This window comes from Anabrus simplex, chromosome 9 (genome assembly GCF_040414725.1).
Source record: "Anabrus simplex isolate iqAnaSimp1 chromosome 9, ASM4041472v1, whole genome shotgun sequence".
Classification (NCBI taxonomy): Eukaryota; Metazoa; Arthropoda; class Insecta; order Orthoptera; family Tettigoniidae; genus Anabrus; species Anabrus simplex.
The window spans coordinates 113,834,748-114,941,584 of record NC_090273.1 but is presented as its reverse complement, the minus strand read 5'-3'; the positions used below and the strand labels follow the sequence as shown (position 1 = coordinate 114,941,584).

At 39.8% G+C, this 1,106,837-nt stretch overlaps 3 protein-coding genes and 2 long non-coding RNA genes across 9 annotated transcripts; 3 read left to right on the top strand and 2 right to left on the bottom strand.

Annotated features, from left to right (window-relative positions):
• The first annotated feature begins 52,811 nt into the window (after positions 1-52,811).
• Positions 52,812-428,923, top strand: emb (exportin-1 emb). Of its 5 annotated transcripts, none has more exons than XM_067153967.2 (21): positions 52,812-52,859; positions 54,085-54,173; positions 74,350-74,472; positions 83,570-83,744; positions 94,113-94,219; positions 115,223-115,453; positions 140,042-140,161; positions 153,034-153,162; positions 178,669-178,824; positions 221,291-221,485; positions 243,560-243,802; positions 281,196-281,430; positions 298,600-298,763; positions 318,243-318,377; positions 357,877-357,981; positions 384,002-384,187; positions 392,760-393,008; positions 409,162-409,287; positions 413,107-413,233; positions 421,087-421,337; positions 425,648-428,923. In XM_067153967.2, the coding sequence occupies exons 3-21, from the start codon at positions 74,362-74,364 to the stop codon at positions 425,792-425,794; spliced, it is 3,192 nt and encodes a 1,063-aa protein (XP_067010068.2). In that variant the 5' UTR covers positions 52,812-52,859; positions 54,085-54,173; positions 74,350-74,361; the 3' UTR covers positions 425,795-428,923. The 5 variants fall into 5 exon arrangements, with proteins under 5 accessions (XP_067010068.2, XP_067010069.2, XP_067010066.2 ...); XM_067153968.2 differs by lacking the exon at positions 52,812-52,859 and adding an exon at positions 52,869-53,440 and having other exon boundaries at positions 74,355-74,472; XM_067153965.2 differs by lacking the exon at positions 52,812-52,859 and adding an exon at positions 52,869-53,440.
• Positions 428,924-460,785: 31,862 nt separating this feature from the next.
• Positions 460,786-501,229, bottom strand: LOC136880809 (acylphosphatase-2). Its single transcript, XM_067153345.2, has 3 exons — positions 501,077-501,229; positions 495,447-495,573; positions 460,786-461,325 (listed from the first exon to the last, which is right to left on the bottom strand). The coding sequence occupies exons 1-3, from the start codon at positions 501,138-501,140 to the stop codon at positions 461,211-461,213; spliced, it is 306 nt and encodes a 101-aa protein (XP_067009446.2). The 5' UTR covers positions 501,141-501,229; the 3' UTR covers positions 460,786-461,210.
• Positions 501,230-565,300: 64,071 nt separating this feature from the next.
• On the bottom strand, positions 565,301-1,091,726 carry fusl (fuseless). Its single transcript, XM_067154029.2, has 6 exons — positions 1,091,719-1,091,726; positions 712,301-712,783; positions 617,012-617,164; positions 580,987-581,170; positions 568,259-568,425; positions 565,301-566,409 (listed from the first exon to the last, which is right to left on the bottom strand). The coding sequence occupies exons 2-6, from the start codon at positions 712,766-712,768 to the stop codon at positions 566,239-566,241; spliced, it is 1,143 nt and encodes a 380-aa protein (XP_067010130.2). The 5' UTR covers positions 712,769-712,783; positions 1,091,719-1,091,726; the 3' UTR covers positions 565,301-566,238.
• Positions 1,000,574-1,001,310, top strand: LOC137502205 (uncharacterized). Its single transcript, XR_011018717.1, has 2 exons — positions 1,000,574-1,000,818; positions 1,000,936-1,001,310. It is a non-coding gene; the product is annotated as an uncharacterized lncRNA (long non-coding RNA).
• Positions 1,047,814-1,048,543, top strand: LOC137502207 (uncharacterized). The gene is made up of 2 exons (XR_011018720.1): positions 1,047,814-1,048,051; positions 1,048,169-1,048,543. It is a non-coding gene; the product is annotated as an uncharacterized lncRNA (long non-coding RNA).
• Positions 1,091,727-1,106,837: the final 15,111 nt, after the last annotated feature.

Genomic DNA, 1,106,837 nt, shown 5'->3' with positions numbered 1-1,106,837 from the left:
CCATTACGGGTGATAAGCTGTGGATGGCTTCTGTTTCTGAGCCAACTCCAATTTGCATAGAAAAATTAGCATTATAGAATGTCTCCCAGCCAATTATGAAGAAAATATTGTGAATTTCCACAGAGTTCTTGTGTTCTTCACCACGAATTACAAAGCGTAGGTCATGTTCTAGTTAAGGAAAAACCTGTGAATTATGTTCTTCGCTTAATTTGCTTCATATTTATTGCTACTTATTGCGAAGCTGAGGTTATGTAGTTGTGGAATAATGTGAATTGTATTTGTTGTTATTTTGTCTTGTTTATTAGTAATCATGAATTAAGGCTATGAAAATACATTATCATCAGGTGTTTAGGCAAACTTGTTCTTTGAGTTTCCCATGTGTACTCACATCTAGAAAAGGTGTAGAATTTGAGTTTTGTTTCAATTGCTCTTGTGATATTAACATAGCACGTGGCGGCAGAAACATCCTAACTAATCATACAAAGTGCGTTAAACATTTTGAACATTTGAAATCTAAGGAAGAAAATCTGAAAATGAACAGTTCTTTTTGCCAAAGCTGGAGATAATGTTTACGATGTAATCAAGGCCAAGTGTTTCTTTCTTTCTTAGTAGAACACAACATTCCATTGAGTGCTGCTGATCATGGAGGAGCTTTGTTCAGAAAGATGTTTCCTGTGACAGAAATCGTGAAAATGTATGCTTATGGTCGCACAAAAACCTATCCAAAATAAAATGGTGCATGCTGCCTTGCTGCAACACAGGATATTGTTACTTTATTACAGAATGGCCCTTTTTTTTTTCGACAGATGTGAACAATGATACCGATTCCAAGTTGCATCCCATAGCAGCTACTTTTTATGATGGTGCTCGAGAAAGTATTATAAGTACTGTTCTGTCAGCACCAGCATTGGAAGGGGATTGATTTTTTTTTTTTGCTTTACGTCGCACCGACACGGATAGGTCTTATGGCGACGATGGAACAGGAAGGGGCTAGGAGTTGGAAGGAAGCGGCCGTGGCCTTAATTAAGGTACAGCCCCAGCATTTGCCTGGTGTGAAAATCGGAAACCACGGAAAACCATTTTCAGAGCTGCCGACAGTGGGGTTCGAACCTACTATCTCCCGAATACTGGATACTAGTCGCACTTAAGCGACTGCAGCTATCAAGCTCGGTGGAAGGGGATTTGACAGGGCACAACATAGGAAAGCTGCTATTGTTGCAGTTGGAAAAGTGCCAGTTAGCTGCTATTGTTGCAGTTAGAAAAGTGCCAGTTAGGAACTGGCTGGCATTCTGTTCTGACATTGCTCCTGTTATGATTGGGCAGAAAAATGGAATTCTACCAGTTTTGAAAGAAGCTCATCAGGATACTTTTGGTATTGGTTGCAGCTGCTATCTAATTACCTTTGATGCTTTCACGGCCCGTACCTGTAGACATGATATGGGCTTTTGGGCTTATTCTCTGTCAAGAAAACAAGATGAAACTCTGTTTTGCAGAGAACTTAGCTCGGGTCTTCAGAAGAAAATCTCTACTGTCAACGGGGAAGTCTAGAATAATGAGGGTTTGAATTGTAGTGGTACGTTCATTCGTGACGAATTCTCCAACGATAAAATATTCTTTAATTCAAACCCTCATTATTGTAGACGACTTCCTCGTGGCCAGTCAAGATTTTCTTCTGAGGATGCGGAGCAAAGTTCTCTGCGAAACATAAGAGTTTCACCCGGTTTCCTTGACACGGCATAAGTCAAAAGCCCATATCATGTCTAGAAACAGAGAAGTTGTTGAAGTGTGTGTGCACAAGATGGTCATCCTTGGCCAGGTGTTCAGACAGATTATTAAATCAGTCGGATTCACTTCTGTCCATTTTTTCTAAGGATGAGTTGGTAGTGTGTGCTCCAAATATTTCTGCCAGTTTATATTTTTTTCTTTACTATTCCCAAAGCAGGACACAACAGATCTGATGACAAGCAATTGAGAGTTTGTGATCACTCTACTCATCTTCTGCCAAAAGAATGGCATGTTCTTCTAAACGTGACTCGCCTGTTCTCAGAAACGTGAATCCAAGTACATCTTGTGACGAAAAGCGGTTTGTTTCTTTCCTCTCACCTGAACAAGGCATTTTGTACTTTTCACATGTGACTATTGCATCATTTTATAAGATCAATAGTCCTTCAGAGTGCTTCACTACATATTCATGTACTGTTACAATTAATTATGGACTTATTGAAACAGATACAAAGTTCGTCAAGCCAAGTGGTAAACGGTCTGCATTGCTTGATGCCCATTATCACCCAATCAAGAATCAGAAGGATGATGATGAATTGGTAAATGACATTCATACTCCAACTCGGTTAAGGCACTACCAGATGAAGACAAATCTGCTTTTCTCGTCAGTTGGAAACTACTTCTGTGCAGCCTGTGACTACATGGTTAACAAGTTCCCTTTTAAGAATTATGTGCTAAAATTTGATGCCATTGATGAAGCACAGCCTTCTGTTAATTTCTTTTTGGATAAGTTTCCTGTTATTTTGTGTAAAAGAGAAAATGAAACAAGAGATGACACTGTGAATGAACTCCAAAGCCAGTTTGCAGCTTTTCAGGTAGACAACTTATTTAGTGTTGTAAGTAACCAAGCTACAAATGATTCAAAATGGGCATAATTCTTGAATATCTGTGGAGATGATGGACATTATAAATATGTTAGCATCTCTAGATCTATGCTGGCTGTTCCTACATATTACATAGTAATGCAGAGTGTGAACAAATTTTTAGCCTGATAAAGAAGTACAGAACACAGTTCAGGTCATCATCAATGTCCCATGGAGCTCTGGAAGCCATTTACATTTTAAAGACCAGAAGTTCTGAAGCATGTTATACAAACACATATTCTATTGAATATTTGACGACTGGGCGAGTTGTCCGTGCGGTTAGAGGCGCGCGGCTGTGAACTTGCATCTGGGCGATAGTGGGTTCGAATCCTACTGTCGACAGCCCTGAATATGGTTTTCCGTGGTTTCCCATTTTCACACCAGGCAAATGCTGGGGCTGTACTTTAGTGATGGGCAACTCTCTCGATCGAGACTGACGTCGCAGATCTCGATAATATCGAGACCGATCCTCCTGTAGTGCAAGCTGTGCGATGTACCAGTAACTACGACTGTAAAGTATACCTATCATTGGCAGTTTTTGCGTGAAATAACGATCTCATATGAAAACGTGTGAGCTAATACATTTTGTCAAAAGCCTGAAAAAGTACTGCATGTTCAACTATGAACCCCTTAATACCATTAACGAAAGTGGAAACAGATTGTCAGTATCTTAAACTGTTCACGGCTTTTTGGGGTGGACATCTTAGCTGATTAACCATGCATAATTTGTGAATAACTGTTATTAAGATGTAAACCTATGTACACCTACCTGGATACTAGAGGCGTGCATTATTGAAACCTGAGAGAGGGAAGATGTGCTTTGCTACGTTTGCAACCCCCATTACACATGTGTGGAACGTGTAATCTAAAATGTTCGACTTTGCTCGAATTATTTAAGCACGGGTGATGAGCAACACTCTCGAGACCGATTCTCGTGTGCTGCGAGCTGTGCGATCTCCCAGTAACTACGAGTGTAAGCTTGATATTTATTATCAGCAGTTCTCATACGGGAACGTGTGTGACGATAAATTTGGTCTAAACCTAGGAAAGCACTGCATGTTGAACTATGAACTCCTTACTACCACCAACGAAAGTGAATACAGAACCGAAACCGACTTTCAACCTATTAGGTCCTTTTACGTACATTTAGTACGTGTTGAAGAGATGTTAGGTACGGTACAGAACAAAAATGGCAGTAGTCCCAGACCTGTAGCTTAGATCCTTTCCAACAGAACAAAGATGGCCTAGGCCACCATAGTTCAATCGGTAGAGCAACCGACGCGAAATCGGGAGGTTGTGGGTTCGGATCCCACTGGGGGGTTGGAACACTTGCACGGAGCCTTTCACTCTACTTGATGAGTCAGAAGTAGGATGGTGACACTTGCACGGAGCTTTCACTCTACCTCATGAGTCAGAAGTAGGATGGTCATACTAACATAAATTTTGGATACCAAATCTAATTTGATAGGCACTTTGACGAAGATGCACATAAATACTGGCCTCTCCTGGAAATCCAATACCACACGCGTAAATGCTTCAACATGTAAGAAAATGACTCAAAAAGTATAAAATAGTCTTCGGCTCGCCAGGTGCAGGTCTTTTTGATTTGACTCCCGTAGGCGACCTGCGGGTCGTACACCCAGCCCATTATGGTTAAACTTCCCGACCATGCCGGGAACCCGGGACCCCTGTGACCAGAGGCCAGCACGCTAACCATTTAGCCATGGAGCCGGACAATGAATTCCATAAAATGACCGCATAATGACTTACAACTTTACAAAATGACCTAATAATACAAATAATACAAAATGGCAAAAAAAAGCTTTTTTTTTTTTTTTTTTTTTTTTTGCTATTTGTTTAACGTCGCACTAACACATCGAAGGTTTTCGGCGTCGGAAGGGTGGGAGATTGGGAAGGTAGCGGCCGTGGCCTTCATCAAGGTAGAGGCCCAGCATTTGCCTGGTGTGAAAATGGGAAACCACGGAAAACCATCTTCAGGGCTACCGACAGTGGGGTTCGAACTCACTATCTCCCGAATGCAAGCTCACAGCTCCGCGACCCTAACCGCACGGCCAGTTGCTCGGTAATTAACATTTCTACAATGTGGGAACTATGATAAGGATTTCTATTCAAGTTAGCAATGTCTGTTTAGAACCAATTAAAAGATTACATGCCATCAAAAACCCTAGCTCTGGTAATCACGGTAGTGAATTTAGATGCAATTTATAAGCAACTGTTAATTTTATAAATGCCGGCCCCATGGTGTAGGAGTAGCGTGCCTGCCTCTTACCCGGAAGCCCCGGGTTCGATTCCCGGCCAGGTCAGGAATTTTTACCTGAGTCTGAGGGCTGGTTCGAGGTGATTAGATTAGAATTGAGGAGCTATCTGATGGCGAGATAGCGGCGCTGATGTAGAGAGCCAAGAATAACTACCGTGAGGATTCGTCGTGCTGCCCACACGTCACCTCGTAATCTGCAGGCCTTCGGGCTGAGCAGCGGTCACTTGGTAGACCAAGGCCCTTCAAGGGCTGTTGCGCCATGGGGTTTGTTTTTCTGGTTAATTTTATACATTGTAAGAGACATTTAGCCGACTTGGCGCCGTTTCCAGGGAACACCACGGGGAGGTCTCTTTGCTTTCCTCATAGATATATATTTTTTACTTTATGCAAGTTCATCAAGTTTTTTTTATTTTTTAAGTGCTGATTCAAGATATTGCATGGTTATGCAGTGATATTCCATTGTCACGTTTTCTCTTTATTAATTATGATTCAGAATATTTATATATTTACACGATTTACAAATCCTGTAATATTCCAGGGTAGTTTCACTGCAGTTTCTGAGCGTAAGCAACACAAACTAGGAATGATCTTAGTTTGCCAACAACTTCAAGTATTTTTAAGACCTTTGAAATACTCTCATCTATCTTCACTGCTGATTTCTTTCTTCTGTCCCCATCGACATTCAAAACTATCCTGTCAAATTGGTGACCGTAGTACTCTGCGTCATCTCGAAGAGTCTTGATCAGCGAATATACATTCGGGTGCGCCCTCGAAATTCAACTGTTTATTCTTTGATTCCAGCCTTCAGAAACGTTATTGGTCCGATGCTGCCTTCCACAAATTTCTTGGCATGTGCACGTTATCCAGCCATTGATCGACGACATAGTCGTAAAACACCTGTAGATTCTGATTTTCAGGCGAGCTCTCCTGAATACATAGCCACCCATCATCAATCATTTCTAGGGAAATGTGCGCTAGTGCTGAACATATTCGAATATGAAGTCTAATTTCTTCATTTTCTCTGTACGCAGTAACAAGGCCACAATCTAGTACTTTCCTCCATAGACATTGATTAAAATGATAGTTGCAACCAAAAATCTCAGCTTGAGGAAACGTCGTTTTACAGGGTGTCACAGGGTTCCATCCTGGTACGTTGTTTTTAACAGCTTCAAAGAAACGAGCATAATGTTTCCCATTTCTTGTTTGGTAACAGCGCGTAGACAGCTGGTATCGTGTTGGTTTCTTCCCAAGAACTTCCAAGGTCGGCGTGGATGTTAAATAACTGCCCAAACTGCTTGCTTGAACTTTTAAAGGTCTCGTCAACAAAGAAGGAAGAGCAACTTGATAAAGCAGATTTTCCTTTCTCGCTGGCAAACACTAATATCCTCTCTTTAAGCCCCCTGTTGTCGTCTTCAAGTAGGAATTTTCCACCATCTTTCATTGCTATGTGTCTCCAGAATCGATCGGGTCTTTTGTAGGTCCCGTTCTTTTCCGTCGGATGCGATGTAATGATTGTTTGGCACTTCTATGTGACGGCAGCGATGTCACAAGGTCATAGCCTCTATTGAAGAGCTGGCCTACTTCTCCGATGTAAACTGTTGAAATCATACTGTCTGTTTCCCTTGCACGTTTTTTTCTTTTTTTTTAATTCATTACTCTTTTTTTTCACTTCATTCGCCGCGTCGTTCGGAATGCAAACATGACTTGTCTCGCCTAAAACTGTATTCTGTTATTCTTCCTTTACATTTAATTTTCTTGAAATATACGCATCGCCAATAAGTCATTTGATCTTTATTGGTATAGTCCACAATATACTGATGTCCGTCATAAATCAAGAAAGGCGGTCTCAGTGAACTGCACAGCTGCAGAGCAATTATCACCAGTTCAACACCGAACACTAGTTGTCACACACGTATCAACTGTAGCAATGAATTCCACTTACCGGGCGGGCATTCCCCTCCCCTGTTTTTGGTTTTCCAACCCTCCTTGGGCCTCCGTGCAAGTGTCACTGTTTGAAATAGCCATGCTTAGTAATTTCCCGGAATTTTTGACTTTTAGTGCAAGTGTCAACACATTCCATCTCCGTGCAAGTGTCACAACTTCCCCACTGATGTCTGGTTGGCCATTTTTGTTCTGTACCTAACATCTCTTCAACATGTACTAAATGTACGTTACCGGTACACGACCTAATAGGTTGAAAGTCGGTTTCGCTTACAATGCGGTCGTGAAAATTCAATATTCGTTGAATACAGAATGCCAGTATCTTAAACTGTTCACGAGTTATGTCAGGATGGACTTCTTAGCTGAATAACCCGTATAATTTGTTAATAACTGTTATTAGGATGTAAACCTATCAGGATGCCTCACAATCGTTGTCGGAAGGGTAGCTTCTTGTGATTCAGACCGGGCCGGAGGTGTTCTGTGACGATTCCTCTTCACTGATATTATGCGATTGTAAGTGCCGGAGTCAGCCTCTGTGGTGTAGTGGTTAGTGTGATTAGCTGCCACCCCCCGGATGCCCGGGTTCAATTCCCGGCTCTGCCATCCTGGAAGTGGTTTTCCGTGGTTTCCCACTTCTCCTCCAGACAAATACCGGGATGGTACCTAACTTAAGGCCGCGGCCGCTCCCTTCCCTCTTCCTTGTCTATCCCTTGCAATCTTCCTATCCCCATCAAGGCCCCTGTTCAGCATAGCAGGTGAGGCCGCCTGGGCGAGGTACTGGTCATTCTCCCCAGTTGTATCCCCGTCTCACGCTCCAGGACACTGCCCTTGAGGCGGTAGAGGTGTGATCCCTCGCTGAGTCCGAGGGAAAAACCAACCCTGGAGGGTAAGCAGATTAAGAAAGAAAGAAAGTGCCGGATCATCCCAGAAGTATTTCTGCCAATGTATTTTACTCACTGATCTCTATACCTGGATGGCTGGTAGCTTGGGTAGCAGTAAGCCGAATAGAAGATGACTGGCGTAGTAAGATGGCAGCGAGCGCATGGTGCAATAGACCACGAGGAGCGCGCTTGCTTTGTTTATGCTTAGTTCAGTGACGCCAGGCCTCTTGATTGTAGTTCCACGAGTGTTCTGTGCTGTGTTATTGCAAAGTAAATAGTAGTGTATTTTACGAATTTAGGTTCGTTGCCTTGTAGTATACTTGTGGATTACAAGATTCAATTGAAATATGTATGTGTTTATCTGAAATATGAATGAAGAAACATTCTACGGGGTATTAACATACCGCAGTGTTCAGCTTATGGATGTACAAACAGAACCGATCAGCAGAAGGAGAAATCATTTCATCGGGGAGTTTTATACTGTACATAAGAATCTTCCTAGGGTAGTGTTTTAAGTTTTAGGTTTATTGTATCTTTTTTCGCATATTCCGGGAGCAAAATAGCAATTAATTTTTGTAGGTTTCCTTTCTCGAGGCCCGAACTTCTAAGATCATGGATTAGGAGTATCAGGCGGGAGAATTGGGAGCATTTTAAAACAGCTGTTCTCTGCTCGGATCACTTAGAGGAAGACTGTTTTGATAAAAATGGACAAACTGTACACCTTAGAAGTGATGTACAGCCAACTATTTTCAATTTTACTGAACATTAACTGCAAGTAAAGATTTACTTACATTTTTTTATTTCTCATAATTAAACTGACGGTTTCGATTAAATAATTGACGTGACCTTATAACAATCTAAGAAAATGAAGTCTGGAGGAATTCTAGACCTTATTTACATCAGTAACAATTATGGGTTTCAGACACTGGAGTGGTGGGAGAAGGGAAAGTGTGGTGGGTGTTTGGGGCTATCCCTTTATACTATTCATGGTATTTGGGACTCTTTTAACTGGTGTTACATATTTCTGATGATGACTATCAATATCGCTTTGCTAGCTGAATTTAATTAAAGAGGTCTGTAATAGAAAATTAAGCTGCAGGTAATGTGATATGTTGACAAGTTTTGAATATTTGCTGGTTTTATAAATGTGTACATTTGCTTCATCATCATCATCATCATCTGTTTACCCTCCAGATTCGGCTTTTCCCTCGGACTCAGCGAGGGTTCCCACCTCTACCGCCTCAAGGGCAGTGTCCTGGAGCTTCAGACTCTTGGTCGGGGGATACAACTGGGGAGCATGACCAGTACCTCGCCCAGGCGGCCTCACCTGCTATGGTGAACAGGGGCCTTGTAGGAGGATGGGAAGATTGGAAGGGATAGGTAAGGATGAGGGATGGAAGCGGCCGTGGCCTTAAGTTAGGTACCATCCCGGCATTCGCCTGGAGGTGAAGTGGGAAACCACGGAAAACCACTTCGAGGATGGCTGAGGTGGGAATCGAACCCACCTCTACTCAGTTGACCTCCCGAGGCTGAGTGGACCCCGTTCCAGCCCTCGTACCACTTTTCAAATTTCGTGGCAGAGCCGGGAATCGAACCCGGACCTCCGGGGGTGGCAGCTAATCACGCTAACCGCTACACCACAGAGGCGGAACATTTGCTTCAATGATATTTTAATTTGATAATATGCGCGTTATTTCATGGAAACAGGAAACAGAAATTCATTATCAAGCACCGATTACGATATGTCGAATCTAGGCCTGTATAGTGAGCTACGTTTATAGGTACATCATTTTTTTTTTTGCTAGGGGCTTTACGTCGCACCGACACAGATAGGTCTTATGGCGACGATGGGATAGGAAAGGCCTAGGAGTTGGAAGGAAGCGGCCGTGGCCTTAATTAAGGTACAGCCCCAGCATTTGCCTGGTGTGAAAATGGGAAACCACGGAAAACCATCTTCAGGGCTGCCGATAGTGGGATTCGAACCTACTATCTCCCGGATGCAAGCTCACAGCCGCGCGCCTCTACGCGCACGGCCAACTCGCCCGGTGTACATCATTTTAAGAATGCATAATTTCGTGGCATACATGTATACAATTTACAGCAATGTTTCCAGAAACTGGTTTTCACTCGTATTGTGTTACCGATCGCTAATTGCATGTATTCAGCACCTAAGTTAATATTTGTCGGCCGTTATTATACACTCATGTTTATTGCTATCCCGGAGATTTACTGACCTCGGAATGACGTGTCAGTGATCCCAATGTCCTTATGCTTTGAGTGAACATGTCTCTATATTTTTAATTATTCCAATGCGCCATTAATTGCGACTTAAAATTGACTATATTGCAATTGCTTCCCCATACGGAGAGCTATAGGTTGGGTACGCCAACATGGCGAACCGCGCGCTCAACTTGGCGTACTTTCTCCTGCAGCGGAGACCTGCCATCAGCGATCCATGTATAGAGATCAGTGATTTTACTTCTTTTGAATAAGCAACACAGTGGGCTGTGCTATGTGACATTTCTTCCAAATAACCGACATCCACGACTTACGTTGCGTTTCCTACATAGTCTTCAAGTTGTCGCATACAACTAGAAACAATTTCACATTGCACCGTCATATATCGAACTACCTAATTATGACGCGAATACTCTATAACACTATAAGGAATTATTTCTTTCGTCACCAAAATGTCGGTAAACACAGGCAGTGGTCATTTGTTATCGAATGAGGAGTCTGATAACGATGTACACCTACCTGTCGAAAGAAATGGAGCAAACTTAAGCATTTTAGATTACACATTCCACTCATGCGTAATGGTGGTTGCATATGCAGCAAGGCGCATCTTGCCTCGTCTCGAGTTCGAATGATGCACGCCTCTAGTATCCAGGTACATGTATGTACAGTAACCGTCAGGTTCTGTACTTAAACCACTCATTCGCGTGCCTTTCGGCAGTGAGTCTGCAAGCCTCTGTGAATTTACTGAACGTTGCCACAATCCTCTATTCGCAACTAGTGCTGTGGCCTCATTTTGTTCTATATCTCTTACCTTTAAATCGTTAGAAACTGAGTCTAACCATCATCGTCTTGGTCTCCCTCTACTTCTCTTACCCTCCATAACAGTGTCCATTATTCTCCTAGGTAACCTATCCCCCTCCATTCGCCTCACATGACCCCACCACCGAAGCCGGTTTATGCATACAGCTTCATCCATCGAGTTCATTCCTAACTTAGCCTTTATCTCCTCATTCCAAGTACCCTCCTGCCATTGTTCCCACCTGTTTGTACCAGCAATCATTCTCGCTACTTTCATGTCTGTTACTTCTAACTTACGAATAAGATATCCTGAGTCCAGCCAGCTTTTGCTCCCATAAAGTAAAGTTGGTCTGAAAACAGACCGATGTCAAGATAGTTTCGTCTGGGAGCTGATTTCCTTCTTACAGAATACTGTTGATCGCAACTGCAAGCTCGCTGCATTAGCTTTACTACACCTTGATTCAATCTCATTTACTATATTACAATCCTGGGAGAACACACAACCTAAATACTTGAAATTATCTACCTGTTCCAGCTTTGTATCACCAATCTGATATTCAATTCTGTTGAATTTCTTACCTACTGACATAAATTTAGTCTTCAAAAGGCTCATTTTCATACAATACTCATTGCATCTATTTTCAAGTTCTAAGATATTAGACTTCAGGGTTTTGGCACAACCTGTCATTAAGACCAAGTCGTCAGCATAGGCCAGACTGCTTACTACATTTCCACCTAACTGAATCCTTCCATGCCACTTCATAACTTTCAGCAAATGATCCATGTAGCCTAACTATGAAGAACAAAGGTGAAAGATTACAGCCTTGTCTAACCCCTGTAAGTACCCTGAACCAAGAACTCATTCTACCATCATTTCTCACTGAAGCCCAATTGCCAACTTAAATGCCTTTGATTGATTTTAATAATCTACCTTTAATTCCATAGTCCCCCAGCATGGTGAACATCATCTCCCTCAGTAGTTTTGACAGAAATATTTTTGAGAAATTATTGTAGACAACCTCGTATTTTTCACTAGGCCTAATTAAGGACACTTTTATTCTCCATCTCGTGGAGTAAGGAAAATAATAGTAATCCACCAGCTGTAATAATCACATACGCACGTTTCAGTTGAGAATTGTAGTGAAGATAAAGTATATTAGATAGTATCTTGCCTGTTATATTCGTGTTTTTCTTTGTGCATGGCAATCCTTTCGATACTTAAGCACTTAACCAAATGCAAGGTTTCATTTCTATTAGAGCATAGTAGGATAAAGTTATACTAAAGAAATAATCTTCTGTCTATGTGTTTAACTTTGTTGGTAATCCTTGAGTACGGTAGTTCTTGCGAATTTCAAACTTTTAGGCCTAATTGCTATTTTAATTTCTGATTGTGCTTAATAATAACCTATTGTAATTAGGATACGTCTGAACGTAGTTTAAAAACTGTTGTGTATTGTAGTGACTTATTAGGATTTAGAGTGCTTATTCTATTATTTCAGTAGTCTTGCAAATTTCAAACTTTAATTGTAATTTCCATTTCAGTTTGTGCTTATTAATAACCTGTTGTATTATAATTAAGATACGTCTGAACGTAGTTTAAAATCATTGTAGTGTATTATAGTAGGTATCTTATTATAAATTAGTGTGTTTATTCTATTACTGTGAAATATTTGTGTTATATAGTATCTGTAGTATCTGTACCGGTATTAACTCTCTTAATAGTATTCTGTTGCAGTAATTAGGGCAGACTTAACTGCAGTTTAGAATTGTGTAGGGCTAATTCTTGCATATTACTTTCGGTTTTCAGTAATTAACAGCAATTTTCATTCTATTAGGGTGTTTTAGAAAAAAAATTTGTACAACTAAGTAGGGTTGTAGTGTATTAATTACCTTGTTGTTGTGTGATTTTTGTGAACTATCCTAGACAATATTTATTTCCTTTCATTTTTATTTGTGCAGAATAAGTTATTTTATTTTTTCCTTTTCTTCCCATTATTCCGTATATAATGGCTAAGCAGCGCAACTGTAGGAACTGTGGGTGTGGCCAGGCAGGAGTATGAGGGAGGAATTGGAGTGTTTGAGGGAGATATTTAGGATTCTCTCAGAGGACAGGAAGGAAAGTAGGCCTCCCTCAAATAATGTACAGGATGGAGTAGGTGTAAAGGAGGGATGGGAAGGAAATGGGGGAATTGTAGAAGACAGATGGTCTAATGTTTTACGGGGAAGGAAATTGCAGGCTGAGGACTCTGTTCAGGATCAGAATTCAGGACAGGTGTCTGTTAGAAATCAGTACGAGTCACTGCAGGTAGAACAACCGAGGGAAGATGCGGAACAGGGAACTGTTGCTGAGATGTGTGGAAGTAGGAGGAAGGGAAAAGGTAGGAAAGGAAATAGCAGTGCAGTGGAAAGGAAAAGACAGGTGGAACAGGGTTATGGGAGGAGGAAGTAGCTTCTGCAGCAGTGAGAGAAGACAGGGCTGACCAGGAGGAGAGGGGATCAAATGAGGTGGGTAGGGTTGATGCTCTGGTCATGGGGGATTCCATCGTTAGACATGTGCGGAAAATGTGTGGAGGAAAGGGAACCAGGATAGAGTGTTATCCAGGAATTAGGTTGAGGCAGATGTTGAGGAAAGTAGAAGTGAAGGAAGAGGGAAAGGAGAAGGTGGTAGTGTTTCACGTTGGTACTAACAACGTAAGCCAAGCAGTTACAAGTACCAACATAGTTGGGGATGTGTGAGATCTGGTAAATGCAGCACGGATGAAATTTAAAGAAGCGAAGATTGTTATCAGTGGAATACTGTGTAGGAGGGATACTGACTGGAAGGTGATTGGGGATTTAAATGAGACTATGGAGTGGGTATGTGGGAAACCGGGAGTGAGCTTTCTAGATCCTAATGGGTGGGTAGGAGACAGGGATCTGCGCCCAGATGGCCTTCACTTAAACCGCAGTGGTACATATAAGTTAGGAAACTTCTTTAGAAGGGTTATAGGCAGGTACATTCAGGGAAACGGGGTGGCTTAGGGAGCAGTGTTAAGCGAACAGGGAACTGGAAATCAAGTAGGGATGACATAAAAATGTTAGTGCTCAACTGTAGAAGCATTGTAAACAAAGGAATCGAATTAAGTAATTTAACACATATATACTTACCAGATATTGTAATGGGAGTTGAATCATGACTGAGAAATGATATAATGGATGCAGAAATATTCTCACGGAACTGGAGTGTGTATCGTAGAGATAGGATAGGAATGGTAGGAGGAGGAGTAATCATTCTGGTGAAAGAAGAATTTATAAGCTACGAAAAAGTTAAGGATGAAAAATATGAAATTCTGGGTGTAAGGCTCTTCTCTAAAGATAATAGGCAACTTGATGTCTTTGGCGTGTACAGACCGGGAAAGGGTAGCGCTGACACGGATTCAGAATTATTTGATAAGATAATCAGCTATGTTGGAAATGATATGGAAAGGAATGTGATAGTAGCAGGTGATCTCAATTTACCAAATGTCAATTGGGAAGGTAATGCGAACAACAGGAAGCATGACCAACAAATGGCAAATAAATTAATATGGGAAGGGCACCTGATTCAGAAAGTGATGGAACCAACTAGAGGGAAGAATATTTTGGATGTGGTGCTGATAAAACCAGATGAGCTCTATAGAAAATCCGAAGTAATAGATAGTATTAGTGATCACGAAGCTGTTTTTGTTGTAGTTAAAATTAAATGTGAAAGAAAGGAAGGTATTAAAATTAGGACTATTAGGCAGTACCATATGGCTAATAAAACAGGCATGAGGGAGTTTTAAGAAAGTAACTATGATCGTTGGAAAATGGCAAATAAAAATGTAAACAGACTCTGGGATGGGTTTAAAACAATTGTTGAGGAATGTGAAAATTGGTTTGTTCCTTTAAAGGTGGTAAGGAATGGTAAGGATCCACTATATTATAACAGAGAAGTTATAAGAACGAAATAGAGTTAGAAATGGTTATGGAAGTAAGAAGAAATTGAAGGACCTTACTAGGAAATTGAATCTAGCAAAGAAGTCAGCTAAGGATAACATGATGGCAAGCATAATTGGTGGTCATACAAATTTTAGTGAAAAGTGGAAGTGTATGTATAGGTACTTTAAGGCAGAAACAGGTTCAAAGAAGGACATTCCAGGAATCATTAATGAACAAGGGGAGTGTGTATGCGAGGATCTTCAATAGGCAGAAGTATTCAGTCAGCAGTATGTAAAGATTGTTGGTTACAAGGATAATGCCAAGATAGGGGATGTGAGTAATACTAAAGAAGTATTAAAATTTACCTATGATAACAATGACATTTACAGTAAGATACAAAAGTTAAAAACTAGAAAAGCAGCTGGAATTGATAAGATTTCTGGGAATATACTAAAGGCAATGGGTTGGGATATAGTACCATATCTGAAATACTTATTTGAATATTGTTTGGTTGAAGGAGCTATGCCAAATAAACGGAGAGTTGCTATAGTAGCCCCTGTGTATAAACAAATGATGATAGACATAACGCCAAGAATTACAGGCCAGTCAGTTTGACATGCATTGTATGTAAGCTTTGGGAAAGCATTCTTTCTGATTATATCAGACATGTTTGCAAAATTAATAACTGGCTTGACAGAAGGCAGTCTGGGTTTAGGAAAGGTTATTCGACTGAAGCTCAGCTTGTAGGATTTCAGCAAGCGCGCGCGTGAAACCAAATCATCGCGATCCGTTGCCGTGCCGAGTTTAAAATTTAGGCCTAGAATTCAGATTCAAGACCCAGTTAGGCCTAAATCAGCGAAGGTAGCTGTGTTTGGTGATAGCCAAGGAAGGGGAATTGCGGGAGTTATTAACGACGAGAATATAGCAGCAACCGGAGAAATATATCCAGGAGCTTCCATCAGCAGTGTTGTGGAAAACGTAGAAGCAGCAACTAGGAACTTCGGGAGCGGCGATGCAGTGCTTATCATCGGTGGGACGAACGACGTAGCTCGCGACGACGCCAAGAATGTAAGATCACAACTTAAACATACACTAGGGAAGCTGACCCACACTAACGTTTTTGTAGTGAACGTGCCCCACAGGCATGATTTGAGTAGAGACTCGTGTGTGAACATTGAAGTGGACAAGGTCAATACAGATATTGTTAAAATTTGTAAACATTTTCGGAATACTCAGGTTATTGAATGCAGCAGTTTTGAGAGATACTGTTATACAAAACATGGCCTCCATCTAAACAATTCAGGTAAACGAAAGATAGCAAATATTGTTCTAGATTTTATTAATCTTAAGATATGTACTGTAAAACAGGCAACTCCCTTGAGTTATAATACTGACCAGGAAAACTAGTAGAAAGAGACAGCTGTACTTCAAGCTGGCTCAGTCAACTAGAAAAAGAAACTCAGGATAGTAAGGAATTTCAAGTTACCCAATTGCAACAGTCAAGTTTTAGGGAGGAAGGGGGTCTGAGATTGCTCTTGGTAAACTGTCAAAGTGTAGTAAATAAACAATTAAAATTCGGTACATTGATGGAATCTTATGAGACTGATGTGGTGATAGGAGTGGAATCGTGGTTGAAAGAAGGGGTGGGTAATAGAGAAGTATTTCCAGAAGGGTACACAGTCTATCGTAGAGACCGAGGAGATAAAAAGGGAGGGGGGGTGTTTATTCTGGTGAAGGAAAATTACTGTTCACATGAATGGTTTACCGATGAAAGGGATGAAATATTAGGGATAAAATTAGTTTGTGATAATATGAAGGAGGTGGGAATTATAGGAACATACAGGCCTGGAAGAGAGGAAAGAGACATGGAAATCTTTGAAAAAATAATAGATTATACTCATAAAAACAATAATAATGATATGGTAATAATTGGGGGAGATCTAAATTTGCCTGAAGTTGAATGGAAAGGAGCTGCAAGTGAAGCCCATGAACAGAAACTGGCAAATAAGTTAATTTGGGAGGGAGGATTTACACAAGTAGTACAAGAACCGACTCGTCTCAATAACTTACTAGATGTATTCTTGGTTAAACCATGGGAAATTGTTGATAAAACTGAGGTAATTGAAGGAATAGGAGACCATAAGGCTGTAATAATGGATGTAGGACTCGTACCAAAAAGGCTTAATAAGAGGGTTACACAAGACAAGAAATTGTACAGAAATACTAAAGTTGATGAATTTGGGACTTACCTTAAATCACAATTCAGTTGTTGGATAAGTGAAGGGAGTAACGTGGATACACTTTGGGCTAAATTTAAAGGAATTATTTGGGAAGGAGAGAAGAGATTTGTACCTGTTAAGAAGGGTAAAATGACCTCAGACCCTGTTTATTATACAAGGGAAATAAGAAAATTAAAAAGAAAATGTAGAATAGTAAACAGGAAAATCAAAGAGGGTAGGGAGAGTAGAGAAACTAGAAAACAGCTAATGAGGGAACTGAATAGAGTGAAAAAGGAAGCAAAAGAGAATTATATGAATGGCATACTTCAAGAGGGTAATGACCACAAAGGGAAATGGAAAAAGCTGTATTCATATATCAGGAATCAAAAAGGAAAAGGAGTCCAAATTCCTACAATGGTGGGAGAAGGGGGTGAACACTATTTAACAGATACTGAGAAAGCAAACCTCTTTAGTAGGGAATTTAGAGATTCAGTAGATGATTGTCAAGAGTTGGAAACCAAAACAGAAGATAGAGAGGGAGAGAGACAGAGGGAAACAAGAAGCTTCTCATTCACAAACGAAGATATTTTCAGAGAAATCCAACTGCTTCAGCAAGGAAAAGCTGCAGGAAGTGATCAAATTACTGGGGAGGTATTAAAGACAATGGGGTGGTACATAGTGCCTTATTTAAAATTTCTCTTTGACTATGTCATAAATAATAGTGTAATACCAAAGGAATGGAAGGAATCTATAATAATACCAATTTATAAAGGAAAGGGTGATAAAAGGAAACCAGAGAACTACAGACCAATCAGCCTGACCAGTATAGTTTGTAAAATTCTGGAGAGTTTAATATCGAAGTACATCAGAGGGATATGTGATGATAAAAATTGGTTCATGAGGAGCCAGTATGGATTTAGAAAGAAATTTTCTTGTGAGGCACAACTGGTGGGATTTCAGCAGGACATATCAGATCAGTTGGATTCAGGAGGTCAGTTAGATTGCATAGCCATAGATCTTTCCAAAGCCTTTGATAGAGTGGAACATGGAATATTATTAAAGAAATTGGAGGGAATAGGATTGGACGTAAGGGTTACACGTTGGATAAAAGCATTTCTAAATTCAAGGGTTCAGAAAGTCAAAGTAGGAAATAATGTATCGCAGGAAGAGAAAGTTTGGAAGGGAATTGCACAGGGTAGTATAATCGGTCCGTTACTTTTCTTAATATACGCAAATGATTTAGGGAACAATATAACATCAAAAATAAGATTGTATGCAGATGACATAATTGTTTATAGAGAAATAAACAACATTGAGGATTGTTCAGAATTACAAAGGGACCTTGAAAGTATCCAACAATGGGTTGAAGAAAATAATATGAAAGTTAATGGAGGCAAATCAACTGTTACAACTTTTACAAACAGGAGCTTTAAAACTGAATTTGAATATACTTTGGATGAGGTAGTTATCCCAAAAGATGGCAAGTGCAAATACTTAGGTGTGAGATTTGAAAGTAATTTGCACTGGAAAGGTCATATTGATGACATTGTTGGGAAAGCATACAGATCATTACATGTCATAATGAGGCTACTTAAAGGATGCAACAAAGAATTAAAAGAAAAAAGTTACTTGAGTATGGTTCGTCCATTATTGGAATATGCAAACAGTGTTTGGGATCCTCACCAAGAATACCTAATAAAAGAAATAGATAGTGTGCAGAGGAAAGCAGCAAGATTTGTAACAGGGGATTTCAGGAGAAAGAGTAGTGTATCAGAAATGTTAAAGGAACTTGGGTGGGAAACTTTAAGTAAGAGAAGGGAGAAAACTAGACTTACAGGATTATATAGAGCCTATACAGGAGAAGAAGCATGGGGAGATATCCGTGAGAGGCTTCAGTTGGAAAATAATTATATCGGCAGGACTGACCACAAATATAAAATTAGAAGGAATTTTAGCAGATGCGATTGGGGTAAATTTTCATTCATTGGGAAGGGTGTGAAGGAGTGGAACAGTTTACCAGGGGTAGTGTTTGATCCTTTTCCAAAATCTGTACAGATATTCAAGAAGAGAATAAACAGCAGCAGAGAAAATAAATGAAGTGTTAGAGGGCATTCGACCGGTGCAGGTTATTGTAAATAAAAAAAAAATGTGTGTGAATAAATTAATTCCATCCCCTGGTCTAAGGAGTTTGGACAGCCAAAGTAGGGGACTGCCTGTAGGGGTGAAGTACAGTGGGGACTTCGAGGGCCCTGGGACCGCTACGGTAGCTGTGAAGGCCCTTCAGGAACTCTGAAAAGTGGTGGCAAAAGGGGCTCTGGTTAAGACGCAGCAGGTCGTTATGCTACTTAGGATCCAGAACGGGTAAAAAAAAAAATAGTAAATAAATAAATGCAATGTAAATATTAATGTTATACCAGTTTTATAGTATCATTTGAAGCAATTCCACATACTGTATATCAGTTGACTATATTTGTAAGTAGTACAGAAGATATTATAATTAGAATTTTGTAAACAATATAAATTTATTAAGGATGAGCTGTGTGTTTAATAGAAAACATTGTTAGCGTAAATTGTATAATATTGTATTATAGGAAAAATTTTCTTCTCTTGTTAATTTAATATTTAGTGCTTGACAATAATGTATTTTAGTGTACCATTTGCCACCAAGGTAGACACCTCATTTGCAAATAAAGAGATTTTGATTTGATTTGATTTTGATAACCTGGATTCAGGAGGCCAAATGGACTGTATTGCGATTGACCTCTCTAAGGCATTTGATAGGGTAGATCATGGAAGACTACTGGCAAAAATGAGTGCAATTAGACTAGAAAAAAAGAGTGACTGAATGGGTGGCTATATATCTAGAAAACAGAACTCAGAGAATTAGAGTAGGCGAAGTTTTATCTAACCCTGTAATAATTAAGAGGGGAATTCCTCAAGGCAGTATTATTGGACCTTTATGTTTTCTTATATATATATATATATATCTATATGTCTTTACATACATATATATGTAAAGAAGTGGAATCAGAGATAAGGCCGTTTGCAGATGATGTTATTCTGTACAGAGTAATAAATGAATTACAAGATAGTGAGCGGCTGCAGGGTGACCTCGATAGTGTTGTGAGATGGACGGTGGGCAATGGTATGATGATAAATGGGGTTAAAAGTCAGGTTGCGAGTTTCACAAATAGGAAAAGTTCTCCCAGTTTTAATTACTGTGTTGATGGGGTTACAGTTCCTTTTGGGGATCATTGTAATTACCCAGGTGTTAATATGAGAAAAGACCTTCATTGGGGTAATCACATAACTATGATTGTTAATAAAGGGTACAGATCTCTGCACATGGTTATGAGGGTATTTAGGGGTTGTAGTAAGGATGTAAAGGAGAGGGCATGTAAGTCTCTGGTAAGACCCCAACTAGAGTATGGTTCCAGTGTATGGGACCCTCACCAGGATTACTTGATTCAAGAACTGGAAAAAATCCAAAGAAAAACCGCTCGATTTGTTCTGGGTGATTTCCGACAAAAGAGTAGCGTTACAAAAATGTTGCAAAGTTTGGGCTCGGAAGATTTGGGAGAAAGGAGACGAGCTGCTCGATTAAGTGGTATGTTCCGAGCTGTTAGTGGAGAGATGGCGTGGGAGGACATCAGTAGATGAATAAGTCTGAGTGGTGTCTTTAAAAGTAGGAAAGATCACAATATGAAGATAAAGTTGGAATTCAAGAGAACAAATTGGGGCAAATATTCATTTATTGGAAGGGGAGTTAGGGATTGGAATAACTTACCAAGGGAGATGTTCAATAATTTTCCTATTTCTTTGCGATCATTTAAGAAAAGGCTAGGAAGACAACAGATAGGGAATCTGCCACCTGGGCGACTGCCCTAAATGCAGATCAGTAGTGATTGATTGATACCCTGACACATGCTTTCTCTAGATCTACGAAACATAAACACAGCTGTCTATTCCTCTCATAGCATTTTTCAATTACCTGGCGTATACTGAAAATCTGATCCTGACAGCCCCTCTGTGGGCTGAAACCACACTGGTTTTCATCCAACTTCTTTTCAACCACTGATCGCACCCTCCCTTCCAAGATGCCAGTGAATACTTTGCCTGGTATACTAATCAATGAGATACCCCGATAGTTGTTGCAGTCCTTCCTGTTCGCTTGCTTATAGATAGGTGCAATTACTGCTTTTGTTCAATTTGAAGGTACTTTACCAATACTCCAAGCTAATCTTACTAGTCTATGAAGCCATTTCATCCCCGCCTTCCCACTATACTTCACCATTTCAGGTCTAATTTCATCTATTCCTGTTGTTTATGACATTGGAGTTTATTTACCGTCTTTTTCACTTCCTTAAGTGTAATTTCACCGACATCATTTTCCTCCTCCTCCTGAGATTGGCTGTTTGCATCACCACCAGGAAGATTTCCTTTTACGTTGAGAAAATGTTATAAATTCTCTCTACCTTTCCAGTGATTCCCTGGGATCTATTATGAGTTCACCTGAATTACCCAAAACACTGTTCATTTCCTTTTTACCTCCCTTCCTAAGATTCTTTATTACTGTCCAGACAGATTTCCCTAATGCTTGACCTAGCCTTTCCAGGTTATTACCAAAATCTTCCCAGGACTTCTTTTTGGATGCAACAACTATTTGTTTCACTCTGTTTCTTTCATCTACGTACAATTTCCTGTCTGCATCAGCCTTTTTGTTTGGAGCCATTTCTGATAAGCCTTCTTTTTACGTTTACAAGCTGCTCTCACTTCATCAATCCAATAAGATGTTCGCTTTTTCCAATCTTTACACACAGTTGTTCCTAGGCATTCCTTTGCTGTGTCTACTAAGACATCCCTGTATGCTACCCATTCTCTTTCTATATCCTGAACCTGCTTACTGTCTACTGATCGAAACTTCTCACTGATCATATCCATGTACTTCTGTCTAATTTCCTCGTCCTGAAGATTTTCTTTCCTTATTCTTTTGGAGACAGATTTCACTTTCTCTATTGTAGGCCTAGAGATACTTAGTTCACTACAGATCAGACAGTGATCTGTATCATCCAAAAATCCCCGGAAAACTTGTACAGTCCTAACAGACTTCCTGAATTCAAAGTCGGTTAAGACATAGTCTATTATGGACCTGGTACCCCTAGCCTCACATGGTGAATACAATGAGACAATTCTAGTCCTAATTCCTCCAACTGCCAAATCTACCCACATCATTTGCCCATTTACGTGCCTAACAGAAACTATCTTGCATGCAATGGTAATCCTGATAAACAGCCCTACTTCATACTCTGCCCTTCCCTTTCTAACACCCGTCAAGTACACTTTATAATCTTTCTGGTTATCTCCCCTTACCCGAATGTCACTTACTCTTAGCACATCCAGATGCATCCTCTTTGCTGACTCAGCCAGTTTTGCTTTTTTTCTTTCTTTCTTTCTTTCTTTCTTTCTTTCTTTCTTTCTTCCATAAGCCCCATTAATATTGACTGCTTCCCATCGAATTCCATTTCATTCACCAAGTTGTTTCCAAGGAGTCCCTCGCCTGTCAAATGGGAGTGGGACTCCGTTACTCTCATATGTCCGAGGCTTGCTTAAAATGTTCTGAGCTCTGTAAATTCATGAAGCAGGATGCTAACTGCTTATGTATTTCAAAATATTTCAAAATTTAATCTGATAGAATCTAATGATGTTCTTCAGAATGAAACATGTCATTCTATTTTTAATTAAGTTGTTTCTTTTTTGGATATAATTCTGTTATAACACGTTTCCTTTTTTTTTTTTTAAAGGTTATTCCAAACTGTATTCATAAATTAGTTTTGACAGACTGAATAACCTAACAATTATAAATTAACTGAGTTGAAACTGAAGAGAAATGGGTTTAAATATCACCCCCCCCCCCCCCCACAAAAAAAAAAAAAAATAACACACATGTCAGAACTAACTTGGTACAAATAGAGTTGCTTTCCTTTGAATCTTTCAGTTCTCGTAACAAATAATCCTGGTATGGGTGCATACCAGTAGATATTTGATTTTCGAATTTTGTTGTTGCCACTATCAAACGCTTACTTAGTCAGGGTAGTAGTTTCTGTATCCCAGAGTTATAGAAGTCAGCTGCCTGCCTGGCTGCATGCCTCCTCACGAAAACCACATTGTGACTTGCTCTTTTAGTCTGTTATCAAATCATTCTCAGCCAAGGTATTTCCTTGGGTAAAGAAAGAAAGAAAGAAAGAAAGAAAGAAAGAAAGAAAGAAAGAAAGAAAGAAAGAAAGAAAGGAATATCACTGGGCAAAAGATCAAAAATGCCTACTGCTTATCTCTTCATCAAGAATATCGGTCCTCCCTACATAGAATTCTGAACACCACTTTGTTCATAATGTTCCCATAAATACCAATTTGTCAATGAATTTTTATTGGGAATTCGATTTTTTGTGATAAAAGAAACCATATAATGGTGCGCACCTTACATTTGGTAAAATTCTGGATCAACGCAGCCATTTCCGTGGCATGTTACTCAAACATGACTTGGTGTACCACTGCTGAATGAACTTGAGGTGAAAGTAAAAGGATTAAAGTCAAAGCCAGTTTAGCCACAGTGCATATTACAAATTTACCCTTTGGTAAATTCGTAAATTGGGAAATCTGATCAGCTTATGCATAAGAAAGAGATAAAGAACAGCAATTCTTGCCAGGTAAGTACATGTACATGTAAGAGCAAACAAAAACATCATGTCCAAAATTTCTAACTGCTGTCATTGTAAGTGGATTACAGAGGAAGAATGGTGGTGACTGTTGAAAACTAAATACTGCTGTGTGTTGGAGTGGTGTCTGAGAGAATGGAACAAGAAAGAAGTGGTCATCTTGTGTTAAGGCCAGCTCCTGAGCACCAGCTTATGTTCAACTTCAAGATATGGTTTCACAAACACACATACAATGATTGTTTTATTGTATTCCATTATCTTCCCTCTATTATAGTACAACATTGATTCTCTGGATTAAATGGGACCAGAGGTGATTCAGACTGTAGAAAAATATAATGGGAAAAATGGAATTATAAAATACACTTTTTAAACCTACAACTGGTTTCCCATTTTCACACCAGACAATTGCTGGGGCTGTGCCTTAATTAAGGCCACGGCCATAAGACCTATCTGTGTTGGTGCGACGTAAAACAAATTGTTAAAAAGAAAAACTTACTACTTCAAGCAGTTTGAAGTTTTCTGTCTACACATACATAATTAATAAACAGATAATGCTAACCTATACAAAATAATTAATACAGATCTGTATCTGAATCTCTTCCTAATAACTTAAGCAAGAAATTTAAACACATTATTTCTGAAGGAGAATTTCTGAATTCTGAAGGAGATAAATAAATTATTCCAATATAACTGATCTGTTATTGGAAATTATACATTTTCCAGCTAACTCATTCTTGGTTGACAATGTTTCGCCCTCGTGTACCAATCTGGGCTCTCAGTTGGTATCTAGCACATGTAAATTTAAGAATTTCATGTTTAAGTCTGTATTGAACCAAGAATAATAGATAAGTAAAATTAAAAATCCATCTTTTCAATACTAGTGTTTGTACTGGAGGGCGCTGCACAGGCTACTCGGAGCCACAGGCAGCGCCAATGCACCAGAAGAGACTTAGCTCTTTTACAAAATATTATGCTTGCAAGGGTAACGGATTAAATACAGGATGATCCGTATTTATTATACGATGTGAATAATATTACACAATTACAATACGATCACAGAATTGTGTTAGTGCTTCATTTCCCATGCATCCGTTAAGGTCTATACACACTTCCAGATGCACCTTAACATTATCACAAGCATTTTGACAGATGTCTACAGGAATGTTGTGGAATTCCTCAAATAATTGCGGTGCAAAGTTCTGTAATGCTGTTGATCCTATAATAGTACACCTTGTCTTTACATAGCCCCATAAAAAGAAATATGCAGGACTTAAATCAGGGATCGAGCCAGCCATTCCATGGGTCCTTGCCTGCTGATCCATCTATCTGGAAACTGTTCGTCCAGCCATCCCGAACTGTGCGAGCACAATGGGTAGGGTATCATCCTATTGCCAAGTTGTGAAGTCGAAGCAGTAGAGGATCAAGAGTATCCATTTGTAATTCCAAATACCGTAACTGTCCCCTGTGATCATCATTAACCACACTTTTCAGTGTACTCGCCCCTTGTCTGCTGAACCAAACTTTGAGCCAACACTTCTGATTGTGGTGAGAGAAGGTCCAGTGAGATCGTACTTGATGGCCATACTGTAATTGAAATCTATGTCAAATATAGTGTTGTAACTCTGTTGACCTGTTTTTGAATCTGCTCAAAATACTATATACTGTACTGAACGGGTGCACTATTTGATTTAGGCTAATGTGGTATTTACTCTTATAGTTTCAGAAATGAAGTGCTGTACTGCACTGTAGAAAAGAAAATCTACAGTCTGTTTTCCTGTCAGTGACCGGATCAGGGATGGAACGAATGAAACTCCCATCTTGCGGCGAGGATAGGAATTGTGCCAGCTGTCGAAGCTTGTCGCACTCATCTGGGGCAACGATTAATGACAGAGAGATAAAATGAAATGATAGTGAAGAGTGTTGCTGGAATGAAAGATGACAGGGAAAACTGGAGTACCCTGAGAAAAACCTGCCCCACCTCCATTTTGTCTAGCACAAATCTCACATGGAGTGACCGGGATTCGAACAACGGAACCCAGCGGTGAGAGGCCCACACCCTGCCACCTGAGCCATGGAGCCTCTCTGTACTGTACTGTAATCTAACTTAAATTATTCGTTCTGCATATCGATTAAATCATGTTTGCAAAAAAAAATATTTAAAAAAAAAATTTTTGCTAAATTTGATCTTGACTAATGAGTAATGCATATTAATAGGACAGAACAAACAAGGTTTGACTGTACCTCATAGAACTGTTTCCTCATATATAACTTTATACATCTCCTTTTTATTTCCTAGTCTGCTGAACCTAAAATACAAATTTATGGTAACATTAGTCTTCTTCCTGGCCTTTATCCCAGTTTATTGGGGTCGACAATCGGTATTGATTTGGCCAAGTTTTATGGCCGGATGTCCTTCGTGACACCAACCCTATGTGAAAGGGTGTTTACACTCATGGTGTAAGCATGACGAATATAAGAACAAGTGTGAGAACTCCTCAAGTTGAAGCACGAACCGCCAAGCAGCGCTCGAGTGGGCAAGCTCCACAGTTCCAATCAGCTGGTCTTAGGAATGATGCCAGAGGAAATATATACTCCATAACTGATAAGTACATACACTGTCTTTTAAAAAACCGTGAGAGATTACAATTAAAATACCATGGCAGGGTACACTGGAAAAAATCATACATGGAAATCACATGTTGCGGAAAGCACAGGTTACTGGAGTGTACATATACCAGATAAATAGCACATAACTCCCACCCATGAACTATTTAAAGGTAATGTTCTCCCTTACCTATTCAATTTGTCGGTTACTGGACTTTCAAAAGCTTGCATGAAGATTTGGCGGATGTTTGAGATTGTAAATCTCACCAGATTCCCTTTGTTCTGAAGAAAAATCGGCACTTCAGATAATTACAAACAAGTCTGGGGATTGTATCCGTAACATGTTGAACACAAAAGCCAGCTCCTGAAGGATCAACTGAAATTGTTTCTATGGAATCAATACAGTCAAAAAGTATTTCGCTCCACATCGATTTTGAGTTCAGTTTTCCGTTAATTACTTTCTCAGCTTGGAAAAGAAAGTCACATATACTTTTTGAAGGACGTGTTAAAAACACTTCACTGTTGCTTGAACCATAGTCTTTTATTTCGGTGAGGACTGTAAATTTACTTTGATTATTCTCACGTAGAAAATAGGCACAAGGCGAACACTTAATAACAGTTTAGCCAGCCAAATGGCACACTAAACACTTCTCAATCGAAGAGTTTCGAACTGAATTATCGAATTCAGGTACAGAGGTATCCCAGTCTTCGATATTTACTGCATCTTGAACCATAATTTTTTTCTTAGTGGAAGTTTCCACTGTTTGTTTCACTGTCTTGTTATGCATTTCCACATTCCAGGCTAACATATGCATCTGATTAATATACGAGGTCAAGATCACCCCCGTTTAGGTTCGCAATTCCCTCCAACATTTAAAGCCTGCTTTATAGGGATGTCGACACATTGAATATTGCATATCATTAAGTACTCTACCATAGCCAGGCACAAAACTATTAAATTAATCAAGCTACATAAATACATGCTTGAAGTACTCAACATACAATGAACTGAGTTTATTAACTGAAAGCAAAGAAAATTCAACTTATTCACTGAAATATCTTGCACAGTAACGTCTCCCACACTTTTCGATACTGGGTTGCTGGAACTACTGGAACACATGTTGGATATAATCACTTGCAGTGCTTGCAGTGGCGGGACCACAAACTACCATGCTATAATGGCTGAGTCCTCACACTTGGTCTTATATTCGTCTTGGTGTAAGTATAATGGCCAGGCAGATTGCTTACTCAATTTCGTTCTGTCTTGCGCATGACGTCACGCTGGGAGCAGCTGAGAGTTCTGGTAAGGCGAGTGAACTGCACATCTAATTCGCAGTCGATTGAAATATGTTAATGTTGATAGTTGTGTGTGTTGCTAGGGAAAGTACTTCATGATCTCTGTAAAAGGAACATGTGATTTGATACCAGACTGTGCTATGTATTGTTCCAACATCCACTCCAAGAAAACAAAAAAAGGGCTGAGTATAAGAGATTTGGATTTCCACAGGATAAACATGTAGCAAGCTCATGGGTAGCTTGTCGAAGGGAGGACAAGTTTGTTTTAATTTGACAATAATTAAGCTGCACAGCAGTAAAATATTCGTTAAAGTATTTTTCATTAAAGATGAAACAATGGAATATGCCCATACGCATTTTCAGACTATAAACATTATATAATCATAGAAGAGAATAGAGAAACCAGGTAACATTTACGAGTGGAGATTATTATTATCAGCTCTTGTATGGTCACTTCACTGAAGACAGTTTTGAAATTCCACTACGACAGCAACTGTTAAATTACAAGGCCTCTGGACATTAAATATAGATTGAAATGGTATATTTCAGGCAAGTACTCGGCTTCAGTTTTTACTGTAAATAGAAATACAGAGGAGGATATCGATTAAACTATATTATTAAACCAATGCAAACAAAAACAGACACCCATTTTACGCAGACTACATTAGTAAATGTTGCCAAACATATTCCTGATGTTGTGGATGTTCCTGACGAAGAAAATCTAGTTTCCAGTTTATTTGTTGAACCAAATGTACATGAGATGTTTTGAAAAGACTTAACAACACAATGATTTGTTAGATGAATTTGATCTCGCAGATTTTAAAGATGGAATGAACCATGAAGGTTTAATAGTACATATGCAACAAGCCTATAATGGCAATAATTAAAACATGAGTATATTTATAAAATGAGCAAAGCGAGTTTTGGCGTTGCATGAACGTAAGATACATCTATCAGTTTGATAAATCACCTGCTAACTTAGCGAGCCCTGAGCAGGAGATATCTATTTGTTAACTTGGTGGGCGCTTGCGCAGTACTTCAGTATCGGCAGTTAATATTATGTTTGTTATAATTTTCTGTGGCTTTTCTAACTTCTTCCGACGAAGAAATTGTAGAAATGGTCAACATTTTAGAGCGAGCACGATTATATAATCATTGGCCCAGTGTTCTAATGAAGTATAGTGAAAGTGAATCCAAAGATAGATTCAGGCAGATTGAGGTTGTAGGCGAAAATTTGCATGCTGTGACAAATAATTTTCCATTGTCCCCTGTTGATCAAATACTAATTACGATATCCTTCAATACTACTGAGTCTTATCATATTTGTATCTGTGACTGCATTCGTGTCCATAAAAGCACTGGTAACAGAAACTGAGTATAACAGATAATCAGACCTCCTTGCATTGGCAGTTAGCATATACACTGACTGACAGAGCAAATGCAACACCAAGAAGGAGTGGTCAGAACTTTATGCCAATTGCAGGGTAGACTGACGTCACTGAGGTATGCTCATGATGTGAAATGCGCCGCTGTGCTGCGCACGTAGCGAACGATAAATGGGACACGGCGTTGGCGAATGGCCCACTTCGTACCGTGATTTCTCAGCCGACAGTCATTCTAGAACGTGTTGTCGTGTGCCACAGGACACGTGTATACCTAAGAATGCCAGGCCGCCGTCAACAGAGGAATTTCCAGCAGACAGACGACTTTACGAGGGGTATGCTGATCGGGCTGAGAAGGGCAGGTTGGTCGCTTCGTCAAATCGCAGCCGATACCCATAGGGATGTGTCCACGGTGCAGCGCCTGTGGCGAAGATGGTTGGCGCAGGGACATGTGGCACGTGCGAGGGGTCCAGGCGCAGCCCGAATGACGTCAGCACGCGAGGATCGGCGCATCCGCCGCCAAGCGGTGGCAGCCCCGCACGCCACGTCAACCGCCATTCTTCAGCATGTGCAAGACACCCTGGCTGTTCCAATATCGACCAGAACAATTTCCCGTCGATTGGTTGAAGGAGGCCTGCACTCCCGGCGCGCTCAGAAGACTACCATTGACTCCACAGCATAGACGTGCACGCCGGGCTAGAGCGACTTGGATGAGGGAATGGCGGAACGTCGTGTTCTCCGATGAGTCACGCTTTTGTTCTGTCAGTGATAGTCACCGCAGACGAGTGTGGCGTCGGCGTGGAGAAAGGTCAAATCCGGCAGTAACTGTGGAGCGCCCTACCGCTAGACAACGCGGCATCATGGTTTGGGGCGCTATTGCGTATGATTCCACGTCACCTCTAGTGCGTATTCAAGGCACGTTAAATGCCCACCGCTACGTGCAGCATGTGCTGCGGCCGGTGGCACTCCCGTACCTTCAGGGGCTGCCCAATGCTCTGTTTCAGCAGGATAATGCCCGCCCACACACTGCTCGCATCTCCCAACAGGCTCTACGAGGTGTACAGATACTTCCGTGGCCAGCGTACTCTCCGGATCTCTCACCAATCGAACACGTGTGGGTTCTCATTGGACGCCGTTTGCAAACTCTGCCCCAGCCTCGTACGGACGACCAACTGTGGCAAATGGTTGACAGAGAATGGAGAACCATCCCTCAGGACACCATCCGCACTCTTATTGACTCTGTACCTCGACGTGTTTCTGCGTGCATCGCCGCTCGCGGTGGTCCTACATCCTACTGAGTCGATGCCGTGCGCATTGTGTAACCTGCATATCGGTTTGAAATAAACATCAATTATTCGTCCGTGCCGTCTCTGTTTTTTCCCCAACTTTCATCCCTTTCGAACCACTCCTTCTTGGTGTTGCATTTGCTCTGTCAGTCAGTGTACTTTTATTGTGGGATTGTTTTTAATTAACAATATTACATTACAAGGAACTAACAGGTTATATAATTATGTTAATTACCCAATATTTATCATTATACTGTGGTCAAACAATGTTCATATTTTGGAATAACAGGGAATAGATACGGTAGCCTATATTTATAAGGCTCAGTGCAAACTGGATCGCGCATGGCATATGCTGATGATGTGCATATTTCATTAGAAATCCTCAAACAATATCAAATTCTTCTGACTGTCCTCAAACTTACAAACCTGACACTCACGTCTCCAAGAACTAGTTGAATACCAATTTCTCGCTGCATGGCAAAGAGAATATAATAGGAGCTGCATGGAAAGCTGAGATGTGATGCATTACTTGTGCACATGCACCTGACAGTCTAGGGAACACATCTAATACACAAAAACAAAGCAGTGCGAGGGGTGGAATCTTGTGTGTAATTATGAAACTTGATCAACGAGCCAATATTTAAGTTCGATAAGTTAGCTGCTATTCTGCTGTGCAATGCAGCAAAGATTTATAGAATCGACAGCTGTAACAAATCAATAGCTATCGGACAGATATCTCACCATTCTAGAAACGGGGCACTATACTGTTGTTTTCTGATTGAACATATAAAAGTTTAAAATGTGCCTATGCATTTCTACAAGCTTTACCATGTTTGTAGGCACCCAAGACATGTGCACTTTATGCATATTTTTCTTTTTATTCTTTCCAGAAGGTATTTTATGCTGCGTACCCATGTCTTGAACTTGCTTCTTTCTTGAACCAGTGTCTCAGAGCAGCAGTCAGATAGTCCTACCTGCAGTTGCCTGTGGAGTGGTACATTTCCTTGTCACGAAAAGATAAAGAATCCTGCGTGATTTCTGGTGACGGGTATTCAAGAGAGATGGCCGTAAAGCATGGCGGCACTTTTTCGTAATAAGTGAGAGCCCTTTAAATTTAGGGTATAGTTCTACATTTGACCTCTGAAGATATGCATCCTCAGAATTTTAGTTTAGACCGAGGATCCTAAAAGGAATTTTCTCTCTTTTATTTAGATCTTCTCTATCTTACCGTATGAGAGAGGGTCAAGCACTCTGCAGCATATAGGGCTTCAGGACACAATTCTCTTCTTCTGTATCGTCTAGCAGGTGGGGTAATGGATCAGTAACTACACCTCTGCCTGTTCTTCCACCATATTTTTCTGAATGTTCTGGGCCAATTCACATTGCCTCATCTACTTTGGTTATACACCTCTTCCTTGGTTTCCTCCCTCAATCTTGTTCCAGTCACCTTCCATTCCATCACTGCTCTAGGAGTTCTTATTTTTACATCCTGCCAATATGCCAAAACCATGTTAGTCAACCGGTCCCTATACTCTTCCATAAATTCTTTAGCCTTTCCTGTATCTTAGTGTTTCTGATACATTCCTCCTCCATCTTTCTTTGTTAGCGTGCTTCTAAGAAATTTCATTTCCACTCTCTGGACCATGCTTACTTATCTACTTATCTAGGTGGAGAGTGTGGAAGGGGACATGTTCAAGAAGGCATTTGTAAGCTGTGCAGTGTGTGTTTGTGGCAGAATAGTAGAAAGTGAAAGGTACAGAGACCCCAGGGAGTAATGAGAAGGGAGAGAAAGCAGTAAAAAATAAGAAGAAAGCATGGTAATTAGGATTAGGAATAAAACAGAAGAAAGTATCAAGAAATGAAAAGAAGATGCAAGAAGTAGTAAGTGAAGAACAGTTGGGAAGGGTTTACACGAGAGTTGGAAAAGGATGTGTGTAGTGGTAAAAGAATGCTATAGGCTATGGACTTGTAACATGGAAGAGTCTACACAAAGTTAGTGAAATGAAAAGAAAGGGAGAGATAATAACGCAACTAGGAGAGATAAGGAAAACCTGGAAGGATCCACGTTCTGCCTGCACAAATCTACAAAGAAATAACGACATATGCATGCTTATATTGGTCCGATTAACCTTATGTAAGTGTTTGTGTGCTGATGATGGCTCCAAGACCTGAACATGTTCACATTTAAATTATATTGAGTATTGAATAGGTGTTTAATCTATATATATTTTTTCTCAAGATACACATACAGTACAATACAAAAGCACATTCATTAAAGTGTTACAAAAAATTTAGTCATTTCTGAAACAGTTTAATGTGCTGCATCACAGTAGTATGCACTGAAGAACACTTTGGCTTCAAACAATAATCACCACTACTTTTCTCCGTTTCTCCCAACAAAGCAAAGCAAAGTCACCTCCGTACAGGCCATAAAGGCCCTTGGAGGAGTGGAAGGTAAAGGCTTTCACCATTGTTAACCTCGGCACGTGATGGGATAGAGTGGTTAGCTCTATGCCCGGCCGCCTTTGCCCCCAGGAATTAACCTGGTACTCATTTTTGGTGTAGGCTGAGTGGACCTCAGGGCCATATGCACCTCCAGAAGTGGAAATCTCATTTCTTAAATTTTACGACTTCCTGACGGGGACGTAAGATAGGAAACTTAAAAGGGTCCACCTTTTCAATACAAATAAATGTTATAAGTTTATTTACAACATATATTTACACTTGGAACTAGTTTCGACGCTGTTTAGCGTCATCTTCAGCCAAAATGTGGGAAATAGGCATAAGCATGCAGACATTTACATTATACAAGATGTTAAATCAGTGTGATTAAATAAGAGACATGAAATAGTGAATTACAATGTCAGTTTACAAAATGGTCATGAAGGGTGAGTCAAAATTGTATAAACATGAGTTAGGGCTCAAAAACATAATCACTTAAAAAAAAACAACATATAAACCGCAACAAAACCACGCAGAAGTTCGAGATGATATTGGCATTGGAGATTCAAATTATTTCAGACACTCTTCCATTGAATGTTGCCTGCCGCGAGTGTAGTACAAAACATAGGTTAGATTTTAACAAACACAATCGTCTCAAAAATACACATAACAATTTAAAAATATTTATGGGTTGAGATGAAATTTGGCAGTTAGGGGATTCGAACCCACGTCCTTCCGGGCGAACCGAGCACGCCTTTACCGCCTCGGCCAGGCAGCCCCATTTCTCCCAACAGTCTTCATATTTCACTCTAATATACAGTAGTAAAATGTGACAATGGAGGCCGAGTGCAGGGCAGCTGGCAATACTGCCTGCGAGAGATGATAATTATGGTGACAATATGGATAGAGTCAGCAGCAAGCAAAATAATTACATAGAAAATTATAAGTTTAAGTTAAACAGTTCCACTTTTTCAATATAAAATTTTGCAATGCAGTTTTCATAACAAATGAAACATTTGGTACTAGTTTCGACCTAAGGTCAAGGTCATCATCAGCCAATAACATAAACTGCACAACATATCAAACAGTCCATAAACAATGTACATATACCGTAAAAATATTGTGGTTTGATGCCAAAAGTTAAAAGATGAAGTTGAAAAATAGTCACAATGGTGATAAAAGTTTTAAATTATGCATAAAATGCATTAAAATAGGGCACTTAACTGCCTTTGAAGGATGATTCAAGTTGAGTAATCTGGATGCTGAAGATTCTTAAAACTCGTGTACCATTTGTTACAAAGTTTAATAAAGAGATCTATAAAATCACTAACATTTTTTAAGAAACACAATGTAAAAATAGCCTTTAAAACTAACAATAAAAATGCAGATGTCCTATACAATTCCACATCAGTTAACAGGATTAACAGTTTATCAAAATCAGGAGTTCAGAGAATCAAGTGTAATAATTGCAATTTTTCATATGTCGGACAGACTGGGAGGAGTTTCAGCACAAGATATTCAGAATATAATAACGCCCTAAGATATAACAAATTCTCAGCAGTAGGTCAGCACATGCAAGATTAAAATCATAATTTTACCGACATAGAGCAAGGTATGGAAATCCTTAAGATATTAAACAAAGGCCCCCTACTTGATATAACGGAAAACTGTTTTATACTTTAGATCAGTATTTCAATTCAAACTATAACCTGAATGACATTTCAGAGAAATCCAATATTCTACTTGACCTTCTCATTATTATCTTTAGAAATGTTAATTTAACAAATCATATATTGATTTTCCATTCAATTCATGGTACCTTTCCGCAGCAATTACCCCTATTTCCACACCCCTCAGCCCCACCATAAAAAATATCCCCTCCTCACTTTCCCCTTTCTCTCCCATCTACCCTATCCCGTTTTCCCCCTCCCTTTCTTTCCTACTCATGCTTCCTTTCATATCAGTTATGCAATACATCCAACACACCACAACGCAAGGTGAGTCACATATTATATTTTCATTATTTTTTGCTATTTGATCAGTCCTTTTTTCAAAAGCCCTTGTACTAATTTGGCTTTTATTATTATTATTTATCGGTCCACTTGTTTCCGCATTGAACTGCGAATCTTCACCACCTAGTTCATAGAAATAATTTGACCTTTATGCGCAATTTTTGCCTTCAGTTTAGCACATCAAACTAGAAGCTCTTGGGACTGACGGAAGGAGCCTTCCAACACATATGTTAAACATGCTGCTCAAAGTTTCAAACTGAAGTGGCATTCTCAATCTCAGGTCACACTACAATCTCCATAAGACCAATTCAACTTCTTTCGAACCACCTAATTCAAGTGAACAAGTGCCAATTCATATAGACAACATAAATATTGTAGATTTCACTTAACCTGGACATACACAGGCTGGACTACACAATTCTTTCTTTCTTGCGAACCGGCCAAACTTAGGACCACGCCAATACCACTTCACTTCCTTTTAATCATCCCTTCTTCCTTCCTCTTTCTCCACAGTGCCTTCATTCTTTCAGAATGTTGCGCTCTTTTCTCTTCAGTCCATCTTCCCCCTCTGCGCTCTTTCTTTTCTTCAACCAGAACTTTTATGTTGGAAAGTCTTTTCCTGAATTGGTCTCTATCACGACATTCTTCATCTGCAATTCCTAACCTCTTGAGTTCTTCCTTCATCTGCTTGGCATATCCCCCCTGGCTCTTCAAGTAGTATATTTTATTAAAAATTTGTTTATTTAACCTTGTTGGATCCATTCTGACCATGTGTCCATAGAATCGCAACTGTCTTTTCCTGCTTGTTGTTTCCAGGTCTTCTGTTATTTTGTATATATCCTTATTTGAGCGTAATCTGTAGTTTCCCTCTACCACCCTTGGGCCGTAAATCATCCTCAATATTCTCCTTTCAATCTTTAGTAGTTTTTCCAGGTTCGTTAGTGTTGCTGTTTCCACCCCATACAGAATCACGGTTTTACCACAGCATTATAATGTCTTAGTTTCGCATTGATGGAGAGATTCTTTTTGTTGTAAATGGCTTTGGTGGCAATGTTTAGCCTTTCCAACTTAAGTCTTCTATTTTCCATGGCCTCTTTATCTATCCCGTTGCTGCTGATAATTTCTCCCAGGTATTTAAACTGCTTTGTGACCTTCACTTTGCCATATTTCGTCTTCATTGTTCTCTTCACATAATTCCTGTCCGTGCTCATCATCTCTGTTTTCGTGAAGGAGATTTTTAAACCTGTTTTCTCGGCTATCTCCTGTAGTTCATTTATCTGTGTTATTGCTTCCTGTTCTGTCTCAGCGAAGAGTGCCAAATCATCAGCAAAGGCCAAACACTTGGGTTTGACGCCTTTCCAACTTAAGTCTTCTATTTTCCATGGCCTCTTTATCTATCCCGTTGCTGCTGATAATTTCTCCCAGGTATTTAAACTGCTTTGTGACCTTCACTTTGCCATATTTCGTCTTCATTGTTCTCTTCACATAATTCCTGTCCGTGCTCATCATCTCTGTTTTCGTGAAGGAGATTTTTAAACCTGTTTTCTCGGCTATCTCCTGTAGTTCATTTATCTGTGTTATTGCTTCCTGTTCTGTCTCAGCGAAGAGTGCTAAATCATCAGCAAAGGCCAAACACTTGGGTTTGACATGTTTATTTTTACTACCTATTATAGCACCTGAGTCATTATGTTTCCACAGTGTTTTCATGACCTTGTCTAGAACCACGTTGAAGAGTGTTGGGGATAAGCTGTCACCCTGTCTCAGACCTGTTTTTATCTGGAAGGGTTTGCTGATCTCTCCTCGAAATTTCACTTTGGATATGGTGTTTGTTAGTGTTAACCTAAGTAAGTTGAGTGTTTTTTGATCGATACCATATTCTCTCAAAATTTCCATCAATGTGTCTCTATCTATTGAATCGTATGCTTTTTGAAAATCAACGAAAGAGATGAAGATGTTCTTTGGCCGCGCATTGTAATATTTGATTATCATTTTTAGACTTAGGATATGGTCCTGACAAGAGCGCCCTCTCCTGAAGCCACCCTGATATTCTCCCAACTTGTGGTCAATTTGCGGTGTCAGTCTGTTCAATAGGAGTTTAGAAAAAATCTTATACGTGACAGATAAAAGTGATATTCCTCGGTAGTTGTTGACGTCTGTTTTCGGTCCCTTTTTATGTAGTGGATGTATTAATGCCACTAGCCAGTCTCCTGGTATTTTCTCATCTCTCCAAATATTCCGGAACAGTTCTGTCACTTCAGTGATAAAGGCGTCATTGGCTATTTTCCACAGTTCTGCTATTACTCCATCTTCACCAGATGCTTTGTTGTTCTTTAGGGAGTTTATTACTTCCCTTACTTCTTCCTCATCGGGTGGTTCAGAATCTGGGTTCTGGATTGTGTCCTTCTCAATCTCCAATTTTTCTCGTGGTAATTCACAGTTAAGGAGGTCTTCAAAGTACTTTGCAAGGATCTCACAGTTATCTTTATTGTTGAGGGCAAGAGTTCCGTCCGTTTTCTTGAAATGCAGGCTCGGTGCTATATAGCCTTTGATTCTATTTTTAAAGGCCCTATGGAATAATCTGGTATTGTTTTTCTTGAAGTTTTCATCCATTTCTGTGACTTCTGCCCTAAGGTGTTCTCTTCTGACTCTTCTCAGTGTTTGGTGGGTTTGTTTCCTTATTTCTCGTGATTTTTCCAAATTTGTCACAGTCTTATTCTCATTCCATGATTTCCGTGCCTCAAATCTTTCTTTGATTGCATTTTCACATTCTGCATTCCACCATGCATGCTTGCTTCGACGTTTCGTAGACGCTAATTCAACTGCTGGCTCCTGCAGATTTTTTGTCACTTCATTCCAATTTTTTGGCACCTGTAGCTTTTTCCTGTATTCTTCCCTCTTTTCTTGGATGAGCAATTCACGGTCAATTTTTGGCACTCTATTGCCACAGATATGTGTTTTTCGTCCGGGTATGAAATTCATCTTAATCTGTGATAAATAATGGTCTGATGTTACATTAACCGCTTTTCTAACTTTGACATTATGAATTTCCTTGTAATTGTTCTTGGATATCGCTACATGGTCCAGTTGAAATATTATATAAAACTTACGATGGAGTCACTATAAGAATTTTATACCGTATTTTAAATTGTACCATAATTTTAACTCATTTTATGTACCATCATAGATGCTAGCAATGTGCTTTAGGTTGTTTTAGGTATGTGTATATAACTGGTCAGTTTGCATCTAGGACTGATGATGGCACATTACAGGTGCCAAAACAAGTACCCTTATGACATCTGATTGATTCACAATAAAACATTATTGTATTGAAAAGGTGGACCTTTGAAAACCTTTATTCTATTTTACTGTAATCCTACTTCAATACGGAACAAAATGAAATTTATAACAGGTGGACCAATACAATCTTTGCCAATGGTCTTCTGTGCTGAGATCTTCCAGCATCTGATGTTTGGTAGGGAGCATCACCTTGAGGAGATCCTCAACATTGTCCTAACAATGGAAGCAGCAAAGACACGAGCCACTTCCACGTCATTTGTGAGGGTACACTGTCAGGAGCAAGGAGAACCAGGTGGTCCGGTCATCACAATCGGAGTGATGCTCACCACCACTGGGAAGCCGAGGTAGTGTGGTGGACATAGACATCTGAGGAATGACTACTAGCAAGAGGTAGCTCCCACCCAGGGAAACAAATAGGATCTGATAAGAAGAGGGGCTTGTTGGTGCCATCATTACCGTCCCCTTGCTTCACGCCGAACGTGGTCACTGAGAGGAGCAATGACAGCCTGATCACGGATGGGTGGCTCAGAGATAGACTGTGCTGCATCATGATACACACGAGCATGGCACCCACCATCACTAGGGTGGACATCACCAAGGGGCAGATGGAGAGGGAATTGAACCACCCTTACATTTTACAGATGGCTTCAGGAGATACCATTGCTGTCCTAGAGGAAGCCTTATTGGACTCGAGGTTGAGGAGGGGGAGCCTACAGGTCTGGTCCTTCATCGTGGACATCAGTGATGAGGTTACCTTCGGACTCAAAGCGCTCCAGGTTTACCAAGTGACCGTTTGTGTCGGACAATATCAGTACTAAATGAATTGATTAGGTGAATCATAAATAGTTTCAAATAAGAAATAATTAATATGAGTTATGCTTTGACGCCCTGGAACATGCCCCAGAGTTCCGAGAGTTATGCTATGCAATTAGGAAGTGATACTGGCCCGTAGTGAGATGGTGGTGGTGGCGGCAGCACAATTGGAGAGGCGTAGTGGAATCTGGACTAACAGCTATTGAATATGGACTTTACATGGCCAGGACACTCATGCCGGTATGAATTCGCAATGTGACGTCACAGGACCAACATATACCCAGCAGAACAGTGTTCAGAATGTGTGAACTGGTCGATGCATGGTGGTGATGATTACTGTTTTAAGAGTAAGTACAACTAGGCAATCATCCTCTATACAACACTATTCAGAGAGAGAGAGAGAGAGAGAGGAAAAAGGGATCTGACACCTCAAAAAATGAAGGTATCGGGCAAAGAAAGGCAAGGGCGTGTAAATGAAAGATTCCCCAGGCCTCAAATTTGATTGCGTGGTATCAGCAGAAAACAAGAACACACAGGCACCTGAAACTAGGAAGGCAGATGTCAAGTTCCAGAGGGAGATACCTGATACGGGAAGATGCCTAGAGGCAGATCAGTTTAAGGAGCTCAAGAAGATGATCATGGAGTTCCAAGACATCTTCAAGTTAACAGAAAGCCACTAAAGGAAGACCGACAGGGTATTCCACTGCATTAACACTGACATAATCTCTATCCATCAACCTCTCTAACAGATACCTCTGGCTAAGAAGGCAGAGATTGACCAGATGCTGAAAGCATGACGCAGCATACGCCAATTATAGAATCCAGCAATCCTGGCCCTCCTTTGTAGTGCTAGGAATTACATCACCAAGAAGGACTGTTTTCCATTACCCCAAACAGACAACACCTTGGACACCTTATCCAGAGCCCAGTGGTTCTGAAGTCGGGATATTGGCAGTGATGCTATAAGTGGAGGACGGGTTGCGGCATTTCATCATTATGCTCCTTGGCATGGGTAAACTACATGTGACTTTCGAGCGACTGATGAAGTCTGTTAAGAAGGGTCACACACGCCACCTACCTGTTTTACCTAGGTGATATCATTGCAGTAGGATGCATGTTTCAGGAACACTGGAAAACCTACAGAGTGTGTTCCAGAGCCTACAAGTTGCTCATATGAACCTAAATCCTGGGAAGTGTCAACTATCATGCAGAAGATACACTACCTAGGCCACACTGTGTCATCTGAGGAAGTACAATTAAAATTAAAAGTAAAATAGTTCCACCTTGTATATTTAATTTCAATTGTAATCACAGTTCAATATGGACCATTCACAATGAAATTTATATCTCTGAGGAAGTAGCCATTGACTCTGAAAATCTAGAAGCCATGAGCGAGTGGCTTGTGCCAAGAGCTGAGGAGTTTTCTTGGTCTGTGCACCTACAGTACCACCATCATCTGAAAGTCATTCACAAGGCCATTTCAATGGTCACCAGAGACAGAGTGTGCATTCTGGGCACTTGAGTACTTGTGCTCAGCACTTATCTTTGGTTATTCCAAGCCTGGGGAGATGTTCATTATCAACACCAACGACAGCAATGTGGGGGATTGGTGGAGTACTGTCACAGATCCAGGATGGTCAGGAAATGGTTATAGCATACAATAACAAGATGTTATTCAAGGCTGAGAGGAGCTGCTGTGTGACCTATCATGAACTACTATCAATTGTGAAGTCCCTGGAACACTTTCACAAGTACCTGTATGATCGGCAGCTCCATTTGAGCTCCGACAATTCTGCCTTGATGTAGCTTCTAAATTTTTAAAATCTGGAGAGACAGACTACTCAGTGGCTGCAATGCCTACAGGAGTATGACTTCACCACCGAATAGCAACAGTGAAGAAAACATTGCAATGCAGATGTCCTGTCCAGAAGACCATGCCCTGAGAACTGAACACACTGTTGAAAGGTTGAAAGGCAAGTTGGTAAATTAAAACATCTCAGCAGTGACAGCAGAAGGCTGAGACTGTACTGCCCTGACTAGAAACCAGCTTGCGGATGACTATGTTGGACAGATTCTGCGGGAAACTGAGTCGTGACAGTATGGAAGGGAATGGCTGGCTGTAGTCCAATGTACAAGGCATACCAGGCTCAACTGTAATTCCTACAGGTCAACGACGGTCTGTTGATACATATATGGGAGTCGGCCAACAAGAGGAAGTAATTACCAGGGCAAAAGGATGGAGGTGGTGGCTGAACTTATTTATTTAGCATATGATGCAATACAATGCAAAAATATAAAAAGTAAAACAGATCCATAAGTACATCAACAGAAATGGTGTCTCATACAACTGAAAGATTAGATTTGTACATGTAAACTCTTGATCCACTCCAACGCTTCAGGAGTAGCTGAGTTCGGGTTCTCCAAACTTCCAGGTAATGGACAGAGGGGACAATCCAACACTATGTGTTCCATTGTTTGTGGAACGATAGCACAGTCCCAGTATGGGCTGTATGTCCAACCCAATTATGAAGAACAGAAGCGGTTCTTCCCAAGCCACATCTAATATGGTTCAGCTTACTCCAGACACACCAAGGCAGATTGAAGCCACTAAGGTTATACATGTGGTTTATCAACTTTCAAGATGCCTGATGGTATGGAATATGTCCACTGATTTGGCCATTTGTCTATGGGATTGACATGATTGTTTATCAATTCCAAGACAGTTTTACATGCTGGTTTGCGGGACTTTAGTCTAGATGTTTCTAGCTGACTCACGTCTTCATGTATTGGGAGTGCTATGTTGTTGAGTATTCTTGACTATAGATGAACAAGATTTTTTTTGCTTCTGATCGGGGAGGTAGGATGTTACTCAGCAGTGGAAGCAAAATACGTTATGATTCACATGCTGTGGTGGAGCTGAAGGTGAGTGTGGCGGCTGTTAAGCCATACCGCAGAGCAGTACTCAGCTAAAGAATAGGCAAGTGCTAGAGCAGATATTCTCAATGTGTTGGGATCAGCACCCATTGATATTCTGGTTAGGCACTCTTCAGTTTTGCAGCAAATTTATGTACAGTAGATGTGCTCTGTATGTTAGTGATTTATCCAGAGTCGTCCCCAGATATTTAGGGGTGCCATTGTACTGCAAAGCCTTACCTCCAAAAAATGACTCTGGGGAAGTAGTTCGCAAGCCTGCTGTCCAGGTGAAAAGCAGTTATTTTTCTTTTCCGAGGGTTGGGCTGCAAGCGCCATGTTATGAAGTTGTCATCCAGAAGTGTAAGGTCTTGGGTGAGAACATCCTCTGCTTCTGCAAAGCTGGTACACTGAACAGTGAGGTTGATATCATCTGAATACATAAATTTGCGGGACACTGTTTTAGGAAGATCACAGGTGTACAAATTATAAAGAGCATGCGAGAGAACCGACTTTTGTGGTAAGCCATTGTTCAGTTTTCGGAATTGGCTCCTGCTGTTCTCGGAGTAAACTTGGAATATTCTTTTACTTAGAATGTTGTCTACCAAGGTTGTATTCTTCACACACCGAGCTCGATAGCTGCAGTCGCTTAAGTGCAGCCAGTATCCAGTATTCGGGAGATAGTAGGTTCGAACCCCACTGTCGGCAGCCCTGAAAATGGTTTTCCGTGGTTTCCCATTTTCACACCAGGGAAATGCTGGGGCTGTACCTTAATTAAGGCCACGGCCGCTTCCTTCCCAGTCCTAGCCCTTTCCTGTCCCATCGTCGCCATAAGACCTATCTGTGTCGGTGCGACGCAAAAAAAAAAAAATTCCTCATACAGGGAACAGCCTTGATCAGTTTCAGTAATAGTCTTTCCTTCCATACAGTGTCATATGCTGCTGTGAGATCCAGAAAGACAGAGGTGCTCTTCAACTTCTTCTCAAAACCAGTTCCCAAAGGTGGTCAGGGAAAGGACTTAGTCACTGCAATCATGGCCAGGGAAGAATCCTGCTTGTTCAAATGGAATTTTTTCAATTGTTAGTACTATTCTGTTCAAGATCAATCTTTCTAGAAACTTGTACGTAACAGAGAGCAAGGCTATTGGCCAATAACTTCCCTGGCTTTGAGAGGGCAGTGATTTTAGTCTTTTTGAATATTATGAGTAACTTTCCTGATACCAGAATACAGCCGAAAAACAACGCCAGCCATCATTTCGTAGCTGGCCTGCAGTTCTTAGAGAGTTCCGGGTAAATCCCATCCAATCTTTCTGCTGTCCATTCTGAACTACACAGAGGCAACACAGCAGGCCATTTTCAAGTCAATAAGATCTTGGATTGAGTGCGACAACTCCACTATTGGGTGCACCTAAGGATAGATGTCGAAAGTTGGTGCCAAAGTGACACTTGCCCAGCGAGACACCTTGTATCTGGAGTATGGGCCAGATACAGCACAACAACAGAATGCCCTTAGAGAGGATAGTCATTAACATCACAGGACCACTTCCAGAGTTGGATGCCAGAACAGCTTCTAGTCATGGACTGTTTCATCAAGTGGCCTGAAGTCTATGCCATCCCCAATCAGGAAGCATCAGCAGTGGGCGATGCCCTGGTGAAGAGATTCTTCTGTTGGTTTCATGTCCTGCACAAATTCTGCAGCATCTTGGTGTACGTAAGACTTGAATGACCTCTCCATCCGCAGTTGGATGGCACATGAAGAGTAATTGGTATTATTCAATAAAGAGTAATTGGGTAGTTCACGGAGAATTAAGTAGCACAGTGAATTTGCAGTGGAAGCATAATTACAAAACAACAAAATGCTAGGCAACTCAAGGAGAACTGTGGATGGTACAAGATAATATACAAATAATGAGGTTACAAGGAGATAAGAGGGTTTCCAATAATATAAAAAATCAGTTTAACAAATCGATATATTCAGGCACAAGTACAGGAAAGTAGCAGTAACGCAGCAAAAGAATAGAACAAATTTTTGATCATAGCAAATTATATTACAAAAGTTTGTTGCAGATACAGTATTCCATAGCTTACATATCATCCAAGTGAGATTTGTCAAGAACAGACCGAATACATAGAAATGATATTTCCCAACCAAATTCGTACAAACATAGAGAATACAATATATTTAGGAAAGACAGGTAAATAATGGAATAGGACATTGCTAGGTTAAAATGAAACATTGAAAGAGACTCCAGAATATTCTCAAAAGAAACGAGGAAAATTTATACACAGTAAATTCAAACTGAAGGAGTAGGCTTTACAAGAAAAGACTGAGTGGACAAGGTTTGATTAAGAAAATACTTGAAAAACAGTTCATTAGCACAAATACATAGAATGACCAGTTATCTTTAACGAAAAAACCCATCCCCACAATAAATTTATACAAACAGCGTAGGCCTAGATGTACAAGAGTTCTAAAGTAATGACCAAAGAAATGTCCTAGTTTCTTAAAACCACAACATTGAAAGAGCATAATAAGTTACATGAATCCACTGGCTCTCTTAACGACTCCAAGATTGAGTTCAAACACTTAGACATCAGAATTCAAAGATAAAAGTTCATTTTTACACTACCTCATGGTGCGTGCTGGTATGGAAAAGTCCAGAATTTGATTAGAAATTTACATCAGCATGATCCTCTCCCTCTGTCTTTCTCCCTAACAGCCAAAATGCATCTCGGTGAGAAGGCCGTATGAGGCAGTATACTTTGGCAAGTCTGAGAGAGGAGGGGCACGAGGGGAGGTTATATCACACACAGTGCAGAACAAAATTGAAGCAGTGGGTAGGGTCTGACACATCCCACTCTGATGAGTCTAGTGTCAGACCTAAGACGAAACGCTAGTTAATAGAGCAAATGCCTGAAAAGCCTTACATCTGATCTGTTTTTGACATGCTCTATTGGTGAAAAATATCTAATGGGAACTTAGGATTTTCCATTCAGAATTGCTAGGCGGGTAATAATTCCATTGTGGAGATTTATCTCCCGTATGCAGTTATCAGACTGTGCCTCTTATAATGGGCTTCTGATAAGTTCACCTCACGCGACACATCGCACAAACTCTCAAAACCTAGCTGTACGTGGATGTATCTTCGTAGCAGCACCTCCAGTGTCTTTTGATCGGCCGGGTAGCTTCTTCAATAATGAACTTGTCATAGTATTATTTGCATTTAAGTATTGCTTTTCCACAAACTACATTTTATGACAGTTTTATCTTGTATTATTATACTTTAATGAGAAACCCAGTTCAGGGCCCTGACTTAGCTTTAGATTAAGTATGGCTGAAGATGCTTACAAAGTGTAGGTGAAACATGTCCCATTTTAACATGAATGTAGTATTTGTATCTTAGAGATTTTAAAGTATTGGAATGGTGGTTTTTAAATAAATTTGTTTGAAACTTTTACATTCTGTACTCCAATATGGCTATCATAATGAGACTCATAACGTCTAACATACCACTTAGTCGAGCAACTTGTCTTCTTTCTTTCAATTCTTCCTAGCCCAAACTTTGCAACATTTTTGTAACACTACTCTTTTGTCGGAAATCACCCACAACAAATCGAGCGGCTTTTCTTTGGATTTTTTCCAGTTCTTGAATCAGGTAATCCTGGTAAGGATCCCATACACTGGAACCATACTCTAGTTGGAGGTCTTACCAGAGACTTATATGCCCTCTCCTTTACACCCTTACTACAACCCCTAAACACCCTCATAACCATGTGCAGAGATGACTCATTCAGTCACTCTTTTGTCTAGCCCAATTTCACTCATTTTTGCCAGTAGTCTCCCATGATCCACCCTATCAAATGCTTTAGACAGGTCAATCGCGGTACAGTCCATTTAACCTCCTTTGACCTTTATTTACAATCCTATTTATGTGATTACCCCAATGAAGATCTTTCCTTATATTAACACCTAGATACTTACAATGATCCCCAAAAGGAACTTTCACCCCAACAACACAGTAATTAAAACTGAGAGGACTTTTCCTATTTGTGAAACTCACAACCTGACTTTTAACCCTGTTTATCAACATACCATTGCCTGCTGTCCATCTCACAACATTATCGAGGTCACGTTGCAGTTGCTCATAATCTTGTAACTTATTTATTACTCTACACAGAATAATATCATACGCAAAAAGCCTTACCTCTGATTCCACTTCTTTACTCATATCATTTATATATATAAGAAAACATAAAGATCCAATAATACTGCCTTGAGGAATTCCCCTCTTAATTATTACAGGGTCAGAAAGATTCGCCTACTCTAATTCTCTGAGGTCTATTTTCTAGAAATATAGCAACTCATTCAGTCACTCTTTTGTCTAGCCCAATTTCACTCATTTTTGCCAGTAGTCTCCCATGATCCACCCTATCAAATGCTTTAAACAGGTCAATCGCGGTACAGTCCATTTGACCTCCTGAATCCAATATATCTGCTATATCTGGCTGGAATCCTACAAGTTGAGCTTCAGTGGTATAACCTTTCCTAAAACCGAACTACCTTGTATTGAACCAGATATTAATTTTGCAAACATGTCTAATATAATCAGAAAGAATGCCTTCCCAAAGCTTACATGCAATGCATGTCAAACTTACTGGCCTGTAATTTTCAGCTTTATGTCTATCACCCTTTCCTTTATACACAGCGGCTACTACAGCAACTCTCCATTCGTTTGGTATAGCTCCTTCAACCAAACAATAATCAATAAGTACTTCTTTATCATTAGTCTCCTCTTCTATCTGGACATAATCCTTGCAACCAACAATCTTTACATACTCCTGACTGAATACTTCTGCCTTTAGAAGATCCTCACATACACACTCCCCTTGTTCATTAATTATTCCTGGAATGTCCTTCTTGGAACCTGTTTCTGCCTTAAAATACCTATACATACCCGTCCATTTTTCACTAATATTTGTATGACTGCCAATTATGCTTGCCTTCATGTTATCCTTAGCTGCCTTCTTCGCTAGATTCAATTTCCTAGTAAATTCCTTCAATTTCTCCTTACTTCCACAGCCATTTGTAACTTTCTTTCCAATCTGCACCTTCTTCTTAGTCTCTTATTTCTCTACTATAATAAAGTGGGTCTTAACCATTCTTTACCACCTTTAAAGGTAAAAAAGTGGTTTTCAGATTTCTGAACAATTTAAACACATCCCAGAGTCTGTTTACATTTTTATTTACCGTTTTCCACCAATCATAGTTACTTTTTAAAAACTGCCTCATGCCTGCTTTATCAGCCCTACTTCTAAGACCTTCCTTTCTATCACATTTATTTTTAACTACGACAAAAACAGCTTCATGATCACTAATACCATCTATTACTTCAGTTTCCCTATAGAGCTCATCTGGTTTTACCAGCACCACATCCAGAATATTTTTCCCTCTAATTGGTTCCAACACTTTCTGAATCAGCTGTCCTTCGCATATTAACTTATTTGCCATTTGTTGGTCATGCTTCCTGTCGTTCGCATTTCCTTCCCAATTGACATCTTGTAAATTCAGATCTCCCGCTACAATCACATTCCTTTCTGTCTGATTATCTTATCAATTTGAAGGGTTCAGCATACCTGGTTGATCTCCTTCTTCCAGGTGCTTCGGGGTCTTTCTGAAGGTTTTTTCCATTAAGAGATACTGGTGATCTGTTATCCTGCATCCTCAAAACCTAAATCTCTGGGCACCTTCCTTAAAGCCCATTTATTGCCTTAATTGTGGACTTCACAGCATGTAATGTTTTTGCTGTCTTGTGAAGTACACATTGTTTATAACAATCATTCAAGTCTGCCTTAGTTCTGTTTCATAGTATTGGACTGTAGAACATGTAATAACGATTTAAATTTTTTACTTTTTTCCCCAATTTGTTTTACATCTCACTGACACTATGGCGACAATGGGATAAGAAAGGGGCTCGGAGTTGGAAGGAAGCAGCCATGGCCTTACGGTACAACCTGGTGAGAATATGGGAAACCACGGAATACCATCTTCAGGGCTGCCGACAGTGGGGTTTGAACCCACTATCTCTCGATTACAAGATCACTGCCACGCGACCCTAAGCGCACGGCCACTTGCTTGGTAAAGATTTTTTAATTTTAAATGTAGGCCTTTCTTTTTCTGTTCTGCGGTGTTCATTTACTGTTCTGTGAATTACACATTTATCAGAATCGTCCAAGTCTGTCTTGGGTTTCTTAGTCTTTATTTCTCCTCTTGGAGATACTTCCCTATATCCTTTTAAAAATTCCCTTACCTAATGCTATTCAGTAAAATTAGCCTGGATCATTCACTGCTGAATTAAATAAGCAAGTTCTTCTCTGTTTTTCTATTCAAAGTAAAAGTACACACTATTCCCCTACTTAGGCCATGAATAACTTTTCTCACATGCAACTGGCAGTGGAGAAACCTTCATGCATGCTCAGCAATGCTAGATCCACTGATGAACAGATAATCTTGAAGTCATGGGAGTTCCATGACCAAAAATGACTGTTTTTTAAAGAAATTATGATACCCATTGGCAAGAGGATTCATTTTTTGGGTCAACAAAACCTCAATGCCATTCATCCTGTTGTCACTCTCACTTCCATCATCGCCTTCGTGATTGTCACCTGTATCACTGTTGCTGTCGTCACCTGAGTTAACGATCTATTTTCTGCTAAATTTGTCTTCCATTACTGCTACCTACTACACATGTGGTTTTCACATTCGAGACCCATCAATAATCCACCTTTTTACCCTCCCCTTCCACAGGGGCCTTGAGCTACTGTGCATCTCCTGTGCATATGTCCACTGTTTCCATATGTTACAGTATACTTCAAATGTGGCAGTTTGACCCGTCTACAGACGAAGTCACTGTGTTTGCTTTCCTTGTCAGCAAAGAAAAAACACAGATACTCATCTTTTAAAGGAATTAACAATGTGCCCCTGTGATAGGCATACATAGTTTATTAATAATAATACCACTAGTTATGTTGCTGTCATTTATGTCTGAAGATGACTTTCTAGGTATCTCAATCTGTTAAAAATCAAATAGATGGTAGTGCCATTGGGTAGATTCATCAATTTGTTGTGCACCAGATCCAGCGTGCTGAGTTTCTTGAATAATTTATTCTTCTTTGTATAGTTTTTTCTCAGACCATTTATCATTTAATGTTTTTGTTTTATCCTAATCTGCAGTAGGATCTTTACCTGTGCCAATTCTTAACGTAAGTTAATAGAACGGTGATTTGAATACTTGTTTTCATTTTCTATTGTAGGGTTATCCTTTCCTTTTCCTATCTACCGGTATTTGTTGTAACTTGGAAATATAGATGGCTTGACTCAATCTTAAATGCTAGTAACACGCTATACTATCTGTCGTCTATCTCTCACCCTCAGTGAATGCGTTCTCAAGTCCAATGCTAAATCAGTTTCAACCTTTGTGCTAGTCTGATTTATACTGCAACTCTTTTTCCCTTATCATGGTAATCCTTGGACTTGACATGCCACAAGCATGGTTCACTTTGGTAAATGTGAATGAATTCCTCTTATACCTCGTGATGACCTTTCTGGTGATCAGTCATCATGACTCCAACAACTTAACATGTCCTTCAGTTCTAGCCTATATTACACTCGTGTTTATAAAAAACAGAACACCTTGAAAGACTAGAGATAGGAAGTTCATACCCACAGGACATGTTCACTAGTATGTTCTGCAGTTCAGTCACCTAGGTTCAGCATGTGTTCTTCTTGCCTAGTAGGCAGAGGGTCCTCCATGGGCACTGGTAACTTGTTCCATGCATGACGGCATCGACACGTATAAGGCGTGAATGGCATCTTGGGATATAATACCAATATAATGGTCCGTTATTGGACGTTATAAATTTTCCAGCTAACTCATTCTTGGTTGCCTGCGTTTCGCCCTCGTGTGCTAAGTTAGGCTCGTGTGTGCTAAGTCCCAACTGACGAGCCTAACTTAGCACACGAGGGCGAAACGCAGGCAACCAAGAATGAGTTAGCTGGAAAATTTATAATGTCCAATAACGGACCATTATATTGGTATTATAAATTTACTCATTCAGGACAAATATTTTAGGTTCCCCATGGGAATCAACATCTACATCATTTGATGGCCAGGCAGGCATCTATTTTTGGAAATGAGACATAGCTCTCATAGTGTATTGGCACTGCTGGTGGTTTCAAATAGCCTATGCAGTGGCCTCCACGGTATGCACTAGCCTTGCGTCTTGGGTGGTGTGCCAAGTCCCAACTGACGAGCCTAACTTAGCACACGAGGGCGAAACGCAGGCAACCAAGAATGAGTTAGCTGGAAAATTTACAATGTCCAATAACGGACCATTATATTGGTATTATAAATTTACTCATTCAGGACAAATATTTTAGGTTCCCCATGGGAATCAACATCTACATCATTTGATGGCCAGGCAGGCATCTATTTTTGGAAATGAGACATAGCTCTCATAGTGTATTGGCACTGCTGGTGGCTTCAAATAGCCTATGCAGTGGCCTCCACAGTATGCACTAGCCTTGTGTCTTGGGTGGTGTGCTAAGTCCCAACTGACGAGCCTAACTTAGCACATGAGGGCGAAATGCAGGCAACCAAGAATGAGTTAGCTGGAAAATTTATAATGTCCAATAACGGACCATTATATTGGTATTATAAATTTACTCATTCAGGACAAATATTTTAGGTTCCCCATGGGAATCAACATCTACATCATCTTGGGATATAGCCATCCGTGCTGCTTTCACCTGGTTCCACAGTTCATCTTTGGTGGTTGGCATTGGGTCACAGAGCTGCACCTGTCGTTTCACCATATCCCACACATTTTTGATTGGCAACAAGTCCGGTGATTGGGCGGGCCAGGACAATAGTCTGACATCCTGCGACAAGAAGAAAGCACATGATCGTGCAGCAACATGTGGTCGCGCATTGCCCTGCTGAAATATGGCGTCTGGGGTGTCGTACAGAAAGGGTATGGCTAGGGGTCACAGGATGTCCTTCATATAGGTCAAACTGGTCACAGTGCCCTGGACACACACCAACTGTGATTTGTGGTTGTACACAATAGCATCCCACAACATAAGGCCTTGAGCTGGTGCTGTATGTCTTGTGCAAATTCAGTAAATGTGATGCCTCTCCCCCTGTCTGCGGCGAATAAAAATGCGGCCATCATTTTCAAACAAGCAGAACCTGGATTCGTTCGAAAACACTATCTGCTGCTATTCCTGTCCCCATAGACATCGTTCCATACACCATTGCAGTCTAGCATGTTTATGCACATTAGTGAAAGGTAGGCGGAGAAGTGGACGATGTGCTGGTAACCCAGACCGTAATAAATGGCGACGGACTGTCACTCCTGATAGTGTACGATGTGTTACAATGTTCCACTGTTGCGCTGGAGCCAAGGAGAACACAAATCTGTCCTGCAATGCCATTCGGATGAGGTGTCAATATTCTCGGGGGGGGTGGGGGTCTGGGGGAGTGCGACCAGACCCATCTTGTCTTATTCTAAGGCCTTTTGTGAACTATTCTGTACACACACGTTGCACTGCCGACACACTTCGTCCCACAGGAGCAGAAATTTCCCGGATGAATGCATCAAGTTCTCTTATGGCAATAATGCACCCTCTTTCAAACTTTCAAACTTACTCATTTTACTCATTTGCTTGCGAGGCATCCTGCAAGTCTGCTCAAGTCACACTGATCCATTACATTTGGTTTAAAGCAACAACGAGAGCTGCAGGCACATTTTACCAGTCGGTGGTGGTGCAACGAGATATTGATGTGGACCCTGAACCTGAGGGCTGACATGGTTCAAATGGTAATCATTTCATCAGAACATTCTACCTATCTCTAGTCTTTCAAGTTGTTCTTTTATGAACATGAGTGTATTTTGTTTAATGTCGCACCAACATAGACAGGTGTTAAGGGCAACTATGGGATAGGACAGGGCTAGGATTGGGAAGGAAGCGACTGTAGCCTTATTTAAGGTACAGTCGCAGCACATGGTTGGTATGAACATAGGAAACCATCTGTGCAGCTGCCAACTGTGGGTTTCAAACTCACTATCACCTGAACACAAGCCGACAGCTACGTTATCGAACTGCATAGCCGACTTGCACTTGGTGCACCTTCAGTTCTACCTGCGTAAGCACATGTTCAACAAATTACATGTACATATACTCATGTATACTTGCATAAGCATATCGCTCATGAATGCATTTATGTGTGTTGCAGGGCTAACATGTCAAAAAAACATACGTACTGTACTGTCCCTATCACGAGCCAGAGGCTCATGGGGCCTTTTGTCACAAATAAATGAATAAATAAATAAATAAATAAATAAATACATAAATAAAAGTCTATATCCTTTTTGAAGTGGAGCGGCATTTGCAAGACCAAGAATGAAGACCGCGCATTCTGGGCTTTCAAACTACGACGTTAGTTCAGTTTATCATGTATTAAAAAACGCATGCTGGTTGTCGATGACCTAAAAGTTTAGTCCCGTTAAACAACAAACATATAATCAAATTCATCCTTTCAGTTACACAGGATACTGCTATAAAATCTTGAAAACGTAAGAACTCTTCTTCAAAGGCGAAACGCAAATGTCAGAATGCCGCTCAACGATAATACTGAAACAAAGGAGATTCCTGGGTAGGAGAAGCAGAAATAACATAACTTAAGTGTTAGGGCATGGGTTATTTCATAACTGGAAGCAATTACAGTTGTGGCCCAGTTGCTTTTATCAATAATGCGTAGATCGATCTCTAGCGTTAACCGTACACGCCGCACGAATAGGGTTAAATCTGGCAAGATACTACAGCCATCAAATCCGAAATTTTCACTGAAGCCACGTTCATTTCAAAGCCATGTCCCTAATATTCGACTGATTTCGACAGATTATTTACTCTCACTCCGCAATATTGAAAAGTCATTGCACAGACTGCACACGTGTATTCATGACATCATTATGCGTCACATTATTCTTTGCTTAGCTGTAATGTAATTGGCAGAGGGAATTATAGACAGCCAATCACGTTATGTTTTGTTCATCCAGGAGGTGCAGAGCTGTCGCCATCTTGTTATTATTTTCGAAAATTCAAAGGTTGGGTTAACTTATTCTTGGTTAATGCAATTTAGCGGTATTGGTATCGAAATTACTATTATATATTTCTATCGCAGGTACTGTCATATCTTAGTCATGACAGATAGTCTCAAGTTTATTGGAACGCATGCGCTGTAAATCGCTAGAGGAATACGTTCCGATTTACGGTGCCAAAACTTTGAAGGCGTAGAAGGTGAAGGGTTTGTAGTGTTCGTGTTACGCCGTACATTAAATGGATTGTTCGAGTTATAATTGTGACAAGAACATCAAACAATTTTATCGCTTTCATTACTTCAGTTTCTCAGTACCAAATACGGAAGTCGCCATTTTTGTTTGTGACTGCCTCGTGCATTAGCGGTAGTGAAGTGCACATACCGCGCGGGAACATGGGAATTGTTCGTAAGCCGTTGTGATCGGCGTTTGGGAGACACGGATTTTGGCGTATTTTGCTGTCCAAATATACACTGCATCAGTGAACCTAATTAGAAAGCAATAATATTGTTTCCGGTGAATGGTTTGTTGATTTCAGTGTCGGAGTGAGGAGAACAGTGTGCAGTACTTCGCTGGAAGACAAGTACAGGGTGTGGATAATCTTAATGACATGTTATTCAATAAAGGCATTCTTTTAACTTCTATAAATTGTAAACAATAAGTGTTTTAATCGTAGAACCGTTTTATGACGTTTATGTAATGTTATCTTTGTACCGATGGGCAGTTGGAATCTGTCATGATAGGTTATAGTACTCAGTTTTGTTGAAATAGTTTGCTAACCCTTTTAGTTTGAGGTTCAGTTTCATTTGGCTAAACGTGCTTTAAAATGCTAAATTTGCTTCATGATTGACTTGATTAAATTGATAAGGGCTATCAATGTTTAGAATTTGGAGACGATAGCAGTCCTGTAATGTTGCTGGTTGAGAGATGTTCTTGCTTACAAGTTTGTGTGCTAGTTTGGTTTCCATTGACACATTTTAATTGATGATATTCATTGACACATTTCCATTGATGCATGGGATTTGTTGTTGTTGTTGTTGACGAGCCATCGGATTTGTCCGAAGTGTTATTTTTATAAACATTTTAAAATCAGAAAGTAGTGCAATTTGCTGACTTACTATTATGAACACAAATTTCTTAATGTGTTGTTTTCATTCATAGATGCAATAACATTCTTTGGAAATTTGTTCATTTCTATTCCATTTCAGGAAAGATATTTCTTTTTATATTTTAGGGACGGGAAGGGGGTTAGAGAAGGAATGATTGTTCGTAGCCCAACCATTAAGCAGGGTCTTCGCTTCTGCTGATCTGGATAATTTGAAAGTGAGTCATTCATAAATTTAGATTTTTTTCTTTCTAGTATTTAAAGTACCTGCTTTCTTCTCCACTTCAGTGGATTAGTTTGTGATTTTGAAGTAGGCCTGTGTTAATTTAATTTGAGAAAAGAAATGAATCACTTACAGTTATTGAAAATTAATTCAAAAGGTCATAATTATTGAGGTATACAATTTTTCTTTTTCTGTTGTACTGATAAATGGTGCTGTCGTGTTGTGTGGTAAGGAGTGTAATATGCATTCAAAGATTATCTTTCATTGTAGATATTTCTGGAAGAGTTCTTTTTTTGGTTACGTAGTTACGTAGAAATGAAAAGGTTAGCACATGATAGGGTGGCATGAAAGCTGCATCAAACCAGTCTATAGACTGATGACTCAAACAACAACATGTCACTTTGAATAGTTAATGAAAAATTCAGATATGCAGATTAAAAAATCACGAAGTGCTAAGAAAATCCAAGTTCATAATATCCAGAATTACAGCATTATTCTTCTGCCAAATTAAATATATCATGACGTGTATTGACTTCATTTTTGACAAATTGCATAGGCCTGTATTTTGAGAGGAAGTGCATACAATTTTGATTGACATAGATGTTTGAAAAGAACAAAAACATATTGTGTTTAGAGACAGAAAGAACATAGTATGTGAGATTAATTCAGAGCAGTAAACAAACACCATATTTGGTACACACAGTTCTGTTTCACTTATAGTTAAACATTTTTTCAACCATGTTCAGTTACCCCTTAAAAAATAGGCCGCTGTTTGTTATGAATCCTATCTTCGTAATTAGCCTAAGTGGGATGAGTGCAAGCTACTGCCGGAATTTCCCAAATCACTAAAACATTTATATCTGTCATATTCATGGTGGTCTGTATTTGGGTTACATATATTAGGCTCAGATCACACTTGCATCATCTGTTCTATTAATTTTATATTCATGTCATTTTCGTGACTGTGTTTTGTCATTATTAATTTTAGCCACAGTAAATCTGTTTTCTATTAACTACTGAATCACAGTCTCATAGATTGCATGTAATTAACCCTCTCATGCACACATTTTCAGTTTGAAGTGAAAAAAAATATTGTCTTGATTTTTTATTCATTGGAAGATTACAAAATACAATCACACTAAAGAAAAAAGAAATAATAGTTAATTTTCTTTGAAAATTCCACGGACCTCATATGAGGCCTATGTGCATGAAGGTAGTCCACACACAACACAACTGAATTGAGGAATAATTTTCTTGGGAGATACTGTGCGCTGGATGTTAATTTTACACACACGTTTTACCAAACTAAATTTTGCATTAAGGAGTGGCTGTTATTTCCTGCTCTGGAATACCTCAAAACACTGTGGACAAAGGGCATATTGGCAGCGAAGGCAGACGTACCTGGTTTTCCTTGAACAACTGTAAAGGTGGCACTTCTATCCTTTCTCAGCTTATCGGTAGCCTTCACTTTCAACCATTTTTTGGTTGCTGGTGGCGTCTGTGAAGCAAGTCTTTCTTTCTTGGGTTGATGATTGCTTTCCATGTAAATGAGAGAAGTAGTTACTGAGGACTTGAATTCTAACACATACAGCTTCTCACAATCTGGGTTCATTCTCCTGATGATCCAACAGTTTACAATGGTCGCATTCAGTGGATAATGGAATACTCTGGAGTATTCCCTTTTGTGCATTATGGTGTGCCGATAAAGACCTACGAGCGAGTCCATTAGATGTATGCTACCCGTGTGGGAATTGTAAATGCTGATGGAATATGGTCGTGGAATTTCAATGATTGCGCACTGTTTTTGACACCATCTCTTAGCAACACCTACAGGTTCTGCTCCAGCAAATGTAGATGCTACGTGTAAAAAATAATTACCATGCCAGCAGGTTATTGTGATGTTGGGCTGCGACGTAACAGAATACAACCCTCTCGGTTCCTTCTTCATGGTTTTCACAGACCGCAGCTTGAGATCAGCACCACAAAGCCTGAGCTGTGATAGTCCTGGGAGCATAAATGCCACCTTCAGGAAGTTTCTAGAGAAGATTAATCGACGTAAACAGCCATAAGCTTTTGAACTTCATGTCTTCACGCAGCCTAAGAACATCATCACCAACTGCTCCAAATTCAGAATGACCTTCACCATTTTGCACTTTTCCTTGATAGATCTCAAAGCTACGGATGTATCCTGAGGAAGCGGTTAAGACCTAAATTTTGAAGCCCCATTTTTAGGGTTTGCTCTTCGTACATTGTTTCAGGTTTGATTGGCTTTGGGACCATCTCATCGACTAATGAGAATTCTTCTGGCTGGGAAGAACATCTAATGATGTGCTTGAAATGGTCAATCATAGGACGTAAACGTATAAGCCGATCATTGATGTCTGCTGGAATGTTTTGTCAATGAAGTGCAAATACTTCCGTATCTCGCAAAAGCGATTGTATGTCATATTGTCGGGTATTACTGACAGGGCCAGAGTATATTGTGACATTCGTTGTGAAGACTGCATTTTCTACAGACGGCCCTGGTTCTTGATCCATTTTCTTCTAAATGCTTAGAAATAATAATAATAATCGTATGGCCTCAGCTACCGTTTGCAGACATTTCGATTTGACGCCATCAGGCTGTCTGCTCGTCAATTTCGACGTTCCGTTTTACTCTAGGTCCGCTAGATGGCAGACAGAGTAAACCGGATCTCTCTTGGGCGTCTATGGCTGAGATGTAATTAATTTTGTCGGGTAAATACCAAATGTATCACCAGAGATCTTTTACGTGCCGACATTGTACGATATGGAGTGTCGAATGGACTTTTTTCCGCCCTTCAAAAATCTGACTACCTCTGCTGGGTTTGAACCCGCTATCTTGGGATCCGGAGGCAGACACTCTACCACGTATCCACAGAGGCAGCTAATGCATAGAAATGAGAATATATGACAAATGTGCCATGAAACATCAGCAGTCTGTCTTGGTTTGCATTAAAAAAAAAATTCCACCAAAACACTACAATATGGTGTAGTTCTAATTGAGGTTATGACTGTGAACCATAACCTCTCGTACATTTAGACCTCATATGAGGCCCCTATATTATTACACAAAATAATGGTAATAAGTTGCGTGTACAATAAAAACACTAATACCATTGGAAAGCGCATGCTTTTCTGCTATATTAAACATTTTTACTTATCAGTTGCATATAAATGTAAAGGATGTATCAATTTCAATAATTCAGACTCCATATGAAACACAAACAAGAAGAGCGCCACAACTGCCTACAACGCAGCTGCAAGGAAGTGCTCTCATCTCATAGATATAGTTGTAACTAATATCACACCTCACATGAGGTCTAAAGTGAAGAACAGAGTCATAATTTTCCACAAATTCATAACATTATTAAATAAACGGCGCACTAAACGAAACATAATTTTGGGACTTCATATGAGGCTTTTGCGCACAAGGGGGTTAAATTAATATGTAAAAGGTAGCCAGTGGCCATGGGATAGTTATATATGGCATGTAATTGTATGTCAGTTCATCACAATAGATTCTGGTCACTAGTAAAGAATATTGTAATACTTGAAGTGGTAATGATTCCGAATTAATGACGGTTGTATTTATAGGCCTGTTGTCTCTACAGATTTGTGTTAAGTACGTAAACATTGTGATCGGCTGAGCATTTTTATCTTCTCAAGTACAAGCATGATTTGAAAGGACGGAGTAGGCTAGGTTGTTGAAATTTTCTGCATAGTTAATACAAGAGGTATATCTCTTCGTTGTCAATAAATTGTGCACTTTATTGCTTTAAGATCATGTTTAAATTATTACGTTCTTCAGAGTGTCCTGAATGCGCTACTTTTCACTTTACTATCATTTTAATAGAACTACGCAAGGTATTAGGGGCAGGTGTGCAAGACAAATTTATTTTAAAGAGTAAATTGTTATTTTAAAATTTTGGTTATGTAGCGCATACCTATTTACGAAATTTCGCTGTAATATTTGTCTCAAATGGAACATAATTGCTTTTACACCAATAAAGTCGAAAATCTGTGGTAAATTAAGAAATAGTACGAAATATTTTACTTGCAGAGAATTATACAGATACATACTTTACTACCTTACAACTTTTTTTTCTGCTTCGTCGCAGCGCTTCCGTATGTGTTTGGTTTGTCTAACACTTTCATGTGTGATGTCTTTGCTCACCGAGGTTTTTTGCATTAATTAGGGGTCATTTTCTTCATGTTGCTCATTCGTTTTGTGGCCTAACTAATTCATTAAATGATATATTTATTGGTCGAGGGATCATGCTGTTTGAACAGCTTGCGCTAGTCATATGGACAAAGACAATGAGAATTCACAGACATTGCACTCCCATTCGTCGGTGCTAGCCCTGGACCTTAAGCAAGAAACAAAAGACGGCATGAGCAGCGGAATACAACTTAAGGGATTTCTGTCTACAGGCCGTAACTACGTATACATATTTGTTTAGATATTTCTCTAGTAACGACGGCATTTCTTAATTTAACGTAGATTTTTCACTTCATTTGTGTAAAAGGAATTACTATGTTCCATTTGGGACAAATATTACAGTGACATTTCGTAGATAGGTATGTGCTACATAACCTTAACTTTTTAAAATGAAAGACCACAGCATAGTTTTGAGTATGCAAAGTTTGACACTTGCTCTTCCGTACAAGAGTTTGCTCAGGTTTTGTGTAAGTGTACAAAATAATTTCAAGCTGCTTAAGAGATATTAACTTTGTCATCATATTTTTACACTGTTCTGTAGGTTTATTAATATTAACGGGAGTAGTAGCTGTAATCACCAAATAATTAATGTGCAAACTGTGTATAATGATCATGCCAACTAATCAGTTGCTTAGCTTGTGGTATTACTGTATATATAATGTTAACTTGCTTTACACATAGCTTTCAGCTGATAATTCATTTCTGCTGTAGGTAACATTTTGTTTTGATGTTTCTAAACTTTAGGTGAAACTTCCGTCCCAGCTGGTGAAGTTAGAGATCCCACTTGGCGTGGCACGGGCAATATCACATTACAATTAGCAGGCTTGTGAACGTCTGGATTGTTATGTTTGCGGAGTAACAAGACCTGTGGGCTTGGTTGATTAGGTCCAGGGAGTGATAAGACCATTGGGCTGGATCGGTTAGGTCTGGCTAGTGACAAAACCATTGGTCTGGATTTCTTAGGTCTGGCTAGTGACAAGACTCTTGTGACTATGGGCAAGCAAAGGGGGTCTAGGGTTATAGTCTCTAAGAAGCCCACAGGTCTCCAGTATTCCGCGTGACACCATCATTGGTCTGGATAGGGTAGGTGCAGCTAGTGACGAAGCCATTGGTCTGAATTTGTTTACGCTAGTGACAACCAGTGGGAAGAGCAGTCTCATCCAGTGCATGCAACGATAATTTACAAATTGATGGTTCCCTTACTTTACCAAATATGGCAGCCCTGGTACCTGGACATGATGTGATCTCTATTGGAGACAGTGCAAAACTTGGGCAGCGAACACAGCATGAAACTTGGGCAGTCAATAGGAACAGAGCAAATGGAGACATTAAACTGATTTAGATTTCATTGATCTGTTTCAGTTGTATCCTTGGTTTTGACAGTATAAAAGTGAGTGAAGTATGAGTGATGCTAGTAATGCCATTCCTTATGCATCTAGTCCCTGCTAGGAATGGTGTGAGAATGTTGCTCATAAGGTCAGTTGGTGCATGGATGTCAGTGGGCTTGGCAGGCTGATATGTAATAGCAACTTCTGGCTCAGTGAGGAAAGCAATGGGAAACTACTTCACTCTTAATTTCCCTAGTACGCCTCTTCAGTGATGCCTAGGCCGTCTGACAGCTAATGGTGGATCTATTGAAGATCCAACCAGCCCTTGGGCTGAGGACTGAATATGCGTACACAAGTAAGAATACTTCTAGGGGCGGGATGGGATGGTGGGTCTCTGGAAAATATATGGAAGGGTTCCACCTTTCTACTACTTAAGGTGTTGCTGCAGCTCATTTTTATATGATTTTCCTCTTTCCTTTCTTTTCTTTACAATTTCGTCCATGATCATAATATACAAAAGAGGTGTCAGCACACTCCCCTGTCTTAGTCAGTCTTATTCCTAAACCATTCTGTCTTTCCAACTGGGGTCAGTACCCTACTAACACAGTTGTTGTACATTGTTTGCACCATTTCTATCACATCTCTTGAAGATACTGCTATTTGCAGATGATGATGTGATCTGGGGAAAGAACGGCAAAGAAGTGGAACGACGACGAGATGTACTGAAAGAAAAAATTGAGAAGTATGGCATGAAAATCAGTATAGATAAAAGCAAGACTATGGTGATGTCGAGAGGGGAAAGGCGAGGAAAGGGCACTGTGCAAATTGGAAGTCAGTCTGGAAATTGTGGACAGCTTTAAATACCTAGGAAGTGAATTAATGCAGGAGGGTACGGCAGGACAATGCATTCTGCGAAAGTGTAAGAAATCGGGGACGAATGTGCTAGAAGAAATAGACAAAAATAAAATAAATTGCAGCAAAAGACTGTCAGTAGAGAAGAATAGAATAAGAGCTGAATATGGAAAGAAAAGTATGTAGCAGAAAAAATGAGTGCGAGTGTGGTGGGCGGGGGGAAAAAGGTTGAGGACACTGGAGTGAAAAGCAAGAATAATACAGGAACAGAAGTATACAGGTTATGAAAGTATGACACACAGCCTGGAGTGAACTATCTGGTGATGAGAGTCTGAATTTGGAAAACACCGAAATGAAATAACAATTGTACCCTTTATTTATTTAAAATCCCATTTATGTGATTATCCCAATGAAGATCTTCCCTTATATTAACACCTAGGTACACAAGAACCTCGTCTATCCGGATTAAGTGGGACCGGAACCGATCCGGATTATCAAAAATCTGGAAAAACTAAAAAAAACAAATACAGTACGTTATATAACTTATTGGTACAGTAATACCTTTTCTCAATTATACAAAAGAATATAAAAACACTTCATACATTTACGACCCTGTTTTATGCACTAAAATAATGTGAGTTTTTTCTGTTTGACATTTGTAGAGCGTTTGTGCGCAGCACAATCACGAAGACATTTTACTGACATCAGTTCTACTGGTGTGGTTTCTGCCTGGGATTCTAAATAGGTCATCAGTTTGTCCAGCTGCATTGTTGCCTATCCATGAGTCATTGTTTCTTCTGATGAAGCGCCGGTTTCATTTTCGAATTCGCCATCATTCTCGTCATTACCAGCCGAGGAACAAGAGACGATAATTTCTTCATCTGTCATTATGCCATAGCCTGAATTACAATCATTTTTCAACCTGCCATTTACGTTGTTCTCGTCTATGTTAGAGCATCCGGAAATGCATGCAAATGTGTCAAGGAGCTCAGAAGAGTCCACAACCTCACAAACCTCTGTAGTAAATGCACAGATAGAAGGCCATAGCTGTTTCCAATTAATTTTTAATTGTCATTTCACTAACTTTATCCCATGCAGATGCGATCATATAAATGTCTTTCATATTTATTGATTTTAATACCAAAATGACACCATTTTCTCCCTAGTCTTCAATCAGTTTTGCTGAGCAGCTGCCTCCTTTATAACCGCTTGATGTTTTCCATTACACCCTGGTTCATTGGTTGCAACAGAGCTGTTACATTAGGTTGCAGAAATTTCATTCGGATATTACCACTGACCAACTCTTCCACTCCGGGATGTGACGCCGCATTGTCAATAAACAAAATGGCCTTCTGTGGCAAACCTTGTTTCGTTAAAAACCTTTTTAAGTTCGGCACGAAGTCTTCTTGGCACCAGTTTTTGAAAGTTCCACTGTCCATCCATGCATTCTTTTGGGATGTGTAAGAAACCGGCAAGGCAGGTCATTCACATTTTTAAGAGTATGGAGATTTTTTGATTTCCCTATTTACAGGAGAGGAAATTTATGTTGTCCAGATGCATTGGCTCATGCCATAACTGTAATGCGATCTTTACCCTTTTATAACCTCTTGCCGATTCATCTAATTTAGACGCTAGTGTCTTCTTTGGAAGCATGCGATAAAACAGCCCAGTTTCATCGGCTTTATATATCTGATCTGGCGTTAAGTTATTGGAGCAAATAATATCCTGAAATTCATTTATGAAACTGTCAGCAGCAACTTTATCCCCCTTTCACCAGTCACTGAAAGCTGGTGTATGCCATGACGAACTTTCCACCTTTCCAACCAACCCTGACCAGCTGTGAAGTTAGGATCTCCATTTGCTAGCTTGCTGTTTAAACTAAGTGCCTTTTCTTGTAAAATCGGCCCTGAAATCGGAACGCCATGCTCTTTTTCTCACTTAACCACTTGAATACATTATCTAGAGATTCATTTCTAGCTTTCTTTACTGTGGCACGATTTTTTAAACTATCGTTGGTACGGGGGAGTTGGCCGTGCGGTTAGGGGCGCGCGGTTGTGAGCTAGTGGGTTTGAATTCTACTGTCGGCAGTCCTGAAGATGGTTTTCCGTGGTTTCTCATTTTCACACCAGGCAGATGCTGGAGCTGTACCTTAAGGCCGTGGCTGCTTCCTTCCAACTCCTAGGCCGTTCCTATCCCATTGTCGCCATGTGACCTATCTGTGTCGGTGCGATGTAAAGCCAATAGCAAAAAAAAAATCTTTTGTCATCATTTCAGAGCAGTCTTCAATTTTTTTTCTTTTTTTTTCTTTCTTTCAGACACAGTTGAATTCCCTACGCCATAGACTACAGCAATATTTTTCAAAAGTTTTCCTTTGTCCAGCCTGTCTAATGCTTCTAACTTTTTGTCCATGAAAACAACCACTTCGTTTTGAAGCCATTTCACGCTCGCTCAAACAATAAAATACTGCACAGGAAAATACGGATACGATGACTCATTTCCTTCTCCCGGTGTTGAGATAACCAAAGAAATAGTGCTTCACTTACTTTTTCGTACTCACATTTTTCATTTTTTTCTCTGCTCTGGTAGAGCACCGCTTTTAAATTTCTTCCCTCTGTTTTCTCCAGTCTCCCACTGTAACACATCCAACACCATAATCTGAAGCCACATTTTGAAGAGTTTCCCCTTTGTCCAGTCTCTCTAATGCACTAAACTTGTCTTCCATAGAAACAATCACTTTCTTCCATTTACTCGCTATCCTCACAGACAATATGAAAACTATAACATCCGCACCCAACCAATACTACAATGAACAATGACTGAAGACTCACTGCACCTGTCCTTGAGAAGAAAAACTGTCCTACCGCCAGCGGTGTCCGGCTCCATGGCTAAATGGTTAGCGTGCTGGCCTTTGGTCACAGGGGTCCCGGGTTCGATTCCCGGCAGGGTCGGGAATTTTAACCTTAATTGGTTAATTTCGCTGGCACGGGGGCTGGGTGTATGTGTCGTCTTCATCATCATTTCATCCTCATCACGACGCGCAGGTCACCTACGGGTGTCAAATCAAAAGACCTGCATCTGGCGAGCCGAACATGTCCTCGGACACTCCCGGCACTAAAAGCCATACGCTATTTCCATTTACCGCCAGCGGTCAGGCCAGTGCTTGTCCCATGGTCGCACCCTACACAGCGAGTATGCCTGAATTTAGTCTCCACCAAAAGTTCAAATTAAGTCTACCAGTGTCGGATAACACGGAATGTCGGATAAGCGAAGGTCGGATGAGCGAGACTCTACTGTAATTCCATTCATACTAGGTGATTATTGCTGTCCTATTCATTTTTATCCGGTCGCACGCCAGTCGGGTAGTTCGCGCCTAGGCGGCAGTCCGACAGCTGTCTCTTGTTGGCTCGTGCGATCCACGCCAAATTCTTCATAAAGAATTTATTTGTTCATATGTACATTGAAGTTACTAAATTTTTGAGTTGTTGTCGTTGTCGCGGTACAGTTGTTCTGTGAACTCCATTGTCCATTTCTGATAACTTTTTGAATTGGTCTGTGTATCGTAGTAAACTGTTCCGTGTGACTTGATAATGGTTTGGTTAGGAAAGACGTTGAATTATCTGAGAATTCGCTGACCGGATGTAGGAATCACTCAAGAAAACATTGTGTTGTGTGCCTGTCAAACCAGAGGCAACGGGAAACTGCCTACTACTGTGAGGAATGTGACGTGGCAGTTTGTGTTTGCCCTTGCTTCTGTATTTACCACACTGTGTGCAATTTCTGAATGACCTATGAACCAGAAAGTATGTAGAACCTATTGATGCATATCTGAAAACTCAAAAAATGTCATCATAATAATGAAAGGAACACTTTTTATATTCACTTTTGTATGAACACACTGCGTATATATGTATATATTTGTGGGTTTACAAGAAAAACGGTAATAACATAATGCTGTTCAATTTCTACCATATTGCTAATAATTCAAGTAAATCAAGTAAAATATATTTTTCTGTTGAGTATTTAAATCTGCTGCACGCTACTGTACCCATTCCAAAAGTGCACGTTGCGCTGAATAATTACCCACTAGCTGCTTGACGTCAATTGGAAGACGCATTGACAACATACATGCCAATTCTAACATGTTGGTGTTAAATGTTAATCAGTGGAGACCGGCTTTAATACCACCTGTTAACTTCGGTTTCTCTATAGAGCTCATCTGTTTTTACCAGCACCATGTCCAGAATATTCTTCCCTCTAGTTGGTTTTATCACTTTCTGAATCAGCTATCCTTCCCATATTAAATTATTTGCCTTTTGTTGTTCATGCTTCCTGTCGTTCGCATTACCTTCCCAATTGACATTTGTTAAATTGAGATCGCCCGCTTCATTAATGTTTCTTTCCTTATAATTTCCCACATAGCTGATTATCTTATCAAATAATTCCGAATCTGTGTCAGTGCTACGCTCTCCTGGTAATATTTAATTCATTTAACTCTAGGATTTCAAATTTGTTAGCATATGCAGTTCTTATATCATCTAGGTCTTCAGATGCAAATGCTTTGCACAGCCTCTTCCTCTTCTTAGTCAGGGGAAAGAGTATGACCCAAAAACATGCTAAGTGCCAAGAAGTTGTTTATAGTTATATTTTTAAAAAAATGTATCCCGGGAGTTTTCATTTCATTTTCATTTTAGTATAGAATATAGTGTACACTAAATAGGACAATTGTAGCTAAATTGTTATATTTGATATTGCATGTCACATAAGTTGTATGAATTGTTAAAGTCAGAAACAATAAACATGGCTAAGTTTCTATACTCTTTTACTCAAAAAATGAGCTAAGTGCCAAAGGTAGTTTGTCTTCTTACCAGTTGGCTATTTTGAAAGAAACTCAAAAAAAAAATCAGTCTATGTTAGTACAACACAAGTTCTCGTACAATGGTCAGTATTTTTTCTTATTGGTAGAAATTCAGTAAGACTTACATTACTTTTATAGCATTACTAGCTGATGTACCCGTGCTTCGCTACGGGATTCTCAGAAAGACTGACTTGGTGGTTTTCCTAACTGAATTCAACATGGGTCATTACAAAAATGTCAGTAGGAATGTAGCAATTGAAAGCAATGTAATGATATAAAATACTCGATGAAAAACCGCACACTTTCTCACTTTCAACGAACAGTACTACGGTGCCGATCTTAAGAGTCCAAAGTTCCAGAGCTGGAATAACCAGGTCGCAGACTGCCGTGAACAATCCTCTGTCATTATTCCGTTAAATATGCACACTGCTCATTCCAATCAGTGGCTCAGAGTAGGGATTGTATAGCTCGAATACTATGATGAACCAGTGTGTTACGTACCAGATACAGTATATCAGAAAATGTATGAACCAGAGGAATGGCATGCTAAAGAAGAAAGTTATCTTGCACCCCAGCTACTTCCCACCAATATACAGGCAGGCTGTTACAGTCGGTACGACCAAGCGAGTTGGCCGTGTGGTTAGGGGCGCCCAGCTGTGAGCTTGCATCCGGAAGATAGTGGATTCGAACCCCACTGCCGGCAGCCCTGATGATGGTTTTCCGTGGTTTCCCATTTTCACACCAGGCAAATGCCTGGACTGTACCTTAATTAAAGCCACGGCCGCTTCCTTCCACTTCCTAGACCTTTCCTATTCCATCGTCGCCATGAGACATATCTGTGTCGGTGCGACGTTAAGCAAAAAAATGGTATTCCGTGGTTTCCCATTTTCACACCAGTCACACCAGGCTGTACCTTAAAGCCAAGGCCGCTTCCTTCACACCACTATTCATTTCCTATCCCATCGTCGCTGTTAGACCTACCTGTGTCGGTGCGACGTCAATCAAATTGAAAAAAAACTTCGGTACGCTGCAGTAATCTTATCTATCGGGGATGAGAGGAAACAGAAGACAAAAAGCACATCACAACAAACAATGGCCAGTGTAGTGTTATTGTTGATAATGTTTATGAGCTTTCTATATTGCAGGCCTTCACATTAGTATTCTTTCGACTCTGTGATATTAGGGTGTCTTACAAAATTATTTATATCGTAGACTGTAGTTCCTTATTCTCAGACTTTACATACTGATTTTCACTAAATTCTGTTTACCCATTTTCTCGTGACTCGGCGCTGATATGGACTTAGTAACAAAAATCCAAATTCATGAATATCTCCGATTATATGCGGTACGGTAACGATGTATAAGACATAAGTGATCGGAAATTTAATAACTTCTTACATAACTACTACTAACTTACGACATAACTAAAGTTAGGTTAGTTATGTAGTATTTATCGATACGACCACTAATAACATAAATAACTTATTCAAGAATTACATTTCAGGCCTTCCCCTAAACTACCATTTCACTCAGCGTGAATAAAATAATTTATAGCCGAGCTTGTAGTGGTTCATCACCCGACATTACATACCGATTTTCATTAAATTCTCTTCAGCCGTTTTCTATTGATGCATGTACAAACATACATACAGACAGACAGAATTATGACAAAGTAAAAAATGCATTTCCTTGTTACTGTGGATGTGACAGATACAGAAATACCATTCATTTCAAATTCTGAGCAATGTACAGGCAAAACACTTATTTTATATATGGATTACATTTCAGGCCTACCCCTACACTACCATTTCACTCAGTGCGAATAACATTATTGATAGCCTAGATTATAGCGACCTATTCCCCGACTTTGCATACCAATTTTCGTGAAGATACGACCATTAATAAAATAAATATTTGACAATTAAATTTTAGGCCTTCCCCTAAGCTACAATTTTTTTCAGTGTGTATAGCCTATATTGTAGCGTCTTACTTTCCATCTTTGTCTAGCGATTTTCATTAAGAAACGACCAACATAAATATTTGAGAATTAAATTTCAGGCCTTCCCCTAAACTACCATTTCACTCAGCGTGATTAAAATAATGTATAGCCTAGATTGTAGCGGTTCATCACCCGAATTTACATTCCGATTTTCATAAAATTCTCTTCAGCCGTTTTCTCGTGATGCGTGTACATACATACAGAGACGGAAATTACGGAAAAGTAAAAAAATGCATTTTCTTGTTACTGTGGACATGACCGATACAGAAATACCACTCTTTTCAAATTCTGAGCAATGTACAGATAAAACTCTTATTTGATATATATAGATAAGGATGTAATATGTTGGAAATCTCAAGTGGAATACCTTGTGGAGGAGCGATGTGTTCACTGCAACAGTTAAGAACCCACCCGCCATCCCTCAGAAGTAATTTTGCTTTTATAACCCAATAGAAGTTATCACACACCTTAGTCCATCATCTAAGTACGTACCAGCATTTCCATTGGGAGAGACACTATGGGATATGATGTCACTCCTGGCAATGAAGTAAGTGAATTCCATTACCAACCCGCGCACAAGAAATACACAACCAGACCAATGGCTTTGTCACTAACCTATCCTAATCAATCCAGACCGATGGAGGTGTCACGCGGGATACTAGAGGTCTAGGGCCGCTTTGCAGCTTCTAACCTGGGGGCTTAAGCCCCCAGACCCCCTTTGCTTGATCCAGGCCAACAATGGCTCTGCCACTGACCAATAGTCTAACCAATCCAGACCAATGGTTTTGTGACTAACCTACCCTAACCAATCGAGACCAATGGAGTTGTCACGCAGGATACTAGAGGTGTAGGGCCGCTTCGCGGCTTCTCAGCTGGGGGCTTGTGCCCCCAGACCCCCTTTCCTTGATCCAGACCAATGGCTTTGTCCCTAACCTATTGTAACAAAATTCGTAAATAAAAGTAGCGCCGCTATGTTAACGAGATTTGTAAAGAAAAGTAGCGTCGCTGCTCTAGGACTAGTTCTTTATATGAACAGTTGGCAGCTGTGTCCACCGCACGATCAAGTCCTTCGCGAGAAGCGAGAGAGAAACAAATGACAGTGCAATCTAAATTTCTGATGTCAGAAACCTTCTTTCTCATTTTTAGAATGTTAACATTTTCCCAAGTTTCCAATTTGCTGAAGGTATATTTCACTTTTATGATTCTGCTGAGAAGTGCAACATTGCTACCTTTGAGGTCTGCAAATGTTTTGTTATTACCAAGGAATCGGCAGCAGATTGAATATTGATGAACATATTTTGTTCAGGCTGATTCCAGAGAGTAGTCCACCCAAGTAAGAAAAAGTAAAGTTTAAAATAAAACTCAACAATTTGTTTTTATGATAGATAAAACACACTATTTTATTAATTTTATGATTTGTTGATGTGTTTCAATTTTTGTGTGCTTAATTGATCCTTTATGTAGAGGCTAAATTCATTAGATAATTCTCAATAGTTTTCATCGGAATTCCTGTTTATTATGATGAAAAGTTATGAAAATAATTACAGTAAAAGTTAATTATAATGCTCTTTCTCTTCCCAGTAAAGTATTTATGTTATTAACAGCTTATATAAGGTGTAATAAAGCGACTAATTTATTGCTGCAGGCTGTGTAAACACGCGATGAAAAAGGTATAAAAGTTTCTGTAGACGAAAAGTGCGTGGCTCATTTTGAATAGAACTTAGTATGCAAAGCCAATACTGCACACCCTTTCAGTCTGCTATATCATTCGTTTAAAATTTCAAATGGATTCATACAAAGCCGACAGTAAAATACATCGCATGTTTACGGCGTTCTTGCGAGGAGGCAACGGGGAAGTTTCCAGCTGCTGCAACACGCTGCCCACAGGATTCAGTTTCTGCGCCACACTCGCTTGTAAAGCACATGTTTTAGAATAGCAATCGGTGTTCACATTAAGCTGATATTTAATAATGGCGCTTACTCACAAGGAACGTTGTAAATGGTATAGCTAGAAGAAAGAGGACACCTGCCCAGTTACGCGTACACCGCCAATAGGTATGAGAATCTGTGAAGAAACACAGAGCTCAGAAAAAACTTCAGGGCTTATCAACAGTTACTTCCTGTTCTACAGTTCTAGCAACACAACCATCAACATCGATTGCAGAGCAGAGTATGCCAACGTCTGGTTATAAATGCAAACAAACCTTGGAGGAAGCTGTAAAGCGTTCGGAGCAGCCTATAGCAGCGAGTCCGCGGAAGAAACGGGAGGTTTTTTTCTGTGCTGAGTGTAAAATTTGGTGTAAGTTCATCTACCTCTGGCAAGCGCAGGAAGTCTTCACTTCCAAATGAAGAAGTTCTTGAATTTCTCAAACTGGATGATATCAGTTGGCCATCTCCTCGATGAAGGGATTTTATCTCCGTAAAGGACAATTGTGGACAAAAATTAAAAAACTGAAACTATTCATGTGCATCACAACGCAAGACGCATACGAAATTTTTAAATAAGAATACCCGCATCGTGCAATCGGTCCATCTTTTTGTGGACTTTGACCAAAGTACATTTCTGTGCATTACCAGGAACACATGATATTCATTATGTGAAACCATTAAAAAAAAAAAAATATAGTTCAGGCAAGAAAATATTATTCTGAAACTACTACTACTACCACCACACACATCCAGACTACAAGATCGAAGCAGATGACAAAAATCCACCCCATGATACAGCTTTTGAAGTGGGTGACTTCGTACTTGGAAAATACAGCAGAAAGAAACAATAAAAATTTATGTTTGTACCCTAACTGAAAATAATGGCAATATTTATTTTGTAATCAGTTTTCACAAGTACAAGGATGAAGCTGAACTGTTTTTTGAACCATCGACGAAAGACGAGTGCTTTTTAAATGTAAGTGAAATCGAAAGAACATTTCCCGTGACCCTTTTTTACTTGTGGGGAATGGTATTTTGATGAGTCTATACCAGAAGCGGAATGAACAAAACTTGTTTCTTCATTTTATTATATCTTTTTCTGACCAGGCTTTCATTCAAACTGTAGGCTACTTAAGCGTTGAATTTTCAGTTATTTTTGAATATTTTAGTTCATTTTACATTCACTGTTATTTGTGTTAACCCCTTAACTGGGTTTGACGCCTAAAGGCGTCAACAGCTGTCGACAAGTATTGGATTTGACGTCTTCAGGCGTTTTTGTACTTCTAAATGTGTTCTTACGTATGGTTAGCTTCCTATAGGCATCTGACTATTCTTAATCACTTCTGCCATCTGCTATCATAATTTAAAACAAATTCCATTCATATTAGATGTGATTATTGCTGTCCTGTTCATTTTTATCCGGTCTCACGCCAGTCGGGTAGTTCGCGCGTAGGCGGCAGTCCAACAGCTGTCTCGTGTTGCCTCGTACGGTCCACGCCAAATTCTTCGTAAATAATTTATTTGTGTGTATGTACATTGAAATAACTAAATTTGCGAGTTGTTGTTGTTACTACGATACAGTTCTGCGAACTCCATTGTCCATGTTCTGATAACTTTTTTGTAAATTGGTCTGTGTATGATGGTAAAATGTTCCGTGTGACTTGATAATGGTTTGGTTAGGAAAGACGTTGAATTATCTGAGAATTTGCTGACCGGATGTAGGAATCACTCAAGAAAACGTTGTGTTGTGTGCCTGTCAAACCAGAGGCAACGGGAAACTGCCTACTACTGTGAGGAATGTGACGTGGCAGTTTGTGCTTGCCCTTGCTTCTGTATTTACCACACTGTGTGCAATTTCTGAATGACCTATGAACCAGAAAGTATGTAGAACCTGTTGATGCATATCTGACAACTCGAAAAATGTCATCATAATAATGAAAGGAACACTTTTTAAATTCACTTTTGTATGAACACACTGTGTGTATATGTATATATTTACGGGTTTACAAGAAAAACGGTAATAACATAATGCTATTGAATTTCTACTATATCACTCATAATTTAAATAAATCAAGTAAAATATATTTTTCTGTTGTTATTTACATCTCAGCCGGCCCGTGGTGTAGGGGTAGCATGCCTGCCTCTTACCCGGAAGCCCCGGGTTCAATTCCCGGCCAGGTCAGGGATTTTTACCTGGACCAGAAGGCTGGTTCGAGGTCCACTCAGCCAACGTGATTAGAATTGAGGAGCTATCTGACGGTGAGATGGCGGCTCTGGTCTCGAAAGCCAAGAATAACGGTTGAGAGGATTCGTCGTGCTGACCACACGATACCTCGTAATCTGCAGGCCTTTGGGCTGAGCGGCGGTTGCTTGGTAGGCCAAGGCCCTTCAAGGCCTGTAGTGCCATGGGTTTTTTTGTTTTTTGTATTTACATCTGCCGCACGCTACTGTACCCATTCCAAAAGTGCGCATTGCGCTGAATAATTACCCACTAGCTGGTTGATGTTATGAAACTAATCCCCAGTTAAGGGGTTAAATAAATGTGTGGCAGTTCATAAAAACACTTAACTTCATTAAATAGGCCTCATGTCAGTATATGTAGTTATATACCTTATTATTATTATTATTAGGAGGGGGAATGAAGCTTTTAGTTTCATGTGACCGATCATCTCAGTATCATAAGCCACGGGACCTCATTTTTACGCGAAATCCGAACCACCGGACATGACTTTCACCTCAAAAATCACACATGCATTAATCGGGACTCGAAATCAGTCTGTCTTGATGGTTTCACGCAGCTTGACCGCTGCACCATCATGCCCCTTCTTTATTATTACTTACGGCGATATTACATACACATTTTATCATTCAGTGATTAGTATTTGATGCAGAGTTTAAGATTTATTAGCCCCTCATGCCATGCCGCCGTAGCACCGATTCACGTGTGTAATCCCACGACGCTGTCAAGTAAACACACGACGATCGTCTTTAACTATATCACGCAGACATTATGCAACTTGCATATTTGGTTTTTTCGCAAAATGTACCTTTGTCCTTCTTGTAAACAATATCTTGACATTACCAATAAAAGTTATCACAATTCGCAGAATTTAGAAAAAACTTAAGGTATGTAAAGTTATAAGTCTGTGCCATGTAAACTCCGATCGCTACGTTTAAAATTTTATGAAATCGCATACATCAGGTTTACTACAAACTTGTGGAGGTTAAGTATCTTCTAGACGTTATTATGCTTAAATTTCAATTTGTTTAGATGGTAAGTTTCATATATATGTTAAAAAGTGTATGAATGAAAACACGCGATGCCTGGAATTGGCCTTCAGTAATTTATTGACTTCAAATTTGTTAGCATATGTATGAGATCTTATAATATCATGTAGGTCTTACGGTGCAAATGTCTTGGACAGCTTCTTCCTCTTTTCAGTCAGGGCGAAGTCCCTATCGCACGGCAAGTAGCTATGGCCGGATACCAAGAAGTTTTATGAAATTTTTGACTGTAAATCGGGGATAGTGTGATTTACCCTCTCGAGCTCCCCTTCATTTTGGTATGAGGTGACTACGTTTTGTAACTTTTTCTTCTGTAAGGTGTTAAAGCCATTTCTATACGAGTCACCTCAGTAGTTGGGGAATAGCCCCTATTTCATCGGCCTAGAGCCCTTTAGGTTTTTAAGTGTTCATTATCTTGGAGCGCTGTGTGCCTCCATTCACTTTGGGTTTGGGCCAGTTATCTAACCTGTTCTTTTCCACGAAGGCCCAGTATGGTATGTCACACACAATGGGCGACACCATGGGATGAGGGAACCCATGGTTCTGGCTTGCCTATGATTAGTACCCACTATGAGGAACACCACCGGATAGTACGAGTCCCTGTGGTTAGTACCCATATGTGATGAATTCCATAGGTTTGCGTTGCCTGTAAATGGCGCCGCAATGTGCAAAACAGCGTAGGTCTGTAATACATGTGCGAATTTCATTACCTGTGAGCAACATGACAAATACTATGGTTCTACTTTCCTAGCGATAAGTACCATTGTGAGGGGCTGCTGACTTGGATTTTGGACCTCTTTCAACTGCTTAGGATCAGACGTAAGTACATTTGTAGCTTTGTTGATCAAGAAGTATTTATCTATTTGTGAATTAGATAAACGTATATCCACCCACAGTACTCCATTGTGGGTAATTTTGTATTTCAGAAAGCTAGAAAAAGTAGTTAAATATGTCGGATCCTAAGCATAACAATAATAAAAGCAAATTTAAGGGGTCCACCTTTTCAATACAAAACAGTTTAGTTGCTGTGGTTAAGTAGCAACATTTTTATTTTGGTACCCCTTTCGACACTGGGTGTTATCATCAGCCAATCTTATAAAGAGGGCCAGAGAACAAATTATACAAGAAAAGTATGCACACATATAGAACACAAGTCCTTAACAATATTACCCTTGAAAATAAATTGTTTACAGATAAAATACAAAGGCTGATAGAACTTAAAAACATGAGTCCTCTGTTTCTGACAAGTTAAAACCTTGAGTCTTACTTATGACAAAAAGACCACATTAGATGTTGAGTCTTGATTGTATATAAATTTTTTTTTGTTTAAAACTTGAGCGAACACTTAAAGAAATTGGTGATTAGTCTTTCTATGAAGATGTGAAGTTGAACATTTGAAAGCAATGCAGCTGTAATTAGTTGCCTTTATCTGATTTTTCTAAGTTTGTGCTCCATACTACGAAAGGTGGAGAACATTACAAGTGAAGGTCACTAGTTGTTTATTTGACCAATGTTTCTCAGTCCTTTGCGGATCCTTGCGCAGCCTGCTGCGGGGCTTTATTATTGTTGTTCTCAGTTCATTACAGACCCATTATGAAGTTTTTAACTTTAAATGATCCTAAGCAATTGTATTGTCCTGTAGACATTTTGTGATGATTTTTGTGTATATTTGTTTCTTTTCAGAACAGTACGAGAATGGCCACTCTTGCACAAGAAGCATCAAAACTCTTGGATTTCAATCAGAAGTTAGATATAAATCTATTAGATAATGTTGTGGGCTGCATGTATACTGGTATTGGAGAGCAGGTGAGTTTGTTTTTGTTTAAAGTATTTTTTGAGTATTTGTTACTTCATTGGTCATGTTTTCTCACATGAATTTTCATATTTATGCAAGTTTAGCACAACCTTCTGCCCTGCTTCTCATGTTATCTTTTGTATGAGGCCTCTTTAGAAAAAAAAAAACAGAACTTTCAAAGCACCCTGCATTTGTGTAATGGTTGGATGTAGTTCTGGAGCTGTTAATACAGTTTTGTTGATTATTAATTCATCATCTGGAGCAGTTTCCAACCACAGGTTGGATCCGCTTGGAACATAAGTCTCTCCATCGTTTTCCATCCATCCATCCACCATTTCTCTTCTGTCATTGTTGTCCAGTTCCCTCCTCTTGCCTCGATGCTCTTCTTTACACCTTTCAGCCATCTGTTCCTTGGTCTTCCTTTAGGTATCATTCCCTTCAACTCCATTTTGAACATCTTTCTTGGTATTCTCTCTTCTCCCATTCTTTTAACATGTCCATACTACTGCAGCCTTGATTTTTCTATCTTTTCCTGTAGGGGTACCTCATTTACCATTTCCTGAACTCTCTCATTTCTTACCCTGTCCATTCTTATTAAACGTACTTGACACCTTTGAAACTTTATTTCCACTGCTTGTAATCCACTTTTATCCCTCTCCTTCATCACCCCTTTTTCAGATCCATACATCAAAATTGGCACAAAATAAGTCTTGTAGATAATTCCTTTATATCTCTGTTGTTCATCCTTGTTTTCACATCCTCCCACACTCTTAAGGAATCCATTTGTATACCTTCCTCTTTCATTGATTTCCATCCTGTTTACTCCATTTTTTTCAGTTACACTTCCCAGGTATTTAAAGCTTTCAGCTCATTTTCAACTCCTCCCCTCCTAATGTCATGCCAATATACACTTGGTTTTAATTTCATGTCGTTACCAACATTTCACTGTTTTGAGCTGAGAACTTCATTCTATGAGTTGGCACAACTTCCTCCCATACATTTAGCTGTGCCTGCATTTCACTCTCACTGCTACCCCATATTGGTAGATTATCCACATCTGAGTATTAGTTGACATTATTAAAATTTCTAATCATCTATGAGCTGCGTGTCAACATTCACTTCTGCTTCAAACAGGGGAAATTGTTAATGGAGATGTACGGCACCGAATGATGAAGGCTAATTGATCTGCATTGTGGAAAGATTTAAGACCAAAGAAGGTCGAATGTGAAAGTGCTGACAGTATTTTTTTGCATCATGGTGGTATGCATCATGAATTGCTACTTGAGGGCCAAACAGTTAATCACTGATATTATCTTGGAAGTCTTCAGACATTTGCATGAACATTTCCGGAGAACAACATCAGACTTGTTGAGAAACAAACATTACAGTGCATCTGCCGATCCATCGCTCCGAGTTTGTGTTGAACACAGACAACTGTGTTTCCGCCACCCTGCCTGCTCGCCTGACATATCTCCTGCTGGCTATTTACTTTTCCCAAAATTGAAATTTCCCTCTGAAAGGATGATAGTATCAGTAAATTAAAGAGATCAAACTGAAATCCCTGGAGAAACCACACAATTCGCGAAATTGCCTACCAGGATTGTTTCTATAAGTAGAAACAGCATTGGGAGCATTATATTAATAGATGAGGGGATTACCTTGAAGGAAACAAAGCTAACTAGGCTGCAAGAAAATCCTGTAAAGAGTTAAATGGAGCCAGCCTAAATGGTGACATTAAAATGCCTGCTAACTATAATGGCGACCATACAAATGTTTTTGTTATTTTTATAATTATTATTATTAATTTCCTTTTTTACAGTTTAAAACACACTGTCACACCGCAGATCTGATCTACCATCTATCTCTTCATTTACTTCAATTTATTTTATTTCTAGGGAAAGAACATACCATTTATTCAAAGAGCTCGATAGCTGCTGTCGCTTAAATGCGCCCAGTATTCGGGAGATAGTGTATTCGAACCCCACTATCAGCAGCCCTGAAGGTGATATTCAGTGGTTTCCCATTTTCACACCAGCAAATGCTGGAGTTGAACCTTAATCAAGGCCACGGCCGCTTCTGTCCCACTTCTAGCCCTTTCCCATCATAGCCATAAGACCTGTCTGTGTTGGTGCGACGTAAAGCAACTTGTTAAAAATAAAAAATATTCGGGAGTTATCTTCTATGTCATCTTCATTTCCCGTTTCCATCCTCCCGGGTTGGGTTGTGAATCAAGGACCTCCATCGCTGCCTGTCTCTCCACCACTCTTCTCCTTTTGTAAGTAGGCCTACATCTTCTGGTTTTCCTCCCCTCTTCTCTATGCACTCTCACACTGAATCTGCCCACCTCTTTTGAGGTCTTCCTCTTGGTCTCTTTCCTGTTAACTTCTCTGAAAATGCTTTATCTATTCTCTCTCTCTCTTCTCCCATTCTCATCATATGCCCATACCACTTTAGCTTTGTTGTTTCTATCCTGTCTTGAAGTTTCAAGATTCCTGTCCTTTTCCGTATCTCTTCATTTCTAATTTTATCCTTTCTGGTCTTACCCTCGATACCTCTTAGGAATTTCATTTCTGCTGCCTGTATTCTACTCTCCTCTTGTTTTCTTGTAGTCCATGATCCAGCTGCATAGGTATCTTCTATGTATTCTGCAATTTTGCTCTTCCGAGTACTTTTACCAAGATATAATTTTTCCCTCTATGCGGATTCCATGATGCTGCAATGAGTATATGAAAAGTAGCATTTCCAAGACCGAAGTTGTTGTTGTTGTTGTTGTTATTATTATTATTATTATTATTATTATTATACATCATTATAGACTGTTAAGTCTTATGACTTTCACTCTGCAATCCTTTGTCAAAGTCGCCTCCGTACAGGCCATGAAGGCCCTTGGAGGAGTGGAAGGTAAAGGCTTCTACCATTGTTAACCTCGGCATGTGATGGAGTAGAGTGGTCAGCTCTACACCCGGCTGCCTTTGCCCCCAGGAATTAACCGGTACTCATTTTTGGTGCAGGCTTACTGAACCTTAGGGCCATATGCACTTCCGGAAGTGGAAATCTCGTTTCTTAAATTTTACGATTTCCTGATGGGGATTCAAACCCACGTACTTCCGGGCGAACCAAGCACGCCTTTACCGCCTCGGCCAGGCAGCTCCTGCAATCCTCTGTGAATTTACTAAATGCCACCAAAACCTGTTGTTTATAAGTAGCTCTGTGCCCTTGCTTAGTTCTATATCTTTAATCTTTAGAAACAGAGTCTAACTGTAGTTGTCATGGTCAGTCTCTACTTCTCTTACCACCCATGGCTGAGCCCATTATTCTCCTAGGTAACCTACCCTCTCCATTGACCTCGCATGACTCCAGCACTAAAGCCAGTTAATGCGTACAGCTTCATCAATAGAGTTCATTCCTAACTTAGTCTTCATTACCTGTTTCTGACCAACCTTCTGCCATTTTTCTCACCTGTTTGTGCCAGCAAGCATTCTCGTTACTTTCATGTCTGTTTCTTCTTACTTGTATGTGTGTATGTTCAGTCTTCAGCCCTAAGGATGGTTGGATCCTCAACAGCTCTGCCATCAGCTGTCATAGATGCCTAGGCATCTCTGAAGAGGTGTACTAGGGAAATGAGGATTGAAGTAGTTTCCCATTGCTTTCCTCACCGAGCCAGAAGTTGCTGTTACATATCAGTCTGCCAAGTCCACTGAAATGCATGCACCAACCGACCCCTATGAGCAACATTTTCACACCATTCATAGCAGGGACTGGCTGCAGAAGGAATGGCATTACTAGCACCGCTCATACCTCGGTCACTTTCATATTGTTAAAGCCAAGTATAAGACAGAGACAGATCAATGAAAGTAACAAAATTGCTCTAGCCTATATCAGCAGACATAGTGCACTGTAAACGCTAGGTCCTGCCAGCATGAATAAGATATCCTGAGTCCACCTAGCTTTCACTCTTCATAAAGCAAAGCTGGTCTGAAAACACACTGGTGTAAAGATATTTTGGTCCGGGAGTTGACTTCTTTCTTACAGAATGCTGTCGATCACAACTGCAAACTCCCTGCATTAGGTTTGCTGCACATTGATTCAATCTCATTTATTATCATACCATCCCAGGAGAATCTACATCCTAAATACTTGAAATTATCTACCTGTTCCAGCATTGTATTCCCAACTTGACATTCAGTTCTCTTAGCTTTCTTGCTGACATCACTTTGGTTAATTTTCATTGCACCTATTTTCAAGGCTTTCAGCAGAATCTGCTGAAGACCAAATTGCTGGCATAGGCTAAACTGCTTAACTGCGTACTACATTTCCACCTAACTGAATTCCTCCCTGTAACTTTATGCCTTTCAGTAGATGTAAAACTATGAGCAACGGTGAATGATTACAACCTTGTCTAATCCTTGTAAGTATGCTGAACCAAGAACTCATTCTACCATCAGTTCACTGTTGCCCAATTGTCAACTTAGATGCCTTTGCTTTTAAAAATCTACTGTTAATCTTGTAGTCATCCAGTATGGCTAACATTTTTTCTCTAGGTACACTGTCATATGCCTTCTCCAGATCTAGGAAACATAACTGTCTATTCCTCTCGTAGGATTTTTCAGTTACCTGGCGCATATTGAAAATCTGATTCTGATAGCCCCTATGTTGTCTGAAACCACATTGGTTTTCATCCAATTTCCTGTCAACCACCGATTGCACCCTCCCTTCCAAAATGCCAGTGAAACCCTGCCTGGTGAAATACATCAATAGTTGTTGCAATCTTTTCTGTTGCTTTGCTTTTAGATAGGTGCAATTACAGTACTGCTGTTGTCCAATTAGAAGGTACCTTACCAACATTACATGCTTATCTTATTACCCTATGAAACCATTCCATTCCTGCTTTCCCACTGCATATCATCATTTCAGGTCTAATTTAATTTGTTCCTTCTCTGTTATATTAATAGAGTTTACCACACTTTCCTCACCCTCTAGCATAATTTCACCAAGGACAAGGTCACTAGAAAGGTTTCTCTTTATGTTCAAAAGATTTTCAAAATCCTTCCACCTGTCCAGTGATTCTATGGTACTGAATCTATTGTGAGTTCACCTGATTTATGCAATACAATATTTATTTATTTATTTACCGGGCGAGTTGGCCGTGCGCGTAGAGGCACGCTGCTGTGAGCTTGCATCCAGGAGATAGTAGGTTCGAATCCCACTATCGGCAGCCCTGAAGATGGCTTTCCGTGGTTTCCCATTTTCACACCAGGCAAATGCTGGGGCTGTACCTTAATTAAGGCCACGGCCGCTTCCTTCCAACTCCAAGGCCTTTCCTATCCTATCGTCGGCATAAGACCTATCTGTGTCGGTGCGACGTAAAGACCCTAGCAAAAATTTTATTTATTTCCTCACCCCTCTCTTTCTTAGATTGTTTTAATGTCCAGAATGGTTTCCCTTCCACTTGACCTGGACTTTCCACATTATTACCAAAATCATCTCAAGACTTCTGCTTGGAATGAACAGTTATTGGTTTCGCTCTTGTTTCTTTCATTTACGTTCATAAGTTACGAGTTTCATTATCGTCCGTATTGACAACTGATCACTATCAACGGGTAGAGAAGGGTCCACCTATTCAATACCAAAAGCTTGTACAGTAGAACCTCGATAATTCAAAATCGGTTAATTCAAAATCCCGGCTAATTTGACGAAGTTCTCGTTCCCGCAAACATGAGAGACAGTTTTGCATATTATTTAAATTGTTTAATTCGAAATACGGATAGTTCGTAATTCGAAGTACAATGTCGGCCCCATTACCAAAATTCAGACTTTTAATTCGAAACTGCCTTTACAGTTTAAAACAATAGTATGTTACAGAGTAATTTCAACTTTTAAATTTATTCGCGTCATAATAGAACGCGTGTTCCGGAACATGGAGGGGTAGCTTTCGGTGGGTCTACAGTGCGCTTCATGATTGCTAAATTGAATGAAATCGGAATTCTTTTGTTTTCAACCTTTTAAGGAATGCCGTAATATCACGCAAAAGGCAGTGTGCGGAATAACAGAATCCGCGAACACTGGCGATGCCGACAGTTGACGATAAAATGTGGCTCATATAATAAATTCGTAGGCAGCGAACAATATTGTCATTGCCGACGAAACTGCATTGCTTTATTTTAATGCGAGCCCAAACGGTCTTATGGTTTTAAAGGAGAAAGTGCCAGCTGGAGAATCGTACAAAGGTCGGGGATGGGGGTCATTGTAGTGCGTTGCAATGCACATGGAAGCAAGAACCTTTATCCCCTCATCATAGGAAAGTTCGATAAGCCACAATGTTTTAAGGACGTCGGGCACTTTCCATACCAGTACGAGGCATCTAAAAATGCAAACAGTACAGAAATCCAAAAAATAATGCATTTGCACAGGGAATCAGCATAAGTTATCCTCGTCTTCAAATTGTGTGATTTCTTTCTTTCGTTGTGTGAGGTTATGTTTGTCAGTGATTTATCCAAGTGCATTATTTGAACATTGTAAATGCACCTTGTTAGACACATTTTGGAAATAGTTTTTTCCATGGCATTTGAAAAGTTTATACTTTGAATCAAGGTGATTGCATGTATTAATGGGTCTTAGAACACTTTGTGACGCGGCAAGTGTTTACATTTCTGAAGTACGAGAGAAGTGCCATGGCGGGAAATCGTGCAAGGATACAGTCATAGGAAAGTTCGATTTTAAGGGCATCGGGTACTTTCTATGTAAATACAAGGGATCTAAAATGCATACAGTATAGTAATCCAATGAATAAAGCACTTGCACATGGGAGCCAGCATAGATTTCTCCTAGTCTTTGAATCGTGCTTTTTTTTTTTCTTTCTTTCGTTGCGTGAGGTTATGTTTGTCAGCGAGATATCCTAGTGCATTATTTGAATACTGTAAATGCACCTTCTTGGATATATTTTGGAAATAGTTCTTTTTTCATGGCATTTGAAAGGTATAAACTGTGAAGCAAGGTTACTGCATGCAGTAACGGACCTTAGAACATTTTGTAATGCGGCAAGAGCTGGTACTTCTGAATTGCGAATTGGCGGTTAATTCGAAATCACGTAATTCGAAGTCCGATTTTTGAGTCCCAACGACTTTGAATTAACGAGGTTTTACTGTATATTGTCTTATAAAACTGGGGCTAGTTTCGACCCCATATATATTGGGTCATCTTCAGCCACGCTACAATTGGAAGACATATGCACGCATATAACCAGTAATAAATTAAACACTTTGGTATGTCTCAATTTACAACCTTAATTACAAAAATTATTGAAGTCCGAACAACACATCCAAACTTGAAACTAAATGACACATCAAAACTGCTGTGGTTGATGCCGAACTATGTCGTCGCTCCTACAGCAGCCAAATGTTCCTGAGTTCTCCCTGTCTGTGTCAGTCCTTATTTGGAGCCATTTTTGATATGCCTTTCTTTTATGTTTACAGGCTGTCCTCACTTCATCATTCCACCAACATGTTCGCTTTTTACCATCTTTACACGCAGTGTTTCCTAGGTTTTTTCTAGTACAGCATCACTGTACGCCACCCATTCTCTTTCTGTATCCTGAATTTGCTTGCACCGGGCGAGTTGGCCCTGTGGTGGGGCACGCAGCTGTGAGCTTTCATCCGGTAGATAGTGGGCTCGAGCCCCACTGTCGGCAGCCCTGAAGAGGGTTTTCCTTGGTTTCCCATTTTCACACCTGGCAAATGCTGGGGCTGTACCTTACCACGGCCGCTTCCTTCCCACTCCTAGCCCTTTCCTATCCCGTCGTTGCGGCGTAAAACAAATTGAAAAAAAAAAAAAAAAAAAAAAAAAAATTCTTACTGTCGATTTTATACCCTTCTTAGAAGTGAAGCTTCCACGGTGTGTAGAATTATGTAGTTCTTTTTCCCGGTTAACTATGTTATTTTCTGTACAGTTTGCCGACGTTTCTAATACATTGCAGTATTCCTCGTCAAGGAGATTGAAATACCCCCACTCAATCTGAGGCAGTCTCCCAGGCAGCAATCACAGTAGAGATAAATAATTTTATACCCTTATTTGTCTGCATACACTTTTTGTATCCTAGGCCAAGAGATACTGAGTTCACTACAGGTAACATATTGGTCTGTGTTATTATAGATCCCTGTAATATCCGCACAACCCTAACTGATTTCTGCAATTGACCCATGTGACGACAGTGTCTGGTATCTCATTTAAAAGTAGAGGGACAAATGTATCTAGCTGTAAGAGTTTGACCTCGGTATGACTCCATGGGGTGATGCAGTAGTTTTGCCATCTTGAGGTTCTAAATCGCTGTGCTGCATGTCTAACAATTAGAGTGGGCTCTGGTGCAGTATGTCATATGTGATGTTTGATGTCGATGGGTTCTAAGGTATATGGCAGAAATAAACCAAAGGCTGAACATTTGAGAAAATTATAGTGCGATGAAGTGGAGAAAATGTCTTCAGTTTGTAAAATAAATAAATCAGTTCAGAATTATTCAAAAAACACATTCAAGAGAATAGAGCCGCTCATCAGAATTCCAATAAAATCCCAAATGACCAATGTTGAACGTCAGGGTTTATCGAAAATGCCTGAACGTTAAAGGCAACAGTGTGTTGTGAAGCGAGTTCTGTGCTGCTGAGCACATTTACTGCCTCAGTGGGCGAAAATGATTTGGAACTCAGTGGTGTGAAGATGTTTAAACTCATTTAGAATTAAGGTCGGGCCTGCCCCCTGATAATAATTAAAGGGCCGTGGTATTTTGACCGTGCAAAGGTTAGATTTCCATCCCGTACTGACCAGATACTTCATTTTGTCTGTACCTGTAGTTGGCATATGTTACATCAAGAGTTAAGGCCATGGCCTCATCATAGCGCCCACTCAGATTTTTTCATTGTTGGAGGATTTTTTTTTTTTTTTGCTTGGTGTATTCTATTTTTCAGCTTTTCTTTTTGTGAGGATTTGCCAACCTTTTCATTCCTTTTTTTACTTATTTTTTTAAAATTTCAGATATGTTCGTATTAATTTACTACTTCGCCACCACGAGTTGTTCTCATATTGTCATGGTATTTGAACTTTTTTTTGGTTTGTCTACAGCAACGGGTTGCTCAGGAGGTTCTCACTACACTCAAGGAGCATCCAGATGCGTGGACAAGGGTTGACACCATCCTAGAGTTCTCTAACAACCAGCAGACCAAGTACTATGCCTTACAAATCTTGGAACAAGTGATCAAAACAAGATGGAAAGTGCTACCCCGAAACCAGTGCGAAGGTTAGTTGTATATTTAAAAGTAATTGCTATCTAGATGGTTTGTAATTATTTGATTAATGTTGTAAGGGGAGAAGGATAAGGTAAAGTGTGTTTACTCCAAAAGATCCCAATAGTGGAAATAAGAATAAATAACAGATTTTCTTCTTTATAATCTTGTTTTCTAATATCACTGTGTATCTTTCTATGGAGCTTTATTAGCTTGTACTACAAGTCCTCATTACAGCTATTACTTAATCTCTTGGGAGTTTTAAAATCTCAACTCTTAATCAGTAATTTAAAATGCTCCAGGATAACAGTGACTTTTGTGAGAATACTGTAAAACCTCATTAAAACATTTCTGAAGGGAACAAGGAAAGAGAGTGGTTGAATGGGAAACCATACTACTGATTATCCAATTCAAAACTAGGCTTACCCTACGGGAATATGGAACCACTGTGCACACACATGCATTTTACATACCACAAGCTGTATGTACTGCTTCTGAAGATTGAGGAGAGCATTAAAGGATGTAAAATAAAAAATCCCCACCAGATTGGCTGTGCGGTTAGGGGCGCGCAGCTGTGAGCTTGCATCTGTGAGATAGTGAGTTCGAACCCCACTGTCGGCGGCTCTGAAGATGGTTTTCCGTGGTGTCCCATTTTCACACTAGGCAAATCCTGGGGCTGTACCTTAAGGCCACAGCAGATTCCTTCCCACTCCTAGGCCTTCCCTATCCCATCGTCGCCATAAGACTTATCTGTGTCGGTGCAACGTAAAGCAAATTAAAAAAATCTCCAGAGAACAAATATAAACACCTTTTCCACTGGAGACTGTAAAAGTACCAGAGTATTAAAGGATGTGAAAAGAACACCAGGGAACAAGTATGCAGTCGGTTCCCTCTGGGGCTCACAAAAATAATGGGATGTAAATCACTTCCTTTCTAAAACAGATATGTAATTTTGAATTGTTAGTTTCAGCCTTATGTTTCCAACCAGTAGGTTATTAATAATTGTTTTTTGGTCATATTTATCGTCCATAAATTACTTGGAAGTTACACACGCCCAAGTGCGAGAAAACAGCTTTGACCACCATCTGGAACACAACAACACTGCAGCAATACCTGGCATTGACTTGGATCAACTCACCCCTTCTGGTACTTATTTTTGAAGGACTTTTGTATAATATTGTAATGGAAGTTATAGAGGCCTCATCCCTTAACTGTGTAGAACTGGAGTTCCACAGTAACAAAGCAAATGAACTGTCAAAGATGCTATTATTGCTGCACTATAGGCTTATTTTAACATTGGTTGGAAGAGCCGGATTTCACCGGATCACTCAAACATACCATAATAAACATAAATGAAATACAGTATAAAATGTAAAAAAATTCTTTTTAAAAATATATTAATGAGTATATAGAGAACATAGCATATGTTACTGACTGCAATGTACAGACGTTTCAAAAGTGGGAAGATGTCAATGTAGGCCTATAGATCACACAAAGTTCAATCTTATTGGAGTTTAAAAACATGTACACAGTATTTTTCAGATATAAATCACTTGATCATACAAACATTTATTGACAGTGCCATATTAAATATAGTGCAGTATGCATAATAACAAAGTACAGAATACGCCATATCACTGTCCATGTCGCACTGCTGTTCCAGAAATATAAAAACCAACATAGGCCTATTGGTCATCAAGTTCAGTCTTATTGGTGTAAAGGGTAAATATGTCCACTGTGGTTTATTTTTTTGCATTTTTATCCCAGGGTATAGAGTGTTGAGTGTAGTTCAGACGGGATATTCATGACATTTTCGTCAACCAGAAATCTAGACAGAAGGCTTCTTACTGTTTTCGTAGATTCCAATGTCTCTGCTTAGGTCTGTGTGGCTTCTTTCATATGTTATCTTGAAAATTGTTGCAGATAGTCTGGGCATGACAATAAAATTGTAACACTCAACATAGTAATGACATTTTTCACACCCGTCAGCAATTTAAGTGTAATTCTCTACACTATAAGCAGTTCCATTTCTCACCCGAAATCTTGCCTTACAGAAGCAGTTGTTATTTGTAGCTTGATCGTCTAGAGTCCCAAGAATGTTCTAAAAAGCGAATAGCATCTAGGATCATGATCTTTCTCATTGCTCCTGCACTGTTGATGGTGGGTAATCTTTTTTTTTTTTTTTTTTTTTTTTTTGTACCACCATTTTCCAATGATTCATTTTTATGCAATGAATAACTCCCCAACTGTGAGACTGATTTCATGCAGTTTGCCAGGAAATATACCACCTTTAGATTCCTGGTAGATACCAGGATTTGCAACACACAAGTTGATTATTAAAAATATTTTGCAGTTTTTTTTCCCATTTTGGCATTGAATATGTGCAACAATTCTTTAAACAAGGACAACGTCATTCACGTGTTGCCATTGGCATTATTTTGGCATGGCAGGCTTCCAACATTTCAAACATGAGGTTTCATTGCTTTGTCTGTAGGGGCCGATGACCTTCGATGTTAGGCCCCCTTAAAACAACAAGCATCATCATCATCATTGCTTTGTCGATGACAACTGGTGGCAAGTTTTCTGTGTTGTTCTCATTGTAGCCTAGCAGGACAGTTAATCTCCCCTTGCTTAGTTTTTCGCAATGGCAATTCTCTCCTCTGTATGCTGGAGTTCGGTCAGAAAGCAGACTAAGAGAGTCTTGTTTTGTCAGCATTTGAAGACGTGGGTCTTGTAGTTTCTCAGCCACGACAGTAGTGAAACAGTAGTCAATTTTTCTGCAGTATTGTAATCAAAGTGGTTACTTCTTCTCACACTCATTTATAAACTCAGCCATGTATGTTTTTAAAATGCGTAATCCATCCATTGGAAACGGCGAAGTATGTCAGTCCTACTTGGTTTGCAGGGTAAGTAGCTTTTTCACGAACTCTATTTCCAGCTACTGTGATGCTCGCAGCACATGCTTAATTGAACCGTTTCAAATGCATTTTTCCTAACTGGAAATTTCCCTTTGCTCGCTGATTTTCTTTCTCTGTTTACCTTATAGGCACTTTTAATTTTGTCATGGTTGCTCACTATAGTATTCAGAGTTGAAGGTGTATGTTTCAATATTCACACCAACTTTAAGCTCATAAGATGTGGATGGCTACGCTCTTCCTGAAAGATTTTATTTTGTCTTCTTTAGTAAGCTGTTTCATGACTCTTTACTTGCCAGTAACTAGGCTTTCACTAGATGTTTACCACACTAGTGAACTTCTCACGATTATGTTCTTAGTCTGTAAGTTGACTGCCACGCAACAAATATTCACTTCATTTCACTGTTCAGCTTCTATTTCTCCTTACTTTTTCACAGAGAGGTCTATTTAGACATTTGAAAAAACGTTGCTCTGTCATTGGCGTGGGTCCAAATGGCTACGGTCCGTTGTCCAACTTCCTCCATGTCATGTCGCTTCCCTTGGTTAGGTCAATGACGCGCTGAAAAAAATGAAATGTCGTATGGCTTTTAGTGCCGAGGGTGTCTGAGGACTTGTTCGGCTCGCCAGGTGTAGGTCTTTTGATTTGACTCCCGTGGGCGACATGCACTCCATGATGAGGATGAAATAATGATGAAGACGACATTTAGACCCGGCCCCCGCTTCCCTCAGTATTACCATTGTAATTCTTCTTATTTTTCTCATATTACAATTCTTTTCTTTTTGTAAACTATGGAAGGGGTCTTAATTAGCATGTAATGTAATACTCAGGGAAGCACTAAAAAAAAATATATATATTGAAAAATGTAAATTAACTGAGTTGAAGCTGAAGAGATGGCTTCAGATATTCCAAATTGATTATACATACACCTCTGTGCTATCAAGGAACTGAACGAAAGCTCATCATACTAATGGTATTCATTAACCCTTTCTCTTCTCTTCTTTTTTAAGTTGAAGATGTAGTGGTTCTTAAAAGAAGGTTTTTACTGCAGTGAAAATGTTGCTATCTATGGTTTTCTTGAGCTCTCAGCTTGCTAGTCCTCACTGTGCTATATTTATCATTGTATGCAGTGTTAGAAACATAGAAATGTTAAGTGAACACTGACCACCTCAAAATCTAGCGGTTTTATTTCAAACTTTTCAGTCTTGTCGTGCTTCCCATGTTAGTGCGTTGTGTTTTGGTGTTAATAGCTTGATTTCTGTAGTCATTTGAAGTGATAAAGTAAATTGTATAAGCACTGTGGTCGAAGCAACACCAAGTGCATCACATGTAGCTCAGGACCTGTGAAATCGTCCTTGGTAAGGTACATGTGTAATCAGCAAGTCTATTTAAAGAGGAACTGCTTGGAAGGGAAAAAATATACTGTCAGGAAACTCATGTCATTTTGTCTTTCTCATACCAGCAACTCTCCAGATCTCGGATAATACTGTGATGATTGAACAATGCTTATCATCAACATCCTAAACCATCTCCAGTTTCCCGTGTGTGGTATATGAGTCTCCTTCATCTCATCCTGTCCTTGTACCATTCTTCCTCCACCAACTTGTCCCAATAATGACCTCTCAGCAGTACATCGTTCTTAACTAAATCTATCCATTTCCTTCGTGGCCTTCCCTCGGGTCGTCTTCCTTCTACTTTTCTGTCAAATTCCTTTCTTGCAGTTCTGTTTACTGGCATCCTCTTCATGTGACCAAACCACTTCAGTCTTGATATCTGAATCTTGTTGAGGAGAGAATCATCTATTCCTACTTCTTCTCTAATTTTCTCATCCCTAATCTTTTCTTTCCTGGTTTTCTGGATCATAGTGCGTAGGAATTTCATTTCAGCTGCCTGAAGTTTGGAATTTTCTCTATTGGTCAGTGTTGTGGTTTTGAGACTGTATGTAAAAATTGGTGTATAATAAGACTTGTACAATGTCATTTTTGTTTTCATGGGTATTTGCTCATCCCACAGCAGGTGTCTTACCTGGTGGTAAAGTTGTGTTGCCTTATTGATTCGATTGTTCACCTCATGTTTTGCTAGGTTGTCATTTGATATAACGCTACCCAAGAATTTGAAAACTGGAACGCCATCCAGTTGGGCTTCATTTAACATGACTATTTGTTCTGCTTCTTTCCCATACACTTTCATCACGACCGTCTTGGTCTTGCTGCTGTTTAAACCATATTTCTTAAACTCCTCATTCCAGCTTTGCATTCTCTCTCTCAATTCCTCTTCTGAGTCACTCCAGATCGCAACATCATCTGCAAATGTGAAGGCTTTAATATCTCCATTTTCCATTTCTGATGAATAAAAGTAGCCACAAACCTACTACGCAGGCTTAGCAGGGGGACCAAACACACAACCCCCTGTGGGTGGGGGACGCAGACGAAGAATACACTCACGGTATCCCCTGCCTGTTGTAAGAGGCGACCAACAGATGATCAAGTTAGAACCATGAGCCTACTTGTAAGTAGTACAACCATGCAGGGAACATGATGGGTCGCTTTTACTTGCGCGTAGAACCACTTTGTTAGGTACAAAACAGGTTTGTGATTGTGTGTGCTCAGGATGCATTTTTCAGTACCTGTGATTCGTACCCCTACATGAGCAACACCATGGGATAAGCGACACCATGGTTCTGCCTTGCCTATGCTTAGTACCCACTATTTGAGGAACACCACGGAATAGTGCGGGTCGCTGTGGTTAGTCCACTTAGGTGAGGAACGCCGTAGGTTTGCGCTGCCTGTATAGGTTTGCGTTGCCTGTAAATAGCGCCGCAGTGTGCGAAACACCATAGGTCTGTGTTACATGTGCGAATTTCATTACCTGTGAGTAGTACCATAATGTGTGGAATGCCGCAATCCTACGCCACTTTTGATTAGTACTCCAACATGACGAATAGCAAGGTTCTATTTTCCTAGCGATAAGTACCATTATGAGGGGCCGATGACCTTAATTTTGGACCCGTTTTGACTACAAGCGTCATCAATTCCATAGTGTGCTTTAGAAGCAGTCCCTTGGTCAGTAATACTATTGTTTAACGCTAGTTTCTGGGAATGTGGGGCATTGGGTCGGATCCACTGATTGTTTTAACTTCATATCCATCCATTCATTCTTCGTCCTCGTGTTTTTGAATTCTGGTCAGTGGAGGATAATGGATTTTTAAATTGTCATAACATTTAGTCTCATTTCGTACGATTAGGGGCCAATGACCTAGATGTTAGGCCCCTTTAAACTACAAGCATCATAATCATGGAATAAAAGTAGCTTCAACATCTCCGATATTCAGTAGGAGCTATGAGCACCATACTTATTCAATTCAGGAAAGGTTCATACCAGAGTGAAGCATGAGATTGTCTTGTTGAAACTAATGCCTCATTCTTGTGAAATACAGCTACATTATTTGGCATCACATACCAGAAGTTTGCTCGTAATTAATTTTTTTTAATATATGTGTGTGATAGATAGATAGATAGATAGATAAGAAATGGGTGAGCCCTGTTTTCGCAGAGCTCCACATGTAGGTCTATGAAGACCCTTTGTGCCCCTTGAACAGGTTTGCCTAGTCCAGCCCTAGTGCTCCTATAAAGGATACCAGTGTCCGGATTTTGGCATTCCTGATGTCCTCCAGGCTCACAAAGTGCGAGCCCAGGTATCGATGTCTAGTGCTTGCAAAAGCCTCGCACTGACATAACACATGCGCGGAGGTCTCCTCCTCCTTACCGCATCTTCTACACATCGGATCCTGGGTGATTTTCATGATGTGTAGGTGTCTCTGTAAGGTATTGTGGCCTGTTAACAGTCCAACTACCATTCTCATTCTGGTCCTATTCAAATTCATTAGGACCTTTTTATAGCTTTGACTAGGCCCTTTGATAAGTTCACGTGCCTGTCTTGCTATGGTTAACCTCTTCCAAATATCTAGGTGAGACTGGTTTATCCATTGGGATATTGCCAGTCTCACACTTCGGAGTGACACTCCCAGGAAGGGCTCTGGTCCTGTGAAGGAACCCATTGAGCCCTGTTTCGCTAGTTTGTCAGCTTCTTCATTTCCACTGATTCCTGTGTGCCCAGGAACTCATAATAAGGTAACTGAGCTAAGCTCACACAGCTGATCTAACATCCTTTGGCATTCCCATACCAGTTTTGATGTTTTAACTGCACATAGTGCTTTTAGCGCTGCCTGGCTCTCACTACATATAGTGATGTGTCTTCTATGTCCAGGCATATTCCATATATTTAAAGCACAGGCTAGTATTGCGTATACTTCAGCCTGGAAAACAGTAGCATATTTACCCATAGGAAGGGAGAGCCTTGTCTTAGGCCCCCAGACCCCGGCGCCCGTGCCCGCCTCCGTCCGCGAGCCATCTGTGTACCATGTACAGCCCCCAGACTTAAGACGGGCCCCAGCGTCCGCGGCCCACTCCTCCCTTGTGGGTATAATATATGTGTGATATTTGATGTGTTAATATTTTAGTGACTTTGTATTTAACATGTGAAATAAAACATCTTGCAGAATTGTGATTCCCTACATACAGTTTTGTCATGTTACTGCATACATTTCTTGGAACCACAAAGTGCTATATTTATAGCACCACACTACACTGACCTAGCAAATGTCATGGGATAGTCACCTGATAGTGTGTGGGGCCTCCTCTGGCCCTGCGAACTGCAGTGAGACGCCGTGGAAGTGAGTCGACAAGTCTCTGGTAGTCCTCTGGACGCAGCTGACACCAAATCGTTTGCATAGCGGCCGCTAATGCTGGTCTGTTCGTGGGTGCAGGATCCATGGCACAGAGCCTGCAATCAGGACATCCCAGATATGCTTGATAGGGTTCATATTGGGGCTCCTGGGTGTCCATGGCAGTCGTTGGACCTCCGCTGCATGTTCCTGGAACCATTCCCAGGCGACGTGGGAGCGATGTGGCGGCGCGTTATCGTCTTGAAACACCGCAGAACCGTCTGGGCGCTGGAAGGCCAAAAATGGGTGGAGATGGTCTCCGAGCTGCTCAACATACAGTGTACCATTGAGAGTCTCTTCCAGAACAAGTAGGGGGCCCATTTCATACCAGGAAAATGCACCCCAGACCATAACAGAGACACCAGCGCCCTGGACCACACCTTCGAGGCAGGCAGGATCCACCGCTTCATGTGGTCTGCGCCATACACGGTGCCTCCCATCGGCAAGGTGCAGTTGAAATCGTGATTCGTCCAACCATATCACGTTATGCCATTGTTCCAGTGTCCATCCCTGGCGACTGGCGACAAAAGCACGTCGTCGTGCCCGATGACGTTGGGTTAACAGTAGAACCCGTGTGCGGCGCCAGTTCCCATTCCCCATAGAACCCATGTTCCTACGGATTGTCCACTGGGAGACGTGTTTACCACGGCCTCTGTTTAATTGAGCCGTGATTTGTTGCACGGTTGCCCGTCTGTCACTATTGACAATCCGTCTCAGAAGTCACTGTCATCGAGGGTGGCTGGACGGCCGGTCGTTAGTCTGTTGTGGACAGTGACACCCGAATTCAGCCATTCACGATACACCCTGGACACAGTTGATCGTGTGAAGCCGAATTCCCGCACCACTTCCGAAATCGCACTTCTCATCAGTGGTAGAGTGTCGGCCTCCGGATCCCAAGATAGCCGGTTCAAACCCGACAGAGGTAATTGGATTTTTGAAGGGTGGAGAAAAGTCCATTCGACACTCCATGTCGTACGATGTTGGCATGTAAAAGATCTCTGGTGACACATTTGGTGTTTACCCAACAAAATTAATTAAATCTCAGCCATAGACGCCCAAGAGAGTTTCGGTTTACTCGGTCTGCCATCTAGTGGGCCTAGAGTAAAACGGAACGTCGAAATTGACGAGCAGAGAGCCAGATGGCGTCAACTTGAAATGTCTGCACACGGTAGCTGAGGCCATACGATTATTGTTATCATTATCCGTTGAGCACCGAGCACCATATCCCGTTCGAACGGTGTCGTCTCACGACGACGTTCCATGTTACACCTGTCACATACACAGCCACTGCTCACAAGGTCTCCTATACAACTGCCGCTGGCACAGGGGGTGTGTGGTGCGCAGACAACACACCTGCACATCAGTGCTCCGCTATCCCATTTGCTCAGTGTAGTTTAAATTTGCCTGTATTTCTTTCTTTAACCCATCCGCTTACCTTACAAACATCAGTTCCCGATTACCATTTAAATGCTGCTGTTTATAAGGTCCATGCAAGACTGCGCTAAAATGATATCACTGCAACTGCTGGCTCAAACGTTGTCAAAGTTTCATAGAAATACTCAAAAATAATCATTTCAATGGAATGTGCTACAATACAGTGAAAAATGTGAACTGTGCACTATAAACTCACCTAGTAATTTTTATGGTGCGTCGGAACATTTACGTTTGTAATATTTACATCTGCTTCTTGACTGTTATTACTATCACTACTTCACTAAGCACTGATAACGTATCCACGTCACTAGATTCACAGGTAGAACTTTCCGATATATTATAATCTTTTTCACAATCACTATCCAGTAAAATATTCAAGACTTCTTGCTCGGTAATAGCTTTGCACGTGCTCATCTTTACTCACTGAACATACGTGATATCAGCTCAATGTTATCTTCAATTTATGCGGTTAATCCCCTAAACATGACTCAAATACAGCGGAAGATACTTCCTTCAGATCTAAAGAATGATTGTGATGCAATCTGTTGAGTTTTTAACATTCTACCTTCCCTTTACCATCGATAAAGCAGGACGCTGTATTACCCCGTCGATTTGACGGTTCGGTAAGCCGGTGGGTTAAAAAAATGTATTAAACAAAAACATGCATGTATGAAGTAGATACTGTTCAGACTGATTTTGAATTACTACTTGTTGCCATTTGTTTCACTCTCTTTGGTTGGCAGTTCTGTAAAAATGCATGCTGAACCAGTATTCCTCTCCCTTGTCTATCCCCACTTCTCTGTATAAAGCCTGTGCTCAACAAAACTTGCATGCACAGTAAATGATGTCGAACTTCTCTATTCCTTGCCTTTCTGGACAGAAAGTGGTCTTAACTTATACGAGGATCAAAAAATTTGGTGTAACTCTGTTGAGGTGTTTTTTTCCTCCCTCTTTTGCTATTATCAAATTTATAATTATCAACAGTTGTTGAACGTCTTCATGTGACTTATTTACTATGCAACTAACTTCTTTAAAATGTCTACAACAGAGTTATGCAAAAGATTGTAACTTAGTATGAGTAAATTTGGTAGGTGCAAAACCTCATACTTCTGTAATATTCTCTTCAGCATTTATTTGATTAAACCAAATATGAGCCTAGGTGGCTCCAGCGACCTCACAAATATCTGGGATAAGCTGAAGAAAGTTTTAGTAATCTTATGTTTAGCTGTAATGTCTTCTGTTCTGTTTACAGGTATAAAGAAATACATCGTAGGTTTAATCATCAAAACATCATCCTCCCCTGCGACGATGGAGAGGGAAAAAGTTTATTTGAACAAATTGAATATGATTCTGGTACAGGTAAGTTTTTATCTCCTGTCATAACGATTGTGAAATAATTTATTTCATTGAAAAATGATACACCTTTATAATTGAAATATTGACATAATGAAAATTCTGTTTAATGAAATTATTTTGTTTTTCCTGCCCATTTTATGGAACATCATTGAATAGTGGTTTGAGAAGAAATTCAGAACAACATATCTATTTGTAAACAACAGAGCAATTTCCATATGATTTTACTCCAAGAAATACATCATTCCCAAATGTATACGTAACAGATCTGTGTTAGCGTTGGTTTTGATCAGTTAGCGAAGCAGTTTAAATAAAAATGTGTGTTTTCAGTTTTCATTTACAGTTAATATTTATTTTATGTAGACCTTGATAAATACAAATTTAGTCTAAATCTGCATTTATCGGAAAAAAATTTAAGTTTCGGAAATTAGTCCTTAAAGCAATGTAATCTTACGTTCTATTCAACGTAATTTAGAGTTGAATCTGCATTTAATGTAAGGAAATGATAAAATTCTGTATTATTTATTTCTGTTCGGTACTGTTATGAGACTTTTATAGTGCTATTAAAACAATGTGCGCGTTCTGACAGTTCGCAGCACGTGGCGCCGAACAAAGGAGTGGGAGCGCTGTGTTGCCACATGATCCGGCATGAGTTACTACATCACAGTCAACAGCTCTCGTTCTGCGCTAGGCTCTGCGGAAAATAATATCCATTAATGGCGATCATGAAAGAGTTAGAAAAACGTTAAATATCGTTGCTATTATTCCAAGATGGCTCAGCAGTAATTTTATCAGCTCAAATATCGTAAGACAAACTCCTCATTCGCCTTCCTCATAGGCTTTAATGAGTCGGGTTTTGCCCGGTGTTGATAACCTGTCATGTGATGGTCCAATTACATCCACTCCCTCTCTTTCCCCTTCACCTTCTTCCCGAGGCTCCTTTTCTTTCTTTTCTCTTTCTTTCCCTATTCTAATTACTGTAGCTTGAGAAATTTTAAAGCTGCTGCTGTTCTTTCTACAACTTTGTTAACGTCTATCAGTGGGCCTCCATTTTTCCCTTCAGCCTCAAAATATTCCCGTAAGGCACATACCATATCGCGAACTTGACCACGTATAGCGAAGCCATGCCTCTCCATTACGCTTGCCTTTTTTCTAGGTGAATGAATTCTAGGTTGCCCTCGTTGTTTAGCGGCGCTCTGAACGGGTTGCAACATTTTGAATTCAGTAAATGAGACGGTGTTAAAATTACACTATACTACACAATACTATAATTTACACTACACTAGAATGCCAGCCTCGATAACGATACACTTATTAACACGAACACAATAGCACTATAATATTTAGTTGATTTAAAAAACACACTATACAGACAATGATATCTCTCAAAGTAGACATTGTTAGCCCAGCCACATGTGTTACGGTATACTATATTGGCAACGTGGAACTCGGACCGACCGCCTCACGAAGCTTTCAGACAGCGGGGGTAGGAAAAGGGAGAGTGCATGCCGAGCTGGGGTTGGCTGAAACGGGAGGCGTGTACCGGTTGCCATAGTAACTGCCACCTCCTACTACCACGCTGAGAGCTGTCAGAACACGCACATTGTTTTAATAGCACTATAGAATCATTGCAAGAGACTATACTCATTTTATTCAGTATTGAAAGTCTGTTAAAAGGAGAACAGTAAAACTTTGACTTCCACAGCAATTATAAAATTAGGATCTCATTATTATATTATTGCTTAATTGTTAAAACGTAGGACATGTTTTGTTCATATTTTGAACATCTTCAGCTATAAATATTCTTACAAGGTAAAATTGATAACATTTTTCTAGAACTTACTCTTATGGTTTGCCATTAACAATCCATAATAAACTTTTACGGACGAAAAGAATAATAGTCGCGCCTAAACTCAGCTGTTTTGAGAGTGTATTAAGATTTCAACATGTGAAAAAGTTTATGCGAGTTGTAACAAATTGTTTTAATGTGTATACAATAAACAATTTTAAGACATTCAGCAATTTAACAGCTTGTAAATATATTTATGCAGAGACTAAATGGCATTGTATTTTAAATATTACAATAAGGTTTTAAACTTTCAAACTCAATAGTCATATTATTTTCAATAAGACGACGTAATATATAAACGCTTTATATTTAAGAGGTTTTTTTAAAGTTTATTATGGATAAGTTTAATGGCAAACCATAAGCGTAAGTTCTAGAACAATGTTTTCAATTTAACCTTGTAAGAACATTTATAGCTGAAGATGTTCAAAATATGAACCAAACATGTCCTGTGTTTTAACAATTAAGCAATAAAATAAGGATGAGGTCCTAATTTTATAATTGCTTTTAATGTATTGAATAGGTGGAAGTCTGTTTTATTGTTCTCCTTTTAATGTTGAGAATCTACGAAAAAGACGTAAGTTGCTAACGATGATCCAAGACGAGGAGATGTCGGTGAAATGACAGGCTCGCATGCGCATCCAACTGCGGCCGTTACAGCACAGTCAAAATTTGTTGTATTAAGAACCTTGTAACAGCAGCTTTTTTATGCCCCTCGGAGATTCGTATATTCATCGTGTAATATTTTTTGGTTACGATGAGAACCCTTCCACTGATTAATCCATTATTATGAGCAAATTTTGGCGTGTTAGTTTATCTGTTATCGTTATTTACACACTTGACTCCAGCTTTTGTATTGAATAAGATCAATTATCTTCTGCGTAGATTCCTCGCTAAGTGCACAAAAGACTCTCCCCGACGTGCTGTCACCGTCAATTAATAATGCCCCACGGCTCTGACTAGTGTAAGCAAAAATTGGGAGAACATGTAACACGGCTGTCAGCTGTTATTAACTCCTTACCAATGAAGACTGAAGTAAATGATTGGTTAATTTTAGTACTGAGTACTGAAATATAAGAATGGGATTCTTTTCAAGATGCAGCGGCGTGCATTACTGATTAGATTGGGTTATATATTCTTCCATTTGGTTAAAATTCAGAAAGGCTGTTCCCATGTAAATATATAATGGAAAGGTGATCGTTACTACGGGTGTGTGTGTGTGTTGAAATATGTTTTCATAATACGTGCATGATAAACTTTGGTTAGGTGACTCTGTTTGAATTTAAAATAAAAAGACGAAACCAGACAACAAATATGAAAACACATGCAATGGAGCCCATAAATATATCAGCGTATTATTGCTGATCACACTCTTTGCCTCAGAAGCCTCTGGAATCATGCTATAATAAAACCTCGTTAAGACGTTTCTGCAGGGAACAAGGAAAGAGAACGTGTTAAGCGAGAAAACATACTATTGAATTCACAAATAAAAACTATCCTTCAGGGATATGTGAACACTTGATATACTTTTTCCGACATGCAATATTTTACATCGTATATGTACGGGTACGGTGAAAAATATTAGCAATATTAAAAAATGTGTAAAAAAAAATCCAAACAACATATATGAGAACATATGCACTGGGGCGCATAAATGTATAAACTTATTATTGCAGATCACACTCTTTCTAAAGCCTTATATTTCAGAGTAGTGGGTTATTAGGCACTGTTTTCTGTTCACATTCTTCAACCATGAATTATTTGAAGGTTAAACTTGCCCATGTGCGAGAAAAGCGGAGAGAATGACTTTGATCACCATCTTGAATTTGACAACACTTCGATTTGCTTCGATCGACTTGACTCGAAACTCAAAGGTATGAGTTTCGAGATATGCTCCACCGGTATAAGATAGGGATGCCTATCCATTTCCTGGATTTAAATTTTGTCTTCATTATTATAGAAAAGTTTCTTGAATTTTTCTGTATCTGTAACTAGGCTACCACAGGACAAATAAGCATCATGCTAGTCAACTTCGCATTTTGTAGGCATTAGGTAGGATATTACACAACAGTATATTGCTACCCTTCACTGTATCACTCAATACAGAGTGGAATGCAGAATACAAGCAGTGAATTACTGGGCTATTCAACGATGTCACTGAAGAACAGCATGCAAAATTGAACTTACCTGAGGCTAGCAGCTTGCTCCTCGAAGTTGTAATTCATCCCAGTTAAGGAATTCATGGCCATTTCCTGTTTTCGCACAATGTTGGTTGACCTATCTGCTGATGAGGACTCATCATCATCATCAATGTCCCACTTCAGTCGCCCAGGTGTGGTTAAAAAGCCTCCTCCACTCTTTTCTGTCCTTCCACTTTTACTGCTCCATTAAAAAAAATGCTATTTGTTCGGGGCATCGACCCAGGTGGATCTTTTGTCCCTACTGGTACCATATTGTATGAACCTGCGTGTAATTGAAATGGCGGTCTTTCTTTATTCGTGTCAGAAGTATCAACTTATAGATATTTAACAAAAAGCAACATCTACATTTCTACTATACAAATATACAAGTAAAATATCAGTATAACAAAATTTTGGGGACCTCTGAAATTAATCTGTTATACTGAAATAAGTCAATTCATAAGAACTCTCCTAGTATTATATCCGTTATTGTTTTTTTAGGGGCGGAACTACGAGGTCATCTGCCCTGTTATATCAGCTGCAGGATCTATATAACTTCAAAATACCATTATAATAATAAGAGTTACAGTACTGACAGATGTTTTCAGAAAATTTATTTTTACATTGTACCAGCAAGTCTACACACTGTTCCAGAACATCATTTTTTGAAAAAGTCTGTGATTTTCTTCTGAAGAGATCTAGACACAAAAGCTCTTTCCAAATAGTCACCAACCACTGCACATGAATTTAAAACAGATTCTGGCACATCACTTCGTGACACAAGAAAATCTTGAAGGCTACGTGCCATGTTCGTTGCCTACTGAAGAGTCAAGTTCTGTCGATCACAATCATTCCTCCTCATTGCATGGATCTCTATCATTCATAATGTCCTCCACAATTTCCTCATTTGTGATTTTTTTGCGGACTATTACATCACTATCTACATTGATGTAGTCGGTAAGACTTACCGTAGATTGCACATCCAACGTTGTACACAAACACTTCCAATTCTCCTTGGTTTCCACATCATCCAACACTTCACTTTCTGCGACGTCTTTTGTAAAAACCACTCCAGCTTTTCTAAAGCAGTTTGTGGTGATGTCTGCATTCAAGGATTTCCATGCAGCATTAAACATCTGCATTGCTTCCAATATATTGGTGTTAATGTCTCTATTCATGGCAACGTGGCACAGCATTCGACGGACTACACGAGCTCGGTAATGCCGCTTTACTGCATGAATTATACCGTGATCCAGCGGCTGCAGAATTGAAGTTGTATTTGGAGGCAAAAATAAAACTTTTACGTGCTCCAAATGGCGAGGCACACAATTATGAGAAGAGCAGTTGTCCAATAATAGACAATTCTCCTCTTTCTGGCCTTCATCCGATGTTTCAAGTCCAACAACCACTCTTTGAATAGCACAGATGTCATCCATGCCTTACAGTTGTGCCTGTATTCACAGGGCAGATGTTGCACCCCCTTGAAGCACCTTGGCTTCCCGAACTTCCCAATTATGAGAGGCTTTAGTTTGTCCGTCCGTGTGGAATTGGTGCACAAAAGAGCCGTGATACGTTCTTTTGAACGTTTGCCCCCAAAACACTTATTTCCCTTAAAATCAAGGGTTTTTCGGCATTAGTTTATAAAATAACGCAGTTTCGTCTGCATTATAAATGTCTGCCGGCGAATATTCTTTCAAGGCATCCTTTAGAGTCTCCAGCCGCCATGAAGACGCAACTTCCTTCAGGGCATCGTTAGCTTCACCATTTATAATTTTGTGGGATATGCCATATCTTTCCCGGAACCTATGAAGCCAACCAGCACTACCCATAAACTCAGGTGACCCAAGCGAACGTGCGAAAGATCGCGCACGCTCACATAACAGTGGGCCATTTATTGGAATGTTTTTACTCCGCATTTCCACAAACCACGTATAGACGGCTTGGTCCACCTCCTTGTAGTCGGCTGTCCTGATCTTCTTACGCTGTGGACCTAGGGCATCAGCATCAATGTTTTCCTCTATCTTACTTTTCTGTGTAAAAAAAAAGTAGAAAGTGTTGACGGGCTAATGCCATACTTCTTCGCTACTTCTTTCTTTCCGCCTTTCTCTACTTCCGCAAGTATTTTACGTTTTTCACTCAACGAAAACTGCTGTTGCTTCTGCTTATCCATTTGCGATGATATGTACTTATTTATTTAACGAAATGCACACGAACTTTGCAGGTTTATTGATATAACCTTAACAGCAAGAAGAAGTAGTTCTCCAAGAGAGAAAGAGAAAACAAGCAGAAATCAGCCTGGATTTTTATTCATCTGATGCTATGATTGACCACAGCTGGACAGTCCAAATAATGACATGAGAAGTCAAAGAGAATGTGAGAAGTGCTTTGAATAGGCTTTGTGAATTAAATACGAATAAGTAACATGCAATGCAATATGCGACGGTTGCGTTCATTGGTGGATCACAAACATCGCGATCCTACTCAGCTAATAGAGTGACGTCTTACATTGGATGACGGGCGAAGCATATTTATTTATGTAATAGCGCACCCAGGTACCACCAGCCTATTCAAAGCACTTCTCACGTCATTATTTGGACCGGTCCAGCTGCAGTCAATCATAGCATCAGCTGAATAAAAATCCGTGCTGATTTCTGCTTGTTTTCTCTTTCTCTCTTGGAGAACTACTTCTTCTTGCTGCGTATGTGAAAGCTGCATTCTTATTTTCAAATCTTCCAGTAAAAAAGTTTGTTTGGATAATTCGTATGCAAGTCGTGATGGTGACATCTTGGAGATGCCCAGTGTTAGTTTCAAAAATAGGGCCTTTAAATTTTCAAGTTCGAAGGTCGGACACCGTTAGTCTTTCCCAAATAAGTTCCATACCATATGTGAGACCTGGGTGAAGCGTATTGGTTACACAAAAGCGATTGCCTTATCGATCGCGTACGGTGCATATATGGAAAATGGCGATCATATAGTCTGAATAACGAAATAACGTAACAAGAAAAATGTTGGTCATAAAACAGGATGAATTTTGGTTTTAATTTGAGAAAATATGGTCAAACTGGTGAAGAAAAGAGCTCAATTTTAATTCGTTAAACTGAAAAACTACGAAATTAGTTAAAATGAAATATTTTAACATACAGCAAATAGGGAAAAAGGGACCAAAAAAATATTCGTTATTCTGAAAATTTTGTTATACTGGTGTTCGTTACAGCGGAATTCTACTGTAGTGTGGAATGTTGTGTGCGAGGAAAGGAAGATCAAAGACGTCACAAAGACCCAGTCCCCATGCCAGGGATATTAATCATTACAATTAAAAACCCCTGACCCGGCCGGGAATCGAACCCGGGGTCACCGGGTGACAGCCGAACGCGTTGCCCCCTACACCACGGGGCCGGACTTCCTGCTCCATTACTTCTGCCATATCCAATCCAGCTTCTCTTAGGTCCTTCCAAATCTGATCCATCCACCTTCTTCTCAGTCTTCCAACTGTTCTCTTTCCAATTCCCTTCTTGCTACCTGTTCCTTTCCCATTCTTTTTACATGTTCTATATGTAGCTCTCCTCTGATTTTGGATCTTGGATCTTCGGCATTGATTTTTTCAAATTGCGCCGTCTGTCTGTAACCACTGTGTTGTAATGAGACAACACGTGCTCGCTATCTACATTGTTCCTTGGGGTCCACAACAACTAAAGACAGTATTTAGCAAATATGCTGAACTCTGTCTGAACTGCAGTCAAGCATGACATCACATTTTTCACTTTCTTTCATCTGGGTTTGAATTGCATGTTTCAGAGAACAGTAAACCAGACCAGCTATCGTTTCGTGAGAGATCTGTTACTCCAAACAATTTTTCAAGCTCATCTAATTTATCAGTTTTATTCAAAATTATATATATTTTGATACAATGCTTGAGAAATTGACACAAATTGCTTATGGTTGGGGCCTTTAGCTTTCAATGTTGCTAGCTTGCCCTGCTGTAGAGGAGAGAGCTTAATCAAAGCATCATTAGTTGCCACAGAAAAATTCCCCTCACAAACGAAAGTAAAACTGCATCAAGGTTATGCAATTTGGGGTAAAGGGAGATTTGAGTAGGAAACAGAGACCCTTCAAGTTCAGTGAGGAGCTCAATCAATCCAGCTGCATGATCTGTGATAAAAACCATGTGGGAGTGAAGTCTATTCATTTCTCGGTCACTCAGATCAGTCAGGTACTTAATACCATAGTTGTTGATGTCTTTCATGTCAGACCTTGAAAAATGTGACGGCAATAAAGTAACCACTCAATAGAAGACAGTCTGAAACCAGCTATTCCATCGGGTTATGACCGGTGCAGGAAAACGCTTTGCTTCATTTGAAGACCATACTTTGATGTTAGGAATTGTAAATGATTATATTTTCGCTTTCTTGTGTTCAAAAATGCAGATTTTACCATTGCAACCAGATGATTTAAATCTGTCATCACTGCGACCCAACTATTGCCAACCAAGCTGATCTTATTTGTCCATCACGGTACATGCATTAAATGATCCCGTATGACCACAGTTGTTTCATAACACCGGGTCATGTACGGGGCACTATCACTAACAAACACTTCAACTGCATCATGTGGTACACTATAACTGCGCAGAGCTTCTAAAACAGCACGAGAGCAGTTTGTAGCATTTCCTGCATCAAAATAGTTCACAGAAACAACGTGCAGTTCTCTTTTCGATACGGCTGGGACTTGGAATATGATTATAGAAATAAAACGGCCCAGTCTATTTGTAAAATGAAATGTCGTATGGCTTTTAGTGCCGGGATATCCCAGGCCGGGTTCGGCACGCCAGGCGCAGGTCGTTTTGATTGACTCCCGTAGGCGACCTGCGCATAGTGACGAAATGATGATGAAGACAACACATACACCCACCCGACCCTGCCGGGAATCGAACCCTGGACCGCTGTGACCTCAGCCTTGGAGCCGGACATTCTATCTGTAGTTTCATCACAGAGTATGTTCATGTTCTTCCCCATTAGAGCCTCTGCTGTTCTTTTCTGGTATTCAGATGCAACTTCTAGAAAGGAAGAAAGACCTCAAATTGTAACAGAATAATTCTAAATTACTGGATCAATTGGGTACGGGTAAGATAGTTCGATATGGAAATCGCACTCAAATTCGGTGTACTTCAATTTTTGTGCGTGGTTTCGATGTCGTAATACCTAAACCGTACCTGATCAGTGAAATTCGAAACTTATCCGGAAAATATACTTCACGTAGAGTTCCCACACATGGCAGTTCCTCATTTGAAAAACCAGTAATCCAGGCTCTTAGCTCTTTGCTTTCCAGTTTTTCCAGAGGTATATTTGCTTTGGCAAATACTTCAACTGTGTGTTTCAAAAAGTTAACTCTGGAAATTTTTCGTCGTTTACAACTAACTGTGTAGGCACAGAATATTGCTTTCTTTGAGACGTACTAGCAGCAAGGGTTGAACTTTCGTTATCGCGTCGCTTACCCACGTGATTTGCAGATTTAACATGTTTCATAAATGCTATCTCTTTTTCCCACCCAAGTCGGCAATTACAGTACTCGCAAAACACTGTCGCTGAATCTGTGGCATATAAACTATCTTTTCATATTGCTGAGACCTTTCATGCGCATTTTTTGTCGTGCGCCCCATAACCTAAACGATCGTCTCGACTTTCTACTGTTTACTAGTTTTTAATTTTGAACAACAGGAAAACAACGCTGCGTCTATCTCGTTATTTCTGTGACACTCGATTTACATTTCTATAATAATCAACACAGATATTATTTCCCTTGTTATTCCCATTGTAAATATCGATTAAAGTCAGCAAGCAACAATCGATCGGCTACTTTTCTTCATCGATTGGAACGGTCGGAAGATTTATGAATCATATTTTGAGTATTTCTGATGATTTTGCTGAAATATGTTGTTTTTGCCAGTAAAATAGCACATTTTTGCAGAATTCGCACCAAAAATGCATATTCATACTAATTTCTCATTTTGGGTCAAAATTCGCATTTTGTCGCACTTGTATTTATGTGTAAAAATGATATTATTCCACGTTAGAATTACTGTAGGCTTGGAAACAGTACAGGATTAAAAATTTTGCATGTATCGCAAATGCGATTTTTCAGGTCCCTAATAATAAACAATAATGGCGACAGTGCACTTCCTTGCTTGAGATCGTTTTTTGTATAAAATGTTTGTCATCACTCCCCACTTGTACACTGCTTTTGCTCTCATAATACAACATTTTATCTTGTTAATATTTTGGTACATTCCTTTTCAGTAGGCATTCCCATACATGTTTTCTCTTAACTGTAACATAAGCTTTTTCCAAATCCAAAAATACGAATATGATTTCCTTGTTCCTTTTCAGCTGTTTTTCCATTATCGTTCGCACAGTAAATATCAAGTCTATTGTTGATCTATTTGGTCTAAAGCCATATTGTTCTTCCTCTGTGTTTTAATTACATCCCTCAGTCTTTCGTCTATGACTTTCTCCATTATTTTTAGCCCATGTGTTAATGGGGTTATACCTCTGTAATTTTCACATTATTCTTCCTATTTCCTTTTTTGAACAGTGGTATATTAGAACCTCCATTATGCATTCCCGGAAACTATGTTTTGCCATATTATTCGTTCAAAATACGTGGTCCCGTGAGCATCCTAGTTAAATCCCATTGTATAAATCCTACATTATCCGTTCCTTAAAGAAACTATTTACCGGATCAACCTTCCAGAAATTTCAGTCCCATTAACGCTAAATCCTCAATCACACGTTTTTTAAGAAACTCTGTCTCGCGAAAGGACGGCCACGGCATACTCACGGATAACAATATTAACACACCGTCATAGGGGTAATTTGAGGAAGTATCTTACTCTACTGGAAAAGCTATCGGCGGTGTACTTGCATAAGGGGCCATCTTAGAATCGCATTCGGATGATATTGTTTAGGTAATCCTCGGAAATCATAAAGCAGAGTGTGTCCACAACAATAAGGCGACCGAGCGCATTTCGGCAGCTCTACTAGAAGACGGAACGGGTTTCTTCAAATGTTCGTACTTGCAAAACGTCTACATTATGTCCAGGGTTAGGTGTTTATTTTTTTTTTTTTTACTTTTTTCGAGTGTATCGCCGAGCATATTTTCGGCACTTCCCTCAGGGCACTGTATAGTCACTGGGCTTTCAGGCAGGAATCAAAATTGCTCCTTCTTAAGCAGTACTAATTTAGTATTTCAATATTATCGTATACGATTATGTTAGAATGGTTATATTGTTCTCCCACCTATTCAATACAATACAATACAATCTTAAAAGTTAGGACTTTGTCCTTATCAAAATATTAGCATAAAATTGATACATTAGATGGTACATGTTTCGCCTATCAATTGTAGGCATCATCAGCCATATTTTACCTTATGAATAGATCAGGTACCTGATTGGGAATGACTTACGAATACTGTTAAAAACTATATCTTGTAAAATAGATTGGAGACCGTTAAACAACTAATACAAAATATAATGTGGCATACTATTTATTAACATTATTGTGTTAATGTTTGAGTCTAAAAGGGTGATATTCATTTGAAGGTTACAACACTGATATTAAAAGATATTATAATAAAGATAAAAATCAGAAAGTACATTCCATTTGATTGTCAGAGGGCGTGATATTAAAAACTTAAAGGAACTTGAGCATTGGTAGTGGTTGTTCGTTCTATTTATATGCTTATAAATTTTGTAGAATTTACATATGGCCTGGTTCTTTTTAAGATGATAATATTAGTTGTAATGCTGGTGCCGTAGGCTATATTGAAGTTTGTGTGGACATCATTAGGCCATCTTCTTTGTAGTAGTGATAGGTGTAGTTTTTATTGTTGAACAAGTTGAGCTTATTAGTCAAAAGGGAACGTTGTTGTCAGTCGGTGGGTAACCAAGTGTGTGATGATACTCTGTAATTAAAAAGTTATTTTGAATTTAGTGAAAGATCATAATTGGAATAAAGGGGCTAAATAGTGGAAGTTAAATGGAAAGTGTTGACACTTACCCCTTCGACCGCTGAGATGTTAACTTATGTTGATGGCTTTAGAGCAACTGGTAGTCATCAGCTTTTACTTCGCGTGTTGTATTTGTGAAGTCTTGGTGGAGGGGGTTGAGGTTGAGAAGGCGTGGCTAAGGGCCTATTCGCTGCGCGTGAAGAGGTGTTGTCGGCAGCGGGAGAGGGGGCGGGGTGTGGTGGGAGTGTTTACTGATTTGGTGTTAAATATTTTATAAAAATTACTATTCAGATGGAATGGGTTTTTTAATTGGAATCTGTTCATAAAGAGGACTTGTGTATATATTACACCATTTAAGTTTTTGTCTTTGTTGAATTGTTGATCTAGGAAGATGTATAAGTTTTCGTATTCCGTCATGAGTTTACCTTTTTCAATTCTTTGTAAGAATGTAGGTCCTGATCTATTGTCGTAAATTGTTTATATATTTTGTTGTTGAAAGTAAAGTAATTATTGTGTAAAACAAAACTTAGTAGCTTTATGAATTCATCTATTTCAATTTTCCTTAATGTGCTATGATTGGAAAGGTTGTTTTTTATTATGGTAATAGTTTCATTGACGGGGATATTTGAGTACATATTCAGGATGTCAAACGAACATAGAACATGATTTGGTTGTAAATTGAATTTGTTTAAAGTTTTGCGAAGTTCGATAGAATTTTTTATGGGATTTGCATTGTGAAATTTAAAATGTTTTTTTAATAACTTGTGAAGTTTTATAAGTGGGACTGTTTCTGCTATTGATTATTGGTCTGATGGGGGTATCCTTCTTGTGTATTTTAGGTAATGATCTTGCTGTAGGTAGTTTCGGATTCATAGTGATCAATTTTTGATAGTCTAATTCATTTGGTAGGAATATTGAATCTTTAAGGAGTGTTTTTAGATTGCATTGTATTTTTACTATGGGATCTTTATTGATTATTGTGTAGGTTTTATCGGAGAAAAAATCTGTTTTTGTTTTACACAATAATTACTTTACTTTCAACAACAGAATATATAAACAAGAAGGCTTAGCTGTGGGAGACCCAATCTCGGGCATTTTAGCGGATGTCTACGTGGACAATCTAGAATACAACAAAATAGTAAAAAACATCAACGGACTCAGTTTATGGCACTTTTGTCGACAATACATTAGCAATTATCGATAAACAACTTAACAACAGTGATAACATCCTAACGTTCCTAAACAATTTAGACGATAATATAAAGTTCACAAATGAAAACTAAAACAATAGCTCAGTCAATTTTCTAGACATCAAAATCACGCGAGTTGTAGACATATTTGATTTCCAAATTTACTGCAAGCCTTCATTTACTCCAATAACTATAAAAAACAAATCTTTGCACCCGAATTCCCATAAAATAGCCACTTATTACAGTTTAGTATACAGGGCATTGAAAATCTCTCACTCACCGAATAATCTAAAAAATGAATTAGATTTTATAAAAGAAACAGCCAGATTCAACAGGTTCGATCCAGATATGATCAACAAAATCATTAATAAAGTTAGATTAAAATTAACCACAAACCTTTCTCCAATTAAACCCAACAAACCAAAATTCGCGAAGTACACATTTACCAACCCAAAAATCCATCAAATTACCAATCCTTAAAAAAAATAAGACGTAAAAATCGCTTACATAACGCAGAATACAAATCAAAATTTATTTTTTAATCATAACTCAGTCAATTCAACTAATAACAAATATTCGAACTCGGGTATATATAGACTCAGATGCTCAGTATGTAATTTTTCTTATGTTGGTCAAACTGGCCGTTATTTCTCAACTAGATATGCAGAACATTGTAACGCCCAAAAACATAATAAGTTCTTTGCGATGAGTAACGACATGAAGGAAACAGGTCACAAATTTACGACAATAGATCAGGACTACAAATCTTAGAAAGAATTGAAAAAGGTAAACTCATGACGGAATATGAAAACTGATACATCTTCCTAGATCAACAGTTCAACAAAGACAAAAACTTAAATGATGTAATAGATAATAAAAGTCCTCTTTATGAACAGATTCCAATTCTATTAGCCCATTCCAGTCTGGGCCTTAATATCCCTAACAAATGTTCTGGACTGGGCATTTTTAAGAATTTTTAAAACATTATATCTCTGTACCTGTAGGAGATATTTGCACGATTCTTTGTTTGTTTGAGCATCTAATTTTGAAAAACGCTCTTTGTATCACGTCAACAATCACCTGAGATTTCAATATTGTTTATATATTACACCATGTTTTGCGAATGGAGGAAAGGTCTGACGGATAACTAAGCAAGTACAGTTTTCTGAAATACTGTTATATCTACCCTATTTTGCTAATATAAAATGTGCATTGCAATTACAAAACAAAAACAATAATGAGTACGATGTAAAAATAATTTTTCAATAATAATAGTAATAATTACAATAATGAAGATGGGAGCTCTTATGAAATTTTATTTTAATTGATAAATTTTGTCAAAAGTTACTCAGATGTAAAATTAGTGTTCCATTTACCACAAAAGACTTCTGAGAAAGAGAAAATGCAGTCTTCTAAACAGGCAACTTTACTAATATGTAGACAATCTTACGTATTCACGCAAATATGAAATACGCGGGAACATGCGCTAGGCCGTAAAACGAACTCCAATCCTAATGAAATGTAAGAAGTTGTTTCGAATTCATATGTCAATAATATGTTCATTTGCACATAAACATATAAAATATCGGAAATATCACTTTCGTCAAGCACATGTTTGCCGCGAGAAGCCATCTCTTAGACCTCACTGAGTGACAACATTACTGATGCATGCTGATGGAAAATATCATAAATTCTCTGACTTAGACATATAATATTGCCATCTGCTTAAATACTCTCGTAACGAATACATAAAGAAACAGGATATAATCACCAGAATGTGTGCATAGCTCATCCTCGATTTTTAGTGAATTGTAAAACATTACTACGGGCTATGCCCGCAGCGCGGCCTGAATGTAGTTTCGGCCGCTAATAGCTCGCAGTTAGACCGGAAAGAGTTAAAAAAAACCATTCCTTCTGAATAGTAATTTTTATACAATATTTAACACCAAATCGGTACACACTCCCACCAATCCAACACACACACACAACCCCCACCCCTTCTCCCGCTGCCGACAACTCCTCCTCACGTGCAGCGAATAGGCCCTTAGCCACGCCTTCTAAACCTGAACCCCTTGCACCAAGACTTCACAAATACAACACGCGAAGTAAAAGCTCGGCGACTGCCAGTTACTCTAAGGCCATCAACATACGTAGGTGCTTTTAAAAGTTCTTGGAATGTACTAGAATTATCTTATCTCGGTGGAACTGCTTTTATTTTTCAACATAGTCTCCCTATAGACGCATTTGGTCCAGTAATGTTACAATGCCTTGATCCCATCTCGAAAATGAGATTCCTCCAGGCCTGCAAAATACCTTACCAATTCGACTGTCAGTTCTTCCTTTGTAGAAAATCTCCGTCCACAGAGGAAAATTTTCAGCTTGGGGAATTGATGAAAGTCTGATGGTGCCAAATCAGGTGAATAAGGTGGATGTGGCAACAATTCGTACCCTAGTTCATGAAGTTTTGCCATGGCAATAACACTTGCGTGCGGCGGAGCGTTGTCCTGATGTAAGATGACCTGTTTCCTTGCCAAACCAGGCCTTGTTTCGCGTATCTTTTCCTGTAGTTGGTCTAGGAGGTTTGCATAGTATTGCCCCGTAATTGTTCGCTTGCCCAGTAGGAAGATAATCTATTAGCAGAATCAAATGGAATGTACTTTCTGATTTTTATCTTTATTATAATAACTTTTAATATCAGTGTTGTAACCTTCAAATGAATGCACCCTTTTAGACTCATATATTAACACAATATTGTTGAGTAATAAATAGTATACCACACTTTATTTTGTATTAGTTGTTTAACGATCTCCAATCCATTTTATGAGATATAGTTTTTAACAGTATTCATCTATTCATAAGGTAAAGTATGGCTGATGATGCCTACAATTGATAGGCGAAACATGTACCATCCAATGTATCAATTTTATGCTAATATTTTGATAAGGACAAAGTCCTAACTTCTAAGATTGTATTGTATTGAAGAGGTGGGAGAACAATATAAACATTCTAGTGTTATTTAATACAAATACTTTCAATACGGACGCAAGAATGAGTTTTATCACGTGTAATAAGATTGTTATAGACACCAGAGGGGATGTTGCACCTTACATATATAAAGCCAAGGGAAGTTTTTGGATAGCCTATTTCTGTTTTGGTCCTAATATTAGACTGGGAATTTCAAGTGTTTGTGTTAAAATGTTACAAAAACTGCATTCGTTTTTTTTTTGCGCATGTTGCATTTAAAAACTTTGTATCATTTTGCACTCGGACCGACTTGTACTGCAAGCACGCTTTCCAGCTGAGCTGAGGTTGCGAAAAACTGTAATTTTGGAAGTGTTAATAATATTTTTTTCTTTCCTTTTTGATTGTGATTGTGATTAGTGAATTGATATAATGCATTCCAGAACTTGAGAATCGATACATTCAAAACCATATTCTTGAGTTCAACATAGCCTTTAAAAGTCGATGTAGCCCTAACTTACACAGTACAAGATTTCCATAAACTGACTACGAACAGCATACCTCTGACCAAATTACAATGGAAGATTAAAAATTAAAAAAAAAAAAAGATTTCGCCATCATGTTGGGCGCTTTCGTATCTGATGTGCTTTATTATTTTATTAGATTAGAGAATTAAAAACTACTTGTGGTCGATTGTTTGGCATGGCGCTATGGGTATTAGATTTTTCGGAGAGTTTGGCTGATCAAAGTTGCTGAACTGAAATCAGTTTTCAGAGAAAACTGACAAGGTTTCCCTGGTAAAACTGAATGTAAAGTTTCGAGATTTTTTAGTCACGTAATGTTTGAAGCCGGCCCCGCTGTCTACCTTGCCTGCCTTTCTCCCGGAGGGTCCGAGTTCGATTCCCGACCAGGTCAGGCATTTTTACCTGGATCTCAGGGCTGGTTCCAGGTTCACTCATTCTACGATTACTTTTAATTGAGGGCCTGGTGAGATGGCGACCCCCGTCTAGAGAGGCAGGAATAACGAACAGCCGAGAGGATTCATCACAATTACCATGCATCGCCTGGAAATCTGCATGCCTTCGGACCTAGCAGCAGTCGCTTTGTAGGCGGAAGGCCCATTGGGTCTGTAGTTTGGTTTGGTTTAGAGGTGTTTGTGATGTTTAGCCAAATTGTTAATGGATCATTCGTTCTCGGATTCTCCGTTTTCCTGTGTTGTACTTTTTTTCGTGGTCCCTCCAAAAACGGAGAATCTTGGTCCACTGTACTCCCTTAGCTTTTGAAGATCCATCTTCTCCACTCCACACTTCCCCAGAGAAGATGGGTTGCATCGTCCACTATCTTCGCCATTCCGAAGGTCTCATTCTCTGCCTAAGATGCTGCTAAGGTCTTCACCCATAACCCTGGGTATGGGTTCCACGTTATACACCGTGGGACTGGGTCCCTACCCGAACTTAGCTCTCCTTCACACCGGCCTACTGATGTGGAGGATACCCACCCCCACAATGTGGATGCGCCAAACAGAAATTAATCAAGTGAAGGATAGGGAAGATGACCGTATCTCCCTTAAGCCGGGTTAATGATTGTGTATGATGTCACAACCATTTTCAATGTTATTATATTTTATTAATATCGTGTTTTAGTTTATTGTTACGTTATTTTAGTTTAGGGCACGTGTGTTCCTTTTTGTGTTGTGAGATTGCTAAGCGTCAGTATTCTTCCAAGACACTGAGCAAGAAAATTGTTGGAAATCGTGTTCCTTTCACAAGGGATGATAAAGTACATTTTCAAGGCTAGGAAAAATGTGGTGATAAGGAAATTGTGAAAATTTGTGATTCAAAAGCGAGATATTTTTGATCGATTTAATAAGACTTTAAGCGGGACTTTGAATTTACAATATGCTAAGAGAGAAAACTTCTTAATGAGGAACGTGCTAGGGAGGTTTCACTCTATTACAGTTTTTAAGAATGAAACTGAACAGGTGTTCTCAGAGTATCAGAATTAGAAAGTATTGAGTAAACATCCGCAAAAGGTTTTGAACAAAGTGATTACTGTTTCATATTGATTTTAATGTGTGTGTCTACCCACAGACCTTACGGAAAATCAGATATAACCTAAGAACAACCTTAAACGGAAACCGTTTTGCAATCAACGGTGCAACCTATTGTCAAAAGGAAGGGTTAACCGTGGGCTTACCAATATCAGGAATAATAGCGAACATATTCCTAAATAACATTGAAGACATTTTCTTAACCAAGAGATGTAGAGGTGGACCAAGGCAGTAACGTTTTAATGTTGAGGAGAAACAAGTTGAAGCTCAGTTGGGAGAAGATCAATTTGGCTTCAGAAGAAATGTAGGAACACGTGAAGCAAACCTGACTTTACGTCTGATCTTAGAGGATCGAATCAAGAAGGACAAGCCCACGTACATGGCATTCGTAGATCTAGAAAAGGCATTCGATAATGTTGATTGGACCAAGCTGTTTATGATTCTGAAGATGATAGGGATCAGATACCGAGAACGAAGGATTATCTACAATCTGTATAAAAATCAGTCTGCAGTGATAAGAATCGAGGGCTTTGAAAAAGAAGCAGCAATCCAGAAAGGAGTGAGGCAAGGCTGCAGTTTGTCCCCTCTCCTTTTCACTGTTTACATAGAACAGGCAGTAAAGGAAATCAAAGAGAAATTTGGAAAGGGAATCACAGTCCAAGGAGAAGAAATCAAAACCTTGAGATTTGCCGATGATATTGTTATTTTATCTGAGACTGCAGAAGATCTCGAAGTTGCTGAATGGTATGGATGAAGTCTTGGGTAAGGAGTACAAGATGAAAATAAATAAGTCCAAACAAAAGTAATGGAGTGCAGTCAAACGAAGGCAGGTGATGCCGGAAATATTAGATTAGGAAACGAAGTCTTAAAGGAAGTAGATGAATATTGTTACTTGGGTAGTAAAATAACTAATGATGGCAGAAGTAAGGAGGACATAAAATGCAGACTAGCACAAGCAAGGAAGAGCTTTCTTAAGAAAAGAAATTTGCTCACTTCAAACATTGATATCGGAATTAGAATTAGAAAGATGTTTTTGAAATTTCTTCCAGCAGACCCTGACAAATGCTTTTTCTAAAACTATGAAGGGGATATATCGTCGGCGTTCTGGCAAAAGTTACCAAGTCCAAAAACATAGTTTTGAGATAAATGGATTTTAAGAAATCAGCGATATGATTCTATGTTACTGTGAGCCTATTGCACCTTTTGGGCTAGTTCTTTTTTCAATGCCTTCTATTAAGTTGCATATTAAGTGATTAAGTCCACTTAGCTGCACTTTTACCTGGACGTCTGTCTTCGAAAATGGACTTCACATTAGAGCGTAGGGTACTCGTACCCCAATAATGGTTCATTCTATTAAAAGAACGACTACGCCATTATGTAGAATGTGTTTTCCTCACATTAGAGCGTAGGGTACTCATACCCCAATAATGGTTCATTCTATTAAAAGAACGACCACACCATTATGTAGAATGTGTTTTCCTTATACCCCAGTAGTGCATTTAACTCAAATTCATAAAAAATGGACTTGGTCCCTTCTGCCTAAATGCCGATGATGTGTGTCCGATTTTTAGTTTTATACCAAGCTTGATTTTAAGTACTATAATTACTTCCTTTATCCCTGCTTTGATCATAGATTTCATGTTCTATTTTCCCCTTATTTTTATAATGCATGCGAGTATCTTCGCAGTATGAAACTAGATCTACAGCGTAAGTGGCTATTTGGTTTGGGTCATGCAGCTGCCAGGTTATGATTGGAAGATAGTGGTTTGAACCCCACTGTTGGCAGCCCTGAAAATGGTTTTCCTTGGTTTCCCATTTTTACACCAGGCAAAATTCTTAATTTAGGCCTCATTCGCTTCCTTCCCGATCCTAGCCCAATTCTATCCCTTTTCTATCCTATTGTCGCTATAAGATCCGTCTGTCTTCTGTGATGTAAAGAAAATTTTTAAACTTGACTTGTTTTGTAATTGGCACATCTCACTGTACTTCCTTTCTTATGAATAAGAACAGTTTTACTTTCTACAAAATCATCTGGAATGGCCCTGAATTCATAGCAACAATCTATAATTTTGAAAAATTATTCTTTCAAGTTCTCACCACAGTTCTGCCAGAGTTCATCTTGATCTGGCACTTTCCCTGGTCTCTGTTCTTTCAATATGGTTTCAAATTCTGTTTTCTCCTTCTCTTCTCCTTTGCCTACGTATGCTTCATATTTCAGGATGTCTTTTCCTATGTATAGAATTTCAAAATATTATTTCCACCTCCACCTATCAGCCATCTCATGTTGTATTATTAAACAACATATTTAACAACCTACAATTTTGTCCTTGTCTTGAACTATAGTCTCTTGAATTGATTGTATGGCTTTTCTGTTTTTCTGAGTTTGAAGTCAGTTTCTATGCTTCTGCTTATCGACTATTCTTTTGCATTTTTGTGTGATTGAGTTTTTTGTTTTTCTGTATTTGTGCATTGGTATCTGTTTATTTCCTGAATGAGGCTTATTTTATGCAAGTTCACTTAATGTTTTCAGTTCTGCAGCATTCTGTCTCATTTTTTACATCTCAGTAAATTCTAACGTTAGAACAGAAGTTCAACAGTTACACAGTCAAAAAATTATGTAAGGTTTTTGGTTAAGAATTTTCTTTGCAAATGAACAGGGATAATGCAGCAGAATATATTGATATAATTTTTATGTGGAATATTGGTTATCCTTAAATTACTGTGTTGTTCATATGCTTGTTTATCTAGTGTGGCTGATATTATTTATATTACTTGCAGGTTTTGAAACGAGAGTGGCCAAAAAATTGGGAATCGTTCATCCCAGATATTGTTGGTGCAAGCAAAACCAACGAAAGCCTGTGTCAGAACAACATGATAATCCTTAAACTGCTTAGTGAAGAAGTATTTGACTTCTCAAGTGGCCAGTTGACGCAGACAAAGGCAAAACATCTCAAAGATACAATGTGTTCTGAATTTGCTCAGATCTTCCAGCTTTGCCAGTTTGTTATGGTAAAAACTTCTTCCTTTTTTTTAAATATTATATTATATTCTCAAATTATGCATTGTTATTATTCATTGAATGAAAATATTTTTTTGACTGTTTCCTTATTTTGAAATGAATTATTTGAAAAGTCAAAGACGTATATATAAAAATAATGGAATATCAAGAGAAACACAATGACAGGCCAGTGTGGAAAAAGGAAGAAATGAAAGAAAAACTAAAAAGGACAAGGACATATCCATTTCTTCTAGAGCCCTGACAAGCTCGTTTCTGCTTCCTGGCTTCATCAGGGAAGCATGTATCAATACTCATTAAGGGCTGTGGGAAGTGTAGGTAAGAAAACACCGGAGAAGGAAAGAGACAAATAGATAATGACGAATGCAGACGGTAAAAGAACAGATAAGCAGATAAACACTGGAGAAGGAAAGAGACAAATAGATAATGACGAATGCAGACGGTAAAAGAACAGGAACATAGAACAACCACAATAGGAGGAAAGGATTGTAGCGGGTTATTGTGTCCCTTTACATATTCTTGTCTTTATATCTTTGTCTTAATTTGCACTCTTCTCCATTATTCAAAAACTTATTCATTGATATCAAGTTTGTGGGATATATGCTTCTCTTTTTCCCCTTCAATTAGCATGGTCCTTTTATTTGCTGTGGAATATTGTAACATAACTGTTACCAAACGTAGGTTTCATTCGAGTGAAATTTTTGGTCCACTTATCTCGGGAACTTCTGAATCCTTTCAAAGATACCCAGTGATTGACTTTTAATATCACTAATTTATTAAGCCTGTTTCCAGTCATTTGGCCAGGTCAGAAATGGAATGAATGGAGCCGCCATCTAGCGGCGAGGATATGAATTGTGCCGACTGCCGAAGCCTTTCGCACTCCTCTGGGGCAATGATTAATGACCGACAGATGAAAGGAAATGATATTGGGGAGTCTTGCTGGTATGAAAGATGACAGGGAAAACGGGAGTACCCAGAGAAAAACCTGTCCCACCTCCGCTTTGTCCAGCACAAATCTCACATGGAGCGACCGGGATGTGAACCACGGAACTCAGCAGTGAGAGGCCGGCGCGCTGTTGCCTGAGCCACGGAGGCTTTGTGTCCTAGCCTTTATTTCACTTCATTAGGGTCCAGAAATGGTCAGTTATTTAAATACCCATTGTTCTACGGCGCATATTTGAGGCTGAAGGGTCCTTGGCCTTGAGAACGAAGGGTTTGAACTTAATGGGCAAGGTTTAAAGTATCTCTGACCCCGTTTGAACATTCCATCTCCTCTCGAATCATGGGTGGGGCCACAGACTTTCTCTTTGCACACATTCAAAGCGCTAGAGTTCATCATTCATAGACTAATAAGACTACATGACGACTTACAACTTACTTGACCCATTACAATCTGGTTTTCGTCAAGTACACAGTACTACAACGGCACTACTGAAGGTCACAGAAGACATACACTACGTGATCAAAGGTATCCGGACACCTGGTTGAATATGACTTACAAGTTCGTGGTGCCCTCCATTGGTAATGCTGGAATTCAATATGATGTTGGCCCACCCTTAGCCTTGATGACAGCTTCCACTCTCGCAGGCATACGTTCAATCAGGTGCTGGAAGTTTGCTTGGGAATGGCAGCCCATTCTTCACGGAGCGCTGCACTGAGGAGAGGTAGCTATGTCGGTTGGTGAGGCCTGGCTCGAAGTCAGGTCGGGACTCTGTGCAGGCCAGCCCATGACAGGGATGTTACTGTCATGTAACCACTCCGCCACAGGCCGTGCATTATGAACAGGTGCTCGATCGTGTTGAAAGATGCAATTGCCCGAAGTGCTCTTCAACGGTGGGAAGGAAGAAGGTGCTTAAAACATCAATGTAGGCCTGTGCTGTGATAGTGCCACGCAAAACAACAAGGGGTGCAAGCCCCCCTCCATGAAAAGCACGACCACATCATAACACCACCGCCTCCGAATTTTACTGTTGACACTACACGCTGACAGATGGCGTTCACCTGGCATTAGCTATACCCACACGTTGCCATTGGATCGCCACATTGTGTACCTTGATTCGTTACTCCACACAACGTTTTTCCATTGTTCAATCGTCCAATGTTTACGCTCCTTACACCAAGCGAGGCATCATTAGTCATTGACCTGCGTGATGTGAGGCTTATGGGCAGCCGTTCAACCATAAATCCAAGTTTTCTCACCTCCCGCCGAACTGTCATAGTACTTGGAGTGGATCCTGATGTGGTTTGGAATATCTGTGTGATGGTCTGGATAGATGCCTGCCTATTACACTTTACGACCCTCTTCAACTGTCGGCGGTCTCTGTCAGTCAACAGACGAGGTCGGCCTGTACGCTTTCGTGCTGTAAATGTCACTTCACGTTTCCACTTCACTATCATATCAGAAACAGTGGACCTAGGGATGTTTAGGAGTGTGGAAATCTTACGTACAGACTTTTGACACAAGTGACACCCAATCACCTGACCACCTTCGAAGTCCGTTAGTTCCGCGGAGCGCCCCATTCTGCTCTCTCATGATGTCAATGAGTACTGAGGTCGCTGCTATGGAGTAACTGGCTGTAGGTGACAGCACAGTGCACCTAAGATGAAAAACGTGTTTTTGGGGGTGTCCAGGTACTTTTAATCACATAGTGTACAAGAAGTAATGGACAACGAAGAAGTGACAGTTTTAGTACTTCTAAACTTGAGCAAAGCTTTTGACTCTGTTGACATTGATATTTTGCTCTCAAAATTGTAATCCCTCCATTTCTCGGACAGTGCCCAACTTTGGTTGCATTCCTACCTGCATGGCCGCCGGCAGTGTGTTACAGATAGGTTAAGCAGGTCAACTTGACGGTCCGTGCAGTGTGGTGTGCCCCAAGGGTCGGTGTTAGGACCCCTTCTTTTTTCTATTTACATTAATGATTTCTCCCAAAACCTAATGTACTGCAAATACCATATTTTTGCTGATGATGTAGAAATGTACCTCCATACATTTCCAGATCGAATATTTTCGGTCATAGACAAAATCAATCAGGATCTAACTTCGTTTCCTTCTTGGTCTTCGGGATAGGGTCTTACGTTAATCCCAGCAAAAACACAATCTATCATCCTTGGATACCAGAAACTACTCGCGAAGGTCAATCGACCAGAGTTTCCAACTATAAGGTTATCTAATACTTACCATTCACGTCATCAGTAAAAGTCCTAGGCGTTACTTTCGATGATGTCATGGAAAAAGCATATTATGAACATCACTCAGAAAACTTGCTCTGCTTTGCACATGCTGCACGGGTATAAATACATTTTTCCTTAAAAACTAAGGAAAATGTTGGTAGAAGTTCTGGTTTGCCCTCATTTCGACTATTGTGACGTGATTTATAGAGATGCTGGGTGCAAGTTATTGAGCAGATTACAACAGGGTCAAAATGCAAGTGTGAGATAAGTCTGTAACCTACGGTACTATGACCATGTAACTCCTTCATATAATCACCTTTCTTGGCCCCGACTAGAAATCCGTTGCACTGTTCATACCCTATGCCATCTTCCTAAAATCCTTCATTCTTCACAGCCATTTTACCCTACTTCATATTTCAAATACCTATCTTCTTATCACAGTCTTAACATCAGATCTATTAATAATTCCATCCTTGCTTTACCTACCCATAGTTCTTTCATCTACGATAAATCATTCACGGTAATTGCCTGCCCGAATGTATTAGAGGGTTAAGCGCTATTCACACTTTCAAGGAAGCTCTGTGGAGACATTTTATGCACCAGTAAGGTTCATCTTTAAACTTGATGCTGCTTCTTACAACCATTCTGTTGTCATGGATGTTCTGGTAGAAGATTAGTCTAAAATTCTTACCCGATCTGTTTTTCAAATTTTATTAGATTAAATTTTATGTACTACCTCTTTTTACATGTCTGGTATTAGTTTTAAAAATTTATCCTTTTATTACACCTAATTTATTTCATCCTCATTTAACCTTGTCACTCATCATTCTCGTGTTACTATTAATTTAATTAGTATTAAATGTATTATTGTAAAGTGATACAATGTAATATATGTATATTTCAGTGCCTGGTTAGATGGAAGAGAAGGCCTGAAGGCTTTAATCTGCCAGATAAAATTTAACATTACTAACTAACTTCTGGCTACTTGTGCGCTGGACTCTTGGTTCGTGCTCCAAATAATGGCTCCCCAGAGTTCGTTGAACATTACATAATAGTCCTATCCTCTAACACAGACGGCTTCAATATATATATATAAAGATAGGAACATCAAGAGGAACACAGCATTATCACAGTAACCGGCCAGTATGGAGGATGGGGGTAGCCAAGGACAGTCTTCATACACTTCCGTCTTCAAAACGATTGGCTGTCTCCTCGTTAGTCAGTTCTTCTACGTCCATTTCTTCTCAGCCTTGACGAGCTAATGTCTGCTTTCCAAGTTCATCACGAAGGCAGGCTTCCACACCCATTAGGGGCTATCTTGACAGATCATCAGTCTTGGATGTGGGAAGTGTACAATATGAAGAAAACCAGATCAAGACAGGAAAAGGGAAGAGGAAAAGAGAAAAGATGAACACAATTTATAAAAGAACAGAAACATAGGACAAGCACACAAGGAGAAAAGAAATCCAGCAGGTCCAATTAGTAATGGAAAGGAGTAAGGGGATTTATGTTTATCCGTGTATTTCCTGTCTGTGGTTTCGTTGCAATAGGTTGATGCAAAAATATGCTGTAAGGATTGAAGTGAAATATAGCATCACTATAGCAATAGCTGAGATATGAATAGATGCTCTATAGTCTATTTTAATTTTGATATCTTCAACAGTTTACCGGAAGAATCTATGCTATAGAATAAAGCATTACTTCCTATTCTCTTTTCAGAAAAACTCTGCATATAATATACAGTATAACCCCGATTTTGCATGACCTTGATTTAACGTAAACCAGCATTTAACTTTTTTATTGCTGCGGTCGAGTATACTCATCCTCTGCAATGTGAGCCGCCAGTGCTGTTTTAGAGTATACTTGTCCTAAACGTTGCGCAGTCAGTGCTACGATTGAATACATTCAGTATGTCTTGAAACATTTGTATATATTCCTGCCAACTATTGGCTAACCTTAGAATAACTTAGTTACATTTCTATTCACATACAGTGTGCAGTATAAACATTTTTCTTTTGTCACCTCATGTAAACAAATACTCTAGTATTTCCATCATGGCTGCCGCTTATGATCGTAACATGCACCCAGATGATATTCTTACTCTTTTAGAGGAGATAGTCTGATGTGGATTTTGATAGCGACTGTATTGATATTGAGGATGTCAGTGAAGTGATAGGGAGTGATAATAATGTTGATAGAGTTGATCAGTAGCTGCCGGAGAGAGGAAGAAATGACACTGACCTAGGCCTGACCACGTGGTCGGATGACGAGTTTATGCCGAAGGCGCATGCATTTCAAGCGCCAAACCTAGCTATGTTAAATAATAATTTGACCCCTGATTGCTCTGGAATGGATTATTTTGGGGCATTTGTGAATGAAGAGACTTCGGCGAGGGTAGCGGGCGTAGCAAACAGATTTTATAAACAGACAGTTGATGCTAAGTTTATGACAAGGTCTGCCCTACATTTATCAATATTGTGTGTTTAATTTAATCTTTCTGCTGTTAATCGTGTGTACCGCGTGTATGGCTTTGGCATTGTGCGTAAATGTAAATGCCCATAATGCAAATGAAAATTTCTAAGCACCTTCTTAATGGTTGAAATTTTTGCCACCTCGTGTTTAATCAAACCCCGGTTTCCAAACATGAACTGTCTCCAGCACTGTAGGAACAAACTGGTGAGTTAAAATATTGTCCCAACCTGTTATTCTGTAGTTAATGCTTGTATTTTGTGTTTTAATTGGCGGTAATATTTGATGAGGTTGTTGGCTGAAAAAATTCAGCAATGGGGTTGCACCAGCCTGTCCAAGAATTTTGCAGCGAAAAGGTTAACGGAAGTAATTTTCAGTCTCTAAAATTATTCCATAAGAGCAATGCTGTTTTATATTAGATTTAACGTAATTCACAATAGGGCAAACCCTGCAATTAATGTTAAGGAAATGTTAGAATTTTCAAACATTTATTTCTATTCGTTTTAGTTATGGGACATTAAGAACCTACGAAAAAGAAGTCATAAGCTTGCTAAGGATGATTCAAGGCAGGAGGGGAAATAAGAGCTCAGGCACTTACGGCTAAAGTGAGATGTCGGAATCGGATCACATTCGGCCGCTGTAGCAACAGGGTAGCCCCGTTTTAATGATAATGTTATTATAACCTTCGAAAATTCCTATACTAATTTGTGCAATATCCTTTGGTTACAATGAGAACCCTTTTACTGATTCATCCGTTATTACAGGCATATATAATTAACACTCGTATGTTTTTATTTTTCTCCCACCTGTTCAATACAATACAATACAATCTTAAAAGTTAGGACTTTGTCCCTCCTCTGCGAACCATGTGACCTTGCCGCGGTGGGGAGGCTTGCGTGTCCCAATGATGCAGATAGCCGAGCCGCAGGTGCAACCATATCCGATGGGTATCTGTTGAGAGACCAGACTAACGAATGGTTCATCGAAAAGGGGGTAGCAGCCTTTCGGTAGTTGCAAGGGCGGCAGTCTAGATGATTGACTGATACGGCCTTGTAATAATACTCAACATGGCTTAGCTCTGTTGATACTGCTACACGGCTGAAAGCAACGGGAAACTACAGCCGTAACTACCTCCCGAGGACTTGCAGCTCTCTCTGTATGAATGATGTACTGATGATGGCTTCCTCCTGGGTAAAATATTCCGGAGGTAAACTAGTCCCCCATTCGGATCTCCGGGTGGGGACTACACGAGAGGGGGCGATCATCAGGAAGATGGATACTGACATTCTGCGAGTCGGAGCGTGGAATGTTAGAAGTTTGAATCGTTGTGGTAGGCTAGAGAATCTGAAAAGGGAGATGGATAGGCTAAAGTTAGATGTAGTTGGTATAAGTGAAGTACGTTGGCAGGAAGAACAGGTTTTTTGGTCAGGCGACTACCGAATTATCAACACGAAATCAAACAGGGGAAATGCAGGAGTTGCTTTAATAATGAATAAGAAAATAGGGCAGCGGGTAAGCTACTACGACCAGCATAGTGAAAGAATTATTGTCGTCAAGATAGACACCAAACCAATGCCCACAACAATAGTGCAGGTCTATATGCCTACTAGTTCAGCGGATGATGAAGAAATTGAAAGAATATATGAGGAGATAGAAGATTTAATACAATATGTAAAAGGTGATGAGAATCTGTTTGTGATGGGATACTGGAATGCAGTGGTAGGCCAAGGAACAGAAGGTAGTACAGTAGGAGAATTTGGATTGGGACAAAGGAACGAAAGAGGAAGTCGGCTGGTTGAATTCTGCACTGATCATAATTTAGTCCTCGCCAATACTTGGTTCAAACACCACAAACGACGGCAGTATACGTGGACGAGACCTGGAGACACTGGAAGGTATCAAATAGACTTCATTATGATTAGGCAGAGATTCAGAAACCAGGTGTTAGATTGCAAAACTTTCCCAGGAGCAGACGTGGACTCTGACCACAGCTTGTTGGTCATGAAATGCCATCTGAAGTTGAAGAAATTGAAGAAAGGAGAGAATGCAAAAAGATGGGATCTATACAAGTTGAAAGAAAAGAGTGTGAGGGATTGTTTCAAGGAACATGTTGCACAAGGACTAAATGAAAAGGCTGAAGGAAACACTATAGAGGAAGAGTGGAGAGTCATGAAAAATGAAGTCAGTAGGGCTGCTGAAGAAATGTTAGGAAGGAAGAAAAGATCAACTAAGAATCAGTGGATAACTCAGGAAATACTAGACCTAATTGATGAACGACGAAAATACAAGAATGCTAGAAATGAAGAGGGCAGAAAAGAATACAGGCGATTAAAGAATCAAGTGGATAGAAAGTGCAAGGTAGCTAAGGAAGAATGGCTGAAGGAGAAGTGCAAGGATGTCGAAGGCTGTATGGTCCTGGGAAAGGTAGATGCTGCATACAGGAAAATCAAGGAAAGCTTTGGAGAAAGGAAATCAAGGTGCATGAATATTGAGAGCTTAGATGGAAAGCCACTTCTAGGGAAAGAAGACAAAGCAGAAAGATGGCAGGAGCATATCCAACAGTTGTATCAAGGTAACGATGTAGATAATTTGGTTCTGGAACATGAAGAGGCTGTTGATGCTGATGAAATGGGAGACCCAATTTTGAGGTCAGAATCTGACAGAGCTGTGAGTGACCTAAATAGGAACAAGGCACCTGGAATTGATGATATTCCCTCTGAATTACTGACTGCCTTAGGAGAAACCAGCATGGCAAGGTTATTTCATTTAGTGTGCAAGATGTACGAGACAGGAGAAGTCCCACTCGATTTTCGGCAGAATGTTGTTATACCTATTCCCAAGAAAGCCGGTGCTGACAGGTGTGAAAACTACCGCACCATTAGTTTAGTATCTCATGCCTGAAAAATTTTAACACGTATTATTTACAGAAGAATGGAAAAACAAGTTGAAGCTGAGTTGGGAGAAGATCAATTTACATAGAACAGGCAGTAAAGGAAATCAAAGAGACATTTGGAAAGGGAATCACAGTCCAAGGAGAGGAAATCAAAACCTTGAGATTTGCCGATGATATTATTTTATCTGAGACTGCAGAAGATCTCGGAGTTGCTGAATGGTATGGATGAAGTCTTGGGTAAGGAGTACAAGATGAAAATAAATAAGTCCAAAACAAAAGTAACGGAGTGCAGTCGAACGAAGGCTGGTGATGTAGGAAATATTAGATTAGGAAACGAAGTCTTAAAGGAAGTAGATGAATATTGTTACTTGGGTAGTAAAATAACTAATGATGGCAGAAGTAAGGAGGACATAAAATGCAGACTAGCACAGGCAGGGAAGAGCTTTCTTAAGAAAAGAAATTTGCTCACTTCAAACATTGATATCAGAATTAGAAAGATGTTTTTGAAGACTTTCGTGTGGAGCGTCTCATTGTATGGAAGTGAAACATGGACGATAAGTAGCTCAGAAGGAAAGAGAATAGAAGCTTTTGAAATGTGGTGTTATAGAAGAATGCTGAAGGTGAGATGGATAGATCGAATCACGAATGAAGAGATACTGAATCGAATTGGTGAGAAGAGATCGATTTGGCTAAATTTGATGAGAAGAAGAGATAGAATGATAGGACACATCTTAAGACACCCAGGACTTGTTCATTTGGTTTTTGAAGGAAGTGTAGGTGGTAAGAACGGTAGGGGTAGACCAAGGTATGAATATGACAAGCAGATTAGAGCAGATATAGGATGCAGTAGTTACGTAGAAATGAAAAGGTTAGCACAGGATAGGGTGACATGGAGAGCTGCATCAAACCAGTCTATGGACTGATGACTTAAACACACACAAACACACCAGGACTTTGTCCTTATCAAAATGTTAACATAAAATTAATACGTTGGATGGTACATGTTTTGCCTATCATTAGTAGGCATCATCAACCATTTTTTACCTTAGGAATAGATCAGGTACCTGATCGGGAATGACTTGAATACTGTTAAAAAATATGTCTTGTAAAATGGATTAGAGATCGTTAAAAGAACTATGTTAACATTTTGATAAGTACAAAGTCCTAACTTTTAAGATTGTATTGTATTGAATAGGTGGGAGAACAATTTAAACATACGAGTGTTATTTATACAAATACTTTCAGTACGGACCCAGAAATGAATTTTATCACATGTAATTACAGGCAAATTTGGGCGTGTTACTTTGTATCCGTTATCAATATTCGTACACGCTACCAAATACAGATGAATACTCCAGCGTTAATATTGAATGCAATCAATCATCTTCCGTATTGATTCCTTGTTACGTGCGAGCGAGTCAATCTTGAGCGAGTGTGAGTTCTCCTCACAACTCCGCTCGTTCTCTTTGCACAACTCCGAGTCTCCAGCTCGTGTAAACAAACATCGGGATAATATGTTTTTGCAATAAGTGCTATGAGAGCAGTTGTTAACTCCTCAGGTTTAAAGGCTGAAGTAAACGTTTGCTTAATTTTAATACTATGTACTGAAATTAAATAAGAATGTGATACTTCATCTTCTGCTTCTGAAGAAACAGCATTGTGGATAATTTCAGAGGTTAGGTTATATAGTTTTGCGTCTTGTTATATTTCAGAAAGGCTGTTCTCATGTAATTTTGTAGTGAAAATGTTATTCTACAGGGAGCTTGAAATATGTTTTCATAATAAGTGCACGGTAAACCGCAGCGCATGACCTTGAATGTGCCGCGCTGATCACCGGGAACTGGCGTTTTGCTTCTACAAATCTATTCGTCTGCGACTTCAAGTTATTTATAATCTTCATATATTATTTGATAGTGTTGTGACTTTGTGCCTGACAGAGTGTGAAACTGACCCATTTCTCCAATATTCATAAACATTGTGTGATTTCGCCTACTTGTTTTTACGGCTGACGATGACCTGGACTAGGGTCGAAACCGGTCCCATTTAAATAAGAATGTAATTACTACATTTCTTTCTTTTATGTATTGAATTGGTTGAACTTCAATTATTTAATTTTTAATGTTAATAATTTCAATACGGAACAATGAAATTTTTATCTTTAAATAAACCTAGGTTAGGTGATGCCATTTGAAGTAAGGAAATGGAAATTTTTCCACAAGCCTCTGAAGTGATGGCTATTACAATTAAAAAGAAAGAAAATGAATATTCCTGTTCAGACTATTGGATTTAGAAAATATATGCTAATGGATAACCCGCTGCTTGGAAAACATCCGTGAAAGTGTTTAAGCAAGCCGATTTCTGTTTCATACCGCTTTTAATGTGTTCTGGGGCCAGTTTAGTATCTTTCCTGACTTTTATGGAAAATCATATACAGTATTACCCCTCTTTTACACTTTCAAGGGACCCAACACCACTTGCACGGTTTTTTCAAAAATATCACTTCCAAAATTAGGTGCGGGTCTTATTTAAAAGTTTGGGAAATTTATCTTTCCGAATGCGCGTACATCGGGCTTCACCGCCGGCGTGGCTTGGCAACAATGCTCTCTCCGCTGTCAGTATATGCTACTTCTGCGCTAGGTCTCAGTCTCACGCACGTTCTTCGAGTATCAACATGAATTCCACAAGGCATTTGCGATCTTTTACTGTGAGTGAGAAACTGAAAGTAGTTCGGGAAGCCGAAATTATTGGAAATCGTGCCGCCGGTAGGAAATACGATATTGACGAGTCGTGTATTCGGGATTGGAGAAAGAAGAAAAATGTGCTATTAACATGTAGTGGCGATCGTAGAGCTTTTCGTGGACTGAGTGTACATTTTCCAAAAATTGAAAAAAAAATCTTTATAAATATGTGATAGAAAGGTGGGAATTGTGATATGGTGTGTCAGCTGAAATGTGCCGGCTAAAGGCATTAGAGATCGCAAAGGAACTTTCAACGGAAGGGTTTAAGGCAAGCCGTGGATGGGTTTGTAATTTTTATAAAAGAAATGGGTTGAGCATATAAAGACGTACCTCAATTTCACAGCGTTTTCCTGGTGCCTACGATGAGAAGTTATTGTAATTTCAGTGTCATATAATTCGGTTGCGGAAGGAAAATGCATATTTGCTTTCCCAAATTGGCAATGCAGTTCAGACGCCAGTGTACTTTGAAATGCCAGTGGACAGGACTGGGAATGTTAAAGGTGCGAAAAATGTTACCATTAGAACAGGTGGTAATGAAAAACAACGGTGTACGGTAATGTTGTGTATTCTCGTCGACGGGACCAAATTGCCGCCGTACATTGTTCTCAAGCGAAAGACGCTTCCTAAAAATCTACCTGCTGGCGTTATCGTCAGATTTCAGAACTCCGGCTGGATAGACAGTTCACTTGTGGAAGACTTGGTAAAGTGTGTCTGGCAACGTCGCCCTGGTGCATTATTGGGACAAAAGAGCTTGCTTGTTCTTGACAGTTACTGCGGCCACACAACAGACGCTGTGCAGAAACGTATCAAGGATGGGAAAACTGACCTAGCAGTTATTCCGGGCGGGATGACGTCTATGCTACAGCCGCTGGATGTCTGCGTGAACCGTCCATTTAAAGCAGCTTTGAAACAGCTCTATGGAGAATGGGTGGCGGCTGATAATCACACACTGACGCCAACTGGTCGCATTCAGCGCCCGGAAGTTCAGCTGCTGTGTTTGTGGATTTTAACGGCATGGAATCATATCCCTGGAGACCTCATACGGAAGAGCTTCAGGAAATGTAGCATTTCTAATGTTATGGATGGCAGCGATGACATTTTGTGGGAAGGTGATGGTGGTAAAAGTTCCAAAGTTGGTACTGATGATGATGAATGAACTCGTTGGATATCATTCTGGAAATGTTTGTTTACGTACTTTTATTTGTATTTTCTAATCATTTGATGTGTGTTAGTAAAGATTGTAAGTAATTTTTGCTTCACTTTTTTAAAAAAATTTGTTCTTTCAAAATAAGGGTTCAGGTCTTATTCGGTGGCGGGTGGTATTCAAGATTATATTGTAATTTATAGAGTATTTCAATCTCAGTCGATTTACTGTACTTACCTCAAATAAAGTCCATGTAAATTTATTACTGTACTGTATTAACTGTTGACTACACTGCCTTTGTAATTCTGCTCATCCTTTGCCCAGGAGAAGGTTACTGGTGGATGGTTAAAAATTTGTGTATTACAGTGAAACCCCGATTCTCCGTTTTTGGGGGAACCGTGGAAAAAAAAAAAACGTACAACACCGGAAAATGGAGAATCCGGGTACGAATGATCCATCAACAATTTGGCTAAACATCATAAAATGAAATATATATACTTATAATCTTACAAACACCCCTAAACCAAACCAAAGTACAGCCCCAATGGGCCTTCCGCCTACCAAGCGACTGCTGCTCGGTCCGAAGGCCTGCAGATTACAAGGTGACGAATGGTCAGTGTGATGAATCCTCTCGGCTGTTCGTTATTCCTGGCTCTCTAGACCGGGGTTGTCATCTCGCCATTAAATAGCTCCTCAATTAAAGGTAATCGTCGAATGAGTGAGCCTGGAATCAGCCCTCATATCCAGGTAAAAATGCCTGACCTAGCCGGGAATCGAACCAGGGCTCTCCTGGTGAGAGGCATGCAAGTTAGACAGCGGGGCCTGCTTCAAATATTAATTACCGGTACGCGACTAAAAAATCTCGAAACTTTACTTTCAGTTTTACCACGGAAACTTCATCAGTTTCCTCTGAAAACTTCTTTCAGTTCAGCAGCTTTGATCAGCCAAACTCTTCGAAAAATCTAATACCCGTAACGCCAAGCCAAACAACAATTGGCTACAAGTAGTTTTTAATTCTCTAATCTAATAAAATAAAGCTCATTACATACAAAAGCGCCCAACATGATGGCGAAACTTTTTTAAAAAATCTTCCATTGTAATTTGGTTACCAGTATACTGTTCGTAGTCAGTTAATGGAAATCTTGTACTGCGTAAATTAGGCCTACATCGACTTCTAAAGGTTATGTTGAATTAGAGAATATGGTTTCGAATGTAAGCATCGATTCTCAAGTTCTGGAATGCATTATATACATTTCTGCCCGTCACTAATCACAATCAAATTGGAAAGAGAAAAAATATTATTAACACTTTTGAAATTAAGGTTATTCACAACCTTGAGCTCAGCTGGAAAGCGCGCTTGCTGTACAAGTCGGTCCGAGTGCGAAATGATACAAACTTTTTAAATGCCACGAGTGCAAATAAAACGACTGCGGTTTTTGTAACATTTTAACACAAACACCTGAAATTCCCAGTCTAATATTAGGACAAGAACAGTAATAGGCAATCCCAGAACGTCCCTTGGCTTTATATATGTAAGATGCAACACCTGTTCTGGTCTCAATAACATAATCGTATACGATAATATTGACTTACTAAATTTGTGTTGCTTAAGAAAGAGCAGTTTTGATTCCTGCCTGAAAACCCAGTGACTATACAGTGCCCTGAGGGAAGTGCCAAAAATCTGTTCGAAATACACTAGAAAAAAGTCAAAAATATAAACATCTTACCCTGGACATAATGTAAACGTGTTGCAAGTACGAATATTTGAAGAAACTCATTCAGTCTTCCAGGAGAGTTGCCGAAATGCGCTCTGTCTCCTTCCAATTGTTGTAGACAAACTCTGCTTTATGATTTCCGAGGATTCTCTAAACAGTACCATCCGAATGCGATGCTAGGATGGTCTCTTATGCAAGTTCACCGCCGATCGCTTTTGCAGTACAGTAGGCTACTTCCTCAAATTAACGCAATGACGGGACATTAACATCGTGATCCGTAAGTATGTTGTAGCCGTCCTTTCATGAGATACAGTTTCTTGAAAAACGCGTGATCAAGGATTTAGCATTGTTGGGACTGAAATTTCTGGACGATTGATCCGGGAAATCGTTTCTTTGAGGAACGGATAATGTGGGATATTTACAACGTGATTTAATTACGATGCTCGTGGGACCGCATAATTCGAACGAATAATACGGGAAAATGTAGTTTCCGGAAATGTATAATCGAGGTTCTACTATATATTCTTTTAATATGCAGTAGTTCCTTTTTTACAATGGCTATAGAATTATCGAAGATGCTATATTGTCTCTGAATGAAACCTTTTAGTTGCTACTATTGTTCCTGTGTTTACAACATTAACACAAATTTAATCCAGATGGAAAACTACACTATCACTGCTTCCTACCAAAATAGTCCAGAATCGATCTCTGTTTACACTTCTTATTTCTTATGACCTTTATTTCATTTAAAGCTCATAATGGTTATGGAAATTATTTTCACCCCCCCTCTACAGATGACGGATACCTGCGTGAAACATCCACTGCTGCACTTGCATCAGCACTGGTAGGCATCACTTCACTGTCTTCCTCTGCTTCATCACTGTCACTGGTGGGAGACTCGGCTGCTGTTTGCTCAGCAACCAACTCCTCCACACTTCTTTCCTCTGCAGTGATCACAGAATCATCTACACAAAGAAAATCTTCAGTAGTGCAGTCTGACTGCAGCATTCTCCATACATCAGGTAGCGGGCTTTCTCCTTCGTCTTCTGGCAGCTTAGATTTGGGATGATTCTTAAAAAATCCTACTTTCGAGAAACAATTTGAGATGGTAGTTTGCTTCACGGCTTTCCAATACTTTGCAATGAAGTGAAGCGCAACCAGGAATGAAACTTTAAGTGATGATGGATCCTTTCCAGCATCCATAAGGAATAAAATTCGCTGCACCAGTTTCTTCCTATAAAGTGACTTAAAGGAGTGAATAACCCCTAAATGCATAGGTTCTAGCTTGCTTGTACAGTTAGCAGGCAGACATTCTAATTGCAGGACAACGGTCCATGAAAAGAAGGATCTTCCTGTTTTGCGCACCCATTTTTGAATCTAGAGCAATTAACTGCTGTCGGAAAAGATCTGAGATCATCCAAGCTTTATGATTGGCATCGTATGCGGTAGGTAATGATTGCACACTCTTGAAGCAGCAAGGCTTTTTAGATTTCCCTATCACACAGGGGTGGAACTTCTCAGAGCCATCAGCATTGGCTCCCAACATGACTGTGAGCCTCATCTTGCTGTGTTTCCCACCATTGCATTTATCTCCTTTGAATGCCAAAGTCTTGCTGGGCAACACACTGAAAAACAGTCCAGTTTCATCTAGGTTAAAAATGTTCCTGGGTTCGCAATCCTTGGTCATCTCCTGCACTCTTCTGTTGATCCATTCTTCCACAGTTTCATCACTAACTGCATTCTCCACAAACAGTTTTATAGGTTAGGTTATACCTTTTCCTAAATCGGTCCATCCAGCTATTGGACGCGCTGAAATTTTCAATGCCAAGAATATTGGCCACTTTAAGTGCCTTTACCCTTAAGAGCACACCATCAATTGGAATGCCTGTGGCTCTTGAAGTTTCAAACCAACTTTTTACAATTTTTCCCATTTTCTCGTATTTGCAGTATGACGTATACATCCTTTTCTTGGAGTTTGGTCCTCATTCTGAAGCACTTGATGTAATGCTTCCTCTGTTTTTCACAATTGTATTCAGCATGGATACAGGAAGCTGCAATTCGCGTGCCAGTGAAACACGTGTTCCGCGGTACGAATCAACCTTTTCTAATATTCAAACTTTCTCATCCATAGTGAAAGTTTTTCTTTCCTTCTTTTTTTCTATTATTAGCAGGAAAGCAATAAAGCAATAACAAAGAAGTATTAACAAATACACATGACGGGAAAGGAAGATCGCGGCAATTCACTTTGACCGCTCGACTCGCATAACAAGAACAAAAAAGCAACAAATAACAAAAATAAATGTGACGAATCGGCGACAATAACGTTAACAATTCCAACAACAAACGCAAGTGTAAAACAATAACCGTGAAATAACGAACTCGGGCAAGACAAATGCTGAATCACTTGATAACGTCTCCTTCTTGTGGCTTATACTGTACTTAGCAATAAAGCAAACCTGATTTCTTCTTCTACTTCTTCTTCTTCTCCTTTGCGGTTTTGTTGGGCTCTGCATTTTGCCGTTACCCAGGTACTATATGTGTGGTATTATACATGTTTTTTATTTCTATTGGGTGTTTGTTTTCTTGCCTTCAAGTCATAGGATTATGGTGGAAAGTTTGTGTGTATGTGAAATTTAGAGTTAATTCAACTTATTGTCGGATTTGAAAATAAGGTTTAGGGCGTTGTGGAAAACACGTGATATCAAAGCATGCTCTGCGTTGATTAAGCGGAAGTTCAATGCTGCGAGTTTTAAGATTTGTTGATTTGGTCGTCATGCTATGGTTACTCAAATCATTTTAGGTTAGTTGCAACGACATTTTACCTCGAATTTTTTCCTCTCGAATGGCCTGTTGTGGTGTAAATGGCGGGAAGCATAAATGTCGCAAACATAAATTTGAGGATGTTAATACATTGTGAGCATAGAAAATCTCAAGGGACCAACAAAAATGTTGTAAAAGACGGGAAAACGTAAACGCCAGGAACTGTATCGTTGTAAGAACAACCTTAAACCGAAGCAGTTTTTCATTCACTGACAATCTGTCAATGAAACACAAACTGTAACTACAGTACAGTGTGTAAGGTAGATATCTCTGTTTAATTGCTGTCACTGTGTAAATAATGTATGATGTTACAATTTATGTTAATACGGGCAAAGATCTCTTGAAAGGGTGTTTTTTCCTACTGAAACCTCAATTTAAGGTAAACCCCCATTTAAAGTTAAAAATATCAGGTCACTGTAAAAACGTTAAATAGGGGTTCTACTGTATAACATTTTTATCAGTACAGCCTACAACTAACCTAAAATACCAAATTTTATCCAGATTTCATTAAATAGAAATTATTCACTAAAAGTTATCAAAGCCAGTGCGGTGCTAGGTCTCCCTATCCAACCATGTTCTCAGTGACTCACATGTTCCCTTCTACCTTATTCTCTTGTGCTAAAGGCGAGTTTAGGCAGTGCCTTTTTTCATGCAGCTTGAGGCAAGGCGGGGCAAGTTGGAGCATGCAGCGCTGCACGAGTCAGTCTTGTGCACACGACTAGGTGCAAGTCTTTGCAAGCGCTTCCCAAGCAGAGTGGGAAACTCCGTGTGTTGCTCGTACAACCTACTGTAGTGGAGAAAAGTACAGGTCTAGACACCAGAGTTAATGTGTTAATAAAAAGTTTATCCTTTGTCGCACATAGAAAGAAGCTGCACAATAATTTAGCTTATTTTATTCCACGTTTAATTATGTGCAGTAGAAATTTTGATTGTGGCTAGTTAAAATTTTAACTCAGGTTGGACAAAGAAAGTGCTTTTATTTTTTCCATTTCCAACGGAGCACTCGCTTTGAAAATTTATAACTTTAAAAGTATTGATCTAATTGTTACTACACTGTAATGCACCTTAAGTAACTTATTGTTGATACGTTCAGCAAGTTTTTATTTCATGTGATATTTGTGAGAAAGGTTGTTGTGAAACAATATTTTATCATTACTGGGTGATCATAGCAGTAAAAATTCGGCATGTTATAAAGCTCATGAGAATGTCAGGCTAAAATTAAAACTGCTTTTTGCCTGCATGCAATTGTTGATTTTGTATTGATTTATATTTGAGTAAATATTGTTGATGTGTACAGCAAGTTTTTATTTCATCTTATGTTTGTGAAAAAGTTTGTTGTAAATTTTCGAACCACCATCAGGGAGATCCAGATGCTATTCCAAATACAGATGTCAACTACTCAGGTAATAGCTTTCCTATTGCAAAACCTGGCATTCCAAATACTGGGCAACATGCTGTTATCAGCCGGTAGGAGACACCATTGCACTTGTTCAGTGAGAGAATTGGTGCGGAACTAACTAGTTAAGCTCTATTCCAGCCCGGTACAAACATATTTTATAAGTTTCGTATCTTAGAAGTGAAGCTTCCACGGTGTGAAGAATTATTTAATTTAATTTCCGGGTTGAACCGTGTTGTACTTGTACGCATATCACGTACAGTATGTATCAAATAAAATAAACAATGTAACAACACAATGGTCTTGTGTAATTTGCTTCATGGCTGATGACCTACAATTTAGGTCAAAACTAGTTCCTGCATGTTAATATAAACTTTACAATGACGAAAAATGAAAGTATCCTCCTATTCAATACATCATATATTCCGTCATTAGACGGAGTAAACAGTTCAGACATGTTTCGGCTCGTTTGAGCCATCTTCAGTGATAAAATTAGGGGGGTTGGAATAATTTACATTTCGCCATTGTAAAGTGAAAACCGTCAATACGGAATGATTCTAATATCTTGTAATGTTAATATAAATGTATATCATGAAACTTTACCTTATTTGTCATGTGGTTTGTTCATATCATTTTTAATATTATAGACACTACTCTGTCTATTGTTCAAACTTTTTACAGAAATTTATTTTATTCAACCAGCCTTAAAATTCTATTGATTGTATGTACAGAAGACCATTGTGTTGTTACATTGTTTGTTCGGTACATTTGTATAATTTGCTTCATGGCTGATGATGACCAACGATTTAGGTCAAAACTAATCTGTGAAGTTAATATAAATGTGTATCGTTCATAATTTGTATTGAAAAGGTGGACCTTAAATACTATTGTAAGTGCACTTCTAGAGACCAACAATTCTCGCGAAGCATTTCGCGGGCCAACAAGCGGCAAGTTTCTGAAAGTAGAGGAGGATATGCTTAATTGTGATTTCATTACGCAACGTTGGATATGTTGTTTCTCACAAAATTCTGTATTTTAAAGGAAAAGAAATAGCTGCTGCACATTGAACCAGTGTGTCAGATTCAAAGGTTATCTGAGGCTAAATGATTAATTTTATGAAGAGAAAGGGACTTACTCTTCGACGAAGAACAATGCTATGCCAAAAAATGCCGAATGATTTCAACTAAAAAGTATTTGATTTTCATCGCATTGTGAGTGAGGAGTGTCAAGTGAAGGAATATTCGCTCTCCCAAATAGAAACCGCAGATCAGACTCAATCGGTTTCCGTATGCCACCGAGTCGAACAAGTGATTGAAAAACGATGTACTGCAACGCCTGCTGTAACAGGTGATAGCAGGAAGCTTGCACTTCACGTTGATCTAAAATGAAAAACAATGTCTAAAGTAAAATTTCCATGAGGGGGTGGATGGACATGCCATTCGTATGAGATTGGATGCGAATGGTTTGAGGAAATCTAGCAGAGTCCCTTGTTCAATACCCGGCCCTTCTCGTGTTGGACAGTTTTTTTTCTTTCTGGTATGTCATTATGTAATTGAATTGTACTTTTATTGGTTCATGTTTATTTTGCTTCAGGAGGTCGTACTGTCGGCTCATAAAGGGGAGAATATTTCCAGTGTCGGTACTTCAAACCTACATGTCCAACTTTCTGGATGTACCCTATTTGACTTTTCAGAAAAAGTCTTGTGCCAGAATTTTACGCCAAATGACTATAACCACAAATGAGTTAAACCAATTGTGTGCATATTATATTTGTTGTATCTTTTTAAATGTAGATGAATTGTAAATAATTATTAACTAATTCCTTGAATAATTTACGCGTCCACAATTTTTCGCCTGTGTTTTTCGTCAAAAAAGTGGGTTAATTACGCAAGAAAGTACGGTATGCTGACGACTGACGAAGGAGCGTTGTAAATCTTTCAAACATTTTATTTTATGATTTATTTTTAAAGTTTGAACTCTGTAAATAGGCAATAAAAACTTGTAAATACTGTGTGATAAGAGTCGCCTGTAGCTAGAAAAAGTGAAGTCACAGCTAACAATGTGCACAGTGAAATGGCTTCTTCATATTAGTGTTTTCCTTATTTATGAATGGCCCAATCACCTGCAAGAGTATTTCTAAGTCCTGTGGAGACATACAGTACAAGTAAAATTACAAAACAAATAGCTATCAATACTGACGTCTTGAATATTTAATGCCGTATTCCGACCGCGTAGGAAGTCTGACACCCATTGCTTTTGATAACGTTTGCGTTTATTAGCAGTAATTATCGGAACAGCAGCAGTGGCACTAGCAGATTTAAACTGTTTAGAAGCCATTTTCGAATACTGCATGTGCCTAATTTCTGTCCGTGTGAACACGAAGAGATGAGAGGCATGGTTCCTGTGCCTCTTGCACCTTGCGGCTTGCAATACAGCATACGGCGTTGCACGAAAAAAGGTACCATCTAAACGCGCCTTAAGGTCTTTATGAATGGTGTTTGCTGAAGGGGCAATAGCAGCTATTACATTGTTGCAAATGTATCTTATTGTGGTGTTATGGACAGTGTATATTCTGCTATTGTAACAATAAAATACATGATTCATACTGTGAAACAGCGTATAGATTCACACCTTTTAAATCCAAATTAGCCATAAAGTGTTCTTAATTTTTTAACCATTTAACACGTTCACTGCTGGTCCTTTAGACCCTTCCATTACGAAGGAGCTGAAATCATTATTATATAAAGATTTGCATATGTAAGAAAGCTTATAAGCGTCAGTAGCGTGGGCTTAACAGCATACTCTGACGCTTATGAGCATCACCAGCTGTAAATGTGTTAATTTTTTAAAATTAAAACCAAAAGCTACTACAAGTTTTGTTTTCCATTAAAACCTGTTATCTTTAAAATGCTTTTTTTATTAACATACATACATACATACATACATTATCATTATAGACTGTTATGCCTTTCAGCGTTCAGTCTGCAAGCCTCTGAGAATTTACTAAACGTCGCCACAATCCTCGATTTGCAACTAGTGTTGTGGCCTCATTTAGTTCTATACCTCTTATCTTTAAATCGTTAGAAACAGAGTCTAACCATCGTCGTCTTGGTCTCCCTCTACTTCTCTTACCCTCCATAACAGAGTCCATTATTCTCCTAGGTAACCTATCCTCCTCCATTCGCCTCACATGACCCCACCACCGAAGCCGGTTTATGCGTACAGCTTCATCCATCGAGTTCATCCCTAAATTAGCCTTTATCTCCTCATTCTGAGTTCCCTCCTGCCATTGTTCCCACCTGTTTGTACCAGCAATCATTCTTGCTACTTTCATGTCTGTTACTTCTAACTTATGAATAAGATATCCTGAGTCCACCCAGCTTTCGCTCCCATAAAGCAAAGTTGGTCTGAAAACAGACCGATGTAAAGATAGTTTCGACTGGGAGCTGACTTCCTTCTTACAGAATACTGCTGATCGCAACTGCGAGCTCACTGCATTAGCTTTACTACACCTTGATTCAATCTCACTCACTATATTACCATCCTGGGAAAACACACAACCTAAATACTTGAAATTATCGACCTGGACAACTTGTAATACTGTTCTAGCTTTGTATCACCAATCTGACATTCAATTCTGTTGGATTTCTTACCTACTGACATCAATTTAGTCTTCGAGAGGCTAATTTTCATACCATACTCATTGCACCTATTTTCAAGCTCCAAGATGTTAGACTGCAGGCTTTCGGCACAGTCTGCCATTAAGACCAAGTCGTCTGCATAGGTCAGGCTGCTTACTACATTTCCACCTAACTGAATCCCTCCCTGCCATTTTATACCTTTCAGCATATGATCCATGTAAACTACAAACAGCAAAGGTGAAAAATTACAGCCTTGTCTAACACCTGTATGTACCCTGAACCAAGAACTCATTCTACCATCAATTCTCACTGAAGCCCAATTGTCAACATAAATGCCTTTGGTTGATTTTAATAATCTACCTTTAATTCCATAGTCCCGCAGTATAGCGAACATATTTTCCCTCGGTACCCTGTCATATGCTTTCTCTAGATCTACGAAACATAAACACAACTGCCTATTCCTCTCGTATTATTTTTCAATTACCTGGCGCATACTGAAAATCTGATCCTGACAGCCTCTCTGTGGTCTGAAACCACACTGGTTTTCATCCAACTTCCTCTGAACGACTGATCGCACCCTCCCTTCCAAGATGCCTGTGAATATTTTGCCTGGTATACTAATCAATGAGATACCTCGATAGTTGTTGCAATCCTTCCTGTTCCCTTGCTTATAGATAGGTGCAATTACTGCTTTTGTCCAATCTGAAGGTACCTTACCATCACTCCATGCTAATTTTACTACTCTATGAAGCCATTTCATCCCTGTCTTCCCACTATACTTCACCATTTCAGGTCTAATTTCATCTAATCCTGCTGCCTTATGACAATGGAGTTTATTTACTATCCTTTCCACTTCCTCAAGCATAATTTCACCAACATAATTTTCCTCCTCCCCATGAGCTTGACTGTTTGCAACACCACCATGATGATTTCCTTTTACATTGAGAAGATGTTCAAAATATTCCCTCCACCTCTCCAGTGATTCCCTGGGATCTGTTATGAGTTCACCTGAATTACTCAAAACACTGTTCATTTCCTTTTTCCCTCCCTTCCTAAGATTCTTTATTACTGTCCAGAAAGGTTTCCCTGCTGCTTGACCTAGCCTTTCCAGGTTATTACCAAAATCTTCCCATGACTTCTTTTTGGATTCAACAACTATTTTTTTCGCTCTGTTTCTTTCATCTACGTACAGATCCCTGTCTGCCTCGGCCGTTGTTTGGAGCCATTTCTGATAAGCCTCCTTTTTACGTTTACAGGCTGCTCTCACTTCATTCCACCAAGATGTTCGCCTTTTCCCATCTTTACACACAGTTGTTCCTAGGCATTCCCTTGCTGTTTCTACTACAGCATCCCTGTATGCCACCCATTCACTTTCTATATCCTGAACCTGCTTACTGTCTACTGTTCGAAACTTCTCACTAATCATATCCATATACTTCTAATTTCCTCGTCCTGGAGATTTTCTGCCCTTATTCGTTTGCAGACAGATTTCACTTTCTCTACCCTAGGCCTAGAGATACTTAGTTCACTACAGATCAGATAATGGTCTGTATCATCGAAAAATCCACGAAAAACTCGTACATTTCTAAAAGATTTCCTGAATTGAAAGTCTGTTAAGATATAGTGTATTATGGATCTGGTACCCCTAGCCTCCCATGTGTAGCGGTGAATAGCCTTATGCTTGAAGAATGTATTCGGAACAGCTAAACCCATACTAGCACAGAAGTCCAGCAAACGCTTCCCATTCCCATTAGCTTCCATATCTTCCCCACATTTACCAATCACCCTTTCGTATCCTTCAGTTCTATTCCCAACTCTCGCATTGAAATCGCCCATTAGCACTATTCTATCCTTGCTGTTGACCCTGACCACGATGTCACTCAATGCATCATAAAACTTGTCAACTTCATCCTCATCTGCACCCTCACATGGTGAATACACGAACACAATTCTTGTCCTAATTCCTCCAACTGAAAAATCTACCCATATCATTCGCTGATTTATGTGTCTAACAGGAACTATGTTGCGTGCAATGGTATTCCTGATAAAGAGCCCTACCCCAGACTCTGCCCTTCCCTTTCTAACACCCGTACCGAGCTCAGAACACTTTCAGCTTTTTATTAACAATGATAGATTTTTCTGAATAACCTTTTATTAAATTTGACATTGACTTGATGAAAAACATCAGTGTTCTGTACTATTAAGGCCATTTTGCATAAAAGCGTAATAAATCAACTCTTATTTTATTTAACCTCGTTATATTAAAACTTTTATCATTTGAAATCCCAAAAATGGAAGCTTTTTTCTCTTCGTTTTAGATATAGTTCAAGATGATTCATTTTCACATGTTTTTGTAACTTTGTTTTGGAGATTTTTTGTTTTTGTTTTGTTATGTCTACAAATTTTTATCATTTACATCTTGGCTGTAGGCTTAATCACACTCCTTTATTACACAATAAGATTAATATATTGCACTGAATTCTTTGTTTTTAATTTAAGAGGATCTCTTTTTTGTTAATGTTATGAATTCAGTTCCTGTGAAAATATTAAGGAAGGCTGTTATTGTATATCATTTATTTTTGTTTTTCTAGGACAACTCTCAAAATGCTCCTCTAGTAGGTGCAACATTGGAGACGTTATTAAGGTTTCTTAATTGGATACCATTGGGTTATATCTTTGAAACCAAACTTATTAGCACGCTGGTATTCAAGGTATGTAATTCTTTTCATTGGAAATGAATGAGGTAATATATTTTCTTTGTATTGAAGATCTCATAGATAAAGGCTGGAAATTATCTTCAAATTCATTACCTGATATCAAACTTGTGTTGGGAAATATGTTCAACATTTAACTTACTTCCTGGCTTCCGAACTTTGAGCTTTTTCAGCTAAATGGTGTGAGATAAATTGTACAAAATATAAAAAACGGAGTAGACATTTTGATTGACCTGTGCCATTGTTCATCAGGACAATTGATGAATGAAATAACACTGGTTTTTAAGATGTACTCTCTGTGTTGCAGACTATTGTTGCTCTCTAAGTGAAGCAAATACTGGGAACCAAGCTGTGCTGAGAATGTAATCTGCATGTCTGTTCAAATTTGCTTCTCTTACTTTCCTAGAATCATTGTGTTTCACTCAAGCCAATACTTTGGTATTTTTTAACATGACGTCGTGACTGGGTGACTAGACAGGATTTGCTAATGTTGACTTACCTGGATGGTTATGTCGAATGCATCAGTCATGTTCCTTGATGCGTATGGATACCCATCTTTGATGTCTGTCCACTGTAAACTTCACCACAAGTGCATGGAAACTTGTAAACACCGGGATGTTGCAGTTTTAATATCTGATCTTTAGTTGGGCCAAGAAGTTGCTTCACCTTTGTGCATGTTCCATATATGGTCTTGATATTGTGTTTGCAGAGAATCCTGGCTGTATGATAAGTTGTCTCAATATACCACAGATCTGCTGTACTCTGTACATGATGAAATCAGCATCTCTCATAAATGATTACCCCAACACTGCCATTTTTAGGGCCATGTACCCAGACAAAATGTTTCATGACCTTTATGCTATTTTTTCTACTTTTTCCTCAATTACCTTTATTCTCCTGTTGCATTTGTTACTACTTTTCAAGAATTCCTTCCTAACAACATTAAATTTACCTTTAAGCTGATCAGTCTGCTCCAGTCGTTGAGCTTCTGCTCGACTGTTACCTTCTGGATTTCTTTACTCTTTTACAAGTGATTATTTTCATTTTGACCGTATAGAAATTCAATGATTAAATGTTAAACAATTAATTGAAACCACCTGTTCAATACTAGTTAAGTCTGTAGGACTATAACACTGTCATTATATTAAGTCCAAGTATGGTACATGTTTCATCTGTCATTGCAGGCATCATCAGCCATGAAATCTGTCTTCAAGTCAGAGCTTTGAGTGGATGCTATACTATGATTATTCATAAATCAATATTTTTTATATAACAGTTTTCACTGAAGTACAAGACATTAGGTCATATTGGAGTGAACAAGCCGTTCATGTCTTTAAAGTTCTAATGTGACATCCAACTCATGTTCACATCCAATGAAAATAATATTAACTGTCAACTCTCATAATGCCGGTAATGAGAACGGCATGATACAAGTGAGTTTAAAACATCTGTACATTTTTACAACCTATTAGGAGATTAACTTGTACTAGAACTATTCTTAAAAACTATTTTTTACTCAATTTACACTAATATTTATTATTATTATTATTATTATTATTATTATTATTATTATTATTATTATTATTATTATTATTATTATTATTATTATTACAACTTCCCCCATGCGGAGGCTGCCACAAGGACAAAGTATGTCGACTACACGGTATTTTGTCTTCTAAGTTACTATTGAGTTTGCTAGTGTACCAGGTAGACAAATCACAAGGCTCAGGAATAAATTTGCAATATTGTTGTTCAAATGTTATATAGATATTGCGGAGTATGGTCACTGAACCTCGTATTGCGGCGATAGCGATGTCGTGAAGTCATGTCCGGCTGAGGCCGAGAGAATCCCATAGCTGTACAAGGAATTTAGGGATTGTGGCTCGAGCTCCGATCATGAGTCCATGGACGGAAATATTGTCTAGGTGATATTTATCTTTATAGTAGTTTACAGTTGGCTGGTAAATTGACTTCTTTTCGGCGTCCAGCTCTTCGGCCTGGCCAACGTGCGACTTGAAGCGTATTGTGGGAGCTAAGATTAGTCCTTGCTTGCTAGCTGGTTGAAAGGCTATCTTGTCGATACGCCTGTTACTGCCGTCGGTAGCTATGCCAGAGACCTCTTCGTGCACCGTGAAACCGTGATCTCTCAGCGAGGTCGCAATCATGTGTCGTATTGTATGATGGCGGGAATTTCTCAATACCTCCCCGTGAGGGCAGTCTCCCAGGACATGGGCAAGAGTTTCGTGCTCTCGTGGCAACGCCGACAGAGGGTGTTGTCCTGGGACCTTCCCGGCACGGAGCGAACGGCGCACACATTCGCTGTCATCTTGATGGCCTCTCTCCATTCTGCACAGGATAAACCTCGGTGATCTCTTATCCATTTGTTCCCTGGCATGTATTCCTGGAAGAGTCCAACGCCCTTTCTTTTGTGCGGCAACTTCGTCCATGACTGAACTTCTCTGTCTCGTATCTGTCGGACCTTCCTTACATTGGGAAGATGGCTATTTTTGGACATAACTCGATCTTTCATTTCTATGCCTAGATCTTGCAAACAAATTGTACGTTCTTGTTCCAAGTTCCTAGTTGCATTAATGTAGCCATTATTTGCAAGCGATAATTTATTACAGATGTTAATATGCTGTAGTTTGGCTTCCCAAGTGGCGCGAAACAAACCGAGTCCTTTATACATCCTTTCGGTGTATACCATGTGATCCGGAACGTCTGCTGGTAGTTGTAATAATTCTTTAGTTCCACTCTTTAGTATTTTATCCGCATCTGATAGAAAAGTTTGAGGTATCTTGTTTAGGGGAGTAACTTGGAGTGGGTAAATAAGAGTAGGTGATATTGAACTATTTAAAATTGAAAATTGCTGGTCATATTGCAGCAATGGTGAGCTAACAAGGGTGTCAAACTTGTTTCGCGTCTTGTCAAGTACGGCTTGTGGATCCAGTTTAAGTTCATTGATGAAATTCACACCTAAGTAACGAATGGCACTCCCGTTGCACTGTGATTTAATTTCACAGTCGTCATTAATGATGATATTCTCCTCCGTTAGCTGACCTTTCTTGATACAATTTGTAAATGAACTGGTCGATCTTGTCTTAAAGTTCCAATGGGACATCCTACTCATGTCCACGTCGAATGGAGATAATGCCGATACTGAGATGGCATTTGTAGTCTGTTGGAATCATAACATTTAAACCATTCTTTTTACATTTGTAGGAGATCAAACATGTTCAGCTTATATGGTTTTTGGGATGGCCTAAATATTCTATAGATCAATATCATTTCCTTGAAGAATGAGAATCGATATCGAAGTGGAGTGCCGGTTGGATGGCAAGAATGCTGGCAGAGAGCTTGATCAAGTTTCATTAAATAACGGATTATTACATCTTCGTGTAAACGTTTTGTATGTTGTTTATGTTGTGAAGCTTTTTGAAGTTATTCTGTGTAAGCCTGAAGAAGAGTTCAACTGGATTCTGGATGTAAGTGTGCGGCTAGTGGGTGTGTTGAAATCTGTGGAATAAAACGAGAAAGTGTGTGAGTGCTATATTAGGATGGTTTATTAGTAGATTTAATATTCTTGACACTTACCCTTTAGATGTTAGGAGGAAGTCCGGTTGTGTTGCTTGTGTGAGGTGGTCTGAACAGTCACTTTCTCTGCTTCTGGTATTGAATGGGTGTGTCATTGTTGAACGGGAGTGAGTTGTTTGGAGCGGGCTGGGCGGGGTGTTAAGATCGCTATTGGTATGAGTGGGGGAAGGGGTGTCGCTGGGCGAGGGGGCAATGGCTACTGTTGATATATGGGTATTATTTTTGGATTTATAGTTGAAGATTTAAAAATAATTATTACTGTTTATGTTAAGGGATGACAATAAGTTAGGAATTTGCTCCGTGACCGGGCTCTTTGTTTCTACGGTGTCATTTAGATTTTGATTGTTATTGAAGTGTACGTCTAAAAAGATGTAGGTACTTTAAAATTCAATCATTATTTCAATTTTGTGGTTCAACTGTGGCGATAATAACAATCGAACATTGCAATAAATCGCAGTGTGGATCATGAATACCACTATTAGAATTCCTTGTGACAGACCCAGTGCACCAGAGCGCACAATGAGGAAGGGAAAGACACAACAAGAGCACAGGAAACAAGGAAGTGCATGGATTTGACCATGGACCAATGACAATACAAGGATTGAACCTGAAAGAACAAGACTCCTTACAACTTTAGAATACAAATAATTTAATTAGAATAAGGAGTTGCTAGTGATAAATAAAGGACAAACTTTAAAATGTAAATAAATATCTATCTGATCAAATAAATTCAAGTCTGGGGTATAAAATAATTTCTGAAATAAGTTATGAGGTTGCATGTTATACACTCTTGCTCAATTTAAAATTCAGTGGTAGATTACCTTGGTGCACCATTATATTAAACACGTAAACCTTAAAAACTGGAGGATATCGTAATTTAAAATTAATAACATCACCTCAAAAGAAAGTCAAAGTGCCTTGAAATTAACCAAACTTAAGAAATGAAATTTAATACAGACCTGTTTCCATTAGAACATACCGTACTTGATCGTATATAACTCACGCTTTCTTGATAAAAATAAGTGTGAACATTTTCCGTGCATTTTATATGGGGGGATTTTTGTGCAAAAGATCGTATTCCCAAAAAAAATGTAAAATTTGCATTAGACTATTGAGACAAGACAACTGGCATACTTAAACTATTCATTGTCACCGCCTTCAGTATCCGAGCTTTTTTCGCATACATCATTCTGGTCACCATCCCATACTGCATCATCCTAACTTCCCTTCAATGCATTTGCAGTGGCACTCTACAAGAAACTCTTCACAAAAATGTCTGTCAACACCATAACCGCATAACCCAATCACACAAAAGTTCAACTGACGGCCTCTTTACACTGACTGACAGAGCAAATGCAACACCAAGAAGGAGTGGTTCGAAAGGGATGAAAGTTGGGGAAAAAACAGAGACGGCACGGACGAATAATTGATGTTTATTTCAAACCGATATGCAGGTTACACAATGCGCACGGCATCGACTCAGTAGGATGTAGGACCACCGCGAGCGGCGATGCACGCAGAAACACGTCGAGGTACAGAGTCAATAAGAGTGCAGATGGTGTCCTGAGGGATGGTTCTCCATTCTCTGTCAACCATTTGCCACAGTTGGTCGTCCGTACGAGGCTGGGGCAGAGTTTGCAAACGGCGTCCAATGAGATCCCACACGTGTTCGATTGGTGAGAGATCCGGAGAGTACGCTGGCCACGGAAGCATCTGTACACCTCGTAGAGCCTGTTGGGAGATGCGAGCAGTGTGTGGGCGGGCATTATCCTGCTGAAACAGCATTGGGCAGCCCCTGAAGGTACGGGAGTGCCACCGGCCGCAGCACATGCTGCACGTAGCGGTGGGCATTTAACGTGCCTTGAATACGCACTAGAGGTGACGTGGAATCATACGCAATAGCGCCCCAAACCATGATGCCGCGTTGTCTAGCGGTAGGGCGCTCCACAGTTACTGCCGGATTTGACCTTTCTCCACGCCGACGTCACACTCGTCTGCGGTGACTATCACTGACAGAACAGAAGCGTGACTCATCGGAGAACACGACGTTCCGCCATTCCCTCATCCAAGTCGCTCTAGCCCGGCACCATGCCAGGCGTGCACGTCTATGCTGTGGAGTCAATGGTAGTCTTCTGAGCGGACGCCGGGAGTGCAGGCCTCCTTCAACCAATTGACGGGAAATAGTTCTGGTCGATATTGGAACAGCCAGGGTGTCTTGCACATGCTGAAGAATGACGGTTGACGTGGCGTGCAGGGCTGCCACCGCTTGGCGGCGGATGCGCCGATCCTCGCGTGCTGACGTCACTCGGGCTGCGCCTGGACCCCTCGCACGTGCCACATGTCCCTGCGCCAACCATCTTCGCCACAGGCGCTGCACCGTGGACACATCCCTATGGGTATCGGCTGCGATTTGACGAAGCGACCAACCTGCCCTTCTCAGCCTGATCACCATACCCCTCGTAAAGTCGTCTGTCTGCTGGAAATGCCTCCGTTGACGGTGGCCTGGCATTCTTAGCTATACACGTGTCCTGTGGCACACGACAACACGTTCTACAATGACTGTCGGCTGAGAAATCACGGTACGAAGTGGGCCATTCGCCAACGCCGTGTCCCATTTATCGTTCGCTACGTGCGCAGCACAGCGGCGCATTTCACATCATGAGCATACCTCAGTGACGTCAGTCTACCCTGCAATTGGCATAAAGTTCTGACCACTCCTTCTTGGTGTTGCATTTGCTCTGTCAGTTAGTGTATTTTGCATGCTGGCGTCAGCTCATGCTCCCATCCTGCCATCCATTAAAATAGAAGCTCTTTGGACATCAATGTACCATGTTTCTACATTGTTCACTGCATGTGCACAAATTATTTTCTAAATGCCACTGCTACCATATGATACGGCTGTCAGAACTTTGTAGCAAAGGATACACAAATTTTCAAGAATTTGGCATCCAAGATTGATCAAATTGAATCATCTTTCAACGGCAGCTAAGTGCCTTACTTTAATGCAATTTATGCATAATTTAAAACTTTTATCTCCATTGTGACTGTTTCATCTTCAACTTTATAGCGTCAAACCACAATGTTTCTGTGATATATGTTCATTGTTTATTGACTATTCAGTATGTTGTGCAATTTGTGTTCTTGGCTGATGATGACCTTGATCTTAGGTCGAAACTAGTTCCACATGTTTCATTTTGTAATGAAACCCATATTACAAAAATTTTGTAGTGAAAAGGTGGAACTGTTAAACTAAATTTTTTATTTTATATGCCATTCATTCATTGTTACAATTTAGGTATGTTGTCCTTGAAGGGGCTTGTTGACTGTAACATCGAAGGGCTGTAGACAATGTGCGAGTCCACCAGGAATTACAAGATCAGTTTTCCTATCCTGAAGACGTTTCTTCGTATCTTCCAAGTGTCCACAGAAACTGTGCCACACTAGCATTGCTGGGTGTCGAAGCAGTGCCTCTGGCCGTGCTCCCTACACCGATTCACAATTAAGTATTTATTTTCCACTTAGTCGATACAATGATTGCTTAAGGCAATTTTTAATGGTCAAAAGTGGTACATGTTTCGTATATTATCAACATCTTCAGCCACATAACACTGTTTAGATGAAAAATGTATAAAATTGACAAAGTAATGCTTTAGAGGAAGTGTTAATTTTAAAATTGACAAAGTAATGCTTTAGAGGAAGTTTTAATTTTAAGGACACTTCCTCTAAAGCATTACTTTGTCAATTTTATACATTTTTCATCTAAACAGTGTTATGTGGTTGAAGATGTTGATAATATACGAAACATGTACCACTTTTGACCATTAAAAATTGCCTTAAGCAATCATTGTATCGACTAGGTGGAAAATAAATACTTAATTGTGAATCTATTGAAGTGCGATACGGACCATGAAGCTGATTTTATGTCTCCCTACACCGTACGGACCCAGTCCTGGACAAGAGTTGTATCCATCGTTTCTCTTGAACCTGTACATGAATGCCTTTGGGAATCTTCACTTTAGGCACTTTTTTCCTTTTAATATAACATACGGTGGCGATTTTCTTCTGCCTGAGGTTATTGCTAGCATGACAGTACAATGCTGTTTTTCACACCCAGTTGTACGTACAAGCACGCTAGATTCTCCCTTCTTGTTGATGGTGGTGTTGCGTGGCATCTTGAAGTTTATTGGGGTTCGATCTGCGTTGCCAATTGCTTTTCTTCCGCATTGCTATCACATGGCGATGAAAATCTATGATTTTTTTGCTGAATTCTCTTTGCATTCTCTGGCAGAGAGATGATTGCTTTCGCAGACACAATTCCTTTCGTGTCGTGAATCTACGGATCCAACCTCGGCTCGCTTTCAGATCCGAAGAGCTGATTCCTCCTTCAATCACTAGTTCGTGCGCTTTGAAATGTTGCATCTCGTGACAGATACTAAAACCATCATTTCACAATTCTGTAATGTAATGAAGCAACTCTTCTTGCAGTTCAGTAAACTTACCAGTTTTTGGCTTTCTGAATGCATTATGTGTTCGGTTGGTGGTTTCTAGCGCAGCTTTCTGTTTACACCAGTAGCAAACGGTAAACTCGGTCACACTGAATTATTGACTAGCAGCTCTGTTACTATATTCTTCAGCATATATTTTCACTTTGAGTTTAAACCCACCATATATCTCCGTTTCCCCATAACTTAAAGATCGACCTACACAAGAAAACTTATCTGTGAAACAACAATGAAACATGAAAACAGAATGCTGGTACTTGTCAATAATACAACAGATGCACGATACCTAATACCGTAATCACTTGACTGCCTGGACAGGGAAACACTTCCAGTTCTTTTGATCAGCTCTGTTGGAGGAGTAGCGATAAGCATATTGACAAAGACAGAAGAGTGAGGAGGATGGCTGAGTATGACTGACTGGCTAGTAATGCGGCCTTCGAGCAGGGGTTTGTGAGTTAGGTATTTTTGTTACAACAGCTGGCCTCAACCATTCTGCAGGTAGAAAGAAATGCAGCTTCTTGTTGTACTGTCACGTACGAAGTACTGTAACAGCAATTGGTACAGTACTAATATTTAATGTAGGCACGTCCACGGAAACCCAAACTTAATTTCGTGTATGTACCGTATGTCTTTATGATGTCAGAAATTAATGCGAGTTATGTGTAGGGATTTTTTTCCTGCTATTTCAAGTCTTAAAAATGGGGTGAGAGAGATATGTGCAGTGGTGAGTTTTATGCGAGCAAAAACGGTAATTAAATTCACAGAACATCTCGTTGTTACAAGTATCATAACACCACATCAGTTAATTACACTGGACACTAGCCTCTGTTTAAACTGACAATAATGACAATAACGGATGATGCAACTTTTATCTCGTAGACAGAGATCGCTGTGGAAACAATCTAACTATCTTGACTCGTGTTTACAATGCACACTCAGAATTAAATTTTCACTAGCAGCTTCAATGTCCAGTAGAGATGAAGGAAATATATACAATTATTTAAAGATCCAGGTAAAATGCTATTACAATAAAATAAGTCTGAAGTGGCCGGAGTGGCAAACAACATTTTGCAGATGATTGTGAATTTAAGACGTGAATAAGTCCGGTGTACGAATTTTTTTCATTATTCACCAAACACATTTTAATTATTACTTTTTTAGAAGCATTGTCCAAACTAGTAGGTGCTTGAAAACATCATCAAGTACTGTAGAAATCACGATACAGTTTAAGTTAGTGGACTTCAAGCACCTTTCATGGCTCACACATCTCTTGAAGTTTATTATTGTTATTAATTTGAAACAAAATTCAGTAATCCTTTGGAGGGAGGTAGAAGAACTTCAATATTCTCCTAGAATTTAATTTCACAAATAAGCTTGAATTGGGAACAGTACTTTCGTTATTTAAGTAGTTGAAAGTAAAGACATTAAACAGTTCTAATTCAAAACGTAGAGTGGTCAGACATTTAAAAAAAAAATGTGGTAGTTACAAAACATCTCGCAGATCGTAGAGTTAGACAGCAACTCGGAGTAAATATTTCAAAAGTTTGATAAGGACATACCAGAGTAGATGTGCAGATTGAATTTTAAAAGTTTGCTAAGGAGTGCACCAAAATTATAATCATAACTTATAATTCATGAAGAAGCACCAAATAAGATTACCAGATAAAATGTTGAAGGAGATTGTACACGAGGTCACTGCAGGCAGCTACATTAACACAGATTACACACCACCATGTTTTAACAAAATATTAACACCACACAAATAAATTGTTCAGACTTGGAGCCCTTATTCACTCCATCTTAAGCTGGTCGGAGGACATCCTTCCTAGCCATAAAGATAGAAGAGAGAAACACATCAACATCTGCCATGCTAGACAGACGTCAGATGAAACAATTTTGCAACTTAGCCCACTCTTGAACGCTGCAAATCATTTGAAGTCTAAGAACGGTGATCAATCACAACAATGCGGTAATTGCACCCTTGAATGTCCAGTGACAAGATAATAGTACACTGAATTTATAAATGATGCCCAGTAGCTTGTTAATGGTCAGTAGTGCATTGTTAACTCGTTCCATTTCAATTTTGGAGGGGAATATCATTTATGGCTGTGGTGATGATGATGATGATGATGATGATGATTGTCCAGGCAGATTTCAGAAAGGGCAGATTATGCACAGAACAAATACGAGTACTCAATCTCAAAACTATCTCACAAATGCGCAAAACTAGACAAACTGTGATCACCTTCATAGATTTTAGAAAAGAATATGACCTCATAGACCGGCAGATACTTTTCATAGTACTGTACAGTCTTGCTCATCCGACCTTCGCTTATCCGACATTCCGCGTTATCCGACACTGGTAGACTTAATTTGAACTTTTGGTGGAGACTAAATTCAGGCACACCCGGTGTGGAGGGTGCGTCCATGGGACAATCACTGGCCTGACAGCTGGCGGTAGGAGAGTTTTTTCTCAAGGACAGGCGCAGTCATTGTTCATTGTAGTATTGGTTGGGTGCGGATGTTATAGTTTTCATATCCTCTGTGAGTATAGCGAGTAAATGGAAGAAAGTGATTGTTTCTAGGGAAGACAAGTTGAGTGCATTAAAGACACTGGACAAAGGGGAAATTCTTCAAAATGTGGCTTCAGATTATGGTGTTGGATGTGTTACAGTGGGAGACTGGAAAAACAGAGGGGAGAAATTGAAAAGTGGTGCTCTACCAGAGCAGAGAAAAACATTGAAAAAATGTGAGTACGAAAAAGTAAGTGAAGCACTATATCTTTGGTTATCTCAACACCCGGAAAAGTGCCTACCAATATCTGGCCCCATTCTGCAGGAAAATGCTCTGTATTTCCAGAAGGAGTTTAATTAAGGGGACCCTAATTTTCCTGCCAGTGCTGGGTGGCTTGATCGGTGGAAAAAACTGTACGGCATTAGGCAGCTTAATATATGTGGAGAAAAGTTTCTTTTCTTAAGACATCTGGAATGTTTTTGTTCAATACTGCATGTACTGTACAATTGAATTGATAATTTAATAAATAGAGTACCGTAAAACATGTCATTGTTTTAGTTCTAGAGTATAGCCATCCTGTTTGTTTCAGTTCATTTTCAAAGTTATTCTGTATTATCCGACATTTTCGGTGATCCGGTACTGCTGTGCCATAAGGCAAATGTCATCTGCAAAGTCAAGATCTTCAAGCTTGACAGTAAACGGAAAGGAAATTGAGTGAGTTGAGTCCTTCCTCTACCTTGGAAGTATAGTTACAACGGATGGGGGAGCAGAGGAAGATGTTCAAAGCTGTGTCTGGAAGGCAAATGGTTCGTTTGTTCAGCTCTACCCCTTGTGGAGGAATAGAAATATCTCCAGGAAGACTAAGCTTTGCCTCTTCAACAGCAGTGTAAAGTCGATTCTTCTATATGGCTGTGAAACATGGAAAGTTACAAAACTGCTCAATAACCAACTGCAGTCGTTCATTAATAGATATCTGCGTCGCATAACTATTGTGAGGTGGCCGGACATAATCTCCAATGGAGATCTTTGGACCATGACCAATCAGCAGCCAGTCAACATCCAGATTGAAGAGAGGAAATGGCGCTGGATTGGTCACACATTAAGGAAGCCGGATGGAGCTCTTCAGAGGGCGGCGCTGGACTGGAACCCTTAAGGCACCAGAAAGCGAGGTCGGCCCAAGAAGACCCGCAGTGAAGTTAAGGAAATGGCCAGGAACCATACTGTGTGGAGACATTTCGCCAATGTCGTATGCTCCAGAGGGAGCAACAGGAAATAAGTAATTCAAGGCCGCAGTATGAAAATCAGCGAAAACATAAGTTTTAAACAAACAGATTGCCATTACATACGGATTGTAATGTGTGTGGGGGTTTTCCTGACTTTTTCGAAATTTTTTTTGGATATAATGACAGTCCACTATAGCGAGTAAATCTCTCGCTGTTATGAGTTCTTGTTATAACGGACTTATACTGTATTTACATTATCTGAATAAGATGCGGGGAATTCACTTGACTCTTCTCTTTTGAACTCACTGTGGCGGAAACTATCTCACAATTTCTTTTTCTTAACTCTATTACATTTCATACCCCAAAGCATATATATTGTTTGCATTTCACATTCTACAATCCATATCCATTTGATGTCTGTATTGAATTATTTTTATTTGTTCTTTTCTTCAGGGCATAGGTAACTATAGACTGTATCAATACTGTTTGTTTGTAATTAATACCTTAAATGTCAGTATTAACATACTTGCTTTGTATTAGCAATCTCCAGTTGGAGGAAACAGAATTTTCAGTATGTTCGTTCTTAATTATGAGTTCACCTCTGTGTGTAACTTAACAAGATTGTACTGCTTTATCTAGGTCTTCTGGAGTGGTGTGCATCTTCTAAGATTAAATACTTAATTGTGAATTTCACAAAATACTTTTAAATTGTTGATTCATCACAGCATAATCTCTCTTCATGCACATTTCCTTTTTTTCTCACATCATTTTTGTTCTTTTTTGGTTTTTGTTGGTTTATTTATTTATAATCTTGCGAGTTATTAAACTGTATTTTATCAAAGAGTACTGCTGCACCCAGAAAGTTTGGATGCTCACCTCTTGAACATTTATAGCTTTCTGGGCAACTCAATAAATGTAATTATGTTTACATTGTTATATGTTGAGGAACAGGCTGAGATTGTTAGTATCTTTTTCAAGATTTGACTTCACTTCAGAAAAGGACCTTCAAATTAACTGTTGTCTTATATGTTCACAGTTCCTTAATGTACCCATGTTCCGAAATGTGACACTGAAATGTTTAACGGAGATAGCTGGTGTGACTGTCACCAATTATGACGAGATGTTCGTGGAGCTGTACACCCAAACTATGACACAGCTCGAGATGGTAAGTTATTTTTGTGTATTCCTAAGGGTTGAATTATTTTGTGCTCAGTCCTTGTAATTATTTATGGTCTCTTAAGCTTATTTTGTAACTATTTTTTCCTTCCTATTTTTGCTCTGTTAAATTTGAATTAGCACGATATTGTTAAAGGTTAGTGTTGTACAGTAAGGTAGAACCACCAGCTATTATAATTTTCATAATTATTACAGATTTACATGTTATATTATGTGACTAAATAATTATGGCAGACAAATTAAAAAAAAAAAAAAAAAAGATGACTCTGAACTCTGGGATTGCTAAACATTTTCAGAATCTGAGTCTTTAGGCTGCTAGAGGGAATGGTTTGTGATTTTGTATGCAATCTGTACCGTCTTCAGTGAGAGCTGGAGTCCTCAGTGCAGTAGTCATTTTTTTTTGTTGTTTAATCATACTTATTTTATTGATTTATTAAATTTCAAAACCTTCCAGCAGGTTGCCATGGTGACAGGCTATAGAATACAAAAAAGTAAATGAATAGGCTACAATAGAACCTTGAATAACCAATCATCGGATTATCCGACAGACTTTGTATATTTAAAACAATCGGTAATCGTAGCTAAAATTCTATGTGCATGCCAGAATATAATGAAGTGTTGTGTCTCTTATAAAGATAAGGCACAAAGCATCGAAGAAGAGGCCTTGTTCGAGGCTATAGTTGTCATTCACAGCATGTGGTATTCTCATCTGTTGACTGAGCGGGAGCCTTATTGGCTGCTGTTAAGACTAGTCTACCAACCGTAATTTCACAAAAGTAAATTACAAAGTTGCATTTTGCCAACCCTTAGCTTCAGTTCCCACTTTGTGCGTAAATGTCATCTGCAGTACGTCTGCAAGTTAATAAGAGAAATTAGTTACGTAGGTCAGATACACGTATTGATATAAAATTACTCCATGTGCTGCTCAGGTACTTTTTGGAACATTTACTACTAGGATTTGTATTACCTGTTGATTATGTGTGAAGTGAATTTTTGTAAGTTTCTTTTTTGTGACGTTCATTGATATTTTACAAACTTTTTTCTTTTTCAATTTGTTTTATGTCGCACTGACACAGATAAGTCTTATGGCAACATTGGGATAGGAAAGAGCTAGGAGCTGGAAGGAAGAGATGTTGGCCTTTATTAAGGTACAGCCCCAGCAATTTTCACACCAGTCTGTACCTTAATAAAGCCTAACCTCGCTTCCTTCCCTGTCTCATACCTGCCAAGTGTTCCGGTTTTTCCGTAAAATGTACGGATTTTGAGTGTGTTTTACGGTTGTACCGATGAACAACGTTATTGTACGGATTTTGAATATCCGCGCTTGGTTTCGCTTTCTGCGTTCAAATCAGATTTGACTTTTGATAGTAGTTGGTAATACGAGATGCAGTGTTTGAAATTCGACCGGTAAATATATCGTTAATCACATTATCGATTATCTCCGTGCTTTTGTCACCTCTTCGACCTCAACTGCTAATTCATTCACTGAGATGTTCCCAAACAAGTAGCAGGCTGTGATTTTGAAGAAAAGAAATCCGTTAAAGTAGCAGGCTGTGAATTTATATGTAGAACAACTTTAGTAACTGCGTCGAACTTCGTAGCAGCTGTGGAAGATGTATAGCTGTATCTGGGTGTGAGTAACATTGGCGGTAGTTCTGAAACTCTTGGAGTTATGTCACGAATTTGTAAGCGATTTAGTATCTTTAGTGGTGTTCGTAATTAGTTCAACTAAGAAAGGATATCAGTCATTTAGGGAGGCATATTCTGCTTAATTTCCTTGGTTTATACGATCACGGGAAGGGTACCCAGTGTTAAGTGTAAACAGATGAGCACTCAAGATATAACTTTGTGTAAGTATTTAATTTCAGGGGTGATTATAACATATATTTGACTTGTATTAGTATTGTTTATAATCTCCCCCCTGGCAGTCTTTTTCATTATGTCTCAATACTTTGCAACGCATGCACTTGTTAACAATTTTCCGCTTTACGATCTTCCGGATTTCTCTTTTTGAAAGTTGGCAGGTATGCTGTCTGTGTCTGAGCAAGGTAAATCAGACTGTTAGAAAAGAGAAAACCACCTTCAGAGCTGCCACAGAGGGGTTTGAACTCGCTCTCTCCCGAATGCAAGCTGACTGCTGTATGACCTAAATCGCGCAGCCACTCGCTTGGTTTCTATGTAGAGGTCTGTTATAGCGAGAATTTACAATGGCGAAATATTTACTTGCTATAACGTATTGCCGTTAAACCTTATTTTCCGTAAGTTTCAGAAAAGATGCACAAAAAACCGAATACTTCACCATGCATGTATTATGGAAACACATTGTACGTCCTGGCAAAATATTTTCGCTGTAAATTTATGAGTGAACAGCCTTTCTGAAATTTAACCCGACGTCATAATAAACTAACCTCTGAAATCAGTGATGTATACTGTTGTATCTTGAGATGAATAACATTTTTATTTATTTACTGTACATAGTACTAAAATCAACTGCCAGGCTGTGTGGCTGAGACGGTTGAGGCACTGGCCTTGTGACCCCAACTTAGTAGGTTCGATCCCGGCTTCATCGTGGGGTATTTAAATGTTCTGAGATATATCAGCCTGCTGTCTGTAGATTTACTGGTAATTTACGTAAAAGAACTCCTGCGGGACTAAATTCCTGCACCTCGGCGTCTCCGAAAACTGGTAAAGGTAGTGGTACGTAAGCCCAATTACATAGTTATTACTGAAATCAGTTGTTCATTTCAGCCTTTATTTTGGCCGTGCTAACGAAAGCTATTGTCGCATTATTTACGCACTTAAAAAGAAGAAGAATTATGAAGGCATGTTCTCTCTCATTTCAAACTTGAATATATCTTTTCACCAGTCAATGGGGATTAATAATCGGCAGCACGAGGTAGGTCGCTGTTGCGGGTAATGGATGTAGTGGGAAATCGATATGGATGATCATGTTCAGTTTAAATCTAGCCTTCAGAAACACAACTAAAAATGCCTGTTGTACACCATCACATTTTTCTTTCAGTTTAATACTTCACAAGAAAAATTTCAAATCTTGTCAACGACTGTTCAATATTGCTGAAGGTTTGACAAGATTTGAAAAGATTCGGCAAGGTTTGATAAAATTTTGTTTTAACGTGGAGGAAAGTCAACCAGCAGTTGTGGTTCTTGGACTAGCAGTGTGATATATTCTTAAAAGGAAGAGAAATGTGCAGTAAGGCATAATTTACATGGAGAAAAGATTGTGATATTTTTCTACATACCGTATAATCCCGAATACGACCTGCCACCGAATAAGGCCTACACCCTAAATTTGAGACGGCAAAATATGGAAAAAATAAAACAACTTGCATACTTATATAATGTTCTTCAAATATACCACAAATATAAATTCAAACAGCTTATACAGTTAATAAAATCACAACAATCATAAATAAAATTGGTCCAATACTCGGATCATTCACGATTCACAGTCGTCATCTGAAGTTTCACCATAGGAACTTTCGTTGCTGTCATCTTTCCACAAATAGTCGTCCTCACTACCGTCCACTGAATTTGAAATTCCACATTTTTTAACGTTTTTTTTTGGCAGTAGATCATTTGGAATGCATGCCCATGCGTTCTTGATTCAGCTGCATATTAGTCCCACTTCAGGCCTCTTCACTTGTCCGGTTGGTGTTAATGTGTGATCACCATCAGACATCCTTTCAGTGTACAACTGTTTCATTGCAGTTTTGAAAGGCCGGTTCATGTACACATCCAATGGCTGTAGGACAGGAGTGAGTCCTCCGGGAATTATCGCAAGATTGGTTTTCCTTATATCTTTTACGGCGTCAGTTGTATGTCCTCGGTAACTGTCCATCACAAGTTTCAGTTTTTGTAACAAAGCTCCTGGGCTACAATGCCAAACACACTTTACACCCAGTCCTCAACTAAAGGCACTGTCCATTACAACACCAGTTGTAATGTTTATATCCTAAATATGAGGAAAGTTAAGTATTGGAAAGTTGGTGTGAATTATTATTTTGTTTTGATGTTTATAATCCGACGTCCAACACTGTCACAATGAGATTTATTACTTGTAATACTGTCCACCCAGCCGGACTCTTGTGTTCTAACAAGCACACCGGACGGCAAGTTTCCTTTTGGAAGTGTTTTTCTTTTCAGAACCACATATGGAGGGAGTTTGGTTCCATCCGCTAATACGCATAACATTACCGTGCATCGTTGCATTTTGTTACCACTTGTTCTGATGGTTACACTTCTAGAACCCTTCATGTCCACTGTATTTTCCAACAGCATTACAAAATACAGGTGTCTGGTCAGCATTCCCAATTTGCGACAGCAAAGAAGAATTTTGCTTCCTCAAATGAATAATGTGACGCTGAAAGGCCGTTACTTTTTCTTCATGCGCCCCAGGGAGACATTGTATAATAGACGTACGTCTCCGAATGCACAATCCCTTTCTCCGTTAAATGTTTCGGACCCATCCACGGCTTACAGTAAAACCCTGTGTTTTGAGTCTTTTCGGGATCTAGTCCTTTCAGTTGACACATTTCACTAGAAACACCATATCCTTGACCCGTTAACAAAGTCAAACACAACTACATGTTAACGGCAGTAAAAAAACCCAAACTAGCTGTTACAGCAAATGAGCTATTTCTCAGAGAAAATGGGAAGCGAGTACAGACACTGTAAAACACTACCTAAAATAGACAAGGAAGAACTTACCAGAACTGGTGGAGAGGTGTCACGATTAAAACCGTGGATTAAGAACAATTGTACCTGGTATCAAAATACTAAGATTAAATAAGGAACAACATGTCTTACCATGAAAAGAAAAATATAATACCTTTATTTCAGGAAAACAAAATGAAATTAAATAAAAGGCCGTAACAGAGAAAACGTCCACCAAATAAATGAAACAAATAGTCTATTTAAATTCAGTTAAGTGACGAATTAGAAGGATTAAAATTCCTATCCGTGGTCGACCAACCTAAGAAGAAAATAATAAATAATTAAACTAATTAATTCTTCCAGAAACCCAAATCTAGGTGAAACTGGATAAATCAAGATTTTTCATTTTTCGTTCTAGAAAGGTAAAAGTTTCTTATTACTTATTCTTTTAGAATTTTACTTCAGTTACACAGCATAACAACACCATTAATAACAGAGTTCTCTCCAAGGAAATCAGATACCAACTCCACGTCACCATAAACAAAAAACGTACTACCACAAGGACAGGAAAAAAAAAAGATAGAGATAGAGAAAAATTCCAAAGGTAATGTTAAATGCCATATAACATGCTCATATATTCACAAGAGCAAGGGCCAAGTCATCCAAATTAATTGAATTACCACAACTGGGCTACAGTCCCCGTGAAAAACGAAAACAATCATCAACACCAACAACTCCAAATCATCATGGCAACGAACACACACCATGAACATAAGCCACGACCAATCAGTACAACTACAACAGTGGTCATTACTCAAGGGGCAAAAACCACAGAATTACAAGTAATAAATAGAAAATGAAAGAACAGGGAAAGAAATAAAGACAGGGAAAATTAAAATAAAAGTGCGGGTGGTATTCAGGATTATATGGTAATTTTTGTAATGTATTTACTGCCTTAACATCATTTGCAGAGGTTATGTTACATTGCATTTACGCACATGATTTGAATAAAAAATGATAGAAATTAAATGGAGATTCATTTCTTATTGCACGAAAACATATTAGGAATTCAGTAATAATATTGATAGTGTTATTTGCTGTCTTCCAATGCTGGGAAATTTAATAATAATAATAATAATAATAATAATAATAATAAATACCGGGCGAGTTGGCCATGTGGTCAGGGGCACGCAGTTGTGAGCTTGCATCCGGGAGAGAGTGGGTTCGAACCCCATTGTCAGCAGCACTGAAGATGATTTTTCCGTGGTTTCCGATTTTCACACCAGGCAAATGCTGGGGCTGTACCTTAAGGCCATGGCTGTTTCCTTCCCATTCATAGGCCTTTCCTATCACATCGTTGCCATAAGACCTATTATTGTCAGTGCGACATAAGGCAGATTACAAAAAATAATAATAATAAAAATAATTACAATATGCAAAGATCGTCATAAATAGAACATTCCGGATGGTGTTTACGTACAGCTTATTGTACGGTAATAAATATAAAAGCTGCCCACTCCCTTGAGGTATTTCTCTTCTCTCTTCTCGTATGCTTCTGTTTTACTCATTTTATTGTGGTACTCTACAGAGCTCCCTGAATAAAGGCAGTGATGCGCTTCATACTTTAGCAGTAAACACGTAACATCCCCCGGTCATGAAGCCATTTTTGTTGTTTACATTCCTAGCAATGCCAGCATGTATGGCGACTTAGCGGGCACCATTAATACTCAAATTGCAATGGTCAGTTCTGTTAAAATCTTTAATTGATAGGACATGATTTTAATTTCAATACTACTTTTGATAATACAAAATAAAACACTCTAGCATAATTCAAAGAAGGGACCAGTTATCAAAACAGGCGAAAAGTGCAGTGGTTAAAAATGTTTCACCGTGCAAAATGAAAGTTAAAACTCTTCTAGGCTATATTACATTTGCATGTAAAGTTTCCATTCACAACTCTAAATTTGAATACATTAGTTACCTTACAGAGGCTTCAGGAAGGAGTCCAAATTTTCTTGCTTCAGTCTTGTGCCAGCAATGGAGTTCCTTATCACAAAATTCTCCACTTGCTGGATAGCCACCAGATTGTCTAGTGATGTGTCATTTACTGCATAAAATGTTTTAAAAACATCTAAAGCATTCAATGACTGCAGACTGTGTTGGTACGTCTGTGATGTCCCCGCCCCCCCTCACTCTCTTCGGATTCATCATGTGAGTTAGTAGGCTTTACGAGGTCAAGAATTTCACTCTGTCAGATCCCCACACACAGGCACACCTTTGTCAGCTTTTACATAATCGTGAAATTGACCCTGCTGAGAAGAGACACTATTCCTGCTATCTGGCACATCGAGACGAGGCAGCTCCTCCTCAATAATTTTGCTTTCTGTTTCACTTCATCGGAAGCCAGCGTGTCTGAAACGTGCAGAAATTTTAGCGGGAGATACGGTTTCCCATGACACTGCAATACCTCGGATAGCTTCCAGTACATTCCATTTCAGTACTCATTTTACCTCAAGCCTATGCATCAATGAGTTGACCAATATGCTGCGAAAGCGTTGTTTAAATGTGCTCTGATCGAGTGGTTGTAGCACACTGCTAAAATTTGGTGGTGGGAATACCAATTCAATATTCCGTACCTCAACATTGGCTGAACGGAGCAATGGTCTATAAAAGGAAAAACTTTCCTGATCTTCGATCCCATTCTCAAATCAAATGCTTGAAGCCACTGCTTAAAAAGAGACGATTTCATCCATGCTTTCGTGTTCGCTTCATGCATGCACAGAATGTAACGCACACCCTTAAATGCTCGTGGGTTGGCTGTCTTGCCAATAATAAACCGTTTCAGTTTAACACTAACGTCCATGTTTCAGCACAAAGAACGGTTAGTCGTTCTTTGCTGCGTTTTCCATCTTTGCATGGGTGGCCCTTCACCGTAAAAGTCCTTTGGGGAAGTAAATTATAGAAATGTGCAGATTCATCAGTGTTGTAGAAATCATAGGGCTCGTATCTTTTAAGAATTTCACGGAGATTTGGAAGCCAGTCATTGAAGGCTTTTTCGTCTACGCTTCCCGATTCGCCTTTTATTGTGTGAAGCGAAGTGCCACGTCTGGCTTTAAAGCGGTTTAACCATCCATCGACGTACTGGAAGTCTGAAATATTTAGTCTGATGGGTGAGACTTGCACCTGAGATTTTAACACGGGCCCTGAAAGAGGAACTCCTCCAGCTCGTTTCTGGGTAAACCACTCATAAAGGGCTGCTTCAAGGTCAGCATGTTCCGCATCATGCAGTTTTTTACTCCTGCTTGGAATGCTATCTTTTAAAACAGCATCTTTTGTTTTTTCCTTATTTTTAAGTATGGTAAATAGTCGAAGATATTAAATTATACCGTCGGCTTATTTCACTTTTGCTCACACTACGTTTTTCACAAGCCTACACAATTTCATATTTTGTAGCCAAATCAAACAATTATAGTTTCCCACTCTACCTTGTAATGTTTTAAGTCACAGCAGAATGAAGTGGATTTGTTTCATTACCGATACTGTTTTCAAATGGAACAAGGACTCCCAAACACAACTTAGCAACAGCCGACAGTTCGAACTCTGCTGTTCACAGAACCAAAAACTGAAGACAAACAGAAATTAAAATTATCACTACGCAGTTCAGTCAGTTTGCTTTTCATATTACTAATAGGGCTTACACGACTCCTTTGCACGTTACAGAAAGAAATTCAATCTTTTAAATAAATAATAGCACAGTCTATTCACATCTCACACAGAAAGCAATTTTAGACGCGCACTGAGGGAACATCGGCAATGGTTAAGTCTCCGATCGTGATGAAACTTTGGAAAACACATTGAGGTACACATAAAAAAGATGTCAGCTTCAATTTTGGGTGCCGTCATTCATTAGGGCGTTAACTAAGGGGTCTGAACATTGCAACATTTCAAGTTCCGCGCAAACAGAGATGAATACCAGCTGGGCAATGCTAAGCCTGCTTCGTGCCACACTTCTGCACCTCCTCCCTTCCCCCATCCTTCTGCTTCCCCACCCCACGTTTCCCTTCTCCCACACCTGCCCGTCTGCTTAGCCGCTGAACGGGACCCGTGCTACACTTTGCATATTCTATCAGCCTTCCTCACAGCTCTCCTTTGTAATTCCCACATTGTATTTGCCAGTTTATTTTTCTCAAATGTTAATGAAAATGTTTGCGACGATTCCTCAAACGTAATGTCGTTAAGCGTGTCAAAAATTATCCAGTGCTGAAAATTAAAACCTAAAATTAGACATGCAGCGCAAAAGACCACGCTTAAATCTACATTATTATGGCCTATGTCATGCAGTGTGACATCACCTCGTGAGCATCAAAACCTTCAGCGGACCTTTTTCACCGTGACTTCAGTGATTTGCTTGAAGATGAAAAAGTATTTTTGACACGCTCAATGACATTACGCTTAAGGAATCGTCACTAATGTTTTCATGAACATACATACATACATACATACATACATACATACATACATACATACATTATCATTATAGACTGTTATGCCTTTCAGCGTTCAGTCTGCAAGCCTCTGTGAATTTACTAAACGTCGCCACAAACTCGATTTGCAACTAGTGTTGTGGCCTCATTTAGTTCTATACCTCTTACCCTTAAATTGTTAGAAACCGAGTCTAACCATCGTCGTCTTGGTCTCCATCTACTTCTCTTACCGTCCATAGCAGAGCCCATTATTCTCCTAGGTAACCTATCCTCCTCCATTCGCCTCACATGACCCCACCACCGAAGCCGGTTTATGTGTACAGCTTCATTCATAGAGTTCATTCCTAAATTAGCCTTTGTCTCCTCATTCCGAGCACCCTCCTGCCACTGTTCCCACCTGTTTGTACCAGCCATCATTCTTGTTACTTTCATGTCTGTTACTTCTAACTTATGAATAAGATATCCTGAGTCCAGCCAGCTTTTGCTCCCGTGAAGCAAAGTTGGTCCGAAAACAGACCAATGTCAAGATAGTTTCGTCTGGGAGCTGACTTCCTTTTTACAGAATACTGCTGATCGCAACTGCGAGCTCACTGCATTAGCTTTACTACACCTCGATTCAATCTCACTTACTGTATTACCATCCTGGGAGAATACACAACCTAAATACTTGAAATTATCAACCTGTTGTAGATTGGTATCACCAATCTGACATTGAATTCTGTTGAATTTCTTACCTACTGACATCAATTTAGTCTTCGAGAGGCTAATTTTCATACCATACTCATTGCACCTATTTTCAAGTTCCAAGATATTAGACTGCAGTCTTTCGGCACAGTCTGCCATTAAGACCAAGTCGTCAGCATAGGCCAAACTGCATACTATATTTCCACCTAACTAAATCCCTCCCTGCCATTTTATACCTTTCAGCAGATGATCCATGTAAACTACGAACAGCAAAGGTGAAAGATTACGGCCTTGTCTAACCCCTGTAAGTACCCTGAACCAAGAACTCATTCTACCATCAATTGTCACTGAAGCCCAAATGTCAACATAAATGCGTTTGATTGATTTTAATAATCTACCTTTAATTCCATAGTTCCCCAGTATAAGGAACATCTTTTCACTTGGTACCCTGTCATGCTTTCTCTAGATCTATGAAACATAAACACAACTGCCTATTCCTCTCGTAGCATTTTTCAATTGCCAGGCGCATACTGAAAATCTGTTCCTGACAGCCTCTCTGTGGTGTGAAACCACACTGGTTTTCATCCAACTTTCAACGACTGATTGCACCCTCCCTTCCAAGATGCCAGTGAATACTTTGCCTGGTATACTAATCAATGAGATACCTCGATAGTTGTTGCAATCCTTCCTGTTCCCTTGTTTATAGATAGGTGCAATTACTGCTTTTGTCCAATCTGAGGGTACCTTATCAACACTCGACGCTAATTTTAGTACTATATGAGCCATTTCATCCCTGCCTTCCCACTATACTTCACCATTTCAGGTCTAATTTCATCTATTCCTGCTGCTTTATGACAATGGAGTTTATTTACCATCCTTTCCACTTCCTCAAGCATAATTTCACAAACATCATTTTCCTCCTCCTCATGAGCTTGGCTGTTTGCAGCACCACCAGTCAAATGGGAGTGGGACTCCGTTATTCCCATAGGTCCAAGGCTTGCTTAAAATGTTCTGAGCTCGGTAAATTCATGAAGCAGGATGCTACCCTACTTGCACATAGTCCAAGTGAGGATCTCTCCTCTAACGGGTTATGGACCACCGGAGAATTGTAAAGTCCTAGCCGCCTGGGCACATGGAGGGCCATGACTCAGAATTTGTCCGAGGTGCACACTCCCATTCCTTAGCAACTGGTATCCCGACTCTCAGGACCACTTACTAGGCCACTCAGCCGTTGCCCATGGTTCACGAACTAGGATGTGACTACAGTAACCCACAAACATGAACCATTTTCATTTCAAAAAATTTAAAGTGACAAATACAATGTGGGAATTACCAAGGAGAGCTATGAGGAAGGCTGATGGAGTACGCAAAGTGTAGCACCTGTTCCCTTCAACAGCTAAGCGGACGGGCAGGCGCAGGGAGAAGGGAAGCGTGCGGTGGGGAACGAGATGAATGGGGGAAGTGAGGAGGTGCAGAGGTGTGGCACGAGGCGGGCTTACCATTGGCCATCAGGTATTAATATCTGTTCGCATGGAACTTGAAATGTCGCAACTTTTAGGCCCCTCAGTAATGCCCTAATGAATGCCAGCACCCAAAATTGATGCTGACATCTTCTGTACGTGTATCTGAATGTGTTTTCCAAGTTTCATAGTGATCTGAGGCTTAACCATTGCTGATGTTCCCTCGTCAGGAAATCACGACCTAACGCTTGAACGCCCAAATTTTTTATTTTTTGAAATTTTCAATTTTTCTTAATAAACATTCTTAGGACAGGGTGTTATTCAAGGAATATCCATTATTTTGAAGCAGACGTGTTTAGTTTCGGAAATATAGGGTGTTGCATATATGCAACGCTAGGCGCTCAAGTAGTAGATCTTAGTCTGTAAGGTACCAACACATGTTGTTTTATTCGAGAAAATAATGAAAATAAGAGGACAGTGAGCGTGGAGAAGAAGATATGTTATTGTTGAGTTGATTATTTACTAAGAGATAAAATAAAATAGTTTATATACAGTAAGACATTATTTACAGTGCCTATTATATATACATATGGTAATCAAAATAAATATATTTATTGGAAAATTGTATTGAAAACTGACAGGGTATTCAGAATTCTTCAGTTTACTGGTGTGATCATTTGCTGTGGGTTTCTCTGAAGACTCGGTGATCTGTATGTCCCTTTATGTGGAACAGAATGAAGCAACTTATGCAGAGCCCAACGTCACGCTTTACACACCCTGTACGGACTATGCTGGAGCATTTCTCATGTGCACACAGTCTTCTTTTAATGTCTGGGATATACATCACAGGGTGGTCTCACCCGTCGTACCGTACAACTTCATGTACGCGACCTTCCCCCGCGCGCGAGAGCGTCGGGCGCCCCGCTCCCCTGGAATCCGTGCGGTAGGATTTGACTTAGTATGTTGCCGCTTCCCGCTTGAACTGATGCTGCGTCATTTTAGGCCGTGACGTTGCTGAGGTACCAAGCATTTTGCAGGCTGACGTCTAAAATCCGGGAAAATATTGCCCACCACCATTTTTTGCTCCTAACTGCCACGCAGAATCTGTTGACGCTCTCGTCCATGAGATCTGTTCCTCCCATACATGTATTATAAATTCCTAATAGTGCAGGGCGTTCTACCATGGTGACTTTCTTATCTGCCCAGGAAAACTTCTTGACCAGATAATAGGCTATGCATCACAAAACTGGTATATGAGTTTGAATTGCATGCACAGCAATGAAGGGTTGTTACGTCAATAACAAATTGGTACACGAGGAAGTGATTTGACAATGGATCCGCGTAGCGTTGCGAATATGCAACGCAGGGAATATGTGGATCTCACTCGCTCACGAGTTATTAATTGTAAAAGGAATCGTGCTACATTCAAACTTCGATGAATTTACTTCCTGGATTTCCTAAAAGAGGTTAATTATTTCTAAATCATAAAATTATATGGCTAATCTTACCTCTTACGGTATGCCATTGTGATAGCTGGAACACACGGCGAATTTCATACACACACCCCGTCAACAATCAAGCGGTGACTATTGATTAACCGACTCGTAACAAAGCACAACACTTCCCTTCACCGAATAAGCGCTCAATTTTCATTCTTTTATGGAAAACAACTTCATACATTGAAAGAAAAGAGCAACGGCACGCCATTGCACATATGCAACGTTAGGCGTTCATGGGTTAAGCAGCAAAGGAAGTGGTTTTACTCTGCGTACAACAGCATTAAATAAAATCATCAGATTCAGTCACACCATGAGGAGCGACAATTTTTGACAGCGGTAATAGCAGCTCGATAAAGAACTCTTGCGACAATGCATAGCCATAACATGTTGACCAGCCCAACAAATTTGTGACATCCGAAAGAACTACCGCTTCGCATGAATTCTTGATATGGCCGAGAGTACAATGGTACTAATAAAATTGTTTGCAAGAGACCGACTGCTGCAATTTTTGTCAGTCGTTTTGTGGAAGGTTTTATAATCTAATTGTGTAAAATGGTCACACTAACATACAAATGTTTACCGTACTTAAGTTCGTGGCGTATCAAGAGTTACACAGACAAATATAATCAATAGTGTTTTGCTAGCTATTTATGCTGAAGAGTATAACTATCGATAATGGAAAATAATCTGTAACATCCAAAAGAACTATCGCTTCCTGTGAATGCTTGATGCGAACAGGAGTATAATGGTGCCAATAAAATCCTTTGCAAGAGACCTGCTGCTGCAATGTTTGTCGATCTTTTCGTGGAAGGTTTTATAATCTAATTGTGTAAAACAGTCACAGTAATATACAAGTATTTACCGTACTTTATTTTGTGGAATATTGAGAGTTACGCAGAAAAAATTAATCAGTGTTTTTTTGCCAAATAATGGAAAATAAAACACGTTAAAATTTCTCGTATTAACGGATGACTCAGTGAAAGGGTTCTCCTTGTAACTGAAGGCTATCGCAAGGTTTAATGTAGTAATTTTGAAGGGACATAAAATACTTGTCATTACAATGGGGTTATCGTTATATCCCGTACTCGCTATAACAGACTTTTACTGTATTTTGCAAGTTTAGAGTTATTGCGTGTTTAATTTAAAATTTTCGTTTTATTTTATTTTGTGTGGAACCTTGTCCTTACGGCAGCCTGGGTTGTCCGGGAAGTAGGTGATCCTTACAAATAATCTTATTTCCTAGCGTTTATTCCCCGCATTGGTGCAGGGTCCGCTTTTAAACATGCCGTCCTCCACTTCCTGCGGTCAAGGTCATCCACAAAGCGTCACAACCTTCATGTCATGCTTTAGATTTGTTGGACATGTTTCCAACTTTTATTGAGACTGTCACCAATCAGTCTAGCAAACCCGAAATCTGTGAATTCAATAGTAATCTCAGTCATATTGGGCATTTTCTTGCTCACCCTTTCTGATGCACATGCCGATGGAGACCTAAGTCAGACTAAAACGGCATCCAGAGTGTTGCAGTTCATCTCATTGACCCCAAAAAATATGGATTGCACACTAATATTGATCGTTTTTATTATTTTTACAGGTCACTCATTCCCAACCCCCAACCGTAGGGGTGTCTACCCTTCCTTCCCCCCACAGTATTTTGCTCCAGATGGTAAGATAGTAAGAAACATGCAGTTAAGAAAGTAGTAGAAGAGAAGATAAAGTGCTGGGAGAACTTTACACCAAAAAACTGGAGGACAGCAGGGCCAGTGCCGGGCTGAGTGGCTCAGATGGTTAAGTCGCTGGCCTTCTTACCCCAACTTGGCAGGTTCGATCCTGGCTCAGTCTGGTGGTATTTGCAGGGGGTCAAATACGACGGCCTCGTGTCGGTAGATTTACTGGCACGTAAACGTCCTGCGGGACTAAATTCCGGCACCTCGGCGTCTCCGAAGACGGTAAAAGCAGTGTGGGACGTAAAGCAAATAACATTATTATTATTATTATTATTATTAGCAGAGCCAGTATGAAACTATTGTTCAGAGTGGCATACCTGCCAACCCTTCCGATTTACCCGGAAACTTTCCGTTTCTTAATTCATCTTCTGATTTTCCGATTTATTTTTAATTCTTCCTATTTTTGAACAATATAACCTCCAGTACGGTCAATACTCTTCCCCTAGAATAAAGGATAAATTCTTTTGTGATTGTGTATTTTACCCAACCGCATTTTCCAGCGTATGTATTTGATGCTTTATCTCGCGAGTGTATCGTCCGTCGCCTTCGGGTATTGTGTTTTCTGCTTGCTACAGCAGCATGTGTGCTTTATGGCTGGGGATTCGGGACGGCAATCGTCCTACAAGCGAGAGAGGCTAGCCCGCGCTAGCGACTCGGCTATTCAGGACGAAAGAATGAGTTTCTTATTGTGTGGTTGGCGCACTATTAACAGAGTTTCTGTGCGTAATTTCGTTGGAGTTGTAGCGGTTCTGTGCTTTTCCCTGTGTCAATGTCGTATGTTAATTATGTGTGAGACATGCCGATCTGTTTTGTATTTGGTAGTTTTGCATATTTCAGTGCATGTTTTTCATTCTTACTTCATAATTTTAATGAGTTGAATGTATTTCAAGGGAGTTGTGTTGGTGACAGTTTCTGGTATTTTCTCTTCTCGTTATGGCCAGAAAACATAAACGTTATCTCAAAGTGTTTCAGATATACCTATAAAATTAAATTTCCGGTCATTTTATAGTCTAATAAGGAAACTATTTTGCGTTTTGTTGCGTGTGTCGGTGTGATATAAGTACAGTGGAAACCTCAATATCTCGAATCACCTCGGGAGATAAATTTCATTTCGAGTTATCGAAATTTTGAAATATAGGGAATACTGTCTTTGAGCATGTATAGCACTTAATTGAATCGTATGTATCTACGGTCTTTTACTGAATACATTACTGAATACAGCACTTAAAAGTATACAAAGAAACTCTATTTTACGGCATCACTTTAATTATAAAGTTTGTTATAGTAACTTTTTAGAAGACAGGATACAGTACATATTATATTAATGATACAAGAACCATAGCTCCATTATCACCTTAGGAAAAAATCCGTTAGTCTCTTCTGTTTGCGGCTAACGTTGCCTCCCTTCACGTTGAAACTTCTCGTCAATACCACGCAAATGGAGCTTGTCATCCAGGACTTCTGGGCTTGCTTTTGTACGTGACCGGTAATTGATACCCGAGAAACAGCGAGGCTTTGCTGATTTTCCGATCACTAGAGGTTCGAGTTTTTGGTTCCCGTCATATTAGTTCCCATCTGCTCAGTAACCCTTTCTTTACTTGTTAACTGTTCCTCACAAACCACAAATGGCGTATTGCTCAGTTAATGTTGCACAAAATTCGAGTTAGAGTATTTTTTGCTCCAAGGGAGGAAATGTTTGCTTCGAGAAATCGAGAAATTCGTGTAACCGAATTTCGACTAATAGAGAAATAAATACACGTCAAGAATAGGATAAATAGCTGTAAAATTTAAGTTACCTCAAGATACTGAAAATTCGAGTAATTGAGGTTCGAGATATCGACATTCGTCTGTATTATTATTTGTATGTATGCGTCATAAATGAGAGTGATTGGTACATTTTCTTGTAACTATTTTTATTTTTTTAAGTTTAAGATTTTAAATTTAATGGTCAATTCACTTTGTGACTGTAGATATGTCTGCCTTTTAGCATGTATTTTTTTCACTTAGACCATGGCGCATTATATGTGATGAAATCCAAGAATTAAAAAATCTTCCTATTTTTGATTTCTAAAAGTTGGCAGCTATGGAATGATCACAAACAAAAGGAATTCAGTTGAAACCATCAAAGTAATTGAAGATCCTAATGAAAACCTGGCCAGGAAGGAAGAGGACATCAGATTGGTTCTGAAGAAACATTTTGATCACCTGTTGAACAGGTCAGAAGCATATCAGAGAACAAAAGAACCGGCTGTCGAAACGTACACAGGTGAACCTCCCATTACATGGACAGAAACAGAAGCAGCCCTTATGAAGATGCCTCAAGGGAAATCTCCAGGAATCGAAGTCAGCAGGGACGTGATTAAAGCAAGCAGAAGACCTGGGTTTACAGTGGCTACCCAGGGGGTTCAATGCAGTTTTGGAGGGATGCCAAGTTACCTGTTTATTGGTGCAACGGTGTCATCCCCTTGTTCAAGAAAGGAAATTATCGAAAGTGATTCAAGTAAGTAAAGTTCTTTCAAGAATAAAATTTACTATGTCCACCTGTTCAATACAATTATATTCTGTAGTGATTAAATCCTACATGAATTGCGTATACTAATTAGGTACATGTTTTGCCCTAATTTTGGGCATCTTCAGCCTAATAATAATAATCTTAAGGTCAAGTCCTTAAACCAATTAAACATTTGAACAACGTACCAATGGGAACGTTAATCCGATACGAATGGCACAAAAATCCAAGAATCATTTTATCAGATAAGCACCTGACTAATGAATGATGTTGACAACATGTTCCAACATACACGTTTTTAACCTCTAAAATGTACCATCCAACCATGCTTCTTCCTAATGGGATATTCAAGCTCAGCAAGATCGACGTCACCACGGTTCCGGTTTTTTAGTTGCCGTACTTACGACGTAGGCGATCATAAGCACCTTTGGAAGAACACATTTGTATAAGCTATAAACCTATTGATTCATCCATACAGTTGGTGAAGTTCCAATTTGCGCTTTGGACAATTTTTAGTCAATGTACGAGAGTTTCAATTGCTTCCTTGTCATAAATTCTGGATTCCATTTAATGTACGTATTTTAAACCTATGTAAACATCACCTAAAGCACAACCTTTTGTAAAAAACTTTTTAAGCATAAGACCATTGTATTTAGTTTTAAGTTCAAATGTTTAATTGGTTTAAGGACTTGACCCTAAGATTATTATTAGGCTTAAAATGCCCAAAACTAGGGCGAAACATGTACCTAATTAGTATATGTAATTTCATGTAGGATTTAATCATTACAGAATATAATTGTATTGAATAGGTGGACACAGTCAATTTTATTCTTGAAAGAACTTTACTTTTTGTTATCTTCAATACGGAACAGATATGAGACTAGTTACTTTTAAAATGATTCAACTACTGGGGAATAACATTCCTTACTCATGGGCTCAAGATTCTTGAGAAAACCTTAGAGAGCAGATTGCGAGCCATCTTTGAACCAGATTTAGAAGAGGACCAGTATGGCTTCCGGCGTAATAGGTCAATAACAGACCTAATTTTCAGTGTTCGTATGTTAATGGAGAAATATTGGGAAAAAGGCAAAGATCGGTTTGGAGATTTTTAATGGATAGAGCCGATGTAGTAACAGCTAGAGTAACATTTTTTAGAAAAATGCATCTTTTGAGGAATAAGGAACCTTGTCTCCATATATTTTATTTAGCTGAGACTTGCTCCACACATGTAGCGCACGCAGCAACAGTCAGTGTCAACACTACTTTACCTGTAGCAAGTTTTTGTAAGTCTCGAAAGGACAGTTATTACATTCAACGTCATACATTACCAGTCTGGCCTTAAATTGTAACTACAAGAAAAGCCCCACTTCAAGTATTATTCAATAACAGTTGACATGGTGACAGTCCTTTGGCTTCATTCAATTTCATTACATAACATAGAGCATGTTATATGAACTCTACTTCTTTCTTTTTCTACCGCTTTTCGCACATCTGTGGGGTTGCTGGTACGAACTGTGTCGCACTTGTGGATTTGGCTCTGTTTTACGGCCGGATGCACTTCCTGATGCCAACCCTGTATAGTATGAAGGGATGTAATCACTATTGCATGTTTTTGTGGTCGTTGGTATTGTAGTATACTGTGGTGTGGTGTCTGAATATGAAGAGGAAAGTGTTGGGACAAACACAAACACCCAGTCCCCGGGCCAGAAGAATTAATCAACAGCGATTAAAATCCCCGACCCGGCTGGGAATCGAACCCGGGCCCTCTGAACCGAAGGCCTCAGCGCTGACCATTCAGCCAATGAGTCAGACATTTTATGAATTCTACTTATTTTACTAAATGCCTGTACAAGTTTTAAACTAAGTTCATAGTTCTGAAGAGAACTTCATTCTTACTACTCTTCACATTATATACTGCATGTTCCTTAAATAATGAAACATCTCTAATCTTATGATATCTAACACATTACGAACTTGCAAATATATTTTAATATTTAATTTTTCAATAGAGGTGTACTTTTTCAAATTTTCTGCAGTGAACGCATGGCTTCTAGGCTATAAGGAGCTATAAATTATATATGTAAACATTCTACACTATTCTTTAACAAACTTATGAATGCATTTGAGTTATACTGCCTATTTTCATTGGAAGGCAATATTTCTAAATATAAAAAGACAATAAATGGTGAGTACGACTTTCAGGCCTACATATAAAGTAAACATAGTAAGTTTTAGTTATTTATATCACGTCATTCGTTTCATCTCATCAATTCCTGTGATTAGGTTGATGTCAGGAAAGGCATACGATCGTAAAAACTAGCTACGAAAATTCGTCTCACTTCATACTTCACCCCATTGAGAAAAGGGATAAGCATATTGTATTATCCTATTATACAATATTGATAGAAAAGAACTCAATTGCCAGCAATTTGTCTCTGTCAGTTCGCCAGCAGGTGTACCGCACAGTAAACCATAGTAAATCTACGTAATCACTGCTTTCATTTGAATTATCGTCTTGTGTCGCCACCTTCCCTGCTACCGGCATGTCATCATTCCAAATGACGCATCTTCACTGCCATCTTGTCAGCCATGCATCGAGAGCATTCGTGGTCCCGTCTTCTTGAAACATTTAAAAATAGTTTCATTCCAGACTGTAGAGTCCAAACAGTCAGAATCTATTGCCAAATGTTTTCTGGAAAGTTTGTGTATGCGTATCAGAAGCCACTCCTTCCAAATAGACGTGCTGCAGTAAGCGCTCCGAACCACCTGCTGATAACTAGCATATGTTATGCGCTGTACTTCTGAATGTAATACATAGCCACTGGAAGCGTTCCTTGCATAACTGCAGCTATTGAAAGCCAAACTCTTATTTTAAAGTATATTTCATGCTAGTTTTGCACATTTATCACATCAGGATTTACCTAAACAGCTGTAAATGAAATAAGAGAGGTCGCATTGTTTAGGTTACATAAAATCAGCTTCATGGTCCGTATCGCACTTCAATAGATTCACAATGAAGTATTTATTTATTTTCCACCTAGTCGATACAATGATTGCCTAAGGCAATTTTTATTGGTCAAAAGTGGTACATGTTTCGTATATTATCAACATCTTCAGCCACATAACACAGTTTAGATGAAAAATATAAAATTGACAAAGTAATGCTTTAGAGGAAGTGTCCTTGAAATTAACATAAGATTGACAAGATTAAAACAAACAAATAACTCAAGAGAAAATATATAAATTATTTCTACAATAGAAAGCAGTCGTCAAGGAAACACTTGTACAATATTCCATAGAGAAATTGTCCTAATAAATATTCTTTTCTTAATAATCCATGAAAAAAGATCAATTTATAAATTAAAAATTATACATTTTATAAGTAATATATAATATATAATATAATATAATGTATAATTTTTAATTTATAAATTGATCTTTTTTCATGGATTATTAAGAAAAGAATATTTATTAGGACAATTTCTCTATGGAATATTGTACAAGTGTTTCCTTGACGACTGCTTTCTATTGTAGAAATAATTTATATATTTTCTCTTGAGTTATTTGTTTGTTTTAATCTTGTCAATCTTATGTTAATTTCAAGGACACTTCCTCTAAAGCATTACTTTGTCAATTTTATATTTTTCATCTAAACTGTGTTATGTGGCTGAAGATGTTGATAATATACGAAACATGTACCACTTTTGACCAATAAAAATTGCCTTAGGCAATCATTGTATCGACTAGGTGGAAAATAAATAAATACTTCATTGTGAATTTGTTTAGGTTAGGTAAGGTATCAAGTGCTCGCATAGTGTTAGAAGTTCCATGACGGAAAGATTAAGAATAAATAACAGGAAAGTTTACCGCATTTAATTTTAATTTTAATTTTGTATTTTTTTAATTTTTTTAGTTTATTGCTGGGTTGAGTGGCTCAGACGATTGAGGCACTGGCCTTCTGACCCCAACTTGGCAGTTTCGATCCTGGCTCAGTCCGGTGGTATTTGAAGGTGTTCAAATGCGTCAGCGTCGTGTCGGCAGATTTACTAGCACATAAAAGAACTCCTGTGGGACTAAATTCCGGCACCTCGGCGTCTCCGAAAACCGTAAAAGTAGTTAGAGGGACGTAAAACAAATAATATTATTTATATTATTATTATTATTATTATTATTATTATTATTATAATTTTTTAATTAACGCATAGTATGTTTGTTTTGGAGGCACGTTGGCGAGTAATACAATAGTTATGACTGGATTGTTTTTATGGCGTTTTAAATCTACTTCTGACTAAAAACCTATATTGGCCCAAGTTACGAGGTATTAAACGATCACTTTGTTAACGATCTTGGCTGGTATGTTAATAGCAACAACCATGAATATTTCTTAACTAAACACGTGTCTTCATGCTGAGGTGGTGCAGCTCTTTTTAGACAGGCCTCCAGTGGAAGGGTGTTGCATATAATTTTTACAGCATTTTATCTGCCATTCGTCAATCTGGCAATATGGTACCGGAAATCAAACTCAGGCTCCCGAGAACGGCAGCTAATTGTGCTAACCATTATGCTGGCGGACATTCTTAACTATAAAACACTAACACACATACATGAATGACGTGTGCTTGCAATACGCGGGTCGGACACGAAACTATTCACCTATTTGTGCAACGCCAGCAGAGCTCCAGTAGGCCTATGCTACAAAGGTGGACATTTCTTACATACGAAACACAGATATACTGCATGACTTCGACAAGTGCCTTAATTATAGGTTAAAAACTTCATTTTCCCGTATTGAACTGAGATTCACAATTAGATTATCAAGGAAGGTTCAACCTTTTCAATACAAAACGTGTTGTATAAGATGTTCACAACATATTATTTATATTATTAGAACCGGTTTCGACGCTTATTGCATCATCATCAGCTACAAAAATCACAAATGGGCAAAGTACATATCATAAAAATTGCATTAATAACTCTTGCATGGCTGAATACAAATGATGGACTGCTTTTCTCCTTAAAAGCTAGAAGAAAATAAGTAAAATATGATGTGATGTGACACATAAAAGCGTAGTAGTTTGATGGGTAAATACTGTGCATAAAATTGATCTGATGCTATGAACACAAAAGTCTGAATGTAATAATAAAACGATGTAGTAAAAACAATGTAGTAAAATTGTCCACTCTTCTGTTGTTCAATTAAGACACACAAGTCCAGGTCCGATGTTATATGAGGTTAGCAATACCAACAAAAAGATTTTGTCGAGGCCGGGACACCTGATGTTGAGCGATTGAATAAGGTTGATCTTCAAATTAGTCTCAGCTCAACAAGGGTGGTGAATCTTAAAAGAAAGGAAAGAAAAACTAAGTTAGTGAAATGGGAGTCTAAATGAAGTCGCGGCCAAGGATGATAGGATATAAGACTCACCTTGTTCAGCGTGCTGTGTGTGAAGAGTGAGAAGAGTTGTGGACAAGTGAGATGGGTGTGACTGAGTAGCGAAGGTAGAGTGAGTGCGGTGGAAAGGGGGGGGGGGAGGGAGGGTGAATAGGAGAGGAGAGGGGGAGGGAGGGAGGCGAAGTTTAAGGCGGGTCAGGAGGGCGGAGTGGTAGTGGTGTGGGACGTAAAAGAGTGCTGTGGAGAGTGTGAAAGATCGATTTTCCTCCCGTGGTTTTTATACCTCTTAAAGACTTCGATTAGGAAGTCGAAAAGGATATTGGATTTTTTTGATATTTCGTTAAGTTAGGGTTAAAAAATTGGTCTAGGTGAATGAAACAGTTCTCCGTGACATCCAGTAAAGGGCCTTTGTTTATGTTTTTGAGAATTTCTAAGTCTTGTTCTATGGTAGTAAAATTATGCTTTAAGTCATGTATGTGTTGGCCTATTGCAGAAAATCTATTATATCTGATGGCATTGACGTGTTCTAAGTATCTAACTTTGAAGCTACGCCCGGTCTGTCCGATGTATGAGGAAAAACAGTTATTGCATTGAAAACGGTAAACACCTGACTTTGCGTAATTGTCGGATCTGTTAATTGATTTGGAATTGTGAACTATATCTTTGTTTCTATTGCTGGTTCTGTACGAAATTCTAATACTGTGTTTCTTGAAAACGTTCGTTACACTGTGTATGTTTTCGTTAAAAGTGAAGGTGGCGAATAGGGCAGGGTTAGGTCTTTCTTTGGTTAATGTTTTCTTTAGTCTATGTTTACATTTGTTAATGATGCGTTCTATGAATGAGGTGTTATAACCGTTGAATTTAGCAATGGCACAAATGGTGTTCAATTTCTTCTTTAGGTTTTCCTTGGATAACGGTATTTTAAGTGCATGGTCTACCATACTATAGTAAGTGGCGCATTTATGTGCGTGTGGATGTGTGGAGTCTTTTCTGATAGTAGTCGCTGTTTGGGTTGGTTTTCTGTGGATATTGTATTCTAAAGAAGAAGGAAGTCTCTTAATTGTAAGATCTAAAAAATTGATCGAATTATTGGACTCAGATTCTAATGTGAATTTTATATTAGAATCTATCTTGTTTATGTTATTAAGGGTGGTAGCTGCATTAACGGTTCTGTCATCTAGAATAACCAGAGTATAATCGACATATCTAGACCAATGCAATAACTGTTTTTCCTCATACATCGGACAGACCGGGCGTAGCTTCGAAGTTACTTAGAACACGTCAATGCCATCAGATATACTAGATTTTCTGCAATAGGCCAACACATACATGACTTAAAGCATAATTTTACTACCATAGAACAAGACTTAGAAATTCTCAAAAACATAAACAAAGGCCCTTTACTGGACGTCACGGAGAACTGTTTCATTCATCTAGACCCTAACTTAAATCTTAACGAAATCTCAAAAAAATCCAATATCCTTTTCGACTTCCTAATCGAAGTCTTTAGAGGTATAAAAACCACGGGAGGAAAATCGATCTTTCACGCTCTCCACAGCACTCTTTTACGTCCCACACCACTACCACACCGCCCCCCTTAACCTCCTTAAACTCCGCCTCCCTACCCCTCTCCTCTCCCCCCTCCCCCCTCCCCCTCCCCCCTTTCCACCACACTCACTCTACCTTCGCTACTCAGTCACACCCATCTCACTTGTCCACAACTCTTCTCACTCTACACACACAGCACGCTGAACAAGGTGAGTCTCATATCCTATCATCCTTGGCCGCGACTTCATTTAGACTCCCATTTCACTAACTTAGTTTTTCTTTCCTTTCTTTTAAGATTCACCACCCTTGTTGAGCTGAGACTAATTTGAAGATCAACCTTATTCAATCGCTCAACATCAGGTGTCCCGGCCTCGACAAAATCTTTTTGTTGGTATTGCTAACCTCATATAACATCGGACCTGGACTTATGTGTCTTAATTGAACAACAGAAGAGTGGACAATTTTACTACATTGTTTTTACTACATCGTTTTATTATTACATTCAGACTTTTATGTTCATAGCATCAGATCAGTTTTATGCACAATACTTACCCATCAAACTACTACGCTTTTATGTGTCACATCACATCATCATATTTTACTTATTTTCTTCTAGCTTTTAAGGAGAAAAGCAGTCCATCATTTGTATTCAGCCATGCAAGGGTTATTAATGCAATTTTTATGATATGTACTTTGCCCATTTGTGATTTTTGTAGCTGATGACGACGCAATAAGCGTCGAAACCGGTTCTAATAATATAATAAATAATATGTTGTGAACATCTTAAACAACACGTTTTGTATTTCCTTGATAATCTAATTGTGAAGTGCCTTAATTACATAAAATTAGCTTCATGGTCCGTATCGCACTTCAATAGATTCACAGGCTTAATAAGAATTGACAACTAGGAATTTGTAATATTTTCATCTGGATTAATAATAAGAGCCACATTGTGATAACTGGATTTCTTCATTTCGACAATTACTTATAAATTGTATAATTTTTAATTTATAAATTGACCTTTTTTTCATGAATTATTAAGAAAAGAATATTCATTAGGACATATCCTCTATGGAATATTGTACAAGTGTTTCCGTGACGACTGCTTTCAATTGTAGAAATAATTTACCCGCTTCGAAGCGGAATCGTTCTTTGACAAATTACTTTGGGGGGATTTTGTATGCAAGATTTATTTTTGCATTTTGTTCATCTCGAAAAGCCTCCAGTCCTCATGCCCAGCATTGTTTTTCCCTTATATTTGTTCCTCTCTCCCATTTTTCCATCCTCTCTAAGCTGTATATTCTCACATAGTTTTTTTCCTATCCGTTATCATGTCGTATATTAAATTTGTTTGTGTTAAATTTACTATATTAACCTGATGTTTAAGTTGTGAGTTCTTGATTTTCCTTATAAATTCCAGTATGTTAATGTAATGACTGGGTTAATGTAATCATTACATTAATAAATTGATTGTCAATGTACTCCCTTGACCCATAGTAAATAATAGTTTTCTTGCAGATGCTGCCACTAAATACCAATATCCGTGAAGCTTATGCCTGTGGCCAGGATCAGGAACAAAATTTTATCCAGAATTTGGCCATGTTCTTATGTACTTACCTTAAGGAACATGGTATTCTTGTGGAGAAGAAGGGCCTCAACGATTATCTAATGAAGGTAAAACTTCAGGGCATTTTAATACTCTGTTTGTCCTATTTGGGATAACCTTAATTTTTGTTCCTCATAGAGCTGTTCCACTCCAGTTATGAATGTATGGTTCTGATGTATCATACTTTTTGCTAATTGTGTAGCCTCCTTGCTAGTGCATTTCCTTAAAATAATTGTATTTACTTCGACTGGAAATGGTTTATATTCACGCTGAGAGATGGTAATATTGAGATGGGGTGCAGTTTATGGAACATACAGTACAGTACATATGGATGACAGAAAAATATTATGTATCAATGAGTTTGAAGTATAAAGTAGTAAAATACAGGGTGGGTGTGATGTAGCTCTGTAGTTTAGAATGTCCATAAGTTTTTTTGTTAACAAATTTTTCACATAGAACAAGTTGTGGTCATTTCTCAGGACTGTGGGAATGTGTGTACACCACTAAACTTCCACATATGCCCCTGCGTTGTCGACGAAACAACGCAAACGTATAGGAATATCGTTAGACTTAGCAGGAAATTCTGAGGTTTGTTTCAGAGGACATCTCTGATTCTCTCCTCTGATTCGTACAGAGTGCATGGCTTTGTTAAGTACACTTTTTCTTTCACCCAACCCCACAAAAAGGAGTTATAAATGTTGAAGTTGGGACTTGTAGCAGGCCATTCATTTGGTCCTCGCTGTCCTAGCCAATGTTCCAGGAAATGTTCATCCAGCCAATCACGAATGAATAAGGCAAAATGAAAAATGTGACTTCCTTTTGCGAGTTTGGGCCAAAGAAGAAGTGTATCAAACAAAGCCAAGCACTATGTACGAATTAGAGGAGAGAATCCGAGTTGTCCTCGGTTGTACCTCAGAATTTCCTGCAGAAGTCGACTGATGACATTCCTATACGTTTATGTTATTTGGTAGAGAGCGGAGGAGCACATGTGGAATTTTAGTGTGGTACACACATTCTCATGGTCCTCAGAACCGACCACGACTTGATCCGTGTGAAAACATTCGTTAACAAAAAACTTAATGGATGTTCAAAACTACAGAGCTACATCACACCCACCCTGTATATATAGGGCAACTTATTTTGCTTTTCAGTATGAATATTACATTGAATGAATGTTTGTTTTTAAATTTAATGTTAACAGGTAATCAATGTAATTTTAAATTTTTAAAAATTGAAATACCAGCTACAAACAGCACGTGCTCTCATATTGGTGCATCCCTTCATCATCATTATCCCCCCTTGCCCCCCTAGGGAATGACCACCCTGCCAGAGGGCAAGAGTATTGGAGCCGTACTGTATAGTCCATGTACTCTGTAGCAGACGAAAGCAAACATCAGTATTTTGTATATACTGTGTATATACTGTCCCCTTTTCCGGGGTCGCTCACTTGCCGGAGCGAGAGTTCCATGGGTGGAACGTTGGCAGGGCCAATTTTGCTCTGTCAGGGCAGTTCTTTAAATTTATTTTTCGCAGGGCATAGGTGATTGGATAGGTAACACTGGCACAATGAAATTAGTAATATTTATTAATAACAACAGTCTGGACATCAGGAATAAAAATACGAGTTGAGGCACCTGTTATTCGCAAAGCATGAAATCACAAAATTTTTGCAAAATTTTACAAGTTTGGCTCAAAAACACAAAACTATTTACGTTTAAGCAAAATCTTGAAATAATGTACGAAATTATTTGGAATTGCATCATTTGAAGTTAACGACAGAGATTCGAGGCGAGATGTGGCAATAAAATCCGATAATCGATGCCACAATCGACGTTGTACCCTATCGATATATATCGAAAGCTAATATGTAGTACATCGATTATCGCTAAATTAGTTTCCTGTGAAACGAGAAATTTATCGTATTCATAATTACGGGATGGTGTATTTCCTCTTGCCTGTTGAGAATCGTTACTGATCTGTGCGTTTAATTTCCTATTTTGTGCTCAGTTTATTGAAGTAGTTGTGACAGGTTTTGATTGAGAAAAGAATTTGAGTTGGAAGGATTTTACATGTTTGACATAACTAGAAAGTTACTGAGTGCAAATATTGTAATGTGCGAATTGAGTGGGCAAGAAAGGAACATGCCTGAAACACATTAATAAGAGTTCCACAAAAGAATAACAAGGAAAAGGTGCTAACGACAACAGGCATCAGAAGACAAGTTAGTCTCAGACACTAGTTCAGCGGCAAAACGAGCGAAATACGATAGACGCACTAGTTTTATCTACAACCCTAGCTTTTTTTGGAGGCAAATAGTCCACTGGAAAAAAGTCGATCATCTGAGTGAATGGAGAAATATATACTAGGTTTGTACAATACTATACAATTTTTCTGAGGAAAAAATTTGAGGTTATGGTTTTCTAATAACTTTGTGCGGTTATGCTAGTTTTCTCGTTTAATGACATTTAGGCCTAGATAATGCATGCTGGATCCCTCATTTACTGGAACACTGCGGGAAGGTTCTGTACCTCGAATCATCAAAAGAGGAGGTGGAATGATTAAAGGAACCTATGAAAGATGAGTTTCAATGCTTTGGGATGAAACGACTGATAAAAAAAAAAGTGCAGTGTGTGTTCATAGTTCTGGTAAAAGTTGTTGCGGCGATAGTGCAGTTCAAAAGTTATTTGTAGGGGGAGTGAAAGTTATTGCAAATGCTAATGCTACAGAATGTTCACAAGCAATTGTGAGTGTAATTCACAAACTTGAAATTCAGTGCCAGAATGTAGTTTCTATAACTTCAGACTCAGCACATTACATGGGCAAGTTTCGGAAGTGTTAGTGCACGCAGTGCTGGGCTCATAAACTGAATTTGGTGGGAAGTGTGTGGACTGAGGAACTTGGTGCTTTGAACCAATATGTTGTACGGGCAAAGCACATCTTCTTTAACACAGGGAAGAGAAGGCATGCATACATTCAATTCTTGAATCAGAAATATGAAGGCGAATCTACTAAAGCTAAACTATTCCCTATTCCTGTGATCACCAGGTGGAACTCATGGTTTAAAAGTGTTAAGTACCTTGGAGAATATCTTCATGATCTAGTAGACTTTGTTGATACTATTGAAGACGAGAGTGTTGCTGTGAACTATTTTAAAGCCTTGACCCCAAATGAAGTAACAAAAATTCATTACGTAGCTAATTTTCTTGATGAACATTGTTCACATTAGAGAGCTCCAATATGTCGTTAATTCATATGTTAATTGTGACGTATTGTGCAATATAGTTAAGATATCTTGAGAGCTTTCTCCAAAACTAATCTTTCCATCCCGGTTGTAAGAAAAAACTACCAAACGATGTCTGTGCATAGGCAACACTGCACTGAGGAGTCGATCACATCAAACAAGAAAGGAGCAGAGTGAGCGGAAGCAGTACTGGGGGGTGGGGGGATAGTAGGAGAGGTTTACCGTGGTAGGTACCAAACATCAAAAAAGAACACCACCTTTGAAAAATTTTTTAGATGACCAAGTGTATTGGAACAGCAGCTTTAACGAGAATACAGTACACACTAACATTTTTGGAGAAAATAGATCCTCAAATATACCCTAGACATTTTAGGAATAGTAGCAAAGGGATAATTAAGCTAAACCCTACAAAATTAAATTGACCAATATATATATATGAGATTAAAAAGGAACTGCCATGCAAGGTCCGTGCTTTGACAGTTTTTCCAGAGTTATACAGATAATCATCTCAGATGATATATTTCTTAAGTAGAGTTTCTAAACCTTTGAAAGAACTTTTTTTTTTCAATAAAATTGGTGAAAAAAGTTTATCACAATATACACCTTGTTAACCAAGAAGATATAGTCCGAGCAAAAATCCCAGACAATGATTACAAAGGCAAAATAGCTTGGGTCCCCGTTTAGAGGAAAAGTTTTCGAAAGGGGACTAACCCACAGATAAGTTTTGACAAAATTACAAAAATCGCTACATAGAACACTGTGTCAGCGTGAGTCTCGACCATATAATGGAACTAGATCACAAAATCAGTTTTCTCAATTATTATTATTATTATTATTATTATTATTATTATTATTATTATTATTATTTTTTTGAAGAGAGAGGTGTCACACACACAAATCACCTCAAATGATAATTATTAATATTATTATCTAATCAAATTTGGAGGGAACAAGTACACTTTTACCATGAAGATCAAGAAATATTTGGCCACACTAAAAAAACCGAATACGCCTCCAGGGCGCCCTAATATAAAAAGCATATACACCTAATAAAAGAGAAAAGGGTAGGGTAAAAAGGAGGATCAGTACAATAAAGATAAGTGAGGATGAAAAGAAAGGAAACTCCGACTGCGTAATGCTGGAGAATGTTTGATCTGCCAATAGATTTTTTTCCAGAATCATCTAAGGTTGAGAAAGTTCTGTTTGACGATGTTTAGGCTCAGTCCACATCACCAAGTATTCAGCACTAAAAATCAATTAATCTTAATTAGTTTGAAGTTGGCAAGGTGTTAGACCCGAACTAAGGCCTTGAAAGTTTTCATAGCATGCCATCACTCAAAATGCCGAACAGGCCGAGTTTAAAGTTTCCAAAACAAGTTTAGTAAATGATATGTTTAGCTCACCAAAGTCCTTTCAGAATAACTCCATCAGCTGGTAGGGAAGAAAATGGCGCAGCACACGGCACGCGCGCACGCGCACACACGCACACGCACACTCTCCCTCTCTCTCTCTCACTCTCTCTCTCTCTCTCACACACTATTTACAGAAGACGATGCCAGTCTGCCCAAGACGGGCCAAGTAGTCCAATATATACACGCCCGGAAGCGAAGACCAGTTCATTCGAGAAAGATCATGTGACGTGGCAGATGACGTAGTAGGTGCGAGGCAGACAGAAAAACAGCAGTCAGTGTGTCAAGAAAATGTCGGAGGGTAACGACAGGTGAGCAAAAAGTAAGGTAATTCCGATGATAGGAAGAAGTATTGATAACCAGAGCAGATAATAATAGCATATAGTCCTGTAGAAACATAAAATTGTAGAGTATGTGGAAATGTACTTGCGACGAAGTTTGCAGAAACTCGTAGAACGTCGATGGAGAGGTTATGACAGTAGCACGTTACATAATTCATGTAAGCTTTGTGACCTTTCAAAGGGCTTTAAATTACTAGAGGACGCTTTTTTAAAGACAACCTCAGATAAACTTTCGAAACTACCAAAACAATTGCAGACACAGTTAACATCTTTGCTTCAATCTGTAGGGAGACCGAACTTGAAAAACTGAACCACTTAATAGAGTTTGATACAGGAAAGTTTATCATTTCTTCACTCGGTAAACTTCCTGATCCAAGAAGCATAATGAAAGGTGATTTAGAAAATTAATTCTCTCGTCTAATAAAGCAAATTCCCATCCTAACAGAACTTCCTTTGAAACCATAAGTCCATTTGGCCTCAGCATTTAAGAAAATAAAACAAACAAACAATGCAGTTTCGTTGGCATTGACAATATTGTTTGGTGCGTACAATTTGATTATAGGCTAACAGCCACGCTTTTTCGCCAACTGTTGGCATCACCATGTTCGCGGATTCTACCTCTCCACACATTGCCTGCTATGTGATATTGTGGCATTCCTTAAAACGCCGAATACAAAACAATTACGATTCTGCTCGAACATAGCAGACATGAAGCACATTGTAGACACGCCGAAGTAGGCGCAAAGTTACCCGGCACGTTCCGGAAGGCGCGTTCTTTCATGAGGCAGAGAAATTTTGAATTCAAATTACTCTGTATAATACTATTTACTCTGTAAAATACTGGTTTTTTTTTTTCAAAATGTAAAAGAAGTTTCTTCGAATTAAAAGTCTGAATTTCAGTAATGAGACCGACATTGTTCTTCGAATTACGAATCATCCGTATTTCAAATTAAACGATTTAAATAGCATGCAAAACCATACCTCATGTTTCCGGGAATGAGAGCTGCTTCGAATTAGGCGAGATTTTAAATTAACCGATTTCAAATTATCCAGGTTCTGCTGTACTTACGCAAAAGTACAACGTTGTTACTCTGCAAATATTCTGTCAAGTAAGTTATTGGTTTTCTTTTTATTACTGAAAAGTGGAAATAAAATTTAGTGAAATTATTGACAAAATAAAATAAAAATAGCTAAAAAACCCCGAAATAACTGTTTAAAATGTCAAAAATTAGGCAAAAATTTTCAACACAAACACGTGCCTCTAAATATGAGTTTGCCTCTGGACTCATTCCAATAAATAAATAAAAAACTTATTTACAAAATGTGCCTCTTGGTTTCCTTTAGGTACAATTTGAATATGTCTCGTATTCATTATTCTCAAGTTAATCTGAACAGGCCATGGCAGATGCAGAGACATGCTGTTTAAATGGAACAAGTTACCGACACCCGCGTGTGACTGTGGAGCTGCACAACAAACCATATATCATATTGTCAGAGAGTGTGAAACGCGGGCATACACAGGCAGCAAAGTGGATTTCCTGATGGCAACTCCAGAAGCAATACAGTGGATCAGTGATCTTGACATTCAGTTGTAGGGAGCCTTTTCTTGTTCATTGTTTTCTCGTTATGTAAATATGTATATAATTTATATCTGAACCTAACTTGATTGTATGCGCCATACGCTAAATAAATAAATAAATAAATAAATAAATAAATAATTCTCAAATTCTTCTTCTAGAATCAATCTAAGTTTTATAGAACTGTAACATCAAACAAATTAAACTGACATTAGTGAAATTCGTATTACCCTTAGATAATAGGTTATCCAAATCATATCCATTTGCCCATGATACATCATCTTGAAATTGAGCATTCTACACTTTTCAAGTAGTTCACTTCACCAAGTATAATCTCAATCACTTTCTGTTAATTAATTTAATTGATTAATTAATTAATTTATAAAAACTTATTTATTTACTTGAAATGTCTCTCAATTCCCATTCCACACTGTGATAATCATTATTACTGTACAATTTTTACCAAATTGTTAAATCAGCAAGGATTTAAATGTAATTAATTTTTATTTTTGTATCCTAGCTTAGCCTCTCTTGTTCCTAGTTAATTATTGGTATAATTTTACTCCTATTCTCATATTTACGTTAACATTTAACCCTTTTCTATATTCTTTAAATAGTTGACAGAATTTTTTTTATTCATTCCAATAAATTAACTCAATTTGTTATTCTTATGGCTCAATTTCTAAAAAGTTCGGTCCTACAAGATACTCTTGCCTTCTATATTGTACCAGGAAAAGTTGTGTGCAAAGGGCATGAGTAGGACCTCAGGGAGTGGAACTTGGTTTTGGAGCCGATACAGAGTAGGATAGACTCGCAGAGCGAATAATAGATGGTTAAAAAATCTTTTTCAAAACAATTTATTAATTCTTCACCCTGCGATATGATTTTTGATTCAAATCTGGCATTGAAATTAAAAGTTTGAAAGTAATCTTCCTGAATTCTGTTCATGAAAATGGCATAAATACTACTGATTTCAAAGTCTTTCATATGTGAGAATATGAGGTATTGAATTTCCACCTAAAGTCTTTCTAAACCTAAGCACACACTTATAATTGTAAGTTGATATGAGAAATTAAATTTTGGTTAATAGTTTTCAGTTCTCAGTTCGTCAACCTTGATATATAGCACACTTGAAAAGCCTAAAGTCTTTCTACGAGATATGAAACTGAAATTTGAAATTAAATTAATCACTTCTGAGAAATTATGAGAACTCTGAAATATTTGTTCACACGCGGCACTGAAGTTTCCACTGTTCACAAATTAATGAAAAAAAAAATTTTAGTCAGTTTGTTACTACTCACTTATGGCAAGAAATGTTGCTACAAAATGTCGAAGGATGGACATCTGGAATGTTCCGTGGAGAATCAGGATCGGCGATGTTCCCTTGACACACCATGTTGACGTTCCCGATGAAGTGATGACGGCTGGAACTGGATCATGTAGAATTGCAGCTCGTTAGGGTGATTTTTCGCACACGAAAAATTCACTTAGTGCGAGTAGTTAACACTGACACTGTCATTGATTGTTGAACACTATTTATGGCGTGATTGAAAGAATCACAGTCCTTCCTGTATGAATTACTATTTACAGTCGTTATTGAAACGTTCATAAATGCACAGTTCACACTTGAAAAGGCAAGTTGATAATCACAGTCTTTGAACACAGTCATTAAGTCACTAAGAATTATTTTCTGCTTATCCTGTTATTATAATGTTATATTACCTCAGAAAAGTTCTTAATTTTCACTCAAATTACTGTAAGTCGTATACTGACGTGGCATGAATAAAGGAATACAGTTCAATACTCGGAAAGAAACGAAATCATAAGTCTACACGTAATGACATATTCTGTGAACGTAAAATAGTTAATGTTTGCACTTCAATAAGTTCACTCGTATTACATTCTTAAATGTCTTTAGGATTAGACTGTAGTCGCGACGCGATATACTAAATATAGTGCGACGTCTTTTATAATTCTGTCGGCGATATAATTTCGCGTTCCGGAAATACGACGGAAAGTACTTTCACCGTGACTGCGCGAACATACTGTACGCGGGCCGGTCTCTCCTCTGTCTCACTCACACAGCTGTCTACTCGTCCTTGTACTGCTTGCTGGCTGGCTGGCCTTGGCATATATAGATACCAGCGCTGGGAGGGGTAGCATCTCTCTCGGCCATGTGACCGTGATTACGTAATTTCGTTGAAACTTTAAATTATTATAACTCAACAACCATGGGATGAATTAATTCGAAATTCACAGGGATTAACTTTTATGACGTCCGCTATAATTCAGCGTTTGTCCCGTTGAAATTGGTTAAGGCGTTAAAAAGCTGGTAAAAGAAAAATTATTTCGATAAATATCTCTAGGGGAGGTGAGCTCCAAGCGGCAGGTGACGTCACTTGACTCCGCCTAGTGCACTCGTAGGGTCTGGCACATACTGGAACATTCTTTACATAGATGTTCGTACGTCGGCCGGATCTTTTTATGCTGGAATAACGTTTCTTTCAATTAATATGGACCAGGACCTAGGCTTTCCTGGTACAATATGTTACTCATGGTTTCGATGTGGACCACAGCGTCTGGAATGTAGATGTAAATACAGGTCCCGTCTCGATTACGGTGGGTCATAGACGTACAGGTTCATTGTGCTTGCTCGCACAACTTCGGCTTAGAAGTTCATGACGTTGGCATAGTCAGATGATGTGGAGTTACGGCGATAATCCCTTGAAGTTTCTGTGGAAGTTCTCCCTCGTTTATCCGTGGCGAAACATCAGGAAGGCTCTTGTAGTCAAGCTGAAACTAAAATTTACATTAGGAGTTTGCTCCACCTGTTTTACTTCACTAATTTGTGCACTATAATACTTAACTGGTGCAACGCTGTACAACATTCGCTGTCCTATTTCTGTCGTATTATTAAACAATGAACTGCATGTATTTCTTGTCGATCCTTAGCTTATATGTTCTACAGTGGCTCATCACTTCTTTAAGTACTTGAACTGTCACCCTCTTGTAATCTCTATCATACGTCTTTACACTTTCACTCAGAGAAATGTTTCCCTGGTCGACGGCTTAACTGTTCCAGATATGTCCTGGAATGAGATGGTTCCCATGATATTGTGGAATAATTCTCAAATTCGAAGACCAAATACGAATTTGTTAGGAATATCTTGGGTTAAGTTCACAAATGACTTAGAAAGTACTAGAAGTTTCCAGAATATTACTTCGATCACGTTGCTTCTGGACATTTCTACAGAATGTTCTAGAATATGCGGCAATCGGGATCTAATAAGAATACTGTGTTCTCACACTATTCAAATTCAACTAAACTTTTTCCTTCGACATTCCGCGTGACTAATGTACTGTTCATCTCGACTTATCTCTGCGATGATTCCCACAGAAAAATAATAGCACGTAATATTCCTCTCGCGACCAACGTACAAGTAAAAAGGTAATGTAATTCGCATATTAGGATTCCTATTGGTTTGAGGTAATACTTTAATGTGATTAGTTCTTTCTTGTATGGTAAAGATTATTCCAGAATTTTCTCGCCCCCTTCTCCAACTTTCGCTGCATGAGGTGCTCTCTGCTGTGACGTAACTCGGATGTCCTTGACCACTCGACCCAGTTACGCATTTGGCCCGCAATGGGATGGCCTGTCTATCAGCTGATACCTTGCCCGTGTGTATGCATGTATAATGTACGTGAAATAAAACAAATCTTCATTTATATTTATAAGGTACCATTTGGATGGGTATAATATTACCTTTGTGATTATGAGTAAGAGGCAAACTAAGCAAGAGTAGTACTAATGCTGTTTCTTGAAATTTTTGAAAATTGATCGTATCAAGGTAAGCTCCTTGTTCACTTTCTGCTTAAATTATCAGACAGGCTTCTTCAGTAAAACCTGCAAGGGAAATAAGAGTTGGTAATGTTTTGCTTCTAGACTCTTCCTTATCTATTAAGGGTCGTTTTCTCCAAATGAGTTTAAACTAGGTTTATTTTAATCTGGTTTAAGTAGAGTTTAAGTTTATTTTCCCCAGATTGCTTTAAACTTTGTACTAAGTTTAAACTTGGTTCAAAGTTAAATCTTCTGTATTGTAGGTTTAAACTGCAGTTTATATTCAGTCTTCTTGACATTTTATTAACGTGTCTGTGATTTTCCTAGTAGAATGGTTCATTTTGACTACCAGTACTGCAGTACTTGAATAGAAAACGTACTAAAATTAGAATGTACCGTAGTATTAGCATTAAATAAATGGAAGAATTTATTGAAGTCCTTGATTAAATACCTAGGAAATAATTCTGATGTGCAACTGAGGTTAAGAAGCTGCATTCCAACAAAAGTTTACAAATTTGGAAAATCGGATGTAAGGGAGTTAATAATAATGTTATTTGCTTTACATCCCACTAACTACTTTTTAAGGTCTTCGGAGACGCCGAGGTGCCGGAATTTAGTCCCGCAGGAGTTCTTTTCGGTGCCAGTAAATCTACCGACACGGGGCTGTCGTATTTGAGCACCTTCAAATACCACCGGACTGAGCCAGGATCGAACCTGCCAAGTTGGAGTTAGAAGGCCAGCGCTTTAACCGTCTGAGCCACTCAGCCCGGCTGTAAGGGAGTTTTTTTTGATGGATTTTTAATTCATAAACGAACAAGCAGGATTGTCTTTTATCAAAGAAGGATTCATTTAAAACTTCAACTGCACGAAATAATGCTATTTCGCTGGAAGCAGTGATTCTGTTTGCTTTAAGATATTATGCAGCAGGCATTTTTGTCATTAACAATGGGGACCATAGACCTTAAATTGCAGTCTCCTTATAATATTATATAAAATAGTTGGCATAAATACTGTAATGTGAAGCATAAAAATATTTCTATATAACTGCTGTAATACGCCCGCTCTCCGTGTGGTGTCTGTCGGCTGTGGTCGTTAAAGCGTTAGGTCGGCATTGTCCGAAACCTTAAGTAGGCGTTTTGAATGCAGGTCGTCGAAAATATTTTTACCATCAGAATGTTGGCCGGCACGGTAGGAGAGGAGGTGGTATACAATTTCTAATGACTAGATTGCGTGCCAAAAGCTTGGATCAATCCCGAACCTCTCTGTCGTGTTTATATGGAGTGGGGGCATTGACGCTGTTGACGGTGATTTGTCCTTCAGATGGCGACACTAAGCCCTGAGTAGAGCCCTTGGTGCTATTCAGATAACAGTAGGCAGTGTTTATAATTCATGTACGATTTAATCACTACAAAATGTAATTTTATTCTCGAAAGAATTTTACTTATTGTATCTTCCATACGGAACAAAACGGAATTAGTTACTTGTAACAGTAGGCTATGTCAACACCGGGGTTTACCCTCCCCATTCCTAATAATAATAATAATAATAACAATAATAATACTGTTTCTACATCCCAGTAACTACTTTTGACCGTTTTTGGAGACGCCCAGGTGCCAGGATTTTGTCCCGCACGAGTTCTTTTACGTGCCAATTAATCTACCGACACGAGGCTGACATATTTGAGCTCCTTCAAATACCACCGGACTGAGCAAGGATAGAACCTACCAAGTTGGGTACTGAGCCACTCATACTATCATAAATACTGTACTACAATAAATTTTTATTGGACCAGAAAAATAATAGTGTTTCATGCTTGCTAGTAAACTAGTAATAAAATAAATTATAGTTAAGAATGTTTCATCCTAACTATTGCCAGCATACCAGCAATAGAAATAATAATGCTATAGGAAGAAGAGTATTATGCATACAGTACTACATACCGCGAACTAGGTTATGTTATAAACGAGTATAGAATCAAGTAATACATCTCCAAATAATATATCCTCACTGGTCTGTCTGCTGATTCCGAGGTTTGCGAGATTGATCCCGGCCAAGGTCGATGGATTTTAGTAGGAGCAGAAACTTGGACAATGACAAAGAAGGATGAGAGTCGAATACAGGCAGCCGAAATGAAATTCTTGAGGAGTATGATACAGAAGAGTAGAAGAGACAAAATAAGGAATGAGAAAATCCGGGAAGAAATTGGAGTGGAAAAAATGAGTGTTATAAGCAGTGGGTTGCCGTAAACTTGTTAGTAGTACAGTAGAAGTCCACTATAGCGAGTACGGCATATAACGAGAACCCCGCTATAACGTCAATTTTTGTTTGTCCCTTAGAAATTCCTATGTTAAACTGTGTATTACCCTTCGGTTACAGCAAGAGCTCTATCACTGACACATCCGTTATAACGAACGATTTTTCCGTTACCGATATTTATGCGCCCCAGCGATTATGTTGCATGCGACCGATCACCTTCGGTATCGTTTCCTCACACTGCCCCCTAGCGAGTTCTCTCGTCGACATTCGAAGGCGGTTAGTAATACGCGTCAACTTTTGTTCTGTAAAGAAAATTCAAAATGAAAGAGGACTGTTTTGCGTAATAAATGCGTAAATAACATGTCGGTTAACAGTTGTTAACTCGTTAAAAATAAAGGCTGAGTAAACGATCGCTTAATTTTAATGCTAAATACTGCAATTACTTAACGATGGAATACACCTCAAGATATGGCAGTGTTTATCATTGATTTCAGATGTTAGTTTATATTTTCTTGTGTTTGTTAAATTTCATAAAGGCTATTTATCATATAAATTTATAGCGAGAAGGGTATTTCTCTACTGGCACTAGAAATTTGTATTCATGATATAGTACGGTTAAGTTAGGTTAGGTGACGCTGTTTGAATGAGGAAACTGAAATGTTCGCCACAAAATGCGATAGATCATCTTCGGTACGGTATGGTTTTCTCGCTATGTGCATTTGCATCTCTCTCGTCGACATTCGAAGGCGATGTTGGAGTCGAATAGTAATACCCTTCGACTGCTGTTCTCTAAAGAAAATTCAAAATGAAAGAGGATAACACGTTATCGTAATCAATGCGCAAATAATGTGGCCAATAGCAGTTGTTAACTCATTAAAAATATAGGCTGAAAGAAACGATCTCTTAATTGTAATGTTACATACTGAAATTAAGTAAGAATGTGATACAGCTCAAGATAGGACAGAGCACATCACTGATTTCGGAGGATAGTTTATATTTTCTCGTGTCTAGTTAAATTTCGGAAAGGCTATTCCCATGTAAATTTTAGCGAGGGAGTTATCATTCCTCCTCATGCGTTTGAAATGTTTTTCATGATACATATACGGGAAGGTTAGGTGAGGCAGTTTGAAGAAGAAAACTGAAATGTTTGCCACAGATGTCTGTGGAGTGATACCTTAATTTCTCCGAATCCAAGACGACAATTTTTTCTCAGGATCTCGTGTGAAAAATCAAGGGTCATCTTGCATTCGCGGCCTAACAGTAATGAACACCACTGGCAACTACTGCAGTAATCACGCTACTTTTCACCCCCGCACGCACACACACACAACTTGACAGTAAACGATTGTATCTTTATTATACATGGCTTGCCGCGGTGACCGGTTGTCTCAGTGCCTATATGTAACGCCACTAGATCTCTGGAAATATTGAAGAGTGAATGACATTCTATTAGCGTCTAAACAATTGTTTCTCAAATCTGCAGAATGGCATAAAAAAATGCGAGCCTTCGAATTATTAGAAAGGTCATGGTTACTCAGTAGCAGAGTTATAACGTGTCTACTGTACCTGACACGTAGTAAAATTCAGTTTTATAGATAGCAGGAATATTTTCACGATGGATCGTCCTATTGTAAAGATACGTGGGGAAGGTTTTGCCGGCAAATTTTCAACGAGTTCTCGTCGATATTATGATGCCAATTTTAAGTAAGTGGTTATTGAACACTCGAAAATATAGGCCTAACTAAAGCCAATATTTGGCGTTAGCGTGGAGACAAAGATAGCTTAAAAATGCGTACTGCACAAAAAATGCATTGAGTGGTCCGCAACATAGGAGCTTTAAAGAAGTAGAAGAAGAAATTTTGAGGTATGTGCACTTAAACGCAAGGGCGTAATTGCCATACCGTGGCGCAATACACGAATTCGTTGACCTTCAACGCTATAATTATATGAACCGTAGTATATACCACTCCCTATGTGAAGGTAAAGGCAGATAAAGAAAAAGGATGCACCGTTAGCATGTAAAGTGCGTAAGAGTCAACCGTAGTTGACATTCGGCAGATGTGAGCTACACCAAGCTGCTGAAGTTGGCCGAACCCGACAGGTGAGACGTGCGTGTAGAGGTACCCAGTTATATCTGGTGCTGAGTGAAAGTAATAGTTTTATAGTAAGTAAGAATATTTTCCTGATGGATTGTCGTTTTGTAGAGACACGTGGAACAGGTATTGCCGGAAAATTTTCAACGGGTTCTATTCAATATTTTGATGCCAATTTGAAGTTAATGGTTATTGAAACCGCTGAAATAAAGAATGATTGTGCAGTCGCGAAGGAATACGCCAGAACTAAAGCCAATGTTCGGCGTCTAAAAATAGTCTATAATGGGTACTGTGTAAGAAAGGCATTCATATGTTTTTACAAAGCACTTTTTTAGACATTTAAATTTTTTGAAGGAAAAAGTGGGTTTGTCGTGGATTCGGAGAAATACGGTACTATAATTCTTTCAGAATGAAATTATACATTCACTCTCACGAAGTATCGGATTTCGAAAAATAACAAACAAGTAAGCCGTAGTGTGGATATTTTGTCACAAGGGGGTTTAAAGAGAACTCATATAATAGCTTGAAATTTAAAATAAAGATTTAAATCATAGAAGATATACTTGCGAAAATGCAAGTTTTGAACAAACTGATTGCCGTTTCATACTGATTTTAATGTGTATGGGGATTTTCCCGACTTTTACAAAAAATCTGATATATATATATTAGTGACAATTCTTTATAGAGAGTACATTTTTCGCCATTATGAATTATTATAACGGACTTCTACTGTACTTAAAGGCCATGTATTTTAATGTAATAAAATAGTTGTCATCCTGTTCAATGTTTCTTGTGAAATCTTCCTAGTAGTATGGGGTAAGTGTACCTAATTTTGTCACAAGGGGGTTTAAAGAGAACTCATATAATAGCTTGAAATTTAAAATAAAGATTTAAATCATAGAAGATATACATCACTGATACCTTTTAATGAATTTAAGCATGTCTGCCATGTTGTATGAATTCATACACTACACTTATTATATTTACAATAAAAATTACTTGTCTCCAAAGTACAAACCAAGCATGGTTATGCCAATTGTGGAGAAAGTACACTGGCCTGTGTAGAGATATCCAACATCTCTGTACATAAAAATGAAAACATCATGTCTAAACCACTGGTTGGAATTCCATAGAATTGTGCACAAACATGGGATCTGTTGCATTCCGGTGAGAAAGGTTAGCCCGACGGCCTCCTTTAGCTCATCTCTTGCAAGATCATAGCAATTCATTTGAAATGTGCTGAGAGATACAGTTTAAAACACAATTTTGCTGTTCAAGAGATAGCCTAATACAATAGACTTGTTTCTTGAACATGATGAAGTTCCAGTCCACAATACCTGACTACAATTTGTGGGAACAGATGAATCTTATTTTTCTTGGTATAATTTTCTTGGAATTTTTTGTCCCACTTGTCAGAGGGCTGTCTTGTCATGAAGCAACCGGAAGGGATTCTATTACTGCCGTATTTTCTCGTATACTTAATGCCCTTGCATAATTTATGCATTCCAGTATTTTTGGATCCGAAGTGGAGAAAAAAGAACATCCATCACACGGCTCTGGATGCGTTTCGAAATATAGATGTCGGCTACCTTCCTATTGCAAAATTGGACATTCCAAATAACGGGCAATGTGCTGTTATCAGCCGGTAGGAAAATACCACTACACTAGTTCAGTGAGAAAATCAGCGCTATTCTAGTCTGGTACATAATTTTTTTTGCGATTGTTTCGGGTACGGGACATGCGTTTTCTGTGATCTCTAAATTGTTTGTATATCGAGCAAGTATTCGAGTAATGTTGCATCATAAAAACTCGCGATGATCAGTTTCGCCAAAACATGCGGTAGTAGGGCAGTGGGCCGCAAGTATTCAGTGTCCGAATGCAGCGTGCGCTACTGCGGTAACAGAGAAGTGCACTTCAAGTAACCAACAAGTCTTGCAAAATTCCCGGATCAAAAAGTGGCAAGTTTCCAAAAGTAGAGGAGGTTCTGATTAATTATGATTTCGTTATGCAACGTTGAATATCCCATTTTTAAGACGAGAAACAGCTGCTGCACATGGAATCAGTGTCTCGGATTAGAAGGTTAGCCGAGGCTTGATTAATTTTATGAAGAGAATTGTACTTTCTCTTGAACGAACAACAATATTATGCCATGAAATGCCGAATGATTTCAACCAAATAGGAATTGATTTTCATCGCTACGTGATTTTAGAAGCATAAAGTGAAGTAATATTTGCTCTACCAAATAGGAACGGCATGTCAGATGCCAATCAGTTTCCGTATGCCACAAAGTCGAGCAATCGATAAGAAAGGGACATCGAGTGTTATCGTACATGCTACAAGAAGCGAAAAATAATGATGTACTGCAATGCTTGCTGTAACAGGTGATGGCAGAAAGCTTGCGCCTTATGTATTTCTAAAGCAATGCCTAAAGTAAAATTTCCACGAGGGATTCACGTTCGTATCCAAGAAAAAGGGTGGATGGACAAATCACTCGTACAAGATTGGATACGAACAGTGTGGAGAAATATAGCAGACGTCCCACCTTTGATGCCCGGCCCTTCTCGTTTTGGACAGTTTTCTTTTATTTGCCGGTATGTCATTATGTACTGAAATGTACTTTTATTAGTACATGCTTATTTCACTTCAGGTCATATTGTCAGCTCCTAAGGGGCAGAATGCTTTCCAGTGTCGGTACTTAAAACCGACGTGCCCAGCTTACCTGATGTACCCTATTTGACTTGCAGAAAAAATCTCACGCCGGAATTTTATGCCAAATTACGATTAACCGCAAATGAGCTGAACCAATTACTTGTATATTATATTTGTTGTATCTTTTAAATGGAATTGAATTGTAAATCTTTTTTTAAATATCTGAAATCTTCGAATAATTTACGCTTCTGAGTTTTCGCCTGTATTTTTCGTTAAAAAATTGCATTAATTATGCGAGAAAATACCGTATATATATTCTATTTGCTGCCAAGTAAGTGCGCATAATAGAGACACTACAAAGTAGGTTGCATGTGTATTTTTTCTTGGGGATTATTGTCGTGCTAACTCAGATTTTCAGCAGTGATAAGATAGGAAAAGGCAAGGACTGGGAAAGAATCAGCCATGGCCTTGATAACAGCCCCAGTATTTGCCTGTTATTAGAATAGGGAAACTATGGATAACTCATCTTCAGGACTGCTGGTGGTGGGTTTAGAGCCCACCATCTCCTCAATGCAATCCTCAATATTAAAAAAAAATCACACTCCCTTGTACAGTGCTTTACTCTTGATAATATTTCATGTTCACAGAAAGCAATGTTGTCATCTGTGGGCAAGTTATGCTCATGTATAACCATATTGTGTAATATGCAAGACCTGTGATAACTAACTTTTGGTGTGCTCACCAACGAATTTAATTGATTGCGGTAGGCAAAGATGAGCATGGAAGATACTTCTATTACTGTTTCCATTTTGAACTAATATAGAAACAAACAATGCCTTGCGATACACCAGCTGACCCTTGTGTATACGATGAAACGTAGTGCATTACTTAGACATCATTTAGGTAAACATTGTCTGAGGTTTAAAACTAGTCATCTCTGCAGTGGAAAGTATTTTCGATAATATTTTGCACTTTTTTGTAACGGGTGTGTGTGTGTTATATTTCAAGGTTATTCACAAAATACATCAGATTTTGCAATATTTCACAGATTCATTTTGCCAAAATACAATAGTTTCACACATTATTCAATGCCAAATAATTCTGAATGGAAAGAATTTTCTTCGACATCTGGCTTTCTTAATCATGAGGCGATAACATAGATGATTCACAGTGACTGAAATAGGCCAGCCTTTCATGTTATATCTTCAGTACAAGCTGATGTACCCGTGCTTTGCTACGGCATTCTAGATTGTATACAGAATTCTAGGTTAGGTAGTATACACCTTGTGAGCAGGATTGTATTATTATACTGCATAACCCTTAACGTTACCCTAGAAACGCGACGGGCAAGTCGCCAAATCTCTTTTCTCGTATGAAGACTGGGTTAGGGAATTTTCATTTTAATGGTAGGCCCGCTTGCCTACCATCAGTCACAATCCGGTTGGGGAGTTTTCATTATAATGGCAGACAATCACTCTCCACCTGCTTTTTTTACATCCTCAGAATGACTGTCTTAGTGGTTTTCCCAAATCAAATGGACATAGGTCATTACAGTGACGTAAGTAGGAATGGCGCGGTTAAAAGCAATATGAAATACTCGATGAAATGAAAAACCACACATTTTCTCACTTTTAACGAACAGTACTACGCTGTATATAGGATAATATCTTTTGTTTATTTCCACCTATTCAATACATTACAAGAAGTTGGCATTTACTTTAAAACGTTATTCAGATGAGACATGTTTCGCCTCTCACTGTGAGGCATCTTCAGTCATTATAAAAAACCTTATTATTTTACCAGGCATCTGGTTAAAGATATTCAAAAATGTGTTTGATGATTATAAGAGAGGTAAGATTTACGTTAGTTATAAACATGTTCATGAAGTAACTAAAAATCAAATATATTGATAAAAACATATGTAGTTCTTTGTTGAATAGGACTTGTTTGATACTACTATAGTAAGAGAAGGTGGCTTGAAGCCGTAGTCGTTAATAGATGTCTAATAGATAGTGGAAGGCATAAAATATCAGTTCTATGAGAATATACATTACATTCAAATGATACTAAAAACTAGTGGATTCAAAGGTAGTACATATAAAATGTTCAATGAAATAACTATAGATCTAATAAAATGATAAACACATATGTAGTTCTTTGTTAATTAGGACGTCGTAAGATTGTACGGCTTAAAACCGTAGTCATTAATAGATGTCTAATACATAGTGGAAGGCATATGAAATCAGTTCAATGAGAATATATAATACAAACAATTGATACATAAAAACTGGTAGATTCATAAGAGGTACATTTAAAAATGAAGGCGTCATGTGACTATAAAAGACAGTTGATGGCTTAAAGCCGTAGTCAAAGTTTGAAATGTAGGTCAAATAACTGCTAAATATATGGTAAAAAGATACAAGTCAAAATATACAGCTTAGTATAAAAAATATGAAGGAAAAACATTCCAATTGCTTGACAAAAGTTACTTGACGTTGGCATGCGTATGTCCGTGATATTTATTGGTCAACATTTCGTAGGTTATTTTAGATTTATTCGGCAAGATTACGTTGACAAGAAGTTCACCAGATGTTTATAGAATTTCCACCCATCATCATCTCTGCAACTTTCTTTTTACAAATTAGGCCAACTATAAACATCTGGTGAACTTCTTGTCAACGTAATCTTGCCGAATAAATCTAAAATAACCTACGAAATGTTGACCAATAAATATCACGGACATACGCATGCCAACGTCAAGTAACTTTTGTCAAGCAATTGGAATGTTTTTCCTTCATATTTTTTATACTAAGCTGTATATTTTGACTTATATCTTTTTACCATATATTTAGCAGTTATTTGACCTACATTTCAAACTTTGACTACGGCTTTAAGCCATCGTCTTTTATAGTCACATGACGCCTTCATTTTTAAATGTACCTCTTATGAATCTACCAGTTTTTATGTATCAATTGTTTGTATTATATATTCTCATTGAACTGATTTCATATGCCTTCCACTATGTATTAGACATCTATTAATGACTACGGTTTTAAGCCGTTCAATCTTACGACGTCCTAATTAACAAAGAACTACATATGTGTTTATCATTTTATTAGATCTATAGTTATTTCATTGAACATTTTATATGTACTACCTTTGAATCCACTAGTTTTTAGTATCATTTGAATGTAATGTATATTCTCATAGAACTGATATTTTATGCCTTCCACTATCTATTAGACATCTATTAACGACTACGGCTTCAAGCCACCTTCTCTTACTATAGTAGTATCAAACAAGTCCTATTCAACAAAGAACTACATATGTTTTTATCAATATATTTGATTTTTAGTTACTTCATGAACATGTTTATAACTAACGTAAATCTTACCTCTCTTATAATCATCAAACACATTTTTGAATATCTTTAACCAGATGCCTGGTAAAATAATAAGGTTTTTGATAATGACTGAAGATGCCTCACAGTGAGAGGCGAAACATGTCTCATCTGAATAATGTTTTAAAGTAAATGCCAACTTCTTGTAATGTATTGAATAGGTGGAAATAAACAAAAGATATTATTCTATATACAGTTTATGAAACTTTCAATACGGACGAAAAATTGATTTTCATCACTTGTAACAGTACTACGCTGTCGGTCTAACAGTCCAAAGTTCCAGAGCTGGAATGACCAAGTCGCAGGCAGCCGTAATCTGTGAACCCGCTTCTTTTTTTTCCGTCCAGAATAGTCCAGAGTCCCACAGCAAAAACTATGCCTCATTTGTAATATGTTTCCTAGGAGTACTCAATGAGTTAGAAAATGTCAATTCACTACACTGGAGGCGGTAAAATCTGACTTGAAAACAAATTTTTCTTCCAAGCCAGAGGAGAAAAAACCCCTCTTCACTGCTAATTTGGAATAAAATGAATGTAGAATTTAATAAAAGTGAAGAGAAAGACGCTTTTCTTAAGAAACGGCTCTTTTCAGGGTTGAATTTTGAATTATTTAGTGAATTTTGGTGCCATAATTTGGAATAGGTCTAAATTGTAATTCTAGACCAGGTCATACTACTATTACTAAGTCAGCCTCTGCCAAATATGCACACTCCTCATTAAAAGCAGCGCGTCAGAGTAGGGATCGAATAGCTGGAATACTATGATCAACCAGTATGGTACGTACCAGCAGTATCAGACAATTTATGAACCAGAGGAATGACATGCTAAAGAAAATAGTTTTCTAACTCCCCAGCTATTTCCCGCCAATATTCAGTCAGGCTGTTATACTCAGTACGGAACAGTAATCCCATCTATTGGAGTTGAGGGCACCATACGAGGCAAAGAACATCACAACAAACAATGGTCAATGTAATGTTGTTGTTGATCAATGTTATGCGCTTTCGTTATTGTAGGCCTTCACATTTCGTTTTCCTCCGACTCTGAAATACTACTCTTATCATAGTCGGTACGGTAAAACTGAATAAAACGTAAATGATCGGATATTGTATTCTCTATAACTTTTGTTATGTAGTACTTTTCTATAAGACCAATAACATAGGTATTTAAAATTAAATTTTAGGCACCTAAACTACCATTTCATCCAGGGTCAGTAAAATTGTTTATATTAGACTATAGTTTCTTCTTCCCCGACTTTATATACCAATTTTTATTAATTTCTGTTCGCCCATTTCCTCCTGGCTCGGCATTGATGTGGACTTAGCAACAAAAATTGAAATTCATGAATATCTGTGTTATAGACGGTACAGTAAAAATGTGTAAGACATAAATGATCGGGAATTTAATTCTATGTGATTTTAGTTATGTAGTATTTATTGATAGGACCTCTAATAATTAAAATATTTGAGAATTGAATTTTAGGTCTTCCCCTAAACTACCATTTCATTCAGCGCGATTAAAATTATTAATAGCCTAGATTGTAGTAGCTCATCCCCCGACTTTACATACTGATTTTCACGAAATTCTCTTCAGCCGTTTTCTCGTGCGTGTACATACAGACAGAAATTACGGAAAAGTAAAAAGTGCATTTCCTTGTTACTGTGGATATGACCGATACAGAAATACCATTCTTTTCAAATTCTGAGCAATGTACAGACAAAACTCTTATTTTTTTTTTCTTTGCGTTTAGGCCATCTGTGGACCACGGTGCTTGTGTTCTAGCTGTGTTTTTGTCTTCGTCTGCCCCTTTTAGCATACTGGATTGTGTTCTTAGTGGCCTCTTCAGCCTTCCTGTTGGCCCAGTATTCCTTCATTTTCTCGCTGAATTCTTTCCTGCGCTCCTCTGACCAATTCCCGGCTCCTTTGTGGCTAGCTGATGTAAGGGATGTTAGGAAAGGTTTAGTTTTGACCATTAAACGGTATGCATTTCTGTCAGTAATGGCGGCTTGATTAATATTAAGCTCTGCAAGATCTTTGTCCACTTGTTTGATCCAGGGGAATCCAGTAGCTTTGCCTGTGTTAGCAACCTTGAAGATCTTATGGGATAATCTATTAGGATCCATTGTGTATAGGTGTCCATAGAAAGACAGACGTTTTCTCCTGATGGCATCTATGAGGTTTTCTTGATGCTGGTAAAGCTCATTGTTGGGTTTGTACCATCGCCTTCCATCTGGTAGGATCCTTGGCCCTATTATTCTTCTCAGGAATTTCCGTTCTCTTATTTTATATAATAGATATACTGCATAATTCATTGAGACAGGAAACTTCTACATACCTTTTTGTATACACATACCTGCCAACCCTTCCGATTTACCCGGAAACTTTCCGTTTTTTAACTCGTCTTCCTATTTTCCGATTTATTTTTAATTCTTCCTATTTTTTACCAATATAACCTCCAGTACAGTCAATACTCGTACCCTAGGATAAAGGATAAATTCTTATGTGCTTGTGTAATTTACCCAACTTCATTTTCAAGCGTTTTTATTTGATGCTTTATTTCGCGAGTGTATCGTCCGTCGCCTTCGTGTTCGTGTGTCGTGTTTCCTGCTCGCTACAGCAGCATGTGTGCTTTACGGCTGGGGATTCGGGATGGCAATCGTCCTACAAGCAAGAGATGCTAGCGAGCGCTATCGACTCAGTTAATCGGAACGAAAGAATGAGTTTCATATTGTGTGGTTCGCGCACTATTAACATCGTTTCTGTGCGTAATTTCGTTGGAATTGTATGCCGCGTGTTGTTTCTAGCGGTTCCGTGCTTTTTCCCCGTGTCAAAGTCGTATGTTAATAATGTATGAGACATAGCGATCTGTTTTGTATGTGGTAATTTAGCGTATTTCAGTGCATTTTTTAAAATTCTTACTCATTATTTTAATGAGTTGAATGTATTTCAGGGAGTTGTGTCGGTGACAGTTTATGGTATTTTCACGTTATCGCCAAAAAAATATAACAAACGTTACCTCCAGGAGTTCAGGGATACCTATAAAATTAAATTTCCGTTATTTTACAGTCTTAATAAAGGAAACTATTATGCGAATCGCCTCGGGAGATAAATTTTATTTCAAGTTTTCGAAATTTTGAGATATAGAGAATAACTTACCATTTTTGAGCATGTATAGCACATAATTGAATCATATATGTACGGGCTTTTACTGAATGTATTATGTTTAACGGTACCGTAAAACGGGGTAACTTCGGCCATACAGGGTAACTTCAGCCACTGACGAATAGCAACACTTATTTTCTCCTGCCTCCTATACGGAAAAAGATGAACCACTTGCAACAACTAAAATGCATGTACAATAGAATGCTCTATCAACACTCGGTAGTCCAAAGAACATTGGCAGGCTCATTTTTGAGTCAGTCAATTTTTTTCGCAGCCCCGACTATTGTCTTGTTTGGTAACAGCAGAAAACAAATTGTTCTCCAGCCCCGGCATTCTATTCTCCATTTCAAAGGTTTATGGGGTCAAAATGTACGTACGTCTGGTAACTGATCAACCTAATTTGATGCATTTTATTCAAATAGGTTTTTCAGGAAATAGTTTTGTGATAAAAGTTGTCCTCTTCCGGGGTAACTTCGGCCAAGCCCAGAATGTACGGGAAAACATTACGCGGCCGCGGGTATTGTAATTACAATCCTGTTTACGTCAAGAATGCTTTAGAAGAGATTAATAAAGGTACAATAACAATAAACGGGGAAGTTTATCCCGACAGGGGGATGAAAGACTGTTCCTATTTTCAATGATAAATAGACGGATTTCAGATGACACAGACGATGCGCAATTAAGAACTTGATTGACGGCCCAGATATTTTCTAATTTAGAAAACGGTGTATTATGAGAACAGTCTACAAGCTTGCTTCTTTTCCGATCTCCTTTTCTCTCCATACTATTGGGCTTTATGATTTTCGTACTTTTTATTTATTATCTTTTTTACCATTACACATAACTACGCAATGCAACACGTAATTTGTAATATAAAATGCTTGTACGCTTCGGCTAAATAAAATAGTCCATTCTTTGTGAAAAATGGGAATTTGATCACTATACGTCTGTTTCACTGCAAATCGTTTTAATTTGTTTGTGATTGTTGATACTGGGCGTTCTGCAGGTTTTAAAAAACATTCACAGAGGCCGACGTAACACTATATCGAAGAAAACGTAGTTTCCTGAGTTATTTTTATGGCGGACGAAGTTACCCCAAAACATGGGGAAACTCCGGCCACTCTTTCGATAATCATAATTCATTACTGAATAACAATTATAATTATGTTCATATTTAGAAATGAAGAACAAACATAGCAGAACTTATATTAAATTTTTCAGAAAATTAGAGGAAATATTTCACATTTTAATTTAAAAAATATACGAAAAAGTGGCCCCGTTTTACAGTACTTAAAAATATACAAAGCAACTCTATTTTACACCATCACTTTAATTATAACACATATTATAGTAACTTTTTAGAAGACAGGACACAGTACATAAAGTAGGTACCGTAGTGAAACAAGAAACATAGTTCCGTTAACACATTTGGAAAAAAAATCCGTTAGTCTCATCTGTTCGTTACGGTTAACCTTTCCTCCCTTCATGTTGAAACTTCTTGTTAACACACGCAGCCGAGTTTCGTAAATGGAGCTTGTCATCCGCGACTTCTGGGCTTGCTTTCGTACGTGACCGGTAATTGACACCCGAGACATGGCGAGGATTTGCCGATCACTAGAAGTTCGCGTTTTTGGTTGCCGTCATATTAGCTTCCAGCTTCACTGGAACCCTTTCTTTACTTGTTAACTGTTCCTCACAAACCGCGAATGCCGTATTGTACAGTTAATGTTGCACACAGTTCGAGTTACAGAGTAATTTTTGCTTCAAGGGAGGAAATGTTTGCTTCGAGAAATCGAGAAATTCGTATAACCGAATTTCGAGAATAGAGAAATAAATACACGTCAAGAATAGGACAAACGGCCGGAAAATCTTAGTTTGAGATAATGAAAATTCTAGTTATGGAGGTTAGAGATACTGAGGTTCGACTGTATTATTATTCGTGAGAGTGATTAGGTATATTTTCTTGTAACCATTTAAATGTGTTTTTAGTTTAAGATTTTAAATTTAATGGTCGATTCACATTGTAACTGTAGATATGTATGCTTTCTATTCTGTCCTTTTTTCACTTAGACCGTGATGCAATATGGGTGATGAAATCCAAGAATTAAAATTTTTCCTATTTTTGATTTCTAAAAGTTGGCAGCCATGCTATACAGGTTTAGTTACCATGCATTATTTTCTTTCTGTCCAAGTCTTCTTTCACTTTACAAAGGAAAAAATTAAATGTATCCTCCTAATTCAATACAAAACATAATTCCATCATTAGATGGAACGTAAAATTCAAACATGTTTAGACTCTCTTGAGTTTCCTTCACACCCATTTTACACTTTTTACTTATCAGCCCAAGATTCTCACACAACCTCGTTTTTTCCATTACAGATTGGAACTTCATTGACGGATTCCGCTATGGTTATTTACAGTTTACCATGCACCTGTTACTTCTCTAACACATCTTCTCAATTTTGTTGCTGCCCTCCCGACCATTTAAAGTACGGCAAACACACCTTGCCAACATTGGAATTATCAAACTAAAAGTTTTTAGACTGAGGTCAGCAACATCACTACAAGCACTTATTGTTCGTTTCCGTCTGTATCATTTGTTTTCTTTTCTTTTCTTCTTAGGCTAGCACACTTATTAGACTCAATTATGTTTTATATTAACTTTTTTTTTTTCCCACTGAATTTGTCTCAGCGAGTTATTTATTGCTCATTCTAGTAATGTAAATATTGTATATTGTTATTGTTTTTATTTCAGTCATGTGTCCTTTGCTTTTCATTTGTTCCTTCATTATGTTTTTAGCACAGTTTTAGCTTGTATTATGTAGATTACTTTAATCCCCCCACCCTTATTTCACTGAAGATGGCTCAAACGAGTCAAAACATATTTGAATTTTATTGCTCCATCTAATGATGGAATTATGTTTTGTATTGAATTAGGAGGATACATTTAAATTTTTTCCTTTGTAAAGTGAAAACCGTCAATACGGAAGATTCTAATATCTTGTAACAAATCATCTTTTACACTCTTCCCCGTGCGAGTTGTACTCTTTTCCTGTGCGAGTATGGTGGAATTTTTGTAGTCGTCACTGAGGCGTGTGATTAAAGTACCTAGAAGTTTGTATATTGGTGAGAAAGTGGATATGAAAAACTTTGCATTTATTGCTGTTACCCAAAAATATGGCCCATAGTAATACTACAGTGACTATATTAATACAATGTGGCCAAGTCCATGCAGCCACTATGTTCATCTCAACCACTCCAGCAGCTGATTGTATCACGGCAAGGTTAGGGGCAAAGAAAGCAAAGGAAATATGAGTTAATTAAAATGAAGCACATTGAATCTCATAATTATAATTTCTATTACATATTTATTACTTGACAAAACAAGAAAATGACATAGCAGACACATGTTTTCTGTTTAATAACATTTTGTGTACATAGATTGCATGAGCTTATAACTGATTCTACTGTAAGTCACGTACAAAACTGTAGGCTACATACTGCATGTACATATGTTCTATGAGAAAATGTTTTATTTTGAATAGATAAATAACTTGCTAGTTCACAAGTTACTCAGTGTCGGTAACACTGAATGGAAAGAAGTTTCTTGGACGTCTCATTTTCTTATTCATGAGGAATGACATCGATTATTCACAGCGACTGAAATAGGCCAGCCTTCTACATACCAGATCAGTTATCAACTGAATTTTGTTCGTATATGGATTTAGTTATTGTGCATTATTCTCTATCTGCCCAAATTTTATTTTACACTTGTTCCCTGTGCAAGTGTGGTGGAATGCTTGTAGTTGACATTGAGGCATGTGATTAAAATGAAATTTAGGATAAAAGTGATCTTTTGGGATAACAATTAGAAATTCGTATCTCAAATTGCTAGAGGTGGCAAATTCTCCCGGAAGTATTAAAAGTGAGTGACCAGTATTATTAACTATTTGCATGTTCATACCATTTGAAGTTGTGCAGTCAAAGTTAAACAGGCATATTTGCCAAAATTCACCAATATTCCCATTGATTTACCACACTATTTAGTGTCTTATATATTATGACAATCATGACAATCAGGCACCAGAATTGCAGAAATAAGAAATTTTGTTCTTCACTTTAGATACCAAAAACCTTCTGTCAATAGACTTCTTTTGTGACTTAAATACATCAATATAGTTGGTAAACAATTCTTCCATTTCTAATACAAACTGAAATTTAAGATAATTTGAGTTAAATTCTCATAAGTAGGGGCCATATTTTTTGGTAATAACGGTATGCACGAGTTTTTTAAATATCTTCTTCCTTGTCTATATATGACTTCCCAGGTACTAAAAATACCGTATTTTAGCAAAATTAACCCACGAAATGTCGCAAAATTTGATTTATTGCGCAAATACACTGCTTGGTGCGAAAAATGCGAAATAGCACCAGAAGAGCTCTGCAATAAACGTTTTAAATGCTTCTGAGAACTTGACTATCATAGTTTCCTTCTCATTTGCTTGATAGCGCTGTATATTCTCCACACAAATGCACACAAAGCGGTACGCACTGTGTATCGAAAGTACGAGAATTCAGTTCCAAAGTATGGGAGTTCAGTTCCGTGATCTCTAAGGCAGTTGGTAAAAATCTATATCTGTTATTGATTACAGCAAATAGCGTTGTGGTCGTAACAAGATACAAGACCGGTCGTAGATACAGCAGTGCGCAACGAGAGATCATTACTTATGAACATTTATTGGCAAATGTCCATCATCATCATCCTTCCAAGTATTGGGCCATGTGTCCCGTTACGGTCTTGCATTTTCTTTTCATTGCTTCATTGGACGTCCTATAGATGTCTGTCCTCTTGGTTGATAGCGTAGGATCTCCTTTGGTAGTCTTCCAGATTCCATCTTTTGAACATGACGTTTCCAGTTTTTTTGGAAATCATATATGTAATTGATTACTGATATCACATTCAGTCCCTTAAGCAGATCTTCATTTCTTATACAATCCCATTTCGTATAGCCTGCTGTTCTGCGCATGAACGTCATTTCACGTGCTGTAATTCTGGAAATGTCTTGAGTTCTTATTGTCCATGCCTCACTGCTGTAGCAAAGGGTTGGTCTGGGTAAAGACGTAAGCGAGTGTGGTTTTGGACAAGAGATGGCTTCTTGATATGATTTATGATTCCTGTTGTTCTGGCAAATTTGGTTATTTTTGCAGAGATAACAATTTCCCCTTGGTAAGATAAATTGTGTCCCAGATAATTGAATTCATTGACTCTTTCCAAAATTTTATTATCTAAACAGATTTTACTCGGGATAGGGTCCTTCCCCGTAAAGGCCATTATTTTGCTCTTTTGTGGTGAAATGATCATGTCGAATTTTGAAGAGACTTTCTGGAGATTAAATACTGATCACTGAAGATCATCTTCTGATGATGCTACCAATGCAACATCATCAGCAAAGAGTATGGCATCTAGATTTGTGAGATATCTGCTGACTGGGATTGATCCATGCCTTTCATGCCTCCATTCCTGTATTATGTTCATATAGATTATGAACAACAAAGGAGAAAGTCCACAACCTTGTCTCACACCTCTGCTGATTGGTTCCCATTCAGTCTGATGATTACCTAACTTTATTGCAATAAGGTTGTCACTGTACATGTTGTATATGTTATCTATTAACTGTTGTTGGACATTATCTTCTGCTAAGATATTAAGAAGTCTGTTCCTGGTTAACTAGGTCAAAGGCTTTCTGAAAGTCAACAGATGCTATGCAAGTTTCCAAGTTAAATTCCTCGTGTTTTTCGACTTAGATTTTCAAGGTAAAGTAAGCATCAGCACATGAGCGCCCCTTTCGAAATCCATGTTGTTCATTTCCAATCACATTTTCATAATACTTGAATAATTTTTCTCTGATAATATTAAATTTTGTAACCTGAGTTGAGTATACTTATCCCTCTATAATTTCCACAATCTTTCACACTGCCCTTCTTATGAAGAGGAATAACTATAGCTTTTTGCCAATTCTCTGGTGGTCTGTTGCCATTGCAAATTAAATTGATGAATTTGAGAAATCTTTGCTTGAAGATGTCACTGTAGTACTTGAATAATTCTGCATTTATTGAATCTTCTCCAGATGCTTTTCCATTTCTAAGTTTTCTGAGTACTAGCTCCAGTTCTTCGAGTGTAATGGTTTCCGAAGACTTGTTAAGAGATGTTGGCAGAAGAAATGGCTCAATATTTGAACCTCTCCAAAGGTTCTGAAAATAAATGAGCCACTCCGTTAGAGGTATTGCATTAATGCGTATGTCTTCTTTTACATCATTATTCAGTTTCTTGAGTATTTTATATGTCTGTGGTTATGGTCTTTTTATATCAGTCTCCAGGTGTGAAACAAAGTTTTCCCAACTCTTTCTGTGCTTTTTCCGCACTGCCCTTTTTGCTATTGCTCTCTTGTGATGATATTCTATTTTATCATCTAATTTGCCAGTTGACTAAAACTTTTTATAAGCATTTCTTTTGTCTGAAATAACCTTTTCAATTTCTTCATCCCAGATTCTTAAACCCTTTTTCCTCTGCCATTTTTTCTTAACTCCCAAACTCTCACAAGCAGACTGCTTTAAAATTGAACACAAATTAGACCACTCCATTTCCATGTTGTAAGTAACTGGTGTCATCTGTGTAAGATTATTAAGTCTATTCTGGTGCAGCCATTTTATACTGGGGTAAGAAGTTTTAATTTCTTGTGTTGTTTGTTTGTTTCTTTTATACTGTCTAGGCCTCAGACGAATAGGTGCCACTAATAAATAGTGATCAGTTTCCAATTCAGGGCCTCGATAGACTCTTGTATCCAAGACTAAATCTGCCAATTTACCATTACAAATTATATAATCTATAATCGATTTCTGATTTCGTGCAGACCACGTGTACTTGTGGCTGTCCTTGTGTGGGAACATTGTGTTCATAATCTTTAACTGATTGAAGACAGTGAAATCTATTAATTTCGTTCTATTGTTATTACGGGTTGTTTCTCCATGGATTCCAATGTGATTCTGAATTTTCTCATTACCAACTCCGGCATTGAAGTCTCTCAGTAATAGTAGCATATCTTGTTTGCTATTGCTAATTTACTGTCTCTTTTGATCCCTGAAGCTTTCTTTTTGTTTCTGAAATCGCTGCAATTAAAATGTCTTTTTTTGCGAGAATGTCGTCCAGCTGGTCATCTTTGTGTGAGATACCTTGACATTCCAGGTAGCACATCTAAAAGTATTCTTCTTCTTCCAATCTTTGTCCATTTCACTGTCCATTTCTTTGCCAGGAGAGGTTTATTTTATTTTATTGACTATCTTTTGCAGATCATTATAGAACCCATCACTTTCTTTTGAATTGCCCTCCACTGGAGCGTATACCCCTATAACTGTAAGATAACCCCTGAATAGTTTGTCTTAATTGGATAATCCTTTCATTCCAAAAAGTGTAGCTATCAATTGTTGATCTTAATCTTTTGTGTACCATGAGCAGTACACCCGCCTGTGCTGTAGTATCTCTGTCAACCCCACTGTAAAACTGTAAATAATTTACTGTCTCTTTTGATCCCTGAAGCTTTCTTTTTGTTTCTGAAATCGCTGCAATTAAAATGTCTTTTTTTTGCGAGAATGTCGTCCAGCTGGTCATCTTTGTGTGAGATACCTTGACATTCCAGGTAGCACATCTAAAAGTATTCTTCTTCCAATCTTTGTCCATTTCTTTGCCAGGGGAGGTTATGTATTCCACATTAAGTTAATTTTGGATAATATACAGAACAATAACAAACAGGTTAATATTCCAAGTTCTTCATAGTATAGATAAAATACATATAAAGTGTATAAAATTTCATAATTTTAAAATATTCACCTTATAAGGAAACTTCAATCTTCAAAGAATATAAAAGACTTGTCTATAATAAGCATAGCAACTGTGACTAATCCTTCACAGCACCATAATTTTCATATTATCCAAAAGAAAACTACCAGTAAGTGTATATTACAAAGATGACTTTTAAGTTTCATAACAACAGCATCAAATCTATATCAATTCAGAAAAAACAGAATTATAATAGTACTAATACAGAGCTTCTCATATATGTAATGATATAGTCGTGGCCACCTAATACAAATGTCCAACATTTAAGTATAAAAATGCCGAAAACTGAAGTCGCAACAGGTTTTTTGAGGGCCGAAGAATACAACAGTGAGGGGTTCTATGTATTTGATGCTGCTAGAAAGATTCTAATGTATCAATAGTGTACTGGTAATATTCGTAAAGTTGAAACGTGCGATATACACTGCAGAGAATCAGAATGAAACAAATGAATGTAATTCTAAGGGGCAAATAACAATTGGTGATACTTTACAGATCGTAAAGGTGTTAAAAATTATAGAGAGCAATTTGTAATAGACACAAAAAAAGCATTCATGCAAGCCAACATTCCTCTAGAAAAATAGGATAATCCTGGCATGAGGAAGAGAATGAATATAAAAGGATAAATAAATAATACTGTCTTTACTGTAAAATATGACTGTATTGGTAGGTCTATTGTAAATAAATCGCCTGTTTGAGTAGTAATAATGTTATTGTTCTTATGTCCCACTAACCACTTTTACGTTTACTGGAGATGCCGAGATACCGGAATGTTGTCCTGCAGGAGTTCTTTTACGTGCCAGTAAACTAGTGACACGAGGCTGACGTACTTTAACTCCTTCAGATACCACCGGACTGAGCCAGGATCGAACCTGCCAAATTGGGGTCAGAAAGCCAGCGCTTTAATCATCTGAGCTACTCATCCCTGAGCGGGGAAAAAGAGCACATCTATGAACGTCTTCCAGAGCTATATGACTTTGCAAAATGCAATGAAAGCACATCTGGTTGAGGAAGTGAAAGAAGGCAGTGTTAGCAAAGTTTTAGGAGGTTTTATAAAAGACCACAGTGAATTTTAATCCAAGTGTTCGCAAGCATTATGGTTTCAGACGTCTAATGTGGTTAGCGGGAGGAGCTTCTCTACTTGCACAAAGACACTTTGTGACTGTCGCACAACTCTGCATGCTGATAATGTTGAAACCATGCTTAGTTTTTACTTTGAAGACAAGTAATTCTAAGTCTAAAAATGTAGGCTATGTATAAATATAAATCACAGGGCAGTCACCTAACTTCATTTCAAAGTATCAGTGATTTATATATTTATTTCTATAGCAATTTGCATATTTGGTTTTTCTAAGATTTAATAACAATGATACATTACAGGGGTTTACTTTAAAACCCTTCATCACAAAGTTAGTTACATTTACCTCATACGCTACTACAAGGAAGATTTTGCAGGAAACATCGATCAGTATAACAATTTATTTCACGAAATACCTACCGAAATAGTCCGTTTTAACACCAAAATCAACAGTTTTATTTCACCAAAAAATAAGGCCCCTACTCATAAGGTAAGTCATAGGGTTCTAAACTACCTAAGCTCTATAAACATTTCTCATAGTGCCTGGAATTATTCTTAATGCTCTTAATTAGATAATCCAACGAACAGTACAGAGAATTCTTTTCACTGGAGGTCAAGCTTAGGCTCATTTTTGCCGAAATGTTGAGGTATTTCATATGTGTATCTTCTGGTTCTGGTGCTTTGTTATTTTTCATGTTTTGCATATCCCCTAAGACTTCTTGAATGGTAATGGCTGGAATAGGTCCATAATCTTGGCATTTGCATACTACTGGTGGATGGGGAAATTCCTCATTACTCAAACTCTTGAAATTATCCCACCGTCTTTGAAGGATGACGGTCTGGTCACATGGGGTTTGATGATTGTCTTTAATTTGTGACATGACCGTCTTGGGTCGCTCTATGGCGGGATTTGGCGAGGCGATAAATCTTGTTTTTCTCCATCTGATGTATCCAACTGATGATAAATATCTTGGTAATGGTAGTTCTTTGCAGTAGGGACTGCATGTTTAGCATCTGATCGGAGCGTTTTATGCTGCTGGAAATCCTCTCTACATAGCTTTGATATCAGCTCTCTCTACTGTGTTAGTTTCCACCATTTTATCTTCTCTGGACTAGATTCACAATTAAGTATTTATTTATTTTCCACCTAGTCGATACAATGATTGCTTAAGGCAATTTTTAATGGTCAAAAGTGGTACATGTTTCGTATATTATCAACATCTTCAGCCACATAACACTGTTTAGATGAAAAATATATAAAATTGACAAAGTAATGCTTTAGAGGAAGTGTCCTTAAAATTAACATAAGATTGACAAGACTAAAACAAACAAAAAACTCAAGAGAAAATATATATATATATTTGAGTTTTTTGTTTGTTTTAGTCTTGTCAATCTTATGTTAATTTTAAGGACACTTCCTCTAAAGCATTACTTTGTCAATTTTATATATTTTTCATCTAAACAGTGTTATGTGGCTGAAGATGTTGATAATATACGAAACGTGTACCACTTTTGACCATTAAAAATTGCCTTAAGCAATCATTGTATCGACTAGGTGGAAAATAAATAAATACTTAATTGTGAATCTATTGAAGTGCGATACGGACCATGAAGCTGATTTTATGTAATTCTCTGGACTAGTCGTATGGACCCTTGTTGAACATAGCTGCCCCATAGTTTCCACATCAAGAACAGGCAGGCGATGTTGTGGGGCTATGTTATCAGACGGAATTACCTTGGCATTTGTTACTATATTGAGGTCGTGCCTATGCATCAGCAAATAGTCAGTCTGAGTGGACTGTTCACCACTGGTATAGATTATGAGGTGGGTGGGTCTTTTCTTCAAGTATTAAGTCATGGGCTTGCTAGAATCCTATAGCCATCATCAGTTCTACTTCCGTAGTCATAGCTACCATGACACTGCGTGTACCCATCCTTGGCTTCTCCCACGTGTCCATTTAGGTCCCCACCAATGAAAGATGCTCCTCAGGAGGGACTGCTTGGATGTAAGTGCCAAGTTGTTCCCAGGAATCATCTTTATCCGAATAAAGGCATCCAGTTTGTGGAGGGTGGCAGGAGATTATTTGCATATTCATTATTGAAGAGTTGATTCTAATAGCATAATTCGATCTAATATACGGTCAACCTGAATCACATAGTCTCACAGCTTTTGCCTGATAAATACCGCAACACCATTCTGAGTTGAACGTGTACTCTAACAGATTTCTCTCGATTTTGAACCTTTCCATTTTGTTTCCTGAATGCAAGCAGTGTCTGCATGCCAGTTCTTCAGAGTGTCTGCAAGCTCACGTCTTCGTCCGGTGAGCGTTCCACCATTGTCGGTCGCTAGTCGGAGATGATAAACATGCTTCTTCAGCCCACTCCGTCCATGAGTGTGTAGCTCTTGCCAATTTTCTACGTAATTCAGGTGAGGACGACGCTTGAAATGGGGGACGCCCTAGCATTTGGTCCATTTGGTGTGGCCATTATTTCATTGACACAACAAAAAATTCTTCAACCGATGTGCCGCTTCACTTGTGTCATTGGTGGCATATAATTTGGCCGCTCCTAACATGGTGTACAGATACCATTTGTAGCCGCCCAATCCGGAAGAGATGCTATGACTGCTATCTGCCCCTTAATTGGGGCATACCTTTAACTCAATTCATCCTGAGCCCTGGGCTGCTACTTCTGCCATCTACACTGTACCAAACACTTTCTTTTCCACTGCAGATGTCGTTGAGGTCTTTACTCATTACCCTGAGCTGGGGCCCTCCATATTCATGACCCCTGGAGAGAGGGTGTCCCACTATTATTCAGACTCTAGGAACTGGGCTGCTCGAACAAGTTGAAATAATAAACACAAATACCGACAATAACATGTTCGCTTCCAAAGTGAAGATTGCCAATATAGAAAACTCTACACATCAGCCTGTCAACAATGAACTTCAAATGACACCATCCAAAATATCGAAACATCCAGCAGTTATCCTTGATGATTTCAACAGCCAGAACACCAACTGGTGGTTACAAATCCACTGACAGAGATGGCCAACATGTATCAGAATGGGCATATGTTGAAGATCTTTTCTTCATGTATGATGTGAAAGAGAGAGATACCTTCCATTCTGGTAAGTGGGACAAGAACTATAATCCTGACCTGTGTTTTGTTTAAAATGATTTACACGAAAGGCCCCTTCACTGCAACAGGGAAGTTCTAAGTATGAGGGTAGCCCAGAAACTAATGCACCACATTTTTTCTTCAATTATTCATAGAACACAATGAAACTTACACACAAGAAAGAATGATGTTTCTTCTACTCTCCCTGTTTTTCCATGTAATCTCCTTCCCATTTATGGCCTTTCTCCAGCGAGACACGGGGCGTGCATGCCCTGTCGGTACCACTCCTAGTTCTGTTCACGAAGCAATTTGTTCACTGTGCGAATCACCTCTTCATCATCCTCAAAATGTCTCCCACGAATGGCATTCTTCAATCGCCCAAACAAGCGAAAGTCTGAGGGAGGGAGGTCCTACCCTGTTTTGTGATGCATTACAACGTTTTCAAACTTGTGTGAGGGCTTACGTTATTATATTGAAGCAAACGATCACCTGGGTTGTTATGGCGTCCGAGTCTCTGGAAGCGCTTCTTGAGTTTTGTTAATGTGTTCAGGTATGCCTCAGAATTAATGTTGGTGCCTCCTGACATCACATCAAAGCATATGATACCATCACAGTCCCAAAACACAAGTGTTCATGACCTTACCAGCAGACGTAGTTACTTTGAATTTTTTCCTTTGTGGAGAGTCAGGATGGCGCCATTCCTTCGATTGCCGTTTTGTTTCGGGCCCAAGATGTTGAGGCCAGGTTTTATCACCTGTCACAATCAGGACAAGAAGGCTTCCCCGTCAGCTTGAAAACTTTGCAGCAACTCAGAAGAAGTGTTTTTTCTGAGAGTTTTGTGTTTCTCTGCAAGACAGCACAGAACCAATCATGAACACTTTTTTGCATAATCAAAAGCACTAATGATTACACCCACATTTTCTTCGCTGATTGACAGCTCCCATGCCAACATATCTTCTTTCAACTTAATAGTGCTGACGACATGTTCTTGAACTCTTTTGGCATGGTGATCATTTGTGTCGAAACTCCATTGATGCCGTCTTGGATTCGGGGTCATAATGGTGAACCCAGCTTCCATCACCTGTCACAATGTTGTTATGGAACCCATCACCCTCATGCTCAAAATGCAAAAGCAGTTGTTGACAGATGTCCAGTCTCTGTTTCATGTCAGTGAGTGAGTGAGCGAGCATTCGGAGTACCCACCTTCCACGCAGTTTTCTGTAACCCAATTCTGCAAGGATGGCCTGTGCACTCTCTCGTGATATGCCTCACTTACCTGAGTTTCCTTCATTATGAGCATGAACAACCCAACGTCGCATATTACTGACGTCAACACAATCATCACTGTACACAGCTTTCATTCTTCTATGGATTTTAATTGGAAGCACATTTTCTGCCGCTAGAAACTCTTTTACAATACGCTGTTTCTCACAAACCGAGATAGTTTCACACCGCCATGTTTCATGCTACAATTTGGAGCTCTCTAGTGGCAGAGAGTTGCAGCTTGCGTCAGCGACGCAGAAAAGTCGACTGAGTAACATGCATGACGTCATACCTCAATCGATATTGAGAACAAAATAAAAAATTTGGAGGCATTACTTTTTCAGCACACCTACGTATTTCTATGCACAGCACCATGCGTACAGTCTGTAGTGAAGAAATATGCAATTGTCTGTTTACATCTACTTGATAATCCACCCAACATAAACACTAAAGCCCATTGTGACCAGGTAACTTCCCTATGAAGGGTTCTTACGGAAGGGAGTGGGTAATTTTGCTCCAAGCCCTTTATAGCCTGTATTTCCACAAGAAAATTTTAATTTGATGGAGTTTTTGTCATATTGACCAAAATGTCTTCCCTGTGTAATCAACAAACCTGATTGCTATTGAACACTTTTCTCAGGTTTTTCTTTACGCTGTGCATATAATTTGTTTTGTCCGATAATACGCTTAAATTTAGAACTTCGTTTGCACTTTGCAGTTTTGCTTCCTGAGCTTTCTGAAATGTTTTTTCGTACTGTACAATTTCTCATTCAATGATTTTACTGTGTGTGTATCTGAATGAGGCAGGCTGCAACTTGCTATTGTAGGCTTGTTCGGTGAAGAAATTGCTGAGTTAAGAATTACAGCATTCTCTTCCATACCTCACGTAGGGCTATAAATAAAGAAGAGGCAACGTAGTCCAGACACTCGCAGGAGATCCGGCATGCCCAAATAGGATATGGGGGCAGTCAGATGGTGCTATTTTCGATGTGTAATGTGCATTTGATGGGCATCCAATTGGGGGTGTTGTTGCTGTGTGGTGTTGAAGTGAAGAGTGTCAATTTCACTGCTGTAAAGCATGTTTTTGAAAGGTTCGTGGATTAAATTTGAGCTTACCCGTGGTAAAAATGCATCAGAATGTTATTGAGGATTACAAGAAGCCTGTGGCAAGAATGGATTACCGTATAAGACAGTTGCATGATGTCCCAACTGATGAGCCTAACTTAGCACATGAGGGCGAAACGCAGGCAACCAAGAATGAGTTAGCTGGAAAATTTATAATGTCCAATAACGGACCATTATATTGGTATTATAGTATCAAGGTGTTTCGTTCAGGTCAGAATAAGACTACAGATTTGCACCGCACGGGTCAGCCATCCACTCCTCAAGATCAGATTGACATTGTGAGTGGTCTCATTTCCGTAGACAATCGATGTACTCTCCGGGAATTATCTGTAGAGGTTGGTCTGTCATCAAATGCTGTCACATACTGATGAAACGTCTTAACACGAGGAAAATCGTGCCCCGTTCTGTTCCGCATCAATTCGCCGATGTCCAGAAATGGCACTGGTATGCACTGGCTGGCATCCACTTGGACAGATACTGCAACAAAGGAGACGTATTGTCGCCACTGATGAGACGTGGGTATGTGCCTACGAGCCTGGATTAAAGCGTCAGTGGAACGAATGGTGTCACCCGAGGTTCACCACGGCCACAGATATCTTGACAGTCGGGTAAAGTTTATGCTGATCGTGGCATACGACTAAGAGGGTGTTATTCTTATGTATACTGTGCCTGAAGGACAAACTGTCAACTCGCGTTGTGTTCCAAACAATATCAAGCCAACCGGGCGAGTTGGCCGTGCGCGTAGAGGCGCGCGGCTGTGAGCTTGCATCCGGGAGATAGTAGGTTCGAATCCCACTACCGGCAGCCCTGAAAATGGTTTTCCGTGGTTTCCCATTTTCACCTTAATTAAGGCCACGGCCGCTTCCTTCCAACTCCTAGGCCTTTCCTATCCCATCGTCGCCATAAGACCTATCTGTGTCGGTGCGACGTGAAGCCCCCTAGAAAAGAAAAAAAATCAAGCCCTTATTGCAACGGTGGCATTGAGAGGTCTTGGAACACCCTCCATATTCACCAGACAAGAGTCCTTGAGCCTTCGATCTGTTTCCGAAGTTGAAGGAGCCCCGCCCACTCTGCGCATTAAGGCGCTCTGTCGCTGTCATAAACAAAGAACGCCTTGCCAGTGGTCCCCTACGGCTTTCTGGCATTTGGCTAAAGGTAGTAGACTTTGCGGCTGACTACATTGAAGGAATGTAATGCAGTATTGTACTTGTTAGTTCATTAAATATTGTGTTCTATCATTATTGCCACTACTTTATTTTCAGCTCTTGTATTCTCCTCTCTTCTTCCATATTTCTTCTTTTGTGTACTGCATTGTTGCCAAGTGATGGGAGGCTTCCTTCTTTTTGGACTCCCGTTGAGAGAAAATTGTGGGAACGGCATTACATCTCGGAATTCTTTTCCCATCCTCTATACTCAAAGAGTACATAGTGAAATAAAATAACGTGCCTATCATTCCAGCCAACTATGTTGTGGGTACTTAGATTTCCTTTAAACAATTATCATGTACTTACTTTACAAAAACGCGATACGTCAGTAGGAGACCACCCTTCTCCTTTAACCATGGCAGCCCATTGCTTTTTTCCATTTGGTTGTCCGGGAAATACCTTCGCGATAAATTGATAAATCCTTCTTTCTGGCATGCTGGTACAGCAGTTTCACCAACTCTGCGAACTACGGCCATTAAAACTACGTGTTTACAATACAGCGCTAGGGAACAGTATGGCGTATCGAGTGCAACGCCGGGTGCAGCCATTCAGAAATTGAACCAATTTGGCTGCACTGTATCCATATAATCAATGTAAGTTATAGGGTAAACTTGGCAAATATGGGCACTAAGTTAATATGGGCAGATTTAAGAAATTTTTCATATTTCACGCAATGGTAGCGAGTAGAAGCATGTGCTCTGCCAGGTTGGTGATTGTGAAGTGTCATGCCTGCTCAGTGTGTTAAAGGTTGTCTTCTACTGTGCTAACGGAAGCTGAAAAGAACATGTTTTGAGGTAAGTAGACCAGTCTACTCTTCCAAAATTGAGCCGTTATAATAACTCAGTTAATTTACTTAAGGCACTACACGCAAAATAAGTTCATTTTTCAAGAAATATTACTAGGGGTAGCTTGCAAGGTTAGTGTAGGTTATGTTGTAGCGAGGGGATACGCGCTTGGGAGTTAGTTCTTTCCCATTAATGCCAACTTCTGAAATGTGGCACTAAAGCAAAAATGGGCAGTGACATTGTAGGTAATACGGGCATCATAAAATTACATTCTGTTTCCATGACGGGCTCCGAGATAGACTTATTCTTTTTTATTTCTACGGCAATCTTTACGTTTTCATGTTAATCGATTAATATAGCATGTAGCTATTCCGAAAAAAATAAATATTTTTCTATTTTACCAGATTATGATGCAAAATGGGAATGAACGAGCGTGTATCCGCCAGAAATGGGATAAAGAGGATATGTCGCGTGTTGTAATAGCAGTAAGAAATGGCGACTGTTATCAGTTACAAGCATCTAGAACTTATAATGTGCCTAGACAAAATTAAAATTCTCGATTAAAAAAACAAGCCAGCCAGAATATTTAATGCCGGCGAGTCAGGACTCCAAATGAACACGAGGGGTGGCCATGTTGTATGTGAAAAAGGAAAAAATTAGTCCAGTTCCAAAACTGAAGATGACGACTAGTAACCGGGGAAGACGTAAGTGTTCTGCAAGAGAACTTGCAAGTGAAGAAAATCTGGCTTCAGCGCAGAAAAGGGCTATGCCTATCGCAGGAGTCAGTAGAGGAGGTTTAGTCGCAAAGCGTAAAGCCATATGGAGCAGCAAAGTTTTCTGTATTTGTCCTGTGTGTAAGGGGAATTATTATGATGAGAATGAAGGGCAGAAGTGGGCTAAGTGTTGTAGTTCATGTGCTAAGTGGTTCCATGAAGAGTGCGTCGAAATGGAAGACGATTCTTTCTATTGTGATGAGGGCAGTTAAAAAACTTTGTCAGTATTTATGACTCAGAGTGCTCTCATGTGACTGTTTCTGTTAGATTAATCCTTTTACTTTTCATATTACACACAGTTTTGGCCAGTTTTATGTTACTTACATTTTCTAATTCAATTCAAGTGATTCCGAGTTGATAACTTAATAATGGTGTTAGTTCTACTTCCTTGGTAGCATTTGTTCATGATAAGTGTTTAATTATAATATATATTTACCCTTATTTCGTATATGTATGTTCAATGCAACCACCTTGTTATAATACAAAATGAATATAACCATGTCAGTGACTCTAATTGTGATTTAATAACTAGTGCCCATATTACCTTAAGAGTTTGGCAAATATGGGCAGTTGCAGGGTTTGCTGCGAAGCTGCACAGTACGTCAAGCACTATGGTATAGAGGCTAGAATATTTAATGCCGATGAGTCAGGACTCCAAATGAACACGAGGGGTGGCCATGTTGTATGTGAAAAAGGAAAGAATTAGTCCAGTTCCAAAACTGAAGATGGCGACTAGTAATTATCATTATTATCATTATTCGAATGGAAATGGTTGTAAGTTTTCAAGGATTTTTTACCAGGAAAATGGAAGTTGTTTTAGTGCTCCTTTTCTTCAGATATACCTTATGGTGCCCATATTTGCCAAGTTTACCCTACTGTTTTGGTTGAACCAGAAACAATATTAAATGGTATGCATGCAACATTCTTTTACCTGATTGAAAATATTGGTGAGTAGGGGTAATGTGTTTGTTTTTTGCGCAAGTACAATTCCTCTTACGGAAATTCACTACAAGAATTTTGTTTTTCAATCAACTCTCTAAACTGATTTTATGAATGAATATACATCTTGCAAAATGTCAAGATCCCTACCAAATACGTATAATTTGGCTATTTCCCAGCCATTCACTTAATGGTTTTACTTGTTCAAAGAAAGGTTTCTCTTATTTGACCTTACTATAGTCTCTGCTATGTTTAGATAATTCTTCTGCACTACTTGGGATCTCACCATGTAATACACTAAATTCTGCTTTGCAATTATGAGATTTCACTATCTCGTATCATGCTATTGTCATTGTAAGTAATGGAAATTTTATGTTTGTTTTATCTGTAGGGTCTACACTATCTTGTTTTGATCTCAGAAGTGGATGAAGTTGAAATCTTCAAGATTTGCTTGGAGTATTGGAATGGTTTAAGTGCTGAGCTGTATAGAGAAAGTCCATTCTCAGCACCGTCACCACTCTACATGGCTAAAACGAATTCAGCGATACCACCACGGCGGCAGTTTTACAGTGAGGTCCTTACTAAGGTAATGATGTATGTTAAGGAAATAATTTTCTCTTTTGCGTAATTTAAGCTGCACCTAACAATAGCTCTGTCAACAGCTCTAAATATAACTTCAGAATGATAGCTTTTAGGATTTGTAAGTTTTTGGAGGAAATAGTATATGGTCTTTAAATTCCAAAATATCAGACTACCAATTTTTAACTATATTTCCCAAGTTTTCTCCTTTTCCACTACTCTTCTAGGCTAAATGTTCTTATCTCTATTCCTGTTTTAAGTTTTTGTATTTTATGATAATATCATTGCTGGTTGATCACTCTCTGCCTATCACAAGCCAGGGCAAATGGGGAGATGAGACTTTGTAAATGAGGGAAGGCTTTGTAAAAAAATTTCGAAATGATTGGCAATAAAGTGTTGCCCATTGCTTATTCTTAGATCACACACTTTCTACACATCACTTGTTCTTTGGCTGAATAGTAATTGCTCTGTGTAATGATTGTTTTACGTAAAAGTAAAGCAAACTCTTCTCTATGTATTCTTCAAGGTGGTACAGTTCTTTTCAGGCATACACTCAATGGAAGTGAACTGTGTGTACCTTTCCGAACCGCATGCCAGCCCTTGTGCCATTCATAAATCTCTGGCAGTACCAGGAAACAAACTCAGGGCTCTGAGGACTGCAGCTAATTGTGCTGTTACAATACAGAGACAGTTGCAGTTATTTGTATGTTTTGTACTTTTGAGGACTTTAATGGTTACCTTATGAGATTTGTAATATCTGTTGTGTTGGATACAACTTGTAGGAAATGTAGTGGAATTGCAGCATTATCACAGAATACCTCTATGACATAAATTTTGTGTTACTATTAACACTTAAATCAAATAATTGCTCTACAACACAAGCAGACTGGCTCAGTTTCACCTATGAAAAGGGGACACTGTAGTTTGAAAAAAGTAAACTACACCAATTGATGACTGCCTGCTCATTGGAGGAACAAATTAAAGCCCAGGTTCACCACAGTGGGTGTGGCTTGTGAATTGGGCGATGGGAATAAATCTGCGCAGGTCTTACCTACTAGCATGTGGAAGAAAAGCTCACAAACCTCCAAAACATCATCATCCATCAGGAGAATTGTATAGGAAATGTTTCTTGTGGGAATGTCATAATTTGGATTGCACCATAGAATGCTAGAAGAAAATTCTTTTCTGTGATAAGTGACTTTAATGTGTAGGGATAGAGTCAATACCAGTATGTACACAAATTAAAAAATGAACCAACAAATTCAGCAAATTTACAACAGACAAAAAAATACCCAAGGAGATGATGTTGTGAGGAAGTTTCCCACATTAAGGTCCAGGACCCTTGATGGCATGATGAAGTGATGGGTGATACATGGGGTGTCGAATGGATTTTTTTTACGTGCTTCAAAATTCAGACTACCTGTGTCAGGTTTGAACCCACTATTTGGGATCCGGAGGCTGACACTCTACCATGGATCCACAGAGGCAGCTTTCTCCTGATATTAATTAATCCCATAGAAAATGTGGTCAATTTGCACAAGGATAGACAAAATACTTGACTGTTCATCAAAAGTCTGCACGATAGTCTGTAATTGAAGTTTGATATTGTGATGATAGTAGTACAAAATGGCAGTAAGGAATATGTGAAAGTGCTGGTCTGGAAAATTGGTGATTTTTTTTCAGGTAAGACCAGTGGTTTGGACGTAATTACTGATGTCAAGGTGCCATGTGGTTATAAACCTTACGTATAATTGGCGGTGAGTGGAGAATGAAATAAATAACTACTAACTCTGTGTGCACTTATGCTGAGGTACGGTAGAATCCCCTAAGTGAGGTTAGACAAAGCCTGCAGCTTATCGCACACTTTGACAGGGAACTGTACAACGTAAGCGCAAAAGAAAAATGAAACGGCATTTGTTTGTTTTTGTGTGTAGGGACGTTCAGGTTTATTTGCACGCTATTCAATGTACAAGAGCAATGACGCCCTTGGAACTGAACTGAATTTAAATAGTGCTAAATGTACTGACACTCCCTGGTGTGAGATCAAGATAAACTGATTGTGATGTCTAAATGCCAACATGCGCTACCCTGACTTCGACTTTAGGTAAAATTTACAGTGGTAATTAATGTTGAATATTCCACAAGTGATAGATGTATCAGTTGCTATTCTGCAAAAGTGGGCTGTTGCTCGTCACCGGCAGTTACAATACGGTTAGTATCTACAGGCAAGGTGTCCGAGATAAAACTGCAAATACAAAGGATGTTAAAAGTGTTATTTTATTATCCACCTATTCAATACAAAGAGATCTAGTAAATAGGTTACAAGGGACATGTTTCCGCCCATTCACCGTAACAGTCAAGGAGATAAATGAACATACACATAACGTTGTTTTCTTCAACTAACCTTTCCATAACTGATTTACATCATTACAGACGAAAGGGTAAGGGATTATACATTCTCCATTTTTTCCTTCTTAACCCACCTTCTCTTCAAAAATATTTTCCTAAGCATTCACTCTCCTCTTGTTATAGACTTTACACCAAAATGCTCTAATCAACATCAATATACCTTCGACTTTCGCTCCTTCAAGCAAGATAAATACGACTATAGACAGCCGAATTACCTTTCCTTCCTTCTACAACTACTTAAAGAAGACTGTCATCTTACCTTAACATATTCGACTTTCGCTCCTTCAAGCCAGATAAATACGACTGTAGACGACGGCTGAACACACTTCCTTGCTCCACAGCTACTTAAAGAAGACTGTTGTCTCTAACATCTTTAACAGTCTAGCAACTTTACTTTTTTCTTATCCTCCAATAGGAGTATTCAAGGAAACATATTTCTACTTCATTATAAATATTGAACTATTTATCGCTCCACCCTCAACAGGTTTTGGGCGCATTGACTCAGTGCTCCGGAGAGCGTAATCTTGTGAACTTGTGATATGCAACTTGATACTACGGTTTTAACCAAAGACATTCTTATAATTTTATGTAGACAAACTCCTACATTGATATCATCTTTTTACGATTTGTAAGAACAATTAGGATCCTGATTATTTACCTTACAAGTTTAAGTTTGAGGCTGATGATGCCCTAAAAATGGGCAAAACATGTCTCTTGTAACCTTTTATGATAAGATTTAATTCTTAATTTACTACATCTCTTTGTATTGAATAGGTGGATATTAAAATAACACTTTTAACATACTTTGTATTTACGTACATTTCAATATGGACCTAACATGAGAACGTGTAATAAAAACTGCAAACACATCAGATAATCCCGAAATAATTAAAAAGATATTTCATAAGTCAGAGAAAACACTTTGCTGCGGTAGAGGTGAAGTCAAGTCAAAAGTAAGACAACGAAGACCACACACTTAGACCAAAACACCACATCCATGAAAACTTGTTACTAACAAGAACTAAAGATCTCGCCCAGGAGTAGGAAAGCTTTCACGCCTGAAAGGATAACATATACCAAAGCCCCACAAGAAAATAAGGATAACAATATCATCTCACAAAATACTCAATACACAAACAGGACAAATGCCACCCAAAACACAGCCCGCAACTAAAAATAAAAAAACACAAAAGGAGTATCAATAAAACACCTATCTCGGAAAGCTCTGGAGAAGAGGATCCCGTAGTTAACATACAAGACCAAGGAAATGATATTAAGGGCGGAGATGCCAACTGTTACGGATTATCCGTAATTATTACGGATTTCCCCTGCCGATTACGGCTTTACAGTCCAAGGGTAAATTGTTACGGAAAAGCGACATTATAAGGAAAACACAATTTCTACGGAAAAAATAAGGAAACAAGAGAATTCAATCTTTTCGAGCATTGGTACTCGACTCTCTTCGTTTCAAATTTTGTGAGTTGGCGACGATACTTATTCGATCGTCACTTCCTTTTGCTACCCGTGAGCGTCGTGAAATTCATTGTGAATGATTAACTCTACTCTCCTATTCACTAAAAAATGTAATCCTGTATTATTGCATTATTAAGTGTACCTGACATTAAGTCTCCCACAGAAAGAGTTGTCAGTGTTAATCAGAAAAAACAGAATGAATTCAGGCCTACAATAATCGCATCTACACTGTAGTCGCTTATTGTTCTTAAGGTGAAAATGTCCTCACAGGGGGGAGAATGCTACGAGAAAAATCCCACATAAAAGCACCTGCTGCGTGGGGAAACAAGTTACAAAGAATGTTTTATGACAGAACTAACTGGTAATGTGCAAATTTATGGTGTAATAGGATATGTCTTACAATAGTTGTCGTTGTTAAGGGCAAAGAGAGTGTAATTATCCAGAAGGGATGAGTGTGCTTTCGATTTGACTCCAACATTTTTTGGAGGGTAGGGGAGGGGAATTACGGAAAAACCATTTCAAAGGTTGGCACCTCTGTAAGGGTATGTGTGCTGAAATACTATTAGAATTAAGAAATCTGACATAACAAAGTGAAGACTTCCAACAAGAAACAAGAGAAATTTTACACATAAAGAACAAAATCGGAAAAAGAGATGAATACTATGAAAAAGCAAACGATGCTTTAGAACAGAACATCACCAATGCAAACAAGAAAACACAAGTTAAGATAAACACATTAACCGAAAGAATAAATATCCTAGAAGAACAAGAAGAACAGAGGGCAAAACGAGAAAAGAGAAACAATATAGTGATCAAAAGCAAGGAAATATCTTATGAAGAAGACAGAAAAGACAAATTGAAGGACACAATCAACAAAATAACAGACAGAGTAGAAGCAGGAGTGACAGCAAGTAAAATAACCTACGTCGGCAAGGACATAAACAATAGAGGGATAGTGAAAGTCAGTTTTGAACACATCTCTGGCAAATTGGAAATTCTCAGGAAAAAACACAAAGGGGACAAGATATCTGCATAGATATCTGCATCTCACCAGAAACGAGAGAGCAATCCAAGCATCACTCAGGCAGAAAGCTAAGGAAGAAAGGGACAAGGGTAACAATGATATTAGAGTGGGTTACCAGAAAATAATGCTGAACGGCCAATGGATACTCTGGAATGACATGAATAAAAAAGCGGTGGGGGAAAGGAAAATGGCAAACCTCAGAGCACAGACAGTCAACATGCAACCAGGATGAATTAATACTAGCTACAATTAACGTTAGAACCCTATGAATGGAAGACACGGAACTGGAACTCCAAAATACACTCAAGAACATAAAATTTGATATACTAGACCTCAGCGAAGTCAGACAATATGGCGAAGATATAATAGAAAAAGAAAATGGCAACATTTTTAGCTACTTAGGGTAAATACGAGGATAAAAAGGCGTAGGTTTCATAATTAAAAGCCATTTAAAACAGAATATACAGGAAATAAGAGGAATCGCAGAGAGGATCATGGCATTAACCCTAAAAATAAAAAACATCATCACAGTAATCCAGGTATACGCACCCACAGAGGAAGAGATCGAAGAATATTCTACACGCTCCTAGAAGACACGCTAACTGACTACAAAGCATACAGAACATTCATAATTGGCGACTTCAACAGCAAAGTAGGGAAAAGGGAACATGATGACGAAGAACCCATAGAACTATATGGATATGGAACAAGAAATGAAAAGGGAGGCAGACTCATACAGTTTGCATTAGGGCAAAGATTAAAAATTGCAAACACCTTCTCAAGAATCACCCGGAAAGTAAATGGATGTGGCTCGCTCCGAATGGAAAAACCAGAAATGAAATGTACTACATCCTAGCTGATAGCCTAGAAGTGGTAAAAGACATCCAGGTAATTAGTTGTCTAAAATTTGATACAGACCACAGAATGGTCAGACTGAAAATGAGAATAAAGACGGAAAAGAGGCACTTCTTCAACAAGAAGAAAGTTCATGCCGAACAGAATACACAAAAGCACAACACAACCTCCAAGAGCTCAGTCAACAAACAGACTTGAAGGCACAACAATATTATATAGAGCTCATAAACTGCATATCCCTCTGTCAAGCAATCGTCGACACTGGGAAACAGTAGAAGAAATAGAATAAAACTAAAGGATAGCACTAAATGACTGATCGAAGAAAGTGAACTTTTGAAACTACAAGTCAAAGGAAACAAACACAAAATGCTGGAATATACAAAAATCAATAAACAAACGAAAAGGGAAATCCGAAAAGACATCAGAGACCACAACACGGAAGTAGTCGAAGGAATCGTGGAAAACACAAAATCAATAAAGAAGATTTGGAAGGAATTAACTCCAGACAAACATTGGATACTGGAAGTGAAAGACAGCACTGGTAAAAGACAAGTCATGAGAGAACAGATAATGACACAAGCAACAGAATTCTACAGGAAATTATATACAAGTAGCTCCCAAAATGGCTCACAGTGTTGTAAGACACCAAAAGAGGACACTGAGGAAGAAATACCACCCATTCTACCCAGTGAAGTAGGAGCAACATTAGGGAAGCAAAGAATGCAAAATTCCCAGAGGAAGATGGAATCTACAATGAATTCCTAAAATGGGGTGAAGAAGACATATCCCCATTCGTCACTGCGCTGTTTAAAAAAATACTCGAAACAGAAGACATACCAAGGTAGTGGAAACAAAGCATCATCATACTTCTGCACAAAAAAGGAGCCAAAGACTATATAAATAACTACAGACCTATCAACTCAATTGTAAATCTTTACAAACTCTTCATGAACTTCCTAACTAAGAGAATGATGAACACTAGACGAACAACAACCAGTGACACATGCAGGATTTAGAATAAATTACAGTACATCAGACCACCTACAAGCAGTGAATCAACTGATCGAAAAAACACAAGAATTCAATCTGGATGTCTATAAATAGCATTTGCAGACTACAATAAAGCATTCGACTTTGTGGAACAGGAATACGTTTTGGAAGTACTGAGCAGACAAGGTATCTAGAACAAATACATCAGGCTCCTGGATTAACTTTCCGACAGCAACGAGGCCAGAATAAAAACAGAAAGAGAAGGAAAGTACGTCAAGATAGAAAGAGGAGTTAAGCAAGGTGACCCTCTCTCAGCAAAATTATTCACGTGTTTACTGGAGAATCAGTTCAGAAAACTAGATTGGGAAAACAAATACGGCATCAAAATAGACGGAGCAAGACTAACGCACTTACGGTTTGCAGACATCATCGTATTGATGGCAGAGTCAGCAACGGAGCTAGAACAAATAATAGAATTAGAAAACACCAGCAAAGAAGCTGGCCTGACCATGAACACAAGGAAAACAAAGTTATTGACCAATGCATTGAAAACCCCAGTTAGCAAAATGGAGAAATACTGGAATATGTAGAGGAATATAATTATATACCTTGGCCAGAACATACCATTCTCAAACTGTTCAGAGAAAGAGGTCAAACAGCGAATAGGACAAGCATGGAAGAGGTTCTGGTCTCTTATTAAAGTTCATACTGACAGACAAGGCCCAGAAACTTACCCTTAAAGCTGAAGTCTAGAGAATTGTGTGACACCGGTCCTACTGTATGGATGCCAAAGCTGAGCACTAACACTAAAACAAAGGCAAATGATCCAGATATGCCAGCATAAAATGGAAAGAAAAACACTCCAGGTCCCTTTGAGAGACAGAATACGAAACAAAGGTATACGGAGGAGGACCGGCAGGAAAGACTCTCTGATGACAGCCTTTCAGCTAAAATGGAAAATGGGGAGGACACTTGGCGAGACTGGACCAAAATCGATGGACTTACAAAATGGCAATGTGGGATCCCAGAGAAGGAAGACGGAACATGGGAAGGCAAAGAATAAGATGGGCAGACTTTTTTGTGTGATGGGGAGGAAAACAATGGACAAGAACAGCAAAGATAAGGCTAGGAAAAATTGTGTGCAGAGATCACTAACCTTACGGGATACACATTTGGCTCAAGCCCTGTGATTAGATAAGTCGATTAAAACACATATTATGGAAATTGTGCAACAGTGAAATATACAACAGTGCGCTTCCACAAAGAGGGGAAACCTGAAAGTCACCTCTCTGATCACTCTGGGATAAAACAGTTAAAGTGCCAGGAATACAAAAAAGGTTTTTATGAAGTGGTGAACATAAAATTATCATCCTTGCGTACACTGCAGAAAGAAGCCGCACAGGTGTAAAGTATGTTGAAGTACGTTCTCAGGACAGGGTCGAAGTATACAACATACAGTAGTACGCCTCCACGAAGAGGACACCGTAATGGGCATCTTCTGATCACTCGGGAAAGTAGCAAGACTGTTGTCAAACAGACATTAAGACTTTTGCCTGAAGTAGTGATCCGATAACTCATCACAGAACACACATTGAAAAGAGGATATGCATATGTAATGTATGCCAAGAGAATTTCAACGGAGGATAAGCTCAAGATCTTAAAAGAAACATCTACAACATTCGGAGAAGAACGAAGAGTGCAAGGTTACGCTTTCACTAAGAAGGAATCTAAACCCTCCCTGGGGTAAAAAGTGTACAAGCGTCAATAATGTAACTGTGCGTTTTCGTGATTTGTTGATCTCGAAAAACACAATTGCATCCACTCGGTGAGACTACACAAGTGTACAATATGTAGTAATACGTTTTCATGAAACAAACTAGGAATTAACCAGTATAATAATGCTCTTCAGGACCTGCTCACTTGATGAGTTAAACTGAGCACTGTCCCTACATTGCAAGAGGCAATAGCCCTTAAAGAATTCACAAGGCTTGCTTATTTATTTCCTTATTTATTTATCTATTTATTTATTTATTTATTTACTAACTGATGTACCCGTGCTTTGCTATGGGTTTCTCATAAAGGTTGACATTGTTGTTTTCCTAACTGAAGTCAACATAGGTCATTACAAAAACGTCAGTAGGAATGTAGCAATTAAAAGCAATGTTGTTATATAAAATATTCGATCAAATGAAAATCCGCACATTTTCTCACTTTTAACGAACAGTACTACGGTGCCGATCTAATAGCCCAAAGTTCCAGAGCTGGAATGACCATGCCACAGACAGCCGTGAACACTCGTCTGCCCTTATTCCATTAAATATGTACACTGCTCAGTGCCTCAGAGTAGAAAATGAATAGCTCGAATGCTATGATGAACCAATGTGTTACGTAGTAGTATCAGAAAATTTGTGAACCTGAGGAATGGCATGCTAAAGAAGAAAGTTTTCTAACTCCCCAGCTACTTCCGTCAATATTCAGGCAGGCTGTTACACCCAGTATGACCAGGCGAGTTGGCCGTGTAGTAAGGGGCGCAAAGCTGTGAGCTTGCATCTGGGATATAGAGGATCGAACCCCACTGTCGGCAGCCTTGAAGATGGTATTCCATGGTTTCCCATTTTTACACCAGAAAAATTCTGGGGCTGTACCTTCACACTCCTGGGCCTTTCCTATCCCATCGTCGCCATAAGACGTATATGTGTCGGTGCGACGTAAAGCAAATTAAAAAAAAAATACTCGGTACGTAGCAGTAGTCCTATTTATCAGAGATGAGTGGCAACAAAAGACATACAGCATATCACAACAAACAATAGTCAGTGTAATGCTATTGTTGATCAATTTTATGAGTTTTCTGTATTGTAGGCCTTCACATTTAGTTTTCTTTCGACTCTTCGATGCATCTTATAAAATTATGTAGAGTGTAGTTCCTTATTCTCTGACTTTACATACCGATTTTCATTCAAATCTGTTTACCCATTTTCTCGTGACTCGGCGCTGATATGGACTTAGTAACAAAAATCCAAATTCATGAATATCTCTCTGATCATAGCCGGTACGGCAAAAAAATTTATACCGAGCTTGATAGCTGCAGTCGCTTAAGTGCGGCCAGTATCCAGTATTTGGGAGATAGTGGGTTCGAACCCCATGGCGGCAGCCCTGAAGATGGTTTTCCTAGTTTCCCATTTTCACACCAGGCGAATGCTGGGACTATACCTCAATTAAGGCCACGGCCGCTTCCCAGTCCTAGAACTTTCCTGTCCCATCGTCACCATAAGACATATCTGTATCGGTGCAACGTAAAGCCAATAGCAAAAAAATAATTTATAAGACGATCGGAAATTTAATACTGTATAATTTTCATCAATACGACCATTAATAACAAATATTATTTGAGAATTAAATTTTAGTCCTTCCCCTAAACTACCATTTCACTCAGCGTGAATAAAATTATTTGTGGCCTAGATTATAGCGACTTATTCCATGACTTCTCATACCGATTTTAATTACGAAAGGGCCACTCATAACATAAATATTTCAGAATAAAATTTTAAGCCTTCCTCTAAGTACCATTATACTTACCGTGAATAGAATTATTTATAGCCTCGATTGTGGTGACTTATTACCCGACTTTGGCTACCGATTTTCATTAACATACGACCACTAATAACAAATAATTGAGAATTAAATTTTAGGCCTTCCCCTAAACTACCATTTCACTTGGCATGAGTAAAATTATTTATAGCCTATATTGTGTTGACTTATTCCCCGACTTTGTTTACAGTATTTCATTAAGATACGACCACTAATAACAAATATTTGAGAATTAAATTTTAGGCCTTCCCCTAAACTACCATTGCACTCAGCGTGAATAAAATTATTTATATCCTAGATTGTAGCGACTTATTCCCCAGCTTTGCGTACCGATTTTCATTAATTTCTCTTTAGCCGTTTTCTAGAGATGCGTGTACATACATACAGACAGACAGACAGACAGACAGACAGACACAGACAGAAATTACGGAAAAGTAAAAAGTGCATTTCCTTGTTACTGTTGACATGACTGATACAGAAATACCATTCTTTTCGAATTCAGAGCAGTGTACAGACAAAGCTCTTAGATTTGTTTGTTTGTTTGTTTGTTTGTTTGTTTGTTTGTTTGTTTCAACCCGAACTTGGCAGGTTAGATCCTGGCTCAGTCCGGTGGTATTTGAAGGGGCTCAAATACATCAGCTTTGTGTCGGTAGATTTACTGGGATGTAAAAGAACTCCTGTGGGACTAAATTCCGGTACCTCTGGACTTCCGGAAACCGTAAAAAGTAGTTAGTGGAGATAGCACCATTATTAACTTATGGGCAGTAAAATACCAGTATAACAACATTTTGGGGACCTCACATTTAAATTTAGTGAAATTTTGTTTTACTGAAATAAGTTCATTCTTAACCCATTCACGTACCATTTAACTGTACTTATTTATGCCTTGGTGTATCATTTATTTTCATAATTTTACATGATATTATCACCGACACTGAGAAAGCATGCTTTACAGCAACGTAATGAGAGGAAATATCCAAAATACTGTCAGATGTACTTTGTGAAGTCTTTATGAATATGGTAGGTCATAAAACAGTCATATTCATGCATCACCACCTTGCACCGGTGGCATTCAAATGAAGATTCCTTCCTCATAGCCCTGTTCACACAAACTTTGCATCTCCGTGATGGGATAACCTTCTTCGTTGTTGGGGGTATTTTGGTCGGAAAGTGTCCCCAGTGCCTCTCTTGAAGTCTCAGTGCTGTATCCCCAGGGCTTGGGTGCCTTATTTTGGATAGTCAGGCAAGGTCACACTTGCCAACAGCTGTTCGGCCAAATTGATCCGGAAGATGGTAAAGCCTACTCGCTTCTTTTCAGGATTGAGGAGGGGATGAATGATGTTGGAATTCAGAAGTGTCATGTCTAGCATGTAGAAGTATATTTTTTGTATCCTTTTACATACTTCCTCATCAAGGGGAATGATGCGAGTCCGTGGTCATGGGAATCACCACCACCCTTTCCACAGTTGTAGTCATCAACAAGATAGGGTCTGAACGTCTTTTTTCCATCATACATTACCACTTCAAGGTAATCTGGCCTTCATTTCGTCCACAGATACAGGAAACCAGTGTTCCTTTCCAAATGACATTACCCTATTTATATCCTCGGCAGCCGATACCAGACATTTACTTGCATAAGCATTTACCTCATTGGTTAGATGTTCCCGAAAAGTCTGCTGTTAGAAATTCGTTCACCACTTGTAGTTCGTTCGGGCATTGTCCCAGGTGCCTTCGGAAAACACTATTTCACCACTTGTGATGCATGAATGATACTCTGGAGTATTACTTACGTGCTCCCAGTTCCATTCTCTGTCGTGTAAAACATGATTAGAAGCCGCTGGTGCGGCATCAGTTGTAGGCCTAAAATTCAGTGACATATTTGACGACAAAACAGCACTTTGTTCACCACTACCAGCGCTAAAGTTTCTATCACATGAACTACTTTCACTACTTTCCATATCCACTAAATTCTTCGTCGCTTATTTCTATATCAAATTCATTCTCTTCTAAAAATTCCCATATAATCGCTTCGTCACTCAACATGGAGGCAGCCATGATTTCGCTTACGATGAGGTTGCTATGATACTGGTTATTCTTTCCGCAAATTAACTGTACAGATGTGTTTATCGAATACATCAATGGAATAAAACAGTGATTCCATCTGTCAAATCCTTTCACAAAGGAAACCGGCTTGGAGCGGATCCGGAAATAAACGCTACGCACGGACGGAGGGATCCGTCTTTGTACCGGAGTGCAGTCTGTAGCCAGGACGGAGAGATCCATCAAAGTACGTCAAGTAGTTAATAACTAACCTTTTATATCTGTTGCATGATATACATTACTTCAGCATGAATTTACTGGTGAAAAAGTTTAGTATTTATTAGATGATAGGAAAATCTGGATATATGTACAGTAACTGCAAGAAGTTTTCTGTAAATTTTTGGCATCCCAATTTTTACATTTTGCTGGTACACTATGTTCTGGACTTTATTTTTTGAAAAAGTGTACTTTTTCCGGAACATTCCCAGACACAAAAGAACATTCAAGTTAGTCACCAATTACTGCATATTACAGTACATCCCCAATTTTGCTTGACCTCAGTTTAACGTAAACCCGTATTTAATGAAAGAATTTCAAGTCCTGAAAATTATTCCATAAGAGCATTCCATTCGATTTAGCGAAATTCATAGTAGAGCAAAACCCGTATTTAGCATTAAGGAAATGCTAAAATTCTCAAATATTTATTTTTGTTCGTTTTGGTTATGGGACTTTTAAGAACCTATGAAAAAGATGTCATAAGCGTGCTAAGGATGACTCAAGGCAGAAGAGGAATTTAGGGCGCGGGCACTTAGGGCTAAGAGTGAGATGTCTGACTCGGATACACATCCGACTGCGGCCGTTGTAGTACAGTAGAAGATAATCCTCGTTTTAATGACAATGTTATTATGCCCTTTGAAAATTCTTGTATTAATCTGTGCAGTATTCTTTGTTTAAAATGACAATCCGTTATTACGGGAGAATTCGGGCGTGTTAGTTTTTATCCGTTATAAGTGTTCATACACTCCAGTGTTTATATTGAATGCGATCGATCATCTTCTGTATCGATTCCTGGGTACGCACAAGCGAGTTAATCTGGAGAGAACCAGATTTCTCCTCGCAACTCAGACTGGTATAAACAAACATAGAGAGAACATGCTTTTGCCATAAGTGCAATGACAGCAGTTGTTAACTCCTTAGAAAAAGAGGCTGAAGTAAATGATTGCTTAATTTTAATTCTATGTACTGAAATAAAAGGTTATTATTCTGCAGGGAGCTTGAAATATATTTTCATAATACGTGCATGGTAAATCTATGTTAGGTGACTCCGTTTGAAGTAAGAAAATAGAAATATTGCCACAAGCCTTTGGAGTGATTCTATTACAGTTTTTAAGAATGAAACTGAATGTGCGTGTTCAGACTAATGGAATTAGAAAATAAGTGCTAATTAGTAAACCGCTGCCTGGAAAACATACGCAAAAATGTTCAGACAAAGTGATTGCTGTTTCATATTTATTTTAATGTGTTCTTATGCGAGTTTGGTATTTTTCCTGACTTTAATGGAAAATCATGTATAACGTTATAAGAGCAACCTTAAACCGAAGCGGTTTTGCATTCACCACCAAAAATCTGTGAAAAGGAGGGTTAACCATGGGCTCAACATTATCAGAAATAATAGTGAACATACTAACTACTAACATTGAAAACAAATTCTTAACCAACCAAGAGATGTAGAGGGAAATTTTAAGAAGTATGCAACTACAACGACCAGCAAAACTAATGAACCATTTACATTTTCTAAGGAAAAACCCTGTTAAATTGTGAAACATTGGTTTTATTATTTACATCGATCATTTTCATGAGCAAATTATTTAAGTTATATTATCTGTCTGTTATTGCTACCTTTATTTACTTAGATAATTTTTACTTGAATATACCGTATAATCTCGAATACCACCAGCACTGTTTTTTTCTCGAAAATATCACTTCCAAAATTGGGAAACTTATCTTTCTGAATGCACGTAAATTGGTCGTCACTACCAATGGCAACAATGCTCTCTCCGTTCCCAGTATACGCTACTTCTGTGTTTGGCGTCAATCTCGTGCACGTTCTCGGAGTATCAACATGAATTCCACAAAGCGTTTTGTGATCTTTTACTGCGAGTGAGAAAACGCCCGGAAGTTCAGCTGCTGTGTTCGTGGCTTTTGACGGCATGGAATAGTATCCCTGGAGATTTCATATGGAAGAGTTTCAGAAAATGTAGCATTTCTAATGCTATGGATGGCAGCGATGACAACATTTTGTGGGAAGGTGATGGTGATGAAAGTTCCAAAGTTGGAACATGATGATGATAAATGAATGAATTTGTTGGGTTCTTTCTTTATTCGTGTCAGAAGTATCAACTTTACTTACAGATATTGAACAAAAACCAACAAGATATCTACATTCCTATCGTTGTAGAAATGTTTGTTTACTTTTATTTGTATTTTCTAATCATTTGATGTGTGTTAGTAAAGATAGTAAATAATTTTGTTCTTCAAAATAAGGCTGCGGGTCTTATTCGGTGGCGGGTGGTATTCGAGATTATATAGTAATCAGAATAAAACAAATGTTTCACAGTCTAACATGCTTTTTTATTTGAAAATTCAAGTAATCCATGAATTTTGCTGGTCAGTGCTAAAGAAGCTACTGAGCTGGTTACAAATAGAGGATTATGGAAGCACTTCGTTAATTCGCAGAGGTCTGCACACTGAATGCTAAAAGGCGGAACAGTGTACAATGAAGATGCATGTCTGTGATAGTGATCAATTATCTAGCAACCACATATCCTTATGAATGTGCCTTCAGCAATTCAGTTGGGTTCAGCAAATAGCATAGGTCTGTTATATTATGATAGTGCAAAGGAACAACTTTGTTATCGTAAGCCCAAGCATTTATTTATTTATTTATTTATTTATTTATTTATTTATTTATTTATTTATTTATTTATTTATTTATTTATTTATTTATTTATTTTCAAAGAACACTCTTGAGCCAATGCTACCATATTTATTTGTGTATTAGATCCCCTCCCCTGGTTTTTCAAGACAAGAAAAAAAATTCGCACATACAAGACAGGTGTGGCGGAAATGTGTTTTATTATTGTAATGTTTATTTCGTACGTTCGTGTCTCCATTTTAACACAAGAGTAATCTTCAGCACAAACCGTACAAAGTTGTAACTACAGTACAGTGTGTAGGATTGATTTCTCCTTGTTTTATTGCTGTCACTGTGTAAATAATGTATGATAGTACAATTTATGTTAATACAGGCAAAGGATCTCTCAAAGTTGTGCTTTCTACTGAATCTCGATTTAAGGTAACCCCCCCCCCCCCATTTAAATTTAAAAATATCAGGTCCCTGTAAAAGCGCTACATAGGGGTTCTATTGTAATTTAAGACAGGTTTTGGCACATCACTTCATGACAGGAAGGAAAGGCCGTGGACGACTATGATTGAGATGGAAGGACACAATCCAACACAGTATTAGAGAAAGAAACCTGAACTAGGACACAGTGTTGGAGGAGGAGTGGTGAAAAGACCGAAGAAAATGGAGAGGAACCATATTTGCCCCTACCTGGCTACAACTGGATAATGGGAAATGATGATGATGGTGACGACGACGACTTTGTGATGGAAAAAATCTTAAAGATTATGTGCCATGCATAAGAGTCAAACTCTATCAAACATTTTGAGGCACATCTTCCTCTTCCACCTCATCATTGAATGGCTTTCCACCACTCATAGTGTCTGCCACAATTTCATCATCAGTAAATTTCTTTTTGCACTAACATATCACAGTCCACATTGACCTAGCTGGCAAGATTCACACACTTATTGGCATATCCAACTTTTCACACAAACACTTGCAGCTTTCCTTTGTTTCTGTATCATACAGCACTTCACTTTCAGTGATATCTTCTGCACAAACCACTCTGGTTTTTTACTAAGCAGTTTGCAATGATTTCTTCTTTCAGTGATCTCTCTGCAGTCAGAACATCTGCATTGCTTTCAATATGTTGATATTAATGTCTCTCTCCGAGGCAGTTTTACTCTGAAAAATGGCTTTAATTTGTGTTTTATTTACTTGAAAAAAATCTACATAATGATGTGTAGTATGTAACTGGAATAAAATATAAATTTGTTTTAAGAAATAGATCGTAATCTTCACGTGCTGCTGGATAGGCAACATGCTGATCAGAATTGTTATGTGGTTTGCTCACCTTCCCCTGATATTTATAATTGTCTAGTTTCCTGATGTCTTGTAATGGATATGTTATTAGGTGCATAGGAACATGTTATGCAAAATGCCTGGCAATTAAGGCATAATGAATTTCAGTTATATTGTTCAAAAATAGAGTTAAATATTAATTTGCTATATCAAAAGTTTGAAAGTAGTAAAAATGAAATATTTTTAATGCACAATAAATAGGGAAAAGGGAAGGGTTCTAATATTTTGCAATTCTGAACCTTTCATTGTATTGGTGTTCGTTAGAGTAACATTTTACTTACTCAGACTGTGGAATCTATTTCAAATTGTGTAATGTTTAAAACAAAGTGGACATGTTAGATATTAAGAACGATCAAAGTTATGAAATAGGTAATGTGTGAAAAAAGAAGTGTGTCTGTTTTTGTAATGTTCCCATTAATTTATGTAGAACTGTGATCTATCACTGTTGCTGGTAATTGGTTGTATTAGATTAAACTACCAAAGGCAAGACTCAGTTGAAAACTGAAAAAACAACGAAGGCTGATAATATTTAGCCCCTTAAAACTATCATCATCCTTATTACAATGTTTTGAATAAAATTAGGAGTATTAGTTAAATGCAAGCAAATTAACTTGCAGTTATACAAGGGTAATCCCAAAAATGAAGTCTCCAATTTTTTTTATAAATACAGAACTCTGTTCGTGTGGCTGTTGGTCACAATATTATGAAGTATTTCCCGCGCTCGCATATAAACCTGCGGATGCCGCGCTGAGGCACTCAGTCTTGGCTTGTCAGCCGTTGAGAAGTGAGCTCCCCTTGGATGTTACCCCCAAGTGCAAAGTGCGCAGAGTTATTCGGTTTTTGAATGCAAAAGGTACTGAACCGATTGAAATCCATCGCCGATTGACGGAAGTGTATGGTGATATACATGTTGATTCCCCATGCAGTGGCCTCCATGGTATGCACTCGCCAGTACTTGGTAGATGTGCTAGGTACCAACTGATGAGCCCAACCTAGCACACGGGGGGCGAAACGCTGGCAACGAGGAATGAGTTAGCTGGAAAATTTATAATATTCAATAACGAACCATTTATAGTAAGTGGTGAGCCGTGCATTGATGTCAAAAATGTTCGTAAGTGGTGTAGAGAGTTTGCATCTGGTTGGACTGAAATTCAATACGAACAAAGGAGTGGCTGATCGTCAGTTTCCATCGAGACAGTAGTGAAAGTTGAGCAAATCGTGTGTGAAGATCGGCGGATTACCCTAGATGATCTCTGCACTTTGGTTCCTGAGGTTTCCCGAAGCGCCGCTCACAGAATTTTAATGGAAAAGTTGAAATACCGGAAGGTGTGCGCAAGATGGGTGTCACGAATGCTGACTAAAGACCACATGCGGCAACGAGTTGATTCTTCCCATGCATTTTTTCAACGCTTTGCAGCCGAACAGGACAACTTTTTGGACTCGATTGTCATGGGTGACGAAACTGGGCGCTCCAATTTACACCTGAGACAAAGCAACAATCACGCCAAAGCCGTGGAAATTCAAGCTAACACAGTCTACCGGTAAAGTCATGACAACTGTGTTTTAGGATCGAAAAGGGGTATTGTTGGTCGACTTCATCCCCGCTGGGACCACAATTAACGCTGTCAGGTACTGTGAGACCCTGATAAAACTCAGACTGGTAATTCAGAACCGGAGAAGAGGAATGTTGAGCAAGGGCGTAAACATTCTCCATGACAACGCTCACCCACACGTCGCCCGGCAAACCGTTACTCTCCTGCAACAGTTTCAGTGGAACATCATCACCTAGCTACCCACCCACCCACCCACCCACCCACCCACCATATAGTCCGGACTTGGCGCCCAGTGACCATCACTTGTTTCCTAAGTTGAAAGAACATTTGACTGGAAATCGAATCAGCACCGACGACAAGGTGAAAGATGAGGTTCACAACTTCCTGAACAGCATGGCGGTTAGCTGGTATGACATGGGCATACAAAAACTGTCACAGAATCTACAAAACTGCTTCGACCGAAATAACGATTATGTAAAAAAATAGCTAAATGCTCAAACTGTAAAATGATGTAAACCATTGTAGAAATAAACAGGTCTATTTATTTATAAAAAATAGGAGACCTTATTTTTGGGATTACCTTCGTAGGTTAAAGACTTTGCTATAAATAACAAATACGTGCATTGATTAAAATTTGACATCAAATGCTTTGCCATTTCATCATTGGCAAACATTTTTCTAGTTTTATGATAATCCATGGAACTAACAGCATGTGGAAATGGATTTATTCACACTATTTGATCAATTTAGAAACAATCTCTCTCAGCCTATAAATCATGTTCAACTTCATCAGATGAGGAAACATGAATCTCTGAACTCTTATTGCATACTTTGTTTAAAGACTTCTAAAGCTTTAATTGACTACAGACTTGAAAGCAATCAGATGTCTTTCCAACAACAGCAACAAATCTATATCAATTCAGAAAAAACCTAGAATAATAATTTGCTTGTCAGGTATAGTTGTGGAGTACCTTCACTAAATAATTTATTCTGTAAAAACTACTTAAGATGTCACTTTTAAATTTTGTAACAATGGAAAATACACCATAGTTATTCTAAAATGATACAATGAGATCACCTAATTATATGCAGCAACCTCCCTCCTGTTCAGAATGATAAATCAAGAAGCATCCAATATGGTGCATAACATTAAATTGCTTGTTTTTGAAGTCAATCTGAATTGCTAGACCTGATGGGGCTCTTTTCTTGTTAATGCAGAGAACACAGGAATTCACCCTGAATCCCCCGATTTATTTCATTTTCGGGATCTGACAGATGAAGATATTTAGATAGCAAATCACACTTCCTGTCGGACATACAAATTATAAACTATTTTTCACTGAATGTGATTGGAAGATAAACTGACATTAGCTGGAATATTATGTAATTAAGTAGAGGCTCATAGTCCGAAACAGAATTAACTGGAGAATTAAAACTGATAATTATGTTTTGTACAAGTAGGCCTAATATTTTAACCCTTTCAACTCAAATTATTTGTACGTTCTGATTTCTCCCAACTCGCATTTATTTCTGTCAGCATTCTTCATATGTTAAAACCTGGTGTTAAGTACTGGTTTTAACAATATATACAGGAAGAAACTACAAAAGTAATGAATGTACGGTATTTACACGACACAAAATCATGTTTTTCACTTAACGGTATGCCCTGAGTGTGTGTGGAAGCGTTCAAAGCAAATGCTTGGCTGGAGCCCTGCTTGCTTATCCAACCATTCTGCACTAACATAATCCTGCATTTTTGCCTTACTGTTCATCCCCATGTTAATAATTACACCAATAAATGGCTTCAGCTCTTCTAATGTCGCAGTTTTCCAAGAAAACCAGATAGATCTATTCTGAAGTGGAGTATTTTGCTATAACTTCATTTCGGCAAATTTGTTTGTCTCATGAACAATAGAGGTTATCAACTGATCAGTAAAAAATAGCTACCAGTACTCTAGTTCTATTTCAAGTCTATTGCCACAGTTTATGAATACACTGACTAATCTGTAAGGAAATTTGGATAATCTACATCACCCGTTCTCCGCGATCTCCAAGGTATATTTGAAGTCAGGACTGTATGACTGGGACCGGGACGGGTCAGAATACTATCACCTCCATGATTTCTTGCGATGCTGATATTAATATTGTTATTTGAATCACTAATAGATACATCACTTTCATCGCTAGATTCAAAATTTTCATCACTTTCATGGTCACTATAAAAAAAATTCATCCGAAATAGATGCAAGAATCTCAGCTTCGGTCAGACTGTGCGCCGCCATGTTGCTTCACGCAACTGCTTTCCATTGTCAAGGAAACGGAGCAATTTTGCCAAGCAAAGAGAAACTAAAACACACCCATTTGGTTTCTTTTGGTTTCCGGAAGGGACCAACACTTACGAAACGAAGTACAAAAGCCCTGGCATTCCAGGTAACCTAGCAACGAGCGGCGAAACATTGTGTCGACTCAGGGTTGACACACGAGCTATAACGCTGAATGACGGCTGTCGACCTCAGGTCGACACACGGGCGGAAAGGGTTAAAAGGAGACAGTACCTGAATGAACATTTTCTGTCCTGTGCCATATTTCGATTTCCTTCTGATTCATATCCTGTCCCAACTGCTTCCCATACCATTTTTATTATATCTACAACTTCAAACTTACTACCGTTGCATTTGTCAATGTATTGATGTAATTTGTAACAAATATCCTCTGCACTCAACTGGTCATGAGCAGCCATGTTGCTGCATTGGGTTTACATTCAGTCAGCTGTCTGTTCTAAGAAAACTTATAAAAGTACACATTATTTTAGGATTCCATGCATACCAGTTGTACCTGGGAAGCGTAGGGAATTCTCTGGTTCCAAAAAGTTATATGTTTAGCAGACAGATGGCAGAGGAAGTTGGTTTGAAAGTCGAATACGCTTTACTACGCAACCCGCAGGAAAGAGTTAATACAGAGCTGTTGTGGAGAATGAGAATGGTGAGGTAGTCAGAGAGTTAATGAGAGATACAGATTCTATCAACTTTTATGAACACATAAGAGACTCTTGTCTATCTTACACATTTGGACTATGTAGACACAGAGAGGATCATGACAGATATCCTTTACAGCACCATAATTTTCATATTTTCCAAGAAACTACTATAAAATTCAGGACACCAGTAAGTGTATATTTCAAAGATGACTTTTAAATTTCATACCGTCATTTCTTGATGGATACAGTACTTTTGCATCCATCTCTTGGCACAGGCCAGAGTAAAGTGTATCTTCCACCGAAGTCCCAGTCAACATCCATGGCTGTGACAATATGGAAGTTGCTGGGGTATGGGTAGAGCTGAGTAATGACATTCAGAGCATGACTAGTGCATCTGAGTGTTATGAAATGTGCTGCTCATAGGGTCAGTCGTGCTGCAATAGTCCTTTCTGACTCAGTGAGGAAAGCAATGGCAAACTAGCTCACTCCTCATCTTGCCTAGTACGCCTCATTTTGGTGCTGCCATTGGTTTTTGGGGTTTCCTTTTAACCGCATAACCTTTGGTGGTGCTATTTGAGGATCCAACCAGCCTCTGGGCTGATGACCTAACAGACACCAACAGCAACAAATCTATATCAATTCAGAAAAACCAGAATTATAATAGTACTAATACAGAGCTCCTCATATAATTAAGATAGTCATGGCCACCTACACTACAGCATTTTCTTACTTATTGGATTGTCTTGAAAAGTCTGGTGAAGTAATGAATCTGATGAATATTTGTATACAAGTAGTTTCAAGAAAATAATTATTGTATGCAAAATATCTTTCTATAAATAGTATTTTCATTTTATTTAACACTACTTGTCTGTTGATAATGAGTAAACTGGAATTTATCTTTTCAGGTGCGGTATATCATGATCAGTCGAATGGCGAAACCCGAAGAAGTGCTGGTTGTGGAGAACGAGAACGGCGAGGTAGTCCGAGAGTTTATGAGAGACACCGATTCTATCAACCTTTATAAAAACATGAGAGAGACTCTTGTGTATCTTACACATTTGGACTATGCAGATACAGAGAGGGTCATGACAGAAAAGCTTCAAAACCAAGTTAATGGCATTGAGTGGTCATGGAAGAACCTTAACACGGCAAGTAATTTTTGTGTGTGGTTATGAGATAACATATTTCGATATCTATAAATTAAAACTGTGAAGTTACTGCATGGGGTCACATGATTTTATAATTTTAACTTTATTAAGGATTAGCAGTTTCCACACCTCCGTCTGTGTTGAAGTCGGGCTCAGTTAGCGTGTCCAAGGTTTTTAGCCAGGGAGTATTACTTTTTTCAGAACGTGTACTTCTAAGGCATTAGGATGTGTATTCTTTTTGAAGGGTATCAGACGTATGTTTACTTTGGCTCAGTCCACATTTTCTTTCATTGCTTCTAACTTCTGCCTCAAATGTTCTTTCGCATAATGAAAAAGTATGATGACACTACCCAGCATGATTTTTTCAGTGAAGCATCTGATACGGGATTTCAACTAAATAAGGTCTCCTGATTTTAGAAATGTCATTGGTGCTATTGTATCACATCTACTTTTCATGTTATTTGCCATTTACTGTCTGAAAATATGTCATTGCGGCACAGTGTTGCTTTGTGATAACAGCGAAACGGCTATTGTTAGTGGACATGGTTTGCTTAAGGGCTGTACTAGTTCATAACAGAAACATTCTACCTTCGATTCCTGTGGCACATTCCGTTTCACATAAAAGAAAATTATGTTACATTGCAAACTGTTTTAGATAAAATCAAATATCATAAGCACTGGTGGGATGTGTGTAGTGACTTGAAGGTATGTGGTATTCTATTAGAACAACAAGCAGGCTACAATAAATTCCCTTGTTATATGTGTGAATGGGACAACAGAGCTAGGAACAAACAATGGTCTACACCTTCTTGGACCAAGAGGCAAGTTTTGACACCTTGTGTGAAAAATGTTACAAATGATGCCTTAGTTGAGCCACAAAAAATTATTTTGCCACCACTACACATCAAAGTGGGAATCATGAATTAGTTCGTTAATGCCTTGGGCAAAAGTAGCCCCTGTTTCAAGTACACTGCGAGCAAATTTCCACATTTATCTGATGCAAAGGTCAAGGAAGGCATTCTTAATTGACCACAAATTAGAAAGCTTCTGAAAGACAGAAACTTTAAACAGACGATGAATATCGTGGAACTTGCTGCATGGAATTCAATAAGAGACGTCATAATGAAGTTCCTAGGAAATGTAAAGGATGGACAATACAAAACAATAGTGAAAACGATGTTGGATGATATGAAAGAGTTGGGGTGTAGAATGAGTCTGAAGCTGCACTTTCTTCATTCTCATCTCGATCACTTTCCAGAAAATCTTGGGGCTGTTAGTGAAGAGATGGGAGAGAGGTTCCACCAGGACATCAAGGAGGCAGAAAGAAGATACCAGGGGAGGTGGAATGAACCAATGATGGCCGACTACGGTTGGTGTTTGAAAACAGAAGACAAACTTGATGCAGTCAGACGCTGGGCAGCCAAGCGTTTATTCCAAGGGGACATCTAGGACTGTTAAAATGTATTTTGTTCACATTTATGAATTCGTAAAGATACTGAATAAAAGTTACATTGATTGCTTGTAAATCACGTTTAATTGTCAAAATAAATTGCTTTCATTGTCTCAGAGTTGTTTGTTTATGCGTTTTATGTAAATCAGTATTATATTACAATAAATACTAAAGAATTCATTGTAATTTTATACTCAATAATTATTCATTGTATATACTAATTTAAAGCAATATTCAACTATTTCCAAAATTATCAACATTTGTCAGTACTTTTTATATGCAATATTCAGGTCTATCTCTTATTTTGATATACATATTGCGAGAAAACTTGATGTGATACGTAGAAACGGACAACGGATTCGTATTCAGCGACCCAAAATTAGTTAAGATCACCTATCGCACCTCTTGCCGCAAAAAAGAAAGTTTGAAAATGCTGGGTTGTGTGATCATTGGACTTGCTCTACAAATGAACACAAAATTTTCATTTTCGTTCTTCAACCCATTCATTGCCAAACCTGTATACAGTAAAGCCCTGTTAATTCGAAGTTTATAGGATGTAAAAATGTGACTTTGATTTATGTGATTTCAAATAAACTGCCACCAACTTGTAATTCAGAAATGCCAATTCTTGCCATGTCACAAAATATTCTAAGATCCATTAATGCATGCAATAACCTTGATTCACAGTTCAAACCTTTCAAATGCTATGTAAAACTACATGAATGTACACACTGGGCAACCAGTGTTCAAACAAGTGGCTTCAGCATTTTAAAGAACACCACAATATCACGTGGCAGGCAGTGTGCAGTAACTGCAAGAATACAATAGAATTACGATTTCACTCAAAGTTAGTAACTCGGAAGCACACTGTTCACACGCTAAAGTGAAAGTGAAGAAGCGGAACGCCTACCACTGCACGTTCCAGAAGATGCATTCTGTCATGGCGCGGAGAAATTTTGAATTTAAATTACGCTGAAAATATAATTAAAAAATTAAAAATAATTTTGAATTAAAAGTCGGAATTTGAGGAATGGGACAGGCATTATTATTAGAATGATGAATTATCTGTATTTTGAATGAAATAACCTGCAAAACTGCACCTCATACTTTCGGGAAAGAGAAATGCTTTGGATTAGATGGGATTTTGAATGAACAGATTTTGAATTAGCGAGGTTCTGCTGTGTATACTGTACCAGGAAAAATTTCTTCAGCCACTGAGACTAGCTTGAAGAGCATGGAATATTTTTAAGGGGTGGAACGTAAGCATTGGAGTTTGTGTAGAGTATTGAATTTATATTCTTTTGAAAAACTGGTTTTGCTCTTCATTTGAGACAAATTCATATAACCTTTTACACAAGTTGAGTTGATGCGTTGTAGCAGGCTGGAAACTCTGGACTCTGGGATGATTACCACGCTCGTCCCTGATGCGAAGTTCTCGACGTTCTAGAATTTCTAAAATTTCTGAAGGATCTGGAAGTTCTCGAATTTCTAGGTGCACACATTGTGGGGTTCGATCTCGCACGAGAATACTGAGAGGTGAGGCGTGACGAGCACACAAGTTCCCCGTATGGTATTCAACTCACTTGTATCACTGTCAGATTAATTTTTGCTTTAAATACTGCATTGATTATGTGTGCTAAATTGGGGTCATCAGCACACACCAAGATGAATGGGTAGTGCATACCGTGGAGGCCACTGCATAGGCTACTTGGAGCCACCGGCAGTGCCAATGCATTATGAAAGACTTTGTCTCATTACCAAAAATTGATGCTTGCTTGGCCATGAGATGATATTGCCCCCTTTATTGCCAAGCTAAGCCCAGCCAGGGAGCGTGAGATCCCAAGGGGGACCGTTCGTTCATGGCATTCTGTTTCTAGAGGCATTTAAGGGAAAAGGGGTGACGACCAAGCACAAAAATAAAAATTAAAACAACATTCTGACGTTTATTCACATAAACACTCATTTAAACAAACAAAATATCCTTGCTGAACTTGAATACGTGTATACTTTCGTGTTGTCTTGATTTTCCAGTATTGAGGTTACAAAAATAACATGATCTCCGTCGATGCAGACAACAGTTAGGCTCTGAAATCAAATATCAGATGGATTAGGCCTTTACTGCCTTTAAAAATTTTAAATGAAAATATAACTTGAGCCTCCTATAATTCATAATAGTATCTACAAAAATCAGCTGGCAGCTATCTTGTCTATTATTTTAGAAACGAAATTAAACTGAATTTTCCCTTTTATTCGTTAGAACTGTAACACGTGGTCACTGTTAGCTAATGATCAGTTACGTTACTTAAGGTAATAGCACTTGCTAATGAAATCAGTAGAAACCCTACTGTTGAATCTGAGTCTACTTCGAAATCACAATTAATTGTTATTAATTTGTTTGGGTAATATTTACTTCTGTTATCACATGATCGTGTTCACAAAATTGATGTATTTCATTAGATAAACTCTCAATCTAAGCATGACCCACTTGTCAAATTAATTAATTAATTAATTATTTAATTATCATTACTTGTTACCCCCTTAAGTTAATTATGTCGTTTGTAGACATTTCATTTCTATATGCACAGCATTTAAAGTTTTAGAAATCAACTAGAAATTCTTTGAAAAATTAATTATAAATCCACTGAAAAATTTTATTATAACCACGTGTAAATTTATTTGAAGTTAATAAATAAATAAATAAATAAATAAATAAATAAATAAATAAATAAATAAATAAATAAATAAATAAATAAATAAATAAATAAGTAAATAAGTAAATAAATCACTTGCCTTTGCTGATAAGTGAACTAAACGATCCTTCGTCTAAATCTAATCTAGTGTTACTTGACCTTAGTCTCAACAAATTTTTCCTTAAAGTACACATCAAATAAATTATCATGGTGGCAAACCAACTCTGAAATAATCTGTGTCGTCACTATGAACGCATGACCAGATTAGAGCACAATGCACAATTGGACACATGAAAATATTCCTAACTACATCACACACACATCTCATTCACACAAGGGAAACACATATTTTATGTACAATATTTACAAACTAATCCTGACTTAATTATTCAATTATTTTTAACATGCGAACCATGTGACCTTGCCGCGGTGGGGAGGCTTGCGTGTCCCATTGATGCAGATAGCCAAGCCGCAGGTGCAACCATATCGGATGGGTATCTGTTGAGAGACCAGACTAACGAATGGTTCATCGAAAGGGCGGTAGCAGCCTTTCGGTAGTTGCAAGGGCGGCAGTCTGGATGATTGACTGATACGGCCTTGTAATAATACTCAACATGGCTTAGCTGTGTTGATACTGCTACACGGCTGAAAGCAACGGGAAACTACAGCCGTAACTAACTCCCGAGGACATGCAGCTCTCTCTGTATGAATGATGTACTGATGATGGCTTCCTCCCGGGTAAAATACTCCGGAGGTAAACTAGTCCCCCATTCGGATCTCCGGGTGGGGACTACACGAGAGGGGGCGATCATCAGGAAGATGGATACTGACATTCTGCGAGTCGGAGCGTGGAATGTTAGAAGTTTGAATCGTTGTGGTAGGTTAGAGAATCTGAAAAGGGAGATGGATAGGCTAAAGTTAGATGTAGTTGGCATAAGTGAAGTACGTTGGCAGGAAGAACAAGATTTTTGGTCAGGCGACTACCGAATTATCAACACAAAATCAAACAGAGGAAATGCAGGAGTTGGTTTAATAATGAATACGAAAATAGGGCAGCGGGTAAGCTACTACGACCAGCATAGTGAAAGAATTATTGTCGTCAAGATAGACACCAAACCAATGCCCACCACAATAGTGCAGGTCTATATGCCTACTAGTTCAGCGGATGATGAAGAAATCGAAAGAATATATGAGGAGATAGAAGATTTAATACAATATGTAAAAGGTGACGAGAATCTAATTGTGATGGGAGACTGGAATGCAATGGTAGGCCAAGGAAGAGAAGGTAGTATAGTAGGAGAATTTGGATTGGGACGAAGGAACGAAAGAGGAAGTCGTCTGGTTGAATTCTGCACTGATCATAATTTAGTCCTTGCCAATACTTGGTTCAAACACCACAAACGACGGCTGTATACGTGGACGAGACCTGGAGACACTGGAAGGTATCAAATAGACTTCATTATGATTAGGCAGAGATTCAGAAACCAGGTGTTGGATTGCAAAACTTTCCCAGGAGCAGACGTGGACTCTGACCACAACTTGTTGGTCATGAAATGCCATCTGAAGTTGAAGAAATTGAAGAAAGGAAAGAATGCAAAAAGATGGGATCTAGACAAGTTGAAAGAAAAGAATGTGAGGGATTGTTTCAAGGAACATGTTGCACAAGGACTAAATGAAAATGCTGAAGGAAACACTATAGAGGAAGAGTGGAGAGTCATGAAAAATGAAGTCAGTAGGGCTGCTGAAGAAATGTTAGGAAGGAAGAAATGTTAGGAAGGAAGAAAAGATCAACTAAGAATCAGTGGATAACTCAGGAGATACTAGACCTGATTGATGAACGACGAAAATACAAGAATGCTAGAAATGAAGAGGGCAGAAAAGAATACAGGTAATTAAAGAATGAAGTGGATAGAAAGTGCAAGGCAGCTAAGGAAGAATGGCTGAAGGAGAAATGCAAGGATGTCGAAGGCAGTATGGTGCTGGGAAAGGTAGATGCTGCATACAGGAAGATCAAGGAAACCTTTGGAGAAAGGAAATCTAGGTGTATGAATATTAAGAGCTCAGATGGAAAACCACTTCTAGGGAAAGAAGACAAAGCAGAAAGATGGCAGGAGCATATCCAACAGTTGTATCAAGGTAAAGATGTAGATAATTTGGTTCTGGAACATGAAGAGGCTGTTGATGCTGATGAAATGGGAGACCCAATTTTGAGGTCAGAGTTTGACAGAGCTGTGAGTGACCTCAATAGGAACAAGGCACCTGGAATTGATGACATTCCCTCTGAATTACTGACTGCCTTAGGAGAAACCAGCATGGCAAGGTTATTTCATTTAGTGTGCAAGATGTATGAGACAGGACAAGTCCCATCCGATTTTCAGCAGAATGTTGTTATACCTATTCCCAAGAAAGCCGGTGCTGACAGGTGTGAAAACTACCGCACCATTAGTTTAGTATCTCATGCCTGCAAAATTTTAACACGTATTATTTACAGAAGAATGGAAAAACAAGTTGAAGCTGAGTTGGGAGAAGATCAATTTGGCTTCAGAAGAAATGTAGGAACACGTGAAGCTATCCTGACTTTACGTCTGATCTTAGAAGATCGAATCAAGAAGGACAAGCCCACGTACATGGCATTCGTAGATCTAGAAAAGGCATTCGATAATGTTGATTGGACCAAGCTATTTATGATTCTGAAGATGATAGGGATCAGATACCGAGAACGAAGAATTATCTACAATCTGTATAAAAATCAGTCTGCAGTGATAAGAATCGAGGGCTTTGAAAAAGAAGCAGCAATCCAGAAAGGAGTGAGGCAAGGCTGCAGTTTGTCCCCTCTCCTTTTCAATGTTTACATAGAACAGGCAGTAAAGGAAATCACAAAGAAATTTGGAAAGGGAATCACAGTCCAAGGAGAGGAAATCAAAACCTTGAGATTTGCCGATGATATTGTTATTTTATCTGAGACTGCAGAAGACCTCGAGAAGTTGCTGAATGGTATGGATGAAGTCTTGGGTAAGGAGTACAAGATGAAAATAAATAAGTCCAAAACAAAAGTAATGGAGTGCAGTCGAACGAAGGCAGGTGATGCAGGAAATATTAGATTAGGAAATGAAGTCTTAAAGGAAGTAGATGAATATTGTTACTTGGGTAGTAAAATAACTAACGATGGCAGAAGTAAGGAGGACATAAAATGCAGACCAGCACAAGCAAGGAAGAGCTTTCTTAAGAAAAGAAATTTGCTCGCTTCAAACATTGATATCGGAATTAGAAAGATGTTTTTGAAGACTTTCGTGTGGAGTGTGGCATTGTATGGAAGTGAAACATGGATGATAACTGGCTCAGAAAGAAAGAGAATAGAAGCTTTTGAAATGTGGTGTTACAGAAGAATGCTGAAGGTGAGATGGATAGATCGAATCACGAATGAAGAGATACTGAATCGAATTGGTGAGAGGAGATCGATTTGGCTAAATTTGACGAGAAGAAGAGATAGAATGATAGGACACATCTTAAGACACCAGGACTTGTTCAGTTGGTTTTTGAAGGAAGTGTAGGGGGTAAGAACGGTAGGGGTAGACCAAGATATGAATATGACAAGCAGATTAGAGCAGATGTAGGATGCAGTAGTTACGTAGAAATGAAAAGGTTAGCACAGGATAGGGTGACATGGAGAGCTGCATCAAACCAGTCTATGGACTGATGACTCAAACACACATGGTGGCGTCAATAAGATTCAATGGATGAACTCGTGTCCAGTAACATTATCAACTTAATTAGTGACTAGTGATCGAATTAGAGTTATTACTTTAATTGAAACAATCTTTAAAGAACAATGGAGATCCATCTAAATTCCAGAAATTTACTCGAAGATTCTAATAGAATTCAATAATCATCACCATCACACAGATTAGTAAGTCGCAAGTATAGCGTTCGTGAGCCTGAATCACTTAATATTATTATTATTATTATTATTATTATTATTATTATTATTCCCTACACTCCTGAAATGCATTCAACACGTGTCCCACATTTATTACAATTCAGTGTGTTCCAAAAGGACAAGCAACAAATTATTCAAATAATACCCCGCAGGATCACCAATATTCCAGGTGCTATTATGAACAGAGCACATCAAATATGATATACGAGAATATTCTAAGTCAATTTATAACCCACAACCATTAAATTACATTTTTAACCTGGTCTTCTACTTGAAATAATAATAATAATAATAATAATAATAATAATAATAATAATAATAATAATAATAATAATAAATTTTATATTGGGGGCGTCTTGTGTCAGGTCGTGGACAACGAAGACAGGGTAATGGCATACTTTGTAAGGCCCAGTATTAACAGGAAATACATTACTGCATCAAACAAATTATTATTATTATTATTATTATTATTATTATTATTATTATTATTATTATTATTATTATTATTATTATTGGTGATTATTATTATTATTATTAGTGATTATTATTATTATTATTATTATTATTATTATTATTATTATTATTATTATTATTATTAGTTCTATCAGTCCTCCTGAAAATTGTTGTGAAATTAGATGACACGATCCTAAGAATTGCAAGTGAACTTAGACGATACTCAATCTGACACTACTTCTCAAAATTAGGTACAACTCCATACCATGATATTTCAAATATCACATCTAAGGGCTGGTTCTACCATCTGCTGGTAAAGTCCAACCACCTCCGCGCAAGCGCTAGGTAGCTACCCGGAGCTAGACACCGATATACGAAGTTGGCTAGACTGATTTTCAGCGACTTCTCGCTTTCGAGTGTGGTGCTATCTATCGTCAGATGCATGAAACTCATTTTGATTGTCGTATTTCCCTGTGCTTGCGTCTGCTGATTATCACCAAAAAGCCTAATAAGGGGAGAGAGTTATGGACAACGAGTTATGTCAAGCTTTTGTGATTTTAAGCTATGATCTTCAATATCAATACCTAATTGGGATTAAAATCTCGAGATTACATTTTCTTACGCCGGTTATAACCTGTCATGCAAGGCAGCGTTTTTGAAAAGTATTCTGGTAGTAGATTGGTCTAGTCGCTCGCTCCGTAATAGAAGGTACGCAGGTTTTCATCGTATTTCTAATTTACATTTTAAAATGTCCTCCTCTGCGAACCATGTGACCTTGCCGCGGTGGGGAGGCTTGCGTGTCCCAATGATGCAGATAGCCGAGCCGCAGGTGCAACCATATCGGATGGGTATCTGTTGAGAGACCAGACTAACGAATGGTTCATCGAAAGGGGGGTAGCAGCCTTTCGGTTGTTGCAAGGGCGGCAGTCTAGATGATTGACTGATACGGCCTTGTAATAATACTCAACATGGCTTAGCTGTGTTGATACTGCTACACGGCTGAAAGCAACGGGAAACTACAGCCGTAACCACCTCCCGAGGACATGCAGCTCTCTCTGTATGAAAGATGTACTGATGATGGCTTCCTCCCGGGTAAAATATTCCGGAGGTAAACTAGTCCCCCATTCGGATCTCCGGGTGGGGACTACACGAGAGGGGGCGATCATCAGGAAGATGGATACTGACATTCTGCGAGTCGGAGCGTGGAATGTTAGGAGTTTGAATCGTTGTGGTAGGTTAGAGAATCTGAAAAGGGAGATGGATAGGCTAAAGTTAGATGTAGTTGGTATAAGTGAAGTACGTTGGCAGGAAGAACAGGATTTTTGGTCAGGCGACTACCGAATTATCAACACAAAATCAAACAGGGGTAATGCAGGAGTTGGTTTAATAATGAATAAGAAAATAGGGCAGCGGATAAGCTACTACGACCAGCATAGTGAAAGAATTATTGTCGCCAAGATAGACACCAAACCAATGCCCACCACAATAGTGCAGGTCTATATGCCTACTAGTTCAGCGGATGATGAAGAAATTGAAAGAATATATGAGGAGATAGAAGATTTAATACAATATGTCAAAGGTGATGAGAATCTAATTGTGATGGGAGACTGGAACGCAGTGGTAGGCCAAGGAAGAGAAGGTAGCACAGTAGGAGAATTTGGATTGGGACAAAGGAACGAAAGAGGAAGTCGGCTGGTTGAATTCTGCACTGACCATAATTTAGTCCTCGCCAATACTTGGTTCAAACACCACAAACGACGGCTGTATACGTGGACGAGACCTGGAGACACTGGAAGGTATCAAATAGACTTCATTATGATTAGGCAGAGATTCAGAAACCAGGTGTTGGATTGCAAAACTTTCCCAGGAGCAGACGTGGACTCTGACCACAACTTGTTGGTCATGAAATGCCATCTGAAGTTGAAGAAATTGAAGAAAGGAAAGAATGCAAAAAGATGGGATCTAGACAAGTTGAAAGAAAAGAGTGTGATGGATCGTTTCAAGGAACATGTTGCACAAGGACTAAATGAAAAGGCCGAAAGAAACACAGTAGAGGAAGAGTGGAGAGTCATGAAAAATGAAGTCAGTAGGGCTGCTGAAGAAATGTTAGGAAGGAAGAAAAGATCAACTAAGAATCAGTGGATAACTCAGGAGATACTAGACCTGATTGATGAACGACGAAAATACAAAAATGCTAGAAATGAAGAGGGCAGAAAAGAATACAGGCGATTAAAGAATCAAGTGGATAGAAAGTGCAAGGTAGCTAAGGAAGAATGGCTGAAGGAGAAGTGCAAGGATGTCGAAGGCTGTATGGTCCTGGGAAAGGTAGATGCTGCATACAGGAAAATCAAGGAAACCTTTGGAGAAAGGAAATCTAGGTGCATGAATATTAAGAGCTCAGATGGAAAGCCACTTCTAGGGAAAGAAGACAAAGCAGAAAGATGGCAGGAGCATATCCAACAGTTGTATCAAGGTAACGATGTAGATAATTTGGTTCTGGAACATGAAGAGGCTGTTGATGCTGATGAAATGGGAGACCCAATTTTGAGGTCAGAGTTTGACAGAGCTGTGAGTGACCTAAATAGGAACAAGGCACCTGGAATTGATGATATTCCCTCTGAATTACTGACTGCCTTAGGAGAAACCAGCATGGTAAGGTTATTTCATTTAGTGTGCAAGATGTATGAGACAGGAGAAGTCCCATCCGATTTTCGGCAGAATGTTGTTATACCTATTCCCAAGAAAGCCGGTGCTGACAGGTGTGAAAACTACCGCACTATTAGTTTAGTATCTCATGCCTGCAAAATTTTAACACGTATTATTTACAGAAGAATGGAAAAACAAGTTGAAGCTGAGTTGGGGGAAGATCAATTTGGCTTCAGAAGAAATGTAGGAACACGTGAAGCAATCCTGACTTTACGTCTGATCTTAGAGGATCGAATCAAGAAGGACAAGCCCACGTACATGGCATTCGTAGATCTAGAAAAGGCATTCGATAATGTTGATTGGACCAGGCTATTTATGATTCTGAAGATGATAGGGATCAGATACCGAGAACGAAGAATTATCTACAACCTGTATAAAAATCAGTCTGCAGTGATAAGAATCGAGGGCTTTGAAAAAGAAGCAGCAATCCAGAAAGGAGTGAGGCAAGGCTGCAGTTTGTCCCCTCTCCTTTTCAATGTTTACATAGAACAGGCAGTAAAGGAAATCAAAGAGAAATTTGGAAAGGGAATCACAGTCCAAGGAGAGGAAATCAAAACCTTGAGATTTGCCGATGATATTGTTATTTTATCTGAGACTGCAGAAGATCTCGAGAAGTTGCTGAATGGTATGGATGAAGTCTTAGGTAAGGAGTACAAGATGAAAATAAACAAGTCCAAAACAAAAGTAATGGAGTGCAGTCGAACGAAGGCAGGTGATATAGGAAATATTAGATTAGGAAACGAAGTCTTAAAGGAAGTAGATGTATATTGTTACTTGGGTAGTAAAATAACCAACGATGGCAGAAGTAAGGAGGACATAAAATGCAGACTAGCACAAGCAAGAAAGAGCTTTCTTAAGAAAAGAAATTTGCTCACTTCAAACATTGATATCGGAATTAGAAAGATGTTTTTGAAGACTTTTGTGTGGAGCGTGGCATTGTATGGAAGTGAAACATGGACGATAACTAGCTCAGAAAGAAAGAGAATAGAAGCTTTTGAAATGTGGTGTTATAGAAGAATGCTGAAGGTGAGATGGATAGATCGAATCACGAATGAAGAGATACTGAATCGAATTGGTGAGAGGAGATCAATTTGGCTAAATTTGACAAGAAGAAGAGATAGAATGATAGGACACATCTTAAGACACCCAGGACTTGTTCAGTTGGTTTTTGAAGGAAGTGTAGGTGGCAAGAACGGTAGGGGTAGACCAAGGTATGAATATGACAAACAGTTTAGAGCAGATGTAGGATGTAATAGTTACGTAGAAATGAAAAGGTTAGCACAGGATAGGGTGGCATGGAGAGCTGCATCAAACCAGTCTATGGACTGATGACTCAAACAACAACATTTTAAAATGTATTTTCGTTCCCTGCCGTTGTTCTTAACTCTCTTTTACGCACTTCCATATACGTATTTGCACACACACATCTTTTTTACGGACTTATTGCCTTTGAGCATTCTATCTGCAGGCTTCTGTGAATTGATTAAGTATCTCCACGAAGCTCTATTTGCAACTAGTTCTGTGACCTCGTTTAGTTCCACATGCTTCCATTTATTGATAAAGCATTTCCTTCTAATGTTTAACTTTATGAAGATAAAGTTGGAAGGTACTGTAAATGTAAAGAACTAATCGGGATAAATATCCATTCATAGGAAGAGGAATTCGAGAATGGAATAGTTGATATAGATATTGATTCCCATAGGGAATCTGAAATACTTGTCCTGAATGAGTAAATTTATAATACCAATGTAAATGGTCCGTTATTGGACATTATAAATTTTCCAGCTAACTCATTCTTGGTTGCCAGCGTTTCGCCCTCGTGTGCTAGGGTGGGCTCTTCAGTTGGTACCTAGCACACCTACCAATTCGCTGGCTAGTGCATACCGTGGAGGCCATTGCGTAGGCTAACTGGAGCCACCGGCAGTGCCAATGCACTAAAAGACTTTCTCATTATCAAAAATTGATGCCTGCTTGGCCATCAGATGATATAGATATTGATTCCCATAGGGAATCTGAAATACTTGTCCTGAACGAGTAAATTTATAATACCAATATAAATGGTCCGTTATTGGACATTATAAATTTTCCAGCTAACTCATTCTTGGTTGCCAGCGTTTCGCCCTCGTGTGCTAGGGTGGGCTCATCAGTTGGTACCTAGCACACCTACCAATACGCTGGCTAGTGCATACCGTGGAGGCCATTGCGTAGGCTAACTGGAGCCACCGGCAGTGCTAATGCACTAAAAGACTTTGTCTCGTTATCAAAAATTGATGCCTGCTTGGCCACGGTATGCACTAGCCAGCGTATTGGTAGGTGTGCTAGGTACCAACTGATGAGCACACCCTAGCACACGAGGGCGAAACGCTGGCAACCAAGAATGAGTTAGCTGGAAAATTAATAATGTCCAATAACGGACCATTTATATTGGTATTATTAATCGAATAGTTTCCAGTTTCTTCGAAATAATTTACAAGAAGACTATGTAAACAACTAATAGGGGATCTGCTACCTGGGACAATCATGTGTGCTATTAATCATAACATCACTTTCTATAAGTAGCATACATATAAAGCAATTTCCTAGTAGACATAATATTGTGATTAAATATTTCAATGAAATATATTATTAACAAAAGAACGTATGAAAAGAGGCATACAGATTAACACAACGCTAATAATAGAAATAAAAAAAGATTCGTCATAATGAAAGCTCGAACCTGCACACCTCGTATAACGAGGTGAGCGTGTTAGCCATTACGCTAGGAGAACGCTTGAGGTAGTTGGGATACATACATGAACTTATACCTCGTGTCTGAAAACTGAAAAAATAGAAAATTAAAGCCCATTTGAAATTATTTCCGAATAGATTTTGAATTTCTATCCTTTTAAAGTTTCTTTACGAAAGCTTGACGTATAAAATGTGTTCCCTAAGCTACCGATGCGAGAGGCTGGTGTGATCATTGCAACTCAAGGGAAGCATTAATGTTCAAGGTCCTGCAATACAATATCGGCCACTGTTATAGTATCATGCTTCTTTCAGTATACAGTACTAAGCTAATTTAAGTTGTATCTCACCAGAAATACAGCTAATAATGTTCAACTCACAAAACTTGCCCGGCAGGTAAAGTTTTATCGGGCCCTTGAAGGGGCCGATAAATTACGCGCCGGGTAGCTGCGATTTATGCTGCCGATAGCGCTACCTGGGGTTGGTCGAACGGAAACATCCTTTTACGCGGAGGGCAAGTTACAATTATTTAAAGTCTATCAGGTTCCACCTTTTCAATACCAATACAATGTTGTCGGATGATATTTACAACATTATTTTTTACAGTACATGTTTCGGTGCTCTATTATGTCACCATCATCAGCTGATTTATAAAATGTGAAAAAACTTCGCGATCTAAATATTAAACAAAATATTGTCATACTTAACTCATACATATACATATTTACATACAACAGAATATTGGTTAAATCCTAAACACCTATTATGCTATATTAAATATCCCTAATATGTGACAAGAGAATTCTTGTAAGTCATGAATATAAAATTTTTCTCATCTGGTTGACGAGTTGTCTTTACAATTCCTTAATGTCTGTGATTCTATGCTCTCGTACTGTCTAATTAGCACTTAAAATTGAGGAATTAAAATTGCATGCAGTCTATTTGATGTTAAAATGTTCGTTTCATTTGTATATTAGCTGCTTTTGTTGGATAAAATTCATGATATATAATATAATTGTTGAAAATTGAGCCGTCTTCTTATATTTATTAAGTACTAAAACTTCGTATTTTTATTGCTTTATGCGTGGTTGGAACTGTAATCACAGACATTAAGGAATGTAAAGACAACTCGTCAACCAGATGAGAAAAATTTTACATTCATGACTTACAAGAATTCTCTTGTCACATATTAGGGATATTTAATATAGCATAATAGATGTTTAGGATTTAACCAATATTCTGTTGTATGTAAATATGTATATGTATGAGTTAAGTAAGACAATATTTTGTTTAATATTTAGATCGCCAAGTTTTTTCACATTTTATAAATCAGCTGATGATGGTGACATAATAGAGCACCGAAACATATACTGTAATAAATAATGTTGTAAATATCATCCGACAACATTGTATTGGTATTGAAAAGGTGGAACCTGATAGACTTTAAATAATTGTGATCTCAGTTCAATACGGCCAAATAAGATGAAGTTCCTTACGTTTAATGAGGGCAAGTTCGCGCTACTTTACCAGGAGGTGGTAGAACCGGCCCTAAATCAGATGAAGTTTATCGCATGGTCGACGATTTTTACATGTATAAATCCTGCACTTGAGAATTCATTCAAAAGAACAACTGCAGCAACTAATCTGATAGATCTCAAAATTTCAGTCACGCATGTAACTCGACCTTGAGTAACCTTGATAATGAAAATGTAAATAATTCAAACTACTGCAAAAACGAATAGAACTACAATCTAGGGAAGAAAGATCATGTAGTTTTACATAGATGAGAAAGATATTATACAATTAAAAAGGGGTACTCAAATGTTAGCTGGTGTTCGATTCCTGGTTGAGGTGTCCATTATTCCGGCATTTCGCGTTCGTCACCTTCTCCAGCTAGAAACGCCTTACTTGTTTAGCAGGAGAGAGAGAGAGATAGAGAGAGAGAGAGAGAGAGAGAGAGAGAGAGAGAGAGAGAGAGAGAGAGACACACACACTCTCTCGCTCTCTCTCGCGCTCTCGCTCTCTCTGAATTCTAATTTAACCATGAATGGACCAACTTACTAATTACAAGTCTATTCACAAGTCCCTCTTCCTTACAGCACAGCGGGCGGTGCAGCCCGTTGCTATACCTGCGAACGCTTAATCCTTATATTCACTTTCCCTAAGTCCAGTCGCCTCATACAGCAGCTGTGTGTAGACAGCTGGATCTGAACACCAGGCTATGGGCCACTCGACACACGTTGGCTGTTCGTTGGTTTGATTCTACAGACAGTCACATGAGTGAACAACTAAACAGCTCAACATTATTCAACAGCAGGACAATACTCACAACAGTGAATATTCACACAGGTCCATTTACCCTCACAATCATAATAGTGGCCTCCCTCGCTGACTCATGGTGATTGTCAGTCCACTGAATTACATAAACACACAGTACTCTCAGGTAATACACAGTCTTCCCTTCCATTGTCTCCATCCCACCTACTCACTGGACTTTCCGACACCACAACAGCAGCTCCTTGTTCAGACCTCGGTGGGACACTAGCGACAGCTAAAACCTCTGTCGCCCTCAGCCCAGCCACCAAACCCTAAGGCACTGAGTCTCTCACTGACTTCACCACCGAGTTCAACACGGACCCAGAGTCCAGCACTGTCTGTCTGTCTGCTTCTGGCCTCCCTTTTTATAGCCTAGCTGATTTCAGCCAGAATTTTCGCAAGGTGGCTAGAGGCAGAACATTCCCGTTGAATCTCCAAGAAACTCGCAGGTAAGCCGGCCGACGACAACAATACACGGAAAAGCCGGCCCCACCCCACAAGCTGTCTGGGAGATCCCAGGTCGCCTTAAGTCTCCCTTTCCTTGAAGTACAGAAAGGGGCTACCACGGCACGTAACAGTACTATTGAACACGCGAAGAAAAATTATCCAACGGTTTTAGAAACACTTTTCTTTTTCCCCTTTCTACATGAATGGTTCATGTTTGTGGGTTAATGTAGTCATGTCCTAGTTCGTGAACCATGGGCAACGGCTGAGTGGCCTAGTAAGTGGTCCTGAGAGTCGGGATACCAGTTGCTATGGAATGGGAGTGGGCATCTCGGACATATTCTGAGTCGTGACCCTCCTTGTGCTCAGGCGGCTAGGACTATACAATTCACCGGTGGTCCATAACCCGTTAGAGGAGAGATCCTCACTTGGACTATGTGCAAGTAGGGTAGCATCCTGCTTCATGAATTTACCGAGCTCAGAACATTTTAAGCAAGCCTCGGACCTATGGGAGTAATGGAGTCCCACTCCCATTTGACAGGCAAGGGACTCATTGGAAACAACTTGGCGAACGAAATGGAATTCGATGGGGGAGCTATCAATATTAATGGGGCTTATGGAAGAAAGAAGGTAGAACTGGCTGAGTCAGCAAAGAGGATGCATCTGGATGTGCTAGGAGTAAGTGATGATTCTGGTTTCACCTTATTCAAAGTCAGATTCCTAAAATCTTCAACTTCTTATTGTTATCATTATTAACATTTACAAATCACACATTTTTTGGTGCATGTTTTGTCCTTGTGTTATAGGAAATCTTCAGCCATTACACGTGATAAAATATATTGATACATGATTAGGAGAAGATTTTTTAAAAACATTGGGCGTTGCACATAAAATATCTTTTTTCCATACTGTTTATTCGTTCATTACACTAAAAAAACAAACTTTAACGTATCCACAAAGACGCATACTAGTTGCTGTCAGTTGGTACAATTATTTTTATTCACATTTATTTTTAGTAATTAAACACACACATAACCTTAATCACTGCTGTCACAGTCAAAACACATCACAAGCCGCCATTTTAAAAACAACAGACTGTCACTTCAATATGGAGACTGCAACTATTGCATGTCACTTCAGATAAATATTCTTGCTATACCATAACTCTACTGAACAATAACTCATCGTTAGCAAGAACTCTCCAACTAGTAACTCGTCAACCAATAACTCCCTGTCACCGTCAAGTTTGTCTCCTTATTTATATATATATATATATACATACACATACATATATCCTGGCCAGGCTTCCAGAAAATTACGTTACAAAAAAATATCTTCTTGAAAATTCGAGAGTGCCTAATAAAAAGATTATAATGTACAGAATATTCTCCATCGTTCTCGTCTACCTTTACCATTCTGGAAGTTGCAGTGTGTTTCACAATTATGGATTACAAATTATATATACATGTAAGAATAAATTATAATATTGATTTACAGGTAATTACATTAACTGAATTCATATATTTATGTACAGTACATGTTTCATGACATAACCTCACGAACAACGTGATCGTATCGTAATAATAATAATACAAATAGTAACTGGATGTAACACTTCATAGCCATACATACAAGTAGTAGTAGTAGTAGTAATAATAATAATAATAATAATAATAACGGCGTACGGTTGTGGCGACCCCATCGCCCAGTAGGAAACCACTGCAATCATCCCCCCGAGTATTGGCGGGAAAACCATAACCTTTTGGGTTAGGAGGAAATGCCTACCTACAGCCACGAACATCTAGGGGCATCTCTTGATCTCAACAATCGAGTTGTATTTTCATGATCTTTCCCAAAAGATCACCACTAGTTGTATTTTCAACTTGTAACCCTAGCATGATGGAACACACGCTACCAGTGCAACTACCCCAGGCCCCGGACGCTGATCCGGTTTCTCCTGATCGTCGGATTTTGGGGGATCGGGAACGTCATGCTTCAGAGAAGGATCAGAGCTTCTCAAAATCTCTTCACCCCCAAAAAAGGAACTTCCTTGGTACTATTAACATTAACACACTGCTGAAAACTGGAGAGCTTAAACAACTGACTGACGCCCTGGACAAATTTGATATTCAAATCCTAGCGATCCAAGAAACCATATTTCAAGATGAGAACCACTTTGACTCTGAAAACTTCAGGATATTTAAGGGTAAACCCAGCCATAGATATCAAAGGGAATTTATCAATACTTGGGACGGCCTTTGCAGTGTGGAAAATCATCTTAGATTCAGTCATCGACTTTACATCACCACGTGAAAGAATCTCAGTGCTTACAGTGAAATCAAGCAACAAAGCATATGCCTTAATAAAATGCCCATGCCCCCACTAACATAGACAATAAGAAAAATCCTCAGAAAGTAGAAGACTTTTGGGAACTGCTTGAAGAAACTACTAGCAAGATCCCTGAACATCGAGTTAAAATCTTATTAGGGGATTTCAATGCACAAGTTGGCAGAGAGAAGAAATACAGATCAATCGTAGGACTTCATCCTGCACATCGGCAGACTAATAAGAATGGAGAACGTCTAATAAGCTTTTGTACATCATTCGAGCTGAGACTCATGTCCACGCACTTTATGAGACCTTTACATAAAAAGAAAACTTGGAGATCACCTAACCCATTACTAGGGGAATTTCTGATTGATCATGTTGCTATTTCCGTAAAGAATATGCTTGAGATTCAGAATGTTAAAGTACGGAAGGGAGTTATCGATTCGGATCACTACCTTACGCAAACAAGGTTAGGTTGCAACCAAACAGATACAGACCAAAAGGCAACCGATTTCCAAGAGTGGATCCGGGCTGTCTGAGGAATAACGCTGACGTTTTCGTACGTGACATACAGGATCATGATCCTAAGGTGTGGCCAGACATTCGTAACACATTAATCATCAGCAATGAAATTCGGACAGCCACCCAGGAAACGTAAACACAAGTGGTGGAACACAACCTGTGATGAAGCTATCAATGACAGAATCAAAGTATGGAATCATTGGAATGGACACCGAACAGTCGACAGATGGCAGAATTTCTTTAAGACTCAAAAACTGACGTCAAAAACATTCCGCCACGAGAAACGTACATACGAGAAAAACAAACTCGCAGAGATAGAACAGATTTTTCCAGAAAAACAACACTCGGAGTTTCTATAAGACATTTCGTGAGGACTTACCAGGGTACAAACCACCAACATTAAGTTTTTGTTGACCTAACGGATCACTAGAGACAAACAGTCAAGAGAACAGCAAGATACTGGCTGACTATTTACAAAATCTACTGAACTGCGATCCACCAATTGAAAGGCTATAGTTTGAAAAACCTCCACCAAACTCTTATTCACAGCCCCCAACAACTCAAGAAATAAGAGATAATACAATAAAAAAGCCCCTGGGAACGATGGCATAACGCCAGAGATGTTGAAAATAGGAGGAGATGACCTCATCAGAAGAATTCATACACTCTTAAGAGAAATATGGGAGACCATGATGATTCCGAAAGACTGGAAGAATGCCATTATCCATCCGTTACATATGAAAGGCGTTCGAGCGGGCCCCAACAACTACGGAGGCATATCCCTTTTACCAGTTATATACAAGGTTCTATCTAAAGCATTATTAAACAGAGTAGAACAACAAACAGATCATTTGATTGGTGAATACTGCGCTGTTCCTGCGTCCACGTAAGGACGCACAAGATCCACACTAGCTTAAATTATGATAATTATTGTCATTTCATCTTTTACGGGCTATGAGTTCCGACTGAGAGGAAAGAACACCGATTTATACTCGTGGAAATATCTAACTCACGCAGAAGGGCGTCTCCTACTAGTTTTCTTAACTAGAATTCCCTATACCTTACCAGGTCGCCAAAAATATAAGTGCCTACAGCTAAAGAACTACTTTAAAAGTCATTAAAAGAAGGGTTGATTTTTGACATATTTCATTTATTATAAACTGAGTTCAATCAGTAGTAAGATCATCATAGTCTCTTTTTGGAATAAAAGGTAACGAGTGTCGAACTATGCGTTTATCTTGGAGTTCATTTCTGGTACCATTAAATTAAAGTCTTAAAAAAAAAAAAAAAATGAAATATTCAATTAGGATGCTCGAAAAATAATCATGACCTTAAAAGATCTTAATTGAAGAATTATTTGTCTGGAAAATACCTAGTTGAAAAGAAAAGAAATAAGTTAAATAAAGGTATCAGACAATAAAAGTATTGGATAATAACAATATCAGATAATTAAAATATTAGATATTTAGAATATTTGATAATCAGAATATGAGATGCATCTAATGAAAGAAAATGAAAATTTACATCACAACATACTATGTACAGTATTATAGATTGAGGATTGTCCTAGAAAATGTAGGGCGCAATTTCATATTTGATCATAAATCTATTTTTTTTTTTAAATTTGGAAGCACATCTTTCCTAACTGAAATCTCAAAAAATTAAATTCAAATGTTCCGTTTCTCTCGTCTCATTTACATTAATTTATGGACATGCGTTAACTTCTCTTGATCCACATTCTTTGTGTCCAGATACACAACCAAATTAACCTGGGAAAATATCCTCATAACATTCATAATATTTGACAGATGTCGTATTTTCAAGTTATGCTCATGTTTCTTGACGCTTCATCTTGCATCAGCATCGATAACCCTCCTTTAAGCCAATGTATACTCTTAAAAAGATCATGATCAAACATTACATCTAGAAAATTAGGCAAATTATTCTCTTAACTTGATCATTCATAAATTCAAGTGCGTATCCGTGCTATGACACTGTATTATCAAATGTATGTAATCATAATTCCATCAGAATATACGATAATTATGTGGTCTACCTTGTGAAAAGACTCTACTTCAAATTAATGACTTATTTGTGCGGTTAAGTCACTAGTGATATTGGGTACTGCCTTAGAATAAACTTCAAAGTCTGCCTAACACGTGAGAAAAATCTTATAATTAGAAGATATACACGGATGTCAGCTAATTTAATTTCATCCTCCTCATTATGAATCATTTGGTGATCTTTAACATAAATGTCAACATACGGACAGCATTCAGATCGCATTGTATCCTACTCATGGCTTAGTCATGGATAAATAGTCGACTGAAGACAGAATAAATTCACTAATTACTTCAAAAATACATAAGGTGGAATATTATTTCCATAACAACACAACCATGACCATATTCACGAAGAACAATACCTATCACCAACATTAATTACCATATCTCATATCATTACTCACATTAAATAACCCTCATTTCACATTTCAAATAAATATCACATTTCACTTCACAATATATGCATTATCACATTCTAACTCAATGTATTTCTTACAGTCATCATGGTTCGTGAACTTATCTACTCTGTCATAGTTTTAATCCATTCATAATTCCAAAAGATACCACATCCTTACATATAGTAAGCACTTCCTACATACGATCTCCTTTCTACGATCATTCGGTAACATAAGTTCTCACGTATGCCTAACTTCTATCTCACTGTCGTATGAAATTCACCAATAAATTAAAAAAACCACCTCTCACATTACACTGACAGCGTTATGAACGAAGGCTTTATTATCACTGGATGACTGTACCCTACATGTGGATTTGACGTCTAGGCTTGATGAATACCTAACATCCTTTAACCTAACTTTGGTAACCATCTACTCGTATATAATTATCGCACTAACTAGATTAGCACTTTAATAAAAAGAGAATGAATAAATTCTTACTTGTACATTGGACTTAAAGTGAACTTAGCCTTGCTCTGCAACTCCCTTAGTTGTCTCATGTCTGGGTGGCTGGACATGCAGACATAGCTCCTTGCATTTCCCTTAGGTGTTTGGGAACATTCGGGACCGTCTCATCTGGTTACGGGTCATCATGGGCCGGCAACGTCATCCTGCGCTGCTTTCATCTGGGCAGTCTCGCCTTCATCTTTTTACTGCATCATGGTAGTAGCTTGAGCAATTGGAACAGAATAATACATCGTTTCAGTCAATGTCGTCATCTTATGGCTATTTTCTGTTACTATTTGCCTATGATAAATAAACGTCATTCTTGGAAGAGTTGATATCAAAAATATTTTAACAGTCTGGGATAGGCGAAGGTAATTATTTCACTCAAAATGTGAAGATTGCTTCTTTATATATATTTCCTTTTCTCAATGTTCTTGCCGATTATCCAATCCTTTAGCCGTTCTAAATTCGTGATATCGGCTAACACGTCGTCTAAGGAGTGTAGTGTGACGTATCACGGTGGAATCTTTTATATTTTCCAGAGCAGTTTAATTTCGCGGAGTGAAATAATTTATACCGCTAATACTGTAGAGAACAGCGGTGAACAAATTTTTCTTTCGGTCTTGGGAATAGAATTCCAATGTGATGATATTTTCTCCTTCTGGTAGTCGACTGTGACGTTCTTCTTATAAGCAAGTTGAGCAAATGTTAAAAAATTTTCTATAATAATAACTCGTAACAATCTTCATACGTCATTCTTTTTATCATCGCCTTCCATGTTCCGTTCTTTCGCCGAGTGCTTGACGAAAATATTACTACCTCAGTTTGTAATAGTGTCAGACGTTTAAAAGAAAATCGTCGTTTTGATAATTTAGACTCCATTTTCGTTCCGGTTGTATCTTTTGGAGAACAGTGAAATGGCACAATACCAAGCAGGCTTCAGAAAAGGTAGATCATGTTCTGAGCAAATTTGGAGTCTGAAGACGATATTAAGGACACGTCGCAGTACCACCACATGTCACCTTTGTGGATTTTAAGAAGGCTAATGACTCTATCGACAGACAAACTATTGTGGACATCCTAGCAAAGCTCAGTGTGGACAAGAAGACCACAGACTTAATCCGCCAGACTCTCACAGACACAACATCTCAAGTGAAGTTTCTAGGTGAACTATCAGAGCCTTTTGAAGTGCATACAGGAGTTTGACAAGGAGATGGCTTCTCCCTAATCCTTTTTAACTTAGTGTTAGACAAAGTCATCAGGGAATGGGGAAAAGAAATCAAAGGTATAAACATTGGTACTCGGGGAAAAAGAATTAACGTGAAGTGCCCAGCTTTTGCTGATGATCTAGCTATCTTTACCAAGACTAGTGAAGAAACCAGGTATGCCATAGAGAAGTTGCATGAGATAGCATCAAAGACAGGCCTCCAAATATCGTATGAGAAGACTCGTATCATCGTTAATGGACACCAGAATATCCAAAGATCCCCACTACAGATAAATTATGGAATAATGACGCAGGAAATCTAATTTAGAAAGAGCCACCAAACTCCTGAAAGCATACCGAATAACATGGAACCACTACACTAAAAGAGTGATGTCACGAAATACTGGCATTACAAAACTGTTGTTCTTCTGGAAGCCTTGTATGCCTCAGAAACTACATCCCTAGGAGGCCACTCTAAAATTGATGAAATTGAAAAACAAGAACGGAAAATTCTTCGGAAAATATATGGCCCCATTCATGTAAATGGTATATGGATCAAAAGGAAAACTGTAGATTTGTACAAAGCAATCGACAAGTTCACCGATACGTACGCAGGAGACGATTGAAATTCTATGGCCACATCTGTAGAATGGACGACACTAGATATGCGAAAAAACTGCTTGGTATAATTAAATCAAAGAAGCTCAAAATAAGCTGGTTAGAGGAAATAAAGCAGGACTTAAAAGAAATGAATATCACAGAAGATATCATCAGGGATCGCAAGGCTTTTGGGAATCTGGTTGCAAAGCACACGTTCACGGAAAAAGGCTAAAAGAACCACAGGAAAGCATGGACGGAAGAACGCAAGAAACAGCATAGCGAGTTCACGAGGAGATTTTGGGAGGAGAAGAAAGGAAAACCATCATCAAGCTAACAAGTTCCAACGCGCTCTGTAAACGGGCATAACGAGGAAAGAATAATAATAATAATAATAATAATAATAATAATAATAATAATAATAATAATAATTCGAGCTTGATATTTGCATTAGTTACCCATGGGTGAGAGAATATTAATTTCTATTTATATCTGTTCATCACACTTGCGTCAAAGTTCACTTGGAAAAACATTGACATACAATAGTCTTCTAAACTGTCTCAAAATATTGACTAGATGAATGTAGAACTTACGTGTACAATAATATTAGTGTCAAACTGTTACGATTCATTGGAATAGGTATTAGCTTACTATGCCTTTATATGAAAGGCTCACCAGAAAAAGCTTTGAAAATCCTCAATCCAGTGTTAAAATGTAGAGAAAAATACTGCCAGTGTGGAGCAACATAAACATTAGGGGTCTTACTAATAAAAAGTCCTTATACCGTTGTTTAACTCTTGTTTAGTTATACAATGAATAAACCCTGTATAAGCGTTTTACATTTTTCTTACTAATAAACGAGGTATACGCATTGTATTACTAAACAACACGTATACACTCGTTCCAAGGAGTAGGAATCTCTTCCTGCAGTTCACTGACGTATTTCGCACGTTCACCGCCTTTATGATCGCTTCTGCTGGTTATCTACGAGCAAAACTTTCCGGAAAGTCGCACAGTAGCACGGCATATCGAAAAGGCAGTGGCAACACTAAGTGAGACAGCTGGAAATTCGCTTATACTGATATCAACATTTCTTCAGCTTGCTTGTGTAATGAACGCCAAAAAAAAAAAAAAAAAAAAAAGGAATGAATTAAGAAAAGATCAATAGCTCCTAACTGGGTAGTACGGAAAACGTAATCAATTGTAATTGAATCGGCGAGTTGAAAAGGGTACACATTCCAAAATCCTTACTTTTCAGGAGAAAGGAAAACCTGTTTTGTAGCTAAACGAAAGGTTAGATCAAAAAAGTTTCTATTAGGCATTTATACATCATATTTCTACGTATTCAACTACAAACTATGGAAATCATATTACGTACGGTTTTCAAGTTATACCATTTTTTATGTCAAGGAATATGTCCCTTTTTATACTTAAATTTGAGAAAGATCTAAGATCTTTGTATAATAAACTCGCAATTTTAAGTCTATTAAGCAGTAACACATTATTACACAAACATACGCTCAACCATCATTTCTTTTATAGTTATTCATTGTCATTCCGTGAGACAGCTGGAAATTGACTTATATTGATATCAACTTTTCTTCAGCTTGCTTGTGTAATGGACGCTAAAATGAAATGGAAAAGCTTAAGAAAATATCAAAAGCTCCTAACTGGGTTAGTACGGAAAACGTAAGCAATTGTAATTGAATCGGCGAGTTGAAAAGCGTACACATTCCAAAATCCTTACTTTTCAGGAGAAAGGAAAAACTGTTTTGTAGCTTAAGAAAGGTTTGATCAAAAAAGTTTCTATTAGGCATTTGTACATCATATTTCTGCATATTCAACTACAAAGTACGGAAATCATATTGCGTATGATTTTCAAGTTATGCCACTTTTTATCTCGAGGAATATGTCCCCTTTTATACGGTAGGTACTCAATTGAGAAAGATCTTTGTAGGGGCAGATAGTGTATAATAAACTCGCAATATCAAAGGTCTATTAAGCTGTAACACATCATTACACAAAAATACGCCCAACCATCATTTCTTTTATAGTTATTCATTGTCATTCCGTCTCTTTAAAGTGTTTTACTTTACGAAGATGTCTAGTTTCCATAACCTCTGAATGGTGTACCGTATGTCTTCTATGTTTAAAATATCGTGAAGATCATCAACGTCATCGTCCATTCTTTCAACGTGTATTCAATGTTAAATGGATAAGTCGAATATTTCACAACGATTATATTACTGTCGACAATAAATACCACGAAAATAAATTGCTCACTCGTTTCTTTTTTCCGCTACACGCTGCTATACAACGCTTATACAAGGGTCCTGGACTGTATAAGCAATTCAGTGAATAACTATAACAGATGTATACACAGGAGGCTTATATACGGTTTATTAGTAACAAATTTCGCGTAAACGGTGTATAAACCTTGTATAAAAGTTATACACCGTTTATTAGTAAGACGGTAGATGAATAAAATTTGCGTTGATCATAAAGAAAACAATATGAGAATATGTGATTAAAAAAAAACTATAGGTTAGTTATGTGGATTTGTTTACTGTTACATGCTCACATGTACTGTAACCAAAGCTGGTAGACTGCCGAAATAAGTTGGCTGCCTCTATGAGCCTGTGGAGGGAGGGTGGTTTTGGTGGGGAAAGCAAGAGACTTGTTATAATTTGAGAGCACAGCTCTTTACTTTTATTTTCTAATTTCAAATCATGCCTCGGAAAGCACATTGGTTTGCTTCTATATTTCATTGAGATTGAAATTAGGGTTATACCTAAGCTGTGAGAAACACAAGAACAAATATGAAAACCTTTTCCACTGGGGCTTACAAAATAACATTATTGAAAGGTGTGAAAAGCTTCAAACAGTATATGAAAACTTTTGCAGAATAAACGTATTAGCATGTTATTTCAGATTACACTCTTTCTATAACAAATGTTAGATGAAACCTTATATTTTGGACCAGTAGGTTATTAAAAATTTGTTTTCTGGTCATGCTTTTCGAGCATGAATCGAGCACGAATTATTTAAGAAGTTGTACGAATCATTTGGAAGTTACACACAACCAAGTGCAAGAGAATGACTTCGGCCACCATTTTGAATGCCTCTAAACTTAGATCAACTTGAGCAATAACTCCAAGGTACGAGTTTCAACATTCATGCTACCTCTATGCACTTAAAGATGCGGATGCGAGTCCACTTAATTATGTCTGTGCAAGCAAATTCATGAATTTTTTCCATGTCTATAACTAGGCTGTCACCATACAAATATGCACCAACTTCAAAAGATTATGTCCCTAATCTGTAGGTAGGCTTATCACATGGCAAATATTCACTATCCTTTACTGTATCACTCAATACAGAATACATTTCTTCTTCTGAATGGAATGCGAAATACAAGCAGAAACAGATCCACTGGGTTATTCAGCAATCTCACTGCTAACCGGCTTGCGAAATTGAGCTTACCTGAGGCTAATGGCTTTCTTCTGAAGGTGAAACTTACCCTATGTAGTTCAGGAATTCAAGGCCTTTTCGCATTGTCATGCAATTTCCACTGACCTGCCTCCTGTGGCGGGGGCTCTTATCTGTGTTGGACATCACGTTCCTTTCACAACGGATGACGAACAGTTTTAGGTCTAGGAAAAAGTGATTGTACTAAGCAGTAATAGTGAAAATTTGTGACGCAATAGGTGAAGTATTTTTGTATAAGTTTTATATGATGGGAATCGGGACAATTTGTGATGTGTTAAGCGAGAAAACGTGTTAATGAGAAATGCATTAACAAGGTTTCATTCTATTTGAAATTAGACGTGGTTAAAAAAAGACTGTATTTAAACAAAAAAGCCCTTTTTCTCTCAGCCCTGATATGTTATGTTGTACCTTCTATATTCATTCTTATTAACCACGTTTGGTGTTAGTACTACCTACTGGATTACCGGTATTTAATTTTGTTTCATGGTTGTAATTTTTACTATTTCTATAATTTAAGTACAATAGAAGTCCGCTATAATGAGTGCTGCATATAACGAGAACCCCGCTATAACGACCGTTTTTGTCTGTTCCGTCAAAATTCCTATATTAAACTATATATTATCCTTGGGTTTACAGCGAGAGCCCTATCACTGACACATTCGTTATTATGATCAATTAAGCATACGCGAGTTTTTCCGTTACCGACATTTATGCACACAGTGATTATATTGCATGCGATCAATCACCTTCAGTATCGTTTCCTTGCTATGTCCTCTAGCGAGCTCTCTATTCGACATTCAAAGGTAATGTCGCAGTCTATTAGTAATACTCATCTATTTCTGTTCTGTAAAGAAAAATGGAAACGGAGGAGAACGTGTTTTTCGTAATAAATGCGAAAATAACTTGTCCAATTGCAGTTGTTAATTCTCAGAAAATAAACTCTGAAGTAAATGATTGCTCAATTTTAATGCTAAATACTGCAATTAACGAAGAATGGGATACACCTCTATATATGGCAGAGTGCATCATTGATGTCAAAGGTTAGTTTTATATTTTCTCGCGTGTGGTTAAATTTCAAAAAGGCTATTATGTAAACGAATAGGAAGAAGGTTATCATTTCTCTACTGGCGCTTGAAATGTTTTCATGAGCATTTAGTATGGTTAGATTAGGTGACACTGTTTGAATAAGAAAACTGAAATGTTTGCTACAAAATGCGACCTTCGGTAGCGCTTTCTCGTTATGTGCAGTTGTGAGTGCTCTCGTCAACATTCGAAGGCGATGTTGGAGTCGATTAGTAATACCCGCAAATCAGAAATGAAAGCGAACATGTTTTTTTTAATAAATGTGTAAATAACGTGGTAGATAGTAGTTGTTAACTCATCAGAAATAAAGGCTAGATAAACTATTGCTTAATTTTAATACTCTACATCAAAATCAAGTAAGAATGTGATACACCTCAAGATATGGCAGAGCGCATCACTAATTTTTGAGGTTAGATTATATTTTCTTGGGTCTGGGTAAATTTTGGTAAGACTATTCCCATTTGAATTTACAGAGAGAAGGTTATCACTTTCATTTATTTATTTATTTATTTATTTATTTATTTATTTATTTATTTATTTTATGCCTTTATATGTGGCAAAGTTAGGGCTCACGGCCCTCTCTTACACTTAACCACAACATACAGTATATAGTCACATAATTTGGAAAAATTACATCAACAGTCTACGAAACTACCTAAATTAATGGAGTAATATTATAAAATATTATAATTGTTAATTTTCAGTGATTAATATTATCTACCCTATCTAAATCACCTAGCTCTAAATCATACTTGCACTCACACACACTAACATTCATACAAGCTGATCATGTATTTAAGAAGAAATCTCGACAAGACCATTTAAATGAGACCTTCTTCTTCTTTTATGGCCACATACGATCACTTTAGTCAGTCCGTTGTTCAGGTCTCTTTGAAGGGATTGTTAGGGCTTTGCGGTCTTCCGAGTACTTTTTCAGACGCTCTGATCTTCGTGCCCTTTCCTCAGATGAAAATATGCGTGTTGTTGGTTTGTTTTGTGTAAGGGTAAAGCGGAGGTTTGTATTCTTGTGTTTTATATTCAATTTTATCTTATTTGTGGTTTCTTCTGTTGTAAGGCCTATTTCCTTCAGATCCTCTCGTACTTCTCTGATCCATTTGCATTCTATTGTGGTACTTTTTGAGACGAGATTGTGTTGTACTAGTTGTTTCCGAAGTCTCGAATCCTGCATCCTCATGATATGTCCAAAGAATCCCAGTCTCCTCTTCTAGCTCTTTGTACATTACTTTGTTAGGTATTAACCACCACTGTCCATCTTTCTGGTATTTTTTGTTGCAGGTTCTTACAATTCTCCTTTTAATTTTCTGAAGTCTGTCAGTCTTTGATTGTTTATTCAGGTGAAAAATTGTTTCTGCTTCATATGTAGCTTCCGGTTTTATAACTGTGTTGTAGTGTTTTATTTTTAATTTATTTATAGACATTTCTTTTTGTAGATATCCCATGTTAATTTTTGTGCTTTAGCTAATCTATCTGTTCTTATTTGGATTCAGATATTTTCATTTAGGTTATGTGTTATTACTTCTCTCCAAGATATTTAAATTGAGTTACTATTTTGATTTTATTACCATTTATGCTAACTTCTTTTAGTTGTGTTGGTTTTTGGGGCATAATTTTTTTTTTTTCAAATGATATTTTGAGGACAATATTATTTGCAAAATAATGCTAAATCGTCAGCGAAACCCAGGCAGTTTGTTTTGATTTTTCAGCGAATCTTTATTTTGGGGGGAGATTTCCTAAACCATTCCCTTATTACCATTTCTAGAGCACAATTAAATAATAGTCATAAGAGCCCATCTCCCTGCCGTAGTCCAGATTTAATTTCAAATGTCTGATGTTTCACCCCTAAACTTCACTTTTGATTTGGTGTTGTGAGAGTCAATTTTATCATGTTTATTAATTTGGGGTGTAGTCCAAGGTGTCTTCAAATTTTAAACAGAGATTCTCTATGGATGCAATCATAAGCTTTCTTGAAATCTACAAATGTTATCAGCATATCTCTGTTTCTTCTCCTGTTATAATCCATTATCAACTTAAGACTCATGATCTGATCAGGACAGCTCCTCCAGGGTCTGAAACCACCTTGATATTCTCCTGTGAGCTTGCATCCGGGAGATAGTAGGTTCGAATCCCACTGTCGGCAGCCCTGAAAATGGTTTTCCGTGGTTTCCCATTTTCACACCAGGCAAATGCTGGGGCTGTACCTTAATTAAGGCCACGGCCGCTTCCTTCCCACTCCTAGCCCTTCCTTGTCCCATCGTCGCCATAAGACCTATCTGTGTCGGTGCGACGTAAAGCAAGAGGGAAAAAAAAAATCTCCTAGTTCTTTCTCAAGGATGATTACTGAAAATATTTTGTATGTCTAGGGGCAAGATTCTCCTGTAGTTGTTAGGGTCGGTTTTGTCTCCTTTTTTGTGCAGAGGGTGAATGAGGGCTGTTGTCCAGTGTTCTGGTAGTTCTTCTTTAATCCAGATAGAGACACGTTATTGAGGGAGGGCAACTTTTGTTGATGTTCCTGCATATTTCCAGATTTCCGCATAGGTCTGATCTTCTCCTCGCGCTTTGTAGTTTTTTAATTTATTCAGAGCTTGGTAGACTTCCATTATTGTGGGAGGATTGATGTTCTCTGGTGGTGTTTTTATAGGGGTGTTGGTGTCCAAATGAAAGAATTCTGTAGGTTCCTCACAATTTTAAAAGCTTGTTGAAATATTAAATGAGACTATTGAAGTGCTATTATGTATACTAACAGGGAGTGTGCTCCATAGCCTTGCCTCAGACACTAGGAATAAGTGGTTGTATACAGATGAGTGATTAACTGGTATCATAAGGGTAGAAGTCGAGCTGGTATTATGTCCATGGGTAGATGAGAGGAAGTTAAAATGAGAGGATAGGTATTCAGGTGTAGATTTGTTCAGGAGTCGAAAAATTAGTGTCGCAGTATGTAGATTTCTTAGTTGATCGATTTTCAACCAGGATAGCTTCTCATAGTAAGGGGAAATATGTGTCCTAAAGTTGAAAGAAAATATAAATCGTATGCAAGAGTTCATTGCCCTGTGAAGTTTCATACTTTGTTCTGCAGTTGCATCAGTTAATACGTCACAGTAATAAATTATTGGAAAAATTAGTTTTCTACTGGCGGTTGATGTATGTTTTAAGTTAGGTTAGGTGATGCTGTGTGAATAAGAAGACTGTAGTGTTTCCCACAAAATGCGAACTTCAGTATCGGTTTCTCGCTATGTGCACTTGCGAGATCTCTTGTCAACATTCAAAGGTGATATCGGAGTCGATTAGTAATACCCGTCAACTGCTGTTCCGTAAAGAAAATCAGAAATGAAAGAGAACGTGTTTTCGTAATAAATTCGTTGATAACGTGGTCTATAGCTTGGAAATAAAGGCTGGGTAAACAATTGCTTAATTTTAATACTCTACACTGAAATTGAGTAAGAATGTGATACACATCAAGATGTGGCAGAGCGCACCACTGATTTCAGAGGTTGGTTTATATTTTCTCGCGTCTGTTTAAATTTCGGAGAGGATATCCCCATGTAAATTTATAGCAAGAATGTTATCATTTCTGTACTGGCGCATGTTTTCATGATATGTATAGTACGGTTAAGTTAGGTGACGCTGCTAGAATAAGAAAACTGAAATATTAGCCAGTAAAGCGATTGGTCATCTTGTGTACTGCATTGTTTTCTCGCTATGTGTACTTGCAAGCTGTCTCCTTGACATTCAAAGGCGATGTTGTAGTTGATTAGTATTGTCTGTCGACTGCTGTTCTTTAAAAGAAAATTCAAAATGAAAGGGGATAACCTGTTTCGTAATAAATCTGTAAATAACGTGGCCGATTGTAGTTGTTAACTCGTTAGAAATAAAGGCTGAAGTAAACATCACTTAATTTTTAATGTTATGTGCTGAAATTAAGTATGTGACATACTGGGACCTTTCCCACCGTCCCCCATGACTCATGGGACCATGTGACAACAAACCAACCCTTTCGGGTCACGAACACATGGGACCATGCTCCACGGAAGTCGATAGTCAAGGGATCTTTTTGGCCTGTGCCGATTTCTCCTCACTGGGATTGTATATTTAATCCACTCACATGAGGGGTTACCGGCCATACGACTCAGCCAGATCAAAGCTACTCTCCCGTTCCTGAGGTCTGAACACGGACTCCTCAGGGCCGAAGACCGTTCGCGGCATATAGAGGCTATCAAACATAAACTATCTTAAAGGCCTACAATGAACGGAAGAGGATTCTGGATGCATGTTTTTCGGTATAGATAGGCACGAAATCGTTTAGAACAATTTACTATTCACTCGTTGAAATATACAAAATTTACATACACTCTTGATATTACATAATTGGTATAAGCAATCACTTATTTCACCAGCGGAAAAATCCGCGCTGCCCTAGACAAGCGCTGTTACCTCCACATTCCACAGACAAAATCTATGTGAACGGCAACGTTAGCTGTTACTTTCTCTAATCAAAAAAAAATTTCCCTTTTGACCCGGACGTTAATATCCGTATCCCTCTCTACCAAAACAGAGAATAACCGAGAGGTTGTTAATATGATCTCACTTCTTCACATACTATCACTTTGGATTGCCTGTGTCCTATATTGCTTACAGAACTATTACATTAGTTTGGATGTATGCTACACAAATTGTTTTGTGTATTATCGCAATTGTTTTGTGCGTTCCATCCCCCGGTTACCATAAACCATTGAGTACGACATACACAATAAAATGACCCTACCATATTCACAAAAACAAAACAAGCCATGTTCCCCCCCAATGCGAGTATTCCATGGGACTGAATCCCGTATTACACATTACTCTATTTACACAAAAGCAACCTGTCCGCTTTTTGAATGGTCGGCTAACTTAAGAAATCATTAAAGTAAATATTAAAACATAATTAATCCGAACATTCTGACCATATCAGAAATCCGTCACTAAAACACGGAGAAGGAAAATAAAAACAATGGACTCAAGTCTTCCATATAAAATTAAACAGACTTGGACAACGAATTATCATTTGCAATCACTACCAGTGGACTTTCACGAAGTCTAGATTCAAATCGACATCGATTATACGTAAACAAAACACTTCCTGGAAAAGAAATATATCAAACACATGTATCAATAAAGACAACAGCTGTAATTAACCCGTTGTAACCCGCTGTCTTAGCGAGCTGTTGATCCCTGCTGTGCCCACACGAGGTTCGAACCTGAGACTCTGGTCGTCTCCATCCAGGGTACTGTAATCAAGCCCTAATTAATCTAATCATGTATCGAACAGTAGTTACTCTCTACATTGTTTTCCGGATCAAGGCTAATGGACAGTGTGTATTATTTACATAAAATTTGTGTCTTCTTTCACACAGTAGAACGCAACATTCTACCAGACACGTTTTCTTAACAAGGCGAGTTCTTTCTTTTCTCTGGTCATAAATTCTGACCCAAGTCCGCTCCCCTCTCGCACCACAGCGAGACTAATTCGCCACATTCACAGGCGGCCTTCAAGGAGTCCATAACATCATTCAATTTAGCTAATGCAGGGTCACCTGCTCAAATTAGCTCATTACGATCCTTATGACCAATAATTATTTATTTATTTCTATTACTCAGCCAGATTATATCAAAAACTCCCTCGTTATACTAGCAATTGGGATTTACCCATACATTTCCAATCGTATCCTCATTCACACTTCCAATCGCCTTTCCTCGAACGACAACGTCTCCTAATTCCACCCGTGTGTGTATAGATTGTGTACCTGGCATAACATTAACTTGCCATTTTAATAGATCGGCATGAAATCATCGATCAAAACATGAAAGAAAATAATAATAGTAATAATAATAATAATAATAATAATAATAATAATAATCCTCTAACCGGTTGCTTGAAATGTATTGGTATCAAAACACTGTTCAAGTTACATTAAGAAAATAATAATAATAATAATAATAATAATAATAATAATATTAATAATAATAATCAAAATTAATTAAAATTATTAAATCCTGCCAAAAACACTAACAGACCTCATTAGTGTAGGATTCCCGACCATTCTTGGGCGGATTAAACCTATTTATATATGTTATTTTAACCCTATACTTCATGACTATTATTTACCAAGGGAAATACTAGCATTGGAGAAGAAAACATAACTTTGTACTCAACGGTTGGTGTCTTCGGCCCTGTCCGGAAGCTCCGGAGGCCTGCCCATGTTGGATTACTCCATGGTACTGGATCCTGGAGTCTTGGAGTTCAGAAGTTCCATATCTTGTCTTGCGTAATCCATTTTTGTGGCACACGGGTCACTGAAATTAGATTGTAACTTACACAATTTATCAATTTCTTGCACACGTGTTACCGTTCACTCCTATTACTTCTTTGTCTACCCACTACCAGTTACATGGAGATGAATATATCGGCTACTTTCAGCTAGTCTATTACACTGTTAAGCCGGGCGTTCCCAGCATTCGTATGATGCAGAATTTTCTATCCCTATCTTCTGTATGTTTTGATAGTTCAGGAACACTTCTCACTGCCTGTTACTCAGTTAATAATCTGACCTGCGCTTTGTTCAGAAAACAGCGTAGAGTTATACTGTTCTTTGTTGTCCTACAGAAATTCTGTGTACTATCAAGTAGTTGTTGCTATACAAAACCCTACTTCATATTTCACGAAGTTTTAGTCTACTTTGCAACCAAGATCTAAAGTACATCTCCTTACCGTAATCTTCTGTTGCCTATTACAAATTATAAGCGAAAAAACTGAAAAACTTTCACTCCCGCCTTGTTCGCATAGTATATCAAGGAGCGGTAATTCGATAGTGAACCGACCGTCGTTTCCCGTCGAAAGCTCCTCGACGATATTTCGACTGCTCCTGGATAAACCAGCCTGTCGAAATTAGCAATACGCTAGACTGTGTGACTTGGTTATGCACAAGTCCGCTATGATATGCGGAATTGGATATATTCGGCGGATCTGCAGTAATTAATTAATCAGCTCGGAGGGGAAATAGGGAGTCCCCGAAGGCATCTGGTTTTTCACTAGGCGTCCGTACGCTATGGGTGTTATATAAGTTGTTTACCAACGCCTTTCGCTTGGAGAGTATTTTCTACCAGAACTCCCGACTTTATAATTCCACCAAAATTCAGCACACTACTCTAACGGGTGCAGTATTGTTAATTAAGCCTTATTTACGCCGAAAATGCATTAAATTTTGCCCGATCGCTTTGGCAACGCTGTATGCTGGCATTTGTTTTCCAATATGGAGTCGCTAAATAGTGTTCTTCTCCTGCTTCTTCTATGACGTGTGCCTAGTTCGGGGATTCTTTAAGCCACCCAGTGGGCGGGTGAAGGCGCCTCTCTGGCGGGCTTCGTATTGCACAACCTGATGATACTCCCAACATCTACACAAAGAGAGCTTGCTACCGGCTTCCTTACCAAGCATATCCCTTGAAATAACTATTAATTGTGCCGATACGGTCACAATACCTCAAGATGGCAGAGTACATCCCTGATTCAGAGGATAGTTTATATTTTCTCGCGTCTAGTTACATCTCAGAAAGGCTGTTCCCATGTAATTGTGTAGAGAGAGGTTACATTTCTCTACATGCGCTTGAAATAAGCTATCATGGTACATATACGGCTAGGTTAGGTGACACTGTTTGAAGAAGAAAACTGGATGCCACAGAGGCCTCTGAAGTGATACTGTAATTTTTTCAGAATTAAATGAAACATACACTTTCACGTTGTATTGGATTTCGAAAAATAACAAACTAGCAAGCCGTAGTGTGGATATCATCCGCAAAAACTCAAGTTTTGAGCAAACTGATTCCTGTTTCAGACCAATTTGAATGTGTTCGGTGTTTTTCCTGACTTTTACGAAAAATCGGATATAACGACAATCCGTTACAGCGATTAAATTTTTCACTGTTATGAATTTTAATGTTGTGGTTAAGTGTAAGGGAGGGCCTTGAGCCCAAACTTTGCTGTGAATAAAGACTGATTGATTGACTTCACTTACTAGTGACAGTCATCAAAGGCATTCTCTAAATCATAGCATCTAACATAATGTATATAGTGGGATAGTATCTATGCTTTCTATGAGCCAATGAGTGAAGAATGAAGGTACTCTTTATTGGTAAAATTGAATTCAGATCTTTTGCATTAATTTAATAGCCATCGGTTAGTTCTGAAGAAGTGGGCAAGTACTTTGTGAAGTGTTAAATTTCCATGTCCATGTCCATTTCCATGTCTTTCGTCTCATTTTGTAATGCATATATCCTAAATATTATGTCCATAAGGTACAAAAGTGTTCACTACTTGGAAAACACCTTTGCAGTAGTTTTTTGCAATAGCTTTGTATGTAAAACATTCATTTTGATATTTTACTTCTCTTGACATCCTGTGAAAATGAGTTTTCTCCTGTTTTATGTTCAGTTATGCTGGGCAATAGGAAGTATATCAGGTGCCCTCCATGAAGAGGATGAGAAGAGGTTCCTGGTGACAGTCATCAAAGACCTTCTGGGATTATGTGAACAAAAAAAAGGCAAAGACAACAAGGCCATCATAGCATCTAACATAATGTACGTAGTGGGACAGTATCCACGCTTCCTACGCGCACACTGGAAATTTCTAAAGACTGTTGTCAATAAGCTGTTTGAGTTTATGCATGGTAAGGAATTTCTTTGTGATGGAATATTTTATATATACTTAAATTCTCCTATCTAGTATATCATTTCCATTATAAAGTGAAGTAAGCCATATACTGACTAATGCAAATTATATTCTATTATTATTCGGTCTAGAGAGCCAAGAATAACGGCCGTGAGTATTCGTCTTGCTGACCACACAACTCCTTGTAATCTGCTGGCCTTTGGGCTGAGCAGCGATTGCTGGTAGGCTAAGGCCCTTCGGGGCTGTTGTAAGAACGGTAAGGTGCAAAATGGGAGGCGCCTCTGAAATCGGAAGTTCATATGACTATACAAACATCATCAAATTTTTTAACAATAATTGCTACACTCAAATTCTGAGTACAGTAAGCCAGGCAAGGAGCTCTTTCACTCCTATACAAAACCAATAAACTGTCAGTTTACCAATATACTTTCACAAGTACTGACCCGAAAGGCTGGCAATTAGACCTTGACTGCAAGAGTTTTGAGATTAGGTGATGTCATCCGTGTTTGAATACAGCAATTACCCCCATCGCCCTTTCAAATCTAAACCTACTCCCTGTGGTGCAATTTCCACTAATTGTAGCTTAATGGCAGTAGGCCACTTGGCAATGTTACTGCCACTGCCTTGCTATGCAATAAGAATAGATTCTTCTTTCTCAGCCTGAAACTTGTCAGTCAGTGCTAAGACCATGATTCAACAGTATACTGTACTGTACAGACGGATTTCTACACTTTCTGAGTAGGGGCAGTTGGCTTATTTGAATGGAAAATGTATTGTCATAATTTTGGACGAGTGGTTGATTCACGGTGGTAAAAAGCGATCCTGTCAATCTGTCTCGTCGAGTGCCTGTTTTCCCACGAAATTACCAAATAAAGAACAGGATGCAAATTTTGGTGGCATACTTACCTTCCACATCAGTTTCAGCTCTTGCCGGTAAGGTTAATTATTCCACAAACAAAAGTGTGTAAATATCAAGACTGTTGTTGAAAACTAGGTTTCACTAGGATTCTTGTGAATAACTAGGAATGGCCACAGTGTGTTCTATATTTTAGCCAATGATAATTTGAAACAAGACACTGTAGTTATACAAAAAAATTTCCCACAGGAATCACAAAAGCTTGATCCACCAATTCATACATTACACAAAGCGAAACCAAAGCTATGGCGCAACAGCCCCGAAGGGCCATGGCCTCCGAAGCGACCGCTGCTCAGCCCGAAGACCTGCAGATTACTGTATGGCGTATCATGTGGTCAGCACGACAAATCCTCATGGCCGTTATTTTTGGCTTTCTACAGCAATACATTACATATGACATTTTATAACATAACATGTATTGACCCTAGTTCAATGATAGCTTTATACATCTTCTGAGGTTTTATAGTGGATGTATAAAGATGACATTATCCTATTTTATAATATGTTGTTTACTTGTCATTTTAGGATTTCTATTTGTGTGTTCATTAATGAGCCATAAATAGTCTAATAGATCTTAAAATCATCAACTCAGTTGTACAATTTTAAATCTCAGTACCCCAGACTTGCCAGACCAAATGTTTTGAGATTTTCTGGATCAAACTTTAATCAATATCTCCATCAAACATTAAAAGTCTCCTGGGTGATTTGAAAGATGATGCTGAAATAGCATTGGGGGAAAAAAAAAAAAATAAAAAATAAAATAAATAAATAAAAACCGTTCAAAGAACGATTGAAATTTGAAGAAACCATTTACCTTCTCTCATAATCATCTATCTTTAAAAGGAAACTCCTCAAATTATAAACCTGTTAATAAACTTCTTAATTTTCATGGCGTATGTATTTTATAGCAGTGATGTATTTTTGTTGCCGTATCTCAAATATTTTTATATGTCTGTATCTATAAATTTTCATTCTGTTCATATTGACGTAAAGAGCGGGCAGTGAGACAAGTGGACCTCGCAGAGTGATACATAATATTTGGAGCTTTCTGGTCACATCTTTACAGTCATCAGCCTTTTGCATACGAGGGCTATTTTTTTTTTTTTTTTCAAGGTCCGATTGGTCACGAAATGAAACAGCAGTACAAATTTGACACTTTTATATTAGTAACACTTACTGATACATCACAGCTATTTTTCAACATAGTCGCCTCGCAGATTGAGACATTTGTCGTAGCATGGTACCAACTTGTCAATGCCCTCTTGATAGAACGTCGCCGCCTGCGCCTGTAACCATCTTTGTACGCCGGTCTGCAGCGCCTCGTTGGTGTCAAAACGCTGTCCTCCTAGCCAGCGTTTCATGTGAGCAAAGAGGTGAAAATCTGATGGAGCCAGGTCCGGACTGTATGCTGGGTGATCGAAAACGTCCCACTGGAAACGCTGCAGGAGGTTCGTGCTGGCAGCTGCAGTGTGCGGCCGAGCATTGTCATGGAGGAGGGCAATGCCTGATGACAACATCCCTCTCCGCTTATTCTGAATTGCCCGTCGTAGACGTTGAATAGTCGCACATTATGCGGCTGCAGTGATGGTGGAACCACGTTCCATGAATTCCACCAACAGAACTCCTTTCCGGTCCCAGAACACAGTAGCCATACACTTTCTGTTGGAGAATGTTCGCTTGAATTTCTTTGGCTTACTCGGGGAGTGCGAATGCATCCACTGTTTGGATTGCTCTTTTGTTTCTTCCGTTTCAAAATGAACCCATGTCTCGTCCCCTGTGACAATTTTGTTCAAAAAATCCGGTCCTTCATCATGGTAGCGCTGGAGAAACGCTAAAGCGGTGCCCATTCGCTGTGTTTTGTGACGGTCAGACAGCATCTTCGGAACCCATCTCGCACAAAGTTTGCGGTACTGAAGTGTCTCACTCACAATTGTGTAGAGAGCTGACCTGGAAATTTCAGGAAACGAAGCACTCAACGCAGAAATTGTGAACAGACTATTTTCTCGAATTGCTTGATCCACACGCTGAACAAGATCATCGGTTGACACACTCTTCCTTCCCTGGCCGCCTGCATCATGGACGTCTGTACGCCCTGCTGTAAAGTTCCTGCACCATCGTCGCACTTTGCTGTCGCTCATGCACGTTTCACCATACACATGACTTATTCGGCGATGAATTTCGGCTGCATTGCACCCCTCAGCCTGAAGAAATCGGATTACACCACGCACTTCACACTTGGCGGGCGAAGCGATCGTTGTAGCCATGTTTACGAGCGCCCTGCACGTTCACTACTGACGGGACTGAGGTGAGGCGCATAACGGTCATTTCAGAGACGTTGCGCAACACATCTGCACAGCGGTTCATCATATATTCGCGGGCGTTTGACTGTTGCGACCGATCGGACCTTGAAAAAAAAAATAGCCCTTGTATATTTGTATGCTGAATGTAGACTTCCAGTTGTGCTTCAATGATCCCAAGTCCTCTTTAGGCCGTATGATGTTCTTGTAGAATGAAACGTGTCGTTCTTTTGTATGTTTTAACTAGTCTAAGTCTTCCGGTATGGGCTAGAGCAATTTTGTTACTTTCATTGATCTGTCTCTGATTTTCCTTGGCTTTGACAATATGAAAGTGACTAAGGTATGAGCAATGCTAGTAATGCCATTCCTTACGCAGCCAGTCCCTGCTATGAATGGTGTAAAACTTCTGGCTCGGTGAGGAAAGCAACGGGAAACTACCCTAGTACGCCTCTTCACTGATGCCTAGGCCATCTATGACAGCTCATGGTGGAACTGTTGAGGATCCAGCCAGCCTTCGGGCTGATAACTAAACATTTGATAGACTGAAAAGCTTTTAAGTTACATTAACTAAGTAGATGCTGAAAAGTTTGGCTTCCTTCTTAACTAGACCCTATAGATTTGATGCCGTAATGATCTTTGCAACCAGGCAGGTTAGGAATGGTGTTTTGTTTAGATGAAACCACAATGGTTGGAACTGAATTAAACTGCTTTTCTTAGCATTTTGTCAATCGCACTTGGAAAGACAAGTTGAAATTGAGTTGGGAGATCAATTTGGCTTCAGAAGAAATGCAATCCTGGCTTTACATCTGATCTTATGATCGATTTAAGAAGGACAAGCCCCATGTACGTAGCGTTTGTAGATATTGAAAAGGCATATGATAATGTTAATTGAACCAAGCTATTTGAGATTCTGAAGGTGATTGGGATCAGATACTGAGAGGGCCAGATAAGACTTTACCTACCGGGCAAGTTTTTAGAGATGAACATTATTAGCTGTATTTTTGGTGACATACAACTCAAATTAGCTTAGTATACTGAAAAAAAAAGCATTATACTGTAACAGTGATCGATATTGTATTGCAGGATTTTGAACATTAATGCTTCCTTTGAGTTGCAACAGTCACACCAGCCTCTCGCATTGATAGTGTAGGGAACATATTGTATACGTAAAGCTTTTGCAGAGAAATTCTAAAAGGATATAAAATCAAAACCTATTTGGAAATTCAAATAGGATTTAATTTTCTACTTTTTCAGGTTTCGGACACCAGGTATAAGTTAGTCCTATGTATCCTAATTACCCCAAGTGTCCACATAGCGTAATGGCTAATGCACTCAGTTCATAATACGAGGTTTGCAGGTTGAGGGCACTATGACTGCTCGACAGTACGATGATAGGGTACTCAATCCAGTGGTTGTCCCTATGATGGCGAACATTGCTAATGGGATGTTTCAGCAGGACAATGCCCGGGTTCACACTGCACGCATCTCCAGAGAAGCTCTCCACGACATCACAACCTTAGAATGGCCCGCCAGATCCCCGGACCTCAGTCCTATTGAGCATGTGTGGGACATGATGGGTCGACAACTGGCCAACCGCCCTCAGTCACCCACAACTCTGGAACAACTGACCCGGGCAGTGCAGCAAGCATGGGCCACAATTCCTCAGGAAGCGATTCAGTTCCTTATTGACCCCATGCCTCGATGAATTCATCAGTGCATTGCAGCTCGTGGTGGGCACATCCTGTATTAACACCTTAAGTGCCACATATGCAGTGAAAAAAAATTCCATCTGGGCCATTCTTTCTTTTTTTACTATAGAGTATAAAATATAAAATAGCGCATCTTATTACAGAAAAGTACCTTTTAGTCATCTTGGGCCAAAATTGTAGTCATAACATTGTGTTGAAATTGTGGTGACACATTGGTCTCACGCGGCCACTGACACTACCTTCCAGCTGTATAGGCCGCGTGAGACCAATGTGTCACCACGTATCCTAGCACAGTTTTCACCTTCCTGACACACTGGTATACGTCTGTCCCATTAGCTGATGAACTACTAAAGAATAAAACTCATATCTTTGGAACATTGAAATCTAACCGGAAGTATAATCCAACCGATGTTACTAAAAGCAAGTTAGCAAGAGGAGAGACAAGAGCCCGTGAAAGTATCACTGGTGTGGTTGTTCAGAAATCGCATGGTAAAAGAGATGTGTTAATTTTGACAACTAAACACACTGGTGAGACGGTCATTACTCAGAGGAGGGATGGTGAATGCAAAAGTCATGGAGTGTTATAGAGTATAACAAATGCAAACCGTACATTCATTTACCAGATCATAAAAAGAGCTATAGTACTTCCCTGAAACGGGGAGTAAAATGGTACAGAAAAATGGCTATTGAGATATTGATCGACACAAGTATAGTAAATGCCATATATATTTCAAATCAACTTGGGAGTAAGAGTATATCTGTTACCCAGTTCAAAGAGGACATTGTTGAACAGTATCAAAGATCTTCACATTCCCCAACAAGTACCAGAAAATGGGTATTACCCCACCGACTGGATGATGTAGGCTGGCAGGGAAGACAAAAATGCAGTGTTATGAAGAGATCCATCGGGAATCAGGAAGGCAATATGCCATGAAGAAGACTCTGCAGTCTAAGTTCAAATGATCAGCCTGTGAAAATTTCTTCTGTTTGGACTGTTTCTTCAAAGTGCACAAATTTGTAGTGTGATTGTGAAACACAGTTTGAATTATATTTCTTCAGAAAGTCTCATTTGTTATACTTTCAATTCATATACAATAAGTGTACCAATTTGTGGTGTGATTGCGAATGACACAAAGTTACAAATATTTTTTCTAGAAAGTTCATGTAATTTTTATGCCCTATATTTTCAATTCGTCTATAGACCCTGATATGAGACAATGAACAATGAGTACACTGTACAGTACAATCTTTTGTTATTTGTACACATGACACGATCTGAAAACAATAAAAATGTCATCATAATTTATTTATTGTGGTCGATATATTACAGTGACGTCCAGGCTACGTTGTGCCACATCGGACTCGTAAATGAACAGGCCAAGAGTAGATTCATGACGTACTGGCCACCTACTTTCATTTAACATACGTTTACATGTCAAGTGTGATGACAGTATGGTACCACGCGGCCTGAGACTTGGAGAGTGCGCGAGTCCACAGCGGACTCACGCAGCCCGACTGGCATTAAGCTCTGTGAGTCAGCGTTGGTCTCACGTGGCACTCAAGGTGTTAATTGTTGTCCACACTTGCGGTCAGAGGGACCTGAAAGTGTAATCATCGAAGAACAACCGAACAGTCGTCCTGCATGTTCAATTGCAGCAATGTAGCACCACTCCTGGGTGTTGCAATTTCCATTTTCTTCAGTGTATTAGATTAGGAAATAAGGTCTTAAAGGAAGTAGATGAATATTGTTACTGGGTAGGAAAATAACTAATGATGGCTGAAGTAAGGACATCAAATGCAGACTAGCACAAGCAAAGAAGGCCTTTTTCAAGAAAAGAAATTTGCTCACTTCGAACATTGATATAGGAATTAGAAAGAGGTTTTTTGAAGAATTTTGCCTGGATATAAGTGAAACATGGACGATAACTAGCTCAGAAAGAAAAGGAATAGAAGCTTTTGAAATGTGACGTTAGAGACGAATGCTGAAGATGAGACGGATAGATCGAATCACGAATGAAGAGATGCTAAATCGAATCGGTGAGAGATCTGTTTGGCTAAATTTGACCAGAAGAAGAGATAGAATGATATGACACATCTTAAAGACTCCAAGGACTTGTGCAGTTGTGTTTTTAGGGCAGTACAGGCAGTAAGAACGGAACGGGTAGACCAAGATGTGAATAAGGCAAGCAGATTAGAGCAGATGTAGGATGCAGCAGTTATGTAGAAATGAAAAGTTTATCACAGGATAGGGTGGCATGGAGAGGTGGATTAAACCAGTCTGTGGACTATTGATTGGAACATGTACAGATAAAGGGTTTCCACCTTGTCAATACTATTTATTGTAAGGATTAGCTTACAGTACCGGTTTTGGCCCTAAATGGCCATCATCAGCTGAACATAAATACCTTTACATATATGTCAAGCGTTAAATGATATTGCCCTTTCAAAAGGGAGATGCCGTGAGGAGGCACCATATCTGAGTGTGTCCAAATTGGGCATATTAAGTGTGAATTAATTATATGTTACGATTTTGGCTTTCAGGTACTTGAGTATCAAGCTATCTTCTTTAGGACTAGAATTTGTCTGTGAAATCTAACCTAGGCTTAAATCTAAGTTACAAATACAATGAACACATTAAAATACACAGTACATATTAAAATTAATTAAAATAATAAGTATAAAACACTTCATAGATTTGAATGTGTGTGTCTTTCGTGTGTCTTCATTCCCGTTTTAGAGTCCAAGGTTAATTCAGTACTTCCGATCGTAGCCGATGTTGTGGTTCTCTTAGGAATTCTTATTATTTACTTGAATGATCTCTTCACATATATGTGTGATGATGAATAGCTTTGATTATTAAATTCTAATGTGTAGACAGAGGTAAGTATGTGCAGTTTGGAAGCAGATGATCTTGGTCATTTGTGTGTTTTTCTAGATGTTAAGTTGTTCCTTCCTCATCTATATATGTGTGCTAATGTTAATGTTATAATTATCTGTGAAAGTTGAAATAAAGTGTAAGTAAGGAGTTATAAGCTGAAGGAATGTGTGTGTGTCTCTCTCTCTCTCTGTCTCTGTGTGCGCGTGCGCGCTGGTGTGAACGTTTACTTACTGTTGTCGTGGCTGGGTTGCGTTCGGTCTGAGAGCTTGGCGTGTACTACTTAGCGTTTGTCTTGAGTTTGTGGCCGCTGCTGCGAGGCGAGTGAACAGAGGGGTAGGGAGAGTTGCTGTTGTGGGGGTAGGTGTGGAGCTAGGCGTGTTGTTTGACGGTTGTATGGCGCATGTTATGTTCTGTTTGTTCATTATTTTAAGGTAGTCATTTTTTAGGGCGGGGATGGCTTTATTGAATATAATATTAGTTTTTTCTGTAATTTCATTTATATTGGGATTGGCGTATTGATCTAAAGGTATGTAAAACTCTTCTGTTATATTGAGTAAGGAGCCCTTAGGATTTACGTTCAATATTTTCATGTCATTTGCAATATTCGTAAAGCTGTGTTTGTATTCTTCGATGTGCTGGCCTATTACAGTAAAATGATTGTTTTACAGCATTTAAGTGCTCATTGTATCCGATTGTTAAGTTTCTACCGGTGCGTCCAATATAGCTGGTTTCACAGTTGTGGGTAATTGCGTTGACCATTTCTTTCTTGTATCCATTATTTTTAGCTATTTCATGCATTAGTTGTATTTCCTCTTTTAAGTCTTCTTTTGTTAACGGTATATTAATGGCTCTATAAATCATGCTGTAATAAGCTCCTTTTTTTACGAGTATTGGGATGGACGGAATCTACTTTAACCGTGTTCGAAGTATGTGTAGGTTTTTGGTATATTTTATAGGATAAGTGGTTTTCGTGTCTAGTTACTGTTATGTCCAGATAGTTTAAGGTGTGGTTGTTTTCAGTTTCTTTAGTAAATTTTATGCAGGGGTCCATTATGTTAAGTTTGTCCAACATGATGTTTTCGTCAAGCGAATCAACAAAATCAAACCACAACCCAAAACCAGATTGACAAAAACAGACCAACCTAAGGAGGATTACGTAGTATTTACTTTCAACAACGCCCACATATATCCCATAACTAATATGTCCAAGAAACCTAACTTAAAAATAGCATTCAAAACCACGCACAATAGCACTAACATCTTACACAATACCAAGACAATTAATAATAACAAGTACAATCAATCAGGAGTATACCGCATCAAATGTAACAACTTAAAATAATCAACAAACAGAACATAACGCGCACCATAGAACCGTCGAACAACACGCCCAGCTCCACTCCTACCCCCACAACAGCAACTCTCCCTACCTCTCTGTTCACTCCCCTCGCAGCAGCGGACACAAACTCAAGACAAACGCAAAGTAGTACACGCCAAGCTCTCAGATCGAACGCAACCCAGCCACGACAACAGTAAGTACACGTTCACACCAGCGCACACACACGCAGAGCATTCCTTCAGCTTATAACTCCTTACTTACACTTTATTTCAACTTTCACAGATAATTAGAACATCAGGACACAGATATAGATGAGGAAGGAGCCATCATAACAACTTAACATCTAGAAAAACACACAAATGACCAAGATCATCTGCTTCCAAACGTAAGGAATAATACTCCACTCACAGCTGCACATACTTAACCTCTGTCTACACATCGGAATTTGATAATCAAAGCTATTCATCATCACACATATACGTGAAGAGATCATTCAAGTAAATAATAAGAATTCCTAAGAGAACCACAACGTCATCTACGATCGGAAGTACTGAATTATTTACAACCTTGGACTCTAAAACGGGAATGAAAATACACGAAAGAGACACACATTCAAATCTATGAAGTGTTTTATACTTATTATTTTAATTAATTTTAATATGTACTGTGTATTTTAATGTGTTCATTGTATTTGTAACTTAGATTTAAGCTTAGGTTAGATTTCACATACAAATTCTAGTCCTAAAGAAGATGGCTTGATACTCAAGTACCTGAAAGCTAAAATCATAACATATAATTAATTCACACTTAATATGCCCAATTTGGACACACTCAGATTTGGTGCTTCCTCACGGCATCTCCCTTTAGAAAGGGCAATATCATTTAATGCTTGACATATATGTAAAGGTATTTATGTTCAGCTGATGATGGCCATTTAGGGCCAAACCGGTACTGTAAGCTAATCCTTACAATAAATAGTATTGACAAGGTGGAAACCCTTTCTTATCTGTACATGTGTAATCTGTCAATACGGATATGAAACTCATAAATCAAGATACTGATTCGAACAACAACAACAACAACAACAACAACAGTATATCGCTTTAGTACGCGCTCCTGCGGAGGCGCCAGCAATAATTTTGTAACAGATTAGAGGCAGTACTGTGGCTTTCCTATTCTGTTACTTGCTGGCCAGTTACAGATATTCTTTAGTTATTTGAAGTCCTTTCATGTATAATTGGCTTAACGTCTCACCGATACAGATAGGTCTTATGGCGATGATTGGATACGAAATGCCCAGGAGTGGGAAGGAATTGGCTGTGGCCTTCATTAAGGTACAGCCCCAGCAATTGCCTGGTGTGAAAATGGGAAACCACGGAAAACCATCTTCAGGGCTGCTGACAGTGGAGCTCGAACCCAATATCTCCCGGATGCAAGCTCCGTGCCACTAACCTTACAGCCAATTCGCCCGGTAAAGTGCTTTGTATTAGTCTTCCTGGTGGTAATACATACAGCAGCGTAGTTCCTCGAAACAATTACGCACCATCTTCCCACTTTGCATCTCGTGTTTCACGTTGTGTTGCGGACTATGAACAAAATACCTGATATGATGTGTGTGGACATGAACTCATTTACGGGGAAACTGTTTATAGTTTGTAGAAACCCGTTGAGAAAATGTACCCAATAATAATAATATTATAAATGGAGATAATTTTAAAAAATCAAAAATTTCTACCGGTTCATGTGGATAAGATAGTGTGCATAGTACTCAAACATCAGGTTCTGAAAAGCCATCTCAAGTGCCATCACGTGTGTCTGCAAGTGCAACCTGTGGGCCAATGCAGCAACAGTTGATAGTATAATTTAAAAAAAGTGGGGGGGGATATACAGAAAAAGGCAGTGGACAAGCCACTTGCACTTAATTACGCATATTTTCAGCCTTTCTTTATGACGGAAGACAAATATTTTTGGGCCTTTTATATTTACTGAGGAACTTGGCTAGGTGGTTTGGGTTATGTAGCAATTAGCTTGTATTCGGCAGATGGTGGGTTCGAACCCCAATGTCAGCATCTGTGACTATGGTTTTAGGTGGTTTCCCTTTTTCACACCAAGCAAATGCTGGGGTTGCTTCTCAGTTAAGGCTAAGGTCGCTTCATTCTTAGTCCTGACCTGTCCTATACCATTGTCACTATGAGATCAGTCTGCGTCGGGTGACGTAAACGAACAAATAGGATACAGGAAGTACTAAATTAAACTCTGCTTACATGCCTGATATGACTATTTCTTCATCAGTCATTCCAGCAGTATATGGACGAGTGTATGCCATTCGTTGGTCAACATATTTTATGATGTCGGGTCCCACTGTTCGTTTAACTGCAGATCCTTGATCATGTATGAATACAGTACACAGAACTACCTAGCAGTGATGACGCTTTTTATAAATGGTTTTGAAGTATCAGTTCTTGGAGTGTAAATGGGTCTTTGCAAACATTTTATGGGAATAGTTAAGAATGTGAACAAGGCTCCATGGCTCAGGCGGCAGCGTGTCGGCCTCTCACTGCTGGGTTCCGTGGTTCAAATCCCGGTCACTCCATGTGAGATTTGTGCTGGAAAAAGCGGAGGCGGGACAGGTTTTTTTTTTTTCTGGGTACTCTGGTTTTCCCTGTCATTTTTCATTCCAGCAACACTCTGTCGTGACCTACCTGTCCAGTGAGATGATCTCGTAGGTTGGTCACCAGGCACTTGGATGTTGAAGTATTACCTGACCTGCCGAGCGGATTGTAGGGAGGTAATTTGTAGGTATGACTCGTCCCGCAACTCACGAAATAAAAGATGATGTTATTTCCCTGTCCTTTATTACTGAGGACAACTAAAACTACTATGTACAGTATATTTACAAGTCTGAAAGTGATGATCTATAGAGAGAGCGAGCTTGTTCCACGCGCCTACTGTTCTACTACGCGTCTCTCTGAATCTTGCCCTACGGCACTTGGGCTATGCCCGAAAAGAATCTCGTTCTGACAAGTACGAACTACTGGCTGGAAGAAGGCCATCTTGGCCAGGGGTTATATCTCCGCTCCTGAACTCAAAGTTCTATCCCTACCTCCTACCAAGGGGTTGGGTCTTACGGGCATTACCAAACTGATCACCTTGTCACTAGCGCCTTCAAGTGGCTATTCTCAATAGTTGTCACAGTAAGTGCTGCCACCTAGGCACTACTGTCTTCTGTCTCACTTTGTCCTCATCCTTCCTTGTTTTCCTAGAGTGCATCTGTACTGGCCCTGACTGGCCGTGTACTCGGCTTTGTTCCTTTGTCGGGTACCAGGCGGTCCGCCTGGCGCGCATACCAGCTTTGTTTGTTGACACACAGTAAATATCTTATTGTAGTCAACAGCTTTTGTAAGCTAGCGCGTTTCACAAACTGCTCTCCAATACTTAACTGAAAGCTTCCTTCTGCTTTCCAATTATTAAATCTAACTATAATTATTATACTTATTATACAATTACTCAAGTACTACAAGGTGTCTCCTGTCGTTGATCATTATTCTAACACTAATTAATCTCCTCTGACACCTTGAGTTCAAGACTCGGCAGCGAACCCGGCTGACTTCCACCTGGCAGTCCGCCGGTTCGAGACCGTGGGGAGGTCGGTACACGACAACTCTCCAATATGATTTCATCTGTCAGTCAATAATCATTGCCCCAGAGGAGTGCGATAGGCCTCGGTAGCCGGCACAATTTCTATCCTCGCCGCAGGATTGGGGGCTTCATTCATTCCACCCTGACCCGGGCAGTGACTGGAAAACAGGTTGTAGGTTTTTCAGTTAAGGTTGTGAGTGAAGAGCTGGTGACAGGGACAGTGGGAGAGAAGAACGAGAGATGGAGAGATAAAGTACTGGTATTTGCATACTTTTTAAGGTGAGGCTAGGGGCTGCAAGAGGCGGCAGGTATAGAGACTGTTCCTTCCAAAAGCTGACCTGCAACTTGTATTATGTTCCTTTTATATCCTAATACTCCAGTTAATACTGCAATATAACGGATACACAGGAACACGATGCTGGAAGGTAACCATTTGTTCCATCCCTAGGAATAACTTTGTGTAAACATGAGAGAAAGCTAACATCTTGGCGGAATGATGAAGTGAGACAGCTTGTAGACATAAAAAGAAAGCATACCAGAAATAGCTCCAGACAAGGACTGATGCACACAGGGAGTTGTACTTTGATGAAAGAAACAGAGCGAAACAAATACTTGTTGTATACAAAATGTTGTGGGAGGATTTTAGTCTTAACCTGGAAAGGCTATGTCAAGCAGGAGGGAAACCTTTTTGGACTGTAATAAAGAATATTGGGAAGGGAGGGAAAAAGGAAATGGATAGTGTCTTGGGTAATTCAGGAGAACTCATTATTGATCCCAGAGAATCATTGGATGTGTGGAAGGAATATTTTGAAAATATTCTCAGCGTAAAAGTAAATCATTCTGGTGATGTCGCAAACAACCGAGCTCATGGGGATGAGGAAAATTATGTTTGTGAAATTATGCTTGAGGAAGTGGCAAGGACGGTAAGTAAACTCCAGTGTCATAAAGCAGCAGGAATAGTTGAAATTGGGCCTGAAATGCAGGGATAAAATGGCTTCATAGTTATAAGATCAGCATTGTGTGTTAGTGAGGTACCTTCTGATTGGACAAAAGCAGTAATTGCACCTACCTACAAGCAAGGGAACAGAAAGGATTGCAATGTCTATTGAGGTATCTTGTTGATCAGTATACGAGGTAAAGTATTCACTGGCATCATGGAAGGGATCTGTGGTGAGAGTAAGTTGGATGAAAACGAGTGTGCTTTCAGACCACAGGATCAGATTTTCAGTATGCGCCAGGTAACTGAAAAATGCTACAAGAGGAATGGGAATGTTGCGTAGATCTAGAGAAGGAATATGACAGAGTAGCGAGAGAAAGATGTTTGCCATACTGGGGTAGTATGGGATTAAGGGTAGATTATTAAAATCAGTCAAAGGCATTTATGTTGGCAATTGGGCTGCATCAAGTATTGATGGTAGAATGAGTTCTTGGTTCAAGGTATTTACAGGGGTTAGACAAGGCTGTAATCTTTTACCTTTGTTGTTCATAGCTTACATGGACCATGTGCTGAAAAGTATGAAGTAGCAGGAAGGGATTCAGTTAGGTGTAAGTATAGTAAGCAGTCTGACCTATGCTGACGACTTGGTCTTGATGTCAGATTGTGCTGAAAGCCTGCAGTCTAATATTTTGGAACTCAAAAATAGGTGCAATGGTATGTTATGAAAATTAGCCTTTTGAAGACTAAACTGATGTGTGTAGTTAAGAAATCCAAGAGAATTGCTTGTCAGATTGGGGATACAAAGCTGGAACAGGTAGATGATTTCAAGTATTTAGGCTGTTTGTTCTCTCAAGATGGTAATATAGTAAGAAAGATTGAATCAAGGTGTAGTAAAGCTAATGCAGTGAGCTTGCATTTGTGATCAACAGTGTTCTGTAAGAAGGAAGTCAGCTCCCAGACGAAACTATCTTTACATAAGTCTGTTTTCAGACCTACTTTACTTTATGGGAGCAAAAGCTGGGTGGACTCAGGATATCTTATTCATAAGTTAGAAGTAACAGACATGAAAGTAGCGAGAATGATCACGGGTACAAATAGTTGGGAGCAGTGGCAGAACAGATGTAAGGCTTTCCAGCGTTTCAGGGTGTTCGGAACAAGGAGAGAAAGGCTAAGTTAGGAATTAACTCGATGGATGAAGCTGTACACACAAACCAGCTTTGGTGATGTAGTCATATGAGGCGAATGGAGGGGGATAAGTTACCCAGAAGAATAATGGGCTCTGTTATGGAGGGTAAGAGAAGTAGAGGGAGATTGAGATGACCATAGTTAGACTAAGTTTCTAACGATTTGAGTTAAGAGTTACAGAATTAAACAAGGCCACACATCTACAAAAAAGCAGAGGATAGTGGTGGCGTTTGGTAAATTCACAGAGGCTTGCAGACTGAGCGCTGAAAGGCATAACAGTCTGTAAATAAGATGTAGGTTTCGATATTTCTTGGGATGTGAATTTGCCAGGTGACTGTCGATGCTTTTGATAAACTGTCCACTTTAACTGCATTTTGCCAGTTTTTCAGTTATGTCATCTGGACTTGATATCATTGAAATGGTGCTTGCCAATTGGGTGTGCTGTGTTTGTTGTTAATATCTAGACTTTGGAAATGTCTGGTACGAATATTTATCCCTCGGGCTGAAATTCTTGTGGCCATGCTGACACTGCACTTCATCCCACATTTTATTTTGATGGTGCATGTCCACCATCCATTTTAAATTATGTGATGATTTAATCAAATTTGTCAGTGAGATGACAGTCAAACCTTGATAAAACGCTCCTGTTTATTATGCTATCCTGGGTAATATGCACTTTTTGCCTAGTCCCTAGACATTTCCTGTAGAGAGGCAGTATAATATACCCTGTTATATTGTGCTTTGGTCCTATTTGAGACATTTTTTTCTTTTTTATCCAGGGAATATTTTTGGCTGATTTTTGATCAATTCAGAAGTAATGGAAAATATTACTCCCTCATCGCAAGTATGCAAGAAAACTAAACTTAACCAAGCAGCATTCTATTGGAATCTTACACTGGAGGAGTATTTAATGACATAATATGCGTTTATGATAATGTCGCAAACATACATCACTTCTTAAATACACTTAATTATTTACGCCCGTAAATCAGATTCACGATGGAACCTTGCATTCAACTTAATCTCACCATGGGTAGCCTGTGGCCTAAGTGACATCTGTGTTGAATATGTCATTCATCCAACCCCCAATTAAGATGGTTCATATTCTCCTCTCAACATGGTGATGATTCTATAGTGAACACCTAGTAATTCCTGTGAGTTATTGTCATCCTAATATGTATAATATAGCATTATTTTCATGAAAAATGGCACATCCATCAGTATGCAATCTTATTATGTATCCCATAAGTAACTTATCAGTTTTTGGGTCGCAAAACACATTTGGACACGTTTTGGCCTGGAGTGAGGTTTTATTTTACCGCTAGTAATGTACATAGCACTTGGTCACTGAAAATTTACAGTTTGCTGCCATGTTCCCCTGAATCTCTGCGTAATTGAAAATCATCTGTTTATACGATGCAGTATTACTTCCATACTTATTTATTGTGGATTTAATAACAAAGCAAACAGATTACAGAACTCATGTGAAGCACTCGCATAGAATATATGATGATCATAATTGACTGCACTGTGTTACTGTGTCATGTGAATGCTGACTCACACACTGAACTAGCAGAGTGCTGCTGGTTCGAAATACCAAATTTCAAAACAGAAAGGCTGTTTCATACCGCCTGCATTTAGCAACACAAGTGGAATTTCACAACAAATGCTGGAGAAAACAGGTGCTTCAGATATACAAAAATAATCGTGTGTAAATTACATGATGATGAGAATTAAGCAAGTAAATAGGATAAGTTTTGATGACTTTTTTCCAGATTCAAGGAGAAATATTCAAACAGACGGAATTGTACCTTTTTCTTAGTTCCGTTTGGGCCTGCTATGGACCACGTGGTTCTTATCTCTAGCAGCTTTCTTCTTTGACCACTACTCCTTCATTCTTGCACTGTGAATGTCTTTTCGCTCCTGAGTCCATTTCACACCTCCTCCCGGACGTACTGTTTTTTCTGTTAGTGACTGGAGAGAGTTTGACGTTCTGATCAACGTTCTGTACCTATTCCTGTCATAAATTTCACTGGGAGCAATGTCCAATTCTTGAAGGTCTTTTCTGACGAGTCTTGCCCACTTGGCATTAGTCGCTTTCCCTCTAGAGATGGTGTGGAAGATTCTGGAGGTGAGCCTCTGATTGTGGAATTGTACCTTTATTTATAAGTTATAACTTTGAAATATAACAGCTAAATTGTTAGTCAATGATAACTTTATTAGAACTTCATTTTTTTTAAACTGTAAAGTTTATTTTGTTTTTCCAGAAACTCATGATGGTGTGCAGGACATGGCTTGTGATACATTTATCAAGATTGCTATCAAATGCCGGCGTCACTTTGTGACTGTGCAGATGGGTGAAGTGATGCCGTTTATTGAGGAGATCCTCTCTACCATCAGCACAATTATTTGTGATCTGCAAACGCAGCAGGTATAATTCTTCTGTTCTTGTAGAGTAATTCCATATATTTTTTAAATTCTGTAGTTATCTGTCTGAATGTGCGATAATATAACGAGCAAATTCATCAATTCTCTTTGCAATGTTACATTAGGTTCATTCATGCTGTTAGTTGACCTCGTGTCAGGCTGACATTATTTGAACCTCCTGCTTAGCCCTCCTAGGAAAATAAAATCCTTACTTGTTTTATAGGTTTATTTCTTATTTTCCCAACTTTCCTTCATTTGACTTGGAGAAGGAGATCGATTTCTTCTGGTACGTTGTTTTCATGGCAGACATGTAACCTATTAATTTTAGAGTGAGAATTAGAAGTTTGAGATTTTGATGTATGCACATTCACTTACAAAAAATTAATTACGCACCAAGGAGGAATTGTCAGTTTGCTGAAAATTCTGGCACACAGTTACGTCTCAGCCAGACCGTGAATTGATAGGCGTATTAACGTGATTATTTGAACCGTCTTGCTACCAGAGTCCATGAAGTTGCTCTCATCTTTGGCCTCTAAAAGGACTCGCACGGGTTACTAAAATGTAGTGGATTGTTCCTGATTGCGTAAATCTCGTAGACCATTCAGCATGCATCTACGATGTTATCGAAGAGAATGTACCCAGTTAACAAAGTTTGAGAAGGGGGGACACATTATTGGAATGTGTGAGTCGGGATGGTCATATTGACAAATCCTCTGTCGCATATACTGTTATGAACAGACTGTTATTTAGGATGTGTTTGGATCTGTGGATGTGTGGGGGGGGGCATGCACACACGAAGACTGGTCTCAGGATTCCCTCGACTGACTATCAGGAGAGGTGATAGATCCTCCTAGAAGCACGTTTAGATCTAAATGTTTTGTAGCCCACCATCCAGAGACAGGCAACCTGGATTCCTACAGGCTGGAACTTGGTTGTCGTTAGTAACACACCCGCGTCTCTCTTTGTGCTCTGACGATGGCTGCATTGGTATCTGGAAATCTTGTGGTGTGTGCCTCGATCCTGCGTTTGCTGTGGCGCAACACACTGCCCGTACTACTGGCATGATTGTCTTGGGAACCATTGCATATGGCAATAACACCTGGTAGTGGTACCAGGATCAATAATGGCACTGTTTAGTGCAGGACATCCTTCAGCCATATGTTGCCATTCATGACAGAGATTCCGAATGGTCTAACCGGAAGGATAATTTTCAGTGGCACACAGTAAGGGTGTTGCAGGAATGCCTCTGCAATATTGTCACTGCTCTGGCCTGCCCGATCCCCAGTCTGATGATGAGAATGGCACTGCACCGTTACAGTCGGCAGAGGTAAATAAACTCCTGCACACGATGCTGAACTACCAGCGTTGTTTAGCAGTTAGTGGAGAATGGGCCATAATCCCAATCTTACTATTCTGCAGGGTTGTCAGCCAACAGTGTATTAAGTCAGTCGGTATTCCGGTACCAAACCCACAGCACAGACCAATAATGTATGTAGTTTGTGTTGCAGTAAGGCCCAAGAATGTTCCTTCTTGCAGGTGATGTAATTTCAAGAAAACTGGCTGGCCAAGTTTACAGATGTTGGATTTTGAACCTCTAATGGAGAGCCTACACCTGAACCTTATGATACATTTCCTGCAGCTATGTACAAGCGCTTCAGAATATCTGTATTTCACAGTGGTCAGACTCGGACTTAGTTCATGGAATATAAAACTTTATTTGAAGGAAACCCCCTTCGGCGAAGAAACAGTTGAAGCTGATAACCATCTTTCATCCTCTCCTGAGTCGCAGAAAGTGGACAGTAGATGATCTAAGCCTGACAAGAGACAGTTACAAAGAATGGAGACTACTGAAGTTCCTTAATAACAATCCTACGAAGACCACTGGATACACGAACATTTAAACAAACCAGATTGATTGGAAGGGCAACCCATAAAGTCTGAATGCCCTAAATATGAACAGAGTGCATGGAAGAAGGGAACAGTCTCACTTCACCCTTCAACATGATAGAATTGGATAAAGCTAATAAAGAATATAAAGATGACAAGTCAACAGGCATGGATGAAATTTTGTCAGAGCCGATTAAGCATTATGACCAAAAACCAAGAATGGGTGCTTTTCAGTAACTCTTACGAGCAGAAGTCAGATACCAAATGTATGGAAGAAGAGCAGAGTAATTGCCTTACTGAAACGTGGCAATGAAGGGAACAGCTCAAAGAATTTCAAATCCATAGTGCTTCTGTGTCACCTTGACAAATTCTGGAAAGAATCGTTCTAAATTGCGTTTTACCTGTGACTGACCCATTACTTAACAGCAAGCCGGATTCCCTTGTGGTAAAAGCTGCACTAGTAAGCTTCTGAATCTCTCGCAGTTTATAGAGGACAGATTTTAATCCTGCAAGGTCGGAGGTGAAGTCTTTGTGGTTTTATCAGCAGTGTATTATACAGTCAGCCGTCGGCTGTAGATTTCTTAGGGGAGCGCAGCAAAAAATGGTTACCTACGGCAGTGTATTGGCTTCAGTACTTCATTCAATATATGAAAGGTCAGTGAAAAAGAAACAGATGTCAGTTTCCTTCAGGACTCAGAAAAACAAAATTTTTATTTTTGAAACGAAGTTCAGAATGTGCTAAACTGAATCGAGCTTGGTCCAATGCCCATTATATCACCACTAACTTGATTATGACAAAAGTTGACCTTAATTTTTTTTCTTTCCTTACCCTCACATTATACAAATGACCAGCTAATAAGTCCAATTGCCATAAGTTTCTTATAAGTTGATGATCTTGTATTGGCCTCACAAAACACTAGTTTTGAAACTGGAAATAATTCTTATTATTGCCCTCAAAGGCTTATCTAGCTATTAATCTGCAATGACACAGGTTTGTGCCTTTCTTCTGAAAAACAAACGACCATGTCAAAAACTGAAAGTCGTTTGGTCAGGTATTAAGTTACAGTTCTGTGTCGCTCCAGAATATCTGGGACTAACACTTGATGGAGCTCTCACTGTCAAGAAGCACTGTATGGACTGTAAACAGAAAGTCTCCAGCTGGAATAACCTATTGCACGAACTGGCTGTGTCGAGTGTGGTAGTTTACCAAAAACTATCCGCATATCAGCAATGGCCCTTTGTTAATGCATTGCGAAGTATGTATGCATGTCCCGTTTGGTACTCTCCTCATGCCGAATAGGTGGATTTGGCCCTCAGTGAGACCTGTCTGTTAAAAATCTACTCCAGTTGATAAGCTCTATCATACATACATACATACATACATACATATCTTTATTGCCCACCCTAGTATACACCATCAGCTTACACGTAATAAAGATAGACCGAAACAAAAGAAGTAGCCACTACATCTCTCTAACTACCTCTACATTTACTCAGTATCATCCCACACATGCGCGGATAGCCAGCACACATGCAGGATTCCACCGCACTACAAACTACCCTAATCACCTACTCCTACCCACCACCTAAAAAAATTTAGTAGACTGGTCGCTGCTCCTGCCCCGGTATGGAACACGCTCACCATCCCGATTTACGCAGCCACCAGCCTCGCCACCTAAGAAGGGACATATCTCACCGACACTTGCTGACACTGTGTTTCTTCCCTATCTTGCATCGCAAGCCACCTGTGGCTGAAACCCGACCCATCACGTGGCCTTCCGAAGTGTACGTCATGCCTACTCTGATCCATTGTCAGCGCGCTTCCTTCCTTCCTTCCTCTCTCTCTCTCTCTCTCTCTCTCTCTCCCTCTCTCTCTCTCTCTCTCTCTCTCTCTCTCTCTCTCTCTCTCTCTCTCTTTTAACGTACAGACATGCTTAAGCCCAACTTCCTTGGGATGGGTCAGGTCCCAACCCCTCCCTCATCCCTTGATATGTCACACTCTCCTCTTTCACGCTCTTCCTGCGAGCTACATCTCACATTAATGTAACAGTTTATCTTTTCTAACTCTCCATCACGTACTTTCACAATTTTCATTATACCAACCCTTTCTACTGTACTACACTACCCACTTCAACTCTTATATTTTTGTGTTCCATACACATTCATTTAAATCACCTCCTCAACACATATACTGCTAAACAAAACCCTTACTCTACCACACCACACTTACGCACATACAAACAGTTTACCATTCCAAGTCAATACGTTCAGTCTCCTCTTAAATTTACACTCCTCAGAGCCTACTCAACCTCCCATTTTCTCTAATACCCGCTGACTGCTGTTCCGTAACGAAAATTCAAAATGAAAGAGGGCATATTTCGTAATAAATGTGTAAATGTGTCCGATAACACTTGTTGACTAAAAAAATAAAGGTTGACTAAACGATCGCTTAATTTTAATGCAAAATACCGTATTTCACGGCATAATCGTCACACTTTTTATACCAAAATTTTCGAAAAAAATTGTAGGGTGCGACCATTATACGATGAATGTTTAATACCAGTATTTGTATTACTCAAAAAATGTATTTATAACTAAATTGTATTTGATACAAATTTAAGATGCACGTAATACTCGCGTTTATACATCAAAATAATTAAAATAGTCTAAAACAAAATTCATAATTTTTCGCAACAATTCGGCGAACATTTTTCCAACCTGAAAATAAAAATGAACGTATTAAGTTAATTTGTCATTAATTTGAGTATTAAAGTTAAAATATTACACGTGCAAAAAATTATCGCTTTGTTGTGAAATGCGGACTTACCGGTACGCAATTTATTCCAAATCTTCGGTGTCGCTATCGCAGGTTTCGCTATCTGATGCGCCGTCCTCGCCTCTGTTAATACCAGTATCAGATTCTTCGTCTCCCTGCCACACTGCGTCATCTTCAGAACCGTCTAGTGCATTCGAAATCCCAGTCCTTTTGAAGCTCTTGGAGACTAGTTCAGGTGGTATAAGATCCCAACTCTTCTTCACCCACGAGCATAACAAGTCCAAGGGTGGACGCCTGATATTTCCGGCGGGCGTCAATTGCTGATCGCCGCTCATCATCCACTCGTTGTAAAATCGACGTAAGTGGTCTTTAAAGGGTTTATTAACACATACGTCTTGTATCTGCAAAGCAGATGTTAGGCCACCAGGAATGACTATCTGTCGTGTCTTATTTGTAGTGAGAATTTGCTTCACTTCGTTCACGAGGTGACCTCGGAAACTATCTAAAACAAGCTGAGCTGGTTGTTTTAGTAGTGCACCAGGTCTTCTATTCCACACAGTTTTAACCCAGTCCAGCATGAGTTCTACGTCCATCCAACCCTTTGGTTGCACTCGTACATGAATTCCACGGGGAAACTGTATATTCTTAGGCATCGTTTTCCTCTTGAAAATGATGTAAGGCGGCAACTTTCTCCTGTCAGCTGTAATGGCTAGCATTGCTGTGCATCGCAACTTCTCACTACCGCTGGTTTTCATTAATACACTCCGTGATCCTTTTAGCGCAATAGTGCTGTTGCGAGGCATATAAAAAAAAAATTGGAGTCTGATCGGCATTACCGATTTGAGAAAGCAAGTACGAAGTTTCCTTGCGCAAACGTATGACAAATCGGTGAAAATTTACAATCTTGTCCGTGTAATCAGCAGGCAACTTTTGGCTTAGTGTTGTTCTCCTTCGCACTGACAGATTGTGTCGTCGCATGAACCCCTTAATCCACCCACGAGTCGCCTTAAACTGAGTTACCGGTATGTTGTGTTTGCGCGCTACCTCCTGTCCCTTAATTTGTAACATTTCATATGATACACTGCAGCCATTGTTACGTATTTCACTGACGTACCTAAACACTTCTTCGTCAATTATAGGAAACTTCCCTGTTTTAGGACCTCTAAACGCGCGTCTAGAAGGGTTTGTGCTTTTTAGCTTGTTTTTTACTTTCTGCCAGTCACGCACCAACTTTTCACTCACAGAAAATTTTCTTTCTGCAGCTCTCTTCCCGTGCTGTTCAGCGAAGGCAATTACGCTTAGCTTGAAGCCCGCAGAATAGTTTCTATATTTACCCATAATCGCTTATAAATGCTTCACACGTTAATGTTTTGCGATATAAATGACTTTCCGTAATTGTTCACTATTAAAACAAATTATTTCTGCAAACACCCAAAACACAAATTAAAAACTTAAATTCTCACGCACACATGTCTACAGTAATCATGTAAATCTGAAACAAATAAATGCATCTGTGATCTGTCCATTCCAGAGCAGCCAATACTGTTAGGCAGCAAGGAAGCATGCAACAATTTATCAGTTTAGCTCATTGGTTGCGACACACTACTGCGCTTGCGCAAAGCTCGCAAACCGGAGCTCTAGCTAGCGCGGTGTAGACCTACTGTATAGTTGACTGTATTCCAAGACGTCAGTAACAAACATTCATTTTTTTCAATTTCTTTTAAACATACGGTAATTAGGTTAATATTTCTTCCCAGTTATTGATGATTTTGCATTACATTACTGACGAGTTTATAAAATAAAACTTTAATAGCATTGGATAATAATTATCTTGACTGCTTGGATAAAAGTTTTCATCCCATGCCCGGACACTTATGACGTAGTAGTAAGATAAGAGTCTAGCGATGACAACTGAGACATCGTAAATAATTCGGCTGAATATGGAAATCTGCGTTATCGTCTTGGATTTCACTTCGTGCGCAATAACACAGGAGCCGGCCCCACGGTGTAGCGGTAGCGTGCTTGCCTCTTACACGGAGGCCTCGGGTTCAATTCACGGCCGGGTCAGGGAATTTTACCTGTATCTGAGGGCTGGTTCGAGGTCCATTCAACCTACCTAGCCGGTATTTCCTGGCGACGTTGCCGATAAGCGTTAACTTACAGCCTTACGTATTTCAAATGGGAACTCATAATATGAGGCGTCTAGTATCAAAACCGGCCAAGTCACAAAATTGACAAAAATTAGTTAAGGTTATCAATTTGAAGTAGAAATTTAGCACTATCAGGTGAAACAAGAATAGTCTTTAAAATCGTCCATGTCTTCATATTATAGAGCACTGAATTTTCGGTCGTGCAACAAAACCGGCCAAGTCAAGGAACGAGCTACAATCTTTATGATGCAGCATTATTGTCTGGAATCTTGTGTTGTTACATTAAGCAACAGTGTGATAATATCAGTAGGCAAAATCGTTCCTTGTAATGTATATTCTTTGAAGTCATAATATTTTGTTTTTTGTTCGTTTGCAACACTGATTTACGAATTCGCGGGCTTCTTACCGCCATTGGCGCCAAAGCAATCCTATTTCCGGTGTGCTCGTATTTTGTCATTATTGTGTGCTGTAACGTGGATATTGTTCCGAGTGGTGAACTGAAAGATTTACTTTCATACCTTGTGAAATTGTACAAAATTGCAACAAAAACGGCCAAGTCAAAATTTAAATTAACAAAAATGATGGGTTAATTATGAGTTAGATTTCTCAAAAGAGCGGAACTTAAATATTAAACCATTAAGGATATAATTGTGAAAAAAAATATTTTCTGACCATCATTGCTTTGTCTCTACAGGTTTTTCGTCCATATTGAAAAATATGCCTTGAGTGACTTGGCCGGTTTTGATACTAGACGCCTCATATGTAGGTGGTGAATAAATAGTACACTGTCTCGCGACCACGTTGTCAAACTAACGATAGTCTACCGGTAAGCCATGCGTCGTACATATACCGGTATTATTTATTTATACGTTGTGCAACATGTCGCAAACGTGACTGTGTTGCCAAATTGCCCATAAACCATACACGTATTTAAATTGCGCATTCATGTGCAACTAACGTTGCAGTTCCATTTACCTTTTAACCAGATTAGTGAACAAAATTTGGACGTGCGACGATTATGTAATTAAAGGTTTAAAGTCCGATTTTTGTATTGAAAATAAAGGATGCGACGATTACGCGGTGGCGACGATTATGCCGTGAAATATGTAATGCAATTAAGTAAGAATGGGATACACCTTAAGATATGGCAGAGTGCATAATTGATTTCAGAGGTTAGTTTACATTTTCTTGCGTCTGGTTAAATTACAGAAAGGCTATTATCGTGAACATTTATAGTGAGAAGATTATATAATTTCTTTACTGGTGCTTGAAGCGTGTTTTTGTCGTACGGATAGTACGGTTAAGTTAGGATAGGTGACGCTGTTTGAATAAGAAAACTGGAATGTTTGCCACAAAATGCGATCGATCATCTTCGGTACGGTACTTTTCTCACTGTGCATTTATGAGCTCTCTCATAGACATTCGAAGGCGATATTGGAGTTGATTTGTAATACCCGTCAACAGCTTTTCTCTAAAGAAAATTCTACACAAAATTGGATAACACGTTTTTGTAATAAATGCATAAATAACGTAGCCGATAGCAGTTGTCAACTCGTTGAAAATAAAGGTTGAAATAAACGATCGCTTAATTTTAATGTTATATACTGAAATTAAGGAAGAATGTGATACACCTCAAGATATGGCAGAGGACATCACTGATTTCAGAGGATAGTTCATATTTTCTCGCGTCTAGTTAAATTTCGGAAAGGCTATTCACTTGCAAATTTTTAGCGAGAAGGTTATCCATTTCTCTACATGCTTTTCAAATATATCTTCATGATACATATACGGTTCGGTTAGGTGACGCCATTTAAAGAAGAAAACTGAAATGTTTGCCACAGAAGCCTCTGGAGTGATACCGTATTTCTCAGAATCCAAGGCGACGTTTTTTGTCTTCAGAATCTCGTATGAAAAATCAAGGGTTGTGTTGCATTCGCGGCCTAACAGTAACGAATACCACTGGCAACTACTGCAGTAATCACGCTACTTTTCACCCCCGCACGCACACACACAAAACTCGTTGACAGTAAACGATTGTCTCTTTATTATACATGGCTTGCCGCGGCGACCGGTTTTCACAGTGCCTATGTGTAACGCCACTGGATCTTGGGAAATATCGAAGAGTGATTGACATTCTATTAGCGTCTAAACAATCGTTTCTCAAATCTGCAGAATGGCATAAAAAAATGCGAGCCTTCGAATTCTTAGAAAGGCCACGGCCACTCAGTGGCAGAGTTACAATGCGTCTACTGTACCTGACGCTTAGTAAAATTAAGTTTTATAGACAGCAGGAACGTTTTTGTGATGAACATTCGTATTGTAAAGATACGTGGAACAGGTATTGGCGGCAAATTATCAATGGGTTCTCGTCGATATTATGATGCCAATTTTAAGTTAATGGTTATTAAACACTTGGAAATGTATAATAATTGTGCAGCTGCAAAGAAAATATGACATAGGCCTAACTAAAGCCAATATTTGATGTTAGCGTGAAGACAAACATAGTTAAGAAATGGGTACTGTACAAAAAGTGCATTCAGTAGTCCGCAACAAGGATGCTTTGAAGAAGTCGAAGATGAAATTGTGGGGCAAGTATACGGAAATCTGAACGGCAGTTGGCCATACCGTGGCGTATTAAACTCGTTCGTTGACCTTCAACGTCCGCGATTAGGCCTATACATCGCCTGCTGCTGAAGTTGGCCGAACCCGGCAAGCGAGACATGCGTGTAGTGGTAGCCGGTTATATCTGACACTGAGTAAAGTAACAGTTTTACAGACAGCTTATGGATCGTCGTATTGTAGAGACGCATGGAATAGGTATTGCCGGCAAATTTTCAACGGGTTCTGTTTGGTATTATGACGGCAATTTTAAGTTAGTGGTCATTTATATTTTGTGAAGCACTCTTTTATCTGTTCAACTTAACATTAAACAAAGGTGTTTTCCCAGTGGAATGGAAGAAAAGATATGTTAGTCCAGTTTTTGAAAATGGTGATAAAACTGACATAAAACAGTATAGACCAGTTACAATGTTTCTTCTCACAACAAGAACAACATTTCATTTCAGTACAAATTTAATAACAACATTCTAATTCCTGTTTCACAAGTTAATGACCTTGGTGTTTTATTCAGTTATAACCTACCATTTAATGTACATATTGAAAATATTTGTAAGAAATCATTACAAAGATAATGGTTTCATTACTAGATATTCCAGAGAATTTTCAAACTTAGCAACCAATGGATTGCTGTATGCATCTGTGGTACGCCCTATGCTAGAATACTGTACACCTGTATGGAACCCTTCTTATCAGACCTCTATCCATAGATTAGATTCAGTAAAACATAAATTTCTTCGTTTATATTCATTTAGAGCAGGATTCTCATATGAAAATGTTGATTATACAGCCCTACAACAGTCTTTAAATCTGCGTAGTCTGTCACAACGCCGTGAATTCCTGGATACACACTTCATTTTTAAATTCCTTCATTCCTTGGTGAATTGTCCACAACTCCTTGAAAAAATTAACATAACATGTACCAGACAGACGCACGAGGTTCAAGAATACATAGTCTACAAATGGGCATAGAACTAACTATGCATTCAGTGGGCCAATTGAATGAATGTCAAGATCTCTAAACAAAGTGGATATTGATATATTTAACTGCTCATTGTCAAAATTTAGAAATCACTACATAATCTCCAGAATTGACTATTACTTTCCTGTGCTTACTTGTAATATAAGCGGTGTGTATATATCTGTACATATTTTTCTATTTAAACTCCACTGAACTTTCTTTTTAGGATGTTTTGTTTTTGTTTCTTTTTCTCTATTGTTGTGTAAAATTGTATTACCGTTAATAAATATTATTACTGTTATTATTATTATTATTATTAAACCTGCGGAAATAAAGAATAATTGTACAGCCGCAAAAAAAAAAAAAAAAAAAAAAAAAAAAAAAAAAAAAAAAAGTACAATGAAAGCCAATGTTCGGTGTCTAAAAATGCATACTGTACAACGAAGGCATTCATATGATTTTACAAAGCACTTTTTGAGCCAGATTTCAATCTTTCGAAGGAAAAATTGAGGTTTGTTTTGAATTCGGAGAAATACAGTACTATAATTTTTTCGGAATGAAGTTAAACACACGCTTTAACGAAAAATAACAAACAGGTAATCCGTAGTGAGGAAATTATCCGAGGAAACACAAGTTTTGAACAAACTGATTGCCATTTCATACCGATTTTAACCCTTTCCCGCCCGCATTTTCACTCCGCTTATCCCCAGGTTTCAACCTATTATTTAGCAAAAACTGAAACAGACCGTATTGTTTCAGAAAAAGTTAAATACAGTAAAAACTATTGGTCACAATGAATTCAAAGTTTCAATAACATTAGAAAATATACCATCACATCCATTTCTCTGTTTATTGAGTCATAATATGTTCCCCCCCCCCACTCCTCGTGATACTCGACACAGAGACAGTCTGCATTTGTCACATTCCCATGTTGTCTGAATCCCTCAAAACCAATAATCACGTGATTTTGGAAGTGGAATGATGCCCATGTATATAAGATTTTATTTCATCTTGGCAAGGGTCTTCCTATTCTGTTTTTATCTTACCGGAATGCGACTGTTTGAAGGCTGCATTGTTATATGCGCAATAGGCTATGTCACTGAATAGTTTTTCTCCTCCTAACATACGTAAAAACAATCTCTTCCCCCTAATACTCTTTCCGAATTGTGCGCAGGTTCAACATCATCCATTTAATCATTCGGAGCAACGAAACGTAATATTTGTGTTACCTGAATTGCCGTGGCATCGCCATCAGGTCCGATTTATCGATATTAGTTTTCATTCATATCACTTTTATCACTAAAATTATCTTCGTTGATACATTATTCACTCATTAAAAATTCACCTGCTCCCCTACTCAAGGATTCTGTGTCACTTTTTTCGCCCATATTCAGCTCAGTTTCAATATACGCGATATTCAATCCCGCCATGTTTACGGACGAAACAGCTGACCCGCGCTCGCGGAAGTTCAAGACCATTGCCTAGGCAACGTCAAGACAGATTATCTCTCTTCCTTTATTCCCTAAGACTTGTAGATTGCACTGCGTGTTCATAAATGCCTTATAAACACTTCACTGATGAGAAAAATAAAAAACTATCGCACAGATCGCAGACGAATGCAGATAATGCAGCCGGGCGCTTTCGGGCGCTAAGGACCGGAAGGCTAAATGAACAGTCGGGCGCTAAGGGCCGGAAAGGGTTAATGTGTACGGGTTTTTTTTCCGACTTTCGTACAAAAAGGAGAACAATAAAACTTTGATTTCCACCTGTTCAATACATTAAAAGCAATTATAAAATTAGGATCTCATCCTTATTTCATTGCTTAATTGTTAAAACATTTCATTCATATTTTGAACATCTTCAGCTATAAATGTTGTTACAAGGTTAAATTGATAACATTGTTCTAGGACTTACACTTATGGTTTGCCATTAACAAACTTATCCATAACAAACTTTAAAAAACCTCTTAAATATAAAGCGCTTATATATTACGTCGTCTTATTGAAAATAATATGACTATTTATTGAGTTTGAAAGTTTAAAACCTTATTCTAATATTTAAAATACAATGCCATTAGTTAGTCTCTGTATAAATATATTTACAATCTGTTAAATTGCTGAATGTCTTAAAATTATTTGTTGTATACACATTAAAACATTTTGTTACAACTGGACGTAAACTTTTTCACATTTTGAACCATACGGAATTGAAATCTTAATAAGCTTTCAAAACAGCTGAATTTAGGCGTGATTTATTCATTCGTCCATAAAATTGACAAAACTGATGTGCATTGTTGATTATAGGTTATGAGTTTTGTCCCACTTTAAATATTTAACGTTGAGTTTTGTCGAATTCACAAATTGCTTGTAGTCTTAACCAGTGTAGGGCAATCTTATAGACGTAAGCAGGGACTCAGTCAAATGGTGACAGATAAGCTTTGGTGATATGCAAATGGTAATTTCATCCAAATTTATGCAAGGAAGTTTGTTGACATATCTGTAACGGGAAAATTTTTCGGTAAGAATATGCTAAATGGTTTAAAAGTTGAAGAAATTAACTTTGAAGGATCAGCACTTACCCCTTTACTCCTGCCTCCATTTACGCTAGTGCACTCAGCTGTTTGACGACTGCTTGTCATTCTATTTGCGCTCCTCTTGTTTTGTGTGTGTTTCCTTGTCTGCGGGGCATTGGGAGGGGAGGTAACAGAGGGCGGCGTTCTAGTGAATGACGTGATTCGTCGAGGGGAATGTTCAGTAGTTGTGGGGTTTGTTTTTTTGCTTTACGTCGCACCGACACAGATATGTCATTTGGCGACGATGGGATAGGAAAGGTCTAGGAATGGAAAGGAAGCGGCCGGGGCCTTAATTAAGGTACAGCCCCAGCATTCGCCTGGTGTGAAAATGGGAAACCACGGAAAACCATCTTCAGGGCTGCCGACAGTGGGGTTCGAACCCACTATCTCCTGATTACTGGATACTGGCCGCACTTAAGCGACTGCAGTTTGCGAGCTCTGTCAATAGTTGTGTAGTTGGGGGGTTGTGTATTCGTAGATTGCCTCTTGTTATTATTCTGGATAAAATTGCTTGTAAATTTTGTGCTCTCGAGTTTGAATATTTGTATTAATTTCGGTATTTGTTCTATTAATGGTTTTTTTTCTTTCTGTTTAGTCATGCAGGTTTTTATCTCTATTGAAGTGTTGGCCTAGGTAGATATGTATATTCTCCAGCTCATTCATTAATTTTCCTTTGTCTACCTTTCTGATTATTTTAAAATCTTCTTCTATTGTAGTAAAATAGTGTCCTTATTCTTGCATATGATTACCCCATAGCAGAAAATTTCTTATGTTTAGCAGCATTTACATGTTCTAAATATCTGATTATAAAACTTCTGCCAGTTTGGCTAACGTAAGAAAAACCAAAATCTGAGCAAATCAGCTTATAGATTCTTGAATTTGGTTCTTGTTGTTGCGTGAATTTACACTATTATGGTTGAAAAATATATTTCTATTTGTATTTTGTGTTCTAAATGCAATATTAATTTGCCGTTTTTTGATCAGATTCGTGATTTGATATACTGCTGGGTTGGTGAATGTAAAGGTTCGAATTTTGGTTTATCAGTTTTGATCGGAATAAGGTTAGTGGACAGTTTCGATTTCACTCTATTAATAATTTTGTTAACATCTATTTCATAACCATTGACAGAAGCTAAGCCTTTATAAATTCAATTTCTTTCTTTAAACTATTATCAGAGTGTGGCATTTTGAAGGCTCTGTATATCACTCTAAAAAAAGGTTTGTTTCTGAGATTTTGGGTGTAGGGAATCTTTTTTGATAGCTATTGGAATTAAGATGGCCTTCTATAAATCTGAAAGTCAAATTTATTTTCTGTTCGTGTTACTGTAATATCTAAAAAGTTGAATGATTATTTTCTTCCTCTTCAGTCAATTTTACTCTTTGGTCTAGGTTATTTAAGAAGTTATATTATCACTGTCATTAAGTTTACTATGTATTATATCAGAGGTATCATCTACATATCTCAACCATAAACATAGTCCTTTTATGCTTGTTTTTATTTTGCTGTGCTCTAGATGATCCTTGTAAATATTGGCTAAAATTCCAGATGTGGGGTCTCCCTTCCGCAAGCACATCTGTTTCAACAATAAAATTTATAATGTGAAATAATTGTTGTTTAAAACAAAATTTAATAGATTTATGAACTCTTCTATTTTGCATGTACTTAATGGAGAATATGAAGATAGTCTGTTGCAATTTCATATGAAAATGGGGTATAATGACAATCCGCTATAGCGAGTACATTTTTCGCTGTTATGAATTCTCACTATAACGGACTTCTACTGTACCTATTAGAGAATGATAGGAATATTACAGAAGGGTTTGAAACGTACTTTCAGTCTGTATATTCCCAAGATAGAGCTCAGTATAACATTCCAAAGGTTCCATCAGGAACCACTGGCAATATCCACATTGACATCATTACTGTAGATGAAGTTGAACTAGCGTTAAAAAAGCTTAAGTCAAAGTCTTCCGCGGGACCAGATCAGATACCACCGTATGTTATAAAAGGTTGCAAAGATGTACTGAAATATCCTCTCCTCTTCATTTATAACTTAATTCTCAAAGCATCCGTATTTCCCACAGTATGGGAACTGTCCCGAATATGTCCTGTGTTTGAATTGGGTAATCCAATGTTAATAAGAAACTACCGACCAATATCAAGTATTTCAGCTATAGCCAAGGTTTTTGTCCGAGTTTATATTGTCATAGGCTCACAGTCTATACAAGACCTTTAATACAGGGCGAGTTGGCCATGCGGTCAGGGGCACGCGGCTGTGAGCTTGCATGTGGGAGATAGTGGGCTCGAATCCCACTATCGATAGCCCTGAAAATGGTTTTCCGTGGTTTCCCATTCTCACACCAGGCAAATGCTGGGGCTGTACCTTAAGACCACGGTCGCTTCCTTCCAACTCCTAGGCCTGTCCTATCCCATTGTCGCCATAAAATCTATCTGTGTCGGTGCAACGTAAAGCAAGTAGCAAAAAAAGATCTTTAATATCAGAACAGCAACATATATTTATTTCAGGACGATCTACAGTAACACATCTCATAAATTTTACGCAATCAATATCCACAGAACTTGATAAAGGTGGCCAGATAGATGCAATATTTACTGATTTCAAAAAGGCCTTTGACAAAATTGACCATGACAAACTCCTAAAAAATTAAATATACTTGGATTTTCTTACCCACTACTATGTCTTTTTAGCTCCTACCTAAGAGATTGAAAGCAGTATGTAATTTATCAAAGAAACTCATCCAGAGAATACCCTGTGAATTCAAGAATAGTCCAGGGTTCTAATCTAGGGCCGTGGTTGTTCCTGGCGCTAATCAATGACTTACCTGAACAAATAAAATTCTCGGACTCTCTCTTATATGCCGATGACTTTATTCAAATCCATTGTCACCATTAATGACTGTGAACTTCTGCAGGCTTACGTAAGTAATTTACTACAATGGACGACTGAAAATCAATTATATCTAAATGTAGAGAAATGTGTATTTAAGTCATTTACCCAAAATAAAACATGTATTTCCTTTAACTATAAACTAGGTTACGATGACCTGAAACCAGTAAATGAGTTCAAAGACCTCGGATATTATTAGACAGACAACTCGCCTTCACCCCACATATACAGAAGGTAGTTGCTGAGTCATACAGGACATTAGGATTTGTGATGAGGAATATCAAAGTCTTTAAACTCTAAAAACCTGTATACACATCTACAGCTCTCTTGTCAGGCCCAAAGTGGAATACCCAAGCTTTATATAGAATCCATCAAACAAAATATATATTGCACAGATCAAAAAAGTCCAAAAGAGATATTTAAAATACTTACATTTAAAAAAAACCGGTAATTATCCACACAGCATACAACGAACTTCTCCTAAATTTTTGAAATAGAAAGCTTGAAACTGAGGAGGCAAAAGGATTACATGAAGTTTCTGGACAAAACTCTAAATTCTGTTATTGACAACACTGTCTTTGAGTTTTCACATCCCCCACTTTAATGCGAGGACAAATGTAACTTTTCATAATAAAAAAGTCAGAACAACCGCTCAAACAAATTCCCCGCTTTACAGGTTATGTAATGTCTACAACAGTGCAGTTCAGAAAAATAATTCTTTAGACTTCTGTGTACCTCTAGACCTGTTTTTACAACAATTCACCATCTCCGAGAAAACTGTAATTTGTAATGCTGAATTGAACCACAAAAATGTATTATAAACATTCTACATTAAGCCCTATCCCATAAATGTAATTATAAGTGTTAGAATTAGAAGAAAACAATAGTTTAGATGTGAAATTATGATATTTTATCTTTTATTTTACTCTTTCTGGTAAAGATAAAATCAGATTAGATGCTCCTTTCTCATTCCAAATGCAGTGAAACTTCGGAATGCGAGTAACTTGGTCTACGAGTATTTTGCAAGACGAGCAAACATTTTAAATAAATTCTAACTTGATAAGCGAGTGAGGTTCTGGAATACGAGCATCATGTGTGCATACGTTTTCCTTTCCCCTGTGCCTTTGTTGAATGGATGAACGAAGTCTTTGGTCCGGTAGTGAAGAAATACCTCTCAGAAAATAATCTGCTGCTCAAAGTCTTGGTGGTTATGGACAATGCTCCTGCTCATCCTCCAGGCCTTCAGGCCTGGAGGACGACTTACTGGAGGAATTGAAGTTTGTTAAGGTTAAGCTGCTTCTTCCCAACACTACTCCACTACTCCAGCCTATGGATCAGAAAGTCATTTCGAAGTTCAAGAAGCTATACACCAAAGCACTATTTCAACGATGCTTCGAAGTCACCGAAGGAACAAACCTTACCATCCGAGAGGTTGGGAGAAATCATTTCCCCATCGTGCACTGCCCGAAGATCATCAATAAAGCTTGGGATGGAGTCACCAAGAGAACTCTCGCTTCCGCTTCGGGAAAGCTGTGGCCTGACTGTGTTCATGGACGTGACTTTGAGGGGATTGTTGGTGACAATGAGCTGCCCATTGTCGGTGATATTGTGTCCTTAGGGAAGACTATGGAGCTGGAGATGAATGACGTGGACATTCAAGAGCTGGTGGAAGAACATAGTCAGGAACTGACCACCAACGAACTGATGGACCTACATCGCGAACAACAGGAGGAGGTTATGGAGATCTCGTCCGGGGAAGAGGAGGAGGAAAAGTCAATGGAATCTCTCACTCCAACTGAGATTCGGGAGAAGTGCAAAATGTGGGAAACGGTGCAAAATTTTGTACAAAAACACCACCCGAATAAGGCTGTAGCAGTGCGAGCGATGAATCTGTTCAATGACCGGGCGAGTTGGCCGTGCGCGTAGAGGCGCGCGGCTTTGAGCTTGCATCCGGGAGATAGTAGGTTCGAATCCCACTATCGGCAGCCCTGAAGATGGTTTTCCGTGGTTTCCCATTTTCACACCAGGCAAATGCTGGGGCTGTACCTTAATTAAGGCCACGGCCGCTTCCTTCCAACTCCTAGGCCTTTCCCATCCCATCGTCGCCATAAATCTGTTCAATGAAAATGCAATGTCACGTTTTCGTGAAATCCTCAAAAAAAAGAGGCAATAGCAAAAGTCATTAGACAGGTTCCTCATAGGTTACATGAAAAGAACAATTCCAGTGAGCCAAAAGATAACAGTGATTCCGTTAGTGAAATTCATGCTTTACAGTAACTCTTCTCGTGCCATCTCGTCTCCCACACACCAACAATGATTCTATTGTAAGGAAAAGTGCACTTTAATTTGTTTTACGTTATATATTGTTTTAGAAATGGTATGGGAATAAATACTTTTGTGTTGTGGACGAATCATCCGCGTTTCAATTGTTTCATATGGGAAAACTTGCTTTGATATACGAGTGCTTTGGATTACAAGCATGTTGCCGGAACGAATTATGCTCGCAATCCAAGGTTCCACTGTATAATATTAGAATGGTTCAGATATTAGGTTATTAGACTAGTTTAGATACGAAATTATGTTTATATCTACTTGTTTCTTGTAAGGATTAGATATGTAACATTATTTCTTTCTCAGTGTAAATATACCCATTATTAGAATAGTTGAGATATTAGGTTATTAGTCTGATTGAAACATTTAAAAAAACACATGTAAACATTTGCCACTGTAATTGGGATTAGAAATCCTGTAGTGCGCAATAAATAAACAAATTAAATAAATAAATAAATAAATAAATAAATAAATAAATCTATATAAAATTGGTCACGTTTTACGTATACCATCTACCAGGTTTGAGTGAAATTTAGATCATATCCTATGCAACACCATGCGAAGAGTGCAGGTTGCCCGTTTTAAAGACGGCTGTCTTAGTTATGTCAAAAGTAGTAAACAAGCAATATGCACCCTTTGACCTAGGCAACATCATGGAGAGAGTAGAAAGTTTGTCTTCATCGTTATTTCAATGAGAGCGATGGTAAATTGAAATATAAGATGTGGCACTTACTGCAAGATTGTAAACAAATAAATCAAGTACCCTTCTTTTTAGTATTATAGTTAAAACAGGATGGTTCCCACTTAGGGCACAACATTTATAACAATACTAACACGTAATTATAATCCAAAACAATGTCAAAATCACTTCCCTGAAAGCATAAATGAAGCGTAATTATTGCAGACAAATTAATGTTTTGCGCACCAAATCTATACATGGACTTATTGCATGGAGTCTTTGAATATGTTACATCTGGTTGAATTATATGTTGTTCATTGATGTTTCAATGATGTGCAAGTTAACGAGATCTCGTATTTAAAATAAAAATATACCCCCCCCATCTTTTCCGGTGCCCTAATGACTGTATTACTGAATTTATCATCGTTCTAATTTGATTCTGATTTGTTTGCAATTTTTCCTCCAGATATGTTACAAGAGACTTCACTCACGTTGCTGATTTACAAACCTGTCTACATAGGCCTATATATCACTTTCTATTAGGGTTTGTAAGAATATGTTAGTAATTCTTCTTGAGATGTTTCATCATTGCTTTATTGCAGGTCCATACTTTCTATGAAGCTGTGGGGTATATGATCAGTGCTCAAGTGGATCAAGTCGCTCAAGATATTCTGATTGAGAAATACATGATGTTACCCAATCAGGTGTGGGATGATATCATTAGCCAGGCTTCCAAGGTAAGAATAGAGATGTTATTGACTATATATTACATATATACATCATTATAGACCATTATGTCTTTCAGCATTCAGTCTGCAAACCTCTGTGAATTTACTAAATATCACCACAATTCTCTATTTGCAAGTAGTGCTGTGGCTTCATTAAGTTCTATACCTCTTATGTTTAAATCGTTAGAAACTGAGTCTAACCATCGCCGTCTTGGCCTCCCTCTACTTCTCTTACCCTCCAAAACAGAGTCCATTACTCTCCTAGATAACATCCTCCATTCGCATCACATGACCCCACCACCGAAGTCGATTTATGCTTACAGCTTCATCCATGTTCATTCCTAACTTAGCCTTTATCGCCTCATTCCAAGTACCCTCCTGCCATTGTTCTCGCTACTTTCATGTCTGTTACTTTTAACTTATGAGTGAGATATCCTGAGTCCACCCAGCTTTCACTCCCGTAAAGCAAAGTTGGTTTAAAAACAGACCGATATAAAGATAGTTTTGTCCGGGAGCTGACTTCCTTCTTACAGAATACACTACCTGTTCCAGATTTGTATCACCAATCTGACATTTAGTTCTCTTGGATTTCTTAGCTACAGACATCAGTTAACTCTTTGAAAGGCTAATTTTTGATACCATATTCATTGCACCTATTTTCAAGTTCCAAGATATTAGACTGCAGGCTTTCGGCACAATCTGCCATTAAGATCAAGTCGTCAGCATTAGGCCAGACTGCTTACTCAGACGTGCCAAGTCTCCCGATTTGAGCGGGAGACTCACGATTTTTCATCGTTCCTCCCGATCGCCGTGTCCGATCTCCCGATTTTCAGAGCGATATCCGTAATTTTCGTATTCTTTTAAACTCTCGCGGATTTCCGCGTTCTATCGATATATGGCTGAGTATGGCTGGTCGATAGTAGTTCTAATGATGATACCAGATGGCAGTACGGTGCACGGTAGCCAGTCATGTGCTGTTCTTTGGTCTATAATACAGTCATTCTCTTTGCAAGCGAGTCAAGCGAGTAACATTCTCTTTGGAGTAACTTAACCTCAGAAACATAGTCGTTCTACCTGGGGCAAGACCTGCAGAAGTGCTCGTGTTGTGCCTTAATATTTGTTTTGGCCAAAATGTCAAAAAAAGAAATATGATGCAGTGTTTAAAAGTGCTTATAGGGAAGAATTTCTGTGTTTGAGTGAATCCAGAAGGGACCAACGTTCACATTCTGTACTATATGTAGGTGTGATTTTTCAGTTGCACATGGCGGGAAATGCGATATACTCAAGCACGTGCAAACGAAAAAACATAAGGAGAGTGTTCAGTGTGTAGAAAGAAACCAGAAACTGAACTTTTTATGTAAAAACCAAGATGTAAATCCTGTGACGAATGCTGAGGCATTATTTACGTCTTTTATAGTAGAATATAACCTGCCTGTAAATTGTGCCAATCGCGTGCGACCTTTGTCTCGCAAAATGTTTCCTGATTTGGAAATCGGTAAACGATATGGGTGTGCTAGAACGAAAACAGCGGCTATCATTGCAGAAATGTGCATGGAAGAAAGGGCGAAAATTGTATCACATATGCAGGAGAATGTATTTTCTGTTGCTATTGATGGTAGCAAGAAAAGCGACTTGAAGATACAGTCCCATTGTTGTAACGTGAAATTCAGAGTTGTCTACTCGCTGTGCCTAATTTAGAAGGGGATGCTACTGGAGCTAACATTGCCAATCTTTTGCTCTCAACTTTTCGGGAATTCTGCATTCCATTAAAATACTACCTAGCTCTTGGTGCTGATAACACTAGCCTGCAAAATAAAACTTTTTTTGTGCGGTAAAAACAAAACTAGGTGGGTTTTATGAATTTCTTAACGCAGAATTCAAGAAAAAAAATTAGTTTTGGTGAATCACGCCTGGTTTGGTGGTAATTTTACAAAATATTATTTTGTTCTTACGTAAAATTGTTGATACTTAGTATTGATTAAATTTCATGTATTAATGTAAATTTCAGCTTGCAAAACGTAATCATATTTTTCATGCATTGAATACACATAAATGCTGCTTTGTAAGCAAGTAGATAGTGTGTATTATACTTTTAATGTATATTGAAATTCGTGAAACTGAAGCATAAAGCGCCTATTTAGTTTCGACTGTACACTTGCTTTTAAATTAATAAAACCGTACCTTGAATAAAAATTACATGGTTAAACATACATAGTTTTGTTACTTACATTATGTGCAGGTTAGATTCGCACCTCCGTCTTTTCCCCTTTTCCATGGAATTTCCGGGTTTTTGAAGTTCTTGAATGATCTCTAGAAGGGTCGTCTCGTGCAATCGACCAACAGTAATTGGCCATCATATTCACATCCCAACGTTCCTGATAGCGTCGTTCTGCATCTTTGAGATCCTGGTGAAACCTTTCACCTTGTACTTCACTGACAGCTCCTAAATTTAGAGGGAAATGTGCGAAGCTAAGAAATTAAGCTTAAGGCTCCTATTACAACAGAGTTCCTTAAACTTTACCAACATTTTTCTTACAATTTCTTTTTATCGAGTGTCCTTAATGTTGCCAAGAAATTTAGTCACTACATCTTTGAATGCGTTCCATGCCTCTTTCTCAATTTTGGTCATCGTGTCTGTGAAAATTTTATCCTTCATCTGTTTACAAATCTGTGGTCCATCAAATGCGCCTTCTTTGATTTTTGCATCTAATAATGAAGGAAATTTAGTGTATAAATATTGGAAGCATAGGCTACTTTTATCTAATGCCTCGACATACAGTTTCATCAATCCAAATTTGATGTGCAAGGGTGGAAGTAGAATTTTTTCACGGTCAATATGACTTACATTCAAGACATTTTTGGATTCTGGTTGTAGTTGTTCCCTTTCTGTCCAATTCACTGTATCCCAATGTTTATCCTGTGCCCTGCTATCCCATTCGCATAGGAAAGAGGGAAATTTTATATAGCCTTTTTGTTGTCCCAGCAACAATCCAATGATCTTCAAATCGCTGCAAATTTGGCACCCATGCTCATGATATTTAATTTTTTCAAGCACCAACTTTAAGGTCTCGTATGTTTCAGACATTTTTTGTGGAGTGTGCAAGTGGACGGATGCCAGAACATTTGGATTATGAAGCAAAACAGCCTTTAAACTTATTTTGGAAGAGTCAGTGAAAACACGCCAGTTACTAGGATCATACTCTTTCTCTCCCAATCGACGTAGAAGATTTGAAACATCCGTACAAAATAAAAGTTCATCTTTTTGAGTATAATACTTTCGGACTGTTATCTTTGAAAGGAAACTGCTTTATCAGTCCATCATAAACATTGCATAAGGGCTGGGGCTTTTAACACGTCTGATTATTCAAGTGGTCTAAGATGAAAGACAAACTCTCAACTGTCTTATCTTCAATCCTACATACCTCGCAGTCTATTGCGTATCTGGGGGAGTTTGTTATGAATTTACCAGGAAATTCCCAACTACAAAATGAAAATTTAGACAGCAATAAACCTATAATAAAATGCAAATAATAACAAATCAAATCACATAATTGTATTCTTAAAAAAGTTGCGCGAGAACATCTCTCAACATTACATCTTACGAATTCATGCAGATACTAAAACACCGAATTGCGTCAAAACTAGACGTGATAGGAAAAAAATAGCATCATTTTCGGAATCAGGGCAGCGATTTCCATAAGAATTACATATTTTCTATTTTACCGCAAAATCATGTTGGCTAGTGTAATGCTCCAATAATGGTAGGATTAAAGAATGGTGTGGCAGGATGTTTGAAGCGGGAAAATAGTAACGTGATCATCGTAGGCTGCTCTTGTCACCTAATTAATCTTGCTGCCGAGAAGAGTGCGGCATGCTTGCCCGTAAATGTAGATGAAAGTATAATTGATATATTTTATTATCTGGAAAGGTGTGCAAAGAGGAAAGAAAAGTTCAGAGAATTTCAGACTTTACACAACACAGAGATCAGGAAAATTCTGAAGCATGTGCCTACTCGATGGTTATCACTAAGAAGGTGTTTAGATAGGATTTTGCTTCAGTGGGACCCTTTGGTTACATTATTCAGGAGCGAAATTGTGAGTAAGGATTCTCAGATGGGAACTTTGAAGACTTACAAAATTACTAAGCACAGTTTAAGTGCAGATGTGTCTTGTTTGTCTGAAAACGTTAAGGATTGTCATAACATTTCACCTCACTCCTCAGTTAAAAGGAAAACCCAGTTATCAGTTTCATTTAAAGAAATGAAACTACTAATGACACTAAGAGCCATGCATCGTCATGTGAAGAACGACTTTTCATGTTCCTTTCATCAAATTTACATAAATCTTTTTGCCTTATTCTCTCAAGTTTTATGGATATCTTTGAGAATCCAAATGTAGCTCTTCAGTGAAGTGTGCTGCACATCCACTTATTGGGATCAGTTTTGGGGGAATTATTGAAGAATGTGATGGCAAGTTTTGTGAAACCAGACGTTATTAAAAGATCCTCCTCTCCTTGATGTAGATTATCATACTCCAGCAAATTAAAAGGATGATTGTGATCTGATGATAGAGAACTCTGCGTTTGTTTTAGTGAACACCTTGAAGTCTGAGGAAAAGTGCATATACTTTGTCTGTTAGAAAGTGTTCTCTTCATCGTGTGACTACATGGTATATAAATTTCCATTCAAAGATGTTTTAATTAATGCAGAATTTGCAAATATTTGTGCTATAAGTAAGGCATCATTTTCTAGCCTTAGATTTTTCATAAACAAATGTCCGAACATTTTGACTAGTGAAACGGAACATTTGGATAAAGAAACTGATATTCTGCACTCCCAGTTCTGTAACTTTCAGCTCGAAGAAACAGACCTGGCAAAAGGAAGAATTGATGTTCAATGGGCATTGGTAGGTCAGATGAAATCCGCTGATGGTGTACTTAAATATGACAGAGTCTCTAAGGTGATGCTTGCTATTTTATCAATTCCACATAGCAAAGCAGAATGTGAAAGAATTTTTAGCAGAGTCACAAAGACAAAAACACAGTTCAGATCCTTGCTGTCTGAACAAACTTTGGAGAAACTTTTAACCTTAAAATCAGTTCAGCAAGGCAAGTGCTTTGAGCAAAAATTTAGTTCCGAGTTTCTGAAGAAGGCTGAGTAAGCTACTGGTGTGTTGAACAACAATTAGTCGTAATGTGATCACCATGTTGAAGGATGAGAAGTCACATGTTCTTACAGTTCAGGTATGTCCAGTATTTAGTATTTCACATGTAAATGATGGAAAATATATATATGGGCAAATAGAATTGTTAATGTATTGAATTATAATGAATTTGTACATGTTCTGCCATCAGTGATGTGTCTTAATACGTCGCGATTCGCTGCGAAATTTCTCCTGATTTTTCAATTTGGAAAGTTGGCATGTCTGCTTACTGTACTTACACCTAACTGAATCCCTTCCTGCCACTTCATAACTTTCAGCTCATGATCCATGTAAGCTATGAACAACAAAGGTAAACGATTACAACCTTGTCTAACCCCTGTAAGTACCCTGAACCAAGAACACATTCTACCATCAATTCTCATTGCAGCCCATTTGTCAACATAAATGCTTTTGATTGATCTTAATAATCTACACTTAATCCCATAATCCCCCAGTATGGAAAACTTCTTTCCTCTCGCTACTCTGTCATATTCTTTCTCTAGAACTACGAAACATTCCTATTCCTCTCGTAGCATTTTCCAATTACCTGGCACATGCTGAAAATCTGATCCTGAAACCACACTGGTTTTCATCCAACTTCCTCTCAACCACTGATCGCGCCCTCCTTTCCACGATGCCAGTGAATACTTTGCCTGGTATACTGATCAATGAGATACCTCGATACGGTAGAACCTCGATAATTCAAAATCTCACCTAATTCGAAGCAGCTCTCATTCCCAGAAACATGAAGTATGGTTTTCCATGTTAATCGTTTAATTCGAAATACGGATAATTTGTAATTCGAAGAACAATGTTGGCCCCATTGCCAAAATTCAGACTTTTAATTCGAAACTCCTTTACATTTTGAGAAAAAAAAAAGTATTTTACAGAGTAATTTAAATTCAAAATTTCTCCGTGTCATAAAAGAACGCATCTTCCGGAACGTGAAAGGGTAACTTTGCGCACTTTCACCTACTTTGGTGTGTCTACAGTGTGGTTCATATCTTTTATGTTCGAGCGGAATCGTAATTATTTTGTATTTGGCGTTTTTAGGAACGCCACAATATCACGTAGCAGGCAGTGTGTGGAGAGGTAGAATCCGCGAACACTGGCGATGTCGACAGTTGGCGAAAAAGCGTGGCTTATAGCCTATAATCAATTCGTACGCACCAAACAATAGTGTCAATGCCGATGAAACTGTATTGTTCGTTTATTTTTTAAAATGCTGAGGCCAAGCGGACTTACGGTTTTTTAAAGGAGAGAATTGCTAGGCGGCAAATGTACTGTTTTGCTATGCAGAGCACACTGCACACGAAAGCGAGAGACTTCCTTCCCCTGTCATAGGAAAGTTCGAAAAGCCATGATGTTTTAAGGGCATCGGATACATTCTGTGCAAGCACAAGGCATCTAAAATGCATACAGTACTGTAATCCAATGAATAAAGCACTTGCGCAGGAGAGCCATTATAGATTTCTCTTCGTCTTTGAATAATGTTTTCGGGCCGATGACCTTCGATGTTAGGCCCCTTTAACCAACAAGCATCATCATCAATAATGTTTTCTTTCCTTTGATTTCATTGCGTGAGGTTATGTTTGCCAGTAAGTTATATTAGTGCATTATTGGAATACTGTAAATGCACTTTGTTGGATACATTTTGGAAATAGTTTTTTCCATGACATTTGAGAGATTTATACTGTGAATCAAGGTTAATTGCGTGCAGTAACGGGTCTTAGAATATATTGTGACGCCGCAAGGGTTGGCATTTCTGAAGTACGTGTTGGTGGTTAATTTGAAATCGCGTAATTCAAAGTCGATTTTTGCGTCCCGACGACTTCGAATTAACCCATAGAGAGCCAGACAACGATATATCGTTTCGTATATATGCGTAAAGTGCCAACCACGATATATCGTTGTTGGGATAGTGCGCTATTCTATACGAGTTTGTACAACTAGGGCCGTCAGATTGCAACATCTTATGTGTTGAGTCCTTAGAGAATTGTCATTAGATTTTAACTACGCCACTAGATATTGCGTAAATTCATTCGTTATCATGCATTGAATTTCTAAAGTCCGTATTTATCTACGACGTATTATCTCCATTCGCGTGAGTAAAATGGCGACTAGCGGGAGAAGTTATTTTGTTAATGATGACGAACTGGCTGTATTATCTTAATAATTTGTGAAGAAGAAGATGACAAAGACTCGGGACTCAGATGTGGAATTCATTCCTCCAACAAGTGAGGAAGGGGAAAGTGAAAGTGTTATTGGGAGTGATAACGCCAATTTTTCAACCACTTCCTCATTGTCCAAGTGTAAACATTGAAAATTGTAATGGCCGTCTGAGTGACAGTACTAATCAGTTAGGTCAAGATGCGAAATACCAACCCTCGCCTAATAATTATGATACTGCTGACACGAGACACGCCCTTTCATCAGACGCAAACCTATAGCGTATTTTTATTTTATTTTTCACGGCTCAATTATGGAACCTCAAAACTACGGAGACAAGCAGATATGAGAAATCATGTCTTATCACCACATGCCAGAGCGCAGCAGTTTTGCCCAGTTACATTGACTGAAATGAAGGCTTTCACTGCTGTTTTGTTGGAAATAGGTATAACTAGAAGGCCGAGCATATTTTCCTATTGGGTCAAAAACTCCCGTTATATTCCATGGTTTGGAAATATGTTCTCAAGAAACAGATTCCAATTGATCTTGAGATTCTTTCATCTTGTGAACAATGATAACCTATCACCATCTGATCACCCTGACTACAACCCATGTGCCAGGTTCGATCCCATTGTTGAACATGCCAATTGTATATTACGATACCATTGTACATAACTCTTAAAATACTGAAGATAACAATGTGATACTTTAGATGTTTATTGATCTAAAATAGGACATTTCGAAAAAGTCATCAATATTTATCGTTGAGTTGAATTTTCTAGTTTTTTTTTTCTGTTTTGTTTCTAATTTTTAATTTTTGGTGTTTTAAAATTGTTTGGAAAACATTTTTTTTTTTCAAAATACCTAAGAGCATTTTTGTGTTGTAAGTTAGTTCAGCAGTAAGAGTGGCTTCTTGTTATCGTTTAATAAAAATTTCAAGTAATAGTTATAATATTTGTGAACTATATAGTCCAGAGAGTGAGAACCTGCAAAATTCTCTAAATCTGTCTGGCACTCTTGGCATATTGTGAGCACACGGGCCTGGCACTAAGAGGGTTATAAAGGTTTTATTGTAGTTGTTGCAATTCTTACTGTTTGCTTGCTTATCTCTTTTAGACAGAGTACGCACAATTGTGCGGGTTCGTATTTTAGTTATCCCTGGCCGTGTTTGATGTTTTTTCGGCGCTAGACCGGACTGCAGTGATTGTGCGGGACTCGTGGTGTATATATTCAATTGCTTTTAGTATGCGCTTGACCGCCAGGGCGAAGGAAAAAGAGTTTAAAAAGCACAGTTGATCGGCGAGATGACGGGAAGCAGTAGTGCCAAAATTAAGTATTTATTTATTCCATGTATATTTATCTAGAAGCTTTACTGAATACTGGAATATATTCAATGAAGTGTGTACATTGGTTAGTGAACGTAAATTTTGCAGATACATCATCGTATGTGATACGAGGTTTTGAATTTTGATAGGCACGATTGTGTGGGTCCTGCTTTTCGGATGTTAGTTTTTATTTTGCAAAATAAGCTATCAATATGTGTACTGAGGAGCATTTTAGTAAGTTTTTGACATACAAACAAAAATTCACACCTTCAGTTTTCTTTCAGGTCTGAAAGGGGTATAGATAGGTGTAATTACTGCTTTTGCCCAATCTGAAGGTACCTTGCCAACATTCCGTGCTAATCTTATTCTATGAAGCCATTTCTTCCCTGCCTTCTCAATATATTTCACCATTTCAGGTGTAATTTTATCTATTCCTGCTGCTTTATGACACTGGATTTCATTTACCATCCTTTCCACTTCCTCAAGCGTAATTTCACCAACATCATTTTCCTCCTCCCCATGAGCTCGGTTGTTCGGGATGTTACCCGGAAGATTTCTGTTTACGTTGAGAATATTTTCAGAATATACTGTTCAGTGATTCCCTGGGATCTATTAGGAGTTCACCTGATTTGCTTATTTACACTGACTGACAGAGCAAATGCAACACCAAGAAGGAGTGGTTCGAAAGGGATGAAAGTTGGGGAAAAAACAGAGACGGCACGGGCGAATAATTGATGTTTATTTCAAACCGATATGCAGGTTACACAATGCGCACGGCATCGACTCAGTAGGATGAAGGACCACCGCGAGCGGCGATGCACGCAGAAACACGTCGAGGTACAGAGTCAATAAGAGTGCGGATGGTGTCCTGAGGGATGGTTCTCCATTCTCTGTCAACCATTTGCCACAGTTGGTCGTCCGTACGAGGCTGGGGCAGAGTTTGCAAACGGCGTCCAATGACATCCCACACATGTTCGATTGGTGAGAGATCCGGAGAGTACGCTGGCCACGGAAGCATCTGTACACCTCGTAGAGCCTGTTGGGAGATGCGAGCAGTGTGTGGGCGGGCATTATCCTGCTGAAACAGAGCATTGGGTAGCCCCTGAAGGTACGGGAGTGCCACCGGCCGCAGCACATGCTGCACGTAGCGGTGGGCATTTAACGTGCCTTGAATACGCACTAGAGGTGACGTGGAATCATACGCAATAGCGCCCCAAACCATGATGCCGCGTTGTCTAGCGGTAGGGCGCTCCACAGTTACTGCCGGATTTGACCTTTCTTCACGCTGACGCCACACTCGTCTGCGGTGACTATCACTGACAGAACAGAAGCGTGACTCATCGGAGAACACGACGTTCCGCCATTCCCTCATCCAAGTCGCTCTAGCCCGGCACCATGCCAGGCGTGCACGTCTATGCTGTGGAGTCAATGGTAGTCTTCTGAGCGGACGCCGGGAGTGCAGGCCTCCTTCAACCAATCGACGGGAAATTGTTCTGGTCGATATTGGAACAGCCAGGGTGTCTTGCACATGCTGAAGAATGGCGGTTGACGTGGCGTGCAGGGCTGCCACCGCTTGGCGGCGGATGCGCCGATCCTCGCGTGCTGACGTCACTCGGGCTGCGCCTGGACCCCTCGCATGTGCCACATGTCCCTGCGCCAACCATCTTCGCCACAGGCGCTGCACCGTGGACACATCCCTATGGGTATCGGCTGCGATTTGACGAAGCGACCAACCTGCCCTTCTCAGCCCGATCACCATACCCCTCGTAAAGTCGTCTGTCTGCTGGAAATGCCTCCGTTGACGGCGGCCTGGCATTCTTAGCTATACGCGTGTCCTGTGGCACACGACAACACGTTCTACAATGACTGTCGGCTGAGAAATCATGGTACGAAGTGGGCCATTCGCCAACGCCGTGTCCAATTTATCGTTCGCTACGTGCGCAGCACAGCGGCGCATTTCACATCATGAGCATACCTCAGTGACGTCAGTCTACCCTGCAATTGGCATAAAGTTCTGATCACTCCTTCTTGGTGTTGCATTTGCTCTGTCAATCAGTGTGTTTATTTACTTTTTTATTGATTTAAACATCCTCCACTAGGAGCCTGCCACAACGACAAAGTATAATAAACACATGGTTATGTATATTAAAAGACGGATATACAAAAAATAAATAAAAATAAAAAGTGTACATGAAGAAATAGTAGTGATGCAGGGGTATGGTCAGTAACTCTCTGATGGCACTGGCGGCGATGTCATAGAGGTGGGCCTGATTGAGTTTGACAGTCCGAGAATTCCATAAGGAATCCCCAAAATGCCAACCATGAGTCCATGCACAGAGGTGTCGTCCAGATGATATTTGTCCTTGTACTATGGCACAGTTAGCTGATTGCTCTCTTTTCAGGATTACTCCATCTGGCTGTCCGATGTGGGACTCAGAGTGTATCGTTGGGTCTAAAATTAGCTTGTGCTTGCTGCCAGATTGAAAGGCTATCATACTGATATGCCTGGTATACCATGTGTGACCAGGCCATAAACTTCCTTGTTTACTATGAAACCATTCTTTCTGAGGCAGTTGGCAATCGTCTGTCAGATGATGGGATAATGGTAGTGCCTTAATACTTTGCCACCGAGCTCGATAGCTGCAGTCGCTTAAGTGCGGCCAGTATCCAGTATTCGGGAGATAGTAGGTTCGAACCCCACTGTCGGCAGCCCTGAAGATGTTTTTCCGTGGTTTCCCATTTTCACACCAGGCAAATGCTGGGACTGAGTCTTAATTAAGGCCACGGCCGCTTCCTTCCCACTCCTAGGCCTTGCCTATCCCATCGTCGCCATAAGACCTATCTGTGTCGGTGCGACGTGAAACAAATAGAAAAAAAAAAAAAAATTTGCCATGAGGACAGGCACCCAGAACGTGTGCAACTGTATGGATACTCTGAGGTAGGGACCTGAAAAAAATCGCATTTGCGATAAATGCAGTTTTATAAATCTTGTACCCAAGCCTCCGGTAATTCTATTGTGAAATAAAATCATTTTTATGCATAAATAGAAGTGCGACAAAATGCGAATTGTGATGCAAAATGCAAAATTAGGATGTATATGCAATTTTGGTGCAAATTCTGCAAAAATGTGCTATTTTACTGGCGAAAACATGTTTTGGCAAAATAGTCAGAATACTCAAAATATGATGCATAAATCTTTTGACTGTTCCGATTGATGAAGAAAAGTAGCCGATCGATTGCTGCTTGTTGACTTTAATTGATATTTACAATGGGAATAGTATCGATTTTTATCGAAATGTAAATCGAGTGTCGCAGAAATAATGAGATAAGACGCAGCGTTGTTTTCCTCTTGTTCAAAATTGAAACTAGTGAAGAGTAGAAAGTCGAGCGATTGTTTAGATTATGGGGCGCACTACAGAAACTGTGCACGAAAGGGCTCAGCGATATGCAAAGGATGGTTTATATGCCACAGATTCAGTGACAGTGTTTTCCAAGTATTGTAATTCCCGAGTTGGGTGGGGAAAAAAGATAGCATTGTGAAACATGTTAAATCAAAAAAATACGTGGGTAAGCGACGCGATAATGAAAGTAATCTTCTCTGCTTACACAGTTAGATAGTTGTAAAAGACGAAAAATTTCCAGAGATAACGTCTCGAAACCCACAGTTGAAGTATTTGCCAAGGCAAACATAACTCTGGAAAAGCTGGAAAGTAAAAGGCTAAGAAGAGCCTGGATTACAGAGTTTTCAAATGAAGAGCTGCCATGTGTGAGAACTCTACGTGAAGTATATTTACCAAGTAAGTTTTGATTTCATTGATCGGGTGCGGTTTAGGTATTACGACATTGAAACCACACGCAAAATTGAAGGATGTAATAGTTTCAAACAAATTTATTTAAAAACCACCATTCCAATCTCTAAGTCTAAGATACAAATACTACATACATGTTAAAATGGGACATGTTTCACTTAGGCTTTGTAAGCATCTTCAGCCAAGCTAAGTCAGGGCCCTGAACTGGGTTTCTCATTAAAGTATAATAATACAAGGTAAAACAGTCATAAAATCTAGTTTGTGGAAAAAGTAATACTTAAATGCAAATAAAATTCAATCATGAACTTGTCATAGTATTATATGTACAAGGAATAATTACTAGTGTTCATCTAAAAAAAGTACACATTAGTTATTTGTAGAACGAGACAGTCATAATGATCTGACATACATTTGGATTGTACAGAACTGCTTGACATTAATGAAGCATGGATTAATTAAAAATGTCGAAAAATAAAACTTCGAGTGTTGTTGACTGAGAATCAGGTACGTAGAATACAGTAGAGTTGTTGACTCCAAGTGGTTGCGTAATAAGGTCAAAAGGCGCTTGAAGCATCAGTATAGAAGTGTTGTGTCTCCTTCTAGAATAATCGTTGTAATAGATTGTAGTCGCAAGCTGTCTGGCATAGATTCAACAAATAGGGTGTTCGATAAAGCCTTAGATGGGCGAGAATTCACAATGTAGCGTGTGTTGAATACCCTAGTGTTGACAGAGAGGTGACTAGTCTTATTGGTTGTTTGAGACGATGTGGCACATAAGATCAGCTTGGTCGTCAGTAGTTGGGTTGCATTGATGACAGATTTAAATCATGCGGTTGCGATGGTAAAGTCTGAATTTTTGAACACAGGTAAGCGAAAATATAATTATTTACAATTCTTAACATCGAAATATGGTGCTTCAAAGGAAGCAAAGCTTTTTCCTGCACCTGTCATAACCCGATGGAATAGCTGGTTTTAGGCTGTCTTCTATTTGAGTGCTTACTTTACTGATGATGTTACATTTTTCAAGATGTCTGACATGAGACATCAACAACTCTGGCATTAAGTACCTGACTGATCTGAGTGACTGAGAAGTGAATAGGCTTCACTTCCACATGGTTTTTTGCCACAGATCATGCAGCTAGATTGGTTGACCTCCTTACTGAACTTGAAGGGTCTCTGTATCCTACCTTTCATCTCCTTTACCGTAAACTGCATAACCTTGACGCCAGTTTTACCTTAATTTGTGTGGGGAATTTTTCTGCGGCAACTAATGATGCTTTGATTAAGCTCACTCCTCTACAGCAGGCTGCATGTAGAGAGACATTTGTCAAAGCTTCTCATTCTTCACAGTGCAAGCTAGCCACATTGAAAGCTAAAGACCCCAACCATAAGCATTTTGTGTCAATTTCTCAAGTTTTGTATAAAAAAATACAATTTTGGATAACACTGATAAATTAGATGAGCTTGAGAAATTGTTTGGAGTAACAGATTTCTCATGAAACGATATCTGGTCTGGTTACTGTTCTCTGAAATATGCAATTCAAACCCAGATGAAAGAAAGTGAAAAATATGTCATGCTTGCATTAACTGCAGTTCAGACAGAGTTCACCATATTTGCTAAATACTGTCTTGAGTTGTAGTGGACCCCAGGAACAATGTAGATTGAGAGCACGTGTTGTCTCATTACAACACAGTGGTTACAGACAGACGGGGCAATTTGAAAAAATCAGTGCCGAAGTACTGACAATGCTTTCGTTTGAACAATGAATTTGTATTTTGTGTGTGAACCAGGGACAACTTGGAATGATTAAAATTAATACCATGGGATTATTTTAACTTTGTAAATAGATGCTAATTTTGGAAAAAATAGATGCTAATTTTGAAACAAATAGATGCTAATTTTTCAGGTCCCTACTCTGAGGTAATGACTGACAGAGGGTGTTGTCCTGGGACCTGTCCGGCACGGTGCGCGCAGTGCATACAATTGCCATAATCTCGATAGCCTCCTTCCATTCCACACAAGATAAACCTCTCTTATCCTTGTCCATTTGCTGACTGGTGTATGTTCCAAAAGAGACCCAACACCCTTTCCTTCTTGTGGCTGTCTCATCCACAATTGGACTTGTCTTTTCCACATAATCTGCCAGATCTTGCCTACATTGGGAAGGTTGTTATTCTTGGAGGTGTTTACAGTAGGTTTTGGATGCACATGTTCATCATGTTCCTGGTGACATTAATGTAGTTACTATTTGCCAGTGTCAGTTCATTACACATGTTGATGTTGATATGCTGAAGTTTGGCTTCCCACGCAGCTTGAAAAGTCCCTAGACCTTTGTATTTTTTACTGGTATAAATCATGTGACGTGGAACATCCGTTGGAAGATGTAACATCTCCTTAACCATTCTTTTAAGTTTTTATCAGCATCAGTCAGTAAGGTTTGAGGCAGTTTGTTCGGAGATGTGACTTGGGACAGATGAGAGTAGGTGATAAATGGAACTACCCAAGGCTGAAATTTCCAATGGGACTGCAAGAAGAGTGAGGTAATGAGTGTGTCAATCTTATTTTGTGTCTTATTGAACACAGTCGGTGTGTCAAACCTCAAGTTTGTTGAGAAAATTCACTTTTAAGGAGTGAACTGCTCTTCCATTACTCTGATATTTTATTCCAGTGTTACCGCCTATTGTGTGTTTTTTCTCATGTAAAAAAAAAAAAAAAAAATAAATAAATTTAGAGCCAGACTAGTTTCATTAAAACCAACTGATGGCAGTCCTACTTAGTTCTGTGGCAGATTTGTCTTTCTTTTAGATTATTTCAATGAAACCTCCTTAAGACATTTCTGCAGGGTACATGGAAAAAGACCATGTTAAGCGAGAAAACGTACTAATGAATATACAAATAAGAACTATCGAACAGGGATATGGAAAGACTAGATACAACTTTTCCGACATGAGGGCATTTTACGTTGTGTATCTGTGGGTACAGTGAAAACTATAGGCCTGTCTACCATTTCTAAAGATGAGAGGAAAGTATTAAAAGGTGTGAAATACACGAGAGAACAAATATGAACACCTTTTCTGCTGGGGATTATAAAATACCGGTCACTGAAAGATGTGAAAACACCAGGTTTCACTGTACTGTGCCTTCGGTAAAACACATTTTGGTGAGGTCAGGCTGATTTTGTGCATGCCGATAGCCGTAAATTTCTGCTAGAGAATTTTTTAGATAGTTCCTCAATGTGGTTGATAGCAACATTAAATAGCGCTGGATGTACATGTGCTTGTAATTAAATTTAAACCCATAAGTTCTTAGGGCAGTGACATCCGTTAATATGATTTCTGATGATTGCTACTGAAAATTTGATGGTTTTTACAATCTGATCTTGAAGTTTTTTCAAATTTCAGTAAAACCTCGTTAAGGCATTTCTGCAGAGGACAACAAAAAATAATATGTTTAGAGAGAAAATGTACTACTGAACATACGAATATCAACTATCCGAAAGTGATACGGAAACAGTAGGTACGATTTATTCTGACATGAGGGCATTTGCATTTCTGAAAGAATTTTTCTTTGAGGGTTCACCTTTTCAGTACATTATGTTTTTTATTAATTTACATAATGTTACATCATTACTATGTCTTAAACAGGACATGTTTCCCCTATTTTTTAGGCATCTTCAGCCATTGTTCTTAATATCTAAGATCAAAATAGCTAGGATTCTAGGCTTTGTTTATTATAAAATGCTTAAAATACCAGATGTATGCATAAGTTTTTGCCTTCTTTTTTTTCGGTAAACTCATAATTTTCAAGGGAAATTCATTTTTTTGTTTATTCAAAATATTGGCCATCACTTCTACATACTTGTCTTTTGCGGCAAGCCATTCGTCGAGCCATTTTCCAACTTCCTTAAGATTGCTGAAATGCTGCTTTGCGAGCGCGTGTCCCATTGATGCGAAGAGGTTATAGTCGGATGGCGCCAGGTCGGGGAAGTATGGCGGGTGTGGAAGGATATCCCATCCAAGCGATTTCAAGGTGTCTTTCACGGGTTTTGCTGTGTGAGACGGCGCATTGTCGTGTAACAAAATTACTTTACCATGTCTTCTGGCCCATTCCAGTCGTCTTTCGATCAATGCGTGATTTAAATTAATCATTTGTTGGCGGTAGCGTTGTGCATTGACAGTTTCGCAGGGCTTCAAGAGTTCATGATACGCAATGCCGCTCTGGTCCCACCAGACAAAATCACCAGGTTTGAATTGTCAAAACCATGTCTCGCATGTTCTAATCGATGGAGATGTTCACCATATGTTTCTACCAGCAAACAATGACTATCCAGCAGCCTTTTTCTTTTGATCAATGAACGATACAACACAGACGTTAATGTTTGGCGGACTCAACTTGTGTGTGTTCAAAATAATAATTATTAAGCTAATGTCGTATGGTCCACTTTTTTTCAATACTATATTATGCAGTATTATTGAATTACATAACTAAACTAGGGACTAGTTTCCGCCTAGGAATGTAATACATCTAATAACTAAACATTTGTAAAAACAAACAATTGACATGAAAACTAATGTACACACGATTAACATTAGAATCTGGGATGAACTAAACGCAAAATCTGAAAAATAAATTAGGCTCTAAATTCTGGAATATGCTCATCATCCAGACTGCTTCTTGTATTGGTATTCATAGAATTGTTTGTTCCTTCACTGCTAATCATTACAATTTCAATTGCAAAACAAGAACTGGTAAATGTTGATTCTGTAGTCAGATCATCAATCACCAAATCTATTCGAGTGGTGTTAGCAGTATGCGAGCTGCTGGATGCCACTGTAAATAACCACCAGCTGACGCAGAACTGCTAGATGGTGTTTCAACATCGACCGTGTAAATAAAATGAAATGTTCCCGTAGTGCTTGTTAAAAACATGCTGAAATGCTGTTGGACATTGTCGGGACGGCACATGAAGATATGGTTAAAACTGACACATTCCTAATTTGTGGCTGGTATAAATTTGCAATTCATTGCGGTGTCCATGAAATTAACCTGAATAAATGATAGATAAAATTAATGGAGAGAGAGAGAGTGCGCGCGCGCGCTAGTCAAATGTCTCGTTGCGGCATGTGGTGCCTGGTGTATTGTGTGCCTCATACTAACGGTTTTGAGATTCAAAGGAAAAGGAAAGGGCGGTGCAAGGGGAGAGGTCGGGGAAAGGAGGGGGGTGAAGGGAAAAGGGGGGAATTAATGCGGGGCCGAAGGATGTGGAAAAAGATATGGCTGCTGAGGAAACGTGCTTTGAATATTGTGTGTGTTGGTAGGTTAATGTCAGATCAACAAATTGATTTATGTGTCAGATTTATACGTTGCGTACTGTTCACTGATGCCATCTCTTAGTGGAACCGAAAAAAGACTTAAGCATACACTTGGAAGTTGAGCTAACATAAATTGCTCCAGCGAAAAAGTTACGCTTGTACATGATATATATCCTATAGAAACATCCGGCTAACATGAATTGCTTTGTCTAATAAGTTGTGGTTGCACATATTATACATTAAAATATCATAACGAAAATACAAGGTTAAGTCTATGACACGTTCATCATCATAGACTAACTTTTCAACAACAGTACGAACATTATGCAATACCTTGACTCGTTGGATCGAAATATAAAATTCACACCAGAAAATTAAACCAAGAATTCCATTAATTTTTTAGATGTCACCATCGTATCAAAAGAAGACACCTTCAAATACCATATTTATAGGAAGCCAACGTTTTTAATACATCGAGCATTTAAAATACCCCTCACACCCAAAGACCTCAACAAAGAATTACAGTACATACAGACCATGACCAAATTCAGCGGATTTAACCTTAAAATCGTCAATCAAAAAGTAAGATTAATTAGAAATGGACAAATTTCAAAGTTAATTCTGGAGAAACAAACAGTCCAAATTCAGCACTTTCACTTACAGAAGTCCGACATATGCCAAATTTCCAACCTGTTTAAGAAATACGACTTTGATATTTCTTTAAAACACGAAGTACCAACCCAGGCATGTTTCTAAATCACAACAGCATTAACTTCGGCAAAGACCAATACTCACAATCCGGGATCTTTGAATTCACCTGTGCCTACTGTTTTGTTTCGTACTGAGACTACATATTTAAAAATATAAAATTGAATTTAAATGAAATTAAATATTAAAATATTCATGAAATAAAATGCTCAATTGTCGGACTATGTACTCACACTTAGTACTTAACTGATTACTTACACATACAATTGTTATGGGTGCCTGCTACAAATAGATGTAGCAGTAATAGAATGAGAGTCTTGAATATCTCTATGGTGTGAGGTAATGAGCTTACTTAAACAGCATAACATATCGGTTCTGATAAAAGGAGATTTGCATTCAGTTTCCCCATTAAAATGTGAGGTTATCTGATCTATTATAAAAATGAAACAATTGATTATATTTGGTAATGAACAAAATCTGTCTGTTAGGTCATCAGCCCAGAGGCTGGTTGGATCCTCAAATAGCACCACCAAAGGTTATGCGGTTATAAGGAAACCGCAAAAACCAATGGCAGCACCAAAATGGGGCGTACTAGGCAAGACGAGGAGTGAGGTAGTTTGCCATTGCTTTCCTCACTGGGTCAGAAAGTGCTATTGCAGCACGACTGACCCTATGAGCAACACCTTTCATAACACTCAGATGCACTAGTCGTGCTCTGAATGTCATTACTCAGCACCACCCATACCCCTCGAGCTTCCATATTGTCACAGCCATGGATGAGACTGGGACTTCAGTGGAAGCTACACTTTACTCAGGCCTGTGCCAAGAGATGAACAAAATATATTCTTTAAAAATTGACTTTAACAAGTGAGACTTACTGCGATAATTCAAAAGATAATATAAAACTTTATCTATATATTAAAGAAAATTATGAAAACTAAAGTCAGTCGGGCCATTCTATCCGGTTGATTTCCTTAATTTTTGTTTTAACTGAAAGGTATTCATGAACAGATTTGTTATCAGGTACTACAAATCACTTAACTTCCGCCTTCCTCAAATTATTTGATTTTTTCAATTTTTTGTCTTTTTGAAGCAGTCATATCTTTGGTTCTAATTGAGGTACAGAGTTCATTTTGGCCTAAGAACACTCAGTGGATCAAGCTCTTTCATTTCAGCTCTTAACTATTCAAATTGGTTCAATGTGAGGAAAGTTATGAGTACATTTGTCTCCATAACAAAGATCTTTAAAGGCCTTTTTAACAGTTCGGCGCAATTGTTTTGTTGACATAATATTACATTCTCTTACCACAGAAGATCGTGTGCTTTATTTCATTAACTCGAGACGTTGCAAATACATCCATGAGAATAGTAATAAACAACACCATACTTCGTACATTGCGGGCGGAGCCAGCAGGAAACTGCTAGTTATAACTGAAGGAAACTGTAGGCATAAAATTTGAAATCTTCAACGGACATTTAAAAGTTATACAAGTAGGTTTTCCCTCACTCTTCACTTGACTGTAGCTCAAACACTTTGAGTGAGTTGGTATCAGCTATAGGTATCTCAAGCCTACTTTGGTGATGTATCCTTTTAATTTCACAGACGAGATATACCATGGCTTGAAATTATATTCACACTTCACAATCAAATTTACAAGTAATTCACTGGTAGCTGTTAGTCTGCATTACGATGACTCAGTATTCGGCTGTCACCTAACTGATACATGGACTCAACTGAACAGATACACGAAAACATACTCCAAACATATAATCCATTTGGTCACTGACGATTACGTATCCATATCACTGTTCTTCATTCATCTCCTTCCATCCAGCTGTTTCCAAACAACTGAACTATCCAACTGACTTTCAAACTGAGGCCTGTCCATCCAAATGACTCCTCACTATCATCTCACTACAACACTCCTTTGCAAATCTCTCTATCCAAATGACTATCCATCGACCAAGGCTCCATCCATATGACTCTATAAGACACAGCTCATGTATATAGCCATAAGTTGTCACCCACACGTAATCTCTAAAAATAAATATAATGTCACTCCCACCCGGTCACAAATGTTACAGGCTAAGGTGAAATAGTCTAAGGCAATCTAGGTGTTCCCTAAATATGATCTCGTAGCTAAATGCATACAATAACAGAGCTATGACTTGGCAGTTATGGTAGCAGTATTGCAACATGTGTAGCAATGATTTAAAAGGTAGTATCACAAATAATATATCCATATCCGATATTAGGCATTAAGTCTGCCTTTACATTGTTGTGATGCTAATACGCACACATATATACACCATAAATTAACTACAATAAAGCAAGCGATAATTAATTAATACATAGCGAAATCAGATTATAGAATTGAATCAAACTATAATAATAGTTACAATGATAGTAGTAATAATAATACAGGTACAACAACAACAAAAACAATGATGATGATGATGATGATGATGATGATACAGATGAATGCTTGTAACAGGATTTGAACCATTACAGAATATCGGGCAAACAGGAAGAATTTTCTCAATGAGATACGTAGAACACTTCAATGCAAACAAACACTATAAATTCTCAGCAATGAGCATCCATATGAAAGAAACAGAACACGGCTGCACAAACATAGAACAATACTTAACCACACTAAAGAGAATGGAAAAAGGGGAATTGATGAAAGCGTTCTAAAACATTTTCATAGACCAGTTCTTCAACAGAAACCATAATAAAAATGACATCACAGAGGCTAAACATCCTCTTTAAATGATATCACAGAGGCTAAAAATCCTCTTTAAATGACGTCACAGAGGCTAAAAATCCTCTTTACAATCAGATCCCATGTTTATTTAAGATATGAAAAGTAAAAGAGAACTTGTTCCAAAACATTAACCAATCTCCACACGTAAAAGTTCCGCCCACAGACAGACCCCCTTCTCCGACAACAGCCTGTGCTCCCTCCGCTCACCCCTCCCCAACCCACACTCCTCCATGCAACACACACAGATACAAGACGAGGCACACAACATTAGCCACTACCAGTTGGACAGAAAGCGTCACAGGAGCAGGCCAGCTGCAAGAGGGGATGAATAAGATTCCACTTAGCACCCCCCATTTTATATTTTATTTACATAAACTTCAAAACTAAGACACTTTTCTCATTGCAGTCTCTCAGTCCACCACTCTTAGCCCTTTAATGAGCAATAAGGTCCACAACAACTGAAAGAACGATCTTGAGAAGTGTCCTCCTCCAACTCAAGTAACAGCAGACAGCCCTATTTTACTTAATCTTAATCTTCACAAGGCAATGAAGAAGAAAAACAGTCTGGCAACTGACCATATCAACAACATCCAACGAAACCACAACTGAATTTTCATCTCAAAAACGAACATCACAAAAAGTGACAATTAAGTCAGTGAAGTTTGCATAGATTGCACACACGTTGGACATTATAGACCGAGCAATCGACGCCAGCCCAACGTCATTATAAGTAACAATGGATTGAACTAATATATAATTTAGCTCTTAAAGTGTAACAATCATGTCAAGAATGTTTTTATAAAATTGCATAGTAATGTGTAAGCATAACTTTTTAGACAGCAATTCATGTTAGCCGGATGTTTTTATGTGTAGAATGTGTAACCCGCATAGTAGGATAAATAATAGTAATCCATCAGCGGTAAAATTCATATAACCACATTTCAGTTTAGAATTGTAGTGCAGATTACGGTATGTTAAGATAGTACAGTATCTCACCTGCTATATTCGTGTGTATCTTTGTGTGTGTTTCTATTTAGAGCATAGTACTAATAATAATCTGCCTAAGCATTTAGCTTTGTTGGTAATCTTTAAGTACTGTAGTTCGTGCAAATTTCAAACTTGCAATTTCAATTTATGTTTGTGCTTATTAGTGACATACGGTACCGGTATTGTACTTACGATACGTCTGAATGTAGTTTAAAATTATTGTAGTGTACTGTACAATAGTCTACGAGTAATATCTATTAGAAATAGGTGTGTTTGGTTTATTATTGTAAATTTTTTGTGTAGTATAGTAGAGGTATCTGTAGAAACTCTTTTACTAAAATTCTGTTTTTGTAATTAGGACAGACTTAACTGCAGTATAGAATTGTGTAATTGTTGTGTATTCCTTTCGGTATTCAGTAATTAACAGTAGTTTTTATCTGTTAGGGTGTTGTAGGATAAAGATAGAATACGACTAAGTAGTATTATAGTGTAGTAGTATATTAATTACCTAAAAGTCGTGTCATCTTTGAGTACTAACCTAGACAATATTTCTTTCGTTCTCTCTTTTTTTTTTTTTTTTTTTTTGGTGCACAAAACAAGTTATTTTATTTTTTCCTTTTCTTTTCATTTTTCCCCATAAAGAATGGCTAAAGAGTGCAAATATAGGAACTGTGGGTGTGGCGAGGCATTGAGGGGTATGAGGGAGGAGTTGCAGAGTTTGAGGGAGATAATTAGGATTCTCACAGAATACAGGAAGGAAGATAGGACTCCCTCAAACAACGTACAGCTCACAGTAGGTGTACAACAGGGAGGGGAAGGAAAGGGGGGAACTGTAGAAGACAGGTGGTCTAATGTTCTAAGGGGAAGGAGATTGCAGGCTAAGGGCTCTATTCAGGATCAGAACTCAGGACAGGTGTCTGTGAGAAATCGGTATGAGCCGCTCCAGGTAGAGCAACAGAGGGAAGATGAGGACCAGGGAACTGTTGCTGAGATGTGTGGAAGTAGGAGGAAGGGAAAAGGTAGGAAAGGAAAATGTAGAGTAGAGGATAGGAAAAGACAGGTGGAACAGGGTCATAGGAGGGAGAAAAGGGAGGAGGAAGTAGCTTCTGCGGCTATCAGGAAAGATAGGGCTGACCTGAGGGGAGGGGATCAAAGGAGGTGGGTAGGGTTGAGGCTCTGATCATGGGGGATTCCATCGTTAGACATGAGGGGAAAGTGTGTGGAGGAAAGGGAACCATGGTAGAGGGTTTTCCAGGAATTAGGTTGAGGCAGATGCTGAGAAAAGTAGAAGAGAAGGAGAAGGTGGTAGTTTTTCATGGTGGTATCAACAACGTAATGCAAGCAAATATAAGTACCAACATAGTTGGGGATGTGTGGGATCTGGTATATGCAACACGAGTGAAGTTTAAGAAGCGGAGATTGTTTTCAGTGGAATACTGTGTAGGAGGGATACTGACTGGAGGGTGGTTGGGAATTTAAATTAGACTGTGGAGTGGGTATGTGGGAAACTAGGAGTGAAATTTCTAGATCCTAATGGGTGGGTAGGATGGCCTTCACTTAAATCGCTGTGGTACGTATAAGTTAGGAAATTTGTTTAGAAGGGTAATAGGGAGGTACATTCAGGGAAGCGGCGTTGTCTAGGGAGCGGTGATGAGGGTAAAGAGATCTGGAAGTCAAGTAGGGATGACATAAAAATGTTAGTATTGAACTATAGAAGTATTGTAAAGAAAGGGATAGAATTAAGTAACTTAATAGATATATATTTACCAGATATTGTAATAGGAGTTGAATCATGGCTGAGGAATGATATAATGAATGCAGAAATTTTCTCACGGAACTGAAGTGTGTATTGTAGAGCTAGGATAGGAATGGTGGGAGGGGGAGTATTCATTCTGGTGAAAGAAGAATTTGTAAGCTACGAAAAAGTTAAAAGATGAGAAATATGAAATTCTAGGTGTAAGGCTCATTTCTAAAGATAATAGGCAACTTGATGTCTTTGGAGTGTACAGACCGGGAAAGGGTAGTGCTGACACGGATTCAGAATTATTTGATAAGATAATCAGCTATCTGGGAAACGACATGGAAAGGAATGTGATTGTAGCGAGAGATCTTAATTTATCAAATGTCAATTGGGAAGGTAATGCGATCTAAAAGCATGACTAATTAATGGCAACTAAGTTAATATAGGAAGGACAGCTGATTCAGAAAGTGACTGAACCAAGTAGAGGGAAAAATATCCTGGACGTGGTGCTGATAAAACCAGATGAGCTCTATAGAGAAACCGAAATAATAGATGGTATTAGTGGTAACGAAGCTGTTTTTGTTGTAGTTAAAAATAAATGTGATAGAAAGGAAGGTTTTAAAAGCAGGACTATTAGGCAGTACCACATGGCTGATAAAGCAGGCATGAGGCACTTTTTAAAAAGTAATTATGATCGGTGGAAAACAGTAAATAAGAATGTAAACAGACTCTGGGATGGGTTTAAAGCAGTTGTCGAGGAATGTGAAAACAGGTTTGTACCTTTAAAGGTGGTAAGGAATGGTAAAGACCCACTGTATTATAATAGAGGAATAAAAGAGACTAAGAAGGAGGTGCAGATTTGAAAGAAATAGAGTTAGAAATGCCTGTGGAAGTTCAGAGAAATTGAAGGAACTTACTAGGAAATTGAATCTAGCAAAGAAGGCAGCTAAGGATAACATGATGACAAACATAATTGGCAGTCATACAAATTTTAGTGAAAAATGGAAGGGTATGTATTGGTATTTTAAGGCAGAAACAGGTTCCAAGAAGGACATTCCAGGAATCATAAATGAACAAGGGGAGTGTGTATGTGAGGATCTTCAGAAGGCAGAAGTATTCAGTCAGCAGTATGTAAAGATTGTTGGTTACAAGGATAATGTCCAGATAGGGGAGGTGAGTAATACCAAAGAAGTATTAAAATTTACCTATGATAACAAGGACATTTACAGTAAGATACAAAATTTGAAAACTAGAAAAGCAGCTGGAATTGATAAGATTTCTGGGGATATACTAAAGACAGTGGGTTGGGATATAGTACCATATCTGAAATACGTATTTGATTATTGTTTGGTTGAAGGAGCTATACCAAATGAATGGAGAGTTGCTATAGTAGCCCCTGTATATATAGGAAAGGGTGATAGACATAAAGCTGAAAATTAGAGGCCAGTAAGTTTGACATGTGTTGCATGTAAGCTTTGGGAAGGCATTCTTTCTGATTACATTAGACATGTTTGCAAAATTAATAAGTGGTTCGATAGAAGGAATTGGGTTGTAGGAAATGTTATTCCACTGAAGCTGAACTTGTAGGATTCCAGCAAGATATAGCAGATATTTTGGATTCTGGAGGTTTGATGGACTGTATCGCGATTGACCTGTCTAAGGCATTTGATAGGGTAGATCATGGGAGGCTACTGGCAAAAATGAGTGCAATTGGACTAGACAAAAGAGTGACTGAATGGGTTGCTATATTTCTAAAAAAAAAAAATCTCAGAGAATTAGAGTAGGCGAAGCTTTATCTGACCCTGTAATAATTAAGAGGGGAATTCCTCAAGGCAGTATTATTGGACATTTTTGACATGCTCTATTGGTGAAAATTATCTAATTCCCTCCATGGGAATTTAGAATGTTCCATTCGGAATTGCTAGGCGGGCAATAATTCCATTGTGGAGTTTTATCTCCCATATGCAGTTATCAGACTGTGCCTCTTATAAGGGCTTCTGATAAGTTCACTGCATACACCCCAGCGTCAGTGGGTAGGGTCTGACACATCCCACTCTGATGAGTCTAGTGTCAGACCTAAGATGAAACGCTGGTTAATAGAGCAAACGCTTGAAAAGCCTTACATCTGATATGTTTTTGACATGATTGGTATGTTCCGAGCTGTCAGTGGAAAAATGGCGTGGAATAACATTAGTAGATGAATAAGTTTGAGTGACGTCTTTAAAAGTAGGAAAGATCACAATATGAAGATAAAGTTGTAATACAAGAGGTCAAATTGGGGCAAATATTCATTTATAGGAAGGGGAGTTAGGAATTGGAATAACTTACCAAGGGAGATGTTCAATAAATTACCAATGTCATTGAAATCATTTAAGAAAAGGCTAGGAAATCAACAGATAGGGAATCTGCCACCTGGGCGACTGCCCTAAATGCAGATCAGTAGTGATTGATTGATTGATAGATATTAGACAGAGCAATGCATGTCAGCCGGATGTTTCTATATGATATATAGCATGTATAAACTTTTTGGACCGAGTAATTCATGTTAGCCCAACTATTTTAAGCATTTTATCATAAAACCTAGGTTCCTAGCAATTTTGATCTTAGATATTAGGAACAACGGATGAAGATGCCTAAGAAAAAATAGGTGATACATGTCCCTCTTAAGGCATAGTAATGATGTAAAATTATTTATGTAAATTAATAAAAAAAACTTAAAGTGTATTGAAAAGGTGGACCCTCAAGAAACATTCTTACAGAAAGGTATACGTTGCTCAATGCGGACACAATGGTGAGATTTATAACTTGTAATAATGAGGGCATTTTACATCTTGTATCCGCAGGTACGTTGAGAACTATATACCATTTCTAAAGGTGAGAGGAAAGTATTAAAAGGTGTGAAAAACACGAGAGAACAAATATGAAAACATGTAGACGGGGGCCAATAAAAATAAAATAGTATTGCATATCACACTCTTTCTAAATTAAATGTTAGTAAAAGCCTTTTATTTCAGAGCAGTGGGTTGAAGGTTAATTAAACTTTATTTTTAGTCGAACTCGTAGACAATGAATTGGAGGTTACACTCAACCATTTGTGACCGGGAGAAATTACTTTGGCTGCCATTTTGAATAAACTTTGACCAACTCGGGTGATCAAGTTAAAAGTCGTGAACTTTGCACGGTTTAAAGATGCGGGCGCCAGTCCACTTTCCAACATTTTAGTTTTGTCTTCATTAGTAACTAATTTCAAGACTTTTTCCGTATCCATAACTAGGCTATCAGAAGACAAATATGCACCACACCAGTCAATTTCACACCATTATGTTCCTAATACAAATATAGGCTACCATATCACATGACAAATATTCACTACACTTTACTGTACCACTCAACAGAAACTAAATTTCTAACTTCCGAGTGGAATGCGAAAAAGAAGGACAAATAGACTCGTGTTATTCAGCAATCTTACAGTTAACTGGCAATCAAAACTGAACATTCCTGAGGCTAACGGCTTGTTCCCTGAAGGTGCAACTTATCCTGTGAAGTTCAGGAATTTAAGGCCTTCTCCGTAATCATGCAACTGTGGTGGCGGCTCTTATGCGAGTTGGAAATCACATTTCTTTCACAAGGGATGACATCACCTGTAACCTCAGCACAGTTACTGCCTGCAGAGTCAAGGTGGAGTGTGCATGGATTGGCCTCCTTTGTGGCGTCTGATCGCCGATGTCTGTGACAAATCTAACACAACATTACTTCAGGATGTCACTTTTTATTTTCCTGGCAGTGTATTCTGTTTTGTATTTTGTCATTTTATGTTACTATTTTGCACTTATGTTTTCAAACTGTTATGGAACAGTGTGATACTAAAGAACTATATTTTTATACAACATGAACAATAAAAATGCCTTTTGAATTTGTACATTAACAGAACTTTTAACTGTGATCTTTGCATTTATCTGTTTTTGAATACATTTCAGATGATTATTCCTTCTATTCTGATGTTAGGAATGAAAACTTTTGGAAACGTCAAACACAATCAAATTAGTGCTTTTAAAAGTAGTGTATAAATATTTTCATCACAGAATTAGTATTTTGGTATGATATTTAAAAATGGTTTCTTAAAAATTTGCTTCGTAGCATTTATTGACTTTTAAAAGTAGGCTCCTCAGTTGTATTCTTACTAGTGAAATAATAGTTTAAGGTCTAAAAATTAATTCTTCAATCTCTATCAGTACTGGTTATATCATTAAATGCTACATAAAAAATGTTGTAGAAAATGACATTTCTGATCTTATTTCCAGTACAGATTGATCCTGTGATAAATAATAGGAAAATACTTTGACTTCATATTTTTTATTTATCGCCTGTGTCTTACCATAATCATACTGAATAATCCTTTGTTACAAATAGAGATGGAATAGTACATTTTTATCATAGTGGAATGTTACTGCCCCAATATTTGAATATATTGTCTGTCCCTAAGTGGAGCATGATGTGTGATCTATAGTAGTTAACTTCACCAAGTGGAACAATCCATCTCCGAATATTTGATGGGATCCACTGAATCACACATGTTGTGATAACTACTGGTACTTCACACATTGATCCATCATAAGAGTTGGTTATTCAAGCTATTGATTCATAATATGGAGGTGTTGATAGGAATGGAGAGTTAACTCCCTCTGCTTTTCTCATTTTATCTGAACCACATACATGGCCATCCTGTAAAACAGGTACGATAGCTATTAAGGCACGTAAAACAACACTGTCCAACCTAAAAAAAAAAAAAAAACTTCTCTTGCTACCACTTTTTCCCACACCTGTGGGGTCACGGGTGCGAACTGCGTTGCTCATGTAGATTTGGCCCTGTTTTCTGGCTGGATGCCCTTTCTGACACCAACCCTACATCCTCTTCAGACTCCGTGCCCACGCAAGTGGACAACAATGATGAAATCCACATTTCTGAGCTCTTATATTCCTAAATGAACAATATGTACGGATATTTATATTTTTTGCCATCAGACATTTCTGATATAATTTGTCCACAAATGTTGACATTTAAGTCTGCATTATGTCTATGCCTCATGTCCACTTTTAATGGGTTAACTTCAATGAAGAGTGGGGTCAACTTAAATTATAAATGTATTGTATTCCTTTGAATCAGCTGACACAAACACATAAAAGAAACACACATTTACATGTTATTTCAGTAACATACTGTATGTTTTCTTTCGTTTTACTTATGGAAATGCACAAAAAATTCCTGTCATTAACAAGGCACAAATAGACTTTGCATGTTATGCAGAGAATGCAGCTTTTTCCATCGCAGCCAGGATTTCGGCATCTTTGCGGAACATCCATGGCTTGAGAAAGATGACTGGCAGAGTTTCTCCTTATTTCAGCGGTTGGCATTGAAACATTTCTTGGTCGTCCAAATGTTTTTTTCTTTTTAGGTGGCCTCCTGTTCATTTTCTTCCTCGGTGGACTCCGATTCGGAATGGTTACGAGTTTGCATCCCGTAAATAAGGTGATGGGCAAGTTGCATCTTAAAGTAATGCAGATAAAAAATATCAGCCTTTCTTACATGTTGGACCAAGCAGTCTTCTTTGTACTGGATCCAACTGTTTTCACAAGCAGAGTCCATGAAATGTTCTAAAAATCATACAGGTCATTTTTTGGTTTTGTGGTAAGACCTGTAATGGGCAGTTAGTTCAATAAGTCAACTCCACCCATGTTCTCGTTGTACTTGTTCACTAAGTTGGGCTGTTCGACCATGATATATCCTCCTCCTTTCCTCGAATACCTCCGAACTTGACCTACAGGATCAACACCTTGTATTGTCAAGGCCATTGTTACAACTTTATTGTCCGCCCACTTCATCAATAGTACCTTCTCGTCTTCCTACACTTTGCTGTTGTAGGAGCCACGCCCTTCATTAAGGAGTTATTTGTCCGTCTTTAACCCAACATTCGGAAATCTTGTAGTTAAGACAGTTCCAATCCCTGAGATCCCCTTTGCTTTTAATGACTTCAACAAAGCTATGCCTGTGAAGAAGCGGTCAAAATACATATTTGTTCCCAGAGGACACGTTTCACTTAGGCGAAGGACTGCTCGTCCCCCTGCACCTAGTTTAAGGTCACCTTCAGCATTGTCTGGAAGTCTAGTAGTTTCACCCTGGTACACTTCAAAGTCAAGTATTTTATCTCCCTTCCCTGCCAAAACGTAATTCTTTATACCTGTGGGGTTAGGTTTTCATGGAACATACTGCCGTATAGCCATGTGACCTGAAATAGTATCATTTGTTCGTCCACACTTACGTCCTCCCTGGGAAGTTTCAAAACACCAGCATGAAATCTTGTGATAATTGGCCTAACTTTCCAAAGTTTGTCCAATTGTTTCTCTCGTTCAGTGATATCATCATTGTTTACGACATGAACTGCAGATCCAAGCTTTGAGAATCTCTCGGCAGGGCTTCGCTCACTATTGGGACTTTGAATTGAGATTCCCAGTACAAGCGTATTCTAGAATAGCTAGGGTACTCGTTAGTAATGTAACACCTATAAACTTTTTCATTTTACTAAGAGTTGTCTTAAGAAGTTTTCCTGTTTTGACATGGTAATAATTGTTGATCTCTTTTAGCAGTAATTTAGAGAAGTCTGTGTCAAAATATTGCCAAAAATACCGAACAGGTTTCCACCCCTGTCATTAGTCACACTGTTTATTTTCCTCATTGAATTCTGGAAAACGTGTAGCGAGAGAAGTTTTGTTCCAATTAAAGCGGTGTTGAGATGTTCCCTGTACAATTGCTGTTCCTCCTCTAATCCCACCACGAACTGTAGGCTGCTGCGTTTGTGAGGGACTGGGCTGTAGAATGATGTCGCTCTACACTGCATTTGCTTGCTGACGTCGTTCCACTTCCTCTGGGTGATCTGGCAGATCATCATGCTGACATCCCTCTGTTTCACTTTCACATTCAGAAGATATTAAGTAGTCACAGTCCTCGTCACTATTGATGTCCTCCAACATGTGCAGTAATGTCTCATCAGTTTTTTGTCGTTTCATTGACAAACCTATACTCCGTACGGCCTTGTTTCTAAATTGAAGTTTCGCAAAACAAATGAGCATCGCCTTTCATCAGTTGCTAGCGCGCTACGCCCGTGAGAACAGCTGATGTATTACAACCACGGTAAAATGCCCTTGTAAAATGTAATATCATACTCAGAAAAAAGAATGAATAGGGATTGAAAACAAATTCACAAAAACTACACTTACTAACAACATCTGACACTGAAAGAGAATATATTATTAAGAATAAAAGAGAATGAGGAAATAACACATCACTCACTGCTAATGGCTGGCACAGGAAGGAGGTTATGGTCTACAAAGGGTACTCTCTGTTGATCTCAGAGTCACTGGAACCCTCGAACAATATGAAAAACACACTAATTACTGAAGAAAAATGTAAAAATTCGCGAACCATACCGAATAGCATACACGCTGAGCGAGATAGGTTAACCATGTGGTGAATGTAAATATTAGAGTTGGCAACTAAGTTTCGAGATCGTGCTCTGCCGATATAAATCGATATGAATGACAGCTTGGGATTGGTTGGATGTGTAGAGCCAATTTGTGCCAAAACGTCAACTTAGAAGTAGAGCCGTACGGAGTATAGACACATAATTGATTGTGTAACTAAATATGATTATTTATGAGAGTTTCCCCTATGTGTTCTAGATTAACGTAGATTTAGTTAAATTAGGTACCATGGCAACATGGTCTCTACATTTACCTTGAGCAACTTATTGTTGGTAAGACCTAATGTCCACATGTGTGGACAAAGTAATTTGCATGCACATACGAGGGTTGGAACTTAACACTAGAACCGCCGGAATATAATATATACCTAGAACCGCCGATGCGGTCATTTTGACCGCTATTGAATTTATTATATTTTCTTTCTTCGTACGCACAGTTACTCATTATTATCATTTTACCTCTGTTTCTGTATACAGTATTGCTTTATGAGTTTCAGTATTTAATTAGCAATAATTTTTATTATGACTTTTTTTGCTAGTGGCTTTACGTCGCACTGACACAGATAGGTCTTATGGCAACGATGGGATAGGTAAGGCTTAGGAGTTGGAAGAAAGCGGCCGTGGCTGTAATTAAGGTACAGCCCCAGTATTTGCCTGATGTGAAAATGAGAAACCATGGAAAACCATCTTCAGAGCTATCGACAGTGGGATTCAAACCCACTATCTCCCGGATGCAAGCTCAGAGCAGCGCGCCCCTAACCACATGGCCAACTCGCCCGGTAATTAGCAATAAAAAGAAGCCACGCACTCGTTACACTGTCATCACAAACATGCCACTTTGAATATGAAGTAAGTCCTGGATTTTCTTTCAAGGGAGTATAGCGAACAATCCAAGCACAGGTGTCATCTTCCCAGTCTGCTACATTCCACTCCCTGATGCCATCAGTACCTAATGGCGCATTATCTGGCCATGAGAGGCTTTTACTTTGGTTGTCGCACCCTCTACGATACCATACTTTACGGGTTACTGTTTCTATGATTGTAATAGAATAATTGAAAACTCGTCAGTATTCAGCCTATATGATGGATCATTGTAATTGTAATACGGTATAAATCAAGGAATTTCACCAAACTTGTTATGCTGATAGTTATAACACTAATACCAACTTACCTTCAGCCTGAACAATCCAGTTTTCTCCGTGATCTGAATCACTGCTTTTTGAGTTATCACTTGACTGATAGAAATCTTCGTATGCATTTTCTCTTTTTAGGTCCTTTATATCTGGGCCACATTCGTTTGCTATTTGCTTTACATCGCACCGACACAGATAGGTCTTATGCCGACGATGGGACAGGAAAGGCCTAGGAGTGGGAAGGAAGCGGCCGTGGCCTTAAGGTACAGCCCCTAGCATTTGCCTGGTGTGAAAATGGGGAAACCACGGAAAACCATCTTCAGGGCTGCCGACAGTGGGGTTCGAACCCACTATCTCCCGGATGCAACTTCACAGCTGCATGACCCTAACCGCACGGCCAACTCGCCCAGTGGGCCGCATTCTACATCAGGCATATATTCAGGAATGTCATACAATAGACTCAGCAACAGATAGTTTACGAGACACGTTTACTGTCCTGTAACAAGCTGACGAATGATAACACTACCGGAGACGCAGCGGAAATATAACTCGTACAATTCGTAATATATCCGAGTTCCATTGTTGTGTTTTGAACATTACCGTTGTTGATAGGATAATTATAAGTAGATGATTATATCTCAGCGAGAGGTATGTGTTATTACACATTTTATTATGATAATTAATACAGCGGTCAAAATGACCGCTCCGGCGGTAGTAGGTATACCCGTTACTAACGCCCCATCCATTGATGCAAAATTAATTATATTTAATACGGATTTTCCTGGCCACTAATCAGGAAAAGTCGCTGCAGCTCAATATCGTACAATAAAAACTGTACCGGGCGAGTTGGCCGTGTGCGTAGAGGCGCGCGGCTGTGAGCTTGCATCCGGGAGATAGTAGGTTCGAATCCCACTATCGGCAGCCCTGAAGATGGTTTTCCGTGGTTTCCCATTTTCACACCAGGCAAATGCTGGGGCTGTACCTTAATTAAGGCCACGGCCGCTTCCTTCCAACTCCTAGGTCTTTCCTATCCCATCGTCGCCATAAGACCTATCTGTGTCGGTGCGACGTAAAGCCCCTAGCAAAAAAAAATAAAAAATAAAAACTGTAGTCAAAATTCAGTTTGGAAAATGTGTGGCGGTCATTTTGACCGCTCCGGCGGTTCTAGTGTTAAATAGTGGCAACACTGCTGTAGAGACAATATGCAGTGGAATCTAATATTGTCGCTGATATTTAGAGGCACCTGTTTGTGTTGAAAATTTTTGCCTAATTTTGTCATTTTTAACAGTTACTGTATTTTGCTATATTTTTAGCTACTTTTATTTTATTTAGTCAATAATTTTGCATTTTTTTTTTTTTTTTCCACTTTTCAGCTATAAAATGTAAATTAATAACTTAGTTGATTGCATATTTGCAGTATAGCAATCTTGTATTTTTGCATAAGTATGTAAGTGCATGAGTTACTCTTGTGCTTAAAACACATACAGTATTACACATTATATCAAAACATGGAAGTTTGAAAAAATTGTATCAGTTGTCGCTAATAAGTATGGCCTAGCCTAAGTATATAATTTACATACCAGTCTGAAAAAGACAGAGATACCATGAGTTTCATATTACTGGGAGTTAGAGCTGTTCTCCTGTCAGACATTACATTACAATATGTGTCCTCTCACTATCAACATTACTGACAGGGATCCATAAAGCCCTCACTGCAGCTTCCACAAAATGCTCATATTCTGGTTTCAGGGAAAGAAGAATGGCAATCACATCATATCTCTACCTTCTCTACATGAACTAGTAACTGGATCCCTAAACACAGTGTATGGTTCAAGGTATTCTGACGTTGAAAGTTCTCGTAAGATGGCAATTTGCTTTATTAGACGAGAGAGTTCATCATTTTCTAAATCCCCTTCCATTATACTTCTTGGATCAAATGGTTTACCAAGAGAAGAAATGATAAGCTTTCCTCTGTCAAACTCTATTAATTGGTTCAGCTTTTTCAGGCTTGCTCTACCTACGAATTGAAACAAAGATGTTAATTGTGTCTGCGTTTGTTTTGGTAGTTTTGAGAGTTTATCCACGGTTGTCTCAAAAAAAAAAAAAAAACCCAACAATGAATCCCCTAGTAATTAAAAACCCTTTGAAAGGTCACTAAGTTTAGACTTAAGTACATGAATTAACGGCATGTTGGAACTCTCTAATGTGAGCAGCAAGTTACAACATTTTGAGCAATGTTCAACAAGAAAAATAGCTAGGTAATGAATTTTTGTTACTTCATTTGGTGTCAAGGCTTTGAAATAGTTCACAGCAACACACTCGTCTTCAGTAGTTTCAACAAAGTCCACTTGATCATGAAGATATTCTCCAAGGTACTCAACACTTTTAAACCATGAGTTCCACCTGGTGATCACAGGAATAGGGAAGAGTTTAGCTTTAGTGGGTTCGTCTTCATATTTCTGCATCAGGAATTGAATGTATGCATGCTTTCTCTTTCGTGTATTAACCCTTTGGATGTCGGCCCATAATAGGGAATCAAATGCATAGAATGCCAAGCATGTTTCAAGGGATTTTGCATCACTGTATAAAATCAATTATTTACATCTCAGTTTAAAAGATATGGAGGTGAAATTTGGTATGTAAGCTTAATATATACCAAGGAATATAAACATGTGACTTGCATTTCAAAAAACAAAATTTCATGGAATACTGTACAAAAAATATAATTCTTTTTTATTTTTTAAAAGGAAAAATCATAATTTGAAATTAATTAGCACATTTTACACTAAAAACAAAGTGACTATGTGCAGATATTTAATCTTCGCTCTTGTCTGGGATCATATGTACCAATTTATATTGTTAATGTAGGTCTATTTTCCAATTATAAACTAATTTCCAAAAACATTGAACATGTGGAGGGTAAGACACCAACAGTGTAACCTGTCAATGATTGGATATTTTATGAATTTTGGGAGAGTAATAATAATTATTTGAGAGAACTGTGTTCAGTAGCAGTATTTGCTACTACGGAACAGTTCAGAAGATCAGAGCAACATACAAAATCAACTAATAGTGTCAGGAATGAAAGTGTAAAGAACAGATTGAAATATTCTATGGGTGGAGCATCAGGTTGAGGTAGGCCTACATGTTTTGGCCCTGGGATTTCATAAAAATGGTGGGGATGGACAACATTACTTGCAGGGAATATGCATTCAGTCCAACAATCATCTAATTCACTGTCACTAGCATTTTCATTAGCACTGTCACGATAAATCTTTGACATTGCATGAAATGTTGTAAGCCCATTACCCAATGGCACGGCTCCATCATTCTCTGGTGCACTATCTGAAGACCGAGAAACATCTTAATCATCACTTTTACTAAAATTACAGTTGCTTACATCTTAAAAACAACCCAAAATTTCCTCAATTTCTTCTCCCAAAATAGGCCTATGTGATGACATGCCTTATTGTGATAAATGTACCATATACAACTTTATGACCTAAATAAATTGCTATGTAACTATAACTACAGTAGAAATAATAATAAACTTAATATATTACAATAAATAACTCAAATGCGTCAATTAGAAGGTAAAATGATTGAAAAAAAAACTCAATACACGGACATAACACAAACAAGGAGGCTGCCATATTGAATCAGAGGCGTCAAGCGCTCACAGATCATACACTCATAGTTGATGAGTAAACTAGCAGAAATGAAGCTATGTTAGTGCCATCTAATGACATAAGAAGGAATTACAAACATTCTACCTTCTTTCTACTTGATTTGTAGCACAATCTAGCGCCTTACTGCATAACTACACCACTTACAAGAGGGTGCCGATTGAATCGGCATCCTGGCATTTTTCATACAGAATGTAAGAGCCGATTTGCCTGTACAACACATTGGTTCAAAGCACTAAGTCCCAAGGCCCACATACTGCCCACCAAATTCAGTTTATGAGCCCAGCATTGCGTGTGTACCAACCCTTCTGAAACTGGAACCCTAATTGCGTTTATACACTTGCCCATGTAACGTGTTGAATCTGAAGTTATAGAAACTACATTCTGGTACCGTAATTCAAGTTTGTGAATTACACTTATAATTGCTTGTAAACATTCTGTAGCATTAGCATTTGCAATAACTTTCACTCCCCCTACAAATAACTTCTGAACTGTACTATCGCCACAACTAAGCACTTTTATCAGAACCATAAATACACATTGCCCTTTTTTATCAGTTGTTTCATCACAAAGAATTAAAACTCTCTCATCTTTCACAGCTCCTTTTAATCTTTCCTCCTCTTTGATGATTCGAGGTACAGAACCTTCCCTCAGTCTTCAGCTGTGGGCAAGTCTCCAGCACCTTAAAAAAATCAATAAGCCTAATATTAGACATCATTTGAATTAATTAAATGATTTATATTTGTAAGCGAATGAGGGATCTAGCATGCATTATCTACACCTAAGTATCATTAAACAAGAAAACTATAATAACCCTCAAAGTTATCACATCTCTCCCTCAGAAAAAATTTATAGTACTGCACAAACCTGGTATATATTTCTCCATTCACTCTCTCAGCATCGGATGATCAAGTTTTGCCAGTGGAATATTTGCTTCCATAAAAGCTCGAGTTGTGGATAAAATGAATGTGTCTTTATCCTATTTTGCTCGTTTTGCCGCTGAACTAGTGTCTGTGAGACTAGCTTGTCTTGTGATGCCTGTCGTCGTTAGCGCATTTTCCTTGTTCTTCTTATGTGAAACTCTGTTATTAATATGTTTCAGGCATGTGTCCTTTCTCTGCCACTCAATTAGCACATTGTAGCATTTGCACATCAGTATCTTTCTAGTTTTGTCAAACACGTAAAATTCTTCCGATGCAAATTCTTTTTCTCAATCAAAAACTGTCACAACCATTTTAATAAACTGAGCACAAAATAGGAAATTAAAAGCTCCGATTTGCAGCGATTTTCAACAGGCAAGAGGAAATACACAGTGACGTGTTTACACGTAATTGCATACCAAGGATCGATGAATACAATAAATTTCTCGCTTCACAGGAAGATAATTTAGCGATAATAGATATACTATACCTTAGTTTTCAATATATATCAAAAGGGTATAAAATCGATTGTGGCATCGATTATCGGATTTTATTGCCACAACTCGCCTCGAATCTCCGTCGTAAACTTCAAATGATGCAATTCCAAATAATTTTGTTAATTATTTCATGAGTTTGCTTAAACGTAAATAGTTTTGTGTTTTTGAGCCAAATTTATAAGATTTTGCAAAAATTTTGCGATTTTGTGCTTTGCGAAAAACATGTCTCTACTGATAGCACACGTTGGTGACATACCTATCTTACCTCGGAGCAAATGGACTCGCCCTTCCCACATCACCTGCATGCGCACAAGCGAGAGAAACACAGTCACTTGTGAGCTAGCGGTCTAACGGAACGTTATCGCTATGATTTCCAAACAGGAGCAACGGAGTTGGATCAAGATTGAATGTGTCAGAGCTCGTACAGCACGACAGTGTCATCAAGGTCTTCAAGAGGCTTACAGAGAATCTGCATTGCCTTACAGAACAGTGGCACGTTGGGTAAAAGCCTTCAACAATAGTCGCCAAACTGTGGCGGACATTCATCGGGCAGATCGTCTTATGAGTGCGTTACTGAACAGTGATCGAAACCAGATGATTTGTGAGCATTCGCTTCAGAACTGTTGCAGAGATTCGACAGGCAGTAGACCGCTCTATATAGTTGCCACTATTTAAGTTCCAACCTTCGTACAATCGACACCAAATAAAAACAACAATACATTTCTGCATTATTTGTCAGTTCGGGTATTTGATTACCAGAAACTAACTGAAAGAGTTTATCAGACAAGCCCGTAAATGAAGTATTAAGAAGTATTTACCTGTAAGTTGGCTGTCCTGTGATGTATCCATATATCCACTTCCTCTCATCTTGAGTGCTACCAGGGAGGTTATGGAATGTTGAAAAACAGTGAAGTTTAAAGAGAGATCATTTGAGAATACACACAAAGTAAAATTGGAGGGAAATTTGAATTTCATTGTTAGAGAATAAAACATATTTGTCCACATGTGGACATCGGGTCGGAAGAGGATATGGAGGGATGTAATCACTATTGCGTGTTTCTATGGTGGTTGGTAGTGTGGTATCTTGTCTGAATATGATGAGGAGAGTGTTGGGATGGACACATACACCCAGTCCCCGAGCCAGAAGAATTAATCAGAAGAGGTTAAAATCCCGGACGCTGCTGGGAATCAAACCCTGGACCCTCTGAACTGAAGGCCAGTACGCTGACAATTCAGCCAGCGAGTCAGACAACCTTAAAAAAAAAAAAAAAAAAAATTCTCCTTGATTTTAACATCTTGTTTTCATTTCTACTTAGGAAACTTGTGAAATACTCTGCATACTGGTCAGAAATATTCACCAGACGTCCAAATTACATCAGGTCTGTAGATGCATAGAATAATTAGACACTCAAATCTAATGTTTTCACACATATTATGGTATAGTTGCAGCTAGTGATGCATTCCTAGTCATTCGATATGTATGTTGTAATCCTTGTTTGACCTTAAGAAAACCCCCAAAGAAACGTACGACCTCATACCAGGTGGTTTGACAACATGCGTACTTCAGTTTATAATCTTTGTATGAGCCAAGATGTCAGGTATGCATTAATTTAAACTGCTTCTTGAATATCACTCTTTGATTATTGGATCATGTAAGATATTTGAGAGAAGAACTAATCATGTGTAACATCTTGAACTCATTGTTTCTTGTTACAGAATGTAGATGTGTTGAAGGACCCAGATGCTGTAAAGCAGTTAGCAAGTATCCTCAAAACTAATGTACGGGCTTGTAAAGCTCTTGGACATCCTTATGTAGGACAGGTAAGACTTTCATAGTTTGTAGCTTACGTATTTCAATGTATGATATCTCTGTGCAGCATAAAGCACCATATTTACTAGCATATTAGACCCCCTTTCCCCCCCACTTTTACAGCCAAAAAGAGTAAAGGGGGATCCAATATGCGATAACCTCAAATTTTAGCAGTGAACACATGACTTCTAGGCTATAAAGAGCTATAAATTGTACATGTAAACATTCTACACTGCTCTTTAACAATCCTTTGAATGTATTTGAGTTACAGTAGGGCCCGGTTTCTTCAATGAATGTGAAGTGTTAACTCTGCTGTTAAGGTGACTTAACACATAATTTAACAAAATGGTAGTCTCATCAAGGATTGTTAACTCTAACAAATTGTTAATACTTGTGTTAGATTAACCTGGCAGCAGGCCTGTGTTAAACCTCTTAACAACTGCTAAAATTTCAAAATGGAGGCATGTAGAAGACGTAAGTTTGAAGCTTTACTGCTGTATGAAGACTATTTATAAGAAGGCAAACGGCGACCCATACTAAGAAATAACTACTTTCTAGAATTGTCAGAAGATATATTTCTAATTACCAAAGCCATAATGAACAAGATACTGGACGATATTGAAAATAGGTTAGAGTTTCCAAGAGTGAGGACAAATATCATGAGGCAGGATCCGCTTCGGACCACGTGGAGGTGATAGAACACTAAAATGTGAACACATTTTACTCAAACTTGTCAGGTCTGCAACCTAATAATTTCAAAAAAATTTATGAATCCTACGATTCTAATGCAACACCTATATACTGTACGTGAAGAGTTGCAACCTCGTCAAGTGGAGTAGTGGCCGAATGGTCATCGTACTTGTCTCCGAACCGCGACGACTTGAGTTAGTGTCCTGCCATAGACATACATTTTTCATACAAATTAAATCATTGTTTCAGGGAATGTGAGGATAAAATGCAAATAAAATGGAATAATCAAATTGCAGTGGAACTTTATTTTCCACCTCAAATTAATATATATACACATATATGGAAAGAGATCCAGCAGTAACTGTGAGAACGTTCAGGCCTATATTAATTTCAGGTAGATAATAAACTGTACTGCAATTTGCGGAAAATTTTTGTTCCAATTTTTATCCTGACGTTCCCTCAAATATTAATTTAATCATCTTTTTCTTCTTCTTTGTCTGTTTACCCTCCAGGGTCGGTTTTCCCCACAGACTCAGCGAGGGATACCTCCTCCACCGCGTTAAGGGCAGTGTCCTGGAGCTTCAGACTCTGGGTCGGGGATACAACTGGGGAGGATGACCAGTACCTCGTCCAGGCGGCCTCACCTGTCATGCTGCACAGGGGCCTTGCTGGGGGATTGGAAGGGATAGACAAGGATGAGGGAAGGCATTAAATTAGGAGGATAAGTGGGAAACCACGGAAAACCACTTCCAGGATGGCTGAGGTTGGAATCGAATCCACCTGTAATCAGTTGACCTCCCGAGGCTGAGTGGACCCCTGTTCCAGCCTTCGTACCTCTTTTCAAATTTCGTGGCATAGCCGGGAATCGACCCCGGGCCTCCAGGGGTGGCAGCTAATCACACTAACCACTACACCACAGAGGCGGATGTATTAATTTATTTTGTGCAAAAATCATAGCTGCGACGAGACTCGAATTTATGTCTACGAGGGTCCCAGACAAGTACGGTGACCACTTCGCGACCACTCCGTTCTGCTGTGATATAACTCCCAAGTATATATGCCTTGCATTGGAATGAAGGATTCATCAACTTTTCAGAAGTTATTAGGTTGCGGACCTGACATATTTATGTAAAATTTGTTCGCCTTTTAGTGTTCTACCACTTCCACTTTGTCCAAAGCGGATTCTGTGTAATGACATCTGACTTCGTTTTTTTTTCGAAAACGAAAGCGTATTGACTTAAACCCTTATACCCGAGTTACCGTTGAGTGTCTCCCCACAGGTACATTGAAGCTCGGTGAAATCGGTTGACCGCAGGGTCTGGCCTCTACTTGTTAGATATTATGCTTGAGACACTTGTCATGTAATTGTAGGCGACTATGTTCACGAGTGCAATAAAAAGTGTGTAGAAGAATCCTGCAAAGAATTCCTGCTGCCGCTGCAGTATTAACAAGGCATTACATTATTTTCCCCGCAATAAAATAATGCCTGAAAATGATTCAAAACACATCAATTATCACATTTTCCCGGTGATAAGAATATAAGAATAGGCTATGTCAAATGTTGTGATATAACAGTCCATTCTTTCATTTTTTAAGCACATTCGCAAAATTTTAAATTAAAATTAAATGAAATAAAAACTTGCATTCATCATAATGCTTTTGTTACTCTTACTTAACATGTTTACGTCTTACCTGTCTCCGCTAACCATAACCTATAATAATGTCAACCCTGTGTCTGTGTGACAAAATACTATTTCAACGCACCACTTGGAGCACTTTATGTAAAGAAACAAAAGACGCTCACTGCCAAACGCATTCAGAAATCTCACTGAAATGTGTTAATTGTCTTTAATAATTGTTTAGTAACAAATGTTGGAAATGTGTTTGTGAAAGAGGGCATTTTTAAACAAAGTGTTAAATTAATAACAAATGTTAACGAGCAATTAAAATAAATAATAATAATAATAATAATCGTATGGCCTCAGCTACCGTTTGCAGACATTTCGATTTGACGCCATCTGGCTGTCTGCTCGTCAATTTCGACGTTCCGTTTTACTCTAGGCCCCCACTAGATGGCAGACAGAGTAAACCGGATCTCTCTTGGGCGTCTATGGCTGAGATTTAATTAATTTTGTCGGGTAAATACCAAATGTATCACCAGAGATCTTTTACATGCCGACATCATACGACATGGAGTGTCGAATGGACTTTTTTCCGCCCTTCAAAAATCCGACTACCTCTGCCGGGTTTGAACCCGCTATCTTGGGATCCGGAGGCCGACACTCTACCACAGATCCACAGAGGCAGCTAACTAGCAATTGTTATTAATTTAAGTAAAATTTAACGTACAGTTGAAGAAACCGGCCTCGATATTTTCGTTGGAAGGCTGTATTTCTAAATGTGAAAAGTCAATAAATGTTGAACACAAATTTTAGGCCTTCATATAAAGTAAATATAATCCGTTTTAGTTACTCATATCACGTCATTCGTTTCATCTCATTAATTCCTCTGATGAGTTCGACGTCGGGAAAGGCATATGGTCATACAAGCTTGCTATGAAGATTCGTCTCGCTTCATACTCAGTGGCCAGTCATTTGTCAGTTCAGCAATAGGCCTACCACAAAGTAAACCTGATCACTGCTTTCATTTTAATTGTCTTGCGCCACTAACTTCCCTGCTACCGGCGCCCCACTGGTGTGTCGTTATTCCAAGTGATGTCATCTTCACTGCCATCTTGTCAGCCATGCACTGCAATAGAGACCAAGAACATTCGAGGTTCCGTCTTTTTGAACCTTTTAAAAATGGTTTCGTTCCCGACTTTAGAGTCCAAACCCCCTGTGGGTGGGGGCTGTAGAATAACACCCACGGTATCCCCTGCCTGTCGTAAGAGGCGACTAAAAGGGGCCTCACGGGCTCTGAACTTTGGAGCGTGGGTTGGCGACCACGGGGCCCTTAGCTGAGTCCTGGCATTGCTTCCACTTACTTGTGCCAGGCTCCTCACTTTCATCTGTCCTATCCGACCTTCCTTGGTCAACTCTTGTTCTTTTCCGACCCCGACGCTATTAGGTTTGCGAGGGCTAGGGAGTCATTTTCACGCCCTTCGTGGCCCTTGTCTTCCTTTGGCCGATATTTTCATTTTTCGAAGTGTCGGACCCGTTCCATTTTTTCCCTCTGATTAGTGTTATATAGAGGATGGTTGCCAAGTTGTACTTCCTCTTAAAACAATAATCACCACCACCACCTTTAGAGTCCAAACTGTGTGAAGCTATTCCCAACAGTGTTGTTGAAAGCTTGCCAAACCACCAGCTGATAACTAGCGTGTTTTACGAGTTGTATTTCCGAATGTAATACCTAGTGACTGGAAGCATTCTTTTGATAAGTGCAGCTGTTGAAAGTTAAACCCCTATTTTTAAGTATATTTCATGCTTGGTCTCTACATTTATCACGTCAGGATTTACTGAACAGCTGTAAATGAGATAAGAGAGACTGCATTGTTCAGGTTAGGTATGGTATCGCCTGGATAGTATCAAAAGTTCCACGACGGAAAGAATAAAAATAAATAACAGGGAAGTTTGCCGCATTTATGGATATCTACAGGTGTGGCGGTAGTGCTTTTATTATCATAATGTTTAATTTTGTACGTTCATTGTCTCCCATTTTTTATTAATGCATACCCTAGTATGTTTTGTTTGGTGTCTCCGAAAATCATTGAAAGTAAGTAGGGGCATAAAAAATCAGTATTATTATTATTATTATTTGTTAGGTATGTTGGTGAATAAAACTATTGTGATTGGATTGTTTTGTATCATGTTTTAAACCTTCTTCTCTCCCAAAAACCATATATTGGCCCGAGGTACGAGATATTAAGCGATCACTTTGTTAATGATCTCGCCTGCCTGTATTAACCTGTAGAGAGCCAGGCAACGATATATTGTTGTTTTGTGTATACGTGTAAAGTGCCAACCACGAAGTATCGTTGTTTGGATTGCGCGCAATTCTATACGATTTTGTACAACTTGGGCCGTCAGATTGCGTAATCTTATGTGTCGAGTCTATAGAGAATTTTAACTACGCCGCTAGATAGTGTGTAAATTTATTCATTATCATGCACTGAATTTCTAAAGTCAGTGTTCATCTACGACGTACGATCTCCATGCTGCGTGAGTAAAATGGTGGCTAGCGGGAGAAGTTATTTTGTTAACAATGACGAACTGGCTGTACTGTATATCTTAATAATTTTTAGTGAAGAAGAGGATGATGAAGACTCGGATCAGGAATTCATAAGTGAGGAAGGGGAAAGTGAAAGTTTTATTGGGAGTGATTATGGCGAGTTTTTTGTAAACACCCGACCACGTGCTCATTCTTAAGAGTGTAAACATTGAAAGTGGTAATGAAAGTCCGAGTGAGAGTACTGATGATGATGACTGCTGTAAAAATATCCAACAGCAAAAATTTCCTGTTTTCCATGAAATTCAATTAGGTCAAGATGCAAAATACCAACCCTAACCTGATTATTATGATGCTCCTGGCCCGAGACACGCCCCTTCGTCAGACGCAAACCTATAGCATATTTTTTATTTTATTTTTCACAGCTCAGTTATGAAACCTCATAACTACAGAGACAGATATGAGAACTCATGTCTTGTCACCACATGCCAGAGCACAGCAGTGGCGCCTGGTTATATTGACTGAAATACAGGCTTTCATTGCTGTTTTGTTGGAATTGGGTATAACTAGAAGGCCGAGCATATTTTCTTTTGGGGTCAAAAACTCCCGTTATATTCCATGGTTTGGAAATATGTTCTCAAGAAACAGATTCCTATTGATCTTGAGATTCTTTCATCTTGTGAACAATGATAATCTGGTCACCCATGTGCCAGGTTCGATTCCATTGTTGAGCATGCCAATTGTATATCACGATACCATTGTACATAACTCTTAAAATACTGAAGATGAAATTGTGAAACTTTACATATTTATTCATTTTAAACAGGACTTTTCAAAGAAGTCATCAATATTTATCGTTGCGTTGAATTTTCTGTTTTTTTTTTTTTCTTTCTTGTTTCTGATTTTTAATTTTTGGTGTTTTAAAATTGTTTGGAAAATTCTTTTTTTCAAAATACCCAAGAGCATTTTTAGTGCTGTAATTTAGTTCAGCAGGAAGTGTGTCTTCTTATTAACATTTAATAAAAATTTCAAGTCATAGTTATAATATTTGTGGACCATATAGTCCAGAGAGTGAGAACCTGCAAAATTCTTTAAATTTGTCTGGCACTCTTGGCATACTGTGAGTACCCGGGCATGGCACTAAGAAGGTTAATAGGCCTAGCAACAACTGTGAATATTTTTTCTTAACTAAAGTAAACTCATTTCTTCATCCCGAGGTGGTGCAGCTCTTTTTTTAGACAGGCCTCCAGTGGAAGGGAGTTGTATATACCATTTTTACTGCAAATCAACCTTCCTGCCATTCGTAAATCTTGGGCAATACGGTACCGGGAATCGAACTCAGGCTCCCGAGAATGTCAGCTGGCGGATATCCGTAGGCCTACACTACAGAGGCGGTCATTTCTTAACTACAAAACACAGATGTACCACATGACTTTGACACGTATTTTCATTCACAACTAAGTATTTCCCACCCCCACCTTGTCGATACACTAAATTGCTTAAAGCAACTTATTGGTTAAAGGTGGTACATGTTTGGTATATTATCAACATCTTCAGCCACATAACACTGTTTATATGAAACATACATGGCTGAAGATGTTGGTAATATACGAAACATGTACCACTTTTAACCAATAAGTTGCCTTAAGCAATTTAGTGTATTGATAAGGTGAAAAATAAAAAATAGTTGTGAATCTATTTAAGTGTGATACGGACCATGAAGCTGATTTCATGTAAACGTGTTTTCATTGCGTGGGTCGTATGGACGAAACTATTCACAAATTTGTGTGTGATGTCATCAGAGCTGCATAAGGCTTGTAGTTGCTTCGAAGCAGAATAGATGTTCTTCTCTGACAAATTATGTTGGGTGGGTGTTGTATGCGAGATTTATTTTTTTCAGTTTCTATGTCTCAAAAAACCAAGGGGGGTGTAAAACACGACTAATTATGGTATACGGGAAAATATCGCCATATTGAACGCCAGTATAACAAAATGTTCAGAATTGCAAAGTTTTTGGGGCCCCTACCCTTTTCCTAATTTAATGAGTGTTAACATATTTCATTTTAATGAATTTCTGACTTTCAGTATACCAAATTAAAATTTAGCATTGTTTAACTTAACTTTGTTTTTGTTTTAATCGCCTGGCATTTGCACAACACATGTTTATACAGCTAATACCAGACAGCACACTCATTAAAACTCATTTTGTTGGCCAGACTGGAAGGAGTTTTAATATATGGTACTTAGAACATGTCAATGCTCTGAAATACAATAAATTTTCAGCAGTTGGACAACACATGCATGACTACAATCACAAGTTTACTGACATTAATCAGAATATGGAAATTATAAAAATTATGCATAAAGGACCCCTTCTCAACATAATTGAAAACTGTTTCATACATTTAGACCAATATTTTAATCCAAATTACAATCTGAATGACATTTCCGAAAAAGCAAACATTTTATTTGACCTGCTCATTCATACTTTCAGACACACCTTATTTAGCAGTCAGTCTGATTTTTTGTTCTATTCACAGTACCTTACTTGGGCAATCGCCTATATTCCCGCATCCATCGGCCCCTCCTTAATCCCCTTTCCTTTCCTTTCCTTCCTACCCTACTCCTTCTTTTTTCCCCTCCCTCTAAATACTTGGGTAGAACCTCCTACATTCCTCTCCTCAACCTTTATTCACATCCAACTTCACAATCCTCACGTTGCAGCACAAAGTGATTCCCATACTGCATATGTCATTTATTATATTCCCCCTATCATAACTCTTTTTATTCTTAACCATCATCTATACAAATAAGTTTTACAGTCTGCATTGAACTGTGAAATCCCACCACCTTATAGATACTACTAATGTATTTGAACCTCCATGCGCAACAATCATTATCATTCAAGATTCTTTAAACAGAAGAGCCTTTATAACATCATTCATCGCATTCACATGAACTGAATGTATAGTTTTGTGTACACAACCCAAATATTTTAATATCATGAGATAAAACCTTGAATTTGGCTCAGTTAATCTTTGAACAGACAACGTATTTAAAGAGCCTGCTTCGATCGCATTTCTATGTGTTAACTGCAACCTACATTTTATGATTATCTATCGAAAGCAGCTTTTAATATATTGCAGTGCATCAACGTTTTACGAACCTCTATCAAAAGCAACTATTTAAAAGCAAGATTGTTTATACTGAAGAGTTTTTTCTAACATCACGCATCACATTCACGTGAACTGAATGTATAATTTTGTGTATACAACTCAAACATTTTGATGTCTCAAGAAGACTCCTTGCCTTTGGATCACTTGAACTTTGAACAGACTACGACGTATATTTGGAGAGCCAACTTCAGTCGCATTTCTATGCATGAACCGCGACCAGCATTTTATGAATATATATATTTAAAAAAAAAATGTTTTAACATAGAGCAGTAATCCAGCATTTTAGGAAACTCTATTAGAAGGAACTCTTTAACATAGTGCAACAAAAAATCTTGAACATCACCTTATTTCTCATATGGTATATACAGTACATATCATTTTAAATATTATTGACACTACACTGTGTCTTCCATTGCTTAAATTTATTACAGAAATTATTTTATTCCACCAGCCTTAAAATTCTATTGATTATACATACAGTTTCTTAAGACCACTGTGTTGTTATATTTGTATTTTATTCGATACATTTTGCAATGCCCAAGGACACTTACAACAATGAATACACACAAATGGCAGTATCAACATAAGGCACAAAATTCTTGGGGCAGTAGCATTAAATATTAGGCTTGGAGGGGCCAGAAAATTAAGGAATAATGAGGACAGGATCTTCAATTAATACTTGAGGGGTTGCCAGGGCGAAGCTTTCCAGCATGTCTTCCAACAAACATGACTTGTTCCGTCCATTTTGGAGCTCTGTTACAACACAACTCAACTAGCCAAGAAGGCAGAAACACAGCGCACAGTTCAAAAGTGAGTCCTGCGCATGCGCGCACTTATGGATTCGCTTATTGAGCGAATGGGGAAGATCGAAGCAATTGACATAATAATTGCAGATAACAGTTTTAAATATACAGACATGCTCCGTCGTACCAATTAACGGCAGTTCAAACAATGGGTGATAAGTGGAGATAAAATCCCCATACACAAATAAATATGTCCAAATAATTAGGGTGGCTTAAGTTCATTTCACAGATTCTCCTCTCCAGAAGCCAGAACACGGGGAGGCAAAAAGTTTGAAATGGTGGTTACTAGATTATATGGTACAGTTTCAACGTCCAAACCAAATCTTCATATGTTGATTACAGAAGGTGACAGTCCAAAATTTTCAAGTACAATAAACATGCAATGGTCTTAGTTGGTTGAAGGAAGGCAGATCTTCACCATATACTGAACCCGAGTGACTTAGGCCCAAAGTCAATCATGATTTGATTTATGAAGGGAAATAGTACATTTATTGAAATACAGAAGTGTAGTTGAAAATATTTCATCTGTGTAATGTCGAAATCATTAGCCGGAACACGACAGACTGGAGCCTGATGGATTAGCTCGACACAACAACATTTAGCTACTTCACAGCAGGGGACCCCATTAGTGGCGACCAGGAAAAATACAAGTCCACAAATAAGTCTTGGTCAGAAAGAGAAGGGGGCAGTTTGACACAAAGGAATCTTGCAACATGAGTAGTGCGCTGGGATATTTTTGGCGGACGGAAATTTCCGTGACGTCATGGAAAGGTACAGTAGTTGCGAGGACATTTGCTAGCCTAGGTTATCACAGGTGGAAACTTAAATCACGCGACCACTTATAGGCCAATCGCTAAAATTTGATGGAAGACCCAGGGATACCATCTTAAGGAATGATGGATGAGATATTCTCGTAACTTCAAAAGTAATTAGTAATAAATTATTGTGAGTACACGGATCGATGTAATAAACTTATTAGATGTCACATATAGAAAAATAATCAATAATTATTGGCAAATTAAATAAATTGAAGGCTGGATTTCTTGGAAACCAGACAGCTTGAATGTCATTGGCTGGACGAAAACCACGTTGTAAGGGACGCTTCCAAAGGCGCGAAATGTGAGGAGCTAAATCCACCCGTATCTCCTAAATCTATGATCATTAGGAGTTCGTATTTAATCCAGCAAACATGCTAGCGGAGTGGATTAATTTGATATAAATTTTAACGTCCAATTCGGAATGCAAGTGCCGATATTAAAAATCCACCCCCTCCCTCATGGGTATGATGTCAATGAATCCGCGAGGGAAAGCTTCATCCATATATACGGGACAAGGAATACTCGCCAACACACTTGAAATGAATCTCTGGAGCTGAACCGTCGTTCGCAGCTGACTTCAAATCCGTCGGGCATACAGTAACTCAACATTTAATGGCGCGAGCATCCACCAGTGCTTATAAAATATGATCGCGCTCAAGCAACATGAACTGGAAGTAGTTAACGTAGGACAGTGTTTGCCAGTTATAAATATCATAGTGAAGTAAATTAATTGCACTGTAAGAGTGTAATATGAATTGCACCGCAATAAGTACGTAAATAACATACTGTGTGACGAACAGTACTTTGAGGGAATAATAGCCTGTACTTTGGTCTATCGAACCGCTATCATGAACACTTCAAGAGGGCCGTATGAAACAGGCGTATCGCGTCGGACGACATAAATCACGACGGGCGTAAAGTTTGACACCTCGTCGTACGTGTCCATGTCCATTGTGCGGTAATTGGACGAAGATTAAAACAGTGTAAAATATAAAATTTTGGGTCTAGGATATTAATTTGTTTTATAAAAGTAAAGTGTTCAGTGTTAACATTGTCGATGGTGAAGATTGTGATAATTAAGGTATTAGTGTAAAATGGTAATATGCCAGGATATCATTTGTGGAACTACGCCATCAAGAATGGAGGATTAATATGGCAGAGAGGGGCCGAAAGGAGCCTCTCATCTGCCAAGCTGCAGTGGATTACCGATAACTAAGATGAGTACGAAATGTAGATAATATTTGGGAAATGTTAGCGTGATTGGAAAAATGGGATAATTTGAGTATACTTGGTTACCTTCTGTAACAAGATGAGTTGCTTAACGACCCCATCCTAAATTTGTAGCACGGGCAGTATTAAATAATAACAATGTAAATAATCGGGTCTTTTTAGGTATTCAGTTTGTTGTAGATGTAAATTTTGTAGATATAGGGTAGTACGTTAAGTCATGCATGCATTCATATTTCTTTGTAGTCAAGAATAATTTTCTTTACATTTGATTTTGGTTATTATAGTCAAATAGGCCCGATATGTGCTTTTCTGTTTGTCGTTTTAACGAGCTATGTAATGACATTGAAGGAAAGTCCAGCTTTGTCATACCAGTTGTGTTTTGTTGTTGATTAGTATGTTCATATTTTCAAAGTGAAGTTGTTAAATTTGTGAGAAGCGATATAATAATAATTCATGAGATATTGGAAATTTTAGTGAGCAGTACGTAATAATAAAATTTATGTGATCAGGTGTTGAGTTTACATAAAATCAGTTTCATGGTCCGTATCGCACTTCAATAGAATATTTATTAGGACAATTTCTCTATGGAATATTGTACAAGTGTTTCCTTGACGACTGCTTTCTATTGTAGAAATAATTTATATATTTTCTCTTGAGTTATTTGTTTGTTTTAATCTTGTCAATCTTAAGTTAATTTTAAGGACACTTCCTCTAAAGCATTACTTTGTCAATTTTATATATTTTTCATCTAAACAGTGTTATGTGGCTGGAGATGTTGATAATATACGAAACATGTACCACTTTTGACCTTTAAAATTGCCTTAAGCAATCATTGTATCGACTAGGTGGAAAATAAATAAATACTTAATTGTGAAGGTGTTGAGTTTGTCGGGAATCATTTAATGACGGGATGTCGTTTTTAATTCGGAATTAAAGTGTGTGGTAATTTAACTTGATAAATTAATAATATTGAAATGTAGATCGGTGCTAATAATCCGTACATGTTAATGAACGTGTGGTTTAAATTACGGTCCAATATTTTTCTTTACGGATAAATGTCGTGTCTTAAAGTTGCAATTCATTAGCCGGAACACGTAGGACTAATATTACGAAACCATGATTGTCAAATTTTGGTAAATATAATCTCAAAATGTTACGATTATTTGTGGAGAATGAATTAAGGCGTAAATCCAAATGAGATAGAAGAATGTTAAAGAATCTGCAGTCAGATAATAAAAGGTCGTACGATGTCAGAAGTGAATAAATAAGTCAGTTGATAATTCTGTGAGAAATAAATGAATCAAGGAATATTGAGATAGAAAGGGATATAAATTCCGTACGAGAGACACTTAGGATATTGAAATGAGTGTAAAATGTACGGGCAGTGTCACAGAGAAATACTGAGTTACGTAGCGGGTAGAATTCGAACCCGTGACAGCACGTACGAAATAAATAGACTGCGTAGCTATTCGTTGAGATACAACAGATCTAAGGATAATGAGAGTTCAGATTCCACATAAATGATCGTATATTGTAATCATTGTAATGACGAGTGATGACAATCATGATGGCGTGATGATAATAATAAATATTGCAGATAAAGGATTGGACCGCCTTAATTAAATGAGCGTTGATAAAGATGTTAAACGGGAATCTAAATGATAATATGCAACCGATAATAATAATAATAATAATAATAATAATAATAACCATGTTAGGATGATGTTAAATCATCGCGGTCAGATTAATAATAATTGTCATAATAATAACAGTAATGATGTCGTTGGTTGATCAGCGAAATAATTGTAATTGCGACCGATATCTTAATATATTTTGGCGGAAGTGACCGGTTCATTAATAATAATAATAATAAAATCTGGAGTCACCTATTCATTAATAATAATAATAACCACAAGAGGGATATAATAATAATAATAACAGTAATAACCATTTGTGTTTGCGTCCCGCATAATAATGACGATATTAATCAAACGTGGCAGTGCCAGGAACCGTTGAGACTAATAATAATAATAATAATAATAATAATAATAATTCTGACGATAGTGAATTAATTAATTGGTGACCACATCCCTCTACTCGTATGTTTGAATAATATGAATAATAAATATTATAGTCATTTGTTACCTCGTTATTCCGCACGGGACGAGTTACAGTAATATTTGGTGGGTTTGTTTACTTCGCTGGCGATGCGAGGGGAGGTCATCGGCACGGTATTTCCCACCGCTTCTCGTTATCTCATTTGTGGCAGTAGTCTACTGAGGCTACTTTGTAACATTCAAATCATGTGTAAATAAAATATAAATGCTAATTCAGTGGTATGGCATCAGCTGGACATCGTAAGTTAGGAACTGTCCGTGTAATCCATTTTTCGTAATTCACGAGAAACATTACCCAGTCCGAGTACCGGTCTCGGAAAAATGTATATAGCCGGGGTACATCATCTTAGTTAAATCGAGAAGCCGACCGTAACATGGGTTATGCTCGGGCTCCCGATGGAAGGAAGTTATATCCTTGAACAACGGTTCGATTCAAATGGAATCGATCCGTAAGTTATACTCCACTTGTAATTTCTTTCAGAAGCAACCCAGCAATATATTGATACCACTTGCAGTATAGCAAGTGATTTATTTATGTAACATGTGTGGAAATTTAAATATCATTGCCAAATGTATCAAAGTTTCGTACGTCGGATGGCGTAATAAACTGCTCCTTCTGGCAATTATTTCAAAGGAAACCATTCTCATAATCTTTTTATTGTAGTTAGACGATACCCTTTTTTAAGTTAACTGCATCTTCCTAGTCCTATCATGGAGTCCTTAAATTCAAGTTTACAATCGAGCTTTCCCCATGTTAATTTTAATTGCTCCGTTCATTCCCGTGTTCTATTATGTCTATATATTTATATATTCGTGGACTTAAAATAATGAACCGACACCCCTGAGATAAATGCTAGTCTGGGACTCGGGAGGTGGACGGGTGCAATACCAGCTGATGAACACGTTAAGCGTGACGAGAAGAGATACAACGGGGCCAGCGTCACATCATACACCACACAAGTTGACAGTACGCAACGCAATCATACCAGCACAGAGCGTAGTAACCAATCGTAGGTATCTCACACACTAAATGTCCGATCAGCAAATGCATGGGTGTAACGTCGCGCGAATAAACTGGAACACCACACACATGACCAGAAAGCGAGGGACCAAGTGCAACTTTACAGACCGCAATGAACCAAAATGGCTCAACCACACATGTTAGGGACCACATATTTTTTCCAACCAGGTTTCCAAGATACTTTTTGTAATGTTTTAGTAAATTTTGAGGGGTAATAATAAGTTCCACATGCCTAAAATGACCTGAGAAAACTGCTTCAATTTTAAGCTTAAGTTAAATACACAAGTAACATCGTTAATGTAACTAAGTCAGACCACGTTGTTGGTATTGGCATTTGAAGGATCACCAAAATAATGTAAGCCAATATACACTTACTTGAAGTACCAGTTTATGTGCCATAGCATTGATAATCCAACGTTTTTTTGAGTAATAATTACATATTAAGAAAGGTGAAAATAACTGAAATGTTCCAAAAATTCAATATACTAATATCGAGAGTAGACGCCTCTCTCTGTTATATCTATTCTATCCCCTTTGTTTATATCGTTTGTCGATGCTCTTAGTAAACATCATCTCATACATGCTCCTTGAGCACATCTGCAGTGCAAAGTCCCACATGGTTAGAATGAATTATTTGCAATAGCCTGTAATAAACTAAGCACAATAACTATTTTCAACTAGCTGTCTGTATATCGCAAATAAATGGGGAAAGTTTTATCCGTGCTTCAGCTTAAAGCAAATTGTTTCAATGTTTAAAATGGTGCACACAAAGTAATTTCTCATGAAAAACCACGCTCTGCTGCCACACACTACTGCAACTCTCAAGGACACTTACAACAATGAATACACAGAAATGGCAGTATCAACATAAGGCACAAAATTACTTAGCTTGGGGCAGTAGCATTAAATATTAGGCATGAGGGTCTAGAAAATTAAGGAATAAAGAGGACAGGATCTTAAATTAATACTTGAGGGGTTGCCAGGTCAAAGCAACTAAAACTACCAAATAAGAGTCGAATTTAAAAGTTAAATTAAAATATTTACTTAAGGAATGAAAACTTCATTAGTATGTACAATTGAATTATCTTTCAAAATAATAATTCAAGAAGAAATTAAAATTGCTTAGAAATATTTACTCAGTAAATAAATAAATGAATAAATAAAATTAGAGTTCATAAATATTTACATTTGAAAGTTCCCACCTTTAAAAATTAATAAAATCAAGGAACCAAATAAAATTTGAGAAACAGATGTTATTAATTTACTATACAAAATTAAGTTAAATCATTTGCTTAACAACTAATTATACAGAAAAGGTTGACACACATGTAGATGATGATGATTATGAACCAATACCCTTATTTTTTAAATTAAATTTTAATACTGACCGGTAAAAATCAACCGGGTTAAACTGGAATTTGTTTGCTTCAGTTCTTATGTGAATCTTTAAGTAGTTACAAAAACTGACACACACACACAAACACAAAATGTCAGGATCAGTAGTTAAATTTACTCAATAAATAATTAAATTAAATGATATTTAGCAATTAGTAGAAAATATTCCCCAAACCAATTATAAATTTACAAACAGGAAAGAAAAATGTTCCACAATGAAAACAGAACGACACACACAAACTGAGCTTGCAGCTACACAAGCCAAGGTATCTTTCCTTCTAATCACAGGCAAAGCCTTCCAAATTTTAGCGTCCACAAGATAAGAGATAAGTGGACTAGTGATGCAACAAAAGTTAAGAAAAGAAACAAATACTGGTGAGAATAAGATATGTAAGCGTTAATCACTCTAAATTTAAGAACCGGGCAAACAAATTTCAATTTTCTACAGCCGAGGAGTTACCGAACATGAATAATAATAATAATAATAATAATAATAATAATAATAATAATAATAATATTACATAAATTGAATGGATGAAAACCATAACGGTATAAGTAGCATTTTGGTCATTCAGAGAAAAGGGCATTTAAACATCTTAACACTCGTATAAAGCGTGCTGTTTGTAGTTATACCACCCATCACTAGAGCGCAAAATTTTACCGCTATCACTTGTATCTCTTTGTTGGTGAAAAGATACATCCTCCCTGAGTTACATCCTGCACTTAACTCTTTTTTTTTTTTTTTTTTTAATGTCACTTATACCGTTACGGTTTTCATCCATTCAATTATAAGATTTAAATTCATAGAATTTGGCATTTCATATAAGAAATAATTTTACAGAAGACTAAGATGGTCGTTATTAAATTAAATGCGAGGCGGCCTTGGAACCACGACAGTGGGCATATGAGATAAGACTTAAATGCGAAGACACCGACAAGAAAATGATTACATTACAACAAATCAACCAAGGTAGAATATCACACTAAATTTACAACACAATTAGGGGATAAGAAATTGTTACAATAATAAAAACTACCTTTCCAATACTTACTGATCCTTTATATTTAGGATAAAACCATTAACATAATATATTAAAAATAGGACATGTTCCGCTCATGTTTTGTGAGCATCATCAGCCAAAATAACCTAATTCAAGGTAGGTCAGGGCCCTGATCCCAGTACATATAATGAAAAACTTCTATTAATACGATGATAAAACTAATTACAACAATATAAAAATGATCAGTAAGAATATAATATGTCTATTAAAACATTTGGTGACATTAAAATAGCTTGAAGTGTAGGTGAATGATCTGAATTGTTGATACGTTGCTATGAATGATTATTCGTATGGAACGATGAGCATAATCCTCATACGATGGCATTAAACTGTTTATAGTTGGAACACTTTTTGCACAATAAAATAAACTGCTATCTTGTTATAAATGTCTAAGATCAACATGTATTGGTTGAAAAACGAATTGTATGGATGGATAAAACGTCGCCAGGTTAGCGTGAAATGGTTTTGAGAGCTTCCCTCGTGTTATATTTCATCGTAGTCTTATTCATTATATACTGTCAATGATCTTAGAAAAGGCGACTAAAAGATCTCATAGGTGAAAAACATGAAACAGGTGAGCCCTGAAAAAGAAAAGAGAATATGTAAGCGTCAAATGCTGGGATTTAAAATATGTCCTGCTGTGGGAAATACTGAAAAGAAGGCGCTTATCCTTGTGTTGATTGAGGAGTGAATGCCCCCTTAGTTGTTTACGGAGGTCTGATGGTCACTGACTTTTTGCTCCGTGTGTTGTACGAATTTGTTTGTAGAGGTGGGGAAGATGGAGGAAGGAGAAAGGAGGGTGGGGCGCTGCGCGAGTTGTGAGCTGGGAGAGGGGATGCAGTGCGAGGAGGCAAAGTAGGAGTAGCTCCTGTTGCTACCGGTGGATTAAAAGCACGTTTATAGTGGAAGATTTTCATGAAGTTGTTGGCATTGGTACCGAAATGAGTGATTAGATTGGGGATTTGCTCAATTATGGGGCTATTAATGTCCGAGATATCATTTAAATTTCTATTTTTATTAAAATGATGGTCCAAGGAAATGTAAGCGTTTTCAAATCCGATCATTAGACTACTTTTGTTTGTGTATTTTAGTATTTACATATCCTGATCATGTAGTGAACGTATGCCCCATTTCCCTCATATGGATACTCATGGCGGAATGTTTTCTGTGTTTTATGGCGTTATAATGTTCTAAATACCTTATTCTGGAGCTGCGGCCGGTCTGTCCGACATAAGAAAAATTGCAATGTGTGCATCTGAGTCTATATATTCCAGAGTGTGAAAATTTGTCATTAATTGTATTAATGGAGTTGGAACTGAGGAAAATGTTACGGTTGGTGTTACAGGTCCAGTATGCAATGTTAATGTTACCGTGGTTTAGTGGATCGGCAGAGGTGAAAGAAGGTGCCGGGATGAATGGGTCTAACTACCAAAAAACTGTAACAAGGTTTTTTTTTTTCTCTTCTTTTAAAAGAAACAAGTAACAATGCAATAGGTACAAGTAGCAAAAATTAACTCTAGGAAAGATAAGATTGGTGGTATAAGCAGAACTTGGGCTTCAAGCCCTCCCTTTACATCTTCTGAGCTCTCAGCTCACAAACACATATTTACCAAAGGGCAGAAAACCCCTAATACCTGGAGCACTTGCTCCTAACTTTGAACCTCAAGCCTCCCAGAGGCAGTATTACACAGTGGAAAAGAGCTAACACGCTCTCAGTTTTTCACGCCTCTTCAAAGCAATATCAGACTTTACCATAGATTGCCATCAAGGCACGACTTAAAACACTGACACGGGGGTATCTTGTACCCAATCTACTGGGCCTTAGCAGGAAAAGAACAAGTTAAGTAAATGGCCCGGGATACCAAAAAGAATGGAGGCGTGTACTTGCACTCCTGAATACACATTTGAAAACCTAAAAGGCACTAGGCCGATGAAACAGGGGCTATTCCCAGTCTATGGAGGTGACTCGTATAATGAATAAATTTAACACATTAAGGAAGAGGAGAAAATCGGTTACCAAAACGTAGTCACCTCAAATCAAAATGAAGGGAAACTTGAGAGCGTAAAGCACTCTCTATCCCCGATTTACAGTTAAAGATATATGAAGTTTTTACATAAGCCGGCACAAATTTACATTTTTAGAGAGGTTGGTTACATTGTAAAAGTTTCGGACCTTAAATTGTTGAGCTAGCAGGAAATAAAGATGTTAAGTGGCCATTACCTTACTGAAGAACTGCTGCCTGATGAAAGAGGCGCTTCCCGCCTCCTGCTACACGTCCATACACTAGATTAGATGTTGATGAAGTGGCCGAGAGACAAGAAAATCAGCAGTTTTTATATCCTCGGGGAAGGTTCAAGACCTTTCATGAATAATTAAGACACACCCACAGGCGTTTATTGGGTAGCTTACAGTTACACATCAAAATCGAAGAAGAAGAAGAAAGACACAATTGGTCAAAAATTAATTACAGAAATTCAGGATTGGCTAAGTTCAAAACTGGTGGAAGGAAAGATTAATATTGCCAACCCACAAATGAAAGAACGGAATTTACCGGGCGAGTTGGCCGTGCGTGTAGAGGCGCGCGGCTGTGAGTTTGCATCCGGGAGATAGTAGGTTCGAATCCCACTATCGGCAGCCCTGAAAATGGTTTTCCGTGGTTTCCCATTTTCACACCAGGCAAATGCTGGGGCTGTACCTTAATTAAGGCCACGGCCGCTTCCTTCCAACTCCTAGGCCTTTCCTATCCCATCGTCGCCATAAGAGCTATCTGTGTCGGTGCGACGTAAAGCCCCTAGCAAAAAAAAAAAAAAAAAAAAAAAAAAAAAAAAAAAAAAAAAAAAAAAAAAAAAAAAAAAAAAAAACCCCGGAATTTAGTAAGGACAAAAACGTATGAGTACAAAATTTCTTCAAATAAAGTCCCTTCACTTCGCACCAGGGTGCATGATCATAGTGTTTTAGTGGAGACATCTATGAGAGAATGTCCACGCTTCTTGATAAATAGTAAACAAAAACAAGTCGAAATTCACAGTGACATCTTCAGAGGAAAGGTTGAAGTAGATCCAGTTTTGAGTTCACAGTTTCTCCTGTAGTTGAGTACTTAAGGCGGAAAATTCGAATGTGCGGCGTAGAGGTGAACCCCTCGGTACAGTTAATATTGTGCTTTCTTAATGATTTGGTGATATTGTAAATGGTTGGATTAGTGAACGTAAAAGTGGCAATTTTTTTTTTTTCCCCAAGGATTAATGTAGTTTTATTCTTTGACTTAATTTTACCTATGATTTTGGTGATCATATCAGGTTTATATCCGTTCAGCATGGCTAATTCTTTGATGAAACGTAGTTCTTTATTTCGATTAGCGTAAGAAAGAGGAATGTTCAAAGCCCTGTAAACCAAGCTGTAAAATGTTCCCTGCTTGTGGAATTGGGGGTGCAATGATTCATTTTTTTATTGTTAAAGGAGCGGCAGATGGTTTCCTGTAAATTTGTTCATGTTGAATCACAGTTATAACATATTTTCATACAAAAATCAAAGTCTTGTTCGGCATAACAAAGTACTTAATTGGCGGGTATTTACAAATTCCAATGACGGCAGTGTCATACAATGCCAAATACTGTTCACTTGTGATGAAGGTTTAGCCTTATTAAATCTTCAGCCAATAGTTATTACACATGTATTTAAGGTAATATTATGAAATAGATTAGTTTGACATATTAAATGTTCAATTATTTCACTTGAAAATAGTCTTAATAATCACATGCTTATTTCTCATGAATGTTTAAAGTCATTTTCAATCGAATATGAATACAAGTTTAAATCAATTAAATTTGTTCGATTTACAGTTGAAAATACTACATCTGTAAAGTGATTAAACATCATAATTCTTTGACATCACTTTAAAATTAGTAAGTTAGTATCATATCACTCGAAAAGTTTCTAAGTTCCAACATGAGTTACTGTTTCATAAGTCTTGTCGAAAACCGTACCATAGAGTTCGTACGATGTGATATCTTCAAGTTTGAACCTCACAGACTCTTCACGTGAGACAGCATGACTACACGACGGCAGCGAGTTAAGAATCGGACTGACTTAACCTAGCAGAACTCCGTTCTTTTATACCAATCTGTCGAGGTCAGCTTCCTCTCCTCGTGGAAAAATTAAGTTTCTTTACACCTGAAGTACTCTTTTAAGTCTGTACGCCTGTATTAATGAAATTGCAGTATATTTGCCTTTAAATAATGGGCTATACGATGGCGTATATCATTGATATCTCAGTGGGTTCCAAAGTTAGTAAAATTTCTTTTAGTATGTTCAACAATATCAGGTGGTGTTCACGTGATAGTTGCATCACCCCCCTGTGTGACATAGCTTGCTTGTTGTATGCATGCTCGAGCTGTTCTGTTGCACTACTTCGCATGCTAGGGTTGTCCCATTGTGCTGACTTTCATTAATAAAATTATGTTCCAGGCCATACATGGTTCCTGGTACAATATGTTTGTGCTGTCTCTTATCCTTCTGCAAGCAGATTCTTAAATGGAGCTGGAGAGGCAGGAGTGTTAATAGAAAAAAAAGGAGGGTTAAGGGTTAATTTTTCCCTCTGGTTTCGCCAGTATTGTATTAACCTTGGATCAGCTGAAAATTCTCGGCCTGCAGCTCTTACTCCATTTCCGCAGAAGAAATTTAACACAACATAAACTGCCGTATAACTTCCAATAGCAGAAAAATGTTCTGCCCCAAGGGAACGTATTGGCTCCAATACTTACCAGCATACTTACAAAGGACCAGCCAGTAAGTCTGAATATATCGGAACTTTTTAATATGCTGATGATCTTGTCCTGGCCACACACAGTTCCAGTTTTGAACTGTTTTATTGCACTAAACGTTTTCACAATCTGCTCACGACCGAGGTAACCATTGTACTACCTGGAAGCTGGCTGAATGCGGAAGTTCCTACACCTCTGTACCTCCTGCGAGTTATTTTTAAAAGGAACGCATGGGAAGGGGTGCACCCGTGACTGTCTGGAAAGGGGGTGTTACAGGTTAGGGCATATCTGTCAACTCTTCCAATTTGAGGAAATTTTCCAAATTTTCACTTCTTCTTCCGATCTTCTTAATTACTATTATTTTTTCAGAATGTTAACCTGTCATATCCTATGAATTAATGATAACAATGATAACACCAATTAAAGTGGCTTACTGCCAAATAGACTATATTGAAATATTTCTGAATTTCACTGTACAAAATAATACATATATACAATTATATACAAGTGGTAAAGATTCTTCTTGCTGCTAGGGAACTTCCTACTCTACGCACATTTAAGTTAGCTAAGTAGTTTTTGGTTCCCTATCTTCACTTCAATTATTACTAGTGAATACTTATCTTCCAAGATGAAAGATGGCTTCCACGATGTCTTCTTTTTTCATGTTACGTTATTACTTGCACTTTTTACATTCACTCATTTCACACACCTCCACCCAAGAGAATGCAGCTCTGTTGTCTTTCCAGCGTTAATGTTTGTATGAGTTCCCGGGTGTTGTAGCTTTACTGGATCCACTCCGTGTGTGGTTGCCTCTTCCCAACTGTCTGCTCTGCCGTCAGTAAAGTTCTTTATCCCCGCTCGAGTCTATGACCGGATTGCTCCACGCCCTTTACGTGAGCTTCCCCTTAGGTGGCTTCTTTAGCAATTAGCGAACTACTCATTGGGCTCCTCCAGAGACCTTCAACTCTTCCTCATTAAGAACAACCAATGTTCCTTTATAGTTACTTCCCCTCATAAGTGTCTTTATACTGCAGCTATGTGATTGTGGGGATAGGATCCTTGCACAAATACTTGTGCTGTTCCTTGGTCGCCTATTGCTACCTGAAAGGCCTTTCATACTCACGGTCTTGACTAACCCGCTCAAGTGTTATTCCGACCCTCTACTCTGACATCCAAGTTTAGATGATTTCCCGGCAAACTGCCTTGAATAATTTTCAACAGTGACTTAGTGATCACCGATTCCCTGACTGTAGGTTCTGACTTCGAGCTCTTACTTGATTACCCTCTCGCAGCCTGACCAGCTTATAGTCCTGCTGGACTTCCCTGTTCCAGCCCTGTTCCCAACTCTGATACCGACTCTCTTTCAGCCCCAACTTCCGCTCCCGATTAACTTCCCAAACCTTTGGTACCCCCTTAAGTCACCTTTGGTGTTCTCGAAACTACCGCGCACTCTCGACTTCGATCTCCTCGTGATTCTGATTTGTCGTTTTCCTCTTGGTCAGTAGCATCCCTTCCCTAATAAAGTTATAATCTCCCAATTGTTCTAGAAGCTTGAAGAGCTGAAATTTTCTTGTCTACGTGTGTCCTCTAAGTTTCATTCTGTTGCCCTTTAACCGTGTACATATCGTGATGATGAAGTTGCAAACATCCTGTTGTGTACTTTGATGTTTCACCATGCCTAGCTGGTTTCAACTTCTCAGAGCTGCATTGTCTCCAGATTTTCAATATATGTTTTAAAATTATTTCCCTAATATAATTATATTACTCTGACATTTTCAACTCTTGGGATGGCATTTTCACTACTGAGTTGTGAGATACACTTGAATTTAGTTTTCTCTTTTTCTTTGACTTTTGACCCTTATTTTACATTAGTCTTTGTACTGGCAGGTCACGATCCGATTCTAGATCGGACCGTTTGATCAATCACGTACCGACTGCGGGCGGCGCCATGTCAGCGACACGACAAACCAATTTCAACTCCAGTGATTTCTTTGTTAAAAAGAAAGCACTGCGAATAATTTCCATTCTCTAGGAAAATATCGTAAATACTTTGGTGATTTCTGCAACTTTAGTTTCTAGTTTAAGTTAAACTTCTTGCTTTATGTCACAAGTGTAATTTTTGGTGTCATTTCTCACTTGGCACTCGGCTCTACAGCTGGGAACTGGGGACAATATTGAGCCACACCCATCCCATCTATCACTACATAAATCAGTGATCCAAGCAATACCTTAGTGAAATATTCATGGGAAACAATATTTGAGGCCCGGATCGTGTCGACTGGGCAAGGCACAGACATAGCCCTGAGCTGAAAACCCCCCTTGTAATCAGGTAACAAGGGCAAGACTACATCTATTTGAAATAAAAGGAATGGTTTAAACCAGGGGATTTATTAAATAAATATGAGAGAAAAAAATTTAAACCAAGAGAAGAAAATCACACAAAATAAATAAGGAAATTAATCGTAATACTCATGGACATACCTTGTTCTTTTTCACATAGTTGAAACATGGCGTGAACTCAAGCTAATACTCTTCAAAAAAAAAAAAAAAAAAAAAAATTGATACGTAATTTAAAATGCTCACTGCCCCTCGACACATCGCTATTACATTACCAGCAGCTTCCTTTCATCATAAACTATACAACCAGGTCGCCCGTTTTACCAGGATTCACCTATCCAAGGCACTGCACCACATATTACATCAGGCAACTAACAATGTGAAACGTTAGCACAATAATAAGCCGTACCGGAGAACAAAAGGCAGATAAGAATAACGACAGATGAGACTGAGCACAGCCTCCATGGACCAATCAAAGCCAAGACAGATCCAAAGAATACAATAGGTACGCCCATGCGCAAATATGAAACCAACATGGCGGGTACTCAAGCTGAGCATCGGCCATGAATAATAAATAAATATATAGCTCTGCGCTGAAAACCAAACAAGGCGCAGAATTAGAAAGACAAATACAACAGGTCGATCGACATATCATCCTTTTCTCCCCCACACATCCAAACTCACATGCATACCACATTCACGCACACACAATGAGGGTATCGGGAAAATAAAACACGAACAGCCGTTCAGATTTCGTAGTCAAATACAAACCATAAATTATGACTCCACGGTCATTATCAGCGGGTCTCACATACTCAAATGTTTGCGTGCGGCGTGCAATTACACATAAGGTCAGAATTGAACATTACTTTATTCACATCACTGGCATGTTGCGCCTTGTACAACCTGGATTGGTATCTCCTGCGGTCGAGACAAGGGGCACATCATGAGGATCACGCAGTATTAAAGCACGCAGTGCACCAAATCATAACCAGAGAGACCCTTTTTCAATTATCACAACAAGACCACAAATACATTCATTCAAAGCACATCGTACGACGGAGCGGAAAGATGTATGCCATCAACCGTAACATATGGGAATAACTCGTCACCAAATTTAAATATAAACCAAACTATCACATACCTGTGATTATCAATGGTAAAATTGAATAGCATTTAGCGTGAAAGGTCCAGGCTTGAACACATTGAATGAATATTTAAAGCATAAAAATGCCACACCAAACATAGCGGCAGCCATAGTTAGTATCCGCCACACATAGAACAGAAGAAGAACTTCACAGAGTAAAAATTATCACTCCAGCAAAACGAACGACCTCACAGATAAAAACATAGCGTGTGCTGCTCCCTACTGGACGTCATTAGATCGACACATGTAAACATTGTTATTATTATTACTTATATATTAAACATTGAAAGACAAAACTGAAGGAAGCCATTTGCATAATTAAATGACAAATTGTGGAACATGCGATAAGCATGGTTCAATATTCACCCCGCAAGTCCGGCAGCAACTCGAGACGGCAGGTCAGCTGATCGGCTTAGTTGAGGTAAACAGAAGGTGGGGAAATTCTGCGGGGGAAAAATTAAATTTGGTTTTCAGTCCCGTATAAGCAAAGTGTGGAAAATATGCGATGAGGTAAATACGCAAGTAAATACATAGCTCTGTCGTTCCTCCTGTATTCATTGCAGAGTCTGATTATCGGAGATCCTCAGTAGTAGTACTTGTTACTTGATCTAGGGAATAAGAATGTTGTAGTCATCAGTAGTCTGTGCGTGTTGGGGAATTTATGCTGTGTGGGTGTTGTCAGTTAATTAGTGCTACTGTTTAAAAGAAGTAGCCGTGGAGTTGTGAAAAGTTTTGCAACATCATTTATCTGGAATTGATATGGAAAACCATTGGAAAATACTTCAAAATCACTTCCTTGGCTTTTTTGGTATTGGTTTTTGCAAGCGGCGAGACAGTTTGTCTGCATGAGGCAATGCAGCAATACTGCCAAATGTTGCTACTGGCCAGTGCCGTATAGGTGGATGCACTTAAGATATCGGAAGGTTTGACCTCCACTATGATATATATTGTTATAATCTGTTCTGCAGGAAACTTCAAATCATGGGTTTCACCATATGTCGTTGCATTAGGATGTTTTTATTTCTGTATATTTTCCCTCATATTTCTACTTAGATATCAAGAGTTTTATATTTTCTTTATTGTCTTTTGCTTGGCACCAACCTTTGTGGTATACAGTTGTTCATTCACCTTCTGTTTGCGTGATAGTATGTTTGATCCTGGCTGAGGATGGTTGCATTTCAGTTGGTTTGAATGCAACAGCTGTGTGTTGTTGGCTTCCAGGAGGGGAATTTTCCAACCCCCTGTTAAAGAATAACTTTGTTTACCTTGTTAACATGTTACTTTATTTTATCTTTTTTCCCCCCTCAGCTTGGCCGTATCTACTTGGATATGCTGAATGTGTATAAAGTAATGAGTGAAAACATTACTGCAGCCATTGCGGTGAATGGTGAAGGAGTAACGAAACAACCTCTGATTAAAAGTATGAGGGTTGTGAAGAAGGAAACGCTGAAACTCATCTCAGACTGGGTCAGCCGATCAAATGATTACACTATGGTAAGACAGTTAACTAATTTCAGAATTTCATTTACTGCATTATTAGTGATAATATGCTAAGGATGTTGTAAGTTGAGATGGGACATTGTAGTTTGTTGTAATTGTGTTTTTATGCTGGAAGTGTAAAATGTGCTAATAACTGGGATCGCCCAGTTGCTCATGAGTTTGCTGTCATGTCCCTGTCTTTGGGGGAGGGGCCATTTGTGTGTGGCCTTCGTGGATTTATTGGCTGCATATGGTACCTCACTTAGTTTAGTGATGGTTTGTAATGCGTATGATACATCAGCAACTTCTGGTCCAGGTCTTCAGTCTGACAAAGGGCAGAGAGTTTAACGAGAGTCATCACCACTCTTCTGCAGAATTGCAAGTTTTTCGTTTACTTCCATCAGCAGAAAAATGTTCTGCCCCAAGGGAGCATATTGGCTCTAATACTTATCAGCATACTTACAAATGACCAGCCAGTAGGTCCAAATATCAGAACTTCCTTATGCTGATGATCTTGTCCTGGCCACACTTAGTTCCAATTCTGAAACTGTGGAAATAAATCTTCACTACTGCTCTCAGTAAATTACCCAACTATTATAATGCAAATCAAACTGAGGTCTAATCCTGTGAAACACAAGTTTGTGCCTTTCATGTTCTGGTGGCCCTCACAGTCAGAATTATCCTTAATCATTCTGATTAGATAGCTAGCTATACATGTTAGAATGGAAGATTTCAAGATAAATTTTACATCCGAGCCAGAACTTTTTAGTACTTCAAGATAGGGGGTTGATCTTAGTCTCCACTGAAAAATATGAAGGTGAAGGTGGCAGTACAAATTTTCTCTGACAGGATTAGTGCATCCTTCCACACTCTTAAAGATCGCTTCTTTTTGGATGAATGAATGGCACTGTTACATCAATGTTTTTAACACCGTGAGCAATATTTGTGGTCCAAGATGAGGAAGTAATTCCATCGGAGAGGATTTTATGAACGGCTTGCATTGCTACTACAGCACTTGTCTTCCCGACCTTTTTATGGAACTAAGCAAGATCTCAATTTGGTCATTAGAGAATTTTCTCATGAATGAAATGGAACCCAGATTGTAAGAGGTATTGAATACATTTTGCAGTGGACAGATATCAAGACCAAGGCTTTGTACACATTCTTTTGCTTTGTACATTTTCCACCTATTCAAATAACTGATGAAGTCATTTTTTTAACCACTCCAATCTGGAGTCCTCCGTCTCAAAGAAATGCCTGGATGTCTTGTCATGAGAATGGATGTGAGGATATAATACGTCATGTTCCTCACTTTCTGAATCCGGACCACTTCCTCATAACTTCTTAGCACTGGAGGGTGGATTCACAATCCTCAAATCAGTCTATTCCGAGATCGAAACAGTGATCTTTAAGAGTACGAAGGGATGCAGTAATCTTGTCAGAGAAAATATGTACTGCCATTTTCACATTCATATTTTCAAAATTGCTAGATGTAAACTTTCCTCTAAAAAAATGAACAGACGTCCATACTTCACCTTTTTGCTGCTCTTACAGCATTCTGAGATTCTTTGGGCTAATGGACTTTTCTTCATTGAACAATGCATGCCGTACATTGTGAAAGAGGCATCACATTCTAAATGATACGGCAATAGTCATATGACAAAAATAATGGCCTGGTTGGGTCACGAGGGTAAGGAATCTCAGGAACTGGATTTCCCTAGCAAAGTCCAGAGAACAATCATAGCACTCGTGTCTGTCGCTCTTGTAATAATTGTAAAACCAGCATCTTCTATTTCAGCGATGACTTTCAATATCAGTTTTTTTTTTTTTTTTTTTTTTTTTCAGATGTTGTCGTGTGACAATATCATCCTTTCCTCATTCTTTCTCCAGTCCATCCATATATACTGTACCTATAACAGAATCTCCTACAGTAAATACCGAACTTCAGGTCGAATAATCCTATTGTCAACAATAAGAGAATCAAAGGTTCCTTTGTCACCAGCTAAGCTTTGCTGTTCTGATAAGCTCTGTGATAATGTACAAGCGTATATTTAATCATGTGAGGGTTGGTATACATATTAATCAGCATGGTTTTATGCCAGGTAGATCAACTATGACTAATCTATTAAAATTTATACAGTTTATACAACATGTGTATGCTGTTTTGAATAATAAAGGCCAGGTTGATGTAATATACACAGATTTTTCCAAGGCCTTCGACAAATTAGATCATTTCAACAATGATGAAGGTGTTTTAATTTATTCCACCTATTCAATACTTATATTATCACGTATAGTTGTTACATAATTAAATTCTTAGTTACATGGGACATGTTTCGCCCTCAATTAAGGGCATCTTCAGCCTAAATACAATAATCAAAAATACAACTAAATTAAAAGTGGACGTTAAATACAATCATCAAAAATATAACTAAAATAAAAAGTGGAAGTTAAAAGTTTAGTCTGTTCTTAAATTCAGAACAATAAAATTGTGAAAAATGATAAAATAAAAAGATGCTAATGGAAAACTGTCTTATGATTAAACTATAATCTTGTCAGAGACTAAAACTTCTATTAAAATTCGAATTAAAACAGTTCATATAAAATATTGGAAAATCAAAGTGGTAGTAATAAAAAGCCAACGACATGAGGGCGTGTACACAAGCATAAACTTGATTGTCATGAATACAATCTTTCAAGGCCGTTGATGAAATTCGTAGTAAGGCAGAAGCATCTATTGAAAAATTGTAAGAGGCCGTTAGCACCGGTAGGTAAGTAAGTCCTCATCTGTTTCAAAATTATGCAAGACTGAATTCTCTCCTTACGTTCAATTTCTTATTTCTTCTTTTCCTTTTCTTACAGAAAACTTATTTCTGCATCTGTTGACATTTTCTAGCAAGGATTCAGCCATTTTATTACCTACCGGTGCTAACGGCCTCTTACAATTTTTCAATAGATGCTTCTGCCTTACTACGAATTTCATCAACGGCCTTGAAAGATTGTATTCATGACAATCAAGTTTATGCTTGTGTACACGCCCTCATGTCGTTGGCTTTTTATTACTACCACTTTGATTTTCCAATATTTTATATGAACTGTTTTAATTCGAATTTTAATAGAAGTTTTAGTCTCTGACAAGATTATAGTTTAATCATAAGACAGTTTTCCATTAGCATCTTTTTATTTTATCATTTTTCACAATTTTATTGTTCTGAATTTAAGAACAGACTAAACTTTTAACTTCCACTTTTTATTTTAGTTGTATTTTTGATGATTGTATTTAACGTCCACTTTTAATTTAGTTGTATTTTTGATTATTGTATTTAGGCTGAAGATGCCCTTAATTGAGGGCGAAACATGTCCCATGTAACTAAGAATTTAATTATGTAACAACTATACGTGATAATATAAGTATTGAATAGGTGGAATAAATTAAAACACCTTTATCATTGTTGAACTGTTAAATTTTCAATACGGACCTAAAATGAGGTTTATAACATGTAAAATTAGATCATGGCATTTTGATGAGAAATTTGTCTTGCTTTGGTCTGACCCCTCCTTGGTTAAAACTGCTTGCATCTTATCTTAGTGCACGGAAACAATATGTTTGCTATCATCAGCATGAGTCTTATGCATACAGTGTTACTTCTGGTGTATCACAAGTGTCTAACCTTGGCCCTTCATTCTTTATTTTATCATCATCATCATCATCATCATCATCATCATCATCATCATTATCTAAAGGCTTTGCCTTGTCGCTGCAACCATTGATCTCGCCTCTCTGCGATCCTTTTCATCTCTCCATAACCTTGGCATCCCATCATCTCAACTACCTCTTCAATGATCTTCTTCCGTGGTTTCCCTCTGCCTTTCTTTTCCATCACCTTGCCTTCAAACAAGTTCTTTATGACGTCATTATGCCGGAGAATGTGACCGAAAACTGATGCTTTTCTCCTTTTTATCGTTGTTATTAAATGTGCCTGTGTGTTTATTTCTCTAAGCACTGCTTCATTAGTTTTCTTCTCAATCCACCTAGTTCTTGTCATCTTCCTCCATAGCCACATTTCCACTGCCTCTAGTCGTTTCACGTCCTCCTTCAAGAGAGTCCATCCTTCACAGCCATATAGCAGCACACTCCAAATGAACGTTTTGATAAACAATTTCTTTTGTTCAGTATTTAAGGATTTATTAGTTAAGAGCTGCTTCTTCTCCTCAAAGGCTTTCTTACACAGGGAAATTCTTCTTTTTATAAATTAATGATTTGCCCACTAAAATTAGGTTTTCTCAGTGTTTATTATATGCTGATGATGTCAAACTTTATAAAGAGATCAAAAATGTTGGTGATATATTGAAATAACAATGATTTGGATTACTTATGTACATGCAGTATTGAAAACTGTTTGCAACTTAATATAAATAAATGTTGTTTCCTTCAGGTTTCAAATAAGAAAAATACATTGAATTATAAATATAAAATTAATAATGAGGAACTCAAAGTTGTTCACTCTGTCAATGACTTAGGGGTAATTTTTACAAGAAATTTATCTTTCAAGGAGCATATTAATACAATGGTTAATGATTCCTATAAGAAATTGGGTTTTATAATTAGAAATTCAAGAGATTTCACTAACACATATGCACTCACCTTATTGTTCAATAGTATTGTCTGATCAAACCTTGAGTATTCATATATAATTTCGTCTCCATGTTATAAATCTTATCGGAATCAAGTTGAAAGAGTGCAGAAACGCTTTTTAAGATATATTTATTATGAAAAATAGAAGTTATTCCCTTTTAGAAGTTATGTTTCATATGGATTTTTGTTGAATGAATTTAAATATGTATCGCTAGCCAGTAGGCGTGTAATAGCTTAACAAATTTATCTCCTTAAGATTGTTAATGCATTAATTGATGATAATAGTTTGCTTCACGAGTTATACTTTAATGTTAGAAAAGGACATTCAAGATTTTGGCAGTTGTTTAAAACTCCAGTCTCCAAAATTGTATTTTTTTAAGAACTCTCTGATTATCAATATGTGTGAAACATACATTAACTTACTTAATAAGTATCATAGAGATCTTGACTTTGCTTATGAATATGACACACATGCAAATAAAGAATTTTACTCGTCAAAGTGATTTGTTTATATGTATAATATTTACATGATTTGGTTACAGTTTTTTTCTTTGATGTATTAACAGGCTTTTGTATAGGAGTTATTGTTTCATCCATTTCATGCAGAGCATTATCATCTCATTTACACTGACTGACAGAGCAAATGCAACACCAAGAAGGAGTGGTCAGAACTTTATGCCAATTGCAGGGTAGACTGACGTCACTGAGGTATGCTCATGATGTGAAATGCGCCGCTGTGCTGCGCACGTAGCGAACGATAAATGGGACACGGCGTTGGCGAATGGCCCACTTCGTACCGTGATTTCTCAGCCGACAGTCATTGTAGAACGTGTTGTCGTGTGCCACAGGACACGTGTATAGCTAAGAATGCCAGGCCGCCGTCAACGGAGGCATTTCCAGCAGACAGACGACTTTACGAGGGGTATGGTGACCGGGCTGAGAAGGGCAGGTTGGTCGCTTCGTCAAATCGCAGCCGATACTCATAGGGATGTGTCCACGGTGCTGTGTCCACGGTGCAGCGCCTGTGGCGAAGATGGTTGGCGCAGGGACATGTGGCACGTGCGAGGGGTCCAGGCGCAGCCCGAGTGACGTCAGCACGCGAGGATCGGCGCATCCGCCGCCAAGCGGTGGCAGCCCCGCACGCCACGTCAACCGCCATTCTTCAGCATGTGCAAGACACCTGGCTGTTCCAATATCGACCAGAACAATTTCCCGTCGATTGGTTGAAGGAGACCTGCACTCCCGGCGTCCGCTCAGAAGACTACCATTGACTCCACAGCATAGACGTGCACGCCTGGCATGGTGCCGGGCTAGAGCGACTTGGATGAGGGAATGGCGGAACGTCGTGTTCTCCGATGAGTCACGCTTCTGTTTTGTCAGTGATAGTCACCGCAGACGAGTGTGGCGTCGGCGTGGAGAAAGGTCAAATCCGGCAGTAACTGTGGAGCGCCCTACCGCTAGACAACGCGGCATCATGGTTTGGGGCGCTATTGCGTATGATTCCACGTCACCTCTAGTGCGTATTCAAGGCACGTTAAATGCCCACCGCTACGTGCAGCATGTGCTGGGGCCGGTGGCACTCCCGTACCTTCAGGGGCTGCCCAATGCTCTGTTTCAGCAGGATAATGCCCGCCCACACACTGCTCGCATCTCCCAACAGGCTCTACGAGGTGTACAGATGCTTCCGTGGCCAGCGTACTCTCCGGATCTCTCACCAATCGAACACGTGTGGGATCTCATTGGACGCCGTTTGCAAACTCTGCCCCAGCCTCGTACGGACGACCAACTGTGGCAAATGGTTGACAGAGAATGGAGAACCATCCCTCAGGACACCATCCGCACTCTTATTGACTCTGTACCTCGACGTGTTTCTGCGTGCATCGCCGCTCGCGGTGGTCCTACATTCTACTGAGTCGATGCCGTGCGCATTGTGTAACCTGCATATCGGTTTGAAATAAACATCAATTATTCGTCCGTGCCGTCTCTGTTTTTTCCCCAACTTTCATCCCTTTCGAACCACTCCTTCTTGGTGTTGCATTTGCTCTGTCAGTCAGTGTATTTAAGGGGGGTTGTGTCGGTGACAGTTTGATATTTTCTGTTCTCGTTATGGCCAAAAAGTATAACAAATGTTATCTACAAGTGTTCATTTCTTAGTTTAAGATTTTAAATTTAATGGTCATTTCGAATTGTAACTGTAGATATGTATACCTTTTATCCTGACATTTTTCACATAGACCGTGATGTAGACATAGATGTGATGAAATCCAAGAATGAAAAAATCTTCCTATTATTTATTTCTAAAAGTTGGCAGGTATGCTATAGCCAACTGTGCAATCTAGGTGCTTCAAGAAGGCTAAATCTTTCCATTATTTTGTCAAGATGGTGGACAGTTGTTTCCTTCATAGTTAGTACATACTTTATTACACAGAATTTGAAGCATTGAGGGTAATTATTTTCATAAATTGTTCTCGCATCACAGAAGTGGATTTTTAAAAAAAATTGCACAGCAATTGGTAATTGCTGTTGTAGGAACAACAGAGATTCGTTGTGTAGAAATCGAATGAAAATGGCCCTGGTATATTTGTTCACCATTCAAATTTGAGGAAATTTGAATATGTGGGCTGAAATATTAGTTGAGGCAAAAAAAGCTATTTGTAGATGATCTTAAATCCTGTTACACTAGCTGGGACACTTCCCGGAAATCTGGTAGAATGTTACTATTAGGAGTTGAGTAGAGGTTGATTCATTCCATAACACTATGGCTGTTTGTAATGGCTAGCTGAGAGCGAGTCTCGAGCCTAGCGTACACAGTGGCAAAGAGTCTGTTCCGCTTGTGCGCTTCCACTAAAATTAAAGTAATACTCAAACTATCATATATCAGGAATTTGCTGATGAATTGCAATGATTCTCTCACTTAATTGGTACAAGTTTGTACCTTCACTGATCGTTCTGTAAATAATTGAAACACTGTATAATGTATAAGAGATAACTAAATGCAGATCAGTCATGATTGATATTTTAGGTCAGGTCAGGTAATGTTTTTATTCGTATCTGGAGAAGAATTTTAGGTATACACCAAATTTACAGCTATTTGACACCACAAAAACTTAAAGCTGGATAGTTTTACCTGCAAATTTCAAGTATTCTTTCAAATAATATTTTAAGTCACTATGGCCATTAGTTCTTGAGACAATGGTCATGCTGTTTGAAGGCAGTCATACAGCAGTGCAGTCTCACAGTGCCCACATTCTTCAACGAGTAATAATATTATAACTATCGTTAAGGCATTATTGATATTTTAAAAAATGTAAGTGACCTCATTTTTGTAAAACAGATACAGAAAAATCACAGTAGGAAAAATACACAGTCAGCAGCTTGTATTCTTCTTCTTCTTCTTCAGACGCTTGAGGAGAATCATTGTTTCTGCTGTCTGTTACCATTGACTTTGAAACAGGTACATTCAATTTTTGGTTTCAGTAAAGTCTCGTTTATGTATTCAGTCTGTTTAGGCCGAAGCTAGTTGACAGACGGACTTAAGAAACTTGGACCGACTGACGGAGGATTTTGCTTGCACACTACCACCTGTTTCCTCACCCACTTCCATTCCCACTTAGAAATTGAGATACTGTATGTTACTGAATGAATATACCTCTACTACAAAAACTTTGTCTTCTGTATTATTTTGTGTTTGGAAGTTTAATTTGTTATAAAATTAATGTTCTCATTAACAGAAAGTACGTAGACAGGAACATGTATGTAAATGTTATTCCTGCAAAGGGAAAGTTACTGTTGGAAGGAGAAAAAAAGAAAATGCCAAAGTATTTCAAGGTTATTGTTCTGTTCCAACCCAGAATAGTATTTGAGGAGTTTTGACATCTTGTAATTTATCAGAAAATGTTCTTCTTTGACTAAAATTTTATAACACCTAATTCATTCAAATGAATTGTACAGGTTCTGGAGAACTTTATTCCTCCGCTTTTGGATGCTGTGCTGTTGGACTACCAGCGTACAAGTGTACCATCTGCACGTGAACCGGAAGTGCTAAGTGCTATGAGTACTATTGTGAATAAACTTGAGGGCCACATTACAAGCGAGGTACCAAAGATCTTTGATGCTGTGTTTGAGTGCACCCTAGAGATGATAAATAAGGACTTCGAAGAGTATCCTGAACATAGAACAAATTTCTTCCTACTGCTCCAGGTAAGTGCTTACTATACATGGATCCTTCCTCAATTGATAATGTCTATTTGTACATTTGGGACTCATATTATATAGACATTATTATAACAATACAGTAGAACCTTGATTATCCATTTCTTGCTTAACTGATCATCGAGTTATCCAATAGTCTTTCTATTTTTAAACAATCGGTAAACCTAGCAGAGATGCTAACTACTACAGATTTTCTGTAGTTTCTACGGATTTCTCACAGTATACTACAGCAGTACAGACGTGGTACTGATTATTATGGATTTTATGTTATTTTATCATATCCAACTGTGAAATTATGTACTATACTTGTAAGAGACAAATGTGCCGACGACTCCAATCCGACCATAGTTTATCTATTTACTAGCAAAGGTACCGGTGCTTCGCTATGGACTTCTACACTGTATACGGATTTCTACGTAAGTTAGTGTACACGTACAAGATTGTATTAAATTGCTTGTCTCTTGACATTACCAGAGAAACACTATGGAAGGTACCCATGCAGTGTTTGTCATGTAAATTCCGGGTTGGGGAGTTTTGGTCATAATGAGATCCCCCTTTCCCACTGTCAATAACATTCAAGTGTGGAAGGTTTGATGATTCTGACAGGCCCCCTTGCCTAATACCATTCACAGTCGAGTTGGAGAATCTCTAATATAATGACAGTCCAGCCCACTTTTACCAGGTGTATGTGCAAGTCTTTTCCGATTTCACTAAGATGGCACCAGCGAACAGTACACAGCATATGAATTTGACACATATGCCAGTTTGTTCATCCGACATTAATCTACCGACACACACAAGTTGAGTCCGCAAAACACTAGCATCTGTGGTGTATCATTCAGTGATCATGTCAACATTTGTGCCTGAAAAAGAACATGTGAGTCATGGTTTTGACAATTTAAACTTGATAATTTCAATGTGAAAGACACTGCGCACTCTGGTAGACCGGCTTAAGAGCCGTGCCGAGAAATCGGCATCAAACTGTTAATGCACTATGCTATCACCAAGAAATGATGATTTGAAATCGTGCATTGATTGAAAGACGACCGGAATGGGCCGGAAGACATGGCAAAGTCATTTTGTTCCACGACAATTTGCCGTCTCACACAGCAAAACCAGTGAAAGAAACCTTGAAATTGCTTGGGTGGGGACATCCTTCTGCACGCGCTGTACTGCCTCGACTTGGCGCCATCTATTACTTCTTCACATCAGTGGGGCACACACTCGCAGAACAGCACTTCATCAATTTCGAGGAAGTTGGAAAATGGCTCGACAAATGGTTAGCCGCAAAAGATAAGCAGTTTTTCTGGCATGATATTCATAACTTACCTGAAGGATGGGCTAAGTGTGCAGAAGCCGATGGCCATTATTTTGAATGAACAAAAAATTAATTACCCTTGAAAATTGTGTTTTCTTTACCACAAAAACTGGTAAAAACTTAATGTATTCACCTGGTATACTTCCACTAACAGTCAAGTTGGGGAATTTTCGTTATAATTGCAGGCCCTTTTTCTGCAGCCAGTGAAAATAGAGTTGGGGTGCTTTCATTATACCCCCTTGCCTAATACCTTCACGGTTGAGATGGGGAGTTTAGAATATAATGGCAGAACCACTTGCCTGCTGCAAGTCACAATCGATTTGCGGAATTTCCATTAAAACGCCAGGCCCCCTTTCCTACTTCCAGTCACATTCCAGTTGGGGATATTTTATTATAATGCATGTCCCATCCTTATTGCCAGTGAAAATTGAGCTGTGGTGTTTTCTTTATAATATTAGGTTCCCTTGCCTATTGCTAGTCGCTGAAGGCCACCATGCCTACTGTGAGCACAATGCAGTTGGAGAGGTTTCTTTATCTTCGCAGGCTCCTTTACCTACTTCCAGTCACAATTGTGTAAGGGAGTTTTCATAAATGTCAGTGAGAGTCTTGGTAGGAATTTGTCATTATAATGGCATGCCTCCTTTTCCCCTTTCAGTCACAGTCTGTTTGGGGAGTTTTCATTATAATGGCATGCATCCTTGTCTACTGCCAGTCACAGTTGAGTTGGGGAGCTTTTATTAAAATGGCAGGCTCCCTTTCCTACTGCCAGTCACAATGCAGCTGGGAAGTTTCATTATAATGGCAGGTCCCTTTACCTGCTCCTTGTCTACTGTCATTCACAGTTGTCTTGGGGAGTTTCTGTGATGATGGAAGGTCCCTCTTTCCTATTGCAGCCACATTTGAGGTGGGAGGTTTTCATTATAACGGCAATAATCTTTGCTACTGTCAAGCACTGCCTAGCAGAACCCGTGCGCTTCGCTGTAAGTTGTAATCGTGATGAGTCTTACGAAGAGACCTGAACAGCAGTTGCATATTACCAGTAGTTAGCGTGTTTTATAATGTATGCATTTCTAATCAACAGTTGAAGCTGGCGTACTTGAAATTAAAGGGCCAAGATAAATTATTTATATTGATCACTTATGTCTCCTTACATTCTTAACATCTCAAATTCTCACAAGACTTCAGGAATTATGAGGTTAAAAAATATTGCAGACTTTAAGGAACCTTAAAAAAATTTTACACTTGCTTACTGTATTTACGCGAATAATCCCCGTACCCTAATTTTAGGAAGGATCATTTTGAAAAGAATTGAACTAAAATTCCTTCCATCAAAAGAGTAACGTAGACATAAACAAACATTTCATATCACTCCTAGAGTTCCTCGGGGTCTTTACGCGAATATGAACTTTACCTGAACATATTTTAGATGATAAAAATGCATTATCACTGCTATAAAATATTTCCCATGAAAATTAGCAAGTAGGCCTTCTTATGTGATAGGTATTTCATTAATCTGAACTTGCAATAGGCTTGATGTACTGTTGATCGGAAGATTCTTTGTCTTTTACATCACTAGAATTCCGGGCGTCAAATCAGAAGACCTGCATCTGGCGAGCCGAACTTGTCCTCGGACACTCCTGGCACTAAAAGCCATACGCCATTTCATTTCCTCCTAAATTACTTACAAATTCGTCACACTCGAAGTCCAAAACACTTCTCACACGCGGTCTCCTTTTACTCAGACAGCAACACGACCAGTGGTGGATAATTCTTTTCGTGTAATGTAAACACTTGAAACAGACACACCTGCAAACTTGTTTATTAGTTTTGTGATGCAATAAAACCTGTTGCAAGTAATGAACTTCATTCCAGTTCCATATTGACTTTAAATATCTAAGATAAGATTCTAAAAGAATTTAATTGTATAAAGTCCATCTGTTCAATACACGTTTGCCATTTGATAAATGGCCTGTCTAAAAGGCTACATAGGATATGTCTCGACCTAGCCTAGACATATACAGTTGGACCCACACCTGTTACAACTAAATTTGTCCAAGATCGAAGCTATGTACATTTTAAATGTAGATTTCCATTGCAGTTGTTGATTGCATTTTAAGATTGAAGCTATGCACATTTTAAACATAGATTTCCATTGCATTTTGTTGATTGTATTTTATCTCAAGTTTTTAATGTATCACTGTTTTTGTATATGTCTTTCATCTTTCTGATGATGACCTCTAGGCTAAGACGAAACATGTCCTATGTACCTTTTTATACAGATCATTTATCAAATGGCAAACATGTACTGAACAGGTGGACTTTATACATTTAAGGGGAGTTTGAAAGGCAAAAATGTGAATTTTTAGACATTTTTCAAAATAAGCCCTACAATATTATTTAGTGTTTCATGATTAAAATAGTATATAATTTATCTCTGTGTGAGCGCTAGAAGTATTTTATTTTTAATTTTATTACATTGCTTGCATATCCGTCAGGCTGGTTGATTTTGGACATGCATCTTTTTATTTACGAATATCTCTGAAACTACTGCACGTAGAAGGCTGTGGTTTTCGCCTGTCGATGGAGAATACTCGGCGCTCAATTTTCGTTACTCTTCTGTTTCAAATATATCTGCAGCTATGCTGGATTTTGTATAATGAATGTTGAATTTTGTGTGAATTAGTGTCACTGGAAGTGCTTCCATGTAGTTTGATTGCACTTATTTTGGTAAACAAAGTATAAATATGCCTAGAAGTGCTAGTCTATTTGGGAAATGTATGTTTTGTGGCAACCAGCATACTAAAAACACAAGACGTGGTTCACATGAGGTAGAATCCGCCGACAGTGTAGAAACAGATTGTCAAAATATGACACCAAACAAGAAGACAGACACACCCCCTACCAATGCAAGTGAATCTAAATTAGCTAAACATTTTGAAGAACTGGGATCTGAAAGGCTGAAGTTTCAGGAGAGTATTTTGAGCACAATAATTCTATACCTGTAGCAGTTATGGAAGCTATCAAGCCAATCTACAGAGACCTAGCTCATCCAAACCTTCACACTCAGAATCCCAACAAGTCGTTCAAGAATATTATCTGGACTCGAGTGCCCAAAAATGTATTAATTTGTGGGGTTAAGAACTTTGAAATGGGGAGTGAGTGATGCTGTGTTAACATTCAATGGTGGGAACATGGGAAGAGTAAGTGTTATTGGATCTCAACATCAACCCTGGCCGTCATACTATGAAGGGACTGCAATATTTAGACAAATTAAGAATTACCAAGGCACAGCGTGCAGCAGAGTTCAACACCAAAGCATCATGGTCATCGCGAAGTAAAAGGTTTTTAGAGGAGGAGGGGCACCAGGAAGAGGATGCTGACTATGCTGCGGGGTGCTTTTGAGCCTTAATTTAAACATCTGAGTGAGTTCTTATAATTTCAAGTTTTAAACCTAATTTTCTCAAAATGACTTTTTTTTACAATTAATGTTCCTGTATCTGAAAAACCACTTGTGATACATACATGCAACTTTGTGAGATGCTTTATTATATCTTTCTGTCCTTACTGAAGCAGAATCATAGCACACGTTTCCATAGACATGAAGTAAGGGGTGTCCATCTACAAATATTTTTTGTAAAAAGTGGCACCTTTGTAAAAAATTAATATATCTCGTACTTTTGGTTTCTATATTTTAATTCTGATTCAGTCCACATAAATAATATAGAAATGTCATTTGTAAAAAGTTCAGAGTCGTATATTCCTTAGTTCCAAAAAATAGGAACATAATCTTGGCTTATTTAACATTGGCAGGATAGGCCTTTTAAACTCCCCTTAAATTCTTTTAGAATTTCATCTTAGACAGTAAAAGCTTGTTAATTCAAAGTCGTAGAGATACAAAAATGTGACTTCGAATTACGTGATTTTGAATTAACCACCTACTCACAATTCATAAATGCCAACCCTTGCTGCATTGCACAATATTCTGAGACTCGTTACTGCATGCAATTAACATTGTTTCACAGTTTAAACCTTTCAAATGCCTTGGAAAAATTTATTTCCGAAATGTATCCAACAAGGTGCATTTTCATTATTCAAATAAAGCACTTGGATAAATCACTGGGAAAGATAACCTCATGCAACAAAAGAAAGAAACAAGATTCAAAGACGAGGACAAATTATGCTGGCTCTCCTGTGCAAATGCCTTATTTTTTTTGGATTACTGTACTGTTCGCATTTTTCGATGCCTTGTACTTGCACGGAAACATCGTGGTTTATCAAACTTTCCTATAACGAGGGGAGGAGGTCTTTCACTTCTATCTGCATTGCGGTACAGTAACCCCATCTCCTTTAAAACCATAAGTCCGTTTTGATCTCGCATTAAAAAAACAAAAGAATTAGAATTACAGTTTCATCGGTACTGACAGTATTGTTTGCTGCATATGAATTGATTATAATTATAAGCCATGCTTTTTCGCCAACTGTCGGCATCGCCAATGTTCATGGATTCTGCTTCTCCGCACACTGCCTGCAACGTGGTATTGTGGCTTTCCTTAAAATGCTGAATACGAACTAATTAAGATTTCACTCAAACTTAGCAACTATGAAATACACTGTAGACACACCGAATCGAGTGAAAGTGCAGAAAGCTACCTCTGCACGTTCCGGAAGGCGCTTTTTATCGTGACTCCGAGAAAATTCAAATTTAAATTACTCTGTAAAATACAATGTTTTAAAAATGTAAAGCAGCCATATTTAATTAAGGAAATTGCCGAAAATGCTCCCAACTAACGGGAAATAACACTCCTTTCTCATGGGCTTAATATTCTTGAGAAAATCTTAGAGAGCAGATTGCGAGTCCTCTTGGAGCCACGGTTTGAAGAGGAACAGTATAGCTTCAGGCCTAACAGGTCCACAACAGACCTAATCTTCAGTGTCCATATGTTAATGGAAAAATACTGGGAAAAAGGCAAAGATCTGTTTATGGTTTTCCTTGACATTAAGGCGTATGGCAGCATTGCAAGAGAGAAGATACGAGAATGCCTAAGTAAAAGGAATGTGCCAGAGGGACTGGTAAGGAAAGTTCAGATGCTGTATGAGAACTATACCAGCTCTGTGTGATTGGGTGACGGACATTCATCCTTGTTCAAGACCAGGAGTGTAGCAAGGCAGTGCACTATCCCCATTATTATCACCATCATGGATGACATAATGAAGAACATTGAAAAAACCTCTGGTGAACTGAATGCAATGGCCTTTACTGATGTTATGATCTGGGGAGAAACTGAGGAACAAGTACAGTCTAGACTCAATGAATGGAAGGTTAAGTTCCGGGAGTTCAATCTCAAGATAAGCGAACTCAAAACAGTAGTGATGGCAATAAACAAAGAGGGACGACCAGCGAACATCATGCTAGGAAACCATCCACTAGAAAGTGTGGAAAGCTTTACATACCTCGCCAGTGTAATATCTCGAGATACACTAGCCACAAAGGAGACGGCGAATAGAGTGCAGACGAGCTCTCACTTTTACCAGCAAGTACAAACACTCCTCTGGAATCCCGAAGTACCAACAAAATCAAAGCTGGTGATGTTCAATCAGTACTTCATACCAATCTTAACCTATGGTATTTGAAACCTGCACCCTCACTAAGAAAGTCTCATCAAGGTTCCATTCTTTCGAGATGAAGTTCCTTAGGTCCACAATTCAAAAAACCAAACTGGACAAGTTGAGGAATGATGTGGTTAGGAAGGAAGCTGGGATTGTTACATCATTGTTAGATTGGATCAGCATGTCCAGACTGAGGTGGTTTGGGCATGTAATGAGGATGGAGCCAACAAGGACAGCACATGTTGACTTGGAGCGACATGTGGCAGGGAAACGGATGGTGGGAAGACCAAGAACCCACTGGATGGACATTGCAGATTGGAGAAGGACACTGGAGGATGTCATTAACAATAGAATGGAAGAGGCTCTCCAGCAGTACCCGGGAAACTGGAACTGTTAAGTGATGATGATGATGATGATGATGAAGAATTCTTTTCCGTCTAAATATGACATATGGGGTAGTTTTCTTCAATCTGCTGTTACACAAAGCATAACTGTACACCCAACATCGAAAACTATGTGAACGGGGAGCACGTTGCCAACCTTGACGCAAATAATACTCACACCCCAATTTCATGCCTTAACTTTTTTTAATATGCGGGGATTATTCGCGTAAATAGGGTATTTACGTGCTTTGCTCTGCGTTACAATTTTGAAGACCATCTCCCTAGTTTGTCCCGGAGTTTAGAATGTTAGATTTTTCTATGAATTTTGTAGCTATGAGGTTTCCAGTATGCCTGGAAATGTTTGATTTATTCATGACTTTTCATTTTTACATCACCTTTAAACATTGGTATTCTTCTCCTTCCGTGTGTTAAAATGGATTGTATTAATTTTAAGCCAATACACATGTTTTGCTCCAAGGCATATTTTTCATTGTATTTTACACCCTCTTAGGTTATTTTAATTAATCCTATCCTTTATAGATCCAGCCGCAATGACTCTGAGTGAAAGATTAAGGATGTCTATTGTTCCCACCCCAACTACTGTCATTGAATGAGACACTTTAGTGGAGCATCTCCTTATAAACTGCGTTAACTGTTTTCCCATTGGGTGTGAGTAGATTTAGGTCACGTGGAGAACTCGTGTGTGAGCAGCCAACATATAAGTGACCGTGGGAAAAGCAGGGCAAAATCAAATCAAATCCCTGTAGTTTTGATTGTCTGATTTGTTGAGCGTCATTCCAAAGCATAGTTTCACCACGAACTGAGTCGTCCTAAAAGGAATAAGGTAGTCTGTAAATACCAGTGGAGTGCAAGGAATGTAAACACTTTCACCCCTACCATTGGCATTTATTATTGTTGCCTCTATTACCCTAGCCATTAGCTTGTTCACCTGCAGCCTTGTTCAGTTTCATAAAGAAGGGAGGCTTCAAGTTACTGAGGCACACAATAGGAGAACTATCTATCCTTCAGTGTAAGTTTATTTGGAGGCATTCCAGCAGGAGTAAGAGAATTAAGAAACTTATTGGGATAGATGATAACATCACTCTCTTAAACTATGCAATCAGTTGATAGGTAGGTTCATTCTTCTATCAAGAAAAGGTGTAAATACCTACTGTTGATGCTATCAACTGTGTCGTTCCTGGGAGTGAAGATAGCTGTCTCGTAGATCCATTCTGAAGGTTTGGCCTTAAGGTTGCTGATGTCTGGAAACACTCGAGATTAGTCCTTCCATAGAATCCACCATGTTTCACAGTTCCTAGGCAATTGAATCTCCCCATTGATCTCTAAGACGTCCCCATTCCGTATTTGCTGTAATAAGTCGTCAAACCTTTGCAGCTCAAGGTCTCCTGAATTTTGGAATTTCATGGTTGTTGCGAGTTTGAGAATCTCGTCATACGACGATAGGTGTGAGCTCTTTAGTGATGCCTTGACTTCACCAGCTTGAGTGCCTTTTGGTATGACTGGCAGGATTTGTCGAAAGTTGCTTGAGAACAGGACTATTACTCCACACATCAACTTATGATTGTGATGCAGATCTTGGAGGGTTGTATCGAGTGCTTCAAGGGCTCATCTATGAGACATAGAACTTTCGTCCCAGACAATAAAAACACTTTCCTTGAGCACTTTGGCATCGACAGTCCCATTTATGTTGCACGCAAGATTTTTTTTTCCTAGTTAAAGTGGCAACATAAAGGCAGAGTGAGCCATCTGGCCACATGGCAGCAGAATGGCTGTAATGCTTAATGCGCAACCGCCACAGGTATTTGCACGCAAGACCTTACATGCGAGAGAATTGGACTAACCAAAAAGGATTTCCCTGTACCATCTGGTTCTTCCAAAAAGTATAGCTTCCCTAAGTCTTTATTGACACTCCCTAAAATTGCATTGTAGGCAGACCTCTGCTGTAAGTTTAGAAGGGGTTCATTGGCGTTGATAAAGCTTTTCAGCTGGACAGTGTGATAGTTCTTTTCTGCTGAGTACCTACTGCAAATGTCTCCAGTGGTACTGAGGCCTGGAACAGGTAGGCCGAAGCTGCCCACAGTTCTTCCTCAGGGCTTGAGCAGTTTAGTGTCAGCAGTACTCATTCAATTACACTGATTTACGTCGTATATTTTTATATACGTACTTAACTTCCCGCAACCGTGACAAATTCTGGACCTTCAAAACATTCTCCACTCTACTTTGGCGTTCGACCGCAGCGCATGACTTTGAATGTGCCGCGCTGATCACCAGGAGCTGGCGGCTTTCTACTACAAATCTATTCGTCTGCGACTTCAAGTTATTTTTGATCTTCGTATATTAGTTAATAGTGTTGTGACTTTGTGCATGACAGAATGCGGTGTCGTGTCTTTGTGCCTATCAGAGTGTGAAACTGACCTCCAATATTCATAAACATTGTACATGTTTTTACGGCTGATGATGACCTGGACTAAGGTCGAAACCGGTCCCATTTAAATAGGAATGTGATTACTGCATTTCTTTCTTTTAAGTATTGAATAGGTTGAACCTCCTTTTCAATGATTTAATTTTTAACATCAATAATTTCAATACGGAACAATGAAATTTTTATCTTTAAGTTGGACGTTGTTAAGGTCGAATCTACGCGTTGACCATTCTCTAAATGGATTGCCAGGTGGATCACAGTCAGCTCTCTGTCATGGATTGGGAAAGAAAGGATTCTGCACACGGCTTCAGAAGTGCTGATGTATCATCCTGTCTGGTACTGCAAAATCTCATCCCTCCCATTTTGAAAACAGTGTGTGGCCTGATCTGATCCTTTACTAACATATTTAAAAGTATATTTGTTATATTTCACTGAATGACTGTATTTGATGTTGATGTGGGCTTTGAATGTTCTGCACAGTAATGGCGAGTAAAGTACCACCCAGCGGTTGTCAAAAGTGACTGTTCTTTGTGTAATAATCATCACGAATGACACCCCTCGTCTTCAGGGCTTCTGCACCTGTTTGTAGGGTACCCATCATTGCCTGATCGAGTTTCCTTTATGAACTTCTTAGCATAGTTCTTTCAGCATTGCCCATCTTTCATGCATGGACTGTTGTAATCCAGAGCACCACAGTGCTCATGAATCTGGTTGGATTTCAAGATCTCAAGAAACAGGATCAGTATGAGTATTACAGAGTTCAGCCGAGATGATTGGATAAGTAACATTAACTTCAAATTTTTCTGTAGCCGTACCAAGATATGTACCTGAGGAAGACCTCATTTCCGCCACTCGATGGAATGCATGTGACACCGGACAGATCTAAATGTATTTTCTATTGTGAAAAGTCTCGTGAGGAATTTCACCTTCAACTGAAACCAGTGGCGGCTCGTGACAAAATTTTTAGGGGGTTCACAACATTTTTGTTCATGTCTGAAATCAGCAAAAAAGTAACATAGGTACATAAATCATTTCACTAACAGTTCCTTGTACGGTTCCTTCTTCACAAATACTTTGGTAGAACCCCTGTAACCGAGGATAAATTTTATAAGAGACTAATTTGTTAGTGTAGAACAAAAGTAAAATTCACAATAACTTTACTACACTGAGATTATTGAAGGATGCGAGTACTATTCTTGGTTTTCAAACAGCACGAATTTCACCTGGGTGTTAGTGTAGAACCAAACCAAACCTCATGGCCTACGAAGCGACTGCTGCTCAGCCCGGTGGTCTGCAGATTACGAGGTGTCGTGTGGTTAGCACGACGAATCCTCTCGGCCGTTATTCTTGGCTTTTTTTGACCGCCATCTCACCGTCAGATAGCTCCTCAATTGTAATCACGTAGACCGAGTGGACCTCGAACCGGCCCTCAGATCCAGGTTAAAATCCCTGGCCTGGCCGGGAATCGAACCCGGGGCCTCCGGGTAAGAGGAAGGCACGCTACCCCTACACCGCGGGCAGGCTGTCTTAGTGTAGAACAGTAGCAAAATTCATAATAGCTTTACTGCACTGCGAACACTGAAGGATGCGAGCACTATTCCTGGTTTTTAAACAGCACGAAGTTCATCTGGATATGACGAGAAGCATAGAAGGAATGTGTACCGCATTTACCGGTAAATTTTTTAAAATAATTATTTCCGAATTGACCCCAATAGTCTCCACATTATCTCGGTTAGTCAGGTTCTACTGTTTCACATGGTAATTATTCTCATTTTGCAAATTATAGCCACTACTCTAAACAATTTAGCATGCAGTACAACCAACAATACTAGATCATGGTTATTTAAATGATAAGATTTAGATTAGCAACTCACGTAAATACTGATTATTTGTACAGGAAAGCAATCCTTCTGTCCTTCAATCGCGCAAATTTCTCAATCACTTTACGATTGAAGTCACTGATGATGACAAATCTCTTCTCAATAGCAAGCATAGCCAGCGCTGACAGTCGTTCTCCAGTCATGGTGTTCCTCAGAAACGTTTTAATTTGTATTCAAAGTAGAAAAACACCTCTCGGGCTCCGCTGTCGTAATTGGGGTTGTGACAACAATTCGGAGTAATTCGCATACTTGTGGAAATGTGTCCCTATCTAGTTCATTGTCAAGCAGAAACTGCACCATGAAAATGGCCCCATCATCTTTCTGAAAGCCATTCCTCATATACAATACTTCTATTCAGTCTTCAGCTGTGTCTTATTTAGGCAGGGATACATATGCGCCACTGCATTCAGTTCTCTTTCTGGAAAAGAGTCTGAATAGACACCAAAATGCCTATTCAGAATTAGGGTACTAGCGAAATCTGCCGGTAATGTAATGCAATAGTAGCTCCTGGGAGGCTGTGGCTAACCATAATAGGGGAGGTGGCGGACCCTTGTGGTCAACTGTAATACTGCCACTGGGTTGAGGGTGGCTCTAGACGACAAGGCACGTACCTTACCGTGCTCCTCGCTAATGGGAATATCAGTGCAAAAACCATGACGTCATCTGCTTTGCGCATGCGTATAGTCTTCCGCACAATAGCGCATTATCCAGTGTGCTCGCTGCACTGTCAGTCAAAACGAACAACTGTCGGTGTAACGGAGCTACGTTATAAGTCGATTGTCGAATGCTTTCGATCGATTGTCGAAATCAGGTCGAAAGAAAAGAATGAATGCGTAAATATGTAATAAAACTGGGTGTTCACGTGCTCCTGTGCTCCTGAAAGCCCACCGCCACTGACTGAAACACTCTTGTGACAATGTCATGCTGATCATGAGCCTTTTGGTGTTTGAACAGCTCCAACTCTGTATCATCCCATTTGGGGTTCCACGTAGAAGTTATGAACAAATCGGGCTGTTCATGGTGCCGTGCATAAGTCATTTAACATCATACATTTAACACAGGCCTCCCTTGATGGACGATGGTAAAATGAAAGGTTTCCCTACGTTGTTAGCATTTCCATCAAGCATTATTGCATCTTGCAGTTGGATGTAGTTTTCCACATGGAGTGATGTCTGCTTGGTCTGTATGTAAAGTAAGCATTCACTCTCAATTTAGGTGTACATCTGTGTGTCTGTTAGGTCATCAGCCCAGAGGCTGGTTGGATCCTCAAATAGCACCACCAAAGGTTATGCGGTTATGAGGAAACCCCAAAAACCAATGGCAGCACCAAAATAAGGCGTTCTAGGCAAGATGAGGAGTGAGGTAGTTTGCCATTACTTTCCTCACTGGGTCAGAAAGTACTATTGCAGCACGACTGACCCTATGAGCAGCACCTTTCATAACACTCAGATGCACTAGTCATGCTCTGAATGTCATTAAACTACCCATACCCCAGAAACTTCCATATTGTCACAGCCATGGATGTTGACAGGGACTTCGGTGGAAGCTACACTTTACTCTGGCCTGTGCCAAGAGATGGATGCAAAAGTACTGTATCCATCAAGAAATGACAGCAGCCAGTAGGCGTACATATCTACTAAAAATTGACTCCATAATCTAAAATAATCCAAACAATTTAACACTTAGACCATGAGCTTGAGAATATAATCCGGGTAATCCAGAGGATTTGCAAGCTATAATGAATGTCGTTGTTGCCGGTACAAAACCTCCTATGTGAAATGTTTTAGCTTAGAACTTTGGCCGGTAAGGTTCTGTCATGTAAAGGTGCAATATTGTGTGCATATTGTCAAGGCATTCTCGCTCTTCATAATGTACGTGCTGCGGGTCAGTATATCTCAAAAAATATCACATAGGAGGTTTTGTCCTGGCAACAACGATATGTTATATACCTGATATTGTTTCCACAATACTTTTCTCCACAAGTTGAGTTCTCTTAAGTCTGTTCAATTCACCATCTTAGTCAAGTACTCCTGAACAGGACTTACATGTTGTTCCAGTTTTATGTCTTAACTAGCTAATGTACCCGTGCTTTGTTACGGGATTCTCAGAAATGCTGTTTTTATTGTTTTCCTAACTGAAGTCAACATAGATCGTTACAAAAACGTCAGTAGGAGTGTAGCGATTAAAAGCAATGTTATCACATAAAATACTCTATCCAACAAAAACCGTACATTTTCTCACTTTCAATGAACGGTACTACGGCTCCGATCTAACAGTCCTTAGTTCCAGAGCTGGAATGACCAGGCCGCAGACAGCTGTGAACACTCCTCTGCCATTATTCCATTAAATATGCACACTGCTCATTCTAATCAGTTCCTCAGGGATTTAATAGCTCGAATGCTATGATAAACCAGTATGTTACGTACCAGTAGTATCAGACAATTTATGAACCACAGGAATGGCATGCTAAAGAAGAAAGTTATCTAACTCCCCAGCTACTTTCCGCCAATATTCAGGCAGGCAGTCACACTCGGTGCGACCGGGCGAGTTGGCCGTGTGGTTAGAGACACGCAGCTGTGAGCTTGCATCCGGGAGATAGTGATTCGAGCCCCACTGTCAGCAACCCTGAAGATGGTATTCTGTGGTTTACCTTTTCCACACCAGAAAAATGCTGGAGTTAATTAAGGCTAAGGCCGCTTCCTTCACACTCTTAGCACCTTCCTATCCATCGTCGCCATAAGACCTATCTATATCGATGTGATGTTCAGGCAGATTTTTAAAAAATACTCTGTACGCAGCAGTAATCCTATCTATCGGATGAGTGGCAATAGAATACACAAAGCACATCACAACAAACAATGGTAAATGTAATGTTATTGTTGATCAATTGTATGAGCTTTCTATATTGTAGGCCTTCACATTTAGATTTCTTTCGACTCTGTCATATGAGGGCGTCTTATAAAATTATTTATAACGTAGACTGTATTTCCTTATTCTCCGACTTTACATACTGATTTTCATTAAGTTCTCTTTACCCATTTTCTCGTGACTGATATGGACTTAGTAGCAAAAAACCAAATTAATGAATATCTCTGTGATCATAGTCGGTACGGTAAAAATGTATAAGGCATAAATGATCGGAAATTAAATTTTATCGATAGGGCCACTAATAATAAAATATTTTGAGAATTAAATTTTAGGCCTTCCCTTAAACTACCATTTCACTCAGCGTGAATAAAATTATTTATGGCCTCGATTGTAGCGACTTATTACCCGACTTTGCAAACCGATTTTCATTAAATTACCTTCAGCCGTTTTCTCGGGATGTGTGTACATACATACAATTAGACAGACAGACAGACAGAAATTACGGAAAATTAAATAGTGTGTTTCCTTGTTACTGTGGACATGACTGATACAGAAATACCCTCCTTTTAAAATTCTGAGCAGTGTACAGACAAAACTATATATATAGATGCTCTTTACAGAAAACTGATTTAATGATTTGTTCAGGGTGACTTAGGTCTTATAATGACTGTGAAAGTATTTCACATCATGAGCATGATTTTGTCTGTATTAAGTTGATGGTATTTTAATTTTGTGAGTAGAAAATGGAAAAATCTGTGTCTGTTCTTAATCTTGGTATTAGGAAGGTTATAAAGTTGCAGCACTGCCAAAAAGTAATTGTACAAAGAATGTCTTATTTACGGAAATCCTTCAAACCCATTGACGGTCGTGTTCTAATGTGTTTCAGCTAGTTAAGAATAATATTGGATTGAATATGTCATCCCTTTTGCTCCCTAGATCAGTGAAGACTTTGTTTTAATGAATGTCAACGCCCATCCTTGTGCTGCTTGGCACATATCAATATTCCTACAGGAGACAGAAATTTCCAGACTGGCTACCATGAAGCCTTCGACCTAAACCCCATGATCATGTGTGGAGTCAAGTCTCTCAATAAGATTTTCTTGCATTGGCTGAGCTGTGTGCAGTTCTTTTTTGGTCGAGTGATTTCGAAGGTTAAGCAGTTAATTCCCTTGGCTCGAGGACTGTGTTCTTTGCTGTCTTCAGCATTCCTACAACTCGCATACTACACACAAAACAATCCTCCATGATAACACATTGCACCTCAACAAAGGTGTAATAATGAATGATACCTACGAAAAATGTTAAGATAAATTGCATTTCAAGTATTTTAGTATTTTAAATTTGCATTTCCCCCCCAAAAGTCCATGTGTTACAGTTTTTTACTAGTCAGTGTATTATTATTATTATTATTATTATTATTATTATTATTATTATTATCATCATCATCATCATCATCATCATCATCGTTGTTGTTGTTGTTGTTGCCGATAATGTACAAGATTGTTACGATGTTTTTCTAACCTAGACTATTCAGAAATTTTCATAGCAGTTGTACAGTATGTACCAGTTGTTCAGTATGTATGTATACACAATACAAATTTGACATGGGCCAAGTGATTATTATATTTACTGTGATTTCCAGGCTGTTAACAACCACTGCTTCCCAGCATTCTTAAGCATCCCTCCTGCTCAATTCAAATTAGTTCTGGACTCCATCATTTGGGCATTTAAACATACCATGAGAAATGTTGCTGACACTGGCTTGCAGGTAAGAGGAGTATTGAATATTATGGTAATCCTTTTTTCCATTGCAACTTATTAATTTGAACCATCTTGAAGTTATTTGAAGAGTTTCTGTGTATTATTCAGTTTTGTATGTAGATCACAAATTCTACTCTATGCTGATTAAGCAGGCATCGTCCACATGTGATTGATAGTATAGAAATGAAACTAAATTTATTCATGTGCAGTATGTATGGGTACATATAAAATTGATTAGTAGCTACTCATTAAACCTCTAGAATTATTTTTAATGAAATTATTTAGGCTTACTGTACAACATAAAACAAGGAAATCCTTCTGACTGTAAGTCTTCGATCTGATTGTGATTTGGTAAGACTTCAGTAGGAATGCTTTATTCAGCCAGGTCCAATTAGATGTCCAGTCATATATTTAGCACTTGTTTTGAGGTGTCATAAGTTTGCTCGTTTAAGCACCGCGTAGAGGATGTCCCTCACATTGAGACAAAACATGTACTGAAAATTTAAATAATTTTATAAATATATTCTTTTCTGAATATTGATAGTATTGAAAAGGTGCTCCTTCTGTTCTAATTATCATCAGACCAAAAATGAAACTAATTTCTTGAACTGGGTTCACTTGTCGAGAGGCCGCACCACTAATCTTCTCTCTCATGCTGTTAATAACCACGCCCCTTTAGGGACACTAGAACCTTCATGTCTGTGTGGGGGCTTGTTTGCTCATTGATGTTGAAAGCTGTGCCATCGTGGGGTTACCCATGCTGGATTGGCCTTGGAGTAGAGCCAGACTAACAATGTGTCCCCTGAGTTGCTTGAGAGATTTTGTGTTCTTTCTAATCACGTTTTTTTAAATCCTTACCTCCCTGAATTTCATCTCTAAAACTGTCTAGCCAGTCTCTTTACCTCTGGTGTTAAGGTTGTATGAAGGTTTACAAGTTGCTTTATGTCGCACCAACACAGATAGGTCTTATGGCGACGATGGGATAAGAAAGGCCTAGGAGTGGGAAGGAATCGGCCATGGCCTTAGGGTACAGCTCCAGCATTTGCCTGGTGTGAAAATAGGAAACCACAGAAAACCATCTTCAGGGTTGCCAACAGTGGGGCTCGAACCCACCATCTCCTGGATGCAAGCTCACAGCTGCGCGCCCCTTAACCGCATGGCCAACTCGCCCAGTGTATCAAGGTTTCTTCCTACTCCAATCACCAGTTTCATGTTGTGACGAGGTGATGCACGGCTACTGTGGGAGTTTAGATGTATGGCTTTTTTCAGGCGTTTGCTCTATTGACCAGCATTTCGTCTTAGGTCTGACACTAGGCTCTTCAGAGTGGGATGCTGGGGTGTATGCAAGTGAACTTATCAGAAGCCATTTATTAGGCACAAATCAAGACAACAGCAGAGCAATGGTTACTTGCTTCTAAGATGATTATGTGGCAGTAAAGATTGAGAAACACAAATCCCTGAACTCCTGCAAAGGCGTTGTATTCCACGAGGATTTTATTAAGGCTTCCGTTAATGCCAGGGTATGGAAACTTGCACATTGGGGCATTACCGACTTAAGAAAATTAAAGGTGTCTTGTGATAAGCTGCTCAATACGGGTGCTTTCATCTTGACTTTCTATGTCCAGTCATTGCCCTCCGACTGTCTGACCTTACATTCCGGCTCCATTGAGGTGTTGTAACTGCTAGAAATTTGGCCACACCACCTTGCATATACAAGGTTCATCAACCTGTGGGGTATGTGAAAAATGTGAACATGCTAGTGTTAAGTGTACACCACCGCCTGTGTCTGTCAACTGCTCTGGTGTGCATGCTCCAATATACAATAACTCCCACTTTTAGGGAGGAAAAAAAAAGATCCAGGAGATCAAAATACTGGATAAACACTCCTATCCAGATTCCCTGAGGATGTTCAAATCTATGACTGTTCTGGAGTTGTCCATCTCCACTGAAAAGGTCTCACAAGTACAAATCTCACCACAAAGCTTCGTACCTGCAGCAGGTACTTCAAGATCATAAACATCGATTAGTAACCAACAACAATCTATTGCTGTGAAGAATAGGTAAGGTTCCAAGGCAGTGTTTATACTTCTGGCAAACCCATCTAGTGCATTATTACAGATATTGGCTGGGACATTCGGCTGAGAATTCCTCCCCTACCAGGGTGGGGCTGGGAGACGTCTCCAACCAGGAATGGAAAGACCGGTACACAGAACAAAGGAGGAGGAGGAAGGAAAACCTCAATGCTCCCCTAAAAAGTTGGAGAAGAATCCCTCTCCAACATGATCAGGGGTCACTGCATACCAAAGAAATCCAGTAAACCATCTGCCAGATCTCTCAAGAGTATGGAAATGGTAAGCAAGAGCAAAAGGCCTCAGTGCCCTCTGGTGGCTCAATCCCTTTGAGAAACTCATTTCTTCCACAAGAAGGCGCATGGTTTCCAGTCAGTGAGCTCACCATCTGCAGATTGCTCAGCCTCAATGTCTCCCTCTTCTGAGGAGAACGTAGAGACCTAACGACTCATTGTGGATGGCGACGACAACAAGAAAGACAATGACAGCGGAAAACGGTAGTAGCTACCCGAAAGAAAACCAAGTATTTCTAATTTTGTTGCACTCCTCATCCACACCATGGCACTGTTGCAGTGGAATTGCAGTAGTTATGCCAGAATTGCATCAATTGATACCCGTCAATGCAGTCACCTTAGTCTTTCTACAGAAATCTCACCTGAGACCTAGACAAAACAGGACTATGAGAGGATTCTGTCCGTACTCTAAAGACTGGGTAGCTGAGGCTGGCGGAGCGACTAGGGGTGGTTTACCATAGTCCATTCCGATATCTTCAGTGAAGAGTGCTGCTACAAACTTACCTGGACACAGTCGCAGTTTGCACTCTGTTGCCAGCAGTGACAATGGTGTGCAATGTGTACTTTCAACCAGACTAGCACCTTCCCAATCATTAACACCAAGATTTGATCACTCAATTACACCTCCTTTCCTTTTGCTGGAAGACGTTAATGTCTGTAACACCCTCTGATGTAGAAGCCATGTCACCTAAAACAATCGTCAAACACTGTTGCGAAATGAACAGACAATAGAAAAATACATAAACTGCTTACTACTGGCTAATGACTTTTATTTTATCATTCACTATGTTGCATGAAGATAACTCCTCATGACACGAAATAATTGGTTTACTGATAAAAATACTGAAAAAAAAAAAAAAAACATTAAAAGTAGTGAAAATTAATATTGTTGGTACTTACCTACAAATAATACATATATATATTTTAGAATGGGGCATAGGATCTTGTAGAAGAGTATGTACACTTGCACAGCTTAATACTGAGTACAGTGCAAAACAAATATAACGCGCGTTAGTGATCAAGTAAACTTAAACTGAGTCGTCCTAGTCTTCCTCCGTGTGCCCTCTTCTCTCTCTCCTTTGCATGTGAGAAAGTGGGCACGGTGGCGGCAGCTGCTAGAAGGGGATAGAACACAGTGAGAGACTACTTACCTACTTGCACATCGCCACGTTTTTTATTAGTGTACATGAAGCGCTAGAGAGCGCAAGCCATGTGGCGCCGATCTGTCATTCTGTTGTCTATATACCAAAAATTACCAGCATTATTACCCCTGCAGGGGTAATTACCCCCAGGTTTGGAACCCATGTACTATAGAATATTCTGACCTGCGTTGTAGAATTGTAGGTCCATTTTAACAGAGTGGAATTTCATTTGTTATTTCTGGCATTAGGATAGCCTAGTAAATATCTGATGCATATTCCTTTTCCATATTGTTACATACATTTGTAAAATATACTCTTGTAGATCCTGTACCAGTTGCTGCAGAATGTGGAGGCTCATGATCAAGCAGCCCAGAGTTTTTACCAGACTTACTTCACAGACATTTTGCAACACATATTCTCTGTGGTTACAGATACCTCACATACAGCAGGTAGGTGCACTTCAAATTATTTATTTCATTTTCGTACATAAAGGAGTTTAGTATAAAGATTTTTTTTTTTTTTTTTTTTTTTTTTTTTTTCCCCTCCTTCATGTAATGTGAAGGATGTATTGCTAATGTCAGTATTGATGACCACAGCTTAACCCTAGAATTGGTAACTGTTGAATATTTGACACTTTGGTCTCTGCTGTAGTGGCACCGTTGAATATTCGACAAGTTCATATTTTTTCCCGTAATTTCCTCATTTTTTCAACAGATGTCATGACAGTCTACTTCTTGTTCTCGATGTCCACAGCAGCCGTGAGTTCAGTTTCATACATTTTTACAACTTTTTGGGCACAGTTTCACAGAAATAAATGAGTGCAGTTTTCCGACTATCTGTTTGAGCGCCACTTCTGTAGGTCTCCCAACTTAATTTTATCACAGTAACTCTTCTGATGAGCTTGATGTCAGGAAGGGCATCGGGTCATAAAACTACGAAGATTTATTGCACAAAATCAGCTTCATGGTCCATATAGATAATAGGAGCCACATTATGAAACCTAGATTTCTTCATTTCGACAATTACTAAAAAATGTATAATTTATAATTTATAAATTGGCTTAAATTTTTTTTAAAATCTTTATAACATGAACAGAAAAGAACATTCATCAGCACATATTCTCTATGGACTGTTGTACAAGGGTTTCCTTGACAACCGCTTTCAATTGTAAAAAGAATTTATATATATAAGTAATAATAATAATAACTTAAATGTTTCCACCTTTTCAATACAATATATTCACAAAATTACAAAATTATACGGTACTAGTTTCGACCCATCTAGGGGTCATCATCGGCCGTATTGGAGCAAAGATCATTTGTGGCGAAATCCTAAGACAATATTATTTTAAAGAATAACAAGTGAAATGAGATGTTATGGTAATAGTTAATAATACAAGGAATATACATAATAAGAGGTTTTTAACAAAGAATAAAGTATAAATGGGGTGTTTAATAATTATAATCATGGAAATCAGTAAGTTCTTGTATTGAAATGAAATATGGCTTAGGAAGAGGGCTTAAGGTGGGGCTGAAGGGTGCGGGAGAAAGTGTAATTGTTTTTAATGTTGTCATTTAATCTTCTTATGCTGTTTTTAAGGTCACTTTGTTTCAAAGCATTGATACTTTGTCAATATGAATTTTTCATCTAAACAGTGTTATGTGGCTGAAGATGTTAATAATATACGAAACATGTACCTTAAGCAAATAATGTATTGACAAGGTGGAAAATAAAATATACTTACTTGTGAATCTATGAAGATTTATCTCGCTTCATACCCAACCCCGTAGAGAAACTTAACAAGTGTTGGACGATGACAACTATCAGGTTTAACTTTCATGTTATTTGTAACTTGATTGGACTGAATTTTTACATTCTGTTCTCAGTTGAAAAATACCCAACATTTTTGTGTGAAATGCTCATAAACTCATTCAAATTTTGCTATCAGTATACAGTGTCGTTATATCCGATTTTTGTATAAAAGTCGGAAAACCCTTCATGTACTTTAAAATTGGTATGAAACAGCAATCATTTTGTTCATAACTTGCGTTTCCGCAGATGATGTCCACACTACGGCTTACTTGTTTGTTATTTTTCGTAATCCGATATTACGTGAAAGTGTATGTTTAATTTCGTTCTGAAAAGAATATAGTACCGTATTTCTCCAAATCCAAGATGAACCCCACTTTTTCCTTCAAAAAATTTAAATTGGGCTCAAAAAAGAAGTTTGTAAAATCATATGAATGCCTTGTTGTACAGTAGGCCTACGCATTTTTAGACGCTGAACATTGACTTTAGTCACGCAGTGTTTTTTATTTTTTGCGGCTGCACAATTATTCTTTATTTCCGCGGGTTTAAGGACCATTAACTTAACATTGGCATCATAATACCGAAGAGAACTAGTTGAAAATTATGCCGGCAATACCTATTCCATGCGTCTCTACAATACAATGATCCATCAGGAAATTATTCTTGCTGTCTATAAAACTGTTACTTGCACACAGCATCAGATATAACCGGCTACCGCTACACACACATCTCGCTTGTCGGGTTCGGCCAAATTCAGCGGCTATTGATGCATAGGCCTAATCGCGAACGTTGAAAGTAAATGAACGAGTTTATTGTGCAACGGTATGGCTGTTCCGCCCTTGCATTTTTCATGCACATACCTCACAATTTCATCTTCAACTTTAAAGCGTCTTTGTTGCGAACCACCGGATACATTTTTTTTGTACAGTATTTTCTTGCGGCTGCACAATTATTCTACATTTTCGAGTGTTTAATAAATATTAACTTAAAATTGTCATCATAATATTGACTAAAACCCATTGAAAATTTGCCAGCAATACCTTTTCCATGTATCTTTACAATACGACTATCCATCACGAAAATATTCCTGCTGTCTATAAACCTTAATTTTACTAAGCGTCAAGTACAATAGACGCGTTACGACTCTGCCACTGAGTAGCCATAGCATTTCTAAGAATTCGAAGGGTCGTATGTTTTGATGCCATTCTGCAGAATTGAGAAACACACAGGCACCGTACACTGTACAACCGGTAACGATGTGTAGTGAAGAGGCGGTCGTTTATTGTCAACGAGTTCTGTGCACGTGTGAAAAGAAGCAGCGTGATTACCGCGGTACTTGCCAGTGGTATCCATTAACTTGTTTGGCTGCAAATGCAACATCCCTTGAGTTTTCGCCTAAGATTCTGAGGGGAAAAAAAGTCTTGGATTTGGAGAAATACGGTATCACTCCAGAGATTTCTGTGGCAAACACCTCAGCTTTCTTCTTCAAACAGCGTCACCCGTACGTAAACTCCGGCTCAGGCATACCTCTGCGGAGGTTCGGACCTGCCTTCGGGCAGAATATACCCTTACCTTACCTAACCTAAATGTATATGTAGCCTATCATGAAAACATATTTGAAACGCATGTAGAGAAATAACCTCCTCGCGAAAAATTTACATGTAAATAGCCGTAACTAGATGCGATGTAGTAGTTCCTTGTCCTTTACTGACTTCAAAAATATAAAACTGCATTTAAATTGAAAAATATGAAAATTAATATTCATTAAATAAAATACTCAATCGTCAGACCTTGTACTCGCACTTAGTTCTTACCTGCTTACTTACACATACGTTATTTGAAGGGCGCCAGCTGCCACTCAGTGCAGCAATAATAGAATGAGAATCTTGACTATCTCTAGGGTGTGGGGTAATAAGCTTACTTTTGACAACATACCATATAAGTTCTGGGAAAAGGAGATTGGCATTCGGTTTCCCCATTAAATGTGACGTTATCTAATTCTGTCATTGAAATAATACTATGAATTCACTTGATAGAACAAACTATATTCTTTAAATTATATAGAAAAATAGTAAGTCTTGTTGCGATAAAACAGATAATATTAAGTTATGACATCGCAACTGAAAGAAACTAGGCATGAATTTGAATTCTTCTTGATCGGACATTTAACAATTTTACACTAAATATATTCCTCACTGGTTCACTTGACTGTACCTTCGACACTTTGAGTGTAATTACGACATATTCCTTTGATCTGGTGTTTACTGTAGATGTGTCACGCCTAGTTTGGTGATGTATCCATATAACTGCTTCTTCTCCATATCATATGACTTCTTCGTAAGTGTGTACTGTATGACTTCATTGCAAGTGTATCCTTCTATGACTCCATGGTAAGCCTTTCCGTCCATATCTTCAACTAAGTGACCAACCAACTGTGGCCTCACTCTCTGAATGACCAATGACTAATGGCTCATTGAATCTTCTCCATCTCGTTCACTCTCGTTGACTCACCGACTGAGGCCTCTGCATCCCTATGACTTCTTCACTGTTCAGCTTCCGTTTAACTAATGACTGACGCTACAATATGCAGCCACCTTATATAGACTGGTTGATACACCTACGTAATCTCCAGAAATAACTATGATCTACTCCCACCTCACGACAAATGTTAAACCCTATGGCGAAATCGCCCGCAGCATCCAGTAGGTAACTCCAAGAACCTGAGCTCACCACTAAATAAGCACGATGACGTGGCGATGACATAGCAATGACTTGGCAGTATCGCCAGCAGTATTGCACAATGTAGCAATGTCATATCCACACCTGATATACAGCAACTTTTACTGTTCATGTCTTTAGTGTTAATCTACACCCACATGTATATACATACATTTAACTACAATCACGCAAGCGACAAGCATTGCAGAATTTGAATTGAATAATAATTCATCATCATCATCATCATTTCCCTTTATCCAGCTGTAGCCGGGTAGGGGCAAATATGGTTCCTCTCCACTTTCTTCGGTCTTTCCACCACTCCTCCTCCAACACTGTGTCCCAGTCCAGGTTTCTTTCTATAATGCTGCGTTGGATGGTATCCTTCCATCTCAATCGTGGTTGCCCACGGCCTCTCCTTCCTTGGATTTGCATTTCCATCACCTTTTTTGGCATTCTTTCGTCGCTCATTCGCTTTATGTGCCCAAACCATCTAAGTCGGCAATTGAATAATAATTATAATACAATAATAGTAATCTCACAGATAAAATAATAATAATAATATCACAAATGAAATAATAATAAAAATACAGATATCGCCTTGTAACGGGATTTGAACCGTTACAGCGAAAAGATATGAAATATCCTCTGAAATCAGTGATGTACTCTGCCATATCTTGAGGTGTATCACATTCTTACTTAATTTCTGTGTATAACATTAAAACTAAGATATCGTTTACTCCAGTCTTTATTTTTAATGAGTTAACAACTGCTATCGGCCATATTATTTACGCATTTATTATGAAAACATGTTATCCTCTTTCATTTCGAATTTTCTTTAGAGAACAGCAGTCGATGGGTATTACTAATCAACTCCAACATCGTCTTTGAATGTCAACGAGAGAGCTCGCAAATGCACAAAGTGAGAAAACTATACCGTACCGAAGATGATCGATCGCATTTTGTTGCAAACGTTTCAGTTTTCTTACACAAACAGCGTCACATATCCTAACTTAACCATACTATACGTATGATGAAAACACACTTCAAGGGCCAGTAGAGAAATTATAATTTTCTCGCTAATAATTTTTATAATAGCCTTTCTGTAATTTAACCAGACGCGACAAAATATAAACTAAACTCTGAAATCAATTAAGCACTCTTGCTATATCTCAAGGTGAATCCCATTCTTTCTTAATTGCAGTATTTAGCCTCAAAATAAAGTGGTCGTTTAGTTGGCCTTAATTTTTAACGAGTTAACAACCATTATTGGACACGTTATGTACTCATTTATTACGAAAATATGTTCTCTTCATTTCAAATTTTCTTTACGGAACAGCTGTCGACGGGTATTACTAATCGACTCCGACAAGAGAAATCGCTAGTGCACATAGCCAGGAAACGATGCCGAAGGTAATCGATTGCATGCAATATCATCGCTGGGGTGCATAAATATCGGTAACGGAAAAAATCGCGCGCGCTTAATCGCTTGTAATAACGGATACGCCAGTGATAGGGTTCTCGCTGTAACCGAAGGACGATACACAGTTTAATATAGGAATTTTGAAGGGACAGAAAAAAGTCATCGCTATATCGGAGTTCTCGTTATATGCCGTACTCGCTATAGCGGACTTCTACTGTACATCTGTACTACGGTTAGGTTAGGCGACGCCGTTTGAAGAAGAGAACTGAAATGTTTGCCACAGAAGCCTGTGGAGTGATACCGTTATTTCTCCAAATCCAAGACGACGTTTTTTCTCAGAATTTCATACGAAAAATCAAGGGTTGTCTTGTATTTGCGGCCTAACAGTAAGTTAATGGATACCATTGGCAACTACCATGGTACCAGTAACCAGGCTGCTGCTTCTTTTCATCCCCACACATGCGCATACACACCAAACTCGTTGACAATAAACGACCGCCTCTTTTTTATATATCGCTGGCCGCGGCAACCGGTTGTACAGTGCCTGTGGATAACATCACTGGATCTCAGGATATAGTGAAGAGAGAATGACGTTCTATTAGCCTCTACAAAAATGTTTCTCAAATCTACCGAATGATATCAAAACATGCGAGCCTTCGAATTCTTAGGAAGGCCACGGCTACTTAGTGCAGAGTTATAACGTGTCTACTATACCTGATGCTTAGTAAAATTAAGTTTATAGACAGCAGGAATATTTTCGTGATGGATAGTAAGGTACGTGGAAGAGGTATTCCCGGGAAATTTTCAATGGGTTCTTGTCGATATGATGTCGATTTTAAGTTAATGTTTAGTAAACACTTGAAAGTGTAGAATAACTTTGCAGCCGCAAGCAATACGGCATAGGACTAACTAATGCCAATTTTTGGCTTTATCGTGAAGCTGAAAAATGCGTACTATACAAAAAATGCATTCAGTGGTGCACAACAAGGACGCTTTAAAGAAGTCGAAGATGAAATTGTGAGGTATGTGCACGAAAAATGCAAGGGCAGAATGGCCACACCGCGGTGCAATAAACTCTTTCGTTGGCCTTCAACGTCCGCTATTAGGCCTGTAAATTGCTAGCCGCTGAAGTTGGCCAACCCAGCAAGCGAGACATGCGTGTAGCGGTAGCCGGTTATATCTGACGCTGAGTAAAAGCAGCAGTTTTATAGAGGGCAAGAAATTTTCCTGATGGATAGTTGTATTGTAGAGACGCATAGAGTAGGTCCCTTATTGCCGGCAAGTTTTAAACGGCTTCTCTTTGGTATTATGATACCAATTTTAAGTTAATGGCCATTAAACCCGCAGAAATAAAGACTAATTGTGCAGCCGCCAAAAAAAGGCATAACGAAAGCCAATGTCTGGCGTCTAAAAATGCGTACTGTACAACAAAGGCATTCATATGGTTTGAGCCTGATTTAAATTTTATGAAGGAAAAAGTGAGGGTTATGTTGAATTCGGAGAAATACGGTACTGTAATTTTGCAGAACGAAATTAAACATACATTTTCACTGAGTATCAGCTTCCGAAAAATAACAAACAAGTAAACCGTAGTGTGGATATCATCCGCTGAAACGCAAGATTTGAACAAACTGATGGCCGATTCATACTGGTTTTAATGTATATGGAGGGTTTTCCGACTTTTATACAAAAATCGGATATAGCGACAACCTGCTATAGTGAGTAAATTTTTTGCCGTTATGAATTCTCGCTATAACGGACTTCCACTGTATTATATATTGCTCACCTGTTGTCCCACGTAATATTTCACTTTCATATGCAACATTTTTAGCACCATACCACTTCGCCTAATTCAACCACACATCATAGTGTTAATTGAACATTTGTTTCTTACTGTTCTTACTGCTCATTAAAAACTTGTTTTAGGAATTTATCAATTATTGTGTATTGTTTAAATACGGCTGACGATGACCCCAAGTAGGATTGAAACTAGTCCCATGCAACCTATGTAATGTAAATACACGCAGTGTAAATAAAACTATGTATTGAATAGGTGGAAAAATTTTATGTTTATAATTTATATAAATCTCAGTTTAATATGGACCAATAACATGAAATTTATAACCCTTGATGATTATACCCTTGTCTTATCAACAGCAGACCATGCCATATGTGGGCAATCACTTCTGAAGGTTGGCATTTTTGATATTTTAAAAGAATAAAAGGAAGAAAGAAGAGGATAGAAAATCAAATAGAGCTCGATATGTTGCTGTTCACTCTTTGTGCTTGGTTTTTGTTATAAAAAAAAGTGATAAATTACAGAACTCCTCAAATGTGATCTATTTTTGTTTGCAGGCTTGACAATGCATGCCACAATTTTGGCCTACATGTTCTCCCTGGTAGAAATGGGACGTATTACCGTTGCTCTTGGCCCAACAAGTGACAACACAGTGTTTGTGCAGGAGTTTGTGGCAAGCCTGCTGCGGGCAGCATTCCCACACCTTACAGACAATCAGATCAAAATCACCGTTCAAGGTCTATTCAACCTTGATCAGGATATACCAGCCTTCAAGGAACATTTACGAGATTTCTTAGTGCAAATTAGGGTAAGTGCTTTTTACGTGTGAAATGATAGTAATTTTTAGTCTTTTGAGATTTTGGAGGTATAATTATACACAACCTAACATCCCCAAAATATGTTCCTTAGTGATTGTGAAGTCTGCATATTAAGATTCACTCTCTTGTATTGAGTACTTGCTAAGTGTTAGGAGAGATTTGAACAATGCACCAAGTAACTTCAAAAATTAAACTTTCTACCTTTGTTTTATGCTTTTTTTTAAAAAATCGTTATTCATTCATCATAATTAGTACCAGTCATGATTCATATCCCAGATAGCACGTGTGAACATTGTGAAATGTTTGTGAACATGCTTGCTCTGAATACCATGACTTCCAACCTGGGGTCTCGGTGCTGTCTAGTGGGTGTGTTAAGAAACCGACATTCAACCAATCTCAAGCTGCCATTCATATTGATTTGTATCAATAAAAGTGTGATCTCAAAACATGCTTTCGAACTCTATTATTTAAATTCACCGCATGAAGTTGACTCACTTATTATGTTTGGTATGATTTGCCATTTTTGCATTTTATTGAGCAATTCGTATATTTCGTATATTTACTTTTAGTCTTTATCTCTCTTTGGATCTAATTCTGTTTTTTTTTTTGGGTTTATAGAGCAGAGGAATGAGTTATTAAAACTGGCTTGCATGTTTTTGGAAAGGTATCAAATCACAAGCTAAATTGTGATCCAGGGTTTGTGTACATGAATGTTTTCGATAGCTAGGGTTATTATTTTATTCCTATATGAGGCAAGTACGTGTTACTTTCAGTGCCATTCTTACTAGTCAAGGTCAGCCGCATGTATTCACAATTTGATATGTATACAAGTGGCCACATCATGTTCAGAAAGCTAAACCACAACCGACCAGAAAGAGATCAGCCATTTGGAGGAAGTTTCAAGCCGAATAAGCTGAAATAAAAATTTTAAATTGTGACTGCACACTTCGTTTTTGATGACATTACTAGAATTTTATGAAGAAAGAGATGCTTATTTTATGTAAATGTTTGTTTTTATGTAAAATATTTTATTTAGTTGAAAAGTCTTGTGTTTTAATTATAACTTATTTAGAGTGATGTAATTTTAAATATTTTATGTAGATGATATTTCTTGTATTTTGATTATAACTTATTTAGAGTATAAGATGTACAATATTATAGGTTAGGATCCACCTTTCAATACTCCATAATAAGATGGTAAAAAGTAGTTACAACCTGTTTAATGGGACCGGTTTCAACACATTTTAAGTGTCATCATCAGCCAATTTGCGAAGATCTTAAAACAACTAGCACATTGAATACAGGCAAAAAATTAACATTGTATCATAACGTAGCAATTCAGTAAATGTTCAAAACACAATAATCACAGTCAAGAGAGTAAACAGAACATCACTATCTTGCGCCGAAAACAAATATAGCTGAAGTTCATAAGCAGGTCAAATATTCGCTTATGTAAAGTCGTTGCTAGGCAGGTCTTGTAGGCATTTGTTTCTCCGGCCGAAGAGCAAAAGGTGACGTGAATGAAGTCCTAGGAAAACAGTGTAGGATTTAATTTCGTCAAATTTCAAAGTGGATATATAGGTTTTATAAAATAATTTAAAACGTTAAAAAAGAATAAAGCCAAATAAAAAATATATTTAAAAAATAGGAAGAAATAATGAAAGAAATACGAGGTTCAACTCGAAACAACTTGCCGTAGTAATTGATAAAGAAATGATAAATAGAGAAAGGGGGGGGGGACGTTAATTAGAGGGTGGTGGTGGTGGTGGTGGTGGTGGTGGTGGTGGTGGTGGTTATTGTTATTAGAGGAAATACAATTGGGCAACAATCCTTAATATAATACTAATTCGAAGAAAAAAGAAAAAGAACCGACACTTCGAAAAATGAAGATATCGGTTAAAGGAAGACAAGGGCTTTATTCTTTTTTAACGTTTTAAATTATTTTATAAAACCTATATATCCACTTTGAAATTTGACGAAATTAAATCCTACACTGTTTTCCTAGGACTTCATTCACGTCACCTTTTGCTCTTCGGCCGGAGAAACAAATGCCTACAAGACCTGCCTAGCAACGACTTTACATAAGCGAATATTTGACCTGCTTATGAACTTCAGCTATATTTGTTTTCGGCGCAAGATAGTGATGTTCTGTTTACTCTCTTGACTGTGATTATTGTGTTTTGAACATTTACTGAATTGCTACGTTATGATACAATGTTAATTTTTTGCCTGTATTCAATGTGCTAGTTGTTTTAAGATCTTCGCAAATTGGCTGATGATGACACTTAAAATGTGTTGAAACCGGTCCCATTAAACAGGTTGTAACTACTTTTTACCATCTTATTATGGAGTATTGAAAGGTGGATCCTAACCTATAATACAGTATTGTACATCTTATTTCTCTATTCAATACGGAACAATAATGAAGTTTTTAACTTTAAATATTTAGAGTATATTATGAGGAGATTAGGTATAAAGTTTGTAAATTATTTGGTAGAATGTTTGGCCGCCGATGAAGAGAACAAGTGAGGTTCTCAAAACGTATAGTTTTTTTTTAATAGATTAAATAACTTTTTATAGTATTGACAAGGCAGGCATCTATCTGGACTAGTGATTTTCAGTGGAGTATGAGGTATGGTTGTAATCGATAGGATCCATTATTCTAGTGAAATTATCCCCAAAGGTAATAAAATAATGATGTTCCGCAGTGTACTGGATTAACACATATTGAGGCAGTGTATAATCTGCAAACATTAAGGAGAGCTGTAAATAGTGATTGAATTCATAGTATTAAATGTAATGGTTGCTCAGAATCATAGGTAGGTTGATAGGTAATGGAGTTCCTCATGTCTCGTTCCCAAGAAATTGTTCCACATCATGCAACATACCCCTTGAAAACCAAAATCATACTTCAAACTGTACTTCCTCCTGCATTTCAAATGATGAATTGCTGTAATCTCGCAGCAGATGACCTACAGGAGGCCATTGCACAAGTTGTTCTCTCCCAGATCATCTAAACATAACAATGCAATTTATATGTTGCACAAGTTTGCAGTTTGCTCGTAAAATTTGAGGTTAAGCATTGTCCTTGACAGTGTTTAGACTATCTCTACGTGATAAATAAAGTCTTCACAATGCAGCAGCCATACTTGGATGTTATTTACCCCTAAAAACATTTAAATACCGGTTTTGCGATCTGCCCATAGATATGTAGTCCAGGATCCAATCTGCTATCTCAAACACAAGAATTTAAGAATTTATCAAACCTCGCATTTACTTACCTACGCATTTCATTTCAGTTGGTCAAGACATAAATTACGATGTTCATTAGCGTTGCACGAGTACCTGAGTGAATGATAACTTACTAGTTCTGCTTTTTACCATCTCTTGATGAAGGCAGTATTTTCACATTTATCCTTCAGTTCAAGGAAGAGCAAAGCATATCTTTTGAGTGCTGTGAATGGGCCTGGAATGCTGTATTAACTCTTAATATTTTACACACAAGAAACCTCATAAGAGGTCTGTCTTAGAGAGGAACTTTCCCACATCCCCACCCCAGTGTTTTGTGTGTTCTGGCATAAAGGATTTTTTTATTCAAATTACTGTAAGAACCAATATAAATGGTCCGTTATTGGACATTATAAATTTTCCAGCAAACTCATTCCTGTTTGCCAGCGTTTTGCCCCCGTGTGCTAGGCTGGGCTCGTCAGTTGGTACCTAGCACACTTACCAATACGCTAGCTAGTGCATACCGTGGAGGCCACTGCGTAGGCTAACTGGAGCCACCGGCAGTGCCAATGCACTAAGAGACTTTGTCTCATTATCAAAAATTGATGCCTGCTTGGCCATCAGATGACATAGATGTTGATTCCCACAGGGAATCTGAAATATTTGTTCCGAATGAGTAAATTTATAATACCAATATAAATGGTCCGTTATTGGACATTATAAATTTTCCAGCTAACTCATTCCTGTTTGCCAGCGTTTCGCCCCCGTGTCCCAGCCTAGCCTAGCACACGGGGGCGAAACGCTGGCAAACAGGAATGAGTTAGCTGGAAAATTTATAATGTCCAATAACGGACCATTTATATTGGTATTATAAATTTACTCATTCGGAACAAATATTTCAGATTCCCTGTGGGAATCAACATCTATGTTACTGTAAGAAGTTGTAAAATTAAAATACTTTCCACGAGCAGGTCTTCCTAATTTACATTTATTTCTAGGTTAAAGACTGTAGGCTAGTATAATTAATATTCTGAGTGGCAGAAATGAGCTGATGTAAAACTTATTTTTCCAGGAATACACTGGAGAGGATGACTCAGATCTGTTCCTTGATGAACGTGAAACTGCTTTGCGTGCAGCGCAGGAAGAGAAGCGGCGCATTCAGATGTCTGTTCCTGGTATTCTTAATCCTCATGAAATGCCTGAGGAAATGCAGGATTGAGTCTTTAACCATGTGGCTAGTCTACTTTAGGCTGTAATGTCTCACCAGTGAGTGGTATGACTGCTGGAAAGGTGATACAAATATAGCTATACGCTATAAGTGATCTCTCTCATCGGAAGGCATTTTGAAGGAGTAGGGCGTGTTTCCCTTTCCTTTACAAGTCATACATACACTTGGATCAGGACTTCTTGAAGTTGTAATGGAAGAACCTTCTACATTCTCGTTCTCTCATCTGTACAGAAAGAAGGGGGAAAAAAAATATTAAGAGAGAAGCAGCTTTACAAAAAGAAAATACTGATGGAACTTGGCTTTTATGTTTTCTCGCTGGACCAATACAAGTCACAGGACCAATTGAATGCAGCAAGTGGAAATAGTGGTTTGTATAGACTGTAAGAATGTTAAGAAGTTCTGTGTTGTTCCGATTTTCTGAGAACGTAGATAGGAGGTTGCAACTCCTCTGTGTAAAGTGAATTCACCACTTTCTTGTAATGAATTTGTTTAACTGTCAATATCAACTTCACTTAGGGAATATAAAAGATGCCTTCTTTTCATTACAGTGTTAACTTCAATAAGATGATTATGAATTGATGCTGATAAAATCCAGATTGCCTATTAAATATTGCCTGGGATTAATATAGAACACACTAGTACTGAAAGGAAAAAGGAAATCTTAAAAAGCTACAAATTCAGTAATCTTGTGGTGACCATTAAATACAAGTCTTATCTCCCCTTAAGTGACATTTAGTGGATATCATTATCTTCGTACAACCACTCTGAATGAATGGAACTTGCGATGTATGCTTTTAGCTACTGATAGTTCTTGGCGAGCTGTTATCTGCTGTTATTAACTTGAGACGTACTTAACTCGAATTTGTTCCTTGTTACGTAGTTCCCTGTAGATATCTTGTACCTGTTTCTGAATTAGGAGGTGGTGAATTCACGTTGATACAGGATGTGTCCGCCATGTAATTTTCATTTTTCTAAAGAAAAAACCGATAGAATTACTACCATCACTACATCAGGTTATGAATCTGTGTTGTGTAGTAGTGAAAGTTAAAAATCTACTGCTGAAATCTAGCCAACAACTGGTTCTGGTACCTGAAATCCGACTTTTGTACAACAATGCTGTGCGGACGGAGGTGCCACGGGAATGAAAGAGGAAAGGACGAGTGAACGAGTAACGGAACTTTTTATGTCATGTTGTCTCCTGTTCTGGCTGTTTAGTGCCCTCTGTGAGGAGCAGTGTTGGTGTTTACGACGCGTGCGAAAGAGCGACTGTTGGGCGAGGAGTGAACGGACGGAATGTGTGTTTCAACAGGCAGAGTAGAGAAATAAACAGTGAAGTGTTAAAAATTGAAAAGAAAAGAAGAAAAAAAAAAAAAGAGAAAGGAATCCGGCTTGCATGCTGAAAGTTATGTATGTAATGTATGTATGTGTGAGTGTGTAAGATGATGATATGACTGTTTTGTAAACCTTGTAATTATAGTATTCTGGATGTGTGTTTGATTTTGGTATGAGTCCATAGTTCCCTTAAAGAAACTTATATTCTAGAGAGGACAGAAAGAACATATATATTTAAGACGAATAGTGTCTACGTTTCTTGCTTGATTGAGAGTAGTGGATGAGAACGTTGCATTTCTGCCGATTTTTTTTTTTTTTTTTTTTTTTTTTAAATAATGCATTTCATTATCTGTGTTTTTGTGTTTTCTTCTCCTTCCTTTGCAAAATGAGCTGGTCTTTTGTTTGGGATACCTTTATCAATTTTTTAAAGAAAAAAATGCTGTATCTACTGAATAAGAATACAGTATATCTTGAAACACTGTTGCATGTTTGATCAAGCCTTTCTTTTCTGTTTATCCCTCCCCATTTTTATTACATGTTTCCATCCATAATGCACAGTGGTTGAAGAAAACTGATATGTTATTTTGATGATTTTTTTTCTTTCAAGCTTTAAACAAAATGCTGTAGTCATTGTTACATGAAGCAGTATTTGAAGTGAACTTGTAAGAAAGGAGAAACAATTAGCAACTCCCCCCCCCCCTGAAATGAGAAAAATGAACTGTACTGTAAAATAGTGTTAAATATTTGTTATGGCAGCACTGGGAAAAGAAAAAGTGTGTTTGTGAACTCCACTTTGTTTTTGCTATCTATTATTATGTATGGGACTTACAGACATGTTTGAAAAATCTCCTAAGGTATACAACTTCCATGCAAACAGAATTATTTTCTTCCCCTTCTGAAATGGGCATACATTTTGCAATCTTTGTACCCCTGTCAACACTGTTAAGCTATTTGTAGTTATTTGAATGAATTTTTTGGGGGCGGAGGGGGCTAGAGGTATGTTACAGTTCCCAGCATATGGGGAGAAACGATGATGTAATGTTAAACTCTGTTTGGAGAGAGAGAGAGGAAGAAAGAAAGAAAGAAAGAAAGAATGTGTGTGATGTGTATTGCTGGAATCACTTGTATCATTTTATGTTAAAAAAAAAAACAAAGGAAGTACGAATTTTAAAATGTATTTTTAAGGAACTTAACATCTTTCCCCCTTCTCCCCTAATATTTAAAAGACTATTACATTCATATCCAGTGATTGCTACAAAAACCTTGTCAGTGTTGATTAACTGAAAAACCAAATTGTAAGGAAGAAAACTACACTGCATTACTAATGGCTTTGTAGAAATGGTTTAAACCAGTTCTTCCTTTCTTTCATTCCCCCACTTCATACACATACGTATATGTACGGCTAAATAAAAAGAATTTTTACCTCAGCAATTTTTCTCCTTAAAAGTTTTTTGTATTTATAAGTGAAGGAAGCAAGCATTTCTCTCTATCTGGTGGTATCCTCTTTAATATGGCTGCTGACTGATTAGTCTCCCCCTCTCCCCCTGCCATGATAGTTGGTTTCGTGTTGGTGACTAACAATGCATATAGATGTGTGTGCAGCTGAAGGTTTAGCATGATAACGGTATGCATGGAGGCCAAAGGGTACACGATACAGCCAGAGAACTCTCTTGGCTTCTGTTCTAAGAAGGAAAGAGTTAGTTCAGCTGCCTGCCCTTAGGGCCTTGCTTTTACAGTGTAGGAATGCTGTTTGTGAGAATTAAGTTAATAAAAATATTTTACAAAGAATATTGTATTATTTTTATCCTTTGTCAATTTATCCTGTTGCACTTGATTAACCTGTTTTGTGAATGGGTTCTTTTTTCATAAGTGAGAACAAAGAGGTAAATAGAAATACAGTAGAAGTCCGCTATAGCGAGTACGACATACAACGAGAACCCCCTTGTAAGGTCAATTTTTTTATGTCCCTTCAAAATCCCTATAATAAACTGTGGATCATCCTTTCGTTACAGCGAGAGCCTTTTCACTGATGCATCCGTTATTACGAGTGATTTTACCAATATTTATGCACCCAGCCATTATATTGCATGCGATCGATTATCTTCAGTATCGTTTCCTTGCTATGTCCACTAGCAAGCTCTCGTCGACATTCGAAGGCGATGTCGGAGTCGATTAGTAATACCCGTCGACTGCTGTTCCGTAAAGAAAAATGGAAATGAAATAGGAGAACATGTTTTTATAATAAGTGCATAAATAACTTGTCCAATAGCAGTTGTTAACTCATTAAAAAAAGGCTGAAGTAAATGATCGCATAATGTTAATGCTAAGTACTGCAGTTAAGTAAGAATGGGATGCACCTCAAGATATGGCAGAGAGAATAATTGATTTCAGAGGTCAGTTTATATTTTCTCGTGTCGGGTTAAATTTCGGAAAGGCTATTATGTAAATTTATAGCGAAGGTTATCACTTGTCTACTGGCGCTTGATATATGTTTTCATGGTACATACGTGGTTAAGTTAGGTTAGCTGACGCTGTTTGAATAAGAAAGCTGAAGCATTTGCCACAAAATGCGACCTTCTGTATCGTTTTCTCACTGTGCACTTGTGAGTTCTCTCATCGACATTCAATGGCGATATTAAAGTCTATTAGTAATGCCCATCGTCAACTGCCGTTCCATAAAGAAAATCATAAATGAAAGAGGACCACATGTTCTCGTAATTATGTAAATAACGTGGTCGATAGCAGTTATTAACTTGTTAGATGCAAAGGCTTAGTAAACGATCGCTTAATTTTAATACTCTACACTGAAATCAGGTAAGAACGCGTTACACCTCAAGATATAGCAGAGCGCATCACTGATTTCAGAGGTTATTTAATATTTTCTCGCATCTGATTAATTTTCGGAGAGGCTGTTCCCATGTAAATTTATAGTGAGATGTTATCAGTTCTCTACTGGTGCTTGGAATATGTTTTAATGATAATAGTATGTTCAAGTTAAGTTAGGTGGTGCTATTTGAATAAGAAAACAAACATTTGCCACAGAATGTCATTGATCATCGAACAGTATATTTTTCTCCCTATGACCACTTGCGAGCTCTCTCGTCGACATTCAGAAGTTATGTTTGAGTCGATCAGTAAAACCCGTTGACTGTTGTTCTCTAAAAGGGAAATTCAAAATGAAAGAGGATAACAGAGATGCCAACTATTACAAATCAGTCGTAATAATTACGAATTAACCATCATAATTACACCTTTATGAATGCCACCACAAATTACAATTTTTGTTGTTGTTGATTTTTAAATGTAAGTGTATGAAGTGTTCAGACGGATACACAAGGAATGCCATTGTAGCTTGAATTCTCAGAATATTCTTTTCAGATATCTCAGTAATCATTTATACCCCTGCCCTTTCCTGTCCCTCGTTTAAGAATGTTTCAAGTTATCACGTGCCTACGCAGTGTGCGCTTCCAGTACCAGAAAATCAACCACCTGTGAAGTGGTATATCTTGCGGGGTTGTTGTCTTTGTTTTGGCGGCAAAGAGGTGACAAACTACGTTTAATTGTGCGTACTGTGTGTGACTGTTGAATAAGTATTTATTGCAATTTTGGTTGCCAAGTTTATATGCTAAACGTGTGTTGCGAAATGCAAAATGTTTGAAATAATGAAGCGATTTCTTGTGCAGGAAAATACGTGTAGTGACGTTACCGTGACTAGTGACACTAGTAAGAAACCAAAAATAGTTCAAAAATTTAGGGAGGAGTATTTGAAAGAATGGCCCTGTTTACTGCGTTCCTCAAAATCTCCTTCACACGTGTTTTGTAGTGTGTAGTCGCGATTTTTCAGTTGTACATGGTGGACGAGATGACTGTCATAAACACGTGGCTAGTAAAATTCATACAGATATAGATAAGCTGAGGGACACAAACAAGAATTTAACGATTTTTGCTAAATCCTTGGAAGATGAAAGCTCGGTAACAAACGCGGAGTTGTTGTTTACGACTTTTCTTGTTGAACACAACTTGCCTTTAGCCTGCAGTGACCATGCGGGACGTTTGTTCAAGAAAATGTTTCCCGATTGGAAAATAGCTTTGAAGTACAGTTGTGCGAGAACAAAAACGAGAGCACTAGTTAAAACTTTGGCTTCTACAGTTTAGGGAAAGGTAACGGAGTTAATGAAGTCCCAGCCCTTTGCCCTGGCAACAGACGGCAGTAATGATATGAATGACAAAAAGCTCTACCCATAATTATGACGCTTTTCAATAAGTAATCTACACAGATTTCAACGATAATTCTTACAATTCGGGAATCCAATGACAATACAGGCAAAGGAATGTTCAGTGTTTCGAATGACGAACTGAAGAAGGGGGATTCCGTGGGATAACTGCGTAGGTTTTGCATGTGATAATGCACGTACTATGACGTGTTTCCAAAGGTGTGAGCTCCGTTATTTGTAAGGAAAATCCTAATATTTGTGTGCAAGGCTGTGCTTGTCATCTTGTGCACTTAGTTGCTCAAAAGAGGTGCAGTGCTCTTGTAAATGTCAATATTGAACAGTTCCTAATTGATATTTATTACTTTTTGCTGAAAAGCTGAAACCAGGAAAGCTTTGGTGAAAAGCCACACAACATTTTGAAGTATGTTTCTACCAGGTGGTTATCTCTTCTGCAGTGTGTATTGTCCCCTTTTTCCTGGTCTAGCTCAGCCAGTGCACGAGAGATCCCAAAGGGGACCGTTCGTTCACAGGCTGACCTTGTATTAGAGGCATTTAAAAGGGATAGGATTGGCGACCATACACAAGAACAAATTCCAACACAATCTTAGACATTTATTCCATAAGCACTCATAAGAAAACGAATCGCAAAATATTCTTGCTGCCTTTCAAAATGAACATTTTCATCGTGTTGACATTATGATCTGACTGTACAAACAAAACGGCTTTAATTCTTCATCTGCGTAGGCAAAAGATAACAAACCAAAAATTAGTCCTTCAGTGGCTTTAAAATTGAAAATTAAATGAGGATGAACCTTTTCCTGACTTACTCTGATATGTACAATCTAATTGACATAAACCTTCTGCTTCCTCAGTTCCAAAATAAAATCAGAATTCCAATCAACTACGTGGTGAATAACTTATTTACACTTCCATTAAGAATTATTTACATTATCTCAAGTTTAGATTATATTAGCTTCTTCATTGTATGAGAATGTTTCATACAGTCGTGTGTCATAATTCAATTACTCAATTATCTTTAACACTGGGGTTATTGAATGAAAATCCACAGCCTGTTTCCGGTCATTCGACTGGGTCAGGAATGGAATGAATTAAGCCCCCATCTAGCGGCGGGGATAGGAATTGTGCCAGCTGCCGAAGCCTGTCTCACTCCTCTGGGGCAATGATTAATGACTGACGGATGAAATGAAATGAGTGTTGCTGGAGTGAAATATGACGGGGAAAACCGGAGTACCCGGAGAAAAACCTGTCCCGCCTCCGCTTTTTCCAGCACAAATCTCACATGGAGTGACCGGCGGGATTTGAAGCACGGAACCCAGTGGTGAGAGGTCGGCACGCTGCCGCCTGAGCCATGGAGGCTCACTGGGGTTATTAACTTGTCTAATTAATGCAAATTGAGTCGTCACATGACGTTAAGATCAATGTAGAGTCATAAAACAATACCCCTGTTCTTGTCTGATTAATGCAAATTGCATCATCACATGACGTTAAGATCAGTATCGAGTTTTAAAACAATACCCCGTTTGACTAGCATTTAATTACTTCACTCAGATTTTATTTCTGTTATCACACGATCGTGTTTTAGCATTAACATGAAATAGTTCACTCAATTTTTAACACCTATTGTCGTCGAATTAGACATTTCTAATCTAAATTTACAAGCATATCAGCTTTTCACATCATTAACTCACTGAACTATTGAATTGTCGAATTATCAACTCCTTGAATCATTTAATTATTTAGTCATTGCTTGTTTGATTATTAATTATTTAGTCATTGCTTACTTGATCATTGCATTTGCCTTCAAACTAGATGATCTTATTCATCTTAATTAAACCCATAAAAACCTAAATTTCAATGCGAGAGTTGGGAATAGAACTGAAGGATACGAAAGGGTGATTGGTAAATGTGGGGAAGATATGGAAGCTAATGGGAATGGGAAGCGTTTGCTGGACTTCTGTGCTAGTATGGATTTAGCTGTTACGAATACATTCTTCAAGCATTTGGCTATTCACCGCTACACATGGGAAGCTAGGGGTACCAGATCCATAATAGACTATATCTTAACAGACTTCGAATTCAGGAAATCTGTTAGGAATGTACGAGTTTTCCGCGGATTTTTCGATGATACAGACCACTATCTGATCTGTAGTGAACTAATTATCTCTAGGCCTAGGGTAGAGAAAGTGAAATCTGTCTGTAAACGAATAAGGGTAGAAAATCTCCAGGACGAGAACATTAGAAGTACATGGATATGATTAGTGAGAAGTTTCGAACAGTAGACAGTAAGCAGGTTCAGGATATAGAAAGTGAATAGATGGCATACAGGGATGCTGTAGTAGAAACAGCAAGGGAATGCCTAGGAACAACTGTGTGTAAAGATGGGAAAAGGCGAACATCTTGGTGAAATGATGAAGTGAGAGCAGCTTGTAAACGTAAAAAGAAGGCTTATCAGAAATGGCTCCAAACAAGGGCCGAGGCAGACAGGGAGTTGTACGTAGATGAAAGAAATAGAACGAAACAAATAGTTGTTGAATCCAAAAAGAAGTCCTGGGAAGATTTTGGTAACAACCTGGAAAGGCTAGGTCAAGCAGCAGGGAAACCTTTCTGGACAATAATAAAGAATCTTAGGAAGGGAGGGAAAAAGGAAATGAACAGTGTTTTGAGTAATTCAGGTGAACTCATAATAGATCCCAGGGAATCACTGGAGAGGTGGAGGGAATATTTTGAACATCTTCTCAATGTAAAAGAAAATCATCCTGGTGGTGTTGTGAACAGCCAAGCTCATGGGGAGGAGGAAAATGATGTTGGTGAAATTATGCTTGAGGAAGTGGAAAGGACGGTAAATAAACTCCATTGTCATAAGGCAGCAGGAATAGATGAAATTAGACCTGAAATGGTGAAGTATAGTGGGGAGGCAGGTATGAAATGGCTTCATAGAATAGTAAAATTAGCATGGAGTGTTGGTAAGGTACCTTCAGATTGGGCAAAAGCAGTAATTGCACCTATCTGTAAGCAAGGGAACAGGAAGGATTGAAACAACTATCGAGGTATCTCATTGATTAGTATACCAGGCAAAGTATTCACTGGCATCTTGGAAGGGAGGGTGCGATCAGTCGTTGAGAGGAAGCTGGTTGAAAACCAGTGTGGTTTCAGACCACAGAGAGGCTGTCAGGATCAGATTTTCAGTATGCGCCAGGTAATTGAAAAATGCTACGAGAGGAATAGGCAGTTGTGTTCATGTTTTGTAGATCTAGAGAAAGCATATGACAGGGTACCGAGGGAAAAGATGTTCGCCATACTGGGGGACTATGGAATTAAAGGCAGATTATTAAAATCAATCAAAGGCATTTATGTTGACAATTGGGCTTCAGTGAGAATTGATGGTAGAATGAGTTGGTTCAGGGTACTTACAGGGGTTAGACAAGGCTGTAATCTTTCACCTTTGCTGTTCGTAGTTTACATGGATCATCTGCTGAAATGTATAAAATGGCAGGGAGAGATTCAGTTAGGTGGAAATGTAGTAAGCAGTCTCGCCTATGCTGATGATTTGGTCTTAATGGCAGATTGTGCCGAAAGCCTACAGTCTAATATCTTGGAACTAGAAAATAGGTGCAATGAGTATGGTATGAAAATTAGCCTCTCGAAGACTAAATTGATGTCTCAAGTATTATTACAATATTATAAGTCCACCTGTTCCGTTTCTAACGATTTAAAGATAAGAGGTATAGAACTAAATGAGGCTACAACACTAGTTGCAAATCGAGGATTGTGGCGACGTTTAGTAAATTCACAGAGGCTTGCAGACTGAACGCTGAAAGGCATAACAGTCTATAATGATTATGTATGTATGTTTATCATTAAGTGAATGAGATTTCAACAAACACATCAATAAACACTTCCACAGAAAAGTAGATCGACAAAAGACAACGCTGACCGAGCTCGATAGCTGCAGTCGCTTAAGTGCGGCCAGTATTCAGTATTCGGGAGATAGTGGGTTTGAACTCCACTGTCGGCAGCCTGAAGATGCTTTTCCGTGGTTTCCCATTTTCACACCAGGCAAATGCTGGGGCTGTACCCTAATTAAGGCCACGGCTGCTTTCCTCCCAGTCCTAGGCCTTCCTCTCCCATAGTCACCATAAGACCTATCTGTGTCAGTGCGACGCAAAAAAAAAAAAAAAAAAAAAACGCTGAAATAATCTGGATCATCACTAACTACAACATTCACACAATGGGTACACGAAATTTTATCTACGTTATTTACAGTCGAATCCTGGGCTTATACTTATTATTTCATGATTTTTATTCATGATCAAAGTCAGTTTAATCAGATAGGCGAACTTAGGTTCGTTAAATATGCTTGACTTAACGTGTGATACATGATCGAATTAGAGTTATTACTTTCACAGAATGTATTATTTGCGTACAACGACAATCAATTAGAATTAAAGGTTACAATCCGAAGATCTGACTCAAAACAATAATCACTACCATCAGGTGGGTTATCATCTCAAATAGCTAACGTGCGGTCAGTAAGCATCAATTAAGTTATTATCGTTACACATAAGAAATGTGACTAAAAACGTGCTCCAAAATTACAATAAGAAGCTGTGTTCCCAAGACACAAGCTTCAAAATCACTGTAATTTTATTCCACGGAATCACCAATATTCCAAGAAAATTCATAACATAGAGCACTCTAAATATCATTTCCAAGAATAATCAATTACTATTTATTGCTTACGACCATTAATTTAATGTTTAACCCGATCGCGTAACTTGAGTTTATTATTATAACTGTTATTATTATTATTAATGATTATTAAGTCTATCAACAATCTTGAATTTAATCTGAAAAACCAGATGACACAAACCTAACTAATTGTCGGACGTGTATAGATGAAACTCAGATCAATTCTAATTTAATGGAACCACATTCAATTCCATCCCACAGTATCTCAAAGTGTCGCAATTGGATGGTGTTATGCATCAAATGACCAAGCGCCAAAATGGATTTTTTAAAGATTATTACACCATCTGGTAGTTAAAGGTGTAAACTTTACATAGGTTATTGTTTGGACTTTTATTCTCAATATGATTTCGCAGGAAATGAATTTTGACCAAACGCCAACCTCTCAATCATTAAATTGAAGTTTTGCATCAAGTGACCAACCACTATTTCCGAGTCTCAATTATGCATCAAATGACCACACGACAAGCGTGCAGTCACTTGGTCATGTGATGCTAAATGTAGATTCCCGCACAGGTGTTCTTCCCTACAGCATATGGCCAGAACCTAAAATCCTCCGATGTGGAAAAATCGAATTGGGATGGAAAACTGGAAACGTTTTGTTTTGACCTTGAAGAAAAACACTGCTGTTGTCCCATATTCCCACAAATGTTTTTTTTACAAGCGCCAGATGTGGTTATATAACTCAGGGATTCATAGTGGGAAAGATAATAAAGGTCGTTGTTATGTCTGGTTGGAAGGATAAGCAGGACGAGGTGCTCAGGAGGCTGGATCCTGCTTGTACAAACATCTCGTGGAAAACATGCACAACGCCAAAGAAGTCATATTGTGGTCAGATTCTTGCAGAGGCCAGAATCGTTATGTAAAGATTGTTCTACTAATGAAAACAGTTTTGGAACAACACCCTACCATTGAAAAAATTTACACAAATATATTTATATCCAGGCCATAGCTTCCTCCCTAACGGCAGCAACTTGGGAGATGTAGAACGTGCTTTCAAATTTCAGCAGCGCCTCTATACCGCCGAAGACTACATAAATGTAATGAAGATGTGCCGGAAGATGAACCTGCTTGTTGTGGACAGAATGACTGGACTTGTTTAGTGATCCTGGAATAGACGATGGTATAGATGGATTTGATTGTGGAAATATGGATTTTGAACTCGAAAATTCTTAAAATCCTGCATTATATTACACTTGGAGAAACTGTGTGTTTATGATGCCTTAATACTATGATCTAGCAATGTAATACACTGAAGAAAATGGAAATTGCAACACCCAGGAGGAGTGGTGCTACATTGCTGCAATTGAACACGCAGGACGAGTGTTCGGTTGTGTTTCGATGATTACACTTTCAGGTCCCTCTGACCGCAAGTTTGGACAACAATACAGGATATGCCCACCACGAGCTGCAATACATTGATGAATTCGTCGAGGCATGGAGTCAATAAGGCCCTGGATCGCTTCCTGAGGAATTGTGGCCCATGCTTGCTGCACTGCACGGGTCAGTTGTTCCAGAGTTGTGGGTGGCTGAGGACGGTTGGCCAGTTGTCAACCCTTCATGCCCCACACATGCTCAATAGGACTGAGGTCCGGGGATCTGGCGGGCCATTCTAAGGTTGTGATGTCGTGGAGAGCTTCTCTGGAGATGCTACAGTGTGAACCCGGGCATTGTCCTGCTGAAACATCCCATTAGCAATGTTCGCCATCACAGGGACAACCCTGTGTGCCTCTCAACAATAAGATCTGGATGGCCCCTCCCCCCCGGTACGTCAGCGCACACGATTCTGATGATCACTGCGGGCAAGACAGAAGCGCGATTCATCACTAAAGACGACCCTATGCCATTCGTCGACCCATGTCGATCTTTCTTGACACCAGGCCAGCCTGACATGTCACTGTTGTGGGGTCAATGGAACACCTTCTGCAGGGCACGGGCTCGTAAGCCAGCTGCACACAGGCGATTACCAATTGTTTGTTGTGTAACGTGGGGTGCCACAGCTGCTCGAATTTGTGCTGCTGTTGCATGGGGTTCCATCTGGGCCATCTGAATGATGCAGCGATCCTCTCTCACAGTTGTCTGTCGCGCTGGGCCTGTGCCAGGTCTACTAGTGTGGGTACCTTCATTTGACCACTGCTGCTATACACGTACCGTAGATGCCAACACGTGCAGCGACAGTCCGTAGCGATAATCCAGCCTCACGCAGCCCAATTATCTGAGCCCTCTCAAACAGCGACAGTTGTTGATAGCGTGCTCTTCTCTGTTGTCAAGGCATGTTTGACGGGAAACACTTCACTGCACAGACTGCAAATCAACTACGCTACACCAGAGTCCGTATACTGGAGTTGATTCCTCCGCGACCAATCACGTGGGGAGACCTGTAGCAACAATCCAATGGGTCTGAAACTTTGATCGTTTACATACCTACATGGCATCGTTCCATATCTTGAAAATCAACACAAAGGACCAATGCCTTCATGGTGTTGCAATTTCCATTTTCTTAAGTGTATCTATATTACTGTATATTCTAAAATTCATGTTTTTTCTATGTCATGTTGTATGCTGTGATGTATAATGTAATCCTGTACTTAAATAAGCAATAAAATTAGTTAACAGGTACCATATTTTACACTGCACTGAATTTTTAGAAGTCAATTCTATCACTAAATGACAATTTTATTTGTTGGTCAAGTGATGCAAAACTAAAACTAATGTAACCGCAATAAAGCATCAAGTGACCAAGCACCATTATATCAGATTACGACTATATACTTCAAATATCCCTAAATTGAATACATTAAGAAGAAAATTTATGTTTTTATCTTCATTTTGGTTTATAATACCTCACATTTAAAAGGAAATATGAATTAATATAATGGATTTTGCGTTTGCGTCAATATCTCGAAATCTCCTTTTGGCGCTTGGTCAAGCGATGCATAACACCATCCAATTGTAAGTTAAATCCAATATTAATTGAGAGGTCAATTATTTTTAAGTACGACTTTAAATATAGGCATGGGGTTGAAAAATCATTCAGAAGATGAACTACATTGAACTACACTAACCACGAACCTACTACGCTGGTGTAGCAGGGGGAGAGGTGAAACTCCCACGTGGCACGTCCCAGGTGGCGGATAGGGGGGTCCTAACCGTCTTGCCGGTGGACTTGAGGGAAATAAAATATCTCGTGGACCAAACACACTACCCCCTGCGGGTGGGGGACGCACATGTAGAATACACCCGCGGTATCCCCTGCCTGTCGTAAGTGGCGACCAAGGAATGATTGAATTAGAACCATGAAACTACTTTTGATTCGTACCATCATGCGGGGAACACCATGGGTTGCCTGTACTTGCGAGTAGTACCACTACATTAGGTACGAAATAGGTTTGTGTTTCTCAGCAGTTAAGAGGCTGGCCTGGGGGTTTCCAGTACCCGTGCGTCGTACCCATGTGAGCAACACCGCGGGTCTGGGCGTAGCCTGTGTGTTGTACCGCTATATGAGCGACACCATCGGTCTGCGTTGCCTGTGATTGGTGCCCACTATGTGAGGAACACCACGGGAATACCGGCGCCTGTGATTAGTACACTTAGGTGAGGAGCCTCATCGGTTTGCGTTGGCTGTGAGTGGCGCCATTGTGTGAGAAACACCATAGGTCTGCGTTCCCTGTATGAAGTACAATACTTGCAAGTAGTACCATCTTGTGTGGAACACCGTGAGTCTTCGCTACTTTTGATTACCCCAACATGACATATACCATGGTTCTACTTTACTCGCGACATGCACCATCCTGTGGGGCCTTAGACATGGATTTTGCACCCCTTTAGACATCAAGCATCATTGTTTACGATCTTTTTTGAGTCTGATTCACTGTTTTTGTTTGTTTGTTTTTGCTGGGTTCATGTCCATCCATTCATTCTTCATGACATTTTTTATTTTATTTTGGTCAGTGGATGAATTTGTCCTTTTTGTTATTTCATTTGCGTACCATTTGGGGCCGATGACCTCGATGTTAGGCCCCTTTAAACAACAAACATCATCATCATCAAACTACACTAAGAGTTCAAAATCTCGTTCACACAAGTAACAAGTCTATCTTGTCCCTACTAAGATTGGAAGTATGAAATGTGACTAAATACTGAAAGATTAATAGAACTACTGGTTAAAGAAGATAGATCATCTAGTTTCTACACAGATGAACAGATAGATTTTTAAAAAATGGTACTTAGATTTTAGGATGGGGTTCGATTCCTGGCCGGTGTCTTCAGTATTCCAGCGCGTCCATCACATTCACCCTCTCGATGCTAGAATCGCCTTACATGCTTAGTAATTCATGGTGGCAGGGAAGTTGACGTCCCACGACGAAGTTGATGATCCTCTTGACATTGTATAGTGCATCTTGAAGTTGGCGACGATATCCGGTGGATTGCAGTCTTCTTCAAATGCAAATTTGAAATTAGCTGTAACTGACACAATAAATGTTAGAGGGTGCACGAACCAGGCAAAACTCTACCGAATTGTTGAATATCACACTTAATTTAGATTTGATGCTTGTACTGTAAATCTATCCACACGGCAGTATTCTGTTAGAGTAAATTAATAACCAAAATAGCAGAGCGAGCTGATATCCGTAAAATCAGGGTAGAATGAGCATCGCAGAATGCGACGTAGTCCAAGCAGAAAATCAGATTGAAAGATAATGATTTATTGTGAGCTTAAGGTTTTATAGCCTTCAGCTCGGAGGTGTGTCTTTAATTGTAGCAGGTTATTGGTTCACACTGAGCTAGATTTATTGGCTGGGACTATTCCAGAACCTTGTGGAGAGCGATCGGGCGTGCACAGGCGCAGAGCTTACTCTTGAGAAATCCAGTTTGTCACGTGATTCTCATGCTGCCTCGATTGAAAGGTGGGTGAGACGATCAATACATTTGCCTCGCTGAAACTTGTCAAGCCACTTATTACACGCTGGCACAGCTCGCCAATGATAAAATCTGGCCCGTGATTTACAATAAAATATCTGATGCTGGCTCGTAAATACATGCTAATTAATCACTAAATTTGAAGGCTACAGTATTAAGGGTCTTAGAACATTTTAACCCTTTAATAATTCTCTTCTGTGAATCAGAATCTGACAAGGCCAGCTGAAAATTTCTGAAAGTTTCGGAACATTTTGAAAATTCATCTACTAGGCTTTACCTTTTGTTTCTCAGCTCTGTTCTTCCACTTTTCAAATCCTTAAATGTATTCCTCTAATAAGCGGAAACTTCATTTAAAGTTAAATGAATTTTTCAGTGACATTATTGTTTGCTTTGTGAGAGCATCCTCTGTTCCAGAATTTGATAGTAATTTTCTTGATGTGAAATTTAGTTCTGCTTACATACAGAAAAGTGACAATGAGTTGGTCATTGGGACAAACACAAGGGCTTACATAAGAGCAGTTTCTCTAGATGAAACTACATTGAAAAAGTTTTATTCCGATGTGAGGCTGTTCTGTACAAAAACGTGAGTACATTATCAACAAATGGCCAATTAGGGATAAGTTTCTCAAGCATCTTTAAATTGCTGATGTTTTCCAGAGGAAGTACAAGAGTTTTTTTATCAATAGAATTTATGATTGACTGGTTTCCTAAAATTCTGTCGTCAGAAGAAATTGATTTTTTGGAAACAGAGTTTCCAATTTGATGGATTCCCTTTTGACAAGAATGAAAGGGCCAGCAGACTTTGCTTCGAATTATCGAAGATCAGTGATGCTTCAGATATAAGGAAGTACCCTTCTCTGAGTAAGCTAATGATGGCTATTCTTCTAGTACCCCATAGCAATGCTCCAGTGGAAAGAGTTTTTAGTTTGGTGAGGCAGAACAAGACTGAATTCTGTGCTAATATGAGCACTGAACTGTTAAGTGCTCTGTTAGTGCAGAAGGTGCACATGATATCAAAAGAAAAAGCATGTCACCATCACCATAGTATGTTTACCAAACTACAAGCTGCTAAGGCAGCAACTTCAGTATTCAACGAAAGAAATGATTCTTCAACCTCCACTCAGATATGTACTGCAGATCACCTGTTGCTGTAAGCAGGTAAGAATTATACACTGTTTATATGGCAGCCTTTGAATATGTTACATCTGATTGAATTGTATGTTGTTCATTGATTTTTTTTTTTTTTTTTCAGTGATAAGCTAGTGAGATCTCGAAAAGAAAATTCTACCACCGCGCTTACCCCCGCCCGCCCCGTGCCCTAACGGCTGCATTACTAAGTGCCTTTCTTGAAAGTTGGCATCTCTGGGATAGCACGTTTTCGTAATAAATGCGTAAATGACATGGCTGATAGCAATTGTTAACTCGTTAGAAATGAAGGCTGAAGCAAACAATCGCTTAATTTTTAAGTTTTATGCTGAAATAAAGAATGAGTGTGATTCATCTCCAGATATGACAGAGTACATCACTAATTTCAGGGAATAGTTTGTATTTTCTTGCGTGTAGTTAAATTTCGGTAATATTCCCATGTAAATTTGGAGCAAGGTGATAATAATTTCTCTACGTACGCTGGAAACGTTTTCATGATGCATATATGGTTAGGTTAAGTGACACTGTATGAAAAAGAAAACTGAAACATTTGCCACAGAGGCCTCTGGAATGATACTGTAATTTTTTCAGAATGAAATGAAACTTATACTTTCACGTAGTATCGGATTTCGAAAAATAACAAACGAGTAAGCCGCATTGTGGATATCATCCACAAAAATGCAAGTTTTGAACAGACTGATTCTCGTTTCATATCAGTTTTAATGTGTATGGGTTTCCCCCGACTTTTACAAAAAATTGAATATAACAACAATCCGTTATAACGAGTAAATTTTTTGCTGTTATGAATTCTCGCTATGAAAAATGAAATGGCGTATGGCTTTTAGTGCCGGGAGTGTCCGAGGACATGTTCGGCTCGCCAGGTGCAGGTCTTTCGATCTGACTCCCGTAGGCGACTTGCGCATCGTGATGAGGATGAAATGATGATGAAGACAAACACATACACCCAGCCCCCGTGCCACAGAAATTAACCAATGATGGTTAAAATTCCTGATCCTGCCGGGAATTGAACCCGGGACCCCTGTGACCAAAGGCCAGCACGCTAACCATTTAGCCATGGAGCTGGACAATTCTCACTATAACAGACTTGTACTGTATTACATTGCACTCCCAGTTGCAGAAACTGTTTTGTTTCTTCATTCATGCTAGTTTTTCTCTTACTAGCTATTTTTAAACACACAGTACAGGGCTTTGGTTAGTTATGGACAGTTCTCTCACTCAAGACTCTGGATGATGTAGATGTTGATTCCCATAGGTACCGGGCGAGTTGGCCGTGCGCGTAGAGGCGCGCGGCTGTGAGCTTGCATCCGGGAGATAGTAGGTTCGAATCCCACTATCGGCAGCCCTGAAAATGGTTTTCCGTGGTTTCCCATTTTCACACCAGGCAAATGCTGGGGCTGTACCTTAATTAAGGCCATGGCCGCTTCCTTCCAACTTCTAGGCCTTTCCTATCCCATCGTCGCCATAAGACCTATCTGTGTCGGTGCGACGTAAAGCCCCTAGCAAAAAAAAAAAAAAAAGATTCCCATAGGGCACCTAAAATATTTGTCCTGAATGAGTAAATTTATAATACCAATATAATGGTCCGTTATTGGACATTATAAATTTTCCAGCTAACTCATTCTTGGTTGCCTGCGTTTCGCCCTCGTGTGCTAAGTTAGGCTCGTCAGTCGGAACCTAGCACACCACCCAAGACGCAAGGCTAGTGCATACCGTGGAGGCCACCACATAGGCTATTTGAAGCCACCAGCAGTGCCAATGCACTATGAGAGCTATGTCTCATTTCCAAAAATAGATGCCTGCCTGGCCATCAAATGATGTATATGTTGATTCCCATAGGGAACCTAAAATATTTGTCCTGAATGAGTAAATTTATAATACCAATATAATGGTCCGTTATTGGAAATTATAAATTTTCCAGCTAACTCATTCTTGGTTGCATGCGTTTCGCCCTCGTGTGCTAAGTTAGGCTCGTCAGTCGGGACCTAGCACACCACCCATTAATTTGTATTTCCTTTGTTTAAATTAAACCAAAACTTAAATTATAATAATACACACCTCAGAACTGCAGAAAGTGGCTAGAATAATTCTCTGGGCAATTGTTAATAGAAAACATCAGGTTGATGGCTAGTGGAGACTTTTAACCAGTTCAGTAATTTACAAGGGAAGTGAGTCAATTATTGACACAATGAGAAAATGGCGGATTGCATTTTTTGGACACACATACAGTTTTCCAAATTTTAGACTCCTAAAACAGCTTTGTGATTTCTTTTGGAATAGTAAAACAAAAAAACACTTGGTTTAAAGTAGTACAAATGGATTTGGATGAATTGAATATTACTACAGAGCAAATTGAAAATGGAGAAGATAAGATTCTAAACAACAAATGTACAAAACTATCACTTAAAACATCAAAACATAAGCAGTATCACTTAAAACATCAAAACATAAGCAGTATGTTATATCAGCAGAAGAATGGGCTGCAAGATCGTCTAGAATGAAGTTTTGGGAAAAGAAGAAATTATCAAGTTTTAAAAAATAATGGTAAGGTAAGGGTGTATTCTGCCCAAAGGCAGGTCCGAACCTCCGCAGAGGTGTGCGTGAGCTGGAGTTGATGTATGGTAGGGTGGCCAGTTCCTTTCCGCTCCTCCATTCCCTTACCCCCCACCAACAGCGCGTGGCAACCCATCCAAATCTTGACCATGCCCAATGTTGCTTCATGGACCTCGCGGGACGCGGTGTTACAGGGAATGTATGGGATGCAAATACACAGTTCGTGTCAAACATAACCCGATTGGCGTAAAAGAAAAGCAATGACAGGTGCAACACAAACACTATTGTTTGGCAACGTGCATCTACCTATCAAACATGGGAATCTTATTCTGCCTCTCAGTATAGTATTAAGCCGTCCCGTGCATTGAAGCAAGATCGGACTCGTCATGGCTTGCTGTCCACAAGGCAGTTGAGTTTGTACTGGTTGATCGTTATTCCCCTCTTTGATACCAGCCCTCTGGCCAGGTGGGAGGTGGATTCTTTCATTATTGCACTGCCTGTTTCAGTATATCCAGGCACATTCAATGGGATTCATGTCCAGAGACACAGGAGGCCAGTCCATCCTTTGGATGTGGCCTCCCTCAGGAAGAGGTTCACAAGATTGGAACAGTGCGGGCATGCGCTGTCATCTTGCAGAATGAATCTCATGCCAAAATATTGTCAGTACGGTTGAACAATCGGCCTGATGATTCTGTCTCGTTATTGTGTACCAGTCATATTGGCCTCTACAATGATGAGTGGTGCCCGATGTCCATACATAATGCCGCCCCAAAACATGATGGATCAGCCTCCTTGATGGGTATGTTGGATGGCGTACAGGACTAGTCTGGCGTTACCTCACTCTCTCCAAACCCTCCTACAATGAGTATCCAGCATCAGACACGTTCGACACTCAGGACCTGCTGCCATTCTTCCAGAGTCCAGTCCAAGTGCTTCTTTGCCCATCCATGCCTGGCTCCACGTTGTTGGGGAGTACATGCAGTTTCTCGCTGTGTGGCATCTCTTCAAAACAACCTGCATCCACGACTTGCGTTGTGTTTCGGACATTGTCTTAAAAGTTGTCACGTACAATTAGACACAATTACACGTACGGTCATATAACAATGTACCTAATTATAGGTTAAAAATCTAGCAACATAGCATATTTTAACATTACGCTTTATTAAAGTACTGTGGCCATTTTTTTTACAAATATTATTAGAACCGGGCGAGTTGGCCATGCGGTTAGGGGCGCGCAGCTGTGAGCTTGCATCCGGGAGATGGTGGATTCAAATCTCACTGTCGGCAGCCCTGAAGATGGATTTCCGTGGTTTCCCATTTTCACACCAGGCACATTCTGGGGCTGTTCATTAATTAAGGCCTATCCCATTATCGCCATAAGACCTATCTGTGTTGGTGCTACATAAAGCAACTAGCAGGAAAAAAAAGAATATTAGCTTAAAGCAGAAATATACCTTATTCTTAACATTCAAAAAATATATATATATATATTACGTTAAAGCAGAAATATACCTTATTTAATTTTACCCATTTTTAAAATGTGAATTTTAAGTGATGTTTGCAAAATATATTCGTGAAACATTCAGTTTAGTGGCTTTATATGTTATTGCAATTTAATACCTAATTGAAGTCAAATGAGTTTCATGATGGTTTTAAAGGAAGTAAACCGATGGCACACTGGACAGTAAAAAGTAACATACAAGACTTTAATTGACAGGCTAGTCAGTAAAGGTTTGCCATCCCTGGTCTAGGCTATTAATAATTTTTATTCACGCTGGATGAAATGGTGATTATGGGGAAGGTGCCTAAAATTAAACTTTTTAAGTACCTATGTTATTGGTCCCATCGAAAAGTATTTCGTAACAAACGTTATAGAGAATAGATGTTCCAGTCATTTATGTCTTGTACAGTTTTACATGTTACAAATGTAATGTCTGGTCCATATTGAAATGTACAACAGTTTAAAAAATATCTAAATCCTAACTTTAGGAACTCAATTGCATCGAATAGGTTGATCCTAATACATTTCAGTAATATTTTTTAAACTGTTGTACAGTTTTACCATACCAACTATGATAATAGATTGATGAATTTAGTCTTTTGTTGCGTAGTCTATATCAACGCCAAGCATTGCTAATTTGGAAATATTGTTCAGTTGTGTTAACTGGCCATGGTTTTTATCATGATTGTGTTAAGATGTAAAAGCACGTGGTCATCGGTCCGTACTGACAAGAAAATTTGTGAATAGATGGGATTATTACATAACCTTATATTTTTTTAAACTAGGGACAGGATCTAGATTTTGATAAACGCATGGTGGAATAAAATGGTAGGCATAGCTGCAAGCAATTTATCCGTGGAAAGCTTTGGGTGTAAGGTCTGGTATTCGAACACTTCCTCAAGCTATCTCATAAATTTTAATATTTACCAAGGAAAGAATCCTAATATTGAGTAAGAGTAATGATTTTGAAAGTGTGTTGCTCCATTGGTACTGATGTTTGTTTCCTTCTAAAGAAGTCAGATGTGATCTCGCATCTAGAATTTTGTCATCATACTGTGTGGATATATCTCTCAAAATTTAAAATAAAGCCAATACAGAGAGTCTATCCCATCACATTACAACAGTCAATATACAGTACCTTGAGTGGCCAAAAGTCATGGGAAGGGGTGTCCCATTAGAAAATGTGTCGTGTATGACTTCCTGATCATTGTGGCTAGCTGCATCATAGATGAGCACTCTGTCACAGACACCAGTGTCGTAAAGATGGCAACACGTCGCGAGTTAAACGACTGAATGTGGGATGACGATCAGTGCATGGGTCATAGCATTGCGGAGATTGCACGCATTTTCGGGTTTCTAAGATCAACAGTGCGAGGGTGGATCTTCAATATCGCAGAGTGAATGTTATCACCCGCGTAAACCCCCACACTGGAATACCACAGGTGTTTAACGAACGGACATCGTGTCGCCTCTGCAGAACCATACTGGGTGCTCGAAGGGCTACTGTGAGTCAGATCACCACCCAGTTGAATGTTGGGAGTCAGGAATCCATTTCTACTAGGATTGTTAGGAGGCAGCTGCACCGCATAGGTTTCACCAGCCGACGACCAACTCGTGTCCCTTTGCTGACACCTCGACACAGAGCTCAATGACGCGCATGGGCCCGCGGACATCGGCAGTCGACCATAGAACAGTGGCTGCGTGTGATATGGTCCGATGAATCCCGGTTCCAGTTGTATCAAGGTTATGGGTGCATGAGAGTGTGGCGTATGCCCCATGAAGATATGGATCCTGCATGTTAACAAGGTTGTGCCTAGGAGGGAGGTGACTCAGTTCTAGTCTGGGCGACGTTCTCATGGTCGCAATTAGGCCCTATTGTCCGGCTGCAGGGAGCACTGACAGGTGCATGTTACATGGACGTTCTTTCAGATCATCTGAATCTCTTTCTGTCCCTAGAGTACCCTGATGGAGATGCCATGTTTTAGCAGGACAATGCGCCATGTCACCGCTCTGTGGTGGCACACAGGTGGTTGGAGGAGCACTCCAGTGAAGTTACAATCATGGATTGGCCCTCCAGATCCCCCGATCTTAATCCAGTTGAGCATTTATGGGATGCTGTCGATGTTAGTGTATGCTCCACGAACCCCACACCAACTACACAAGATCAATTGTGGGTAGCAGTGCTATATGCGTGGGCCCAGATCCCTCCAGAATGATTCCAACACTTTGTAGCGTTGGTGCCTTGCTGTATTGCTGACATTTTGAGGGCTCGCGGAGGAGCATCTTATTATTAACATCACATTAAGTGTCCTTCCCATGACTTTTGGTCACTCATTGTATACTTAATCTTGTGACATTCAGTGCATTATTTATGTAGCGTATATTGTTAATAAAATACCTTCAGTCTAAAGAGAGTACTGTTTCCATATCTTTATAAAATTAGTTGAGGATTCATAAATCCTGTAGATGCAGTTGCTCCAGTATCCCAGAGTCGGAGAAAAACTAAATATGAAGACCTACAATATCGAAAGCTCATAGAACTGATTAACAATAACATTAGATTGACCATTGTTGTGGTGTGATTTCTCTCTTCTGTTGCCACCCATCTCCGATAGATGGGATGGGATTACTGCTGCATCCCGACTAAAACAACATGCCTGAATATTGGTAGAAAGTAGCTGAGGAATTACATAATTTTGCGTGTTATATGATCGTCCCATCAATGTCGAGTATTACAGCTAATAATGTAATAAAAGAAGAAATATGCACAGTGCATAAAATCGGTACCAGATGGAATTACTAATTCACTACAAAGTTCTCTTAGGGAAATTGATTGCTTTATGCATAGAAGCCCATACTTGTCACATTGTCCTTCACACAGTTCCCAGAAGGAATAGAGATACTTCACTGTAGATGGTATCCTCTCGTTCTGCAGACTTTGTTGTGAAGACCCTGGATTATAAAGCGTATGATAAATCTCTTAACCTGGACCCTTCCATTCTGTGAATGTCATTGCTGCAGTGCAGTAGAATTCTATAGGAATTTATGTTTTCTCTTGCTGAAGCCTGACAAGTACGGTAGTTGGAAGCACTATTCCATATAAAGCAGTTATGGGGCTGTTCTCAGACCTTGAATGAAGATAGGTTCACCTACTTGCTCAGAAATGAGCCATGATGGAGTGTACTGTATTTCGTTAGCTGTTACATTCTCTAGATCTCTTATGTTACTTTTGCTGAGATTGTCCCAGATGAGGCCAGGCCTGTATGATACAATAGGGAACATGCATGATCCGGGTTTTTAATTAAAAATATGCTAATCTGATTCAAAATTTCATGCAAAATTCAAAAATGTTATCAGAATGCATAAATAATAACTCCAAACATGATAAAAATCTAAATTAAAGTACGAAAATGTCACGTGACGCAAGTACGCGATCTCATTGGTCTGACGTCATCGTACAGGTTGACTGAATTAGCAGACGAAATAACATATAGTGTGCTGCGAGAAACAGGATACACTTCGCGTATTTCTACTTTATGTTAGTGTCTGGTATAGTTAAATTCGAGGTCTATACATTGGATAGTAATCTGAGTGGTATTTTTTAGACTTAAAATGACTCCTGCGCAGACAGTGAGGCAGAAAACTTACAAATGGTGTATAGTTCCGATGTGCAATAGCACATCGCATACCATCCCAAACAAATTGTTTATAAATGTTCCAAAGACGCTAAAACTAGGGAGAAATGGACTTTGGCGAGCCGGAGAAATGCTGGTGATATATCGGAAAAGTCTACAGTTTATTTTTTTGAAGATCATTATAACGTAAGTTGAATTTGAATATTGAATTTTCACGACCACATTGTAATCGAAAGCGACTTTCAACCTATTAGGTAGTGTTACGTACATTTAGTACGTGATGAAGAGATGTTAAGTACAGAACAAAAATGGCCAACCAGACACCAGTGGGATCCGAACCCACAACCTCCCGATTTCGCGTCGGTTGCTCTACCAATTGAGCTATGGTGGCCTAGGCCATCTTTGTTCTGTCGGAAAGGATCTAAGCTACAGGTCTGGTACTACTACCATCACACTGTAGAGTGCGTTCAAGTTGCCCGTTGAGGGCCAAGTCAATGAATATTGAATTTTCACGGCCTAATAGCCCTAATTTTAATACGCTCTTTTCTTTCACATTTATTTTTAATAATAATAATAATAGTAATAATAATGTTATTTGTTTTACTTCCCACTAACTACTCTTTTACGGTTTTCGGAGACGCCGAGGTGCCGGAATTTAGTCCCGCAGAAGTTCTTTTACTTGCCAGTAAATCTACCGACACGAGGCTGACGTATTTGAGCACCTTCAAATAGCATCGGATAGGATCGAACCTGCCAAGTTGGACATTTATTTTTAACTACGACCAAAACAGCTTCGTGATCACTAATACCATCTGTTATTTTGGTTTCTATATAGAGCTCATCTGGTTTTACCAGCACCACATCCAGAATATTCTTCCCTCTAGTTGGTTCCATCACTTTCTGAATCAGATGCCCTTGCCATATTAACTTATTTGCCATTTCTTGGTCATGCTTCCTTCCCAATTGATATTTGGTCAATTGAGATCACCCGCTACAATCACATTCCTTTTCTTATCGTTTCCCACATAGCTGATTCTTCTTCTTCTTGAGGCGCCTTCTCCAAGCGGAGGTTGGCGGTCCACATAGCCAACTTGATGTTGCAGCATGAAAAGCATCTTCTGAAGTGCAGTTGTGCTATCTTCGGATAACCTTCAATTCGAACTTTGTTGTCGTACACTTTGATCTTTCCAAAACTGCCAGGCTTTCTAGTCATAGCAGCGTTCAAAGCATTCCCCACCGGTGATCCGAATGGGGGAATAGAAAATCCGGATACTAATTTTACGTTAAACAGAGCTATGCCATATGAACTTAAAGGGATATCCTTGAGGATTTTTAATGCAGTGGTTTCCCGTTGCCTTCCACATTCTAATGCCATTGACCCGTTGTAGGTTCTTCTTCCTTTTGGGACCATTTTCTGTCCCAAGGACAATAGAGTGCCCTAACCCCTACTCGCTTATCCACCCTCAAGGAGACTGTTGGCAATTGTTAGTGGGGGGGGGGGTCTTCTTATACCGGATGATACTCTGTTCGTTCATTCGTTAGCCGCCTGCATATAAAAGAATTGTCATAAACAATCGTTGTCCCCTCTCTACCGCGGGGAGGTGAATGTCAGGATTTCACCATCACTGAAACTGAGACCATAATGGCTGTTCTCAGTTTTTCTGGATCTTCAGACAGGACATAGCTGATTATCTTATCCAGGGCCGGATTAAAGGGGGGCTAAAGGGGCTGCAGCCCCGGGCCCGCGTGCCAAGGGGCCCCGGTCCTTGGCCGGACCTAAAATTGTATAAAAAGGCCTGCTGGTCCCCCTCCGTGCATGTATATAAATATGACAATATTTTGTGTATTAGATATTATATGTAAGAATGCCGAAGAAAAACATGAGTCCCGGAGAGAAGCAAAATCACTAAAAAATAAGTTCATGAAATTTGAATCGGCTTTTATGTGTGTCATTTGGCGTGATATTTTGGAAAGATTTGATAAAGTTAGTGTGAGTTTACAGAAACCTACACTAGACTTGTTAATAGGTTGTAAACTTATTTAGTCTCTGGTTACAGTCACAGCCAATGAAAGAGGTAATTTTGAAAAATATGAAGAGGACGCTCAGATGTTATGTGAAAAATATCTCACAGGTTTTGAGCACACATCTGAAAGACAATCAAAGAAGAGATATGTTGATGGCAATGCCCTTAACGAAACTATTTTGAAAGGAAGAAAAGAATGTGAAGTAGAAACATTTTTGGTGATAATTGATAGTTCATGTGGTGGACTTAATAATCGTCTTCAGTCTTACAAAATATTTCAGTCATTGTTTCAGTTCTAGTAGACCGTAAGGCTTAATGTACTGTGAATGTAACTTCTCTTAATAACTGTTTACGTTTTTACCGAGATGATCTTGATGAATCTTTGAAACTAGAAATTAAACATTTTATGATTTCATTAAAAGTGTAGATGTAGTTACTTGCCAGGAGATAGATAAATACGTAAATGATTTGATTAGTGCATTTCCAAATATATTTGTGGCATTGAAATTTTATTTGGTAATTCCAATAACCAATTGCGAAGCAGAGCGTTCTTTCTCTAAACTGGCAGTAATCAAAAAAATTACAGTCAACCATGCTACAACCAAGACTAGACGGTTTGACTATCATGTCTTCAGAACATGACATAACAAACGAGTTGTCATTCGATTATGTTTTAAAGTCATTTGCAAATCTGAAGGCAAGGAAAAAGACATTTTTAATGTAAAAGTTATTCAACTACCAATTAGGTCAGTTCAGTACAGCATCGATTATCCGAAAGAATTCGGGACTGGGAACGATCAGATTAGTGAGTTTCCGGATAGCTGATCATTTGTGAAAAAGTCTGCTCCTACGCCATAACAGCAATGCGGTGATACTGAACACTTTCAAAGTTTTTCTGTTTCAAGCTTCCGTCCTTACTGTCAAATGCACTTATAATTTTTGAATAGGTATCACTCTTCATTTAAATGTTCATTACTGTGTCCTTCCAGCTCCAAATACTTGAACTAATCTTGATCCGCCAACATCATCTTTAACTAGTCTATTTTAAATTTATCGGAAAAACAGAAAAGACCTGTGTTCCTTTGCGAACTGTACAATCATTCATTTCATTTCAATACCTGCCACAAGCGAAGATTCATGCGCCACTGACGGCATCGGCAGTCTTATCAACTACGTCGGAGTAAAAAATAGGTGAGTTTGGATGAAAAGAGTTACAATTGGCTGAAATGGACCTAGATAACGCAGATATTTGAATTTGCTGACGGGAACACTTTCTGTTAGCCGATATTTCTATTGATCGACATTCGGATAATCGATACTTTACTGCAGGCAGGAATGAGTTTGCCAATGATATAACGAAGGACATTGTAGTATTATGACTTGTAAAAAAGTAGTACAAGTCATAATACTACAATGTCCTTCGTTATCTCATAATACCATTTGTGCTAGCTTTTTATATGCTGATCTAGTTTTAAATTTTAGATTTTAAATTCATGTAATGCCAATAAGATAATGGGAATGAAATCGTTGTAAGTTCTATTTTGTATGTCGATTTGATAATGATGATGAGACAAATGTAAAATATGTTTTGACGTTATGAAATATTAACATGAAAAATAGAGAAAAATTGTAGTCTATTTCAACACTTTCCTATTCATCAATTTAAGTGGAAGTAGTTCTATAACGACTTGAGTATGCTAGTCTTAGGTGATATTACTAAGAAGGGGCCCCCACATGTTTTAATAGCCCAGGGCCCCCAAACACCTTAATCCGGCACTGATGTTATCAAATAATTCTGAATCAGCGTCAGCGCTACCCTTCCCCGGTCTGTACACTCCAAAGACATCAAGTTGCCTATTATCTTTAAAGATGAGCCTTACACCTAGAATTTCATGTTTGTCATCTTCAACTTTTTCGTAGCTTACAAATTCTTCTTTCACCAGAATGAATACCCCCCCCTTCCTACCATTCCTACCCTATCTCTACAATACACACTCCAGTTCCGTGAGAACATTTCTGCATCCGTTATATCTTTTCACAGCCATGATTCAACTCCTATTACAAAATCTGGTAAATATATATCTATTAAATTAGTTCTATTCTTTTCTTTACAATACTTCTACAGTTGAGCACTAACATTTTTATGTCATCTCTACTTGACTTCCAGTTCCCTGTTCCCTTATCACCGCTCCCTAGGCCACCTCATTTCCCTGAATGTACAGTACCTCCCTATAACCCTTCTAAACAAATTTCCTAACATATGTACAACTGCGATTTAAGTGAAGGCCATCTGAGTGCAGATCCCTATATCTTACCTACCCATTAGGATCTAGAAACCTCACTCCCAGTTTCCCACATACCCACTCCATAGTCTCATTTGAATCCCCAATCACCTTCCAGTCAGTATCCCTCCTACACAGTATTCCACTGATAACAATCTCTGCTTCCTTAAATTTCACCATTGCTGCATTTACTATGTTGGTACTTATACCTGCTCGTCTTGCGTTGTTAGTACCAACGTGAAACACTACCACCTCCTTTCCTTCCTCCTTCTCTTCTACTTTCCTCAACATCTGCCTTAACCTAATTCCTGGATAACACTCTACCCTGGTTTCCTTTCCTCCACGCACTTTTCCCACATGTCTAACAATGGAATCCTCCATGACCAGAGCCTCAATCTTACCCACCTCATTTGATCCCCTCCCCTCCTGGTCAGTCCTATCTTTCCTGATAGCTGCAGAAGCTACTTCCTCCTCCCTTTACTCCATCCCATGACCCTGTTCCCCCTGTTGTTTCCTATCCACTACTCCACATTTCCCGTTCATACCTTTTCCGTTCCTCCTGCCTCCACACTTCTCAGCAACAGTTCCCTGTTCCTCATCTTCCCTCGGTTGTTCTAGCTGCAGTGACTCTTACCGATTTCTCACAGACACCTGTTCTGAATTCTGATTCTGAATAGAGCCCTTAGCCTGCAATCTCCTTCCCCTTAAAACATTAGACCGCCTGTCTTCTACAATTTCCCCCTTTCTTTCCCATCCCTCTTTTAGACCTACTGTGTCCTGAGAGAGGCCTACTTTCCTTCCTGTCCTCTGAGAAAATCTTAATTATCTCCCTCAAACTCTCCAATTCCTCCATCATACTCCTTAATGCCTGGCCACACCCACACTTCCTACACTTGCACTCCTTATCCATTCTTTAGAATAATGAAAAGAAAAGGAAAAATAAGATGACTTATTCTGTGCAAAATAAAAAATGAAAGGAAATAAATACTGTCTAGGATAGTTCACAAATATCACACGACAATAAGGAAACTAATAAAGGCTACTACTACACTGCAATACTACCTAGTTGTACAATTTTTTTCCTACAGTACCCTAACAGGATGAAAATCGCTGTTAATTACTGAAAACAGAAAGTAATATACAAGAATTACACAATTCTAAACTGTATTTAAGTCTACCCTAATTACAACAACAGAATTATATTAAGAGAGTTACTACAGATACTATACTACACAAATATTTCACAGTAATGGAATAAACACACTAATATGTAATAACTAATAAGATAGGCTACTACTGTATAATACACTACAATAATTTTAAACTACATTCAGACTACGTCCAGATACTACAATACACTCCAATAACTTTAAACTACGTTCAGACGTATCCTAATTAGGCCTACAACAGATTATTACTAAGCACAAACAGAAATTAAAGTTACCGGTACAATTAAAGTTTAAAATTCGCAAGAACTACTCAAGGATCACCAACAAAGTTAAACGCCTAGACAGATTTATTATTAATTTAGTACTGCTTTATTCTACTATGCTCTGATAGAAATGGAACCTGCGTTTGGTTAAATGCTAAAGTATCGAAAGGGTTACCCTACACAAAGATACACACGAATATAACAGGCAAGATTCTATCTAATACACCGTATCTACACTACAATTCTCAACTGAAATGTGATTATTATAGATGGTGGATTATATTATTTTCCCTACTCCGCGCGACGGATAATAAAAGTGTCCTTAAGTGCTGAAAAATATGAGGTCTATAATAATTTCTCAAAAATACTTCTGTCAAAACTACGCCAGGGACTTGAATTGCAATTATTATTGAGGTATAGGAACTTGATTATTATTAGCTAACTGCTCATAAATACAATATCGATGGTGTGAAATATAAATTACGGATACTTTAACTGCCTACTCAGAACTATAAATGATCGGAAGACACGAATTAGCTGATTTTTATTTATATTTTCTTGACTCACTATACCCTTTGTTCATGTCTGTAGCCAACAATGCAATATTTGAATACGAAGAGCGACAACAGTCAATAACAATACGACTGTTAATTACCTCGCCAGTGAAATACTGTATATTCTGATCAAGTCCTTTCTTTAAACAAAATTTACAACAGTATCGCGTTATTTAAAGAAGTTATTACCTTCGTGATAGGTGGAATATTTGAACTGCTGTTTGAAATACCGTGCTTTCTCAATTGCCTGTACTAATATAACCGCTGCCACGTTACGACTCTCTTTAATATCCCGTCTTTGTAAGTATTTTAACAAACCTATTGATATTTTAATATTCACCAATATCCTGAGAGTGCGCTCACTGAAGCCCTTAGGGCCATTCGAGATCAAAAATTACCAATCAGAGAGGCAAGTCGAAAATTCGGTGTGCCAAGGGGGATGCTTCAAGATAGACGTCATAATCATATACCAGAGGGGCCAAGAAAAATGAGACCTTCTCCAATTTTGACGAATATTGAACTTACGAATGCGCAGTGATTAACAGACTTATCCAAGTGTGTTTCGCGCGGGAGAAAGATGATCTCTTGAACACAGTTCAAAATATTGTCACCCACGATGGTAGAAAGACACCTTTCAAGCATAACAGGCCAGGGAATAAATGGTGTTTGTCATTCTTAAAAGAGACATCCTACTTTGAGGGGATCTCAAAGGGACGTGCGGTAGTAACCGAGGAATCAACCAGGAAGTGGTTTTAAAACGTGATGGACTGTGTGAAAGAAATAAAAGCAACAGATATTTTAGAAGATCCCAGAAGGATCCTCAATGGGGATGAAACTAGTTTTAATATGTGTCCGAATACAGGGAAAGTGATAGCTCCTAAAGGATGGAGAAATGTTTATGATATTCAGTGAGGCAGTAAAAAAGAAACGATCACAGATTTTTTTGGTGTTCACAGTCAGAGGGGTGATCGTTACACCTATGGTTGTTTCTCCATATATTCGGCCACCTAAGGAAGTAGTGAACAGTGTGCCCGAGGGTTAGTTTTTGGGGAGATCTGACAGTGGGTGGATGAAAAGTCATATTTTTTTAATGCGTCATAAACGGTGTTGATGGGTACCTAACTGAAAAGTCGATTCCAAAGCCTGTTCTACTATTTGTTGATGGACACAGGACCCACCTCACAATGGAACTGAGTAAAGCATGCTCAGAAAGAAACATCATTTTGTATTGCTTACCACCAAATACAACAAACATCCTACAGCCAGCCGTTGTCAGTGTCTTCAAGCCATTGAAATCTGAATGGAAGAAAACTGTAAGACAATGGTAGGACGAGGACAAACATGTGCATGCAGTTCTTTCCAAATCCACCTTCTGTCCTCCTTTAGCCACGGTGTTGGAAAGTCAAAACCTTTCAAATTCCATCCAGAATGGGTTCAGGAAATGTGGGCTCTGCCTATTTGACCCTAACGCCGTAGATTACACAAACTTTGTTCAGAATCAACTGGAAAAGCTGAGTGAAAGCAGTCCACCTCGAAAACCTGGACTTGAGTATAAGGATTATGAAGGTGCTGAGAAAGTTAATCGTGAACTGCAACAAAAGCTAGCAGACAAAGGGATGGGTCTCGACGCCATTTTATAATGCATTACCTTTGCAAAGGAGAACTTAAAAACTACAGAATATGCTGTGGATAGATGAACTGACTTTGATAGTTTATTTGAACTTGACCCAGAATTTTTCAGTCTCGATGGAGAACCTAGACTGTATGAGCTTCAAGAAACAAATCATCATACTGACGATATAGTTTCATCTAAGGACATCATTCTTTTAGCACCACCTGTCGAAACTACTGAAATGTCTGTTCCCTTGCCTGTTCACAGCCCCTATTTGGCCATTAAGCAACTTGATTCAGACCCCTAGTACATCAAACTCAGTACCTTCTACTACATATGAGGCATGCGAGGTGCCTCCTCAAGCTGTAATGTCTGATCGGTCTGGTATCAATACTTCATCTGATTGCTCAGAGTTTCCTTCAACTTCAACAGCATCGTCATCTTTGCCTCCTAAAGTTGATAACGTAGCTTCAATAAGTAAAAGGAAAATGCTTTTTGAGAGTCATTTGTACTATCCAGCTCCTATACCTAGAGCTAAAACGAAAGGTCAGAAAGGAAAGAGTGAAGGGAATGTTCCGAAACCAACACCTAAAGCAATTTCATCTCTGGCATGGCGGGAGTGGTATTTACGCAAACAGAAGGCAAAAGAAGAAAAAGAGGGAGCCATTCATAGAAGAAGAGAGGAAAGCAAAAGGATATCATCAGAACGAGCACAGACCCAGGAAAATAGGAGGAGAAGTAGACCTAAGAAAACAGAAGGCTGAAGACAATGTTCAAAATGTAGAACTAATCAAAGGCAGAGAATGTGATGAAGTGATCAGTGATGTAGAGGATGACTGCCTAAAAAACTTTGGATGTGATCATTGCCTAAACTGGTTCCACTTAATGTGTACTAAATTTAGAGGATTATCATTCAGTAGTATCTGTGATGAACCATTCAAGTGTAGATTTTGTTAAATGTGATGCTCCTTTCTGTCTTAAAAGTTAGTTGATAGTTAAATACAAATAAAACATTGTTCCAAAAGAAAATATTTGTGGCTTTTAATTTTTAATTGTATGCTGGCTGACTACTGAATTTCAAAGGCTGAGTACTGGAAAAATCACCTGCAATATTTTAAACATAATTTTTAACGGCAGTAACTTGACATCATCGACCTAAAATGCAGGTTTCACAAAGACAATACATTCGGCTTACATAGAACAACAGAAGTTTTTGATTATGTTAACATTACGAGTTGTTATGTATGAAGATGTTCGCATAAGTTGTTAACTGGCTGACTACTGGCGTAGTTATCCTTGATCCTGTCGGAGAAAAGCCAACAAACATGACAGTATACCGCGTATTGCCAGTATTGGTGAGTAACACAACCAGAATCTATGTATGGTTTTCCCCGTCTTCATTTTAATGTTATAATATTCAGAATTGAATGATCTATTTGTCAGAGTCTTTCGGAAAAAGAACTTTCGGCTGGTGAGGTTCTGAATTAATTTTTATTTCCAAATCTTTATTTAACCCACCACTGTTACCGGTCACGATCAGGGTCATTTATATTTTTTGCACTATCAGTTTCAAAACCACTCTGCTAAAATTTCACAAACACAGATATTGCCTTCCCCTGACTTTTGTGCTGCATCCTCACGTAAATTTTCCACTGACACGCCGGACACGGATTTCTCGCTATTTTGCTTTACGTCGCACCGACACAGATAGGTCTTATGGCGACGATGGGACGGGAAAGACCTAGGAATGGGAAGGAAGCGGCCGTGGCCTTAATTAAGGTACAGCCCCAGCATTTGCCTGGTGTGAAAATGGGAAACCACGGAAAACCATCTTCAGGGCTGCCGACAGTGGGATTCGAACCCACTATCTCCCGGATGAGAGCTCACAGCTGCGCGCTCCTAACCGCACGGCCAACTCACCCGGTGGACAGGGATTTTTCACAAGGCGGAACACTATTGCTACTGGAACCTGGCAAAGAATCTTCACCTATGTTTGTAAAGAAACAAAAAAACCTTCTTGAAACTTTTTAACATATTCTTCCTTTTCACGGTCTCTCTTGCGTTTTTTTTTTTTTTTTTCTTTCTTTGAAACCGCTTAAATACCTAGATTTACCGGTACTTGAACTCATAATATGGACTTCTGCTCAACTCACCAACTGAACTGATTACAACCGACTGCGAATTACCAGTCTGATTGGGTTCTAAATGCGGGTCGGGGATTTCCCTTTAAATGATGGAATGCAGTGTTAGCCAGAAGCCGCCAAATTCTAAATTAAAAGTCGCTAAATCGAATTAACCATAATCCAGTTATAATTTATTTGTATGATATTTAATAATATAAAACGAAATTCACGTACCTAGGTAGAAGAAAAATAATTCTTAATTTTCCAGCTCCTCCACACTAGAAGATGAAATTTGCGACAAGTTCTGCACCGGGCTGTGTGTTACGCTGATATATACCAATTTTACGCACAACCTTTTCAGCACGTTTGTACGAATGACACGTTTTTCCTATACCCCTTAGTGCATTCCTGCAATGTAGAATCGCTGAAACAGTTGAACATTTATGCCGATTCCTTAGTTTTGTACAAGTGATGGCCTTCCCCATAATACACATGTTGAATTCACTAACACTTATAAGAACAATTAAGAAAACTCACTACAACAATACAGGAATACTATGGTTATTATAATATTATAACACTTGTTTTCTTAAAATCTGCCCGTTACTATACGAGGCAAGCATGGGCTGCAAATCCGCAGGACATGATCCAGGGCCTTACTGACTCCACATCGCGCAGGATTCAGCAATGTATTGCTGCTCGGGGTGGGTACAACCTGTACTGACATCTGCCCGCTTCACTGTTTCGCACGTCCACCGTGCACACTTGGGGCATTGTAAGCATACCGGTACCCTTTCGCGGTGTTGCAATTTCTATTTTCCCTATTGCATATAGGTATATATAGAGAAGAGATACAAATGAAGAAAACATTTTATTTTACTATTGTATTTTTATTTCGGCATTCGATGAAGTAACATTTCAGTCCACATAGTTTGTACAAAATATAATTTGAAATATATGCTCAAAACTAAATCTAAACAAATTGCCTTTAATATAATAAAATATAGAAAGATTTTTAAATAGTTCAGAATCCATTTTCTCATTTCACTTGGTCTCCTTAGATGTCTTTTTACTGGTTTGGTCGAAACATCTGGAAAATCCAACAACTATTTCAGCATCAACTGAAGATCTAGTACGAGCGATTGTTCTTCTTTTGTCCCTCTAGTAGAATAGCTGGCACACGCTTTAGTACTCTGTCATTTACCCGCGACATGCATCTCTGTGTGGGATTCAACTATAGGGAAGAACGTTTTGCGAAGTCCTTTGTTCACAGTCTTCGTCTATTGACAGTTCTTCAGAATCGAATACTGAAGCCTTTGAAATCTTGTCTGGCAAGGAACTCCCAGTTCCGAAATTCACAGCGATCTATTTTACATCCAGGACTCCCCGACTTTGACAACCATTGCACCCTGAAAAAAAGGAAAATTAATGAAATAAATACAACATAAATAAATACATGAATAGATAGAAACATGACAATTTCTTCAAAGAGGAATTATTTGGTTCTTCGAAATAATATCCATTCTCTTTACTCAAATTCTCGGAATCATTATAGCTCTTATGTGAAGTATGATTATACTGAACCAGACTGACAACTGTTATGGTATTTTGCCATCACACCATATATTTGAAAACATGTATGTATACTCACTCCTTAGTCCCGTTTCTTGATACGGGTCAGGGATGAGGTGAGGTAAATTTATATGGCATGTACAAAACTTATTTCAAGTTAGATGAATGAATGCTTGACTTTCTCGGTACGGCTCTTTATTTCTTTCACAGGACGCGAATTATTATTGAGTATGCATATGAAGTATGAAATACAAATGGCACTAGGAAAGTTTTGCAATACGCAAAAACGGTTGGCTGGACACCCCTGTTATGGTGAGGGATGAAAATAAGGGTGAAAACCGGTCTAGAAGACAGCAAGGCGCAACCTTCACACCAGTTGTTACCAAGCAGTAGGACTGAAAGCAAGTTAAGATGTCAGTGTGGTCTAAAGATGAATATCGCGCAATTGCTCGTGAATTAACTGTTGACCAGTGCCTGGAGGAAATGACTCCTGTGCTGGGGAAAGACTGTCCACATCGGACAACAATTTTCCGCTGGTACAAAGAGTTCCAGAGGGGAAATTTTGGGGTCGAAGACGATCCTCGTTCTGGGCGACCGTCTGAATCAGTGACTGAGGAAAACATCGAAGCTGCGAGGAAAATGTTGCAGCAAGAGAGGCAGTTGACATATCGGCAGGTAGAAAAGAGCCTCCACATCCCTGCACCAGCTAATCATTCATTTCTACACGACCATCTCCATGTTAGAAAGGTTTGTTCCCTTTGGTGCCCCATTCACTTTCAGGAGAACAAAGGGCTCATCGAGTGAAATGGTGCCGAGAAATGCTAAAACAGTTTGAAAATGGGACTTCACGTAACGTCAATAGCATCGTTACAGGTGACGAAACTTGGCTTTATTATTACGATGTCCCAACAGAATCCCAGAACAAGGTGTGGCTGTTTAAAGATGAGGGTACTCCTGTGACTGTGCGAAAGTCAAGGTCAGTGAAGAAAAGAATAATAATAATAATAATAACAATAACAACAATAATAATAATAATAATAATAATAATAATCGCATGGCCTCGGCCTGCAACTCTAAAAATGAGACCGCCAATTCTTAAGTATCACTCAGTTTACAACAGAATGAACAGCCACCAGCCGAATTCCTATCGAAAAAGACGGCCGAAAGCCATTTGTAACTTAACAAAATACTTGCCTCATGTTGGGCACCATTTTTGTAACAATTATTTCATACTATTAGATTTATTAGCCCCACGCCTGGGAGCTGGAGGAGGAAATTAAAATGTTTCTGCGACTTGTAATGTTCATCGAGATCATCTACTAGGTAAAGTGGCAAAGAGGTAAGCTAAATAGCATGGCCTCAGCTACCGTGTGCAGACATTTCAATTTGACGCCATCTGGCTGTTTGCTCGTCAATTTCGACGTTCCGTTTTACTCTACTCCCAGTAGATGGCAGACCGAGCAAACCGAAACTCTCTTGGGCGTCTATGGCTGAGATTTAATGAATTTTGTCAGGTAAACTCCAAATATGTCACCAGAGATCTTTTACATGCCGACATCGTACGGCATGGAGTGTCAAACTGACTTTTTCTCGCCCTTCAAAAATCCGACTACCTCTGCCGGGTTTGAACCCGCTATCTTGGAATCCGGAGGCCGACACTCTACCACTGATCCACAGAGGCAGCTAGTGAAGAAAAGGATGATTGCAGTATTCTTCACTAAACGGGGCATCCTTACTCGGGTTGTGCTAGAAACGCAAAGGACAGTTACTACGAAGTGGTACAGTGAGACTTGTCTGCCTCAGGTCATCCAGGCTCTCAAGCAGCCTGTCCAAGGTTACGGCTCAACACTTGGCTCTTGTATCACGACAATGCTCCAGCACATCGTGCTAATGTAACAATGGATTTTCTCGCCAGATCAGGATTGACTGTGCTTGATCACCCTCCATACATTCCTGATCTTGCCCCATGTGACTTCGCACTCTTTCCTGAAGTGAAGATGAAAGCTGAATGGGCGGCGTTTTGCATCCGACGAGGAGCTTCTGGCAGCATGGGATCAAGGGTGTGAAAATGTAACCGAAGAAAAGTGGCAGAGTTGGTTCAGTGACTGGTTTCGACGTATGGAGAATTGTATTGAGTGTGGTGGAAATTATTTTGAAAAAGTCTAAAGCGTTCACTCCCATTGCAAAACTTTCCTAGTGCCCTTTATAGTTTATACTTTCTGAAGTACTGTCCGGTACAGTTTTATTGTGGGAGTTTAAGGTTTTTTCTATTACTTTCGTTTTGTTTGCGTGTATCTTCATGACATATTCTTCACACAGTTCATAAGCAAAATGAATGCGGTTTTGTTTACAAATGAATTGGATTACAGAAATTCCATAGACAAATGGAACTTGTAAAGATCAACCCGTTCATAGTTGAGCTTTCTCTCTTTTACTAATATTTGTCTGACACATTCCTTGCAAGTGAAATAGATAGCTTAGCTCTTTGCCACTTTACCTAGTAGATGATCTCGATGAACATTACAAGTCGCAGAAACATTTTAATTTCCTCCTCCAGCTCCCAGGCGTGGGGCTAATAAATTTAATAGTATGAAATAATTGTTACAAAAATGGTGCCCAACATGAGGCAAGTATTTTGTTAAGTTACAAATGGCTTTCGGCCGTCTTTTTCGATAGGAATTCGGCTGGTGGCTGTTCATTCTGTTGTAAACTGAGTGATACTTAAGAATTGGCGGTCTCATTTTTAGAGTTGCAGGCCGAGTGGTTCAGACGGTAGAGCTCTAGCCTTCAGATGTCAAATTAGCAGGTTTGATCCGGGCTCAGTCCAGTGGTTATCGAAGGTACTCAAATACGCCAGCCTCGCGCTGGGAGATTTACTGGAACATTATGGGAGTGCCTGATGCTATTTTCTTTTATGGATGCAGCATTTGTGCATTTATCTCGTATCACAGGCCAGACTAAAATGTTGCTTCCATTGGTCTCAGTCTTATTTATGTGTGTGACAGTATGGAAGCTCCTGAGATGTGGGTGCATAACTTTTGGTGGTGTTTCTTTTTTTTTTTTTTTTTTGATCCAAACTGCAGTGGCGGCTCGTGATTAAATTTTCAGGGGGTTCAGAACAAAATTTGTGTTCATGTCTTAAATATACCAAAGTAGAATGCAAATAAGTACAACATCACTTACTTAAATCATTTCACTAAACGTTCTTTTATGAATGCTTCTCTTCTTATAATATGGCAGAACCCTTATAAGCGAGGATGCATTTTTCCGAGACTAATCTGTGAGTGTACAAGAAAACTAAAATTACGATTGCCGGGCTGAGTCACTCAGGCTTTAGCTGAGGCTGAGGCTGAGGCTCTAGCTTTCTGTTCCCGTGATTACGAACACCTGTTCAGAATTACCTACTAGCGAAATCTTCCGGCGATGTAATGCAAGAGTAACTTCTGCGAGCTGAGGCCAACAGTAACAGGGGAGGTGGCCGACCCTTGTGGTCAACTGTAATACTGTCTCTTGTTTGAGGGTGATTGTAGACTGAAAGGCACATTCCTTACCGTGCTCCTCGCTTATGGAGATATCTGTGCATAAACCATGACGTCATCTCCATGCGCAAGCGTATAGTCTTCAAGCTTGTAGCAAAATCTCCAGTGTGCTCCCTGGCACTTCATTCGAAACGAACAGCTGTCAGTGTAACGGAGCTTCGATAAAAGTCGAATGCTTCCGATCGATTGACTAAATCAGGTCGAAAAAAGGAAACAATTTTGAATTATCCATGAATGCGTGAATATGCGTTAGAACTGGCTGTTCATGTGCTCCTGAGAGCCCACCGCCACTGCCAAACTGTCTCCGAGATGACGACTTAAGAGATAGGAACTCCTTTGGGACAAAATTCCAGAACCTCAGCGTCTCCGAAACCCTAAAATGACTTAGTAGGCCTTTAAATCTTTTCTCTGAATAAAACATCGATGGGCAACTGGATAATTTCCTTTACAACACTTCTGGTGAGTTTTTTTGCGTCATTAAATTTCGGGATTTTTTCAGATGGTATCGTTTTAAAAGGACCCACACCAGGACTACTTGATACGAAAACTGGAAAAGATCCAGATTTGTTCTGGGTGATTTCCGACAAACGAGTAGTTTTACTTGGGGAGTAAGGAGACGAGTTGCTCGATTACCGGTAAGAGATATGTTCCGAGCTGTCGGTTGTGAATTGGCGTGAAGTAGTTAGTAGAAGAATAAGATTGAGCAGAGCTTTCAAAAGTAGAAAATGTTATGATGTGAAGATAAGGCTGGAATGCAAGAGGACAAATTGGGGCAAATATTCGTTTATAGGAAGGGGAGTTTGGGATTGGAATAAATTAAGAGAAATGTTCGATACCTTTCCAAGTTCTTTGAAAACATTTAAGAAAAGGCTAGGTAACAACTGTTAGGGAATCAGGCACCTGGACGACAGCCCTAAATGCAGATGATTGATTGATTGATTGATTGATTGATTGATTGATTGACTGATTGATTGATTGATTGATTGTTATTAAGGAGTTTAAGACACATATTTTCTGATCAGACTGTAGTAAACGGGAAGAAACTAAGATTTCAAGGGCTGAACACAGCGTGCTTGTAACGGAAGTTGAATTAAGTTTCAGTTCATCCGTGAAGTTTACTCCCCTTGTGGGTGGGAGCGTTAGAATAATACCCACAGTATCCCTTGCCTGTCGTAAGAGGTGACCACGGGGCCCTCAGTTGAGTCCTGGCATTGCTTCCACTTACTTGTGCCATGCTCCTCGCATTCATCCATCCATCCTATACTATTATTATTATTATCAATATTATTATACTCCTGTTTCTTAACATTTGAAGCAATAATTAATTAACGAGAAGTCAAGAATGTGTTGCTCAGAAATGACAGAGCCAAGGTTGAGTGTGGACTTGTGAACACCCACACGTAAGGTGGGGGAGGGTAGGGTAGCTATATGTAGCTCGCTGGGTTATTAATGGTTTTCATCCTGGCATGCTGTCAAAAATAGTTGGACTCTTCTCGCCCATGATCTTGAAGGGAAAATTAGCCTAAAAAGATAGGGATACTCTCTGTTTACGACACATCTTCCCCTCTGTCTAGAACTTTATATAGGTTCGTAGCCTCACTTTATGTTCGAGATTGTAATGACGACGGTGGTGGTATGTAGAGATAATGATCGAGGAAAAATGATCTCAAGGAAAGCTACAATCAAGTGATACTAACTGGCGGGATACCCCATCACTATTAGAGAAAAAGAAATACTGCAGGAAGAAGATACGAGGGCGAATCAAAAAGTAAGTTACACTTCTAAGTTATGGTCATTTATGAAACCACCTAGACATAGGCAACATGGCTATGCCAACATACAATGTAAGGTCACTTTTCCACATAGTCCCCAAGAGACTGTAAACATTTCTTGGTACGGTGAACCATCTTTTCTATTCCGGGTGCGTAGAAATCACCTCCTGCGCTATATAACCACCTGGAGACAGTTGCCTTCACCTCCTCATAGTTTAGGTATTGTCGTCCACCGAGATCCTTTTTCAGCTTGCCGAACACATGATAATCGCATGGTGCTAGGTCTGGACTGTATGGAGGATGTTGCCATACCTCCCACTTGAATCGCTGCTACAGTTCGGACGTTTAGCGGGTCGTGTGACGTGTTGCGTTATCGTGCAACAAAATCACACCGGCGCGCAATTTTCCCCGCCGTTTTTTTTGCATTACGCAACTTGTTCAACGTTTGACAATACGAAGCCGAGTTGATTTTCGTGCCTTTTAGCATACATTCATCGTGCACCACACCCTCCATGTCTAAGAACATTGTCGCCATTAGGTTTCCTAATAAAGATTGAACCTTGGCCTCCTTTCGTGGTGGTGATGTGGTGTGCACCCGTTCCATCGATATTCTCTTTGTTTCTGGGGTGAAGTGTTGGACCCACGTTTCAACCCCTGTGACGATTCGCCGCAGAAACTCGTTGCCCTCCACCTTGCAAAAATGCCAGTGACAATTGGAAACGCTGTCCCTTGCGAACATCGGTAAGCAGACTTCGGATCCATCTTTGACACAGTTTACGAAATCCAAGGTGCTGGTTAACAATGCAGAACACTGCCATACGAAATTTTCAGCATGCTGGCAATTTCCTGCACTGTTAATGCGCCGATTCTCTCTAATGATCCCACCCACACGGTCAACATTTTGCAACGGTACTGGACGTTGCGGGACTGCCTTCGCGATATTCGTCCATGAGATCCGTGCACCCGGCATCAAATTGCTTACACCACTTTACAACACCTGGGCGAGAAATTGCACCCTCACCCCATACAGCAGTGATTTCACGATGGATGTTCGTGCAATTGAGCCGTTTGTGTATGTTCAGTCTTCAGCCCTAAGGCTGGTTGGATCCCCAACAGCTCTGCCATCAGCTGTCATAGATGGTCTAGGTATTACTGTAGAGGCTAACTAGGGAAACGAGGAGCGAGGTAGTTTCCCGTTGCTTTGCTCACCGAGCCAGAAGTTGCTATTACATATCAATCTGCCAAGCCCACTGAAATGCATGCACCAACCGACCCTATGAGTAACATTTTCACGCCATTCGTAGTAGGGACTGGCTGCAGAAGGAATGGCATTACCAGCATCGCTCATACCTCAGTCACTTTCATATTGTCAAAGCCAAGGACAAGACAGAGACAGATCAGTGAAAGTAACAAAATTGCTCTAGCCTATACCAGAAGACATAGTGCACTGTAAACACTAGGTCCTGCCAGCAAAGGCATATTGAGTCGTTTAGCCCATACGAATCTGATCGTTGCACGCACATCCATTTTGGAGTGAACATTCAGTTGGCGCGTCATGCAGCCTAGCCCGCTCTGCACACATAACACGACAAGAGAGAGACAGATCAGTGAAAGTAACAAAATTGCTCTAGCCCATACCAGAAGACATAGACACCACCCTTCTTATTGGACGAGTCAGCACTTATTGTAACTTGCTCCGCATTGGCCACGGTCACGACACACATTGTGCTCTCGTGGCGAGCTAGTGTAACTTTTTGATTCGCCCTCGTACTTGGGAATACCAGGAACTAGTAAATGACTAGAAACAGGGTGTATACATGTTTAATACTCCAGCTTCTAGAGATGATAGGAGAGGGCGGAACAAACGTCTCTTTGGTAAATAATTATAGGCCTGCAGCGAATTATTGACTGAGAAAATCAGAAACTGTTACTGTAAGGGTATAAATTAATTATAAATCTAATTTTCAAAATCATCGTCCGACTCCTTGGCTGAATGACCAGCGTCGAGGCCTTCGATTCAGAGGGTCCCGGGTCGGAGATTTTGCGTGTGACTAATTCTTCTGGCTCGGGGACTGGGTGTTTGTGTTTGTCCCAACACTCCCCTCTTCATATCCAGACAAAATACTACACTACGAATCATCATAGAAACACGCAATAGTGATTACATTCGCCGAGCAAGTGGATGTGTGGTTCTGGTCATGTAGCTATCAGCTTGCATTCGGGAGGTAGTGGGTTCGAACTTCACCGTTGGCAACCCTGAGGGTGGTTTTCCGTGGTTTCCCATTTTTACACCAGGCAAATGCTCTCCTTGGAGGGGGTGGAAGGTAAATGCTTCCACTATCCGTAACCTCGGCACTTGATGGGGTAGAGTGGTTAGCTCTACGCCAGGTTGCCTTTGCCCCCAGGAATTAACCTGCTACTCATTTTACGACTTCCTGACGGGGATTCGAACCCGCGTCCTTCCGGGCGAACCGAGCACGCCTTTACCGCCTCAGCCAGGCAGCCCCTCAAATGCTGGGGCTGTACCTTAATTAAGGCCACGACCGCTTCCTTCCCACTCCTAGCCCTTTCCTAACCCATCGTCGCCGTAAGACCTATCTGTGTTGGCGCGACTGTTATTTTTTTTAAAGAGGGGAACTGACTCAGGGCGTATGAAACTATCACGCATGAAATAATCAGTTCTCTAGACTATGATGAGATGAGGCATTTTTATTAAAAAAATAAGCCTTCTGTAGCCTATGTCTCTCAGTTCATGGCCACTCATCAGTACTTCACATCACAGCCTGCACGGTTGCTAGGTAACATCGCGTCGCCCATTGGTAACGGTAATTCCTAAACTTCCTGACACAAGTAACTGGAAGCAATGCCAGACACTCAGCTAGGGGAACCATGGTCGCTATCCCACATTCCCAAGCAGAGTGTCCCTGGTATCCCTTTTAGTCGTCTCTTACAACAGGTAAGGGATGAAAATGAAAATCCACAGCCTCTTTCCAGTCATTCGACCGGGTCAGGAATGTAATGAATGAAGCCCCTATCTAGCGGCGAGGATAGGAATTGTGCCGGCTGCCGAAGCCTGTCGCACTCCTCTAGGGGCAATGATTAATGAATGACAGATGAAATGAAATGATATTGGAGAGTGTTGCTGGAATGAATTATGACAGGGAAAACCGGAGAACCCGGAGAAAAACTTGTCCCGCCTCCGCTTTGTACAGGTAAGGGATATCGTGCATGAATTCTAACTCCCATCCACAAGGGGGGGGGGGGTGTATAAATGAACCATTCAACCAATCAAGTTGAGAGCCACTGAAATAAGATAAACGTAAGCCTAACCCAAGTGAAAGTAATGCTAGACTCAGCTAGGGGAACCGTGATCGCAAACCCACGCTTCCAAGCTGATGGCCCATGGAAGTTAAGACGAGAAAGATGATAGCGGAGCTTGCTGCAAGTACGTTATTACAATGCTAGACTTACTACGACGGGCGAGTTGGCTGTGTGGTTAGGGGGCGCGCAGCTGTGAGCTTGCATCCGGGAGATAGTGGGTTCGAATCCCACTGTCGGCAGCCCTGAAGATGGTTTTCCGTCGTTTCCCATTTTCAAACCAGGCAAATGTTGGGTTGTACCATAATTAAGGCCAGGGCCGCTGCCTTCCGACTCTTAGCCTTTCCTATCCCATGGTCGCCATAAGACCTATCTGTGTCGGTGCGACGTAATGCCACTGGCCAACAAGAAGTTGCGCGGGTATAGGGTAAGAGGTGCGAGGTATAAGTATGGCTGCTGCGCATGCGCCTATCTCAAGTCTCAAGATCTGACAATAAACATCCTTTCCGTCCGTGGTATTCCAATAATTTCGTGTGGCTATTTCTAGCCGGGTGCAGCCCTTGTAAGGCAGACCTTCCGATGAGGGTGGGCGGCATCTGTCGTGTGTAGGTAACTGCGAGTTATTGTGGTGGAGGATAGTGTTATGTGTGGTGTATGAGTTGCAGGGTGTTGGGGACAGCACAAACATCCAGCCCCGAGTCATTGGAATTAACCAATGAAGGTTAAAATCCCCGACCCGGCCGGCAATCGAACCCGGGACACTCTGAACCGAAGACCAGCATGCTGACCATTCAGCCGTCTGTGGCGACTCTTGTGAATGGAAGTGCTGCCGGGAAGTTTCAAAGTGGTAATGCAATTATGCCTTACTTTAAGTACTGCTTAATGAACACGCATTGATTCAGAGAGGTCGCGTTGTCTGTCACGACTGATGTTTGTAGCTAGGAGTGTAGTACTGTTAGTCGTCCCGTACCTACAAGCTGCCGCAACTTCTCGTGAGACGCAGATTGTACCTGGACCTTCGATCACATTGGAGGCACGCTTGTGCAAGTAATTTGGTGGCGCGCGGGTGCGCAAGCGTGCACATATAAACAAAAGGTTCTTTCCAACACGCAGTTTGCTGTCAGTATAGTACGCGCACCTTTTCTTGAGCCCGGATCTCCATAGTAACGAATGGGAACCAGGGCTCAAGAAAAGGTGCGCGTACTATACATGGACGTATCCATATACCGCTCTATACGCATGCGCTGACTTTGTATCGAGTCCGGGATTGATACACGATTGGGTTGTGTTGGAATGGATTCTCGTTCATGAACTCCAAGGAATAGGAGTAAGGCAATTACTGTACTAATCTGGTGTAAAGCCGATATTTTCCCATATTGCCCGTAATGTCTTTTATGATGCTCATTTCTTTCATATCGATTTGTAATATCTTGAGCAACTCCTCGGCTAACGCGGAAATGCTCGAAAAACTCATTTTCATTATATTGAGGAACAGTTTCTTCTGAAAAATACATCGTATTTCAATTATATTTTGTTTCAACTGGTAGCTTTTGTGCCTTCATAAACTATAGGCCTAACGTAACTCAATACATAAATAACTAAAAAAAGATGTTTAATTACCGTCACCTAAATAATTTTCATTTCTTTTTCTTTTTGCGTAAAATAGTACTTCCTCTTCTTCACTGGATAAAGAGTGTAAAAAAACGTCGTCACTATCCATCCTAACCTCAGTAACCAAACAGCTGATTTAGGCCCATAATCAATCATGATTTGATCGGTAAAATAATATGATACATTTATTGAAATACAGAGGAGTGTATTTGAAAATATTTCGTTTAGGTAATGTCGAAATCAGAGCGAAGGAAGGACGACAGACTGGAGCCTGACGGATTAGCTCAACACGACAACTTTTAGCTACTTCACAGCAGGGAATATCATTAGTTGGCGTACAAGGAAATACAGAGTCCACAAATAAGTCTTGGTCAGGAAGAGGAAGGGGGAGAGTCATACAAAGAAAACTCACCACATGAGTAAGACCTTGGGATATTTTTGGTAGGACGGAAATTCCATGACCTCATGGAAAAGTACAGCGGCTGAGTGTACGTTCGCTAGCCTAAGTTCGAGCAGGTGGAGATTTAAATCACGTGACCGCTTGCCGGCCAATAGTAAAAATTTGATGGGAGACTCAGGGATACCATCTTAAGGAATGATGGATGAGATATTTTCGTAACTACAAAAGTATTCAGTAATAAATTAATATGAGTACGCGGATGAATGTAATGAATTTATTAGATGTCACGCATGGAAAAATAATCAATACTTAATGGCAAATTAATTAAATTGAAGGCTGGATTTCTTGGAAACCGGACAGCTTGAATCTCATTGGCTGAAAGAAGACCACGTTGTCAGGGACGCTTACAAAGGCGCGAAACGTGAGGAGCTAAATCCATCCATATCTCCTAGATCTGTGATCACCAGGAGTTCATATTTTATCCAGCAGATATGCTAGCGGAGTGGATTAATTTGATGTAAATTTTAACTTCCAATTCGGAGTGCAAGTACCGATATTAAAAATCCACCCCCTCCCTAAGGGGCATGACGTCAACAAATCCGCGGGAAAAAGGCTTCATCCATATATACGGAGCTGAATTGACGGTCGCCAGCCACTTGTCTTGAATCGTTGGAGCTGAATTGACGGTCGCCAGCACACGTGAATTGAATATCGGGAGCTGAACTGTTGGTCGCCGGTAACTTAGAATTCTACGGACGTACAGTCATTTAATGGCGCGAGCATCCGCCAGTGTTTGTAAAGTGTGATCGCGCTCAAGCAACATGTTAAATCTGGAAATAGTTAACGTAGGATAGTGTTTTTTTTATTTATGAATAATCAGTGACGTAAAGTAATTACCCTGCAAGAGAGTAGTATAAAATATATCACCATAAGTACGTACATAATAGACTGTGTGACGAACAGTACTTTAAGGAAGTAGTAGCCTGTACTTAGCTATACCGAACCGATGTAATGAACACGTCAAGAATGCCGTATAAATCGGGCGTATCGCGACGGGCGAAAAGTTGACACCTCGTCGTACGTGTCCAGGTCCATTGTGCGGTAGGTGGACGAAGATTAAATAGTGTAAATATTAAATTCTTGGGTCTAGGATAGAAATTTGTTGTATCCAATTTAAAGTATTCAGTGTTAACGTTGTAAATGGTGAAGGTTTGTGGTAATCAAGATAGGAGTGTAAAATGGTAATGTGCCAGGAAATCTTTTGTGAAACTACGCCATCAAGAATGGAGGAGTAAAACGCAGAGAGGGGCCGGATGGAGCCTCTCGTCTGCAAAGCTGTAATGGAATACCGATAACTAAGATGAGTACTAAACTGTAAATAATATTTGGGAAATGTTATCGTGATGGGAAAAATGGGAATAATTTGATTATATTTGATTACCTTCTGTAACAAGATGGGTCGCTTAACGACCCCATCCTAAATTTGTAGCACGGACAGTAGTAAATCATAATAATGTAAATAATCGGGTCTTTTATGTATTCAGTTTGTGGGAGATGTAAATTTGTATATATAGTGTAGTACGTTAAGTCATGCATGCATTCATATTTCTTTGTAGTTAATAATTTTCTTTACATTTGATTTTGGTTATGATAGTTAAATAAGACCCGATATGTGTTTTTATGTTTGTCATTTTTAACGAGCTATGTAATGACATGGAAGGAAAATCCAGCTTCGCCATACCAGTGTGTTTTGTTGTAATTAATATGGTCATATTTTCAAAGTGAAGTTGTTAAATTTGTGAGATGCGATTAATATATTAATTTCCAAGTAAATCATATCTGGAGTGTTTAGTGCCAGAATAAATTGAATTTGTAAAAGGGGTTATGCGTTAAACATAATAAGAGTGGACTACCGTATTACAGGCGAAATTATTATTTTTTTAAATATTAATAATAATAATAAATAAATAATATAACTATTTTTTTTAAAGAAGATATTTCTTTTTTAAATATGATTTGGAGATAATAATAATTTATGTGATCAAGTGTTGAGTTTATTGGGAATCATTTAATGACGGGAGGTCGTTTTAATTTGGAATTAAAGTGCGTGATAACTTAATTTGATCGATTAATAATATTGAAATGTAGATCGGTGTTAATAATCCGTACATGTTAATGAACGTGTGGTTTAAATTACGGTCCAATTTTTTTTTACGTATAAATGTCGCGTTTTGAAGTTGCGATTCATTAGCCGGAACATGTAGTGCTAATATTACGAGACCATGATTGTCAAAATTTGGTAAATATAATTTCAAGATGTTACGATTATTTGTGGAGAATGAACTAAGGCATAGATCCAAATGAGATAGAAAATGTGAAAGAATTTGCAGTCAGATAATAAAAGGTCGTACGATGTCCGAAATGAATAAATAAGTCAGTTGATAATTCTGTGAGGAATAAATAAATGAATCGAGGAATATTGAGATAGAGAGAAAAATAAATTCCGTACGAGAGACACTTAGGATATTGATATGAGTGTAAAATGTACGGGCAGTGTCACAGAGAAATACTGAGTTACGCAGCGGGTAGAATTCGAACCCGTGACAGCATGTACGAAACAAATAGACTGCACAGTTATTCGTTGAGATACAACGGATCTAAGGATAAGGAGAGTTCAGATTCCACAGAAATGGTCGTATATTGTATTCATTGTAATAACGAGTGTGAACAATCATGATGTCGTGATAATAATAATAATAAATATTGCAGATAAAGGATTGGACCGCCTTAATTAAATGAGCGTTGATAAGGATGTTAAACGGGAATCTAAATGATAATATGCAACCGATAATAATAATAACAATGTAAGGACGATGTTAAATCATCGCGGTCAGATTAATAATAATTGTCATAATAATAACTGTAATGATGTCGTTGGTTGATCAGTGAATTAATTTGTAATTGCGACCGATATCTTAATATATAATTTGGCGGAAGTGGCCGGTCCATTAATAATAATAACCTCTTAAGTGACGTGAATAACAATAATAATATCTTGAGTCACCTATTAATTAATAATAATAATAACCACGAGAGGGATATAATAATAATAACAGTAATAACCATTTGTGTTTGCATCCCGCATAATAATGATGATATTAATCAAACGTGACAGTGCCAGGAACCGTTGAATAATAATAATAATAATAATAATAATAATAACAATAATAATAATAATAATAATTTCGAGGATGATAATTTCGTGGATTAAATTGTTTGGTGACAACATCCCTCTATTCGTATGTTTGAATAATGAGAATGATAATATTAGAGTCTTTTGGTATCTTTTTATTGTACGGTTTCGTATGGGACGATGTTACAGTAATACTTGGCGTGTTTGTTTACTTCGCTCGCGATGCGAGGGGGGCCATTGCCACGGTATTTCCCACCGCTTCTCGTTATCTCATCTGTGGCAGTAGTCTATTGAGGCTAACTGGTAACAATTCAGACCACATGTAAATAATATATAAATGCTGATTCAGTGGTATGGCATCAGCTGGATATCGTAAGATAGGAACTGTCCGTGGAATCCAGTTTTCGCATTTCACGAGAAACATTACCCAGTCCGAGTACCGGTCTCGGAAAAATGTATATAGCCGGAGTACATCATCTTAGTTAAATCGGGAAGCCGACCGTAACATGGGTTATGCTCGGGCTCCCGATAGAAGGAAGCTATATCCTTGAGTAACGGTTCGATTCAAATGGAATCGATCCGGAAATTATACCTCCAAAATGTCATTTTATTTCAGAAGCAACCCAGCAAGATATTGATACCACTTGCGGTATGGCAAGTGATTTATGTATGTAACATGTGTGGAAATTTAAATATCGTTGCCAAATGTATCAAAGTTTCATACGTCAGATGGCGTAATAAACCGCTCCTTCTGGCAAATTATTTCAAAGGAAACCACTCTCATAATCTTTTTATTGTAGTTAGATGATGCCCTTTTAAAGTAAACAGTCACTTCCTAGTCCTATCATGGAGTCCTTAAATTCAGTTTACAATCGAGCCTTCCCCATTTTAATTTTAGTTGCTCCGTTCATCCCCGTGTTCTATTATGCCGTTATATTTATATTTAATGACTTAAATAATGAACCGACACCCCTGAGATAAATGCTAGTCTGGGACTCGGGAGGTGGACGGGTGCAAAATGGCTGGCCCAAAGTGGGGCTTTAAGAACGGCAACGTGTTGCTTTAAGAACGGCAGAGAGGCCAATATCATTGCTAATCAATTGTAAAATTTTTATATTTTTATACTTTTTTTCAAAATTTTATATTTTTAAATTTTTGATTTTTATTAATTGATGACCGCATCACGGTCAAGTGTGTGTTCACTTGTAACGTAGTATCATGCTAGAGTAAGGTTAGTTTCGAACGGAGCTAGATTTGACTAGTTATTAATATAATCCATTGCTAATCTCTTCAAGTTTGGCAATGATTCAAAATTCAGTAAGCTCGAAGATTTGATGTTTTTCTCTTTTTCCCATATGAAATTTAATATTATTTTGGTTATTCAGGACTCCATTTAAATGTCATTGGACATGAGATGAATATTATAAACAGTTGTTTAGGAAGGCTTGAAATGGTAAAAATATTACTGAGCACCAGTTCAAGTTGTTATTTAAAAAGAGGTTGAGATGGTATAAATTAAAATTAACGTATTTCAGGGCAGGAGATTTCCAACTTCGTCGTTGTTTTTAATGTTGTTGTTGTTGTTATATTGGAGCGGTTTATTGTGAAATCTTAGGCGCAAGCCAGCATTCAAGGTGAATGACCTGCAAATGTAAACAAGTTTTATAGTCAAAATTTTTTTTGTTAAATGAAAGTTAGTGTAGGGGTATAATGTCATAGGATAGGGCCTAGACCCAATAGCGTATTCCTTCGTGTGCAGCAAGGCGAGAGGCCGATCGGCCCTTTTGCTTTCTCAAAAAAAAAGTTATAATGTCTGACGACGGTGGGGAGCGATCCCAGGACATAGTGGTAGAAGGACAGGGAGAAGTGAAAGCGATCACATTAGAGGTATTAATGCAAGCTTTGAAGGTTAATAATGGTTCGATTAAACAGGAACTCGCAGAACAAATGCGGGCTGATAGGATTTCAGATAAACAGGAAATTATTGAGCAAATGAAGGTTAATAGTGTTTCGTTAGAGAACAAAATAGACCAAGTACAGGCTGCGTGTCAAGTTAATAAAACAGAACTCAAGGCACAAATAGATGCAGTTCAGGCCGCGAGCGTAGCGATGGGACAGGAACTTAGGGACAAATTAACTCAAGTCCAGGAAGCATGTCACTTCGCGAAAGACGAATTAAAAGTGCACATGGATGCGTACATTACCATCGTTAATGAAAAGGTTGACCGCGTTAGAGATGAGGCTCAAATGGAACGCGCAGAAATTAAGGAAAATTTGAACGCTAGTGTCAAGGAACTCGCCGCTCTACGATTAACTGACAGAAAAGACATAGAATCACACATAGAGGAAATTCGGGATGAATGTCGGAAGGAGAATGACATCGTCCGGGGACAAGTAGAAGAAAAATGCGCGCAGATAGCTGGCACCTTGGACAAGCATGACAAGGGCATGAACGAGTTACGTGGGGAAGCCGCACGTACACTTGTCATCGTAGCAGGACTGAAAAACAAAGTCGAAGAACTAACTATAAATTTAGAAGACCGTAGCCAGAGAATAACTAAGTGCGAAGACGCAAACTTAGCGTTATTCCAGCGGACGGAAGATCTAATCGAACAGGGCCAATCATTTGCCGACACGGAAGTTCGCCTATTAGAACAATGCAAGGCGTATAATGGGCAAAATTCCGGCACAAAAGAAATAGCCAGTTGTAATCCCGACGGAATGGATGACATCCGAAAAGACTTGGAGATGTTGAAGGCTAGGTTGGAACCATCAGCGTCTAGCCAAGATTTTAACCTCCAATATCGCGAATACGAACCCCATGATAACCAGGGGATTCATAAGAAAGGAGGCCTATCCCATGCTGATACACACGGTTTCAAGTTTGAAAACAGAGATGGGTCGTCTACGTCATCAAGTGCTATCCCGACATCGGTGGTACACGTCATTAAGATGTCTGATGACAAGCCACCAAAGTTCGATGCCCGTGGGCATATCACCCCGAAAGGTTTCATCCGGGAAATCGCCGGTTATATAAGTGAGAATAAAATACCAGTAGAGCGACAACTGCGAACAGTCGAGAAATTCCTAGACGGAGCACCAGCTGTATGGTTCAGGGCTTTCTTGTATACTTTTGAAGATTTTGAAGGATTTCGGCGGGCTTTTCTCCAAAAGTTCTGGAGTATTCAGGAACAGCAGGAGTTAAGGCTGGAAGTATACTCCAGACGATATTCGACATCTTCACCCACGAAATTCTCTGATTACTTTGTGGCACAATTTCACAAGCTACGGGAGCTTGATAATCCAATGAGCGAAACAGAATTGATTAGCGCCATTGGAAAACAATTGCCATTCGAGGTCCAACGAATGATGATAGCGTCAAATGTCCAGACAGCTGTCGAAGCGGAGGCTTTATTACGTCAATTAGACCTCACAACGCATCATTCGAACCCGAGACAAATTAGGAGCAGGGAAAAACAGGTGAACAACATCGAACGGACAATCGAACCGAAGACCACGAGTACGAAGAACCAGGGAACTAGTACTGATCCGGAACCTCGTCGAGCATATAATACGGAGTGGAAGCCGCGACAATGGACGAGACCAAGGAATTTTGCGGAAGGCAACCGGCAAACCAACCAAGGGAACTTTCGAGCCGACAGGGGATACCGTGGATTCCAGAGAAGTAATTATAGGCCGTATCCATCTAGAAGTCAAGGGAACCCGAGATATTACCAGGGAGGATCTCGTCAGGAGAAGGATGACAGATACCAAGAGTCTAGACGGTACATAGAAGAGCTGAACAAGAGAAAATGGAAGGAGGCGATTCATGATCGAGGCCGTGATGAGGAAGCGACAGGAGCGGAGAGCTTGCAGTTCCAAAGAGCAAAGAAAGGGGGCAGCGACTTGAACCCAAATGCACCGACGTTCGATTCGGGACAAGGAAACAAAGGGATGTGACTAGAAGCAGAGGATGAACGAGAGGAAGCAGATGACGAGCCGGAAGCAGATGATGTCGAAGAAGAGGATGAAGAAGATGACGGAAGGGAAGAAGAAGTCCAAGTAATCCATACACCAATTGAAGCAAGGCCATGTCCAGAGTGTGGAGAGATAGACAGCGACGTGCAGGAATTTGTCAATACGATCCATCAAATCGAAAGACAGAACGAGGAGTTAAGGTTCAGGAACCAGATGTTGAGAGACGAAATCAATAGCCGTCGCAGAACAGAGGATCCGAGGTCAAATCATGATAGTGATGATATGAACACATCATAAAAAAAAATCTCATGATGCTCACTAGATTTTTTTTACCTGGGCAAGAGGAAGATGAACCCGAGTGACTTAGGCCCATAATCAATCATGATTTGATCGGTAAAATAATATGATACATTTATTGAAATACAGAGGAGTGTATTTGAAAATATTTCGTTTAGGTAATGTCGAAATCAGAGCGAAGGAAGGACGACAGACTGGAGCCTGACGGATTAGCTCAACACGACAACTTTTAGCTACTTCACAGCAGGGAATATCATTAGTTGGCGTACAAGGAAATACAGAGTCCACAAATAAGTCTTGGTCAGGAAGAGGAAGGGGGAGAGTCATACAAAGAAAACTCACCACATGAGTAAGACCTTGGGATATTTTTGGTAGGACGGAAATTCCATGACCTCATGGAAAAGTACAGCGGCTGAGTGTACGTTCGCTAGCCTAAGTTCGAGCAGGTGGAGATTTAAATCACGTGACCGCTTGCCGGCCAATAGTAAAAATTTGATGGGAGACTCAGGGATACCATCTTAAGGAATGATGGATGAGATATTTTCGTAACTACAAAAGTATTCAGTAATAAATTAATATGAGTACGCGGATGAATGTAATGAATTTATTAGATGTCACGCATGGAAAAATAATCAATACTTAATGGCAAATTAATTAAATTGAAGGCTGGATTTCTTGGAAACCGGACAGCTTGAATCTCATTGGCTGAAAGAAGACCACGTTGTCAGGGACGCTTACAAAGGCGCGAAACGTGAGGAGCTAAATCCATCCATATCTCCTAGATCTGTGATCACCAGGAGTTCATATTTTATCCAGCAGATATGCTAGCGGAGTGGATTAATTTGATGTAAATTTTAACTTCCAATTCGGAGTGCAAGTACCGATATTAAAAATCCACCCCCTCCCTAAGGGGCATGACGTCAACAAATCCGCGGGAAAAAGGCTTCATCCATATATACGGAGCTGAATTGACGGTCGCCAGCCACTTGTCTTGAATCGTTGGAGCTGAATTGACGGTCGCCAGCACACGTGAATTGAATATCGGGAGCTGAACTGTTGGTCGCCGGTAACTTAGAATTCTACGGACGTACAGTCATTTAATGGCGCGAGCATCCGCCAGTGTTTGTAAAGTGTGATCGCGCTCAAGCAACATGTTAAATCTGGAAATAGTTAACGTAGGATAGTGTTTTTTTTATTTATGAATAATCAGTGACGTAAAGTAATTACCCTGCAAGAGAGTAGTATAAAATATATCACCATAAGTACGTACATAATAGACTGTGTGACGAACAGTACTTTAAGGAAGTAGTAGCCTGTACTTAGCTATACCGAACCGATGTAATGAACACGTCAAGAATGCCGTATAAATCGGGCGTATCGCGACGGGCGAAAAGTTGACACCTCGTCGTACGTGTCCAGGTCCATTGTGCGGTAGGTGGACGAAGATTAAATAGTGTAAATATTAAATTCTTGGGTCTAGGATAGAAATTTGTTGTATCCAATTTAAAGTATTCAGTGTTAACGTTGTAAATGGTGAAGGTTTGTGGTAATCAAGATAGGAGTGTAAAATGGTAATGTGCCAGGAAATCTTTTGTGAAACTACGCCATCAAGAATGGAGGAGTAAAACGCAGAGAGGGGCCGGATGGAGCCTCTCGTCTGCAAAGCTGTAATGGAATACCGATAACTAAGATGAGTACTAAACTGTAAATAATATTTGGGAAATGTTATCGTGATGGGAAAAATGGGAATAATTTGATTATATTTGATTACCTTCTGTAACAAGATGGGTCGCTTAACGACCCCATCCTAAATTTGTAGCACGGACAGTAGTAAATCATAATAATGTAAATAATCGGGTCTTTTATGTATTCAGTTTGTGGGAGATGTAAATTTGTATATATAGTGTAGTACGTTAAGTCATGCATGCATTCATATTTCTTTGTAGTTAATAATTTTCTTTACATTTGATTTTGGTTATGATAGTTAAATAAGACCCGATATGTGTTTTTATGTTTGTCATTTTTAACGAGCTATGTAATGACATGGAAGGAAAATCCAGCTTCGCCATACCAGTGTGTTTTGTTGTAATTAATATGGTCATATTTTCAAAGTGAAGTTGTTAAATTTGTGAGATGCGATTAATATATTAATTTCCAAGTAAATCATATCTGGAGTGTTTAGTGCCAGAATAAATTGAATTTGTAAAAGGGGTTATGCGTTAAACATAATAAGAGTGGACTACCGTATTACAGGCGAAATTATTATTTTTTTAAATATTAATAATAATAATAAATAAATAATATAACTATTTTTTTTAAAGAAGATATTTCTTTTTTAAATATGATTTGGAGATAATAATAATTTATGTGATCAAGTGTTGAGTTTATTGGGAATCATTTAATGACGGGAGGTCGTTTTAATTTGGAATTAAAGTGCGTGATAACTTAATTTGATCGATTAATAATATTGAAATGTAGATCGGTGTTAATAATCCGTACATGTTAATGAACGTGTGGTTTAAATTACGGTCCAATTTTTTTTTACGTATAAATGTCGCGTTTTGAAGTTGCGATTCATTAGCCGGAACATGTAGTGCTAATATTACGAGACCATGATTGTCAAAATTTGGTAAATATAATTTCAAGATGTTACGATTATTTGTGGAGAATGAACTAAGGCATAGATCCAAATGAGATAGAAAATGTGAAAGAATTTGCAGTCAGATAATAAAAGGTCGTACGATGTCCGAAATGAATAAATAAGTCAGTTGATAATTCTGTGAGGAATAAATAAATGAATCGAGGAATATTGAGATAGAGAGAAAAATAAATTCCGTACGAGAGACACTTAGGATATTGATATGAGTGTAAAATGTACGGGCAGTGTCACAGAGAAATACTGAGTTACGCAGCGGGTAGAATTCGAACCCGTGACAGCATGTACGAAACAAATAGACTGCACAGTTATTCGTTGAGATACAACGGATCTAAGGATAAGGAGAGTTCAGATTCCACAGAAATGGTCGTATATTGTATTCATTGTAATAACGAGTGTGAACAATCATGATGTCGTGATAATAATAATAATAAATATTGCAGATAAAGGATTGGACCGCCTTAATTAAATGAGCGTTGATAAGGATGTTAAACGGGAATCTAAATGATAATATGCAACCGATAATAATAATAACAATGTAAGGACGATGTTAAATCATCGCGGTCAGATTAATAATAATTGTCATAATAATAACTGTAATGATGTCGTTGGTTGATCAGTGAATTAATTTGTAATTGCGACCGATATCTTAATATATAATTTGGCGGAAGTGGCCGGTCCATTAATAATAATAACCTCTTAAGTGACGTGAATAACAATAATAATATCTTGAGTCACCTATTAATTAATAATAATAATAACCACGAGAGGGATATAATAATAATAACAGTAATAACCATTTGTGTTTGCATCCCGCATAATAATGATGATATTAATCAAACGTGACAGTGCCAGGAACCGTTGAATAATAATAATAATAATAATAATAATAATAACAATAATAATAATAATAATAATTTCGAGGATGATAATTTCGTGGATTAAATTGTTTGGTGACAACATCCCTCTATTCGTATGTTTGAATAATGAGAATGATAATATTAGAGTCTTTTGGTATCTTTTTATTGTACGGTTTCGTATGGGACGATGTTACAGTAATACTTGGCGTGTTTGTTTACTTCGCTCGCGATGCGAGGGGGGCCATTGCCACGGTATTTCCCACCGCTTCTCGTTATCTCATCTGTGGCAGTAGTCTATTGAGGCTAACTGGTAACAATTCAGACCACATGTAAATAATATATAAATGCTGATTCAGTGGTATGGCATCAGCTGGATATCGTAAGATAGGAACTGTCCGTGGAATCCAGTTTTCGCATTTCACGAGAAACATTACCCAGTCCGAGTACCGGTCTCGGAAAAATGTATATAGCCGGAGTACATCATCTTAGTTAAATCGGGAAGCCGACCGTAACATGGGTTATGCTCGGGCTCCCGATAGAAGGAAGCTATATCCTTGAGTAACGGTTCGATTCAAGTGGAATCGATCCGGAAATTATACCTCCAAAATGTCATTTTATTTCAGAAGCAACCCAGAAAGATATTGATACCACTTGCGGTATGGCAAGTGATTTATGTATGTAACATGTGTGGAAATTTAAATATCGTTGCCAAATGTATCAAAGTTTCATACGTCAGATGGCGTAATAAACCGCTCCTTCTGGCAAATTATTTCAAAGGAAACCACTCTCATAATCTTTTTATTGTAGTTAGATGATGCCCTTTTAAAGTAAACAGTCACTTCCTAGTCCTATCATGGAGTCCTTAAATTCAGTTTACAATCGAGCCTTCCCCATTTTAATTTTAGTTGCTCCGTTCATCCCCGTGTTCTATTATGCCGTTATATTTATATTTAATGACTTAAATAATGAACCGACACCCCTGAGATAAATGCTAGTCTGGGACTCGGGAGGTGGACGGGTGCAGTATCCATATACCGCTCTATACGCATGCGCTGACTTTGTATCGAGTCCGGGATTGATACACGATTGGGTTGTGTTGGAATGGATTCTCGTTCATGAACTCCAAGGAATAGGAGTAAGGCAATTACTGTACTAATCTGGTGTAAAGCCGATATTTTCCCATATTGCCCGTAATGTCTTTTATGATGCTCATTTCTTTCATATCGATTTGTAATATCTTGAGCAACTCCTCGGCTAACGCGGAAATGCTCGAAAAACTCATTTTCATTATATTGAGGAACAGTTTCTTCTGAAAAATACATCGTATTTCAATTATATTTTGTTTCAACTGGTAGCTTTTGTGCCTTCATAAACTATAGGCCTAACGTAACTCAATACATAAATAACTAAAAAAAGATGTTTAATTACCGTCACCTAAATAATTTTCATTTCTTTTTCTTTTTGCGTAAAATAGTACTTCCTCTTCTTCACTGGATAAAGAGTGTAAAAAAACGTCGTCACTATCCATCCTAACCTCAGTAACCAAACAGCTGATTAATTTATTAATGGGAGAAGAGCTCGCAATGTGCATAAAAACAGCTGATTAAGGAACTCCAAAGAAATCAGCGTACAGCAGGAGGTAACGATAGTGTTTCTGCGCATGTCACAGAAATGTACGGCTCAGTACATGCTTTAGACTGCGGACTAGTTCCGACCGCCAGGGATTGATGCGAAGAGTTTGTTGGAACGCCTGACTGCAGTACACGGACGAATACATGGACGCAACTTTGACTGTGTTGGAAAGGATTTTTCGTGTTGCGCATGCGCAAGGCGACCATGTACCGGTACAGGGACTGTGTTGGAAAGAACCTTATATCTACAAGAGAGTGACAGAAACAAGTGGTGACGTGTCCATCGCCGTTCACACAGCCCGCCACAAGCAAGTGCACGCTTGCGCAAGCTTGATCCGACTCCACTTCGAAACAAAAATATTTGTTTTGTAGTTGCAAGCGTGCCTGATCTCAGTTGATTTCTGACCATCGCGGCTTCTCTTCAGGTGATACACACTTTCGGAAATTAGATTGCCTCTTTATTCTAGGTGTGATTTTGTCCAGTATACAGTAGAAAGTGTTTGGTATCATTCTGAAGTATTAAAACAACTTATCAGGCTGTCTAAGCAAATCGTTGAATATTCGTGCATACTCTCCATCTTCCTCTCTGTCTAAAAAATACTCGTTTACCCACTCTTCCCTGATTTCCTGCTCATCCGAAAATAATGTCCTCATCGTCTGACATCTCCATTTCGACTGACCTGTTTATAATAATTAACTTGCTCCAAATACTGTATTTGCTTGCAGCTGCTTGCATTTAGTGTGAGCACATTGCTGTTCACGCCAGCTTGTGCACGCGCGCGCACCAAATTACTTGCACAAGCGTGCCTCCAATGTGATCGAAGCCGTAAGTCCATCGACCACACGTAGTGCAGTCGTTTAAATAGCAAGAAATGATCTTGGCTACTGGCAAGCATAAAGTCGATATTCTTGACCGATAAGCTGGTCTAATGATCTGTCATCACTGACATGACAGAGTACAGATAAGTAGGTGAAAACAAACCTTCATCACGTCAAACGGAGAAGACAGTGGACCGTCTGCTTGGTTGTTAGCCAACTCTATGACATAGCAGTGATCAACTAGTAAAATAAAAAGGTATGCACTCTTGAAATGAAAATGTTCAATTTCAAAACAAACTTATAGTTTTACGTCACTGTTGATATCGTGATCATAGTCACAGGATATACATTTTCAAATATCTCACAAGCATTGATCGGAATCAGTGACCGTATTCCTCGCCTATCACGCTCTACATTCAATTTAATTTCATACTTATGAGAAAAAACAATAATTGTTGTATTTGGGAAGTTAGTTAATGTTGGTAGTGCATTCAACCCCCTGTGGGTGGGGACGGTAGAATAACTTCCATGATATCCTCTGCCTGTCGTAAGAGGTGCCCCAGGGGCAATTAACTAGGGAGCGTGGTTTGGTGACCACGGAGCCCTTAGCTGAGTCCTGGCATTGCTTCCACTTCCTTGTGTCAGATTCTTCACTTTCATCTCTTCTATCCGACCTCCCTTGGTCAACTCTTGTTCTTTTCCGACCGCGACGGTATTGGAGCATTCGAGGCCTAGGGTGTCTTTCATTTCCACGCCCTTCGCGGCTCTTCTCTTTCTTTGGCCGATACCTTCAAAAAGTCGGACATCCTCGTTTCTTTCCGTACGATTAGTGTTAAGAGAGGATGGTTGCCCAGTTGTGTTTTCTCGTAAAACAATAGTCATCACCACCACCACTATCGTGTGTTTTGAAACGAAACCGTAAGGCATAGGGAGTCTTTTATTGTTCCGTCCTTCGTGGCCCCTTTCTTTCTTTCTTTCTTTCTTTCTTTCTTTCTTTGGTCAATACTTCAGTTCTTTGAAGGTTCGGAAACTCTTCCATCGTTCCCTCTTATTAGTGTTTAAAGAAGATTATTGCCCACTTGTACTTTCACTGAAAATAACAATCACCACCCTCTTCTTCCTGGCTTTTCCTCAAATACCTGGGGTCGTCACTCTGTATGGATTTACAGCTGGATGCTTTTCCTGACGCCAGGATGTATTTACTCTTGCGTGTTTCTGTGGTGATTGGTATTGTGATGTATTGTATGTGAATGAAGATGCGTATTAATACGAACACAAATACCCAGTCTCCGAGCGAGAGGAATTAACCAACGTTTAAATCCATGACTCGATCTGGAATCGAACCCGGGTCCTCTGAACCGACCATTCAACCAAGAAACCAGTTAAAACAAAGATCACCACCACTACCACCTTATTTAAACAATAACCTCTGCAGTGGTCAAGAACAGGATTGTCAAACATGTAACATCTGACACCCCCCTTCCCCCCCCCCCCTCATCTTGGCGAAAGAAGATACGGTCAGTCCCCTTAACCTTCTTTCTTTATTAAAATGACACTCATAGTTTCAGTGTTTATTTAATTTACTCCGTGTTTTTATTCATATTATCTAGCTCTATTTCACTCAAGATTCAAGTTCGTAATATTAGACCAACAAGTAAAAAATGTCGGTGCTCTTGTAGTTGACCGATAGAAATGCGTTCACACGTATTTATTTATTTATTTAGCTTATGGCACCACGGGTATATACAAATTGACAATATTATAAATATCTACATTTACAGGCATAAACAGATATGTCATAAACTGACAATCACCAAAGCACCGGGGAGTCATAGTATCAGATCTATGTTGTCCAGCCAGTGTATAGCCTGCTGAGAAGCTCTCACGAAGTCCTTTGTAGATCTTGAAAATGATCTTTTCGGACAGTCCATAATAATATGTTGAATTGTCTTCTTCGCGTCTCCACACTCACACTTCATGCAGGCCTCGTAGAGATCCGATTGCCGCACGGCGATCTCTGGAGATCAGTTCTTGTGCTGTTCGGACTGCTGTAAATCCAGAGTTCAGTCACTGAAATCCTACAGCTCTATCAGCGTGAATGGGAAGATACCGATTCAGTGTTATCTTACCATAGAACCGCACACAACTTGTTTTTGGGATTCTGAAGGTAATCGGGATCAAATATGAAAAAGACGGGTCTTCTACAATCTATAAGAAATCAGTCTGCATTGATAAGAATCGAGGGCTATAAACATGAACCACCTATCCAGAAATAAGTGAGGTAGGGCTGAAGTTTTTCCCTGCTTGCTTTCAGTGTTTATATAGAACAAGCGGTAAAGGAAATCAAAGAAGAAATCTGGAAAAGGATTCACAGTTCAAGGAAATGTAATGAAAACCACCAAAATTTGCCGATGCTATTGTTGTTTTATCCACGTCTGCTGAAGTTCTCGAGAAACTGTCGAATTAGCATGGGCGTAGTCTTGGAAATGAAATGAAATGACGTATGGCTTTTAGTGCCGGGAGTGTCCGAGGACATGTTCGGCTCGCCAGATGCAGGTCTTTTGATTTGACTCCCGTAGGTGACCTGCGCGTCGTGATGAGGATGAAATGATGATGAATACGACACATACGCCCAGCCCCCGTGTCAGCGAAATTAACCAGTTGTGGTGAAAATTCCCCACCCTGCCAGGAATCGAACCCGGGACCCATGTGACCAAAGGCCAGCACGCTAATCATTTAGCCATGGAGCCGGACGCAGTCTTGGAGAAAGAATATGATAAAAGTAAAGAAGCCTAAATTTTAAAAAATGTTATGGAATGCAGTCGACTAAAGTCAAGTGATGAGACAAATACTAGACTAATAAATGAAGTCTTACAGGAGGTAGATGGATATTGCTGCTTGGGTAATAAGGCTGTAGAATTGAGGGTAGAGCAAACAAGAACACCCTATCTAAGACAAGAAAATAATTTGCTCGCTTGATGGATACACCTATTATACATATATTTTTGAATACTGCTGTATGGAATGGAAACATTGACATTAACTAGCTCAGGAAAAAAGATAGTAGAAGCATTACAAATATGGTGTTGCAGAGGAATACCGAAGTGGAGGTGAACAGGTCGGATCATAAATGAAGAGATACTAAATCGAGTTGGTGTGAGGAGAACGAATTGGTGTCGATTAATATAGTATTAAATCAATTAATTTATGGGGAATAATCCCTTTTGTGGACGCAATATAAATAAATAAATAAATAAATAAATAAATAAATAAATAAATAAATAAATAAATAAATAAATAAATAAATAAATCTTCTATTACTACCGCTTTTCTCACGCTGGTGAAGTCACGGTTGCGAAATGTGTTAAACATGTGGATTTGACCCAGATTATCGGCCGGATGCCTTTCCTGACGTCAACCCTATGTGGAGGGATTTATTCACTATTGCGTGTTTCTGTTGTGGTTGGTAGTGTGATGAGTTGTGTAAATATAAAAATGAATGTGTTGGGACAAATACAAAGACCTAGTCCCCGAGTCGTAGGAATTAACCATGCCAGTTAAAATCTCCGGCCTGACCGGGAATCAAACCGGAGGCCCTCTGAATCGATCTCTGATCATTCATCCAAGCAGCCGGAAAATAAAATAAATAAATAAATAAATAAATAAATAAATAAATAAATAAATAAATAAATAAATAAATAAATAAATAAATAAATAAATAAATAAATAAATAAATAAATAAATAATGTGAAACTCATATCCTCTTAATTCAAAGCGTTAGGTTATGTCTAATTAAAATGAATCAAAGAACTTGTTTTATGCATGCAACGCCAACATACCGAGTACTGTTAGTTATGCCAAACTCAACAACATTGCATAAAGATAGACCTTGGCCTACGTGGTTTGTCGGATGCGCTGATTTCCCCAACAGTCTGTTGTTGTTTAGATGCCACAGGTAAAGTTTATATTTACTGTAGCCTCGGACTAACCTTTGTGGGTTACTTGGTCAATTTATTTTAAACGCCACCTGACTGCTTAGCAAAGAATAGTTGCAATCAATCTTCTGTTGTAGTATCGAAGGTACTAGGCGGAATTTTGACTGCAAAGTTCTCGTTAGCGGAGAATATCGCAACATATTGAGCTTTCCAAAACAGTCACTGTGACAATACAAGGTCTCTTTGATCATGCACAACACGATAAACCCTTTTCATCTCAGTTAAATTATATTCATATATTCTTTAGTGTACTGTAGTCCGGCTTTCCTGCAAGCTCTTGACATCGGTCATTGACGGTCGGAAGTAGTCAACGATTTAAACAAATGTTCTGTGTCATGCGCAGAATGACCGAATCTATCTCCGGACGATTGCTTATTTCTTCTGTGTGATGCATTTTATTTTATAAGTTAGGATATTGAGGCTATATTTGTATTATGGAAAGTAACAGGAACTTTTTACAATTTTAATCCGTTTAAAATTAAGAAGAGTTCGTATTTTTTCGTAAAAGGAGAATTATTTAGGTACTAACTAACTAGTCCGCCTCTGTGGTGTAGTGGTTAGCGTGATTAGCTGCCACCCCCGGAGGCCCGGGTTCGATTCCCGGCTCTGCCACGAAATTTGAAACGTAGTACGAGGGCTGGAACGGGGTCCACTCAGCCTCGGGATTCCCACCTCAGCCATCCTGGAAGTGGTTTTCCGTGGTTTCCCACTTCTCCTCCGGTATGGTACCTAACTTAAGGCCACGGCCGCTTCCTTCCCTCTTCCTCGCCTATCCCTTCCAATCTTCCCATCCCTCTACAAGGCCCCTGTTCAGTATAGCAGGTGAGGCCGCCTGGGCGAGGTACTGGTCATACTCCCCAGTTGTATCCCCAGACCAAGAGTCTGAAGCTCCAGGACACTGCCCTTAAGGCGGTAGAGGTGGGATCCCTCGCTAAGTCCGAGGGAAAAACCGAACCTGGAGGGTAAACAGATGATGATGATGATGACTAACTAACTAACTAACTAACTAACTAACTAACTAACTAACTAAGTAATTTTCCACTTATGACAACCGAATTTAAAACACGAGCTCATATTAATACGATGGAACATCACACAAAATTTGAAGTTGATTAGTTCATTAGTTGAAAAGTTATTAACAAATAACATTTATATTTTATATATGGAAAATGCTCCTTGCGGCTCATTTTTGATCATTTTTAGGTTATCACTTGACAGACAGCTGCCTCTGTGGATCCGTGGTAGAGTGTCGGCCTCCGGATCCCAAGATAGCGGGTTCAAACCTGGCAGAGGTAGTCGGATTTTTGAAGGGCGGAAAAAAGTCCATTCGACACTCCATGTCGTACGATGTCGGCATGTAAAAGATCTCTGGTGATACATTTGGTATTTACCCGACAAAATTAATTAAAATCTCAGCCATAGACGCCCAAGAGAGATCCTGTTTACTCTAGGTCCGCTAGATGGCAGACAGACTAAACCGGAACGTCGAAATTGACGAGCAGACAGCCAGATGGCGTCAAATCGAAATGTCTGCAAACGGTAGCTGAGGCCATACGATTAAATACTTGACAAACATGTCAAAAATACATATTAGATAATAACTCTCGGTTTTTCAGTCAGGTATACATTAATAATGCTCTCCATAAAAATATAGAACAGGCAGCAACAATTTCAAAATGAAAAAATAAAAATCAATGGATAGAAGAAAATGAGCAGGAAATTTACATACCATGCAATGCACAGTGTTCTTATATATTTGTAAGGGTTTCCTTTTCTCTCAGGCTGTACCGTGTTTGGAAATAAGGTATTATTGTATTGTGAATATTGTGTAAATTCCGCCAATATTTTATCCTTGTATTGCACCGTTAAGAGTCTCGGCTCATGTGCCCTTTCTTGAGTAAATAAACAAGTTATTGGGATATAAGTTTTTCAGTTCTTTTATTATTCATACAATAGGCAAAAATCTAGTTTGGTACTATTTTAGAAACAAAAATATGAAGGTAATATTTAACTGACAATAAAATGCAGAACGAAATTCCTAGGCTATACATATTAAAAATTTTATCAGAAAATTTCAGGTTAATCTGATAAGAACTCTGTCGCAGGGAACATTTTATACACGACAATGAGCTAGAAAAATGCAATTTAAAGTTTTAAGAAACATACTTTCATTAAAACTGCTCTGGACTGTAAGTTTTCTGTCTCCTCTTATGCATAGCCTAAGCCTACTACAAGGTAAATATATTCCAGCGGGATTATTGAAATGGTAGTCCGAAAAAGCCGGCCCTGTGGTGTAAGAATAGCGTGCCTGCCTCTTACCCGGAGGCCCCGGGTTCGATTCCCGGCCAGGTCGGGGTTTTTTACCTGCAACTGAGGGCTGGTTCGAGGTCCACTCGGCCTACGTGATTACAATTGAGGAGCTATCTGACTGTGAGATGGCGGCCCTGGTCTAGAAAGCCAAGAATAATGGCCGAGAGGATCCGTCGTGATCATCACATGACACCTCGTAATCTGCAGGCCTTCGGGCTGAGCAGCGGTCGCTTGGTAGGCCATGGCCCTTCGGGGTCGTTGCGCCATGTTGTAGTCCGAAAGAACTCTGAAGCCAATATTGTCTGACAACGTGAGAGAAAGGGACGTATGCTTGCTCTACAGGGTGTAACAAAAATGTACGGCACAAATTGCAGGACACATTCCTTACACATAGACGAAGAAATTATGTTATGTGAACATCGGACCGGAAACGCTTTGTTTCCATGTTACACCTCATTTTCTTCAACTCATTAATCACGGAAAGCATGCACTTTTGGTTACGTCTGGTAACGGTGTCATTATCGTAAGTGCGCCGCCAGTGTTTTGTTTTGTTTTACATGTCCCCGTTGCCATGCGACTTACGTCATTGCTTGTTTACAGGTAACATAAACTGTTCCAGAGATCAGTACGACCTTGCCAAGCATGTATCAAAGCTCACGGAGGGCATATTGAACATCTCCTGTGAGAATGAGTTGCATGTAGTACGTTCTGTTCTTGTGTGTTTCCCATGGTTAATGAGCTGGAGACAATGAGGTGTAACATGGAAACAAAGCGTTTCCGGACCCATATTCATATAATATAATTTCTTCAGTGTCCTGCAATTTGTGTCGTACATTTTGTTACAACCTGGATATACGCCGTGCCGCTACCGTTAAATCCGGCATTTAGAGCTTTCAAAATGGCGTTGGGGAAACCTGAGAACGGGACTTGAAAGAGGGAGAATTGGGAGATTTTTAGGTTAAAAATGAAAATGTGATTTTTTGGTCAAAAATCACATTTCACTAATGTCTCCCCTTAATCGCTTGTAATTTAGTTATTAGTTATGTTATTCATTTTACTCCAGTTTTACCAGTTTAGAATTATGGTGGATCCCGCATCTTGACCGGAAAACGCCAAGGAAGAGGAAGAAGAAGAAGACTCCAGTTTTGCCAGTTCACGAAACGATACGAAAAATGTATCAATCATGTATCAGTCTCATAAACGATTCGAAGTTAGCGTATGCTGATCGAACTATACGTGAACGCGTTCTTGTACGGACAATGCACTGCGTATTAGAAAGAAACTTTATTGAACAAGTGCACAATTAAAAAGGAAGGCTGTTACTGAATGGAAGCTGGGTTGTCTAGCCCAGACTGTAAAGGCATTCTCGGTTCACCCTGACGGACGTGCTTTTGTTTCCCCACCAGGAAAGTGAAATATTTAGAAACCAGACTTTCGCTTGTGGAGGACAGACACATCGCCCTGGGGTTCACTCGGCAAAGACGGTCAAACATCGTGCCGAGATTACGAATGTCTTCCACTCCTATACGGAGAATACATTTTTGACGTGACACCGTCTTTCTTGTCGGCCCGGCGCTGGAATGTCCGTCAAAAACAACGTGACGCTATATTGCAACACTGATATCTCCGCATCTACGCGTAGCTAAGCGTTACACGTTTTTATCCGGAATTTTAAATTACGCGCTTTTACGTTCGTTTGTTTTAGATTAGGTTTGTTTATTAGCCGATAGAGGATCCTCCATGGCTCAGACGGCAGCGCGTCGGCCTCTCACCGCTGTATACCGTGGTTCAAATCCCGATCACTCCATGTGAGATTTGTGCTGGACAAAGCGGAGGCGGGACAGGTTTTTCTCCGGGTACTCCGGTTTTCCCTGTCATTTTTCATTCTAGGAATACTCTCTGTTATCATTTCATAGCATTTATCCGCCATTCTTAAATCACCTTGGGAGTGGCGACCCCATTGTAATAATAGCTTATACATGGTTCATTCATTCCATCCCTGACCCGGTCAAAGAATGGAAAACAGGTTGTAAGTTTTCACTAGCCAATAGATGTCAGGAGTGAATACACAGAGCCCTTAGTTAGGCTAAATACAGGGGTTTGGAATAATAATTTATAATTTCGTGTGGGTATTTCTAGCCGAGTGCAGCCCTTGTAAGGCAGACCCTCCGATGAGGGTGGGCGCTATCTTCCATGTGTAGATAACTGCGTGTTATTGTGGTGGAGAAAAATTTTTTTTTTGTGGTGTGTAAGTTGCAGGGATGTTGGGGTCAGCACAAACACCCAGCTCCCGAACCATTGGAATTAACCCATGAAGGTTAAAATCCCCGACCCGGTCGGGAATCGAACCTGGGACCCTCTGGACCACAGACCAGCACGCTAACCATTTAGCCATGGAGCCGGAGGGGATTTGGAATGAAAAAGAATGAAGGTTTCGCTACTAAGTATGATTTCCATGGTATGTCACAAATCAGGATCCAGGACTGCAAACAGTTTTAGTTTACAGTGTGAATAGCATTTCAATTTGCTTCCCATTTCGACACATATTGTGTAGGTCAATGACATTTTCAACTTCGATAATTATAATCTAATATTAGTGATTATGAATTATGAAGCCCTTGTAAGACAGACACTCCTATGAGGGTGGATGTAAAATAAATATAGTGTATTGTGACGTTAGTCAATACTACTGTGTAGCGTGCCTTGTGCCACCATTGTATGAAAACAGGTAGTTGAATATTTCTTTCTTCCAAAATAAACGGATATCTGCAATGTATTCTGATGAAATTAGGTATAAATGGTTTATTTACGCTTTAACTACTTATATTTTCGGAGAGTTCGTGTTTGTTAACAAAATAATAATATCACGAAAATTAATTACGGCCTGTACATTACAAAGGCAGTGCTATTAACGATAACGTCATTGTAATTGCATTGTTTCAAAGAAGGAATCTTAAAATACAACTTGACACAAAAATATACTATGACGTCACCCGTCAAAACAAGATGGCCGCCAACTAAGATCTCATTTTGGCGGTACCGCTCTCGCGGGCAATCGTTATAACTTCCGAACAGTCAGTCCGATTTCGAAAACTGAAGTGCCGTTTGGAAGACTGAATAATACCCTTAAAACGATTTAAAAATATTTTCAGTTAGTAAAGACGTTAGTAGTCTGTTTGAAATTTTTTTGACAAATATTCATAATGTCCAATTTTAAACCACTACAGGGCAAGCGAAAACATCCGATCACTGCCCCACTGATGAGAGAACTAAATTCCAAACAAAATGAGACCGAAATAAGAGTGGGCTGCGGTCAAATTAATAGTGTATACGCAAGGGCCGACGGGAGGCTTTGAGCGAGTCGAGGGCGCCTGTGGAAGTGGACGAGAGCATCTATACTACTGTTCGCTTGGTCTGGGAGGTTCTGCTGCGCCTGTTAACAATAGCATCACCAGACCAGACGTCTTCAGGAATTTAAAGTTAAAGGCATCCGCCGATTGAATGTGGAGCACGGTTTTTTTTGGGGGGTAATTTCTCAGCAGTAACAGGAAGCACATTGCCACATTGATCCATACTTACATTCTCTCGATATTCGAGCGATTGCCTTGCATCTTGCCCACGATGGTTCCAGTCCTGCTGTTCTTCACCCAGCCTCCAATATTGAGTTGTGCACACATATCCCGAGTGTATTTCGTGAAGTAACAGCCTGCAATGAAAAAAGAACACAATGTCATTACTTATAAGTTCTTGCGCCATTATGAAATGAGAAGCGTCTGTTCAAAAGGTACTATTTTCACTTCCATAAATAAATAAATAAATAAATAAATAAATAAATAAATAAATAAATAAATAAATAAATAAATAAATAAATAAATAAATAAATAAATAAATAAATAAATAACATTAAAAATTCAGTATTCCGTTATCATGCTTTACAGTTGTTGAATATGATTGCTATGAGCAATTCAGATTAGAAAGATGTACCTAATTCCTTAAAAGTTGTACCAAATCCTATCATGGGTACGTTCCATGCGCCTTTTATTTTAAGTTTCTTGCGCTTCTCCCACCACTTCCTTAAGGTGGACGTAGCACCCTTTGAACAGACACTCCTCAAATGAAATCTTACAGGAAGTAGATGAATATTGTTACTTGGATGGTAAAATAACTAACGATGGCAGAAGTAAAGAGGATATAAAATGCAGACTAGCACAAGGAAGGGAGAACATTCTTAAGAAAATAAATTTTCTCACTTCAAACATTGATATAGAAATTAGAAGGATGTTTTAGAAGACTTTCATATGGAGCGTGGCATTGTATGGAGGTGAAACATGGGCGATAACTAGCTCAAAAAGAAAGACAATAGAAGGTTTTGAAATGTGGTGCTACAGAAGAATGCTGAATGTGAGATAGATAGGTCGAATCACGAATTCCTGAATAAGATTGGTGAGAGGAAACCGATTTGGCTAAATTTGACGAGAAGAAGAGATGAATGATAGTGCGCATGTTAAGACACCCAGGACTTGTTCACTTGGTTTTTGAGGGAAATTTAGGTGTGAAGGACGGTAGGGGTTGACCAAGGTATGAATATGACAAGCAGATTAGAGTAGATGTAGGATGTAGTAGGTACGTATAAACGAAAAGATTTGTACAGGATAGTCTATGGACTGATGACTCAAACAACAAGAACATAAGTTTTCTAATATTTAGTTTTTTGTTTCTGTTTTTGTTTACGTTGCATTGACACAAACAGATCTTACAATTTACTTTGCGTTGCGTGGACACTAATAAGTCTGACGGCGACGATGGGCTAGGAGTAGGAAGGAAGCGCCTGTGGCCTTAATTAAGGTGCTAGCGTGAAAATGGGAAACCACGGAAAACTATCTTCAAGGTTACTGACAGTGTGGATCGAACCCACTATCTTCCGAATGCAAGCTCGCAGCTGCGCGCCCTTAACTGCACGGTCAACTCGTTTGGTAATAATAATAATAATAATAATAATAATAATAATAATAATAATAATAATAATAATAATAATTTAAAATTTAAATGGCGTATGTCTTCCGGAGAGGCCTAGTGCAGGTCTTTTTGTAGTAGACGGCCTATTAGGCGACCTGCATGTATGTGAAGATGAGGGCCCTACCTAGGATGATTTCTAATGTTGAATACGCCACACACACCCAGCCCCCGAGCCATTGGAATTAACCAATTAAGGTTAAAATCCCCGACCCGGCCGGGAATCGATCCCAGGACCCTCTGAACCGAAGGCCAGTACGCTGACCATTCAGCCAACGGGTCGGACATAATAATAATAAAGGCACCTTAATAGCCACAAAATTAAAACACAATAAAACAATTACGCAGCCGGATATAACACACGCAAGTGAAACATTTTCAGAACAAATAACATTGCACGTATTGACAGAATACTCAAGACTGGAAGAAGAACAATCAGAACGTGCATTAAAAAACACTAACAAGAAAATGGACACTGGAAACTACCTTCTAATGAAACAGTCTACCAGGAAATGAAACCTGTAATGAGCACAATCAGGAAGAAACAAATCTCATACTTCGGACTTCTACCCAAGACACCAGAAAACAGGAACATTACGATAAATTATTGAAACATTATGGAACAGTAAGAGCAATATTAGTTGGAATACAGAAATGAGGGAACTACAAATTACAATAGAAGATTTTAAAACAAAACAGATGAAATGAAAAAACTCACAGAAAAACATGCCAGACTATAAACCAAATTCAACAGACAGTGGGACGGATGATTTCAGACTAAGAAGAAAGTAAAGAATAAAGAAACACTGGGCTGACAGAAAACTGAAAACCCCTTTTTATAAAATTGACTAAAGTGATCAAATTAAGGCCATAACAAAGTAAATCAATGCAAATAATAATAATAATAATAATAATAATAATAATAATAATAATAATAATAATCAAATAAACAGTTTCAGTAATGCAACTGAGAAAAGAGGTTGGGAATTTCCTAACAGCTTATTGAGAGATGATCTCGATGGCTTCCTTCCCAAAACCAAACACAAAGCCCATGGCGCAACAACCCGTTAGGGTCATGTCATGACCTACCAAGCGATCGCTGCTCAGCCCGAAGGTCTACAGATTACAAGGTTTCGTGTGGTCGGAACGACGGATCCTCTCGCCCGTTATTCTTGGCCGGCGCTATCTCACCCTCAGATAGCTCCAACTTTTCGATGTCACTACAAAACATTAAAGAATGAACAGCAATGACCGAAAGCCTATTATCATGCCAATGGCAGTTTAGGCGCCGCTGCCACGTAATAATAATCAGTAATCACGTAGAGTGGGACGACCTCGAATCAGTCCCTTAGATCCAGGTAAAATATCCTCGACATGGTTGGGAATCGAACCCGGGGCCTCCAAAGAAGAGGCAGGCACGGCACCTACATCGCGATGCCGGCCTTCCTTTCCAAACCTTACCTTAATTATTTGTCATAGAGTATGCACTTAAACATCAAGAACAGGCAACATGTATCTAATTGCGTCTGTACAGTATGTGTTCAAAATGTGCAACTTCACGTCTCACGCATTGTTTATAACAGTCCTGTGTCGAATTTGCGTAATTTTGGAAGATTCCTAGGTGGATCATCTGACCGGAAAACATATTATATCATGATTCACCATATGTAGACATCTGGAGGCGTGAGAAGGGTACAGGAAATTAAACGATAGACATTTATATCACAATCTACGTGCTCACTAAGAGAGGATTTTTGAATATTCCATCGCTAAGGACATGAAAAAGGGGGGGGGGGCGAATATTTAAAATGAGTGCATCTTTATCTCAAAATTTAACAGTTTAAAGACATGAAAACGGTTATTTGTAATCTCCTTTAAAAATAAAGAAACACGTACTTTTTGTTTTTGGAAAGGTACTTAAGTGGGGGCGGGGGGTGGTGAACAGGAGTGACAAAGGGGGTGAATTTTAAAAATTATGTCTACAGTATATCTAAACAACGTAGCATGTTACAGAAGTGAAAATTAGAAAAGAAATACGTATTATGTTGTTTTCGGAAGAAGAATGAGTAGAATTCTTTGTATGGGGATACTTATATCTCAATAACTAGGGATGTTACGGACGTGAAAATTTGGTTTTTGGAATCTCCTATAAATATAAAGACGCACGTATTTGGGGGGGGGGGGGACTCAATTTAAGGGGCTGTAGAAAGAGTTGGATTATTTTTACGAGGGTACAAATAAGAAGTGGACTTAAATTATACACCCCTAAGGGGGTTTTGACTGGGACAGGGGGTGAAGAATGATGACAAAAATATTCATTTATATGGAACCGTTTGAATTACGAAGTTAAAATTTCAAGTGATATCTGATATCCTAGGTGTTAACAACGGAAGGTTTGAAACAATTTTAACCCATCAGAGGGTTAAGATCCGAAAACAAATATATTCATTCCTTGCTCCGAAACGGTTTAACGTTCGAAGAAAAAAATTCCGAATAGCCGTATCAATTTTAAATCCTAGGTGTGAAATAGGAAATATTTTTAAACATTCCACCCTTAAAGTGTTAAATGAGGTTAGCTCCGTAAACCGTTTGACGTACAAAGTTGTAATTTTACGAGAAGTTCTTCCTTTATATCCTAGGTGTAAAATATCGTATACTTCAAAATATTTCTCCCCAAAGTGTTTATATGGCGGTTGACTCTCAAGGACACAATATCCATTGTTCCGAAACAGTTTCAGGCGCGAACTTAATTTTTTTAATGAAGGGTGGTCTTCTATATCCGAGATGTTAATAAATAATTAAAAACATTCACCCCTTAAAAAGTATTCATTCCTCCATTACGGTACTGTTCGACGGACAAAATCAAAATTTCACAGGTTGGTCGCTTTTAGATCCTAGATGCTAAATATGATAGGGTTTAAAACATTCAAATTCTTCCATATGGGGTGCAAATGAGTGTTAGATCAGAAAATAAATAACCATACCCCCAAAACTGTTTGTTGTACGAACTGAGGGCGTATTTTACAGGACCGAGCAAGTTGGCCGTGCGGTTAGAGGTGCGCGGCTATGAGCTTGCATCCGGGAGATAGTGGGTTCGAATCCCACTCTCGGCAGCCCTGAAGATAGTTTTCCGTGGTTTCCCATTTTCACACCAGGCAAATGTTGGGGCTGTACCTTAATTAATGCCATGGCCGCTTCCTTCCAACTCCTAGGTCTTTCCTGTCCCATCGTCGCCAAAAGACCTATCTGTGTCGGTGCGACGTAAAGCCACTAGCAAGAAAAAAGGTATTTTGCAGGCTCAGCTGACAGTGGACTCTGCAAAATGTAACATTTTTAATAACAACTTTCAGTTTAAAACCGTAGCGAAGCACGGGTATCTTGCTAGTTTTTATTACATAAACAGCAACTTAAACAATGTGTAATATTTTTCTAGATTCAATTCTCAGGCCATAAATTGTGACATTGAGGCTCATATCGAGCTGTCTATCCCCTTAAGGCAGCAATCATCACCACTGAAAACTGGCCACACACATCCACACTTACACACCCAAAAACACCGGTCACATTCTCTTCGACACATGTTTAAATATAATTTATTCACACACTTGCTGGAGTCTTTCTCATTTCTCTTCTTGAGAAAGGACCATTCAGTATTTAACGACGTTACGGTTGGCGCAGAGAAGTCAGGAAAAAACATAACAAAAATAAACACTGTCGCACCGCGGGAATCCGAGTACGAATTTCTGGTTCACATTTGTGTCTCATTGCTAAGCTACGCTTCTTACCACAGTGAAGGAGAGATGCAGGAACTTATGATGGTGTCAGGAGAAATTCTTATCTGCAGTCCATGAGGTAGCTTGTTTGACAGATAGTAAACTACGTCAGCGGTCAAAGAAGTGCAGAAAGAATATGGAATAATTTCTCTGGCCGCCACCTTTTAGGGAAAAAGCTCCTTGAAAGTAACGAAATACGAAATGTTAATTTCAAGACCTTTAAAAATCCATGTTACAGTAACTTTCAAGCCGTAGGCCTATTCAGTAGGTTAATATACGTAAATTAGCAGCTGGTATGAAACCATAAATTAGTTCTAAATGACCACTGGCACAATTTATGTAGTACTAAGTGTCTGTCACCCGACAACTGGCGCAGTTTGCTTACTCTCACTTGCAGTAGAAAGAGGAAGTTTGAGGACTCACCTTGCACTTGACCGAACACCTCGAATTCTACAGATGCTATCGCTGTTTCGTCTTCCTGGCCCATCTTGCTCACAATCCTCTTGTAGTCAGAGACGCACGTCGACTGGCCAGCGACACTAGGCGCCGGCCCATCCCCCAGATAGCAGCGGTTATTTTCGGGTTCTGGCTGCTTTGTTCGGGATTTCCCTGCGCTCTACTCACACACCTGTTGTGTGACCTAGTGTCTCATTCTCAACTTTCAAAACTGTCATTGATTCTTAGAAACTATCCTGTGTTGACACACCTTCCTTCACTTCTTCCTGAGTCTTAATGTAACTTGAATCGCTCGCTGATCCAGATGTGGAATATTATAGACTAGGACGGTGCTGAAGACTTGTGACCACATTGGCATCGAGAAGATGGACTTTCAAATAAATTATCTAAGTACAATTTCGAAAATGAAATTGAATATAAAACATGCAGTCATGTCACAGTTTAAATTCATGGCTTTGGGCCGTCTTCGACGATTCGAAAATCTCAGGGAGGCGGTCGGTTAGTTGTCCTTCTGTTATCAAGTTGGCGGGCTCGATTCTGGCTGAGGTCGGTATCATTTTAGGGCGTTTGAATACGAGAAATCTATATCAATAGCTTCTAGCACGTTAAGGAACACCTGTGGAACAGCATTCCGATACTCTGGCTTCTCATAAAAATCTATAACAATTGAAGGGATTTACAATAAATAACATTGCTATTGTCCGGGTCCAACTCCTTGGCTAAATGGTCAGCGCACTGTCCTTCGGTTCATGGGTCCCAGGTTCGATTCCCAGTCGAATCGGGGATTATAATATCTTCTTCATACGACACACCACACCCCAACCACCACTGAAACACGCAATAGTGAGATTACATTCCTCCATATAGGGTTAGTGTCAGGAAGCGCATGCGGCCGTAAGCACAGCCCATCAACATGTGCGACACAGTTCGCACCCGTGACTCCACAGATATGGGAAAAGCGACAGAAGAAGAAGAAGAAGAAGAAGTTTAAGTTTTCCTGACTCCATGGCTAATTGGTTAGCGGGCTGGCCTTTGGTCCAGGGAGTCGCGGGTTCGATTCCCGGCTGGGTCGGGGATTTTAACTTTCATTGGCTGACTCTTCTCTCGAGAGAGAACTGGATGTGTGTGTATGTGTGTCGTCTCCAGCATTAGAGTTCATCAAAGATAGGGCCCCATCCTCACAGAGACGCAGGTCTCCTATAGGAGTCAATTCGAAAGACCTGTACCAGACATCTTAGGAGGTTATCCGCCATTGTTACTGTTCCGAGGTATCCGTGGAGCAGAAAGAGGTTAAAGAAGGTGCTGGGGACAATGTTAAGAATTGAATTTAAAACTTAAACTGAAGATTATATTTTCAGAACTTCAAACGTAACAGTTTTTTAATGATAATATTACAGGTACAAGTAGCAATCATAAAACAAGTCTAGGAAAGACAAGATTAGTGGTTTTAACAGATCCTGGGCTTCAAGCCCTCGCTTTACTTTTCCTGAGCTCCTAGCTCAAATTTACAAAAGAGCACAAATTTATACAAGGGCAGAAATCCCCTAATTCGAAGAGCACTTGCTCCCAAAATTACAACATCTAGCCTTCAAGAGGCATTCATTAATCTTACAGAAACCTTGAAAAAGAGCTAAGAGGCTCTCAGTTTTCCAAGCCTTTTCAAGGCAACATCAACGTACAATTTCTGGCCTCTCAAGGCATAACTTACAATTGGAAAATGATTATACAAGGGTATTTAATACCCAACCTACTGAGCCTTCATGAAAAAAGGACAACGGTTAAATAAATGGCCCGAACACAAAATTAATGGAGCCGAATACTTGCACTCCTAGATATGAACACTTAAAACCTAAAGGGCACTAGGCCGATGAAACAGGGGCTATTCCCAAACTACTGAGGTGAATCGTATAAGGGTAAATTAATGCGTTACGGAAAGGAAGTAAAACCGTTACAAAACGTAGTCACCTCAAACCAAGATGAAGGGGTGCTCAAGAGGGTAAATCACTCTCTATCACCGATTTACAGTCCAAGATTTTATGAAACTTTTTATATTAGCCTGCAGAAGTTACATTTCTAGAAAAGGTTACATAGTTAACGATTCGGACCTTTCCCTCGGGTTAAACTGCGGAGATAGCTATAACAAAAAAGGTGGAATTATGTGGCCATAGCTGGTAGCAGTTATAGTTGCCGATGAAAAGGCCGCCCGCCTCCTGCTTAACACACACACTCAGATAGATGTCGATCAATTCGCCAAGAAACGTGAAAAGCCGCAGTTTATAAACCCTCAGGGAAGGTTCGAAATCATTCAAGAATAAACCAGCCACACCCTCTCAATTTAATTGGTCCAATTCAAAGTTAAACTTCAGGATCGAACAAGAAGCCAGCGATTGGTAGAAAATTAATTACAGAAATTAGGGATTGGCTAGATTCAAAACTGGCGGAAATAAAAAGGAAATATTGCCAACCCAAAAATAAATGAACATCAATCAGTAAAAAGAACTTATGAATACTAAACTTCTTTGAATTATAAGTTCTTACAACTCGCACCAGGTTGCATGATCATAGTTTTTAGTAGTGTCATCTGTGGAAGCATGTCCAAACTTCTTGATGGATAGCAAACAAAACTAGTAGAAATTCAGTCAGTTCAGAAAACTTCACAATAACAAAATTACTCAATATTTAGGTGGCGACATCTTCTGATTAAAGATCCAAGTTGGTGTAGTTCCAGTTTCACAGTTTCACCAATAGAGGAGTTCATTTAGGCACTAGTTTTAAATGCGCGGCATTGAGGTGTGCCTCCCGGTACAATTATTATTATTATTATTATTATTATTATTATTATTATTATTATTATTATTATTACGGGGAGACCGTGGTTTACAGAGTGAAAAAAGGTATGGGCATGATTGGGTGGTAGAGGAAAGATTAAATTTTAATTTAAAACTCTAAAATTTGAAATTTTATTTCTTTCCTGGGTTTTTGTTTCTTTTCACATTTTAAACTTTGTTTAGACAATAACAAATAACGATTTGATATACATAAGGGAAGGTCTAAAGCCATAGAAACAGTAGATTTCTGACGTTTAAGAGTAAAAGAGAAGAATTAGCTAGCTCAAAAGTTACAATATTACCAAGAACACTACTGCTCCAATCAATTACAAGTCAGGAGACTGGGCTCCAAAATTTACAGCATTCGAAGGCGCATCTTTGCTCCACACAATTACTCTATAGAGGACAATTCTCCAAAATTTACAGGATCCAGGCCTCTTAAAGGCACAATCTATATTTTACAAACACAAACAATATTCATTGTCTTATCCGCTCAACAACCTGAGTTACATTTAAATCGGGAATGAATAATGTGCCTGTGAACTTTAACAGGGGTAATAAGTACCCATTCAACATGGCCTTAGTGAAAAGGAAAGGTTAAAGTTATTGGGCGAAAAACCCTTGCACTCGTTTGAAATTCAGTAGGTCATCATTAAAATCCTATATGGGCTTATGGCCCGAAAGTACAGCGACTAACCCTATACTATGGTGGTGACTATATGGAGAGAAAGTTTTAAATTACAAAATTGAGAGATAGATTTTTTTTTGCTAGGGGCTTTACGTCTCACCGACACAGATAGGTCTTATGGCGACGATGGGATAGGAGAGGCCTAGGAGTTGGAAGGAAGCGACCGTGGCCTTAATTATGGTACAGCCCCAGCATTTGCCTGGTGTGAAAATGGGAAACCACGGAAAACCATTTTCAGGGCTGCCGATAGTGGGATTCGAACCTACTATCTCCCGGATGCAAGCTCACAGCCGCGCGCCTCTACGCGCACGGCCAATTCGCCCGGTAAGAGATAGATTTTAAAGATTGCAAAATCATAGTCACCTCAATACCAAGTTGAAGGGGTATAAATGAGGGTACACATTCTTTATTCCCGAAGTTTGACTAAGGTGTTGGACCTGGTTCAAAGATTTGCAGAGTTACATTAAGAAAAAGTTCTGAAACTTTCCCCTCAAACCAGCTTTCTGAGACTATTACATAATTAAAATATGTCTGCCATTATCTTGAGCTGGAGGACCTTCCGGAGATGGGCGAGGTGCATCCTCTGCCTCCCCTATGAACACACTCTACTGCTGGACCGGAGCGATCGAAAGACAACATGGCCCAAAAGGTCCCAGCTTTTATAGCGGAGAGGAAGATTCCAGAAATCTCTGGGCCGAAGACCTGGACTAACCCACAATTTTGATTGGTTGATTAAATAAATTTTAAAAATTCCTTATTGGCTAACATATTAAGTCGGCGGGAAGAGATAGAAGTCTTGATAATCTTAGAACATGAAAAACAATCTACAAACAATTCAGTTTTACCAACTAATGACTACAAAATTTCTCTTGAAAATAAATAGTCAATCCTCTCATCAGAGGGAGCACCTAGGTTGACAGTGGAGACATCTGTCGATAAGCGTTCAAACTGCTTCCGAAATAAGTTTCACTGATCATATTATAGATAGCCTTCTAAAAGGCGCTTCGTTTGAATTTGCGGATTATTATTATTATTATTATTATTATTATTATTATTATTATTATTATTATTATTATTATTATTATTATTATTATTATTATTATTATTAAATGCTACCAGTTGTGTGCTGTCTGTTGCTGCTTCTTGAAGAATACAGTATTTTTCGCATCTGTCTCTTGTCACAGGCCGAAGCTAAATATAGCTTCCACCTTAGTCCCCAGTCTCATTAATGACTGTGACAATATAAAAGTTACTGAGTTATGAATGGTGCTGAGTAGTGCTATTCGGAGCACAATTAGTGCATCTGATTGTTATGAAAGTTACTACTCGTAAGGTTGGTCGAGCTGCGATAGCACTTTCTGACCCATTGAGGAAAGCAATGGCAAACTACCCCACTGCTCGTCATTCGGCGTCGGGTTTTGCGGTTTCCCTATAACTGGATAATCTTTGGTGCTGCTTTTTGAGGATTCAACCAGTCTCTGGGCTGAAGACTGAAAAGACAGGCAGACAGACCTGTTCTGGATCCGTCATTAACAGGTTAATTTTTGTAATTGAGACAGTAATACCATTTAACGGGGATGAGCGGCAGCAGAAGAGACTGAGGCCCCTTCAACTGACAACAATAAGTCAGTCAGTACAGTGTTACCGTTGATTAAGTGTAGAGAGTTAGGTCATTGTAGGCCGTAGCCTGCGCCTGTGGGAGAAATACTGACCCGCAGTACATATATTCCATGTTAAAACAAAATTGCTCTTATGGACCTACAAGGTGCGAACACAACTACTGATCTTAGACTTTAATCATTTCTCGTGATTGAGGAATATTATCTCCTTCCACTACCGCTTTTCCACATCTGTGGGGTCGGGGTGCGAACTGTGTTGAACAGGTGGATATAGCCCTTTTTTTTTACGGTGGGATGCCTTACCTGACGCCAACCCTATATGGAGAGATGTAATCAATATTGCGTGTTTCTGTGGTGGTTGCAATGTAGTGCGTTTTCTGAATATGAAAAGGAAAGTGTTGGGACAAAGACCCAGTACCCGAGCCAGAAGAATTGATCAGACGCAATAAAGTCCTCGACCCGGAAAGGAAAGGAAAGGAAAGGAAAGAAATAATAATAAAGGAAATTAACTAATGCACTACGCACTATCTGATATTTACATTAAATTCGTGTAACTAAATAAACATGTTATATTTTCTTATACAGAAGGGTTGATGCCTTTGCTGGCGGGACCTAGTGTTTACAGTGCCATGTGTCTTCTGGTATAGGCTAGAGCAATTTTGTTACTTTCATTGACCTGTCTCTGTCTTATCCTTGGTTTTTGACAATGTGAAAGTGACTGAGGTATGAGCGATGCTAGTAATGCAGTTCCTTATGCAGCCAGTCGCTGCTATGAATGGTGTGAAAATATTGCTGATAGGGTCGGTTGGTGCATGCATTTCAGTGGTCTTGGCAGACTGATATGTAACAGCAACTTCTGGCTCGGTGAGGAAAGCAACGGGAAAGCAACGTAGTCCGACGTTGATATGGACTTAGCATCAAAAATCCAAATTCATGAATATTTCTGTTATCATAGCCGGAACGGTAAAAATGTATCAGACATAAATGATCGTAAATTGAATTCTGTATAACTTTTGTTATTTAGTATTTATCGATAGGACTACTAATAATATAAACATTTAACTACCTCATTTCCCTATTACGCCTCTTCAGTGATGCCTAGATTATCTATAACAGCTGATGGTGGAGCTGTGGAGGATCCAACCAGCATTAGGGCTGAGGATTGAACATACATATACACGTACGCAGAAGGGTTATGTTACAGTAGGTGTCCACTTGAAAACTGTTGTTTATGCAGAATCATTGAAAAAGAAAGAAGACATTTCTGAATGGGGTCACTGTGATTTAGAGCGACAATTTTTTTCTCGGAGGAGAGTTAAACAAACGTATTAGAGATCCTGTAGAGTGGTGAGTGGTTATTTGCTTAATAAGACATTTTGAAGAACTGAATTATCAGAAAAAGAACTCATAAATGTAATCACGTTATTTGTGCGAAAACAATTTGATGTTTTAAAAATATTTCAAAGATGGAATTTAGTTACAATTTTTAACAACCAACGATTGCTCTTAGTGGTCATTGTTGTTCATCTAACAAGACAACTGTAGGTTTATTAGAGGACTAGCTGATGTACCCGTTTTTTCGCTACGGAATTCTACATTGTATACAGAATTCTAGATTAAGTATTGTACACGTTGTAAGATAGACGCCTTCCCCCTAAACTACCATTTCATCCAGGGCGAATAAAATGATTTATACCCTAGACTGTAGTTCCTTATTCCCCGACTTTACATGCCAATTTCAATTTAACTCTATCCACCTATTTCCTCGTAGTCCGACGTTGATATGGACTTAGCATCAAAAATCCAAATTCATGAATATTTCTGTTATCATAGCCGGAACGGTAAAAATGTATCAGACATAAATGATTGTAAATTGAATTCTGTATAACTTTTGTTATTTAGTATTTATCGATAGGACTACTAATAATATAAACATTTAAGAATTACATTTTAATCCTCCCCCTAAACTACAATTTCACTCAGCGTGAATAAAATTATTTATATCCTAGTTTGTAGTGTCTCATTTCCCGACTGTATGTGCCGATTTTAATTATATTCTGTTCAGCCATTTTCTTGTGATGTGCGTACATACATACATACATACATACATAAATGACGAAAAATTAAAATGTGCATTTCCTTGTTACTGTGGGCACGGCTGATACAGAAACACCATTCTTTTTAAATTATGAGCAATGTACAGACAAAACTCTTATTTTATATATATAGATGTCAAGAGACTTATTGTTGAAGGTGAGGCATTCTAGTGGAATACCAAGCTGCATTAAAGCCCTCATCAAAGCCAGAAGTGGTGAAAAAAGTACTGAAGCTCTATTTTGATGACAATTATATGATAATACATTTCACGAAATGTTCATTAAGTTTTAAGAAATGGAGAAGAAGATCAAAATTCCTAGATCAGTGGCAAACCCAAACATCTGTCTGTTTATCTGTATGTATGTATACTTAGCTGCCTTTCGTCATTAGAGGAATGCTTGCTCTTGTGATCAAAGACGTCTCGTCATTCTCTGAAGTCTCCGCTTGTTGATTCATCGAGAGAACCGCATGAGTGCACTCGATGACACAACTTCCAAGCCACCCTGTTCCGTCCGCTGCCAAGAATGTCTGTCGTGTTATATAAAGCGGACGTTGTTGTTTCTGTTGTCTTCTTATCAGGTCCAAGAATAGGAGACAGCATCTGAACTCCACGCACACCTCCAGCAACTTCCTTGCGTGACGTAGGTACAAAAATTACCCAGGAGTTTTTCAAAAAAATATGTCAACCTTATGTTATAACTGGCGCTAATAGAAGATAAACTTAGAATAAGCGGATTCGTTCTATGCTACCTTACGCCGTAAATTACTGTATAATTAGAAGTTACTAAGTTATATCTAGAGGAAAGACATGTGACATTTCTGTCCCGTCCTATATACACAATGACGCCACATTATTCGGTGCACCCTTTTACGTATCCAAGTAAGTCATACTTTTACTGTTATCGCTAAGCATATAAGCAGAACCAAAATCAAATAATATTTAGGTTGAATAGGGAAACGGTGAACCTAACAGAAATTGAAAATACAGTAGAACATCGAGTATCCGAAACAGTTGTCGACTGGATAAATGATTTTTCGGATAACTGATCATTTACGAACAAAAAAAAAAGTTAAACATGAAGTGTATATAGGAAGATGCTGGGACCCTAAAGAACAGAGGATGGATCATATAGAAAAAAAAACCCAAGAATTTGATCTTGAGATGGACAAGATTTCAGATACCATCCGGAAGAGGAGAGCCATGTTCTTCGGGCAAATCTACAGAATGAACCCGGAAAGACTCACCAATAAGATAAAAATATTTTTTGAGATCAGGAAAACTACGGCGTGCTGGTATCAGGAGGTGAAGAAGGACCCGGGAGTATTGGGAATTCAAGGAATGGAAATCTGGCAACAGGGATGCTTACAAGTTGAAGATCACGCCATGGACAGAAGAAAGGAGATTGCAGAGTGGAAGGATGAAGGAGAACTGGACGAGGATTAAATCCAAGAAACAGATGAAGTTGAATTCGAATTTATTAAAAACAAGAAGAAGAATAAGAATAAGAAAATTACATATATATTTTGATATCACACGTCTTACAGATATATAAATCAATACATTAATGTAGGCCTATATTTCAGGAAAAGAAGTCCAACATTTTGTTTTGTTTCGGAGTTGAGACTCGTTTTCTGCCGCTAAGTCTCACAAGCATTTTAAGGACAGAAATCAGGCAGCACACATTCTTTGTGTTGTTCTAACTACTTCATGACTGGGGAAAATAGTTTTAGGCAGCAACAGCTTAGAATGCAAACGTATTTGAACAAGACGCAATTTGAAAGTTTATAGGCCTATCTAAGAAACTATTTACTCACTTTTAAATATCAACTAGGCAAAACAAATGCATACTATAAACTGTCCACATCCCTTAGTTCATTAATAGGGATGCAAATAGCAACTATTCAGATTCAAAAGTTAACATTTCTGCCACAAATTAAGGCAAAATTTTCATTTTCCTCTCAAATATTTGGAGGTCGTGAGGCCATACTACTTATATTTGTGGGGAATGTGCACATTCTTTACAACTTGTCCTTGTAGAATTTTAGGCATTTAAGGGAAGTCATGTCTGAAATTTTGATCTTATAAAATTTACTAATTCTCAAAACTAAATTCGAAACACAAGCACACATTCATAAGACATATCCCCACACAAAATTTGGAGGTGATTAGTTAATTGGTTACAAAGTAATCGACAAATAATTTTTATTTTTATATTTTGATCTTTATCTTTTATCTTTATATAATGCAAGGAAAATGCTTCTTGCAGCACAGTTTTCGTTTCTTTGTGCTATAATTTGGCACACTTGTTAAAAACCTCGTATATTTAAGAATAACTCCTGGTTTTGCTGTTAGGTACAAACTATTCGAGATATATTGAACCCGAGTGACTTAGGCCCAAAGTCAATCATGATTTGATTGATAAAATAATATATGGTACATTTATTGAAATACAGAAGTGTAGTTGAAAACATTTCATATATGTAATGTCGAAATAGGAGCGAAGGAAGGACGACAGACTGGAGCCTGACGGATTAGCTCGACACACCAACATTTAGCTACTTCACAGCAGGGGATCTCATTAGTTGGCGAACAAGGAAATACAAGTCTACAAATAAGTCTTGGTCAGAAAGAGAAAGGGGGTAGGTGATACAAAGGAAGCTCGCTGCGTGAGTAATGCACTGGGATATTTTTGGCAGGACGGAAATTCCGTGACGTCATGGAAAACTACAGCGGTTGCCAGTACATTCGCTAGCCTAGGTTCGGGCAGGTGGAGATTTAAATCACGTGACCGCTTGCCGGCCAATCGTAAAAATTTGATGTAAGACTCAGGGATACCATCTTAAGGAATGATGGATGAGATATTCTCGTAACTTCAAAATTAATCAGTAATAAATTATTGTGAGTACACGGATCGATGTAATGAATTTATTAGATGTCACGCATGGAAAAATAATCAATAAGTATTGGCAAATTAAATAAATTGAAGGCTGGATTTCTTGGAAACCAGACAGCTTGAATCTCATTGGCTGGACAAAGATCACGTTGTAAGGGACGCTTCCGAAGGCGCGAAATGTGAGGAGCTAAATCCACCCGTATCTCCTAAATCTGTGATCACCAGGAGTTCATATTTAATCCAGCAAATATGCTAGCGGAGTGGATTAATTTGATGTAAATTTTAACGTCCAATTCAGAGTGCAAGTACCGATATTAAAAATCCACCCCCTCCCTCAGGGGTATGACGTCAATGAATCCGCGGGAGAAAGCTTCATCCATATATACGGGACAAGGGATCATCGCCAACACACTTGAACTGAATCTCTGGAGCTGAACTGTCGGTCGCAGCTAACTTAGAATTTTACGGGCAGACAGTAACTCAACATTTAATGGCGCGAGCATCCGCCAGTGTTTGTAAAATGTGATCGCGCTCAAGCAACATGAACTGGAAATAGTTAACGTAGGACAGTGTTTGTCAGTTATAAATATCAGTGAAGTAAATTAATTGCACTGCAAGAGAGTAATATAAATTGTACCACAATAAGTACGTACATAACAGACTGTGTGACGAACAGTACTTTAAGGGAATAATAGCCTGTACTTTGCAATATCGAACCGCTATCATGAACACTTCAAGAGTGCCGTATGAAACGGGCGTATCGCGTCAGACGACATAAATCGCGACGGGCGTAAAAGTTGACACCTCGTCGTACGTGTCCAGGTCCATTGTGCGGTAATTGGACGAAGATTAAAATAGTGTAAAATATTAAATTTTTGGGTCTAGGATATTAATTTGTTGTATAAAAGTTAAAGTATTCAGTGTTAACGTTGTCAATGGTGAAGTTTTGTGATAATTAAGGTATTAGTGTAAAATGGTAATGTGCCAGGAAATCTTTTGTGGAACTACGCCATCAAGAATGGAGGAGTAAAATGCAGAGAAGAGCCGAAAGGAGCCTCTCATCTGCAAAGCTGTAATGGAATACCGAGAAACTAAGATGAGTACATAATGTAAATAGTATTTGGGAAATGTTATCGTGATTGGGAAAAATGGGAATAATTTGATTATACTTGGTTACCTTCTGTAACAAGATGAGTCGCTTAACGACCCCATCCTAAATTTGTAGCACGGACAGTAGTAAATATAACAATGTAAATAATCGGGTCTTTTATGTATTCAGTTTGTTGGAGATGTAAATTTGTATATATAGTGTAGTACGTTAAGTCATGCATGCATTCATATTTCTTTGTAGAATAATTTTCTTTCATTTGATTTTGGTTATGATAGTTAAATAAGACCCGATATGTGTTTTTCTGTTTTGTCATTTTAACGAGCTATGTAATGACACTGAAGGAAAATCCAGCTTCGCCATACCAGTTGTGTTTTGTTGTGATTAGTATGTTCATATTTTCAAAGTGAAGTTGTTCAAATTTGTGAGAAGCGATTATAATAATAATATTCCAAGTAAATCGTATCTGGATTGATTAGTGCCAGAATGAATCGAAATTGTAAAAGGGGTTATGCGTTAAACATATTAAGAGTGGACTACCGTGTAACAGGCGAAAATTAATATTTTTTTGAAATTAATAATAATAATAATAAATAAAAATAAAACTACTTTTTTAGAAGAATTTTTTTAAAAAAATTTAATTTGGATATAATAATAATTCATGTGATATTGGAATTTTTAGTGAGCCGTGTGTAATAATAAATTTAAGTGATCAGGTGTTGAGTTTATCAGGAATCATTTAATGACGGGAGGTCGTTTTTAATTCGGAATTAAAGTGTGTGGTAATTTAACTTGATAAATTAATAATATTGAAATTTAAGATCGGTGCTAATAATCCGTACATGTTAATGAACGTGTGGTTTAAATTACGGTCCAATATTTTTCTTTACGAATAAATGTCGTGTCTTAAATTTGCGATTCAGTAGCCGGAACACGTAGGACTAATATTACGAAACCATGATTGTCAAATTTTGGTAAATATAATTTCAAGATGTTACGATTATTTGTGGAGAACGAACTAAGGCGTAGATCAAAATGAGATAGAAAAATGTTAAAGAATCTGCAGTCAGATAATAAAAGGTCGTACGATGTCAGAAGTGGAATAAATAAGTCAGTTGATAATTCTGTGAGAAATAAATGAATCAAGGAATATTGAGATAGAAAAGGAAATAAATTCCGTACGAGAGACACTTAGGATATTGAAATGAGTGTAAAATGTACGGGCAGTGTCACAGAGAAATACTGAGTTACGTAGCGGGTAGAATTCGAACCCGTGACAGCATGTACGAAATAAATAGACTGCACAGCTATTCGTCGAGATACTACGGATCTAAGGATAATGAGAGTTCAGAGCCCACATAAATGATCGTATAGTGTAATCATTGTTATGACGAGCGATGACAACCATGACGTCGTGATAATAATAATAAATATTGCAGATAAATGATTGGACCGCTTTAATTAATTGAGTGTTGATAAAGATGTTAAACGGGAATCTAAATGATAATATGCAACCGATAATAATAATAACAATGTAAGGACGATGTTAAATCATCGCGGTCAGCTTAATAATAATTGTCATAATAATAACGGTAATGATGCCGTTGGTTGATCAGTGAAATAATTATAATTGCGACCGATATCTCAATATATTTGGCGGAAGTGACCGATTCATTAATAATAATAACCTCTTGAGTGACGTGAATAATAATAATAAAATCTGGAGTCACCTATTTAATAATAATAATAATAACCACAAGAGGGATATAATAATAATAATAACAGTAATAACCATTTGTGTTTGCATCCCGCATAATAATGACGATATTAATCAAACGTGACAGTGCCAGGAACCGTTGAATAATAATAATAATAATTTCGAGGATGATAATTTCATGAATATTTCTGACGATAGTTAATTAATTAATTGGTGACAACATCCCTCGATTCGTATGTTTGAATAATAAGAGTGATAATATTATAATCATTTTGTTGCCTCGTTATCGTACGGTTTCCGTACGGGACGATGTTACGGTAATACTTGGTGTGTTTGTTTACTTCGCCCGCGATGCGAGGGAAGGTCATTGCCACGGTATTTCCCACCGCTTCTCGTTATCTCATCTGTGGCAGTAGTCTACTGAGGCTACTTTGTCACATTTCAGATCATATGTAAATAAAATGTAAATGCTAATTCAGTGGTATGGCATCAGCTGGACATCGTAAGATAGGAACTGTCCGTGTAATCCATTTTTCGTAATTCACGAGAAACATTACCCAGTCCGAGTACCGGTCTCGGAAAAATGTATATAGCCGGAGTACATCATCTTAGTTAAATCGAGAAGCCGACCGTAACATGGGTTATGCTCGGGCTCCCGATAGAAGGAAGCTATATCCTTGAACAACGGTTCGATTCAAATGGAATCGATCCGTAAATTATACCTCAAAATGTCATTTTATTTCAGAAGCAACCCAGCACGATATTGATACCACTTGCGGTATAGCAAGTGATTTGTTTATGTAACATGTGTGGAAAATTTAAATATCGTTGCCAAATGTATCAAAGTTTCGTACGTCGGATGGCGTAATAAACTGCTCTTTCTGGCAATTATTTCAAAGGAAACCATTCTCATAATCTTTTTATTGTAGTTAGATGATGCCCTTTTTAAAGTTAACAGTCACTTCCTAGTCCTATCATGGAGTCCTTAAATTCAAGTTTACAATCGAGCCTTCCCCATTTTAATTTTAAATTGCTCCGTTCATTCCCGTGTTCATTGATGCCGCTATATTTATATTTGATGACTTAAATAATGAACCGACACCCCTGAGATAAATGCTAGTCTGGGACTCGGGAGGTGGACGGGTGCAATATATTTCCTGTTTTTAATTATTAATTCAATAGGCATAACTTCTTTCTATTTCAGAAGTAAAAGTACGAAGGTAATATACAATTAATAATAACATTCAGGACTAATTTTAATTCCTGTACATTCTCTGAAAATTTCAGGTGAACCCCATAAAAACTCTGTCGCAAGAAGCAACTGTATGCATGACGGAGTTTTAAGTTAGATAAAAGTTGAAAGTTTTAAGAAACATAGTTGCTTTAAACCTGGCCTGGACTGTAAATTACTACCTCAGATGTATTTCTCCTCTTGCGCACAGCGTAGGCTACTACAAGGTAAATTGTATTCCAGCGGGATTATTCACATGGTAGTCCGAAAGACATTTGAAGAGAAAGGAGCGTGGTCTTGCTCTACATAGGCTGAACCGCTGCCCTTTAAATACGGCATTTAGATCTTTAAAATGGTGTCAGAGACAATCTGATAAAATGATTTTAACAGGAATTTTTATGTTAAAATTTAAAATTAAAATTTTTGGTCAAAATCGTAACATTTCAGTCAGAAGTGTACAGAATTTGAATGCTCTAACTCTCGTGCTTTTTGAGAAAAGTGTACCTAAAACTTTAAGAAAGTCATTTTCGGAAGTGTAACTTTAGTTGGCAGCTTGGCAGTGGTGTCACCATATTTAAATGCTTATGCAGTAACATACTTTTTATTTTTGTTTTCAAGCTTAATTTATTCAAAGAAGTGAAAAAGAAAATCGCGAAATTTGTGTGATTTCACATCCATATCTCGTTTAGACGTCCTGCCTTTGATAGTGACGTGATTGTAGGATCAAAATGTGCTGACTTTGAATATGTTATAGTAGTAATGTAAATACTAGCTGAAAGTAGAATGATGGTAGGTATGCGACTTAATTCCTTTGAAAGCGGAATATTCATAGATTCAAGATATGTTTTTCCTTTGATGGAATGCTCATAGCTACAACACATTCTTCCTTTGAAAGTGGTATGTTCGCAGGTACAAGACACACTTCCTTTGAAAGTGGTATGTTCACAGGTACAAGACACACTTCCTTTGAAAGTGGTATGTTCACAGGTACAAGACACACTTCCTTTGAAAGTGGTATGTTCACAGGTACAAGACACACTTCCTTTGAAAGTGGTATGTTCACAGGTATAAGACACACTTCCTTTGAAAGTGCCACGACTGTAGGTTCAAGCCATAATGTCTTTGAAAGCAGAATGATCTTCGTAGGTACAAGGCATTCTTATTTTCAAAGAGGAATGCTGCTAGTTAGAACGTATTCTTTCTTTGGAAGCAGAATTTTCATAGGTATAAGATATAATGCCTTTGAAAACAGAATTTTCGCAGGTACGGGATATATTGTCTCTGAAAACATAATTTTCATAGATACTGTCTTTGAAAGCGGAATGTTCTTCGAATTTGCAATACATTCTTCTTATGTAAGCCTTTAAAAACAAAATATTAGTAGCTACAATATTTACTGCCTTTGAAAACAGTTATAAATTTAATGACCCTAAATGATATTATTAAACTTATATAATTTTGGGGATGTTAGGTCGTGTAACTCTTGGAATATGCTGACGCGTTTCAAACCCGCAACAAGGATGGTCTTCAGAGCAATAACAAAGATGTTAGTAGCAATTGTCACTCCATAGTAACTAGACTCAGAGAGACCCTATTAGAAATGTAGTTCATTCCAGAGCCTCCAGAGTCATGGTGAAAGATGTTGAAGAGCTAACTATGGGGGGTAGCCATGATCTACTCAGTATGTAGCCGTCCCCTTTGTTAAAATGATTTCGGTGTTTAGCAATTTTTATCGTCTCACGAATAATTCTAGGTGTAAATTCTTTCTTAACAAATGGCAGAAGCTGCATAAAAATGACTTGATGGTCATTATATATGGTATGTTCGGCCACAGCAGAGTTCTGTAGCTGGCACAGATGTGATGTTCCTTAACACTCGCAGAGAAAATTTTGTTTGTGCATGGTGGCAACATAGTAACGTTTGCACAAAATTCTTTGTCATTATGCATATTTTTGTGTTTGATCTGAATGCTGTGAGTTTTAACGTCTAATTTTCCACGAGAAGATACATTTCACTACTATATAGTTGTAGTATTAATGCATCGAGATCGTAAGAATTGCTGTTCCTTTTTTCGTTTACAGATTTTATTATTATTACGTTACTAAAGCTGAAGCAATTTAAACGATGTTCGTATAAGTTAGCTTATGAGAAGAGGAAGAAAGAAAAGCGGAAGACGATTGTCTTCAAAAACAAAATGATGATTTATTAATACTTATTGCTACGTAAGCCTATGTAGAGTCATTAATTATAACCTATTTGAAAATTGTAGCAAATATAAGCAGGCGTGTCTTAAGACAACGTGCCCCTACACTATGAATCTGTCCCCGATTCTAAGAATATATAAGTCAAGTCTATCCATTTCGTGACAAGCTTTTGCTAATTTACTTATTTTTTAAATACAAAGCTTTGTCGGTACAAGTTGCTGTTTTGAGGTCGATTTTGAGTAATTTCCACCGTGGGATCCTTAGTACCCTATAGTCTTTTTAAATTTGTCACGGACTTGGTTATATTATTGTCTGTTACACCTGCACGGATATTTTCGTGAAATATAAGTACTATGTAACATATTTATTGCTTCCAGCTAATGGTATTTATATAAATAGAAATGAAATGGCGTATGGCTTTTAATGCCGGGAGTGCCCGAGGACAAGTTCGGCTCACCAGATGCAGGTCTGCATGTCGTGATGGGGATGAAATGATGATGAAGACGACACATACACCCAGCCCCCGTGCCAGGGAAATTAACCAATTAAGGTTAAAATTGCCAACCCCGGCGGGAATCGAACCCGGGACCCCTGTGATCAAAGGCCAGCACGCTAACAATTTAGCCATGGAACCGGACTATATAAATAGACAAACTATGGTACGTTGTAATTTTTAATAACTGTACAGTATTTCAGGAATGTGCCATGAAATGTGAGGGCCAGATGTTTTGCACACGGAGCTATATCATTGCTCTCAAGGACTAACTTTAAAAAAAATGTACTCTAGCTAAATATATTAATAGCAACTTCTTCTAGATGCAAACAGGAAGTTATAACTATAGATAACTATTTTTGGCAAGCTGAACACATTGAAGTAATTGTCACGTTTTAGACTGTCGTATTTCAATCCTTTGCTTTAACTTGGGATTAAGAGTCTTAAAAGGCGCTTCACCAAGACCCTGATGTACTTCTTCCAATGAATGTAATCATTCTAATAATCGCTGTTGTAATAATAAGAATTTCGACATTTCAGTAAAGTTCAATGTCCGATTGTTTGCATGTTTGTCTGGGATTTGTGCCAATACAGTTTTTCCCAGTCTGAATGAACACTGCTGCTTGATTTAGTAAGATTTAGTAAGATTCAGGTTCAAGAAAAAAAAAACTAAGACTGGCATGTATAAGGAGCTATCAAAGAAGTTTCTATTCGACGGCCGTACGGGATGCCAATCAGGCAAAATCGCCGTGAGCATTGAGACACTCATCCGACCGAGGCACCAGATTGAAGATCGCCGTGAAGTGAAACACCGTGTGCTGCTGCGTGAAGACGTCTGTAACCACCTGCTGCACATCCTCGTCCGACAGGAAGCGTCGATTTTTCAAGGCCTTTTAGAGGCGACCGAATGCGTGATAATCGCATGGGGAGAGATCAGCGGGTGCTTGAGTGTCACTGCCCGCTTCTTGTTGTGTCTAAAGAATGAGGCTGGCCTCCCAGATCGTCCGGCGTCTTGTGTGAACTGCACGGAGCTTGGTGCACCATTCCACAACGGTGATTTTCGACAGATATGCTGTCCCATACACAATCTTTATTTTCCTGTGGGTGTCCATCAGTGTTTATCCTTCGGCAGCGAAGAACAGAATAACAGCACGTTGGTCCTGTTTGGACGCATTTGGTAATAACGTCGCCATAGTTCACGTGGCCGCATTTAACGCACGCACCTTGTAACGACACGACTGCCACACTAATACCTTTGCCTACATGTCCGTGCTTATACCCGCATCGGAGTCGCGCTACGTTGCATGTCCGCTGCTGCAACGCCCTCAAATGGAAACTTTTTGATCACGCCTAGTAGTTTTACGTTACAGTTGGTATGATCATAGCAACGGTACCTCAATTTTCACGTGGAATTCGAGCTATAGGGAGGGAAGTGGAAGCTTTAAAAATGCATGTTTCTTAATCCTGACGTTCAGGAGTGTTTCAGTGATTGATTTGCTAGTGTCGCTTGGAAGTGTAAGTAAGGCTAGCGCTCTGCTTCACACATTTTGAAATTAATATGTCTTAAGGCTGGGGATGCTCTGATAATAACAGTCATATGGCCTCAGATACCATGTGCAGACAGTTCGATTTGACGCCATCTGGCTGTCTGCTTGTCACCATGCAACCGACAGGAAGTTCTTTCAGGATACATATTCAGGAAAAATCCGCAGCTGCCATCAGAGCCACTTATAAAATAAGAAATATAACTCAGCTGTCAACTGATACGGCGATGAAACTCTTTCACAGTGCAATAGAGCCAATAGTCACCTATGGTATTGAAATAATATGGAAAAAGCTGCCATTTAGTGACTTAACGGAAATTGAGGAGGGGAAGGCGTATTTTATGAAGAGAGTTATGTGTGTGAACAAGGCAGCCCCTTCTAGGCTAGTTTATGTTCTTATGAGGGGAACCTTCCTCATAGAAGTCATACGATTAAAACACTCTTTGCCAGCTGCTAGATCAAACCAGAAGCTTCAAGAGAGAAGAGATAGAAGAGGAGTTCTACAGCGCAAGCGCTATATGTGCCAGAAACTGGACTAAAGGAGGTCAAGAGCAAAGGCACGTTGTTACCAGGCTGGCCATACATGTCTTTCATCACTTTATTTGCAGGAATACCACCTTTCATAAACCAAACAATGAGTGCGTTTGCTCCCTCTGTGATCAAAAGTGCAGTTTATATCATATAACGGAATGTCCGAAAAGGGTGAAGTCAATTAGCGAATATAGTAGGGAATATAGCAGGTAGGGCAGCCCTACCCAGGGAGTGGCGCCCCTGCCTATGTGAGTCCCAGAGCACACTGACCCGGTGTGTAACATCTGGTATGGGTCCCAGCTCAGGGTTACGAGTGAAGACCTCAACGGCATATACGGCGGAGAAGGTGGACTTCGGTACGGCGGAGATGGCGGAAGCGGCATACCCGTAGCGTCTGTACTCCAGATGAGCGGCTACGAAAGGCGTCTGTCTCCATGTTAGGGGCGGCCAAATATTGAACCTGGCAGTAGGTATAAAATGCCTTTGGGTGTGGCGAGCCCATCGTAACAATAGCCTATATGGACAAAGCAGATATGGTGCCTCGGAAAAGGTTAGGGCGTCCCCTGCTAAAAGCGACGCGCAGCTCTTCAGGTGCTGGGGGAACTGTGAAAAATGAGCAACCAGCACCAAACTACATCAAAATTGCAACACTTAATGTACTGACACTGACGGGAAAGACAGAAGAACTGGTTGACTTCATGATAGAAAAATATATAGCCATACTTGGACTGTGCGAGACCAAGAAGAGGGGTACAGGGGAGATCTCTCTGAGAGAAGGATACAGGCTGTATTACAGCGGAGGACCTGAAGCAAAAAATGGAGTGGCCATCATACTTAGAAGAGAAATCCAAGAATATCTGGAATATACAAAGTACGTCAGCGATAGGATGATGATGATGAGACTCCAGTTTGAAAATGGCGTGAAAGATCTAGAGGACTTCTTAGAGGAAGTGGAGAGACAGATAGAAGATAAGGAAGTACTATTGATGGGAGATCTAAATGCACAAGTTGGAATGGAAAGACAAGGAAAGGAAGATGTTGTAGGGCCCTTTGGATATGGAAATGTAAATCCAGAAGGCGAGTTGTTGGTGGATTTTTGCATGAGGAATCAAATGATTGTTGGAAACACCTGGTTTAGGAAGAAGAACAGTCAGAAGAGTACAAGGTATGGCTGGGGAGACAGACGAATAAAGACCATGATTGATTATATAATCATAGAGAAAGAACACCGGAAGAACCTTGTAGATGTAACAGCCATGCCTGAAGAACCCTTTGGTGGAGATCATAGAGTTGTGATAGGAAAATTGAAACTTGGAAAGATTGAAAAACCCCAATTAAGAAGAGAGAAAAGAATTAAAGTATGGAAGTTGAAGGAGAAAAGCATACAAGACGAATTTCAAAGGGAAATAATACCCTTGGTACCCAGGACAGAGGTGGGGAATGTTGAAGAGGAATGGAAAAGATTTAAGGAAGCACTGGTTGGATGTGCAGAAAAGGTGTGTGGGAGAACATCAGAAAATGTGAAGGACAAAGAAACACACTGGTGGAATGATAGGGTAAAGATTAAAGTGAAGGAAAAGAAAATGGCATGGAAAGCATTGAAAACATCTAAGACTGAAGAAAGTAGAAGAAAGTATGTGGAGGCAAAGAATTTGGCCAAGAAAGTAGTGGAGGAAGAAAAGAGGAAAAGCTGGGCCTTATTCACACAGAAATTGAGAGATGATAAGCAGGGCAGCAAGAAATTACTGTATGGTATCTTAAGAAACAAAAAGAGAGATCAAGTAAACACCAGATTTGTGAAGGATGAAGGTGGCATAATTTTAACAAAGCCAGAAGAAATAAGAAATAGATGGAGAGAGTATTTTCAGAAGCTGCTGAACATAAGAACGGATGACAGTCATTCAATGGAAGACCAGGAAAGGCAATTAGTTGACGGAGAAATGGATAAAGAAATTACAATGAATGAAATTGAAATGGCAGCAAGAAAGATGAAGAATGGAAAAACTGCTGGAATAGATGAAATTTCAGTGGAGATGATAAAGGCAGCTGGAGCTGTAGGCCTGCAGTGGACATATCGGGTTCTCAGGAATGTCTGGGAGAATAAGGAGGTCCCTGAGGATTGGCAAAAAGGTATAATCATCCCAATTTTCAAGAAAGGTGATAAGAAAGTTTTGAAGAACTACAGGGGAATTACTCTAATATTCCATGTTGCTAAGATAATGGAAATGATACTGGACAGTAGAATAAGGTTGAGGGTTGAGAAGCAGATACAGGAAAATCAGTTTGGTTTCAGAAGTGGAAGGTCAACAATAGAGCCCATTTTCCTTATGAGACAACTAATGGAAAAGCATTGGGAGTACGGGAATGATATGGTGATGACATTCATTGATATTGAAAAGGCATATGACAGTGTCCCTAGGACGAAAGTTTGGGACAGTCTGGTGCAAAAAGGAATTGGACAGGGATTAATATAAATGATCATGGCATTGTATAAGGAATGTTGTAGTTGCGTGCAAACACAAGTTGGCAGGACAAGTTGGTTCAAAATAACTAGTGGGCTGAGACAGGGAAGTGTTCTATCACCAATCCTGTTTACAATAGTAATGGATGACATCATGAGAACAGCAAAAGCAGCATATGGAGGAAGAGAAATGAACATGATGTTATTTGCAGATGATATTGTGTTTGGGGTGAAGACGACAGGAAGGTTCAAGAACAGCTGAATGTGGTGAATGGGAAGATTGAAGAATGTGGATTGAAAATAAGTGTAGAAAAGAGTAAAACTCTTGTTATGACTAGAGGGGAGAAAGAAGGGAAAGGTCAGATTAGACTTGCAGACAAGCCCGTGGAAGTAGTGGAAACGTTTAAATACCTGGGGAGTGAATTAATGGAGAATGCTTGACTGGATGCTGAGATTAGTAAAAGGATTCAAGCTGGAAGTTGTTTCTATCATAGTGTAAGAAATATGTTATGGGACAAAGATGTGCCAATGGAAGCAAAAGATACTATGTACAAGATGTATTACGTACCCATAACAACTTACGGAGCAGAAACTTAGACAATGACAAAGAAGGATGAGAGTCGAATACAGGCAGCCGAAATGAAATTCTTGAGGAGTATGATACAGAAGAGTAGACGAGACAAAATAAGGAATGAGAAAATCCGGGAAGAAATTGGAGTGGAAAAAATGAATGATAGAATAGAGAAGAGCCGACTAAGATGGTTTGGGCACATAAAGCGAACGAGCGACGAAAGAATGCCAAAGAAGGTGACGGAAATGCAAATCCAAGGAAGGAGAGGCCGTGGACGACCACGATTGAGATGGAAGGATACCATCCAACGCAGCATTATAGAAAGAAACCTGGACTGGGACACAGTGTTGGAGGAGGAGTGGTGGAAAGACCGAAGAAAGTGGAGAGGAACCATATTTGCCCCTACCCGGCTACAGCTGGATAAAGGGAAATGATGATGATGATGATGATGAGTAGGGAATACTCTAAAGTTATGAACTGAGAATACCGGTATAAAATAATTGCCAATTTGTAAAGGTTTTTACTAGATTAAGTAACGCTCTTTCGAGCGAACCTTAATAAATTATTAATATTTCGACGTTCTGCTTTACTCTAGGCCCACTAGATGGCAGACCGAGTAAACGGAAACTCTCTTGGGCGTCTATGGCTGAAATAGAAGTTTGTCGGGTAAACACCAAATGTATCACCAGAGGTCTTTTACATGCCGACATCGTACCACATGGAGTGTCGAATGGACTTTTTCCCGCCCTTCAAAAATCCGACTACCTCTGCCGGGTTTGAACTCGTTATGTTGGGATCCGGAAGCCGACACTCTACCACTGATCCACGGAGGCATCTTGGGGGTCATCTAAAAAATTGCGACATGAAATTAGCGATACCAAATGTGTGACGAGATGTTACCTGGCAACCGTGCAGGTTGTGATGTGAAGTATTGTTGGATGGCCATGACGGAGATACATATAGAGGACTCTTTATTAAAGTGACCTCATCTCATCACACTCTAGAGAGCTGGTAGTTTCATATGCCCTGAGTAGGTTCCCCCTTTCGATGTACTGAATTCTACACCTATCGAATCCAAATTCCATACACATGTCTCTCGAAAACGATTTGTCAAATGCAAATAAATAATAATAATAATTTCGTGTGGCTATTTCTAGCCGAGTGCAGCCCTTGTAAGGCAGACCCTCCGATGAGGGTGGGCGGCATCTGCCATGTGTAGGTAACTGCGTGTTATTGTGGTGGAGGGTAGTGTTATGTGTGGTGTGTGAGTTGCAGGGATGTTGGGAACAGCACAAACACCCAGCCCCCGGGCCATTGGAATTAACCAATGAAGGTTAAAATCCCCGACCCGGCCGGGAATCGAACCCGGGACCCTCTGAACCGAAGGCCAGTACGCTGACCATTCAGCCAACGAGTCGGATGCAAATAAATGAATCGTTATCATTTTGAGTTTTCATCATCATCATCATCATCATCATCATCATCTGTTTATCCTCCAGGTTCGGTTTTTCCCTCGGACTCAGCGAGGGATCCCACCTCTACCGCCTCAAGGGCAGTGTCCTGGAGCTTCAGACTCTCAGTCGTGGGATACAACTGGGGAGAATGACCAGTACCTCGCCCAGGCGGCCTCACCTGCTATGCTGAACAGGGGCCTTGTGGAGGGATGGGAAGATTGGAAGGGATAGGCAAGGAAGAGGGAAGGAAGCGGCTGTGGCCTTAAGTTAGGTACCATCCCGGCATTCGCCTGGAGGAGAAGTGGGAAACCACGGAAAACCACTTCCAGGATGGCTGAGGTGGGAATCGAACCCACCTCTACTCAGTTGACCTCCCGATGCTGAGTGGACCCCGTTCCAGCCCTCGTACCACTTTTCAAATTTCGTGGCAGAGCCGGGAATCGAACCCGGGCCTCCGGGGGGTGGCAGCTAATCACGCTAACCACTACACCACAGAGGCGGACATTTTGAGTTTTACTTATTGAAAGACATATTTATGATCGTTTGATTTTCCCAAAGGGAAATTTGAGACCATATTTTCTTTGTTCAATATCCCAGTCTTTGACCTATGCGAATGATGGAGTCCCTCTGCCATTTTGACAAGCCAGGGAATTATTAGAAACAACTCGGTCAACGAAAGGATTTTTCATCGGCTGTTGCCAGTTTAGTGAACTCACAATTTAAATAAATGACTCAGCAAAGGAGATTCGTTTGGACTACTACTAAAATGTTTTCATTCCTTCCCTGAAGGGGGAGGAGGGCCTCTTAGACGATGACGCTGTCTCTCAGGCCGGGATATTTGTTACGGTGATGGAGATGCTAGGAGAAGGTGGGAGGGCGGGGGGTTGGCGGCCGCGGCCTGTACTAGGAACTGTCCCGGCATTCGCCTTAGTGCAGGAGAATGGAAAACCACGGACATCCATTCTCAGGACAGCGGACGGTTGGGGCCAGCTGTGAGGACAATCCCTGTCCCGTCTCCCGAATGCAGAGGCATAGAGCCATGGTAGAGCCGTGGCCACCCCTTCTCTGATCGGTTGGCCGGTCAGAGTGCAGAGCTGTTGGACAACGGACTAGCCGTGGCCACTTATGGGGCGAAACCCACTCCGCATTTACCGACCCTTCGTTTGGACTTATTAGGAGTTAATGATGTTCGGGTAAGGGGAGATAACGGGGTTTCAGGGTGTTCCTAACAGCGGTAAGGGCATGAGATTGTGTGGGTTTTTTTTCGTTATAAGGAACTAGTGCAGGTAACATATGTCCTCTTATTCAGGTAAGTGAACGAATGATTAGGATAGATTTGGTTTTAGAACGAATTACGACTAGATCCCGCATGCGCTAATTCAACGGCGCGCCGCGGCGGATTGATGCATGTATCAATGTTAATGGAGAGCGTTATGAACATATCGTGTACGTTCTGTTCCTACGTGTTTCCCATGATTAATGTACTCCTGAATGGGTACTGGTTTGTTGACACAGAAGCGTCGTTTGAGACGTCCATAGGGAAAAACAAAATCTGGGGATAAGACACAATAATGAACCGCTGATTTTCAAAAGTTCAACAAGTTTCGTCTGCTGCTCGATGCTCATCTTCTCCATGGTTACCTTCCAAAGTGTCCTTTCGGGAACTGCTGTACAGAAAGAAAATGGAATGTTGTTGTAAATACAAAAGTTATGGGGCATTTCAACCTATGTGTAATTTCTGCACCATCCTGTATAAACATATCAACTTTAAATGAGAGGAATTGTGAAGCACATTGAAGCTATAAACTCTTCTGAGTCGATTTATTTAATGACATTGTTTTGGCAACGTTATAGAATAATATGATGCTAACATGTGGACACAGTAGAACACAAACACATTCGTAATCACCACTGTCATACATAATATTTAAATTTGTAATTACCTTGACTGTTCAAACAAATTTGTCTCCTGCACTATTAGCTGAACAGAAACACTAATTTGACTTCCAGCCAAGTCGGGCTGTGCTTTATTTCCGACGTCTCGCCACCGCAGTGCTCTTCGCCAATTTTCCTCTCATTGAAACGTGTAAACATTTCTCATGTTTGTAGGAACTGTCTAGTATGGCATTTGAAAGCATCTCTTTAATGTGTAATCGATGAACATGTCATCCAGTTGGATTGTGATGAACATTTCACACAAGAAAGAACAACTATGAAGGGTTTCGTTGATAAAAGATAGACATTTTTACAACAGGTAAAGAAATCTTCTTTACGCCATTGCAATCTGTATATATTTGGAGTGACGGGAGGAATGTTGTTTCATGAAGAGGTAATCATCTCTGCATCCTCAATATAATTCTGTAGTAAGAGTATATATGCCTTTGCTGGCGAGATGTAGTGTTTACAGTGCACTATGTCTTCTGGTATGGGCTATATCAAATTTGTTACTTTCATTGACCTGTCTCAGTCTCATCTTTGGCTTTGACAATATGAAAGTGACTGAGGTATGAGTGATGCTAGTAATACTATTCCTTATGCAGCCAGTCCCTGTTATGAATGGTGTGAAAATATCGCTCATAGGGTCGGTTGGTGCATGCATTTCAGTGGGCTTGGCAGACTGATATGTAATGGCAACAGCTGGCTCGGTGAGGAAAGCAACGGGAAAATACCTCACTCCTCATTTCCCTAGTACGCCTCTTCAGTGACGCCTAGGCTATTTATGACAGCTGTTGGCGGAGCTGCAGAGGATCAAATCAGCCTTCGGGCTGAATACCCAACATACAGTATGAGTATTTCTTTGTGATGATGTTAACAATGAAGGGTTTCTTTGTTAAATATGAGATTTCTTCTACAACAGGCAAATTTTACCCTTCTTAATTTTTTCAATCAATTTGGATTGACGGGAAACTGTTTTTTTACGTAAACAAATAATGCACTGTGGGTTGGCCACGTTAAATTAAGAGTATCGTTTTTCAGGACCTCTTCGCTGACGCCATGGTGCTTCATGGATGGTTGCAAATACGTGAAGAAAGAGTCATTCTATCGGTATATTCTGAATTCAAACCTTACAGCATCGTTGTTACATCTTCTCTAGTCTCAATGGACACTGTGTAATAGGCGTTTCTCTGAAATTAAGGTACTGAGTGGTCAATTAGCAGAGTTATTTGCAGCGCTATTAAATCTTGTGAAACAGTGAAGACAACATGAGAAACTCATTCCCACAGAAAACGAAGCGTGTCACAGGAATGTTACAAAGAAATACGTTGTTACCATTGTTTAAGATACAGAAATAAGGACATTAGGAGAAAACACAAGCGGTTTGAACTTACGTAGGTACAAAACGTTCATGAATAACTAGAAAATGAAATCAGAATAAAATGCAAATACAGTGTGTAAATCGTACAAACTTTAGCAAATATTTAATTATTAAAGGTAACAGTGAAACGTGAAATAGAATATAATCGTCCACCTTAGTGTTTGTCCCAATGGTCCGCTGTTTTGGCTGTATGCCGCTACTTCACAAGATGCTGTGCGTGATCAATGATCTCCCTGTGGGTGGGGACGGTAGAATAACACACATGGTATCCCCTCCCTGTCGTAAGAGGCGACTAAAGGGGTCCCAGGGGCTATGAACTTTGGAGCGTAGGTTGGCGACGACGGGGACCTTAGCTGAGTCCTGGCATTGTTTCCATTTTTACCAGGCTTCTCACTTTCATCCATCCTATCCGACCTCCCTTGGTTAACTCTTGTTCCTTTCCGACCCTGACAGTATTAGAGCACTCGAGGCCTAGGGAGTCTTTCATTTTCACGCCCTTCGTGGCCCTTGTCTTTTTGGCCGATATCTTCATTTTTCGAAGTGTCAGTACCCTTCCATTTTTTTCTCTCTAATTAGTTTTATATAAAGGATGGTTGCCTAGTTGTAGGCCTACTTCCTCTTAAAACAATAATCACCACCACCACCACGAGCTGATCAGTAGAGTCCAGATTTGTGTGCAGTAATAAGTAGGGAAAGGTCCGGCTCCATGGTTAAATGGTTAGCGTGCTGGCCTTTGGTCACAGGGGTCCCGGGTTCGATTCCCGACAGGGTCTGGAATTTTGACCATAATTGGTTAATTCCCCTGGCACGGGGACTGGGTGTATGTATCGTCTTCATCAACATTTCATCCTTATCACGATGCGTAGGCCGCCTACGGGAGTGAAATCAGAAGACCTGCACCAGGCCTCTCCGGAGGCCACACGCCATTATTGTTAGTAATAGGGAAAATACTCTTAATCACTAATAGGTTAGAAAGCAAACGTATTTAACCAAGGCGGAAGTGTCTACTACTCGCACAACAGTTCTGCAGTGAGATTTGCGTACATATTCTGAATCCCAGATGTCTGTTTTAATATCCATAAAAATAGTTTGTCTCTGACGATCCTAGGTGGAACTATAGGCAAGTATTTCAATATGGTGTTTAATTTGTTAGTCTAGAGAACAAGACGTGTGGTATCAAAGCTCTTTGTCATGACTAGGCCTCGGATGTTTAAGACCTAAAAATAGCCCAAATAAGCAAGCAAATATGACCTCAAAAGTGACGAAATATGACGTAAAAGTACAAAATATGACCGGAAAGTGATTAAATCTGAATATGTCCATTTTAAAATAAATTTTAAATTGAAACGGCAATCCCTTTGATTCATATTTATTAACTAAATTATTTAGTCTTACTTTCATATTAATTTTCTGAATATACATGTTTAGCGGTTATTCACAGTCAATTGTCCATGATTCACTCATCAAACATTTGTGAATTAGTACTAATTTCGCTAAGATTATCAGATCACACAACATTTTAAAAGTCAAAACATGTGGTGGTTTGAAATACAAGAAAACTAGAAATCAATCTATTTTTAAAATTATTTTGGAACGTTTAAGTCCAGATTCCATTAATCCAGACTTTCTGACAACTATTGGAAAACAATCCCTGCGCAATCTTGAGAGAAGAGGTAGAGTATTCCACTTGTATTAACTGCAGATGTGATACCGAGAAGCAGTTTTGTGAACATTAGTTCATATTCGGTAAGTTGAAGATGATTTTGCAAACTGTCGTCAAACTGCTGGAATATGACCGAAATATGACGTTTTTACGAAAATAGCTTGAAGTATGACTTTATGACAAAAATAGCCAAAATATGCATTTATATGACCAATAAAAATCACTTAATTGTGACGATAATCACCTGATTTGCACCAAAATCCAATCAGGAAAGAAAATAGAGACAAAGAAAAAATTGACTTTTCATAAACATCCAAGCCCTAGTCATGACCAACCATGTTTGCTTGTAGGCGACATTCTGCTGTTAATCATGTGAAACTTGCAGTGGCTCATTATCACAGCCGTTTAATGTTTTCTCAAAGAAAAGAAGTCTTATTGAACGTAAAGAGGATTTACACTTAAACAAAGTGTTGCCTCCTGGACTGAAGTTGGTAAAAAAAAATGACATTTTGTCCCTGCTCAAGTTTATGACTCTAGAAAATTTAGAGTTGTTGAGGAAAGTTGTAGATGGCGTGCCTTCCGATGACTTTAATGACTTAGAAGAATATGTGACAGTGGAGGAAATGAATCAAATTTGCAATGAACACTGCATCTGTATGATCTATTATTTACTAACATATTTCTCTACAATGTTTAAAAATGAATTTTAGTAATTCTTTTTTTCATGCACTGAAAAAATAAGTAAATATTGATTTTTCGTGAATATTCTACTGCAGAAATGTATTTTGTTAAGATTTAAACTTTTTTAGATACAATATGCAGTTAGGAGTTTGAGCAAACACTCATTAACTCGAAAACTTTGGTTTGAAATATGTTCATGGACTAACGACTTAAGACGTGTCTTTTGTGATTAAACATATGCCCTAGGTAAACGTATTTCGAGTTAAAGTTACCTATTAACCCTAGGAAAGAATTTTACTAGCAATATAACTTCAAAATAATAGCGGATATATGTGTGTGTTCGATTGGCACAGATTCTAAAACTTTGATCGTGTTTTTCTCAGAACTAAATTTTCTGACTTAAGTCGTTAGTCCACCCATGTCCTCAATTTATGGAACTCACCCACATAACAGTAGAGCAGCCAGATTATACACTTGCGCCTTGTTCAAATATGCTTTCTTTCTAAGCTATTCGTACCTAATATTCCTTTCCCTAGTTATAAGTTAGTTGCATCTTCCGGGTCACATGACAGTCCTGAGTTGAGGGCTGCATAAAAATTAGGGGTACCGATAAATACAGCCCTTACAATGTATGCAACTCACCGTACGTATATTGTGAAGTGAGCTTGACGACACGTGCTAAAGTTTGCATTCTAACTTCTTACTGCTTAGAAATTCGGACTCTGCCGATCATGGTACAGGCTTGCAATCTTAAGACCTTCGTGCAGGGTGTCAACGGAACGATGTGTCGGTCCTCGTACCAGCCGTTTCCCGTCTACTTGCAAAGTAAAGCCAGTCTTCGCCACTGTTGAAAACATTTCTTAGCAGACAAAGTAGGGGTCCCCATACTACGCAAAACGTAAAATTAAGCAACTTTTCTCAATTGTGCCGAAATTTGAAGAGCTAAGGGGATCGGAAAGGTTTCAAATTGCGAGTCTTGGATAGCTCTATCAAACTACGAATATTTCGGAAATCACTTCTGGCCTAAATGCAGTTCTGAAAAAAAAACCCAGCCTAAAATCGCTTGTTCCTTTACTAGTTTTTTTTAATTCAAATCCTAGCTAAATAAACTTATTTACATAATTCCTTCTGTAGCGTGTTCCTTGGTTCGATACCCCTTTTTTCTTTTTGTATATTATTATTACTATTATGACCATTTATGTGAAATCATTTCCCAAATCACATATTGTTTTAAAACTAAAATTTACAGTTTAATCTGAAATGAAGGAAGGGTTACGTTCGTTAATTTCTAGCTCGAATTTAAATATGTGTAGAGTTTGTTCTTATATCGACGTAACTCTCTCTTCTGGGGTTCTAGCTCAGTTTCTTTTTTTAATTCATTATTTGCAAGCCGCAGTTTTATTCTTGCAGATTATGAACGCTTTGCGGCTCTTAAATAATTACTCTGAGCATCATTTTCAGTGTGAATTTCACGGAACTTGCTATTATGATCGGTCAGATTGTTACAATTCACATCGTGTACGACTTTAGCAAATCTTCCTGTTTTCGCATTAACAGTAAAGTAATTATTTCCTTGACATGTACTGTTTTTAGTCATCGACTAACATATTACTCCATGGTTTTATAGCTGTTATCCTCTCTGGGGTCATTATAGCTATTTTATACACAGGATAATCCTCAGAGGGGGAAGCATAATCCTTCAATTTCTTTATTCTTATTTTTTTTTAAATCTGCTTTTTATTGACAATATCAAACACTACTTACATACTAAACGAGATACACAAACTTCTTATTGTTTTTTAAAACAAAAATATTAGAACAAACTTAGGTTAATTCGGCAAACAGAACGTTGATAAGTTGCATCTAAACAAATAAATTAAAATTTAAGACAGGAGAACATCAAGTCGTTCACAGCAGAAAAAAAAACCCACACAAAAACTTTTTTCCTTTTGCACACTAGGAGCAAACTTAATTATGCCTGTCATTCATTATCCAAATCCTTGAACAGTACACAGTTTTATCACCACAAAACACTCTGCAGTTAACCTAAAATTGGCAGATATTACACAAAGGACATAACAGGAAGCACTCAGAATTTAAAAAGATGTGTTCCAAAAGCTTCTTGAAGACACTTCTGTCTGACCATCTTCCATCGTTCTTTCCTGAGATGATCCAGAAATCCTGGTAAAGTCACACTTGTATGCTGAGCGTACGCCTTGATGTTGTAGTGAATGGCTCCGGCTATTATCCATATGCAAGCGTTTCTACTCTCGTTCTGTGCGTGATTTAGTTCCAGATTCAGCATCTCTCTCACTCTGTCACTGGTTGTTGTTGTCCCTGATATCCTGTAGATAGCGTTCAGTGTCCATCTCCAAACTAGTGCCGCATTGCCGCATGTGGTAATTCGATGCACGAGACTGTCCGTCTGATGACATACCAGGCATTTGTCATCAGATACTTGTCCATGCCGTTTCAATTTCTCACCCGTCGGGATGATTTCATTTGTGTATATGTAGAGCGATACCCTCCATTCAATCGGGATCCATTTGTTCCAAATATTTTCCCAGATCTGCTTCCAGTCACGATGTGGGTATTTCTGTTGTACGAGTGGAATACATTTAGATTGCTTCAATCGGAAGTTGTATATATTCTTAGCTTTATCCAACTTTCCAGCTGTAATTTCTGTTTCTGGAAGTTGCTGTAGAATGGAGAGAGCGTTCCGGAAGCAGCTTCTAAAGGGATCTTGTTGTTGCAGGTTTGTTGTTACACACAAATTGAGCACTGCACTGTCAAATACATCTCCTCTTGAGTACAATGCTCTAATGATATGAGACAGAAAGAGTGCCGCGCATTTCTTTTCGACTGCAATTAGGCGCAAGCCACCATCCTTTTCAGTAAGATGAAGTTGATCTCTTCTTATTCTGTATCTGTATCCTTTCCATAGATAAAATCCAATTGCCATTTCAACACGTTGGCAAATGACATGTGAGGCGGGAAGAATTTGGGCAAGGTACCAGAGCTTCGACAGTGCAAAGATATTTATATGCCAAACTTTTTGGAAAATGTTGAGTCGTCTTGAAAGTTCCTCCTTTAGCTGAAAGCGTAGGGTGTTTAGAGCAGAAGTCCAATTAGACTCTATCGTCTCCGAAATATCGTTACTGAAGGTAATGCCCAATATCTTGCAGTGGTTAACAATTGGAATCCGGGAGCTGGCAAATACTTGTCGATTGGCATTTGAACCTAACAGCAATAATGAGGATTTGCTATAATTCACTTGTGCCCCAGACACCGTACAGAAGGCCTCGAGAGTCTCTTGCGCATGATTAGCATCTTCGTCACTGGTCAACAGTAGGGTAATGTCATCCGCGTATGCGCGTACTGTGAAGCATTCGTTGTTAATACTTAATCCGGTTAAAGAATTTTTCAAACTTTGAATCAGTGGTTCTATTGCTAAAACAAAAAGTGCCATTGATAATGGGCATCCTTGTCTAATTGATTTGTGTATCGAAAATTTTGCTGAGAGAAATCCATTTATCATAACTCGGGAGGATGCCTTGTGGTATATGCGCTGTATTGTTTCTATGATACGGTTTGGAAATCGAAACTTTCGTAGAACTTTCCAAAGATAAGAATGTGCTATCCTATCGAAGGCTTTGCTGAGGTCAATGCTAGCCAGAGCTCCTGAAGCAGTGTCACACACTGAATGATATATGATGACATCACGTATTGCCAGGAGATTATGGAAGATGTTTTTTCCAGGTATAGTGCAAACCTGTCCATTAGTAATTAATGAAGGGAGGATAGTTCTGATTCTGTTCGCTAAAATCTTGGCCAGTAGTTTATAGTCGGTGTTTAATATTGTAATAGGTCTATAGTCACTGATATACGTGCAACTGGAGAGTTTGGGAATTAGGATGATAATTCCCTCTGCAAATGAATCACTTATGTTGTGACTGAAGGCATAATTAATAACTTGTGTCAGGTCGTTACCAATAATGTTCCAAAATTTCTTATACCATTCATACGGGATCCCATCATGGCCTGGCGTCTTATTTGATGCAGTATGGTCTAACGCGCGCTTCACTTCTTCTTCGGAAATATTATTAGTAAGATGTGCGATATCATCTCCTTCTAGATGACTCTGGAGTTGATGAAGATATCTGTCAATATCGAACTCTGAGATGCTGTCTTCTGCAAACATTTCACGGAAATATATCTCACTTTCTGCAAGGAGCTGTTCCTTTTTAGTAAATATTGTCCCTTCGATTAATAAATTGCTTATTGGCTGACCGTCTAATTTTGGCAATGTGGTAGAGAGAGATTTTCTCTCTTTCGATGAGGGAAGTGCCTTTTACGTGCTAATGGAGTTGTTCTAGGCTGCTTTCTTTAATACCTAAATTAATTCTCTTAATAGAATTTAATGCAGAAGAGACATTTTGGCCTTGCTGTTCCTTGTGATGCAGATCAAACATAACTCTGTCATAGAATTCAATTTTACTACTTGTATCCTGGTTGTGCTCATACGCTATTGTCCGTCCGAGAGCTCTAATGGCAGGTTTAAGTTTATATGTCCACCAGTCCATCACGCTACTATAGCGATTTTGCGCTAATTTGCATTGGTGATAACAATCCGTGAAACGTTGGACATCCTCAGTATTGTTGAAAACAGACCTATTCATCTTCCATATTCCTTTCCCCACGATGCATCTGTCACTCCTTGTTGTCTTCATCATAACTAGAACGCTGTGGTGATCGCTAAAGGCGACGGGAATCACCTTACAGCTATCGAGGACCTGTACTTGCGCCTTCGATACGTACATCCTATCTATCCTGGATTTCGACTCCCCACGGCAAAATGTAAATTCGACATGTGAGCCGTGTAGCTGCTGCCACACATCCTTGAGCTGCATAGACTGTATTAGTGTCTGAAGGCCTGGACAAAAGTTAAAAGTACCTGTTTGGTCTCGTGGGTGAAGAGTGCAGTTGAAATCACCTACTAGAATAATTGGACCAGGTGTCACTAAATGGGGCACTATTTCATTTGTAAATAATAGGTTTCGGTCCTGTTTGTACTGTGACCCGGATGGGCTATATACGTTTATCAATCGTGTGTTATTATAGGTGGCAGACAGAAACCTTCCCGTAGGGTCCATGATGACATCAGTGAGCTGAATTCCTTTCCTGTATACTATTGCAGTTCCTCGGAAGTTATCACCTACGTTCGTTATATATTCATAGTTATATAAGAAATGGAAGTTTGTCTCATTAACTTCCTGGAGGAATAAGATGTCAATATCATATTCCTTCACGAACCGACTAAGCAGCGCTTGAGTTGTAACACTCCTTGCTCCATTAATATTAAGGGTGGCGTAAGTTGTAAGAAGATTCACCATAACAAGACAGAGAGGGAAAGCAAAATGCCAAGAAGCTGTATTCATGTTTAAGTAGACGGTTATTTATAGATACGACAGGTAGTGGTTGGTGCAGTCAGTTAGGTACAGACGCTTTAGAATTAGACCCTTTCCGCTCGGCACTCTTCTTTCTTGTATGTAGACGTGGGTCCCTATAGCTTAAGGAAGTATGTGATGGTTGACTGTCCTTCAAGCTTTTGGCCGCCGTGGATGACGTACTGTGTGGTTTATTTATGTTTCTCATTCGAGGTGAAGACATCTTACTTTGCTTCTCTTCGCCAATACACGCTTCAGTTTCCACACCTTCCTCTGCCATTTCTGTATCTAGTAAGTCCCGATCGGGTGTATCTGCACTGCCCATAATTTCGGTTTCCATCCTAGAGGGGAGAGATGCGTTGTTCGTGGTCTGGCTAAGATCCAGAATTAAAGGGGTACTTGGAGTATCTATCAGGTAATTCACAGACTCCTGGGCAGGCGTGGAGTTCACTGTGGCCAAGGATATGGAAGGCACGTCTTTAGTTGCATTAATTTGTTCATGGATTTCAGGAGGTAGGGATTTGGAAATGCTATGTTCCAGCTCAGTCTTCATACGTTTATTCTGGCTCTCCGTGACCGAAGGAAATTCATTCCTATCAATAGCCGGGTTGTGTGCTGTGTTTTCCTCATTGTGTATATCTGCCCACGGTGCTTGTTTCCTGGCGTTGTTGTGTGGCTCGCTTAGCGATGGGGAAACTGGTATAGTGGGGTCTAGTTCACTGACGGAGGAGTAAACAGGTGTGAGTGTGTCATTGTTTACATTTCTTCGCTCTGCCAAGCGATTCTGGCGAAGCGGACAGTCTGGTTTCAAGTGACTGGGCGAATTACAAGCAAGGCATGTTCTAGTTTGGCCGTCATAAATAACCTGTGCACGAAAGCCTTCAATATATAAGAAGGAAGGTATTGGGTCTTTTAACTCCATTCTAATAGCACGTATACCGTTGCGTACTTTGAAGGGGTATTGCTGTGACCACTCCTCGTCCCTGTGTTCTACCACTTTCCCGTATTTACTTAATACTAATGAAATGGACTCTATAGGCACTTCCGGGGGAACATTTAGTATTCGAACATTCTTTTGAACCCTGTCGGCTGGCATCACAGTAACTTTTCCTATACGACCATCACTTAACATTATTTTCTGAATCCCTGAATAGTGACATATCAAACGTTCGTAAATCACTGTTGAAATTACCTTAATATATGCTGCGGTTTCCAGATTGTCCAGCTGGATCATGTCGATTTGATCTGATGAGAGTTTCAGCAGTGACTGGATCCAATTATGTACATCCCACGCCGAAGGCTTATTCTCACGTTCAAATATGCATTTCAGAGTATTCCTCCTTACAAATTTTGTTGCCATGATATTACTTATCTTTTCACTGTTTCACTGAAAACACAATTAAACGAATTCACACAAGTAGAACTCGAAACAAACTCGTAGTTTTCTTAACAAGCACACTGTTGTGACACGAGCGACTAGCAGGAGAATGCAGAGCAGACCACACCCTCAGGCTTTTTTGATTGTTTGAAAAATGCCCACACCGAATGTAGGTATAAGGACTTAAGTGAAACAATGAATTGACTCACATTAGCGCTGGTAGTGGTAGAAAAAGACAAACTGCTAATCTAACCGACCGGATAACTATGGTTAAGGAAAGGATTGTAATTTTTAGGAACATATAAAGAATATATTCTCATACTTTATTATATTTACCTAAAATTCGTAGCTCTGTTTTCAACACTGAGTTGCTTGCCTGATGGATTTTTGCTCGAAGTACATGCCCGTACTTGCGTAGAAGGCTTTATTGTCATCTTTTCAATGATGATGATGATGATGATGATGAATATTATTATTGTTAGTATGGAATGGGATATCTTCAAACATTTCCATAGTAGCAGACTCTGAGAAGGAATGGAATAGAATGTTGAATGTCCTATATGATATGTTGAAAAATTACAAACTTAAAATCAATAGTAAGACAACCAAACTTTTAGTTGTGAGCAAAGCTGGCAGGAAAGTTAATATAAACATAACATTAGGAAATTCCAAAGTAGAACAAGTGCAACATTTCTGTTTCTTAGGAAGACAATAGATGCGCCAAGGAAATTAAAAGAAGAATATTTCTTGCAAAACACGCCTTTCAAAATAAAGGAAATCTTTTAACAAACACCCACATAAGTTTAGGAACAAAAGTCTTTTGTAAAATCCTTCGCCTTGAATGTACTACTTTATGGTTGTGAGAGCTGGACTGTTGGAAAAATGGAAATAGATTCATTGGAAGCAACTGAAGTGTAGATTTGGAGGAAAATAACGAGGACATGCTTGACTCAAAGAAAAACGAATCGAGATGATCTAAAGCAAGTCAATGAGCAACGGAGACTGATAAAAGATATGGAAAGAAGGAAGTGAAAACTTGTAGGTCATATCCTGAGACATAATGACTTCCTAGTAAACGTCTTTGAAGGAACAATACTGGGACAAGAAGGAAGACGAAGACCAAGAAAGACATACTTCGAGGATGTGAAGAACTTGATGGGAAGTAAAGACTACAAGGAAGTGAAGAGAACAGCAGGATCGAGAGGAGAATGACTGCAGCGACAAGGCTTAGCTTTTAGAGTGTGATGATGTTATATCTTCTTCTTGTTCTTCGTATTCGTTTACCGCTTTTGCCAAACTGGTCGGGTAGCTGGTGCGAACTATGTCGCGCATATAGATCTGGCCTGGTTGTACGGCAGGATGCCCATACTGACACCAACCCTATATGGAGGGACGTATTCACTACTGTGAGTTTTTTTGATGGTTCGCAGTGTGATGCGTTGTGTGAATATGAAGAGGAATGTGCTGCAACAAACACAAACACCCAGTCTCGAAGCTGTAGAAACCATACACAGTTAAATTCTCCGGCCCGGGCAGGAATCGAACACGAGGCCCTCTGAACCGAAGACAAGTACGCTGAGCATTCAGCCAAGGAGCCGGACATGGTATAGGATATGATGATCATAATAATAATAATAATAATAATAATAGTAATAATAATAATAATAATAATAATAATAATAATAATAATAATAATAATAATCTATACTTCTTTCCTGACATCCATCAATGCACTAAAAGAGAAAATATAATGTCAACATTGACATTATTCAATTAAATGTTACTAGAAAGCCATTGAACTTTAAAAAGATTGACGATGGTAATTTAGATTTACAATCAGTTTTTCGTGGATCTACGGAAGTTTTAAGTGAATTTCTTGACAAAGTAAATAAGCCTATCAGCGAATACCAGTACATAAAGGCACATTTGTGCTTTAGTACCACCCTGTAGAATTTTCTACAACCGGTGAGTAAAGCTGAACTTTAAAGTAACTTGATACATTTTTAAAAATCGCGCCCGGTGAACGTGGGGTAGTAACACACGATACCAATTGCTTTGCCCAAGACCTCTCCAGGCTTAGTGGGTATATGTTGATGATTAGTGCCAAATGAGTTATGAACTGTGACAGGATCAGAAATACTTTTCGTTCGGTTCGAGCTTTATCCTGGACAGCGAAGTGTCGCGCGGTGCGAAGTCTGGATGGCAGAGGGAACCAAAAGGTTGCGTATTGTTTTTGGCTCAGGATCGCAGGACCGTCTAAGTGCCGTCACTCCTGAGCGCACCACTTCTCTGAACGTGAATTGTTTGATTTTCTGAAGCAGGTCCCTTCTTAATTGTATGAATCAAAGCCGATTTAGATTCTCTTCGATGTAGAGTGGATCTTTTCTAAACAGTGCATACTGGAGCGCTTTCTTGAAGCGTTCTCTGAAACTCTTGAAGAACTCGTTCAATAAAGTAAAATTAATAATGAATACTAGTGCCTTGTGTAATCCTCCGTGGTTCAGGTGACATCGCACCGGCCTCTCACCGCTGGGTTCCGTGGTTCAAACCCCTGTCACTCCATGTGAGATTTGCGTTGGACAAAGCTGAGGCAGGACAGGTTTATATTTATTTTGACTTTAGCAGTGGCAAAGTTAAGGCTCGTGGCCCTCTCTTGCACTTAACCATGTAAATTAGAAGACATATGAATATCAAAGAAATGCACTATTCTATTATATCTGTCAGTCATTAATCACTGCTCCAGAGGAGTGCGACAGGTTTCGGCAGTCGGCACAATTCCTATCCTCGCCGCTAGATAGGGGGTTCATCATTCCATTCCTGACCCGGATGAATGACTGGAAACAGGCTGTGGACTTAAACTAATGCCTTGAGTAGGAGATGCAGCAAGCAAACAAGCAAACAAATCATAGTTCTAAGGTCCCTGGTCGAAAAAGCAATCGATATTTGCTATCTAGTTGTTGCCGTTGGAACACACTGCAATCTATTTCTCTTAGATGAGTCTCTATAGAACTGACGGGGATGTCCCCTGTTAGATATTACGGTACAGGTATCGATTTGTATATTAAATTTTATATAACGAAGGTAACTCTATAAGTTCTTAACAACAAAGCTTCATGCCATTTCCCAATGGGACTAGATAAAAGAGTGACTGAATGGGTGGCTATATTTCTAGATAATAGGACTCAAAGAATTAGAGTAAGCGAAGCTTTATCTGATCCTGTAACCATTAAGAGGGGAATTCATCAAGGCAGTATTAATGTACCTTTATGTTTTCTTGTACATAAATAAATGATAGGAGTAAAGAACTGGAATCAGAGGTGAGGCTTTTTGCGGATGTTGTAAATAATAAATAATTTAAAAGATTGTGAGCAACTGAAAAATACATCGACAATGTTGTGAGATGGACAACAGGCACTTTTACGAGGATAAACGGGGTTAAAAGTCAGGTTGTGGGTTTCACTAATTGGAAAAGTCCTCTCAAATTTAATTACTGTGTTGTTGGTGTGATAGTTACCTCGTACTTATGGGGATCATTGTAAGTACATAGGCGTTAATATAAGGGAAGATCTTCATTGACCGGGCGAGTTGGCCATGCGGCTAGAGTCGCTCTCCTGTGAGCTTGCATCTGGGAGATAGTGGGTTCGAATCCCACTGTCGACAGCCCTGAAGAAGGTTTTCCGTGGTTTCCCATTTTCACACCTGGCAAATTCTGGGGTTGTACATTAATTAAGGCCACGGCTGCTTCCTTCCCACTCCTAGGCCTTCCCTATCCCATCATCACCATAAGACCTATCTGTGTTGGTGCGACGTAAAGTAAATAGCAAAAAAAGAAGCAAGATCTTCATTGGGGTAATTATATAACGGTATTGTAAATTAAGGGTACAGATCTCTGCATACGGTTATGGCGGTATTTAGGGATTGTAGTAAAGATGAAAGGAGAGGGCATATACGTCTCTGGTAAGACTGCAACTAGAGTATGGTTCCAGTGTATCGGACCCTCGCCAGGATTTCTTGATTAGAGAAGTGGGAAAAATCCAAAGGAAAGCAGCTCGATTTGTTCTGGGTGCTACGTTCCTAGCTGTCAGTGGAGAGGTGACATGGAATGACATTAGTAGACGGATACGTTTGAGTGATTTTTTAAAGGGAAGAAGATAAAGTTGGAATTCAAGAGGACAAATTGAGGTAATAATTGTTTATAGGCAGAGAAGTTAGGGATTTGGAATAGTTTACCAATGGAGATGTTCAATAAATTTCCAAATTCTTTGTAATTATTTAAGAAAAGACTGGGTGAAAAGAGATAGGCACTCTGCTACCTGGGCGAGTGCCCTAAGCGGAGATCAGTGTATGTGAGAGAACCTGATGGTATATAATTTCGTGTGGCTATTTCTAGCCGAGTGCAGCCCTTGTAAGGCAGACCCTCCGATGAGGGTGGGCTGCATCTGCCATGTGTAAGTAACTGCGTGTTATTGTGGCGGAGGATAGTGTTATGTGTGGTGTGTGAGTTGCAGGGATGTTGGGGATAGCACAAACACCCAGCCCCCGGGCCATTGGAATTAACCAATGAAGGTTAAAATCTACGACCCGGCCGGGAATCGAACCCGGGCCTCTGAACCGAAGGCCAGTACGCTGAGCATTCAGCCAACGAGTCGGACAACCTGATGATGTTCATTCAAGAACGAAACATCATATAACAGAAAGCTAAATCACAGCCACCGGGCGAGTTGGCCGTGCGGTTAGGGGCGCGCAGCTGTGAGGTGCATCCGTGAGATAATGGGTTCGAACCCCACTGTCGGCAGTCCTGAAGATAGTTTCCCGTAGTTTCCCATTTTCACATCAGACAAATGCTGTGACTTTACCGTAATTAAGGCCACGGCCTCTTCCTTCCCATTCCTAGGCCTTTCCTATTCCATCGTCACCATAAGACCTACCTGTGTTGGAGCGACATAAAAGAAATTGTAAAAAAATCACACCCGATTAGAAAGAGGTTAACCGAGCTCGATAGCTGCAGTCGCTTAATTGCGGCCAGTATTCGATATTCGGTAGATAGTGGGTTCGAACCCCACTGCCGGCAGCCCTCAAGATGGTTTTCCATGGGTTCCCCATTTTCACACCAGGCAAATTCTGGGAGGCTGTACCTAATTAAGGCCACGGTCGCTTCCTTCCCACCTCTAGCTCCTTCGCTCCTTCCTCTCCCATCGTCGCCATAAGACCTGTCTGTGTCGGTGCGACGTAAAGCAACTTGCAAAAAAAAAAAAAAAAAAAAAAAAAAAAAATGAGGTTAGCCTGGAAGAAGTTTCAAACAGAAGGAGCTGTAAACATAATTAAATCACAGACGCACACTTTGTTTTAAAAGACACTATTAGAATTGTGAGAAGAAGATATACTTAATTTTTCTTCGTTATTTAATTTTAAATATTTTATTTAGATGACAAGTATTTTAATTGTAATTTAGGAATTTTGAATGATGCATTTTTCAATATTTGAAGCGTTGACATGGGAAAGGTACTAAGTAAAAAAAAAGTCGAAATTTCATTTTTTTTTCATGGTGAAAGTCGTAAACGCTCATGCCAATGAAATAGAAATGGTAGCAAACTAATTAATGAGTAGATTTGCTTGTGCGATTGAGGCATGATGGAAGCTGCGTTAAGTCCACAAGGTTTGGCATGGAGCAGGTTGTAAGTCATCCCGTGCCTCTGGTGGAATTAGGTATAAACTTTGCAGTATTTTGACTGCCAACTGCGTATAAACCTTGTTTATAGCTATTATAGTTGCCAGAATGTCTCCGAAAACTATTCCATTCAAGATGGTAAGTCGTTATTGCGAGCATCTTGACATGACGTTCATACTGGTTCTTTGTTTCTATGAATAGCTACTATGTGTGTCAATCAATAGTCCCAGAAGTTGTGGAAATAATCAAAGAGGCTAAACATTCTCAACTATTTCATGCAATCGTGATGATCCCTGGGGATTTTTGTGTGTTCGCCATGGAAAGCAAGATCTATTTCAATACTCAACACTTCAAGATTAGCACTGTGAGCTGGATAAGGGCTTTCAGAGCTGAACTTCCTTCATCCAATATAAGGCAATCATTCAGATTTAGAACCGCTGGAGGATCACAACATTCTCAAAAGAGGGCAGTCCTATCACACGATCAAAAACATTCAGTCCTTACACTTGGAAGAAGTCCGGCTCCATGGATAAATGGTTAGCGTGCTGGCCTTTAGTCACAGGGGTCCTGGGTTCGATTCCCGACAGCGTATGGGATTTTAACCATCATTGGTTAATTTCGCTGGCACTGGGGCTGGGTGTATGTGTCGTCTTCATCATCATTTCATCCTCATCACGACGTGCAGGTCGCCTACGGGAGTCAAATCGAAAGACCTGCATCTGGCGAGCCGAACTTGTCCTCGGACACTCCCGGCACTAAAAGCCATACGCCATTTCATTTCATTACGTGGAAGAAGACCAACCATCAGTGACCCGAAAAAAGGACGTGCGGTTAGGATCGTGCAGCTTTGAGTTTGCATTCGGGAGATAGTGGGTTTGAACACCACTTTCGGCAGCCTTGAAGATGGTTTTCCGTGGTTTCCCATTTTCACAGCAGGCAAATGCTGGTGATGAACTTTAATTAAGGCCACGGCCGCTTTCTTCCCACTCATAGCCCTCTACTATCCCATCGTTGCCGTAAGACCTATATGTATCGGCGCGAAGCAAAGCAAAATTATATATATATATATATATATATATATAAATATAAATGAAAACCTATTCTTAATTAAGTTGTGTATTCCTCATGTATAATTCTGTTATTATAAATTTTCTTGTTTTAAGTTATTTTCTAAATGTTCTTGATTCATAAATTAGTTTCAGCAGACCGAAGAACCTAACAGCTATAAATGTACACGAAAGTGTCTAATAAAATATATATTTTCGTTCGTATTTTGCGTAAAAACTTACAATTTGCATTTTCGTAGTTTTGCATATTATCACCGATTAAAAAACCACAGTGATACATTAACTGACTTTTTAAACACCCAATAATCTTACTTGTCCACATTTGGCGATTGTGAAAATTTGTCGACTTTCATCATGACCTACAAAGGGACAATGTAGTGATAAATTCTACTGGAGTTAGTAGGCCAGGATTATTTCTTGGTAATGGACTGATTATTCTGAGTGTAAGTTTGGACTGGCCGAAAATAATTGAGGTTTTCTTTCTGTCTGGAAATTCACCCCAATGTTCACTCTATGTCGCTACCTCCCAGTAAAAACTGAAATCAGCGTATTGAATGTGAAGACAGTACAGGTCAAAGCTTGATAAAATCTTACAGGAGGTGTCAAAACTTGATTACGAAATATTTGAGGATACATTTTCATTAGAGAGGATATTTTCCATGTACTTGATCAGCTATTTTTTTTCCGGATAAGGCAAAATCTCTGAGTTGGTGGCTATTTTAGTACAATTCCCAACTCTTTTGAGGTTATAAAAAGTGATAAAAGCCATTTATTTTATCTGTGAATGAAGATTATATTCTCTTTGTTAAATTAGAGGACAAGGTATCAACTGACATACTGTCACTTACAGTAAGTATTTACTGACCAACGATTTGGGTGTTAATGTGTTTTTCAAGAACATTCATGTGCCACCAGAGAACTTCAAATCAATTCTACTATTGAGAGACATGGATTATCTAAAGTGCAACAGATGGAGTGTAACAGGTGTGCTAAGTAAGGGGCTTAACTTCCTCATTATGCCAACACGTTCTAGTTTCCTGCAAAGCGGCCAACTCTTAATTACTGCCGTCCACTGGTGGAACAGGATGTTGCGTCAGGACTACAATCAATTAATAGTTTTTAGCTTTTCAAAGGGCAGGAGCTAGCCAATTGATGTGTCAGCGGGGGGTTATTGGGGGAAAGCAACAGCCAGTGCCCATCATGTGGGACAGAGTCTTAACATAATTCTATAACATGAGGTAGAGAAAATATATGAGATCCAAATATGGAAAGACGTTCATTGAATTGTTCATGTCTGGATCTTTTAAGGACGTACAGTTGAACTGAGACGTCTTCCTGTTATTACATCACTTTTGTTCTCATGGTGGCGGAATGGCCGACTTCTTACTAATAACAAGAATATATTGCAGCCAAACGGCCATTATGGTATACAGAACGTTATAGTTTACAATATTCCAGCAATGATTTTGTTCTCATTGTACATTTATTGAAATGGTGCAGTTCACATTGCTTATTGCACAACACACATATACACTGTGGGGACGGGTCGTGAAAACCTCGGCGCGCACATAGTTGGTGGTGAAATCCATGTACCGCTAGTCTGTTCAAGGCGCTTCTTACTTCTTACTAATAATTCTAATAATACTTCTAACTAATTATTCTTACCAATAATTCTATGGGAATTTCTAGACAGAAACATAGTGTTCATCAAAGTTTGTAGTTGTCCTTCTGTTTCTAGAATGTCAAGTTCGATATTGATTGAGGTAAGTGACATTTAAGCCTGTATGAATGCGACAACTTCGTACATTGCCTTCTGGCATGTTAAAGAATTGCGAAACAAAATTCTGACATCTGTGTCTCTGAAGATAAGTTGACTAGACGTCCCAATTGGGCCCGAACAGTGCCGGTTTTCAGAATCATCTCCCCTTGTCCCCACTGGATACGGCCGGGGCGCTTGGATGTTCTGATTTTTCCAAGTCAAATCAAATGACCAATCTCATCCAAGCAAATATCTGGTTCGTTTCGACTCATTAGAATCACGAGGGACTTGTTCAGTCTTCCCAATGCCTCTTCATTTTCTCCTGTTTCTCTCTGCTTCCGTGATACGAATCTTGATCCCCATGTCAGCCTATTTGTTACCTTCCTCCAGTCTCCCGAAGATGGACATATCCTGTACTACCGCCAGTGAATTATTTTTCCGTTATGTCGATTGTCTTCCAATCTTCCCTGACTTCCTTCATCCGTTAAGCACGTCGCATTCCATACCTGTTGTCCTCAGTCCTCATCTCAACCTTCTTTTCTGAACCATGCTCTAAATTGGTTCTGCGCTCTCGTATAGTCCCTGTGTACCCAGAAGCCCCTTAGTTTGTGATGCCGCATGTATCTTTCAAGATATTTATGTACTCCTTCTCAAAGCTCTCTTGCCCAATGCCAGCGTCTCCAATGCGTACAATGCAGCGTTCCTGATGGTCCTCGTACAGCGTCGGAATTTGACGTCCCTCGACAGGTTTCTCGTCCCGTAAGTTGCTTGGACGCTTACGGTAGTTGTGCTGTGTTTACTGTACTCTTCTTCTTCTTTTCAATGAGATCTACTAGGGACCACGTGTCAATTTCAATTCATCCTTTTTTGTTGTTTTCTCTCCCGTTCTTTGAAATTTACCGGGCGAGTTGGCTGTGTGCTTAGGGGTGCGCAGCTGTGAGCTTGCATCCGGGAGATAGTGAGTTCGAACCCCACTGTCGGCAGCCCTGAAGATGGTTTTGCATCGTTTCCCATTTTCACACCAGACAAATGCTGGGGCTGTACCTTAATTAAGGCCATGGCCGCTTCCTTCCCACTCCTAGCCCTTTCCTATCCCATCGTCACCATAAGACGTATCTGTGTCGGTGCGACGTAAAAAAAATAAAAAAACTCTCCAATTTTCCTTCATCATTGCACTATGCTTTATTCTTCTTTCCTCAACCCACTTTGGATCAGATTTCCTCTCCTTTCTTCTCTGGAACCATTCCATTCTTAAAATCATTCTTTTATAGTTTCCTCTCCTATTTTATTTATTTCTAAATAATTCTTGACCTCTTGTATCCATCTTTACTCATTAATATGTAGTCTGCCTGTTATGCTCTCACCCAAGTACCGGAAGCTGCCGACTCTCTGTACCACTTGGCTTTTGGATTCAGTACCTTGGTTTTGTTGTATGCTATCTTAAGGTCAACCTTCGACGCGATCTCAGCTAGTATTTTTCCTGTACGAACTTTGCGTCGTTTCTTTTCTCATGTACCAACACCATATTATCACCTGCGAAGGCCAGGGAGTCCACTGTGATGTTACGCTTGATATTGCGCCCAATCTCTACAACTCCAAGTCCAGGGTTTTGTTCAACTGTCTCCACTGTTTCTTCTCTACTTCATTCTGGACCAGGTTAAACAGTATCGGTGGCTGCATTGTCAGACATCTGACTTTATTTCGAAGCTGTCCGACAGCGCACTCCCAAAACTGACCCTGCCAGTTGCGTCTTCCAGTATTTCCTTCACTAATTCATGTGTCATATTATCTAGTCCTCTGTCGCCTAACATTCCAGTAGTGTATTCCTATCTATTGAGTTGTAGGCGTTATTTAGTACATATTTATAACTTTTTTTATCCATTTGCAGAATTTGTTTTATGTTTTCTCGGTCCAAATGCCGCAGGCGAAGCTGTTTCATTTTCTGTAATGAATAAGCTATGGATATCACGAGACAACTCATTTAAAGTAGATTGGGAACTCTGAAAGCAATTTTGATGGTTACTACAGTCTAATACTTATATACAGTCGCGAAGTTCGGCTTTCATCCTTGCAAATGCAGCGCTTCACGTGATCAGCAAATTACTGATATGCTGGAATGTGTAAGTTGGTGTACGTTTTGGGAGGTACGCTTGTGGCAATTCTATAAAAAGTTTATTAGTTTTTGTATTAAATTAACACGGTATTTACGAAAGGAGTTGTGTGTTGCGCAATAAACTGCTCAATTGTAAGAAGACGACATCAGAGCTATCATTCTTTAGGTATCCTAAAAATGTGAAAATTATTTTTTGTTTGCAATTTGCTTTACGTCGCACATTCACAGATAGGTATTATGGCGACGATGGGATAGGAAAGGGCTAGGAGTGGAAAGAACCGCCCGTGTCGTGGCCTTAATTAAGGTACAGCCTCAGTATTTGCCTATTGTGAAAATAGACTGTGATGGTTATGATGCATTTGAAATACAGTTGTTTGGAATGTCTTAAAACACTTCCTAAATATAAAATAGAAATGCAAGAAAATTATATGTAATTACAGTGATTCTACAAATTTGTTTGAAGTGAGCCTTAATAGCTTGCATAGTCATTGTAGATTACGTTTCTATAACAGTCGAAGTTATAACAGTGTGTTTAACTGGTTTTTGGAATGGAAATCCACAGCCTGTTTCTAGTCATTCGACCGGGCCAGGAATGGAATGAATTAAGCCCATCTAGCGGTGAGATTAGGAATTGCGCCGACTGCCGAAGCCTGTCGCACTCCGCTGGGGCAATGATTAATGACTGACAGATGAAATGAAATGATAGTGGAGAGTGTTGCTGGAATGAAAGGTGACAGTGAAAACCGGAGTACCCTGAGAAAAACCTGTCCCGCCTCCACCTTGTCCAGCACAAATCTCAGATGAAGTGGGAGGGATTTGAACCACGGGATCCAGCGGTGTGAGGCATGCGCGCTGCCACCTGAGCCACGGAGATGTGTACTAATAAAATGTCTTATAGTAATTATATTTATATACAGTCGAACCTCAATATCTCGAATCTCCATTACCCGAATTTTCAGAATCTCGAAGTAACTTAAATTTCCCGACCGTTTGTCCTATTGTTCACGTGTATTTATTTCTCTATTATTCGAAGATCGGCTACACAAATTTCTCGGGTTCTCGAAGCAAGCATTTCCTCCCTTGAAGCAAAAAAGACTGTAACTTGAATTTTGTGCAACATTAACTGTGCAATACGGCATTTGTGGTTTGTGAGGAACAGTTATCCCCCTGTGGGTGGGGGCGGTAGAATAACACCCACGGTATCCCCTGCCTGTCGTAAGAGGCGACTAAAAGGGGCCTCAGAGGCTCTGAACTTTGGAGCGTGGGTTGGCGACCACGGGGCCCTCAGCTGAGTCCTGGCATTGCTTTCACTTACTTTTTTTTGCTAGTTACTTTACGTCGCACCGACACAGATAGGTCTTATAGCGACGGTGGGATAGGAAATGGCTAGGAGTGGGAAGGAAGCGGCCGTGGCCTTAATTAAGGTACAGCCCCAGCATTCGCCTGGTGTGAAAATGGGAACCACAGAAAACCATCTTCAGGGCTGCTGACAGTGGGGTTCGAACCTACTATCTCCCGAATACTGGATACTGGCCGCACTTAAGCGACTGCAGCTATCGAGCTCGGTCTTTCACTTACTTATGCCAGGCGCCTCAGTTTTATCTATCCTATCCGACCTCCCTTGGTCAACTCTTGTTCTTTTCCGACCCCGACGGTATTAGGTTCCTGAGACCTAGGGAGTCTTTCATTTTCACGCCCTTCGTGGCCCTTGTCTTACTTTGGCCGATACCTTCATTTTTCGAAGTGTCGGACCCCTTCTATTTTTTTCTCTCTGATTAGTGTTATATAGAGGATGGTTGCCCAGTTGTACTTCCTCTTAAAATAGTAACCCCCCCCCCATGAGGAAGGGTTAAGAAGTAAAGAAAGGTTTACAATGATGCTGAGAGCTAGTATGACGGGAACCGAAGAACTAAAATATCGAATGATCGGAAAATCTTCGAAGCCTCACTGTTTCCGAATTAAGTACCGGTCACTTACGAAAGCAACCCCGGAAGTCGCGGATGACAAGCTCCATTTACGAATCTCGACTGCGTGATATTGACGAGACGTTTCAACGTGAAGTGAGGAAAGGTTAACAGTAACAAACAGAAGAGACGAAAAGATTTTTTTTTCCAAAGGTGTTAACCGAGGTATGTTTCTTGTTCCACTACTGTATGTGCTGTATTCTGTCTTCTAAATGGTTAGTGTAATAAGGGTTATAATTAATGTGATGCCGTGAAATAGAGTTTGTTTGATTTTTAAATTTTGTTAAAAATAATGTATTCATTGTAAGCCTGTTGATACATATGATTCAATTATGTGCTATACAAGCTCAAAAACCGTATATCTATATCTCGAATTTTCGATAATTCGAAATAACATTTCGCTCTCGAGGCCATTCGAGATATCGACGTTCCACTGTATATAGTGCGCAGTGACTTTGAGGATTGCTTGGACTGCACTGCGCAGAAATATTGGGGTTGGAGGCTCTTGCGGTAGTTAGCCATTTGGTCCCAGCTTCAACTCTCAAGAATATTAATATTCGCCTTTGCCGACGCCTTCGTCTTAATGATGGACTGCGCTGAAAGCCCGCAGTCTAACATCTTTGTGATTATTGCTGACGAAACTGGACAATAAACAGAAGAAACCAGGAGCAATGATAACTTGCATACGTGTTGCCAATTACTTAGGCAGAATTTCGTCACTATACATTAACTTTTTTTTTTTTTTTTTTTTTACATATTGCGAGTCGCGGTAAGTTTGTTCAGTTGAGGCACATTTATTTTATTTATTTATTTATTTATTTATTTATTTATTTATTTATTTATTTATTTATTTATTTATTTATTTATTTATTTATTTAAACCGTTTACTCTTCAGGGTTGTTTTTTTTCCTCGGACTCAGCGAGGGATCCCATCTCTACCGCCTCAAGGGCAGTGTCCTGAAGTGTGAGACATTTGGACACAACTGGGTAAGGAGGACCAGTATCTCGCCCAGGTGGTCTCACCTGCTATGCTGAACAGGGGCCTTGTGGGGGGATGAGAAGACTGGAAAGGATAGGCAAGGAAGAGGGTAATATGTGGCTGTGGTCTTAAGTTAGGCACCATCGCGGCATTTGACTGGGGAAGAAGTGGGAAATCTCGGAAAAACCACTTCGAGGATGGCTGAGCTGGGAAAACTCAGTCAATATCCTGGGGCTGAGTGTACCCCGTTCCAATCCTCGTACCACTTCTCAAATTTCGTGGCAGAGCCGGGAATCAAACCCGCGCCACCGCGGGTAGCAGATAAGCACACTACCCACTACATTACAGAGGCGGAAGTAGAGGTAGACATAAATAGATAACAGTATTCCTACACACAAAAAACTGTAAGCGAGCAGACAGTAGTTCTAAAGTCAGGAAGAGTTTCAAAGCTATACGTCGCTTGCCAAGTATTTGTCGGGTTATTATGAAACATGACAACATTTTCTTTGTATTTCAGGCATACTTGTATCCGACCTTCCATTTGCTAGTGGCTTTACGTCGCACCGACACAGATAGGTCTTATGGTGACGATGGGATAGGAAAGCCCTAGGAATTGGAAGGAAGCAGCCGTGGCCTTAATTAAGGCACAGCCCCAGCATTTGCCTGGTGTGAAAATGGGAAACAATGGGAAACCATATTCAGGGTTGCCGACAGTGGGATTCGAACGTACTATCTCCCGGATGCAAGCTCACAGTCGTGCGCGCCTAACCGCATGGCCAACTCGCCCGGTCTTCTATTTGCAGAAAAATGGCCTAGCCCACAAAATATTCTTGGCTCTGACAGTCGTTCTTCCCCCTGCCTCTGTGGTTGGGTGCAAGGAATACATGCAATGTATCATCTGCCTGTCACGAAAGGCAACTGGAAGATGTAACACCAGGCGCTCTCAACTTGGGAACGTGGTTTGGCTACCATGGGACCTTCCGCTGAGTCTGGCATTGTTTCTTATTTATTTAAAACATCTTCCTAAGGTTAGGGGTTGCGACGAAATGAAGTATTCCAAACATTTCCTTATTTTTTTTAGAACAATATATTTTCGGACTGAGGGTCTACCTGGAATCCCCTTGTTGGTAGGGGCAGTAGAATAACACCCACGGTATCCCCTGCCTGTCATAAGAGGTGACTAAAAGGGGCCCAGAGACTCTAAATTTTGGAGCGTAGGTTGGCTATCACGGGGCTCTTAGTTGGGTCCTGACATTGCTTCCACTTACTTGCGCTAGACTCCTCACTTTCATCTATCCTGTCCAACCTCCCTTGGTCAACTCTTGTTGTTTTCCGACCCCGACGCTATTAGAGTACTCGAGTCCTAGAGAGTCTTTCATTTTCACGCCCTTCGTGGCCCTTGTTTCCCTTTGGCCGATACCTTCATTTTTCGAAGTGTAGAGTCCCTCCCATTTTTTCTCTCTGATGGTTCCGTGGTTGTACTTCCTCTTAAAACAATAATCACCACCACCACCACCACTCTACCTGGAATTTAGCGTTATCACCTTCCCGGCACCGTTGTAACCATGGCTACCGGTGTTTGTCTATGTATCCTATGTTAATAAAACAGTATTGCTCTTATGACAACAGGGTTGCTATATCGAACGGCTCTGCTCAAGACCATCACGGGAAAACGGAGGCACATATATTGATGAAACTCCGTGTTTAAGTTCAAGACAAAAAGCGGAAGAAACAAAGCTACAAATTATTTCTGTGAACTAAAGGGGACGGGGATGGGGCTTTACAGGAGCTATTTTTGGTTTGTACAGAATCAGAGGTAAACTACGGCACATAAAAACTTCAGAATTGAATGTAAAATTGAGGAGAAAATAGACAAATACTTTTTATGGGTTAGAGGGATGAGGGATGCATTTAATAATTTTCTCTATGCAATACAGGCTAGAAAACAGCTGCAACAAATAAATACTGTAGATGACTCTACAAAAGATCACAGTATTAACGTTAAAGAAAGAAATCACACATGTAGGCTTATCGCATAACTCTCACTCAACACAAGACAATTACGCACTGATGTAAAGTCTAAAAACGCACGCGCAACATACCGTAGATGACTGCACTACAGAAGTCAGCTGCCTGCGATTCACAGAGTGAGGGACTACACGGCGCTTGTACCGCAGCAACATAGAAGAAGGAAAATGAAGGAAGGCAACGAAGCGATGGCTGTTCCCGCCATTGTGCTTCTTCCCTACTAATGTATTTATGAAAAAAAAAGTTATGTAGTTATTTTAATAACTCACGGGCCAAAATGCCTCATCCTTACTATCTATCTTTCACAATACATTGCCAAGTACTGTATAATACCCCTTAATTACGAGGAATTATGGGTGTTTCAGAGGGGGTGTGTTCACTCCTTGTAGGCCCGTAAGAGCCATACTGTTTTCTTATTGTGGAATGAGCTGTAGCTCTGTAGCGTCATCCACACTTTGCTATAAGTACGTAAGCTTCGTGAGAACGAGTACCATTTACTACTTATCGTCCTTGGTGGTGATTTGAACATCGATCACCAGGCGACTTGGCCGTGCGGTTTGGGGCGCGCAGTTGTGAGCTCGCATCCGGGAGATAGTGGGTTCGAACCCCACTGTCGGCAGCCCTGAATATGGTTTTCCATGGAATCCCATTTTCACATCAGGCAAATGTTGGGGCTGTACCTTAATTAAGGCCACGGCCGCTTCTTTCCCATTCCTAGGCCTTTCCTGTCCCATCGTTCCCATAAGACCTATCTGTGTCGGTGCGACGTAAAGCAAATAGCAAAAAAATGCATGATGCGAGTTAAACACCGACCCAGCCACTTCCGCTAGACCGAGGAGAGGGAATTTCTGCACAGCGGCTATATAATTTTGGCTAGCTTTGCGGCTCTACGTTCGGAAGGTGGAGAGAGGCTGGTCCCAACCGTCGGCTGTCCTGAGAATCGTTTTCCGTGGTTTTCCATTCTCCTGCACTAAGGCGAATGCCGGGACAGTTCCTTTATTGGCCACGGCCGCACCCACCTCACCTTCTCCGTAAATCACATCACCAACACAAATTTCCTTGGCGTAAGAGACGGTGGAGGGACGGAATGACTACTCCACTACATACACCCATGCTGTGTTCAGTCGCTACGTAAACCACTTAGGGGGTGACTCCATTCTAATGTCCGGCTCCATGGCTAAATGGTTAGCGTGCTGCCCTCTGATCACAGGGGTCCCGGGTTCGATTCCAGGCAGGGTCGGGAATTTTGACTATCATTGGTTAATTCCGCTGGCACGGGGGATGGGTGTATGTGTCGTCTTCATCATAATTTCGTCCTCATCACGGCTCGCAGGTCGCCTGCGGGAGTGAAATCTCAAGACCTCCATCAAGCGAACCCAGCATGTCCTTGGACACTTCCTTCACTAAAAGCCATAGGCCATTTCCTTTCCACCCTAAAACTTCCATTTTTCCAAACAAATTTCAATGGCTATTTCTGATCTTTGGAGTGCTTACTTTTTGATCTCAAAACGATTCGGCTGGATTCGAATTATAAGTGAAAATGAAAACCTACAATCTGTTTTCCAGTCATTGACCGGGTCAGGGATGGAATGAATGAAGCAGATATAGGCTATTAGTACGATGGGGTCGCCACTCCCAAAGTGATTTATTAATGACTGATAGATGCTATGAAATGAGAATGGAGAGTGTTGCTGGAATCAAATATGACAGGAAAAACCGGAGTACCCGGAGAAAATCCTGTCTCGCCTCCGCTTTGTCCAGCACAAATCTCACATGGAGTGACCGGGATTTGAACCACGGTATCCAGCGGTGAGAGGCCGACGCGCTGCCGTCTGAGCCACGGAGGCTCTCGAATTATAAGTATGTATAACAAATATTTGAAATGTGGTCTGCTTGAGAGTGACGTGGCTCATTGACAGCTGCCGATGATAGCTTTGTTATTTCTATCGCCATCAGACATTACCATCTTCATATCCTTCTTTCACTTCTATTAGTGTAAAGAGTGCGCAGTAGTGGCTACCGTGGTCTGGACATTACAAGTTAAAGGACCCCTACATGAGCAGTAAGGGAAAATATATGGTGCTGGAGAATTTTAGTGGATGTATGTCTTGCACCAGCATTCGTTTTAGTAAAAAACATTTTCCCGTAAGTTTGTATTTCTAACTTTGCCAGGTTCTTTATCCTAAATTTTTGCAGGAAGTAGTCATGAGGTGTCTGCATTTTTATGTGTACAGTGAATTTCTCTCATCGGTTGGCCGCCAGGCACGCCCAGCTTATCTGCCTCCCGTTGACTCATCACTCCCCGCTCCGCGGCGTAGCGACAAGGACAGCACTTCGCTCACTTTAACCGTGTATGACATGAGATAACAGTTAATAATAATAATGTTATTTGCTTTACGTCCCACTAACTACTTTTACGGTCTTCGGAGACGCCGAGGTGCCGGAATTTAGTCCCGCAGGAGTTCTTTTACGTGCCAGTAAATCTACCGACACGAGGCTGTCGTTTCGAGCACCTTCAAATACCACCGGACTGAGCCAGGATCGAACCTGCCAAGTTGGGGTTAGAAGGCCAACGCCTTAACCGTCTGAGCCACTCAGCCCGGCGAGATAACAATTAAAATTAAGAACATAAGAATTAAGAAAATTTGCGATTAAGAATAGGTCGTACCTTATGACAGGAGGTGTTGGAAATGTTCACCTCTTGCATCCGCACATTTCTGGCATCGTCGTAGGAAACTCCGATTCACGCTCAGAAGTTCGTCTTCCGTAACTGAGGCTATTTTTCTCCGGATATGTTCTTTCAGTTCGTACAACGTGTGAGGTGGTGGTGGTGGTGATTTTTGTTTTAAGAGGAAGTACAACGAGGTAATCACCCTCTCTCAACGTGTGAGGGTTTCTTGCATACACTTTATGTTTTAAGGTAAGGTAAGGTAAGATAAGGTAAGGGTGTATTCTGCTCGAAGACAGGTCCGAATCACCGCAGAGGTGTGCCGGAGCCGGAGTTTACGTACGGTAGGATGGCCAGTTCCTTTCCGCTCCTCCATTCGCTTACCCCCCACCAACAGCACGTGGCAACCCATCCAAATCTTGACCACGCCCGATGTTGCTTAACTTCAGAGATCTCACGGGATCTAGTGTTTCAACACGGCTACGGCCGTTGGCTTATGTTTTAAGCTCCCCCATAAATAGAAGTCTCATACAGTTAAATCTGGGGACCTTGACCGCTATAAGTCGATACAAATAACGCCGTCTTCAAAAATTTCCTCAATTAAGTTTAATGTGTCATTAGCTGTATACGCGGTGGCGGAGTCTTGCAGAAAATATCCATTTCGACAGTTAGTGCCAGTTAGTTCGTCAAAAAATGGTTTGATCCCTGTATCTGTACATTAATTGTGCCCTGAAAAAATATAGATCCTATAATTACTGCGCACCATATTCCAATCCGTTCGTTATGCAGAGGATTTTTTTTATCTGCGATGGAGGTTTTCTGTACTCCAGTATCTGTTATTCTCCGTCGAAACATACGCGTGTAAATGGAACCATGCTTCGTCAGCCAAAAGTATTAAGCGTGGCTCAATTATTTCATCGTGGACGTTTCGCAACATCCAATTACAAAAACGTACCTTTTATCAAGATCACGTTGATGCAGTTCGTGTACTACAGTTACCTTGTATGGTTTCGTTTTTAACATTTTGGTAGCCCGCCATGCTGAGCTTTTAGAAACTCGGGATTCTTGTCCAAGTCGTCTGACGGATTTTGTAAGCGCATGTTCTAATATTACTGCGATTGCATTTACTTTTTCCTCGTTATGTATACCTTTTTTTTAAACACTTCGCTTCTTATCGAGTAAAGAACCAGTTCATCTCAATTTGTTTACGAGTTTCTGCTCGGTCGCTCTATGTGGAGGGCGTACACCTGGAGATTGTGTTACAAATCGCCTAACGACTTCCCTGTAAGACACTGTTTTCACATAATTATGGTACATAAATACCATAAATACCATCCTTCAAAGTTTTCACGAAGATACTAAATGAAAGATTACTAGAAGCCTTCAGTGGGTACATTCCAGAAAATCAATTCGGTTTTATGAAAGGCAGGAGCACGGCCCAGGCAGTGAAATACCTAATAAATTTTGAAGAAGAAGCCTTAAGACACAAAGGAGGGAAATATCACGCGGTATTTGTTGATTTCAAGAAGGCATTCGACTCAATCGACAGGCGAAAGCTAATCGAGAAAATGAAATTGACAATTGGCGAGAGAGACCCACTAGTGAGAATAGTTGAAGCATGTCTACAGAGGAACATAATTCGAATAAACAACAACGTAGACATTTCTGAAGACATAATACAGATGAACGGAGTTATGCAAGGGGATCCCATGAGTCCCACACTTTTCAACATTTATACAGCAGATGTGAACCGCATAGTAGAGGAAGGATCAAAAGCAGAGCTGATCCTATTCGCAGATCACATGCTGTTCGGAGCAAGAAAAGGAGGAGGTGCAAAAGGTAGTCCACAGACTAGAGACCTGGGCGGAGGAAACCTGCCTACAGATAAATGAAGAAAAGACAGTACAAATGATCTTCAGAAAAGGTGGGAAATCAACGCCCAAAGACAACATAACATTACACCAAAAGCCACTACAAAAGGTACGAAATTACAAATATTTGGGAATAACACTACAGACAACGGCGGCGTCCTTTGGTATAAATATTCAAGAAAGAACGGCAGCAGCAATCAGAGCCTCATACAGCATCCAAAACATTTCAAACCTATCAATCAGCACGGCGATGAGACTTTTCAAGACGACAGTAGCGCCAGTGATAACATATGGAATTGAGATCGTGTGGGAAAAGCTGAAGATCGGAGACTTGATGAGAATAGAAAGAATAAAAGCAATGTTCATGAAGAGGATTACCAGAGTTGGAAAGACAGCGCCATCCCGGATGGTATACGAAATGATGCGGGAGACGTATTTCATAGAAGACATACGATCAAAATTCTACCTACAATCAACGGAAGCAAGCAGGGCACTAGTAAACATCAGGGAAAACAAGAAAAGGGAAATTGACCTAGACTTCTACACCTCACCAGCGATGACGGACGATAGATGGACTAGAGAGTGCAACACACAGCGCCACGTGATAACACGACTCTCCATACATGGGTTTCACCACAAGATATGCGTAAACCAGAAGTTCCATGAACCAGACGAAGATTGTAAGTGCACTTTGTGTGGGCAGAAGTGTAGTAGATACCACATCATAACTTGCACGAAAAGAACCAGGACAATTACAGACTATAGCAAAGACTGAAATGTGAACTTTATTTAATGCTCAAACTTGAGTGTACATTTCTCTATTAAATTAAATAAATACCATTTCCTCTACCGTGTACACATGTGGAGGCATTATGAGAATTATACCCTGAAGTAACACTTCACAACTCGAGAACAATTGGAGCGAGAGATCAACACGTAATACACGTTCTAAGCACGGACCTGAACTGCGAAGTGCGGGCATTCCCTTGCTGTCGCCGCGCTGTGTAACGGGAAGAGATGAGTCAACGGGAGTCAGATAAGCTGGGTGTGCCTGCCGGCCAACCGTATTAATATTATAGTAAATGCAGTTTATCTATTTTATTATGGCGTTTAAGAACAGGTAATTAAAGAAAATTTATGTTTGAAATTTGAATAAAATAAAAAGCAAATGAATAAACAATTCTCGTAAAATGAATACATAGAACTTTTGCACTACTTATTGTCAATTTACTTGAAAAATATGAAATGTAAAAATTGAGGCCCGAGTATAAAAATGGTTTACAAAATAACATTATAATCAAATTAAGAATTCAAAATTCAAGAAGCAATAAAGTTTTGGACTACAAAACTTCGGCATTGCCACATCTTTACATGATAAACATGATTTAAAATTTGGTTGAAATTGACCGAGTAGTAGAAAAGTTACATTTTTAGGTGGAAGGAATTTAATGCTCCTGGCCTACAGCTACGGAACCCCAGCAGCCAGGGGGAGAAATTCCATTATGGTGAATGAATGAATGAATGAATGAATGAATGAATGAAGTGGGAAGTATCGTGTAGCCTGCTCTTCCATAATGTAGCGAAAGTAATATAAATTTCAGGGGTTGTGATGGGCAGTACGCCTAGTATTTATGCAACACTCATAGCACGACCGTTTTGCAGGGTAGTGTATACTTGTAAATTACGTCAGTTAGTTTGCATTTTAACCTATTACTGCCCAAAAATCCTGGCTCTAGACATGTATATATACAGATGGTTCCTCCAAATTTATGATATTGCCTTTCATCTTTCCTACCCCAAAGAAAGAATGGAACAAGCCTAGTAATCTTAGTAAGTTACTTATTGTAATTAGAAATACATTTACAAGAAAGTTGCAAGATCTTGAAATTCATGCAGGGCAAATAGCTAAGTTTGGACCATGGATTTGTTAATTACGAGAAAGAATGTAAGTGGTAATTGGAATAGTGAATGTTATTATTATTATTATTATTATTATTATTATTATTATTATTATTATTATTGTTGTGTTATTGTCGTTGTAGTTATTATTCCTTAATGAAATGAATTGTTGAATTGCATGTGAATTTGTTTAGGTTCTGATAGATGGAATGTTCCGTCCTCAGCTGCTGGAGTTCCGTACCTGTAGGCTGGGAACATTCATTCAGTAATGAGGTCTCTCTCCGCAGTTAGTGGTCATCCGTGACTGGTAGTCAAGAGTTTTCATTTTTTCATGCATGCATGAATTCATTCATTCCTAATTGAATTTCTCCCTTTGGCTGCCGCCGTTCCGTAGCTGTAGGCCGAGAGCATTCTATTCCTTCCTTCCTTCCTTCCTTCCTTCCTTCCTTCCTTCCTTCCTTCCTTCCTTCCTTCCTTCCTTCCTTCCTTCATTCGTTTACTTATTCATTCATTCATTCATTCATTCATTCATTCATTCATTCATTCATTCATTCATTCATTCATACAGTCATGCATTTATTTATTCAATTCATTCATACAAAGAGATAATGTCTGTTGTAAGAGGAGGATACCTTTGTACAGACTTGTTAAATAAATAAATAAATAAATAAATAAATAAATAAATAAATAAATAAATAAATAAATAAATAAATAAAATTTCTTATCCCCTGTGAGTGGGGTAGTAGTGGACTATATACTGGTCACAACCATAATGTTGTAGGGAAAGCAGGTAATTTTGAATATTTTCACAGCTACATGCACGATCTACATCGATTACTAATATTACCCAGAGATACGACCTACTCAGGAAGCACTGATTGTGCTGTCTAGTTCAGGCACATTCCTCTTGTCTTCCTTGATACAAGTGCTAATATATCAGCCTGTCTGACCTATCTAAACATTACTAAAATTACCCAGAATTTTTTACAATGTAGTGTCTACATTTTCGTTCAGACGTTGAAAAAATTTGAGATAGTGTCAAAAACAGTCTATGTTTTACATCGTGTAGAATATTAGCAGTTCAGTATGTGGTATTTTGCCTGTAAAGGAAGTAATCATCTTCATTTTCACATTCTTCGCCAGACGGATGATTATTCCTCTTTCTGGATACAGGATTCAGTGCCATCCTTCAAATAATGCACAGTGTCGATGCGCAATATTCAGGAGAGCACACTCATGTAAACACAACTCGAATGCTCTTGAAAATAATTAACCCTAGAACACTGAAGATTATTTTTGTAAACTGAATTTCGAAGACGGGAGTCCGTCGAACCCATTCAATAAAATTTTAAGGAAAGAAAATTAAAAATCCAACAAGTACTTATCCATGTATAACAGAGTTTATGATCATTAGATAATTTTCCTAGTTTTCAATAAGTTCAAGTATTGAAATAGTGAAAACTACATCATGGGAGTAATGCAGTCATATTTGGTTACGTGGTAGATTGAAATTACTCTCAATAATCTATTTCAAGGCAACTGACACATTTTCTGAATGTGCGTTACATTACACTGTGCACAATATTGTTTTGGCTTGCTCAAATTTTTGTTCTTTTCCATTCTGGTTTTAGTATCTCTCACGAAAGCGTAACGCCGGGCCTTTTCCTGTAAGAGGCTGTTCTTGACAATTCCAGTTTGATCTTCATGTTTAGGATAGATTAAATTGACTGAATAATCTGCTTTGGAAGCCCTTTTGGATTTGCACTTCTGTCTTGCACCTGAGCTGTCAACATTTCCAGTCCAGCTTGCGTTTCGTCTATTATAATTTGTAAGATTGAAATATACGAAAAATGTAGATGCTAAGAATACAATGTCATTATTAAAAGTGCTATTGTTGACCAAATCACGTTTACCCTTGATTGTTGTAAGTGAGAGAAACATAACAAAAAACGCTATAAAAATTATGACACGGACTCCCAAGAGGGGGATCACTGAACCCATAGTAACAGAGAAACATAGTAACACAGTGCACAGTATGACAACTGAAATTATGATACTATGGTCTTATAAACTAGTGTAAGCCTGTGTTTCGTATTTAAGAAATGTCAGTCGCTGTAGCGTGCTGGAGCTCGGTTACATCGCAAGAAATTCTTTCGTCGTTTATCCCTCAGCACAGTGAGGAACTAGTCAAGGGGCAATTACTCAAAATGGGGAGGATCTATGAAAATTTTAAAGGAAATAATCAGTGATATACACTGACTGACAGAGCAAATGCAACACCAAGAAGGAGTGGTTCGAAAGGGATGAAAGTTGGGGAAAAAACAGAGACGGCACGGACGAATAATTGATGTTTATTTCAAACCGATATGCAGGTTACACAATGCGCACGGCATCGACTCAGTAGGATGTAGGACCACCGCGAGCGGCGATGCACGCAGAAACACGTCGAGGTACAGAGTCAATAAGAGTGCGGATGGTGTCCTGAGGGACGGTTCTCCATTCTCTGTCAACCATTTGCCACAGTTGGTCGTCCGTACGAGGCTGGAGCAGAGTTTGCAAACGGCGTCCAATGAGATCCCACACGTGTTCGATTGGTGAGAGATCCGGAGAGTACGCTGGCCACGGAAGCATCTGTACACCTCGTAGAGCCTGTTGGGAGATGCGAGCAGTGTGTGGGCGGGCATTATCCTACTGAAACAGAGCATTGGGCAGCCCCTGAAGGTACGGGAGTGCCACCGGCCGCAGCACATGCTGCACGTAGCGGTGGGCATTTAACGTGCCTTGAATACGCACTAGAGGTGACGTGGAATCATACGCAATAGCGCCCCAAACCATGATGCCGCGTTGTCTAGCGGTAGGGCGCTCCACAGTTACTGCCGGATTTGACCTTTCTCCACGCCGACGCCACGCTCGTCTGCGGTGACTATCACTGACAGAACAGAAGCGTGACTCATCGGAGAACACGACGTTCCGCCATTCCCTCATCCAAGTCGCTCTAGCCCGGCACCATGCCAGGCGTGCACGTCTATGCTGTGGAGTCAATGGTAGTCTTCTGAGCGGACGCCGGGAGTGCAGGCCTCCTTCAACCAATCGAAGGGAAGACGGGAAATTGTTCTGGTCGATATTGGAACAGCCAGGGTGTCTTGCACATGCTGAAGAATGGCGGTTGACGTGGCGTGCGGGGCTGCCACCGCTTGGCGGCGGATGCGCCGATCCTCGCGTGCTGACGTCACTCGGGCTGCGCCTGGACCCCTCGCACGTGCCACATGTCCCTGCGCCAACCATCTTTGCCACAGGCGCTGCACCGTGGACACATCCCTATGGGTATCGGCTGCGATTTGACGAAGCGACCAACCTGCCCTTCTCAGCCCGATCACCATACCCCTCGTAAAGTCGTCTGTCTGCTGGAAATGCCTCCGTTGACGGCGGCCTGGCATTCTTAGCTATACACGTGTCCTGTGGCACACGACAACACGTTCTACAATGACTGTCGGCTGAGAAATCACGGTACGAAGTGGGCCATTCGCCAACGCCGTGTCCCATTTATCGTTCGCTACGTGCGCAGCACAGCGGCGCATTTCACATCATGAGCATACCTCAGTGACGTCAGTCTACCCTGCAATTGGCATAAAGTTCTGACCACTCCTTCTTGGTGTTGCATTTGCTCTGTCAGTCAGTGTATAAAGTTTTGAGCGCAGCGAGTCCTAGGGTTAAGTTATATAATTCAATCAAATACTCACTTGTCGATGAAGTTGATGTACTCAATCTGGATGGAAACGAGAACGGTCTTGTTATCTGTCAACACCACGTGAAATGGCAATACTACAGAATTAGAGCTATACACGGACTTGGTGGATACAGTCTATTCCAGGGATAGCGAACCTATGTCACGCGTGCCACTAGGTGACATGCCAACTTCTGTGGCGCGTCTTACTACATACTAACATATTTTAATGTTTTTAACATGTAATAAATAGGTGGAACATATAGCAACACAGCATATTTTTACATTGCGCTTGAATAAAGAACTAATTCTCAAATCTATGGCCATATTTATTAAAAATTAACAGGCAATAAAAATTAATGAATGACGTAGTATTGGAAAAGTAGGGGAAGAAAGGACGGCAGTATTGGAGACCATTCAAAAGAGAAAGAATAATTGGTTAGGTCACTGTTTACGAACGAAATGTTTATTAACGCACGCATTGGAAGGAAAATGTGCAGGGGGGAGGTTGATGTATCAGATGATGGACATTGTGAAAGTTAATGGAAGATACTGGAAGGCTAAAAGGATGGCAGAAGACAGATCGGCTTGGAAAATGCATGATAGAACGTAGTGATAGGCAGAGAACCGATGATGATGATCAGGTTAAAGCTACAATATACCTGATTCTTAAATTTTACCTGATTTTAAAATTAAATTTTCCGTGCTGTTTGCAAATTAAATCCCTGACACATTCAGTGGAATGGACTTATATGTAATGCAATGTAATACCTAAATGTAGTCAAATTAGGGGTTACATGATGATTTTAAAGGAAAATACCCAATGGTTCACTAGACAGTAAATTAATTGACACGGTAGTCGGTAAAGGTTTTCCATCTCTGTTTCAAACCAGTTACTTGGCTGGTTAATCATGATCTGTGTTTCTGAAGTTACCTGGACCAAACCGGGCTAACTACAACTTGATCTAACTTGGCTGGAAAGGTGATTGGCTTCAAAAGACCAAATCTTTGAATAGTTCTGGTGCACATTTTACGGTGGGAATCAGTGAAAGAAAAATTCAATTTATGTATTAAATAAATATAATACTTTTATATAATTATTGTTTTATGAATACTTAAAACTACATTTGATGTGAAATTATGCAGTCAGATGAAGCTCAACTGTCCATATCACATCAGTAACATGTCCATGGTAGCACTGTCCTGGGAATGTCATGATCAAGTTCCAGGCTGGAATGTATTATCTCATGTGATCACTCGCTTTGCTTGAGAACAGTTCTGATGGAGGTATTCCAAATGGAATGTGCTGATTTTTATGTACATTTTTTTCTATCGACTTGCCAGCGTTTAAGCGTAATAATACACATTTCACAGTGCAGGAGATTATACGGGGCCTGTCAAAAAATAAATCTTAGGACACTTACTTAGCTTTATATCCTTCGAAGTTGCCCCTACCTCGCCCTGTGTGTGGGGGCAGTAGAATAACGTCCACGGTATCCCCTGCCTACCGTAAGAGGCGACTTAAAGGGGGCACTTAAGAAGGGGGGTGTGGGTTGGCGAACAGGGGGCACTTAGCTGAGTTCTGATATTGCTTCCACTTACTTGTGCCAGAATCTTCACTGTCACCTATGCTATCCGACCTCCTGGGTCAACTCTTGTTCTTTTCCGAACCCGAAGGTATTAGTTCATTTGAGGCCTAGGGGGAGTCTTTCGTTTTCACGCCCTTCGTGGCCCTTGTCAATAAAGTGTCTTGCACGCAGAACAAGGGGATGCCGTAGATCCGCTCCCTTTGACGAGGTACTAGATTTTTTAAATCATTGAATGTGTGATAACATTTTCAGATTTGTACTTTTTTGAAAAGTTTTGAAAGAACTGAAGGAACGGAAACTTTGGTAGCCTCTAAAATGTCAATTTAATCTACTTAGGCTGGTGCTTTTGGAGTGCTATCAATGAATACAGACACGGCGTTCGTAGTGGCCTGTTTGGGTTACTCGCCTCCGTACTGACCGTGTTCTGTTCTTTGTAGCTGAGTTTGACCACCATTTATCAACAACTTGTTTCCACCACGCCCATTTCACCACCCCAACACAGGCAGCAGGATCGTCAGTTCGTTATTCTGCGCGTTGCAGGACAGCAATTCTTTGAATGTTGCCAAACGCATTCGGAAATATGAATCTTCATGCTTCTCTAGCTCCTAGAAAAACGTAGCTAAATATGCGTGTGCCTGTGAGTGCCCAATATTGGATGTATCCCAAAACGGCCCTGTATTCGTCGTCGTTTATGTCGGCGTTGGGGTCTATCATAATTTTTTTTTGCTAGTTGCCTTACGTCGCACCGACACAGGTAGGTTTTATGGCGACGATAAGATAGGAAAGGCCTCGGAGTTCGAAGGAAGCAGCCGTGGCTTTAATTAAGGTACAGTCCCAGCATTTGCCTAGTGTGAAAATGGGAAACCACGGAAAACCATCTTCAGGGCTGCCGACAGTGGGATTCGAACCTACTATCTCCCGGATGCAAGCTCAAATCGCCCGGTTATCATAATGTTAGCAGTGCGACTAATGTTTGATGCCAGAGCACGGCTGGATGAAATGTCTGCATATTGTGGACCACTGGAATACATATTTAGACATCGTAGTGGTTACTATTGGCTCGTCGGGCTGAGTGGCTCAGACGGTTGAGGCACTTGCCTTCTGACCTCAAGTCGGCAGGTTCGTTCCTGGCTCAGTCCGGTGGTATTTGAAAGTGCTCAAATACGACAGCCTCGTGTCGGTAGATTTACCGGCACGTAAAAGAACTCCTGCTGAACAACATTCGGGCACCTCGCATCTCCTGAAACCGTGAAAGTACTTAGTGGCACGTAAAGCAAATAACATTATTATTTTATTACTAGTGGCTCCGTTTGCACCCAGCCTTAAATGATGAATCCTTAACGTAGATGAAAAAGTAATGTTCAACTATCGACATCTGCGTTAAAGAATTTGGTTCGTAACATCGTAACAGTTCCCGAGTAAAGTTAAGATTTATACACGCACACTAAACAAAGCGATCATCGAGCGACCAACAGCCGAGGGAACTATTTTCGTAATACAGTTTTCAGAACCTGATCTGACAATGAAATACTGTAAGTGAGGACCAGACATATCTGAGTTGTCTCCTCGACGGAGAATTAATTTGGCTATTTTACTTCTTATTCGAAAACCTTCCAATCCTGGAATACTTGGTTCAGTTGCTCTATACAATGGCTTTCGTTTAAACACGTCCTAGAACGCTGGCAAGTCCATAGAACCTTATTAATGTTATCATTATTCCCCATTAACAACTTTTCTCGATGCACACTATCAACAATACTCCACAGAATTCTTGACTTCTTTGGCACGCACTTTTTTGTCTGGAGCTATTTTGTGGAATGACGAAGGGAACTCGTCCTAGAAGCTTTAGTCGATGGTTCTTCTTACGAGTGGGGACTATACGACTGTTTCAGGTGCATCCATCAGGGGCGCTAGCACCAGATGATTTGTCCCAGGGGGAGGTACCGCATCCGCCGAGCTAATGGATGCCCCACGTTTCTTCGTCTGTTGTTGCTGCTGCTTTTGCTGTTCTTCGTGTATCTTCTCCAGCTTTTGAAGTCGTCGTGTCTGGAAATGAATAGTAAGTTTATATTTTAGTGTAAATTGTAATGACCCGATATTCCAACATCCATGTATTAATATATATAACTGGCGAAGCAAAGGAACTTTCCTTCGGAAACGTGAAAGGAACAATTTTATTCATGGAATAATAATAGTGTTAGATAAGGGAATAAAGGGCCTGCTGTCATTTCTTGACAGATACAGTACTTTTGCATCCATCTCTTGGCACAGGCCAAAGTAAAGTGTAGCTTCCACCGAAGTCCCAGTCAACATCCATGGCTGTGACAATATGGAAGTTGCTGGGGTATGAGTGGTGCTGAGTAATGACGTTCAGAGCATGACTAGTGCATCTGAGTGTTATGAAAGGTGCTGCTCATAGGGTCAGTCGTGCTGCAATAGTACTTTCTGACCCAGTGAGGAAAGCAATGGCAAACTACCTCACTCTTCATCTTGCCTAGTACGCCTCATTTTGGTGCTGCCATTGGTTTTGGGGGTTCCTTATAACCGCATAACCTTTGGTGGTGCTATTTGAGGATCCAACCAGCCTCTGGGCTGATGACCTAACAGACAGACAAAGGAATAAAGCGTGCCACTCTGATCGACATACATGTCCCGAACACCTTGAAAAGTACATCGAGAAAATCAGCAAGTATACACCTCTGGCAGTACATTTTCAAAGACTATGGCACTATGAAGAGGTGATAATTATACCAATCATACTTTCGAGTACAGCTGCTATACCTAAAACTCTGGGGGAAGGACTGAAGAAGTTGGATGTCAACACCAACATCTACAATACAGAAGACGGTGATCATAGCCACGACTGGAACTGTTCAAAAATGTATAGGTTCAAATTCTCTGTAAAAATCTAATGTAAACGAAGGTTTATTGTGCTTTGATTTCCTAAAATCTGTACAATTGCTTGAATATCATTACCACGAAAGTGTGCACAATAAATAAATAAATAAATAAATAAATAAATAAATAAATAAATAAATAAATAAATAAATAAATAAATAAATAAATAAATAAATAAATAAATAAATATAGCTCAAGTAGACAAATTTAAGTATCTAGGCGAAGTTATTGAACCAGCAGACTTAAATTGGCAAGCTAACAAAGAAAGAATTGAAGAACTGCAAAACTTCAAAGAGCATACGAGCTTACTTGGAAGAGATACAATAAAAGAACTGTATCAAAATACACAGAATTACGACATTATAACACAGAAGTTAAAACAGAAGCGGTTTACGCATCTGGAACTATTATAATTGGTGGCAAATCTGGAATAAAGATGATCGAAAAAAAGAAAAGAAAGAGAATCCTCAGGATAATGTTAGGACCAAAATGCGAAAATGGAATTAGGACGAAAAAGAAATCAAATTACAGAAAAATCTCAGATACAATCAAGAAACGGTGATTACAATTTTGGGGTCACTTCTATAGAAGGGATAATACCAGGCTCATAATGAAAATGTTTATACTTAGCGTTATCAATAAAAAATCAATATAATTGGCTACAAGAAATCAGTGAAGACCTAAATGAATTTGGCATTAATGTAGACACAATTCAAGATAGAATAAAATTCAGAAACTTAATTCCCAAACGCCAGTTTTCTGTGAAGCCCACCCGACTAAATACAGGTGGACTGAAGAACGGAAAAAAGTAACACAGCGAGAGGATGAAGAGATATGGGAAAGAGAAGAAGAAGAAGAATAAGAAGAAGAACAAGTCAAGTGCTAATAAGTTCAAACGTGCTCCTTAGTTGGGCATAACGAATCAAGAAAGAAGAAGAAGAAGAAGAAGAACAAAAACAACAAGTGATCGAGAGGCGTGAGGGGAAGTTGTACGTACCTGAAAGAAGAGTCGCAGGTAGTAGATGGGGAACACAACACACTTCCCGCCCTCCTCTTCACCGTCGATGTAGACTCCTCGGACAAGGACCGAGTTGGAACAGTTGAGGAGCATCAACAGGAGGAGGCACACGATGTGGCTCGCCCAGTAGCTCACCAGGGGCAGGTCTAGCAACACAATGAGAACATTTTTAATAGAATTGAACTAATATTTATTTACAAGTCTATAAATTGAACTGAAATTCACAGAACAATAATACTGGAAGCCCAAAGATAACTTATGCTTAGAACGCAGAGTATCGTGTGAAACGCAAAGAATCAACCAACACAATGTAGCCTGGTGCCTGTGGTCTGACCAGAATTGTGAAACGTCGATGTAACAGATTTCACTCGACCAGACGATTTTACAGATTGAAACGCTCAACGCCTAACTCACTTGTCAAATACAGGATGACCCAAAAGTCTGTTAACATTTGACGAGGCAATACTTCACGGAATATTGGAGGTAGAGAAGTAATAATTGACATGCATGATTGGCATGCCGTGGGGTTTATTGATACCAAATTAAAGTACACAAAATGACCAACAGTCGAGGTTTAGCAAAGACTATGTTCTTTATAAGTCATGCTCAACATATCGGCTGTCATTCATCAACAATACCGGCAGTCGAGGGACAATGTTGTGAACACCACTGCACACCATATCCGTAGGTATGGTGAGAAATTGCTGTCGGGTGTTGTCTATTAGCATCCGTAATGCGGTTGGACGATCGCGATAGACAATGTTTACCAGGGTGAATCGAACACTGCTGCGAATTGGACTGTAGAGTCGACGACACAGTCGAATCTAAATGCTGACTGCACTCCACCGAAATCAGCGCAAGAAATGGACATATATTTATCGCCACTGGACTGTGGATGTATGGAATTAGGTCATCTGGTCCATTGAACTCAGATTCGTGGTTCATTACGTCGACGACCGAGCATGTGTTTGCAAGGTCGGGCGGACACAGGCTGGTGGATAATGTGTTATGATCTGGGTGATGTTTCCATGAGACACACTGGGGCCCATTAGTTTGGTACACCAGTTCCTAACAACTATCCGGCATTTGGACGTTACTGGAAACTAATTCCATCCATTCATGTCGACAGAAGTCCCTGATGGTGACGGCCACTTCCACAGGACAAAGCCACATGTCACAATGTCAGGATTGTGTAGGACTTGTTTGAGGAACAGGGTTTCCCCATCAGGAAATCGAAAGTTCAAGAAAAGGTGCATATGGTCCTGAGGTTCACTTCACTCAACCTTCACCAAAAATGAATACCTAGTTAATTCCTGGGAACAAAGGTGGTCGAGCGTAGAGCTAACCACTCCATTCCATCAATTCCAAGGTCACGCAGAGTGGAAGCCGTTACCTTCCACGCCATGTCTGTACGGAGATGACTTTGCTTTACTTTGCTTGTTTGGGGAACATTAGAGTGGATTTGCTTTAATACTACAGTCCACAAATAACCCGATATGAAACCCATTGAACGTTTGTGGGTCGACTTAGTAAAGCGGGTTCGTGCTACATCACCACCGCCCGACAATGTACGCCAGTTGGGGTACCTGCTGTTCCGCTTGTGGTATCAGATACCCCAGTATACCTTCTACCACCTCGTCGAATCTATACCTCGCCGAGTGGTTATGGTTTTGCGGGAAGTTGGTGGTTCTACATCGTGTTAGGTAGTTGGTCATAATGTAATAGCTCATCGGTATGCGTATGAAATGAATTTATATGGAAAGTTTGCTGAGATGATAAATGTACTTTACAGACACGTGATTCTTTTGAATTTATTTGTATAGACGTATTGAGTAACGAATGTAATTGACTCTTCACCCAGTTACAATATCTAAAATACATAATAACAATTGTACTAACTGAATAATACAACCATAAAGTTCAAAATGTTAAAAATATATACAATAATCCATGCAATTAAATTATAGGAAAACAAACTGAACAAAAACTTAGTTCTATCTATTCCACCGGGCTTCTAAAGAGTATATTTTTCGACATAGTTATTACATATTTGAATCATCAGATTTGGGCAAAAAGTTTTGTGTAGCGTTAAATCAAACAGTTTTCCTGACAAGAGGTGTTTTGTATTAAATCGTACTTGCTGGTGCGTCTGGTTAGCAATGAATTTTCCACGTGGTCTCATCATCCTCGCCGAGGTAATATGAGAACGTTGTGTTAGAACTTCCTTCATCCTCATCCGATGACTATTATTCTTGAAATAGGGGTTATTTCATAATCCATGAGAACATTATTTTATATATTTTCTAATAAAACTTAAGCAATGGAAAATATCTAGACGTTTTTAAAGGCTCCTGGAATATGCTTCTCAACATTAATACCAAACTGGGTCCTCATACAGGAGTTATCGACAGGCGCAATCGAGGGAGACGTAAATGGTAATCATGCATAAAATTAACTCAAAAGAATCTGATGGTTATAATTACACTTTTTCCTTCATTACTCTCTATATGGAAAATCAATGGTTGTATGATCATGAAATTTAATCAAAACACTACCAAAGACATGCGGAATAGAAGTAGTGCTTCAGTGATTCTAATGAAGCACTTTTAATGTCTTGCCATATCATGAAATATGACTGCTTGTTATATTCGTATCATCCATCAGACTACAAAGTGTGCTCGAAATGGTGTCCGTCACTGTCCAGGACAGTCTGAAAGTGTAGGATAGTATGTTAGACGGCTGTGCTCATGGGTATGTCTGCTATCTCTCTTAATATGCTTCTCTTTAGATCAGCGTACGTGTGAGCATTCCCCTGATAAACCATGCAAATCTTGTAGCCCATAATCTGGACATTATTTATACCGAGTTTGGCATACGTACTATAAATAGTTTCCTGTCAGAGTGGGTTAAATATGGAAAGTTTAATTGTAACCACCCGATAGATCTCAAGCAGACTTCGTCAATTGCGTCCATTTGTGCCGTTGCCTTCGTGGTTAAATAGCTCCGGGTGGGTACGATATGTTTTGTGTGGATAGTGTGTGGGTGTGTGTGACGTCTGTATTCCATTAAAAGTTGCTCGATAATGACCACTGACACCTGTAACGGACGTCCACTGCTCGAGAGGCAGGAACTGATACACGTCGACATTTGGAAGGCCTCAACCCAACGTGCAACATTGCGATACGGTAAAGCATAACCACTCAACGCTTATTTTAGCTGCGTATCACAGTGATGTGCATTTCGGTTTCGGAAAACTGCAATTTTCTCGTATGACCGCAGTTCAACTTTAATTATTTCTATATTGGAGAACCGCCAGTAATATACGAACATTTTCGTGGGTTGTGCACTAGCCATCAACATACACAGACGCTGTTTTTCAGCGACATTTAGTAGAAAGTGGTGCAGGTTTTGTAATGTTGGACCATACCGTACTGCTATATGTTTGAAAGATATGACACGGTTTGCTATGATTTATGAAACAACTTGCGTCAATTATATTGACAATAGCTTCAATTATATCTTCCTCCTCTTCGTCTGTACTTCGTTCATAATGTAAATCACTGTCACCCTCATTTTCTTCAAAGAACAACAACTGCTAACAAATACGTGTTAACTCTCGCTCGTTTTCACTAGATGAGACGCCCTTTCTCCGTTCTCGTTCCTCTTTGTCAACGTTCATTTTTAGACCAACACCGAACATAACTCAAGGGGTAGGACGGGCTACTTAGAAAGTGACGCCTTCTCTCAAGTCAAGCAGATTTGCTGAAGGACATGTCTTGTGAAGGTGAGGGGGGTGACGGCCGTGGGATATACTAAGAACTGTTCCGCATTCGCCTTAGTGAAGGAAAATGGAAAACAACGAGGAACCATTCTCAGAAGAGCCGACAGTGGGGATCACTCCTCTCCACGGTCAAGCCGTGGCCACTTGCAGGCTGAATCCTACTGTGCATCCGTCGACGGTAAACAGGATCAATGAATAATAAGAATGCTGGAGGGAGTCGCAAACTTTAGAAACCTTACAGACAGGACATTTCATCGGGCTCAGTACAGTAACGAAGACGCCAAAAAATCTCATATCTACTGTACTTCAGATGCGAGAATACAGGAGGCTGTACCAAACACAAACTAGTCATCCAGATACTAAGTGACTCTGAACATTAGATTTCTAAACTTGCTACAATGTAGGATAAGTATCTAATGATGGAGGCATGTATTTCTACACGAGGTGGTCGTAATTTGATGCACCGAGTGCTTCAGGTATATACCCCGCAGTATGTTGGGTTGCCGCACCTCGCAGGCGCATTCATTTGGAAAGGAACGTGATGGTAAATCACAATACGTATGGATATTGTTGCACGGGTCATCACAAAACTATTCAAAATAAATCCCTTCCTGTCACACACACACACACACTCACACACGCGCGCGCTCCAGCGTTCAGGTAGTAGTTGAATACCTCGCCTGTAGAACTGTTCTGGTTTCGACTGGAAGAAATTTGTTAGCCATTGATCAAGAGAAGCTTCGTCAGGAAACACTTGCCCCTGAATGTGGTTAGAAAGAGCGGAAAAGATGGAAATCTGAGGGGGCAAGGCCAGAGCAATACGGAGGATGAGGAAGAGGTTCCCAGCCAAGTTCAGCAATCACACTTTTGGTCAATTACGCTGTATGCGGACGAGCGTTATCATGTAGCAATAAGACGGGTTGTTGTCTTTGTCTTTTGTTGTCAACAGAGCAACGACAAGCCGTCTTAGCTGGTCACTATACACAGCAGAAGTAATCGTTACGTTTTTCTGAAGAAGTTCACAGCGAAGAATGCCATCTTTGTTCCACCAAACACACAGCATGATTTTCTGTGGATGGGCACTATCCTTGTTACGAGAAGTTGCTTTTTTTTTTTTGATGGGATGAGCCACTCTTTCCTCTTCTTCATGTTGACATACAGGCACCATTTCTCGTCACCGGTGACAATGTTCGAAAGGAATATTTCGTGCCTATTACAAGCCAACCGGTGCCGGGCAAGCAATGACGAACAGGTGTTTACACGTTGATTTTTGTTACTGTCAGTTACACATGTGGTACCCATATAGCCAATTTCCGTACCTTACCAATCGAATGCAAATGGCGTACAATAGTTGACTGATCACATTCAAAACTTGTGCCACTTCCTGAGTTGTGTGACGAGGATTCTCATGAAGCAACTCATTTAAGCGATTTTCGTCAAAATCTGAATATCTTCCAGAACGCGGATCATCAACCAAGTCAAACCGTCCTGTTGGAAAGCGTGAAAACCATTTAAGTGCTGTTCTTTCAGCAATTTCTTTATTCCCGTACACTTCACAAATTGTTCTCCTGCTGCACTGGATCCTCGGTTAAACTCAAAGAGTAAAATGTGTCGGAAATGCTCACTTTTCTCATCTTGACATCCATTGTCTGAAATATACACACATAATACGTTCAAAATCAAGAAAATCTGTGTTTCACAACACACAAACCCCAAACTCAGTTAGAACAAGGAATAACGATAAGCGATCCCTTCATGCCGCATTGTTACCAACCCAAAAGAATACCGCGCGAATTTATGCATGGACCCTATATTTAAAGGACTACGACAGACCCTGAAGTAACACACAATCTTATGACCTTGTGGCTCAGGGCAGAAATAGAAGCCTGATCAAGAGAGTGTGAGAAGAAGACGTCAGAAATGGCAGAACATATCTAAGGAAGAATAATAAGGCGTGAAGGGGCGACATACGGTGCAGAGCAGTTCTGAAATGAGTAGATATTCTTTGGTTTTTTACTCGCTTTGCAATGTTTCAATATTTTATTCTGTACAAAATGCTCCTTGCGATGCAATTATTATCAGAACGTATTCTTTTTTTTTGCTAGGGGCTTTACGTCGCACCGACACAGATAGGTCTTATGGCGACGATGGGATAGGGAAGGCCTAGGAGTTGGAAGGAAGCGGCCGTGGCCTTAATTAAGGTACAGCCCCAGCATTTGCCTGGTGTGAAAATGGGAAACCACGGAAAACCATCTTCAGGGCTGCCGATAGTGGGATTCGAACCTACTATCTCCCGGATGCAAGCTCACAGCCGCGCGCCTCTACGCGCACGGCCAACTCGCCCGGTAGAACGTATTCTAGCTTGGTGATATTGTTCTGAAAGGTACAGGTATTGAATTTTGTAATGGGTTTTAAAATACTTTAAATCTTTATGTGAATTTTGATATTCAGTGTCGGATTGATATTGATTTTAAAAAGAAATTAGAAACAAAATGTTAATCAATTCTGGACATAATAGTATTCATCTGATACTAAAATCCATGACTCTTTATACATACATTAGGTAAATGTCAACAGCATTTCAACTTGATAAAATGAAAAATATTACGTAAGGGACTTTTTAAGGGACTACTTCTTAAGTATAAACAATTGATATAACAATTTTTATTTTGTATCTAAATGCAACAAATAAATTTCTTGGAAATCAGATTTAAAAATGTAGAAGTTTTAAAACTCAGTGCTAATCCCCGTAAACTTCTGCAAACATTGTTAATTTCCTTTTAATTACGGATAGTTGTCATGTGTTGTATGATTGCTGTTGTCTTATTTTAACATTTATAATTCCAGAAATGTCGCATGTAGTTCCAAACTTCAGGTTTGTTTGTCTTGTAAACTATTATAATTTGCACTAACGTATGTAGAGTTAACTCGATGTTGAATTCAACACGGATTATGTTACGCCCACTTTGTGTGTATACCAGTCTGTTTATCTCCCTGACATGTATTTTCCTTATAAGCATTGACTTGGCTCGTATTCATTTGAATCGTCGTTATTCTATCTATTGAATTGCTACTGCAAGGCCAAATTGATAGCTCACGTAATGTCGGTCGAACAGCTGAAGAAAAAAGTGCTTGTGCAACGTCAAAGAGTTGCATTGCAGCTATTATACCAAACATGTAATTGAGGTACTTTGTGAATTGATGTAAGGAAAAATGTTAATAAATTTATTTTCCTTATACAGGGTGTAACCAAAATATGGAGTGTACTTACAGGAATTTATTCGTCATATTGGTTTTATAAATAAATGCCAGGGAATGTGGTACGGTAAATTCGTGTTCTCGTCCCGAGGTGGTGCATATCTCTTAAGGCACACCCCCAATGGAGGTGAGTTTCATGTACCAGCCCTCCTGGCATTCTGAAATATGTTGCAGTACCGGGAAACGAACCCAGACCACCGAGGACGGCAGCTAATAGCGGTAACCGTTACACTACGGAGACGGATCGCAAGGTGTTTCAATAAGATTATTTTCTGGAACTTTAATACCACCTGATGGTGTTAAATTAAATTAAATTAAATGAATATAGACCAGAGTTCACCATTGAATGATACCGAACACGTTTCAACATTCATGGCGCACTGCCTACTGACTACAAGGCTCCGCCGTTCGTTCACTGATATTTATTGCAATATCAGTCATTTCAGGTAAGATATACAGGGTGGTCGGAAACAGCGTGAGACAGGTATATGAGCGTTAGACGGTTGGTCATCCTGATAAATAATTTGGAAAGAGTAATTCGATATCTCGCGCATTTGTCGTTTTATTAGCTGCTGAAATTAGCCAATCAGATGGCTTCGCTGGGGGAATTCAAATGGGGTTTGCGAGGCAGTGTTGCTAAATTAGCATGTGGCTTATGACCGGCTTAATAGCACCAGTCGAAAGAACATCTTCGCCAGAGGAGGGATTTGAGCCCAGAGCTCTGAGTTGACAGAATATGCTGTAGCAAATACTCGACAGTGACTCTGGCTGGTTTCTCGGGATGGCCCTCAAAACCGGTCTTAAGTCACGTGCAGATTTACCAACATCGCCTCGCAAAGCCCACTCGAATTCTCCCGCGAAGCGATCTGATTGGCTAACTTCAACAGCTGATAAAGTGACAGTGGCACAGATATCGAATTGAATTTTTAAAATTATTTATCGGTATGACCAACCTTCTGAGGAAAGCAACGGGAAACTACCTCACTCCTCATTTCCCTAGTACGCCTCTTCAGTGCCGCCTAGGCGACCTATGGCAGCTTATGGAGGAACTGTTGAGGATCAAACCAGCCTTCGGGCTGAAGACCCAACATACATACACCAACCCTCTAACTTATTAAGACGATTTTTTGTTGTCAGGTATACTTCTTGAAGGTAAACGTTTGCAAACGTGGTTAATTTCCTTTTAATTACGGATATTTTCTATGTGTTGTGTGATTGCTGTTGCCTTATTTTAACACTTACAATCACGTTATTTCCGATCACACTGTAGATACATTTTTTTCGTGCCATTGTCTTGAATTTAATTTCAGTAAATAATGAATTGGAATTCACTACGGTCGTATTTTAGAGTTTGAAACTGAGAAATTGAAATTTCGGACCCCGTGTTAATGCAACCTGAGCATTATGTGCCAAATCCACAGAAAGGTTGTATGATACGTACAGTTACAGGAGAATCCGTTTACTTATAGAATTTCTACCACTCTCATTAGTAAAATTTCGCCGTTTCTTCAAGATGTCATTGAAGATTCCTAAAGTGGATTGCGATAAAGAACATCACTTTCAGATTCCAATCAATATTTTAGGATAGAGCTGCATCAAACCAGTCTATTGACTGATAACCCAAACAACAACAACAACAACAACAACAACAGCAACAACAACAACACGAAATACCTGTAACTCTGAAAGCCTATCCTGTTCACTGTTCTTAACTCTCTTGCTTACTGTTTTTGTAACAATTTACTGTAAACTTATTAAGACGATTTTTTGTTGTCAAGTATACTTCTTGAAGGTAAACTTTTGCAAACGTGGTTAATTTCCTTTTAATTACGGATATTTGCTATGTGTTGTGTGATTGCTGTTGCCTTATTTCAACATTTACAATTTCAGAAATATCGTACGAAGTTCCAAACTTCAGGTTTGTCTATATCGTAAACCATTATCATTTGTACTAAAGTATCGATATTTGATATCGATATACATCATCTCCTTTTTGACTTCCGATCGGCGTATGATTGTAACGATAGATGTTGTCTCTATGTGGAAATGCTACTGTGTAAAATACTCTGTCTCAAATTAATATTCAAAATATTTTCGTTTTGTGGAAGTCGTTTCTTTTCCGTTTTGACTTAGAGACAAAGTCTCTCATAGTGCATTGGCACTGCCGGTGGCTCCAAGTAGCCTACGCAGTGGCCTCCACGGTATGTACTAGCCAGCGTCTTGGTGTGTGTGCTAGGTACCAACTGATGAGCCCAACCTAGCACACGAGGGCGAAACGCTGGCAACCAGGAATGAGTTAGCTGGAAAATGTATAATGTCCAATAACGGACCATTTATATTGGTATTAGTTAATCTCTAACTGTTAGGTTGTTACGTCTGTCAAAACTAATACCTGATTTAATTTTTTCTTTAGAAAATTAAACCTTTTAAAGGCATTTTTAAAAAAATTAAAAATCATGAATTAGTTTCGACACATTGAACAGTTATAGGTTAAAATATTTTGTCAAGCTTTGTAACTTTAACAACTAGAGTTCCACAAGGAAATTATTCTGTTCAGTTCTGCATTAGGGATGGTGATTCGAGATTCTGGCATTAACACGAGGGGCCCTATCTTCTGTAAATCAGCCAGGATTTTAGCATAGGCAGATTATATTGATATAACATCAAGAACACCCGAAGCTATGAAACAAACATTTGATACAGATTTTATGAGAAATGTTGCTACTATTAGTGTATAAATTTTAAGCGAATCCAACTTATTACCAGGAGTAGTACATCGACATAACTTCATATTAAAGTACAGTTTCTGCCTTTCGGCATTTGTACAGAAATTTCCAGACGAATATTTGTGAATAACAACATCTCCCTAACATCTCAACCATTTATAAATTGTGGCCTTCATACCAACCAAAAGTACTACCACCTTCGGCATCATTGTTTGGTTAAAGACAAAAAGGATTATTGGTGAATTGTGAGTAGATTTATTCTCAACGGGAAGATTGAACAAGACTTCCAGAAGAGCAACACACGGGACTTTTACAGAACCTTTAAACGCAATCTAAATAAGTATAATCGAACAAGTTTACAGTTCAAAAACTGGGATGGGGAACTAGCTTACAATGACAAAGATAATTGACAGATTCTAGTGAAGTACTTTGAATCCCTTCTCAATTGTTAAATTCCAGTATCCACTTTCTCATTTGAAGATAACATACACATCCAAGGAGATTCATTCCCTCCAACGAAAGAAGAAATAAAATCAGTCCCTTAAGAATAACAAGGCACCAGGTGAGGACTCGATAACTGCTGAATTATGGAAGTATGTTGGTAACAAAATGATTGATAAATTGACTGACATCATCAACAAGATTTGGAAAAAATGAGAAACTTTCACATGACTGGACTTCCGCCTTGATTCACCCACTGTACAAGAAAGGGGACAAAACGGATGTTAACAATTACCGTGGCATTTCCCTCCTATTGGTATCTTAAAATATTCTCTCAAATGCTCTGCATATTAGAGCAGAACAACAGCTGGTTCCACAACTAGGGGAGTACCAAGCAGGGTTTAGAAAATAGCGCGAATATGCCAAGGAAATTATGAATCTGAAATCTATCCTCTCATATCTGAATCTAAGGAACAAAAAATATGTGGTGTCCTCGGTCGACTTCAAGAAGGCCTATGATTCGTTTGATAAAATCACTCTTATTCAAGTCCTAGAGGAATTTGTCTTGGATAACAAAACCAGGGAAATCATCAAACGGACCGTAACAAAGTTCAGAGGAGAAATTTTAGGCTCTTTCAAGATAAAGACAGGAGTTAGACAGGGAGATGGGCTCTCTTCCATGCTCTTCAATTGCGTCCTTGAAGAAGTCATCCGTGAGTGGCGCAAAGAAATTAACAACGATGGGCTCCAAAAATGGTGTGAATTGGGTTAAAAGAACATGAACCTTTCAATTGATTGCTTGGCGTTTGCAGATGATCTAGCAATTTTTTCTGATTCTTTAGACATGGCTACAAAGCAAATTAATTACCTCAAGACGCAGACGGAAAAACAGGGCTCCCGATATCTTTGGAGAAAGCGCAATTCATAACTGTCAAGACAACACCAAGAGAGCTGAAAGTAAACCAGGGGCAATCAACCGGACAGATACGTTTAAATATCCTGGCGAGTGGATAGAATCAAAGGAATAAAATGGAAATAAGCTGACCAAGGACGTTTACAACAAAAAGGTCCACATCCTTGAACGCAAAACTCGGACGTTACTGCACTGTCATAAGACCAGAGGCTTTGTACGCAGCTGAATACCTTGCTATGAACGAGAAATACCTGACAGAAAAATTGGAAATTAAAGAAATACTATCTTAAGGAAAATTCTTGGCCCAATTAAAGACAAAGGTGAATATAGACGTTGGCATAACCATGAGCTGTATGCTCGTGTCCAGAAGATCTCTGATGTTATGCGGAGAAGAAGAATTGCATTTTATGGCCGCTTGCTAAGAATGAAACCCACACGATTATCGAACCAGATCTTTACCTATTTTAAAGAAGACGCAGCCAACTTGCTTCAAGGAGGTGGAAAGGGACCTACAGGAGATGGGGACCACTTATGAAGATATACAAGAACGCAACCCACGTAGGAGGAAACCTAAAATACCACCAGAGTTTTCAAGAAAGGCCAAAGTGGTAGACGGAGGAAAGAAAAGAGCAAGACCGGCAACGAATGAAGGAGCACTGCGCAAATATCAAAGCTCAGAGAAGATGTGGTCCTTAGTAGGCTGATACATACAAATGATGATGATGATGATGATAATAATAATAATAATAGTAATAATAATGTAACACAACGTTGCCTGACTTGTCAGATATTACGGGATTAGAACATTCATGTTGACTACACCGTTGACATTATTTACTTTGGAGGTCATGGAAACGTATAATTGATCGATACTAAAGAAAATTCGAACGCCTAACTATAAATAAATAAATAAATAAATAAATAAATAAATAAATAAATAAATAAATAAATAAATAGTCCGCCTCTGTGGTGTAGTGGTTAGCGTGATTAGCTGCCACCCCCGGAGGCCCGGGTTCGATTCCCGGCTCTGCCACGAAATTTGAAAAGTGGTACGAGGGCTGGAACGGGGTCCACTCAGCCTCGGGAGGTCAACTGAGTAGAGGTGGGTTCGATTCCCACCTCAGCCATCCTGGAAGTGGTTTTCCGTGGTTTCCCACTTCTCCTCCAGGCGAATGCCGGGATGGTACCTAACTTAAGGCCACGGCCGCTTCCTTCCCTCTTCCTTGCCTATCCCTTCCAATCTTCCCATCCCTCCGCAAGGCCCCTGTTCAGCATAGCAGGTGAGGCCGCCTGGGCGAGGTACTGGTCATACTCCCCAGTTGTATCCCCCGACCAAGAGTCTGAAGCTCCAGGACACTGCCCTTGAGGCGGTAGAGGTGGGATCCCTCGCTAAGTCCGAGGGAAAAACCGAACCTGGAGGGTAAACAGATGATGATGATGATGATGAAATAAATAAATAAATAAATAAATAAATAAATAAATAAATAAATAAATAAATAAATAAATAAATAAATTAAATAAATAAATAAATAAATAAAAATACTCTAACCGAATTCCTCAGCTTACTTGCGGTATGTGATTGGTTTACCGTGCAGGAAGTAGACGTTGAGAAGATTCCAAATGCCTCTCCACAGGTTACAAGTGCCCGCGAATGAGGCCAGCAGGTAGGTATCTGCCACAATGAGCCGGGGGATGCCCTTGAGTCTGGCACACAGGATCTTCATGGGCTTCTGGATGCTGAAGATAAGGATAATGATGCTGTAACCAATGGCCTGGAACAAACAACAGAGAAAAGAAACTTATAAAAAGTGTTATGTGAAATGATGTCACAAGATAACTTTTGAATATAGGTTTATTAGAGGTAACGAAGAATACTGTAATTTATTCGAAACTAGCTGATGTAGGCGTCGTTGACGTATTGTCCTATTTACTGGCCTATATTTCGCACATTTCCTCCAGTAATAATTCGAGCTTAAAATCGGGCTGTGAGGTACTAGTAAATCGATCTCAATTAAAATTTAAGTACTTTTTAAAAGGGACTGCCTGGCCGAGGCGGTAAAGGCGTGCTCGGTTCGCCCGGAATGACGTGGGTTCGAATCCCCGTCTGGAAGTCGTAAGATTTAAGAAACGAGATTTCCACTTCCGGAGGTGCATATGGGCCTGAGGTTCACTCAGCCTACACCAAAAATGAGTACCAGGTTAATTCCTGGGGGCAAAGGCGGCCGGGCGTAGAGCTAACCAGTCTACCCCATCATGTGCCGAGTTTAACAATGGTGGAAGCCTTTACCTTCCACTCCTCCAAGGGCCTTCATGGCCTGTACGGAGGTGACTTTGCTTTTTTGTACTTTTAAAAAGTAGTACAGGATCACCATTTCACATAATAGATTGCATGTTATGATGTTTCGTAACATGTCATTGAGTATAAGGAAAAGTTATTAAGCTTTGTAGGATTGCAGTCATAGCCAAATATGCTCTCCTGCCATTTCCGCTTTCTCTTCATGAATCGGTCCATCCAGCCACGGATGACCTTCAGTTCCATACGACTAATACCCTGCTTTGTTCGCTATTTTACATGGTATATATAGTAACATTTTGTGCGTAATTCCATATACATCATCACATAAATACTTCACGTACTGAAGCAGTCCATTTTCGTCCCTAGGAAACTTTTCACTTTTTTCACCCTGAAATTCTCTCTTTTTGATTTGCTGGTGTTTTCAAGAGCAACTTTCAGGTTTCGCCAGTAGCATACATTAAACTCACAAGGGGAACTCGGCTAGTGTAACAACCCGATTTGACAGAAACTACGCTCAGTGAAAAAAGGGCCGAAATAAGTGAACACGTGTTTCGGCTTATCATTAGGCACTCCAACTTTCCCGAGAAAATGATGGTTGAAATTTCAGACGTGCCGTATCTGCCTATTAGAGCCCAGCAAGTTAACCCGACGCGGTGGCGTAGCGGCCTTCGCTGCAGTCTCACACTTCTCGCGCCCCGTGTTGAAATCCCGAGCTGTTGCTTGTTTAATTTATTTACTTTTATCCATTGACGATTACGACACGAATGGTTTTGTTCAATGTATTTTAAAATCACGTTGTCCTTTTTCGTCTATTAATATTCTACCTGGTAAATGAATTGTAAAACATCAATTGTTCTCCACTCATTGCACAACACAGGGATAATAATAATAATAATAATAATAATAATAATAATAATAATAATAATAAGAATAAGAATAAGAATAATAATAATCATATGGCCTCAGCTACCGTGTGCAGACATTTCAATTTGACGCCATCTGGCTGTCTGCTCGTCAATTTCGACGTTCCGTTTTACTCTAGGCCCCCACTATATGGCAGACCGAGTAAACCGAAACTCTCTTGGGCGTCTATGGCTGAGATTTAATGAATTTTGTCGGGTAAACACCAAATGTGCCACCAGAGATCTTTAACATGCCGACATCGTACGACATGGAGTATCGAATGGACTTTTTTCCGCCCTTCAAAAATCCGACTACCTCTGCCGGGTTTGAACCCGCTATCTTGGGATCCGGAGGCCGACGTGATGCAATAAAAATCCACGCATTGATTCATAATAATTGCAATCACCAGTTTTTGGATAAAATGACCGGTTATTCGTGGTTTGCAGCGAACATATTTCCAACACGTGAAATCTTCAGTAATGTTAAAAGACGTTTATATCCCGAGTGACATTTCCACCCAGAAATATAACTGTGGCAAACCTGTCTCCGTGCGATGCTCGTAGTGTGCGAAATTGTTATGTTTCAAATGTTTCTACGATCTGTATCACCCAATAGAATGCATCGTACTCCCTGAAGCGTTAATATAAGAATGAACTTGCAAAATATTGGAATTCCTGAAAAATACCATATTATACTAGGCGGCCTGCGAACGCCGTACTTTCTACTTACAAATGACCCGCATGCACTAGTGATGCATGGGATGCCTAATCACTTGGTTTCGAAGGAGCGCTACAACGTGCTGTACTTCGGATGTCGTGAAACAAATAGTAGTCATTTTACTGCACACGTTCGATAACAGGGTGCATCTGTATATAGATATATAACAAGAGTTTTGTCTGCACATTGCTCAGAATTTCTGTCTGTATGCATGCATGTATGTACACGCATCACGAGAAAACGGCTGAAGAGAATTTAATGAAAATCGGTATGTAAAGTATGGGGATGAGCCACTACAATCTAGGCTATAAATAACTTTATTCACGCTGAGTGAAATGGTAGTTTAGGGGAAATAAAATGTAATTCTCAAATATTTATTTTATTAGTGATCTTATCGATAAATACTACATAACTAAAGTTATATAGAATTAAATTTCCGATCATTTATGTCATACATTTTTACCGTACCGGCTGTGATAACACAAATATTCATGAATGTCGATGTTTGTTGCTAAGTCCATATCAATGTCGAGCCACGAGAAAATGGGTGAACAGAATTTAATGAAAATCGGTGTAGGCCTATAGACCCTATTGACCCTGGATGAAATTGTAGTTTAGGGATAGGCGTGTAAAACTTAATTTTTAAATTCCTATGTTACTGGTCCTATCGAAAAGTACTACATAACAAAAGTTATAGAGAATACAGTTTCCGATCATTTATGGTTTATTCAGTTTTACCGTACCGCCTATGATAAGAGTGGTTATTTGTACAGAAAGTATCGGGAAAGTCAACATGAAATCCTCACCTAGGTGTGTCTGAAGGAGAAGAACAAGTTTTGGTAGCATACAATTCTGTAGATTATAAATATATTCTTTTCTATTTCCTATCCGACCCCAACGGTACGATGTTTGCCAAGCCCAGGCAGTCTTACATTTTCACGTCTTTCGTGGCTTTTCCCTTCTTTTCCACTAAAAGAGAGTCGGATCTATTCGACTTTTTTCTGGTTAGTTTTAAGGGAGGATGGTGACACCGTTCTACTTTCTCACAGAAACAGTAATCACCACCATCACAAAAAGGTTCCGTGGCTACCACGATATAAACATTCCCGCAGATATACAAGCTGGTATATTTGACATTTAAACTGTAATACAACACAAAGTGCATTTTTATATACAAACATCAGAGGCTAATTCAAAAAAATAAGTTTCCTATTTATTTATCGTGGAAAAATTAAAGGTAGGCCAGGGTAAAATATACTGTTTTATTCCGCACCAGTCCTTCATATTTAGGAAAAACAAAAGTTAATCCATCATTAATTAATTAAAATTTATTTATTTATTTATTTATTTATTTATTTATTTATTTATTTATTTATTTATTTATTTATTTATTGTAGTCTAACGTCACTTTAACATATTTTTTGGAGAAAATGGGATGGGAAAGAGTTAGAAACGCCGGACTCAGTGGCACGGTTGAGACGCTGGTCTTCTGGCCCCAACTTGGCAAGTTCGATCCTGCCAACCCACGCTTCCAAGTTGTGAGCCCCGAGGACCCATTTAGTCACCTCTTACGACAGGCAGGGTATACCGTGGATGTATTCTTCGTCTGTGTCCCCCACCCATAGGGGATCAAAACGTCCAATCTCGAGTACATAAAATAATTTGGTCGACAGTAAATTATATTTTAATTTTTTAAAATATGTGGCTAAAGGAAGTGAAAAAATAAAATAAGCACCAACTATTTTTTTTCAAGTTCCTTTATGTCTCACCGTGATGGAGAGGTCTTATAGCGACGATGGGGCAGGTAAGGGCTAGGAGTGGAAAGGAAGTGGCCGTGGCCTTAATTAAGGTACAGCCCCAGCATTTTCCTGGTGTGACAATGGGAAATCACGGAAAACCATCTTCAGGGCTGCTGACCGTGAGGTTCGAACCCACGATCTCCCGAATGTAAGCTCACAGCTGCGTGGCCGGAACCGCGCAGGCAAATAGCTCAGTATATCCATTTATATTCACATTATTCCAAGTAAAACCTGAGGATGTCAGCAATAGGACGAAATGGAGGAGATGTATCAAAACAGCTGACCCCCATTCTTTGGGATAAACGCTAGGAAAGAGAGAGAATTCCAAATATTTTCAAGTTCAAAACCCTGGTTTAATTGATGTATTTGAATGTTTAACGCTCTCTACTGAAAAAAGTTTTGAGACATTCAGTTTTGCTCCGTGCCCTCATAATTGAAATAGTTACTTTTACGGGGAACTCAGAGACATGGTCATTCTCTTCTGTTTTAGGTGTTAGCCATTAATCATCAAAGAAAAAGTTACGAAATAACGAAGAGCGATGCAATAAATGTGTCACCACAGTGGAATATTAACAAGCATCTGGGCGTACTTACCGGCAAGTGGGCTGTCTAATAGTGGCTAATGGAGGCTCACACAATTGTGGGGTAATCGATCCCGGAAATAGGACATAACCACTTTCATTGAGAGAGGCCACGTCTTCATAGCAGTGACCTCGCAATCTCCCCCGCGTTACAAGATGTGTCAGCACGTGTCGCCACATCTAAGTGGTGACTGTTTTTTACGGCCCACTAAGTACATTCTATGTTTTTCGGCGACGGAGACGCCGTGGTGCCGAAATTTTGTCTCAAAGGAGTTCCATTACGTGCCAGTAAATCTACCGACACGAGGCTGACGTATTTGAGCACCTTCAAATACCACCGGACTGAGTCAGTATCGAACCTGCCAAGTTGGGCTCAGAAGGGCAGCGCTCTACCATCTGAGCCACTCAGCCCGGCAATCGCGCAAAACGAGAGAGATCAGACTTTCCTAACAGCAGCGAGTAGAGGAGTAAGGGTTCAGTCACTAAATAATAATAATAATAATAATAATAATAATAATAATAATAATAATAATAATAATAATAATAATAATAATAATAATAATAATACCGTGCCTGGTTAATTGCGTGGGGTTTTGGCTCTGAACTGAGTAGGGGATAAATGTAACCCTACATAAGACACGGGGGTGGGGGACCTCAACCCCAACACGGCGCGTCCCATATGGCTGATAGGGAAAGTTCCTGTAGATATGCAGGACAGGTGTGAATAAGGCAATGCCAAATAAGCACCCGCGGATCAACTGAGGTCAAGAGAAAAACGGTCAACGGTCTCTCAAAACGGAAGAGAAATCTCATTTCTCAACGGCTGAGAGGGCAGAAGAACCTAGTGGAGTCAACCACGAAAAAAATAATTTCAGACTAACAATCTGATCTTACTTTGGAATGTTATTCCTATCCTTGAACCACACAACTTCAATTGCAGAATGGAAAAGCCGCTGAAAGAAAGCACTACCGCGTGGCAGCTCGGAAGAGTAATCCACCATTGCGTTATGCAATGCATCGGGACCTAGGGTTCTGAGGAGTCTCAACCTCTGCAATAAGGATGAGTCGGAACATCCTTGGAATCCGTCCAGACTTAAGTTTAGACAGAAGTTTTTGCAGGCACTTTGAATGTAAATTCTTTGTTGAAGGTTGGTAAACAGAAGGAATCAGAACTACTTCTAGATAGAAACGAAATTCAACTTTTAGCAGTACAAGAGACGAGATTTTTGGATGAGAATGTGACAGAAACGAAATATTATCGAATCTTTAAAGGTAAACCTGCGATTAAAATTACGAAAGTAATGCTACTCTTGGGAACAGCCTTTTCATGTCCATAAAATTTTATTAAACAATGTAACTGAATTCAAATCCCGCTCAGAAATGACGTCTCTTTTAACAGTGAACTGAATAAAAAGAAAATAAAACTTTTATTAACTGTTATGCACCAATAAATGAAGGCAACACAAATAACCCAAATAAAGCAGAAGAATTCTGGACACTCCTGGATGATGAATTATCTAAAATTCCAAAATCAAATGTGGTGATATTACTTGGAGATTTCAATGTCCAAGTAGGAGGAGAATGAATTCGTAGACCAATAGTGGGAGAATATGCCGCACACTAAAGAACAAACATCAATGGAAGGAGATTAATTACTAACTGTAAAAACTTTCAGCTGAAGTTAATGTCATCTTTCTTCAAGAAATTGCCAAGGAAAGCTAAAACATGGATTTCTCCAAATCCATTACTAGGTGAATTTCAACTGGATCATGTAGCTATATCCGTTAGAAACATGAAAGAAATATTATGAATGTCAAGGTAGTAAGAAGCAGAGAAATTGATTCCGATCACTACTTGTCTAAAATCAAATTCTTATCCAACAGAAATCACAGAATTGGGAAAGAGTAAACAAATATGACACAAATAGACTACAGATTACACAAGAAACATTGGAAACATTTCAGGAAAACATAAAAGTATCTCATCATGGGAAGTGGCAAGATTTATATAAAGAAATACCCAATGCAGCCCAGAAAACATTTGGGCTAATCAAACCTAAAAAGAAACCTTGGTGGAATCAAATATGTGAAGATGCGTCACAAGAGAGAATAGAAAAATGGAGAAAGTGTAAATCATCTGGAAAGACTGAGCACTATGACCAGTTCAAACAGCAAAGGAAAGACACTGCCAGAATAATATGGGGAGTTAAAAGATCTTTCGAAAAATCACAACTTATTGACCTGCAAGACAGCTTTGTTAAAAATAACTCTCGAAACTTCTACCAGGGGGAAGGGGGGGGGGTACCAAGCACCTAGCATATGCTTTAAAGATGAAAATGGTAGACTTGGCCTAAACAATGCAGAGAATAGTGAAATACTTGCAAAGCACTTTGATCAACTTTAAATTGACCTGAACCCGACCGTAAGTTGGAATTCTCTCAAAAAACTGAAAATCTGGAACTGCTGAAGAAATTAAAAATGTAATTAACATTCTGAAAGATAAAAAAGCTGGTGGAGAAGACAGCTGAACTTTTGAAATGGTCTCAAAAAGTCATTGAAGAGCTGCAGTTAATCTTTGAAGATATTTGGAGAACAGAGGGGATTCCAGAAGAATGGAAATTGGCTCTAATACACCCAATGCATAAGAATGGGGACAAACCAAAGGTTGGTAACTATAGAGGCAACTCGCTTATGAAAAGTGCATACAAGGTATTCTCAAAAATATTGCTGAATAGAGTAGAAACATCACTTGACAACAGGGCGAGTATCAAGCTGGATTTCGAAATATTTAACTTAAAATCCATAATTCGCCATAGGATATTGAATTTAAAGGACATTGTGTTGACTTTTGTAGATTTTAAAAAGGCCTTTGCCTCGGTTGATAGAGGAACCGTAGATAAAACATTTTGTGAATTTTAGTGAAAACTAAATTGGCAAACTTAATTCGTGTAACACTTACTGACACAATTTCAAAGGTGAAATTTCTGGGTGAGATATCAAAACCTATTAAGATAAATGCAGGGGTACGGCAAGGTGACGGTTTGTTAACCCTTCTATTCAACTGTCTTCTAGAGAAAATTGTAAGAATTTGGAATGTAAAGCTTAAAGAACATAACATTTTGCCGGTAACTTTAGGGAGAAAAAACAAAGGCATTGAAACAAATTGCCCAGCATTTTCAGACGATTTTGCTATATTATCAGAAAACCTAACAAGTGCAACAACACAAATCAATCTCTTGGAAGAAATAGCCAACAAGACAGGTTTGAGAATCTTCGTAGAAAAAACAAAATTTATTACAAACATCAAGAACGCTCCAAAATTTTTGGCAACACATATTGGTCCAATGGAAAGAGTAACGAAATTCAAATATCTGGGAGAAATAATTCAAGAAAATGGTTCAGACAAATCTGCAGTAGAAGAAAGGGTACACAAGATGGAAAGGGCATATGGTATCACAAATAATTTTTATAAAAATGTGTCTATCTAAAAATTTTAAAATAAGGCACTACAGTGGTGAAACCGGAATGACTATATAAAAGTAATTGCCTGGTACTAAACTATAGATGTGATAAACTTGAGGTATTAGAAAGGAGATCCGTGAGAAAAATCATAGGCCCTGTGAAAACAACAGAAGTATGGAAATTAAGATCTAATGATGAAATATAGAGGAACTTAGAAAACAGAACAGAAATCATCAGAAAAAGGAGATTGCATTTTTTTGACATATTTACAGAATGGATGATTCCAGATTAATAAAAAGGATTTTCAAGTACCTTTGGAACGAAAAGGCAACAACTAGCTGGATTCAAGAAGTACATAAATATTTATGAAGAAATAATGTAAGAGAAGAAGAAAATATGGACAGAGAGATTTTTTAGAAAGAGGGTAGTAAGTATGGAAGGATTCCTAGGAAGATTGGACAAGTAACTTGGTGCGAAGTGATCCGAGGATAGAAAGGAAGAGCATAGTGAAAGGATGAAAGAGTATTGGAAGGAACGGAAGAGAAAACAACACAGAATGAAGAACTGAATTGAAATTGGCATGCGGTCCTTAGTAGACCTCACCGGAAATAATAATAATAATAATAATAATAATAATAATAATAATAATAATAATAATAATAATAATAATAATAATAATAATAATAATAATAATATTTGTACCGGTTGGTACACCTCTACGCCACACTTTTGAATTTTCCGCCTTAAAGTACTCCCCTACAGCAGAAACTCTGAACTTTAAAAACTGAATTATCTCAACAGTTTCTCAGAAGATGTCACTGTGTTAATTTCGAACTGCTTTTGTTTACTAATTATCAAGAAGTGTGGACATTCTTTCATAGATGTTTCTACTGTAAAACTGGGATCATGCACCCTGGTGCGAAGTGAATGAACTTTCTTGAAGAAATCTTGTATTTAGAAGTTTTTGTCTTTACTAAATTTTGTTCTTTCATTTGTGGGTTGGCAATATTAATCTTTCTTTCCGCCAGTTTTGAACTTAGCCAATTAGCCAGCCAATAGAGCCAGCCAGCCAATAAAGTTGAGTGGGTGGTCTTAATGATTCATGAAAGGTCTCGAATCTTCCCTGAGTGTTTAAAAACTGTTGATTTTCACGGCTCGTCGCCACTTCAACAACATCTAGCTTAGTGTATGGAAGTATAGCAGGGGGCGGGTAGCGCCTCTTCCTTCGGGCAGCAGCTCTTCAACAAAGGTAATGGCCGTTTAACATCTTTATTTCTTGCTAGCTCAGCAGTTTAACCCTCGGGGAAGGTCCGAAACCTTTTCAATGTAACCTACCTGTCTAAAAATGTAGTACCGGCTTATGTAACATTTTCTTATTACTTTAACTGTAAATCGGGGATAGAGAGTGCTTTACCCTCTCGAGCTCCCCTTCATTTTTGATTTGAGGTGACAACGTTTTCATAACCGATTTTCTACTCTTAATGTATTAAAATTTTCTTATACGAGTCACCTCCCTAGTGTGGGAATAGCCCCTGTTTAATCGGCCTAGTGCCCCTTAGGTTTTAACAAGTGTTCATGTAGGAGTGCAAGTACACGCCTCCATTCTGCTTTGCATTTTGGGCCATTTACTTATCCTATTCTTTTTCAACAAAGGCCCAGTAGGTTGGGTACAAGATACCCCTGTTTCTTTGTAGATGTGCCTTGAGGGCAGTTGATAGTAATGTTGGTTGTTGCCTTTGATAGGCTCAGCAAATTGAGAGCGGGTTGGCTCTTTTATTTGTGGTAAAAGTGCCTCAGAGAGGCTTGAGATGTGAAGGTGGGAGCAAGTGCTCCATGTTATTAGGGGTTTTCTGCCCTTTGGTAAATATGTGTTTGGGAGCTGAGAGCTCAGGAAATGTAAAGTGAAGGCTTGAAGCCTAAGTTCTGTTATTCCACCAAATTTTGTCGTTCCTAGACTTAAATTTTGTTACTGGCACCTTTTTACTTGTTGTTATTGGTTAAAGTTGGAAATTCTATATCAAATCTGTTAAGTTTGGCTGTTTTGAAAATATAACCTTTAATTAAATTTTAATTAATTTCTCGGTTTTGTAGTTAGACCCATTCCAGCCCGCACCTTCTTTCACCTCTGCTGTTCCACGGGTATCCCCGTAACAACAATAATAATAATAATAATAATAATAATAATAATAATAATAATAATAATAATAATAATAATAATAATTCTTTCTTAGCGTTTATCCCATAGCACGAAGTCTGCTGCTCTGCTACAGCTGTTCCACAGGGCTGTGTCATAGACGTCTTCGGGCTTGATATCTATATCCTGCATGTAATCCCTGAGGTTATCCACCACCGCTTCAGAGGGCCTGCCTGCGGGTTGACGTCCTTTAGGATCGAGTTGGAGCGCTGATTTGGCCATGGAATTGTCTGCTTCTTCTAATGATAATACTATATTACCGGAGTCAGGCATCACTCAGTTTCTCCGTAACTGAGACTACACCGTACCTGTGACGTACGCTGGCTGTCATACGTCGTATGATCTTAGTGGGTCAATCCAACGGACCACCACAGTATTTTTATCTCTATAATGTGGATAGCCTGTCTCTTCTTCTTCGTCAAATGTCTGAACTATATCTCGCAGGAAGCAACTGTTTTTATAAATTTTGGCTTTCAACTGTAGAGCCATCTTCTTGTCACAAAGAACATCAGTGACTCGTCTCCACTTGAGCCTTGCATATTGACTCTCATCCGGGTGTCCAGGGTAGTACATTTCGAGGATGTTATCAGGAATGTAGGTTTTTCAAACCCTTGATGCTAATAATAATAATAATAATAATAATAATAATAATAATAATAATAATAATAATAATAATAATAATAATAATAATAATAATAATAATAATAACAATAAGACAACAACCTTGATTCATCAAACACTGAAAAACACACGGTCTCAGGTAAAATTTTTAGGAGAACTGTCAGAGCCCTTTGAAATCAAAAAAGGTTTGAGACAAGGAGATGTCCTCTCTCCAATTTTATTCAACTGTGTTTTAGAGAAAGTTATCAGGGAATGGCGAAAAGAAATGCGCAAATTCAACTTTCCAAATGGAATTAGATTAGGTCACAAGAGAACTGGGCTTAAATTTGAATGCCTCGCATTTGCAGATGATATAGTCTTTTTTTGCAGAGAATTTGCAAATTGCAATTAAGCAGATGGACGTCCTCAAAGAAACAGCAGACAAAACAGGATTGCAAATATCTTTTGAGAAGACGGAGTACATGAACATAAATACCACTGACCCAACCGGGACAATGAGGACGAAGTACGGTGACATCAAAAGAGCTACAAAGTGCAAGTACCTAGAAGAGATTTTGACTCCGAACATGAATGAGAAAGCAGCAATTCAAGAACGTGCAAGAAAGATGGAAACTGCGTTTAGATTATGTCAGAACACCTACAAATCTAAGTCACTCTCCTACCAGGCCAAATTCAAGCACTACAGCACGATAGTCAAATCTGAATGTTTATACGCAGCTGAGACAATAGCCACGAAGGGACTCTCAGATTTGGAAAAGAAAGAAAGGAGGTTCCTTAGAAAGATTCTTGGACCTATAAAATCATCAGACAAGTTTACGTTTCGCATGAGACCAAACCGAGAACTATACCGACAATCTGAAGACACCACCACAATGAAAAAGAGGAGATTGACGTTCTACGGACATATTAAAAGGATGGGATCGGAGAGACTCGCCAACAGGATCCTCACCTTCCAGGAGAACAGGAAGACACAAGTCCCATGGGAAAAAGAAGTCCACCGATATTTAGAAAAATGTGGGATCACGGCAGAAGATATAACAAACAGACAAATCTTCAGGCAGAGAGTTGCGGAGGTGAAGGACCTAGCTGATGAGAAAACAAGGAAGAATAGAGTATTATCGGCAGAAGAACGAGCACGAGCAAGCCAACGGATGAAGGAATACTGGCGAAAGAGGAAGGAGAAAGAACTTGAGAAAGCAATGGAAGTTGCGTAATCGCAGCCCATAGATGGCTGAAACGAAAAGAAGATAATAATAATAACAATAATAATAATAATAATAATAATAATAAACAAGGCTAATAATAAAATCTCATTGTTAACAATTCCAGCCCCGAAGTGTAGTGGAAGCGTCCCTACCTCTTCCCCAGAGGTCCTGTTTTCGATTCCTGGTCAGTGCAAGAATGTATCTTAATTCTGGACTGTGGACTCGAATGAAGTTCTATCAGTCTCGTGAGACCAACTGACGAGAGGTGTGATATGAGAGGTAGCGGTCCCCAAAAGCCAAGCAGTGAGACTGAGCAGTAGACCCTTAATGGGCTATTGTGCCATGGCTTTTTGTTTTTTTATCAACAATAATATACGAGACAAACTCATGGAGAATGGAAACCTGGTTCGTTATATTTGTATTTATTAATGTTGAAAACAGTTATTAGCAGAGAAAGTAGAGGTCCCCATACTAAGAAAAACGTAAAATTAAGCAATCTCGTCAATTCAGATGGTTAAGGAAAGGATTGTAATTTTTAAGAATAAATAAAGAATATATTCTCATACTTTATTTATATTTTATTCACCTAAAATTCGTAGCTCGTATCCCTAGAATGTTTTCAACAATGAGTCGCTTGCCCGAAGAGATTTTTATTGGTTGTATACGATTGTAAACCAATAGAACAGAGGGTGGATGCACCCGTGGAGAATTGCAAATTTATTATTATTGAATAGAAAAGCACACAACGTGCAAGAATATAAACTTATTCCCTACAAAGTTTTATCAGAGAACAAGACCTCTTCGGACACTCCAAGGCGTGGAAACAACCACAAAATTTTTCACACCATCGGCACACACAATCATTTCATGAAAACGAGGTACAACGCATGCCTAATGATGGAAATCATGAAGCGTTGCAGGAGTCACTGTATGGCTGAGATCGAAGCAACTTTGGCACCAATTGTATGTTGTCATTGCATCCGTTATATAAAAGTCACTCCGAATTTCCGTCTTATTCAATTTTAATGCATGCAAGTGCCCCTGATATTCTTTTGTAGATCGTACAGTTACAGTACGTCGTATGACCTCAGTTCAACGTTATTAAGGAGATCTGGGGAAGTAAAATGAAATGGCGTATGGCCTTTATTTTAGTGCTGGGAGTGTCCGAGGATAAGTTCGGCTCGCCAGATGCAGATCTTTTATTTGACGCCCGTAAGTGACCTCCGTCGTGATGAGGATGACATGCTAATGAAGACGACACATACACCAAGTCTCCGTACCAGCGGAATTAACCGATTACAGTTAAATACCCGATCCCGCCGGGAACCGAACCCGAGACCCCTGCGACCAAAGACCGGCACGAAAACCGTTCAGCCATGTAGTCGAACTGTGGGTAAGTAATGAGAAAGGAGAAAATAATTGATACCATGCTGCAAACTGAAATGTGCCAAGGCAAGGCTAGAAAATATAACTTTGTTGAAGTCTAGAGCAATATTATGTACGTAGATTGTAGTTAAAGCATACAGTTAAACCACCGTTGTATTCCAATTATTTTGCATGTTTCTTGACATTTTAACACTAATATTGACTTGAGATGTCGAACGTTGTACGAAGGAACTGCGGATAGCTACTGCGGTAACCTTCACTTTGGGCAGTCGCGTTTCCAGTGTATTCGATGGACCTCCATAGTATGTCCGTAAAGTTTGATATCTCTACTATAGTGCCTTAATTATCCTCTCAGACCTTTCTTTCTCTGTTTAATTTTTAGTAACATAGAGCTGTTAAATTTTGGTTATAACCCTAGCGCTGTTTTCCTGACACTTCTTTAAATTTGTCTTTCAACTATGCTACATGGTGTAAAATTGTCGCTAAAACTGCATGAATCAAAAGAAAAGATTATTATAAACAATACCCCCTCCTTAATCACAAGGGACCAGACTGATACTATTTAATAAGAAGAGAGCTTGGCGCCTGTGGAAAGACTTCCCTAACCCACACACTCACAATACCTTCGTTAAAATCCGCCGCCACGCGAGGTTCATGGTCAGAAGAGTATACAAAACACACGTAGACACTGTCACTGAAAACGTCCACTGCAACCCCAAGCGCTACTGGAGCGGATTGCTGTCAGCGTGAACCACAACGATGCACAGCAGACGGCGCCGATCGCAATGAACTGTTCAACAGGTATTTCTTCTCTAACTTCTCCCCTCCCTTACAAATCCAACCTCTCGCTAACATAGGTACAGTTTCAAACAGAACCCTATCAAGCATAACTACCACACCAAATGAAGTTCATAACCTTCTTCATACTCTTCGTACCAACAAAGCTAGCGGTCCCGACACTATAGGTTCTCTTTTCCTAAAAATACTGCCAGCACCCTTTGCGTCCCTCTCTCTAAATTATTTAAGAGATGTTTGGCCGCGGGCTATTTTCCTATTACCTGTAAAAAGGCAAATATTTTTCCACTTCTCAAATCAGGCAACAAATTTAATGTTTCATCTTACCGACCAAATTCTATTCTCCCCACACTATCCTTTATATTTGTAAAAAGTATACACCAGCGTCTCCTTGCATTCACCTTGCCCTCTATCTCAACCAAGCAGCATGGTTTTCTACCAGGTGGCTCTTGTCTAACAAACCTGGCCACTCTGCATAGCTTTGCATCACATGCCATGGCAGCTAAATCACAGCTGGATATCTGCTACGTAGATATTTCGAAAGCTTTCGATTCTGCAGATCATACTCTGTTGCTCCATAAACTCTCCGAACGATTTAATATACATGGCAGTCTTCTGACCCTTCTTGCTGTCTTCCTACATAACCGTTGGCAGAGAGTGGTAATGTCAGGCACTTTATGCTCACGGTTACCAGGCACCTCCGGTGTCCCACAAGGCAGTGCTCTTGGCCCCTTGCTGTTTTCCTTGTTTATGGACGATCTGCCGCCCGAACTCAACGAAACAGCAAATACCCTACTTTTTGCTGACGACTGCTAGATATTTAGAGAGATCAGGAATCCAGCAGATGCAGCCCTGCTACAATCCTCACTTAATGCCCTCTCGAACTGGTGCCGTACTTGGAAAGTTATCCCCAGTCCACAAAAATGCAGCCACAAGACTCTTCTACTAACATCATATTACCTACTCGGCAACCCCATCACTGTAGTTACGCAACAGCGTGACCTAGGTGTAATATTCGTTACAAAATTTCAATTTAAGACCCACATAGAAACATATAAAACCAATCGAAACTGACTTTCAACCTATTAGGTCGTGTTACGTACATTTAGTACGTATTGAAGAGATGTTAAGTCATCATCATCATCATCTGTTTACCCTCCAGGTTCGGCTTTTCTCTCGGACTCAGCGAGGGATCCCACCTCTACCGCCACAAGGGCAGTGTCCTGGAGCTTCAGACTCTTGGTCGGAGGATACAACTGGGGAGTATGACCAGTACCTCGCCCAGGCGGCCTCACCTGCTATGGTGAACAGGGGCCTTGTAGGGGGATGGGAAGATTGGAAGGGAGAGGCAAGGATGAGGGAAGGAAGCGGCCGTGGCCTTAAGTTAGGTACCATCCCGGCATTCGCCTGGAGGTGAAGTGGGAAACCACGGAAAACCACTTCGAGGATGGCTGAGGTGGGAATCGAACCCACCTCTACTCAGTTGACCTCCCAAGGCTGAGTGGACCCCGTTCCAGCCCTCGTACCACTTTTCAAATTTCGTGGCAGAGCCGGGAATCGAACCCGGACCTCCGGGGGTGGCAGCTAATCACGCTAACCACTACACCACAGAGGCGGCGAGATGTTAAGTACAGAACAAAAATGGCCAACCAGACACCAGTGGGATCCGAACCCACAACCTCCCGATTTCGCGTCGGTTGCTCTACCAATTGAGCTATGGTGGCCTAGGCCATCTTTGTTCTGTTGGAAAGGATCTAAGCTACAGGTCTGGTACTACTACCATCTCACTGTAGAGTGCGTTTAAGTTGCCCGTTGAGGGCCAAGTCAATGAATATTGAATTTTCACGACCGCATTGTAATCGAAACTGACTTTCAACCTATTAGGTCGTGTTACGTACATTTAGTACGTATTGAAGAGATGTTAAGTCATCATCATCATCATCTGTTTACCCTCCAGGTTCGGCTTTTCCCTCGGACTCAGCGAGGGATCCCATCTCTACCGCCACAAGGGCAGTGTCCTGGAGCTTCAGACTCTTGGTCGGAGGATACAACTGGGGAGTATGACCAGTACCTTGCCCAGGCGGCCTCACCTGCTATGGTGAACAGGGGCCTTGTAGGGGGATGGGAAGATTGGAAGGGAGAGGCAAGGATGAGGGAAGGAAGCGGCCGTGGCCTTAAGTTAGGTACCATCCCGGCATTCGCCTGGAGGTGAAGTGGGAAACCACGGAAAACCACTTCGAGGATGGCTGAGGTGGGAATCGAACCCACCTCTACTCAGTTGACCTCCCGAGGCTGAGTGGACCCCGTTCCAGCCCTCGTACCACTTTTCAAATTTCGTGGCAGAGCCGGGAATCGAACCCGGACCTCCGGGGGTGGCAGCTAATCACGCTAACCACTACACCACAGAGGCGGCGAGATGTTAAGTACAGAACAAAAATGGCCAACCAGACACCAGTGGGATCCGAACCCACAACCTCCCGATTTCGCGTCGGTTGCTCTACCAATTGAGCTATGGTGGCATAGGCCATCTTTGTTCTGTTGGAAAGGATCTAAGCTACAGGTCTGGTACTACTACCATCTCACTGTAGAGTGCGTTTAAGTTGCCCGTTGAGGGCCAAGTCAATGAATATTGAATTTTCACGACCGCATTGTAATCGAAACTGACTTTCAACCTATTAGCAGTGGCGGTGCGTGCTATATGTTCAGTGGTTCAGTGAACCCCCTAGAAATTAATAAGTCTATGTAAAATGGTATATTACAGCCTGTTCCTTTAATAAGCTCTGTATATCCACGCGCGTAGCGGTATTTTTGACATCAACACTCTGTTGCTCTTCGGGACCAGCGGAGAGGTTCAATTTCAGGACTGCGGTGGCGGGGCAGTGAGACGTAAGGAGGGTGCTCAAGGCGAGGGGCTGTGAGGAGCAGGGAAAACATAACCCAGGAATCGCTGGCGACTGGACCAGCGATAGACACGAGTTATATCGAGCAGTTCCGAAATTAGCCGAAGCACTGTTAGAGCGCGCGGTTAAAGTTTGCCGTATGCAGTAGACAGACCTTGCCGTATGTGGTAGGTTTTTGAGGGGTTTTAATTTGACGATTTTGCAGTTCTGATGTAATTAACCACAATGAGCCAGAATATTTAGTAACTACGTTTTGTATAGAATCAACAGGCGTTCGTAGCCTGTCTTTTTGTAATTAATGAGTCGTTTCATTTGTGAGTGATGATGGCCATTATTGTTTTAAGAGGAAATACAACTAGGCAACCATCTATATATAAAATAAGAGTTTTGTCTGTACATAGCTGAGAATTTAAAAAGAATTGTATGTCTGTGACGGTCGTGTCCACAGTAACGAGGAAATGCACTTTTTCGTTTTCCGTAATTTCTGTCTGTCTGTATGTATGTACACGCATCATGAGAAAACGGCTGAAGAAAATTTAATAAAAATCGGTATGTAAAGGCTGAGAATAAGTCACTACAATCTAGGCCGTAAATAATTTTATTAACGCTGAGTGATATGGCAGTTTAGGGGAAGGCCTAAAATTTAATTCTCAAATATGTATGCTATTAGCGGTCCTATCGATAATTACTACATACCTAAAGTTATATAGAATTAAATTTCCGATCATTTATGTCTTATACATTCTTGCCGTATCGAATATGATGACAGAGGTATTCGTTAATTTGTAATTTTGTTGCTAAGTCCATATCATCACCGAGCCACAAGATAATGGATAAACAGAATTTAATGAAAATCGGTCTGTAGAGTCGGGGAATAAGAAACTACAGTTTAGGCTCTAAATAATTTTATTCACCCTGGACGAAATGGTAGTTCAGGGGAAGGCGCCTAAAATATAATTTTTTGTATGTTCTTGGTCGTATCGAAAAGTACTAACTTATATAAAAAAGTTATAGAGAATACCATTTCCGATCATTTATGTTTTATTCAGTTTTACCGTACCGACGACGGTAATAGTAGTATTTCAGACTGGAAGGAAACTAAATCTGGGGGCCTACAATATCGAAAGCTCATGAAATCGATCAACAATAACATTACATGGACCATTGTTTGTTGTGATGTTCTTTGTCGTTTATGCTGCCACTCATCTTCGATAGATGAGGCTACTGCTGCGTACCTAGTATGACAGCCTGTCTGAGTATTGGCGGGAAGTAGCTAGGGAGTTGGATAACTCTCTTCTTTAGCATGCCATTCCTCTGGTTCATACATTTTCTGATACTGCTGGTACGTAACACACTGGTTCATCACAGTATTCCACCTATTCGACCCCTACTCTGAGGCGCTGATTGGAATGTTCAGTGTGCAAACTTAACAGAATAATAACAGAGTGGAAGCGTAGTACAGTTAGTTAAAAGTGAGAAAATGTGTGGTTTTTCATTTAATCGCAACATTCCTACTGACGCCATTATAATGATATGTGTTGATTTCAGTCGGGAAAACCACTCTTTCTGATGTTGTAAAAAGGCTTATGGAGAGTGAGTGTCTGCCATTATAATGAAAATTCTACAACTTGATTGTAACTGATGGTAGGCAACAGGGCCTACCATTAACATGAAAATTCCCTAAACCAGTCTTCCATGAGAAAAGACGTATGGTGAATTCCCCGTCGCGTTTCTAGAGTAATGTTAAGAACTATGCAATTTAATACAATCTTACTCACAACGTGTACACTACCTAATCAAGAATTCCGCAGTGAAGCACAGGTTAATCAGTTAGTCCTCTATATAACACTAATCATAAAGAAAAAATGGAAGGGATCCTGCGCTTCGAAAATGAAGGTGTCGGCCAAAGAAAGCCAAAGGCCGCGAAGGGCGTGAAAATAAAAGACTCCCTAGGCCTCGAGTGCTTTAATACTGTCGGGATCGGAAAAGAACAAGACTTGATCAAGAGAGGTCGGACAGGGTAGATGAAAGTAAGGATCCTGGTGCAAGTAAGTGGAAGCAATGCCAGGACCTTGCTAAGGGCCCCGTGGTCGCCAACCCACGCTCCCAAGTTGAGAGCCCCTGGAGCCTTTCATCAGCAATACGTGTTTTTATAAAAGTAAGCAGCAAAATACGTCAATACATAAACAACAGTAGTCTGCCTAAGACGTTCTTGAAGAAGTTATTTGTACACAAGCAACGTCTCCAAAATCAGAGGAAATTGGATCAGCTTTAAGTAATTGCACATCATATTCTCTGTCCTTCATCTTCATTATTTTGGTAACTTCTTCGAGTTGTAGCCATGTCCCTTCAAAGAAAAGTCGCGTTTCTAATCAAGCAATGTTACTACTTTACATCTATGTAAACATCAAGTAACAATAAATCTCAACACGTTATTTCCGACAGCAGTGAACCCCCAGACGCTTTATCCACGCGCCGCCACTGCCTATTAGGTCGTGTTACGTACATTTAGTACGTATTGAAGAGATGTTAAGTACAGAACAAAAATGGCCAACCAGACACCAGTGGGATCCGAACCCACAACCTCCCAATTTCGCGTCGGTTGCTCTACTAATTGAGCTATGGTGGTCTAGGCCATCTTTGTTCTGTTGGAAAGGATCTAAGCTACAGGTCTGGTACTACTACCATCTCACTGTAGAGTGCGTTTAAGTTGCCCGTTGAGGGCCAAGTCAATGAATATTGAATTTTCAGGACCGCATTGTAATCGAAACTGACTTTCAACCTATTAGGTCGTGTTACGTACATTTAGTACGTATTGAAGAGATGTTAAGTACAGAACAAAAATGGCCAACCAGACACCAGTGGGATCCGAACCCACAACCTCCCGATTTCGCGTCACTTCATCCTCACGATTATTCTCTTAAACTACTGCTCTCCGATTTGGACAACAACCTCTCCCTCCAATACTAACCAGTTAGACAGAGCAGTATCCTTCTCTGCTGCAATTGTTAGGAACAGAAATCCCAAGCTCAGAAACCTGTCTACGCAGCAGGTATTAAGGGCAATAAATATGTCACCGCTGCACATCAGGCGACAGGTAGCTGACTTGAATTTCCTCCACGGGATCTTAAATGGGCATTACCACTCGGAACATCTTGTCTCACTCTTTTCTCTCCGTGTTCCTTCCCGCTCCACCAGAACCAAAGGCCTTCTCCACATTCCCCACACACAGCACTCAATACTTCAACGATCTTTCCTAATCCGCCTCCCAACTCCCTTTAACAATATTAATAGGAGACAAGAGCTTGATATAGCATGAAATAAAAGCATATTCGAGAGGGGTGTAAATAGTCTGTTAAAGATAAGTTTATGTTAAGGGATTATACCGCCATCTTGACCCACGAAGACTTGGCTATGAACGTGGACATTCTCATAGTTTTCGATTTGGACTGTTGTTATTAGTAGACTGTGTACCTGATCTTGTTATATTTTGTTATGTTTGTTATATTTTACTATAAAAGTTTACATTTGTTAATTAGTCACTGAGCTCGATAGCTGCAGTCGCTTAAGTGCGGCCAGTATCCAGTAATCGGGAGACAGTGGGTTCAAGCCCCACTGTCGGCAGCCCTGAAGATGGTTTTCCGCGGTTTCCCATTTTTATACTAGACAAATGTACCTTGTACCTTAATTAAGGCCACGGCCGCTTCCTTCCCATTCCTACGCCTTTCCTGTCCCATCGTCGCCATAAGACCTATCTGTGTCGGTGCGACGTAAAGCAACTAGCCTACTGTACGTTGAAATCCTGTTCCGTTCTACTTCATTGGATGTGAACAGTTGAGTAGTAAATTCTACTGCTCTGTGTGTGTGTCTGTATTTGTAGCTTTTTCGTACCGGTCGTGTTATTTGGGATCATCAGTTGGATTGGAAAACGCTGTCTGCAAAGTTAGCAATTCTTGTACTTCTGACATTTTAACCGGTGTGTACGTATCCTTTGCCTCGATCCACATTATCTTTCATTCCCCCACCACCCAGTCTTCAACGATTTGAATGCTAATATAACCAGGTCCGGACCGTACATTCGGAATCCTCTTTTAGAACTCAAAGGCGCAATTTTCAGGCAAATTATTAAAGTTACCAAGAAAGTTCATATGGCATTTTTGTACAAAACTAAATTCTAAACCTTGCATGTATGCTCTATTTTTTGAGATACGACTAGTCCGCCTCTGTGGTGTAGTGGTTAGTGTGATTAGCTGTCACCCACGGAGGTCCGGGTTCGATTCCCGGCTCTGCCACGAAATTTGAAAAGTGGTACGAGGGCTGGAACGGGGTCTACTCAGCCTCGGGAGGTCAACTGAGTAGAGGTGGGTTCGATTCCCACCTCAGCCATCCTGGAAGTGGTTTTCCGTGGTTTCCCACTTCTCCTCCAGGCAAATGCCGGGATGGTACCTAACTTAAGGCCACGGCCGCTTCCTTCCCTCTTCCTTCTCTATCCCTTCCAATCTTCCCATCCCCCTGCAAGGCCCCTGTTCAGCATAACAGGTGAGGCCGCCTGGGCGAGTTACTGGTCATCCTCCCCAGTTGTATCCCCCGACCCAGAGTCTGAAGCTCCAGGACACTGCCCTTGAGACGGTAGAGGCGGGATCCCTCGCTGAGTCCGAGGGAAAAAGGCAACCCTGAAGGGTAAGCAGATTAAGAAAGAAAGAAAGAAAGAAGAGATACGACTAGCAGAGTACAAGATTTTTTGTTTTTATGGGAGAAAACATGTACCAAAACCCAGAAAGGTATCTTTCTTGTGAAAACTGCTAGAGCTAGGAAGGAAATGCATATCGTCGTTGAGCTTCGGAATACCGTTATGTGACAATGTTGAGGGGAGACATACTGACCCGCAGTACACATATCACTTAGGAACGAGAATTTGTTGAAACAGTTCATGCAATACTGAACCATTCTGGTCAGAATTCTAAGCTGAATTATTATCACATAGCGGGTTTTCTGAGCGCAACGACGATATGAAAAAAACCCTGAGTTTTAAATATATTTAGTCTGCTCCAATTCTAATAGGACTAACAGTTCAGGCAACATGTTCACATTTAAAGGCCCTGCCATATTTTTTCCAACTTGCCCTACTTTTTATTTTTTTACAAGTTCTTTTACGTCTCACCGACACAGATATGTCTTATGGCGATCGATGGGACAGGAAAAGCCTAGGAGTGAGAAGGAAGCGGCCGTGGCCTTAATTAATGTACAGCCCCAGCGCGCATACATACTGCATAGAGTACATCATTATAGACCGTTATGTCTTTTAGCGTTCAGTCTGCAAGCCTCTGTGAATTTCCTAAATTTCGCAACGATCCTCTATTTGCAACTAGTGCTGTGGTCTCATTTAGTTCCATACCTCTTACCTTTAAATCGTTATAAACTGAGTCGAACCATCGGGCCTTGGTCCCCCTCTACTTCTCTTTCAATCCATAACAGAGTCCATTATTCTCTTAGGTATAATCTATCCTCCTCCATTCGCATTACATGACCCCACCACCGAATCCGGTTTATGCGTACAGCTTCATCCATCGAGTTCATTCCTGACTTACCCTTTATCTCCTCATTTCGAGTACCCTCCTACCATTGTCTCGCTACTTTCATTTATTTTATTTCTAACTTATGAATAAGATATCCTCAGTCCACCCACTGTCTAGTCCTCTCGTAGCATTTTTCAGTAACCTGGCGCATACTGAAACCTGATCCTGACAGCCCCTTTGTGGTCTGAAACCAGACTGGTTTTCATCCAACTTCCTCTCAACCACTGATCTCACCCTCCATTCCAAGATGCCAGTGGATACTGTGGTGTGAAACTGTGAAAAGACGGAAAACCATCTTCAGGACTGCCGACAGTGGGGTCCTGCTTTTTAAAACCACTTGTTCCTCTAACAAGCTACCATAGCTATATATAGCCTATAATAAACTGGAAAAATACGTTTCATAATGATGAAAGAAGTACTGAAATAGGTTAAATGGTTTCCGGGATTATGCTCCACAAACAAACAAACAAGCGTAATTTTTCTCTCATTACACCGTAATTAGTGTGGACAAGTTCAAGTTTGCTGTGTAGTTATTTCTTCCTTTTATTTTTCTGGTTGCTTGCCAATTTATTTATATCCATGCTTCTTTAAACTCTTGGTTGCTTGTTTTTCCTCGCGTTGTCAGCTGTGGAAACTCCATCGTCCAGAAAACAGTCGAAATTGATTTTAATTGGACTTAGAGAATTGGCCTAGCAGAATAAATTGAAAGGGAGGAACGCACGCACATACGTAACTAAGTGACCACGAGGTTAAGCTGGCGAAGACTCCGTTTTGTGGCAGGACATTTGATAAGTGACTCCCACACTAACCTAAATAAGTGAAGGTTAACCTTGGTCCTTAAGAAGTCGGCGAGCAAATCTTTTGTTCCGCCTCTGTACGACTGGAGAACACCGTCATCTCAAAGAACTTCCTGTCTTAACGTCACGAGGCAGAACTTAACATGCTCTGGCAAGGGCTGCTAACATAGAGAAGTCAAGCATGCGCTATAGGTAGAAAATTTATGGTTGATAGCAAATAGAAGCTAATGTACAGAGCTTCATCTGAGATGTACTGAAGATTAGGCTTATTTTACTAAAATTGTATAAGTATTAGTTGAATGAATTCTCCATAAATTGCTCCTTTTTTGCCAATGTTTCCTTGTAGGAACGAGCAATCTGAGTTAATTCGTGTCATCAACTGGCTGGAAGAAATTAAGCAGGATTTACAAGAAATAAACGCTACAGATTTATGGTCGCAAATCACAGATTTGTGGAAAATGCTTAAAAGACCTCTGGAAAACAGTGGACAGAAGAATGGAAAAAACACCACAGCGAATTCATGAAGAGATTTTGGAAGAAGAAGAAGAAGAAGACGAAGAAGAAGCCGTCAAACCAAGCTAACAAATTCAAAAGCGCTCCTCAATTGGGCATAACGAAGAAAGAAATAAAGGAAATAATATAATAACAGGGCTATGTAGGTGGTTTTGGTTTCGGTACTAGTCCGATATTGTTTGAAGTTACTCAAATATGCCACCTTCCTGTTGGTAGATTTAAGGGCACGTTAGATAACCCCCGCGCGTGACAAAATTCTGGCACCGCGGTGTCTCCGAAAACCGTAAAAATAGTTTATGGGACATAAAATCAACAACACCACCACCACCACCACCAATGGGAGTGAGTTCACTACGCAGTTCAGGCCGTGTAGCGTGCGTTCGGGAGATGGAATCAAACCCTACCATCGACAGTCTAATTATGGTTTTCCAAGGTTTCCTATTTTTCACGAATAGTACAAATTGCATTAATTAATGACTCTGTCACTTCCTAGTCCTGGCTCTTTCCTATCACACCGTCACCGAAAACCCTTCTGTGTTCGTGTGGCGACAGGGTTATTCACTGACCTAAAAGTTCAACTGCATACAAGTTCAAATATGTAAGTATTTTCAAAATCGGACATTTACTTTTTGAGATATAAATTTTAAAAAATGCGCGGTTTTACATGCCCCATCAGACGGCATGAAGTCGGGCAAGGACGCGCAAGCAGTTTCCTGGGAGTGAGTTCAGCCACAGAATGGATACCAGGCATGTAAGCATCTCGTACACATGTGATGGGTTTGCAAAGTGTGTATGACAGGCGAAGTCATGACAGGACAGGGAGGGTTGATGTTTTTAAAAGGAATAAAATAAGTACTTTGCCTTGAAAGGAACATAACGAAAGCTATAATTGTCACTGGTTTTAGTGTACAGTACATACTACAGTATGAGTTGAGAAATAAAAATAACACAAAACACCGGAAGAGCTCCTTCTAGAAAAGCAAATGAATAATGTTCGAGGTAGACTTCATTGGAAATGGTCCTAAGGGCGCAGGCTCAGTTTAGCGTCTTTTCCCATCGATAGGAATGGAAAGGATTTGGAAAGGAAGTCGGCCGTGGCCTATCCCAAAGGTACCTATCCGGCATTTGCCTGGTGCTGAACATGGGATGCCACAAAAATCGTTTTGGTGCTTCCTGGTTTCCATTTGACACTCAAAGTATTGAAAGAAGCAAAACAATATTCGTTAGGTACCATGATTGGCCTTGGATGTCGTGGAACCTATTCCACTATTCTCAGGACTATTTCAGAGAATGTGATTAGTAGAGCCAGTCATTTCATGCAGTAATGGATGAAAATGCCTACGAATACCAAGTATACTCTTGCCTCAACTACGGATTTACAACAATATCTGCATAAAATTCATGATTCGACCCATTATAACCCCTACTATTTATGTAACTCTCCCTACACAGATACACAATGAGTTGCATACAAATAGGAGGGCTGAGATAGAAGTAGCTGCATTATTGTTATTATGCATTAACAGTTTTACTAATAAACGGTGTACAACTTTTATACCAGGTTTATACAACGTTTATGTGCAATTTGTTACTAATAAACCGTGTATAAACCTCATGTGCCACTGAATTGCTTATTCAGACCAGGACTCTTGTATAAGCGTTGTATACTACAGGGTGACGAAAAAGAAATAACGAGTGATCAGTTTATTTTAGTGGTATTTACAGCCAGAAGTAATATAATCGTGCCAAAATATCCTACCTATCCGTTAAACATACATTGAAAGAATGGAAAATAACGTAAACGATCTCCAAGATATTTTTAACTTACAAGGCATAGAATATTGCCAGGTTATGGAGGCTGGACATGTTCGTAAAATAAAACATTTTGGGAGGCGGAGTGACTCATTTCTGCTAGATGACGAAAGTTTTAAAATGAAATATCGATTTACGTAGGAGTATGCTCGAATTATCGTTACCACAGACAGAAATGACTTAATGAATATCGAAGAGGTGGCTCTATATCGTGGGTACTTCATATTCTCACAGCACTATGGAGATGAGCGCGGAATGAAGTTTGTAATTATTATCGGTGGCATAATTATTACTAGTGAAAGTAATATAATGTGGAAATATGCAAATTACTGTTCTGTTCTTGTTTATTTTAGAATATTCTATTCGATTAGTGCTATCACGCGGCTGCTCGAAAGGTTTTGTTGCTAGATAACCAGCTAAAGCGATCATACAGGCGGTGAATGTGAAGGAATACGTCAGTGAACTGCAGGAAGAGATTCCTACGGCTTGAAACGAGTGTGTACGTGCTGTATAGTAATACAATGCGTATACCACGTTTATTAGCTAGAAAAAAATGCAACGCTTCTACGGGGCTTATTCAATCTATAACTATACCAAGTGTTAAACAACTGTATACGGATTTTTTTTATTAGTAAGACAGATAATATTTATAACATTTATTGTAGAACATCATTCTTGTATCCCTTTCAGACCTGAAAGAAAACTGGAGGTGTGAATTTTTGTTTGTGCGTCAAGAACTGACTAAAATGCTCCTCAATACACATATTAATAGTTTATTTTACAAAATAAAAACTAACATCCGAAAAACAGGACCCACACAATTGTGCGTATCAAAATTCAAAACCTCGTTGTATCACGTACGATGGTGTAGCTTCAAAATTTACGTTTACTAACCAATGTACACACTTCATTGAATATATTCCGGTATTCAGTAAAGCTTCTAGATTAATATAAACGCAGTAAATAAATACTTACTTTCGGCACTACTGCTTCCTGCCATCTCGCCGATCAACTGTGCTTTTTAAACTCTTCTTCCTTCGCCCTGGCGGTCAAGCGCATACTAAAATCAATTGAAATACACGCCACGTGTCCTGCACAATCACTGCAGTCCGGTGTAGCGCCGAAAACACATCAAATACGGTCAGGGATAACTAAAATACGAACCCGCACAATTGTGCGTACTCGGTCTGAAAGGGGTATAATAATGCAGTATAAACCCTGCAACACGTTCCACAAGTTTCCAGATGTGTGGAAGGCGCACGATACCAGCAATAGTGCCGTCTTTGTTGATGTTCGCAACGGAGCGCCATACAGCTTCAAATATGGCGTCTCGTGTATGGAAACGCTTCCTATGGATAGTTTCTGGAACATTGTCGTGCTGGAAAAATTGAGAATGCGTTTGGAAACAGGGCCTATTCGTGCTTAGTTTCGGACAAAGATGACGAATCAGAAACCTTCCACGTATCACCTCCATCTTTATAGGAATTGTGCCGGCTGCCGAAGCCGCTATCGCATTCCTCAGGGGCAATGCTTAATGACTGGCAGTTGAAATGAAATGTCCCCCTGTGGGTGGGGGCGGTAGAATAACACCCACGGTATCCCCTGCCTGTCGTAAGAGGCGACTAAGAGGGGCCCCAGGGGCTCTGAACTTTGGAGCGTGGGTTGGCGACCACGGGGCCCTCAGCTGAGTCCTGGCATTCCTTCCACTTACTTGTGCCAGGCTCCTCACCTTCATCTATCCTATTCGACCTCTCTTGGTCAACTCTTGTTCTTTTCCGACCCCGACGCTATTAGGTTTGCGAGGGCTAGGGAGTCTTTCATTTTCACGCCCTTCGTGGCCCTTGTCTTCCTTTGGCCGATATCTTCATTTTTCGAAGTGTCGGATCCCTTCCATTTTTCCCCTCTGATTAGTGTTATATAGAGGATGGTTGCCCAGTTGTACTTCCTCTTAAAACAATAATCACCACCACCACCACCTGAAATGAAATGATATTGGAGAGTGTTGCTGGAATGAAAGATGACAAGAAAAGCCAGAGTATGCGGAGAAAAACCTATTCCACCTTAGCTTTGTCCAGCACAAATCTCACATGGAGTGACGGGGATATGAACCACGGAACCCAGCGGTGAGAGGCCGACGCGCTGCCGCCTGAGCCATGGAGGCTCCCTGTAGTGCAAACAGAATATTCTGCTGTATGAAGCATAAATGTGGAATAATAATAATAATAATAATAATAATAATAATAATAATAATAATAATAATAATAATAATAATAATAATAATAATAATAATAATGCTATTGGCTTTTTTCGTCCCACTAACTACTTTCACGCTTTTCGGAGACGAGGTGCCTGAATCTTGTCTTGAATGAGTTTTTTCTATCTGACACTAAATACACCGATACGAGACTGACGTATATGAACACTTTAAAATACTACCAGGCTGAGCCAGGATCGAACTTGCGAAATTCGGCTCAGAAGGCCAGCGCTCTACTGTCGGAGCTACTCAGCCCGACAGAAATAGTGGACAATTGACACACACCATGCGAACAGATTATTAACTACAGAGATTGATTTTTTTTTGGAGGAGAGCAGCTCGAAAGAAAGGAACACTAAAATCAGACAAATGATGGAGGTACGGAAGAATATGTTGGACGTGATTGAAGAAAACATGTTAAATAGTTAGGACAGGTGAAAATAATGAAACATGATGGAGTTACCAATATGATGATCAATTAGAAAGCTGTGGGCATCGGGAAACGGGGAAATCCTAGTTGGTGGATGGTGCATGAAGAGGGAGCATGGCTAGAAGAGGTCCGAGAGAAGAAAACTTAGACGTTATAGAACTGTGGAGAAGCAAGGTGTATAGTCCCATAGGTTGCAGACGAAGAGATATTTTCAATTATTATCCAGAACTCTTTTCTTTCTTTTATCAGATTTGTTGTACGAGGAGGGAGTTGGAGAGAGTTGAATTGGAAAGACCTTTCTATGATGGTCGAGGGTGGGATTCCGAGTGCATCCCGTTCTAGTCCTAAATTCACCATACAGCCTGGAATCGACCCCAGGACACCCGGCCATATAGGTGCCCTCGGTGCACTCGACGACGTACGTGGTTGGAATACAGGCAAAAACGAGATTCTTCAGACCACATTACGTACCACGAGTCAGCTACTGACCACAATCGACGCGCAGGTTTATGTGCCTGTGTGAGCAATGGCCTCTTGCTAGATGACCTTCTCCAAATGTATGTAATGAGGCCATATAGTACAGACGTGCACATTAATGGTGTCCCGACATAAACAATCAACACTGCCCCACTCCAGTACTGAAAAGAAGGGGAGACAGTGAAGGGGTAGTGTCGAAGGCACAATGACTCACCTTCTCGCTTAACGCATTGCTGCATGGACTGCATGCAGACAGCCCGCTACAAGACTTTGTTGTGATCGAAATGGGCACAGTGACGAATGTATTGAAGTACAGCATTAGGTTACCTACTCGTCCGGCCCCGCGGTGTACGGTGCAACGCGTCCGGCCGCCCCGGGTTCGATTCCCGGCAGGGTCAGGGGGTTTTAATTGTAAATGGTTATATCCCTGGTCTGGGGACTGCGTGTTTGTGTCGTCCTTAACGTTTCTCACATTCAACACTCAACACTTTCGCAATTCCAATTACATGCAGGTTCATATATTATGCAAGTAGGGGCAAAAGAACTCTATAGGTCGACGCCCCGAGCAAATATCAATTTAACATAAAAAATAAAAAGTAACCTACTCTGATAATGACAGTATTAAGAGGTAAAGGAGGTTTTTAAACGAAAAGTATTTTATACTAGTTAGGAATATTTTGTAGCTGCGTTATATCGGGTCTACCAATCCTTCTTCACCTCGTTCTTGCCATATTTCTATCCATCTCCAAACTGTCTTAAGACGGCATGGTATTGCTTGTGCTATTTGTTGTATGTCCGGCGCTCCCTTCTCGCTCCGTCAGCCAGCTGCACGCGCGCCTGTGTATCATTCTGCTAGCTTCGACGCGCAGCCCTCAGTGCGCGTGCCTGACCATCGAGTGTACTATAAATAGGAGCTCCCTGACTGCTCACTTGCCCACTTGCCCCGGTGTCCAGCTCCAGAATACACCCTACGTCGAGCACGGAGGCTACTCCTCTTGAAAATGTGCTTCGACCAGGTGGACTGAATTTCTGGCAGTACGAGGTTTCACCTCTGGTCACCGCTCCCTTACCTGTTTCCACTGCCTGTGTTCCGTAATTCTTTTACAAGCCATTTTCATTCCCTAATTTATGCAAGCTCCCTTAGTTTCGCTAGGTGGAATTTCTTCAATCAATTGAACTTGCTTTTTAGGAATTCAGGCACTTCAACAAACAAGGACTCTCATGAACATTTATGTTAGTGTGCCAGATAGTTCTCGACTATCAACGTGTCAATTCACAAAGACTATCTTTTCAAGATAGAAGTGTATATAAAGACTGCAAACCTGTACATAATGTATAAAGACAGACTTTTCTCAAGATTCAATATTACTTTTTGCTTCAAAATAAATTTCAGTTATTTGTGTAAATATCATAAAGTGAAGCAAATAAAGTTGTGTTCTGTAAACTTCAACCTTGGTTACAACACTATTGCTTAGGGGACCATGAGAGCCTCCCACATGCCAATAATACGTCCTCGATTCACCTGTGATAGGATATGAGCCATCTTATTACAATGTTACAGTATAACGCCGGAATACACACACTGTGTATTCAGCACTCCCTGTTCACTCCCTTCCCCTCCTTTTCAGTACTAGAGTGGCCTTCAACACTATCCCTTTACTCTCTCCCCTCCTTTTCAGTACTGGAGTGGGGCAGTGTTGATTATTTATGTCGGGACACCATTAATGTGCGTGCATGTACATATAGGTTCATACTTGCACATGGACCATTTACCGTCTCACTGTACGTATTTCTTCTTCTTCTTCTTCTTCTTCTTCCTGGCCTTTTACGAATTAGCTGGGATTGGGAATTAGGATGGATTTAGTTTAGCTTTACGACCCGATGCCTTTCTTGACGCCAACCCTGTGTGGAGGGATGTGTTCACTATGGTGGTAGTTTGTCGTTTGATGTGTTGTGTATACGCTTACCGGACAAAAAATAGTCATCCTAGTGCGCACGCACATATGAATCGTTAAGGCTATATAGATGGCGCAGCGAACGAGTACCTTGCTCAACCACACGCGCACTGACTCTACGTGAGCATAAAGCGGTAGCGATCAGTGAGACATTGATATTTCAAGCGGACTGTGTACGTCAACATGGGTAGATATAATTTCGTATGGCTATTTCTAGCCGAGTGTTGCCCTTGGAAGGCAGACCCTCCGATGAGGGTGGGCGGCATCTGCCATATGTAGGGAACTGCGTGTTATTGTGGTGGAGGATAGTGTAATGTGTGGTGTGTGAGTTGCAGGGATGTTGGGGACAGCACAAACACCCAGCCCCCGGGCCATAGAATTAACCAATGAAGTTTAAAATCCCCGCCCCGGCCGGGAATCGAACCCGGGACCCTCTGAACCGAAGATCAGTACGCTGACCATTCAGCCAAGGAGTCGGACAACATGGGTAGATGTAAGGATGTGACAAAGTGGCAACAAGGGGCAATCGTGTTTGGCCGTGCCCATGGCCATACGGTGAGTGAAGTTGCTGGATTTGTAGTTGTTTGACACCGGACTGTTCAACGTGTCTACAAGCAGTGCTGTACTACACGTGGCAACGAAACACGACGTCAGAATTGTGGTCGGAAAAAGATCCTGACTGAGAGGGACCGGAGACGCGGTTCACAACTTGTGAATCAAAATTGCTTCCAAACCCGACACTAACTGCTGCAGTCATTGAATGATGCTCCATCCCAACCTTTTAATGAGAGAACATTGCGACGGGAACTGAATGCAGTCGGTCACCTCGCAAGAGGCCATTGCTCACACACACACATAAAGCTGCGCGTCTTCAATGGACTAGAGATCATCGAACGTGCACAGTAGCTGACTGGCGACACGTAATGTGGTCTGACGAATCACGTTTCTGCCTGTATTCCAATGATGCACATCGTCGAGTGCACCGAAAGCCAAATGAAGCATTTCATCCTGGTTGTGTGCAAGGTCATGTTCAAGCCGGAGGTGTGTCAGTGATGTTTTGGGGGTGTTTTCCGCCTCATGGACTGGGCCCGCTCACTGAGGTGACAACTGACACGAACCATTCTGGATGATCAGGTGTTGCCTTCCAGTCAACATCTGCACGACGAATATGCTATTGACACACCGAATTTTCAAGATGACAACAGTAAAGTTTATCGGGCTGACGTATATGCGACTGGTTACATCTCGATTGGCCTGCAATATCACCCGACTTGAACCCTGCTGAAAGTCTCTGGGACATGTTGGAGCAGCGGGTAATCAAGTCCAGATGTTGAGTTACAAGGTATTGAACGATACTTGTAATGATTCCTCCAGGGGTAACTAATTGTTTATCCGGTGAGCCTATTTGAAGCTGTGTTATTAAGACGAATACGAACAGTCCCTGAAACGGTTTATTAACCAGACGCGATTAAAAATCCCGAACTGGCCAGGAATCGAACTCGGGGCCCTCTGACCGAAGCCCAGTATGCTGACCATTTAGCGAGAGTAGCGGACCTCTCTGTATTGTCACTCGTTTCCAGGTTCTGTCTAGACACAACATCTTAATAATAGCTTTTTTCCTATTTATCGAGGTCAGTACTGGACGTAGATTTTGATAAGTTTTACGGACGGATGCCCTTTCTGACGCCAGCGATGTGCAGAGGAATGCATTCACTATTGCGTATTGCTGTGGTGGTGATTGGTAATCCGATATCTTGTATATTGAAGGTAAAACGTTTCGTTAAGACATAAAATACTCAGTCCGCAAGATAGAGGAATTAGCCATGCGCAATTCAAATCCTCAGCCCTGCCTCAAATCGAATCCGAGGCCGTTTGAACCAAAGATCAATATCCTGACCAGGCAGCCAAAGAACAGCCAAAACCATCATAATCATTTGCTTTTTAACGTTCCTGTTTTTAATGGATATATTAACTCTAGAACCACACTGCGGGGTTGCTCTTGACCCTTTCATACTAAGACCATCTCTGTGCAAGCGCCAAACGGCAGTAACTTGCTGATATTCATTCTGACCTCAGTGTTGGGGTGATAGTCAAAGTACTAATAACAGTTGAACACTTACTTTATTTATTTATTTATTTACTTATTTTTATTTATTTTTATTTATTTATTTATTTATTTATTTATTTATTTATTTATTTATTTATTTATTTATTTATTTATTTATTTATTTATTTTTCTTTGCGTTTAGGCCATCTGTGGACCACGGTGCTTGTGTTCTAGCTGTGTTTTTGTCGTCGTCTGCCCCTTTTAGCGTACTGGATTGTGTTCTTAGTGGCCTCTTGAGCCTTCCTGTTGGCCCAGTATTCCTTCATTTTATTGCTGAATTCTTTCCTGTGCTCTTCTGACCAATTCCCGGCTTCTTTGTGCCTAGCTGATGTAAGGGATGTTAGGAAAGGTTTAGTTTTGACCATTAAACGGTATGCATTTCTGTCAGTAATGGCGGCTTGATTAATATTAAGCTCTGCAAGATCTTTGTCCACTTGTTTGGTCCAGGGGAATCCAGTAGCTTTGCCTTTGTTAGCAACCTTGAAGATCTTATGGGATAATCTATTAGGATCCATTCTGTATAGGTGTCCATAGAAAGTTAGACGTTTTCTCCTGATGGCATCTATGAGGTTTTGATGCTGGTAGAGCTCATTGTTGGGTTTGTACCATCGCCTTCCATCTGGTAGGATCCTTGGCCCTATTATTCTTCTCAGGAATTTCCGTTCTTGCACTTCCAGGGCTCTCAGTGGGGTCTTTTTAGTTAGGGATAGGCATTCTGCTGCGTAGAGGACTGATGGTCTGACTACTGCATTATAGTGTCTCAGTTTTACATTCTTTGATAAATGCTTTGAGGCATACAGTTTTCTGCAGGCATGGTAGGCCTTGTCTAATTTTATTCTCCTTTGTTCAAGAGCCATCGTTTCACTTAGGTCCTCCGATATCCACTCTCCGAGGTACTTCACATTTTTAGCTCTCTTGATGTGTTTTGTATCACCGACTCCCATTGTTGTAGGGACATCTTTGATGTTGGTCATAAACTCGGTCTTTCCAATGTTGATCATGAGGCCCGCTTTAGCTGCTATAGATTGCAGTGTTTGAAGCTGCATAGTGGCCTCATGCATGTCGTTTGCTAATAAAGTAAGGTCATCAGCAAAGGCCAAGCATGGAATCCTCAGGTTGTCTGATTTAAACCCCATCCTTAATCCGGTGTTCTCAGGTAATGGCCTGGTCCATTCTCTTATGATCTTTTCCAGGACACAGTTAAATAATATGCATGAGCTACCATCTCCTTGCCTCACCCCTGTTTTGATTGTGAAGCTCTCTGATAATTGACCTCTAAACTCAACTTTGGAAGTGGTGTTGTGCAGGGAGGCTTGCACCAACCTATTCTCTCAAGGTGTTGAAGAGTGTGATCCTATCCACGGAGTCGTATGCCTTCTGGAAGTCGACAAAGATAGCTACCCACTGTCGGCATCTTTTCTTGCTATATTGAAGGATGGTCTTCAGATTTTGTATCTGTTCAGTACAAGACCTTGCAGTTCTGAACCCTGCTTGATATTCTCCTAATTCTTTATCCAGTTGTCTTGTTATGTGCTGTTCCAGAATCTTGGAAAAGACTTTATACGATACTGAAAGGAGTGATATTCCTCTATAGTTGCTGGGATCTGTTTTGCTTCCCTTCTTGTGGATTGGATGGATAACAGCTGATGTCCAATCATCTGGGAGCCTTTCCTTAGCCCATATGTCCAGGATTACTTTGTGTATTATTTATTTATTTATTTATTTATTTATTTATTTATTTATTTATTTATTTTATTTGTCGGTGCGACGTAAAGCCCCTAACAAAAATATTTATTTTATTTATTTATTTATTTATTTATTTATTTATTTATTTATTTATTTATTTATTTATTTATTTATTTATTTATTTATTTATTTATTTATTTATTTATTTATTTATTTATGCTTTTTGGTTACATATGATCCCACGGTATGGTTTATGTAACAACGATTTGTTGAAGACATAAAAGTAATTTGTAGTTGTTCAAGCCGTAATCTTTCAGCATATGCTGCCATTTCCAAAACAATGAATGATGAAGCAGGGTAAGCAGTGAACTTGCAGATTGTTTTATAACCAAGACTTACGTGATTATCAGGTCCTGGCGGCGGAGATTGTACCAAAAATTGGTGTAGGTAATCATTGTGTAAAATTGGTGCAAAATTTTTATCGGTGCAAACGTGGTGTATTTGTGGCGCTTATTTCGTGCAAAGGTGACAATGGATGCATCGATTTAACACCAGTGAAAATGCACCAAAAGTGCACCCTAATTACACCACATACTTTTTCACATCAATTTACACCATTTTACACCAAAAAAATGGGTGCAAGAGAGTGACATTTTACACCATAGTTACTCCCAAAATGAAGTACATTATTCGGACAATTTCCGCACTAAGTTCGAGCCAAAAATACAGCAGTGTTTTTCTTTCAACCTTCGTTATTGTTAACACCACTGTTGAACCAAATTAAATTTGTATTCTTAATTCCTTTCTTTGGCCCCGAGCCTCCTGAGGGTCTAGGCTCCTCGGTATTTGCCCCCTCTGTCGCCGGCCCTGCTCATGATCAATAAAATATAAGCATATAGGGCCTATCTTAAAGTAGTTTCCACTTACTATGGGCGGTATTGGTTACAGGGGTTGCAATTAACTTCCAGAACATTCTGTCATGAAACATGGAAGTTTTGAAAATTCAGCCTCAGTGCACTCTAGGACTGAATTTTAATTGTTAGGGCATGGATAATTACGACGTCTACTGATGCTATTGTGACTTCAATAACTTTTTAACTATCAGGGCCACCATTTTTTAGACTATGTATTATTCAGAGGGTACTTACCAACGATGCCCACGCAGACCAGTCATGGTGGTTCGGGTAGATATAGATGTCGAGGAGAGTCCAACTTCCTCTCCACACAAAAACCACTAGAGAACCCACGACCGTCACGCTGAACACACAGTCCAGTACGTACAGCCAAGTGTCTCGCGAGCTCTGAAACACAGACGACACCATTCTATGATACGGACATCCCATTGCGTAGAAGTACTTTAAACCCTCCGTTACGGGCAACTAAACGGGAAACCTGCAGGTTTTAACGTCCAACTTGTAGGTCCGTATCCAAGAAACTATTTGTTCTAAGACCACCAAACGTAGCTCACCTTCCAACGGCAACCAAGGAAAAATACTGCTCAACATAGAAACTTGGCCAAATTGTTACATGTTACTAACTGCATTGTACGAATGCATAGTGGGATGAGGATTGGACTATTATGGGAATAACATGTCCTGTTTGCACTACAGAAAGCTCCACTGTAATCGGGATGTCTGGGAGGTGTCGGTATCAGTTAGAATGTACGAGTGCCTCAATTCAAAGTGTCTGCTAAGGTTTGATGGTCGTGCAGATCGAGGTAGGCAACAGGAAAGCAGTTGCCATCGAATGAATGAAGCCGCTCGTGCATTTACACTGCTTCAACTCGCAGAGCCAGAATGATAGGGATTGCTCAGATTACGATGTGATATATTTGGAAATGTTTTCAGGGCACTGGAAGTGTTATCAGGAGTCTTGGTACTGGCCGTTAAGGGAGAACAACCCCAGGGTAGGATCATTTTGTGCTTCTACAAACTTTTCGAACTCGCCAATTTACAGCACGAGTACTACAGTTGGATCTAGAGCAGGCTTGCGGAGAACGAGTTAGTGAGCAGATAGTCAGAAATACGTTTCGAGCGGCCAGTTTAAGATCCCAAGATCGTGACGACCCGCTCAACTAACAGATGCCATCGTTGCAGGGGACTGCAGTTTGCTAAAGATCATCTGTACTGACAGCTAACATCAGGCGTCCTGTGCTCTCGCGGTATGAATCCAGTTTCGTGTTATATCTTTCAGATGATTGTCTGCGAGTCTGGAGAGGAAGCGAGGAGCAATTTCACCCGATAGCTATACGGTTCAATCTACCGTGGCTTATGGATTTCGATCTGTTATCGTGCGGACAATCATGAATCTTAACTCAAAAACCGACCTCGTGATCATTTGGATCCTTAACTGTTCGACGGCACATTGACGAGATCTTAGTGCCACATACTGTACGATTACCCACGTGGGTCAACTTGGAGAAAACGCAATATTCATCCGTGATAATGGTAGAGCGCATGATGCCAAGGCCCGGAGATTCATGGAAGAAGACAACGTGCAATGAATGGAGTGGCCATCCAAAAGTCCCGATTTGAATCCGATCGACGAAGTCTGGGGCCAACTGGAGCAACATATCTGAGCGGGGAACACACCACCCCAAAAACACTACTAACATTTGAAGACACCCTTTTGGAAGAGTGGGAACGTCTGCATCAACTGAACAGGAGACGCTAATACTTCATACTAAGCCGCTTAATTACCATGTAGCCCTCTTGATGAATGGCTTTGTTTATGACACATTGTGCAATAATGTCGCGTACTGAGGGTTATTTTTATTAATTATTGCAAAGGAGAAGTTTTGTTTTCATTACATGTCTGTTTTCATTTCGATATATATGCATATCATGTAGAAATGAACATATAAAATAGTGACGAAACTTCTTTTTTGAGCAGTATATCAACTATCTCCTTTAATTCAGTATCAAGGATGGAAATAGCAACAAACCACATTTATAATTCCACATTTCTGCCACAACTTTAAGTACAGAATTGATGGAAAATGTTATTTTTAAATTTTTAACAATTAGCTTTACGTTGCACCGTCACATATAGGTCTCATCGTGACGATGGGATAGGAAAGGGATAGGAGTGATAAGGAAGAGACCGTGGCCTTAATTAAGGTACAGCGCTCATTTACCTGACGTGAAATTGGCAGGGGTGAAGCGTGGCTTTCTATTTAGAGGAAGCTGTCAACTAAAACATTGTATTGAATTCATTTGCGATTATAGTTTTTAAGCATTTTAGCAGTTTCTGAATGGTTGTGCAAGCATTTAAGTAAGATAGTGCGTACCTGACTTCTTGTAAACTTGATTATGAAGACAAAACGCGCTTGTGATAGGCAACACCTCAGAGAGAGACTTAATATTAAATCATTATGAATGTCAGGAGAAGTACCACGACAAACTACTGAAGTGTCCAAGTAGTGTTGAAAGCTACACTACTTTATTTTTGACCCAGAAAAGCAAGTCCCTGAGAGGCCAGAACGTAAACAGTAGATATTAAAAGACACATAATTTCCCTGTTCTGTTTAATAGTTCCATTGTGCTTTCCCATAATTATTTTATGCTGCTCTCTTAAACAAAACTAAATTTCCGTATTTTTTCAGGTAACTGAAGCGTTTATTTAGTATTGTATCTTTTACCTTCTTCTTCTTCTTCTTCTTAATCTGTTTACCCTCCAGGGTTGGTTTTTCCCTCGGACTCAGCGAGGGATCCAAGCTCTACCGCCTCAAGGGCAGTGTCCTGGAGCTTCAGACATCGCGTCGGGGATGAAAATGGGGAGGAGGACCAGTACTTCACCCAGGCTGCATCACCTTGTGGGCGGATGGGAAGTTTCGAAGGGATAGACAAGGAAGAGGGAAGAAAGCGGCCGTGGCCTTAAGTTAGGTACCATCCCGGTATTTCCCTGGAGGAGAAGTGGAAAACCACGGAAAACCATTTCCAATATGGGTAAGGTGGGAATCGAACCCACCTCTACTCAGGTGACTTCCCGAGGCTGAGTAGACCCCGTTCCAGCCCTCGTACCACTTTTCAAATTTCGTGGCAGAGCCGGGAATCGAACCCGGGTCTCCGGGGGTGGCAGCTAATCACGCTAACAACTACACCACAGAGGCGGACTTCTTTCATCTTATTTATAAATGTTGTTCAAATCATCGTACCCATGCGTGTTCCATGCGTTCCTTTCTTTCAGAAAATAAAACGCTGGACCAACAATACATTACAGACACACAGCCACGGTATAGAGTCATAAATGTGCTCATTGAAATGCTAAGTTCATGCCTTTGTTTTCAAACAAAGATTTAGTTTTGGTGGATCATTTTCAACAATATCTAATTTCTCATGAAATGTTAACAAAAAAGAGGGAGCCTAAAGTAGTTTTCAATTGAACACTTCCAACTACTTTCTGTAATTCATGTACCGCAGTTCGTACTACTTACAACAATTTTGCCCGCTGTCACAATGTCTTTCATGCTGGGTTCCAACTTGCATACATCTGCGCTAGTTCGCAGTCTACTGGAAGACTCAAAAGTATAACTTAATTCACCTCTAGCACAAGATAAAATTCACTTCACCGATATAAATGACACCATACAGTAATTAAATATAGTACTGACTATGAGAATGAACCTAATGAAAACTAAACAGCAGTGCGGAAGGTAATTTTACTGTGCGTCCGTGCGATTTCGTCATTTTGCCTGTAACTTCAGAATCGCACCCATGGGGATCAGAAGTTCCTAAGGCCTACCAGTCGACGGCCAAGCTTGCAGTTGTGCTCGGAGGTTCGGCAACCGACAGCCGACCTTGGAATGGGTATTGGGAGTTTGTGCGCTTGTCAGCATGCGGATGTACTAGAGAAAGTTAAACGAGGTGATAATATCGCATTCAAATTCTAAATCAATAAATACATAATTTAAAATTTGAACGGAAGCGGCGCTTCCAACACATCCATTGACACTACGCACCTGAAAAAAAGAGAAACGAGGAAAATCCATCTTCAGGGCTGTCGAAAGTGAGGTTCGAACCTACTAGAGATGGCCAAAAAGTAACATAAGAGTTATTTTGGAAGTGTTCCGGACTCGGAACTGGTCTTTAAATGAACAGTACGCTGCAACATCCTGTTCCGAAAGAACAATATTCCGTGTCGCCTGGACTCCAGCGACATTGGTCTAGCAACACGTTGCTCCGAAAGAACAATGTTCCGTGCCGCCTGCACTCCAGCGACATTGGTTTAGCAACACCCTGTTCCGAAAGAACAATGTTCCATATCGCCTGCACTCCAGCGACATTGGTCTAGCAACACCCTGTTCCGAAAGAACAATGTTCCGTGCCGCCTGCACTCCAGCGACATTGGTCTAGCAACACCCTGTTCCGAAAGAACAATGTTCCGTGCCGCCTGCACTCCAGCGACATTGGTCTAGCAACACCCTGTTCCGAAAGAACAATATTCTGTGCCGCCTGCACTCCAGCGACATTGGTCTAGCAACACCCTGTTCCGAAAGAACAATGTTCCGTGCCGCCTGGACTCCAGCGAGATTGGTCTAGCAACACCCTGTTCCGAAAGAACAATATTCCATATCGCCTGCACTTCAGCGACATTGGTCTAGCAACGCCCTGTTCCGAAAGAACAATGTTCCGTATCGCCTGCACTCCAGCGACATTGGTCTAGCAACACCCTGTTCCGAAAGAACAATATTCCGTGCCGCCTGCACTCCAGCGACATTGGTCTAGCAACACCCTGTTCCGAAAGAACAATATTCCATATCGCCTACACTTCAGCGACATTGGTCTAGCAACACCCTGTTCCGAAAGAACAATATTCCATATCGCCTACACTTCAGCGAGATTAGTCTAGCAACACCCTGTTCCGAAAGAACAATATTCCATATCGCCTACACTTCAGCGACATTGGTCTAGCAACACCCTGTTCCGAAAGAACAATGTTCCATATCGCCTGCACTCCAGCGACATTGGTCTAGCAAAACCCTGTTCCGAAAGAACAATATTCCGTGCCGCCTGCACTTCAGCGACATTGGTCTAGCAACACCCTGTTCCGAAAGAACAATATTCCATATCGCCTACACTTCAGCGACATTGGTCTAGCAACACCCTGTTCCGAAAGAACAATATTCCATATCGCCTACACTTCAGCGACATTGGTCTAGCAACACCCTGTTCCGAAAGAACAATATTCCATATCGCCTACACTTCAGCGAGTTTGGTCTAGCAACATCCTGTTCCGAAAGAACAATATTCCATATCGCCTACACTTCAGCGACATTGGTCTAGCAACACCCTGTTCCGAAAGAACAATATTCCATATCGCCTACACTTCAGCGAGTTTGGTCTAGCAACATCCTGTTCCGAAAGAACAATATTCCATATCGCCTACACTCCAGCGACATTGGTCTAGCAACACCCTGTTCCGAAAGAACAATATTCCATATCGCCTACACTTCAGCGAGTTTGGTCTAGCAACATCCTGTTCCGAAAGAACAGTGTTCTGTATCGCCTGCACTTCAGCGACATTGGTCTAGCAACACCCTGTTCCGAAAGAACAATATTCCATATCGCCTACACTTCAGCGAGTTTGGTCTAGCAACATCCTGTTCCGAAAGAACAATATTCCATATCGCCTGCACTCCAGCGACATTGGTCTAGCAACACCCTGTTCCGAAAGAACAATGTTCCATATCGCCTGCACTCCAGCGACATTGGTCTAGCAAAACCCTGTTCCGAAAGAACAATATTCCGTGCCGCCTGGACTCCAGCGACATTGGTCTAGCAACGCCCTGTTCCGAATGAACAATATTCCATATCGCCTACACTTCAGCGAGTTTGGTCTAGCAACGCCCTGTTCCGAAAGAACAGTGTTCTGTATCGCCTGCACTCCAGCGACATTGGTCTAGCAACACCCTGTTCCGAAAGAACAATATTCCATATCGCCTGCACTCCAGCGACATTGGTCTAGCAACATCCTGTTCCGAAAGAACAGTGTTCTGTATCGCCTGCACTCAGCTGGATTGATCCAAGAGCGACTCCAACGGTCTTGATTGGTCTAGGTGCTTGAGAACCGCGCATGTTCCGCTGGTTGGCTGATTGTTCCGACTCCGGCCGAACGTCAGTCCTAGTTCTCTACACTGGTTTCGAAGTTCTTTGAAACTAGTCAATGACTGCACTGGAGCATCAAGGGAAGGGGAGGGAAATCCACGAAATATAAAATTGTAAGATGTAGAGGCGCGCATCTTAGTTAGCATTTTGGTAGAAAGCGAATCCGCGGTAAGTATGACTGAAACTGATGTTTGATCTTAGTTCGTATGAATTCTCGCTGCGTGAAACCACCTGCATCATCAAAGTATTCCTTTACCGCGATTTATGGCTGCTTGTGTTGTGCTATCCACTATAATTTGTTCATTAGAAGTGTTAAAACTAGATTATTATACATACCGGTGTATAAAACATGGCAATATCAATATACCAAATCTTATTGAACGTAACCTACATGTTGCATATTTTACTGGTACCTGCCTTCTTTTTCCAGATAAAAACATTATTAATCTATAACTGTTAGGTTCTTCTGTCCGTCGAGACTAATTTATGATTAAATGCATTTTATAAAATACCTAAAAATTATTTAAATTTAATAAAGGTGTTTCTTTCTCAGGTTTCATTGACATTCGGTTCCATGGCTAAATGGTTAGCGCACTAGCCTTTGGTCAGAGGGGTCCCGGGTTCGAATTTTAACCATAATTGGTTAATTTCACAGACACAGGGATGAGTGTATGTGTCATCTTCATCATCGTTTCATCCTCATCATGACGCACAGGTCGCCTACGGAAGTCCAATCAAAAGACCTGTATCCGGCGAGCCGAACTTGTCCTCGGACACTCCCGGCACTAAAAGCCATACGCCATTTGATTTTTTTCATTAATACCCGATTTGTTGTGATAAAACCATGTTTCAGCGTTTTCTAGAGACATTAAAAGTAAAGCATGAAATTAACAGTGAGGAAAGTATTTTCGGATTAACATTTATGAGGTTCGTTAATATTTTCTAATTCCCCACTGCCTAAATCTTTGACTGTTATTTTTTCGGAACAGGAACAAATGGAATTGTTCCAGAAAAAGAACTTCGCCCATCTCTAGAATCTACTATCTACCGAATGCAAACTCATAGTAACGTGTAGAGATGGCTGAAAAATGACGTAGCAGTTACTTTGTCACAGTTACATGCTTGTCACTGTTACAAATGTAACAAGGAAAAGAAACTGGTTATCGGGTAACGACAACAGAATAACGTACTAGTGAAAACAGTAACTGAGAAGTGGTAACTGTCACTGATAGCAGTTTACAGACACAGAATATGACCTTCCGAGTTGAGATAGTACCTATGTCTTCCAAGTGAGAGCGCTTTCGTAGGAGATTGCTGTAAGTCAAATACACTATAGAGTATATTATACATAAGTTGCTGCTGTCATCCGGTAACTAAAGTGCACACTGTTGTAACATATTCAACTGCTCAAGGGTAATCGTTGGCTCAGACATTACAATATTACAATATTATTATCAGTTTCACCCGTATAATTTCTTTTTACCATAAATAAATTAGTATGCTAACTTTCCATGTTGATAACTTTCCATATTATAGATAACATTAAATTACTTCAATTAACTTAATCTATCCTCTTGTAGCGGTTTGTGTCGAGGTTTGGCAGACAGATCATCATGTTTTCTTGTCTTCTATCTTTGATCGGGGCATTGTCAAACTCACTCCCCTAGATTTAAGAATTAATTGTGTATGTATGTTGGGTAATCAGCCCGAAGGCTGGTTTGATCCTCTGCAGCTTCGCCAACAGCTGTCATAAATAGCCTGGGCGTCACTGAAGAGGCGTACTAGGGAAACGAGGAGTGAGGTAGTTTCCCGTTGCTTTCCTCACCGAGCCAGCAGTTGCTCTTACATATCAGTCTGCCAAGCCCACTGAAATGTATGCACCAACTGACCCTATGAGCGATATTTTCACACCATTCATAACAGGGACTGGCTGCATAAGGAATGGTATTACTAGCATCACTCATACCTCAGTCACTTTCATATTGTCAAAGCCAAGGATGAGACTTTGACAGGTCAATGAAAGTAACAAATTTGATATAGCCCATACCAGAAGACATAGTGCACTGTAAACACTACATCTCGCCAGCAAAGGCATAAGAATTAATTAATTAATGTTATTGGCTTTACGTCCCACTAACTACTATTTCGGTTTTCGGAGACGCCGAGGTGCCGGAATTTTGTCCCACGGGAGTTCTTTTACGTGCCAGTAAATCTACCGACACGAGGCTGACGTATTTGACCACCTTCAAATACCACCGGACTGAGCCAGGATCGAACCTGCCAGGTTGGTGTCAGAAGGCCAGCGCCTCAACCGTCTGAGCCACTCAGCCGCTATGTTCTTCTCATTTCATCCGTTGTCTGCCTCTCGTTATCTTTATAACAAATAGGAATGCTTGTTTTGCTGCACCGACTTTCAACAGTGTAGTGATGCGTGCGCGCATGTGCGAGAGAATGAACGGGACTTCACAACACACCTTGTAACGAGACAAGCTTGAAGCCGTGACTAGGCTGTGACCAATAAAAGGTGAGTAACGTTCGACGTTATTTTTAACTATTACTTTTCACGGTTACTTTATTGTAGCAGTGACAGATGTAGGAGTTACATAAAAATAACCGCTTGTCACACCTCTATCGCTTGGTAAGATGTTATTTGATGAATCATAATTCCTTTTGTGCAAGTAAGTGAATGGCACTAGTACCTACAACACAGACTTCTAAGGTTCTAAGTGTACCGTATCTGTATGTTACATTAGACAAATTGGAATAGATCGTGGCATGTACACGATCACAGGTGTTTTTTGGTTAATGTATGTTCACGACGAAAGAAATGAAGTGCGATTTACAACGCTATTGGGAAGTTAACAAGACAATAGGCATTTCTGCTTGATACTCTTCGAATGTCTTGGGTTAGAAAGATGTTTGGCATATAGGGAAGGTATATATTGTACACAAAATCAACTTTCATCAATCTTTTACATTCTCTATTCACGGTAAATGTTGATGTGCGTCAGTGGCCCTCTCTCGCGGTGCTGAGTGCAGTGATGACTAGAGGACGGATTCATATGCACTAAAAAAAAAAAAAAAGGCAAAACATGCATTATTGCATACTCTTCAAAATACTTGTTTATCCTCTATGTACCAGGTGAATGGCCAACGGCCGTAGCCGTGTTGAAACACCAGATCCCGTGAGATCTCCGAAGTTAAGCAACATTGGGCGTGGTCAGGAGTTGGATGGGTTGCCACGCGCTGTTGGTGGGGGGTAAGGGAATGGAGGAGCGGAAAGGAACTGGCCACCCTACCGCAAGTAAACTCCGGCTCAGAAATACCTCTGCGGAGGTTCGGACCTGCCTTCGGGCATAACAACCCCTTACCTTACCAGGTGAATGCATACGTTTTTCCGGTTTTATGGTAAAGAAAACACGTAATTTTCAAGGGAAATTTATTTTTTGTTTATTCAAAATATTGGCCATCAGCTTATATACACTTCGCCCATCTTTCAGGTAAGTTATGAATACCATGCCAGAAAAACTGCTTGTCTTCTGCGACAAACCATGCGTCGAGCCATTTTCGAACTTCCTACAAATTGCTTAAGTGTTGCTCTGCGAACACGTGTTCCATTGATGCGAAGAGGTGATAGTCAGATGGCGCCAGGTCGAGGCAGTACGGCGATTTCAAAGTGTCTTTTCACTGGTTTTTGGTGTGTGAGACGGCGCATTGTCGTGTAACAGAATCACTTTGCCATGTCTTCTGGCATATTCCGGTCGTCTTTCGATCAATGCGTGATTTAAACCAATGATTTGATGGCGATAGCGTTGTGCATTAACGGTTCCGCTGGGCTTCAAGTGTTCATAATACACAATACTGCTCTGATCTCCCTTTAACATACTGTAAGTTCGGTTGAGGCAGCTGCCGTAGTGCAGAGTACAAAGACTGTGCGTCCCGTCTTAGTTTATATCAGAGACCACATATATCTGTGACCAAAATATTTTAAATCGCTCATTATGGTGCTCTGAAGTGTAGTGATTGGGCGTAATCGAGCGCACTAGGTCTTTACGGGGACAGGTTGCATTTTTGCGCTAAATTAGCCGAGGCCTTGGCCTATCTAACGATGTTAAAATAAAGAATGCATCACTTATAGTTAGACAAACTAGCTTGTAATAAACAGGCTGATTTTTGTAACTACAACATCCTGTGGGGGTCGAAATTATTTTACTCTATTAAATGGGCTCTGAAAATCAAAATAATTTTTCCCCTCCAGAATTTGGAGGGTTTCAGTGGCATACTTTCTTATTTTTTCATTTCATAATCCGTTTAACTTCCAGGGTTGGTTTTTCCCGCGGACTCACCTAGGGATCCCACCTCTACCGCTTCAAGGGCAGTGTCCTGGAGCGTGAGACTTTGGATCGGGGGAATATAACTGGGGAGGAGGAACAGTAGCTCGCCCAGGCTACCTCGCCAGCTAAGCTAAAGAGGGACCTTATAGGGGATGTGAAAATTTATCGGTATAGGCAAGGAAGAGGGAAAGAAACGGCCATGGCCTGTTAGGTACCATCCCGGCATTTGCCTAGAGAAGAAGTGGGGAAACCACTTCGAGGATGGCTGAGGTGGAAGTCGAACAACCCCCATCCCCCCCCCCCCCCTTCTCTACTTAGTTGAACTCCCGAGACTGAATGGACCCCGTTCCAGTCTACGTACCACGTTTCGAAAATTTCGTGGCAGAGCCGGGAATCGAACCTGAACCTCCGGGGGATGGCAGCTAATCACGCTAACCACTACAGGGGGACGGGCATATTGCTTACTTTAGAAAAATATTCACCGGTCGAGTTGGCCGTGCGGCTGTGAGCTTGCATCCGGTAGATAGTGGGTTCGGCAGCCCTGAAGATGGTTTTCCGTGGTTATTCAATCAGTACATGCAGATGTTATATTATAGCAACTCAATAACATTTTTAGTGCGATAGTGGAACTAGTTACAAATAACCAGCCGTTTTAGGAAAATCAGTGCTACCAACCGCGAAAAATAATATGCAAATTAATTTTAGGAGAATTCCCCTTCTCTTTTCAATAAAACATTGAGTCTAATAATGACCGGCCTAGTGAGTACAGTAGTGTAGGTAGTTAGGCGACCGCCTCTTCTGCACAACGTTGCGAAATGGCAGTTTGTTGACACTTAAGAATGCTGTAGATCTGTGTCTGTAGATTTGCTGCCACATTAAGGAAACCAGCTTCAGGGCGAAATTCCAGCACTCTGACGTCGCTTATGAAATTAAGATCATAGTAACTGAACCGAACAGGTTGCGGTACGGCCAGTTGGGTTGCCAGCTCTGTCCTCGAGAAACCGGTGGGTTCGAATCCCACGTCAGCCATCCTCGAGATGGTATCCCGTAGTTTTCCATTTCAATTCCAGGCAAATGCTAGGAACGTACCCTTCTCAAGACCACGGCCGCTTCCTTCCCCTAAGAATTACACCTACAGCCACAAACAACAGCTCACTACCTATCGGGTGTACGGCAAAAAGCAGCTACAGAAGTGGTGAGCCGAGCATTTATACTGTGTTTCCAGATTATTATTATTATTATTATTATTATTATTATTATTATTATTATTATTTTCTTCCCCTCTTCCAGTTGTCACGTGCTAGGGACCACGTGACAATCTCAATTCCTTAACGTTTGATATTTATTCTTCCTTTCTTTCCAATAATCCTTCATCCTTTCGTTGTGTTTCTTCTTTCTCCCCTCAGGCCACTTTGTTCCAGTTTTCTTTTCCTTTTCGCCTTGAATTGCTTCCATATTTAATACGTTACTCTAAAACACCTCTTTCTTTGATTTCTTCTTCTCATGTATGATTTCATTCCAAATCTTTCTTGACCTCTTTAGTCCAGGCGTTGACTTCTTCTCCCAAAGATATTCGAATATATTTTTAAAGAATCTGTTTTCATCCATTCTAAAGATATGCCTAAAAATAACAGTATCCTTTTTCTTATTGTTTCCGTTGTGTTTTCTTTGTAATATTAGGTGTAATTCTTCTTCTTTCTTCGTTAGGGTCTTCTAGGGACCTCGTGACAATTTCAATGCTTCATCCTTTGTTGTTACTTCTTCTTCCTCCAGTACTCCTTCATCTACTCATTCCTCTCCCAGGACCATTTTGAGCTTGTTTCCTTTCCCTCCCGACCTTGGAATACTTCCGTTTTTAACACATTCTTTCTTTAAATCACTCTCTGTTGCTATTTCTTATTTTTTTTCTTTCCAAATCGTTTTTTGACTTCATGAATCCAGATTGTTGTTAATACCTTGTTCCAGAGATATTGGAAGATCTATTTAGTTAACCTGTTGTCATCCATTCTGTATAAATGTCCAAAAAATATCAATCGCCGCTTCAGCATTGTACCTGTTATGTTTTCTATGTTCCGGTATATGTAATCATTACTTCCTGATTTCCAGAGTTCTGTAGTTCTTAGCGGACAGAGTACTTTCCACATACTTTTTTTTCCAGTACTTCTAATTTTTCCATCTTGCAGTTCAGTATTACAGTAGACCTTCACTCGCGTCAGGTTTAACTACTGTGTTGTAGTGTTGAATTTTGAAGTTTTTTAAGTAAACACTTTTTGTTGTAGATATTCCTAGTTATACCCTATGCACTTTCCATCTTATGTATCCTTTCTACAGAGGATTTTTCCAAACCATTTTCTTGAATTGTTCCTCACAAATATCTGAATACGTTTACCTTGCTTGTTGTTGTTTGAGTCATCAGTCCACAGACTGGTTTGATGCAGCTCTCCATGCCACCCTATATTGTGGTAACCTTTTCATTTCTACGTAATTACTGCATCCTACATCTGCTCTAATCTGCTTGTCATATTCATACCTTGGTCTACCCCTACCGTTCTTACCACCTACACTTCCTTCAAAAACCAACTGAACAAGTCCTGGGTGTCTTAAGATGTGTCCTATCATTCTATCTCTCCTTCTCGTCAAATTTAGCCAAATCGATCTCCTCTCGCCAATTCGATTCAGTATCTCTTCATTTGTGATTCGATCTATCCCTCTCACCTTCAGCATTCTTCTGTAACACCACATTTCAAAAGCTTCTATTCTCTTTCTTTCTGAGCTCGTTATCGTCCATGTTTCTCTTCCATACAATGCCACGCTCCACACGAAAGTCTTCAAAAACATCTTTCTAATTCCGATATCAATGTTTGAAATGAGCAAACTTCTTTTCTTAAGAAAGCTCTTCCTTGCTTGTGCTAATCTGCTCGACCAATTTCCGTTAACATAAATTCTGGAGAATTTTTATGTCATAAATTTGTTTTTTCTACTTTCTTAAACCTGTTCTGTCGGCTATTTCTTCATAGAAATTGACTTGTATTGTTGCATTTGTTATGTTTTCTGAAAGTATGGCAAAATCATCTGCAAAAGGTTGACAGTTTATTTCAACACCACTGTTCTTTCTTCCCAGTGTTATTGTTGATAGCTTGTGTTGGTTCAGTTTTTCATTCCAAATTCTGATATTTTCTCCAGGACGCAGTTGAATAGAAGTCTAGATAAACTATCACCCTGCCTTATAGGCTACTTGTATTTATTCTGAATGGTTTAGATTCTTCTTATTCTGCTTATTATTATTATTATTATTATTATTATTATTATTATTATTATTATTATTATTATTATTATTATTATTTACAGTCCGACTCGTTGGCTGAACGGCCAGCGTACTGGCCTTCGGTTCAGAGGGTCCCGGGTTCGATTCCCGGCTGGGTCTGGGATTTTAACCTTAATTGGTTAATTCCTACGGCACGGGGACTGGGTGTATGTGTTGTCTTCATCATAATTTCATCCTCATCACGACGCGCAGGTCACCCACGGGTGTCAAGTAGAAAGACCTGCAACTGGCGAGCCGAACCCGTCCTGGGATATCCCGGCACTAAAAGCCATACGCCATTTCATTTCATTATTTACAGCTTTGTTATGTGCTGTTCCCTACAACAGATAACAATCTTCCCGGTATCCTCCGCTTATCGTGTATAACAGGCCTACATTCCCTCCCTCTTGTTATCCCACGTGGCATGAATCAGCTGTTAGCTCCTACGTAGAGACCTATCTGAGATACGCCAGCATTGAAACCTACTGTTCTTATTAGCCTTAATATACCATGTTTAAGTCCCTTATGCTTATGTAAACCAACAATTTAGTTATGATGAAATACTGGATCCTGTTTGATCTAGTTTTTGTTCAGTTATTCATGCTAGAGAATTTTGCAAGTGCGTTGGATAATGCTTCCATGAACAACCATTGAATGTCAAAATCTATTCTCCGAATAAAGACTACCGTAAGAATTCTCGGTCGTAACTCACTAATTATTATCATATATTTGTCATCATCAAACATTCCAGTAATAGCACTATATATTTTTTTCTTTATTTGTAACTGTTCGGCTCTTCAGTCTCTCGAAACTAACTTTGAGTAAATAAATTTATAAACTACCAGGAAAAGAAAACATATGGTAACAGAATTATAACCGGGCGAGTTGGCCGTGCGGTTAGGAGCGCGCAGCTGTGAGCTCGCATCCGGGAGATAGTGGGTTCGAATCCCACTCTCGGCAGGCCTGAAGATGGTTTTCCGTGGTTTCCCATTTTCACACCAGGCAAATGCTGGGGCTGTACCTTAATTAAGGCCACGGCCGCTTCCTTCCCATTCCTAGGCCTTTCCCTTCCCATCGTCGCCATAAGATCTATCTGTGTCTGTGCGACGTAAACCAAAATAGCAAAAAAACAAAAACAAAAAAAAACAGAATTATACTTGAAAAATAAACAACTTAATTAAAATAGAATGACATGTTTCGTTCTTGAGAAAACATCATCAGGTCCTATCCAAATCACTCTCATACATTTAGAAATGTATGAAAATCTATGTTTATGGTCAAACAGAAATATTTACAAAATGTATAAACCTTTACGCCGGCCCCGTGGTGTAGGAGTAGCGTTCCTGGCTCTTACCCGGAGGCTCCGGCTTCGATTCTCGGCCAGGTCAGGAATTTTTACCTAGAATTGAGGAGCTATCTGACAGTGAGATAGCGGACCCGGTCTAGAACGCGAAGAATAACGGCCGAAAGGATTCGTCGTGCTGACCACACGACACCTCGTAATTTTCAGACCTTCGAGCTGAGCAGCGGTCGCTTGGTAGGCCAAGGCCCTTCAGGGCTGTAGTGCCATGGGGTTGGTTGGTTGGTTATAAACATTTACGTTTATTGTTAAACAGAAATAAATATTATTATTATTATTATTATTATTATTACTATTATTATTACTATTATTATTATTATTATTATTATTATTATTATTATTATTATTATTATTATTGCTCTGTTTTCTTCTTCCTGAAGAATTCAAAGATTGGTTACTGTTCATCCTCAACAAGTGTCCATAGAACTGTAGCCTTCTCTTCCTCATCAATTCAACCACTCCTTCTGTTCTTTGATAAAATTCCTTATTAGATTTGAGTCTTCTTGTTCCATTTTTTACATTAGGACCTAGAATTCTTCTTAGCATTTTTCTGTCTCTTTTCCGGATATATTCAAGTCCACCTTTTCCAATCATATTCAATGTATCCGCTGCACACACGCGCTCAGGTTTGCTAGTTGCTTTACGTCGCACCGACACAGATAGGTCTTATGGATACGATGGGATAGGAAAGGTGTGCCTGGGGCTCGAACCCACTATCTCCCGATTACTGGATACTGGCCGCACTTAAGCGACTGCAGCTATCGAACTCGGTAGAAACGGCTTCTAAGATAGCGGCAACGGAATTAAATGAGGATACTATTAGTGGCATATGATTTGACCGACACGAACATTAAATGGGACTTCATATCCCTATGTATTTAATCCTTAAATAATCAATCAATCAATCAATCAATCAATCAATCAATCAATCAATCAAGCAATCAATCAAGCAATCAATCAATCAATCAATCAATCAATCAATAAAGAAATAAAGAAATAAATAAATATAATATAAGATCACACATATTAGGCTACATGGATCCGAGGTCATGACGGAGTAGAAGCCGTTTCTATTGAATTCAATATTGATTTATTGTTTTCCATTTTAATGTGTTTCAATGTTGAAAACAGTTATTAGCACACAAAGTAGTGGTCCCTATACAACGAAAAACGTAAAATGAAGCAATTTCCTCAATTATGCCGAAAGTTGAAGAGATAAAGAGCCAAGAAAGGTTTCAACTTGTGAGTCTTGGATAGCTCTATCAAAATAAAAATAAAATAAATTTCGAAAAAATCACTTCCGGCCTAAGTGTAGTTCCGGAAAAACAGCCTACAATCGCTTGTTCTTTACTCGACTTCTTTTTTATTCAAATCCTAGCCAAATTAACTTATTTATACAATTCTTTCTGTAATATGTTCCTTGTTCAATACCCTCAGGTGATTTTGAGTTTTTGAAAAATATCCACACCGAATATAGTTATAAGGACCAGTGTTGCCAACTTATATTTTCAAGATCCGCTAAATACAACTAAAAATCCGCTAAAATTCCGCCAAGAAATCCGATCTCAAATAATAATAATAATAATAATAATAATAATAATAATAATAATAATAAAAGTAAATGTCTGCACTCACCTGATCTGTAAGTTTCACTGGGATTAACCCCCTTCCTGCGAGCCGGCGAGCTAAAACTTGTGGGCGTTTTACTGCCGGGTGCCAACTAGGTGAATCCCCTACCTCAAGGGCCACACACAGAACAGGCCAGTTCATTAAACGGTCTCCCTTCATACATAAATATAAATGCTACTCTCTCCCAGTTTCATTATCTGTCGTCATTCGTCAACTAAGAGATAAGTACCCATTCCCCACGCATTACAAATTTATGATACCATGATCTCATAACATCAAATCCCAATAACATTTTTTCCTTAGGTGAGTGCTAGCTCCTGACAAGACATTCGGAATAGTTCAAGAGACAGACTGAAGTACAAATTTAAAAAAAAACGTAAAATGGATAAAACACTAAATCCGCTATAATAAATCTAGAATTCCGCCAAAAAATCCGCTGTCCGCTAAATGATATATTTCTCCGCCGACAGTCTTCTAAATCCGCCAAATTTAGCGGAAAATCTGCTAAGTTGGCAACACTGATAAGGACGCCTCACATTAGCGCTCGAGCTAAAACAGGATTTTTTTTTGTAGATGTTTAATTAAACATTTTGACAAGTTTTTGCAGAACATATTTATAATAACCATAATTTTCAAGGCATTAAGAATGATGCGAAGTAAATTTTAAAGGTAACTGCAGTGTAGAGTTAAATACCCGTGAAAAGATTGAAATATTTATGGCACAGAAAAAATAAACCTTATAAAATTTAAAATGAAACCACTACTTGTAATATATTTTTACTAAAATCTTTAGATGACGCGATGTCATGCGCTACTCACACACTCTCTGAAAGAAGCCACATGTCCGTTTAGTACCTGTCTAACAGCTTTAACAGCATGTCGAGCCAGCCCTTCTTTAAGCCCCCCACCTTTTCTTAAGGTCTAGCTTTTAGGTTCATACAACCTGTCATTCGTTTCTTCTTTAATTTTACAATTCATTTCATATGGGCTTCATTTTATTCTTGACGATACATCCATGTGGATTACCATGTTTTAAAAATCAGTTATGATCTAACCACTCGATACGTCTGTTTGATTTTAATAATAATAATAATAATAATAATAATAATAATAATAATAATAATAATAATAATAATAATAATAATAATAATAATTGTACCGGGAGGTACACCTCAACGCCGCGCATTCAAAACTAGCGCCTAAACGAACTCCTCTATTGGTAAATCAGGGAAACTGAAACTACACCCACTTGGATCTTTAATCAGAAGATGTCACCACCTAAATATTTAGTAATTTTGTTATTGTGCAGTTTCCTAACCTGAGTGAATTTCTACTTGTTTTGTTTGACATTCATCAAGAAGTTTGGACATTCCTCCACAGATGACACCACTAAAAACTATGATCGTGCATTCTGGTGCGAAGTGAAATAACTTATGATTTAAAGAAGTTTTGTATTTCTAGGTTTTTGTAACTGAATGATGTTCATTTATTTTTGGGTTGGCAATTCTTCCTTTTATTTCCACCAGTTTTGAATCTAGCCAATCCCTAATTTTTGTAATTAATTTTCAACTAATCCCGTATTTCTTCCTCACCTTATGTTTAACCAATAAAATCAAGAGGGCGTGTCCTGTTTCATCATGAATGATCTCGAACCTTCCCTGAGGATTTATAAACTGCAGCTTTTCTCGCCTCTTGGCCAATAGATCGTCATCTTACTAAGAGTGTGTGTCAAAGCAGGAGGCGGGTGGCCTCTTTCATCGGTCAGCAGTACATCTACAAGGTAATGGCCACATAACATCTTTCTTTTTTTTTTTGCTAACTCCGCAGTTTAACCCGAGGGAAAGGTCTGAATCGTTAACTATGTAACCTACTTTTCTAAAAATATAACTTTCTGCTGGTTAATGTAAAACATAAAATCTTTAACTGTAAATCGGGGATAGAGAGTGAATTACCCTCTTGAGCTCCCCTTCATCTTGGTTTGAGGTGACTACGTTTTTCTCTAACTGTTTTTCCTACTGTAATGTGTTAAGGTAATTTCTATACGAGTCACCTCAGCAGTTTGGGAATAGCCCCTGTTTTATCGGCCTAGAGCCCCTTAGTTTTTTGTGTTCATATCTAGGAGTGCAAGTATACGCCTCCATTCATTTTGTGTTCGGGCCATTAATTTAACCTGTTATTCATATTCCACGAAGGCAGAGTAGGTTGGATATTTAATAGCCCTGTAAAAGTAAGTTCAATTTTGTAAATGGTGGTTTGAGAGACCAGAGAGTGATGTAATGTTGCCTTGAGTAGGCAGTAAGAAACTCAGAGCCTGTTAGCTCTTTTTCAAATTTTATGATTGTAACGAGTGCCTCTGAAAGGCTAGATATTGTATTTTGGAAGCAAGTGTTCCATGAATTAGGGGATTTCTGCTCTTGAATAAATTTGTGCTCTTTGTAATTCTTTTTTGCTAGTTGTTTTACGTCGCACCGACACAGATAGGTCTTACGGCGACGATGGGATGGGAAAGGGCTAGGAGTGGGAAGGAAGCGGCCGTGGCCTTAATTAAGGTACAGCCCCAGCATTTGCCTGGTGTGAAAATGGGAAACCACGGAAGACCTATTTCAGGGCTGCTGACAGTGGGGTTCGAACCTACTATCTCCAGAATACTGGATACTGGCCGCACTTAAGCGACTGCAGCTATCGAGCTCGGTCTTTGTAAATTTGAGCTTGTAGCTCAGGAAATGTATAGCTAGGGGCTTAAAGCCCAAAGTGTTAAGGTTCTGAATATTGGATTTTCCCAATCTGGTTTAATGATTGCTACTTGTACCTGTAATATTGGCATGAAAAAAATTGTTAAGTTTAAAGTTCTGAAAATATAACCTTCAGTTTAAGTTTTAAATTCTATTCTTGACATTGTAGTTAGACCCATTCACCCCGGCACGTTCTTTCACCTCTGCGTTCCACGTGAAACCCCGTAATAATAATAATAATAATAATAATAATAATAATAATAATAATAATAATAATAATAATAATTGTTCCCGGGATATCGTGGAACGCAGAGGTGTAAGAAGGTGTAGGCATGAATGAGTGGATAGAGAAAAGATCAAAGTATAATTTAAAACTCAAACATTTGAAATTTTATTTCTTTCCTTGATTTTTGTTTCTTTTCAGATTTTAAACTTTGTTAAACAATAACAATTAACAATTGGACAGGGATAAGGGGAGCTCTACAGCTCTAGAAACAATGCTTATTTGAAATCAGGTACACTAAAGAGATGCGTTAGGTAGCTCAAACGTTACACCATTACTAAGAGCACTACTGATCGAATCAATTACAAGTAAGGAGGCGGGGCTCCAAAATTTACAACATTAGAAAGAGCGATTTTGCTCCACATGATTACCTAGGAGACTAATCTCCAAAATTTATAAGGTTCAAGCCTCTCAAAGGCACAGTTTAAATTTTAGATTATGTAAAAATACAACCGGATTTCACTGTCTTACTCGCTCGACAGTTATGGCCCGAAGTTACAGAGGCTAAGCATATACTAAGGAAGTGACTAAATGAAGAGAAAATTTTAAATTACAAAAGAAAAAGGTAAATTTTAAAGTTTACGAAATCATAGTCATCTCAATACCAAGTTGAAGGGGAATACAAGAGGGTTCACACCCTTTATTCCCTAAGTTACACTAAGGTCTTAGACCTGATTGAAAATTTATATTGAAAGACTACATTAAGAAAGGACTTTGAAACATTCCCCTCGAGCTAGCTTTCTGAGACAGTTACATGACTAAAAGATGTCTGCCATTACCTTGAGCTGGAGGGCCTTCCGGTGATGTCCCCTGCCTCCCCTATGAATATACTCTCCTGCTGGACTGGTGCGATCGAAAGACAACATGGCACGAAATGTTCCAGTTTTTATAGCGGGGAGGAAGGTTCCAGAATTTTCTGGGCCGGAGCACTATACATACCCACAACTTCTATTGGTTGACTAAATAAATTTCAAAAATTCCTGATTGGCTAACATTTTAAGCCGGCGGGAAGAGTGCTGATAACCTTAGAACCCCAAAAATAATCTGCAATCAATTCAGTTTTGTCAACTTATGACTACAAAATTTCTCCTAAAAATTAATTGTCTATCCTCTCACCAGAGGGAGCACATAAATCGACAGTAGAGTCATCTGGAGATAATCTTTCAAACTTCTTCCACTAGAAGGTTCACTGTTCGTGTTACAGATGTCTTTATAAACGGCGCTTAGTTTGAATGTACGGAGTTGGTGTACCTGCGATACAACAACAACAACAATAATAATAATAATAATAATAATAATAATAATAATAATAATAATAATAACACTAGTTGCAAATCGAGGATTGTGGTGACGTTTAGTAAATTCACAGAGGCTTGCAGACTGAATGCTGAAAGGCAGAACAGTCTATAATGATAATGTATGTATAATAATAATAATAATAATAATAATCCGAGATTTAGAAAAATGTGGGATCACGGCAGAAGATATAACAAACAGAAAAATCTTCAGGCAGAGAGTTGCGGGGGTGAAGGGCCTAACTGAAGAGAAAACGAGGAAGAATAGAGTATTCTCGGCAGAAGAACGAGCACGAGCAAGCCAACGGATGAAGGAATACTGGCGGAAGAGGAAGGAGAAAGAACTTGAGAAAGCAATGAAGTTGCGTAATCGTAGCCCATAGATGGCTGAAACGAAAATAATAATAATATAATAATATAATAATATAATAATATAATAATATAATAATATAATAATAATAAATGTATTTAAAACACTACGCTGAATTTTGTTACGGCGAGTTTGAGAGAATGATTGACGTCTTAAAACATTCTGACGAAGGCTCTTGGGCTGTAGATTTGTAGGGTGTCTTTAAAAGAATAAATATTTATTTTCGTATGTTTTTAAAGAAAATGTTACATTCTGATTGGCCAAAGCGCTCGCCGGTACTTCAAGGCCACGTGGACTGCGGGAACGCTGAGGCATCCGATGTGAAGGGGGCAAGCACACATGCTCAGTCGAACATCTTTCCGGTCAGCTGTTCCAGTCTGTGCTGTATTGCAGAGAGTCGCTTAGTCGAGAAGAAGCTATGTGTAGCATCTTCTGCGATGAAGGGTAGCAGAGGTATATTTTTGCCAAGGTCACGCTCGCATGTGAATTCGTCGGTCTGGCAATCTCACTCAATATTTCTGTGTAGTTCCGTCTAGTGTCTGTTACCTCGTTAGCGTGTAGTCAAATATTAAATTACTTTTTAATTATATAATCGCGCCGAACTTCTATTTAATTGTAATGCGTGCGTAACTATTGTTCCTTTGGTGAAAGTTTTATTGTATAGTACGATTATTACCGCACTTCAGTTGTTAGATTGTCAACCTTTACGTCTCTATCGAAATTCGCTCAGAGAGCATCAAAAACCACCTATATAAAAAAATTTCAATTTTGATGTCTACACTTCCTTTCCACCCAATCCTTCCAATCACTATATCCCTTGGATCCGGGTCTTTTTGTTGTCCATACATTTTTGTGCAGCCCTTCGGCCCCCACTTTTAATTACCAATCGCCGCCACTGTCAGAAAGTGCTATTAAATCACAATTGACCTTTTGAGTAATATCTTTCATGGCATTCAGACGCGCTACTCGTTGTCTGATTGGTAATACGCAGCATCGTTCGTACCGGAGTGGCTTCCATACTGTCACAGCCATAGATGTGACTGAGACGTCAGTGGAAGCTACAGTACATTTCGCCCTGGCCTGTGCCGAGAAACAGATGCAAATATGCTGTAACTATGAAGAAATAACAACAGGGGGAGTTTCCTATATAACTTTATAGCAAGTAACTTGAGTTAAAGCAAGACTTTATGTATGGCTGCCATAACAACGCTTAGTTCAGTGGCTTACACTTTGCTATTGCGAGACGTACAGTGCATCACTTAAGTATATGTGTGAGGTAGATGATGAATTCGAGGGGTTCAAGATATGCTCCTTGAGGAAACCCCCACTGCGCAGGTGGACGGGGGCGGTGTGCAAGAGTGAGTGCTGGGAGGGGAAGGGGAAGGTATCCTGTCTCTCATCAGAGCCATCCGGCCCCCCTCCCCCCTCCAGTAGCCAGGCCACAGGGAGCGACGTTCTGGTCCATCAGCCTCGCCACATTTGATAGCTCCACACTACCACAGTACCTGCCTTCACATTTGCTCTCTGTTACAATCTGTGTCATTGGTTCAAATTCAGATTTATCACTTTCAAAGTTACCAGTTCCAGAAAGAGCACACATCTACCTAATTCCCTCAATGTTAGAGTGTCAAGGATTGAAAACAAAAGTTTACATTTCTAAAAATAAGAAGCGAATGGTGATTTACCTAGCAGTAAATAACTTTCGCACAAGATAGGTGAACGAATGAAGAGTGATGCTAGAGTAATATTATTTTGATGATATGGAATGTTTACATTTTACAATTGCTTGGTCTCTTTAAATATTTCTCTATTTATAGAATTTTAGGTGAAAGAAAATTTCAGATTCTTGATACTTTAACAGTCCAAAAATACCTATTAAAGCATTACAGGCTCTAAAAATAACATTATAACAGTTCTGAAGTGAACGAATAATCCAAACAGTGGTAACCCCTTTAATAACAAAAAAAATGAATGTTTGTTTCCGAGGACAAATGTTTGACAGGAAAAACCTATTTGATAGTTTATATTACTCTGTGGTATGTAGATGAATGCGAGCTTGTAATTATTATTTGGGTTCTTATTATGATAGATGTTCTCAAAGTACGTTTTCTTTCGTATTTGAGTTAAACGAATGTGAATAAATGTGATGTTAAGGTAATCATGGCCCGTGTAAAACTAATGAACTTGGGACCCCTGACATTATCATGGTGTGTGTTTACCAAGTAGGCTACATCAATTTATATGTCTGTGTCAATGATCGTAGACCTACACATTAAACAACGCTAATAACGCACGATGTCAAGAAGGAAATTGAACAGAACTATTGAAATTCCTTTAAGGAACTTTGGCGAGTAGAATACTAATCATGGGACCTCCGCATACTTGTAAAAGTATCCTCTCTTTTATATTTTACATTCGACTTCTTTTGGTCAGGTCTTGTTCTCTTTACGGCCGTGATCGTGTCCGTGGGCGTGCCAGTGAACGCGAAAATTAATCGTGTATTAGCACCCACCATTCAGTTCATCCAGGTGGTTCGGCCCCCTCTGCGAGTTTTTCAACTTTCATCATACATCGAGAAAAAATTGAATCAGCGAAATCAAGAACCCACTAACGCCAGTAAACCAAATTTTACAGGAAAAAAATTGATTATCTTCCACGCTAATTTTAAATCTTATGCGTTTAGCTATTCATATTGTGTAAGAGCATGTTATTTGTGAATTAAATACTTCAAAACCTATATATTTATATTATATAATGCTACAATTGGAATTAAATATTGATGGAGTTGGGTTTTCTTATTCACAGAGTATACGACGTGAGAAAATGCAATATATATATGAAAGAAGATTTCAGTACCGGTACATCGTAACTGCCTTATGAAACAATGAAGTATGAAAGTTTATTATTAAGACTAACTGAAGACAACCAGCTCCGCATGATTTTTTGTACGTCCGTGCGGTATAATATAATACAGAAGACGTGCATTAAAAGACCACTCCATTCCTTTTTCTTCTTTTTTTTTTGTTCGTTTTTCGGGATACATAAATATCTGACATTCTAAGCCATTTCATAAAAAATACATTCTTATACACTGCATTGTCCGACACGGAAGAAAGCAACGTTAACTTGACCATGTATGAAACAGGAATCCTTCAAATTAACTCATCAATTGTGGAACATCATATTGACAGTCATACTATAAGCTAATCTCACTGGAAATTGTAATCGTTTGAAACAAAATGACAAATTATTTGAGATCAGTGGAATTCTTGGTATGAAAAAAAGATTTTCCTCCTTCTCTACCGGTTAGGATCACTGCTTCAGTGATACTGTTAAGGAGCTGTTTCAGTAAGTAGCTGCTTTAAATTCAAGAATTACAGAAAATACTCACCGTTGTACTCACGCTGATAACTGTTATGGTTCTGAGATCGCCATACTCCTGCGAGATGAATCAAGATGATATATAAAATCAAGGAGTACACATCACAGCCTTCTAGAGTACATTTTCACTCCGAACCTTCCAGTATATTCACATTCGTTTTTATACATTCAGTGATGAAGTCAGCCAATTTTAAGTCCAACATCTTCCACACCACCACAGATACAGACACGCAACTCCTATAGCGCACGATGGGAGACTCCAGACTACTACCACACACAAGCACCAGTGGTCTGCGATGCGTAATTATGGCTGCAAGATGAAATATATAGACACAGACGTCTATTTTTTATATAGTCGGCCGTTTTTAACCCCCTACATCGACCACACCACCACAGCTACCGACACAGAACCACTACAGTGCACGATGGGAGACTCCAGGCTACCATCGCACACGAACACCAGTGGTCTGTGGTGGATAGTTGTGGCTGCAAGATGAAATATACGAACACACGCGTCTATTTTTATATGTAGTCGGTCATTTTCAATCCCCTCATCTCCCACACCACCAAAGCTACCGACACGCAGCCACTATAATGCACGATGGGAGATTTGAGGCTACCATACAGACAAACACCAGTGGTCTGCGGTGGGTATTTGTGGCTTCAAGGTGAAATATACGGGCACACGCGTCTATTTGTACATATAGTCGGCCACTTTCAACCCCCATATCTACCACACCACCATACCTACCGACACGCAACCACCGCAGTGCACGATGGGAAACTCGAGGCTATTAACGCAAAAAAACACCAGTGGTCTGCGGAAGGTAGTTTTGGCTGCAAGGTGAAATATACGGACACACACGTACATGTAGTTGGCCAATTTCAATCCCCATATCTACCACACCACCACAGGTATCGATACGCAACCGCCATAGTGCACGATGGGAACATCGAGGCTATTAACGCACACAAACATCAGTGGTCAGCGTTGGGTAGTTTGGGTTTCAAGGTGAAATATATGGACACACACGTCTATATATACTGTAGATATAGATTAATCCTCAGCACTCGAACTTGTTTAGCTGTTTACATACTCTACTCATATTCATTCTAAAACAATTTATTTTGCAGAACTCAAGTTGGAATAATTTACCTTATATGCTTACACAAACAATGAATACGGAGAAATTACAAATATCCCTGTGTGTATTCACTTGCCAAATTATGGGGGAACTTCATAAAATCAGCGTGGATAGTCTTCTGGCTTAATTAGTCAGAGCAATCATCTTCATCTAATGAACTGGAGACTTCCTAAACTTATTCACTGAATATTTCTGAAGCACCCCGATAGTCACTTCCCGAAATAAATACCTAATGATAATCTTCTCTCGAATTCAAATCATTCACAATCGCACTTATATCAGTGCTGCTGAACCCACTTGTTTTGCCGGAGGTCATTTTGCGCCTTCCAACTGTAATCACATCGCCAAATAAGAGGTTAGAATTATATTCAGAAGACCCTGTATTTTATAAAGTCTATATATTGCCAGAGAATCGCTAACTACTTACATTCTTCCGTTAAAAACATTTTCCTTGAAGTGAACATTATGTCGGAATATTTCGGACATACGAGGGTTAAATTTGTTATATTTTTATAATTTCAGATGTTTAGTATGAGACAGAAGAATACTCTAAGCTAAACAAGTTAAGAGAATGATGCCAGAGGAACAGAGGCTGATTATCGGACAAGGAATGAAGATATTATTTTTTTGTTAGTGTTTTAACGTCGCACTAGTACATCGAAGGATTTCCGTAACGCAATGATAGGAAAGATCTAGGACTTGGAAGGTAGCGGCCGTGGCCTTAATTAAGGTACAGCTCCATCATTTTCCTCGTGTGAAAATAGGAAACCACGGAAAACCATCTTCAGGACTTCCGACAGTGGGGTTCGAACCCGCCATCTCCCGAATGCAAGCTCACAGCTACACCACCCTAACAGCACGGCCAACTCGCTCGGTCCGGTATAAAGACATTCAGGAAAGAAAAGAAGAAAAGTACTGTGTCAAAGTCTTAGATACTAAGCTGTCTATAATTGGCGAAATTCTAATTGAACACAGATAAATAAATAAATAAATAAATAAACAAATAAATAAATAATAAATAAATAAATAAATAAATAAATAAATAAATAAATAAATAAATAAATAAATAAATAAATTACTTAATTAATTAATTAAATACATAAAATAGAATAGATAATAGGAAGATTAGGTGCAGTCCTTCTTATGGATTATGCAGAACCTGCATGGAGGATGAGTGGCGTCTGCCTTGTAAGGTATTTCTTGTAGGTACCGAGCGAGTTTGCTACGCGGCACGCTTAACGTGGCTGTTAGCTTGCATTTCCGAGATGGCGAGTTCGAATACGATTTTCAAAATGGATTTCCGTGGATTCTTATTTTCACACGACGTAAATCCCGGGACTGTTCCTTAATTAAATCCACGGTCTCTTCTTTCCCAATCCTAACCCTGTCCTATCCCAATTGTTTGTTTAACATCGCACTAACACGCGGCAGGTTCTCGATGACGCAAGGATAGGAAAGGGATAGTACTGGGAAGGTAGTGGCTGGGACCTTAATTAAGGTACAGCCTCAGGATTTGCCTGGTATGAACGCGGAAAACCATCTTCAGAACTGCATACTGTGGGATTCGAACCCCCCCCCCCCACCTCCCGAATGCAAACTCACAGCTACATGACCCGATCTGCATGACCAGATCACTTTATTCCCGTAGTTGTAATGGAGCAACGAGTTGTGTGTGAATTGCAGAGAAGAGGAGCGACATAACAAAATACCCAGGCCTCAAAACATAAGAATTAAGATTCCGTGGTTGAAATCCCACCAGGAATCAACCCAGCGCCCCTTGAACGTAGATCAGCATGCTACCACTCAATTGCACATATAGAATCACTAAAGAAAGCAACGATGATGCTTTTATGTGCAGAAATCCTTCTCACAAAGAAGCTATTAAAGAATTCACAACAAAACGTTCCTTCAAGTTCCCTCAAGAAGTTAGAAAACCTTATCACAGGACTGAGTGGCTCAGACGGTTGAGGCGCCTGCCTTTTGGCACCAACTTGGCAGGTTGTATCCTGGCTCAGTCCGGTGGTATTTGAAGGTACTCCAATAAGTCAGCCTCGTGTCGGTAGATTTACTGGCACGTAAAAGAACTCCTGTGAGACAAAATTCTGGCACCTCGACGTCTCCGAAAACCGTCAAAAGTACTCAGTGGAACGTAAAAACAATAACATCAGTAGCCTATTGTTAGAAACATTACCTAAAAACCATATTAAGATCACCTGCAAGTATCAACTATAAACTCACGAAATTCTGAATATAACGGAGTCTCATGGTTAAAAGCAGCCAGAAGCAGTAATTGGACATCCTTGTGTTAGATCGGTGCGGTGAGTCACTAAATAGCTCAGTGCACGTAATGGGTGTATATGTGGTCCGCACCGTGTCATTAGCTCAGGCCAGCCCGTAACCAGGGCTGCCCAAACTCACCTCCTTCTGTGTCACTAGAGACCTGAGTCTTTACTTGGGACCTTCATGTTGAAATTAGCAGCTAGAGTATTGTTCATGGTGGTGGTAATGGTGATTATTGTTTTAATACGAACTACAACTAGGCAACCATTTCCTATTTAACACTAATCAGGGGGGTGGGAAACTGAAGAACTCTGACCCTTCGAAAAGTAAAGACATAAGCCAAAGTAAAACAAGGGCCACGAAGGGCGTGAAAATTACAGACTCCCTAGGATTCGCAAAAATATTAGCGTCGGAGTCGGAAAAGAACAAGAGTTGACCAAGGGAGGTCGGATAGGATAGATGAAAGTGAGGAGCCTGACACAAGTAAGTGGAAGCAATGGCAGGTCTTAGATAAGGGACCCGTGGTCGCCAATCCACGCTCCCAAGTTGAGAGACCCTGGTGCCCCTTTTAGTTGCCTCTTGCGAAAAGTAGCCTTCAATTTCGGTGCTATTCTACTACTCTCAACCACAAGGGGAACGTATTGTTTATGGCCTTTCAACAAAATGCCCGTTCTCTTCGAGAAAAGCCCGCCTGGTGGCCAAGATAGTTATGGTGTCGGATCCAGTCCCGTTGGTAGAAAACATTTTCACTATCAGAATGTTTTTAGTGGTATACAATTTCTATGAGTGTGGTGTAACTGCGCGCTGTCATTTCATAATTATGCTACCGTTAAATCCAGTTTTATACCATAGTTCCATTCATAAACTTCTGAATGCACCAGTTTTTTTTTTTTTTTTTTTTTCATATTTTGTCTTATAACACATGAATTCATCCACTTTCGTCGCCGATGGTGCTAACCTGTGCTACATTACAGAAGTGGGAGGTTTTACTGTTCAGAGATCAAGGTTTAGAATTCGACAGACCATGCAAACGTGTATTGTTATATAAATCGTGATTATGGCCATGGGATCTCAAGTTCTGCATGCAATACGAACCATGTGACTTTACATTCCAAAATTTCCACATACTTCGGCTTTGATATGAGCCGCGGCGCCCTGGTGCAAAACTCAGTAACGGCATCATCATTCCAAATCCAGCTGCTGTCTTGAGTATAATTTTTCTTCTGATGTCAAACATACTCCTTTGAAGTGAATGCTGGAGCAGCGCCCTGTTTCAAATTCTGCTTTTCGCATCCCAATATAATGCAGAAATAATTACATTTACACAAAATCCCATAGAACCCACATCGAGATATACCATGGAAAGGGTTGGGCGCAAGCAGCGGAATGAGGCTGATGACACCGAAGTCAAAAACTTGTCAAATTAATACAATAAACAACTTCTGTACTTGAGAAGAGAGGGCTGAATAAATGACCACTCTCGAAACTTGATATCTAGTTTTCCGCTCGCTTTTCCGTTAGGACAGTCAACAGCCAGAGAATTGAGATATTTGTACGCTATCTTGCATTCCTATGACCAATGTTTCAGTCAAAAATAATCAAATTACATAAATTCGACGTACGTAAATTCATATTCCGTCATAAGTAAAATTTACGAACATTTACAACTGAAGTAATATTTAGTTTCTAAATTCTGTTTTGAGAGAAGTTTAGTGAGGCATAAACTTGGTGCTAGTGGAGAAAAAGAAAGAAGCAGTTCATGTACCACTAAATATTATTTTCAAAAAGATCGACCAGCCTAGCAGCATTCATCAGGTCGACAACATGACATCCACTTCACCTGATGTCACTTTTTCCGATATAGCTGATTCCTGCATTTGATGATTATGATTCCGGTAATTAAGTAATTAACTATTGTAGAACTGTTATTAATTAGATAATTGTTCTACCATAGATGTTTAAGAATACAAGTTTGTGTTCACTGTTTATAAAGCATAACATGTAATAGAGTATTTGTATTCCAGTATTATTAAACAGTATTTTTTCGAATGTTTTTCATATTCTCTTATACGTGTTTGTGACAAATTTTAGGTTGTGGCAAAAATCCGATTTGTGTAAATTTCGACTTAAGTAAAGAGGCCTGTAAGTGAAGGGCAGTCTGTACTCCTTGGTTTGTATAACGCCCTTTGACAAGCAGGTGCCGATTGGTGGTGGTGATTGTTTTAAAACGAAGTGAATCTGGGCAATTGTTCTCTCTCAGTATCAACCAGACGAAAACATGCAAGTCGTCCAAATCTTCCAAGAATGAAGGTATTGGCAAAAGAAAGACAAGGGATACGAAAGGCGTGATAATAAAAGACATTCTAGGCCTCGCAAAAGTATTATGGGCTACCTTTTAAAGTCGATACGTGGCCCTCCTGCGGCCTTTATTGTAGAACTTTTATTTCCTGTCGGTAGCGTGATGTTCCATGTAGCGATTCTCATCATCCTATTCTGGCTGGGTCGTCGTCTTGAAATATGTACGGATTCTCTTAATATTGTCTTCGAATGATTTAATCTCAGGCGGGGCAAGTGGCCGCGCAATTTCTGTCACGTGGCTATCAGCTTGCATTCCGGAGGTAGTGGGTTCGAACCCTACTGTCGGCAGCCCTGAAGATGGTTTCCCATTTTCACACCAGGCAAATGTTGGGGCTGTGCCTTAATTAAGACCACGACCGCTTCCTTCCCACTCCTAGTCCTTTCTTATCCCATCATCGCCATAAGACCTATCTGTGTCGTTGCGATGTAAAGATGAGCCAGTCCGGTGAAGGGGCTGCCCCGTTACAGCCTCCGCACGTGCTGGAGCTTTCCTTTCAGGGAGCTCACCCTTAGCTTTCGGGTGTTACGCTAACCACTAGGCAATGGATGTCAGTTCCTCCGCTTCCTCAGCCATCGGACATTAATCACATCTGACTTCAGAGCCGTTGACCAGTTGTCATTTCCCCAGACCCCAGTTTGCCGTCATTTTTCAGTTTTCTTGTGCGGCCTTCAGAGATACATTTACGGTCTCGTGGCACACGAAGTTGCCAGGGAAACAGGCATTTCCATACTTCATGCCGTTGCCCGTCCTCTACGGCGTGGAAGAGACGTTGGTTTTACGGGAGACGTAGCACTTTTCGTGCTCTACAACTCTTACGTGTTGTCTGTAGTTTTTGGATATTTTTAACGACCTAGGCAGCTTAAGCCAAGAAAGTGTTCGCATTTCGTCATTTTCTTCCAGTTGTTTTGCGAAACTATTACTGCTCTGTTTAATTTCATCACGGTTCAATATTCAGTACATGGAAACCTTCCTTGGGAGATCCAGGCAATAGTGAAAATATCATAAAATCTGTCCAGCGATTTTCGATTTATAACTGGACAGACAGACAGACAGACAGACAGACAGACAGACAGACAGACAGACAGACAGACAGACAGACAGACAGACAGACAGACAGACAGACAGACAGACAGACAGACAGACAGACAGACAGACAGACAGACAGACAGACAGACAGACAGACAGACAGACGTTGATTTACGTTGAATTATGTATACACAGAAATTACTTGTTACATGAGTTGTGTTTGGTCCGCCTGTGTGGTGTAGTGTTTAGTGTGATTAGCTGCCACACCCGGAGGCCCGGGTTCGATTCCTGGCTCTGCCACGAAAGTTGAAAAGTGGTACGAGGGCTGGAATGGGGTCCAGTCAGCCTCGGGAGGTCAACTGAGTAGAGGTGGGTTCGATTCCCACCTCAGCCATCCTGGAAGTGGCTTTCCACTTTTCCTCCAGGCAAATGCCCGGATGGTACATAACTTAAGGCCACGGCCGCTTCCTTTCCTCTTCCTTGTCTATCCCTTCCAATCTTCTCATCCCCCTACAAGGCCCCTGCTCAGCATAGCAAGTGAGGCCGCCTGGGCGAGGTACTGGCGATCCTCTCCGTTTGTATCCTCCGACCCAGAGTCTCGCGCTCAAGGACACTGACTTTGAGGCGGTAGAGGTGGGATCTCTCGCTGAGTCCGAGGGAAAAACAGACCCTGGAGGACAAACAGATAAAGAAGAAGAAGAAGAAGAAGAAGAAGAACAACAACAACAACACGAAGAGTTGTATTCCTCCATATTATTGTTATTTTGTATCGAATTTCGATGTCTGTCAGCTGCTATATTTTTTACAGTCTGTGCGTATTCATAGGAAATTTTAAAGATAAATTAATCTTAACTCGTCCATTTCTTGAAATATGAACGTATTGTACTTTTTGAAGTGTTTCGGTGTTAAAATCCGGCTGGTAAAACTACAAGATCATCAGTGGACCTGTACTGTACCACAGCATTCGTTATAAATAAATAAATAAATAAATAAATAAATAAATAAATAAATAAATAAATAAATAAATAAATAAATAAATAAATAAATAAATAAATAAATAAATAAATAAATAAATAAATATTTGCTAGTTGTTTTACGTCGCACCGACACAGATAGATCTTATGGTGCCGGGCTGAGTGGCTCAGACGGTTAAGGCGCTGGCCTTCTAACCCCAACTTGGCAGGTTCGATCCTGGCTCAGTCCGGTGGTATTTGAAGGTGCTCAAATACGACAGCCCCGTGTCGGTAGATTTACTGGCACGTAAAAGAACTCCTGCGGGACTAAATTCCGGCACCTCGGCATCTCCGAAGACCTTAAAAAGTAGTTAGTGGGACGTAAAGCAAATAACATTATTATTATTATTAGATCTTATGGCGAAGATGGGATAGGAAAGGCCTAGGAGTTGGAAGGAAGCGGCCGTGGCGTTAATTAAGGTACAGCCCAAGCATTTGCCTGGTATGAAAATGGGAAACCACGGAAAACCATATTCAGGGCTGCCGACAGTGGGATTCGAACCCACTATCTCCCGGATATGCCTGTCGTAGTCATATTGTTTTGCCTGCTATTTTCAACACTTTGATGAACATTTCATCTCGATACATAATAATTGATTCATCGTAATATAGTTTATAATATTTCTTTCAATATAATATTTTGTGCTTCAACCATACGGGTATATCTGGATCGCAACATCTTCCAACTATCTTGCCACAGATAGTGCAGCATAGAATCGTCCGTGACTGAGTACCAGTTCGGGCAAGTAGACACCCACTTTTCCAAGAGTTTGCTCTTGCAGAAGGCTAGTCGACTTGATACCTTTCCGTCTGTCCGTACGTCGACTGATTTTTCTTAGCAGCATAAACGTAATTAGGAACGTTCTGCCATTTTTTGATTATACGTTGGTCGAGTCATAAGTCATGACAACTATTGTTTTCCTCGCAAACAGGAGACACACGGAAAATCTAAGATATGCATTTGGAAACGTACGGTATGTACTTGCGTACGATGCCACTAGATGGTGTATGTAAACAACAGTGTGGGTCTAAGCATGCCCCCAAGTTCAGTGTGTGAGTGAGAGCGCCACAAAATGGAAGTCAACAAGCAGGAGCAACGATCATATATTAAAATAGCAGTTCTCCGCGGCAGAAATGCACGCCAATGCCATGCAGAGCTGCGGGAAGCATTAGATGTGCATGCCATTACGTGGACAACGGTTTGCTAACAAAGAGAACATCGTAACAGCATTTCGGAGAGAGGTGTCACACGTTAGCGATACACATGCAGCGAATGGTATTCAGCGCCTGCCCCACCACTGGCAACGCACAGTGGAAACCTTAGGTGATTATTTCGAAGCTCTGTAACCACTGCAGACCTGTCCTTTGTACGTAGTCTTATGTATTTGCTGTCTATAGCATAATAAAACAGTGTTTACCAATGGCCTGTGTTCTGTCACTTTCCTACGAAAATATCCTGAAGTCACAATTTTTCTTCAGGCACTATGCATAAGTACATGCCCTATACTTCCAAATGCATATCTTAGATTTTCCGTGTTGTCTCGTTTTTGCGAGAAAACAAAATTGTTGCCAGACTTATGACTCGACCCTCGTATTTAAAATCTTGGGAAAGTCAGAGAATTAAAGAATATCTAGCAGAGAATAGAGAATGTCCGCCTCTGTGGTGTAGTGGTTAGCATGATTAGCTGCCACCCCCGGAGGCCCGGATTCAATTCCCGGATATGCCACGAAATTTGAAAAAGTGGTACGAGGGCTGGAACGGGGTCCACTCAGCCTCGAAGGTCAACTGAGTAGAGGGTTATTCGATTCCCTCCTCAGCCATCCTGGAAGTGGTTTTCCATTGTTTCCCACTTCCCCTCCAGGCAAATGCCCGGATGGCACATAACTTAAGGCCACGGCCGCTTCCTTCCCTCTTCCTTGTCTATCCCTTCCAATCTTCCCTTCCCCCCCCCCCCGCAAGGCCCCTGTTCAGCATAGCAGGTGAGGCCGCCTGGGCGAGGCACTGGTCATCCTCCCCAGTTGTATCCCCGATCCAGAGTCTGAATCTCCAGGACACTGACCTTGAGGCGGTAGAGTTGGGATCCCTCGCTGAGTCCGAGGGAAAAGCCAACCCTGGAGGGAAAACGGATTAAGAAAGAAAAAACAGGTAATTCCGGAGGGAGTAAAAGCAGAATGAAACAAACCTGTTTTTAGTCTTCTTCTTCTTTATCTGTTTACCCTCCAGGGTCAGTTTTCCCCTCGGACTCAGCGAGGGATCCCACCTGTACCACCTCAAGGGCACTATCTTGGAGCTTCAGAATTTGGGTCGGGGATACAACTGGGGAGGATTACCAGTACCTAGCCCAGGCTATGCTGAACAGGGGCCTTGCGGGGGTATGGGAATATTGGAATGGATAGACAAGGAAGAGGGAAGGACGCGGCCGTGGCCTTAAGTGAGGTATCGTCCTGGCATTTGCCTGGAGGAGAAGTGGGAAACTACGGAAAACGACTTCCAAAATGGCTGAGGTGGGAATCGAACCCACATCTACTCAGTTGACCTCCCGAGGCTGAGTGGACTCCGTTCCAACCCTCGTACCACTTTTCAAATTTCGTGGGAGAGCCGGGAATCGAACCCGGGCCTCCGTGGGTGGCAGCTAATCACACTAACCACTACACCACAGAGGCGGACTCGCTATGTATTCAAGAGATGAGTATGTTGACATGCTCCTCATCTGCGGTGAAGCAAGACAGAACGCACAGGAAGCACAGCACCTGCACTAGGAAAGATTTCCACACAGAGAACAACAGAAATACGTTTAGGAGTGTGGAGCGACGTTTGCGTACAACTTCGTCACTTTCCCGAACAGGTCTTGTTAGAGAGGCACCAGTTACGTCCGGTGAAACTGCTGAGATGGTTTTGGACATTTTCCAGGAGAATCCTCACACGAGTACGCGGGCAATAGCACAAAAGGCCAACATATCCCAATCGTCTGTCGTACGGATATTGCATTCCAGTTTTTTTCGTCCTTATCACCTACAACTACATCAAGAACTCCACGGACGGGATTTCTGCACGTGGATACTGACGCAAGTGGCAAATGATCCAGCGTTTGTATCTCACATTTTATTTTCGGACGAGGCACGATAATAATGGCTCTGTGAATCGTCATAATATACACTATTGGAGTGTTGAAATTCCCCACTCGGTAAGGCAGGCAGCATTTCAAGCACGACGGGGGAGTAAATGCCTGGTGTGGTATACTGGATGATCACCTAATTGGACCATATTTCTTTAATCATTTGACAGGTGCTCGCCCTACCTACAGTTTCTTCAAGACCAACTACCATTGCTGCTAACGGATGTGCCCCTGGGTGAGCGTGTAACCATGTGGTATCAACACGACGGAGCTCCCTCTCACATATCAGCAGATGTTCGCTGTTACACATCCCGGTCGATGGATAGGAATGGGAGGACTTGTCACCCTTCCTGCTAGATCGCCCGATTTGATGCTACTGGACTTCTTCCTATGGGGTATTTAAAGGATGTAATGTACGCTCAGCAACCGAAAAATCCTGAAAGCCTTCGAAACCTTATTACGGGAGCCTGTGAATCCGTAACACCTACAATACTACAAAGAGCCCGAATGGCAATTCAACGGCGTGCGGAAACGTGCATTACTGCAGAAGACCATCTATGTAAACACTTACTGCGCTAACAGGCTGTTGCTCAGTCAAGCGGATTCAAAACACCAACCATTCTCTCCTCGTCCAGCCCTGCTTATAAAACATCCACATAAGCAGCCCTAACGGCCTAGAACAGTGCCAAAATAAATAAATAAATAAATAAATAAATAAATAAATAAATAAATAAATAAATAAATACATAAATAAATAAATAAATAAATTATAAATAAATAAATAAATAAATAAATAAATAAATAAATAAATAAATAAATAAATAAATAAATAAATAAATAACCCACGACGTGAGGGCATTCGGATACATTGGCTGGTATGCCATCGCTTATAGCGTTCATTTAGAACCCTACTGAAAGCTCATAATTGACACGTGCTTTTTATATAACCGTATGACAGTATGATGCATTGTGTAAATGCCTGTCGTATACGGTACATGTTTTTTCAAAGGCAATGGTGCAGTGAGTGATTAAACGCGATTGTTGCTTGGTATACGGCAAAGTAGAATGGACCATAACGACACCAGTGACGTTCGGTGGGATGCCTAACAGCATAAAACGTCAGGCTGACTCACCCGGTAGAGATGTACAGTATAAAGAAGACGCGGGACTTCAATGACAATTTTCAATGCATTAAGCAAATACGAAATGTCATGATTCTACATAATAAACTCATCTTTGGACTGGAAACGGTTAAGTACATAAGAGATGTGAAATACAATACGTTATTTAGGTTTATGACGTTGTAAATCACAGAAACGCCCACAGTCCAGTTCATGTTAACGACTTTAACTCCGTACCCTGGCATCTTACCAGCCTATTAGCTGAGGTAGGTCGAGTCACGGGAAAAGAGAGATTAAGTTCTGTCATTTGACAGACGAAACACCGTCATCCAAGGGAAATTCTTCTTCCTCTTCCTCTTCATAATATTATTATTAATAATAATAGTGTTGGCTTTATGTACCTCTACTATTTTTACGGCTTCTGGAGACCCAGAGGTGCCGGAATTTAGTCCCGAAGGAGTTCTTTTACGTGCCTGTAAGTCTACCGATAGGAGGCTGACGTATTTGAGCACTTCAAATACCACTGGACTGAGCCAGAATCGAATCTGCCAAGTTGGGGTCAGTAGGCCAGCGCCTCAGCAGTCTGAGCCACTCAGCCCGGCTCTCTTCTTCTTCTTCTTCTTCTTCTTCTTCCTTCATGTGGGTCTGGCCCTGACCCTGACTCCAACACTGCGTGGGAGAATATAGTTATTATTGCGTGTCTTTGAGGGTATGGAGTTCGGGTGTTGTTTGTAAATGAAGAGGTGTGTATTAATCCTACATAAACACCCAGTACACGAGCCAGGGGAATGAACAAAATACAGTTAAAATCCGCAGCCCGGACAGGAATTGAACCCAAGGGTCTGTGAACTGAAGGCCATTACCCGCACCATTTAGCCAACGGGTCGGACAGCGAAGGAATGTCTATCCTTTCAAATTACTACTAGGGACTTCGTAAAATAGACACTTACGATGTTGAACAAAAGTAAAGTGTATTTCGGAGTGCTCACTTTCTGACACAAAAAGTGATCAACTGAAAATCTATGTCCCCGAGTGCAAACACGAACGGAAGGAAGAAGCACTTTATTATTGCATTTTCTTGCTTAGTTAAGGTAGCTCTTACTGAACTACATATCAGGCTTACGCTCCTACCATACGAACCTAATCAAAATTAGAAAAACGAATGCGAACAAGTGTTACATTACCGTAAAAAATAACAACAGAGTGTTCGGAAACAACGTGAACCGGGTATAAGAGCGTTAGAGGGGTGGTCATACTGATAAATAATATGAGAAATTAATTCGATATGTCGCACGGTTGCCATTTTAACATCTTATGAATTTAGCCAATCAGACTGCTTCGCGGGCGAATTCAAATGGACTTTGAGAGGCGGTGTTATTGAATCTGCACGTAACTTAAGACCGGTTTAAGAGCCATGCTGAGAAATCAGAATCAAACACAAACGCACCGTGGTTTTCATCGTAGCGCACTTGCTATGGCGCGATCGTGTCAGTTCGGAGGTCCGCGTTTAATCCCTCGCCTGGTGAAGTTTTTTTTTCGATTGGTGCTCTCAAGCAGGTGCAGATTTAGCAAAGCCCATTTGAATTCGCCCGCGAAGTAATCTGATTGGCTCAGTTCAGGAGCTGATACAATGACAACGTCGCGAGATATCGAAGTACTTATCAGCTTGACCAACCCTCTAACTCTCATATACCCACTTCATGTTGTTTTCGACCACCTTGTGGGTCTTTTTTTCTTCTTCTTCTTATTATTATTATTGGTCCCTATGGGCCTACTTCGCGCCACGGTTCTTCAACTGTTGGGCTTTGATCTTTCCCCAGCATTGTTGCATTTTCTACCGGTGTAATCCTTTCTTTCGCCTGTCCAGGGGGTACCTTTCTTTCGGGGTTTTTCCTGAAATCCAGGATATATCGTACAGGCCGTCTTTCTTGAAGATCTGGTGTTCCAAGTTCTTTAATATTCTTCTCAGTTTCTGTCAGCCAAGTGGTACGAATCTTCTTGTCCTGCTAGAGATGAACAGGCGATTGGTCAGTTTTTTGGAAGGCAGTCTTTCTATATGGCCATAGAATGCTACTCTCCTTTCCTAGCACAATCAGAGAGCCTCTCTTAATGTTCGTAGAGCTCGGAATTGTGCCGTATATGGAATTCTTCAGCTTCCTTTATGGGATATAAGATCTTCCTGAGAATTCTCCTGTCTGACTTCCAATTTCTCCATCAGACCTCTTCGGTTCAATGAAAGACGCTTCATGGTATACAGAGCTTCTGGTCGTATGACCGACTTGTAGTGCTTCGGTTTCAGGTTGCGTGAGAGTGTTCCTTGTCAGTCGATAGGCCAGTTCCAACTTGTTCACTCTCATGGATAATGATGCTCTTTCTGATAAGCTGAGTTCAATCCATTCGCCGAGATACTTAAATTTCTCAGTTCTCTTGATTTGTCCCCCTCTCTGCTAGCTTCCTTGATATCGGTGAAGAACTCTGTTTTCTCCAAGGACAATATCACATGGCTCTGAAAATTGAGTCTTATGTAAGAAAAGTTGCCGATCACTTAATACGTTTGAAGAAAATATTTTCAGGAAAATCTTACGACTTCTAAAAGTGAACATCACCTGGAAAATGTGTAGCAATAATCAGAACATACGAACGACCAACACGCCGCAGTGAAACAATTCCTCGAGACTGGCTCAAATCGACTTTCATAATATTACCTAAGAGAGCCAATGCAAAATTCTGAAATGAATATAGAACAATTAGTTTGATGAGCCATGTTCTGAAAGTATTCCTAAAAGTCTTGCATGCGAGAATTTATCATAAATGTGAGGAGAATATCGGACCCTCAAAGTTTGGCTTCAGACATGGTTTTGGTACTAGAGATGCATTATTCAGTCTGGAGGTATTAGTCCAACGGTGCCGAGATGTCAATGTCGATGTTTTTGCATGTTTCATCGATTACCAAAAGGCCTTCGATACAATCCGCCATGATGAACTTATGAACATTCTTCGAGAATTTGGACTTGATGGACGGGACATTCCTATTATTGGTACTCCCTACTGGAACCAGTGTGCTGGCATAAGAGTTGATGGTCGTGTATCGGAAGAAGTCTCGATTATGGAAGGAGTTCGTCAAGGCTGTATTCTTTCCCCCATGCTTTTCAACATCTATTCAGAAATTTTTTTTCTAGATGCTATTTACAGAAAGACTCAAGGAGTTGTGGTTAATGGTTTCATCATAAATAACATCAGGTACGCCGATGACACTGTGCTACTTGCACCCTATCTCTAGGATCTACACAAACTACTTAATGCTGTCACTGAAGCCAGCGGCGCAGTGGGCTTGAGGCTTAATGTAAAGAAGACCAAGTGGATGGTTATAAGTAGGAAAGAAGATGGCATTCGAGGTAATCTCACAGCAGCAAAGGAACAGATCGCGAAAGTGGCAACATTTAAATACCTGGGATGTCACATCAATGATGACTGGGACCTTACTCACGAGATCCGATGCAGAATTGAGCAGGTCAGAACTTCTTTTCAGACTTAGAAAACTTTTGACCTTTCCATTTCACTACGGACACGACTACTCCGGTGCTACGTTTTCAGCATTCTGTTATACGGCGTTGAGGCATGGACACTAACTGAGACCATATGCAAGAAGTTGCAAGCATTTGAAATGTGAACGTACCGAAGGATGCTGAATACCTTGGACAGCTAAAATGACCAATATAGACGTTTTGCACCGTATGAACAAACAATCAGAAATTCTCACTACCATCAAGAGAAGGAAGCTAGAATACTTTGGTCATATGATGCGAAACTGTAAATACCACCTTATGCAAGTAATACTCCAAGGGATATTAATGGAAAACGTGGTCCGGGGAGAAGTAGGACATCATGGCTCGGCAACTTGAGCCAGTGGTTTGGGGTGACAAAGCTTACTCTGTTCAGAACAGCTATGAACAAACAACATATCATGCTACTGATCGCCAACGTTCTGCGAGTACATGGCACATGAAGAAGAAGAATACGGAGCATACATCTGAGATGGTTTGGACATATTTGTAAGCAGCGTAAAGTTACCGGTATTTTTGCCGGTGCTCCCGCGCAGGTGGACTGGGGAAATGCCTGCTTTGTTCCCGAGTGGCAGGGATACAGTGTGTGGTCAGGCAGCGCAGTGGGCATGGTTATGAAATACGAGCGGAGTTCTCATTGAGCCCTCGTTATTATTGTTGCATCCCTACACTTCTTGCTGAACGTTTATTGTGTTAGCTAATCGTATGGTGACGTACAGTATTTAACAGTGGATATTTCTAGATGAAACATTTCTTCTTCTGAAAAAGAAGTCCTATCACAGAACCGTTCGCAAATTTCTGCGTCGTTTCCGTGATGCTGCAATATATTCGAGATAATACGTAACCAAGTTTTTCGGGAAATTGTGAGAAACAAGGCCTGTTTTTAAAGTAAAAGAGAGAACCACAGAAGAACGTGTTAATAGAGGAGAAGCTTGCAGATATTCAAACGGGAATAGATATCAGCCCGAGGAAATTGGCGCAGGAGTGTGATATTTCAGAAAGATTTGCATTACGGGGACTGAAAATGTTCCATTTTTACGCCGACACAACGTTTGTACAAAAAGCCCCCGTGACTCAGGCGACTAGAGTGCCAGGCTCTCACCACTGGGTTCCGTGGTTGAAATTCCGGTCACTCCACGTGAGATTTATGCTGAACAAAGCGGAGGCGGGACAGGTTTTTTTTCTCCGGCTACTCCAGCTATTCCCTCTCATCTTTCATTCCAGCGACACTCTCCAATATCATTTCATTTCATCTGTTAGTCATTAATTATTAGCCCAGAGGAGTACGACAGACTTTGGCAGCCGGAATAATTCCTATCCTCGCCGCTAGATGGGCCTTCATTCATTCATTACATTTCTGACCCGTTTGAGTGACTGTAAACTGGCTGTGGATTTAGATTTAGACCAGGGCCTCTCAAACGCCCAAAATCTCACGCGTGCAAACAGCACTGTGGACAGTGCATCGGTCCCGCTCAACTCGCCTCGGACCAACGCTTCGTCTCTAGGCTACTCGACTAAGCTCGAGTCAACTCGGTTCAACTCAGGTTCGGATTTGGAGCGCTACGGAGCAAGTGAGGAAGAGGGAGACAGGGGGAGCGAGCGAGACAGGCGTGGGGAAAGAGAGAGACAGCACTTTTGCCCCAAATCGAGGAGTAGGGGTCTGCACTCTGGTCAACCAAGCGAAGTCGTCTTTTACACTGTGCACAGTGCATGCACCCTGAGAGGCCCTGATTTAGACAATGTTTGTATCGCGAATGATGGACATCACTTGCAACAGGTGTTTTGATGAATGGTAAGATTTACGTTAGTTTACAATTTAATTCATTATTACCTCTGCCCGCTACCGTAGCGTAACGGTTAGCAATATTAGCTACCATCCTCAGGGGCCTGGGGTCGATTATCGGTACCACCATAGATTTAAGAATGGCAGGATGGCAGGTATGCGGATAAAAATGGCACATGCAGCTCACCTCCACTGGGGGTATGCCTGAAAAAACCTGCAAAACTGCAATTCCTAACTAATAATTACGCCTGAACGCACGCCCGCGCTGCTGCAGCTTACCGGTGAGTCTAGCAGTGTATTGCGGGCAGTCTGGTCCCCTGACGTCCCCTACATAATTGGGTAACTTTTCGCTGCCTCTCCCTGTGTGTTGTACGAAATGATGGCCTACTACATCAAGCCTTCATTGGACAGCCAGGTGAGAAGATCCCTATGGATAGACCGATACTCTGTTGGAGAAATGAATCCTCACGGGATCTTCTGGATTCCATGGAGAAGTGGGATAAGTCCAGGACAGGAGAAAATGGCAAACTCTGGTGTTTATGTGCTATTAGAAATCTTTGGCCAACCGCCAGGATAGAAACTCCTTAGTTGATAACTACTGGGCGTTCAAGAGCACTATCCTGGAAGAGCAGAAAGTCTTAACTGCTCAATTAGAGTCGCGAGTCGCTGCAGCTCAAGGCAAGGAGCAGCAAATTGAAGCTGTGCAACAAGTCGTCAAAATTGCTTGATGATTCACGGCCTTCCTGAAACGTCAAGTGGAGTTCCTTTCACAGCTCTCATGGAAATTATTAGCAAAATGTTGAAGATAGAAACTAATAAGCGTCATCTTGTTCGAAATCACATAATTGGACGACCAAAGAGATGACAACTGCTCTTAATGAGGGTAAATAACCCCTTGTGATAATGTTCCTGCGTTACCAGGACCATGAACTGGTAAAATACATTTAAAAATATGTATTCATCATCTACAGGGAACTGTAATAACAGAGGACATGAGGTGCAGTCGAGAGGTGAAAACTCGTACTGCGATTGCGAAGGAAGCTTTTAATAAGAAGATCAGACTCTTTTGTGGGGGCATGGATAGAGACTTGAGGAAGCGATTCATGAAGTGCTTTGTATGGAGCGTGGCACTGTATGGATCTGAGACTTGGACATTGAGAAAAGAAGACTGGAAGCATTTGAGATGTGGAGGAGAATGGAAAGTATACAATGGATAGAAAAAGTAAAGAATGAAGAAGTCTTGAGAAGAGTTGAGGAAGAGAGAAATATATTAAAAGTAATCAAGAAGAGAAAGCACAATTGGATTTGTCATTGGATGAGGAGAGATTGCTTGCTTATAGATGCTATAGAAGGAACGGTAAATGGAAAAAGACAAAGAGGACGGAGAAGATATCAGATGCTGGACAGTATCAGGATAGAATACAAGTGTGAGGAAACAAAGAGGGTGGCAAGAGACAGAATTGCGTGGACAGCTGCCATGTGAAGACCTGCCGTATGGCAGAACACTGATGATGATCTACAGGGTAACGCAATTACAAATGATGTAATAGAAAATTAAATAACTAACTACAATAAGAGAAAATAAACACGTATGTACAAATATACATCTTCACAGATTTTCTACACTTATGATACTACAGACTATTCACATAATAATTCACACATAATTTACACAAATACCACGTTCCACCCCCTGAGAAGGGTTTTCCGTATTGCAGTGGAAGGGTGATGAAAAATATCAAGTGAAGGGTCGGGGGGAAAAACCAGGTATTCACTTTTTCATCGAAATTAAGATATTGTTACAGTCCGCTTCAGAGTGATCATGCGCATCTATTGAGAGGTCGTAAATGAAAAAAAAAAGCAGGCAAGTTAGGAGAAATTAGCACTTAAAGTTTCGCCGTTAGGGGAAATAAAAATCGGGAAGTCAAGCAAAAAAGTTGCTTTTTCTCAAGTTGTACAAATATTGACTCTCCTGCTTTTTCCCCCTGACCCTTCAAGTGACTCTTCCAGCTGATTCATGGTCCTAAAGGCTTGCATGAACCAAGAATTTTGGTACGCAACCATCCTACATTTGGACAGGTGGAATGTAAATTTCTTCCTTCTTCGCCTGCTTGGAACATGAAGCGGAATAAACCCTAGTATAGCCAGACAGTCCACTTTACACTTCAAGAATTTAATTGCTAACATTGCGTTCGCACATTTTCGGCGCGATGCCACCGTATTCATTCCAAGAATTTTTACAATTTCTTCATACCTGCTTGAAGAGAGTGGCTTGCTCATGAATCCAAAACTAATCCACTCCATGAATCTTATCTGAACTTTAATTTGGTCAAAGAGAGTTTAGAACTCATTACTTTATATTCCAGTGTATTTTGTTCAGAAACGATTGACCTAGTAAGCAGGGTGGTGGTGTTATAACTTATTAGCGTAGTGACCTTAAGTGTAAAATAATTGCAGGCTTTCCTAGTAAATACTCAGATCGCCTGAATATATTTTAGATGAGATGGTTATAGATAATACAAAGCTATTAATGGCAATAATCTATAAGCCTTCCAAATTAGACCTTTCTGACTGAATCAGTCCTCCTTGACTGGATTCCATCCTATGAACATATGATAAAATATTGCGACTTCAACACGAGCTTACAAAATCAGACGTATGAAGCAAGCCAACTACGAATTATGCACATACAACTAACTACCACAAATCATACCACTAAATTCAACAAACTATACAATCAAACTGAATGGAAAAGTACATCCATTAATAGATATTATTACTTCAAACTATGATTAGATTTTTTGCTACTTGCTTTACGTCGCACCGACACAGATAGGGGGTAGGAAAGGCCTAGGAGTGGGAAGGAAGCGGCCGTGGCCTTAATTAAGTACAGCCACGGAAAACCATCCTCAGTTCTGCCGACAGTGGAGATCGAACCCACTATCTCCCGGATGCAAGCTCACAGCTGCGCGCCCTTAACCGCACGGCCAGCTCGCCCGGTATATGACAAGATTATGGGCAATTCTGTGTTCCCGATATTTCGACTCATGAACTTTTTTCTCTCTCATATTCTATTCGGACGCCTAATCACAAATCACAGTACATAACCTATCAAGACCTATACGGAATAAATTTTGAAAGTCTTCGACATGACTCTCATAAAATGCTGTGAATCGTAACGGACATAGATTTAAAAGTTGAAATGCCAAACAATATCATTCCGGACCTATATGGCAAGCACGTCCCTTTTAAACGAATAAAAGCTTCTCATCCTGATGTCTCTTGCTGTCAGATGAAGTGAAATCATTGATGACTCGAAGAAATGCCACATTACGTCAATGCAAATATTGTAAAAATATTATAACCTCATCGCATACAGATCGTTACCAAATGAAATGAAACAAAAAATACGAAACTCTAAATTAAAATTTACGCACCGAATGACGGAGACAATCAAATCATGCGTATAGGGAGGGCCCTTTTGACAGTGACATCCAAAATCTTAATATCGACAAACAAGACCGACATTCTGCCAATGTAACAACGAAACTGACCCGTGACAATATAACTTACTTCAGCAACAGACAGCCATTAATGAGACGAAAGTCGCACTTACATCAATTAGGTCCGAGCTATAGGAACCGATGACATCTGCTCAGAAATGTTCTAACAAACATACTTAATTATTATCCCTTAAACTCACAGTTTCCATCCATTTAGTAGAAAGGCTTGGTTCGGTCCATTCCTAAAATACAATCACCTATAGGAGAGAGGGACTATCGCCTAATCTGCATCCTACCAACCATCACCAGAGTCAGTAAAGTTGTACGGCATAAATAGATTGCATCATACTTGAGTGGTAATGCTCTTCTTGATCTGTTACAATCGGAATTTCGGAAAGGAAATAGAACAGAGGCTTATTAAACATTGCAGATGATATTAGAAACTCAATGGATACAAGACAGCTGACTGTTCTCACACTCATGTACTTCCAGAAGGGCTTTCAATTCTGCCGACTTACATATTTTCTTGCTACGTTGTAGAGAGGCAACTTCTATAGGATGGGTAAAATGTTATCTGAATGGTGGTTGTTAGCGTGTTGTAACTGTATAAATTATCTCAGACTGTGCCCCTTATCAACGTGCAGTACCTCAGGGATCCGTTTAAGGCCCTCTTCTATTTTCTAGGTATCGTCTTTATAATGACGACATCCAAATTTATCATCTTTCTGTACAACCGATCCATCGCATAACTATTGAGAGCACGGATTAAGATATGAAGTCAATTTTAATATGGAGCCAACGCAATGTTCTTGCTATTACTCCTCATAAAACCCAGTGTAATTGGATGTCCTCCTCAAAAACATCCATTTTATAAGCTCTCCAAATACGACGTTGGACAATGTCATTATACTATCTTCATCTACCGTAGAAAACTTTGGTAAGGATCCCAGCCGTTAGTTGCTTCTGAGAATTGCACCGGAAAATGTATGCGGCTGTAGCTTGCGTATTATTGTATATATTGCTTGAAGGCACTCTATTGTGTTTTACGCTGTGTTTAAAACATCAAGGAGGACTAATCGTGTCCCGTTCCATTGCCACCACTAAACGTGCTCGAGTCGGAGTGTCGCAGCTTTCCAACGGTGTTGAACAAACATCATTTTGCTGAAAAACCCAAGGTGAGAACCACCAGTACGCGGACGGAAGAACGAAACAAAAATACAACGAGAAGATGAAAAGATTCTGGGAAGAGAAGAAAGCAAATTCATCTGCTAAAAAAGTTCAATCACGCTCCTTAGTTGGGCACAACGTTATAACTATCATATGGGTGAAATGAGCATGATACTAAACAGAAAATTCTGCAATTTAAACTTATTTCACCAGCCTCCAGGTGTAGGGGTAGAATGAATGGGCTGGAAGGATGTCTACTCAGCCTCAGGAGACGAAATGAGGAGATGACTGATAGGAGAAGCAATGGACCCGGTCATAAAAGCCACTTAATGTGGTTGAGGATGTCATCACGGTGACTAAATAGTACTCCACTACCTGCAGACCATCTGGCCGGACAGCAGTCGTCTTGGCAGGCCAAGCCCCTGATGGACTGTTGCACCATTGGGTTTGTTTGCGTTTTTTGACTATACAGGGTGAACCCGAACTCCACCGACAAACTTTCGGAGGTTGTTCAGGGATACCTTCTGAGTATATTAATGTACGAGACCCGTGGTATCCGGTGGCTCGTTATAGAGTAATTGCTTTTCGTTTGGTTTGTAGTCCCAGTTAACTTTGTATATGTATTGCAATAATAATAATAATACTAATGTACGCTTCCGTAATGTAACTGTTAGAGTTATAAGCTGCCGTCCTCGAGTTCGATTCCCGGTACTGACAGAAATTTAAGAATGGCAGCAGGGCTGGTATGTGGTTGAAATGGTACATGCACCTCACCTCCATTGGGGTGTGCCTGAAAATAGCTGCACTACCTCGGGATGAGGACACGAGTATACTTTTAATAATAATAATAATAATAATAATAATAATAATAATAATAATAATAATAATAATAATAATAATAATAATAATAATAATAATAATACCGGACTCAGCCAGGATCAAATCTGCCAAGTTGATTTCAGAAGGCCAGTGCCTCAACCATCTGAGCTACTGAGCCCAGCGGATGAAGAATAAAAAGAAGAACGCTAATATATCACATGTTCAAAATATCGAGATTAACGTAAACGCTTGATCAAATAATTATAATTGGAGAGTTTCTGCTATTTATTCAAGGAAGTAGTGGATAAAATGAATGTCAAGTTATTCAGTCGAGATAGTATATTTTGTCATACAGTTAAACGCAACCTTGTTAAGAACTAGACTAGAAACAGTAGCGTCAAATTTCTCATTAGGAAAATCAAATGTTCATAAATGAATCGTTTATTTCACAAACCACCTAAGTGACACTTTTATCAAAATGGAGTTTTTGACGGGATGTTACTATTCGGAGATAAATACACAGTTTTTTGCAGAAACAACCTATGTTCCATTTAAGCAATGCTGTTAGGCAGTTGTGTAAATAATGTGTTTATTTCAGAAAGAACCCACGCGCCGTTGCTTAGGTTCTTTCTCCGGTAAATTCATTCCTCCACTCAATACGGTTGGTAGCCCTTATGCTGCCACACAGTTTTTTAAAAATATTTTCCCAACAGTTTGAAAAAGTGCACTTAGGTGGTTTCTGCAATTACCGATTCAAATATGTGTTTTAACAAATGAAACTCAACTTTATATCGATTAATTTATTCGCAGCCGGGCTGAGTGGCTCAGACGGTTAAGGCACTGGCCTTCTAACCCCAACTTGGCAGGTTTGATCGTGGCTCAGTTCGGTGATATTTGAAGGTGCTCAAATACGACAGCCTCGTGTCGGTAGATTTACTGGCACGTAAAAGAACTCCTGCGGGACTAAATTCCGGCACCTCGGCGTCTCCGAAGACCGTAAAAGTAGTTAGTGGGGCGTAAAGCAAATAACACTATTATTATTAATTTATTCGCATCATTTCATAAATATAGTCACTTCTTAACACAACCTACATGGTTGCCAGGTAACATGGTGTCACACAATATTTATATCGCTAATTTCGTGACGCAAGTTTTCAGGTGACCCCCAGTCAATACAGTACTATCCTATTGAGGCCCAGAACATTTCTATTTTTTCAAATCTCATAAATATGAGTACTTCTCTAACTTTGTTTTCGTGGGCGACAGTGAAGTGAGACTCATACCACACCAAGGTAAATAAATTTCCAAAAATATGGAACACAACAAACATAGATTCAACATCTCTACTGCCTGAAGGGCAGTGTCCTGGAACGTGAGACATTTTATCGGAGATACATCTGGGGAGGACGACCAGTACTTCGCCCAGGCGGTCTCATCTGCTTCGATGAACAGGGGCCTTGTGGGGGATGGGAAGATTGGAAGGGACAGGCAAGAAAGAGGGAAAGAAGTGGCCGTAGACTTAAGTTAGGCACCATCCGGCCATATGCCTGGATAAGAAGGGGGAAACCACAGTAAAACACTTCGAGAATGGCTGAGGTGGGAATCGAACCCACCTCTACTCAGCTTACCTCCCAAGGCTGAGTGGAACCCCCATGCCCCTCTTCGCACCACTTTTAAAATTTCGTGGCAGAGCCGAAATTCGAACCTGGGCCTCCAGTGAGGGGGGAGGGGTGCGTAACAGCTAATCTCACTAACACCGGGCGAGTTGGCCGTGCGCGTAGAGGCGCGCGGCTGTGAGCTTGCATCCGGGAGATAGTAGGTTCGAATCCCACTATCGGCAGCCCTGAAAATGGTTTTCCGTGGTTTCCCATTTTCACACCAGGCAAATGCTGGGGCTGTACCTTAATTAAGGCCACGGCCGCTTCCTTCCAACTCCTAGGCCTCTCCTATCTCATCGTCGCCATAAGACCTATCTGTGTCGGTGCGACGTAAAGCCCCTAGCAAAAAAAAAAAAAAAAAAAAAAAAAAAATTCTCACTAACTACTACACTACAGAGGTGGACAATTTATTATTTTATTATTTTAACAGCTTCCATTTAAAACTACACCAGGCCTCAGGAGGCTATAAAATATTTGAAGATGATAACAACAAACACCAGTAGGTTGATCTTCCAACTTCATCCGTGGCTCTTTAAATGGCAGCGTAGCCCAATGTGGGAAGCACACAATTTGCTACAATGAGCTCAGGTATAATTGGGATGTTAAACGGGAAACCTTCCAGTTCTTCCGAGAACTTCCCTTTCCTTTCCTTTGTTGTCTCCTGCCAATCTCACTCTACCGCCGGATTTTTTCAAAATGGAACCAATGGTCTAGGACTGATGTCTCCCAGCTATCAATATCGACGTTTAGAGATGAGTTTAAGTTATATTTCAGAATGTCTGTGACAGGCGTATCTGTGATACAAAAATATCTGACTTTTATCTGTGATTCAGTCACAGGAAGCACGAACATATGATTATCGTTACGGTCACTCTTTGATCGCGGGCGGCCAGTATGGAAACACTTCTAGTTGATATGATGTCAATGTCGGGTAGTATTTTTCGGAAGATTCGGGACGTTAGAATTGGGAAAATAATACTCACATTTATAATTTTAAGTTTTAATAATGCATAGGGAAAAGGTTGTTACCATGATGCGCAATAAATTTACAAGCAGAAAGTTATTACTCGTGTCGTGTCTCCGGGATTCCCCTCTGAGTGGGGGCGGTAGAATAACACCAACGGTAACCCCTGCCTGTCGTAAGAGGCAACTAAAAGGGGCCCCAGGGGCTCTCAACTCGAGAGCACATGTTGGTGACCACGGGCCCCTGAGGTGAGTCCTGGCATTGCTTCCACTTACTTGTACCAGGCTCCTCACTTTCATCTATACTTCCCGACTTCCCTTGGTCAACTATTGTTCTTTTCCGACCCCGACGGTATCAGAGCACTCGAAGCCTAGGGAGTCTTTCATTTTCACGCCCTTCGTGGCCCTGATCTTTCTTTGACAGATACCTTCATTTTGCGAAGTGTCGGATCCTTTCCATTTTTTAATCTCTGATTAGTGTTATATAGAGGATGGTTGCCTAGTTGTACTTCCTTTTAAAACAATAATCACCGCCACCACCACTTGTCTCCGGGATACCAATGATTTACAGTACTTAATGTAGGTAAGCGCAGCCTAGCCGAGGCGGTAAAGGCGTGCTCGGTTAGCCCGGACGGACATGGGTTCGAATCCCCGTCAGGAAGTTGTAAAATTTAAGAAACGAGATTTCCACTTCCGGAGGTGCATTTGGCCCTGAGGTTCACTCAGCCTACACCAAAAATGAGTACCAGGTTAATTCCTGGGGACAAAGGCGGCCGGGCGTAGAGCCAACCACTCTACCCCATCACGTGCCGAGGTTAAAATGGTGGAAGCCTTTACCTTCCACTCCTCCAAGGGCCTTCATGGCCTGTACGGAGGTGACTTTGCTTTTGCTTTACTTAATATAGGTTTAAAAATAAAATGACTAAATATAATAAATTTATGAACTTAATACAAAGATTCCTCCGATATACCTACAGGGTTATTCAGCAAAGTTGTCCACCTAAAATAACCCGTGAACGGTTAAAGATATTGACATTTTGTTTTCACTTTCATTAATGGTACCAAAGGGCTAATATTCGGACTTAAAGTACTATGTTACGACGTTAATATTTTCTGAGATCATGGTACTAACTTGGTTTTTTTTAAACGCTACCACACCATTTTGTACAGACAGCCTTAAATCTACAAACAAATCAAATTCAGCACCGTGATTATTTTGAAAATCGGACAAGTTTTCTCGAAAAAGTATTATTTATTCAAACGTGCCTCATTTGTAAGGTGAGGACTGATCTGTTCGATTTGCGCTACGTATGAGACATAAGCAGACTTGCCCCTGCATAACATCTTCAGGGGGTAAAATTTGCTGACGATTCCCAACTGCCGCGTGCTACTTGGTCCAGACTGAACAGAATCAGGACAGGTCATGGAAAGTGCAGGGTTTCTTTCTACAAGTAGAACTTGGTACCATCTCCAGAACGTGATTGTGAAGCCTCTCGACAGTCCATTCCCCACATTGTAAGCGAGTGTCAACTACAGGCTATCCAGGTAGACTGGAAGACGTCCTATCACCAATAGCGGAAGCACTACAGTGGATTCAAAAGTTGGACATTTAGATATGATAACAGACAAAACTAATGCCTGAAGTGAATCAATGACTTTTGTTATTGTGTATACGTATATTGTATATTATGTTTATAATTTCGTTGCCATACGCTAATAATAATAATAATAATAATAATAATAATAATAATAATAATAATAATAATAATAATAATAATAATAATAATACCTCATGAGGAGGCTTCTACAAGTACAAAGTACGTATATCAACTACAAAATATTATGTCTTCCAAGTTATTGTTGAATTTCGCAGAACGTTCGTAATCGGTTTTCCCTCCAGGGTCGGTTTTTCCCTCGGACTCAGCAAGGGATCCCACCTCTACCGCCTCAAGGGCAGTGTCCTGGAGCTTCAGACTCTGGGTCTGGGGATACAACTGGGGAGGATGACCAGTACCTTGCCCAGGCGGCCTCATCTGCTATGCTGAACAAGGGCTTTGTGGGGGGATGGGAAGTTTGGAAAGGATAGGCAAGGAAGAGGGAAGAAAGCGGTAAGTTAGGTACCATCCCGGCATTTCCGTGGAGGAGAAGTGGGAAACCACGGAAAACCACTTCCAGGATGGCTGAGGAGGGAATCAAACCCCCCTCTACTCAGTTGGCCTCCCGAGGCTGAGTGAACCCCGTTCCAGCCCTCGTACCACTTTTCAAATTTCGTGGCAGAGCCGGGAATCGAACCCGGGCCTCTGGAGGTGGCAGCTAATCACACTAACCACTACACCACAGAGGCGGTTCGCAGAACGTGCCAGATAGAAATAACAACGATCACAAGACTCAGAATTAAATTTGGTACAAAACATGATGTACAGTTCGTCAAATGCTATATAAATGATTGGGGATTATGGTTATTGAAGCTTGTATTGCGGCGATAGCGATGTCCTTAAGTCGTGTCCGGTTGAGACCAAGAGAAACCTACTGCTGTACGAGAAATTTAGGGATTGTGCCTTGAGTACCGATCAAAAATCCATGAACAGAGATGTTCTATTTAAAAACGTTCACCGTTAGCTGGTAAATCGACTTCTTTTCGGCGCCCACCTCTTCAGGATTGCCAATGTGCGACTCGAAGCATACTGCGGGATCTTGCTAGTTGGTTGAAAGGCTATCATTGGCCTTTTTTCTGATTACCTTGTGTCGGCACATTGTACAGATTTAGTCTATTTTTACAGCCGGATGCCCTTCCTTATTCCAACCTTACGTGGAGGGATGTATTTACTATTGCGTGTTTCTGCGGCGTTTTTAGTGTAATGTGTTGTATGTTAATTAAGATGAACACAAACACCCAGCCCTCGAGCTATAGGAATATCCAAAGATAAATTCCCCGACCTGGCCAGGATTCGAACTCTGGGTTCTTGGTACCAAAGGCGAATACGCTCACCATTCCTCCAAGGGGCCGGGTGAACTTTTGACTGCCTATTCTGACTGAATAATGTGCAAATATTTTCAGTCGTTTTGAATTTGTTGTACATATAAAACGTACAACTGTCTTGTGTTGATGTATGCTTACGCCTTTTAAAAACCGATTTCCTAATGTAATATCACATGTAAAAAGAAGGTTATCACGAGTAAACTGACTATGGTACACTTACAAATACACTTGCAAGGCGTGGTTAAACATATACCACCGGGCGAGTTGGCTGTGCGGTTAGGGGCGCGCAGCTGTGAGCTCGCATCCGGGAGATAGTGGGCTCGAACCCCACCATCGGCAGCCCTAAAGGTGGTTTTCCGTGGTTCCCTATTTTCACACGAGGAAAATACTGGGGCTGTACCTTAATTAAGGCCACGACCGCTTCCTTCCTATTCGTAGGCTTTTCCTATCCCATCGTCGCCATAAGACCTATCTGTGTCGGTGCGACGTTAGCAAAAGTAAACATATTCTGTCGGTTCAAAATGTTATTTTGAAAAAAAACTTTGATTTTAAATATTTAAAAAATTCCTTTTCAAAATCATCCTCAACTAAAGTGAGAAAGGATACTTAAGGCATGTTAAATATTTTCTGCTTGTTCAAAAGATGGTTTGAGAAAACGTTCGACTGTCGGGAAAAAATTGATATTTTACAGTAGGCCTATATGCATTTGATATCACTTTCAATACGGTAGGGGAAGATTCTTATAAATACGCTATGATCAGTTAAGTATTTTGTATCGGCTCAAACAGGCTCTTTTTGAACATATTTAACAATCTAACACCAATGGATAATTTGTACATTTAAAAGTATTTTCTTTTCAAAATCACTCTCAATACACGTAGGAAAAGGTTACTTAGGTTACTTACAAACACACTATGATCGGTTAAATATTTTCTATCGGTTCAGAAGTTTATTTTGAAAACGTCAAAAGTCAGTTGGGTTAATATTTTTCCATCCCCTCAAACATTCGTTTAGAACAATTTTCGGCTGACTAAAATGAATGCATACTAGGTTTGACATGTAGTTTTCTTTCTCAAAATTACTCTAGAAACATGCCACAAGGGAATACTCATAAATACAGAATATAACGACTAAAAATTGTCAGTCTTACATCCTGCTGGTCATGGATTTGTTGTTTAATGAATATTATCCATTTTGTAAATATTGTTTTCCAAAAGCACACTCAGTAAGTTAAATACATACATGGAATATGGTGGAATATATATTTTAAGTACATTTTTAAAACTTTCATTTCTTCAGACCATAACTTGTTGTGAGTGGATGCGGTAGGAAACATCCATATTATAATTGTCTGTCGTAAGAGGTGACTAAGAGGTACCCCAGCGGCTCTCAATTTGAAAGTGTGGTGTGGCATCCGCGGGGTCTTAGCTCAGTCTGGCATTTATTCTATTTACTTGTGTCAGGTTCCTCACGTTATCCGACCCCCCTTGGCCAATTCATTATTTTCTTTTTACCCCGACGGTATGATGTTTGCAAGGCCTCGAGTCTTTCATTTCGTGGCCCTTCCCTTTCTTTTGGTGATACCTGCATTCTATGTAGGAGCTTTCCCACTTTTCTTCTGATTAGTATTAAGAGAGGCTCGTTCCTTCCTCTTAACACAATAACCACCACCACCACCACCACCACCACCACAATCCCCCCTCTGCTCCTCCACTTCATTGGTGAGTGTTACGTGAATATGACTGTAGGGACATATTCACGAACCCCTAAGGTCGCTAAATCTACATCAGAGTGATCTCAAACCAAAACAAGACTATAACGAACAGATATAGCTGCCTCTGTGGATCAGTGGTACAGTGTCGGCCTCCGGATCCGAAGATAGCGGTTCAAACCCGGCAGAGGTAGTCCGATTTTTGAAGGGCGGAAAAATGTCCATTCGACACTCCATGTCGTACGATGTCGGCATGTAAAAGATCTCTGGTGACACATTTGGTGTTTACCCGACAAAATTCATTAAAATCTCAGCCACAGACGCCCAAGAGAGATCCAGTTTACTCTGTCTGCCATCTAGTGGGCCTAGAGTAAAACGGAACGTCGAAATTGACGAGCAGACAGCCAGATGGCGTCAGATTGAAATGTCTGCACACAGTAGCTGAGGCCATACGATTATTATTATTATTATTATTATTATTATTATTATTATTATTATTATTATTAACAGATATGTTCAGTAATATCAAGACTGGTTCGCTTCTGTGATGTAGTGGTTAGATTGATTAGTTGCCACCCCCGGAACCCCTGTTCAATTCCGGCTCTGTCATGAAATTTGAAAGGTACGAGGGCTGAAACGGAGTCCACTCAGCCTCGGGAGGTCAACTGAGTAGAGGAGGGGAGTTCGATTCCAACCTCAGCCATCCTCGAAGTGACTTTCCGTGGTTTCCCACTTCTACTTCAGGCAAATGCCGGGATGTTACCCAACTTAAGGCCACGGCTGCTTCCTTCCCTCTTCCTTGTCTATCCCTTCCAATCTTCCCATCCCTCCACAAGGCTCCTGTTCAGCATAGCAGGTGAGGCCGCCTGGGCGAGGTACTGGTCATCCTTTTGCATATGTATCTCCGACCAAATATCCCAAGCTCCAAGACACTGCCCTTGAGGCGATGGAGGTTTGATCCCACACTGAGACCCAGGGAAAAAACCAACCCTAGAGGTAAACGGATTATATAAATAAATAAATAAATAAATAAATAAATAAATAAATAAATAAATAAATAAATAAATAAATAAATAAATAAATAAATAAATAAATAAATAAATTGGCATCACATCACTTTGTATTTTAATGCTTGTAGGCTGTTTTGTTCTTCAAATTTCTTTTTCTCACACTTTCCTACTTGATGGCTACATTCATTACTCATTTTGTTCAATAATGCATCCTAAATTAGCATAATTCAGTGCAAATATTGAGACACACACAATGTGAGTAACATTTATCCCAACGGTCCTGTGAAATGCCTACCCTTTATAATACGAAATTTGAGTATCTTAGACCAAGGTGTCAGACTCAAACTGGTATGCAAGAGACCACAGCGGGCCAGCGATCCACACAAGAACATTTGAATATGAGATTATCTATACTAATATTATAAAGAGGAAGAAGTTGTATGTTTGTTTGTAACGAATTGACTCAAAAACTACTGGACCGATTTTAAAAATTACTTCACCTATAGAAAGCTGCATTGCCAGTAAGTAACATGGGCTGTATTTTATTTTCAAAACAGTTCGAGGTGGGGGGCACGGGGGGGGGGAGATATAAAAATAATAGGCTAATATAGGGAAAATATCGAATTTGCCGTATAAGGATGAGATAAAGCTCAATTTAATCCTCTTGACGCAAAGAACAAAACTCGGTAAGCCCTACGGGCCCGAAAATCATGTTTTAAGGCCCTAAAATCAACCGTTACGGAGATATTGGCACCACACTACCCCTGCTCTAAGAATCGGATAAAGTAATTAACTGCCGTAACCATGGCAACATCGGCTCCAGGATTCTACAGCAGCGAAATTATCTTATAAATAAAGTTGTTCGTGTCTGTTTGTCTGTTTGTTTGTTTGTTCCACCATCACGTCGAAACGGCTAGATAGATCTCAACCAAACTTCATATTTAGAGTATACTCACCCCGGGGAAGGTTTCGATATGCATATCATTTTAAAATCTTTGAAAAGACGGGGGTTTTATAGGAAAACCACAACGGTTTTATACTATTATAGGCAAAATATCGAATTTGTCGTATAAGGACGAGACAAAGCTCAATTTAATCCTCTTGACGCAAAGAACAAAACTCGGTAAGCCCTACGGGCCCGAAAACCATGTTTTAAGGCCCAAAAACCAACCGTTACGGAGATATTGGCACCACACTACCCCTGCTCTAGGAATCGGATAAAGAAATGAACTGCCGTAACCATGGCAACGTCAGCTCCAGGATTCTAGAGCAGTGAGATTATGTATGTACGTTTGGGCATAGCTGGCAACCAAAATTGGTACAAATAAGACTTAATATCTGGAAAAAATATACTGTTGTGTAAGGCACTCATAGGAATCCTTTGGGCGGGGATGGAAAGGGGGTGAAGTACGAGTATAAAAATCTTACTATATATAGAAATGGAAGTGTGTGTGTAAATGACACATCTCCTCCTAAACCACTTGGTACACGTATTACTTACTATCGGGAGACGATCACTGTGGGGGTAAGCCATCCCTCGCGCCCTTATGGGAGTGGGTCAAGGGGGGGGGGGGGTAGTTACAATAATAATCGAGAATAGTGTCGAATTCATATTTTTGGGGGTCGCTGAGTTGAAAAGTAATACTCTAGAATTTTTTAAGTCCAGTCCCCTTTTAGGTGGGGAGCAAAGTGGGGGTGAGATATAGAAATAATTAAAAACAGTTTCGAATCCATAGATTTCAGGGTCTCTGAGATGAATAGTAATACTCCGGATTTTTTGCAAGTCCAAGTGGGGACTATATATAAAAAAATATAAAATAAAAATATATAAAAATTGATGTATGTGTGTGCGTGGGTGTGTGGGTGTGTAAATGACACATCTCCTCCTAAACCACTGGAGCAATTTCACCAAACTTGGTACACTTATCAATTAGTATCAGGAGACAAACCGCGTGAGGGTAAGACACCCCTAGCACCCTTATGGGCAGGGGGCGAGGGGGATGGTATAAAAATAATCTAGAATATTATCGAATCCATAGTTTTCGTGGTAGCTGAAATAATTAGTGACACTCCGAATTTTTTAAAATTCATGTTCAGCCCCCTTTGGGGTGTGGGTGAGGGGGAGTGAAATATAAAAATAATCGAAAACAGTGTCGAATCTACAGTTTTCTGGGTCACTGAGATGAATGGTGACAATCCAGATTTTATATCTTAGTGGTGGAGGGCGGGAGGGGGACAGTCTCATTGACAGTTGAAATCCTGTACATCGTATCTATAGTGCGACGGCTAAATACATATAGTTATCACTTATTAATTTTTGACAGGATCAAATACTTCCCAGTCGATTCGAGCTTCCATAAGGACGAAGTTTTACTCGAAAATTAAATAATCTAAAACTTGAAATCAAACACATCTAAATAACTTTAAACTACATAATAGATCATAACATATTAATCTGCAAGTCAAAAAGGAATTCTATAAAAATTCACATCACACATAACTAACTGGTAATGCAAATCTTAAAGGTAAATATTCAGAAACTATCCGGGCAACGCCGGGTACTACAGCTAGTCTATAATAAACCACAAAAACTTAACATGCTACAGACATGAAAAATTGATATTTGGAATCCCCTTTAAAAATAAAAGAACACAAATATTCGTTTTCAGAAAATCCACTTAAGGGAAGGGGGGTGAAAAGAAATGAGGAATGAGTTGAATTATTTATATGAGGATATATATCTCTAAAAAAAAAAATGAAGATATTACAGACTTTAAAATTGCTACTTGGAATCTCCTTTAAGAACGAACACACTCTTTTTTGAAAATCCACTTATGGGGGTAAAAAGAATAAAAAAGCGGGTGAATTTTTAAAATGAGTATCTTCTTCTTCTATCGATTTACCCACACCTGTGGGGTTGCGGGTGCGAACTATGTCGCACATGTGGATTTGACCCTGTTTTACGGCTCGATGCCATTCCTGACGGCAACCGTATGTGTAGGAATGTAATCTATCCGTACTATACTAATATTATAAAGAGGAAAACTTTGTATATTTGTTTGTAACGGATAGACTCAAAAACTACTGAACCGATTTTAAAAATGACTTCACCTGTAGAAAGTCACATTGCGAGTGAGTAACATGGGCTGTATTTTATTTTCAAAACAATTCGAGGGGGTTCGACGGGGTAGATATAAAAATTTTAAGATAATAGGCTAATATAGGCGAAATCGAATTTGTCATACAAGGACGAGACAAATCTCATTTTAAGACCCTTGACGCAAAGAACAAAACTCGGTAAACTCTTCGGGTCCGAAAACCATATTTAAGGCCCTAAAACGAACCGTTATGTAGATATTAAAACTACACTACCCCTGCTCTAGGAATCGGATAAAGAAACGAACGGCCGTAACCATGGCAACGTCAGCTCCAGGATTCTACAGCAGCTAAGTTATGCATGTACGTTTGGGCATAGCTGCCAACCAAAATTAATACACATATGACTTACTATCTGAAAAAAATAAACGGTTGTGAAAGACGCCCATAGCACTCCTTTGGGCGAGGATGGAAAGGGAGTGAAGTATAAAAATAAGAGCCCAGGAGATCTCCGTAGTACAGAGACCAGCGGTTGCGGACGGGCCTCCGTTTTTACGTACTGGCTTAGGTTTCGGCATTTTGCGGAGTCTGTTACCTATAGTTTAAACTATTTTCTATCAAATCATGGAGTAGTAGGATCACTGATGTTATTAGTGGCGATATTTTGGTCCACTTTTACGATCATTGTAACCATGAAAACAACCTATATACTGTACACAATTGCCCATGACTTGAAAAAATTTCTCAACATTTATACTCAGATTCATTACATGATGTGCGACATGAGTGACAAGCCCTGAGAATTATCATTCTCGATAATTATAGTAGTTTCTTTATGCATCGCGTATTTCCTTGATCATTTGTAATAGTTACGAAATGTCGGATCAAACAAATACATTCAATAATATTTATATTTGTGGTCCTATCTAGCGGAAGTATGCTTACACTAAACCTGCAGCTTTGTGAAGGGAGCAGGTATATCTAGGTGGGAATTAAGGAAAAACATGGTAGCAAAAGATCTTAGAGGTCGACGCTAATTAGGAACTAATATTTGAGGCCCCCATGACGAAAAGATGAAGAAGATATACTATAATTCCAAACATGACAAATAATTTTTACGTACTTGAGTAAATACACCAGTGATATAAATATCTAATGAAGTCAGTCACACCGATAGTATGAGTAACTAAAGCCAGTTTCCGATAACCCGTACGAAGAACGGGCACTTCTGCTAGTAGGTCTATATATTTAATTGAAACTGGATATATATGCTACTCTGCTACCATCTTTTATAACTGAATGTGTTACAAAGTAGTATACTAATGAATAAATTACAAACACAGAAACATAAGTATACGATGTAAAATGTCCACATTGGAAGTCTGGAATCACTTCTCTGCTACCAGTTGTTCAAAATCTGATGAAAAATTTTGGCTTGTTACGACTCTCATAATTCATAAACATGTTAAATTTTTAATCTGTAAGTTAGTTCTTAAATCGTTAAACTTTAAGGAGAGAAATTGGGCAGAAATATGTATGCTTCCGAGCTTTGAGAGAGTATTTTAGAAGGAACAATGTCTGCCAATTACAGAATCTCGTCTTTATAGGAGCGAGCGATAGAATGGAAGACGATACAGCTGATGTCATTCAGTTATTTGAATCAGTATTCCTCTGTGTTTCCCTGGCGCTATCGGCCCCTGAGGGCGTTTGGCATGTAATAGGCTAATTAATTACTAGTACCCGCCAAAGAGTCCGCCTCCGTAGCGTAACTACTATATTAGCGTTGCTATCTTCCATCCTCGGAGGCCAGGGTTCTAATCCCGATACTGCCAGAGATTTAATAACGGCAAAAGGGAAAGAATGTGGTTAAAATTGTACATGCAGCTCACCGCCATTGGGGATGTACCTGAAAAGAGCTGCGCCACCTTGAGATAAGGACACAAGTTTACTTACTTACCTTCTAAAGAAGAAGTATTACATTGTGTGACTGATTTATTTTATTTATTTATTTATTTATTTATTTATTTATTTATTTATTTATTTATTTATTTATTTACCCTCCAGGTTCGGTTTTTCTCTCGGACTCAGCGAGGGATCCTACCTCTACCGCCTCAAGGGCAGTGTCCTGGAGGGTGAGACTTTGGGTCGGGGATATAACTGGAGAGAATGACCAGTACCTCGCCCAGGCGGTCTCACCTGCTATGCTGAACAGGGCCCTTGTCAGAGGATGGGAATATTGGAAGGGATATACAAGGAAGAGGGAAGGAAGCGACCGTGGCCTTAAGTTAGGTACCATCCCGGCATTTGCCTGGAGGAGAAGTGGAAAACTATGAAAAATCACTTCGAAGACGGTTGAGGAGGGAATTGAACTTTGGTGGTGATGGTGGTGATTATTATTTTAAGAGGAAGTACAACTAGGCAACTATCCTCCATATAAAACTATTCGGAGAGAAATAATGGAAGGGCTCAGACACTTCTAAAATGAAGGTATCGGTCAAAGAAAGACAAAGGCCACGAATGGCGTGAAAATGAAAGCCTCGAATGCTCTAATACCATTGGGGTCAGAAAGGAACAAGAGTTGACCAAGGACGGTCGGATAGGATAGATGAAAGTGAGCAGCCTCGCACAAGTGGAAGCAATGCCAGGACTCAGCTCAGGACCCCCTGGTCGTCAACCCACGCTCCCAAGTTCAAAGCCTCTGGGGCGGGGAATCGGAACCCCTTTCCATTCAGTTGACCTCCCGAGGCTGAGTGGACACCGTTCCAGCCCTCGTACCAGTTTTCAAATCACATTAACCACTACACCACAGAGGATGTATTTTTTAAAATTTTATACTTGGTGTGTAGAACCTATTAAACATAAAATAAATTAGCGCCAAACTTAATAGCAACTTGATATTCTGCATCGGACCATTTGGAATTGCACCGAGGGCCGTATGTTTGACAGCCCCTGTTATAGACCATTATATGTTAAAGAAAGAGAATAAAATAATTTTTGTGTTCCACTTCGTCTCATGATAGGTTTGACGAGGGTGTAGAGAAAGTTTTGCTATCCAATGATTTTAAAACCACATGAGGAGTCTCTGTTGAAAAGGCGCAATTTCCACCCTAAGAAAGTTGTGGAAAAATACAAAGAAACCTATAATAAAAGGCACATGGAATGTACCCATGATCGGGTATGTTACTTCTTTTAAGGAATTATATCTTTCTGGTCTGGGTTGCTCATGACATTCGATAGTATATTCAACTACTGCAAAGCATGTGGACGAAATACTTTTAAAAAGAAGAAATTGAAGTGTAAATTGCACCTTTTGAAGAGACACTCCTTATATTGTTGTTCGAAAGCAAATGAGCACATGCAGCAAGAGGATACTCACGGATACTCGGAACATGGTAGGTACATCGAAGTAGCCCTCGTACGTATCTGTGCAGATGGCGAAAGGAGGCGCCGATATGTTCCGCAAGGTGCGCATGACTGCCAGCACTCCGATTCCAATCCCCGTGGTAGCTAACAGAGGAATGAGTTCGAACCCCGTGTAGACATCCAACAGTTTCCAGACACCACGCCACGAGTTGACGCAACAGAACCCAAAAGCTGCTGTATAAAGTCGGGAGAGTATTAATCTTGCGAAAGGTGTATTTCCAGAGTCCATCCTCTCTTGAAACAGTGTGAAAAACAGGTGTCCAAATATTCCTATACCGAGTGAGGGCGCCCATCCTGCATGGCCAGCGTCCATAAGGCACCAAGTACCTCGCCAGTAGGCAATGACGGCAGGGCCTACTAGCATGGACGCCGCAACAGCATCCAAGAGAGCCAGCAGCCTAGGGGCGCCCTCAGACAAACCTGCTGTGCTCCCGCGCATTCCGCATCACACAGACCGACTGACGCTTAAAGTGAGCGACAATTTTCAAATTACTCTTCCACCTCCTCTCCTGTCACGTGGTTCCTCACTCTCCGAACTGACTGACTGACTGACTGACTGACTGAAGGCATTGTTAACAAGTCAGTCTGTTAACAAACACATCCGACAATTAATAAATCGCTAATGGACTTAAAGGTTATGCAATGATAATTTCACTTCATAACCGCAATGTATGTGCCCTTCATCCTCAAGTTACAAGCTTAACAATAATAACAGTGTTCCTTCATTGGCATTAAGTAACAATTAATAATAGGGTAGCGGACATGACCGAGATTTAACTACCGTCCAGCTATTACCGTGACTTAAATGTCAAATTCATAGACTGGGGGGCATTAATATTATCTAATAGTTTCATTATAATCAAGTTTTTGATTTTGATACTGAGCCTGTAAATTTAAACACGTCCAAACTAGAGGTCGGCATATACGAATTGAGCACAAGGTACCTGAACAACTTTAATTTCTTATTCGCGTAAAGCAAACACAATTTGATATCATTCATTTTCACTGAGCACAACAAATTTGAAATTATTTATTCACACTAAGAACAAAGACATTGACAATATTTTCTTTCACTTTTTGTACAGACTTAGAACTCACATTTATGTATCAATGCTGGTTTGGCCAAAAATCTTTGTCTAAATTAAAATAATGTAATTGTTTTAATTTTATAATTTGCAGAGGTAGGTTGCTCGTTACGCATAAATTAATCGAGAAATGACTTATATTTTAACAATGCACTCTTAAAAATTATCGCGTTAATTACCTCTCGTCGAAATTTTTTCTTGCGGGAATTGCAGCTTGTTATATTAGTATTAACCTCTGCCTGTATTCCATTTAGAATTTCAAAAATGCATATATGTTCGGAAAAACCTCAGTCTGTATTCCATTTAGAGTATCAAAAATGCAGATATGTTTGAATGTGGGATGTTAACATTTTTATTTATTGAATGAAGTTTCGCCGTATGAGCTGGAATAGGAAAAGGTATACACACTGTGTACCTATACTCTTCTCATAGAATCCTTTCTCTATATAATATGCAGTGCAAACATTATTGAGATCTGTGTAAAAGAACGACTCAACCTGCACCTTGAACGTAAACAATCTATGATTATTAGTATGGATTTAGACAGGGCTCGTCGATAGAAAATGCCGTAGCCGACATTGTAACTGTACTGAAGTGAGCTTCAGATGAAGATAAATTTGCATCTGGACTATTTGTTGACCTTAAGAAAGCTTTCGATACAGTAAAATATGAATCATTATTGCAGAAATTAGAGAACATTGACAACCGTGGTATAACATTGGAATGGTTCTGAAGTTATCTGGAGAATATAGCACAGTATTTTTGTGTCAATGAATATGAAAGTCAGGAACTAAATGTTGTATGAATAGTTCCTCAAGGTTCAGCCTTAGGTCCATAATTGTTTGTTGTCTATGTAAATGACATTTCTCGTTTAAAAGTTAAGAGAAAATGATTCTCTTTGCTGATGATATATATATATTCCACACTGCAAACAACCATACAAGAAATTATTACTTGTATGAAAGATGATATTCAACTCATCTATAATGACTATGAATAAGCCTTCGTTAATATAGAAAAATCAGTCTTTAACACCTTCCATTAAATACATTAAAAATGGCATTTCCTGACAGTATCTCAGTTAATAATACTTTGTATGAAAGTTACATTCACAAAATTTCTTGGATTGATTGTAGGCCAGAATTTATAATGGAATGAATATATTCAGTTTGTCTGTAAAAATATCGCAGGAACAATTGGAGCATTGCGTATACCTACCAATACCTTAAAATCAGTTTTCAGAGTTTTATTCTATCACACTTATCTCACATGTGTTTCATCTGGGCTGGTAACAATAAATATAGTTTGAAACTATTACAGACTTCACAACATAGGGCTGTTCGTATTATGGACTGCATCCATTGAAACCTGCCTTAGGTGATTCATGTGATTACACCAAAATGGCTAGAAACTCTGTCGAATCACATTAAATTACATCTGTTCTATTAACTATGAATAATAAAATTGAATGCATTAATGATAGACAGTTCTAACGAAGTCTGGTAGTCAATTTGGAATTGAGACTGATGATAACACAGTCAACAGATAGAGGACTAAATTGAGGGCTAAATTCTGACAATTTAGAGAAATCTGCTTGCGATAACATTAGTCTACGTCAATTTTGCTGACTGTAATGTAACAGCTGATCTGTAATAATTCGAAGGTGCTGAACCCATAAATTATATACATGTTGCACCATCATGTCAGATGTATTTCCTGCATAGCCATACGAATGTCCATTACCCAAGTCTTGGTGCTGTAAGTGCGGAGCAATGTGAGGGCTTCCACCAAGATATAAAGACCATTAAACAATTATATCAATGCAAGTCGAATAAATAAAAGAGACTACTGTTGGCACTTGCAGCGTGACATCCATGATTTTAGGTTTTACACAGAATCAAAGAAGCGAAAGTTCCTTCACAATTAATACTTAGAGTTTCTGAACCTTCTATCTACCGTGCAAATGAATCACTTAACGGTCACTATTTAACTGTTTTTCTTAAAGAAAGTTTAGTACTGCTTATTAGTATGCTGCTGCAACTCGTGAAAATGATAAATTGTACATGACTTTTGTGAATAATTGTGACGCGGTGGAGAATTTTTGACTGCATATTAGTAATCAGCGACTTCAAACTATGTGAAATCGGTCGAAACATATTAGTCAGCAGAATTTGTTTTGGCATGCAGATCAATGTTATCTTACTAATCACTTAAAAGTGCCGTATGCATCTGAATGGCTTGCAGTCTTAGACACACTATATGGTGAGAAAGGTGTCAAGTATTTGCGTGATCATTTTAACATTCAAGATTCAAGTAAAGTAATGAGAGCTTTCAGCCAGTACAATGAATACTAAATTGAAGAGAAAAGGCAGATTATTTCTTCCCCCTCATGTCAGCAGTCAACACCGCGACCTTTGAACCACTAGGAAATAAATAAATAAATAAATAAATAAATAAATAAATAAATAAATAAATAAATAAATAAATAAATAAATAAATAAATAAATAAATAAATGTACAAAAAATAAATAGTCCGCCTCTATGGTGTAGTGGTTAGTGTGATTAGCTGCCAACCCTGGAGGCCCGGGATCGATTCCCGGCTCTACCACGAAATTTAAAAAGTGGTATGACGACCGGAACCGGGTCCATTCAGCCTAGGGAAGCCAACTGAGTAGAGGGAGGTTTGGTTTCCACCTCAGCCATCCTCGAAGTGGCTTTCCGTGGTTTCTCCACTACTTCTCCAGACAAATGATGGGATGGCAGTCACGACTGCTTCCTTCCCTCTTCCTTCCTTATCCCTTCCAATCTTCGAAAATCTCCAGAAGGCACCTGTTCAGCATAACAGGTTAGGCCGCCTGGGCGGGGTACCGATCCTCATCCCCGTTTATATCCACGACCAAATGTATCCGCTCCAGGGCACTGCCCTAGAGGCGGGAGAGGTAGGATCCCTTGCTGAATCCGAGAATAAACGTACACTGGAGAGTGAACGGATTGAATAAATAAATAAATAAATAAATAAATAAATAAATAAATAAATAAATAAATAAATAAACAAATAAATAATCACTTCGGCGAATACGTTGCTTAAAATGTTTTAAAAACAATGCAGATGAATCAAGTAAAAAAACAATGATATTTCTTTACGTACGTGCATATTTTCCACACTTTTAGAGCATATTTTCATGCATAATGGAAGCATTTTTAATGCCTAAGGATCCGGGCCCTACTTATAGCATAGGCAAGTTACTGCTAAGAAATTTTGATATCATGTACCCTTCTTCGGTTATTATGTTTTCGAAGCAGACACAATATAATTTACGAAATTGTCCACTCCACGCAAATGATAAACGGAGGAAGGAAATCATGTCCAGAAAAGGAATCACGGAATCTGTAAAAAACGGAGCATCTGGAAACTCGAGGGTGGGTTAGCATGGAGTGCTACATTAAAACGATGTACGGTCTAATGAAAAAAATGAAAATCCACAGGCTGTTTCCAGTAATTTGACCAGGTCATGAATGGAATGAATGAAGCCTCCTTCTAGCGATGAGGATGGGAATTTTACCGACTGCCGAAGCCTGTCGCACTCCTCTGGGACAATGATTAATGCATGATTAATGAAATGATATTGGAGAGTGTTGCTGGAATGAAAGATGACAGGGAGAACCGGAGTACCCGGAAAAAACTTGGTACGGACTAATGACTGAAACAACAATATTACCAGCAAAATGGCGGGGGCGATTCATGAAGGAGCTGGTGTTGAGGAAGTGGGTCAAAAGACTTGGTACAAAGGAGAGTGACGACATCAAATGTTGTAAGTTGCCTACCACTCAAGTGGGAAGTGTTCTGGCAGGAATCTGTGCTGAGTTTGTCCAATGAACCAGTTTCCTTCAGCGCTTGGTAGCGTAGCTGCTCGCCAGATTTGCCGGGCCGAGTAACTCAGACGATAGAGCGCCAGTCTTTCTGAGCCCAGCTTTGCAGGTTCGATCCTGACTCACTCCGATGGTATACGAAGGTGCTTAAATACGTCAGCCTCGTGTAGGTAGGTTTACTGACACATAAAAGACCTCCTGCGGGACTAAATTCCGGCACTTCGGCGTCTCCGAAAACCGTAAAAATTAATTAGAGGGATGTAAAACTAATAATATTAAATGCCACCAGACTGGTCTCGATTCGATTCTCCAACTCTGCCATGAGTTCAAGGCTGATTTGAGGGGTAGGTACGAGTCAGATTCAGGTTTATGTAATAAACCGGAAATACGAGGAAGGTGGTGATTATTGTTTGAAGATGAAACACGTCCCATAAAATAGGTACACTACTACTACTACTATTATCGGGCGAATTGGCCGTGCGGTTAGGGGCGCGCAACTGTGAGCTTGCATCGGGGAGATAGTGGGTTCGATCCCACTGTCGGTAGCCCTGAAGATGGTTTTCCGTGGTTTCCTTAGAAAGCCTCATCGGAAAGAATATTATTATTATTATTATTATTATTATTATTATTATTATTATTATTATTATTATTATTATTATTATTATTATTATTATTATTATTGATTTTACGTCCAACTAACTAGTTGTGCGGATTTTGAAGGAGCCAATGTGCTGGAATTTTGTCCTGAAGGAGTTCTGTTACGTTCTGGTAAATCCACCGACACGACGCTAACGTATCGGACTGCTTCAAATATCACAGGAATGAGCCAGGATTGAATCCAAGAACTTAGGCTCAGAAGTCTATTGTGTGAGTCACTCAACCCGGCTGGTGGCGTGGATGTGGGACCTTACGAACGTTACTCGAAAACTCTAACAGATGTGGACTTCAAATGACCTCGTTGTTGAATCTTGACGGAAGATGAAGCTATTAAAGAAAATAGTTTTACTCTTTCAGAGTTTCCTGGTGGGGGAGTAGGTGTTAAATCCGGCTTCATAACTCTCTCCTGATAAAGTGTATCTTGGCATAGTTCAAGGCCTCGCTTCCTGTTCGAGGCCGCAGCCTCAACTTTAAATTTACAGTCGCTTCCTCTATATATTTATTCATTTTACTGTTTTTATTTATATTTGTATTTATGGCTCTGAAACTTTCATCTAAATTTGAATGGAAAAACATTAAAGTAGAACGGGAAACAGAAATAATTTTCTTACGTCTTGCCTCAGCCAAAACACTTTGGGCTCGTCTGAAAGTGGCGTTGCGTCACAGACGCTCCAGTATAGCTAACCTCTTAACATGTTACGCTGCAAGTGGTTTCTCCATCTATATCTCTAAATTTAATTTGACCTCTAGCTTCTGCCCGCGGCTTTGTACCAGAGGAAATTAATGTTGTGTCCATTTATAGAACTGATGATTACTAGAAACTGTATCAAAGCGCATTCATTATATTTCAGTAATATGGGGACTTGGTAGCTTCTATCGCTTTGAGGGTAGAAGTCTAGGATTTCCAGTAAGAAGCATCGTGGACGGTATGCTATCAGCATTCTCAAAGTCGCTTCAAAATTAAACGATGTACAGGGTAGACACTACAATCTTCTTATATTAGTAAGATAAGCTTAGATGAGCATTAATTGGTCAGGTAATAAACTAATAATAACAACAACAATAATTGCTCTGCATGGAATTCTATATCTAACAATGATTAACGGTTCCTAAACGGTTTTTTACGTAGAATTCAGAAAATGCAAACCGGTCGTTTCTTCACGTCACAATTTTTCACTAAAGAATATCTGATTTTTTCAGCAACTCGTAGTCAGACGATGTTTAGTTTCTGTACACAGAAGAAGAGGAGAACTTTATCAGTGACTTATGACCTTTAAATTACTGACAGCTTGTTAAAAAAAACGGTAAACAAAAGTATGAATTACAGCATCTGATGTATAATAAAAGGGTACGTAAAAACCAAACATTGATGTCCTTATTTACAGGAAAATATGGCTTGATGGCGAAAACTGATAACATATTATTTTCAGCACCCTAAAATTATTACAAAACCATTTTCAAAACAAAATCGTTAGGTAAAGGATTTCAGGTACAAAGCACTGTAATAATAATAATAATAATAATAATAATAATAATAATAATAATAATAATAATAATAATAATAATAATAATAAATTCTCACGTGTTGTACAAATGTTCACTTAGGCATGCCATTAAGTTTCAAAGAACTGAATGTGGTTTAATCACACAAGCAGAGCCGGTTAAGGCATCCCTCGGAATAGTGATCATTTTATTTCCAATTCCGAAATCAGCAATTTTCTTTTTCTTCTTCTTCTTTAGCTTAACCTTAAATGTACTTGTTGGATGTTTATCTGAAGTGATACCTAAAACTTTATTGAATGAAGGACAGACAGTATTATCTGCTTATATCACCTTGCACGGATGAAGTTAGGATCTAGTTGAAATTTTACCAAATTTTGTCAATATCCTCTTCAGATCCAAAACCTACGTATATGAGCAAAAAGAATAATAGTCACTTTGTAGAGTTCCAACACTTCCCTTATGATCATTTGTAGTACTAGTTTGCATCTATACAGAAAAAAAATCCCAATAAAATTTGTTACAGTACGCACATTTTTGCGCACCGTTTGTCTTAATGTCGACGTATGTGGGTAAATTCAATATGTACAGAAATGTTCCAAACATCATCTTCATCAGCAGACTCCAGAACTGATCCTATATCAAACTCGTAAATAAGATGCTTAGCGGGTTACATTTTGGAATACTAGAAAGAAGAATATAATTTTCTTAACTTGTAGAACAGAACAGTCTCTCTAACGCTGATGCGTGATGCCACCTTTTTACGCATAGCATTTCCATGAAATGTTGGAGAAATATTTGACGTTCCAGTTTTATTTTTTATTTTGTGCTACCATCTATCATGAGCAAGTACATGGTTCAAGAGAAGAAATTCATCCGTTTTACCGCAGTATTTGTTTTCCTAGGAAATTGGGATAAATGGAATTCGTTTTTTAATTCCCTGCGACTCCGTTCTTCCTGTACACGATGAATAACAGAAATTGCACAGGACATTTACACTGCTCTCTATTCAGGCCAGTTCAAAGGCCTCCGACGAAGTTAAACGTTAATGTTCAGTGCGATCATAGAGAAAATCTTTGGAATTCAAATAGAATCATGAGAATGAAAATGAAAACCAACAACCTGTTTTCCAGTCATTGACCGGGTCAGGGATGTGATGAAATGAATATATATAGGCTATTAGTACGATGGGGTCGCCACTCCCAAAGTGATTTATTAATGATTGATAGATGCTATGAAATGAAAATGGAGAGTGTTGCTGGAATGAAAGATGACAGGGAAAATCGGAGTTCCCGGAGAAAAACCTGTCCCGCCTCCGCTTTGTCCAGCACAAATCTCACATGGAGTGACCGGGATTTGAACCACGGTATCCAGCGGGGAGAGGCCGACGCTCTGCCGTCTGAGCCACGGAGGCTTCAAATAGAATCATTTTCAGAGTATAAAATCTATTTGTTCTCATATGTGGACATTGAGTTTGAAGAGGATATGTCTGTAAGCACATATTTCCGGAAACAATCTTAAGTTCGGCTGTTACTTGATTACATCAGTATCTACCAAATGGTAAGGTTTCTTCGAAGTCACTTAGGATGTTAACTCAGTTTCAGTGACGGTCTTGTTTTATGAAGAAGAGTGTCAAGAAGACAATAAATCTGAGCTCATTTACATTCGTCAAATCATTTGAGTGCTCATTATCTCATTATCAATAATCTCACAACCACCCACTACTTCTTGGTAGTGTCGCTCTTCCTACTATTGAACTGACGTGGCCAGGACCTTCTTTGGCTATTGAAGACCTTCAATAGGAGTAATCATATGCAGAGACATCATAGATTGTGATTATTTTACTCACGTTCTTGCTGTAACACTAACGTTAAAATTTCATTTGAATGCTTTAATAATCTCATTTGTTAGATCAATTTAGCCTGTTATGTGCTCTTTATGTCTCGCCTAATTTCTTCCTCAATAATTATGAATGCTAGCGCTGTGCCAGCGAATGGCGAGCCATCCGGTGACGAATGAACGTACCACTTCCAATTACTAACGGCTAAATTCAAATCTTCATAATTGGAAAAGTCTTCCTCGTAAACAGTCGATATTTTCTTCTGAAGAGACGAAATAAAGTTCTCTGCGAAACGTAAAGAATTTCACGTTATTTTCTTGACATAGAGCGCGATAGCTGCAGTCACTTAAGTGCAGCCTTTATCCAGTATTCGGGAGATAGTGGGTTCGAACCCTACTGTCGGCAGCCCTGAAGATGGTTTTCTGTGGTTTCCCATTTTCACACCAAGCAAATGCTGTGGGTGTACCTTAATTAAGGCCACTTCCTTCCCACTCTCAGGCCTTTCCTGCCCCATCGTCGCCATAACACCTACATGTGTCGGCGCGACATAAAGCAACTTGTAAAAAGAAAGAAGTGTTTTTTTCTTGACACGGCATTAGCCCATAAAGTCAATATCACGTCTACATTTATGAGTCTCGATATCAAATAATGTCTCATTCTGCAGGCTCTGATTCATTTCACGTTATCCTTCCCGTGATTTGGCTCTGATAACCCGAATTTTATTTGGTTCGTATTGAGCCCGATGGATTTTACATAAAGTAATATTTTTCTTCTACATTCACTTTGAATTGTAATTTCAATCGATAGCTATTAGTTTTAAAATTTATCCTTTTGTTCTCTTGCTGAATAAAAATCTTCGAATGACTCATATTTGCCAACCTTGAGGTGTAGGGGTAGCGTACATGTCCCTTACATGGAGGTCTTGAGTTCAATTCCTGGCCAGGATTCACTCAGTTCTGAAGCTGCCTGATACAAGAGGCATCGGGACGGCCATGAAAAGCTAGCATTATTGCTCATCATATCATCTCGCTGACCACGTGCAAGTCTATAATTTGCAGGCCATCCGGCTGGGCAATAACTGCCCTAGTAGGCGAAAACCCTTAATGGATTCTTTTGTTTTAACCCATGTTTTCTGCTCAGTGCCCTAAGAATATTTCCAAGGAAACCTTCATCTATCGGAGTGGACGATTTCTCAGCCTCTTTACAGAACAACCCACGAACGTTTCAGAAAATGGAACTGGATTTCAGTGGTCCTTATGGAAGCTATGACATCATTGTTGCTGGATGTTGCGATTTGTGAGAAGAAAGATTGGACTCTATGGTGTTTTTCAAATGTTCAAATGATTAATAGAGAGTAGAACCGGTAACATAGTCAGCAATGGAATCTCACAGAATGAAAGAAGTAACGAAGTCGGTCTTACAAGTAGTAAACTGGTAAGGGTTACTACGCCAACGCCAAGTAAAACATCGATTTGATTTATATTCTAAGCAAGTGCTGGTGGAAGGAAAAACAGGTAAAAACCAATGGCGCAGAGTTGCTAGCACCAGACTTTAACAATGCAGACAGTGATGTTTTGTCGATATAAGATAGAAGGGAATTACAATGTCAAGAGATTTTTCCTCTATGCTATCAAATTTTAGATATTGAGGTCTTTCAAGTTGCTGTCAGTACTGAGGGTAGAATGAAATCATAAAAATAGTTACCTGGATCACCAAGGTAGTAATAATTCAGTACCGAATATCTATTCAGAGTTTATATAGATAATAATAATAATAATAATAATAATAATAATAATAATAATAATAATAATAATAATAATAATAATAATAATAATAATAATAATAAAGTCGTATCCTCGTCCTGAGATGGTGCAGCTCTTTTCAAGCACACCCCAAATGGAGGTGAGTTGCATGTACCATTTTAACCTCATACCAGTTCTCCTGCCATTATTATTATTATTATTATTATTATTATTATTATTACTATTATTATTGTCCGACTCGTTGGATGAATGGTCAGCGTACCGGCCTTCGGTTCCGAGGGTCCCGGGTTCGATTCCCGGGCGGGTCGGGGATTTTAATCGCTTCCGATTAATTCTTCTGGCTCGGGGACTGGGTGTATATGTCCGTCCCAACACTCTCCTCATCATATTCAGACAACATACTACACTACCAACCACCACAGAAACACGCAATAGTGCTTACATCCCTCCATAGAGGGTTGGCGTCAGGAAGGGCATCCGGCCGTAAAACAGGGCCAAATCCACATGTGCGACGCAGTTCGCACCCGCGACCCCACAGGTGTGGGAAAAGCGCCAGGAAAAGAAGAAGAAAAAGATTATTATTATTATTATTATTATTATTATTATTATTATTATTATTTTAGAATGTTGCTTACCGAGCTCAATAGCTGCAGTCGCTTAAGTGCGGCCAGTATCCAGTAATCGCGAGATAGTAGGTTCGAACCCCACTGTCGACAGCCCTGAAAATGGTTTTCCGTGGTTTCCCATTTTCACACCAGGCAAATGCTGGGGCTGTACCTTAATTAAGGCCACGGCCGCTTCCTTCCCACTCCTAGCCCTTCCCTGTCCCATCGTCGCCATAAGACCTATCTGTGTCGGTGCGACGTAAAGCCAATAGCAAAAAATAAATAAAAATAAAACATTTTGCTTTACGTCGCACCGACACAGATAGGTCTTATGGCGACGATGGGCGAGGGAAGGCTAGGAGTGAGAAGTAGGCGGCCGTGACCTTAATTAGGGTACAGCCTGGTGTAAAAATGGCAAACTACGAAAAACCATCTTCAGGGCTGCCGACAGTGGGGTTCGAACCAACCATTTCCCGGATGCAAACTCACAGCTGCGCGGCCCTAACCGCACGGCCGATTCGCCTGGTCTTAAATTTCTGGCAAAATCTGGAATCGAACCGGGACCCCCGAGGACGGCAGCTTAGTGCTAACCACTACGCTACGGAGGCGGACATAATAATAATAATAACGCAGGGAGAAGCTGTAAAAATTTACCGTTTTATAGTCGGTGCTGCCACGCGGATGGACTGGGAAAATGCTTGCTTTATTCTTGAGTTGGCGGGGTTAGAGTGCGCGGTCAGGCAGCGCAGCGAGCATGGTTAGCGTTAAGCGTACGGAATGAATATTTAGCTTAGAAGTTGAGCTCTTGTTGAGTGCACGTTATTAGTGTTGCATTCCTACACTTGATATTGTTCATTATTTGTGTTATCTATCAGTATAGTGACTTACAATATTGGGCAACGAATATTTCTAGTTGAGGCATTTCTCCTAAAGAAAAAATCGTATGGTAGTATTGTTCGCGAATTTCTACGCAGGAACGAGGGAGCAAAGGTCTTCAAGCACCTGTTCTAATGTATGCATTGACTGACACGTGAAATATCATAGGTTGGGATACAACGAATGTTTCGGATTTTTTTTCTTTTTACACCGATGCATCGTTTGTATCGAGACTGATGAGCACTGTTTTCAACATCTGCTTTGATGAAAGGATAGATCTACATTCGTTTTCAGTTTCATTCATTACCAACGCTTAATAACTAGTTTACGCCTACCGTAATGAAGCTGAACGCCCGCTCACGGTGTTACAGCTTACTAGTGATGGACTGCGGGTAATTTTTCTCCCGATATCCCTGTATGGTGCGGTAACTTTCCTCTACCCCTCCCAGTAATAATAATAATAATAATAATAATAATAATAATAATAATAATAATACCGGGCGAGTTGGCCGTGCTCGTAGAGGCGCGCGGCTGTGAGCTTGCATCCGGGAGATAGTAGGTTCGAATCCCACTATCGGCAGCCCTGAAGATGGTTTTCCGTGGTTTCCCATTTTCACACCAGGCAAATGCTGGGGCTATACCTTAATTAAGGCCACGGCCGCTTCCTTCCAACTCCTAGGCCTTTCCTATCCCATCGTCGCCATAAGACCTATCTGTGTCGGTGCGACGTAAAGCCCATAGCAAAAATAATAATAATAATAATAATAATAATAATAATAATAATAATAATAATAATAATAATAATAATAATAATAATAATTTCCTGTGACTATTGCTATCCATATGTAGCCGTTGTAAGGCAGGCCCTCCAACGAGAATGGCTGGCGTATGCCGTAAAGGAAACTACATGTTTGCGAGGTGAAGGATACTGTTGCTTGTGGTGTTCGAGCTAGGAAAAACATTGGGAAAAGTACAAAGAGACCGGTTTCCGAGACTGATGAATTAACTGTTTAAGACTAAAATCTCTCTAGCTGGTGGGAAATCGAACCTGGGACCGCAGGAAGGACGCTGACCACTAATCCATGGTGTTGGAATGTGACTCATATACTTGAATGTATAAAATAGGCTAGTGGGAATGATTTACTACTACTACTACTACTACTACTACTGAATGTTTTTATTCTCCCTGAAAGGGGACGCGGGCTTGTTAGTCGGTAATGCCATCTCTCAGGCCAGGAGATTTGTGTCAGAGATATGCGAAGAAGGTGAGAAGGGTTGCTGTCCCGGCATTCGCCTTAGTGCAGAGGAATGGAAAACCACGGAAAACCATTCTCAGGACAGCCGACAATGGAGCCAGCCCCACTCCGTCTCCCGAATACAGAGGTGTAGAGCCACAGTAGAGCCGTTGCCACCCGTATAGCACTAATGAATCACAAATACACAAAATTAAGCTATTTCAATAGGTCTTAACTACTTTATCACTACAATAATGCAAGAGCTCTCTCAACAGCCAACCATTCTCCAGCGCATCCAACAATGGATCCAATGGATTCGGAATTCCCATTTCTGTACAACGGAGAATAGGAACAATTCGGTGAGCGATTTGTCATCTTCTTCTTCTTCTACCGCTTTTCCAACACCTGTGGGGTTCAGAGTGCGAACTGTGTCATACACGTGGATTTGACTCTGTTTTACGGCCGGATGACCTTCCTGACGCCAACAATATATGGAGGGATATAACACTAATGCGTATTTTAGTGGTGGTTGGTAGTGTGGTTTGTTGTATAAATATGAAGAGGAGTGTGTTGAGATAAACACAAATAGACAGTCCCCGAGCCAGAAGAATTAAAAATGAAATGGCGTATGGTTTTTAGTGCCGGGATGTGTCCGAGGACTTCGGCTCGCCAAATCTAGGTCTTTTGATTTGGCGCATGTAGGCAACCTGCGCGTCGTGATGAGGATGAAATGATGATGAAGATGACACGTATACCCAGTCCCCGTGCCAGAGGAATTAACCAATTATGGTTAAAATTCACGGCCCTGCCGGGAATCGAACCCGGTACCCTCTGAACCAAAGGTCACAACGCTAGCCATTCAGCCAAGCAGTCGGACTGAGCGAAAATTCTATGAACATTAAAATAACCCCATGAGTCAATGCCTCTTCATGATGACGGAATATAATTTCCTATGCTAATTTCTACACAGGAGTTTTTCAAAAAGCGGATCATGTTGCTAGAAGGAGAACAGCCAGTTGCTGATCACTCATTCTTCTCGAATTTTGAAATAGTGCCTACAAAAGTTCAGTCTCTCAGACCTGGTACCAAGTCTCGAGATTTTGACGGATATTCGAACTTTAAAATATCACTCAGATGGAACTATTCATTTTGAAAAGGACTGTGTGGAAAACTATGCTGTATTTCCACAGGGAAAGAAACAAAAGGGGAAAGGATTCTAAATTCCCACTATGGTGGGAGAAGGGGATGAACAGTTTTTAACAGATAATGAGAAAAATCTATTTAGTAGGAATTTCATAGATTCAATAAAAGATTGTCAGGAGTTGGAAAGCGAAACAGAAGATAGAGAAGGAGAGAAACATAGGGAAACAAGAAGCTTCTCATTAACAAATTAGGATATTTTCAGAGAAATCCAACTGCTTCAGCAAGGAAAAGCAGCAGGAAGTGATCGAATTACTGGGGAGGCATTAAAGACAATGGGGTGGTACCTGGTGCCGTATTTAAAATTTCTCTTTGACCACATCTTAAATAATAGTGCAATACCGAAGGAATGGAAGAAATCTATAATAATACCAATTTATAAAGGAAAGGTTAATAAAAAGAAACCTGAGAACTGAGCCATGTTTGATTGGCTGTTTCATAAAGTCACCTTCCTATTATTGCTAAAGGCCTCTTGCGGCTTATCATTGATTGACTTAACTATTTCCAAGGTTGTACTACAGAGGGCAGCACCCTCAGTTGTGAACACGGAAGGTCATTCTTTCCGGCGAGACTATATCTTTATCACTTTGACTCAAATGTTTGTTGTGGTTATGAGGGAGGAATATAATATGGACTCCATACTGATCGGAGTGGCTTTTCTGAGCTATAGATGGGTATTTATTAGATTTAAACTCAGCCTATACTGCCATCCTTCTTTCTATTTTGACGGCTAATATTGCAGGTATGATGATCCTTGTTTTAATATATTTTTCCACGGTTCTGTAGTGATATTCTCCGCATTTAATTACAGCTGATTGATATGCACCTTTCTGCTCTGCGGCGTGAATGGGCCGCGTGTTTGTTGCTGCTATTGTGATTGTGTGATGTTGGTAACTGGGTCTCTGATCAATTCTATTTATGCGCACTGCGATCTAATGAATTTTGCCATCAAATGAGTGTATGCCCTGCGTGTCGACGCGGAGGTCCATTCGTGTCGTACGGAGTGCGTAAGCTGATGGGTCTATGCGTGACCACTGGGTCCCTATTATACTACTGCTAATTGTCTACGCCATGCACGCTATATTTGACATATGTGAGACCTTTGTTTGTGACCATGAGGATCACACAATATGAGTTTGTGTTCAACCTATTGACGGGAGCTACTGCTCGCATTGTTTGCCGGTACCGGCAATGTCTGAATATTTCGGGTGTGTGTTGATGAGGGAGGAGAGTAAAAGGATGGCGTATCGGTCAGCTTAATGTTTTCCCTTTGATCTTGTTTCGGTACCTTGTGTTTATTTTCGGTACGGTGTTAATTATTTTGCCTTGGTCTCTGTCTTGGCCGTTAGTTTTCCCACGAGGCCGCCATGTTTGCTCTCTTATATTCTGGCTATGTGAATGTCTGTGATTTTCCTTGGGTTTTAATTTTGTTCCCTTGGTCCAGAGATGTATTCTCTCTGTGCCATGCTGATACATGCATTTCATTATTTATCTGCTGCTCTGAGTTTCTTAACCCAGATGCTTGGGGATCTTATCTTTCTATAGCTGTTGTTGTTGAGATGATGATGGAGTTTGAAGGACGCGTAAACAATGTAATTAATCTCGTGGAAAGAAAGACCAAACTTATCCGTGAGCATTGTATTCAAATTACCTAAATATGTAGTGAGATTACGATTGAGGCGGTGAGCACGTCGTTAATTTAATATTAAGGTTGGTGTTTTGAGAAATGCTGTGCTCACGCATTTACGTTAGTACATCGACTGAACCAAATGAACTCATGTACGTATCTTTTTAATACTTTAAATTGCTGGCTTCATTTTCTTTTTCTTTGAAATTTATTACATCAAAAAACCCTCATTTAAATGTTATTTGAATTTAATTGCTAGTAGTATTAGTCTCATCCCTGTTGTGCATTGTTGATTAGGGTCATTTCCAGTTCAGGGCTGTGTATTAGGCCTTTCCTTGTCGCGGTCCACGCCTCGAATCTCCCGATGTGCATATTATATTATGTCATACACTGACTGACAGAGCAAATGCAACACCAAGAAGGAGTGGTTCAAAAGGGATGAAAGTTGGGGAAAAAACAGAGACGGCACGGACGAATAATTGATGTTTATTTCAAACCGATATACAGGTTACACAATGCGCACGGCATCGACTCAGTAGGATGTAGGACCACCGCGAGCGGCGATGCACGCAGAAACACGTCGAGGTACAGAGTCAATAAGAGTGCGGATGGTGTCCTGAGGGATGGTTCTCCATTCTCTGTCAACCATTTGCCACAGTTAGTCGTCCGTACGAGGCTGGGGCAGAGTTTGCAAACGGCGTCCAATGAGATCCCACACGTGTTCGATTGGTGAGAGATCCGGAGAGTACGCTGGCCACGGAAGCATCTGTACACCTCGTAGAGCCTGTTGGGAGATGCGAGCAGTGTGTGGGCGGGCATTATCCTGCTGAAACAGAGCATTGGGCAGCCCCTGAAGGTACGGGAGTGCCACCGGCCGCAGCACATGCTGCACGTAGCGGTGGGCAATTAACGTGTCTTGAATACGCACTAGAGGTGACGTGGATTCATACGCAATAGCGCCCCAAACCATGATGCCGCGTTGTCTAGCGGTAGGGCGCTCCACAGTTACTGCCGGATTTGAGCTTTCTCCACGCCGACGCCACACTCGTCTGCGGTGACTATCACTGACAGAACAGAAGCGTGACTCATCGGAGAACACGACGTTCCGCCATTCCCTCATCCAAGTCGCTCTAGCCCGGCACCATGCCAGGCGTGCACGTCTATGCTGTGGAGTCAATGGTAGTCTTCTGAGCGGACGCCGGGAGTGCAGGCCTCCTTCAACCAATCGACGGGAAATTGTTCTGGTCGATATTGGAACAGCCAGGGTGTCTTGCACATGCTGAAGAATGGCGGTTGACGTGGCGTGCGGGGCTGCCACCGCTCGGCGGCGGATGCGCCGATCCTCGCGTGCTGACGTCACTCGGGCTGCGCCTGGACCCCTCGCACGTGCCACATGTCCCTGCGCCAACCATCTTCGCCACAGGCGCTGCACCGTGGACACATCCCTATGGGTATCGGCTGCGATTTGACGAAGCGACCAACCTGCCCTTCTCAGCCCGATCACCATACCCCTCGTAAAGTCGTCTGTCTGCTGGAAATGCCTCCGTTGACGGCGGCCTGGCATTCTTAGCTATACACGTGTCCTGTGGCACACGACAACACGTTCTACAATGACTGAAGGCTGAGAAATCACGGTACGAAGTGGGCCATTCGCCAACGCCGTGTCCCATTTATCGTTTGCTACGTGCGCAGCACAGCGGCGCATTTCACATCATGAGCATACCTCAGTGACGTCAGTCTACCCTGCAATTGGCATAAAGTTCTGACCACTCCTTCTTGGTGTTGCATTTGCTCTGTCAGTCAGTGTATATTATCGGTAAGGGAGGGGTGCGGTTCAGAACTACAGACCAGTGAGCTTGACCAGTATACTGTATTTTGTAAAATACTGGGGAGTTTAATAGCAAAATATATTAGAGGGGTATGTGGAGATAAAAAATGGTTCATGAGGAGCCAGTATGGATTTAGAAAGAAATTTTCTCTTGAGGCACAACTGGTGGGATTTCAACAGGACATATGAGATCAGTTGGATTCGGGAGGTCAGTTGGATTGCGTAGCCATAGAACTTTCCAAGGCATTTTACAGAGTGGAACATGGGATATTATTAAAGAAACTGGAGGGAATAGGTTTGGACATGAGGGTTATATGTTGGATAAGAACATTTCTAAATTCAAGGGTTCAAAAAGTCAAAGTAGGAAATCATGTATCACAGGAAGAGAACGTTTGTAAAGGAATTCCACAGGGTAGTAAAATCGGCCCATTACTATTCTTAACATATGCAAATGAATTAGGGAACAGTATAACATCAAAAATAAGATTGCTTGCATATGATATAATTGTTTATAGGGAAATAAATAATATAGAGGATTGTACAGAATTACAAAGGGACCTTGACAGTATCCAACATTGGGTCGAAGAGAATAATATAAAGGTTAATGGGGGCAAATCAATTGTCACAACATTTACAAACAGGAGCTTAAAAACTGAATTTAAATATACTTTGGATGAGGTAATTGTTCCAAAAGATGGCAAGTGCATGTATTTAGGAGTGAGATTTGAAAATAATTTGCACTGGAAAGGTCATGTTGATGACATTATTGGGAAAGCATGCAGATCGTTACATGTCATAATGAGGCTACTTAAAGGATGCAACAAAGAATTAAAGGAGAAAAGTTAGTTAAGTATGGTTCGTCCGTTATTGTGATATGCAAACAGTGTTTGGGGTCCTCACCAGAAATAGAAGGCGTGCGGAGGAAAGCAGCAAGATTTGTAACAGGAGATTTCGGGAGAAAAAGTAATGTATCAGAAATGTTAGAGAAACTTGCGTGGGATGCTTTAAGTAAGAGAAGGGAGAAAACTAGACTTATAGGATTATATAGAGCTTATACAGGAGAGGAAGCTTAGGGGTAAATCCGTGAGAGGCTTCAGTTGGAAAATAATTATATCGAAAGGGCTGATCACAAGTATGAAATTCGACGGGATTTTAGCAGAAATGACTGGGTTGAATTTTCATTCACTGGGAAGGGCGTGAAGGAGTGGAACAGTTTACCTGGGGAAGTGCTTGATCATTTTCCAAAATCTTTACAGATACTCAAGAAAATAATATACGGTAACAGAGAAAAGAAATGTTTGAGGGCATTCGACCTGTGTAGGTTATTGTAATAATGAATTTTTGTGAATAAATTAATTCCATCCCCATGTCTATGAAGACTGGACAGCTGAAGTAGGGGACTGCCTGTAGGAGTGAAGTACAATAGGTCTTCGAGGGCCCTGGGACCGCTACGGTAGCTGTGAAGGCCCTTTAGGAACTCTGAAAAGCAGTGGCAAAAGGGACTCTGGTTAAGACGCAGAGGTCGTTATGCACGTTAGGTACAAAATGGGTTTAAAAGAAAGCAATGTACACATAAATCTTATAACAATATTGTATAGTATTCTTGAAGTGATTCCACTTACTGTATATGAGTTGATTATGTGTGTAAGTACAGAAGATATTATGAGTAGAATTTTGTAAATAATATAAATTTATTAAGGTTGAGCTGTGCGTTTAATAGCAAAGAATGTTGATGTAAATTGTATAATACTGTATTGTAGGAAAAATGTTTTTTGAAACTTAAAACGTGCTTGTTGTGAATAATGTATTTTTGTGTATCATTTGCCACCGAGTTAAGACCTCATTTGCAAATAAATTATTTTGATTTTGATTTCAGAAGAAGACGGCAGAGCACGAGTGTTCCAACAGCTCCTATGGCCTTGTATGCATCTGCGATAGGAATTACAGAAAGTAAATTCAAACACGTTCGCCTCTGTGATGTAGTGGTTAGTGTGATTAGCTGTCACCTTCGGAGGCCCGGGTTCGATTCCCGGCTCTGGCACGAAATTTGAAAAGTGGTACGAGGTCTGGAACGGGGTCCACTCGTCAACTGAGTAGAGGGGTATTCGATTCCCACCTCAGCCATCCTCGAAGTGGTTTTCAGTGACTTTCCGTTGTTTTCTATTTTTCCTCCAGGCCAATGCCGCGATGGTACTTACCTTAAGGCCACGGCCGCTTCGTTTCCTCTTCTTGTCTATCTTTTCCGACCTTCCGCCACCCCCCCCCACAAGCCCTCTGTTCAACATAGCAGATAAGGCCACCTGGGCGAGCTACTGGTCCTCCTCTACAGTTGTATCACCCGACCCAAAGTCTCACGCTCCAAGACACTGCCCTTGATGCGGTAGATGTGAGATCCAGCTCTGAGTCCGAGGGGAAAACGTTTTCTGATTTTTGAAATATGTCCACGCCGAATGTAGTTATAAGGGCTTATAGTGAAACTCTGCATTGACTCACATTAGCGCTCATAGTGGTGCTTTAGTGAAACAAGGCATTGACTCACATTAGCGCTCATAATGGTGCTTTAGTGAAACAAGGCATTGACTCATATTAGCGCTCATAATAGTGCTTTAGTGAATCATGGCATTGACTCATATTAGCGCTCATAGTGGTGGAAAAAGGCTAACTACTAATCTAATCGACCGGATAACGATGATTAAGAAAATAATTGTAGTTTTTAGGAATAAATACAGAATATATTCTCATATTTTATTCTATTTTATTTATCTAAAATTTGTAGCTCATATCCCTGGAATGTTTTCAAAGCTGGTTTTACCTTCCTGGGTGGCCACTGATCCCAATGTTTACCGTGATGCTCAAGAGTCCGTGTGTTATTGATCTCAGCCGTTAATCGTGAATTAAAGCTAAATACGCCACATGGGGCCTACGTGGCTGCCTATTACGCGGGTGCACCGGGTTCGATTCCTGGCCATTCCAGAAATTTTAATTTTGAACAAACAAATAACCTATGGCACAACACTCCATCAAGTACCTTGGTTTGCCATGACAGTTGGTTGACCAATCAATTGGTCTGCAGATTTTGGAGTGCGCAGTGGTCAGCGTCTCAACATTCTCAGCCATATTGGTTGGCTTTTGTAACCGGCCTGGAACTTCTCATATCAAACAGCTCCTCAGTTGGTCTCACAAGGCTGAGTGAAGACCGTTGCAGTCCACAATTCAGAATTAAAATTTGTAATCGAGCGCGGAAACTGTGGGAACCACAGAGATTGTTTTAATACTGAACATTCTGTTTACCATATCTCTTTGACCTATACTGCTAATAATAAGAGTTGGTGTCTGGCATTTCCCCCTGTGGGTGGGGGCGGTAGAATAACACCCACGGTATTCCCTGCCTGTCGTAAGAGGCGACTAAAAGGGGCCCCAGGGGCTCTGAACTATGGAGCGTGGGTTGGCGACCACGGGGCCCTCAGCTGAGTCCTGGCATTGCTTCCACTTACTTGTGCCAGGCTCCTCACTTTCATCTATCCTATCCGACCTCCCTTGGTCAACTCTTGCTCTTTTCCGACCCCGACGCTATTAGGTTTGCGAGGGCTAGGGAGTCTTTCATTTTCACGCCGTTCGTGGCCCTTGTCTACCTTTGGCCGTTATCTTCATTTTTCGAAGTGACGGACCCCTTCCATATTTTTCCTCTGATTAGTGTTATATAGAGGATGGTTGCCCAGTTGTACTTCCTCTTAAAACAATAATCACCACCATCTGACATTTCTTAGAGGGAGGTCCGTTTACTGCCTGCCGAGGCGGGATAAAGGGAGTGGCTGTGTGGTTGCCATGGAAACGAGGGTGCGGCGACTGCGGTTGCCATGGAGATAAAACTTCAGGGCAGCTCGTCTTGCAGGGAGTTGCCAAACCTGTCACTGTCACTGATAAGAACCTGATTGTTTGTATAAAAGTGATCGCAATTGGGACGACACCGCCTGGCCAGGTAGTCTACAACAGATCACAGCGGTCAGAATGAAGGAGGGAACAAGTGAGCCGAAAGCGAGGGGTAAGAGCATGTAGAAAGGAATGCTGGAATGTGGCAGCATCGTGAAATGGCACGTGCAGTGCTCCTCCCTCCAGCCTTACCTGTCAGACACCAACTTTAGTTAAATCTAGTATAGTAATGGATGTAAGGAAAGCGGCGCCGTGTAGCATGGTGTTTGCCTACGACGACGTTGTACTCTGAAAACCGACCCGAGAGAAACTACAAGAAAAGTTTGAAGAGTGGAGGAAAGCTCTCGAAGAAAGAAGAATGAGGATCAGAAAACAAAATATATGTGTACGAAGGAAGCACAAGGTATATGTACCTGCAGGAAGTGGAGATACCATTGATCAGGAAGTTTAAATGTCTGGGTTCATACGTACACAGTGCTGGAGGACTGGAGGCTGAAATAAAGCACAGTGTAAATAACACTTACATTCATTTCAAGGTTTTTCTGCTACAAGAGTAAATATTACTGATTTTTGCTAACTAAAGTGCCCGGAGTCCATATCTGTGTTCAGATGTTCTGTATCACATCAGGTTTTATTGTAATTTTGAAAAGAAAATCGAAAAAGCATTAAAATTGGCAAAGTTTGTCATTTAAAAAGTACATATGATGATGCTGGATTTAGAATGTTAAACTAGTAGCATTTCTTGTAATATTTCCTTTCCATGGAATTGCTTGTTGTACTCTCGTTGTTGTTGTTGTTGTTGTTGTTGTTCAATTATGTTTTTTACTTTATTATCACACTACTGTAAGCTATCATTGTCACCGGAATATTTCCCAACTGCGATGTATCTGTTAATAAATAATAATATAATTTAATAAGACAGTATACCTGAAATGACTGCTTAGGTATTTATGAATTTAGAATCCAAGTCTGTATTCATATTTTCTCTATCGCGCCCCATTTTAGGTAATTTGTAGAAACAAGAACGAAAACTTCAAAGTTTGAACAAGAATTCCAATAACGTCAAATTAGGTATATTATTTCTTAATGCGTTTTATCACCGGAATATAAAACTCTAGTGCATAAAATTAAGTATAAAACATTGAATTATATTCATAAAAAGTAGTCATTCAGATGTTCAATTTGTCAGTCGAAATGTTGCGCCGTATTGATGCTCTGCTGCGACTTTGAGATGAAAATTCACAGCCCGTTTCCAGTCATTCGACCGGGTCAGGAATGGAATGAATGAATCCCCGTCTTGCGGCGAGGATAGGAATTGTGCCACCTGTCGCACTCCTCTGGCGCAATGATTAATGACTGACAGAAGAAGTTAAATGATATTGAGAGTTTTTCTGGAATGAAAGATAACAGGTAAAACCGGAGTACCCGGAGAAAAACCTGTCCCGCCTCCGCTCCTCCGCTTTGTCCAGCACAAATCTCACATGGAGTGACCGGTATTTGAACCATGGAACCCAGCGGTGAGAGGCCGGCGTGCTGCCGCCTGAGCTACGGAGGCTTCTGCGACTTTGAGATGTACTCTTCTTTTAAGCACCAGGAATAATCCGCTAACATTGTTTCATTCCAATTGCCCACTTCCACTTATTTCCATCGTTTTAATATCTTGATGAAATCTTTCAAGGAATGGCATAAATACAAATGTAGAAAATAATTGAGTTTTTCAGTGTCCTTGCAATATTAAGCAAGGAAAGAATAATTATAGGATACTTTTTTCATAATTTTTTATTCCAGTTGTTTTACAAGATTTTAGCGATATATAAATTACCAGATTTAACGCAGTAACACTAGTAGCTGTATATTAAAAGAGTTGTCCGACTCGTTGGCTGAATGATCAGCGTACTGGCCTTCGGTTCAGAGGGTCCCGGGTTCGATTCCCGGCCGGGTCGGGGATTTTAACCTTCATTGGTTAACTCCAGTGGCCCAGGGGCTGGGTGTTTGTGCTGTCCCCAACATTCCTGCAACTCACACACCACACATAACACTATCCTCCACCACAATAACACGCAGTTACCTACACATGGCAGACGCCGCCCACCCTCATCGGAGGGTCTGCCTTACAAGGGCTGCACTCGGCTAGATATAGCCACACGAAATTATTATTAAAAGAGTTTACTAAAAACAGATTTGGCAAATCCGTCCGTCCGATCTACTGGACCGATTTGCTTCATGTTTGTTTTATTATCTCCGAAATTACGTGCTGGCGAATCATGAGATATTGATTGGTCTCTTAAGTTCAGCCAACTTTGAGTAATCATAAAATCAAATAATTATATGATCACTCCATTAATTGCAGGCAGTGGCTTACCGTAACCCGCAATACATTCTGTACTTAGCAGGTTCCTAAGCGACTAACACTTTCATTAATATTCTGGCGTATGTGAGTTTTATCCTAAGTAATGTCATTGCGTTCAGCCATGTTTGATTACTACTTGTAAAGCTAGAGAGTATACACTACTCTGATCAAGGAGGAATACTATTCCCTGCTAAATACTCTTTGGTTCTCTAACCTTTCCCAACTTCCAAATAAATTTAACAGATGGTAGAGAGTTCCTAATGACTTGCATACTGTTAAGAGAAAAAAAAGACCGAGCTCGATAGCTGCAGTCGCTTAAGTGCGGCCAGTATCCAGTATTCGGGAGATAGTAGGTTCGAACCACACTGTCGGCAGCCCTTTAAATGGTTTTCCGTGGTTTCCCATTTTCACACCAGCCAAATTCTGGGGCTGTACCTTAATTGAGGCCACGGCCGCTTCCTTCCGACTCCTAGCCCTTTCCTGTTCCATCGTCGCCATAATACTATCTGTGTCGGTGCGACGTAAAGCAACTAGCAAAAAAAAAAGAGAGAGAGAAAAAAGTCTACGTACAAACAGACCCCATCATGACGTACGCTTTAGATATTATCTGGGAACACCTATCGAAGAATAAACTAGCTACACTGGAAAGACTGAAGGTCATGTATCTTAAAAATGTTCTCTGCCTGGCAAAAGAAACTTCAGCAAGACTAATCTATGAGCTCACAATACAACCGTTCTGTATAGAAGAACTGCGATAAAAAAAAATACCATACGATACAATACCGAGCTTTGCATCAAGAACTGCAGGTTTAAAATGCGAATATATGGTAAGGTTTTTACCAAACAGACGTCGTAATGACGTCAGTACTGATGAATTCTGACTACTAACTGCGGCATACCAGAACGCGCTTCTTATGAAACGTTCATAAAACCATAGAAAAGGGCAGTCAATACAATATGACTACGACGAGTTATCTGACGTATTTGTATCGAATGCTGCGGAGTACCACAGGTCCTCTAGTAATTGATTTTAAAATATATATTAATATCAGTATTTAGACAATTTCATGAATGTCAAAAAGTTGTCTTTTAAAAAATTGGACGTGATGAAACGAAATTACATGTGGGATTTTGTAACTACCCATAGGAGGGAACCGAAAAATATAAACAGTTTATCTGCAGCAAAATGGTTGCATATCAGTGTAATGGATGGATGAACTAGAAGAAACTGAGTGTAAAAAGGTCAGTTGAGGATAAAAGAAAAGTTCTACAAAACTGTAGTGAGATCTGCGATGCTGTATAGTGCAGAAATTTAGCCGATAACAAAAGCCCAAGAGAGAAAAAGAGGGGAATAGAAGAAATGAGAATGTTAAGATTTCTGATTGGAGTTACAAGAAAGAATAGAATAAGGAATGAATATATCAGAGGATCAGTGAAAGTAGGATTCATAGGAAAGAAGGTTCAAGAAAGTAGGATAAGGTGGTATGGGAATGTGCAGAGAAGAGGGGAGGTCTACGTGGGGGAAAGAGTTAGAAATCTAGAAATTGAAGATTGAAGGAAGAGAGAGAGAGAGAGAGAGAGAGAGAGAAAATTATATGGAAGGTCAAGGCAGAAGAGGATCTGAGAGAAATAGGATGGAAGAGGAAAGAAGCACTGGATAGACATTTATGGAAGAGAATAATCTAACAAATCAACGCTGACCCTACGTGGTGTGGGTAAAAGCTGAGATTTTTGCTAGTGGCTTTACGTCACACCGACACAGATAGGTCTTATGGCGACGATGGGATAGGAAAGGCCTAAGAGTTGGAAGGAAGCAGCCGTGGCCTTAATTAACCTACATCCCCAGCATTTTCCTGGTGTGAAAATAGGAAACCACGGAACATCTTCAGGGCTGCCGACAGTGGGACTCGAACCCACTATCCCCCGGGTGCAAGCTCACAGCCGCGCGCCCCTTACCGCACGGCTAACTCGCCAGGTAAAGACTGAGATAAAGAAGAATAAAAAGAAGAAGATTCTATTTACCCACACTGATCCACTGTACACATCATGTACAGTAGACCCATATCAAGGATTACATAACACCAGAGATTCCTTCATGGAGTTAACTTTTACTATCACATGACCTCGCGTAACTTTACGAGTGGATAATAGTGCTAATACCCTCCTTTACTGTACTCCCATTACCTTGATGCATATTAACACCTGCTTGTGAATTGTACCTCTCTTTTAAATACTTGGTGGTACTTGTGGAACTACGTGAGTGACAAGCGATGGGTCTGAAAACTTGCACGTTTTAAGAACAATTTTGTAGGTTCATGTTGAAGAAATATTTGTTCCAAGACTGCAAAACTCACCTTTTAACGTCCATTAGGGAAACACATGCATAATATCAACATATCTCTTATACGTCATCTGCAAAGATGCAAATGGCAACCAATCATATTCAAAAATTCAAGTTTATCCCACAATTTTCACGGACAATATTATGAATCATTTTTCCCCGCAGGTTAATAAAACTAGAAAAGGGACTTACACCTGTATTTAAAAAGCATTTTTCTCTATATTGAAATGAGCTCTTATAAAGGAAATACTGTTATTACTGACATATTTTAGGGGTAAAATATACTTTTCACAGGTCTCGCTTGTAGCTTTTAGGCAATTAATAAATGTTCTGAATATGACTGCTTTAGCTCTTATGGTTCCCGTGGAAAGTAAAAAATGTCACTTTCTTAAGTATATGTTTGTCCTGTGCCTTTGCTGGCGAGACATAGTGTTTACAGTGCACTGTCTTCTGGTATAGGGTAGAACAAAGTTGTTACTTTCATTGACCTGTCAGTCTCATTCCCTGGCTTTGACAACATGACCCCCTGAGGGTGGGAGCGGTAGAATAACACCCACGATATCCTTTGCCTGTCGTAAGAGGGAACTGAAAGGGGCCCCAGGGGCTCTGAACTTGAGAGCGTGGGTTGCTGACCACGGGGCCCTGAGCTGAGTTCTGGCATTCATTCCACTTACTTCCGCCAGGCTCCTCACTTTCATCGTTGCTATCCGACCTCCCTTGGTCAACTCTTGTTCTTTTTCGATCCCGACGGTATTAGGTTGTGAGGCCTAGGAAGTCTTTCATTTTCACGCCCGTCGTGGCCCTTGGCTTCCTTTAGCCGATACCTTCATTTTTCGAAGTGTCGGATCCCTTAAATTTTTCTCTATGATTAGTGTTATGGTTGCATAGTTGTACTTTCTCTTAAAACAATAATCACCACCACCACTTTGACAATATGAAATTGGCTGAGGTATGTGCGATGCTAGTAATGCCATTCCTTATGCAGCCAGTCCCTGCTATGAATGGTGTGAAAATGTTGCTCATAGGGTCAGTTGGTGCAACTACAGTATTTCAGTGAGTTTGGCAAACCGATATGTAATAGCAACTTTCGTCTCGGTGAGAAAAGCAACAGCGAACTGCCTCATTTCCCCCGATACACATCTTCAGTGACGCCTAGTTGATGGTGGAACTATTGAGGATCCAGCCAGCCTTCGGGCTGAATACTCAACTCAGAGAAGTAAATGTCCAAAATCTAAATTGTTGATAAGTTTTCTCGTCCTGCTGTGATCACCCTCCCCCACCATCTCCTTCTATCTCCTCCTTTCTCAAAACACCATATATTGTTCAACTTCAGTGGCTTCAAGTAAGCATTAATAATAATAAATATTACAAAGCCTCCCCCCCCCCCTTACCTGTACAGGGTGTAGCAATAGAGTACGGCCAAATTTTGAAGACAGATATCTCATACGTAGAAGAAGTCAGCAGTAGAATACCTTTAGGAGACGAATAACCTCGAGTGGAGATTTGAAAAGTAGGAGAGATCATAAAACGTAGATAAAGTTGGAATTCAAGAGGACAAATTGGGGAAAATATTCGTTTATATGAAGAAGAATTAGGGACTGGAATAATTTATCAAGAGACTAGGCGAGTTGGCCGTGCGGTTAGGGGCGCGCAGCTATAAGCTTGCCCAATGTGGGCAGCTCTGGCGATGGTTTTCCGTGGTTTCCCATTTTGAGACCAGGATGTACCTTAATTAACGCTACGGTCACTTCCTTCCCATTCCTAGGCCTTTTCTATCCCGTCGTCGGCATAAGACCTATCTGAGTCGGTGCGACATAAAGCAAGTTGTAAAAATAAAATGAACAAGAGAAATTCTTTGAAGTAATTTAAGAACAGAACAATCAAATAAATAAATAAATAAATAAATAAATAAATAAATAAATAAATAAATAAATAAATAAATAAATAAATAAATAAATAAATAAATAAATAAATAAATAAATAAATAAATAATCAATCGATCTCTCCAATATTTTCTCCCTGATTTCTCATGATGAACTGTTGTTCCCCATTGAAGCTTTCTCTGGACAGACCAATCAAGATAGGTCAGTGCATTAAAGCGCCGATCACTGCGTCTGTTACGTTTGAGCTTGGTACAAATAATAATTTAGAATCTTACGAGGGTATGTAAGTTGCTGCAGTGCTTTTTAACGCTTTATTTCGCAATCATTTCTTTATTGTTCCAAACAACGCAAACCTCAGGCGAGTTGCTTGTAGTCTATTTTCCTGTGGCCCTCGGCACTTGGTGGGGTAGAGTGGTTAGTTCTACGCCCGGCCGCCTTTGCCCCCAGGAATTAACCTGGTACTCAATTTTGGAACCTGGTACTCAATTTTGGTGTAGTATGAGTGAACCTCAGGGCCATGTGCACCTCCGGAAGTGGAAATCTCATTTCTTAAATTTTACGACTTCCTGACGGGGATTCGAACCCGAACCAAGCACGCCTTTACCGCCTCGGCCAGGCAACCCCTGTTGCATCTTTAGCGCCTGAAAAACTGTATTTCGCCTCCAAAATCACGTGTCCATAGATGAAACTGCTTACAAAACTTATTTTCTAACCATTCTTCTCCTTCAAGTGGCGATCACCCTGGAGAAAGCTGTTTAGTGTTGTCGATGCAAGTACAGTCTTTGATGTTTTAGAGCCATGACATTGGTGGTCTACCAGCTCCTCGCTTGCCTTCTGTCCTTCCTTGTAATAAGAGGTGTAGAACCCCGTATTTTTCTACCGCTTAGAACGTGGCCTGAATAAGCTGTTTTCCTGGTTTTGATGTTATTTGCCAGCTCTCCTTAACAATTAAATGTTGTAAATTTCTCAAAAAAGAAAAAAAGAAATGGGCATTTAGGTATTTTAAGAAATTCCTCCCGGGCGCGGGAGATAGGGTTGAATTGCAGGGCATGTTAGTCAATTTCTGTATGTGTGATAACCTTACCGTTGCATGAATTCAAAAGTGCCCGGCTCCATGGCTATATGGTTAGCATGCTGGCCTTTGGTTACAGGGGTCCCGGGTTCGATTCCCGGCAGGGTCGGGAATTTTAACCGTAATTGACACGGGGACTGGCTGTATGTGTCGTCTGTATCATCATTTCATCCTCATCACGACGCGCAGGTCAAATCAAAAGACCTGCACCCGGCGAGCCGAAGTCCTCGGACACATCCCGGCACTAAAAGCCATACGCCATTCAATTTCAATTCAAAAGTATTGTCACTCTGTATAAAACACAGCCACCGAAGATGGAAAAACTCAGCTTATCTCTTCATCTCGGGAAGTTGCCGTATGTTTGGTCATGGAACAGAGGGTCTGCACATAGATTGGATATAGCAGAACAAAGAGTAACACATCATCTGTTGACTGTTCTGACGATCGTAAGTGGTCTGTTACTCTCGGCCAGCCAGATATGTCCTCTTCAGACTAAATGTCCATATGAGTAGACAATTACATTTTAATCTATGAATATCAACAGAATTTCCCATGAGTTTTGCTTAGTGTATTTTCTAAAAGCTGATTTTATAACTTCACTGATTATTAAATTCCTATAACCCTTTTTTAGCTCCTTGACTGCGTTGAATATAGGGTCAAACCTATAATTTGTTGATAATTTTTTTTTTGCTATTGCTTTACGTCGCACCGACACAGATATGTCTTATGGCGACGATGGAACAGGAAAGGGCTAGGAGTGGGAAGGAAGCGGCCGTGGCCGTAATTAAGGTACAGCCCCAGCATTTGCCTGGTGTGAAAATGGGAAACCACGGAAAACCATTTTCAGGGCTGCCGACAGTGGGATTCGAACCTACTATCTCCCGAATACTTGATACTGGCCGCACTTAAGCGACTGCAGCTATCGAGCTCGGTAATTTGTTGATAAAGAAGGAACCAAACCTTACATTTTGTAAGTAGGTACTTCTCTGCATATTTCACTTTGTGTCGGCTTATTAAACTGCAAGAATGGTCTTTTGGATTCCAAGAAAATAAGACAATTATTGAGAGATCACGAGTTCCAAAAATGGTGTCAGCTTCCTCAAAATGGTAAAGGTGTTATTTAAAGAAAACCATGCAGCGAACAGTTGGGTAAAGCACCATAATGGCATTTCTTGCAGTAACTGGCTTAATGTTCGAAAGATGACCTCTAACGTCGCAAGCGTTCGAGCAGTGCCAGGCAGGTCCTAGGACAATAACTGAGGTTGGCATTGCCACAACGAGATAGAAACCCTTTCCCATATCCTGGGCTACCGTCCTTACGGCGCAAACCTAGACACCACGCTATACGAAGCTCTAACCCACCGTTATTAAGAGACGCTAGCTGTTCGATATGGCAGCCCTGTTATCATGAGCAATACTGATTTCTTAACATGGAATGAGCTATAGCACGCTGCATGCTAAGGTGACAGCGTGCTACTGCTCACCTCTAGTGTACGCCTGTCCGCACTCCAGCACGATGTCTTCCGAACTGAGCGTTGTCATGCTGACGCAAGCAGATAGACTGTCCCCTCTTTCCCCGTAGGAGATGGCTTGACCCTCTCTAGTATGGCTACAAAACTTAACAATTGACAGTACAGGAGCAAATAGGCATTTTAGGATATATCCTCAGCTTAATCATGGACAGAGCCCGGAGTTTTAGACAGTAATAGGTTATAATGGGCCCATGACTAGATGTTAGGCCCCATTGACCAACTTTGAGCTAGGTTAGAATACAAACTTACTGAAGCACGTAACAAGAATACACCAGCCCAGAGTTTCCCAAATATTTTGTCTCTGTGTAGATTGCTTGCAAGTTCAAGGACCCCTCAGCCACAGAACATAATACTCCGTACAGTAAACGAAAAAGCAGCCTTTTTTATAATACCATGTTTGATTTTATTCCTTTAACTTTGAACAAACATTTACTTTCTTTGAAAGTTGAATTTAATTTCACTTAGGTCCTACCTAAAGATACTTTATAAATCCACGAATCGCCGGTCGCCTACGGGTGTCAAATCAAAAGACCTGCACCTGGCGAGCCGAACATATCCTCAGTCACTCCAGGCACTAAAAGCCATACACCATTTCATTTCATTTTACTTTATAAATGCACAGAAATTATAAAACAATGTGGCACTTGGGTAATAATTACAACAGTCTGGATCTGGAAACATACTTGAAAAATTCACTTGTTGCGGTTGTTGGATCAATGGGACGGATCGGTGCTGTTTTCCAAAGACCAAGCATTTTACAAGCATAGCCACTCGAACCTAAGATCAGCCTTTACATTAGCTCTGTTTCTGTACTTCGTTTGCATTTGTGTAAGAGGAGGAAACTTACACTCACACAGGTATGTTGTCATGAAAGGCATTAAACGCAGAATTTCCTTTCTAGAAATAGATAGGGTTTAGGGGATGTCATAGACTCAAAAAGCAGTCAGAGACGTGGATTTATGATACATTCATGGAACTTCCTGGAGCTAAACATGCCACTCTATGTGATTCTGGGCCCATATCATACTTCAATTTATTTTTCACTTTCTCTCTGTCAAGATAGGCCTACTTCCTCAAGGGAGGGCAGTTGATGTTCAGTTTTAAAGAAAAGATTTCTGATCCATGATATTATCTCAACCAGAGGCTTAAGATATGTGGATACTAGCAATTCCAAGTGTCTCATAATTACATCACTTACACTGCTTTGTCGTATTTCTTCTTTTTTTCCGCTGCTAACTTTTACCATCCATCAGCCAAATTAAGAGTTACAAATACGGTTTTTATGTTCAACAGTGAATACATAGTTCTTGAATTTAGTACAATGGTCTATGAATTGCGTGTGTATGTAAGTATAATAAATGTTCACTCTTCGAAAGCAACTTATGTTATTATTGAGGACCCCTTTGATTATCGTCGCGGTCCCCTAGAGGTCCGAGGACCGCAGTTCGAGGATGGTCGCACCAGCCTGTATAACGGGAGTGTTATGAGTTTTGCTTAAATATTAGGGGTACGGCCCATCAGAACCCCTGGAATTTATGTTATTCTTGCTGCATTATGGACGAACATGCTAGACGACACTTCCTAATAACCAAATATTTTGAATTCTAACTTATTTAATGTCTAAATATTTGGAATCTAGTCATAAGAGACCCCATAAAGACTATGATTTTGACATATTTTTTTCAGAAATGGGAGAGTAAAATGATTCAGTACCTTACGGAAAGCTGTAGGGAAGCTGTATGCTTGCTGAGGAGTGTCCAGTAAGATGACACACGGTGGTGCTATCACGTTGCGGACAGTACGTGAGGCTAGAAGACACACTCCACTCAGAGCGGTGATGAGAGTGAAGGAATGTGGATAGCTGTCGATGATTGCCCAGCCTCCTCGCCAGTGTGAGATGCATGCTGTGGAGTAGAGGATAGAGTACACTCGGACAGCCAAGGGATGCCACATGGTATATCCTGCATGCACCTCCAGCCAACTCCGTGCCAGACAAAGGACGCAATGGATGGATATACCTCCAACAAAGGCACACCATGCTGATACTCGGTAGTGATCTTGCAAATGCCATAATCCCCGCCAGTATCCGACCACCAGGGGTGCTACCACACACGCGGAGAACACTGAATCCGCAAAATACAGCATGCATGATGGCCGATGTTTCTGGCGCGAGACCGTCATCTTGAACCGGATCTCCTGTAAACCATACAAGCCATTCGCAAAACGTTAACTACCAACATAATTACATTACGCTCTAAGAAGCAATTCAAAACCTTAGGTTCTGTTCATGGTGTCGTCAACTTAGTACTGACTATTCTGTGAAACAAAGAAGACATTCATGTCAGTGTTTTCCAGGTTTGTAGGCCGTGGTCCAGGAGCATGTGATAGTCCAGACGTTTCACCGAAGACTGCGTTCGGCATTATCAAGGGTTCCGACTGACTTCGATAGCAGCGAAGCTCACAGTGGAATGAAGTACAGTAGCGTGAGTCTGAGCCTCGCGGAGCGGTAGCAGTGGATTTGATTGAGATTCCCGACCTCATTGGGTCCTTTATCTCAACTTGACACGTGGCTCTTAGAGCGTAGACTTGTGGTTTTGTTTTGGTACTTGTTTCCAGTATTTCAGAAAAGGTGGATGAGTGGCGAACATTGAGTTGGTGAAATGTGATGGTGGCAGTGCCTGCCGTTCGTTTCGACTTGGGAATAAGAGACGTAATGTGCTTGGGAAGGTACTAGCCATCAGTTTGGCTCGTTGAGAGGTGTCGAAGGGACTTATTTATGGGGTGCGTTGCTGTTTGTTGGAGCATACAGTGTTTCTGTGTGGGAAGATCTGGGTTGTGGTTCTTGTATTATGTCGTGCTTGTTAGTAGAGAGAGGATATTTTTAAGAAGTTCTATGGTGGAGATGGTTTGTGATGTGCGCTTGAGGTTGAGGTTTAGTAGAGACGGAATTTTTCGGTGAGGCTGTTGTGGGTGGTGGAGGTGCTTGCTTGCTATGTAGTGAGCCTTTATGGCTTTTTTGATGAATGGGCAACCTGGATATGATGCGGCACGTTGGCCTTTGCAGTTGGCGCATTTGGCCTGATCTCGAGGGACTGGATAGACGATGTGATGGTGGTGATCACCACATCTGTTGCAACGGGTTTGGTTTGGACAGTTTGCTTCTGAATGGTCTAATTGAAGGCAATTAGAGCACATTAATATTAGTGATGTTTGTGGGCAAGGTTTGTTTCGGTTGGTGCGGGTTCGATTCTGGGTATTGGTGGGTTTGCAGGCTGATGAAAGGGATGTTTGTGGTTGTGACCTGAGTAGTGTTTGTTGAGAGGTTTGAGAAGGATTTAGCTGTGAGAAATCGGTTTGGTTGAAGTAGTGTTGCATTTACACCTTATTATATAGAGCAGGCTACAGTGCGCTGCTCGCCTATAGGTCCGCCGTGCTGAAGGGGTAGGGGGGGGGGGGGCGGTCACTGTTCGGCTGTTCTTCGGCCAATGATTGAAGTACTAAAGATCCCGACTATTAGTTTGACATATCTGTTCAGAAATGGGAGAGTAAAATGATTCAGTACCTTACGGAAAGCAGCAGCGAAGCTTTATATGCTTACTCAGGAGTGTCCAGTAAGATAACACACGGTGGTGCTATCACGTTGCGGTCTGGTCTGCCATGGCGGTCGAAGAACAACCAATCAGCGACCGCCCGTCCAGCATAGAGGACCAATAGGCGAGCAGCACACCGTAGCCTACACTATATAATGAGGTGAAATTGCAAAGACGGTCCCTGCTGCACTTAATTCCACTGTGAGCTTCGCTGCTGTCGAAGTCAGTCGGAACACTTGATAATGCCGAACGCAGTCTTCGGTGAAACGTCGGGATCATCACATGCTCCTGGAGCACTGCTTATAAACCCGGACAATACTGACATAATTTGTAACGCCGGCCGTGAAAGCCTCAATTGCTATATAAGGAAGACATTAACAGTGTGATAGCAACTAACAGCATTAACAACGCTCCATATTGAATATGCATTTCCAATATTGCGCTTGGCCGCCATGTTTAATATTTATCTTCTTTGCATTAGAAAGAAGGCGATATTAAAAGTATAATTTACCGAGCTCGATAGCTGCAGTCGCTTAAGTGCGTCCAGTATCCAGTATTTGGGAGATAGTAGGTTCGAACCCCACTGTCAGCAGCCCTGAAAATGGTTTTCCGTGGTTTCCCATTTTCACACCAGGCAAATACTGGGGCTGTACCTTAATTAAGGCCACGGCCGCTTCCTTCCCAGTCCTAGCCCTTTCCTGTTCCATCGTTGCCATAAGACCTATCTGTGTCGGTGCGACGTAAAACAACTAGCAAAAAAAAAGTATAATCTAATTGTACGTTACTACAATTGTTTTTGTTTCATTTTATTATTATTTTTATTTATTTTTGCAAGTTGCTTCACATCGCACCGATACAGACAGGATGGAAGGAGGGAAGCAATCGTGACCTTAATTAAGGTACAACCTGGTGTGAAAATGGCGTTCCATAGCGATCAGATATGGCACATATAATTGTGCGCAATTGCCATCTTTAAAGAAGATGTTCCGTTAAAATTACAGTTAATTGTTGCCACCACTATGTCCCTGCATGAGTCATTATTATTATCATGTAAAATGTATCGGGAAATTCATATGGAACGAGTATGGTACTTCTTATTGCGCGTGATCACCGTCTTACGAAGTCGCCTAGATATTTCCCATGAAGTGAAGTAAACAGTCCCTTGGTTACTACATTTTTTTTTTCCTTTTTACAAGTTGCTGTACGTCGCACCGACACAGTTAGAACTTATAGCCATCCCCACTGAGGATGGGGCAGGAAAGGGCTAGGAGTGGGAAGGAAATGGCCGCGGCCTTAATTAAGGTACAACTTCGGCATTTGTCTGGTGTGAAAATGGGAAACCACGGAAAACTATCTTCAGGGCTGCGAACGGTGGGATTCGAACCCACTATCTTCCGAATACTGAACACTGGCCGCGCTTAAGCGATTGCAGCTATCGAGCTCGGTTTGGTTACTACTATGCCACTGAATCGGATATCCTTACTCTCATGTAAACACAATAAATAAACCACAGGAATGAAGCATGGACTTTTCATTATTTTTATTTTTAAGGTAAGAAGTTTGGAACTGAAAGAGGACATAGGCCAAGTTGCAAGTAGAGAATGGTGGAAAAGGCATACCAGTATGTTAATGAGGAAGTAGGCAGAGGTAGTGATGGGTGACTTCTCTCAAAGCGTCTCCCTTCTCCTTAAGACAAAACAGAAAAGCGTTAACCGTCTTCTTCCAATTGCGTCTTTATCCCTTCCCAGGCATCGTGCACTTTATTTTAATCACGGTGCGCCGGGTGCTTTGGACAATAATATTCAAGGGATTCAAAAATTTGCTTGTTTAACCACTTCATCGAACCCAATGAATGCACTATCCACTTGCACCAACAGTAAACAATAAATATTTGATAAGTACTGTACATGCAAACCCTTGGAAGTGGCAAGGATCCGCGCGCGTATACCGCAACGATCACGAGTCCCGTCCAGCCGGCACCTCAAGCCACGCCGAGTCTCCACAGTGATCCGACTCACGTGGTTCGCTGAAGCACGATCCGCGCCAGGCAAGGGCTGTTTTCCAGTCACTGACCGGGTCAGGGATGGAATGAATGAAGCCCCCATCTAGCGGCGAGGATAGGAATTGTGCCGGCTGCCGAAGCCTATCACACAACTCTGGGGCAATGATTATTGACTGACAGATGAAATGAAATGATAGTGGAGAGTGTTGCTGGAATGAAAGAAAACGGGAGTACCCGGAGAAAAACCTGTCCCGCCTCCACATTGTCCAGTAAAAATGTCACATGGAGTGACCGGGATTTGAACCACGGAACCCAGTGGTGTGAGTTCGACGCACTGCCGCCTGAGCCTAATACAAATTTTCATTTTCATTTCCCTCTCGCTGGCCAGAGATATTTGAGGTAGTGAAAGTGACGGGGTTCCTATACTAAGAACTGTCCCGGCATTCCCGTTCTCAGTAAATGCTGCACTTAAACATCAACCCTCTAGACGCAGGGAGGCAGTTCATTGAATGTGTGGGAATTACAGTATTACACAGAATCTGTATCATTCAGTTAATGACAAACAGACAAACTGGTATGATAGAAATGCAACTTCATTTTTAAACAGTCATCTCGTGGACTCCTTTGGAATCCTGAGTGTCCTCTCTTGGCTATCATCTATGATCTTATGTCGTTGATGGCAATCAGCAAGGAAAGTATTCACCGGCTGCAAGACGACTATTCACACAGACACGCGTGCCTCTGACGACAATAGAAGGACAATTGAACGATGCGCGCTGAGGGAATTATGATGACTGTCAAACGTACAGATACTTGCACGTACCACAGAATATCAGTTCAATTTAAATTAGATTAAACATTTCTTTATATCCCAATATCTCAGAAAATTTCCCTTTACAGCAAACCTTTCTATACCTTAAGAATCTTGTGTTGATATCTAATGTTTCAAGGTTAATTGAGAATGCAACAGTATGTTCTTCTTCTTCTTCTTCTTCTTATTATTATTATTATTATTATTATTATTATTATTATTATTATTAGTCTCCTTTCTGATAAGGCCAATTTCAATTCAGTTCTTCATACTTTGTTGTATTCTCTTCCGTTCCTTCCAATATTCTTTCTTCCATTCACTTCTTCCTTTCTTTCTGTCCTCAAACAACTTCGCACCAGGCTTCTTGTTCAAACTTCCTTGGAATCCTTCCATACTTACTACCCTCTTTCTAAAAATCTCTCTGTCTAAAATTTCTTCTTCTCTTATATTATTTCTTTCTAAATCTTTCTTTACCTCTTGAATCCAGGTAGTTGTTACCTTTTTATCCCAAAGATACTTGAAAATCCTTTTTTAATCTGAAATTATACATTCTGTAAATATGTCAAAAAATTGCAATCTCTTTTTTTCTTATGGTTTCTGTTATGTTTTCTATTTTCCTGTATATTTTAACATTAGATCTTAATTTCCATACTTCTGTTGTTTTCACAGGGCCTATGATTTTTCTCATGGTTCTCATTTCTAGTACCTCAAGTTTATCTAATCTATAGTTTAGTACCAAGCATTCACTTGCATATAGGCATTCCGGTTTCACCACTGTACAGTAGTGCCTTATTTTAAGATTTTTAGATAGACACTTTTTGATATAAAAATTCTTTGTGTACCCTTTCTTGTACTGTAGATTTGTCTAAACCATTTTCTTGAATTATTTCCCCCAAAATATTTGAATTTCGTTACTCTTTCCATTGGACCAATATCTGTTGCCAAAATTTTTGGATCATTCTTGATGTTTGTAATAAATTTTGATTTTTCTATTTATGTTCAATAGGAAAGTCAAAATTGTGTTACAGTACTTTGAATATTCGTTGGATTTTGGAACGTGACAAATATTATTGAGTGAAATTTTTAATGAAAAATATCTCCGTTTAAATGTTTAGTTAAAAGTATATATTATATTATATATGTGAAATTTTTATTTTTATTTTGATTCGAATGATTTACCTTCTGTAATTAACTATTCTCCTAGATTTTTTTTACAATCTTATTTTGAAATTTACTTTAAAAGTTGCTAAAGATTAAATACAAGAAATAAAAATATAAATTCGAGGTAAGCAAGCCTAGATGACGTACATATATATTTTTTTTTTGAAACAGAAATGCTTTTTTTCTGCAACTACAGAGTGTATCAGAATAACTATTCCTAATTTTCTGATGTGATAGAGGACGTGAAGATAAACATTTTTTCTTAATAAAGCAGTGCCCAAAATGTTCCGTTTATAAAAGACGGGACTCATCACTCATATTATGTTTCATATATTCTTGTTACCATGGAAATAATAAACAATTGCAGGCTAGTTAGTTTGTTGCTGTATGTCGGTGGTGGTGGATAGGGGTGATTATTGTAGAGAAAGTACAACTTGGCAACCTTCATCTATTAACACTAATCAGAGGGAAAAAATCGAAATCGACAGTTCAATATATATATATATATATATCGACCAAAGAAAGGCAAGGGCTACGAAAAGCGTGAAAATGAAAATACTCCCTGTCTCGAATGCTCTAATACCTTCGGGGCTGGAAAAGAACAAGAGTTGACCAAGGGAGGTCGGATAGGTTAAATGAAAGTGAGGAGCCTGGCACAAGCAAGTGGCTAAGGGCCCCGTGGTCGCCAACCCACTCTCGCAAGTTCAGAGACCCTGGGGTACCTCTTACGGTAGACAGGAGATACCGTGAGTGTTATTCTACCGCTTCCAACCCTATGGGTTGCTGTATGTCACAAAATATTTTCTGTGAGATCTGTTTGTTTAATTTAAGGTACTGAAATGCATCGGTATAGCATATAATTTTCTTAATACCCGGTTTTAGATTTTTTTTTTTTTTTTTTTTGCTATTTGCTTTACGTCGCACCGACACAGATAGGTCTTATGGCGACGATGGGATGGGAAAGGCCTAGGAGTTGGAAGGAAGCGGCCGTGGCCTTAATTATGGTACAGCCCCGGCATTTGCCTGGTGTGAAAATGGGAAACCACGAAAAACCATCTTCAAGGCTGCCGACAGTGGGACTCGAACCCACTATCTCCCGATTACTGGATACTGGCCGCACTTAAGCGACTGCAGCTATCGAGCTCGGTTTTTAGATTTTTAAGGTTACTATGTAAATATAGAATGCAAATAAGGTAGCACAAGATGAGGTTCTTATAGAATGCAAATAAGGTAGCACAAGTTGAGGTTCTTTGATTTTTCCCTCATACCGCTATGACATGAAAACGGAGCATTTGTGGACATACATTTTCTAAGAATATTTAATTTTCATGTCCTTTCTCACATCAGAAAATTAGGAATAGCTATTCTGATATAGCCTGTATAAATAAACGTATTTTCAGTATAATTTAAGGTTGTCTTTTTCGGTTTCTTTGTTTCACTGCCACGGTAGGCTCACTATGTAGGAAATCACGCTCAAGATCAACGCCTGCCGCAAAGCTTCCCGCTAAACATATCGCCCGAGACCAGCCGCGTCGCTTTCGGCTCGACTCGAGCTTCTGTTTAGACAGGGATGATAGTTAGGAGCCGTGCCAAAAGTCTTGTTTTCTTATCTCTACTCGTCAGTACAGTTCCTAACAAAAGTTTAAGAGGGACTATCTAGCCGCGGCATGTCCCATCCATTTGGAGGAACTCGGTTTCGATTTCCCGTCATGAAGCTGAAATATTTAGAAACGAGATTTCCTCTTCTGGAGAGGCGGATGGGCCTGAGGTACACAAGAAATGAGTAAGTTAATTCCTAGCAGGTAAAGGTGGCCAGGAAGAGGGTTAACCACTTTATCCCACCAAGTGCCGAGGTTTCGAATAGTACCGGTCGTGCGTTGAGGGGCGCACAGCTGTGAGCTTGCTGCCAGGAGATAGTGGATTCGAGTCCCACTGCCGTCAGCCCTGAAGATGGTTTTCCGTGGTTTCCCATTTTCATACCAGGAAAATGCTGGGGCTATACCTTAATTATGGCAACGTACCCTTCCCTCCCACTGCTAGCCCTTTTCAATCTCATCGTTGCCATAAGACCTACAGTATGTGTGTCGGAGCGAGGTAAAAAAAATGTAAAAAAATGAAAAACATGACGTGACATCAAAATCTCGGTCTTGTCCCACATCAGCAACCCCACATAAGTTTGATTAACAACGCTGAAGAAGTAGAAAAGGATCACCACCAGAAGTGACACAGCAAGAGAAGATTGCCTTTAATTCTTTGCAGTACGATGGTTAACAGTCGTTGATTCACAGTGAATAGCATCAGCTTCAAACTTTTCATCATTTGCATGGTGATCACCGTTACTAACCACCCATTTTTTTCACTCGTACTAATGTGAGAACTCAAAAAACAAAACATTTAAAAACAATATTGCATTTTTTGGACAAGTGCATGAACCCTTTAAGCGTTTAAGATTCTTCCTAAATCTTGTTTAAATAAAGATGCAGAACGTAATTCCTGATTATTATCGGTTAAAGTTAAACAATCAAGTTCAAGCGGTTACCAAACCTAAATAGTAACTGGCAGTAAATATAAATTGACTAAGAGATTTGAAGGTGATTTTAAACATGAACTGTTATAACTGAACAGGATGTAAATGTGCCCAAAAGTATAAGAGTGGAGAGGTATTTTTTTTAAGAACTAAGTGTTCGAAAATTTGTGGAACGGTTTGTCGTTTATCTACACAAAACTTATAATTTTTTCTGGATACGGTGCAGAATTATCGACAATTCCTAATGCAGAGAAATAGTCCTGTTTCTGCTATCAATAAATTTGAATTCTTCTGGGATTTTCTTCCATGTTTCTTCTTTCTCCTTTATGGTGACACGATCTGTCTTTTTATGTTCAATAACGTCTTTGTGTCTGACCAAGCTAAAATATCGGTTTTAAAATCCGAATCATAGGACGACATTCTCTTCTTCCATGTTGCTAATAAGTACGAGGGCAAGAAAATAAGTATATGCATTCAATTTTTATAACTTATTACAAAAAGAGTACTGATATAATTTTCTACAGTCAACAGTCAACAGTTTTTCAATACACATGGTCCACCATTTCCCAAGCTTTCTGATACCTTCTGCAAAAGAAGTTTTTGATTGCGCAGCAAGCCACGTATGCACCGCTTCCTTCATCTGTTGATTGGAGCTGAATCGACGGCCCCTTAGAGCATTCTTAAGTGGACCAAGCAGATGGTAATCTGACGGGTGAGATCGAGACTATACGCAGGATGCTCCAACACCTCGAAACCCAGCATATGAAGAGTTTGAGCGGTGTGGGCGGCGGTATGTGGACGCGCGTTGTCATACAGCAAAAGATCTCCTTCCGACAATGGACCTCTGCGTTTGTTGCGAATTTCAGGTTTCAGGTTGTTTACCAGGATATCACTGTAACGTTCACTGTTTACTGTTTCCCCCTTTTCCTTGTAATGTTCCAGGATTGGCCCTTGAGAGTCCATAAACGCTGTGAGCATCACATTTCCTGCAGAAGGTTGACTCTTGAATTTCTTTTCGACTGGGGTCCGGGATGCTTCCATTCCATGCTCTGACGTTTGCTGTCTAGTTCGGAGTGATGAATCCATGTTTCATCTCCAGTGATGATACGTTTCAGAAACGTTTATTCTTCATAAGCACGACGGCCCAGTAAGTGCTGACAGATTCTCACACGACTGCGCTTCTGCTCTTCATTGAGTTGTTTTGGAACCTATCTCGAACAGACTTTGTGAAAGTTTAGCACGTTATGCATGATTTCATATGTAGAACCATGGCTAATGTGCGACGTCGTTAACAGTCACTCGTCTGTTATTCAAGATTATATCTCGCACTTGTTCAATATTGGCATCAGTTAGGGCTCAGCAGATGAACGCCCGGATCTTTCCTCATCCTTGACGCTCGTGCGACCCCTTTTGAATTGTTCAGTCCACTGGTAAACACTTCGATGTAGCAAAATATTGTCCACGTATTGTGCTGAAAGTCTTCTATGACTTTCCGCTCCTGGTACACCCTCAGACTACAAAAAAACAGCGCAAGCTGTACTGATCTGACAACGCTTAAACCTATCTCGGACGTAGACATCGGCGCCATCTAGCGGCTAGTGAGCGAAATTGCAGTTACTTATTGACTTGCCTACGTATTTTCAGCAATGAAGAAATATATATTTTTCCGACGGACAAGAGAATCACGGAATCACCTTAGCTCGTTCGTTATTTTCCGTTTGCAAACAAGACTTCACGCTAGTGTTTGATTCAACTACCAACTGAAAAATGCTTAAATAATCACTAATATTGCTCCACGATTCCTTCCAGCCAGTCTTTAAATTTACAACATGTTTACGAACACACTGGTTATCCGAATCTTAAACAAGGTTGATCCACTTGGCCACTTATGTTATAATCGACATGTTGCAAAGCATAATTGAATTGGTTATTTCAGAAAACACACATGTCCTCTACTACTGGTCTTGAGAAAAATGAAAAAATGCCTACAGCTTCTAATGTGTGGAATCTTTGTCTGGTTTTTATACCAATTATTGGTCAGATCTTTCCTAATAATTCTGATAATTTAAAAAATAGTTTTCAAAAATGAGTGATATGGGGACTAAAATTTACTGGACATGCGTTATTTACCAATTAAATAAACACTAGATAGGAGAAAACATAACAAAATGAGGTAATTTAATGCTTAAGAATATTTAAGCACACTACATATCACACTTTAATTATGTAATTTTCTTCTTTAAATTTACCTTCAAAGAATAACATGAAAGTAAAAATTTGCAACATTTTCCAACATTTTCCGTCTTAACAATAGTATTACAGTTACTCAGGGAAATCCTCCCTGTTAACAATAAGACAAGAAAAAGTCTTTACATGCCTGTAATTCAAGTTCTTCAGATGTGACCTTCCTATTAACAATAGGTCTAGACATGTGCGCTTACTCAAATAAAGAAGATTTTCAAGGTCCCAGTAAAACCCTTATAATGAGGCGGACATGTATGCTTTCTCTCTGAAAGATGGCAAAACATATAATTTTAACATATGTCCGAAAATGGACATGTGTGGATTTTCAAATAACTGACTCAATTTAAAAAAAAAGAATATATTCTGTGCATTTTGAACATTTTCTATGCTGCGAAGAGTTGAGTCGAAGTTGCGATTACATCATTTGCTAATCACCATTATATGTCATGATTCCATGACAAGTTTTAAACTTTTTTAAGGACTTTAGTTCACATATATCTTAATTTAATTACTATAGCTACCTTCCCACATTTTATGTGGGTCGCTGGAGCGCGCAGTTTCAACTTAGAACTTGGCCACGCCCTGGTCCTGTCGAAATTTGCACCCAAGCTTGCCGCATTCGAACTTAGGAATGGAGCCGTGTTACAGGCCCTCTTCACTACCACGCCCAGACACTGTATATTAATTAGTGATGTACAGTGCTGCTCCTTGGTTTGAAAACCAGAATGTAAATAAACGGAAGTGGCATTCGGACCAATATGTGGGTTATGAGGGTTATCAGCTCGTCGACTGGGTCACTTACAAATCAATTCTGGAAGCAATAAATTGGAGATAGCAGCTGGCATGTTAAAAAAAATTATCACGCCCAATTGTTGTTGTTATTGTCGCTGCCAAGGTTGCCGTTTCATTTTAAGAGAAGAGTCTACTGTGAAAATATTTCCTCCGTATTTATCTGCATTTGAATAGTATCGTTAAAAACCTTGGTTCTGGTCTACAAAGACGACGGCTGACCACCCAGTAAGATGCTAATTGAAGTGTAACATAACATGACAAATACTTAGCCTTATCGCTTGGTTCTCATGACCAGATTCACTGCCTCCCATATCGCACTGTTCCTTATGAGGACGAATGAATCCAGACAGGGAGAAAAGGAAATTACTCCCTGTGTCTCTCAACATTCCCCTTGAGAGTGAAGGGGGTAGAATGCACCCACGGTATCCCCTGTCTGCCGTAAGAAATAGGAGTCAAGGTGTTTCAGCTTGGGAGCGTCGATTGGCAACAACGGATGCCCCAGCTGAGTCCGGCATTGCTTCCATTTATTTGTGCCAGGCTCCTCAGTTTCATCTTCACTATCCGACCTCCATTGGTCAACTCTTGTTCTTTTCCGACCTTGACAGTATTAGGTTCCCGAGGCCTAGGGAGTCTTTCATTTTCACGCCCTTGCCTTTCTTTTTGTTTACACCTTCATTTCTTGAAGTGTCGGACCTCTTTTCCAATTCCTTTTTTTTATTTGTGATAAGAAAGGATGGTTGTCCTGTTGTACTTCCCCTTAAGAAAATAAACACTATACTCTCAACATTAATACAATCGTAGAAGACCAAGGGCGAGGATTGATGACTACAGATCTTTTGGGGCTATAATATATCGAAATTATTTCACTGAAGTTGGAAACTTAACACACATCTCCCTTGATAAATTATTTTAATTCCTAATCCCTCTTCCTATAAATGAGTATTTTCCCGAATTTGTCCTCTTGAATTCAACTTTATCTTCGCTTTCCTACTTTAAAATTTCCAATCAAGCGTATTCGTCCACTATTTCCATTCCAAGCTATCCCTCCATTGACAGCTTGATACATTTGGCTTAGTTGAGTTGTTCATCTCCTTACTTGCAAGTCTTCCCAGTCCAAAGTTGGCAACATTTTCGTAACGCTACTTTTGTCGGAAATCACGCAGAAGAAATAGTTCTGATTTCCTTTAAATGTTGTTCATTCCTCGTATCAAGTGATCCTGGTGACGGTCCCATATCGTAGAACCGTGCAAGATACTAGACACAAGAGTTGAAAACTAGAAAGGCAGCTGGAATTGGTAAGATTTTTGAGGATATATTAAAGGTTAAAGGTGGGATAGAGTACCATGTCTGAAGTACATTTATGATAACTGGCTGCATGAAAGAGCTACACCAAATGAATGGGGAGGCCCTATAGTTTCCCCAGTGTACAAAGGAAACGGCTTTTTCCGAGTTGAGGTCTTTTTTTTTTTACTTGACTCCCTCCTAAGGATTAAGCGAATAAAGATAAATGGGCAAGGAATCCACAGTATTAGATTTGCTGATGAAATTTCCACCTAGGTGTTAATATAAGAAAAGATCTTCATTGGGGTAATCACATAAATGGGATTGTAAATAAAGGGTAAATATCTCTGCACATGGTTATGAGGATATTTAGGGATTGTAGTAAGGATGTAAAAGAGAGGGCATATAATTCTCTGGTAAGACCCCAACTGGAGAAAATGCTATTGGCTTTACGTCGCACCGACACAGATGGGTTTTATGGCGACAATGGGACAGGAAAGGACTAGGACTGGGAAGGAGCATTTGCCTGGTGTGAAAATGGGAAACCACGGAAAACCATCTTCAGGGCTGCCGACAGTGGGGTTCGAACCCACTATCTCACGAATACTGGATACCAGCCGCACTTAAGCGACTGCAGCTATTGAGCTCGGTAAGACCGCAACTAGAGTATGGTTCCAGTGTATGGGACCCTCACCAGGATTATTTGATTCGAGAACTGGAAAAATCCGAAACAAGAAAACGCAATTCGATTTGTTCTTGGTGATTTCCGACAAAAGAGTAGCGTTACAAAAATTTTGCAAAGTTCGGGCTGGGAAGACTTGGGAGAAAGGAGACGAGCTGCTCGACTAAGCGGTATGTTCCGACCCGTCAGTGGAGAAATGGCGTGGAATGACATTAGTAGTCGAATAAGTTTGTGTGGTGTCTTTAAAAGTAGGAAAAATCACAATATGAAGATAAAGTTGAAATTCAAGAGGAAAAATTGGTGCAAATATTCGTTTATAGGAAAGGAAAGGGAGTTAGGGATTGGAATAACTTACCAAGGGAGAGAGATGTTCAATAAATTTCCAATTTCTTTGCAATCACTTAAGAAAGGGCTAAGAAAACAAAGATAGGGAATCTGCCACCTGGATGCAGATCAGTAGTGATTGATTGTGATTGATTGATAGTATCAGACTCAGAGAAGGAACTAAGTAGAATGTTGAATATTTTGTGGGATATATTGATACATTACAAAATATCAATAGTAAGAAAAACAAAATGTTAGTTGAAAGCAAAGATGCCAAGGGAGCTAATACAAACATAAAAAAAAGGAAATTCCAAAGTAAAACAGGTATAACATTTATGTTATTTAGGAAGCGTTATAAGTGAAAACAACAGATGCACCAAAGAAAAGAAAAGAAAATAAAATAAAAGAAGAATAGCTCTTGTTGAACAGACTTCAAAATAAAAGAAATCTTTTATCGAATACCCACATAAGTTTAGAAAAAAGAAAGGCTTTTGTAAAATCGTTTGTCTGGAGTGTACTATTTCACGGTTGTGAGAGATGGACTTTTGGAAAAAAGATTCGTTGGAAGCAACCGAAATTTAGATTTGTAGAAAAATGACGAGGACATGGACAAAAAAGAATATGGAGATGTTATACAGGAAGTCAAAGAGTAGCGGAGACTGGTTAAGGATATGGAAAGAAGAAAGTTAAAACTCGTAGGTCATATTCCGAGACATTATGACTTCCTAGTAAACGTCTTTGAAGAAAAAATACTAGGAAAAAAAGGAAGACGTAGTTCGGTGATGTGAGGAACTCGAAGGGATGTAAAGACTACAAAGAAATGAAGAGAACAGAAAGACTGAGAAGAGAGGACAAAGCTTAGCCTTTTTGCGATGATGATGGCCCTCTCCTTCTGAATATTGTGAAATCACATTGTTTCAAATCTCTATCGACTCCATTACACCTTCTTTATTACCTCTCGGCTATGTTCGGCGGGAAGGGTAGGTCCTCCCAGCTTTCTTATGTTGCCTACGTTCAACTTCGATTCTCTTTTGACTTATTTTCTCTTCTAGTTTTCGTTTGTAGTATACTTGGACCTCCTTTTAAATCAAGATAATAATGAGACATTTCGAGAAATTTCTCAAAATTAGCAACTGTTTCACATTTATTCACGACCTTGTCAGGTTTTGTCACAAATGTTCTTACAGATATCGATAGATATCACGCAGACAAAAGGAATTGCACCTCTCGGCACGCGAATTCACGTCGCAGTCACGAGTTATACTCTAGTCCGCGCGAATCTAAAATAGGATTGACGTTTAAGTGAGTGAAATGCTCGGTGTTGCCAGGTTGTATTACTCAATGAAGGCCCCTTCGCGGATAAGTCAATACCGTACGTTAAAGATGTATTTTAAATATGCACGTAGATATTAAAAAATAAGTATAATGTAATGCATAATTGAGGACCAAAGATTGAAAATGGTGAACGTGCCGAAATATGAAAAATGTTGGGTTTTTTAGAAAATAAGGGGATGTGTTAGCCATGCCGCATACGGTGGTAACTTATGAATGTGCGTGACGTCATTAGTTTAGTTGGTAGGAAGTTCAACAGGTAGAGCCACAGTCCAGTGCGCCCAGTTGAGGCGAAGGGTGAATGTGCCAGCGTCTCGCGTTGCGATTATTCTCTGCTACTCTTTGTGTCAGTGTGCTATCACTCATGTATTTTCTAATTTCCGAGCCACTTAATTAAGGAAATGAAATTTATAGAAGCTAAATATTGTTATTTAATTATATAAAATGTATTGGTTGTAGTTTACTTGCACTTCAAAGGCCGTAGGTAATCATGAATTCCTGGTCTCCTTTGGTAGAGCAGGATGAAAGTACCAGTGCTCGGGATCGCTATTATTGGCGTTTACTCAAAAACATGTTTCTGGCGCTTTCACCCTTTTCCACATTTGGTCCTAAATTACGATCAGTATTTGCGGCAAGAGCAAATATTTATCAATGTCAATAATTGTAACTTCCGCACGACAGTTGACCGTTTACAATAATCATGCATGCCTTTTCCTATTTTTATCTACTGTGCTTTTGCTTACTCCAATCGCAACTGCAGTTCTATCTATCACTTTATTTACAGAAATGAAAGAACCATTATTATCTTTCTCCCGTTCAAAGTACTCTCATACATAACAAATAATGTCCCGAGTTTGTCTCTTTATAGGAATGCCTTTGCCTAAACGTTTCCTCTCTTCACTTTCCGCCATTGGATTAAATTAGAAGATGCTAGACATACTGTATGTTATACTTTCTTTCTCTTCGTTCTTTCTTAATCCGTTTATCCTCAACAGTTCGATTTTCCCTCGGACTCAGCGAGGGATCCCACTTCTACCGCCCCAAGGGCAGTGTCCTCGAGCGTGGGACTTTGGGCCGGGCATTACAACTGGGAAAGAGGACCAGTACCTCTCCCAGGTGGCCTCACCTGCTATGCTGAATGGGGCATTGTGGGAGGATGGGAAGATTGCAAGGGATAGGCAGGAAAGAGAGAAGGAAGCGGCCGGGGCCTTAAGTTAGGTGCCACCGCACATTTGCCGGGAAGAGAAGTGGGAACCACGGAAAATCACTGCAAGGATGGCTAAAGTGGGAATCGAACTCAGTTGAGTTCCCCATGTTTCAAATTACGTGGCAGAGCCGGGAATCGAACTCGGGCCTCCATGGGTGGCAGCTAATCACACTAACCACTACACTACAGAGGCGGACCATATAATATACACAAATTATATTTTTAAAAATAACTGTACAACTATAATTAAGCTATTAGTATTTCCAGAATTTCTGTAATTAATTTTTGACCAATCGTGTCTTTCTTCTTCGATTTTGAGTGTACCGTCTACCCTGACCAATGAAATTGAGTGGGTGTGGCTGTTTTATTCATGAAAGGTCTCGAATTTTCCCCGAGGGTATAAAAACTGCTGATTTTCTTGTCTCGAGGCCACTTCATTAACATCTAACCTTGTGTATGGACATGTAGCAGGAGGCGGAAAGCGCCTCTTTCGTCAGGCAGCAGCTCTTCAGTAAGGTAATGGCCGTTTAATATCTTTATTTCTTGCTGGATCAGCAGTTTAACCCTCGGGAAAGGTCCGAATCCCTTTACAATGTAAACTATCTCTCCGACATGTAATTGTTTTGCCGTCTGATGTAAAAACTTCATTAATTCTGTAACTGCAATTCGGGGATAGAGAGTGCTTTACCTTCTCGAGCTCCCCTTCATATTGGTTTGAGATGACTACGTTTTGTAACCGGGTTTCTTCCTTTCTGTAATGTCTTAAAATTTTCTTATATGAGTCACCTCCATAGTTTGGGAATAGTCCCTGTTTCATCGGCCTAGTGCCTCTTAGGTTTTAAAAGGTTTCAGGTAGGAGTGCAAGTACACGCCTCCATTCATCTTTGTATTTTGGGCCATTTACTTAACCTGTTCTTTTCTGCTAAGGCCCAGTAGGTTGGGTACAAAATACCCCTGTTTTCTTGTAAGTTGTGCCTTGAGGGCAGTTAATGGTAACGTCTGTTATGGCCTTTAATAGGCTTGAAAGACTGAGAGCGGGTCAGCTCTTTTATTTGTGGTAAAAGTGCCTCAGAGAGGCTTGATATTAAAAGTTAGGAGTAAGCACTCCTTGTCTGGAGGGGATTTCTTCCCTTTGGTAAATATGTGTTGTAAAGCGAGGGCTTGAAGCCCAAGTTCTGTTTGTACCACCAATCTTGTCTTTCCTAGACTTAAATTTTTGTTACTGGTACCTTGTTACTTGTTGTTCCTTTTAAAAGAGAGAAAAAAATAGCCTTTGTTACAGTTTTAAATTAACTTTGATTGTGTAGTTAGACCCATTCACCCCAGCACCTTCTTTCACCTGTGCTGTTCCACAGATACCTCGGAACAATATTCATTTCATTAGGTTATGCGAACATACATACATACATACATACATACATACATCTTCATTATAGACTTTTATGCCTTTCAGCGTTCAGTCTGCAAGCCTCTGTGAATTTACTAATCGCCGCCACAATCCTTTATTTGTAACTAGTTCTGTGGCCTCTTTTAGTTCTATACCTCTTATCTTTAAATCGTTAGAAACTCAGTATAACCGTCGTCGTCTTGGTCTCTCTCTACCCCTCTTATCCTCCATAAGAGAGTCCATTATTTTCCTAGGTAACCTATCCTCCTCCCTTAGTCTCATATGACCCCACTACCGAACCTGGTTTATGCGTACAGCTTCATCCATCGACTTGATTCCTAACTTAGCCTCTATTTCCTCATTCCGAGTACGCTCTTGCCATTGTTCCCACCTGTTTGTACCACCAATCATTCTCGCTACTTTCATGTCCTTTACTTCTAGCTTATGAATAATATATCCTGAGTCCACCCAGCTTTCACTCCCATAAAGCAAAGTTTGTCTGAAACAGACCGATGTAAAGATAGTTTAGTCCGGTAGTTGACTTCCTTCTTACAGAATACTGTTGATCGCAACTGCGAGCTCACTGGATTAGCTTTACGACACCTTGATTCAATCTCACTTAGGCCTAATATACTACCATCCTGGGCAAACACACATCCTACATACATGAAATTATCTACCTGCTCCAGCTTTGCATTCCCAATGTGATATTTAGTTCTCTTGGTTTTCTTACCTACTGACATCAATTTAGTCTTAGAAAAGGTGATTTTCATACCATACTCATAGGTTATGAGTAGGAACCAAAATTAATTATTTTGACACATGATAACTAAATACTCCTTTGACTAAAACATGTTCTCATAGAAATACTGTAGTCCAACATACAGGCATAAAAACAATGAACGACAAACGAACTGTTCGATTGTATTGCGTACACTGCTGTGGCTTTGCATGTGCCTTGACTCCGCAAATCGCCGTCTAGTCTTTACAGCACAATCTATTAGAAGTCAGCTGTTCTCGGCTCTTCTCCCGCTCATGCCGTTAGCTCAAGGAGTGCGGCTCTCTCATTGCCCACCTATTATTTATTTATTACTAGCAGTAACCCGCGGCTTCGCTCGCGTGGATTTCGTAAAATAATAAAAGTAATCGTTCCTCGGTACTGTACTAAGACATTATCTGAAAATCCCTAAAGTACAAACATTCACCGACAAATTGAGTTTCATTTATCCCGGAAACGCTTTGTAAACCACGTTTGTGTTATTGCTTTTTGGGGCTAAGATAACCATGCAACATAGAACTGTACATATGAGAGACAGTCCTCTCTCAAATCGAAAAGAAAAAAATGTTCATTTTCAAAGTAGATCCCAAATATCTATCTCCACTTCGTAACATTTCCATTTTTTTGAGATAAGCTATGAGAATCCCCATAAAAAGTATTTAACCCCTTTATCAGTCCTTCCCATTTTCCGAAAACAAAAAGAAATAGGCTACATGTTCCTTTACTTTTAAAAGAGATTCCAAATACTAATTTTCGCGTCTGTAACACCATCAGTTTGTGAGATATAAGCATCCTCGTTAAAAATTATTCACTTCTTTTTTCACTTCCTTTCACCCCCCGTTAAGTGCCTTTTCCGAAAACAAAAAGTATGTGTTTCTGTATTTTTAAAGGACTTTCCAAATACCAAGTTTCATGTCTGTAACATTTTAAGTTCTTGACATATACTGTAGATATACCGGTACTCATTTTCAAAATCACCCATTTTTCAATTCTTTTCAACTCCTTAAGTGGATTTTCCGAAAACAAAAAAGTACGTGTTTCTTTATTTTTAATGGAGATTCAAAATACAGTATCAAATTTCACGTCTGTTACATCTTCAGTTTTTGAGATATAAGTATCATCATAAAATGAATTTAACTTCTTTTTCCCTTTTTCCACCCCCTCTCCCTTTAAGTGGATTTTCCGGAAACAAAAAATGTTTTTTTTTTTAAAGAAGATTCAAAATACCAACTTTCACGTCTGTAACATCCTTATCTTGTAGAGATATAAGTATCCTCATAGAAATAATTCAACGATTATTTCAATTCTTTCTCCCCCCCCCCGTAAGTGCATTTCCGGAAACAAAAGACGACGTATTTATTTATTTTTAAAGAAGATTCCAAATACCATCTCTCATGTCTGTAACCTCTCTTTTTTGAGATATAAGTATCCTCAGAAAAATAATTCAACTCCTTTTTCACCCCACCCCCCGTTAAGTTGATTCCCCCCGAAATGCGAATTTCTTTATTTTAAATGAGATTTCAAACACCAATTTTCACGTCTGTAACCGTCAGTTTTTTAGATATAAGTATCCACATAAAAATAATTCTACTTTTTCACTTCCTTTCACCATCCCTCCTTAAGTGAATTTTCCGAAAACAAAAAATACGTGTTTATTTATAAAGGAGCTTCTAAATACCAGTTTTCACGACTGTAACATCTTCAGTTTTCGAGATATGTGTCCCCATAAAAGGAATTCAATTCCTTTTGACCCTCTCCTCCCAAGTTTATTTTCCCCGTAAAATGCGCGTTTCTTTATTTTTAAGGAGAATCCAAATACCAATTTTCACGACTGTATCAACTTGAGTTTTCATAAGATATAAGTATCCTCATACAAATAATTCAATAAATTTTTCAATTCTTTCACCCTCCTTAATTGGGTTTTCCGAAATCAAAGGAATATGTGTTACTTTACTTCTAAAGGGGAATCCAAACACCAATTTTCATGTCTGCAACATCTATAGTTTTTGAGGTATATGTAGACTCATACAAGTAATTTAACTAATTTTACAATTTTTTCACCCCGCCTAAGTAGATTATCCAAAAACAAAAAATATGCATTTCTTTATGAGATTCCAATCACCAATTATTACGTCTGTAACGTGTCCAGTTTCAGATATCAGTATTCTAATACAAAGAATTCAACCTACTTTTCAGTCCTTTCTACCCGCGCCTCCCCCCTCCTCCAAGTGGTTTTTCTGAAAACAAAAAATACATGTTTTTTATTTTTGAAAGGGATTAAAAGTACCAATTTTCACTTCTGTAACATGTTAAGTTTTCGAGATATACTGTAGATATGCTCATTCTAAAAATTCACCCGCATTTTTTGTTCCCCTTAAGTGTATTTTCCGAAAATATTATCTATGTCTCCTTACTTTTACAGGAGATTCCAAGTACCAGTTTTCAAGTCTGTAACATGTTAAGTGTCTGAGATATATTGTAGGCCTAGATATATATATATACACTGACTGACAGAGCAAATGCAACACCAAGAATGAGTGGTCAGAACTTTATGCCAATTGCAGGGTAGACTGACGTCACTGAGGTATGCTCATGATGTGAAATGCGCCGCTGTGCTGCGCACGTAGCGAACGATAAATGGGACACGGCGTTGGCGAATGGCCCACTTCGTACCGTGATTTCTCAGGCGACAGTCATTGTAGAACGTGTTGTCGTGTGCCACAGGACACGTGTATAGCTAAGAATGCCAGGCCGCCGTCAACGGAGGCATTTCCAGCAGACAGACGACTTTACGAGGGGTATGGTGATCGGGCTGAGAAGGGCAGGTTGGTCGCTTCGTCAAATCGCAGCCGATACCCATAGGGATGTGTCCACGGTGCAGCGCCTGCGGCGAAGATGGTTGGCGCAGGGACATGTGGCACGTGCGAGGGGTCCAGGCGCAGCCCGAGTGACGTCAGCACGCGAGGATCGGCGCATCCGCCGCCAAGCGGTGGCAGCCCCGCACGCCACGTCAACCGCCATTCTTCAGCATGTGCAAGACACCCTGGCTGTTCCAATATCGACCAGAACAATTTCCCGTCGATTGGTTGAAGGAGGCCTGCACTCCCGGCGTCCGCTCAGAAGACTACCATTGACTCCACAGCATAGACGTGCACGCCTGGCATGGTGCCGGGCTAGAGCGACTTGGATGAGGGAATGGCGGAACGTCGTGTTCTCCGATGAGTCACGCTTCTGTTCTGTCAGTGATAGTCACCGCAGACGAGTGTGGCGTCGGCGTGGAGAAAGGTCAAATCCGGCAGTAACTGTGGAGCGCCCTACCGCTAGACAACGCGGCATCATGGTTTGCGGCGCTATTGCGTATGATTCCACGTCATCTCTAGTGCGTATTCAAGGCACGTTAAATGCCTACCGCTACGTGCAGCATGTGCTGCGGCCGGTGGCACTCCCGTACCTTCAGGGGCTGCCCAATGCTCTGTTTCAGCAGGATAATGCCCGCCCACACACTGCTCGCGTCTCCCAACAGGCTCTACGAGGTGTACAGATGCTTCCGTGGCCAGCGTACTCTCCGGATCTCTCACCAATCGAACACGTGTGGGATCTCATTGGACGCCGTTTGCAAACTCTGCCCCAGCCTCGTACGGACGACCAACTGTGGCAAATGGTTGACAGAGAATGGAGAACCATCCCTCAGGACACCATCCGCACTCTTATTGACTCTGTACCTCGACGTGTTTCTGCGTGCATCGCCGCTCGCGGTGGTCCTACATCCTACTGAGTCGATGCCGTGCGCATTGTGTAACCTGCATATCGGTTTGAAATAAACATCAATTATTCGTCCGTGCTGTCTCTGTTTTTTCCCCAACTTTCATCCCTTTCGAACCACTCCTTCTTGGTGTTGCATTTGCTCTGTCAGTCAGTGTATGTATATATATAATATCTATATATTAAATTCCACCCCGTTTGTCACTCCCGTTCACTCCATATTCATTGGTTTTTGCAAAAAGAAAGAAATACGTGCTTCTTTATTTTTAAAGGAGATTCCAGTTACGAATTTTTATGACTGTAATATCTTTACTTTTTGAGATATAAGTATCCTCATAAAAGGTATTCAACCAATTCCCCCCCCCCTCCCACCTTTTTCACCCCCTTAATAGGATTTTACGAAAACAAAAACACATGTGTTTCCTTATTTTTAAAGGAGATTCCAAATACCAAGTTTTACGTCTGTAAACTTTTAAGTTTTTGAGATATAGATATCATCATTTAAAAATTTCACCCCCATTTTCACTCCCCTTAGCAACAATGCGTGTTTTTTTTATTTTTAAAGGAGATTCTAAATGCAAATTTTTACGTCTGTAAACTTTTAAAGTTTTGAGATATATATACACTAATTTTTAAAATGTCTAAAAGTTCACCCCATTTGTCACTCCTGTTTAACCCCCATTAATTGGATTTTCCAAAAACAAGAAATATGTGTTCCTTTATTTTAAAGGAGATTCCAAATACCAATTTTCATGTCTGTAACCTCATCAGTTTTTGAGAATAAGTCTCCTCATAAAAGGTGTTCAACCAATTTTCCCCCTTTTTCACCCCGTCAATGGGATTTTCCGAAAACAAAAAAATACGTGTTTCTTTATTTTTAAAGGAGATTCCAAATACCAAATTTCATGTCTTTAAACTGTTCAGTTTTCGAGATATAGATACACTCATTTTTAAAATTTCAAAAATTCTCCCTTAGCGAGCACCTACTTTGTAATATGAACATATTCCTAAAATTTCATTCCTTTATATCCAGTAGTTTTGGCTCGGCGATGATCAGTTAGTTAGTCAGGACAAGTTAAAATATATATATATATATATATATATATATATATATATATATCCTAACGAATGATCCATCTCACCAGTTCAAAATCTGTAATTTAAAAAAACCCTAATTCTCTTTAGCTTTATAAAAATCACTACCAACATGAAATTTCTAAAAATCGTATTTCAGTCAAATATACAAAATACGTCCCCGTTACTTTTTTGAGTCTTTTCAAACTTTCCTCAAACTTTTTGGAACTTTGTAGAGTATTCTGGATGTTTTTTAAACTTTGTGGAGACTTGTAGGCCAGTATTGAACTTTCTATAATATGATAGAAGTGTCCAGAAATTTATAGAACAATAGCTCATTTTAAAAGTATATAACTATACTACCCATATTACCCGTTCTTTGCACGGGAGTTTGCAGTGGATTTACATGTTTCCTTCAGAAATGGATGCGAATACAGATTCACACGTTTAATGCGACGTGTTAAAATGATATTTTCCTACGACAGCGCGGGGCAGTAACGAAAATATGATGAAACTGAGAAAATTCGAGAGAGAATGTGGACGAATTCCAAATTTATTGTACGGTACGTTCCTGGTCCGAAGTTGTGCGAAATTCTCCGTGGTTCTCAGGTTGCATATTGTATCTCTGACCACTTGCGTGACGTTCTGACGTTGATGATAACTCCCTTAATATCTGCCCTACCGAAAAGAGTAAAATTGCTCTTTAGTTTTTCCCGTTACCCACCTTGAAGCGACATGCACGACATAACCCACGGCCCTTGGACTAAAGATCCAAATTTTCGTAATCATCTGCGTTATTATCTGTCATAAGATAAATACGTACATGGTATAAAGGAATGGAAATAACACATTCTTACACGTTTGTTATATACAGTTTTTTGATAGACCTAATGGTAACGAAAATATTTTAGAATACCGTACTCTTCCTATAAATACCAACTCCATGTGATTACCATGATATCACATGCACCTGATGACGCAGTCCGGAGTGAGTAGATTCCAAATAAATAATTTGATTGAAATAAGTCCACCAGTTTTCCACTTTTAGGAATATACAAACAGATAGACAGACAGACAGAAACCAAAAGGAAAATTTCTACCTCATATGTGTTTAGTTACATTAGGTGGGGTTAATTTTCAAGCCGAGAGAAATATTATGCATCCTCTGATTTTCTCCTGTTACTGATCTTTCAAATAACTGTAGGTGTGCGAGGGTGTCCGTCACTGACTGCAGATCATGAAGCCCGTAGAAAATAGTAATTTTCTCCGTCATTTGAAGACTAAGCGAAATTATGTACACGGCAAAAGTTACTTAAAATGGAGAGACGTTTCACATATAATCCACATATTTTACATATAATCAGTAATGTAAGATGAAACTGAAAAGGAACCTCTTCTGGTCTTGCTATAAACCCCCAGTCTATTCAACGATTCTTAATGATATGCATATCAAAACGTGCTCCTGGACGATTAGACTCTAAATATGAAGTTTGGACGAGATATAATCGATAGTGTAAAATATTATCCTTACAAACCCCCAGTCTATTCAGTGATTTTTAAATGATATGCATATAGAAACCTGATCCTGGATGATTAGATTCTAAATATGAAGTTTGGTCGAGATATAATCAACAGTGTAAGAGAAAATAGAAAAAAACTCTTCTGGTCTTTATATAACCCTCCCCCCAGTCTGTTCGGTGATTTTTAAATAATATGCATATTGAAACCTGATCCTGGATGAGTAGACTCTAAATATGAAGTTTGGTCAAAATATAAGCAATAGTGTAAGTGTAAATTGAAAATAACTCTTCTGAACTTCCTATAAACCCCCGGTCTTTTCGGTGATTTTTAAATGATATGCATATCAACAGTAGCGGCGATTGGGGGTTAGAAGTGGGGGGGACCAAAAATATGCAGACAACAGAAAGTAGCCGGGTTGAGGGAAATACCGGGCAGGGGGGGGTTTATACACATCAAAACTGAACCAAAAAGCTACAAAATGATAAGTTTTTGATGGTCTTTGAGCGAATTTTGACAGAAAGGTAAAGGTTGTCAGTTTACTAACTTAAGTGCGGCAATAATAGGTTTTTTTTGAGATTTTGATTCAATACTATACTTTCACCAAAGACACAATATTACGCACATATTACAATTAAATAGAAGTACAGCGTAATTATAAAATTAAAAATCATTTATTATTTGACTACACTCTAAGAATCTAACAGACGATATTAAAGAGACTGACGAATGCACGCGGCAAGCAGGTGAATCATTACCTCAGTGTCCACGACCTTGTCAAAAAATATACCCCTGTTACCCTTCCTAGTAGCATTTGCAAAGTCTACACTACTTGCTGTGGCGCTATACAAATCGGTTAGCCACGACGAATGATATTTTGTGCGTATTTTCGATAATAATTTTGTTAATAATTAAAAATTTGCACAAACTGTTTTTTTAATAATTCCTATAATTCCTAGTTTCAGCTAGCTAAAATGTAATAAAAATGTAATGTTTTCTCTACAAAGTGGGGGGCAACTGCCCCCCTCAACCCCCTTAGTCTCCGCTACTGCATATCAAAACCTAGTCCTGAATTAGTAGACACTAAATGTGAAGTTTGGTCGAGATAATCAATACTGTAAGAGAAAACTGAAAAAACCCTTCTCTTCTTCCTATAAACCCCAAGTCTGTTCAGTGATTTTTAAATTATATGCATACTGAAACTTGTTCCTGGATGAGTAGGCTCTAAATATGAAGTTTGGTTGAGATCTATTCAGCCGTTTACTCGTGATGGTGGACAAACAGACACGAGAGCTAAAAACTACTGATATGTTCTCGGGTTGACCTAAAACGGATATATATATATCTCAAAATTTGGCGAAATAAATGATATTAGAGACAGCAGACCCTCTAGAATTTTATTTATAAGATAAGCTTGTGTTTTCTGAATAATTGTGTAATGCAGTAAATCACTTGAATATCTGAAAAAGTCATTTTATTAAATAACTTACGCATTTCCAGATGAAATTCCCGAGCAATACTAGCTCTTTTGTCATTTATTCTTAGTAGTATAATTGGACAGTTCTGCGGCCTCCTCCTCTCCCGCGGGAAATTTGAATTTTGGCGGGAAATTTGGATTTTGGCGGGAAACTTGAATTTTGGCGCTAGATTTGAATTTGTAAACAAAGCCACGTGCGTTTTGACAGCTGTCATCGACAACAACGCATCGCTAACCTCACTGCTGCCATCTTGACGGGCCTAAACCTCAGTGGAACCAACTTAACCTAACTAGCGCGAGATTTGAATTGGTAAACAAAGCCACGTGTTTTTTGACAGCCACATGCTTTTTGACAGACAACAACGCATCGCTAACCTCACTGCTGCCATCTTGACGGGCCTAAACCTCAGTGGTACCAACTTAACCTAACTAGCGCGAGATTTGAATTGGTAAACAAAGCCACGTGTTTTTTGACACGCACGTGCTTTTTGACAGACAACAACGCATCGCTAACCTCAGTACTGCCATCTTGACGGGCCTAAACCTTAGTGGTACCAAATTAACCTCACTAGCGCGAGATTTGAATCGGTAAACAAACCACGTGCTTTTTGACAGCTGTCATCCACCATCTTTAAACCACAGAGCACCGTGCTGCCCTCTTTCTTGCAGTAGCTGCAAATTCGTCACCTGTCATCCGCAGTGCTGCATCTTAACGGGCCTAAACCTTAGTGCTACCAACTTAACCTTACTAGCGCGAGATTTGAATCGGTAAAGAAATCCACGTGCTTTTTTGACAGCTGTCATCCACCATCTTTAATCCATAGAGCACAGTGGTGCCCTCTTTAGCTACTTACCTTTGAAATGTGGTGGTGGATAATTTGAAAAAATGCTTTTTGACAGCAGCCATCTTTAATCCAGAGAGCACCGTGTTGCCCTCTTTAGCTAGATGCCTTTGAAATGTGGTGGCAGGCAATTCTACGTGACAGCAGCCATCTTTAATCAAGAGAGCACCGTGCTGCCCTCTTTGTGGCGGTGGCAAATTCCACGTACTCTACAAACTCACGTGCTTTTTTCTGACAGTTGTCATCCGCCATCTTGCATCACAAACCTCAGTGCTGCACTCTTTAGCTAGATACCTTTGAAATGTGGTGGCGGCAATTTGAAAAATTCTATGTGCTCTTGTTTGGAAACAAAGCCACGTGCTTTTTTGACAGCTGTCATCCGCCATCTTTAATCAATAGAGTACTGTGCTGCTATCATGCGGGCAATTTCGTCAGCTGTCATCCGCCATCTTTAATCCACAGAGCACCGTGCTGCCCTCTGTAGCAGCGGGCAATTTGAAAAGTTCTGTTAGCTGTCATCCGCCATCTTTAATCAAGAGAGCACCGTGCTGCCATCTTTAGCTAGATACCTTTGAAATGTGGAGGCGTCAAATTGAAAAAATCCACGTGCCCTTGTTTAGTAAACAAACTCACGCGCTTTTTGTCAGCTGTCATCCGCCATCTTACATCGCAAACCTCAGTGCTACACTTTTTAGGTACATACCTTTGAAATATGGTGGCGGATAATTTAAAAAGTAAAATTCTACAGCAGCCATCTCTCGACGCTAATTGCACAAGATGGTGGCTATACATGACTCCTTAAAGGTGCTTATGCAAGATGGCCGCTATACATAGGTTCTTATGAGACGCCCTTGGGATGCTTGCGCAAGATGGCGGTTATACAAGGCTCCTTATGAGACTCCCGAGGGATGCTTGCGCAAGATGGCGGTTGCTCTTATGAGGTGGCTTAAGGGTCCTTGCACAAGATGACTAGAGACGCCCTAAGGATGCTTGCGCAAGATGGCGGACGCAAGATGGCGGCTATACACGACTCCTTATGAGACGCCTTAAGGGTGCTTGCGCAAGATGGCTGCTGCTCTTATGAAGAAAGCTAGCTTAGAGGCTAACGTGTCATGCTAGTTCGATTCATTAAATTTGGGGCTTAAATGCAAAATGTTAAATATCTCGAAAACGGTGCATCGTAGAGCAAAACGGACAAAATGTTTTCTGCCCAATACCTCTGTTCGCAGTACGAGGAACATGATAGCATAAGAAAAGCATAGTCTAATGATGAGATCAACGGTTCGTTTCCTACTTAGGCCCTTTGGCATTCGCTCTGTTTTAGTTTGTATTGAAGCAAGTCTTCGTAACATGATCAGGTCTAGCTATGGTAGAGAGTATAACGTGCCGTGCAGGTTCGATTCATTAAATTTGGGGCTTAAATGCAAAATGTTAAATATCTCGAAAACGGTGCATCGTAGAGCAAAACGGATAAAATTTTTCCACCTGATACCTAGGTTTGCAGTATCAGGAACATGATAGCATAAGAAAAACATAGTATAATGATGTGATCGACGGTTCGATCCCTACTTAGGCCCTTTGGCATTGGCAGCTATCTAATTCTACAAGATGGCGGCTATACATAGCTTCTTATGAGGCAGCTTAAGAGCGCTTGCACAAGATGGCTGCTGCTCTTATGAGACGCCCTAGGGGTGCTTGCGCAAGGTAGCAGCGACAAGACGGCGACTATACACAGCTCCTTATGATACGGCCTAGAGGTGCTCACACAAGATGGTGGCTGCTCTGATGAAGAAAGCTAGCTTTGCATCGTGCACGTATCTTTACAGCACTAAACCTCATACCTTTGAAATGTGGTGGCGGGTAATTTGAAAAATTCTACGTGCTTTTTCTTAACAGAAGCTATCTTTAAACAATAGCGGCTTTACATAAGCTGTTAAGGCCTCCTCTTATGTCAAGGCATAGCTCTATCGAACAAGTTTAAACCTGCATCGGGATAGCTAGAGTAAGCACGTGCTGCAGTGATGACGTCATTATGCATGTTTAGACTTGCAAATCACTAAAGAAACATAACAAGACTAGAATCAAACACTGCACTCTATGCCGTTAACTTTATCATGTGATCGGAACATTGATTGAAGTGTTTAGAACACTAAATAAGTGATCAAGACTAAAATAGAACACTGTACTCGATACAACATGTGTTTAGAACATGTCAGGGGATACCTTTGTTCTAAGAAGATTAGATTACCGCACATTCCTTGTAGGGCTAATAGGCTAAAGGGATAATGGGCAAAAGGGCAAAAGGGCTAATTGGCTAATGGGCAAAAGGGCTAAAGGGCTAAAGGGCTAATGGGCTAAAGGGCTAAAGGGCTAGGGTGCCTCTCCTCTCTTTATCCGGGCTTGAGACCGGCTCTACAACTAGAGGCGGAGTTAACACCCTAAGGAAGGGAGAATGTTGGGAAATAATCTATACGAATATAGCTACTCGATCGACTATATACTACAGATGGATGACTTAGGTGAGGGTAAGCGCTTACTTAATAATACCTACACGACGTAATTCATGCTCTATTTCAAAAATATCTTCTTTGTACTGTGTGTAACCAGCATCATGATAGGCTCTTAGCAGTTGTAAACGTTTTACCAGTACGTTGGGGTCTTTACAGTAGCTTATATCTACATAGGGTAACAGAGGCTCGTTGTGAACTTTGAGTCTATATGCAGACAGTTGATGTGTAGGGACTTGTTTTGATGTAATACGTGCTTCAGCAGTAGCGTTTCTAGGTACAAACTTAACTGGTTTCGATAGCGATGAAGCGTTGAAATTTCCTCCTTTACCTTGCATCGCTTCTTGAGATGTTTGCACTGCGACAGAACGTGTAGTAGGCTTAGGAAATGAAGTAAAATCATCAAGCTGTAATGGAAATGAAACATTAAGATTTGCTTCTTCTTCTACTTTCCCTTTACTACTGTTTTGATCAACATCATTATCCTTATTATCTTAATCATGATCTTGTCTCTCTTTATCTTGAAGTTTGTGCTTAGTAACAGAACTTGCAGCAGGCCTAGACAACAAGGGAGAATTAAAAATCTCTCGCAGAGGTGTACTTTTTAAACATAAATCAGTGCTCGCTGGAATATGGTTGAGCTCTTTGTATTTTGTTCCCGATGAAGCTACATTACACGCGGCTTCATGACGTTGAGCGTTGTATGCGTTCTTGAACTCTCTTCTACAATGTTTGCATTGAAAAATTGTCCTACATGATATTTCATGACGTCTCCTGTGATAGCTTCGGGAAAATGCTTTTCCACACTCTTCGCAAATATACCTAGAAATAGGTTTTTCCATGACGGACTTTTATATTCTGCTAACAGATTCTTCTTTGAATCTACTTGACATTTGTTACTCTCTACTTCGATGATGCGAACAGCTTAGCGATTAACAGTAAACTAACACAAAAGCGTATAACCAAGGTAGCAACATTAAGGTTTAAGCCCATCATGTTGGAAAGAGTGAGGTTAGCAATGTTCTGTTGTTGGATTTTAAATTCCGCGCTATAACATGTTTAAGGTGGCAGCCTTGAGGTTTACCGCCGTAAAGATGGCAGCAGTGAGGTTAGCGACGCTCTATTGTCCTTCAATGTGAGGTTAGGGTCTGTCAGGAAGACAGCTGTCAAAAAAGCACGTGGCTTGGTTTACTAAACAAGAGCACGTGGCAGTGACGTCACGGTCACGTAGTATGCTGCTTCAGAATGCAAATTTCAATGTCTACACCTACGTAGTTAACACTCTGATATGTTCACAAGATTTTTACACATAACTATTCTTTATGCTTTAAGTTCGTGCACACAGGTTATGTTAAGATAGCAGCACAAGTACAAGCGATGGTCGCACGCTCGCGTAGAGGTTGTTTAGTACGATATTTGATGTATGCATTATCAAAAGGTGATATGTACACGCTTTTAAACCTTGCTATTCTTACTGCTACTATGTTCGCAAGATTTTCCAACATCGCTATTCTTTGTGCTTTAAGTTCGTTCGCATTGGTCATGCTAAAGTAGCAGCGCAAACACATGTGAACGTTGTACATTCTAGCTGGATGTGTTAATACGATAGTTGATGCATGCAAAATCGATAGGTGTTGTGTACACACTTTGAAACTTAACTATTCTTCGTGCTTTAAATCCGTGCATATAGGTTATGCTAAGATAGCAGCACACTCTAGCGGGAGAAGTTTTGTACTCTAGTTGATGCATGTATAATCGATAGGCAAAGTTAACACGCTTTTAAAACATTGCTATTCTTACTGCTGCCGCTATGTTCACAAGATTTTCATACCTCAGTATTCTTTATGCTTTAAGTTCATGTGTATAAGTTATACTAAGTTAGCAGCATACTTATAACGTTGTCGCACACTCTAGTGGAAGAAGTTTAATACGAAAGTCGATGGATGCAAAATCGATAGGTGATGTGTACACGCTTTAAACTTGGGTATTCTTTGTGCTTTAACTTCGTGCACATAGGTTATGTTAAGATTGCAGCACACACAAGCGATGATCGCACGCTGTTGTGGAAGAAGTTTAGTACGATAGTCGATGCATACATCATCGATAGGTGATGTGTACACGCTTTGGAACATAGCTCTTCCTTGTGCTTTAAGTTCGTGCACATGTTTTAGGGATACACAAAAGCGATTGCTACATGCTCTAGCGGAAGAAGCCTAGTACGATAGTCGACGCATGCATCATCAATACGTGATGTGTACACGATATTGTTTATGCTTTAAATTCACGCACATAGGTAGCAGCACACAATTGCGATCGTTGTACACTCTAGCGAGAGAAATTTAGTACGATAGTCGATGTATGCAAAATCGATAGATGATGTGTACGCGCTTTGGAATATAGCTATTCTTTGTGCTTTAGCTTTATACACATACGTTAGCAATACACATATGCGATCGTTGTACACTCTGGCGGTAAAAAATAGTCGATGCATGCAAAATCAATAGGTGATGTGTACACGCTGTTAAACATCGTTATTTGTTGTGCTTTAATTTCGCGCGTATAGGTTATGCTAAGATAGCAGTACAATCTAGCGGAAGAAGTTCAGGGTGATGTGTACACGCTTTGAAACATGGCTATTCTTTGCATTTTAAGTTCATGCACATAGGTTATGCTAAGATAGCAGCATAATCTAGCGGAAGAAGTTTTAGTACGAGAGTCGATGCATGCGAAATCGATAGGTGTACACGCTTTGAAACATGGCTATTCTTTGCACTTTAAATTTATAGGTATAGGTTATGCTAAGATAGCAGCACAATCTAGCGGAAAAATTTAGTACGACATTCGATGCATGCAAAATCAATTAGTAATGTGTACACGCTTTGGATCATGGCTATTCTTTGTACTTTAAGTTCATGCGTATAAGTTATGCTAAGATAGCAGCAGAATCTAGCGGATGAAGTTTAGTGCGATATTTGATGCATGTGAAATTGATAGGTTATGTGTACACGCTTTGAAACATGGATATTCTTTGTACTGTAAGTTCATGTGTATAAAATTATGCTAAGATAGCGCAATCTAGCGGAAGAAGTTTAGTACGAGAGTCGATGCATGCAAAATCGATAGGTAATGTGTACACTCTTTGAAACATGGCTATTCTTTGTACTTTAAGGTCATGCGTATAGGTTATGCTAAGATAGCAGCACGATCTAGCGGAAGACGTTTAGTACGAGGATCGATGCATGTAAAATCGATAGGTGATGTGTACACGCTTTGAAACATGGCTATTCATACTGCTGTTCTGTTCCCAAGATTTTTAAACATAGCTAATCCTAATGCTCCTCTTAACGACGTAGAGCTAAGGATTGATTACGTGACCGTGACGTCGCTGCCACGTGCTCTTGTTTAGTAAACCAGCCACGTGCTTTTTTGACAGCTGTCTTCTTGACAGACGCTAACCTCACATTGAAGGACAATAGAGCGTCGCTAACCTCACTGCTGCCATCTTTACGGCGGTAAAACCTCAAGGCTGCCACCTTATGCATGTTATAGCGCGGAATTTAAAATCCAACAACAGAACATTGCTAACCTCTCTCTTGCCATCTTGATGGACTTAAACCTTACTGTTTCTACCTTGGTTATACGCTTTTGTGTTAGTTTACTGTTAATCGCTACGCTGTTCGCATCATCGAAGTAGAGAGTGACAAATGTCAAGTAGATTTAAAGAAGAATCTGTTAGCAGAATATAAAAGTCCGTCATGGAAAACCTATTTCTAGGTATATTTGCGAAGAGTGTGGAAAAGCAATTTCCCGAAGCTATCACAGGAGACGTCATGAGATATCATGTAGGACAATTTTTCAATGCAAACATTGTAGAAGAGAGTTCAAGAACGCATACAACGCTCAACGTCATGAAGCCGCGTGTAATGTAGCTTCATCGGGAACAAAATACAAAGAGCTCAACCATATTCCAGCGAACACTGATTTATGTTTAAAAAGTACACCTCTGCGAGAGATTTTTAATTCTCCCTTGTTGTCTAGGCCTGCTGCAAGTTCTGTTACTAAGCACAAACTTCAAGATAAAGAGAGGCAAGATCATGATTATGATAATAAGTATAATGATGTTGATCAAAACAGTAGTAAAGGGAAAGTAGAAGAAGAAGCAAATCTTAATGTTTCATTGCCATTACAGTTTGATGATTTTACTTCATTTCCTAAGCCTACTACACGTTCTGTCGCAGTGCAAATATCTCGAGAAGAGATGCAAGGTAAAGAAGAAGGAAATTTCAACGCTTCATCGCTATCGAAACCAGTTAACTTTGTACCTAGAAACGCTACTGCTGAAACACGTATTACATCAAACCAAGTCCCTACACATCAACTGTCTGCATATAGACTCAAAGTTCACAACGAGCCTCTGTTACCCTATGTAGATATAAGCTACTGTAAAGACCCCAACGTACTGGTAAAACGTTTACAACTGCTAAGAGCCTATCATGATGCTGGTTACACACAGTACAAAGAAGATATTTTTGAAATAGAGCATGAATTATGTCGTGTAGGTATTATTAAGTAAGCGCTTACCCTCACCTAAGTCATCCATCTGTAGTATATAGTCGATCGAGTAGCTATATTCGTATAGATTATTTCCCAACATTCTCCCTTCCTTAGGGTGTTAACTCCGCCTCTAGTTGTAGAGCCGGTCTCAAGCCCGGATAAAGAGAGGAGAGGCACCCTAGCCCTTTAGCCCTTTAGCCCATTAGCCCTTTAGCCCTTTAGCCCTTTTGCCCATTAGCCCATTAGCCCTTTTGCCCTTTTGCCCATTATCCATTTAGCCTATTAGCCCTACAAGGAATGTGCGGTAATCTAATCTTCTTAGAACAAAGGTATCCCCTGACATGTTCTAAACACATGTTGTATCGAGTACAGTGTTCTATTTTAGTCTTGATCACTTATTTAGTGTTCTAAACACTTCAATCAATGTTCCGATCACATGATAAAGTTAACGGCATAGAGTGCAGTGTTTGATTCTAGTCTTGTTATGTTTCTTTAGTGATTTGCAAGTCTAAACATGCATAATGACGTCATCACTGCAGCACGTGCTTACTCTAGCTATCCCGATGCAGGTTTAAACTTGTTCGATAGAGCTATGCCTTGACATAAGAGGAGGCCTTAACAGCTTATGTATAGCCGCTATTGTTTAAAGATAGCTTCTGTTAAGAAAAAAGCACGTAGAATTTTTCAAATTACCCGCCACCACATTTCAAAGGTATGAGGTTTAGTGCTGTAAAGATATGTGCACGATGCAAAGCTAGCTTTCTTCATCAGAGCAGCCACCATCTTGTGTGAGCACCTCTAGGCCGTATCATAAGGAGCTGTGTATAGTCGCCGTCTTGTCGCTGCTACCTTGCGCAAGCACCCCTAGGGCGTCTCATAAGAGCAGCAGCCATCTTGTGCAAGCGCTCTTAAGCTGCCTCATAAGAAGCTATGTATAGCCGCCATCTTGTAGAATTAGATAGCTGCCAATGCCAAAGGGCCTAAGTAGGGATCGAACCGTCGATCACATCATTATACTATGTTTTTCTTATGCTATCATGTTCCTGATACTGCAAACCTAGGTATCAGGTGGAAAAATTTTATCCGTTTTGCTCTACGATGCACCGTTTTCGAGATATTTAACATTTTGCATTTAAGCCCCAAATTTAATGAATCGAACCTGCACGGCACGTTATACTCTCTACCATAGCTAGACCTGATCATGTTACGAAGACTTGCTTCAATACAAACTAAAACAGAGCGAATGCCAAAGGGCCTAAGTAGGAAACGAACCGTTGATCTCATCATTAGACTATGCTTTTCTTATGCTATCATGTTCCTCGTACTGCGAACAGAGGTATTGGGCAGAAAACATTTTGTCCGTTTTGCTCTACGATGCACCGTTTTCGAGATATTTAACATTTTGCATTTAAGCCCCAAATTTAATGAATCGAACTAGCATGACACGTTAGCCTCTAAGCTAGCTTTCTTCATAAGAGCAGCAGCCATCTTGCGCAAGCACCCTTAAGGCGTCTCATAAGGAGTCGTGTATAGCCGCCATCTTGCGTCCGCCATCTTGCGCAAGCATCCTTAGGGCGTCTCTAGTCATCTTGTGCAAGGACCCTTAAGCCACCTCATAAGAGCAACCGCCATCTTGCGCAAGCATCCCTCGGGCGTCTCATAAGGAGCCTTGTATAACCGCCATCTTGCGCAAGCATACCAAGGGCGTCTCATAAGAACCTATGTATAGCGGCCATCTTGCATAAGCACCTTTAAGGAGTCATGTATAGCCACCATCTTGTGCAATTAGCGTCGAGAGATGGCTGCTGTAGAATTTTACTTTTTAAATTATCCGCCACCATATTTCAAAGGTATGTACCTAAAAAGTGTAGCACTGAGGTTTGCGATGTAAGATGGCGGATGACAGCTGACAAAAAGCGCGTGAGTTTGTTTACTAAACAAGAGCATGTGGAATTTTTCAATTTGCCGCCACCACATTTCAAATGTATCTAGCTAAAGATGGCAGCACGGTGCTCTCTTGATTAAAGATGGCGGATGACAGCTAACAGAACTTTTCAAATTGCCCGCTGCTACAGAGGGCAGCACGGTGCTCTGTGGATTAAAGATGGCGGATGACAGCTGACGAAATTGCCCGCATGATAGCAGCACAGTGCTCTATTGATTAAAGATGGCGGATGACAGCTGTCAAAAAAGCACGTGGCTTGTTTCCAAACAAGAGCACATAGAATTTTTCAAATTGCCGCCACCACATTTCAAAGGTATCTAGCTAAAGAGTGCAGCACTGAGGTTTGTGATGCAAGATGGCGGATGACAACTGTCAGAAAAAAGCACGTGAGTTTGTAGAGTACGTGGAATTTGCCACCGCCACAAAGAGGGCAGCACGTTGCTCTCTTGATTAAAGATGGCTGCTGTCACGTGGAATTGCCTGCCACCACATTTCAAAGGTATCTAGCTAAAGAGGGCAGCACGGTGCTCTCTGGATTAAAGATGGCTGCTGTCAAAAAGCATTTTTTCAAATTATCCACCACCACATTTCAAAGGTAAGTAGGTAAAGAAGGCACCACTCTGCTCTATGGATTAAAGATGGTGGATGACAGCTGTCAAAAAAGCACGTGGATTTGTTTACCGATTCAAATCTCGCGCTAGTAAGGTTAAGTTGGTACCACTAAGGTTTAGGCCCGTCAAGATGGCAGTACTGAGGTTAGCGATGCGTTGTTGTCTGTCAAAAAGCACGTGGCTGTCAAAAAAGACGTGGCTTTGTTTACCGATTCAAATCTCGCGCTAGTAAGGTTAAGTTGGTACCACTAAGGTTTAGGCCCGTCAAGATGGCAGTACTGAGGTTAGCGATGCGTTGTTGTCTGTCAAAAAGCACGTGGCTGTCAAAAAAGACGTGGCTTTGTTTACCAATTCAAATCTCGCGCTAGTTAGGTTAAGTTGGTACCACTGAGGTTTAGGCCCGTCAAGATGGCAGCAGGGAGGTTAGCGATGCGTTGTTGTCGATGACAGCTGTCAAAATGCACGTGGCTTTGTTTACAAATTCAAATCTCGCGCCAAAATTCAAATTTCCCGCCAAAATCCAAATTTCCCGCCAAAATTCAAATTTCCCACCAAAATTCAAATTTCCCGCGGGAGGAGGAGGAGGCCGCAGAACTGTCCAATTATACTACTATTCTTTTACCAGAAGGAAGACCCTCGCTACTCAAAATTTCTAAATTTGTAGATTTATCTCTTATATTTTGGTAGGTGATTGTTTTACTGACCAAATGTACAGTGCAGATGATTATCAGAAACTATGCAGCACCTTGCACGGTCATGAAAAAACATTAAATAGTGTGAAAAGATTTTGGAATCAAGAACGTTCAGAACTAGAAAATTCCAGATCAAATCAGTGCGCAGAACGGGCAGTCCTTATGGCATCCGTAAAAAACAGGGATAACCTACAGTTTAGATTAATTTTGTCTAACAAAAAATAATGACTTTACATTATGCTATTATTATGCTAAATACTCAGTTTGGTACTTGTAGAATCTATTGTATGTTTGTGGTTTTGTGATATTTTCTACGTCCGCCTCTGTGGTGTAGTTTGTGTGATTAGCTGCCCGGGGTCGATTCCCGGCTCTGACACGAAATTTGAAAAGTGGTACGAGGGCTGGAACGGGGTCCACTCAGCCTCGGGAGGTCAACTGAGTAGAGGTGGGGTCGATTCCCACCTCAGCCATCCTGGAAGTGGTTTTCCGTGGTTGCCCACTTCTCCTCCAGGCAAATGCCGGGATGGTACCTGACTTAAGGCCACGGCCGCTTCCTTCCCTCTTCCTTGTCTATCCCATCCAATCTTCCCATCCCCCACCAAGGTCCCAGTTCAGCATAGCAGGTGAGGCCACCTGGGCGAGGTACTGGTCATCCCCTCCAGTTGTATCCCCCGACCCAGAGTCTGAAGCTCCAGGACACTGCCCTTGTGGCGGTAGAGGTGGGATCCCTCGCTGAGTCCGAGGGAAAAACAGATTAAGAAAGAAAGAAATATATTTTCTACTTTTGTGTGGTATTCTATAACAATAAATTGTTAACTGCTTCAAAACTAGGTGTTACACAATTATGTCATTATTATTTAAATATATCACTGCTAAAAAAAGATTTTGTTACCGTATAAGTGTATCTAGGGGCTGCCTGGCCGAGGCGGTAAAGGCGTGCTCGGTTCGCCCGGAAGAACGTGGGTTGGAATCCCCGTCAGGAAGTCGAAAAATTTAAGAAACGAGATTTCCACTTCCGGAGGTGCATATAGCCCTGAGGTTCACTCAGCCTACACCAAAAATGAGTACCAGGTAAATTCCTGGGTACAAAGGCGGCCGGGCGAAGAGCTAACCACTCTACCCCACTAAGTGCCGAGGTTAAGGATAGCGGAAGCCTTTTCCTTCCACCACTCCAAGGGCCTTCGTGGCCTGTACGGTGGTGACTTTGCTTTGCTTTGCTTTTATAAGTGTATCTGTGTATGGTAAAACCAATTTTTGGTTTGGGAGTGACCTTTTTTTCAAAAACGAATTAGAAATAATGTATTTTTCTTTACTTTTGAGCAAATGTCATCCATCTATGGCACAGGAACATGGACTCACAAAAAGTCATAATCCTAATGCATATATATTCATTCATACATCTGTTGTATCGAGCGAACTGGCCGTGCGCTTAGGGTCGCGCAGCTGTGAGCTTGCATTCGGGAGATAGTGGGTTCGAATCCCACTGTCGGCAACCCTGAAGATGGTTTTCCGTGGTTTCCCATTTTCACACCAGATAAATTCTGGAACTGTACCCATTAACACCACGGCCGCTTCTTTCCCACTCCAAACTCCTTCCTATCCCATCGTCGCTCTAAGACTTATCTGTATCGGTGCGACATAAAGCAAATTGAAAAAAACTTCTGTATTGTTTTTATTAGATTACTTACACATTATTTCCTTTCAGAATCAAAATCCTGGTTTAAAACTGACTCTATTAGTCGTCCTGTCCAGAGTTTAAGGACACAATCTTCTTAGTCTTCTCAGAAGCACAAACCTCTGTAACAGTAGGCTGTTTAGAACTCGACAAACTATATGCCTTTCTAACTTTCCTGTCCTTAACGTTAGATATTTCACAACTGAGTTATCAACTCCATATCACTTAAAGAAATGAGTACATATTATCGCCACTAAACGACGTCAAGGTAGTATTAGCCGTATTCCCTTCGACTGGGAGTATTTATAACACGATTCCATTCTGCCAAAGGTTTATCAATGAGGTAAATAACACATTTATGTTATCACTGATAGCAGCACATTGTTTGTTGCAGTGACGTCCTTGAATTTGTAAATACGTTAAATGTGGCATCAAACGATCACTAATGATCCGCATTTACGGCATTGGAAATTTACCGAACATTTTGACAAATTACTCCAGTTCCTAATTCCTCTTCGTATACTCAAATATTTGCCAAAATTTGTCCTTATGAATTCCACATTTATCTTCATATAATCATTTTTTTCTATTTTTAAAGACTGCACTAAACTTTATTCGTCTGCTATTTTCTTCCACGCCATCTCTCCGCTGACAGCTAGGAACATATTACTTAGTCGAGCATCTCGTCTCCTTACTCTCAAGTCTTCCCAGCCCAAAGTTTGCAACATATTCGTAACATTACAGGGTCTCTCTTATTTATTTATTTATTTATTTATTTATTTATTTATTTATTTATTTATTTATATAGTTAGTTAGTTAGCTAGTAATTTACTGCGCACTACAGGATTTATAATCCCAATTACAGTGGCAATTGTTTACATGTGTTTATCTTTAAATGTTTCGAATCAGTCTAATAATCTAACATCTAAACTATTCTAATATTATATTTACATTGAGAAAGAAATAATATTTCATATCTAATTCTTAAATTATACCGTATTTTACATCTAATCCTTACAAGAAACAATTAGATAAAAAACATAATTTCGTATCTAAACTAGTCTAATATCCTTATATCTGAACCATTCTAATATGTTTACATTGAGAAAAGAACAGTACTTCATATATAATCTAATTTAATCTTTACAAGAAAGAGTAAAATAAAACATAAAAATGTAATTTCATATCTAAACTATCATTTTCTTCTAGTTCTAACAGTTATAATTACTTTTATGGGATAGGGTTAATGTAGAATGTTTAAAATACATTTTGTGGTTCAAATCAGCATTACAAGTTATTTACAGATTTTTCACAGAGATGGTGAATTGTTGTAAAAGCAAAGAATTATTTTTTTGAACTGCACTGTTGTAGACATTGCATAGCCTATAGACTGGGGTATTTTTGTGAGCGGTTTTTCTGACTTTTTTACTATGAAAAGTTACATTTGTCCTCGCATTAAAGCGGGGTACGTGGAAGCTCAAGAGGCATTAAAAATTCAGGATTGTCAATAACCAGTTTTGTACAAAAACTTCATGTCATCTTTTTGTCTCCTCAGTTCCAAGCTTTCTATTTCAAAATTTAGGAGAAGTTCGTTGTATGCTATGTGTGGATAATTACGGCGCACGGTGTTTATACTCTGCGCTACGGCAGCTGCCTCAGCGCGCGGCCGCCCTGCTTTAAGCGTGTATACAATCTTATATGAAACATTACATTATAAAATACGCTGGAAGCGTCATCCTTCATAATAAGAGACTTCACAAACACCATCAGGATTTTTTGCGCACCAATAGCAAGAGTTATGACTGTTCCATGACCATTAAGAGGAAACCAGGCCTCATCTGAAAAGAACACAAGCTGTGGGTCGAATAAACTATCATTCAATGATACGAGATACCACTCACAATATCTCACTCTTGTGGCTGGATCAGCAGGTTTTAAACAATGGGCCCCTGTAAACCTCTACGGTTTGATGTGTAACAACTTTGTAGTAATGTTTTAATTTACCGGGCAATATTAAGGCCTTCAAGCCTTCTCTAGCTCTGTGTGCAAAAGAAACCGAAACACCTACCTGTTGTGTTAATTTTGTAAGTGATTTATTCAGTGACCGTTCAAGATTCGCACCAATGTCATCTAGCTTTTCTTCTGTTAAAACTGTTCCTGTGCGCGCATGTTTTTTTATTGAGCACTGAGCCAGTAGTTTCAAATTTATTTACAATTACGTGAACCTGTGCTCATGAAGGTGACACTTCACCAGGAAACTGCTGAACAAATGCATCACGTACCCGTCGTCTCTTCCAATTCACACATTTTAAAAACTGAGCAAAGTTTCTGGAAAATCGGATTGCTAAACTTGGCGGGTTCCCCTCGTTAGTCTCCTTACTCCCAAGTCTTCCCAGCAAAAAGCTTGCAACATTTTCGTAACACTATTCCTTTGTGGAAATCACCCTGAACAAATCGTGCTGATTTCCTTTGGATCTTTTCCACTTCGCGTATCGCGTCCTGGTGTGGGTCCCATACAACAAAAGCATACACTAATTCGAGTCTTACCAGAGACTTTTACTCCCTCTCCTTTACATCCTTACTACAACCTTTAAATACCATGTGAAGAGATATGTATCCTTTCTTTACATCCTCGTCAATGTGATCACCGCAATGAGGATCATTCCTTATATCAACCACTGGGTATCTACATGAGGTACTGTCACCTCATCAACACAGTAATTAAAACTGAGAGAATTCTTCTTGGATAAACTTACAACCTGACTTTTCATCTCGTTTACCATCATCTGCCGTCCACCTCATAACATTGCCGAGGTCTTCTTGTAGTCGTTCGCAATTCTGTAACTTACACTCAACTCTCGATTTACCGTAATCGGATCAACCGCGTTGCGGCTTAACCGCGATATCAAAAACACTAAAAATGCAGCAGTGTTAGGAGTTACAGTAATACAGAATTACAAAGGGTCGGAATAATATTGCCGCGATGACGCTCTCATCACCGAAAAACTTGTTTTGAGAAACTTGAGAAGCAAAATAAAGAAGAAGTGTTTCTCGGTATAAAAATTGAAAACCATGACTGATTATTTTTCAGAAACAGTAAAGTTAGGTAGCATGAATTTTTTTCCTTTGCTTTATTAGTTTAATCGAAAAGTGCTGTTTATTTTTCCGTTTATTAATTGTGCTTCGTGCTACTTTTACTGCAACGTATTGGGTAAGTTAATAAAAACAATACAGTGGTATAATTTATTATAATTTTCAGTAAGCCCTGCTTTAATCGTGTATACAATCTTATATGAAATCTTACCTTATAAAAGATGCTGGAAGTGTCGTCTTTCCTGGGTTACACAGGCATTGTATCTGGTAACCACATTCTCGCTGACCCGAGTGAATTCTGCCACTGTAATGTTTCTGATTTCATTTGTAATGTTTTCTTTCAGTTTCTCCGATGTATTAGGATTTGTTCGATACACTTTTTCTTTTAGTTTACCCAACAATTAAAAATCACACACTGTTAGATCTGGAGAACGAGGGGGAAACAGACCAGCACTGCTCACTCTGTCCACAAACACTTCCGAGATTGTAAGAACGGAATCTTCTGGTGTAAGAGCAGGGGATGAATCTTGTTGAAACCACCCACGCGATTTTTCTTCTTCCGTCAAGTCATTGAAGAACGGCGTCAAAATATCATCTTGGTACCTCTCTGCGTTTATTGTCATCTCGAAAAAACAAAGGCTCAATTATTCATCTTGCACTAACAGTCCACCAAACACCGATCTTCCTATCATAATGAGGGACTTTATAAACACCGTTAGGATTTTCTGCACACCAATAGCGAGAGTTATGACTGTTCAAACGACAATTAAGATGAAACCAGAACTTTTACATACGAAAATACGGTGTTGCAATGATAACTGTCTCACCATGTTAACAGCGGAGATTCAGACTGGCGACTCATGCTTGCCAAGTGAAACACGTGCAACCCGCTTGCAAGGTCCAGAACTATGCGCGCGCCTCCAAAACTGCAGCTGCCATAGCGCAGAGTACAAACACCGGGCGTTCGGTCTGGCTTAATATGAGATACCTTGTATATACAGGGTGAAGCGTAATTCGCGCACTCGGGCGTCGCAGCGCGACTCCTCACATGCCAGCAATAAAAGAAATGTCTCTTACAAATTTTCGTCTTGCGAGTATATCCGGTAGAAAACAGACGTTGAAGAGCAGCAATCTGGCAACACTGTAACCATATGTAGGGTAAGTACCGCTGTCAGCACGTTCTCGCCGTGTTGTACAGTTGGTGCAATGCGTAGAGTTTTTTGTTGGCATGCAGGAGGTCGATGGTTCGATCCTGGGTTGAGGCGCATTTTGTATTTGCTAATTTCCATCTGACATTACCTACTGTAATACAGTAAGACGCCGTTTCTGAGGTCCCATGTATCCTACATTTACAACATTTTGTAACGCTGAAACAACAAATACCTGGTTAGACTAATAAGAAATAGACAGCTGAAACAAATGACCAGTCATAGGACAGAAGAACTACACAAACAATATCACTTTCGATATGCTAAAGATGATAGCACAGTACAATAACACAACATCTACTTGTCATTCACATACTTCATGTATAATAATAATAATGTTATTTGTTTCACGTCCCACGAACTACTTTTTAAGGTTTTCGGAGACGCCACCATACTACATGTAATATGATCGCGCAGATGTAGCACATTAGCACTAATACTGTCCATATTAAATTCACGCCCACGACGCGGGAAGGGCGCCTTTCAAAGCTGACCAATGAAAACGATTGTTCGCCCATTTCTATGATCGTAGTATGTGAGTGCAAATGGTTTCTAGAGGACCCGCTGCAATCGCTGTTGACGATTAAGATGCCAGATACCATACCACCTGGACTACATTTACGATATAAAAAACATACGCCTCAACCCAGGATCGACCACTCGACCTCCTGCATGCTAACCAAAAACTCTATCCACTGCACCAACTGTACAGTACGACTAACTTCTGCTGACAGAGGTAGTTACCCTACATGTGGTTACAGTGTTGCCAGATTGCTGCTCTTCAACGTCGTTTTTCTGCCGGATATACTCGCAAGACGAAATTTTGTAAGAGACATTTTTTTATTGCTGGCATGTGAGGAGTCGCGCTGCGACGCCCGAGTGCGCGAATTACGCTTCACTCTGTATACATACATAAGAAAACATAAAGGTCCAATAATACTGCCCTATGAGAACCCGTCTTAATCATTACAGGATCAGATAACGCTTCATCTACTGTAATTCTCTAAGTTCTACTTTCTAAAATTCAACTACCCATTCAACCAATCTAATCCAATAGCCCTCATTTTTGACAGTAGTCTCCAATGGTGTACGCCAGGTCCTCTCAAACGCCCAAAATCTCACGCGTGCAAACCGAGGAGCAGAGGCTCTGTGCACTGCGCATCGGTCCGACTCGGCTGAACTCGGTTTGATTCGGATGGTGTAGTGTGCTGAGAGCGACGAAACGTTCGGTGATAGCTTATTTATCAGTGAAATAGATAAGCGCAAGACAACAACATAATAATAGAGAAACCTGTTTCGAAGAAAGCAAAGACTTTCGAAAGCCCATTTCAATCGAACTGGCAACTTTCGTATTTTTTTTCTCAGTCGTGGCGATAAAGCCATTAATTACAATAATTACGCGACCATCAAAAATATCTGTTTTTCAATACAAAGGCTTTGCTCGAATTCTACTAGAATTTGTCGAAGGAGGTTTTTTCTAAGCTCCATCGAGAAGCAGCTAAGATTATTTCTATGTTTGATTCCACATGCATATGTGAAAGTTTTTCCTGTTTTGATTTCTATGAAAACTAGGCTGCGTCCGAGTATTTCTGATCGTAATTTAAAGAACACTTTCAGAATTGCTGTCAGCTGATTCCTTGTTCCAGATATTACCGGTATAATTGCAAAGACAAAGGAAAAGAAGAGCTAGAGAAAATAAATTGTGTGTTCAAACTAAATTGAAAGAAGAGTTCTTTTAACACCAGTAACATTGTTCCATACAACAGTGTGTCTGCGCTCACCGCTCTCACAGTGAGGGGAGAAAGAGCGGGAAGGTGAAGAAGGCGGAACGGGTGAGACATGTGTAGGGAAAGAGGAATGGGGGTTTGCAGTCTGGTCAACCTAGTGAAGTCGTCTCCTGTACCTTGCGCGTCCAGTGCACCGGCGCATACACCCTGAGAGGCCCTGGTGTACGCTATCAAAAGCCTTGGTTAGGTCAATAGCGATACAGTCCACTTGACCTCCTGAATCTAAAATATCTCCTATATCTCAAAATATCAAGCGTGTATCGATGTCGAAACACTCGAGCTTATGAAATCTCCAAAGTTAAGAAACATTGGCCATTCTAGAACTTGGATGAGTTACTCAGGAGTATCGGGAACTGACTGGCCATCCTACATCTATTATACTCAAGCTCACGATGCCTAACAAGTGAACCCTGATTTTGTGATTTAGCTAGGAGCAGTGAAAAGGCAACGACTTGCAGGTTAGTTATGAAAGTAGTGCGAATGACTGCTGCGTGAATAGATGGGAACAATGACAGGAGGATGCTCGTAGTGAGTATACCTATAAAGGCTCATTTAGAATGAACTCAATGGATGAAACCGCTTTTGATGATGGAAAATAGGAAAATGATGAAATCGGCCGTGAAAGGTAAGGGAAGCAGAGGAACATCAAGGTGAGAATGGTTGGACTCAGGTTTTAATGATTTAAGGTTACAAAGTGCGGAGCGAAACGACACCACAAACAGATTTACAAATAGAGGCTTGCGGTGGTGGTGGTGGTGGTGGTGATTATTGTTTTAAAAGGAAGTACAACTAGGCAACCATACTCTATACATAACACTAATCTGAGAGAAAAAATGAAAGGGATCTGACACTTCGAAAAATGAAGCTATCGGCCAAAGGAAGACAAGGACAACGAAGGGCGTAAAAATGAAAGACTCCCTAAGCCTCGCAACCAAATACCGTCGGTGTCGGAAAAGAACAAGTGTTGACCATAGGAGGTCGGACAGGATAGATGAAAGTGAGGAGCGTGGCGCAAGTGGAAGCACCGCCAGGACTCAGATAACGGCCCCATGATCGCCAACCCACGCTCCCTAGTTAAGAGCCCTTGGGGGTCCCTTTTAGTCACCACTTACGACGGGCAAGGGATACCGTGGGTGTTATTATACCAGCCCCACACATAGTGGGAAGAGGCTTCTGGAGAAGCTTAGTAAACACACAGAGGATTTCAGACTGAATTTTGAAATGCGTAGGTGATTATAATAAAGACATATACATGTATGATATAATTATTTATCTGCTGTGTTTTAATACATTTACACGGCGGTGTCTGGCTTATTCTACACCCTGAAACTCACCGCAAGGTGAGGTGATATGGTGGCCTACAGAGCCCATATCACTTTACAACTAAAATGACTAATGTTTTGGAATGATAGCTCTGATATGCATAAAACTAGTTTGAAACGACAAGGACGCAACAACTTTTACGTTGCACCGATATAGATAGGTCTTATGGTGACGATGGGACAGAAAAGGGATATGAGTGGGAAGGAAGCGACCGTGGCCCCAGCATTTGCCTGGTGTGAAAATGGGAAACCACGGAAAACCATATTCAGGGCTGAAGACAGTGAAGTTCGAACCCACTATATCTAGAATTCAAGCTGAGAGCTACGTGGCACCAGACCGCGCAGCACTTGCCCGGTACGATACGGACGGTACACGTAGAAAAGAAGATTTTCAACCTTACCTATGCATTCGATCAGTTTTTTGAGATGATGATAATAATAATAATAATAATAATAATAATAATAATAATTCACTATGCTGTTTCCTTCTCTCCTTGGACCACTTCGCACCAGACTTCTTGTTCAATCTTCCTTGGAATCCTTCCATACTTACTACCCTGTTTCTAAAAATGTCTTTGTCCATAGTTTCTTCTTCTCTTATATTATTTCTTTCTAAATATTTCTTTACTTCTTGAATCCAGCTAGTTGTTGCCTTTTTGTCCCAAAGGTAATTGAAAATCCTTTTTGTTAATCTGAAATCATCCACTCTGTAAATATTTCCGAAAAATTGCAGTCTCCTTTTTCTTATGGTTTCTGTTATGTTTTCTATGTTCCTGTATTATTATTATTATTATTATTATTATTATTATTATTATTATTATTATTATTATTATTATTATTATTATTATTATTATTATTTAGCGTATGATGAATACAATATTATATACAATATGTACAACTACCATCTCAAGTTCATAACTAAAGTTCCATGTCAAAAGTTGAGAGCCAGAAAAGAGCTTCGCTTGAGACACAGTGTAAGTCCTCTATAGAGCCTCTATAAGCACGCAAAGGACACTCAAATGCAATGTTATCCACTGTCTGCTCCTCTTCTTCGCAGTCACGTTGCGGTGATGTCTTCCATCCCCATTTGAAGAGAGTTCTCCACATCTACCTTGACCGGTCCTAATTCGGTTTAGCATTCTCCACTCTGGTCTGGGAAGGGAAAAACTATCTGGGCACTTGCAGGGGTTCTCAGTGATGTGATGATGTGGTAACGAGGATTGCTGTTGTCATTGTTCTTTCCAGGCGTCCGATACATCAAAGGAAGTGTCCTGTAGATTCATTGCAGTACGCCAAGAAGGGTGTCTGGATTTCAGTCGTTTAGCTGGAGAAGCTGCTATGTCAGAATGAATAGGGAGGTGAGGATTCTTTTCTATTTTCTTCCATAAGTTAAGCAGTGACTGTAATCTTCTTAGGGATGGAGGTGGTATGTGACTTAGGGTGGGAAGCCAGTGTGTGTTAGTTGGTCGGATGCATCCTGTAATGATACGCATTGCTTGGTTCAGCTGGGTGTCTACTGGTCCAGTGTGAGCACTGTTAAGCCAGGTAGAGCGGCGATATTCAGCGACGGAATAAGAAAGTGCAAGAGCAGTGGATCTCAGGATTTGAGCATTAGCACCCCCAGGATGTACCTTCCAGCTTTTGAAGGATGTTATTCCTGGTTTTGATCTTAGCTGACACATTATAGATGTGATTCTTGTAGTTCAAGGACCTGTCCAGGGTGACTCCCAGGTTTTTTGGGTTACTACAATACTGTAGATTCTCTCCTCTGAATGGTATGGTTGGTTTGTACCCAGCACTTCTATTCCGCAAGTGGAAGGTAGACACAATAGTTTTCTGAGGGTTTGGTCTAAGGTTGTTCTGATGGAAGTAACTGTCTAGAATCTTTAAGTCTGATGTAAGCATTGACTCAGACTCATCAAAGTGTTGGTGTTGAGCGACCAATGCGATATCATCTCCGTAGATGAGTTTTCTGGATTTGGTTACTGGAAGGTCATATGTGTACAGGTTGAATAGAAGAGGGGCCAATACAGAGCCCTGAGGGAGTCCTCCATTTATCTTATGTAATTTACTTCTGGAGTCTTCTGAAAAAATCTGAAAGTACCTATTACTCCGCATGTTACTGAGTAATGTGGAGAGTTTCAGGCAAGGGATGATGCTGATAAATTTGAGAAGGAGCTTATCTTGCCACACGGTGTCATATGCAGCTGTCAGATCTAAGAAGACACCCGTGCTTACCATTTTGTTCGCAAATCCATTTTCAATATGGGTAACTAGTGCTAAAACCTGTTCTTCACATCCTCGTCCAGGTTTAAATCCAGCTTGCTCGACTGGAATATGCTGATTTATTGTCGCAGATAATAATAATAATAATAATAATAATAATAATAATAATAATAATAATAATAATAATAATAATAATAATAATAATAATACATGAACATAGAAAACATAACAGAAACCATAAGAAAAAGGAGATTGCAATTTTTCGGAAATATTTACAGAGTGGATGATTTCAGATTAACAAAAAGGATTTTCAAGTACCTTTGGGACAAAAAGGCAACAACTAGCTGGATTCAAGAAGTAAAGAAATATTTAGAAAGAAATAATATAAGAGAAGAAGAAACTATGGACAAAGACATTTTTAGAAACAGGATAGTAAGTATGGAAGGATTCCAAGGAAGATTGAACAAGAAGTCTGGTGCGAAGTGGTCCAAGGAGAGAAGGAAACAGCATAGTGAAAGGATGAAAGAATATTGGAAGGAGCGGAAGAGAAAATAACAAAGTATGAAGAACTGAATTGAAATTGGTACGTGGTCCTTAGCAGGCCTCATCGGAAAGAATAATAATAATAATAATAATAATAATAATAATAATAATAATAATAATAATAATAATAATAATAATAATAATAATAATAATAATAATAATAATAATAATAATAAAGGCGTGCGGCCTGCAGAGAAGCCCTGTGCAGGTCTCTTTCGACTTGACACCTTATACTGTCTGGCTCCATGGCTAAATGGTTAGCGTGCTGGCCATTGGTCACAGGGATCCTGGGTTCGATTCCCAGCAGGGTCGGGAAATTTAACCATAATTGGTTAATTCCGCTGGCACGCGGGCTGGGTGTATGTATCGTCTTCATCATCACTTCATCCTCATCATGACACGCAGATCGTCTACGGGCGTCGAATCAAAAGACATGCACCTGGCGAGCTGAACTTGTCCTCGGACACTCCCGGCACTAAAAGTCATACGCCATTTCATTTTCATTTACCTTATACTGTTGGTGACCTGCATATATGTGATGATATGATGAATTCTAACGTTGGAACCCAGTGAGCCGACCACGTGGTTAGGGCCGTGCAGCTATGAGCTTGCATTCCTGAGATAATGGGTTCGAACCCCACGGACGGCAGCCAGGCCCGGTGACAGGATTATCGGGCCCCTAAATCCCGGTACACCCCACCCTCATTTAATTTCGACCAGAAATGCGAACTTGCAGGTTATTTCATAACCAAGATTTACATGATCATCAGCCCCTGGCGGCGGAGTTTGCACCAAAAATTGGTGTAATAATGGCATAAAATTGGTGCAAATTTTTATCGGTGCATACGTGTTGTATTTGTGGTACTAATATGGTGCAGAAGCGACAATGGATGCACCGATTTAACACCAATGAAAATGCACCAAAACTGTACCATAATTACACAATTACACCACATTAACTTACACCATTTTATACCAACAATGTTGAAATTTGGTAAATTGAGATCACCCGCTGCAATCATGTACCTTTCCATGTCGTTTCCCACATAGCTGAATCAGCGTCTTCGCTACCCTTTCCCGGTCTGTACACTCCAAAGACATCAAGTTGCTTATTATCTTTAGAAATCAGCCTTATACATAGAATTTCATATTTGTCATCTTTAATCTTTTCGTAGCTTACAAATTCTTCCTTCACCAGAATGAATACTCCCCCTCCTACCATTCCTATCCTATATCTACGATACACACTCCAGTTCCGTGAGAAAATGTCTGCATCCATTATATCATTTCTCAGCCATGATTCAACTCCTATTACAATATCGGGTAAGTATATAGCTGTTAAATTAATTATATTCCTTTCTTTACAATACTTCTACAGTTCAACACTAACATTTTTATGTCATCCTTACTTGAATTCCAGTTCCCTGTTCCCTTATCACCACTCCCTAGATCACCCCGTTTCCCTGAATGTATCTCCTTATAACCCTTCTAAACACATTTCCTAACTTACCCGTACCACTGCGGTTTAAGTGAAGACCATCTGAGCGCAGATCCCTATATCTTGCCCACCCATTAGGATCTAGAAATCTCACTCCAAGTTTCCCACATACCCATTCCATAGTCCCATTTAAATCCCCAATCACCTTCCAGTCAGTATCCCTCCTACACAGTATTCCACTGATAACAATCTCAGCTTCCTGAAGTGTGTTACAGTTACATGTTACAATGACTATACAGTGTACTTACTCGTACTTAAAGGAAGTATTCTAAGTGTCGTCCTTGTACCAGGATTCAGGAAATCCTGGAAGATAATGCCACAGAAACCGAGGTAATTCCGTCCATTGGGTTTGTTTGGTAAAATGTACGATCACCTAATAACCCGTATCACACATTCAGTGAGAAACTTCGCTAATATGGTGACACAAGCACAGCATGTGGGTAACATACGAGTATTAAGTAAGACTGTTTTCTTGTTCATTAAAATAACTGCATTTTAACCAAAAAATCTAATCACATTTCTTAATGTTGTATTGGTACTTTTTCCTAACTAGAATGACGTTTGCACACAATAAAGTCAGTTCTGGCTGGTAACCACAAATTCTAAATGATCTCGCAAACAGCTCGTTTGCGGACCTCATGTTTACTAAGACTTTTTTTGCTTCTAGTATCGTGCGCTTACAGTTGTTTCATTTGCGCTATTATTTATGATATACCCTGTATATTGGAACATAGAACTGAAACAGTACGGAAGAGACGATTGATATTTGTTTGTACATTTATACAGAATAGATGACAATAGGTTAACCAAACAGATCTTCAAATATATTTGGAACAAGAAGTCAACAAAAACCTGGATTCATGATTGGAAAGAAACTATATAAAAGAAGCAGAAAAAGAAGCAACAGAGAGAGAGATTTTCAGAAAGAAAGTGTTAAAATGGAAGGATTCCAAGGTCGAGAGTGAAATAAAACAGGCTCAAAATGTTCCTAGGAGAAAAAAAAGGATAGATAGTGAGCACATGGAGGAGTATTGGAGGAAAAAGAAGGTACAACAAAGAATGAGCATTGAAATAATCCTTAGAAACCCCTACTAAAGGAGGAAGAAGAATAAGAATGACATGTTTAGTTTAATCCTTAGATTCTTTCAAATCATTTATGTGCAAGCTGAACCACAATTGGGGGCGCACGTAGAATGACTAGACTGCGTATATAAAGATATTGGACAAGGGACTGTGACATTCAAATTATATTTCAGTTTACAGATTGACCTAACTTTCTAGGCAGCAGGTCCTTAGAAGGACCGTTTATTGACTCGATGTCCATTTTGTATGATATGATATATTATGCCAGGAGATCCAAAGGATTATCGGGCAGCTAATGTTGCTCACCCAGAAGACACGTGTAGTAGCATACTTCGTTCTCGTCATCCTCCCCTGAATACTGCAAGGAAACTTGTTGAAAGTGAATTCAACATGACTAATCGTTGGAAGCAATATTGCAGACGATATCTGCTTCACCAGAACAGCAAACTATGTCATGCATTACAACTAAGCCACCAGGTTTTGAGCTCCCAAAAAGATCTGGTATACTCTAAACAGAATGAGAACAAAGTGTAGCCGATGTGCAGATTCCCTCTACAAATGGTAGAAAATTCCTTCTCCTGGATGTAACTAACTACGGTGCTGAAAGAAAAAACTGTTAACCACGTTATCCAAGATTGTACACTAACAGCCTTTTCAGGGGATCGAACTGACTAAAATAAACTGCATTTAATTACATAAAAGATGTAAATCTGTCATTGCGAACCTTTCTGTATTCGGTATTGTAAATAGTTTTCTTTTGAAGTTATTTTTCATTCATATTATACTGTGTGGATCAGTGGTAGAGTGTCGGCCTCCGAATCCCAAGATAGCGGGTTCAAACCCGGCAGAGGTAGTCGGATTTTTGAAGGGCGGAAAAAAATCCATTCGACACTCCATGTCGTACGATGTCGGCATGTAAAAGATCTCTGGTAATACATTTGGTATTTACCCGACAAAATTAATTAAATCTCAGCCATAGACGCCCAAGAGAGATCCGGTTTACTCTGTCTGCCATCTAGCGGACCTAGAGTAAAACGGAACGTCGAAATTGACGAGCAGACAGCCAGATGGCATCAAATCGAAATGTCTGCACACGGTAGCTGAGGCCATACGATTATTATTATTATTATTATTATTATTATTATTATTATTATTATTATTATTATTATTATTATTATTATTGAGATGATTTTTACTATACGGTAAATAAATAAATAAGCAATATATTTTTCACTTTTTTCATAACAATGTCGCCCATTAATAATTAGTGGCACGTTTACACAACGTACACAATCTGAGGAGGTTCTTTTCGAACGAGATATGTATTTTTTATCACTAGAAAATTGCGGGGTTTATTACAGCTATCTATATTTATTTGCTAGTAGCATTTGTAGATATTGAAAAGGCTTCTTATAATGTAAATTTGGACCAACTCTTCAAAATTATTAAATCTTCGGGATTAGACTGGAAAGATAAGAGGCTGATACTACGACTTTATGAAGATCATACCACAATAGCAGACATGAAAGGAAGCAGCCAGGAAGTAAAAATCAGGGAGTAAGACAGGGTTGCTCAATATCACCGTACCTCTGTAATGTATTAATCGAAAAAGCTATAAATAAGTTCAAGACGAACACGAAAAGAATTAGAATAAATGGACAACAAATCCATTGTGTTCGATTTGCAGATTACTTAGCAGTGGTTGCAGACTCAAAAAATGAATTATCCAAGATGCTGAATATACTGTCATCAAATTTATTAGATTTATGCTTAAATATTAACGTGAAGAAGACAAAAGTATTAGTTGTAATTAAACATCCTGGGGGAAATCACACCAACATCAGGCTTGCTAACAAAGTATATATATAAGATAGAGCCAGGCAATGTGCACGCTAAATAGTGCAGGCTTTCGTTTGGAAATTGATTGCGAACAAACGGTGCGTCGTATCGAGGTACGGATTGCGGCGTTAGACGACCCTTGTAGTGGTCTACATTACTGTTTTAGGCGCTTTCTCCTATCCCGCATATTTCTGCCATAGAAAGAGGTGAACGTTTCGATCCATGTCAAATTTCGCCCACTTCTCACAAATTGAAAAATACTTTTGCCAACTTGGCAGACAGCTACAGTCTTGAAACTTTGCAGGCAGATTGACGATGAAACGACCTATAATTTTGGTTATTTGAGCTTTTGCCGTATCTCAACGTGTTTCGCCATAAATTGCTTAAGAACCATAAAATAGGCCGAAATTTCAATATTGTTTCCAAATGTACCCTCCGTTTTCCCACACTTGCAAGGCAGCTAGAATAACGAAAGTCGGTCTACATATGGCCAATGACGTTGCCAAGGAGCGTCCTGAATTTCGTTCATCTATCCATCTTATGAGTGTGAGAATCAGTAAAAACCTTTATGGAAATTTAACAAAAAATGACCGAAACCGGGAAAATGAAGCTCAATCTAAGGTAGAAGGAGTCGAGATACGACAAAAAGTCATAGGACCAAAGTTGTAGATCTCTTCATTTTAGCGGCCGAAAGTGCAGTCCGTTTATTGATAACAATTACCGTTTAGCCACAAGAGAGCTCGAAACGAAAGCCTGCACCGTGATTTAATTTGGCTTAATATTTCGAATTTTTTAGTGGATGAAATATTAAATATTTTAACTTTTTGCAATTTGTACGTCGGTTACAGGCTAGGAGCTAGAACTTTGCCAAATATTAATTTCGTAGGGCACTGCATCACGGTATCCGCCATTTTGTTTGGGGGGAGGGGGGCAAAAATTTAAAATTTAAAATTTTTGGAATTTTTCCGTGGGTTACACGCTAATAGCTATCACCTTGCCAAATTTCAAGTTTCTAGCGCATCTGGAACTGAAGGATCTAACCCGAAATTTTTTTATTCCGTGGGGGGCTACGTACACAAAAATTTGAACTTTTTGGAATTTGTCCTTGGGTTACAGCCTAATATCTATCAGGTTGCCGAATTTCAAGTTCCTAGCTCATCTGGAAGGGTCTAACACGAAATTTCTTTGATTGGGCGGAAGGGGGGCTAAATATAAAAAAATTGTACTTTTTGCAATTTTTCCTTGGGTTGCAGCCTAAAAGCTGTCAGACTGCCGAATTTCAAGTTCCTAGCTCACTTGGAAGTGGGCAAACATTAATGTCAGTCAGTGAGTGAGTCAGCCTTGTGGCTTTATATATATAAGATAGAGCCGGGCAATGTGCACGCTAAATAGTGCAGACTTCCATTTGGAAAATCATTGCGTCCAAACGGTAAGTCGTATCGAGGTGAGGATCTCACCATCGGACGTTCCATTTAGTCGCCTACAGTACTGTGTGGGGCATTCTCTCGTATCTCGCCTATTTATACCATATAAAGTGGTGAACGTTTCGATCCATATGCAATTTCGTCCGCTTAGCAACAGTTGAAAAATAATTTCGCCAACATAACAGACAGCTACAGTCTTGAAACTTTGCAGGCAGGTTGACGATGAAACGACCTACAATTTTGGTTATTTGAGGTTTTGCCGTATCTCAACGGGTTTCGCCATAAATTGCTTAGGAATCATAAATTAGGCCGAAATTTCCATAGTGTTTCCACGTGTACCCTCCGTTTTCCCATACTTACAAGGTAGCTAGAATAACGAAAGTCGGTCTACATATGGCCAATGACGTTGCCAAGGAGCGTCCTGAATTTCGTTCATCTATCCATCTTATGAGTGTGTGAATCAGTAAAATTATTTATGGAAATTTAACAAAAAAGACCAAAACCGGGAAAATGAAGCTCAATCTAAGGTAGAAGGAGTCGAGATACGACAAAACGTCATAGGACCAAAGTTGTAGATCTCTTCATTTTAGGGTACGAAAGTGCAGTCCGTTTATTGATAACAATTACCGTTTAGCCACAAGAGAGCTCGAAACGAAAGCCTGCACCGTCATTTAATTTGGCTTAATATTTCGAATTCTTTAGTGGATGAAATATTAAATATAACTTGTTGCAATTTCTACGTCGGTTACAGGCTAGGAGCTAGAACTTTGCCAAATATTAATTTTGTAGGGCACTGCGTCACGGTATCCGCCATTTTGTTTGGGGGGAGGGGGGCAAAAATTTAAAATTTAAAATTTTTGGAATTTTTCCGTAGGTTACACGCCAATAGCTATATTGCCGATTTTCAAGTTCCTAGCTCCTCTGGAAAGGTCTAACACGAAATATCAGTCCGATAATTTGATTGGGCGGAAGGGGGGCTAATTATGAAAAATGTCAACTTTTTGGAATTTTTCCTTAGGTTGCAGCCTTATAGCTATCTGATTTCTGAATTCCATGTTTCTAGCTTATCTGGAACGGAAGGGTCTAACCCGAAATTTGAGTCCGAAATTTTGATTCGGTGGGGGGCTAAATATAAGAAATTTGAACTCTTTGGAATTTTGCCTTAGGTTGCAGCCTAATAGCTATCCGACTGCCGAATTTCAAGTTCCTAACTCATCTGGAAGGGTCTAACACTAAATTTTAGTCCGATAATTTGATTGGGCGGAAGGGGGGCTATATATAAAAAAATTGAACTTTTTTGAATTTTTCCTTCGGTTGCAGCCCAATAGCTATCAGACTGTAGAATTTCAAGTTCCTAGCTCACTTGGAAGTGGTCAAACGAAATATCTTTGATTGGGCGGAAGGGGGGGCTAAATATGAAAAAATTGAACTTTTTGCAATTTTTCCTTGGGTTGCAACCTAAAAGCTATCAGACTGCCGAATTTCAAGTTCCTAGCTCATCTGGAAGTGGGCAAACATTAATGTCAGTGAGTGAGTCAGTTAGCCTTGCGGCTTTATATATATAAGACACGCTTTCGCTCGTTGGGGGCTGCGCCCCCAAACCCCCAATTCCTCTATATTTCAAGTGCTCACATGGAAAACTACTGTGACGAAAAGGTACTTCGTTACGAAGAACGAATTCGCCACCAGACGGCGCATATATTCGCGTACATATTTGGTCCTGTAATATTTTCTCGTACCGTATATTCACGATTTATAGACGAGGTAGCGTTAAACGTTCCGACGTGGTGAAAATTACGTACGATTCTCACAAGATAAGAAATTCTTTTCCTAACGTAACGGGGAGCTATAATCTTGAAACTTGGAAGGTTTATTGTGGTTGAAACGCTCTATATTTCCGTTATTTGATGTTTTGTCGTATCTGTTCGAGTTGACCGTAGATTGGTTTAGAACCTTGGATTAGGAGGACAGGGTTTACGTATTACTTTCGTTTTTCCATGTTTACAGGGTGCTAGAATCATGCATTTGGTCACTTGTGGCCCACAAACGTTCCAATGAGCCTGCCAAATTTCATGATTCTATCGGTCTTATAAGTGTGTAAAACAGTAAATTAATTACGAAAACTGTAAAAAATTGACGTTAATCTGAAAAATGGAGTTCTATCCAAGGCATAAGAGATCATGATACGACTAAAATTCCCGGGACCGAAGTTGTAGAACCCTTCATGATGGGATCCGAACGTCTTGTCCATTTGGCGGTACGACTTACAGTTTAGCCACCAAAATTATCGAAACGTTACTTAGCACCATAATGAAAATAGCTTCCAGATTTCGATAACTTCTGGAGATGAAAACGTTAAACAATTCAACTCCTTAGAATTTCTCCGTCGGTTGCAGGCCAAAGATGTAACTGCGACAAATTTTAATTCTTTGGCGCACTGCAACATATCGTCCAAAATTTAGTTTAAGGCAACGGAAGTAAAAATAACACAAAATCAACATATGGAACTTTTCCACAATACAGCCTATTTGCTATCATATTGTTAAATTTTAAGTTTCTAGCTCATGCCGAAGTGGGTAAACATTTATGCGAGCCAGTGAGCCAAACAGTTTTATATATATAATATAGAGCCAGGCAATGTGCACGCTAAATAGTGGAGACTTTGGTTAGGAAATTTATTGCGGAAAAACGGTACGTCGTATCAAAGTATGGATTGCGCCATCAGACGACCCCTTTAGTCTTCTACATTACTGTCTTAGGCCTTTTCTAGTATCTTGCGTATTTATACCAAGGAAGGAGGTGAACATATCGATCCATGTCAAATTTCGACCGCTTTAAACAAGTTGAAAAGAGATTTTGCCAACTTAGCAGACACCTACACTCTTGAAACTTGGCACGCTGGACAACAATATAACGACCTACAATTTTGGTTGTTTGAGGTTTTGCCGTATCTCCATGGTCTTCACCATAAATTGATTACGGTACATACATAATGCTGAAATTAAGGTAGCGTTTCTAGGTAAGTTATTCCTTCAGTTTCCCATACATTCATAGCAGTAGAATAATCAAAGTCGGTCTACATATGGCCAATGGTCGTGTCAGGGAGCGTGCTGAATTTAGTGTCTATCTGTCTTATGAGTGTGTTAATCAGTAAAAAATGTATGGAAATTTATCAAAATTGATAAAAACCTGGGAAATGAAGGTCAGTCTAAGGTAGAAGGGGTGGAGATACGACAAAAAGTCATACGACCAAAATTGTAGACATCTTAATTTTAGGACGCGAAAGTGCAATCAGTTCATTGATAGCAATTAACGTTCAGCCACAAAATAGCTCTAAACGAAAGTCTGCATCGTCATTAAATTTGGCTTCATATTTCGATTATTCAAAATTTGAACTTGTTGCGATTTCTTCGTCGGTTACAGGCTTGGATCTAGAGCATTGCCAAACATTAATTTTGTAGGGCACTGCATCATGGCGTCCGCCATTTTGTTTGGGGGGAGAGGTGCAGAGGATTTTGATTGGTGGTGGAGGGGTAAATATGAGAAAATGGAATGTTTTGGAATTTTTTCTTGGCTTACAGCCCAATTTCTATAATACTGATTAATTTCAATTCCTGGATCATCTGGATGGGCCTAACACGAAATTTGAGTCTGATAATTTGATTGGGCGGGGAGAGGGCTAAATATGAAAAATTTGAACTAAATTTGAATTTTTCCTTGGGTTGCAACCTAATAGCCATCACATCGCAGAATCTCAAGATCGTAGATCATCTGGAAGGCGGTAACTAAAAAATTGAGCTCGATATATTGATTGGGCGGGGGGATTAAATATGAAAAATTTTAACTTTTTGGCATTTTCCTTGGGTTTCAGCCTAATAGCTATCAGATTGCCGAATTCCAATATTCTAGCGCATCTGGAACGGAAGGTTCTAAACCGAAATTTGAGTCCGATATTTTGATTCTGTGGGGGGATAAATATGAAAAATTTGAACTTTTTGGTATTTTCCCTTGGGTTGCAGCCTAATTTATATCAGATTGACAAATTTCAAGTTCGTAGCTCATCTGGAAGGGTCTAACGCGAAATTTCAGTCCGATAATTTGATTGGACGGAAAAGCGGCTAAATATGAAACATTTCAACTTTTTAGAATTTTTCCCAAGGTTGAAGCTTAATAGCTATCAGATTACCGAATTCCAAGTTTCTAGCTCATCCGGAACTGAAGGGTCTTACCCGAAATTTGAGTCCCATATTTCGATTCGGTGGAGGCTAAATATGAAAATTTTGAACTTTTTCGAATTCTTAATTGGGTTACAGCCAAATAGCTATCAGGCAGCCGAATTTCAAGTTCCTAGCTCATATGGAAGGGTCTAACACGAAATTTCAGTCCGATATTTTGATTGGGCGGAAGGGGGCTAAATATGAAAAATTTCAACTTTTCGGAATTTTTCCTTGGTTTGCAGTCTAATAACTGTCAGATTGCCGAATTTCAAGTTCCTAGCTAATCTGCAAGGGTGTAACACCGAAATTTGAGTGATTCGTTGGGGGGCTAAATACAAAAAATTTGAACTTTTTATAATTATCCCTTGGGACACACGCTAATAGCCATCAGATTGCCACATTTCAAGTTCCTAGCTCATCTGGAAGGGCCCAACACGAAATTTCACTCCGATATTTTGATTGGGCGGAAGGGGGGCTAAATATGAAAAATTTCAACTTTTCGGAATTTTTCCTTGGGTTGCACCCTAATAGCTATTTGATTGCCGAATTTCAAGTTCCTAGCTCATCTGCAAGGGTTTAACACCGAAATTTGAGTGATTCGGCGAAGGGGGGGCTAAATACAAAAAATTGAACTTTTTGGAATTTTCCCTTGGGACACACCCTAATAGCTATCAGATTGCCACATTTCAAGTTCCTAGCTCATCTGGAAGGGTCTAACACGAAATTTCACTCCGATATCTTGATTGGGCGGAAGGGGGGCTAAATATGAAAGATTTTCAACTTTTCGGAATTTTTCCTTGGGTTGCAGCCTAATAGCTATTTGATTGCCGAATTTCAAGTTCCTAGCTCATCTGCAAGGGTTTAACACCGAAATTTGACTGATTCGGCGAAGGGGGGGCTAAATACAATAAATTGAACTTTTTGGAATTTTCCCTTGGGACACACCCTAATAGCTATCAGATTGCCACATTTCAAGTTCCTAGCTCATCTGGAAGGGTCTAACACGAAATTTCACTCCGATATTTTGATTGGGCGGAAGGGGGGCTAAATATGAAAGATTTTCAACTTTTCGGAATTTTTCCTTGGGTTGCAGCCTAATAGCTATTTGATTGCCGAATTTCAAGTTCCTAGCTAATCTGCAAGGGTGTAACACCGAAATTTGAGTGATTCGGCGAAGGGGGGGCTAAATACAAAAAATTGAACATTTTGGAATTTCCCCTTGGGACACACCCTAATAGCTATCAGATTGCCACATTTCAAGTTCCTAGCTCATCTGGAAGGGCCTAACACGAAATTTCACTCCGATAACTTGATTGGGCGGAAGGGGGGCTAAATATGAAAAATTTCAACTTTTTGGAATTTTTCCTTGGGTTGCAGCCCAACAGCTATTTGATTGCCGAATTTCAAGTTCCTAGCTAATCTGCAAGGGTGTAACACGAAATTTCAGAGTTTCGGCGCAGGGGGGGGGGGCTAAATACAAAAAATTTGAACTTTTTGGAATTTCTCCATGGGACACACCCTAATAGCTATCAGATTGCCACATTTCAAGTTCCTAGCTCATCTGGAAGGGCCTAACACGAAATTTCACTCCGATAATTTGATTGGGCGGAAGGGGGGCTAAATATGAAAAATTTCAACTTTTCGGAATTTTTCCTTGGGTTGCACCCTAATAGCTATTTGATTGCCGAATTTCAAGTTCCTAGCTAATCTGCAAGGGTGTAACACCGAAATTTGAGTGATTCGGCGAAGGGGGGGCTAAATACAAAAAATTTGAACTTTTTGGAATTCTCCCTTGGGACACACCCTAATAGCTATCAGATTGCCACATTTCAAGTTCCTAGCTCATCTGGAAGGGCCTAACACGAAATTTCACTCCGATATTTTGATTGGGCGGAAGGGGGGCTAAATATAAAAAATTTCAACTTTTCGGAATTTTTCCTTGGGTTGCAGCCTAATAGCTATTTGATTGCCGAATTTCAAATTCCTAGCTAATCTGCAAGGGTGTAACACCGAAATTTGAGTGATTCGGCGAAGGGGGGGGGGGACTAAATAAAAAAATTGAACTTTTTGGAATTTTCCCTTGGGACACACCTTAATAGCTATCAGATTGCCACATTTCAAGTTCCTAGCTCATCTGGAAGGGCCTAACACGAAATTTCACTCCGATATTTTGATTCTGCGGAAGGGGGCTAAATATGAAAAATTTTCAACTTTTCGGAATTTTTCCTTGGGTTGCAGCCCAAGAGCTATTTGATTGCCGAATTTCAAGTTCCTAGCTCATCTGCAAGGGTGTAACACGAAATTTCAGTGTTTAGGCGAAGGGGGGGCTAAATACAAAAAATATGAACTTTTTGGAATTTCCCCATGGGACACACCCTAATAGGTATCAGATTGCCGAATTTCAAGTTCCTAGCTCATCTGGAAGGGTTGAACACGAAATTTCAGGCTGATAATTTGATTGGATTGAAGGGGGGCCAAATATGAAAAATTTCAACTTTTTAGAATTTTTCCTTGGGTTGCAGCCCAAAAGCTATCAGACTGCCGAATTTCAAGTTCCTAGCTCACCTGGAAGTGGGCAAACATTAATGTCAGTTAGTGAGTGAGTGAGTCAGTTAGCCTTGCGGCTTTATCTATATATATAAAAGCAAGTCGGGCTGGAGCGATGTATATATAAATATTTAAAAATGAAAAAAGACGTGAATTAATGAGGCACTTCCAGAAATCTCAGAAATTTGAAACTTGGTACGAGGGAAACTGATGACCCCAGGATCCCTAGAAAAATCGGAAATTCTCAAAATTCCCTGAAGGGGGCACGCTGGGGGGGCTCAAATTTTGGGCTCAGTATAAGAACACAGTCGTATAGTATATCCAAAACGATAACCTATAGGTTTCGTGGGCTTAAAAATTTTCGGGAATTTCCTCATTTTTATCCCCCATCCCCCCAAATCAAGATGGCGGCACAACCTGCGAGACGAGGTAGACAATTGAAATTTGGTGAAATTATAGCTTTTGAACCCTAACCGACGGGAAAATTCCAAGATGTTCAAATTTTTCACTTTTTACCCCCAAGGATATCGAAATATGGAGGCAATTTTAATGACTGTGCAGACATTCCTTCTGAGCTATTTTTTGGCTAAACGGTAAGTCGTATCACAAAACGGATGGCACAACGTCCCTTCAATTCGGAGTGATCTACAACTTTGGTCCTGTGACATTTTGTCGTATCTCTCTCCCTTATACGTTAAATTTGGCCGTATTTCTGGATTGTTCGTAAATTTGGTGATTTTTACAAGTATATTTTATTCTTTGACACATTTATAACAATGATAGGATCATCATGTTGTGTGCGCACATTGGCACGATTAAGGGACATATGTGTACCAAATTTCATGATTCTAGCTTATACATAAGTAGGCAAAATGTAATGTAAAATGTTAAAAATGCACCCAAATTTCACCCTATTCAAAATGTGAGCTCAATTTACCCCCTTAATATGGGAGATACGAGGAAATGGTTTAGAAACAAACATGTAGAGCGATAAATGAGGCGTCTGATGGCGCAAACCGTTTCGTAATATCATAAACCGTTTAGGAGATATGAATCTCGAAGTGGAAGTCTGCACTTTCCAACGTGCTCATGCTTATCCGTCATCTATCTATATATATAAAAGCAAGTCGGGCTGGAGCGATGTATATATAAATATTTAAAAATGAAAAAAGACGTGAATTAATGAGGCACTTCCAGAAATCTCAGAAATTTGAAACTTGGTACGAGGGAAACTGATGACCCCAGGATCCCTAGAAAAATCGGAAATTCTCAAAATTCCCTGAAGGGGGCACGCTGGGGGGGCTCAAATTTTGGGCTCAGTATAAGAACACAGTCGTATAGTATATCCAAAACGATAACCTATAGGTTTCGTGGGCTTAAAAATTTTCGGGAATTTCCTCATTTTTATCCCCCATCCCCCCAAATCAAGATGGCGGCACAACCTGCGAGACGAGGTAGACAATTGAAATTTGGTGAAATTATAGCTTTTGAACCCTAACCGACGGGAAAATTCCAAGATGTTCAAATTTTTCACTTTTTACCCCCAAGGATATCGAAATATGGAGGCAATTTTAATGACTGTGCAGACATTCCTTCTGAGCTATTTTTTGGCTAAACGGTAAGTCGTATCACAAAACGGATGGCACAACGTCCCTTCAATTCGGAGTGATCTACAACTTTGGTCCTGTGACATTTTGTCGTATCTCTCTCCCTTATACGTTAAATTTGGCCGTATTTCTGGATTGTTCGTAAATTTGGTGATTTTTACAAGTATATTTTATTCTTTGACACATTTATAACAATGATAGGATCATCATGTTGTGTGCGCACATTGGCACGATTAAGGGACATATGTGTACCAAATTTCATGATTCTAGCTTATACATAAGTAGGCAAAATGTAATGTAAAATGTTAAAAATGCACCCAAATTTCACCCTATTCAAAATGTGAGCTCAATTTACCCCCTTAATATGGGAGATACGAGGAAATGGTTTAGAAACAAACATGTAGAGCGATAAATGAGGCGTCTGATGGCGCAAACCGTTTCGTAATATCATAAACCGTTTAGGAGATATGAATCTCGAAGTGGAAGTCTGCACTTTCCAACGTGCTCATGCTTATCCGTCATCTATTCTATATATATAAAAGCAAGTCGGGCTGGAGCGATGTATATATAAATATTTAAAAATGAAAAAAGACGTGAATTAATGAGGCACTTCCAGAAATCTCAGAAATTTGAAACTTGGTACGAGGGAAACTGATGACCCCAGGATCCCTAGAAAAATCGGAAATTCTCAAAATTCCCTGAAGGGGGCACGCTGGGGGGGCTCAAATTTTGGGCTCAGTATAAGAACACAGTCGTATAGTATATCCAAAACGATAACCTATAGGTTTCGTGGGCTTAAAAATTTTCGGGAATTTCCTCATTTTTATCCCCCATCCCCCCAAATCAAGATGGCGGCACAACCTGCGAGACGAGGTAGACAATTGAAATTTGGTCAAATTATAGCTTTTGAACCCTAACCGACGGGAAAATTCCAAGATGTTCAAATTTTTCACTTTTTACCCCCAAGGATATCGAAATATGGAGGCAATTTTAATGACTGTGCAGACATTCCTTCTGAGCTATTTTTTGGCTAAACGGTAAGTCGTATCACAAAACGGATGGCACAACGTCCCTTCAATTCGGAGTGATCTACAACTTTGGTCCTGTGACATTTTGTCGTATCTCTCTCCCTTATACGTTAAATTTGGCCGTATTTCTGGATTGTTCGTAAATTTGGTGATTTTTACAAGTATATTTTATTCTTTGACACATTTATAACAATGATAGGATCATCATGTTGTGTGCGCACATTGGCACGATTAAGGGACATATGTGTACCAAATTTCATGATTCTAGCTTATACATAAGTAGGCAAAATGTAATGTAAAATGTTAAAAATGCACCCAAATTTCACCCTATTCAAAATTTGAGCTCAATTTACCCCCTTAATATGGGAGATACGAGGAAATGGTTTAGAAACAAACATGTAGAGCGATAAATGAGGCGTCTGATGGCGCAAACCGTTTCGTAATATCATAAACCGTTTAGGAGATATGAATCTCGAAGTGGAAGTCTGCACTTTCCAACGTGCTCATGCTTATCCGTCATCTATCTATATATATAAAAGCAAGTCGGGCTGGAGCGATGTATATATAAATATTTAAAAATGAAAAAAGACGTGAATTAATGAGGCACTTCCAGAAATCTCAGAAATTTGAAACTTGGTACGAGGGAAACTGATGACCCCAGGATCCCTAGAAAAATCGGAAATTCTCAAAATTCCCTGAAGGGGGCACGCTGGGGGGGCTCAAATTTTGGGCTCAGTATAAGAACACAGTCGTATAGTATATCCAAAACGATAACCTATAGGTTTCGTGGGCTTAAAAATTTTCGGGAATTTCCTCATTTTTATCCCCCATCCCCCAAATCAAGATGGCGGCACAACCTGCGAGACGAGGTAGACAATTGAAATTTGGTGAAATTATAGCTTTTGAACCCTAACCGACGGGAAAATTCCAAGATGTTCAAATTTTTCACTTTTTACCCCCAAGGATATCGAAATATGGAGGCAATTTTAATGACTGTGCAGACATTCCTTCTGAGCTATTTTTTGGCTAAACGGTAAGTCGTATCACAAAACGGATGGCACAACGTCCCTTCAACTCGGAGTGATCTACAACCTTGGTCCTGTGACATTTTGTCGTATCTCTCTCCCTTATACGTTAAATTTGGCCGTATTTCTGGATTGTTCGTAAATTTGGTGATTTTTACAAGTATATTTTATTCTTTGACACACTTATAACAATGATAGGATCATCACGTTGTGTGCGCACATTGGCACAATTAAGGGACATATGTGTACCAAATTTTATGATTCTAGCTTATACATAAGTAGGCAAAATGTAATGTAAAATGTTAAAAATGCACCCAAATTTCGCCCTATTCAAAATTTTAACTCAATTACCCCCTTAATATGGGAGATACGAGGAAATGGTTTAGACACAAACATGTAGAGCGATAAATGAGGCGTCTGATGGCGCAAACCGTTTCTTAATATCATAAACCGTTTAGGAGATATGAATCTCGAAGTGGATGTCTGCACTTTTCAACGTGCTCATGCTTATCCGTCATCTATATAAATAAAATCGTAACGACCGTGTGTCTGTACATTGATTATTTTGGCGAAATTTCGGTACAGTTATCCGTTTCAGGTGTAATAATGACCATCTGCATCATTTTTAGCTTTGGTGTCTGTTTGTCTGTTTGTTTGTCTGTTTGTCTGTTTGTCTGTCCTTCTATAACTTGAAAACTACTGGATATATTTCCACCAAACTTCATATTTAGAATCCACCTGTCCTTGGGTAGGTTTTAGCGCAAATATCGTTTCTAAATCCCTGAACTGAGTGGGGATATTTACGAAACCGAAACCGTGATTTTGCACTCCCTCAAAGTATACACAACCGAACTTAATGGAAATCAACCTGCCTTAATGAAAATTAATTTTTAAACCTTTTTTTCTCATGTGCTTCATTTCGATAACAGGATTTAGTAAGGGAGATATCATTAACGGACCGGTTTTCGGTACAAATCCCAGCGGACTTAACGCAAGAGCGGGTGTGTGTAAAGCGTACTTCTTACAACTTGAAAACTAACAAGATATTTGAACCAAATTTTATATATAGCATCCATCTGTCCAAGGGTAGGTTTCCTTGGTGTCTGTTAGTTAGTTTGTTTGTTTGTTTGGTCTGTTTGCCTTTCTCTAACTTGAAAACTACTGGATATATTTCCACCAAACTTCATATTTAGAATCCACCTATCCTTTGGGGAGGTTTTAGGGCAAATATTGTTTCTAAATCCCTGAACTAATTGGGGGTTTATACGAAACCAAACCGTGATTTTGCACTCCCTCAAAATACACACAACCAAACTTAATGGAAATCTACCTGCCTTAATGGAAATTAATTTCTAAACCTTTTCTTCTCATGTGCATCATTTCAATCACTTACAGGAAAGATAGTATGATCAAACTCTACACGAACATTGGCCCACCCAGTACCCATATGTGAGCCAAATGCTATGTCACATAATTATCCGAAAAGTAATGCAATGTAAGATAATCTTACACAAATTTCAACCTATTCAACGTTTCTGATTCAATCTGACCCATGAATAGATTAGATGCGAGAAAATATCATAGGACCAGCCATTTAGATCGCTAAATACTGCGCCTTACGGTACAGTCCTTTGTCGATATGACGTACCGTTTAGCAGCAGTTAATCTGTAAATGAAGGTCTGCAATATTGTAGACATTCATATACTTTCGTATGTCCATCTGTATATATTCATTGATGTCGATTTGTAGCGATCGAGAAAGGATGTGTCTGCTATTGTAATCAGTACTCCCTACACCGACTTTGACTGCTGGCAGTAGGAATGGGGTCCTTCTCCAACTCCTGTGTAACTGGCATTAGTAAGGAGGCCTACCATTTTCATGAATAATTCACTTTTCGATTTGTCTTGCAGAAGGCAAGGGATCATGCAGTTTTGTTCGAAAGTCCCCTACTCTATTGTGTTTGGCTCTAGGCCAGGGTGCCCGCCATTATAAACAAATGTTCCAATCTAAAATTTGACTAGCATTAGGCATAGTGGCCTGCTATTTTCATGGAAACTCACTAATTCCGTGTGACTGGCAGTAAGCTGGCTAGCAGCAGTAAAAAGGGACTGTCATTATAATGATAACTGCACAACTCAATTTTGACTGGTGGTAGGGATGTTGCCTGGTATTATAATAAAAACTCCTCAACTGTAACCTGTCTGAAAGTAGGAAATGGGTCTGCCATTGTAACTAAAACTCCCCAAATCGATTGTGACCGCGCAGTAGGCATTGGGGCCTGCAATTATAATGTAAACTTGCCAACTCGATTGTGAATGGCAGTAGGCAAGTGAGCCTGGCGTTATCATCACAACTCCGCAACCCTCACTTTACATTGGAAACAACGTATGTGGACCTCCCCATGCTATTTCTCGGATAAGGCTAAGAGACATGCAATTTTAAAACAATCTCATTTGCTGCACGCACAGTATTTACGTCGATATCCGTATACAATGTAGAATACCGTAGCGAAGCACGGGTACATTTGCTAGTATATATATAATATAGAGCCAGGCAATGTGCACGCTAAATGGTGGAGACTTTGGTTAAGAAATTTATTGCGGAAAAACGGTACGTCGTATCAAAGTATGGATTGCGCCATCAGACGACCCCTTTAGTCTTCTACATTACTGTCTTAGGCCTTTTCTAGTATCTTGCGTATTTATACCAAGGAAGGAGGTGAACATATCGATCCATGTCAAATTTCGACCGCTTTAAACAAGTTGAAAAGAGATTTTGCCAACTTAGCAGACACCTACACTCTTGAAACTTGGCACGCTGGACAACAATATAACGACCTACAATTTTGGTTGTTTGAGGTTTTGCCGTATCTCCATGGTCTTCACCATAAATTGATTACGGTACATACATAATGCTGAAATTAAGGTAGCGTTTCTAGGTAAGTTATTCCTTTAGTTTCCCATACATTCATAGCAGTAGAATAATCAAAGTCGGTCTACATATGGCCAATGGTCGTGTCAGGGAGCGTGCTGAATTTAGTGTCTATCTGTCTTATGAGTGTGTTAATCAGTAAAAAATGTATGGAAATTTAACAAAATTGATAAAAACCGGGGAAATGAAGGTCAGTCTAAGGTAGAAGGGGTCGAGATACGACAAAAAGTCATACGACCAAAATTGTAGACATCTTAATTTTAGGACGCGAAAGTGCAATCAGTTCATTGATAGCAATTAACGTTCAGCCACAAAATAGCTCTAAACGAAAGTCTGCATCGTCATTAAATTTGGCTTATATTTCGATTATTCAAAATTTGAACTTGTTGCGATTTCTTCGTCGGTTACAGGCTTGGATCTAGAGCATTGCCAAATATTAATTTTGTAGGGCACTGCATCATGGCGTCCGCCATTTTGTTTGGGGGGAGAGGTGCAGAGGATTTTGATTGGCGGTGGAGGGGTAAATATGAGAAAATGGAATGTTTTGGAATTTTTTCTTGGCTTACAGCCCAATTTCTATAATATTGATTAATTTCAATTCCTGGATCATCTGGATGGGCCTAACACGAAATTTGAGTCTGATAATTTGATTGGGCGGGGAGAGGGCTAAATATGAAAAATTTGAACTAAATTTGAATTTTTCCTTGGGTTGCAACCTAATAGCCATCACATCGCAGAATCTCAAGATCGTAGATCATCTGGAAGGCGGTAACTAAAAAATTGAGCTCGATATATTGATTGGGCGGGGGGATTAAATATGAAAAATTTTAACTTTTTGGCATTTTCCTTGGGTTTCAGCCTAATAGCTATCAGATTGCCGAATTCCAATATTCTAGCGCATCTGGAACGGAAGGTTCTAAACCGAAATTTGAGTCCGATATTTTGATTCTGTGGGGGGATAAATATGAAAAATTTGAACTTTTTGGTATTTTCCCTTGGGTTGCAGCCTAATTTATATCAGATTGACAAATTTCAAGTTCGTAGCTCATCTGGAAGGGTCTAACGCGAAATTTCAGTCCGATAATTTGATTGGACGGAAAAGCGGCTAAATATGAAACATTTCAACTTTTTAGAATTTTTCCCAAGGTTGAAGCTTAATAGCTATCAGATTACCGAATTCCAAGTTTCTAGCTCATCCGGAACTGAAGGGTCTTACCCGAAATTTGAGTCCCATATTTCGATTCGGTGGAGGCTAAATATGAAAATTTTGAACTTTTTCGAATTCTTAATTGGGTTACAGCCTTATAGCTATCAGGCAGCCGAATTTCAAGTTCCTAGCTCATATGGAAGGGTCTAACACGAAATTTCAGTCCGATATTTTGATTGGGCGGAAGGGGGCTAAATATGAAAAATTTCAACTTTTCGGAATTTTTCCTTGGTTTGCAGTCTAATAACTGTCAGATTGCCGAATTTCAAGTTCCTAGCTAATCTGCAAGGGTGTAACACAGAAATTTGAGTGATTCGGTGGGGGGCTAAATACAAAAAATTTGAACTTTTTATAATTATCCCTTGGGACACACGCTAATAGCCATCAGATTGCCACATTTCAAGTTCCTAGCTCATCTGGAAGGGCCCAACACGAAATTTCACTCCGATATTTTGATTGGGCGGAAGGGGGGCTAAATATGAAAAATTTCAACTTTTCGGAATTTTTCCTTGGGTTGCATCCTAATAGCTATTTGATTGCCGAATTTCAAGTTCCTAGCTAATCTGCAAGGGTGTAACACCGAAATTTGAGTGATTCGGCGAGGGGGTGGCTAAATACAAAAAAATTGAACTTTTTGGAATTCTCCCTTGGGACACACCCTAATAGCTATCAGATTGCCACATTTCAAGTTCCTAGCTCATCTGGAAGGGCCTAACACGAAATGTCACTCCGATATTTTGATTGGGCGGAAGGGGGGCTAAATATAAAATATTTCAACTTTTCGGAATTTTTCCTTGCGTTGCAGCCTAATAGCTATTTGATTGCCGAATTTCAAGTTCCTAGCTCATCTGCAAGGGTTTAACACCGAAATTTGAGTGATTCGGCGAAGGGGGGGCTAAATACAATAAATTGAACTTTTTGGAATTTTCCCTTGGGACACACCCTAATAGCTATCAGATTGCCACATTTCAAGTTCCTAGCTCATCTGGAAGGGTCTAACACGAAATTTCACTCCGATATTTTGATTGGGCAGAAGGGGGGCTAAATATGAAAGATTTTCAACTTTTCGGAATTTTTCCTTGGGTTGCAGCCTAATAGCTATTTGATTGCCGAATTTCAAGTTCCTAGCTAATCTGCAAGGGTGTAACACCGAAATTTGAGTGATTCGGCGAAGGGGGGGCTAAATACAAAAAATTGAACATTTTGGAATTTCCCCTTGGGACACACCCTAATAGCTATCAGATTGCCACATTTCAAGTTCCTAGCTCATCTGGAAGGGCCTAACACGAAATTTCACTCCGATAACTTGATTGGGCGGAAGGGGGGCTAAATATGAAAAATTTCAACTTTTTGGAATTTTTCCTTGGGTTGCAGCCCAACAGCTATTTGATTGCCGAATTTCAAGTTCCTAGCTAATCTGCAAGGGTGTAACACGAAATTTCAGAGTTTCGGCGCAGGGGGGGGGGCTAAATACAAAAAATTTGAACTTTTTGGAATTTCTCCATGGGACACACCCTAATAGCTATCAGATTGCCACATTTCAAGTTCCTAGCTCATCTGGAAGGGCCTAACACGAAATTTCACTCCGATAATTTGATTGGGCGGAAGGGGGGCTAAATATGAAAAATTTCAACTTTTCGGAATTTTTCCTTGGGTTGCACCCTAATAGCTATTTGATTGCCGAATTTCAAGTTCCTAGCTAATCTGCAAGGGTGTAACACCGAAATTTGAGTGATTCGGCGAAGGGGGGGCTAAATACAAAAAATTTGAACTTTTTGGAATTCTCCCTTGGGACACACCCTAATAGCTATCAGATTGCCACATTTCAAGTTCCTAGCTCATCTGGAAGGGCCTAACACGAAATTTCACTCCGATATTTTGATTGGGCGGAAGGGGGGCTAAATATAAAAAATTTCAACTTTTCGGAATTTTTCCTTGGGTTGCAGCCTAATAGCTATTTGATTGCCGAATTTCAAATTCCTAGCTAATCTGCAAGGGTGTAACACCGAAATTTGAGTGATTCGGCGAAGGGGGGGGGACTAAATAAAAAAATTGAACTTTTTGGAATTTTCCCTTGGGACACACCCTAATAGCTATCAGATTGCCACATTTCAAGTTCCTAGCTCATCTGGAAGGGCCTAACACGAAATTTCACTCCGATATTTTGATTGGGCGGAAGGGGGCTAAATATGAAAAATTTTCAACTTTTCGGAATTTTTCCTTGGGTTGCAGCCCAAGAGCTATTTGATTGCCGAATTTCAAGTTCCTAGCTCATCTGCAAGGGTGTAACACGAAATTTCAGTGTTTAGGCGAAGGGGGGGCTAAATACAAAAAATATGAACTTTTTGGAATTTCCCCATGGGACACACCCTAATAGGTATCAGATTGCCGAATTTCAAGTTCCTAGCTCATCTGGAAGGGTTGAACACGAAATTTCAGGCTGATAATTTGATTGGATTGAAGGGGGGCTAAATATGAAAAATTTCAACTTTTTAGAATTTTTCCTTGGGTTGCAGCCTAAAAGCTATCAGACTGCCGAATTTCAAGTTCCTAGCTCACCTGGAAGTGGGCAAACATTAATGTCAGTGAGTGAGTGAGTGAGTCAGTTAGCCTTGCGGCTTTATATATATATACTCGCTTTCGCTCGTTGGGGGCTGCGCCCCCAAACCCCCCATTCCTGTACATTATAAGTGGTCACATGGAAAATTACAGTTGCGAACCGGTACTTCGTTACGAAAAACGGATTGCGCCACCAGACGGCCCATATATTCGCTTACATGTATGGTCCTCTAATATTTTCTCGTACCGTACATTCACGAGTTATAGAAATGATAGCGTTAAACGTTTCGACGTGGTGAAAATTACATACGATTCTCACAAGATAAGAAATTTCCGAACGTAACGGGGAGCTACAGTCTTGAAAGTTGGTAGGTTTATCGTGTTTGAAACGTTCTATATTTCCGTTATTTGATGTTTAGTCGTATCTGCATCGTTTTCGCCGCAGATTGGTTTAGAACCTTGGATTAGGAATACAGTGTTTCCGTTTTACTTTCGTTTTTCCAGATTTACAGGGTGCTAGAATCATGCATTTTGCTCACGTGTCACCCTCGAAAGTTCCAGTGAGCCTGCTAAATTTCATGAACCTATCGGTCTTATAAGTGTGTAACACAGTAAAATTAACTACGGAAAATGTAAAAATTGACGTTAGATCTGAAAAATGCAGCTCTATCTAAGGCATAAGGGATCATGATACGACTAAAATTCCCGGGTCAGAAGTTGTAGATCTCTTCATGATCGGATCCGAACGTCTTGTCCATTTGGTGGTAGAACTTACAGTTTAGCCACCAAAATCCTCGAAACGCTAGTTAGCACCATAATGAAAATTACTTCCAGATTTCGATATTTTCTGGAGATAGAATTTTACTTATTTAATGTTTTGCCGTATCTCCAAGGGATTCACCATAAATTGCTTAGGAACCTTAAATTAGCCTGAAATTTTATTGGTGTTTCCATATATTCCTTCCATTTTCGTATACATTCAAGGCAGCTAGAATAATGAATGTCGGTCTGCATATGCCCAATAACCGTGCCAAGGACCGTGCTGAATTTAGTGCATCTATCTGTCTCATGAGTGTGTGAATCAGTAAATTAATTTTTGAAAATTTAACAAAATTTTCCAAAACCGGGAAAATGAAGCTCAATCTGAGGTAGAAGGGGTCGAGATACGACAGAAAGTCATAGGACCAAAGTTGTATATCTACTCATTTTAGGACATAAAAGTGCAGTCCATTTATCGATAACTATTACGGTTTACCCACAAGAGATCTCGAAACAAAAGGATGCACCGTTTTTAAATTTGCCTTAATATTTCGAATTTTTAGTGGATTGAATATTAATTATATTAACTTATTGCTTTTTCTACGCCGGATATGGTTTAGGAGCTAGAAATTTGCCAAATTTTAATTTTGTAAGGCGCTGCATCACGGTGTATCCATTTTGTTTGGGGGAGGGGGTTAATTTAAAAATTTATACTTTTAGGAATTTTTCCACAGGATACACGCTAATAGCTATCACATTGCCAAATTCAAAGTTCCTAGGCCATCTGGAAGGGTCTAACCCGAAATTTGATTCCGGTAATTTGATTGAGCCGTGGGAGGTCTAAATATGAAAAATTTGAACTTTCCGAAATTTTTCCTTGGGTTACAGCCTAATAGGTATCAGAAAGGGTCTACGAAATTTGAGTCCGATATCTTGATTGGGCGGAAGGGTGTAGCACGAAATTTGAGTCCGATATTTTAATCCGGTGTGGGGGGCTAAATGTGATAAATTTGAACATTTTGAAATATTTCCACGGGTTATAGAATAACAGCTATCAGATTGCCGAATTCCAAGCTTCAAGTTCATCTGGAACGGAAGGGTCTAACCCGAAATTTGAGCCCGACATTTTGATTCGAAGAGGGGCTAAATACAAAAAATTATAACTTTTTGGAATTTTGCCTTGGGTTACAGCCTAACAGCTATCATATTTCCGAATTTCAAGTTTCTAGCTCATCTGGAAGGGTCTAACACGGAATTTTAGTCTGATATTTTGATGGGGCGGAAGGGGGACTAAATATGAAAAATTTCAACGTTTTCGAATTTTTCCTTGGGTTGCAGCCTAATAGCTATCAGACTGCCGAATTCCAAGTTTCCAGGTCATCTGTAACTGACGGGTCTAATCCGAAATTTGAGTCCGATATTTTGATTGGATTGAGGCTAAATACGAAAAATCTGAACGTTTTGGAATTTCGCCTTGGGTTGCAGCCTAATAGCTATCAGATTTCCGAATTTCAAGTTCCTAGCTCATCTGGAAGGGTCTAACACGAAATTTTAGTCTGATATTTTGATGGGGCGGAAGGGGGGCTAAATATGAAAAATTTCAACGTTTTCGTATTTTTCCTTGGGTTGCAGCCTAATAGCTATCAGACTGCCGAATTCCAAGTTTCCAGGTCATCTGTAACTGACGGGTCTAATCCGAAATTTGAGTCCGATATTTTGATTGGATTGAGGCTAAATACGAAAAATCTGAACATTTTGGAATTTCGCCTTGGGTTGCAGCCTAATAGCTATCAGATTTCCGAATTTCAAGTTCCTAGCTCATCTGGAAGGGTCTCACACGAAATTTTAGTCCGATATATTGATGGGGCGGAAGGGGGGCTAAATATGAAAAATTTCAACGTTTTTGAATTTTTCCTTGAGTTGCAGCCTAATAGCTATCAGACTGCCGAACTTCAAGTTTCCAGGTCATCTGGAACGGAAGGGTCTAACCCGAAATTTGAGTCCGATATTTTGATTCGATGGGGGCTAAATACGTAAAATTTGTACATTTTGGAATTTTGCCTTGGGTTACAGCCTAATAGCTATCAGATTTCCGAATTTCAAGTTCCTACCTCATTTGGAAGGGTCTAACACGAAATTTTAGTCCGATATTTTGATGGGGCGGAAGGGGGGCTAAATACGAAAATTTTCAACGTTTTAGAGTTTTTCCTTGGGTTGCAGCCTAATAGCTATCAGACTGCCGAATTCCAAATTTCCACCTTATCTGGAATGGAAGGGTCTAACCCGAAATTTGAGTCCGACATTTTGATTCGAAGGGGGGCTAAATAAAAAAAATTATAACTTTTTGGAATTTTGCCTTGGGTTACAGCCTAACAGCAAGTTTCTAGCTCATCTGGAAGGGTCTAACACGAAATTTTAGTCTGATATATTGATGGGGCGGAAGGGGGACTAAATATGAAAAATTTCAACGTTTTCGAATTTTTCCTTGGGTTGCAGCCTAATAGCTATGAGACTGCCGAATTCCAAGTTTCCAGGTCATCTGTAACGGACGGGTCTAATCCGAAATTTGAGTCCGATATTTTGATTGGATGGAGGCTAAATACGAAAAATTTGTACATTTTGGAATTGTGCCTTGGCTTACAGCCCAATAGCTATCAGATTTCCGAATTTCAAGTTCCTAGCTCATCTGGAAGGGTCTAACACGAAATTTCGGTCCGATACTTTGATTGGCCGTAAGGGGGGCTAATATGCAAAATTTCACCTTTTTTGAATTTTTCCATCGGATGCAGCATAATAGCTATCAGATTACCGAACTTCAAGTTCCTAGCTCATCTGGAACAGAAGGGCCTAACCCGAAATTTGAGTCCGATATTTTGATTCGGTGGGGGCTAAATATAAGAAAATTTGACTTTTTGGAATTTTGCCTTAGGTTACAGCATAATAGCTATCAGACTGCCGAATTTCAAGTTCCTAGCTCATCTGGAAGGGTCTAACACGAAATTTCAGTCCGATATTTTGATTGGCCGGAAGAGGGGGCTAAATATGAAAAATTTCACCTTTCTTGAATTTTTCCTTGGGTTGCAGCATAATAGCCATCAGATTACCGAACTTCAAGTTCCTAGCTCACCTGGAACAGAAGGGTCTAACCCGAAATTTGAGTCCGATACTTTGATTCGGTGGGGGGCTAAATATAAGAAAATTTGACTTTTTTGAATTTTGCCTTAGGTTACAGCATAATAGCTATCAGACTGCCGAATTTCAAGTTCCTAGCTCATATGGAAGGGTCTAACACGAAATTTCAGTCCGATATTTTGATTGACCGGAAGGGGGGCTAGATATGAAAAATTTCACCTTCTTTGATTTTTTCCTCGGGTTGCAGCCTAAAAGCTATCAGACTGCCGAATTTCAAGTTCCTAGCTCACCCGGAAGTGGGCAAACATTAATGTCAGTGAGTCAGTGAGTCAGTGAGTCAGTCAGTCAGTTAGCCTTGTGGCTTTATATATATAAGATAGGATAAGATAGAGCCAGGCAATGTGCACGCTAAATAGTGCAGGCTTTCGTTTGGAAATTTATTGCGAGCAAACGGTGCGTCGTATCGAGGTACGGATTGCGGCGTTAGGCGACCCTTTTACTGGTCTACATTACTGTCGTAGGCGCTTTCTCCTATCCCGCATTTTTATGACATAGAAAGAGGTGAACGTTTCGATCCATGTCAAATTTCGCCCACTTGTCACAAATTGAAAAATAAATTTGCCAAATTGGCAGACAGCTACAGTCTTGAAACTTTGCAGGCAGATTAACGATGAAACGACCTATAATTTTGCTTATTTGAGGTTTTGCCGTATCTCAACGGGTTTCGCCATAAATTGCTTAAGAATCATAAATTAGGCCGAAATATCAGTAGTGTTTCCACATGTACCCTCCGTTTTCCCATACTTGCAAGGCAGCTAGAATGACGAAAGTCTGTCTACATATGGCCAATGACGTTGCCAAGGAGCGTCCTGAATTTCGTTCATCTATCCATCTTATGAGTGTGTGAATGAGTAACATCATTTATGGAAATTTAAAAAAAATTACCAAAACCGGGGAAATGAAGCTCAATCTAAGGTAGAAGGGGTCGAGATACGACAAAAAGTCATAGGACCAAAGTTGTAGATCTCTTAATTTTAGGGCACGAAAGTGCAATCCGTTCATTGATAGCAATTACCGTTCGGACACAAAATACCTCGAAACGAAAGTCTGCACCGTCCTATATATTGAATCGGTGGGAGGGGGTTATTATTAAAAATTTTAGCTTTTCGGATTTTTTCCAGGGGTTACAGCCTAATAACTATCAGATTGCTGAATTTCAAGTTCCTAGTTCATCTGGAAGGATATACCCCGAAATTTTAGTCCGATAATTTGATTGGGTGGAGGGGGGCTAAATAGGAAAAGATTCACCTTTTTGCATTTTTCCTGGTGTTACAGCCGAATAGATATCAGATTACCGAATTTTATATTCCTAGCTCATCTGGAACTGAAGGGCCTGACCCGAAATTTGAGCCCGATATTTTGATTCCGTGGGGGGCTAAATACAAAAAAATTTAACTTTTCGGAATTTTTCCTTGGGTTACAGCCTCATATACATCAGGTTGCCGAATTTCAAGTTCCTAGCTCATCTGGAAGGGTCTAACACGAAATTTCTTTGATTGGGCGGAAGGGGGGCTAAATATAAAAAAATTGTACTTTTTGCAATTTTTCCTTGGGTTGCAGCCTAAAAGCTGTCAGACTGCCGAATTTCAAGTTCCTAGCTCACTTGGAAGTGGGCAAACATTAATGTCAGTCAGTCAGTTAGCCTTTGATTGGGCGGAGGGGGGGCTAAATATGACAAATTTCAACTTTTTGGAATTTATCCTTGGGTTGCAGCCTAATAGCTATTCGATTGCCGAATTTCAAGTTCCTAGCTCATCTGCAAGGGTGTAACACCGAAATTTGAGTGATCCGGCGAAAGGGGGGCTAAAAACAAAACATTTGAACTTTTTGGAATTTTCCCTTGGGACACATCCTAATAGCTATCAGATTGCCACATTTCAAGTTCCTAGCTCATCTGCAAGGCCCTAACACGAAATTTCACTCCGATATTTTGACTGGGCTGAAGGGGGGGTATATATGAAAAATTTCAACTTTTTGGAATTTTTTCCTCGGTTGCAGCCTAATAGCTATTTGATTGCCGAATTTCAAGTTCCTAGCTAATCTGCAAGGCTGTAACACCGAAATTTGAGTGATTCGGCGAAGGGGGGCTAAATACAAAAAATTTGAACTTTTTGGAATTTTCCCTTGGGACACACCCCAATAGCTATCAGATTGTCACATTTCAAGTTCCTAGCTCATCTGGAAGGGCCTAACACGAAATTTCACTACGATACTTTGATTTGGTGGAAGGGGGGCTAAATATGAAAAATTTCAACTTTTTGGAATTTATCGTTGGGTTACAGCCTAATATCTATCTGGTTGCCGAATTTCAAGTTCCTAGCTAATCTGGAAGGGTCTTACACGAAATTTCTTTGATTGGGCGAAAGGGGGGCTAAATATGAAAAAATTGAACGTTTTGCAATTTTTCCTTGGGTTGCAGCCTAAAAGCTGTCAGACTGCCGAATTTCAAGTTCCTAGCTCATCTAGAAGGGTCTAACATGGAATTTTTTGATTGGGCGGAAGCGGGGCTAAATAAGAAAAATTTTCAACTTTTCGGAATTTTTCCTTGGGTTGCAGCCTAATAGCTATTTTATTGCCGAATTTCTAGTTCCTAGCTCATCTGCAAGGGTGTAACACAAACTTTCAGTGTTTCGGCGAAGGGGGGGGCTAAATACCATAAAATTGAACTTTTTGGAATTTCCCCTTGGGACACACCCTAATAGCTATCAGATTGCCACATTTCAAGTTCCTAGCTCATCTGGAAGGGCCTAGCACGAAATTTCACTCCGATATTTTGATTGAACAGAAGGGGGGCTAAATATGAAAATATTTCAACTTTTTGGAATTTTTCCTTGGGTTGCAGCCCAACAGCTATTTGATTGCCGAATTTCAAGTTCCTAGCTCATCTGCAAGGGTGTAACACAAAATTTCAGTGTTTCGGTGAAGGGGGGGCTACTTACAAAAAATTTGAACTTTTTGGAATTTCCCCATGGGACACACCCTAATAGCTATCAGATTGCCACATTTCAAGTTCCTAGCTCATCTGGCAGGGTCTAACATGAAATTTCAGTCCGATAATTTGATTGGGCGGAAGGGGGGCTAAATATGAAAAATTTCAACTTTTTTGAATTTTTCCTTGGGTTGCAGCCCAAGAGCTATTTGATAGCCGAATTTCAAGTTCCTTGCTCATCTGCAAGAGTGTAACACGAAATTTCAGTGTTTCGGCGAAGGGGGGGCTAAGTACAAAAAATATGAACTTCTTGGAATTTCCCCATGGGACACACCCTAATAGCTGTCAGATTGCCGAATTTCAAGTTCCCAGCTTAATTGGAAGGGTCTAAAACGAAATTTCAGTCCGATAATTTGATTGGGCGGAAGGGGGAGTAAATATGAAAAATTTCAACTTTTTGGAATTTTTCCTTGGGTTGCAGCCAAAAAGCTATCAGACTGCCGAATTTCAAGTTCCTAGCTCATCTGGAAGGGCCTAACATGAAATTTCACTCCGATATTTTGATTGGGCGGAAGGGGGGCTAAATATGAAAAATTTTCAACTTTTCGGAATTTTTCCTTGGGTTGCAGGCTAATAGCTATTTGATTGCCGAATTTCTAGTTCCTAGCTCATCTGCAAGGGTGTAACACAAAATTCACATTTCAAGTTCCTAGCTCATCTGGAAGGGCCTACACGAAATTTCACTCCGATATTTTGATTGGGCGGAAGGGGGGCTAAATACGAAAAATTTTCAACTTTTCGGAATTTTTCCTTGGGTTGCAGCCTAATAGCTATTTGATTGCCGAATTTCAAGTTCCTAGCTAATCTGCAAGGGTGTAACACCAAAATTTGAGTGATTCGGCGAAGGGGGAGCTAAATAACAGAAAAATAGAACTTTTTGGAATTTCCCCTTGGGACACACCCTAATAGCTATCAGATTGCCACATTTCAAGTTCCTAGCTCATCTGGAAGGGCCTAACACGAAATTTCACTCCGATATTTTGATTGGGCAGAAGGGGGGCTAAATATGAAAATATTTCAACTTTTTGGAATTTTTCCTTGGGTTGCAGCCCAACAGCTATTTGATTTCCGAATTTCAAGTTCCTAGCTCATCTGCAAGGGTGTAACACAAAATTTCAGTGTTTCGGCGAAGGGGGGGGGGGCTAATTACAAAAAATTTGAACTTTTTGGAATTTCCCCATGGGACACACCCTAATAGCTATCAGATTGCCACATTTTAAGTTCCTAGCTCATCTGGCAGGGTCTAACATGAAATTTCAGTCCGATAAATTGATTGGGCGGAAGGGGGGCTAAATATGAAAAATTTCAATTTTTTTGCATTTTTCCTTGGGTTGCAGCCCAAGAGCTATTTGATAGCCGAATTTCAAGTTCCTTGCTCATCTGCAAGGGTGTAACACGAAATTTCAGTGTTTCGGCGAAGGGGGTGCTAAATACAAAAAATATGAACTTCTTGGAATTTCCCCATGGGACACACCCTAATAGCTATCAGACTGTCGAATTTCAAGTTCCCAGCTTAACTGGAAAGGTCTAAAACGAAATTTCAGTCCGATAATTTGATTGGGCGGAAGGGGGGGTAAATATGAAAAATTTAAACTTTTTGGAATTTTTCCTTGGGTTGCAGCCTAAAAGCTATCAGTCTGCCGAATTTCAAGTTCCTAGCTCATCTGGAAGGGCCTAACATGAAATTTCACTCCGATATTTTGATTGGGCGGAAGGGGGGCTAAATATAAAAAAATTTCAACTTTTCGGAATTTTTCCTTGGGTTGCAGCCTAATAGCTATTTGATTGCCGAATTTCAAGTTCCTAGCTCATCTGCAAGGGTGTAACACAAAATTTCAGTGTTTCGGCGAAGGGGGGGGCTAAATACCCAAAAATTGAACTTTTTGGATTTTCCCCTTTGGACACACCCTAATAGCTCTCAGATTGCCACATTTCAAGTTCCTAGCTCGTCTGGAAGGGCCTAACACGAAATTTCACTCCGATATTTTGATTGGGCAGAAGGGGGGCTAAATATGAAAATATTTCAACTTTTTGGAATTTTTCCTTGGGTTGCAGCCCAACAGCTATTTGAATGCCGAATTTCAAGTTCCTAGCTCATCTGCAAGGGTGTGACACAAAATTTCAGTGTTTCGGCGAAGGGGGGGGGGCTAATTACAAAACATTTGAACTTTTTGGAATTTCCCCATGGGACACACCCTAATAGCTATCAGATTGCCACATTTCAAGTTCCTAGCTCATCTGGCAGGGTCTAACATGAAATTTCAGTCCGATAATTTGATTGGGCGGAAGGGGGGCTAAATATGAAAAATTTCAACTTTTTAGAATTTTTCCTTGGGTTGCAGCCCAAGAGCTATTTGATAGCCGAATTTCAAGTTCCCTGCTCATCTGCAAGGGTGTAACACGAAATTTCAGTGTTTCGGCGAAGGGGGGGCTAAATACAAAAAATATGAACTTCTTGGAATTTCCCCATGGGACACACCCTAATAGCTATCAGATTGCCGAATTTCAAGTTCCCAGCTTAACTGGAAGGGTTCAAAACGAAATTTCAGTCCGATAATTTGATTGGGCGGAAGGGGGGGGTAAATATGAAAAATTTCAACTTTTTGGAATTTTTCCTTGGGTTGCAGTCTAAAAGCTATCAGACTGCCGAATTTCAAGTTCCTAGCTCACCTGGAAGTGGGCAAACATTAATGTCAGTGAGTGAGTGAGTGAGTCAGTTAGCCTTGCGGCTTTATATATATACTCGCTTTCGCTCGTTGGGGGCTGCGCCCCCAAACCCCCAATTCCTCTATATTTCAAGTGCTCACATGGAAAACTACTGTGACGAAAAGTACTTCGTTACGAAGAACGAATTCGCCACCAGACGGCGCATATTTTCGCGTACATTTTTGGTCCTGTAATATTTTCTCGTACCGTATATTCACGATTTATAGACGAGGTAGCGTTAAACGTTCCGACGTGGTGAAAATTACGTACGATTCTCATAAGATAAGAAATTATTTTCCTAACGTAATGGGGAGCTATAATCTTGAAACTTGGAAGGTTTATTGTGGTTGAAACGCTCTATATTTCCGTTATTTGATGTTTTGTCGTATCTGTTCGAGTTGACCGTAGATTGGTTTAGAACCTTGGATTAGGAGGACAGGGTTTACGTATTACTTTCGTTTTTCCATGTTTACAGGGTGCTAGAATCATGCATTTGGTCACTTGTGGCCCACAAACGTTCCAATGAGCCTGCCAAATTTCATGATTCTATCGGTCTTATAAGTGTGTAAAACAGTAAATTAATTACGAAAACTGTAAAAAAATTGACGTTAATCTGAAAAATGGAGTTCTATCCAAGGCATAAGGGATCATGATACGACTAAAATTCCCGGGACCGAAGTTGTAGAACCCTTCATGATGGGATCCGAACGTCTTGTCCATTTGGCGGTACGACTTACAGTTTAGCCACCAAAATTATCGAAACGTTACTTAGCACCATAATAAAAATAGCTTCCAGATTTCGATAACTTCTGGAGATGAAAACGTTAAACAATTCAACTCCTTAGAATTTCTCCGTCGGTTGCAGGCCAAAGATGTAACTGCGACAAATTTTAATTCTTTGGCGCACTGCAACATATCGTCCAAAATTTAGTTTAAGGCAAGGGAAGTAAAAATAACACAAAATCAACATATGGAACTTTTCCACAATACAGCCTATTTGCTATCATATTGTCAAATTTTAAGTTTCTAGCTCATGCCGAAGTGGGTAAACATTTATGCCAGCCAGTGAGCCAAACAGTTTTATATATATAATATAGAGCCAGGCAATGTGCACGCTAAATAGTGGAGACTTTGGTTAGGAAATTTATTGCGGAAAAACGGTACGTCGTATCAAAGTATGGATTGCGCCATCAGACGACCCCTTTAGTCTTCTACATTACTGTCTTAGGCCTTTTCTAGTATCTTGCGTATTTATACCAAGGAAGGAGGTGAACATATCGATCCATGTCAAATTTCGACCGCTTTAAACAAGTTGAAAAGAGATTTTGCCAACTTAGCAGACAGCTACACTCTTGAAGCTTCGCACGCTGGACGACAAAATAACGACCTACAATTTTGGTTGTTTGAGGTTTTGCCGTATCTCCATGGTCTTCACCATAAATTGATTACGGTACATACATTATGCTGAAATTAAGGTAGCATTTCTAGGTAAGTTATTCCTTCAGTTTCCCATACATTCATAGCAGTAGAATAATCAATGTCGGTCTACATATGGCCAATGGTCGTGTCAGGGAGCGTGCTGAATTTAGTGTCTATCTGTCTTATGAGTGTGTTAATCAGTAAAACATGTATGGAAATTTAACAAAATTGATAAAAACCGGGGAAATGAAGGTCAGTCTAAGGTAGAAGGGGTCGAGATACGACAAAAAGTCATACGACCAAAATTGTAGACATCTTAATTTTAGGACGCGAAAGTGCAATCAGTTCATTGATAGCAATTACCGTTCAGCCACAAAATAGCTCTAAACGAAAGTCTGCATCGTCATTAAATTTGGCTTCATATTTCGATTTTTCAGTGGGTTAATTATTCAAAATTTGAACTTGTTGCGATTTCTTCGTCGGTTACAGGCTTGGATCTAGAGCATTGTCAAATATTGATTTTGTAGGGCACTGAATCATGGCGTCCGCCATTTTGTTTGGGAGGAGGGGTGCAGAGGATTTTCATTGGGTGGTGGAGGGGTAAATATGAGAAAATGGAATGTTTTGGAATTTTTTCTTGGCTTACAGCCCAATTTCTATCATATTGATTAATTTCAATTCCTGGATCATCTGGTTGGGCCTAACACGAAATTTGAGTCTGATAATTTGATTGGGCGGGGAGAGGGCTAAATATGAAAAATTTGAACTAAATTTGAATTTTTCCTTGGGTTGCAACCTAATAGCCATCACATCGCCGAATCTCAAGATCGTAGATCATCTGGAAGACTCTAACAAAAAAATTGAGCTCGATATATTGATTGGGCGGGGGGATTATATATGAAAAATTTTAACTTTTTGGCATTTTCCTTGGGTTTCAGCCTAATAGCTATCAGATTGCCGAATTCCAATATTCTAGCGCATCTGGAACGGAAGGTTCTAAACCGAAATTTGAGTCCCATATTTTGATTCGGTGGGGGGATAAATATGAAAAATTTGAACTTTTTGGAATTTTCCCTTGAGTTGCAGCCTAATTTATATCAGATTGCCAAATTTCAAGTTCGTAGCTCATCTGGAAGGGTCTAACGCGAAATTTCAGTCCGATAATTTGATTGGACGGAAAAGCGGCTAAATATGAAACATTTCAACTCTTTAGAATTTTTCCCAAGCTTGAAGCTTAATAGCTATCAGATTACCGAATTCCAAGTTTCTAGCTCATCCGGAACTGAAGGGTCTTACCCGAAATTTGAGGCCGATATTTCGATTCGGTGGAGGCTAAATATGAAAATTTTGAACTTTTTGGAATTCTTAATTGGGTTACAGCCAAATAGCTATCAGGCAGTCGAATTTCAAGTTCCTAGCTCATATGGAAGGGTCTAACACGAAATTTCAGACCGAAATTTTGATTGGGCGGAAGGGGGCTAAATATGAAAAATTTCAACTTTTCGGAATTTTTCCTTGGGTTGCAGCCTAATAGCTATTTGATTGCCGAATTTCAAGTTCCTAGCTCATCTGCAAGGGTGTAACACGAAATTTCAGTGTTTCGGCGCAGGGGGGGCTAAATACAAAAATTTGAACTTTTTATAATTATCCCTTGGGACACACGCTAATAGCCATCAGATTGCCACATTTCAAGTTCCTAGCTCATCTGGAAGGGCCCAACACGAAATTTCACTCCGATATTTTGATTGGGCGGAAGGGGTGCTAAATATGAAAAATTCAAACTTTTTGGAACTTTTCCTAGGGTTGCAGCCCAATAGTTATTTGATTGCCGAATTTCAAATTCCTAGCTAATCTGCAAGGGTGTAACACCGAAATTTGAGTGATTCGGCGAAGGGGGGGCTAAATACAAAAAATTTGTACTTTTTGGAATTTCCCCATGGGACACACCCTAATAGCTATCAGATTGCCACATTTCAAGTTCCTAGCGCATCTGGAAGGGCCTAACACGAAATTTCACTCCGATATTTTGCTTGGGCGGAAGGGGGGCTAAATATGAAAAATTTCAACTTTTCGGAATTTTTCCTTGGGTTGCACCGTAATAGCTATTTGATTGCCGAATTTCAAGTTCGTAGCTAATCTGCAAGGGTGTAACACCGAAATTTGAGTGATTCGGCGAAGGGGGGGCTAAATACATAAAATTTGAACTTTTTGGAATTCTCCCTTGCCACACACCCTAATAGCTATCAGATTGCCACATTTCAAGTTCCAAGCTCATTTGGAAGGGCCTAACACGAAATTTCACTCCGATATTTTGATTGGGCGGAAGGGGGGCTAAATATAAAAAATTTCAACTTTTCGGAATTTTTCCTTGGGTTGCAGCCTAATAGCTATTTGATTGCCGAATTTCAAGTTCCTAGCTAATCTGCAAGGGTGTAACACCGAAATTTGAGTGATTCGGCGAAGGGGGGCTAAATAAAAAAATTGAACTTTTTGGAATTTTCCCTTGGGACACACGTTAATAGCTATCAGATTGCCAAATTTCAAGTTCTTAGCTCATCTGAAAGGGCCTAACACGAAATTTCACTCCGATATTTTGATTGGGCGGAAGGGGGCTAAATATGAAAAATTTTCAACTTTTCGGAATTTTTCCTTGGTTTGCAGCCTAATAGCTATTTGATTGCCGAATTTCAAGTTCCTAGCTAATTTGCAAGGGTGTAACACCGAAATTTGAGTGATTCGGCGAAGGGGGGGCTAAATACAAAAAATTGAACTTTTTGGAATTTCCCTTGGGACACACCCTAATAGCTATCAGATTGCCACATTTCAAGTTCCTAGCTCATCTGGAAGGGCCTAACACGAAATTTCACTCCGATATTTTGATTGGGCGGAAGGGGGGGTTAAATATGAAAAATTTCAACTTTTCGGAATTTTTCCTTGGGTTGCACCCTAATAGCTATTTGATTGCCGAATTTCAAGTTCCTAGCTAATCTGCAAGGGTGTAATACCGAAATTTGAGTGATTCGGCGAAGGGGGGGCTAAATACAAAAAATTTGAACTTTTTGGAATTCTCCCTTGGGACACACCCTAATAGCTATCAGATTGCCACATTTCAAGTTCCTAGCTCATCTGGATGGGCCTAACACGAAATTTCACTCCGATATTTTGATTGGGCGGAAGGGGGGCTAAATAAAAAAATTCAACTTTTCGGAATTTTTCCTTGGGTTGCAGCCTAATAGCTATTTGATTGCTGAATTTCAAGTTCCTAGCTAATCTGCAGGGGTGTAACACCGAAATTTGAGTGATTCGGCGAAGGGGGGGCTAAATAAAAAATTGAACTTTTTGGAATTTTCCCTTGGGACACACCCTAATAGCTATCAGATTGCCAAATTTCAAGTTCCTAGCTCATCTGGAAGGGCCTAACACGAAATTTCACTCCGATATTTTGATTGGGCGGAAGGGGGCTAAATATGAAAAATTTTCAACTTTTCGGAATTTTTCCTTGGTTTGCAGCCTAATAGCTATTTGATTGCCGAATTTCAAGTTCCTAGGTAATTTGCAAGGGTGTAACACCGAAATTTGAGTGATTCGGCGAAGGGGGGGCTAAATACAAAAAATTGAACTTTTTGGAATTTCCCTTGGGACACACCCTAATAGCTATCAGATTGCCACATTTCAAGTTCCTAGCTCATCTGGAATGGCCTAACACGAAATTTCACTCCGATATTTTGATTGGGCGGAAGGGGGGGTTAAATATGAAAAATTTCAACTTTTCGGAATTTTTCCTTGGGTTGCACCCTAATAGCTATTTGATTGCCGAATTTCAAGTTCCTAGCTAATCTGCAAGGGTGTAATACCGAAATTTGAGTGATTCGGCGAAGGGGGGGCTAAATACAAAAAATTTGAACTTTTTGGAATTCTCCCTTGGGACACACCCTAATAGCTATCAGATTGCCACATTTCAAGTTCCTAGCTCATCTGGATGGGCCTAACACGAAATTTCACTCCGATATTTTGATTGGGCGGAAGGGAGGCTAAATAAAAAAATTCAACTTTTCGGAATTTTTCCTTGGGTTGCAGCCTAATAGCTATTTGATTGCTGAATTTCAAGTTCCTAGCTAATCTGCAAGGGTGTAACACCGAAATTTGAGTGATTCGGCGAAGGGGGGGCTAAATAAAAAATTGAACTTTTTGGAATTTTCCCTTGGGACACACCCTAATAGCTATCAGATTGCCACATTTCAAGTTCCTAGCTCATCTGGAAGGGCCTAACACGAAATTTGACTCCGATATTTTGATTGGGTGGAAGGGGGCTAAATAAGAAAAATTTTCAACTTTTCAGAATTTTTCATTGGGTTGCAGCCTAATAGCTATTTGATTGCTGAATTTCAAGTTCCTAGCTAATCTGCAAGGGTGTAACACCGAAATTTGAGTGATTCGGCGAAGGGGGGGCTAAATAAAAAATTGAACTTTTTGGAATTTTCCCTTGGGACACACCCTAATAGCTATCAGATTGCCACATTTCAAGTTCCTAGCTCATCTGGAAGGGCCTAACACGAAATTTGACTCCGATATTTTGATTGGGTGGAAGGGGGCTAAATAAGAAAAATTTTCAACTTTTCAGAATTTTTCATTGGGTTGCAGCCTAATAGCTATTTGATTGCCGAATTTCAAGTTCCTAGCTAATTTGCAAGGGTGTAACACCGAAATTTGAGTGATTCGGCGAAGGGGGGGCTAAATACAAAAAATTGAACTTTTTGGAATTTCCCCTTGGGACACACCCTAATAGCTATCAGATTGCCACATTTCAAGTTCCTAGCTCATCTGGAAGGGCCTAACACGAAATTTCACTCCGATATTTTGATTGGGCGGAAGGGGGGCTAAATATGAAAAATTTCAACTTTTTGGAATTTTTCCTTGGGTTGCAGCCCAACAGCTATTTGATTGCCGAATTTCAAGTTCCTAGCTCATCTGCAAGGGTGTAACACGAAATTTCAGTGTTTCGGCGCAGGGGGGGCTAAATACAAAAAAATTGAACTTTTTGGAATTTCCCCTTGGGACACACCCTAATAGCTATCAGATTGCCACATTTCAAGTTCCTACCTCATCTGGAAGGGCCTAACACGAAATTTCACTCCGATATTTTGATTGGGCGGAAGGGGGGCTAAATATGAAAAATTTCAACTTTTTGGAATTTTTCCTTGGGTTGCAGCCCAACAGCTATTTGATTGCCGAATTTCAAGTTCCTAGCTCATCTGCAAGGGTGTAACACGAAATTTCAGTGTTTCTGCGCAGGGGGGGCTAAATACAAAAAATTTGAACTTTTTGGAATTTTCCCTTGGGACACACCCTAATAGCTATCAGATTGCCACATTTCAAGTTCCTAGCTCATCTGGAAGGGTCTAACATGAAATTTCAGTCCGATATTTTGATTGGGCGGAAGGGGGGCTAAATATGAAAAATTTTAACTTTTTGGAATTTTTTCTTGGGTTGCAGCCCAAGAGCTATTTGATTGCCGAATTTCAAGTTCCTAGCTCATCTGCAAGGGTGTAACACGAACTTTCAGTGTTTAGGCGAAGGGGGGGCTAAATACAAAAAATATGAACTTTTTGGAATTTCCCCATGGGACACACCCTAATAGGTATCAGATTGCCGAATTTCAAGTTTCTAGCTCATCTGGAAGGGTTGAACACGAAATTTCAGGCTGATAATTTGATTGGACGGAAGGGGGGCTAAATATGAAAAATTTCAACTCTTTTGAATTTTTCCTTGGGTTACAGCCTAAAAGCTATCAGACTGCCGAATTTCAAGTTCCTAGCTCACCCGGAAGTGGGCAAACATTAATGTCAGTGAGTCAGTCAGTCAGTTAGCCTTGTGGCTTTATATATATAAGATAATATAATAGAGCCGGGCAATGTGCACGCTAAATAGTGCAGACTTCCATTTGGAAATTCATTGCGTCCAAACGGTAAGTCGTATCGAGGTAAGGATTTCACCATCGGACGTCCCATTTAGTCGCCTACAGTACTGTGTGGGGCATTCTGTCGTATCTCGCCTATTTATACCATATAAAGGGGTGAACGTTTCGATCCATATCAAATTTCGTCCGCTTAGCAACAGTTGAAAAATAATTTTGCCAACATAGCAGACAGCTACAGTCTTGAAACTTTGCAGGCTGGTTAACGATGAAACGACCTATAATTTTGGTTATTTGAGGTTTTGCCGTATCTCAACGGGGTTCGCCATAAATTGCTTAAGAATCATAAATTAGGCCGAAATTTCAATAGTGTTTCCACATGTACCCTCCGTTTTCCCATACTTGCAAGGCAGCTAGAATAACGAAAGTCGGTCTACATATGGCCAATGACGTTGCCAAGGAGCGTCCTGAATTTCGTTCATCTATCCATCTTATGAGTGTGTGAATCAGTAAAATCATTTATGGAAATTTAACAAAAATGACCGAAACCGGGAAAATGAAGCTCAATCTAAGGTAGAAGGAGTCGAGATACGACAAAAAGTCATAGGACCAAAGTTGTAGATCTCTTCATTTTAGCGGCCGAAAGTGCAGTCCGTTTATTGATAACAATTACCGTTTAGCCACAAGAGAGCTCGAAACGAAAGCCTGCACCGTGATTTAATTTGGCTTCAAATTTCGAATTTTTTAGTGGATGAAATATTAAATATTTTAACTTTTTGCAATGTCTACGTCGGTTACAGGCTAGAAGCTAGAACTTTGCCAAATATTAATTTTGTAGGGCACTGCATCACGGTATCAACCATTTGGTTTGGGGGGAGGGGGCAAAAATTAAAAATTTAAAATTTTTGGAATTTTTCCGTAGGTTGCACGCTAATAGCTATCACCTTGCCAAATTTCAAGTTTCTAGCGCATCTGGAACTGAAGGATCTAACCCGAAATTTTTTATTCCGTGGGGGGCTACGTACACAAAAATTTGAACTTTTTGGAATTTTTCCTTGGGTTACAGCCTAATATCTATCAGGTTGCCGAATTTGAAGTTCCTAGCTCATCTGGAAGGGTCTAACACGAAATTTCTTTGATTGGGCGGAAGGGGGGCTAAATATAAAAAAATTGTACTTTTTGCAATTTTTCCTTGGGTTGCAGCCTAAAAGCTGTCAGACTGCCGAATTTCAAATTCCTAGCTCACTTGGAAGTGGGCAAACATTAATGTCAGTCAGTCAGTCAGTCAGTGAGTGAGTCAGTCAATTAGCCTTGTGGCTTTATATATATAAGATAGAGCCGGGCAATGTGCACGCTAAATAGTGCAGACTTCCATTTGGAAATTCATTGCGTCCAAACGGTAAGTCGTATCGAGGTAAGGATTTCACCATCGGACGTCCCATTTAGTCGCCTACAGTACTGTGTGGGGCATTCTGTCGTATCTCGCCTATTTATACCATATAAAGGGGTGAACGTTTCGATCCATATCAAATTTCGTCCGCTTAGCAACAGTTGAAAAATAATTTTGCCAACATAGCAGACAGCTACAGTCTTGAAACTTTGCAGGCTGGTTAACGATGAAACGACCTATAATTTTGGTTATTTGAGGTTTTGCCGTATCTCAACGGGGTTCGCCATAAATTGCTTAAGAATCATAAATTAGGCCGAAATTTCAATAGTGTTTCCACATGTACCCTCCGTTTTCCCATACTTGCAAGGCAGCTAGAATAACGAAAGTCGGTCTACATATGGCCAATGACGTTACCAAGGAGCATCACGGTATCCGCCATTTTGTTTGGGGGGAGGGGGGCAAAAAATTAAAAAATTAAAATTTAAAATTTTTGGAATTTTTCCGTAGGTTACACGCTAATAGCTGTATCTCGCCTATTTATACCATATAAAGGGGTGAACGTTTCGATCCATATCAAATTTCGCCCACTTGTCACAAATTGAAAAATAAATTTGCCAACTTGGCAGACAGCTACAGTCTTGAAACTTTGCAGCCAGATTGACGATGAAACGACCTATAATTTTGCTTATTTGAGGTTTTGCCGTATCTCAACGGGTTTCGCCATAAATTGCTTAAGAATCATAAATTAGGCCGAAATATCAGTAGTGTTTCCACATGTACCCTCCGTTTTCCCGTACTTGCAAGGCAGCTAGAATGACGAAAGTCTGTCTACATATGGCCAATGACGTTGCCAAGGAGCGTCCTGAATTTCGTTCATCTATCCATCTTATGAGTGTGTGAATCAGTAACATCATTTATGGAAATTTAACAAAAATTACCAAAACCGGGAAAATGAAGCTCAATCTAAGGTAGAAGTGGTCGAGATACGACAAAAAGTCATAGGACCAAAGTTGTAGATCTCTTAATTTTAGGGGACGAAAGTGCAATCCGTTCATTGATAGCAATTACCGTTCGGCCACAAAATAGCTCGAAACGAAAGTCTGCACCGTCCTATATATTGAATCGGTGGGAGGGGGTTAATTATTAAAAATTTTAGCTTTTCGGATTTTTTCCAGGGGTTACAGCCTAATAACTATCAGATTGCTGAATTTCATGTTCCTAGCTCATCTGGAAGGATATACCCCGAAATTTTAGTCCGATACTTTGATTGGGTGGAGTTGGGCTAAATAGGAAAAGATTCAGCTTTTTGCATTTTTTCCTGGTGTTACAGCCGAATAGCTATCAGATTACCGAATTTCAAGTTCCTAGCTCGTCTGGAACTGAAGGGTCTGACCCGAAATTTGAGTCCGATATTTTGATTCCGTGGGGGGGCTAAATACAAAAAAATTTAACTGTATGGAATTTTTCCTTGTTTTACAGCCTAAAAGCTATCAGACTGCCGAATTTCAAGTTCCTAGCTCACTTGGAAGTGGGCAAACATTAATGTCAGTCAGTGAGTGAGTGAGTGAGTGAGTGAGTCAGTTAGCCTTCTAGCTTTATATATATAAGATAAGATAGAGCCGGGCAATGTGCACGCTAAATAGTGCAGACTTCCATTTGGAAATTCATTGCGTCCAAACGGTAAGTCGTATCGAGGTAAGGTTTTCACCATCGGACGTCCCATTTAGTCGCCGACAGTACTGTGTGGGGCATTCTCTCGTATCTCGCCAATTTATACCATATAAAGGGGTGAACGTTTCGATCCATATCAAATTTCGTCCGCTTAGCAACAGTTGAAAAAAATTTTGCCAACTTGGCAGACAGCTACAGTCTTGAAACTTTGCAGGCAGGTTGATGATGAAACGACCTATAATTTTGGTTATTTGAGGTTTTGCCGTATCGCAACGGGTTTTGCCATAAATTGCTTAAGAATCATAAATTAGGCCGAAATTTCAATAGTGTTTCCACATGTACCCTCCGTTTTCCCATACTTGCAAGGCAGCTAGAATAACGAAAGTCGGTCTACATATGGCCAATGACGTTGCCAAGGAGTGTCTTGAATTTCGTTCATCTATCCATCTTATGAGTGTGTGAATCAGTAAAATCATTTATGGAAATTTAACAAAAATGACCGAAACCGGGAAAATGAAGCTCAATCTAAGGTAGAAGGAGTCGAGATACGACAAAAAGTCATAGGACCAAAGTTGTAGATCTCTTCATTTTAGCGGCCGAAAGTGCAGTCCGTTTATTGATAACAATTACCGTTTAGCCACAAGAGAGCTCGAAACGAAAGCCTGCACCGTGATTTAATTTGGCTTAAAATTTCGAATTTTTTAGTGGATGAAATATTAAATATTTTAACTTTTTGCAATTTCTACGTCGGTTACAGGCTAGGAGCTAGAACTTTGCCAAATATTAATTTTGTAGGGCACTGCATCACGGTATCCGCCATTTTGTTTGGGGGGAGGGGGGCAAAAATTTAAAATTTAAAATTTTTGGAATTTTTCCGTGGGTTACACGCTAATAGCTATCACCTTGCCAAATTTCAAGTTTCTAGCGCATCTGGAACTGAAGGATCTAACCCGAATTTTTTTTATTCCGTGGGGGGCTACGTACACAAAAATTTGAACTTTTTGGAATTTTTCCTTGGGTTACAGCCTAATATCTATCAGGTTGCCGAATTTCAAGTTCCTAGCTCATCTGGAAGGGTCTAACACGAAATTTCATTGATTGGGCGGAAGGGGGGCTAAATACAAAAAAATTGAACTTTTCGGAATTTTCCCTTGGGACACACCCTAATAGCTATCAGATTGTCACATTTCAAGTTCCTAGCTCATCTGGAAGGGCCTAACACGAAATGTCACTCCGATATCTTGATTGGGCGGAAGGGGGGCTAAATATGAAAAATATCAACTTTTTGGAATTTGTCCTTGGGTTGCAGCCTAATAGCTATTTGACTGCCGAATTTCAAGTTCCTAGCTCATCTGCAAGGGTGTAACACGAAATTTCAGTGTTTCGGCGAAGGGGGGGCTAAATACAAAAAAATTGAACTTTTTGTAATTTTCCCTTGGGACACACCCTAATAGCTATCAGATTTCCACATTTCAAGTTCCTATCTCATCTGGCAGGGTCTAACACGAAATTTCAGCCCGATACTTTGATTGGGCGGAAGGGGGGCTAAATGTGAAAAATTTCAATTTTTTTGAATTTTTCCTTGGGTTGCAGCCTAATAGCTATTTGACTGCCGAATTTCAAGTTCCTAGCTCATCTGCAAGGGTGTAACACGAAATTTCAGTGTTTCGGCGAAGGGGGGGCTAAATACCAAAAATTTGAACTTTTTGTAATTTTCCCTTGGGACACACCCTAATAGCTATCAGATTGCCACACTTCAAGTTCCTAGCTCATCTGGCAGGGCCTAACACGAAATTTCAGCCCGATACTTTGATTGGGCGGAAGGGGGGCTAAATATTAAAAAATTCAACTTTTTGGAATTTTTCCTTGGGTTGCAGCCTAAAAGCTATCAGACTGCCGAATTTCAAGTTCCTAGCTCACTTGGAAGTGGGCAAATATTAATGTCAGTCAGTGAGTGAGTGAGTGAGTGAGTGAGTCAGTTAGCCTTCTAGCTTTATATATATAAGACTCGCTTTCGCTCGTTGGGGGCTGCGCCCCCAAACCCCCAATTTCTCTATATTACAAGTGGTCTTATGGGAAATTACTGTGAGGAATGGGTACATCGTTACGGAAAACGGATTGTGCCACCAGACGGCCCATTTATTTGCGTATATTTTTGGTCCTCTAATATTTTCTCGTACCGTATATTCACGATTTATAGCAAAGATAGCGTTAAACGTTTGGACGTGGTGCAAATTACGTACGATTCTCACAAGATATGAAATATTTTCCTAACGTAAAGGGGAGTTATAGTCTTGAATCTTGGTAGGTTTATCGTGGTTGAAACGCTCTATATTTACGTTCTTTGATGTTCTGTCGTATCTGCATCGAGTTAGGGGAAGATTGGTGTAGAACCTTGGATTAGGAGTACAGTGTTTACGTATTACTTCCGTTTTCCATTTTTACAGGGTGCTAGAATCATGCATTTTGCTCACGTATGATCCACGAACGTTCCAACGAGCCTGCCATATTTCATGGTTCTGTCGGTCTTATAAGTGTGTAAAACAGTAACATTAATTAGGGAAAATGTAAAAAAATGGACGTCAAATCTGAAAAAGCAGCTCTATCCAAGTCATAAGGGATCAAGATACGACTAAAATTCCCGGGACCGAAGTTGTAGATCTCTTCATGATGGGATCCGAACGCCTGGTCGATTTGGCGGTAAGACTTACAGTTTAGCCACCAAAATCCTCGAAACGTTAGTTATCACCATCATGAAAACTGCTTCCAGATTTCGATAATTTCTGGAGATAAAAACGTTAAACAATGCAACTCTTTCGAATTTCTCCCTCGGTTGCAGGCCAAAGTTGTAACTGCGACAAATATTAATTTTCTTGCGCACGGCAACACATCGTCCACAATTTAGTTTAAAAGAAGGGAAATAAAACTAACAAAAATCAACATTTAGCCAGGCAATGTGCATGCTAAATAGTGCATGCTTTCATTTGGAAATTTATTGCGGGCAAACGGTGCGTCGTATCGTGGTACGGATTGCGGCGTTAGACGACCCGTTTAGTCTTCTACATTACTGTATTAGGCGCCTTCTCGTATCCCGCATATTTATACCATAGAAAGAGGTGAACGTTTCGACCCATGTCAAATTTCGTCCACTTTTCAAAAATTGAAAAATAATTTTGCCAACTTAGCAGACAGCTTCAGTCTTGAAACTTTGCAGGCAGGTTAACGATGAAAGGGCCTATATTTTGGTTATTGGAGGTTTTGCAGTATCTCAACGGGCTTCGCCATAAATTGCTTAAGAATCATAAATTAGGCTGAAATTTCAATAGTGTTTCCACATATACCCTCCGTTTTCCCATACTTTCAAGGCAGATAGAATAACGAAAGTCAGCCTACATATGACCAATGACGTTGCCAAGAAGCGTGCTGAATTTCGTTCATCTATCTATCTTATGAGTGTGTGCATCAGTGAAATCATTTATGGAAATTTAACAAAAATGATCAAAACCGGGGAAATGAAGCTCAGTCTAAGGTAGAAGGAGTCGAGATACGACAAAAAGCCATAGGACCCAAGTTGTAGATCTCTTCATTTTAGGGTACGAAACTACAGTCCGTTTATTGATAACCATTACCGTGTAGCCACAAGAGAGCTCGAAACGAAAGCCTGCACAGTCATTAAATTTGGCTTAATATTTCGAATTGTTTTGTGGATAAAATATTAAATATTTCAACTTATTGCAATGTCTACGTCGGTCACAGGCTAGGAGCTACAACTTTGCCAAATTTTAATTTTGTAGGGCACTTCATCACGGGGTCCGCCATTTTGTTTGGGGGAGAGGGGCAAAATAAAAAATGTAAACTTTTGGAATTTTTCCGTTGGTTACACGTTAATAGCTATCATGTTGAAAAATTCCAAGTTTCTAGCTCATCTGGAACGGAAGGGTCTAACCCGAAAATTGAGTCCGACGATTTGATTCGACGGGGGCTAAATATGAAAAATTTGAACTTCTGGAATTTGTCCTTGGTTTACAGCCTAATAGGTATCGGAAAGGGTGTACGAAATTTGAGTCCGATAATTTGATTGGGCGGAAGGGTGTAGCACGAAATTTGAGTCCGGTATTTTAATCCGGTGTGGGGGGCTATATATGAAAAATTTGAACTTTTTGAAATATTTCCTTGGGTTATGGAATAACAGTTATCAGATTTCCGCATTTCAAGTTCCTACCATATCTGGAAGGGTCTAACACGAAAATTCAGTCCGATATTTTGATGGGGCGGAAGGGGGGCTAAATATGAAAAATGTCAACGTTTTTAAATTTTTCCTTGGGTTACAGCCTAATAGCTATGAGGCTGCCGAATTCCAAGTTTCCAGCTCATCTGGAACGGAAGAGTCTAACCCGAAATTTGAGTCCGACATCTTGATTCGACGGGGGGCTAAATACGGAAAATAGAACTTTTTGGAATTTTGCCTTGTGTTACATCCTAATAGCTATCAGATTTCCGAATTTCAATTTCTTAGTTCATCTGGAAGGGTCTGACACGAAATTTTAATCCGGTATATTGATGGGGCGGAAGGGGGGCTAAATATGATAAATGTCAACATTTTTGAATTTTTCCTTGGGTTGCAGCCTAATAGCTATCAGACTGCCAAATTCCAAGATTTCAGCTCATCTGGAACGGAAGGGTCTAACCCGAAATTTGATTCCAATATTTTGATTCGATGGGGGGCTAAATACAAACAATTTGAACTTTTTGGAGTTTTGCTTTGGGTTACAGCCTAATAGCTATCAGATTGGCGAATTTCAAGTTCCTAGCTCATCTGGAAGGGTCTAACACGAAATTTTAGTCCGATAATTTGATTGGGCGGAAGGGGGGCTAAATATGAAAAATTTCAACTTTTTTCAATTTTTCCTTGGGTTGCAGCCAAATAGCTATCAGATTGCCGAATTTCAAGTTCCTACCTCACTTGGAAGTGGGCAAACATTAATGTCAGTCAGTGAGTCAGTGAGTGAGTCAGTCAATTAGCCTTGTGGCTTTATATATATAAGACTCGCTTTCGCTCGTTGGGGGCTGCGCCCCCAAACCCCCCATTCCTCTACATTACAAGTGGTTACATGGAAAATTACTGTGACGAACCGGAACTTCGTGGATTGCGCCACCAGCCTGCCCATATATTCGCGTACCTGTTTGGTCCTCTAATATTTTTTCGTACCGTACATCCACGTTTTATAGAAAAGATAGCGTTAAACGTTTCGACGTGGTGAAAATTACGTACGATTCTCACAAGATAAGAAATTATTTTCCTAATGTAACGGGGAGGTGTAGTCTTGAAACTTGATAGGTTTATCGTGGTTGAAACGCTCTATATTTCCGTTATTTGATGTTTTGTCGTATCTGCAAAGTTTTCACCGTAGATTGGTTTAGAACCTTGGATTAGGAGTGCAGTGTTTCCCTTTTACTTTCGTGTTTCCATTTTTACAGGTTGCTAGAATAATATATTTTGCTCACGTGTGACCCGCGAACTTTCCAGTGAGCCTGCTAAATTTCATGAATCTATCGGTCTTATAAGTGTGTAACACAATAAAATAAATTGCCCAAAATGTAAAAATTTGACGTTAAATCTGAAAAATGCAGCTCTATCTAAGGCATAAGGGAGCAAGATACGACTAAAATTCCCGGGTCAGAAGTTGTAGATTTCTTCATGATCGCATCCGAACGTCTTGTCCATTTGGTGGTAGGAGCGTGCGGAATTTCGTTCATCTACCCATCATATGAGTGTGTGAAACAGTAATATCATTTATGGTAATTTAACAAAAATGACCAAAACCGGGAAAATGAAGCTCAATCTAAGGTAGAAGGAGTCGAGATACGACAAAAAGTCATAGGACCAAAGTTGTAGATCTCTTCACTTCAGGGTACGAAAGTGCAGTCCGTTTATTGATAACAATTACCGTTTAGTCGCAAGAGAGCCCGAAACGAAAGCCTGTACCGTCATTTAATTTGGCTTAATATTTGGAACTTTTTAGTGGATAAATATTAAATATTTCAACTTTTTGCAATTTCTACGTCGGTTACAGGCTAGGAGCTAGAACTTTGTCAAATATCAATTTTGTACGGCACTGCATCACGGTGTCCGCAATCTTGTTTGGGGAGAGAGGGCAAAAATGAAAAAATTAAACTTTTTGGAATTTTCCCGTAGGTTACACGCTAATAACTATAACATTGCGAAATTGAAAGTTGCTAGCTTACCTGAAACGGAAGGGTCTAACACGAAATTTGAGTACGATATTTTGATTCGATTGAGGGGGCTCAATATAAAATTTTGAACATCTTGGAATTTTGCCTTGGGTTACAGTCTAACAGCTATGAGATTTCCGAATTACAAGTTCCTAGCTCATCTGGAAGGGTCTAACACGAAATTTTACTAAGATATATTGATGGGGCGGTAGGGGAGCTTAATATGAAAAATATCAACGTTTCTGAATTTTTCCTTGGGTTGCAGCCTAATAGCTATCAGATTGCCGAATTCCAAGTTTACAGCTCATCTGGAACGGAAGGGTCTAACCCGAAATTTGAGTCCGATATTTTGATTCGATGGGAGCTAAATACGAAATATTTAAAGTTTTTGGAATTTTGCGTTGGGTTACAGCCTAATAGCTATCAGATTGCGAATTTTAAGGTCCTAGCTCATATGGAAGAGTCTAACACGAAATTTTAGTCCGATATTTTGATGGGGCGAAAGGGGGGCTAAATGAGAAAAATTTTAACTTTTTGGAATTCTTCCGTGGGTTGCAGCCTAATATCCATCAGATTGCCGAATTTCAAGTTCCTAGCTCATCTGGAATTGTCTAACCTGAAATTTGAGTGATTCGTTTTGGGGGGGGCTAAATATGAAAAATGTGAACTTTTTGGAATTTCCCCTCAGGTTGCAGCCTAATAGCTATCAGATTGCCGAATTTCAAGTTCCTAGCTCATCTGGAAAGGTCTATAACGAAATTTAAGTGTTTCGTGGAGGGCTAAATATGAAAAATTTGAACTTTTTGGAATTCCTCCTTGGGTTGCAGCCTAATAGCTATCCGATTGCCGAATTTCAAGTTCCTAGTTCATCTGGAAGAGTCTAACCTGAAATTTGAGTGATTCGTTTGAGGGGGGGGGGGTAAATATGAAAAATTTGAACTTTTTAGAATTTTTCCTTGGGTTGCAGCCTAATAGCTATCACATTGCCGAATCTCAAGTTCCTAGATCATCTGGAAGGGTCTAAAAGGAAATGTAAGTGTGGCGGGGGGGCTAAATATGAAAAATTTGAACATTTTGGAATTTCTCCTTGGGTTGCAGCCTAATGGCTATCTGATTGACGAATTTCAAGTTCCTAGCTCATCTGGTAGGGTCCAACCCGAAATTTGAGTGATTCGTTGGGGGGCTAAATATGAAAAATGTGAACTTTTTGAAATCCTTCCTTGGCTTGCAGCCTAATATCTATCCGACTGCCGATTTTCAAGTTCCTAGCTCATCTGGAAGGGTCTAAACTGAAATTTGAGTGATTCGTTGGGGGGGGGGCTAAATATGAAAAATTTGAACTTTTTGGAATTTTTCCTTGGGTTGCAGCCTAATAGCTATCACATTGCCGAATCTCAAGTTCCTAGATCATCTGGAAGGGTCTAAAAGGAAATATAAGTGTGGCGGGGGGGCTAAATATGAAAAATTTGAACATTTTGGAATTTCTCCTTGGGTTGCAGCCTAATAGCTATCACATTGCCGATTCTCAAGTTCCTAGATCACTTGGAAGGTTCTAAAGTAAAATTTGAGCCGGATATATTGATTGGGACGGGGGGGCCTAAATATGAAAAATGTAAACTTTTTGGAAATTCTCCTTCGGTTGCAGCGTAATAGCTATCAGATTGCCGAATTTCAAGTTCCTAGCTCATCTGGAAGGGTCTAAAACGAAATTTAAGTTTTTCTTGGGGGGGGCTAAATATGAAAAATTTAACTTTTTGAAATCCTTCCTTGGCTTGCAGCCTAATAGATATCCGACTGCCGATTTTCAAGTTCCTAGCTCATCTGGAAGGGTCTAAACTGAAATTTGAGTGATTCGTAGGGGGGGGGGCTAAATATGAAAAATTTGAACTTTTTGGAATTTTTCCTTGGGTTGCAGCCTAATAGCTATCACATTGCCGATTCTCAAGTTCCTAGATCACTTGGAAGGTTCTAAAGTAAAATTTGAGCCGGATATATTGATTGGGACGGGGGGGGGCTAAATATGAAAAATGTGAACTTTTTGGAAATTCTCCTTCGGTTGCAGCGTAATAGCTATCAGATTGCCGAATTTCAAGTTCCTACCTCATCTGGAAGGGTCTAAAACGAAATTTAAGTTTTTCTTGGGGGGGGGGCTAAATATGAAAAATTAAAAATTTTTGGAATTTTTCCTTGGGATGCAGCCTAAAAGCTATCAGATTGCCGAATTTCAAGTTCCTAGCTCATCTGGAAGGGTCTAACAGTAAATTTTAGTCCGATAATGTGATTGTTCGGAAGGGGGGCTAAATATGAAAAATTTCAACTTTTTTGAATTTTTCATTGGGTTGCAGCCTAATAGCTATCAGACTGCCAAATTTCAAGTTCCTAGCTCACTTCGAAGTGGGCAAACATTAATGTCAGTCAGTCAGTCAGTCAGTCAGTCAGTCAGTGAGTCAGCCTTGTGGCTTTATATATATAAGATAGCATAGATCCAGGCAATGTGCAGGCTACACAGTGCAGACTTCCATTTGAAAATTTATTGCGGGCAAACGATAAGTCGCATCGAGATACGGATTGCGCCATCAGACGTGTCTTTTAGTCACCTACAGTACTGTCTGAGGCATTTTCTCGTATCTCGAATATGTATGCCACTGAAAGGGGTGAACGTTTCGATCCATATCAAATTTCGTCCGCTTAACACCAGCTGAAAAATAATTTCGCCAACTTAGCAGACAGCTAGAGTCTTGAAACTTGCCACACAGATCGACGATGAAACGACCTATAGTTTTGGTTATTTGAGGTTTTGCCGTATCTCAAATGGCTTCACCATAAATTGGTTAAGTATCATAAATTAGGCTGAATTTTCAATAGTGTTTCCGCATATACCCTCCTTTTTCCCATACTTGCATGGAAGCTAGAATAACGAAAGTCGGTCTACATATGGCCAATGCCGTTGCCAAAGAGCGTGTTGAATTTCGTTCATCTATCTATCATATGAGTGTGTGAATCAGTAAAACAATTTATGGAAATTTAACAAAATTTTGCGAAACCGGGAAAATGAAGCTCAATCTAAGGTAGAAGGGGTCGAGATACGACAAAAAGTCATAGGACCAAAGTTGTAGATCTCTTAATTTTAGGAGTCGAAAGTGCAATCCGTTCATTGATAGCAATTACCGTTCGGCCACAAGAGAGCTCGAAACGAAAGCCTGCACCGTCCTATATATTGATTCGGTGGGAGGGGGTTAATTATTAAAAATTTTAGCTTTTCGGATTTTTTCCAGGGGTTACAGCCTAATAACTATCAGAATGCTGAATTTCAAGTTCCTAGCTCATCTGGAAGGATCTACCCCGAAATTTTAGTCCGAAATTTTGATTGGGTGGAGGGGGGCTAAATAAGAAATGATTCAGCTTTTTGCATTTTTTTTCCTGGTGTTACAGCCGAATAGCTATCAGATTACCGAATTTCAAGTTCCTAGCTCATCTGGAACTGAAGGGTCTGACCCGAAATTTGAGTCCGATATTTTGATTCCGTGGGGGGCTAAATACAAAAAAAATTAACTTTTTGGAATTTTTCCTTGGGTTACAGCCTCATATATATCAGGTTGCCGAATTTCAAGTTCCTAGCTCATCTGGAAGGGTCTAACACGAAATTTCTTTGATTGGGCGGAAGGGGGGCTAAATATGAAAAATTTCAACTTTTTGGAATTTTTCCTTGTGTTGCAGCCTAAAAGCTATCAGACTGCCGAATTTCAAGTTCATGGCTTACTTGGAAGTGGGCAAACATTAATGTCAGTGAGTGAGTGAGTCAGTTAGCCTTGTGGCTTTATATATATAAGACTCGCTTTCGCTCGTTGGGGGCTGCGCCCCCAAACCCCCAATTCCTCTATATTTCAAGTGCTCACATGGAAAACTACTGTGACGAAAAGGTACCTCGTTACGAAGAACGAATTCGCCACCAGACGGCGCATATATTCGCGTACATATTTGGTCCTGTAATATTTTCTCGTACCGTATATTCACGATTTATAGACGAGGTAGCCTTAAACGTTCCGACGTGGTGAAAATTACGTACGATTCTCACAAGATAAGAAATTATTTTCCTAACGTAACGGGGAGCTATAATCTTGAAACTTGGAAGGTTTATTGTGGTTGAAACGCTCTATATTTCCGTTATTTGATGTTTTGTCGTATCTGTTCGAGTTGACCGTAGATTGGTTTAGAACCTTGGATTAGGAGGACAGGGTTTACGTATTACTTTCGTTTGTCCATGTTTACAGGGTGCTAGAATCATGCATTTGGTCACTTGTGGCCCACAAACGTTCCAATGAGCCTGCCAAATTTCATGATTCTATCGGTCTTATAAGTGTGTAAAACAGTAAATTAATTACGAAAACTGTAAAAAATTGACGTTAATCTGAAAAATGGAGTTCTATCCAAGGCATAAGGGATCATGATAAGACTAAAATTCCCGGGACCGAAGTTGTAGAACCCTTCATGATGGGACCCGAACGTCTTGTCCATTTGGCGGTACGACTTACAGTTTAGCCACCAAAATTATCGAAACGTTACTTAGCACCATAATGAAAATAGCTTCCAGATTTCGATAACTTCTGGAGATGAAAACGTTAAACAATTCAACTCCTTAGAATTTCTCCGTCGGTTGCAGGCCAAAGATGTAACTGCGACAAATTTTAATTTTTTGGCGCACTGCAACATATCGTCCAAAATTTAGTTTAAGGCAAGGGAAGTAAAAATAACACAAAATCAACATATGGAACTTTTCCACAATACAGCCTATTTGCTATCATATTGTCAAATTTTAAGTTTCTAGCTCATGCCGAAGTGGGTAAACATTTATGCCAGCCAGTGAGCCAAACAGTTTTATATATATAATATAGAGCCAGGCAATGTGCACGCTAAATAGTGGAGACTTTGGTTAGGAAATTTATTGCGGAAAAACGGTACGTCGTATCAAAGTATGGATTGCGCCATCAGACGACCCCTTTAGTCTTCTACATTACTGTCTTAGGCCTTTTCTAGTATCTTGCGTATTTATCCCAAGGAAGGAGGTGAACATATCGATCCATGTTAAATTTCGACCGCTTTAAACAAGTTGAAAAAAGATTTTGCCAACTTAGCAGAAACATACATTGTTGAAACTTGGCACGCTGGACGACAATATAACGACCTACAATTTTGGTTGTTTGAGGTTTTGCCGTATCTCCATGGTCTTCACCATAAATTGATTACGGTACATACATTATGCTGAAATTAAGGTAGTGTTTCTTGGTAAGTTACTGTATTCCTTCAGTTTCCCATACATTCATAGCAGTAGAATAATCAAAGTCGGTCTACATATGGCCAATAGTCGTGTCAGGGAGCGTGCTGAATTTAGTGTCTATCTGTCTTATGAGTGTGTTAATCAGTAAAATATGTATGGAAATTTAACAAAATTGATAAAAACCGGGGAAATGAAGGTCAGTCTAAGGTAGAAGGGGCCGAGATACGACAAAAAGTCATACGACCAAAATTGTAGACATCTTAATTTTAGGACGCGAAAGTGCAATCAGTTCATTGATAGCAATTACCGTTCAGCCACAAAATAGCTCTAAACGAAAGTCTGCATCGTCATTAAATTTGGCTTCATATTTCGATTTTTCAGTGGGTTAATTATTCAAAATTTGAACTTGTTGCGATTTCTTCGTCGGTTACAGGCTTGGATCTAGAGCATTGCCAAATATTAATTTTGTAGGGCACTGCATCATTGCGTCCACCATTCTGTTTGGGGGGGAGGGGTGCAGAGGATTTTGATTGGGTGGTGGAGGGGTAAATATGAGAAAATGGAATGTTTTGGAATTTATTCTTGGCTTACAGCCCAATTTCTATCAAATTGATTAATTTCAATTCCTGGATCATCTGGATGGGCCTAACACGAAATTTGAGTCTGATAATTTGATTGGGCGGGGAGGGGGCTAAATATGAAAAATTTGAACTAAATTTGAATTTTTCCTTGGGTTGCAACCTAATAGCCATCACATCGCCGAATCTCAAGATCGTAGATCATCTGGAAGGCTCTAACACGAAATTTGAGCCCGATATATTGATTGGGCGGGGGGATGAAATATGAAAAATTTTAACTTTTTGGCATTTTCCTTGGGTTTCAGCCTAATAGCTATCAGACTGCCGAATTCCAATATTCTAGCGCATCTGGAACGGAAGGTTCTAAACCGAAATTTGAGTCCCATATTTTGATTCGGTGGGGGGATAAATATGAAAAATTTGAACTTTTTGGAATTTTCCCTTGAGTTGCAGCCTAATTTATATCACATTGCCAAATTTCAAGTTCCTAGCTCATCTGGAAGGGTCTAACGCGAAATTTTAGTCCGATAATTTGATTGGACGGAAAAACGGCTAAATATGAAACATTTCAACTTTTTAGAATTTTTCCCACGGTTGCAGCTTAATAGCTATCAGATTACAGAATTCCAAGTTTCTAGCTCATCTGGAACTGAAGGGTCTTACCCGAAATTTGAGTCCGATATTTCGATTCGGTGGAGGCTAAATATGAAAATTTTGAACTTTTTGGAATTCTTCCTTGGGTTACAACCAAATAGCTATCAGGCAGCCGAATTTCAAGTTCCTAGCTCATATGGAAGGGTCTAACACGAAATTTCAGTCCGATATTTTGATTGGGCGGAAGGGGGCTAAATATGAAAAATTTCAACTTTTCGGAATTTTTCCTTGGTTTGCAGCCTAATAACTGTCAGACTGCCGCATTTCAAGTTCCTAGCTAATCTGCAAGGGTGTAACACCGAAATTTGAGTGATTCTGCGCGGGGGGGGGCTAAATACAAAATATTTGAACTTTTTGGAATTATCCCTTGGGACACACCCTAATAGCTATCAGAGTGCCACATTTCAAGTTCCTAGCTCATCTGGAAGTGCCCAACACGCAATTTCACTCCGATATTTTGATTGGGCAGAAGGGGGGCTAAATATGAAAAATTTCAACTTTCTGGAATTTTTCCTTGGGTTGCAGCCTAATAGCTATTTGATTGCCGAATTTCAAGTTCCTAGCTAATCTGCAACGGTGTAACACCGAAATTTGAGTGATTCGGCGAAGGGGGGCTAAATACAAAAAATTGAACTTTTTGGAATTTTCCCTTGGGAAACACCCTAATAGCTATCAGATTGTCACATTTCAAGTTCCTAGCTCATCTGGAACGGCCTAACACGAAATTTCACTCCGATATTTTGATTGGGCGGAAGGGGGGCTAAATATGAAAAATTTCAACTCTTTGGAATTTTTCCTTGGGTTGCAGCCTAATAGCTATTCGACTGCCGAATTTCAAGTTCCTAGCTCATCTGCAAGGGTGTAACACGAAATTTCAGTATTTCGGCGAAGGGGGGCTAAATACAAAAAAATTGTACTTTTTGGAATTTTCCCTTGGGACACACTCTAACAGCTATCAGATTGCCACATTTCAAGTTCCTAGCTCATGTGGAAGGGCCCAAAACGAAATTTCACTCCGATATTTTGATTGGGCGGAAGGGGGGCTAAATATGAAAAATTTCAACTTTTTGGAATTTTTCCTTGGGTTGCAGCCTAATAGCTATTTGATTGCCGAATTTCAAGTTCCTAGCTAATCTGCAACGGTGTAACACCGAAATGTGAGTGATTCGGCGAAAGGGGGGCTAAAAACAAAACATTTGAACTTTTTGGAATTTTCCCTTGGGACACACCCTAATAGCTATCAGATTGCCACATTTCAAGTTCCTAGCTCATCTGGAAGGGCCTAACACGAAATTTCACTCCGATATTTTGACTGGGCGGAAGGGGGAGTATATATGAAAAATTTCAACTTTTTGGAATTTTTTCCTGGGTTGCAGCCTAATAGCTATTTGATTGCCGAATTTCAAGTTCCTAGCTAATCTGCAAGGCTGTAACACAGAAATTTGAGTGATTCGGCGAAGGGGGGCTAAATACAAAAAATTTGAACTTTTTGGAATTTTCCCTTGGGACACACCCAAATAGCTATCAGATTGTCACATTTCAAGTTCCTAGCTCATCTGGAAGGGCCTAACACGAAATTTCACTCCGATAATTTGATTTGGTGGAAGGGGGGCTAAATATGAAAAATTTCAACTTTTTGGAATTTTTTATTGGGTTACAGCCTAATATCTATCAGGTTGCCGAATTTCAAGTTCCTAGCTCATCTGGAAGGGTCTTACAAGAAATTTCTTTGATTGGGCGAAAGGGGGGCTAAATATGAAAAAATTGAACGTTTTGCAATTTTTCCTTGGGTTGCAGCCTAAGAGCTGTCAGACCGCCGAATTTCAAGTTCCTAGCTCATCTGGAAGGGTCTAACACTAAATTTTAGTCCGATAATTTGATTGGGCGTAAGGGGGGCTATATATAAAAAAATTGAACTTTTTTGAATTTTTCCTTCGGTTGCACCCCAATAGCTATCAGACTGTAGAATTTCAAGTTCCTAGCTCATTTGGAAGTGGGCAAACATTAATGTCAGTGAGTCAGTGAGTGAGTGAGTGAGTCAGTTAGCCTTGTGGCTTTATATATATAGGACTCGCTTTCGCTCGTTGGGGGCTGCGCCCCCAAACCCCCAATTCCTCTATATTTCAAGTGCTCACATGGAAAACTACTGTGACGAAAAGGTACCTCGTTACGAAGAACGAATTCGCCACCAGACGGCGCATATATTCGCGTACATATTTGGTCCTGTAATATTTTCTCGTACCGTATATTCACGATTTATAGACGAGGTAGCCTTAAACGTTCCGACGTGGTGAAAATTACGTACGATTCTCACAAGATAAGAAATTATTTTCCTAACGTAACGGGGAGCTATAATCTTGAAACTTGGAAGGTTTATTGTGGTTGAAACGCTCTATATTTCCGTTATTTGATGTTTTGTCGTATCTGTTCGAGTTGACCGTAGATTGGTTTAGAACCTTGGATTAGGAGGACAGGGTTTACGTATTACTTTCGTTTGTCCATGTTTACAGGGTGCTAGAATCATGCATTTGGTCACTTGTGGCCCACAAACGTTCCAATGAGCCTGCCAAATTTCATGATTCTATCGGTCTTATAAGTGTGTAAAACAGTAAATTAATTACGAAAACTGTAAAAAATTGACGTTAATCTGAAAAATGGAGTTCTATCCAAGGCATAAGGGATCATGATAAGACTAAAATTCCCGGGACCGAAGTTGTAGAACCCTTCATGATGGGACCCGAACGTCTTGTCCATTTGGCGGTACGACTTACAGTTTAGCCACCAAAATTATCGAAACGTTACTTAGCACCATAATGAAAATAGCTTCCAGATTTCGATAACTTCTGGAGATGAAAACGTTAAACAATTCAACTCCTTAGAATTTCTCCGTCGGTTGCAGGCCAAAGATGTAACTGCGACAAATTTTAATTTTTTGGCGCACTGCAACATATCGTCCAAAATTTAGTTTAAGGCAAGGGAAGTAAAAATAACACAAAATCAACATATGGAACTTTTCCACAATACAGCCTATTTGCTATCATATTGTCAAATTTTAAGTTTCTAGCTCATGCCGAAGTGGGTAAACATTTATGCCAGCCAGTGAGCCAAACAGTTTTATATATATAATATAGAGCCAGGCAATGTGCACGCTAAATAGTGGAGACTTTGGTTAGGAAATTTATTGCGGAAAAACGGTACGTCGTATCAAAGTATGGATTGCGCCATCAGACGACCCCTTTAGTCTTCTACATTACTGTCTTAGGCCTTTTCTAGTATCTTGCGTATTTATCCCAAGGAAGGAGGTGAACATATCGATCCATGTTAAATTTCGACCGCTTTAAACAAGTTGAAAAAAGATTTTGCCAACTTAGCAGAAACATACATTGTTGAAACTTGGCACGCTGGACGACAATATAACGACCTACAATTTTGGTTGTTTGAGGTTTTGCCGTATCTCCATGGTCTTCACCATAAATTGATTACGGTACATACATTATGCTGAAATTAAGGTAGTGTTTCTTGGTAAGTTACTGTATTCCTTCAGTTTCCCATACATTCATAGCAGTAGAATAATCAAAGTCGGTCTACATATGGCCAATAGTCGTGTCAGGGAGCGTGCTGAATTTAGTGTCTATCTGTCTTATGAGTGTGTTAATCAGTAAAATATGTATGGAAATTTAACAAAATTGATAAAAACCGGGGAAATGAAGGTCAGTCTAAGGTAGAAGGGGCCGAGATACGACAAAAAGTCATACGACCAAAATTGTAGACATCTTAATTTTAGGACGCGAAAGTGCAATCAGTTCATTGATAGCAATTACCGTTCAGCCACAAAATAGCTCTAAACGAAAGTCTGCATCGTCATTAAATTTGGCTTCATATTTCGATTTTTCAGTGGGTTAATTATTCAAAATTTGAACTTGTTGCGATTTCTTCGTCGGTTACAGGCTTGGATCTAGAGCATTGCCAAATATTAATTTTGTAGGGCACTGCATCATTGCGTCCACCATTCTGTTTGGGGGGGAGGGGTGCAGAGGATTTTGATTGGGTGGTGGAGGGGTAAATATGAGAAAATGGAATGTTTTGGAATTTATTCTTGGCTTACAGCCCAATTTCTATCAAATTGATTAATTTCAATTCCTGGATCATCTGGATGGGCCTAACACGAAATTTGAGTCTGATAATTTGATTGGGCGGGGAGGGGGCTAAATATGAAAAATTTGAACTAAATTTGAATTTTTCCTTGGGTTGCAACCTAATAGCCATCACATCGCCGAATCTCAAGATCGTAGATCATCTGGAAGGCTCTAACACGAAATTTGAGCCCGATATATTGATTGGGCGGGGGGATGAAATATGAAAAATTTTAACTTTTTGGCATTTCCTTGGGTTTCAGCCTAATAGCTATCAGACTGCCGAATTCCAATATTCTAGCGCATCTGGAACGGAAGGTTCTAAACCGAAATTTGAGTCCCATATTTTGATTCGGTGGGGGGATAAATATGAAAAATTTGAACTTTTTGGAATTTTCCCTTGAGTTGCAGCCTAATTTATATCACATTGCCAAATTTCAAGTTCCTAGCTCATCTGGAAGGGTCTAACGCGAAATTTTAGTCCGATAATTTGATTGGACGGAAAAACGGCTAAATATGAAACATTTCAACTTTTTAGAATTTTTCCCACGGTTGCAGCTTAATAGCTATCAGATTACAGAATTCCAAGTTTCTAGCTCATCTGGAACTGAAGGGTCTTACCCGAAATTTGAGTCCGATATTTCGATTCGGTGGAGGCTAAATATGAAAATTTTGAACTTTTTGGAATTCTTCCTTGGGTTACAACCAAATAGCTATCAGGCAGCCGAATTTCAAGTTCCTAGCTCATATGGAAGGGTCTAACACGAAATTTCAGTCCGATATTTTGATTGGGCGGAAGGGGGCTAAATATGAAAAATTTCAACTTTTCGGAATTTTTCCTTGGTTTGCAGCCTAATAACTGTCAGACTGCCGCATTTCAAGTTCCTAGCTAATCTGCAAGGGTGTAACACCGAAATTTGAGTGATTCTGCGCGGGGGGGGGCTAAATACAAAATATTTGAACTTTTTGGAATTATCCCTTGGGACACACCCTAATAGCTATCAGAGTGCCACATTTCAAGTTCCTAGCTCATCTGGAAGTGCCCAACACGCAATTTCACTCCGATATTTTGATTGGGCAGAAGGGGGGCTAAATATGAAAAATTTCAACTTTCTGGAATTTTTCCTTGGGTTGCAGCCTAATAGCTATTTGATTGCCGAATTTCAAGTTCCTAGCTAATCTGCAACGGTGTAACACCGAAATTTGAGTGATTCGGCGAAGGGGGGCTAAATACAAAAAATTGAACTTTTTGGAATTTTCCCTTGGGAAACACCCTAATAGCTATCAGATTGTCACATTTCAAGTTCCTAGCTCATCTGGAACGGCCTAACACGAAATTTCACTCCGATATTTTGATTGGGCGGAAGGGGGGCTAAATATGAAAAATTTCAACTCTTTGGAATTTTTCCTTGGGTTGCAGCCTAATAGCTATTCGACTGCCGAATTTCAAGTTCCTAGCTCATCTGCAAGGGTGTAACACGAAATTTCAGTATTTCGGCGAAGGGGGGCTAAATACAAAAAAATTGTACTTTTTGGAATTTTCCCTTGGGACACACTCTAACAGCTATCAGATTGCCACATTTCAAGTTCCTAGCTCATGTGGAAGGGCCCAAAACGAAATTTCACTCCGATATTTTGATTGGGCGGAAGGGGGGCTAAATATGAAAAATTTCAACTTTTTGGAATTTTTCCTTGGGTTGCAGCCTAATAGCTATTTGATTGCCGAATTTCAAGTTCCTAGCTAATCTGCAACGGTGTAACACCGAAATGTGAGTGATTCGGCGAAAGGGGGGCTAAAAACAAAACATTTGAACTTTTTGGAATTTTCCCTTGGGACACACCCTAATAGCTATCAGATTGCCACATTTCAAGTTCCTAGCTCATCTGGAAGGGCCTAACACGAAATTTCACTCCGATATTTTGACTGGGCGGAAGGGGGAGTATATATGAAAAATTTCAACTTTTTGGAATTTTTTCCTGGGTTGCAGCCTAATAGCTATTTGATTGCCGAATTTCAAGTTCCTAGCTAATCTGCAAGGCTGTAACACAGAAATTTGAGTGATTCGGCGAAGGGGGGCTAAATACAAAAAATTTGAACTTTTTGGAATTTTCCCTTGGGACACACCCAAATAGCTATCAGATTGTCACATTTCAAGTTCCTAGCTCATCTGGAAGGGCCTAACACGAAATTTCACTCCGATACTTTGATTTGGTGGAAGGGGGGCTAAATATGAAAAATTTCAACTTTTTGGAATTTTTTATTGGGTTACAGCCTAATATCTATCAGGTTGCCGAATTTCAAGTTCCTAGCTCATCTGGAAGGGTCTTACAAGAAATTTCTTTGATTGGGCGAAAGGGGGGCTAAATATGAAAAAATTGAACGTTTTGCAATTTTTCCTTGGGTTGCAGCCTAAGAGCTGTCAGACCGCCGAATTTCAAGTTCCTAGCTCATCTGGAAGGGTCTAACACTAAATTTTAGTCCGATAATTTGATTGGGCGTAAGGGGGGCTATATATAAAAAAATTGAACTTTTTTGAATTTTTCCTTCGGTTGCACCCCAATAGCTATCAGACTGTAGAATTTCAAGTTCCTAGCTCATTTGGAAGTGGGCAAACATTAATGTCAGTGAGTCAGTGAGTGAGTGAGTGAGTCAGTTAGCCTTGTGGCTTTATATATATAGGATAGCATAGATCCAGGCAATGTGCAGGCTACACAGTGCAGACTTCCGTTTGAAAATTTATTGCGGGCAAACGATAAGTCGTATCGAGATACGGATTGCGCCATCAGACGTGTCTTTTAGTCACCTACAGTACTGTCTGAGGCATTTTCTCGTATCTCGAATATTTATGCCACTGAAAGGGGTGAACGTTTCGATCCATATCAAATTTCGTCCGCTTAACACCAGCTGAAAAATAATTTCGCCAACTTAGCAGACAGCTAGAGTCTTGAAACTTGGCACACAGATCGACGATGAAACGGCCTATAGTTTTGGTTATTTGAGGTTTTGCCGTATCTCAAATGGCTTCACCATAAATTGGTTAAGTATCATAAATTAGGCTGAAATTTCAATAGTGTTTCCGCATGTACCCTCCGATTTGCCATACTTTCATGGCAGCTAGAATAACGAAAGTCGGTGTACATGTGGCCAATGCCGTTGCCAAGGAGCGTGCTAAATTTCGTTCATCTATCTATCAAATGAGTGTGTGAATCAGTAAAACAATTTATGGAAATTTAACAAAATTTTGCGAAACCGGGAAAATGAAGCTCAATCTAAGGTAGAAGGAGTCGAGATACGACAAAATGTCATAGGACCAAAGTTGTAGATCTCTTAATTTTAGGAGGCGAAAGTGCAATCCGTTCATTGATAGCAATTACCGTTCGGCCACAAAATAGCTCGAAACGAAAGTCTGCACCGTCATTAAATTTGGCTTAATATTCCGAATTTTTTAATGGGTAAAATATTAAATATTTGAACTTGTTGCAATTTCTACGTCAGTTTCAGGGTAGGAGCTAGATTTTTGCCAAATTTCAATATTGTAGGGTACTGCATCATGGCGTCCGCCATTTTGTTTGGGGGCGGGGGGCAAAAATTAAAAATTTGAATTTTGGGGATCTTTTCCGTAGCTTACACGCTAATAGCTGTAACTTTGCCAAATTTCACATTTCTACCACATCTGGAAGTGGCCAATCATTTATGTCAGTGAGTGAGTCAGCCGTACGGCTTTATATAATAGAGATAGCATAGATCCAGGCAATGTGCAGGCTACACAGTGCAGACTTCCATTTGAAAATTTATTGCGGGCAAACGATAAGTCGTATCGAGATACGGATTGCGCCATCAGACGTGTCTTTTAGTCACCTACAGTACTGTCTGAGGCATTTTCTCGTATCTCGAATATTTATGCCACTGAAAGGGGTGAACGTTTCGATCCATATCAAATTTCGTCCGCTTAACACCAGCTGAAAAATAATTTCGCCAACTTAGCAGACAGCTAGAGTCTTGAAACTTGGCACACAGATCGACGATGAAACGGCCTATAGTTTTGGTTATTTGAGGTTTTGCCGTATCTCAAATGGCTTCACCATAAATTGGTTAAGTATCATAAATTAGGCTGAAATTTCAATAGTGTTTCCGCATGTACCCTCCGATTTGCCATACTTTCATGGCAGCTAGAATAACGAAAGTCGGTGTACATGTGGCCAATGCCGTTGCCAAGGAGCGTGCTAAATTTCGTTCATCTATCTATCAAATGAGTGTGTGAATCAGTAAAATAATTTATGGAAATTTAACAAAATTTTGCGAAACCGGGAAAATGAAGCTCAATCTAAGGTAGAAGGAGTCGAGATACGACAAAATGTCATAGGACCAAAGTTGTAGATCTCTTAATTTTAGGAGGCGAAAGTGCAATCCGTTCATTGATAGCAATTACCGTTCGGCCACAAAATAGCTCGAAACGAAAGTCTGCACCGTCATTAAATTTGGCTTAATATTCCGAATTTTTTAATGGGTAAAATATTAAATATTTGAACTTGTTGCAATTTCTACGTCAGTTTCAGGGTAGGAGCTAGATTTTTGCCAAATTTCAATATTGTAGGGTACTGCATCATGGCGTCCGCCATTTTGTTTGGGGGGCGGGGGGCAAAAATTAAAAATTTGAATTTTTGGGATCTTTTCCGTAGCTTACACGCTAATAGCTGTAACTTTGCCAAATTTCACATTTCTACCACATCTGGAAGTGGCCAATCATTTATGTCAGTGAGTGAGTCAGCCGTACGGCTTTATATAATAGAGATAGCATAGATCCAGGCAATGTGCAGGCTACACAGTGCAGACTTCCGTTTGAAAATTTATTGCGGGCAAACGATAAGTCGTATCGAGATACGGATTGCGCCATCAGACGTGTCTTTTAGTCACCTACAGTACTGTCTGAGGCATTTTCTCGTATCTCGAATATTTATGCCACTGAAAGGGGTGAACGTTTCGATCCATATCAAATTTCGTCCGCTTAACACCAGCTGAAAAATAATTTCGCCAACTTAGCAGACAGCTAGAGTCTTGAAACTTGGCACACAGATCGACGATGAAACGGCCTATAGTTTTGGTTATTTGAGGTTTTGCCGTATCTCAAATGGCTTCACCATAAATTGGTTAAGTATCATAAATTAGGCTGAAATTTCAATAGTGTTTCCGCATGTACCCTCCGATTTGCCATACTTTCATGGCAGCTAGAATAACGAAAGTCGGTGTACATGTGGCCAATGCCGTTGCCAAGGAGCGTGCTAAATTTCGTTCATCTATCTATCAAATGAGTGTGTGAATCAGTAAAATAATTTATGGAAATTTAACAAAATTTTGCGAAACCGGGAAAATGAAGCTCAATCTAAGGTAGAAGGGGTCGAGATACGACAAAATGTCATAGGACCAAAGTTGTAGATCTCTTAATTTTAGGAGGCGAAAGTGCAATCCGTTCATTGATAGCAATTACCGTTCGGCCACAAAATAGCTCGAAACGAAAGTCTGCACCGTCATTCAATATGGCTTAATATTCCGAATTTTTTAATGGGTAAATGATTAAATATTTGAACTTGTTGCAATTTCTACGTCAGTTTCAGGGTAGGAGCTAGATTTTTGCCAAATTTCAATATTGTAGGGTACTGCATCATGGCGTCCGCCATTTTGTTTGGGGGCGGGGGGCAAAAATTAAAAATTTGAATTTTGGGGATCTTTTCCGTAGCTTACACGCTAATAGCTGTAACTTTGCCAAATTTCACATTTCTACCACATCTGGAAGTGGCCAATCATTTATGTCAGTGAGTGAGTCAGCCGTACGGCTTTATATAATAGAGATAGCATAGATCCAGGCAATGTGCAGGCTACACAGTGCAGACTTCCGTTTGAAAATTTATTGCGGGCAAACGATAAGTCGTATCGAGATACGGATTGCGCCATCAGACGTGTCTTTTAGTCACCTACAGTACTGTCTGAGGCATTTTCTCGTATCTCGAATATTTATGCCACTGAAAGGGGTGAACGTTTCGATCCATATCAAATTTCGTCCGCTTAACACCAGCTGAAAAATAATTTCGCCAACTTAGCAGACAGCTAGAGTCTTGAAACTTGGCACACAGATCGACGATGAAACGGCCTATAGTTTTGGTTATTTGAGGTTTTGCCGTATCTCAAATGGCTTCACCATAAATTGGTTAAGTATCATAAATTAGGCTGAAATTTCAATAGTGTTTCCGCATGTACCCTCCGATTTGCCATACTTTCATGGCAGCTAGAATAACGAAAGTCGGTGTACATGTGGCCAATGCCGTTGCCAAGGAGCGTGCTAAATTTCGTTCATCTATCTATCAAATGAGTGTGTGAATCAGTAAAATAATTTATGGAAATTTAACAAAATTTTGCGAAACCGGGAAAATGAAGCTCAATCTAAGGTAGAAGGGGTCGAGATACGACAAAATGTCATAGGACCAAAGTTGTAGATCTCTTAATTTTAGGAGGCGAAAGTGCAATCCGTTCATTGATAGCAATTACCGTTCGGCCACAAAATAGCTCGAAACGAAAGTCTGCACCGTCATTCAATATGGCTTAATATTCCGAATTTTTTAATGGGTAAATGATTAAATATTTGAACTTGTTGCAATTTCTACGTCAGTTTCAGGGTAGGAGCTAGATTTTTGCCAAATTTCAATATTGTAGGGTACTGCATCATGGCGTCCGCCATTTTGTTTGGGGGCGGGGGGCAAAAATTAAAAATTTGAATTTTGGGGATCTTTTCCGTAGCTTACACGCTAATAGCTGTAACTTTGCCAAATTTCACATTTCTACCACATCTGGAAGTGGCCAATCATTTATGTCAGTGAGTGAGTCAGCCGTACGGCTTTATATAATAGAGATAGCATAGATCCAGGCAATGTGCAGGCTACACAGTGCAGACTTCCATTTGAAAATTTATTGCGGGCAAACGATAAGTCGTATCGAGATACGGATTGCGCCATCAGACGTGTCTTTTAGTCACCTACAGTACTGTCTGAGGCATTTTCTCGTATCTCGAATATTTATGCCACTGAAAGGGGTGAACGTTTCGATCCATATCAAATTTCGTCCGCTTAACACCAGCTGAAAAATAATTTCGCCAACTTAGCAGACAGCTAGAGTCTTGAAACTTGGCACACAGATCGACGATGAAACGGCCTATAGTTTTGGTTATTTGAGGTTTTGCCGTATCTCAAATGGCTTCACCATAAATTGGTTAAGTATCATAAATTAGGCTGAAATTTCAATAGTGTTTCCGCATGTACCCTCCGATTTGCCATACTTTCATGGCAGCTAGAATAACGAAAGTCGGTGTACATGTGGCCAATGCCGTTGCCAAGGAGCGTGCTAAATTTCGTTCATCTATCTATCAAATGAGTGTGTGAATCAGTAAAATAATTTATGGAAATTTAACAAAATTTTGCGAAACCGGGAAAATGAAGCTCAATCTAAGGTAGAAGGAGTCGAGATACGACAAAATGTCATAGGACCAAAGTTGTAGATCTCTTAATTTTAGGAGGCGAAAGTGCAATCCGTTCATTGATAGCAATTACCGTTCGGCCACAAAATAGCTCGAAACGAAAGTCTGCACCGTCATTCAATATGGCTTAATATTCCGAATTTTTTAATGGGTAAATGATTAAATATTTGAACTTGTTGCAATTTCTACGTCAGTTTCAGGGTAGGAGCTAGATTTTTGCCAAATTTCAATATTGTAGGGTACTGCATCATGGCGTCCGCCATTTTGTTTGGGGGCGGGGGGCAAAAATTAAAAATTTGAATTTTTGGGATCTTTTCCGTAGCTTACACGCTAATAGCTGTAACTTTGCCAAATTTCACATTTCTACCACATCTGGAAGTGGCCAATCATTTATGTCAGTGAGTGAGTCAGCCGTACGGCTTTATATAATAGAGATAGCATAGATCCAGGCAATGTGCAGGCTACACAGTGCAGACTTCCGTTTGAAAATTTATTGCGGGCAAACGATAAGTCGTATCGAGATACGGATTGCGCCATCAGACGTGTCTTTTAGTCACCTACAGTACTGTCTGAGGCATTTTTTCGTATCTCGAATATTTATGCCACTGAAAGGGGTGAACGTTTCGATCCATATCAAATTTCGTCCGCTTAACACCAGCTGAAAAATAATTTCGCCAACTTAGCAGACAGCTAGAGTCTTGAAACTTGGCACACAGATCGACGATGAAACGGCCTATAGTTTTGGTTATTTGAGGTTTTGCCGTATCTCAAATGGCTTCACCATAAATTGGTTAAGTATCATAAATTAGGCTGAAATTTCAATAGTGTTTCCGCATGTACCCTCCGATTTGCCATACTTTCATGGCAGCTAGAATAACGAAAGTCGGTGTACATGTGGCCAATGCCGTTGCCAAGGAGCGTGCTAAATTTCGTTCATCTATCTATCAAATGAGTGTGTGAATCAGTAAAATAATTTATGGAAATTTAACAAAATTTTGCGAAACCGGGAAAATGAAGCTCAATCTAAGGTAGAAGGGGTCGAGATACGACAAAATGTCATAGGACCAAAGTTGTAGATCTCTTAATTTTAGGAGGCGAAAGTGCAATCCGTTCATTGATAGCTATTACCGTTCGGCCACAAAATAGCTCGAAACGAAAGTCTGCACCGTCATTAAATTTGGCTTAATATTCCGAATTTTTTAATGGGTAAAATATTAAATATTTGAACTTGTTGCAATTTCTACGTCAGTTTCAGGGTAGGAGCTAGATTTTTGCCAAATTTCAATATTGTAGGGTACTGCATCATGGCGTCCGCCATTTTGTTTGGGGGGCGGGGGGCAAAAATTAAAAATTTGAATTTTTGGGATCTTTTCCGTAGCTTACACGCTAATAGCTGTAACTTTGCCAAATTTCACATTTCTACCACATCTGGAAGTGGCCAATCATTTATGTCAGTGAGTGAGTCAGCCGTACGGCTTTATATAATAGAGATAGCATAGATCCAGGCAATGTGCAGGCTACACAGTGCAGACTTCCGTTTGAAAATTTATTGCGGGCAAACGATAAGTCGTATCGAGATACGGATTGCGCCATCAGACGTGTCTTTTAGTCACCTACAGTACTGTCTGAGGCATTTTCTCGTATCTCGAATATTTATGCCACTGAAAGGGGTGAACGTTTCGATCCATATCAAATTTCGTCCGCTTAACACCAGCTGAAAAATAATTTCGCCAACTTAGCAGACAGCTAGAGTCTTGAAACTTGGCACACAGATCGACGATGAAACGGCCTATAGTTTTGGTTATTTGAGGTTTTGCCGTATCTCAAATGGCTTCACCATAAATTGGTTAAGTATCATAAATTAGGCTGAAATTTCAATAGTGTTTCCGCATGTACCCTCCGATTTGCCATACTTTCATGGCAGCTAGAATAACGAAAGTCGGTGTACATGTGGCCAATGCCGTTGCCAAGGAGCGTGCTAAATTTCGTTCATCTATCTATCAAATGAGTGTGTGAATCAGTAAAATAATTTATGGAAATTTAACAAAATTTTGCGAAACCGGGAAAATGAAGCTCAATCTAAGGTAGAAGGGGTCGAGATACGACAAAATGTCATAGGACCAAAGTTGTAGATCTCTTAATTTTAGGAGCCGAAAGTGCAATCCGTTCATTGATAGCAATTACCGTTCGGCCACAAAATAGCTCGAAACGAAAGTCTGCACCGTCATTCAATATGGCTTAATATTCCGAATTTTTTAATGGGTAAATGATTAAATATTTGAACTTGTTGCAATTTCTACGTCAGTTTCAGGACAGGAGCTAGATTTTTGCCAAATTTCAATATTGTAGGGTACTGCATCATGGCGTCCGCTATTTTGTTTGGGGGGCGGGGGGCAAAAATTAAAAATTTGAATTTTTGGGATCTTTTCCGTAGCTTACACGCTAATAGCTGTAACTTTGCCAAATTTCACATTTCTACCACATCTGGAAGTGGCCAATCATTTATGTCAGTGAGTGAGTCAGCCGTACGGCTTTATATAATAGAGATAGCATAGATCCAGGCAATGTGCAGGCTACACAGTGCAGACTTCCGTTTGAAAATTTATTGCGGGCAAACGATAAGTCGTATCGAGATACGGATTGCGCCATCAGACGTGTCTTTTAGTCACCTACAGTACTGTCTGAGGCATTTTCTCGTATCTCGAATATTTATGCCACTGAAAGGGGTGAACGTTTCGATCCATATCAAATTTCGTCCGCTTAACACCAGCTGAAAAATAATTTCGCCAACTTAGCAGACAGCTAGAGTCTTGAAACTTGGCACACAGATCGACGATGAAACGGCCTATAGTTTTGGTTATTTGAGGTTTTGCCGTATCTCAAATGGCTTCACCATAAATTGGTTAAGTATCATAAATTAGGCTGAAATTTCAATAGTGTTTCCGCATGTACCCTCCGATTTGCCATACTTTCATGGCAGCTAGAATAACGAAAGTCGGTGTACGTGTGGCCAATGCCGTTGCCAAGGAGCGTGCTAAATTTCGTTCATCTATCTATCAAATGAGTGTGTGAATCAGTAAAATAATTTATGGAAATTTAACAAAATTTTGCGAAACCGGGAAAATGAAGCTCAATCTAAGGTAGAAGGAGTCGAGATACGACAAAAAGTCATAGGACCAAAGTTGTAGATCCTTTAATTTTAGGAGCCGAAAGTGCAATCCGTTCATTGATAGCTATTACCGTTCGGCCACAAAATAGCTCGAAACGAAAGTCTGCACCGTCATTAAATTTGGCTTAATATTCCGAATTTTTTAATGGGTAAAATATTAAATATTTGAACTTGTTGCAATTTCTACGTCAGTTTCAGGACAGGAGCTAGATTTTTGCCAAATTTCAATATTGTAGGGTACTGCATCATGGCGTCCGCCATTTTGTTTGGGGGGCGGGGGGCAAAAATTAAAAATTTGAATTTTTGGGATCTTTTCCGTAGCTTACACGCTAATAGCTGTAACTTTGCCAAATTTCACATTTCTACCACATCTGGAAGTGGCCAATCATTTATGTCAGTGAGTGAGTCAGCCGTACGGCTTTATATAATAGAGATAGCATAGATCCAGGCAATGTGCAGGCTACACAGTGCAGACTTCCGTTTGAAAATTTATTGCGGGCAAACGATAAGTCGTATCGAGATACGGATTGCGCCATCAGACGTGTCTTTTAGTCACCTACAGTACTGTCTGAGGCATTTTCTCGTATCTCGAATATTTATGCCACTGAAAGGGGTGAACGTTTCGATCCATATCAAATTTCGTCCGCTTAACACCAGCTGAAAAATAATTTCGCCAACTTAGCAGACAGCTAGAGTCTTGAAACTTGGCACACAGATCGACGATGAAACGGCCTATAGTTTTGGTTATTTGAGGTTTTGCCGTATCTCAAATGGCTTCACCATAAATTGGTTAAGTATCATAAATTAGGCTGAAATTTCAATAGTGTTTCCGCATGTACCCTCCGATTTGCCATACTTTCATGGCAGCTAGAATAACGAAAGTCGGTGTACATGTGGCCAATGCCGTTGCCAAGGAGCGTGCTAAATTTCGTTCATCTATCTATCAAATGAGTGTGTGAATCAGTAAAATAATTTATGGAAATTTAACAAAATTTTGCGAAACCGGGAAAATGAAGCTCAATCTAAGGTAGAAGGGGTCGAGATACGACAAAATGTCATAGGACCAAAGTTGTAGATCTCTTAATTTTAGGAGGCGAAAGTGCAATCCGTTCATTGATAGCTATTACCGTTCGGCCACAAAATAGCTCGAAACGAAAGTCTGCACCGTCATTAAATTTGGCTTAATATTCCGAATTTTTTAATGGGTAAAATATTAAATATTTGAACTTGTTGCAATTTCTACGTCAGTTTCAGGACAGGAGCTAGATTTTTGCCAAATTTCAATATTGTAGGGTACTGCATCATGGCGTCCGCCATTTTGTTTGGGGGGCGGGGGGCAAAAATTAAAAATTTGAATTTTTGGGATCTTTTCCGTAGCTTACACGCTAATAGCTGTAACTTTGCCAAATTTCACATTTCTACCACATCTGGAAGTGGCCAATCATTTATGTCAGTGAGTGAGTCAGCCGTACGGCTTTATATAATAGAGATAGCATAGATCCAGGCAATGTGCAGGCTACACAGTGCAGACTTCCGTTTGAAAATTTATTGCGGGCAAACGATAAGTCGTATCGAGATACGGATTGCGCCATCAGACGTGTCTTTTAGTCACCTACAGTACTGTCTGAGGCATTTTCTCGTATCTCGAATATTTATGCCACTGAAAGGGGTGAACGTTTCGATCCATATCAAATTTCGTCCGCTTAACACCAGCTGAAAAATAATTTCGCCAACTTAGCAGACAGCTAGAGTCTTGAAACTTGGCACACAGATCGACGATGAAACGGCCTATAGTTTTGGTTATTTGAGGTTTTGCCGTATCTCAAATGGCTTCACCATAAATTGGTTAAGTATCATAAATTAGGCTGAAATTTCAATAGTGTTTCCGCATGTACCCTCCGATTTGCCATACTTTCATGGCAGCTAGAATAACGAAAGTCGGTGTACATGTGGCCAATGCCGTTGCCAAGGAGCGTGCTAAATTTCGTTCATCTATCTATCAAATGAGTGTGTGAATCAGTAAAATAATTTATGGAAATTTAACAAAATTTTGCGAAACCGGGAAAATGAAGCTCAATCTAAGGTAGAAGGGGTCGAGATACGACAAAATGTCATAGGACCAAAGTTGTAGATCTCTTAATTTTAGGAGGCGAAAGTGCAATCCGTTCATTGATAGCTATTACCGTTCGGCCACAAAATAGCTCGAAACGAAAGTCTGCACCGTCATTAAATTTGGCTTAATATTCCGAATTTTTTAATGGGTAAAATATTAAATATTTGAACTTGTTGCAATTTCTACGTCAGTTTCAGGGTAGGAGCTAGATTTTTGCCAAATTTCAATATTGTAGGGTACTGCATCATGGCGTCCGCCATTTTGTTTGGGGGGCGGGGGGCAAAAATTAAAAATTTGAATTTTTGGGATCTTTTCCGTAGCTTACACGCTAATAGCTGTAACTTTGCCAAATTTCACATTTCTACCACATCTGGAAGTGGCCAATCATTTATGTCAGTGAGTGAGTCAGCCGTACGGCTTTATATAATAGAGATAGCATAGATCCAGGCAATGTGCAGGCTACACAGTGCAGACTTCCGTTTGAAAATTTATTGCGGGCAAACGATAAGTCGTATCGAGATACGGATTGCGCCATCAGACGTGTCTTTTAGTCACCTACAGTACTGTCTGAGGCATTTTCTCGTATCTCGAATATTTATGCCACTGAAAGGGGTGAACGTTTCGATCCATATCAAATTTCGTCCGCTTAACACCAGCTGAAAAATAATTTCGCCAACTTAGCAGACAGCTAGAGTCTTGAAACTTGGCACACAGATCGACGATGAAACGGCCTATAGTTTTGGTTATTTGAGGTTTTGCCGTATCTCAAATGGCTTCACCATAAATTGGTTAAGTATCATAAATTAGGCTGAAATTTCAATAGTGTTTCCGCATGTACCCTCCGATTTGCCATACTTTCATGGCAGCTAGAATAACGAAAGTCGGTGTACATGTGGCCAATGCCGTTGCCAAGGAGCGTGCTAAATTTCGTTCATCTATCTATCAAATGAGTGTGTGAATCAGTAAAATAATTTATGGAAATTTAACAAAATTTTGCGAAACCGGGAAAATGAAGCTCAATCTAAGGTAGAAGGGGTCGAGATACGACAAAATGTCATAGGACCAAAGTTGTAGATCTCTTAATTTTAGGAGGCGAAAGTGCAATCCGTTCATTGATAGCTATTACCGTTCGGCCACAAAATAGCTCGAAACGAAAGTCTGCACCGTCATTAAATTTGGCTTAATATTCCGAATTTTTTAATGGGTAAAATATTAAATATTTGAACTTGTTGCAATTTCTACGTCAGTTTCAGGGTAGGAGCTAGATTTTTGCCAAATTTCAATATTGTAGGGTACTGCATCATGGCGTCCGCCATTTTGTTTGGGGGGCGGGGGGCAAAAATTAAAAATTTGAATTTTTGGGATCTTTTCCGTAGCTTACACGCTAATAGCTGTAACTTTGCCAAATTTCACATTTCTACCACATCTGGAAGTGGCCAATCATTTATGTCAGTGAGTGAGTCAGCCGTACGGCTTTATATAATAGAGATAGCATAGATCCAGGCAATGTGCAGGCTACACAGTGCAGACTTCCGTTTGAAAATTTATTGCGGGCAAACGATAAGTCGTATCGAGATACGGATTGCGCCATCAGACGTGTCTTTTAGTCACCTACAGTACTGTCTGAGGCATTTTCTCGTATCTCGAATATTTATGCCACTGAAAGGGGTGAACGTTTCGATCCATATCAAATTTCGTCCGCTTAACACCAGCTGAAAAATAATTTCGCCAACTTAGCAGACAGCTAGAGTCTTGAAACTTGGCACACAGATCGACGATGAAACGGCCTATAGTTTTGGTTATTTGAGGTTTTGCCGTATCTCAAATGGCTTCACCATAAATTGGTTAAGTATCATAAATTAGGCTGAAATTTCAATAGTGTTTCCGCATGTACCCTCCGATTTGCCATACTTTCATGGCAGCTAGAATAACGAAAGTCGGTGTACATGTGGCCAATGCCGTTGCCAAGGAGCGTGCTAAATTTCGTTCATCTATCTATCAAATGAGTGTGTGAATCAGTAAAATAATTTATGGAAATTTAACAAAATTTTGCGAAACCGGGAAAATGAAGCTCAATCTAAGGTAGAAGGGGTCGAGATACGACAAAATGTCATAGGACCAAAGTTGTAGATCTCTTAATTTTAGGAGGCGAAAGTGCAATCCGTTCATTGATAGCAATTACCGTTCGGCCACAAAATAGCTCGAAACGAAAGTCTGCACCGTCATTAAATTTGGCTTAATATTCCGAATTTTTTAATGGGTAAAATATTAAATATTTGAACTTGTTGCAATTTCTACGTCAGTTTCAGGACAGGAGCTAGATTTTTGCCAAATTTCAATATTGTAGGGTACTGCATCATGGCGTCCGCCATTTTGTTTGGGGGGTGGGGGGCAAAAATTAAAAATTTGAATTTTTGGGATCTTTTCCGTAGCTTACACGCTAATAGCTGTAACTTTGCCAAATTTCACATTTCTACCACATCTGGAAGTGGCCAATCATTTATGTCAGTGAGTGAGTCAGCCGTACGGCTTTATATAATAGAGATAGCATAGATCCAGGCAATGTGCAGGCTACACAGTGCAGACGTCCGTTTGAAAATTTATTGCGGGCAAACGATAAGTCGTATCGAGATACGGATTGCGCCATCAGACGTGTCTTTTAGTCACCTACAGTACTGTCTGAGGCATTTTCTCGTATCTCGAATATTTATGCCACTGAAAGGGGTGAACGTTTCGATCCATATCAAATTTCGTCCGCTTAACACCAGCTGAAAAATAATTTCGCCAACTTAGCAGACAGCTAGAGTCTTGAAACTTGGCACACAGATCGACGATGAAACGGCCTATAGTTTTGGTTATTTGAGGTTTTGCCGTATCTCAAATGGCTTCACCATAAATTGGTTAAGTATCATAAATTAGGCTGAAATTTCAATAGTGTTTCCGCATGTACCCTCCGATTTGCCATACTTTCATGGCAGCTAGAATAACGAAAGTCGGTGTACATGTGGCCAATGCCGTTGCCAAGGAGCGTGCTAAATTTCGTTCATCTATCTATCAAATGAGTGTGTGAATCAGTAAAATAATTTATGGAAATTTAACAAAATTTTGCGAAACCGGGAAAATGAAGCTCAATCTAAGGTAGAAGGGGTCGAGATACGACAAAATGTCATAGGACCAAAGTTGTAGATCTCTTAATTTTAGGAGGCGAAAGTGCAATCCGTTCATTGATAGCTATTACCGTTCGGCCACAAAATAGCTCGAAACGAAAGTCTGCACCGTCATTAAATTTGGCTTAATATTCCGAATTTTTTAATGGGTAAAATATTAAATATTTGAACTTGTTGCAATTTCTACGTCAGTTTCAGGGTAGGAGCTAGATTTTTGCCAAATTTCAATATTGTAGGGTACTGCATCATGGCGTCCGCCATTTTGTTTGGGGGGCGGGGGGCAAAAATTAAAAATTTGAATTTTTGGGATCTTTTCCGTAGCTTACACGCTAATAGCTGTAACTTTGCCAAATTTCACATTTCTACCACATCTGGAAGTGGCCAATCATTTATGTCAGTGAGTGAGTCAGCCGTACGGCTTTATATAATAGAGATAGCATAGATCCAGGCAATGTGCAGGCTACACAGTGCAGACTTCCGTTTGAAAATTTATTGCGGGCAAACGATAAGTCGTATCGAGATACGGATTGCGCCATCAGACGTGTCTTTTAGTCACCTACAGTACTGTCTGAGGCATTTTCTCGTATCTCGAATATTTATGCCACTGAAAGGGGTGAACGTTTCGATCCATATCAAATTTCGTCCGCTTAACACCAGCTGAAAAATAATTTCGCCAACTTAGCAGACAGCTAGAGTCTTGAAACTTGGCACACAGATCGACGATGAAACGGCCTATAGTTTTGGTTATTTGAGGTTTTGCCGTATCTCAAATGGCTTCACCATAAATTGGTTAAGTATCATAAATTAGGCTGAAATTTCAATAGTGTTTCCGCATGTACCCTCCGATTTGCCATACTTTCATGGCAGCTAGAATAACGAAAGTCGGTGTACATGTGGCCAATGCCGTTGCCAAGGAGCGTGCTAAATTTCGTTCATCTATCTATCAAATGAGTGTGTGAATCAGTAAAATAATTTATGGAAATTTAACAAAATTTTGCGAAACCGGGAAAATGAAGCTCAATCTAAGGTAGAAGGGGTCGAGATACGACAAAATGTCATAGGACCAAAGTTGTAGATCTCTTAATTTTAGGAGGCGAAAGTGCAATCCGTTCATTGATAGCAATTACCGTTCGGCCACAAAATAGCTCGAAACGAAAGTCTGCACCGTCATTCAATATGGCTTAATATTCCGAATTTTTTAATGGGTAAATGATTAAATATTTGAACTTGTTGCAATTTCTACGTCAGTTTCAGGGTAGGAGCTAGATTTTTGCCAAATTTCAATATTGTAGGGTACTGCATCATGGCGTCCGCCATTTTGTTTGGGGGCGGGGGGCAAAAATTAAAAATTTGAATTTTGGGGATCTTTTCCGTAGCTTACACGCTAATAGCTGTAACTTTGCCAAATTTCACATTTCTACCACATCTGGAAGTGGCCAATCATTTATGTCAGTGAGTGAGTCAGCCGTACGGCTTTATATAATAGAGATAGCATAGATCCAGGCAATGTGCAGGCTACACAGTGCAGACTTCCATTTGAAAATTTATTGCGGGCAAACGATAAGTCGTATCGAGATACGGATTGCGCCATCAGACGTGTCTTTTAGTCACCTACAGTACTGTCTGAGGCATTTTCTCGTATCTCGAATATTTATGCCACTGAAAGGGGTGAACGTTTCGATCCATATCAAATTTCGTCCGCTTAACACCAGCTGAAAAATAATTTCGCCAACTTAGCAGACAGCTAGAGTCTTGAAACTTGGCACACAGATCGACGATGAAACGGCCTATAGTTTTGGTTATTTGAGGTTTTGCCGTATCTCAAATGGCTTCACCATAAATTGGTTAAGTATCATAAATTAGGCTGAAATTTCAATAGTGTTTCCGCATGTACCCTCCGATTTGCCATACTTTCATGGCAGCTAGAATAACGAAAGTCGGTGTACATGTGGCCAATGCCGTTGCCAAGGAGCGTGCTAAATTTCGTTCATCTATCTATCAAATGAGTGTGTGAATCAGTAAAATAATTTATGGAAATTTAACAAAATTTTGCGAAACCGGGAAAATGAAGCTCAATCTAAGGTAGAAGGAGTCGAGATACGACAAAATGTCATAGGACCAAAGTTGTAGATCTCTTAATTTTAGGAGGCGAAAGTGCAATCCGTTCATTGATAGAAATTACCGTTCGGCCACAAAATAGCTCGAAACGAAAGTCTGCACCGTCATTCAATATGGCTTAATATTCCGAATTTTTTAATGGGTAAATGATTAAATATTTGAACTTGTTGCAATTTCTACGTCAGTTTCAGGGTAGGAGCTAGATTTTTGCCAAATTTCAATATTGTAGGGTACTGCATCATGGCGTCCGCCATTTTGTTTGGGGGGCGGGGGGCAAAAATTAAAAATTTGAATTTTTGGGATCTTTTCCGTAGCTTACACGCTAATAGCTGTAACTTTGCCAAATTTCACATTTCTACCACATCTGGAAGTGGCCAATCATTTATGTCAGTGAGTGAGTCAGCCGTACGGCTTTATATAATAGAGATAGCATAGATCCAGGCAATGTGCAGGCTACACAGTGCAGACTTCCGTTTGAAAATTTATTGCGGGCAAACGATAAGTCGTATCGAGATACGGATTGCGCCATCAGACGTGTCTTTTAGTCACCTACAGTACTGTCTGAGGCATTTTCTCGTATCTCGAATATTTATGCCACTGAAAGGGGTGAACGTTTCGATCCATATCAAATTTCGTCCGCTTAACACCAGCTGAAAAATAATTTCGCCAACTTAGCAGACAGCTAGAGTCTTGAAACTTGGCACACAGATCGACGATGAAACGGCCTATAGTTTTGGTTATTTGAGGTTTTGCCGTATCTCAAATGGCTTCACCATAAATTGGTTAAGTATCATAAATTAGGCTGAAATTTCAATAGTGTTTCCGCATGTACCCTCCGATTTGCCATACTTTCATGGCAGCTAGAATAACGAAAGTCGGTGTACGTGTGGCCAATGCCGTTGCCAAGGAGCGTGCTAAATTTCGTTCATCTATCTATCAAATGAGTGTGTGAATCAGTAAAATAATTTATGGAAATTTAACAAAATTTTGCGAAACCGGGAAAATGAAGCTCAATCTAAGGTAGAAGGAGTCGAGATACGACAAAAAGTCATAGGACCAAAGTTGTAGATCCTTTAATTTTAGGAGCCGAAAGTGCAATCCGTTCATTGATAGCTATTACCGTTCGGCCACAAAATAGCTCGAAACGAAAGTCTGCACCGTCATTAAATTTGGCTTAATATTCCGAATTTTTTAATGGGTAAAATATTAAATATTTGAACTTGTTGCAATTTCTACGTCAGTTTCAGGGTAGGAGCTAGATTTTTGCCAAATTTCAATATTGTAGGGTACTGCATCATGGCGTCCGCCATTTTGTTTGGGGGCGGGGGGCAAAAATTAAAAATTTGAATTTTGGGGATCTTTTCCGTAGCTTACACGCTAATAGCTGTAACTTTGCCAAATTTCACATTTCTACCACATCTGGAAGTGGCCAATCATTTATGTCAGTGAGTGAGTCAGCCGTACGGCTTTATATAATAGAGATAGCATAGATCCAGGCAATGTGCAGGCTACACAGTGCAGACTTCCATTTGAAAATTTATTGCGGGCAAACGATAAGTCGTATCGAGATACGGATTGCGCCATCAGACGTGTCTTTTAGTCACCTACAGTACTGTCTGAGGCATTTTCTCGTATCTCGAATATTTATGCCACTGAAAGGGGTGAACGTTTCGATCCATATCAAATTTCGTCCGCTTAACACCAGCTGAAAAATAATTTCGCCAACTTAGCAGACAGCTAGAGTCTTGAAACTTGGCACACAGATCGACGATGAAACGGCCTATAGTTTTGGTTATTTGAGGTTTTGCCGTATCTCAAATGGCTTCACCATAAATTGGTTAAGTATCATAAATTAGGCTGAAATTTCAATAGTGTTTCCGCATGTACCCTCCGATTTGCCATACTTTCATGGCAGCTAGAATAACGAAAGTCGGTGTACATGTGGCCAATGCCGTTGCCAAGGAGCGTGCTAAATTTCGTTCATCTATCTATCAAATGAGTGTGTGAATCAGTAAAATAATTTATGGAAATTTAACAAAATTTTGCGAAACCGGGAAAATGAAGCTCAATCTAAGGTAGAAGGAGTCGAGATACGACAAAATGTCATAGGACCAAAGTTGTAGATCTCTTAATTTTAGGAGGCGAAAGTGCAATCCGTTCATTGATAGCAATTACCGTTCGGCCACAAAATAGCTCGAAACGAAAGTCTGCACCGTCATTAAATTTGGCTTAATATTCCGAATTTTTTAATGGGTAAAATATTAAATATTTGAACTTGTTGCAATTTCTACGTCAGTTTCAGGGTAGGAGCTAGATTTTTGCCAAATTTCAATATTGTAGGGTACTGCATCATGGCGTCCGCCATTTTGTTTGGGGGGCGGGGGGCAAAAATTAAAAATTTGAATTTTTGGGATCTTTTCCGTAGCTTACACGCTAATAGCTGTAACTTTGCCAAATTTCACATTTCTACCACATCTGGAAGTGGCCAATCATTTATGTCAGTGAGTGAGTCAGCCGTACGGCTTTATATAATAGAGATAGCATAGATCCAGGCAATGTGCAGGCTACACAGTGCAGACTTCCGTTTGAAAATTTATTGCGGGCAAACGATAAGTCGTATCGAGATACGGATTGCGCCATCAGACGTGTCTTTTAGTCACCTACAGTACTGTCTGAGGCATTTTCTCGTATCTCGAATATTTATGCCACTGAAAGGGGTGAACGTTTCGATCCATATCAAATTTCGTCCGCTTAACACCAGCTGAAAAATAATTTCGCCAACTTAGCAGACAGCTAGAGTCTTGAAACTTGGCACACAGATCGACGATGAAACGGCCTATAGTTTTGGTTATTTGAGGTTTTGCCGTATCTCAAATGGCTTCACCATAAATTGGTTAAGTATCATAAATTAGGCTGAAATTTCAATAGTGTTTCCGCATGTACCCTCCGATTTGCCATACTTTCATGGCAGCTAGAATAACGAAAGTCGGTGTACATGTGGCCAATGCCGTTGCCAAGGAGCGTGCTAAATTTCGTTCATCTATCTATCAAATGAGTGTGTGAATCAGTAAAATAATTTATGGAAATTTAACAAAATTTTGCGAAACCGGGAAAATGAAGCTCAATCTAAGGTAGAAGGAGTCGAGATACGACAAAATGTCATAGGACCAAAGTTGTAGATCTCTTAATTTTAGGAGGCGAAAGTGCAATCCGTTCATTGATAGAAATTACCGTTCGGCCACAAAATAGCTCGAAACGAAAGTCTGCACCGTCATTCAATATGGCTTAATATTCCGATTTTTTTAATGGGTAAATGATTAAATATTTGAACTTGTTGCAATTTCTACGTCAGTTTCAGGGTAGGAGCTAGATTTTTGCCAAATTTCAATATTGTAGGGTACTGCATCATGGCGTCCGCCATTTTGTTTGGGGGGCGGGGGGCAAAAATTAAAAATTTGAATTTTTGGGATCTTTTCCGTAGCTTACACGCTAATAGCTGTAACTTTGCCAAATTTCACATTTCTACCACATCTGGAAGTGGCCAATCATTTATGTCAGTGAGTGAGTCAGCCGTACGGCTTTATATAATAGAGATAGCATAGATCCAGGCAATGTGCAGGCTACACAGTGCAGACTTCCGTTTGAAAATTTATTGCGGGCAAACGATAAGTCGTATCGAGATACGGATTGCGCCATCAGACGTGTCTTTTAGTCACCTACAGTACTGTCTGAGGCATTTTCTCGTATCTCGAATATTTATGCCACTGAAAGGGGTGAACGTTTCGATCCATATCAAATTTCGTCCGCTTAACACCAGCTGAAAAATAATTTCGCCAACTTAGCAGACAGCTAGAGTCTTGAAACTTGGCACACAGATCGACGATGAAACGGCCTATAGTTTTGGTTATTTGAGGTTTTGCCGTATCTCAAATGGCTTCACCATAAATTGGTTAAGTATCATAAATTAGGCTGAAATTTCAATAGTGTTTCCGCATGTACCCTCCGATTTGCCATACTTTCATGGCAGCTAGAATAACGAAAGTCGGTGTACGTGTGGCCAATGCCGTTGCCAAGGAGCGTGCTAAATTTCGTTCATCTATCTATCAAATGAGTGTGTGAATCAGTAAAATAATTTATGGAAATTTAACAAAATTTTGCGAAACCGGGAAAATGAAGCTCAATCTAAGGTAGAAGGAGTCGAGATACGACAAAAAGTCATAGGACCAAAGTTGTAGATCCTTTAATTTTAGGAGCCGAAAGTGCAATCCGTTCATTGATAGCTATTACCGTTCGGCCACAAAATAGCTCGAAACGAAAGTCTGCACCGTCATTAAATTTGGCTTAATATTCCGAATTTTTTAATGGGTAAAATATTAAATATTTGAACTTGTTGCAATTTCTACGTCAGTTTCAGGGTAGGAGCTAGATTTTTGCCAAATTTCAATATTGTAGGGTACTGCATCATGGCGTCCGCCATTTTGTTTGGGGGCGGGGGGCAAAAATTAAAAATTTGAATTTTGGGGATCTTTTCCGTAGCTTACACGCTAATAGCTGTAACTTTGCCAAATTTCACATTTCTACCACATCTGGAAGTGGCCAATCATTTATGTCAGTGAGTGAGTCAGCCGTACGGCTTTATATAATAGAGATAGCATAGATCCAGGCAATGTGCAGGCTACACAGTGCAGACTTCCATTTGAAAATTTATTGCGGGCAAACGATAAGTCGTATCGAGATACGGATTGCGCCATCAGACGTGTCTTTTAGTCACCTACAGTACTGTCTGAGGCATTTTCTCGTATCTCGAATATTTATGCCACTGAAAGGGGTGAACGTTTCGATCCATATCAAATTTCGTCCGCTTAACACCAGCTGAAAAATAATTTCGCCAACTTAGCAGACAGCTAGAGTCTTGAAACTTGGCACACAGATCGACGATGAAACGGCCTATAGTTTTGGTTATTTGAGGTTTTGCCGTATCTCAAATGGCTTCACCATAAATTGGTTAAGTATCATAAATTAGGCTGAAATTTCAATAGTGTTTCCGCATGTACCCTCCGATTTGCCATACTTTCATGGCAGCTAGAATAACGAAAGTCGGTGTACATGTGGCCAATGCCGTTGCCAAGGAGCGTGCTAAATTTCGTTCATCTATCTATCAAATGAGTGTGTGAATCAGTAAAATAATTTATGGAAATTTAACAAAATTTTGCGAAACCGGGAAAATGAAGCTCAATCTAAGGTAGAAGGAGTCGAGATACGACAAAATGTCATAGGACCAAAGTTGTAGATCTCTTAATTTTAGGAGGCGAAAGTGCAATCCGTTCATTGATAGCAATTACCGTTCGGCCACAAAATAGCTCGAAACGAAAGTCTGCACCGTCATTAAATTTGGCTTAATATTCCGAATTTTTTAATGGGTAAAATATTAAATATTTGAACTTGTTGCAATTTCTACGTCAGTTTCAGGGTAGGAGCTAGATTTTTGCCAAATTTCAATATTGTAGGGTACTGCATCATGGCGTCCGCCATTTTGTTTGGGGGGCGGGGGGCAAAAATTAAAAATTTGAATTTTTGGGATCTTTTCCGTAGCTTACACGCTAATAGCTGTAACTTTGCCAAATTTCACATTTCTACCACATCTGGAAGTGGCCAATCATTTATGTCAGTGAGTGAGTCAGCCGTACGGCTTTATATAATAGAGATAGCATAGATCCAGGCAATGTGCAGGCTACACAGTGCAGACTTCCGTTTGAAAATTTATTGCGGGCAAACGATAAGTCGTATCGAGATACGGATTGCGCCATCAGACGTGTCTTTTAGTCACCTACAGTACTGTCTGAGGCATTTTCTCGTATCTCGAATATTTATGCCACTGAAAGGGGTGAACGTTTCGATCCATATCAAATTTCGTCCGCTTAACACCAGCTGAAAAATAATTTCGCCAACTTAGCAGACAGCTAGAGTCTTGAAACTTGGCACACAGATCGACGATGAAACGGCCTATAGTTTTGGTTATTTGAGGTTTTGCCGTATCTCAAATGGCTTCACCATAAATTGGTTAAGTATCATAAATTAGGCTGAAATTTCAATAGTGTTTCCGCATGTACCCTCCGATTTGCCATACTTTCATGGCAGCTAGAATAACGAAAGTCGGTGTACATGTGGCCAATGCCGTTGCCAAGGAGCGTGCTAAATTTCGTTCATCTATCTATCAAATGAGTGTGTGAATCAGTAAAATAATTTATGGAAATTTAACAAAATTTTGCGAAACCGGGAAAATGAAGCTCAATCTAAGGTAGAAGGAGTCGAGATACGACAAAATGTCATAGGACCAAAGTTGTAGATCTCTTAATTTTAGGAGGCGAAAGTGCAATCCGTTCATTGATAGAAATTACCGTTCGGCCACAAAATAGCTCGAAACGAAAGTCTGCACCGTCATTCAATATGGCTTAATATTCCGATTTTTTTAATGGGTAAATGATTAAATATTTGAACTTGTTGCAATTTCTACGTCAGTTTCAGGGTAGGAGCTAGATTTTTGCCAAATTTCAATATTGTAGGGTACTGCATCATGGCGTCCGCCATTTTGTTTGGGGGGCGGGGGGCAAAAATTAAAAATTTGAATTTTTGGGATCTTTTCCGTAGCTTACACGCTAATAGCTGTAACTTTGCCAAATTTCACATTTCTACCACATCTGGAAGTGGCCAATCATTTATGTCAGTGAGTGAGTCAGCCGTACGGCTTTATATAATAGAGATAGCATAGATCCAGGCAATGTGCAGGCTACACAGTGCAGACTTCCGTTTGAAAATTTATTGCGGGCAAACGATAAGTCGTATCGAGATACGGATTGCGCCATCAGACGTGTCTTTTAGTCACCTACAGTACTGTCTGAGGCATTTTCTCGTATCTCGAATATTTATGCCACTGAAAGGGGTGAACGTTTCGATCCATATCAAATTTCGTCCGCTTAACACCAGCTGAAAAATAATTTCGCCAACTTAGCAGACAGCTAGAGTCTTGAAACTTGGCACACAGATCGACGATGAAACGGCCTATAGTTTTGGTTATTTGAGGTTTTGCCGTATCTCAAATGGCTTCACCATAAATTGGTTAAGTATCATAAATTAGGCTGAAATTTCAATAGTGTTTCCGCATGTACCCTCCGATTTGCCATACTTTCATGGCAGCTAGAATAACGAAAGTCGGTGTACGTGTGGCCAATGCCGTTGCCAAGGAGCGTGCTAAATTTCGTTCATCTATCTATCAAATGAGTGTGTGAATCAGTAAAATAATTTATGGAAATTTAACAAAATTTTGCGAAACCGGGAAAATGAAGCTCAATCTAAGGTAGAAGGAGTCGAGATACGACAAAAAGTCATAGGACCAAAGTTGTAGATCCTTTAATTTTAGGAGCCGAAAGTGCAATCCGTTCATTGATAGCTATTACCGTTCGGCCACAAAATAGCTCGAAACGAAAGTCTGCACCGTCATTAAATTTGGCTTAATATTCCGAATTTTTTAATGGGTAAAATATTAAATATTTGAACTTGTTGCAATTTCTACGTCAGTTTCAGGGTAGGAGCTAGATTTTTGCCAAATTTCAATATTGTAGGGTACTGCATCATGGCGTCCGCCATTTTGTTTGGGGGCGGGGGGCAAAAATTAAAAATTTGAATTTTGGGGATCTTTTCCGTAGCTTACACGCTAATAGCTGTAACTTTGCCAAATTTCACATTTCTACCACATCTGGAAGTGGCCAATCATTTATGTCAGTGAGTGAGTCAGCCGTACGGCTTTATATAATAGAGATAGCATAGATCCAGGCAATGTGCAGGCTACACAGTGCAGACTTCCATTTGAAAATTTATTGCGGGCAAACGATAAGTCGTATCGAGATACGGATTGCGCCATCAGACGTGTCTTTTAGTCACCTACAGTACTGTCTGAGGCATTTTCTCGTATCTCGAATATTTATGCCACTGAAAGGGGTGAACGTTTCGATCCATATCAAATTTCGTCCGCTTAACACCAGCTGAAAAATAATTTCGCCAACTTAGCAGACAGCTAGAGTCTTGAAACTTGGCACACAGATCGACGATGAAACGGCCTATAGTTTTGGTTATTTGAGGTTTTGCCGTATCTCAAATGGCTTCACCATAAATTGGTTAAGTATCATAAATTAGGCTGAAATTTCAATAGTGTTTCCGCATGTACCCTCCGATTTGCCATACTTTCATGGCAGCTAGAATAACGAAAGTCGGTGTACATGTGGCCAATGCCGTTGCCAAGGAGCGTGCTAAATTTCGTTCATCTATCTATCAAATGAGTGTGTGAATCAGTAAAATAATTTATGGAAATTTAACAAAATTTTGCGAAACCGGGAAAATGAAGCTCAATCTAAGGTAGAAGGAGTCGAGATACGACAAAATGTCATAGGACCAAAGTTGTAGATCTCTTAATTTTAGGAGGCGAAAGTGCAATCCGTTCATTGATAGCAATTACCGTTCGGCCACAAAATAGCTCGAAACGAAAGTCTGCACCGTCATTAAATTTGGCTTAATATTCCGAATTTTTTAATGGGTAAAATATTAAATATTTGAACTTGTTGCAATTTCTACGTCAGTTTCAGGGTAGGAGCTAGATTTTTGCCAAATTTCAATATTGTAGGGTACTGCATCATGGCGTCCGCCATTTTGTTTGGGGGGCGGGGGGCAAAAATTAAAAATTTGAATTTTTGGGATCTTTTCCGTAGCTTACACGCTAATAGCTGTAACTTTGCCAAATTTCACATTTCTACCACATCTGGAAGTGGCCAATCATTTATGTCAGTGAGTGAGTCAGCCGTACGGCTTTATATAATAGAGATAGCATAGATCCAGGCAATGTGCAGGCTACACAGTGCAGACTTCCGTTTGAAAATTTATTGCGGGCAAACGATAAGTCGTATCGAGATACGGATTGCGCCATCAGACGTGTCTTTTAGTCACCTACAGTACTGTCTGAGGCATTTTCTCGTATCTCGAATATTTATGCCACTGAAAGGGGTGAACGTTTCGATCCATATCAAATTTCGTCCGCTTAACACCAGCTGAAAAATAATTTCGCCAACTTAGCAGACAGCTAGAGTCTTGAAACTTGGCACACAGATCGACGATGAAACGGCCTATAGTTTTGGTTATTTGAGGTTTTGCCGTATCTCAAATGGCTTCACCATAAATTGGTTAAGTATCATAAATTAGGCTGAAATTTCAATAGTGTTTCCGCATGTACCCTCCGATTTGCCATACTTTCATGGCAGCTAGAATAACGAAAGTCGGTGTACATGTGGCCAATGCCGTTGCCAAGGAGCGTGCTAAATTTCGTTCATCTATCTATCAAATGAGTGTGTGAATCAGTAAAATAATTTATGGAAATTTAACAAAATTTTGCGAAACCGGGAAAATGAAGCTCAATCTAAGGTAGAAGGGGTCGAGATACGACAAAATGTCATAGGACCAAAGTTGTAGATCTCTTAATTTTAGGAGGCGAAAGTGCAATCCGTTCATTGATAGCAATTACCGTTCGGCCACAAAATAGCTCGAAACGAAAGTCTGCACCGTCATTCAATATGGCTTAATACTCCGAATTTTTTAATGGGTAAATGATTAAATATTTGAACTTGTTGCAATTTCTACGTCAGTTTCAGGACAGGAGCTAGATTTTTGCCAAATTTCAATATTGTAGGGTACTGCATCATGGCGTCCGCCATTTTGTTTGGGGGGCGGGGGGCAAAAATTAAAAATTTGAATTTTTGGGATCTTTTCCGTAGCTTACACGCTAATAGCTGTAACTTTGCCAAATTTCACATTTCTACCACATCTGGAAGTGGCCAATCATTTATGTCAGTGAGTGAGTCAGCCGTACGGCTTTATATAATAGAGATAGCATAGATCCAGGCAATGTGCAGGCTACACAGTGCAGACTTCCATTTGAAAATTTATTGCGGGCAAACGATAAGTCGTATCGAGATACGGATTGCGCCATCAGACGTGTCTTTTAGTCACCTACAGTACTGTCTGAGGCATTTTCTCGTATCTCGAATATTTATGCCACTGAAAGGGGTGAACGTTTCGATCCATATCAAATTTCGTCCGCTTAACACCAGCTGAAAAATAATTTCGCCAACTTAGCAGACAGCTAGAGTCTTGAAACTTGGCACACAGATCGATGATGAAACGGCCTATAGTTTTGGTTATTTGAGGTTTTGCCGTATCTCAAATGGCTTCACCATAAATTGGTTAAGTATCATAAATTAGGCTGAAATTTCAATAGTGTTTCCGCATGTACCCTCCGATTTGCCATACTTTCATGGCAGCTAGAATAACGAAAGTCGGTGTACATGTGGCCAATGCCGTTGCCAAGGAGCGTGCTAAATTTCGTTCATCTATCTATCAAATGAGTGTGTGAATCAGTAAAATAATTTATGGAAATTTAACAAAATTTTGCGAAACCGGGAAAATGAAGCTCAATCTAAGGTAGAAGGAGTCGAGATACGACAAAATGTCATAGGACCAAAGTTGTAGATCTCTTAATTTTAGGAGGCGAAAGTGCAATCCGTTCATTGATAGCAATTACCGTTCGGCCACAAAATAGCTCGAAACGAAAGTCTGCACCGTCATTCAATATGGCTTAATATTCCGAATTTTTTAATGGGTAAATGATTAAATATTTGAACTTGTTGCAATTTCTACGTCAGTTTCAGGACAGGAGCTAGATTTTTGCCAAATTTCAATATTGTAGGGTACTGCATCATGGCGTCCGCCATTTTGTTTGGGGGGCGGGGGGCAAAAATTAAAAATTTGAATTTTTGGGATCTTTTCCGTAGCTTACACGCTAATAGCTGTAACTTTGCCAAATTTCACATTTCTACCACATCTGGAAGTGGCCAATCATTTATGTCAGTGAGTGAGTCAGCCGTACGGCTTTATATAATAGAGATAGCATAGATCCAGGCAATGTGCAGGCTACACAGTGCAGACTTCCGTTTGAAAATTTATTGCGGGCAAACGATAAGTCGTATCGAGATACGGATTGCGCCATCAGACGTGTCTTTTAGTCACCTACAGTACTGTCTGAGGCATTTTCTCGTATCTCGAATATTTATGCCACTGAAAGGGGTGAACGTTTCGATCCATATCAAATTTCGTCCGCTTAACACCAGCTGAAAAATAATTTCGCCAACTTAGCAGACAGCTAGAGTCTTGAAACTTGGCACACAGATCGACGATGAAACGGCCTATAGTTTTGGTTATTTGAGGTTTTGCCGTATCTCAAATGGCTTCACCATAAATTGGTTAAGTATCATAAATTAGGCTGAAATTTCAATAGTGTTTCCGCATGTACCCTCCGATTTGCCATACTTTCATGGCAGCTAGAATAACGAAAGTCGGTGTACATGTGGCCAATGCCGTTGCCAAGGAGCGTGCTAAATTTCGTTCATCTATCTATCAAATGAGTGTGTGAATCAGTAAAATAATTTATGGAAATTTAACAAAATTTTGCGAAACCGGGAAAATGAAGCTCAATCTAAGGTAGAAGGGGTCGAGATACGACAAAATGTCATAGGACCAAAGTTGTAGATCTCTTAATTTTAGGAGGCGAAAGTGCAATCCGTTCATTGATAGCAATTACCGTTCGGCCACAAAATAGCTCGAAACGAAAGTCTGCACCGTCATTCAATATGGCTTAATACTCCGAATTTTTTAATGGGTAAATGATTAAATATTTGAACTTGTTGCAATTTCTACGTCAGTTTCAGGGTAGGAGCTAGATTTTTGCCAAATTTCAATATTGTAGGGTACTGCATCATGGCGTCCGCCATTTTGTTTGGGGGGCGGGGGGCAAAAATTAAAAATTTGAATTTTTGGGATCTTTTCCGTAGCTTACACGCTAATAGCTGTAACTTTGCCAAATTTCACATTTCTACCACATCTGGAAGTGGCCAATCATTTATGTCAGTGAGTGAGTCAGCCGTACGGCTTTATATAATAGAGATAGCATAGATCCAGGCAATGTGCAGGCTACACAGTGCAGACTTCCATTTGAAAATTTATTGCGGGCAAACGATAAGTCGTATCGAGATACGGATTGCGCCATCAGACGTGTCTTTTAGTCACCTACAGTACTGTCTGAGGCATTTTCTCGTATCTCGAATATTTATGCCACTGAAAGGGGTGAACGTTTCGATCCATATCAAATTTCGTCCGCTTAACACCAGCTGAAAAATAATTTCGCCAACTTAGCAGACAGCTAGAGTCTTGAAACTTGGCACACAGATCGACGATGAAACGGCCTATAGTTTTGGTTATTTGAGGTTTTGCCGTATCTCAAATGGCTTCACCATAAATTGGTTAAGTATCATAAATTAGGCTGAAATTTCAATAGTGTTTCCGCATGTACCCTCCGATTTGCCATACTTTCATGGCAGCTAGAATAACGAAAGTCGGTGTACATGTGGCCAATGCCGTTGCCAAGGAGCGTGCTAAATTTCGTTCATCTATCTATCAAATGAGTGTGTGAATCAGTAAAATAATTTATGGAAATTTAACAAAATTTTGCGAAACCGGGAAAATGAAGCTCAATCTAAGGTAGAAGGAGTCGAGATACGACAAAATGTCATAGGACCAAAGTTGTAGATCTCTTAATTTTAGGAGGCGAAAGTGCAATCCGTTCATTGATAGCAATTACCGTTCGGCCACAAAATAGCTCGAAACGAAAGTCTGCACCGTCATTAAATTTGGCTTAATATTCCGAATTTTTTAATGGGTAAAATATTAAATATTTGAACTTGTTGCAATTTCTACGTCAGTTTCAGGGTAGGAGCTAGATTTTTGCCAAATTTCAATATTGTAGGGTACTGCATCATGGCGTCCGCCATTTTGTTTGGGGGGCGGGGGGCAAAAATTAAAAATTTGAATTTTTGGGATCTTTTCCGTAGCTTACACGCTAATAGCTGTAACTTTGCCAAATTTCACATTTCTACCACATCTGGAAGTGGCCAATCATTTATGTCAGTGAGTGAGTCAGCCGTACGGCTTTATATAATAGAGATAGCATAGATCCAGGCAATGTGCAGGCTACACAGTGCAGACTTCCGTTTGAAAATTTATTGCGGGCAAACGATAAGTCGTATCGAGATACGGATTGCGCCATCAGACGTGTCTTTTAGTCACCTACAGTACTGTCTGAGGCATTTTCTCGTATCTCGAATATTTATGCCACTGAAAGGGGTGAACGTTTCGATCCATATCAAATTTCGTCCGCTTAACACCAGCTGAAAAATAATTTCGCCAACTTAGCAGACAGCTAGAGTCTTGAAACTTGGCACACAGATCGACGATGAAACGGCCTATAGTTTTGGTTATTTGAGGTTTTGCCGTATCTCAAATGGCTTCACCATAAATTGGTTAAGTATCATAAATTAGGCTGAAATTTCAATAGTGTTTCCGCATGTACCCTCCGATTTGCCATACTTTCATGGCAGCTAGAATAACGAAAGTCGGTGTACATGTGGCCAATGCCGTTGCCAAGGAGCGTGCTAAATTTCGTTCATCTATCTATCAAATGAGTGTGTGAATCAGTAAAATAATTTATGGAAATTTAACAAAATTTTGCGAAACCGGGAAAATGAAGCTCAATCTAAGGTAGAAGGGGTCGAGATACGACAAAATGTCATAGGACCAAAGTTGTAGATCTCTTAATTTTAGGAGGCGAAAGTGCAATCCGTTCATTGATAGCAATTACCGTTCGGCCACAAAATAGCTCGAAACGAAAGTCTGCACCGTCATTCAATATGGCTTAATACTCCGAATTTTTTAATGGGTAAATGATTAAATATTTGAACTTGTTGCAATTTCTACGTCAGTTTCAGGACAGGAGCTAGATTTTTGCCAAATTTCAATATTGTAGGGTACTGCATCATGGCGTCCGCCATTTTGTTTGGGGGGCGGGGGGCAAAAATTAAAAATTTGAATTTTTGGGATCTTTTCCGTAGCTTACACGCTAATAGCTGTAACTTTGCCAAATTTCACATTTCTACCACATCTGGAAGTGGCCAATCATTTATGTCAGTGAGTGAGTCAGCCGTACGGCTTTATATAATAGAGATAGCATAGATCCAGGCAATGTGCAGGCTACACAGTGCAGACTTCCATTTGAAAATTTATTGCGGGCAAACGATAAGTCGTATCGAGATACGGATTGCGCCATCAGACGTGTCTTTTAGTCACCTACAGTACTGTCTGAGGCATTTTCTCGTATCTCGAATATTTATGCCACTGAAAGGGGTGAACGTTTCGATCCATATCAAATTTCGTCCGCTTAACACCAGCTGAAAAATAATTTCGCCAACTTAGCAGACAGCTAGAGTCTTGAAACTTGGCACACAGATCGATGATGAAACGGCCTATAGTTTTGGTTATTTGAGGTTTTGCCGTATCTCAAATGGCTTCACCATAAATTGGTTAAGTATCATAAATTAGGCTGAAATTTCAATAGTGTTTCCGCATGTACCCTCCGATTTGCCATACTTTCATGGCAGCTAGAATAACGAAAGTCGGTGTACATGTGGCCAATGCCGTTGCCAAGGAGCGTGCTAAATTTCGTTCATCTATCTATCAAATGAGTGTGTGAATCAGTAAAATAATTTATGGAAATTTAACAAAATTTTGCGAAACCGGGAAAATGAAGCTCAATCTAAGGTAGAAGGAGTCGAGATACGACAAAATGTCATAGGACCAAAGTTGTAGATCTCTTAATTTTAGGAGGCGAAAGTGCAATCCGTTCATTGATAGCAATTACCGTTCGGCCACAAAATAGCTCGAAACGAAAGTCTGCACCGTCATTCAATATGGCTTAATATTCCGAATTTTTTAATGGGTAAATGATTAAATATTTGAACTTGTTGCAATTTCTACGTCAGTTTCAGGACAGGAGCTAGATTTTTGCCAAATTTCAATATTGTAGGGTACTGCATCATGGCGTCCGCCATTTTGTTTGGGGGGCGGGGGGCAAAAATTAAAAATTTGAATTTTTGGGATCTTTTCCGTAGCTTACACGCTAATAGCTGTAACTTTGCCAAATTTCACATTTCTACCACATCTGGAAGTGGCCAATCATTTATGTCAGTGAGTGAGTCAGCCGTACGGCTTTATATAATAGAGATAGCATAGATCCAGGCAATGTGCAGGCTACACAGTGCAGACTTCCGTTTGAAAATTTATTGCGGGCAAACGATAAGTCGTATCGAGATACGGATTGCGCCATCAGACGTGTCTTTTAGTCACCTACAGTACTGTCTGAGGCATTTTCTCGTATCTCGAATATTTATGCCACTGAAAGGGGTGAACGTTTCGATCCATATCAAATTTCGTCCGCTTAACACCAGCTGAAAAATAATTTCGCCAACTTAGCAGACAGCTAGAGTCTTGAAACTTGGCACACAGATCGACGATGAAACGGCCTATAGTTTTGGTTATTTGAGGTTTTGCCGTATCTCAAATGGCTTCACCATAAATTGGTTAAGTATCATAAATTAGGCTGAAATTTCAATAGTGTTTCCGCATGTACCCTCCGATTTGCCATACTTTCATGGCAGCTAGAATAACGAAAGTCGGTGTACATGTGGCCAATGCCGTTGCCAAGGAGCGTGCTAAATTTCGTTCATCTATCTATCAAATGAGTGTGTGAATCAGTAAAATAATTTATGGAAATTTAACAAAATTTTGCGAAACCGGGAAAATGAAGCTCAATCTAAGGTAGAAGGGGTCGAGATACGACAAAATGTCATAGGACCAAAGTTGTAGATCTCTTAATTTTAGGAGGCGAAAGTGCAATCCGTTCATTGATAGCAATTACCGTTCGGCCACAAAATAGCTCGAAACGAAAGTCTGCACCGTCATTCAATATGGCTTAATACTCCGAATTTTTTAATGGGTAAATGATTAAATATTTGAACTTGTTGCAATTTCTACGTCAGTTTCAGGGTAGGAGCTAGATTTTTGCCAAATTTCAATATTGTAGGGTACTGCATCATGGCGTCCGCCATTTTGTTTGGGGGGCGGGGGGCAAAAATTAAAAATTTGAATTTTTGGGATCTTTTCCGTAGCTTACACGCTAATAGCTGTAACTTTGCCAAATTTCACATTTCTACCACATCTGGAAGTGGCCAATCATTTATGTCAGTGAGTGAGTCAGCCGTACGGCTTTATATAATAGAGATAGCATAGATCCAGGCAATGTGCAGGCTACACAGTGCAGACTTCCATTTGAAAATTTATTGCGGGCAAACGATAAGTCGTATCGAGATACGGATTGCGCCATCAGACGTGTCTTTTAGTCACCTACAGTACTGTCTGAGGCATTTTCTCGTATCTCGAATATTTATGCCACTGAAAGGGGTGAACGTTTCGATCCATATCAAATTTCGTCCGCTTAACACCAGCTGAAAAATAATTTCGCCAACTTAGCAGACAGCTAGAGTCTTGAAACTTGGCACACAGATCGACGATGAAACGGCCTATAGTTTTGGTTATTTGAGGTTTTGCCGTATCTCAAATGGCTTCACCATAAATTGGTTAAGTATCATAAATTAGGCTGAAATTTCAATAGTGTTTCCGCATGTACCCTCCGATTTGCCATACTTTCATGGCAGCTAGAATAACGAAAGTCGGTGTACATGTGGCCAATGCCGTTGCCAAGGAGCGTGCTTAATTTCGTTCATCTATCTATCAAATGAGTGTGTGAATCAGTAAAATAATTTATGGAAATTTAACAAAATTTTGCGAAACCGGGAAAATGAAGCTCAATCTAAGGTAGAAGGAGTCGAGATACGACAAAATGTCATAGGACCAAAGTTGTAGATCTCTTAATTTTAGGAGGCGAAAGTGCAATCCGTTCATTGATAGCAATTACCGTTCGGCCACAAAATAGCTCGAAACGAAAGTCTGCACCGTCATTAAATTTGGCTTAATATTCCGAATTTTTTAATGGGTAAAATATTAAATATTTGAACTTGTTGCAATTTCTACGTCAGTTTCAGGGTAGGAGCTAGATTTTTGCCAAATTTCAATATTGTAGGGTACTGCATCATGGCGTCCGCCATTTTGTTTGGGGGGCGGGGGGCAAAAATTAAAAATTTGAATTTTTGGGATCTTTTCCGTAGCTTACACGCTAATAGCTGTAACTTTGCCAAATTTCACATTTCTACCACATCTGGAAGTGGCCAATCATTTATGTCAGTGAGTGAGTCAGCCGTACGGCTTTATATAATAGAGATAGCATAGATCCAGGCAATGTGCAGGCTACACAGTGCAGACTTCCATTTGAAAATTTATTGCGGGCAAACGATAAGTCGTATCGAGATACGGATTGCGCCATCAGACGTGTCTTTTAGTCACCTACAGTACTGTCTGAGGCATTTTCTCGTATCTCGAATATTTATGCCACTGAAAGGGGTGAACGTTTCGATCCATATCAAATTTCGTCCGCTTAACACCAGCTGAAAAATAATTTCGCCAACTTAGCAGACAGCTAGAGTCTTGAAACTTGGCACACAGATCGACGATGAAACGGCCTATAGTTTTGGTTATTTGAGGTTTTGCCGTATCTCAAATGGCTTCACCATAAATTGGTTAAGTATCATAAATTAGGCTGAAATTTCAATAGTGTTTCCGCATGTACCCTCCGATTTGCCATACTTTCATGGCAGCTAGAATAACGAAAGTCGGTGTACATGTGGCCAATGCCGTTGCCAAGGAGCGTGCTAAATTTCGTTCATCTATCTATCAAATGAGTGTGTGAATCAGTAAAATAATTTATGGAAATTTAACAAAATTTTGCGAAACCGGGAAAATGAAGCTCAATCTAAGGTAGAAGGAGTCGAGATACGACAAAATGTCATAGGACCAAAGTTGTAGATCTCTTAATTTTAGGAGGCGAAAGTGCAATCCGTTCATTGATAGCAATTACCGTTCGGCCACAAAATAGCTCGAAACGAAAGTCTGCACCGTCATTCAATATGGCTTAATATTCCGAATTTTTTAATGGGTAAATGATTAAATATTTGAACTTGTTGCAATTTCTACGTCAGTTTCAGGACAGGAGCTAGATTTTTGCCAAATTTCAATATTGTAGGGTACTGCATCATGGCGTCCGCCATTTTGTTTGGGGGGCGGGGGGCAAAAATTAAAAATTTGAATTTTTGGGATCTTTTCCGTAGCTTACACGCTAATAGCTGTAACTTTGCCAAATTTCACATTTCTACCACATCTGGAAGTGGCCAATCATTTATGTCAGTGAGTGAGTCAGCCGTACGGCTTTATATAATAGAGACTCGCTTTCGCTCGTTGGGGGCTGCGCCCCCAAACCCCCAATTCCTCTATATTTCAAGTGCTCACATGGAAAACTACTGTGACGAAAAGGTACTTCGTTACGATGAACGGATTCGCCACCAGACGGCGCATATATTCGCGTACATATTTGGTCCTGTAATATTTTCTCGTACCGTATATTCACGATTTATAGACGAGGTAGCGTTAAACGTTCCGACGTGGTGAAAATTACGTACGGTTCTCACAAGATAAGAAATTATTTTCCTAACGTAACGGGGAGCTATAATCTTGAAACTTGGAAGGTTTATTGTGGTTGAAACGCTCTATATTTCCGTTATTTGATGTTTTGTCGTATCTGTTCGAGTTGACCGTAGATTGGTTTAGAACCTTGGATTAGGAGGTCAGGGTTTACGTATTACTTTCGTTTTTCCATGTTTACAGGGTGCTAGAATCATGCATTTGGTCACTTGTGGCCCACAAACGTTCCAATGATCCTGCCAAATTTCATGATTCTATCGGTCTTATAAGTGTGCAAAACAGTAAATTAATTACGAAAACTGTAAAAAATTGATGTTAATCTGAAAAATGGAGTTCTATCCAAGGCATAAGGGATCATGATACGACTAAAATTCCCGGGACCGAAGTTGTAGAACCCTTCATGATGGGATCCGAACGTCTTGTCCATTTGGCGGTACGACTTACAGTTTAGCCACCAAAATTATCGAAACGTTACTTAGTACCATAATGAAAATAGCTTCCAGATTTCGATAACTTCTGGAGATGAAAACGTTAAACAATTCAACTCCTTAGAATTTCTCCGTCGGTTGCAGGCCAAAGATGTAACTGCGACAAATTTTAATTCTTTGGCGCACTGCAACATATCGTCCAAAATTTAGTTTAAGGCAAGGGAAGTAAAAATAACACAAAATCAACATATGGAACTTTTCCACAATACAGCCTATTTGCTATCATATTGTCAGATTTTAAGTTTCTAGCTCATGCCGAAGTGGGTAAACATTTATGCCAGCCAGTGAGCCAAACAGTTTTATATATATAATATAGAGCCAGGCAATGTGCACGCTAAATAGTGGAGACTTTGGTTAGGAAATTTATTGCGGAAAAACGGTACGTCGTATCAAAGTATGGATTGTGCCATCAGACGTCCCCTTTAGTCTTCTACATTACTGTCTTAGGCCTTTTCTAGTATCTTGCGTATTTATACAAAGGAAAGAGGTGAACATATCGATCCATGTCAAATTTCGACCGCTTTAAACAAGTTGAAAAAAGATTTTGCCAACTTAGTAGACACCTACATTGTTGAAACTTGGCACGCTGGACGACAATATAACGACCTACAATTTTGGTTGTTTGAGGTTATGCCGTATCTCCATGGTCTTCACCATAAATTGATTACGGTACATACATTATGCTGAAATTAAGGTAGTGTTTCTTGGTAAGTTACTGTATTCCTTCAGTTTCCCATACAGTCATAGCAGTAGAATAATCAAAGTCGGTCTACATATGGCCAATGGTCGTGTCAGGGAGCGTGCTGAATTTAGTGTCTATCTGTCTTATGAGTGTGTTAATCAGTAAAAAATGTATGGAAATTTAACAAAATTGATAAAAACCGGGGAAATGAAGGTCAGTCTAAGGTAGAAGGGGCCGAGATACGACAAAAAGTCATACGACCAAAATTGTAGACATCTTAATTTTAGGACGCGAAAGTGCAATCAGTTCATTGATAGCAATTACCGTTCAGCCACAAAATAGCTCTAAACGAAAGTCTGCATCGTCTTTAAATTTGTCTTCATATTTCGATTTTTCAGTGGGTTAATTATTCAAAATTTGAACTTGTTGCGATTTCTTCGTCGGTTACAGGCTTGGATCTAGAGCATTGCCAAATATTAATTTTGTAGGGCACTGCATCATTGCGTCCACCATTTTGTTTGGGGGGGAGGGGTGCAGAGGATTTTGATTGGGTGGTGGAGGGGTAAATATGAGAAAATGGAATGTTTTGGAATTGTTTCTTGGCTTACAGCCCAATTTCTATCAAATTGATTAATTTCAATTCCTGGATCATCTGGATGGGCCTAACACGAAATTTGAGTCTGATAATTTGATTGGGCGGGGAGGGGGCTAAATATGAAAAAATTTAACTAAATTTGAATTTTTCCTTGGGTTGCAACCTAATAGCCATCACATCGCCGAATCTCAAGATCGTAGATCATCTGGAAGGCTCTAACACGAAATTTGAGCCCGATATATTGATTGGGCGGGGGGATGAAATATGAAAAATTTTAACTTTTTGGCATTTTCCTTGGGTTTCAGCCTAATAGCTATCAGACTGCCGAATTCCAATATTCTAGCGCATCTGGAACGGAAGGTTCAAAACCGAAATTTGAGTCCCATATTTTGATTCGGTGGGGGGATAAATATGAAAAATTTGAACTTTTTGGAATTTTCCCTTGAGTTGCAGCCTAATTTATATCACATTGCCAAATTTCAAGTTCCTAGCTCATCTGGAAGGGTCTAACGCGAAATTTTAGTCCGATAATTTTATTGGACGGAAAAGCGGCTAAATATGAAACATTTCAACTTTTTAGAATTTTTCCCACGGTTGCAGCTTAATAGCTATCAGATTACAGAATTCCAAGTTTCTAGCTCATCTGGAACTGAAGGGTCTTACCCGAAATTTGAGTCCGATATTTCGATTCAGTGGAGGCTAAATATGAAAATTTTGAACTTTTTGGAATTCTTCCTTGGGTTACAGCCAAATAGCTATCAGGCAGCCGAATTTCAAGTTCCTAGCTCATATGGAAGGGTCTAACACGAAATTTCAGTCCGATATTTTGATTGGGCGGAAGGGGGCTAAATATGAAAAATTTCAACTTTTCGGAATTTTTCCTTGGTTTGCAGCCTAATAACTGTCAGACTGCCGAATTTCAAGTTCTTAGCTAATCTGCAAGGGTGTAAAACCGAAATTTGAGTGATTCTGCGCGGGGGGGGCTAAATACAAAAAATTTGAACTTTTTGGAATTATCCCTTGGGACACACCCTAATAGATATCAGAGTGCCACATTTCAAGTTCCTAGCTCATCTGGAAGGGCCCAACACGAAATTTCACTCCGATAACTTGATTGGGCGGAAGGGGGGCTAAATATGACAAATTTCAACTTTTTGGAATTTTTCCTTGGGTTGCAGCCTAATAGCTATTTGATTGCCGAATTTCAAGTTCCTAGGTAATCTGCAAGGCTGTAACACCGAAATTTTAGTGATTCGGCGAAGGGGGGCAAAATACAAAAAAATTGAACGTTTTGGAATTTTCCCTTGGGACACACCCTAATAGATATCAGATTGTCACATTTCAAGTTCCTAGCTCATCTGGAAGGGCCTAACACGAAATTTCACTCCGATATTTTGGTTGGGCGGAAGGGGGGCTAAATATGACAAAATTCAACTTTTTGGAATTTTTCCTTGGGTTGCAGCCTAATAGCTATTTGATTGCCGAATTTCAAGTTCCTAGCTAATCTACAAGGCTGTAACACCGAAATTTGAGTGATTCGGCGAAGGGGGGCTAAATACAAAAAAATTGAACTTTTTGGAATCTTCCCTTGGGACACACCCTAATAGCTATCAGATTGCCACATTTCAAGTTCCTAGCTCATCTGGAAGGGCCTAACACGAAATTTAACTCCGATATTTTGACTGGGCGGAAGGGGGGGTATATATAAAAAATTTGAACTTTTTGGATTTTTCTCTTGGGCTACAGCCTAATAGCTATCAGATCGTCGAATTTCAAGTTCCTAGCTCAGCTGGAAGGGTCTAACACGGAATTTCAGCCCGATATTTTGATTGGGCGCAAGGGGGGCTAAATTTGAAGAATTTAAACTTTATCGAATTTTCTCTTCGGTTGCAGCCTAATAGCTATCAGACTGCCGAATTTCAAGTTCCCAGCTCATCTGGAAGGGTGTAACACGAAATTTTAGTCCGATAATTTGATTGGGCGGAAGGGGGGCTAAATATGAAAAATGTCAACTTTTTTGAATTTTTCCTTGGGTTGCAGCCAAATAGCTATCAGATTGCCGAATTTCAAGTTCCTACCTCACTTGGTAGTGGGCAAACATTAATGTCAGTCAGTGAGTCAGTGAGTGAGTCAGTCAATTAGCCTTGTGGCTTTATATATATAAGATAAGATAGAGCCAGGCAATGTGCACGCTGAATAGTGCAGGCTTTCGTTTGGAAATTTATTGCGAGCAAACGGTGCATCGTATCGCGGTACGGTTTGCGGCGATAGGCGACCCTTTTAGTGGTCTATATTACTGTCTTTGGCGCTTTCTCCTACCCCGCATATTTATGCCATAGAGGAGGTGAACGTTTCGATCCATGTCAAATTTCGCCCACTTTTCACAAATTGAAAAATAATTTTTCCAACTTGGCAGACAGCTACAGTCTTGAAACTTTGCAGGCACGTTGACGATGAAACGGCCTATAATTACGGTTATTTGAGGTTCTACCGTATCTCAACGGGTTTCGCCATAAATTGCTTAAGAATCATCAATTAGGCCGAAATTTCAATAGTGTTTCCACATGTACCCTCCGTTTTCCCATACTTGCAAGGCAGCTAGAATAACGAAAGTCGGTCTACATATGGCCAATGACGTTGCCAAGGAGCGTCCTGAATTTCGTTCATCTATCCATCTTATGAGTGTGTGAATCAGTAAAATCATTTATGGAAATTTATCAAAAATAACCGATACCGGGAAAATGAAGCTCAATCTAAGGTAGAAGGAGTCGAGATACGACAAAAAGTCATAGGACCAAAGTTGTAGATCTCTTAATTTTAGGAGTCGAAAGTGCAGTCCGTTTATTGATAACAATTACCGTTTAGCCACAAGAGAGCTCGAAACGAAAGCCTGCACCGTCATTTAATTTGGCTTAATATTTCGAATTTTTTAGTGGATGAAATATTAAATATTTTAACTTTTTACAATTTCTACGTCGGTTACAGGCTAGGAGCTAGAACTTTGCCAAATATTAATTTCGTGGGGCACTGCATCACGGTATCCGCCATTTTGTTTGGGGGAGGGGGGCAAAAATTTAAAATTTACAATTTTTGGAATTTTTCCGTGGGTTACACGCTAATAGCTATCACCTTGCCAAATTTCAAGTTTCTAGCGCATCTGGAACTGAAGGATCTAACCCGAAATTTGTTTATTCCGTGGGGGGCTACGTACACAAAAATTTGAACTTTTTGGAATTTTTCCTTGGGTTACAGCCTAATATCTATCAGGTTGCCGAATTTCAAGTTCCTAGCTCATCTGGAAGGGTCTAACACGAAATTTCTTTGATTGGGCGGAAGGGGGGCTAAATATAAAAAAATTGTACTTTTTGCAATTTTTCCTTGGGTTGCAGCCTAAAAGCTGTCAGACTGCCGAATTTCAAGTTCCTAGCTCACTTGGAAGTGGGCAAACATTAATGTCAGTCAGTGAGTCAGTGAGTGAGTCAGTCAATTAGCCTTGTGGCTTTATATATATAAGATATAGAGCCAGGCAATGTGCACGCTAAATAGTGGAGACTTTGGTTAGGAAATTTATTGCGGAAAAACGGTACGTCGTATCAAAGTATGGATTGTGCCATCAGACGACCCCTTTAGTCTTCTACATTACTGTCTTAGGCCTTTTCTAGTATCTTGCGTATTTATACAAAGGAAAGAGGTGAACATATCGATCCATGTCAAATTTCGACCGCTTTAAACAAGTTGAAAAAAGATTTTGCCAACTTAGTAGACACCTACATTGTTGAAACTTGGCACGCTGGACGACAATATAACGACCTACAATTTTGGTTGTTTGAGGTTATGCCGTATCTCCATGGTCTTCACCATAAATTGATTACGGTACATACATTATGCTGAAATTAAGGTAGTGTTTCTTGGTAAGTTACTGTATTCCTTCAGTTTCCCATACAGTCATAGCAGTAGAATAATCAAAGTCGGTCTACATATGGCCAATGGTCGTGTCAGGGAGCGTGCTGAATTTAGTGTCTATCTGTCTTATGAGTGTGTTAATCAGTAAAAAATGTATGGAAATTTAACAAAATTGATAAAAACCGGGGAAATGAAGGTCAGTCTAAGGTAGAAGGGGCCGAGATACGACAAAAAGTCATACGACCAAAATTGTAGACATCTTAATTTTAGGACGCGAAAGTGCAATCAGTTCATTGATAGCAATTACCGTTCAGCCACAAAATAGCTCTAAACGAAAGTCTGCATCGTCTTTAAATTTGTCTTCATATTTCGATTTTTCAGTGGGTTAATTATTCAAAATTTGAACTTGTTGCGATTTCTTCGTCGGTTACAGGCTTGGATCTAGAGCATTGCCAAATATTAATTTTGTAGGGCACTGCATCATTGCGTCCACCATTTTGTTTGGGGGGGAGGGGTGCAGAGGATTTTGATTGGGTGGTGGAGGGGTAAATATGAGAAAATGGAATGTTTTGGAATTGTTTCTTGGCTTACAGCCCAATTTCTATCAAATTGATTAATTTCAATTCCTGGATCATCTGGATGGGCCTAACACGAAATTTGAGTCTGATAATTTGATTGGGCGGGGAGGGGGCTAAATATGAAAAAATTTAACTAAATTTGAATTTTTCCTTGGGTTGCAACCTAATAGCCATCACATCGCCGAATCTCAAGATCGTAGATCATCTGGAAGGCTCTAACACGAAATTTGAGCCCGATATATTGATTGGGCGGGGGGATGAAATATGAAAAATTTTAACTTTTTGGCATTTTCCTTGGGTTTCAGCCTAATAGCTATCAGACTGCCGAATTCCAATATTCTAGCGCATCTGGAACGGAAGGTTCAAAACCGAAATTTGAGTCCCATATTTTGATTCGGTGGGGGGATAAATATGAAAAATTTGAACTTTTTGGAATTTTCCCTTGAGTTGCAGCCTAATTTATATCACATTGCCAAATTTCAAGTTCCTAGCTCATCTGGAAGGGTCTAACGCGAAATTTTAGTCCGATAATTTTATTGGACGGAAAAGCGGCTAAATATGAAACATTTCAACTTTTTAGAATTTTTCCCACGGTTGCAGCTTAATAGCTATCAGATTACAGAATTCCAAGTTTCTAGCTCATCTGGAACTGAAGGGTCTTACCCGAAATTTGAGTCCGATATTTCGATTCAGTGGAGGCTAAATATGAAAATTTTGAACTTTTTGGAATTCTTCCTTGGGTTACAGCCAAATAGCTATCAGGCAGCCGAATTTCAAGTTCCTAGCTCATATGGAAGGGTCTAACACGAAATTTCAGTCCGATATTTTGATTGGGCGGAAGGGGGCTAAATATGAAAAATTTCAACTTTTCGGAATTTTTCCTTGGTTTGCAGCCTAATAACTGTCAGACTGCCGAATTTCAAGTTCTTAGCTAATCTGCAAGGGTGTAAAACCGAAATTTGAGTGATTCTGCGCGGGGGGGGCTAAATACAAAAAATTTGAACTTTTTGGAATTATCCCTTGGGACACACCCTAATAGATATCAGAGTGCCACATTTCAAGTTCCTAGCTCATCTGGAAGGGCCCAACACGAAATTTCACTCCGATAACTTGATTGGGCGGAAGGGGGGCTAAATATGACAAATTTCAACTTTTTGGAATTTTTCCTTGGGTTGCAGCCTAATAGCTATTTGATTGCCGAATTTCAAGTTCCTAGGTAATCTGCAAGGCTGTAACACCGAAATTTTAGTGATTCGGCGAAGGGGGGCAAAATACAAAAAAATTGAACGTTTTGGAATTTTCCCTTGGGACACACCCTAATAGATATCAGATTGTCACATTTCAAGTTCCTAGCTCATCTGGAAGGGCCTAACACGAAATTTCACTCCGATATTTTGGTTGGGCGGAAGGGGGGCTAAATATGACAAAATTCAACTTTTTGGAATTTGTCCTTGGGTTGCAGCCTAATAGCTATTTGATTGCCGAATTTCAAGTTCCTAGCTAATCTACAAGGCTGTAACACCGAAATTTGAGTGATTCGGCGAAGGGGGGCTAAATACAAAAAAATTGAACTTTTTGGAATCTTCCCTTGGGACACACCCTAATAGCTATCAGATTGCCACATTTCAAGTTCCTAGCTCATCTGGAAGGGCCTAACACGAAATTTAACTCCGATATTTTGACTGGGCGGAAGGGGGGGTATGTATAAAAAATTTGAACTTTTTGGATTTTTCTCTTGGGCTACAGCCTAATAGCTATCAGATCGTCGAATTTCAAGTTCCTAGCTCAGCTGGAAGGGTCTAACACGGAATTTCAGCCCGATATTTTGATTGGGCGCAAGGGGGGCTAAATTTGAAGAATTTAAACTTTATCGAATTTTCTCTTCGGTTGCAGCCTAATAGCTATCAGACTGCCGAATTTCAAGTTCCCAGCTCATCTGGAAGGGTGTAACACGAAATTTTAGTCCGATAATTTGATTGGGCGGAAGGGGGGCTAAATATGAAAAATGTCAACTTTTTTGAATTTTTCCTTGGGTTGCAGCCAAATAGCTATCAGATTGCCGAATTTCAAGTTCCTACCTCACTTGGTAGTGGGCAAACATTAATGTCAGTCAGTGAGTCAGTGAGTGAGTCAGTCAATTAGCCTTGTGGCTTTATATATATACTCGCTTTCGCTCGTTGGGGGCTGCGCCCCCAAACCCCCAATTCCTCTATATTTCAAGTGCTCACATGGAAAACTACTGTGACGAAAAGGTACTTCGTTACGATGAACGGATTCGCCACCAGACGGCGCATATATTCGCGTACATATTTGGTCCTGTAATATTTTCTCGTACCGTATATTCACGATTTATAGACGAGGTAGCGTTAAACGTTCCGACGTGGTGAAAATTACGTACGGTTCTCACAAGATAAGAAATTATTTTCCTAACGTAACGGGGAGCTATAATCTTGAAACTTGGAAGGTTTATTGTGGTTGAAACGCTCTATATTTCCGTTATTTGATGTTTTGTCGTATCTGTTCGAGTTGACCGTAGATTGGTTTAGAACCTTGGATTAGGAGGTCAGGGTTTACGTATTACTTTCGTTTTTCCATGTTTACAGGGTGCTAGAATCATGCATTTGGTCACTTGTGGCCCACAAACGTTCCAATGATCCTGCCAAATTTCATGATTCTATCGGTCTTATAAGTGTGCAAAACAGTAAATTAATTACGAAAACTGTAAAAAATTGATGTTAATCTGAAAAATGGAGTTCTATCCAAGGCATAAGGGATCATGATACGACTAAAATTCCCGGGACCGAAGTTGTAGAACCCTTCATGATGGGATCCGAACGTCTTGTCCATTTGGCGGTACGACTTACAGTTTAGCCACCAAAATTATCGAAACGTTACTTAGTACCATAATGAAAATAGCTTCCAGATTTCGATAACTTCTGGAGATGAAAACGTTAAACAATTCAACTCCTTAGAATTTCTCCGTCGGTTGCAGGCCAAAGATGTAACTGCGACAAATTTTAATTCTTTGGCGCACTGCAACATATCGTCCAAAATTTAGTTTAAGGCAAGGGAAGTAAAAATAACACAAAATCAACATATGGAACTTTTCCACAATACAGCCTATTTGCTATCATATTGTCAGATTTTAAGTTTCTAGCTCATGCCGAAGTGGGTAAACATTTATGCCAGCCAGTGAGCCAAACAGTTTTATATATATAATATAGAGCCAGGCAATGTGCACGCTAAATAGTGGAGACTTTGGTTAGGAAATTTATTGCGGAAAAACGGTACGTCGTATCAAAGTATGGATTGTGCCATCAGACGTCCCCTTTAGTCTTCTACATTACTGTCTTAGGCCTTTTCTAGTATCTTGCGTATTTATACAAAGGAAAGAGGTGAACATATCGATCCATGTCAAATTTCGACCGCTTTAAACAAGTTGAAAAAAGATTTTGCCAACTTAGTAGACACCTACATTGTTGAAACTTGGCACGCTGGACGACAATATAACGACCTACAATTTTGGTTGTTTGAGGTTATGCCGTATCTCCATGGTCTTCACCATAAATTGATTACGGTACATACATTATGCTGAAATTAAGGTAGTGTTTCTTGGTAAGTTACTGTATTCCTTCAGTTTCCCATACAGTCATAGCAGTAGAATAATCAAAGTCGGTCTACATATGGCCAATGGTCGTGTCAGGGAGCGTGCTGAATTTAGTGTCTATCTGTCTTATGAGTGTGTTAATCAGTAAAAAATGTATGGAAATTTAACAAAATTGATAAAAACCGGGGAAATGAAGGTCAGTCTAAGGTAGAAGGGGCCGAGATACGACAAAAAGTCATACGACCAAAATTGTAGACATCTTAATTTTAGGACGCGAAAGTGCAATCAGTTCATTGATAGCAATTACCGTTCAGCCACAAAATAGCTCTAAACGAAAGTCTGCATCGTCTTTAAATTTGTCTTCATATTTCGATTTTTCAGTGGGTTAATTATTCAAAATTTGAACTTGTTGCGATTTCTTCGTCGGTTACAGGCTTGGATCTAGAGCATTGCCAAATATTAATTTTGTAGGGCACTGCATCATTGCGTCCACCATTTTGTTTGGGGGGGAGGGGTGCAGAGGATTTTGATTGGGTGGTGGAGGGGTAAATATGAGAAAATGGAATGTTTTGGAATTGTTTCTTGGCTTACAGCCCAATTTCTATCAAATTGATTAATTTCAATTCCTGGATCATCTGGATGGGCCTAACACGAAATTTGAGTCTGATAATTTGATTGGGCGGGGAGGGGGCTAAATATGAAAAAATTTAACTAAATTTGAATTTTTCCTTGGGTTGCAACCTAATAGCCATCACATCGCCGAATCTCAAGATCGTAGATCATCTGGAAGGCTCTAACACGAAATTTGAGCCCGATATATTGATTGGGCGGGGGGATGAAATATGAAAAATTTTAACTTTTTGGCATTTTCCTTGGGTTTCAGCCTAATAGCTATCAGACTGCCGAATTCCAATATTCTAGCGCATCTGGAACGGAAGGTTCAAAACCGAAATTTGAGTCCCATATTTTGATTCGGTGGGGGGATAAATATGAAAAATTTGAACTTTTTGGAATTTTCCCTTGAGTTGCAGCCTAATTTATATCACATTGCCAAATTTCAAGTTCCTAGCTCATCTGGAAGGGTCTAACGCGAAATTTTAGTCCGATAATTTTATTGGACGGAAAAGCGGCTAAATATGAAACATTTCAACTTTTTAGAATTTTTCCCACGGTTGCAGCTTAATAGCTATCAGATTACAGAATTCCAAGTTTCTAGCTCATCTGGAACTGAAGGGTCTTACCCGAAATTTGAGTCCGATATTTCGATTCAGTGGAGGCTAAATATGAAAATTTTGAACTTTTTGGAATTCTTCCTTGGGTTACAGCCAAATAGCTATCAGGCAGCCGAATTTCAAGTTCCTAGCTCATATGGAAGGGTCTAACACGAAATTTCAGTCCGATATTTTGATTGGGCGGAAGGGGGCTAAATATGAAAAATTTCAACTTTTCGGAATTTTTCCTTGGTTTGCAGCCTAATAACTGTCAGACTGCCGAATTTCAAGTTCTTAGCTAATCTGCAAGGGTGTAAAACCGAAATTTGAGTGATTCTGCGCGGGGGGGGCTAAATACAAAAAATTTGAACTTTTTGGAATTATCCCTTGGGACACACCCTAATAGATATCAGAGTGCCACATTTCAAGTTCCTAGCTCATCTGGAAGGGCCCAACACGAAATTTCACTCCGATAACTTGATTGGGCGGAAGGGGGGCTAAATATGACAAATTTCAACTTTTTGGAATTTTTCCTTGGGTTGCAGCCTAATAGCTATTTGATTGCCGAATTTCAAGTTCCTAGGTAATCTGCAAGGCTGTAACACCGAAATTTTAGTGATTCGGCGAAGGGGGGCAAAATACAAAAAAATTGAACGTTTTGGAATTTTCCCTTGGGACACACCCTAATAGATATCAGATTGTCACATTTCAAGTTCCTAGCTCATCTGGAAGGGCCTAACACGAAATTTCACTCCGATATTTTGGTTGGGCGGAAGGGGGGCTAAATATGACAAAATTCAACTTTTTGGAATTTTTCCTTGGGTTGCAGCCTAATAGCTATTTGATTGCCGAATTTCAAGTTCCTAGCTAATCTACAAGGCTGTAACACCGAAATTTGAGTGATTCGGCGAAGGGGGGCTAAATACAAAAAAATTGAACTTTTTGGAATCTTCCCTTGGGACACACCCTAATAGCTATCAGATTGCCACATTTCAAGTTCCTAGCTCATCTGGAAGGGCCTAACACGAAATTTAACTCCGATATTTTGACTGGGCGGAAGGGGGGGTATATATAAAAAATTTGAACTTTTTGGATTTTTCTCTTGGGCTACAGCCTAATAGCTATCAGATCGTCGAATTTCAAGTTCCTAGCTCAGCTGGAAGGGTCTAACACGGAATTTCAGCCCGATATTTTGATTGGGCGCAAGGGGGGCTAAATTTGAAGAATTTAAACTTTATCGAATTTTCTCTTCGGTTGCAGCCTAATAGCTATCAGACTGCCGAATTTCAAGTTCCCAGCTCATCTGGAAGGGTGTAACACGAAATTTTAGTCCGATAATTTGATTGGGCGGAAGGGGGGCTAAATATGAAAAATGTCAACTTTTTTGAATTTTTCCTTGGGTTGCAGCCAAATAGCTATCAGATTGCCGAATTTCAAGTTCCTACCTCACTTGGTAGTGGGCAAACATTAATGTCAGTCAGTGAGTCAGTGAGTGAGTCAGTCAATTAGCCTTGTGGCTTTATATATATAAGATATAAGATATAATAAGATAAGCCAGGCAATGTGCCCACTAAATAGTGCAGGCTTTCGTTTGGAAATTTATTGCGAGCAAACGGTGCGTCATATCGAGGTACGGATTGCGGCGTTAGACGGCCCTTTTAGTGGTCTACATTACTGTCTTAGGCGCTTTCTCCCATCCCGCATATTTATGCCATAGAAAGAGGTGAACGTTTCGATCCATGTCAAATTTCGCCCACTTTTCACAAATTGAAAAATAATTTTGCCAACGTGGCAGACAGCTACAGTCTTGAAACTTTGCAGACAGATTGACGATGAAACGACCTATAGTTTTGGTTATTTGAGGTTTTGCCGTATCTCAGCGGGTTTCGCCATAAATTGCTTAAGAATCATAAATTAGGCCGAAATTTCAATAGTGTTTCCACATGTACCCTCCGTTTTCCCATACTTGCAAGGCAGCTAGAATAACGAAAGTCGGTCTACATATGGCCAATGACGTTGCCAAGGAGCGTCCTGAATTTCGTTCATCTATCCGTCTTATGAGTGTGTGAATCAGTAAAATCATTTATGGAAATTTAACAAAAATGACCAAAACCGGGAAAACGAAGCTCAATCTAAGGTAGAAGGAGTCGAGATACGACAAAAAGTCATAGGACCAAAGTTGTAGATCTCTTCATTTTAGGGAACTAAAGTGCAGTCCGTTTATTGATAACAATTACCGTTTAGCCACAAGAGAGCTCGAAACGAAAGCCTGCACCGTCATTTAATTTGGCTTAATATTTCGAATTCTTTAGTGGATGAAATATTAAATATTTTAACTTTTTGCAATTTCTACGTCGGTTACAGGCTAGGAGCTAGAACTTTGCCAAATATTAATTTGGTAGGGCACTGCATCACGGTATCCGCCATTTTGTTTGGGGGAGGGGGGCAAAAATTTAAAATTTAAAATTTTTGGAATTTTTCCGTAGGTTACACGCCAATAGCTATATTGCCGATTTTCAACTTCCTAGCTCCTCTGGAAAGGTCTAACACGAAATTACAGTCCGATAATTTGATTGGGCGGAAGGGGGGCTAATTATGAAAAATGTCAACTTTTTGGAATTTTTCCTTGGGTTGCAGCCTTATAGCTATCTGATTGCTGAATTCCAAGTTTCTAGCTCATCTGGAACGGAAGGGTCTAACCCGAAATTTGAGTCCGAAATTTTGATTCGGTGGGGGGCTAAATATAAGAAATTTGAACTCTTTGGAATTTTGCCTTGGGTTGCAGCCTAATAGCTATCCGACTGCCGAATTTCAAGTTCCTAGCTCATCTGGAAGGGTCTAACACTAAATTTTAGTCCGATAATTTGATTGGGCGGAAGGGGGGCTAAATATAAAAAAATTGAACTTTTTTGAATTTTTCCTTCGGTTGCAGCCCAATAGCTATCAGACTGTAGAATTTCAAGTTCCTAGCTCACTTGGAAGTGGGCAAACGAAATATCTTTGATTGGGCGGAAGGGGGGGCTAAATATGAAAATTTTGAACTTTTTGCAATTTTTCCCTGGGTTGCAGCCTAAAAGCTATCAGACTGCCGAATTTCAAGTTCCTAGCTCACCTGGAAGTGGGCAAACATTAATGTCAGTGAGTGAGTGAGTCAGTCAGTCAGTTAGCCTTGCGGCTTTATATATATAAGAAAGACTAGCGAATGTACCCGTGCTTCGCTACGGTATTCTACATTGTATTCGAATATCGAAGTAAATAGTGTACATGCAGTAAATAAGATAGTTTTAAAATTGCATGTCTCTTAGCGTTATCCGAGAAAGAGCATGGGGAGGTCCCCGTACGTTTCCAATGTAAAGTGTTTGTTACGGATTTGTGATATAACGGCAGGCTCACTTGCCTACTGGCATTCACAATCAGGTTGGGAAGTTTACATTATAATTGCAGGCCCCATTGCCTACTATGCGGACAGAATCGATTTGGGGAGTTTTCGTTAAAATGGCAGCCCCCCTTTCCTACCTCCAGACAGATTACAGTTTTTATTATAATGGCAGGCAATTACCCTACTATCACTCGAAATTGAGTTGTGCAGTTATCATTACAATGACAGGCCCCTTTTCCTACTGCCAGCCAGCGTACTGCCAGTCACACCAAGTTGGTGAGTTTCCATCAAAATAGCAGGCCACTATGCCTAATGCCAGTCACATTTTAGATGAGTACATTTCTTTATAATGGCGGGCACCCTTGCCTACTGCCAAACACAATCGGGTAGGGGAGTTTTAAACAAAACTGCATGCTCACTTACCTTCTGCAAGTCAAATCGAGAAGGGAACTATTCATTACAATTGTAGGCCTTCCTTACTAATGACAGTTACACAGGAGTTGGAGAAGGAACCCTTTCCTACTGCCAGTCAAAGTCGGTGTGGGGAGTACTGATTACAATAGCAGACCGACCCTTTCTCGATCGCTAAATCGACATCAGTGAATATATATAGATCGACATACGAAAGTATATGCGTGTTTACAATATTGAAGACCTTCATTTACAGATTAACTGCTACTAAACGTACGTCATATCGACAAAGGATTATACCATAAGACACGCCGGATTTAGTGGCCTAAATGGCTGGTCCAATGATATGTCATCTATTCTTGGGTCAGATTTAGAAACGTGGAACAGGGTAAAGGTTTTGTAAGATCATCTCACATTACATTACTTTTCGGATAATAATGTGACAGCTACATACGTAGCATTTGGCTCACATATGGTTACTGAGTGGGCCAATTTTCGTGAAGAGTTTGATGATTCTGTATTTCATATAAGTAATTGAAAGTATGAATAATGCATGTGAAAATTCCAAATTGACTTAACATCGATTAATAGAGAAAAATCAAACGTAAAAGGGATACAGATACGGCATAAAGTCATAAGACCAAGGTTGTAGATCATTCCAAATTGAACGGAGATTGTGCAATCCGTTACGTGATAGGAATTTCCGAAGGTCTGCACCATCATTAAAATTGCCTGCATATTTCGATATTCTTCGGGGATAAAAAATGAAAAATTTAATGATATAGGATTTTTCATTCGTTACAGGCTAAAACGTATAATTTTGTCAAATTTCAATTATCTTCTTATTCTTCTGGCAGATTATGCCACAATGTGGATTTTGGGCGAGGCGGGTAAAAATTAGGACTTTCAGGAAATCAAAAATTATGGAGATTGTTATTATTACCCCTTAAACGGAAAGCTGTACGAAAATTTCGCCAAAATAGTCAGTGTAGAGGTACACAGTCGTTACGATTTGATTTATATAGATAAGGAATCTGCTCCATGTAAAACAGCTTTTGGGCTATGTCCGCTGGACTTAACCTGCAAAAGTGACCATTCATGATATCTCCCTTATTAATCCTCCTGACGAAAAAATGCACATGAAAAAAAAGGTTTAGAGGTGGAATTCCATCAGGTTTGGTCGATTTCCAGTCAGGTTGGTCTTGTTCTGTATATATTGTGGAAGAGTAAAATCACCATTTCGGTTCCTTATAAACCGCCAGTCCATTCCGGAACATGAAATGTTATTTACGTTTAAAACCTACCTTTGGACAGGTGGATGCTAAATATAAATTTTGTTTCGAATGTCTTCAGTAGTTTTCAAGTTGTAAGGAATACGCTTTACACGCACCCGCTCGTGAGTTAAGTCCGATGGGACTTGTACAGAAAAACGGTCCTTTAATGATATCTCCCTTATTGATCCTCGTATCGAAATGATGCACATGAGAAAAAAAGGTTTAGACATTAATTTCTACCAAGGTAGGTAGACTTCCATAAACTTTTGTTGTGTATATTTTTTGGAAGTGCAAAATCACTGTTTCGGTTTCGTATAAACCCCCAGTTAGTTCAGGGATTTAGAAACAATATTTGCCCTGAAACCTATCAAGGACAGGTGTATTCTAAATACGAATCTTGGTGGAAATGCATCCAGTAGTTTCTAGCATTCACGTACATACGGCGTAATTAAGGAAGAAAATAATACAGTTAAGAATGTTGAAACTAATAGAAAATGGATTATAACTGAGGACAGCCGGATAACGACAAATAAATAAATGCCGTGAGTTATGGATATAATAAAGCGCTAACAGAGGAGAAATTTAGGTTCAGTGATTCTTAGGTAAACAAATATGAAGATGACTAATGGTGTTATTACTTAATCTATTCGAGGGCGGTTATAACCTCCAACGATATTCCGCCAATATCCCGCAGATGAGCCGATTGATGCCTCTCTTGCCATCTACCCAAGGAACAACCACGAATTTAAAAGCATGATGAGGAAAATGGCAATACGTTACTTCCCTACTGGCATGCAGTCAGAGACGTTGCCATGGTAACCTGTAGGTTCGTTGTCGGTCTGTCGGTCACTAAATGCAGAGCATGATACCAGCAGAAAATTGTAAATTTCTCCGTCATGTGAAGAGTAAGGTAAATTATGAACATAACGAAAGTTGTTTATAATGAAGAGACGTTTCACGTACGGTAAACGAAGTTTACAGAAAATCAATAGTATAAGAGAAAATAGAGGAAAACCACTGTGGTTTTCCTATAAACACCCCGTCTATTCAAAGATTTTAAAATTATATGCATATCGGAACCTTTCCTGGGATGAGTATACTCTAAATATGAAGTTTGGCTGAGATCTATCCAGCCGTTTCGACGTGATGGTGGGAAAACCACTCTGGTTTTCCTATAAACCCCCCGTCTATTCAAGGATTTTAAAATGATATGCATATCTAAACCTTCCCCGGGATTAGTATACTCTAAATACAATGTTTGGTTGAGATCCATCCAGCCGTTTCGACGTGATGGTGGAAAAACCATTCTGATTTTCCTATAAACCCCCCATATATTCAAATATTTTAAAATGATATGCATATGGAAAACTTCCCCGCGATGAGTATCCTCTAAATATGAAGTTTGGTTGAGATCTATCCAGCCGTTTCGACGTGATGGTGGGAAAACCACTCTGGTTTTCCTATAAACCCCCCGTCTATTCAAGGATTTTAAAATGATATGCATATCTAAACCTTCCCCGGGATTAGTATACTCTAAATACAATGTTTGGTTGAGATCCATCCAGCCGTTTCGACGTGATGGTGGAAAAACCATTCTGATTTTCCTATAAACCCCCCATATATTCAAATATTTTAAAATGATATGCATATGGAAAACTTCCCCGCGATGAGTATCCTCTAAATATGAAGTTTGGTTGAGATCTATCCAGCCGTTTCGACGTGATGGTGGAAAAACCATTCTGGTTTTCCTATAAACCCCCTGTCTATTCAAGGATTTTAAAATGATATGCATATCAAAACCTTCTCCGGGATGAGTATACCCTAAATATGAAGTTTGGTTGAGATCTATCCAGCCGTTTCGACGTGATGGTGGAACAGACAAACAGACAGACAAACAGAAACAATTTTATTTATATAGATTTTTACACTCGTTCTTCACCCCCTTTCCATCCCCGCCCAAAGGAGTCCTATGAGTGCCTTACACAACAGTATATTTTTTTCCCAGATATTAAGTCTTATTTGTACCTATTTTGGTTGACAGCTATGCCCAAACGTACATGCATAATCTCACTGCTCTAGAATCCTGGAGCTGACGTTGCCATGGTTACGGCAGTTCATTTCTTTATCCGATTCCTAGAGCAGGGGTAGTGTGGTGCCAATATCTCCGTAACGGTTGGTTTTAGGGCCTTAAAACATGGTTTTCGGGCCCGTAGGGCTTACCGAGTTTTGTTCTTTGCATCAAGAGGATTAAATTGAGCTTTGTCTCGTCCTTATACGACAAATTCGATATTTTGCCTATAATAGTATAAGAGAAAATGGAGGAAAACCGTTTTTCCTATAAAACCCCCGTCTTTTCAAAGATTTTAAAATGATATGCATATCGAAACCTTCCCCGGGGTCAGTATACTCTAAATATGAAGTTTGGTTGAGATCTATCCAGCCGTTTCGACGTGATGGTGGAACAGACAAACAGACAGACAAACAGACAAACAGAAACAATTTTATTTATATAGATATAATAAGATAAGCCAGGCAATGTGCCCACTAAATAGTGCAGGCTTTCGTTTGGAAATTTATTGCGAGCAAACGGTGCGTCATATCGAGGTACGGATTGCGGCGTTAGACGGCCCTTTTAGTGGTCTACATTACTGTCTTAGGCGCTTTCTCCTATCCCGCATATTTATGCCATAGAAAGAGGTGAACGTTTCGATCCATGTCAAATTTCGCCCACTTTTCACAAATTGAAAAATAATTTTGCCAACGTGGCAGACAGCTACAGTCTTGAAACTTTGCAGACAGATTGACGATGAAACGACCTATAGTTTTGGTTATTTGAGGTTTTGCCGTATCTCAGCGGGTTTCGCCATAAATTGCTTAAGAATCATAAATTAGGCCGAAATTTCAATAGTGTTTCCACATGTACCCTCCGTTTTCCCATACTTGCAAGGCAGCTAGAATAACGAAAGTCGGTCTACATATGGCCAATGACGTTGCCAAGGAGCGTCCTGAATTTCGTTCATCTATCCGTCTTATGAGTGTGTGAATCAGTAAAATCATTTATGGAAATTTAACAAAAATGACCAAAACCGGGAAAACGAAGCTCAATCTAAGGTAGAAGGAGTCGAGATACGACAAAAAGTCATAGGACCAAAGTTGTAGATCTCTTCATTTTAGGGAACTAAAGTGCAGTCCGTTTATTGATAACAATTACCGTTTAGCCACAAGAGAGCTCGAAACGAAAGCCTGCACCGTCATTTAATTTGGCTTAATATTTCGAATTCTTTAGTGGATGAAATATTAAATATTTTAACTTTTTGCAATTTCTACGTCGGTTACAGGCTAGGAGCTAGAACTTTGCCAAATATTAATTTGGTAGGGCACTGCATCACGGTATCCGCCATTTTGTTTGGGGGAGGGGGGCAAAAATTTAAAATTTAAAATTTTTGGAATTTTTCCGTAGGTTACACGCCAATAGCTATATTGCCGATTTTCAACTTCCTAGCTCCTCTGGAAAGGTCTAACACGAAATTACAGTCCGATAATTTGATTGGGCGGAAGGGGGGCTAATTATGAAAAATGTCAACTTTTTGGAATTTTTCCTTGGGTTGCAGCCTTATAGCTATCTGATTGCTGAATTCCAAGTTTCTAGCTCATCTGGAACGGAAGGGTCTAACCCGAAATTTGAGTCCGAAATTTTGATTCGGTGGGGGGCTAAATATAAGAAATTTGAACTCTTTGGAATTTTGCCTTGGGTTGCAGCCTAATAGCTATCCGACTGCCGAATTTCAAGTTCCTAGCTCATCTGGAAGGGTCTAACACTAAATTTTAGTCCGATAATTTGATTGGGCGGAAGGGGGGCTAAATATAAAAAAATTGCACTTTTTTGAATTTTTCCTTCGGTTGCAGCCCAATAGCTATCAGACTGTAGAATTTCAAGTTCCTAGCTCACTTGGAAGTGGGCAAACGAAATATCTTTGATTGGGCGGAAGGGGGGGCTAAATATGAAAATTTTGAACTTTTTGCAATTTTTCCCTGGGTTGCAGCCTAAAAGCTATCAGACTGCCGAATTTCAAGTTCCTAGCTCACCTGGAAGTGGGCAAACATTAATGTCAGTGAGTGAGTGAGTCAGTCAGTCAGTTAGCCTTGCGGCTTTATATATATAAGATAAGATAGAGCCAAGCAATGTGCACGCTAAATAGTGCAGGCTTTCGTTTGGAAATTTATTGCGAGCAAACGGTGCGTCGTATCGAGGTACGGATTGCGGCGTTAGACGACCCGTTTAGTGGTCTACATTACTGCCTTAGGCGCTTTCTCCTATCCCGCATATTTATGCCATAGAAAGAGGTGAACGTTTCGATCCATGTCAAATTTCACCCACTTTTCACAAATTGAAAACTAATTTTGCCAACTTGGAAGACAGCTACAGTCTTGAAACATTGCAGACAGGTTGACGATGAAACGACCTATAATTTTGGGTATTTGAGGTTTTGCCGTATCTCAACGGGTTTCGCCATAAATTGCTTAAGAATCATAAATTAGGCCGAAATTTCAATACTGTTTCCACATGTACCCTCCGTTTTCTCATACTTGCAAGGCAGCTAGAATAACGAAAGTCGGTCTACATATGGCCAATGACGTTGCCAAGGAGCGTCCTGAATTTCGTTCATCTATCCATCTTATGAGTGTGTGAATCAGTAAAATCATTTATGGAAATTTAACAAAAATGACCGATACCGGGAAAATGAAGCTCAATCTAAGGTAGAAGGAGTCGAGATACGACAAAAAGTCATAGGACCAAAGTTGTAGATCTCTTCATTTTATCGGCCGAAAGTGCAGTCCGTTTATTGATAACAATTACCGTTTAGCCACAAGAGAGCTCGAAACGAAAGCCTGCACCGTCATTTAATTTGGCTTAATATTTCGAATTTTTTAGTGGATGAAATATTAAATATTTTAACTTTTTGCAATTTGTACGTCGGTTACAGGCTAGGAGCTAGAACTTTGCCAAATATTAATTTCGTAGGGCACTGCATCACGGTATCCGCCATTTTGTTTGGGGGGAGGGGGCAAAAATTTAAAATTTAAAATTTTTGGAATTTTTCCGTAGGTTACACGCTAATAGCTATCACCTTGCCAAATTTCATGTTTCTAGCTCATGTCGAAGTGGGTAAACATTTATGTCAGTCAGTGAGCCTTGCGGCTTTATATATATAAGATAAGATAGAGCCAAGCAATGTGCACGCTAAATAGTGCAGGCTTTCGTTTGGAAATTTATTGCGAGCAAACGGTGCGTCGTATCGAGGTACGGATTGCGGCGTTAGACGACCCGTTTAGTGGTCTACATTACTGCCTTAGGCGCTTTCTCCTATCCCGCATATTTATGCCATAGAAAGAGGTGAACGTTTCGATCCATGTCAAATTTCACCCACTTTTCACAAATTGAAAACTAATTTTGCCAACTTGGAAGACAGCTACAGTCTTGAAACATTGCAGACAGGTTGACGATGAAACGACCTATAATTTTGGGTATTTGAGGTTTTGCCGTATCTCAACGGGTTTCGCCATAAATTGCTTAAGAATCATAAATTAGGCCGAAATTTCAATACTGTTTCCACATGTACCCTCCGTTTTCTCATACTTGCAAGGCAGCTAGAATAACGAAAGTCGGTCTACATATGGCCAATGACGTTGCCAAGGAGCGTCCTGAATTTCGTTCATCTATCCATCTTATGAGTGTGTGAATCAGTAAAATCATTTATGGAAATTTAACAAAAATGACCGATACCGGGAAAATGAAGCTCAATCTAAGGTAGAAGGAGTCGAGATACGACAAAAAGTCATAGGACCAAAGTTGTAGATCCCTTCATTTTATCGCCCGAAAGTGCAGTCCGTTTATTGATAACAATTACCGTTTAGCCACAAGAGAGCTCGAAACGAAAGCCTGCACCGTCATTTAATTTGGCTTAATATTTCGAATTTTTTAGTGGATGAAATATTAAATATTTTAACTTTTTGCAATTTGTACGTCGGTTACAGGCTAGGAGCTAGAACTTTGCCAAATATTAATTTCGTAGGGCACTGCATCACGGTATCCGCCATTTTGTTTGGGGGGAGGGGGCAAAAATTTAAAATTTAAAATTTTTGGAATTTTTCCGTAGGTTACACGCTAATAGCTATCACCTTGCCAAATTTCAAGTTTCCAGCTCATGTCGAAGTGGGTAAACATTTATGTCAGTCAGTGAGCCTTGCGGCTTTATATATATAAGATAAGATAGAGCCAAGCAATGTGCACGCTAAATAGTGCAGGCTTTCGTTTGGAAATTTATTGCGAGCAAACGGTGCGTCGTATCGAGGTACGGATTGCGGCGTTAGACGACCCGTTTAGTGGTCTACATTACTGCCTTAGGCGCTTTCTCCTATCCCGCATATTTATGCCATAGAAAGAGGTGAACGTTTCGATCCATGTCAAATTTCACCCACTTTTCACAAATTGAAAACTAATTTTGCCAACTTGGAAGACAGCTACAGTCTTGAAACATTGCAGACAGGTTGACGATGAAACGACCTATAATTTTGGGTATTTGAGGTTTTGCCGTATCTCAACGGGTTTCGCCATAAATTGCTTAAGAATCATAAATTAGGCCGAAATTTCAATACTGTTTCCACATGTACCCTCCGTTTTCTCATACTTGCAAGGCAGCTAGAATAACGAAAGTCGGTCTACATATGGCCAATGACGTTGCCAAGGAGCGTCCTGAATTTCGTTCATCTATCCATCTTATGAGTGTGTGAATCAGTAAAATCATTTATGGAAATTTAACAAAAATGACAGATACCGGGAAAATGAAGCTCAATCTAAGGTAGAAGGAGTCGAGATACGACAAAAAGTCATAGGACCAAAGTTGTAGATCTCTTCATTTTATCGGCCGAAAGTGCAGTCCGTTTATTGATAACAATTACCGTTTAGCCACAAGAGAGCTCGAAACGAAAGCCTGCACCGTCATTTAATTTGGCTTAATATTTCGAATTTTTTAGTGGATGAAATATTAAATATTTTAACTTTTTGCAATTTGTACGTCGGTTACAGGCTAGGAGCTAGAACTTTGCCAAATATTAATTTCGTAGGGCACTGCATCACGGTATCCGCCATTTTGTTTGGGGGGAGGGGGCAAAAATTTAAAATTTAAAATTTTTGGAATTTTTCCGTAGGTTACACGCTAATAGCTATCACCTTGCCAAATTTCATGTTTCTAGCTCATGTCGAAGTGGGTAAACATTTATGTCAGTCAGTGAGCCTTGCGGCTTTATATATATAAGACTCGCTTTCGCTCGTTGGGGGCTGCGCCCCCAAACCCCCAATTCCTCTATATTTCAAGTGCTCACATGGAAAACTACTGTGACGAAAAGGTACCTCGTTACGAAGAACGAATTCGCCACCAGACGGCGCATATATTCGCGTACATATTTGGTCCTGTAATATTTTCTCGTACCGTATATTCACGATTTATAGACGAGGTAGCCTTAAACGTTCCGACGTGGTGAAAATTACGTACGATTCTCACAAGATAAGAAATTATTTTCCTAACGTAACGGGGAGCTATAATCTTGAAACTTGGAAGGTTTATTGTGGTTGAAACGCTCTATATTTCCGTTATTTGATGTTTTGTCGTATCTGTTCGAGTTGACCGTAGATTGGTTTAGAACCTTGGATTAGGAGGACAGGGTTTACGTATTACTTTCGTTTGTCCATGTTTACAGGGTGCTAGAATCATGCATTTGGTCACTTGTGGCCCACAAACGTTCCAATGAGCCTGCCAAATTTCATGATTCTATCGGTCTTATAAGTGTGTAAAACAGTAAATTAATTACGAAAACTGTAAAAAATTGACGTTAATCTGAAAAATGGAGTTCTATCCAAGGCATAAGGGATCATGATAAGACTAAAATTCCCGGGACCGAAGTTGTAGAACCCTTCATGATGGGACCCGAACGTCTTGTCCATTTGGCGGTACGACTTACAGTTTAGCCACCAAAATTATCGAAACGTTACTTAGCACCATAATGAAAATAGCTTCCAGATTTCGATAACTTCTGGAGATGAAAACGTTAAACAATTCAACTCCTTAGAATTTCTCCGTCGGTTGCAGGCCAAAGATGTAACTGCGACAAATTTTAATTTTTTGGCGCACTGCAACATATCGTCCAAAATTTAGTTTAAGGCAAGGGAAGTAAAAATAACACAAAATCAACATATGGAACTTTTCCACAATACAGCCTATTTGCTATCATATTGTCAAATTTTAAGTTTCTAGCTCATGCCGAAGTGGGTAAACATTTATGCCAGCCAGTGAGCCAAACAGTTTTATATATATAATATAGAGCCAGGCAATGTGCACGCTAAATAGTGGAGACTTTGGTTAGGAAATTTATTGCGGAAAAACGGTACGTCGTATCAAAGTATGGATTGCGCCATCAGACGACCCCTTTAGTCTTCTACATTACTGTCTTAGGCCTTTTCTAGTATCTTGCGTATTTATCCCAAGGAAGGAGGTGAACATATCGATCCATGTTAAATTTCGACCGCTTTAAACAAGTTGAAAAAAGATTTTGCCAACTTAGCAGAAACATACATTGTTGAAACTTGGCACGCTGGACGACAATATAACGACCTACAATTTTGGTTGTTTGAGGTTTTGCCGTATCTCCATGGTCTTCACCATAAATTGATTACGGTACATACATTATGCTGAAATTAAGGTAGTGTTTCTTGGTAAGTTACTGTATTCCTTCAGTTTCCCATACATTCATAGCAGTAGAATAATCAAAGTCGGTCTACATATGGCCAATAGTCGTGTCAGGGAGCGTGCTGAATTTAGTGTCTATCTGTCTTATGAGTGTGTTAATCAGTAAAATATGTATGGAAATTTAACAAAATTGATAAAAACCGGGGAAATGAAGGTCAGTCTAAGGTAGAAGGGGCCGAGATACGACAAAAAGTCATACGACCAAAATTGTAGACATCTTAATTTTAGGACGCGAAAGTGCAATCAGTTCATTGATAGCAATTACCGTTCAGCCACAAAATAGCTCTAAACGAAAGTCTGCATCGTCATTAAATTTGGCTTCATATTTCGATTTTTCAGTGGGTTAATTATTCAAAATTTGAACTTGTTGCGATTTCTTCGTCGGTTACAGGCTTGGATCTAGAGCATTGCCAAATATTAATTTTGTAGGGCACTGCATCATTGCGTCCACCATTCTGTTTGGGGGGGAGGGGTGCAGAGGATTTTGATTGGGTGGTGGAGGGGTAAATATGAGAAAATGGAATGTTTTGGAATTTATTCTTGGCTTACAGCCCAATTTCTATCAAATTGATTAATTTCAATTCCTGGATCATCTGGATGGGCCTAACACGAAATTTGAGTCTGATAATTTGATTGGGCGGGGAGGGGGCTAAATATGAAAAATTTGAACTAAATTTGAATTTTTCCTTGGGTTGCAACCTAATAGCCATCACATCGCCGAATCTCAAGATCGTAGATCATCTGGAAGGCTCTAACACGAAATTTGAGCCCGATATATTGATTGGGCGGGGGGATGAAATATGAAAAATTTTAACTTTTTGGCATTTTCCTTGGGTTTCAGCCTAATAGCTATCAGACTGCCGAATTCCAATATTCTAGCGCATCTGGAACGGAAGGTTCTAAACCGAAATTTGAGTCCCATATTTTGATTCGGTGGGGGGATAAATATGAAAAATTTGAACTTTTTGGAATTTTCCCTTGAGTTGCAGCCTAATTTATATCACATTGCCAAATTTCAAGTTCCTAGCTCATCTGGAAGGGTCTAACGCGAAATTTTAGTCCGATAATTTGATTGGACGGAAAAACGGCTAAATATGAAACATTTCAACTTTTTAGAATTTTTCCCACGGTTGCAGCTTAATAGCTATCAGATTACAGAATTCCAAGTTTCTAGCTCATCTGGAACTGAAGGGTCTTACCCGAAATTTGAGTCCGATATTTCGATTCGGTGGAGGCTAAATATGAAAATTTTGAACTTTTTGGAATTCTTCCTTGGGTTACAACCAAATAGCTATCAGGCAGCCGAATTTCAAGTTCCTAGCTCATATGGAAGGGTCTAACACGAAATTTCAGTCCGATATTTTGATTGGGCGGAAGGGGGCTAAATATGAAAAATTTCAACTTTTCGGAATTTTTCCTTGGTTTGCAGCCTAATAACTGTCAGACTGCCGCATTTCAAGTTCCTAGCTAATCTGCAAGGGTGTAACACCGAAATTTGAGTGATTCTGCGCGGGGGGGGGCTAAATACAAAATATTTGAACTTTTTGGAATTATCCCTTGGGACACACCCTAATAGCTATCAGAGTGCCACATTTCAAGTTCCTAGCTCATCTGGAAGTGCCCAACACGCAATTTCACTCCGATATTTTGATTGGGCAGAAGGGGGGCTAAATATGAAAAATTTCAACTTTCTGGAATTTTTCCTTGGGTTGCAGCCTAATAGCTATTTGATTGCCGAATTTCAAGTTCCTAGCTAATCTGCAACGGTGTAACACCGAAATTTGAGTGATTCGGCGAAGGGGGGCTAAATACAAAAAATTGAACTTTTTGGAATTTTCCCTTGGGAAACACCCTAATAGCTATCAGATTGTCACATTTCAAGTTCCTAGCTCATCTGGAACGGCCTAACACGAAATTTCACTCCGATATTTTGATTGGGCGGAAGGGGGGCTAAATATGAAAAATTTCAACTCTTTGGAATTTTTCCTTGGGTTGCAGCCTAATAGCTATTCGACTGCCGAATTTCAAGTTCCTAGCTCATCTGCAAGGGTGTAACACGAAATTTCAGTATTTCGGCGAAGGGGGGCTAAATACAAAAAAATTGTACTTTTTGGAATTTTCCCTTGGGACACACTCTAACAGCTATCAGATTGCCACATTTCAAGTTCCTAGCTCATGTGGAAGGGCCCAAAACGAAATTTCACTCCGATATTTTGATTGGGCGGAAGGGGGGCTAAATATGAAAAATTTCAACTTTTTGGAATTTTTCCTTGGGTTGCAGCCTAATAGCTATTTGATTGCCGAATTTCAAGTTCCTAGCTAATCTGCAACGGTGTAACACCGAAATGTGAGTGATTCGGCGAAAGGGGGGCTAAAAACAAAACATTTGAACTTTTTGGAATTTTCCCTTGGGACACACCCTAATAGCTATCAGATTGCCACATTTCAAGTTCCTAGCTCATCTGGAAGGGCCTAACACGAAATTTCACTCCGATATTTTGACTGGGCGGAAGGGGGAGTATATATGAAAAATTTCAACTTTTTGGAATTTTTTCCTGGGTTGCAGCCTAATAGCTATTTGATTGCCGAATTTCAAGTTCCTAGCTAATCTGCAAGGCTGTAACACAGAAATTTGAGTGATTCGGCGAAGGGGGGCTAAATACAAAAAATTTGAACTTTTTGGAATTTTCCCTTGGGACACACCCAAATAGCTATCAGATTGTCACATTTCAAGTTCCTAGCTCATCTGGAAGGGCCTAACACGAAATTTCACTCCGATAATTTGATTTGGTGGAAGGGGGGCTAAATATGAAAAATTTCAACTTTTTGGAATTTTTTATTGGGTTACAGCCTAATATCTATCAGGTTGCCGAATTTCAAGTTCCTAGCTCATCTGGAAGGGTCTTACAAGAAATTTCTTTGATTGGGCGAAAGGGGGGCTAAATATGAAAAAATTGAACGTTTTGCAATTTTTCCTTGGGTTGCAGCCTAAGAGCTGTCAGACCGCCGAATTTCAAGTTCCTAGCTCATCTGGAAGGGTCTAACACTAAATTTTAGTCCGATAATTTGATTGGGCGTAAGGGGGGCTATATATAAAAAAATTGAACTTTTTTGAATTTTTCCTTCGGTTGCACCCCAATAGCTATCAGACTGTAGAATTTCAAGTTCCTAGCTCATTTGGAAGTGGGCAAACATTAATGTCAGTGAGTCAGTGAGTGAGTGAGTGAGTCAGTTAGCCTTGTGGCTTTATATATATAGGACACGCTTTCGCTCGTTGGGGGCTGCGCCCCCAAACCCCCAATTCCTCTATATTTCAAGTGCTCACATGGAAAACTACTGTGACGAAAAGGTACCTCGTTACGAAGAACGAATTCGCCACCAGACGGCGCATATATTCGCGTACATATTTGGTCCTGTAATATTTTCTCGTACCGTATATTCACGATTTATAGACGAGGTAGCCTTAAACGTTCCGACGTGGTGAAAATTACGTACGATTCTCACAAGATAAGAAATTATTTTCCTAACGTAACGGGGAGCTATAATCTTGAAACTTGGAAGGTTTATTGTGGTTGAAACGCTCTATATTTCCGTTATTTGATGTTTTGTCGTATCTGTTCGAGTTGACCGTAGATTGGTTTAGAACCTTGGATTAGGAGGACAGGGTTTACGTATTACTTTCGTTTGTCCATGTTTACAGGGTGCTAGAATCATGCATTTGGTCACTTGTGGCCCACAAACGTTCCAATGAGCCTGCCAAATTTCATGATTCTATCGGTCTTATAAGTGTGTAAAACAGTAAATTAATTACGAAAACTGTAAAAAATTGACGTTAATCTGAAAAATGGAGTTCTATCCAAGGCATAAGGGATCATGATAAGACTAAAATTCCCGGGACCGAAGTTGTAGAACCCTTCATGATGGGACCCGAACGTCTTGTCCATTTGGCGGTACGACTTACAGTTTAGCCACCAAAATTATCGAAACGTTACTTAGCACCATAATGAAAATAGCTTCCAGATTTCGATAACTTCTGGAGATGAAAACGTTAAACAATTCAACTCCTTAGAATTTCTCCGTCGGTTGCAGGCCAAAGATGTAACTGCGACAAATTTTAATTTTTTGGCGCACTGCAACATATCGTCCAAAATTTAGTTTAAGGCAAGGGAAGTAAAAATAACACAAAATCAACATATGGAACTTTTCCACAATACAGCCTATTTGCTATCATATTGTCAAATTTTAAGTTTCTAGCTCATGCCGAAGTGGGTAAACATTTATGCCAGCCAGTGAGCCAAACAGTTTTATATATATAATATAGAGCCAGGCAATGTGCACGCTAAATAGTGGAGACTTTGGTTAGGAAATTTATTGCGGAAAAACGGTACGTCGTATCAAAGTATGGATTGCGCCATCAGACGACCCCTTTAGTCTTCTACATTACTGTCTTAGGCCTTTTCTAGTATCTTGCGTATTTATCCCAAGGAAGGAGGTGAACATATCGATCCATGTTAAATTTCGACCGCTTTAAACAAGTTGAAAAAAGATTTTGCCAACTTAGCAGAAACATACATTGTTGAAACTTGGCACGCTGGACGACAATATAACGACCTACAATTTTGGTTGTTTGAGGTTTTGCCGTATCTCCATGGTCTTCACCATAAATTGATTACGGTACATACATTATGCTGAAATTAAGGTAGTGTTTCTTGGTAAGTTACTGTATTCCTTCAGTTTCCCATACATTCATAGCAGTAGAATAATCAAAGTCGGTCTACATATGGCCAATAGTCGTGTCAGGGAGCGTGCTGAATTTAGTGTCTATCTGTCTTATGAGTGTGTTAATCAGTAAAATATGTATGGAAATTTAACAAAATTGATAAAAACCGGGGAAATGAAGGTCAGTCTAAGGTAGAAGGGGCCGAGATACGACAAAAAGTCATACGACCAAAATTGTAGACATCTTAATTTTAGGACGCGAAAGTGCAATCAGTTCATTGATAGCAATTACCGTTCAGCCACAAAATAGCTCTAAACGAAAGTCTGCATCGTCATTAAATTTGGCTTCATATTTCGATTTTTCAGTGGGTTAATTATTCAAAATTTGAACTTGTTGCGATTTCTTCGTCGGTTACAGGCTTGGATCTAGAGCATTGCCAAATATTAATTTTGTAGGGCACTGCATCATTGCGTCCACCATTCTGTTTGGGGGGGAGGGGTGCAGAGGATTTTGATTGGGTGGTGGAGGGGTAAATATGAGAAAATGGAATGTTTTGGAATTTATTCTTGGCTTACAGCCCAATTTCTATCAAATTGATTAATTTCAATTCCTGGATCATCTGGATGGGCCTAACACGAAATTTGAGTCTGATAATTTGATTGGGCGGGGAGGGGGCTAAATATGAAAAATTTGAACTAAATTTGAATTTTTCCTTGGGTTGCAACCTAATAGCCATCACATCGCCGAATCTCAAGATCGTAGATCATCTGGAAGGCTCTAACACGAAATTTGAGCCCGATATATTGATTGGGCGGGGGGATGAAATATGAAAAATTTTAACTTTTTGGCATTTCCTTGGGTTTCAGCCTAATAGCTATCAGACTGCCGAATTCCAATATTCTAGCGCATCTGGAACGGAAGGTTCTAAACCGAAATTTGAGTCCCATATTTTGATTCGGTGGGGGGATAAATATGAAAAATTTGAACTTTTTGGAATTTTCCCTTGAGTTGCAGCCTAATTTATATCACATTGCCAAATTTCAAGTTCCTAGCTCATCTGGAAGGGTCTAACGCGAAATTTTAGTCCGATAATTTGATTGGACGGAAAAACGGCTAAATATGAAACATTTCAACTTTTTAGAATTTTTCCCACGGTTGCAGCTTAATAGCTATCAGATTACAGAATTCCAAGTTTCTAGCTCATCTGGAACTGAAGGGTCTTACCCGAAATTTGAGTCCGATATTTCGATTCGGTGGAGGCTAAATATGAAAATTTTGAACTTTTTGGAATTCTTCCTTGGGTTACAACCAAATAGCTATCAGGCAGCCGAATTTCAAGTTCCTAGCTCATATGGAAGGGTCTAACACGAAATTTCAGTCCGATATTTTGATTGGGCGGAAGGGGGCTAAATATGAAAAATTTCAACTTTTCGGAATTTTTCCTTGGTTTGCAGCCTAATAACTGTCAGACTGCCGCATTTCAAGTTCCTAGCTAATCTGCAAGGGTGTAACACCGAAATTTGAGTGATTCTGCGCGGGGGGGGGCTAAATACAAAATATTTGAACTTTTTGGAATTATCCCTTGGGACACACCCTAATAGCTATCAGAGTGCCACATTTCAAGTTCCTAGCTCATCTGGAAGTGCCCAACACGCAATTTCACTCCGATATTTTGATTGGGCAGAAGGGGGGCTAAATATGAAAAATTTCAACTTTCTGGAATTTTTCCTTGGGTTGCAGCCTAATAGCTATTTGATTGCCGAATTTCAAGTTCCTAGCTAATCTGCAACGGTGTAACACCGAAATTTGAGTGATTCGGCGAAGGGGGGCTAAATACAAAAAATTGAACTTTTTGGAATTTTCCCTTGGGAAACACCCTAATAGCTATCAGATTGTCACATTTCAAGTTCCTAGCTCATCTGGAACGGCCTAACACGAAATTTCACTCCGATATTTTGATTGGGCGGAAGGGGGGCTAAATATGAAAAATTTCAACTCTTTGGAATTTTTCCTTGGGTTGCAGCCTAATAGCTATTCGACTGCCGAATTTCAAGTTCCTAGCTCATCTGCAAGGGTGTAACACGAAATTTCAGTATTTCGGCGAAGGGGGGCTAAATACAAAAAAATTGTACTTTTTGGAATTTTCCCTTGGGACACACTCTAACAGCTATCAGATTGCCACATTTCAAGTTCCTAGCTCATGTGGAAGGGCCCAAAACGAAATTTCACTCCGATATTTTGATTGGGCGGAAGGGGGGCTAAATATGAAAAATTTCAACTTTTTGGAATTTTTCCTTGGGTTGCAGCCTAATAGCTATTTGATTGCCGAATTTCAAGTTCCTAGCTAATCTGCAACGGTGTAACACCGAAATGTGAGTGATTCGGCGAAAGGGGGGCTAAAAACAAAACATTTGAACTTTTTGGAATTTTCCCTTGGGACACACCCTAATAGCTATCAGATTGCCACATTTCAAGTTCCTAGCTCATCTGGAAGGGCCTAACACGAAATTTCACTCCGATATTTTGACTGGGCGGAAGGGGGAGTATATATGAAAAATTTCAACTTTTTGGAATTTTTTCCTGGGTTGCAGCCTAATAGCTATTTGATTGCCGAATTTCAAGTTCCTAGCTAATCTGCAAGGCTGTAACACAGAAATTTGAGTGATTCGGCGAAGGGGGGCTAAATACAAAAAATTTGAACTTTTTGGAATTTTCCCTTGGGACACACCCAAATAGCTATCAGATTGTCACATTTCAAGTTCCTAGCTCATCTGGAAGGGCCTAACACGAAATTTCACTCCGATACTTTGATTTGGTGGAAGGGGGGCTAAATATGAAAAATTTCAACTTTTTGGAATTTTTTATTGGGTTACAGCCTAATATCTATCAGGTTGCCGAATTTCAAGTTCCTAGCTCATCTGGAAGGGTCTTACAAGAAATTTCTTTGATTGGGCGAAAGGGGGGCTAAATATGAAAAAATTGAACGTTTTGCAATTTTTCCTTGGGTTGCAGCCTAAGAGCTGTCAGACCGCCGAATTTCAAGTTCCTAGCTCATCTGGAAGGGTCTAACACTAAATTTTAGTCCGATAATTTGATTGGGCGTAAGGGGGGCTATATATAAAAAAATTGAACTTTTTTGAATTTTTCCTTCGGTTGCACCCCAATAGCTATCAGACTGTAGAATTTCAAGTTCCTAGCTCATTTGGAAGTGGGCAAACATTAATGTCAGTGAGTCAGTGAGTGAGTGAGTGAGTCAGTTAGCCTTGTGGCTTTATATATATAGGATAGCATAGATCCAGGCAATGTGCAGGCTACACAGTGCAGACTTCCGTTTGAAAATTTATTGCGGGCAAACGATAAGTCGTATCGAGATACGGATTGCGCCATCAGACGTGTCTTTTAGTCACCTACAGTACTGTCTGAGGCATTTTCTCGTATCTCGAATATTTATGCCACTGAAAGGGGTGAACGTTTCGATCCATATCAAATTTCGTCCGCTTAACACCAGCTGAAAAATAATTTCGCCAACTTAGCAGACAGCTAGAGTCTTGAAACTTGGCACACAGATCGACGATGAAACGGCCTATAGTTTTGGTTATTTGAGGTTTTGCCGTATCTCAAATGGCTTCACCATAAATTGGTTAAGTATCATAAATTAGGCTGAAATTTCAATAGTGTTTCCGCATGTACCCTCCGATTTGCCATACTTTCATGGCAGCTAGAATAACGAAAGTCGGTGTACATGTGGCCAATGCCGTTGCCAAGGAGCGTGCTAAATTTCGTTCATCTATCTATCAAATGAGTGTGTGAATCAGTAAAATAATTTATGGAAATTTAACAAAATTTTGCGAAACCGGGAAAATGAAGCTCAATCTAAGGTAGAAGGGGTCGAGATACGACAAAATGTCATAGGACCAAAGTTGTAGATCTCTTAATTTTAGGAGGCGAAAGTGCAATCCGTTCATTGATAGCAATTACCGTTCGGCCACAAAATAGCTCGAAACGAAAGTCTGCACCGTCATTCAATATGGCTTAATATTCCGAATTTTTTAATGGGTAAATGATTAAATATTTGAACTTGTTGCAATTTCTACGTCAGTTTCAGGGTAGGAGCTAGATTTTTGCCAAATTTCAATATTGTAGGGTACTGCATCATGGCGTCCGCCATTTTGTTTGGGGGCGGGGGGCAAAAATTAAAAATTTGAATTTTGGGGATCTTTTCCGTAGCTTACACGCTAATAGCTGTAACTTTGCCAAATTTCACATTTCTACCACATCTGGAAGTGGCCAATCATTTATGTCAGTGAGTGAGTCAGCCGTACGGCTTTATATAATAGAGATAGCATAGATCCAGGCAATGTGCAGGCTACACAGTGCAGACTTCCATTTGAAAATTTATTGCGGGCAAACGATAAGTCGTATCGAGATACGGATTGCGCCATCAGACGTGTCTTTTAGTCACCTACAGTACTGTCTGAGGCATTTTCTCGTATCTCGAATATTTATGCCACTGAAAGGGGTGAACGTTTCGATCCATATCAAATTTCGTCCGCTTAACACCAGCTGAAAAATAATTTCGCCAACTTAGCAGACAGCTAGAGTCTTGAAACTTGGCACACAGATCGACGATGAAACGGCCTATAGTTTTGGTTATTTGAGGTTTTGCCGTATCTCAAATGGCTTCACCCTAAATTGGTTAAGTATCATAAATTAGGCTGAAATTTCAATAGTGTTTCCGCATGTACCCTCCGATTTGCCATACTTTCATGGCAGCTAGAATAACGAAAGTCGGTGTACATGTGGCCAATGCCGTTGCCAAGGAGCGTGCTAAATTTCGTTCATCTATCTATCAAATGAGTGTGTGAATCAGTAAAATAATTTATGGAAATTTAACAAAATTTTGCGAAACCGGGAAAATGAAGCTCAATCTAAGGTAGAAGGAGTCGAGATACGACAAAATGTCATAGGACCAAAGTTGTAGATCTCTTAATTTTAGGAGGCGAAAGTGCAATCCGTTCATTGATAGCAATTACCGTTCGGCCACAAAATAGCTCGAAACGAAAGTCTGCACCGTCATTAAATTTGGCTTAATATTCCGAATTTTTTAATGGGTAAAATATTAAATATTTGAACTTGTTGCAATTTCTACGTCAGTTTCAGGGTAGGAGCTAGATTTTTGCCAAATTTCAATATTGTAGGGTACTGCATCATGGCGTCCGCCATTTTGTTTGGGGGGCGGGGGGCAAAAATTAAAAATTTGAATTTTTGGGATCTTTTCCGTAGCTTACACGCTAATAGCTGTAACTTTGCCAAATTTCACATTTCTACCACATCTGGAAGTGGCCAATCATTTATGTCAGTGAGTGAGTCAGCCGTACGGCTTTATATAATAGAGATAGCATAGATCCAGGCAATGTGCAGGCTACACAGTGCAGACTTCCGTTTGAAAATTTATTGCGGGCAAACGATAAGTCGTATCGAGATACGGATTGCGCCATCAGACGTGTCTTTTAGTCACCTACAGTACTGTCTGAGGCATTTTCTCGTATCTCGAATATTTATGCCACTGAAAGGGGTGAACGTTTCGATCCATATCAAATTTCGTCCGCTTAACACCAGCTGAAAAATAATTTCGCCAACTTAGCAGACAGCTAGAGTCTTGAAACTTGGCACACAGATCGACGATGAAACGGCCTATAGTTTTGGTTATTTGAGGTTTTGCCGTATCTCAAATGGCTTCACCATAAATTGGTTAAGTATCATAAATTAGGCTGAAATTTCAATAGTGTTTCCGCATGTACCCTCCGATTTGCCATACTTTCATGGCAGCTAGAATAACGAAAGTCGGTGTACATGTGGCCAATGCCGTTGCCAAGGAGCGTGCTAAATTTCGTTCATCTATCTATCAAATGAGTGTGTGAATCAGTAAAATAATTTATGGAAATTTAACAAAATTTTGCGAAACCGGGAAAATGAAGCTCAATCTAAGGTAGAAGGGGTCGAGATACGACAAAATGTCATAGGACCAAAGTTGTAGATCTCTTAATTTTAGGAGGCGAAAGTGCAATCCGTTCATTGATAGCAATTACCGTTCGGCCACAAAATAGCTCGAAACGAAAGTCTGCACCGTCATTCAATATGGCTTAATATTCCGAATTTTTTAATGGGTAAATGATTAAATATTTGAACTTGTTGCAATTTCTACGTCAGTTTCAGGGTAGGAGCTAGATTTTTGCCAAATTTCAATATTGTAGGGTACTGCATCATGGCGTCCGCCATTTTGTTTGGGGGCGGGGGGCAAAAATTAAAAATTTGAATTTTGGGGATCTTTTCCGTAGCTTACACGCTAATAGCTGTAACTTTGCCAAATTTCACATTTCTACCACATCTGGAAGTGGCCAATCATTTATGTCAGTGAGTGAGTCAGCCGTACGGCTTTATATAATAGAGATAGCATAGATCCAGGCAATGTGCAGGCTACACAGTGCAGACTTCCGTTTGAAAATTTATTGCGGGCAAACGATAAGTCGTATCGAGATACGGATTGCGCCATCAGACGTGTCTTTTAGTCACCTACAGTACTGTCTGAGGCATTTTCTCGTATCTCGAATATTTATGCCACTGAAAGGGGTGAACGTTTCGATCCATATCAAATTTCGTCCGCTTAACACCAGCTGAAAAATAATTTCGCCAACTTAGCAGACAGCTAGAGTCTTGAAACTTGGCACACAGATCGACGATGAAACGGCCTATAGTTTTGGTTATTTGAGGTTTTGCCGTATCTCAAATGGCTTCACCATAAATTGGTTAAGTATCATAAATTAGGCTGAAATTTCAATAGTGTTTCCGCATGTACCCTCCGATTTGCCATACTTTCATGGCAGCTAGAATAACGAAAGTCGGTGTACATGTGGCCAATGCCGTTGCCAAGGAGCGTGCTAAATTTCGTTCATCTATCTATCAAATGAGTGTGTGAATCAGTAAAATAATTTATGGAAATTTAACAAAATTTTGCGAAACCGGGAAAATGAAGCTCAATCTAAGGTAGAAGGGGTCGAGATACGACAAAATGTCATAGGACCAAAGTTGTAGATCTCTTAATTTTAGGAGGCGAAAGTGCAATCCGTTCATTGATAGCAATTACCGTTCGGCCACAAAATAGCTCGAAACGAAAGTCTGCACCGTCATTCAATATGGCTTAATATTCCGAATTTTTTAATGGGTAAATGATTAAATATTTGAACTTGTTGCAATTTCTACGTCAGTTTCAGGGTAGGAGCTAGATTTTTGCCAAATTTCAATATTGTAGGGTACTGCATCATGGCGTCCGCCATTTTGTTTGGGGGCGGGGGGCAAAAATTAAAAATTTGAATTTTGGGGATCTTTTCCGTAGCTTACACGCTAATAGCTGTAACTTTGCCAAATTTCACATTTCTACCACATCTGGAAGTGGCCAATCATTTATGTCAGTGAGTGAGTCAGCCGTACGGCTTTATATAATAGAGATAGCATAGATCCAGGCAATGTGCAGGCTACACAGTGCAGACTTCCATTTGAAAATTTATTGCGGGCAAACGATAAGTCGTATCGAGATACGGATTGCGCCATCAGACGTGTCTTTTAGTCACCTACAGTACTGTCTGAGGCATTTTCTCGTATCTCGAATATTTATGCCACTGAAAGGGGTGAACGTTTCGATCCATATCAAATTTCGTCCGCTTAACACCAGCTGAAAAATAATTTCGCCAACTTAGCAGACAGCTAGAGTCTTGAAACTTGGCACACAGATCGACGATGAAACGGCCTATAGTTTTGGTTATTTGAGGTTTTGCCGTATCTCAAATGGCTTCACCATAAATTGGTTAAGTATCATAAATTAGGCTGAAATTTCAATAGTGTTTCCGCATGTACCCTCCGATTTGCCATACTTTCATGGCAGCTAGAATAACGAAAGTCGGTGTACATGTGGCCAATGCCGTTGCCAAGGAGCGTGCTAAATTTCGTTCATCTATCTATCAAATGAGTGTGTGAATCAGTAAAATAATTTATGGAAATTTAACAAAATTTTGCGAAACCGGGAAAATGAAGCTCAATCTAAGGTAGAAGGAGTCGAGATACGACAAAATGTCATAGGACCAAAGTTGTAGATCTCTTAATTTTAGGAGGCGAAAGTGCAATCCGTTCATTGATAGCAATTACCGTTCGGCCACAAAATAGCTCGAAACGAAAGTCTGCACCGTCATTCAATATGGCTTAATATTCCGAATTTTTTAATGGGTAAATGATTAAATATTTGAACTTGTTGCAATTTCTACGTCAGTTTCAGGGTAGGAGCTAGATTTTTGCCAAATTTCAATATTGTAGGGTACTGCATCATGGCGTCCGCCATTTTGTTTGGGGGCGGGGGGCAAAAATTAAAAATTTGAATTTTTGGGATCTTTTCCGTAGCTTACACGCTAATAGCTGTAACTTTGCCAAATTTCACATTTCTACCACATCTGGAAGTGGCCAATCATTTATGTCAGTGAGTGAGTCAGCCGTACGGCTTTATATAATAGAGATAGCATAGATCCAGGCAATGTGCAGGCTACACAGTGCAGACTTCCGTTTGAAAATTTATTGCGGGCAAACGATAAGTCGTATCGAGATACGGATTGCGCCATCAGACGTGTCTTTTAGTCACCTACAGTACTGTCTGAGGCATTTTTTCGTATCTCGAATATTTATGCCACTGAAAGGGGTGAACGTTTCGATCCATATCAAATTTCGTCCGCTTAACACCAGCTGAAAAATAATTTCGCCAACTTAGCAGACAGCTAGAGTCTTGAAACTTGGCACACAGATCGACGATGAAACGGCCTATAGTTTTGGTTATTTGAGGTTTTGCCGTATCTCAAATGGCTTCACCATAAATTGGTTAAGTATCATAAATTAGGCTGAAATTTCAATAGTGTTTCCGCATGTACCCTCCGATTTGCCATACTTTCATGGCAGCTAGAATAAGGAAAGTCGGTGTACATGTGGCCAATGCCGTTGCCAAGGAGCGTGCTAAATTTCGTTCATCTATCTATCAAATGAGTGTGTGAATCAGTAAAATAATTTATGGAAATTTAACAAAATTTTGCGAAACCGGGAAAATGAAGCTCAATCTAAGGTAGAAGGGGTCGAGATACGACAAAATGTCATAGGACCAAAGTTGTAGATCTCTTAATTTTAGGAGGCGAAAGTGCAATCCGTTCATTGATAGCTATTACCGTTCGGCCACAAAATAGCTCGAAACGAAAGTCTGCACCGTCATTAAATTTGGCTTAATATTCCGAATTTTTTAATGGGTAAAATATTAAATATTTGAACTTGTTGCAATTTCTACGTCAGTTTCAGGGTAGGAGCTAGATTTTTGCCAAATTTCAATATTGTAGGGTACTGCATCATGGCGTCCGCCATTTTGTTTGGGGGGCGGGGGGCAAAAATTAAAAATTTGAATTTTTGGGATCTTTTCCGTAGCTTACACGCTAATAGCTGTAACTTTGCCAAATTTCACATTTCTACCACATCTGGAAGTGGCCAATCATTTATGTCAGTGAGTGAGTCAGCCGTACGGCTTTATATAATAGAGATAGCATAGATCCAGGCAATGTGCAGGCTACACAGTGCAGACTTCCGTTTGAAAATTTATTGCGGGCAAACGATAAGTCGTATCGAGATACGGATTGCGCCATCAGACGTGTCTTTTAGTCACCTACAGTACTGTCTGAGGCATTTTCTCGTATCTCGAATATTTATGCCACTGAAAGGGGTGAACGTTTCGATCCATATCAAATTTCGTCCGCTTAACACCAGCTGAAAAATAATTTCGCCAACTTAGCAGACAGCTAGAGTCTTGAAACTTGGCACACAGATCGACGATGAAACGGCCTATAGTTTTGGTTATTTGAGGTTTTGCCGTATCTCAAATGGCTTCACCATAAATTGGTTAAGTATCATAAATTAGGCTGAAATTTCAATAGTGTTTCCGCATGTACCCTCCGATTTGCCATACTTTCATGGCAGCTAGAATAACGAAAGTCGGTGTACATGTGGCCAATGCCGTTGCCAAGGAGCGTGCTAAATTTCGTTCATCTATCTATCAAATGAGTGTGTGAATCAGTAAAATAATTTATGGAAATTTAACAAAATTTTGCGAAACCGGGAAAATGAAGCTCAATCTAAGGTAGAAGGGGTCGAGATACGACAAAATGTCATAGGACCAAAGTTGTAGATCTCTTAATTTTAGGAGGCGAAAGTGCAATCCGTTCATTGATAGCAATTACCGTTCGGCCACAAAATAGCTCGAAACGAAAGTCTGCACCGTCATTCAATATGGCTTAATATTCCGAATTTTTTAATGGGTAAATGATTAAATATTTGAACTTGTTGCAATTTCTACGTCAGTTTCAGGACAGGAGCTAGATTTTTGCCAAATTTCAATATTGTAGGGTACTGCATCATGGCGTCCGCTATTTTGTTTGGGGGGCGGGGGGCAAAAATTAAAAATTTGAATTTTTGGGATCTTTTCCGTAGCTTACACGCTAATAGCTGTAACTTTGCCAAATTTCACATTTCTACCACATCTGGAAGTGGCCAATCATTTATGTCAGTGAGTGAGTCAGCCGTACGGCTTTATATAATAGAGATAGCATAGATCCAGGCAATGTGCAGGCTACACAGTGCAGACTTCCGTTTGAAAATTTATTGCGGGCAAACGATAAGTCGTATCGAGATACGGATTGCGCCATCAGACGTGTCTTTTAGTCACCTACAGTACTGTCTGAGGCATTTTCTCGTATCTCGAATATTTATGCCACTGAAAGGGGTGAACGTTTCGATCCATATCAAATTTCGTCCGCTTAACACCAGCTGAAAAATAATTTCGCCAACTTAGCAGACAGCTAGAGTCTTGAAACTTGGCACACAGATCGACGATGAAACGGCCTATAGTTTTGGTTATTTGAGGTTTTGCCGTATCTCAAATGGCTTCACCATAAATTGGTTAAGTATCATAAATTAGGCTGAAATTTCAATAGTGTTTCCGCATGTACCCTCCGATTTGCCATACTTTCATGGCAGCTAGAATAACGAAAGTCGGTGTACGTGTGGCCAATGCCGTTGCCAAGGAGCGTGCTAAATTTCGTTCATCTATCTATCAAATGAGTGTGTGAATCAGTAAAATAATTTATGGAAATTTAACAAAATTTTGCGAAACCGGGAAAATGAAGCTCAATCTAAGGTAGAAGGAGTCGAGATACGACAAAAAGTCATAGGACCAAAGTTGTAGATCCTTTAATTTTAGAAGCCGAAAGTGCAATCCGTTCATTGATAGCTATTACCGTTCGGCCACAAAATAGCTCGAAACGAAAGTCTGCACCGTCATTAAATTTGGCTTAATATTCCGAATTTTTTAATGGGTAAAATATTAAATATTTGAACTTGTTGCAATTTCTACGTCAGTTTCAGGACAGGAGCTAGATTTTTGCCAAATTTCAATATTGTAGGGTACTGCATCATGGCGTCCGCCATTTTGTTTGGGGGGCGGGGGGCAAAAATTAAAAATTTGAATTTTTGGGATCTTTTCCGTAGCTTACACGCTAATAGCTGTAACTTTGCCAAATTTCACATTTCTACCACATCTGGAAGTGGCCAATCATTTATGTCAGTGAGTGAGTCAGCCGTACGGCTTTATATAATAGAGATAGCATAGATCCAGGCAATGTGCAGGCTACACAGTGCAGACTTCCGTTTGAAAATTTATTGCGGGCAAACGATAAGTCGTATCGAGATACGGATTGCGCCATCAGACGTGTCTTTTAGTCACCTACAGTACTGTCTGAGGCATTTTCTCGTATCTCGAATATTTATGCCACTGAAAGGGGTGAACGTTTCGATCCATATCAAATTTCGTCCGCTTAACACCAGCTGAAAAATAATTTCGCCAACTTAGCAGACAGCTAGAGTCTTGAAACTTGGCACACAGATCGACGATGAAACGGCCTATAGTTTTGGTTATTTGAGGTTTTGCCGTATCTCAAATGGCTTCACCATAAATTGGTTAAGTATCATAAATTAGGCTGAAATTTCAATAGTGTTTCCGCATGTACCCTCCGATTTGCCATACTTTCATGGCAGCTAGAATAACGAAAGTCGGTGTACATGTGGCCAATGCCGTTGCCAAGGAGCGTGCTAAATTTCGTTCATCTATCTATCAAATGAGTGTGTGAATCAGTAAAATAATTTATGGAAATTTAACAAAATTTTGCGAAACCGGGAAAATGAAGCTCAATCTAAGGTAGAAGGGGTCGAGATACGACAAAATGTCATAGGACCAAAGTTGTAGATCTCTTAATTTTAGGAGGCGAAAGTGCAATCCGTTCATTGATAGCTATTACCGTTCGGCCACAAAATAGCTCGAAACGAAAGTCTGCACCGTCATTAAATTTGGCTTAATATTCCGAATTTTTTAATGGGTAAAATATTAAATATTTGAACTTGTTGCAATTTCTACGTCAGTTTCAGGGTAGGAGCTAGATTTTTGCCAAATTTCAATATTGTAGGGTACTGCATCATGGCGTCCGCCATTTTGTTTGGGGGGCGGGGGGCAAAAATTAAAAATTTGAATTTTTGGGATCTTTTCCGTAGCTTACACGCTAATAGCTGTAACTTTGCCAAATTTCACATTTCTACCACATCTGGAAGTGGCCAATCATTTATGTCAGTGAGTGAGTCAGCCGTACGGCTTTATATAATAGAGATAGCATAGATCCAGGCAATGTGCAGGCTACACAGTGCAGACTTCCGTTTGAAAATTTATTGCGGGCAAACGATAAGTCGTATCGAGATACGGATTGCGCCATCAGACGTGTCTTTTAGTCACCTACAGTACTGTCTGAGGCATTTTCTCGTATCTCGAATATTTATGCCACTGAAAGGGGTGAACGTTTCGATCCATATCAAATTTCGTCCGCTTAACACCAGCTGAAAAATAATTTCGCCAACTTAGCAGACAGCTAGAGTCTTGAAACTTGGCACACAGATCGACGATGAAACGGCCTATAGTTTTGGTTATTTGAGGTTTTGCCGTATCTCAAATGGCTTCACCATAAATTGGTTAAGTATCATAAATTAGGCTGAAATTTCAATAGTGTTTCCGCATGTACCCTCCGATTTGCCATACTTTCATGGCAGCTAGAATAACGAAAGTCGGTGTACATGTGGCCAATGCCGTTGCCAAGGAGCGTGCTAAATTTCGTTCATCTATCTATCAAATGAGTGTGTGAATCAGTAAAATAATTTATGGAAATTTAACAAAATTTTGCGAAACCGGGAAAATGAAGCTCAATCTAAGGTAGAAGGGGTCGAGATACGACAAAATGTCATAGGACCAAAGTTGTAGATCTCTTAATTTTAGGAGGCGAAAGTGCAATCCGTTCATTGATAGCTATTACCGTTCGGCCACAAAATAGCTCGAAACGAAAGTCTGCACCGTCATTAAATTTGGCTTAATATTCCGAATTTTTTAATGGGTAAAATATTAAATATTTGAACTTGTTGCAATTTCTACGTCAGTTTCAGGGTAGGAGCTAGATTTTTGCCAAATTTCAATATTGTAGGGTACTGCATCATGGCGTCCGCCATTTTGTTTGGGGGGCGGGGGGCAAAAATTAAAAATTTGAATTTTTGGGATCTTTTCCGTAGCTTACACGCTAATAGCTGTAACTTTGCCAAATTTCACATTTCTACCACATCTGGAAGTGGCCAATCATTTATGTCAGTGAGTGAGTCAGCCGTACGGCTTTATATAATAGAGATAGCATAGATCCAGGCAATGTGCAGGCTACACAGTGCAGACTTCCGTTTGAAAATTTATTGCGGGCAAACGATAAGTCGTATCGAGATACGGATTGCGCCATCAGACGTGTCTTTTAGTCACCTACAGTACTGTCTGAGGCATTTTCTCGTATCTCGAATATTTATGCCACTGAAAGGGGTGAACGTTTCGATCCATATCAAATTTCGTCCGCTTAACACCAGCTGAAAAATAATTTCGCCAACTTAGCAGACAGCTAGAGTCTTGAAACTTGGCACACAGATCGACGATGAAACGGCCTATAGTTTTGGTTATTTGAGGTTTTGCCGTATCTCAAATGGCTTCACCATAAATTGGTTAAGTATCATAAATTAGGCTGAAATTTCAATAGTGTTTCCGCATGTACCCTCCGATTTGCCATACTTTCATGGCAGCTAGAATAACGAAAGTCGGTGTACATGTGGCCAATGCCGTTGCCAAGGAGCGTGCTAAATTTCGTTCATCTATCTATCAAATGAGTGTGTGAATCAGTAAAATAATTTATGGAAATTTAACAAAATTTTGCGAAACCGGGAAAATGAAGCTCAATCTAAGGTAGAAGGGGTCGAGATACGACAAAATGTCATAGGACCAAAGTTGTAGATCTCTTAATTTTAGGAGGCGAAAGTGCAATCCGTTCATTGATAGCAATTACCGTTCGGCCACAAAATAGCTCGAAACGAAAGTCTGCACCGTCATTAAATTTGGCTTAATATTCCGAATTTTTTAATGGGTAAAATATTAAATATTTGAACTTGTTGCAATTTCTACGTCAGTTTCAGGACAGGAGCTAGATTTTTGCCAAATTTCAATATTGTAGGGTACTGCATCATGGCGTCCGCCATTTTGTTTGGGGGGTGGGGGGCAAAAATTAAAAATTTGAATTTTTGGGATCTTTTCCGTAGCTTACACGCTAATAGCTGTAACTTTGCCAAATTTCACATTTCTACCACATCTGGAAGTGGCCAATCATTTATGTCAGTGAGTGAGTCAGCCGTACGGCTTTATATAATAGAGATAGCATAGATCCAGGCAATGTGCAGGCTACACAGTGCAGACGTCCGTTTGAAAATTTATTGCGGGCAAACGATAAGTCGTATCGAGATACGGATTGCGCCATCAGACGTGTCCTTTAGTCACCTACAGTACTGTCTGAGGCATTTTCTCGTATCTCGAATATTTATGCCACTGAAAGGGGTGAACGTTTCGATCCATATCAAATTTCGTCCGCTTAACACCAGCTGAAAAATAATTTCGCCAACTTAGCAGACAGCTAGAGTCTTGAAACTTGGCACACAGATCGACGATGAAACGGCCTATAGTTTTGGTTATTTGAGGTTTTGCCGTATCTCAAATGGCTTCACCATAAATTGGTTAAGTATCATAAATTAGGCTGAAATTTCAATAGTGTTTCCGCATGTACCCTCCGATTTGCCATACTTTCATGGCAGCTAGAATAACGAAAGTCGGTGTACATGTGGCCAATGCCGTTGCCAAGGAGCGTGCTAAATTTCGTTCATCTATCTATCAAATGAGTGTGTGAATCAGTAAAATAATTTATGGAAATTTAACAAAATTTTGCGAAACCGGGAAAATGAAGCTCAATCTAAGGTAGAAGGGGTCGAGATACGACAAAATGTCATAGGACCAAAGTTGTAGATCTCTTAATTTTAGGAGGCGAAAGTGCAATCCGTTCATTGATAGCTATTACCGTTCGGCCACAAAATAGCTCGAAACGAAAGTCTGCACCGTCATTAAATTTGGCTTAATATTCCGAATTTTTTAATGGGTAAAATATTAAATATTTGAACTTGTTGCAATTTCTACGTCAGTTTCAGGGTAGGAGCTAGATTTTTGCCAAATTTCAATATTGTAGGGTACTGCATCATGGCGTCCGCCATTTTGTTTGGGGGGCGGGGGGCAAAAATTAAAAATTTGAATTTTTGGGATCTTTTCCGTAGCTTACACGCTAATAGCTGTAACTTTGCCAAATTTCACATTTCTACCACATCTGGAAGTGGCCAATCATTTATGTCAGTGAGTGAGTCAGCCGTACGGCTTTATATAATAGAGATAGCATAGATCCAGGCAATGTGCAGGCTACACAGTGCAGACTTCCGTTTGAAAATTTATTGCGGGCAAACGATAAGTCGTATCGAGATACGGATTGCGCCATCAGACGTGTCTTTTAGTCACCTACAGTACTGTCTGAGGCATTTTCTCGTATCTCGAATATTTATGCCACTGAAAGGGGTGAACGTTTCGATCCATATCAAATTTCGTCCGCTTAACACCAGCTGAAAAATAATTTCGCCAACTTAGCAGACAGCTAGAGTCTTGAAACTTGGCACACAGATCGACGATGAAACGGCCTATAGTTTTGGTTATTTGAGGTTTTGCCGTATCTCAAATGGCTTCACCATAAATTGGTTAAGTATCATAAATTAGGCTGAAATTTCAATAGTGTTTCCGCATGTACCCTCCGATTTGCCATACTTTCATGGCAGCTAGAATAACGAAAGTCGGTGTACATGTGGCCAATGCCGTTGCCAAGGAGCGTGCTAAATTTCGTTCATCTATCTATCAAATGAGTGTGTGAATCAGTAAAATAATTTATGGAAATTTAACAAAATTTTGCGAAACCGGGAAAATGAAGCTCAATCTAAGGTAGAAGGGGTCGAGATACGACAAAATGTCATAGGACCAAAGTTGTAGATCTCTTAATTTTAGGAGGCGAAAGTGCAATCCGTTCATTGATAGCAATTACCGTTCGGCCACAAAATAGCTCGAAACGAAAGTCTGCACCGTCATTCAATATGGCTTAATATTCCGAATTTTTTAATGGGTAAATGATTAAATATTTGAACTTGTTGCAATTTCTACGTCAGTTTCAGGGTAGGAGCTAGATTTTTGCCAAATTTCAATATTGTAGGGTACTGCATCATGGCGTCCGCCATTTTGTTTGGGGGCGGGGGGCAAAAATTAAAAATTTGAATTTTGGGGATCTTTTCCGTAGCTTACACGCTAATAGCTGTAACTTTGCCAAATTTCACATTTCTACCACATCTGGAAGTGGCCAATCATTTATGTCAGTGAGTGAGTCAGCCGTACGGCTTTATATAATAGAGATAGCATAGATCCAGGCAATGTGCAGGCTACACAGTGCAGACTTCCATTTGAAAATTTATTGCGGGCAAACGATAAGTCGTATCGAGATACGGATTGCGCCATCAGACGTGTCTTTTAGTCACCTACAGTACTGTCTGAGGCATTTTCTCGTATCTCGAATATTTATGCCACTGAAAGGGGTGAACGTTTCGATCCATATCAAATTTCGTCCGCTTAACACCAGCTGAAAAATAATTTCGCCAACTTAGCAGACAGCTAGAGTCTTGAAACTTGGCACACAGATCGACGATGAAACGGCCTATAGTTTTGGTTATTTGAGGTTTTGCCGTATCTCAAATGGCTTCACCATAAATTGGTTAAGTATCATAAATTAGGCTGAAATTTCAATAGTGTTTCCGCATGTACCCTCCGATTTGCCATACTTTCATGGCAGCTAGAATAACGAAAGTCGGTGTACATGTGGCCAATGCCGTTGCCAAGGAGCGTGCTAAATTTCGTTCATCTATCTATCAAATGAGTGTGTGAATCAGTAAAATAATTTATGGAAATTTAACAAAATTTTGCGAAACCGGGAAAATGAAGCTCAATCTAAGGTAGAAGGAGTCGAGATACGACAAAATGTCATAGGACCAAAGTTGTAGATCTCTTAATTTTAGGAGGCGAAAGTGCAATCCGTTCATTGATAGAAATTACCGTTCGGCCACAAAATAGCTCGAAACGAAAGTCTGCACCGTCATTCAATATGGCTTAATATTCCGAATTTTTTAATGGGTAAATGATTAAATATTTGAACTTGTTGCAATTTCTACGTCAGTTTCAGGGTAGGAGCTAGATTTTTGCCAAATTTCAATATTGTAGGGTACTGCATCATGGCGTCCGCCATTTTGTTTGGGGGGCGGGGGGCAAAAATTAAAAATTTGAATTTTTGGGATCTTTTCCGTAGCTTACACGCTAATAGCTGTAACTTTGCCAAATTTCACATTTCTACCACATCTGGAAGTGGCCAATCATTTATGTCAGTGAGTGAGTCAGCCGTACGGCTTTATATAATAGAGATAGCATAGATCCAGGCAATGTGCAGGCTACACAGTGCAGACTTCCGTTTGAAAATTTATTGCGGGCAAACGATAAGTCGTATCGAGATACGGATTGCGCCATCAGACGTGTCTTTTAGTCACCTACAGTACTGTCTGAGGCATTTTCTCGTATCTCGAATATTTATGCCACTGAAAGGGGTGAACGTTTCGATCCATATCAAATTTCGTCCGCTTAACACCAGCTGAAAAATAATTTCGCCAACTTAGCAGACAGCTAGAGTCTTGAAACTTGGCACACAGATCGACGATGAAACGGCCTATAGTTTTGGTTATTTGAGGTTTTGCCGTATCTCAAATGGCTTCACCATAAATTGGTTAAGTATCATAAATTAGGCTGAAATTTCAATAGTGTTTCCGCATGTACCCTCCGATTTGCCATACTTTCATGGCAGCTAGAATAACGAAAGTCGGTGTACGTGTGGCCAATGCCGTTGCCAAGGAGCGTGCTAAATTTCGTTCATCTATCTATCAAATGAGTGTGTGAATCAGTAAAATAATTTATGGAAATTTAACAAAATTTTGCGAAACCGGGAAAATGAAGCTCAATCTAAGGTAGAAGGAGTCGAGATACGACAAAAAGTCATAGGACCAAAGTTGTAGATCCTTTAATTTTAGGAGCCGAAAGTGCAATCCGTTCATTGATAGCTATTACCGTTCGGCCACAAAATAGCTCGAAACGAAAGTCTGCACCGTCATTAAATTTGGCTTAATATTCCGAATTTTTTAATGGGTAAAATATTAAATATTTGAACTTGTTGCAATTTCTACGTCAGTTTCAGGGTAGGAGCTAGATTTTTGCCAAATTTCAATATTGTAGGGTACTGCATCATGGCGTCCGCCATTTTGTTTGGGGGCGGGGGGCAAAAATTAAAAATTTGAATTTTGGGGATCTTTTCCGTAGCTTACACGCTAATAGCTGTAACTTTGCCAAATTTCACATTTCTACCACATCTGGAAGTGGCCAATCATTTATGTCAGTGAGTGAGTCAGCCGTACGGCTTTATATAATAGAGATAGCATAGATCCAGGCAATGTGCAGGCTACACAGTGCAGACTTCCATTTGAAAATTTATTGCGGGCAAACGATAAGTCGTATCGAGATACGGATTGCGCCATCAGACGTGTCTTTTAGTCACCTACAGTACTGTCTGAGGCATTTTCTCGTATCTCGAATATTTATGCCACTGAAAGGGGTGAACGTTTCGATCCATATCAAATTTCGTCCGCTTAACACCAGCTGAAAAATAATTTCGCCAACTTAGCAGACAGCTAGAGTCTTGAAACTTGGCACACAGATCGACGATGAAACGGCCTATAGTTTTGGTTATTTGAGGTTTTGCCGTATCTCAAATGGCTTCACCATAAATTGGTTAAGTATCATAAATTAGGCTGAAATTTCAATAGTGTTTCCGCATGTACCCTCCGATTTGCCATACTTTCATGGCAGCTAGAATAACGAAAGTCGGTGTACATGTGGCCAATGCCGTTGCCAAGGAGCGTGCTAAATTTCGTTCATCTATCTATCAAATGAGTGTGTGAATCAGTAAAATAATTTATGGAAATTTAACAAAATTTTGCGAAACCGGGAAAATGAAGCTCAATCTAAGGTAGAAGGAGTCGAGATACGACAAAATGTCATAGGACCAAAGTTGTAGATCTCTTAATTTTAGGAGGCGAAAGTGCAATCCGTTCATTGATAGCAATTACCGTTCGGCCACAAAATAGCTCGAAACGAAAGTCTGCACCGTCATTAAATTTGGCTTAATATTCCGAATTTTTTAATGGGTAAAATATTAAATATTTGAACTTGTTGCAATTTCTACGTCAGTTTCAGGGTAGGAGCTAGATTTTTGCCAAATTTCAATATTGTAGGGTACTGCATCATGGCGTCCGCCATTTTGTTTGGGGGCGGGGGGCAAAAATTAAAAATTTGAATTTTGGGGATCTTTTCCGTAGCTTACACGCTAATAGCTGTAACTTTGCCAAATTTCACATTTCTACCACATCTGGAAGTGGCCAATCATTTATGTCAGTGAGTGAGTCAGCCGTACGGCTTTATATAATAGAGATAGCATAGATCCAGGCAATGTGCAGGCTACACAGTGCAGACTTCCATTTGAAAATTTATTGCGGGCAAACGATAAGTCGTATCGAGATACGGATTGCGCCATCAGACGTGTCTTTTAGTCACCTACAGTACTGTCTGAGGCATTTTCTCGTATCTCGAATATTTATGCCACTGAAAGGGGTGAACGTTTCGATCCATATCAAATTTCGTCCGCTTAACACCAGCTGAAAAATAATTTCGCCAACTTAGCAGACAGCTAGAGTCTTGAAACTTGGCACACAGATCGACGATGAAACGGCCTATAGTTTTGGTTATTTGAGGTTTTGCCGTATCTCAAATGGCTTCACCATAAATTGGTTAAGTATCATAAATTAGGCTGAAATTTCAATAGTGTTTCCGCATGTACCCTCCGATTTGCCATACTTTCATGGCAGCTAGAATAACGAAAGTCGGTGTACATGTGGCCAATGCCGTTGCCAAGGAGCGTGCTAAATTTCGTTCATCTATCTATCAAATGAGTGTGTGAATCAGTAAAATAATTTATGGAAATTTAACAAAATTTTGCGAAACCGGGAAAATGAAGCTCAATCTAAGGTAGAAGGAGTCGAGATACGACAAAATGTCATAGGACCAAAGTTGTAGATCTCTTAATTTTAGGAGGCGAAAGTGCAATCCGTTCATTGATAGCAATTACCGTTCGGCCACAAAATAGCTCGAAACGAAAGTCTGCACCGTCATTAAATTTGGCTTAATATTCCGAATTTTTTAATGGGTAAAATATTAAATATTTGAACTTGTTGCAATTTCTACGTCAGTTTCAGGGTAGGAGCTAGATTTTTGCCAAATTTCAATATTGTAGGGTACTGCATCATGGCGTCCGCCATTTTGTTTGGGGGGCGGGGGGCAAAAATTAAAAATTTGAATTTTTGGGATCTTTTCCGTAGCTTACACGCTAATAGCTGTAACTTTGCCAAATTTCACATTTCTACCACATCTGGAAGTGGCCAATCATTTATGTCAGTGAGTGAGTCAGCCGTACGGCTTTATATAATAGAGAAGATAAGATAGAGCCAAGCAATGTGCACGCTAAATAGTGCAGGCTTTCGTTTGGAAATTTATTGCGAGCAAACGGTGCGTCGTATCGAGGTACGGATTGCGGCGTTAGACGACCCGTTTAGTGGTCTACATTACTGCCTTAGGCGCTTTCTCCTATCCCGCATATTTATGCCATAGAAAGAGGTGAACGTTTCGATCCATGTCAAATTTCACCCACTTTTCACAAATTGAAAACTAATTTTGCCAACTTGGAAGACAGCTACAGTCTTGAAACATTGCAGACAGGTTGACGATGAAACGACCTATAATTTTGGGTATTTGAGGTTTTGCCGTATCTCAACGGGTTTCGCCATAAATTGCTTAAGAATCATAAATTAGGCCGAAATTTCAATACTGTTTCCACATGTACCCTCCGTTTTCTCATACTTGCAAGGCAGCTAGAATAACGAAAGTCGGTCTACATATGGCCAATGACGTTGCCAAGGAGCGTCCTGAATTTCGTTCATCTATCCATCTTATGAGTGTGTGAATCAGTAAAATCATTTATGGAAATTTAACAAAAATGACCGATACCGGGAAAATGAAGCTCAATCTAAGGTAGAAGGAGTCGAGATACGACAAAAAGTCATAGGACCAAAGTTGTAGATCCCTTCATTTTATCGGCCGAAAGTGCAGTCCGTTTATTGATAACAATTACCGTTTAGCCACAAGAGAGCTCGAAACGAAAGCCTGCACCGTCATTTAATTTGGCTTAATATTTCGAATTTTTTAGTGGATGAAATATTAAATATTTTAACTTTTTGCAATTTGTACGTCGGTTACAGGCTAGGAGCTAGAACTTTGCCAAATATTAATTTCGTAGGGCACTGCATCACGGTATCCGCCATTTTGTTTGGGGGGAGGGGGCAAAAATTTAAAATTTAAAATTTTTGGAATTTTTCCGTAGGTTACACGCTAATAGCTATCACCTTGCCAAATTTCAAGTTTCCAGCTCATGTCGAAGTGGGTAAACATTTATGTCAGTCAGTGAGCCTTGCGGCTTTATATATATAAGATAAGATAGAGCCAAGCAATGTGCACGCTAAATAGTGCAGGCTTTCGTTTGGAAATTTATTGCGAGCAAACGGTGCGTCATATCGAGGTACGGATTGCGGCGTTAGACGGCCCTTTTAGTGGTCTACATTACTGTCTTAGGCGCTTTCTCCCATCCCGCATATTTATGCCATAGAAAGAGGTGAACGTTTCGATCCATGTCAAATTTCGCCCACTTTTCACAAATTGAAAAATAATTTTGCCAACGTGGCAGACAGCTACAGTCTTGAAACTTTGCAGACAGATTGACGATGAAACGACCTATAGTTTTGGTTATTTGAGGTTTTGCCGTATCTCAGCGGGTTTCGCCATAAATTGCTTAAGAATCATAAATTAGGCCGAAATTTCAATAGTGTTTCCACATGTACCCTCCGATTTGCCATACTTTCATGGCAGCTAGAATAACGAAAGTCGGTGTACATGTGGCCAATGCCGTTGCCAAGGAGCGTGCTAAATTTCGTTCATCTATCTATCAAATGAGTGTGTGAATCAGTAAAATAATTTATGGAAATTTAACAAAATTTTGCGAAACCGGGAAAATGAAGCTCAATCTAAGGTAGAAGGGGTCGAGATACGACAAAATGTCATAGGACCAAAGTTGTAGATCTCTTAATTTTAGGAGGCGAAAGTGCAATCCGTTCATTGATAGCTATTACCGTTCGGCCACAAAATAGCTCGAAACGAAAGTCTGCACCGTCATTAAATTTGGCTTAATATTCCGAATTTTTTAATGGGTAAAATATTAAATATTTGAACTTGTTGCAATTTCTACGTCAGTTTCAGGGTAGGAGCTAGATTTTTGCCAAATTTCAATATTGTAGGGTACTGCATCATGGCGTCCGCCATTTTGTTTGGGGGGCGGGGGGCAAAAATTAAAAATTTGAATTTTTGGGATCTTTTCCGTAGCTTACACGCTAATAGCTGTAACTTTGCCAAATTTCACATTTCTACCACATCTGGAAGTGGCCAATCATTTATGTCAGTGAGTGAGTCAGCCGTACGGCTTTATATAATAGAGATAGCATAGATCCAGGCAATGTGCAGGCTACACAGTGCAGACTTCCGTTTGAAAATTTATTGCGGGCAAACGATAAGTCGTATCGAGATACGGATTGCGCCATCAGACGTGTCTTTTAGTCACCTACAGTACTGTCTGAGGCATTTTCTCGTATCTCGAATATTTATGCCACTGAAAGGGGTGAACGTTTCGATCCATATCAAATTTCGTCCGCTTAACACCAGCTGAAAAATAATTTCGCCAACTTAGCAGACAGCTAGAGTCTTGAAACTTGGCACACAGATCGACGATGAAACGGCCTATAGTTTTGGTTATTTGAGGTTTTGCCGTATCTCAAATGGCTTCACCATAAATTGGTTAAGTATCATAAATTAGGCTGAAATTTCAATAGTGTTTCCGCATGTACCCTCCGATTTGCCATACTTTCATGGCAGCTAGAATAACGAAAGTCGGTGTACGTGTGGCCAATGCCGTTGCCAAGGAGCGTGCTAAATTTCGTTCATCTATCTATCAAATGAGTGTGTGAATCAGTAAAATAATTTATGGAAATTTAACAAAATTTTGCGAAACCGGGAAAATGAAGCTCAATCTAAGGTAGAAGGAGTCGAGATACGACAAAAAGTCATAGGACCAAAGTTGTAGATCCTTTAATTTTAGGAGCCGAAAGTGCAATCCGTTCATTGATAGCTATTACCGTTCGGCCACAAAATAGCTCGAAACGAAAGTCTGCACCGTCATTAAATTTGGCTTAATATTCCGAATTTTTTAATGGGTAAAATATTAAATATTTGAACTTGTTGCAATTTCTACGTCAGTTTCAGGGTAGGAGCTAGATTTTTGCCAAATTTCAATATTGTAGGGTACTGCATCATGGCGTCCGCCATTTTGTTTGGGGGCGGGGGGCAAAAATTAAAAATTTGAATTTTGGGGATCTTTTCCGTAGCTTACACGCTAATAGCTGTAACTTTGCCAAATTTCACATTTCTACCACATCTGGAAGTGGCCAATCATTTATGTCAGTGAGTGAGTCAGCCGTACGGCTTTATATAATAGAGATAGCATAGATCCAGGCAATGTGCAGGCTACACAGTGCAGACTTCCATTTGAAAATTTATTGCGGGCAAACGATAAGTCGTATCGAGATACGGATTGCGCCATCAGACGTGTCTTTTAGTCACCTACAGTACTGTCTGAGGCATTTTCTCGTATCTCGAATATTTATGCCACTGAAAGGGGTGAACGTTTCGATCCATATCAAATTTCGTCCGCTTAACACCAGCTGAAAAATAATTTCGCCAACTTAGCAGACAGCTAGAGTCTTGAAACTTGGCACACAGATCGACGATGAAACGGCCTATAGTTTTGGTTATTTGAGGTTTTGCCGTATCTCAAATGGCTTCACCATAAATTGGTTAAGTATCATAAATTAGGCTGAAATTTCAATAGTGTTTCCGCATGTACCCTCCGATTTGCCATACTTTCATGGCAGCTAGAATAACGAAAGTCGGTGTACATGTGGCCAATGCCGTTGCCAAGGAGCGTGCTAAATTTCGTTCATCTATCTATCAAATGAGTGTGTGAATCAGTAAAATAATTTATGGAAATTTAACAAAATTTTGCGAAACCGGGAAAATGAAGCTCAATCTAAGGTAGAAGGAGTCGAGATACGACAAAATGTCATAGGACCAAAGTTGTAGATCTCTTAATTTTAGGAGGCGAAAGTGCAATCCGTTCATTGATAGCAATTACCGTTCGGCCACAAAATAGCTCGAAACGAAAGTCTGCACCGTCATTAAATTTGGCTTAATATTCCGAATTTTTTAATGGGTAAAATATTAAATATTTGAACTTGTTGCAATTTCTACGTCAGTTTCAGGGTAGGAGCTAGATTTTTGCCAAATTTCAATATTGTAGGGTACTGCATCATGGCGTCCGCCATTTTGTTTGGGGGGCGGGGGGCAAAAATTAAAAATTTGAATTTTTGGGATCTTTTCCGTAGCTTACACGCTAATAGCTGTAACTTTGCCAAATTTCACATTTCTACCACATCTGGAAGTGGCCAATCATTTATGTCAGTGAGTGAGTCAGCCGTACGGCTTTATATAATAGAGAAGATAAGATAGAGCCAAGCAATGTGCACGCTAAATAGTGCAGGCTTTCGTTTGGAAATTTATTGCGAGCAAACGGTGCGTCGTATCGAGGTACGGATTGCGGCGTTAGACGACCCGTTTAGTGGTCTACATTACTGCCTTAGGCGCTTTCTCCTATCCCGCATATTTATGCCATAGAAAGAGGTGAACGTTTCGATCCATGTCAAATTTCACCCACTTTTCACAAATTGAAAACTAATTTTGCCAACTTGGAAGACAGCTACAGTCTTGAAACATTGCAGACAGGTTGACGATGAAACGACCTATAATTTTGGGTATTTGAGGTTTTGCCGTATCTCAACGGGTTTCGCCATAAATTGCTTAAGAATCATAAATTAGGCCGAAATTTCAATACTGTTTCCACATGTACCCTCCGTTTTCTCATACTTGCAAGGCAGCTAGAATAACGAAAGTCGGTCTACATATGGCCAATGACGTTGCCAAGGAGCGTCCTGAATTTCGTTCATCTATCCATCTTATGAGTGTGTGAATCAGTAAAATCATTTATGGAAATTTAACAAAAATGACCGATACCGGGAAAATGAAGCTCAATCTAAGGTAGAAGGAGTCGAGATACGACAAAAAGTCATAGGACCAAAGTTGTAGATCCCTTCATTTTATCGGCCGAAAGTGCAGTCCGTTTATTGATAACAATTACCGTTTAGCCACAAGAGAGCTCGAAACGAAAGCCTGCACCGTCATTTAATTTGGCTTAATATTTCGAATTTTTTAGTGGATGAAATATTAAATATTTTAACTTTTTGCAATTTGTACGTCGGTTACAGGCTAGGAGCTAGAACTTTGCCAAATATTAATTTCGTAGGGCACTGCATCACGGTATCCGCCATTTTGTTTGGGGGGAGGGGGCAAAAATTTAAAATTTAAAATTTTTGGAATTTTTCCGTAGGTTACACGCTAATAGCTATCACCTTGCCAAATTTCAAGTTTCCAGCTCATGTCGAAGTGGGTAAACATTTATGTCAGTCAGTGAGCCTTGCGGCTTTATATATATAAGATAAGATAGAGCCAAGCAATGTGCACGCTAAATAGTGCAGGCTTTCGTTTGGAAATTTATTGCGAGCAAACGGTGCGTCATATCGAGGTACGGATTGCGGCGTTAGACGGCCCTTTTAGTGGTCTACATTACTGTCTTAGGCGCTTTCTCCCATCCCGCATATTTATGCCATAGAAAGAGGTGAACGTTTCGATCCATGTCAAATTTCGCCCACTTTTCACAAATTGAAAAATAATTTTGCCAACGTGGCAGACAGCTACAGTCTTGAAACTTTGCAGACAGATTGACGATGAAACGACCTATAGTTTTGGTTATTTGAGGTTTTGCCGTATCTCAGCGGGTTTCGCCATAAATTGCTTAAGAATCATAAATTAGGCCGAAATTTCAATAGTGTTTCCACATGTACCCTCCGATTTGCCATACTTTCATGGCAGCTAGAATAACGAAAGTCGGTGTACATGTGGCCAATGCCGTTGCCAAGGAGCGTGCTAAATTTCGTTCATCTATCTATCAAATGAGTGTGTGAATCAGTAAAATAATTTATGGAAATTTAACAAAATTTTGCGAAACCGGGAAAATGAAGCTCAATCTAAGGTAGAAGGGGTCGAGATACGACAAAATGTCATAGGACCAAAGTTGTAGATCTCTTAATTTTAGGAGGCGAAAGTGCAATCCGTTCATTGATAGCTATTACCGTTCGGCCACAAAATAGCTCGAAACGAAAGTCTGCACCGTCATTAAATTTGGCTTAATATTCCGAATTTTTTAATGGGTAAAATATTAAATATTTGAACTTGTTGCAATTTCTACGTCAGTTTCAGGGTAGGAGCTAGATTTTTGCCAAATTTCAATATTGTAGGGTACTGCATCATGGCGTCCGCCATTTTGTTTGGGGGGCGGGGGGCAAAAATTAAAAATTTGAATTTTTGGGATCTTTTCCGTAGCTTACACGCTAATAGCTGTAACTTTGCCAAATTTCACATTTCTACCACATCTGGAAGTGGCCAATCATTTATGTCAGTGAGTGAGTCAGCCGTACGGCTTTATATAATAGAGATAGCATAGATCCAGGCAATGTGCAGGCTACACAGTGCAGACTTCCGTTTGAAAATTTATTGCGGGCAAACGATAAGTCGTATCGAGATACGGATTGCGCCATCAGACGTGTCTTTTAGTCACCTACAGTACTGTCTGAGGCATTTTCTCGTATCTCGAATATTTATGCCACTGAAAGGGGTGAACGTTTCGATCCATATCAAATTTCGTCCGCTTAACACCAGCTGAAAAATAATTTCGCCAACTTAGCAGACAGCTAGAGTCTTGAAACTTGGCACACAGATCGACGATGAAACGGCCTATAGTTTTGGTTATTTGAGGTTTTGCCGTATCTCAAATGGCTTCACCATAAATTGGTTAAGTATCATAAATTAGGCTGAAATTTCAATAGTGTTTCCGCATGTACCCTCCGATTTGCCATACTTTCATGGCAGCTAGAATAACGAAAGTCGGTGTACATGTGGCCAATGCCGTTGCCAAGGAGCGTGCTAAATTTCGTTCATCTATCTATCAAATGAGTGTGTGAATCAGTAAAATAATTTATGGAAATTTAACAAAATTTTGCGAAACCGGGAAAATGAAGCTCAATCTAAGGTAGAAGGGGTCGAGATATGACAAAATGTCATAGGACCAAAGTTGTAGATCTCTTAATTTTAGGAGGCGAAAGTGCAATCCGTTCATTGATAGCTATTACCGTTCGGCCACAAAATAGCTCGAAACGAAAGTCTGCACCGTCATTAAATTTGGCTTAATATTCCGAATTTTTTAATGGGTAAAATATTAAATATTTGAACTTGTTGCAATTTCTACGTCAGTTTCAGGGTAGGAGCTAGATTTTTGCCAAATTTCAATATTGTAGGGTACTGCATCATGGCGTCCGCCATTTTGTTTGGGGGGCGGGGGGCAAAAATTAAAAATTTGAATTTTTGGGATCTTTTCCGTAGCTTACACGCTAATAGCTGTAACTTTGCCAAATTTCACATTTCTACCACATCTGGAAGTGGCCAATCATTTATGTCAGTGAGTGAGTCAGCCGTACGGCTTTATATAATAGAGATAGCATAGATCCAGGCAATGTGCAGGCTACACAGTGCAGACTTCCGTTTGAAAATTTATTGCGGGCAAACGATAAGTCGTATCGAGATACGGATTGCGCCATCAGACGTGTCTTTTAGTCACCTACAGTACTGTCTGAGGCATTTTCTCGTATCTCGAATATTTATGCCACTGAAAGGGGTGAACGTTTCGATCCATATCAAATTTCGTCCGCTTAACACCAGCTGAAAAATAATTTCGCCAACTTAGCAGACAGCTAGAGTCTTGAAACTTGGCACACAGATCGACGATGAAACGGCCTATAGTTTTGGTTATTTGAGGTTTTGCCGTATCTCAAATGGCTTCACCATAAATTGGTTAAGTATCATAAATTAGGCTGAAATTTCAATAGTGTTTCCGCATGTACCCTCCGATTTGCCATACTTTCATGGCAGCTAGAATAACGAAAGTCGGTGTACATGTGGCCAATGCCGTTGCCAAGGAGCGTGCTAAATTTCGTTCATCTATCTATCAAATGAGTGTGTGAATCAGTAAAATAATTTATGGAAATTTAACAAAATTTTGCGAAACCGGGAAAATGAAGCTCAATCTAAGGTAGAAGGGGTCGAGATACGACAAAATGTCATAGGACCAAAGTTGTAGATCTCTTAATTTTAGGAGGCGAAAGTGCAATCCGTTCATTGATAGCAATTACCGTTCGGCCACAAAATAGCTCGAAACGAAAGTCTGCACCGTCATTAAATTTGGCTTAATATTCCGAATTTTTTAATGGGTAAAATATTAAATATTTGAACTTGTTGCAATTTCTACGTCAGTTTCAGGACAGGAGCTAGATTTTTGCCAAATTTCAATATTGTAGGGTACTGCATCATGGCGTCCGCCATTTTGTTTGGGGGGTGGGGGGCAAAAATTAAAAATTTGAATTTTTGGGATCTTTTCCGTAGCTTACACGCTAATAGCTGTAACTTTGCCAAATTTCACATTTCTACCACATCTGGAAGTGGCCAATCATTTATGTCAGTGAGTGAGTCAGCCGTACGGCTTTATATAATAGAGATAGCATAGATCCAGGCAATGTGCAGGCTACACAGTGCAGACGTCCGTTTGAAAATTTATTGCGGGCAAACGATAAGTCGTATCGAGATACGGATTGCGCCATCAGACGTGTCTTTTAGTCACCTACAGTACTGTCTGAGGCATTTTCTCGTATCTCGAATATTTATGCCACTGAAAGGGGTGAACGTTTCGATCCATATCAAATTTCGTCCGCTTAACACCAGCTGAAAAATAATTTCGCCAACTTAGCAGACAGCTAGAGTCTTGAAACTTGGCACACAGATCGACGATGAAACGGCCTATAGTTTTGGTTATTTGAGGTTTTGCCGTATCTCAAATGGCTTCACCATAAATTGGTTAAGTATCATAAATTAGGCTGAAATTTCAATAGTGTTTCCGCATGTACCCTCCGATTTGCCATACTTTCATGGCAGCTAGAATAACGAAAGTCGGTGTACATGTGGCCAATGCCGTTGCCAAGGAGCGTGCTAAATTTCGTTCATCTATCTATCAAATGAGTGTGTGAATCAGTAAAATAATTTATGGAAATTTAACAAAATTTTGCGAAACCGGGAAAATGAAGCTCAATCTAAGGTAGAAGGGGTCGAGATACGACAAAATGTCATAGGACCAAAGTTGTAGATCTCTTAATTTTAGGAGGCGAAAGTGCAATCCGTTCATTGATAGCTATTACCGTTCGGCCACAAAATAGCTCGAAACGAAAGTCTGCACCGTCATTAAATTTGGCTTAATATTCCGAATTTTTTAATGGGTAAAATATTAAATATTTGAACTTGTTGCAATTTCTACGTCAGTTTCAGGGTAGGAGCTAGATTTTTGCCAAATTTCAATATTGTAGGGTACTGCATCATGGCGTCCGCCATTTTGTTTTGGGGGCGGGGGGCAAAAATTAAAAATTTGAATTTTTGGGATCTTTTCCGTAGCTTACACGCTAATAGCTGTAACTTTGCCAAATTTCACATTTCTACCACATCTGGAAGTGGCCAATCATTTATGTCAGTGAGTGAGTCAGCCGTACGGCTTTATATAATAGAGATAGCATAGATCCAGGCAATGTGCAGGCTACACAGTGCAGACTTCCGTTTGAAAATTTATTGCGGGCAAACGATAAGTCGTATCGAGATACGGATTGCGCCATCAGACGTGTCTTTTAGTCACCTACAGTACTGTCTGAGGCATTTTCTCGTATCTCGAATATTTATGCCACTGAAAGGGGTGAACGTTTCGATCCATATCAAATTTCGTCCGCTTAACACCAGCTGAAAAATAATTTCGCCAACTTAGCAGACAGCTAGAGTCTTGAAACTTGGCACACAGATCGACGATGAAACGGCCTATAGTTTTGGTTATTTGAGGTTTTGCCGTATCTCAAATGGCTTCACCATAAATTGGTTAAGTATCATAAATTAGGCTGAAATTTCAATAGTGTTTCCGCATGTACCCTCCGATTTGCCATACTTTCATGGCAGCTAGAATAACGAAAGTCGGTGTACATGTGGCCAATGCCGTTGCCAAGGAGCGTGCTAAATTTCGTTCATCTATCTATCAAATGAGTGTGTGAATCAGTAAAATAATTTATGGAAATTTAACAAAATTTTGCGAAACCGGGAAAATGAAGCTCAATCTAAGGTAGAAGGGGTCGAGATACGACAAAATGTCATAGGACCAAAGTTGTAGATCTCTTAATTTTAGGAGGCGAAAGTGCAATCCGTTCATTGATAGCAATTACCGTTCGGCCACAAAATAGCTCGAAACGAAAGTCTGCACCGTCATTCAATATGGCTTAATATTCCGAATTTTTTAATGGGTAAATGATTAAATATTTGAACTTGTTGCAATTTCTACGTCAGTTTCAGGGTAGGAGCTAGATTTTTGCCAAATTTCAATATTGTAGGGTACTGCATCATGGCGTCCGCCATTTTGTTTGGGGGCGGGGGGCAAAAATTAAAAATTTGAATTTTGGGGATCTTTTCCGTAGCTTACACGCTAATAGCTGTAACTTTGCCAAATTTCACATTTCTACCACATCTGGAAGTGGCCAATCATTTATGTCAGTGAGTGAGTCAGCCGTACGGCTTTATATAATAGAGATAGCATAGATCCAGGCAATGTGCAGGCTACACAGTGCAGACTTCCATTTGAAAATTTATTGCGGGCAAACGATAAGTCGTATCGAGATACGGATTGCGCCATCAGACGTGTCTTTTAGTCACCTACAGTACTGTCTGAGGCATTTTCTCGTATCTCGAATATTTATGCCACTGAAAGGGGTGAACGTTTCGATCCATATCAAATTTCGTCCGCTTAACACCAGCTGAAAAATAATTTCGCCAACTTAGCAGACAGCTAGAGTCTTGAAACTTGGCACACAGATCGACGATGAAACGGCCTATAGTTTTGGTTATTTGAGGTTTTGCCGTATCTCAAATGGCTTCACCATAAATTGGTTAAGTATCATAAATTAGGCTGAAATTTCAATAGTGTTTCCGCATGTACCCTCCGATTTGCCATACTTTCATGGCAGCTAGAATAACGAAAGTCGGTGTACATGTGGCCAATGCCGTTGCCAAGGAGCGTGCTAAATTTCGTTCATCTATCTATCAAATGAGTGTGTGAATCAGTAAAATAATTTATGGAAATTTAACAAAATTTTGCGAAACCGGGAAAATGAAGCTCAATCTAAGGTAGAAGGAGTCGAGATACGACAAAATGTCATAGGACCAAAGTTGTAGATCTCTTAATTTTAGGAGGCGAAAGTGCAATCCGTTCATTGATAGAAATTACCGTTCGGCCACAAAATAGCTCGAAACGAAAGTCTGCACCGTCATTCAATATGGCTTAATATTCCGAATTTTTTAATGGGTAAATGATTAAATATTTGAACTTGTTGCAATTTCTACGTCAGTTTCAGGGTAGGAGCTAGATTTTTGCCAAATTTCAATATTGTAGGGTACTGCATCATGGCGTCCGCCATTTTGTTTGGGGGGCGGGGGGCAAAAATTAAAAATTTGAATTTTTGGGATCTTTTCCGTAGCTTACACGCTAATAGCTGTAACTTTGCCAAATTTCACATTTCTACCACATCTGGAAGTGGCCAATCATTTATGTCAGTGAGTGAGTCAGCCGTACGGCTTTATATAATAGAGATAGCATAGATCCAGGCAATGTGCAGGCTACACAGTGCAGACTTCCGTTTGAAAATTTATTGCGGGCAAACGATAAGTCGTATCGAGATACGGATTGCGCCATCAGACGTGTCTTTTAGTCACCTACAGTACTGTCTGAGGCATTTTCTCGTATCTCGAATATTTATGCCACTGAAAGGGGTGAACGTTTCGATCCATATCAAATTTCGTCCGCTTAACACCAGCTGAAAAATAATTTCGCCAACTTAGCAGACAGCTAGAGTCTTGAAACTTGGCACACAGATCGACGATGAAACGGCCTATAGTTTTGGTTATTTGAGGTTTTGCCGTATCTCAAATGGCTTCACCATAAATTGGTTAAGTATCATAAATTAGGCTGAAATTTCAATAGTGTTTCCGCATGTACCCTCCGATTTGCCATACTTTCATGGCAGCTAGAATAACGAAAGTCGGTGTACGTGTGGCCAATGCCGTTGCCAAGGAGCGTGCTAAATTTCGTTCATCTATCTATCAAATGAGTGTGTGAATCAGTAAAATAATTTATGGAAATTTAACAAAATTTTGCGAAACCGGGAAAATGAAGCTCAATCTAAGGTAGAAGGAGTCGAGATACGACAAAAAGTCATAGGACCAAAGTTGTAGATCCTTTAATTTTAGGAGCCGAAAGTGCAATCCGTTCATTGATAGCTATTACCGTTCGGCCACAAAATAGCTCGAAACGAAAGTCTGCACCGTCATTAAATTTGGCTTAATATTCCGAATTTTTTAATGGGTAAAATATTAAATATTTGAACTTGTTGCAATTTCTACGTCAGTTTCAGGGTAGGAGCTAGATTTTTGCCAAATTTCAATATTGTAGGGTACTGCATCATGGCGTCCGCCATTTTGTTTGGGGGCGGGGGGCAAAAATTAAAAATTTGAATTTTGGGGATCTTTTCCGTAGCTTACACGCTAATAGCTGTAACTTTGCCAAATTTCACATTTCTACCACATCTGGAAGTGGCCAATCATTTATGTCAGTGAGTGAGTCAGCCGTACGGCTTTATATAATAGAGATAGCATAGATCCAGGCAATGTGCAGGCTACACAGTGCAGACTTCCATTTGAAAATTTATTGCGGGCAAACGATAAGTCGTATCGAGATACGGATTGCGCCATCAGACGTGTCTTTTAGTCACCTACAGTACTGTCTGAGGCATTTTCTCGTATCTCGAATATTTATGCCACTGAAAGGGGTGAACGTTTCGATCCATATCAAATTTCGTCCGCTTAACACCAGCTGAAAAATAATTTCGCCAACTTAGCAGACAGCTAGAGTCTTGAAACTTGGCACACAGATCGACGATGAAACGGCCTATAGTTTTGGTTATTTGAGGTTTTGCCGTATCTCAAATGGCTTCACCATAAATTGGTTAAGTATCATAAATTAGGCTGAAATTTCAATAGTGTTTCCGCATGTACCCTCCGATTTGCCATACTTTCATGGCAGCTAGAATAACGAAAGTCGGTGTACATGTGGCCAATGCCGTTGCCAAGGAGCGTGCTAAATTTCGTTCATCTATCTATCAAATGAGTGTGTGAATCAGTAAAATAATTTATGGAAATTTAACAAAATTTTGCGAAACCGGGAAAATGAAGCTCAATCTAAGGTAGAAGGAGTCGAGATACGACAAAATGTCATAGGACCAAAGTTGTAGATCTCTTAATTTTAGGAGGCGAAAGTGCAATCCGTTCATTGATAGCAATTACCGTTCGGCCACAAAATAGCTCGAAACGAAAGTCTGCACCGTCATTAAATTTGGCTTAATATTCCGAATTTTTTAATGGGTAAAATATTAAATATTTGAACTTGTTGCAATTTCTACGTCAGTTTCAGGGTAGGAGCTAGATTTTTGCCAAATTTCAATATTGTAGGGTACTGCATCATGGCGTCCGCCATTTTGTTTGGGGGGCGGGGGGCAAAAATTAAAAATTTGAATTTTTGGGATCTTTTCCGTAGCTTACACGCTAATAGCTGTAACTTTGCCAAATTTCACATTTCTACCACATCTGGAAGTGGCCAATCATTTATGTCAGTGAGTGAGTCAGCCGTACGGCTTTATATAATAGAGAAGATAAGATAGAGCCAAGCAATGTGCACGCTAAATAGTGCAGGCTTTCGTTTGGAAATTTATTGCGAGCAAACGGTGCGTCGTATCGAGGTACGGATTGCGGCGTTAGACGACCCGTTTAGTGGTCTACATTACTGCCTTAGGCGCTTTCTCCTATCCCGCATATTTATGCCATAGAAAGAGGTGAACGTTTCGATCCATGTCAAATTTCACCCACTTTTCACAAATTGAAAACTAATTTTGCCAACTTGGAAGACAGCTACAGTCTTGAAACATTGCAGACAGGTTGACGATGAAACGACCTATAATTTTGGGTATTTGAGGTTTTGCCGTATCTCAACGGGTTTCGCCATAAATTGCTTAAGAATCATAAATTAGGCCGAAATTTCAATACTGTTTCCACATGTACCCTCCGTTTTCTCATACTTGCAAGGCAGCTAGAATAACGAAAGTCGGTCTACATATGGCCAATGACGTTGCCAAGGAGCGTCCTGAATTTCGTTCATCTATCCATCTTATGAGTGTGTGAATCAGTAAAATCATTTATGGAAATTTAACAAAAATGACCGATACCGGGAAAATGAAGCTCAATCTAAGGTAGAAGGAGTCGAGATACGACAAAAAGTCATAGGACCAAAGTTGTAGATCCCTTCATTTTATCGGCCGAAAGTGCAGTCCGTTTATTGATAACAATTACCGTTTAGCCACAAGAGAGCTCGAAACGAAAGCCTGCACCGTCATTTAATTTGGCTTAATATTTCGAATTTTTTAGTGGATGAAATATTAAATATTTTAACTTTTTGCAATTTGTACGTCGGTTACAGGCTAGGAGCTAGAACTTTGCCAAATATTAATTTCGTAGGGCACTGCATCACGGTATCCGCCATTTTGTTTGGGGGGAGGGGGCAAAAATTTAAAATTTAAAATTTTTGGAATTTTTCCGTAGGTTACACGCTAATAGCTATCACCTTGCCAAATTTCAAGTTTCCAGCTCATGTCGAAGTGGGTAAACATTTATGTCAGTCAGTGAGCCTTGCGGCTTTATATATATAAGATAAGATAGAGCCAAGCAATGTGCACGCTAAATAGTGCAGGCTTTCGTTTGGAAATTTATTGCGAGCAAACGGTGCGTCATATCGAGGTACGGATTGCGGCGTTAGACGGCCCTTTTAGTGGTCTACATTACTGTCTTAGGCGCTTTCTCCCATCCCGCATATTTATGCCATAGAAAGAGGTGAACGTTTCGATCCATGTCAAATTTCGCCCACTTTTCACAAATTGAAAAATAATTTTGCCAACGTGGCAGACAGCTACAGTCTTGAAACTTTGCAGACAGATTGACGATGAAACGACCTATAGTTTTGGTTATTTGAGGTTTTGCCGTATCTCAGCGGGTTTCGCCATAAATTGCTTAAGAATCATAAATTAGGCCGAAATTTCAATAGTGTTTCCACATGTACCCTCCGTTTTCCCATACTTGCAAGGCAGCTAGAATAACGAAAGTCGGTCTACATATGGCCAATGACGTTGCCAAGGAGCGTCCTGAATTTCGTTCATCTATCCGTCTTATGAGTGTGTGAATCAGTAAAATCATTTATGGAAATTTAACAAAAATGACCAAAACCGGGAAAACGAAGCTCAATCTAAGGTAGAAGGAGTCGAGATACGACAAAAAGTCATAGGACCAAAGTTGTAGATCTCTTCATTTTAGGGAACTAAAGTGCAGTCCGTTTATTGATAACAATTACCGTTTAGCCACAAGAGAGCTCGAAACGAAAGCCTGCACCGTCATTTAATTTGGCTTAATATTTCGAATTCTTTAGTGGATGAAATATTAAATATTTTAACTTTTTGCAATTTCTACGTCGGTTACAGGCTAGGAGCTAGAACTTTGCCAAATATTAATTTGGTAGGGCACTGCATCACGGTATCCGCCATTTTGTTTGGGGGAGGGGGGCAAAAATTTAAAATTTAAAATTTTTGGAATTTTTCCGTAGGTTACACGCCAATAGCTATATTGCCGATTTTCAACTTCCTAGCTCCTCTGGAAAGGTCTAACACGAAATTACAGTCCGATAATTTGATTGGGCGGAAGGGGGGCTAATTATGAAAAATGTCAACTTTTTGGAATTTTTCCTTGGGTTGCAGCCTTATAGCTATCTGATTGCTGAATTCCAAGTTTCTAGCTCATCTGGAACGGAAGGGTCTAACCCGAAATTTGAGTCCGAAATTTTGATTCGGTGGGGGGCTAAATATAAGAAATTTGAACTCTTTGGAATTTTGCCTTGGGTTGCAGCCTAATAGCTATCCGACTGCCGAATTTCAAGTTCCTAGCTCATCTGGAAGGGTCTAACACTAAATTTTAGTCCGATAATTTGATTGGGCGGAAGGGGGGCTAAATATAAAAAAATTGCACTTTTTTGAATTTTTCCTTCGGTTGCAGCCCAATAGCTATCAGACTGTAGAATTTCAAGTTCCTAGCTCACTTGGAAGTGGGCAAACGAAATATCTTTGATTGGGCGGAAGGGGGGGCTAAATATGAAAATTTTGAACTTTTTGCAATTTTTCCCTGGGTTGCAGCCTAAAAGCTATCAGACTGCCGAATTTCAAGTTCCTAGCTCACCTGGAAGTGGGCAAACATTAATGTCAGTGAGTGAGTGAGTCAGTCAGTCAGTTAGCCTTGCGGCTTTATATATATAAGATAAGATAGAGCCAAGCAATGTGCACGCTAAATAGTGCAGGCTTTCGTTTGGAAATTTATTGCGAGCAAACGGTGCGTCGTATCGAGGTACGGATTGCGGCGTTAGACGACCCGTTTAGTGGTCTACATTACTGCCTTAGGCGCTTTCTCCTATCCCGCATATTTATGCCATAGAAAGAGGTGAACGTTTCGATCCATGTCAAATTTCACCCACTTTTCACAAATTGAAAACTAATTTTGCCAACTTGGAAGACAGCTACAGTCTTGAAACATTGCAGACAGGTTGACGATGAAACGACCTATAATTTTGGGTATTTGAGGTTTTGCCGTATCTCAACGGGTTTCGCCATAAATTGCTTAAGAATCATAAATTAGGCCGAAATTTCAATACTGTTTCCACATGTACCCTCCGTTTTCTCATACTTGCAAGGCAGCTAGAATAACGAAAGTCGGTCTACATATGGCCAATGACGTTGCCAAGGAGCGTCCTGAATTTCGTTCATCTATCCATCTTATGAGTGTGTGAATCAGTAAAATCATTTATGGAAATTTAACAAAAATGACAGATACCGGGAAAATGAAGCTCAATCTAAGGTAGAAGGAGTCGAGATACGACAAAAAGTCATAGGACCAAAGTTGTAGATCTCTTCATTTTATCGGCCGAAAGTGCAGTCCGTTTATTGATAACAATTACCGTTTAGCCACAAGAGAGCTCGAAACGAAAGCCTGCACCGTCATTTAATTTGGCTTAATATTTCGAATTTTTTAGTGGATGAAATATTAAATATTTTAACTTTTTGCAATTTGTACGTCGGTTACAGGCTAGGAGCTAGAACTTTGCCAAATATTAATTTCGTAGGGCACTGCATCACGGTATCCGCCATTTTGTTTGGGGGGAGGGGGCAAAAATTTAAAATTTAAAATTTTTGGAATTTTTCCGTAGGTTACACGCTAATAGCTATCACCTTGCCAAATTTCATGTTTCTAGCTCATGTCGAAGTGGGTAAACATTTATGTCAGTCAGTGAGCCTTGCGGCTTTATATATATAAGATAAGATAGAGCCAAGCAATGTGCACGCTAAATAGTGCAGGCTTTCGTTTGGAAATTTATTGCGAGCAAACGGTGCGTCGTATCGAGGTACGGATTGCGGCGTTAGACGACCCGTTTAGTGGTCTACATTACTGCCTTAGGCGCTTTCTCCTATCCCGCATATTTATGCCATAGAAAGAGGTGAACGTTTCGATCCATGTCAAATTTCACCCACTTTTCACAAATTGAAAACTAATTTTGCCAACTTGGAAGACAGCTACAGTCTTGAAACATTGCAGACAGGTTGACGATGAAACGACCTATAATTTTGGGTATTTGAGGTTTTGCCGTATCTCAACGGGTTTCGCCATAAATTGCTTAAGAATCATAAATTAGGCCGAAATTTCAATACTGTTTCCACATGTACCCTCCGTTTTCTCATACTTGCAAGGCAGCTAGAATAACGAAAGTCGGTCTACATATGGCCAATGACGTTGCCAAGGAGCGTCCTGAATTTCGTTCATCTATCCATCTTATGAGTGTGTGAATCAGTAAAATCATTTATGGAAATTTAACAAAAATGACCGATACCGGGAAAATGAAGCTCAATCTAAGGTAGAAGGAGTCGAGATACGACAAAAAGTCATAGGACCAAAGTTGTAGATCCCTTCATTTTATCGGCCGAAAGTGCAGTCCGTTTATTGATAACAATTACCGTTTAGCCACAAGAGAGCTCGAAACGAAAGCCTGCACCGTCATTTAATTTGGCTTAATATTTCGAATTTTTTAGTGGATGAAATATTAAATATTTTAACTTTTTGCAATTTGTACGTCGGTTACAGGCTAGGAGCTAGAACTTTGCCAAATATTAATTTCGTAGGGCACTGCATCACGGTATCCGCCATTTTGTTTGGGGGGAGGGGGCAAAAATTTAAAATTTAAAATTTTTGGAATTTTTCCGTAGGTTACACGCTAATAGCTATCACCTTGCCAAATTTCAAGTTTCCAGCTCATGTCGAAGTGGGTAAACATTTATGTCAGTCAGTGAGCCTTGCGGCTTTATATATATAAGATAAGATAGAGCCAAGCAATGTGCACGCTAAATAGTGCAGGCTTTCGTTTGGAAATTTATTGCGAGCAAACGGTGCGTTGTATCGAGGTACGGATTGCGGCGTTAGACGACCCGTTTAGTGGTCTACATTACTGCCTTAGGCGCTTTCTCCTATCCCGCATATTTATGCCATAGAAAGAGGTGAACGTTTCGATCCATGTCAAATTTCACCCACTTTTCACAAATTGAAAACTAATTTTGCCAACTTGGAAGACAGCTACAGTCTTGAAACATTGCAGACAGGTTGACGATGAAACGACCTATAATTTTGGGTATTTGAGGTTTTGCCGTATCTCAACGGGTTTCGCCATAAATTGCTTAAGAATCATAAATTAGGCCGAAATTTCAATAGTGTTTCCACATGTACCCTCCGTTTTCTCATACTTGCAAGGCAGCTAGAATAACGAAAGTCGGTCTACATATGGCCAATGACGTTGCCAAGGAGCGTCCTGAATTTCGTTCATCTATCCATCTTATGAGTGTGTGAATCAGTAAAATCATTTATGGAAATTTAACAAAAATGACCGATACCGGGAAAATGAAGCTCAATCTAAGGTAGAAGGAGTCGAGATACGACAAAAAGTCATAGGACCAAAGTTGTAGATCTCTTCATTTTAGCGGCCGAAGTGCAGTCCGTTTATTGATAACAATTACCGTTTAGCCACAAGAGAGCTCGAAACGAAAGCCTGCACCGTCATTTAATTTGGCTTAATATTTCGAATTTTTTAGTGGATGAAATATTAAATATTTTAACTTTTTGCAATTTGTACGTCGGTTACAGGCTAGGAGCTAGAACTTTGCCAAATATTAATTTCGTAGGGCACTGCATCACGGTATCCGCCATTTTGTTTGGGGGGAGGGGGCAAAAATTTAAAATTTAAAATTTTTGGAATTTTTCCGTAGGTTACACGCTAATAGCTATCACCTTGCCAAATTTCAAGTTTCCAGCTCATGTCGAAGTGGGTAAACATTTATGTCAGTCAGTGAGCCTTGCGGCTTTATATATACAGAGTGTTAGGTGTATACGTGCAGATATTAAGCTAGTCGGCAAAGAAAAAGACATCTCACAATATATGCTATGTACTTTTTATCTTGTCCTATTAGTTTGCCCATAACTGAGCCAAATATTTCAGGACCTAATGTGTTTTGAACGGCCGTAGCAGGATATGCCGGTTACGTCATTCTGTCCACGCGTAGTGGAAGTACAGTAGCAGAGTCTAGGGCTTGTTGAACCTGTTTCTTATCGCAGGCCAACACATGTTGTTGTGCACTTCCCCTAAACGCTTGGCAAGTGGGAGAGGATGACTCACGTGCCAGGCCACTTGCTGTACTCGAAAACCGGTCTAGGGTACTCTGTGTGAAATGTACACAGGATCCTTACAGTGACCTCGAAGATACGCACCAGCACATACGTGCGAATAAAGTATTGTGTAGTTGTGTGTGATTTATAAGACGTCAATGGCATTACTCAGTGATCCAACCTGACAAAATGAAAGGAAATAGTTAATAAGTAAATGAAAAATGAGCGCAACATTTCTGTGCTGTTATTGCGACAGTCTACGATGAATTTCTGACAATAGACAATGCGAGTTGTCTATGCTTATTCATAAACTTTTCAGGTCAATGAAAGGACGGTGGACACTAAAAGAAAAGGCTGTAAGTATTCAGTCATATTGTTATTAATGAGACAGATTTCAAAAACCGTATTTGCAACCATGCGTGAACATTGCTCGAAGGAACAATAGCTACTGTGGATTTCTTTTGCTAGAAGCTTTACGTCGCACCGACACAGAAATGTTTTATGGCGACGATGGGACAGGAAAGGGCCAGGAGTGGGAAGGAAGCGGCCGTGGGCTTAATTAAGGTACAGCCCCAGCATTTGCCTGGTGTGAAAATGGGAAACCACGGAAAATCATCTTCAAGGCCGCCGACAGTGGGGTTCGAACCTGCTATCTCCCGAATACTGGATACTGGCCGCAGTTAAGCAACTGCAGCTATCGAGCTCGGTCTACTATGGAATTGCCGCCGGGTATTTCTAACAGAAGGCTTATTCTTCTTTTTTCCTAATCTGTTTACCTTCCAGGGTTGGTTTTCCCTCGGACTCAGCGAGGGATCCCACCTCTACCGCCTGAAGGGCAGTGTCCTGGAGCGTGAGACATTGGGTCGGGGGATACAACTGGGGAGAATGACCAGTACCTCGCCCAGGCGGTCTCACCTTCTATGCTGAACAGGGGTCTTGTGTAGGCCTTGCGGGGGAATGGGGAGATTGGATGGGATAGACAAGGAAGAGGGAAGGAAGCGGCCGTGGCCTTAAGTTAGGTACCATCCCGGCATTTGTCTGGAGAAGTGCGAAACTACGGGAAACCACTTTCAGGATGGCTGAGGTGGGAATCGAACCACCTCTACCCATTTGACCTCCCGAGGCTTAGTGGACCCCGTTCCAGCCCTCTACCACTTTTCAAATTTCGTGGCGGAGATGGGAATGGAACACGGGCCTCCGGGGGTTGGCAGCTAATCACACCAACCACTATTACCACAGAGGTGGACAGAAGGCTAATTACCGGACAGTAAGTGCCGATAGGTAATGTAACGGACCCGTTTAATTAAAACGTCCGTAATAATAATGTTACTACTACTACTACTACTACTACTACTACTACTACTAATATCTTTACGTTCCATTAACTAATTTTCACGGTTTTCGAAGACGCTGAAGTGCCAGAATTTTGTAAAGCAGTACGTTTTTAAGTGCAAGTAAATCCACAGACACGAGAATGGCGTATTTCAGCACCTTCAAATACCACCGAACTGAGCCGCCATCGAACCTGCCAAGGTGGGATCAGAAGACCAGCGCTCTATCGTCCGAGCTACGCAGACCGGCATTGGGGCTTAGAGTAAGTTGATCGTGCGGTTAGGGGCGCGCAGCTGTGAGCTAGTATTCTGGTGATAGTGGGTTCGAACTCCACTGTCGGTAGCCGGGAAGATGGTTTTCCGTAGATTCCCATTTTCACATCAGGGAAATGCTGGAACTGTACCTTTATTAGACTTCGAACGCTTCCTTCCCACTTGTATCCCTTTTCTCTCCCACTGTCGCCGTAAGACCTATTTGTGTCGGTGCGACGTAAAACAATTTGTAAGTACATGCTTCGGTAATTTCGGAGACATGTCTGCAATTATATTATTAATAATAATTCGGACCTGTTAAAAGTTCACTATTTTCTTTAGTGTTTTCTGACAGATTACGAGCTACAAAGTTTGAGTGGGGCGATTAACTTTTATTTTCATAATAGTCAGTAATAATAGACTAACACAGTTTTTATAATAATATTGTTAGTGGCTTTTCGACGGATGCAAGCTAATCGCACGGCCAACTCGCCCAGTAATAATAATAATAATAATAATAATAATAATAATAATAATAATAATAATAATAATAATAATAATAATAATAATAATAAATCTTCACGTGCCAATGGAGACGCGCGGTGTCGGAATTTTGCCCACTGGTATTCTTTAACGTGCCCGTAAATCTACCGATCAGAAGCGGTCGTATTTGAGTACCTTCAAATACCAGCGGACTGAGCCAGGATCGAGCCTGCTAAGTTCATGAAACCAGTGCTTGAACCGTCTGAGCCACTCAGCCTGGCAACGCTTGTTTTGATACGTTGAATAGGCACTGCTAAATCAGCAGTAAGCTAGAAGGTTCTCATTTACATTTAAACATGTTCTCTTCGGTTGGAAGCACGAAATAAGGTACGTTTAATTAATTTATGTTTATAACATGTCCCTTACTGGTATGAAGTAAAACGTTCGATGTGTTTTGACATTTCAATTCCGATACTACTCACTTTGAAATTCTATCCCATGCATTCTTTCGTTGACGTAATAAACTTTATTTACGTACACGTCAACACGGGTTGTTTCTGCATACGGCGAGTTGGACTCCCAAAAGACCATGATATTGAAATCGCACTGTGGGAGAATATTCCACGTAAGCAGTTCGACAAAAGCACTAGACCTGTCACATGCCGGTTGTCTGTTGTTCTTAACGACGGGGATGTCGCTGGACGGGTTCCCCACCCCTACATGAAACCGGTCTGTCTGACCTTGACCTGAATAACAGCTGTCAGAGATGCGAATTATCGTCCGCACTAGTACGCGAGTTACTTCGTAGTAGAAGTAGTAGTATTTAAATAATGCCAGTGTATGAATACCACGAATACCATTATATGCTGCTAGTGTATCGTGTGGCAGAGCAGAACACGGGTCGCCCTTCATGAATCTATCGGGAAAGTCTTCCAGCAATTTATATTATGTTTCTTATTCCCTACGAGTTAAAACAGAGGACACTTTGCGTTTTAAGGGCCGATGACATTAAGACAGCAATCATCATCATCATCATCATCATCATCATCATCATCATCATCATCATCATCATCGTCGTCGTCGTCGTCGTCACGTATAAATATTCAATAAAATAATCGTTTTATATTCATCATTACTGAAATAGGAACTATAAGTTAACATTTAACTTAAGAAGATTGCCTAGAGTGTTTTGTTAATTTACAAAAGAAAGTTTAACATTTATTTTAATGCAATCTGTATGTTTTTGTTTTCTAAACTGTTGTACTGCAATGTTTAACATAGGTACATTATGTTGTTCACAGGCGTTTTCGTGTACGTTCGTAAATCCGTACTTTTCTATTCGAGATAGTCTTGTTACCGTGCACCTGGAATTACGGAGCCCGTACTGTATGTTAGTTAGTAACAGAGTGTTACGAATTCGACTGTAGTTCCCGCGACCACGCCACTCTTATGTCTGTGTCACTAATGTGCACTTTGTTCAGCTGTGTGCTGCTTGACTATGTGGCTCTCGTTACCTTCTTCTTCCTCTCCTTCTACTGCAGCCTTATGTCTTAACAGGTATACTGTATTCTACCGACATCATCTCAACACGCAGTAGCGTAATCTGCTGCGATTTACCGAGCTCGATAGCTGCAGTCGCTTACGTCCGGCTCCATGGCTAAATGGTTAGCGTGCTGGCCTTTGGTCACAGGGGTACCGTGTTCGATTCCCGGGAGGGTCGGAAATTTAACCTTAATTGGTTAAATTTGCTGGCACGGGAAGTGGGTGTATGTGCCATCTTCATCATCATTTCATCCTCATCACGAAGCGCAGGTCGCCTACGGGAGTCAAATCAAAAGACCTGCATCTGGCGAGCCGAACTTATCCTCGGACACTCCCGGCACTAAAAGCCATACGACATTTCATTTCAGTGTGGCCAGTATCCATTATTCGGGAGATAGTGGGTTCGAACCTCACTCTCGGCAGCCCAGAAGATGGTTTTCCGTGGTTTCCCATTCTCACATCAGGCAAATGCTGGTGCTGTACCTTAATTAAGGCCACGGTCGCTTCCTTCCCTGTCCTAGCCCGTTCCAGTCCCATCGTCGCCATAAGGCCTATCTGTGTAGGTGCGACGTAAAGCCAATAGCTGCTGCGATTTGTTATTAGCACCATCATAGTAAAATGTAATATAGTTGTGGCGGAATCTTCTTAGATAAGTTCGACATCTGTGGATTGTGTATAATTTGATAATTCATCTGTACTCATGAAAGCGACCGTCGGCCTGGCGTTCAGGTTAATAGCTACATGTCTCTAACGTGTAACCATGTTTATGTTTCTTATATTTGTTGATGTGTATGTTTGATGTTTATACACAATACGAGATTACAGCTGACGCATCCCCACGAGCTTGACCTGGTTCTCGTTTTACGCATAGTAATCTGTAGGTAACTACTGCGACCGATGCTAACTCACGTGACATACATTTCATCTTGTTTCCTCTTAAACCACGCATATTTTACTATTTTCTTTCACGTATTTCAGCTTTTAATGACCTAATAATAATAATAATAATAATAATAATAATAATAATAATAATAATAATAATAATAATAATAACGTTAAGTGCTTTACGTCCCACTAACTACTTCTACGGTTTTCTGAGACGCTGAGGTGCCCGAATTTAGTCCCGCACAGTTCTTTTTATGTACCAGAAAATCTGCCGACACGAGGCTGACCTACAGTATTTGAGCACCTTCAAATACAACCGGACTGGGCCAGGTTCGAACCTGTAAAGTTGGAATCAAAAGGCCTGCACCTCAACCGTCTGAGCAACTCAGCCCGGAAGGAGGCACGAAATGTAGGTACGTTTAATTTATTTAGTTGTTTAACATGTCTAATATTCCTTTGAAACTAAACGTTCGATGTGTTTCGATAATTCAATTCCGATGCTACTCATTTGGGCATCCCATAACTGCTTTCGTTGGCGTAAGGACCTGCCATCTTTCTTGTACCTTTACACAATGCACACGGGGATCTACTGTATTTCACGTCCCGGCGCGCCTATACCAACCAATAATTATATCACACGCTCGTACAGGTCCCGCACCAATTCAGGTTTTCAGGTCATTTCCATACTCACTAGACCACGGGGCTGATGACCACACATATCCCAATCCCTTAAAGGACATAACAGCAAATGAAACCAGTATTAACGCTGAGAATTCGGTACATCCAGGGTCCGAAACCGATGACCAGGGTTGTCTGAAGCCCCTAAGACGGAAACTGAATACTGACAACTACGAAACCAGTCTGGCGTGAATGTAACGTAACAAGGCATACGCTACTGTAGTAGCCACCTTCAGCTGTTATCGTAGCTCAGTTGCTCTTAAACATAAAACCAGTTTGACAAGTATGTTACGTAACATCTCGTGCACTGCATAGGTAGCGTGCAGCTGTTGTACGTAAACATAAACAGAAACCAGTTTGGCACGCATGGCGCGTGACTCGCCTGTTCTCAAAGGGAAGCTATTCATTCACAAGAACAAGGCATACTACCTATTCTAAAAACATCGTATCTCTTTGCTCTCGAAAATAACTTCCGAGAATTACTAAAAGCTTGATATATAGTGGTTCGTCACATCGTTCTCTATTGCTAGAAGAAATATCTGCAGGTATACACCTAACACCCTGTATAAGATAGCATAGATCCAGGCAATGTGCAGGCTACACAGTGCAGACTTCCATTTGAAAATTTATTGCGGGCAAACGATAAGTCGTATCGAGATACGGATTGCGCCATCAGACGTGTCTTTTAGTCACCTACAGTACTGTCTGAGGCATTTTCTCGTATCTCGAATATTTATGCCACTGAAAGGGGTGAACGTTTCGATCCATATCAAATTTCGTCCGCTTAACACCAGCTGAAAAATAATTTCGCCAACTTAGCAGACAGCTAGAGTCTTGAAACTTGGCACACAGATCGACGATGAAACGGCCTATAGTTTTGGTTATTTGAGGTTTTGCCGTATCTCAAATGGCTTCACCATAAATTGGTTAAGTATCATAAATTAGGCTGAAATTTCAATAGTGTTTCCGCATGTACCCTCCGATTTGCCATACTTTCATGGCAGCTAGAATAACGAAAGTCGGTGTACATGTGGCCAATGCCGTTGCCAAGGAGCGTGCTAAATTTCGTTCATCTCTCTATCATATGAGTGTGTGAATCAGTAAAATAATTTATGGAAATTTAACAAAATTTTGCGAAACCGGGAAAATGAAGCTCAATCTAAGGTAGAAGGAGTCGAGATACGACAAAAAGTCATAGGACCAAAGTTGTAGATCTTTTAATTTTAGGAGCCGAAAGTGCAATCCGTTCATTGATAGCTATTACCGTTCGGCCACAAAATAGCTCGAAACGAAAGTCTGCACCGTCATTCAATTTGGCTTAATATTCCGAATTTTTTAATGGGTAAAATATTAAATATTTGAACTTGTTGCAATTTCTACGTCAGTTTGAGGGTAGGAGCTAGATTTTTGCCAAATTTCAATATTGTAGGGTACTGCATCATGGCGTCCGCCATTTTGTTTGGGGGGCGGGGGGCAAAAATTAAAAATTTGAATTTTTGGGATCTTTTCCGTAGCTTACACGCTAATAGCTGTAACTTTGCCAAATTTCACATTTCTACCACATCTGGAAGTGGCCAATCATTTATGTCAGTGAGTGAGTCAGCCGTACGGCTTTATATAATAGAGACTCGCTTTCGCTCGTTGGGGGCTGCGCCCCCAAACCCCCAATTTCTCTATATTACAAGTGGTCTTATGGGAAATTACTGTGAGGAATGGGTACATCGTTACGGAAAACGGATTGTGCCACCAGACGGCCCATTTATTTGCGTATATTTTTGGTCCTCTAATATTTTCTCGTACCGTATATTCACGATTTATAGCAAAGATAGCGTTAAACGTTTGGACGTGGTGCAAATTACGTACGATTCTCACAAGATATGAAATATTTTCCTAACGTAAAGGGGAGTTATAGTCTTGAATCTTGGTAGGTTTATCGTGGTTGAAACGCTCTATATTTACGTTCTTTGATGTTCTGTCGTATCTGCATCGAGTTAGGGGAAGATTGGTGTAGAACCTTGGATTAGGAGTACAGTGTTTACGTATTACTTCCGTTTTCCATTTTTACAGGGTGCTAGAATCATGCATTTTGCTCACGTATGATCCACGAACGTTCCAACGAGCCTGCCATATTTCATGGTTCTGTCGGTCTTATAAGTGTGTAAAACAGTAACATTAATTAGGGAAAATGTAAAAAAATGGACGTCAAATCTGAAAAAGCAGCTCTATCCAAGTCATAAGGGATCAAGATACGACTAAAATTCCCGGGACCGAAGTTGTAGATCTCTTCATGATGGGATCCGAACGCCTGGTCGATTTGGCGGTAAGACTTACAGTTTAGCCACCAAAATCCTCGAAACGTTAGTTATCACCATCATGAAAACTGCTTCCAGATTTCGATAATTTCTGGAGATAAAAACGTTAAACAATGCAACTCTTTCGAATTTCTCCCTCGGTTGCAGGCCAAAGTTGTAACTGCGACAAATATTAATTTTCTTGCGCACGGCAACACATCGTCCACAATTTAGTTTAAAAGAAGGGAAATAAAACTAACAAAAATCAACATTTAGCCAGGCAATGTGCATGCTAAATAGTGCATGCTTTCATTTGGAAATTTATTGCGGGCAAACGGTGCGTCGTATCGTGGTACGGATTGCGGCGTTAGACGACCCGTTTAGTCTTCTACATTACTGTATTAGGCGCCTTCTCGTATCCCGCATATTTATACCATAGAAAGAGGTGAACGTTTCGACCCATGTCAAATTTCGTCCACTTTTCAAAAATTGAAAAATAATTTTGCCAACTTAGCAGACAGCTTCAGTCTTGAAACTTTGCAGGCAGGTTAACGATGAAAGGGCCTATATTTTGGTTATTGGAGGTTTTGCAGTATCTCAACGGGCTTCGCCATAAATTGCTTAAGAATCATAAATTAGGCTGAAATTTCAATAGTGTTTCCACATATACCCTCCGTTTTCCCATACTTTCAAGGCAGATAGAATAACGAAAGTCAGCCTACATATGACCAATGACGTTGCCAAGAAGCGTGCTGAATTTCGTTCATCTATCTATCTTATGAGTGTGTGCATCAGTGAAATCATTTATGGAAATTTAACAAAAATGATCAAAACCGGGGAAATGAAGCTCAGTCTAAGGTAGAAGGAGTCGAGATACGACAAAAAGCCATAGGACCCAAGTTGTAGATCTCTTCATTTTAGGGTACGAAACTACAGTCCGTTTATTGATAACCATTACCGTGTAGCCACAAGAGAGCTCGAAACGAAAGCCTGCACAGTCATTAAATTTGGCTTAATATTTCGAATTGTTTTGTGGATAAAATATTAAATATTTCAACTTATTGCAATGTCTACGTCGGTCACAGGCTAGGAGCTACAACTTTGCCAAATTTTAATTTTGTAGGGCACTTCATCACGGGGTCCGCCATTTTGTTTGGGGGAGAGGGGCAAAATAAAAAATGTAAACTTTTGGAATTTTTCCGTTGGTTACACGTTAATAGCTATCATGTTGAAAAATTCCAAGTTTCTAGCTCATCTGGAACGGAAGGGTCTAACCCGAAAATTGAGTCCGACGATTTGATTCGACGGGGGCTAAATATGAAAAATTTGAACTTCTGGAATTTGTCCTTGGTTTACAGCCTAATAGGTATCGGAAAGGGTGTACGAAATTTGAGTCCGATAATTTGATTGGGCGGAAGGGTGTAGCACGAAATTTGAGTCCGGTATTTTAATCCGGTGTGGGGGGCTATATATGAAAAATTTGAACTTTTTGAAATATTTCCTTGGGTTATGGAATAACAGTTATCAGATTTCCGCATTTCAAGTTCCTACCATATCTGGAAGGGTCTAACACGAAAATTCAGTCCGATATTTTGATGGGGCGGAAGGGGGGCTAAATATGAAAAATGTCAACGTTTTTAAATTTTTCCTTGGGTTACAGCCTAATAGCTATGAGGCTGCCGAATTCCAAGTTTCCAGCTCATCTGGAACGGAAGAGTCTAACCCGAAATTTGAGTCCGACATCTTGATTCGACGGGGGGCTAAATACGGAAAATAGAACTTTTTGGAATTTTGCCTTGTGTTACATCCTAATAGCTATCAGATTTCCGAATTTCAATTTCTTAGTTCATCTGGAAGGGTCTGACACGAAATTTTAATCCGGTATATTGATGGGGCGGAAGGGGGGCTAAATATGATAAATGTCAACATTTTTGAATTTTTCCTTGGGTTGCAGCCTAATAGCTATCAGACTGCCAAATTCCAAGATTTCAGCTCATCTGGAACGGAAGGGTCTAACCCGAAATTTGATTCCAATATTTTGATTCGATGGGGGGCTAAATACAAACAATTTGAACTTTTTGGAGTTTTGCTTTGGGTTACAGCCTAATAGCTATCAGATTGGCGAATTTCAAGTTCCTAGCTCATCTGGAAGGGTCTAACACGAAATTTTAGTCCGATAATTTGATTGGGCGGAAGGGGGGCTAAATATGAAAAATTTCAACTTTTTTCAATTTTTCCTTGGGTTGCAGCCAAATAGCTATCAGATTGCCGAATTTCAAGTTCCTACCTCACTTGGAAGTGGGCAAACATTAATGTCAGTCAGTGAGTCAGTGAGTGAGTCAGTCAATTAGCCTTGTGGCTTTATATATATAAGACTCGCTTTCGCTCGTTGGGGGCTGCGCCCCCAAACCCCCCATTCCTCTACATTACAAGTGGTTACATGGAAAATTACTGTGACGAACCGGAACTTCGTGGATTGCGCCACCAGCCTGCCCATATATTCGCGTACCTGTTTGGTCCTCTAATATTTTTTCGTACCGTACATCCACGTTTTATAGAAAAGATAGCGTTAAACGTTTCGACGTGGTGAAAATTACGTACGATTCTCACAAGATAAGAAATTATTTTCCTAATGTAACGGGGAGGTGTAGTCTTGAAACTTGATAGGTTTATCGTGGTTGAAACGCTCTATATTTCCGTTATTTGATGTTTTGTCGTATCTGCAAAGTTTTCACCGTAGATTGGTTTAGAACCTTGGATTAGGAGTGCAGTGTTTCCCTTTTACTTTCGTGTTTCCATTTTTACAGGTTGCTAGAATAATATATTTTGCTCACGTGTGACCCGCGAACTTTCCAGTGAGCCTGCTAAATTTCATGAATCTATCGGTCTTATAAGTGTGTAACACAATAAAATAAATTGCCCAAAATGTAAAAATTTGACGTTAAATCTGAAAAATGCAGCTCTATCTAAGGCATAAGGGAGCAAGATACGACTAAAATTCCCGGGTCAGAAGTTGTAGATTTCTTCATGATCGCATCCGAACGTCTTGTCCATTTGGTGGTAGGAGCGTGCGGAATTTCGTTCATCTACCCATCATATGAGTGTGTGAAACAGTAATATCATTTATGGTAATTTAACAAAAATGACCAAAACCGGGAAAATGAAGCTCAATCTAAGGTAGAAGGAGTCGAGATACGACAAAAAGTCATAGGACCAAAGTTGTAGATCTCTTCACTTCAGGGTACGAAAGTGCAGTCCGTTTATTGATAACAATTACCGTTTAGTCGCAAGAGAGCCCGAAACGAAAGCCTGTACCGTCATTTAATTTGGCTTAATATTTGGAACTTTTTAGTGGATAAATATTAAATATTTCAACTTTTTGCAATTTCTACGTCGGTTACAGGCTAGGAGCTAGAACTTTGTCAAATATCAATTTTGTACGGCACTGCATCACGGTGTCCGCAATCTTGTTTGGGGAGAGAGGGCAAAAATGAAAAAATTAAACTTTTTGGAATTTTCCCGTAGGTTACACGCTAATAACTATAACATTGCGAAATTGAAAGTTGCTAGCTTACCTGAAACGGAAGGGTCTAACACGAAATTTGAGTACGATATTTTGATTCGATTGAGGGGGCTCAATATAAAATTTTGAACATCTTGGAATTTTGCCTTGGGTTACAGTCTAACAGCTATGAGATTTCCGAATTACAAGTTCCTAGCTCATCTGGAAGGGTCTAACACGAAATTTTACTAAGATATATTGATGGGGCGGTAGGGGAGCTTAATATGAAAAATATCAACGTTTCTGAATTTTTCCTTGGGTTGCAGCCTAATAGCTATCAGATTGCCGAATTCCAAGTTTACAGCTCATCTGGAACGGAAGGGTCTAACCCGAAATTTGAGTCCGATATTTTGATTCGATGGGAGCTAAATACGAAATATTTAAAGTTTTTGGAATTTTGCGTTGGGTTACAGCCTAATAGCTATCAGATTGCGAATTTTAAGGTCCTAGCTCATATGGAAGAGTCTAACACGAAATTTTAGTCCGATATTTTGATGGGGCGAAAGGGGGGCTAAATGAGAAAAATTTTAACTTTTTGGAATTCTTCCGTGGGTTGCAGCCTAATATCCATCAGATTGCCGAATTTCAAGTTCCTAGCTCATCTGGAATTGTCTAACCTGAAATTTGAGTGATTCGTTTTGGGGGGGGCTAAATATGAAAAATGTGAACTTTTTGGAATTTCCCCTCAGGTTGCAGCCTAATAGCTATCAGATTGCCGAATTTCAAGTTCCTAGCTCATCTGGAAAGGTCTATAACGAAATTTAAGTGTTTCGTGGAGGGCTAAATATGAAAAATTTGAACTTTTTGGAATTCCTCCTTGGGTTGCAGCCTAATAGCTATCCGATTGCCGAATTTCAAGTTCCTAGTTCATCTGGAAGAGTCTAACCTGAAATTTGAGTGATTCGTTTGAGGGGGGGGGGGGTAAATATGAAAAATTTGAACTTTTTAGAATTTTTCCTTGGGTTGCAGCCTAATAGCTATCACATTGCCGAATCTCAAGTTCCTAGATCATCTGGAAGGGTCTAAAAGGAAATGTAAGTGTGGCGGGGGGGCTAAATATGAAAAATTTGAACATTTTGGAATTTCTCCTTGGGTTGCAGCCTAATGGCTATCTGATTGACGAATTTCAAGTTCCTAGCTCATCTGGTAGGGTCCAACCCGAAATTTGAGTGATTCGTTGGGGGGCTAAATATGAAAAATGTGAACTTTTTGAAATCCTTCCTTGGCTTGCAGCCTAATATCTATCCGACTGCCGATTTTCAAGTTCCTAGCTCATCTGGAAGGGTCTAAACTGAAATTTGAGTGATTCGTTGGGGGGGGGGGCTAAATATGAAAAATTTGAACTTTTTGGAATTTTTCCTTGGGTTGCAGCCTAATAGCTATCACATTGCCGAATCTCAAGTTCCTAGATCATCTGGAAGGGTCTAAAAGGAAATATAAGTGTGGCGGGGGGGCTAAATATGAAAAATTTGAACATTTTGGAATTTCTCCTTGGGTTGCAGCCTAATAGCTATCACATTGCCGATTCTCAAGTTCCTAGATCACTTGGAAGGTTCTAAAGTAAAATTTGAGCCGGATATATTGATTGGGACGGGGGGGCCTAAATATGAAAAATGTAAACTTTTTGGAAATTCTCCTTCGGTTGCAGCGTAATAGCTATCAGATTGCCGAATTTCAAGTTCCTAGCTCATCTGGAAGGGTCTAAAACGAAATTTAAGTTTTTCTTGGGGGGGGCTAAATATGAAAAATTTAACTTTTTGAAATCCTTCCTTGGCTTGCAGCCTAATAGATATCCGACTGCCGATTTTCAAGTTCCTAGCTCATCTGGAAGGGTCTAAACTGAAATTTGAGTGATTCGTAGGGGGGGGCTAAATATGAAAAATTTGAACTTTTTGGAATTTTTCCTTGGGTTGCAGCCTAATAGCTATCACATTGCCGATTCTCAAGTTCCTAGATCACTTGGAAGGTTCTAAAGTAAAATTTGAGCCGGATATATTGATTGGGACGGGGGGGGGGCTAAATATGAAAAATGTAAACTTTTTGGAAATTCTCCTTCGGTTGCAGCGTAATAGCTATCAGATTGCCGAATTTCAAGTTCCTACCTCATCTGGAAGGGTCTAAAACGAAATTTAAGTTTTTCTTGGGGGGGGGGGGCTAAATATGAAAAATTAAAAATTTTTGGAATTTTTCCTTGGGATGCAGCCTAAAAGCTATCAGATTGCCGAATTTCAAGTTCCTAGCTCATCTGGAAGGGTCTAACAGTAAATTTTAGTCCGATAATGTGATTGTTCGGAAGGGGGGCTAAATATGAAAAATTTCAACTTTTTTGAATTTTTCATTGGGTTGCAGCCTAATAGCTATCAGACTGCCAAATTTCAAGTTCCTAGCTCACTTCGAAGTGGGCAAACATTAATGTCAGTCAGTCAGTCAGTCAGTCAGTCAGTCAGTGAGTCAGCCTTGTGGCTTTATATATATAAGATAGCATAGATCCAGGCAATGTGCAGGCTACACAGTGCAGACTTCCATTTGAAAATTTATTGCGGGCAAACGATAAGTCGCATCGAGATACGGATTGCGCCATCAGACGTGTCTTTTAGTCACCTACAGTACTGTCTGAGGCATTTTCTCGTATCTCGAATATGTATGCCACTGAAAGGGGTGAACGTTTCGATCCATATCAAATTTCGTCCGCTTAACACCAGCTGAAAAATAATTTCGCCAACTTAGCAGACAGCTAGAGTCTTGAAACTTGCCACACAGATCGACGATGAAACGACCTATAGTTTTGGTTATTTGAGGTTTTGCCGTATCTCAAATGGCTTCACCATAAATTGGTTAAGTATCATAAATTAGGCTGAATTTTCAATAGTGTTTCCGCATATACCCTCCTTTTTCCCATACTTGCATGGAAGCTAGAATAACGAAAGTCGGTCTACATATGGCCAATGCCGTTGCCAAAGAGCGTGTTGAATTTCGTTCATCTATCTATCATATGAGTGTGTGAATCAGTAAAACAATTTATGGAAATTTAACAAAATTTTGCGAAACCGGGAAAATGAAGCTCAATCTAAGGTAGAAGGGGTCGAGATACGACAAAAAGTCATAGGACCAAAGTTGTAGATCTCTTAATTTTAGGAGTCGAAAGTGCAATCCGTTCATTGATAGCAATTACCGTTCGGCCACAAGAGAGCTCGAAACGAAAGCCTGCACCGTCCTATATATTGATTCGGTGGGAGGGGGTTAATTATTAAAAATTTTAGCTTTTCGGATTTTTTCCAGGGGTTACAGCCTAATAACTATCAGAATGCTGAATTTCAAGTTCCTAGCTCATCTGGAAGGATCTACCCCGAAATTTTAGTCCGAAATTTTGATTGGGTGGAGGGGGGCTAAATAAGAAATGATTCAGCTTTTTGCATTTTTTTTCCTGGTGTTACAGCCGAATAGCTATCAGATTACCGAATTTCAAGTTCCTAGCTCATCTGGAACTGAAGGGTCTGACCCGAAATTTGAGTCCGATATTTTGATTCCGTGGGGGGCTAAATACAAAAAAAATTAACTTTTTGGAATTTTTCCTTGGGTTACAGCCTCATATATATCAGGTTGCCGAATTTCAAGTTCCTAGCTCATCTGGAAGGGTCTAACACGAAATTTCTTTGATTGGGCGGAAGGGGGGCTAAATATGAAAAATTTCAACTTTTTGGAATTTTTCCTTGTGTTGCAGCCTAAAAGCTATCAGACTGCCGAATTTCAAGTTCATGGCTTACTTGGAAGTGGGCAAACATTAATGTCAGTGAGTGAGTGAGTCAGTTAGCCTTGTGGCTTTATATATATAAGATTTGGAGTTTTGCTTTGGGTTACAGCCTAATAGCTATCAGATTGGCGAATTTCAAGTTCCTAGCTCATCTGGAAGGGTCTAACACGAAATTTCTTTGATTGGGCGGAAGGGGGGCTAAATATGAAAAATTTCAACTTTTTTCAATTTTTCCTTGGGTTGCAGCCAAATAGCTATCAGATTGCCGAATTTCAAGTTCCTACCTCACTTGGAAGTGGGCAAACATTAATGTCAGTCAGTGAGTCAGTCAGTGAGTCAGTCAATTAGCCTTGTGGCTTTATATATATAAGATAAGATAGAGCCAGGCAATGTGCACGCTAAATAGTGCAGGCTTTCGTTTGGAAATTTATTGCGAGCAAACGGTGCGTCGTATCGAGGTACGGATTGCGGCGTTAGGCGACCCTTTTAGTGGTCTACATTACTGTCTTAGGTGCTTTCTCCTATCCCGCATATTTATGCCATAGAAAGAGGTGAACGTTTCGATCCATGTCAAATTTCGCCCACTTGTCACAAATTGAAAAACAAATTTGCCAACTTGGCAGACAGCTACAGTCTTGAAACTTTGCAGGCAGATTGACGATGAAACGACCTATAATTTTGCTTATTTGAGGTTTTGCCGTATCTCAACGGGTTTCGCCATAAATTGCTTAAGAAACATAAATTAGGCCGAAATATCAGTAGTGTTTCCACATGTACCCTCCGTTTTCCCATACTTGCAAGGCAGCTAGAATGACGAAAGTCTGTCTACATATGGCCAATGACGTTGCCAAGGAGCGTCCTGAATTTCGTTCATCTATCCATCTTATGAGTGTGTGAATCAGTAAAATCATTTATGGAAATTTAACAAAAATGACCAAAACCGGCGAAATGAAGCTCAATCTAAGGTAGAAGGGGTCGAGATACGACAAAGGTCATAGGACCAAAGTTGTAGATCTCTTCATTTTAGCGGCCGAAAGTGCAGTCCGTTTATTGATAACAATTACCGTTTAGCCACAAGAGAGCTCGAAACGAAAGCCTGCACCGTCATTTAATTTGGCTTAATATTTCGAATTTTTTAGTGGATGAAATGTTAAATATTTTAACTTTTTGCAATTTCTACGTCGGTTACAGGCTAGGAGCTAGAACTTTGCCAAATATTAATTTTCTAGGGCACTGCATCACGGTATCCGCCATTTTGTTTGGGGGGAGGGGGGCAAAAATTTAAAATTTAAAATTTTTGGAATTATTCCGTAGGTTACACGCTAATAGCTATCACCTTGCCAAATTTCTAGTTTCTAGCTCAAGTCGAAGTGGGTAAACATTTATGTCAGTGAGTGAGCCTTGCGGCTCGTTGGGGGCTCCGCCCCCAAACCCCCGTATACTCTGCATTACAAACAGACATTTCGAAGTAGACTGTGGTCTAACGATATATCGCATCGACGAGTGGACTGTGCCACTGGACGGTCCATTTACTGGGCTGAATGTTTGGTGCTAATTTATTTTCTACTATATTGGCAATTTGTTGTATGAATAGGAGTAAACGTTCCGATGTGGGGCAAATTTCACAAGTTCAAAAATTATTTTAATGGCTTAATAGTCAGCTACAGTTTTTAAACTTTGGTAGGAACAAATCTATAGCTCTTTATTCCAGAAACAGGAAGTGCTATCCAGTTTTGATTGGAATTACCGTTTAGGCAGAAAGTACTTCGAAAGGAAAGTCTGCAGTTGTATGAAATTTGCCTGAATATTTCGATGTTTTTCGGTAGTAAAAGGTTAAAAGTTACAGGGTAACAACTATAATTTCGCAATATTTCACTTTTTTGGTGCACCCAATAGTTGCGCCGCCATTTTGTTTGGCGGGGAGGGTAAATATTAAGAAAATCAAGCTTATTGGAGATTTCCCATGGGTCACAGCCTAATAGATAGTCTATCAGATTACTGAATTTCAAGTTTCTAGCTGATCTGGAAGTGGGTAGCCTAAACATTAAAGTCAGCACCTCAGCCAGTCTGAGAGCCTTCTGGCTTTATGGAATAGGGATAGGGCCAAGGAATGTGCACGCTAAAGAGTGCAGACTTGTATTTGGAAATTTATTGCTGCCAAACGGTACGTCGTATCTAGAAACGGATTGCGGCATCAGAGGACCCTTTTAGTTACCTACATTATTGTCTTATAATTGTTGTCGTATATCGGTTATTTATACGATAAGAAGAGGTGAAAATTTGCTGCTGTATGAGACCCGACGGGGAGTTTTGTTGAGCAGATCCCCTGGCCTACTGCTGTGTGAATCACCACGGGAAGTTTTGTTGAGCAGATCCCCGCAGCTACGGCTGTATGAGTCACAACTGGGAGTTTTTTTGAGCAGAACCCCTGGCCTACTGCTATATGATTCACTGTGGGGAGTTTTACTCAGGAGATCCCGTCGCGTACTGCTGTATGAGACACGACGTGAAGTTTTGTTGAGAAGAACCCCTGGCCTACTGCTCTGTGAATCACCACGGGGAGTTTGTTTAGCAGATTCCCTGGCCTTCTGCTGTGTGAATCACCACAGCGAGTTTTGGTTAGCAGATCCCCTGGCCTTCTGCAGTATGAGTCACAACGGGGAGTGTTGTTGATAGAACCCCTGGGCTACTGTTGTATGAGTCACAACGGGAAGTTTTGGTGAGCAGATCCCCTGGCCTACTGCTGTATGAGTCACAACGGGGACTTTTGTTCAGCAGATGGTGGTGGTGATTATTGTTTTAAGAGGAAGTACAACGAGGCAACCATCCTCTACATAACACTAATCAGAAGGAAATATGGAAGGGATCCGACACTTCGAAAAATGAAGATATCGGCCAAAGAAAGACAAGGGGCACGAAGGGCGTGAAAATGAAAGACTCCCTAGCCCTCGCAAACCTAATAGCGTCGAGGTCGGAAAAGAACAAGAGTTGACCAAGAGAGGTCGGATAGGATAGATGAAAGTGAGGAGCCTGGCACAAGTAAGTGGAAGCAATGCCAGGACTCAGCTGAGGGCCCCGTGGTCGCCAACCGACGCTCCATACTTAAGAGCCCTAGGGCCCCTTTTAGTCGCCTCTTACGACAGGCAGGGGATACCGCGGGTGTTATTCTACCGCCCCCACCCACAGGGGGATTTTGTTCAGCAGATCTCATGGCCTACTGCTGTATGAGTGACAACGGGGACTTTTGTTCAGCAGATCTCCTGGCCTACTGCTGTGTGAATAACTACCGCAGTTTAGTTTAGCAGATAACCTGGCCTAGTGCTGTATGAGTCACAACGGGGAGTTTTGTTGAGCAGATCCCCTTGCGTACTGCTATTTGAATCACCACGGAGAGTTTTGTTGAGCAGATCCCCTTGCCTACTGCTATTTGAATCACCACGGGGAGTTTTGTTTAGCAGATCCCCTAGCCTACTGCTGTATGAGACGCAACGGGGAGTTTTGTTTAGCAGATCCCCTGGCCTACTGCTCTATGAGTCACAACGGGGAGTTTTGTTTAGCAGATCCCCTGGCCTACTGCTCTATGAGTCACAACGGGGAGTTTTGTTTAGCAGATCCCCTGGCCTACTGCTCTATGAGTCACAACGGGGAGTTTTGTTTAGCAGATCCCCTGGCCTACTGCTCTGTGAGTCACAACGGGGAGTTTTGTTTAGCAGATCCCCTGGCCTACTGCTCTATGAGTCACAACGGGGAGTTTTGTTTTGCAGATCCCCTGGCCTACTGCTGTATGAGTCACAACGGGGAGTTTTGTTTAGCAGATCCCCTGGCCTACTGCTCTATGAGTCACAACGGGGAGTTTTGTTTAGCAGATCCCCTGGCCTACTGCTCTATGAGTCACAACGGGGAGTTTTGTTTAGCAGATCCCCTGGCCTACTGCTCTATGAGTCACAACGGGGAGTTTTGTTTAGCAGATCCCCTGGCCTACTGCTCTATGAGTCACAACGGGGAGTTTTGTTTAGCAGATCCCCTGGCCTACTGCTCTGTGAGTCACAACGGGGAGTTTTGTTTAGCAGATCCCCTGGCCTACTGCTCTATGAGTCACAACGGGGAGTTTTGTTTTGCAGATCCCCTGGCCTACTGCTGTATGAGTCACAACGGGGAGTTTTGTTTAGCAGATCCCCTGGCCTACTGCTCTATGAGTCACAACGGGGAGTTTTGTTTAGCAGATCCCCTGGCCTACTGCTCTATGAGTCACAACGGGGAGTTTTGTTTAGCAGATCCCCTGGCCTACTGCTCAATGAGTCAGAACGGGGAGTTTTGTTTAGCAGATCCCCTGGCCTACTGCTCTATGAGTCACAACGGGGAGTTTTGTTTAGCAGAGCCCCTGGCCTACTGCTGTATGAGTCACTACGGGGAGGTTTGTCCAGGATATCCGTTGGCCTGCCGCTGTATCAAATACGATGGGGAATTTAGTTGAGCGTATTCCCTAGCCTGCTGCTGTATCAATCAGGACAGAACGTATTGTTTAGCGGATACTCAAATCGAAGTGATTTCTCAAGTATGTGTGTGATGTTTGCTTACACTGACGCTAAACATTTACTTTTGCGACAGACTATGGTTGATATGTGGCCAGGAGTACAACTGACTGCATACACTATCAAAATTTTCAATGGTGCATTGGCTGCTACTCTGAATTCCGTCCCCATATCTTATTTTATTTAGATGCTATTGTCTTTTCGTCACGTCTTCCTCTTGAGCTGTAACATATTCAAATAAACGGTGCCGCTATTTCTAGCGATATTCCTGACATTGTTTCACACTGCATTTGTGTGTAGTACTGCCGTGATATCATGCGCTTCTACCACATTGTGAATACAGGGACTTCATCTCCAGTACAAGCAGAGTACATAAGATACGTTTTCGCGAGTATAGAAGTTGTATTTGAAGATGTACAGCAACAGCACAATAATACCGATTGTGGATTCTTTGCAATAGCTTTCGCTGTATCACTTGCTCATGACAGGAATCCGTGTGATGAACGATACAATTGTTTAAAGTTCGCTGACGATCTCGGGCACATATTGAACACTCAGAACAAATCCCGCTTCCCTGTGCTTTCAGAGAATGTTGCTCCTGCCCGTCAATGTTTAAAGAAGGCGATCCATACAACCAATAACGATGAGAACCATTTGTATAAAAAGGCAGTGTAGCTGCCCAAAATCCAGAAAAAGAGGTCGACCAAAGGTGTTACTCTCAACTTCTCAAGAAGAGCATGGAGAAGCCGTCAGGCGTTATAGTCGGAGAAACCCTGAAGTTCATAGGGAGGCTGTCCGCCTATATTCCCAAGCGCATCCTGAACTCCATAGAGATGCAGACAGACGTTTGAACAAAGTCATCCTGAGCAGAAGCATTCCCGTCATCTTCCTGCTAATTTAAGAAAACATGGTTTGATCGCCGTCTACAGTGGTGAACAGTTAAATTCAATTTCACCTTACCGTCTGAAAACAAGTTCAATTTACGGCCTGATTGTTTCAAATGCTCAAGTTGCCAGGCTCCACTCTTTGAAGGAGAGAGAGGCAGGAAGAAGTGGTGTTGTGGACAAGGTGCCTGTAATATTTTAGACATTCCTCCTATCGATCTCGAAATATACTAACACCAGGATTTCAGACCTCGACCACGTATGTATAACGGAGCATTTGCCTTCAGTGCTCTCGTTATTCCAGGTGGATGTCAACACCCTTAACATGGAATAAGTTTTATAAAAATATTAGGCAAGCTATACAATTGTGTGTACGACTTTTCATATAGTGACCCTTACAATAATCCGTCCTGCTTTTACATTGACGACGGAGAAGCTAGAAATAACTGGGCTGAACAACAAAACCTTAACCCTGTAGTAGTGAACATATTCTTAGATTTCTTGCGCACGAACAATCCTTACATTCGTCTCTTCAAACAGCTCCATGACGAACCATCCGAAAACGCTCATTTAGTATTTGAAAATACTACAAGGTGCATCCACGGACCAAATCTTGGAGATTGTCCATTGGGATATGAGGTTGCCGCTGTTCTAAGCACTGACAAGGAGAGCTATTACCCTAGGAAAATTGCTATTTGGAAGGTCGGTGACGGAAAGCCTCACACAGTAGATATTTTCCATCCTCTGTAGGAGCCTTTTCTATATCCGCTGCTCTATCCACATGGTACGCCCGGCTGGCACATTGGACGGCTTGACAATAAGGGCAAAAAACTTTCCCAACTGAATTACGTAAGATGTTTACTTTTATCTGAATCACGGTTTCGTCAATTTGACAGACTTTCCGAGACGTGGTTAACTGATATGTATGCACGCATTGAAGAGGAACGATTGCGTTACTTAAATTTTTCACAAATTAAAGGTAGTAACAACTCCTTAAGAACAGGTTTCTTTGACGAAGTGCAGTCCGTTGTTTCTGATGTTAGGGGTATTAACACAGTTACCCATACGGAGCGTGCTCAGACTGAACGATCAGTCCCTACACATGAGCAACGCCAGGTCACCAACGATATCCGCAATGATGAGACTGTTCAAGGCGAGGAAGGCGTTGTTCCTGGAAGGGTATATTTGCCAAGTACCTTCACTGGAGGAGAAAGGTACATGAAAGTTAAATACCTCAACGCAATGGCCTTGGTGAACCGACTGGGCGTTCCGAATTATTTTTTAACCATAACAAACAACGCACATTGGACTGAAATATCGTTGTCCAAGAGAGCTGGATCCAAAAATCAACCTGATGTGTGCGCTAGGGTGTTCCATTGTAAACTATTGGAACTTCTTCGTGATCTTCGTTCAGGCGTTTGTTTGGTGAACCGGTATACATAATTTATACCATTGAATTTCAAAAGCGAGGTCTGTGTCATGCACTCATTTGTTTTCGTATGGAAGAACAAAAAATCATGCCAGTTCAAGCTGCTGACATCGACAAGTTCATTAGAGCAGATATTCCAGATATAGAGAAAGCTGAAGGTAAACTTCGGGAACTGGTCATCGTTAACATAATCCACGGCCCATGTGGCCCCCATCATTGTACTAATCTTCCCTGTTGGGACGGAACTCTTCATAAGTGCACAAAGTTCTTCCCCAAACCTTCATCAGAGACCACATACATTGACAGCAATGGATTTGTTAACTACAAACGCAATGCTGGCAATAAGGCACAAATTACATATCGCGGAAGTCTTGTTGACATTGACGATACCTTGGTTGTCCCTTATAACGCAGCATTATTGCTGAAATACGAATGACACATTAATTTGGAGCTGGCTTCTCAAACAAGAGTAGTAAAATACCTTTTTTAATATATCACCCATGGTAGTCCTTTAGGTAATGTCGCCGTTGTCAGTGATTCAGATTCCGTTAATGAAGTGGAAGAGTACGTAACCAAACGGTACATTGGTTCCAGCGATACAGTATGGCGTATTCTTGAGTTTAATCTCACGGAGAGTGAACCTTCAGTTACATGTCTTCCTGTACACTTAGAGGGAAAACACTCAGTTTGCTTCCGACCTTGGGAAGAAGAGCAAGCATTACGTAACAGCTCATCTCTTTGATTATTTACTTTACCAGACCTCAGCTTCCCGAACTTGAAATGCTGACATACACCCAATTCTATGAAATTTATATTCTTTACTCATGACGCCCCACCTGATTGAACGTTCCTGTACTTGAACATCCTGATGGCCGACATTTCATTACAAAGCGGCAGAGAGGTAAATGTGTAGCTCGAATGTTCTGGGTGGCTCCTCAGCGAGGAGATCAATTTTACCTTCCAAAGCTCTTGAATGATTTCCCCTGTCGTGGCTATCAAGATTTGATATCACGGGGTGGTAATCACTGCACTTCTCTTCAGCAAGCTGCTCGTAACCTCGGCCTTGTCAACGATGAACAGGAGTACAGACTTACGCTTGAAGAGGCATCGCAATTCATGCTTGGTAAAGCTCTACGATCATTTTTAATTCTATGTAATATTGGGGCACCGGCAGTCTTGTTGTGGGAAGACTTTAAGAATAAGCTCGCAGAAGACTTCCTTCATGTTACACCTGGTGACCCAGAGAAGGCTTTCAGATTAACACTTCTTGAAATCGATCGTTTCCTTCGACGTCACGGTTCAAATCTCTATGAACAAGGACTGACAGTTGTTGAAGACAGAACTACTGAGCTTGGCAGGGAAAGGTTTCAATACAGTGCAGGCTTATTCCAACGGATTTTGGACGAATGGCTACGAACGCTTTCAGATAAAGAATCATACCTTCGTGGTTATATCGAAAACCTTTCAATATCTACCAATTTTACTGGCTCAAAATTGCTGTGTCCCGATGGTCCTGGTGGTTACGGGAAAACATTGATTTGGAAAGTAGCCATAGCACTTTTCCGCTCGCAAGCGAAACCGTTTTCTATGTAGCAAGTTCTGTAATAGCTGCCGTCAATTTTGACGGTAGAACTACTGCACATAGCATGTTTCGTTTCTCCCTTGATGTGGGTGATGGTTCCGGATATTGGTATGTCACTAATGGATCCCAAAGTGCTGACCTTATTCGATAGGCAGGTTTAATCATTTTTCACGAAGTGTGTTTTCAAAAGGATTCGTCTTGGAATACTGGACAGATCTCTCAGAGACCTAATGGGAGACGACAGTGCTTTTTAGTAAAAGGTCATAATATTTTGTATAGATTTTCGACAATGTGTTCCTGTTTTAACAGAAGCGAAATCATATCCTGGTGTAGCAAACGGCTCACCCAAATCCTCTAGACTCTGTGGAGAAATGAAAAAAATCCAAGTAACTAATCAAAGAATTCAAGGGGAAGAATGTTACTCATAATTGATTCTTACAGTTGGGAACAACGAAGTAGTGCATGTCACCTTTAGTAAGGGAAGACAACAACAAACGTTAATACCTTTACATGGAGTTCCGTTCACTAATTATTTGAAAGAACTGTTAGACAAAATATACACACAAGGCATCTTTTCCAATCCAGACAATGTTTCAAAACGTGCCGTTCTATGTACAATCAATGCCAAAGTATATGAGAAAAACTCTTCCCTTCTTCAATCTTTGGAAGGTGATTTTTCCATTTGTACAGCATCGATTGGGTAGAAGATCAAGTTACAGATTGTGCATATAACCATGTAGATCAAGATTTGCTCGATACATCTCAGTGCAAGAAGTACGTCATCACGATTTGGCTCTAGAAGTAGGTGTAGTTTGTATAAGGCCTATAGAAAGGAATTTAATTTTTTCTGATCTCCTTGTGAATGGTATAAAAGGTATTGTTTTATCAATCCCACCGAGACTCACAGTGGTTCGTAGACGAGGGTTAGATGAACGTCTTGGTATACCAAGCATGTTATCAAGTTCTCCTTACATCGCACCATTCATACGTGCAGGAGACAATTTCCCCTTCAAGTCTCTTATTCCATGTCTATCCATAAAAGCCAGGGACAAATTATTGAGTTTGCTGGAGTGGATCTAAGCATTGATGTCTTTAGCGATGGCCAAGTGTATGTGGTTTTGATCGGGGTTCGATCTGTGGCTCGCATGAGAGTTCTTGTTCCTTCTGAATGTGTTTTGGATGATGTTGGCCACGTGAAGAACGTGGTCTGCAAACATTTGTTTTATTGGTGGTGGTGGTGATTATTGTTTTAAGAGGAAGTATAACTGGGCAACCATCCTCTTTATATGACTGATCAGAGAGAAAACAGGAAGGGATCCGACACTTCGAAAAATGAAGGTATCGGCCAAAGGAATACAAGGGCCACGAAGGGCATGAAAATGAAAGACTCCCTAGGCCTCCATACGTAATACCGTCGGGGTCTGAAAAGAACAAGAGTTGACCAAGAGAGGTCGGATAGGATAGATGAAAGTGAGGAGCCTGGCACAAGTGGAACCAATGCCAGGACTCAGCTGAGAGCCCCGTGGTCGCCAACCCACGCTCCAAAGTTCAGAGCCCCTGGGGCAACATTTGTTTTAGTATGCATAACGAAAGCTTTGAGATTTTAGTTTTTGGCTGATTCTCTGGCTTACTGCATTATCAATCACGACGGGGATTTGAGTTGAGCAGATCCCCTGCCCTACTGCTGCATCAATCACAACGATGGGTTCTGTTGAGCTGATGCTCTAGCTTACTGGTGTTTCGATCACGACGGGCAGTCTAGGTCAGGAGATCCCTTAGCTTAGTTGTATATCAATCACGACGGGGAGTTTTGCTGTGCAGATGCCCTTGCCTAGTGCGCTACCATTGACGACGAGTAGTTTTGTTTTGGTGTGGTGGTGATTATTGTTTAAGAGGAAGTACAAATAGGCAACCATCCCGTATGTAAAACTGATGAGAGACAAAAATTGGAAAGGACCCGACGCTTCGAAAATTAGGGTATCGTTTAAAGAACGGCAAGGGGCCACGAGGAGCGTTGAAATGAAAGCATCCGTAGCCCTCAAGTGCTCTAGTACCGTCGGGCTCGAAAGAACAAGAGTTGACCAACGAACGTCGGATAGGATGGATGAAAGTGACTGGCGTGAAATTAGTAAGTGTTGTGGTGGTGATAATTATTGCTTAAAGAGGAAGTACAACTGGGCAACGCACGCTCGTAACTTAAGGATGGTGGTGGTGATTATTGTTTTAAAAGGAAGTACAACTGGGCAACCATTCTCTATATAACACTAATCAGAGAGAAAAATGGAAGGGACACGACACTTCGAAAAATTAAGATATCGGCCAAAGGAAGACAAGGGAAACGAAAGGGCGTGAAAATGAAGGACTCCCTAGCCCTCGCAAACCTAATAGCGTCGGGTTCGGAAAAGAACAAGAGTTGACCAAAAGAGGTCAGATAGGATAGATGAAAATGAGGAGCCTGGCACAAGTAAGTGGAAGCAATGCCAGGAATCAGTTAAGGGGCCCGTGGTCGCCATCCCACGCTCCAAAGTTCAGAGCCCCTGGGGCCACTATGAGTGAGAACGTGGAGTTTTCTGTAGCAGATCCCCTGGCCTACTGCTGTATCAATGACCATGCGTTTTCCTTGAGCAGACGCATTGGAGTAGTGCTGTATGAATGGCGCCGTGGAAGTTATGTTAGCAGAAATTCTAGCATACTGTTTTATCAATGGCGATGTCGTTATTTCTTGATGTGATATCCTAGTCTTGTTTTGTATCAATGACAAATGCATGCGTCTCGTTTGCTACTTGCAGCTTCTCTTGATTGGAATTTTTTTTTTTTTTTTGTAGAACTGTCTGCGTAGTGCCATTTTTATTTCTGAGAGTGGTGGTGGTGGTGGTGGTGATTATTGTTTTAAGAGGAAGTACAACTGGGCAACCATCCTCTATATAACACTAATCAGAGAGAAAAAATGGAAGGGGTCCGACACTTCGAGAAATGAAGATATCGGCCAAAGGAAGACAAGGGCCACGAAGGGCATGAAAATGAAAAACTCCCTAGGCGTCCATACGTAATACCGTCGGGGTCTGAAAAGAACAAGAGTTGACCAACGGAGGTCGGATAGGATAGATGAAAGTGAGGAGCCTGGCACAAGTAAGTGGAAGCAATGCCAGGATTCAGCTGAGGGCTCCGTGGTCGCCAACCCACGCTCCAAAGTTCAGAGCCCCTGGGGCCCCTTTTAGTCGCCTCTTACGACAGACAGGGGATACTGTGGGTGGTATTCTACCGCCCCCACCACAGGGGGATGAGAGTGGTGGTTATGATTATTGTTCTAGGAGGAAGTAGAGTTGAGCAACTATTTTCCAAAAACACTGAACAGACAGAAAATGGCAGGAATCCGACACTTCGAAAAATGAAGGTATCGGGCAAAGAAACAAGAGCCACGAAGGGCGTGATAATGAAAGACTCTACTCCTCTAATGCTCTAATACCGTCGGGATCGAAAAAAAAAACAAGACCTGAGCAAGGGAGGTGGTGGTGGTGGTGATTATTGTTTTAAGAGCTAGTACAACTGGGCAACCATCCTCTATATAACACTAATCAGAGGAGAAAATGGAAAGGATGCGACACTTCGAAAAATGAAGATATCGGCCAAAGTAAGACAAGGGCCACGAAGGCCGTGAAAATGAAAGACTCCCTAGTCCTCACAAACCTAATAACGTCGGAGTCGGAAAAGAACAAGAGTTGACCAAGAGAGGTCGGATAGGACAGATGAAAGTGGGGAGCCCGTCACAAGTAAGTGGAAGCAATGCCAGGACTCAGCTGAGGGCTCCGTGGTCGCCAACCCACGCTACAAAGTTCAGAGCCTCTGAGGCCCCTTTTAGTCGCCTTTTATGACAGGCAGGGGATACCGTGGGTGTTATTCTACCGCCCCCAGCCACAGGGGGATGAGCAAGGGAGGTCGAATAGGATAGGTGAACGTGAGAACTCTAGTGCAAGTAACTGGAAACAAAGCCAGGACTCAGCTAAGGGTCCCGTAGTCTCAAGCCCACGCTCCTTTTTTCAGAGCCCATGGGACTTTCTTTCTGAGATAGTCAACGTTTAATTAGTTATTTTGGGTGAAGGCTGGCGAGATTTTACCCTAAGACAGTAATATTAAAGCTTTGGTTATGCATACTAAAGTAAATGTTCGTAAACCACGTTCTTGACAAAAGCCACGCCATCCAAAACACGATCAGAAGGAACAAGTACTCTGATGTGGGACGGAGATCGAACCCGGCTCAGAGCCACATACAGTTGGCCATGACTAAAGACATCAGTGCGGAGGTCGACTCCAACAAACTCAATAGTTTGTCCCTGGCTTTTATGGATAGACATGGCATAACAGACTTGAAGGGGAAATTGTCTCCTGCACATATGGATGGTGCGATGTAAGGAGAACTTGAACATTATTCTTGGTATACCCAGACGTTCATCTAACCCTGGTCTACGAACCACTATAAGTCTAGGTGAGATTGATAAAACAATAACTTTTGTACCATTCACAAGGTGATCAGAAAAATTTAAATTCCTAGTTATAATACAAACTGCTCCGACTTTTAGAGCCAAATCGTGATTAGGGACTCCCTTGCACTGAGCTTGATGAAGCACATCTTGATCCACAAGGTTATGTGCAGAATCCTTAACTTGATCTTCTAGCCAATCAGAGCTGTACAAATGAAAACGGTCGCCTTCCAAAGATTGCAGAATGGCAGAGTTTATTTCATGTACATTGGCGTTGATTGTGCATAGAACGGCACGTTTGGAAGCATTGTCTGGGTTGGAAAGTATATCATGTGGGTATACTTCCTCTAACAGTTCTTTCAAAGAATCTGTGAACGGAACTCCATGTAAAGGTATTAATGTTTGTTGTTCTCTCCCCTTACCAATGATGACATGCTCTACTTCGTTGTTGCCAACTGTAAGAAGGAATTTTGAGTAACGTTCTTCCCCTTTAATTCTTTGAGGTATCGTTAGTTGGAATTTTTTCATTTCTCCCCAGAGTCTTGAAGATTTGAGCGAGACGTTTGTTACATCAGAAGGTGATTTCGCGTCTGATACAACAGGAGCACATTGTCGAAAATCTCCAGAAAAAATTATGACCTTACCACCAAAAGCACTGTCGTTCCTCATTAGGTCTCTCAGAGATCTGTCGAGTATTTCAAGAAGGAACCTGTTTGCCATGGACACTTCATCAAAAATGATTAAGGCTGCCTCTCGAATAAGGTCAGCTCTTTGGGATCCATTAGTGAGAGACCAATATCCAGAACCATCACCCACATCAAGGGGGAGACGAAACATGCTGTGTGCAGTAGTTCCGCCGTCAAAGTTGAGGGCAGCTATTCCAGAACTTGCTACACATAAGACGACTTTGCCCTGTGAGCGGAAAAGAGCTATCACTACTTTCAAAATCAATGTTTTCCCATAACCACCAGGGCCATCGAGATACAGCATTTTCGAGCCAGTCAAATTGGCGGATGTTGAAAGTGTTTCGATATAGCCGAGAAAGTGTGTTTGTTCCTCTGAAAGCTTTGGCAGCCATTCTTCTAAGAAGCATTTGAGAGAGCCTACATTGTATTGGAACCTTTCCCTACCAAGCTCAGTAGTTGTGTCTTCTACAACTGGCAGTCCTTGTTCATAAAGATTTGAGCCGTGGCGTCGAAGTAAACGATCGATTTCGAGAAGTGCCAATTTGAAAGCCTTGTCTGGATCATCAGATGTAACATGAAGGAAGTCTTCTGCCAGCTTATTCTTAAAGTCTTCCCACAACAAGACTGCCGGTGCCCCAATATTACACAGAAGAACAAAAAATGATCGTAAAGATCTACCAAGCATGAACTGGGATGCCTCTGCAAGCGTAAGTATGTACTCCTGTTCATCGTTGACAAGGCCGAGGTTACGAGCTGCTTGCTGAAGAGAAGTGCAGTGAACACCGCCCCGTGTAATCAAATCTTGATAGCCACGACAGGGGAAAGAATTCAAGAGCATTCTAAGGTAAAATTGCTCCCCTCGCTGAGGAGCCACCCAAAACATTCGAGCTACGGATTTACCTCTCTGGCGCTTTGTAATGAAGTGTCGGCCATCAGGATGTTCAATGACAGGAACTTTTAATGATTTGGGGCGAGTTGCGTGGAGAATATAATTTTCGTAAAATTGTATATATGTCAAATTTTCAAGTTCTTGAATCTGAGGTCTAGAAAAGTAAACAATCAAAAGAGATGAACTGCGATGTATTGCTTGCTCTTCTTCACCAGGTCGAAAGTAAACAGAGTGCTTTCCCTCTAAGTGTACAGGAAGACATGTAACCGAGGGTTCGCTCTCCGTGAGATTAAACTCAAGAACACGCCATACTGCATCGCTTGAACCAATATATCGTTTGGATACATACTCTTCCACTTCGTTAACCAAATCTGAATCACTGACAATGGCCACATTGGCTAAAGGACTACCCTTGGTGATGTACTTAAAAAGGTATTTTACCACCGCTCTTTGTGAAGCAAGCTCCAAATTAATATGGCACTCGTATTTGAGCAATAATGCTGCGTTATAAGGGACTACCCAAGTATCGTCAATTTCAACAGGTCTGCCACGATATGCAATATGTGCCTTGTTGTTAGCATTCCGTTTGTAGTTAACAAATCCATTGTTGTCAACGTACGTCGTCTCTGAGGAAGGTTTGGGGAAGAACTTTGTACACTTATGAAGTGTTTCGTCCCAACAGGGAAGATTAGTGCGATGATGGGGTCCACATGGTCCGTGGATCATGTTAGCGATGACGAGTTCACGTAGTTTACCTCCAGCTTCCTCTATATCTGGGATATCTGCTCTGATGAACTTGTCAATGTCAGCAGCTTGTACAGGAATGAGTTCTTGTTTCTCTATTCGAAAACAAACGTGCGCGTGTGGCAAACCTCGCTTTTGAAATTCAATTACATAAATTATATATGCCGGTTCACCGAAGAAAGACCCTGAACGAAGGTCACGAAGAAGTTCCAGTAGTTTACAATGAAACACCCTAGCACATACATCAGGTTGATTTTTGGATCCAGGTGTCTTGGACATTCTTATTTCAGTCCATTGTGCATTGGTCGTAATGGTTAAAAAGTAAGTGGGGCCACCCAACCGGTTTACTAAGGCGATTGCGTTGAGGTACTTAACTTTCATGTACCTTTCTCCGCCAGTAAAGGTGCTTGGCAAATAAATCCTTCCAGGAACAACGCCGCCCTCGCCTTGAACAGTCTCATCATTGTGAATATCATTGGTGACCTGGCGTTGCTCATGGCTAGGGACTGCTCGTTCAGCTTGAACACGCTCTGTATGGTTAGTTTTCTTGACATACCTGACATCGGAAACAACAGACTGTACTTCCTCAAAGGGAGCTATTCTTAAGGAGCTGCTATTACCCTTACGTTGTGATAAATGTACATAACGCAATCGTTCTTCTTCAATGCGTGCATACATGTCAATTAACCACGTTTCGGAAAGTCTGTCGAATTGACGAAACCGTGAATCAGACAACAGTAAACATCTTACGTAATTCAACTGGGAAATTTTTTTACTGTTGTTGTCAAGGCGTCCAATGTGCCAGCCGGGCGTACCATGTGGATAGAGCAGGGGATATTGGAAAGTCTCGTACAGTGGATGGAAAATGTCTACTGTGTGAGGCTTTCCTTCACCGATCTTCCAAATAGCGATTTTTCTGGGGTAGTAGGTCTCCTTGTCAGTACTCAGAAGAGCAGCAACCTCATATCCCAACGGACGATCTCCAATATTTGGTCCATGAGTGCGCCTTGTAGTATTTTCAAATACTAAATGGGCATCTTCCGATGGCTCGTTGTACAGCTGTTTGAAGAGGTGAATGTAAGGGTTGTTGGCGAGCAAGAAATCTGAGAATGTCTTGACAACTGTAGAGTTAAGGTTTTGTTGTTCAGCCCACTTATTTCTAGCTTCTCCGTCGTCAATGTAAAATGAGAATGGATTATTGTAGGGTCCTCTATATGAAAGATCGTAGACACAATGATATAGCTTACCTAATATTTTGACGAAGCTTATTCCATTTCTAGGGTGTTGCCATCCACCTGGAATAACGAGGGCACTGAAGGCAAATGTTTCGTTGTAAATACGGGGCCGAGATCTGAAGTCGGGGTGTTGATATATTTCGAGATCAATAGGAGGGAGGTCTAAAATATTATAGGCACCTTCTCCACAACACCACTTTTTTCTGCCTCTCTCTTCTTCAAAGAGTGGGGCCCGGCAACTTGAGCATTTGAAACAATCAGGGCGTAAAAGCGAACTTGTTTTCAGACGGTAAGGTGAAATTAAATTTAACTGTTCACCACTGTAGACGGCGATCAAACCGTGTTTTCTTAAATTACCAGGAAGGTGACGGGAACGCTTGCTATCACGATGACACTGTTCGAAACGCCTGATGGAATCTCTATTGACTTCGGGATGTACTTGGGAATATCGCTGGGCCGCCTCCCTATGGACTTCAGGATGTACTTCCGTGTATCGCTGGACCGCCTCCCTATGGACTTCAGGATGTACTTGGGAATATCGCCGCACCGCCTCCCTATGGACTTCAGGATGTACTTGGGAATATCGCCGGACCGCCTCCCTATTGACTTCAGGATGTACTTGGGAATATCGCTGGACTGCCTCCCTATGGACTTCAGGATGTAATTTGGAATATCGTTGGACCGCCTCCCTATTGACTTCAGGATGTAATTGGGAATATCGCTGGACTGCCTCCCTATGGACTTCAGGTTTTTTCTGACTATAACGCCTAACGGCTTCTCGATGCTGCTCTTGAGTAGTAGAGAGTAACTTCTTTGGTCGACCCCTTTTTCTGGATTTTTTGCGGCCGCAGAGCTTTTTGTTAGGCACTTTGTTGTCATCATTGTCGGATGTAAGGATCACGTTAGTTGAATATTCATCATTTGAAAGAACAGGAAACGGGGATATTTGTCGAGTGTTCAATATGTGCAGCAGATGCTCAGGGAACTTTAAACAATTGTAGCGCTCATCACATGGATTCCTTTCGTGAGCAAGTGATACAGCAAAAGCGATTGAAAAGAAACCACAATCAGTATTATTAAACTGTTGTTGTACATCTTCAAATACAACTTCTATGCTCGGGAAAAGCTTTCTTAAATACTGAGCCTGTATCGGAGATAGAGTGCGCGTATTCAGACTGTCGTAGATGTGAATGATACTGCCATCATAGTAAGCACAAATGTAGTGTGAAACAATGTCAGGAATATCGCTAGAGATGTCGGCAGGGATTATTTGGATATGTCTCCGGTCAAGAGGAAGAGGTGACAAAGAATCAATTGCACCTAGAGTAAATAGGCTAAGGGGACGGAATTCAGAGTTAGCAGCCAATACATCATTGAAGAAGTTGATACTGTCTGCAGTCAGTTGTACTCCAGGACGAATATCAAGCAGAGTTTGTCGCAGAAGTAAACGTGTAGCTTCAGTGTATGAAAACCACTCACCCATAGTTGAGAAATATCTTGTAATATTAGTAAATAATTGAAATTTCAATTAAATTACCGGAAGAATAAACCAAGTAAGAATGCACACCGAGATACGACTAAAGAATCACAACAACAGGCTGTACTTCAGTCCCATGCCTCTTGGAAGCGCTGCAAGGGAGATAGTCGCTTCTTGATTGGCTGACTTGGCATCATGGCGTATGCTCATAATCACAGTAATCAAATGTTAAATAGTGAAGGAGTTGTATACGTTTTTATACTATATTCAATAATAATTATGAGAAGAAGTTGCGAGGAAGAAAGGGCCTGTTAAAGTTATGGACACGCTTAATGTCAAAGTTTTGTTATATGTTTGAGTTCTGTAGTTTCGTAATTTCATAGTAAGCAAGTGCTACGTGTACATAAGTCGGAACATAAACTTTGTGAGATGTTATTTTCTGCCAAAAATGCTGAGCACAGCGAAGGTAAGTTATGGAAATATACGTGTAAATAGTGCATTAATTTATATTTTTTCATTACTTCCATTTCATTTGTTGTCACTTGTGAAACGTTGTTTTCAAATATTATGATCTTTATTCCAGAGAGGTTAAAATGCTCCTGCAACTTTCTAGCATGTACAAGTGGCTATTATGTCTGTATGACTGGTAACCTCAACATCAAGAATAAGCATCTTTTTATGAATGTCCTAACGAAACCAGGAAGGATACTCTGCAGCAGTGGAAGCGAGTGTGTCTTGTGAGCGATGGTGTAAACTGTACCCTACCAGGTGTTATGTTAGGGAAAATAGTTTCCTCGAGAAGGTCTTCATTAACCACGCTAGACACCGATTGATTTATGATGTTCCCCAACATTTGGAACTTTTCCACTATAATCCCTGTAATTTAGTGATACCTGTGTCAAGTAATAAAATTGCAGAGAATATAAGTGTAAATTAAATTTCAACAACTTCACAAACATGATTCGTATTTCGTAATCCATATCTTTCAGTAATAAGTGATGTTGAGGAGATTGAAGTTAAAGAAAGCACACACTCTGCTATGGATGAAGGTGGGTATCAATTTTTGACATCAGTAAATTATTTAACAGTGCTCAGGCAATGGCAACAAAGTTCCCTCTGCTATGCAGTGGAATGTTGAAGGCAACGTTATGGCACTTTACATTTATAAACGTCGTCCAAATTTATTTCATTATCCGGGTATGCATGTCAGGCTTCTCAAGCCCTTGCTATCTTGAATCCTGGTAGGCCCTACCTTTTGTCTCTGGTATTTATCAATCCATACTTGAAGTACTTACAGTAGAGGTTTCTGAAATGTCTGAGAAAAAAACTCTGCCCTCCTATTTCAATGAAACGTCACCCCCCAAAGACGTTATATTATGAGGCTAATAAACAATGTATACTGTATGTCGGTGTGAGGTCACATGTTACAGCAAATCACGCATTCCTTGTCATGATAAGACGGATTCACATAACTTGTAAGCAAACAACAGCTTATTATTTTATCACAAATTCATTACGGTAAGTAGTGTAGCGTTAAAAGACCTGATTGTGTTTATTTTAACTGAATTACAGCATCTTGGGGTTGAAAGTTGTTTGCACAGTTACAGGTAGTGACCAAGGCTTGACACATCAGAAAGCATTGAGAAATCTTTGTCAAGGTAGTTTAGTTAGGCCTAGACCCAGTGCATTCCATTTTCTTGTAGGCTATACGGTAGTGAGCCAACTGCTGTCATATTTGATGTTCCCCATCTTCAGAAAAGTACCAGAAATGCTTTAAATGAAAATAAGATTCTGCTGCATCACATGGAGGTAAAATTGGAATACATTGACATGGTATGTATTTGCCCTTCAAGATGATGAGTACGTTAAACGGTGAGTGTGATGATTGTTTTCCCCTTACCAATTTATGTCAGTTCTTAGAGAGTGCTGATGCTGACAATCAAGCAGTAAGTGGAACTTGCTCTGTTGATTCCGAAGACATAAATTACTGTCTAAGTCAGACCATTGGATCTCACTTGAACTGTTGGAAGATAATAAAGCAGAGACATATGTAGCAGGATATATTTTTATAGTTTTATGTGTTAATAATGGGTAAGATATGTTCAACAGAAATCTGTATTACCCTAACTTGATTGAAATCCTTTTATTTACATCATCAAGTAACTTCCAGTATGCCAGCAAAGAACTAAAAGATTTTCTCCTTGATATTCATGATCAATTTTATATATTTGTGGTCAACTATGTTCATACAGCAACATTAGAAGATAGTTTTAAAGTTGTCTTCTCTGGGCCAGATTACTACTATTGCAGTAAGCATTGACTTGAAAATTTAATTTTGCAAGAGGCTATTCCGTTCTCATTTACAAGTGTGTAAAATATTAGGCCTAAACCAATTTGGTCAAGATAAATTATTCAGATGGGCATGAAAAGAAAGGTAAAATAAATTTAATTTCTTTTTAACCACACCTTTTTGATATAATTCATTTTCAGGTTAGTTGTATGCAGGCCTAGGAATTTGGAATGTTTCTTGTAAGTTATGGATTGTATGACTGCTTGTAGTTTTTGCTGATGCACGAACCACGGGCAGCAGTTAAGTGGCCTAGCAAGTGGTCTTGAGAGTAGGGATACCAATTGCTATGGAAGAGGAATAGACATCTCGGAAATAGTCTGAGTCATGTGTCGTTGTGCTCAGGTGGCTGGGACAATACTATTCAACGTTGGTCCCATTACCCATTAGAGTGAAGCATTTTCACTCAGTGGGACAATGTGTAATACTTCACAGAATTTTACCTAGGATCATTCAGGATATGAAAAGAGGATGGGTAACATACAGGTAGGCTATTCTATGCAATAGTAGAAACAGCAAGGGGGATGGCTTGGGACAGCTATATGTAAAAACTGATGTGTTCAATGGCAGGAGGGTATTCAGATCAAGGAAATAAAGACTAAGTTATGAATGAACTCTATGTATGACCTGGCTTCGGTTATGAGGTGATGTAAGATTAATGGATGAAAATGTTTCCTAGGAAAATGATAGACTCTGTCATGAAGGGTAAGAGAATTAGGGTGAAGACTGAGTTTTCAGCAATTTAAAGGTGAGCTGTAGAACTAAACTGACAAACTCACTCACTCACTCACTCACTCACTGGCATACCCAGTTGAGTGAGAAAGTGAATATTTGATACTGATAGCAATTAGCTTGTAAGCTAAGAAAAAATTCCAAAAATGTACATTTTTAGCCCTTCCACCTGAAACAAAATGACTGATGCAAACTGCCATGTGCAGTAGAAAATTGAAGGTTGATATGGTTATGTTTGTATTTCTCACACAGAATACACAAAGCTCCCCATTTGAAAGTAACTTGCAGTATGCCAGCGAAGAACTCAAAAGTTTTTCCCTTTGATACCTATTCATGATCAATTTTATATAATATTTGTGGACATCTAAGTTCATACAGCAACATTAAAAGATAGTTTTAAATTTTTTCTTCTCTAGGCCAGATTACTACTATTGCAGTAAGCATTGTCTTGAAAATTTAATTTTGCAAGAGGCTATTCCCCTTCTCATTTACAAGTGTGTAAAATATTAGGCCTAAACCAATGTGGTCAAGATAAATTATTCAGATGGGCATGAAAAAAAAGGTAAAATAAATTAAATTTCTTTTTAACCACACCTTTTTGATATAATTAATTTTCAAGTTAGTTGTATGCAGGCCTAGGAATTTGTATTGTTTCTTGTAAGTTATGGATTGTATGACTGCTTGTAGTTTTTGCTGATGCACGAACCACGGGCAGCAGTTAAGTGGCCTAACAAGTGGTCCTGAGAGTAGGGATACCAATTGCTATGGAAGAGGAATAGACATCTTGGACATATTCTGAGTCATGTGTCGTTGTGCTCAGGTGGCTGGGACAATACAAAATTCAACGTTGGTCCCATTACCCATTACAGTGAAGCACATTTTTACCTCTTCCATCTGAAACAAAATGACTGATGCATACCGGTACTGCCATGTGCAGTAGAAAATTGAAGGTTGATATGGTTATGTTTGTATTTCTCCCACAGAATACCCAAAGCTCCCCATTTGAAAGTAACTTGGAGTATGCCAGCAAAGAACTCAAAGTTTTTCTCTTTGATATTCATGATCAATTTTATATAATATTTGTGGAAAACTATGTTCATACAGCAACATTAAGAGAGAGTTTTAAATTTGTCTTCTCTACGCCAGACTACTACTATGGTAAGAGCTGTAGAACTAAACTGACAAACTTACTCACTGGCATACCCACTTCCAGATGAGTGAGAAACTTGAAATTTAGTAGTGATAGCAATTAGCCTGTATCTTAATGAAAAATTCCAAAATATACATTTTTATCCACTCCAACAAAAACAAAATGACTGAGGCATACTGCCATGTGCGCTAGAAGATTGAAGGTTGATAAGGTTATGTTTGTATTTCTCTCACAGAATACCCAAAGCTCCTCATTCAAAACCGTAGGCATGGTGTCAAAGAATGCAACGTTGTGGTCGTGTTCCCAGTGGCAAAGTTTATTTTCCAGATTATAGGTTTCCAAACGGAACCGAGTGAGCTGGCCGTGCGGTTAGGGTCGCGTAGCTGTGTACTTGCATTCGGGAGATTGTGGGTTTGAATCCCACTGTACCGGGCAAGCTGGCCGTGCGGTTAGATGCGCGCGGCTGTGAGCTTGCCTCCGGAAGATAGTGGATTTGAATCCCACTGTCGGCAGATCTGAAGATAGTTTTCCGTGGTTTCCTATTTTCACACAAGGCAATTGCTGGGGCTGTACCTTAATAAAGGGCACGGACGCATTGGCGAATTACAAGTTCCTAGCTCATCTGGAAGGGTGTAAACCGAAAATTGAGTCCGATAATTTTATTGGGTGGAGGGGGGGCTAAATATCAAAAGTTTCAGCTTTCTGGATTTTATTCCTAAGATTGCAGCCTAATAGCTATCAGATTACCGAATTTCAAGTTCCTAGCTCATCTGGAAGCTTCTAACACGAAATTTCACTGCGCTATTGTGAATGGGGGGCTAAATAAGAAATATTTGAACGCTTTGGAATTTGTCCTGGGGTTACAGCCTAATAGCTATAATATTGCCAAATTTTAACTTCGTAGCTCATCTGGAAGACTGAGTTTTCAGCAATTTAAAGGTGAGCTGTAGAACTAAACTGACAAACTCACTCACTCACTCACTCACTCACTGGCATACCCAGTGGAGTGAGAAAGTGAATATTTGATAGTGATAGCAATTAGCTTGTAAGCTAAGAAAAAATTCCAAAAATGTACATTTTTAGCCCTTCCACCTGAAACAAAATGACTGATGCAAACTGCCATGTGCAGTAGAAAATTGAAGGTTGATATGGTTATGTTTGTATTTCTCCCACAGAATTCCCAAAGCTCCCCATTTGAAAGTAACTTGCAGTATGCCAGCGAAGAACTCAAAGTTTTCCCCTTTGATACCTATTCACGATCAATTTTATATAATATTTGTGGACATGTAAGTTCATACAGAAACATTAAAAGATAGTTTTAAATTTTTTCTTCTCTAGGCCAGATTACTACTATTGCAGTAAGCATTGTCTTGAAAATTTAATTTTGCAATAGGCTATTCCCCTTCTCATTTACAAGTGTGTGAAATATTAGGCCTAAACCAATTTGGTCAAAATAAATTATTCAGATGGGCATGAAAAAAAGGTGAAGTAAATTTAGTTTCTTTTTAACCACACCTTTTTGATATAATTCATTATCTAGTTGTATGCAGGCCTAGGAATTTGGAATGTTTCTTGTAAGTTATGGATTGTATGACTGCTTGTAGTTTTTGCTGATGCACGAACCACGGGCAGCAGTTAAGTGGCCTACCAAGTGGTTCTGGGAGTAGGGATACCAATTGCTATGGAAGAGGAATAGACATCTTGGACATATTCTGAGTCATGTGCTCGTTGTGCTCAGGTGGCTGGGACAATACAATTCAACGTTGGTCCCATTACCCATTACAGTGAAGCACATTTTTACCTCTTCCACCTGAAACAAAATGACTAATGCAAACTGCCATGTGCAGTAGAAAATTGAAGGTTGATGTGGTTATGTTTGTATTTCTCCCACAGAATACCCAAAGCTCCCCATTTGAAAGTAACTTGCAGTATGCCAACGAAGAACTCAAAGTTTTTCCCTTCGATACCTATTCATGATCAATTTTATATAATATTTGTGGACATCTAAGTTCATACAGCAACATTAAAAGATAGTTTTAAATTAGGATATATTTTTAAAGTTTTATGTGTTAAAAATGGGTAAGATATGTTCAACAGAAATCTGTACTACCCTAACTTGGTTGAAATCCTTTTATTTACATCATCAAGTAACTTCCAGTATGGCAGCAAAGAACTAAAAGATTTTCTCCTTGATATTCATGATCAATTTTATATATTTGTGGTCAACTATGTTTATACAGCAATATTAGAAGATAGTTTTAAAGATGTCTCCTCTGAGCCAGATTACTACTATTGCAGTAAGCATTGTCTTGAAAATTTAATTTTGCAAGAGACTATTCCCCTTCTCATTTACAAGTGTGTGAAATATTAGGCCTAAACCAATTTGGTCAAAATAAATTATTCAGATGGGCATGAAAAAAAGGTAAAATAAATTTAATTTCTTTTTAACCACACCTTTTTGATATAATTCATTTTCAGGTTAGTTGTATGCAGGCCTAGGAATTTGGAATGTTTCTTGTAAGTTATGGATTGTATGACTGCTTGTAGTTTTTGCTGATGCACGAACCATGGGCAGCAGTTAAGTGGCCTAGCAAGTGGTCCTGAGAGTAGGGATACCAATTGCTATGGAAGAGGAATAGACATCTCGGACATATTCTGAGTCATGTCCTCGTTGTGCTCAGGTGGCTGGGACAATACAATTCAACATTGGTCCTGTTACCCATTACAGTGAAGCATTTTTCACTCAGTGGGACAATGTGTAATACTTAACAGAATTTTACCTAGGATCATTCAGGATATGAAGAGAGGATGTGTAACATACAGGTAGGCTATTCTGTGCAATAGTAGGAACAGCAAGTGGGAATGGCAAGCGGGCATTCAGATCAAGGAAATAAAGACTTAAGTTATGAATGAACTCTATGTATGGCCTGGCTTCGGTTATGAGGTGATGTAAGATTAATGGATGAAAATGTTTCCTAGGAAAATGATAGACTCTGTCATGAAGGCTAAGAGAATTAGGGTGAAGACTGAGTTTTCAGCATTTGAAAGGTAAGAGCTGTAGAAGTAAACTGACAAACTCACTCACTCACTGGCATACCCAGTGAGTGAGAAAGTGAATATTTGATACTGATAGCAATTAGGTTGTAAGCTAAGAAAAAATTCCAAAAATGTACATTTTTAGCCCTTCCACCTGAAACAAAATGACTGATGCAAACTGCCATGTGCAGTAGAAAATTGAAGGTTGATATGGTTATGTTTGTATTTCTCCCACAGAATACACAAAGCTCCCCATTTGAAAGTAACTTGCAGTATGCCAGCGAAGAACTCAAAAGTTTTTCCCTTTGATACCTATTCATGATCAATTTTATATAATATTTGTGGACATCTAAGTTCATACAGCAACATTAAAAGATAGTTTTAAATTTTTTCTTCTCTAGGCCAGATTACTACTATTGCAGTAAGCATTGTCTTGAAAATTTAATTTTGCAAGAGGCTATTCCCCTTCTCATTTACAAGTGTGTAAAGTATTAGGCCTATACCAATGTGGTCAAGATAAATTATTCAGATGGGCATGAAAAAAAAAGGTAAAATAAATTAAATTTCTTTTTAACCACACCTTTTTGATATAATAAATTTTCAAGTTAGTTGTATGCAGGCCTAGGAATTTGGAATGTTTCTTGTAAGTTATGGATTGTATGACTGCTTGTAGTTTTTGCTGATGCACGAACCACGGGCAGCAGTTAAGTGGCCTAGCATGTGGTCCTGAGAGTAGGGATACCAATTGCTATGGAAGAGGAATAGACATCTTGGACATATTCTGAGTCATGTGTCGTTGTGCTCAGGTGGCTGGGACAATACAAAATTCAACGTTGGTCCCATTACCCATTACAGTGAAGCACATTTTTACCTCTTCCATCTGAAACAAAATGACTGATGCATACCGGTACTACCATGTGCAGTAGAAAATTGAAGGTTGATATGGTTATGTTTGTATTTCTCCCACAGAATACCCAAAGCTCCCCATTTGAAAGTAACTTGGAGTATGCCAGCAAAGAACTCAAAGTTTTTCTCTTTGATATTCATGATCAATTTTATATAATATTTTTGGAAAACTATGTTCATACAGCAACATTAAGAGAGAGTTTTAAATTTGTCTTCTCTATGCCAGACTACTACTATGGTAAGAGCTGTAGAACTAAACTGACAAACTTACTCACTGGCATACCCACTTCCAGATGAGTGAGAAACTTGAAATTTAGTAGTGATAGCAATTAGCCTGTATCTTAATGAAAAATTCCAAAATATACATTTTTATCCACTCCAACAAAAACAAAATGACTGAGGCATACTGCCATGTGCGCTAGAAGATTGAAGGTTGATAAGGTTATGTTTGTATTTCTCTCACAGAATACCCAAAGCTCCTCATTCAAAACCGTAGGCATGGTGTCAAAGAATGCAACGTTGTGGTCGTGTTCCCAGTGGCAAAGTTTATTTTCCAGATTATAGGTTTCCAAACGGAACCGAGTGAGCTGGCCGTGCGGTTAGGGTCGCGTAGCTGTGTACTTGCATTCGGGAGATTGTGGGTTTGAATCCCACTGTACCGGGCAAGCTGGCCGTGCGGTTAGATGCGCGCGGCTGTGAGCTTGCCTCCGGAAGATAGTGGATTTGAATCCCACTGTCGGCAGATCTGAAGATAGTTTTCCGTGGTTTCCTATTTTCACACAAGGCAATTGCTGGGGCTGTACCTTAATAAAGGGCACGGACGCATTGGCGAATTACAAGTTCCTAGCTCATCTGGAAGGGTGTAAACCGAAAATTGAGTCCGATAATTTTATTGGGTGGAGGGGGGGCTAAATATCAAAAGTTTCAGCTTTCTGGATTTTTTTCCTAAGATTGCAGCCTAATAGCTATCAGATTACCGAATTTCAAGTTCCTAGCTCATCTGGAAGCTTCTAACACGAAATTTCACTGCGCTATTGTGAATGGGGGGAACGCTTTGGAATTTGTCCTGGGGTTACAGCCTAATAGCTATAATATTGCCAAATTTTAACTTCGTAGCTCATCTGGAAATCCTAAAATTTCTCCATGGCTTACACCCCAATATCTATCAGACTGCCGAATTTCAGCTTTCTAATTCATATGGAAGGGTGTAACACGAAATTTATGGCCGATATTTTGATTCGGAATTCGGGGGGGGGGGCTAAATATAAAAAAATTGAACATTTGGAATTTTTCCTTCGGTTGTAGCTCCATAGCTATCAGATTACTGAACTTCATGTTCCCAGTTCATCTGGAAGGGTCTAACACGAAATTTGAGTCCGATACTTTGATTGGGCGGAAGGGGGGCAAAAAATTAAAAAATCAACTTTTTGGAAATTTCCGTGGGTTGCAGCCTAATATCCATCAGATTGCCGAATTTCAAGTTCCTAGCTGACTTGGAAGTGGGCAAACATTAATGTCAGTCAGTGAGTCAGTCAATTAGCCTTGTGGCTTTATATAATAGAGAAAGAGATAGCATAGATCCAGGCAATGTGCAGGCTACACAGTGCAGACTTCCATTTGGAAATTCATTGCGGCCAAACGGTAAGTCGTATCGAGGTAAGGATTTCACCATCAGACGTCCCATTTTGTCGCCTACAGTACTGTCTGGGGCATTTTCTCTTATCTCGCCTCTTTATACCATAGAAAGGGGTGAACGTTTCGATCCATATCAAATTTTTTCCGCAAAGCACCAGTTGAAAAATAATTTTGCCAACATAGCAGACAGCTACAGTCTTGAAACTTTAGAGGCAGGTTGACGATGAAACGGCCTAAAATTTTGATTATTTGAGTTTTTGCCGTATCTCAGCGGACTTCACCATAGATTGCTTAAGAATCATATGTTAGGCTGAAATTCAATAGTGTTTCCACATATACCCTCCGTTCCCCCATACTTGCAAGGCAGCTAGAATAACGAAAGTCGGTCTACGTATGGCCAATGGCGTTGCCAAGGAGCGTGCTGAATTTCGTTCATCTATCTATCTTACGAGTGTGTGAATCAGTAAAATAATTTTATGGAAATTTAGCAAAAATGACCAAAACCGGGAAATTGAAGCTCAATCTAAGGTAGAAGGAATCGAGATACGACAAAAAGTCATAGGACCAAAGTTGTAGATCTCTCCGTTTATTGATAACAATTACCGTTTAGCCACAAGAGAGCTCTAAACGAAAGCTTGCACCGTCATTAAATTTGGCTTAGCATTTCGAATTGTTTAGTGGATAAAATATTAAATATTTTAACTTATTGCAATTTCTACGTCGGTTACAGGCTAGGAGCTAGAACTTTTGCCAAATTTTAATTTTGTAGGGCACTGCATCACGGTGTCCGCCATTTTGTTTGGGGGAGGGGGCTAAAGTTAAAAATTTAAAATTTTTGGAAATTTTCCGTAGGTTACACGCTAATAGCTATCAGACTGCCGAATTTCAAGTTCCTAGCTCATCTGTCTGGAAGCTTCTAACACGAAATTTCAGTGCGCCATTGTGAATGGGGGGCTAAATAAGAAAAATTTGAGCGCTTTGGAATTTGTCCTAGGGGTACAGCCTAATAGCTATAATATTGCCAAATTTTAACTTCGTAGGTCATCTGGAATGTTCTAACCCGAGCGCTGGAATGTTCTAACCCGAAATTAAAGTCCGAAATTTGATTGGATGGTGGGGGGCAAATATGAAAAATTGGACGGTTTTAGAATATTTCCATGGCTTACACCCCAATATCTATCAGACTGCCGAATTTCAACTTTCTAATTCATATGGAAAGGTGTAACAGGAAATTTGTGGCCGATATTTTGAATTGGGAGTTTGGGGGGGCCAAATATGAAAAATCTGAACATTTGGATTTTTTCCTTCAGTTGTATCTCCATAGCTATCAGATTACTGAACTTCATGTTCCCAGTTCATCTGGAGGAGTCTAACACGAAATCTGAGTCCGAAAACTTGATTGAGCAGAAGGGGGGCAAAAAGTTAAAAATTCAACTTTTTTGAATTTTTCCGTGGGTTGCAGCCTAATATCCATCAGATTGCCGAATTTCAAGTTCCTAGCTCGTCTGCAAGTGTGTAACACGAAATTTAATCACGATATTTTAATTGGGCGGAAGGGGGGCTAAATATGAAAAATTTCAACTTTTTTGAATTTTTCCGCGGGTTGCAGACTAATATCCATCAGATTGCCGAATTTCAAGTTCCTAGCTGACATGGAAGTGGGCAAACATTAATGTCAGTCAGTGAGTCAGTGAGTGAGTCAGTCAATTAGCCTTGTGGCTTTATATATATAAGACTCGCTTTCGCTCGTTGGGGGCTGCGCCCCCAAACCCCCAATTTCTCTATATTACAAGTGGTCTTATGGGAAATTACTGTGAGGAATGGGTACATCGTTACGGAAAACGGATTGTGCCACCAGACGGCCCATTTATTTGCGTATATTTTTGGTCCTCTAATATTTTCTCGTACCGTATATTCACGATTTATAGCAAAGATAGCGTTAAACGTTTGGACGTGGTGCAAATTACGTACGATTCTCACAAGATATGAAATATTTTCCTAACGTAAAGGGGAGTTATAGTCTTGAATCTTGGTAGGTTTATCGTGGTTGAAACGCTCTATATTTACGTTCTTTGATGTTCTGTCGTATCTGCATCGAGTTAGGGGAAGATTGGTGTAGAACCTTGGATTAGGAGTACAGTGTTTACGTATTACTTCCGTTTTCCATTTTTACAGGGTGCTAGAATCATGCATTTTGCTCACGTATGATCCACGAACGTTCCAACGAGCCTGCCATATTTCATGGTTCTGTCGGTCTTATAAGTGTGTAAAACAGTAACATTAATTAGGGAAAATGTAAAAAAATGGACGTCAAATCTGAAAAAGCAGCTCTATCCAAGTCATAAGGGATCAAGATACGACTAAAATTCCCGGGACCGAAGTTGTAGATCTCTTCATGATGGGATCCGAACGCCTGGTCGATTTGGCGGTAAGACTTACAGTTTAGCCACCAAAATCCTCGAAACGTTAGTTATCACCATCATGAAAACTGCTTCCAGATTTCGATAATTTCTGGAGATAAAAACGTTAAACAATGCAACTCTTTCGAATTTCTCCCTCGGTTGCAGGCCAAAGTTGTAACTGCGACAAATATTAATTTTCTTGCGCACGGCAACACATCGTCCACAATTTAGTTTAAAAGAAGGGAAATAAAACTAACAAAAATCAACATTTAGCCAGGCAATGTGCATGCTAAATAGTGCATGCTTTCATTTGGAAATTTATTGCGGGCAAACGGTGCGTCGTATCGTGGTACGGATTGCGGCGTTAGACGACCCGTTTAGTCTTCTACATTACTGTATTAGGCGCCTTCTCGTATCCCGCATATTTATACCATAGAAAGAGGTGAACGTTTCGACCCATGTCAAATTTCGTCCACTTTTCAAAAATTGAAAAATAATTTTGCCAACTTAGCAGACAGCTTCAGTCTTGAAACTTTGCAGGCAGGTTAACGATGAAAGGGCCTATATTTTGGTTATTGGAGGTTTTGCAGTATCTCAACGGGCTTCGCCATAAATTGCTTAAGAATCATAAATTAGGCTGAAATTTCAATAGTGTTTCCACATATACCCTCCGTTTTCCCATACTTTCAAGGCAGATAGAATAACGAAAGTCAGCCTACATATGACCAATGACGTTGCCAAGAAGCGTGCTGAATTTCGTTCATCTATCTATCTTATGAGTGTGTGCATCAGTGAAATCATTTATGGAAATTTAACAAAAATGATCAAAACCGGGGAAATGAAGCTCAGTCTAAGGTAGAAGGAGTCGAGATACGACAAAAAGCCATAGGACCCAAGTTGTAGATCTCTTCATTTTAGGGTACGAAACTACAGTCCGTTTATTGATAACCATTACCGTGTAGCCACAAGAGAGCTCGAAACGAAAGCCTGCACAGTCATTAAATTTGGCTTAATATTTCGAATTGTTTTGTGGATAAAATATTAAATATTTCAACTTATTGCAATGTCTACGTCGGTCACAGGCTAGGAGCTACAACTTTGCCAAATTTTAATTTTGTAGGGCACTTCATCACGGGGTCCGCCATTTTGTTTGGGGGAGAGGGGCAAAATAAAAAATGTAAACTTTTGGAATTTTTCCGTTGGTTACACGTTAATAGCTATCATGTTGAAAAATTCCAAGTTTCTAGCTCATCTGGAACGGAAGGGTCTAACCCGAAAATTGAGTCCGACGATTTGATTCGACGGGGGCTAAATATGAAAAATTTGAACTTCTGGAATTTGTCCTTGGTTTACAGCCTAATAGGTATCGGAAAGGGTGTACGAAATTTGAGTCCGATAATTTGATTGGGCGGAAGGGTGTAGCACGAAATTTGAGTCCGGTATTTTAATCCGGTGTGGGGGGCTATATATGAAAAATTTGAACTTTTTGAAATATTTCCTTGGGTTATGGAATAACAGTTATCAGATTTCCGCATTTCAAGTTCCTACCATATCTGGAAGGGTCTAACACGAAAATTCAGTCCGATATTTTGATGGGGCGGAAGGGGGGCTAAATATGAAAAATGTCAACGTTTTTAAATTTTTCCTTGGGTTACAGCCTAATAGCTATGAGGCTGCCGAATTCCAAGTTTCCAGCTCATCTGGAACGGAAGAGTCTAACCCGAAATTTGAGTCCGACATCTTGATTCGACGGGGGGCTAAATACGGAAAATAGAACTTTTTGGAATTTTGCCTTGTGTTACATCCTAATAGCTATCAGATTTCCGAATTTCAATTTCTTAGTTCATCTGGAAGGGTCTGACACGAAATTTTAATCCGGTATATTGATGGGGCGGAAGGGGGGCTAAATATGATAAATGTCAACATTTTTGAATTTTTCCTTGGGTTGCAGCCTAATAGCTATCAGACTGCCAAATTCCAAGATTTCAGCTCATCTGGAACGGAAGGGTCTAACCCGAAATTTGATTCCAATATTTTGATTCGATGGGGGGCTAAATACAAACAATTTGAACTTTTTGGAGTTTTGCTTTGGGTTACAGCCTAATAGCTATCAGATTGGCGAATTTCAAGTTCCTAGCTCATCTGGAAGGGTCTAACACGAAATTTTAGTCCGATAATTTGATTGGGCGGAAGGGGGGCTAAATATGAAAAATTTCAACTTTTTTCAATTTTTCCTTGGGTTGCAGCCAAATAGCTATCAGATTGCCGAATTTCAAGTTCCTACCTCACTTGGAAGTGGGCAAACATTAATGTCAGTCAGTGAGTCAGTGAGTGAGTCAGTCAATTAGCCTTGTGGCTTTATATATATAAGATAAGATAGAGCCGGGCAATGTGCACGCTAAATAGTGCAGACTTCCATTTGGAAATTCATTGCGTCCAAACGGTAAGTCGTATCGAGGTAAGGTTTTCACCATCGGACGTCCCATTTAGTCGCCGACAGTACTGTGTGGGGCATTCTCTCGTATCTCGCCAATTTATACCATATAAAGGGGTGAACGTTTCGATCCATATCAAATTTCGTCCGCTTAGCAACAGTTGAAAAAAATTTTGCCAACTTGGCAGACAGCTACAGTCTTGAAACTTTGCAGGCAGGTTGATGATGAAACGACCTATAATTTTGGTTATTTGAGGTTTTGCCGTATCGCAACGGGTTTTGCCATAAATTGCTTAAGAATCATAAATTAGGCCGAAATTTCAATAGTGTTTCCACATGTACCCTCCGTTTTCCCATACTTGCAAGGCAGCTAGAATAACGAAAGTCGGTCTACATATGGCCAATGACGTTGCCAAGGAGTGTCTTGAATTTCGTTCATCTATCCATCTTATGAGTGTGTGAATCAGTAAAATCATTTATGGAAATTTAACAAAAATGACCGAAACCGGGAAAATGAAGCTCAATCTAAGGTAGAAGGAGTCGAGATACGACAAAAAGTCATAGGACCAAAGTTGTAGATCTCTTCATTTTAGCGGCCGAAAGTGCAGTCCGTTTATTGATAACAATTACCGTTTAGCCACAAGAGAGCTCGAAACGAAAGCCTGCACCGTGATTTAATTTGGCTTAAAATTTCGAATTTTTTAGTGGATGAAATATTAAATATTTTAACTTTTTGCAATTTCTACGTCGGTTACAGGCTAGGAGCTAGAACTTTGCCAAATATTAATTTTGTAGGGCACTGCATCACGGTATCCGCCATTTTGTTTGGGGGGAGGGGGGCAAAAATTTAAAATTTAAAATTTTTGGAATTTTTCCGTGGGTTACACGCTAATAGCTATCACCTTGCCAAATTTCAAGTTTCTAGCGCATCTGGAACTGAAGGATCTAACCCGAATTTTTTTTATTCCGTGGGGGGCTACATACACAAAAATTTGAACTTTTTGGAATTTTTCCTTGGGTTACAGCCTAATATCTATCAGGTTGCCGAATTTCAAGTTCCTAGCTCATCTGGAAGGGTCTAACACGAAATTTCATTGATTGGGCGGAAGGGGGGCTAAATACAAAAAAATTGATCTTTTCGGAATTTTCCCTTGGGACACACCCTAATAGCTATCAGATTGTCACATTTCAAGTTCCTAGCTCATCTGGCAGGGCCTAACACGAAATTTCAGCCCGATACTTTGATTGGGCGGAAGGGGGGCTAAAAGTGAAAAATTTCAACTTTTTTGAATTTTTCCTTGGGTTGCAGCCTAAAAGCTATCAGACTGCCGAATTTCAAGTTCCTAGCTCACTTGGAAGTGGGCAAACATTAATGTCAGTGAGTGAGTGAGTGAGTGAGTGAGTGAGTGAGTGAGTCAGTTAGCCTTCTAGCTTTATATATATATGATAAGATAGAGCCGGGCAATGTGCACGCTAAATAGTGCAGACTTCCATTTGGAAATTCATTGCGTCCAAACGGTAAGTCGTATCGAGGTAAGGATTTCACCATCGGCCGTCCCAGTTAGTCGCCTACAGTACTGTGTGGGGCATTCTCTCGTATCTCGCCTATTTATACCATATAAAGGGGTGAACGTTTCGATCCATATCAAATTTCGTCCGCTTAGTAACAGTTGAAAAATAATTTTGCCAACATAGCAGACAGCTACAGTCTTGAAACTTTGCAGGCAGGTTGACGATGAAACGACCTATAATTTTGGTTATTTGAGGTTTTGCCGTATCTCAACGGGTTTCGCCATAAATTGCTTAAGAATCATAAATTAGGCCGAAATTTCAATAGTGTTTCCACATGTACCCCCCGTTTTCCCATACTTGCAAGGCAGCTAGAAAAACGAAAGTCGGTCTACATATGGCCAATGACGTTGCCAAGGAGCGTCCTGAATTTCGTTCATCTATCCGTCTTATGAGTGTGTGAATCAGTAAAATCATTTATGGAAATTTAACAAAAATGACCGATACCGGGAAAATGAAGCTCAATCTAAGGTAGAAGGAGTCGAGATACGACAAAAAGTCATAGGACCAAAGTTGTAGATCTCTTCACTTCAGGGTACGAAAGTGCAGTCCGTTTATTGATAACAATTACCGTTTAGTCGCAAGAGAGCCCGAAACGAAAGCCTGTACCGTCATTTAATTTGGCTTAATATTTGGAACTTTTTAGTGGATAAATATTAAATATTTCAACTTTTTGCAATTTCTACGTCGGTTACAGGCTAGGAGCTAGAACTTTGTCAAATATCAATTTTGTACGGCACTGCATCACGGTGTCCGCAATCTTGTTTGGGGAGAGAGTGCAAAAATGAAAAAATTAAACTTTTTGGAATTTTCCCGTAGGTTACACGCTAATAACTATAACATTGCGAAATTGAAAGTTGCTAGCTTACCTGAAACGGAAGGGTCTAACACGAAATTTGAGTACGATATTTTGATTCGATTGAGGGGGCTCAATATAAAATTTTGAACATCTTGGAATTTTGCCTTGGGTTACAGTCTAACAGCTATGAGATTTCCGAATTACAAGTTCCTAGCTCATCTGGAAGGGTCTAACACGAAATTTTACTAAGATATATTGATGGGGCGGTAGGGGAGCTTAATATGAAAAATATCAACGTTTCTGAATTTTTCCTTGGGTTGCAGCCTAATAGCTATCAGATTGCCGAATTCCAAGTTTACAGCTCATCTGGAACGGAAGGGTCTAACCCGAAATTTGAGTCCGATATTTTGATTCGATGGGAGCTAAATACGAAATATTTAAAGTTTTTGGAATTTTGCGTTGGGTTACAGCCTAATAGCTATCAGATTGCGAATTTTAAGGTCCTAGCTCATATGGAAGAGTCTAACACGAAATTTTAGTCCGATATTTTGATGGGGCGAAAGGGGGGCTAAATGAGAAAAATTTTAACTTTTTGGAATTCTTCCGTGGGTTGCAGCCTAATATCCATCAGATTGCCGAATTTCAAGTTCCTAGCTCATCTGGAATTGTCTAACCTGAAATTTGAGTGATTCGTTTTGGGGGGGGCTAAATATGAAAAATGTGAACTTTTTGGAATTTCCCCTCAGGTTGCAGCCTAATAGCTATCAGATTGCCGAATTTCAAGTTCCTAGCTCATCTGGAAAGGTCTATAACGAAATTTAAGTGTTTCGTGGAGGGCTAAATATGAAAAATTTGAACTTTTTGGAATTCCTCCTTGGGTTGCAGCCTAATAGCTATCCGATTGCCGAATTTCAAGTTCCTAGTTCATCTGGAAGAGTCTAACCTGAAATTTGAGTGATTCGTTTGAGGGGGGGGGGTAAATATGAAAAATTTGAACTTTTTAGAATTTTTCCTTGGGTTGCAGCCTAATAGCTATCACATTGCCGAATCTCAAGTTCCTAGATCATCTGGAAGGGTCTAAAAGGAAATGTAAGTGTGGCGGGGGGGCTAAATATGAAAAATTTGAACATTTTGGAATTTCTCCTTGGGTTGCAGCCTAATGGCTATCTGATTGACGAATTTCAAGTTCCTAGCTCATCTGGTAGGGTCCAACCCGAAATTTGAGTGATTCGTTGGGGGGCTAAATATGAAAAATGTGAACTTTTTGAAATCCTTCCTTGGCTTGCAGCCTAATATCTATCCGACTGCCGATTTTCAAGTTCCTAGCTCATCTGGAAGGGTCTAAACTGAAATTTGAGTGATTCGTTGGGGGGGGGGCTAAATATGAAAAATTTGAACTTTTTGGAATTTTTCCTTGGGTTGCAGCCTAATAGCTATCACATTGCCGAATCTCAAGTTCCTAGATCATCTGGAAGGGTCTAAAAGGAAATATAAGTGTGGCGGGGGGGCTAAATATGAAAAATTTGAACATTTTGGAATTTCTCCTTGGGTTGCAGCCTAATAGCTATCACATTGCCGATTCTCAAGTTCCTAGATCACTTGGAAGGTTCTAAAGTAAAATTTGAGCCGGATATATTGATTGGGACGGGGGGGCCTAAATATGAAAAATGTAAACTTTTTGGAAATTCTCCTTCGGTTGCAGCGTAATAGCTATCAGATTGCCGAATTTCAAGTTCCTAGCTCATCTGGAAGGGTCTAAAACGAAATTTAAGTTTTTCTTGGGGGGGGCTAAATATGAAAAATTTAACTTTTTGAAATCCTTCCTTGGCTTGCAGCCTAATAGATATCCGACTGCCGATTTTCAAGTTCCTAGCTCATCTGGAAGGGTCTAAACTGAAATTTGAGTGATTCGTAGGGGGGGGGGCTAAATATGAAAAATTTGAACTTTTTGGAATTTTTCCTTGGGTTGCAGCCTAATAGCTATCACATTGCCGATTCTCAAGTTCCTAGATCACTTGGAAGGTTCTAAAGTAAAATTTGAGCCGGATATATTGATTGGGACGGGGGGGGGCTAAATATGAAAAATGTGAACTTTTTGGAAATTCTCCTTCGGTTGCAGCGTAATAGCTATCAGATTGCCGAATTTCAAGTTCCTACCTCATCTGGAAGGGTCTAAAACGAAATTTAAGTTTTTCTTGGGGGGGGGGGCTAAATATGAAAAATTAAAAATTTTTGGAATTTTTCCTTGGGATGCAGCCTAAAAGCTATCAGATTGCCGAATTTCAAGTTCCTAGCTCATCTGGAAGGGTCTAACAGTAAATTTTAGTCCGATAATGTGATTGTTCGGAAGGGGGGCTAAATATGAAAAATTTCAACTTTTTTGAATTTTTCATTGGGTTGCAGCCTAATAGCTATCAGACTGCCAAATTTCAAGTTCCTAGCTCACTTCGAAGTGGGCAAACATTAATGTCAGTCAGTCAGTCAGTCAGTCAGTCAGTCAGTGAGTCAGCCTTGTGGCTTTATATATATAAGATAGCATAGATCCAGGCAATGTGCAGGCTACACAGTGCAGACTTCCATTTGAAAATTTATTGCGGGCAAACGATAAGTCGCATCGAGATACGGATTGCGCCATCAGACGTGTCTTTTAGTCACCTACAGTACTGTCTGAGGCATTTTCTCGTATCTCGAATATGTATGCCACTGAAAGGGGTGAACGTTTCGATCCATATCAAATTTCGTCCGCTTAACACCAGCTGAAAAATAATTTCGCCAACTTAGCAGACAGCTAGAGTCTTGAAACTTGCCACACAGATCGACGATGAAACGACCTATAGTTTTGGTTATTTGAGGTTTTGCCGTATCTCAAATGGCTTCACCATAAATTGGTTAAGTATCATAAATTAGGCTGAATTTTCAATAGTGTTTCCGCATATACCCTCCTTTTTCCCATACTTGCATGGAAGCTAGAATAACGAAAGTCGGTCTACATATGGCCAATGCCGTTGCCAAAGAGCGTGTTGAATTTCGTTCATCTATCTATCATATGAGTGTGTGAATCAGTAAAACAATTTATGGAAATTTAACAAAATTTTGCGAAACCGGGAAAATGAAGCTCAATCTAAGGTAGAAGGGGTCGAGATACGACAAAAAGTCATAGGACCAAAGTTGTAGATCTCTTAATTTTAGGAGTCGAAAGTGCAATCCGTTCATTGATAGCAATTACCGTTCGGCCACAAGAGAGCTCGAAACGAAAGCCTGCACCGTCCTATATATTGATTCGGTGGGAGGGGGTTAATTATTAAAAATTTTAGCTTTTCGGATTTTTTCCAGGGGTTACAGCCTAATAACTATCAGAATGCTGAATTTCAAGTTCCTAGCTCATCTGGAAGGATCTACCCCGAAATTTTAGTCCGAAATTTTGATTGGGTGGAGGGGGGCTAAATAAGAAATGATTCAGCTTTTTGCATTTTTTTTCCTGGTGTTACAGCCGAATAGCTATCAGATTACCGAATTTCAAGTTCCTAGCTCATCTGGAACTGAAGGGTCTGACCCGAAATTTGAGTCCGATATTTTGATTCCGTGGGGGGCTAAATACAAAAAAAATTAACTTTTTGGAATTTTTCCTTGGGTTACAGCCTCATATATATCAGGTTGCCGAATTTCAAGTTCCTAGCTCATCTGGAAGGGTCTAACACGAAATTTCTTTGATTGGGCGGAAGGGGGGCTAAATATGAAAAATTTCAACTTTTTGGAATTTTTCCTTGTGTTGCAGCCTAAAAGCTATCAGACTGCCGAATTTCAAGTTCATGGCTTACTTGGAAGTGGGCAAACATTAATGTCAGTGAGTGAGTGAGTCAGTTAGCCTTGTGGCTTTATATATATAAGATTTGGAGTTTTGCTTTGGGTTACAGCCTAATAGCTATCAGATTGGCGAATTTCAAGTTCCTAGCTCATCTGGAAGGGTCTAACACGAAATTTCTTTGATTGGGCGGAAGGGGGGCTAAATATGAAAAATTTCAACTTTTTTCAATTTTTCCTTGGGTTGCAGCCAAATAGCTATCAGATTGCCGAATTTCAAGTTCCTACCTCACTTGGAAGTGGGCAAACATTAATGTCAGTCAGTGAGTCAGTCAGTGAGTCAGTCAATTAGCCTTGTGGCTTTATATATATAAGATAAGATAGAGCCAGGCAATGTGCACGCTAAATAGTGCAGGCTTTCGTTTGGAAATTTATTGCGAGCAAACGGTGCGTCGTATCGAGGTACGGATTGCGGCGTTAGGCGACCCTTTTAGTGGTCTACATTACTGTCTTAGGTGCTTTCTCCTATCCCGCATATTTATGCCATAGAAAGAGGTGAACGTTTCGATCCATGTCAAATTTCGCCCACTTGTCACAAATTGAAAAACAAATTTGCCAACTTGGCAGACAGCTACAGTCTTGAAACTTTGCAGGCAGATTGACGATGAAACGACCTATAATTTTGCTTATTTGAGGTTTTGCCGTATCTCAACGGGTTTCGCCATAAATTGCTTAAGAAACATAAATTAGGCCGAAATATCAGTAGTGTTTCCACATGTACCCTCCGTTTTCCCATACTTGCAAGGCAGCTAGAATGACGAAAGTCTGTCTACATATGGCCAATGACGTTGCCAAGGAGCGTCCTGAATTTCGTTCATCTATCCATCTTATGAGTGTGTGAATCAGTAAAATCATTTATGGAAATTTAACAAAAATGACCAAAACCGGCGAAATGAAGCTCAATCTAAGGTAGAAGGGGTCGAGATACGACAAAGGTCATAGGACCAAAGTTGTAGATCTCTTCATTTTAGCGGACGAAAGTGCAGTCCGTTTATTGATAACAATTACCGTTTAGCCACAAGAGAGCTCGAAACGAAAGCCTGCACCGTCATTTAATTTGGCTTAATATTTCGAATTTTTTAGTGGATGAAATGTTAAATATTTTAACTTTTTGCAATTTCTACGTCGGTTACAGGCTAGGAGCTAGAACTTTGCCAAATATTAATTTTCTAGGGCACTGCATCACGGTATCCGCCATTTTGTTTGGGGGGAGGGGGGCAAAAATTTAAAATTTAAAATTTTTGGAATTATTCCGTAGGTTACACGCTAATAGCTATCACCTTGCCAAATTTCTAGTTTCTAGCTCAAGTCGAAGTGGGTAAACATTTATGTCAGTGAGTGAGCCTTGCGGCTCGTTGGGGGCTCCGCCCCCAAACCCCCGTATACTCTGCATTACAAACAGACATTTCGAAGTAGACTGTGGTCTAACGATTTATCGCATCGACGAGTGGACTGTGCCACTGGACGGTCCATTTACTGGGCTGAATGTTTGGTGCTAATTTATTTTCTACTATATTGGCAATTTGTTGTATGAATAGGAGTAAACGTTCCGATGTGGGGCAAATTTCACAAGTTCAAAAATTATTTTAATGGCTTAATAGTCAGCTACAGTTTTTAAACTTTGGTAGGAACAAATCTATAGCTCTTTATTCCAGAAACAGGAAGTGCTATCCAGTTTTGATTGGAATTACCGTTTAGGCAGAAAGTACTTCGAAAGGAAAGTCTGCAGTTGTATGAAATTTGCCTGAATATTTCGATGTTTTTCGGTAGTAAAAGGTTAAAAGTTACAGGGTAACAACTATAATTTCGCAATATTTCACTTTTTTGGTGCACCCAATAGTTGCGCCGCCATTTTGTTTGGCGGGGAGGGTAAATATTAAGAAAATCAAGCTTATTGGAGATTTCCCATGGGTCACAGCCTAATAGATAGTCTATCAGATTACTGAATTTCAAGTTTCTAGCTGATCTGGAAGTGGGTAGCCTAAACATTAAAGTCAGCAACTCAGCCAGTCTGAGAGCCTTCTGGCTTTATGGAATAGGGATAGGGCCAAGGAATGTGCACGCTAAAGAGTGCAGACTTGTATTTGGAAATTTATTGCTGCCAAACGGTACGTCGTATCTAGAAACGGATTGCGGCATCAGAGGACCCTTTTAGTTACCTACATTATTGTCTTATAATTGTTGTCGTATATCGGTTATTTATACGATAAGAAGAGGTGAAAATTTGCTGCTGTATGAGACCCGACGGGGAGTTTTGTTGAGCAGATCCCCTGGCCTACTGCTGTGTGAATCACCACGGGAAGTTTTGTTGAGCAGATCCCCGCAGCTACGGCTGTATGAGTCACAACTGGGAGTTTTTTTGAGCAGAACCCCTGGCCTACTGCTATATGATTCACTGTGGGGAGTTTTACTCAGGAGATCCCGTCGCGTACTGCTGTATGAGACACGACGTGAAGTTTTGTTGAGAAGAACCCCTGGCCTACTGCTCTGTGAATCACCACGGGGAGTTTGTTTAGCAGATTCCCTGGCCTTCTGCTGTGTGAATCACCACAGCGAGTTTTGGTTAGCAGATCCCCTGGCCTTCTGCAGTATGAGTCACAACGGGGAGTGTTGTTGATAGAACCCCTGGGCTACTGTTGTATGAGTCACAACGGGAAGTTTTGGTGAGCAGATCCCCTGGCCTACTGCTGTATGAGTCACAACGGGGACTTTTGTTCAGCAGATGGTGGTGGTGATTATTGTTTTAAGAGGAAGTACAACGAGGCAACCATCCTCTACATAACACTAATCAGAAGGAAATATGGAAGGGATCCGACACTTCGAAAAATGAAGATATCGGCCAAAGAAAGACAAGGGGCACGAAGGGCGTGAAAATGAAAGACTCCCTAGCCCTCGCAAACCTAATAGCGTCGAGGTCGGAAAAGAACAAGAGTTGACCAAGAGAGGTCGGATAGGATAGATGAAAGTGAGGAGCCTGGCACAAGTAAGTGGAAGCAATGCCAGGACTCAGCTGAGGGCCCCGTGGTCGCCAACCGACGCTCCATACTTAAGAGCCCTAGGGCCCCTTTTAGTCGCCTCTTACGACAGGCAGGGGATACCGCGGGTGTTATTCTACCGCCCCCACCCACAGGGGGATTTTGTTCAGCAGATCTCATGGCCTACTGCTGTATGAGTGACAACGGGGACTTTTGTTCAGCAGATCTCCTGGCCTACTGCTGTGTGAATAACTACCGCAGTTTAGTTTAGCAGATAACCTGGCCTAGTGCTGTATGAGTCACAACGGGGAGTTTTGTTGAGCAGATCCCCTTGCGTACTGCTATTTGAATCACCACGGAGAGTTTTGTTGAGCAGATCCCCTTGCCTACTGCTATTTGAATCACCACGGGGAGTTTTGTTTAGCAGATCCCCTAGCCTACTGCTGTATGAGACGCAACGGGGAGTTTTGTTTAGCAGATCCCCTGGCCTACTGCTCTATGAGTCACAACGGGGAGTTTTGTTTAGCAGATCCCCTGGCCTACTGCTCTATGAGTCACAACGGGGAGTTTTGTTTAGCAGATCCCCTGGCCTACTGCTCTATGAGTCACAACGGGGAGTTTTGTTTAGCAGATCCCCTGGCCTACTGCTCTGTGAGTCACAACGGGGAGTTTTGTTTAGCAGATCCCCTGGCCTACTGCTCTATGAGTCACAACGGGGAGTTTTGTTTTGCAGATCCCCTGGCCTACTGCTGTATGAGTCACAACGGGGAGTTTTGTTTAGCAGATCCCCTGGCCTACTGCTCTATGAGTCACAACGGGGAGTTTTGTTTAGCAGATCCCCTGGCCTACTGCTCTATGAGTCACAACGGGGAGTTTTGTTTAGCAGATCCCCTGGCCTACTGCTCTATGAGTCACAACGGGGAGTTTTGTTTAGCAGATCCCCTGGCCTACTGCTCTATGAGTCACAACGGGGAGTTTTGTTTAGCAGATCCCCTGGCCTACTGCTCTGTGAGTCACAACGGGGAGTTTTGTTTAGCAGATCCCCTGGCCTACTGCTCTATGAGTCACAACGGGGAGTTTTGTTTTGCAGATCCCCTGGCCTACTGCTGTATGAGTCACAACGGGGAGTTTTGTTTAGCAGATCCCCTGGCCTACTGCTCTATGAGTCACAACGGGGAGTTTTGTTTAGCAGATCCCCTGGCCTACTGCTCTATGAGTCACAACGGGGAGTTTTGTTTAGCAGATCCCCTGGCCTACTGCTCAATGAGTCAGAACGGGGAGTTTTGTTTAGCAGATCCCCTGGCCTACTGCTCTATGAGTCACAACGGGGAGTTTTGTTTAGCAGAGCCCCTGGCCTACTGCTGTATGAGTCACTACGGGGAGGTTTGTCCAGGATATCCGTTGGCCTGCCGCTGTATCAAATACGATGGGGAATTTAGTTGAGCGTATTCCCTAGCCTGCTGCTGTATCAATCAGGACAGAACGTATTGTTTAGCGGATACTCAAATCGAAGTGATTTCTCAAGTATGTGTGTGATGTTTGCTTACACTGACGCTAAACATTTACTTTTGCGACAGACTATGGTTGATATGTGGCCAGGAGTACAACTGACTGCATACACTATCAAAATTTTCAATGGTGCATTGGCTGCTACTCTGAATTCCGTCCCCATATCTTATTTTATTTAGATGCTATTGTCTTTTCGTCACGTCTTCCTCTTGAGCTGTAACATATTCAAATAAACGGTGCCGCTATTTCTAGCGATATTCCTGACATTGTTTCACACTGCATTTGTGTGTAGTACTGCCGTGATATCATGCGCTTCTACCACATTGTGAATACAGGGACTTCATCTCCAGTACAAGCAGAGTACATAAGATACGTTTTCGCGAGTATAGAAGTTGTATTTGAAGATGTACAGCAACAGCACAATAATACCGATTGTGGATTCTTTGCAATAGCTTTCGCTGTATCACTTGCTCATGACAGGAATCCGTGTGATGAACGATACAATTGTTTAAAGTTCGCTGACGATCTCGGGCACATATTGAACACTCAGAACAAATCCCGCTTCCCTGTGCTTTCAGAGAATGTTGCTCCTGCCCGTCAATGTTTAAAGAAGGCGATCCATACAACCAATAACGATGAGAACCATTTGTATAAAAAGGCAGTGTAGCTGCCCAAAATCCAGAAAAAGAGGTCGACCAAAGGTGTTACTCTCAACTTCTCAAGAAGAGCATGGAGAAGCCGTCAGGCGTTATAGTCGGAGAAACCCTGAAGTTCATAGGGAGGCTGTCCGCCTATATTCCCAAGCGCATCCTGAACTCCATAGAGATGCAGACAGACGTTTGAACAAAGTCATCCTGAGCAGAAGCATTCCCGTCATCTTCCTGCTAATTTAAGAAAACATGGTTTGATCGCCGTCTACAGTGGTGAACAGTTAAATTCAATTTCACCTTACCGTCTGAAAACAAGTTCAATTTACGGCCTGATTGTTTCAAATGCTCAAGTTGCCAGGCTCCACTCTTTGAAGGAGAGAGAGGCAGGAAGAAGTGGTGTTGTGGACAAGGTGCCTGTAATATTTTAGACATTCCTCCTATCGATCTCGAAATATACTAACACCAGGATTTCAGACCTCGACCACGTATGTATAACGGAGCATTTGCCTTCAGTGCTCTCGTTATTCCAGGTGGATGTCAACACCCTTAACATGGAATAAGTTTTATAAAAATATTAGGCAAGCTATACAATTGTGTGTACGACTTTTCATATAGTGACCCTTACAATAATCCGTCCTGCTTTTACATTGACGACGGAGAAGCTAGAAATAACTGGGCTGAACAACAAAACCTTAACCCTGTAGTAGTGAACATATTCTTAGATTTCTTGCGCACGAACAATCCTTACATTCGTCTCTTCAAACAGCTCCATGACGAACCATCCGAAAACGCTCATTTAGTATTTGAAAATACTACAAGGTGCATCCACGGACCAAATCTTGGAGATTGTCCATTGGGATATGAGGTTGCCGCTGTTCTAAGCACTGACAAGGAGAGCTATTACCCTAGGAAAATTGCTATTTGGAAGGTCGGTGACGGAAAGCCTCACACAGTAGATATTTTCCATCCTCTGTAGGAGCCTTTTCTATATCCGCTGCTCTATCCACATGGTACGCCCGGCTGGCACATTGGACGGCTTGACAATAAGGGCAAAAAACTTTCCCAACTGAATTACGTAAGATGTTTACTTTTATCTGAATCACGGTTTCGTCAATTTGACAGACTTTCCGAGACGTGGTTAACTGATATGTATGCACGCATTGAAGAGGAACGATTGCGTTACTTAAATTTTTCACAAATTAAAGGTAGTAACAACTCCTTAAGAACAGGTTTCTTTGACGAAGTGCAGTCCGTTGTTTCTGATGTTAGGGGTATTAACACAGTTACCCATACGGAGCGTGCTCAGACTGAACGATCAGTCCCTACACATGAGCAACGCCAGGTCACCAACGATATCCGCAATGATGAGACTGTTCAAGGCGAGGAAGGCGTTGTTCCTGGAAGGGTATATTTGCCAAGTACCTTCACTGGAGGAGAAAGGTACATGAAAGTTAAATACCTCAACGCAATGGCCTTGGTGAACCGACTGGGCGTTCCGAATTATTTTTTAACCATAACAAACAACGCACATTGGACTGAAATATCGTTGTCCAAGAGAGCTGGATCCAAAAATCAACCTGATGTGTGCGCTAGGGTGTTCCATTGTAAACTATTGGAACTTCTTCGTGATCTTCGTTCAGGCGTTTGTTTGGTGAACCGGTATACATAATTTATACCATTGAATTTCAAAAGCGAGGTCTGTGTCATGCACTCATTTGTTTTCGTATGGAAGAACAAAAAATCATGCCAGTTCAAGCTGCTGACATCGACAAGTTCATTAGAGCAGATATTCCAGATATAGAGAAAGCTGAAGGTAAACTTCGGGAACTGGTCATCGTTAACATAATCCACGGCCCATGTGGCCCCCATCATTGTACTAATCTTCCCTGTTGGGACGGAACTCTTCATAAGTGCACAAAGTTCTTCCCCAAACCTTCATCAGAGACCACATACATTGACAGCAATGGATTTGTTAACTACAAACGCAATGCTGGCAATAAGGCACAAATTACATATCGCGGAAGTCTTGTTGACATTGACGATACCTTGGTTGTCCCTTATAACGCAGCATTATTGCTGAAATACGAATGACACATTAATTTGGAGCTGGCTTCTCAAACAAGAGTAGTAAAATACCTTTTTTAATATATCACCCATGGTAGTCCTTTAGGTAATGTCGCCGTTGTCAGTGATTCAGATTCCGTTAATGAAGTGGAAGAGTACGTAACCAAACGGTACATTGGTTCCAGCGATACAGTATGGCGTATTCTTGAGTTTAATCTCACGGAGAGTGAACCTTCAGTTACATGTCTTCCTGTACACTTAGAGGGAAAACACTCAGTTTGCTTCCGACCTTGGGAAGAAGAGCAAGCATTACGTAACAGCTCATCTCTTTGATTATTTACTTTACCAGACCTCAGCTTCCCGAACTTGAAATGCTGACATACACCCAATTCTATGAAATTTATATTCTTTACTCATGACGCCCCACCTGATTGAACGTTCCTGTACTTGAACATCCTGATGGCCGACATTTCATTACAAAGCGGCAGAGAGGTAAATGTGTAGCTCGAATGTTCTGGGTGGCTCCTCAGCGAGGAGATCAATTTTACCTTCCAAAGCTCTTGAATGATTTCCCCTGTCGTGGCTATCAAGATTTGATATCACGGGGTGGTAATCACTGCACTTCTCTTCAGCAAGCTGCTCGTAACCTCGGCCTTGTCAACGATGAACAGGAGTACAGACTTACGCTTGAAGAGGCATCGCAATTCATGCTTGGTAAAGCTCTACGATCATTTTTAATTCTATGTAATATTGGGGCACCGGCAGTCTTGTTGTGGGAAGACTTTAAGAATAAGCTCGCAGAAGACTTCCTTCATGTTACACCTGGTGACCCAGAGAAGGCTTTCAGATTAACACTTCTTGAAATCGATCGTTTCCTTCGACGTCACGGTTCAAATCTCTATGAACAAGGACTGACAGTTGTTGAAGACAGAACTACTGAGCTTGGCAGGGAAAGGTTTCAATACAGTGCAGGCTTATTCCAACGGATTTTGGACGAATGGCTACGAACGCTTTCAGATAAAGAATCATACCTTCGTGGTTATATCGAAAACCTTTCAATATCTACCAATTTTACTGGCTCAAAATTGCTGTGTCCCGATGGTCCTGGTGGTTACGGGAAAACATTGATTTGGAAAGTAGCCATAGCACTTTTCCGCTCGCAAGCGAAACCGTTTTCTATGTAGCAAGTTCTGTAATAGCTGCCGTCAATTTTGACGGTAGAACTACTGCACATAGCATGTTTCGTTTCTCCCTTGATGTGGGTGATGGTTCCGGATATTGGTATGTCACTAATGGATCCCAAAGTGCTGACCTTATTCGATAGGCAGGTTTAATCATTTTTCACGAAGTGTGTTTTCAAAAGGATTCGTCTTGGAATACTGGACAGATCTCTCAGAGACCTAATGGGAGACGACAGTGCTTTTTAGTAAAAGGTCATAATATTTTGTATAGATTTTCGACAATGTGTTCCTGTTTTAACAGAAGCGAAATCATATCCTGGTGTAGCAAACGGCTCACCCAAATCCTCTAGACTCTGTGGAGAAATGAAAAAAATCCAAGTAACTAATCAAAGAATTCAAGGGGAAGAATGTTACTCATAATTGATTCTTACAGTTGGGAACAACGAAGTAGTGCATGTCACCTTTAGTAAGGGAAGACAACAACAAACGTTAATACCTTTACATGGAGTTCCGTTCACTAATTATTTGAAAGAACTGTTAGACAAAATATACACACAAGGCATCTTTTCCAATCCAGACAATGTTTCAAAACGTGCCGTTCTATGTACAATCAATGCCAAAGTATATGAGAAAAACTCTTCCCTTCTTCAATCTTTGGAAGGTGATTTTTCCATTTGTACAGCATCGATTGGGTAGAAGATCAAGTTACAGATTGTGCATATAACCATGTAGATCAAGATTTGCTCGATACATCTCAGTGCAAGAAGTACGTCATCACGATTTGGCTCTAGAAGTAGGTGTAGTTTGTATAAGGCCTATAGAAAGGAATTTAATTTTTTCTGATCTCCTTGTGAATGGTATAAAAGGTATTGTTTTATCAATCCCACCGAGACTCACAGTGGTTCGTAGACGAGGGTTAGATGAACGTCTTGGTATACCAAGCATGTTATCAAGTTCTCCTTACATCGCACCATTCATACGTGCAGGAGACAATTTCCCCTTCAAGTCTCTTATTCCATGTCTATCCATAAAAGCCAGGGACAAATTATTGAGTTTGCTGGAGTGGATCTAAGCATTGATTTCTTTAGCAATGGCCAAGTGTATGTGGTTTTGATCGGGGTTCGATCTGTGGCTCGCATGAGAGTTCTTGTTCCTTCTGAATGTGTTTTGGATGATGTTGGCCACGTGAAGAACGTGGTCTGCAAACATTTGTTTTATTGGTGGTGGTGGTGATTATTGTTTTAAGAGGAAGTATAACTGGGCAACCATCCTCTTTATATGACTGATCAGAGAGAAAACAGGAAGGGATCCGACACTTCGAAAAATGAAGGTATCGGCCAAAGGAATACAAGGGCCACGAAGGGCATGAAAATGAAAGACTCCCTAGGCCTCCATACGTAATACCGTCGGGGTCTGAAAAGAACAAGAGTTGACCAAGAGAGGTCGGATAGGATAGATGAAAGTGAGGAGCCTGGCACAAGTGGAACCAATGCCAGGACTCAGCTGAGAGCCCCGTGGTCGCCAACCCACGCTCCAAAGTTCAGAGCCCCTGGGGCAACATTTGTTTTAGTATGCATAACGAAAGCTTTGAGATTTTAGTTTTTGGCTGATTCTCTGGCTTACTGCATTATCAATCACGACGGGGATTTGAGTTGAGCAGATCCCCTGCCCTACTGCTGCATCAATCACAACGATGGGTTCTGTTGAGCTGATGCTCTAGCTTACTGGTGTTTCGATCACGACGGGCAGTCTAGGTCAGGAGATCCCTTAGCTTAGTTGTATATCAATCACGACGGGGAGTTTTGCTGTGCAGATGCCCTTGCCTAGTGCGCTACCATTGACGACGAGTAGTTTTGTTTTGGTGTGGTGGTGATTATTGTTTAAGAGGAAGTACAAATAGGCAACCATCCCGTATGTAAAACTGATGAGAGACAAAAATTGGAAAGGACCCGACGCTTCGAAAATTAGGGTATCGTTTAAAGAACGGCAAGGGGCCACGAGGAGCGTTGAAATGAAAGCATCCGTAGCCCTCAAGTGCTCTAGTACCGTCGGGCTCGAAAGAACAAGAGTTGACCAACGAACGTCGGATAGGATGGATGAAAGTGACTGGCGTGAAATTAGTAAGTGTTGTGGTGGTGATAATTATTGCTTAAAGAGGAAGTACAACTGGGCAACGCACGCTCGTAACTTAAGGATGGTGGTGGTGATTATTGTTTTAAAAGGAAGTACAACTGGGCAACCATTCTCTATATAACACTAATCAGAGAGAAAAATGGAAGGGACACGACACTTCGAAAAATTAAGATATCGGCCAAAGGAAGACAAGGGAAACGAAAGGGCGTGAAAATGAAGGACTCCCTAGCCCTCGCAAACCTAATAGCGTCGGGTTCGGAAAAGAACAAGAGTTGACCAAAAGAGGTCAGATAGGATAGATGAAAATGAGGAGCCTGGCACAAGTAAGTGGAAGCAATGCCAGGAATCAGTTAAGGGGCCCGTGGTCGCCATCCCACGCTCCAAAGTTCAGAGCCCCTGGGGCCACTATGAGTGAGAACGTGGAGTTTTCTGTAGCAGATCCCCTGGCCTACTGCTGTATCAATGACCATGCGTTTTCCTTGAGCAGACGCATTGGAGTAGTGCTGTATGAATGGCGCCGTGGAAGTTATGTTAGCAGAAATTCTAGCATACTGTTTTATCAATGGCGATGTCGTTATTTCTTGATGTGATATCCTAGTCTTGTTTTGTATCAATGACAAATGCATGCGTCTCGTTTGCTACTTGCAGCTTCTCTTGATTGGAATTTTTTTTTTTTTTTTTTGTAGAACTGTCTGCGTAGTGCCATTTTTATTTCTGAGAGTGGTGGTGGTGGTGGTGGTGATTATTGTTTTAAGAGGAAGTACAACTGGGCAACCATCCTCTATATAACACTAATCAGAGAGAAAAAATGGAAGGGGTCCGACACTTCGAGAAATGAAGATATCGGCCAAAGGAAGACAAGGGCCACGAAGGGCATGAAAATGAAAAACTCCCTAGGCGTCCATACGTAATACCGTCGGGGTCTGAAAAGAACAAGAGTTGACCAACGGAGGTCGGATAGGATAGATGAAAGTGAGGAGCCTGGCACAAGTAAGTGGAAGCAATGCCAGGATTCAGCTGAGGGCTCCGTGGTCGCCAACCCACGCTCCAAAGTTCAGAGCCCCTGGGGCCCCTTTTAGTCGCCTCTTACGACAGACAGGGGATACTGTGGGTGGTATTCTACCGCCCCCACCACAGGGGGATGAGAGTGGTGGTTATGATTATTGTTCTAGGAGGAAGTAGAGTTGAGCAACTATTTTCCAAAAACACTGAACAGACAGAAAATGGCAGGAATCCGACACTTCGAAAAATGAAGGTATCGGGCAAAGAAACAAGAGCCACGAAGGGCGTGATAATGAAAGACTCTACTCCTCTAATGCTCTAATACCGTCGGGATCGAAAAAAAAAACAAGACCTGAGCAAGGGAGGTGGTGGTGGTGGTGATTATTGTTTTAAGAGCTAGTACAACTGGGCAACCATCCTCTATATAACACTAATCAGAGGGGAAAATGGAAAGGATGCGACACTTCGAAAAATGAAGATATCGGCCAAAGTAAGACAAGGGCCACGAAGGCCGTGAAAATGAAAGACTCCCTAGTCCTCACAAACCTAATAACGTCGGAGTCGGAAAAGAACAAGAGTTGACCAAGAGAGGTCGGATAGGACAGATGAAAGTGGGGAGCCCGTCACAAGTAAGTGGAAGCAATGCCAGGACTCAGCTGAGGGCTCCGTGGTCGCCAACCCACGCTACAAAGTTCAGAGCCTCTGAGGCCCCTTTTAGTCGCCTTTTATGACAGGCAGGGGATACCGTGGGTGTTATTCTACCGCCCCCAGCCACAGGGGGATGAGCAAGGGAGGTCGAATAGGATAGGTGAACGTGAGAACTCTAGTGCAAGTAACTGGAAACAAAGCCAGGACTCAGCTAAGGGTCCCGTAGTCTCAAGCCCACGCTCCTTTTTTCAGAGCCCATGGGACTTTCTTTCTGAGATAGTCAACGTTTAATTAGTTATTTTGGGTGAAGGCTGGCGAGATTTTACCCTAAGACAGTAATATTAAAGCTTTGGTTATGCATACTAAAGTAAATGTTCGTAAACCACGTTCTTGACAAAAGCCACGCCATCCAAAACACGATCAGAAGGAACAAGTACTCTGATGTGGGACGGAGATCGAACCCGGCTCAGAGCCACATACAGTTGGCCATGACTAAAGACATCAGTGCGGAGGTCGACTCCAACAAACTCAATAGTTTGTCCCTGGCTTTTATGGATAGACATGGCATAACAGACTTGAAGGGGAAATTGTCTCCTGCACATATGGATGGTGCGATGTAAGGAGAACTTGAACATTATTCTTGGTATACCCAGACGTTCATCTAACCCTGGTCTACGAACCACTATAAGTCTAGGTGAGATTGATAAAACAATAACTTTTGTACCATTCACAAGGTGATCAGAAAAATTTAAATTCCTAGTTATAATACAAACTGCTCCGACTTTTAGAGCCAAATCGTGATTAGGGACTCCCTTGCACTGAGCTTGATGAAGCACATCTTGATCCACAAGGTTATGTGCAGAATCCTTAACTTGATCTTCTAGCCAATCAGAGCTGTACAAATGAAAAAGGTCGCCTTCCAAAGATTGCAGAATGGCAGAGTTTATTTCATGTACATTGGCGTTGATTGTGCATAGAACGGCACGTTTGGAAGCATTGTCTGGGTTGGAAAGTATATCATGTGGGTATACTTCCTCTAACAGTTCTTTCAAAGAATCTGTGAACGGAACTCCATGTAAAGGTATTAATGTTTGTTGTTCTCTCCCCTTACCAATGATGACATGCTCTACTTCGTTGTTGCCAACTGTAAGAAGGAATTTTGAGTAACGTTCTTCCCCTTTAATTCTTTGAGGTATCGTTAGTTGGAATTTTTTCATTTCTCCCCAGAGTCTTGAAGATTTGAGCGAGACGTTTGTTACATCAGAAGGTGATTTCGCGTCTGATACAACAGGAGCACATTGTCGAAAATCTCCAGAAAAAATTATGACCTTACCACCAAAAGCACTGTCGTTCCTCATTAGGTCTCTCAGAGATCTGTCGAGTATTTCAAGAAGGAACCTGTTTGCCATGGACACTTCATCAAAAATGATTAAGGCTGCCTCTCGAATAAGGTCAGCTCTTTGGGATCCATTAGTGAGAGACCAATATCCAGAACCATCACCCACATCAAGGGGGAGACGAAACATGCTGTGTGCAGTAGTTCCGCCGTCAAAGTTGAGGGCAGCTATTCCAGAACTTGCTACACATAAGACGACTTTGCCCTGTGAGCGGAAAAGAGCTATCACTACTTTCAAAATCAATGTTTTCCCATAACCACCAGGGCCATCGAGATACAGCATTTTCGAGCCAGTCAAATTGGCGGATGTTGAAAGTGTTTCGATATAGCCGAGAAAGTGTGTTTGTTCCTCTGAAAGCTTTGGCAGCCATTCTTCTAAGAAGCATTTGAGAGAGCCTACATTGTATTGGAACCTTTCCCTGCCAAGCTCAGTAGTTGTGTCTTCTACAACTGGCAGTCCTTGTTCATAAAGATTTGAGCCGTGGCGTCGAAGTAAACGATCGATTTCGAGAAGTGCCAATTTGAAAGCCTTGTCTGGATCATCAGATGTAACATGAAGGAAGTCTTCTGCCAGCTTATTCTTAAAGTCTTCCCACAACAAGACTGCCGGTGCCCCAATATTACACAGAAGAACAAAAAATGATCGTAAAGATCTACCAAGCATGAACTGGGATGCCTCTGCAAGCGTAAGTATGTACTCCTGTTCATCGTTGACAAGGCCGAGGTTACGAGCTGCTTGCTGAAGAGAAGTGCAGTGAACACCGCCCCGTGTAATCAAATCTTGATAGCCACGACAGGGGAAAGAATTCAAGAGCATTCTAAGGTAAAATTGCTCCCCTCGCTGAGGAGCCACCCAAAACATTCGAGCTACGGATTTACCTCTCTGGCGCTTTGTAATGAAGTGTCGGCCATCAGGATGTTCAATGACAGGAACTTTTAATGATTTGGGGCGAGTTGCGTGGAGAATATAATTTTCGTAAAATTGTATATATGTCAAATTTTCAAGTTCTTGAATCTGAGGTCTAGAAAAGTAAACAATCAAAAGAGATGAACTGCGATGTATTGCTTGCTCTTCTTCACCAGGTCGAAAGTAAACAGAGTGCTTTCCCTCTAAGTGTACAGGAAGACATGTAACCGAGGGTTCGCTCTCCGTGAGATTAAACTCAAGAACACGCCATACTGCATCGCTTGAACCAATATATCGTTTGGATACATACTCTTCCACTTCGTTAACCAAATCTGAATCACTGACAATGGCCACATTGGCTAAAGGACTACCCTTGGTGATGTACTTAAAAAGGTATTTTACCACCGCTCTTTGTGAAGCAAGCTCCAAATTAATATGGCACTCGTATTTGAGCAATAATGCTGCGTTATAAGGGACTACCCAAGTATCGTCAATTTCAACAGGTCTGCCACGATATGCAATATGTGCCTTGTTGTTAGCATTCCGTTTGTAGTTAACAAATCCATTGTTGTCAACGTACGTCGTCTCTGAGGAAGGTTTGGGGAAGAACTTTGTACACTTATGAAGTGTTTCGTCCCAACAGGGAAGATTAGTGCGATGATGGGGTCCACATGGTCCGTGGATCATGTTAGCGATGACGAGTTCACGTAGTTTACCTCCAGCTTCCTCTATATCTGGGATATCTGCTCTGATGAACTTGTCAATGTCAGCAGCTTGTACAGGAATGAGTTCTTGTTTCTCTATTCGAAAACAAACGTGCGCGTGTGGCAAACCTCGCTTTTGAAATTCAATTACATAAATTATATATGCCGGTTCACCGAAGAAAGACCCTGAACGAAGGTCACGAAGAAGTTCCAGTAGTTTACAATGAAACACCCTAGCACATACATCAGGTTGATTTTTGGATCCAGGTGTCTTGGACATTCTTATTTCAGTCCATTGTGCATTGGTCGTAATGGTTAAAAAGTAAGTGGGGCCACCCAACCGGTTTACCAAGGCGATTGCGTTGAGGTACTTAACTTTCATGTACCTTTCTCCGCCAGTAAAGGTGCTTGGCAAATAAATCCTTCCAGGAACAACGCCGCCCTCGCCTTGAACAGTCTCATCATTGTGAATATCATTGGTGACCTGGCGTTGCTCATGGCTAGGGACTGCTCGTTCAGCTTGAACACGCTCTGTATGGTTAGTTTTCTTGACATACCTGACATCGGAAACAACAGACTGTACTTCCTCAAAGGGAGCTATTCTTAAGGAGCTGCTATTACCCTTACGTTGTGATAAATGTACATAACGCAATCGTTCTTCTTCAATGCGTGCATACATGTCAATTAACCACGTTTCGGAAAGTCTGTCGAATTGACGAAACCGTGAATCAGACAACAGTAAACATCTTACGTAATTCAACTGGGAAATTTTTTTACTGTTGTTGTCAAGGCGTCCAATGTGCCAGCCGGGCGTACCATGTGGACAGAGCAGGGGATATTGGAAAGTCTCGTACAGTGGATGGAAAATGTCTACTGTGTGAGGCTTTCCTTCACCGATCTTCCAAATAGCGATTTTTCTGGGGTAGTAGGTCTCCTTGTCAGTACTCAGAAGAGCAGCAACCTCATATCCCAACGGACGATCTCCAATATTTGGTCCATGAGTGCGCCTTGTAGTATTTTCAAATACTAAATGGGCATCTTCCGATGGCTCGTTGTACAGCTGTTTGAAGAGGTGAATGTAAGGGTTGTTGGCGAGCAAGAAATCTGAGAATGTCTTGACAACTGTAGAGTTAAGGTTTTGTTGTTCAGCCCACTTATTTCTAGCTTCTCCGTCGTCAATGTAAAATGAGAATGGATTATTGTAGGGTCCTCTATATGAAAGATCGTAGACACAATGATATAGCTTACCTAATATTTTGACGAAGCTTATTCCATTTCTAGGGTGTTGCCATCCACCTGGAATAACGAGGGCACTGAAGGCAAATGTTTCGTTGTAAATACGGGGCCGAGATCTGAAGTCGGGGTGTTGATATATTTCGAGATCAATAGGAGGGAGGTCTAAAATATTATAGGCACCTTCTCCACAACACCACTTTTTTCTGCCTCTCTCTTCTTCAAAGAGTGGGGCCCGGCAACTTGAGCATTTGAAACAATCAGGGCGTAAAAGCGAACTTGTTTTCAGACGGTAAGGTGAAATTAAATTTAACTGTTCACCACTGTAGACGGCGATCAAACCGTGTTTTCTTAAATTACCAGGAAGGTGACGGGAACGCTTGCTATCACGATGACACTGTTCGAAACGCCTGATGGAATCTCTATTGACTTCGGGATGTACTTGGGAATATCGCTGGGCCGCCTCCCTATGGACTTCAGGATGTACTTCCGTGTATCGCTGGACCGCCTCCCTATGGACTTCAGGATGTACTTGGGAATATCGCCGCACCGCCTCCCGATTGACTTCAGGATGTACTTGGGAATATCGCCGGACCGCCTCCCTATTGACTTCAGGATGTACTTGGGAATATCGCTGGACTGCCTCCCTATGGACTTCAGGATGTAATTTGGAATATCGTTGGACCGCCTCCCTATTGACTTCAGGATGTAATTGGGAATATCGCTGGACCGCCTCCCTATGGACTTCAGGTTTTTTCTGACTATAACGCCTAACGGCTTCTCGATGCTGCTCTTGAGTAGTAGAGAGTAACTTCTTTGGTCGACCCCTTTTTCTGGATTTTTTGCGGCCGCAGAGCTTTTTGTTAGGCACTTTGTTGTCATCATTGTCGGATGTAAGGATCACGTTAGTTGAATATTCATCATTTGAAAGAACAGGAAACGGGGATATTTGTCGAGTGTTCAATATGTGCAGCAGATGCTCAGGGAACTTTAAACAATTGTAGCGCTCATCACATGGATTCCTTTCGTGAGCAAGTGATACAGCAAAAGCGATTGAAAAGAAACCACAATCAGTATTATTAAACTGTTGTTGTACATCTTCAAATACAACTTCTATGCTCGGGAAAAGCTTTCTTAAATACTGAGCCTGTATCGGAGATAGAGTGCGCGTATTCAGACTGTCGTAGATGTGAATGATACTGCCATCATAGTAAGCACAAATGTAGTGTGAAACAATGTCAGGAATATCGCTAGAGATGTCGGCAGGGATTATTTGGATATGTCTCCGGTCAAGAGGAAGAGGTGACAAAGAATCAATTGCACCTAGAGTAAATAGGCTAAGGGGACGGAATTCAGAGTTAGCAGCCAATACATCATTGAAGAAGTTGATACTGTCTGCAGTCAGTTGTACTCCAGGACGAATATCAAGCAGAGTTTGTCGCAGAAGTAAACGTGTAGCTTCAGTGTATGAAAACCACTCACCCATAGTTGAGAAATATCTTGTAATATTAGTAAATAATTGAAATTTCAATTAAATTACCGGAAGAATAAACCAAGTAAGAATGCACACCGAGATACGACTAAAGAATCACAACAACAGGCTGTACTTCAGTCCCATGCCTCTTGGAAGCGCTGCAAGGGAGATAGTCGCTTCTTGATTGGCTGACTTGGCATCATGGCGTATGCTCATAATCACAGTAATCAAATGTTAAATAGTGAAGGAGTTGTATACGTTTTTATACTATATTCAATAATAATTATGAGAAGAAGTTGCGAGGAAGAAAGGGCCTGTTAAAGTTATGGACACGCTTAATGTCAAAGTTTTGTTATATGTTTGAGTTCTGTAGTTTCGTAATTTCATAGTAAGCAAGTGCTACGTGTACATAAGTCGGAACATAAACTTTGTGAGATGTTATTTTCTGCCAAAAATGCTGAGCACAGCGAAGGTAAGTTATGGAAATATACGTGTAAATAGTGCATTAATTTATATTTTTTCATTACTTCCATTTCATTTGTTGTCACTTGTGAAACGTTGTTTTCAAATATTATGATCTTTATTCCAGAGAGGTTAAAATGCTCCTGCAACTTTCTAGCATGTACAAGTGGCTATTATGTCTGTATGACTGGTAACCTCAACATCAAGAATAAGCATCTTTTTATGAATGTCCTAACGAAACCAGGAAGGATACTCTGCAGCAGTGGAAGCGAGTGTGTCTTGTGAGCGATGGTGTAAACTGTACCCTACCAGGTGTTATGTTAGGGAAAATAGTTTCCTCGAGAAGGTCTTCATTAACCACGCTAGACACCGATTGATTTATGATGTTCCCCAACATTTGGAACTTTTCCACTATAATCCCTGTAATTTAGTGATACCTGTGTCAAGTAATAAAATTGCAGAGAATATAAGTGTAAATTAAATTTCAACAACTTCACAAACATGATTCGTATTTCGTAATCCATATCTTTCAGTAATAAGTGATGTTGAGGAGATTGAAGTTAAAGAAAGCACACACTCTGCTATGGATGAAGGTGGGTATCAATTTTTGACATCAGTAAATTATTTAACAGTGCTCAGGCAATGGCAACAAAGTTCCCTCTGCTATGCAGTGGAATGTTGAAGGCAACGTTATGGCACTTTACATTTATAAACGTCGTCCAAATTTATTTCATTATCCGGGTATGCATGTCAGGCTTCTCAAGCCCTTGCTATCTTGAATCCTGGTAGGCCCTACCTTTTGTCTCTGGTATTTATCAATCCATACTTGAAGTACTTACAGTAGAGGTTTCTGAAATGTCTGAGAAAAAAACTCTGCCCTCCTATTTCAATGAAACGTCACCCCCCAAAGACGTTATATTATGAGGCTAATAAACAATGTATACTGTATGTCGGTGTGAGGTCACATGTTACAGCAAATCACGCATTCCTTGTCATGATAAGACGGATTCACATAACTTGTAAGCAAACAACAGCTTATTATTTTATCACAAATTCATTACGGTAAGTAGTGTAGCGTTAAAAGACCTGATTGTGTTTATTTTAACTGAATTACAGCATCTTGGGGTTGAAAGTTGTTTGCACAGTTACAGGTAGTGACCAAGGCTTGACACATCAGAAAGCATTGAGAAATCTTTGTCAAGGTAGTTTAGTTAGGCCTAGACCCAGTGCATTCCATTTTCTTGTAGGCTATACGGTAGTGAGCCAACTGCTGTCATATTTGATGTTCCCCATCTTCAGAAAAGTACCAGAAATGCTTTAAATGAAAATAAGATTCTGCTGCATCACATGGAGGTAAAATTGGAATACATTGACATGGTATGTATTTGCCCTTCAAGATGATGAGTACGTTAAACGGTGAGTGTGATGATTGTTTTCCCCTTACCAATTTATGTCAGTTCTTAGAGAGTGCTGATGCTGACAATCAAGCAGTAAGTGGAACTTGCTCTGTTGATTCCGAAGACATAAATTACTGTCTAAGTCAGACCATTGGATCTCACTTGAACTGTTGGAAGATAATAAAGCAGAGACATATGTAGCAGGATATATTTTTATAGTTTTATGTGTTAATAATGGGTAAGATATGTTCAACAGAAATCTGTATTACCCTAACTTGATTGAAATCCTTTTATTTACATCATCAAGTAACTTCCAGTATGCCAGCAAAGAACTAAAAGATTTTCTCCTTGATATTCATGATCAATTTTATATATTTGTGGTCAACTATGTTCATACAGCAACATTAGAAGATAGTTTTAAAGTTGTCTTCTCTGGGCCAGATTACTACTATTGCAGTAAGCATTGACTTGAAAATTTAATTTTGCAAGAGGCTATTCCGTTCTCATTTACAAGTGTGTAAAATATTAGGCCTAAACCAATTTGGTCAAGATAAATTATTCAGATGGGCATGAAAAGAAAGGTAAAATAAATTTAATTTCTTTTTAACCACACCTTTTTGATATAATTCATTTTCAGGTTAGTTGTATGCAGGCCTAGGAATTTGGAATGTTTCTTGTAAGTTATGGATTGTATGACTGCTTGTAGTTTTTGCTGATGCACGAACCACGGGCAGCAGTTAAGTGGCCTAGCAAGTGGTCTTGAGAGTAGGGATACCAATTGCTATGGAAGAGGAATAGACATCTCGGAAATAGTCTGAGTCATGTGTCGTTGTGCTCAGGTGGCTGGGACAATACTATTCAACGTTGGTCCCATTACCCATTAGAGTGAAGCATTTTCACTCAGTGGGACAATGTGTAATACTTCACAGAATTTTACCTAGGATCATTCAGGATATGAAAAGAGGATGGGTAACATACAGGTAGGCTATTCTATGCAATAGTAGAAACAGCAAGGGGGATGGCTTGGGACAGCTATATGTAAAAACTGATGTGTTCAATGGCAGGAGGGTATTCAGATCAAGGAAATAAAGACTAAGTTATGAATGAACTCTATGTATGACCTGGCTTCGGTTATGAGGTGATGTAAGATTAATGGATGAAAATGTTTCCTAGGAAAATGATAGACTCTGTCATGAAGGGTAAGAGAATTAGGGTGAAGACTGAGTTTTCAGCAATTTAAAGGTGAGCTGTAGAACTAAACTGACAAACTCACTCACTCACTCACTCACTCACTGGCATACCCAGTTGAGTGAGAAAGTGAATATTTGATACTGATAGCAATTAGCTTGTAAGCTAAGAAAAAATTCCAAAAATGTACATTTTTAGCCCTTCCACCTGAAACAAAATGACTGATGCAAACTGCCATGTGCAGTAGAAAATTGAAGGTTGATATGGTTATGTTTGTATTTCTCACACAGAATACACAAAGCTCCCCATTTGAAAGTAACTTGCAGTATGCCAGCGAAGAACTCAAAAGTTTTTCCCTTTGATACCTATTCATGATCAATTTTATATAATATTTGTGGACATCTAAGTTCATACAGCAACATTAAAAGATAGTTTTAAATTTTTTCTTCTCTAGGCCAGATTACTACTATTGCAGTAAGCATTGTCTTGAAAATTTAATTTTGCAAGAGGCTATTCCCCTTCTCATTTACAAGTGTGTAAAATATTAGGCCTAAACCAATGTGGTCAAGATAAATTATTCAGATGGGCATGAAAAAAAAGGTAAAATAAATTAAATTTCTTTTTAACCACACCTTTTTGATATAATTAATTTTCAAGTTAGTTGTATGCAGGCCTAGGAATTTGTATTGTTTCTTGTAAGTTATGGATTGTATGACTGCTTGTAGTTTTTGCTGATGCACGAACCACGGGCAGCAGTTAAGTGGCCTAACAAGTGGTCCTGAGAGTAGGGATACCAATTGCTATGGAAGAGGAATAGACATCTTGGACATATTCTGAGTCATGTGTCGTTGTGCTCAGGTGGCTGGGACAATACAAAATTCAACGTTGGTCCCATTACCCATTACAGTGAAGCACATTTTTACCTCTTCCATCTGAAACAAAATGACTGATGCATACCGGTACTGCCATGTGCAGTAGAAAATTGAAGGTTGATATGGTTATGTTTGTATTTCTCCCACAGAATACCCAAAGCTCCCCATTTGAAAGTAACTTGGAGTATGCCAGCAAAGAACTCAAAGTTTTTCTCTTTGATATTCATGATCAATTTTATATAATATTTGTGGAAAACTATGTTCATACAGCAACATTAAGAGAGAGTTTTAAATTTGTCTTCTCTACGCCAGACTACTACTATGGTAAGAGCTGTAGAACTAAACTGACAAACTTACTCACTGGCATACCCACTTCCAGATGAGTGAGAAACTTGAAATTTAGTAGTGATAGCAATTAGCCTGTATCTTAATGAAAAATTCCAAAATATACATTTTTATCCACTCCAACAAAAACAAAATGACTGAGGCATACTGCCATGTGCGCTAGAAGATTGAAGGTTGATAAGGTTATGTTTGTATTTCTCTCACAGAATACCCAAAGCTCCTCATTCAAAACCGTAGGCATGGTGTCAAAGAATGCAACGTTGTGGTCGTGTTCCCAGTGGCAAAGTTTATTTTCCAGATTATAGGTTTCCAAACGGAACCGAGTGAGCTGGCCGTGCGGTTAGGGTCGCGTAGCTGTGTACTTGCATTCGGGAGATTGTGGGTTTGAATCCCACTGTACCGGGCAAGCTGGCCGTGCGGTTAGATGCGCGCGGCTGTGAGCTTGCCTCCGGAAGATAGTGGATTTGAATCCCACTGTCGGCAGATCTGAAGATAGTTTTCCGTGGTTTCCTATTTTCACACAAGGCAATTGCTGGGGCTGTACCTTAATAAAGGGCACGGACGCATTGGCGAATTACAAGTTCCTAGCTCATCTGGAAGGGTGTAAACCGAAAATTGAGTCCGATAATTTTATTGGGTGGAGGGGGGGCTAAATATCAAAAGTTTCAGCTTTCTGGATTTTATTCCTAAGATTGCAGCCTAATAGCTATCAGATTACCGAATTTCAAGTTCCTAGCTCATCTGGAAGCTTCTAACACGAAATTTCACTGCGCTATTGTGAATGGGGGGCTAAATAAGAAATATTTGAACGCTTTGGAATTTGTCCTGGGGTTACAGCCTAATAGCTATAATATTGCCAAATTTTAACTTCGTAGCTCATCTGGAAGACTGAGTTTTCAGCAATTTAAAGGTGAGCTGTAGAACTAAACTGACAAACTCACTCACTCACTCACTCACTCACTGGCATACCCAGTGGAGTGAGAAAGTGAATATTTGATAGTGATAGCAATTAGCTTGTAAGCTAAGAAAAAATTCCAAAAATGTACATTTTTAGCCCTTCCACCTGAAACAAAATGACTGATGCAAACTGCCATGTGCAGTAGAAAATTGAAGGTTGATATGGTTATGTTTGTATTTCTCCCACAGAATTCCCAAAGCTCCCCATTTGAAAGTAACTTGCAGTATGCCAGCGAAGAACTCAAAGTTTTCCCCTTTGATACCTATTCACGATCAATTTTATATAATATTTGTGGACATGTAAGTTCATACAGAAACATTAAAAGATAGTTTTAAATTTTTTCTTCTCTAGGCCAGATTACTACTATTGCAGTAAGCATTGTCTTGAAAATTTAATTTTGCAATAGGCTATTCCCCTTCTCATTTACAAGTGTGTGAAATATTAGGCCTAAACCAATTTGGTCAAAATAAATTATTCAGATGGGCATGAAAAAAAGGTGAAGTAAATTTAGTTTCTTTTTAACCACACCTTTTTGATATAATTCATTATCTAGTTGTATGCAGGCCTAGGAATTTGGAATGTTTCTTGTAAGTTATGGATTGTATGACTGCTTGTAGTTTTTGCTGATGCACGAACCACGGGCAGCAGTTAAGTGGCCTACCAAGTGGTTCTGGGAGTAGGGATACCAATTGCTATGGAAGAGGAATAGACATCTTGGACATATTCTGAGTCATGTGCTCGTTGTGCTCAGGTGGCTGGGACAATACAATTCAACGTTGGTCCCATTACCCATTACAGTGAAGCACATTTTTACCTCTTCCACCTGAAACAAAATGACTAATGCAAACTGCCATGTGCAGTAGAAAATTGAAGGTTGATGTGGTTATGTTTGTATTTCTCCCACAGAATACCCAAAGCTCCCCATTTGAAAGTAACTTGCAGTATGCCAACGAAGAACTCAAAGTTTTTCCCTTCGATACCTATTCATGATCAATTTTATATAATATTTGTGGACATCTAAGTTCATACAGCAACATTAAAAGATAGTTTTAAATTAGGATATATTTTTAAAGTTTTATGTGTTAAAAATGGGTAAGATATGTTCAACAGAAATCTGTACTACCCTAACTTGGTTGAAATCCTTTTATTTACATCATCAAGTAACTTCCAGTATGGCAGCAAAGAACTAAAAGATTTTCTCCTTGATATTCATGATCAATTTTATATATTTGTGGTCAACTATGTTTATACAGCAATATTAGAAGATAGTTTTAAAGATGTCTCCTCTGAGCCAGATTACTACTATTGCAGTAAGCATTGTCTTGAAAATTTAATTTTGCAAGAGACTATTCCCCTTCTCATTTACAAGTGTGTGAAATATTAGGCCTAAACCAATTTGGTCAAAATAAATTATTCAGATGGGCATGAAAAAAAGGTAAAATAAATTTAATTTCTTTTTAACCACACCTTTTTGATATAATTCATTTTCAGGTTAGTTGTATGCAGGCCTAGGAATTTGGAATGTTTCTTGTAAGTTATGGATTGTATGACTGCTTGTAGTTTTTGCTGATGCACGAACCATGGGCAGCAGTTAAGTGGCCTAGCAAGTGGTCCTGAGAGTAGGGATACCAATTGCTATGGAAGAGGAATAGACATCTCGGACATATTCTGAGTCATGTCCTCGTTGTGCTCAGGTGGCTGGGACAATACAATTCAACATTGGTCCTGTTACCCATTACAGTGAAGCATTTTTCACTCAGTGGGACAATGTGTAATACTTAACAGAATTTTACCTAGGATCATTCAGGATATGAAGAGAGGATGTGTAACATACAGGTAGGCTATTCTGTGCAATAGTAGGAACAGCAAGTGGGAATGGCAAGCGGGCATTCAGATCAAGGAAATAAAGACTTAAGTTATGAATGAACTCTATGTATGGCCTGGCTTCGGTTATGAGGTGATGTAAGATTAATGGATGAAAATGTTTCCTAGGAAAATGATAGACTCTGTCATGAAGGCTAAGAGAATTAGGGTGAAGACTGAGTTTTCAGCATTTGAAAGGTAAGAGCTGTAGAAGTAAACTGACAAACTCACTCACTCACTGGCATACCCAGTGAGTGAGAAAGTGAATATTTGATACTGATAGCAATTAGGTTGTAAGCTAAGAAAAAATTCCAAAAATGTACATTTTTAGCCCTTCCACCTGAAACAAAATGACTGATGCAAACTGCCATGTGCAGTAGAAAATTGAAGGTTGATATGGTTATGTTTGTATTTCTCCCACAGAATACACAAAGCTCCCCATTTGAAAGTAACTTGCAGTATGCCAGCGAAGAACTCAAAAGTTTTTCCCTTTGATACCTATTCATGATCAATTTTATATAATATTTGTGGACATCTAAGTTCATACAGCAACATTAAAAGATAGTTTTAAATTTTTTCTTCTCTAGGCCAGATTACTACTATTGCAGTAAGCATTGTCTTGAAAATTTAATTTTGCAAGAGGCTATTCCCCTTCTCATTTACAAGTGTGTAAAGTATTAGGCCTATACCAATGTGGTCAAGATAAATTATTCAGATGGGCATGAAAAAAAAAGGTAAAATAAATTAAATTTCTTTTTAACCACACCTTTTTGATATAATTAATTTTCAAGTTAGTTGTATGCAGGCCTAGGAATTTGGAATGTTTCTTGTAAGTTATGGATTGTATGACTGCTTGTAGTTTTTGCTGATGCACGAACCACGGGCAGCAGTTAAGTGGCCTAGCATGTGGTCCTGAGAGTAGGGATACCAATTGCTATGGAAGAGGAATAGACATCTTGGACATATTCTGAGTCATGTGTCGTTGTGCTCAGGTGGCTGGGACAATACAAAATTCAACGTTGGTCCCATTACCCATTACAGTGAAGCACATTTTTACCTCTTCCATCTGAAACAAAATGACTGATGCATACCGGTACTGCCATGTGCAGTAGAAAATTGAAGGTTGATATGGTTATGTTTGTATTTCTCCCACAGAATACCCAAAGCTCCCCATTTGAAAGTAACTTGGAGTATGCCAGCAAAGAACTCAAAGTTTTTCTCTTTGATATTCATGATCAATTTTATATAATATTTTTGGAAAACTATGTTCATACAGCAACATTAAGAGAGAGTTTTAAATTTGTCTTCTCTACGCCAGACTACTACTATGGTAAGAGCTGTAGAACTAAACTGACAAACTTACTCACTGGCATACCCACTTCCAGATGAGTGAGAAACTTGAAATTTAGTAGTGATAGCAATTAGCCTGTATCTTAATGAAAAATTCCAAAATATACATTTTTATCCACTCCAACAAAAACAAAATGACTGAGGCATACTGCCATGTGCGCTAGAAGATTGAAGGTTGATAAGGTTATGTTTGTATTTCTCTCACAGAATACCCAAAGCTCCTCATTCAAAACCGTAGGCATGGTGTCAAAGAATGCAACGTTGTGGTCGTGTTCCCAGTGGCAAAGTTTATTTTCCAGATTATAGGTTTCCAAACGGAACCGAGTGAGCTGGCCGTGCGGTTAGGGTCGCGTAGCTGTGTACTTGCATTCGGGAGATTGTGGGTTTGAATCCCACTGTACCGGGCAAGCTGGCCGTGCGGTTAGATGCGCGCGGCTGTGAGCTTGCCTCCGGAAGATAGTGGATTTGAATCCCACTGTCGGCAGATCTGAAGATAGTTTTCCGTGGTTTCCTATTTTCACACAAGGCAATTGCTGGGGCTGTACCTTAATAAAGGGCACGGACGCATTGGCGAATTACAAGTTCCTAGCTCATCTGGAAGGGTGTAAACCGAAAATTGAGTCCGATAATTTTATTGGGTGGAGGGGGGGCTAAATATCAAAAGTTTCAGCTTTCTGGATTTTTTTCCTAAGATTGCAGCCTAATAGCTATCAGATTACCGAATTTCAAGTTCCTAGCTCATCTGGAAGCTTCTAACACGAAATTTCACTGCGCTATTGTGAATGGGGGGAACGCTTTGGAATTTGTCCTGGGGTTACAGCCTAATAGCTATAATATTGCCAAATTTTAACTTCGTAGCTCATCTGGAAATCCTAAAATTTCTCCATGGCTTACACCCCAATATCTATCAGACTGCCGAATTTCAGCTTTCTAATTCATATGGAAGGGTGTAACACGAAATTTATGGCCGATATTTTGATTCGGAATTCGGGGGGGGGGGGGGGGCTAAATATAAAAAAATTGAACATTTGGAATTTTTCCTTCGGTTGTAGCTCCATAGCTATCAGATTACTGAACTTCATGTTCCCAGTTCATCTGGAAGGGTCTAACACGAAATTTGAGTCCGATACTTTGATTGGGCGGAAGGGGGGCAAAAAATTAAAAAATCAACTTTTTGGAAATTTCCGTGGGTTGCAGCCTAATATCCATCAGATTGCCGAATTTCAAGTTCCTAGCTGACTTGGAAGTGGGCAAACATTAATGTCAGTCAGTGAGTCAGTCAATTAGCCTTGTGGCTTTATATAATAGAGAAAGAGATAGCATAGATCCAGGCAATGTGCAGGCTACACAGTGCAGACTTCCATTTGGAAATTCATTGCGGCCAAACGGTAAGTCGTATCGAGGTAAGGATTTCACCATCAGACGTCCCATTTTGTCGCCTACAGTACTGTCTGGGGCATTTTCTCTTATCTCGCCTCTTTATACCATAGAAAGGGGTGAACGTTTCGATCCATATCAAATTTTTTCCGCAAAGCACCAGTTGAAAAATAATTTTGCCAACATAGCAGACAGCTACAGTCTTGAAACTTTAGAGGCAGGTTGACGATGAAACGGCCTAAAATTTTGATTATTTGAGTTTTTGCCGTATCTCAGCGGACTTCACCATAGATTGCTTAAGAATCATATGTTAGGCTGAAATTCAATAGTGTTTCCACATATACCCTCCGTTCCCCCATACTTGCAAGGCAGCTAGAATAACGAAAGTCGGTCTACGTATGGCCAATGGCGTTGCCAAGGAGCGTGCTGAATTTCGTTCATCTATCTATCTTACGAGTGTGTGAATCAGTAAAATAATTTTATGGAAATTTAGCAAAAATGACCAAAACCGGGAAATTGAAGCTCAATCTAAGGTAGAAGGAATCGAGATACGACAAAAAGTCATAGGACCAAAGTTGTAGATCTCTCCGTTTATTGATAACAATTACCGTTTAGCCACAAGAGAGCTCTAAACGAAAGCTTGCACCGTCATTAAATTTGGCTTAGCATTTCGAATTGTTTAGTGGATAAAATATTAAATATTTTAACTTATTGCAATTTCTACGTCGGTTACAGGCTAGGAGCTAGAACTTTTGCCAAATTTTAATTTTGTAGGGCACTGCATCACGGTGTCCGCCATTTTGTTTGGGGGAGGGGGCTAAAGTTAAAAATTTAAAATTTTTGGAAATTTTCCGTAGGTTACACGCTAATAGCTATCAGACTGCCGAATTTCAAGTTCCTAGCTCATCTGTCTGGAAGCTTCTAACACGAAATTTCAGTGCGCCATTGTGAATGGGGGGCTAAATAAGAAAAATTTGAGCGCTTTGGAATTTGTCCTAGGGGTACAGCCTAATAGCTATAATATTGCCAAATTTTAACTTCGTAGGTCATCTGGAATGTTCTAACCCGAGCGCTGGAATGTTCTAACCCGAAATTAAAGTCCGAAATTTGATTGGATGGTGGGGGGCAAATATGAAAAATTGGACGGTTTTAGAATATTTCCATGGCTTACACCCCAATATCTATCAGACTGCCGAATTTCAACTTTCTAATTCATATGGAAAGGTGTAACACGAAATTTGTGGCCGATATTTTGAATTGGGAGTTTGGGGGGGCCAAATATGAAAAATCTGAACATTTGGATTTTTTCCTTCAGTTGTATCTCCATAGCTATCAGATTACTGAACTTCATGTTCCCAGTTCATCTGGAGGAGTCTAACACGAAATCTGAGTCCGAAAACTTGATTGAGCAGAAGGGGGGCAAAAAGTTAAAAATTCAACTTTTTTGAATTTTTCCGTGGGTTGCAGCCTAATATCCATCAGATTGCCGAATTTCAAGTTCCTAGCTCGTCTGCAAGTGTGTAACACGAAATTTAATCACGATATTTTAATTGGGCGGAAGGGGGGCTAAATATGAAAAATTTCAACTTTTTTGAATTTTTCCGCGGGTTGCAGACTAATATCCATCAGATTGCCGAATTTCAAGTTCCTAGCTGACATGGAAGTGGGCAAACATTAATGTCAGTCAGTGAGTCAGTGAGTGAGTCAGTCAATTAGCCTTGTGGCTTTATATATATAAGACTCGCTTTCGCTCGTTGGGGGCTGCGCCCCCAAACCCCCAATTTCTCTATATTACAAGTGGTCTTATGGGAAATTACTGTGAGGAATGGGTACATCGTTACGGAAAACGGATTGTGCCACCAGACGGCCCATTTATTTGCGTATATTTTTGGTCCTCTAATATTTTCTCGTACCGTATATTCACGATTTATAGCAAAGATAGCGTTAAACGTTTGGACGTGGTGCAAATTACGTACGATTCTCACAAGATATGAAATATTTTCCTAACGTAAAGGGGAGTTATAGTCTTGAATCTTGGTAGGTTTATCGTGGTTGAAACGCTCTATATTTACGTTCTTTGATGTTCTGTCGTATCTGCATCGAGTTAGGGGAAGATTGGTGTAGAACCTTGGATTAGGAGTACAGTGTTTACGTATTACTTCCGTTTTCCATTTTTACAGGGTGCTAGAATCATGCATTTTGCTCACGTATGATCCACGAACGTTCCAACGAGCCTGCCATATTTCATGGTTCTGTCGGTCTTATAAGTGTGTAAAACAGTAACATTAATTAGGGAAAATGTAAAAAAATGGACGTCAAATCTGAAAAAGCAGCTCTATCCAAGTCATAAGGGATCAAGATACGACTAAAATTCCCGGGACCGAAGTTGTAGATCTCTTCATGATGGGATCCGAACGCCTGGTCGATTTGGCGGTAAGACTTACAGTTTAGCCACCAAAATCCTCGAAACGTTAGTTATCACCATCATGAAAACTGCTTCCAGATTTCGATAATTTCTGGAGATAAAAACGTTAAACAATGCAACTCTTTCGAATTTCTCCCTCGGTTGCAGGCCAAAGTTGTAACTGCGACAAATATTAATTTTCTTGCGCACGGCAACACATCGTCCACAATTTAGTTTAAAAGAAGGGAAATAAAACTAACAAAAATCAACATTTAGCCAGGCAATGTGCATGCTAAATAGTGCATGCTTTCATTTGGAAATTTATTGCGGGCAAACGGTGCGTCGTATCGTGGTACGGATTGCGGCGTTAGACGACCCGTTTAGTCTTCTACATTACTGTATTAGGCGCCTTCTCGTATCCCGCATATTTATACCATAGAAAGAGGTGAACGTTTCGACCCATGTCAAATTTCGTCCACTTTTCAAAAATTGAAAAATAATTTTGCCAACTTAGCAGACAGCTTCAGTCTTGAAACTTTGCAGGCAGGTTAACGATGAAAGGGCCTATATTTTGGTTATTGGAGGTTTTGCAGTATCTCAACGGGCTTCGCCATAAATTGCTTAAGAATCATAAATTAGGCTGAAATTTCAATAGTGTTTCCACATATACCCTCCGTTTTCCCATACTTTCAAGGCAGATAGAATAACGAAAGTCAGCCTACATATGACCAATGACGTTGCCAAGAAGCGTGCTGAATTTCGTTCATCTATCTATCTTATGAGTGTGTGCATCAGTGAAATCATTTATGGAAATTTAACAAAAATGATCAAAACCGGGGAAATGAAGCTCAGTCTAAGGTAGAAGGAGTCGAGATACGACAAAAAGCCATAGGACCCAAGTTGTAGATCTCTTCATTTTAGGGTACGAAACTACAGTCCGTTTATTGATAACCATTACCGTGTAGCCACAAGAGAGCTCGAAACGAAAGCCTGCACAGTCATTAAATTTGGCTTAATATTTCGAATTGTTTTGTGGATAAAATATTAAATATTTCAACTTATTGCAATGTCTACGTCGGTCACAGGCTAGGAGCTACAACTTTGCCAAATTTTAATTTTGTAGGGCACTTCATCACGGGGTCCGCCATTTTGTTTGGGGGAGAGGGGCAAAATAAAAAATGTAAACTTTTGGAATTTTTCCGTTGGTTACACGTTAATAGCTATCATGTTGAAAAATTCCAAGTTTCTAGCTCATCTGGAACGGAAGGGTCTAACCCGAAAATTGAGTCCGACGATTTGATTCGACGGGGGCTAAATATGAAAAATTTGAACTTCTGGAATTTGTCCTTGGTTTACAGCCTAATAGGTATCGGAAAGGGTGTACGAAATTTGAGTCCGATAATTTGATTGGGCGGAAGGGTGTAGCACGAAATTTGAGTCCGGTATTTTAATCCGGTGTGGGGGGCTATATATGAAAAATTTGAACTTTTTGAAATATTTCCTTGGGTTATGGAATAACAGTTATCAGATTTCCGCATTTCAAGTTCCTACCATATCTGGAAGGGTCTAACACGAAAATTCAGTCCGATATTTTGATGGGGCGGAAGGGGGGCTAAATATGAAAAATGTCAACGTTTTTAAATTTTTCCTTGGGTTACAGCCTAATAGCTATGAGGCTGCCGAATTCCAAGTTTCCAGCTCATCTGGAACGGAAGAGTCTAACCCGAAATTTGAGTCCGACATCTTGATTCGACGGGGGGCTAAATACGGAAAATAGAACTTTTTGGAATTTTGCCTTGTGTTACATCCTAATAGCTATCAGATTTCCGAATTTCAATTTCTTAGTTCATCTGGAAGGGTCTGACACGAAATTTTAATCCGGTATATTGATGGGGCGGAAGGGGGGCTAAATATGATAAATGTCAACATTTTTGAATTTTTCCTTGGGTTGCAGCCTAATAGCTATCAGACTGCCAAATTCCAAGATTTCAGCTCATCTGGAACGGAAGGGTCTAACCCGAAATTTGATTCCAATATTTTGATTCGATGGGGGGCTAAATACAAACAATTTGAACTTTTTGGAGTTTTGCTTTGGGTTACAGCCTAATAGCTATCAGATTGGCGAATTTCAAGTTCCTAGCTCATCTGGAAGGGTCTAACACGAAATTTTAGTCCGATAATTTGATTGGGCGGAAGGGGGGCTAAATATGAAAAATTTCAACTTTTTTCAATTTTTCCTTGGGTTGCAGCCAAATAGCTATCAGATTGCCGAATTTCAAGTTCCTACCTCACTTGGAAGTGGGCAAACATTAATGTCAGTCAGTGAGTCAGTGAGTGAGTCAGTCAATTAGCCTTGTGGCTTTATATATATAAGATAAGATAGAGCCGGGCAATGTGCACGCTAAATAGTGCAGACTTCCATTTGGAAATTCATTGCGTCCAAACGGTAAGTCGTATCGAGGTAAGGTTTTCACCATCGGACGTCCCATTTAGTCGCCGACAGTACTGTGTGGGGCATTCTCTCGTATCTCGCCAATTTATACCATATAAAGGGGTGAACGTTTCGATCCATATCAAATTTCGTCCGCTTAGCAACAGTTGAAAAAAATTTTGCCAACTTGGCAGACAGCTACAGTCTTGAAACTTTGCAGGCAGGTTGATGATGAAACGACCTATAATTTTGGTTATTTGAGGTTTTGCCGTATCGCAACGGGTTTTGCCATAAATTGCTTAAGAATCATAAATTAGGCCGAAATTTCAATAGTGTTTCCACATGTACCCTCCGTTTTCCCATACTTGCAAGGCAGCTAGAATAACGAAAGTCGGTCTACATATGGCCAATGACGTTGCCAAGGAGTGTCTTGAATTTCGTTCATCTATCCATCTTATGAGTGTGTGAATCAGTAAAATCATTTATGGAAATTTAACAAAAATGACCGAAACCGGGAAAATGAAGCTCAATCTAAGGTAGAAGGAGTCGAGATACGACAAAAAGTCATAGGACCAAAGTTGTAGATCTCTTCATTTTAGCGGCCGAAAGTGCAGTCCGTTTATTGATAACAATTACCGTTTAGCCACAAGAGAGCTCGAAACGAAAGCCTGCACCGTGATTTAATTTGGCTTAAAATTTCGAATTTTTTAGTGGATGAAATATTAAATATTTTAACTTTTTGCAATTTCTACGTCGGTTACAGGCTAGGAGCTAGAACTTTGCCAAATATTAATTTTGTAGGGCACTGCATCACGGTATCCGCCATTTTGTTTGGGGGGAGGGGGGCAAAAATTTAAAATTTAAAATTTTTGGAATTTTTCCGTGGGTTACACGCTAATAGCTATCACCTTGCCAAATTTCAAGTTTCTAGCGCATCTGGAACTGAAGGATCTAACCCGAATTTTTTTTATTCCGTGGGGGGCTACATACACAAAAATTTGAACTTTTTGGAATTTTTCCTTGGGTTACAGCCTAATATCTATCAGGTTGCCGAATTTCAAGTTCCTAGCTCATCTGGAAGGGTCTAACACGAAATTTCATTGATTGGGCGGAAGGGGGGCTAAATACAAAAAAATTGATCTTTTCGGAATTTTCCCTTGGGACACACCCTAATAGCTATCAGATTGTCACATTTCAAGTTCCTAGCTCATCTGGCAGGGCCTAACACGAAATTTCAGCCCGATACTTTGATTGGGCGGAAGGGGGGCTAAAAGTGAAAAATTTCAACTTTTTTGAATTTTTCCTTGGGTTGCAGCCTAAAAGCTATCAGACTGCCGAATTTCAAGTTCCTAGCTCACTTGGAAGTGGGCAAACATTAATGTCAGTGAGTGAGTGAGTGAGTGAGTGAGTGAGTGAGTGAGTCAGTTAGCCTTCTAGCTTTATATATATATGATAAGATAGAGCCGGGCAATGTGCACGCTAAATAGTGCAGACTTCCATTTGGAAATTCATTGCGTCCAAACGGTAAGTCGTATCGAGGTAAGGATTTCACCATCGGCCGTCCCAGTTAGTCGCCTACAGTACTGTGTGGGGCATTCTCTCGTATCTCGCCTATTTATACCATATAAAGGGGTGAACGTTTCGATCCATATCAAATTTCGTCCGCTTAGTAACAGTTGAAAAATAATTTTGCCAACATAGCAGACAGCTACAGTCTTGAAACTTTGCAGGCAGGTTGACGATGAAACGACCTATAATTTTGGTTATTTGAGGTTTTGCCGTATCTCAACGGGTTTCGCCATAAATTGCTTAAGAATCATAAATTAGGCCGAAATTTCAATAGTGTTTCCACATGTACCCCCCGTTTTCCCATACTTGCAAGGCAGCTAGAAAAACGAAAGTCGGTCTACATATGGCCAATGACGTTGCCAAGGAGCGTCCTGAATTTCGTTCATCTATCCGTCTTATGAGTGTGTGAATCAGTAAAATCATTTATGGAAATTTAACAAAAATGACCGATACCGGGAAAATGAAGCTCAATCTAAGGTAGAAGGAGTCGAGATACGACAAAAAGTCATAGGACCAAAGTTGTTGATCTCTTCATTTTAGGGCACGAAAGTGCAGTCCGTTTATTGATAACAATTACCGTTTAGCCACAAGAGAGCTCGAAACGAAAGCCTGCACCGTCATTTAATTTGGCTTAATATTTCGAATTTTTTAGTGGATGAAATATTAAATATTTTAACTTTTTACAATTTCTACGTCGGTTACAGGCTAGGAGCTAGAACTTTGCATAATATTTATTTTGTGGGGCACTGCATCACGGTATCCGCCATTTTGTTTGGGGGGAGGGGGGCAAAAATTAAAATTTAAAATTTTTGGAATTTTTCCGTGGGTTACACGCTAATAGCTATCACCTTGCCAAATTTCAAGTTTCTAGCGCATCTGGAACTGAAGGATCTAACCCGAAATTTGTTTATTCCGTGGGGGGCTACGTACACAAAAATTTGAACTTTTTTGGAATTTTTCCTTGGGTTACAGCCTAATATCTATCAGGTTGCCGAATTTCAAGTTCCTAGCTCATCTGGAAGGGTCTAACACGAAATTTCTTTGATTGGGCGGAAGGGGGGCTAAATATAAAAAAAATGTACTTTTTGCAATTTTTCCTTGGGTTCCAGCCTAAAAGCTGTCAGACTGCCGAATTTCAAGTTCCTAGCTCACTTGGAAGTGGGCAAACATTAATGTCAGTCAGTCAGTCAGTGAGTCAGCCTTGTGGCTTTATATATATAAGACTCGCTTTCGCTCGTTGGGGGCTGCGCCCCCAAACCCCCAATTCCTCTATATTTCAAGTGCTCACATGGAAAACTACTGTGACGAAAAGGTACTTCGTTACCAAGAACGAATTCGCCACCAGACGGCGCATATATTCGCGTACATATTTGGTCCTGTAATATTTTCTCGTACCGTATATTCACGATTTATAGACGAGGTAGCGTTAAACGTTCCGACGTGGTGAAAATTACGTACGATTCTCACAAGATAAGAAATTATTTTCCTAACGTAACGGGGAGCTATAATCTTGAAACTTGGCAGGTTTATTGTGGTTGAAACGCTCTATATTTCCGTTATTTGATGTTTTGTCGTATCTGTTCGAGTTGACCGTAGATTGGTTTAGAACCTTGGATTAGGAGGACAGGGTTTACGTATTACTTTCGTTTTTCCATGTTTTCAGGGTGCTAGAATCATGCATTTGGTCACTTGTGGCCCACAAACATTCCAATGAGCCTGCCAAATTTCATGATTCTATCGGTCTTATAAGTGTGTAAAACAGTAAATTAATTACGGAAAATGTAAAAAATTGACGTGAAATCTGAAAAATGGAGTTCTATCCAAGGCATAAGGGATCATGATACGACTAAAATTCCCGGGATCGAAGTTGTAGAACCCTTCATGATGGGACCCGAACGTCTTGTCCATTTGGCGGTACGACTTACAGTTTAGCCACCAAAATTATCGAAACGTTACTTAGCACCATAATGACATTTGCTTCCAGATTTTGATAACTTCTGGAGATGAAAACGTTAAACAATTCAACTCCTTAGAATTTCTCCGTCGGTTGCAGGCCAAAGATGTAACTGCGGCAAATTTTAATTCTTTGGCGCAGTGCAACATATCGTCCAAAATTTAGTTTAAGGCAAGGGAAGTAAAAATAACACAAAATCAACATATGGAACTTTTCCACAATACAGCCTATTTGCTATCATATTGTTAAATTTTAAGTTTCTAGCTCATGCCGAAGTGGGTAAACATTTATGCCAGCCAGTGAGCCAAACAGTTTTATATATATAATATAGAGCAAGGCAATGTGCACGCTAAATAGTGGAGACTTTGGTTAGGAAATTTATTGCGGAAAAACGGTACGTCGTATCAAAGTATGGATTGCGCCATCAGACGACCCCTTTAGTCTTCTACATTACTGTCTTAGGCCTTTTCTAGTATCTTGCGTATTTATACCAAGGAAGGAGGTGAACATATCGATCCATGTCAAATTTCGACAGCTTTAAACAAGTTGAAAAAATATTTTGCCAACTTAGCAGACACCTACACTCTTGAAACTTGGCACGCTGGACGACAATATAACGACCTACAATTTTGGTTGTTTGAGGTTTTGCCGTATCTCCATGGTCTTCACCATAAATTGATTACGGTACATACATTATGCTGAAATTAAAGTAGTGTTTCTAGGTAAGTTATTCCTTCAGTTTCCCATACATTCATAGCAGTAGAATAATCAAAGTCGGTCTACATATGGCCAATGGTCGTGTCAGGGAGCGTGCTGAATTTAGTGTCTATCTGTCTTATGAGTGTGTTAATCAGTAAAAAATGTATGGAAATTTAACAAAATTGATAAAAACCGGGGAAATGAAGGTCAGTCTAAGGTAGAAGGGGTCGAGATACGACAAAAAGTCATACGACCAAAATTGTAGACATCTTAATTTTAGGACGCGAAAGTGCAATCAGTTCATTGATAGCAATTACCGTTCAGCCACAAAATAGCTCTAAACGAAAGTCTGCATCGTCATTAAATTTGGCTTCATATTTCGATTTTTCAGTGGGTTAATTATTCAAAATTTGAACCTGTTGCGATTTCTTCGTCGATTACAGGCTTGGATCTAGAGCATTGCCAAATATTAATTTTGTAGGGCACTGCATCATGGCGTCCGCCATTTTGTTTGGGGGGAGGGGTGCAGAGGATTTTGATTGGGTGGTGGAGGGGTAAATATGAGAAAATGGAATGTTTTGGAATTTTTTCTTGGCTTACAGCTCAATTTCTATCATATTGATTAATTTCAATTCCTGGATCATCTGGATGGGCCTAACACGAAATTTGAGTCTGATAATTTGATTGGGCGGGGAGAGGGCTAAATATGAAAAATTTGAACTAAATTTGAATTTTTCCTTGGGTTGCAACCTAATAGCCATCACATCGCCGAATCTCAAGATCGTAGATCATATGGAAGGCTGTAACAAAAAAATGAGCTCGATATATTGATTGGGCGGGGGGATTAAATATGAAAAATTTTAACTTTTTGGCATTTTCCTTGGGTTTCAGCCTAATAGCTATCAGATTGCCGAATTCCAATATTCTAGCGCATCTGGAACGGAAGGTTCTAAACCGAAATTTGAGTCCCATATTTTGATTCGGTGGGGGCATAAATATGAAAAATTTGAACTTTTTGGAATTTTCCCTTGGGTTGCAGCCTAATTTATATCAGATTGCCAAATTTCAAGTTCGTAGCTCATCTGGAAGGGTCTAACGCGAAATTTCAGTCCGATAATTTGATTGGACGGAAAAGCGGCTAAATATGAAACATTTCAACTTTTTAGAATTTTTTCCAAGGTTGAAGCTTAATAGCTATCAGATTACCGAATTCCAAGTTTCTAGCTCATCCGGAACTGAAGGGTCTTACCCGAAATTTGAGTCCGATATTTCGATTCGGTGGAGGCTAAATATGAAAATTTTGAACATTTTGGAATTCTTAATTGGGTTACAGCCAAATAGCTATCAGGCAGCCGAATTTCAAGTTCCTAGCTCATATGGAAGGGTCTAACACGAAATTTCAGTCCGATATTTTGATTGGGCGGAAGGGGGCTAAATATGAAAAATTTCAACTTTTCTTAATTTTTCCTTGGTTTGCAGTCTAATAACTGTCAGATTGCCGAATTTCAAGTTCCTAGCTAATCTGCAAGGGTGTAACACCGAAATTTGAGTGATTCGGTGGGGGGCTAAATACAAAAAATTTGAACTTTTTATAATTATCCCTTGGGACACACGCTAATAGCCATCAGATTGCCACATTTCAAGTTCCTAGCTCATCTGGAAGGGCCCAACACGAAATTTCACTCCGATATTTTGATTGGGCGGAAGGGGGGCTAAATATGAAAAATTTCAACTTTTTGGAATTTTTCCTTGGGTTGCAGCCTAATAGCTATTTGATTGCCGAATTTCAAATTCCTAGCTAATCTGCAAGGGTGTAACACCGAAATTTGAGTGATTTGGCGAAGGGGGGCTAAATAAAAAAATTTGAACTTTTTGGAATTTTCCCTTGGGACACGCCCTAATAGCTATCAGATTGCCACATTTCAAGTTCCTAGCTCATCTGGAAGGGCCTAACACGAAATTTCACTCCGATATTTTGATTGGGCGGAAGGGGGGCTAAATATGAAAAATTTCAACTTTTCGGAATTTTTCCTTGGGTTGCACCCTAATAGCTACTGTATTTGATTGCCGAATTTCAAGTTCCTAGCTAATCTGCAAGGGTGTAACACCGAAATTTGAGTGATTCGGTGAAGGGGGGGCTAAATACAAAAAATTGAACTTTTTGGAATTTTCCCTTGGGACACACCCTAGTAGCTATCAGATTGCCACATTTCAATTTCCTAGCTCATCTGGAAGGGTCTAACACGAAATTTCACTCCGATATTTTGATTGGGCGGAAGGGGGGCTAAATATGAAAAATTTTCAACTTTTCGGAATTTTTCCTTGGGTTGCAGCCTAATAGCTATTTGATTGCCGAATTTCAAGTTCCTAGCTCACTTGGAAGTGGGCAAACATTAATGTCAGTCAGTCAGTCAGTGAGTCAGTTAGCCTTGTGGCTTTATATATATAAGACTCGCTTTCGCTCGTTGGGGGCTGCGCCCCCAAACCCCCAATTTCTCTATATTACAAGTGGTCTTATGGGAAATTACTGTGAGGAATGGGTACATCGTTACGGAAAACGGATTGTGCCACCAGACGGCCCATTTATTTGCGTATATTTTTGGTCCTCTAATATTTTCTCGTACCGTATATTCACGATTTATAGCAAAGATAGCGTTAAACGTTTGGACGTGGTGCAAATTACGTACGATTCTCACAAGATATGAAATATTTTCCTAACGTAAAGGGGAGTTATAGTCTTGAATCTTGGTAGGTTTATCGTGGTTGAAACGCTCTATATTTACGTTCTTTGATGTTCTGTCGTATCTGCATCGAGTTAGGGGAAGATTGGTGTAGAACCTTGGATTAGGAGTACAGTGTTTACGTATTACTTCCGTTTTCCATTTTTACAGGGTGCTAGAATCATGCATTTTGCTCACGTATGATCCACGAACGTTCCAACGAGCCTGCCATATTTCATGGTTCTGTCGGTCTTATAAGTGTGTAAAACAGTAACATTAATTAGGGAAAATGTAAAAAAATGGACGTCAAATCTGAAAAAGCAGCTCTATCCAAGTCATAAGGGATCAAGATACGACTAAAATTCCCGGGACCGAAGTTGTAGATCTCTTCATGATGGGATCCGAACGCCTGGTCGATTTGGCGGTAAGACTTACAGTTTAGCCACCAAAATCCTCGAAACGTTAGTTATCACCATCATGAAAACTGCTTCCAGATTTCGATAATTTCTGGAGATAAAAACGTTAAACAATGCAACTCTTTCGAATTTCTCCCTCGGTTGCAGGCCAAAGTTGTAACTGCGACAAATATTAATTTTCTTGCGCACGGCAACACATCGTCCACAATTTAGTTTAAAAGAAGGGAAATAAAACTAACAAAAATCAACATTTAGCCAGGCAATGTGCATGCTAAATAGTGCATGCTTTCATTTGGAAATTTATTGCGGGCAAACGGTGCGTCGTATCGTGGTACGGATTGCGGCGTTAGACGACCCGTTTAGTCTTCTACATTACTGTATTAGGCGCCTTCTCGTATCCCGCATATTTATACCATAGAAAGAGGTGAACGTTTCGACCCATGTCAAATTTCGTCCACTTTTCAAAAATTGAAAAATAATTTTGCCAACTTAGCAGACAGCTTCAGTCTTGAAACTTTGCAGGCAGGTTAACGATGAAAGGGCCTATATTTTGGTTATTGGAGGTTTTGCAGTATCTCAACGGGCTTCGCCATAAATTGCTTAAGAATCATAAATTAGGCTGAAATTTCAATAGTGTTTCCACATATACCCTCCGTTTTCCCATACTTTCAAGGCAGATAGAATAACGAAAGTCAGCCTACATATGACCAATGACGTTGCCAAGAAGCGTGCTGAATTTCGTTCATCTATCTATCTTATGAGTGTGTGCATCAGTGAAATCATTTATGGAAATTTAACAAAAATGATCAAAACCGGGGAAATGAAGCTCAGTCTAAGGTAGAAGGAGTCGAGATACGACAAAAAGCCATAGGACCCAAGTTGTAGATCTCTTCATTTTAGGGTACGAAACTACAGTCCGTTTATTGATAACCATTACCGTGTAGCCACAAGAGAGCTCGAAACGAAAGCCTGCACAGTCATTAAATTTGGCTTAATATTTCGAATTGTTTTGTGGATAAAATATTAAATATTTCAACTTATTGCAATGTCTACGTCGGTCACAGGCTAGGAGCTACAACTTTGCCAAATTTTAATTTTGTAGGGCACTTCATCACGGGGTCCGCCATTTTGTTTGGGGGAGAGGGGCAAAATAAAAAATGTAAACTTTTGGAATTTTTCCGTTGGTTACACGTTAATAGCTATCATGTTGAAAAATTCCAAGTTTCTAGCTCATCTGGAACGGAAGGGTCTAACCCGAAAATTGAGTCCGACGATTTGATTCGACGGGGGCTAAATATGAAAAATTTGAACTTCTGGAATTTGTCCTTGGTTTACAGCCTAATAGGTATCGGAAAGGGTGTACGAAATTTGAGTCCGATAATTTGATTGGGCGGAAGGGTGTAGCACGAAATTTGAGTCCGGTATTTTAATCCGGTGTGGGGGGCTATATATGAAAAATTTGAACTTTTTGAAATATTTCCTTGGGTTATGGAATAACAGTTATCAGATTTCCGCATTTCAAGTTCCTACCATATCTGGAAGGGTCTAACACGAAAATTCAGTCCGATATTTTGATGGGGCGGAAGGGGGGCTAAATATGAAAAATGTCAACGTTTTTAAATTTTTCCTTGGGTTACAGCCTAATAGCTATGAGGCTGCCGAATTCCAAGTTTCCAGCTCATCTGGAACGGAAGAGTCTAACCCGAAATTTGAGTCCGACATCTTGATTCGACGGGGGGCTAAATACGGAAAATAGAACTTTTTGGAATTTTGCCTTGTGTTACATCCTAATAGCTATCAGATTTCCGAATTTCAATTTCTTAGTTCATCTGGAAGGGTCTGACACGAAATTTTAATCCGGTATATTGATGGGGCGGAAGGGGGGCTAAATATGATAAATGTCAACATTTTTGAATTTTTCCTTGGGTTGCAGCCTAATAGCTATCAGACTGCCAAATTCCAAGATTTCAGCTCATCTGGAACGGAAGGGTCTAACCCGAAATTTGATTCCAATATTTTGATTCGATGGGGGGCTAAATACAAACAATTTGAACTTTTTGGAGTTTTGCTTTGGGTTACAGCCTAATAGCTATCAGATTGGCGAATTTCAAGTTCCTAGCTCATCTGGAAGGGTCTAACACGAAATTTTAGTCCGATAATTTGATTGGGCGGAAGGGGGGCTAAATATGAAAAATTTCAACTTTTTTCAATTTTTCCTTGGGTTGCAGCCAAATAGCTATCAGATTGCCGAATTTCAAGTTCCTACCTCACTTGGAAGTGGGCAAACATTAATGTCAGTCAGTGAGTCAGTGAGTGAGTCAGTCAATTAGCCTTGTGGCTTTATATATATAAGACTCGCTTTCGCTCGTTGGGGGCTGCGCCCCCAAACCCCCCATTCCTCTACATTACAAGTGGTTACATGGAAAATTACTGTGACGAACCGGAACTTCGTGGATTGCGCCACCAGCCTGCCCATATATTCGCGTACCTGTTTGGTCCTCTAATATTTTTTCGTACCGTACATCCACGTTTTATAGAAAAGATAGCGTTAAACGTTTCGACGTGGTGAAAATTACGTACGATTCTCACAAGATAAGAAATTATTTTCCTAATGTAACGGGGAGGTGTAGTCTTGAAACTTGATAGGTTTATCGTGGTTGAAACGCTCTATATTTCCGTTATTTGATGTTTTGTCGTATCTGCAAAGTTTTCACCGTAGATTGGTTTAGAACCTTGGATTAGGAGTGCAGTGTTTCCCTTTTACTTTCGTGTTTCCATTTTTACAGGTTGCTAGAATAATATATTTTGCTCACGTGTGACCCGCGAACTTTCCAGTGAGCCTGCTAAATTTCATGAATCTATCGGTCTTATAAGTGTGTAACACAATAAAATAAATTGCCCAAAATGTAAAAATTTGACGTTAAATCTGAAAAATGCAGCTCTATCTAAGGCATAAGGGAGCAAGATACGACTAAAATTCCCGGGTCAGAAGTTGTAGATTTCTTCATGATCGCATCCGAACGTCTTGTCCATTTGGTGGTAGGAGCGTGCGGAATTTCGTTCATCTACCCATCATATGAGTGTGTGAAACAGTAATATCATTTATGGTAATTTAACAAAAATGACCAAAACCGGGAAAATGAAGCTCAATCTAAGGTAGAAGGAGTCGAGATACGACAAAAAGTCATAGGACCAAAGTTGTAGATCTCTTCACTTCAGGGTACGAAAGTGCAGTCCGTTTATTGATAACAATTACCGTTTAGTCGCAAGAGAGCCCGAAACGAAAGCCTGTACCGTCATTTAATTTGGCTTAATATTTGGAACTTTTTAGTGGATAAATATTAAATATTTCAACTTTTTGCAATTTCTACGTCGGTTACAGGCTAGGAGCTAGAACTTTGTCAAATATCAATTTTGTACGGCACTGCATCACGGTGTCCGCAATCTTGTTTGGGGAGAGAGGGCAAAAATGAAAAAATTAAACTTTTTGGAATTTTCCCGTAGGTTACACGCTAATAACTATAACATTGCGAAATTGAAAGTTGCTAGCTTACCTGAAACGGAAGGGTCTAACACGAAATTTGAGTACGATATTTTGATTCGATTGAGGGGGCTCAATATAAAATTTTGAACATCTTGGAATTTTGCCTTGGGTTACAGTCTAACAGCTATGAGATTTCCGAATTACAAGTTCCTAGCTCATCTGGAAGGGTCTAACACGAAATTTTACTAAGATATATTGATGGGGCGGTAGGGGAGCTTAATATGAAAAATATCAACGTTTCTGAATTTTTCCTTGGGTTGCAGCCTAATAGCTATCAGATTGCCGAATTCCAAGTTTACAGCTCATCTGGAACGGAAGGGTCTAACCCGAAATTTGAGTCCGATATTTTGATTCGATGGGAGCTAAATACGAAATATTTAAAGTTTTTGGAATTTTGCGTTGGGTTACAGCCTAATAGCTATCAGATTGCGAATTTTAAGGTCCTAGCTCATATGGAAGAGTCTAACACGAAATTTTAGTCCGATATTTTGATGGGGCGAAAGGGGGGCTAAATGAGAAAAATTTTAACTTTTTGGAATTCTTCCGTGGGTTGCAGCCTAATATCCATCAGATTGCCGAATTTCAAGTTCCTAGCTCATCTGGAATTGTCTAACCTGAAATTTGAGTGATTCGTTTTGGGGGGGGCTAAATATGAAAAATGTGAACTTTTTGGAATTTCCCCTCAGGTTGCAGCCTAATAGCTATCAGATTGCCGAATTTCAAGTTCCTAGCTCATCTGGAAAGGTCTATAACGAAATTTAAGTGTTTCGTGGAGGGCTAAATATGAAAAATTTGAACTTTTTGGAATTCCTCCTTGGGTTGCAGCCTAATAGCTATCCGATTGCCGAATTTCAAGTTCCTAGTTCATCTGGAAGAGTCTAACCTGAAATTTGAGTGATTCGTTTGAGGGGGGGGGGGTAAATATGAAAAATTTGAACTTTTTAGAATTTTTCCTTGGGTTGCAGCCTAATAGCTATCACATTGCCGAATCTCAAGTTCCTAGATCATCTGGAAGGGTCTAAAAGGAAATGTAAGTGTGGCGGGGGGGCTAAATATGAAAAATTTGAACATTTTGGAATTTCTCCTTGGGTTGCAGCCTAATGGCTATCTGATTGACGAATTTCAAGTTCCTAGCTCATCTGGTAGGGTCCAACCCGAAATTTGAGTGATTCGTTGGGGGGCTAAATATGAAAAATGTGAACTTTTTGAAATCCTTCCTTGGCTTGCAGCCTAATATCTATCCGACTGCCGATTTTCAAGTTCCTAGCTCATCTGGAAGGGTCTAAACTGAAATTTGAGTGATTCGTTGGGGGGGGGGCTAAATATGAAAAATTTGAACTTTTTGGAATTTTTCCTTGGGTTGCAGCCTAATAGCTATCACATTGCCGAATCTCAAGTTCCTAGATCATCTGGAAGGGTCTAAAAGGAAATATAAGTGTGGCGGGGGGGCTAAATATGAAAAATTTGAACATTTTGGAATTTCTCCTTGGGTTGCAGCCTAATAGCTATCACATTGCCGATTCTCAAGTTCCTAGATCACTTGGAAGGTTCTAAAGTAAAATTTGAGCCGGATATATTGATTGGGACGGGGGGGCCTAAATATGAAAAATGTAAACTTTTTGGAAATTCTCCTTCGGTTGCAGCGTAATAGCTATCAGATTGCCGAATTTCAAGTTCCTAGCTCATCTGGAAGGGTCTAAAACGAAATTTAAGTTTTTCTTGGGGGGGGCTAAATATGAAAAATTTAACTTTTTGAAATCCTTCCTTGGCTTGCAGCCTAATAGATATCCGACTGCCGATTTTCAAGTTCCTAGCTCATCTGGAAGGGTCTAAACTGAAATTTGAGTGATTCGTAGGGGGGGGGGCTAAATATGAAAAATTTGAACTTTTTGGAATTTTTCCTTGGGTTGCAGCCTAATAGCTATCACATTGCCGATTCTCAAGTTCCTAGATCACTTGGAAGGTTCTAAAGTAAAATTTGAGCCGGATATATTGATTGGGACGGGGGGGGGGCTAAATATGAAAAATGTGAACTTTTTGGAAATTCTCCTTCGGTTGCAGCGTAATAGCTATCAGATTGCCGAATTTCAAGTTCCTACCTCATCTGGAAGGGTCTAAAACGAAATTTAAGTTTTTCTTGGGGGGGGGGCTAAATATGAAAAATTAAAAATTTTTGGAATTTTTCCTTGGGATGCAGCCTAAAAGCTATCAGATTGCCGAATTTCAAGTTCCTAGCTCATCTGGAAGGGTCTAACAGTAAATTTTAGTCCGATAATGTGATTGTTCGGAAGGGGGGCTAAATATGAAAAATTTCAACTTTTTTGAATTTTTCATTGGGTTGCAGCCTAATAGCTATCAGACTGCCAAATTTCAAGTTCCTAGCTCACTTCGAAGTGGGCAAACATTAATGTCAGTCAGTCAGTCAGTCAGTCAGTCAGTCAGTGAGTCAGCCTTGTGGCTTTATATATATAAGATAGCATAGATCCAGGCAATGTGCAGGCTACACAGTGCAGACTTCCATTTGAAAATTTATTGCGGGCAAACGATAAGTCGCATCGAGATACGGATTGCGCCATCAGACGTGTCTTTTAGTCACCTACAGTACTGTCTGAGGCATTTTCTCGTATCTCGAATATGTATGCCACTGAAAGGGGTGAACGTTTCGATCCATATCAAATTTCGTCCGCTTAACACCAGCTGAAAAATAATTTCGCCAACTTAGCAGACAGCTAGAGTCTTGAAACTTGCCACACAGATCGACGATGAAACGACCTATAGTTTTGGTTATTTGAGGTTTTGCCGTATCTCAAATGGCTTCACCATAAATTGGTTAAGTATCATAAATTAGGCTGAATTTTCAATAGTGTTTCCGCATATACCCTCCTTTTTCCCATACTTGCATGGAAGCTAGAATAACGAAAGTCGGTCTACATATGGCCAATGCCGTTGCCAAAGAGCGTGTTGAATTTCGTTCATCTATCTATCATATGAGTGTGTGAATCAGTAAAACAATTTATGGAAATTTAACAAAATTTTGCGAAACCGGGAAAATGAAGCTCAATCTAAGGTAGAAGGGGTCGAGATACGACAAAAAGTCATAGGACCAAAGTTGTAGATCTCTTAATTTTAGGAGTCGAAAGTGCAATCCGTTCATTGATAGCAATTACCGTTCGGCCACAAGAGAGCTCGAAACGAAAGCCTGCACCGTCCTATATATTGATTCGGTGGGAGGGGGTTAATTATTAAAAATTTTAGCTTTTCGGATTTTTTCCAGGGGTTACAGCCTAATAACTATCAGAATGCTGAATTTCAAGTTCCTAGCTCATCTGGAAGGATCTACCCCGAAATTTTAGTCCGAAATTTTGATTGGGTGGAGGGGGGCTAAATAAGAAATGATTCAGCTTTTTGCATTTTTTTTCCTGGTGTTACAGCCGAATAGCTATCAGATTACCGAATTTCAAGTTCCTAGCTCATCTGGAACTGAAGGGTCTGACCCGAAATTTGAGTCCGATATTTTGATTCCGTGGGGGGCTAAATACAAAAAAAATTAACTTTTTGGAATTTTTCCTTGGGTTACAGCCTCATATATATCAGGTTGCCGAATTTCAAGTTCCTAGCTCATCTGGAAGGGTCTAACACGAAATTTCTTTGATTGGGCGGAAGGGGGGCTAAATATGAAAAATTTCAACTTTTTGGAATTTTTCCTTGTGTTGCAGCCTAAAAGCTATCAGACTGCCGAATTTCAAGTTCATGGCTTACTTGGAAGTGGGCAAACATTAATGTCAGTGAGTGAGTGAGTCAGTTAGCCTTGTGGCTTTATATATATAAGATTTGGAGTTTTGCTTTGGGTTACAGCCTAATAGCTATCAGATTGGCGAATTTCAAGTTCCTAGCTCATCTGGAAGGGTCTAACACGAAATTTCTTTGATTGGGCGGAAGGGGGGCTAAATATGAAAAATTTCAACTTTTTTCAATTTTTCCTTGGGTTGCAGCCAAATAGCTATCAGATTGCCGAATTTCAAGTTCCTACCTCACTTGGAAGTGGGCAAACATTAATGTCAGTCAGTGAGTCAGTCAGTGAGTCAGTCAATTAGCCTTGTGGCTTTATATATATAAGATAAGATAGAGCCAGGCAATGTGCACGCTAAATAGTGCAGGCTTTCGTTTGGAAATTTATTGCGAGCAAACGGTGCGTCGTATCGAGGTACGGATTGCGGCGTTAGGCGACCCTTTTAGTGGTCTACATTACTGTCTTAGGTGCTTTCTCCTATCCCGCATATTTATGCCATAGAAAGAGGTGAACGTTTCGATCCATGTCAAATTTCGCCCACTTGTCACAAATTGAAAAACAAATTTGCCAACTTGGCAGACAGCTACAGTCTTGAAACTTTGCAGGCAGATTGACGATGAAACGACCTATAATTTTGCTTATTTGAGGTTTTGCCGTATCTCAACGGGTTTCGCCATAAATTGCTTAAGAAACATAAATTAGGCCGAAATATCAGTAGTGTTTCCACATGTACCCTCCGTTTTCCCATACTTGCAAGGCAGCTAGAATGACGAAAGTCTGTCTACATATGGCCAATGACGTTGCCAAGGAGCGTCCTGAATTTCGTTCATCTATCCATCTTATGAGTGTGTGAATCAGTAAAATCATTTATGGAAATTTAACAAAAATGACCAAAACCGGCGAAATGAAGCTCAATCTAAGGTAGAAGGGGTCGAGATACGACAAAGGTCATAGGACCAAAGTTGTAGATCTCTTCATTTTAGCGGACGAAAGTGCAGTCCGTTTATTGATAACAATTACCGTTTAGCCACAAGAGAGCTCGAAACGAAAGCCTGCACCGTCATTTAATTTGGCTTAATATTTCGAATTTTTTAGTGGATGAAATGTTAAATATTTTAACTTTTTGCAATTTCTACGTCGGTTACAGGCTAGGAGCTAGAACTTTGCCAAATATTAATTTTCTAGGGCACTGCATCACGGTATCCGCCATTTTGTTTGGGGGGAGGGGGGCAAAAATTTAAAATTTAAAATTTTTGGAATTATTCCGTAGGTTACACGCTAATAGCTATCACCTTGCCAAATTTCTAGTTTCTAGCTCAAGTCGAAGTGGGTAAACATTTATGTCAGTGAGTGAGCCTTGCGGCTCGTTGGGGGCTCCGCCCCCAAACCCCCGTATACTCTGCATTACAAACAGACATTTCGAAGTAGACTGTGGTCTAACGATATATCGCATCGACGAGTGGACTGTGCCACTGGACGGTCCATTTACTGGGCTGAATGTTTGGTGCTAATTTATTTTCTACTATATTGGCAATTTGTTGTATGAATAGGAGTAAACGTTCCGATGTGGGGCAAATTTCACAAGTTCAAAAATTATTTTAATGGCTTAATAGTCAGCTACAGTTTTTAAACTTTGGTAGGAACAAATCTATAGCTCTTTATTCCAGAAACAGGAAGTGCTATCCAGTTTTGATTGGAATTACCGTTTAGGCAGAAAGTACTTCGAAAGGAAAGTCTGCAGTTGTATGAAATTTGCCTGAATATTTCGATGTTTTTCGGTAGTAAAAGGTTAAAAGTTACAGGGTAACAACTATAATTTCGCAATATTTCACTTTTTTGGTGCACCCAATAGTTGCGCCGCCATTTTGTTTGGCGGGGAGGGTAAATATTAAGAAAATCAAGCTTATTGGAGATTTCCCATGGGTCACAGCCTAATAGATAGTCTATCAGATTACTGAATTTCAAGTTTCTAGCTGATCTGGAAGTGGGTAGCCTAAACATTAAAGTCAGCAACTCAGCCAGTCTGAGAGCCTTCTGGCTTTATGGAATAGGGATAGGGCCAAGGAATGTGCACGCTAAAGAGTGCAGACTTGTATTTGGAAATTTATTGCTGCCAAACGGTACGTCGTATCTAGAAACGGATTGCGGCATCAGAGGACCCTTTTAGTTACCTACATTATTGTCTTATAATTGTTGTCGTATATCGGTTATTTATACGATAAGAAGAGGTGAAAATTTGCTGCTGTATGAGACCCGACGGGGAGTTTTGTTGAGCAGATCCCCTGGCCTACTGCTGTGTGAATCACCACGGGAAGTTTTGTTGAGCAGATCCCCGCAGCTACGGCTGTATGAGTCACAACTGGGAGTTTTTTTGAGCAGAACCCCTGGCCTACTGCTATATGATTCACTGTGGGGAGTTTTACTCAGGAGATCCCGTCGCGTACTGCTGTATGAGACACGACGTGAAGTTTTGTTGAGAAGAACCCCTGGCCTACTGCTCTGTGAATCACCACGGGGAGTTTGTTTAGCAGATTCCCTGGCCTTCTGCTGTGTGAATCACCACAGCGAGTTTTGGTTAGCAGATCCCCTGGCCTTCTGCAGTATGAGTCACAACGGGGAGTGTTGTTGATAGAACCCCTGGGCTACTGTTGTATGAGTCACAACGGGAAGTTTTGGTGAGCAGATCCCCTGGCCTACTGCTGTATGAGTCACAACGGGGACTTTTGTTCAGCAGATGGTGGTGGTGATTATTGTTTTAAGAGGAAGTACAACGAGGCAACCATCCTCTACATAACACTAATCAGAAGGAAATATGGAAGGGATCCGACACTTCGAAAAATGAAGATATCGGCCAAAGAAAGACAAGGGGCACGAAGGGCGTGAAAATGAAAGACTCCCTAGCCCTCGCAAACCTAATAGCGTCGAGGTCGGAAAAGAACAAGAGTTGACCAAGAGAGGTCGGATAGGATAGATGAAAGTGAGGAGCCTGGCACAAGTAAGTGGAAGCAATGCCAGGACTCAGCTGAGGGCCCCGTGGTCGCCAACCGACGCTCCATACTTAAGAGCCCTAGGGCCCCTTTTAGTCGCCTCTTACGACAGGCAGGGGATACCGCGGGTGTTATTCTACCGCCCCCACCCACAGGGGGATTTTGTTCAGCAGATCTCATGGCCTACTGCTGTATGAGTGACAACGGGGACTTTTGTTCAGCAGATCTCCTGGCCTACTGCTGTGTGAATAACTACCGCAGTTTAGTTTAGCAGATAACCTGGCCTAGTGCTGTATGAGTCACAACGGGGAGTTTTGTTGAGCAGATCCCCTTGCGTACTGCTATTTGAATCACCACGGAGAGTTTTGTTGAGCAGATCCCCTTGCCTACTGCTATTTGAATCACCACGGGGAGTTTTGTTTAGCAGATCCCCTAGCCTACTGCTGTATGAGACGCAACGGGGAGTTTTGTTTAGCAGATCCCCTGGCCTACTGCTCTATGAGTCACAACGGGGAGTTTTGTTTAGCAGATCCCCTGGCCTACTGCTCTATGAGTCACAACGGGGAGTTTTGTTTAGCAGATCCCCTGGCCTACTGCTCTATGAGTCACAACGGGGAGTTTTGTTTAGCAGATCCCCTGGCCTACTGCTCTGTGAGTCACAACGGGGAGTTTTGTTTAGCAGATCCCCTGGCCTACTGCTCTATGAGTCACAACGGGGAGTTTTGTTTTGCAGATCCCCTGGCCTACTGCTGTATGAGTCACAACGGGGAGTTTTGTTTAGCAGATCCCCTGGCCTACTGCTCTATGAGTCACAACGGGGAGTTTTGTTTAGCAGATCCCCTGGCCTACTGCTCTATGAGTCACAACGGGGAGTTTTGTTTAGCAGATCCCCTGGCCTACTGCTCTATGAGTCACAACGGGGAGTTTTGTTTAGCAGATCCCCTGGCCTACTGCTCTATGAGTCACAACGGGGAGTTTTGTTTAGCAGATCCCCTGGCCTACTGCTCTGTGAGTCACAACGGGGAGTTTTGTTTAGCAGATCCCCTGGCCTACTGCTCTATGAGTCACAACGGGGAGTTTTGTTTTGCAGATCCCCTGGCCTACTGCTGTATGAGTCACAACGGGGAGTTTTGTTTAGCAGATCCCCTGGCCTACTGCTCTATGAGTCACAACGGGGAGTTTTGTTTAGCAGATCCCCTGGCCTACTGCTCTATGAGTCACAACGGGGAGTTTTGTTTAGCAGATCCCCTGGCCTACTGCTCAATGAGTCAGAACGGGGAGTTTTGTTTAGCAGATCCCCTGGCCTACTGCTCTATGAGTCACAACGGGGAGTTTTGTTTAGCAGAGCCCCTGGCCTACTGCTGTATGAGTCACTACGGGGAGGTTTGTCCAGGATATCCGTTGGCCTGCCGCTGTATCAAATACGATGGGGAATTTAGTTGAGCGTATTCCCTAGCCTGCTGCTGTATCAATCAGGACAGAACGTATTGTTTAGCGGATACTCAAATCGAAGTGATTTCTCAAGTATGTGTGTGATGTTTGCTTACACTGACGCTAAACATTTACTTTTGCGACAGACTATGGTTGATATGTGGCCAGGAGTACAACTGACTGCATACACTATCAAAATTTTCAATGGTGCATTGGCTGCTACTCTGAATTCCGTCCCCATATCTTATTTTATTTAGATGCTATTGTCTTTTCGTCACGTCTTCCTCTTGAGCTGTAACATATTCAAATAAACGGTGCCGCTATTTCTAGCGATATTCCTGACATTGTTTCACACTGCATTTGTGTGTAGTACTGCCGTGATATCATGCGCTTCTACCACATTGTGAATACAGGGACTTCATCTCCAGTACAAGCAGAGTACATAAGATACGTTTTCGCGAGTATAGAAGTTGTATTTGAAGATGTACAGCAACAGCACAATAATACCGATTGTGGATTCTTTGCAATAGCTTTCGCTGTATCACTTGCTCATGACAGGAATCCGTGTGATGAACGATACAATTGTTTAAAGTTCGCTGACGATCTCGGGCACATATTGAACACTCAGAACAAATCCCGCTTCCCTGTGCTTTCAGAGAATGTTGCTCCTGCCCGTCAATGTTTAAAGAAGGCGATCCATACAACCAATAACGATGAGAACCATTTGTATAAAAAGGCAGTGTAGCTGCCCAAAATCCAGAAAAAGAGGTCGACCAAAGGTGTTACTCTCAACTTCTCAAGAAGAGCATGGAGAAGCCGTCAGGCGTTATAGTCGGAGAAACCCTGAAGTTCATAGGGAGGCTGTCCGCCTATATTCCCAAGCGCATCCTGAACTCCATAGAGATGCAGACAGACGTTTGAACAAAGTCATCCTGAGCAGAAGCATTCCCGTCATCTTCCTGCTAATTTAAGAAAACATGGTTTGATCGCCGTCTACAGTGGTGAACAGTTAAATTCAATTTCACCTTACCGTCTGAAAACAAGTTCAATTTACGGCCTGATTGTTTCAAATGCTCAAGTTGCCAGGCTCCACTCTTTGAAGGAGAGAGAGGCAGGAAGAAGTGGTGTTGTGGACAAGGTGCCTGTAATATTTTAGACATTCCTCCTATCGATCTCGAAATATACTAACACCAGGATTTCAGACCTCGACCACGTATGTATAACGGAGCATTTGCCTTCAGTGCTCTCGTTATTCCAGGTGGATGTCAACACCCTTAACATGGAATAAGTTTTATAAAAATATTAGGCAAGCTATACAATTGTGTGTACGACTTTTCATATAGTGACCCTTACAATAATCCGTCCTGCTTTTACATTGACGACGGAGAAGCTAGAAATAACTGGGCTGAACAACAAAACCTTAACCCTGTAGTAGTGAACATATTCTTAGATTTCTTGCGCACGAACAATCCTTACATTCGTCTCTTCAAACAGCTCCATGACGAACCATCCGAAAACGCTCATTTAGTATTTGAAAATACTACAAGGTGCATCCACGGACCAAATCTTGGAGATTGTCCATTGGGATATGAGGTTGCCGCTGTTCTAAGCACTGACAAGGAGAGCTATTACCCTAGGAAAATTGCTATTTGGAAGGTCGGTGACGGAAAGCCTCACACAGTAGATATTTTCCATCCTCTGTAGGAGCCTTTTCTATATCCGCTGCTCTATCCACATGGTACGCCCGGCTGGCACATTGGACGGCTTGACAATAAGGGCAAAAAACTTTCCCAACTGAATTACGTAAGATGTTTACTTTTATCTGAATCACGGTTTCGTCAATTTGACAGACTTTCCGAGACGTGGTTAACTGATATGTATGCACGCATTGAAGAGGAACGATTGCGTTACTTAAATTTTTCACAAATTAAAGGTAGTAACAACTCCTTAAGAACAGGTTTCTTTGACGAAGTGCAGTCCGTTGTTTCTGATGTTAGGGGTATTAACACAGTTACCCATACGGAGCGTGCTCAGACTGAACGATCAGTCCCTACACATGAGCAACGCCAGGTCACCAACGATATCCGCAATGATGAGACTGTTCAAGGCGAGGAAGGCGTTGTTCCTGGAAGGGTATATTTGCCAAGTACCTTCACTGGAGGAGAAAGGTACATGAAAGTTAAATACCTCAACGCAATGGCCTTGGTGAACCGACTGGGCGTTCCGAATTATTTTTTAACCATAACAAACAACGCACATTGGACTGAAATATCGTTGTCCAAGAGAGCTGGATCCAAAAATCAACCTGATGTGTGCGCTAGGGTGTTCCATTGTAAACTATTGGAACTTCTTCGTGATCTTCGTTCAGGCGTTTGTTTGGTGAACCGGTATACATAATTTATACCATTGAATTTCAAAAGCGAGGTCTGTGTCATGCACTCATTTGTTTTCGTATGGAAGAACAAAAAATCATGCCAGTTCAAGCTGCTGACATCGACAAGTTCATTAGAGCAGATATTCCAGATATAGAGAAAGCTGAAGGTAAACTTCGGGAACTGGTCATCGTTAACATAATCCACGGCCCATGTGGCCCCCATCATTGTACTAATCTTCCCTGTTGGGACGGAACTCTTCATAAGTGCACAAAGTTCTTCCCCAAACCTTCATCAGAGACCACATACATTGACAGCAATGGATTTGTTAACTACAAACGCAATGCTGGCAATAAGGCACAAATTACATATCGCGGAAGTCTTGTTGACATTGACGATACCTTGGTTGTCCCTTATAACGCAGCATTATTGCTGAAATACGAATGACACATTAATTTGGAGCTGGCTTCTCAAACAAGAGTAGTAAAATACCTTTTTTAATATATCACCCATGGTAGTCCTTTAGGTAATGTCGCCGTTGTCAGTGATTCAGATTCCGTTAATGAAGTGGAAGAGTACGTAACCAAACGGTACATTGGTTCCAGCGATACAGTATGGCGTATTCTTGAGTTTAATCTCACGGAGAGTGAACCTTCAGTTACATGTCTTCCTGTACACTTAGAGGGAAAACACTCAGTTTGCTTCCGACCTTGGGAAGAAGAGCAAGCATTACGTAACAGCTCATCTCTTTGATTATTTACTTTACCAGACCTCAGCTTCCCGAACTTGAAATGCTGACATACACCCAATTCTATGAAATTTATATTCTTTACTCATGACGCCCCACCTGATTGAACGTTCCTGTACTTGAACATCCTGATGGCCGACATTTCATTACAAAGCGGCAGAGAGGTAAATGTGTAGCTCGAATGTTCTGGGTGGCTCCTCAGCGAGGAGATCAATTTTACCTTCCAAAGCTCTTGAATGATTTCCCCTGTCGTGGCTATCAAGATTTGATATCACGGGGTGGTAATCACTGCACTTCTCTTCAGCAAGCTGCTCGTAACCTCGGCCTTGTCAACGATGAACAGGAGTACAGACTTACGCTTGAAGAGGCATCGCAATTCATGCTTGGTAAAGCTCTACGATCATTTTTAATTCTATGTAATATTGGGGCACCGGCAGTCTTGTTGTGGGAAGACTTTAAGAATAAGCTCGCAGAAGACTTCCTTCATGTTACACCTGGTGACCCAGAGAAGGCTTTCAGATTAACACTTCTTGAAATCGATCGTTTCCTTCGACGTCACGGTTCAAATCTCTATGAACAAGGACTGACAGTTGTTGAAGACAGAACTACTGAGCTTGGCAGGGAAAGGTTTCAATACAGTGCAGGCTTATTCCAACGGATTTTGGACGAATGGCTACGAACGCTTTCAGATAAAGAATCATACCTTCGTGGTTATATCGAAAACCTTTCAATATCTACCAATTTTACTGGCTCAAAATTGCTGTGTCCCGATGGTCCTGGTGGTTACGGGAAAACATTGATTTGGAAAGTAGCCATAGCACTTTTCCGCTCGCAAGCGAAACCGTTTTCTATGTAGCAAGTTCTGTAATAGCTGCCGTCAATTTTGACGGTAGAACTACTGCACATAGCATGTTTCGTTTCTCCCTTGATGTGGGTGATGGTTCCGGATATTGGTATGTCACTAATGGATCCCAAAGTGCTGACCTTATTCGATAGGCAGGTTTAATCATTTTTCACGAAGTGTGTTTTCAAAAGGATTCGTCTTGGAATACTGGACAGATCTCTCAGAGACCTAATGGGAGACGACAGTGCTTTTTAGTAAAAGGTCATAATATTTTGTATAGATTTTCGACAATGTGTTCCTGTTTTAACAGAAGCGAAATCATATCCTGGTGTAGCAAACGGCTCACCCAAATCCTCTAGACTCTGTGGAGAAATGAAAAAAATCCAAGTAACTAATCAAAGAATTCAAGGGGAAGAATGTTACTCATAATTGATTCTTACAGTTGGGAACAACGAAGTAGTGCATGTCACCTTTAGTAAGGGAAGACAACAACAAACGTTAATACCTTTACATGGAGTTCCGTTCACTAATTATTTGAAAGAACTGTTAGACAAAATATACACACAAGGCATCTTTTCCAATCCAGACAATGTTTCAAAACGTGCCGTTCTATGTACAATCAATGCCAAAGTATATGAGAAAAACTCTTCCCTTCTTCAATCTTTGGAAGGTGATTTTTCCATTTGTACAGCATCGATTGGGTAGAAGATCAAGTTACAGATTGTGCATATAACCATGTAGATCAAGATTTGCTCGATACATCTCAGTGCAAGAAGTACGTCATCACGATTTGGCTCTAGAAGTAGGTGTAGTTTGTATAAGGCCTATAGAAAGGAATTTAATTTTTTCTGATCTCCTTGTGAATGGTATAAAAGGTATTGTTTTATCAATCCCACCGAGACTCACAGTGGTTCGTAGACGAGGGTTAGATGAACGTCTTGGTATACCAAGCATGTTATCAAGTTCTCCTTACATCGCACCATTCATACGTGCAGGAGACAATTTCCCCTTCAAGTCTCTTATTCCATGTCTATCCATAAAAGCCAGGGACAAATTATTGAGTTTGCTGGAGTGGATCTAAGCATTGATGTCTTTAGCGATGGCCAAGTGTATGTGGTTTTGATCGGGGTTCGATCTGTGGCTCGCATGAGAGTTCTTGTTCCTTCTGAATGTGTTTTGGATGATGTTGGCCACGTGAAGAACGTGGTCTGCAAACATTTGTTTTATTGGTGGTGGTGGTGATTATTGTTTTAAGAGGAAGTATAACTGGGCAACCATCCTCTTTATATGACTGATCAGAGAGAAAACAGGAAGGGATCCGACACTTCGAAAAATGAAGGTATCGGCCAAAGGAATACAAGGGCCACGAAGGGCATGAAAATGAAAGACTCCCTAGGCCTCCATACGTAATACCGTCGGGGTCTGAAAAGAACAAGAGTTGACCAAGAGAGGTCGGATAGGATAGATGAAAGTGAGGAGCCTGGCACAAGTGGAACCAATGCCAGGACTCAGCTGAGAGCCCCGTGGTCGCCAACCCACGCTCCAAAGTTCAGAGCCCCTGGGGCAACATTTGTTTTAGTATGCATAACGAAAGCTTTGAGATTTTAGTTTTTGGCTGATTCTCTGGCTTACTGCATTATCAATCACGACGGGGATTTGAGTTGAGCAGATCCCCTGCCCTACTGCTGCATCAATCACAACGATGGGTTCTGTTGAGCTGATGCTCTAGCTTACTGGTGTTTCGATCACGACGGGCAGTCTAGGTCAGGAGATCCCTTAGCTTAGTTGTATATCAATCACGACGGGGAGTTTTGCTGTGCAGATGCCCTTGCCTAGTGCGCTACCATTGACGACGAGTAGTTTTGTTTTGGTGTGGTGGTGATTATTGTTTAAGAGGAAGTACAAATAGGCAACCATCCCGTATGTAAAACTGATGAGAGACAAAAATTGGAAAGGACCCGACGCTTCGAAAATTAGGGTATCGTTTAAAGAACGGCAAGGGGCCACGAGGAGCGTTGAAATGAAAGCATCCGTAGCCCTCAAGTGCTCTAGTACCGTCGGGCTCGAAAGAACAAGAGTTGACCAACGAACGTCGGATAGGATGGATGAAAGTGACTGGCGTGAAATTAGTAAGTGTTGTGGTGGTGATAATTATTGCTTAAAGAGGAAGTACAACTGGGCAACGCACGCTCGTAACTTAAGGATGGTGGTGGTGATTATTGTTTTAAAAGGAAGTACAACTGGGCAACCATTCTCTATATAACACTAATCAGAGAGAAAAATGGAAGGGACACGACACTTCGAAAAATTAAGATATCGGCCAAAGGAAGACAAGGGAAACGAAAGGGCGTGAAAATGAAGGACTCCCTAGCCCTCGCAAACCTAATAGCGTCGGGTTCGGAAAAGAACAAGAGTTGACCAAAAGAGGTCAGATAGGATAGATGAAAATGAGGAGCCTGGCACAAGTAAGTGGAAGCAATGCCAGGAATCAGTTAAGGGGCCCGTGGTCGCCATCCCACGCTCCAAAGTTCAGAGCCCCTGGGGCCACTATGAGTGAGAACGTGGAGTTTTCTGTAGCAGATCCCCTGGCCTACTGCTGTATCAATGACCATGCGTTTTCCTTGAGCAGACGCATTGGAGTAGTGCTGTATGAATGGCGCCGTGGAAGTTATGTTAGCAGAAATTCTAGCATACTGTTTTATCAATGGCGATGTCGTTATTTCTTGATGTGATATCCTAGTCTTGTTTTGTATCAATGACAAATGCATGCGTCTCGTTTGCTACTTGCAGCTTCTCTTGATTGGAATTTTTTTTTTTTTTTTTTTTTTTTGTAGAACTGTCTGCGTAGTGCCATTTTTATTTCTGAGAGTGGTGGTGGTGGTGGTGGTGATTATTGTTTTAAGAGGAAGTACAACTGGGCAACCATCCTCTATATAACACTAATCAGAGAGAAAAAATGGAAGGGGTCCGACACTTCGAGAAATGAAGATATCGGCCAAAGGAAGACAAGGGCCACGAAGGGCATGAAAATGAAAAACTCCCTAGGCGTCCATACGTAATACCGTCGGGGTCTGAAAAGAACAAGAGTTGACCAACGGAGGTCGGATAGGATAGATGAAAGTGAGGAGCCTGGCACAAGTAAGTGGAAGCAATGCCAGGATTCAGCTGAGGGCTCCGTGGTCGCCAACCCACGCTCCAAAGTTCAGAGCCCCTGGGGCCCCTTTTAGTCGCCTCTTACGACAGACAGGGGATACTGTGGGTGGTATTCTACCGCCCCCACCACAGGGGGATGAGAGTGGTGGTTATGATTATTGTTCTAGGAGGAAGTAGAGTTGAGCAACTATTTTCCAAAAACACTGAACAGACAGAAAATGGCAGGAATCCGACACTTCGAAAAATGAAGGTATCGGGCAAAGAAACAAGAGCCACGAAGGGCGTGATAATGAAAGACTCTACTCCTCTAATGCTCTAATACCGTCGGGATCGAAAAAAAAAACAAGACCTGAGCAAGGGAGGTGGTGGTGGTGGTGATTATTGTTTTAAGAGCTAGTACAACTGGGCAACCATCCTCTATATAACACTAATCAGAGGGGAAAATGGAAAGGATGCGACACTTCGAAAAATGAAGATATCGGCCAAAGTAAGACAAGGGCCACGAAGGCCGTGAAAATGAAAGACTCCCTAGTCCTCACAAACCTAATAACGTCGGAGTCGGAAAAGAACAAGAGTTGACCAAGAGAGGTCGGATAGGACAGATGAAAGTGGGGAGCCCGTCACAAGTAAGTGGAAGCAATGCCAGGACTCAGCTGAGGGCTCCGTGGTCGCCAACCCACGCTACAAAGTTCAGAGCCTCTGAGGCCCCTTTTAGTCGCCTTTTATGACAGGCAGGGGATACCGTGGGTGTTATTCTACCGCCCCCAGCCACAGGGGGATGAGCAAGGGAGGTCGAATAGGATAGGTGAACGTGAGAACTCTAGTGCAAGTAACTGGAAACAAAGCCAGGACTCAGCTAAGGGTCCCGTAGTCTCAAGCCCACGCTCCTTTTTTCAGAGCCCATGGGACTTTCTTTCTGAGATAGTCAACGTTTAATTAGTTATTTTGGGTGAAGGCTGGCGAGATTTTACCCTAAGACAGTAATATTAAAGCTTTGGTTATGCATACTAAAGTAAATGTTCGTAAACCACGTTCTTGACAAAAGCCACGCCATCCAAAACACGATCAGAAGGAACAAGTACTCTGATGTGGGACGGAGATCGAACCCGGCTCAGAGCCACATACAGTTGGCCATGACTAAAGACATCAGTGCGGAGGTCGACTCCAACAAACTCAATAGTTTGTCCCTGGCTTTTATGGATAGACATGGCATAACAGACTTGAAGGGGAAATTGTCTCCTGCACATATGGATGGTGCGATGTAAGGAGAACTTGAACATTATTCTTGGTATACCCAGACGTTCATCTAACCCTGGTCTACGAACCACTATAAGTCTAGGTGAGATTGATAAAACAATAACTTTTGTACCATTCACAAGGTGATCAGAAAAATTTAAATTCCTAGTTATAATACAAACTGCTCCGACTTTTAGAGCCAAATCGTGATTAGGGACTCCCTTGCACTGAGCTTGATGAAGCACATCTTGATCCACAAGGTTATGTGCAGAATCCTTAACTTGATCTTCTAGCCAATCAGAGCTGTACAAATGAAAAAGGTCGCCTTCCAAAGATTGCAGAATGGCAGAGTTTATTTCATGTACATTGGCGTTGATTGTGCATAGAACGGCACGTTTGGAAGCATTGTCTGGGTTGGAAAGTATATCATGTGGGTATACTTCCTCTAACAGTTCTTTCAAAGAATCTGTGAACGGAACTCCATGTAAAGGTATTAATGTTTGTTGTTCTCTCCCCTTACCAATGATGACATGCTCTACTTCGTTGTTGCCAACTGTAAGAAGGAATTTTGAGTAACGTTCTTCCCCTTTAATTCTTTGAGGTATCGTTAGTTGGAATTTTTTCATTTCTCCCCAGAGTCTTGAAGATTTGAGCGAGACGTTTGTTACATCAGAAGGTGATTTCGCGTCTGATACAACAGGAGCACATTGTCGAAAATCTCCAGAAAAAATTATGACCTTACCACCAAAAGCACTGTCGTTCCTCATTAGGTCTCTCAGAGATCTGTCGAGTATTTCAAGAAGGAACCTGTTTGCCATGGACACTTCATCAAAAATGATTAAGGCTGCCTCTCGAATAAGGTCAGCTCTTTGGGATCCATTAGTGAGAGACCAATATCCAGAACCATCACCCACATCAAGGGGGAGACGAAACATGCTGTGTGCAGTAGTTCCGCCGTCAAAGTTGAGGGCAGCTATTCCAGAACTTGCTACACATAAGACGACTTTGCCCTGTGAGCGGAAAAGAGCTATCACTACTTTCAAAATCAATGTTTTCCCATAACCACCAGGGCCATCGAGATACAGCATTTTCGAGCCAGTCAAATTGGCGGATGTTGAAAGTGTTTCGATATAGCCGAGAAAGTGTGTTTGTTCCTCTGAAAGCTTTGGCAGCCATTCTTCTAAGAAGCATTTGAGAGAGCCTACATTGTATTGGAACCTTTCCCTGCCAAGCTCAGTAGTTGTGTCTTCTACAACTGGCAGTCCTTGTTCATAAAGATTTGAGCCGTGGCGTCGAAGTAAACGATCGATTTCGAGAAGTGCCAATTTGAAAGCCTTGTCTGGATCATCAGATGTAACATGAAGGAAGTCTTCTGCCAGCTTATTCTTAAAGTCTTCCCACAACAAGACTGCCGGTGCCCCAATATTACACAGAAGAACAAAAAATGATCGTAAAGATCTACCAAGCATGAACTGGGATGCCTCTGCAAGCGTAAGTATGTACTCCTGTTCATCGTTGACAAGGCCGAGGTTACGAGCTGCTTGCTGAAGAGAAGTGCAGTGAACACCGCCCCGTGTAATCAAATCTTGATAGCCACGACAGGGGAAAGAATTCAAGAGCATTCTAAGGTAAAATTGCTCCCCTCGCTGAGGAGCCACCCAAAACATTCGAGCTACGGATTTACCTCTCTGGCGCTTTGTAATGAAGTGTCGGCCATCAGGATGTTCAATGACAGGAACTTTTAATGATTTGGGGCGAGTTGCGTGGAGAATATAATTTTCGTAAAATTGTATATATGTCAAATTTTCAAGTTCTTGAATCTGAGGTCTAGAAAAGTAAACAATCAAAAGAGATGAACTGCGATGTATTGCTTGCTCTTCTTCACCAGGTCGAAAGTAAACAGAGTGCTTTCCCTCTAAGTGTACAGGAAGACATGTAACCGAGGGTTCGCTCTCCGTGAGATTAAACTCAAGAACACGCCATACTGCATCGCTTGAACCAATATATCGTTTGGATACATACTCTTCCACTTCGTTAACCAAATCTGAATCACTGACAATGGCCACATTGGCTAAAGGACTACCCTTGGTGATGTACTTAAAAAGGTATTTTACCACCGCTCTTTGTGAAGCAAGCTCCAAATTAATATGGCACTCGTATTTGAGCAATAATGCTGCGTTATAAGGGACTACCCAAGTATCGTCAATTTCAACAGGTCTGCCACGATATGCAATATGTGCCTTGTTGTTAGCATTCCGTTTGTAGTTAACAAATCCATTGTTGTCAACGTACGTCGTCTCTGAGGAAGGTTTGGGGAAGAACTTTGTACACTTATGAAGTGTTTCGTCCCAACAGGGAAGATTAGTGCGATGATGGGGTCCACATGGTCCGTGGATCATGTTAGCGATGACGAGTTCACGTAGTTTACCTCCAGCTTCCTCTATATCTGGGATATCTGCTCTGATGAACTTGTCAATGTCAGCAGCTTGTACAGGAATGAGTTCTTGTTTCTCTATTCGAAAACAAACGTGCGCGTGTGGCAAACCTCGCTTTTGAAATTCAATTACATAAATTATATATGCCGGTTCACCGAAGAAAGACCCTGAACGAAGGTCACGAAGAAGTTCCAGTAGTTTACAATGAAACACCCTAGCACATACATCAGGTTGATTTTTGGATCCAGGTGTCTTGGACATTCTTATTTCAGTCCATTGTGCATTGGTCGTAATGGTTAAAAAGTAAGTGGGGCCACCCAACCGGTTTACCAAGGCGATTGCGTTGAGGTACTTAACTTTCATGTACCTTTCTCCGCCAGTAAAGGTGCTTGGCAAATAAATCCTTCCAGGAACAACGCCGCCCTCGCCTTGAACAGTCTCATCATTGTGAATATCATTGGTGACCTGGCGTTGCTCATGGCTAGGGACTGCTCGTTCAGCTTGAACACGCTCTGTATGGTTAGTTTTCTTGACATACCTGACATCGGAAACAACAGACTGTACTTCCTCAAAGGGAGCTATTCTTAAGGAGCTGCTATTACCCTTACGTTGTGATAAATGTACATAACGCAATCGTTCTTCTTCAATGCGTGCATACATGTCAATTAACCACGTTTCGGAAAGTCTGTCGAATTGACGAAACCGTGAATCAGACAACAGTAAACATCTTACGTAATTCAACTGGGAAATTTTTTTACTGTTGTTGTCAAGGCGTCCAATGTGCCAGCCGGGCGTACCATGTGGATAGAGCAGGGGATATTGGAAAGTCTCGTACAGTGGATGGAAAATGTCTACTGTGTGAGGCTTTCCTTCACCGATCTTCCAAATAGCGATTTTTCTGGGGTAGTAGGTCTCCTTGTCAGTACTCAGAAGAGCAGCAACCTCATATCCCAACGGACGATCTCCAATATTTGGTCCATGAGTGCGCCTTGTAGTATTTTCAAATACTAAATGGGCATCTTCCGATGGCTCGTTGTACAGCTGTTTGAAGAGGTGAATGTAAGGGTTGTTGGCGAGCAAGAAATCTGAGAATGTCTTGACAACTGTAGAGTTAAGGTTTTGTTGTTCAGCCCACTTATTTCTAGCTTCTCCGTCGTCAATGTAAAATGAGAATGGATTATTGTAGGGTCCTCTATATGAAAGATCGTAGACACAATGATATAGCTTACCTAATATTTTGACGAAGCTTATTCCATTTCTAGGGTGTTGCCATCCACCTGGAATAACGAGGGCACTGAAGGCAAATGTTTCGTTGTAAATACGGGGCCGAGATCTGAAGTCGGGGTGTTGATATATTTCGAGATCAATAGGAGGGAGGTCTAAAATATTATAGGCACCTTCTCCACAACACCACTTTTTTCTGCCTCTCTCTTCTTCAAAGAGTGGGGCCCGGCAACTTGAGCATTTGAAACAATCAGGGCGTAAAAGCGAACTTGTTTTCAGACGGTAAGGTGAAATTAAATTTAACTGTTCACCACTGTAGACGGCGATCAAACCGTGTTTTCTTAAATTACCAGGAAGGTGACGGGAACGCTTGCTATCACGATGACACTGTTCGAAACGCCTGATGGAATCTCTATTGACTTCGGGATGTACTTGGGAATATCGCTGGGCCGCCTCCCTATGGACTTCAGGATGTACTTCCGTGTATCGCTGGACCGCCTCCCTATGGACTTCAGGATGTACTTGGGAATATCGCCGCACCGCCTCCCGATTGACTTCAGGATGTACTTGGGAATATCGCCGGACCGCCTCCCTATTGACTTCAGGATGTACTTGGGAATATCGCTGGACTGCCTCCCTATGGACTTCAGGATGTAATTTGGAATATCGTTGGACCGCCTCCCTATTGACTTCAGGATGTAATTGGGAATATCGCTGGACCGCCTCCCTATGGACTTCAGGTTTTTTCTGACTATAACGCCTAACGGCTTCTCGATGCTGCTCTTGAGTAGTAGAGAGTAACTTCTTTGGTCGACCCCTTTTTCTGGATTTTTTGCGGCCGCAGAGCTTTTTGTTAGGCACTTTGTTGTCATCATTGTCGGATGTAAGGATCACGTTAGTTGAATATTCATCATTTGAAAGAACAGGAAACGGGGATATTTGTCGAGTGTTCAATATGTGCAGCAGATGCTCAGGGAACTTTAAACAATTGTAGCGCTCATCACATGGATTCCTTTCGTGAGCAAGTGATACAGCAAAAGCGATTGAAAAGAAACCACAATCAGTATTATTAAACTGTTGTTGTACATCTTCAAATACAACTTCTATGCTCGGGAAAAGCTTTCTTAAATACTGAGCCTGTATCGGAGATAGAGTGCGCGTATTCAGACTGTCGTAGATGTGAATGATACTGCCATCATAGTAAGCACAAATGTAGTGTGAAACAATGTCAGGAATATCGCTAGAGATGTCGGCAGGGATTATTTGGATATGTCTCCGGTCAAGAGGAAGAGGTGACAAAGAATCAATTGCACCTAGAGTAAATAGGCTAAGGGGACGGAATTCAGAGTTAGCAGCCAATACATCATTGAAGAAGTTGATACTGTCTGCAGTCAGTTGTACTCCAGGACGAATATCAAGCAGAGTTTGTCGCAGAAGTAAACGTGTAGCTTCAGTGTATGAAAACCACTCACCCATAGTTGAGAAATATCTTGTAATATTAGTAAATAATTGAAATTTCAATTAAATTACCGGAAGAATAAACCAAGTAAGAATGCACACCGAGATACGACTAAAGAATCACAACAACAGGCTGTACTTCAGTCCCATGCCTCTTGGAAGCGCTGCAAGGGAGATAGTCGCTTCTTGATTGGCTGACTTGGCATCATGGCGTATGCTCATAATCACAGTAATCAAATGTTAAATAGTGAAGGAGTTGTATACGTTTTTATACTATATTCAATAATAATTATGAGAAGAAGTTGCGAGGAAGAAAGGGCCTGTTAAAGTTATGGACACGCTTAATGTCAAAGTTTTGTTATATGTTTGAGTTCTGTAGTTTCGTAATTTCATAGTAAGCAAGTGCTACGTGTACATAAGTCGGAACATAAACTTTGTGAGATGTTATTTTCTGCCAAAAATGCTGAGCACAGCGAAGGTAAGTTATGGAAATATACGTGTAAATAGTGCATTAATTTATATTTTTTCATTACTTCCATTTCATTTGTTGTCACTTGTGAAACGTTGTTTTCAAATATTATGATCTTTATTCCAGAGAGGTTAAAATGCTCCTGCAACTTTCTAGCATGTACAAGTGGCTATTATGTCTGTATGACTGGTAACCTCAACATCAAGAATAAGCATCTTTTTATGAATGTCCTAACGAAACCAGGAAGGATACTCTGCAGCAGTGGAAGCGAGTGTGTCTTGTGAGCGATGGTGTAAACTGTACCCTACCAGGTGTTATGTTAGGGAAAATAGTTTCCTCGAGAAGGTCTTCATTAACCACGCTAGACACCGATTGATTTATGATGTTCCCCAACATTTGGAACTTTTCCACTATAATCCCTGTAATTTAGTGATACCTGTGTCAAGTAATAAAATTGCAGAGAATATAAGTGTAAATTAAATTTCAACAACTTCACAAACATGATTCGTATTTCGTAATCCATATCTTTCAGTAATAAGTGATGTTGAGGAGATTGAAGTTAAAGAAAGCACACACTCTGCTATGGATGAAGGTGGGTATCAATTTTTGACATCAGTAAATTATTTAACAGTGCTCAGGCAATGGCAACAAAGTTCCCTCTGCTATGCAGTGGAATGTTGAAGGCAACGTTATGGCACTTTACATTTATAAACGTCGTCCAAATTTATTTCATTATCCGGGTATGCATGTCAGGCTTCTCAAGCCCTTGCTATCTTGAATCCTGGTAGGCCCTACCTTTTGTCTCTGGTATTTATCAATCCATACTTGAAGTACTTACAGTAGAGGTTTCTGAAATGTCTGAGAAAAAAACTCTGCCCTCCTATTTCAATGAAACGTCACCCCCCAAAGACGTTATATTATGAGGCTAATAAACAATGTATACTGTATGTCGGTGTGAGGTCACATGTTACAGCAAATCACGCATTCCTTGTCATGATAAGACGGATTCACATAACTTGTAAGCAAACAACAGCTTATTATTTTATCACAAATTCATTACGGTAAGTAGTGTAGCGTTAAAAGACCTGATTGTGTTTATTTTAACTGAATTACAGCATCTTGGGGTTGAAAGTTGTTTGCACAGTTACAGGTAGTGACCAAGGCTTGACACATCAGAAAGCATTGAGAAATCTTTGTCAAGGTAGTTTAGTTAGGCCTAGACCCAGTGCATTCCATTTTCTTGTAGGCTATACGGTAGTGAGCCAACTGCTGTCATATTTGATGTTCCCCATCTTCAGAAAAGTACCAGAAATGCTTTAAATGAAAATAAGATTCTGCTGCATCACATGGAGGTAAAATTGGAATACATTGACATGGTATGTATTTGCCCTTCAAGATGATGAGTACGTTAAACGGTGAGTGTGATGATTGTTTTCCCCTTACCAATTTATGTCAGTTCTTAGAGAGTGCTGATGCTGACAATCAAGCAGTAAGTGGAACTTGCTCTGTTGATTCCGAAGACATAAATTACTGTCTAAGTCAGACCATTGGATCTCACTTGAACTGTTGGAAGATAATAAAGCAGAGACATATGTAGCAGGATATATTTTTATAGTTTTATGTGTTAATAATGGGTAAGATATGTTCAACAGAAATCTGTATTACCCTAACTTGATTGAAATCCTTTTATTTACATCATCAAGTAACTTCCAGTATGCCAGCAAAGAACTAAAAGATTTTCTCCTTGATATTCATGATCAATTTTATATATTTGTGGTCAACTATGTTCATACAGCAACATTAGAAGATAGTTTTAAAGTTGTCTTCTCTGGGCCAGATTACTACTATTGCAGTAAGCATTGACTTGAAAATTTAATTTTGCAAGAGGCTATTCCGTTCTCATTTACAAGTGTGTAAAATATTAGGCCTAAACCAATTTGGTCAAGATAAATTATTCAGATGGGCATGAAAAGAAAGGTAAAATAAATTTAATTTCTTTTTAACCACACCTTTTTGATATAATTCATTTTCAGGTTAGTTGTATGCAGGCCTAGGAATTTGGAATGTTTCTTGTAAGTTATGGATTGTATGACTGCTTGTAGTTTTTGCTGATGCACGAACCACGGGCAGCAGTTAAGTGGCCTAGCAAGTGGTCTTGAGAGTAGGGATACCAATTGCTATGGAAGAGGAATAGACATCTCGGAAATAGTCTGAGTCATGTGTCGTTGTGCTCAGGTGGCTGGGACAATACTATTCAACGTTGGTCCCATTACCCATTAGAGTGAAGCATTTTCACTCAGTGGGACAATGTGTAATACTTCACAGAATTTTACCTAGGATCATTCAGGATATGAAAAGAGGATGGGTAACATACAGGTAGGCTATTCTATGCAATAGTAGAAACAGCAAGGGGGATGGCTTGGGACAGCTATATGTAAAAACTGATGTGTTCAATGGCAGGAGGGTATTCAGATCAAGGAAATAAAGACTAAGTTATGAATGAACTCTATGTATGACCTGGCTTCGGTTATGAGGTGATGTAAGATTAATGGATGAAAATGTTTCCTAGGAAAATGATAGACTCTGTCATGAAGGGTAAGAGAATTAGGGTGAAGACTGAGTTTTCAGCAATTTAAAGGTGAGCTGTAGAACTAAACTGACAAACTCACTCACTCACTCACTCACTCACTGGCATACCCAGTTGAGTGAGAAAGTGAATATTTGATACTGATAGCAATTAGCTTGTAAGCTAAGAAAAAATTCCAAAAATGTACATTTTTAGCCCTTCCACCTGAAACAAAATGACTGATGCAAACTGCCATGTGCAGTAGAAAATTGAAGGTTGATATGGTTATGTTTGTATTTCTCACACAGAATACACAAAGCTCCCCATTTGAAAGTAACTTGCAGTATGCCAGCGAAGAACTCAAAAGTTTTTCCCTTTGATACCTATTCATGATCAATTTTATATAATATTTGTGGACATCTAAGTTCATACAGCAACATTAAAAGATAGTTTTAAATTTTTTCTTCTCTAGGCCAGATTACTACTATTGCAGTAAGCATTGTCTTGAAAATTTAATTTTGCAAGAGGCTATTCCCCTTCTCATTTACAAGTGTGTAAAATATTAGGCCTAAACCAATGTGGTCAAGATAAATTATTCAGATGGGCATGAAAAAAAAGGTAAAATAAATTAAATTTCTTTTTAACCACACCTTTTTGATATAATTAATTTTCAAGTTAGTTGTATGCAGGCCTAGGAATTTGTATTGTTTCTTGTAAGTTATGGATTGTATGACTGCTTGTAGTTTTTGCTGATGCACGAACCACGGGCAGCAGTTAAGTGGCCTAACAAGTGGTCCTGAGAGTAGGGATACCAATTGCTATGGAAGAGGAATAGACATCTTGGACATATTCTGAGTCATGTGTCGTTGTGCTCAGGTGGCTGGGACAATACAAAATTCAACGTTGGTCCCATTACCCATTACAGTGAAGCACATTTTTACCTCTTCCATCTGAAACAAAATGACTGATGCATACCGGTACTGCCATGTGCAGTAGAAAATTGAAGGTTGATATGGTTATGTTTGTATTTCTCCCACAGAATACCCAAAGCTCCCCATTTGAAAGTAACTTGGAGTATGCCAGCAAAGAACTCAAAGTTTTTCTCTTTGATATTCATGATCAATTTTATATAATATTTGTGGAAAACTATGTTCATACAGCAACATTAAGAGAGAGTTTTAAATTTGTCTTCTCTACGCCAGACTACTACTATGGTAAGAGCTGTAGAACTAAACTGACAAACTTACTCACTGGCATACCCACTTCCAGATGAGTGAGAAACTTGAAATTTAGTAGTGATAGCAATTAGCCTGTATCTTAATGAAAAATTCCAAAATATACATTTTTATCCACTCCAACAAAAACAAAATGACTGAGGCATACTGCCATGTGCGCTAGAAGATTGAAGGTTGATAAGGTTATGTTTGTATTTCTCTCACAGAATACCCAAAGCTCCTCATTCAAAACCGTAGGCATGGTGTCAAAGAATGCAACGTTGTGGTCGTGTTCCCAGTGGCAAAGTTTATTTTCCAGATTATAGGTTTCCAAACGGAACCGAGTGAGCTGGCCGTGCGGTTAGGGTCGCGTAGCTGTGTACTTGCATTCGGGAGATTGTGGGTTTGAATCCCACTGTACCGGGCAAGCTGGCCGTGCGGTTAGATGCGCGCGGCTGTGAGCTTGCCTCCGGAAGATAGTGGATTTGAATCCCACTGTCGGCAGATCTGAAGATAGTTTTCCGTGGTTTCCTATTTTCACACAAGGCAATTGCTGGGGCTGTACCTTAATAAAGGGCACGGACGCATTGGCGAATTACAAGTTCCTAGCTCATCTGGAAGGGTGTAAACCGAAAATTGAGTCCGATAATTTTATTGGGTGGAGGGGGGGCTAAATATCAAAAGTTTCAGCTTTCTGGATTTTATTCCTAAGATTGCAGCCTAATAGCTATCAGATTACCGAATTTCAAGTTCCTAGCTCATCTGGAAGCTTCTAACACGAAATTTCACTGCGCTATTGTGAATGGGGGGCTAAATAAGAAATATTTGAACGCTTTGGAATTTGTCCTGGGGTTACAGCCTAATAGCTATAATATTGCCAAATTTTAACTTCGTAGCTCATCTGGAAGACTGAGTTTTCAGCAATTTAAAGGTGAGCTGTAGAACTAAACTGACAAACTCACTCACTCACTCACTCACTCACTGGCATACCCAGTGGAGTGAGAAAGTGAATATTTGATAGTGATAGCAATTAGCTTGTAAGCTAAGAAAAAATTCCAAAAATGTACATTTTTAGCCCTTCCACCTGAAACAAAATGACTGATGCAAACTGCCATGTGCAGTAGAAAATTGAAGGTTGATATGGTTATGTTTGTATTTCTCCCACAGAATTCCCAAAGCTCCCCATTTGAAAGTAACTTGCAGTATGCCAGCGAAGAACTCAAAGTTTTCCCCTTTGATACCTATTCACGATCAATTTTATATAATATTTGTGGACATGTAAGTTCATACAGAAACATTAAAAGATAGTTTTAAATTTTTTCTTCTCTAGGCCAGATTACTACTATTGCAGTAAGCATTGTCTTGAAAATTTAATTTTGCAATAGGCTATTCCCCTTCTCATTTACAAGTGTGTGAAATATTAGGCCTAAACCAATTTGGTCAAAATAAATTATTCAGATGGGCATGAAAAAAAGGTGAAGTAAATTTAGTTTCTTTTTAACCACACCTTTTTGATATAATTCATTATCTAGTTGTATGCAGGCCTAGGAATTTGGAATGTTTCTTGTAAGTTATGGATTGTATGACTGCTTGTAGTTTTTGCTGATGCACGAACCACGGGCAGCAGTTAAGTGGCCTACCAAGTGGTTCTGGGAGTAGGGATACCAATTGCTATGGAAGAGGAATAGACATCTTGGACATATTCTGAGTCATGTGCTCGTTGTGCTCAGGTGGCTGGGACAATACAATTCAACGTTGGTCCCATTACCCATTACAGTGAAGCACATTTTTACCTCTTCCACCTGAAACAAAATGACTAATGCAAACTGCCATGTGCAGTAGAAAATTGAAGGTTGATGTGGTTATGTTTGTATTTCTCCCACAGAATACCCAAAGCTCCCCATTTGAAAGTAACTTGCAGTATGCCAACGAAGAACTCAAAGTTTTTCCCTTCGATACCTATTCATGATCAATTTTATATAATATTTGTGGACATCTAAGTTCATACAGCAACATTAAAAGATAGTTTTAAATTAGGATATATTTTTAAAGTTTTATGTGTTAAAAATGGGTAAGATATGTTCAACAGAAATCTGTACTACCCTAACTTGGTTGAAATCCTTTTATTTACATCATCAAGTAACTTCCAGTATGGCAGCAAAGAACTAAAAGATTTTCTCCTTGATATTCATGATCAATTTTATATATTTGTGGTCAACTATGTTTATACAGCAATATTAGAAGATAGTTTTAAAGATGTCTCCTCTGAGCCAGATTACTACTATTGCAGTAAGCATTGTCTTGAAAATTTAATTTTGCAAGAGACTATTCCCCTTCTCATTTACAAGTGTGTGAAATATTAGGCCTAAACCAATTTGGTCAAAATAAATTATTCAGATGGGCATGAAAAAAAGGTAAAATAAATTTAATTTCTTTTTAACCACACCTTTTTGATATAATTCATTTTCAGGTTAGTTGTATGCAGGCCTAGGAATTTGGAATGTTTCTTGTAAGTTATGGATTGTATGACTGCTTGTAGTTTTTGCTGATGCACGAACCATGGGCAGCAGTTAAGTGGCCTAGCAAGTGGTCCTGAGAGTAGGGATACCAATTGCTATGGAAGAGGAATAGACATCTCGGACATATTCTGAGTCATGTCCTCGTTGTGCTCAGGTGGCTGGGACAATACAATTCAACATTGGTCCTGTTACCCATTACAGTGAAGCATTTTTCACTCAGTGGGACAATGTGTAATACTTAACAGAATTTTACCTAGGATCATTCAGGATATGAAGAGAGGATGTGTAACATACAGGTAGGCTATTCTGTGCAATAGTAGGAACAGCAAGTGGGAATGGCAAGCGGGCATTCAGATCAAGGAAATAAAGACTTAAGTTATGAATGAACTCTATGTATGGCCTGGCTTCGGTTATGAGGTGATGTAAGATTAATGGATGAAAATGTTTCCTAGGAAAATGATAGACTCTGTCATGAAGGCTAAGAGAATTAGGGTGAAGACTGAGTTTTCAGCATTTGAAAGGTAAGAGCTGTAGAAGTAAACTGACAAACTCACTCACTCACTGGCATACCCAGTGAGTGAGAAAGTGAATATTTGATACTGATAGCAATTAGGTTGTAAGCTAAGAAAAAATTCCAAAAATGTACATTTTTAGCCCTTCCACCTGAAACAAAATGACTGATGCAAACTGCCATGTGCAGTAGAAAATTGAAGGTTGATATGGTTATGTTTGTATTTCTCCCACAGAATACACAAAGCTCCCCATTTGAAAGTAACTTGCAGTATGCCAGCGAAGAACTCAAAAGTTTTTCCCTTTGATACCTATTCATGATCAATTTTATATAATATTTGTGGACATCTAAGTTCATACAGCAACATTAAAAGATAGTTTTAAATTTTTTCTTCTCTAGGCCAGATTACTACTATTGCAGTAAGCATTGTCTTGAAAATTTAATTTTGCAAGAGGCTATTCCCCTTCTCATTTACAAGTGTGTAAAGTATTAGGCCTATACCAATGTGGTCAAGATAAATTATTCAGATGGGCATGAAAAAAAAAGGTAAAATAAATTAAATTTCTTTTTAACCACACCTTTTTGATATAATAAATTTTCAAGTTAGTTGTATGCAGGCCTAGGAATTTGGAATGTTTCTTGTAAGTTATGGATTGTATGACTGCTTGTAGTTTTTGCTGATGCACGAACCACGGGCAGCAGTTAAGTGGCCTAGCATGTGGTCCTGAGAGTAGGGATACCAATTGCTATGGAAGAGGAATAGACATCTTGGACATATTCTGAGTCATGTGTCGTTGTGCTCAGGTGGCTGGGACAATACAAAATTCAACGTTGGTCCCATTACCCATTACAGTGAAGCACATTTTTACCTCTTCCATCTGAAACAAAATGACTGATGCATACCGGTACTGCCATGTGCAGTAGAAAATTGAAGGTTGATATGGTTATGTTTGTATTTCTCCCACAGAATACCCAAAGCTCCCCATTTGAAAGTAACTTGGAGTATGCCAGCAAAGAACTCAAAGTTTTTCTCTTTGATATTCATGATCAATTTTATATAATATTTTTGGAAAACTATGTTCATACAGCAACATTAAGAGAGAGTTTTAAATTTGTCTTCTCTACGCCAGACTACTACTATGGTAAGAGCTGTAGAACTAAACTGACAAACTTACTCACTGGCATACCCACTTCCAGATGAGTGAGAAACTTGAAATTTAGTAGTGATAGCAATTAGCCTGTATCTTAATGAAAAATTCCAAAATATACATTTTTATCCACTCCAACAAAAACAAAATGACTGAGGCATACTGCCATGTGCGCTAGAAGATTGAAGGTTGATAAGGTTATGTTTGTATTTCTCTCACAGAATACCCAAAGCTCCTCATTCAAAACCACCGCCGTCTCGATCCTCCTATACTGCCTGCTCTATGCGAGCCTTTTTGCGACTACGCTGCGACAAAATTTCTCCGCTAGATGGCAGACATAGACGCACAATGGTTTAAACTTATTCTAATGACGACAGCCTACAAAACACTATGCAGTATGGTCATATCTTCACTGAAGCTCGTAAATTACATCAGTAATATTAAATATCGGCAATATTACCTGCACGAAGTCGCAGTTGGCTTCTTCATGCACAATTTAAATATTTTCCTGGACGAAGGCTTGGAGTGGTACCGTACTTTTTGTGTTCTTGCCAACGCAATATCAAATGATAAGAGGTCTTACGAATTGGTTAGGATAATATCACTAACATTTTTCTGATGTTCTTTGACCTCAAACTGTAATAAAACACATTCTGAAAGTTTTTTAAATATTTGTTTTACGTCGCACCGATACAGATGGGTCTTATGGCGATGATGGGATAGTAAAGGCCTAGGAATGGGAAGGAAGCGGCCGTGGCCTTAATTAAGGTACAGCCCAGAATTTGCTTGGTGTGAAAATGGGAAACCACGGAAAACCAACTTCAGAGCTGCCGACCGTCGGGTTCGAACCCACTATCTCCCGGATGCAAGCTCATAGCTGCGCGCTCCTAACCGCACGGCCAACTCGCCCGGTATTCTGAAAGGGAAGACGTCGCAAGTCCTCGTATTACGCTCATACGCTTGAAGGACTGCGACAATAGGGCACATCAGTTTAAACGAACTCCTGGAGATGCTTCACCAGAGCAACAAAACTAGGTTTTTGGGTATGGAACTCCTCCTCTGTCCTGATGTATAATCAGTTCCATTTAGAGGTGTCGAAGTTCTAGGCAGTGAGATGTTGCTGACACAAATGTCACACTCCATCCTCTCTTCTCCAACACGAACCTAGTACCCGCAATTTAGGATTTGATTTCCTGTTTCTAGTTTGATTGGAATATTATCGTCTGAATATCTGAGGTTGTCCAAAATGTCTAAACATGATGGCGTTTTGTGATTGTCCGTCACAATTTTTATCACAAGGAATCCACTATCCTCCACGGCTTTAACCACCTTCTGGAAAAAATCCGCAGCCTCTTTCCAGTCATTCGACCGGGCCAGGAATGGAATGAATAGAACCCCCATCTAGCAAGGAGGATAGGAATTGTGCCGGCTGGCGAAGCCTTTCGCACCCCTCCAGGGCAATGATTAATGAATGACAGATGAAATGAAATGATATTCGGGAGTGTTTCTGGAATTAAATATGACAGGGAAAATCGGAGTATCCGGAGTAAAACCTGTCCCGCCTCCGCTTTGTCCAGCACAAATCTCACATATAGTGACCGGGATTTGAACCACATAATACAGCGGTGAGAGGCCGGCGTCTACCGCCTGAGCCGCGGAGGCTCCATCAAATTCTGAAATAAGGTGTAAAGGCACAGATGCGAGAGTAATCTGAGGATATCCAATTACTTCCTTCATTAGGACCTTGCCTAGATAAAGCCGACAGCCGCTTTTCTCTCAATTCTCTTCTAGACTGTATTTCACGGAGTCGTATATTTTCTGGCTGCGAACAACCTTGCCGAGATTGGCAACATGGTATACAACAGTTGAATATTTTGGGGAAAGAATCTGAAGTTTCAGCTCTATGAAAAATATACCTTGCACGAACGGAAATAAACAAGTACCAACACCATAAAGTCACTTTTGAAATATCTATAAACATAACATGATTAATTCATTTCACAGTTCTATTCAAAATATATCTTGTACGAACGAAAGTGACCAGACACGTTTACTCTTGTACAAAATAACTCAGGTTTTCACACACATTCATGCACCAATAATACAGTGCTGCACCCACACTGACAGCGAAGATTGTGCGTCTACTGCTGCACTCTTACGGCGATTTGGAGAACTATTGGTAGTCGCGCCTTCCTGTGTTAAACTAGTGACATAGAGCAGGCAGTATAAGAGGATCGAGACGGCGGTGTTCAAAACCGTAGGCATGGTGTCAAAGAATGCAACGTTGTGGTCGTGTTCCCAGTGGCAAAGTTTATTTTCCAGATTATAGGTTTCCAAACGGAACCGAGTGAGCTGGCCGTGCGGTTAGGGTCGCGTAGCTGTGTACTTGCATTCGGGAGATTGTGGGTTTGAATCCCACTGTACCGGGCAAGCTGGCCGTGCGGTTAGATGCGCGCGGCTGTGAGCTTGCCTCCGGAAGATAGTGGATTTGAATCCCACTGTCGGCAGATCTGAAGATAGTTTTCCGTGGTTTCCTATTTTCACACAAGGCAATTGCTGGGGCTGTACCTTAATAAAGGGCACGGACGCATTGGCGAATTACAAGTTCCTAGCTCATCTGGAAGGGTGTAAACCGAAAATTGAGTCCGATAATTTTATTGGGTGGAGGGGGGGCTAAATATCAAAAGTTTCAGCTTTCTGGATTTTTTTCCTAAGATTGCAGCCTAATAGCTATCAGATTACCGAATTTCAAGTTCCTAGCTCATCTGGAAGCTTCTAACACGAAATTTCACTGCGCTATTGTGAATGGGGGGAACGCTTTGGAATTTGTCCTGGGGTTACAGCCTAATAGCTATAATATTGCCAAATTTTAACTTCGTAGCTCATCTGGAAATCCTAAAATTTCTCCATGGCTTACACCCCAATATCTATCAGACTGCCGAATTTCAGCTTTCTAATTCATATGGAAGGGTGTAACACGAAATTTATGGCCGATATTTTGATTCGGAATTCGGGGGGGGGGGCTAAATATAAAAAAATTGAACATTTGGAATTTTTCCTTCGGTTGTAGCTCCATAGCTATCAGATTACTGAACTTCATGTTCCCAGTTCATCTGGAAGGGTCTAACACGAAATTTGAGTCCGATACTTTGATTGGGCGGAAGGGGGGCAAAAAATTAAAAAATCAACTTTTTGGAAATTTCCGTGGGTTGCAGCCTAATATCCATCAGATTGCCGAATTTCAAGTTCCTAGCTGACTTGGAAGTGGGCAAACATTAATGTCAGTCAGTGAGTCAGTCAATTAGCCTTGTGGCTTTATATAATAGAGAAAGAGATAGCATAGATCCAGGCAATGTGCAGGCTACACAGTGCAGACTTCCATTTGGAAATTCATTGCGGCCAAACGGTAAGTCGTATCGAGGTAAGGATTTCACCATCAGACGTCCCATTTTGTCGCCTACAGTACTGTCTGGGGCATTTTCTCTTATCTCGCCTCTTTATACCATAGAAAGGGGTGAACGTTTCGATCCATATCAAATTTTTTCCGCAAAGCACCAGTTGAAAAATAATTTTGCCAACATAGCAGACAGCTACAGTCTTGAAACTTTAGAGGCAGGTTGACGATGAAACGGCCTAAAATTTTGATTATTTGAGTTTTTGCCGTATCTCAGCGGACTTCACCATAGATTGCTTAAGAATCATATGTTAGGCTGAAATTCAATAGTGTTTCCACATATACCCTCCGTTCCCCCATACTTGCAAGGCAGCTAGAATAACGAAAGTCGGTCTACGTATGGCCAATGGCGTTGCCAAGGAGCGTGCTGAATTTCGTTCATCTATCTATCTTACGAGTGTGTGAATCAGTAAAATAATTTTATGGAAATTTAGCAAAAATGACCAAAACCGGGAAATTGAAGCTCAATCTAAGGTAGAAGGAATCGAGATACGACAAAAAGTCATAGGACCAAAGTTGTAGATCTCTCCGTTTATTGATAACAATTACCGTTTAGCCACAAGAGAGCTCTAAACGAAAGCTTGCACCGTCATTAAATTTGGCTTAGCATTTCGAATTGTTTAGTGGATAAAATATTAAATATTTTAACTTATTGCAATTTCTACGTCGGTTACAGGCTAGGAGCTAGAACTTTTGCCAAATTTTAATTTTGTAGGGCACTGCATCACGGTGTCCGCCATTTTGTTTGGGGGAGGGGGCTAAAGTTAAAAATTTAAAATTTTTGGAAATTTTCCGTAGGTTACACGCTAATAGCTATCAGACTGCCGAATTTCAAGTTCCTAGCTCATCTGTCTGGAAGCTTCTAACACGAAATTTCAGTGCGCCATTGTGAATGGGGGGCTAAATAAGAAAAATTTGAGCGCTTTGGAATTTGTCCTAGGGGTACAGCCTAATAGCTATAATATTGCCAAATTTTAACTTCGTAGGTCATCTGGAATGTTCTAACCCGAGCGCTGGAATGTTCTAACCCGAAATTAAAGTCCGAAATTTGATTGGATGGTGGGGGGCAAATATGAAAAATTGGACGGTTTTAGAATATTTCCATGGCTTACACCCCAATATCTATCAGACTGCCGAATTTCAACTTTCTAATTCATATGGAAAGGTGTAACACGAAATTTGTGGCCGATATTTTGAATTGGGAGTTTGGGGGGGCCAAATATGAAAAATCTGAACATTTGGATTTTTTCCTTCAGTTGTATCTCCATAGCTATCAGATTACTGAACTTCATGTTCCCAGTTCATCTGGAGGAGTCTAACACGAAATCTGAGTCCGAAAACTTGATTGAGCAGAAGGGGGGCAAAAAGTTAAAAATTCAACTTTTTTGAATTTTTCCGTGGGTTGCAGCCTAATATCCATCAGATTGCCGAATTTCAAGTTCCTAGCTCGTCTGCAAGTGTGTAACACGAAATTTAATCACGATATTTTAATTGGGCGGAAGGGGGGCTAAATATGAAAAATTTCAACTTTTTTGAATTTTTCCGCGGGTTGCAGACTAATATCCATCAGATTGCCGAATTTCAAGTTCCTAGCTGACATGGAAGTGGGCAAACATTAATGTCAGTCAGTGAGTCAGTGAGTGAGTCAGTCAATTAGCCTTGTGGCTTTATATATATAGGATAGAGCCGGGCAATGTGCACGCTAAATAGTGCAGACTTCCATTTGGAAATTCATTGCGTCCAAACGGTAAGTCGTATCGAGGTAAGGATTTCACCATCGGCCGTCCCATTTAGTCGCCTACAGTACTGTGTGGGGCATTCTCTCGTATCTCGCCTATTTATACCATATAAAGGGGTGAACGTTTCGATCCATATCAAATTTCGTCCGCTTAGTAACAGTTGAAAAATAATTTTGCCAACATAGCAGACAGCTACAGTCTTAAAACTTTGCAGGCAGGTTGACGATGACACGACCTATAATTTTGGTTATTTGAGGTTTTGCCGTATCTCAACGGGTTTCGCCATAAATTGCTTAAGAATCATAAATTAGGCCGAAATTTCAATAGTGTTTCCACATGTACCCCCCGTTTTCCCATACTTGCAAGGCAGCTAGAAAAACGAAAGTCGGTCTACATATGGCCAATGACGTTGCCAAGGAGCGTCCTGAATTTCGTTCATCTATCCGTCTTATGAGTGTGTGAATCAGTAAAATCATTTATGGAAATTTAACAAAAATGACCGATACCGGGAAAATGAATCTATATCTAAGGTAGAAGGAGTCGAGATACGACAAAAAGTCATAGGACCAAAGTTGTAGATCTCTTCATTTTAGCGGCCGAAAGTGCAGTCCGTTTATTGATAACAATTACCGTTTAGCCACAAGAGAGCTCGAAACGAAAGCCTGCACCGTGATTTAATTTGGCTTAAAATTTCGAATTTTTTAGTGGATGAAATATTAAATATTTTAACTTTTTGCAATTTCTACGTCGGTTACAGGCTAGGAGCTAGAACTTTGCCAAATATTAATTTTGTAGGGCACTGCATCACGGTATCCGCCATTTTGTTTGGGGGGAGGGGGGCAAAAATTTAAAATTTAAAATTTTTGGAATTTTTCCGTGGGTTACACGCTAATAGCTATCACCTTGCCAAATTTCAAGTTTCTAGCGCATCTGGAACTGAAGGATCTAACCCGAATTTTTTTATTCCGTGGGGGGCTACGTACACAAAAATTTGAACTTTTTGGAATTTTTCCTTGGGTTACAGCCTAATATCTATCAGGTTGCCGAATTTCAAGTTCCTAGCTCATCTGGAAGGGTCTAACACGAAATTTCATTGATTGGGCGGAAGGGGGGCTAAATACAAAAAAATTGAACTTTTCGGAATTTTCCCTTGGGACACACCCTAATAGCTATCAGATTGTCACATTTCAAGTTCCTAGCTCATCTGGCAGGGCCTAACACGAAATTTCAGCCCGATACTTTGATTGGGCGGAAGGGGGGCTAAAAGTGAAAAATTTCAACTTTTTTGAATTTTTCCTTGGGTTGCAGCCTAAAAGCTATCAGACTGCCGAATTTCAAGTTCCTAGCTCACTTGGAAGTGGGCAAACATTAATGTCAGTCAGTCAGTCAGTGAGTCAGCCTTGTGGCTTTATATATATAAGATAAGATAGAGCCGGGCAATGTGCACGCTAAATAGTGCAGACTTCCACTTGGAAATTCATTGCGTCCAAACGGTAAGTCGTATCGAGGTAAGGATTTCACCATCGGACGTCCCATTTAGTCGCCTACAGTACTGTGTGGGGCATTCTCTCGTATCTCGCCTATTTATACCATATAAAGGGGTGAACGTTTCGATCCATATCAAATTTCGTCCGCTTAGCAACAGTTGAAAAATAATTTTGCCAACATAGCAGACAGCTACAGTCTTGAAACTTTGCAGGCAGGTTGATGATGAAACGACCTATAATTTTGGTTATTTAAGGTTTTGCCGTATCTCAACGGGTTTCGCCATAAATTGCTTAAGAATCATAAATTAGGCCGAAATTTCAATAGTGTTTCCACATGTACCCTCCGTTTTCCCATACTTGCAAGGCAGCTAGAATAACGAAAGTCGGTCTACATATGGCCAATGACGTTACCAAGGAGCATCACGGTATCCGCCATTTTGTTTGGGGGGAGGGGGGCAAAAAATTAAAAAATTAAAATTTAAAATTTTTGGAATTTTTCCGTAGGTTACACGCTAATAGCTATCACCTTGCCAAATTTCAACTTTCTAGCTCATGTCGAAGTGGGTAAACATTTATGTCAGTCAGTGAGCCTTGCGGCTTTATATATATAAGAAGTCCAGTATTTTAATCCGGTGTGGGGGGCTAAATGTGATAAATTTGAACATTTAGAAATATTTCCACGGGTTATAGAATAACATCTATCAGACTGCCGAATTCCAAGCTTCAAGTTCATCTGGAACGGAAGGGTCTAACCCGAAATTTGAGTCCGACATTTTCATTCGACGGGAGGCTAAATACGAAAATTTGAACATTTTGGAATCTTGCTTGGGATGCAGCCTAATAGCTATCAGATTTCCGAATTTCAAGTTCCTAGCTCATTTGGAAGGCTCTAACAGGAAATTTTAGTCCGATATTTCGATGGGGAGGAAGGAGGGCTAAATACGAAAAATTTCAACGTTTCTGAATTTTTCCTTACGTTGCAGCCTAATAGCTATCAGACTGCCGAATTCCAATTCTCCAGCTCATCTGGAACGGAAGGGTCTAACCCGAAATTTGAGTCCGATATTTTGATTCGATGGGGGGCTAAATACGGAACATCTGAACGTTTTGGAATTTCGCCTTGGGTTGCAGCCTAATAGCTATCAGATTTCCGAATTTCAAGTTCCTAGCTCATCTGGAAGGGTCTAACACGCAATTTTAGTCCGATATTTTGATGGGGCGGAAGGGGGGCTAAATATGAAAATTGTCAACGTTTTTGAATTTTTCCTTGGGTTGTAGCCTAATAGCTATCAGACTGCCGAATTCCAAGTTTCCAGGTCATCTGGAACGGAAGGGTCTAACCCGAAATTTGAGTCCGATATTTTGATTCGATGGGGGCTAAATACGTAAAATTTGTACATTTTGGAATTTTGCCTTGGTTTGCAGCCTAATAGCTATCAGATTTCCGAATTTCAAGTTCCTAGCTCATCTGGAAGGGTCTAACACGAAATTTTAGTCCGATATTTTGATGGGGCGGAAGGGGGGCTAAATATGAAAATTTTCAACGTTTTTGAATTTTTCCTTGGGTTGCAGCCTAATAGCTATCAGACTGCCGAATTCCAGATTTCCACCTTATCTGGAATGGAAGGGTCTAACCCGAAATTTGAGTCCGACATTTTGATTCGAAGGGGGGCTAAATACGAAAAATTATAACTTTTTGGAATTTTGCCTTGGGTTACAGCCTAATAGCTATCATATTTCCGTATTTCAAGTTCCTAGCTCATCTGGAAGGGTCTAACACGAAATTTTAGTCTGATATTTTGATGGGGCGGAAGGGGGGCTAAATATGAAAAACTTCAACGTTTTTGAATTTTTCCTTGGGTTGCAGCCTAATAGCTATCAGACTGCCGAATTTCAAGTTCCTACCTCACTTGGAAGTGGGCAAACATTAATGTCAGTGAGTGAGTGAGTGAGTGAGTGAGTCAGTTAGCCTTGTGGCTTTATATATATAGGATAAGATAGAGCCAGGCAATGTGCACGCTAAATAGTGCAGGCTTTCGTTTGGAAATTTATTGCGAGCAAACGGTGCTTCGTATCGAGGTACGGATTGCGGCGTCAGACGACCCGTTTAGTGGTCTACATTACTGCCTTAGACGCTTTCACCTATCCCGCATATTTATGCCATAAAAGGAGGTGAACATTTCGATCCATGTCAAATTTCGCCCACTCTTCACAAATTGAAAAATAATTTTGCCAACATGACAGACAGCTACAGTCTTGAAACTTTGCAGGCAGGTTGACGATGAAACGACCTATAATTTTGGTTATTTGAGGTTTTGCCGTATCTCAACGGGTTTCGCCATAAATTGCTTAAGAATCATAAATTAGGCCGAAATGTCAATAGTGTTTCCACATGTACCCTCCGTTTTCCCATACTTGCAAGGCAGCTAGAATAACGAAAGTCGGTCTACATATGGCCAATGACGTTGCCAAGGAGCGTCCTGAATTTCGTTCATCTATCCATCTTATGAGTGTGTGAATCAGTAAAATCATTTATGGAAATTTAACAAAAATGACCGATACCGGGAAAATGAAGCTCAATCTAAGGTAGAAGGAGTCGAGATACGACAAAAAGTCATAGGACCAAAGTTGTAGATCTCTTCATTTTAGCGGCGAAAGTGCAGTCCGTTTATTGATAACAATTACCGTTTAGCCACAAGAGAGCTCGAAACGAAAGCCTGCACCGTCATTTAATTTGGCTTAATATTTCGAATTTTTTAGTGGATGAAATATTAAATATTTTAACTTTTTGCAATTTCTACGTCGGTTACAGGCTAGGAGCTAGAACTTTGCCAAATATTAATTTTGTAGGGCACTGCATCACGGTATCCGCCATTTTGTTTGGGGGAGGGGGGCAAAAATTTAAAATTTAACATTTTTGGAATTTTTCCGTAGGTTACACGCTAATAGCTATCACCTTGCCAAATTTCAAGTTTCTAGCTCATGTCGAAGTGGGTGAACATTTATGTCAGTCAGTGAGCCTTGCGGCTTTATATATATAAGATTACATTATAAAATACGCTGGAAGCGTCATCCTTCATAATAAGAGACTTCACAAACACCATCACGATTTTTTGCACACCAATAGTGAGAGTTGTGACTGTTCACACGACCATTAAGATGAAACCAGGCCTCATCCGAAAAGAACACAAGCTGTGTGTCGAATAAACGATCATTCAATGATGCAAGATACCATTCACAATATCTCACTCTTGTGGCTGGATCAGCAGGTTTTAAACAATGGGCCCCTGTAAACCTCTACGGTTTGATGTGTAACAGCTTTGTAGTAATGTTTTAATTTACCGGGCAATATTAAGGCCTTCAAGCCTTCTCCAGCTCTGTGTGCAAACAAAACCGAAACCCCTACCTGTTGTGTTAAGTGATTTATTCAGTGACCGTTCAAGATTCGCACCAATGTCATCTAGCTTTTCTTCTGGTAAAACTGTTCCTGTGCGCGCATGTTTTTATTGAGCACTGAGCCAGTAGTTTCAAATTTATTTACAATTACGTGAATCTGTGCTCATGAATGTGACACTTCACCAGGAAACTGTTGAACAAATGCATCACGTACCCGTCGTCTCTTCCAATTCACACATTTTAAAAACTGAGCAAAGTTTCTGGAAAATCGGGTTGCTAAACTTGGCGGGTTCCCCTCGTTAGTCTCCTTACTCCCAAGTCTTCCCAGCAAAAAGCTTGCAACATTTTCGTAACACTATTCCTTTGTGGGAATCACCCTGAACATATCGTGCTGATTTCCTTTGGATCTTTTCCACTTCGCGTATCGCGTCCTGGTGTGGGTCCCATACAACAAAAGCATACACTAATTCGGGTCTTACCAGAGACTTTTACTCCCTCTCCTTTACATCCTTACTACAACCTTTAAATACCATGTGAAGAGATATGTATCCTTTCTTTACATCCTCATCAATGTGATCACCGCAATGAAGATCATTCGTTATATCAACCACTGGGTATCTACATGAGGTACTGTCACCTCATCAACACAGTAATTAAAACTGAGAGAATTCTTCTTGGATAAACTTACAACCTGACTTTTCATCTCGTTTACCATCATCTGCCGTCCACCTCATAACATTGCTGAGGTCTTCTTGTAGTCGTTCACAATTCTGTAACTTACACTCAACTCTCGATTTACCGTAATCGGATCAACCGCGTTGCGGCTTAACCGCGATATCAAAAACACTAAAAATGCACCAGTGTTAGGAGTTACAGTAATACAGAATTACAAAGGGTCGGAATAATATTGCCACGATGACGCTCTCATCACCGAAAAACTTGTTTTGAGAAACTTGAGAAGCAAAATAAAGAAAAAGTGTTTCTCGGTATAAAAATTGAAAACCATGACTGATTATTTTTCAGAAACAGTAAAGTTAGGTAGCATGAATTTTTTTCCTTTGCTTTATTAGTTTAATCGAAAAGTGCTGTTTATTTTTCCGTTTATTAATTGTGCTTCGTGCTACTTTTACTGCAACGTATTGGGTAAGTTAATAAAAACAATACAGTGGTATAATTTATTATCATTTTCAGTAAGCCCTGCTTTAATCGTGTATACAATCTTATATGAAATCTTACCTTATAAACGATGCCGGAAGTGTCGTCTTTCCTGGGTTACACAGGCATTGTATCTGGTAACCACATTCTCGCTGACCCGAGTGAATTCTGCCACTGTAATGTTTCTGATTTCATTTGTAATGTTTTCTTTCAGTTTCTCCGATGTGTGAGGATTTGTTCGATACACTTTTTCTTTTAGTTTACCCAACAATTAAAAATCACACACTGTTAGATCTGGAGAACGAGGGGAAAACAGACCAGCACTGCTCACTCTGTCCACAAACACTTCCGAGATTGTAAGAACGGAATCTTCTGGTGTAAGAGCAGGGGATGAATCTTGTTGAAACCACCCACGCGATTTTTCTTCTTCCGTTAAGTCATTGAAGAACGGCGTCAAAATATCATCTTGGTACCTCTCTGCGTTTATTGTCATCTCGAAAAAACAAAGGCTCAATTATTCATCTTGCACTAACAGTCCACCAAACACCGATCTTCCTATCATAATGAGGGACTTTATAAACACCGTTAGGATTTTCTGCACACCAATAGCGAGAGTTATGACTGTTCAAACGACAATTAAGATGAAACCAGAACTTTTACATACGAAAATACGGTGTTGCAATGATAACTGTCTCACCATGTTAACAGCTGAGATTCAGACTGGCGACTCATGCTTGCCAGGTGAAACACGTGCAACCCGCTTGCAAGGTCCAGAACTATGCGCGCGCCTCCAAAACTGCAGCTGCCATAGCGCAGAGTACAAACAACGGGCGTTCGGTCTGGCTTAATGTGAGATACCTTGTATATACAGGGTGAAGCGTAATTCGCGCACTCGGGCGTCGCAGCGCGACTCCTCACATGCCAGCAATAAAAAAATGTCTGTTACAAATTTTCGTCTTGCGAGTATATCCGGTAGAAAACAGACGTTGAAGAGCAGCAATCTGGCAACACTGTAACCATATGTAGGGTAAGTACCGCTGTCAGCACGTTCTCGCCGTGTTGTACAGTTGGTGCAATGCGTAGAGTTTTTTGTTGGCATGCAGGAGGTCGATGGTTCGATCCTGGGTTGAGGCGCATTTTGTATTTGCTAATTTCCATCTGACATTACCTACTGTAATACAGTAAGACACCGTTTCTGAGGTCCCATGTATCCTACATTTACAACATTTTGTAACGCTGAAACAACAAATACCTGGTTAGACTAATAAGAAATAGACAGCTGAAACAAATGACCAGTCATAGGACAGAATAACTACACAAACAATATCACTTTCGATATGCTAAAGATGATAGCACAGTACAATAACACAACATCTACTTGTCATTCACATACTTCATGTATAATAATAATAATGTTATTTGTTTCACGTCCCACGAACTACTTTTTAAGGTTTTCGGAGACGCCACCATACTACATGTAATATGATCGCGCAGATGTAGCACATTAGCACTAATACTGTCCATATTAAATTCACGCCCACGACGTGGGAAGGGCGCCTTTCAAAGCTGACCAATGAAAACGATTGTTCGCCCATTTCTATGATCGTAGTATGTGAGTGCAAATGGTTTCTAGAGGACCCGCTGCAATCGCTGTTGACGATTAAGATGCCAGATACCATACCACCTGGACTACATTTACGATATAAAAAACATACGCCTCAACCCAGGATCGACCACTCGACCTCCTGCATGCTAACCAAAAACTCTATCCACTGCACCAACTGTACAGTACGACTAACTTCTGCTGACAGAGGTAGTTACCCTACATGTGGTTACAGTGTTGCCAGATTGCTGCTCTTCAACGTCGTTTTTCTGCCGGATATACTCGCAAGACGAAATTTTGTAAGAGACATTTTTTTATTGCTGGCATGTGAGGAGTCGCGCTGCGACGCCCGAGTGCGCGAATTACGCTTCACTCTGTATACATACATAAGAAAACATAAAGGTCCAATAATACTGCCCTATGAGAACCCGTCTTAATCATTACAGGATCAGATAACGCTTCATCTACTGTAATTCTCTAAGTTCTACTTTCTAAAATTCAACTACCCATTCAACCAATCTAATCCAATAGCCCTCATTTTTGACAGTAGTCTCCAATGGTGTACGCCAGGGCCTCTCAAACGCCCAAAATCTCACGCGTGCAAACCGAGGAGCAGAGGCTCTGTGCACTGCGCATCGGTCCGACTCGGCTGAACTCGGTTTGATTCGGATGGTGTAGTGTGCTGAGAGCGACGAAACGTTCGGTGATAGCTTATTTATCAGTGAAATAGATAAGCGCAAGACAACAACATAATAATAGAGAAACCTGTTTCGAAGAAAGCAAAGACTTTCGAAAGCCCATTTCAATCGAACTGGCAACTTTCGTATTTTTTTCTCAGTCGTGGCGATAAAGCCATTAATTACAATAATTACGCGACCATCAAAAATATCTGTTTTTCAATACAAAGGCTTTGCTCGAATTCTACTAGAATTTGTCGAAGGAGGTTTTTTCTAAGCTCCATCGAGAAGCAGCTAAGATTATTTCTATGTTTGATTCCACATGCATATGTGAAAGTTTTTCCTGTTTTGATTTCTATGAAAACTAGGCTGCGTCCGAGTATTTCTGATCGTAATTTAAAGAACACTTTCAGAATTGCTGTCAGCTGATTCCTTGTTCCAGATATTACCGGTATAATTGCAAAGACAAAGGAAAAGAAGAGCTAGAGAAAATAAATTGTGTGTTCAAACTAAATTGAAAGAAGAGTTTTTTTAACACCAGTAACATTGTTCCATACAACAGTGTGTCTGCGCTCACCGCTCTCACAGTGAGGGGAGAAAGAGCGGGAAGGTGAAGAAGGCGGAACGGGTGAGACATGTGTAGGGAAAGAGGAATGGGGGTTTGCAGTCTGGTCAACCTAGTGAAGTCGTCTCCTGTACCTTGCGCGTCCAGTGCACCGGCGCATACACCCTGAGAGGCCCTGGTGTATGCTATCAAAAGCCTTGGTTAGGTCAATAGCGATACAGTCCACTTGACCTCCTGAATCTAAAATATCTCCTATATCTCAAAATATCAAGCGTGTATCGATGTCGAAACACTCGAGCTTATGAAATCTCCAAAGTTAAGAAACATTGGCCATTCTAGAACTTGGATGAGTTACTCAGGAGTATCGGGAACTGACTGGCCATCCTACATCTATTATACTCAAGCTCACGATGCCTAACAAGTGAACCCTGATTTTGTGATTTAGCTAGGAGCAGTGAAAAGGCAACGACTTGCAGGTTAGTTATGAAAGTAGTGCGAATGACTGCTGCGTGAATAGATGGGAACAATGACAGGAGGATGCTCGTAGTGAGTATACCTATAAAGGCTCATTTAGAATGAACTCAATGGATGAAACCGCTTTTGATGATGGAAAATAGGAAAATGATGAAATCGGCCGTGAAAGGTAAGGGAAGCAGAGGAACATCAAGGTGAGAATGGTTGGACTCAGGTTTTAATGATTTAAGGTTACAAAGTGCGGAGCGAAACGACACCACAAACAGATTTACAAATAGAGGCTTGCGGTGGTGGTGGTGGTGGTGGTGATTATTGTTTTAAAAGGAAGTACAACTAGGCAACCATACTCTATACATAACACTAATCTGAGAGAAAAAATGAAAGGGATCTGACACTTCGAAAAATGAAGCTATCGGCCAAAGGAAGACAAGGACAACGAAGGGCGTAAAAATGAAAGACTCCCTAAGCCTCGCAACCAAATACCGTCGGTGTCGGAAAAGAAGAAGTGTTTAGCATAGGAGGTCGGACAGGATAGATGAAAGTGAGGAGCCTGGCACAAGTAAGTGGAAGCACCGCCAGGACTCAGATAACGGCCCCATGATCGCCAACCCACGCTCCCTAGTTAAGAGCCCTTGGGGGTCCCTTTTAGTCACCTCTTACGACGGGCAAGGGATACCGTGGGTGTTATTATACCAGCCCCACACATAGTGGGAAGAGGCTTCTGGAGAAGCTTAGTAAACACACAGAGGATTTCAGACTGAATTTTGAAATGCGTAGGTGATTATAATAAAGACATATACATGTATGATATAATTATTTATCTGCTGTGCTTTAATACATTTACACGGCGGTGTCTGACTTATTCTACACCCTGAAACTCACCGCAAGGTGAGGTGATATGGTGGCCTACAGAGCCCATATCACTTTACAACAAAAATGACTAATGTTTTGGAATGATAGCTCTGATATGCATAAAACTAGTTTGAAACGACAAGGACGCAACAACTTTTACGTTGCACCGATATAGATAGGTCTTATGGTGACGATGGGACAGAAAAGGGATATGAGTGGGAAGGAAGCGACCGTGGCCCCAGCATTTTCCTGGTGTGAAAATGGGAAACCACGGAAAACCATATTCAGGGCTGCCGACAGTGAAGTTCGAACCCACTATATCTAGAATTCAAGCTGAGAGCTACGTGGCACCAGACCGCGCAGCACTTGCCCGGTACGATACGGACGGTACACGTAGAAAAGAAGATTTTCAACCTTACCTATGCATTCGATCAGTTTTTGAGATACTCATTATTATTATTATTTAGCGTATGATGAATACAATATTATATACAATGTGTACAACTACCATCTCAAGTTCATAACTAAAGTTCCATGTCAAAAGTTGAGAGCCAGATAAGAGCTTCGCTTGAGACACAGTGTAAGTCCTCTATAGAGCCTCTATAAGCACGCAAAGGACACTCAAATGCAATGTGATCCACTGTCTGCTCCTCTTCTTCGCAGTCACGTTGCGGTGATGTCTTCCATCCCCATTTGAAGAGAGTTGCTCCACATCTACCTTGGCCGGTCCTAATTCGGTTTAGCATTCTCCACTCTGGTCTGGGAAGGGAAAAACTATCTGGGCACTTGCAGGGGTTCTCAATGATGTGATGATGTGGTAACGAGGATTGCTGTTGTCATTGTTTTTTCCAGGCGTCCGATACATCGAAGGAAGTGTCCTGTAGATTCGTTGCAGTACGCAAAGAAGGGTGTCTGGATTTCAGTCGTTTAGCTGGAGAAGCTGCTATGTCAGAATGAATAGGGAGGTGAGGATTCTTTTCTATTTTCTTCCATAAGTTAAGCAGTGACTGTAATCTTCTTAGGGATGGAGGTGGTATGTGACTTAGGGTGGGAAGCCAGTGTGTGTTAGTTGGTCGGATGCATCCTGTAATGATACGCATTGCTTGGTTCAGCTGGGTGTCTACTGGTCCAGTGTGAGCACTGTTAAGCCAGGTAGAGCGGCGATATTCAGCGACGGAATAAGAAAGTGCAAGAGCAGTGGATCTCAGGATTTGAGCATTAGCACCCCCAGGATGTATCTTCCAGCTTTTGAAGGATGTTATTCCTGGTCTTGATCTTAGCTGACACATTATAGAGGTGATTCTTGTAGTTCAAGGACCTGTCCAGGGTGACTCCCAGGTATTTTGGGTTACTACAATACTGTAGATTCTCTCCTCTGAATGGTATGGTTGGTTTGTACCCAGCACTTTTATTCCGCAAGTGGAAGGTAGACACAACAGTTTTCTGAGGGTTTGGTCTAAGGTTGTTCTGATGAAAGTAACTGTCTAGAATCTTTAAGTCTGATGTAAGCATTGACTCAGACTCATCGAAGTGTTGGTGTTGGGCGACCAATGCGATATCATCTGCGTAGATGAGTTTTCTGGATTTGGTTACTGGAAGGTCATATGTGTACAGGTTAAATAGAAGAGGGGCCAATACAGAGCCCTGAGGGAGTCCTCTATTTATCTTATGTAATTTACTTCTGGAGTCTTCTGAAAAAATCTGAAAGTACCTATTACTCAGCATGTTACTGAGTAATGTGGAGAGTTTCAGGCAAGGGATGATGCTGATAAATTTGAGACGGAGCTTATCTTGCCACACGGTGTCATATGTAGCTGTCAGATCTAAGAAGACACCCGTACTTACCATTTTGTTCGCAAATCCATTTTCAATATGGGTAACTAGTGCTAAAACCTGTTCTTCACATCCTCGTCCAGGTTTAAATCCAGCTTGCTTGACTGGAATATGCTGATTTATTGTCGCAGATAATAATAATAATAATAATAATAATAATAATAATAATAATAATAATAATAATAATAATAATAATAATACAGGAACATAGAAAACATAACAGAAACCATAAGAAAAAGGAGATTGCAATTTTTCGGAAATATTTACAGAATGGATGATTTCAGATTAACAAAAAGGATTTTCAAGTACCTTTGGGACAAAAAGGCAACAACTAGCTGGATTCAAGAAGTAAAGAAATATTTAGAAAGAAATAATATAAGAGAAGAAGAAACTATGGACAGAGAAATTTTAGAAACAGGGTAGTAAGTATGGAAGGATTCCAAGGAAGATTGAACAAGAAGCCTGGTGCGAAGTGGTCCAAGGACAGAAGGAAACAGCATAGTGAAAGGATGAAAGAATATTGGAAGGAGCGGAAGAGAAAACGACAAAGTATGAAGAACTGAATTGAAATTGGTACGTGGTCCTTAGCAGGCCTCATCGGAAAGAATAATAATAATAATAATAATAATAATAATAATAATAATAATAATAATAATAATGGCGCGCGGCCTGCAGAGAAGCCCTGTGCAGGTCACTTTCGACTTGACACCTTATACTGTCTGGCTCCATGGCTAAATGGTTAGCGTGCTGGCCGTTGGTCACAGGGATACTGGGTTCGATTCCCAGCAGGGTCAGGAAATTTAACCATAATTGGTTAATTCCGCTGGCACGGGGGCTGGGTGTATGTATCGTCTTCATCATCACTTCATCCTCATCATGATACGCAGATCGTCTACGGGCGTCGAATCAAAAGACATGCACCTGGCGAGCCGAACTTGTCCTCGGACACTCCCGGTACTAAAAGTCATACGCCATTTCATTTTCATTTACCTTATACTGTTGGTGACCTGCATATATGTGATGATATGATGAATTCTAACGTTGGAAACGAGTGAGCCGGCCATGCGGTTAGGGCCGTGCAGCTATGAGCTTGCATTCCTGAGATAATGGGTTCGAACCCCACGGACGGCAGCCAGGCCCGGTGACAGGATTATCGGGCCCCTAAATCCCGGTACACCCCACCCTCATTTAATTTCGACCAGAAATGCGAACTTGCAGGTTATTTCATAACCAAGATTAACATGATCATCAGCCCCTGGCGGCGGAGTTTGCACCAAAAATTGGTGTAATAATGGCATAAAATTGGTGCAAATTTTTTATCGGTGCATACGTGTTGTATTTGTGGTACTAATATGGTGCAGAAGCGACAATGGATGCACCGATTTAACACCAATGAAAATGTACCAAAACTTTACCATAATTACACAATTACTCCACATTAACTCACACCATTTTTATACCAACAATGTTGGTAGAAGTGACATTTTACACCACAGTTATACCAAAAATTAAGAATATACATCAGGCAATTTCTGCACAAATTGTGCGCCAAAAATACGCCAAAGTCTTCTTTCAACATTCTTTATTGTCAACACCACTGTTGAACCAAATTTGCTTCAAAAATCCTCCACAGTTTCACCAAAGATTTGGGTGTATTTGTAGAATCACCTTGGTGTCAGCGTCAGCGCTACCCTTTCTCGGTCTCTACACTCCAACTTTTGTATCTTATTGTAAATGTCGCTGTTATCATACGTAAATTTAATACTTCTTTAGCACCTCCGTTATCTGGATATTATCCTTGTAACCAACAATATTTACACACTGCTGACTGAATACTTCTGCCTTTTGAAGATCCTCACATACACACTCCCCTTGTCCATTAATGATTCCTGGAATGCCCTTCATGGAAACTGTTTCTGCCTTAAAATACCTATATATATCTTTCCATTTTTCACTACAGTTTGTACGACTGCCAATTATGCTTGCCATCATGTTATCCTTAGCTGACCTCTTTGCTAGATTCAATTTCCTAGTGAGTTACCTCAATATCTCCTTACTTCCACAGCCATTTCTAACTCTGTTTCTTTCCAACTTGCACCTCCTTCTTAGTCTCTCTTCCTCTGTTATAATAAAGTGGGTGTTTACCGTTCCTTACCACATTTAAAGGTACAAATCTGTTTTCACATTCCTAAAAAATTGCTTTAAACCCATCCCAGAGTCTGTTTACATTTTTATTTATCGTTTTACACCGATCATAGTTACTTTTTTTAACTCCCTCATACCCGCTTTATCAGTCGTATAGTATTGCCTAATAGTCCTACATTTAAGACCTTCCTTTCTATCACATTTAACTACGAAAAAAACAGCTTCGTGATCACTAATGCCATCTATTACTTCGGTTTCTCTATGGAGCTCATCTTGTTTTACCAGCACCACGTCTAGTATATTCTTCCCTCTATTTGGTTCCATCACTTTCTGAATCAGCTGTCCTTCTCATATTAACTTATTTGCCATTTGTTAGTTATGCTTCCTGTTGTTTGCATTACCTTCCCGATTGACATTTGGTAAATTGAGATCACCCACTACAATCACGTTCCTTTCCATGTCGTTTCCCACATAGCTGAATCAGCGTCTGCGCTACCCTTTCCCGGTCTGTACACTCCAAAGACATCAAGTTGCCTATTATCTTTAGAAATCAGCCTTACACATAGAATTTCATATTTGTCATCTTTAATCTTTTCGTAGCTTACAAATTCTTCCTTCACTAGAGTGAATACTCCCCCTCCTACCATTCCTATCCTATCTCTACGATACACACTCCAGTTCCGTGAGAAAATGTCTGCATCGATTATATCATTTCTCAGCCATGATTCAACTCCTATTACAATATCGGGTAAGTATATAGCTGTTAAATTAATTATATTCCTTTCTTTACAATACTTCTACAGTTCAACACTAACATTTTTATGTCATACTTGAATTCCAGTTCCCTGTTCCCTTGTCACCACTCCCTAGATCACCCAGTTTCCCTGAATGTACCTCCTTATAACCCTTCTAAACACATTTCCTAACTTACACGTACCACTGCGGTTTAAGTGAAGACCATCTGAGCGCAGATCCCTTTCTCCTACCCACGCATTAGGATCTAGAAATCTCACTCCAAGTTTCCCACATACCCATTCCATAGTCCCATTTAAATTCCCAATCACCTTCCAGTCAGTATCCCTCCTACACAGTATTCCACTGATAACAATCTCAGCTTCCTGAAGTATGTTACAGTTACATGTTACAATGACTGTACAGTGTACTTACTCGTACTTAAAGGAAGTATTCTAAGTGTCGTCCTTGTACCAGGATTCAGGAAATCCTGGAAGATAATGCCACAGAAACCGAGGTAATTCCGTCCATTGGGTTTGTTTGGTAAAATGTACGATCACCTAATAACCCTTATCACACATTCAGTGAGAAACTTCGCTCATATGGTGACACAAGCACAGCATGTGGGTAACATACGAGTATTAAGTAAGACTGTTTTCTTGTTCATTAAAATAACTGCATTTTAACCAAAAAATCTAATCACATTTCTTAATGTTGTATTGGTACTTTTTCCTAACTAGGATGACGTTTGCACACAATAAAGTCAGTTCTGGCTGGTAACCACAAATTCTAAATGATCTCGCAAACAGCTCGTTTGCGGACCTCATGTTTACTAAGACTTTTTTTGCTTCTAGTATCATGCGCTTACAGTTGTTTCATTTGCGCTATTATTTATGATATACCCTGTATATTGGAACATAGAACTGAAACAGTACGGAAGATACGATTGATATTTGTTTGGACATTTATACAGAATAGATGACAATAGGTTAACCAAACAGATCTTCAAATATATTTGGAACAAGAAGTCAACAAAAACCTGGATTCATGATTGGAAAGAAACTATATAAGAGAAGCAGAAGAAGAAGCAACAGAGAGAGAGATTTTCAGAAAGAAAGTGTTAAAATGGAAGGATTCCAAGGTCGAGAGTGAGATAAAACAGGCTCAAAATGTTCCTAGGAGAAAAAAAGGATAGATAGTGAGCACATGGAGGAGTATTGGAGGAAGAAGAAGGTACAACAAAGAATGAGGCATTGAAATAATCCTTAGAAACCCCTACTAAAGGAGGAAGAAGAATAAGAATGACATGTTTAGCTTAATCCTCAGATTCTTTCAAATCATTTATGTGCAAGCTGAACCACAATTGGGAGCGCACGTAGAATGACTGGACTGCGTATATAAAGGTATTGGACAAGGGACTGTGACATTCAAATTATATTTCAGTTTACAGACTGACCTAACTTTCTAGGCAGCAGGTCCTTAGAAGGACCGTTTATTGACTCGCAGTCCATTTTGTATGATATGATATATTATGCCAGGAGATCCAAAGGATTATCGGACAGCTAACGTTGTTGCTCACCCAGGAGACACGTGTAGGAGCATACTTCGTTCTCGTCATCCTCCCCTCAATACTGCAAGGAGACTTGTTGAAAGTGAATTCAACATGACTAATCGTTAGAAGCAATATTGCGGACGATCTCTGCTTCACCAGAACAGCAAACTATGCCATGCATTACAACTAAGCCACCAGGTTTTGAGCTCCCAAAAAAATCTGGTATACTCTAAACAGAATGAGAACAAAGTGTAGCCGATGTGCAGATTCCCTCTACAAATGGTAGAAAATTCCTTCTCCTGGATGTAACTAACTACGGTGCTGAAAGAAAAAAACTGTTAACCACGTTATCCAAGATTGTACACTAACGGCCTTTTCAGGGGGATCGAACTGACTAAAATAAACTGCATTTAATTACATAAAAGATGTAAATCTGTCATTGCGACCCTTTCTGTATTCAGTATTGTAAATAGTTTTCTTTTGAAGTTATTTTTCATTCATATTATACTGTGTGGATCAGTGGTAGAGTGTCGGCCTCCGAATCCCAAGATAGCGGGTTCAAACCCGGCAGAGGTAGTCGGATTTTTGAAGGGCGGAAAAAAGTCCATTCGACACTCCATGTCGTACGATGTCGGCATGTAAAAGATCTCTGGTAATACATTTGGTATTTACCCGACAAAATTAATTAAATGTCAGCCATAGACGCCCAAGAGAGATCCGGTTTACTCTGTCTGCCATCTAGCGGACCTAGAGTAAAACGGAACCTCGAAATTGACGAGCAGACAGCCAGATGGCGTCAAATCGAAATGTCTGCACACGGTAGCTGAGGTCATACGATTATTATTATTATTATTATTATTATTATTATTATTATTATTATTATAATAGAGATTTTTACTATACGGTAAATAAATAAATAAGCAATATATTTTTCACTTTTTTCATAACAAAGTCGCCCATTAATAATTAGTGGCACGTTTACACAACGTACACAATCTGAGGAGGTTCTTTTCGAACGAGATATGTATTTTTTATCACTAGAAAATTGCGGGGTTTATTACAGCTATCTATATTTATTTGCTAGTAGCATTTGTAGATATTGAAAAGGCTTCTTATAATGTAAATTTGGACCAACTCTTCAAAATTATTAAATCTTCGGGATTAGACTGGAAAGATAGGAGTCTGATACTACGACTTTATGAAGATCATACCACAATAGCAGACATGAAAGGAAGCAGCCAGGAAATAAAAATCAGGGAGTAAGACAGGGTTGCTCAATATCACCGTACCTCTGTAATGTATTAATCGAAAAGGCTGTAAATAAGTTCAAGACGAACACGAAAAGAATTAGAATAAATGGACAACAAATCCATTGTGTTCGATTTGCAGATTATTTAGCAGTGGTTGCAGACTCAAAAAATGATTTATCCAAGATGCTGAATATACTGTCATCAAATTTATTAGATTTATGCTTAAATATTAACGTGAAGAAGACAAAAGTATTAGTTGTAATTAAACATCCTGAGCGAAATCACACCAACATCAGGCTTGCTAACAAAGTAGTGGAACAACTCACCAGTTTCGCTTACCTCGGAAGTCTAATCAAAACTGATAACTGTTGCAGCAAAGATATAAGAATAATAGTAGAGCTTGCCAAACAAAAGAAATCTTCTGACCAATATACATCTAGATATTGAGATTAGGAAAGTATTATGGCGTCATTTGTGTGAAGCGTACTCTTATATGGATGTGAATCTTGGACAATCCAAGAACAGGATAGGAAATGGCTTGAAGCGTTTGAGATGTGGGTCTGGAGGAGAATGCTAAAAGTCAGTTGGACTAAAAAAAAAAAGAACCAACGAAAGTATCCTGAGAGAAATACAGGAGAAGAAACAGCTGATGATAACAATACATAGAAGAACAGCTAAATTCATTGGACACACAATGCGTCATAATACCTTCCTAACCAATCTACTAGAAGGAAAGATCTTAGGAAAGGAGGGAAGAAGTCGACCTAAGAAGTAATTCCTTCAAGTACTGATGCAAAACATTGGCTGTAGTTCCTACTGTGAGATGAAACAACAAGCTGAAGACAGAAGACAATGGTTAAATCGACAAGGCATTGCCTTTTCACATTGATTGATTGATTGATTGATTGATTGATTGATTGATTGATTGATTGATTGATTGATTGATTGATTGATTGATTGATTGATTGATTGATTGATTGATTGATTGATTGATTGATTGATTGATTGATTGATTGATTGATTGATTGATTGATTGATTGATTGATTGATTGATTGATTGAGTAGCTTAATGTCGTATTAACCCATCGAAGGTTTTTGGTTACGCAAGGATGAGAAAGTAGCAGCCGTGGCGTAAATTAAGATACTGCCCCAGCATTTGTCGGGGGTGATTTTATAAATGTGTATCTTGTGATCGACAGACTGGAAAAGTTAAAGGTTATATTCGGTAAATATTTCAGGTAATCACCACTGATCTGCATTTAGGACTGTCGTCCAGGTGGCAGATTCCTTGTCATTTATTTACCTAGTCTTTGCTTAAATTATTTCAAAGAAGTTGGAAATTTGATCAAATATATCCCTTGGTAAATTATTCCAATTTCTATTTCCTCCTCCTATGAACGAGTAACTTACTCTCCCCAATTGGTGCTCTTGAATTTCATTTTTATCTTCATATTACTTTGAAAAGCTCCATTCAAGCTTATTCATCTACAAATGTAATTTTATGTAGCTCGGTACATACCGCCTAGTCAAGCGGCCCGTCTCCTTATTCCAAATTATTCCCAGTCCGAAGTTTGCAACATTCACGAAAACTACTGTTTTGTTTGAAATCATCAGGAAGAATATCATGCCGCTTTCCTTTGAATCTTTCCTAACATTTAATTAGTTTTATCTGTTATCCAGATACAAGTGGGGTTGAAATTATGATTCACAATTGAAATCTGAGCATTTCCTAGTCCACATAGACAAAGCCAAAAACAGATAAAAAGAATAAGAAAACCGAGTGAGCTGGCCGTGTGGTTAGGATCGCGTAGCTATGAGCTTGTATTAGGGAGTTAGTGGGTTCGAACCCCACTGTCGGTAACCCTGAATATGGTTTTACGTGGTTTCCTATTTTCACTCCAGGCGAATGATGGGGATGTAACTTAATTAAGGCCAGCATTCTTAGGCAAATTTATCACAGAAAATACCTTTGATGAATGACTGACAAACTAAATCAGGTTACGTGAACTCCAGAAAGTTTTTACTAACCTAACTAGAACTTAATTCAACACTTTTTGCTGAAATATCTTCCGAACAACAAAATCTCTTCAAATGCCTGTCACCTCAGTTTTCATTTTGATAATATCACACTTACCTGCGAAAGACCCTCCTCTCCTTGACAGCGTGTGTTATTATGTACAACCCTGGTCGAAGTCAGTATCAGCATTCATCGTACAGTGATGTAAGGATCTTCTCTGCCCGCAGTATTTTATAATCTCGCTACAGACCATATAACAATTATCTCGATAAGTAATCGGTGGCTTCTGTTCTTCATTGCGAGTTGATACTATCATTAGAAGAACTGTTGCATATATTTGTCTCTGTTGTTTGAGTCATCAGTCCACATGCTGGTTTACTGCAGCTCTCCATGTCACCATATCCTGTGCTAACCTTTCTCATTTCTACGTAACTACTGCATCCTACATCTGCTCTAATCTGCTTGTTAAATTCATACCATGGTCTACCCCCTACCGTTCACTTCCCTCAACAGCCGAACAAGTCTTGGGTGTCTTAATAACTGTCCAAACATTCTGTCTCTTCTTCTGGTAAAATTTAGCCAAGTAGTTCTCCTCTCACGAATTCGATTCACTATCCCTTCATTTATGATTCGATCTATCCATTTCACCTTCAGCATTCTTCTGTAACACTTCATTTCAAAATCTTCTATTCTCTTTCTTTCTGGGCTAGTTATCGTCCATGTTTCACTCCCATACAATGCCAGGCTTCAGACGAAAGTCTTCAGAAACATATTTCTAATTCCTTTACCAGTGTCCGAAGTGAGCAAATTTACTTGCTTGTCCTTGACTGTATTTTATGTCCTCCTTACTTTTGCCACCATTAAAGTTATTCTGCTACCCACGTAACAATGTTCATCTACTTCCTTCAAGACTTAATTCCCTAATCTAATATTTCCTGCATCCCCTGACTTTGTTCGACTGCACTCCATGACCTTTGTTTTGGATTTATTTGTTATCATCTTGTACTCCTTCCTTATGATTCTCCCCATTCTATTCAGAAATTTCTCCAGATCTTCTGCAGACCTTCCTCTCCTTGTCATTTCAGCTTTGAAGTTCCCGAAAATTTATAGAAAAAATTATAGGTAAACATAATCCCAATTTGTAACAATTCCTTACAGTATTTCGAGCGACTTCGATTATTTAAATAAGTGACTTGGAGAAAAGACAACGGTTAAAAAGTTACAAAAACATAAAGTATTTCTTCCCCTTATCGAAAAATTATGTTGATCTATTATCGACACACACTTTTTTTAAATACAAGTTCCAATATCTGTATAAAATTTTCGGAGCCGGCTTTAGTAACTGAGGAGGAAATTATAATCTGATGATATTAACGTTCCTATTTTATTTTTCATGACTACCTAACTTCCAGGAACTTACCTTCATCTGTATCATTACTAAGAAATACCTTCATGATTACTCGTAGAATGTTAAAAATTAAATAATTGAAAAGGAGGTTCAACCTATTCAATACTTAAAAGAAAGAAATGCAGTAATCACATTCCTATTTAAATGGGACCGGTTTCGACCTTAGTCCAGGTCATCATCAGCCGTAAAAACATGTACGATGTTTATGAATATTGGAGGTCAGTTTCACACTCTGATAGGCACAAAGACACGACACCACATTCTGTCATGCACAAAGTCACAACACTATCAACGAATATACGAAGATCAAAAATAACTTGAAGTCGCAGACGAATAGATTTGTAGACTTAACTTCCCGCAACCGTGACAAATTCTGGACCTTCAAAACATTCTCCACTCTACTTTGGCGTTCGACCGCAGCGCATGACCTTGAATGTGCCGCGCTGATCACCAGGAGCTGGCGGCTTTCTACTACAAATCTATTCGTCTGCGACTTCAAGTTATTTTTGATCTTCGTATATTAGTTGATAGTGTTGTGACTTTGTGCATGACAGAATGCGGTGTCGTGTCTTTGTGCCTATCAGAGTGTGAAACTGACCTCCAATATTCATAAACATTGTACATGTTTTTACGGCTGATGATGACCTGGACTAAGGTCGAAACCGGTCCCATTTAAATAGGAATGTGATTACTGCACTTCTTTCTTTTAAGTATTGAATAGGTTGAACCTCCTTTTCAATTATTTAATTTTTAACATCAATAATTTCAATACGGAACAATGAAATTTTTATCTTTAAATACTCGTAGAATGTTTATTCAGATATTGCCGTAATTAATTCAACGGCTTGTCTCATTTTACAAGTTGTATTACCAAGAGTGAAAGACTACCTATTAGATTTTTTATGGTTCCGTGATAACTTAAAAACTCTTGGTTCCAATTCTTAAGAATTTTAATTTTCGGGTCCACCGTACAATACTTTCAATTTTCCAAAGAAAATAAGACTAAATTTATCTCTTAAATTGTGAGTGTTAGTGTATCAAGTATTGAAAAGCGGACCCTATTAAGAACTGAAACATAGAGAAAGAAGGTCGGTTCAAAATGTCAAACCCATGAAATAATTCTTCGTGACAGTGCGATCTAATAGTAAGATACCAACCTCGAGAAATTACATATAAATTCAAATCATAAACCCAGGTGTAAATGTCTTCCTTTCCTTCCATATCCTTCAAGACAAGGTCGTCCCAAGGAGGGAGATAGTCCAAGAGAGGGGAGGATGTGATTCAGGAGCGTAACCAGGATCGGCCGATGGGGGATGGGGGGAGGGGGGGAGGCGTGATACTTACAAAATGCTGATAGAACACAATGAAGGTACTTGTGCGGTGCGCGACTTGTCATTACAAGGTCACTGATACAAGTGAATTGCGCTGATATTTGGATTTCAGTAAACTACAAAATCTTACATTATAATAAAGAACAAGAACAATATGATCAAGGTCAGAAGTTTTACAGCGGATGATATTTTCAGTTTGCAATCTAAAATCCAATTTTCGAGCCTTCTTATAAAATAGATTCAATAGATCTGTTGGTTTTACAATTATATCTCTGAATGTTTATTGTATTGTTTATTGTCAGTTTCTTTTTGTAAATATTCCATGGGTGGTTCCAAACCCCAGTAACACTCCCCCAGAATATGCTCCTGGTGTGATTTACAACGCGCTTAGGGAGGGAGCGTCAACTATTTCAAGAAATAGGGCGTCTCAGCGATACATTTCCTCCAACATACACGAAAAAGTCAGTCGTACTGCAAGGCGTGCATATCATATAGAACCAAATGGGCGACTCTTAACTACAGCTTTCTCCGATAGGTGGCTATGTGTGTTCCAGTCAACGAGCTAAAAAAGAAGTTCCAATGCTTTTGTCCTAACGTGTTATCGTTCACAGATCCGAGCAAGGTTGGCAGATCACCAGTAACTGAATGGGTATCAATCTATAACATCACACATCATGAAGGTTGCGAACGCTCATTGCTGTATATCCTGTAGCTCTGTAGATAGTATTATGAAGACGCGTCTACCTAAAACTGAAATTTCTAATCCTGGCTCAAAATAATTACAGGACTTCTTTTTTTTTTTTTTCTAGTTGCTTTACGTCGCACCGACACAGATAGGTCTCATGGCGACGATGGGACAGGAAGGGGCTAGGAGTGGGAAGGAAGTGGCCGTGGCCTTAATGAAGGTACAGCCCCAGCATTTGCCTGGTGTGAAAATGGGAAACCACGGAAAACCATTTTCAGGGCTGCCGACAGTGGGGTTCGAACCTACTATCTCCCGAATACTGGACACTGGCCACACTTAAGCGACCGCAGCTATCGAGCTCGGTACAGGACAATTAATCAGGGTAGACACTTCAACGTAATGCCGGTCCTATACACATTTACGATGACAGACGTGCATAACGAGCAATAGCGACTGTTTTGAGGGAAGTGGGGAAGCTGTGAAAGTAACCATCGTGTTGCGTGGCTGCCTACAATCTAGGCGCCAATCCACGAACATACTGACTGTTGTAGTATATTGTACCGATTAATAAGTTATATTAATTCTTAAACTAAAGGAAAACCGGGCGAGTTGGCCGTGCGGTTAGGGGCGCGTGGCTGTGAGCTTGCATCCGGGAGACAGTGGGTTCGAATCCCACTGTCGGCAGCCCTGAAAATGGTTTTCCGTGGTTTCCCATTTTCACACCAGGCAAATGCTGGGGCTGTACATTATTTAAGGCCACAGCCACTTCCTTCCAACTCCTAGGCCTTTCCTATCCAATCGTCGCCACAAGACCTATCTGTGTCGGTGCTACGTAAAGCCACTAGCAAAAAAATAAAAAAATAAAAATAAAAATAAAAAGCTAATGGAAAACGAAACATTTACTACCTGTACACGTGCTTTGTGATTAGAAAGAAGCTTGACGTTGCTTATTCGAAATGTTTATAGTGATATCTGGTCGTATACTGGTTCCAATCATTTATTAATAAAACGTAACGTGTCGCACCGACACAGCTAGGTCTTACGGCGACGATGGGGTAGAAAAGGGCTAGTAGTGGGAAGGAAGCGGCCGTGGGCTTTCTATTTAAGTTGAATGTAAATACAGTCGATATCTGTTATAACGACCCCAAATGGACCGTCAATCAACGATCGTTATAGGCGATAGTCGCACAAACCGGTATTCTTTCTTTGTTTTGCTAAAAATGTTATATCTGTAAATTTTAGGCTGCACATTTACATGTTAATTAAGGCGACACTCCGGAGATAAAAATTGATATTTTGGTCATTTGGGTGTAATTTTTTAATGACTGAAATTGAAAGGATTTTCTTTTCTCTTGTCAAGAAGTTATTTCGCTGAATTCAAAAATTTTATCGCTGTTATAGTACTTTGTTTGTCAATTGTAACTCTACATTTAAATCCATTTTTTCCGTAATATTCTGCCAAATGTAACAAAATTTGTATGGTATATGTATCACAGCTTTATTAATAAACCTGCAAATGGAATTTTTGATCGCAGAATTTTTTCAAATAGTAGGGATTTTTAAGTCCAAAATTTTAATTACACAAATTTTAATACGATATGTCTCCTTATATAAATTATGTACAGAAAAATAGATACCGTATGTAGTGCTTTTAAAAGAAGTATTATCTACCTAATTACGAATTTACATTAACATGTTAATTAAATTTCATGAAAAAATGGAATTAAAAATTTCAAAAAATATTTTTGGAAATCTATTAATTGTGTATGAAAGGAATGTTCGTGATACCTCTACTTTTATGTACGTGACACTCCCACAATGTTTCGTGAAAATCCATGCATTAGGTAAGAATATATTTTTATCTGCGGAGTGTCGCCTTAACAGAATTAAGTAAAACTTCAGAAAACTTGTATTTACAGTACAGTGTTAGTGGAGTGGAACTGCGAGCAATTTCATTAGCTTTCGTTTAAAGAGTAGGTCCACTGATTGGCACATTGTTTGTTCTTTGCTGCTTAAACTATATTAGTAAATGTTCTTTAATATCTTTGTGCTCAGATGATATGGGCCGCTTGATTTTTAAATAATTTTCTTCGAAAATAGACTGTATTTTCTCTATTTCCAAATTGTGAAATCTTTCAGTGTGATACACCCAAATCCTTCCCCCTTTATCTAATCTCCATATGTGTGTGATACTTCTTCAGTATTAAACACTTTTCTCTTATTTTCTTTTGCGACATGTTCATAGCGATGCTTCTTTTGACTATTTAACAGACTGATTTGAAATCTACAATAATAAGCGTTACATTGTTGTCAGCAAACCCCAAATATATAACAAACAAAAGTCAACACTGGACGTTATAGCCGATACATTTCTCCGAAAATTTGATAAAATACGTCTTTTTATACGATATATCGTAATAAGCGATGTCGTTATAAGCGATGTCGCAATAAACGGGTTGACTGCAAATATTTATTCGGACGTTTATCCTCCTGGCCCTCAGCATTTATATAATATTCTATACGGTCACAATAGTACTCACGTATATCAGTATATTGGGAAGACCAACTCTAATCAGAAAAGTAAACGGCAGCTCTGACCTTCGAAGAAAGAACTTATTGACAAAGGAAAGGACTATGAAAGGATAAAAAATTTAGGACTCTCCGTTCTCTACAAACTTTAAACTTGCGTTTGGGAAACGGAGGATTCGAACCGTCGGCAGTCCTGAAGTAAATTTTCCGTGGTTTCCTATTTTCACATTAGCAACTACCGAAGCTGTTTTGTTTTACATTATTATTTTCGTTTTCCTATTTATTTTATATCGCACCGACTCAGAAAGGTCTTACGGTGATGATAGGATAGGATACGGTTAGGACTTCGAAAGAAACTATAGTGGTCTTAATTAAGATACAGACAGCATTTGCCTGTTGTGAAAATAAAAAGTCGTGTGAAATCTTCTTCAGGGTGCTGACAGTGGGCTTCAAACCCACTACCTCCTGGTTCCAAGCTAACAGCTACCGCGCAACCAATTTGCTCGTTGAGCTGTGTTTTAAGTATAGCCACGACAGCTATCACCACATTATTAATAATAACAATAACAATAAGCTTTATACTCACGTCCAGAAGGTCTCTGTTGTCATGCGGAGAAGAATAATTGCATTTTATGGCCGCTTGCTAAGAATGAAACAAACAGGATTATCGGACAAGATCTTTACCTATTTTTACAGAAAGGAAGACCCAGCCAACTTGGTTCTAGGAGGTGGAAAGGGACCTACAGGAGGTGGGAATCACTTATGAAGATATCCAAGAACACAACCCACTCAGGAAAAAACTAAAAGACCAGCAGGGTTTTCGAGAGAAAGGCCAAAGTTGAAGACGGGAAAGACGTGGACGGAGGAAAGTAAAGAGCAACACCGGCGACGAATGAAGGAGAACTGGGTAAAGATCAAAGCCCAGAGAAGACGAAGAAGAAAGAGCTATGGGTTAAATTACCTTTTTACTAACAGAGGTCTGAAGGGACGTCCCAGTGCCCAAACTTCGCCTTAACAAGAGGTCAGACTATGTACACCGTAATCGATTGGCATGCATCTTAAGCTGCGTTTACACTGAGCGCAATTTCCTCGCGAAAGTCACTCGGGCGAAACTTACTCGCTTCGAGTGAAATTTCGCACTACCCAAAACAGAGCGCAATTCAGAGCGAAAAATAGCGCGAGTGGAGCGAGCCGCCTTCGACAAGCCTGAAAGCTTCAGTTCTGGTTTTGCAGCCAACATAGAAAATTATTTTGTCCCTCGAGCTGCTGCAGCTGTGCATTACCTTTATGAGTTAATTTGTTTAAAATCGTCATTGCCACTGTTGTTTCATTGTTTTTTCATTGTTAGACACCTACATGGGACCGTACTACAATATTTCATCATCACACAGTAGATTAGTGTCATAAAAGCGTTGTAAAGTTAAAATAAATTGAAGTGTTGCGTTTTTTGTGCCGGTCACTGTAAGTTCCTCAAAATGACCCAAGAATGCTCAATGCCGGTAGGTTCAAAAAAGTAATGAAATGACAGCAATTGCTTACTTGATCCGGTGACTCTGCTCTTATTTTCTTTCGATCTCTCGTTTCGATATGATCCCAGTAGCGCTTTCATCTTCCCTTTCAGTGTAGAAATAGGAAAGTTGAGTTGAGAACTAATTTCCTTCCACGCATCTTCTCTTTTATTGCGATTGAAATAGTTTTTGTTTTTTTGGATTCCACATAAAATCTCTATTTTTGTAGAGCTCGATGAGCTGCAAGCACTGTTCTTGATTCATCCCTCGCGCAACTACGAGGACCACGTTTACACTGAGAGAAATTCGATGAGCGAAACCCTTTGATGCGCGGACAAAAATCGACTGACCTCCGGCTCGCAGCGAGGGCCCTCACTGCGCAATTACTCAGGGGTGAGGGAGCGTCTACACTAGGCGCAATTTCCTCGCGAAATAATTTCGCTTAGTGTAAACGCAGCTTTACTCTTAAATTCCGACCGACTGCTCCGGGATTGGATCCTGCAAGCTTGATATCAGGATGTGTGTTTCATTACTGCGTGTTTATGAATGCAAAACTGTATGCTAGGACGAGAGCGTAATGCAATGCTAACGTAACAGAGAAAATTGACTTCATTAGGTGTTTACAGTAATTGGTAGAAAGTTTGTTCTTCTGCTTAGGACTATAGGATAGGACACGGCTAGGACTTGGAAGGAAGGTATAGTGGCCTTAATTAAGGTACACAGGTCAGTTTCGAACAGCCTTCTAAACACTACAGTTCCTAACTACAAAATGTGGTGGTATATTCCATGTCAAAGAATTTTATTGTGAACTAGCAGGATACCCGTGCTTTGCTACGGTTTTAAATTGAAATTTTCTTTCAGAGTTATACATTCTGGGGGTAACGCTGTCGGTTTAACCTGTAAATACACCCTCAGTCATATGTCAAACAGTTTTGGAGGATTTTTTTTTTTAAATTCGGATCCAACGCTCATTTGAACTCCATAGAATTGAAATGTTTTAAAAACCCTATCTTATTTTAAAATCCAGGACGCAGAAGCGGCCAACATGTGAAATTTTGACTTCGTTGAACATTAATGGAGGAATGAATGTCTTGTTTTAGGGATCGAATGTTTTAAAAAATGTTTCTTATTTACATCTAAGACATATAAGATCAAGTCTCATGTAAAATTTTAATTTTCTACCTGAAACGGTTTAGGGATGAACATTATTTTTATCACAGACAACATCCTAGCAAAACCCCTTACGGGAAAAGTTTTTTGAAGTATATGATATTTGATGCCCAGGAGGTAAAAGAACAATCTTCTTGTAAGATGAACTTGGTACGTCAAACAGTTTTGGAGGGATGAATAATTTCGTATCCACCGAGCTCGATAGCTGCAGTCGCTTAAGTGAGCCAGTATCCAGTATTCGGGAGATAGTGGGTTCTAGTCCCACTGTCGGCAACCCTGAAGATGGTTTTCCGTGGTTTCCCATTTTCACACCAGTCAAATGCCGGTGCTGTACCTTAATTAAGGCCACGGCCGCTTCCTTCCATTTCCTAGGCCTTTCCTATCCCATCGTCGTCGTAAGACATATGTGTCGGTGCGACGTAAAGCAAATAGAAAAAAAATCGTATCCGGAGTGAACACCATTTAACCCCTTAGAGGTAGAAGGTTTTAAAATAGTTCATATTTTTATGCCGAGGATTTAGAATATACACCGTCATTTGGAATCCTGTTTTGGTTAGTTAAAACGTTTCAGAGGAATGCCTTTTTTTTCTTTTCTTTTTGATCTTAAACCCCATTTAACGTCCTGTTATTTAACACCTAGGATATCCACACGAAACCCCTTAGTCAAACGATTTCAGTGGAATTAATCATTTTGTCATCAGTCATCACCCCTCCGCCACTCAAAATCCCTTAGCGGTGTATTGTCTTAAGACCACTTCTTAGTTAAAATCTAAGATACATAGGAGCAATCATCATGTGAAATTTTAACCTCGTAAGTCAAATGGTTTCGGAAAAATTAATATTTTGGTCGTCAAGACTCACCCCCGAGACAAAACCCCTAAGGGTGTATTGTTTGAAGATCACTGATTATTTAAAAGCCAAGACAGAGGAGCAACTCATAAAAAAACCGGTTTCAGAAAATTGAACATTTTGTCAGGCCTCAACCGCCAGCAAAACTCCCTTAAGGCTGTATTGTTTTAATCTTCCACTTATTATTATTATTATTATTATTATTATTATTATTATTATTATTATTATTATTATTTTCCACTAATTGTAGGTACAATTTATGGATGTTGAATGGAGAAAGGGCATAGCCCCACATACACGAAAGTGCCTCCATCACCACTTAAAATTACAATATTTAAATATACAATTACATTCTACATAGTGTGCTTATATACAGTTACCGTATTTACAAGGCATTTTTACATAATAAAACTTTTTAAAAAATACCATCACCCCAACCTGTATTGTTTTCAGACCACTTCTTATTTAAAATCCAAGAAATACAGTTGTAACCCTCATGAAACAGTTTCAGAGAAAATATTTTTTTTCACTTTATTTGACTTCTATCTTTCTTTCTTTCTTTCTTTCTTTATCAGTTTACCCTCCAGGGTCGGTTTTCCCTCGGAATCAGCGAGGCATCCCACCTCTACCGCCTCAAGGGCAGTGTCCTGGAGCTTCAGACTCTTGGTCATGGATACAACTGGGGAGGATGACCAGTACCTCGCCCAGGCAGCCTCACCTGGTATGTTGAACAGGGGCCTTGTGGGAGGATAGGAAGAGATAGACACGGAAGAGGGAAGGAAGTGGTCATGGCCTTAAGTTAGGTACCATCTCGGCATTTGCCTGAAGGAGAAGTGGGAAACCACTTCTAGGATGACTGAGGTGGGAATCGAACCCACCTCTACTCAGTTGACCTCCCGAGGATGAGTGGACCCCGTTCCAGCCCTCGTACCACTTTTCAAATTTCGTAGCAGAGCCGGGAATAGAACCCGGGTCTCCGGGGGTGGCAGCTAATCACGCTAACCACTACACAACATAGCCGGACATTCGTGAGATTTGTGAATAAATCTCACGAATTAAAATGTTTATGAATAATTCTAGGAAATGATTAACGCGAAATTAAAGCAATGGGGTCAGCCGTATTTCGCGAACATAAATTAACGCGAAAAATTCACGCCCTTACGCTTGGCTCTCTTTAGCTTAAGAAATTGCTTTCGTTCGATATCATTAAAAAAATCATTTAGTTAAGTTTAGCGTAAGACTATCCGAATATGCTCAATAAACTTCCATAATATTCATAATAATCATAACCTACTGACTGAGTTTACCTGGGATGTTGTTATCACCAACTTCCTGAAGTTACTGATCTCAGAGTGAGTGAGCTTCCATCCTTGTTGTCAATGAGCTTTGTATATCACGTGTGACATCATAAGTTCAAACTTTGGTTAGAGAGTACGTCGTACAAGGCAATGTCAACAGTTGCTGAAGCTAAACAGTTTAACAAATAATGACTTTACTTCACACATTTAAAATTCAAATTGTAGCTCGTGTGTGTTGTGATGTAGTTGATAAGACCGTATGTCGATCCTGCAAATTCTAGGTGTGTAAAAACGAAACCTTCATCCAGAGGGCTGTGTAGATGAAACCTTCTTCTTCTTCTTCTTCTTATTATTATTATTATTATTATTATTATTATTATTATTATTATTCGCCACTTTTCCGACACCTGGTAGAGTAGCCGGTACGAGCTGCATCGTACATGTAGACTTGGCCTTCTTTTACGATATGGCAGAATGCCTTTCCTAACGCCAAAGATTTTTGCCAGGATTTATTGAACCAACTCAGTTAATAAACACGTTTAAAGGCGCGAACCTGGTAGACAGGGGACAAGAAAGCGATCCTAGCGGCCGGGCATTGAACTTCAGCGTGACCACTTCCAGAGCGTTTTATGGGCTCTATTTTCAGGCCTTGTATTATAATGTAGGCAACGGCATATACACTGTGCGTTCGGTCTTAGTTTATATGGGGGACCGCTTAGCAGTACTTAGCACGACCTTGAGCAGCCATGTTCGTCAGCTAGCAGCTGATTCCCAAAAACCGTAGACATTCACATACAAAATGTAAATTTGCAGCACTCACCGTAAGGATACGAACAAATGCAAGCTTCAGTAACAGCTCTGGTTTCCCTTCAAAACGAGATAACGAGGAAGTTCACATCAGGGACCACAGCTACTCTGGTTGGAGAGGGGAAAACGCATAAGACACGCCCGAAATTTTTCGGTTGGGTGGCCATCATCTTTAATCGCCCACTCAGTCGGCCCAATATAAACACAAACAGGCAGACGCCTAGTTGGCAGTCGCCTATCCTCATCATGACCTACTGCTTCATCCCTGGCGTGGAACTCAACATTCCCGAAGACCACATATATGAAGACCTCCAAGCAGCCAACGTTCTAGTTCTTAACGCCTTCAGACTACTGGACGGCCAGACCGCAGCACCATCTACTCACGTTTTAGTCCACCTAGAAAGAGAAGAAGCCCAACGCCGCCTGTTCACCACCGGAGCAAACATCCATAATAAAACCTATGCAGTGAGGGAAGAAGGAGGTGGATAAGGACGTGAAGAAGTAGGAGATGGGAGAGGATGTGCGTCTTGCCTAAGTGCTTTGGATATAACACTTTATTGTGATTTTAGTGAGTTTTACAATTCAGAGTGATGGATGCGGTGATATAATTCTTAATGATGAGTATGATGTGCCTAAGTCAGTCGGAAGTAGGGTCCGGGGTAGCTATGGGAGGTTAGGAACTGGAGGGTGGTGGTGACGTTATGGAGAGATAGAATGAAGAGGCGAAGAAGGTCGTACGTTTGGAGAGGTAGGGGGATGGGTCCAGTTATGAGAGGGAACGGAGTTTGTTGTGGATATGGGGGAACACAGGGGAGGGTTGACTGGGAGCACGCATCTCTTGGCCAGAGAGAGGGCGATCAGAGTAGATGGCGAGTACAGAAGGCCACCGAACCAGGAGCTATACAGTTATACCGAAAAAATCACAGACGTAGCCAGGAAGAGGCGTCTGACCTTCTATGGACATGTCACGAGAATGAACCCAACTAGGATGACCTACCAGCTTCTCAACTACTGGGCAAACAGAAAGATAGGGAACCATGGCTAACAGAAGTGAGGAAAGACATGCAGGAACTGGGAGTTACTGAAAATGACATCAGAAACCGAGCACCTCTCAGAAGAATAATCAAACAAAAAAGGTTTCAGGACAGACCATCATGTAAAAAAGGAGGCGCCCTTTGCACAAAGGAGAGAAGAGAGAAGCATAGCCAGAGAATGCGCGAGTATTGGGTAAATATCAAGTCCAATAATAATAATAATAATAATAATAATAATAATAATAATAATAATAATAATAATGGTTTTACGTCCCATTAACTATTTTTTACTGTTTTCGGGGACGCTGAGGTGCCGGAATTTATCTCCTCAGGAGTTCTTTTACGTGCCAGTAAATCTACCGATTCGAGGCTGACGTATTTAAGCACATTCAAATACCACCGGACTGAGCTAGGATCGAACCTGCCAAGGTGGGGTCAGAAGGCCAGCGCCTCTACTGCCTGAGCCACTCAGCCCGGAAAGAGACTGACTGTTAACGACTTCATGTTATTAGCTTTGCTGAGTGATGGTTGGGTTCAGGATAGGAAAGGGGGCTCTGACGATGAGGTTATGGAATTGAGGGGACGGTAGCTCAAAAAAGTATGGAAACCACTGTTTTAGATGTACAAGGAATTCCTCCAACTCAGTGTAAAATGAGCGTAGTTGGCAACAAGTTGAACCTTGCGATGTCTGAATCAGACCCGTAACGAGTTTGTCCCTGATGGCGCCTACATCCAATTCCTGCATCGCAAGGAAATGCTATATTAAGTACTATTGTTTCGCTGAGCGTATAAAGAAAATATAATGTTATAATCACACGCCAATTTAAGACAACAAACGATGCTCGGTCGAGGAGAGTTAGCACGTGGAGCACATCTCAGAATACGTATGATACGAACTACAGCTATTCTCGTTTCAAGGGCACTGCACTTTAAGGGATAATAAGGGACATCCAGCATTGTCTCGAAAGTAAGAGGACTGATTGCGTGATGATTCATCCTATGTGTCATCAGCATAGGCCATGATTGAGGAGGAAGGAGAAGCAGGATGGCAGTGATCGCAGTAGTGGTTCTAATGGTTTATAGTATTTATTTATTTATTTATTTATTTATTTATTTATTTATTTATTTATTTATTTATTTATTTATTTATTTATTTATCCGTTTACCGTCCAGCGTTGGTTCTTCCCTCGGACTCAGCGAGGGATCCCATCTGTACCGTCTTGAGGGGAATGTCCTGAAGCGTGAGACATTTGGTTGAGGATACAATTAGGGAGGAGGACCAGAACCTCGCACATGCGGCCTCACCTGTAATGTTGAGCAGGAGACTTGTGGGGGATGGTAAGATTGGAAGGGATAGGCAAGGAAGAGGGAACGAAGCGGCCGTGGCCTTAAGTTAGATACCATGCAGAAGGAGCTGGAAAGCACGAAACCACATCAAGGATGGCTGAGGTGGGAATCGAATCCCCTTCTATTCATTTTACCACCCGAGACTGAGTGAACCCCGTTCCAATCCTCATACGACTTTTCAAATTACGTGGTAGAGCCGGGAATCGAACCCGGGCCTCGGGGGATGGCAGCTAATCACACTAACCACTACACCACGGAGGCGGATTATTTATTTATTTATTTATTTATTTATTTATTTATTTATTTATTTAGCGTATGGTGTTTAGTACCGGGAGTGTCCGAGTACATGTTCGGTTCGCCTGGTAAAAATATTTCTATTTGACTCCCATGGACATCCTGCGCACCTGATTGTAAGATAATGGTTATGATAATGAGGTAGGGAGAGGGTGAAACCTGGTGTCGGCACATAGCCTACTCCTGTCGAAGAACAACAAGGAATCTGCTTAAGGTTTAATGTCTGCATCCGACGAACAATTCACCATCAACAACAGCGTAAGCCCTCACTCCATGTGAACATTGCGGAGAGGTTTGAAATTGAATCCAGGCTTTCGGCAAGCCTACTAGTGATTGATTAAAAATTGTATGCCGCCACCTCTCCTTCCTTGCCAGTCAACATTCTGATGGTGAAACCATAGCGTATGGAAAGAGGAAGGAAATGCTCTCACGTGCTTTATAGGCGGTGACGGCAGACTGCGCTAGTGTAGCTATGGCTGCACCACGCTGCCCGCGTTAATACTATAAGCAGTCGCGCCAATACACAAAACGTACACGAAACAGAAACCTTTCAAGGCTTCCACTTGACACCTTGGAATTATTTCGTTTCATATTCCACGTGTGTTCATTCCAGGAATGTTTGAACGCAGGAGACTGGTTAACACACTAATGTAATTGCTTAATGTTATCCTCTGAAAGATCTGAAGATCAGTAATTCTGAAATGACTTATGAAGTATTAAGATATACTTGAAACTACTATGATTTCATTTATTATCTTAGGCATATACAAAAAGTTTTAACTCGCCCATGAAGGCGTTAGTTGTCCGAAACCGAGGAGAATTTTCGGGACGATTTCACTGATTTGGACGATAGCAACTTTCTTTATTGCCTTCGTACGGAAGAAGAAGTGGCACTTAATATAATGACACTGATTTTCCCACAAGGTCATATCTGTGATCACTGTTGAATCCAAAGTCTGTGGGTCCGGCAACATTAGAGGCTATGCTGTCCAAACATGCGAAAAATATATCCCCGATAAATTTTGCTCTGATCGCAGTTTTTCTGAGACGACCTCTACCACGTACAATAGTAAATCTAAACGGTGAAGGATATGTCAAGTAGCGGACGCCTTTCTTCGTGCCACAAACTTTAGTGAGGGACTGAGGGTATATATTGCCAGTGGAGGCTGAGGTGGCTGTTCACTACGAAGGGTGCAGGCGATGGCTACAGAAAGTGAAGGTAAGAACAAGTAAATTGAAGACTAAACGGAGGACAAAATTAAAGAAAAAATAGTACACACGAACTGGGAAGTAGTCTTGGCTACTGAATGTATGATTCGAAGCAGTGTATCGATTCATTCAAGTGTCCGAGTGAATCGATTCACAGGAACGGCGAGCTCACGGCACACGATTCAGCTTACTCCCAGCGGACAGTGCTGAGTGGCGCACTCACTGGACGTTGACGGGGAGCCGAGCTTCCGCTGCAGCGAGACAGTGAATCATGGCACATCGAAAGAATCGTGAACGAGCGCGGCTCAGTGAGACACATGATACACACGGCTCCTTATCGGCTCACTGGACACGCGGAGAGCCGAGTTTCCGCTGCAGCGAGACAGTGAATCATGGCACATCGAAAGAATCGTGAACGAGCGCGGCTCAGTGAGACACATGATACACACGGCTCCTTATCGGCTCACTGCAGCGAGACATACAGTGAGCCATGCTACACTGAAAGAATCGTATACTATAATGAACTCTCGAGCTCAGCTCATTTGAAAATAATACCCATTTGCATTCACTGTTCTCTTCTTACAGGGAGGTTTAAATAATAGATGGCTTTATTTGCAATGTTAAAAAGGTAGTCACAACATAATTCTGAAGTAGCTAGTAAGTAGGTAGGCTATTAGGTTATACTATTTATTAGTTTAATGAATCTTAGTATTATAACTTAGTTGACATTTGACAATTAAACTCGACTATGAGTCATGCTCATGACCACTCAAAAGTACCTGTTTTATATTGGGAAGAACGGCTCAGTATTCTCTCAGTGCATATGTCACATCGTTGCACAAGACTTCAATCATATGTGGACAGACGCAATAACAGTATGTTGAATCAGAAAACCAGCGGGCTACTGTACATCTCGGGTAGCCTATACAAAATATGACGATTTAAAAAAATCCTCAGCTGATAGAAAAATACTTTTTTTAAAATGACTGAGCGAGTTGTCGTGCGGTTAATATCGCGTGGCTATGCGCTTGCATTCGGGGGATGGTGGGTTCGAATCCCACCGTCGGCAGCCGTTAAGATGGTTTTTCCGTAGTTTCCCCATTTTCATACCAGGAAATGCTGGGACTGTACCTTAATTCAGGTCATGGCTGCTACCTTCCTAATCCTAACCTTTCCCACCCTGCGTCGCCGGAAACCTTCGATGTATTAGAGTAACTAGCATTTTTCCTAAGAAAGGAGTTCATAGTATGAAGACCAGATGGCAGCTGCGAGCACTGAATGCTGTTGCTGCTGTCTTACCAGCACATACTACACAGATGCAGTAGGAGCGGTGACCAATGAGCCGTGAATCGGATCACTGTATCGATTCAGTAACGTGAACGGAATCAAATGAATCGATTCAGTAAAATGAATCGAATGTCCCATCACTACTGGGAAGATTAAAGAACTCTTCCTTAAGAGGGAAACCTCACCAAACCAAAATAACTCCCGTTCCAAAGGGGGTTTTCAAATTTTTAGGGACGGCAAGTTTGGAAAAATGTGTGGAACACCTCCTGGCTTTAAGCTCTACCTTATTCTTGGAATTTCAACATTTTTTCCCATTAACAATATACGAGTCTACCTGCGTGATGATACCTTCCGAATAATAACACTCACAAATCCTGGACTTCCGCGTAAGCAGCATGTCTTTTCTTGGGATTGCTCTAGACAGCTTAGAGGAATGCTCCTCATTTCAGGTGGTGAAATGAAATGTTTACCTTTATTTGACCTGTAACCAGATCGACATCCCGGCTCAAAGCGGGACAGCATTTCCACACTCACTATATTCCTCAATATAGTTAATATACTAAAAAATCACTCCTGTGACAAGTAAAAACGCGCGCACCCGGTATAAACAATGGCACCTATACATCCAAAGCGATCGTTGCGCTGCAGTGGCAACTCTCCGCATTCGTAACCACTCGTTTCTCCATTGCTCTAATGGGAAGCGAGTCAAAGTACTCGCACATCTTATTTCTGTTCACTGTGCTGAAACGTTTTTCCACCAACTGAATAGAGTGTCGAATGGACTTCTTTCCGCCCCTCAAAAATCCGACTATCTCTGGCGGGTTTGAACCCGCTATCTCTAGCCTTGATCCACAGAGGCAACTTACGTCTTATAGTGATGATGGTATAGGACAGGGAAGCTAGGACTGGAAAGGAAGCTAATGTGACCCCAATATTTTCCTGGTGTGAAAATGGGAAACCACAAGAAACCATCTTCAGGGTTACCGGTGGTGTTCGAACCCAATATTTCTCGAATTCAAGCTTACAGCTGCATGGCCCATGCCAAGTAGCCAAATCATTCGGGGAATGAGTAAAATAATAATAATAATAATAATAATAATAATAATAATAATAATAATAATAATAATAATGCCATTGGTTTACATCCCACAAAATACTTTTTGGGACGCCGAGGTACCGCAGTTTTGTCCCGCAGAAGTTATTTTACATACTGGTAAATGTACGACACCAGGCTGGCGTATTTGAGCACCTTCAAATACCACAGGACTCGTCAACTCGGAGTCAGAAGTCCAGCACTCTACCGTCTGAGCTACTTAGCCCGGCGTAGAAGAATGATGTTATCAGTCTAATCTGTAGTACTTTATTTTACTTCAGTTTATAACCGTATCTTGAGTCATTCTATGTGTTTGACAGTGGATTTAGTTATAGCTCCACAGAACCAACCATAATAGGATCAGCGAGTCACCTTGAAGTTACCTGTGAGCTCCTATTATTGCATTTCTCAAGCAAAGGCAAGTGCCAACCATTTTACATTGCTTCATTGGATTCCGAGCAGCAGGATTTGTCTTCAGTGGATTTTGACGATCATTTTGTTCCACATTTTATCAGTATTAGCTCTGAGCAGCTGCGAAGACATGGTCTGGAAGAGCTTGAACTCTGCTATGACAGAAACCACCTGAAATCAAATATTCTTCTTCCAAAACTCAGTTATGTGCTTTTCAAAACCGCACAGCAGAGAAGCTAACAGAGAACTAGATGCGTCGTAGTGCAATCAAAAACTAGTTACAGTAGCTACTAGGCACAGCTCCATCTCACATCCGTAGTAGTGCGATTGCCGATGTAAAAAGAACGAAGCAGCGCGACATTCGTCACTCGCTTTATGGGCAACAATCTGCTACTCCGGGACTTCGGTCCCAAAAAAAGCTTCTTCAGAAGAACAACTCCATAATCTTGCTCTCCACAAAGTGCAAGATTACAAGGTGGAAGGAGGAACTAAATATGCCTCTGACTGAGGTAAAGGAAGAATTGCCACCAGAATGTGATATGCAGTATACCATATCTCAACCGTTTACGTGTTGGTATATCCAGATGTAAGGACAACTTAATGAAGTGGGGATTTTTTTTGTGCATCAAGAGACATCATTTGTGAGTGTGGCGACACTCAGAATGAGGAACATATGCTAATCACATGAGTCAGTCGTGCTCCCAAGAAGATCTATGGGTTGTCAATACCAGAGGTCTCCACGCTGTTGAGTTCTGAAAGAATCGTGTTTTATCTGAACACAGAAATGAATGAATAATGATTGAAGCTGCGATGATGTCATGTCATTTTTGAGACATGAAAGTTGGAGTTCTCCAGGATCGTCTTCTAGCTTGGACATCTCCTACAATGGTGATCTGAAGATAGGGTTGCCAGATTTCCGGATGGCAAATAAGGAACACTTCCATTTGCTTGCCATATAGCGCTAAATTAAGGCACCATAGCCATGATTAAGAGAAGAGACCAGGGTTATATTAACAAATATATACCGGTAATAATATAACAGCGTCAGAGTGAAATATGTAGTTACTTAATTTATTACAAACTAATAATGCGTTAGTCTTTACATTGAAATTAACATTTCACAAGTACTTGTCATTTGAAGAAGCAATTTGTAACAGTTCCTTAGTCAACAAAACTTTCTTGAAAAATTCCTTACAATTCTCATCATAGTTGAAGTACACAAGAAGTTCATATTTTATTAAATCTACTGAGCGTCTGTTTTTCTCATCTCTCCATTTTATTGCCATTACTGAAAATACTCTTTCAGTATATGCATTCGATAGAAATATACTTAAGACCCACCTACCTGGTATTGTTTTACTTAGGACAGCTAGTTTTAGCTTTTCACCAACACCACTCTCACCAGAAAATCAAATTGACTATTTCTGCAAATTCTCAACACATATCATCAATATTCATTTTTTCCAGTAAACCTAGTGTCTCCACTAACTTTAAAATCTTGCTGAACTGAGGTGAGATTTTTTAGAGTTATACAATTCATCAGTGAATAAACATTAAAATCATCACTAAAATCAAATCAGTTACATAGATACTTAACACAAACCTCATAGACATGTATAAACTCATTTTCACAGACCTTAACTTCCCCAGTAAACAAATCATTCAATTTACTTAATGTGCAAGTCACTTTGTAACCAAAAATTTATTTCCCCCATTCTCTGTTCCTCTTGCATTTTCAAACTTTTAATAACCTCACTGACTGTCAGATCACTCTTTTCAAGACTAAGAACTGCCTTATTGAAAACATCTGCTAAATGTATCGAAAAATGTAGATACAATTCTACTAGAAGTGTTTGCTTACCAGAATCTGATTCTGAGGAACCTAACGAATATTTCTTAATGAATACTGGACAGTCTTTAACACTTGAAAAATAAGATACTATCGCTGGGAGGTTTCTCAGCAGTCTTTCAACAACAGGCTTTATAGAAAGCCATCTTGTTGGCACATGTCTTAACAAATTAGTGTATTTAATATTAAGAAACTGAAATAATTATTTTAAGTGTAAAACTCTTTTTGCTGAATTTGAAAAGCAATTGAATACCGGTACTTTAATTATCAACATTTCAATATCAATTGACATAGAATTCATCCCAGCTTTACATGAATTGCGAACAACATGTGCACAACAATTAAGACTTAACCAAGGTTGGATTTACTGGCTTTAGGTGTACATATACAGAATGTTTTTCCCAAAATTAGAATTTGTGTTGTCAGCAGTATAGCTTGAAATCTGGGACAACATTAAACCATGTTCCGAAATTCTGTTATAAATTTGTTGAGACATTTTTATAGCACTTTCGTCCGCATCTTCATAGAAGTCTATTACAAATGTATAGTTTTTCGTCGAAATACCTCACAGCTAATGGGAAACACTATGAGAGAGAGCAATTTCTTGTTTACCGCACACGTCCTGCTTCCGATCTAGTGATGGGTAGTTTGCGAACGAACTAGTTCTCGGGAACTACTTCACTCCCACGAACTGTGAAGTGTTTACTCGTCTCTCGAGAACTACTTCGCGAACTATATATACACAGACCAAAGAACATAACAAATGAACTGTGAAGTGTTCGCTCGTCTCTCGAGAACTACTTCGCGAACGGTAAAACTTCACGAGTGTGAAGGGAATGGGAAGGAACTTGTTGGCGGACGAACTACTTCAGCGGTGCAAAGTGCTCTGGCGGGAAAATTACACATTTTAAGTAGTTCGCGAAGTAATTCGTAAAGTAGTTCTTTCTTGGGAGCGAGAGTGTTGGAGTCTAACGTTTAGCGCCACCGACGAGAAAAAGTTGACCAACGCTCAGATGTTATAAATTCATGTTTCAGTCGGGGGATGGAATCACCACCAAGAAAAGGGTTCTCTTACGATAACAGATCAGCGTTTAAAACATCTCATTTTCAAGTCGACAATATTTCACAGAAATTTTTGTTATCTTTGAAAAGAAGTAGATTTTTCCTACACTTACATTCCTGAGGGTTTGGGGGCGGGGGAAGAGAGTGTGAACTGACATTACCGGTAATAGGAACGTTCATCTCTGTAGCATCTGTACGAATGTTATAGAGAAGTGCACCTGCGTGCTACCTGTTGTCCACTTTGTGTACTTCCTCGTTCTGGAAAGCTCGCGAAGCGATGAAGCCTTGTATGAAGGGAATGAGAAGGAACTTGTTCGCGGACGAACTACTTCAGCGATTGCAGAGTGCTCTAGCGGCAAAGTTACACATTTTGAAGTAGTTCGTGAAGTAGTTCTTTCTTGGGAACGAGAGTGAATGAACTAGTTCCCAGAGGTGAACTGCTTCTTCCCATTACTATTCCGATCACATTTCAGGAGACTCATGCTCTACATGTCCGCTAGTACCGCTAGCACACTGCCAGAGGCGCTGTTCTCAACTGTGATGGCAGATCATTGGTCAGAAATCAGAATTCAGAATATTTTCATCATAACCGCGCACTTTTTCGATACTATACTATTGTCTAAACCGCGATATTTAAAAAAAAAAACGGAACATTGGGCTTACGGTTTGAAGGGTGCACCATACGCGGAACAAAGTGAGAAAAAACCGTATTGTTCCGGGCAAAACCGTACGTATGGGAACCCTATCTGAAGATGATGTTTCTTTTCGTTCCGCAATGTGTGTCGCATTCGCATCCCCAGCAAGGTGTTTGAAAAAAGTGGCAAAAGGGGAAGAATAAGGAGGAGAAGAAGAAAACCAGTGCATTTTTTGGAGTGCGCCAACCAACGAACTAGAATGAAGACTACAGAGTGGCTAATGGACCGCCATTTTTGAATCTACTTGAACGCCACATCCGCCATATTTCATGCGATTAAAACATATGGGTGTGGTGATGAAGCAAGTACACAGGCTGCGGGAATTAATACCGTAACACATTCTTAATTAAGAAAGCATTCAAAGGTGCATGTCTTTTTAAAAGGACGTTGAAAATACAAGATATAGGCTGCATACCTTACATACTGTATCTGTATTGTATAAAGAAGGGAAATTAACACATTTCCAGTAATTATGAAAGAAATCACAATATACTGACATAGCAAATTTAGTCCTGCTTACATAGAATGAAAATATAGAACAGAAAACCATGAACAAAATAATATAGAATTTAATGTACCCAGTATAGTAGCCCCTGCATATAAAGGAAAGTGATAGACATAAAGCTGAAAATTACAGGCCAGTTAGTTTGACATGCATTGCATGTAAGCATTGGGAAAGCATTCTTTCTGATTATATTAGACATGTTGCAAAATTAATATCTGGTTCAATAGAAGGCAGTTCGAGTTTTGGAAGGGTTATTCCACTGAAGTTCAACCTGTAGGATTCCAGCAAGATATAGCAGATATCCTGGATTCAGGACGTCAAGTGGACTGTATTGCAATTGATCCGCCTAAGGCATTTGATAGGGTGTATCATGGGAGACTACTGGCAAAAATGAGTGCAACCGGGTGAGTTGGCCGTGCGGTCAGGGGCCCGCGGCTGTGAACTTGCATCCGGGAGATAGTGGGTTCGAATCCCACTGTAGCGAGCCCTGAAGATGGCTTTCCGTGGTTTCCCATTTTCACACCAGGCAAATGCTGGAACTGTACCTTAATTAAGGCCACGGCCGCTTCCTTCCAACTCCTAGGCCTTTCCTATCCCATCGTCGCCATAAGACCTATCTGTGTCGGTGCGACGTAAAGCAAAAAAAAAAAAAAAAAAAAAAAAAGAGTGCAATTGGACTGGACTAAACAAAAGAGTGACTGAATGGGTGGCTATATTTCTAGAAAATAGATCTCAGATAATTCGAGTAGGTGAAGCTTTAGCTGACCCTGTAATAATTAAGAGGGGAATTCCTCAAGGCAGTATTATTGGACCTTTATGTTTTCTTATATATACAGGTGAAGCGAAATTCACGCACTCGGGCGTCGCAGAGCGACTCCTCACATGCCAGCAATAAAAAAAATGTCTCTCACAAACTTTCGTCCTGCGAGTATATCCGGTAGAAAAAGGACGTTGAAGAGTGGCAATCTGGCAACACTGTAACCACATACATGGTAACTACCTCTGTCAGCACATACTAGTTGTGCTGTACAGTTGGTGCAGTGGATAGAGTTTTGGGTTAGCATGCAGGAGGTCGAGGGGTCGATCCTGGGTTGAGGCACTTTATTTTTTTAATTTGCTAATTTCCATCGGACATTACATAGGTACTGTAATACAGTAAGACACCATATTTTAGGACACATGTATCCTGCATCTACAACATTTTGTAACGCTGAATACAAAAAATACGTGATTAGACAAATAAGAAATAGACAATTGAAACAAATGACCTGTCATAGGACAGAATAACTACACATACAATATCACTTTTGAGATGTTAAAGATGATAGCACAGTACAATAACACCACATCTACTTGTCATGTACATACTACATGTAATGCAGTTAGGATTGCGCAGCTGTGAGCTTGCGTTCTGGAGATGCCCCAGGGTCAGCTGCCCTGAAGATGGTTTACTGTTGTTTCCCATTTTCACACCGGGCAAATGCTGGGACTGTACCTCAATTAAGACCATGGCAGCTTCCTTCCCACTTTTAGCCCTTTCCTATCCCATCATCGCCAAAAGATCAACCTGTGTCTGTGCAACGTAAAGCAAATAGAAAAAAGTTATTAATTGTTCCTAAATTTAACTGTAACCCCTGTTTGAACTCAGTACAAGTGACACAAGGTGTGAATGTGTGCAAGAACAAACCATGTGTCACATGCTTCAGTGCCCTCTGTACCCAACTCTTGCATGGAGGATGATCTCCTTCAAACCACTCCGAGTGTATAGGACATTGCAAAATGCTGGGCATGTATAATATGACTTCACATGCTATGTTTTGTGTTCTTCAAACTGACTTGTACATTTACCGTAAATTTGTGTGTTTTTGACTCGAGTATAATATATAATACTACTTGGATCCCTGCTACGGTTGTCTGATTGTCAGTAACCACCATCCAAAAAAATTAGATTCCCTTCATGATGTTGTCAATTTTTATTTTTGTTTACCTGTGGTTTACCTGTGCGTACTATGGCCGCTTGATGAGAAATCGCGTGCATGCGGAGTAAGGGGTGCGTAGGGTAAGCTTTGCTGCTGCGCATGCATCAATCTCAAGTCCTGACAAGAAACATCGGTTCCGTCCGCGGTGATTCTTGTGAACTAAGGTGCTGCTGTGAAGTTTCAAATTGGTAGTGCAATAGTGCTTTAGTTACATATTTACTGTAAGTACTGCATAATGAACAGTTTAATAATGAACACTTAATAATGAACCAGTGCAAGTGACAACGAATGAAATCAAAGATGTTTTTAGTTTAGAATAGTTTTTAATTTGTATAATTTTAATCTTAACTAACAAACACAACCCCCCCAATCCATCCTCCCTCACCACTTAAACGTCTCTTACTAACACATTCTAATTTTAATTATGAAATGTTTTATGCTTTTTCACCTAAGCTTTAAGCGAAACAACTGATGATGATTGTTAAGCAATTGAAACATGTTCTATAAGTTTTTAATGACATAAATTTAGCCGAAGGCTAAATAATAAAAAGGTATCGATCAGGTGGAACCTTTTACTTAATCGTTATCTTGATTACAATATCGATACGGAATGAAGTGGATAGTATGTAATAGTGATTATCCTATTTGAGTCTCATTGGTCGAAAAAAGTTTCACCAACAGAATGTTGGCCGGCAGAGTAGGAAAGGTGGTGGTATACAATTTCTAATCACTAGATTGCGTGCCAAGGCGTTGATTCAGTTCCATACCTCTCTGTAGTGTTCATATGGAGGGAGGGCATATAACTCTGTTAATGGTGATTTGTCTGCTGGATAGGGACGTTAATCTTTGAGTGGACCCCTTCGTGTTATTTGACAGGAGTAGGCAACGTGCCGAAACCAGATTTCACCCTCTCCCTACCTTGGTATCATCATCCCACATCCAGACGTGCAGGTCGCCCATGGATATCAGATAGACTGACCAGCACCAGATGTGCCGAACATGTCCTCGGACACTCCTGGCACTAATAGCCATAAGATAAATAAATAAAATGTGGCAATATTTTATGCCAGCTTTCATGCATTTCTAGCCAATTCATCTGGATGAACAACTTTCAATAGCCACCAGTGAAACTGCTTAAATACAGTCATATTTAACATATTCACACCCAGCTGCCATTTAATCAAGCAGCCCAGCAATTCTTAGATGGCAAGCTAACTCACTAGATCTGTGGTAATGTACAGATTTAACTTAGTGCTAATTCTATACTATATTCTCTAAAAATGTAAAAATTTGTACAAACTTTCACAAAAGGATCTAGAACATTTTTTTCCTTTAAAGACAATTCTTTATTTCACTCAGTGCCACTTGAATTCAAACCATGCACTTCAGAAACTACCCCAAGCTGCAGTAATATGTTCATCTGCCCACTGTCTACCAGAAAACTGATATACTGTGTCATCTAATGTACTTTCGAACATAAAAAGTTGCTGCAAGTTAAAGTTCGACTAAGATTGAATATGGTATTTCACATATGTGAAACCTAATCCGACCATGGT

Bases quoted from the DNA above. Each gene is read 5' to 3' on its own strand.
- LOC136880809 (XM_067153345.2), bottom strand. From the start codon at position 501,140: ATGGGCCAGGAAGACGAAACAGCGATAGCATCTGTAGAATTCGAGGTG. The intron at 495,574-501,076 runs GTGAGTCCTCAA...TTTTCATTGCAG, and splicing joins GGTGTTCGGTCAAGTGCAAG to GCTGTTACTTCACGAAATAC. The intron at 461,326-495,446 runs GTAAGTATGGAT...CCTTTTTTTCAG, and splicing joins CGCTCGAATATCGAGAGAAT to GGTGCAATGGTTGTCAAAGT.
- emb (XM_067153967.2), top strand. From the start codon at position 74,362: ATGGCCACTCTTGCACAAGAAGCATCAAAACTCTTGGATTTCAATCAG. The intron at 94,220-115,222 runs GTAAGTTTTTAT...TATTACTTGCAG, and splicing joins TGAATATGATTCTGGTACAG to GTTTTGAAACGAGAGTGGCC. The intron at 153,163-178,668 runs GTAAGTTATTTT...GTTTTCTTGCAG, and splicing joins CTATGACACAGCTCGAGATG to ATGCTGCCACTAAATACCAA.
- fusl (XM_067154029.2), bottom strand. From the start codon at position 712,768: ATGACGGTCTCGCGCCAGAAACATCGGCCATCATGCATGCTGTATTTT. The intron at 617,165-712,300 runs GTACTGAATCAT...TCTGTGTTTCAG, and splicing joins TCCCTACAGCTTTCCGTAAG to AGCTCGCGAGACACTTGGCT. The intron at 568,426-580,986 runs GTAAACCAATCA...TTGTGTTGCTAG, and splicing joins CAACGTCTACTTCCTGCACG to ACCTGCCCCTGGTGAGCTAC.